Raw genomic sequence first — 1,153,433 nt, forward strand, 5'->3', positions numbered from 1 at the left:
CAGGTGGCCAACTAAAAACTTTGGTTAGCCGAGGGAGTCTCAGAGAAGTTTAAAAGGGTGTGGAATAAACGAAGGCATAAACATGGCTATAAGTAGGCCGGGTCCTCAGATAGGACCCTATCGGGCTCTTCGTTTTTACCCTTACCCTAGGCGCAAAAAAGAAAAACCTTTACTCTGAGGCACTACCAGCCATTACTAGCCTTTGATGTAACCCTGGAGAGACTCCTTTGTTATGTATACTGCCATGAAGGAGCCAATTAGAAGGTACGCTCACCTGTTAGTGATCTAAAAGTGCACACCGTGGGGATCCAGAGCGGGGCAGGAGGGGCGAAGGGCATCGCTCAGGCTCTACTACTGCTGCGCATGAGCAGCTGCTGCCAAGTATTACCAGCTTCTAGACCTTTTTTTAAGCCCACAATAAATAAAGGTATTTTACCAAGAGTTTTATTTAACGTTTCTAATGGAGTGATATAGTTATTTCACAATATCATAATTTTCGAATTGAAGAATTTTCACTATTATTATTAACCACAGAGTTGTTACCCATTCATCTTCTGCAGTTAACAGTCATTGGTAGAGCCAATAGTTTGGGTGTGTTTTAAGCGCATGCCAGTTGTTCTATTGTATCTCTGGATGTAATAACAGAAAGAGGCAGCAAAGTACCAGTCAGGCTTCAGGGATGTTTATCTTATGTTTGAGCCACACCCTTTATTACATAGGTTACGCCCTTTTTAGAGCCTCCACACACCCAATTTTTCAGCCTACTTAAAGCCCTGGGCAAAAACCGAAAGGTGGCAGAAATTGTGATAGTGTCCACAGTAGAAGGTGCCACACATGTATGTAGTCACTGCAGCTGCTTCAAAGCAAGCAAAATGTTCTATCTTCTAACTCAGAAATACAGTGGCAGAGGTACTATTCTTCGTGCTGGCTTTCCGTCCAGCACAAAGTGTAGAATTGGGATTTATTCCCAGCGCAAAACTTGTTTTGCACTGTAAAGTAACCCTGAACTAACACAAAGTAAAGCTATATTATGTTACTTTGCACCAAGGGGGCGTACCATGGGTGGTACATGGACATGTCCATATAACCATCCATGGTTTTTAACACAAAGCCCTATCTACTAACATTTGTAGACAGGGCTTTGTGTCAAAAAAATAACACCTCTTTGAGACTGGCGTTAGCTTGAAGAAATGTTTTTATTTCCTCCAAACTTTGTATATTTGCTGCACTGTACACCGCACATACATTGTTTGAAAAGTTTGAAACTATGTCTTAGCATTGTATTTTATACTGGAAGGCTATATTTCCAGTACAGAACCTACGTTATACATGCCCCACACAATTATGCACTATGGTGCAAAGGTGTGTGCGTTGTGTTAGGCAGATTGTTTTGTGCACCATCTCTAGAGATGACAGCGGCATCATACCAATTGGATATGGTGATGCCCTGTTCTCTCCTAATGCAACGCAGCAACTTTGGCTTCTGCTCTGCATTACAATTCAGCATTTCTGCCCACAATATGCAGCTCAGTTCAGACTGAAGATTTTGCTTTTGTTTTGTTTTTTTATCAGTTATTTTATTGGTTAAATTAAGTATTGATAAATAACACAAAAATGCAGCGACATGCAAGTCCAATGTATACCTATATTTAGATACAAATGTTAATTGTGATACATACACCAATAATCAACAAAATGTATATATAATATTTGAGAGGTAGAAAAATGAAGAGAGGTGAGAGAATAAGATATAGGGGTAAGATTTTGCTTTTTCAGGCCAGTCTACCTGTAGAACTCAAACTTCATAATATTTGCCACCATCAAACCAAAGATCCAAACTATGAATTTATTAATGTTTTATCTGAGTGAGACAAGGACAGTGAGAGAGATGCAGGTTGTTTGACCGGCGCTCTTTTATTCCACATCAACATAAGTGGATAAGGACTTAATGTATGTCAAGTTACTGTTGCCTTGCATTAGTTCTTTTATGATTTAAATCTTTTATTGAATTTTCAAAACCGGAAAAACATACAGACCACATTTCCCCATCAGATGGAACAATGTTGGGCTCTTCTTGTGCGACGCAATCAAAGGTGTGCGGCAGAGAGAATAATGACCAGTCCAGACATGTAGGGTCTCTGCAAAGGGGAAATATTGTCCGACCCCCCCACCCCCAAACAAAAGGGAAAGGGGAATCACCACGCCATTAAGGGAGGGCAGCAAGCCAAATATCAGCCCTGTGTCTTGCGCCTGCGTGTCGGGGCCCCCGCTCTTTGATCGGAGTGTCTGCTAGTCGCAGTAAGCGCAGGTAGCGAGGGCAGCTCAATTCCCTAAACTCCCCCCGTGAGCAGCGTTAAAAATGGTCGCCAAAGTTCCGCAAACTCCTCTCCCCTTCCAGCCTTCACCAAGGACAGCTTCTCCATCCCCAGAACCATCCGTATGCGGGGGAGGTTGTGTGGTCCTCCAGTGTGCCAGGATGTTCTGCACGGCTGCCCCTAGTCCAATCGCTATAAGCCTCCCCCTCCTAGACTTCAGGGGGTACAGAAGAGCATTGGAGAGTCCTAATAGAATGTAAGCGAGGAATCTGGGGAGCTGAGTATCCAGATGTGAATCTGTCATTTAAGATCAAACTCCAGTAGGGTTGCAAACGATCACAGCTCCAAAGTAAGTGCTCCAAGGTGCCAAGCTCCCCGCACCCCCTCCAGCAGCGGTCACTAATGCGGGGATCCCATTGATGTAGGCGTTCAGGTGTATGGTACCAATAGATGGCCACTTTGATCAGGGTTTCGGTGAGGCCCATGTGGTAAGCCGAGTGTCTGGCCCTATGGTAGATGCCGCCCCATTCTTTGTGCGTAAGTGATCTCCCAAAGTCCCGCTCCCACCTGTTTTTTCATGCGTTATGTGTGTAGATGTTTGTGAGGAGGAGCTGCTGGTACAAGTCGGAGATCAGCTTCTTATCAGAGGTACGGGTAACCAACCACTTTTCATACGGGGTGAGGGAACATTGCGCGCCCGGACTGGTTTCTGGCTGCATAGCCCAATGTCGGACCTGCAGATAGGGTAGGCAATCAGACTCCGGTATACCATAGTCCTTCACCTGCTGAAAGGAGAGGATACCATTTAAGTCGAACATATGTCCCAGGGCTCTGCAGGGCGAACGTCTCTAGGCCACAAATGCCTTGAGGTCCAGTCCCGGGGGAGGGAATATTGCGCGCCCGGTCTGGATTCTGGCTGCATAGCCCAATGTCGGACCTGCAGATAGGGTAGGCAATCAGACTCCGGTATACCATAGTCCTCCTTCACCTGCTGAAAGGAGAGGATACCATTTAAGTCGAACATATGTCCCAGGGCTCTGCAGGGCGAACGTCTCCAGGCCACAAATGCCTTGAGGTCCAGTCCCGGGGGAAAATCGGGGTTATCGAAAAGCGGGGTCATCGGGGAGGGAAACAAGGTGAATTCGTGCCGGACCGCCACCCGGTCCCATACATCCAGGACTGTGCTTGTAATCTGTGATGCGTATAGATTGGGAGGGTGGTGGCATCTGGGGAGAAATGGAACCCCTTGTAAGGGCATTGCCTGCCACAGCTTGGTCTTGAAAAAGCCAATGCTTGCCCGATTCCCGCTGGTACCACTCCACTAAGGTGCGGAGTTGTCGCTTGATAATATAGAAGGAGGTCAGGCACACCAACCCCACCGTGGGCAGGCGGAAGTATCGCAATCGCATGCTTGAAGCGTGGACGGCGACCGTTCCAGATAAAGCGCGCCAAGTCAGACTGTGTCCGCTGGAGCCAACCCGCTGGGAGGCGCAGAGGGAGACTCTGGAACACGTAAAGGATTTGCGGTAACAGTGTCATCTTGGTGGCTGCTATCCGCCCCAGCCAGGAGAGCGAGTGATGTTTCCATCTCCGGAGTTCGTCGCCGAGGCGGGAGCGTAGCCTGGCGTAGTTCGCTTCAGCAGTGGCTTGGACGGTTGGGGCCAGCAGAACTCCTAGATAGGGGATGGTGGTATTAGACCATTGCTTATCGAACTCGCCTTGAACCTCGACGAGTGTCTCCGGCGACAGGGAGATATTCAGGGCCTCAGATTTCTCCACGTTGATCTTAAACCCCGAGGCCAGTGCAAAGGTATGGTGTTCGATAAAGAGTGCTCGGAGCGACTGCATCTGTTCCGTAAGGGAGAAAAGGATATTGTCCGCGTATAAACTGATCTTATGCACGTCGCCGCCAAAGGGGATGCCCTTGATGAGGGAATGTTGCCTGACCCATTGCGCTAATGGCTCCATGTACAGGGCAAAAAGGATAGGGGAGAAAGGGCACCCCTGCCTGGTGTCCCTGCCGATCGGGAAGCGAGGAGAGGTGTGTCCATTGACACAGACCATGGCGTTGGGCCAGCGATAGCAATTCAGTATGCGGTTGCGGAGAGTTTCCCCCATACCGAAGTGTTGTAGCACCAGTTCCAGGTAGGGCCAGTGGACATTATTGAAAGCCTTTTCGGCATCGATGGTAAGTAGCATACAGTCTGGCCTCGTCCGTGACCCGGCCTCGATGAGGTGGAGGACCCGTTTGGTATTATCGCTGGTCTGCCGTTGGGGAATGAAACTAGCCTGGTCCGGTTCCACCAGCTGCTGCATATATGGTGCCAACATTCTCGCGAGGATGCCCGTGTAGAGCTTGAGGTCCAGGTTTAAGAGGGATATCGGCCTATAGGAACTACAGCGTGTGGGGTCTCGGCCAGGTTTAGGTATGACAGTTATCGCCGCCTCCAGAAGATCCTCCGGAATGGCGCCGGGTTGGCTGAAGGTGTTAAAAAGGTCCCGCAGTAGTGGGACAACCTGGTGACAAAACGTTTTATAAAAGGCCGCCGAGTAGCCGTCTGGGCCAGGTGATTTCCCCAATTTGAGGCGAGATATCGCCCAGATCACTTCCTCCAGGCCGATGGGCCGATCGAGGAACTCCGCTTGCGCCTCGTTCAGGGACTGGAGGGGCGTGCCTCCCAGGTATGCACGACCCGCCTGGAGGTCGAGCGAGTCAGCTGTGTATAGAGTTTCATAAAAGTCCCCAAAAGCCGCAGCTATGTCAACACCGTCGACAGCAAGGTCTCCCCGATTAGTCTGTATGGCTCTTACGCCCTGTCTTTGGCGTTGCTCTCTCAATCTACTCGCCAACAGCTTCCCGCAGCGATCACCCCCACTATAGTATGCATGTCAGAGGCGGAGAGCTGCATTTTCCGCCACATCCTGGTCTAGGGACGCCAGCATCTTCCTCTCCGTACAGAGTTGGCGCCATGCACAGGCTGCCCCCGTTAGTTGGTGCATCTGCTCCAACTCCGCTACCCGTTGGGTTATTTCAGCTCTCTTCCGGGCGCGATCTCTGTTGTTGGCCGTGGCGATAGAGATGAACTCTCCCCGCAAGACTGCTTTGAGCGCAGCACACTGTGTGGCCTTAGTGGTGTCAGTGGTGGCATTGTGAGTTAGAAACTGGGCGGTGGCGACTTTAATCCGCTCCACTACGGTAGGGCTCTGGAGCAGGGCATCCCGCAGGCGCCAATGTCGAGGCGGGCAGGCACATCCGGGAAGAGGAAAGTGGTCATTACTGGGGAGTGATCCGACAGGGAGGTCGGGGGGATATCAACAACCTGCACTCGGGGCCCCAGCTGTTAGGAGCAGAGGAAGTAGTCAAGCCTAGCGTAGGATTTATGGGCCGCCGAGTAATAGGTGTATGTCTTGGAGTGTGGGTGGAAGTGTCTCCACAGGTCGAACATGCCAAGGTCTGAAAGATGTGCGAGGCCCGCTCTGGAGAGTGACCCTAACTGCCCCGAGCGTTGGCAAGAACGATCCGCCGTGTTATGGAATACTAAATTGAGGTCGACCCCAGTAGCAAGTGTGGTTGAGTGTTCGCTGTGGCTGTCTCTAAGGCCATGTGCAGGAATTTTTCCTGACCCTCATTAGGCGCGTATATGGTGCCCACTAAAAGCAATCAGAAAGCGGTGTATCAGCAACCTGCCCTTGATCTCCGCCTCCCTCTGCAGAACTTGACCCCTAAAGGATTTGGACACTAGAATCGCCACCACTGCCACCTTCTTAGATGCGGACGAGAAAAACTTCAAGGGGAAGACCCAGGATTTAAGTCGGTGGTGGTCCTTCTGCAGCAGATGCGTCTCCTGTAGGAGGCAGATGTCCACTGTGGAGTGCTCCAGGAGGGAAAGTATCGCCCGGCGTTTGATAGGGTTGTTCAGTCCCCTCACATTAAGAGAGAGGATTTTCAATGAGAGAGACGCCATAGGAGAGTAGTAGGATCTGCGTGTCTCTGAACAAGGCGCGGGAAAGCAAAAGGAAACTCAAAAAAAGGTGGATAAGGAGGAACCCCCAATCCCCCCCCCTCCCCACCCCCCAAACCTCACCAACCCTGCAACTCCCCATCCCAACCCCTCCACTTCCCGCCCTCCCACATCCTCCCCCCACTGAAGACCCAACACTGTACTCCAACGATGGCCACCCGCCCCCCACCGTCCTCAACCCCAACTGGAAACCCAACGTTGTCATAGTCTTGGGCCTATCCGAACACGGTTCAGGCCCACAGAGTCTTCACGTGGAGGAGTGTGTGGCAACAGTGACCCAGTCGCCCCCCCCCCCCGCCCCCGTCCCCCCCCTGACCTGCAGGTCCTGAAGCAGAGAGACCCCTGTGCACATTTCTGAAAGGGCTGTTGTGCCAGGGCACGGTGCGTGACCCGTGCGGCTATTCCGATGTCGCTGTGTCCCTGGATACCTCTCGGATGGCCGCAGCCTGTTCATGCGCCATCAGTACTGGGTCCGGTTTAGGAGACCCCTTGGGCAAGTGTCTGCGCCCTACTCACTGCCATCATCGTTTGAGGCTCGTGGCGAAGACTGGGGCAAGGGTCGCTCCGATGGGCCGTCCTTCGTGGAAACGTCGTCCAGGTTTATTCCCAGCAGTGCGCACGTGTCCTGCAAAGATTGCAGTTGTTGCAGGGCTCCGTTCCATTTGAAGATTATCCTAAAAGGATGGCCCCACGAGTAGGGAATGCCTTTTTCCCGCAAAAATGTAGTGGCTGGTTTAAAAGCTTTTCTCTTCTGAAGGGTGATGGCCGAAAGGTCATGAATCAGTGCCACCGGGTGGTCTTGGTATCGGAGGGGTTGTTTCTTGCGGGCCTCCTGTAGAATACTTTCCTTTAAGGGAAAGTCAGGAAGGAACACCAGAATGTGTGGGGGGGCAGCAGGCGCTCGACGCGCCAGGCCTACTCTGTGCGCCCTGTCGATGCGTATATCAAAATCTTTCTCTACCCCCAGAATTTCCCTAAAGAGGCCTTGCAGGAAGAGAGTAACATCTGTCCCCTCCGCTTTAAGAGGTACGCTTCGGACCCTTATGTTATTTCTCCGGGATCGATTTTCAAGCTTCTCCGCTTGCGCCTGTAGGCCGACCTGCTGTTCCTTGAGGCGCACCACTTCTTGCTGCAATTGCTCCACCTCCTCACTTCCAGACTGGTCGGCCTCTTCCACTGCGGCCACTCGCTCCCCCAGGCCATCCACGTCTCTGCGCAGCTCTCAGAACTCTCCCGCCATGTCCTGTTTCAATGTCTGGAAGTCCTCACGCAATGTATTAAAGAGAGTTTCCAAGAATGATTTGGTGATAGGGGCTCCCTCATCTTCTGGCCCGGTCGCGCTCTTTGTCACCACCGGGGTTGTAGGGCTCTTCTCTCCTTTAAGGGCGCTCTTCCCCAACATGTCTGTAATCGTGCGTCCACCTCTGCGCTGCCCCGACGCCATGGTATCGGCGCTCGCCGTCCGCAGAGAGTCTCTAGTTGGCCCCCACTCTTATGGAGACTGAGCCTGCGGAGTGCGCCCCGGTGATAATTGTGGTCAGGCCCCAGTCTTCTGGCCTTGTTGAAAGGAGGGGTGCGGGCTGCTCCCCGCGACCCCTGCAAAGGCGTCCCGGCCCGGGACCTGTTGCGTGCTGCTGAACTTGGCCTCCCACCCTGTCCACGGGCGTCCTCAGCAGCTCACTCCCGGGGCACCGGGCGCTGTCCGCTCCACTCTGCACCTCGCCCTGGGATGGTGCCCCAGTTACCGTCGTCCCCCGGACCCCGCTGTGGTGCTGTGGGTGTCTGCCGCCACCTGCTCTCGAGCCCCGGCGCCAGGCCTCCAAGCCGGGGGCTCGGTGTCCACGCTCCTTGTTGCCAAATGCTGCCGCCCACCCCGTCCGCGGGCTCACTCGCCGGGCCGCCGAGGTCTTCAGCCGCACCCCCCTGGGGCACCGGGTGCCGGCGCTCCAATCCCCGCCGTCCCGGTTGCTGTGTTCACTCTGCCCCCGCAGTGCTGTGGGGGTGTCAGCTGCCACCCACACTCGAGCCCCGGCGCCAGGCCCGAAAGCCGGAGGCTCGAGTTTCGTGGTTTGTGCTGCCAAGAGCGGCCCCCGCTCCGTTCCAGGGTGCACTCACCGGGCTGCCAGCTCCAGACTCTGCTGTGCCTCCGAGTGCCTCCCCAGTCGCTGTATATACCGGTCCTCAGTTATGCTGCTGGGGGTGAAAGCCGTCTCTCGTGCCCGAGCCCCGGCACCAGGCCCCAAAGCCGGGGGCTCTATTTCCACGCTGTCCCGGGGGGAGCGACGTCTGCTCACGATCACCCTCCTCGATGCTGGGCGAATTCCAGGCGGCCTGGTCCGCTTCCTCTGCTCCCTGTCGTCTCCCGATGGCCAGCACCTGGGTGCCTAGCGCCATCAACGATCCGGGGACCACGATCGCTCCCAAGCTTCGGCCGCCTCTTCCTTGCAGCCGATGGCGGGCTCCGGCACCGCGGAGGAGGGGGTCCCGCTCGGGCCCGCAGTCCGGCTCTCGCTGGCCAAAAGTGCTATCGAGGGGTGCCCTTTGCTGCGCTGGGCATCAATCGCTCTCACTCTGGGGGTACAAGGGCTAGTAAGTGGTCAGGACGGGGGACTGGGCCGGGAGCCTCACACACCTACGTCCAACCCGGTCGCCATCTTGGCCACGTCCCCGCATTAGTTCTTTTATTAATATTTATACAATTCCCATTGCTAAACTAGAGCCAAAACATGGAAATAGAGCAGGCCTGCTTAGGGCAAGGCTGCAGTGGGAGGAAAAACATGATTTAAATTGAGCATAGCCGCCTGGCTTAAGCCACGCAGAAGCCAAAATCAAAGGGGACACGCAAGGCAGACTATAATCCTGCACTCTTCAGCTTAGATGCTGATGTCTAATATCACACAGTATATGTTGGACAGGTCAGATCCAGTTTTACCCATATTGGCAGCCGCTTTATAACGTATTGTAATCTGTTTCCATAGCTTGGAGGAATAACCAGTGGAAACAATGGAGCCAATTCAAAAAAGGCATTTTGGAGTATGTAAAGTAGTACTCTTGTTTTACTTACTCTCGTATGCCTTTGCGAACTGACCTCTAGAAATCTAAAATTGCAAAATTTTAAAAATATTCATGTGCAAATAATACATATGGAAAGGTTTGTGCACTCTTTGCACTTCTACTAACAGGGATTTGGACTTTCGAATGCTGATTCACAAAGGAATGTAAGAATATGTAAAAGAGTAATCCTGTTATGTTCCTTCCTGTGCTCTTTTGTGGATCACCTCCTTGTTTCTGAAGGCAGCGAAAAGGATGGTGGAGACAGTGGAGTTGGTTTCAAAAAAGTTTACGCTATAATGAGTACAACTTCCTTTTAATTATGGGAAATTGGTGTGGATGGTAAATTGTTAATCTGATCAACAGTATTTTGTCTGTAACACAGCATGATCCGGTAAGTTTGGGATTGAGGTATTGGTGTCTAAAACCCTAATGGCACTGGATGTTCCTTGCTGGAAAGCAGTAAAGTACTTCCTTCTCTAGTTTCTCTGTTTATCCTCTATTGTCTGTCAGGTAAAACCCAGAATATTTAATTATCTTATTTGTCAGCTACCCAAATTTCCATCTTTCTCTTACAGGGCTCAGCCAACATTATTTTCACTAGACTCACTTTTTTAAAGCTAGTGTCCATCGTCTCAATCATCTCATGCTGTCCTCTAGTGAGGCCCTCCTCCTTTTTGAGCTTCTCATTCTGCTAGTTATGTGGTATAGATTGCCGCCACATGTGGGTCTTTAAAAAAAATCCTGACTCCCGTGCTTCACCTTCTTCATTGACATCTTGCAAATTGAAAATCGCTTTCACCTCCACCCAAAGGGTTGCCAACAAATCTTCTCCAACGTGTTTCTCATGCAACCATTATTCAGAGTAGGAGGCCTCAAAGGCCTGACAAAGTACCAAAGGCTCACCCTGCCTCATTCCACTTGGCTTGGTACCAAGTCCCATCTCCGTAGCAGCCCTAATTAAGCGGAAATCCACTGATATATGCAGCCACTGGTTGAATGCTCCCGCCTTTTGAGCCTACACACAGAATATTAGCAGCCACCAGTGCATGCTTTTGCTGCATAACACCCATAACTTTCATTACAGGTAGTAGGAAAGAGACTGTTTGCCACACTGCAAACACCCTCCTGTGTGTGCCTTTGCACTCCGCAAAGGTGCCACCTGCTTCACTATCGAAGCTGAAGGGTATAGGTACTCTGATTATCCTTTTTTAGAAGGAAACTGCAGAATTATCCGCGACATTGGACGATGGTGGATCTCCATGAGTTTTCTAAGCCTGACCCTCAATAAAACTGAAGTTCTACCTCCCTTGCTCACTTGCCAATGTTGTCTCTTCACCACTGAGTGATCTTCACGCTTTCACTGTTAAACCTCCTTTTCTACAATTCAAACCTGACTGTGTGGTGCTTCGCACCAACCCAATTTTTCTGCCGAAGGTGCCTACGGATTTCCATCTAAATGAACCTGTTTTCTTAAAGACTTTCTTTGCCGATCCTCAATCTCCGGCAGAGCAACGATTGCACTCTTCGGACATCAAACAATGCCTTAAATTTTACATCAACAGGACAGCCCCTTTTCGCAGGTCCGATCAACTGTTCATTGCCTATGGACGCATCCGTAAAGGGCGCCCTGTTACCAAGCCAACTATTGCACGTTGGATTTCTTCAGCCATTATCTTCTGCCATCAGCAGGCCGGCAAGCCTCTCCAATCTTCAGTGAGGGCTCATTCCACCAGGGCGATGTCATCCTCTACGGCCCTGTTTGCTGGTGTGCCGCTTCAACAGGCACACGTTCACGAAACACTACTGCCTGGATGCCATCAATGAGGCGAATACAGCAGGCAGTACTTCGTCATCTTTTTAACTAAGGTGAGCCTCTGTCTTCCCTCCTCCACTATGGTTTTTATATGATTGCTATCAGTCCTTACATGACTGTATTATTGTCTCATTGATTTTCTCCATGCTGATACATAGCAATCGGGCCTCTTCGGCTGTTACTGCTCTCTATTCTATTCAAGCATGTGAATCTATGAAAGACACCCTAATACTGGAGAAGAACAATTGTTACTTACCTGTAAACAGGTGGTTCTCCAGTATTGGTGTCTTTCATAGATTCACATGCGACCCTCCCTCCTCCCCTCAGAGGCTCGATTCTCCTCATCGACTCTTTTGTCACTCTTGTGCTACGAAAATATAAGGGTCTAAGCTCTGAGGAGAAGGTTCTGGAAGGGTGCTGTCGCCTGATTGGCTGTAGTTTGGACTAACATATTGACAGGAATAAGTGTTTTCTCTCTCTACCATGCATTCCTATGTAGGAATTGTTTTTGAGTATTTATTATGTATTTACTAGTATTATTTCATGTGTTATGTATTTACATACATATGTTATGGGTATGTTATTGCTATTTTATTTACTGTGGGACTCCCACTTCGACGACGGTGAATATTCAAGCATGTGAATCTATGAAAGACACCAATACTGGAGAACGACCTGTTTACAGGTAAGTAACAATTGTTCTTCCGGTCTAGGGAAGACCTGGCTTGGCAGTTTGGGCTAGACTGTTCCCATTAGGTACATTGAATTCGACATACACTTTAGGGTCACGGCACTAAGGTCTGGTTAGCTGGCCTCAGCGCCCTTTCAGAGAAGAAAAAAAACAGCAGCATCTGTCAAAAAAACAACACAAAGGCTTCCTTACACTGAGGACAACTGGTTTGAGGATCTGGCTGGTTCCAGTGGACTGCCTCCCCAGACACTGGCCTGGTCTCTACCCCTACCATGGCTACGGAGAAGAGTGCCTCGTTCACAATGGTAGTGTGGACTGCAGCTGAAGTCCTGGGTCTTACGCTACCCTCATTGGCAGTCAATTCAAAAGTCATCAAGGAGGTGCTTCTGCCGGGAGTTGCCCCCACCAAACCTTACTCCCAGTGAAGGAAATCCTAACTGACGTCCTACTCTGGGCCTGGTCCAAGCCCTGCTCAGGGGCTCATGTACATAGGGCACTTGCCTGCTACCCTCGCCCACCCCGGGGACGCCAGTTTCCTGTTCCAGCATCCAAAGCAAGAGAGCTTGGTGGTCCATGCTCCCACCTCCAAACTGAACCCTGGCACATTCCTTACCTCTCAAATGGATAGGAAATCCAAATGGCTGAATACCATCAGGAAGAAGATGTTATTTTCTGCCAGCCTGGTACTGTGGTCAGTGAACGCCATGTGCCTCTTGGGCTGATACTCCCATTCGTTGTGGGACTCGGTTGAGTAAGTGCTGCCCATAGTCTCAGAGGAGACCCGCGCCATAACCTCTAAAGCAATTGCTGACAGTAGAGATGCAGCCAAGTTCACCATCTGTTGTGGGCTGGATACAACAGACTCGCTGGGCAGAGCGATTTCATTGCTGGCGACCCTTAGGTGCCATGCCTGGTTGAGAAGCACTGATTTTCCAAGGGGGCTAGTCCTTCCGCTTGTGACCTACCCCCCCCCCCCCACACCCCACCTACTTACAACAAGCTGGAGGAGGACAACCTCTCCTTGGTCCGTCAGGAAGTGTTGGTTGTCTTGGCCAAGGAAGGTATAGAGAGTGTACTGGCATCAGAAGTAGATCGCGGTCGCTATTCCTGCTACTTTCTGGTGCCCAAGGAAGGAGACCTTTGTCCTATTCTAGACCTGCGCCTTCTCAATCTCTTCCTGAAGAAGGAGAAATTCAAGATGCTTTTGCCAGTCCTGTCTGTCCTAGAGCCAGGAGACTGGATGGTATTGTTGGACTTGCAGGACTCATATTTTCACATCCCTGTTCTGCCTGACGACACACAGGCTTTACCTGCGGTTTATGGTCAGCTAAGAGAACTTTCGGCCTGTCGTGCTCCTGGCGCCTCTCAGTTGTTCAAGAAAGTGATGGCGGTGGTTGCAGCTCGCTTCTGCAGATGAGGGATTACTGTCTTCTCCCCTACCTCTACGATTGGCTTTGAAGGTAGGTTTGCCACAGGCAGTCATCTCCCACCTCCATACTACCTTGAACTTTCTGCATTCCCAGGGGTTCGTACCAAACTCCCTCTCAGACGCTTTTTATAATCGGAACTGTTTTAGACACAGTGCAGTATCAGGCTTATCCTCCTGGGCGGCAAGTCCAGGATCTTCAGCCTATGATATCAATGTTTCAGCCTCTATCCTTGATTTTGGTGAGACCGACTGAGGCTGCTGGGCCTCATGTAACAAGTTGCATCCTGCCAGTAACACATACTCGTTGGCCTTTGGGGGCGCAGCATCAGGGTAATCTTACTGACATTGTCCATATCTCGAAGGGAACTGAAAAAGATTTGCAGTGGTGGCTAAAAAAACACAATTGGGTCAGTGGCCAACCCCTCTCCCTTCCCCAACCAGAGCTGACTGTGGTGACAGATGTGTCACTCCTGCAGTGGGGTAGCAACCTGGGAGAAGTGCAGATCAGAGGACTCCGGTCTCTGGTAGAATCCAGATTCTACATCAGTCTACTGAGCTTCAAATGACCCGATTGGAATTGAAAGCCTTTCTCTCTTCCATCAAGGGAAGGCTAGTCCATGTGTTCACGGACAACACCACCGCCATGTGGTATTGCAACAAGCAGGGAGGTATGGGTGTGTGGACACTTTGCACCTCTAAACTTGGCTGGAGCACCAGGGCATATTCCTAGATGTTCAACACCTGCCTGGCTCTCTGAACACTAAAGCAGACAATCTCAGCCATCGATGCTTAGCACATGATGAATGGTATCTCCATTCAGAGGTGGCGCATGGTCTCTTCCAAGGGTGGGGAGAGCCTTGGTTAGATCTGTTCGCCTTAGTCGAGAACATGTAATGTCAGTAGTTTTGCATGCTGGAGTTTCCAAGGTTGCTCTCATTCGAATATACTTTTTCTCGCAGGTGGAGATCCAACCATCTGTAGGCCTTTCTGCTGTACCACTCCTGCCCAAGGTTCTCAAAAAGATCAGGAATGACCGGACCCAAGTCATTCTTGTGGGTCCGGAGTGGGCATGGAGCATCTGGTTGCCTGAGCTGTTGAGCATAAGCATGGGTCCTCCTATCAAGCTGCCTTTTTGAGAGGATATTCTGTCACAGAGGCAGGGACGGGTTCTACACCCAAACCTGAAATCGCTTCACCTTCACGTGTGGAGGCGAAAGTTGACAGCTTTCAACCTTCCACCCACAGTCTGCAATGTTATCTTGACAGCCAGGCATCTCTCCACCAAAGACGGTATACGCCTGCCGTTGAAAGAAGTTTGTGAGCTTGGTATACAGATAAAAATGTTGACCATGTATCTGCACCCCTTTCCCATTTTCTTTTGTTTAGTATTGGCTTAGCCTAGTAGGGCTCTGCTTAGGGCACATTGAAAGGTTATCTGTCTGCCATCTAGTCATTGCTGTGGTTGCCTGATTAGCCATCCCTTCCCAAGTCCCCTATTGTGGATGGGTTTCTGAAAGGTCTTCAACATATGTTCCCACCAGCACCTTTCATTATGACTCAGTGTGACCTCAAACTAGCTCTTACATTTTTTATGTGGGCTCCCTTCGAGCCTCTACATATCTGTCCATTCAGTCTTCTTACAATTGGCCTTCATAGTGGCGATAACATCTGCCACAAAAAAGGCTGTTTCTGTGGTATCTGGTATTTGTAGGAAAGCACCCTTTTTGACACTGTCGCCCCCACTTTTTTCCCTAGTACAGAGGCTTTTTAACTGAAAGTGCATTGGTCCCTGCTAACCAGGCCCGCAGTGCCAGTGCTCTTTCCCTTAAACAAACATAAATGTCCAATTGTAACCCAATTGGCAAGGACTTTAGCACCCCTGTAAGTCCCTAGTAAATGGTACTCTTGGTACCTAGGGCAGGGATATTAAAGAGGTTCCATAAGGGCTGCAGCATGTATTATGCCACCATAAGGGACCCCCAAACAAACAGGATGGAGACTGCCATTGCAGGCTGGGTGAAATGGTGCAAACCATTCTGAAAACACCACGTGGCACACTCTCTGTGTGCCATGCCCTTGTACACTGCATATACTATATGTAAGTCACCCCTACAGCAGGCCTTGGAGTCCTAAGACAGGTGCATTATACTACATGTGAGGGCACCACTGCATGCGCAGATTTGCCCCGTTATGTCTAGTTCCATTGCTAGATATTTCAAGCTCCTCAGGCAGCCATCTTAAGGACATATACAGTGCACTGGTCATTAAGAGTTACCCAACTACATTACGGCTGCACTAAAAATGCTGGTGTTTGGTTTCAAACACCTTGTCTTAATAAAAGTGTACTGATGCCAGTACTAGTTTTATCTAATAGAGACATCTAATTGCAGATTCCTTACCTTAGGATTTCCCCCTGGTGTTAGACTGGATCCGGAAGATTTTTTGTGAGCAGTACCCGCTGCTCGCTGGTAGGTGGAGTAGATCCACTCCAAGTCCGCTGTCAATGTTGTCCACGCCGGAAGTGATGTTGCAGTACCTATACAGGCATTACCTAGGCTCACTGGTGGCAGTTCTTTTCTATCCACGCCAACCAGAGCTGATCTGGAGAAAAGCTACCCCGCTGTCACTATTTACCTTTTTGTTGACTTTTGTGGTTTTCCTCCTGGTGTATTGAGGATGTCCTCAAGCAAGTCAGGTTTTAAGTTCTGCAGTGCTTGAGATCGTCCGATATCGGCAACGGACCATCACCTTGTTTGCCATTGGTGTTTGGAGCGCAACCACGACACCTGGAGGTGCTGAGGTTGCCAGGCCATGGCTCTGAAGGCTTTGAGGGAGCGGTCCCTAAAGCTGCTAACGGCCTGGCATGTGACTGTGGTAGTAGAGATCCCAGTTGAGGGCAAGGTCCCTGGATCATTTGTGGATCTTAAAGTGCTCTTCGGCCCATTCATTGTCATCTCGACATTCAGGTAGGAGGCATAAGAAGAAGAGTAAGAAGTTGAAGCACTCTTCAACTTCTCGTCCGACGAGGGAGCCTGGCATTCTAGGTCTCTTTCTCCAGAACCTACGCCTCAACCGACTCCCCCGCCCAGCTAAGAGAGTTCTGTGGGGCCATGCGCATCATTTTTGGGTGGTCAGGCCCGTGTGGGGTTGGAGGGGGATTCTGCGCTGGTGGCTCTGGCCCCAGTTCCTGGTGGGGCACCACTGATCCATTCCTGGATTCGGACCGGCACCAGTCTAGCCATCTTGACCTTCCCCAGGGCTCATCCTGACGTTAATGTTCCTGTGCGACGACAGCGCCCCCTGGCAGTGCTGCCTCCATCATCCTCCTCCCCAACTCTGACACGAGCCAGAGGGGTGTCGCCTGATGCAGACTGTTGCCTAGGGGAGGCCTTCCTCCCAGATCGGGGCCTGAGTCTCATTTTCATCGACCAAGCCTCAGTGAAGACTCAGAGGGGTCACTCGACCCTTTAGAATACCAGTCCTACGATGAACATAGTGTGGACTAGTGGGAGGACATGGGTGAGGCCAGCAGCCTGGATATTTCTCCAGATGCTGGTCTGCTTTCTCCCTCTACCGTGGCTACTGAGGATGGAGCATCATACGCAATGGTGGTGCGTAGAGGGGGTTGAGGTAATGGACATTCAGTTTCCCATAGTGGCAGTCAAATCTAATCTCTTGACAGAGGTTCTACAATTGGGACTCTCCTCTTTGGAATCCTTACCCACATTCAATGACTCCCACGCTGACATTCTTTTGGGTACCTGGTCCTAAGCCAACACAGGGGCTTCTATGAAGAGGACGATTGCCCGCCACCATTGCCACGTAGCTAGGTACCTCAACTTCCTCACCCAACACCATACCCCTGAGAGCTTCTGGTCCAAACCTCCACTTCCCAAGGCGCTTCCCCTACCGCCCTCCCAGATAGGGAATCCAAGAGGCTAGACTCATTTGGGAAGAAGATTTTTTTTCTGTCAGCCTGGCGTTGCAGTCTGTGAACACCACATTCCTTTTTGGCCATTATTCTCTGACCTCTTGGTCTTAGAACTGCACTTCTCCCCAGAAGCTCTGCTGTCTGCGCATACCTCATCCACCTCCTCCTGGTAGGTGTTCGAGGCTGCCCAGGTTCACCTCGTGCCCGTTTCGCTCCACTCAGCCCCCGTCTCTCCTGCTGTCCCTGACCCTGCTTCTGATGTGTTTAAATTTTTCCGCTGTAATCTAAACTCTTGCCATTTTTCTTGATTCTTCTGTTGTTTTAACTGTATTGTTGCCCCTTGTCCTCTGTGACCCTCACCCTGCCGTTTTCCTGCTCCCGCCTCCCCAGTTGCAAGTCCCTCCCCCTTCCCTATTTATGGCGGCCGTTGTACGGTTGCGCCTAAGGCAAGCCCATCTGCGCCCGTCCGCGACCCGACAGCGGCCAGCACCAGTGATCCTGGATCTCGAGCCATCCAACCCTATGACGCCTCCAACCTCCTCGCACTCCACCCCAGATGAAAAGACTGCCAGTAGGCCACACCAAACACGACCCAAAGTCCGTTGTCCTGCCACATTGCCGCCAGTCCTTCACCACTGCCCTGGTCCGCCAACACCGCCAATGCCCTAAGATGCACCCTCCTCAACATGCGTTCTGTGCATTGCCATCCCGGATGGATATAAGATCCAGAGGAAGGACCGCCCCAACCACCCGGGAGGAGGCTTCGCCATTGTGCACAAAATTCTCTCCACCTCCAGTGAAAACTTCCCCGCCGCTGAACACCTACACTTCCAGGTCCAGACCAGCCCTAATTCCACACTCCGTGGCACCCTTGCCTGAAGACCCCCCCCCGGTCCCTCTTCGTGGTCACCATCACCAACCTCATCACACCACACGCCATCGCCGCCACGGACTACATACTGAACTTCCACCTCGGCAACCCCAGTGACCCCAACTGCACCCCCCCCCTCCCCGGGACACCCTCGCCAACATCGGACTAAAACAACTTGTCACTACAACGACCCACAAGGCAGGATCCACTCTCGACCCCATCTTCGCTGTAGGTAACAGCGTTCACTTCAGTCACACCACACAACCCCCTAGACCGACCACCAATGCTTACACTTCCTCGACAACAAACCCAAGCCACCCGAACCTGCTCTGCACCCCCGCGAAGGAATTGGAGCAGAGTCACCGAGGAACAACTCAACTCTACCCTCAATAGCAACACCCTCACTGCTGCAACAACCTTGAAGCCATGGAACTCCACACTTGGATCGCCAACTGCGCAGACAAGCTTGCCCTGCTACGCAACCCCGACAAGCAGCGCCCCAGCAAAGCTGCCTAGTTCACCACAGACCTCCAAGAAACCCGACACATCTGCAGACACCTGGAAAAGAACTGAAGAAACAGCAAGACACCTGAAAACTACACCACCTTCAAGGGCGCTATGACGGAATACCAACAACGCATCAGAACCACCAAATGGACCCTCATCCACAAGAGAATCCTCGCCCACTCCAGTAACTCCAAGGAACTTTTCAGCTTCATACAGGAATTCACCAAGCCCCGCAGCGAAGCCATGGACATCACCCCTTCCTAGGACCTCTGTGACAAACTCGGATCCTACTTCCACCTGAACATAAAGAACCTCTACGACAACTTCAATGATTATACACCTGATCCCTCAGCCAGCCCGCCCTCTAGCAACGCCAGCCACACCACTATCTCCGCCTGGACACCGATCACGACTGAAGAGACTGCTGCAACCATGAAAGGCATGCAGTCCGAGGTCCCCACACATCCCTGCCCACCACACATATACCACAGAGCCACCACCTCCATCGCACCCGAACTACAACGCACCATCAGCACCACCTTTGAGACTGCCTCCTTACCTGCAGAAGTCAGGCCCCAGCTCAAGAAGTCTCAGCAGACCTGACGGACCTCAAGAACTACCGGCCCATCTTGTTTCCGCCCCTTTGCAGCGAAAGTTGCAGAGAAGACCGTCAACGCAGAACTGACAAGTTTCAGCCAAAACAACGCCATCCTCGACCCTTCTCAATCCGGATTCCGGAGCAACTACAGTGCCGAGACCACCATACTCGCTGCTACGGACGACATCCACACCCTCTTCTACCAAGGCCACACTGCAACCCTGATTCTACTCAACTTGTCAGCAGCATTCAACACAGTCTCCCACTGCAAACTCGCAGCCAGACTACACAACGCCGGCATACAAGGCTCCGCCCTCGACTGGATCCGATCCTTCCTCACCGGCAGAAGCCAAAGGATCAGACCGCCACCCTTCCCCTCCGAACCCACGGAAATTAACTGCGGAGTCCCACAGGGATCATCACTCAGTCTAACCCTCTTCAACATCTACATGGCTCCCCTCGCCATCGTCCGACTGCTTGGCCTCAGCATAGTCTCCTACGCCGACGACACCCAGCTCATCCTCTCCCTCACCAATGACCCCGCCACCACCAGACTCCACTTCCAGAAAGGAATGCAGGACGTCGCAGCCTTAATGAGCAACAGCTGCCTAAAGCCCAACGCAGAGAAGACAGAAGTCCTCGGAACCACCCCATCGGCATGCAACAGGACATGGTGGCCCACCACCCTCGGAAGCCGCCGACCCCCTCCAACCACACCAAAAACCTCTGCATCGTACTCGACTCCTCCCTCTCCATAAACCTACAGGTCAACACCGTCGCTTCGAGCTGCATCAACAGCCTCTGCATCCTCTGTAAGACTTTAAAATGGATCCCCCCCCCCCCCAGGCAAGGAGAAGACGGTCACTCACACACTCATTACCAGCAGGTAGGATTACGGACACGCCCTCTTCACTGGCACCAACAAGTCCCTACTTCCCAAGCTCCAGATGATACAGAAAACCGCCGTCAGACTCGTCCTCGGTATTCCTCAACACGAACACAGCTGACACCTACGCAAGCTCCACTGGCTCCCCCTCGAGAAAAGAGTCACTTTCAGGATACTCACCCACGCCTACAAATACCTACACAACACCGGACCCCAATACCTAAACAACAGAATCCCCCTCCATGTACCAAAAAGAAACCTCCAACCTCTTCCTTGCCGAAATGCTATGTATCCACGTAGAAGGGGCGAGATACTTCTACATCGCAGCCAAGACCTGGAACGAGTTCCCGACCGACATCAGACGAGCCCCTTCCCTGAACACCTTCAGGAAGGCTCTGAAGACCTGGCCCTTTGACTGAACAGAACTGCTGACCTCCCCCTCCCCCAGCACCTTGTGCCCCTCACGGGTAAGTAGTGCACTTATAATTCCCCTGATTGATTGATTGATTGACTCTGTGGGATACATTTGCTGGCAGTTCTGCCACAGGTCCCAGATGAGGCCCGGGCTGTACTCTCCCAAGCTGTTGCTGACAGGAGAGGTGCTGCAAAGTTTGAGATTTGATGCAGACTTGGCTACTTGCTGGGCAGAGTGGTTTCATAGACAGTGGCAATTATGAGCCACGACTGGTCTCTCTGTGGCTGTCCAGGCTTCCCTCATGGACAGGCCCTTCGATGACGCCCATCTTTTTAGAGACAAAGCAGATTTAGTACTGTAGCGCTTTAAGGATTCTCGTGATACGGCCAGGTCCTTAGGCCTCTTTGTGGCCCTAAGTCCACACCAATCTGCCTTTCGCTTATTTTTGTACTTCAGAAGGGCTTTCCAGCTACGCCAAATACAGCCCAGCCACCATGTTGCACAGGCTTCCCAGCCTCTGCGTGACCAAGGGTACGTGCCTACAGAACTCATGGGCCAGCCGTCTAGTCATTCCACCCCCGCCTCAAAAGCCTCAAAGCACTCCTAGTCTGCCTCTTTACCACCTTGGGCAACCAGCTGGTGCCTGGATTTGTCATCACCTGCCCAGCTGGCAGTCCATAACATCGGACAGGTGGGTTTTGCAGATCGTCCAAAGGGGCTACGCCCTCCCCTTCAACACTACCCCTATTTCCATGCTGTGAATGGCTGACGGAGGATCATCTGTCCCTCCTCTGTGAGGTAATGGCTCTCTTGGCCAAGGGGGCCAAAGAGAGAGGTCTGGTCCCAGAAGTATGCTGTGGTTGTTATTCCCACCACTTTCTGGTTCCCACAACAGACAAGGGTCTTCGTCTTATCCTTCATCTCTGAAAACTCGATCTCTTCCTCAAGAAGGAGAAAATCAAAATGCTCACATTGGCTTAAGTCTTATTTTACCTGGAGACTGTGGTAGCGTTGAACTTGCAGTTTACCTCTTTTCACATTCCCATTTTGCTTGCCCATCAGCGCTATCTGCGGCTTACGGTAGGCCACATGCATTTTCAGTTCACTGCTCTCTTTTTTGGCCTTGCCAGTGACCCTTGGGTGTTCATCAGGGTGATGGCGGTGGTTGCAGCTCATCTGAGGAGATCAGGGGTGCGAGTGTTCCCCAACTTGACAACGACTAGCTGTTGAAGGCAGGGTCGTCCCTGGCTGTCGTCTCCCACCTCCAGACGATGGGGCGGGAAACTTTCTGCAATGTGCCGAAGTCACACCTGACTCCCTCTCAGAAATTCCCCTTTATCAGAGCTGTTCTGGACACAGTGCAGTTTTGAGCTTATCCTCCCAAGGTGTGAGTGCAGGATATTCAGGCTACGATGCCGATATTTCAGCCTCTGTTCTGGGTAAGACAGACTGAGGCTGTTAGGACTCATGGCCTGTTGCATCCTGCTGGCGACACATGCCAGTTGCTATATGTGAGCTCTTCAGTGAGACCTTAAGTTCCAGTGGGCGCAGCATCAGGGGGATTTCTCTGGCCTAGTCCAGATCTCGGAGGGAACTGCGACTGATCTACTGTAGTGGTTAATGAACTGCGATTGGATCAGAGGCAGAACCCTCTCCCTTCCCCAAGCAGATCTCACGGTAGTGGCAGATGGGTCACTCCTGGGGTGGGATGGCCATTTTGGAGAGGTGGAGATCAAGGACTCTGTTCTCCAGCGGAATTTGAACTCTACATCAACCTGTTGTAGCCCCTAGAGATCTGACTGCAACTGAAAGTCTCTCTCCCCTCCGTCATGGCAGGCTAGTGCAAGTGTTCATGGACAACACCACCGCCATGTGGTACTGCAACAAACAGGGCGGGGTGGGGTCATGGACATTTTGTCAAGAGGCCCTGTATCTCTGGACTTGGCTGGAAAACCAGGGCTTTTCTCTGGTGGTTCAACATCTGGCCGGTTCTCTGAACGCCGGAGTGGACAAACTCAGCTGAAAATGCCTAGCAGATTATGAATGGCGTCTCCAATCAGAGGTGGTGCAAGGTCTCTTTTAGCATTGGGGAGGGCCTTGATTAGATCTGTTTGCCACTGCCGAGAACACGCAATGTCAGCAAGATTGGATGCTGGAGTTTCCAAGGCGGCACTCGCTCTGAGATGCATTTCATCTCGAGTGGAGCTCAGGCCTCCTATGCACCTTTCCACCCATACCACTCCTTCCCTGAATTCAAGAACATAAAGATCGACCGGGCCCAAGTCATCCTTGAGGCTCTGAACTGGGCATAGAGAGTGGTATCCCGAGCTACTGATTTTGGCAGTCTATCCTCTGATCTGGCTGCCCCTTCAGGAATATTTTCTTTCACAGCAGCAGGGGAGGGTTTTCCACCCGAACCTGTGCACTTTCTGCCTTCTTGCATGGAGATTGACCAGCAACAGTTGGCAGCTTTTTACCTTCCTCCTGAAATCTGTAACGTTATCTTGACAGTCAAGCATCCCTCTACCAAGACTGTGAATGCTTGCGATTGGAAGAAATTTGTGGCATGGTGTGCAGAAAAATGTGTTGATCCCCTTTCTGACCCTCTTTCTGTGGTTATGCTTTTTGTGTTGTCTCTTGCCCAGCAGGGTTCTGCTCTGTGCACTGTTAAGCGCAATTTGCCATTTCTGGCTGCTTGAGGTTGCCTGATCAACTTTGTTTATTCGTGTCTCCTATTGTACATAGGCTCCTTAACAGGAACCAGGTCCCCAGCACCAGTGTTCTTTCCCAAAATTGAATTTTTATTCCACCATTGGCAAACCTTTAGGATCCTTTGTAAGTCCCTAGTAAGTGGTAACCCTAGTACCTAGGGCATTGGATCAAAAGAGGGTCCACTAGGGCTGCAGTACATATTGTGCCACCCAATGGACCCCTGAACAAGATCATGCAAACTGCCATTGCAAGGTGCGTGTTTTGGTGCAGATAAAACCGAAGAGTTGATATGGCACACCACCTTGTGTGCCGTGCCCACAGACACTGCATGAGATAATAATAATACTTTATTGTACAGTTAATAAAAACCATTACAAAACCCTCAGCAGTAAAAAAGGGAGGGTTATAAATATTTATAGCAGCATGGATGGTGGTATTTTGAAGTAGGTTAAAAGAGAAAAAAGAGCTTCAGTTCCAAACCCGGGAAGGAGGAGGACGCCGTGCAGTTCAGCTACCAGCTACAAAGTGGACAGCTAATTAAAAAAAAGCTCCAACAAAGTGACCCTTGACTGTACGAGGATAAACACACAAGGCTTAAAAATAAAGCAAATTTCTTTTTACCACAAAGATAAAGTGGTGAACGGAACAGCGTAAGGCAGCTCCCAGAGGCGTCCCCCCCCCAACCACCTCAGAACACAAGAAAATAGGACTGGATTGAAGTTGGTCCATTTTCTTCCTAAACCGAGTGAAGTTTGGATAAAATCTACATATAAGAACAAAAGGTTGAAAGAAATATGAGCGGATGTAATACGTGCTCAGATATATCTATAAATCAGAACCAGGGAAGATCCTACCTGGATATAATTAAGCTGTGAACGTGTCCTTGAAGAAGGTGCAGGATAAAAAGAGGCAACGAAACGCCGCATCGACAATTTCGTTCCTATAAAAATCCATTGAGTAGTAATTATGATGTTGTAATGTTTGTATGAAATATTACTGGATTAGCAATTTTTAAAGAATACTGTGTTTTTTAATTTCTAAAACTTATGAAAAACATTTGTGTATATGATTTTTAATGCAAAAATATGTTATAATCAAATTTTAAATCTTCTCAAATAAATGAATGAAAAGTTTTTTAAATAATTGTTTCATGTTTTTCATGGTACTTTTAGGCCTTACGTACACTTATTTGTAAATTTGGTAACCGGTGCAACATTTAAATCCCTCCCATTGATGTAAACGTCCCTCTTGGGATTCCAATACCATCGATGACTTATTGAACTCAGGAGAAGGAACTCTGGGGCATATTATCAAGGACAGGCGATACATTATCGCCGCTTTTATCGGCAGGAAACTGCAGATAAAGCGGCGATAATGGCCTTGATAATATGCTCTATGAATTTCTATCGAAGCCCATGTTAGATGTGTTCACATCGAACATGGGCTTCGATTGGAATTCATAGAGCATATTATCAAGGCCATTATCGCCGCTTTATCTGCAGTTTCCTGCCGATAAAAGCGGCGATAATGTATCGCCTGTCCTTGATAATATGCCCCTCTGTTTTTATAAGATTGTTGACCCAATCCTTTTCCTGCCAGAAAGGGTAACTCCCTATACACAATTTTTTATGCCCACAGACACTGCATGAGATAACGATAAGCCACCCCTACAGCAGGCCTTACAGCCCGAAGGCAGGTTGCACTATAGCCCATGTGTGGACATATCTGCCTGAGCATGTATGCCTCTGCAATGTCTAAGTCCATTCTTAGATACTGTAAGTGAACAGGGAAGCCATACCTAGATCATAGCCTGGACATTCCCCATATCCATGAATGATGGCTTCACTGTACCCCAAGGTGTTTGGTACCAAACACCTTGTCCTAATAAACCTACCCTGATTCCAGTTTCGGATTTATTGATAAATGCACACAGAGGGCAACTTAGAGGTACCCCCTGAAAACCTACCGACTGCTAGAGCATTGACAGACTGGTCTCTACCAGCCTGCCACCTCTTGAGATGTTTTTAATCTCAGAAGGTGAAAGCCTCAGAGGCCAGGAACAAAGCCTGCTGTGGACAGAGGTGTTCATACCTCGCCCAAGCATCTTTACGTACCCAGGCCGGCCAAACTACCTGCTCTGCACCCAGACCACCCGGCCTGGGTAACAACAAACTGACTGAGCTCCCTTGTCCCTAAGGTTCTTTAAATCCTAATCCCCATTTGGGAGCTCTCTGACTTGCCAACAAGTCCCCCTGTGCAGTCTGACTTTTGAGGACCCCCCCTTCTCCCTAGCACGCCAGCTACCAACTCCACTAACACCCTGCTCCCGGCGATATTTAGGAAGCACAAAACGAATTGCTGGTAGACCATTGGACCGTGGCTTCCTGCTATCCTAAACCCGGAAGGTAAACCTCTACAAATGTCTATGCTGTGTGCTTTACCTACCTGCTTTTTAGGTTTCGCTGGGGGACGGAGCCGTTAGGCTCCTCCTCCAGAGAAATCTATTGAGTACAGTAAGCACTATGGAACACGCCCCCCCGTCCCATTGGCTAGCTCCATAAATGGAGCCTAGCCATTGGACGAGGGGCCTGTCCATCAATGCCGGACCAGACACGGGGGCGTTCCCGAGATTCTTTGGCTTTTGCCGACGTCACGCGACGCCGGGAACGCCCCCGAGTCTCCTCCGGCCGGGCCGTGCTTGCTGCTGTCCTGGGCATCATGAGTGTTTTTCCCCGGCACGTTTCCCGCCTCCCTCCCGCCGTTCGTGTTCTCTCCCGCCCCCCTCACGCCCCCTGTGTCCTCTCCCGCCCCCTCCCGCCGTCCGTTCCTCTCCCGCCCCCCCCCCCGTGTCCTCGTAGGTGCTGCCGCCATTTTTTTTAATTTTTTTTTAATCCGCGGCTGCCCACGCCGCACTTGTGCCAATTTTCGTGCCTCACGCCCCCTGTGTCCTCTCCCGCCCCCTCCCGCCGTCCGTTCCTCTCCCGCCCCCCCGTGTCCTCGTAGGTGCTGCCGCCATTTTTTTTTTTTTTTTTTAATCCGCGGCTGCCCACGCCGCACTTGTGCCAATTTTCGTCCTCGTAGGTGCTGCCGCCATTTTTTTAAATTTTTTTTTAATCCGCGGCTGCCCACGCCGCACTTGTGCCAATTTTCGTGCCACCCCGCCTTGCAGCGCAAGAAGAGAGAGAGAGAGTAGCCGGCGCCCGTGCCTGACGGTGGGCGGGGTTGCTGAATCAGGAGAGGGAAGTGAGAGGAAGATGGCGATCTAACTCCTCCTCCGCTGGTGAGCAGACCCTGCGCGAGAAGCCTCGAGCGCACAAAACTTCACCGGCGGCTCCCCTCGCCTCAAAAAGAACAACAAAGCACCGGCGAGGAGCTGCGTGGAGCCGCTAAAAACCCCCCACAGAGAAAGCGGTAGGAGCAGCAGAGCCCGCCTGAGTGCAGCGGCAGCAGTGGGCGTCCCGGGCAAGCTCTTGTAAGATCCTTGCAATTAATCCCGATTTCCGATTGGTAATTGTGTATTTAAATAAATAAATGCAGCCCACGTGCTTTGGGAGAGCGAGCGCGGCGGGAGGAGGGCTTTTTTATGTCCAAACGGGAGATGGTTCATCTGGTTGGGGGGGTTTCTCGCTGCTGGTGTTTCATGAAGTGGTTTATGGGAGGAATTGGTTAACAGAGACTAATAAGCGGGTATAGCGAAAATCCCGTGTGTAGTAGAGCTGCGGGCAGGGGTGGTTTGGTGTGTGCAGTGTGTGCTGTCTCTGTGTGGACTTGGATCTCAAAACACAGTAAGGGACACAGTATAGGAGAGCGAGAGAAAAACACTGCCCTGGGAAAAGCTCGGGCTAAGGGTGACCTCCTTTTTTTCACGGCCGATTGCATTGCTTGGTTTGGTCTATTCTTCAGAGGTCCCCCTTCCTCCTCCTCCTTTTCAGAAGTTGGCCTGCAGGGGAAAGGGCTGGATTCAGGGTCTGATTCGCTCCTAGGAGCAGGGAGGAGGAGGGTGTCGCGTTGCTGCTGCTCCAGGCTCTCTGGTGGTGGTGTGTGCGTGTCTGATGAAGGGGCTGCCTGGAAGAGGTGTTTAGGTGTGCTTGACGTATGTATGTTAAATTCATCAGTTACGTCAGAATTATGGAATAAGTGTGGATTGAGCATTTGGAAACACAAGTGGCAGAAATATGGTGACCCTAAGAGGAAGTAGGGGTTACTAGAGCCCTGGGACTTCCTAATTTTTCCTGTTTTTAATCATACTGGCTGCTAGCCAGATTAGTGTTAGGTGTACCAGGCAGGTATTTTTAAAGTTTAACCCTACCCCCACTCAATACCCTATTCCTTTTCCAACAGTGCTCCCATGCATCTCATAGGTTGTAGCACGCCTCGTTCTGCAACGGCCGGGAAGAACTCTCTGATGAAGAATACCACCAAGGCAAGCACTGTCACCCCTTTGACCCGGCCGACATGGCGAGCACTGTCACCCGCAGAGTAGTGAGTGCAGATTAAAGAGTGACTAGGGAGTGCTAGGGAGTGCAGAGTGACTAGGGAGTGCAGAGTGACTAGGGAGTGCAGAGTGACTAGGGAGTGCAGAGTGACTAGGGAGTGCAGAGTGACTAGGGAGTGCAGAGTGACTAGGGAGTGCAGAGTGACTAGGGAGTGCGGAGTGACTAGGGAGTGCGGAGTGACTAGGGAGTGCGGAGTGACTAGGGAGCGCAAGGGAGTGCAGAGTGACTAGGGAGTGCAGAGTGCTAGGGAGCGCAAGGGAGTGCAGAGTGACTGCAGAGTGCAGAGTGACTGCAGAGGCTAATGGCAATGTAAATGACAATGCCATTTATTTATCTGTTTTCAAAACCAACACATAAATATAAATTTTGTCATTTACAATGCCAATAGCTCTAACTTTTCCAAAGGCGAAACCATTGCATTGTAAATGCTTGTTTAGGTTTCGCTGGGGGACGGAGCCGTTAGGCTCCTCCTCCAGAGAAATCTATTGAGTACAGTAAGGCACTCTGGAACACGCCCCCCGTCCCATTGGCTAGCTCCATAAATGGAGCCTAGCCATTGGACAAGGGGCCTGTCCATCAATGCCGGACCAGACACGGGGGCGTTCCCGAGATTCTTTGGCTTTTGCCGACGTCACGCGACGCCGGGAACGCCCCCGAGTCTCCTCCGGCCGGGCCGTGCTTGCTGCTGTCCTGCCTTGTGTCCCTCCTCCCGCCGTCCCCACGTTTCCCGCCTCCCTCCCGCCGTCCGTTCCTCTCATGTCCTTTCCCGCCCCCCTCCCGCCCCCTGTGTCCTCTCCCGCCCCCTCCCGCCGTCCGTTCCTCTCGTGTCCTTTCCCGCCCCCCTCCCGCCCCCTGTGTCCTCTCCCGCCCCCTCCCGCCGTCCGTTCCTCTCCCGCCCCCCCCTGTCCTCGTAGGTGCTTGTTACTTTTCTATTGGTTTAGGGACGGCGTGACGGTGTCTGGGCTCCGAGCCTTGGTCTCGCGCCCCTCATGTTACTAAGGCAGGCTAGACAGGAGGGGTTGGCTCGAGCTCTGCTATGGGCGGGGTGTTAGAAAGAAAGAGGGCGTGGTTAGCTCCAGAGGGTTGGGTGAAGGATCTGGCCCGGCGCGAGGCGCTCACAGTTAAGAGTCCCATCGAACGTCCGGAGTGGTTGCACGAGGCAGTGGGAGGCGATTTGCACGGTGTGCGCGTGGTAGCCTGCTGTCCTGCCTTGTGTCCCTCCTCCCGCCGTCCCCACGTTTCCCGCCTCCCTCCCGCCGTCCGTTCCTCTCGTGTCCTTTCCCGCCCCCCTCCCGCCCCCTGTGTCCTCTCCCGCCCCCTCCCGCCGTCCGTTCCTCTCGTATCCTTTCCCGCCCCCCTCCCGCCCCCTGTGTCCTCTCCCGCCCCCTCCCGCCGTCCGTTCCTCTCCCGCCCCCCCTGCGCCCCCGCCTCCCCCCTGCCCGCCACCCCGCAGCCAGCCCACGGCGGCAGCTTCTCCTCGGCGGCCCCGGCCCCCTTCCCGTCCCAGGAGGGCAAGAACTTCATGTGGGCCCGGTACAACGAGATGAAGCGGCTGGTGCAAGGTGAGTCCCCCCAACCTCACGTGGGTCACTCTTCAGGGTGGGCAAGGGTCGGTCCGGGCGGGGAAGGGAGGGGTCTGCCAGTGGATGGGGGGCCAGGGGCTCCTTGCACGCTTTGTTGATCCCAAGTAATTCATGGAAGAAAGCTGCGGACTGCACCCGATTAGGTGCTGTGGTTTACGTCCAGGGGGTCAGTTCCATGCTTCAGGATATACACGAGGTACATTTGCATACAGTGAATCTAAATGGGAAATGTTGCATACTCAGTGGTTACCATGGAAATGTGGAGATACTGCAACCTTTGTAAATCGATGTTGGATAACATTGCCATAAAACAGTTTAGACTATAGCACTCCGACGTGCAGTTACGAAGGGAAAGGTGGCAGGCAGTGTGTAGAAAATTCAAAGTGTGCTACAAAGTGTTTGTGTCTCATGAGGTTCTTTAAAAATTGTCTATACTATAAATGAATTCTGCAGTGGAAGCTACCAAAATGAGACTTTTTACTGTTAGTAAACTGTGCTGCTTTGTTGTCTGTGTTCTCTTTTAGTGTTCTAGATACTAAATAAACTCATAATTAGCTCTTCATTTTGTGTTGCCATAGAAATGGAATCTTTGCAAAATGGCAGATGCCAGCAGGGGCCTGCCTGCCAAAACTGTCTGTGAGTTAATATGTAATGAACCCCTATTTTTACGTTTTTAGCAGAGCACTGGTTTTAATTCATAGTATTTATGTTCCAGTTTGACATTTCCTGCGTGCTGATCTGTAATCCATCCCAAGCAGAGCTTTAGTGCTGGAGTCCTGCTGCAGAGCATCAACCAGTCGCACTCAGCTCTAAGTGTTAACAGGGATATAGGTGACCCTTAATGTGCAGCTGGCCAGTGTTGCTTGAAAACATTAATACACTCTCTGATTCGAGACAGATCTGCTTTTTTTAGGAGAGCTACACTAATCAAGGCTTGGTCTTCCTAACTTTGTCAGGGGGTTAGGAATGAAAGTTGTATTTTAGTGAAGCTTTGGTTTCGAGAGGCATTTTTGTGTTGATATGGGGGGATATATATAGGCACACACAGTATATGTATTGGTTCATATAACATTTACATTAAATCTAGAAGAGAGGCAACTGGTTTTCTGGTTGACCCGCCATTATTTGTACCAGAGGGGAAGCGGTGACTGGTGGGTCATAATGTGAGAGGTAGGTGCTTCTATTGAGGTTTCCAGATCCTTGGGGGCTGAGTATGGGGATCCACCATGGAAGAAGCTAAGTAACAAATAGGAGCCACTGGGAGAGTCCTAGACTGGGCTTGGATCTTGAGGGCGTGCCAAATTGCACTTTGTCCTTGATTTGATTTAATTATTTTTATATTTTACATATATAATGTCGATAAATCCAATGTTTTAACTTTTTAACCTTTGGTTTTATTGATCTGTAATCTTCTCTTTTTTATTGGGTTTTATACGAATTCATGCCAGCCATCTGTTTTAAACTGTATTCCTGGTTGCATATGCTTTTATGATTGTAAAAAATAGAATACAGCTTTTTGAATGGAATGGAGTCAGCAGTTTTGACATTTAAGAGAACAGGATTATGTAGACTTGGCAGAACAGCAGTAAATGCTTCAAGCATTTCTGACACATCATGTTCTTATCACAGCTGACTAGTGATGTCATCACTAGATTGTAATAGGTAGGAAAAATAGAGACTGGATTCTTTAGATGGACTGCAAGCTCTCATGTATAGTAGTGTTACTACACTGTCCTTAAATGTGCAGCTTTAGTATGCATGTTCTCTCTCATAGCAGCTTGACAGGTGCTATCAGAGCTAGACATGTCCTATTCTTTTCTATTCACATTGTTATTCTGAATCACTCAGACCTCAAGAAAGCACAACGTTGGTTCTCCGATGACGTACAATTTAAGAAACTTGCTCTGCGTCAAGCTGAACATAGCCTTCGTCAAGAGCAGTGGCTTCAAAGGACAGCCCGGATGGGGGTAGGCGAGGGCGACATGCCCTGCCCTTCACAGTCCATGGGGTGCCTGCCATCCAGAGATAGGCAGGGAACGGTAGCCTTCATACCACAACTGCCGCTACAGGAGAGAGAAAACTGGACACTATTACCAAATCTACTTGAAATGCCTGTTGACTCAACCCCAGACGGATCTTTTCTTTGGGAGTCCGACCTCTCGCCCGTTTGTCCTCCGCCGGCCTCTGCCACAAATATTTGGCTGTTTTTCACTTTTCTCTGGCGCCCGTGAAGCCTGCGCCTATTGGTAGATTAATCATTCTTTTCGAAGAAATTCGCCCCTGGGCGCATTTCTTAAATGTTTCCCAACCTCTGGGCACACAGAGGCAGCCGGCTCACGAGCGTGCATGTGCGCAGGCCGCTCTCACAACAGGGTGTGCCAGTACTAGCCTGGATCAGGGGTACGAGATTGCGTGAAGATACAAGCTGAGGTGAGCAGTAACCCCCCCCCCAACCCTTCACCCCATGTCCCCCCCCCCGTCGGAGCTGGGATCGAGAGCCTGCGGGCGTGCGGTCTAAGTGTGGAGTGGGCTAAGGAACTGCTTCTGGAGGCCACACGAGCGCCTCGTTGTGCAGTGAATAAATAACATATAAAGAGCCTGGGCCTACGTGAGGTGCACTGGTCCTGCCAGCAGGGGGAGTCTGGAGCTGGTGACTGCCGCCGCTGCAGTGAAGGCGGGCCCCTGTGTACCCAGTCCCGGAGGTAGTGAGTGCGGCGCGGCCTAGCCCCAGTTAATGGTGGCAGAGGCGGATGCAGGCCGGGTGCGGGCGGCGTCCCGTGAGCTGCAGAAAGGTGATAGGGGGCGTGGGTGGTGCCGGAATTCACTGCGTGCGGCTCTTGGAATTATGCTCTGGGGCTCTGTGTGTGGGAGTCTGGCTCTGTGTGGGCGTCTGGCTCTGTGTGGGCGTCTGGCTCTGTGTGGGCGTCTGGCTCTGTGTGGGCGTCTGGCTCTGTGTGGGCGTCTGGCTCTGTGTGGGCGTCTGGCTCTGTGTGGGCGTCTGGCTCTGTGTGGGCGTCTGGCTGTGTGTGGGTCTGGCTCTGTGTGTGTGGGTCTGGCTCTGTGTGTGTGTGTGTCTGGCTGTGTGTGTGTGTGTCTGGCTGTGTGTGTGTGTGTCTGGCTCTGTGTGTGTGTGTGTCCGACTGCGTGTGTGTGTGTGTGTGTATTTGTGTGTGGGGCTCTGTGTGTGAGCAATGCCAATAGCTCTAACTTTTCCAAAGGCGAAACCATTGCATTGTAAATGCTTGTTCTTTCATAGGATTGTATGGTGCGTAATTCCACACAACTTTGAACTACTTGCTTAGCTTTGAAAATTCATAAGAAATAGAGAACTTCCTTTTGAGATTAGTTCTTGGTTTGAAAATATATATAAAAGGAATTTTGTTTCTAAATTGGTCTCAGATTTATTCTTTTAGTGTGGGTCTTATTTATTGGCTCTGAATGTACAACAAATGCTTAGCACTACCCTTGATAAGCCTAACTGCTTGCCTACACTACCACAAATAAAGCGTTGGCACTAACTACTTTTGCCTCTGTAAACCAATTGGGGACCCACTGGACTCTCTGCACAGTGAAATTCGTTTTAGTACACTATATAGAGAGGCAGCTTACTACAGCTTGTTAAGTACTTTAGCACTGTTTTATTTCTAGTGATCTTTTTTCAATAATCCTTCTTTAGGACACCACAGTATCTTTTTCATTTAGCTATATAAAACTTTCTTGTTTTGTTGGTCTTCTTGCCTCTTATGAGACCGCCATTTTCCTTTCCGGTAACTTTAGGTGTCCGAATCCAAAGTCTTCAGGAGCCATGCTGTCAGGCTTAAAGACTCTGGGTCTAGGTGAAGTACCCTCCCTTCCTTCCTCCTTTGACAACAGGTCTTGCCTAATTGTTAATTTGTGAATCTTTCCCTGTGATAGTTCTGTTAGTTCTGAGAACCCTGTTTGTCTTGATCACTGTGGTGCAATTGGTATTAGGGTCATGCTGCAGATCCTATATTTGCTGATCACCCTGTGAAGGAGTGGTATCAGTAGAAAAGCGCACTCAAATTTCCTGAACCTATCTATCGATAGTGCATTGCCCATGGACTGGTGGTAATGTTATCTGGAGCCAAGCAATGGGATTTCACGTTCTGGGGTGTTGCTAACAGATCTATTTCCGGTGTTCTACATCTTTAAAATATTTTCAAGAGTACTGTTTGGTACAGTTCCCATTTGTTATGTCATGAGGCTTGTCTGCTTAGTCTGTCTGCCTCAACATTGTCCTTCTCGATCTATCTCAATCTTCCTTTGAATAGCCCAGTTCCACATTTTTTTGTGCTAATCCTGACAGTGGTAGAGATTGTGTGCCTCTGTTTGTTTATGTAAACATATTGGTTGTGATGTCCATTTAGATCTATATTGATTTTCCCCAGAGCTCTTTTTTAAAAGGCTTTTAAGGCTAGGAATACTTTTAGTTCCAGGATGTTGATGTGTTGTACTGCATCCTGGTCTTTCCAGACTCCCCTTACTTTGAGATTGTTCACATGTGCTCCACATCCCATCTGTGAGGCATCTGTCATTTATGTTTACAGTTAGAGTTGGTTGTGTAAATAATCTTCCTTGTGTTATATGTGACCAGTTCCACCACACTATCTCCTACTCTATCCTTTAGATCTTCCCAACTCCCAGTCGCCTGTGACTATTGATTTTGTAGCCATTCCAGAAATGGTTTCATGTGAAGTCTTGTGTTTGGTATCAACTGGGTGCAAGAAGCCATCATTCCTAGTAGCTTCCCGACCATTCTCGCTGTCAGAGCTTGCCTCTTCCGCTACGGCTATATCTCCTTTAATAATGCTACTGTTATCTTCTCGCTGCGGACTACTTCCCCTTGAATTGAATTTATCCTGGAGCCGAAGACCCTTTTTTCTTGTTCTAGTTCGGGCAATGACTACTCCATGTGTATTGAGAACCAGAGCTGATCTCGTATTTTTATTACTTGCTGCATATGCTCTTACATCTTTTGGATGAGTTTGCCCCTACCAGCCAGTCGTCTAAGTAAGGATAAACATGTATGCCCTGCCTTCTTAGGTGTGCCGCTACTTTTCCCAGACACTTTGTGAATACTGTTGGTGCTGATTTTATTCCAGATGCCAGCACTTTAAACTGCTAGCATTTTTTGTCTACCACAAATCTGAGGAATTTATTGTGGCTTGTGGTCATGGGAATGTGTAAAATAAGCGTCCATTAACTCTTTTGTTGCCATGTAATCCCTAGTTGTAATAAAGGTCTTACCTCTTGCGAGGGTGTCATTTAATTTTTTTTTATTTTTATACATTTATTTAAAATCCTCAAGTATAGAATTGGTCTGAGTGACCCATATATCTCTGGAATTAGGAAATATGTTGAGTAGTTTCCCTTGTTTCTTTCTAGTCTTGGCACTAATGCTATAGCATACTTTGACAGCATTTCCTCTACCTCCTTGAGTCGACAGGAGGTTTCCTTCTTTCAATGTACCTTTTTCTTTGGTCCTTTTTCTTTGGTCCGTGTCTAGTCTAGTTTTATAGAATACTAGCAGCCCGTCCCGACGTTGTCCGGGTATGAATTGCTGCCGACCAGTAGTATATTGTTTTGTAGGATTTCGTTTTGATAGCATTTCTTATCTGTGACAGGCCTGTGAAACGCTCCGATTCACAGTGCACTGCTGATGCACTTAAGAGTGTGCGTTCAGTAGTGTGTGAACTCGAGTTTCCCTTCTTCATTTTTCCTTGCAATATTATATAGCGCGAACTCGACAACATGGCATGAGCACATTTTACATTACAGAAGAACACATTCATTTGTGGTAGGCACGGGGAGACAAAGCGATTTGCCTGGAATCACAGGATGTTGAGCTGATGCCGAGATTCGAACGAAGCTCCCCAGCTCTAAAGTTCGCAATTCTAGAACTTGTGGCAGGAGGTGTGTCTAAAAAGTGTATGTCGGTGCTGGCCATCAATGAGAGAGACCTGTGCATTTTTCAAATGGGTGGTGAAAAAATATGAGTATGTTGCTGGAGACGTGGGCCGCCGTGCCACCAATGTACTTACCGGGGGAGGGTAAACGCCCATTATTTCACAACTTTCTTTCCACATACCATCATTCCGCATACTTTCATTACGAAAGTACCATGACTCAGCAATGCCATTATAACGCATGGCTTTACATTTTATATGCTTTTACCACGCATACATTTACAACAAAATTCGTTGTAAATGCATGAATGGTAAAAGCATGTTTTTCAAAATGTTTGGATAAGGTAAGTATGGGTATAGGGGTATATGTTTTGGGATACTGAGGTATACGTTTTTGGGGTGTTTGGGTGTTTCACGGGTTCAGGGCTAGGTTTGGGTTTTGGGGTACAGGGGTATTTTAGGGTTCAGGGGTAGGTTTTGGTATTGGGGTACAGGGTTATTTTTAAGGTTCAGGGCTAGGTTTGGGTTTTGGGGTACAGGGGTATTTTAAGGGTTCAGGGCTAGGTTTGGGGGTACAGGGGTATTTTAGGGTTCAGGGGGTAGGTTTGGGTTTTGGGGTACAGTGGTATTTTTAGGGTTCAGGGCTAGGTTTGGGTTTTGGGGTACAGTGGTATTTTTAGGGTTCAGGGCTAGGTTTGGGTTTTGAGGTACATGGGTATTTTTAGGGTTTAGGGCTAGGTTTGGGTTTTGGGGTACAGGGGTATTTTTAGGGTTTAGGGATAGGTTTTGGGGTACAGGGGTATTTTAAGGGTTCAGGGCTAGGTTTGGGTTTTGGGGTACAGGGGTATTTTAGAGTTCAGGGGTAGGTTTGGGTTTTGGGGTACAGGGGTATTTTTAGGGTTCAGGGGTAGGTTTGGGTTTTGGGGTACAGGGGTACTTTAAGGGTTCAGGGCTAGGTTTGTGTTTTGGGGTACAGGGGTATTTTAGGGTTCAGGGGTAGGTTTGGGTTTTGGGGTACTGTGGTATTTTTAGGGTTCACGGCTAGGTATGGGTTTTGGGGTACAGGGGTGTTTTTAGGGTTTAGGGATAGGTTTGGGTTTTGAGGTACAGGGGTATTTTTAGGGTTAAGGTGGGTTAGTGTTTAAGGGTGTTGGGGTATTTTAAAGAATAAGGGTGGGTTATGATTAAGGGGTGCAGGGGTATTTAAAGGGAGCAGGGTGGGATTAGCACACAATATGAGACATGGCATGAAGGGCAGAACGTACCACACGCCCCAAGCATTTGTCACGCCCACAGCACAACGCAGACACGCCCACAACGGACTACTTTGATGGCACGGTTCTTTTACCTTTTAAATGTTTATGGTGGGCGTCTGCATAGCCTATGTCCTTCTGCTGCAACTGCCCTTTCCAACGCTGTATTGGTTGTTGTGATTGGTGCTGTGGTTCCTGAGATTACCAGCCTCAAAGGTTTGGGCTCTCTCTTTATAATATTAGTATGGATATGGATTCCAATTGTATTGGGTTTAAAACTCATTTGTCAGTGGTGATTTTTCTCTATCCCTGGAAGAAATTTGTTAATCTGCCTCCTACTGGTGTTGAATGTAGAAGTTCTTGACGTTCTATTTGTGTCCCTTTGTGCATCTGTACTCTTACTGCTGCCCTCTTGGATGATTGAGTGTCCTTTGTGAACTTTGATGAGTCACTTATTTGCCAGGAAACCCCTCCCCTTTGTGGTTGTCCTCTTTCGCAAGGGCGTCCATGAAAGGACGATCTTCTCTTCCAGGGGATCCTCACCAAAGTCATAAGGACTGAATTTTCCCACCCATGTGCGGAGACCCCGGAAATAATAAAAAATTATATATGAAAAAGATATACATACAGCTCTATACATACCAAAACCAGTCCACTTCTCCACGAACAGAAGGGGCCGACGCATGCTCAGTGAAAGGAAAGAAACTTTAATGTGCCAGTCTGATCAGCGCACAGCATGAACAATTACAGCAGTGAAACACTGGGTAGGCGCGTTTAAGGCATTCGCCTTTCTTCAATTCCTGTTTCACTTCTGCGTTGTCATCTCTCCTGGGGGCCTGATTAAATACATGGCAGTCCACTCCAAAAGGAGTTTGATGTTACGCCCATTCACCCTAGTTGCAGGAGGCGCAGGTCCTAATTGCTATCCACTCCGAGTTTTGCAAGAGCTGCTGCGGGACCTACATGCAGTGATTAGGTTCCCACACACCAAGTGGTGTCCCAACAGAGCTGGCCACGGACACAAAACTCGCAGGACAGTCTATTTGGGAGGCATTAATGGTAAATCTCTTTTGCAAACACCTTCCCACAGTCAGTGCGGGTACCTCTCTCCCCAACTGCAGTGATAATCACAGTGGATGTTTTGTTTCACTGGCGGGGGGTGCATCGCGCTGTATTTTCAATACTTCACCACACTATTCACAAGCAGGCGCGAAGCTCCAGAACGAGAGGTCGTGCCGGTGCTTGTAACCCGAGATAAACATCAAAACCAGTCCACTTCTCCACGAACAGAAGGGGCCGACACATGCTCAGTGAAAGGAAAGGAAAAAAATATATATATATATCACACAAGGTTGCCCTTCTTGAGAACGCCAAAACACTCTGGAGCAAATCACCTTCTTTATTACAGGATCCCCAAAAAGTCACACAGTCCCGGCAGCCTTTTGATGTACAGAATAAATATTCAGTGAACCCGCCCCAATGGGCGCATTGCCTTCTGGTCCTGGTAGTCCCTTCAATCCCCACAGTGGTGCACTGACAGTTATTGGTGACTTGAAGTATTCCCTAGTGGGTTCACCATTGATGAAAACACTCACTTTGCTGGCACATCAGAAACCCTGCAGTCTCGGAGCTTCAGGGTCCTGTGCCTTTATGACTGCGCTCAGGTCCTGCTTTATGCGCGGCGGGCATACGTCGCAAGAATGCGCCTCGCCGCGCATAAAGCAGGATCTTTATCCTTCTCTTCCAGGGGATCCTCATCAATAGTCATAAGAACTGAATAGAATAGCAAGCCCATTTTCCACCTGCAGGCAAATGAGAGAGAAATGATCCAACCTATAACAACTGCCGTAATCAGCAGTTGAACAGATTCCTCAAGGAGACCTGGCCTACTTGGGTGTCTGTTCTGGTGTCTGAATCTAGACAGTAGTGCCTCGTAAATGTATGGACAGACCTCCAAGTGGCCACCTTACAGATTTCAGATATGGGCATGTTATGGAGAAAAGCAGTAGTAGCCGCTTTTCCTCTGGTAGAGTGCGCTTTGGGAGTAAACCCAAGGGGCCTCTGAGCTAATTGATAAGCTAGCTTGACACATGATACTATACATCTGGAGATTGACCGCTTTGAAGCTGCAAAACCTGTTCTGATCGACCCATAGTTAACAAATAGTTGATCGGATTTTCTTGTGGACTTGGACCTATGCAGAAAATTTTTTAAAACTCTTTTCAGATCCAGAGAGTGTAAATGCCCTCTTGGCTGGAGTGATGGGGTTAGGATAAAAGGTGGGTAGAGATATGGCCTGATTCACATGAAAATCCTACACCACGTTAGGGAGGAAAGAGGGGTGCATCCTCAATACGACCCTATTCAGATGGAAGCCTGTATAAGGTTCCTTAGAGCAGAGAGCCTGTATTTCGCTCACTCTGCGAGCTGACGTGATCGCTACCAAGAAAACTGCCTTCCAAGAAAGGTGTTGTAAGGTTGCTTTGTGTATGGGTTCAAAACGCGGACCCATCAATCTTGATAGCACCAGGTGTAGCTCCCAAGGTGGGGAAGGAGGCCGGACCAGAGGGTAGACCTTCTTCAAAACCTGTAAAAAGTCTTTAACCTGTAATTGAAAAAAAGGAAGGTTGAGAAGGTGAACGTCTGTATGCAGTGATAGCTGCTAAGTGCACTTTAATGGAAGGAAACTGCAAACCTGCTTTCACCAGATAAAGCAGGTATGGAAGGATGACCTCTTCCTGTCCTTTGTCGGGTGACAATTGTTTTGAACACGCCACATATAAAAACGCTTCCACTTGCACCACTTGCATGCATATGAGTGCCTAGTGGACGGTATTCTTGCTTCTCTCAAGATGGACATGCAGTCCTGTGGCAGTCCTAAGTGGCCATACTGGAGGACCTCAGGAGCCATGCTGCCAAGTTCAGTGAGGGAAGGTTGGGGTGATGAATCCTCCCGTTCATCTAGGACAGCAGGTCCGGTCTGCACAGCAGCTTCATGTGACCGCATTCTGATAGGTGCAGAAGGTCCGGGTACCACCATTGTCTCGGCCAGTCCGGGGCAATCAGTATCATCCTTGTGTGTGAATGAGACAGCTTGGTCACCACCTTCGGGATGAGAGGAAGGGGTAGAAAGGCGTACACAAATGCCCCTGACCAGTCTATCAAAAGGGCATTCTTTGTCGATCTTGGTCGGTAGAATCTTGAGGCAAAGTCTCGGCATTTCGTGTTTTTGCCGTCCGCGAAGAGGTCGATGGTGGGGCGACCCCACAACTGGAAAATGCCTTAGATGACCTCGTCGTTGAGAACCCAGTCTTCTTTGTCTTCGAAGTGACGACTGAGAGCGTCCACTCTCGTGTTCTGTTCTCCCGGCAGGTGGACTGCTGTGACTGACAGATTCCACGCCAGGAGCCAATGCCAGAGGGGTTGAGCTTCCAGTGACCGTGTGCATGAGTGAGTTCCCCCGTTTGTTCAGGTAGTACATGGTGGTGGTATTGTCAGTCTGTACTAAGATCGAACTTGCCTGAATCGAAGGGAGGAAAGCCTTGAGGGCTAAGTGAACTGCCCTCAGCTCCAGAATGTTGATGTGGTAGGATCACTCCATAAACATTGAGTCTGGAGAGACCCCATGTGGGCTCCCCAGCCCTGCACTGAAGCGTTCATGATCAGCGTTTGAGCAGAAAGAGTTTGATGAAAAGGAATTCCGACTTGCATATTCTCTTTTTTCATCCACCAGCTCTTGCTGCATTTGAAAGACTTATTTTTTCGTCCCAGCGAGCTGCCTGTTGGTCCCACTTGTCCTCCAGATCCTGCAGAAGAGGATGCATTCGAAGTCTGGCATTGGGAATCAGAAAGATGCACAATGCCATCAACGCTAACAGGGAGGCATTCCGACGAACAGGCAGCCTTCTGTTGCGCAGAACCAGCTTGCATTTCTCTATGATGGAACACTCTTTCCTCCGAAGGAAATACTTTTCCTACCTCGGAGTCTAGCAGAGCACCTAGGTAATGTATTCTCTGCGTTGGCAGTGAAGTAGATTTGTCGAAATTCACATGCAGGCCCAGCCTGTGACAAAGTTCGAGACAGTTCAGAAAATGACTCCTCACGCTGTTTGGAGAAGGACCTTTCAACAGCCAGTCGTCCAAGTACGGGAGCACGAAGATGCATCTGTGTCGCAGTGTGGCTGCCACTACGGCCATGCACTTCGTGAACACCCGGGGGCTGACTTCAACCCGAAGGGTAGTACTTTGAACTGGTAATGAGAGGATCCCACCAGGAATCTTAGGTATTGTCTGTGATGCTGATTGATAGGAACGTGAAAGTATGCATCTTGTAGATCCAGCGAACACATCCACTCACCCTGAGATGTGGATATATTTTATGGCGTGCCAACATGCAAAACTTCTCCTTTCTGATTGATTGGTTGAGTGTCCGCAGGTCCAGAATGGGTCTTCCTTTCGACCCTTCTTCTTTACCAAGAAGTATCTTGAGTAAACCGCTCTCCCTCTTTGAGCTACTGGTACCTTCTCGATGGCTGACTTTTTGAGAAGGGCGGCAACTTCTCTCTGTAAGAGCTTCAGTTGGTGACACGATGATGGAACTGGTGGGTTTGAGATAGGACGGTGCCGAAAACGTAGAGAGTATCCATTCTGCAGCGTAGCTAGCACCCACCGAATCGTTGTGATAGCTCGCCACTCTTCAAGATGATTTGCGAAACTTCCCCTCTTCCCACCCCCTCCCCCCCCCCCACCCCACCCCCCCTTCTGGTGTGGTGAACAGTGAAGGGGGAAGTGGGCGCTCATTGCTTTGTCTGAGTCTTGGTGAAGTTGTTAACTTGACGCTGGTTTCCTCCTCCTCTGGAGGAACATCTGCCACGATACGGAGATCTTTGTTGACCTTGCTGATCCAGATTTTTTGCCAATGAGGGGTTGGAACCCTCTGTTGGGAGGATCGCCGATTGTAAGTCCTGAATCTCTTGCAGAATTCCTTCTTTTTCTCAAGGCTCACTGCCTTCAGTGTGTCCAGCTCTGTTTTCATCCGGGACATTTCTTCATCAGTGTGAGCCCCGAACAGAGAGGAACCTGAAAAGGAAAGATTCAGGATTCATGACTGTGCTTCTGGCTTGAGCGATTTAAGTCAGAGCCAAGATGTTCTTCTTGCGCTTATCCCATGCGCATAAGCCGAAAGTGTAGCCCCATCAGCCGCAGCGCTGATAACCTGGTCAGACACCAAGCTGCCCTCTTGTAAGATTTCTTCAAAATCTTTGCGGTCTTCCTGCGGCATCTTCTCAGTGAATTTCTGCAGTGAGTCCCACCGAGATCTGTCGTAGCGGCCCAGGAGAGCTGATGCATTGGAGACCTTCAACATAGAGGCCGAAGTGCCACAAACCTTCGTTCCCCACGAATCTTGCGTTTCACTCTGCTAATCTAGGGGAACAGTAGAGGAGGAAGCGACAGCATGGGTCTTCTTTGCCGCAGCAATTATGACAGAATCCGGGGGAGGATCAGCTTTAAGGAAGAGTGGGTCCTCCGCTGGTGAGCTGTACTTTTTTAAGATTCTCGCTGGAGCGGTCTTAACACTCGCCGGTGTGAGAAAGATGTCCATCCCTGGCTCTATGAGGCCTGTAACTAATGGTAGTGGAGGTCTAGATGCTGCCCTTTGATGTAGAGTCTCAAAGATCACGGAGGACTTACTTTGACGAGTCTGCATAGGAATTCCTAGCTTCGTCGCTGCTCTACCAAGAATGTCCTGAAAAGTGTAGACATCATCCACTGGAGAGACCCTCGACAGCGGACTGTCAGTCAGAGTAGGAGAGTAGTCTCTGTGGGACGCAAGAGTAGAAGAAGAGGACGGAGTTGGAGATCTGTGTGTCCTCCTCCCAACGGAGACCTGTGAAGAGGGCTCGAGTAATGCTGCTCCACTGTGGCTGTAGCCATGGACCAGAGACGCAACAGCCTGTTCCATCGTGGTGACAGATGGATGGAAGTCGATCTGTGCCTCTCTCGCCCCTCAGAAGACTGTGCAGGAGGGGGGGAGTGCACCTCTTCTTGTGCAGGCCAGGTTGGGGAATCTTGAGGTCCCCCTGGCGCTGGACTTCGAGATCACCACTTCTGAGATCTTGACCTTGATCCTCGGTGAGAGCTGGGAGAGCCTGGTCTAGATGTCGGTGATGGTGACGAGGACCGGCTTACTGAGTGTCAGGCTTTTTTGGATGGGTGCCTCGACTCTGATCTGGAACGCCTCTGCACCGATTGTCGTCTCAACAGAGACGTTTGTCTTGACGATTACTTTCTTCTCTTGGAAGGAGGACTTAACCTTGCAGCCGGACGTTCTCTCGACATCGAACGTCTACCCAACGCTGACAGAGTGCCATGTTTCAGCAAGCACCGTCCCCGCTCTGAAGACTGGTGTCTCAATGTCAGCCGGCGTTGGACTGCCGACAACAGAGATCTCTGTCTTGACGTTGAAGATCTTTGCACCGATCTCGACGGAGATTTCTGCCTCGACGTCAATGATGGAGTGTGGTGAATCGACGTCGAAGATCCTTGGCCTGGCTTCTACAGAGACGTCTGCGATGAAGGACGTGCCCTGTGCCTTGACGTCGAAGAGCTCTGCACTGATTTCAACGGAGACCTGCGCCTCGACGTCGATGATGAGGCGACGACTGAGTGATGTGCCTCGACGTCGATCGCTGATGCGAACACTGAGTGATGTGCCTCGACGTCGATTGCCTACCCAGCGTCGACGGAGACTTGTCTCTCGACGCTGAATGTCGCCTGGTTGACGTCAACGGTGGACCTGTTACCTTTGTCGATGATGATTTTGTTGTCGATGTTTGATGATGCACCGGCATCACCAAAGTCTTCGACGCCAATTTCTTCGTCGTCGGCGACTTCGATCCCGACGCAGAACAGGTCGGAACTTCTCCTCTCGACGTCGACCGAGTTCTCTTCTTCTGCGGCCTCACAGGAGACCTACCTCTTTCGCAGAGGCCATAATGTCTGATCCTCTCCCTGTCCTTGATGGTCCTTCTCAACAACTTCTTACAATGATGGTAGTTGTTAGAAGAGTGTGACTCAGGGAGGCAGAGAATACACACAGGGTGTGTATCTGATCTGGCCTTATTCTTGCCACAGGCAGGGCAAGGGTCGAATAAAGAAGGCATTTTCGGAAGAAAAGAAACCTTTTTTGGAACTCAAAAAAGGTGTAATTTTCACTCTAAGGCAAAAAGACGATGAGTGAAAGCAGAAAAACTAGAACTTTTGAGAGATTTTTTTTGACAGAAAGTCAAAATAAGGAAGAGCTGAAAATCCAGGGTACTGTCACCCCTGAGGCATGATGGGAAGCTAGGAGTCATGGCTGCTTTAAAGGCACAGTGCCAGTTTTTGTGTGAAAATGCTTTAATTTTCTATACTATTGATTTCCAATGCAGCCTGTAGGCTAACAATGTCAACTTTATTTGCAGTTTACTCTTCATGAGTTTTACTCATTAAAAAACAGAGTTCAAGTGCTACTTGCCCTCTTGTGTGTTTTATATGCTTGCAAATACTGTTTTTAGGTCTTGGGCCTAGCGTACACTGCAAACACACACAAAAATCTGCTAGTGTGTTTGTCACTAGCAGATTTTTCTGCACTTCACTTTGCCACTTTATATGTTGTTTGTTTTGGACACTTCTTCTTTCCTTTCATCTTATTTTTCTTCGAGAAGCGGGTGACCACCGATGATGAGACAGGGGCCTGTCTGGAAATTGCATACCAGTTACCCCGTTGGTGGTGTTTCCGTGAGGGGTCACTTGCTTCTCGCACATTTTTTCCTCTATTTAGAGTAAGGTCCAATGTGGAGTGTGGACTATTGTGAACCACTACAATTTGGGTCACTCTGAGTGCTTTGTTCTGTTGTGTTGTCTTGGAGAACAGGTATTTTAAACACGGCGGAGTACAGTGCATTACCTCATTATAATGTGGATAGGAGAGTAGTGGGGAGTAGGACTTGTTGGACCCCCCCTTGAGTCACTGATATATGAGTTCGCCATTGGACTGGGTCTTATTTTGTATTGTTCCCCATTGAATGGTGCATTTAGTATGTTAGCTTGTATTTTAGGTTTAAAACCTGTAATTCCTAACCAGGCATGGCATCATTCTGTAATGCCTATCATAATTAGTCTGCTTGATGTTTCTGCTGCATCCAATGCATATTTTAAACAGGTATTGGCAATATTAGTGCCATCCTCAAGCGGGTGTGATGCCCTCTTTTAGAACTGCTCTGCGAGATGTCTCATCAATTCACCTATTTCCTACCAATGTTGGTAGGTGTGACAATTAAGAAGTTGTGTATGGAATTTGCAATACACTACTAGTCTGCAGCACTCCTTTTAACCTTTCGCCCCATGAGGTCCATCCTCTTACTCTCCTTATATGGAGGCGGTCGTGTTTTGTTTGGGATCGTAGCTCTCTTCCTAGCAGTAGATATTATTGAATCTGCTGGAACTGTTCACTTTATGTAGCTTGGATCCTTGGAAGAGTTTTTATACTTCTTCTCTGCACTAGGAGTGATAGTCTTACATGTTGCTGGTTCTTTAAATGCCTCTTTCTTGGATCCAAAACACTTGGGAGCATAGGTAAAATGTGCTTCCTTGATTGTAATTGCCTTTATATAGCGCGTACTAACCCTGATGAGCTGCCAAAGCGCTTTTTCAGCAAGTTCCATGCTACTCCGGAACCCAAAAAGGATTAATGGTGAATTAGTATAGGGATATGTGAAATTAATTTGAGCGGTGGACATGTTATTTGGATTGAAAAGGATAGTGGTAGTCGCTGGCAACAGGAGGAGTCACGAGAGCCGAGGAGCGAGTCGAGGAGCAGAGGTGAAGTACAAGCAGGGAGCAAGCGAGAACATCTCTCCCGCTACCCGCTATCCGCCACTACCCAGCCGCAACTGCAAACCGTCATCACCGCCGCAAGCAAGGGAAAGGCCTGCGCGGCGGAAGACAGCCAGGAAACGAGTCGCTGGCCGCAAACCGCGAGGGAGAAGCGCGGAAAAGTGCGGTGCAGGGCGGGGCACTGGTGGAGGCTGCCGCGATCGGCGTTTGTGAGCAGTGCCGGTGCCGAAACGAGTCACGCCAGGACCGTTGCAGACGGGTCCTTTAGCCACCCCTGCCACCTCCGCTACCACTACTGGAACGCCGACGCCCCAGGGAGAGTGAATGCGGCCGGAAGTGAGGCGAGGTGGGGGGCGTGCTGTGGGATAACTGTGGGCTGAAGATAACTTGCAAAGTGGAGTTGGAAGTATAGAGGGGGTCGTGAAGAGGGATTGAGCAGGCCCATTGCACAGTATAGTGCCTGCTCTCCCACCCCCGACCCCCCCTTCCCCCACACCACCAAACAAAAAAACAAAAAATAATAATAATAAACAACAAAACAAGTAGAGCCATACATTACAATGCGGTCCGGTAGGCTTAAAAAAGAAACAACAAAAATGCGCTAGAAGATAAATAAAGACCCCATAGAATCACCCGGGGAGCAGGAGATTGTGCAATCAATCCCCCCCCCCACCCCTCCCCCCAGGTGTTATTTCCACCTTCTTCACAGCATTACGGCTATGAATCTGGCCCCTCTACTACTAAGACGGAAATTCCAATCTCTCCAGTGTCCCCTACCAAACATCTCAATACGCAGGAAGAAATTACCAATGATGCAAGAAAGAGGACCCTCAGAGACTTTTTTAAGAAACCGGGATCTGAAGTCCAAACCCTAACAAACCATAAAGAAACATCGCACTTACCAGCCCAATCCTCTCAAACACTCCCTGATACTACCCCAGTCCAGATTGAAGTACAGGCCCTGATCCATGAACAGTCTCACATTCCGGTTACCCCCATATCCCCAGATAGTCACCACCGAAGAGACGAACCCTGGACGTCAGAGCAAAAGGGGCCAACATCAGCCACTCAGCCCGGTGACATGTCCCCTATCTTACAACAAGCTCATCAATTAAATAAGGATCGATGCTTATCGCCAATATCAATTTCAAGCGAAGACACCCCATTTAACACCGGATCACCCCTGCAACAGGAAACCAATCCCTACGTAGATAACTTAATATTCTCAAGAAATAAAATACATTTCACTCCACAAGCAGCACAGTGGACCAGGACTACTCCGGGTACTATCAAACCGTTAACACCAACAACGCCACCAGTCTTGGTTCGCCAAGAATCACCTGTAGCCAAGCAAGGAGAACCTAATGATCGCTCCCTGTTAGACCTATCCTTTTTCAAAACAGAAACAAATAATACAAAAATTGAGAGTGAAGGTCATGAGTCTACAGTGTTTGAATCTATTGCCGTCTGGCCTCAGCTTTTGCAAACCTTTCAATCCCCAGTATCTGCATTAAAGCACAAGTTACTACTTGTGTAACGATATATCTGTAAGAGACATTAGTTAGTGATAGATTCCTTACCTTAGAATATCCCCAGGCGTCAGACTGGATCTGGAAACTTTTGCGTAGCAATACCCCTGCGCGCCGGTAGGCGTCGTCTGCGGCTCCGCGTCCGTCGTCGGCGTCGTGAGCGCCGGGATGACGTTGTCGGAGTACTTAGACGGCGCCCATGCGCGCTGACGTCAGTTCTGACACACAGCTTTTCCGCGCCAGATACGCAGAGCCATGATAGAACCAACACTGGTGCCATGAAACTAGGGCCCTGAAAGGGGATGACCGTAACCCTAGATATCGGTTCGCAGAACGGGGAGGATGGGTGGGTCGGTAAGGAATCTATCACTAACTAATGTCTCTTACAGATATATCGTTACACAAGTAGTAACTTGTGCATCTGAAAGAGACACGTTAGTGATAGATTCCTTACCTTAGAATAGATACCCCAGCAATACCAACCCCGGTGGTGGGTCTGCGAACCAATATCACACCAGAAAGTCCTGGAGGACGGAACGGCCAAAGAAGCCATCCCTCCGGACTTGACTGTCCAGGCAGTAGTGTCTTGCAAACGTGTGCAGCGAGGCCCACGTAGCTGCCTGGCAAATGTCCTGTAGGGGGACTCCTCGGCCCAGGGCAGTTGTCGTTGCCGTGGCCCGAGTGGAGTGAGCCCGCAATCCAGCCGGGGGCTCCTTCCTCGCCATGGAATAACATGCTTGGATACACAAGATGATCCACCTAGAGAAGGTCCTCTTGTGCACAGCCTTTCCCTTCTTCGCGCCCACGTAACCAACGAAGAGTTGGTCATCCACCCGGAATTGGCGTGTGCGATCTAGGTAGTAGGAGAGCGCACGTTTTGGATCCAGACGGTGGAGCCTCTCTTCCTCTTTCGAGGGATGCGGAGGCGGAAAGAAGGTGGGCAAAGTGATGGACTGCCCGATGTGGAAGGCCGTGACAACCTTGGGCAGAAAGGAAGGTCGTGTACGTAACACCACCTTGTCAGGATGAACAGACAGGAAAGGTGGAGAAGAAGAAAGGGCCTGGAGCTCACTCACTCTCCTGGCAGAGGTGATGGCAACCAGGAATGCAGTCTTCAGAGTAAGGAGACGAAGAGGACAGTTATGCAGTGGCTCAAAGGGAGCACACATCAGATAAGTGAGAACAAGATTCAAGTCCCACTGGGGCATCACGAAGGGAACAGGAGGGAACATGTGCGTGATGCCCTTCAGAAATCTACTTACAATAGGGGACTTGAATAAAGAAGGCTGATCTGGTAGCCTCAAGAAGGCTGATAGAGCAGAAAGGTACCCTTTAAGAGTGCCCAGAGCAGAGCCCTGCTGGGCAAGGGAAAGAAGAAAGAGCAGCACTTCCGAAAGGGGTGCCGAGAGAGGATCCACAGCCTTTGCTGTGCACCATGCCACAAATCTGTTCCACCGGCAGGCGTATACCGACTTTGTGGAGGGACGCCTGGCTGCCAGAATGATACCGCAGACTTCAGGAGGCAAGTCAAATGGCCTCAACTGCCGCCGCTCAATCTCCAAGCTTGTAGGTGGAGACTGGACAGGTTCGGGTGCAGGACCGTCCCCTGCTGCTGCGACAGAAGGTCCTCCCGAAGAGGCAGACGAATCGGGGGATCGACTGACATGCTGAGTAGCTCGGGATACCAGTATCTTCGTGCCCAGTCCGGAGCCACAAGGATGACCTGGGCCCGGTCGCGCCTGATCTTCTTCAGCACTCTGGGCAGAAGTGGTATAGGCGGAAAGGCGTACAACAGACCGGAGCTCCACTCGCGACGAAAAGCGTCTCCGAGCGAGTGCCGCCTTGGAAGTTCCAACGCGCAGAACTGATGACATTGCGCGTTCTCTTCTGTGGCGAATAGATCTAACCAAGGCTCTCCCCACTGCCGAAAGAGACCTTGAGCCACGTCCGAGTTCAGACGCCATTCGTGATCCATCATGCACCGGCGGCTGAGTTCGTCCGCCCTGGCATTCAGAGAGCCTGCCAGGTGTTGAACCACCAGGGTCACGCCCTGATGTTCCAGCCACTGCCAGAGGCGCAGAGCCTCCTGGCAGAGGGTCCACGACCCCACCCCGCCTTGCTTGTTGCAGTACCACATAGCGGTGGTGTTGTCGGTGAACACTTGCACTACGCTCCCCCGGACAGAGGGGAGGAATGCCTTCAGTGCTAGACGAATCGCCCGCAGCTCCAGAAGGTTGATATGAAGCCGGGACTCCGCCGGAGACCAGAGGCCTCCGATCTCCGCCTCTCCCATGTGGCCTCCCCAGCCCTGGAGGGACGCGTCCGTCACAACTACGTGCTCCGGTTGGGGTAGGGAGAGGGGTCTACCACAGACCCAGTCGCGGTCCGTGAGCCACCACTGCAGTTGTCTCGCAGTGCCCTCTGAGGTCAGGACATGATCGGACAGGTTGCCCTGATGCTGGGCCCACTGAAACTTCAGGTCCCACTGCAGAGCCCGCATCCGCCACCTGGCGTGACGCACCAGAAGGATGCAGGAGGCCATCAGTCCCAGAAGCCGCAGCGTCAACGGCTGGAAGATAGGAACCAGAGCCTGAATATCCCGAACCCGCTGCTCGGGTGGGTAAACCCGAAACTGCGCCGAGTCGAGAACCACTCCGATGAAGAGGAGCTTCTGAGAGGGACACAGGTGTGACTTCGGCACATTGATGGAGAACCCCAGCTAGTGCAGGAGGTCGGCCGTAGTCTGGAGGTGGCTGACGACTGTCTGGGGCGAGCCCGCCTTCAACAACCAGTCGTCGAGGTAGGGGAAGACTGATACCCCCTGCCTGCGCAGATGGGCTGCGACCACCGCCATCACCTTCGTGAACACCCGTGGGGCGCTGGTAAGGCCGAAGGGGAGCACGGTAAACTGAAAGTGCTCTTGGCCTACCGTGAACCGCAGGTAACGCCGGTGGGCCGGCAGGACGGGGATGTGGAAATAGGCGTCCTGCAAGTCCAACGCTACCATCCAGTCTCCTGGGTCCAGGGCAGCCAGGACCTGAGCCAAAGTGAGCATCTTGAACTTCTCCGTCCGGAGGAAGCCGTTGACGTTCCGCAGATCCAAGATAGGGCGTAGGCCCCCTTTGCCCTTCTTGGGCACCAGAAAGTAGTGGGAGTAACAACCACGTCCTACTTCTGGCCCAGGAACGCGCTCGATGGCCCTCTTGGCCAAGAGGGCTGAAACCTCCTCTTGCAGAAGTTGCAAGTGATCCCCCGACACAGTGTGGTATTGAGGTGGCATGGATGGAGGGGATGACTCGAAGGGGAGGGAGAAGCCCCTTCGGACAATCTGCAGCACCCACCTGTCCGAAGTGACTGTATGCCAGTGGGAGAGGTGATGGCGAACCCTGCCTCCCACAGGCGTCACATGGGCCTGAAAACTCGGACTAGGAAGGTTTTGAGGCAGGGGCTGCTGAGGGAGGTGTGGACTGGCCTCGCCGCTGGCCCCGACCACCGCCACGGCGGTTCCCACGTCCGCCACCGCGTTGTTGAACATTCTGCGGCGCGTGGCTGACGGTACGTGGTGGGGCGCCCCTTCCGTGGCCACGAAAGGAGCGAAAGGCACCCGATTGCTGGCGTGGGGCCGTAAGGCCCAAGGACTTGGCCGTGGCCCTGGAGTCCTTGAAACGTTCCAGCGCATGGTCTGCCTTGTCGCCGAAGAGGCGACGGCCATCAAACGGCATGTCCAGGAGGGTGGCCTGGACATCGGCCGAGAAGTTGGCGGACCTCAACCAGGCGTGGCGTCGAACCGCCACCGTCGTTGCCATCGCCCTGCCCAGTGAGTCCGTAGTATCCAGCCCACACCGGATAGAAAAGCGTGCTGCATCTCGGCCGTCCGCCAGGGCTTGGCTGAGTTTAGCCTCGACCTCCTCCGGGCATCTAGGCAGCACCTCCGCAACCGTGTCCCACAGGGTGTGGGTGTAGCGGCCCAAGAGACAGGCGGTGTTCACAGACCGCAGCCCTAAGCTCACAGACGAGAAAACCTTCTTCCCAAACTGTTCATATCTCTTAGATTCCCTGTCGGGCGGGGCCGACGGGAATGCGGTTTGGGAGTTTGAGTCCTGGATGACCAGACTCTCGGGGGTGGGATGGGTGGACAAAAAGCATGGGTCGCCCGGTGCCGGGCGGTAGCGTCTGGCCACGTTCCTGTCCACAGGGGGGCCTGTGGCGGGCTTGGACCAAGTGCCCAGAAGAACGTCACACAAGGCCTCATTGAACGGCAGGAGGGGCTCCGCGGAGCCTGACTGCTGTTTGAGGACCTCGGTGAGGAGATTAGTCCTCACGGCCGCGACGGGGAGCTGAAGGTTTAAGGCCTTAGCTGCCTTCGTCAACACTACGCTGTAAGCAGAACCCACCTCCGAAGCCACAGTCGGGGGCGACGTAAATCCAGTGTCTGGCGAGGTGTCAATACCACTGGCCTCCCCAAGCTCATATGTCCAGTCCTGCTGCGACTGGCAATCACGTGCCAGAGGGTCCTCGGACCCCTCCCATTGCTCCTCGTCACCTGGCTCCTGGAGACCAGGATTAACAGCCAGGGCCTCCTCGTGGAGATAAAAGTCTCCAAAGGCCGACGGAATCGGCGCCCAGCGGCGCCCTTCCGACTCCTGAGTAGGACCGTAGGAAACATTGGGGGCGGCAACCACATCGGCTGCCGGGGACGACACCTGAAGGGACGGCGCCGGCGAGGTCGTAGGGTCGACCGGCGAGGTCCCGGATCCGGAGCCGGATCCAGCGAGGTCGTGCGGCGCCGGGACCGAAGTCGCCAGCGGCGCCGGGGCCGAAGCACCCGACGTCGTCGGGGCCGAAGCGCCCGACCCGGAAGGACCTCCAGACGGAACCGATCGGCCCGAAGGCGCCCTGGGAACCGACTGAGGAGGGAGGGCCCTCATGGCCATGAGGTACCTCTCGACCTCCTCCTGCGACGCGCCGTGCCCAGGGACCCGAAGGTGTGGGGCAGGCGGCGACGCTTGCGACTCCCGCGGAGCCGCGTGGGCGGTGTCGCCCGAGCCCCCGGCCGCATCGTGCGAGCGTCGGGGCGGGTCGGAGGATCGATGGTGTCGCTCCGACCTCTCATGCCTCTTACCTGAGGACTTGGAACCAGACGATCGGTGTCCACTCCCAGAACGTCGATGACTCCGACCTTGCGACCTGTCCCTCGACCTCCCGTGGGACCGGGACCGGGACTTGGAGCGGCGCGGGCCGACTGCCTCAGCTCGAGACGCTTGCGGGACCGCTCCCGCCTAGCCTTCGACGTCAGGGCCCGGCAGTCGGAGCAGGATCGATCGTCGTGGTCGAGGCCTAAGCACTTCAGGCACCGGCGATGGGGGTCCGTGACCGACATGAGTCGGCCGCACTTCGAACAAGGCTTGAACCCGGGCATCCCTGGCACCGATAGTCGAGAAGTCGACTAAAGAGAAGATCAAAAGGATCAAAACATTTTCAGTCAAAAAGTGACTGGGGGTAGAGCTTCTTCCGGATCTGCGCTAGCTGGCGCGGAAAAAAGAAGAACTGACGCACAAGTTACTACTTGTGTAACGATATATCTGTAAGAGACATTAGTTAGTGATAGATTCCTTACCTTAGAATATCCCCAGGCGTCAGACTGGATCCGGAAACTTTTGCGTAGCAATACCCCTGCGTGCCGGTAGGCGTCGTCTGCGGCTCCGCGTCCGTCGTCGGCGTCGTGAGCGCCGGGATGACGTCGTCGGAGTACTTAGACGGCGCCCATGCGCGCTGACGTCAGTTCTGATAACACAGCTTTTCCGCGCCAGATACGCAGAGCCATGATAGAACTAACACTGGTGCCATGAAACTAGGGCCCTGAAAGGGGATGACCTTAACCCTAGATATCGGTTCGCAGAACGGGGAGGATGATTGGGTCGGTAAGGAATCTATCACTAACTAATGTCTCTTACAGATATATCGTTACACAAGTAGTAACTTGTGCATCTGAAAGAGACACGTTAGTGATAGATTCCTTACCTTAGAATAGATACCCCAGCAATACCAACCCCGGTGGTGGGTCTGCGAACCAATATCACACCAGAAAGTCCTGGAGGACGGAACGGCCAAAGAAGCCATCCCTCCGGACTTGACTGTCCAGGCAGTAGTGTCTTGCGAACGTGTGCAGCGAGGCCCACGTAGCTGCCTGGCAAATGTCCTGCAGGGGGACACCGCGGCCCAGGGCAGTAGTCGCTGCCGTGGCCCGAGTGGAGTGAGCCCGCAATCCAGCTGGGGGCTCCTTCCTCGCCATGGAGTAACATGCTTGGATACACAAGATGATCCACCTAGAGATGGTCCTCTTGTGCACAGCCTTACCCTTCTTCGCGCCCACGTACCCAACGAAGAGTTGGTCATCCACCCGGAATTGGCGTGTGCGATCTAGGTAGTAGGAGAGCGCACGTTTTGGATCCAGACGGTGGAGCCTCTCCTCCTCTTTCGAGGGATGCGGAGGCGGAAAGAAGGTGGGCAAAGTGATGGACTGCCCGATGTGGAAGGCCGAGACAACCTTGGGCAGAAAGGAAGGACGTGTACGTAACACCACCTTATCAGGATGAACAGACAGGAAAGGTGGAGAAGAAGAAAGGGCCTGGAGCTCACTCACCCTCCTGGCAGAGGTGATGGCAACCAGGAAGGCCGTCTTTAGAGTAAGGAGACGAAGAGGGCAGTTATGAAGCGGCTCAAAGGGAGCACACATTAGATAGGTGAGAACCAGATTCAAGTCCCACTGGGGCATCACGAAGGGAACAGGAGGGAACATGTGTGTGATGCCCTTCAGAAACCTACTCACAATAGGGGACTTGAATAAAGAAGGCTGATCTGGTAGCCTCAAGAAAGCTGATAGAGCAGAAAGGTACCCTTTAAGAGTGCCCAGAGCAGAGCCCTGCTGGGCAAGGGAAAGAAGAAAGAGCAGCACTTCCGAAAGGGGTGCAGAGAGAGGATCCACAGCCTTTGCTGTGCACCATGCCACAAATCTGTTCCACCGGCAGGCGTATACCGACTTTGTGGAGGGACGCCTGGCTGCCAGAATGATATCACAGACTTCGGGAGGCAAGTCAAATGGCCTCAACTGCCGCCGCTCAATCTCCAAGCTTGTAGGTGGAGACTGGACAGGTTCGGGTGCAGGACCGTCCCCTGCTGCTGCGACAGAAGGTCCTCCCGAAGAGGCAGACGAATCGGGGGATCGACTGACATGCTGAGTAGCTCGGGATACCAGTATCTTCGTGCCCAGTCCGGAGCCACAAGGATAACTTGGGCCCGGTCGCGCCTGATCTTCTTCAGCACTCTGGGCAGAAGTGGTATAGGCGGAAAGGCGTACAACAGACCGCAGCTCCACTCGCGACGAAAAGCGTCTCCGAGCGAGTGCCGCCTTGGAAATTCCAACGCGCAGAACTGCTGACATTGCGCGTTCTCTTCGGTGGCGAATAGATCTAACCAAGGCTCTCCCCACTGTCGAAAGAGACCTTGCGCCACGTCCGAGTTCAGACGCCATTCGTGATCCATCATGCACCGGCGGCTGAGTTCGTCCGCCCTGGCATTCAGAGAGCCTGCCAGGTGTTGAACCACCAGGGACACGCTCTGATGTTCCAGCCACTGCCAGAGGCGCAGAGCCTCTTGGCAGAGGGTCCACGACCCCACACCGCCCTGTTTGTTGCAGTACCACATGGCGGTGGTGTTGTCGGTGAACACTTGCACTACGCTCCCCCTGACAGAGGGGAGGAATGCCTTCAGTGCAAGACGAATCGCCCTCAGCTCCAAAAGGTTGATGTGGAGCCGGGACTCCGCCGGAGACCAGAGGCCTCTGATCTCCGCCTCTCCCATGTGGCCTCCCCAGCCCTGGAGGGACGCGTCCGTCACAACTACGTGCTCCGGCTGGGGTAGGGAGAGGGGTCTGCCACTGACCCAGTCGCGGTCCGTGAGCCACCACTGCAGCTGTTTCGCAGTGCCCTCCGAGATCAGGACATGATCGGACAGGTTGCCCTGATGCTGGGCCCACTGAAACTTCAGGTCCCACTGCAGAGCCCGCATCCGCCACCTGGCGTGACGCACCAGAAGGATGCAGGAGGCCATCAGCCCCAGAAGCCGCAGCGTCAACCTGACCGAGACCCGGGATAACGGTCTGAAGACAGGAATCAGAGCCTGAATATCCCGAACCCGCTGTTCGGGTGGGTAAACCCGAAACTGCGCCGAGTCGAGAACCGCTCCGATGAAGAGGAGCTTTTGAGAGGGACACAGGTGTGACTTCGGCACATTGATGGAGAACCCCAGCAAGTGCAGGAGGTCGGCCGTAGTCTGGAGGTGGCTGACGACTGTCTGGGGCGAGCCCGCCTTCAACAACCAGTCGTCGAGGTAGGGGAAGACTGATACCCCCTGCCTGCGCAGATGGGCTGCGACCACCGCCATCACCTTTGTGAACACCCGTGGGGCGCTGGCAAGGCCGAAGGGGAGCACGGTAAACTGAAAGTGCTCTTGGCCCACCATGAACCGTAGGTAACGCCGGTGGGCCGGCAGGACGGGGATGTGGAAATAGGCGTCCTGCAAGTCCAACGCTACCATCCAGTCTCCTGGGTCCAGGGCAGCCAGGACCTGAGCCAAAGTGAGCATCTTGAACTTCTCCGTCCGGAGGAAGCCGTTGACGTTCCGCAGATCCAAGATAGGGCGTAGGCCCCCTTTGCCCTTCTTGGGTACCAGAAAGTAGTGGGAGTAACAACTACGTCCTACTTCTGGCCCAGGAACGCGCTCGATGGCCCTCTTGGCCAAGAGGGCCGAAACCTCCTCTTGCAGAAGTTGCAAGTGATCCCCCGACACACGGTGGCATTGAGGTGGCATGGATGGAGGGGATGCCTCGAAGGGGAGGGAGAAGCCCCTTCGGACAATCTGCAGCACCCACCTGTCCGAAGTGACTGTATGCCAGTGGGAGAGGTGATGGCGAACCCTGCCTCCCACAGGCGTCACATGGGCCTGAAAACTCGGACTAGGAAGGTTTTGAGGCAGGGGCTGCTGAGGGAGGTGTGGACTGGCCTCGCCGCTGGCCCCGACCACCGCCACGGCGGTTCCCACGTCCGCCACCGCGTTGCTGAACATTCTGCGGCGCGTGGCTGACGGTACGTGGTGGGGCGCCCCTTCCGTGGCCACGAAAGGAGCGAAAGGCACCCGATTGCTGGCGTGGGGCCGTAAGGCCCAAGGACTTGGCCGTGGCCCTGGAGTCCTTGAAACGTTCCAGCGCATGGTCTGCCTTGTCGCCGAAGAGGCGACGGCCATCAAACGGCATGTCCAGGAGGGTGGCCTGGACATCGGCCGAGAAGTTGGCGGACCTCAACCAGGCGTGGCGTCGAACCGCCACCGTCGTTGCCATCGCCCTGCCCAGTGAGTCCGTTGTATCCAGCCCACACCGGATAGAAAAGCGTGCCGCATCTCGGCCGTCCGCAAGGGTTTGGCTGAGTTTAGCCCTGACCTCCTCAGGGCATTGTGGCAGCACCTCCGCAACCGTGTCCCACAGAGTGTGGGTGTAGCGGCCCAAGAGACAGTTGGTGTTCACAGACCGTAGCCCTAGGCTCACAGTCGAGAAGACCTTCTTCCCGAACTGTTCATATCTCTTGGATTCCCTGTCGGGCGGGGCCGACGGGAATGCGGTTTGGGAGTTAGAGGCCTGGATGACCAGGCTCTCGGGGGTGGGATGGGTGGACAAAAAGCATGGGTCGCCCGGTGCCGGGCGGTAGCGTCTGGCCACGTTCCTGTCCACAGGGGGGCCTGTGGCGGGCTTGGACCAAGTGCCCAGAAGAACGTCACACAAGGCCTCATTGAACGGCAGGAGGGGCTCCGCGGAGCCGGACTGCGGTTTGAGGACCTCGGTGAGGAGATTAGTCCTCACGGCCGCGACGGGGAGCTGAAGGCTCAGGGCCTTAGCTGCCTTCGTCAACACTACGCTGTAAGCAGAACCCGCCTCCGAAGCCACAGTCGGGGGCGACGTAAATCCAGTGTCTGGCGAGGTGTCAATACCACTGGCCTCCCCAAGCTCATATGTCCAGTCCTGGTTTGACTGGCAATCACGTGCCAGAGGGTCCTCGGACCCCTCCCACTGCTCCTCGTCACCTGGCTCCTGGAGACCAGGATCAACAGCCAGGGCCTCCTCGTGGAGATAGAACTCTCCAAAGGCCGTCGGAATCGGCGCCCAGCGGCGCCCTTCCGACTCCTGAGTAGGACCGTAGGAAACATTGGGGGCGGCAACCACATCGGCTGCCGGGGACGACACCTGAAGGGACGGCGCCGGCGAGGTCGTAAGGTCGACCGGCGAGGTCCCGGATCCGGAGCCGGATCCAGCGAGGTCGCGCGGCGCCGGGACCGAAGTCGCCAGCGGCGCCGGGACCGAAGTCGCCGACGTCGTCGGGGCCGAAGCGCCCGACCCGGAAGGACCTCCAGACGGAGCCGATCGGCCCGAAGGCGCCACGGGAACCGACTGAGGAGGGAGGGCCCTCATGGCCATGAGGTACCTCTCGACCTCCTCCTGCGACGTGCCGTGCCCAGGGACCCGAAGGTGTGGGGCAGGCGGCGACGCTTGCGACTCCCGCGGAGCCGCGTGGGCGGTGTCGCCCGAGTCCCCGGCCGCATCGTGCGAGCGTCGGGGCGGGTCGGAGGATCGATGGTGTCGCTCCGACCTCTCATGCCTCTTACCTGAGGACTTGGAACCAGACGATCGGTGTCCACTCCCGGAACGTCGATGACTCCGACCTCGCGACCTGTCCCTCGACCTCCCGTGGGACCGGGACCGGGACCTGGAGCGGCGCGGGGCCGACTGCCTCAGCTCGAGACGCTTGCGGGACCGCTCCCGCCTAGCCTTCGACGTCAGGGCCCGGCAGTCGGAGCAGGATCGATCGTCGTGGTCGAGGCCTAAGCACTTCAGGCACCGGCGATGGGGGTCCATGACCGACATGAGTCGGCCGCACTTCGAACAAGGCTTGAACCCGGGCATCCCTGGCACCGATAGTCGAGAGTCGACTAAAGAGAAGATCAAAAGATCAAAAAAGTTTTCAGTCAAAAAGTGACTGGGGGTAGAGCTTCTTCCGGATCTGCGCTAGCTGGCGCGGAAAAAAGAAGAACTGACGTCAGCGCGCATGGGCGCCGTCTAAGTACTCCGACGACGTCATCCCGGCGCTCACGACGCCGACGACGGACGCGGAGCCGCAGACGACGCCTACCGGCGCGCAGGGGTATTGCTACGCAAAAGTTTCCGGATCCAGTCTGACGCCTGGGGATATTCTAAGGTAAGGAATCTATCACTAACGTGTCTCTTTCAGATGTCAGCGCGCATGGGCGCCGTCTAAGTACTCCGACGACGTCATCCCGGCGCTCACGACGCCGACGACGGACACGGAGCCGCAGACGACGCCTACCGGCGCGCAGGGGTATTGCTACGCAAAAGTTTACGGATCCAGTCTGACGCCTGGGGATATTCTAAGGTAAGGAATCTATCAGTAACGTGTCTCTTTCAGATCTATCACTCAGATAAACTCTATTTACAAGTCGACCTTCTAAATACACTAGCTGTTTACACATCAGGGATCGACAACAAATTGGAAGGCCTGAATGCCCTAATTACAAAAGCACAATCCAAGGTCAACTTGACCCAAGCGATATGCTGCTGCTCTCCAATCATAGATAGCTTGTCTACGCTTCCCCAGTTCCTTACCATGGTCTTGACAGAAATAAGGAAACTACCATCAGGTTCACACGAGACACCACCTCGGACACCTTTGCCCACAAATAATGTAACCAGTCAGAAAATTATCGATCAGAGCACAAGCCAGAATAAAACAAGTAATGGCATCAAGGTCTTACCAGTAAAATCCGACGCTCAACCAATCCACGCTTCAGCATCAGTAACCTCTCCAGATAAGCAATTGGCTCCTAAAGAGTTCAGCATTTTTCACACCATCAAATCAAACAATAAAAACAACATCACCTTAAAAACAGAAACCGCGTCTATGTCTGAGATAAAGCTAGACAATGACACCGGAGACGTGGTCCCAAGATCGAGACCAACGACTAAACCCCTTCAAAACCAACATCTAAGCAAAAGGGAAAGGAAGAGACTAAGGAAAAAACGTAATAGACACAGCATAGAGGTTCCCCGCCATGTTGAAAAGGACAATATACGTCGCAGTTCAACCAACCCGGTGAGCTTAGACAGCACTTTTTTACCATCACAAAATTCATCTCCGCAAGCAAGTACTGAGGCAAACAGTAAGACGTTATTGTCACCCGTCCTCAGCAAAACCCACAAGGATTTACCGGCGGCTAGGGGCGAGGTCCTAGCAAAGTCTCCACACCACCCAACTTTAGATAACATCGAAAGAGCTATCAAACCAGAAACACTGCCCTATACGGCTAGAATTAAATTAGAAGACTTGACAGCCACAACAAACACGATCAATATATCAAGGGAAAACAAAAATAGGGTGATGATAGACCAGCATGAGGATGAGCTTGGTCAAGACGCAAGGAGAACTTCCAAATAACACTATTTAAGAACTGGGACACAATACAAACAAGTAAATATCCCTCGAGAATTGAGGACCCACAACCCCAAGTAGAACAAGTGGGTCGGAAGCTACAGTTACTCCATACCCAAAGGAGAGTCGATTTACCACTGGCAATGGACAAAAAGGTTCATAAGACCTCAGGTCAGGTCTTCACAACAATAAATCCAAAAACGAAATTGCTATTCATTCCTGAATATGACACCAAAGGACCTCATGATATCTTGAATAGAGGGAACATCTTGAAACTCTTTAAAAGTATACCCGAACTTCGCCACATTGAATCCAATGATATAATCTCAATCAAATTCACACCTACCGAAAGTAACCAACTCTCCGAACCAACGTTAATCACTTTTTCATCTGCAGCAATCAAGGAGCAAGTTTTATTAATGTGTGACCTATTCAACACACGGGGAATCAAATCAAAATAGCCCAACAACCTGAACCGCAGCACCCACCAGTCCTTGCAAAAACCACCGGCCTTATTAGACCAACCAGGCCCATCAACCCTCTCAATACTAAGATCCGCAAAAAGCCGATCCCCAGGAAAGGCAACATGCACCGAAACAGAGGAGGTTGAAATGACGGCGCCTGACTGGGCATGGCTGCCAGGGGCCCTGAACAGGGGTAACCAAAATTGAACCAGTATTCAGTCCGGTCCCTCAGTATGCTCATGGAACATCAGTGGTCTCACCCCGAAACTCCAATCCATCGACGTGATAAAGTTCTTAGAAACCCATGAGATCATACTACTGCAGGAAACATGGTCCTTGCTCAGTCTCCCAATAGAAGGATACCTGGAATACAGAGTCCCAGCCCAGAAGTTGCACAAATCCGGTCGACCCAGCGGCGGTCTTACCATCTACATTTCAGTCAAGCTTAATCTCAATATTGTAAAAATGACATTTAAGGAAGATTGGATCCCTGGGATAAGGATAGATAATACACTGATAAACTGTTCCTGATCAACTTTAACATCTCACCTAGCACCAAGGATAAAAAACCGAAGTTCAATCACCTAATTCAGACCTTGTGTAACCTGGAAAGTAATTACAACAACCCAGCCTGTCTAGTATCCGGCGACTATAATACAAATCTTTTTCGAGAACTCCCAGAAGATCATGTGGCCCCGTGGCCTGACATCCTTGGACAAATAAAACCCTACGGCACCAAATATAGTAAAATTGGTGAATACATGGTTCTCCAATTCATTGCCGTAGGCTACACAGTCTTGGAACGGTCGTTTCCCTAAGGATAACCCACCGAACTGGACAAGGTCAAACGGCCACATCCATTCCTTCCTAGACTACACAGTTTGCAACAAGGGAATCCTCCCCCTGATCGAGAATTACACCATCGTCTCTCGAGGTGACAGTGATCATCGTCCCCAAGTGATCACAATGTCATCTAATCTAGCACATCATGCCGTAACCAGCCAAACTTCAGGAGACTACACGGAAAACATCAAAAGGTTGAAATGGTCAGATCCAATAATACCAGCAATAATGACTAAATGTAGAGTTTTGCAAAACTAAAGGAGCACTAACGAATCATCACCAGCTACGGCATGGGCCACTGTTGGACCTAGATTACCCAAGCCTACATATGGTAGCTTGGCACAGTAGTGGTCTACAGCTAACTCAAGGCGTTGGCTAAGTACTTACAAGTCTCACCCACAGTAACACAGTGATGAACCACTAAAATAAAGACACAACACCTCTGTTTGGAAAAATACCGTTACCTTTTATAAAAATAATATGTCTCTTTGGATTTAAATCATACAGGATACAACATCAATTTCTTTTAGGAGTAAACATTACACTTTTGCTTTGAGAAATTACTTTTCACTCCTCCAGCTGTGGAAAAAGGGCAGTAAATCACATTCAATTAACAAGGGTTCAGTAAGGTATAAAAGTAACTCGTTTGATAATTTAAGAGAAACCCATTAGTTTCATCCTATGCAGGATTACCTACATTAGTACACAATGTCAGCAATACCTCATCAATACAACTTGCCAATTCACTAGTTAGTTTACCACATTCAGGGCTATGCCCTTTATCCCTTTATCTGCACCTTAACTTAGTGCTAGATTGCACACACAGAGTGACCTGCAAGAATTCCACTGGTTTTACTGCTTTTCACAACAATTGCTAGGAGTTTCTGAAGGAAGCTCCCTTCTAACAAGACCTGTCAGCGCTCTTCTGATATTAGTTTAAGTTCCCCACTAATTTCTAGCTTAATAGCCACTTGTCAGAAGCCTATAGAAGTGAGGTTGGGGTTATGTGACTCTTTTTCCCCCCCCTTCGCTTACTCTGACACAGTTCAGGTCTTAACGTTGATGGGATAACAGGTCACTCGGTTAGGCGCTTTGATTTGTGATTCTAGCGCTACACCAAGGAGGATTTAGCCCTTTCCTTTCTCAACCCCCCTCTCTCCTTACTGTCTTGGTGGCCGGTGCGCCACAGTTCACAGATCTTTACTTGGCGCCCGCCTCCGAGGCTTCGTTGCAGTTCAGCACGATGGTTTGTTGACTAACAGGACGCTAGGGGTTGGCCGGTCAGTCTTCGTTCCGAGCGCTGGCTTCGCAGATAGCGCTCGCACGCAGGGGGGATAACTGTGGCCGAGGCGGCGCTCTTGGAGACCTTCCGGCGCCTCCTCAGTCAAGCCGGCAGTCGCGCTGAACCTCCGGGCATGCGCGGACGCACTCGTACCTCTCCCGCCTCCGCACTCGCTCACAGGAAGGACACTGCTCTTCACGTCGACGCTGCTCTCCTGGGCCTGCCCGACCCTAGGCCCCTCCTGCTTTCGATAGCGGGCGCGCTGAGGGCATGCGCGGAAGCACTTCCTGCTCTGCTTGACGCGGCTGGTGCCCCCGGGGTCCCGCAATCCGCTAACACAGCGCCGCTACTCTTCCTCAGACACCTTCAGCTCCGGCCTCTCAGGAAGGATGTGCACACACGGCGCCCTCGCTCTTCAGGGCGCTAAGGTGCCACAGACGCCCACCTTCACTACAGCTGATCCACAACACCGGTGAGCACAGCGCTGGGTATGGTCAGTCAGGAATACCCTCAATTAAGGGTGTTCTGAGTGGTTTTACTGGGGCTCTGAGATAGAAGGGTCTTCTTCCTCCAGTAGTTCGATTTCTTTGTCAGTAGTTGTTGTCTTGAGAGAGGGATCGGTCAAAGGCTGAAGGGGGAACAATCCTCTGAAGTAACTGTCAGCCTCAGTGACAAACTAGCTGCTCTCAGTGTGTCCACCTCCTCTCACCACTGCCTCACTCCTCTACTCTGGGGTCAGCACAAAATGGCTGCTGGTCACTGGCCTTATATAGGTTAGCCTGAGACCTGCAGAAGTCTCTAGTTAATTCCAGAAAGTTCCCTAATGTTATCCTATGGACCTGTCCTCCAGTAGTGTCCGTTATGGCAGTTGGTGGACACCATTTTAGGTCTCTGGAGATCCCTAAGGTTTCAAGGGGGTGACTAGGCCTCACAAGTGATGAGGGAAAAATGGCGTCATCGCCAAGGAACACCTAGCCCCCTGACAGCATTAAAAACTCCTGATGGACACATGTAAAAATAAAAAAATAGAAACTCTGGGAGGCTAAGGGGGACAAAAATAAATCATGGTGGTTGGAGTCTTCCCAGAAGCAGACAGGTCTAACAGCCACTTTTCCCAGGAACTGCTTAAAAACTTTCCCTGCACCTCAGGAAACGCCTAAAAAATGCAATCCAGCAATAATAACAGATGAAATCAAGAAATTTAAATCAAAACGTAACAGCATGTTAAGACAAATCCGTAGGCATCCTGGGGAAGATCATAAATTCAATAAGTACAAGGTCGCCCAGAAAGCACTTCGAGAAGCAATATTTCACGAAAAAAACAAACGCTCTGAACAGTTCTGGTCAAAACTGATACACGCAAACAAAAGTCATAACCCAAAAGCCTTCTGGTCAATCCTCAACTCCAATATACACAAGCAAGGAGGACTAAGCAGTGCCAACATCTCTGAAGCAGAATGGGTACTCTATTTAACAGCGCACTTTGAGGAACAAGAGAAAAAAGCTGGCTCACCCATCAACTCACCGGCAATGGCCCAACAACCCAATTGCTACCGAACGCTGGGCATCACGGAAGCAGCCCAATCAAACAAAAAAGCTGAATGTAACACAAGGACGCCACTGGCAATCAATACCAAAAGCTCGCTTCAGTCTTTAGAACCACTGGTCAATGCATTTACAAACTTAAGAATCACCATGGATAAAATAGCCCGAACCATAACCGAGGGTCGCGCTGATGGAGCCCCAAGGCCTAACGGTCTACCACAGGCGTTGTTTAAGCAAGATACAGAATTCTGGGTCCATCAACTGGCCCCTCTCTTTTCTCACTGCTGGTTTAACTCGGAGCTACCTGAATCATAGCGTGGCGCCATCATACATCCAATCTTCAAAGGAGGCAAGAGATCAGATACGGAAAACTACAGGATGATCACCCTATTGGATGTAGAATCGAAATACTGCTCCTTCATGATCTGGCATCCTGGGCTGAGGAAACAGAAATTTTATGTGGCCAGTGTGTCCACCCCTCGCACCCTATCCACGTACCTATGCTCCATGTATGTCCATGTTATCATGTAATTCCCTTCCCGTGCCTGTCACAATAATGCCCCTGCATTTCCGTCTAATGTTAGCATGTCAGTTATTAGGCCTTCCATGAATAAAATGTTAATTCTGCACTAAGGCCTATGTTGCCAATGCATTTACATGGTACACGTTTAAATATCGAAAAACACACGTTTTTGTGGCCCAGCCGAGCCAGGCCCTGAATTATGGCTCCGAGCCTTTTCTGTCCCTGAAAGCTGCAGTTTAGGTATACATCCCTGACCTCTCCCTCACTTCCTGCTCAGCCGAGAGGTGCCCAGCCTGGCCTGCCTGCCAAGACGGTATTTTGCCTACAGTTATCTGCTCAGCCTCCGCAAAAAAACACATTCCAGTCTAGTGAAAGAGGTAAACATTTTCCGCCTGCAGAGCATAGGGCCTAGCCTTCCTGTCTCCATGCAATTGATTTACTGAACCCGTTGCCATAGTAGGCCCATGGCCCCCACGCAATGCACGAAGAAATATATGCACACACTAGCATTTAGTGATGAACGGCCCTTTACTCGAGAGACCTTTACTTCAGACAATACATCCTCCAAACACTAGATATCAGATATGCAAAAGGTGCAGGTCGTTCTGACATCCCAGACTCCAGACTCCTCTACTAGTGCTAAAGTCAGCCACCAGCTCTTCCCAGTTACACGTCATTTTCACGTCATGACCAGTTACGCGCACAGGTAGGGTGAAGGTTTCTGCTGACCCTGCAGACCTCCTCTATGCATCCACCCACCTATGACACACCTATGACTCATCAAGTGAACAGCCACGTGTACGCCTCCTTACACGCCCTCTTTTACGCCCATGTGTTCTTATCTCTCTCTTTTCACTTGCTCCGCCTGGAGTGTTCCGCCTACTCTATTCATTGCAATTGTATGGCTTTACTATATATAATGTGTGATGTTAATAAAACGTTAGATATCCCTTCCTGAACCTTAGTGGTGATGGAACCCGATTCTCAATGACTCAAGTCATTTGAATTAAAGCCCTTTTGACTCAGATACCACGGACTCTGCCTCTCATTTTTATGAGCTATCCTTATTCTTTATTAATGTATAGAAACTATGTCCGGGTAATTTTATTTACCACAGGGCTTTTAACCAGACAGGATTTGTGCAAAAATCAGTCACTATAACAAATTTGCTCACAATATCGATCCTGATGGACAAAATGGCTGCCCCTGGAATGTTCATGCACGGCTGCTTCGTGGACTTTAAGGCCACTTTTGATCGTGTGCCTCGAAGCCTACTATGGCTCAAACTACGGAAATGGGGGAATCCCACCAATGCTTCTACGAGCCATAATTGCGCTCCACAACAATACCTGGATCGGTATAAAACTTGGGGACGGATCACACACCTCAAGGAAAGTATCAACATCACGTGGAGTGAAACAAGGCTGTGTGTTAGCGCCCCTTCTATTCAACCTCTTTATTTTTGACCTGTCAGAGTCACTTAACGAAGTTAACTAGCATTCACCAAAACTCGCCGGGGTAAGAGTTAGTAATCTATTGTACGCGGACGATCTGGTACTGCTGAGCCACACCAGGGCGGCTTGCAGAGACTCCTCGATCAATTGTCCCTTTATACCATCAGAAACAAATTAGAACTGAATCTAACAAAGACAAGGGCAATTACCTTTGGGTCAAGGAAATACAGAGGCGGTGGTTGGTTATACAACGGTAAAAGCATAGATAAAGCAACCTCCTACAAGTACCTGGGGGTCCACATGGGCTGAAGGGGCTCCTTCTCTAAACACAGAGACGAGGTAGAAGCTAAATCTCTGCCAATCCAGGTTGCATTTAAGACTCTTGCCAGGCAACTTTCCGGGCCATTCCTGACCCCGCTCATAACCGTCATGAAGGCAAAAATCACCAGCTTCCTCACCTACGGCCAGGAGATTATGCAAGGGAAGGACAACAGTCTTGTGAATAAAATAACAACAAGAACATTCAAACAAGCGTTGAACCTACCGAAATCCTCATCCCCTGCTCAAATACGTCTTGAGTTCGGCCTTCAAGATAATCATGCGGTAGGGGCTGGAGCATTCATCAGGCTGTGCAACAAGTTTAGTAGTTCAAGAAAAGGAAGCCTGGAGGCACTCCTGTGGCAGGAAATCTCAGTCGGTCAGCTTGGTAGAACATACCGGCGCCATCTACAAGATTCGTTAAAACTTCTGGATTCCGAGGAAATCTGGAATTTGAATCCATTGCAGCAGGCACTCAAAATTTACATCAAAAGGAATGTTCGCCTCTGGTCCTTTCACTCGGACAGAGCTCAACTTGCTGAACGTAAGCATGCTTGGACAATCGTATCATGGTTCAAGCCAGGGATCATGGCCCCATACCTGTCATGTACCTACTCCGTGTTATGGAAAAAAAGATTCATGGCCCTTAGAATGGGCGAATGGCCACTCCTGTATCACCTGCCAAGCTGGCAACGTGTAAACACCAAAGTAGCGTGCAGGGGGTGTGGGAGTGACAAGGAATCAATTAAGCATGTGGCATGTCTCTGTCCAGCACTTCTCGACGACCGGAAGATCATCTTAAAAAGTGAATGGAACAAACTCGGCGTACGTGGAGACAAGCCATACTCGCATCAGTGAATCCGGACAACCCAATGCTCAACATTCGGTTTACCAAGTTCATGACAAGAGCAGTAAGAAGATTTACAACCGGAGATGCCAACAAGTAAACAATGGTCAAAAATAAATGGGACAATCTACCCCTTTGCTCCATGGAATAGCAGCTGACCAAGGCCGCATTCTTTATATAGACAATTTATGGACCCCCCAATGTTTCAGGACCATAAAGTCATCATATGTAGTGTTCTTACTATATTAGCGGATTTGCGCTTCTAGCAGTACATATTATGTATCTTCATAACCCTGGTTTTTACTCTGTGTTCTTTTTTTTGCAGATGTTAAATCATAAGGGACAACAATGGCTCCCAAGCGTCCTTTTAATATGACTAAGAAGTTGCTCAATCATGCAAACTAATTCTTTTACTTTTAAACAATTTTAGATGAATGTCACTTTTGATCTTACTGTGATGATACAAACGGATGGAAAAATAGGTACTCACAGGAATGTTTTTTTAAAGGGAAAATAATACTTTTTTAGAGAATTGATAAGTGTTTTGTTCTTGGTGTTTTTTTACGCTTTCTATTGTAATGATTTTAATTAATCAAACAATAAAGTTCTAATAATAATATTCCAGATAGTGGAGGGTTAGAAGAGGGAAGGATTTAGAAATTGTGTTCTTTGGAGCTCAGGGTTTAGAAAGGTTTGTTTGGGAGATCTGAACAGTAAAAGAGGTAAGAGATGATGCAAGGAGGGGTAGAGGAAAGAAGAGTCTAGAAAGGGTTATTTTGAGGATCGTATTAGTAGAATGGAGTTTGGGATGAGTGAGAGAGATATAGGGTGAGAAATAGTGCATTGGAAAGAGTAGTATTGTGTGGGCAGATGTTTTTAGTAGAAAACATGATTGTTGCCTGTCTTCTAACTGCACCACATATCTATCTGCTGCCTTCTTTACTACCTGGTTACAAATCCCAATATCAGGTGGTGATAGCCTTGAAGGATAAGTGTCCACCTTCAGTTTCCAGATTATGTCATTGTTTGTCTTGGTATTCTGAAGCTTCAAACTGTGCTAGATTAGATTTTTTTTTATTCTTGATCGATCTTCTTGAAATTCAGGAGTTAAAGGTGGATTTCCTTCCTTGAGGCATTTGTCCCCTTGATTCTTCGACGTCAGACTTATTTGGGATACAAAACTGTTTGAGACTTTTGCCGTCTCTTCCTGTCGAGCTTGGCTGTCTGTTGTTGAACATCAAGATTATCATGCTTTCTCTTCGATAATGACGAGTTCTTCTCAGACAACGTGTTCGGCGAATGTTGTCGTTCCATTTGTTTATTTTTTTTACTGCTCCTGCTTTGACGTGGATGCATCTTTTCCATGACAGTCCTTCAACAGCTCGTTTTTTTCGAGGGTCTTCACCACTGCATTGTCCTTTTTGAAGGATCCATGGGTACTTTTTAATCTAGTCATGCTTCCATGCCAATGTTGCCTTCGAGGATTTAGTCAGGTTTTCATGACTCGGGTAAGAGCTCCAAGGACGATGTGTCTCTTACCTCTGTTTGAGAAGTCTTCTTGGCCCCTTGGTCGGCATCCACGATCTGGATGTCGGCTCACGTACCCCCTCTGGACCTTTAGTGACGTTCTCCTCTTCGGCACTGGAGAGGCCCAAGTCTCGTAGAGAAGGAGTGGGATGTTCTCTGTCGCTGTCTTACCCTCTGAGTCTTCGGGGTGAACGCTGAACAGGCATTGCAGCCTTCACTACGGTGATCTACCGGCAAGCAGAGGTTATGGTCCTTCTTTGCAAACGTATGGTGGCAATTTTTGCAAAACTGGAATGATTTCTTCGCCATACCATGTACAGGGAGCCCCCTACATGTGCATTCTCTAGAGATGTCGCTGAGGGTACCTTGTCCTGCTACCAGTACTGCTTCTGCATAGGTTTTTTTTTTTCTCCTGTAAACTTTCGGTGAGTTTTTCTTGATTTTCTGCAACTTTTTCCTTCCGATTGTGGGAGCCTTCTGCATGCACCCAGACCCAACGGTGGAAAAAAAGATTCTGAAGATGGCAACCACAGGAGGGAGCTTCCGGACGATGTCAGAAGGAGACGCCAAATGGAGGAACGTCAACGCCCACCAACAACAAAAAAAAGGACAATAGTGTTTTTTAGGAGTAATCCGGACCCAACCACTTGATGCTGAATAATGCATAGCATATGGTCTAGGTAATTCACCTCTCTAGCAGGCCTCCTAGCCCTAAGGCAGGGTGCACTATACCACATATGAGGGCATATCTGTACAAACAGATTTGCCTCTACAATATTGGGAACCATTCCTTAAAATTGTAAGTGCCAGGGAAGCCACAGAGAGTACATAGGCTAGAAACCTGACAACTTAAATCCCACAGCACCATGATGCGCGTCTGAACATAGGAGTGTTTGGTACTAAACGAGTCCTTTCAGTAAATCCACACAGAGGGTAACCCTAAAAATAATGAAGCCTTCTACAGGCCCCGAAATAACCTGCTCAGGTTTCGTGGGCCTTGAGTCACTACACAGTCTAAGGGTAGGTATCAGGGGACGAAAAGCAATACAAACAAGCCTTGGTGTCAGGATTGTAAAGCACTAGGACACCGAACTGGAGACCTTGGCTGTAAAGATAATAAAAATGCATCTAGTTACTTGCAGGTATTAACATCCAGCTTGTATCCCTGGTGTGACCTGATCATGTCAGTAGACCCTCTGAGGCATCATTGGACTTTGAGGGAGAGGTAGACTTAATCTGTGCTGCCTTGCTAGATACAATTAGAAAATAAAGGCAGTTTCCCAAGATCAATGGATCCAGAATAGAGGCCTTATGAGGGATACTGGGGCTAGTGTCACCATGGATACCCAGCAGCTGGTTCACGCATGTCAGTACCTGATTGGAAGGACCCATCCAGTTACCAATGCTAACAATGTCACCACAGTCCATCCCATGGCTATGATCACTTTGGACTGGGGAGAGTAGTTGGACAAAAAGAAGTAGTTGTGCCCCCAACTGTCCCTGTAGATTGTCTGTGTGGAAATGATTTGGAGACTTCTCCTTGGGCTGAAGTTGAACTGAGGACCCATGCCAGCATGGTAGGTCTCTCAGGTTGGGGTTGTGTTACAACCAGAGTACAGATCAGAGCTTGTAGTGAAAAAGAGGTGCTGGATCCTGGAAGAATTGAATGCCTGGTTTTTGCCTACAGGGAAGTGCCACAAACGTTAGTGGGGTTTTCACCCTTTGAATTTTTGTTTGGGCACCCTATTAGAAGTCCTCTGAGTCTTGTAAGAGAAAGTTTGGAGAAACCTCTTATAGAACCAAAACAAGACAGTTTGATTTATGTACTTGGCCTTCATTCCAGGATAGCAGAGTACATGGAGAAAGCAAGCCAGAACCTTCAGGACAGCTAAGACCCTCAAAAGCAGTGGTATTATTAAAAGGCTATTCTAGTAAAACTGAAACCAGGGCAGAAGGTATAGGTATTGGAGACTGTGGCCCTCCGAGAGAAGTGGTGTGGGCCCTACCCTGTGCTTGAAAGAATAGGGGAGGTCACATATCAGGTGGGCATTGGCAGTTGCAAACATCCCGAAAGGGTGACATGTCAACCGCCTGAAGACCTATTGTGACAGAACTGACATGATCATGCATGCTCATGTTCACAGAGGAGGGACAGGAAAGTCGAATTCTCCCAGATTTCTCCAGCAATGCCCAAGATTGGTCTGTTGATGGGAGTGGTCTTTTCAGACATCCTCACTGACCAACAGCAAGTAGACTGCAGGCTAGCCCCAAGTCTCTATGCCAAGCTTTTCTCTCCGACCCTTGGTCGGACTAGCTGTGTACCCATGATGTGGACAGTAATGGCAGCCTACCAGTCAAAAATTAAATTTACAGACATTCTGATCATGTCAGCGAGAGCATCCAAGCTGAAGTCAGCAAAATGCCCAAAACCTCACTTCAAGGGTGAAAAGAAAGAAATTAGGTTTTGTGTGGATTATAGGGGCCTCACTGCTGTGACAAAAACTGGAGCACACCCAATCCCTCAAGCAGATTAACTAACAGGTTAGGAGCAGCCAAATATCGCAGTACCTTTGATCAGATGCCAGATAGGTCTGACCCCTTGATCAAAAGAAAAATCAGTATTCTCCATGTAGGAGAGTAGGGTCTGCAATCCTATGATCACCCGGACTTTTTGCTTTTGTTTCACTGGTTTACGACTTTCTCGGGCTGTGGGCCTGCCAATCAGACCCACAGCCTAGCTGTTCTCTCGCTAAATTGAGATTTGTACCTTAGGTGCATTACCCAATTGGAACTGGGCCACCCTGTCAGACCCTGTAACTCAGGGCATCGGTGTACCCAGGGCCTACCAGGGGCTGAAGCATGTATTATGCCACCCCTGGATGGCCATCTAAATCTGACACAACTGGCTGCACGACAGCTGGGGCCACGTGGCGTACTCGCCCGTTGCTGTAGGTGTAGTATCCCTATACCTAACCTTAGAATGGACACCCGAGTTCCTCTCAGTCACTCCTATGGCAGGCCTTGACAATCCTGAAGGCAGAGTGCATGGAACCGTGTGAATTGGGCTCTGGCACGAGCCGAGCCCGGTTGCAGCTTGCGGAACCAAGACCCCAATGGCTGTTCCATGATAACGCGTATCATATCGGTAACTTCGGTATCGCGTTATCAAGACATGTCGAGTAAGGTGTCATACGAATCGGGATGCTGCCCCCTCACCAATCCTGGCGACGAGGTTAGCATTCCGCCCTTCTAGAGGGACACGACATGTACGTAACTGTGAACCCCGGTTAAAGTTAACTGAAGCCTCAGCTCCACAAAATGGATGCTGCCACCACAGACACAAGTCTGACCTCCTGCTGCTGGGAGTCCTTCCAGCGAGGAGAGCTTGGACAAAGGGTTTCCTGTCAAGGGCGGTGTTCGCACCGTCCCAGACAGAGTTTGTGTATTCTGGGTAGGTAGGGCTTTGCTAGAAGGTGACTGCGGAGTGGCACCCCGGTGCTCACTACGCATCTGCCGGCTAGAACCAGTTCCAGGGGCGCGCAGCCCCTGACCTGGGGAAAGTCCAGCAGGGGGAGAGGGGTGTAACTACCCCCCTTCCTGGTCCCACCCTTAGGGCAGGACCTAGTCATGTACCCGCCCCTTTCTTTAGGATAAAGGCCGGAGCGGGGACCCTTCCAAATTAGATCATCTTTGAATCAAGAATACTTTCTACGAAAGGACTTCGAGACTCTTCTCAAGATTTCTCCCTTGTGGCTAAGGAGTAGTCACCCTGCATCCGCAGGCACCATCTAAGAACTCTGCGGTTTGCTGCAAGTCCTTCCTCAAGGATCCGACGGCACAGCTCGATGAGAACCGGCTTCCCTGGCACCTCTGACCTCTACCCACGTCGTCAGCTCAGTCTGTGGGTGCGACAAGACCTCGAGGGACCGGCCATCATCAAAACCTGCACGCTTTCTTAACCAGCACGACCCTCGAAGTAATTCTCTGGTGAGTGCTCTGGGGTCCGAGAAGCCCCGACCCTGAGTAGCTCCAGCACCGAAGTGCAGTCTCCCAGTATCTCCACGATCTGCGTGGGGCCCTTCTGCTCGCTGCTCCGCACGTTGTCTGGTCACTAGCCGCTGGCTTGTGCCCTTCTTTGACGACATCCGACAACCAACGCTGCTGGTCTGGTTGCTCCAGATCAGCCCTTGCTCCCTTTTTCGAGAGGAGCACCCCGGACCCTCCTGGTCCACTCAAGACGCCATCTTAGGCCCACCACGTGGCCCTGAGATCTGCCAAGGCTTGTTGCCCCAATCCTGGGCCCAGCGACGCCGACAGCATCAACCTTCGTGGGACAGCTTGCACCTCCATCCTGGTCGCCGACAACGCCTCCTGGTCCGTGAGACTGCAGAGCCTAGCGTCGCCCACTCACCTAGTCGAGGTGACGGCCATCCGGTGCCTTCCTGGTACCCTCTGACTACTGGCTAGTAGTACGAACTTGGTCCCCTCTGCTTTCAGGTATCAACGATCACTGATCCAGGCTTGGATCTCTGCGAACTCTTCATCACTGGTCGCCGGCCAGCAACTCCTTTTCTTCCGGCTCCTGGCTCGTCAGCAAAGACCCCCGACGCCTGTAAGACTTGTGCAGCCGCAGCCCTCGTGGCTAGGTAACTTCGGCATTTCGGTGCCTGCATAGCCTCCTTACTCTAGGGTCCCGAGTCCCTCGCTTCCGACTTGCCTTATCGGGTCCGCCCGAGACCACTAAACTTTCCGTGCCCTCGGGCACTTGTTTAAATTGTGCACTTGAAGTATTTTCTAAGAGCTTTGGTTCCGTGCTTAGTACCCTGTCCTCATAAAGAGTACAGGGCTGTTGTGATTCTAATAAATATACTGTTTATTTTCATAACACTTGTGTGGTGTCCTTTCACTTGGTGTTCAAGGGGTATGTGATGGTATTACAGCTGGCTTAACACGCCCTCTAGAGTTTAGCCCGAACACTGCTCGTATCCACGCTACTAGGATAGCTGGTCTAAGGTTGACTTACAACCAATCACCATAAGGGTCGTTTGGAACGATACATAGTGGTCGCTAGAATAGCGAACGCTGCATATCGGGCCAACTTCTCACACTCCACTCCAAATTGGCACGTCCAGTTTACTGTGATGCCCTTTGGATTAAAGAATACCCCTGCCACCTTCCAACGGTTGGTGAACAACGTCCTTGCTGGGTTAGAATCCTTTGGTGCAGCTTATCTTGATAATATTGCTGTCTACAGTTCCACCTGATCCACCCTGGTAAGGTTCTTGAGGCTCTGGGAAGTGCAGACCTAACTATCAAGGTAAGTACGTGCCAGATAGGGCAGGGAAAGGTGTACTTGGGTGATCTGGTAGGCAAGGGTTACTCCAATCCAAGATCCAGACAATTCTGGACGGGTAGCCCCAACAACCTAGACCCAAGTCATGGCATTCCTTGGCTTGACTGGGTACTATAGGAGGTTTGTGGAGGACTATGGGCCCATAGTGACTCCCTCACAAAATGTCTCTCCAAAAGGATGCCAAAGAAAGTAAACTGCATCCTTCATAGTGTCAAAAGTATTTTGACAGCTCACTGTCTAAAGTGCTCTGCCTCACTTCTATAAGCTCCAGACTATACCAAGCAGTTCATTGTGCACACAGATTTCTCTGAGCATGAGATTGGTGCAGACTTAGCTCAAACAAATGAAAAGGGACATGACTAACACGTTGCTTTTATAAGCAGAAGACTAAGCCTTTGCTGTGGTCTGGTCCCTGAGAAGTTGAGGCCATACCCGTTGGGCATTTTCTTCCTAGTCTAGACTGGCCACTGGCCTCCCAGGTTATCACAACAGATGAAAGGTGAAAATCTCAAACTGCTAAGTTGGTCTATCACTCTACAGGTGATGGACTTTACAGTGGAACACAGACCTGGGACTGCCCATGCCAATGATGATGGCCTTTCCAGGTTCTTCCACTTAGAGGATGAAGACTCTCCAGGGAAAGGTTTGTTTCATCCTCTTTCATTGGATAGGGGGAGTGGGGGGTCCCCTGTGCCAGTACTTCTTCTCTAAAAACAATTTCCTAATTGGTACTTCTAGCCCCTTGCCAGTCCCAAGTACATGTTACCCTAGGTATCTAGGGCCAGGGAGCTGAGGAGGGTCTCCCCCACACTGGAACCATGCCACTGCCCTTGCAGCTTGCATACCCCTGATAGGGAGAAAAGGACAAAGTTGACATGGAACCCTGCCTGGCTGCCATGCCAGCCAACACAGTCTGAAGTCATAGGTAAATCACAGCTCTAGCAGGACTCTCAGCCCTAAGGCAGGGTGCACTATGCCACGAGTGATAGCGTATCTGCTTGAGCAAATATGTCCCAAAAATATTGGGGCCCATTCCTTAATATTGTAAGTGCCAGGGAAGCCATAAAGTACATGGGCTGGAAACTCTGCAACTCTAATTCCACAGAAAATGATGGCTTCACCGAACACGAGTGTTTGTTACCAAACTAAACCTTTCAATAAATCCAAACTGATGCAGTTGTGGGACGTATTGTGCCATGTACCTCAGAGGTGCACCCTGAAAATCTACCAACCCTGGTTTGGTCTCTAACCGGCAGTAGGCAGCCAACCACCACCAGACATGTTTCTGGCCCCTGGGTAGAGCCCCTGCTCTCTCGGACCAGAAACAACACAGAGCAGATGTCTCGCATCCTCCCCCAGAATCGGCCAGTGCTTGAAGAGGGAAGCTTCAGGACCTGCTGCCTTTGTAATGCGATCCCCCAGCCTCTGCTGCTAGCAGCAGATGGCAGCCCCTGGTTTACACTCCGAATTTGGGCAGGAAACCTCAAGATAATAGGAGATGTGCCCACCTCTGCCAACTCCACCCCCATGTTGTAGCACATTTTTCAGTCCCTGCCATCTTGAAGATGGGGAGATCCCTTCAATCAGGGATCGATCTATGCCCCCTCCCACAGGAGCGGGGCATAATAGAGGAAGTAGTCACCTCAGGTAAGGTGCCCATTGGCCCTACTGCTACTCCCTAGACCTAGAATTAGATCTGCGACAACCTAAGAAGAAAGAAGATATCCCTGCAAAGGAGACTTAAGACCATGACTGCCTTGACCCTAGCACTACTGCTTGCCTCCAGCTTCTGCGAATCTGCGACCTGTGTTGCAGCCAGTGACCTCTGACAACCCTGGGACGACTGCTGCCTTCGGAAAAAAAGACTCCAATCTCCCATGGACAATGCACCTGGGGCAAAGGGCTTCAGATCCAGCTGGAACCATGATACCTGCCCACTCTGCACCCGACAACCCCAACACGAGTGGCTCACATGTGCAGTGATGTCTGTCTACCCAGCGATCCTGACCTCATTTCCAGCGTTGGCTGACCTCTCCTGATCTCCACGGCAGCGCCTGCAGCGTAACTCCAGAGGCACCCTGACCGGCTGCTTTAGGGAAGCTTTGACGTCGAAAGGTATCCCTGCACCTGAAGGCCTTGGGGAGCTGAACAGACAGTGTCCCTATGACCCCCTACATCTCTCCTTCCCTTTGCTGCTGGTGGTCTGCCTCCTGCAACCTCTAGTGCCACGCCTGCAGCCTGTTTGTCAAAAGAAAAAATCTCCATTGAAAGGCATTGGACGCCCGACATCAAAATTGCACCCTGTACCTAGCCACCCCTGTGCCGCTGGTGGTATATGCTTGGTGGTCCCCCAATGCTTAACGTAACCACTAAAGCTTGGCCCCTGTAACAAATCTACTTAGTTAGACCGATCTCTTTTTGACCTCTACATCCAGCCACCCCATGCCGATGGTGGTGCAGCTTCTGTACTCACCGCCTCTCGCTGTTTTTTGGTTCCGAAGACTGGGATTGTAAGTGCATTACTTACCTGTTTAACCACGATATTGAAAATCTTGGTCTTAAAATAAAATACAAAGTACATTTTGTACTAAAATTGGTTTGGATCTCCTTGTTGAGGAGTGTCCATTATTTATCAGTGTGGTGCAATACATGTCTTACACTCACCTCTGTTAGGTCTAAGGCTGCTCACCCACACTACCACTAATAGAGGACTTTGGGTTTTACATAGAAGCCCTGTACACTTTTGGGGAACCCCTGTACTCTGTGCACGGTATAATCACCTAGTGGTAATACCATATGCAGAGCCAGCTTCCTACAGGTGTGTTTGTTAACTTGGGTTTCATTCTTGAAGCCTGAAATCCACAGCTATGTGTGCCTTCTCAACGTTCTTGACACCAGTTTGTGTCAGTGGCATCCAGTACTGATTTTAAGCAAGTTTCCGATATGTTTCATAAGTTCTGCCATTTCCTCCCTGTGTTGGTGGGCCTTATCTGTTGAGCAGAGCATTAAAATTGCGAGGCGCCAAGGGTTTCCATACTTTTTGAACTTCCTCCCCATCATTTTCGTTATTTGATTTCTTTATCCGGGGTAGCCCCAAAGTAGTTGGCATATTCTCACTTTTTCTAGCTGGGACCATGAAATCTGCCACCACATTGCTGTATGCAAGCCAGATCTTTCGAAGAATGTTTATATTTCTTCTCCACCCTGGATGTCACGGTTATGCAGGTTGCTGGCTTCTCTCCCCTGGTCCAGAATGCTCAGAAAGATTAGCAGGTACTGGCTTTTGCTTTGCGAGGGTAGGCGTGTCTCTAGCAGAAAACATGTCTGCAATTACTTTTAACCTCCAATTGGACCCCATACTTATTTCCAGCCCTTTTGACAATTTGGTTGTACATGGCAATGTCATCCTGAGGCAAAGATCTCGACGGATGTGTCTACTCCCTCTCCCAGGGAATTGACCTCAAGGTCCTACCATTGTCCTTCGATAGCTTCTGAACCCTCTGCGTTGTGTAACAGGCCTTGTGATTCTGGATTGTCTTCTTCATAGAAGATTTCTTGCTCCTGTGGTTCTATCTAGAGCCATTGAGGGGTTCAATTCCCCAGAGTATGCCTCCTCCTGTAAGTTTCCATCAAATGTGTTGGCTGGGTACTTTACTCGAATCGAGGCATCCAAGTTCTTTTGAAGGATAGCTACCATTTTAGCCCCAAGCAGTGTCTTTTTCCGGTAGATTTCTATAGCCCGTTCTTTTGTGATTAGCGTGGTCAAAACCTCTTTTTTGACAACTTGACTGCTCTGCTTTCTTCTTGGGCTTGCCTCAATTTCTGTCGTCCTTCGACACTGGCATCTTTTCAGAGACCAAACCTTCTGCGGTGTCCTTGGTGTGGGACCCGAGGGGCTCTTTCAATCTCGACTTGCCTTCGTCAAGTGAGAATATTTGTGCCATGCAGTCCTTTGGGTTCTGGAATCCAACAGTCTTGGCTCTCTCGCCCCTTGTTTTTCCAGTGTTACCTTTACTTTGTGTTTTTTGTGCTTTTACTTAAATTCCATGTCCTCTTTTTCGACACACACACAGTGATAATGTCTTCCTCCTCGCTGGACAGCCCAAGGTATCTTAGTGATGGAGTTTTCTTCTGCCCGCATCCCTTGCTCTCATCTTTTTAGGCATGAACTCTGCAAGTCTCACAGCCCTCCAGGTTGTGGTCTCTCAGCAGGTAGAGATAACACACCTGGTGGTTGTCACTCTGGGCAAACTTGTGGTGGCACTCAGGGCAGAATCAGCAAAGTGTATCTTCCATCTCCCTCAGAACGGGGGGGGGGTGCATGCATTCTCCAGCCATCTCTCGTGGGCTTCCCATGAATCCCACTTACTTCGGTGTCTTTTGGTGAAAAATCGATTAATTACTTCTACAAGTCCCCCTTCTGCTATGGTGTTTTTCTCTCTGGAACTTCGATTTTGCTTCAACGATCTGTCATTTTCTTTCGAGGTTTGGAGAGCTTTCAGTGATGCTTCCAGATCCAATGTTGGCAAAAAGAATCTGAAGATGGCGACCACACACAGGGGATTCAGGACAGGCGTCTGACATCAGGAGAAGGTTGGACTCCTCACCAAATTGTGAAAACAGTTGACCCTTGACAACAAAAGTAGGGAAAACAAGGAGAGTTCCAGACCCAACCACTAGATGGCAGAATAATCTACAGCATGTGAATCAAGAATGATTTATGCTACAAAAAAAAAAATCAGTTTTGTCCTTTCAGTTTGAACCCTGTTGCAGAGTCCTAGATGTGCAAGCCTTCTTTAAGGGCTCTTTTACTCTGGAGCTCAAAGCACTATTTAGGTTCAGATCTCTTCTGGAGGTTGGACCTCCTTTCAGGGTTGAAGCTTTTCCTGAAGGTGACCCTCTTTTTAGGTTTGGTCTACAGCCTAGTGCCAGAACGAAATGGTTACTTACCAGTAGGAGTAGTTTTGCAGCTGGAAGAATTTTCTGGATTCACATGCTGTGCATCATTCCGCCATCTAGTAGTTGGGATCGGAATAGTCTGTTTTTTTCTATTCTTCTGTTTTGAGCGTAGTTCCACCATATGGTGCCAGGTACGTCCCCAATGCGACGTCAGCCGGCACCTTGTTGGTCGTCATACGTTATAGCCATCTTCGGATTCTTTTTTTCTCCTTGTGTTTTAGTCTGTAATCCTTTAGATGGTTCTTCCTGATAATTCTTATGTGTGTGTGTGTGTGTATATATATATATATATATATATATATATATATATATATATATATATATATATCTCCATATACTTTTTACCCCACCTGTTTTCATTCCTCGTACAGGAGGTTGGGTGGGTCGCATGTGAATGCAGAAAATTCTACAAGCTGCAAAACTACTCCTACTGGTAAGTAACCATTTTGTTTTGCAGCGTGAATCCTTTTCTGGAATCACTTGCCATGCATCAGATTATGTAGTGGTTTCCCCTCCTTCTGGGGGTGCTGTGGTGAGAGGAAGATCTTGCAAACAGGTGTTGAAGTACTTTCTGTCCAACTTGCGCTTCCTTATTTATTTGTATGTCCACGAAATTATGTTTGGTGAATGTGTGTGGTGATGCCCATGTAGCTGCTGCACATACAGTGTCTATAGGGACATTGTCCATAAATGCTTGTCGCTCCCTTCTTTCTTGTGGAGTGAGCGGTTGGTCGCAGTGCTAATTCTTTGTTAGCGGTGGCGTGGCATAGCTGTGTGGTTTGTACTATCCATCGGGAAATTGTTGCCTTTGTGACTGCTGCTCCTGTGTTTGTATGCGCATAGATGACAAACAATTGTTTTGTCTTTGCAGACTTGTCCAGTATTTTGTAGATAATACAGTAGTGCTCTCCTTACATCCAGGGTATGGAGTCTTTTTTCTCCCCTTGTTTGTGGGTTCTTGAAGAAAACCGGGAGGAGAATACTCTGATCGAAGTGATATTTGGATACCACTTTTGGCATGAATTGTGGGTTTGTCTTTAAAATAACCTTGACCTTGTGGATTTGCATGTATGGTCCCTGTATGGTTAATGCCTGTAACTCACTTACTCTTCGTAAAGATGTAATGGCAATGAGGAAGGCGGTCTTTAAGGTGATGTGTCCGAGTTCTGCTTTGTGCATTGGCTCAAATGGTTTTGTCATGAGTTGCGTGAGCACTGTATTGAAACTCCAGATGGGAACTGGAGCTGTTCTAAGTGGAGCAATTTGTTTGGATCCCTCTAGGAATCTTATGACGGATCTTTTGAAGAAACATGTGCATGTTTCTCCCCTTGTGTACACCACGATAGCAGCAAGGTGTACCTTTATACTGAGTACTTGATGTGGCTGTTTAATAGGCAAGTTAGATATATGATTACTGTCTCTTATGATTAGATAGAGTTCATTTGATTGTTAGCTGTGGTGTATCGCTTCCACTTAGCTGCGTAGAACATTGTGGTAGTGTTGTCAGTTTGAATCTGGACATTTCTCTCATGAATGTGCTTCTGGAATGCCTTCAATGCTGGGAATACTGTTTTCATTTCCAAGTAATTGGTGTGCTTTATGGAATGTTGTTTGTTCCATTGGCCACTTACTTTCAGTTTCTTGAAGTGTGCTCCTCATCCATTGAGGGATGTGTCTGTTCTCGTCACAGAAGGAGCTGGGTATTTGAAAGGCCTCCCCTGTGCTATGTTGTTGGATGCCCACCATTGTGTTTCTCAGTTTCTCCCAGCTCTCTGTAGCTTGGGACCAGTTGTTGGGGAGCCATTCCTGGAAAGGGTGCATTTGTTGAGGGGCTTGAGGGAGATGCATGACACTATTATGCCCATGAGTTCCATGACTCTCCTCACTGTCAGAGATTGACCTCTCTGGTATACTGTTTGATAGCTTGTTTCCTGCGTACTGTTTGATAGCTTGTGTCCTGTTTTGCGTCGGGTATGCCTGTGCCTTCCTTGAATTTAGTCTTGCATCTAGGAAAATCTTTTCTTTTTCTGGGCTTGAGGATTTCTTGTGATTTATGGAGACTCGTAGCTCTTGCAGCAAGTGGATTGCTATGAGCCAGTCATCCAGGTAGGGATAGATGTGCATTCCCTCCCTTCTCAGGTGTGCCGTGACTGCAGCTAGGCACTTGGTAACAACTCATGGTGCAGATTTTATCCCAAATGGTAGTACTTTGAACTGGTTGTGTGTTCCGTTGTGCAGAAATAGGAAAAGATTTTCTGTGTTTTTTGTTCATAGGTCTTTGTAAATTGGCGTCTGTGAGGTCTATTGTTGCCATGTAATCAATCCCCTTTTTGGATTTGTGGGATTATTTCTTGTAGAGTAGTCATCTTGAAGTGTTGTGTTAAAATGAATTGGTTTATGAACCTTAGATCCAGGATTGGTCTTAGTGTTGGATCCTAATTTGGAACCAGGAAATACAGCGAGTAATTTCCTTTGAAGAGTTCTCTTGCCACCAATTTGATTGCTTGTTTTTGCAGAAGGTCTTTGATTTCTGCATTTAACTGTTTGAGTTCTGATTGAAGGAACTTTTTCCTTGGTGGGTTTGCAGGTGGTGTTTTGTTCGTTCTATGCAATACCCGTATTTCACGAAATTTAAAATCTATTTGTCTGTGGTGATTTTTCTCCACTGATGCTGGTATTGGGTAATTCGTCATCCCACTGGTGTTGTGTGTGGGTCGTTGTCCGTATTGGAGTCAATTAGAGCCATTTCCTCTTACTCTTGAGGTTTGGCCTCTGCCTCTACCTCGAAAGGGCTGCTTGGATTGTTGCTGCCAACCTTTTTATCCTGTTTGTTGGCCACTTCCCTGGCCTTGTTGTTGGTGCGACATTTGCTGACCCTGTGCACATGCTCCTCTTCCTGTGGGATTTCTGCTGTTACACCCACCTCTTTTGAAGGATCCTCTTTGCTGTAGAGCTCCCATTGCTCTTGCAATCTACTTATCCTACATTTGTTGGAGTGATTCGTCCACCTTCTTTCCAAACAGTGCCTCCCCTGTGAAAGGTCTGTTAATGATGGAGGTTTGAACCTCCTGCTTAAATCTAGAAATTCTTAGCCAGGCATGACTTCTCAAGGTTGTACCTGTGCACATTTGCCTGCTGGCAGTGTCAGCTGCATCCAGTGCAGATTTAAGGCATGTGTTAGCTATGCTTCTGCCTTCGTGGACAAAAGATTTACCTCTCTTTTTGTCCTCCTCTGGGAGTTTGTTGACGAGTTCTTCGATCGCATTGCATTGCTGGTGTCCATATCTGTTTGGTAGGACATTAAAGTTTGCGATGCGCCACTGTGTCGCTGCCTCCTTTTCCATCTTCTTGCCCACCATCTCAATTTCTAATGGTGGTCCACTGTTATAGAGAGCATTTGCCCCTTTCCTGGCTGTGGTAACGATGATGGAGTAAGGTACAATGTTTCCCTGAATATATTTTGGGTCCTTGGAGGAGGCTTTGTACTTCTTCTTGACCCTGGGTGTCACTCCCTTGCTTGAGGCTGGTTCTTTAAATGCTTCCTTGCCTTGGTCTAGAATTCTTGGCAGCATTGGCAAGTATTTAGTCCCCTTGTTGGCTGGGGCTAATGTCTCCAGAAGGAAACATGTATCGCCTTTTTCCTCTTTGAGTGGAACTCCAAAAGTGTCTGCTGCCCTTCTAACCAGTCCGCTGTAGAAGGCTATATCATCTGGTGGTGATGCCTTCGAGGGATAGCAGCAAATATCCTCTTCGGGGCTTTCGATGTCTAGGTCATTCCATGTGTCGTCGAAATTCTCAGTCATCCTCCTCTTTGGGAGCATGTGTGTATTCCTTGGGATCTTCTTTGCGAGGTTCTGGAGTTGGTGGAGAATCAAATATCCTCATCTTCCCCTTCGGCATAAACGTTGTCTTTTTCGGCAGCTGGGACCTTCGTGATTTTGAAGTCCTTCAGCGAAGCGTCAAAATCTTTCTTGTTTTGGAGAAGGGTTGCCATTTCAACTTCGAGTCGCTGCCTCTTCTTTTCGACCTTGAGGGCTCTCATCATCATCAGAGACCAGAGACTTTAGTTTCTTGCCTGTGCTTGCCTCTGCTTTCGACAGCGTTTCGCTTCCCTTAGGGGTCTCGTGTTCGACTCTTGTCTTCGGCGCATTGTGCGATTTTCCCTCAACAATCTCCCTTGGTAGGGTCCCGTGGGGTTCTTATGATCGCGGCTGGCCTTCGATCCCCTTTTTTTTCCAGCGTCTGGGCTGCCTTAGTCTGTGCCTTGCTGTCGTGGCCCTTTGGTTCCGACGGATGTTTATGGTGTCTTACCTTCTCTGTCTCACCCGGGGTCTTACGGGTGTGTGAATTTTCGGAGTCGCCTTCTAGAATTTCAACGTCCGGGCCTTTGTGCGTTGATTCTGCCTGGTCTCCTTGGTCTTTTTTCATCACTGGAAAGGCCTAGGTCCTTACGTGAAATTTTTTTCGAAGTCTGTGACATCGTTGTGAAGTCGGCCTCCCTCTGCTTTTGGCGTATCCTGAAAGTTTTCGGTTGGCCTCACAGTCCTTGTCCTGATGGCCCTTGGGCAGACAGAGGTTGCACATGTTGTGTGGATCACGTTGGGCGAACTTGTGGTGCCACTAGGGGCAGAACTTGAAGGGGGCATTTTCCATGGCCCCTTCCTCGCCATTTGTCGACTCTTGTTTCCTTGTGCCGTTCTCGTAGTTCTGTCCCTCTCTCCGGTATCTATGTCAATGGACGGTGGAGTTTAATAGAAATATTGTCCTTTTCTTTCCTTGTTGGGGCTTTTCCTGAAAAGAATTTCGGACACTCCCGTCTGGCTCCCAGACCCAACGGGGGGAAAAAAGAATCGGAAGATGGCTGCCACGTACAACGACCAACAGGGTGCCGTCTGAGGTCACACAGGGGATGTACCTGGCACCAAATGGTGGTCGACGACACCCAAAACAGAAGTAAAAGAAAAAAACTATTCCAAACCCAACCACTAGATGGTGGAATGGATGCACAGCATGTGAATTCCGAAAAGGATTCACACAGCAAAACCTCTCCATGGAGGTTGGACAGTTTTTCAAAGATAATTATTGTAAGTATATCCTAAGTTTACTTTTGGTGCCGTTTATTTCTTTGGAAGTCAAAGGCTTTGAAGAGTTTCATGCAAGTGATGTTGAATCCTTTTGTATATGACTAGGGTGCATTCTCTTTCCCTTACAATGTGGGATTCTGTGGGACTTATAAGCCTTCCGGGTTTTATCAGCGAGATGGGATTATCATCTTAATTAAAAGTTGATGAGGTGTGAAAGTCTTCAACTCCATCTTGTTTTTCAGTGCTCATAGTTAAGTCTTTGTTCTAGGTGTACATTATTTTGATAGATCACAGTTAAAAAAAAACTGATACCAGAGGTAGAAAAATGTAAACTAAGGTGGAAACTATGACTGTGTACGTTTGTTTTAGGTCCATGTCATCCGTCGCACACCTAGCAAAAACTACAGATTTCAAATGAAAAACTATAGAACGCTGCATTTGCAGGAGTGCGCAGCACTTGTTGGATATCCACTTGATGTGTTAACACCTCTATTAGATCTGGAGCTTGAACGTTTTTGTTTAATTAACCTCACATACCTGAAAATATTACAGAAAATTACAAATCTGAAAAGATGTATTTTTTCTTCTAAAACGTCCATAACCCCCTCCGTGATGAAAAAATCACTGTTTAATACTATATATTTACTCTCCTACAACTTGATATAAATCCAGGGCAAAAAACATCATAAGCTTTTGCGTATGTGTGGTTCAATGTGGAAAATTCAACAGTCGTAAACGATTCTCATTAGGGATATCTTTGGTCAGTGCCACAAATAAATACCAAAAAGGTCAAAGCCAATCACTAGTTTTCATTTTAATCCCCACCTATGTGAGTATGTCCTGCAGGGCTTGGGCTCTCGCAACTGACCCCTTTAAACTATAGATATTAGCAGCCCCAGGTTATTACTGGGAGGTTCACCCATTTGGGCAACCTCTACGCCCTTATGTATATTTTATTGCATATTAACAGGTGGTTAGACTTAAACATTCCTGTAAATAATCTACTTTGGGGCTCTGGCAAGCTGTTCGTAGTTCCACTTTTCCCAGCTAGGTTTATTCTAGTCAGATAAGACTACCTGACCAATGTTTAGTAATATCTCTTGAGCCTTCAGAATGTTCTGCTGAGCCCAAGAATTGAAGCAAGTACGCAGAAATAAAGTCTGTGAATTCACGTTGGAAGAATAGAGTAAGGAAGCAGTCAGAATACAAGACAGTTTTATTTTTATCAAAAGCCTTTTTCCTCTTTATTCATTATTAATATTTTTAATATCACACAAATTCACAAAAAAGGTCAACTCCACTGGCTCAGATTTAGTTATGGTGAGGGTTAAAACAGTGCAGTTAAAAAAGAAAGAATGGGCAGTGGGAAGGGTTGAAGCCTGTTTATGGTTGCATTGAATAAAATACCAGAAACGAAGTTAAAATCATTGCAAAACAGACTAAATTGTCTCCAGGCCAAAAATTAAAGTAACCCAGAAACTTGCCTTTACCTTGATCTGATCGTTCTACACGCCCCACAAAACATAGGTTTATTTCTTTACACATTCTCTCGTTTTATGTGTACAAAATCAAATTCACCCACCCCTGCCCCCTCGTTATACAGTACAGATATCTACCCCCCCCCCCCCCCCCCCCTTTCCGGTTGCCTTCCCCAGTATGAACCAGTGTGATAGGGAAAGCATCAACATAGGTGAAAAGTGTACAAGGGGAGGCAATGTCTCATTGGATAGGGGGAGGAATGGGGAGAACCAAGGCTTTAATATATACATAATAGCACCATTTGAAAGAAGAAAATTTACCCATACAAATATGTTTTTCTTGCCTTTTTAAAAGTTCACACAGTATCGCAGATCCAACAATTGTTTCATTCTAAAATAAACACTCCCTTAGAGGAGAACACAAAAAAAATTATTAAAAATCAGCAACCATAGAGGGGAATTCAAGATACTCATCAATAAATAGAGAAGGGAAAAACATACCAAAAAGTTGGGACCCTTTTATAAATAAAGAAATTGTACAAAACCGCAAGGAGGTAATAATGCACAGATGCCAAAGTGGGGGAACAGGGTGCTACTCTCCATTTCTCCCTTCAAACGTGAAGATAGAAGGGGGAAATATTTAGGAATGCAACAGACCTGAAGTGTTCGCATTCCCTCTTTCCGCCAACTGCTCCTCTGAGCAGAAGATGGAGGTGAGCATTTGGGTGCCAAAAAACACGGAGAAAGGTAAAAAATATATATAATATATATATCTATCTACATATACATACATATATATCCATTCATATCCATAGATATTTATAGATATATAGTTTTATATTAACACGACAGGGAGCCACCATATGCTTTTGATATAAACAGATGTAACAATTGTCAACAAAAGGAAGGGGGGGCATTTTTTTTTTAATTCCAGCTTAAAAAAACCCGTATTTCTTTTGCATTCTAGCATTTTCTTAAATTGAAAGCAAACAATTAATGCTTAACTTGTCCCACCTTCTATTCACCCTATATACTCATTTGTTTCATTCTGATCTTATTAACTTATAGACTTATCTCAAGGCTGATATGGTATTGTGCCATCAACGGACATGAGTAATGCAATCTTAATTTAGTCATCCCTTTTGTCCCTCTCCACATTTTCCCGTCCCATGTTCCATTGAACACAAACCTACATTGGAAAATTGTGATGTTAAAATACAGTGTGGAATAAATATTCACAAAGAGGCCCCCAGTTTATTGGCCACCTGCCTCAGTGACAGGAAGCACAGTAAGACAGCGTTTCGTTTGCCACCCACTGACACAATAGAAAGTTGTTGCACGCCGCCGCATGTCTGCAGCGTCCGTGCGCACCATGATTTGCCACTGGCTTGCGTAGGGGTGGCGGTGAAATAGGGCTCCACGACAGGGTTTGTGTAAACAAAGTCTATGACACGCTGACCATTTCCAGGGGCTTTGCTGGTTCCTCAGAGAATTGAGGTGCAGAGTACACAGTTTGTTAGGTAGGATCCACATGTAGGTGACTCCAGCGGATGACCACCAGTATGAATCCCGCCTCAGATGAAAGTGGCTGAGCCACCACCACCTCGTTTTCAGCACCTATGATCCTGAAGAAAAGCAGAGACAGCTCGACTGGGTATGGCTTTAGGAATCACCAAGAACTTGTGGATCCAGTCTAAAGAGAAATAAAGAGCACAAGTTAATGATTGAAGAGTAGTAATAACTTGAAGCACACTTTTGTTGTTAGTAAAAGTCATAGATAACACGTGTTTCTATTACTGGATGTTGCCGTTAGCATTGCACAAGCTTGTGACCAGCACATCATTTCAGATATCAGTAGAACGTATTTCACTCTCTGAGCCACTTTGCAAATATTGTTTTGGGTAGCTTGGAAAAGCAATGTGTCATACATCAGCAGTACTATTACCTGCTGTTCTATTAGTAAACCTCAACCTTGAAATGTAGCACTACCTTTTATGGAGCCCCACAAATCTCTGGCACTGCACCCCCACCCAGATCTACAAATTTGAGATCACAATATCATCTTTGGTGTATCCTGCCGGCGAAATTACATACATGCATGTTTAAATTGCATTTATATAGCACTTATTACTCCTGACGAGGCTTTGAAATGTGTATTGCATACGTGTTTATGGTTACTGGTCATTTGGGTAACACCCAATATGCCACTGTTGTTTCTCCTTGAGAAATGTAACTCAGCCACCAGGGACATGCGAGGCAAAGTTAACCAGCCTTCATAAAGGTCTTCGCTGCAAACATCACCTATCCATTTACTGAACCCTCTAAATTTGGCACATTAGCCATAGACTGAAATGTCCTGGTCTTCCCTAGGCAACCGTGTACTTCATTTTCAGCAGCAAGTAAGCACACATTCTCTCAGAGGGTCTTACCAAGCTGAGGGTGTCATAGCTCTGCATTAGCTCCTCCATTTTGTATTGTTCTAGCACCACAACATTATGAAGGCTGGAGCTGCGGGCACGGGCGCAGACCTCGCAGTGCACCAAATAAGAGTTCTTGTTCCCGTTCTCACTTGTCACGAAGAGAATGTTGAAGACCTCCAGCTGCAGTGGAGAAGCACAAAATATGGGCCCAAGGAAGAAGAAAAACAAATGATGGATGAAAAGAGAGAGGGGAAAAAATGTTAATAGCGAAATTCTCTTATCACAATTCCAGCTGCTCTTCACATTGCCCTTCCTATGATTCGTTCAGGATACTAAAGGGTCGAGTCACAGTGTGGAATTCCGCTGAAGCAGATTGCGTGTTACAGCCTTCTGAGAATGATGCAAACAGAATCATAGCGTAATAGTGATTTCTAATCAGTGTACCGTGTGTATTATAAACAGTCAACACCATTCCAGCTACCCCAACATTTTAAGAGGACAAGACTTGCAGTTCTGTAAAAACAGATTGTTTCTATTCCATCAATCCCAGTCATGTTTTCCCTAGTTCTTTCAGTCAAAGGAAGCATGTAGTTTAGTTTAGAGCGGGAAAGGAGAATCAAGTTTGGTGGAAGTGTTGATTGGGTACGTGTGGAGAAAGACTTCTAGAAAGGACTTAAGGAGAATCATTTTTGTAGATAATGAACAAGTTACTTACCTTCGGTAACGCTTTTTCTGATAGATACAGTATCTGCCTGTGGATTCCTCACCTTGTGAATATCCCCTTGCGTCAGCAACATTCGGAAATTCTTTTCGTAGCTTTGCGCCGACGTTGACTTGGACGTCATAGAGACACGGCATCGCACGCAACTCCGCTGAAGTCACCGACGCCCATAATAGGCCCTCGCCGGCGTGATGACATCAGTTCCACCCTTTTTTCCGTGCCTTCGAGGCACACGGACGGACCAATGACAGTATATATATATATATATATATATATATATATATATATATATATATATATATATTCACTGAAAAAACCATAGGTTTGACACCAGTTATAGTTAGCTGGAAATTTTACAGACATAAAACCATTGAAATTCCCACGTTATAGTTAGTTGGACTCAGTATAACTTGCGCTCCTACAATGCACTGCTGAAGACGTCACATATTACATCACTCATGACAAAGTCAGTGACATCACTCGAAGACTCTGCAAGGACAACAATGTGCAATCATCCGGACCCAACACTAGGCGGCGATCTATGCACAGATATGAATTCAGCAGCCCACATGCCTCGAACTCCCACACGCCCTAAGATGCAGAGAAGAGAGCCAGGATGAAGTGTGCAGATTGGAGGGGGATAGGCACAACCCCTTCCCACCCTCACCCATTCTCTATGAGCCGACGCCGAGACTCGAAGCTGGCTCCCCAACTCCAAATTGGGCAGCTCTGACCGTCACTCCACATAAAGTTGAAGCATCAAAACGCTAAGTGAAAACACACAAAAAAATTCTAATGCAGTCTGGACTATTCTTACGTTTTTAGGGCTCGGGCCTCCCCTACACGTAGTGTAGGAGGAGCTTGCGAGCTCTTTAGTATTTAGAAAAAAAAAGTTTCAGAAATGACTGCGGCTGGGACATTCCTTAGATTTCTATGGCACCTGCCTAGTGATTCGTCTTCGCTGTGCTGTGTTTTCAGTAGCGTTGACGTGATAGGCTGTATGCAATGTACGCGTGCCCGAGTTGGCATTTTCTGTGCGCGAACGAGCACGGGAGAGTGATTATTCTTAATTAGGAGCTGTCAGAGTGCCCGTGTAATGCAATCCAGATGATGCGAGCGCGTTCACAGCGGTGAGCGCGTTCAATGTAAAATGACGAGAGGCAGCAGGCGAGGCTCACAGAAGATGACTCATACATGCTCGTCCAAACTGTAGTTCTTTTTTTTTTTCGTCTCTGAGCGTGGAATGCGGCCGGATTGCCAGGTGTCCACAGAAAGCTCGACTAGCCGAGATACTGGTGACAATACACAAAGAGTTGGTAAAGGTTCTCAAAATAGTTATATTTCCCACTAGTTTAATGTTTTCAGAGCGAAACGGAGATTTTGCTGTAAAAAGTACTCGTTCATAAAGCCTGCACTGTGACTTGATAGCGTCCCTGTGTGCTGAGAAACACCCACCAGAAAAACTAACAGTCAAAGTGCGTGCATATGGAATACGGAGATTGGGCCCGGGTCACCGTAAATAATAAAACAGAGATATGCGCCTGGCAGAGTTCGTTATCCCCACTTTACCTTCAGTATCTGCTGCCGGGAGCAGCATTGCCCAGAGCAGGAGCGCCACCTTCTTGTCCATGGCTGTACTGCAGAGACCTCGGCACTGACGGCTCTTCTGGTTTTCTGAACAGTGGGGCGAATAGCGAGGACAGGAGCATTCCTGCGGCTGTATTTATTGTGCACATCCCCAAAACTCCTGTTTCCTGATTGGATGGAAAATGTTTGCGCTGCAAAACAGCGTTTGCAGGGAAACCCCCGATAACTAGGACCCATTGTTCCTATTTCACAGAAAGCCGCGAATTATTGGAAAAGGGAAAACCTTTATTTTCGTTTTCATAGGTTGCTAGTTTTCACCCGCAGCCCTTTACAACATCTATTGCAACATTTGAAAAGGCATTATAAGAAGCAATGCAGCTTTCGATTTTAGTACACCCCCCTCCCCCCCGCCAGTGGTCGAAGTGGGCAATGGGGATGGGAGGGTCTATGGGGCACGACGTGGCCATACTTTTTTAATTTTAGAAAAACGGTTCCCCAACTTTTGTGAAAAGACAACCGTCCCGTGGCAGGTAATTCAGACAGACAGTTGACACGCTTCCCCTGAAGGTAGGGCAGAAAGTCTCCTGTGCTGTGAAGCCGAAGCACAGACAGCTGAACAAGCCTTCTTGCCAGGGTGCCTGCTGCCTGGAAGAAATGTAAATGTGCGCAACCGGTCAATCTGCACATGTAAAGGGTGCTTGGAAGCTGGCTTTATTTGATGATATCACTTGAAGCATCCTGGTGAAATACAATTATTCTTTTTGAGAGGTATTGCAAGGGAGCTACCACCTATGCTGTGAAATGTGTGCTAAAAGACAGTTATAAAAAAATTGCTTCCTGCTGACACAGATTTATTCTTTTTGAGAGGTATTGTGAGGGAGCAACTAGGTAAGCTGTAAATGTGTGGTTTTAAGACAGTTATATAAAATAAATTGTACTACATACTGTCTTTGTATTACAAACTTCTATATTTTGGCAGCACTTTTTTAAATCTTGAACATTTTTGCACACTTTGTAACAGTCTATCTTATTCTGTGTGTAATGCAAGTTTAAAATAATGGCTTATATGTTCATTGTTTTTTCTGACATACTGGTACCTTGTAGCACTAAATATACACAAGCCACTATTCTCCAACACGCCACATGATTCAATTCTGTGGCTCTCTGGCGCAATTCATTAACTAATAGAGTTTTCATAATGTACAATTATTTTTTACTGATTACATTAACTTGCATTTAATTTTCATTTAAGCTGTGTGGTCTGAAGATGAAAGACCATAAAAAGTTGCAGAATATTTTGTTTTTTTAGACACTCCTTTGACCACCTCCCCACGCAGAGTAGTGAGGGCAGAGTGCAGAGGGCAGAGTGCAGAGTAGTGAGGGCAGAGTGCAGAGTAGTGAGGGCAGAGTAGTGAGGGCAGAGTGCAGAGTAGTGAGGGCAGAGTGCAGAGTAGTGAGGGCAGAGTAGTGAGGGCAGAGCGCAGAGTAGTGAGGGCAGAGTGCAGAGTAGTGAGGGCAGAGTAGTGAGGGCAGAGTAGTGAGGGCAGAGTGCAGAGTAGTGAGGGCAGAGTGTAGAGTAGTGAGGGCAGAGTGCAGAGTAGTGAGGGCAGAGTGCAGAGTAGTGAGGGCAGAGTAGTGAGGGCAGAGGGCAGAGTAGTGAGGGCAGAGTAGTGAGGGCAGAGTAGTGAGGGCAGAGTAGTGAGGGCAGAGTAGTGAGGGCAGAGTGCAGAGTAGTGAGGGCAGAGTGCAGAGTAGTGAGGGCAGAGTGCAGAGTAGTGAGGGCAGAGTGCAGAGTAGTGAGTGCAGAGTAGTGAGGGCAGAGTGCAGAGTAGTGAGGGCAGAGTAGTGAGGGCAGAGTAGTGAGGGCAGAGTAGTGAGGGCAGAGTAGTGAGGGCAGAGTAGTGAGGGCAGAGTAGTGAGGGCAGAGTAGTGAGGGCAGAGTAGTGAGGGCAGAGTAGTGAGGGCAGAGTAGTGAGGGCAGAGTAGTGTAGTGAGTAGTGAGTAGAGTAGTGAGTAGAGAGTAGAGTAGTGAGCAGAAAGTAGTGAGTAGAGTAGTCAGTAGTGAGTAGAGTAGTGAGTAGAGTAGTGAGTAGAGTAGTGAGTAGAGTAGTGAGTAGAGTAGTGAGTAGAGTAGTGAGTAGAGTAGTGAGGTGAGTAGAGTAGTGAGTAAAGTAGTGAGTGCAGAGTAGTGAGTAGAGAAGTGAGTAGAGAGTAGAGTAGTGAGTAGAGTAGTGAGTGCAGAGTAGTGAGTAGTGAGTGCAGAGTAGTGAGTAGTGAGTGCAGAGTAGTGAGTAGTGAGTAGTGAGTGCAGAGTAGTGAGTAGTGAGTGCAGAGTAGTGAGTAGTGAGTAGAGTAGTGAGTAGTGAGTAGAGTAGTGAGTAGAGTAGTGAGTGCAGAGTAGTGAGTAGTGAGTTGTGAGTAGAGTAGTGAGTAGAGTAGTGAGTAGAGTAGTGAGTAGAGTAGTGAGTAGAGTAGTGAGTAGAGTAGTGAGTAGAGTAGTGAGTGCAGATTAGTGAGTAGTGAGTGCAGAGTAGTGAGTGCAGAGTAGTGAGTAGTGAGTGCAGAGTAGTGAGTAGTGAGTAGTGAGTAGTGAGTAGTGAGTAGAGTAGTGAGTAGAAAGTAGTGAGGTGAGTAGAGTAGTGAGTGGAGGGTAGTGAGTAGAGTAGTGAGTAAAGTAGTGAGTGCAGATTAGTGAGTAGAGAAGTGAGTAGTGAGTAGAGTAGTGAGTAGAGTAGTGAGGTGAGTAGTGAGGTGAGTAGAGTAGTGAGTAAAGTAGTGAGTGCAGAGTAGTGAGTAGAGAAGTGAGTAGAGAGTAGAGTAGAGAGTAGAGTAGTGAGTAGAGTAGTGAGTGCAGAGTAGTGAGTGCAGAGTAGTGAGTGCAGAGTAATGAGTAGTGAGTAGAGTAGTGAGTAGTGAGTAGAGTAGTGAGTAGTGAGTAGAGTAGTGAGTAGAGTAGTGAGTAGAGTAGTGAGTGCAGAGTAGTGAGTAGTGAGTTGTGAGTAGAGTAGTGAGTAGAGTAGTGAGTAGAGTAGTGAGTAGAGTAGTGAGTGCAGATTAGTGAGTAGTGAGTGCAGAGTAGTGAGTAGTGAGTGCAGATTAGTGAGTAGTGAGTGCAGAGTAGTGAGTAGTGAGTAGTGAGGTGAGTAGAGTAGTGAGTGGAGGGTAGTGAGTAGAGAAGTGAGTAGTGAGTAGAGTAGTGAGTAGTGAGTGCAGAGTAGTGAGTAGGGAGTACAGTAGTTAGTAGTGAGTAGAGTAGTGAGTAGAGTAGTGAGTAGAGTAGTGAGTCGAGTAGTGAGTCGAGTAGTGAGTCGAGTAGTGAGTCGAGTAGTGAGTCGAGTAGTGAGTATAGTGAGTAGAGTAGTGAGTGCAGAGTAGTGAGTAGAGTAATGAGTAGAGTAGTGAGTGCAGAGTAGTGAGTAGAGTAATGAGTAGAGTAGTGAGTAGAGTAGTGAGTAGAGTAGTGAGTAGAGTAGTGAGTAGAGTAGTGAGTAGAGTAGTGAGTAGAGTAGTGAGTAGTGAGTAGAGTAGTGAGTAGAGTAGTGAGTAGAGTAGTGAGTAGAGTAGTGAGTAGAGTAGTGAGGTGAGTAGTTTGTAGTGAGTGCAGAGTAGTGAGTAGTGAGTAGAGTAGAGTAGTGAGTAAAGTAGTGAGTGCAGAGTAGTGAGTAGAGAAGTGAGTAGTGAGTAGTGAGTAGACTAGTGAGTAGAGTAGTGAGTAGAGTAGTGAGCAGAAAGTAGTGAGCAGAAAGTAGTGAGTAGAGTAGTGAGTAGAGTAGTGAGTAGTGAGCAGAGTAGTGAGTAGAGTAGTGAGTAGAGTAGTGAGCAGAAAGTAGTGAGTAGTGAGTAGAGTAGTGAGTAGAGTAGTGAGTAGAGTAGTGAGTAGAGTAGTGAGTAGAGTAGTGAGTAGAGTAGTGAGTAGAGTAGTGAGTAGAGTAGTGAGTAGAGTAGTGAGTAGAGTAGTGAGTAGAGTAGTGAGCAGAAAGTAGTGAGTAGAGTAGTCAGTAGTGAGTAGAGTAGTGAGTAGAGTAGTGAGTAGAGTAGTGAGTAGAGTAGTGAGTAGAGTAGTGAGTAGTGAGTAGAGAGTAGTGAGTAGAGTAGTGAGTAGAGCAGTGAGTAGAGTAGTGAGTAGTGAGTAGAGTAGTGAGTAGTGAGTAGAGTAGTTTGTAGTGAGTGCAGAGTAGTGAGTAGAGAAGTGAGTAGTGAGTAGAGAAGTGAGTAGTGAGTAGAGAAGTGAGTAGTGAGTAGAGAAGTGAGTAGTGAGTAGAGAAGTGAGTAGTGAGTAGAGAAGTGAGTAGTGAGTAGACTAGTGAGTAGAGTAGTGAGTAGAGTAGTGAGCAGAAAGTAGTGAGTAGAGTAGTGAGTAGAGTAGTGAGTAGTGAGTAGAGTAGTGAGCAGAAAGTAGTGAGTAGAGTAGTGAGTAGAGTAGTGAGTAGTGAGCAGAGTAGTGAGTAGAGTAGTGAGCAGAAAGTAGTGAGTAGAGTAGTGAGTAGAGTAGTGAGTAGAGTAGTGAGTAGTGAGCAGAGTAGTGAGTAGTGAGCAGAGTAGTGAGTAGTGAGCAGAGTAGTGAGTAGAGTAGTGAGTAGAGTAGTGAGTAGAGTAGTGAGTAGAGTAGTGAGTAGAGTAGTGAGTAGAGTAGTGAGTAGAGTAGTGAGTAGAGTAGTGAGCAGAAAGTAGTGAGTAGAGTAGTGAGTAGAGTAGTGAGTAGAGTAGTGAGTAGAGTAGTGAGTAGAGTAGTGAGTAGAGTAGTGAGTAGAGTAGTGAGTAGTGAGTGCAGAGTAGTGAGTAGTGAATAGAGTAGTGAGTAGTGAGTGCAGAGTAGTCAGTAGAGTAGTGAGTAGAGTAGTGAGTAGAGAGTGCAGAGTAGTGAGTAGAGTAGTGAGTAGAGTAGTGAGTAGGACATCACAGGCAGCAGCTGTGCAAGCTTCTTACACTCACAAGGAGACCACAGGCAGCTGAGGTGCAATCTTCTCCCACTCACAAGAACGACATCACAGGCAGCAGCAGTGCAAGCTTCTTACACTCACAAGGAGACCACAGGCAGCAGAGGTGCAAGCTTCTCACACTCACAAGAAGGACATCACAGGCAGTAACGGTGCAATATTCTCACACTCACAAGGAGATCACTGGCAGTACACACCACATGAACACACTCCATAACACACAGCAACAATACATTGGCATTTACAATGCCATTAGCTCAAACTCAAATAAATCCGAGCCCGATTGCATTTCTAATGCTTGTTTAAGAAATGGAGACAGGACAGCTGTGTTAAACAAGCCAGTCTGACTTTTTGTCAGGGGAAGTATTTGCTAATAGTTGGGCGATTTTGTACCTTTTGGCACCAGCAGTCCAAGAAAGAAAATAGATTAAGATCAAACAGTGCATGGGAGTTGATTCTGTGCTCGAAACCAGGAGCTCCGCAGGGCTGCACGGGAAGCTGGCAGAAGCCCGAAAAAATGTTTCATACCGCCTTCCTAGCTAACTTGACACACCCCAGTGCCTTTCTGAGGGTTTCCCTCTCAATATTTTTCGGGAAAAGACCACAACACTTTATTTGAAAAATTCTAATGTTTGAAATGGATTGGGGAAAGGTAGTCTGTAACGCAACTGGTGCTCATTTTAAGCGCTCCTTCAGGTCGAGTTTGCGCTATATAAATGTGCTAAAAAAAGCACACAAAAAATGAAACTAGGAGTCTGCCTGCAGAAAGATTATGCTGGAGTCATATTCAAAAAGATGTTATACCAGTATGCCTCCCTCACTGCTGACGTGTAGGGTAATATCGTTAGACGTCAAATACAGTATGGGTTTTAAGAGATTGCTTCTCTGGCATTGTAATTCTTTTCCCAATGTTTACATTCCATATAAATATATAATATTTTCATTTCAAATTCTTGGTTGTCATGGTTAATAGCTAAGAAAGGACGTTGTTTCTATGGAGCACCTATGCTTTGTGCAAAAAAATGGGTTCAAAGACACAGGGGCATGTGACAATGTTATGGAAGGGTAGAAACCAATGCAAGCAGTTTTTTTTGTGCATTTTTCTTGTAACAACCACACATGGGTTTTACAGAAAGAGCGCCTTGGCACCCCGTATAATGATGGCGACTGTGTGCTACATTGTGCGCTGTCATTCGGAGAGCTAGTCAGCCAATTATAGAATGCTTCCCTTTATGACAGGTGTGGGGTTGCCAGGCATGTTATTTATGCACTGCACCGAGCGCACCAGCATTTTGCGAGTGCCTTAATATAAAATAGCTAAATGTTTTCTTGCTTTGGGCAAAGATGGCTTCCTGAATGGGAGCACACTATTGTCTGTCTCTCTTCCTGCTAGCGGGCACTTGTGTTCGCCTACCTCTGCCCCAGTGTGTAGGCATGCCGGTCTGTCACGAGGCCAAACAAACTTCTAGAGGGTGGGCTGTGGCCTCTTGAAATGCAGCGTGTTGCCTAGCATTGACTGGCGCAGGAAAGAAGAAGAGAAAGCAGGGTTTCGTATACAACAAAAACAGTATTGCTGACTCTCCCCTCCCCCCAAAAAGAGCTGCCCGCGCATGCGCAGTACATGTAGCTTGCGTGTGCTCTGCGGCTCGTGTCCAGTGGTGGCGCGTGTGGACGGTGCAGGCAGCGCATGTCCCCTCCCGTGGTGAATAGGGAGCCCCGGCGCCAGAAAAGAAGTGTGGGAGCTGAAGTCACGGGTCCCAGGTAAAGAGCAGCAGATGGCAGTGCGGGGCTCCTGTGACTGAGGAGCGAGCCCCGCGTCGTGCTGCCAGAAGTACAGAGCAGGAGTGCTCCGAAACCACACCGCAGACAGCCGCCATTCAGGAGTAATCCCCCCGCAGACCGGGTGAGTGGGGGATTCTCCATTTGACCAGTGGTTGTGTGCCGATGAAGGCACGGTGCGCGTGTTTAAAAGTGAAAGTGCATGCTGGCTTGCGAGGACTGAACAGGGACAGGAGATGTGCATACGCGTGGCTGTACGTGCGCGTACACCTGCGCAAATCGCCAAAGCTGTGCGTGTGCCAATCTCCTGTCCCACTTCCAAGGCAAGTGGATAACAATAAGCCTCGCTGGCGACAGCGCTTCACGCTGCGACGCCAGGCTCGACCTAAAAAAGGAAACCGACAATTCTGGTTCCAACCTCTAGATGCGGAATAATAAACAGCTTGTGAAAGAAAAGGATTCATGCTGCAAAACCTTTTATTACAAACCTGTGAAATGTCCGACAAGCATGACGAATCTGTTATGAGATATGTATTTTTTAGGTCTATGGTGTTCATGTAATTCATTTTTCTCCAACTACAATATGACCTCTTGTAAAGTCGTTTGAAATGTTTGTGCCTTAATGAATTTGTTTATACATCTTTGGATTTATGGCTTTAATATAAAATTCTGTTGCAGTAAACGAAAATATGCAGAATGCACTCCCATATTTCTATTTGGGGTGGTACCTCTTGTGTTGCATCTTGCAGAAATAGTCCCATGGCCTCTTGTTCAAATATTTCCAAATGTCTATGTACATCTGTTACTTCGGCTCAATTGTTGGTAGCTTTAATTTTATTTTTCTCAAATTCTAGCCAATATCCACATTTTATAATGTGGTAGTCCATCATGACAGAAGCACATGTGTAGGTTTTTATTGATTCTGCCGCTGGCTATTTTTAATGCGCTACGGAGCGATGCTAAAAAGTCATTTGTTTGAAGGATTGGCATTTTACTTCATTGTTTTTTAAATAAATATATGTATCTTGATTTTCTTGTCACATTGTAATTGTATTGTCATTGCATTTATATAGCGCTTACTACCCCATACGAGGTGTCAAATTGCTTTTTCGGCGAGTCTGCACGCTACTCCAAAACCCATAAAGAATTAGTGGTGAATTAGTATAGTGAGATATGAAAGTAATTTGAGTGGTGGATAGGAGTCAGTTATTTATATAAAGGATAGCGGAGGGATAGAAGAGGGAAAAGGTTTGCATATATATATAGCACTTGTTACTCTGATGGGGTGTTGAAGCGCTTTTTCGGCGACTAGCACGCTACTCCGGAACCCATAAAGGATTAGTGGTGAATTAGAATAGTGAAATATGAAAGTATTTGAGTGGTGGATATGTTATTCAGTTATTTGGATAGAGAAGGGTAGCGGAGGGATAGAAGAGGGAAAAAAGGTTTGCATTTATATAGTGCTTGCTACCCCCGATGTGGTGCCGAAGCGCTTTTTTCCGCAAGTATCACGCTACTCTGGAACCCACCAAGGATTAGTGGTGAATTAGTATAGTGAAATATGAAATTTGAGAAGTGGACATGTTAGCCTGTTATGATTGAAAAGGATAGTGGAGGGATAGAAAAGTGAAGTATTTAGACTTTTTTTTGTTTTGGAGGTCATATAGCAGTAGGAGGCTTGGGATGAGTAAAAAGGGATGTGGAGGGGAAGAGCCAGAGGGTAGAGTTTAGAAACATGGGAATAATTTTTTAAGACCTATTCTGAGCCCTATATTGTGTCATAATTGCCAGTGGTAAATGCATATCTGCCACTACTAATAATCCACTTTCCAACAGTAGCACTACAGCACCACATCAGATTTAGGAGGTTTGCTGTGTCACTTCCACAACTACATTATTTTCTATAGGTGGTTCTTTCAGTACCAGTGGTTGGCAATGTTTAGTGCTGGACTTACTACAAAAATGCAGTTTGTGAATACCAAAAAGTAGTAAACTTACTCAGAAGTGCAGTTTGTGAATCAGACTCTTTGCCAAGTCCTTGGCTTGAAAAGAGAACAGGCATAAGCGGTTCTCAGCCGTTGGTTACAGAGCAAGACAGAACATGTATATCGGATCTTCATTGTTCGAAGCAAGCATATAGTTGCAGTTTGAACAAAATGTAAATAAAGTATTTTTGCAATGAAATAGTGTTTGAGACTGAAAGTAAACAACTATGCTGAAATGCATCCTATGAACTAGTAGAAGACGTGGACAAAATCTTGCCCTCCACTATGTGTAATCATGGTCTTCCCTGCACTTTTTGGTTAATCACTGAAATTCTGACATCTTTTCTAGAGTTCTCCCCATCATCTTAAAATTCACCAGCAGAAAAAATAATCTGAAATCGTGAGCATGTTTTGGGGCACCGTGGTCTTTGTGAGTCATTTGACTCCTGCCTTAGTTGATGCCCAGGATAAAACCTCCCAGTTTAAAACACTTCCGGCCCCAACCATAAGATAGCGGAATATTGCACAGTATATGAATCTAGAAGAGGATATAGGCAGCAAAAAAGTATAGGCAGGAATGTTTTGTCATGGTTCTCATTCTGTCTCACCATAGAGTACCTACAAGACTATTGTGTTGCACTATAGTCCTAGGAGCCTTTAACCGGACTCGAAGCAGCTGTCATATACAAAAGAATGAAGTCGGATGGAAAATGTAAGGTTGATGTGGGAAGTTGAATGACCACATCAACCACAGGAATTAAGTTCCTGATTCAAAACTGGATGAACAAGGAAGACCGGTAGAGAAACCTGAAAGCTTTGCTCCCTAAAACTCTTAAAATCACCTCCCCACGCAAACCAGCTGATGGTTTTGAAAAATTCAGTACGGCAGAATTACTCCCAGGATAGACTAATCCCATATTTTATACCAAATCAAGGGACTATGTTTCATTAACCAGCCATATTAAAGGACCAAGACCAAAGCACAACAGATTGGTTCCAATCTATGGCAGCGAGTACTCACGTCACATTCATTGCAATAATAGGCAGGTTCATCCTTCACACGGCTTTGGTAGACAAGCTTCTTCCCGGACTTGATGAGGTTGTCCCGCTGCACCTGGCAATGCTTAATGGACTGCATAAGAGTGTACCTTGATGTTTGGAGACAAGAAGAAAAAAACTAAGAATTAGCCCTGGCACTGCAGAGGTCAAACAAACCAGACTCTTCAGGCACTGTTGTGGAGCCACCCCAAAACCTATCACTTAAAAATACAATTGAGTGTACCAGCACCCCCTATTTTGATGGCTTCTCAACATGCCTCACTGTGGCTTCACCACCACCCTATTACGTCTCAATCATGTGACGGATAGAGATACCCGATCCTGACATGGCAGGTCTTAGGCCAGACAAGAGATAGGGGTACTACCATCTGGTGGACAGTGTTGTTGCCTCAGCCACTGCCTTGAAAGGAAAATGTTAGGTACCTTTGACTAAGTGATTCACATGCTGGTAATGCTAGGTGGCAAGAGCTTACTATGGCAGGCAATTGGTGCTTCTTAGTGCCTCCCCCTCCTCACAAAAATATAAAAGCCCTCCACAACAGGTCTTTCCCATACTGTCCTCACATGCAGATATCCTGTGCAGAAACTCACTTTATCATCTTGTATAGGTCCAGGTCAGTGATTTTCACAGTGCGAGCAACATTCCACGAGACATGAATCATGGGCACAATGGACTTAACTTTCTTCACCTCATTCCACTCATAGCGCTCCAGGGCCAATTGATACTGATAGGCTGCAGTGAAGAAGAAAAAGCACCATTATTCAAAAATAATCTGTTTTCTTCAAAGATATCAAGACAGTCAAGCACTACAAGTCTTCCCTTCTGCCATCAATTTCAGAATTCTAATTAACCCCAAGTGGAGGTTGGTTTGTAGTTAAGAGTAGCTGAGAAGAATTGTTTTTACACCATCTGATGGCATATTACTTCACTTTTTGTCTGTACGTCAATACAGTAATAATTAGTGAATGTGTCTTGAGGACCACACACACTGCGTGCCATGCCCCCAGAAACTGCCTGAAATATATGTAAGTTACCCCTACAACAGGCTTTACAGCCCCAAGGCAGGAGGCATTTTATTACCAGTGCGGTCATATCTGCATGAGCAGATATGCCCCTGTGCTGTCTAGTTCAATTGCTAGATAGTAGAAGTGAACAGGGAAGCGATCCTGAGTACATATACTGTGCACTGGTCATTACGAGTTTCCCAGCTACATGATCCCTTCACTGAAACCTGTAGTGCTTGGTATCAAACACCTTGTCTTAATAAATCCATACTGATGTCTGTAGTGGATTTATTAAGACATGCACTCACAAGGCACCTTAAAGTTGCCCCATGAAAACGTACCAACCTCTAGTGTGCTGGCTGACTGGTACTAAAGTAGGAAGAAGAGAGTATCAAACCAAATAACTATAAGGTACTCACGTGTGAGGGGACCCACATTCCAGGCAATGTTATTGCACCAGCCAGTAGCCTGGACCCAGTGAACTGTGCCAGCATTGATCCACACCAAATCGCCAGGCCGCTGCATGAATCTGTACACCGGGATGTTCTCCTTGTAGAGGTCTTCAAGGATAGGCCACCAGGAGCCAGTTAGGTAGTCTACATTGTGCCTTTAAAAAAAAAATATATATATATATTTTTGAAACATTCTATCACAAGTATCTGAGTTCACAATAATCCCCACTAACCTTTATTCCCTCCCCTGCCCGCAGTCGACCACCCACCTTCGTAGGTTTTCCTCCCTAGGTATCCCTCCACGCTCCCCACCCCCAGTGCAACATATTGCATATGGCTCTCACTTCTCACAGAAGGCGCTGATGGTCTCCCAGTAATGTTCATGAACTGCAAACCATTCGCAGTCCCCAGGCCCAATGTTAATGTTCACAGAACAAAAGTTATTGTTCTCCTGGTGTCCTGCAAAAGCCAGAGAAAGGAAAAGGTAAGCAGACAGTCAAAGGAATCAGTTTGCAATTCTTATAATCAATAGCATTAGTCTCAAAAGTTTGGGATACAAATAAAATTAAGTGAATTACCTGAAAAACTGGTTACTCCAGTATTGCAGCTTTCATAGATTTACATGCCTGAATTATTCCCCGTCATTGAGACAGGAGTCTCTGGTACATAAAAAAGCAATGCTTAGCGGTATAGCAAACTGAAAAGAGGCCTAGACCCATTTCCCTTTTGCAACTCATAGCCTTTGTTATGCAAAAAAGGACCAAACTTTTCCCTGAACCAATCAGAGCTCCTCACCCTCTAGAACACTCCTGAGAGAACCTTTTGCCCCTCCGATTTTCTACCGCACGTTGTGCTAGTGAGTCTCCTTTGAGCTCTGCTCAAATTCTTTGTTTTCAACTTCATTAAAGAACTTTGTTCTTAGGAATTCTACTGGATTCTGTTCTACTGTGGATTATCTTCAAAAGGATTATTTAGAGCCTGTGCAACTTGTTCCAAGAAGTTGCTGTAGGAAGGTACATCCTGACTATGGTTGCCCCCAACTTTTTGCCCTGTGTTTTAGCTGGTTTCGGACATAGTCGACCTGGGACCCTGCCAATCAGGACCCCAGGCCTACTGCTCTCTCTTTAAAATGGATTCCATGTACCCTAGGTGCATTTCCAATTGGTACTGGGCCACCCTATCAGACCCTGTAACTCAGGGCATGGGTGTACCCAGGGCTGCCAGGGGCTGCAGCATGTATTATGCCACCCCTGGCTGGCCTCCTAAATTTGACACAACTGGCTGCATGACAGCTGGGGCAAAGTCGTGTAATCACCCTTTGCTGTAGGTGTAGTATACCTATACCTAACCCTAAAATGGACACACAGATTCCTATCAGTCACTCCTATGGCAGGCCTTGACACTCCTGAAGGCAGAGTGCTTGGAATCGTGTGAGATGGTGCTCTGGCATGAGCTGAGCCTGTCTGCAGCTTGCGGAACCAAGTCCTAATAGCTGTTCCATGATATCGCATACCATATACTCTTAAGTGCATTATAATCCTCGCGGTTAAATGCTATCTTTGGTATTGCTTTATCAAAACATGTCGAGTAAGGTGTCATACGAATTGGAATACTAACCCCTCGCCAATTCTGGCGACGGGGTTAGCATTCCACCCTTCTAGAGGGACACGACATGTATGTAACTGTGAACCCCGGTTAAAGTTAACTGAAGCCTCAGCTCCACAAAATGGATGCTGCCACCACAGACACGAGTCTGACCCCCTGCAGCTGGGAGTCCTTCCAGTGAGGGGAGCCTGGACAAAGGGTTTCCTGTCAGGGGCGGTGCTAGCACCGTCCCAGACATGGTTTTGTGTATCCTGGGTAGGCAGGGCTTTTCAGGAAGGTGACTGCTGAGTGGCACCCCGGTGCTCACTACGCATAGGCCAGTCAGAACCAGTTCCAGGGGCACACCAGCCCCTGGCCTGGGGAAGTCCGGCAGGGGAGAGGGGTGTAACCACCCCCCTCCTGGTCCCACCCATAGGCAGGACCTAGTCACCGGGTCAGCCCCCTTTTTTAGTATAAAGATAGGAGCGGGCCCCCTGTTCAAATCAGATCATCTTTGGAATCAAGATACCACTTTCTTCGAAAGGACTTCACGATTTCTTCTTCAAGATTCTCCCTTGTGGCTAAGGAGTAGTCACCCTGCATCAAGCGGGCACCATCCTAAAGAACACTGCGGTCTGCTGCAAGTCCTTCATCACGAATCCGACGACCCAGCTCGACGAGACCCGGCTTCCCTGGCACCTCTGACCTCTACTCACCTCTACAGCCAAGCTGAGAACCGTGAGTGCGACGAGACCTCGAGGGACCGACGATCGCCAAGACTGCACGACATCTTTACTGCAAGCCCACCGTGTCCTCCACTGGTGAGTGCTTTGGGGTCCGAGAAGCCCCGACCCTGCGCAGCTCCAGCACCCAAGATCAGCCTCCCTGCATCTCCACGATCTGCGTGGGGCCCTTCTGCTGTTTGCTGTGCACCGCGTTGTTTGGCTACTAGCCGGCTGGCTTGTGGCCTTCTGAACGACGCCCAACGACTTCACGACTGCTGGTCTGGTTGCTCCAGGCTGGCCCTTGCTTCCTTGTTCAAGAGAAGCACCCCGGACCCTCCTGGTCCACTCCAGACGCCATTTTAGGTCCACCGCGTGGGCTTGAATTTGCCAAGGCTTTGTTGCCCAATCCTGGGTCCAGCGACGCCGACAGCTTCCATCTTCGTGGGACAGCTCGATCCTCCATCCTGGTCGCCGACAACGCCTCCTGGTCCGTGAGATCTTCGAGTCAAGCGTCACCCACTCACCTAGTCGAGGTGGCTACCATCCGGTGCCCTCCTGGTGCCCACTGACTACTGGCTAGTAGTCTCGAACTTGGTCCCCTCTGCTTTCAGGTGTCATCTATCTTCGAGATCCAGGCTTGGATCCAACTGAACTTTCTTCACTGGTCACCGGCCAGCATCTTTTCTTCCGGCTCCTGGTCCGTCTACGAGGATTCCCGACGTCTTTTCAGACCTATGCAGCTGCAGCCCCTGGGCTAGGTAACTTCGGCATTTCGGTGCCCCAGCATAGCCTCACTATCCAAGGGTCAGAATCTACTTTCGTTTTCTCCCTACCAGGTCGGGTTCGCCCGAGAACACTAACTTTCTAATTCCTAGCTACCATAGACTTTTGTCCCGCATCTCGCGTGAGAGTGCACACACTGCACCCGAGTCCCCTAGGCCTCCTAGAAGTAATCTAACGATTCCCTAGTCAAGTCCTAGCGATTCCAAAAGCTATTAGTACTGTACTTACCTGCTAGGAATTTCGCATTCCACTTTCAGAGTATATGGTTTTCCGTGCCCCTCGGGCATTTGTATATACTGTGCTAACTTAAGTATTTTTGTAAGAGTTTTGGTTTGTGCTTAGTACCCTGTCCTCATAAAGAGTACAGGGCTGTTGTGATCTTTAAATAAATAACTGTTTATTTTCATAACACTTGTGTGGTGTCCTTTCACTTGGTATTCAAGGGGTATATGTGTGGTAAACGGCTGGCTTAACACGCCCTCTCGAGTCTTTAGCCTTAGACTGCTCGTATCCACGCTACTAGGATAGCTGGTCTATAAGGTTGACTTACAACCAATCATCAATAAGGGTTGCTGGACTGATACATAGTGTTCACTAGAATAGTGAGCACTGCATATCAGGCCACCTTCTCACATTGGTGTCAGCGGTTGGGATTTGAGCTTGCTGTTGTTTTACCACACGTATCCTAAGAATATCTTGCTGAAAGATCACATAAGTACTGTTAGGTACATATAACTAAAGCTTAGAATACTCTGAGTTCTACTGAACCAGCTGTTGTAGCTCCTCAAGGCTTAGCACACCTTGGCTACAACTCTAGCAAGGGACCAGTAGGTAACACATAGTGTAGGTAGGTGCATCACTTACACCACACTAGAAGCAGTATGTCGGTCACAGGAGGAAACACTGAGTCTCCCCTTGTGTCAGTTGACCCTCCACAGGTCATCCCTTCAAAATATACTGCTCTTAGCTTCCATGAGATGAGACAAGTGTGTACTCTCAGGAAACTAAAACAGGGGTCTAACCCCACCACTTCCTTTCTGATTGGTCTCTTAGAGGCCTATGATGCCAGTAGGGCTGGTAACCCAGACCCTTCTAATCCAGATGGAAGTTTGCCCTCCTTACAGGGTCCCTTTGATATCCATCCCCTCCTTGAGGCAGATGTTGCTGAGGATGAGGATGAGTTATCAGGGGATGAGGCAGATAAGGGACAGGTAGAAGTCAGCAGACTAACCAGGTCCAACTTAAGCAGACATGAGCTTGGTACTGGGGGACCCCTGGGCCCACTCTCAGGTCAGCTTAACATTGGGAATGGACGAGTTAGGTCTCTATCAAGAGGCTCTAGCAGATCCTTTCGAACCAATGGCTCTCTCAACTCTTCTCACAGAGGAATGTCTTCCCCTAAGAGGAGAGTGTATGAAGCTGAAGAAAGAGCAGTCAAACTGAGGATTGAAAGGGAAGAACTTGCCCTGGCCAAAGAGAGACTTGCCCTTGCTAGAGAGCAAGAATTATGTGGGCTAGTTCCCACTGGTGGCAGCAATAAACCTAGCAATAGGGAAAGGAGTTTTGATAAAAAGCACCTGAATAAGATAGTGCCCCCCTTTAGGGAAGGGGATGACATCCACAAATGGATTACTGCTTTGGAGAGAGCCTGCACTGTGCAGGGTGTTCCCCAAAGTCAGTGGGCAGCTATCTTGTGGCTCTCCTTTGATGGTAAAGGTAGAGATAAGCTCCTCACCACAAGGGTGGAGGATGCTAACAATTACCAAGTCTTGAAGAATGTACTGGTTGATGGGTTTGGTTTAACCACTGAACAATACAGGATGCTGTTCAGAGACACCCAGAAAACTCAGTCTCAAGATTGGACTGACTTTGTTGATTGTGCCACTAAGGCTTTTGAAGGCTGGCTACTGGGTAGTAAGGTTACTGATTTTAAAGGATTGTATAATCTAATTATGAGGGAGCAAATCTTAAGTAATTGTCAGAACCAGCTATTACATCAGCACCTGGTAGACTCTGAGTTGACCTCTCCACAGGAATTGGGTAAGAGGGCAGACAAATGGGTCAGAACCAGGGTTAGGCCTAAAAACCAGGGTGGTGACCAGAAAAAGGAATCAACCAAGCCTCAAGAGAAGGGTGGGGATAAATCCACAGAGAAGACTTCCCTAGGGCCCCAAAACTCCAACAAGGGTGGTGGGTCCCAGAACACTCCTTCTGAACAAAAGAAACCTTATTGCCATACCTGTAAACAGGTGGGCCATTACAAAAGTGATGCCAGTTGCCCTAAAAATGGTAATAAGGGAAATACACCCCCAGGTAATACTCCTAAACCTCCTGTTACCACTAGTGGTAATCCCCCAGGTGGTGGGAGTGCCCCCAAGAATGTGGTGGGCATTACTTTGGGCCATCAGGAGGACTATGGCCTAGCCAGGTTCCCTGACCACACTCTTGTCTGTGAAACTGGCATGGGGTTTGCCAACTTCACTACTGGACCCCACATTTTGGGCAAGTATAGACAAGAAGTTTTAGTGAATGGTCAGAAAGTTGAGGCATTCAGAGACACAGGGGCCAGCCTCACCATGGTGAGTGACCATCTGGTCCCCTCTGCTCAACTGACCCCTGGTTTTTCTTATCAGGTGACAGACATTCATGGAATGAAAAGAAGGCATCCCATGGCAGTAGTCAAGCTCAGCTGGGGTAATGTCACAGGGCCCATGAGAGTGGCAGTGACAGATAACCTACCTGTAGATTGCTTACTAGGGAATGACCTGGAACTCTCAGCATGGGCTGAAGTGGAGCAAGAAACTCATTCCAGAATGATAGGCCTATCCAGACAGGTTAGTGGGGCAGTAATAGCTACAGCCCCAGTCCAAGCACCATTCCTCCCTGAAAAGGTTGGAAAGGCAGTGGTAGCCACTGCCCAGGCTCAGACAGACTTTTCAGAACAGGATAGGAGGGCTGTGACAGTCACAGCCCAAACACAAACTGAGTGCCCTCCTGAAAAGGTTGGCAAGGTTGAAATGGTCTCAGCCTCTACTCAAACAGATAGTGAGGTTGTGAAGCCTGAAACAATGGATCACTCCACTCAAACAGAGAGCATTGAGGAGGAAGAAGAGTCTTCCCCCTCCCAGACACTAGGTGAGAGCCAGCCTCCTCAGGGAACTGACTCTACCCCTGTTGAAGGAACTGCCCCAGAGGTAGTCAGGCCTAGCCTGGCAGAGCCCCTGATGGCAGTGGACCCTTCCCAGGTGGGACCCAGTCTGGAGCAGGTAACCTGCACCTCTCTACCCTGCCTCAGTCAGCCCAGGGCTGTGGAGGTCAGGGAGGCCAGTGGTGGACCCCAAAGGGCCCCCTGTCCAAAAGAACCCCTTAATCAGCAGATTAGGATCACTGAAGCTGGTAAACCTAGCCAAGTGAAAATAGAGCAGACTCCTGAGGGATCCCCCTTAAAAGTAGTTAGGGAACTCCCACAGCTGGACACTGTTGGGCACAGCCAAACATGGGGCCTAAAAACCCCAGACCTGACCTGTCCCTCCAGTAAGCCAAACAGAGGGACTCAGCCTCCAGCTTTAGGTAGCCAGAGGCTGACCCTGAGAGCTCAGTGCATCTCAGCTAAAGAAAGAAAGGCACACATGATGGATGGTGATTGGAGGAAGTTGAGCCCAAAGGTAGAGGAGCCTCACTTCAGTACTCCATCCCAGCATCAGCCTTCTTCTTTCCCAAGACACACCAGAGACAGAGATTCCCTATGGTGGAGACCCTCAGATACCCTTAGGGTGAGGGGTTGCCTAGTGGACCATGACACAGGGGGAAACCAAGCCAGAGCTGGTACTTCCTTATATGGCCACTTAGGTAATAGAGGCTTACCTGGACAAGGATAGCCTTATCTCCTTTCGTTTGGGGGGGGGTTGTGTAGGAAGGTACATCCTGACTATGGTTGCCCCCAACTTTTTGCCCTGTGTTTTAGCTGGTTTCGGACATAGTCGACCTGGGACCCTGCCAATCAGGACCCCAGGCCTACTGCTCTCTCTTTAAAATGGATTCCATGTACCCTAGGTGCATTTCCAATTGGTACTGGGCCACCCTATCAGACCCTGTAACTCAGGGCATGGGTGTACCCAGGGCTGCCAGGGGCTGCAGCATGTATTATGCCACCCCTGGCTGGCCTCCTAAATTTGACACAACTGGCTGCATGACAGCTGGGGCAAAGTCGTGTAATCACCCTTTGCTGTAGGTGTAGTATACCTATACCTAACCCTAAAATGGACACACAGATTCCTATCAGTCACTCCTATGGCAGGCCTTGACACTCCTGAAGGCAGAGTGCTTGGAATCGTGTGAGATGGTGCTCTGGCATGAGCTGAGCCTGTCTGCAGCTTGCGGAACCAAGTCCTAATAGCTGTTCCATGATATCGCATACCATATACTCTTAAGTGCATTATAATCCTCGCGGTTAAATGCTATCTTTGGTATTGCTTTATCAAAACATGTCGAGTAAGGTGTCATACGAATTGGAATACTAACCCCTCGCCAATTCTGGCGACGGGGTTAGCATTCCACCCTTCTAGAGGGACACGACCTGTATGTAACTGTGAACCCCGGTTAAAGTTAACTGAAGCCTCAGCTCCACAAAATGGATGCTGCCACCACAGACACGAGTCTGACCCCCTGCAGCTGGGAGTCCTTCCAGTGAGGGGAGCCTGGACAAAGGGTTTCCTGTCAGGGGCGGTGCTAGCACCGTCCCAGACATGGTTTTGTGTATCCTGGGTAGGCAGGGCTTTTCAGGAAGGTGACTGCTGAGTGGCACCCCGGTGCTCACTACGCATAGGCCAGTCAGAACCAGTTCCAGGGGCACACCAGCCCCTGGCCTGGGGAAGTCCGGCAGGGGAGAGGGGTGTAACCACCCCCCTCCTGGTCCCACCCATAGGCAGGACCTAGTCACCGGGTCAGCCCCCTTTTTTAGTATAAAGATAGGAGCGGGCCCCCTGTTCAAATCAGATCATCTTTGGAATCAAGATACCACTTTCTTCGAAAGGACTTCACGATTTCTTCTTCAAGATTCTCCCTTGTGGCTAAGGAGTAGTCACCCTGCATCAAGCGGGCACCATCCTAAAGAACACTGCGGTCTGCTGCAAGTCCTTCATCACGAATCCGACGACCCAGCTCGACGAGACCCGGCTTCCCTGGCACCTCTGACCTCTACTCACCTCTACAGCCAAGCTGAGAACCGTGAGTGCGACGAGACCTCGAGGGACCGACGATCGCCAAGACTGCACGACATCTTTACTGCAAGCCCACCGTGTCCTCCACTGGTGAGTGCTTTGGGGTCCGAGAAGCCCCGACCCTGCGCAGCTCCAGCACCCAAGATCAGCCTCCCTGCATCTCCACGATCTGCGTGGGGCCCTTCTGCTGTTTGCTGTGCACCGCGTTGTTTGGCTACTAGCCGGCTGGCTTGTGGCCTTCTGAACGACGCCCAACGACTTCACGACTGCTGGTCTGGTTGCTCCAGGCTGGCCCTTGCTTCCTTGTTCAAGAGAAGCACCCCGGACCCTCCTGGTCCACTCCAGACGCCATTTTAGGTCCACCGCGTGGGCTTGAATTTGCCAAGGCTTTGTTGCCCAATCCTGGGTCCAGCGACGCCGACAGCTTCCATCTTCGTGGGACAGCTCGATCCTCCATCCTGGTCGCCGACAACGCCTCCTGGTCCGTGAGATCTTCGAGTCAAGCGTCACCCACTCACCTAGTCGAGGTGGCTACCATCCGGTGCCCTCCTGGTGCCCACTGACTACTGGCTAGTAGTCTCGAACTTGGTCCCCTCTGCTTTCAGGTGTCATCTATCTTCGAGATCCAGGCTTGGATCCAACTGAACTTTCTTCACTGGTCACCGGCCAGCATCTTTTCTTCCGGCTCCTGGTCCGTCTACGAGGATTCCCGACGTCTTTTCAGACCTATGCAGCTGCAGCCCCTGGGCTAGGTAACTTCGGCATTTCGGTGCCCCAGCATAGCCTCACTATCCAAGGGTCAGAATCTACTTTCGTTTTCTCCCTACCAGGTCGGGTTCGCCCGAGAACACTAACTTTCTAATTCCTAGCTACCATAGACTTTTGTCCCGCATCTCGCGTGAGAGTGCACACACTGCACCCGAGTCCCCTAGGCCTCCTAGAAGTAATCTAACGATTCCCTAGTCAAGTCCTAGCGATTCCAAAAGCTATTAGTACTGTACTTACCTGCTAGGAATTTCGCATTCCACTTTCAGAGTATATGGTTTTCCGTGCCCCTCGGGCATTTGTATATACTGTGCTAACTTAAGTATTTTTGTAAGAGTTTTGGTTTGTGCTTAGTACCCTGTCCTCATAAAGAGTACAGGGCTGTTGTGATCTTTAAATAAATAACTGTTTATTTTCATAACACTTGTGTGGTGTCCTTTCACTTGGTATTCAAGGGGTATATGTGTGGTAAACGGCTGGCTTAACACGCCCTCTCGAGTCTTTAGCCTTAGACTGCTCGTATCCACGCTACTAGGATAGCTGGTCTATAAGGTTGACTTACAACCAATCATCAATAAGGGTTGCTGGACTGATACATAGTGTTCACTAGAATAGTGAGCACTGCATATCAGGCCACCTTCTCACAGTTGCTCTACAGTGATGACCCTCACACTGACTGCATTTACTGTCTATACCCGCAGGCCAAAGGCTGCAAGGTATGTCGCACTTTCTCAAGTAAGTTTCTGAGAGATCCTTAGGGGCGCCTTTTAATATGGTGTCAAACGCTAAGGCCAGTAAGGAGGTTATCTACCGTGACAGTGATGAGGCGTCGTCCTCAACATCTAGGAGATCTCAAAAGAGAAAAAAATCTCCTCAAACTCATTCCTCAGGGGGACGTCCTGAGAAGGCCCTTAAAAGACTACTCATGGGTCTTCTGGGCGCAGTCCTTAAAAATCTCCTCACTCTGTGGAAAAGGAGAGTTAAGGACATGCTTTTGGGGAAAAATCATGTTAAAAAGACGACTTCTGAGCCATCAAAAATCACCTCCTCTGGTCGAAGAACCCTTCAGGAAGCGGTCTTCTATACCTCCTGAGGTAAAGACTAAGAAACCAACATTGTCAACGGGATCGTCGACGAAGAAAGCATCATCGTCGTCGAGGATTGAGGTGAAACTCAAATCAAAAACATTATTGCCTATTACAGTCTCTCAGTCTACGGCGTGGTCTACGACTTTCTACGGCGGCGTCGTCTACGTGTCGTCATCGTCTGCGGCGGCGTCATCAGAATCGTCTACGGCGGCGTCGTCGACGGTGGTGTCAACGCCGGTTACAGGATCGTCGACTGGAACATAGACGACGATGACTATGTCGATGACGGATAGCTCTCTACGCCTGGTGTCGACGATGGCATAGACTATACTGGTGTCGACTGCGATCTCCTCGACGGGCTCATCGACGAGGGATATTCCAAAATTAGAAATCATCAGGAAGCATTACTCCAGAAATCACCTCCCCAAAGTAAGATTACACTTCTGGTGCCAACGCACCTGCTTGAAGAGCAGGATTCATAGAAAGAGGAGGACGACGGATGACTATGAGGAGGGATATGGGGAGTACCAATATCCTCAGCAACAGCATGATCGCCAAGAGTACCAGGAAGGAATGGTTGGTATGCCATCCTCTATGATGATGGATCTGCAGTTTATGCTGGAAGACTATAGAAAGAGTGTTCCGCTGACACCAGCTTCTCAGGAAGTCCCATCCCTACTACTCCAGTTGGAAACAGGAAGCCACAACAAGAAGTTATGCCAGCGACTCCTCAAATATTACACCACCAGAATCCGGTCACCAAGGATGATGATGACCAGGAAGAGGGAGAAATAACAGATCCCTCCAAAAAATGGGATGATTACTTGATTCCATCTCCGGCATCTCCCTCACCAGGACCGGTAGGTTCTCCGCAGATACCATAATATAATGGAGAGCACTGCAAGATGTTCCTACTTCCTATGGCTACAATACAAACAGAACTCCGGCGACAGTTACGCCTGTGTTCGCTAGGTTGGAGAAACAATATAAAGTTCCTTTAGACGCACCAGCGTGTTTACTGGGCCATCCAAAACCGGATTCTGTGTTTTCGCAAGCGGCGCAACAAAAATCTAAGAATCCCTCTGCGCCTATATCAACACCTCCTGACAGAGGGGAGATGCTTGGACAATGCAGGAAAGAGATTCTCATCCATGTCTGCTCTCTTAGTCAAAGCTATTCTGGGCAGATAAGACAGGCAGATGTGGTGCGATATGGCACCAAACATGGACCTCTTCCCAGAGGACAATAGACAGGAGGCGAACAGCGGTGCTAAGGCGTCAGGGGTGGTTAATAGGGACTGCCTTTAGACCAGAAGTCCAAGATTAAGATCCTGGATCTCCCCTTCGATGGAGATTTATTGGAAAACAAGTGGATGAGGCATTTCAAGGTATCAAAAAAGATAGATACTACAAATGCCCTGGAAACACTACAATACCGTAAGGTGTCCTTTCGAGGCGCCAGGGAAAGAGGCCATTCATCCTACAGAGGGGGTTATCAACAGGGAGGATAACCCCTTTTATTCCTCATTATCACAACCATATTGCTAGAAATAGGGTAAAAAACAATCAAGGAGCTATACAAAGTCTGCTCCTAGAGGACGAGGAGGTCGTCAAGGGGGAAACAAAGGTAAAAGACAATGACAACCTCCTGGATCTGGCGACATGTTGCTATTCCTCTCCACAAGTTCCCATTCCTCTCCACAAGTTCCCATGGGTAGAAGAGTTGCTTCCTATCTGCATTATGGACAGAAAATAACGACAGACAGATGGGCCTTCAATAAAATATAATTCGCACACACTCTTGAATTTTTTTCAATTCCCTCCTTCGACACCGCCGACAAGTCAAAAGAATAAACAACTATCTCAGATGCGTTTGGAGATTCGGACAATGCTCCGAAAGGGAGCAATAGAATCGGTGCTGATCTTCCAAAAACGAAAAGGGTTTTACTTCCGTTTCTTCCTAGTCCGGAAGAATGCTCTCCAATGGCGTCCTATTCTAGACCGGAGAGCTCTGAATACTTACCTTAAGAAGCAATTTTTCCGGATGGTGACCCTCCTAGACATTCTGCTACTATTCAACCCAGGAGATCATAATACCACTCTAGACTTACAGGATGCATATTTTCACATCCCCATTCATCCTTCTCTTAGACTGTATCTTCGATTTGCAGTAGCCGGGGACCATTACCACTTCAAAGTGCTACCATTTGGTCGCAAATCAGCCCCAGGAATCTTTACAAAGTGTCTGGCACCAGTAGCAGCTTTTCTCAGAAAGCACAGACACCAAGTATTTCCTTACCTCGACGACTGGTTGATAAAAGCACCATCAGAAACTTCAGCCCAGGTGTCCACTACGGCATGCATACAGTTGTTCGCCGAACTGGGACTGACTTTAAATATAGAGAAATTGTCCCTTCAACCGTCAAAGATCACGTTTCTGGGAGCGATTCTGGACACCTCTGTAATCAAGGCATTCCCTTCACAGAGAGACAACAGGGTCTCATGGCTCTAGCCAAGAATTTCACAGGAAAAGAAAAGTGTCTTTCAGTACGCATGTACAAGTCGCTACTAGGCGCAGTGTCCTCTTGCATACCTCTGATTCCTTTATGCCGACTTAAAGGATGCATCCATTACAGGAGGAACTAGATTGCCAATGGTGCCAGGTAGAGGGATCCTTCGACGACAAGCTGAAGGTCACCCAGGCTATGGTGCAAGCAGTGGCATAGTGCACCCGGGGAAAAAAAATAAAACCTTTGCGATTCTTTTCCCTGATGTTTCTCTGGAAGGATGGGGAGCATTCCTTCAGGACCTGCAGGTCAGCGGTCGGTGGAAATTGCAAGAACAACAGCTTCACATCATCTGGCTTGAGCTCGAAGCGGTAGGCTTGGCAGTACTGACTTTCCTACCAAGAATTCAGGGAACGTCTGTTCTGGTGAGAACAGACAACACTACCGGGATGCACTATCTCAACAAGCAGAGAGCTACAAGATCACTCTCCCTGTCGTGGGAAGCACAAAAGATATGGAAGTGGGCTGTCCAACATGGAATATCTCTAAAGGTGGAACACCTTTCAGGCGATCAGAACGTCAAAGCGGGCACTCTCAGCAGACTAAAATCGACCTGCCATGAGTGGGAGATCAATCAGGACATACTGCAAAGCATCTTCAGGTGGGGAGTTCCAGCAGTGGATCTGTTTGCGATAGCTCAGAACACAAAATGCCGGTCCTTCGCATGTTGGCATCACCAGTGGGGATCTGGGGGAATGCGTTTTTGATAACATGGTCAGGCGTCTTTGCCTACGACTTTTCTTCTATCCCCCTCCTGCCACATGCTCTCACAAAGATAAAGAAGGAACCAAGCAAGGTAATACTAATAGCTCCATGGTGACCCAGACAACACTGGTTCACGGAGTTGCTCCTGTAATCGGAGTATCGCCCAATTAGTCTACAACCGATATCATCACTCTTGACAATGTCCCGGGGACAAGTGCTTCATTTGGACCCAAAATCGCTGCGCTTATCGGCCTAGCTCCTGAATATTGCGAATTCCACATCCTAGATAATTCGGCAGAATGCAGAGATATTCTAGCACATGCCAGAGCGGAAACAAATAGTTTTACCTGTCGGTGTAGTTTTGCAGCTTGAAGATCTTTCTGGATTCACTATGCTGTGCATATTCCGCGGTCTTGTGGTTGGGTCCGGATTCGTAGTCTTTTTTTTTTTTTTTTGGTAGCCATTGTGGGCGTCGGCGTCACACCTCCTCGGGTGCATTTCCGGTGACGTCGGCATGCTTCCTGCGGAAGCTCCCACTCTTGGGCGCCATCTTCGGATTCTTTTTTCCGCGTTTCTTTCGTTTCCGAAGCAATGGCAATGTTCTATTTAGGTGAGAATTTTTACCGCTTTGTCCTTATATTCTCTTACTTCTCTCCCCTTTTTTTTTTTTTTTGACCACCTCTTCTCTCTCCAGCCTCATCTTTCTGGCGGAGGTGGGTGGGTTCGCTAGTGAATCCAGAAAGATCTTCAAGCTGCAAAACTACACCGACAGGTAAGAAACTATTCGTTTTGCAGCGTGAATCTTTCTGGATTCACTATGCTGTGCATAGATTTTGTAGCAGTTTCTCATTTCTGTGGCGGCTGGGTGGAAGATGAGCTCTGATTTCTGAATATATGCTGGAGCACCCTTTGTCCGACTTGTGCTTCTTTGTTCATCTGAACATCCACGCAGTAGTGCTTCGTGAATGTGTGCACCGAAGCCCATGTTGCCGCCAGGCATATGTCTTGTATGGGTGTATTGGCCAGGAAGGCTATTGTAGCCCCCTTTTTCCTAGTAGTGTGTGCACGTGCCCCCTCTGCCAGTTCTTGTCCTGCCCTTTTGTGGCAGAGTTGGATTGTTTGCGCGATCCAGCGTGCAATAGTGGTCTTAGTTACTGCCTTGCCAATGTAACTGTTGGCGAACAACACAAAGAACTGTTTCGTTTTCCTGTGTCCTTTTGTCCTTTCAATGTAATGCATGACCGCCCTTCTGGCGTCTAGGGTGTGCAGAGCTCGCTCTGCGCTAGTGGTTGGTTTTTGGAAAAAACTCGGTATCTGTATGGACTGGTTCATGTGGAATTTGGACACCACCTTCGGCATGAAGTGTGGGTCGGTCCTCATCACAACCCTATCATTGTGTATTTGTAAGTAGGGCTCCTGTAGCGTTAGCGCTTGCAGCTCGCTCACTCTGCGTAAGGACGTTATTGCAACCAGGAAAGCAGTTTTCATAGTTAGCATCTGCAAGGAGGCCTTGTGAAGTGGCTCAAAGGGCTCCTTCATGAGTTCCGTCAGGACTACGTTTAAGTTCCATGCCGGTGGTGGCACACACTTGGGTGGTGCGATCCTCTTCGCTCCTTCCAGGAACCTCTTGACAACTTGTGATGTGAAGAAGCTTCTGCCCATCTCACCCCTTGTGTATGCCACTATAGCTGCCAAGTGAACTCTCAAGGAGGACGAGCTGAGGTTTTTCTCCAGTAAGTGTGTCAGGTACTTTAGCACTGTGGAGTCCTTCATTTTATTGTGAAGTCTTTCCCGCCTGCACCACATCGTGAATCTTTTCCACTTTGCGACATAGCACTTCCGTGTGCTGGGCCTTCGTGCCTCCCGAAGGACCCTGAGGGTGCTCTCTGGCAGTCTCAAATGTGCGAACTCTATGTCCTCAGGAGCCATGCTACTAGGCTCATGCTCTCTGGTTCTGGGTGCAGCACCTCTCCGTTCTGCATGGAGAGCAGGTCTTTTCTTCTGCCGAATCTGTGGGGTGCACACTGTGTCATCTCCATGATCTGCGAGTACCATGTCTGCCTCGCCCACTGTGGCGCGACCAGTATCAGGGTCATGTTGCTCGCTCTGCACTTGCTCAGTACTCTGTGTATCAGTGGTATCGGGGGAAAAGCGTAAGCAAATGTCCCGGACCAATCTATCCATAGGGCATTCCAAGGGACCCTTCTTCGTGTTGTCTGGATGCGAAGTTTCGGCATTTCGCATTCTGGCGTGTTGCAAACAGGTCCACTGATGGCGTTCCCCACCTGTTGAACAGCCACCTTGTCTCCTGAGCATTGAGCTCCCACTCGTGGGATGCCGATGTCTGTCTGCTCAGCCAGTCTGCCTGAATGTTCTCCTTCCCTGGTAGGTGTATGGCTAGCAGTTCTATCTGGAGAGGGATGGCCCATCTCCATATCTCCTGTGCCAGCGTTGAAAGCGTTGTTGACTGTGTTCCACCCTGTTTGTTGATGTAGAACATCGCCGTGGTGTTGTCTGTCTGCAGCAACACCCTTTGCCTGTACAGTCTTGTCTGGAAGGCTTTCAGTGCAAGGAAGATTGTCTTCAATTCGAGGTAATTGATGTGCTTTGTCGCATCTGCTGGCGTTCAAAGACCCCTCACTTTGAGTTCCTCCATGTGAGCGCCCCATCCCTTCAGGGATGCGTCTGTGGTGATGGTCACTGTCGGAGTTGGGGGTGTTAGAGGCTGTCCCCTTGTTAAGTTCTCCATGGTCCACCATGTCATCTCCTTCTGCACTGCATGCGTCACCACCACAAGATCCTCCCAACTGCCCGAAGCCTGTGACCATTGTTCCTGGAGCCATTCTTGCATGGGTCTCATGTGGAGCCGCACATTCGGCACTAGGTGGATGCATGATGCCATCATCCCCATGATCTTGCTCGCAGTCCTCACTGTCCGAGCTTGTCCCTTCCGGTAGAGGCGAGTTTCCTTGACCAGTGCCCTTGCTCTCTTCTCGCTGGGGAACACTTTGCCCTGTAAGGTGTTGATCTCTGCCCCCAGGAAGATCTTCACTTGCTCCGGCTCCATTGATGATTTCTTCCAATGGACGGAGAACCCCAGGTTTATGAGCGTGCTCGTCACTGTATGTGCATGTTGCTTGCACTTCTGGTACGAGTTTGCTTTCACCAGCCAGTCATCCAGGTAAGGGTATACGTGTATCCCCTGTCTTCGTAAGTGCGCTGCGACTGCCGCGAGGCACTTCGTGAATACCCTCGGTGCTGATTTTAGTCCGAAGGCTAGCGTTGTGAACTGGTAGTGGCCTCCTCCGATTGTGAACCTGAGCATATGCTTGTGCTTCTCGGTCATCGGTATGTGCAAGTAGGCGTCCTTGAGGTCTATCGTGACCATGAAGTCTCCGACCTGCAATTGCGGTAGCACCTCCTGCAGGGAGGTCATCTTGAATTTTTGTGTTCTTATGAATTTGTTGAGGAACCTTAGGTCTAGGATGGGTCTCATTTTGTCGTCTACCTTTGGTACTAGGAAGTATGTTGAGTATATTCCCTTATTTCTTTCCTTGAAGGGAACTCTTTCTATGGCCTGTTTTTGTAGAAGTTCTTGTGCTTCTTCCTGAAGCCTCGCCAGCTGCTCTCTTGCTGGTGGCTTTCCCCTTGGTTTTCTGCTTGTTGGCTTTCTCTCCAACTCCAAGCAGTATCCGAATTGGATAATGTTTAGGATCCATTTGTCTGATGTTATTTCTCTCCATTCTTGGAGGTAAAACTTTAATCTTCCTCCCACTGGTGTCATGTGGTCGTAGGTGTTTAGATTGTCCTGACCCCTTCGTACGTGGTGCCCCCTGGGATCTTTTCTGTGGTCGGGCACCCGGAGGTCTTTGAAGTCACTTCGAGGTGGGCTGCTGCCCCCCTCTTCTATTCTGGCCACGTCCTTTTCTCCCTCGAAAGGACTGACCTCTTTGTTGGAACTGCCAGGACTGCTTCTGGTGACCTTGCTGAGCCTGCGAGTCTGCCTGGTGTGTTTGCTGGAAGGCCTGGTGCGATGTACCTGGCTGGTTTCCACCTCTCCCGCCGGGCCTCCGTGACGGGGTGCCTCTTTTGTTGCCTCTGAACTGCAATGCACCCATGGATCTTGCCGTCTCGCTATCTTTTTTGAGTTGGCAGAGTTTCTCGTCAACTGTTGCTCCGAAAAGCGTTTCGCCGTTGAACGGTGTGTTCAGGATACTGTGTTGTACCGCGGGTTTGAACCCTGAGATCCTGAGCCAGGCGTGTCTCCTTTCCGTGACACCCATCATCCTGAGCCTGCTGGCGGTGTCTGCTCCGTCCAGGGCCGTCTTAAGGCAAGAATTTGCTGCGTTTTTCCCTTCTTCGATCAATTTTTCGGCCTTCTGCCTGGCATCCTGGGGTAGGTCCTTCACCAACTGCCCCAGCCCCTCCATGATCTGGTACATGTGCCTGTTTATCAGGGCGTTGGAATTAGCCATGCGCCAGTGGGTCGCAGCATTCCGTTCGATCCTTCTCCCCACCAGATCCATCCTCTTGCTCTCCTTATCCGGTGGTGGGCCAGAGGTAGTGGATACGCTCGCCCTCTTCCTAGCTGTGGCCGTGATAATGGAGTCTGCGGACACCTCGCCCCGAATGTAGGCCGGGTCCTTTGAGGAGTGTTTGTACTTTTTCTCTGTTCTGGGAGTTACCGCCTTGCATGTTGCGGGCTCTTTGAATGCTTCCTTTCCCTGAGCCAAGACGCTCTCGAGCATTGGAAGGAACTGGCTTCTTGTTTGTGTTGGGAGCAAAGTCTCTAGCAGGAAGTCTGCTTTCTGCCTTTCCTCGTCAAGCTTTAGCTTGAATGCAGCTGCGGCAGATTGTATCGCCGAGTTGTATGCTCCGATGTCGTCCGGCGGCGAGGGCCTCGAGGGGTACGAGTCGACCGCCTCTTCCGGGCTCTCGGTGTCGACATCTAGGTAATCCTCCTTGTGTGGGTCAGAGGTGGCCGACTCGGCGTCCAACCTACTGCCCTCTTCCTCCTCATAGCTGTAATCCTCGTAGGGATTCTCTTCACCTTCCTGGTCGTCGACCATCTCGTCGCTAGGCCCATGCCCGTCGACAGGTTCTTCTTCCTCTTCGACCAGATCTAGCTTGGTCTTGTGTGGAAACGTGAAGGCACTCATCTCGGCGGCGAAATCTTTTCTCCGCTGCAAGAGGCTTGCCATTTCGGCTTCTAGCCGACGTTTTTTCCTTTCCATCTCGGCCGCGTTTTCGGCTTCGGAACGTTCGGCCCCTCTCTTCGTCGCCTGGCTCGGCGGCGAGATTCTCGGCGTCGATGACTTGGACGTCGAACTGGCTTTCGGGTCCTTGGACGGCGCCGAGGCTTTAGGGTCTTTCTCCCTCGACGTCGATCGGTCCCTTTCGGCGACGATCTTCGACGCTTTCTGCTGATCAACAGCTCTCGGCGCCAGGGACTCCTTCTCCGAGGATCCGTTGGGCCTGTTTGTGGTCGCGGACGGCAGATGTCGCTGCGTCGGCGCCTCCGGGCTCTTGCCCTCGTACTTTCGAGACTCAGAGTCTCTCGTGTTCTTGTGGGACGTCGAGTCTCCTACCTTATCAGGTGTCTTCTTGTAATCGGTCTCTACGACCGTGTAGCCGTCGTCTTCGGCGGCAGCGTTGTCCTCTTCCTCCGAGGACATCCCCAGCTCGTACAGCGATGGCGTCGGGGATTTTCCTTCGAGGGTGGCGTGTGCTACCCTCTGTCTCTTCCTCACACGAAGGGTCTTCTGGGCGAAGACGGAGCAGGCGTTGCAGTCCTCGCTTCTGTGTTCTACCGGTAGGCAAAGGTTGCAAACCGGATGCTGGTCTTTCTGCGCGTACTTGTGTCTGCAGTTCGGGCAGAACTTGAACGGCGTGTTGTCCATCCTCGTGCGTTCAGGCCTCCCTGACCGCGTGGACGTAGACGATCGTCGAAGTTCTCGAGGTTTTCTCCTTCTTTTCTCTTCGTCAATGTTCTGCGAAGTCTTCTTTAGTCTTCTTCTTCCAATATCTTCTCCAACTTCAAATCTTTTCAGTACTTTCTCCAAAAATGTCTGGAGCCCAACGGGAACGATCCAGACCCGACCGCGGAAAAAAGAATCTGAAGATGGCGCCCAAGAGTGGGAGCTTCCGCAGGAAGCATGCCGACGTCACCGGAAATGCACCCGAGGAGGTGTGACGCCGACGCCCACAAGGGCTACAAAAATAAAAAAAAACAAAAAAAAAAAACAAAGAAAAGACTACGAATCCGGACCCAACCACAAGACCGCGGAATATGCACAGCATAGTGAATCCAGAAAGATTCACGCTGCAAAACTACAAACAGAGCAGATAGGATGAAATAGAAGAGATTCAGTCTGTGGTGCCAAGAACATAATATTCATTCTCTAAACTCAGAGGCACATCAAATTATTCCATATATTCTGATGTTGGCAAAATCTGGTTTGGCCCAGGCTTCTATTAAAGTACACCTGGCGGCAATTTCTCGATATAGACTACTTCCTTGAGTCCATCCCTGTGGTCTGAAAGAATTATGAAGCAATTAATGGAGGGGTTGTTTCGGACCAAAAATTCTTATTCTGGAAGATAGCTCTTTTTAGAGCTCTCACTTCAGCCAGAAGACTTGGAGAAAAACAGGCTCTCACGATCCAAGAACAGTTTTTGCAGTTCAAGAAGGACAGGGTTGTCCTCGGGATTAATCCCAAATTCATTCCAAAAGTGGCAACAGATTTCCATCTAAATGAACCACTGATTATTAAGCGTTTTTTTTTTAAATCAACCGTCAACAGCAGCGGAAAAAGCTTTTTATTCAACACTGCCTGAAATTCTACGGGCAAAGAACAAGGCCTTTCCGCAAGTCTTCCCAACTATTTGTTGCTCATAGTGCCCCCATGGCGTTTTTTTTCCCTTGTAAAAAAGGGGAATTTCTCGATGGATTTCAAAGACAATACGATATTGCCATCAGGCAGCGGGTAAGCCGTTGAATGCACCTGTTCGTGCACATTCTACAAGTGCAATGTCCACCTCCACTGCTTTATTTGCAGGAGTACCAATCCAGGATGTCTGCAGGACTGCTACCTGGAAGAGTACTCGTACCTTCACCAGACATTACTGCCTTGATGCAACTGCAAATAGGACGTGGCAGTGGGAGAAGAGCAGTACTGAGGAACCTTTTCCAGTAACAGTGAGCCCTCTTTGTCATCCCTCCTTCCTTTGTGGTAAGATAAGCATATTTTTATTGTTGTATGCTGTGTTATACGTAATTTATGAACATCTGTCTATGGGTATTTATAGACAGTTACTGCGATGGTGGACTGACATATGTTGCCTATTTTAGAGTTGCAGGTGACAAAACAAAATATGCTATAATTTACTGCTCGCTATTCTGATTCAGGTATGTGAATCTATGAAAGCTCCAATACTGGAGTAAGAAAACAAGTTACTTACCTGTAACTGTAGTTCTCCATTATTGGAAGCTTTCATAGATTCACATACACCCACCCTCCTCCCCTGAGGCTAACCTCGGATTAGGAACAAAAGGCGTTCATGGCAGAAGTGCACGAAAATCTGAGGGGCAAAAGGTTCTCTCAGGAGTGTTCTAGATGGTGAGGAGCTCTGATTGGTTCAGGGAAAAGTTTGGTCCCTTTTTCTATAACAAAGGCTATGGGTTGCAAAAGGGAAATGGGCCTAGGCCTCTTTTCAGTTTGCTACACTGCTAAGCACTGCTTATTTATGTACCGAAGACTCCCGTCTTGACGACTGGGAATGATTCAGGTATGTTAATCTAGGAAAGCTTCCAATACTGGTGAACTACAGTTACAGGTAAGTAACTGGTTTTCTTCTCCATTATGGGATTCTTCATTGTAGCTAAACACTGACTAGTCCCACCCACATAGAGGATACCATATCACACTTACACATTATATACAAACAGTGTACATGTTTGGGTGGTTTTATTGCACAAAATAGAGTGCTATAAAAGCCTCATTTACTAATGTGAAAAATAGTTCACAGGTCCTAGCAAATATTGAAAATATTGTACAGGTCCCTATGAAATATGGATTTCATATTCATAACGATAGCCCCAAACCACTCGGCAGAGCTATACGATTGTTCGCCGTTTAATCAACATTCTATTTAAGAAAGGTAAACAAAGTCTGAACACTAATTCGAATCAGTGCCTGTTATATGCACCTTACAGAGAACAGCTTCAACCAGCTCTTGCTGGATTCTAATAAAGCAGAGGTCGTTTATTTCAAAAATTCCCCATTCTAAACTAGAATTATGTTCTTTTTACTAGAGACAACCATCCACTGAGGTCAGACAAGAATGAAAGCTAATCGGTCACCTTTGACAATGACTTTTGTTACTGTTGTACAGCATCAGCAATAATGCTGATGCCGTACACCACAAACTAAGTGGGTGGGGAAATGCTTGATGCTGCAGCTTCTTCTTTTTGTATGCATGCACATGCATGATGACTTAAGCAAATACAAGCTTCCTCGTGCAAGTGTAAAGTAGCAGGAAAGCTCCTTTTTAAGCATAAAAATTTAAAATTTCTAATTTAAAATATAGGACTGATGGCGCAGGACAACAGGGGAACGGGTGGTGCGGGAAGCAACAGGCATTTAGAGGGGGAAAGCAACAAGCAGACCGAGGGGAGAAGCACACAAGCAAGAGAGTAACAGAATGGGGGCAGGCACACAAGAGCAACAAAGTATGGAGGAAAGCACAAGAATAAGGAAGAACATGGAGCGGGGAGCAGAAGCACAAGAGGGAGACAACTGGAAATCACATGCACTCTCATGGAGAGCTTAAAAACAGTTCCCAAAAAAGTGGAAGGACAAAAGTAAAGAGACAATGCTTAAGGGAAGGGACAAACATAAGATGGAAAAGGCAACCCATCCAATAAGAAGCAAGCAAATGAGAGGTACAATGAAGCCAACCAATAATAAGCAATAGGTAGTAGTTAAACTCACTAAGTTCTCAGTAAGCTCACAATAGAGAGTTTTCAACCAGATAGCGGTGTTGTCTGGTTGGATGTGGCAGTTTCCTCTTGCAGCGCACAACTAGTCAGCGAAAACCTGTCGGGGTTGCCAGCCTATAAACGTATACCATACGTTCAGAAGATGAAAGATTATGGCAATAAGAGACTAGTGTATTTTCTTTATAAATGTGCAACCTTTCCATCCATTAAAAAACGGACTTGTTTCGACCAGTTGGTGTGATAAAGTGCCTCTGTCGGCATGGTTATCCCCCACTTTTTGACTAGTATTGATGTGGTTTGAACTGTAGTACACAGGGTCCCTGCCAACCAGGTCCCCTGTGCAGGTGCTTCTTCCCTAAAACCTATCACCAATTGATACTTCTGCCCCCCTGTAAGTCCCTAGTAAGTGGTACCCCAGGAACCTAGGGCCTGAAGATAGTCCCCTGGTACCCACTCACTATGACCATGCCACTGCAGCTTGCATGCCCCTGTGTGGTGAAGAACGACAAATTCGACATGGCAAGTCAATGCCTAAATATTGTAAGTGCCCGGGAAACCATAAGGAGTACATGGGCTGGAAACTCGACATCTCTAGTTCCCCAGCACTGTGATGGCTTCAATGAAACCAGGAGTGTTTGGTACCAAACAGCTCCTTGTAATACATCCACACTGATGACAGTGTGAGATTTATTAAAACATGTACTCAGAGGGCACCTCAGAGACGCCCCCTGAAAACCTACCAACCATAGTGTGGTCACTGACTAGCTTTAGGCAGCCTGCCACACACAGACATGTTTGTGGACCCCTGGGTGGAAAGTCTCTGCTCTCTGGGATCAGAAACAATGCACACCCTGGGCAGAGGTGTTACTCCTCCTTCCCCAGGATAGGCGCAGTTATCAATGGGAAAGCTTCAAATGCCTTCCGCCTTTGTAATGCGACCTCCCAGCTTCTGCTGCTAGCAGTAGATGGCAGTCCCCAGTTTACACCCGCACTTTGGGTGGGAAAACTTATAAAGGCTAGGTGTGCCCACCTTTGCCAACTCCACACCATGTTGAGTAGGCAAAGTGAAGTACACTTTTCAGTCCCCTTCATCTTTAAGATGAGGGGACTCTTCCAATCAGGGCTAGGACGATGACCCCCTTCCACAGGAGGCTAGCATAATAGCGGGAGTAGGCATCCCAGGTAAGGTGCCCATTGGCCCTACCTGCTACTCCCCATAAACACCACCCCTATTCCCCTCATACCCACCCCCAACTTTCGTATTTAGCTGGCCTCCCCATGACAAGGAAACTAGTTACCTGTGACCTAAGATGACTGAAGAAGACGATGCAGTGCAGCAAAGTCTGAAGAAGACTGAATTGTCCCTAGCGTCCAAGACCCCTGTAGACGGTGCCTGCCCTGCAGCCAGCGACTTCCAGGAAGCAGAGGAACACTGCTTGAACTTTGAAAAAGACCAGAACTCCCAAGGACAGCAGTTCTCTCCCCAAGAATCCAACACAAAGGAGTTTGTGGCCTGCGGATCCACGAGTCCTGCCCAGTCGGCACTTGATGCCTACAGACCATATCCAGTTGGCCCACTGACCCAGAATGGGTTCCCCAGCGATCCTGACCTCAAGTCCAGCATTGGCTGATCCCCCCCTGGACTCCACGAAGACGCCAGCAGTCTGAATCCAGAGGCTCCCCCTGACTGAGACGATCTCTGGTAAGAAGACTCCATTGTCTTAAGGCACCCCTGCACTTGAAGACCCTGTGCCTTGGTGAGCAGAATTGACAGTGTCCCTACGACCCTCTGCATATCTACTTACATCTGCTTTCATTGGTCTCGATCCAGTAACTAAGCCTGGGAGGAGTTCCGCGTAGCCCAACTCCACAACGTGCAAAACAAAACCTCTGCCGCACTATGCGAAGCTCCACGGCAGGCGGAGTTACTTTAGATAAGGAAAATGGTACTTACCAGTATGCATCTGTTCTTGGCATGTAGAGCTGTAGCTTCATATACTTGTGCATAAGATAGCCATCTGGTGTTGGCCTCAGATGTTTGCACTTTGTTTTTGTCTTGGAAGAAGTATTTGCGGTCACGAGGTAGGTGACTCTTCCTTAGGACGATAGTGCGCATGGGCATCAACTCCATCTCCAGATTGTTTTGCCATGGAGGGTTATGATAGAGTTAGTAAGAAATAGAAAATGATGTCCATGCGTAACGCATCTAATTAAGATAATTATGGAACAGTTAAGAGGTATCCGGACGGGCGTATATGAATCTACAGCTCTACATGCCAAGAACAGATGCATACTGGTGAGTAGATTTTCCGTTTGAGGCATATGAGCTGTAGATCGTATACTTGTGCATACACTATACAGCAGTTACCTCTTTAGCGGTGGCTACCAGTATCTGTTGCAGTGGTTTGAAAAAGTGTTCTTAATACAGCCTGGCCCACACTAGCTTGTTGTTTTGCCTGCACATCTACACAGTAGGGTTTTGTGAAGGTGGGTGGTGTAAACCAAGTTGCTGCTTTGCAGATGCCCTCTAGAGGCATGTTCCCTAAGAAAGCCATAGATGCCCCTGGTTTACGTGTGGAGTGAGCTCTAGGGGGAATGGTGAATGCGCGTTTGGCTTTAGCATGGCATATTTGCAGGCTTTTAACAATCCGGCTTGCAATGCCGGTTTATGAGTTAGGATTGCCCTTATGAGGTGGGGAGAAAGCAACACAAAGTTGTTTAGTCCTAAAGGATTTTGTTCTTTCAATGTAGTAAAGAATCGTTCTTTTCAGGTCTAGCGTGTGAAGAGCTCGTTCTGCTACTGAGTCTGGTAGAGGGAAAAACCCTGGGAGTTCTACAGACTGGTTAAGGTGGAAAGCAGACACGACTTTTATTAGAAATTTTGGGTTAGTCAGAAGAACCACTTTGTTATGGTAAATTTGTAGAAATGGTTCTTTCTTGTATGGTTAATTCATGAAGTTGACTGACTCTTCTGAGAGAGGTGACGGTAACCAGGAACGCTACTTTCCAGGTGAGAAATTGTAATTCACATTTATGCAAAGGTTCAAATGGGGGACCCATGAGTCTGGTAAGGACCACATTCAAGTTCCATACTGGAGCGGGAGGAACTCTAGGTGGAATTATTCTTTTAAGTCATTCCATAAAAGCTTTGGTAGCTGTTACTCTAAACAAAGACAAGTGTTGTCTGTTTTGGAGATAAGCTGCTATGGCAGCGAGATATAGTCTAATGGATGTAAACGCTAGGTTACATTGTTGTAGATGCAAAAGGTAAGAGATGATGTTTTGAATAGAAGCATCTAGTGGGTTGATTTGGTAGTTTGTACAGTAAATTACAAATCTTTTCCACTTTGCAAGCTCTAGTGGTAGGACGTCTAGCCTCTTTAATGAGGTTCATGCAGTGTGGCGGGAGATTGAGGTAGCCAATCTAAGATTTCAGGTGCCAGATCGCAAGGTTGAGTTGACTGCGATCTGGATGTCTTATCTCTCCATGGTTCTGAGTGAGAAGCTTGGGTGAGAGGCATAGCTGTTGATGAGGAACTACTGATAGTTCCAAGAGGGTTGTGAACCATGGCGGTCTGGCCCATGTCGGAGTGCCTTTGGACAATGGATGTGGATACTTGGATGGGAAGTTTTGGCATTTCGCATTTTGGAGTGTGGCGAACAGGTCTATTTCTGGGTGTCCCCACATTTGAAAGAATGGAAGCAGCACTTGAGGATGAAGTTCCCATACGTGGATCTGCTGTTTTTGGCGACTGAGTAGATCCGCAATTTGATTGTATACTCCTGGGAGGTGTTCTGCAAGGAGATATATGTTTTGAGGCCATCTCCATATGCTTTGAGCTTGGTGTGAAAGCTGCAGTGTGTGTGTGTGTGTGTGTGTGTATCCCCCCTCCTGCAAAAGGGTAAAGGTGGATCCCTTCCCTCCATAGGTGCGCTGCGACTGCTGCAAGGCACTTTGTGAAGACCCTTGGTGCGGATTTTAGTCCGAAGGCTAGGGTCGTGAACTGGTAGTGATCTTTGTTAATGGTAAATCTCAGCAGATGTTTGTGTCCCCTGTTCATTGGGATGTGGAGGTAGGCATCCTTGAGGTCTATGGTGACCATGAAGTCTCCGCCGTCTTGTAGGGACGTCATCTTGAATTTTTGCGCTCTTATGTACTTGTTTAAGAACCCAAGGTCCAGGATGGGTCTCATTGTCTAGTCTACCTTTGGTACCAGGAAGTAGGTTGAGCACACTCCCCCGTTCCTTTCCTTGTAAGGTACTGGTTCGATGGCCTGTTTTGGCAGGAGTTCTTTTGCTTCCTTTTGAAGTAGTTCTAGCTCTTTCCTTGCTAGCGCCCTTCTTTTCGGCTTTCTGTTTAATGGTCTCCTTTCCAACTCTATGCAGTACCTGAACTGTATGATGTTGAGTACCCACTTGTCTGTTGTTATTTTCTTCCACTCCTGGGAGAACAGGTTTATTCTTCCTCCTACCGGTGTTAAAAGATCGCAGATGTTTCGCTCGTGTACCCCCTTGTTGTATCCGTGCTCCACCCTGGGAGTTTTTGCATGAATGGGCACCTGTCGCGTGACAAAGTCACTTAGAGGCGGGTTGTTGACCCCCTCTTCTATTTTGTCCACGTCCATTCCCTCTTCCGCGAAAGGACTGGCCCCTTTGTTGGTACTGCCAGGGTTGTTTTTGTTGCCCCTGCTGTGTCTGGGTGTCGGACTGGTGGGATTGCTGGAACGCCTGGAGCGATGTTCCTGGCTGGTTTCCTCCCCTCCCGTTAGGTCTTCGTGACGGGGTGCCCCTCTTTGTTCCTCTGAATTGCAAGGCCCCCATGGATCTTGCAGTCTCGTTATCTTTCTTCAGTTGGGTGAGCTTCCCATCCAATGGAGCACAGAACAGTGTCTCTCCGTTGAACGGGGCGTTTAGGATGCTGTGTTGCACTTCCGGCTTGAATCCTGAAATCCTGAGCCAGGCTTGCCTTCTTTCCGTGATGCCCATCATCATGAGTCTGCTGGCCGTATCAGCCCCGTCCAAGGCAGTCATGAGGCAAGAATTTGCCACATTCTTCCCTTCTTCCACAAGATGTGTAGCCCTTTGCTGGTGTTCTTCAGGGAGGTGTTTTAGTAACTGTCCCAATTAGTCTAAGATCTGGTACTGGTGCCTGTTGAGCAGTGCGTTGGAATTTGCCATGCGCCAGTGCATTGTGGCATTCCGTTCGATTTTTCTCCCAGTCAGGTCCATCCTTCTGCTTTCCTTGTCCGGGGGTGGCCCTGAGGTTGTTGGCACGTTAGCTATCCTCCTTGCCGTAGCTGTAATGATCGAGTCCGCCGTGACTTCTTCTCCGTCCTGGGTGTGATGGCTTTGCAAGTTGCAGGCTCCTTGAAAGCCTCCCTCCCATGTGTCTTGACGCTGTCGAGCATCGGCAGGTACTGGCTCCTAGTTTGTGTTGGAAGCAGTGTTTCTAGGAGGAAATCCGCCTTCTGCTTTTCCTCGTCGAGTTTAACCCCGAAGGCTGCTGCTGCGTTCCTGATGATTGTGTTGTAAACCCCAATGTCATCAGGTGGCGAGGGCCTCGAAGGGTATGTGTCCACGCTATCCTCCGGACTCTCAGTGTCGAGGTCTTGCCACTCTATGTCCTGTGTCTCCGAGGATGCCAAGCCCAGGATTGTCCTCTGGTCGTAATCCTCCTCCTCCTCAAAGTAGGAGGCTTCTTCTTCTGGATCTTCCAGCACCTCCGGGCTTCCCGACTGTCCTTCGACGTCGTAGTCCTCTTCTTCGGTTAACTCGGCCACCTGTGGTTTTGCTTTCGTCGGGATTAAGAAGTCCTTCATCCTGGCATCAAATTCTTTTTTGCGCTGCAGGATGTTATCCATTTCGGCCTAGAGCCGTCTCTTTCTTTTCCATTTCGGCGGCCCGTTCTGCGTCGAATGGATCAACCGCTCTCTTCGGCGGATTGGTCGGCGTCGAGGCGACTTTCAACGCCGAGCTGGTTTTCGCGTTCTTCTCTCTCGGCGTCGAACGTTCCTTCTCGGGGACGTTTTTCAACGACTTTTGCTGTTCTCCAGTATTTGGCGCCTGGGAGTCCCTCTCCGAGGATCCGCTGGGCCTGTTTGTAGTCGTGGACGCCGAAGATTTCGGCGTCAGCGCTTTCGAGGACTTGCCCTCGTTTTTTCGAGAGTCTGGGTCAGACTGTCGAGTGTCTTTCGGGGCCGTCGAGTCTCGTACCTTTATAGGAGTCTTCTTATCGGTCTCTACGACCGTGTAGTCATTGTCCTCTTCATCTGTTAAGAGCCCAAGTCTCGAAGGGATGGTGGCTGGCCCTTGCCCTGCATGCTGGCGTTGGCCATCCTCTGTCTCGCTCTTACTCGAAGAGTCTTGTGTGTGAAGGCGGAGCAGGCGTTGCAGTCCTTGCTCTCGTGGTCGACCGGTAGGCAGAGGTTGCAAACCGGGTGCTGGTCCTTCTGCGCGTACTTGTGGCGGCAGTTACGGCAGAATTTAAATGGTGTGTTGTCCATGTCCTGCGTTCAGGGGGCCCCCTGAGCGTGCATTCTCCGATGGACGTCAAAGTTCTCCTGTTCCTTCGTCGTCCTCTTCGATGGTGTAGTCTCTCGTCTTTTCCAATTTTTTTTTTCGGCCAAAAAAGGCTTTTGGTATCTTCTTTCTCCAAAAATGTCTGGAGCCCTCTCGGGAACGATCCAGATCCAACCGCGGAAAAAATAATCGGAAGATGGCGCCCACGGGTGGGAACTTCCGCAAGAAGCATGCCGACGTCACAGGAAGGACACCAAAAGGTGGGACGTCGACGCCCACCTGGGCTACGAAAAAAGAAAAAAAAAAGGACTATGATTCCGGACCCAACCACTAGACCGAGGAATAATGCACAGCATAGTGAATCCAGAAAGATTCACGCTGCAAAACAATGGTTACTCACCTGTAATTTGTGGTTCTCCAGTATTGGTCTCTTTCATAGAGTCACATGCAACCCGCCCACCTCCCCTCAGAGGCTCATTTATGCTCTTTTTTTCACTGTGTTCACTCTTGTGCGAGAAAATCTGAGAGCCTGAGCCTCTGGGGAGAACATTCTGGAGGGTGTGGAAGTTTTTTCCTTTTAGCTTCTGGCTATTTTACTTCCTGGTTCTAGGTTACCCATGTTAGGGTTATTTATGGCATAATAATAGCTTTTTCTAGGTACTGTGGGACTACCGCTCCGACGACGGGGAATGATTCAGGCATGTGAATCTATGAAAGATACCAATACTGGAGAACCATAGATTACAGGCAAGTAACTATTGTTCATATCCTCCATGCCCCCTTCTCATTCTCTGACCAAATGGTCTTGTTGCGTCCGTATTTTCACCTCGCTGTCAGAGTGATTTTCTTTTTCTCAGTGTTTTTTCCTTGTTCTACATCTCATCAGTCGCCAATCCTGTTCCCTCAATGGTGAGAACACATGGAAAAAAAGATTTTGGCTTCTTGCAATTCCTTCTTCCTAGACTCAAGAACTCTCTCCTACGCTTCCAGACCCAACGGTTTAAAAAACGGAATCTGAAGAGGGTGACTGCATCAAAGGATTTCTCTTGACGTCACTCAAGGAGGGATTTAAACCCAAATGGTTGACGAAGACCACGAGGAAAACAAAAAAAGGGAGAAGAGAGACTTCAAGAAGACTTTTCGGATCCATCTAGCTGGCAGGATAACGCACAGCATGTGCATCCAGAAAAAATGAACACTGCAAAACCACATATCCCTCATGGTCCATAGTGGACAGCCACTTTCTATTTCTGTAGCTACTTACCTGGGGTTCGACTCCCAGGCACCTTCATGTAGAGTTGAACAGTGTTCATGCCCAGGATGCTATGCCCAACATGGCTGAGCATGTTTCCATTTGAGGAAACTCTCATGAAGGCCGGCAGCTTCAGCAGCTCCTGCAGCTGGGGCTTCCAACTACAGATGTAAAATGAAAGATCATTAGGTCCTTTCAGGGTAGCTCAGAATAAATTAAAAAACAAAGGGTCATCTTATGATTGGCTTGCCTAAAAGTGTGGGGGTCACTAATGAATCGCCCTTCCCTTCTAGGTATGGAATAACCACCACCAAACATTATCTTCCTTAACTGAGATCCACCTTTTGGATGGCCTACATGTATGACCTCACCATATTCCGTTCTTTCCCCCACTTTCCAACATGAATGGCATTTGTCTATACCAGTTCAACACTTTGTTCTCCAGTCGACTTTCAATATAACCTCCGTCTCTATGGTTTGACACCCACATTGTACTTCTCTCCAGCCACAATCAATACCTATTCAACCATGCTACAGACGTGTTGTTCTCTAATATTTAAATAGCTCCATATATCTTTTTCTCAAACTGGGCATGCCACATCAGAAGTCCTCTATTCCTTCCTTACATTTAAAAAAAGTAAGGGGGGAGGATAGGGTCTCATCTCCCAACCTACCTGAAATGTTAAATTTGATGGAAATGTAATGGCTCACCATTTGGGATCTGAGAGATCGATGTTGGTTCCAAACTTGATGATATGTGGGTTCTTGACATCCACAACGATGCTAAAGGAGGAGTAGGAAGGGAATTAGACTGAATGAAGCCAGAGACATTTTAATAGTTATTTTTCCAAACTATAACAAATGACCCCCGGCCCTGACAAAATTGACCATTGACAAATTACTGTGCAGCCCAGCCACCTTACCGAAAATTAATTTTTTCCAGCTGAAAACAATAGTTTTAGATTAGATCAGAGAAGTACACACAAGGGACATGGTGCAAGCAAGGAAACTGGCTCCTATGAATGCTATGGTGGTAATACAATACAGCAATTATCAGGGATCACTGGACCCCTCTGGGCTTGGGTGCTACTGCACCCATGGTAGCTATGCCCCCATGCCAAACTTAGTATAGGCGCCTCCGAAAAATTGCATAACTTAGGTTTCCGCAGCTCCGGCAGGTCGAGGCTGAAAAATAGAGCCATCCCTCATCTTACACATTACACTTGCTCAGGAATCCGACAACCGAGATATACCTCAAGTTACACAGATCTTACAAGCGAAAGCTTCAGAACAAAGCTATCCTTCAGGCTACAAACTTATCCAAGATGTTTAAATTGTAACATAGCAGAAAGACTTACAAATCCCTGCAAGATTAAGACATAAGGGATTGCCTTCAGGACAGACATATCATAATGGCTTAGTCTGCAGAACTATTCCCCGAATTCCACTAATCATACAGATTTTGACCTCACATAGCAAAGCAATACCAAATTTTGTAACATCTTATCACTGCAATCAGGCTCACATAAAGGCTGCTAATATAGTGAAAGGGGTGCTCGGGTTACTAGAGTTTTATCCAGACAGTGACCAGGTAAACACAAGGCATTGTGACCAAAATACACGTCTGGAGCCACTCTAGCAGAAGTGGAGGTATGCTTCAAAAGATCTTCGGTTCATAATACCGGTTATTCATTAAACAAAAGCAGGTTTTACCTAGGATTAGGGGCCGATTTGCTGTCAGGTTTATTGAGCTCCTCATCCTCGCCGTCCTTGTCATCCTGTAAATGAAGGTGAGAGAGTCTTTTATATCAGCGGAGAGCGATGACACTATCGTGTATTCCAAGAAAACAAACTATCAAACAGTAGATGCATGTAAGTGCACTGACACAATCCACTGAATTAGAAGCAGTAGTTGGGGTACTTGACCCATACTTCACAGAAGCAGTAACACAGGCTTCTCTTACAGACACCAGCTACATCACTGGAAGCAAACACTGAAAGATTCCTTGACACACAGAGATACAACCTTATAAGAACACCACCAGAAAGGTTGTGGTTTGAAGTCACTGAACTCTGTATAGTTCCCCCAGTACAGGTACTTATCCAGGGACAACTGTCCAGAATGCCTCAACAGTACACATAAAACAACAGGAGGGAGAAACACTCTTCTAGTAATGTTTAGATCAGAACGTCTAATAGAGACCAAAATGAAACCCTGAAATACCAGATGAGTCAAAATCAGAGTAACACTGATTTCTAATCAATGGATATAGACTTCACAAGACGCATGTAGTGAAGAAGTTCATTCTTTATTACTTTGCTTCAACTTTAAAAGCATGGACAAGGACACAGCCAACGCATTTCCTCCCGAAGCACTGGGATTTCTTCAGGGCACAAATGACAAAGGCGTAGAATGAGCCAATACAATGAATTCTATTGCGAGTAGTTTCTCCCAGTAGTTAATCAATACATATTCCATACAACATGCAAATGAGGCAGGAGTATTTTAGCTGTAAAGTTCTTGAGGTTAGGATTACATCAGAGTCCCTGCATAGACGAAATGCGTTGGCTGTGTCCTTGTTTTTAAAGTTGAAGCAAAGGAATAAAGAATTAACTTCACTACATGCATCTTGTGATGTCTATATCCATTGAATACAAATAGATTTAACCCCGTTTTGACTTGTCTAGTATTTTAGGCTTTAATTTTGGTCTTTATTATATTTTTAATCTAAACACTACAACAAGAGTGCTTCTCCCTCCTGTTACAGATTTTACACCGGTTATCAGCACCTAGAGACAAATGGTAGACTGCACTACACTTTATAAATGTAGTAATTAATATTAGAATAGGCAGGGCACAAATAGCCGAAGTGCATTTGCTCCATATATCTCTCACACACACACACACAGATACACCTCTAGCCCATCTTCATACCACTGTCTTCTCCATGAGATTCTCACACTTGGCTCCTCACCCTGGCATTTACCTGCAAGAATTCCTGAAAAGATGAAGCTTGGTATTGGGCATACTTGGCAATGGTGGTATGAGAACGGCTGCTTTCACATGGCCACACCTGCTTGCTGCCTGTGGGATCCCAATTCTGGTCTGAAGGCTGTTGCACCTGTGTCCGAACCTCAACAGAGTGCTCAGAATTTGCCTCCACCAATGTCTTGGTAGAGAAGAGGCCGAGGTCTGTAAGGAGGGAATAGAAGGGTAAGAGAAATAACGAGAGTAAGAATAAAACAACGGGGAGTCTGTTCTACAAGGGATGTTTACATAGCATCTTAAGTCTGGGGTTTCCTTTCTTTTGGGAGAGTAAAGGACACATCCACATCTCAGCAGTCTCTTAATGTGCACATGGCCACCCTTTGACACATGGAGAACTCGATTACATTGAAAAATCGTATAATGGTTCCATGAGGGATAGAGCATAAAAAGGATCCTGAGTGAGGAACCTACTAAAGAGTCCCCAAGATAGAAGGAAGAATTGAAGAGGAGCATAGGAGAAAAGTAGCAGTGCACTGGTATAGGCGACAGAGCTAGAGGGGAAAGTGACTATAAAGAGAAGACTCATAACAGAAACCAACAAACATGTTACCTGCCTGCCACGGATGTCAGGAAAGCAAGTGTAAATCACAAATGTGTGCTTTTCTTGCCATCACTTACTGAGTCGCAGTGAACCAGCCAGGCCTCTAATCACAGTGATGGGGTTCTTGGGGTCTGTGCAGAACTGCAGTAGCACCGGAGAGAAGGCGTCCCGTTTGCTCTCCAACTGCGGGGATAAGAGGCATGATAGTTGTTAAAAGCAAGCATTTAGTGCAATTTCCTTCCTTTATTAATTCTGAAATGCATTATTGAAAAGTAAAACTTTCTTTTTTAGCCTGGACCCTCCTGGCCCCCTATATGTTCCTGTGACACAGGAACATCATGGATTCTATTTGCTGTGAACTTCCTTTCCAAGCAATCTGCGTGAGTGCCTTGTAGAAAGGTCACACAGTAGAAGTTTACAAATTATAGACACACTGGGGAAGGAAAAGGTATGTGCCTGAAACATTTGAAGCATGACACTACTCTACATTAAATGCTGAGAACAAAGTGGTTATATCCAGAAAAAAGTTTACATTAAATAATTTATGGGCGTCAAAAATAAATGTATGCCACATATTAATAGCAACCGAAAACCAGCTATGCCCCACTGCATGCTAAGCATCTTTAAACTCTATTTTCCTTGACAGTTATATGAGAACATATTTTATTCCAGTTAGGTGCGGATAATTAGGCACAACTCCTTTTGACAAAGTAGTGGGAAGGAAGATGCATGTGTGAATCTGGTATCATCTCAAGCTGCAAAACTATTGTTACAATAGTTTTTTTTTGTTTTGCTGCATGTCCCTATTCCTAATCCACATCCTGTGCGACTATATAGCAATACAGGGTCGCCCGCAGGGTAGACTTAATCCTTGCACGAGGGATCGCCTCCTGTCTCAACAGCCTAGTCCTAAGGGTCTCACTCTCCAAAAGGGGCTGCCTGGGTCGGAATCTGAATGCACTGACCTGCCAGGTTGCTGACGGTGGGGGAGGGGCGTACAGCCATGGGTCAGGTGACTGCTCTGGTGTCAGAGGTTGTCCTTGTAGCAGCTTAGTAATCTTGCCAGTCTTTGGATGCATGTATAACAGCGTCTGCCTGGCATCAAACTGTTCAGCCAGTATTTCAGGATGGGAGCATCTGATTCTCCTGATCTCTGTCGAAGGTAACGTATAGTTTCTTACCTGTCGGAGAAGTTTTCCAGCTTGAAGACTTTATGGATTCACTATGCTGTGCATTATTCCGCCATCTAGTGGTTGGGTCCGGAATTGTAGTCTTTTCTCTCTTTTTTTTTCTCGTGGCCCAGGTGGGCGTCGACATAGTATTTGGTGTCCTCCAGAAGCTCCCACCTTTGGTCGCCATCTTCGGACACTAAGGAGGCCGTCTTTAGCGATAGCATGTGCAGTGTAGCCTTGTGAATCGGCTCAAATGGTACCTTCATCAATTGAGTTAGCACTACTTTGAGTTTCTATGCTGGTGCTAGCATTCTGTTTGGAGGTGAGATTCTCTTTGCTCCTTCTAGAAATCTTTTAACTACTTGGGAGGTGAAGAAACTTTTCCCTGTTTCTTCTCTTGTGTATGTTATGTTATGTTATGTTAAATAATTTCTACCGCGCACGTACACCGGGACGGTTTCTTGGCGCTCATAACAGACATAACAAACCAGGGCCAGAGGATCATACTGTTCCAGCTTTGAAAAGAAAAGTTTTTAAAGTTCTCCTAAATGACTCATAGGTAGGGCAGTGACGAAAAGAAGAGGGAAGGGAATTCCAAAAGATGGGGCCGAGAGAAGAAAAGCGCAAGCCGCCATGCTTCTTCCGACGGAAAGATGGAATGCAGAGAAGATTATCAGCAGATGATCTTAGATTACGGGTGGGAAGATATCTCTTCAGTTTAGAAGACACAAATTCAGGGGCGCGATCGTGAAGAGATTTGAAGACGTGTAAGCCACTATCGGCGCGAACTGAACCCTTAGGGATGTATAGCTTACTTTACTTTGCAGTAGATGTGTTAAGTATTTTAGTACTGTTGACTCCTTTGTAAGTTTTCCTTTGCAGTTTCTCCCTAAAGCACCATTCGGAGAATCTTTTCCATTTTCCTACGTAGCATTTCCTTGTGGTAGGTCTTCTCGCCTCCCCGAGCGCTGCCATTGTGCTTGCCGGTTGTTTGAGGTGTGCAAACTCTAGGTCTTCAGGAGCCATGCCGCTAGGCTGAGGCTCTCTTGCTCTGGGTGTAGCACCCTTCCGTTCTGCATTGTTAACAGGTCCCTTCTTTTTGAGAATCTGTGTGCTGGTGCATGCGCCATCTCTACTATTTGTGAGGACCATGACTGTCTGGCCCACTGAGGTGCTATTAGTATTAGCGACATGTTGCTGATCCTGTGTATCAGTGGTATTTGGGGAAAAGGATATGCAAATGTCTTTGACCAATTTATCAATAGCGCATTTCCCTGTGACAGATGGTCTGGTTGTCTGGATTCGAAGTGTTGGCATTTTGCATTTTGGCGTGTTGCAAATAGGTCTATTTGCGGTGTACCCCACTTCCGGAATACTCTCTGCATTTCCTGTTGGTTAATCTCCCATTCGTGGGATGCTGACGTCTACCTGCTGAGTTCTGTCTGCTTCCACATTGTCCTTTTCCGTGAGATGTATTGCTAGTAGGTCTATTTTTAGTGGAATGGCCAATGTTCATAATTCCTGTGCTAGCCCCGATAGTGCTACTGATTGTGTTCCTCCTTGTTTGTTGATGTAGAACATGGTTGTGGTGTTGTCTGTTTGGATCAACACCCTGTTTCCGTACAGCTCCTTCTGAAAGGCTTGTAAGGCTAGGGACACTGTCTTTAGTTCCAGGTAGTTGATGTGCTTGACCACACCCTGCTCGGACCATAGCCCCGTCACCATCAGCTTGCTCCATGTGCACGCCCCACCCCAGTTGGGAGGTGCCCATTGTGATGGTCACTGAAGGAGTTGCTTGTGTGAATGGTTTCCCCTGTTATATGTTTTCTTTGTTCTACCACGCTATTTCCTGATGCACTGCGTGTATGACAACCACTAGATCTTCCCAACTCCCTGTTGCCTGTGACCATTGCTGCTGTATCCATTCCTGGAATGGTCTCTTGTGTAGTCGAATATTTTGGACTAGGTGAATGATTGACGCCATCATTCCCATCAGCTTGCTCACCGTCCTCACTGTCAGGACTTGCCCCTTGTTGGTAATGACGTGTTTCCTTCAGTATCGCCAATGTTCTCTTCTTGCTGGGGGAACACTTTGGCCTGTATGGTGTCGATATCCGCCCCCAAGAATATCTTGATTTGCTCCGGTTGACAATTTTTTCCCCAATGGATTGAGAAACCCTGTTGTGTCAGTGTTAGTATGACCTGCTGGATGGGTTGGTTGCCTTGGCTGTACGAACTTGCCTTTACGAGCCAGTCGTTAAAGTGTATTACTTGCCTTCGTAGGTGTGCTGTAACGGCTGCTAGGCATTTTGTAAACTCCCTTGGTGCGGATTAGAGTCTGATTGCCAGGAATGTGAACTGGTAGTGACTTTGGTTGATCACAAACCTTTTGTGCTTGTGGTTGATGGGGATGTAAATGTAAATGTATTGGCATTTATATAGCGCACTACTTACCCGTAGGGTCCCAAGGCGCTTCGACCGCTGCGAAACCCTTCCTGGCTTCCCTGAGAGATGGTCCCTTAATGGGTATCTCCAGGGTGAGACCAGGCATCCCCGGCGGTCTGGTGGGGCCGTTAGTGAAGATGAGGCAAGCTAATGCCCAGAGTTGTCGAGTGTGATCGCTGATCAGAGTGGGCACCGAGGCAAGAGAATTATCGAGTCCGCTGACCCTGGTCCAGAAACCTGCCGCGCCGGGAATCGAACCCTGGTCCCGGGCCGTCCTCTAACCAGTGAGCCACACTACTTCACTTGTGTAAGTACGCGTCCTTTAAATCTATAGTTGCCTTGTAATCCCTTGTTGTATTTGTGGTATTACCTCTTGTAGGGAAGTCATTTTGAATCTTTAAGAATTTGTTCAAGAACCTTAGATCTAGGATAGGTCTTAGTGTTTCGTCCACCTCTGGCACGAGGAAGTAAGTTCAGTAGACCCCTTTGTTCCTCTGGTTGCCCGGCACTCTCTCTATTGCCTCCTTGCTGAGCAATTCTTGCGCCTCTAGTCCCAAGAGCGAGAGTTCCTTTGCTGAGTGTTCCTTGCTTCTTGGTTTTCTGTTTGGAGGTGGTTTCTCTAGCTCTATACAGTATCTGTATTGTATGATGTTTAGTATCCATTTGTCTGTTGTGACCTTCCTCCACTCCTGGATGAAGTATCTTATTCTGTCCCTACTGGTATTGTGTGTTTGAGGTACTGTTTGTCGTGGAACGTCCGGTTGCTGCTTTTTCTTAGGTCTCTGTGCCCACCCCGAGGTGTTGCTAGGGTGGGTGTAAGCTTCTTGGTGAAGTCACTTGTGGAGAGGTGTGGCTCACCAGTTAGAGCAGGCAGACCCTGAAGCAGAGGTCAGACCCGGGACCAGGGTTCAATTCCCGACGCGGCAGGGTCTTGAGCTCAAATGTCCACGGACTCGATAATTCTCGCTTCGGTGCCTGACCTAATCACGGGTTCACACTCTGCAACTCTGGGCATTAAGCTTGCTTAATCTCCACAACGGCCCCCCGCGGCGGATGCCTGGCTTTCACCTAGGGGATGCCCTGTAGAGGCTATCTCACAGGGAAAAGCCAGGACGGGTTCCCAAGGCAAGCGCTTAGAGACCCCTGGGTGATAAGCGCTATATAAATCCAATATACAATACAATACTTGTAGGAAGGCTGTTGGCCTCTTCTTCGTGTCTGTCCTCGTCCTTTTGCGTGCCCTCAAAAGGACTCACCCCAGGACAGGTACTGCCAGTTCTGCTGCTGCTGGCCTTGGTTGTTCCCTTGATAGCCTTGCTGAACCATTTGGCGCGATGTGGTAGGCACATTGCCCACCTCTCCTCCCCCCCCCCCGGTCTTCTTGTGGGTGTATTCTCATACGTCTGAACTGCAGCGCTCCCATGGAGCTTGCTATCTTGTTGTCCTTCTTGAGCTGTGTTAACTTGTCATCAACTGGTGTGCCAAACAGTTGCACTCCGTTAAAAGGTGGGTTAAGGATGATGCTTTGAAATTCTGAGCCATGCATGTCTTCTCTCGGTCACTCCTATCATCATTCATCTGCTGGAAGCCTCTGCAGCATCCAAGGCCGATTTCAAGCATGTGTTCGCCATTCTTTTGCCCTCTTCTACCAGGTGAGCCGTTCTTTGTTGGTACTGGTCTTGAAGATGCATTAGGAGTTGCCCCACTTCCTCCCAGTGCTGGAATGCGTGCCTGTTGATCAGGGCGTTGGGAGTTTAGGATAAGCCAATGGATTTCCGCATTTCTCTCCACCTTTCTCCCTGTGAGATCCATCCTTCTACTCTCCTCGTCTGGAGGTGGTCCGGCATTAGTGGATACATTGGCCCTTTTCCTAGCCGTTGCTGTGAATATGTAATCGGCTGGTACTGACCCTTGGATGTATGCAGGGTCCTTTGGGGAATGTTTATTATTCTTCTCAATTCTTGGGAGTCACAGCTGTACATACTGCTGGTTCTTTTAAGGCATCTCTTCCTTGGTCCAGCACACTAGGGAGCATGGGCAGGAACGGACTCCTAGTTTGTTGAGGCAGTAGAGTTTCCAGGAGAAAACATGCCTTGGGCTTCTCCTCCTCCATCTTTACCCCATTCGCCTGAGCAGCCTTTTGGACTACCATATTGTAGATCCCTATGTCATCTGGCGGTGAAGACCTCGAAGGGTATGTGTCTACCCCTTCTTCCGGCGATTCAGCGTCGAGATCATGCCATTCCAAGTCATGTGCCTCCGAGAACATCGAGTCCCGGTAGGACTGCTGATCCTGGTCGCCTTCACCCTCAAAATAATAGACTTCCTCTTCCTCGACTGGTTGAGAGGTTCGGCGTCCACATAGTCTCTTTCGACTTAAAGCACGAGTTTCGGCGGGATGGTGTATTGGCTCATCTTTTCGTCAAAGTCCCTTTTCCGCTGCAGGATGCTCACCATTTTGGCCTCGAGCCTCCTCTTCTTCCTTCCCATCTTGGCGGCATGTTCCGCGTCAAGAGTTGTAGCGCTTTGTTTCGAGGCTGTCGAAGTAGATGTTGGCCCTTCTTTTCTTGGTGCTGAGGTATTTTTTTCAAGGGCAACCTTTGACGATCTAAACTTTGTGGGCTTTTGCTGTCTGGGAGTCCTTTTCGAAGGACCCGCTCGGCTGACTCTCCTTGGTTGCTGTTGCCTTCGAGTGTTTCGGCGGCAAAGCTCCCTTTGAGGACTTTGCTTCACTCCTTCGAGTGTTGCTCGAGTGTCCAGGGGTCGGCGACTCCCTTACTTCCTTCGACGTCTTATGGACCTTGACGACCGTGCAGTCCTCTGGTCCTTCGGCGATGTTGTCTTCCGCTCCACTGGAGAGGCCAAAGTCTCGGAGCGAAGGAAGAGGCCCCAGACCCTGCACGGTTCGCCCTCCTCTGTCTCTCTTACTCTGAGGGTCTTGTGTGTGAATGCCGAGCACGCGTTGCAGTCCTCGCTGTTGTGGTCGAGCGGCAGGCAGAGGTTGCAGACTGGATGCTGGTCCTTCAGGGCGTATTTGTGGTGGCAATTGGTTCAAAACTTAAAGTGTTTTGTCCATCCCAGTGCTCAGGGAGCCCCCTGCGAGCGCATTCTCCGTTGAATATCGAGATCTCGGTCCAAACCTTCTCCCTGGTCGCCCCGGTTACCTGACATGAAATCAGGTGTAGCTAAAACTTTGATTTTCGTCGATTTGTTTCTCTTTTCCTTGAAAACTCTGGAACTCTTCGGTAACGATCCAGACCCAACAGCGGAAAAAAGAATCTGAAGATGGCGGCCAACGGTGGGAGCTTCCCGAGGAAGCACATCGACGTCACAAAGGACTGCCTGAGAGAGTCCAAGATTAAAAACACGGTGCTGGTCCATGCAGAAGTACTTTGCATCTTGGACAAATGTGGAAGGGTGCGTTCCATCACCCCCTTCATGTCTGTATTCTCAGGGGTGAGCTCTGGACAGAAAGAACAAGCATTTGCAATGAATGCAATTCTCGCATTTTCAAAACTTTAACCTATTGGCATTGTAAATGAAAATGACTCATTTTTGTGCATTTTGTACTTCTAGTTGCGGCTTGCAGGTTTTCAAAAACAAATAAAACGCACTGTCATTTACAATGCCAATAGCTAAAACCTTCACACATGCAGGACCTATTGCATTATAAATGCTTGTTTAGGATTGGTGCCCTGGTTCCTAACCAAGTAATGACTAGATGTAGCTCCTAGATAGCCTATTGGGTGATTAGCCGTGCCTTAAAAAATCCAGATTGATTGATTGTACATGGCTGGTGCTCTTCATGATGCTCTAGTGATGACATTCAGTGTGTGGTGGTTTTCAGATGGGAAGTCATAAGATGGGGTTCCGGTGGGCCAGAACGGGCCGGGGAGTAGCGCAGACACCTGTGCCGCTATCAGCTTCGTCAGCCTCAACTGATGACTTGTAAACAGCCCAGTGAATGTTTATTGTGCATCTAGTCGTGTGCGTTTCTCTGGCAGTTCAGTTTTACTGAACCCTCCTCAGCAAAATCCAGGAGTTTGTACTCAGTCTGTGCATGCCTTAGACGGCGCACCCAAGTCACTGCCTGCACTGCGCATGCCTAGCAACAGTACAGCTCTTGCTGCACGTGCACCGCAGCTCGTGACAACCATGGTTGCAGCCTGTGTGTCTAGCACAGCACAGGAGAACACAACACTTGCCTTTGTAACACTTTCCACAGTTCAACTTAGCCCTGGTCTTTCTATCTCCAGGAAGATATTTTTGCAAACTTAAAAAAATACAGCTTGAGGCGTCGCACAAACTGGTCAGTTCGTAGAGGACACTGTACTGGTGGCCCAATGTGCTTTGGACTGACTCACGGTCCACTGACGTACAGACACGCTCCATGGGGTATTCCTTCTTGCGCATACTGGCAAGGGGAAATTTAATGCATCACGGCTGACCAGCGTAAGGGGTGCTGTTAAATGCACTAAATGGCACTGGGTTCTGTAAAAACAGAAAAATTGGTGGAGTGGAGTGTGTTCCAAGCTGCCATGTAACGTGCTCTTCAAACCCCAGCAAGGTTCCTCGACGGCAGTGTGGCTGGCGCTATGGACATCACTAGGCATGTCCTGTGAGAAAAATCACAACAAAGGGCACATTACTGGTCAAGCGCTTTAAAAGACTGGTGCGCTGAACATGACCTCATTGTAGAGAACCCTGAAAAGTGCAATGCGTGTAACTTGAAGTCTTGGGAGTCCAGGATTGCACCAGTTTTAAAGTCGGTCTGTAGCTAAAAATTAGTTCCAGACCGTTAGCTTCATGGTGTGCGATGTTCCCTTGTGCGGATACCTACAAAATCTGGCATCAATCAGTCTCTCCTGGACTCACATTTGACAACTATGACGTAGGACAATCCTGAATAGTTCACAACTGCAAAAAACTCACCAGTGTGTCGTTACTGCGGCATACGGTGCATCAGGTGCATTGGCACAGGGGTGTGTGATGGGACCCCAAATAAAGCTGACTTTTGCTACCAAACTGCGTGTAGAGGTGTGAGTTTTACTCTGTCTTGAGGGCCCGTGGTGCCCTTGCTATGAGACTATATTCTATTGTCTTTTCGGTGTATACGAAGCATAGCTTTCGCAACAAAAAAACCCATACACTTATATTTGACAAAACTGCAGTGTGTCGGTTAGTGAGCAAGAACAAAAACAATCATTTGCAATGCAATAGGAGCCGCATTTATGTGAGACCTATTGCTTTGCATATGGTAGTGAGCACGGACAACGTGAGTGTGATGGCATGCTAAGACAATGGGAGGGATGGCGTGTGTGTTATTTGAAGGCACGGGCAAAGGTAGGGGGGAGAAGGCACAAACAATGGGAAAGGGGGGGAATAAAGAAGGCACCAAAGCACATCGTGCCTGCAGTAGGACAGCCGCCATTGTCAATAAAGTAAATAGTCCTCACCCGCTAGATAAAGCATGCCATGTTAGGAGCGAAATAAAAGGTCCAGTCCTTATGGGCAGCAACAAATAGGAGACAGGGCGGTACCGAGGCAGGACTAACAAGCCTCATAATGAATCGGAAGCCAGCCTTTACCAAGGACATGGAAACCAGCCAATTACAAATATGGGTGGAGAGTGAGAGGGGCTTCCACAGCACTTCCACATCCAACCCTACTACCGCATGTCTCGCAGAGCGAGCAGCGCATGCTCTGCAACGCAAGGCTCGACCTAAAAAGAAATATGGGGCACCAGGACGTTGAAGTGGAGTTGTTGCAGTGAAGGAAGTGGTGTTCCCATCGGGAGAACAGTCGAACAGATGCTGGCCACGCAGTGATTGTTATCAGTTATCAGTCTTGCATAGTAAAACAGTTACACCCAAAAAAGCAGCAAGGAATGCGTTTATCTAGGACCAAATTGCTGAACACAGCCAAAACTAATGACAGAAAAAAGCTATCTAAATTGAAGTTGATGCCCATGCACACTGTGGACTAATGAAGTTCAAAGTACATCCTGCGATTTGAAACTGTAAATTGCAATGTCAGAGTCCAACACTACATGGCAGGAGTATGCAGCGCATATGTATATACAGGCACACATACAACAAACATGAAGTTGCACCAGTTGTGTCCTGTATCTGGAGCATTTTTTGCAAGTATTACAGTTGAAACTGCCCGCAAATTGCTTACCAATTGTGTTTGTTTTGTTCCACCACTACAGTGCTTTGAGCAAGTTAATAATTACAACCATTAGATTGCACTAGTTATCCAGTATTGGGGTATTTCTCATAGATTCACGTGCTTGAATCATTCCCAGTCTTCGAAGTGGTGGTCCCACTTCGACGAGGGGGAATGATTCAAGCATGTGAATCTATGGGAAAAAAAACAATACAGGATAACTGCGGTTACAGGTAAGTAACTCATTTCTTACTCATGACTGTGTCCACTGTGTGTAGAGCGAGTCTTGTAATGATCTCATATGCAATTGTACATGAGATGTCTGGTGAAGACAAGGCACCTTCATTCTTAATAGTTTAATCACTATTCTCGCTTTGAGATTCTGAAAAGCCTACACCCCCTCATCTTTCAGAGTTGCCACCAATATCACAGTCTAGATCTCATCAAGAAGTTTCTTCTGTTGAGTAGTCACTGCGAGTTCTAAAAATTGGCTGAAGCCAATAAATGTAACATTTGCATTATGCGGATTGTGCTGTTCCTGCGCTGTGGAAATGATTCCCCTTTGCCAGGCAAATGGGAGTGATTGATTGGGCCATTTATAGAGTGCGCTGCTACCCAAGGGTTTCCTGACATTAGAAGATTAGCAGCTCAAGTGAGACCGAATTTACTAGTAAAGAGAATAGTATTAAGCAATATATGCCGTAAGTTTAGGCAAAGAGTGAATGGACAGAAGACATTGCTTACAAAGGGTAGATAAGGTGTGCCCATTGATATTTAGGTACATTCAAAAGGGATTTAATCAAACAGTAAAGGACCCGAGATGAAACAGAAGGGCTGAATTTGGCACTATGGTAAAAGGGACGAAAAGGATGGCTAGCTCTATAAGCAACGTTCCGAGATTTATAGGCAATCTGCCTCAACCGAGAGCCATTGAAGAGCCGCAAGAGGGGTCCTGACAGAGACCAAACTAAAAGATCTGCAGCTGCAAAATAAGAATCTTCAGTGGAAATTTGGTATTCTCGAACCTGATATTGTAGCTTGAATTACCAACCCTTTGCCCTCTTTCTGAAGGGTAGATTTTTCTTGAGTTATCAAAATGAGAAAACAAGAGTGTGGCTTGCCTATTTATGACAGGCATCAACACCAGAGAGCTGTCCAAAACCACATGCAGTAAGGTGGAATTAGGAGGCAGATGCAGAGTGAGTGTTCATCACATATTAGACTAGACAGTCGGGGTGCACTGAAAGCAATTATCTTAAATAAATATCTATGGCCTGTTGATTTAGATATGCCATGGAAGAGGTGTGGCGCAGCGGCCAGGGCGACTGACGCCGGACGCTGGGAATCACGGTTCAATCCCTGGCACCAGCTGCAGGGGTCTGCCCAGCACCATGCGACTCTGGGCAATAGCTCGCTTAATCTTCCCGACAGCCCCCAGCGCCGGGATGCCTACGGGTAGCTGTGCGCTTTACAAATACTGGATTTACATTTACATCACCAATACCAAGAATTTTATCAACACTTTTGGTTCTGCCTTTGTTCAAACACGTAGACTATTTTGTTTGGCATGAACAAAAAAACAAAAAAGGTACTACAAATAGATTCTAGCTTCCAAAGATTCCTTGATGATCCCTTTTTGCCAGGCACCAGTCTGAGTCAGCCATATTAAGTCACTAACACTAGATGGCTCGGCGGAGATGGGTAGGTCTTCCCACGCGGACACGGGCAGATTGAGCTACATCTATTAGGCTCACCCCCGATGTTCTGACCCGCCGACCCCTCATGTGGCAAGTAGTCCCTGACCAGTAGGCATAGGAGTATCCACAGAGGTAACTTACACCACACACATGATACAAGCATGTTGTTCTTATCTTCACTTTTATAAGGTCCTGATGAATCGCGGGTGACTTTACCCTGAGCGAGAAACATGTCGACCATTTGCACTTCTAGCCTTCTCTAGGGTCACTCGACCTAACCTGTTGATACCTAGCGAGCTAGTCCCACGTTTTAATTGCAGCCAGGGGACCCCCAGAATAAAGTGAATTCCGGTACCCCTTGCTACATTTTAATAACCTCACCATAGCAACACACCATCCTGCCCACACACCCCCACTTCACCATAAGGCTGTTGGATAAAAAGATCTCCGCCAAAGAGCCCCTCTTTGAGGTGAGCCCGTCGGGGGTTGCACCGCCTCCCCGACGAGGAGCAAACGCCTATGATGAAGCATGACACCCTTCTGGGTGTGTGAGGCAACTACATCCAACATAATGGATGCCCTAGGGTGTCATTCAAACACCTTTGGTCACGCCAGCTAAACCTCCCTTATCTCTCTACAGGAACAGTTCAGCAACCCCTCTATTGCGTCACCAGTCTGAGTCAGCCATATTAAGTCACTAACACTAGATGGAGTACAGTGGAGTCCTGAATGGAGTCCTGAATGGTATTACCCAACTTCGCTGAAAGGAACATCAGAGTATAAATAGTGCTGTTGTGTCGCAGTGCTTTTTCACTTTTCTGCATCTCCACAGACAATGGATACTGAACCACTAGTGGTTTTCACTTATAATCTTATAATCTTGTTGACATTTTTGCTGATTTTCCTCAAATCTCGTGGCATATAAAATCTTTAGTCTTTAAGCACAACATTCTGAAAGCTAATGTTGATTACGTATCTGCAGAAGGATTGCCTGTGATGCCTTTGCTCCTCACACAGATCACTCACTTGGTTCCATCTGACGCAGATGTGCCTTAAGGTCATCCATGAGAGAGCAGCTAATCTAATCACAAGGCCACATCTAGGAAAGGGAGATCTAGCTCCCCTTCTACAGGAAGGACACACCTGGAATCTCTCCCTAAATCACTAGCAGTCCATGAGACATAAGAAGCACAAAAAAAGCACATACTATCACCTTCTCACCATGGTAAAAAAATTGTTTCAATGAGCGCACTGCCTTCTCTTCATTGTAGTAGATTCCTGTCCTAGGGTCTCCATCATTAGTGAAAATTCCCACTGTGAGTGTGTCCCTTCAGGAAGATCAGGTCATTATGGAGGCTTTGCTAAGGTCTACTACACCTGTTCTGGCTGTCAAAGCACAGGGTTCGGTTGACTCGGATATGGCTCCAGCTCTAGTGGATCAGTCTTTCCAAGTCATTCTGCCTAAAAAGCGAGCCCACACACCACTTCAGAAGCTCGCCTCCCTGTGCCCGATGGCACCCTCCAGGATGCTTATGGCAGAAAAAAATGCAGCTAATTAAGGCTAGTACACATCAAATTTTGGGAGCAGTCAGAGATTTCAGTCTCTTACCCTCAAGACAAAAAGTATCCAGAGGCGCTGCCTGTCACCTGGTGACAACCCAACATATAAAACGTACTTGGGTCCGAGTCAGACTCCATCCACATGCCTCAATGTATTTGCCTCAACAGACGATAAGTTTATGTCAGTGAATCTCTTCCACCCCTCGGTACACCAAGTCTCAATTATTAGTGGGCCTCCAATAGCTCAATGGCCTAGACACATCCTGGAGTGGCTGAACTTCCCACTCGAGGAATTTTTCTCTGCACAACAACTTTTGTTTTCCACGTGTGTCAAAAAACCTGCTGTAACTTCGTACATCACCATGTACTTTCCAAAGTTAAAGACCTGTAGCTCCCTTTACAGAGATTTTATCATGGAACCATGCTGAAAGTATCGTTGCTGTTAATGAGGCTCTGATAAATCTAGTATCAAGACACGGGACAAGTGGCAGTGCAAGCCAATGATTTCAGAGGATGCTGCTTCAAATTTCAGCCCCATCCCCTCAAGAATACCTTGCTCGTCCTCCTGGAGAGCTCGGCAGTGCAGGACTGCTGCCATGGTTAAACATAGCACCATTTGGTTTTCTTCCGGGGTTTTATATAGCACGAACCTGACCCAAAGATATCACAGCACTTTACATGAGCACCAAGTGCGTTACACAAGGACACATTCATTTTTGTTAGGTTCAGGGAGATAAGTGATTTGCCAAGAATAACAGGATGTTAAAAGTCATTGCTGAGACTCGAACTGGCTCCCCAAATTTGAGATTGGCAGCCCTAGCTGTTAGCCAACACCCTCTACTATTGCCTTTGTACCTTCCGACAAAGCAAGTCTGGCTGTGCCTGGTTTAGCTGAACGAATGGGTGAATCTTTTTCACATTTGTGCAACAAATGTATTAATGGCACCAAACAATGCAGATGGGGGAGGGCATGATACACAGTTTTACTCTGCATAGTGGTCCTACATAAACACCTGTGGGTAGGTGATATGTCATTGGATGGAAAATCTCAGCCCTTGCATGGTATAGGAAAATGCCCCTTTTTACATGCTCAACACACACACACACACACACACACACACACACACTTTTTGCCTGACAGCTGATGCATTTTGACCTGATGTGCCCTGGGTCCCTGCAATGAGGTTCCCAGGGCCTGTGCTCTTTCCCAAAACTGTACCTTTGTACCCACAATTGGCACATCTGTGGCCACAGGTAAGCCCCTTGTAAAAGGTACCATGAGTACCAAAGGCACTGCGACCAGGGGAGGCCTCCAAGGGCTGCAGCACCTCCTGTGCCACCTTTAGGGACCTTCCACCTTAACATCCACACACTGCCATTGCATGGTGTAGTTTGGTGCAGAGGAAATGAAGAGTCAACAAGGCACTGCCTGGGGCATAGGTAAGTCTCTCCCTCTGGCAGGGAAGCAGTTGCATGAGAACAGTGTACAAGTCCATTTGTAGACATTGTAATTGCAGAACAGCTATAAAGAGCAAATGGTCTGGGGTTGGTCATTACAAACTACACAGCTCGGTAATGGCTTCACTGAAACCTGGGAAGTTTGGTAGCAAACCTCTCTGCACTTTAAACCCACACTGATGCCAGTGTAGGATTTAATGTAAAATGCACTCAGAGGGCATCTTATAGATGCCCCCTGAAAAACGACCAGCCCTGATTTGGTTTCTGAGTGGCTGCCCACCATTTGCCGACTCCACCAGACAAGTTTCTGGGCCCCTGGGTAGAGAGCCTCCACTCGCTGGGTCTGGAAACAAAGCCCATCCGGGCCAAAAGAGTTATGCCTCCACCCCCAGGACCAGCTGGGTCCACAAAAGGGGAAGCTTCAAAGGCCTGCCTCCTTTGTAAGCTGGCCCTGCCTTTTGTTGCCCCCAGCAACTGGCTTCCACTGGTTCTGGCCCCCAGTTTGGGCGGGAGAATCATTGGGAAAACAGTTACGAGGAGAGGTGTGCCAACCCCACACCTCAGGTTGGGGAGGCGAATTGAAGCACACTTCTCAGTCCCCTCCATCTTGAAGATGAGGGGACCCAGCAAATTAGGGAGAGGCTCAGGCCCCCCACCCACTGGAAGGTGGCATAATAGAGGGTGTACCCACCCCAAGAAAGGGAATCTTTGGTCCCAACCTGCATATCCTGGTAAACGTCCCATAATGTATTATTTAGGGGCAACCCTGAACCGTGCCTCCTCAGATTAGAGGAAGAAAGAAAAAGGACAGAAGAGCTGTGCTGACCCAGGAAGAAGAGGACACCAACTGTTTTGGCTCCAGCCTTACCAACCTGTTCTGAATCTGACCTGACTACAGCAGAAACCCCAGTGTGTCAAGCAACCAGCTGCCACCAGAGCCCGGAGGACCTGCCCTGCACTCAACTTAAAGACTCTCCTGTGACCATCGGATTTTCTCACCAAAGACTTCCAACACAGAACCCAGATGGCATCGCATTTCTGCATACAACACCCACGGCCCAAGTGGCTAAGCACCACAAGGAGATTTCCCCAGTGATCCTGACCTGGGATCAGGCGATACCCGCCCTACCCCGAGCTTCAAGCAGACACCTGCAGCCTCCACCTGAAGGGTCCCCGCAACCGGAGCTGGTAAGAAGATCAGACATCAAAAGACACCCCTGCTCCCGACACCCCACTGCCTTCGGTGGCCCAACCAACTGTGTCCAGGCATCCCTCAATAACCCAACTTACCTCTCCAGCCAGTGGTTGCCCCCAGGACGCCTCCCTGACTAAGCCTGAAGCATATTTTCCAAACCAAACATCTCCATTGCAAACCACAGGGCTCCCGACATCTCCTTGACACCGATTCTGGCCACCTCTGTGCCGCTGCAGCTCCTGTGCTAATTGTTGGCCCCTGCCGTGCTGATTCTAACCCCAGGAGCTTTACTTCCACAGCCAAGTGGACAGCTCATAAGCAGTCTGTGACCGAAGTTGCCCCATTGGCCAACATTGGGCCCCTGCACGCGGCCACCCCAGTGACGCTGGTGGTTAAATTTGAGTGCCTAACTGGACCTTGGAGAACCTTGGTCATAACCCCCATAAGTCATACTTGTAAGTGGTGTACTTACCTGTAAACTGTTAACACGAACACGTTATTTCCCATAGGAAACAATATTACAAGTTTTTTGTTCCTAAAACTGTGTTGACCTGTGTCTTGTATGGGAGAAAAGTAACTATCTAAAACCTGAAAAAGTCTTACTTACCTTGTTTTGTAGGATCCCCGGTGTGGTATCTAGGCATATTACCCAGAGTAGATAATGTAATCCAAAAGTAATGCAGTAGTAATTCAATGTAATTTCTATGTAATTTAAACTGTTTTTAAAGCATATATAAACCTGTAATGATTGCAAATTGATTCCCAATTGCATTTCTGTGTAATGTTTTACAAACTATAGTACATTTTACCTACCTGTACCAAGTCCTTCTTGGGTCTAGAAATAAAACAAATATACCTACCCAATTGGTCTGGAAACTGTCTGAGTGTGTGTAATCAGTCCTTGAATGAGTGAATACAGTAAAGGCTTAACACACCCTCCTGATAAGCCTAACTCCTCAACAATACTACTACACTACCACAAAGAGCTGTTCGTGTTTATCTAATTAAACCTCTTCTATACCTCTGGGGACACTCTGGCTCTGTATATACTATACCAAAGTAAGGTATAGTGTACTCAGGTTTTTACACATGGTCAGCGCCTTTTCAGCGACAAAACTAGAGGAACACCTCTCCTGACTGGCTTAACACTTTCACACAAGCAATACTGCCAAGTCCCACGGCTATCTCATCGGTTTGGATGCGGACAGATGCAGTCTAGCTGGGAAAAACACAGCAACGGTACATTAATATTCTTGCAAAGGCCCGAAACTTCCTCCACTTATTCACCAACAATGATACTAATATTCTGACATCTTTGTCTTGCGCGACAGGATGCCAGTAAGGAGCAGGGAGGCTGTTTTCTTCCTTAATGGCAGGGATAGCTTAGGACTAGTGGGTCCATCAGTTAATAGCTTAGAGCTATGCTCTACCATTCTTAAAGAAACCTTCTCCCCCCCCCCCTCCCCCCCTTCCTCCCAACACCCAAACAGCTTCATGACATCTGCTTTTTGCCCCAAATAGTGCATTTGTTCCTGGCTCTCTGAGAGGTTAGGGATGCTATGCCTACTGCCCAGAAAATGTGGATTTCTAGAGCCAATTCTGCACACTAGATTACTTAACAAGAACCTAGAAAAGGAAAGTTCAAGCAGGTTGCCCTTCAGCAAATCCAGCCCTGAATTCTCAGGACTGGGTAATCCTTCAGAGATGCTCACTTCTTTCTATTACAGGCAATATTTGCAATTCAATGTGGGTGACTAGCACTTTGATTACAATGCTTCAATTGGGCTGGCCTTAATTCTAAGAATCTTCCCGAAACTGATGGTAGAAATGCTGAAGCAGATGGGCATCAACATCTATCTGTACTTTGACAACTGGATCCTGAATAGGAGCTCCTTGCTTGCTCTTAAGCAGACCCTTTTCTACAGTCTCCCCTTTTCACTGTTTTGGCTTCACAATCACTTAGAAGAAATCCAGCCTGATCCCGGCTCCACTTCGTCAGTTCTTTGTAGTGGTGCTAAATACTTTGAAGATGTGTACCTTATCACTACATGAAGGTCTGATGCAAATCCAAGAAATTGTTAAAATATTCTCATTTACTAAGGCAACTAGAGAGCCGTTCTAACCTAGGCAGTATGGGGTCGTGCATTTTCCTAGTGTTGTGCTTTCACATAAGAACACTTAGGTCATCAGGACTATGCCAATGGAATCAATCCTGTGCCCACTTGCAATATTGCATTAATCTGGATAAAGCATTCTGGGGTCTCTGCACTGGCTGACCATCTCTTCCAATCTTTTCAAATGGGGCAATCAACAAGGTGGCCATTTTAAAGTGAAGCTCACATAAGCCTCCTGACTAAATCATGAACAATAAGCTTAATGCAGCAAACAGAAAAATAGATTGATTTTAGTCTTCATCACATATGAGATTTAAAAAAAAGATAGTGATGATTAAGTGTACTTCTAAAACTTATAACAGTGCCACACACATTGCAATGCAACCATTCCGCAGAAGGTGGAATGATACAGTAAACATACACTATCAGGAGGTGAGAGATTAATACACCTGTGGGTGGGACTAAAAGCCCTCTGTATGTATATTTTGAAGAATTGGTTACAGAACGAGTGTCCCTAGGAAAAAAAAGTTGCATGTTCAGCAGACCATTTGTCTGACAATTAAAAAAAGGAGGTAATGGTGGCAGGACATACATAAATACTAGGAGTGGGTGGGTTGAGTTTTTCCCTGGGTAGGTTCTTCTCGGATCCCAATTGTGGCTTTACAGAATAAGACGGCAGCAAATACGACTCCTTAAACTTGTCCTTTTGTCTCACATTTCTGTAACAGAAAGAACACCGTGTTAGAGAATGAGATGCCCAGACATGTAAAACAGAAATCAGTAAGAAGGGATGGGTGAAAATGGGCAACTAACAAGGGACTAATGAGGATGTGGATGAGGTGGGACTTCTGGTAATGGGAAAAGGTGTCTTTAGGAAACCTACAGCTCCCAGAGAATTGGGGGCTACTGTTGGCACTGATGGACTTAGAGTAGTTGAAGCAGTTACTCATCTGTGATGGAACAGAGATGCCAGCAAAATTCAGAATAGGAGGTATAAAAAAAAGCAATATTTGGTGTGCACAGAGGGTAAGGATGAAGTGGAAGGGAAGGCAATGCATATGTAGCAGTGCATCACTGTTTGATGGAGCTTCGTTTAACTAAGTCACTTGGGACATTTGGAAAACCAGTATTCCCAAGACATTGGAAATTACTGGAACTGAAATCTGTAAGGGGTTCCACGTCCCCAACAGCCACCCATTGTGCAACTGAACTGTCAAGCATATATATATGCCTAAAGGGATTTGCCTGTTTAATCCTTTGGAAACAGGGCCTGTCTTTCGGCATAGGTGCACCTGTACATTGGTTTCAGACCATTCTTCAGAATTACACGTACAAAACTGCCAGTTAAGATTTATGTATGTGTACCAGAATGCAGTGAATTTGAACCAAATACTTTGATCAACTGTTGCGAAAGGACAGTTTACTTTCAGGACTTTGGTTTAATGATGGACCAGGTTATATTGGTTAGGTTTTAAGTTCATGTAAAGGAGCGTCAAATAGCCTGAAAAAGGTGTTGTCATTAAACAGTTCATATATCATCAGCAAAGAGCCTAGTTTTTTACCCTCACTTTTATACTGGTCTTTAGCAATCTCAATATGGATTCTGGAGCTATAAAAGAGAAGACTGGCAAAAGCCATTACAAATAATCCAGAGGCGCAAACAGTTTGGTGGCCACAGAGTTACATTCCCTCAGCTGGAGGAAGGCCAAGTTTAAACTGCTGGAGGGAAACTAGTGACTCCACGTTTCTCCATATCACCAGTGCATCCAATTTCGAGTCACAGACTCGGATTTTACAAACAACTGTTTCCTGCTACTTGCACAACTTCGAGCTCAATTGCCAATTCCAGAACACATTACCTGTCGAAGAAAAAGTTGGAAATAAACCCCACTCTGAATCCAAGGGGGTGTGTGATTAAGGGTTAATGTCTGACTGGGAATAAAGAATGTGCAAAGTTAATGAACTTTGCAAAACTACAAAAAGTGTACATTCTAGTTGACGGGTAGGATTAGGCGAAAAGAAACTTGTAAACCTGATCTAAAATGCAAAGCAGGCAGATCAGACAATCACCTGTGTTCTATTCCATATAGGTACCATAATATAGGTCCCGGTAACATCATTATCCTTCACTTATATTCTTCCCTACATTACACTTGTAACTGTCTACAGGGACTGACCTTTTTCCTAGATACGACACATTATGCATGAGGATTCTTGGAAGCACAGCAGGACAACAATCTCCTGTATAATATCTATGTATCTATAGTTCATGTCCAACGTCATACTTAGGCCAACACAGTAATACAGCTAGGTAGGACCCCTGGGGAAACCTATGGGTATTTATACATCACATCTGGCTAAGATAGAGCAGAGGAGGCCAAGACTTCCCGGCCGACACACTGACCAGAGACGCAGAGGTTCCTGCATCCAGACACTACAGCTTGCAGTGGTCTAACATCCCTTACGGGGTGTCCAACCTGAGACCAGGTCTGGGTCCCACAGTCTCACTTCACGTAATGGGGTGGACTAAATCCTAGAGGGATTTTTCGCTTAACACCTATACACATGATAGGTACATCTAGTTAGAGAAGCATCGTAGGAGTACGCATCTTTTATCATGTGTTCTATATACTCTTATATATTCATGATTATTGTAAGATGGTACAGCTATACCATCCATTTACCTTTATAGTACTGCTAATCATTTATATCTTATACTGTCCAATGGTTGTTTAAGCTCATCTATTCTACACCAGACTAACAACTGTTCAAAAAATTCTTATTGAAAACGCCCAGCCTGTTTATTCTGTGTATCTCTCTGAGGCAGACTAAGTAAGCACGAGTGACTGAGTGAAAAGTAGTATATTGTTTCCACGGTCTTGAGGAATCAGGCTTCAATGGTTGCCAAGAACTATTCTCTCCTTGGCAAGAGGAGATTCTAGTTGCACTGTGAGCTAGTTGGTACACGAGGCCAACATACTTGGTGGGGGTGTTGAGAATCAGTCTGACACCAATCCTACAGTGTATGCTGTCCAAACGCGCAGATCCTGTATAATTATTATAGGAGCTACACGACACCTGGTGTGTGTTGTACAAAATGGTCAAATTAGACGCAAGAAAGATTTCTTCATAGACACTGTCCAGCTTGTATACCAGGTTACCCATTCTACTATGTGTGGAGCCACACCTTCCTCAAAGCGAGAGATTGTAACTGCACTAGCTCAATAAGGATTATCAATAGATATTTCCATATAGCAAACCTCCAAAAGGAGGCAAGCAGTTCAGTGACCAGTTACACCGTTAACGATTTAGCTCTAAAACAGGAACATTAGGGAATCAGCCCACAGCTTAGGCGTTCCAAAGTGAAATTTAACAAGAAGATGCAAGACCAATATCTACATTCCAAAGCAAAAATGACTCATGAAGTGAAGCTGTTCGAGCTAAAATATCAAGACTTCATGACAAAAGATTGCCATGGACTTCAAATATGACAAAAGAACCTCTTCAGCATTTTACTCTCTCAGTCAGAGGACATTTAGAAGAAAGACACCTTGCGGTACAGACACACTGTTAAAGGAAGAATACAATACAGCTATAACTTTGACATACACAATCCCATGCAGTAAAAACATTAAGGCTTGGCCACACGGGGGCAGAGGGGTGGTATTAACAGCCTATTCTCGAGGGATCTGGTTTCACCAGACACACCTACCCCCAAGAGGAGAGTAAAAAGAAAAGTTAAAACAAGTAGGACTTTCTGGCTCCAACCACTAGGTGGCGGAAGGCTTGGCCACACAAAAGAGGGTTTACTAGTCTACTCTTGAAGGATATGGTTTCAACAGACTCGCCCATCTCCAAAAGGAGAGAGGGGAAAAAAACTGAAAAAAGGGTTCAAACAAGTAGGGCTTTACGGTACCTACCACTAGATAGCAGAATATGCACAGCGAGTAAATGTATGGGAGATTCATGCTGCAAAACCTTATTGTGGATATTTTCAGTAACTGTCTCCCCCACCAAGGTACACAAACAAAACCAAACGACCATATTGCACTGTTCATTACATAACTACCCAACACAACAGAAAAAAGACCTTCTAAACGGAGATCTTGATTTTGGTGGTTGGTGGGAATGGCCATACTGGTGAGAAATCACAAGGCCAAAGAAAGAATTAAGAGCAATTGTCTTGAATTGCACAAGGTACGGTACAAAGAGACATCACTTGACAGAACAGACTGAAACAGGTGGTGTTGGGTGCGTAGAGAAACCAGTCTGTAGCTATCGTAGAGGCAACAGTTTCACCACATACCCAGGAAATGTCTACAGGAAGTGTGAGATTTGTTGTTATACAGATGTATGTGCTGTATGGATTAGGTTACCCAGTTAGCATTTGTTTGTGACATGTGATGCTGTAAATTCACATGCTTTGCATACTCCTGCCGTCTAGTGTTGTGTCGAGATGTGTGCAAGTTGGTTTTCTTCGTAGAACTCCCTAGGTAAAGTGACTCCTCCTCTCAGTGATATTGCCCATGGGCATCGACTCCATTGTTAGATTGTTTTCCCGCAGTGAGGTGAGAATGGAGTGCAAGTCTTAGTAAAACCATGACCATGCATATAATAGCATAACTAGGTACTTCAATGGCTACAGGTGTCCAGGGAGAAGGGTGGGCGCATGTGAATCTACAGCACCACATGCCACGAACAGATGCTTACAGGGTAACCTAATCCGTTCAATGATATGTGTGGTTGTAGATACACATGGTCTGCATAGACTATAAAGCAGTGCCCTCCAAAAAGCAGTGGTGAACCTGTAAGTGTTGCAGTTGTTTGAAAAGCAGTACGCGGCACTGCCTGTTCTACATTCGCTGTAAGAATGATCTGGGGAACAGGGTCAAGAAGCAGCCGCCCATTGGATAGGCTCTGTGGATTCTATCAATGCAGAGATTGATGTGTGCAGCCGTCTATCAACACTAGATCTTGTAACTGATCCTGTGACTGAGATCATTGACTCGCCAGTCATTCTTGCAACGGACGCATACGAAGTCTCCTATGTGGCATTAAAGCAATACATAACTCCATCATGCCTAGAAGTCGTCGTAAGTATTTTGACAGTTATGTGTTAATTGGGGTAAAATTGATGTAGCATTTGTGTGATGTTCTGAATTCTGATTGCATTTGGGTAGGCTAATCCAGTGTGCTGAGAAAAGCCCCTAGATTAGATTAAATCTGTGAACCCTGAAGATGTGATTTCTGTATGTTGATTGTAAACCCCAATGGATGGAGAAGTTGAATAGTGGTCTGAGTGTGTTGTATGCACAAATGAAGTGTACTGGCTTTTATTAGTCAGTTGTCCAGATACAGGAAGGCATGAAGTCTTGTACTGAAACTATCGCTAGACATTTGGTCAAGATCTTGGGTTCAGTAGTGACCTGGAATGGAAGCACTTTGAATTGATAATTGTGTTTCTGCTATGACGAACCTACGGTATTTTCAGTGAGCTGGATGTATTGGGATGTAAAAGTAAGTGTCCTTTCAGTCTAGTGCAGACAAAACGTCGCCTTGTTGTAATATAGGAGCTACAACTTGAAGAGCAAGCATGTGAAAGTGCTCGGAGGGGATGTATTGATTTAAAGGCCTGGGGTCCAGTATGGGCCAAAGTGAACAGTCTTTTTGGGAATGATGAAATAGAGAGTATACTCCTGAAACTAATTATGCTACAGGACAGGCTCTATGACTCCTTTCTGCAACAGAGCCTGTACTGCTTGCTTAAGCAAGGTTTCGTGCTGTTTGGAAAGTATGTGCCTGCAAGGTGGGATCTTTGGAGGTGTTTTGATGAGCTCCAGACAATAACCATGTTGGATAATGTACATCACCCACTGGTACCTGTTATGGTTTATCAGTTGGGGGAGAAACATTGTAGTCGTCGCACAACAGATGTAAATTGGTCGGGGGAATGAAAAACGAGTCACTGTTTGGAAATGGAGGGTGTGGCACGAGTGGAGGCCAACTACCACTTTATTTATAATCATACTCTCTGTATGTTCCTTTGTAACACCCTCTTGATGGGGAGGTGTGTTGCGGTTGCCTATAAGAGATAGAAGCATCTAAGGATTATGTTTCATTACCCCGTTTGTATGTGGGGCATCAGAAAGAACCATGAGAAGTGAGGGTATGAAGGCCCCCATTAATTTGGCAAACTCTGTGTCCTTAATTTGTTCTAGTGTTTGCTCCACTTGGGGACCAACCGGATGCTGTCACTCAAAAGGGACATTAAGGATTGTCTGCTGTACTTTTAGCTTAAAGCTAAATATACGTAGCAAAAATGTTCGTACGTAGCAGTATGCTTGTATTTATGCCCTTGGCAGCTGTGTCCGCAGAATCAAGGGCCCATCTGAAGGAGTTGTTTGATGTTAATTTCCCGTCTTGTACAATTGAGGACTTTTTTTGTACTCCTCAGGTAGACGTTGGAAGAGTTGCTCCATCTCGTCCCATTGGGCCCTGTTGTACCTTGCTAATAACTGTAGAGTATTGGCAATTCACCAGTGATTGGCGGATACCCTTTTACCTGAAGCATCAATTCGTTTGGGCTCTTTGTCAGGTGAAGGGGCATCTGCTGATGTCCCAGTTTGCTCTTTTGTAGGCATTAAATACCACCAGTGAATTTGGGGTAAGTGGGCCTTTAATGTAAGGTGGATCTCAGGGTAAAGCTTTGTATTGCTTTAATGTTATCTGAGTAACAGAGAATCCCCTTTAGCATGGGCCTTTTAAAAACAATACCAACTGGTAAAGAAGTTATCAGCGAACCGAACGACGCCCGAAAGCGGCATCGAATCAGACCGCTGAACACATCTGAACCCGATGGCGGAAAAAAAACAATCTAACAATGGAGTTGATGCCCACACGCAATATCACAGAGAGGAGGAGTCGTTTTACCTCTTGACTTGAGAAACTTCATAGAAGAAAAATAACTTGCACACATCCAGACGCAACACTAGATGGCAGCAGTATAAAAGCATGTGTATCTGCAGCCACACATGCCATGGAACACACATATATATATATATATATATATATATATATATATACACACATATACCTATATACACATACACTCATATAATGGTGTTAATCATGCAAGAATGAGCTTGACATCGCATCATCGTACGACTATGCTCAGCCAACTCAGGGTGTCCCTCCACATAGGTGCTCTATGCCAGGACGCAAGCTACCATCATCTTGTCCCCCGTGCCTTCCCCTGTCTTCTTACTTGCTGGCCCGCACAATCTCTGCCGCAGAATTCTTGATTGTCAAGTCGACCAGAGCAATCCTTTTCTCTTCCACCTCAGAGGCAATGAAGGTCTCACGGTTGCCACTTTCTACTTTGATGAGCCTGATTTTCAGCTCCTTGGGAGGTCCTCCCATGAACGACCTCATTTTCAACAAGTCGGCACATACTGTGGTGGTTGAGGTGGTGGTGTTGCTGATCTCTTTAGGCGGAGCAGGCGGTGACTCCTCTTTCTTCACTAGCTCAGTTTTCAGACGCTCTGAAGTAGAGGCAGGTTTGACTGCTTTAGCACCACTTTCAGCCTTTGTGTTTTCCCGGGACTGGATTTCTTTGCTCTGCAAATCCAAATTGCCCAGGATCTTTCGGTTCTTTTCTTTTCGAGACTTGTTCCCTTTGTGTCGGCGGCTGCTATCTTTGCTGGACTTCTTGTGTTTGCGGTGTTCTTTGCCCCGATCCCGTCTTTTGCTTTCCTCTTTTGGAAAAGGCAACTGAAGTGAGGGCAACGGAGAAGATGGCAGTTGTGTAGTCAATAATGGAACTTGTGGGCGTGGTGATGGTGGCAACTCTGCAGGTGGTGATGGTGGCAGTTCTGCAGGAGGTGATGGCGGCAGCTGCACCGGTGGCGATGGCGGCAACTGCACCGGTGGCGATGGCGGCAGCTGCACCGGTGGCGATGGCGGCAGCTGCACCGGTGGCGATGGCAATGACTCCACGGTTTCAAGTGGCAACTGCTGCACAGGTAGGTGCATCTCTGCTGGGGGCGATGGTGGAAACTGTGTGGATGGAGATGCTGGCAACAACTGTATGGGTGGTGGTGGTGATTCAAGCAGTGGCAACTGCATCTCAGGTAGTTGAATTTCATGTGTTTTTTTCAAAAAATTCTTGTCCAAACACTTGTTGTCACGATCGTTAGTTCTATTCACTACATCCTGCTTTCTTTCTTCTGCCAATGTCTCACAAGCCCTGCTAATCTCTTCTAAGATGTCCGTGTCCGACTTCCCATTCCACTTCTTTTCTAGATGTTCTTTGATCTCAGATTCCCTATTGCTGGGAGAAGGGGATAGCCTTATGTTTGGTCTCTGATCCTCGCGCCAGACTGGCTCAGGGGTACTTGCCTTTTTGCTTGCATTCGGTGCCTCTGGCTCATCCCTCAACGTTTTAGTCCATGCAGTGACTGAGGTAGACATCTGAGAGGGTATCTGTTGAGTGGCACAAACTGGATTCTTTTTAACAAAATTAGCACCAGAAAAATACTGGGGGGCATTAGCTGCCTGTTTCGAGTTTGGGCTGCCTCTGTAAGAATATTTCTGCCCTTCTAGCACACTTGCCAACGACTTGAGAATACTACCACTGTTGTGCTGTGCATATTTAGCAACTGGGGGCTCCTTGTGATTGCTGCTGGGAGATCCACCACTTTTTCCATCGGTGCCTGTAGTGCTAAGACCACTGGGGAAGCGGTCTTGTTGCTTTTCTACTGACTCTCTAGAAATATTTTTTTGCTGGCCAAAAAACTGGTACAGCTTGGTGGGGGTGGGGCGTTTGACAGCTGCTGGAACCTCCGGTTTGATGTCAAGGCTAGCTTGTGAGCTGGACAACAGCTGCTTTTTGGGGCTGGACTCATCGTTGACAGATTTTGAGTATCCATTCTCCTTGAAGAGCCCTGGGCTGAAAATTGCTTCGGGTTGGATAGTAGAGAGATCAGTCGTATGAAGCACACCGACAGTATCTTCATTTCTCAGTGGAGAGGTCGACATTGCCTTTGGCCTGTCATTGGGATCTGATAAACTGGCATTGTCCTGCTTACCAGGCCGCACAGAGGCCGGTAAGACACTTGGAGGAGGTGAAGGAAGCCCGGAGAAATTGGGTGTCTTTTGAGATAGCTCATCTTCTTGCTGTATGGACTCATCCAACATCTTCATGATATTGGCCAGCCCGTCTGGCAAAATCTTGGGGAATTCCGATGGCTCTTCAAACTGGTCTTCCAGTTGTCCACCTGGGAAGTCAAACAGTTTCTTTGAAGCTGGCTGAACTAAGGGAAGAGACTCCTGAGTATTATTGGCCTCCTTTACAAAGGGTGGAATCGGTTCATTGCTAAACCCAGCGATTTCCAGAGGCGCCTGGCTGCCAATTTCCAGCGGCAATGTCTTTGGGTGAGGGGTAGTTTGCTGGGCACTGGAAGATCCTTCCAAGTGCCTATAGCTTCCTGAGGTATGTTCTTGAGGAGTAGGAGACAGCAAGGGGGAGGCTCTTATTACACTTAAAGATTCTCTCTCTTTTCTTTCCTGGTCAATGAAGCTCACGGGGCTACTTATGGCAGACTGATCAAGGGCTTTAGAGACCCTGGTTTCCTGCCCTGGACACTGCTTTGATGCTTCTTCAGGAAATGGGCAAGCCTTCATCCAGTACTCTGCTTCAGTCTTCTTAACACTTCCAGTGTAATTACAGCGTAAACCGGAAGGAGTTATCTCCCTTAGGCTAGGACTCTTCTTCTCCTCTAGGTTTGGATCAGACGGGATGACGGTGGCATCAGTCTTCACTTCCTGCGATTTCTTGGTATCCAGTGATGGGCAAGAGGTATACGCTTTTGGCCTCTTGTCCTCTAGTTCATCTAGGTTTCTGATAACTTGCTCGATACTCTGGAAAGCTTCTGATCCCAGCGACTGTTTCCTGCTGATATTTTTCGAGTTGTGAGAACATAGCTCATAACCGCCTGTTCCCAAAACTGTGCCGCTAGTGCGAGCAGTTACTGCTGTATCACAGTGGTTGTAAAACGCTTCCTGCTTGACTGGGGGTCCATCTTCCCCAAAGAGAATTTCATCCAATGGGTCCTTTGCTTTGTCTTCCGATCTCTCACTGTTGGTGCTCCGGGCCAAAGAAGAGCTACTTGCAGAGGGCAGCCAGTTAGGGCAAGAGGAACTGAGGCCGCTGAGGGTGTTTGGTGGTGTTGCTGTGGTCAAGTGTGGGGAACAAGCTAAACTGGATCCATCCAGTGCAGGAGTCTGTGTAGAAGGGGTTTCTGGCCGAAGCGATCCCTGGTGAATGACTGGATTCCGGCTTACAAGTGGCTCACTTTTGCCCAGATTAGCAGCTTCAAGGCCTGCATTTTGGTAGCGGTCGGGGCCCTGTGGAGGCAAGAATAAACAAGTGTTACTGAACAAGGTTGAAAGCTCATGAGTGCAGAATGCCAGAAAACGTCATTATAATCCTATAAGTATAAACTTGTTCCATTTGCCTCAAGAAGAACTACTGGCAAATCTCGTACAGTGAAACTAGGCTATGTCTAACACTTTTATACTAATAGGAAACCTCACTTTATTTACAGCATCTTGTAACTAGCCATCCATTCAAAAAATGCATTACATCATGGATATCACAGCCTACAGGATGCTGCACATCTTTTATCAGATCATGTTTATGGGCTTTGTATTTATAGCTGCCCTTGAGGAAAGTATAGTTCTTCACATGTGTAAGGCAATGGCATGATGGTTTGCAGTTTTCCAACAAGTGCCATTATTAAATATTTTTAATGGAGAGCACGGAGTGCATGGCGACTACATGCAGGAAGTAAGTATTATATCCAGAACAACAGAAAGAAGAAGATGGACTATTAGCTATTCATCTAAAAAGGGCTGGGAGGGAGGTAATTCACAGTTATAGTGTCTGTATCTGTAGCATGTTCCTGAACGTTGTCAAAAACAGATGTATGGTTATGTCATATGCAAAATAACATCACTGTGCACGGGGAGGGGGATTAAAGTAGGCATTTCAAGCGAAAGAAAGAGCAGTGATACTAAGTGCGGAGAGGGCTGGAGTGAGCAGACAAAAGTAGTAAAAAGCAGTGGTGCGGCATTAGGGTTAACAGCCACCAAAACTGATAAACAGATATAAATTTGAGAGGAACGGATCAGTTCAGTGAACCTCACTTCTCTGGATGACTCGCGTTCCAGTATGCTGAAGGTGTCCAGAATGGACGTGTTCTAGATACTGAAACATTTGGCTGCTTTAAAGCGAACTATGGGAAATTCAACGTCGACTTTTGAGACTGCTCTGCACAATAGCTACCAGGGGGTTAAGATCAGGTTTAATTTGTTAACTTTAGTGACTCGCCTTGAAAAAGGATTGCGAGTATTATTTGCGGTGGGTACTTACTCCCCTCCCGTACTCATACTCCAAGGTTTATGTGGTGGAGGGGCACTGCTGCCTTGGGTGGGGGCGTATTGACTGGGTCCCGCTGCGTCCCCAAATTCATTTTGGGCAGGTGGTTGTGGTGTTCGGAGGGGCACTAGTGCCTTGGGTAATGTGATGGTAGTGTCTTGTAAAACATTCTGGCTTATGTTTCCCAACCCCATATTTTGTATTTATCTATGCATTTTCTAATATCCTTTAAAAACGGATTATCTAAAAGTAGAATTAACAATATTTGGACCATTTGTTGCTGCTCCTAGTCTCCCTTATGAATTACTATGACTGCATGCCTACACACAGACATTTTGCTCTCTGTCCATTTCAAATGTCAAAAGAAATGAACAAAAGGCCTACTCTAACGTTACGTTAAGAACTAATGTATTGATGTTGCAGTAAAGCATGTGCTTTCTAATAAACACCACTTGCATTTGATTCCTTGTTTTTTGCTGAAATGTGCTGAATGTAATTCTAGATTTTCTAATGGAATGTCTACAAGACAATGAAAAGGGTGTTTTAAGCCACATTGAAATTTTACAGTCATCCAAGCAAGCGGCAATTGAGAAGCACAAAATAGAATCCAATTACGAAGCAAAGAGAGAGAGAGTGGATCCTTTTCTGGCAAGATGGCGGCCGCATGAAGCTGCGCAAGGCTTTGCGCCCTGACCTGGCCGGAATGCTGCGCCTAGGCTGACCCGTGCGGTGCTATCCTCAAACTGTCCCGGCACCCACTGACCGTCAGAGGCGCTCATGGGACCGCATTACATGCAACAGACTAACGCATTTCATTGCGGTGGTCAGCATCACTGCACTGAAATGCAAAGCCAGGAATTTTTATAGCACCTCGTCAGCTAAAGCCAAGCGCTGTTAGCACTACTGTCATTAAGCTAGCTGCTGCGCACAGCCCGTGCTGCATGCAGCAGGGTTGGGGCGGTTTGCTCTATGATGGCTTATGCAGCAGCTACAATGTAACAAGAAGCTAATAATCACCCACAGTACAATTCTGGAATAATGCACAGCATGGTGAATCCAGAAAAGATTCACACTGCAAAACAGAGTGAGTCAGTGTGCAAATGCCAAATGGTGACTGCCGAGACACAGCCAGGAGAGAAGACACTCTGTTACTCACCCACATAGGCGGCCCAGGCCGGAACAGAACACAGCCCGAGCGAGAAACACTCTGTCAGTGAATGCAGCTGGGCCCACCACTGCTCGCACTGCGCATTGTGCAAAGCAAGTCTGACGACTCGTGTCCCTGGGTCCACCCAGACCACAGCCAGAGTGGTGGTGCCTGCAGGCAGCCAGCGCAGGCTGGCAGTCCAGGTCAGGCTGGTACAAGTCCTTAACTTGAGTCCTACCGCTGCAGCTGCTCGCCTGAGCCCATGCAAAGGGGGGGGGGGGGGGGGGGGGGGGGGGGGGTTAGTCATACCTTCATATCCTCAATTCTGAGGTTATGTTAATGTGGCGGTAGCTGGTTACAGCTCAGAGGCCTGGCTTGGGGTTAAGGAGGTAGCGTTTTATATCGAAAATGGAAATGTAGGACAAAGGGAAGGACAAAATGATTGCCCCCCACATGACTCTGAAAACCCCTACTCCATTCATCCTACTTATCAACCTAATCAATTTTTGCCACTACCATGACTTGCATGTTTCGCCCTTGCTGTGTACCTCACTGCTTTGCTTTTTATCCAACCTATCAACCTACTCAATTTTTGCCACTACCATGATCTGCATGTTTCGCCCTTGCTGTGTACCTCACTGCTTTGCTTTTTATATGTACAGTCTGTTCTATTTATTTGACGTTCTCATCATCAATGTATTACCATCACCCTTCAGACCGACCTGTCCGGTTCTTGCACCATATCTGATTTGTCCTTTTATCTGTGATTGTCTTTGCTGCTATTCATTTTGGTCCTGTTTATCCTTAATGTTTGATTTGTCCTTTTGTTTATTAAGCTTTCTGATGTTATTCTTATGGTCCTGCTTAATTTTATTGTTTGATATGCCTATACACATTTACTGTAAAGCGCTCTGATACCCGCAAGGGTCTTGTTCGCGCTCTATAAAACTTTCAAAACAAATAAATATATATCTGGGAGTTGTTTTGAGGTACAGTGATGTAATAAAGGAACGTGGCCGCGGTACCGAGAAAGTGTTAGTCATAGACTCTAATTCATAATACATAGAAATTATGAAAATGTCACACCTGAGAAATCAGAAAATTTGCCAGCTGTGCATACAGTTTTCAAACTAAGGAGTAAAAAACGTAATCACGAATAACTTTTTTTTTCACCATGCTTTGAGTGGTGTAAATAGGATTCTGCATTGCCAGACATTACTTACCAGGCTAGCGTGGCCAGGGCTTTGCTCCCTTCTCACAAACTTGCTAACGGTGGGCATGCCTTGGGACGGACCATCAGGAGGCCGTGAATTAGAAGGCACGCGGGCATGGTTTGCTGGTGAAACGGCCGGCTCCATCTGTACCCTCTGCAACCTGCTTTCTCGAAGGTCACTTCCTGAGCGAGGCAACAAGCTGCTGTGGTGATCTCCCGCTGCAGGCAAGTGTTGCGGCTGGTGATGTTGAGGGGGTGGTAGACGGCCCTGAGGGGCTGGTGGTGGTGGTGCAGTGCTTAAGTGGTGGACAGGGCGATTGGAGCTGTAGGAGGTGGGCAGAGAGGAAGTGCTGGAATAAGAGTAGAGACTGGGAACTGAAGCTCTCTGTTCCTGTGTACACAAAGAAAACGTGATTTAGTATAGAGTAAAAAAAAAAAGAAAAAAACATTTGCCAGTGTAAAAATATTTAATGCTGGTTCACAAAAAGAAAACTTACAATAAAAAACATCTACCCTAAACTTAGGCAGGCAACCCTTAAGCATAGGGCAACCCACTAACAGAAGCTGAACTCAAACCAGTCCTCCAAGCAGTTGTCAAAAACTCGTTATACAGTCTGAGAAGTCCCAAAAGACTTTGTTTTAAGGGGAGGGAGGGGGTTCTACGAACATAGGTAAAACTTCACTTGTGTTTTGCTGACTGGACTATAACGTGTCACACCTGTGTGCACTCCAACTGACGTACAATGTAGCTGCAGGGTCCCACGGCAATCTACATTCTTAGGAACACATGTCACCAGCTTTACAAGCCCTATGGTAGCTTAAGAGCGCCATATTGATCTATTTCATAGCTCTCTTGTGAGGAAATGCAGTGTATTATAGGGTGTAGTTGCGCAACCTCACCATGTAATACACTTACCAACCCAATGGGACCCTTGGGTTTTGTCTATCAAACCCACAGCTCAATCCTGGGGCTGTGGCACTGAGCAGCAAGGCTTACACAAAGGAACCAGTGTAAACCAGTTCAACAGCACCAGAACGATTGAAGAAGAAATCGACAACACTCAAGACATCCAACACCAATTTATAAAAAAAATAGTCTATTTCAGTAAGAATTTAGAAACTAGAACGAAAAAGTTCCACTGGTGGTTTACAAAGATATTGATTTAACAACCAATAATAAAATCAAAGCATTTTCACTCAACCACGAACAAGCCATGGCAAAATCAACAAATTGAACACTTAAAAACTTTTTCAAGGAGAATATAGGCACGTGTCAATGCGGTTGGTCCGAAGTACTTGGGGTGACCAAAACTAGCAGGGAGCTAGTCAGCGGGGCCAACAAGGTTCTCACAGTTACCTTCACAGAAGAAGCAGTTCCAGCCACTTTATCTGCATTGCAATGGATTCCTATTGAATGGTCCTGATACAAGGGCTAAAGGATGCTGTGGATGCAAGGGGCCTTATTTATGAAGGACTTGCGCCGCCGGTGCGTCACTTTTAACATGGGAAAAAGTGACGCACCGGCGGCGCAAGTCCTTCATAAATAAGGCCCAAGGTATTCAACTGAGGTCTTACTGCAGGGATTTTGCAATCTAAGTCCATGGTAAGGGGGCCTTGGTTGCAGGGTCAACGTCCTAAGAAGTTCTCTACGGTCTGGCTGTAGTCCAATAGCCACTGGACTGCCATTTCCCCTGTTGTCACGGTCACAGGTCAATCCTTCCTGGGTTGATAACTTTGCTTCGGAAGGTCCCAGCAACTCTCCAACAGCACTGCCATGGTCAGCAAACTTGAGTGCAACTCTGCGTCAGGTCTTGATCATCAGTGCTGCACGGTGGTGGAGGTAGCGGCTTGAAGACTTTGGACTACCAACTTGCCCCAGCAGACTTATTCAGCTGTTGTGTTCCTGTGCTGCAAACAGGAGGCTAATCAGCTGGCCCTTGCTGTTCTCTGGGCTGGGGACAGCCTCTCCCCAAGCAGGGCGTGGCATGCAGTCCCTCTCTTCGTTAGCCACCTGGTGAAGGTCTAGTTGATGCAAAGAACCACCAAGTGCAGTTCTACTTAGGGGAAGTCTCTCTTTTCTGGTCCCTTGGTGCAGAAGGGCAGTCCTCCTTCGGAGTCAGTCAAGGTCTAAATTATGGAAACCAGGGGTGCCCGATTTATCTTCAGAAAATGCCATCCGTGTAGGATTATGTTGGTAGTCAATGGGCTACCAGACTTCCTCCCTCCTGATGACCACTCCCTAGAATGCACCATTCTGCCCACTCCCAAGATGGCAAGACCCCTCTCTCACGGTACAAAGAGCTCCCTAGCCCAGCCCCAGAGGTGTGGCTACCAAGGAGCTACACACCCCTGGATAAAGCTGCTTGACAACTGGCTTCTCCTTCCCTACCCCCAGTGCCAGCCTGTCAGACTAAACAAAAGAGCAGCGCCTCTCCTAAGTGTTACCCATTTGCCCTTCAAAGGTGATGTGAGAAGCTGGCCTGGTATATGATCTCCACTAATGCAAGTGGGCACCCTGCACCAGTCCAGATAACACTTATGGTGATTTAAGAGGTCTTAGATAACCCTAGAACGGACAATTGTATAAAGGCCAATTGTGCAAAGGCTCAAAGGGAGGACTCATGAGTCTTGTAAGTACAATGCTAAGATTCCATACCAGTGCCAAATGTATTCTCTGCGGAATTACTCTTTTTAAGCCCTCCATAATGGTTTTAATCACAGGAACAAGGATAAATGCTGGCTGTTTTGCAAATATGCAGTAACTGCTGCAAGATGCAACATAATAGATGTACAAGCTTGACTAGTTTACTGTAGATGCATTATGTGACAAATAGTGTTTTGAACAGAAACATCTAAAGCATTTATCTTATTACAATAGGAAATACATTGTTACCATTTTGCTGCTTAACAAGCTCTGGTGGGAGGCTTTCTTGCTTCTTTCAAGATATGCGTACAGTCTGGTGGCAGATTCAAATATCCAAACTCTAGGACTTCAGGAGCCAAATCACTAAATTGAGTTCCCTTGGGTTTGGGTGCCTGATTTCTCCACGGCTCTAAGTGAGAAGGCTGGAGATGAGATAGAACTATCTGTGGTTCCACAGAACAAGCTGTAACGGTGTGGTGACCCAGGGTTGACGAGCCCATGTGTGGGCTACTAGAATCAGTGTGAGTGATGTTTGCCTGAGCTTCCGAACCAGAAACGGATGGAGTGGAAGAGGCGGCAAAGCATAGGCAAACATCCCTTACCAATTCTGCCATAGGGCATTGCCTTTGGAGAGAGGGTGTGGGAACCTGAAGGCGAAGTTTGGACATTTGCATTGTCCACTGTAGCAAACAGATCTATTTATGGGAATCCCCATTCTCAAAAGTATGGAAGGAGAACTTGCGGATGAAGTTCCCACCCGAGTATTTGCGGTCTCTTTCTGCTGGGGAGGTAGGCACTCAGATTGTTCACCCCTAGAAGGTGTTCTGACAAAAAATGAATTCTGTGATCTATTGCCCAGCTCCGAATGGTCTGAGAGAGGCGTGACAGCTGGAGAATTTGCCTATTAGGTGAGACTGAAAAGCTTTCAGAGCTAGAAAGAATGATCTCTAGATAGTTGATGTGTAGATGTTTGTGCTTGGTGCCTTCGAGACCCTGGATTGTGTAATTGTAGAGATGGGCCCCCAACATGATAAAGATATGTTCACTGTTACCACGATATGCGGAACCGGATCGATGAAGGGCTGCCCTTTTGATACATTTTGTGGATTCCACCACTGCAGAGAGCGAGGAGTGCACCTGTCTACCAACATTAGATCATTCAAATGCCCCTGTTACTGATTCCACTGACGTGCTAAGCATTCTTGTACAGTACGCATGTGTAGTCTTGCATCAGGCACTATTGCTATGCATGATGCCATCTTTCCTAGGAATTACATGAAGGTTTAGGCTGGTAGTTTTTGGTAGGGCTGGAACTGAATGTAACAGTTTGAATATTGTGAATTCTGGTTGTATTAGGGGAGGCTAGAGCTTGGAGTGTCAAGAGTCTCTCCCAGATAAGATTGTGTCTGTGAAGGCTGCAGGTGAATTTTTGCGCTCTTACCGTGAAGCCCGACCGGTGGAGTAAGTCTAGCGTGATCGGAGTGTGTTGTAGACACTTGGTGTGTGCTGGCTTTGATGAGCTGCCACTACTGCTAGTCATTTTGTGAACACTCTTGGGGCAGTAGTTACTCCGATAGGGGGTACTTGGAATTGGTAGTGTTTGCTGTAGGAAGGTACCTCCTGACTATGGTTGCCCCCAACTTTTTGCCCTGTGTTTTAGCTGGTTTTTGACATAGTCGACCTGGGATCCTGCCAATCAGGACCCCAGGCCTACTGCTCTCTCTGTAAAATTGATTCCATGTACCCTAGGTGCATTTCCAATTGGTACTGGGCCACCCTATCAGACCCTGTAACTCAGGGCATGGGTGTACCCAGGGCTGCCAGGGGACGCAGCATGTATTGTGCCACCCCTGGCTGGCCTCCTAAATTTGACACAACTGGCTGCATGACAGCTGGGGCAAAGTCGTGTAATCACCCTTTGCTGTAGATATAGTATACCTATATCTAACCCTAAAATGGACACACAGATTCCTATCAGTCACTCCTATGGCAGGCCTTGACAATCCTGAAGGCAGAGTGCTTGGAATCGTGTGAGATGGTGCTCTGGCATGAGCTGAGCCTGTCTGCAGCTTGCGGAACCAAGTCCTAATAGCTGTTCCATGATATCGCATACAATATACTCTTAAGTGCATTATAATCCTCGCGGTTAAATGCTAACTTTGGTATTGCTTTATCAAAACATGTCGAGTAAGGTGTCATACGAATTGGAATACTAACCCCTCGCCAATTCTGGCGACGGGGTTAGCATTCCACCCTTCTAGAGGGACACGACATGTATGTAACTGTGAACCCCGGTTAAAGTTAACTAAAGCCTCAGCTCCACAAAATGGATGCTGCCACCACAGACACGAGTCTGACCTCCTGCTGCTGGGAGTCCTTCCAGCGAGGGAGGCTTGGACAAAGGGTTTCCTGTCCGGGGCGGTGCTAGCACCATCCCAGACATGGTTTTGTGTATCCTGGGTAGGCAGGGCTTTACAGGAAGGTGACTGCTGAGTGGCACCCCGGTGCTCACTACGCATAGGCCGGTCTGAACCAGTTCCAGGGGCACACCAGCCCCTGGCCTGGGGAAAGTCCGGCATGGCAGAGGGGTGTAACCACCACCCTCCTAGTCCCACCCATAGGCAGGACCTAGTCACCGGGTCAGCCCCCTTTTTTTAGTATAAAGATGGGAGCGGGCCCCCTGTTCAAATTAGATCATCTTTGGAATCAAGACACGACTTTCTGCGAAAGGACTTCAAGATTTCTTCCTCAAGATTCTCCCTTGTGGCTAAGGAGTAGTCACCCTGCATCCGCAGGCACCATCCTAAGAACACTGCGGTCTGCTGCAAGTCCTTCATCACGAATCCGACGACCCAGCTCGACGAGACCCGGCTTACCTGGCACCTCTGACCTCTACAGCAAAGCTGAGAACCGTGAGTGCGACGAGACCTCGAGGGACCGACGATCGCCAAGACTGCACGACTTCTTTGTAACAAGCCCACAGAGTCTTCCACTGGTGAGTGCTTTGGGGTCCGAGAAGCCCCAACCCTGAGCAGCTCCAGCACCGAAGATCACCCCTCCAGCATCTCCACGATCTGCGTGGGGCCCTTCTGCTTTTGTGTGCTCACCGCGCTGTGTGGCTACTAGCCGGCTGGCTTGTGGCCTTCTTCACGACGCCCGACGACATCACTGCTGCTGGTCTGGTTGCTCCAGACTGGCCCTTGCTTCCTTGCAACAGAGAAGCACCCCGGACCATCCTGGTCCACTCCTGACGCCATTTTAAGTCCACCGCGTGGGCTTGAATTTGCCAAGGCTTTGTTGCCCAATCCTGGGTCCAGCGACGCCGACAGCTTCAATCTTCGTGGGACAGCTCGCTCCTCCATCCTGGTCGCCGACAACGCCTCCTGGTCCGTGAGATCTGCGAGCACAGCGTCACCCACTCACCTAGTCGAGGTGGCTACCATCCGGTGCCCTCCTGGTGCCCACTGACTACTGGCTAGTAGTCTTGAACTTGGTCCCCTCTGCTTTCAGGTGTCATCTTCCTTCGATCCAGGCTTGGATCCATCGAACTTTCTTCACTGGTCGCCTGCCAGCAACTTCTTTCTTCCAGGCTCCTGGTCCGGCAACGAGGATTCCCGACGTCTTTTGAGTCCTATGCAGCTGCAGCCCATGGGCTAGGTAACTTCGGCATTTCGGTGCCCCAGCATAGCCTCACTATCCAAGGGTCAGGATCCACTTTCGTTTTCTCCCTACCAGGTCGGGTTCGCCCGAGAACACTAACTTTGTCATTACTAGCTACCATAGACTTTGTCAAAAATCACGCGTGAGAGTGCACACTCTGCACCCGAGTCCCCTGGGTCTCCTAGAAGTAATCTAACGATTCTATAGTCAAGTCCTAGCGATTCCAAAGGCTATTAGTACTGTACTTACCTGCTAGTAATTTCGCATTCCACTTTCAGAGTATATGGTTTTCCGTGCCCCTCGGGCATTTGTATATACTGTGCTAACTTAAGTATTTTCGTAAGAGTTTTGTTTTGTGCTTAGTACCCTGTCCTCATAAAGAGTACAGGGCTGTTGTGATTCTTAATAAATATCTTGTTTATTTTCATAACACTTGTGTGGTGTCCTTTCACTTGGTGTTCAAGGGGTATATGTGTGGTAAACAGCTGGCTTAACACGCCCTCTCGAGTCTTTAGCCTTAGACTGCTCGTATCCACGCTACTAGGATAGCTGGTCTATAAGGTTGACTTACAACCAATCATCAATAAGGGTTGCTGGACTGATACATAGTGTTCACTAGAATAGTGAGCACTGCATATCAGGCCACCTTCTCACATTGGTGAGCAGCGGTTGGGATTTGAGCTTGCTGTTGTTTTACCACACGTATCCTAAGAATATCTTGTTGAAAGATCACATAAGTACTGTTAGGTACATATAACTTAGCTTAGAATACTCTGAGTTCTACTGAACCAGCTGTTGCAGCTCCTCAAGGCTTAGCACACCTTTGCTGCAACTCTTAGCAAGGGATCAGTAGGCAAACACATAGTGTAGGTAGGTGCATCACTTACACCACACTAGAATCAGCATGTCAGACAAAGGAGGAAACTCTGAGTATCCCCTTGTGTCAGTGGACCCTCCACAGGTCCTCACTTCAAAATATGCTGCTCTTAGCTTCCATGAGATGAGACAAGTGTGTACCCTCAGGAAGCTAAAACAGGGGTCTAACCCCACAACCTCCTTTCTGATTGGTCTCTTAGAGACTTATGATGCCAGTAGGGCTGGTAACCCAGACCCTTCTAATCCAGATGGGAGTTTGCCCTCCTTACAGGGACCCTTTGATAACCATGACCATCCCCTCCAGGAGGCAGATGATGCTGAGGAGGAGGATGAGTTATTAGGGGATGAGGCAGATAAGGGACAGGTAGAAGTCAGCAGACTAACCAGGTCCAACTTAAGCAGGCATGAGAATGGTACTAGGGGACCCCTGGGACCTCTCTCAGGCCAGCTTAACATTGGGAATGGACGAGTTAGGTCTCTATCCAGAGACTCTAGCAGATCCCTTCAAACCAATGGCTCTCAGGACTCTGTTCTGAGGAGGATGACCTCCCCTCAGAGGAGAGTGTATGAAGCTAAAGAAAGGGCAGCCAATCTGAGGATTGAAAGGGAAGAACTTGCCCTGGCCAAAGAGAGGCTTGCCTTTGCTAGAGAGCAACAGTTAAGTGGGGTAGTCCCCACTGGTGGCAGCAATATACCTAGCAATAGGGAAAGGAGTTTTGATACAAAGCACCTGGGTAAGATAGCGCCCCCCTTTAAACAAGGGGATGACATCCACAAATGGATAACTGCTTTGGAGAGGGCCTGCACTGTGCAGGGTGTTCCCCAAAATCAGTGGGCAGCTATCTTGTGGCTCTCCTTTGAAGGTAAAGGTAGAGATAAGCTCCTCACTACAAGAGTGGAGGATGCTAACAATTACCAGATCCTGAAGAATACACTGGTTGATGGGTTTGGTTTAACCACTGAACAGTACAGGTTGATGTTCAGAGACACCCAGAAAACTCAGTCTCAGGATTGGGCTGACTTTGTTGATTGTGCCACTAAGGCTTTTGAAGGCTGGCTACTGGGTAGTAAGGTTACTGATTTTAAAGGATTGTATAATCTAATTATGAGGGAGCAAATCTTAAATAATTGTCAGAACCAGTTATTACACCAGCACCTGGTAGACTCTGATCTGACCTCTCCACAGGAATTGGGTAAGAGGGCGGACAAATGGGTCAGAACCAGGGTCAGGCCTAAAAACCAGGGTGGTGACCAAAAGAAGGAATCAACCAAGCCTCAAGAGAAGGGTGGGGATAAATCCACAGAGAAGACTTCCCAAGGGCCCCAAAACTCCAACAAGGGTGGTGGGTCCCAGAACACTCCTTCAGAACAGAAGAAACCTTATTGCCATACCTGTAAACAGGTGGGCCATTACAAAAGTGATGCCAGTTGCCCTAAAAATGGCAATAAGGGAAATATACTCCCAGGTAATACTCCTAAACCTCCTGTTACCACTAGTGGTAATCCCCCAGGTGGTGGGAGTGCCCCCAAGAATGTGGTGGGCATTACTTTGGGCAATCAGGAGGACTATGGCCTAGCCAGGTCCCCTGACCACACTCTTGTCTGTGAGACTGGCATGGGGTTTGCCAACTTCACTACTGGACCCCACATTTTGGGGAAGTATAGACAAGAGGTCATAGTGAATGGTCAGAAAGTTGAGGCATTCAGAGACACAGGGGCCAGCATCACCATGGTGATTGACCATCTGGTCCCCTCTGCTCAACTGACCCCTGGTTTTACTTATCAGGTGACAGACATTCATGGAGTGAAGAGAAGGCATCCCATGGCAGTAGTCAAACTCAGCTGGGGTAATGTCACAGGGCCCATGAGAGTGGCAGTGACAGACACCCTACCTGTAGATTGCTTACTGGGGAATGACCTGGAACTCTCAGCATGGGCTGAGGTGGAGCAGGAAACTCACTCCAGAATGATAGGCCTATCCAGACAGGTTAGTGGGGCAGTAATAGCTACAGCCCCAGTCCAAACATCATTCCTCCCTGAAAAGGTTGGAAGGGCAGTGGTAGCCACTGCCCAGGCTCAGACAGACTTTCCAGAACAGGATAGGAGGGCTGTGACAGTCACAGCCCAAACACAAACTGAGTGCCCTCCTGAAAAGGTTGGCATGGTTGAAATGGTCTCAGCCTCTACTCAAACAGACAGTGAGGTTGTGAAGCCTGAAACAATGGATCACTCCACTCAAACAGAGAGCATTGAGGAGGAAGAAGAGTCTTCCCCCTCCCAGACACTAGGGGAGAGCCAGCCTCCTCAGGGAACTGACTCTACCCCTGTTGAAGGAACTGCCCCAGAGGTAGTCAGGCCTAGCCTGGCGGAGCCCCTGATGGCAGTGGACCCTTCCCAGGTGGGACCCAGTCTGGAGCAGGTAACCTGCACCTCTCTACCCTGCCTCAGTCAGCCCAGGGCTGTGGAGGTCAGGGAGGCCAGTGGTGGACCCCAAAGGGCCCCCTGTCCAAAAGAACCCCTTAATCAGCAGATTAAGATCACTGAAGCTGGTAAACCTAGCCAAGTGAAAATAAGTCAGACTCCTGAGGGATCCCCCTTAAAAGTAGTTAGGGACCTCCCACAGCTGGACACTGTTGGGCACAGCCAAACATGGGGCCTAAAAACCCCAGACCTGACCTGTCCCTCCAGTAAGCCAAACAGAGGGACTCAGCCTCCAGCTTTAGGTAGCCAGAGGCTGACCCTGAGAGCTCAGTGCATCTCAGCTAAAGAAAGAAAGGCACACATGATGGATGGTGATTGGAGGAAGTTGAGCCCAAAGGTAGAGGAGCCTCACTTCAGTACTCCATCCCAGCATCAGCCTTCTACTTTCCCAAGACACACCAGAGACAGAGATTCCCTATGGTGGAGACCCTCAGATACCCTTAGGGTGAGGGGTTGCCTAGTGGACCATGACACAGGGGGAAACCAAGCCAGAGCTGGTACTTCCTTATATGGCCATTTAGGTAATAGAGGCTTACCTGGACAAGGATAGCCTTATCTCCTTTCGTTTGGGGGGGGGGGGGGGGGGGGGGGGGGTTGTGTAGGAAGGTACCTCCTGACTATGGTTGCCCCCAACTTTTTGCCCTGTGTTTTAGCTGGTTTTTGACATAGTCGACCTGGGATCCTGCCAATCAGGACCCCAGGCCTACTGCTCTCTCTGTAAAATGGATTCCATGTACCCTAGGTGCATTTCCAATTGGTACTGGGCCACCCTATCAGACCCTGTAACTCAGGGCATGGGTGTACCCAGGGCTGCCAGGGGACGCAGCATGTATTGTGCCACCCCTGGCTGGCCTCCTAAATTTGACACAACTGGCTGCATGACAGCTGGGGCAAAGTCGTGTAATCACCCTTTGCTGTAGATATAGTATACCTATATCTAACCCTAAAATGGACACACAGATTCCTATCAGTCACTCCTATGGCAGGCCTTGACAATCCTGAAGGCAGAGTGCTTGGAATCGTGTGAGATGGTGCTCTGGCATGAGCTGAGCCTGTCTGCAGCTTGCGGAACCAAGTCCTAATAGCTGTTCCATGATATCGCATACAATATACTCTTAAGTGCATTATAATCCTCGCGGTTAAATGCTAACTTTGGTATTGCTTTATCAAAACATGTCGAGTAAGGTGTCATACGAATTGGAATACTAACCCCTCGCCAATTCTAGCGACGGGGTTAGCATTCCACCCTTCTAGAGGGACACGACATGTATGTAACTGTGAACCCCGGTTAAAGTTAACTAAAGCCTCAGCTCCACAAAATGGATGCTGCCACCACAGACACGAGTCTGACCTCCTGCTGCTGGGAGTCCTTCCAGCGAGGGAGGCTTGGACAAAGGGTTTCCTGTCCGGGGCGGTGCTAGCACCATCCCAGACATGGTTTTGTGTATCCTGGGTAGGCAGGGCTTTACAGGAAGGTGACTGCTGAGTGGCACCCCGGTGCTCACTACGCATAGGCCGGTCTGAACCAGTTCCAGGGGCACACCAGCCCCTGGCCTGGGGAAAGTCCGGCATGGCAGAGGGGTGGAACCACCCCCCTCCTAGTCCCACCCATAGGCAGGACCTAGTCACCGGGTCAGCCCCCTTTTTTTAGTATAAAGATGGGAGCGGGCCCCTTGTTCAAATTAGATCATCTTTGGAATCAAGACACGACTTTCTGCGAAAGGACTTCAAGATTTCTTCCTCAAGATTCTCCCTTGTGGCTAAGGAGTAGTCACCCTGCACCCGCAGGCACCATCCTAAGAACACTGCGGTCTGCTGCAAGTCCTTCATCACGAATCCGACGACCCAGCTCGACGAGACCCGGCTTCCCTGGCACCTCTGACCTCTACTCACCTCTACAGCAAAGCTGAGAACCGTGAGTGCGACGAGACCGAGGGACCGACGATCGCCAAGACTGCACGACTTCTTTGTAACAAGCCCACCGAGTCTTCCACTGGTGAGTGCTTTGGGGTCCGAGAAGCCCCAACCCTGAGCAGCTCCAGCACCGAAGATCAGCCCTCCAGCATCTCCACGATCTGCGTGGGGCCCTTCTGCTTTTGTGTGCTCACCGCACTGTGTGGATACTAGCCGGCTGGCTTGTGGCCTTCTTCACGACGCCCGACGACATCACTGCTGCTGGTCTGGTTGCTCCAGACTGGCCCTTGCTTCCTTGCAACAGAGAAGCACCCCGGACCATCCTGGTCCACTCCAGACGCCATTTTAAGTCCACCGCGTGGGCTTGAATTTGCCAAGGCTTTGTTGCCCAATCCTGGGTCCAGCGACGCCGACAGCTTCAATCTTCGTGGGACAGCTCGCTCCTCCATCCTGGTCGCCGACAACACCTCCTGGTCCGTGAGATCTGCGAGCACAGCGTCACCCACTCACCTAGTCGAGGTGGCTACCATCCGGTGCCCTCCTGGTGCCCACTGACTACTGGCTAGTAGTCTCGAACTTGGTCCCCTCTGCTTTCAGGTGTCATCTTCCTTCGATCCAGGCTTGGATCCATCGAACTTTCTTCACTGGTCGCCTGCCAGCAACTTCTTTCTTCCAGGCTCCTGGTCCGGCAACGAGGATTCCCGACGTCTTTTGAGTCCTATGCAGCTGCAGCCCATGGGCTAGGTAACTTCGGCATTTCGGTGCCCCAGCATAGCCTCACTATCCAAGGGTCAGGATCCACTTTCGTTTTCTCCCTACCAGGTCGGGTTCGCCCGAGAACACTAACTTTGTCATTACTAGCTACCATAGACTTTGTCCCGCATCACGCGTGAGAGTGCACACTCTGCACCCGAGTCCCCTGGGTCTCCTAGAAGTAATCTAACGATTCTATAGTCAAGTCCTAGCGATTCCAAAGGCTATTAGTACTGTACTTACCTGCCAGTAATTTCGCATTCCACTTTCAGAGTATATGGTTTTCCGTGCCCCTCGGGCATTTGTATATACTGTGCTAACTTAAGTATTTTCGTAAGAGTTTTGTTTTGTGCTTAGTACCCTGTCCTCATAAAGAGTACAGGGCTGTTGTGATTCTTAATAAATATCTTGTTTATTTTCATAACACTTGTGTGGTGTCCTTTCACTTGGTGTTCAAGGGGTATATGTGTGGTAAACAGCTGGCTTAACACGCCCTCTCGAGTCTTTAGCCTTAGACTGCTCGTATCCACGCTACTAGGATAGCTGGTCTATAAGGTTGACTTACAACCAATCATCAATAAGGGTTGCTGGACTGATACATAGTGTTCACTAGAATAGTGAGCACTGCATATCAGGCCACCTTCTCACATTTGCCTACTATCGCAAATATGAGGAATTTGCGATGTGCTGGATGTACTAGAATGTGAAAGTATGCGACTTTTAAGTCAAGTGTGGACATAAAATCGCCTTGCTGTAGCAGTGGAAGCACCTGTTGTAGTGTTACCATATGGAAATGTTCTGACAGTATGTATTGCTTTTACACTCAGATCCAAAATGGGTCTTGAGGAGCCGTCCTTTTTGGGAATTAAAATATATAGAGAATAAACCCCTGAACCTTGGTAGTGTAACAGAACTGGTTCTATGACTCCCTTCTGTAAGAGGGATTGCACCTCTTGAATGAGTAATTGTAAATGATCTGATGACAGTTTGTAAGTGCGAGGTGGAATGTTTAGAGGATTGGTAGTAAGCTCCAGGCAATAACCATGTTGGATAATGTTGATCACCCATGTGTCGGTCGTTATGGATTGCTAAATGGGAAGAAACGGTTGAAGTCCTCCCGGACTGGTGTTAAGTAATCGGAGGGGGGGGTGAGGGGGGGGGGGGGTCTGAGTGTGGACAAGTCACTGTTAGGGGGTGTTTATAACTGTTCGCTGAACCTCCGGTTTAAAGCCTGAAATGCTAAGCCATGCATGCCTTCTGAGGAGAAGGCTGGTATTTATTTCCCTAGCAGCTGTGTCTGCAGCATCTAAAGCACATCTGATGGAAGAGTTAGAAAAGAGCTTGCCCCCTTGAACTAACTCTTGTGCTTTGCTTTTGTGTTCATCTAGGAGATATTGAAGCAGTTGCTCCATCTCATCCCAGTGTGCCCTGTCGTACCTAGCTGCCCTGTGTATTTGCGATGCGCCAGTGCTTAGCAGAGCGGCTACACGTTTACCTGAAGCAGCTATAGAGCTTAGATTCTTTATCTGGGGAGGCACATCACTAGAAGTTTGAGAATTAGCTCTTTGGGAAGCATTAGAGGGAGTCAAGAGGCAGTTGACCTTTAATAAAGATAAGAGGAGATGGTGAAGGCTTATATTTTGTATTGACTCCAGGAGTCAAAATGTGTGCTTGCAAGGGCTCTTCGAAGATTTCATCTACATGCCTCATCTTAGCCAACACGGGAAACCTCACCCGGCCCGGACACGAAAAGGATTGACAGATTGATAGCTCTTTTTCCATTCTGTGGGCTGTGGGTGGTGGTGCATGGCCGTTCTTAGTTGGTGGGGCGATTTGTCTGGTTAATTCCGATAACGAACGAGACTCCTCCATGCTAACTAGTTACGCGACCCTCAGGACCGTTCAGCGCGAACATAGGCGCTACAGACAAAATGGTCCAGAACAATACCTTATGTCTTGTACTCACTGGATATATTGATCACCAGTCACTACGCGCCGCCGTCGCCTATTATTGTCACTTGTGTCACTACCGTGTATTTCACTCATTCGCACTGAGCACCAAGTACAATTTGGGTTACCTACAATTGTCTTACATTGCAGTGCTGTAACAACTGCAAAATTATCCTGCTTATTGTTTCTTTCCCTTTTCTCGTATTTCTATAATAAATAGGATGCCACGAGCACATATATGAAAAACCAAAAGAGTCTCCTTGTGATAATGTTATATACATATCAACTAATTGTCGTTAAATTATACCAGTTGGGATACCATATGTCAATTACATCATCTTAGCCTTCAGCATGGGGAGAGTCTAGCTTGACCGGTGTGTGGAACCGCCACCCCATGGTACTCGGCTGCTCTAGTATTGAGTTCCTGATAAGCCGCATTATCGTCAGGTGGGGAAGGCTTTGCAGGGTAAAGATCTGGGTAATTGTCTAATGGAGGTTCAATGGTGTAATCCTTCCATGGGTCTACAGGTAATTGGATATCTTCCTCATTAATATCATCCTCTTCAGGTTGTGAAATTGGAGATCCCTGAGGTGTAATGTGTAAAGGATCTAAATGTGGAGAAGAGTTTGGAGGTGGAGGGGATGGTGGGGCAAAATAAATGGGGCTGGTAGCCACGTCCTTGAGGGCCCTCAGAAGGAAGCTTGCTTTTAACTGCAGATTTAGCATGAATATGTACTGTATCAGGGTTGATATAAATCTTCTGTTTGGGATCCAGTTTGGGATAAACAATGTCTAAATTAGTGTCCGAAGGCTCGGAGAGGCGGTCTTTAGATTTTGGCACCAAAGGTTTCGGTGCCAGGATGGATTTGCTTTTAAAGAGCAGAAGGTTTCCAAGCATGCTTTTCTTTCAGCGTGGAGGATTATGGCTCTGAAGCAGAGTTGGGCTTCGAACCGGGAGGTTTCGGATCAGACTAGGATTTTGCAGACTCGGAACCGAGCCAAAAGGCTGGATTATCTGTTTCTGTGCCGAGCCAGAAGGCAGGACGTCATCGTCTCGGTGCAGACCTTGGCCAGAAGGCAGAGGTGGTTCCGAAGCCTTACTTCTTTTGGGCATGGGCTTATGGGGTAATCTGCCATCGGTACTCACTGCACCCTGTACTGAAGGCACGTCTTCAGACTCCATGTCTATTTCGAGTTCCGAATTGGACTCCGGAACAGAGAAGACCTTTTCTTCTGCCGCTGTCGCCTCAACCTCTTCCTGCTCAGATTCTTCGGTGAACATATCCAGAGTGTGTTCTATGTTTTGATGTTGCATTTCACGACGTAGAGCCCGGCGGTCGCGAAGTCTCTTCTTGGACCGAAACGATTTACATGCGTCGCAGTCTTCCTCCTTGTTCTCTGGAGACAAGCACAAGTTACACACTTGAGGTGAGTCAGTGCAAGGGTACTTAGCTTGGCACCAAAGACAGAATTTAAACGGAGTCCATTCTATCGACAGAATATCGGACCAACTTGGTCGAAATTGAAGGATTCTTAGACTAAAACGATACGCGGAGAAGTGGGAAAAGTGTATGAAACAATACCGTCGAGGGTAGAGTGGATTCCACACAGAGGGGAACCCGAAGAACGGGTTCGAACCGATGGCAGAAAAAAACAATTTAACAATGGAGTTGATGCCCATGCGCAATAACACCGAAAGGAGGGGGTCACCTTACCTTGACTGAAAAGTCTTCTTCGAAGAACAACAAATTGCAAACATCCGGACACAACACTAGATGGCAGGAGTATGCAAAGTATTAACATCTACAGAACATATGCCTCAAACCAATTCTTTCTGACTTCAATGGGCCTAAACTTAATAGAGCATAATTTGTAGTGCTGAGTAGAGCCACAGTTTTGCAAAGGAAAAAGAGTTCATCTTGAGTTGCTGATTGTTGTGTTCCGTAGCTAAACTGGTATTGTTGAGGTGAAAACCTTGCACATGCACTAATCTTGTTAAGTGTTCTCCAATGAAATTTGCCTTTTCTTGACACAAAAGTCAGTCAACACTGCACCATAATTTGGTCTTTAATGGCCCAATAATTTCAGGGGCCCCACGTATGTCTCACGTAATTGTTCAACAACTGAGTTTCACAATGAAAACAAAGGTTTTTCTGAAAAAAGAAAATACAACACAAAATAACGAGAACAATAAAATATTAAGATGGTAAACAGTAGAGTAAAATAAAATAGAATCCGCGTTTGGGAAATACATTTACTACTGGCAGGAAGTGCAGCTCCCCACAATTAGCCCACCAACACAGACAATGGGTCAACATAAAAGTCCCAAACCAGTCTCACCCAAATCCACCTTGAACCCCCCAGTTCTCTGCCCTCATTAGTACCTGGCGTTCTAACACTGCACTCTTCCTTTCATGACTCCACGAGTCTCCATGTATAGGGTTCCACAGGCCAGGTCTGGGTAGGGGGTGGTAAGTTGGGGTACTCTGGCCACTTTGCAGGGATGCGGAGTTTCCCCTTTGCTAGTGAAAGGAGAAGGGAGTTAATATACAATGGACAAAAAAATATATACCACTCTGCAAGAAAATATCCAGCTGCTCGCAAACCTTTTGAAGGTTAGTGAAGGACACTGGTCAAGGAGTACAAGAACTAAAACATCCTTAGGCAAAACATTACACATTCTGATGGATACTTCTAATCGAAAGACTACTCACCTTTAGAATATTTCCCAGGCGCCAGACTATCTGTAAATATTTCAAAGCAATGCTCCGGCGTGCCTCTAGGTGGCACCATGCAGATCCACATAGGCTTGGTTCCACCCCGGAAGTGGAGCCGCATACAAGCGCCATCCCCGCACGCAGACATCAGTTCCTTTCTGTGCTTTTGAATGCTGGTCCTGAGCTCCGCACCTACTTTCGGTGTTTTGAGGACTCTCAAAACAAAATCCAGTGTTTAGGGAACCATATCCTATTTTAAAACAACAGGCTTCTAACCATGCCACTACTGCACAAAACAGATGTTGGCTACAGACCTGCATGAAGTGCATCTCTGGTCACAACTTCAAGTTGTGCGATGAGTGCACCTTCATGCTCCCGAAGGAATCCGTGACAGCGAAGCAGTATGTCGCCCAACACACTAAGAACTCACTGGCCTCATAAGTCCTGCTCAAAGGAAAGGGTGTGGACTCGCTCATCTTTGTGGTTGAAGTCCACCGAAAACATAGGAAAGAAGTAGGGCTGGCTCCCATCCTGCCCCTCAATGAAAAGAGAAGTTATGAGGCCCTAAAAGTAGCAATCAATATCACTCCTGGTCTCCAACTGAGGAGCCCATCCCACAATTCATCCTGATGCACCCAGAGTTCCATTCCTAAATATATATTTACTCCCCAGAGTTTCATGGGCCATTGGTGAAACCACAGCAGGCCACAGCTTTTAAAAGGAAGCAATTCTTTACTACTCTTCCCCCACCCTCTGGTGTGCCTTCAAGGCCAAAGGATTTCAGCCAGTGGATCCACCCTCAATGCCATCTGATCCCCTTGGACCTTTCATAGGTTCAGCACTGAACTGACTGGTGCAGACTTCCACTCCAGCTCCGAAACCTGCATTGGCACCTCCATCCCCTACTCTAAATGAGAGTTGGATATCCAACCCTTACCGAGGTTGTGCTCATACAACACGAGCCAGAATCTATGCTTCCACTCCCATAGAGGCCCCCCTCAAAGGCTCCATTGTCGTTTGCCTCAGTCTGACCACAGCTTCCCATCACCCAGAGATGATGATGATGGTGGGGATGGAGACTATTTACGCCTGCACCTTATTATGATTAGAATGAAGACGGACTTTTTTTAGATGGAATTATAGGAGACCAATGAGCTTGATGCTGCCCCAATACAGGGTTGGTTTTGCCTAGGGCCTTCAATGGAAGAGAAGGTTTCCTTTGTTGTAGTAATTGGTTGAGAGGCTGAGGTCAAGGACCTACAACTGCTTTTAGCTGAAGTCATGACTAATGTCCTTACAGAAGTTTTTCAACCTGAGCCAGTCTCTTCTGAGCTCTTGCTTCTGTTCAATTAAGCACTTACTGACATTTTGATAGGCACTTGGTCCAAGCTCTTTTCTTGCGCACCTGTCAGGAAGCAGGTTGGCTGGTAACACTATTCCTTTATGGGTTCCGGAGTAGCATGCTACTCATCAGAAAAGTGCGTCAACACCCATCAGTGGTAACAAGTGCTATATGAATGCAAACCTTTCTTTCCCTTCCATTCCTCCGCTATCCTTCTCACTCCAGATAACTGACTAATATCCGCCACTCAAATTACTTTCATATTTCACCATACTAATTCACCACTAATCCTTTAATCCTTTATGGGTTTCCGGAGTACCGTGCTACTCGTTAAAAAAAAACAAAAAAAAAAAACCCTTCAACACCCCATCAGGGGTAACAAGCACAATATAAATACAAACCTTTTTTCCTCTTCTAGCCTTCAGAATCCAAATAACTGACTAACCTATTCACCACTTAAAATTACATTCTTATTTCACTATACTAATTCAACACTAATCCTCTATGGGTCCCGGAGTAGCGTGCTACTCACCGAAAAAGCGCTGCGACGCCTCCTCAGGGGTAGTAAGCGCTATATAAATACAATTACTATAGACTGCCTCGTTTGGACCAGGATTTCCTTACATTGCACCCTACTCCAGAGTCTGGTGGTCTTGCCTGCAGTCCTTTGGGCCACCTTGGCTCAGACTACTGAAAATCATCAAGATGCAGCCAAATATTTGTGCTGGCCTTGATACTACTGTTTGTCTGGGGTTCGCAGTCAACATCAGTGTGGTGCTCGATCACCGTTTGTCAAAGTGATCCATATATTTCCTAGGAAATATACAGGCCGCCCTTTTGGCTCATGTCTACTCAGTGAAAAAAAGCACTTTCTCTGGGTCTCCTTTAAATCTAAGGAAAGACAAATGCAAAATGCACGTGCTGGCCCAGGTTCTGCCTGCCCTGGATTTGGGTGGCTGGATGGCAGCTTTCGGTATGGCGGACAGGAATTTTCATATATCCATCCTACAGTCCCAAAAACATTACCTTCGGGTCAAGATAAGCCAAAAGCATTTTACATTTGGACTTGCTCCCCTTCGGCTCACCAGCCCCTCTTGAGTGTTCACAAAAGTTATGGCGGTTTTCTCATCTTCGACATCTGTCTGTTGAAGGTGGGCTCTTCACAGTCAGTCGGGTGCCACCTCCAGACAACTGCAAACATCCTGACATCATTGGGGTTCTTGATTAACGAGCCAAAGTTGCACCAGAAACCTTCGCAGAGGTTTCTCTTTGTACTGAGCCCTTATTGAACACTGTGCAGTTCAGGGCCTTCTCTCAATTGCAACAAGTCCTCGACATGCAGGCTATGAGTCAGATGTTTACATTTCGGGCATGGATCACTGCGAGAGCAGCACAGACGTTTCTTGGCACATTGACCTTCTGCATCCTGCTTTAAGACTATGCCAGGTGGCACACGCCTGCTATGCAGCAGAATCTGAAATTCCCTGTGGGTCCAGCACTAAGCCAACCTGCCAGATGTCCTCCAGGTTTCGAAGATGACCACACGATCCGCAGTGGTAGCTCCTCAGCTGCAATTAGGCCAGTGACAAGCCACGCTCCCTTCCATAGCCTGAGCGGATGGTTGCGCGGTATGTGTTACTTTTGGATTGGGGAGGTCCTCTAGGGGGTAGTGGTGATTAGAGGACTAGGGTGGAAACCCAGCTCCATATAAATCCGCTGGGATTTGTCTGGCACTGCAGGCCTTCCTGCAGTCTATACCGGGGAGGCTGGTACAGGTTCTCGTGGACACCACCACCACTACGAAGTACTACAAAGAGCAGGGTGAAGTGGGTTCCTGTGGCAAGAGGCTCTGCACCTCTGGAGTTGGCTGTAATGTAATATCCCTGATAGTGAACCACTTGGTGGAATTCTTCAATGGCAAGCGGACAAGCGCAGCCAGCATATCATGAATGGCATCTCCTTCCGGAGGGGCAGCAGGGCATCTTCCAACAGTGCAGTCAAGTAAGAAACTGATGGCAGTGCGTAGGAGTGGCACTTACATGCGCTCTGATCACTCACTTACAGGGCGGAACGGAGCTCATGCAGAGTTCACAGCACCACCTAGCGACTCACGCGACATTCCTATGAGAAGTTTCCAGATCGAGTCTGGCGACTGGGGAATATCTTTATGGTAAGGAATCTGTGGTTAGAGTATCCACCAGAAAGAGCATTACTGAAGGTAAGTAATTCACTCCTCTGTTGCCATTTATTACTTACACAAACATGCTTGATACTACTATTATATTATTAAACAGTTAATTAAATAGTGCTTACGAGCGCCGGCGAGGCATAGAAACCCTTTGAGGGAGGTAGCACGCTACTCCAGGACACAAGGTTCATGGATATACTACTGGTTATTGGTTAGTTATGGTTACCATTAGTTGGTTCATTGGTTGTTTGGACTAGTCAATTGCTATCAAGGACACTTTCATGCATTTTACTCCAATTTCGTTGGAGGGAATTAAACGAATAGGAGCTAGATGTGAGGATTAGTGGGGGGATATGTGGGTTAATGCAAGGGTTGGTGGGATGAATGGATAGGCAAGAGGAGATTAAGTATGGTTAAGTTGCAGGGATATAGTTTCAACGAAAGAGGTTGTGATCTATGAGGTAAGGTGTGGGCAAGCTTTATCCTGTGCTTTCTTCCTTTCAACACAAGATGTTGACGTGGATTAACATTTTGCAGACCGTGACCTCAGGCTACATGAATTACTCAAATTAAATGGCTGGAAACCGGTGCAAAAGAAAAAGTTGTGGCAAAAATCAAGGTCTGAATGAGAGAGTCAGCATGAGATAGATATAAAATGGCTCTAATGCGTATGACTATAGGGGTGGCTCAACATCCTGAGTGTCCGTCAAATTACTTAATGTCCAGTGCCTACAACAATTAACGTGGATTTAAGTGATGTAATTAGTGAGCATGTACAGCGCTTTAATACCTTCAGATTGGGTTTTGATCAGGCTACATTAATAAGGCCAAAAAAGAAGAAGTAGTACCTCAATTACAGAACGAGCGTTTGACAGACACTAATTAAGTTTAATCAATCTACACTTGATCCAAGCTCCACACTAAGACCAGATCAGGTGGCCGTTCCTTCTCCTTCCTCGCGGGCAGAGCCTGGAACGCCCTCCCTCTCCTCCTCAGACAGACAACATCTCTCCCCCATCTTCACAAGAAACCTCAAAACCTGGCCCTTCGACAGACCCCCTCCTTGATGGACTGGAACCTGCGAAACCCCCCTCCACCAGCACCTTGAGACCCTCACGGGTGAGTAGTAGCGCAACAAACACGTGATTGATTGACTAAGAACAGGAAGTGATGTCGCACACTGCAGAATTAAAAGGCAGCAAAGAAGGGTGATAAAGATGCCAATGAAGGATACAAAATGGGGGCCAAAAGTCCCTTTTTAGATTTATTTTTCTTGACACAATAGGTCCCAAAGCAACACTGCATGCGCACTGTCTGAAAGCTCGGCCTAAAAAACAAATACATCTAGTAAAATTAATCTATTTCTCTTAGAGTGTTTTTGTTAGACTGACGAACTACATGAAATGTTGATGTACAAAATAGAAAGCTGCAAGACAATTGGGGTTGGCCAGGTGTTAGAAATGTGAGGCAGTAGCAAATATAAAGGTTTTAGGAAGACAAGCTTCTTAACTGATATCACTGACCAAATGTGAAACCTATTGCATGTGTGTGATTAGGAGTGCAGTATTGAAGCTTTCCTTTGCCTACAAGTCACATGAAACACTAACTGCTCTTAACCCATGGTAAAATTCCACAGCACCTCTTGGAATGAAAAGCTAAAAGAGCCACGTTGTATTAATTAAACCTCAAGACAGCAGACAAACCAGTAATGAGGAGAAAAAAACTGCAGCACATCTTTTTGAAACCCGGCATCGCTTTACAAGTCTTAACTAATGAATGAATTCATGTATTTATCATATAAATCAGGTGCTGCTATTGCTTCACTATGCCTGTAAAACAGCGAAGTACAACACATCTTCGGTGAGCTAGGCATAATTATGGCTGTCCTCACAGTAAACCCCACAAATGTTCACTTGAACCTCAGAAATCTACAAAGATCCCTCCTGCTCCAATATAGGTCCCATGCCAAATACTACAAATAAAATTATTTGCTGGTGTAAGGGAACAATGTTCCTCACCTGTTCAGGACTGTTGCCTCTCCTGCGTTTGGCGATGTTGGGAAAGTCCTCGCTGTGAGGTGGGTGGACCACATGCTGGACTGGTGGAACAGGCTGGATTACCGGAGTCTCCATGGAGGTCCCTGGCCGTTTCATCTGAGCACCTCGCTTGCTGGAAAAGTTTCTCTTCTGCTGAAGTAGGGAAAATTAAACCAGTATCAAAAGCAGGAAACCGATAATATGGTGTCTTTCATATATAAATTGTTGCAACTGTGCAAATTTGCACCTCTGATTAACACTTGGAATCTTGATTTGAATAAGGGACACCCTTCATGGGGTGTCATTCAGAGGTCTGCAGAAAATCTCAACCCACAAATCAAATCTCCCACAGTGGTATCTCTCTCCCTCGACTTCCAATCCTCACATCGGACAGTATTCCGTTCTAAAAGGTTACCTTAGCAATGGCAATCAAAATATTTTGATCTCTAATATAGCAGAGTATAAGTTGTCCCTCCATGCCTGCAAATAATTTGCCCTTTCTACTTATCTTTATGTACACTGAGGCACAAGGCAAAAAAAAAATTAAGGTATTAAACATCAGAGCTGCATCGTGGTAAGAGTGGGACTTAAGCAAAAGCTCACTAAAACAGCCTGTAATTTTAAATCTTGCCAAATAATTGGAGGCTATTAATTTCGACAGCATTGAGGTAGTCATGGTATTTCTTCCAATCACTCTTCAGACTGCAAACTGAAGAACAGAATCAATAACGTTCATGGTGGGGGGGGCTTACAGAGGACTAACTCTGGAAGAAAATGTGTTTCTTGCAGAGGAATTTTTGGCCTGGAAGTACAATCCTAAAGAAGCATCTCTTCTGACAAGACGCCAGTGCATGCAGGCAATGTGAAAGAAACAGGTTAGTATTAGATTCCTTACATTAGAATATCCCCAGGCGTCAGACTGGATCTGGAAATTTTTGCGTAGCAGTACCCTTGCGCGTCGGTAGGCGTCATCTGCGGCACCGCGTCAGTCGTCGGCGCCGTGATGACGTCGTCGGAGTACTTAGATGCCGCCTCCGCGCGCTGACGTCAGTTCGTCTTTTTTCCACGCCAGCAGCGCAGATCCGGAAAAAGTGGTACCTCAGTCATTGTTTGACTAAACTTTTTACGATCTCTTTTGATCATTTTGAGTCTTCGACTCCGAACGGTGCCGGTAGGGATGGCAGGTTTTAAGCCCTGTGAGGACTGCGACCGACTGATGTCGGTAACCGACCCTCACCACCGGTGTCTTCACTGTCACGGCGTCGACCACGACGACAAGGCCTGCCCCGACTGCCGAGCCCTGACTTCCAAAGCTAGGCGGAGCAGTCCCCCAAGCGGCTCGAGCTCCGGCAGTCGGCCCCGCGCCGCGAGAGGACCCAGTCCGGAGGGAGGTCGAGGGACCGGTGGCGGGGTCGGAGCCATCATAGCCCTCGGAATCGACATCACTCTTCAGGCTCGAAGTTGTCGGGTAAGCACAAGAAATCGAAGAGACGTCATCGCTCTTCCGACTCTCTCCCCCCCCCGCGGCCGGGGGTTCGGGTGACACTGCCCATGCGGCTCCGCAGGAGTCGTGGGTGTCGCGACCTGCCCCATACCCTCCGGTCCCTGGGCAGCAAGCGACGCCAGAGGAGAACGATCGCTTCCTCATGGCCATGAGGTCCCTCTCTGCTCCGACTGGCTCCGTGGCGCCTACGGGCCCAGCGGACCAGTCTGGGGGCCCTAGCGGGTCGTGTGCTTCGGCCCGATGCCGCCGACGCCTTCGGGCCCGGTGCCGCAGGGCCCCGCTGGATCCGCGTCGTCGCCGGTTAACCTAACGACCTCACCGGCGCCGGTCCCTAGGGTGTCACCTCCGGAGCCGCCTTCGGGTGTCGCCGTCCCCGATGCTTCGTTCGATCCGGTTCCGGCGTGGGAACGGCGCCGCAGGGCGCCGCTTTCGTCGCCGCTTGGAGAGTTTTACTTCTATGAACCGGCCCCATCATTTGACAACCCTGATTATCAGGAAATGGGTGATGAGGAGTATTGGGAGGGGTCTGAGGATCCTCTGACACTTGAGTGTCAGTCCCAGCACAGATTTGTGGCATGGTGCACAGCAAAGGCTGTGGATCCTCTCTCTGCCCCTCTTTCTGAGGTTCTTCTCTTCCTTCTTTCTCTTGCCCAGCAGGGCTCTGCTCTGGGCACTATCAAGGGCTACCTTTCTGCCCTTTCAGAGGCTGCCTGATCAAACTTCTTTGTTCAAGTCCCCTATTGTAACTCGTTTTCTGAAAGGCATCACACACACGTTTCCACCGGTTCCGTTTGTGATGCCTCAGTGGGACTTAAACCTGGTTCTTACCTATCTGATGTGCGCTCCCTTTGAGCCACTTCACAACTGTCCTCTCTGCCTTCTTACTCTGAAGACTGCTTTCCTGGTTGCCATCACCTCTGCCAGGAGCGGGAGTGAGCTCTAGGCTCCTTCCTCCAAACCTCCTTTCCTTTCTGTCCATCCGGACAAGGTTGTGTTGCGGACTAGACCCTCTTTCCTGCCCAAGGTTGTCACAGCCGTCCACATTGGGCAGTCCATCCCCTTGCCCACCTTCTTTCCTCCTCCGCATACCTCAAAGGAGGAAGAGCGGCTCCACCGTCTGGACCCAAAACGTGCGCTCTCGTTTTTTCTCGATCGCACTTGCCAGTGCCGGGTGGATGACCAACTCTTTGTTGGTTACGTGGGCGCTAAGAAGGGAAGGGCGGTGCACAAGCGAACCATCTCCTGGTGGGTCGTGTTGTGCATCAAGGTATGCTACTCCTTGGCGAAGGAGCCTCCTGTTGGGCTGAGGGCCCATTCCAGTCGGGCCACGGCGGCTACAACTGCCCTGGGCAGAGGAGTCTCCTTGCAACATCTGTCAGGCAGCTACTTGGGCCTCGCTGCACACGTTTGCAAGACACTACTGCCTGAACAGCCAAGTCCGGAAGGATGGCTTCTATGGCCGTTCCGTCTCCAGGACTTTCCGGTGTGATTATTGGTTCGCAGACCCACCACCGGGGTTGGTATTGCTGGGGTATCTATTCTAAGGTAAGGAACCTAATACTAACCTGTTTCTTTCAGATGAACAAGTTATTTACCTTCGGTAACGATATATCTGTAAGAAACAGTAGTTCGTATTAGATTCCTTACCGCCCCACCCATCCTCCCCGTTCTGCGAACCGATATCTAGGGTTAAGGTCATCCCCTTTCAGGGCCCTAGTTTCAATGGCACCAGTGTTGGTTTTTAACATGGCTCTGAGTTTCTGGCGCGGAAAAGCTGTGTCTAAGAACTGACGTCAGCGAGGGAAGGCGGCGTGTTAAGTACTCCGACAACGTCATCACGGCGCCCACGACGGACGTCTACCGACGCGCAAGGGTACTGCTACGCAAAAATTTCCGGATCCAGTCTGACGCCTGGGGATATTCTAAGGTAAGGAATCTAATACTAACGAATAGTTTCTTACCGGTCAGTGTAGTTTTGCAGCTTGAAGATCTTTCTGGATTCACTATGCTGTGCATTATTCCGCGGTCTTGTGGTTGGGTCCGGAATCGTAGTCTTTTTTTTTTCTTCGTAGCCCAGGTGGGCGTCGACGTCACACCTTTTGGTGTATTTTCGATGACGTCTGCACGCTTCCTGCGGAAGCACCCACTCTTGGGCGCCATCTTCGGATTCTTTTTTCTCGTGTTTGTTCTGTTACCGAAGTAATGGCAATGTTCTAGTAAGTCATTCACCGCTTTAGCCTTCACGGCTTGTTGTTCAAGTAATTGTCCATGTTTCCAACCTCCTTCCTCTCCAGCCTCATCTTTCTGGCGGAGGTGGGTGGGTTTGCTAGTGAATCCAGAAAGATCTTCAAGCTGCAAAACTACGCCGACAGGTAAGAAACTATTCGTTTTGCATCGTGAATCTTTCAGGATTCACTATGCTGTGTATATTTTTATTTATTTTGAAAGTTTTATATAGCGCGGACAAGATCCTTGCGGATATCAGAGCGCTTTACACAGAAGGGGTACATGAGGGAGCATAGTCAGACAGGTAAATCAAATGAGCAAACAGTACATCGTCAGACAGGTAAATCAGAAGGAGCAAACAGTACAATCAAGTAAATCATGCATAGGGTGCAATATGAGCTAACGATCGGTGCATTAAAAACAAGTGGGAGTATAATACTGCAATAAAAGGCATACATTCGCTAGTTGATAATAGTCTAAAGAGGCCATTTCTTAGGGTGCTATATGAGCTAACGATCGGTGCATTATAAACAAGTAGAAGTATAATACTGCAATAAAAGGCATACATTCGCTAGTTGATAATATTCTAAAAAGGCCATTTCTTAGGGTGCTATATGAGCTAACGATCGGTGCATTATAAACAAGTAGAAGTATATTACTGCAATAAAAGGCAGACACTCGTTAATTAATAATAGTAGACAAATTAATAGACTTTGTTGATACAGAAAGGGGGTGGTGATGAACAGAGTGTCTGAATTAAGCAGACCACTCTTACCCAGTCAAGAGATCAGGGTTTGATCCATCACCGTTATTTAGCTCACTGCATCACCCCAGTTCAGAACCTGGCTATATGCAAATTAGTCTGACCCAGTGCCTCATGGGAACAGGGCAGACCAAACTACCAAGCCAATTCTTCACCGGAACGGAGACAAGCTTCCGGGGACCGGTTTCTGGCATTTCAGCTGTCGTCGGCCCGGCTTGCTTGAATCCTGGTGGTGCAGGGAGCAAGGGACTCATGTCTGAGTATACCCTGCCACACCTATAGTGGCCAAAATCGATACAGAAAGGGGGTGGTGATGAACAGAGTGTCTGAATTAAGCAGACCATTCTTACCCAGTCAAGAGATCAGGGCTTGATCCATCACCGTTATTTAGCTCACTGCATCACCCCAGTTCAGAACCTGGCTATATGCAAATTAGTCTGACCCAGTGCCTCATGGGAACAGGGCAGACCAAACTACCAAGCCAATTCTTCACCGGAACGGAGACAAGCTTCCGGGGACCGGTTTCTGGCATTACAGCCGTCTTCGGCCCTATTTTGGCCACTATAGGTGTGGCAGGGTATACTCAGACATGAGTCCCTTGCTCACTGCACCACCAGGATTCAAGCAAGCCGGGCCGACGACGGCTGAAATGCCAGAAAACGGTCCCCGGAAGCTTGTCTCCGTTCCGGTGAAGAATTGGCTTGGTAGTTTGGTCTGCCCTATTCCCATGATGCACTGGGCCAGGGACAGACTAATTTGCATATAGCCAGGTTCTGAGCTGGGATGGTGCAGTGAGCTAAAAAACGGTGATGGATCAAGCCCTGATCTGTTGACTGGGTATGAGTGTTCTGACTGCTTAAAATGTCTGCTATCTGAATTTGAACTCCTGGAAGGTGTTCGGCTAACAGATAGATGTTTTGAGGAATGGCCCATCTCCAAATTTCCTGCGCTAGTCTGGATAGTTGGAGAGAATGTGTCCCTCCTGTTTTTGAATATAATACATCGCTGTCATGTTGTCTGTTCTGACCAGGACTGCTTGGTTGAGTATATGCATTTGAAAAGCTTTTAATGCTAGAAACACTGCTAGTAGTTCTAGATGGTTTATGTGCAGTCGTTTGTGCTGTACACTCCATCTCCCTTGAACTGTGTATCTCTCCATATGAGCTCCCCATCCGGTGAGCGATGCATCCGCTGTTAGTACCACTTGTGGAATTGGTTCTAGGAATGACCGCCCTTTGGAAATGTTTGTTGTATTCCACCACTTCAGAGAGCGATACGTGCGGTCGTCTACCAACACCAGATCTGTAATCTGACCTTGAGCCTGATTCCACTTTGTTGCTAGACATTCTTGAAGCGGACGCATTTGTAGTCTGGCATATGGGATTAACAGTATGCAAGAGGACATCATCCCTAATAACTGCATGAACACTCGAGCGATTAATGAGTGTTGGGGTTGAAATCTTTGAATTAGGGTGAGCATTGTCTGAATCCTGCCTGAATTGGGTATATACTATGGCTTTTTCTGTATTTATAGTAGCCCCTAGATATTGTTGAACCTTTTTTGGTTGCAGGTGGGATTTTGTGTAGTTCACCATAAACCCTAGCTGGTGCAGCAGTTGAATTGTCTTTTGTGTGTTTTGAAGACATTCCTCTTGTGACATGGCCTTTATTAGCCAGTCCTCCAAGTAAGGGAAAACCTGTATTCGCTGTCGTCTTAGGTATTCTGCAACCACTGCTAGGCATTTTGTGAACACCCTCGGTGCTGTTGTGACTCCAAACGGAAGGACCTTGAACTGATAATGTCGTCCTTCTATTACAAACCTGAGGTATTTTCTGTGAGCTTTGTGAATTGGGATATGAAAGAAGGCGTCTTTTAGATCCAGTGTAGAAAGAAAGTCCCCTTTCTTCAGTAAAGGAAGTACATTTTGGAGCGTGACCATGTGGAAATGTTCTGAATTTATGTATGCATTGAGAGGTCTGAGGTCTAGTATAGGCCTTAGAGATCAGTCTTTTTTGGGAATTAGAAAGTATAGAGATTATACTCCTGTTCCTTGTTGATGTTGTGGAACCTCCTCTATCGCATGCTTTTGTAGCAGTGATAGTACTTCCTGTTTTAATAATGTCAGATGATCTTGACTCATTGGACGCTGTCTGGGGGGGGGGATGTTTGGTGGGGTAGCAGTGAGTTCTAGGCAATAACCATGTTGGATAATTTGTCTCACCCACCTGTCTGATGTGATGTTTTCCCAGACAGGTAGGAACTGTGATAGGCATCCCCCGACCGGTGTTGCATGGTCTGGGGGAGCTGTATGAAGTCACTGTTTTGGGGTAGGAGAGTTGCGGGTATTGTTGTTTCCGCGACCTCTACCCTTGTTGTTACCTCTGTAACTGCCTCTAGAATTACCTTTAGGTGATGTTGGTGTAAAAGAGGTTGATTGCTGGTTTGTGCCTGTATTCTTTGATCCGCCTCTATAGGTGGACCTACGAAAGGAACCTCTCTGAGATGACTGTTGCAATGCCCCCATTGACTTAACCGTTTGTGTCCTTTTTCATTTTCTCCAACGCCTCATCTGTGCTTGAGCCGAAGAGTGTTTTCCCATCAAAAGGCTGGTTCAATAAAGAAGTTTGTACCTCCTGTTTGAACCCTGAGCCATGCAAGTCTTCTTAACATGATACTGGTGTTTATAGATCTTGCCGCAGTGTCTGCTGCGTCTAAAGCACACTTAATGGAAGTGTTGGTTATTATCTTCCCTTCTTGTATCAGCTGACCTGCCCTTTGTTGATGTTCCTTAGGGAGATGTGTAATGAGTTCCTCTAACTCATCATAATGAGCTCTATCATAGCGTGCAAGTAGCGCTTGAGTATTTGCTATGCGCCAGCTGCTTGGGATGCTACTCTCTTGCCAGAGGCATCTATTAACTTGGACTCCTTGTCAGGAGGAGAAGCTTCTCCTGTTAGTGAGTTCGCCCTCTTACGAGCATTTGAGACAACTAACTAGTCCAGAGGTATTTGGCCCTTAATAAATACTGGGTCTTTTGGGGCTGCCTTATACTTTTTGTCAATTCTTGGGTTTAACACCCTAGCCCTCACAGGATCTTTAAATATATCTGATGTGTGAGTGAGGAGACCCTTAAGCATTGGTAGGGTCCCTGAAGTTTTTTGTGCAGCAGGTAGTGTTTCTAAAAGGAAATCTTCTATCTGAGGTTCCGGATGTAAATCTACCTTGTGGTATTTTGTTGCCCTATTAATCAATTGTGCAAAACCCGAATTATCAGGGGGGAGAGGGTTTTGAGGGATACAGGTCAGGGTCATTATCATTATCATTATCTGTCACTGCATCATAATCTTCCCATGGGTCTGTGTCTTCTGGGATAGTATTGTTATCATCCCCAGGAAGGTCCCCATCCCCTGTGTCACTTTCTACATCCGTTTGAGGTGTAGATGGGCGTGGTGTAAAAGGTCGAGGGATAGCTGGCAGAATATGAGGAAGAGGAGAAGAGGGTGTGTCCATAGGCTGTGGAGAAAGGGGAGGAGTTGTATTTTTCCCCATTGTTCTCTTCTTAGGAGGAGGAGCTTTCCCCTCCAACGGTTGAGTCTTCCTCTTTTTAGGTGGTTTTGTCCTCACCTTGCCAGTTTGTGGATCAATGAACAAAGTCTTTTGTTTTGGATCGGTCTCTTGCTCCTGCGTCGGTATCGAAGCCTTTGGGTCCAATAGGTGCTTTTGCTTCTGTGTCTCGGTGTTATGTGTTTTCGGCACCGAGAGTTTGCTCGAGTCCGATATTTTCGGAATCGAGGGAGTCTTCGACGGCGAAGCATGTTTCGGTTTCGACATGGAATGTTTCGACTTCAAGCTCTCTTTGGTATGGAGCTTCGGTGTCTATGTCGACCGTTTATCGGATCCGACATGGTGGGAGACAGAGTGTTTCGGTTTCGTTGCCGAGCCAGAAGGCGGGGCGTCGGAAACTTTTTCCGGTGTCTGACCGGGCTTGAAGGCGGGGTCGACACCAATCGGGGTCGTTTTTTTGGCAAAGAGACGTCGTCACTCACGGTTTGATGAACGTCGACTTCTTCGACATCAGACTCGTACTCTGACCTGACCCGTCCTCATCTTCTTCCTCCTCCGAGTATTCGACCTCAAACAGTTCTGGAATTGCATCTGACTCCATCCTCGACATCTTGTGTCTTCGGGCTCGACGGTTTCTAATCGTCGACCTGGAGGAGAAAGCTGCGCAGGCTTCACAATCCCTGGATTCGTGGTCAGGTGACAAACAGAGGTTGCACACCTTGTGTAGGTCCTTGTGTGGGAATTTAGCACCACACAGACATTTCTTGAATGGAGTCCTTTCCATGGACTCCGGGCTGGACTACATCGAAATAGGCCTCCCGGTCCCGTCGACGCAGAGTTGTGAATCTTCGGTGTAGACGTTGAAGTGCGTCGAAATGGGAATGAACTTGCGCTCGATAAACAATACAGTCGAATTGGAAAGGGAATACATGCCGAAATATAACTTTTTCTCGAAGTCGATCCGGAGCGCTTCGATCCTCATCCGAACCCGATGGCGGAAAAAAACAATCCAAGGATGGAGCCGATGCCATGCGCACTATCACCCAAGGGAGGAGTCACCAGCCTTGTGACTACAAAAGACTTCTCCAAGAGAACAACAAGTGCAATCATCCGAGCCCAACACCAGATGGCGATCTATTCACAATATACCATCTGCAGCCCATATGCCTCGAACAAATGATTTTCAGAAGAAAAACCGCCAAACAAAGCAGGTTGAAAACCCCTGAAGTGTTGAGAGATCCAGTCAGCAAGACCAGTAAAAAACATAACGGAGGCTGTGAGGCAAACTGGCACCACAGTGCGTGCTGTGCAATGAAAGTTGCTGCTTTCCTTAAATGTACAGTGTATGGTGACTGCATTGCTCCTAAGGTGAACATCATACTTGCCTGTCTTGGCACTCAGATTTGGAGAAACACTTCTGTTGTACAAACTGATAATACAGATTCTCAAACACCCTCTCCAAGATCTCCTATGGTTTGAATTACCCTTATTTCATCTCTATATAGTCAAATTCTTAAATCGAATTTCTGATACCACATCGTTATGCAGTTATTCTGACACTATTCTGCTATATTTTCGAGTTGTTAATGAATTGTACTTGTACTTCCATTTAAGTAATAAAAGGTATTGCTCTAGGTACAACTGTGTGTGCATATGTTTGTAGAAGTGGGAACTATGGGCTCCCGGTTTGGCACTTCTATTAGCTGGTTGACCCTCAAGACTGCTTGCTGATTCAAGTACCAGGGGCTAGATGTACGAAGCATTTTTGCATTCGATAAAGGCCCGATTCTGTGAATTGGGCTGTTTACAAACGCAAAAATGCTTTTTCTGCATTACCAAGCACAAACTGTGATTCAGTAACTAACTTGTTACTCAGTCGCAGTTTGGGTTTTTAATTCCATATTTGGAAGGGGCGTGTTGAGGGCGCCCCTTCCTAATACTGATTCACAGTGTTATGTACAAATGTTTTGCAATCATAATGCGGTTGCAAAACATTTGCAGTTTAACACCAAATCGAAGTTGGCGATAACTCATTTGCAAGGGACCACTTCCCCTTTGAAAATGGTTGAATAACTATTTTTTTTATGACCAGACAGTGGTCCCATAGCCCAGTGCCTGCTCTTAAAAAGCATTAGCATAGCCAAAAGGTCTCGCCTTTGGGACCTTATAAGTGTTTAGCCATGCAACAGTTAGTGTTGTTGCACCAAGGAAATTGTTCTGCTTAACTAAATACTTATAAGGTCCCAAAAGAGAGACAATTGGCTATGCTGGTTATTGGTTGTGTTATGATTGCAAGTAAGGGGTAGAAATAGTGTATGCATTGTTTTTTTTTTTTTAAAGATGTACCTGTATATGATCGGTTTATTGCTTTTGTTTAAATTGATATTTACGACTTTATACTATGTGCATAACTGATTTGAAAATTCTATAAAAAGATTTAAAACCAGAAAGTGAGCAGCAGAATGAAAGAAGTCAGTAAGAGAGATGGTAAAGCTACGCTGCAGAGACAGGGACAAACCCAAGATGGACAAGCTGGGACAAGGAAAGCCATAAGAAGCATCAAGAATGACACAGCCAACCAGTGGTGAGCAATGGGCAGGCTAAAACCCCCCTGTAAGCTCTTTCTAAGCCCACAATACATCTTTTACAAGAAGACAGCTGCGCAGTCTGGTGGGCTTGACCTAAAACGGCTTATCTCATCTTGGAAGGAGGGGGGAGGCACTCCAGCAGAGTGGAGACATGGTACGGAATGAAGATGTACTTGTCTAGATCAGCCCTCTTTTTAACAAAAATACACAGAAGCTTCTGCTGCATTATTACAAATCTGCTTAAAAGATTTTCTGCACTGGCACACCTGGAGCGGACTAAAACCGGAGCTGCATGTCTTTCCAAGGTGTGACTACGAGTCTAAAGAAAGGTCAAGCATGTGCTCACACCTGTGATTAGTTGCATGCTTGTTCATCCTCAATGTGGCAAGAATTACATTTGCATCCAACCAGTCTGTGAAGCCACCCTTACCTCCAACTGCATCAGCGACCAGACTTGCTGCAAAGGAGGGAGCGCCTTGATCCTGTGGTGTGATGGGCCCGAGTGCATGCTCCACATGGGAACCTAAAGAGAAACGGCATTAGACACGAGATAAAACATCTGATCTTCAGAAACATGTTTAGAATGCACTAAATGGGCGAACACAGTGGGATGGTTTAAGTCAGATGAGAGGTAGGCCTTAGTGATCGAAACGAGATGTTTGAAGACCGAAAAATCTGGGAAACATCCTTTACAACGCAACTTTTACCACGCAGTGCTTTTACATCGCAACTTATACAACGCAAACCTTTACAACGCAAACCATTACAACGCAAACCATTACAACGCAAACCATTACAACGCATTGCGCTGGGGAGCGCTTTAGGATAGGGAATAGATTTAATGTACTATCCAACACCTTCCCTACTATCCACGGGGACTGGAGTTGGAATAGTAAATTAAACTATTCACTATCCAGCACCCCTCAACACTATGCGTTGTAAAGGCATGCGTTGTAAAAGCATGCGTGGTAAAAGCATGCGTTGGAATGTCATACATCCGAAAAATCTAGATCAGATTGACTGCACTTTGTCACTAAACAGCAAGAATCTCTACTTGAAGCAGCTTTACTCGAATTAGTTTGCAGTTTGAAACTCGGGCTGGATTACTCTGCGGAGCCTTGATATGGACTTTTTGAATCAGGTTATTTCTAAAGGTAGAAGTGTTTATTGTATTGATGTACTCTTATGAGCTCCCAATGTCAATTTTTCACTTTCTAAAATTGCAACATAACGACAGCCTTTCCACTAAATATTCCCCAAATTATAAAGAAGCTTATTAGGTTGGGAGGCGGGGTGGGGTGGGGTGGGGTGGGGGGTAGCGGGGAGGTTTGTCCTCTAGAGGGCGTTGAAGTTCATCCTGAAAGACAAATACATTCTACACCACAAAGATCCCCGATATGCAAACTTTTTCAAGAAGTGACGGTTTTTCTTAAAGGCCTTTGTAGTAATGCACCAGAAAGTGATAAAGCTTACACAGCTAACATGCACTGGACCTTAAACCCTGCAGTAAAAACGGACAATGAAATAGAATGGTGGGTGCAATTAAGCAAAAGCAATAGTCCTAACAGGAGAGATGACTGAATTGTGTTTCTGGTTTGAAGGGAGGCTTCAAGGTACAAAAAACAACCTTTCTTTTTTATGAATTACCAGCAGCAAACAAACGAGCGATTGCAGCATTACCACCTGAAAATACTCCTTTCGGGAATAACAATTAATCTTTTTACACTTTAAGAAATCATTTTTACTTCTAGAATTAGGGAGCAAATACTCCCACTTCAAAACCTGTTCTGGAGCTGGTCTGCACTCATTTGCTGTGGGTATTGTCCCGTGCAATTTTCTAGCCTGCCTTTCATCCTGGAAAGTGAAGAGACTGTAAGCAAAACCAATGTCAAGATATAATGTAGCTAGTATATTTCAGAAAATGTTTACCCCTTCCTACCTATCATGTTAAATAACTTCTCACCAGTAAAGCTGCACTTCCATATTAGTCTATGGGAGCTATGCAACAACTGGAGATGCCGAGAGGCCAAGAGACACAAGGGAGTTTCATCCTATGGATACGTAAAATCAATCAACCAGATAATGGGCTCACACGAAGGCCAATGTTGGGGAAGCTTATTTTTCAGCATTGCTTTCACATTTTAAAATGACTGTGTAAGGCATCTACCAAATAGGGTGATCCACATAAAAAAAGTTTTTTTCCCCAGGCTCTACCCACGTCTAAAAAAGTCACTCGTCATATGCTGTTCTTTGCCAAACAGACCACTTTCCTTTACCAATGAAAATTATTCTGCACATAAGGCACTTCACATTAAGAGATTACAACAAATCCCCATGACTAGGGGTGAGAATACTTCAATCCCCGGGGCAAAGAGAATCAAAAGGAGGAGCTGATGGACTAGGGTGATACAGTAGAGGCCAGTGTGGTTACCTGCTGCAGCAGCCTGCTGATGCGGGCATTGAGGTCCCCATAGCCGCTGTACTCGCGCTGGTGACGGGCAGCATTCTGGTAGCAATGGATTGCCTCCTCCAAGTCATGTTCGGACTCGTAAATCTGACCCATTTGCTCCCAGAGCTGCGGCTGCTGCTGGTCCCGCAGCAGAGCCTGCACACAGGTGTGGATGGTGTCGAGCTTTCCATGCAAAGGCCGGGGATTCGCATTCCTGAAGCAGGGGAGAAACCAACAGTAACAAGTCAGATGGAATGGAGCAGAGTGACTGGACAGCTAAGAGTCCTGAGCACATAAAGGACAGATTGTTCCACGAAACTTTTGCCTCCCACGTATGTACACTGATCTTCACATGTACGCCGATGACACCCAACTATATCTCAAATTGCAATCCCCCAAAGACATTGTACTCCTGAACTCAACGATCAGAAGCACCCAATCCTGGCTTGCCGATAATCATCTCAAACTCAATGCTTTGAAAACAGAGTTCCTTCTGATCTCACCTCCCGCGAAGATCTCTACCACTCAAACTTGGCTTAAACACCTAACTGCACTTAATGTCCAACCAACCATCGTGGACTTAGCAAAATCTTTGGGCATAACACTCGACACCAATCTCAACATGCAGCAACACATCAGCAAGGCAGCTAAGGGTGCGAACTACCAAATCAATACACTGAGGAAACTCAAACCCTTCCTCCCAGCCAAAGACTTCCAAACTGCAGTACAAGCACTAGTCATCCCTCGAATAGAATACAGCAGCATCGCCCTCTGCGGTCTCCCTCTAACTACTATGGCACCCCTAAGAGCTTCTCTAAACGCTGCAGTGAGACTCATCACTGGGTCAAAAAAACACTCTCATATCTCCCCTGACTTGAAATCCCTGAACTGGCTGCCTTTTGAAGCCAGAATACATCTGAAAATCGCCTGCATGACACACAAGGCTGTACACCTGAGCTCACCCGGTTCCCTCACCCAGAAGCTGACAATCTCTGGCGGCTCTAGAAACACTAGAGGCACAAACAATCTTCTGCTAAAACCTCGAAGATTCCGGAAGGAAAAAACTTATAAACGCTCCTTCTCAGGAATGGCACCCAGGATCTGGAACTCACTCCCTCCTGAAACTAGACTCATCCCCTCCATCACACTTTTTAGGAAAGAAGTAAAAGCTATCCTCATGGCTAAACACACTTGATCTATTAACGTGGATTTTTAAAGTCTCTGCACCGATCTGTATTATCTACGATCCCTCGATTATTCGTATTACTTGCCTTATTGAATTACCAGACTGTCTATGCTTACACCTATTTTTACTATCTGCATTATTGATGTACCTGTTTTACTATGCTCCCCCATGTACATACCCCACCCCACCCCACCTATACCTACAACTATGCTGTACCTAATGGCTTGTTATTCACTCTCCTGGTGTTATTCTATGCTTTGTAAAGCGCTCTGATATCTGCAAAGATCTTGTTCGCGCTATATAAAACTTTCAAAATAAATAAAATAAAATAAAAGCTGACCTAGTGGAATTACTATGGTACCCACTAGAAGCAGGGACACTGAAAATATGTGTTTCTGTAGCCTAAGCTTTCTTTTGCATAATTATATATTGGTGCAATTTGTCACATCATCTGCTGCATAATCTGCAAATAAAGAAGAAGAAAGAATTCCAGCTCTAATGGATCAAAATTTACCAAAAAAGGAGGCGCCGTGCTCATTAACTAGTTATCTTTCGGTTACTTATTTCTGTATTTCGTTGTTAAATTGGTACGAGCAACATGAAATCTTTTCCCAGGCAGTATTTTATTAATATGTGTAATAAAAATATCAAAATGATGAATACTATCAAAAAATGCTACATTATACCACATAATGTGCCTTTCCTCGCTGCATAATTTAATCAACTGTGCTAGAAAATGTGGTGCTCCCCTTCAGCATAATCCCAGTGGCCTGGTCTAGTACCTCCAGTGTTATGCTGTGCCTAATAGACGTTGGTCACATCTCAGCCTTGCTTTCGAGGACTGCTCACAGGCCTGAGTCAGATTACAACTGTGATATTTTGTTACCGGTGGTTTATGGTTCTTTTACGGTTTCATGTATGCTTGTCTTAATCACTTATAGGTTAGCAGGTTCTATTGTTTGATGGCTGTGGGTGAAGGTTTTACAAGATATACGTAATCCTCTCTGAATTATTGGGCATGCGCACTGACACATGAGAGTGAGGTAGTGGGTGCTTGGCATAAAGTTAAAGATGATATTTACAACGATCTAATAAAAACTTCCTGCATTGTATTGCTGGCCATATACACGTCTATACAAGCATCTCTCGCTTGCGATAATCGTAGAGTGGGAACTTAATCTGCTACCCTGTCCTGCAAGAACCACACCACTTAAGTGCTCAATGAACGAATGCCGGCTTAAGGGCTGCCAAGGCCAAACGTCGAAATCTTAATCCCTATGCAACACTTACCCAGAAGGAAAAAAGGGCTTGTTGGGGTGTCCGAGATTCGGCCCATGACTAGAGGGCAGGTGGGGTGGAAGCTGTGATTGTCCGACACCGGATGAACACCTGCAGGAAAAATTACAATAAGAGGGTTGGATTAATAGGGTGAGAGGAGGAGAAAAACTACAGTTTTATTATGGTTAATATTTTTTGCTCTTTGAGTTGACTTTATAATACAGACTAGGGCCCCTCCTATTACTTCACCTTACATTCCCTTCTTGATGCATCGAAATAAACGGACAGCACAGAGTCCAAAAAAACAGGAATATGCAGCACATAGAAAAAAAAACGCTGAGGCACGACGGACTCAGATACATATTGGTAGTCCGGGCTCCTTCCGACTAATGCGTGTAAGCAAAAAACTAATAATAATAAAAGTGTCACCTCGATGCATATTGGGTCGAGATAACTCATGGGCGCAACATGGAAATCGTGCTAAGTATAGCTACAACTCTCAGTCCCGTTTGCCCCCCCCCCCCCCCCAGTCAAACTAAAGGAGCACTATGGATCCTCTACAGCCCGCCTAAGAATATACCTCCGTTTTCATTTTTTAGTGAGTTAGGTATTTGTAAATGGCTATCGACACCATTCTGCTACAATAACAACTGTGGTAATTATAAAAGGATGGGATCAGTGTTCCGCTCAACTTCTATTTCTTTTTGATAGTACTGAAGTATTAAGACCTACACTGAGCTGGGAGCATATGTAACCACTTATTAGTGCTAGTTTAGGAATGTTATGTAGGTGGTACACCACCATTCTTTCACTTTAGAAGAAATAGGAGTAAATTACAGAGATAAAAGTTTCCTCTTCTATTCACTCAAAAATGCACACAAGACGTCTAAGGACACCAGTTGTGGAGCATATTAGACCTGTTACGCCTATGGTTTACTAGAAAGATCTTCACGAGCTAAACTCCAGGAATTTTGCTACTTTAATTAAATGAGATTGAGCCTGGTCTTTCTCTTTCCCTGCCCACCCCCTCTACTTTTTGTTGACCTGTTCATGAAATCCACCAGCCTTACCCAAGCTGTCAGTTTGCTAGCCCATTATGTCTCCCAATTTGTTGTAATGAATTTGTTTGTTGCACCAGCTTTACAGAGTCCAGTCATTTTCTTGTTGCCTCCGTTTGCCTAGAAAGTCCAGTTCTTGAGAAGAAAGCCAAAGTAACTCACCAAGACATGAAGGCTGTGGAAACGCTACACCGCATGCCAAATGTCCATACTGACATGCCGATACATTCGCCTTCCTCAGACACATACAGCCCACTTATTATATGGGCTAGATTGAATATAGCATTAATTAGCATCATAATGTGACCCACCTAAATAAACCAGAGGGACTTCCCTCAGACCTCACCTGCCGGGGGGAAGCCATGGGCGAGATGAGCTCCAAGCCCCGTTGCAGCTCAGGCCACTGTGTGGAAAAGCTTCCCGTGGACACCGGCCTCCAAGCTGGTCCACCGTGCGATGCATCCAGCCTGTTGGAGAAGGAGAGCATTATGCACACAAGTATCACTAGATTCAAGTTAGAGAACAATAGAAAAAACAAATTAAAAAAGACCAAGGTTTGGGGCAAAAGTAAAGTACAAAACAGAATGGAAACCACTCTAGCCGCCAACAGAGATTCAGCATGCTACCTCATTCCTTCAATGAGCCCACTGCATGTCTGTGGTTCACCTGCAGTCCATATTGCCTCCAGCTTCATACTGGATTACCTAGTGCCCCAACCTTACCCCCCCCGTGCCCCAACCATAAACTGCCCCCTGCCTCTCTTCCTCGCCATGTGTTGGCCTGAAGGTCTTTAGGGGTATACATTCATTACTTCAATCTCTACCATTTATGCAAGGAGGTTTTTCTATGAATGAACTGTTCCTATTTATGTTTGTTTCCCATGGGGAATCAGCAGCTATAAAGAACAGAAATGGCATAATCTAGAGAGGATAGGAGACTTGCTTGCACTGTTTATGGTAGACCGGTCAGCACACTTCTAGCACTGTAGAACAAAGGATACTACTAATTACCTGGCCCAGATTATGTGAACCCTGGGACACGTGCTGTAGTCGATCTGTTCTTTCTTCACACATGGGCGACCGCTGATTAACATGGGTAACTTTAGCAACATCAGCGACTTTGCTTAGTGTAATGAAAGTCTGCTATCCCACAGCACTCATAGCCAGTGGGTATGGCGATTGTGCCCTGTGGGCCTTGGTGCCAACTGTAAACTAATGACATTGACCTTCTAGTTAGTGTGTGGATATAGGGATCTCAGGATGCTGTGACAGTGGATGGCAGTAGGACAATTGGCTTCCATTAAACAGTGAGAAACAAATAGTTTCTTACCAGTCGGTGTCGTTTTTCAGCTTGAACACTGTGTATTCACTATGCTGTGGGTGAGTTCGCTAGTGAATCCAGAAAGTCTTCAAGCTGCAAAACTACACCGACAGGTAAACTATTCGTTTTGCAGCGTGAATCTTTCTGGATTCACTATGCTGTGCATAGACTTTGTAGCGGTTTGCTAAGTTTGTGGAGGCTGGGTGGAAGAGGAGCGTTTAGTTGTTGAATATATGTTGAAGCACCTTTTGTCCTACTTGTGCTTTCTTGTTCATCTGTATAACCCCGCAGTAGTGCTTAGTGAACGTGTGCACTGAAGCCCATGTTGCCGTCAGGCAAATGTCTTGGATGGGAGAGTTTGCCAGGAAGGCTATTGTTGCTCCCTTTTTTCTGGTAGAGTGGGCTTGTCCCGCTCCTTGTAGTTCTTGACCTGCCTGCTTGTGGCAGAATTGTATTGTCTGTGCGATCCATCGTGCGATGGTGCTTATTGTTAAAGGTCTTCCCAAGAAACTACTTGCGAAAGACACAAAGAATTTCTTTGTTTTCCTACAGTATTTAGTTCTCTCAATGTAATGCAACACCGCTCTTCTAGCGTCCAGGGTGTGCAGTGCGCTTCCTGCGCTTGTGGGTGGTTTCTGGAAGAAACTTGGTATCTGCATAGTCTGGCTTAAGTGGAACCTTGACACCACCTTTGGCATGAAGTGTGGGTCCGTTCTCAGGGCAGTAGTAGCCGCCGTGACCAGAGTGGAATGGGCTCTCAGCCCCACAGGAGGCTCCTTTTTCGCCAAGGAATAGCAAACCTTGATGCACAAAAAGACCCACAGAGAGATGGTCCGCTTGTGCAGGGCCCGTCCCTTCTTAGTGCCCACGTAACCAACAATGAGCTGGTCTTCCACCCGGAACTGGCGTGTGCGATCTAAATAGAAGGAGAGCGTACGTTTTGGGTCCAGACGGTGGAGCCTCTCTTCCTCTTTAGAAGGATGCGGAAGCAGAAAGAAGGGGGACAAGGTGATGGACTGCCCGATATGAAAGGCTGTAACCACCTTGGGCAGGAAAGAAGGACGAGTCCTCAGAACAACCTTGTCCGGATGGACAGAGAGGAAAGGAGGATTAGAAGAGAGCCTGGAGCTCACTCACTCTCCTGGCAGAGGTGATGGCAACCAGGAATGCGGTTTTAAGAGTCAGAAGACAGAGGACAGTTATGAAGTGGCTCAAAAAGAGCACACATCAGGTAAGTCAGTACAAGGTTCAAGTCCCACTGGGGCATCACAAAAGGAACAGGAGGAAACATGTGTGTGATGCCTTTCAAGAACCAATTTACAACAGGGGACTTGAAAAGAGAAGGCTGATCAGGAAGCCTGAAGAAGGCTGAAATGACAGAGAGATAACCTTTGATAGTGCCCAGAGCAGAGCCCTGCTGGGCAAGAGAAAGAAGAAAGAGGAGAACCTCTGAAAGGGGGGCAGAGAGTGGATCCAGAGCCTTTGCTGTGCACCGAGCCACAAATTTGTTCCACCTGCAGGCGTATACCGATTTTGTGGAGGGACGGCTGGCTGCCAGAATCACATCACAGACTTCAGGAGGCAAGTCAAATGGCCTCAACTGTCGCCGCTCAATCTCCAAGCATGGAGGTGGAGACTGGACAGGTTTGTGTGGAGGACCATCCCTTGCTGCTGCAACAGAAGGTCCTCCTGAAGAGGTAGACTAATCAGGGGATCGACTGACATGGTGAGTAGCTTGCGATACCAGTATCTTCGTGCCCAGTCCGGAGCCACAAGGATGACTTGGGCCTGGTCTCGCCTGATCTTCAGCACTCTGGGCAGAAGTGGTATAGGCGGAAAGGCGTACAACAGACCGCAGCTCCACTCGCGACGAAAAGCATCTCACAGTGAGTGCCGCCGTGGAAATTCCAACGCGCAGAACTGATGACCGTGTGATTTCTCTTCGGTGGCGAATAGATCTAACCAAGGTTCTCCCCACTGCCGAAAGAGACCTTGCGCCACGTCCAAGTTCAGGCGCCATTCGTGATCCATCATGCACCGGCGGCTGAGTTCGTCCGCCCTGACGTTCAGGGAACCTGCCAGGTGTTGAACCACCAGGGTGACACCCTGATGTTCCAGCCATGTCGAGGTGCAGAGCCTCCTGACAAAGGGTCCATGACCCCACCCCGCCTTGTTTGTTGCAGTACCACATGGCGGTGGTGTTGTCCGTGAACACGGGCACTACACTTCCCCGGACAGAGGGAAGGAATGCCTTCAGTGCAAGACGGATCACCCGCAGCTCCAGAAGGTGGATATGGAGTTGGGACTCCGCCGGAGACCAGAGGCCTCTCATCTCCGCCTCTCCCATGTGCCCCCCCCCCATCTCAGGAGGGACGCATCCGTCCCTACAACATGCTCCGGTTGGGGTTGGGAGAGGGATCTGCCGTTGATCCAATCGCGGTTCGTGAGCCACCACTGCAACGGACTCGCAGTGCCCTCCGAGATCAGGACATGGTCGGACAGGTTGCCCGGATGCTGTGCCCACTGAAACTTCAGGTCCCACTGCAGAGCCCGCATCCGCCACCTGGCGTGATGCATCAGAAGGATGCAGGAGGTCATCAGCCCCAGGAGCCGCAGCGTCAACCTGACAAACTCGGGATAAAGGCTGAAAGATCGGAATCAGAGCCTGAATATCCCGAACCCGCTGTACGGGAGGATAAACCCGAAATTGTGCCGAGTCCAGAACCGCTCCGATGAAAAGGAGCTTCTGAGAGGGGCACAGGTTTGACTTCGGCACGTTGATGGAGAACCCCAGTGAGTGTAGGAGATCAGCTGTAGTCTGGAGGTGGGAGACTACTGTCTGGGGCGAGCCCACCTTCAACAACTAGTCGTCGAGATAGGGGAAGACTGAAATCCCTGATCTGCGCAGATTAACTACGACCACCGCCATCACTTTCGTGAACACCCGAGGGGCGCTATTAAGGTCGAAGGGGAGCACGGTAAACTGAAAGTGCTCGTGGCCTACCGTGACCCGCAGGTAGCGCCGCTGGGCCAGCGAGACAGGGATGTGGAAATGTGCGTCCTGCAAGTCCAACGCTACCATCCAGTCTCCGGGGTCTAGGGCAGCCAAAGTCAGCATCTTGAACTTCTTCCGGAGGAAGCCGTTGACGCTCCGGAGGTCCAAGACAGGGCGTAGGCCGCCTTTGCTCTTCTTGGGTACCAGAAAGTAGTCTGAGTAGCAGCCACGTCCTACTTCTGACCCAGGAACGTGCTTGATGGCCCCCCTTGGCCAAGAGGGCCGTAACTTCCTCCTGCAGAAGTTGCAAGTTAACCCCCGACATGCAGTGGCATGGCTGGAGGGGTCGCCTCGAAGAGGAGGAAGTAGCCCCTTCGGACGATTTGCAACACCCACCTGTCCGATGTGATGGAACGCCAGTGAAGGAGGTGATGGCGGACCCTGCCCCCCACTGGCGTCGAATGAGCCTGAAAGCTCGGACTAGGGAGGTTTTGAGGCAGATTCTGCAGGAGTGGATGTGGACTGACCTTGCCGTTGTCCCCCGGCAGCGCCACAGCGGTTAGTACGTCCGCGGCAGCGTGGAGGCTGGATCTGGGGCCTGTGGCTGGCAGGACGTGTGGGGGCACCCCTTCCGTGGCCACAAAAGGGGAGAAAAGCAGAATTTTGCTGGCACAGGCCCGGCAAGCCCGAGGACTTGGCCGTAGCCCTAGAGTCCTTGAAACGCTCAAGCGCACTGTCAGCTTTGTCACCAACAAGGCGACGGCCATCGAAGGGCATGTCCATGAGCGAGGCCTGGACATCGCCCGAGAAATTGGCGGACCTCAGCCAGACGTGGCGGCGAACCGCCACAGTTATGGAAATCGCCCTTCCCAGCGAGTCCGTGGTATCCAGTCCACACCTGATGGAATAACGTGCCATATCCCGCCCCTGCGCAAGGGCTTGGGCGAGCCGGGCCCGGGCCTCCTCCGGGCACTGAGGTAGCACATCCGCAACCGTGTCCCACAAAGAGTGGGTATAACCGCCCAAAATTGTTGATAGGCCACAACCCCAAACTCATTGAGGAAAACAGTTTCTTCCCCAACTGATCAAACCTTTTGGATTCCCGATCCGGGGGAGCGGTCTGGAATGCGGTCTGGGACGTAGATGCCTGGATCACCAGGCTCTCGGGGTGGGGTGCATGGACAGAAAGCTCGGGTCGCCCGGAGCCGGGCGGTGGCGTAGGGCCATGTTCTGATCCACAGGGGGCACTGTGGAGGGCTTGGACCAGGTGCCCATCAGAACGTCATTGAGGGCCTCAATGAACAGCAGTTGAGGCTCTGAGGAGCTTACTGGCGGCTGAAGTACCTCAGTGAGGAGGTTAGTCCTCACGGCCGCAGCAGGGAGATCAAGAGCCAAGGCCTTGGCTGCCCTGTGCAACACCACACCATTTGTAGCAACCTCCTCCATTTTTTTTTTTTTTACTACCAACGGTCACTCGCTCCCTCTCCTTGGCTGCCGCCTCCACCCTCCTGCTTCTTTTACTGATGCTTTCTGCCGTCAGCTGACAGTTTTACATTGACACTGGAACACTTCCAGTGCGGCACGGCACGCTTTGGCAGCTGCGCTTTTCTTTTGTACCTCGAGACTCGCACACCTGTGCTCAATCAGCTTATTTGCAATGGCATTTTTAGTTTTTAAAACACTTCACATATGACGCAGAGACTCAAACCCAATTCCTCCAGTTCCAAAGTCGGCAACTCTGGAGGTTATGCCACAGCCTCTCTCTTGCTCGACATAGCCATCAGTGTTGCCGGAACTTTTGTAATGTATTTATTTCTGTGCTGAGTTCATAAGTGTTTATGTTTGCAATGTTCATAAAACAAAAGGTGTGCGGCCGCTTAATTTACTGTACCCCTACTGGACTTGTTTTGCCTCTCGTGATACCTTGAGACTGCCAGCACAAGTAGTCAGCACTACGATGAGCCAGATTTGCCGGCAGAAATGTACAGCGTGTTGATTTTTGAAGTACCACCCCACACCAGCTTTAATGAGCACCAACATCCCTCCCTTGAGTTACTGGTTTTAAATTGCCGCTGCAGAAATTAGACCCTGGAAGCCGGTAGTATGAATGCCAAGTACACAATCTAATCATTCATTGTGTTATGTGACATTATATTTACATGGCGCACATAGCAGCTGACAAGCCACACACCTGATTCGACCATCGATGCGCTTCCTTTCGTTCATTGTAAAACATACAATTGCCATTACATACATACACTCCACAACAGCACACACAAGTAAAAAATATTTCCATTACGCCAATAGCTCTAACTAAATGCGAGATCTATTACATTGCAAATGCTTGGTTGAAACGGTTCCCATTTTCTTCAGTGTCATCTGTCGGACGATAGCGTTCTACACTGCGAAGTTTTAATGTTGCCTTTTTTTGGTTACTGGGAAAAAACAAGGTTCTAGCTTTGCCCAGTTGGCTACTCTGTGTGAAGACGGTAGCAAAAGATATTTGGAGGCATGCAGACTGTTTGTCGATGGAGAAATAGACAAACCTTTTCCACTTTGCCATGTAACAGGGATGTGTACTGGGCCTCTGCGCCTCGCAGAAAATACGCATGCACTCCATCAGGAGTTTGAGATACTTGAATTCTAGGTCCCTAAGTGTCAGAGGGAGCTTTTTTGTGGCTGAGTTGGCCCTTATGCTGGTCCTGATGGTAAATGCGATGGTCAAGTTTCTTATGAAGGCTGACTACATCTCAAGGAGAATCTAGGTGCCATTAGGGTCATGGAAACAGGACTTTTTCATTTTCATGACCACATAAGGAATGAATGGGATATCAGCCATATCAGAAGCTGGGACACTGCTTCACCTGCTGTGTGGATTCTTAGTGGGCACAGGGGTGCGCTTACTAGATACTGTACTGCATGAGGTGTGCACAGTATATTTCCCAAATTAAATTCATTCTGCATGTGTAAGGGGACATAGTGAAGTACACCTTTGCACATGTGCAATTCCGACCTCCATTTGCCCCATCCTGTAGTCTTAAACAGCACTTTGATCATGGCACAACACCTCACCTTCCCTCCTCCTGTCATCAGGAGCCTGGAGATGCCAAGAGTGCAGACTTCGCAATGGTAGTGTTCATAAAAAGCAGTGTGGGAGAGGCAAGGGACACTATGTGGCGCCCAAAGGTAGCAGGGCACAGCCCTGATGTTCCTGTTGATGAGCCGTCACTGGTTCCCAGTACATAAGTTGTATGTATTGGCTTTCATAGACTACAAGCTCTGGATGGACGGTATAAACTAAGAAGCAAATATTTGCAGCATTTAGATTCTTGACCCTCCAAGGTATCGTAGTTGCAACCATAAACCATTTCTGCCGGTGGCGTCTGGATGCTTTCCAGTTTCTCTTCGTCCGGTTCTGCACCATATCCGATTTGTCCTTTTATCTGTGATTGTCTTTGCTGCTATTCATTTTGGTCCTGTTTATCCTTAATATTTGATTTGTCCTTTTGTTTATTAAGCTTTCTGATGTTATTCTTATGGTCCTGCTTAATTTTATTGTTTGATATGCCTATACACATTTACTGTAAAGCGCTCTGATACCCGCAAGGGTCTTGTTCGCGCTCTATAAAACTTTCAAAATAAATAAATAAAATAAATAAATCATTCTGGTGATCCTCCAACTTCTGGAACTGGACACTATATAGTCTATATGTGGCATACACAATTCTCGCACAATAATCCAGATGTGGACACAGTACTTTGATCATGGTTCCAGTCCTTCCAAAAATAAGCAGCTTGGTGAAGATGTTTTCAAAATGGGATATACTTCACCATTTCAGCCTGCGTAGCTGGCACAATATGTTGGCTTACAGAGCTGGAAACAGTACTCAAGGTGAGGTCCTCCGAACTGGAAAACATTGTGAAGAAGAGCAGAGGGGCCAAAAGAGCTAGGGGCTGATAGAGCTAAAGGAATGGTGAAGGAGAACACAGTGGATGAGAATACGGTTTGGGCACAAATGAGGTGTTTGGGAAGCGACTTACCCCTCTAGCTTGAATCAGCAACTTCCAGTTCACACCAACTGTCCTTGCACAGACGCAGGACGGGGCACTCAGAATGCAGATCTAGCTATCCTGGTTCAGGCAGCAGTCTTCACAGCCTCATTAAATACTGAAAAAAATGAGGAAGGGGAAAATGTTATTTAAAGAAGAAAAATCTGCATGTCACCTTTCATGCTGCTTAAAGAGAGGACTGTAGCCCAGGTATTTTGAACATTCGGAAGCAAAGTCCATCATGGAAACATTCAGAAAGGTCAGCCTGCCTTTGAAAAAGAAAAAGCTGCTGAAATAACTCACATAACAATTTACCTGTCATCTGGGTTTTATCACTGCTGATCCAGACGATAGCAACAATAGTAAAAAAAAAAAAAAAAAAAAAAAAAAAAAAAGAAATAAAGCCCATTCATCTCTGGGAAAGGACATGTTATTTGCCAACATCCCATGGACCCGCCTCCCCTTCACCCAGTTCCTTATATTGTCCTCTGATAGACGTGTAGAGGCTACTGAGATCTATTTCAATCTCTGTTAAGGCCTCCGATGGACATTTACGGAGTGCTCCAATCTCCCTCCCTCCCTTCTGATAAGGCAGTTGCTCCATCATGGACTTCTCATGATTGTCTTTGCACACGTGTGTACCCTTTCTTAGCAGAGCGAAATACATTTCTCAAACAATAAACTATGCAATGATTAAACTAAACATTCAAATTAATGTATGCATAGTAAAAAAACAAAAAAACTTTACAAATCTAAATTATTTTAGAAAACAGACAGATTCGTGGTTCAGCCAGTCTTTTCCATGTTCTCCATTTAAAAAAAAAAAACTGAAAGGAAACTGTTCTCATTTGGCCACCGTGTAAAAGAAAACTTTACAGAGAAATGAAGACATCCATGATGGAGAACTGCACTTGCAAGCTAATAAAGAAAATGCCACTTAACTGCACTAGCCCCTAATTAAGCCTTTGACTATTTCTATAGGGTGCTCGGATGTATATCATAGCAGCCACAAATGTGGGGTCATGTCTTCAACTGGACATCATCTGGTCAATAGAAGCCATCATGTCTAACATTGAATACTGGAACCAATAGTCATCTAATCCACTACCTTCTGCTCTTCCTGCACCTCAACTACCTTTTTCTTTCTATGCTTAAGAGTCTCCAGTTTTTTCACCCGGGCTGTGGGGAGGAGAGATGGATGAATGTTACTCCACCTGGAGTTCTTGGTGGTGGTGGTGGGTGTGTGGGTGTGTTTGCATTGTATTGTAATTGCATTTATATAGCGCTTACTACGCCTGACGAGGCGTCAAAGCGTTTTTTCTGCGAGTAGCACGCTACTCAGGGACTCGGAGGATTAGTGTTGAATTAGTATAGTGAAACATGCAAGTACATTTTAAGTGGTGGATAGGTTTGTCAGTTATTTGGAATGATATCAGAAGGAAAAAAGGTTTGCATTTATATAGCGTTCGTTACCCCTGATGGGGTGTAGAAGTACGCTACTCCGGAAGCCCATAAAGGATTTGTGGTGAATAAGTATGGTGAAATATGAAAGTAATTTCAGTGGTGGATATTAGTCAGTTATTTGGAGTGAGAAGGATAGCGGAGTGATAACAGGGCAAGAAAGGTTTGCATTCATATAGCACTTGTTACCCCTGATGGGGTGTTGAAGCACGCTACTCCGGAACCCATAAAGGATTAGTGGCGAATTAGTTTAGTTGAATATGGAATTTGAGAAGTGAACATGTTAGTCTTTTAATTTTGATTGAAAAGGATAGTGGAGAAATAAAAGAGTGAAGGCTTTTTTTGTTTTGTTTTTAGGTCTTAGCAGTAGGAGAAGGCTTTTGGATGAGTAAAAAGGAGTTTTGGAAGGGAAGAGTCAGAGGGAAGAGTTTAGAAAGGTTTGTTTTGGGGGATAGGTATAGTAGAAAGAGGTGTCAGATAATACAAGGAGGGATAGAGTAGGAGCTAGAGTGGAGGCTAAGCGGACCTCTTTCAAGAGCCTTAAGATATCAATCTTTCTTCTTGCTTCACACTACACTACCACAGTATTTCTCCTATTCCACATGTATCAAATAGTCTGAAATAAGGCTGCTGGGACACCTTTGAGTATTTTCTCTGGAACACTCTTGCGGTCGTGTTTGGAGAGAGGTACACCACAACCCACTTCTTATTGTCAGAACAAAACAGGAGGACATGCTCTAAGTCACTGGCAACCACAGGTATTGGAAGCCACCAACAATATAACAGGGACTTTTAGACACAGACATTTCGAAAATTAAACCTTGGCTGCAGCAGAAGACTTGAGGTTTCCCAGGTCTGATAAAGAAAGACAGTCAACTGGAGATGGACATTTTGAAGATCAGTCTTATACTATGTTGCAGGACTTAACAAAGGATTACAAGTAGGAAGTTGGTTGACATCATGTAAAGAACTATGCTTTGTTTTCTTGTCCTTAGGACCTTTTCTTCAGGGTGGCTGTGCCTAAAAAGAGGTTTATTTTGGCACCAAATTTGTTTTCAACAATTGTTGATACCCAATGGAGTAAAGATCCCTTCAGGGCCTTTAAGACTTGCGTGAGCCTTACGAATGTATCATTGAGTTATTTTTTAATAATAAATTGAAGATCAACAAATGAAAATAGTCATGAGCCATCTACAAGAGAATATAAATATTGTTTTAATTCCACTGAATAACACATTAAAATTTATGAGAAAGATGTTAACAATACTTTTGAATGCGTCACTGTAGAATGTGGGAACCTAATTGACACAAGACTGTCGTTAAACAAGAATGTATTCGTTTCGAGCCAAAGGATATTTCTTCACGAAATATCGCCTGTATTATTTTATTGGCCTCAGAGTATTAAAGATGAAACATCAAGAATAAACTTTGAAAGCTCAGAGAGACAAAGATTAGTTTTTCACTGCGCTGGTTAAATCAAATTGTTTGATCAGCCACCATCCCATGAATCAGTTGATTTTTGGTAGTGTTCCAATATGAGACATTGTATTAATACCTCCCAGTCTTATGATTTGGTGATATCTGTGTAATACATTATAATACCACCTTTTTTAAGCTATAGTCTGCCAAAGCCAGTAATTTTAAGAAGCTTGTCGTAGTATTTTCAATTTGCTTAAGAGACAAACCCCCACCTTCCACCTCAAGACACTGTAGACAGACTATCCGAGATTAGATTCAGCTGCCCCAGGGGACAATCCCCCCCGCCCCCCATATGCATCCACTTTAGCAAGCCAACCACTTTGGGATCCCTGAACCGAAATTGACCTGCAGGTGTCTTTAACTTGAGGCCACTACCGGAGGACAATATATGGGAGATGGGATCTTGGTAGAATTGTCGTTCAGGGATAAGAAGATGTCAACTAACTTTGTGGGCAAACATTGCTATGGATATGTCCTGGCAGAAAGGCATGTTAATGTTACAAACTGATTTAAAGAACACGAGATAATGCCACAGCTACCCCTTCCCGACAATCCCCCACCCATACCATGACCAACAGCACAGTGAGTCCAGTCATTTCAGCACATGGCCAGCTACTTAATGAGTGCTGTGAAGCCCTCCACCAGCCGCCATGCTACATGTGTGGTCTCTTGACAATTTCGGCCTCAAAACTCTAGTGCAGGCAAGTGGTATGTAGCATAGCATAGCACTGCTACTGCACATGGTATGCGAAAGCCACAACCCAACTACCCACCCACCCTCCTGTCACATATTCAGAAATGTGGTGCGAAGGGTATGCCTGGCCCTCCAAAAGATAGACCTTCCAGGATTCGTAAGTGGAGTGTGCCAGGGTACTTACCAAACCTGCTCTGAGTCTCCATGACACATCGGTGTGCACAAGCGAGGAGTGACACGGGGAGAGACAGAGTGGGTGGGTTTGAAAGAGTGTGATACAGACAGAAGAGAAGGCTGCAACCCGTAGACAGCATGAGTGTAGGGGAGACCAGGAGACAGCCAACAGAAGAAAGTATAATGGGTATACAAGGAGAAACAAACTGAGACCATGTGAAGCATACAGAGAAAGAAGGTATGAGGTGTAAGAGAACAGACAATAAAAGCAGAGAGGCAGCATGGTAGAGCATAAGGAACGAGAACAAGAGAGCATACAGGACCGAGCTGATATAAAAACAACAAATACAAGAGAGGCCACATGTGTGAAAGGAAAGCAAAAGACAATATATAGATTAAAGGTGGCATAATGATGCTTACAGAACGAGCAAGAGACTGCATATAGGAAAAAGTTGAAACTATGACATGGACAGAAAAGCACGAGATAGCATGCTCAAGGAATTAGCATAAGAAAAAAATACAAGAGATGGCATAAAGGAGAGGCGACAACATGGTACATCAGCAATGAGTGGGTGAGAAACCCCATAAGAGGCCATGATGGCGTGTAGGGCAGGTGATGAGTGATGGCTCGATGACTCAAACAGAGCGAGTGAGCCCTTAGTTGTGTTCAAGGTGATATATGTTTGGTTGTACATTATACCATGAGGCTGGGACAGATGGGTATAGAGCAGAAAGAGGGGGAAAGGTCCAACACGTAAACGGTGACAAAGGGCACGTGAAACAGCTTGGTGTATAGCTGAAGAGGAGGTGGTAAGTGAAAGAGAAATAAAAGTAGAAGAGAGGGGAAGAGGAAGAGCCATAATGAACGTATACATGGGTGGTAGAGACTAGGAGACCGAGGAGGTGAAAGATCATCAGATGCCATGAAGTGGTAGAGAGAAAGAGCAAAACACTGACAGGAAAGAGGAAGGACAGATGATTCAAAGAAAGAATTTAGACACAAGGGATCAGAAAGTGCAACCGAGAAGGCGGAGTGAGCGAGGCAGAGACCAGGCCCCCAGTGAGAGGACGCAGCCCCACTCTGCAGCACTGCCCACTCCTCACTTTAGACATTAATGGGCGTGGCGCTTTTACTGAAGATAAAAAAATAAAACACAAAACAGGAGATGAGTAAGGAGAGAGAAATATTCAATCATCTCAGGATCAAAAAAACGAGAGCTGGAAGAGATCGTGGGACCCTTCCTCTCTCCATTGTAAGGCCCTTCAGGGCCCTACCCTCTCACGGCTTACCACATCCAGTCCCCCGCAACACCACACTGATGCTTCTGGATCCCTCCCACCTTCCCAAATTGACAGTTTCCTACGTACATCGAGTCCAGATCCCAGCAATGACCCACGTGAGGCGGACCAAAGCGTGTCTGTACACTCACAGGAGACCAAGCAAGTGATAGCAAACAAAACCAAGTAAGCATTTCACAAGCAAGCTTCAGAGCTGATGGTTGCTGTAGGAGGACAATGGGGAACAGCAAAACAAGGAAGCGGCGGAAACAAACACAAGTGTATTTATTTAAGGTGCAAAAAAACACAACGGGGAACAGCAAAGTGCAACAAGGGAGAGGGTACACAAGGCAGACCACCACCAAGGGAGCAAAAAAGCCAGTGTGCAGTAAGTCGATGGCTGTAAAATGAAGGAAGAACGTGCAAGCTGTGAAAATGCTATAAAGTGCCTGCAGCAAAACACATGAGCAAGTTGCAGGAAAGGCATAACAGCAAGCATGTAGCAATGAAGGCCAGCGCTAACGAGTGGTCAGACAGACTATGGGTGAGCAAGTGGGTGATCGCTAGGAACAAAGATGCCAGGGATCTCCCCCAGTTCACAGCTAGCACACACAACTTTTTTCAGATGTTCTACCCCGTTGAACCAGCGCCCATCTGAATACTAATTAACTCGGTGTAAGGATATGAAATGTCCATTTTCAGTAACCAAACGAATCAGACCAGACAGCACAAGCTGTAGAACGGTGCAAAGCCATGATTAAGGTTCACAACTTCAGAACTGCAACGACGTCAGAGGGCATCCAAAGCAGGAATCCATAATGAAGAAAACAAGTTACTTACCTGTAACTTTAGTTCCCCAGTATTGGTAACTTTCATAGATTCCCATGCTTTGTATCATTCCCCGTCGTCGGAATGGGAGTCTCGGTAACAAAAATACCATAGCTGTAGGTACAAAAGACAATGGAAAAAGGCCTAGGCCTCATTACCTTTTGTAGCATATCACCCTCTTTGTGTAAAAGAGACCAAACTTTTGGCCTCAGCCAATCAGAAGTGCCTCACCACTTAGAACCTTCCTGAAGGAACCTCAGAGCCTCAGATTTTCGTAGCCGTTGTGTACTGAGACACCATCTGTGCTGTAGGCTGAGCTTTCCTCGGGGAGGTGGGTGGGCGCATGGGAATCTATGAAAGTTACCAATACTGGGGAACTAAAGTTACAGGTAAGTAACTTGTTTTCTTACCCCAGTATTGGAACTTTCATAGATTCCCATGCTTTGTATCAGAGTAGCAAGCAGTAGCAAGATAATCACATTTTGCATCGTAAATAATAGCAGTAGACCACATGACATTAGATACAAAATGTGAAAAAATGGAAGGTGGGAAGATAGGAAAGCTCACCGTTAGTGGAAGAGGTTCCTCAGGACAGCCTGTCCAACTGCTGCATCCTCCTGCTGCAGAGATTCCAAGCAGTAGTGCTTGGTAAAAGTGTGGACGCTGCTCCAGGTTGCAGCTCTGCAGATGTCCTTAATTTGCACCCCTGCAAAAAGAGTGCTGTGGAGGAAGCCACAGATCTTGTGGAATGCGCTCGTATCTTTCCAGTCAGAGGCTTACCAGCAGCCTTGTGACAATGTAATATAGCACTTGTGATCCACCTTGAAACACCCTGTTTGGAGAGTGGAAGGCCTTTACTTGGTCCCCCGAAGGCCACAAACAGTTGGGTAGATTTTCGAAAATCCTTAGTACGCTGTAAGTAAAACTTCAAGCATCGCTGTACATCCAGTGAATGCAAGGCTTTTTCCGCCGGTGTGGAAGGCTGAGGAAAAAACGTTTTCAGAATGACCGGTTCATTCAAATGGAAGTCCGAGGGGACCTTTGGCATGAACCTAGGATTAGTCCTCATGATGACAGTGTTCCTTTTGAATTGAAGGAAAGGTTCCTGAATGGTCAAGGCCTGTAACTCCCCTACACGCCGAGCCGACGTGAGAGCGAGGAGAAGAGCCAATTTCCACGAAAGGTATTTGATGTCAGGTCCAGATTCCGTCCTCCTGAATCTTGACAAAGCAGCCAAATGGACTTTAATTGATGAGTGGGCCAGACCAGACTTGGCCAAGGACAGTAGGTATGGGAGGACCTGATGAGGTTTGGAATTGAATGGATCAATGTGTTGCTCTCGACACCAACAACAGAATCTTTTCCACTTAAGGCGGTAAGTTTTGTTAGTGGAAGGGGCCCTTGCTTTGGACAAAACCTCCCTAACTTCCTTAGACAATGGCAGGTTCATAAATTCTCGCTGCTCAGGAGCCATGCAGTCAGGTGTAACGACTGAGGGTCTGGATGTAGAATCTGTCCTTCGGACATCGTGAGAAGGTCCGGCAGAATTTGGAGAGGTACAGGAGGAGCGATCGACAGGAGATGGAGCTCCGTGAACCAGAACTGCCTCGGCCAAGCCGGGGCTATCAGGATCATCCTGCACGGTTCCATCTTGAATTTCTTGATTAGTCGTGGTATTAGAGGAATGGGAGGAAAAGCGTAGACAAATGTCTTCGACCAGGGTATCAAAAGGGCATTTCCCAGAGAATTTGGATGGGGAAGCCTGCTTGCGTAAGACCGGCATTTGTTGTTGGTCGGGGTGGCAAACAGGTCGATGTCCGGTTTTCCCCACCGGCTGAAGATGTGTTCCAAAATGTCTTGATTCAACTCCAATTCGTGGGTGACCGAGGATGACCTGCTCAGTTTGTCGGCGTTTTCGTTGAGGACGCCCGGCAAGTGTTCCGCCATCAGAGACATGTTGTGTCGGATAGCCCATTCCCAAATCTGCTGGGCTTCTTGTGACAATGGGCGCGATCTGGTCCCCCCTTCCTTGTTCACATAGTGCATGGCCGTGGTGTTGTCCGTCCTGATAAGCACTTGTGAACCCTCCAGGAGAGGAAGAAACGATTGCAGAGCCAGACGTATCGCCCTGAGTTCTAACAGGTTGATGTGGAGGCATTTCTCCTGGGGTGACCAATGACCACTGACATGAAGGTCCTGCAGCACTGCTCCCCAGCCTTCCAACGACGCATCCGTCGTTATCACTTGTGGAGACGGGTCGCTTGCGAAGAATAGGCCTTGGGACAAGTTGTCTAGGTCTGTCCACCATAGGGCCGCATTCTTCATTTCCGGAGTGATCGCCACTTTGTCGTCGAAGGAACCTTGGACTTGCCGCCATTGATTGTCCAGTTGTTCCTGCAAGGGACGCATCCTCAGTCTGCAATGGGGAACCAGCGGAATGCACGACGATATTACTCCCAGCAGAGACTTGTAGCGGCGAACTGAAAGAGACCTTTTTGATTGTAAGTCTTGGGCCATCGTCTGTAACTTGTGCCTCCTTTCCAGAGTGGGAAAAGCTCGTGAAAGCTTTGAGTCCAAGATGGCTCCCAGAAACCGGGCTCTTCTGGACGGGATCTGGCAAGATTTCTCGTCGTTTAGAGTGAGACCCAGGTTTCGGAATAAATTGGTACACGCTTGAACCGCCTGTAGCGCTGCCTCTCTGGACGGAGCCTTCAGCAGCCAGTCGTCCAGATAGGGGAAGACTTGAAACTTGTGCCTCCGCAGGAAAGCCGCTACTGGAGCCAACACTTTCGTGAATATCCTTGGGGCCGAGCGGAGTCCAAAGGGTAAAACCCTGAATTGGTAATGGCTCTTGGCTACTGTGTGTGAGAAGGTGGCCTGATATGCAGTGCTCACTATTCTAGTGAACACTATGTATCAGTCCAGCAACCCTTATTGATGATTGGTTGTAAGTCAACCTTATAGACCAGCTATCCTAGTAGCGTGGATACGAGCAGTCTAAGGCTAAAGACTCGAGAGGGCGTGTTAAGCCAGCTGTTTACCACACATATACCCCTTGAATACCAAGTGAAAGGACACCACACAAGTGTTATGAAAATAAACAGTTATTTATTTAAAGATCACAACAGCCCTGTACTCTTTATGAGGACAGGGTACTAAGCACAAACCAAAACTCTTACAAAAATACTTAAGTTAGCACAGTATATACAAATGCCCGAGGGGCACGGAAAACCATATACTCTGAAAGTGGAATGCGAAATTACTAGCAGGTAAGTACAGTACTAATAGCTTTTGGAATCGCTAGGACTCGACTAGGGAATCGTTAAATTACTTCTAGGAGGCCTAGGGGACTCGGGTGCAGTGTGTGCACTCTCACGCGAGATGCGGGACAAAAGTCTATGGTAGCTAGGAATTAGAAAGTTAGTGTTCTCGGGCGAACCCGACCTGGTAGGGAGAAAACGAAAGTAGATTCTGACCCTTGGATAGTGAGGCTATGCTGGGGCACCGAAATGCCGAAGTTACCTAGCCCAGGGGCTGCAGCTGCATAGGTCTGAAAAGACGTCGGGAATCCTCGTAGACGGACCAGGAGCCGGAAGAAAAGATGCTGGCCGGTGACCAGTGAAGAAAGTTCAGTTGGATCCAAGCCTGGATCTCGAAGATAGATGACACCTGAAAGCAGAGGGGACCAAGTTCGAGACTACTAACCAGTAGTCAGTGGGCACCAGGAGGGCACCGGATGGTAGCCACCTCGACTAGGTGAGTGGGTGACGCTTGACTCGAAGATCTCACGGACCAGGAGGCGTTGTCGGCGACCAGGATGGAGGATCGAGCTGTCCCACGAAGATGGAAGCTGTCGGCGTCGCTGGACCCAGGATTGGGCAACAAAGCCTTGGCAAATTCAAGCCCACGCGGTGGACCTAAAATGGCGTCTGGAGTGGACCAGGAGGGTCCGGGGTGCCTCTCTTGAACAAGGAAGCAAGGGCCAGCCTGGAGCAACCAGACCAGCAGTCGTGAAGTCGTTGGGCGTCGTTCAGAAGGCCACAAGCCAGCCGGCTAGTAGCCAAACAACGCGGTGCACAGCAAACAGCAGAAGGGCCCCACGCCGATCGTGGAGATGCAGGGGGGCTGATCTTGGGTGCTGGAGCTGCGCAGGGTCGGGGCTTCTCGGACCCCAAAGCACTCACCAGTGGAGGACACGGTGGGCTTGCAATAAAGATGTCGTGCAGTCTTGGCGATCGTCGGTCCCTTGAGGTCTCGTCGCACTCACGGTTCTCAGCTTGGCTGTAGAGGTGAGTAGAGGTCAGAGGTGCCAGGGAAGCCGGGTCTCGTCGAGCTGGGTCGTCGGATTCGTGATGAAGGACTTGCAGCAGACCGCAGTGTTCTTTAGGATGGTGCCCGCTTGATGCAGGGTGACTACTCCTTAGCCACAAGGGAGAATCTTGAAGAAGAAATCGTGAAGTCCTTTCAAAGAAAGTGGTATCTTGATTCCAAAGATGATCTAATTTTAACAGGGGGCCCGCTCCCATCTTTATACTAAAAAAAGGGGGCTGACCCGGTGACTAGGTCCTGCCTATGGGTGGGACTAGGTGGGGGGTGGTTACACCCCTCAGCCATGCTGGTCTTCCCCAGGCCAGGGGCTGGTGTGCCCCTGGAACTGGTTCAGACCGGCCTATGCGTAGTGAGCACCGGGGTGCCACTCAGCAGTCACCTTCCTGTAAAGCCCTGCCTACCCAGGATACACAAAACCATGTCTGGGACGGTGCTAGCACCGCCCCTGACAGGAAACCCTTTGTCCAGGCTCCCCTCGCTGGAAGGACTCCCAGCTGCAGGGGGTCAGACTCGTGTCTGTGGTGGCAGCATCCATTTTGTGGAGCTGAGGCTTCAGTTAACTTTAACCGGGGTTCACAGTTACATACATGTCGTGTCCCTCTGGAAGGGTGGAATGCTAACCCCGTCGCCAGAATTGGCGAGGGGTTAGTATTCCAATTCGTATGACACCTTACTCGACATGTTTTGATAAAGCAATACCAAAGATAGCATTTAACCGCGAGGATTATAATGCACTTAAGAGTATATGGTATGCGATATCATGGAACAGCTATTAGGACTTGATTCCGCAAGCTGCAGACAGGCTCAGCTCATGCCAGAGCACCATCTCACATGATTCCAAGCACTCTGCCTTCAGGATTGTCAAGGCCTGCCATAGGAGTGACTGATAGGAATCTGTGTGTCCATTTTAGGGTTAGGTATAGGTATACTACACCTACAGCAAAGGGTGATTACACGACTTTGCCCCAGCTGTCATGCAGCCAGTTGTGTCAAATTTAAGAGGCCAGCCAGGGGTGGCATAATACATGCTGCAGCCCCTGGCAGCCCTGGGTACACCCATGCCCTGAGTTACAGGGTCTGATAGGGTGGCCCAGTACCAATTGGAAATGCACCTAGGGTACATGGAATCCATTTTAAAGAGAGAGCAGTAGGCCTGGGGTCCTGATTGGCAGGATCCCAGGTCGACTATGTCCAAAACCAGCTAAAACACAGGGCAAAAAGTTGGGGGCAACCATAGTCAGGAGGTACCTTCCTACACAACCCCCCCCCAAACGAAAGGAGATAAGGCTATCCTTGTCCAGGTAAGCCTCTATTACCTAAGTGGCCATATAAGGAAGTACCAGCTCTGGCTTGGTTTCCCCCTGTGTCATGGTCCACTAGGCAACCCCTCACCCTAAGGGTATCTGAGGGTCTCCACCATAGGGAATCTCTGTCTCTGGTGTGTCTTGGGAAAGAAGAAGGCTGATGCTGGGATGGAGTGCTGAAGTGAGGCTCCTCTACCTTTGGGCTCAACTTCCTCCAATCACCATTCATCATGTGTGCCTTTCTTTCTTTAGCTGAGATGCACTGAGCTCTCAGGGTCAGCCTCTGGCTACCTAAAGCTGGAGGCTGAGTCCCTCTGTTTGGCTTACTGGAGGGACAGGTCAGGTCTGGGGTTTTTAGGCCCCATGTTTGGCTGTGCCCAACAGTGTCCAGCTGTGGGAGTTCCCTAACTACTTTTAAGGGGGATCCCTCAGGAGTCTGCTCTATTTTCACTTGGCTAGGTTTACCAGCTTCAGTGATCCTAATCTGCTGATTAAGGGGTTCTTTTGGACAGGGGGCCCTTTGGGGTCCACCACTGGCCTCCCTGATCTCTTCAGCCCTGGGCTGACTGAGGCAGGGTAGAGAGGTGCAGGTTACCTGCTCCAGACTGGGTCCCACCTGGGAAGGGTCCCCTGCCATCAGGGGCTCTGCCAGGCTAGGCCTGACTACCTCTGGGGCAGTTCCTTCAACAGGGGTAGAGTCAGTTCCCTGAGGAGGCTGGCTCTCACCTAGTGTCTGGGAGGGGGAAGACTCTTCTTCCTCCTCAATGCTCTCTGTTTGAGTGGAGTGATCCATTGTTTCAGGCTTCACAACCTCACTATCTGTTTGAGTAGAGGCTGAGACCATTTCAACCTTGCCCACCTTTTCAGGAGGGCACTCAGTTTGTGTTTGGGCTGTGACTGTCACAGCCCTCCTATCCTGTTCTGGAAAGTCTGTCTGAGCCTGGGCAGTGGCTACCACTGCCCTTCCAACCTTTTCAGGGAGGAATGGTGCTGGGACTGGGGCTGTAGCTATTACTGCCCCACTAACCTGTCTGGATAGGCCTATCATTCTGGAATGAGTTTCTTGTTCCACCTCAGCCCATGCTGAGAGTTCCAGGTCATTCCCCAGTAAGCAATCTACAGGTAGGTTATCTGTCACTGCCACTCTCATGGGCCCTGTGACATTACCCCAGCTGAGCTTGACTACTGCCATGGGATGCCTTCTCTTCATTCCATGAATGTCTGTCACCTGATAAGTAAAACCAGGGGTCAGTTGAGCAGAGGGGACCAGATGGTCACTCACCATGGTGAGGCTGGCCCCTGTGTCTCTGTATGCCTCAACTTTCTGACCATTCACTAAAACTTCTTGTCTATACTTTCCCAAAATGTGGGGTCCAGTAGTGAAGTTGGCAAACCCCATGCCAGTCTCACAGACAAGAGTGTGGTCAGGGAACCTGGCTAGGCCATAGTCCTCCTGATTGCCCAAAGTAATGCCCACCACATTCTTGGGGGCACTCCCACCACCTGGGGGATTACCACTAGTGGTAACAGGAGGTTTAGGAGTATTACCTGGGGGCATATTTCCCTTATTACCATTTTTAGGGCAACTGGCATCACTTTTGTAATGGCCCACCTGTTTACAGGTATGGCAATAAGGTTTCTTTTGTTCAGAAGGAGTGTTCTGGGACCCACCACCCTTGTTGGAGTTTTGGGGCCCTTGGGAAGTCTTCTCTGTGGATTTATCCCCACCCTTCTCTTGAGGCTTGGTTGATTCCTTTTTCTGGTCACCACCCTGGTTTTTAGGCCTAACCCTGGTTCTGACCCATTTGTCTGCCCTCTTACCCAATTCCTGTGGAGAGGTCAACTCAGAGTCTACCAGGTGCTGGTGTAATAACTGGTTCTGACAATTATTTAAGATTTGCTCCCTCATAATTAGATTGTACAATCCTTTAAAATCAGTAACCTTACTACCCAGTAGCCAGCCTTCAAAAGCCTTAGTGGCACAATCAACAAAGTCAGTCCAATCTTGAGACTGAGTTTTCTGGGTGTCTCTGAACAGCATCCTGTATTGTTCAGTGGTTAAACCAAACCCATCAACCAGTACATTCTTCAAGACTTGGTAATTGTTAGCATCCTCCACCCTTGTGGTGAGGAGCTTATCTCTACCTTTACCATCAAAGGAGAGCCACAAGATAGCTGCCCACTGACTTTGGGGAACACCCTGCACAGTGCAGGCTCTCTCCAAAGCAGTAATCCATTTGTGGATGTCATCCCCTTCCCTAAAGGGGGGCACTATCTTATTCAGGTGCTTTTTATCAAAACTCCTTTCCCTATTGCTAGGTTTATTGCTGCCACCAGTGGGAACTAGCCCACATAATTCTTGCTCTCTAGCAAGGGCAAGTCTCTCTTTGGCCAGGGCAAGTTCTTCCCTTTCAATCCTCAGTTTGACTGCCCTTTCTTCAGCTTCATACACTCTCCTCTTAGGGGAAGACATTCCTCTGTGAGAAGAGTTGAGAGAGCCATTGGTTCGAAAGGATCTGCTAGAGCCTCTTGATAGAGACCTAACTCGTCCATTCCCAATGTTAAGCTGACCTGAGAGTGGGCCCAGGAGTCCCCCAGTACCAAGCTCATGTCTGCTTAAGTTGGACCTGCTTAGTCTACTGACTTCTAGCTGTCCCTTATCTGCCTCATCCCCTGATAACTCATCCTCATCCTCAGCAACATCTGCCTCAAGGAGGGGATGGATATCAAAGGGACCCTGTAAGGAGGGCAAACTTCCATCTGGATTAGAAGGGTCTGGGTTACCAGCCCTACTGGCATCATAAGCCTCTAGGAGACCAATCAGAAAGGAAGTGGTGGGGTTAGACCCCTGTTTTAGTTTCCTGAGAGTACACACTTGTCTCATCTCATGGAAGCTAAGAGCAGTATATTTTGAAGGGATGACCTGTGGAGGGTCAACTGACACAAGGGGAGACTCAGTGTTTCCTCCTGTGACCGACATACTGCTTCTAGTGTGGTGTAAGTGATGCACCTACCTAAACTATGTGTTACCTACTGGTCCCTTGCTAGAGTTGTAGCCAAGGTGTGCTAAGCCTTGTGGAGCTACAACAGCTGGTTCAGTAGAACTCAGAGTATTCTAAGCTTTAGTTATATGTACCTAACAGTACTTATGTGATCTTTCAACAAGATATTCTTAGGATACGTGTGGTAAAACAACAGCAAGCTCAAATCCCAACCGCTGCTCACCAATGTGAGAAGGTGGCCTGATATGCAGTGCTCACTATTCTAGTGAACACGATGTATCAGTCCAGCAACCCTTATTGATGATTGGTTGTAAGTCAACCTTATAGACCAGCTATCCTAGTAGCGTGGATACGAGCAGTCTAAGGCTAAAGACTCGAGAGGGCGTGTTAAGCCAGCTGTTTACCACACATATACCCCTTGAATACCAAGTGAAAGGACACCACACAAGTGTTATGAAAATAAACAGTTATTTATTTAAAGATCACAACAGCCCTGTACTCTTTATGAGGACAGGGTACTAAGCACAAACCAAAACTCTTACAAAAATACTTAAGTTAGCACAGTATATACAAATGCCCGAGGGGCACGGAAAACCATATACTCTGAAAGTGGAATGCGAAATTACTAGCAGGTAAGTACAGTACTAATAGCTTTTGGAATCGCTAGGACTCGACTAGGGAATCGTTAAATTACTTCTAGGAGGCCTAGGGGACTCGGGTGCAGTGTGTGCACTCTCACGCGAGATGCGGGACAAAAGTCTATGGTAGCTAGGAATTAGAAAGTTAGTGTTCTCGGGCGAACCCGACCTGGTAGGGAGAAAACGAAAGTAGATTCTGACCCTTGGATAGTGAGGCTATGCTGGGGCACCGAAATGCCGAAGTTACCTAGCCCAGGGGCTGCAGCTGCATAGGTCTGAAAAGACGTCGGGAATCCTCGTAGACGGACCAGGAGCCGGAAGAAAAGATGCTGGCCGGTGACCAGTGAAGAAAGTTCAGTTGGATCCAAGCCTGGATCTCGAAGATAGATGACACCTGAAAGCAGAGGGGACCAAGTTCGAGACTACTAACCAGTAGTCAGTGGGCACCAGGAGGGCACCGGATGGTAGCCACCTCGACTAGGTGAGTGGGTGACGCTTGACTCGAAGATCTCACGGACCAGGAGGCGTTGTCGGCGACCAGGATGGAGGATCGAGCTGTCCCACGAAGATGGAAGCTGTCGGCGTCGCTGGACCCAGGATTGGGCAACAAAGCCTTGGCAAATTCAAGCCCACGCGGTGGACCTAAAATGGCGTCTGGAGTGGACCAGGAGGGTCCGGGGTGCCTCTCTTGAACAAGGAAGCAAGGGCCAGCCTGGAGCAACCAGACCAGCAGTCGTGAAGTCGTTGGGCGTCGTTCAGAAGGCCACAAGCCAGCCGGCTAGTAGCCAAACAACGCGGTGCACAGCAAACAGCAGAAGGGCCCCACGCCGATCGTGGAGATGCAGGGGGGCTGATCTTGGGTGCTGGAGCTGCGCAGGGTCGGGGCTTCTCGGACCCCAAAGCACTCACCAGTGGAGGACACGGTGGGCTTGCAATAAAGATGTCGTGCAGTCTTGGCGATCGTCGGTCCCTTGAGGTCTCGTCGCACTCACGGTTCTCAGCTTGGCTGTAGAGGTGAGTAGAGGTCAGAGGTGCCAGGGAAGCCGGGTCTCGTCGAGCTGGGTCGTCGGATTCGTGATGAAGGACTTGCAGCAGACCGCAGTGTTCTTTAGGATGGTGCCCGCTTGATGCAGGGTGACTACTCCTTAGCCACAAGGGAGAATCTTGAAGAAGAAATCGTGAAGTCCTTTCAAAGAAAGTGGTATCTTGATTCCAAAGATGATCTAATTTTAACAGGGGGCCCGCTCCCATCTTTATACTAAAAAAAGGGGGCTGACCCGGTGACTAGGTCCTGCCTATGGGTGGGACTAGGTGGGGGGTGGTTACACCCCTCAGCCATGCTGGTCTTCCCCAGGCCAGGGGCTGGTGTGCCCCTGGAACTGGTTCAGACCGGCCTATGCGTAGTGAGCACCGGGGTGCCACTCAGCAGTCACCTTCCTGTAAAGCCCTGCCTACCCAGGATACACAAAACCATGTCTGGGACGGTGCTAGCACCGCCCCTGACAGGAAACCCTTTGTCCAGGCTCCCCTCGCTGGAAGGACTCCCAGCTGCAGGGGGTCAGACTCGTGTCTGTGGTGGCAGCATCCATTTTGTGGAGCTGAGGCTTCAGTTAACTTTAACCGGGGTTCACAGTTACATACATGTCGTGTCCCTCTAGAAGGGTGGAATGCTAACCCCGTCGCCAGAATTGGCGAGGGGTTAGTATTCCAATTCGTATGACACCTTACTCGACATGTTTTGATAAAGCAATACCAAAGATAGCATTTAACCGCGAGGATTATAATGCACTTAAGAGTATATGGTATGCGATATCATGGAACAGCTATTAGGACTTGATTCCGCAAGCTGCAGACAGGCTCAGCTCATGCCAGAGCACCATCTCACATGATTCCAAGCACTCTGCCTTCAGGATTGTCAAGGCCTGCCATAGGAGTGACTGATAGGAATCTGTGTGTCCATTTTAGGGTTAGGTATAGGTATACTACACCTACAGCAAAGGGTGATTACACGACTTTGCCCCAGCTGTCATGCAGCCAGTTGTGTCAAATTTAAGAGGCCAGCCAGGGGTGGCATAATACATGCTGCAGCCCCTGGCAGCCCTGGGTACACCCATGCCCTGAGTTACAGGGTCTGATAGGGTGGCCCAGTACCAATTGGAAATGCACCTAGGGTACATGGAATCCATTTTAAAGAGAGAGCAGTAGGCCTGGGGTCCTGATTGGCAGGATCCCAGGTCGACTATGTCCAAAACCAGCTAAAACACAGGGCAAAAAGTTGGGGGCAACCATAGTCAGGAGGTACCTTCCTACACTGTGAATCGCAGAAACCTTCTGTGTGCTGGGTGAATCGGAACATGAAAATAGGCATCTTCGAGATCGAGTGTGGCCATGTAATCTCCCGGGTTGATTAGTTTCAAGATGTCCTGGAGGGACACCATCCTGAAGGATAGAGAGATGAGATAGGTGTTTAGCCCCCTGAGGTCTAAAATGGGACGCCACTTGTCGAGCGTTTTCCTCACCAGGAAGAACCTGGAATAAAATCCCTGGTTTCTTTGGTTCGATGGAACTGGCTCTATCGCCCCTTTTCGGAGCATTTGTTGAACTTCGAGCCGAAGGAGACGCTGGTGTTTTGAAGGAGTGGCTGCCGGGGGCTTTGGTGGCGGAACTTGAGTGAACTCTAAGGTATACCCTTTCCGAATGATGTTGAGCACCCAACGGTCCGATGTTATGAGGGACCAGTTGTGAAGGTATTTGTTGACCCTGCCTCCAACTGCTAATTTCCTGGAGGAGGGTCCAGTAGGAAGAGCCAGGAGGCCGCTATTGGCGCTTGGACGAATCTCGTCCTCGCGCACCTTGCTTTCCTTTATTGTAAGGCCTGGAGTAGTTGGTAGACTGGCCTTGCCGCTGTTGGTAAGATTGGCGGTGCTGTTGGGAACCGGATCCTGTGTTGGAATACCGTTGGTGTTGGAAGGATCCTCTATACGTACCACCCCTGCCTCTGGCTCCCTTGAAGGGGGACTTCCTGTACTGAAGTGTTCCTAAAGACCTAGCGGTCTCCGTGTCCTTTTTAATATCTTGAAGGGTGTCGTCAATAAGTTTGCCGAATAGAGCCTCACCATCAAAGGGAAGATCCAACACTTTGTTCTGGACCTCTGGTCGGAACCAAGTAGCTTCAAGCCACCCTTGGCGACGGAGCACTGCCGCTCCAGCTAGTGAACGAAATGCCGTAGTCGCAATATCCATTGCACAATCGATTATTTCCATCGACGTCGCTTCCCCCTCTTTCAAAACGTTCTTTGCCTCCGACATTGATTCAGGAGGTAACTGGTCAAGGTACGGAGAGACATCACACCAGAGTTGACGGTCGTACCTTCCCAGGATGGCTAAGGCATTAGCCGCTCTCACCAGCAAACTCGCCATCGCTGAGAATCTTTTCCCCACATTATCTAACCTCCGTCCTTCCTTGTCCGGAGGAGTTGTCAGCGGTGCTGAAGGGTTGCGCGATTTCCTCTGCGCTGCCTGTGAGATTACAGAGTCTGGTTTCGGATGACCTGTCAAGGCTGCTGGGGCATCATCGGTTGCTCTATATTTCTTTTCCAGACGCGGTAGCACCGGCACCACCGTCGCCGGGTGTGTCATGGTCTTTAGGCCCTCTTTCCATAAATGATCCACAATCGGAATAGATCTGGCATTTTTCTGGAAAGGTTCCTTAAAGTCATATAAGAAGCAATCCGTGGTGACTTTAGGCATTGCTAACTTAAATCTTGCCGCCGCCCTCTCCATTAGCTGATGGAAACCTCCAATATCCACCGGCGGGGAGTCCGCCGGGTCCGGATTTGGCGATGCGGGATTGTCAATAATGTACTCATCATATTCCGTGTCAGGAATAGAGACGTGGTGTTTCAGCCCTTCCCCACCACGAGAGGAATTTAGGAGACCACCCGTCCAGCAGCTTTTTTGTTTTCTTGTAGAGTATCTCCTCATTAATTTTTAAGGTGGATATCAAGTCCTTTTCGAATTCCATTCCCAAATATTTAAAACTCTTCGACTGCCAGGTAAGCCCGGAGTCGCCCAGGATGGTTTTATCACATAGGTTATTTAATGACTTCACCTCAGTTTTATCCTTGTTCAAGGAATATCCAGAAACAGCTGAGAAGTCTTCTATTGTGGACATTAGCGCCGGGATAGCCTTATCAGCTTGTTCACTCATGACCAACACGTCGTCTGCATAAGCCGTGAGTTTAATTGTACAGCCAGTGAACCGGATTCCAGCGATGTCAGGGTTTTCCCTTATGTAGTACAGAAAAGGCTCAATAGCCAGGAGGAATAAGGACGGGGATAATGGACATCCCTGTCTAGTACCCTGTTCTAGACCAAATGGGGAGGAAAAAGCGCCGCCAGCTCGTACTCTAGCGGAGGGACAGGCATAGAGGGACATGACTAATTTAGTGAATATGGGACCCAGGTCGAATTTATGTAGTACAGCATTTAAGTAAGCCCAGTCTACTTTGTCGAACGCTTTTTCAGCGTCTAGTGTAATGGCGATGGTGGGTGTAGATAAGAGTCTCGCTTTTTCAATGACATGAGCCAGGATTCTCGTATTATCGCTCGAGAGCCTGTTCTTCAGAAAACCGGCCTGCGAGGGATGTATTAGAGACGGCAGGACTTTTTGAATGCGATTCGCTAAAATTGATGCTAGGAGCTTACAATCTAAATTTATCAGTGAGATAGGCCTGTAATTTTTGGGGAGTTTGTGGTCTTTGCCTTCCTTGGGTATTACCGCAATTACAGCCTCTGCCATAGTCCCCTTAACTTTACCTGTATCGGTAATTTCGTGGAAGACCTCTAGGAGAGGGGTGGAAAGAATATGGCCAAAGGTCTTATAAAATTGTGCTGTATAGCCGTCAGGCCCAGGGGCTTTCCCCTTTTTGAGGGATTTGATCGCGCTAATAACCTCCGACTCAGAGATTGGTTCATTCAAGGAGTCTCTTTCTGCGGCCGTGGGTGTTGGGAGCGTGCAATTGGAGAGGTATTTCTCCATTTTCTCGCTGTCTATGTGCATGTTCCTAGCATAAAGTTTCTCGTAAAAGTCCTTGAAGATATTCGCAATCTTAGTGGGATCAGAGTTAGGAGTCCCATTGTCGTCGAGTAAGGATGCAATGGTATTCTTTTGTATTTTAAATTTAAGATAAGCCGCTAGTCCCTTCCCGGCTTTGTTCGAGTCACAAATTTTGAAACGCTTCCTCCTGTCTAGCCAAATTCCCGCCTTTTCACTAATAAGTTTGTTATAGGTGTATTTCTGATTGGACAGTTCGGTTAGGACCTCAGGGTTTCTACTCCTCAAGTATGTGTGCTGGAGTTTTGAAATGTCCTCCTCTAATTTCAGCAAGGCTGCAGTGCGGTTCTTATCAATGCATGGAGGGAATGGCTGTCCTGCATCAGGGGCACTGACAACCCCGCGTTACACTCATCACCGTGGCAGGTCACCAACAAAAACTTATGGTCTTCATTGGACCGAGCCTCCTTCACCTTTGACCCACCCTGAAGTTCCAAATGATGAGGTCTGTATTCAGGGAATTATGGGTTGCATGCGGTGTGAACTGTAATGGCTATATCTTGTGCTCACGGGCTTGACAATCTTAGAATCACGAAGCAGGAATGATGAAATATAAATGGTACTATATGACCTGTTTTAGACGGAGGGCTTTACGGAACTATATACAAATGTGAGAATGCAAGGTTGGTACTTTATTTTCCTTCACTGTATACGTATTGTTTTGTGTAATAACCCATGTCTGACTGCGGTATTTTTGTAACACGACTGTAATTCTTCTGATGCCTTCTTGCCGCCATCATCTCTGTTATCATTTCTGTTATTGTTTTATAAAATAAAATATGATTTGAACATAAAAAAAAAAGGAATAGAGACGTGGTCCGAATGTTGATCCTCATCCGAGGATTCATCAACATCATGCGATCTTGGTACCCCAAATGAATCTTGAGGGACGGCTGTTTGAGGCTGCGGAGAGGTTGGAGCCGAGAGCGTAGGTGGCACCACTGACGCCTGAGTCGTGGAAGGCGTAGCAGGTGTTGACGTAGTTGGCAAAGGTCCACTGGCCTTAGACTTATAGTCCTGCAGCATCCTATGTAGATCTTGTAGGAAAGATGTTGGCACTGAGACCATTCCCTGGTCCGAGTGTCGTTGTTGATGTTGACCATGATCATGATCATGCTCCTCGTGGGTGTATTCGCCCTCTGAGTCGGTGTCCTGGCATTTGACAAATAGTTGAGAAGGACTATTGGCATAACTATATGCATCTTGGTCATCTTCCTCTGGGTGACCCTCTTGCAAGAGCATTGTTGGTAGCAGAGGGGACACTGCCCTTGGAGAAGTCATCTCCGGTGTAATCCGCGTCACAGAAATGGTGATACGCTTTTCCGTGGCCAAGATCGTGGGTTCCGTCGTCGACGGTTGTACATACGCCGTCGAGATAGGCGTCGTGGACGTTGTCGTCGACGAGACTGTGGACACACCAGCCGTCGTCATAGTCATCGTAGTGGTCGTCGGCGCTCTCGTCGACGAGACCGTCGTCGACGACACCGTCGTCATTGTCGTCGACGGGACTCTCGTCGACGACACTGTCGTCGTCGCCCTCGTTGGTATCATCGTCGACGGGTTCTTCGTCGACGGGTTCTTCGTCGACGGGTTCTTCGTCGACGTGGCCTTCGTCGACGGGGCCTTCGTCGACGGGGCCTTCGTCGACGGGTCCTTTGTCGACGGGGCCTTTGTCGACGGGGCCTTCGTCGTCGGCTGGATCTTGGGCGTCGACGGGGCTTTCGTCGACGACTCCTTCGTCGACGGCTCCTTCGTCGACACTTGCGTAGCCGGTGCCTTTGTTGACGGCGCCTTCTCCGCCGTCGACGGTCTCGTCGCCGACGAACCTCCAGTTGACGGAGCCTTAGATGACTTAGTCGACGGGTCTCCCGCTGTCGACGTCTTCGTCGTCGAGGACCTAGAAGTCCTCTCAGAAGACTGGCTTTGAGGCGTTTTGAAGGCTGTGGAAGTCTTCGCGCCAGTAGAGTGCGTAGAAGGTCCATCCCTCTCCTTTACACTTCTGTGAGGAGATTTGCTGGGACCTTGGCTCTCAGACTCACTGGGGGTCTTTTTTGAGGCCTTAGAAGATCGACTGACAGAAGAAGAAGGGGAACCCCTACCCCTTTTCACTGACCTTCTAGTAGAAGTCATCGATCCAGCATCTTCACTGTCACTGGAGACAGTATCCTTCCTCGATTTAAGCCTTTGCAGCCATGTCAGGAGCCTACCCTCACGGTCCCGGAGGGTTTTGGCAGAAAAGGAGCGACAGATTGCACATTTATCCACCAGATGGTCAGGATAGAGGCAATAGATGCAGTCCTCATGCTTGTCCTCCACAAACAGCCTTTTCTTGCCACAGGAGGAACAAGGCTTGAAAAGTGCTTTTTTCTTCACAATCTCCGACATACTGGCAGGCAGCAACAATCCTGAGAAGGATCCAAAAGATCCTGAAGAGAAAACTGTGAAAAAACCTGATGAAATCCTGTAGAAGTGTAGAAGTTGAGCAGAGCTCAATGGAGACTCCCTAGCACAACGTGCGGTAGAAAATCTGAGGCTCTGAGGTTCCTTCAGGAAGGTTCTAAGTGGTGAGGCACTTCTGATTGGCTGAGGCCAAAAGTTTGGTCTCTTTTACACAAAGAGGGTGATATGCTACAAAAGGTAATGAGGCCTAGGCCTTTTTCCATTGTCTTTTGTACCTACAGCTATGGTATTTTTGTTACCGAGACTCCCATTCCGACGACGGGGAATGATACAAAGCATGGGAATCTATGAAAGTTCCAATACTGGGGTAAAACAAGGTTACTTAGAGAATCAACAGACGAAGGAGAAAGAGGGAATTTGAGGGCTCTGTAGAAATCCAGGCCATCAAGTTACTTTCCATCATGACACAGGTAATATTGATGGCACTCATCGGATATCCTTTGAAAGGATTAAACACCATTTATTGCAAATATGAGGCAGAAAGGATGCCGTCCTTATATGGAGAAGGGATACACCGAGTCAAATCGAATGAAGTAACCAGAGTCTGCCAAAAAACACCTGTAGGCTCACATTGCACAACATTTCCTTCTGGAAGCCGAGGTACTAATTCGCAGCAGCTCGGACTAGGCTAGATCATCTCCCAAGGTTGTGGGATGCAGACGCCAAAAGGCCTCTGTGTGGCAGAGGCAATCAGAAGTGAACCCTTGAGTTACCATGGCCTTTCAATGAGGTATAAAGGTGATACCCAGCGTTGCACAACTTGTCCTGAGCAAGACGGCTTTCCAGTGTTCACGTCACAATGAAAGTGAAGAGGCTGGCACGGAAGCAGAAACACCACATCTTCAGCAACATGGCCTTTCAGTCATGCAAAAGGGTCAAACCCCTTCCATTGAACGGGGCCAGCTTGGAGACTCAGTTGGACCCTCCAGAGTCGGTAAGATGCAAGTGAGCCTAAAATTCATTGGCGCTTTGTTAATCAGCACAATAATGGTATGGGAGTCTTCATCAGGCAAGGGCAACAAAGCGTCCAATGGGCGAGGTGAGAACTAATCACAACCCTTGCCTTTCCTATCACTCCCCTCCCCATGAAACCTTGAAAGGGACCATCCCGCACGCAGGCTTTGAATTGAACTGTAATAATCATTTAACAGTTATCGAAGCTTCCTGAATTAATAATCAATCAGGCACGTGGTAGGTGGAGAGAATGCTTACCGGTACAGTGTCCAACGATCACAGCATTCACAACGCACAGCGCCGGGCCCGGCAAGCAACCATCGCTCTTGTTACTGTATGATAAGCAGCCTGCGGAAGGATGAGAGAGCCATGTAAGTCAAGTTTATTCAGCCAAAGGCCATAAACGCATACATAAAAACACAAAATTAAAAATGTCGTCAGAATCGTAGCCAATACCCAATTTTCAGATAAAATATTTAAAAAGTGCTAAGTCAGATAGACTAAATCATGTCTATAATATTTTTTTAAATAGCCCATAAAATTCATATCTCTGATGTAAAACGCGGATTTTATAAAATGTAAAACTGCAGAACAGATTTCAGGCGAGTCTAAAGACTGTGAGGCGCCATAAGGATGGTTTAATTTTCATGCAAAGTCCGGTGAAGGGGAGATGTGACCAGGCAGCCTCTAGAGTGGATACGGGAAACCTGGCGCTCTGGTACAACATGTTATACAGCTCCTCAGGCTCATAGCATTGCATAGGTACCTACCTCCACAGTGATGTTTTGATAGAAACGCTTCCCTACAATTTAGCAATGGACAGGAGACCACCCAAATGAGTTCTTCTGCTCTCTTGCCCAAATATCGCCACGGTCTAACAGTTTACATTCTCACTAATCTGCACAAACCATTTCTAAACTTAACAATGAAGACACTCTCGACTAACCTCATACATACACCAGCAGACAGACACAATCCGTTAATGGCGGGGCCGCTGGAATTATGCGATTGTGGGGCCAGTGGTTTTCACATAATTAATTTACCACATAATCAATTAGCTGATGCATAATCTACAGATTAACAAAAAATTGTTTTGTTTCTCGCTCAAACTGTTCAAAAGGTACTAAAAATGCAGAGACGCGTGCTGCCGCGCAGTTGAAGGTCCTTAGCCAATGTTTACCCGTCTCCCGTGCACACATAGTATTACAATATATGGTTAAAAAGTATTTGATTAGAGCAAAACAGAACAGAATTCCGGTTTGAGGTCTCTCGTACTTTAATACAGGGTGTACAGCGCAGCCAGCGGACACGTGTTCTGTCAGGGAAACCAGTAGTTCCCTGCCTCTTGTATGGCAATACCGCGCTCAGGGTAGTCTGTATGGTAACCAAAGGGAAGATAGTAATGCTCATTTTCTATCAATTGTAGCCAAGTGGAGGGATAATGTGACCAAGAAAGGGAATGGCTTAAAGCCTAAGCTTGTGCAAGCTCTTACCAATAGACCAGTGATAATTCCAACCCGGTAGGGTGCACGCGAAGCTGTAAATCCATATTGGTGGTGCTGTACGAAGATTGATAATAGGGACTGGGGGAAAGTAAGAGGAATAGTCGCCATTTGTATCTGTCATGGGAAATGGCGATATTGACAGACTACCCTGAGCGCTGGTATTGCCATACAGGTACTCTTTTTAAGATCATCTGTGTCCTCTGACTTATTAGATTTAATTAGGTTTCCAGATTTACCTTTTGTGCCCTTCTGTTGTATTCCTTTTACCCTTTTAAAATAGGCGTGATATCCTTTAGTTATAGCCCGGTGTGCGTGTGCTTTACATATTTGGGTGTATCACTAGCATTCCATTGTAATCCCAAATTGTTCAACATATGGGGACTATCCCCAGCACAATATGATGGGTTTCTTTATTTATTTTGGTTTCCACCCATGATGTTTAACTACATGAAATTAAGAAGGATGTTTGTTCTCCAACCAACTGTCACTCTGTGCTCAGCTCTGAAGAGAACTGTTGTATCATTCTCAGCCCTGAAGAGTCCGGAAACTACTGGTTTCCCTGACGAAACACGTGTCGGCTGGCTGCGCTGTACAAACTGTATTAGCCCCTTCGCCGCGGGGTTAATTCCCCGGAGGTGCGGTGGGGGGAGGAGAGAGATGGGCCGCGTGCAGCGCCCCGGTGCTCATGACGAGCCCCGAACATCCGCACAGGCGTGGAATTAGCCACTCGGGGGAGTGGCGCGGACGTTATGATGAGCACAGCTCCACTGTGTCTCTCGTCATAAGCAGGCAAGGGGTTAAAGAACGAGAGACATCAACCAAGAATTCTGTTCTGTTTTCCTCTAATCAAATACTTTATGATATATTACAATACTATATGTGTGCACGGGAGACGGGTAAATGTATATGCTGTAGTTTCTTTCTCCACAGATTAAGGGGTTAAAAGGTTTCCCCTTCCCAGTTAGCACTATACCTTACGTTTTCAATCATAAACACGAACGTTAACAAGCCGAGCGGCATTCTTCATACTAACTAAAACCTTGTTCTTGTAGCATCAATCCTTTGCCAAGGTTGACTAATCACCTTTCTGTTGCTTGTTTCTATATGTATACATTAATCCGGTACCAATGAGGTGCAACCTAAGCTCAGAGTTTTAAGTGTAAAAATACCAAAATAATGAACTAGTACTGTAACAAAATGGGCTGCTTTTTGTCACATAATTTGCCTTTTTTTACTGCGTAATTTTGTGACCGCGCTGCATAATTTGGCCCTCTCCTGCTGCATAATTCCAGTGGCCCTGGAATAGTCCACCGAGTGAGTTCCACAGCAAACAGCACCCTGCTTGAGAATATGTTGCAATGTTGTGGAAACGTTGCTGCCAGCTCTACACACACTCAAATAACATAAGCTTAAATGATGTGCACTATTACCCGTCAGGAATTCAACCTATGACCTCAGTCCGGTCATTACGGACAATCTCACCTTCACATCACTGATTACAGGTGTGTTAGTCTAATCAGTTCTATGGAATGAAAAAAAGACTACATTCAGCACCAAGAATGCCTTTTGCCATCACACAAGAGTCCATGACAAGAAACACTTTTCCGATTGACCTGGAGAGGGGTGGTCGCCCTACCTACAGTGTACACACAAATTAAGTACAAAAACCCTTGGATCTCTCAGCCTTCCTACTGGCTTGAACCTTTCCCCCACTACCCCGAGTACACGTTGAAAAAAGTTAACAAATATTAACCTACAAGGGAAATATAGTAGGGTCATTATAGCAAACGAGGCCAGTAGTAGAGAACATTTAAAGACATCAGTGACAATATAATGGCACTTAAGTTGACACCGACTCAAACACTGGGAATATCAGCCAATTGTTTCGATTATGATAGTCTATCATGGTTTACATTTCCAAATTGCAATAACAAAATCAGCCAGTAGATGTCGCCACACTCCACGAAAAGAATGGGAAAACTGCGCGTTTTACGGGTGTTGCTCAGGCCATGGTTAACTCCTCTACGGAGATGTAGTGGTCCCAATTCTTGCCCAAGGCACCGTTGTTCTCCCAGCACAGCATTTCACATTCACACAGCGCTTCCAAAGCGCTTTATCCGCACCTGCAGCAGCGCCCACCGCGATTGCTGTGCTGGATATAGACGCACAGCGTTGGCGGTGCGCCTCAATCCTCAGAGCTCAAGGCACTGGAATACCGGTTCCACTGCTCAACACTGGGCTTTCCACGTTCAATGACTTGAATCCAGCCCTTCTCTCTACTCCAAAAAGCATCCCAGACAGGCTAGAGTCGCTAATCCATCGCATTCTCTTATCCCAGACTGGAGAAGCTACCCAGCCAGCCTCTAAAGTAAGACGAGAAAGAAACGCAGGGAGCCAGCCTGGAATATTTCTATCCCGTCGCCGAGGCTAAAAATACCCTCGGCCTAAAATATCTGCACGGAGGAAATATAAACACACAAGCAATACACATCTCTCGGCTTGTACGCAGAGCTACACCACAAACGAGCGCATAGCTGTGCATGCTGGCCCTGGAGGCGAGAGCCACCTCCAACCGGAAGCATGGCGCATCCCCGCGCAGACTGCAAGGCAGGAGGAGGAACACGACACATTCACACCAAGACACCACACCAGCGGCTAAGCAGAAGTTCCATTCATCGACTTCACCTCGAGTGACAATCAGCAACAAGCATTGGCAAAGACAACAGGCCTTGGATTTGAGCACTACTAGGCTTATCAATACTTGTAGCCATGTTGTACAGCATCTCCGACGGTGTGCAGTATGGCTAAAGAATACAAAATAAAGTCAAATGAAGCTGGCAGGGTCATTTTGTAGGCGCGCGCCTACAAAAGCACAGCTGCATAAAAAAAAGAAATTGCCGATCCGAGCCGTCGAAACAGCTAGGTGAGAAAGTGGTTCATTGAAGAGATGTCATACAGATGAAAGCAGTTAGCAAGTGCCAGAAGGGTTTGTTATTGAAGCACTTTGAGCTCACTTTTCTAAAATATGCACAGGACATGGAGCTAGTTGGAAGGGAAAACCGATGCGTAGTTATGAGAAGGTTTGCAGCAGGGTCAACATTTCACAGGAGTTGGCATTATAGGATATAACCACAAGGATAGCATTGTGGCAACACGTTTAACAAACTATGGACACAGAACATGAAAACCCCCAAGAGATGAATGAACTAAGATGACTCATGAACATCACAGAGATGCATGAACCAAGATGTCTTATGAACATAACGGAGATAAAATGGAAGAAAAGATGGAGGCAGCACCAGGGATGAAGTCACACTTAAGTCAATGTGGTATTTTCAATACTCTTTATTCTTCTTTAAGATAAAAGATGACAGCCAACGCTTTACGTTCCTTTTAAAGGAACTTCATCAGGGCAAAAAATTCCTGTACAGACAAAGTCCCACGGTGTGCGTCAAGGGAATAGTCAGTCCCACAGACAGATAGTCAGACAGATACTCCTCTGGTGCGAAGGAAGCCTCAAGATAGGACAACTGATGAAAACGTATCTGCGAGTATTATTAGATGTTCATCCTTCTGGTGTGTTTAGCGCCTGGAAACCCTCAAACAAACCTGCTAATTAATGAAGGCCTCGACAGGTGGTTGCGTAAGACTGCCCTGTTGCTCCCTATACTTTAGTGCGAGTTAAGCCTGTATTTCTGCTTCTGACGTTAAACCGGTTGTACATTCAAGAAGCCTTCACTTTCACTGCGTTCTGGGAGGTACTGTTGTTGGGGGTGGGGGGCAAACAGTGCTTTGCCGGTACCTCTTCCGTGCCGTCGACTGAAGCCTCCTGTGCAGTCCCAGTGCGGGCTGTGGGCGCTGTATTATGTGTATGGGGGGCGCTATCACGCCACATGTGCCGAGGGAGGCCATCCCCTTCCCTGTCTTTTGACTGCGGAGTACGCAGAGCTGCTGCCCGCCCTGCCTCCCCCACACTTCCGCCGGCTCGAGGCGCGTCACTTGGCCACTAAGGGGGTTTCTAGGGCCGTCCCCGGTGACGCCGTCGCCCGCAGCCTCCGCGTGTTTTGGTCCAAAGCAGATGCGGAGTGAGTGAAAGTTTCGAAAGGGAGGTCTCGCGCGCATGCTGGCATCTGCGAGCTGCACAACAGGAAACGAAAAGGAAACTTATTTTTGGGTCGAGCAGCGTCAGGCGCCTTGAGGATGACATCAGGTAGCGGCAGACGCGCGCCCACGAGGCCATGTGACGCGACAGCGAGGTGGCAAAACCCGCGCAGGCTCTAAAGGGAGGTGCCAGGCCAGACAAGGGGCCTCGAAACGGAAACCCCAAATGGAAGGCGGGACTGGCAAATGCAAAAGCCAAGTGCATTAACATAGCAGTTAGGAGTGGCTTTTAGCCTGATTCTGCCATCGCCCAAGTTGGCCTCAGATCCAGTGGGAGTTCATTTGTCCAGGATCAGACAACTTGAACAAGGGGTAAGGGCGGGATCAAAAGTCGGCCGACACTAATCAGACTTTATAATCAGATCTTTGAGGAAAAGATGTCCAATGAAGAATATCTACCGTGTTTCCAAATACACTTAAGTGCCACCATACTCCAGAGGGGAATGATGTCAATGAGTTGAGTTCTTGGCAGGTTCGAATTTCTTTATTTCTTTATTTCTTTATTTAGAAAGTTCTATAGAGCGCGAACAAGACCCTTGCGGGTATCAGAGCGCTTTACAGTAAATGTGTATAGGCATATCAAACAATAAAATTAAGCAGGACCATAAGAATAACATCAGAAAGCTTAATAAACAAAAAGGACAAATCAAACATTAAGGATGGCTGCTGATAATAGGTTTAAACTTTTACTAGGGAAAACACATTTGACTACAGTACGAAGTCCTCATCAGAGGTCACTCTGACATGTTGCGTGTTCTATGGCCAATCAGAAAGGCCTTTCCAGTGTTCCAGCCAATGGTATAAAAGCCTGGGAACTTCATCCTCGCCACAAGCTGCCCAAATGTTGCAGTAACCAGCTGCTAGCGGAAGAGTACTTCAGGAGATAAAAACAACTCCAAGCCCGAGTCGATATTGTACACAAGGATGTGTTAGACCCAGTACAATTAGCTGGGAACTATCCCACATGACATCTGGTGTGCCTAAACTTATGGCACACATCTGTCGCATCCCCCTACCTAGGCAAAGACCATGAGGCTTTAGGGTAAATGGAGAGTAACACCATTCCTGGCTAACAAATCTCCAATTTCTCTGGCACACTGAGGCTACTGGGCAACTCCACAGACACACACGTCATCTGACCACAGAACTCTGGGCACTTGTAATTTGTCCAGTCACGCTGGGGTCCGCCACATTCAGTAGAGATTACGACTGCTGCATTGCACTCCCGGGATTTCACTCTTCCTTTCTTTACATTACACTATTACCCAGGGAGACCTCCATTAAACATCCTCCGTTTCAAGAAGGCTGCTATAGCCAAGCAGAAAGAAGTTGAAAAAAACTCAGACATTACTTTCGAGGAAAGGCCTTTGAAGCAGATACTCACATTAGTGCCAGAGAGTAAATGCCACCAGTTTTGGCTTACTTTCAAGTTTTTCAAAATGCACTACATGAGGGTAACACTACTCCAGCCTTCAGCAGAGCAGTCAACATGGTCACTGAAGAGGGCCCCACACGTTTCAACTGTGCTTGCACTAAGCTAACCATGTGGTTCTGGGAGGACGGCCATGCTGGTCCTGTTGGGAGTGAGCAGGCTGAGTGAACAAACTAGTCTCATATCTGCTTATGCTAAGCCACCAGAACATTGCATCAAGACCAACTATTGCACCTCAGTTTAGGTTCGACCATAATGAACATATGCATTGTTCAGCATTCGGTCCATCAAACATTCAGTCACAAAGATCTGGGTTAAATCCATCATTCTTTTGCTCACCACGCCACCCCAGTTTGGACCCAGCTGTATGCAAATCAGTTTTGGCCCTGCTCCTCATAGGAACAGTCCAGACTGAACTAAACAAGCCAGGTCCTCCCTGGACCGCAAACAAGCATCCTGGGACCAGTTTCAGGGCATCACCCCTCAGTAGCCAGGCTAGCTTGAATCCAGTGGCGCAGTGAGCACGGGACCCACGTCAGGGCATACCCACCCATTTAGGGCAACAAAAGCAAAAGAAATATATGCTGGATGGAATGCTGAACAATGCATTCACCCCAGTCACAAAGATCTGGGTTTAATCCATCATTAAACATTCTGTCCATATTGTTCTTTTTGCATTTGTCACCCTGAGCGGGAAAGGTATGCCCAGACATGGGCCCCATGCTCTCCAAGCCACTGCAGTCAAGCTACCCTGGCTGATATGGGGTGAAACCCCGAAAAAGGTCCTAGGAAACTCCTAGGACTTCCGGTCCAGGGAGGATCTGGCCTGGCAGTTCCGACTGGACTGTGTCCATGGGGAGCAGGGTCTAGACTGATTTGGATATGGCTGGGTTCGAACTGGAATGGCATGGTGAGCAAAAAAAGATAGATTTAGGCCCAGATCTCTGTACTGGGGTGTCCATCAACTGTTCTTTATGCATAGGTTCAACCATACGCTTGGCCTTTGTAAGAAACTACAAACACCTTCAGCTGATGCTCAGCTAACTACATAGCCATGTAGAAGAACAATTGTTACTTACCTGTAAACAGGTGGTTCTCCAGTATTGGTGTCTTTCATAGATTCACATGCTTGAATATTCCCCGTCGTCGGAGTGGGAGTCCCACGGTAAATAAAATAGCAATAAATACTAAATATATATAATAATATATAATAAATATATATATACATAATAAGGAAAAACCCAAAAAAATGCATAAAAGAAGCATCTGGTACCTAACCAAAAAGTTCCACATAGGAATGCATGGGAAAACAGAAGTTCCAATGCAGCCTATCCTTGTCATTATGTTAGTCCAAACTGCAGCCAATCAGGCGCCAGCAGCCCTCTAGAACCTTCTCCTCAGAGCTCAAGCCCTCAGATTTTCGTAGCACAAGAGTGACCACAGAGTCTATGAGGAGAAGAGAGCCTCTGAGGGGAGGATGGGAGGGTCGCATGTGAATCTATGAAAGACACCAATACTGGAGAACCACCTGTTTACAGGTAAGTAACAATTGTTCTTCTCCAGTATTAGGGTGTCTTTCATAGATTCACATGCTTGAATATAGAATAGTTAGCAGTCCGTATCCGAACACAAAGTTTCCAGAATGCAATGTATAAACAACAGGTTGGAATCAACAGGTGTAAAAACCCATTCCATAGAAGTTATACAACTATATGTATACATAGAGAAGACATGCATAAGACTGGAAACTATTAGGAGGAGGGTAGAACAGAGGCTCACCTTATTGAAAAAGATTACGGAGCACAGCTTGTCCCACTGCGGTATCTCCTTCAGCCATGGCACCCAGATTGTAGTGCTTTGTGAACGTGTGCCTGCTGGACCACGTGGCTGCTCTGCAAATCTGATGCAATGGAACTCCGGCAAAGAGTGCAGTCGAAGAGGCCATAGACCTGGTAGAGTGGGCCCGTACTGCAGTCTGTAAAGGCTTTCCCGCCTTCTGATGGCAGAAAGCAATCGCCGAAGCCACCCAGCGGGCTACTGTAGGTTTGGTGACTGGTCGCCCTTTTTGAAAGCGGCCATAGGCCACAAAGAGCTGATCCGATTTTCGGAACTGGGCTGTTCTGCTGATGTAAAACTTTAAACATCTTCTAATGTCCAAAGAGTGCAACCGTTGTTCCGCAGGAGATTGCGGGTTGGCAAAGAAAGACTTCAGTATAACAGGCTCATTAATATGGAAGTCTGAAGGCACTTTTGGAAGAAAAGTAGGGTTAGTGCGTAAAAGCACAGAATCCGGTTTAAACTGTAGAAATGGTGGTTTGATGTTATGTTATGTTATGTTATCCTGATTTATTGAGCGCACAGCTGCCCCAGCAAAGGGGCGTCCTGGCGCTAGTGCAGAACAGAAACCGGACAGGAGGTGGGAAACACAACACAACGGCAACAGAACTAAGGGGCTAAGGGAAAAAGAAAAGTTTTGACCGCCTTCCTAAAAGCAAGGAGCTCATCGATGGCACGAATGTGGACGGGCAAGGAGTTCCACAGTTTGGCGGCAAGGACTCGGAAGGAGCGGCCGCCAATCCTGGACCTCTTGAAACGGGGAACAGTGACCAGGTGGAGAACAGAAGACCGCAAAGGGCGAGCTGGAACATAAGGGGAAATGAGTTGCTGCAGGATCTGAGGAGAAGAAAGCTTAAGGATTTTGAATGTCAAAATCAAAGATTTAAACTTTATTCTCTGTGCCACCGGGAGCCAATGAAGATTAAAGATGGTTCTCCTAGCTGAACAGAATTTAGGCAAACCAACCAGAGCCCTGGCGGCAGCGTTCTGGACGCGTTGGAGACGGGAGAGCTCAGCCTGATTGACTCCGAGAAAAAGAGAGCTGGCATAGTCTAATTTAGACAGAATCAAAGCTTGCACAATGAGTTTACGTGTAGGAGCGTCAAAGTATTTGAAGGTGGACCGAAGCTGACGCAAGATTCCAAAGCAAGATGCCGCGGTCTTTTTAGTGTGAGTGGAAAAGCTCAATTGGGAGTCAAACCACACCCCGAGGTTTTTGACTTCAGTGACAGGGGTAGGGGTAGGACCGAGCTCGCGTGGCCACCAGCTGTCACCCCACAGATGAATTTGTTTCCCCACAATGAGCACCTCGGTTTTTTTAGCATTCAATTGTAGGAAATTATCATTCATCCAGTGGGCCACAGATATGAGTCCCTCACGGAACTTGGCTGCCTCGAGATCGGAGGCCCCACTAATCGCAACCGCAAGCTGCGTGTCGTCTGCGTAGGACACGATGGAGAGGTTCCCACGCATGGCGACATCAGCCAGCGGCTGGACATAAAGGTTAAAAAGAGTGGGGCTTAAGGCCGATCCCTGGGGGACGCCCTGGGCAACCGCATGAGGTTTGGATTCAAAGGGGGGAGTGATGACCCTGAAGGAGCGATCAGATAGAAAAGATCTGAACCATTCAAGGGCCAGCTTATCCACCCCTGCCTCAACCAGACGTTGGAGTAGAATGTCATGGGAGACAGTGTCAAAGGCAACACTTAGATCGAGGAGCACAAGTGCCGCCGTGTGACCTGAATCCTCTAGCATGCGGAGATGTTCAGCCATATACAGGAGCGCCGTCTCGGTGCTATGGCCGGGCCTGAACCCATTCTGCGAAGGATCTAAAATATTCCCAGAATGGAGATGTTTTGCTAGAATAGTATTAACATGGGCCTCAGTCAGCTTAGCAGCCCACGGGAGGAGATCGTGAATGCATGCATATCACTCACTCGACGTGAAGACGTCAAGGCAAGTAAAAGCGCGACCTTCCAGGTGACATACTTGAGGTCTGCTTTATGGATTGGTTCAAAAGGTGCAGTCATTAATTGAGATAGGACAATGTTGAGGCGCCACTCGGGAGGGGGACGCCGAACTGGAGGAAAAGTCCAAAGAAGTCCCTTGAAAAATTGACGTATTAACCTGGATGAACATAGGGAGGCGGAGCCATCATGGCGGAAGCGTGATATTGCCGCCAGAAACACCCTTAGAATAGCATGTGACAAACCCGACTGAGCCAGTTGGAGAAAGAAAGGGAGGAGCTCAGCGGGCGTGGCACGCAACGGATGTACTCCGGCGCCTGCACACCAGTGGCAAAAACGTTTCCATTTCAACTTATAGGTCTTTATAGTTGATGGAGCCCTGGCCTGAGCAAGGATGTTACGACACTCCTGAGGGATGGTCATATGTGCAAATTCACAGTGTTCAGGTTCCAGGCTGACAAGCTCAGGGAAGAGGGGTCCGGATGGTAGATTTGACCCCTGTTCATGGAGAGAAGATCCATTCGAGGATGAAGAAGAATGGGTTTGCATTGAGACAGGAGTAGCAGCTCCGAGAACCACGCCTGTCGTGGCCACCTGGGAGCAATCAGAAGGATGTGGCAGGGTTCTCTCCGAATCTTCCAAAGTACTCGTGGCACTAGGGGGATCGGAGGAAAGGCGTAGGCGAAGAGATTCGACCAATCCATCAAAAGGGCATTGCCTTGGGATCCTTTGTGGGGATGCCAGCTTGCGTAAGCGGGGCATTTGCGGTTCTCTGGAGTTGCAAAGAGGTCGATTTCCGGGAATCCCCAACGGCGAAAGACCATATCGAGTGTTGGCTGGTGGAGTTCCCACTCGTGGTTGGATGATCGGGACCTGCTTAGGGAATCCGCCAGAAGGTTGGACAACCCCGGAAGATGAACTGCGGTGATTGAGATTTGATGGTTGATGGACCAGTCCCAAATCGCCTCTGCCAGACGGGATAACACCGGAGACTTTGTTCCGCCCTGCTTGTTTATATAAAGCAGGCAGGTTGTGTTGTCTGTCTGTATGAGAACTGACTCCCCTTGCAGCACTGGTTGAAACGATTTCAGGGCCAAAAAGATAGCCATAAGCTCCAATTTGTTGATGTGCCAGGTCTTTTGATGCACAGTCCATTTCCCCTTGACGGAAAGGTCTTGGAAATGAGCTCCCCAGCCCTCCAGGGATGCATCCGTCGTTAGAGTCAGATCTGGGGTGTTGAACAGAAAGGACGTGCCTGCCGCTAACTGGTGTGGTTGTGCCCACCATTTGAGCGCTTCCTGCATGGGAATGGTGATGGAAACCTGATCATTGAAGGAACCGGTGACTTGACGCCACTGTTTGTCCAGAGCCTGTTGGATAGGCCGTGCTCGTAGTCGGCAATGAGGGACAAGAGCGATGCACGACGAAGCCATCCCTAGAAAGGACTTCAACAAACGGACTGAAGCGCACTTCTTTGCCAGAAGTAGCGAAACTAGTCGGAGAATCCTTTGCTGACGTTCCCGGGAGACAAATGCTTTTGCTAGTTTGGTGTCCAGCGTTGCTCCTAGGAACTCCTTGCAAGTTGTTGGCTGCAACTGAGATTTCTCCAGATTGATGGACAGACCCAAGGAACGGAAGATTGTCTGACAAACGGAAGTATGGTGTTGGAGTTGAGAGCGGGATTGTGATTTCAGGAGGCAGTCGTCGAGATATGGGAATATCTGGATGCCTTGGAGACGAAGAAAAGCCATGACCGGAGCCATCATTTATGTAAAGACTCGGGGGGCCGACCGGAGGCCAAATGGAAGGACCTTGAATTGGAAATGAAGGTGCCCCACCTTGAAGCGCAGGAACTTTCGATGACCTGCGAGAATTGGGACATGGAAGTAAGCGTCTCGGAGATCGATGGTTGTCATGAAATCTCCGACTGAGAGCAAACGCAAGATTTCTGTAAGCGTTAGCATACGGAAGGTCTGATCCATGAGATAGTGATTGAGTGCTCCCAAGTCCAGTATGGGTCTCCATTCTCCGTTCTTCTTGATGACAAGGAAAAAATGGGAATAAAACCCCTTCCCTCTCTGAGACTTTGGTACTACTTCCACCGCACCCTTTTGAATGAGAAGGCGAACTTGATGAAATAGTTCTTTGAGGTGCGGAGGTGGCGGTCCGGAAGGTGGCGTTGGAGGAGGTACCTCGACAAATTCCAATGCATGGCCTCTTTTCACAATGTCGAGTGCCCAACGGTCCGTAGTAATGGAGGACCATTGAGAACCAAACAGAGAGATTTGACCTCCAATTCTCCGTTCGACAGACAAGTCATTGACGTCTGTTGGATTGTCCTCTGAAATTGGACTTTCCTCTGTAAGTTCTGGCAGGTTGCTGGCGGGAAGACTGCTGGCGGTTACCGGTGAAACGTTGATTACCTTGGTTAAAGGACCGATATTGACTGCTTCCTCCACGAAAAGTGGATGTAGTGCCACGTCCTCGGGCACCCCGAAAGGGCTGCTTCTTAAACTGAAGGGTACCCAAAGCACGTGCAGTGTCCGTGTCCTTTTTTATGGATTGTAGCGCTTCATCAATATGCGCTCCAAATAATGACTCGCCGTCATATGGCATATCCAGGATTCTTGCCTGAACTTCCTGTCGAAACGAAGTTGAGCGTAGCCAACCCTGTCGACGCAGGACGGACGCCCCAGCGAGTTGGCGAAAACCAGTGCAGGCCACATCCACTGCACAATCAATAAGTTCCTCTGCCGTTCTTTCTCCTTCTTGCAGAATTTTCTGTGCTTCTGCCTTGGAAGCATCCGGGAGTAATGCCACATAGGCGGACATGTCAGCCCAAGCCTGACGGTCATAACGACCTAAGATAGCCATAGCGTTAGCTACTCGAACCGTTGTAGAGGACATGGAGGAAAATTTACGCCCAATAGCATCTAGGCGACGGCCCTCACGGTCTGGGGGAGCGGTGATTGTAGACGCCGGATTCTTTGAACCTCTTTGAGCAGCCTGCGTGACGACAGAGTCGGGCTTAGGTTGACCTGTAAGGCATGCTGGAGATCCTACAGGAGCCTTGTATTTCTTTTCCAACCTCTGCAGTTGTGCTGGTAAAGAGTTAGGAGTCTTCATTAATTTTTCCCCTTCAGTCCAGATGAAGTCTATAATCGGGACTGTGTGTACCTGTTTCAAGGGCTGGTTCTTGAAATCGTATAGGAAGCAATCTTCCTCTCTGTGGGCTCGTGGTAATTTGAACCGTTGCGCCGCCCTGTCCATGGTCCTGGTGGAAGCCTGCGATATCCACTGGAGGAGAATCCCCTGGTGGCACCTGAGAAGGGGATGGTGTTTGAGCACGATAGTCATCCCACTCCGCTAAATGTTCTTCACCATCCTCATCTACATCAGAAACTTCTCCATCCTCATGCTCTGGAGGATTCTCGTCATCATCATCCTCTGGATAAATGGTAGTGTGAACACGACTGATGTACTCCTGTGAACAGTAACAGGCGGCGCCGGTTGCGGAGGAGCCAGAGTCGGCTCCGAAACTGGGTTCAACACCGATGGGACAGCTATAACCTGTGGAGTTGGTGGGAAACGCCGATTGTAATCTTCCAACATACTTTGGAGGTTCGATATCATTGATATAGGCAACATCGCAGTTGGAACTTGAGGGTGAGTTGCTCGATGTTGGACATACTGATCTTCTTCGTCGTTACTGAATTCTTGGCACTTAATGTTCAAATCCGAAAGACTTTGAGCTTGGACATCAGACTCTTGATCAGAATCAGTAGCAAACAGCGGAGATGGAGGATTAATCATTTCTCCTTCTGTAAAAGTCTCGAACTGGGCAGATTTGCTGGACTGGAGAGGCAATAAAGGCATTGAAGCAAATGAAGAGGCTGGCGTGGAAACTATGCCTTGCGTACGCGTCGACGGCATGACATCAGTCGTCTTCTGCGATGGAATTGTCGTGGATGCCATAGTCGACGAGGAGACCGTCGACGGAGTAATCTTCATTGGCATCGTCGTCGTAGCCATCGTCGACGGAACCTTCACTTTCAATGTCTTCGTCGACGAAGCCGTCGTCGACGGTGCGGTCGTCGACGGGACGGTCGTCGATGGAGCGGTCGTCGACGGAGCCGATGGAACAGGCCCTCTCGTCGACGGGACAGACGTCGACGGTGCGCTCATCGTCGAGGGCGTCGACGAACTCGGAGTCTTCGAACCTCTAGTCGACGACGACCGGGTCGTCGACGAGTGAACCTTCTTTGTCGACCAAGAGGAAATAGGAATCAGAGAAGACACGGTCTTAGAACTGAGAACCACTCTCATTGACGACGAAGACGTCGACGCCGAAGCGGACGACGATCCAGAGGCCAGCGTCGTCGTGACTGTCGTCGTCGATTTTGAACCAGAGACAGCCATTCTCGTCGACGGAGCTGAAACTACCGTCGTCGACGAAAAATCCGTTTTCTTCACAGAAAAACTGGAAATTGAAGCAGAAGGAGCCTGAGAGCTTTGTCTCGTGGGCCCAGGCGTGGTAGGTAATGGTGAAGACACCGCAGGGGTCAAAGCGAGGGATAGTTTCCTCTTTTTAAGAAATGGGGAAGGCACCTCCTGCACACTACCACGCTTAGAAGCTGCTTTAGAACGGCCTGACACAAGACTTTCAGCATCAGAAAGTATATTGTCTTTGTCCTTCAGCCTTTGAAGCCAAACAAGTAAACGGCCTTCTCTGTCCTTAAGAGTTTTCTCTGAGAATTTTCTACAGAGCTTACAGGTGCCTACTTCATGGTCCGGGTAAAGGCAGTAAATACACTTACTGTGAGGGTCATCATGAAATAATCTCAGCTTTCCACAGGAGGAACAAGCTCTGAAGAGAGACTTCTTACTTGAAGACATTGTGGAGAAACTGGAAACACTTGAAGAGAAGAAAACTGAGCAGAGCTCAGGGAGACTCCCTTACACACGACGTGCGGTAGAAAATCTGAGGGCTTGAGCTCTGAGGAGAAGGTTCTAGAGGGCTGCTGGCGCCTGATTGGCTGCAGTTTGGACTAACATAATGACAAGGATAGGCTGCATTGGAACTTCTGTTTTCCCATGCATTCCTATGTGGAACTTTTTGGTTAGGTACCAGATGCTTCTTTTATGCATTTTTTGGGTTTTTCCTTATTATGTATATATATATTTATTATATATTATTATATATATTTAGTATTTATTGCTATTTTATTTACCATGGGACTCCCACTCCGACGACGGGGAATATTCAAGCATGTGAATCTATGAAAGACACCCCAAGACTGGAGAACTATAATGCAATTCCACCTTGGTGCTAGCCACCTGGTCACTATAGAAGTTACTCACCTTTCTGCCTCGGCTTGCTCTTAGTTTGTTACCGTAGGGTGGGCAAACTACTTCACCTCGACCTAATCCGCCAGTCACCATGTCACTGTAGGACTACCACATCATTCATCCTCATCCTACTCTTAGCAGCCATCTGGTCACTGTATAAGCCAAAACCACTCCACCTGGGCCTACTCTTGCCAGCAACCTGGTCAATGTAGGCTGGACTTACCACTCCTAGCCATCAAAACTGGTCGCTCTAGAACTGCCACAACACTGTACCTCGGCCTACTTGTAGTTAGCCAACTGGTCATTATGAGGCTCATTTCGCTCCAAGTCAGTCCCCCGATCCTTGTAGATTGAAAAACCCCTCCTTGAGAGACAGACACTCAGCCAAAAGAATTGGCTACTTGTACCTTCATCCCCCTGGTAGGAGAAACATTTACACAAATCAAGAGGGTGGAAGCAAAGATTTCATCTTCATAATAAAAATGTTTTGTTTCATTAAACCTGAAAATGTTACACCATAGACACTACTGTTTACAGCAGCATTTATTTCAAGAGGTCATTCAAAGTAGAGCAAAATCCTTTAAGCTTATATTTGTATGGATAAACGTCTTCTTTGCCTCCCATTGAGATGTATATCAACATTTGCTCTGGAATAGAGGCTCAAAGAGCAAATCCAAACGGAAGGTCAGTTATAGAACATAAATAGGATCTGCAGTACAAAAGATGAACAGGTTTTATTTAAAGTGTGCACCTATCACCTTGTTTTCTGCCAAGCATGTTTACATAAACAATTTTATTGTATGTGTTACAAGCAGTGGTATTAATATAATATACTATATGTGTGCCCATAGCCAACAAAAAAGAATTCTGCTGGACACTTGCAGCTACAGATTTCCCACTTCTTGAATACTTAAGGGCACCAGACTGGCTATGGACACTATGCAGTTACCCTTATGTGCCGGTAGGCGGCACCACGACTCTGTCTTAGCACCAGAAACCACCCACATCAGGTACTTTCAGTGCCCTTTGCCATAGAGCAGGGGCTGCTCTCGAAGGATAGCCACGCCAACCCCGATAATATTTTGCAGTTTTAAACATGGAAAAGGTCTCATCTGAACTGGCGAGGTTTTAAGGATGCCACTTTTGTGGCCGACAAACGTCACTCTCAGATCCGCACGTCTAAGTTATGCAATGGGTGCAGCTGCATGCACGTCAAGGCCAGGAAGCAGCGGGCGGCGGGAGGAACAGCAGGGTCAGGCACCGCTCCAGCTCCTGTGCAAACTCCTACTCCAGCTTGCATTCCATGGGCAAAGCGCCATAGAGGGCGCCTTGAAGTGTTAGCGAGAGGACTTCCAGGAGTGCACAAGAGGCACGGAGAGGGCCCTTCAACTCCGAAGACCAAGGCCATCCTGCTCAGATCCAAAGTGCACATCAGTTATTGGAGGAGGCTCCTTGCAGCCTACATTTTGGCAGTCTTGTGGGGCTCTTGGATTCTCATTAAGATTCCATCTGATGCCGAACTTAGTCTATCACCAGGGGAATGACAGAAGCGAGGCCCACTGGGACAGTAAGGTCCTGGAGAAAGAGGCCCTTTCTTGAAGGAGCCTTGCCCTTTGCTCCACAAAGGTGACTTGACTTGCCTGCTACTCTAATGCCCCATAGGAAACGGAGCGTATGGTCATACCGAATCCTGCCCATCTTCACGACCATTTTATGGAGACCGTGCAAGCTTGGCAAGATGGGGCGAGACAAATCCTGCACACGGCTGATACAGTGCTCCGTGGTCTAAGGGATTCTCCATTGGCATCCACTGCTATGTCTGGAGGCACTGTACCGGATTCTCCAGTAATGCCCAGGTCAAACTTAGAAGGATACTCTTTGATGGCATTTGCCTTTTCGGTGACAAGGCAGATGGTTCAACAGCCCTACCCTTGGGAATAGATCCCCCTGACAGCTAGTCTGCCAGCAGCACTATAAGTTCAGGAGTCTATTCCTGCCGTCTACCTTTTCAGGTCATCAGTCCTCGCAGCGTGTGGAGCTACGATGAGCTTGGCTGTCGCAAAAGGCATCCTGGAACTGCACCAACAGTCCTCTTCCTCCCTCCCGTTATCCCTTTTTAGTTTGCCACTTACGGCACACTTGCAGCCTGTAGGGGAAGGGTACACCATCACATGGCATGGCATGGCATGGCAACACACCATTTCGTGAGACCGGTGGGACCTAGAGATTGTTAAGTGAGGGTACACCCACCCCTTTCAGACAAGCCCCCTCCAGTATACCCAGGGCCTAGACCTTTCGTCATCTCAAAGACCTGTGATCACATTTTGCAGCAGGGGTTCTGGCTCTTTTGATCGAAGGGCCTGTGGAGTTGGTTCGGAAGAATGAGATGGAGCAGAGACATTATTCACCTCAATTTTTGGTCCTTAGAAGACGGTGGGGCCTCCACATACTGAATGCAGTCCTCCACAGAGAAAAGTTCAAAATGCTGTCTTCGGTGCTGGTTCTCTGGCTCTCGAGCTACAATTTACCATATGCATATTTTCCTGGGATTGTAAAGGCGGTATACATTGTTTTTTTTTTTTTTAATTCATGTCCTTCCCATTGGATTGAGTGTTCTCTAAGTGTTGACGAAAGTGATGATGGTGGTTGTCCCTTTTCTGGTACTCTGGTCTTGTCCACCTACCCTGTGCCACCATCTTCTGATCAGGATCACTGCATTTCTGGATACAATGATAAAGCTCACTACGAACCACTACGCATTACGATTTGGATTAACCTATATTTGTTTGAAGCATATTCAACAGATGTATAACGTTCTATCATATTAAGGTGAAATTCTTATGAACTATGAGAGGTATCTTAGGGAATACATGTTTAGCATAATAAAGGGGGTCCCGGATAAGTTGATACGAGAGAGTGCAGTTGATATATTTTCAATGAATCAAATTAGATCTTCAGCTCGAGGACTCGCTATTAGTTACTAGTATGTAGCAAGCAATTTTACAATTTATAGGTTAACTACGACTGTTTTGTGATTTTATAACACAAAGGTGTGTTCAGTGTCTGTTTAGCTATCTTTGGACATTCAGTGCACCGTTGAAATAGGTCTCTGTGTTCAGTTTTTATTGATAGTTTTCAGCTTTATTATATATTCACTATGTTTGTCTACTATGTGGATGTTGGTTTTTGTTTAATTTGATGTGCTTAGTACTAGTTCAAATGCTAATTTATTTCCTGGTATTATTGGTGTATGTGCATATATTAATTAGTTATGCGTTAGCTATAAGCGTCTGAATTGTATTTGTACGTGTTTTTCATGTCAATTTAAGCCCTGGAGAAGTTCTAAAAGTAGCTGTAACGAAACACATTGGCTGGGTGCTGTTGGATAAAAAATAAATAAAGAATAATCATCATAGTTGGAATACACACCGGATTTTTTTTTTTACTACAAATCTCTTTCTGGTGCACCTTTCCATTTGTCACTATTCCTGATCAGGATGTGCCTATTCTTGCAATGCTTGGGGCAGGTTCTGCTTCTGATCCGCCCTTTTATGCCTGGAGATTGGGCATGTTAATTTGAGCGTATTTGAAGTGTCTGCAGGGACGGTGGCCATCATCTTGTTGGCTCATCTTCCATCTTCAAAATATGCTTATTCTGGATTCTGGGTCCAGTTCGATTCTTGATGTGCAGAGGACGCCACCCCAGGTATGTTTATCTAAAGTGTTGCATTTTAGGCCTTCCGCAAGGCTTTGCTGTGGGCACTGTTAAGGGTTATTTGTCAACCCTTTCAGCATTTCCTTGTTTACTAGACTAGTCACCTTTGTTTAAGTGCCCTACATATTCGTATTTTCTGAAAGGGCCGACCCAGGTTTCTCCTCCTTCCATGGTTATGTCTTAGCGAGGTCTTGGGGCTCCTGGGGTTTTTAATGGGTTCCTTACTACCTCCTTAAAAGAGTATGCTCTTGACCGCAATTACTTGGGCTCAGCAGGTTAGAAAGCTGCAGGCCTAGTCTTCCTTTTACTACATTTTTCAGAACTAACTGATTCTCGGACCAAGGCTTCTTTCTTGTGGGAGGTTGGTACCCCCATTTCACATGTATCAGTGAGTCACTAACGTTCTACCCACCTCCTCACCCTCCCCACAGAAGAGAATATGCACTGCTGAACCTTGGAGGGGGCCCAGAGTCTCTACACAATGACAGGACCCTCGAGAACCAGATTGATGAGGTACCATGTTTAATGATTAGCGCACACCTTTAATTGGGAGAGTATGGCATATACCAAGAAAACGCGAAGCCGAATGAGAACATGATGATAAACTTAATTACAAGAACTCTGTGTGGTGAGCAGGTGGGTGGAATAGAGGTTAAACATACTTTTATAAAGAGGTTTCTTATCCTCTTAACTCCTCGTCCCTCCATCAACTCTTGAGACCAGCTTAGCGCGGCATTAAGCGCTATGTGAACCAATATCATAACATCAGCGGCAGAACAAGTGCCCAGTGACTGATTGTTTAGTGAAGAAATCAGGCGACACATTCCCTTCGTCCCCCCACCCCTCACTGACTCTGCTGCCTCCACAAGGAAGGAAGTCAGTCTGAACCAGGAGTTAATGAGGTGTTTTAAGAGATCCAGGTGGATGGAGGAGGGAGGGGCCCAGGCATCTGACACCCTCCCCCATATATAATTAAAGGGTTCTGAAGAAAGTTGCTCACGGGGAGACAGCAAAGGACAATCGCACAAGGCTGGGATCCTAGAGACACAAGCATAGCCAGAGGTCAGGCCATAGAGCACACACCACAATAATGCTTTTTTTTACATGATTGAAAGAAACCGCTTCTGCACTACTTTCACGGGACGACTAAGTCAGAGATCCAGCCTCTCTTCCCTTACCACTTAGTAACCTGGGGGTAATCTTGGACTCCGACCTGCACTAAGCAGCTCACCCTACACCGGTCTAAATAATGCAGGCCACCTATAAACCTGGGACTTCATACACCTTAACGTAAACTTCTGATCCAGCCCCATCACGCTACTTCAAATGGGATTTTGAAATGTTTTGTTTTGGCTTTTCACACGAGTTGCTTACGCCGACTTCAAATTATACAAGTTTGAGGCCAAAACCAACTGGAGATTTACAGACCCTGTCGTATTTATTTGCATCTAGCGGAGTTTAAATGGCTCACGTTTGCCACTTTAAATGCTATGTGGTTTTGCAAAGAAGGGTTCATGGCCAAGGTCCGCTTTAGGGCGTCTGGTATAACCTCCTGCCAATTTATTGCCAGTACCCAGGTTTCAACGGTCTCCCATAGGGGAAAACTTCTAAGTGTTAGCTGCCAGGGCATGAACCTTACCCTTCCTCTTAAGTGCTCAAATGATTATTAGAGTGACAAGAAAAATTGAAAACCTTTCTTGCCCTTCTATTCGTTATTCCAGGGTTGAAATTCATCTGGATGGTTTCATTGACCTGGGAGGCTATAGCTGTCACGCACAGCCACACCATACAAAGTACCTGAGTCACAGAATCCTCTATAAATAAAAAAAATACACATAGCCACAAACGCAGTCAGGCAGTACATCAGAGAGCAAGCCCAGGTGTCACAGGGAGACAGATATGCATACAGCCAGGCCAGAAATCCGATACAACCAGTCCAGGCATACGCAGGCACAAATCGCGTCAACCTACTGGGTACAACGCCTTCAGCAAGCATACTGGGAGGGGGAGAGGAGGAGTGTTCGGGTGGCCTCAGGTCCTGCACCTCATTCACCACAGGGGCGAAGACCCGGGTTTTGCGAATAGAGCCTGGTCGTATTTATTATTATTGTCTGGATTCTAGTTTGGAACCACAATTATAGGATAAGCCGCATGCCAGAGTACCGTGCACCAAGGGTAAGCTTCTTTGACACATGCTATCTTTTTCAGAGGTTCGGAATTTCAAATCTAGCTCTGCGAATCTGCGATACATGATGCTTGGGTCAAAGAGGCTTACCCTAGATATGAAGTACCGTTTGCAGGATCAGCAGATCCCTGGCATCTATAATGGCAGCAGAGGTCAATGTAACTGTTTCGGTAATACTGACCAACGGTCCAGAGATATCTCACTTTTTATTCAAGCCCACACCAAAACATTTCGTATATGCTAATTTCTTCAAAACTATTGAACTACCAAGTAAAGGCACTTCCTTGTGCAAAATTCTACTTTTATGCTACGTTTGGTGTAGTTCGGTCTGTTTTTTTTCCATTGACGGGACAGTACAGATTCCTATGGGAGTTGAAAAAGAACACTTCTTCCCCCACACTTACACGCTTCCCTTGACCTGTACAAATATTGCCATGTCAAACCCACATCGGATGAACTCGTTTTTTATTTTAACAATTTGGTGCAGATTTGAAAGAAGCAAAAGTTATTAAGTAAACAAAAACCCCTTTTCAATTGAAACTGATCTAACCTTAACTACAGAGTTGCCATCACAAACTGTAAAAATCTCTCTCTCTCTTATATATATATATATATATATATATATATATATATATATATATATATAGGAAAACCCAGCATGCCTATGCCAGATAAGATGCCAAATGAGCTTGCTTTCAGACTCTCGAGTAACAAGCTGCAGAGTCTTTTAGGAAATATCGTTCAGAAATATAGAAAACCGGCTGGAGGGGGCTTGGTTTCGTGGCGTGCAGGAAATAAACAGTATAATAAGTTTTAACCAGATCCTCTCAGCCAGTCAACTTGGCAAGATAGCTGGCAGAGTCTGGCCTGCCCCTCCATTCAGGCTTTACAGGAAAAAGAGAGCAGTCAGCGAGAAGCATTTTTTGTCTGGCTGGTGGACCACTTCCTGTGGAACAAACACATGATAGAAAAAAAAAAGGCTTTGAGGGGGTGGAGAGTAAAACTGTGTAAAGCAACAACTTTAGAAACATAGCACGTGGCTGTATATATAAAAAAAAAGAAAAAGGGAAAGTGAGATGTTTTGCACTATTTAGAAGAAAACATCGCCAATTCAGACAAAATCACAGGACCCGCCACATGACAGAGATACGGGAAATCCTACAGCGAGTCTTTTGGCGAGTCCCTCTCTGCTGACCAGAAAACCACCATGACTGGAATTTTTTTTCTTTCTTTTTTTAACTCTAATGCAGCGTGGCACCGATTTGATTTCTTTGAAGTAGCACTAGAGATTTATAGAGGATTTGTTTAATTTTATGGCCTTATTTTTCGAAGCCTTACAAACTAGATGTCAATGTTTTATCGATTCTTAATACTTAATTGGTAATCATACTCTATGCCAGACAACTACAAATCTCCATATAAAACGAAGCTTTCGCTCTTCAGGATAGACTGCGTAAAACGACAGTCTAGACCATTTTTCAGTGGAAAAGGCCTCTTTAAAAGGACAGGTATAGTACAAAGAAATTTACTCAGCTCCACCAACCTTAACCTCCCTAGGACCTGAACACCCCTAAACTACTAGCTTTTTAAGTCTTTAAATCAACTCCTAATCCTGCTCAACTGCTTTGCCCCTCTTCCTAGCTCCGATTCTGCTCACCGTTCTTTCCAATAATTTATAAGACTGGCAAATACCGCAACACCTACTCCTCTACATAAAAAGAGCAAAAGTTTTGGCAGAAAAAGGCAAACCATCAACCATACCCAACTTTAAACCTCCCTAAGCTCTACTCCTAACCAACCTTTCAATGCCCTGTTCCTTGTGGTGAGCGCCCAGGTCCTAAAAAACTAGGGAGATGGTATTGCCCAATTTCACTGCACTTATCGAGCGACAAACCAATTCGTAATGAACACCCAAATCTCATTTTAATGTAAGATAATGCCAATCAAGTTGGACAAGGACCACCAAATAACTTTGAACTGCTGGGAAGATAAACATTTACCCTCAAACCCACTAAAATGTCTCCATCTGAGATAGTTTGAATAAGGGAAGGACTGCGATAATGACTAATTGTGCAGAGACTATACAGAGGAAAGTCTCTGAGGAACTCAGTGAAAAATTGATCCACGAGAGGTTGAATCCAGAACAGGTCTCGTTTTCTAGCTTGATTGGAATCGCCCTCAAACAAAGGGTCAAGTACAACTGATTCCTGGGGCTCAATTACCAAATGGCTCAGCGACCATGCAGCAATCAAAGCGCATAGACAAAGCTGAACTTCCTGGGCCACACTGACATCTCAGTCTTCAAAGCTTGGAGCAGCCTTTTTTCTAGGCTTTGACAGTTCTTGCTATCTAGCGTCAACATCATAACACCTGGCATGTGACTAGGAATGGGGAAAGTAGATCAGACCCAGAGAGGCTTGATCCAGAACATTCAAACTGAACCAGGCACCCTCTTTACCTACTCTTACTAAATGAGGCAAAAAGCTGAGGTGCACCCCCTTGTTGCCAGAGACCATGGCTACTGTTTTGCAGAGTGTGTTGTGAATATTAGTGTACCCCACTGCCATGTGCAGCCCTAGTCTGGTTTGATGGTACTTGAAAAGCCTGAGATAAAGGGCACCCATCCATAGATAGGGAAAATTTCAGGCAAGTTGAGCGTTAGGCTATACCCAACTTTAGACTCTTTGCTGGTCTCCATCTCTTGGCTAGTTGCATACATAATAATGAACCCCAAACCTACGTGCCCACTTCAATTAGGATTTTGAGGGGGAAGGTAAGAGCAGATAGGGTATCATTTTCAAATTCACCCCAGAGCCTCTAGTCAGGGGAACCTCAGTCCAGCAAAAGCTTTTCAGGCAGTCGAGATGCCACATTCCCACCACTAGGGGAAGGGGGGCAGATACAGGCTTCTAACTCTACATACATACATCCCCGAGCTGTGACAAGGAGGTGTGCCCACGTGTACGCGAAGCGTGTCATCTCAGGGGGCCGGGGCCCCCCCGCCCCTCCCCCAAAGACCGCGGCCAGGTCGGCTACATCCTGGGGTGCAGACCTGTAGCATATGGGGCAACGCGAGTAGGGGTTCTCTCCCAATCCGCCCGACTTGTCCAGACTCGCTGCTTCAGGAGAACGGCTCTGCCCATCGCACCAGAGACCCGGCGGGCAGCAGCAAACATGCCACTGTGTCTGCCCACCCCCCCCCCCCTTCCCCCCGAGGCGCACTGACAGGTGCCCCGTGCCAGCGCCGGCTCAGGTACAGCACACCAGCACACGGGGATCCGGCAGAAAGAAGTACCATGCTGCACACGGAACCGAAGGATATCGTACACGTGTGCACATTGGAGGGCGCTGGCAGGCACCCACCGATGCAGGCTGAGCGTGCGACCTCTGCACGGCACGGGAGTCCATACACGGATGGCTGGTTCATACACCATGTACACTGCTGGGTTCTCGGGTACATAACTACTGTCAGGGGATAAGGACATCCGCGCTACTTTGGGCCTCTGATGAATAAGGACATACAAGCCCTTCGATTTGGCCTTGGAGAATCAGAACAACAAAAATGAAACCGTATAGAAAATGTACAGACATTGGCACAGTGACTGCACTGGTAGTTACAGAATAATGGAGAAAATGGATAGCACCGAGGTTACACAGTTAAGGGTACGGGTGCGTACAGAATAAGGCACCGGAAGGCCCCATTAAAGGCACAAGTCGGGGGTACACGCAGATGGACGGCTTCCGCCCATATTTTCACAGGGTGAACGCAGTCGACCCTGCAAAGAACTTGGCACGCCTGCACGTGGTCTACTTTCCAACTGCTACACGCATCAACTTGTCCAGACTCGCTGCTGGGGGACAGGGCTTTCTTATTCAAGACTCCTGCTGGGCCCGCAACAAAGGCCGAATTTGAGGGGTCATCAGGCCTCCTTTTGTGAGGCTCTTGGCTGGGAGCAGTCAGGAGCCTCACACCTAGGTGCAAATGAAGCAGAGGGGGAAACAAAGGTTAGCACTTCACACATACTAAAGAGGCAGCTCTTCACTTTGTTCAGTCCCTGTTTAGGAGATCTGCATGCACTGTAAGAATGTCAGATGTGTTGGTCCTTACCACTATTTACACAAAGCAAATTGTATTTACACAGTGCTTACTACACCCAAGGAGGCCTTGAAATCATTTAAGTACCACTATTTTTTCTTTTATAGCCCTACTCATTCCAATGCAGGGTGTCAGAGTGCTTTACATCAACACGCGCATATTACATGTACAATACATTATGTAAAGGTGTAGAAGTCACATCTTCCATAGCTCACTCTGCTATTATCCTCGCACAATGCGCTCAAACGTACACATGACAAGATGTGCTAAACATATATGCTAGATCGGATGTCAATTCTTGTGATGCCACTTCCTGTAAAGTCGTGGATTGCGTTGCCACTTTCAATTCCGGTGGTGCCATGTGTGATGTCTAACTAGGTTAGTTCCCCCACTTCTGCTTTAGGACTTGTGCCCTGCGGGTGCATAGGGAATAAAGCACCGGACTGCGCCAGTAAGGGTATGGGTGCAACGGAGTGCCTACAGTAAGGGCACGGGTCCGTAAAGAATAACGCACCGGAGTGCCCGCAGTAAGAGTTGGGCTGCGTGCCCGCAGTAGGGGCGACAGGCTATGGCGGTGTTCAGAAGGAGCTACCCTCGATAATAAGAGCGTCTATGTAGCCCATGGAGCCAATCTTCAAAGGCGCCCGAGCCCAGGGGCACGCGCGAGGAAGGGATCACAACAGAGGTGCTCACAAGAACGTTGACGTGACGTGCCCACGCTGCACAGGTCAGAGGGCACGTGCTGACGCCAGAGTCAGCAAAGCATCACAGAGTCCAGAAGGGCACGTGCACAAGCAGCGGCCAAGAAGCACGCGCCAACTGATACGCCAGGGCATTCGAAGGGTCAGGCGCACACGGCACGCCCTCCTACGGGAGGCGACGCAGACGGGCGGTCGCACGGCGCGGGCTTCAAAACGGGTGACGTGGGAAGCGAAGGGGCCAGTGCTTGTCCTAGTGCCAGGCAGCATGTGCCGAAGGTCACAAAGCATGCGATAGTAACGAACACGCTCTCAATAGGAGGGGGTGGTGCAGACACGCTCAAGTCAGACGTTTCTCAGAACCTTGTGTAGTTAAAAAAAAAAGTGGGTGACTAACTTTGCGTAATCCCTGCGAGGAGTTGTGAGAAGTGGTGAGTCGCCTGGTGACAGTCGGTGAATCAGGGCTACGCAATACTCTTTCCTGACGGTTGTGGTTAGACCCGCTGCTGAAACCCATTCAACCACGGAAACAAAGCCTGCAGGTGCAAGAGAGCAACGTGTTCCAACCGGAGCCGCCCACAGTCCACCCTCGGCCCAGTGACATGCACTCATGCAAAGGGGCCTCCGAGCACCATCCGAGGTGCGGCATGACAGTACCCACCTCGGATCTCACATACCTATAGGGCCCAAGGCTCCTTGAGGAAGTCTACCATCGAATATCCAAATCTCGCTCCTGAGGGAGCTGCCCTAAATTACCCTGAAACAGATTAAAATGTCTACACTCTCTACTGAAAGGGACAGATGTGTGAAACAAAAATGTAAGATCTTGTTACCTACGCAGAAGTGTTTGGGGAGTGGTAAAGTCATTGACCGGTTTGTTAAACATGGGCTTTCTCCTACCAGCTAATTTATAGAGCATTTCTCTGTGACATAATCTGTAATACTATTCTAACATGAGAAATATCCTACGTCTAGGGATGCTGCATGCACATGATAACAAGTTTACTGTTTAGGGTTCTGAATAACAAACATAACAGGAGTATATATAAAGAGCACGTTCACCCAGAGGTATCTTGGCGCTGAATAACAGATGTTTATTGTTACCAAGCTCAATAGTACGGACTGTCGCTCTCATATGGATGAAAGGCTGAGTGGACCTGCTGGGATTTGAATCTGTGACCATGGGGTTGGAACACAGGCCCCAGTAGTGGACGCATTATTCCACTGAGCCACCAGACCACCAAGTGTAGAGTACTGTTATTAGATGAAAGTTCCTTCCTTCTCTGTACTGAGATTCTCTCAGAAAGTGAACAGTAAAATAAAGTTGCACATGTGCAGTATCTCTTCATTTTCTGTTAATTCCTTTAATGAAGGTACCCAAGACACACAAGAACAAAACGTTACTCACCTATAAACTGTAGTTCACAGTCTTGGTATCTTTCAAAGATTTAAACACTGGGAGTACCACAGTTGACACAATGAGCAGTGCAACGTTAAACTGTCTGGAAAGCTTTAACATGGTGACGTTATTAGCCTATTTGCAACATCTTAAATAGCAAATTGTCAACCAATCAGAAGCAAGCTTAAAGAGCCACACATTCCCAGAGGCCACCATGCTTCACATTTCACTAAAGCTTAGAAAGAGGTCCAGTAAAACTGAAGACATCTTCAGCCTGCTGGGGCCCACACCCCCAGCAGACTTAAGGTCCTCTCATTTACACCTTCTCCACACAACCAGAGTCAAAAGATCAAAATGGGGAGGAAGATCATTTGCACACCTGGTACCTTAACTGTGGAATGAGCTCCCAATTTGGCCTGAGACCACTTATAAAGGAACTCTCCTTTAGGAAAAAACTCAAGGCCTGTTAGTTTCCCCTAATTCACTAGTGGGCTCCAATCTTACTACAGCACTCACCAGAGCGGGGAAACCCTCGGGCAGCCATGCACTCTACAAACATAAATCAAATTTCCCTGTACAAGTGTGAGAGACAATACTATAGGTGAGGTAGGCTTGCACATGAATCCATGTGAAATGCAGTAACACTTTTTCTTCTCAAGTACTGGATCATTCATAGATTCACATGCTTGAATCAGAGTAGCATGCAGTAAATATACAGTAAGCACTTCACAGTGGATGGAGGATAATACATGAAAAAAGAACTGAAACAGGACTAGCAACTGCCTGTCCCACTGTAGCATCCATCTACTGAAACCAGGCTGCGTGATAAGTAAACATGTGTCTGTTCTTCGAGAGCGCTGTCCTGAAAATGTCCATATAGGCACTCCAGCAAGCAGGGCAGTTGATGTGGACAAGCATCTTGTAAAATGAGCTGTTACAAGCACATGTAAAGGGCGGCCAGTTTTATTATGACAATACTCTACTTCAAAACAGATTAAACTAGTTTAACATATATTTTAATTTTTCCTTTGTGTACTGATTGAAAGGGATTTCTAATATGTTGAGAAACTGACTATATTGAGTTGCCATGGAGATAACGGATGCCTCAATGGTGGAAAAGCCCTAAAATTCCTTGAAGAAATAACTTTTTGAGTCTTCTGGACCAGAGTTACGTCCTAAAGGGAGACATGGCCATAAACTGGACCTTGACAAATAGAAGTCTAAGGCGAGAACTTGATTATTATTACTATGTTAAATTTGTAATGCACGTAGCTACCCAAAAAGGGTTTCCCGGCGCCTAGCAAATCGCCAGAGGAAGAGTGAACAGGGGAGCACTTACTGCAAAAAGAGCCATGTCTTAAGGTTTCTTCGGAAGCTAAGATACGAAGAGTCGTTCTTCAGAAAAACAGGAAGGGAGTTCCAGATCTTAGGACCAAGGAAGGAAAAGGAACGGCCACCCATTCTTATAAGTTTGAATCTAGGGATCACAAAGTCCCCATGAGCTGTGGAACGCAGGAGACGAGATGGAATGTAAGGATGGATGAGCTCTTGAAGATACGATGGTGCGACGCCTTGTTTGATTTTAAAAATATAACAGAGTTTTGAATTTGATTCTTTGATCAATGTGGAGCCAATGAAGATCACGGAGGAAAGGCAAGAGGGAAGCCTGTCTAGGGACTTGGCAAAGAAGGCGTGCTGCAGAGTTCTGCACTACCTGTAGCTTTCTCAAGACCGCCTGAAACCCGCCATGGTAGAGAACGTTGCAGTAGTCTAGGTGAGGAGTGCCTGGACTACTGTTCGTTGGGTTGAGACAGGGAGCATCCAGATGATCTTTCGGAGCTATCTCAAGATCATTAAACAGATGGCAGCAACATTCACCACCTGTTGCCTTATTGCTATCCAAAATGTACATAATGGAGTATTTTATGAATTTTGCTTTTTGTAAAGATTTTAATTAATCATACAATAAAGGGAATTTGAATCTGTTGCCTCATGGAGAGGTTTTCATCGACAATAAAGCCTTGGACACGAGTGAACAGTCGGGGAAGGGGACCCATTTCCTGAGGCCAGTGGTGAGGGCCCCATAGGTCCTTGTGCTTGCCCAGGATGACAACCTCAGTCTTGTCCCCATTCAACTTCAGAAAGTTGAGGAGCATCCACTCTGTCACTTGCCGTAAACCACACTGAATTGGCAGATGTTCTGATGTCCTTAGTGGTGGATAATGGAAAAATAATCTGCGTATCGTCAGCATACAAATAGAGGGATAGAGTGCGTCCTCCACGATGTTTGCCAGGGGTCTAACATAAATGTTGAAGAGCAAAGGGCTAAGGATAGACCCCTGTGGGACTCCGTGTGCTGATACACAGATCTTGAATGAAGCCTTGCCGGAAAAGACCTGAAAGGTACGACCACAGAGGAATGAAGCAAGCCAGGATAGGGCAGAGCCTTCCACCCCAAGGGACCTAAGGGAGTTAAGCAAGATGTTATGTGACAGTGTCAAATGCGGCACTCAGATCTAATAAAATGAGTGCTGCAGTTTCCCCTTGGTCCAGATGTTGACGCAACTTCTCAGTGACCCCAAGCAAAGCAGTCTCTGTTGAAAAGTTGGCTCTGAACCCAGATTGGGAATGATGAAGAAAACAAACTTTTTCAACATAATGTGTCAATTGGGTATTAATGTGCTTTTCCATGACCTTCGAGAAGGCGGGGAGCAGGTATATGGGCCAAAGATTAGACAGTACGGAGGGATCCGCTCCAGCCTTTTTCAATAAAGGAACAACCATGGCCCACTTCCACTCCGGGGGGGAAGGGGGGGGGGGGGACCAAGGCCTCCCGCAGAGAAGCGTGAATAAGTTCTATAAGAACGCCCTTAGGTGTTAAAGAAAGCGGACATAGAATGTTAATGGGAGCAGTGGGTCAAGTGGAGAGCCAGACTTGACACTACTTAAGCAGTCATGGAAGGACTTCTCATCGAATGGAAGCCAAGAGTGGAGCTTGGCTCTCTGATTATAGTTACTGCGGCACGTGGTGTGGGGCAAGGAAACCGCACTACACAAGGAGGAAGAAGCAGAAAGTGACCCATAAATAAGTTCAACCTTCTTGATGAAAAAGTCAGCAATGTTATTGCATTGAATCTCATCAAGGACAGATGGGGGGGATGGTGTCAGAGCCAGCCAGCTTCTTCACTACAGAAAATAGGGCCCAAGGTTCTGAAACTGGGATGGTGCAGTGAGCTAAAAAACGGTGTTGGATCTAGCCCTGATCTCTTGACTGGGTGAGAGTATTCTGTTTAATTCAGAGACTCTGTCCCTCACCACCCCTTGTTGTAAATTTTTCTGAAATTAGTCATTTCCCAAAATTAGTCATTTCCCGAAATTAGTCATTTTTGGCGCTTCTTTAGTCTGAGTGGCGTCTAACCAAAGTGTAGTTTAGTTAGTCAAAGATGTTGATGAGTCGGTTGTCAGTGGTGGCAGACTTGAGGACGTCGCTTTTGGAGAGACCTTTGCCTGCAGTGTCTTTGCCATCAGCGACTTCGTCAAAGGTCCAGTCAATATCATTCCCATTGGCATGGCCACTCAATTTGTTTTTTTTTCATTCCATAGATATTTTTTCGAGGGTGTTGGTGGCTCAGAATTTTTTTTTGAGGTAAATCTGTTCGTTAAGAGGACTGTGTCAAGAGACTGACTTTTCTCTCTGGATTCCTTAATGAGCCTTTTAGGAGGTTTCTTTGACATAAAAGTTATCTTTTCAGACGTGACAGTGGGAAGAACGTCCTTCTAGAGACTTAACCCTGTAATGGGCTTATTATTGTAGGTTAGTGAAAATGCATCACAAAAACTTATCTGAAGATGGCATATCCATAGATTTTGATTTGTGGCGCCATAGTCTTTGAGGGTTGTAGTGGGAAAAAAAGTGTGACCAGTCTGAAAAAGTCCTTAGACTTGTAGCCAGCATAGATGCAATAAATGCATTCCTTGTGCAGAGCCTCTTTTTAACACAGGGCCTAAAGAGGTTGTCTGAAGACTGAGTGGATTCCCTTTATGCATGACATGCAGTACAAATAGGAGGTATGGTGACCTGGGGGAGAGGGGGTGGGGTGGTGCAGTGGTGTTCTATGAGAGTACTGCTCTTAGGTTGAAAATTGTTACTTTTGTAATGATATGACTAGGCTACTAATAGAAGCTTTCCAAACTATGTTTAACATTGCACAGCTCGCTATATGTACAGTGGAACTTTCAGCTTAATGACTGGGATGATTTAAGCATGTGAATCTATGAAAGATCAAATATTGGAAAAATAGAATAGGCAAGTAGCTTTTTTTTCTCATGGACAATGTAAACACCAGCACCCTGCAACCAGCCTTCAGTCATGAAGTAGGAAGATTGCCAATTCCAACAAGAAGTATGCAACCTCAAAATAGCTGGTTTAAACAATTGTCTTTGTACACCTGCATGACTGATATTCATAAGGAATGCCAACGTGCAGCTTGGCAACAAGATGCATGTTGGCAGGCCAAGGACGTTAGAAATTAACTCATTGTTGCAATGAAGGGTACTTCGAGCTTAAAATAATTGGACAAACTTAATTTCAGTGACAGCCTGCAGTCTTGTTCAGCCTAGATGCAACTAGGTATCAAGTACAGATTTATATCACCAGCAACACAGAAGCTCAGCAGCAAGATGATGGCATGGTGATGTCCCCTTGCTCTAAAGCAAGGTCACTGTGCAGGGTTTCCGTGAATCGGCAGAACCACCAGTAGTCGAAGAACAGAGTATGACACTGACTATCGAGTTCACACTTACTTGGTAAATCCCATCAGGACTCAACATGCCTCAGACTTCACCCACAACAGTACCCCATCCCAAGACATCTGCTGTAGCCAGGATTTACCGTGGATGCAGCTCTGCATCAGGCACAAAGCTAATTATGCCACAGCTCTTGAAACTTAACACAGACGCAACATCAACAAGTATCATTGCTGATCCACATCTGGAATTACCCAGGCCATCACCCGTGTTCTGTTTATGTTGAGTGTTTGGTGGGAGGTTGCATTATTGATGGTTGCAGAAAGCATCATGAATGGCTGGTCAAGATTCCACCGAAATGAGTCGTAGGGACAACCCAAACCACATGAACAAAAATACCAAATCAGACACGAGAGCACTGGTAAGTGCAACACGGTAACGCACAGTCTAACATTTAGGTACAGGGTGTTCTGGCAATGCCCTTTAAGCTAAACCTAGCAGACTCTCGTGAAGTTGGTTTCCCAGCACCAAAACACAAGATGGAGGCAAAAGTCCACCTAAATCTCTCGTGTTGGCATGCAGCGAATAGGGACTGTGTGACTTAATGTCTAGAACATGAAGCTGCACCCGCATAGACTCCCAAAGCCAGCAGAGAATAAATCACATACGAGCGTTCGCGGTAAAAGCAATAGTGACCGCAATCAAGTAGTCAGCACAGTACTTGACAGAGGAGAGACAACACACAGTGAATCACCAAAACACCACCATATCCCCGCAAGATAGGAGACCCCCGCAACATAACCAGCAGGAATCTGTATTCTGAGACCTGTGGCACTCGGACGCCGGGCCGGAAGGAAATCCTTCTATATAACCCTAAACGCCTAAAGGAGGTGGGAATAGGGGGAGAGGCTTTGACATGGTTGGAGAGCTTTCTGTCCGGGCGTTCTCAAGAGGTTAGGCTGGGCGCCCACACATCCACCCACAGGGAGCTCAATAAGGGGGTGCCACAGGGCTCATGTCTGAGCCCCACACTTTTCAACATATATGTGGCCCCCCTTGCCAACCTAGCGAGATCTTTCGGGTTCACCCCCGTGTCGTACGCTGACGACACCCAACTCCTTTTTCCCCTTTAAAAATCTTACGCCTGCAGTAAAAAGATCATTTGCAGATGGCATGAGAGCCATTGCAGACTGGATGTCATCAAACTGTCTGCAGTGTAATGTCGGGAAAACCGAAGTTATGTTGTTCGGTCAAGCGATGACACACTGGTCATCAGACTGGTGGCCTCAAGAACTAGGCCCTGTCCCTACCCCCAAGAGTAAGATCAGAAACTTGGGAGTATTATTTGACCAACAACTTACCTTCAAGGACCACGTCAATCAAGTAGCCGGCACCTGTTTCCGGGCTATAGGGATGCTAAGACGTGTCTTCCCCTATCTTCCGGATCACCACAGAAAAACTCTGGTGCAGGCGCTGGTTATCAGTAGGGTTGACTACTGCAATGGATTGCTCCAAGGAGCCAACGAGGAGCAACTCAAGAAATTGCAGGTCATTCAAAATACTGCCGCAAGGATTGTCGTGAATGCTCCTCCTAGGACACCATCCTGCCCCCTACTGTCTCAGCTTCACTGGCTCCCAGTGAAGAAACGAGTTCAGTTCAAGACTCTTTGCACTATACACAAGAGCCTAACGGGGATAGGCCCTAAGTATTTCACTGACATCTTTCAGCCCTACATTCCAGGACGCTCTCTGCGTTCCAGTAACCAGCAACTTCTTAAAACACCCAGAATCAAGAAAACCAGACAAGGTGGCCGTGCACTGGCCTACACTGGACCCATACTATGGAACTCACTACCGCTTGAACTAAGGTCAATCATCAACCATCTGATGTTCAGAAAAAATCTAAAAACCTATCTGTTTCCTAGCTACTAATGCTATTTTAACCCTAAATACACTGTTACTCCTACCTCCATCTGCAGTTATAGCGCGGAGATACCCCTTCGGGGGTCTAGTCAGGCGCTTTACAAGCAAATAAAATAAAAAATAAATAAAAACCCCAGTGGCCCACGAGGCAAAGAGAAGGTGGCGAGACGCCCCAACCTAATACGGCCGACACCCCGCTCTCAACTCACTGAGCACCATTCTCACAGCAGGCTCGCTCCTCTCTTGAATGCCATTCTCCCATTTTGGGGGGACCCCCCCTCTCCGTGTACGAGCCACCGTGAATCTGGAATAGTCCTTATAATGAAGCCTCCTTCGTCCTTAACAGAAGGGTGAAAGACCCCCTGTTGAATGGAGACAGGACTCCAAGCTAACTCTGCATCTCCGTCCAAGAGACGCAAATGCTATTTACATTCCTGAATATGTTAACCCTTTCTGCATATTCACAGTCAGGTCGTGTCATCAGCGATGCACAACAATGTAGGTCAACTGTACGGCGCTCTGCCACCCCGACATGACCCGCGCTACATAAAACCTAAAAAATATGCAATGCCCCCATCCATGCATGTTCGTAGCATGCACCCCACTTAGTTCGGAGGGGAGAGCTCGCTCTATATAAATTATAAATACGCCTCTCTTCGTAGGTCTGGACGCAATCCAAGTTTTCCTTGAACTCTTGTTACTGTCGAAACATCGACTTTTGGGCAGAATCAAGGCTGTGTCTAATGAGCCCTGGTGACCTGACCATCGTTAGCCATTCAAGCGGCCGCCGACGAGAGCTCAGATCCGCTCCAGTTGAAATGAGGGCGGGGAAAAAACACAGATCAAAGGAAGCAACAAGAAAGAACAACACAAATATCCCCTCCCCCACATGACGCAGGAAAGCCGCCCTCCCCCTCAATGCAAACACACATGTCAGCACAATCTAACACCATTTCCAGGACAGCCCGCCCCAGCACGGGGGTCAACGCCCTCTCACCCCAATAAGGAGAGAAGAAACTGCCCCCGAACAGGCTCGAGAGCAGCTTTTCCTGCCGCAGCTACTCTTCGTGTAGGGCTACGAGGGAGTGCGCGTGCTATGTGAACCCAAAGGAAGGAGGAGGTGTCTGAAGAGACGGCGAGTTAGTGGGACATGGGATGCCCACCCCGACTCTTGCCATCCAGAGGTCCGTCTTGTACCCTTGATATAGGACTTGCGAGGGGGTGCACGTGCTAGGAGCAGGGGTCTGAAGATACACAGACCTCCATGCCCACCCAGATCTACCGCCGTCTTGTACTCTTGAGGGCTACGAGGGGGTGGGTGCACGTGCCTATGTAAACACAAAGTATCTAGGAGCAGGGTCGAGGAAGCAGGGGTTGCAGACGCACAGGGAATACACAGACCCCCATGCCCACCCAGATCTACCGCCGTCTTGTACTCTTGAGGGCTACGAGGGGGTGCAGGTGCCTATGTAAACATGAAGTATCTAGGAGCAGGAGTATGAAGATGCACCGGGAATAGACAGAATTCCAAGTCCACCCTGAATGATACACTATCCGTAGTGGTCTTGCAGCTCATGCATACATACTGCCTTACCTCATACCAACGTGACAGGCGCCTATAGCGCACCTATACCATCTTGCCGTAACTGGCATCGTCCAGTAAACTCTAGACCACCCACACAGTCATCTATAGTAGTCTTCAAAAGTCCTGGGACTGCTGTCCCACACCGGCGCCGTTTCTGCAGCTTCCCTAACGTGTCTAGTCCCGTTGCCTATAAGTCTTTCTATGAAGGAGCATCTCATACAGCATTTAACGCCCACCATGGCCATATACAACACCTACAATACGAAATGCACAATGGAACACAGGTACCCCATATCTGCCGACCACACGGCAGACAGCCAGTCACGGTACCCTATAGGGACCACCCCGTAAAGAAGCCACTTCTCGTCTTACGCGCAGCCGGCCCCATGTAGATCAGAGACCCCAGCCCCCCGCTGGTGCCAGCGGCCGCACTCACTCAGTAATGACATGGATCCGGAGGGCCGGGCTCTCTTGTGGCTGCCAGGCAGCCCCTCCGCTCCCCGCGGTGCAGTGCTCTCTCGGGGTCCAGGCCAGCCGCTCCCCGCTGATCGCAGTGCTCCAGGGGCAGAGTCCGCCCACAGGGGTCCTGGCACAGGGCAGACTCGGGTCAGGCAGGGGGTCCCGTGTCCTCTGGACTGAGCTGTGCCGGGTCCGGTGCTGGCTCTGCCGGGGTCCGCACCTCCTACGGGGCTGGCTCCGAGGACAAAGTTCTGAGCTCAGCTTCCTCTTGTGTCTGTTCCTCCTCCTCCTCCTCCCACTCTGGCCCGCCTCCGCCTCCCTCTCGTCTGGTTCCCACCCCGCCCGTCTCTTACTATGCCAGCCGCACCGCTCTGCCGGTTTCCTCTCTTCCCTGCAGGTCGTTGTGTCCCGGCTCTCACACCCTGGCTGCCTCCCGGTCCCTCCCGTCTCCTCTACGCTTCCTCTCTACCCTGCCGGTTGTTTTATAGTGTGAGGTGTCTGTGCTGTGTTGTCGTTCGCGCTCTCGATCTCCCTCTCCAGCCCCGGCAGGCCCTTATCAAGTCTTCTTGTTCTCAGCACTCCTCCTCATGACTCAGCCCTTCCTCCCCCTCCCTCCCATCCACCCCACACACACACCCTCCCAGAGTGCCTCGCTCACACACTGCAAACATCTGAGCGGGCCTTTAAACCCCATTTAAAGAGACAGGGTGAGGTCACTGCTCAGGGCCCGCCTACCGCCGGGATTCCCAGGGCTTAAAGGGCCCCGGCGTCTTCAGGACAGCGACAACCTGCGCCTGACAGTTCATCTATAGCGCGTTTACAAGGAAGGACTCCCTCTGCTCAGGAGGCGCTGTAATGAGATTAACAACTACTGTCCTGCGCAACAGAACTTAATCCTATTTCACTGCATTTCTAAAGAAGCCTTTACTGTAAACATTCTCATGTGTGCATTTCTATACATCGTGGGCATTACCGTCAGGTGCAAGCGCGCTTTACAATAAAACATAGGCTGTTACATAAGGTGCAACATTTCAAAATATCGGAGGGTCCTTTACATAGTGGTTACATTGAGGTTCTTTACAGTAAAAACCGATAGTTTGCAATGACATGGTATCGGCTAATTCCATAAGGTCTATTACACAACAGATATATTAATTACACATATGGTATTACATACTGGCGGGAAGGGCACATTACCATTGGAGATGTTAGTTGAGATGTCATGGACTAAAGTATCTTTGAAGGAGAATTGCTTTTAGCTCAATTTTAAAGATCGCCAACAAGGTAGTGGTGCGTATGTTCAGGGGTAAGGAGGTCTGCTCTATCCTCGAATGGGGAATGTGGAATGTTAAGGTGGTAATGTGACGAACTTCCACATTCGTGTCTCGTTTCCTGAGAATGATCGTGCCATGAGTTCTAGAAGCAGTCTGTCCACATTTCACCATGGTCTACTACCTCCAGATAGCCTTAGTTTGTCCACCAGGTAGCAAGGAGTGGACAGGCATGCAGGCTGTCTTGTAAATGGCCCTGGCTTCAACAGGCAGCCATGTTGGTCCTGTTTATCCTTAATGTTTGATTTGTCCGTTTGTTTATTAAGCTTTCTGATGTTATTCTTATGGTCCTGCTTAATTTTATTGTTTGATATGCCTATACACATTTACTGTAAAGCCCTCTGATACCCGCAAGGGTCTTGTTCACGCTCTATAAAACTTTCAAAATAAATAAATAAACTGAGAATGGCCAGTATAGGGGGTGATGTGGTCATTCGTTTTGGCCCCATATCCGAACCGTGAAGCTGAGTGAAGGATTGATTTCAGAGGGTGAGATGGGTCTTGGGTAGACCAGTAAAGAGAAGGTTACAAAGGTCAATTCTGGAGCGCACCAGTGATTGAACAGGAGATTTCAGGTTTTGTTCTGGAATGTAGTGGGAAATATCATACAGAAGACAGTTATAACTGCACATTTCTGCCATGGTGTTGACTGGTGATTGTATGTTGAATTTTTTGTGTAGGATAACTCCTAGGGATTTGGCACGGTCATCAATGGTGGGCTTGTTAAGGATGTTAATGGTGTTCATCCAAGATTGTACTGGAAGTGGTGATTTTGAAGAGGAGCGGAGGAGGAATTCGGTTTTGTAAGGGTTCAGCTTTAAATGTTCAGTCATCCAGTCCTGAATAGAGTTTAGGGTGTTGGCGGGTGTGCAATGTCACCCGTAGAGAAGACCTTCAACCGGGTCTGGTGGCTTAGTGGACTAATGCGTCCACTGTAGGGGTCTGTGTTTGATCTCACAGTCACAGGTAGAAATTATGGTGAGCCCACTCAGCCTTTCATCCTTCTGAGGTCGATAAATGAGTACCATTGATTTGGGAAACAATAAACATCTGTTAGCGCCAAGATGCCCACGGGTGAACATGCCTTTTACAAATACATGTTATGTTATAAAGTTAGGGGTCATCAGCATATTGATGCTACAAGACCCATGCCTTTTTCAGAATAACTCGAAGAGGCTTGATATACAGGTTGACTAGGGTAAGAGCAAGACTAGAGCCCCGAGGGAGCCCTTGATTAACAGCAAACCATGTTGAGAATCAATCATCAATTTATATCTTCTGAGGCCTACCCCAGGGGAATGATTCAAAACATTTAAGGACAACGCCATCTATGCCCATTCAATTTTTGTTTGAAGATGTGTACAGAGGTTGATTGTATCAAAGGCTGCTGATCGGTCGAGAAGGATCAGGAGGCAGGGGTTGCCGAAGTCCAAGACTCAAACAGCATTATCGACTACCTGAGGCAGTGCTGAATCCCGGATTAAAACCAGGTTAGTATTCGTCTAGGAAGTTGTTGTGTTTGATGTGCTTAGTAAGCTGCTCCACTACACATCTTTCAATGATTTTTGCAAGGAATGCCAAGTTGGAGATAGGACAAAAATAGTTGAAGTCATTCACATCAGCAGATGGGTTTTTGAGGAGTGGGATGACTTGTTCAGTTTTGAGGCAGTCAGAAAATGATCCTTGATTTAGGGGAATGTTTCTGTACTAAATTGACAAGGCATTGAGTGACATAGTAGATATGAATAATTTTATAATACTTTGCACCTTGATCAATGACCACAATCAATTAGTGATCATTTAAAGACAAATATGATTGTCTAATGTAGTCTCCCTTTTTATGTACTTGTATAAAATGTTTGTAAAAAAAATTGTGTGATAAGAAGAAATTAAGGGGACGGTATTCCTCTTACTGTAGAAGAACGAGGTGTACGGTCAAGGCACTGACAATATGAATTTTATGCTATGGAAGGAGGACAATTTTATCACAAGAGTACTTGCACATATTTATTCCTTTGAACAATAGATGCTATGTTTTTATAAAAGTACAACATTTTTTATATATGTTTGAGGTACTATTTTAGTGATATTGGTGGTACATTTGAATGAATGAATTATGAATTTGTGATAAAAGTTTGAAATAGGTGGCTGATTTACCAATAAACCCAAAGGGAAAATTCCTTTTTGACTGGTGAGGGTACGATTCACAAGTTTTGTCAAATAGGGATGCATGTGTGTGTAAAGGTCTTTGGTAATATTACCCGGGATAGGGTCCACAAAGCAGTAGAAGGTTTGATCTTCAAAATTATTTTAAGTAGCTCCTACTCCTTAATTGTATCAAATAGTTGACGAGTATTCTTGGATTTTCACACTCCAGTGGGAGTGGTATTGTCGTTTTTGCAAAGCAGCGATTTTACTTTAGAGTAAAATAATAGTACAAACTCTTCTGCTTTCATGGATGGGTTGTCAAATTTGATGGAAGTGGACTTGGAGGGGCTGTTTGCAGCTTTGACCAGATCAAAGTTGTTTAGGTTGGTACTTGGCTGAATCAAGAAGGGATCTAAAGTGATTTGATTTCTCACAGAAGATATGTCTTTTGTATAGTAATCTTGCATTTCGACGAGAACTAAGGTTGGTGGTGAAAGGGGACTGTCTTCATTTCTTCTACAGTATTCTCAGGGCTTTTCTTTCCTCACACAAGGCTTGTAGATCCATTGAGCTGATGGTTTAGGAAATTTCTGTTTGCTTTGTAAAGAAGCTACCTCATCAAACATGGCTGAAAGACTGTCAAAGCAGTGAGCAGTCAAGTTGCTGATATCTGCAGCAGGACTGAAGGATGGTAATTCTTTATGTGCTATGTTGCTGAGCAAGCTGATGTTGATGTTCTTGGTGTCAGAAAACAATATAAAGCCCTTTTATGTCGGCTGGTCATGAAATTGGAGAGTTGTAACGAGAAAGGAGTAAGATAATGATCTGACTAGTCTACTAGTATGGGATTATCATCATCCATAAGACCAGGTCTTACTTGGAGATTTTTAAGTCTAGTATAGAACCTTTCAGGTATGCTGGTTTTAGGTTATGTTGGATCAGATAGTTTCCAGAAAGGAAAGGAAGGAAGGAAGGAGAAAAATTGGCTGGCTGACAGCAGAATTTTCTGTAATACCTCAAGGAAGGTTAAAGTCTCCCAGAGAGATCATTTTGTCTTGATTGGCTGCTTGTGAGATCCATGTATGCCTTGATGAAGGTTGTGTTATCGCCTGGCGGGTGATATGCGACATTTAACCCTTTCGCTGCGGCGGCTATTCCGCCGCAGCGCTAACGGGGCGGGGCGGCCGCATGCTGGTGACAGAACCGCTCCGTCACCAGCCGCGGTTGACCTGTGCTGGTGACGGAGCGGTTCCGCCATGACCCGCCCCGCTCAATACAACAGCTGCGCAGGCGCGAAATCAGCACCGCACAGGCTCGGCGGCCGGGCCATGACGGAACCGCTCCGTCATCAGCACAGCCCAACCGTAGCTGATGACGGAGAGGTTCCGTCATCCGCAGGGGAGGGGTTAGTCTGAAAGGGGAATTACTGCATGCATAGGTCTAGGGTTGGGATGTGAAAAATGAACAGTTGGATATCCCCCTGCACTGTAAGGAGTCTCTGAAAATGGCTGCAATGCTTCCCCGGACTCTACCTACTCAGTCGTTACGAATGATGGAGTAATTGGGAGGAAGTACAAGATCAAATATGTTGTTGGATGTGCCTTTCAACCAGTGCGAGGAATAGTAGGTCACAGTTGTAGTGTGTCTGAAATTTGCAGTTAGTGCATCATTTCTGATCTAGTTATGGAGTATGCATCGTAATGTCGAGGTTACTGATTTGGTGTGAGGAGTGTTAAGAGTTTTAGTGGTAATAGGAATTATGTTTCTGTAGGCTGGTACTTATTTGAGTTTGGATTGAGTTTTGGGTTCAGTCAATGAGATGGTTGGTATTCTGTGTTGGGATAAGTCATTTGGAGTAGTCCGAGTTGAGGGAGAGGAGTGGGGCGAGGATATTGGGGTGTTACAAGTAGCTAGTAACTTGATAATATCTGAATGGGATAGATTGAAAGGGAATTTCTTGGTACAAGGTAGACAAATGCGCCTTTGTTTTGAGTGCCAGGGATGGAGTGCCCTCTGCTGAGGGAGTATAGTGTTCAGGAGAGCAGCAATCATTTAGAGGTCTTGTAACTTGAGGACGAATGTTGTAAATAGTGTGAAAGTTGAGGACCATTGTAAGAAAGTGTAGCATTGTAAGGTGCTGAACCTAGGCTGAAGATTCGTATGACAAGTTAGCGTATTGGGATTAGTTCAGGGTTTTCATTTGCAAGGTGATGCTGTGAACGTTGTAGGGGCTGTGCGGCGTTGGGTGGGAATTGTCCTTAAACTGTGTTGGTATTGCCAAGATGTGGGGGGCAGTGGAGTTTGTTGGGTGAGCGTTCAGAGTGCGGGAAGAGATATCCTTGTATGGCTGTTCGAGACAGGGTGGAGTGCAAGGTGGTGTGTGAGGAAGTCATATGTAAGGGGGTCTGTATTGAGTGTCCTCAATGGGTTGGTGGAGGATGGTTTTGAAGGTGTTGGTTGAGGTGGGGAGCGGTGGCAGCTGTTTTTCGATATTGTGTGGGGAGAAAGAGTTAAGTTGAAAGGTTATCAGAGTGATTACAGATCAAGTAGTTGGGTCATGGGGGATGTGTGTAAAATAGGGTCTAGGCATCGTTAGGTGAGACTGGTCGTTTGAGTGCGTGGGTAGAGAGAAAGCAGAGTAAGGCTGTCTGAGTGAGAATACATGTGGCAGAGTTCTTCTTGTGTAGTTGGTTGAGGAGAGTGCAAATTGATGTGGCAAGGTATCTGGTCGTGAGAGGGGGGGGGGTGTTTGAGGAGATGTTGTGCAGTCTGGTGTGTAGATGTTAACAGGGTGTAGTGGGGGTAGAGCTGTACGTGAGGGCTCCTGTTGAGTGGGGCGAATACTCCATGGTAATGACGTCTGGGTGAGTGCAGGTAGTGAGGGGTTGCATCATAGGATGAGTTTGTCTGGGTGTAGTCTTAATGGGAAGCTTGACCAAACAGAAATCCCTGAAAACGGATAAAGCATCAATCCAATGGTACACTGGTACACGGAGGAGCACAAACACAAATAAAATTCCATACTCCTGTAAATGCACCCACTTGTCAAGGGAAATCTTTAGAATAGTAAGTTAACTGGCCAAACAAGACTACAAAATGCGCCATGAAAAAACGTTGCAAAACTGCAAGTACTTAAAATAGGTCTTAGTATTCCAAACAAAAGAAGCAAACACATAATGAACAACTCTAAAATATCCTTATGGACTCCGATAATTCCAGGGCATAAAAAAATGAAGTGATGGTTGGAATGCTTGAAATAATCTCAGCAACTATCAATCGCTCAGGCCAGATCCCAACCCATCGTTTTTTGTCCACCTTGCCACCTCAGTTTGGACCCAGCTATATGCAATCCAGCCTTGGCCCTGCTCCAATCAAACAGCCCAGCCCGAATTGCCAGGCCAGGTCCGCCCTGAAGCGGACAACACACAACCCAGGACTGGTTTCACCATTATTATGGACTTCTCAGCCAGGTAAGCTTGATTCAGGTGGCACAGTGAGCACAGGACCCACTTTTGGGCACACCAGTCACACTTATAACATCAAAAAACAAAGTGATGAATAGAATGCTTCAATTAATTTCAGTAACTGGCGATCATTCGGGCCACATCGGGATCACATAGTAAAAAGTGTGAGATCCGTAAAATGATGTCCAAAGGCAATCTCAAGGTTAGGCTAAGGAGGCTCACAGAAGAAATGAGAGCAGATAAGAAGCAGAAGAAAGGAAGGGCACAAAAGATCTTATGTCTTCTCTGAGAAAAGGCCTGTTGACAAAGACTTCTAATCAATCAATGGTTTATGAAGAGCGCTACTCACCTGTGAGGGTCTCAAGGAGCTTGGGGGCAGCTCCAGAACAGTCGAAGAGCCAGGTCTTGAGGTCCGTCCTGAACGTATGTAGGGTCGGGGAGCGTCGGATGTTTACAGGGAGCTCATTTCAGGATTTTTCTTCGATGTAAAAGAAGGATCTTCCGCCTGTTCTGTTTCTGCGGAGGACCTCTGCCAAGGTGAGGTTGGCAGAGCAGAGGATTCCTCTTGGGTACGTGGAAGGATACTCTCTCGTTGAGGTATTTGGGTCCGATGTTGTTGAGGGATTTGTAGGCGTGGGTGAGGAGTTTGAAAATTACCCTCTTCTCGAGGGAGAGCCATTGGAGGTCTCGTAGGTGTTGAGTCATGTGTTTGTGACGTGGTGTCCCGAGGACGAGTCTAGCTGCGGCGTTCTGGGTGGTCTGGAGTCTGTGCAGAAGAGTTCAGTTGATTCCGTGTATAGGGCGTTTCCGTAGTCCAGTCTGCTGGTTATGAGTGCGTGGGTAACTGTCTTTCTGCAAACGGGGGGGGGGGGGGGGGGGGGGGGGGTATCCATTTGTAGGACTTGCGGAGGATGCGCAGGCAGTTTAAACTGGTGGAAGTGATATCGTTGATCTGGCGGGTCATGGAGAGGGAGGAGTTGAGGATGATGCAGAGGTTTTGTCGTTGGTCTGTAGGGGTGGGTGGATTCCCGAGGGCGAAGGGCCACCAGGTGGGGTCCCAGGAGGAGGTGCAGGGTCCGAAGATGAGCACCCCGGTTTTCTCTGAGTTGAGCTTCAAACAGCTGTCTTTCATCCAGGCTGCCACGTTCTTCATTCATTCCTGGAAACGGAGTCTGGATTCTTCGTGAGTGAGAGGATGAGCTGGGTGTCGTCGGCGTAGGATACAATGCTGAGCCCATGTGATCTGACGGCGGCGAGGGGGCCATGTAGATGTTGAAGAGCGTGGGGCTGATCGAAGATCATTGGGGTACTCCGCAGTTGATGTCGGTGGGTTCGGAGAGGAAGTGAGGGAGTCTGATCCTCTGGGTTCTGCCGGATAGAAAGGACTGGATCTATTCGAGGGAGGCTCCTTGTATTCCCGCGCCATGAAGACTGGCTGTGAGCGTGTGGTGTGAAACAGTGTCGAAGGCTGCGGAGAGGTCTAGGAGGGTGAGGGCCTGGTCGAGGAGCATGCAGATGGCGTCAGTGGCAGCGAGGAGGGTGGTTTTGATGCTGTGGTTGCTGCAGAATCCAGACTGGGAGGCCTCTACGATAGAGTACTCTTCGACGAAGGCTGTCACCTGGGCGTTTACGAGTCTCTTGGTGACTTTGGACTCGCGAAGGGGAGGAGAGAGATGGGCTTGTAGTTTTTTCAGGTCCGTTGGGTCAGCCGTTGGTTTCTTGAGGAGGGAGAATAAAAGAAAAATTGACTAAGTCAAGACATCGACCTAATTTTCGACGTCATTCAGAATCAGCGCCTAAAGATATCAGCTTTGACATCTAGTGCATCAGCTACGGGTTGTTCGCCCTCAAAGAAGGGCCCAATGTCACACAAATTGAGCAGAGTCTTGATTGGTCTAGGCGGCCTGTTTGGCTGCCCAAGCAGTACCTGGGAGGCTGGGCATGTTCTCCACTGGGCTGTGCAACTCAGCTCAGTGGAGAACATGCCAAGTGTGCATGACTGAGGTCCAACCAAGCTGTCATGCGCTCTTAGGGAGGGAGTGCAAACAACTCCTGCTCCCTTTGACTGTGGGGAGCCCAGCCCTGCTCAGTCCGACTTGGCTGGAGTCCCGCAGAGATAAATAAAAGAAGAACTTCTTGTTATTATCATTTTATTTTTTAGTTTCCACTTCTCAATGAGCAGTGGGCGACGCTTCTCCGCCTTAGCGGAGGAGCTGCCACTGGGGCATTGTCATGTTTTGAGTGTTTGAGGAGTGCAGGAGAGTTAAGGAGCAATTGGTCTAACCAGTATTGAGGATCAGTGGTCCTGTGGGTATTTGGGGAGCAGTCCCTCTCTTCTGTGTGTATGTATTTGTAGAAGAGAACTGTGTAGGAGTTTGAAGGCAGAACTAAAGGCAGAGACAGAATCAAGGGAGTGGGTGCAAGGTTCTGAGAGGGTAGGTGGACTAATTACTGTCGCAACGCGGAGTTTTATAAAAAGTTGTGTCTTTATCTCCAGTAATTCGAAAGCAGGCTTCTGTGCAAACTTATTTTGGGTGGAGACAGAAGGTCACATACATAGTTTACAACTGCATCGAATTACCAATACACAGAATCCGCTTCATCGAACTGCTCCTGAGAGAGAAGATCACTAGGGGTGAGTGTGCTAACCATATCATAACTGTTATCCCTGAAGTTTAACTTTACCTCGATTCTAAACGTAACCCAAAATCTAATCCTAAACCTTACGGAGCCCTAACACTTACTCTAACTCTAAATCCAAACATAATATTAAGCCTGCCTCATACCTTAATCCTAACACTGCTCCCACACTAGATTAAGAGGTGGTCTCAGTAGAGGTACTTTCGGTATATTGGTATCTGCACACAATGGGGCATTGAGGTGCAGTGCTGCTGCCGGTATTGGGGGGCCCATGGAGCAGCGTGGCTTTGGAAATCTGAGTCTATATTTGATTAGACGAGGGTCTGCAGGTATTGAGGTGTGTGTGTGGGGGGGGGGGGGGGGGGGGGGGGGGTTGGAAGAGAGTAAAATATATTGTAGTCCTTACTAATTTTAGTCACTTTTTTCGGGAACTCCCCCCTCCCGACCTTTCAGCACCCCTAAATTTATAGCCCCACTGACCGCCAAACGCACAACTCCACGTTCTGATTGCCACCCACCCCCTACTTCTTGCAGGTCTTGCTCTTACTATTTTTGTTTCAGGATCATTACTTTGCAAACTTCGAAAGGGCAGGGCTTTTTAGGCGATATTATTTCTGTAAAAGATGAGGGACCCCATTAATAGGTGAAGGCCAGGCCCGTAAGTAATGTATCCAACAGGCTAGCAGCCATAAAAGGTGAGTGAAAGAACTGCAACGAGTTACAGGAGCAGCTGTTGGCGCAAACTAAATGTTCAGCATATAGAATTACAGAAGAGAATCACGTTTTTATTTTACGGGAGGTGTGGTGAGATTAATAGGAACTGTAGAGGAGAAATGAAGCAAGAAACTGAAGACAACGAGAATGGCATGAGCAGCGGAAACTGCAGAAAAAAAAACAATCAACCACGGTAGGGAATAGTAAGTTAGTTAGCAAAATCGGGTAAGTGCAAAGAGGAGAAAAGTAAAACAAGCATTTACAATGCAATGGTCTCAGCATAATTAAAGGTAGAGCTATTGGCATTTTTTTTCATTTTTTAAAAAAAACATAAATAAATGTGTTAGACCTGTCTGCTTCTGGGAAGACTCTAACCACCATGATTTATTTTTGTCCCCCTTAGCCTCCCAGAGTTTCTATTTTTTATTTTTACATGTGTCCATCAGGAGTTTTTTATGCTGTCAGGGGGCTAGGTGTTCCTTGGCGATGACGCCATTTTTCCCTCATCACTGGTGAGGCCTAGTCAGGCCCCTTGAAAATCTAGGGCTCTCCAGAGACCTAAAATGGTGTCCACCAACTGCCATAACGGACACTACTGGAAAACAGGCCATAGGCTAACCTAGGGAATTTTCTAGAAGCAACCAGTGATTTCTGCAGGTTCCAGGCCACCCTATAAAAGGCCAGTGACCAACAGCCATTGTGTGCATTTCTTGGAATGACCAGTGCGGAGAGAGGCAACTGAAGGAGGAGGATTGTACACTAGTTGTGACCAGATCGACCTGCGGGGCCGGCTGTCGCTACCAGGAAGTGCCCCCACCTTGGCTGACCAAACCCCACTGTTTCAGCAAGCATCGTCAAGTTATTAGAGTCCCTGCGACGAGTCTATTAAGGGCTGATCTCCCTGAAGTGTGGCTACCTGGGATCTGTTCAACCCATCCTGAAGGTCGTGGATAAAGAGTACAACGGAGGTCTCGTCCAAGTTGATTGACCCTAAAATCAGGGGGTGACAGACAAGGAAACGCGTGACTGCAGCGCTCCAGTTCAACAACCTCCCCTGTGGGTGAAAGCGGCAGAACCAGCTGTCGTCCCTACCTGGAAACGACGCTGCCGCCGAAAGCATTCCCTGACGTGAGGGCGTCGGAAGAGGGAGAGCCCAGCTGTCGTGTCTCGTCATCTGAAGAGCTCCGTTGAGGCGCCGGAAGAGGCGGGAAGCGAAGCAGAGCCCAGCTGATCGCCTGCGAGGTGGTGAGGGACGCCGTCGCATCGGACGAGGTGCGCAGAGCCGGAACCGGCAAGAAGGACCCAGCGCGACGAAAGAGGCGGGCGCTAGGCGGAGCCAGGAGAGGCCGGTCGCGTCATCGGAGGAGCGCCAAAGCAGAGCTCCAGTCAGCGGTAAGCTCGAAGAGGCAGAAGCGCCGCATCGGTGACCTCCGTGAAGCGCCTCGGCCTGAGGTAGGCTTCCCTGACGCCTCTGCAACTGCGGAGAGACTTCCCTAGCACCGCGTGACCTGGGCAACACCAGTTTGACTGACCGGAACCCAAAAGTAAGCCGGGCAGAGAGGGTGTGGGAGGCGGAAACATCGGGTGTCTGAAGGCATCAATGCGGGGAATCCTGAAACCAGGCAATTGACTTGAAAGTCACCAGAGCTATACACGAGGAACTGAGTACAGAACTGCCCAGATCATTTAAAACCCATCATTTAACTAGATAAGAGGGGTAGAGCGGTGTGCAGAGAGAGTATAAGGCTCACTAGTAAAAACCCTTATAGCCTGTGATTCACTGAGGAAGTAAAACCTTCATTATTAAGGTGCCACCTGTGAGTTGACAAAAGGGGGAACATTGTTGATTCTGCTTTGTTTTCTTTTAGCCACATGGCTGGGGGTTTATGCTGAGAGGACCCACCCCGGTGGTAGAGGTCTGTAGAGTGAGAAGAAGGCTAAGATCTGAATGTAATGTACCTGTTTAAAAGTGGTTAAATAACATATTGAATCTGTAAAGTGCAATTTCCTAACTGTAGCCTCATAGTGGAGTAGTGTGTTGTACTATAGACAGCCCCTTATCACAAATGTAATGTACCTTTGAATCTCACATATTGACTGGGAAAAGTATTGAATGTGATTGGAAAGCTATGAGAACTGTATAAATTTAGTATACACTGCTTTTATTCAAAACAAGAACAAGAAAACATTTATTTTTATAAAAGGTAACGGTATTTTTCCAAACAGAGGTGTTGTGTCTTTATTTTGGTGGTTCATCACTGTGTTACTGTGGGTAAGATTTGTAAGTACTTAGCCAACGCTTGGAGTTAGCTGTAGACCACTACTGTGCCAAGCTACCATATGTAGGCTTGGGTAATCTAGGTCCAACATAATTGGTAGCAGCTGGGAGGACCATTTGCAGCATCTGCAAGCTGTTCTACATGCCCTGCAACAGGCTGGATTGACAATCAAGGCCAGCAAATGTCAGATCGGACAGGGGTCGGTGGTGTACCTAGGTCACTTGGTGGGCAGAGGGACGGTGCAGCCCCTCCAGGCCAAGATTGAGGCTATCATTGCCTGGGAGCCCCCCAAGACTCAAACAGAGGTCCGAGCCTTCCTGGGCCTCACTGGATATTACCGTCGCTTCGTGAAGGGGTATGGCACTATCGTGGCCCCTCTCACTGAGCTTACTTCCAAGAAGCAACCCCGACGGGTAGTCTGGACGGAGGCTTGCCAGCGAGCCTTCCTGACCTTGAAACAAGCACTGTGTTCCGCTCCCATTCTCAAGGCACCTGATTTTGCTAGGGAATTCATTGTCCAAACAGATGCGTCAGAACATGGCATTGGGGCAGTGTTATCGCAGCTAAATGATGAGGGCTTGGATCAACCCGTGGTCTTCCTGTCCAGGAGACTACTCCCCAGGGAAAGGAGGTGGAGTACAATTGAGAGAGAAGCCTTTGCGGTGGTTTGGGCTCTGAAGAAGCTACGACCATACCTGTTTGGTTCGCACTTCCTAGTTCAGACTGACCATCGCCCCCTTCGTTGGCTGATGCAAATGAAGGGGGAGAATCCCAAGTTGCTAAGGTGGTCCATCTCCCTACAGGGAATGGACTTTAGGGTGGAACATCGACCTGGGGCAGACCATGCCAACGCAGACGGTCTATCCAGGTATTTCCGCCTTAGTGATGAGGACTCCCAAGGGGTTGGGTAGTTCTCCCCACTTTCAGCTGGGGGGGACGCGTGTTAGACCTGTCTGCTTCTGGGAAGACTCTAACCACCATGATTTATTTTTGTCCCCCTTAGCCTCCCAGAGTTTCTATTTTTTATTTTTACATGTGTCCATCAGGAGTTTTTTATGCTGTCAGGGGGCTAGGTGTTCCTTGGCGATGACGCCATTTTTCCCTCATCACTGGTGAGGCCTAGTCAGGCCCCTTGAAAATCTAGGGCTCTCCAGAGACCTAAAATGGTGTCCACCAACTGCCATAACGGACACTACTGGAAAACAGGCCATAGGCTAACCTAGGGAATTTTCTAGAAGCAACCAGTGATTTCTGCAGGTTCCAGGCCACCCTATAAAAGGCCAGTGACCAACAGCCATTGTGTGCATTTCTTGGAATGACCAGTGCGGAGAGAGGCAACTGAAGGAGGAGGATTGTACACTAGTTGTGACCAGATCGACCTGCGGGGCCGGCTGTCGCTACCAGGAAGTGCCCCCACCTTGGCTGACCAAACCCCACTGTTTCAGCAAGCATCGTCAAGTTATTAGAGTCCCTGCGACGAGTCTATTAAGGGCTGATCTCCCTGAAGTGTGGCTACCTGGGATCTGTTCAACCCATCCTGAAGGTCGTGGATAAAGAGTACAACGGAGGTCTCGTCCAAGTTGATTGACCCTAAAATCAGGGGGTGACAGACAAGGAAACGCGTGACTGCAGCGCTCCAGTTCAACAACCTCCCCTGTGGGTGAAAGCGGCAGAACCAGCTGTCGTCCCTACCTGGAAACGACGCTGCCGCCGAAAGCATTCCCTGACGTGAGGGCGTCGGAAGAGGGAGAGCCCAGCTGTCGTGTCTCGTCATCTGAAGAGCTCCGTTGAGGCGCCGGAAGAGGCGGGAAGCGAAGCAGAGCCCAGCTGATCGCCTGCGAGGTGGTGAGGGACGCCGTCGCATCGGACGAGGTGCGCAGAGCCGGAACCGGCAAGAAGGACCCAGCGCGACGAAAGAGGCGGGCGCTAGGCGGAGCCAGGAGAGGCCGGTCGCGTCATCGGAGGAGCGCCAAAGCAGAGCTCCAGTCAGCGGTAAGCTCGAAGAGGCAGAAGCGCCGCATCGGTGACCTCCGTGAAGCGCCTCGGCCTGAGGTAGGCTTCCCTGACGCCTCTGCAACTGCGGAGAGACTTCCCTAGCACCGCGTGACCTGGGCAACACCAGTTTGACTGACCGGAACCCAAAAGTAAGCCGGGCAGAGAGGGTGTGGGAGGCGGAAACATCGGGTGTCTGAAGGCATCAATGCGGGGAATCCTGAAACCAGGCAATTGACTTGAAAGTCACCAGAGCTATACACGAGGAACTGAGTACAGAACTGCCCAGATCATTTAAAACCCATCATTTAACTAGATAAGAGGGGTAGAGCGGTGTGCAGAGAGAGTATAAGGCTCACTAGTAAAAACCCTTATAGCCTGTGATTCACTGAGGAAGTAAAACCTTCATTATTAAGGTGCCACCTGTGAGTTGACAAAAGGGGGAACATTGTTGATTCTGCTTTGTTTTCTTTTAGCCACATGGCTGGGGGTTTATGCTGAGAGGACCCACCCCGGTGGTAGAGGTCTGTAGAGTGAGAAGAAGGCTAAGATCTGAATGTAATGTACCTGTTTAAAAGTGGTTAAATAACATATTGAATCTGTAAAGTGCAATTTCCTAACTGTAGCCTCATAGTGGAGTAGTGTGTTGTACTATAGACAGCCCCTTATCACAAATGTAATGTACCTTTGAATCTCACATATTGACTGGGAAAAGTATTGAATGTGATTGGAAAGCTATGAGAACTGTATAAATTTAGTATACACTGCTTTTATTCAAAACAAGAACAAGAAAACATTTATTTTTATAAAAGGTAACGGTATTTTTCCAAACAGAGGTGTTGTGTCTTTATTTTGGTGGTTCATCACTGTGTTACTGTGGGTAAGATTTGTAAGTACTTAGCCAACGCTTGGAGTTAGCTGTAGACCACTACTGTGCCAAGCTACCATATGTAGGCTTGGGTAATCTAGGTCCAACAAAATGGTATTGTCATTTACAATGGCAATAGGTGAGCATTAGAGAGTAGTACAGAGTATTCGCGGACACAGAGCCCCACCCACACACACACTCAGAGCCCCCCCCCACACACACAGAGCTCACCACACACACACACACACACACAGCCACACACAACGCCCCCACACACTCACACAGAACCACACACACACGAGGAACATGGGGGCGGGGGCAGAAAGCGAGCACAACAAGGCAACAGGGGGGTGGGGGGCAGAAAAGCAAGCACAAGGAGGAACAGGGGGTGGGGGGCAGAAAAAAGAGCACAATGATGCAACAGGGGGGAGGGGGCAGAAAAGCGAGCACAACGAGGCAACAGAATTGTGCAAACTTAGGAAAGGAAACACACGATAATCTTTTTAGAGAGTAATAATAATTATAGTCATGTGTGTGTAGTGTGCATGATTCCCTCCAAAGTGCCTTGGTAAAAAGCCATTTTCACTCGTCAGGAGTGTGTGCTTACTACCAGGAAACTACGTCCCTACTGCGAGATGGACTGTGGCTTAACGGCTAGAGTGGCCGACTTTGAAGCTGGGGAACCAGGGTCGAGTATGGCAGGAGGAAGCTCAAAGATCCCGCGATCCTGGGCAAATCACTTAATCTCGTCAGTATTTACTTCAACCTGTGCTCATGTAAAGCGCCCCGATACCTTTGGGTCGAGTTTGCGCTATTTAAAATTGGAGGGAAAAAATGAAATGGCACCTCTGGGCATACCTATACAGAAGCAAGGCCTGACTGAAGCTATACCAAGCACTCTAGTCTTTGTAGGGGTGCAATCCAGATGTGGGTTTAGGTGACACAGCTCTCTTTTGGCCCGTAGAGGCTTTTCATAAGGCGGCCACCTATACACGTGCTTAACCGGATGTGATGCCCCAATTTCGGACAATTTTTCCGGCCCATTTTGTTCCCAATAAACATTTTACTTGGTAGTCTTCTGCCACATTACCGCTCTCATTCAGCCTCCCGGGTTACATTTCTCCGCAGGCCGCCATGTAAAATCTGCCGGTTTCGTGCGCAGCGGCGCCTGGGCCTCAACGTGCTAAAGCGAACCATATGGGCGCCATACAGCTCTTGTCATGCACGTCGTGGAGCGGCACAGTCGTGACAGGAGCATCATTCAGAGTCTTTGACAGTCTAATACCCGCCGTATGCGCCTGCGGGTCCGACACCCGCTAATGACCGCGTTGGGGCGCGGATGACGACGGCGAGGGGGGCCGGGAGATAAAAGAAAACACAGCGGCCCCCCCCGGCACCTGCGGACTGATAGATGGAGTGGCCGTTTGCCATCTTTCAAGCTGGCAGTCCCTGTCAGTCTTTATTGCTTTTTTATGATGGACTTCACTGGGGTAATGTATGGGCATTGTCATGTATATCTGCTCAGACAGGTAGCTGCCATTTCTGTGACACCCCAAGCCCCCCCCAATGAAAGCCTCAACGAGCCTCGCGCAGCTGTTATATCTATAGCGTTGCAGTACTATACATTATGAGACAAGTATTAATGTGCCCGTGTATATATGAATGCATACAAATATAACGCATGAATAAAGCCTTGTGTCACTTAATCGCGGCAGAGCAAGAGAGGAGCACTCCACACGAAACGCAGCCTCATTTTCGCATTTGGGGGCGTGTTTTCTTTCTCTCCTCTTCCCATTGGCTGGAAGGTAAAATTCCAGCCAATGGGAAGAGAAGAGAAAGTAAATAGAAAGAAGCTTAAAAAAAACTCCCCCGAATCTGAAAAAAACAGGGCTTGAACCGAGTGATGCCCCTCTCCTCCAATGGCTAGCCTCCGTTTAGGAAGCCAGCCAATGGAAAAGAGGGGCGGGTTCCAAGCCCCCTCTAAGAAACATTAAACCTCGGGCTCCGCCCACTGCTACGCAGTGCGACGGTCCTCGACCTAAAAAGGGAACAAAGTGAAAAGAGGGGAAAAAACGGAACCGAAGAAGAGAACCGTATGAAGGGCAGGTAATGCAGACTACAAAAGGAGCGAGAAATCCAGGGATAGCAGAGGAGAAAAACAAGCAGAGCATGCACTAAGAAGTTAGAAAAGTGTGAAGATAAGAAAAAAACAACAACTGAAGAAACAGTGTTCCGTTCCGCCCCACTTTAAAACAGTGGGCCTTAAAAAGAACCTCATGCTACTGTGTGCTAAGAATCCCAGTCCTAGGTGCACTGTGATTATTGCATTTTCCGTTCTGTTGCCGTTTATACTGACCCCCTTGCCCCTGTGATCTCTTTTTTGTGCCCCCGTCCACTTTGCCTTGTTTGCTACTTCGTCTCGCCTCTGCGGCCCTGCCCCCTCGCGCTTCCATTCGCCGCCCCGCCTCCCAGCTGCTCCTCCTTCCCACTTCCCCTTATATGGCGGCCGCTGCGCCTAAGGCAAGCCCGTCTGCGCCCGGACGGCGTCCAGCGCTAGAACCCCTGGCCCCCGCAAACGCCACAGTGCCTATCACCGATACGATACCAGCACCCTCCTTGCACTCAACACTGGACGATCGCACCACTGCTTCCTGGCCACCCCGAAACGCACGCAAGGACCCTTCACCTGCCGGAGCTGCAGCTTCACCAGCATCCAACCAGCCAATCCACCGACCAGGAAAGAACCCAACTACCTCGGATGCATTTTCCTCAACACCCGCTCTGCCGGCAAACACACAGTTGAACCCTGGGACCTACTCGACTTAACCTCCCCTGACGTCGCCTTCCTGACGGAGACCTGGCTGAAACCCCTCCTCGGCACCTGACATCGCCATAGTCATCCGGAAGGCTACAAGATCACCCGCAGGGACCGCACCAACGGAGCAGGTGGGGGAATCGCCATCATCAGCAAAAACACTCTCAGAGTTTCGATCAACACTGACGACACCCTCAGCACCGCCGGACACCTACACTTCCAGATACACACTGACCCCAACACCACCCTCATAGGAACGCTCTACAGACCTCAGTTCAGCGACTCCATCGCCGACTTAGTCAGCACACACGCCCTTGCCTCCACGGACTATATCCTCCTCCAGGACCTGAACTTCCACCTCGAGAACAACAACACCAAACTCCACCACCCTGATCGCCAACCTTGGACTCAGACAACTTGTTACTACTCCCACCCACTCCGCTGGCCACACGCTTGAACCCATCTTCTCCGCAAACCCCCACGTCGCCTTCAACCATACCACCGAACTCCACTGGACTGACCACCGCTGCATCCACTTCACCTTTCGAAAACCCACCACATACCACTGCACCCAACAGATGCCTCGCAGCTGCTGGACCAAAGTCACAGAAGACCAGCTAACCACCATCCTCGCCCAGAGCCCACCCGACGACCCTACCGACCCAAACTCCGCCACCGCAACTTCAGACAGTGGATTGACGACTGTGCCAACAGCCTCGCCAGCTCAAGAAACCCTCCTAACAGCCACACCAGCAAGAAAGCCAGCTGGTTCACTGAAGACCTACAGGCCTCCAAGCTAACCTGCCGAAAGCTAGAGAAGAATTGGCTCCGTGAACGAACACCGGACAGCTACGCAGCCCACAAGGACGCCACCCGCAGACACCATCACCTCATCAGATCCACCAAAAAAGCCTCCCTCAAAGGCTGCCTAGACAACAACGCACACAACAGCAAAGAGTTCTTCAACATCGTGAAGGAACTCTCCAACCCTATCTCCAACACCAACAAAATCCCACCTTAGCAAGACCTTTGCGACTCACTGGCCTCCTTCCATAGCAATATCGCAGACATCCACAACAGCTTCAACGTCACTACCACCACTACAACCATTGAGACTTCCGCCCCCCCAAACACCATCCGCCTGCTCTCCTGGACCAACATAAATTACAACGACACCATCAAGCTCATGAACACCGTCCACTCCAGTTCTACATCAGACCCTTGCCTGCACCACATCTTCAACAAAGCTAGCACCACCATCGCACCCCATCTCTGAAAGGCCATCAACATTTCCTTCGAGACAGCCACCTTCCCGGAGAGCTGGAAACACGCCGAGATAAACGCCCTACTCAAGAAACCCAAGGCGGACCCCAAAGATCTCAAGAACTTCAGGCCCATCTCCCTACTCCCATTCCCGGCGAAGGTCATCGAGAAGGCCGTCAACAAACATCTGACCCGCTACCTCGAGGAAAACAGCATCCTAGACCCGTTCCAGTCCGGGTTCCGCAGTAACCACAGCACCAAAACCGCCCTCATCGCTGCCACCGACGACATCAGGATCCTGCTAGACAACGGAGAAACGGCGGCCCTCATCCTCCTGGACCTGTCAGCCGCCTTCAACACTTTGTGCCACCACACACTACGCACATGCCTCCACGACGCCGGGATCCAAGAGAAGGCCCTGGACTGGACCACCTCCTTCCTCCCCGGCAGAACACAGAGCGTCCACCTCCCCCCCTTCCGCTCCAAGGCCACCGAGATAATCTGCGGCGTACCCCAGGGCTCATCCAAACACTGTTCAAAATCTACATGGCACCGCTCGCCCACATCGCCCAACCTCAACATCATCTCTTACGCCGATGACACCCAGCTGATCCTCTCCCTCACCAAGGAACCCCAAACCGCCAAAACCAACCTCCACGAAGGAATGAAGGACGTCACCGAATGGATGAGGAACAGCAGGCTGAAGCTGAACTCAGACAAGACGGAGGTCCTCATCCTCGGATCCACCCCCTCGGCCTGGAACGACTAGTGGTGGCCGACGGCACTCGGAACAGCTCCAACACCCACCGACCAAGACGCAACCTAGGGGTCATCCTCGACTCCACCCTTTCTATGACTAAACAGGTAAACGCCGTATCCTGCTTCAACACCTTTTGCATGCTCCGCAAGATCTACAAGTGGTTCGCCACAGAGACGAGAAGACTAGTCACCCAGGCAGTAGGTTGGACTACGGAAACGCCCACAACGCAGGAGCCTCAGCCAAACTCCTGAAACGTCTCCAACGCATCCAAAACGCCTCTGCACGCCTGATCCTCGACATTCCTCGCCGGAGCCACATCACACCCCACCTGAGAGACTTGCACTGGCTCCCCGTCAACAAGAGGATAACCTTCAAGGTCCTCACCCACGCACACAAGGCACTCTACAACACCGGACTAGCGTACCTCAACAGATGACTCAGCTGCTACACCCCCACCCGCCAGCTCCGCCGACCTCGGCCTCGTCCCACGCATTCGAAGAATTACCTCCGGCAGAAGATCGTTCTCCCATCTCGCCGCCAAGACCTGGAACCCCCTGCCCACTCACCTACAGCAGACCCAAGACCTGCTAACCTTCAGAAGGCTCCTCAAGACCTGGCTCTTCAAGCAGTAGCAGCCCCCCTGCCCCCCAGCGCCCGAGACTCTCACGGGTAAGTAATGCGCTTTATAAATGATATGATTGATAGGTGTATTGCAGGTCTTAAATCGCTCACATTATCCCGGAGCACCAGGAAAAAGCGTTGATCTTTGCAACCTGTCAAATGTAAAACCTTTTCAGACTCTCAGCCTTCAGACCTTAGCCTGGATGGCTCTTAAGAGCAAGGCCCAGATCAGGCTCACCCTGAATTTCAAATCACTCCACTACTTGGTTCACTCTCGTACCTAGCCAATAACAAGTCAGTCTGCAGTGCCAACTACCCCAAACCCATTACAAAATCACCAACACAAAAACACCCCCGGGCCAAACCTGGCCCATGGCCATCCAGGCACTCGAAACATATCCAGCATGTACTTAGGGCACCAGACTCCTCGTCCACCTTCAGAGTCGGCCACCAAAAAGCTCCTTCTTAAGAACCACAGAAGAACCAAGGTGCTGACTGTTATCGTTGCATTACCTCCACTTTGGACTCCTAATACCCTGCAATCACAATTTACCACCACCATTCTTTTAAGTGATTGTTTTCTCAATTATGGTTACAAGATGGCTATATGTCATCAGGGACACCACGACACTCCAGCACCAATGAGGTGAACCTGTATTACAATTCCCAGAATATATTGGGGTAACTGAAAACTGTGACCCTGAAGACAATGACATATCTTGGTAACATTCTTGATTTATCTCGCTATATCACTCCACTGGCCTCTTTTACCACATTTGTCCTTTATGAATACTACTAAATACAATTAATACCACAACACTTTGACCTAAGTGCTCAAAAATCCAATAATCAGAAACACCAAAGCCCAAGCAATAAGCAAAATGTACGTCAGAGTTTTGGAAATGATGCCAAGGACCCAAATAGAGTTCCTCTTTAAGGAGGAAGTGGGTGGCATGATGAGCAGAGCATGGACATTTCCACCTTTTGACATCACAGACCCTTTTCTAGTGACACATGTCTTCATCACTTTAAGTTCCCCTTTGATAGGTTTCGCTAGCCATTTTTTGATTCACATTGCGAGTGTGAGACTGTACCCAGGAACAAGAAATCTTGTTTAGGGCAGGACTCCCATCGTATGAAAACAGAAGTACAGACCCCAGAATACAATCTTCCTGCCTTTAGGGTTTTACTAGAACACTTAACCTACAGCAAATCCTACTAGATATTACACATGCAAACCGTTTCTAAATAAAATCCACCTACAGCCCTCTACTATGCAAAATCCACCAACGAAAACCATACTAAAGAACATTTCATTTCGACGACCCCTATTCAACATTAGGCTGAGTATTATAAACCATCCTACTTGTAGGAAGATATTACTTAGCTATAACTTTAGTTCTGCACCGTCATCCTATTAAAGATTTGCATGTTTTTACCACAACTCGACAACCTCGAACATTTTGAAAAAAACGTGGACACCAATTTGAGGGAATGTTGGTATTCGGACCCCTGCATGAAGTTAAGTGGAGCTTCACAATGCTCCTCATGTTAATATCAAAATACAGAACAGTTGCTCTTGCCTCACTTTAGAAAAGCCCAAACCTTTTATCCTCCATCACCTTCAACATTTAATCTGTTTGATTAACAAGTTAGTTGCCTTTAGTAACACTCTTTCTGTTAACGTATAGTTTCTTACCGGTCAGTGTAGTTTTGCAGCTTGAAGACTTTCTGGATTCACTATGCTGTGCATTATTCCGCCGCCATCTAGTGGTTGGGTCTGTAATTGTAGTCTTATTTTCTTTCGTTTTTTCGTGGCTCAGGTGGGCGTCTGCATACCACCATTTGGTGTCCTTCATGACGTCAATGTACTTCCTCTGGAAGCTCCCACCTTTGGTCGCCATCTTCAGATTCTTTTTTTTTCTTGTCTTGTGTTATTCTTGTTGTTCCTCTTATTTTTAAAAGTCTTTCATCTTTAATCCCTTTCCTCCCGTCTTATCTTTCTGGCGGAGGAGGTTGGGTTCGCTAGTGAATCTAGAAAGTCTTCAAGCTTCAAAACTACACCGACAGGTAAGAAATTATACGTTTTGCAGCATGAATATTTCTGGATTCACAATGCTGTCCATAGACTTTGCAGCAATTTGTGCTTATTGTGGTGGCTGGGTGGAAGATGACCACTGGTTACTGAATATGTGCTGCAAGACCTTCTGTCCCACTTGCGTTTCTTTGTTCATTTGGATATCCACACAGTAGTGCTTAGTAAACGTGTGCACTGAAGACAATGTTGCAGCTTGGCAAATGTCTTGAATTGCTGTGTTGGCCAGAAAAAAAATTGTTGCTCCTTTTTAATGGTTGAGTGAGCATGAGCTGCTCCTTGTAACAGTTGCCCAGCTTGTTTGTGGCATAGTTGTATGGTTTGTGTGATCCATCGTGCAATGGTATTTTTGGTAACTGGTCGTCCCAAAAAAAATGCTTGCGAAGGAAACAGTTGCTTTGTCTTCCTGCACTCCTTTGTCCTTTCTATATAGTGCATCACAGCCCTCCTGACGTCCAGCGTGTGCAACGCTCTCTCTGCGCTTGTGGTTGTTTTTTTGAAAAAATTAGGCATTTGGATTGTTTGGTTGATGTGGAACCGAGACACTACCTTTGGCATGAAGTGTGGGTCTGTTCTCATTACTATCCAATCACTGCGTATCTGGAGGTAGGGCTCTTCAAGTGTTAGCGCCTGCAACTCACTCTTCGTAGTGATGTGATCGCCACTAAGAAGGCCATCTTTAGCGTGAGCTTAAGTAGTGTAGCCTTGTGCATCGGCTCAAACAGTGCCTTCATCAATTGAGTCAACACTACGTTGAGGTTCCATGCTGGTGCTGGCATTCTGTTCGCAGGTGCAATCCTATTCGCTCCTTCTAGAAATCTTTTTACTACTTCGGAGGTGAAGAAACTTTTCTCTGCATCTCCTTTTGAGTAAGCCACAATCGCCGCTAAGTGTAACCTTAGGGATGTGTAGCTGAGTTTACTTTGCAGTAGATGTGTTAAGTATTTTAGTACTGTTGACTCCCTTGTGATTTTTCGTTGGTTTCTCTTTAATGCACCATTGTGAGAATCTTTTCAACTTTGCTACGTAGCATTTCCTTGTGGTAGGCCTTCTTGCCTCCCCGAGCGCTGCCATTGTCCTCGCTGGTAGTTTGAGGTGTGCAAACTCTAGGTCTTCAGGAGCCATGCCGCCAGGCTGAGACTATCTGGCTCTGGGTGTAGCACCCTTCCGTTCTGCATTGTTACCAGGTCCCTTCGTTTTGGGAATCTGTATGCTGGTGCCTGCGTCCTCTCCCCTATTTGTGAGAACCATGACTGTCTGGCCCACTGAGGTGCTATTAGTATCAGTGACATGCTGCTGATCCTGCATTTGCTGAGTACCCAGAGTATCAATGGTATCAGGGGAAAATCGTATCCAAATGTCTTTGACCAACTTATCCATCACACACTCCCTTGTGACTGATGGTCTGGATGCGAAGTGTTGGCATTTTGGTGTGTTGCAACTAGGTCGATTTGCGGTGTTCCCCACTTCCGGAATACTTTCTGTAATTCCTGTTGGTTGATCTCCTATTTGTGGGATGCTGACGTCTGCCTGCCGAGTCTGTCTGCTTCTACGTTGTCCTTCCCTGGAAGATGGATCGCTAGTAGGTGTATCCTCAGTGGAATGGCCCATGTTCATATCTCCTGTGCTAGCCTCGATAGCGCTACTGACTGTGTTCCTCCTTGTTATTTGATGTAGAACATGGTTGTGGTGTTGTCTGTTTGGATCAATGTTGTACAGCTCCTTCTAAAATGCTTTTAAGGCTAGGAACACTGTTTTTAGTTCCAGGTAATTGATGTGCTTGACCGCATACTGTTGCGACCATAGTCCCCTCACCTTGAGCTTGTTCATGTGCGTTCCCCACACCAGCTGGGAGGCGTCCGTGTTGATGGTCACTGTTGGAGTTGGTTGTGTGAATGGTTTCCCTTGTGATGTTTTGTTCGTTCCACCACGCTATTTCCTGATGCACTGCGTGTGTGACAACCACTAGATCTTCCCAACTCCCAGTTGCCTGTGACTATTGCGGCTGTATCCATTCCTGGAATGGCCTCATGTGTAGTCAAATATTTTGGACAAGGTGACTGCATGACTCAATCATTCCCTTCAGCTTGCTCACCATCCTCACTGTCAGAACTTGCCCCTTGCGGTAATGACGTGTTTCCTTCAGTATCGTCAATGTTCTCTTCCTGCTGGGGAACACTTTGGCCTGTATTGTGTCGATCTCTGCCCCTAAGAGTATCTTGATTTGTTCGGTTGATGATTTCTCCCAATGGATCGAGAAACAGTCTTGTCAGTGTTAGTATGACCTGCTGGATGTGTAGTTTGCATTGGCTGTACGAACTTGCCTTTACGAGCCAGTCGTCGAGATAGGGGCATACGTGTATTCCTTGCCTATGTAGGTGTGCTGCCACAGCTGATAGTCATTTTGTAAGTCATTTTGTAAACACCCTTGGTGCGGATTTCAGTCCGAATGCCAGTACTGTGAAGTGGTAGTGGCTTTGGTCGATCACAAACCTTAGCAGGCGCTTGTGTTTGATGGGGATGTATAAGTATGCGTCCCTTAAATCTATAGTAGCCATGAAGTCCCCTTACTGCATTTGTGGTATTACCTCTTGTAGGGAAGTCATCTTGAACCTTTGAGTTCTTATGAATTTGTTCAGGAACCTTGGATCTAGGATAGGTCTTAATGTTTCGTCCACCTGTTGCACCAGGAAGTAAGCTGAGTAAACCCCTTTGTTCCTTTGGTTTTGCGGTACCACCTCTATTGCATCCTTGCTGTGCAGATCTTACGCCTCTAGCTGCAAGAGCTCCTTTGCTGAGTGTGCACTGCCTCTTTGTTTTCTGTTCAGAGGTTGTTTTTCTAACTCTACACAGTATCCGTATTGTATGATGTTTAGTATCCATTTGACCGATCTGACCTTTCTCCATTCCTGGATGAAGTCTCTTATTCTTCCCCCAACCAGTGTTGAGTGTTCAAGGTACTGCTTGTCGAACGTTCGGCTGCATTTTTTTATGTCTTTCTGCCCACCCCGAAGTGTTGCTAGGGTGGGGGCTTGTTCCATGGTGGAGTCACTTAGTGGAGGGCTGTTGGCCTCCTCTTCGTGTTTGTCCTCGTCTGTTTCCACGCCCTCAAAAGGACTGTCCCCAGGACTGGTACTGCCAGTTCTGCTGCTGCGGGCCCTGCTGCTGCTGGCCTTGGTTGTTCCCTTGGTAGTCTTGCTGCAACGTTTGGTGCGATGTGGTAGGCATGTTGCCTCCTCTACCACCCGGCCTTCTCGTGGGTGTGACTTTTCTGATTCCTCTGAACTGCAACACTCCCATTAACCTTGCTGTTTCGTTGTCCTTCTTGAGCTGCGTCAACTTGTCGTCAAGTGGCTTGCCGAACAGTTTCTCTCCATTAAAAGGTGTATTTAGGCTGTTGCTTTGCACCTCTGACTTGAATCCCGAAATTCTGAGCAATGCGTGTCTTCTCTCGGTCACTCCCATCATCATTAGCCTGCTCGATATTTCTGCAGCATCCAATGCCAATTTCAGGCATGTGTTCGCCATGTTCTTTCCTGCTTCTACCAGGTCAGCTGATCTTTGTTTGTACTGGTCTGGTAGACGCTTTAGGAGCTGCCCCACTTCATCCCTGTGTTGGTATGCGTGCCTGTTGATCAGGGCGTTGGAGTTTGCGATGCGCCAATGTATTGCCTCATTTCTCTCCACTTTTCTCCCTGTGAGATCCATCCTCCTACTCTAGAGGTGGTCCGGTATTAGTGGGTACATTGGCACTCTTCCTAGGCGTAGCTGCAATTATGGAGTCGGCTGGCACTGACCTTTAGCAGGGTCCTTTGAGGAAAGTTTGTACTTCTCAGTTCTAGGGGCCATAGCTTTGCATACTGCTGGCTCCTTAAAGGCCTCTCTTCCTTGATCCAGCACACTAGGGAGCATGGGCAGGAATTGGCTCCTAGTTTGTTGAGGCAGTAGGGTCTCCAGGAGGAATCATGCCTTGGGATTCTCCTCTTCCATTTTCACTCCATAAGTCTGTGCAGCCTTCTGCACGATCATGTTGTGGATCCCTAAAACTACCCATTCTTCCGGCGATTCGGCATGGAGATCTTGCCATTCCATGACTTGTGCCTCCGAGGACGTCGAGTCCCGGTAGGATTGCAGATCTTTGTCGCCTTCTCCCTCAAAACAGTAGTCTTTGTCTCTCAGTTCCTCTACTGGTTCGGGGTTTTTCTGCAGTTCCGTGTCCTCGTCGTCCCTTTCGGCTTAGAGCGCGGATTTCGGTGGGATGGTGTATTGGCTCATCTTCTCGTCGAAGTCCTTTTTCCGCTGCAGGATGCTTGCCATTTAGGCCTCGAGACTCCTCTTCTTCCTCTCCATCTCGGCGGCATGTTCGGCGTCGAGGGGTGGAGCGCTTATCTTCGGGCCGTCGGCGACTGTGCTGACCCTTCTTTTCTCAGTGCTGAGGTGTCCTTTTCAAGGGCAACCTTTGACGATCTTTGTTTTTCGAAGGCTTTCGCCGATTGGGAGTGCTTTTCGAAGGATCCGCTCGGCTGACTGTCCCTGGTAGCTGTTGCTTTCGTCAAGTGTTTTGGCGGCAGAGCTCTCTTCAAGGACTTAGCTTCACTTTTACGAGTGTCGCTTAGGCTTTAGCTTCACCCTTGCGAGTGTCGCTCGTGTGTTTAGGGGTTGACTCCCCCCTTACCTCCTTCGACGTCTTCTTATGGACCTAGACGACTGTGCAGTCCTCCGGTCCTTCGGCGATGTTGTCCTCCTCTCCACTGGAGAGACCCAAGTCTGAGCGATGGAGGTGGCCTGCATGTGATGATTCGCCCTTCTCCGCCGCTCCCTTACTCTGAGGGTATTGGGTGTAAGCACATGTTGCAGTCTTCGCTGCTGTGGTCGAGCGGCAGGCAGAGGTTGCAGACTGGATGTTGATCCTTCTGGGCATACTTGTGGTGGCAATTGGTGCAAAAGTTGAACAGTGTTTTGTCCATCCCCGTGCCTAGGGAGCCCCCTGCGAGCGCATTTTCTGGGAACGTAGAGTTTATGGTCGTAAACCTTCTTCCTCGTCATTTCGGTTACCTGACCTGTAGTCCGGTGTAGCTGAAAACTTGATTTGACCATTTTCCTATATTCCTCTTCCAAAACTCTGGAACTCTTCGGCAACGATCCAGACCCAACGGCGGAAAAAAGAATCTGAAGATGGCGACTAAAGGAGGGAGAAAAAAAGACTACAATTCCAGACCCAACCACTAGATAGCAGCGGAATAATGCACAAAATTGTGAATCCATCAATTCTTACGCTGCAAAGATACTCTATCTAACCGCAGATTCCTCACCTCTAGAATATTTCCTGTGTGCTAGGTTGGATTTGGAAACTCTTCAAAGCAGTACTCCTGCACGCTGGGAGGTCGCGCCACATGGCTCCATTCTGCCCCTGGAAATGGAAGACCGGAGCAGCATATAAGTGCTCACCCTGCGTGTTGACTTCGATTTCTTGCTCGACTTTTTTCACGCCCTCAGACATGGAGCACAAAACATTTGGAAGCACGTGTGTGCAGAGCTCTAATTTGGGAACTTTTTAGATCGTAAGAAGAAAACAATCCGCAGAACAGGAAGAGGGCACAGCAGGGAGGAATCTGCAGTTAGAGCATCCACCAGAAAGTGCGTTACTGAAAAGAAGTATGTTGTTCTTCTGATGCATATGTCTAACTTCAGCAGATTCCTTACCTGTCAAATACATACTAAAATAGTCCCTTCACAAAGAGGGTTGGTGGGGTAGAAAATTAGAGAGGATGTAGTCTAACAGGTAGAGCAGTCAACCTCAATGCTGGGGAACCGGGTTCAAGTCTCGGCAGGGACGCTCAACATCCTGTCATTCTTGGCAACACACTTAATCTCCGTGTGCCTAGCTAAAATGCATATGTCCATCTGGAATGCAACTGGTGCTCATGTAAAGCGCTCTGACACCTTTGGGGAGGGAAAAAAAAGGCCCTTCCTATCGGACCTGGCTGTCAAGGAAGTAGTGCTTTGTGAAGGTGTGCAAAGATGCTAACATTGTGGCCCGACAGATGTCAAGGACAGGCAACTTTGGGGACCAATGGAGTGGTGGCAGACAAGGCCCTGGTATCTTTCCAGAAACTGCTTTTTGGCCATGGTGTAGCCAATCTTAATTTAGAGGACTACCCACCTTGACAGAGTACTTTTCTGCACAGCCTTAACTTTCTTTGCCCCCAGAGAAAACCACAAAAAGCTGATTGTTCATCCGATAGGGTTTGGTGCAATTGATGTAAAAGCTTAAAGCTCTTTTGGGTCCTGCCGATGGATCCTCTCCTCTTTCGAGGTGTGACTCTTGTCAAACTTTAGGAGGATGATTGTTTGCTCATCCTGAAAAGGAGTCACGACTTTCAGCAAGAAGGCCGCCCTGGAGCTCAGCACCAGTTTGTCCAGAGAAAAAGGTGGCGTAGGACAGTTGAACAGAGAGACTGACGCTCATTTGATTAGCTGAAGTTATGACGATGAGGAAGACCGACTGTAAGATCAGAAAATGCAATGAGCACCTATGCATCGACTCACAGGAGTAGAGAAATGTGAGGACCAAATTAAGGTCCTACTGTGGCATCACAAACGGTATGGAAGGGAATGTTTGTTAAACCTTTAAAAAAATGTGTCACAACATATGATTTAAATAAGGACGGTTGGTTCAGTAAATCAAAAAAGGACATATAAATAACCTTTAATAGTCCCCATTGCAAGGCACAGCTGTGTAAAGATAAAACATCCAACACTTGGCTTGCAAAGGGTCTTCCTTGAGGATGCCAAATCAGGCCTCAAATTTGACCCAGTGCCAGGCAGCCGGGATGACATCCATAACATCCACTTAGTCTCCACACATGGAGGTGTAGATTGTGCAGATTCGGGCGGAGAAGCCTAATCTGTTGCTGCAACACAAGATCCTCCTGAGGTGGTAGCATTATCGGAGGGTAGGCGCACATATTCAGAAGTTCTGGGTAAAACATTCTCCTGGCACAATCCGGCGCCACTAGGATGGATTGGTCCCGGACATTCTTGATTTTCTTCAGATCTCTGGGCAGGAGGCAGAGGTGGGAAGGCATACAGGAGTCCGCTGTTCCACTCCAGCCGAAACACACCTTCTAGGGAAAGCCTTCGCCGAACTCCAAAGCACAAAAGTTTTGCCACTGCATATTCTCAACCGTGGTGAAAAGATCTAGCCAATGTTCTCCCTATAGTTGGAAGAATCCCTGTGCCACTTTGGGGTACAGCCACCATATGCAATTCATCAGTACCACAAGCTGAGCTTGTCTGCCCTTGGGTTGAAGGATCCCATCGGGTGGGTCACAAATAGGGAGATTCCATGTTCCAAAGGCACAGAACGTCCTGGCGCAGGACCCAGAATCCTACACAGCACTGCTTGTTACAATACCACATGGCAATAGTATTCTCAAAGAGAACCTTCACTAACTTCCCCCTTAATAAGTGGTGCAATGGCCTACAACGCTAGATGAATGACTCCTAATTCAAACAGACTGCTATCGCGCTGGGTGTCTGCCAGAGAACACATTCCCCTAATCTTCATCTCTAACAAAGGACCTCTCCAAGCCAGCAGTGACACGTTCCTCACCACCACCAGCTTTGCGAGGGGAAGGGAGGAGGGTTTGCCAATGGTTAGATTGTGGTCAAGCTGTCACCACTGCAAATCTTTTGCATTCTCCTCAAAAACCTGGATGCCATCGGATAGGTTTCTTTGGTACTGAGCCCACAGACTTGAAATCCCACTTCTGAGCCTACATACGCTACCTTGCGAAGTCGACAAGCAGGATGCATGGGACTAACAGGCCAAGAAGTCTTAAGAGTTAGCCCTACTGAGATTCAGGATCGACGCTCAAACATCTGGCTCATAGCCCTAATGTCCGGGACTCGTTGTGATGGAGGAAAGGTCCTGAACTGTACCGTGTCCAAGACAGATCCTATAAAAGTAAGTCACTGATAAGGAGTCATGTATGACTTTGCAGATGGATTAAGAACAATGACACCAGGAGGCTGGTCGTCGTCTGGTGGTAGTCTACGACTGACTTTGGAGTGCCTGTGTTAACATCCAGTAGTTGAGGTAGGGGAAAACTGGTAACATTAACCTATGAAGATGGGCAGCGACCACCGCCATCACTTTCATGAACACCGAGGGGAGCTGGTAAGGTTAAAGGCAAACAGGGCAAACTTCTTGGTCAGCCTTGAACCGCAGTAACGTTTGTGTGACTGCAGAACAGGCACATGAAAGTATGTGTCCTGCAAGTACAAGGCTACCATCCAGTCTCCTGGATCTAGGACAGACAGGACCTGAGCCAGTATGAGCACTGTAAATTTGTCCTTCCGGAAGGAAGGTATTCAGAGTGCAAAGATCTAAAATAGGACAAAGTCATACATCGTTAGGCACAAGGAAATATGGATAGTAGCAATACATCCCTATTTAAGAATCAGGAACCCTCTTAATAGCCTCTTTAAAAAGTAAAGTTCACACCTCCTACAGTAAGATGGGTAGGTTCACCTGAAGATCTTCGGCACAGAGGCTGGGCATGGTGTCGGAAGCAGGTGTTTATTGCTGACCATGGCCAAATGGCAGTGGTGGCCCGGAAGCCGGTTTCATAGCATCAAAAGTGGATGTTTGGCACTTTGAGGGTTCCCGCTCGGAGCGTGAGCGGGGTAGAGGGGGAGGAACCAGTTAAACTGGCAGTAGGTCTTCGATCTCCAGGTCAGAGCTAGAACTTGGGCCAGGCGGGTAGGCCTCTTACTCTGCAGACAATGGCACTAGTTGATGTTTCCACCCTCAAGGCTCTAGGTACTGAGAAGATTTAGTGTGTCGTCTCTCCTTCTGCATGAAATTTCGAGGCAACCAGCCTAGCGGTCTCTTCTTTGAACAGAAGGAGCAGCAAGCATTGCAGGAGATAACATTGTGCATCGGCGAGAGGCAGAGATTGCAGACCTGATGTAGATAGGCCCTGGGGTATTTGGCGCGACACAGAGGACAATAGCGAAATTGTGACAGTTTTACCACAGGTGAGGCATGGTGGAAAAGGGACACTGACGGTGGGGGCAATGATGGTCAGGACCCTTGAAGGGTGGGGTTATGGTTGGGGGGAAGGGGTAGGAAGGGGGTAGGGTAGAATGAGTTCCAATTCTGAAACTGGATGAAGCAACATGCATAGAGTCGATGCGAGAAATGGAACTGCAGTAGCGAACAATGGCGAAGGAATGGAGAGAACCCAAAGAATGCTGAAGGGAACATCGCACCAGCCTTAATCCGGATCCCAGTAACTCACCTCCAAACTCTATGGCGGAAAGAAAACAATCTAACAATGGAGCCAATGCACTTGCACATTACCAGCAAGAGTTGGAGTCAAACGGCCTTTTGACTCGAGAAGACGTTTCAGCACTAGATGGCAGGACCATGTGTATCTACAGCCACAAAAGCCTCAAAACATTATTCCAATAAGTAAAAACTGACCATTAATCCGAAATTACAACTATGTCTTTCCTGATGGGTCTGAACTCAAAATTCTCTGGCATCAAACTTCACACCCAATAATTTCAGGACTTAGAGACATCAGACCTAATCTCCTTACTGAGCTGCAGCCAGCTGTTGCACCCAGCCCTCTCCTGCCTAAATACTTTAGCTGAGGGGAGCAGTTTAAGCTCTCCCCTGCTAAAGTAAAAAGAAACCTGTCGTTTTGTGGCACCCCGTTCACCTTCTACCCTCCCACTGGCAAAAAAGATCTTACATTTACCATGTGTTCCAAACAGGTGATAAATATTTGCAAATTTGAGCCTGTCCTTTCCATGAGTGAGAGGAAAAGCAGGCGGACCTGGACCAGATATTACGGGTCTTCATGCTATTCAACATTCAGGCATCTCGGTTATCTCACATGGATATACTGGTTGGAATTGGTAATTCTCTCCTAGATATCAACTGGCAGATACAACGGTAGCCTTTACATAGAGGCTTACAGGCAGAAGATACTACATATGCTACAATTTTCTTACTGCATACTTTACGTTCTAAAAAATGGCATATACTGAATTGCTAGTATACCATACAATGTCCACTTGACTCCCATTTTAGAACATATCCTTAATTCCCATTAACGCAAATACTACCTGGAAAACTCTGACAGTCCGGTCATAGAACATTCTACCTAAATCTTGAGCTCGGAGAAAATGACTTATTTCACACCACTTGTTTGTACTGAGTTCACATTTTTATGGCTTGTGCTCTGCAAGCTGGAAACATGGGATAGTGGGGGACTCTAGTAACTATAGAAGAGACTTTCTTCCACGGACAATCCTTCTCCCCTGCCACTGACTCACTGCTGTTTTCTCCGATGGCATGTCCTGGGACTCATTGGGGTGGGACAAAGACAAGAGGACAAGGCTCCTTACTGATCTACAACAATGGCCGTCTCTTTGGCCGGCTCTCGCTCCCACAAGTTGCCACAGCAACCTCCACTGACGCCAAGATACCCAGGCCTGTGTCGACACCTCCATGTATGTCCCAGGGTATCACCATTCTCCCTCTCACAACCCACTTCAGAGCTTGCGCACCTGACCGAAATGAAGGAACCAGATTAGCTAGCCGATAAAAAAAGTGTCCGACCCGCTTTAATGTAAACCATTGGCAATTAGTCTGAATATGTTCCATTCCATCATTTAAAATGTAGTATTCCATATTGGCATAATCAGTGAGGTGCAGTGCAGACAGAACAAGAAGCTGTGCAATCCCACACCATTTAAAGCAAATCACTTAGACAACACAAAAGCAATAGATGCCAATGCCAATGTTTAAATCAATCAGAATCAGTGTTAGCTGGTTTGTGCCATGAAGGACAGGAAACCGCCCTTTTCCAATCAGTTCTATCCCAAATAGGAAAGTGAAGCAGAACTGCTAAGCTACTTTCCCACTACAAGCAGCTCTTGGTGCTATTCTTCTTTGCTGTGCAACTTCACACCAACCAGCAGGCAAACTCTTTGGGCAATCTGTGCCATTTGAATTGTGCGACCACCCATAATTAGGACATACCTTGGGAATGAATTTTAAATTAATGTATCTTAACTAACCCATCTTTGTGAATTTACAAATAAAATGTTTCTATAGTTGGTGCATGGATCTCACTAACTCTGGGCAATAAAGTAATGGCTTGTAAGAATGCCTTTCTTTCTTACTGTTAAATGAGTGCATTATGCATAGCTTCACAATGTGTTTTCACTCAATGTTAATTACACCTTAAAGTAGGCAGCAATACAGTGCATGTCATCTTTTCACTCACTCAAAAGTTTGAATGATTTGGACTGCAAATAATGTTTACCCATTTGTAAAAAAGTTCATCTTTTGTCCCCTCCTGCATGTAGATATCGGGTAAATGATGCATTATTAGTAAGATTGCATTTTAAAGGGTCCATTGCAAAATCACAGATGCCACTGTTCGACGACACACACATCTTTAGTACGGCTGGTTTATGTAGAACTTTGCAGAGGGTTGTCAATATCTGCACCACTTTCCTTAGGACGCGATTTTAGTTCACTCTAGCATTCTTCAACTCATTTAGGTGCTTGACTGCATCATCGGGTGTCTGTTGAACGAACTGCAAGATGCTCAGGTATGCACCCTAATTAGTTTATGGTACATCTGTTGTGATTGTCACCGAGCCTCGAAAAATCTACCGATTTTATAAGAACGAGCTATTTTTAGTGCCGACTGGACCGGTCTGGCAAGCTGACAAAGAACAGGTGTTTTGTTCACTCAAAAAGTGAATGAGCAATAAAGGTGCCTTTAAATCTTGTTCTGCATTTCAGAGACAATTCCCTACTTGTTTTTTTCCTGGTGGTCTCTTCCCACTACTGTTGAACGCATCTGCTCAGTAGGGCATTATAATTACATATTCCCCACTGAGAAGCTGCTGCTCTTTATGTGTTTCCCAACAACTTCGGTTCTTCAAAATTAAATCTTTCATATATTTGCATGCATGAATCATTCCACATAGACAAACACCAGCACACACAACCCATGACCGGTTTCGCCCCAATTAGGGCTCATCTAAGCTATACCTGGCTGATGAGCCCTAATTAGGACAAACCAGTCATGGGTTGCTTGTGTTTCGGTTCAGGGATGACATGGCCTGGTAGTTTGGGCTGGGCAAAAACAGCGTTGGAGGTTGCTGGCAGTCTAGCTATACCCACTGGGATTATACTGTTGTATGCCAAAAAGGCACAAGGTCTCCTGGCGGTTTATCTGGTATGTTATGGGTCTTGGATCCAATGTTTTAAGTTAGGCCAAAACACTGTGCACTTCATTGTCTGCCCATATAGTTTGTATGGCCGCTTTGTCAGATATTATCTAGATCAAACAGAGGACAAGGCATGGTTGTCCGTTTCTGCATGTCTTTTCCTTATACTTTAAACCTTACAGCCAAGTTCTAAAAATACTACCTATTATTCCCTCTATACACTCACATAAGACAGGAATTAGACTGCTAGCATATGCTGATGACATTTCAATGTTATCCTTGGCTCCATCTAGGGCTTTGAAGCAATCGAATAAGCAGCTGTACAATTCGGCCATACGCCTGTTTATAAGTTTGATATTGGAAAAACTCTAGTAACTAATCTATCTCTACAAGTACCAGAAACCCGTTTTGTTAGTTCATCTACTTTTAATAAATCTTTCTTTCCAGATTATCATGCCTTCGGTCATGTTGTTATACTCATGAAAGAGCTGACTGAGATGGCCTACTTTAAACACACTAGATTTAAGACACTTGTGCTTTATCATAACATTTGCCAGGCTATTAGGATAATGTATTACATTCCAAGGTTTTATAAATATACTTTGATGTGGTATAATTCCAATATGCACCATTTGTATATGATGGCCACACAAGCTGTTGGGGAGATCCGCACTTCAAAATGCTGGGTTCAATTGGTCAGGGATGGGCTCTTTTAAGAATTTGATGAGATCCAGAAGGAACCTGCAGTACAAGCAAGGGGTATGGATATATAACACCACTCCTCCCGAAGAAGAAGGGACCACAGGCGGGGAATCTTGGAGGCATTTATTGTTCAAGTTCAAGTTCGGGCATTTATGTAGCGCACTACTCACCCAGAGGGTCTCAAGGCGCTAGAGGGAGGGGTTCATTATTTGTCGAATATTCAGGTTTTCAGTTCTTTTCTGAAGGAGATGTGGTTGAGTAAGGCGGAGGTGGGTGGGGAGTGAGTTCCAGGTCTTGGCAGCCAGGAAGGAGAAGGATCTGCCACCCATGGTGGATTTTCGGATGCGCGGGACTGCGTCGAGGGCCTGATTGGAAGATCTTAGTTGGCGGGTGGGTTTGTAGAAGGACAGTCGAGTGTTGAGGCATTCGGGTCTTAGATTATAAAGGGCCTTGTGTGCGTGGGTGAGAAGGCGAAAAGTAATTCTTTTGTTGACGGGAAGCCAGTGGAGGTCTTTTAGGTGTCCGGTGATGTGATCTTGGCGCGGGATGTCTAATATGAGTCTCGCTGACGAGTTTTGGATGCGCTGGAGTTTTTTCTGTAATTTTGTTGTAATTCCGGCGTAAAGTGTGTTGCCATAATCCAGACGACTCGTGACCAGTGCATGGGTGACAGTCTTTCTTGTCTCGAGGGGGATCCAGCGGAAGATCTTTTTGAGAATGCGAAGGACGTTAAAGCAGGAGGACGAGACGGCGTTGACTTGTCTGGACATTGAGAGAGAGGAGTCTAGAATGAAGCCACGGTTACGTGCATGGTCTGTGGGTGCTGTGCCCAGAGCGGAAGGCCACCAAGAGTCGTCCCAAGCTGAGGGGGAGGATCCTATGATGAGCACCTCCGTTTTGTCTGAGTTGAGTTTTAGGCGGCTCTGTTTCATCCATTCGGCTACTTCTTTCATGCCTTCGTGAAGATTGGTTTTGGCGGTGTTGGGGTCTTTGGTGAGGGAAAGGATTAGCTGGGTGTCGTCGGCGTAAGAGATGATGTTGAGGTTGTGTTGACGCGCGATAGAGGCGAGAGGACTCATGTAGACGTTGAAGAGGGTGGGACTGAGTGAGGATCCTTGAGGTACGCCGCAGATGACTTCGGTGGCCTCTGAGTAGAATGGGGGAAGTCGGACTCTCTGAGTTCTCCCAGCTAGGAACGAGATGATCCAGTCCAAGGCTTTTCCTTGTATGCCGATGTTGCTGAGGCGTTGTATAAGGGTGCTGTGGCAGACTGTGTCGAAAGCGGCGGAGAGGTCGAGTAGGATGAGGGCCACTGTTACTCCGTTGTCCAGGAGTGCTCGGATGTCGTCGGTCGCTGCAATGAGGGCGGTTTCGGTGCTGTGTTTGGCTCGAAATCCGGATTGAGATGGATCAAGGGAGTTGTTGGATTCAAGGAAGGCGGCGAGCTGGCTGTTGACGGCTTTCTCGATGACTTTGGCCGGGAAAGGGAGGAGGGATATGGGTCGGTAGTTTTTCAGTTCTGAGGGGTCTGCTGTGGGTTTTTTCAGAAGGGCGCTGAGTTCGGCGGGTTTCCAGATTTCTGGGAAGGTGGCAGAGTTGAGAGACTAGTTGATGACATCGCGGAGTTGGGGTGCGATGATGGAGTTAGCTTTGTTGAAGATGTGGTGGGGACAGGGGTCAGAAGGCGAGCCAGAGTGGATTGAGTTCATGAGGCGAATGGTGTCTTCAGTGGTGATTGGGTTCCAGGCACTGAGGTTGTTAGTTGGAGGAGTGGGATCTGAAGGGGGTGGGGCGGGTTGATCACTGGGAGTATTCTTGAAGCTGTTGTGGATGTCGGCAATTTTGTTGTAGAAGGAGGAGGATAGCGCGTCGCAGAGGTCTTGGGAGGGAGTGATGTCGTTGGATGCTGCGGTGGGGTTAGTGAATTCTTTGACGATATTGAAGAGTTCCTTGCTGTTATGAGAATTGTTGTCGAGACGGTCCTTGAATGCTGATTTCTTGGCGGATCGAATCAGTTGGTGGTGTTTGTGGGTGGCTGTCTTGAGGGAGGCCATGTTGTCCGAGGTTGGGTTTTTTCTCCAATTCTTCTCCATGGTGCGGCATAGCTTCTTGGATTTTTTAAGTTCATCATTGAACCAGGGAGCCTTTTTGCTGGCTGATTTCAACTGATGCTTTTTCAGGGGTGCTAATTCGTCCGCACTGTTGGTAATCCATTGCCTGAGGTTGGTGGCCGCTTGGTCTGGGTCCATTGAGAGGGTGGGAGGGTTTTGGTTGAGTGATGTGAGGAGTTGGTCGGTGGTGATTTTGTTCCAGTTTCTCCAGGGAATGGGTTGTGGACGGTTGTGGGTCAGGGTGGTTTTGTAGCTGAAGTGAACACAGCTGTGATCCGTCCAGTGGAGAGCTGTAGTGCGATCGAAGGAGATGTGCTTGCTGGAGGTGAAGATAGGGTCGAGCGCGTGTCCGGCTGTGAGAGTGGGGGTGTCAACAAGTTGTACGAGTCTGAGATTGGCCAGGTTGTCCAGAAGGGTGGTGGTGTTGCTGTCGAGTAGGTTTTCAAAGTGGTAGTTGAGGTCTCCTAGAAGAATAGTTCTCGGAGGCGAGGGCGTGCGGGCTGACGAAGTCTGTGATGTCGTCGCTGAATTGAGTGCGGGTGCCTGGAGGCCTGTAAATGAGGGTGCCTCTAAGGGTGGTCCTGGGGTCGGTGTGGATCTGGAAGTGGAGGTGTTTGGCGGTTGCAAGATTGTCGTCGGAGCTGGTTGTGATTTTGACGGTGTTTGTGGACGATGGAGATGCTTCCTCCAGTTTGATTGGTGCGGTCTTTTCGAATAATCTTGTAAGCGTCCGGTATGGCTATGGCGATGTCGGGAGCAGAAGATGCGTTCATCCATGTTTCTGTAAGGAAGGCGATGTCAGGTGACGCACTGTCGATTAGGTCCCTGAGTTCTGTTGCATGTCTGTGGACCGAGCGGGTGTTCAGTAGGATGCATTTCAGGCGGTTGGGTTCGGAGATGTGTGTGGAGGAAGTGGGTTTGGTGAGGGTCCTGATGCAGGTGAACTTGCAGGAGAGGCAGGCGAATGGGCCGTGGGTACGTCCTGGGGTAGCTTCGCAGCATAGTGGGGTGCGTCCGGGGTTGAGGGCGAGGAGAGTAGCGGCATCATAAGTGGTTTTAGTGGGTTGGGAGTGGCGGGGACCAGGGGGTCTGGCGCTGGGCGCGGTCCAGGCGTAGACGGGCTTGCCTTTGGCGCACTTTTGGCGCGACCGCTGCGCGTGAACGCTGCACGGGAAGGCATCTGTCTTAAGTGGATGGAGGAGAGGGGAGGGGCGAGGGCGGGGCAGCTGGGAGGCGGGATCGTGGTGGGGAACTGGGCTCGGGGTTAAACAACAAACAACAAAATGGCTGCGAGCCAACAAGTCTACCACGAACAGATTAGGGCACAACCTGAGTTAGGCTAGGGAAAAGGGCAATGGCGCCAGTACAATTAGCCCAAAATCAATGACACAGTTTAAAGGCAGACAACACAGTTGATTGGTAACCTAACGTGCACTGTGGCAGTATAGCGCTCTAAAGTGATCCAAACTCCTGTGTAGCGCTACGGAAAATAAACAGCACTCTAGCACACGAGAAAGTGTCAGTAGTGCGAGCAGAGCGCTACTTCAATCGATCAGGCATGCATAGAGTTAAGCAGCTGAAGTGCGAGCAGAGCGGGACCCAAATTCTATAATAACAAATCAGCGGTAATGCGAGCAGCTGTAGCGTGAACAGTCCGGGGCTACAACATGGCAAATGCATTTCGGCTTTCAACAACCTTCTTCAGTGCCGGAGGTGTTCGCAGTCAATAGGCGCATTTCGCGGATTCAAATATCCCGCCTGACCTGTGGCTCGTCACTCGCCCCGCCCTCAGGTAAGTTTGTATGCGGCTCGGTGTAGTAGGCCTGCAAATCCCAGAGTGCATCATTCAGGCTCTGCAAGGGTTCACTGGGGAGGGGGGTTTCTTTGACGCCACCTGTAATGGACCCTAGATGAAATGTTAATAGCCTCAGACAGCCAATGTCTCTTTGGGTCCCCAAGACCACATCACCCCCAATCCAACAGGATCCTCTTCGGCGGGGGCTCGGTAGGACTCCATCTTGCCCGGCGTGCAGCTGAATGGCGGCAACACCGCCCCAATTTCTCCCAGGACCAGGGGGGACCACGGCAATTCCAGCACCCTGGAGACACAGCAATCCACCGAAACAGACTGGTCAAATTCACTACTCATAACGAAATGGTCTTACAATTTCTAGAATTTAGTCTGAATAATAACATCTTTCTGTACCAAGGGCAATACCATCGCCAGGTTTCGGGGACCGCGATGGGCACCTGCTTCGCCCCCAGCTACGCGAATGTATTTGTTGGCTGGTGGGAGGAGCAGGTATCCTGGGCAGAGAACAACCACAACTGGACCAAAAATATTCTTACCTGGCATCGTTATATAGACTATCTCTTTGTGATCTGGAGGGGATCAATAGAAACAGCCTTGGAATATGTAGACAGACTAAATGACAACATGGTACATTTACATTTCACTGCCGAGATAAGTACCTCCTCAGTACATTTTTTAGATCTGGAGGTATGCATAACAGATGGTGGTATTCATACTAAACTGTATCGTAAGCCCACGGCGGGCAATTCTATATTGCACGCGCAGAGTAGTCACCCCCCTAAATTAATAAGAAGCATTCCGTTTGGAGAACTCCTACGGATTAAAAGGAACAACACTAGAGAGGTAGACTACCTGAAACACGCACAGGAATGCATGAATAGATTTAGAGCACAAGGCTACGAAGAACACACCTTGCAAGAAGCTTTCAATAGGGTCAACAAAACACCTAGAGAGCAACTATTTAAAGAGAACTGAAAATGGTAAATTCAGAATGATTACGACCTTTTCTAAAGAGGCAGGGGACCTAAAGAAAATCTTTAAGAAAAATTGGAACCTGCTAAAGCTAGACCCAGTGATAGGCTTGGATATCCCTTCACAACCGCTACTCACCTTCAGGAAGGCAAGGTCACTGAGGGACACACTAAGCCTTCTATCCAGTTATCTATGAACGTACAAGGGTTCTTTCCCTGCGGAAAACGCAAGGCGTGCTCCAGAAGTAGAAAAGTCTCCTCATATAGGATCCCAGGAATGGACAAACCAAAAAAGATCAAAAAATTCCTGACATGCAGTACTCCATACACGGTATACTGTTTGGTCTGTCCCTGTGAACTCCAATATGTTGGGAGTACCATCCATGAGACCAAAAAAAGAGTCCTTGAACACTGTAGGGCCATAAAAAACTGTGACATGTCTTATCCGGTAGCCCGTCACTTCTAACAGAAACACAATAGTGACAGGGAATTGCTGAGCTTCTTTATACTGGATAATGTCCCAACTCACCCAAGGGGGGGTGATAGATTAATTACGTTGCGAAGACTAGAGTCTCGCTACATCATTGATTTACAAACGAAGCACCCGGAAGGTCTTAATACCCATGAAGAACTGACGGTACATCTGGGAAAATAAAAGGTCCAAAAGTGCAGAATAGATCATGGCTGTATGTTTATCAATGTAAAGATAAGGAAACTAAGTTAAGATGAAACAGATAAGAAATGTAAATATGCAATGTTTGTATTTATATTTGGGCATATCCTTAAGAGAGATGGTAATGATTTTCGTAAAGACAGGGCCCATTCAGGACGAGATTGAAGGACGAACATTGGGGAGAGTAGAAACTCGTCAAAAGCCCATCCAGGGCATTATTGCAACGTATTGTAACATTGTGATGATTTCGCATAATGTTTACCAATCAGTAGGATGAACTATAATGTCTTGTTCCTCTGTAATAATGCAATGGCGGATAGCCGGCTGTAAATGATGTACATGAGCATGCCAAGATGGCGCTCATACTTCCTGCAGTTTCGTCCTCTTTTTATGTCGAATACCACCACATGTGTATGCAAAATAAAAATGGCTGCCTCAGACACGCACTTTACCATCGAAAAAGGCAAAACGCCGAAACGCGTCTGGTCGCTGTGGGTTTTTGAAATAAACTGTGAACCCACTCCTGAGAGTGCTTTCTCTTTTCTTTGAAATACGAGGCTTGTCAGAGCTTCAATTTACTGCGGGAGGCACAGCCCGCGAAAGCACCCGTCCTTTGAGTGCGCGAAGTAGGTGCAAACAGATGTAGCTTCAATATATATATATATATATATATATTGAGGGATTTCTTCTAACATCTCCCAGCAAATGACATTAATGTAGTACACATCTTTTATCACGTATCTTGAAAATAGACTAGTAATATGAGAAGTGACATTTCAGCCAGTAATAAGTGTGGGCAATCAGATGGTCCAATCTATTCTTAATGTTTCTCGCCTTAGAGTAAGTCATTGTGAAGTGATATATGATTAATATTACACACCACACAGACTCCACAAATTGTGCCTCAGAGAAACGTCCAAAGGTTTTTCTTGCCATTCCACAGAATCAGGTATGACCCATATATTTGCTACATGTCCTATTATTTTACCATACTCGACCCAAATGCTAGTTCAACTGTGGCACAGAAATCTCAATTATACAAAATGATCCACAGAGGTACAAGCTTGAAAGAAGATGGGAACCTTTAACAGACAGGATAGGCATGCTTATTCCTGGTTATAGACCTTAAATAATGTGCTAAATAATTATGGTTTTTGAATGCATGTTTTAACGTTTTGGACCTGATTTTAGAGTGTATGATGAAGAAATGTCTCTCTATTCGAGCTTTATAATGCATTTGAATAGGGCCTTTTTACGGCTACGTATATTTGATACTTTCCTATTAAAAAATAACAATTAAAAGGAAAACCTTGTACTGGATTGCAAACATTAACTGTACGCTCCGAAACAGATTGTTACAACGGTCATCCAACAAGTGTAGTATAACCGGATAACTTAGGAAAATGTAGCAGAGTAGGGTTGCAGCGAGTGGAGAAGTAAACAGCACACATCACTTAAAAAAACAACACAGCCGGAAAACTACCAAAGGCACAAAAAGAGATGCCAATCTTCGTACACTTTCTAGAATTATCTGGATGGTACACTCACGAAATGCCATGAGAATGCATAGAAACAGACAGCACATCAGAGGCAAAGTTCAACACAAATTGCGGAGATATGTATATAGAAAAAAAAAGTTAACTGAATCAAGATTGCCAGGCAGTGCAAAATTATCTTCAAATGTCTCAAACTGATCACTGGCAGAGTGGGTTTCAAATCAGACCACAGATAAAGTGGCACAAATTATATGAAACCCTGTACTTTCAAAGATTAGACATTGGTATTAAAAGGAGAAAACAGCAACGTTTATGTTATTCTTGGTTATGGATAGCTGAAAGTCTATGGTAAGTCCAGAGGTGGAAAGGATTTTTATCATGAAAAATGGGGGACAGTGGGTGGATACAACCTATTTTGCTACCCCATTTTCCGGTGATGGGGTTTTTTCTGCTTGTAGGCACACGTGGGTCGGGAATTTTAGGACAAATGGGTTTTCTTCGGGAGCTTCAAGCACGTAAACATTTTTACTAAAAAAAAGGTTACAAAATTGTATTCCAACAAGTGCAGCGAAGTGGATCAAGTTTTGACGAGAAAGCTAAAATAAAATTTCTGGGTGTAAAAATTGTGCACCGTGTATATAACGAGCAGTTTATAGATCTAGCGAGAGAACTCGAATAAAGTTCTCTCTACTCGGGAAAGACATCTTATCCGCACATAAACTCTCCAGCTGCCCTTCTACCTTTCCTTCCACTGCTGGCGTTATTGTGTATTTTCTGTGTCCCCCCTACAGCTGGTGATGTCAAAGGTCGCGTCACAACACTCCCGTGACGGCATCACAGCTACATCGTCCCACTCCCCTCGCGCGCGTTCGTACTCAGACACCACTCGTCACTGGGATGGATCTCTGCAAGAGAAAGCTGGGGGTTTTAACGCGGCCTTCTGCACATCGTGAGCCGTCGGCGGCGAGGACTGAATCATTTGTTCTCGAGTCGGAGACGTTACTCAACGGCATGTGCCGCACGCGCCCCTCCGACTCCGTCCCGAGCGGTGACGGACGGTGCCGCGAGCCCGCGACGCAGGTGCACGGAAGGCGGGGGACGCACTGCGCGTCACGACGCCGCAGACAGCGGGTGAGACGGAGCGTGCGCAGGCGCGCTCGGGCCGCGCAGCTCGAGGTTGGTTTTCCCCGCAGCCCGGTGGTTGCCGCGGAGTCACCGCGGGCGCTGCCGCCCCCTTGCTTTTGTGAGCGGCCATGACGGGTACACACTGGCCGGGGAGATAAAAGGGAGCGGTTAATGTAAGTAAAGGGAAAGTTACAAGGAGGTGGCAGAGTGGAGAACTCAGACGAAAACGTTAAATGAATATTGCATTCAGCCACGCTTAGCCAATTGTGTGTAATCCATGCGTTGAATTGAGGGAAGGGGAGTAAATGACTTGGAGAACATCCAGACACCTTTCATGGCAGCCTGCAGTCGCATCCATCCCAGCCCGGAAGCAGTACATGAAACACGCGGCACATGGGGCTGTACTGCAGACATCTTTATTCTTCAGCATAACATCGCGCACCTCCCGAACCGTAAGCATTACGTCATGATTTTAATAACCGCATCTTAACACTTTCCAGCTGTTTATCTAATTCCGGTTTCAAGTCCTCTCAGAACCGCGAGGGTCCTAATGCTCATAACATCAAGAGACTACATCTCTTTCATTCTTAAATAAAAATTACAAACAAAATGAACATCATATTTCCCCAACGAGTCGTCAAGTTGCTCGCACAGGTATGCCGGATTGAATAGTAGGTGGTAGTGGAGTGGTACATGGACTATTTGCCGGTGACATAGGCTCATATGTTTGATATGGACAATCAGGCAGGTTTACCTCACTTACTCTCTCCGAAGTAGATGAACACGAAGTCGGATGTCTAGAGTGTCCCTTGTGATGGACTTTCCAGGACAACTTGCAGTCACTATGTGTCCTTTGGTCTTTACAACTCTCAGTGGGTCAACAGCAAACAGTGTCCGTTTTTCCGCTTACCTCTGTCGAGTACTCGGTTCCCTCTGTTGAAGACTGTTTCCAGAGCGCGTTGGGACCCATAGGTTCTCATTTTGCACTTTCTAGAAGTGTCCATGGCACGAACCTTGCCAGTGTTTGTTGATCGGTCTGATGTCCACTGTGCTAGCTTAGTTTCAGAGGCTTTCCCAAATAGAAATGTGTCTGGTGGAGTGAGGGGTTGTCCGATAGGCACGAAGAGCTTGACACATGGCTTGTTTCAGAACCATTTTCTCCAATGGCATGCGCTACATTATTTGTTTGGGTTGCCCATGAAACGTTCAGCAACACTGTTGGCCTGAGGCCAGTGAAGTATGCTCTTTTGATGCTTAATGTTGAGTTGACTCAAACTCTGAATTCCTTGCTATTAAAAGGCAGGCCATTGTCTATTTTGAGAATAGCGGATAGACGCCATACTGCAAACATTTTATCAAGGAGCTGGATGACTGTCATGGGTTGTCGATAAGTCTTCTACCAAAGGAAAATATGAGTATTTATCAATGATATCAATAAGATTATGTCCATTTTCCAGGGTTCCAAAGAAATCAACTGCCTCTCTCCCAGGCATGTGCAGAAAGGTCAGATATAGTCAATGAATGCTGTGTCTCTTTGAGTGATAAGCAGCTACAAAGATGACACGCTTTCAGTTCTTTTCAACCCATTCATCGAGGCAAGGGAACCACACGATCTCTCAGGGGTCTTTTTTTTTTATTGTCAAATCTTTTTATTTCGTCCCCATAACAGGGGGTTGCAGTGAAGTGAGTTGCACACAGCGTTAAGCCTACAACCCAACAGGGCCGGCCGCGTTACATCATGAAAAATGGAAAACCGTTGCCAGTACTCAAGCTCAAAGATGTACACAGCGGTTTACCTACAACCCACAAGGGCCGGTTGCGTCACATTCAGTCAACAGAGCCTGTGAAATCACTGCACAAGATAGTTCAAACTTCGGAACATCTGTAACCATTAACCCCAAGAGGTAGAACTATAAGACCAAGATGGTCAAAACTTCAGTAGAACGACAGAAAAGGGGACAGCAAGATAAAGACAGTAGGAGTAGAGGAAAGGTGTAGACAAAGGGAGAGAAGAGCCACTGGGTGCCGGAGGTGAGTGCCGAGAAGGGGGATAAAGGGGCACTGTGTCAGTTGCCAGGGCAATCGACATTGCTACTAATGCTCAAGGCCTCTCATATCCAAACCTCATGCCAGCAGTCTACCGGGGTCAGGCGGAACTACAGCATCCTCCACTAATCGCAGCGCCCACAGCTTGGGGGGCATGTGACGCGCCTGTTCTGTGGTGCATAGATATTTCACCAGGGGTTGCCACACCGCTTTGTAGCGCACATCTCGGACCTGTAGCCGGACTGTGAGAAGCTCCATTGTCATGACATGCCAGAGACGTACAAACCACGCAGCAATGGGCGGGGTCTCAGGGCTCTTTGATTCAATATTATCAAAAAATGGTCGAACACTTTTCTTACAAAGGGAGTTAAAATTATGTCCGAGTATGAGCATGTTCTTGTCTGTTGGTAGCAGCAATAACCTGTTCAAGTGATAGAGCTGCTTGTGTACTTGACCTCACAATAAAGTTAACAAACTCTTCAGCCACTTTGGATGTTTGACCGTGGCGCTGTAGCGGCACTCAAAAAAAGTAATCAGCAGGGTTATGACCTTTTCCCTGCTTGTGTACAATATCCTAATCATATTCTTGCAGTCGCAGACTCTCAATGTGAGGGGCATCTTTGCCCTTGGGTTTCTAAAGATGTTGATTAACACCTGATGATTGTTAATGATGGGGAAATGTTTTCCATACAGAAACATGAAAATGTTAACAGGCCCAGACCACACTCTCCTTCTCCGGCTGAGAACAGGCATGTTAAGTTTCAAGACAGACTTCGACTGGCATAGACCACAATGTCTCTCAGCGTTCGGATGACCTCTGTGTAGAACAAGAACAGTTCTCAGCCACACCAGTATTGCATCTACTGTGATCTCAGGATCTAGTTTGGGGTCAAAGTAGGCTATTTCAGTTGCATTTAAAATCACATATTTTATACTTTGATCACATTCAGGGGTCCAGTGAAATGGGACATTTCACTTTGTCAAGTCTAAATGGGGCACTCACTGTAGCAGAGCCACAAATATACCCTGAGCAATAACTGACCAGAAGGATCGCAGCACGGTTACATCTTGTGAGGGGCAAGTAGATGACAATGCTTATAACTTATCCTGGTCAGGAGTCATTCCTCCCTCCGAGAATATGTGCCCAGAGAACTTGGGAATGTTCTTGTTAAACTTACTTTGCTGCATTCAGAGTGAGACCTACATCAGCAACTAACTGACACACTTGTGTAAGGGCTTTGTCATGTTACTTTTATTGTCCCAAATACCAATATGTCATAACTGTAATTGAAAGCATGTGTAACAGACTGAATTATTTGGCTTATAACATCTTAAAATATTTCTGCAGCTGAAGATGTTGCAAAACTTAGTCTTTTGTATCTGAAGAAACCAACATGAGTTGAAAAAGTAGCAAGAAAACAACAAACGACAGACCAGATGAGTGGAAAAAGTAGTAATGTACCTGCAATTAACTTATAGCTTGAGTTGATGGTTTCCCTTGTTCAAATCGAGACAACTTTGGCTCCATTCAATTGCATGATCATGTCTGCTATGTGAGGACCAGGATGTCTTTCTCTCTCAATTGCTTTATTTGCCTGGCGTATATCAACACCTATGCGCACAGCACATCCACTGTCCTTTTGTGGCACTACCACTATAGGCGAAACACATGGCATAGGACCGGTTGAACGTTCAGTGATATCATGTTTTAACAGTCTCTCTAGTTCTTTCTCGACAGAGTCTTTCAAATTAAGGCAATTCTGTGGGGTCATTGAGCAAGAGGGTGAATGCTCTCATTGATATGAAGTTGCACTTTCATTGTCTTGAGTATCCCTCAACCATGAAACAACGTTGGGAACTTGCTCACAATCTCAGACAGTGTGAAGGTTGTAATTGAGTAATTTCAGTTTCATGTCAGCAGTGGTGGCTAAACTACTAGACCAACACTAGATGAAGTTCCTTGAAGTACATGGATTGGTGCTTGTACGGACCTAGTTTTGTGTTGCATGGTTGCTATGAATTATCCTTGGCTTTGCAGGTTCACAAGCAGCCCACATGTACACCTTTGTGCCTGGTGGAGTCAGGCAAGACACAAGGGACAGGCTGTTAAACTTCTCCGCGGGTATGATGTTAATTTAAGCACCACTGTCTAAAATGAAAGTTATTGGTTGATCATAGACTTTCATTGTGATTTTGGGACATTGTCCAAATGAACTTTGCTATTTCATTTGGTGGATTTCTTTTGAACTGTGATCATTTTGGTAAAAAGCTATTCCTACATGCGCACGTCGTTCCTTGGTGGCTACCATTAACTCACACCCATATTCTTCATCGGCACTCATAAAAATGTCGATGAGCCTCTGCATGATATGCTCGATGACAATAGGTTTGGTCTTATTTTATTTATTTTGAAAGTTTTATAGAGCGCGAACAAGACCCTTGCGGGTATCAGAGCGCTTTACAGTAAATGTGTATAGGCATATCAAACAATAAAATTAAGCAGGACCATAAGAATAACATCAGAAAGCTTAATAAACAAAAGGACAAAATCAAACATTAAGGATAAACAGGACCAAAATGAATAGCAGCAAAGACAATCACAGATAAAAGGACAAATCCAATATGGTGCAGAACCGGACAGGTCGGTCTGAAGGGTGATGGTAATACATTGATGATGAGAACGTCAAATAAATAGAACAGACTGTACATATTTATTTATTTATTTATTTTGAAAGTTTTATAGAGCGCGAACAAGACCCTTGCGGGTATCAGAGCGCTTTACAGTAAATGTGTATAGGCATATCAAACAATAAAATTAAGCAGGACCATAAGAATAACATCAGAAAGCTTAATAAACAAAAGGACAAATCAAACATTAAGGATAAACAGGACCAAAATGAATAGCAGCAAAGACAATCACAGATAAAAGGACAAATCCGATATGGTGCACAACCGGACAGGTCGGTCTGAAGGGTGATGGTAATACATTGATGATGAGAACGTCAAATAAATAGAACAGACTGTACATATAAAAAGCAAAGCAGTGAGGTACACAGCAAGGGCGAAACATGCAGATCATGGTAGTGGCAAAAATTGAGTAGGTTGATAGGTAGGATAAAAAGCAAAGCAGTGAGGTACACAGCAAGGGCGAAACATGCGGATCATGGTAGTGGCAAAAATTGATTAGGTTGATAAGTAAAAAGCAAAGCAGTGAGGTACACAGCAAGGGCGAAACATGCAGATCATGGTAGTGGCAAAAATTGAGTAGGTTGATAGGTAGGATAAAAAGCAAAGCAGTGAGGTACACAGCAAGGGCGAAACATGCGGATCATGGTAGTGGCAAAAATTGATTAGGTTGATAAGTAGGATGAATGGAGTAGGGGTTTTCACAGTCATGTGGGGGGCAATCATTTTGTCCTTATTTTTGTCCTACATTTCCATTTTCTTTTGCTCTGCAGACCGTTATGAGGTTGTTCTCTTTCCCGCAATCTTCACAAGTCTGTCCTGTGGCTCGACATTGACCTTAGTGGGGAAACTTAAAATCTACATCAGAAGCATAATCTTGTTTTCACTAGTGCTTGCTTTTCACAATCATGGCTGATTCATGTTAGGCTGTTCCCGTTTTCACTTCAGCAGTTTGTCGATCTGCTTGCTCTTCGGCTCTTGCAGCCATTTGCATTTTCTCCAGGCTGTGTTTCTCTCAACCTGCATCTTCTAAAAGAGTCAGAAAGGCAGCCACTAATAATTCTGAATCGCATGGCTTCTTACTTGGTAAAATCACAGAACTTGCAATGTTTAACGAGTGTCTCAAGTCTTTCAACAAACTCATCCATCGTTTCACCAACCTGTTTTTCGTGTTTGGCTGAAGATGTATCTTTCACAGTCAATGTTTGGCATTGATTTAAACTTGGTTTCCAACACCTCTTTTGCCTTTTTGGTATATTTTGCTTCAGTTGGCAAGATTTTTTTTTTATCACTTCTTTCACTCCCTCACCAGCAAGATTCTTTGAGTAGTTAATGATCTTCTTCTAGCGCATCTATGTTTTGATCCATGCAGCCCACTAGGCACCAACGTTCCAGTTCTTCACTGCGTCGAATGGCGGTGGTAAGAACACAGCTGCATTGCATTTTGCACTTTCGTTTTTTCTGCCATTGAGAGCACATGCTGTTCAGAAAGATTTTTCAAAATCCTTGTACTTGAACTTCGGTCACCACTTCCAATCTGAGTACGGTATGGCACTTCACTCACTTGTACCGGTAAGTAAGCTTCTGCTTTTGTACCTGGTTATCACTGTCTTTAGAATTTGCTTGGCATGGATGAAGGCTCTTTGTTCTGGCGCAATGTAGCATCTCTTCCTTTGGCCGTACTAGTGGATTCTAGCAGGCTTTTCTAATGTGCTCTTCTAACAAGCCTTCAACTTCTCTACGGGCCATGTATACGCTGGAGTAGCGGGTTGACTCCACACACGTCTACCTCAGACTGCTTTGCATCAATCTGGGCCGCACGTGGCACGCACAAGCAGTTTGCTAGATCCTAGTCAGCTCTCGGGGAGAGCAGTCCTGTTCTTCTGGGCCACATATCTCCTACTCGTCACCAGTTGCCGCCTCCACCCCAGCCAGGAAGCACGTAAATGAAACACGCCACACTAAGCTCTGTAACAGACTTCTTTATTCTTCAGGATAAAATTACACACCTCCCAGCAGCTAACGTAATTGTCTAAAGTCCTCTCAGAACCACAAGGGTCCTAATCAGGCCTTGAAAAATCTACCTGCCCACTTGCTATGGCAAGTCAGATTTTATCAGGTCGACCTATTTTTAGCACCTACTCATTCGTTCTGGCGAGTGAACATAAGCAGGGAAGATACACATGTTTTCTACATTCAGAAAGTGCATGAGCAATAAGGACGTCTTTAAATCTTGTTTTTATCGTGACACATTGCGGTCTATTCCAGGACAGAGGTCAAATTTCAGTTTGTCTTGTTACTATTGTTGCTGATCTTATCCTGGAAAATTGTGTTTACTTTACTTTCTCTTATTACAGTTAGAGGTTTTTGTCAAGTGAGTTGTCTGACAATCATTGTGAAACAAAAGGCTGTAAGATGTCAGTTTTTTTAACAACATTTAAACAGCTTGTTAATGAATAGTACAAGTACTTCAAAATATATCAGGAATTACAAAATATTTTTTTGGGGTAATTCATAGGTGTTCATGCAATCCAAGATTTAAATAGGAGTAAAACAAATCGGAACACTTCACTTGGTGATGTGCAGATGACATTTACAAAAGCTCGATTTCCAAACACTAGAAAAACTGTCACTCACACCCTAGTCACAAGCAAGGTGGGACTATGGGAACACCCTCTGTGCAGGGATCACCAATCATCTCACTAGAAGACTACAAAACATCCAGAAGTTGGCAGCCAGAGTCACCCTTAACGGTCCACACACAACTCATCATACTACACCTCAGGGAAACTACACTGGCTCCCAATGCACAGACACACTCAATTCAAACTCCTCACACACACATTCAAGGCACTATAGAACTCGGGCCCTACCTACCTGAACAGGCACATCCTGTTCCAGCAACCACCTAGGCACCTCAAGACTTCTATTCGCACACATCCCACGCATACACCGAACCAGCTCAGGCTTTTTTTTTTAAGCCTCGCTCCTAAAGCGTGGCATGACCTTTCACCTGACTTCACAGCCTCTCCCTCTTTTTGAATTCCACAAGAAGCTGAAGACCTAGTTTTCCAATTAAACAACCTACCATAGGCAGGGCTAGGCACACATACCTGCTCAAGGCAAGGATACCCTTGCGGAGAATAGTGCACTTTACAAGTACACAACACCTCAGAAATAGCTAACTACTATAGAATCCTTTGGTATGACTAAAGATACAAGAATTCATTGGGGCAGTCCAAGATCCCACCATGACATGCATAAACTTCAGACTCCTGGGAGGGAATGTCAGAAGCCTTGCCATGAACCTAATGCATGAGTATGACCCCCTAACAGGCCAGTCAAACATAGATGACAGAAACCACTGGGACAGCAACTGACAATAGAACCCATGGGCATTAAACACAATTTAGCCTTCCCTAGCACTTTGGCACTAATCATGATATGCATTCTCGCCTCACCTGTAGACTTCTGCAGCAGTTTAAGGGTGTGCAATACAGCTCTCCCACTGAATGTGTGGGCAAAAGGTCATTTGGTGGATGTATTAACAAAAGAAACCACAAGCGTTTTGTAGAGATAAACCTGACGCATTACCTTAGTTTCAACCTTCACTCCTTTTGTGCCGACGTGAACTTTAGCACTGGCGATAAGGGCAGCAACAGTTTACCTCCCTGTAACACAAGAGCAGGTACAGCATATGTGAACAGTGCCACCAATCAACTCCCCCACCGACCACAAAGGCAAAGTGCAAGAATTAATTTTAATACATTTTCCTCAGAAGATATTCCTCAATTAGAAAATTGCTGTCCGTAATGCATTTGGTGTATGTTAGGGAAGGGCAGCAACAGTTTACCTCCCTGTAACACAAGAGCAGGTACAGCATATGTGAACAGTGCCACCGATCAACTCCCCCCACCGACCACAAAGGCAAAGTGCAAGAATTAATTTTAATACATTTTCCTCAGAAGATATTCCTCAATTAGAAAATTGCTGTCCGTAATGCATTTAGTGTATGTTAGGGAAGCTTGAGCTGCTGCCTGTGCTGCACTTTTTCTTATTGAGGAAAAAAATATCACAAGCTTCCCTCTCACAGAGAACAAGCGCAGCATGTGAAGCATTGCAAGTATCATTTATATACACAAACTGGAAAAGCAGAACAAGAAGTAGTGGCAGATTTCACCACAGGACAAGTACGTACAATATAGGCAGCAGGATAACAATTGTTCACCAAACAGAACAGGTACAGCACTGGCACAAAAAGTGTAAGCTTTTGGTATGTACTACTTAAAAGGTGCAGAGGAAGCCTCGAGAAATCTACTCCCCCATTCGCTATTGCGAGTCCGATTATACCCGGGCAAGCTATATTTAGGGGCCTACTCACACTTTCTGGCAAGCTGAAAAAGAACAGGTGTTCTGTTCACTCAAAGTGAAGAAGCAATACAGATGCCTTTAAGGAAAATGCTACTTACCAGTATGCATCAGTTCTTGGAATGTAGGGCTGCAGATTCACACATTAGTACATAGATCGCCATCTGGTGGTGGGCCAGGATGAATACACTTTGTTGTTGTCCTGGAAGAGTCTTTGTATGGTAGATGACTCCTCCTTTGGGGCATAGTGCGCATGGGCATCGACTGCATCTTCAGATTGTTTTTCGCCATTAGGGAAAATGATGGAGTTGTGTGAGAACAAAAAGATGTCCATGTATAGTGTATCTAAGATATTACTGGAACAGATAAAGGTAGCCGGGTAGGCCGGTGGGGGTGTGTGAATTTGCTGCCGTACATGCCAAGAACAGGTGCATACTGGTAAGTAGCATTTCCTGTTCGAGGCATATGGTCTGCAGATCACACACTAGAGCATTGATTGCATAGCAGTTCTCTCCCTTAGCGGCGAGTACCAGTATCTGTTGCAGTGGTTTGTAATAGTGTTTTGAGTATAGCCTGGCCCACACTAGCTTGTTGTTTTGCTTGCATATCTACACAGTAGTGCTTTGTGAATGTAGGCGGTGTAGACCATGTAGCTGCTTTGCAGATACCATCCAAGGGAATGTTCCCTAAAAAATGCCATAGAGGCCCCTAGTTTACGGGTAGAATGAGACCTAGGCGGAATGGGCTTTTTGGTAGCAAATCTGAATACATTTAACAATCCACCTTGCAATCCCAGTTTTTGAGATGGGATTACCTTTATGTGGAGGGGAAAAAGGCACAAAAAGCGGTTTTGTTTTATGAAATGGCTTTGCACTATCAATATAGTAGAGGAGAGTTCTTTTTACATCTAATTTATGGAGAGCTCTTTCAGCAACTGTTTGAGGTTGAGAGAAGAATATTGGCAATTCAATAGACTGATATGGAATGGTGAAATGACTTTTGGAAGGAATTTGGGATTTGCCTTTAGAACCATTTTGTTGTGATGGAGTTGCAAGAATGGTTCTTGAATTATTAATGCCTGAATCTCACTTACTCTTCTGAGTGAAGTAATAGCAATTAAAAAAGCAACTTTCCATGAAAGAAATTGTAAGTCACACTTATGCAAGGGTTATAATGGAGGACCCATAAGCCTAGTGAGAACAATGTTTAGATTCCATACAGAGGAGGGTGGTACCCTGGGAGGAATTATTATTCTCTTGAGACCTTCCATAAAGGCTTTGATGGCAGGAACTCTGAATAATGACAGATGCTGTCTGTTTTGAAGGTAGTACAAAAGGGGGTGGTGATGGACGGAGCATTTGAACCAATCAAACACTCACACCCGGTCAACAGATCTGGGTTTAATCCATCACCGTTCTTTAGCCCACTCTGCCACCCCAGATCAGACATGGCCATATGCAAATCAGTCTGACCCTGTGCCGCATGGGAACAGTCCAGCCCGAACTGCCAAGTGTGTTTTGGTGCCGAAGTGGACTTTGGTTTGACTTGTTTCAGTACTGGAGTTGGCTTCGGTTTGATAGCTTTTCGTGTGGAAATTGGTTTCGGTGCTGAGCTTGTTTTCGGGTCGACTGATTTGGGTACAGAGGTTTGCTTCGGTGCCGGAGTTAGTTTTGGTTTAGGGACCTTTTTGTTTCTCGGGACCGACCGGCTGACTTGAGCCCGAATCGCCTGGAGGCTTTCTGGTAGTCTTCGTTGCTGGGCCGGAAGGCGTGGCGTCGGAAGTTTGTGATCGGTGTGCACCTGAACCCGGAGGTGGAGGTGGAACCGAAGCCTGGCCCGGTATGGGGGTGTGAGCAGGGTCGACGTTTGTACTCACTACATGTTGACCAGTTGGAAAGGGATAGTCATCGTCTGCTTGCTCTTCGGCTCCGGAAGCTGAATCCTCTGCTCCGGAAACGATTACTTCTTCCTGCTGTTCTTCTTTGGGCTCTAGATCCACTGGAGTCTCTTCAACGATGATGTCTGGTACCGACTAAGAGGATTGTGTCATGACTCTTCGCGCTCGTCGGTCCCTGATAGTTATCTTGGACCGGAACGAAGCGCAGTCCTGGCAATCTCGGCTGTTGTGCTCCGGGGAAAAGCACAGATTGCACATTTCTTGTAGATCAGTGTGAGGAAATTTGTGTCCACACTGAGGGCACTTCTTAAAGGGTGTTCTTTCCATGAGCCGAAGGCCCAGTTGGGCCCAACGATTGCCGGATTCGAGAAGTGCAGGCTTTTTCGACGCGAGTATGAAGGAAATTGAGAGCAAATCCGACCGTAGAAATCAAGGAATGGGCGTCGAAAGTAGATCGGTAACAGGACCGAGCGACAAACACGTCCGAGCCAGATGGCGGAAAAAAACAATCTGAAGATGAAGTCGATGCCCATGCGCACTATGCTCCAAAGGAGGAGTCATCTACCATACAAAGACTCTTCCAGGACAACAACAAAGTGTAATCATCAGGGCCCACCACCAGATGGCTATCCATGCACTAGTGTGTGATCTGCAGCTCTTATGCCTCGAACATCTTGTTTTTAGCCGGTCACATGTGCTTTGTGTTCAGTAACAGGTCAAAGTTTGTTTACATAGTCTTACAATGTCTTCTCTTTCTCTGACTGCAGAGTTCCAGTGTTTTGTAAAGTGATAACTTACTGTATAAAGTGTGTGAAATTAAAGGCTTTAGGGCGTCAGTTTTTTTTTTTAATCTAACACATTTAAATATGTAACACTTTACTTGCTGATGTGCAAATGATAACTGTTTTGTGAAACCCAATTTTCACAGATTATTGTTTATACACTATATAGATGTATCAATAAAACTACATGTTAGAGGGAACGATTTTGGCTATATCAAAGGTAAATTTACTATCTGTGAATGACCGCGCTCTACCACGTTATGCTTGGTAGTATAGGGCCATATATACAAAACCTATTATGCGGGCTGAAATGGACCAATTCACAGAATCGGGTCTTTTGCGACCGCAAACATTTATTTTTAAATGTACAAAAGCCAAATTGCAATTTGGTAAGCTGTTATCGAATCGCAATTTGGGATGTGAGTCAGTATTTGGATGGGTCATGTTTAGGGCATCCCTTTTTTATACTGATTCCCAGTGGTATATATGAATGCTTTGCGACCAAATTATGGTGGCAAAACTTTCATTTTTATTTTACCGACACTTCAAGGGTGGTGGTAACCATTCACAAATATTTTTTTAAGAGGGGGCAGTAGTCCTATGGACCGCTGTCTTAATTAAAAAGAAAAAAAATTGAACCAATTAAGTTTCTATTTTTTTTTTAACACATCCAATTTTTCTTTTAGGAAAATTAGCTGCATGAAAAAATCTTCAAAAAAAAAAAAGTCCGACATGGTAGCCACATTCCTGTGTTGGCTCCAATTCCTAATGGGTTGCAAACTGCACTCATTGATATTCATGAGGCAGGTCTATTATGACCCCATTAGAAATAGCTATTTCCAACTTCTAGGCTTTTGTACACTATGTTTTGCAATTTCCTAACTGCGATTTGCAAAGTATCTCAATTAAGAAATCGCAATCTCTAAATTCTTTACATATGGCACCTTGTTTATTAAAAGTGAGTTTTAAAACATGAACTGAGAAACACTACTGCCCCTGCTCTGAGGGCAATGCAAATAGTGAAATAAGAGGAACGTTGGGGATCACACGTACCCTATATGTAGGATAGTCTTATACATAGAGCAAAAGTTTAGACATCCAGAACGCTGCACAAAACTGATCGTCAACCTGCCAAAACACTGCCACATCTCCCAGCACCTGCGCACACTCCACTTGCTTGCCGTTGTGGCGAGAATCACCTTCAAGATATTCACCCACGCACACAAGGCCGTCCACAGCACCGACCACCATACCTGAAGAGCCGACTCAAATTCCACACACCCCAAATGACCCTATGATCAGCCCAGCTCTCCTACGCCGTGGTCTTCTGCACCAGGAAGACCAGATCGGGAGGCCGCTCCTTCTCCTTCCTCGTGGCCAAAGCCTAGAACGCCCTTCCGCTCCACCTCACACAGACATCGCGCCCCATCTTCGCAAGAAACCTCAAACCTGGCTCTTCGACAGATCCCCCCCCCCCCTCCTTGATGGTGGATCCTGTATCCCCCCCAGCGCCTTGAGACCCTTACGGGTGAGTATTCGCTCTTAAACTCCAAATTGATTGTCTATTTAATCAAACAAAAGGTTTTTTTTTGTACAACAGAAATGCTACACTCACACATTTAAAGGTGCATTTCCAATTGATAATGAAGAAAAAGGCAACTCTAAAATAAAACATTGGCCTAGGATTACACAATTTGAGAACAGTTTACCGGTCAAGTACATTAGTCTGGTCAAGTAGATTATTCAAGTAACTAAACCTCCAGGTCAAGTAACATTTTTTTGATTTTTCGAGGACTGCAAGATTGGCAGTAGCAGAGCAAACTGTGCTTGTGCACACCAAAGATATGACAGACGGCACCGTGCAAGGAACTCATAAAACATACAGTACTGGCAGCAACATCATTAGCTTTGTATACACCATATAGGTATAAAAAGAACAAAAGTAGTACAAGCGCAGGAGTTCCGGGTACCACACGATATTTGCTTAGTTTGTCTTCTCTGGCATTCAGGGACCTTGTCAGGTGATGGGTGACCAGGAAGCCGCCTAAGCGCTCCAACCATATTCAGAGACACAAAACCACTTGGCACAGGACCCCACTCGCCTTGATTATTTTATTGCAGTACCACATGGCGGTTGTAATGTTCCAGAGAACATGCACCAGTCTCCCCTTGATGGATGACAGGAAGGTTTTCAGAGCCAGAAAAATGGCGTGTCTCTTTAGCAGACTGATAAAAAGTCAGTTGCCTACTTTCCACAGGTCACTTTGAACCCGGCTGTGATGCATCAGTCACCACTGTGGACAGTAAAGGGCCCGGCAACTAGACAAATTGTGGTTTATCAGCCACCACTGCAGATGCTCAGCTGGCTGCTTCAAGACCTATAATGTTGGAAAAGCATCCTCAATGATGGGCCTACAGAGAGGTTGTGAGGAAATGGGGTGTAAAATATGGTATGGTTGTGAGACTTCATAGTGTAATACACTTAACAACCCCTTTAACACCCTTAGGTTTGTTTTTTCAAACCTTCAACTCAACACAGAGTAGCTTTGGCTCTGAGCCGCAAGGTTTACAGAAAGGAACAAGTGTAAAGCATTTAAACAGCACCAAAACAATTGAAGAAGAAATCGACAACACCATAGAAATCCGATACAAATTTATAAAAAGACAATTTTTATACACCACAATGAAAATGATCCACTGAAGGGTTCTGGAGATATGGAATTAACAAGGTATAGTAAATAAATGCGTTACTTACCTGTAACTGCAGTTATCCAGTATTGGTGTCTTTCATAGATTCACATGCCTGAATCATTCCCAATCATTCCCCCTCCACCTTCCATTTATGGCCAATGCCTCCACGCGCAGCGTCCACGCGCTTCGGCCACGCCGAAGGTGCGCCAAAGGTAAGCCCGTCTACGCCCGTCCGCGCCCAGCGCCAGACCCCCTGCCCCTCGCGCTCCCCAGCCCCCCCGCATTACCTACGATGCCGCCACCCTCCTAGCCCTTAACCCCGGTCGCGCCCCCAACTGCGTCCAAGCCGCTCCTGGACACACCCATGGACCTTTCTCTTGCTACTCCTGCAAATTCAGCGGCACCGTCAACATCTCCGCTACGACCACACCACAGACCCCCGACCCCAACCACCTACAATGCATCCTTCTCAACACCCGATCAGTCCACAGACACGCCATTGACCTATGGAATCTACTAGACACCATTTCTCCGGACATCGCCTTCCTCACGGAAACATGGATGAACGCTTCCTCCGCACCAGACATCACCATTGCCATCCCTGAAGACTATAAGATCACTCGCAAAGACCGTACAAGCCACACAGGAGGAGGGATCGCTATCGTCCATAAGAAATCAATCCGCATCTCAACCAGCTCTGACGCCAACCTCGCCAACTCCGAACACCTCCACTTCCAAATACACATCGACCCCAAGACCACACTCAGAGGCACCCTCCTCTACAGACCACCAGGACCCCGAGCTAAATTCAGTGATGACATCACGGACTTCATCACTCCACACGCGCTCCCCTCCAAAGACTACATCCTTCTGGGAGACCTCAACTTTCACCTTGAAAAGATCGACGACCGCAACACCGCCACCCTCGTGGACAACCTCGCCAACCTCGGACTTAAACAACTAGTCACTTCCCCCACCCACATCGCAGGTCACACACTCGACCCAATCTTCACCTCCAGCAACCATGTCTCCTTCAGCCACACCACGGACCTCCTCTGGACTGACCACAGCTGCGTTCACTTCACCTACAACAAACCAAAACCCAACATCCACCTCCAACCTACCCTGCAAAGAAACTGGAACAAAATCACCACGGACCAAATCTCCGCATCGCTCCTTCGAAACTCCCCAGCCCTCTCTTCTAACACCAACGAAGCCGCCGCCAACCTCACCCTATGGTTATCCAACACCGCCGACACCTTAGCACCACTGAAAAAACGTCAAAGCAAACCTGGCAGCAAGAAGGCCTCATGGTTCAACGATGATCTCAAAAAGTCCAAGAAACTCTGCCGCTCCCTTGAAAAGGCCTGGAAAAAAGACCCAACCACCAGCACCAAGGACGCCTTCAAAAGCGCCACCCGCACTCACCACCAATTGATCCGAAAAGCCAAGAAAACAGCATTCAAGGATCGACTTGACAACAACGCCCACAACAGCAAGGAACTTTTCAACATCGTCAAGGAATTTTCCAATCCCTCGGCCAACTCCAACGACATCACCCCCTCTCAAATCCTCTGCGACTCCCTAGCCTCATTTTACCACAACAAGATTGCAGACATCCACAACAGCTTTGACAACCAACCCGGAAACCAACCCACCCTACCATTTGCTGATCATCTTCCCCCCGTGAACACCCTTAACGACTGGAACCCAATCTCCACTGAGGACACCATCCGCCTAATGAATTCCATCCACTCAGGATCCCCCACAGACCCATGTCCTCACCACATCTTCAACAAAGCAGACTCCGTCATAGCACCGCACCTCCGAGACGTCATCAACTGCTCCCTCAACTCCGCCACCTTCCCGGAAGACTGGAAACACGCTGAACTCACCGCCCTTCTGAAAAAACCAACAGCAGACCCCACCGAACTCAAAAATTACCGCCCCATCTCGCTTCTTCCATTCCCGGCCAAAGTCATCGAGAAAGCTGTCAACAACCAGCTCGCCGCCTTCCTCGAAGCCAACAAATCCCTCGACCCCTCACAATCTGGCTTCCGAGCAAAACACAGCACTGAGACCGCCCTCATCGCAGCAACAGACGACATTCGAACTCTTCTGGACAATGGAGACACAGTCGCCCTCATCCTCCTTGACCTCTCTGCAGCTTTCGACACAGTCTGCCACAGCACCCTTTTACAACGCCTCAATAACATCGGAATCCAAGGAAAAGCACTTGAATGGATCACCTCGTTCCTCACCGGAAGAACCCAGAGAGTCCGCCTTCCTCCATTCAAGTCCGAGGCCTCTGAAGTCATCTGCGGCGTACCACAAGGATCCTCACTCAGTCCCACCCTCTTCAACGTATACATGAGCCCCCTCACGGCCATCGCACGCCAACACAACCTCAACATCATCTCTTACGCGGACGACACTCAACTGATCCTTTCCCTCACCAATGACCCCAGCACCGCCAAAACTAACCTACACGAAGGAATGAAAGAAGTTGCCGAATGGATGAAACAAAGCCGTCTGAAACTGAACTCGGACAAAACAGAAGTCCTCATCTTAGGTACATCCCCCTCTGCATGGGACGACTCCTGGTGGCCAGAAGCCCTCGGAAAAGCACCTATCCCGACAGACCACGCACGGAACCTAGGCGTCATCCTGGATTCTTCACTCTCAATGAACAGACAAGTCAGCGCCGTATCCTCTTCCTGCTTCAACATTCTTCGCATGCTCAGAAAAACATTTCGCTGGATCCCCTCCGAAACAAGGAAAACAGTCACCCACGCTCTGGTCACGAGCCGACTGGACTACGGAAACACCCTCTACGCAGGTACTACCGCAAAACTCCAGAAGAAACTCCAACAAATCCAGAACGCCTCAGCCAGGCTCATATTAGACATCCCACGCAACGAACACATCTCTGGTCACCTTAAAAACCTCCACTGGCTACCCGTCAATAAGAGGATCACTTTCCGTCTGCTTACCCACGCACACAAATCACTCTACGACATCGGACCAGATTGCCTCAACTCACGACTGTCCTTCTACACCCCCTCCCGCCAACTACGTTCTTCCAGCCAAGCCCTCGCCACTGTACCTCGCATCAACAAGACCACCATGGGAGGCAGATCCTTTTCATACCTGGCTGCTAAAACATGGAACTCACTCCCCGCTTACCTTCGCCTTACCCAGAACCACCTAGCATTCAGAAAGCAACTCAAAACATGGATATTTGACAAATAATCCTCCTCCCCTTCCTAAGCGCCTTGAAACCCTCTGGGTATGTAGTGCGCTATACAAATTCCATGACTTGACTTCCATGACTTGACTCGTCGAGACGGGAGTCTCCGGTACATAGAAAAGTAATGTCCTATAGACATATATAGCGAGAATTAGGCCTAAGGCCTCACCTTAGTAGCCTATCTATGTCCTTTTGTAAAAAGGACCAAGCTCTAGAAGAGAGCCAATCAGCTAACACCTCCCTCTAGAACCTTCCTGTCAGGAGCCTCAGTCTCTCAGATTTTCGTACGCACCAAGCTAAGTAGGTGTAGCACTGATAGAGAGATAGGCGAGTCCTTCCCAGGGAGGCGGAGGGTTGCATGTGAATGTATGAAAGACACCAATACTGGATAACTGCAGTTACAGGTAAGTAACGCATTTCTTATCCAGTATTATGGGTGTCTTTCATAGGTTCACATGCCTGAATCAGAGTAGCAAGCAATACTTTGTGCACATTTCGGATGGAACAGCATATACAAGTCATTAGATAATACATATCATGCGACTATGAACCATCAATAGATATCAACAGGAAACAGTAACAGAGAAATGTGCTCATCATAAAAGGATGGAGGGATGGAGGAAGGCTCACCTCACTAGAATAGATGGCATAACACTGCTTGTCCCACTGCTGCATCCTTCATCAGCTCTGTATCCAGGCAGTAGTGCCTGGTGAAGGTATGCGGCGACTTCCATGTTGCCGCCCTGCAGATGTCAATAATTGGCACTCCAGAAAATAATGCCATAGAACTCGACATGGCTCTTGTAGAGTGCGCCCTGATTTTAGAGTGCAATGGATGTCCTGCTCTGTCGTGGCAGAAGGCAATTGCCGAAGAGATCCATCTGAAGATGCTTTGTTTGGACAGCGGTAGACCCTTTCTAGGTCTACTGAATGCTATGAAAAGTTGGTTGGATTTCCTGAAATATTTGGTTTTATCAATATAAAATTTTAGACATCTTTTAAGGTCCAATGAGTGCACGATCTCTCAGCTGCGGTGCTGGGATTTGGAAAGAATGATCTGAGAATCACCGGCTCATTTAAGTGGAAGTCAGAGGGAATCTAAGGAATAAACCTAGGATTGGTCCTTGAAATTACTCTGTCATCCCTAAACTGCAGGAAGGGGTCTTGGATGGAAAGAGCCTGCAGTTCACTGACCCTCCTTGCTGATGTAAGCGCCAGGAGGAGAGCGGTCTTCCACGAAATGTATTTTAGTTCTGCCCTGTGAATGGGTTCAAAAGGGTGTTTCATTAGTTGGTTAAGAACCAGATTTAGATGCCATGTTGGAGGGACCATTCGTGGACGAGGAAGAGACCTATAGAGACCTTTAAGGAATTGTTTTATCAGTCTACTAAACCAGAGAGAGGGCTCTCTGTGTCCTTTTAAATCGTGATATCGCCGCCAAATGTACTTTTATGGAGGAGTGGGCTAGGCCCGACTGCGCCAGATGAAGCAAGTAGGGTAATATTTGTTCTGGAGAGGTAGCGAAGGGACGTAGATCTTTTTCCGCACACCAGATGCAGAAGCGTTTCCACTTCAAGGAATAAGTCTTGTTGGTGCTGTCCGCTCGTGCCCTGGCTAGGATATCTTTACAATCCTGCGGAATGTTTAACTTGCTGAATTCTCGGTACTCAGGAGCCAAGCCGATAACCTGAGAGATTTCAGATCCGGATGTTGAATCCGCTTGTCGCTCATCGTGAGTAGAGATGGATGCTGACGTAGACGGATTGGCGGCTGCAGTGAGAGGTGATGAAGGTCTGTGAACCAATGTTGCCTCGGCCAGAATGGGGCTATCAAAATTAAAGTGAAAGGCTCCGCCTTCATCTTTCTGAGGGCTCTGGGAATCATTGGAAATGGCGGAAATGCGTACGCAAAGATGTTGCGCCATGCGATGGAAAATGCATTTCCGAGAGACCCTGGTTGGGGATGCCAACTTGCGAAGCTTTGGCATTTGGCGTTCTCCCTGGTCGCAAATAGGTCGATTTGCGGTGTTCCCCACCTTGAGAAGATGTGAGCGGTGGTCGCCATGTCTAGCTCCCATTTGTGAGATGAAGACCTCCGTCGACTTAAGGCTTCTGCGATGACATTGTCCTTGACAGTATCCGTCCTGCAGGTCCAAAGACATCATGAAATCTCCCTCCTCCAGTAGGCCCAAGATTTCTTGAATCTTGACCATGCGGAACGATTGCTTCTTTAAGAATGTGTTGAGCGCCCTGAGGTCTAGAATGGGCCTCCATTTCTTTTCCTTCTTTTGAATGAGGAAGAAGCGGGAGTAAAATCCTCTCCCCTTGTGAGCTGACGGTACTCGCTCTATTGCCCCTCTCTGAAGCATGACCGAGATTTCCTGAAGAAGCAATCGTAGGTTCTTGTAAGGCATAGGGCGAGGAGGGGTTGTTGGAGGGATAATTTCGAACTCTAAAGAATGTCCAAATTGAATTAACTGAAGGACCCACCGGTCCGTTGTTATCCTCATCCAGTTGTCGAGGAAATGGGTCAGTTTTCCTCCAATTTTGAAAGGAGGAGATGAGGGATGGACTGCCTGTAATAGTAGGTCATTGGCATCCGCCAGCGGGCTTTCGTTGGCCCTTTCCTCTAAAGTTGGACTTTCCAAAGGAGGACTGCCTGTTCTGTTGTTGTTGGCGCGGCTGGTACTGCGACTTGCCGTGGCGATAAGAATATGAGGATCTATTTTGATAATTGCCTCTGTAAGAGGATTGTCCTCTGCCTCGGTCCCCTCGAAAGACTGGTTTTTACATTGCAGCGTGCCAAGTGCTCTCGCTGTATCCGTGTCCTTTTTTATCGTTTATAGCGCTTTATCAATCTTTGCGCCAAACAGTTGTTGTCCATCATATGGCATGTCTAGGATTTTTGACTGCACCTCCTGTCTGAATGAGGTAGACTTGAGCCATCCCTGCCTTCGCAATACAGCTGCTCCTGCTAGTTGTCTGAAACCAGTCATTGCAACATCCAGAGCACAGTCTATTAATTCAGAGGCCGAAGACTGACCTTCTAGGAGCAGAGCTTGAACCTACTCCTTCGTGTCGTCCGGCAGTTCAGACAGATACAGAGCAATGTCTGCCCATAATTGTCTATTATATCTTCTAGCAGCGCCATAAGATTTGACACTTTTCTCGTCATTGCCGATGTGGTTGAGAATAGTTTTCCGATGTTATCCAGCTTCCTGCCCTCCTTATCTGGCGGGGCTGTTAGCGGTGAAGAGGGATTTCTGGAATTGTTCTGCGCCGCCTGTGTAACCACCGAGTCTGGTTGGTGTGCCCTGTAAAATAGCCTGGCGCCGATGTTGGGGCCTTATATTTTTTGTCTAATCTTGGAACCACCGTAGAAACTGAGGCTGGTGTCTGCATCGATTGTAGACCCTCTTTCCATATGTATTCAATGATGGGAATTGATTTCGTTGTCTTCCTAAGTGGCTCCTTGAAATCATAAAGGAAACAATCTCTTTCCTGAGACTCCATCGTTGTGTGGAATCTTTTGGCCGCTCTCTCCATCATACTGTGGAACCCTCCTATGTCCGCCGGTGGTGAACCTGATGTTGTTGGCTCTGGGGACGCTGGAGAAGAAATGATATAATCATCTCAGTCATCATGATTTGAAAGGATATCTTGGATCTTCCCTTCTTTATGAGGTTCTTCCTCATCTTCAGATGATGGTGGATCCTGTACTTGCTCCCTTTCCTGATGAAGCACTAAAGGTGGTGGTCTGGACCGTGGAGACGCAGCTGCCCTCGCCGATGGAGGAATAGACGCTGGTAAACAGACCATGGGCGTAACCTGACTCTGAACCTGTGCCTGAACATTATGCTCCTGGGTAATTTCAACATCATTGTCCTCTTCATCCGTACTTTGGCATTTGACCACTAGATGAGACTGACTGGTAGCCTGCGTGCTATCCTCCTCTTCCGACTCCTCATCTTGTAGGAGACGAGCCGGTGGTAATCTTTGCACCCTACTTGGGGACGTCATTTCAGGTGTAATTTCCATTAAAGGACTCGTCGACGATAGGATTCTAGACGATTTATCGTCTACGGAGCGTAGGTCTTGTGTCTGTCTCATCAACGGTGGAATAGTCGGAGACTGTTTTCATTGTGGCGTCGATGATGTCCTCGTCGACGGTGCCGCTGACGACTGTATGCCAGTCGTTGCTTTCGTTGTCGACGATGACTTTGTCGACGATACTCTCGTCGTCGATGGCACTGTCGATGGTATCTTTTTCGTCATAGATTGCTTCGTCGACGGTACACTCGGTCGACGAAGATGATGATGATTTCACCGACGGCACACTCGTCGATGATGAGGGCTTTGTCGACGGCAGAGGCGTCGACGGCGCTGGTCTCGTTGACGACGACTATTTTTCTTGATAACAATGATCGACGACAAAGGCTTACCCGCTGTCGATGAAGGTGTAGTTGTCGTCGATGACAAAAACGCAGACTATGCTGACGTCGTCAATACTGTCGTCGACATAGAGACAGACTTGAGAGGCAGTCTTCCTTTGGGCAGATGAGGGCGTCGACGATGTTGTTGTCGACGACGGCGCAGGCTTTTTGAAGGTGTGATCCTCCTTCTCAGACGCCGATGACTTTACCTCTGAAGACTTCTTTGCGGTCATCTTTGGAGGAGCGTCTGTAGGGCTAAGGGAAGCCACCCTTGGCCTTTTTAAAGACAGCTGTGAGGAGACCGAAGAGTACTCATCCTCCTCTGAAGACTCCAGATTGTCCCTGGTCTTGAGCCTGTTCAGCCAGAGTAAAAGACGTCCTTCTCTGTCTTTCAGCGTTTTAGTAGAAAAAGTTCTAAAATGTTTGCAGTCTTTTGCTGAATGGTCCGGATACAGGCAATACAAGCATGTCTTGTGCTGATCTTCAATATGTAACCTCTTTTTCCCATAAGAAGTACATTCTCTGAAGAGACCCCTCTTCTTCTGAACATCAGCTATAATCAGTTCTGAAGAAAATGTTAAGAAATAAGCTAAAGTGAGGAGAACTCAGGTGGAGACTCCCTTAGTGTGGTAGAACATCTGAGAGACTGAGGCTGCTGACAGGAAGGCTCTAGAGGGAGGTGTTAGCTGATTGGCTCTCTTCTAGAGTTTGGTCCTTTTTACAAAAGGACATAGATAGGCTACTAAGGTGAGGCCCTTAGGCCCAATTCTCTCTATATAGGTCTATAGGACATTACTTTTCTATGTACCGGAGACTCCCGTCTCGACGACGGGGAATGATTCAGGCATGTGAATCTATGAAAGACACCCATAATAATGGATAAACTTATTTCACTCAACCGCCAACAAGCATTGACCAATTCAATGACTTTGACACTTAGAAAAAGTTTGGGCTAGTTGTATTGCGGTCACCAAGTCACTTTTAAGCAACCAACTCCAGTAGGGAGCCGGTCAAGGGGATGAGCAAGGTCCTTAGAAACAGTATTTTGGCAGGGGGAAAACAGTTTTCAATCAGTTCCAACCACTACCATCCTTTGCAGGACGTTCCTATGGAAGTGGTCCTGATACAAGGAATGAAGGATGCTGTGGGTGCTATGAGGTCGCCCAGGGTCTTGCTGCAACTACTCCTCTGTCCATGAAGGGGGAAAGGCAAACCTGATCACAGGGTCAACATCCCAGAAAGTCCTCTTGGTACGGGCAGAAGCCTGGTGGCTCATGGACTACTGGTCGCCCAGTATCGCAGCCACAGGCAAATCCTTCCTGGGTCAATAACTTGTCCTCTGGGGGTCCCGGCTACACTTCAACACCACTGCCGGGTTCAGCAAATGCTGTTGCAAATTTGTAGGTCAGGTTCTTGTCCCTGGTGTTGTATGGCGCAGTTGGCAGTGAGTTTGAGACTTTGGGCTACCATCTTGCCCCAACAAGGTTTCTCAGCTGCTGTGTTCCTGTGCAGTGAACAGAACAGAAGGCCAGCTCACTGACCCTCGGAGTCTCTTGGCTTTGGCATTTGATCGAAGTTCAAGACTGAAACGTCTGGATTGTAGGCCAAATGTCCTGTACCTGTTGCTGTGGAGGGAAAACCCTGAATTCCTCTGTATCCCGGAATACCTAAAGAATGAAAGCCTCTGAAAGGAAATCAGGGAGGACTTCCGCTTATTTATAGTGAAACCCAATGATGGCAAAAGGTCTGCTGTTGTTGGCTCGTGGCTCACCACTGACTACAGTAAGCACACTTTCAGAAGCTATTCATCGAGATGATGGAATATAGAGATTCCAGACCTCTAACAATGGGCAGTGACTACTGCCATCACTTTTGTTAACACCCAAGGGGCACTGATCAGGCCAAAAGGGAGCATGACAAAGTGAAAATGCTACTGACCCACCTTGAACAACAGACAATACCTTTGGGAGTGCAGGACAGGTCTATGAAAATGTGCATTCTGCAAGTCCATTGACACCATCTAGTTAGCCAGGTTCAAAGCAGATAGAATCTGCGCCAAAGTGAGCATAGTTAATATGTCCCTCTGTGGGAAGGCATTGAGAGTACATAAATCCAATATAGGTCTGAGGCCTCCATCTCTTTTTGAAACAAGGAAATCACAAGAATAGTAACCCTGACTTTCTGTGCACGCTGTACCTTCTTGATAGAACCTTTGGAGAGCAAGAGGCATATCTCTTGTAGGAGGATGGACAGATGTTCCTCTGAAATCCGCTCTGATCTAGGAGGGGTATTGGGCCGGGGGGAAGCAAGGGTATGACATGACAATTATGAATACTTTTCCACACTTCTTTCGGACGAGATAAATCACCAACTTGATAGGAAGTGCTAGATATTGCATCTCACTGGGTTGTCATGAGCCACTAAGGGCAAACTTGTGTTGGCCAGTGTAGTTAAAAGACCAATGTTCCTGCTGGTCCATATATTTCCTGCCAGCTTCATGTCGGCTGCTGCTAATCAACTGGATTGTTTGTTGTATCACTGGATATGAAGTCTTTCTTTATCTAAGCACCAACAACCTAAAGTAGTCCCTTAATTTCAGAGACTGGTGTGGGAATTGCTTTGCAAGGGCTAACAGCCCCAAGCAACACCCTGTAACTCTATCATTAAAGCGTTCCAAACTACAGTCCACCTTCTCACTTAAGAGGCGGCACCAATCAAATGTCCATCAGCAAAGCCTGCACATCGCTAGAAAACAGAGAGGACCTCATCCAAGCATTTGATGAAGGACTACACTGGTATGGCATCCAAGCCTCCATGGATAACCTTTTTGGCCCGCATCTTGCCAATTATGTACTGTCTGGGCCATAAAGGCCCTGAAAATGCCTACCATGATCTCGCTGGCCATGTGCCAAAGAGCAATAGGGTGTAAAAATGCAACAGGCAGACCACAAGTCCACACTAGCTGAAGGAAACCTGTTTGCCCAAAGGTGTCAAGCCCCATTATATTCCTTATCTGGAGGAGCAGGGTGGGATGAATTGGGATTCACTTTACTGGTTGAGGCCTGCACAATAAGGCTCTTTCGGGTGAGATGATTGGTGAGAAAATACGAGTCACCAGGCACCGGCCGCTCTGACGTCAGACCACCTGCCTGTCCACAAGCTGGCACGAACATGGTATCAACCAGGTACCCATGAGAGTAGTTGTAATCGTCTCATTGCTGTGGTAAGGACTCAGACCAGGGGTCTTGGGAGCTACTAGTACCCTGGAAGTAGCTCTCTGAGGTGCAGCCCAGACCTGTATGATATTCAGAGGTCTAACCACATTGAAGAAGGTAGCAGTATACACCCCCAGACTACGCACTGACAACCTGCAGGACTTGAAATATAATCGCCTGTTTCTTCTATTTGAACCTGGAGATTTGTCATTTTGCAAGCCCCAATCTACCAGTCATACAGTGTGTGAAAACACAAGATGTTGCAGGAGTGTTTTTACGGAAAATGAAAATGGTAATTTGAGAGTGGTGTGCTGATGTTTGAAAAAAAAAAATGAATGACAAACCAAACCACATTTACATTTAAAGTTGCTCTTTGAACGATAACTCACATGTGTTTGGGAGATTTATAGGTATTAGTATTTATTTCGTGCCAGTGGGTACTTGTTATGGATGTTATTCCATTACTCACGTGGAGGCTTTTTGCATTGATAACATTTTTCCAAACATTGCTCTTGGTAACTCGGTCTTATGCTTTGGGGTGTTCTATCAGAATACATCCAGGTACTGAAAACCACCACATTGTGAAAGAAAGTATATATGTGTGAGTATAGTTTAATCTGTTGGTTTACACCTGGGTGGCCGCTACTATGATCTGTCAAGTTGTGGTCACTATTGTAACAATGATCAAAGTTAGTAGTAGCTCGGGACTGTTTTCATTGATCAAAAGTAGCTCTCACTATAGAAAAGATATGAGAGCTCTGGCTCAGGTGTTGGCAGCCAAGGTGGCAGGATTTCCGTTAAAACATTTGTTTTAGTCTCAATGAAGGGCATATCTAACTCTAAGCCACTACTGCTAATAAGGCACTCTTCTCTGCTGGTGACCCATAGGGCAAATCAAGCTCTGTCTCAGAAGAGGTGTCAATCCTACTGGAGTTTTGTTTTTAAGTCTAGGTATAAAGGCATTACCATTGTAATGAGATGGGGAGCAAGCCATCCCCGTATCCTGGTGTACACCTTGCTCTGGTGTACACCTTGCTCTGGCACAGAGTTCAAGCCAGAACCAAAAAGATGATGAAACCTGTGATGTGGAAGCTACAAAGGTTAGAGTCAGGCTGCATGACGTCTGGTTGCTCTTTTGCGATTTCATAGCAAAGCATTGTTTGTGCTCATGTGTAACTCTGGGGGTCAGGCATAGGTTTTAGCACCAGTGGTGTTGGTGCCAGTATCAGGTGGCAGGAATCAGTGTGGAGCATGAGGCCAGGCTAAAATCTTTACTAGAGTTGGTAAGAGTCCATTAATATTTCTGAAGGGGACACTGTGCACCAACCTGCCAGTATGCCCATGCGGTTCCATGGGGCCAGAATCACGCCCGAGGAAGCTGGCAACACATGGGATACTGCCAGGATGACCTATTTGAAGGTCTCAATCTACTGTGGGGAACTCAGGGCACATTGAGACCGGCTAAATAATCTACTCGGGGACTAGTGACCTCCTGGGAGTGCATCTTGACACACTTGTCCTTCCTACTTAAGAGTCAGAGTGGTAGGATGGGGTAAAATCCCACTTCACTTTTTATGCCAGCATTTGGACTTGGACATTTTGGAAGACTTCAGGTGGGTAGTAGAATAGACGCAGAAATGGCTTGGTGATTGAGATAGGGTCCAGGCCCCTGACTTAGAACAGGAGCATGACCTACACAAAGACCATGGCTACTTCTGGTGCCTGGCCACAAACAACTTCACCTCCTGGTCTCAAATCACCTGTGGGTGCATGATGGTGCATTTATTACACACGCTGTTGTGTCTCAAGCGAGAATTGTGAGGATACTGGAGGGAGCAGAAGGATGAAATCCTAAACAGTTGCTTTCCATTGGGTAAGACTGTGGATACCTCCGGAGGGGCTCTCAGTGCATTATTGAGAGAACTTACCCTACCCTGATGCCCAGACAACCTCCTGGGTCTCCCGCTTGTCCCATCATCGTACAGCTGCTCAATTATATGGAGAGACACAATCCAAAGAGCAGCTAGACTCGCGGGTAAGATGACCATAGACTCCAACAATGATGCGGTTCCCAGATTACATACACTTGGTCAAGCAGGAAAAAAAATGTTCCTTTTCAGCAGTTAAGCAAAATATGCATGCAGTGCAACAGAACTGCATACTGTTCCCAGCAAACCTGAAGGTCCACTTTCTGGGCAAGGCATATTTTTTCGAGTCCCCAGAGGTGGCGTTAGATTGGGTCAAAGAGAAGGGAACACCCTCCCCCCCCCCCCTCCTACCACCACTGTATGAGAGTCAGCCTGAAACCGTTACACGAGATGAAGCTCCAAATCCCTGGGTGAGGCAGTGGCAGAACAAGAACCAATAATGCTGGTGGAAATATGCAGTCAGTCTTTCTCAAGGCAGCATGGTCAGCGATCCAGAGGGAGGATAAGACACTGCCCCCACCCCCAAAAAAAAAAGCTGAAACCGATGCAAGCACGGCGAGCATGGTCAGCGATCCAGAGGGAGGATAAGAGACTGCCCCCCAAAAAAACCAGCTGAAACCGATGCAAGCACGGCGAGCTTGGGCGTCACAAAAGAGACTGCGATAACAGGTTTGTTAATGATCTGCAAGAGTGGACCCTTTGTTTTACTGCTTTCTGGGACCCTTTAGAAGGGTCACCGATCTGCTAGGTGGGCACATCACATTCTCTTGTCCTCCCCATGTGACCCTGTTGCAACTGCCGAGATGTGGGACACTGTTTGTGATGGACTATACAGTTTTATGAAAGACTGGGGCATAAGTATGGGTTAGGGTCAAAGGGCCCATATACAAATTAGGAGACAAGTTCTTAACTGGCTGGCCAACGTGGGGCAATTGTCAGGAAAAAAACAGACGAGGGATTTGGCTTATGCAGTGGTTAACAATGCTTTTGGTACTGACTCTGCCAACTATTAAAGACTGCTACATGTAGTCTGATTTCCCTCCCTCTCCATCCCAGCCGGAAGAGGGATGACTCCGGTCTCAGAAACAGGAAATTGCCTCACGTTCGTACATGCAGCAGGAGTTGTTGACACTCCACTGACTGAGTATAAGGACATCCGAGAAGCACTCAGCGTCATGTAGTCAGGCAAGTCACACAGCCCCAACAGGTTCTTTGTTGACATGCTGCCCTACTGGTCCAGCGGCGTTTGCCTTTATTTAATGCAATAACACATGCCGGTTCAATTTTTGGGGCTTTCGCTGGGTTTCCATTTTGGTTACATGAAGATCCAGGCAACCTTTTAACTGCTGCGCCTCTTATCGACCCATTTCACTAAAATAGGGATCAAAATTCTAGCAAAAGTATTAATTAGTAAACAGACTGGTTAGAGTGCTTGCTTCGCCGATTGATATGGACCAGATGGCTTCATGACCGTCATGTAGCATAAGCATGGGGACAGAACACTACAACACCAGTTGTTTATAGTGTACTCTTTTGTGTCACAAGAATATCAACTATTTAAATGGTATTATTGCACGGATAGTCAAACATAGGGAGCATTTTTGTTCTATCCAAGCATGTTGCATTTATAACGAATTATTCAGTTTCATAGATTAAGAAAGTGCATTATCCATTCGTATTTTATCCAACATTTGTTTCTTTTTTTAAATATCCATAAAAAATATAAAACGAACAAAGGCAGCCACTCTAAGCCATTCAAACTCTGTACACACATCTTATAGACCATAATCCTCTCAGTGTTGCTACATGTACTCATTCTTAAACATAAAATCCTGCTTTCCAAATGATGAGGCAGCAACGTTGATGCAGCATTATGGTGGAAACAAGTTCGTTTTCATCCATCTTCTTAAGGATAGGAATAATTAATGTTATAATGCAGCTCAATGGGTGGATCCTCAATATTAAAAAGATAGCTACACACATAAATATCTACACTTAATCTGCAGCAGTTACCTTCCTTTTGTTCCAAGGAGGAAACCAATTACGAGCCACATTTTATTTTAGCAAAGGAACTGGCACGTTTCAACCCTCACCGGTCTCCCAGAGACAGACACACAATGTATTTAGGTTCCAACTAAATCTGTACACTGTATCCGTTTAGCTCTCTGAATGAAGGAGGACCTGACAATTTGTTTTAGTTTACCATGATCTAAATTGCCGTTTTAAGCAAGTATATTCGGTTCACAGTCGGTCTGTGTTATGTTTAGCATTCCTTCATTGTTATTGTATAACTTGAAGACTCGTGCCTAGCTCCCTGGTAACTGGGGTGTTCTAGATTGTTTAGTGTACAGTTACTGAGAAGTTGGCAGAGCTAGAAGGTGGTTAAGGTCACTGCTTGTACCTTCCTTAGTATACCAGTATCATTAAAGCGTACTCAGATTACATATGAGTGGACTCGTAGTTTACAGAAGTGGCAACGAGTGGCTTTAACATCACATAACGTGTGCAGACTTTAAGCGGATTTCAATGGAGGAGCATTTTGAAACCTTAACAGACTATATTGTTTGAGGGGGAAGATTTAATCCAAAGCATTGTTAATCAGCGTATTTGCTTGGTTGTGAAGGTGTTTTTTTTTTTTTTTTTAAACCCTTACCGTGTTGCCTTTGACATGGTTACAGTTCGGCATCTTTAACCCCTTGTCTGCGGGGCTGATTCCCCCGCTGTGCTGGGGGGAGGGGGGCGCGCACAGCGCCCAGGTGCTCATGACGAGCTCAGCTAGTCATGAGTCACGGTGGTGTGCTCAGGACGAGCTGAGCTCGACACACCCGTTTCTGTAGAACACTTGCACAGAAGAAGAATTAGCCCTGCGTGTGAGCGTTTTAACGGCCATGACTAGCTCAGCTCGTCATGAGCATGGGAGGGGTTAAAAGCCACCTGTGAGGATGGAGAAATTCCAATTCAGTTTGCCCGAGACGTACCCTAGCAATGGACTTGCTTCCTTGCACTATGCTAATTGTTCTTCACGGGGGTCTAAGCGACTGCAGGGCATTCATGGCAATTAAAGAAGGACTACTATGTCCTTGCTCCATGGCATTCTATGCAACTGCACAGAATTCATCAAAGGTACAGAAGGACTATTTCTAGGTCCTTGTTCCCAGACTATGCCCCTCCTTGTTGCGGCCAGCACGTTTCCCAGAGAAGCCTCTGCTTCCGCGGGCTAATGTTTTTTATGATTATTTTGTTCCTCTTTGTACGTGCTTCATGAGATTCTCCGAGAAATGCTAAAGCAGTCCAATTAGTTCAGTGGACGCGCTCTTCTATGCAGCCTTATTGTTTTCAGAGCTACACAGATTTAGAGGAGTTATTAATTCACACGCTAAAATCCATTTATTCAGCAACTCAAGATTAACACAGAGTATTAGGGTATTAATTGTCCTGTATTTGCTTCCCCAAATTTCTGGAAATCTGGTATTAATGTATCCAGAATATACATATGTATTACAGTGAAGGGGTGAAGGAGGGATTCTGTAATTATTTTCATTGATTCCCTGGTGTAGCACAGCATCATGAGCACCAACTCCTTCACAAGCATTTTGGCCTGCTGAAGGTGAACCATGCATGAAATGGCTTCATTGGAAGTCTTATTTTCTAAATTATTTAGATACTATTGACATTGATGGAAAAATGGAGCCTGACCCCCCCCCCCCCCCCCCTCCACATGTTTACATTCTGTGGGATCTATGGGGTTAAGTGTTTGAACAATTACTGCTGATTCTGCGTAGTGGTGATGACTGCAGGGATGTGAAATTCCTATAGTCCCACACCCAGGACATATTTATTGTTTCGACAAGTTTTCAAGTGTATTTTGTCCTTGGGACAAGTAGGCCCAACCCCCTGCGGCACAAACCCTTTGGCTGCCAGTTTGCAGTAACACATTATGGATTAGGGAAGGGCACTGTCTGCAGTAAAGGTAATATTTTTGCCAATATGTTAATGCTGTTCAAAAAGCCTTTATTATTCGGGTGAGCACTGTAAGTAAATGTAAGCTCTGACAGCACTACTGACAGTGGTTCCAGTATAAAAGTGTACACGTTTTCAAAGTTTAGCAATATGAGGATATGTATAATGCTCCCAGGATGCTATCTGATTTGATGCAAATATTTGAAGAAGCTTGAAAGCAAGATTGAAATGCTTATAAAAAATGAAAACAGGAAAAACACATTTCACTAACCGCATCGCTGCGGCGGCTTTTCCCGCTGTGTGTGGCGTTTTAAAAAATACAGCGTTACAGGACGAGCTCAGCTCGTCATCAGCATACGAGCGCCATAGCTGATGACGAGCTGAGCTCGTCATCAGCATCAAAGTGGCTAAACTACTGTAACATTTCAGGTATCATTTCTTTGCAGCATCATTTAGTAATGTGTTGATGCATGCTAGTATTTCCCAAAAATATTCATAATGGAAAGTCAGTGTCACCTGTTTCAATAAGATTATGGGAAACTAAAATAAACAAGCATTGGCAAAGCTAGTAGGTCCGAAATTGGTGCTCAGCTTTTTAGTTTTGTCAATGTGGGAATTGTTTTGGAATGGTCTTTGTAAAACTTTATTGGTGTGGGAGCTGCCTGGCCCTCACCATTATAACAAACATTGCCAAAAGCAAAAATTATTTTTGGTCTCATAAAGCACACACTGGCACTAAACAAAACAACCTTGTGTGCCGATATGCTCCTTGTGGAAAAGCAAAATGCTGTCACTCACAGTGGAGCCAGCAGATGTAGAGGGAGGGGCAGAATGTTAGTAAACGCAAAAGGTCATGGTCAACGCCAGACCAAATTCGAGGCCCCATTATTACAGAAAGTCTCAAAAGTGCACCCACTGTATATGTCCTTTCATTAAGTGCAGCTATACAGCTTTCAGGAATTTCCAAGAAGTTACAGAAATAGGACTAGAAATAGTATTACTAGAAAATATTTGTGAACTGCATTTAGCATTAGCAAATATGCATGTGTAGATTTGCTTGTGCGAAAATGTAAGTGTTTGTCAGTTCACATTCCCTCCAACCACTTTTTTCCCAACTCTGGAAGAAGGTTAATGTCTGCCATAGTCAGAAGTAAATTTACAACATTTCTCAATATGGGAAAAGATTATAGAAGATTTCTTGAAAACCCTTAACCCATGCAAGTTAGTAGGTTTGCACAGACTCAAAAGGACATTCTAACCCCAGAATTATTGCTCACCACTACCTTCAGCCCCAGTAGGTAGATCTGCGGAAATGTGGCAATATAAGGGGATTGCAAGCATTCAAACACTACTATGCTATGAGCACTGGCATAATCAGAGAGACTATATTAAAGCTTTTGTATAATGAGATTGCTGCCATAATTTGTCACCGCACTAAATGGCACCAAAGGGACAAATTGATTTATGAAGCAATCCGCCCAATGGACAAGTAGATATTTTATTAAATTTCACACCCCTGTGGCTGTTTTTTAAAAAGCTATTGCAGCTTTCCAGAAGTATTTTGCACTACATGTATGCATAGGTATTGTAAGATACACATTCTTTAAGAGATGGCATGAAGCAAATAAGTGTGGAGGAATGTGTCTGCCTTACGCAAATAATCTCTTGATTGTAAATTTGAGGGTTTAAGTAATATGTGATCAAGTGGTTCATATGAAAGACCCTGTAATCCAGGAGAGATTGTGGGTTAAATGAGATGCAGAATTACAAGATATTTTGGCAATTGTAAGAAAGGCGGAAATGTCTAGCCATAGTGTGAAAGCTATTAAGGTTGAGACTAGTAAATTGTAAGAAGAGGTAGTAGGTAAAATTTAAGGTAATGATAAAAGTAACAGAAAGAAACTAAGAGTAGTCAGAAAAAGGAAAGTTTAAGATGTTCCCATTGTGACAGTGATTCTCAAATTAAGAATAGCAAATCATGCCCAGCAGCCAAAGTCAAATGTTCCATAAGAAGTAAGACTGGACATGTTGCTAAAGTTTGTAAGACTAAGAAAAACATTAAAGTGAAGTGTCTTGAGGAGGAAGAGGACTTCGATGAGGGAGAACAAGTCCCTAGAATATTTACCACAAAATATTTATTTGTGTTGAATGCAGGTGGTGATGACAAACTAAGAAACCGGTTTGCTTAATGAGGATTGGTGGGGTGGAAATCCAAATGTATACAGATTTGGGATCTCCGTATACAATCATTAATGAGAAGGTATGTTAGGAAAAAATTGTATATCACATCAGATAGAGATTATTTCCCACGGATTTTAGACTATAAAGGTTCTCTGGTGAAAAAAATGGAGATTTTAGGGTACAGATATTTACCAAGGAAAATTGTATAAAGCATGAAGAGGGTCATCGGTTCTGGGTTGGCAGAACCAGGATAATCTTAATATGATGTTGAACTTGAACAGTTCTGAACCAGTATTGATTGTGGATGACAGTGGGTGTTGGTAATTCAATACTAGATTTCCCAAAGTGTTCTCGGAAAAGATTGGTAAGCTCACAAATTTAGAATATCACATCATACTTAGGATTCTGCACAGCTCAATGTGCACAAAGCCAGGAATATTCTTCTTATGTTAAGACAGGAGGTGCAAAAGGAACTTGACAAATTGATTGAGGATGACATTATTGAATAGGTAGCAGCATCTGAGTGGATTTTACCTGCGGTGACTGCCAGATGCAACAAAGGCAAAATCAGGTCATGCATTGATTTATGCTACCATAACAACAATATAGTGATTGATAACTTTCCTTTGCACAAAATCTCTGAAATGCTTGTGTCAATCGATGGTGCAAAGTGGTTTACCTCACTTGATCTATCCGCAGTATACCATCTGATATCTTTACACGAGGAGAGTAGAACAAGTTACTTACCTTCGGTAATGCTTTTTCTGGTGGATTAAGTATCTGCCTGTGGATTCCTCACCTTGTTAATATCCCCCTGCGTCAGCAAAATTCGGAAATTCTTTTGTAGCTCTTCACGCCGACGTGGAGGACGTCACAGAAGCACGGCATTGCGCGCGCGGCTCCTCTGAAGTCACTGGCTCCTTAATAGGACTCTGTCAGCGTGATGACATCAGTACCGCCCTTTTATCCGTGCCCTCGAGGCACACGGACGGACCGACAACAGTAGATATATACACAATGTACACAGTACCAAATAACCAAGTTAACACACACAGTGTGCAGTCTAAGCTTGAAAGCAATTATAACAATACATTTCCTTTGACAGTAAAATATATATATTAAAACAATGTCACTAATGCAGGTTTAGAAGAGTGGACAACGGGGAGGTCGGTGGGTCAGTGAGGAATCCACAGGCAGATACTGTATTCACCAGAAAAAGCGTTACCGAAGGCCAGTAACTTGTTCTTCTTATGGAAACATCTTCCAGTGGATTCCTCACCTTGTGAATAGATTCCCACAGCAGTCCCACTCTCGGAGGAGGGTGTCCATTCTTCTATACCAAGAAGTCCTGAAGGACGGAACAAGCAAAGTGTCCATCTCTCCTCACCTCTGCATCCAAACAATAATGCTTTGCGAAAGTGTGGAGGGGGGCCCAAGTTACCGCCCTGCAAATGTCCTCCACAGGAACACCCCTAGACAAAGCAGATGTAGATGACTTTGCTCTAGTAGAATGGGCTCTCAAACCTTCAGGAGGTTCCTTACCGGCCAGAGTAGCATATCTTGACACACAAGGTAATCCATCTTGACAGCGTGCGCTTGTGCACCGCTTTGCCTCTTCTGGCACCAACGAAACCCACGAAGAGCTGGTCATCAACTCTGAACTCTCTGGTTCTGTCCAGGTAGAAGCTCCCCGCCCTCTTAGGGTCCAAACGGTGAAGTCTCTCCTCTTCCTTAGAAGGGTGAGGGGGAGGATAGAAGGTAGGGAGGGTAATGGATTGCCCTATATGGAAGGCAGAATAGCAGTCCTAGTCCTGAGTACCATTCTTTCAGCATGAATGGTCAAGAATGGGGATTTTGAACTCAGAGCTGAAGCTCACTTACCCACCTTGCAGAGGTTATCGCAATCAGAAATACCGTTTTAAAAGATAAAAGCCTCAAGAGACACCTGTGCAAAGGCTCAAATGGAGAACCCATTAAGAAAGCAAGCACAAGATGCAAGTCCCATTGGGGCACAATAAATGGAGTAGGAGGAAATGTATTTGTAAGGCCCTTTAAAAACCTTAAGACAATAGGAGACTTAAATAAGGACAGCTGATCCAGCAGACAGAGAAATGCAGCCAAAGCCGATAGATAACCTTTCACTGTAGCTACAGCAAACCCTTGCTGAGCCAAAGAAAGCGCAAACTTTCGAGCAGACTATCGAGCCTTCAAAGGGTCAATGGATTTCTCCCCACACCAAGAGACAAATTTGGACCACCTATAAGAGTAGATAGACTTGGTGGAATGACGCCTGGGTGATAAGATGACATCCACCACATCATGTAGTAGAGAAAAATAATTCAGGTTTCCCCGTTCAATCTCCAGGCATGAAGGTGTAAGGTTTGGAGGTGGGGGTGTAGAACCTGCCCCTCCATCTGAGAGAGGTCTGCCCTGAGAGGGAAACGGAGCGGCGGGCACGAGGAGAGGTGGAGAAGATCTGTGTACCACAGCCTACTTGGCCAATCCAGGGCGAATATGACTTTGGCCCGGTCTTGGCGTATCTTCCTCAGAACCCGAGGAATCAAGGGTATGGGAGAAAACGTGTAAAGGAGTTTTAAGTCCCAATTCAACTGAATCGCAGCCTCCAAAGCTCCCTGCATCGGATACTGGAGACTGCAGAATGACGGGCAGTGACCATTCCCGTAAGTGGCAAACAGGTCCACCTGAGGAGTTACCCCACGTCCGAAAGACGTGACGAACCACCTCCGGGTGAAGCCTCCACTCGTGGTCGGCAGAGAACTGCCGACTGAGACTGTCTGCACGCACGTTCAGAACTCCGGCCAGATGATTTGCCATCAGACAAATCTGATGGTCCTGAACCCAGGACCAGAGTCGCAGAGCCTCTCTGCAGAGACATTGTGACCCCACTCCTCCCTGCTTGTTGACATACCACATCGCCATAGTGTTGTCCGTCAGGACCTGAAACGGCTGACCGCGAAGGAAAGGGAGGAAGGCCTTGAGCGCCAAAACGTATCGCCCGTAACTCTAGAAGGTTGATGTCAAGCAACCTTTCCTCTGGAGACTAAAGACCCTTGAACTCCAGATCCACCAGATGAACACCCCACCCTAGGGTGGATGCATCTGTTATCACCGTGGCCACCGATGGAGGTAAGTGGAACAGCTTCCCCTCGAGTCAGATTGCTTTCCACGCTCCACCAAGACAGATCCACCGCACGTAGTACATTCTGCTTTCATTTGATAAACATGATGCCCATGGCACTTTATACGGATGTATTGAGTTTCCTTCCCTTCCTGCGGATAATGTTTTTTTACATATCTCTTGTAAAATTGTTCCTTTTACTTCTACCTGTTGGGATACCATATATTCTTTGATGCTTCAGTGACGTCGTCCACGTCTGCGTGAAGAGCTACAAAAGAATTTCCGAATGTTGCTGACGCAGGGGGGATATTCACAAGGTGAGGAATCCACTGACAGATGTATCCATCAGAAATAAATGTACTGTATACGGCATCCCTATGGGGTGTCATCGGTATAAGAGAATGCCGTTTGGACTATCATCCCTGGCAGAGTTTTTTCCAAAAATTAATTCATCTGCTTTTCAGGAGGCTGAATAATATAGGGTGTTTCCAGGATGACATCTTGATATATGCAAAAGACTAAACAGTAGCATGATATGACTGTGAACATGGTGTTAGAAGTTCTAAATGACAGGAATTTAACTGTGGAATACTCTAAATGCAAGTTTGCCAAGTACTCTGTGACATAGCTCGGTCATGTGTTAAGTGAGAAGGAAGTTTTTCCCAAACTGGAATTAATTGAAGCTATCCACAATGCCCAAGCTCGTACTAGAGTTAGGATCCATCTTAGGACTTGTAGAGTTTTAATCCAAGTTTGTGTAAGGGTTCGCCAGTGAAGTTTACAATGTCAGCCAACTATTGAAAACAAGTGCAAATTTTGTTGGACACTTGGATGTCAGAAGGAATTTGAGGACATCACAATAGCAAGAATGTCCACGAGACTGCAGGATTTCAATTTATAGAGTAGAATGTGTTTCTGGTAAAAGCAACACTGATTTTGTGTCTAGATTGCCTTTGGACATTCAAGAGTGTGAGGAGTCAGAATGGGAAGAGTTCAGAATTGCTATTATTCTTGATCAAGGTTTGACTGGTGTTGAGAGAGGATTGGGATTCGATTTTCCAAAAATGGATCAATTTCATTGGATCAGGTTGGCTCAGCAAATCAGAGTAATCCACGGAATTGAAACATTTTTGGAAGATAAGAATTAAATTAACGGTGGGTGGTAGCATTGTGCGGAGATAAAGTTGTTCCTCCAGTTACCTTCAGGAGCAGAGTAGTCAATTTATGTCACGAAGGACCAGCAGGAATTGTCAAAACTAAACTTGTAGTCAAAAAATGTTTTTTGTGGCCTTGAATGGATATGTTCGAGAAAAGGATGGTAAGAGAATGCATTGCGTATTCTAATGCCGACAAGTCCTTAAAGACCTTTAGGCACAGCATGTGTGAGCATACTGTTCCGCCTAATCTGTGAGAGACAGTGACCATTGACATCATCAAACCCTTGGAGAGGGGCTGAAGTATATGATAGTCTTGATGGATACCTGTTCTCGATGGCCAACCATCAAAATTGTTGAAAGAATAGACTCAACATTTATGGATGAGATTTTCTTAAATGAAGGGTTGCCAACGCAACTGATCAGTGATAATGGGGTACAATTTATGTCTTGAAAAACTCGATTATTTTACCAGGGTGGGCATCAAGCATAGAACCACTTCACTCTATAATCCCAGTAGGAACGGTACGACAGAGACCTTCAACAGGGTGATTTAAAATGTTGTGCAGTTAGCTGATAGGAACAAGGATGACTGGGAAGCCCAAATATTCAAGACTGTTTGGATGTATACAACAGTTACTCACAATGCTTTAGGTGTTTCGCCTTTTGAAATTATTAGAGGCAGGGAGGCCAGGACCAAGGCTAACCCAAAGTGGTTAGTACATTCTGTTAAGGCAAAGTTTTCCATGGAGGAGGTAAGGAAGGAGATTGTGGATACTCATTTAAAATACAAAGAACTTAATGATTTAAGAACATTTTTAAAATATACTAATGCGGAAGTTAGAATGAAGGTCAAGGTGAGAAAACCTTGGAGAGTCAAAAAAGGAGAGTCAGTTCACGGAACCATTGAAAGTTATTAAGGTTTTGCATAATGCCCTCCTGTTGAATGATGGCAATGTGGAACTTAAAAAGAATAGCTGTACTTCGCAATGAGAGTGTATGGAATGAGAACTTAACTGACAAAGGTGCAAATACGGACAGAAAAGATTATTGACCCAGCAGGGGATGGCACCATGTATAGGAATGAGTCAGAAAGGCTGTTAGAAACCGACGGCTGTGTTGCAGGAGGAAGGGTTAAAGAAAGAGGTGTAGGAGAAGGTGGTCCTGTGGAGGTGAATGGTTGTACTAGCGACATGCATAGTAAGGAAGATGGAAGTAAGGAAGATGGGGGTGAGGATGGAGTTTAGTTGGGGGGGGGCATGTTAGAATTAAACCTAATTGGTCATTGTATTATTAATGTGCAATAGTAAGTGATTGATGTATATATATTTTTACTGTTATTCTTGTATTTTACTATGGAGGTTTATTCTTTTGTTTATATTTTAAAAAGGGAAGATGTGTTATGTTTAGCATTTCTTCATTGTTATTGTATAACTTGTAAGATTGTGCCTAGCTACCTGGTACCGGGGTGTTCTAGATTGATTAGTGTACTGTTATTGAGGAGCTGGCAGAGCCAGGAGGTGGTGAAGGTTGCAGCTCATACAATCCTTGGTGTGCTAAAATCATTACAGCTTATTCAACTTGCATATGAGTGGACTCATACTTTACAGTCTGGCAATCTCCCTAAGCAGGATGTACTTCTATTTCTCATTCCTTTCAGGCGTATACACTCTTGCATTTTAACGTAAAAAGGATGCTTTTGTGAAGGCCAGAGCACACAGTGTTCAAATTGGCCTGTCCTTTCCCCCCTCTTCCCCCAAATGTTTGTATTGTTTTTCAAAAAGATACATACATAGAGTAGTACTGTACCAGGGTTATCATAAGATATTTGTGAGGCAGTCATAGCATATAAAAAGGAAATAAAACAAGAACCTGAGGTGAGATTATTACGGTCACTCGATTATACAGGGCCTAACCCCGGTACGGAATCATGCAGAAAAGAGGAGAGGTGGAAATATGAGAGAGAAGAGGACAAATTGGACTGTACGGAGCACACAAATGTATGGGTTCATACTGACATTTGCAGCTTATAAAGTTGCCTTTGACTCCCTATGATAGGATTTTTCTCTGGCAAGTCCTACAGAAAAATAAGGTTTCACCTTTCTGGCTTTCATCTACGCATTAGATAACAGCTCTTGGAGCTAGGTGAGAAACACAATCTTATCTAACCCATTCCACACTGGCACTAGGAACGAGTGCCCGCTCTTGCAATTTTTATTTGCTTTAGCAATTGGGCCATTTGCAGTTTGATCACAAAGAAGGGCCTGGCACAGGGCTTCTAATGGGAGGGCAATCTAAAAGACTGGATGTCACAGTATGCAGTTGATAATTCTGCTTTTATTCTGCCACTTGTGATGAACTGGGGAAAGGCTGATGACAATCCTCAATCTCTGTGGTGAAGCCTACGGTGTGATAGTAAAGTGAGAAAAATCCAAATTTTTCCCAGTGCAGGGGTGGGACTCCGCAGAGGGCTGGAGGGAGAAGCGGCAAACAAGAACCGGAAGTTTGAAGTACTGACAGGCGCACAACCAAAAGTTTCAAGTTCTGAGAGAGGCACATTTCTATTGACATGTGTTGTGAACTAAACAACCATCTTGCTTTAGGTTATATGGCAGAGGGTCCTTTGGGCTGGTAATCTCCTCCCCATTACTACACCTTCCATGCTGATGATCAGCCACAGTGCTCGTGTGCTGATGACTAGCTCAGCTCGTCATAGCCCTTAGAACGCTCGCACGCGGGGATAATTCCCCTGCTGTGCTGAGCGTTCCACGGAAACGGGTGTGGCCATGACGAGCTCAGCTAGTCATGAGCACAGGAGCACTGTGCTCATGACGAGCTGTGCCCCCCAGCTCAGCAGGACAACTACCCCAGCAGCCAAGGGGTTAAGATGGTTGCACTCTGAAAGCATTATCCCTATGAAATTCCTGCCCAGTTGTTTGGTAATAAATGGGACATGTTCCTTAGTTTCACATGGGGTGGAAATCCACTAAAATCTCCTGGACAGATGTATCCGTCAATGTAGGATGACAGGCATATGGCTGTATTACTGAACTGTGCAGCTACTGGCCATAAACAAAAAGCATTCCAGGTCTAGGGATGATCCACCTATCTGCTGGGAATGGGACCTGTTCAAGGTTTCATCTCCGATAACCAATCTGCTCTTAGATCATAGACTCTCTGCCCGCTCCTGCCTAGATAAAGTTGAGCTACTGGCAAAAGGTGCTATGCTGGACTGGCTGTCTATGCAGGACGGCACACAATTGCTCTGGCAAGGCTTGCTGCTGGTGCAAGTAACAAGAGTTGTGGTGTTCCACAGGTGGGACCTCCTTGGCATATCCAGATTAGATGTAATGGTCACTTAGAATCCTTCTAAAAATATCGAACTTTCACCGAAACTACGTTCTTATAGCATTGATAATGTTAAGAGATTATTGTTCATCATCTCCTTTAAGCAACTTCACCTAAGGATGTACAGTGGCTTTGGGTCAGCTCATAATTTGGCCTAGAACGTTCAATTAAGGTATATGCCAATTCTACTTTAATCTAGTAAGAACAGACAACATTTGATGAAAGAAAGTTCCTTTCACAGCAGATTCTATGTTGTGGGTGCAGCGAGGTTTGGGAGTACAAAGTGGAAAAACATTGAGGTCAGGTAGATGCTGATCTGGTTACAAAAAAAGTTAATAGTTAAAAAACAAAAAAAGTGGTCTTACCGGGCACTCATTGGCTGGCCGTGCCCTGGCCTGGCACCCTTATGAATGGGTGGTAGACAAGAGTGGCGAAGTTACGAACCGGCCATGGCGCAGACATATATCCTACAAGAGAAGGTAAACCAGGCATAAATACATAATTGGACAACAGCATATTGAAATAGACAGCAGAAATCAGCGATTGACCAATCAAATTTAGGAGATTCTTGCAAAAACAAGGGAACGGATTGTGAACACCTTTGACCCTCTGGTCTACTTGCACAAACAGTTGTTCCAAGACAATGCCACCATAATTCATGGAGTGTTCCGTTATAATAACTGAATAAACCGATGCATTTAGGAGATGCAGTTATGGTCAAGTTGGATTACAAATACCAGAATATAATTGAACAGTCAATGCTACATGTTATTTCTAACTGCATGAAAATAAGAAGTTTTTAAAATATTGTGAAAATAGGCTCAATCAAGATTTTCCAAAGCCGACTGGTATTTTAAGCCACATTTTTTCCCTAAATTTATTAAGAAGTCAATTCCTTTAACATGAATAATTTATAAATATATCAAGGAGAACGTGTTTGTGGTTGTGGGGCGCGGGGTGTAAAAACACATTACGGACAAGTCTCCTTTTGATTAAAAACAAAAAATGTAACTCCCTTATAACACTATAATTCCATTTTTGTTTAGGGACATGATTATAAACCGCAAGGGTGAAGCTGGTGTTTTAATAAATATATTTTACAAAACAAGGGAACCCAAGGTGCAATCGCTAGGGACCTATGGGTAGTACTTTTTAACAGAGACAGTGGTCCCTAAACAAACAAAATTGATTCAATGAATATAGACTAGATAGTTCTATGTTAACGTCCAGCCGGACCGTTTTATTCAATTAGATAATTGATTGTATCAAAATCTTAAAAATGTAAGAGGGACACCAGCCGGTGCCCGACTAAACACACTCCACAAGAAGAAACATACAACATAAATTGTAGGCAAAACAAGAGGTAGTCTGATTGGCATAAATTATACACAGACTAATCATAAACTACACATATGCACATATAAAATCTCAATGCATTAGTGACATTTGTGTATGCTGTCGACGACGCTTCGAACTAAAATTAATTTAGAGTTCATCTTCAGGACTATTGATCCTTTGCCTAATCTGAATGGCTGAGCGAGCTCGTCAGAATGGTGAGGGAAAACGGCTCGACTATAAGAATAGTGCCGAGTTGAATTCCACCGTTACAATGCTGGGGATTGAATTGCAAAAAGTCCAAAGCGGTCAGCACACCAACATAAATTAAGGATGCCACGGTCCTGAGTGAAGGTCCGGATTCCAGGTAACCGTTGCGGGAGGGATCCACAATGGGAGTCCAATTTCCGCAGGGGTCGATGCCCAAAACTTTTCAGAGTAGCAGGTCCTCAATGGGGGTCCGTTCTGCTTGCAGCTGAGATCAACGCGAACGCGAAAGTGGAAACGGGCGTTTTTGCCATTGCTTTAACGTGGGTTTTCACTGCTTTACTAGGATGACGTTCAGGTGCCTCACGCAGAACCGGATCTGAACAAAGCAAAGGCCAACTGCAACTATGAGTAACTCCAGTCAAGCATGGTCGTGGTTGGGCATGTTCGCATGTGTATCATGATCCAGCCCTTAATCCCTCATATCTCTACCCACGCTCCCCCAGATTTCGTAATTTATACCAGCCTCGCCCTAGCAATACCTCTTCCTTACTCTACGTTCAGTCACTCCTAACTCCATGCATTGCAGAGGGGCCACAACGGGCGAGTGAGGCCTTTCCGAGAGACTTTTAGACCAGATATAGCCCAAGGTTGTGCCTTGATTGAGACAGACAGGGCGGACTCGCCTTGAAGGCTGAAAACGTGGCTCTTGCTAACATACCGTGCAAGGCCAGAAACCAAGAGAGTTCTTACATGGATGCACCCTAACAAGCGTGAGGCCCAAGGAGCTGCCTAAGCTGGCACATGTGACTTGATTCTTAGACTAACGAAGTGTCTATGCCCGACTAGGTCCGAAGCTGAAAAGGTGGCTGGTCCTTTTACCCCTGAACCGAGACGAAGCCACACAGAAAGGTCTGTGGCAGATGCACCCGACTAGGCTTGAAGCTGAAGAGGCAGATTGTCCTTGTACCCCTGTACCAAGATGAAGCCTCAAAGAAGGGTCTGTAGCAGATGCACCCGACTAGCCCCGAAGCTGGCGAGGCGGCTGGTCCTTGTACCCCTGTACCGAGATGAAGCCTCACAGAAAGGTCTGTGGCAGATGCACCCGACTAGGCCTGAAGCTGAAGAGGCGGCTGGTCCTTGTACCCCCTGAACCGAGACGAAGCCTCAAAGAAGGGTCTGTGGCAGATACTACCAACTACGCCCAAAGCTGAAGAGGCGGCTGGTCCTTGTACCCCTGAACCGAGACAAAGCCTCAAAGAAGGGTCCGTGGCAGATACTACCGACTAGACTTGAAGCTGAAGAGGCAGATTGTCCTTGTACCCCTGTACCGAGATGAAGGCTCAAAGAAGGGTCTGTGGCAGATGCACCTGACTAGCCCTAAAGCTGAAGAGGCAGATGGGCCTTTTACCCCTGAAAAGAGACGAAGCCTGAAAGAAGGGTCTCTGACAGATACTACCAACTAGGCCCGAAGCTGAAGAGGCGGCTGGTCTTTGTACCCCCTGAACCGAGAAAAAGCCTCAAAGAAGGGTCTCTGGCAGATACTACTGACTAGGCCCGAAGCTGAAGAGGCGGCTGGTCCTTGTACCCCTGTACCAAGATGAAGCCTCAAAGAAGGGTCTTTAGCAGATGCACCCGACTAGCCCCGAAGCTGGAGAGGCGGCTGGTCCTTGTACCCCTGTACCGAGATGAAGCCTCACAGAAAGGTCTGTGGCAGATGCACCCGACTAGGCCTGAAGCCGAAGAGGCGGCTGGTCCTTGTACCCCCTGAACCGAGACGAAGCCTCAAAGAAGGGTCTGTGGCAGATACTACCAACTACGCCCAAAGCTGAAGAGGCGGCTGGTCCTTGTACCCCTGAACCGAGACAAAGCCTCAAAGAAGGGTCCGTGGCAGATACTACCGACTAGACTTGAAGCTGAAGAGGCAGATTGTCCTTGTACCCCTGTACCGAGATGAAGGCTCAAAGAAGGGTCTGTGGCAGATGCACCTGACTAGCCCTAAAGCTGAAGAGGCAGATGGGCCTTTTACCCCTGAAAAGAGACGAAGCCTGAAAGAAGGGTCTCTGACAGATACTACCAACTAGGCCCGAAGCTGAAGAGGCGGCTGGTCCTTGTACCCCCTGAACCGAGAAGAAGCCTCAAAGAAGGGTCTCTGGCAGATACTACTGACTAGGCCCGAAGCTGAAGAGGCGGCTGGTCCTTGTACTACAGAATGAGACGAAGCCTCAAAGAAGGGTCTCTGGCAGATACTACTGACTAGGCCCGAAGCTGAAGAGGCAGCTGGTCCTTGTATTCCTGAACCAAGATGAAGTGTGAAAGAAGGGTCTGTGACAGATGATACCGACTAGGCTTGAAGCTTACGAGGCGGCCGGTCCTTGTACCCCCTGAAGCCTCAAAGAAGGGTCTCTGGCAGATACTACCGACTAGGCCCGAAGCTGAAGAGGCGGCTGGTCCTTGTACCCCCTGTACCAAGGTGAAGCCTCAAAGAAGAGTCTGTGGCAGATGCTACCGACCATGCCCAAAGCTGAAGAGACGGCTGGTCCTTGTACCCCTGAACCAAGACGAAGCCTCAAAGAAGGGTCTGTGACAGATACTACTGACGAGGCCCAAAGCCTGGGGAGGTATCACAAGTGATCCACCTGCTAGGCTGGAAGTGTAACAACGCATCTATGCTGCAACACCTAACTGAGCCCTAAGCCTAAGTGTCTGGAGTTCACAGGCACAAAGCCAAAAGGGGTGTCTGACACCATAAACTCAACTATGTCTGTAATCCATAGAGGTGTGTCTGAACACACAACCCGAGTAGGCCCAAAAGCGAAAGAGGGGTCTAGGGAGTAAGTGCCCACCTGGGCCTGGAGCCTAATGAGGTGCTAGGCAGTGCCAGAAATGGACAGGTGCGTTCAGATCCGGAGTACTTGCGCTTTTTACATGTGAAAGGGACAGTCCCAGCACGTCTGGGTAGTAAACCAGTATTCTGGAAGTGAGTACCTATGCTTCTGTACTTCCACTTCAAGTACTCTATCTGGAGCATGATTATGCATCACAGGCGAAAAGGCTACAGAATTGTCAGTTTAGTGGCGGCTCAAAAAACAGAATTTGCATGCCCTGTGAGCAGGCGCCTGGGGAAACCCATCTGACTGGGCATTATGCCCGAGGCTGCTTGAGTTCTAACACTACACTAGGTAGTGCCAAGGAACAAACAAGCATTGGCAAAGCCAAAAGGTTGTGCCTATTCAAGCTCTATTAACTTTGCCAGTGTTTTGTGGGAACGTATGAAAGCAGTGTGGCTGCTGTGCACCAAGGTTTAAAGTATTTTTTAATGCTATGGCATCATTGACCCAGTCATAGCACTCTTTTAAAATTTACTTTCAAACATGCTGCACAGAGGCCGCACTGCTCTATAACATGGCTTAAACATTGAAAAAGTCAAATATTAGAGCTATTTGACATTGCCGGATTCTGCTGCTTTTTCTGAACTATTTTCCCGCCTGGACTTAAATATGCAGCCCAGGCTGGTAAAAAATATTTAAAAATGGACTGGTGATCACAATAGTTGAAGTTCACTCTTTACTAGTTCAAAAACACAGCTCGTTGAGTTTGCAATGTATACTCTTTAGAGCTAAGCAAAGATTTTAACTTTTTAAACACAAAATGTACAGATGAAGCCATACTAGAATAGGACCAAGCTATCAGCGGAACCCTGATCCCATGTACAATAATCAACGTGGATAAAACTCACAAGAGACCCTCTTTCTCAAAAGCCAAACCGAGCTGTGTGCAGGACTGGGAGAAAGAACCACCTTTTAGGATGAGCAGTTTTAAGGCAATTCTACTCCCTGGAGCTTTGACCCTAGCTGTTTAAAAGGTTACAAAAGGCCACCTATGCAACATCATGACGGGGGCGTGAAGGATGTGCACTGTGCCCTCAAATGACTGGACAGCCTGCCTGGGTACCCGACTATATGTACACACCTTATCATGGATAGTAGCAATTTTATAGTGCAGCTTGGCGACACTGGTGAGGAAGTGTCCAAGAATGAGGTCTTAAGGATTAGCGGATTGCTTGCACACAGGAGAGTTTTGTATTTAATACTGCTATATCCTCGACTTAATAGGAACTCATAAAAGCCAATTGTACGGCATATATGCAAGATGGCAGAGACGGAACGCTCACTGCGGACATGTGCAGTGATCAGATATCCAACATTATGATGTCGCTTAATGAAGTCCTATTAAATTCGGCAACAGAAACATCAGCGATCTACAAAGTGCCAATAGAGGCGCTATAAAATTATACAGATCAGCTGTTTTGGACGCATCTGAATTTTCAGCAAAAGAAAGGCCAAGAAAACATTACTTACTCGTAAAAGGTGTCACAGGAATGCATCTTTTCCCAGATACAGGTTGCAGTTCAACAAACATGCATCCATTAGGAGAATACTGAACACTTACACAAAGTGGGAGAAGTGTGGCGGAGCGGCCAGAGCAGCTGACGCCGGAGCGTGGGAATCATTGGTCGATCTCCGGCGGCAGCTCAGCTCAGTATCATGTGACTCTGGGCAATAGCTCACTTAATCTCCCCAAGGGCTCCCAGCACCTTGAAACCTTAAGGGGGATATATTCACTTTTTACAAATATGGGTATTATTATAATAGTATTACACACATTCAGCTCAGTGCAAAAGAAAAGAAAAAAGCGCTATCATGGGGCCAGCGTTGACTGCATCATAATGTTTGGACTGGACTGGACTGGAGAGACGCACTAATGGCCCCACGGAAGCTAACAACATCAGCCAGGCTGCGCCTCATCCAAACTATCTCTATTTTGTTAACCTCTCCCCGTATCACCTGCATAGTTCTGGCCTGCGCCCCATCTGCCCCCCCCACCCCCACCGGCCCCCCCGCCCCCCCCCCCCCCATGCGGCACGAAACCCGCAGATTTTTACCACATGATCTGGGGCTGTAATGTCCTATCTACCTACTGGACAGGTGGTCTACGAATACCGTGGGTGTCCACGGAAACACACCAAGGTTTGGGGGAAATTACTTGGGCAGTTGGTCTAACATGATGTACCGTCTTCACAGCTGATTAGCAACACCAATGCAATGTTATAAAAAAAAACTCTGTAAAAAAAAAAAAAGTATATATAGGTTTACTGTGAGTCAATAGAGTTGCCCCGTTTGGAAACTGGACGGTGTATATTTCATGTCGCACTATGGTGTGTGTTTTACTCAAATGATTGACAAATGCATTGTTGTTTTAAACTGGAAAACTAAATAAAATTGTTTTATCCACACACAAAAAGGAAGGAGAAAGGGTGGATGTCTGTGCAAGAGCGGGCAACTGGAAGGGTGGGAGCAACACAGGTGGTGAGTGGGATGAGAAAGAAGCAACATGGGCCAAACCATGAATTAAAACAAGCATTTGCAATGCAATAGGTCTCGCATCAGGAAAGTTTGAGCTATTGATCTTGTAAATGACAGTTTTTTTATTTATGTGTTGCTTTGTCATTTACAATGCCAATAGTTTTAACTTTCGCAAATGTGACACCTATAGCATTCATTTTTAATGCAATATGTGTTGTATTTAAGTGACTTAGATGTATTGATATTACAAATAACAATGGCTTTTTAATTTTTTTAAATAATTAATACTTAAATAAAAGGTATTGTAATTTATAATGGCAATAGCTTAATAGTTTAAACTTTTGTAAATAACTTTTGTGAAGATTGTTTAGTATATCTTATTGTGACAAAATCAAAATAAATATCAACATCTTTTTGTGACATTTGTAATCGAGCTTGAAACATTGAGAGAACATATTTGAATCACTTGTTGTTGAATGGTTGCACAGATTGATGCTGTGATTGATGCAGATTGATGTTGAGGCGGCGACGAGTGATGCTGTGAGTGGTGCTATTTAAAGAGCTCCGAGACCCGATTTCTCGGGTCTACTTCACGCAATAGAAAACTAAAAAAAAAAAGTTTTGATGAAAAACTGGTAGCCATGCTGTCTGCCTAGTGTGTCTCTGGTACTCCATTCAGGGTGTACCTTTTGCCACTCAGGCCATGCTTACTGCTAAATTATAATAACATCCTGTGTTTCTGGGCAAATCACTTTATCTCTCTGTACCTACTAAAAAAATTATTATGTCCTTGTTAAATGTAACTGGTGCTCATATAAAGTGCTCCAATACCTTCAGGCTGTTACACTTAGGCACAACCATTAGGAGGCATCATTTTTGCTTCTCCCAAAGTGACCTCTTTGCAGGACATTGCCCATCAGCCACTCTGGTACTCTGGAGACTGGAGGGATGCTAGTGTCCTCTGCATGCCAGAACTTAGTTTGTTGCTAAGCTATTTCAAGGCACTTATTTTGCCAGTTGTTTACGCCTGGTGGCTTCCTGCTTGGATGTGGCTCAGTCATCTTGTATGAGACCTGCTCAATCTGAGATGCTATTTTGCTGTTTGATTTGGATTCAGAATAGCGTAGATTCATGGCAGAATAGTGAGCAGGCGGTGAAAGGGCCAACTGATTGGCACGGATTCATTCAATTGCAGGAGGAATGAATTATATATTTAAAATTAGGTCTCTGACTTGCAGCTCCAAACCAGGTGCTTTTACCCACTAAGTGCAAAAGTCGGAGACCTGTACATGTGAGCAGCGGCAAACGTGTAGCAACATCCTAATTTGTAGACTGAACACGTACATTTGGTCAAAGTAAGGCAGCATCTCCTTTCTGAAGAGGGAATTAAATAGTTTCATGAGCTCATAGTCATTTCACAAAGGAATATTTGGAACATTGGCCAAAGGGTCATTGTCTTGAAACAATTTGCAAAAACGGATTCTACGATTCTCTGTATTAAAATCTGTAGATGCTGCTTTTTAGACATTCGACTTTTAAAAGACCTCTGCAAGTAGCCTATAAACATCCTCAAATCCACTAAAACATGTTTGTTGTTATCGTATCAGGTTTGACCAATGTGTTTCAAATGCAGAATTCACCACCATTTGCTTGCATTGATTGTAAGGAGTTTCATCATATTGTTAGACTGCATCGCTTGACGTGCCAGCACCCCCGCCCCCAAGTTTGGGTTTAGTTGCAGCTGTGGCCACCGATAAGACTGCTGAAATACATATTCACTAAGACTGCTGAAATACATATTCACTATACACGCAACGTTGGCTTTGCCAGTGCTTGTTTATTTCGAGTCTAGCCATGCCTCCTGAGATGCGAGTTATTCATGCAGGTAGGAGGGGGGGGGGGCGTGGGTGTTGGCTGTTAGTGCCTGGCACACCCTGCAGGAGCCAGCTGGGGGACCCCACCCTTCAGAAGGGCCCCATCCTGCCCCAAGTTCTATGGACATCTGGGAGAGATGGGAGACCCAGGTCCCTTTCCTATTCTATAGGTGGCCCCATCATTTGACGTCACGCCGCTGGCAGGAGGTCTGGAGGGTGACACGACACACAGGGACAGCGCCTTGAGCCGCGGAGCACTTCCCCTCTCCTGAGCACCTTTGCCAGCGCCAAGAAGACATCACGTAAGTGGTAAAAACGAGCCCTGCAAAAATCGAAGTTTTACGCTAGAGAGGAAAAGAAATGGACTGGAGCTGGAAGCACAGGCACCGCCCCCCTGCTCTGATGGGGGAGGGGGGAGCATTATCCGCTAAACTTCTCCATTTCATCACTCGTCTTGTGATTGTAGTGGACTTAAAGGTACTTACGCTGCGTCACGTGCCCTTCGAGCTGCGCGTCACCTGACTCGGTCCTGCTCGCTGCACTTCCCTTCATGCCTCAGTTGTTGCCTCAACAGCTCCCTTGGCCCTAGAGTGCCAAGAAGCCCAGGAACTGGCGAACACGGCACTATAACATAAAAACCTGTGCATCGCATCATATAGGCAGGCTAGGCGCACTGAGCTGTACATTAGAAGCAGGCCATGTGTAGCTCTGCCACCACTAATGCCCACGTGACAAACACGGCCTCTGGTGACCCATTGAACAAGCCACAACAGATTTACCGCCACGCTTTTCCCTGTGGACACATTCTCCTTGGCAGAGTGAAAAAACAAAAATTAATTGTATAAGTTGATTGTCAGACTACTCACGACTCAACCCCAACTCCTTTTTGCTGCCCTACCGTAACCCCTAACATACGGGTCCTCGCAGTTAATGTTTTCCAGTCTCAGCACTTATTTATTTATTAATGCGATTTTCTATAGCGCGATATTATCCGAAGGTGTCACGTTGGAGTTTCAACTGCCTACGAGAACAGGGCTAAGGGGCTAAGGATAGGTCTTGAACAATGTCACGTGACAGAGAGGACACCCAATAGGAGAGCGAGTACGTTCTGCAACGTAAGGTGGACTTCCAGTAAATCCCTGTTGTGCTAGAGAGACCCTGAATGCGGCGTAGTGAGTCTGCTCTTCATCCTGTAATTGTGGGCAAATCGTTTAATCCCCCGGTGCCTACCAAAAATGAATGTGTCCGTGTGCAATGCCGCCACCACCACGGGACGAGAGGAGCCTGAGAGACCCGGTTAGTGGGGGAGGGGGGGGGGGGGGGGGGGGGAGGGGGGGGGGGGGCTGTGTGTGGGGGTGCGTGCGTGGCTGTGTGTGTGTATGTGTGTGTTTGCGCACTTCAGGGAATCTGAGGCAGGAGATGTGCACGGCGCCGGCCTTGACGTGCGCGTCCACAGATACCAATCGCTGCGCGAGCCCGACCCCTATCTCAGATTCCCAGGAGGCGGGCAAAATTAGTTGTCGAGCTGGACGCAATGCTTCGCATTGCTTTCTCCAGCTCGACCTAAAAAATCCTCAATCAGTGCGAGCAGCGGGAGACGTGGGGGGTGGGGGAGAAGCAGCATGAGCATAAACAAATAGTTTTTTATCTGTCGGTGCAGTTATGCAGCTTGAAGATCTTTCTGGATTCACTATGCTGTGCATTATTCCGCGGTCTAGTGGTTGGGTCCGGAATCGTAGTTCTTTCTTTCTTTTTCTCGTAGCCCAAGTGGGCGTCGACGTCCCACCTTCTGGTGTACTTCCTGTGACGTCGGCATGCTTCCTGCGGAAGCTCCCACCTTTGGGCGCCGTAGTCGGATTCTTTTTTCTTGTTTTTGTGTTCTGTTCGTGAATCCTTGGCAATGTTTTCAAGTTCTTTCTTAAAGTAAATTAATTTTCACTTTCGCTCTTAAAGTGTCTGTTTGTATTTTATTCCTTTTATTTTCACCTTCTCCTGCCTCATCTTTCTGGCGGAGGTGGGTGGGTTCGCTAGTGAATGCAGAAAGATCTTCAAGCTGCAAAACTACACCAACAGGTAAGAAACTACTCGTTTTGCAGCATGAATCTTTCTGGATTCACTATGCTGTGCATAGACTTTGTAGCGGTTTGTTATGTTTGTGGCGGCTGGGTGGAAGATGATCGTTGGTTGTTGAATATATGTTGAAGCACTTTCTGTCCTACTTGTGCTTCCTTGTTCATCTGTATATCCACGCAATAGTGATCAGTGAACGTGTGCACTGAAGCCCATGTTGCCGCCAGGCATATGTCTTAAATTGGTGTGTTAGCCAAGAAGGCTATTGTTGCTCCCTTTTTCCTGGTAGAGTGGGCTTGTCAGTTCTTAAACTGCCTGCTTGTGGCAGAATTGTATTGTTTGTGTGATCCATCGTGCAATGGTGCCCTTTGTTACTGGTCTACCCAGGAAACTGCTTGCGAAGGAGACAAAGAACTACTTTGTTTTCCTGAGCTCTTCAGTTCTTTCCATGTAATGCATTACTGCCCTTCTAGCGTCCAGAGTGTGCATGGCCCTCTCTGCGCTTGTGGATGGTTTCTGAAAGAAGCTTGGTATTTGTATTGTCAGGTTCATGTGAAAACTTGACACTACCTGTGGCATAAAGTCCGGGTCAGTTCTCATTACCACCCTATCGTTGTGTATTTGAATGTAGGGTTCTTGCAGTCTTATCGCTTGCAGTTTGCTTACCCTGCGTAGTGAGGTGATTGCCACTAGAAAGGCTGTCGTCAATGTGAGCATTTGTAGTGATGCCTTATGAATGGGTCTGAAAGGCGCCTTCATAAGCTCTGTTAGGACTAAATTAAGGTTCCATGCATCCTCTTGGGTGGTGCTATCCTTTTAGCCCCTTCCAGGAATCTTTTTACTCCTTGTGACGTAAAGAAGCTCTTTACTGTCTCTCCTCTCGTGAAGGCTACTATTGCTGCTAGGTGTACCCTCAGCGAGGTGGAGCTTACGTTTGATTTGAGTAGGTGTGTTAAATATTTTAGCACAGTTGATTGCCTTGTCATCTTCTGCAGTTTCTCCTTGATACACCATTGTGTGATTTTTTTCCATTTTGCCACATAGCACTTCCATGTGGTAGGTGTTCTTGCCTCTCGTAGCACCCGCAGTGTGCTCTCCGGCAGTTTCAGGTGTGCGAACTCTATGTCTTCAGGAGCTATGCCGCTAGGCAGAGGCTCTCGGTGGAGTACCTCTCCGTTCTGCATGGAGAGCAAGTCCTTTCTTTTCCCGAATTTTTGAGGCGGTCCCTGCGCCATCTCAACTATTTGCAAGAACCATGACTGCCTGGCCCTATGTGGTCCACTGTGGTGCCGCCAGGATCAGCGTCATGGTGCTAGCCCTACATTTGCTGAGTACCCTGTGTATCAGTGGTATTGGGGGGAAAAGCGTAGGCAAACGTTTTCGACCAGCTTATCCATAGGGCATTCCCTTGTGAGCGTTTTCCTGGTTGCCTGGATGCGAAGTATCAGCATTTTGCATTCTGGTGTGTTGTACATAGGTCTATTGTTGGAGTCCCCCACTTCTTGAATAGCCTTTGTGTTTCTTGGGCATTGAGCTCCCACTCGTGGGATGCCGATGTCTGTCTGCTGAGCCAGTCTGCCTCCACGTTGTTCTTCCTTGGTAGGTTTATAGCTAGAAGGTCTATTTTGAGTGGGATGGCCTATCTCCATATCTCCTGAGCTAGGTTGGATAGTGCGACTGATTGTGTTCCTCCTTGTTTATGGATGTAGAACATCGTTGTGATGATGTCGGTCTGTATCAACATTCTTTGCCTGTACAGTTGTTTCTGGAAGGCTTTTAGGGAGAGGAACACAGTCTTTAATTTCAGGAAGTTGATGTGCCTGATCGCATCTGTTGGGAGTCCACAGGCCCCGCACCTTGACTTGGTTCATGTGGGAATGGGGTAGCAAAGGTCCAGAGATTTTAAGGCTTGAACAACACTTAAATAAGTAATGTTGATAGGTGGGTGGAGACACACTCGAAGCTCTGGACCTCTTGAGCTTCAAATGAAGAAACAGTTTTAAAAGGTGGTAAGTGTGTTCTCCACATAAAGTTACATCAGTTTTCCAAGATTAATATCCATTCTTTCCAGATCATAAAATGGTGGACAGAGATATTTTTGTTTGCAGTGCAGTTCCTTTATTTTTATTTACAGAACAAGGACAGCCGACACGTGTTTCGCCCCCTCTTGGCGATTTGCGCCGGGGCTTTCTCAAGGCTAGGTTGGCTAAATCACGTAGACAAATGTCGTTTCCATATATTAACAGTATCCCAAGTACGAAAATATAATTCTTCAAGTTTAAAACAAATTTTGTTAGGCGAGTGCCTCTGGTCCTAAGGTTCTTCCGGCATGGCGGGTCTCTGTTTGAATCCCAGCCACCTTTCAAAACTTGGTTCATGTGTGCTCCCCATCCCTTCTGGGATGAGTCTGTGGTGATGCTCACTGTTGGGTTTCGTGGTGTCAAAGGCTTCTCCTTTGTTATGTTCTCCTTGTTCCACACCGCTATCTCCTCTTGCACTGCGTGCGTTACAACCACTAGATCTTCCCAACTCCCTGTAGCTGTGACCATTGTTGGTGCAGCCATTCCTGGAATGGTCTCATGTGTAGCCGTATATTGGGGACTAGGTGTATGCAGGACGCCATCATCCCCATGATCCTGCTCGCCGTCTTCACTGCCAGAGCTCGCCCCTTCTGGTACTGACGTGTCTCCTTCAGCAGGGCAAGTGTTCTCTTATCACTCGGGAACACTTTGCTCTGTATGGTGTTGATCTGTGCGCCTAGAAAGATCTTCACTTGCTCTGGTTCCATTGAGGATTTGCCCCAGTGTATGGAGAATCCCAGTTCTGTTAGCGTTTGTGTGACCCGTTGTGCATGCTCCTTGCATTGTATGTAGGAACTTGCTTTTATGAGCCAGTCGTCGAGGCAGGGGTATACATGGATCCCTTCCCGCCTTAGGTGCGCTGCCACGGCAGCCAGGCACTTGGTGAAGACCCTTGGTGCGGATTTTAGTCAGAAGGCCAGGGCGGTGAACTGGTAGTGTGCTTTGTGGATGGCAAATCTCAGTAGATGTTTGTGCTGTCTGTTCATGGGAATGCGTAGGTAGGCGTCCTTTAGGTCTATGGTGGACATAAAAGTCCCCGTCCCTTATCTGAGGAATGACTTCTTGAAGAGATGTCATCTTGAATTTTTGTGTTCTTATGTAGTGGTTTAGGAACCGTAGGTCCAGGATGGGTCTTAGGGTTTAGTCTACCTTTAGTACGAGGAAGAAGTTAGAGTACACACCCTTGTTTCTTTATTTGAATGGTACTGTTTCTACGGCTTCCTTGTGGAGGAGTTCTTGTGCTTCCTCTGTGAGTAGCGCTAGTTCTTTTGCTGAGTGAGTTTACCTTTTTGGTTTCCTGTTTGGTGGTTTCTTTTCCAGTTCTATGCAGTATCCAAACTGTATGATGTTCAGTATCCATTTGTCTGTTATTTTCTTCCACTCCTGGAAGAAGGGTTTTAGTCTGCCTCCTACTGGTGTTACATGTTAGTTGATCTTTTGTCCGTGTAACCCTTTTTTGCTGACTTTGTTGTGCCCCTCCCCTAGAGGTGTCGTGTGGGTGGGCACGGTTGGTGGTACGGAAACACTTTGAAGCCGGTTGCTGGCCCCTCTTTCTTGTATGTCCTCGTCCTTTTGCCCTCCCGCAAAAGGACTGTTCCTGAGGCTGCTATTGCCGGATTTGTTTTTGCTGGCCCTGCTGTGCCCAGTTATCGCCCTGGTAGCCCTGCTGGAATGTCTGATGTGACGTTCCTGGCTGGTTTCCCCCTCTTACGTTTGGCCTCCATGTCTGTGTGCCTCTCCTCATTCCTCTGAATTGCAAGGCCCCCATGGACCTTGCAGTTTCATTTTCCTTTTTGAGTTGGGTGAGTTTTTCATCCACTGGTGCCCCGAACAGTGTTTCTCCATTGAAAGGAGTGCTCAGAATGTTGTTCTGTACCTCCGGCTTGAATCCTGAGATCCTCAGCCAGGCATGCCTTCTTTCTGTGACTCCGATCATCATAAGCCTGCTGGATGTGTCAGCACCATCCAATGCCGATTTCAGGCAAGAATTTGCTATATTCTTGCCTTCCTCTACCAGGTGGGTTGCCCTCTGTTGGTATTGCTCAGGGAGGTGTTTGAGCAGTTGTCCGACCTCGTCCCTATGCTGGTACGTATGCCTGTTGAGTAGGGCATTAGACTTGGCAAAGAGCCAGTGTACTGCTGCATTCCTCTCTATTTTCCTTCCAGTGAGGTCTATCCTCTTACTCTCTTTGTCAGGTGGTGGGCCTGAGTTTGTTGGAACGTTGGCCCTTTTTCTGGCTGTTGCTGCAATGATTGAGTCAGCTGTGACAGATCCCTGGATGTAGGGAGGATCCTTAGAGAAGTGTTTGTATTTTTTTCCTCTGTCCTGGCTGTGACAGACCTGCAGCTTGCTGGTTCTTTGAATGTCTCTCTCCCCTGGTCCAGGACACTTGGTAGCATGGGGAGGAATTGACTTCTGGTTTGAGTGGGGAGCAGGGTCTATAGGAGGAAGCAGGCTTTTGTTTTTCTTCCTCCAGTTTCACTCCATAAGCTGTTACCGCGTTCCTGACGACCATGTTGTAGATCCCAATGTCATCTGACGGTGAAGGCCTCGAAGGGTACGTCTCCATGGACTCTTCTGGGCTTTTGGCGTCTAGGTCCTGCAAATCCAGGTCCTGCGCCACCGAGGATGCCGAGTCTAAACTTGTGTGCTGGTCTTCTTCGCCTTTCTCAAAATAGTATAGGCCCTCTTCCTCTTGGTGTTCCTGGGGCTCTGGAGTTTTCGGCGGCTCTTCAACGTCTAACTCCTCCTCATCCTTGACGATAGTCGTCTCCAGCTTCGATGGGATGGTGAACCTCTTCATCCGCTCGTCGAATTCTCTTTTCTTTTGCAGGACGTCATCCATTTCGGCCTAGAGCCTTCTCTTGTTCCTTTCCATCTCTGCGGCCTGTTCGGCGTGGAGTGTTTCGGACAATCTCGTAGACGTCTCCTTCGAAGAAGCCTTCGGGTCCTTTTCCTTTGCTGTTGAGTGCTCCTTTTCGGGGGCGTGCTTCGACGACCTAGGCTTTTCGTGTGTTTTCGCTGCCTAGGAGTCCTTTTCGAAGGATCCGCTGGACTGTTTGTCCCTGGATGCAGCTGATGCCGTCGAAATTTTCGGCGCCAGTGCTCCTTTCGTGGACAGACTGTTTTTCGAGAGTCTAACTCAGGCTTTTGAGTATCTGTCGAGGTTTTAGTGGTGGATGTCTCTCCTACCTCTTTTGTAGTTTTCTTATCAGGCTCTACGACCATGAAGTCATCTGGTCCCTCGGCGATGTTGTCCTCTTTGTTACTGGAAAGGTCCAAGTCCCGAAGCGACGGGGGTTGGCCTTTTCCTTGCATGCTGTGGTTGGCTATCCTCTGCCTCTCTTGAATCCTGAAGGTCTTCGGGGTGAAGACTGAGCAGGCGTTGCAATCCTTGCTTTTGTGGTCGACCGGCAGGCAGAGGTTGCAAACCCGGTGCTGGTCCTTCTGCGCGTACTTGTGGTGGCAATTGCGGTATAATTTGAACAGAGTCTTGTCCATTCCTGCGCTCAGGGGGCCCCGTGTGCGCATTCTCCGTTGAACGTGTAAGTATTCGAAGTTCTCCTCCTTCTTAGTCGTCCTGGCGGTCTTGTTCCTGGATGTATTCTCCAAACTTTTTCTGTAGATTTCAGCTTTTTCCTTCTTCTTTTCTCCAAAAACTCTGGAACCTCTCGGTGACTATCCAGACCCAACGGCGGAAAAAAGAATCTGAAGATTGCGCCAAAAGGTGGGAGCTTCCGCAGGAAGCGTACCGACGTCACAGGAAGTACACCAGAACGTGGGATGTCGACACCCACCTGGGCTAAGGAAAAAAAAACAAAGAAAAGACTATGATTCTGGACCAAACCACTAGACTGCGGAATAATGCACAGCATAGTGAATCCAGAAAGATTTGTGCTGCAAAACTAAATACTAAAAAAAAGTACCTTATTCACAGTGCAAGGAGCGGAGAGAAACCCTAATTATGCAGAATCAATGTGTGCTTGGTCCAGGCGCCCGAGAAGAAACAAAGTAATGCTTTGGTTGCGCCGTCCAATTAGGAGGCAGTGAAGGAGTGAGACAGAAGCCAATGAATGATGAGCAACAGACTGGCTCCAGGTCCTTTTTGTAAACAATAGTGTCACTCAAGCGAGATGCATGCGCTAGCGCATGCTCTCGCAGGCTTGACCCTAAAAAGGCAAACTGAAGGGCTACGGTATGTTTAGTCTTGTTCATGTGTTCTTTAGAACTGGTAGCTGTGGCTGCCAATACCAGAGTCCTTGACGCAAGTGCACTGGTACCCGGAGCGTCATCACGCAGATCACATTACGGTCTAATCTATTATTTACACCAAGAAACGGCGAGCAGGAGAAGGGAACATCCATGTACCAAAAGGTGCTGTAAACCAGACTCCTAAAGGTGAGACATGTGGCACAGTCAGTGTGGTAGAGGTGATCCCAGTGAAAGGAAACGCTGGTCCATTGGTGCCAGGGTGAACATGGAGCACCAACCAGGGTGTCCCCAATGCCAAAAGAATGTTCGAGACACTCTTGCCCGAAGACAGAATTATTGCCTTTTGGGACTACTATCTGGTAAGAATATTATTGCTTTTTTTGGTAGTTTAATGATGCGCTAGCAATATTATATGTATTAAATGGATGGCAGATATGTTTTATAGGTTTTATGTTTCAGTTTATATTTAATGTTTGTTGAAAATGTACTTTATTGGTGTTAAAGGATGATTATTACCTACCTGCTACCCAAGACATTCTTATAGCTTATGGTCACCTGGAATAGCCTGAATTGTCACACTTGTAGAAGTGTTACGGTTAGTACTTGTATTGGATCTGTTATTGGCAGCGGCAATGGGTGGTGCCTCCCGATTGTATATTTATTTTGTTTTATACAAATTAAGCACTGGACTACGAATGAATGGGTAGCAGTATGTTTACGATCAGAATTGCTTGCTTGACCGAGGCATAGATAATGTTTTGCAAGTGGGGCAAACGTAAATGGTAATGACTAATAGAGATCAAGGAGGTAGCGGTGATCGAATCAGGGGAGAAAAAGGATACAACTCTGTTGTATTGGTTTCATAGACCGACAGTCTGAAAAAAAGCAGTAAGGGAGACAAGCTGGTCTTTTGAAATATTTTAAGTAAGTCCAAGAGATGGTAGTTTTTCATTTCAAAGTCCCGAAGGGAGGAGAGAGGACCTAGTGGCTTGTGTGTTTATTATCTCCTTTTTTTAAAGTTCTCTCTAAAGTATCCTGCAGCTCCATGAAGTTATATTTGCATGCTTTTAAATACACCCAATATAAACAGTCATTGGCCAAGCCAGTAGGTCGCACCTTTGGGACCCATTGGCAGTACAGCATCCCCGATGGAGAATAGTGGGTCCAACCATGGGGCTTTTCTGCCTTGTTAACTAATTGCCAGCTATTCCACCCATTTTTAAGGTCCCACCTGCTTGAATCCTCTCCTACCCGATCACTTAAGCAGGCCAGTCCACATTAGCCCTCCAAGCATGGCAAAGACCGCAGACCTATGGTATTAATACACTGAACCAGGCCCAGCCCCATCACATTAAGTAACCAAGAAAAAAAGAATGTGCTGTGCATGCTCAGTTTCCTTCCTGTGCCCTCTAGCCCCATAAAACCTCATATCCCTTCCACCTTATCTGTCTTAGCCACAACCTACTCTATTTTTATGGTGAGGCGGATGGCGGTGCGAGTGTATCTGGAGGGGAAGCTAGGGCCCTCAAACCTACGACAGCTCTGCCATAAAGGCGGGTGAGGGAGGGTCACATTTGTTTGCATACCACTTCCTCTTTCCAAAACATGTCACTTATTCCACTAACGAAGCGGAACTCACAGCCTTGTCCTCAGGCGAGGAAGAAAAAACACATTAAGGCATGAGGTAACCTGTAGCTGCAACATGGATGAATGACCGCACCAGACTCCCTCTCTTTGACCCCACCGACTGTCATGGACCACCAGGTTAGGAAACTGTGCATCTGCTGGACACAGTGTGGGGTCACCCTATAGACACCATGATATACAAGCGAGGTTGGTGGAAAGCAGTTGACTTGGCATTCATAACTGGGTAGGTTGGAAGATAGAAAGCCACCTCCCTCTCCCAAAATTGGCCACCTGTACCCACACCTGTGTGCGCTGCACCATGCATATATCCAGTACCATAATGAAATGGAAAACCAAACTGCGAAACCATAATAGAGGAAACCAAATCATGGAAAAACATTAAGTTAAGACAATTTATGGAAATACAAATACATCGAAAATTAAAAGGAAACATTTTAGGGGAAGGAAAATTGTATAATATATAAATCTGAAATGAAGTTACCAGAGATAAAACGCTGAAACAAATACCTCCAACAAAACTGTTTCTACAAGTAAGACCTACAACCACTACTTTTACATCTTAAATACAAAAGCCTATTTCGAGCCGAAAGATAGTCTATGACATGGTTTCTAAGAAATGGTAAATGCTTTTCATTCTGAAAGATTTCATTAAGCAGTTCAGGTGAAATGGTTTCTCGGTAATGGAATTCCATGAAATCATTCTTTCTTTCTTTGCAATTTCTCACACACCTGCAACATAACACCGGGTATCTGTAGACTACAGAAAGCATGAAAGCCTCCAAGGAGTTCCCTTTCCAGCTGCCTGTGGTACCTGCCATGGTAACGCAGATGCAGGAAAACCTGGTATGCTCGGCTTCAAGAGCTGCCCTTACACCCTTCACTGATTGCCTGGAAGAGGACATGGTCTTCATGGCATTAGACCCTTGCTACCGTCATCAGCTCCCAGCTATGCACTTATGAGGCTGGAATTATTTTAAGGACTCGGGCAAATCACAGGTAAAAGTGCAGGAGATCAAATCAAAATATTCTTTTTTGTTTTAGTTAGTTAAAACCGCAACAATATGCTCGTAGCAGAAGATATTTTTACTGAATAGACGCTGTGTATCTCATCTCTCCGGCCCCAGCCGGCCAGGCACAGGAGGAACACCAGGTGTCTGTCCCCCGCTGCTACCGGTGGACGTGTTCGACAGACCTCTCGAGTGGCCCCCTGACTTACGCCTGGTACTCAAGCCTTCAGCAGCTGCTTTGATTTACTCGTTCGACCCGTCGGGTGGCTGCTCCCAGCCTCCACCACTCCTCATACAAGACACAGGTGCTAATCGTACATTTTGGGGCCGTACCTATGTCACGTTTTCACATTAACCGCTCTGGAAAGGGGTTCCCTGAAGATTCCGCGTGCTTAAATCTATTTTACACGATCATCCTGCAATCTGTCATGGTCACCCATGATGCAGGATGAAGTACAACAGCTAAAAGATGCGGGCCACCGTCTTTCATTGCATTGTTCTGGATTGCAGCATTTGTATTGTGCCTCTTACTCCCGACGATGCCCCGAAGCACTTTGGGAATATCAGGTAAAAGACGACTCGTTTTGCGTGGCAGTGATCAATGGACCTGCTCTCAGGGTCTGAGAATTAAACTATGCTTTACTTAAAGAGCAGAAGGTGCTCGCGCGGCCCTTCCATTAGAAGTAGTAGGCCTCAGGTGCTACGTGGCAGGACACCTGCCTCCGTGGGGTGGGGGACACCTCCCGCCGGTGATGCAAGGGTTTGCAACCGTGCTGCCGCCATGATGTAACCCAGACACCTGCTCGGGGACCCAAGGGCCCGGTGGTAGTTACTTTTGGTTTGCTCCCTAGTGGGGCCGGGGTTGTAAAAGGAATAATATCCAGATGACGTCGCCGGAAGTGCCTGTGCGTGAATTCGAGGGAGGGGCGACTCAAGATCACGGGTATGCATGTTAGGAACGCGTGCAATGTCCACCGGTGGGTGGACATGCTATCAGTGGCGAATTTCTTTCAGAGTATTACTGACTACGACTACTAATCCTACGGAATGGTCTGTTAGTGCTTAGGAATGTATTACTACCACACAGAAGGCTGCTTATTTTATGGACCGTGGGAGGATGACACCAACCCCGCCACCATTCAAGCCTGAAACCCCTGAGGGAAAGTCGAGTGACCTGTGCCAGAGAGTAATTCAAGCATTTCCCCATCACCTTGTGATCTCTGCAGCAGGGGTTTATCCTACTGAGCTAGTGCCATCCGCCCATCATAAACTTTCTGTAGCTTCCAGTCCAGTTATGGAGGGGGGGGGGGGGGGGGGGGGGGGGAGAAGCGGGGCGGGGGCTGAGTGAAGCACTTTGTAAATGGGTCAGGGTGAAGGGGCACGAAAAGGAGCCTCAGCTCTGCCAATTACCCCAGCACACAACCCCCACCTATGGATCTCAGACTGCGCCAACACACTAGCCCTCCTTCAGGAAACCCTCTGATAAACAGCCCGCTGAGAAAGCTCGCAGGTTCTCCCTGCCCTCCAAGAGTCCAGGCGCGCCTGCAGACAACTGGAGAGAAGATGGAGGAGCAGCAAGACCCTCGCAGACTACGCGGACTTCAAAACTGCCATCACCACCACCGCATCAGAGCCACAAAGAAAACTACAGTACAGGAACGTATTAAACACCAACAGCAGAAAAGAACGCTTCAACATGATCAAAGAATGTACCAAACCCAGCACGGATGCCTCCTCCCAAGCCCTCTGCAACAACTTTGCCACCTTCTTCAAATCGAAGATCGCAGACATCTATGACAGCTTTGCAACGCTGGACCGACCCATCCCACCCGTGACCACTACACCTAAATGGTCCAGATCCCAGCCAAGTTTGAAAAGTGGAGAGTGTGTACTCCATGAGGGATCACAAATATGCTTGTCAGGATTAATATCCGTTCTTTCAAGTCGTAATACAGAGGACAAAACTATTTCAGGTTGCAGTGTAACATCTTTATTGTTTTTTAGTAGAACATGGACAGCCGACACGTGTTTCGCCCCCCTCTTGGCGAATTGCGCCGGGGCTTTCTCAAGGCTATTTTCACATATATAGCGTATATTATTACTGTTTCCAATTTTGGCAATATCCAAGATACAGTTCAATACTCGAGGATCAAAAGTTCTTCTGTGAGTTTTTTTGAGCTGGTGGCGCAGTTCGGTCCCTGCTTCCAGTCCTCGGTCTTCGGGTTAGTTTACGGGTTGAATCCCTGCTCAATTGGACGTCCCTCACCACTGACAACACCTTACAGATCATGAAGACCATCCACTCTGGAACCCTCTCGGACCCCTGCCCCACCACATGTTCAACCTAGCCAGCACCACCATCGCCTCCGAACTCTGCCACAACATCAACGGCTCCATCACATCCACCACATTCCCTGAAGACTGGAAACACGCAGAGATGAACCCCCTGCTTAAAAAACCCTCCACCGAGCCGACGAATCGCAAGAATTACAGACCCATCTCTCTGCTACCCTTTCCAGCCAAACTCATAAAGAAGGCCATCAACGCCCAACTCACCAAATTCATCGAAACAAACCACATCTTGGACACCTCCCAATTAGGCTTCAAAAGTAACCACAGCACCAAGTCTGCACACCCCGCCACAACAGACTAAATCCGGAATCTCCTCGACCAAGGCGAAACCTCAGCTCTTATCCTCCTGGACCACTCTGCCGCTTTCAACATCATCTCCCACCACACCATCTACGCAAGACTCCACGACGCCAGCATCTGCGGCAAAGCCTTCGAGTGGATCCTCTCCTTCGTCACACCCTGTACTCAGTCAGGCTTCCCCTGTTCTCCTCAGAACCTACAGAGATCAGCTGCGGAGTCCCTCCGGGCTCCTCCCTGAGCCTCACCCTCTTCAACATCTGCATGGCCCCGCTGGCAGCCAGTCAGAAACCAAGGACTAAACAGTCTCCTATGCAAATGGCCCCCACCTAATTCTCTCCCTCACTGACGAGCCTACAGCAGCAAAGAACAACTTCCATAAAGGGATGAAGGCAGTCATCATCTGGATGAAGGACAACTGCCACAAACTCAACTCTGACAAAACAGAAGTCCTCATCCTGGAAACCACCCGTACCACCTGGGACAATTCCTGGTGGCCTGAAGCGCTCAGAGCCCCTCGCCCACCCTCACTGACCACACACGTAACCTCAGCATCATCCTGGACTCCTCGTTCTCAATGTACCGCCAAATCAACGCTGTCTTATCCTCCTGCTTCCACACGCTACGCCTGCTTCAAAGGATGTTTAAGTGGTACCCAACACGTCCAGAAGAACAGTCACCTAGGTGCTCATCAGCAGCAAACTCTACTCCGGCAATCCACTCTTTGCCAGCACCACCCAGAAGGTCCAAAAGAAACTGCAAAGAATTCAGAATGCCACCAGGAGACTTATCCTGGACATTCCCCGCCGCAGCCACATCGCTGGTCACTGGAGAAACCTCCACTGGCTCCCAAACAACAAAAGAATCACCTTCAAGCTCCTCATGCACACCTACAAGGCCCTCCACAACATTGGACCTGCATACCTCAACCACCGTCTTGTCTTCCCTTCTGCACTCCCACCATACACCTTTGCTTCGCCATCCTGGCCAAAATCACACGGACCTGCAAGAACACAGCCGGAGGGAGATCCTTCTCCTACCTCGCTGCAAAGACCTGGAACTCTCTTCCTCTGTCTCTCAGGCAATCACCCACACTGCCTCAATTCAGGAACAACCTTTAAAACCTGGCTCTTCGACGTAACTATTGACAAAAGAGAGCGACCAGGTGCACACCGGTTTCTTCCAAATATTTCACTGTAGAGTTTATTCATTGTTTTAACATTTTGCGTGCCGCTGGGAAGCGTGGTCTGCCCTACCACCCTGTTCTTACGCCGGACGCACAGCTTGATCCTTGATTCATAACAAAGATACCACATTTGTCCAAGTTTCATAAATGTATTCCATGTAATCCAAAATTTCATGTTGCTCATTTCTTTTTATCATGTTACAGGAGATGCACTTAGTATTCAAAAGCTTCTAATGCGGCAGATATGCCAATCCAGGCCTTTTTCTGGAACACGAAGCATACATAAATGATCCTCAGTAGTTGGTCCTATATACCCAATGCATTTCGGGCTTTCCATAGCCTTTCGTCAGGGGTTCACTACAAGTTTAAATCATCAACATTAGATTGTATATTCAGACCTCAGTGCATTCAGAAGGTTTAACAATACATCAAGAAATTCATGCCTTGTTTTGAGAAAAAAAACCCTAATCAACGTTCTCCCACTATATGCATGACCACACATTACGAAAAATGTGCCCAAACAGGCCTCTCCCAAACTTCATTACCCTCTCGTGTTTTGCCTCTACATTCACATTTGGAACCACCAGTGACCGTTTCCCATCAACTCATACTACACACTACTCCAAGTTAACCAGTACCCGTGAGCAAAATAACGTCAACATTCTCCCATACCACCATCATCATCTGTCAGTGTAACCTCCTTCCCGACAGGATCTCTCCTTACATAAAGCAAGTATTCTGCTCACTACCACCTTCTCCCCTTTCAACTCGTGTGAAATGACCCCACCCCTCCGAATCCGAACGCAATTGGTCGATTGAAAACAACATGACATTATGGATTACATGGAATAAAATTCATGAAACTTGGACACATTTGTGGGATCTTGAAGGATCAAGCAGTGCGTCCTGCGTAGGAGTGTTACTGCACTCCAGTTCTATGAGGAAGTAAAGCTGGCACTGCTGCTCACTATTTGCGTGTGTCCTTTGATGGGGGAAGCTTGCACTGCTGCTGCCCTAGATGTACTTTTCCTCTGAAATAAAGGTTGAAGCTTTTCGGACCATGGAGAACTCGTTTCATGAAGGTGGAGTGTTTCCACTACGGTTGCTCCATCTTATGATAACAAAGGATATATTTATTGCAAGTATATAACATGCTCTATGAGCCAGGGACACTGTCCCAAAATTTGATGAGATACCAAGACCTACAATCCTGAGGAAGGCACTTGTTGCTAAAAACACGGACAGAAAGGAGGAGCAGGGTTAATTGTTCAAATCTCCCTTTTTGAAAATTTTGAGGTATGGGAGCATCAATACAAATTATTCTTTGCTCACTCGCAGTTTTAATACAGATCTGACAAATTAGCAAAGGAAAAACAAATGTCATCAGCTCACCCAACTTAGGGAACCCATAACTAGAGACTGTACAACCAGTGAGCAGCAGGACTCCCCCTATGCTTCACGATGCTAGATGTGGAACCCACTGATGAAGCATACCATAGGAGGTAGGTCCGGTTTTATCATCCTATGTGAGTGTATGAATGTATAGTAGGAAGATTGTGCTGTTGCTGCCCATGTTGTGCCTTTATTGTGAAGCTCCGTATAAAACTTTCCACTACAAAAAAGCAAACTATTTACATAGTCAGTGTTTACTTTTAATGTGTGATGTGAATGGAAGAGTGAATCCTCACTAAATATGTGAGCAGGTCTTACGTTTTGTGTTACAACATGTGAAACAGTCGGTTGACTAAAAGTCGTTTACCAGCCCCACTTTGTACATCACCCCGTGATGCTGGCCAGAGAACAAGAGCAGGCTTCCCCTCCTCAAAGACAGACAAGGGATGAGGGTTGGACCGGTCTATAGGGCAATCTGGCAGTACTAGATGGGCTGGTCTGCCAGGTTAGTGTTTGGCCTGGTGGACCAGTTTTTACTAATGATGTCCCCCATCTTACCCACAAAATGTGACTGCAGCAAGCCCAAATGCATGCACTTGCCTTTCAAAACACCATATCTTTACAGGATCAAAACTGAATGATTTGCAAATATGGGCAATTTTTTTACCTATTGATGTGCTAATGGGGGCCACTTTTATTTTAGTGCCAGGGCCTATTTTCTGTCCTAGTCCAACCCTGAAAGGGATTCAGCAACTATCCGTGCAAAAACCCCTCCACCGACATACATGCATAATGTGATTATTTTTTTCTTATGATTCAGTCACCTAAGTGCTATTACAACTGAGTCATCAGTACTTATTTCATCTGTCATAAAAGGGTAAAAACGCTCAGTCAACCATAGGACAAGTAGCGCAACATGCAATAACGAAGAAAGCAAGGAAGAGTTTATAGGAATAAAACTGAGAAGCAAGGAAACAGCGTGAAAAAAGGCTGAGGTAAGGAAAAATACAAGGGTGAAAGTAACGTGCAAAGAACGGAAGACATTGAATATTTTGAATTAAAGAAGCAAAGAAAGACCAGACAAAATAGGTGTGCAAGAAACATGAAGGGAACACTGAATAGAAAATGGAGGGGAGGCTGGAATAAATGAGGGTGGACAGACCGCAAAGAGTTTGGAGGTGAAAAGTAGATCAATCAGGTGATATCTACTGCACCCAGACACTGCAGCGCCTTCATCCCCGGTTCATAATATCTCGGGGCCCACGCTGCCATTTAAAGGGCCTGCACGAGAGGCGCTTTAATCATTTCTTAGCAGGAACGACTGGACCCTGGACTGCAGCCAAGACGTGTAATCCAAGCTGCAGACAGCTGTAGCCACAGCCCTGCCTGGAAACGAAGCATGGCGGCCGGGGGCATCTTGGCGCAATTGCACAAGGCACGTGAAACCGACCGGAACCAAGAGATCCAAGCCAGCTCCAACAATGGCGCCAGGCAACAAAGAACACCAACCTAGCTTAGTCAGGACCAAGAGATGGGGTGAGTCAAGCAAACTAGGAGTTGGGAATCAACAGGAAACGAAAAGCAAGGCAATTAGAGAGAGGAACAAGAAAGGAATGAGTCAAGTCTAGTGGGCAATTGGAAAGAAGGGATGATGCGAGCCACGGCAACTGCGGGAAACTAGTAAATAACAACCAAGCGAACAAGAGATCGAAACAGTCACCCGTCAAATCAGGACACGAGGCTATGAAAGCAAGCAAACTGCAGATGCAGGGGGAACAGATGGAAGGCTGGAGAAAGTCTAATCAACGGTAAGATCAGGAACAAAAAAAAGTCAAGCAAAACTATCCAGTTCCAGTCAACGGAGAGACTAGAAATCAGTAACAGGAAGAACATTAGTCACAAAACACCAGAACATAAACCAATGAGAGACCAGCCACATCTATGACCTGGAATAAAATTGAATGTCAAGGAAAATGGGAGTCCTGAAATGAAGACCAAGCCAGAAAGAAGCAAGAGGTGACGAAAGGTAAACCAGGTGCCTCAGCTTTTCATGTATTGCAGCCCACCAGGAGGCAATGATAAGACCAAAGCAAATGAAGACACCAAACCACAGAAACAAGAGGTCCACCAAGAAATAAAGAGATTGAGGGATAGAAGCCACCTAGGTTAACTGATCGAGCCCATCATGGGAGCACCAGAGGCCTAAGAGCCAAGCCACAGGATAAGAAAGGTAAGTGCGAAGCCAAATCACAAATGAGAGATCCGAAAATAACTCGGAGAGAGTCAAGCGAACTGGGAAAAGAAGAATAGGGAAGCTAAAGCCATAGAGAACTAGGAAATCAGCATTGGCAAAGCAAATAGGACTCGCCTATGAGAGCTCTCCGCAATGTTTTGTAGGCATGCTATCGTGGTTAAAACTAATTTTTAAAAAGCGCTATGACACAGCCAGATCTAATGTATGTATTTTTTAAAAATAAAAATAAAAAAGCACATTAGCGCTGGATGCATCATAGCCCTTTTTATTCTGTTAGCCATGCAGCAGTCATGCAGCTGTACACCATGGTACAAGCCCAAGTTGGCAAAGCCCATTGTCCATAGCATGAACAAAAGGCAATGGCAGGGCTAATAGTCTCAAGGTGATTTTGCCACTGTGTCTTCAGTCTCAGCACAACACCCCTGTGATTCTGAGCGAACGCAGTTAATCTCCCTAAGAGTGAGGGGGTATGCGAGTACAAGGAAGGACAGTGTGTGTGTGGGGGGGGGGGGGGGTTGTTCACTGTTGCTCTCTAGCAATGAATAGACCTCAAACAACTCTTGATAGAGCTATGCGGATGACGTCATTGTTAAAAGCAAGAGCTTCCACTGAAGGCTGGTCGGTGCATACAAAGCACATTCCACCGTGAGCTCTGAATGCAAGTCCTGCGTCACTTCCATTCAAACTCCTGTGTCAGATGTGAAGGAATGTCTCAAAACAGATAACTAGAGTTCTATTCAGCAAAAGAGCACTGCCAGAACCGGCGTGCAATCAGATTTCAGCACTCGAAAGTAACTATCTCTTGTGTTAAAGCTTATAAGGTTTGACGTGTTTGTGATCTAGACAGCAAAACTACACGTCAGGTTAGACAGCCAGCTGGGCATAAAGTTACATGCATCGCAGAGAGATTTACATAAGGAGCTCACACACTCTGGCTTCGTGGAGCACAGATATTCCTCGGCTGAACTTGATTTACAGGGTTATGCTACAGACAGGATAAACCGATCTCTCAGGTCAAGCCTTCAGTGGTAAAGCGACCCTTCAAGATACCCAGACCTTACAGGTTCAGTTGTACATGCACAGAGCTATCCCCGGGACACACTGATCCTACAGGCCAGGCCCCCGAGCTGAAGTCACGCAGATTTTACCGCCGTTGTCACTAGTGCGCACTGGAGAGATGAGAATCTGTCAGAAGTGTATTGGTAAATGATCACAACCATACTATATGGTGTGGGTGAGGTGTGTACCTGCTGGCACCGCCAAGAGTACACTGCCCCCTCCTTGATTAAATAGCATTTGTTTAAATATTCATTTGGCCCATGTGTGTGTTCCAAGTATTGGGGAGCTCAAAGGTCGCTAAGCCACAGCCGCTTGGGCTTTCTTTCAATATTTGCTTTTTCTGTAGAGACAGCGGCTGAGCGTAGGTGTCTGGTTGGCTGGTGAAAGTGTATGCAGTTGTTCAGGTATGATGGTCCACTGCTTTGTATGCGTGAGTGAGGAGTTTTAATGTGATGCATTTGTGTATGGAGAGCCAGTGGAGCTCCGTGAGGGGTGGTGAGATGCGGGTGCTACCCGAGAGGTTGAGGATCAGTCTGCAGTATTCTGGTTGGTCTGGAGTCTGCTTATTTTTAACTTGTGTTCCCGCCATGCAGTACTGTCACAATGTCATTTCAGTTGTCATCAGTAGTGTTATCAATGATGTAATAGAAAACGTAATGAGTGATGTAATATGCTAGTAATATGCAGTGAATGGCAAGGACGCAGGTTATAGTTACTTTAGGACTTAAAGTTACTTCAGACTAGTTTAACTGGTGCATTTCAGTGGCATTAATAGTTTAAAACTGTATGCGTTAACTGACATTTTCTCTAAAGAACAACGTCCCTTTAATCTTTTTTTTCTTAGTGAATTCAAATTTTTCTTTTCTAAATAGTAACATAAAAGGCAGAGCTATTAGTTTTGTCAAGAAGTCACTGCAATGTCCGTCAAACTTTTCAATAGAACATTCAGTCAAAAGAACATAAAACAAGTATCTATCTTTCTCTTACACTTCTCAAGCCATGGAATGCATCCATAAGACCAACCACCAGAGGTCCCTCCATTTCCAAGCTCGGGCCGTACTACATAAAGTGCCCTGGGGGCGCAACAGGTGTTTGTGCTTGCTTTGCGCGCCCCTTGGGCACTTTAGTATTACAGAAGGGGCCCTAGATGCTTGTGCCGCTCCTTCTGTAATACCAATAGGGCTGGCGCTATCTACAATGGGACTTTCCTTAATTTGCATTGGGGCGTCCCAATGCTAATAAGGGAATACCTTGACTACGCCCACTCTGTATTACTGATACGGGCGCAGAGGCAAAGAAGCCCTCATGAAGTGCTGAGAGCAGCCCTCTGCAAGGGCTAAAAGGGGTCCCTATGGACCCCACAAACATCTCACACGGGTGCAGTTACTGACTGCATCCGCCTGCATGGGGCTCTCTAATCCCCTTCAAAATTGGATGCGGGTTGCCGCCTGCACAGTGAAAATTCGGGCGGCTGTAAAGGATATGTGATGTAGCAGAATATTTGGAGTACCTATAGGGGACCTCAGGGCTCACCCCCCACCCTGTGAATAGATCGACCTTGTGAGGGCCATGCCAAGGTGCTAGTTCAGTGGGGAGGTTACTATCGGGCACAAGAGACTACCCTTCCCCCGCCCAATGACCCTCTGTAGGCACTCCATATTTCACTTGCTGGTGCAGCAGTGGTTATTTGTTTGAAAACTCATATTTAGGAGGGGGGAGAAGAGATGAACAAGGGCGTTGTCAAACCCCAAATGTAAATGCACACATTTGCACCCGGTGCACAATAGATTAGATCACACAGAACTGTGGTTACGAAGAGAGCAGTCGCTTTTAATCTTCATGGGGTCCTATTTCATGGTGGTGCTGCGCGCAAAGACAGTTGGAGGTCAGCGGGTAGATAGAAGGGTATTGGTTGGCCCCAAGCAATAACTTGGAAGGGTAGATAAAGCTGTGGTTACAGAGGAAAACAATACATCCTAACTTCAGAGGAGGCCATCGACATTCCTACAGAAAGAAGGGTAAATAAACCCATGAATAAGCCCACCAAGCAGGAGGGCTTGGTTCAACTCCATCACAAATAAAATAAGAAGGGCTTGGTAATTAGGACTGGCTTCTTTCGTGCAAACACCACATAGTACCCAGATAGGGACGGGGCACACCTGCAGAGGTAGAGATGGAAATTGACCTCCTAAAAGGACTGGTAATGGCAGGTTGCAGGAGATTATGGAGAATGCCATGGTGGGCGGGGCCCCGGATATGAAAGCGGCCACATCCTGGGCATTGTAGAAGTTACATGCCAATCTTGAGGCTGATTGGTACAAGGGGGTACCCTTTCAGGAACACAGTGGGGTGTCTTATGCCAATCCCCAGGAGTCTTTACGGCAGGCCCTGGATGAAAAAGTCAGCGCCACACCAGTCCTTTGGGCGGTTGTAAGCCTGAGCAACTGGGTGCTTGCCTTGCAACTCTCCGCCCCTAAAAAGGCGCGAGTAAAGTTATGGGTTTGTGGTCCATGGTATCGAATGAGGATAATCCCCACATAAATGGTAGCACCGATTGGGTTGGCCATAGTGCAGTTTGGCTCATCAGGCGGGCAGGGCAGATTGGGTCAGTCACCGCTGCGTGCCCTTGGATCACCCGTAAGTTAACCCACCACATCGGCATACTTCATGTATGAAATAAACCTGCAACACATTGTCCTAGAAATCATGGCGTTTTCAAAGAACTACCATTCCCTTGGGATTCTTTGATGACGTTATTATGTCCGACTTTACGTCAAACCAGGCCCCTTCAAGGTATAAATATGCCTACACTTGCCCTAGCAAACTCACGGTGGTTCGGAGCAGCTCGACTATCTACTTACCCGTCGCAGCTCGCTACAGCAAGTGCTGAAGGAAGCTGATCCTCCAGCTGAAGCACTGACAGAGATGCTGCCTTTCTCTCGCTGAGAATCCAGCTCCATTGTTTCCAAGCTCCCCTCGCGGGTTGTTGGGAAATAGAGTCCAGAGACAGAGATACCAGACCTCATTCATTCTAAAACCAAGGTACGTAGCTGATTAGACCCTAAGAGAAATCTTGGTTAGATTATTGGCAAAGAAAGAGTAAACTTAAGCTGCACCTCACTTACTTCTTCCCTCGTTCTAGACTTAGGTTAGGTACATTGGTGTAGGCGTATTTTAGAAGCACCAGTTGAATACGTTTTTAGCCTTTGTTATCTATGTATGTATTTATCTATGGTCTAGGAACCATACAATGCTTTTACAGTATTATTTCATAATACTCTTCTTACTGTACGCATTATACTTTGCAACCAGTATTACGATTGTAGCAGTTATTTTACCTGTCTGAGAAAGAAGACTGTTCAATAAACCTTTTTATTGAAAACGGCCGTCTCGATATTTCTCTGCTCCTCTGATGAAACAATATCTATCTATTGTTTCCACAACACTGAAAACTTTTTATCTTGGGGAAACAAAGTTGTCATGTTTATGCGGTTGTCAGAAAACTAATCCCTTTTTGTTTATTCAAGAAAGTTTCTAGTGACCTCTGAGCTAGCTGGCACTCACAATTAAGTCGAATATATTCAATAGAGACCTAATAGACCTAAGTCCTACGTAACATCAATAGGATATATTATTTCGATGTGCAAAGCCTATTGGTAATATAGGAACTACACTACAAAACTTCAAAAGGTAAGCATACCCAGTTCCTTTGGTGCCAAGAAAGTACAAAACTAGCGCTCCAGAACACCCCAAAACAGCAGGAAAAAGGAAGCATACAGGTTTCAAATCTACGAAGAGAGCTGTCTCTCCTGATATGGCCTATACTTCAAAGTTAATCCATTTGTCCGCTGAGCTAGCTTGCACTTACAATTAAGTCTAATATATTCGATAGAGACCTAAGTCCTACGTCAAATCTATAGGATATTTTATTTCAATGCACAGAGCCTATTGGGTATATAGAAACTACACTACACCACTATTCGCCCCGGGGATCACGCCCACTCAGGGCCCGGCACCATATTCAAGGAGGGGGGGCGGGGGAGGGAGTCCTGCCCCCATCCCGGGGGCTAATTTTGGCACATAACACCCAATTCCCTGGTTAATTTAATTTTAGGAGGAACGGGGGGGATGCAGCCCCACCTCCCGGGCCACTTTTAGCACAGAGAATCCCATCCCCCAGGCCCGGTCACCAAAATCGAGGGGGCTCAAGACCCCCCTTCCCTGATTGATTTCAGCCCCAGGGACCCCATCCCCAGGGCCTAAACAATAAAGGGTGTGTGTTCAGGTGCCCACTGACCACACTATTGTTGAGGGGTCGCAGGGGGAGCCTCATGGCACCTGCGGCCCCATCCGGCTCCTGCTATCGACCAGGAGCCAACATTTCTCCCGCCCGCTGGGAGCACCTGATAATCCTGCTCCGCGCGGGCACGAGCAATACTTAGATCTGTTTCACTGTCCACATCACTGCTGGCAGGGAAACCGATCTAAAGTCCATTCCCAGCAGGTGGGAGCATTTTTCAATCTCCAGCTCGCTGGGAGCGGACTTGGCATCTGCTCCCGCTTGGCAGAAGATTTGACATTTCTCCTGCCAAGCGAGAGCTAACAAAGGTGTCTCTGCCCACACCATTGTGGGCACGGAAACTGCTATGTTCCAGGAGTGGGCACCCCTGGTCATAGCCTATGAGCTGAGAGAGGGGTCACAAGGGCCAATATTGGCTCAGGGTAGGCAGGCCGCACAGTCTTCCCTCTTCTTCGTACATGCGGCCAGGTCCTGGGGGATGGGATTCCCCAGGGCCGAAATCAGCCCAAGGAAGGAGGCAGAGTACCCCCTTTAAAAGTACGGACAGGCCTCAGGGGATTGAGGTCCACAAGACCAAAATCAGTCCGGGAAGGGGCTGCATGCCCCCTCCACACTTTACAACGTATCTGGGAGATGTGGTCTTTGTGGCCTGCAGCCCCCCTCCCCTTTAAGTGCAGTGGGGCCATGGGATTCATGGGGCAGAAAATGGCCCAGGGAGAGGGGCAACATGCCCCCCTCTCCCAGAAAATAGCTCCTGGCCCGGGGGATGAGTCACTGGGGCCAAAATTAGCCTGGGAGCGGGGTCACGCACACCCTCATCTCCCAAAATATATATATTTGATACCTTTGGGACCATGCCCACCCGGCGGGGCATAAAAACACAAGCGGGTCCTAAGATGGCAGCCACTACTTCCTTGTTGAGTTGGTGGCAGGCAATCAGGTCTTAGTTTGAGATCTGTTCATATCTGCAGAGTCGCTGTGTCTCTAGATGCACAACTTACTTACCTTCGGTAATGATATATCTGTAAGAAACATTAGTTAGTGTTAGATTACTTACCTTGGAATATCCCCAGGCGTCAGACTGGATCTGGAAAGTTTTCGTCAGCAGTACCCCTGCACGTCGGTAGGCGCCATTTTGCAGCACCGCGTCCATCGTCCGCGTCGTGATCGCCGGAATGACATAGCTGGAGTACTTAGACGCTGCCCTCGCGTGCCGACGTCAGTTCTGTACATAGCTTTCTGTGCCAGGAACGCAGAGCCATGCAAGAAACCGACACTGGTGCCATGAAAGTAGGGCCCTAACAAGGAAAGTCCTTCACCCTAGACATCGGTTCTTAGAACGGGGAGGATGGGTGGGGCGGTAAGGAATCTATCACTAACTAATGTTTCTTACAGATATATCGTTACCAAAGGGAAGCAACTTGTGCATCTGAAAGAAACACTTTAGTGTTAGTTTCCTTACCTTAGAATAGTTACCCCAGCAATACCAACCCCGGTGGTAGGTCTGCGAACCAAAATCACACCAGAAAGTCCTAGAGTACTGAACGGCCAAAGAAGCCGTCTCTCCGGCCTTGGCTGTCCAGATAGTAATGCTTGACAAACGTGTGCAGCGAGGCCCACGTAGCGGCCTGACAAATGTCCTGCAAATGGACTCCCTATCCCAAGGCAGTAGTAGCCGCCGTGGCCCGAGTGGAATGGGTGCACAGTCCCTCAGGAGGTTCCTTTTTAGCCAAGGAATAACAGATCTTGATGCACAAAACAACCCACCGAGAGATGGTCCGCTTGTGCACCGTCCGTCCCTTTTTAGCGCCCACGTAGCCAACAAAGAGTTGGTCGTCCAGCCGGAACTGTTGTGTGCGGTTCAGGTAAAAAGAGTCCACGTTTTGGGTCCTGAAGGTGAGCCTCTCTTCCTCTTTCGAGAGATGCGGAGGCGGAAAGAAGGTAATGGTCTGGCCAAAGTGAAAGGCAGAAAGCAGCTTAGGTAGAAAAGAACGCGTCTTCAGAACAACTTTGTCCGGATAGACAGAGAGGAAAGGAGGCTTAGAAGAGCTCATTCACTCTTCTGGCAGAGGTGATGGCAACCAGGAAAGCAGTCTAGAGTCAAAAGACGTAAAGGACTGTTATGGAGCGGCTCAAAGGGAGCACACATAAGATAGGTTAACACCAGATTCAAGTCCCAATGAGGCATTACAAAGGGAACAGGAGGAAACATGCGAGTGATGCCTTTCAAGAATCTATTTACAACAGGGGACTTGAAAAGAGAAGGCTGATCAGGAAGCCTCAAGAAGGCTGAAACAGGGGGGAGGAGCCTAGCCTGCAACCATGATGGCCGCCTGACTCCTCGGCTCCGCCGACCCGCCCGCTTTCTTTCCGACACACCGCTGATCATGGCATTCATCCTGGTAACGCGTCGGCGTTTCGGAACCGGGTGGCGATCCTGATTCCGATGGTGTGCTCCCCGCTGAATATCCTGCGGCAGAACTGGCGATACCTCCCTACTTTCGTTCCAGCGTGGTGCGTGGGCGACCGGGTCTTTGTTCCTGGAGACGGCTGCCCCAGAACTCGGCAGCTGTGGATGCTTGCAGCTGAGAGACCGGTGACTGGCGAGTTACTGTTGCAATTCCTTCCTTGCTACAGTGTACCGCCCGGCCCTGCGCACCTCTACACTTACTGCCTGCAATTGTTGCCGGCGCTTTGTTAACTTGTGGCTGGCACTGGGAGCCTGATTGTTCTTTAGCGCTACGGTGAGTGCCATCTTTCACCGAGCGCTTAATATTTTGGGACTGCCGACCCCGGAGGACTGATCAGAGAGCTCATTAAGGTGCATGCTACATTGTGGCTGGTTCTTGGTAGCCAGGGACAGATTGCGGTTGCCAACTCCGCGGCTCCAGTACCTCGTGGATCTAACACTGTTATTGCGATGGGCACCGGTGGACATATGCGAAGACGGCAATATGGCGGCGCCCTCCGGGTGCATGAAACTTCTACAGAGGAACCTCTTGGGACTGCTGCTGTTCTGGGTGCTCTGAATAACCTGCAAGCTTTTATGCGTTTCAATGCTCAGGTCCTAGAGGGCCGACTGGATACTATATTGTCTGCTGGGCTCCCGCTTGGCGACGCTGCTAGTCATGCTCTGTGCACCTCGCCCCATCCTGTGCTCGACGATGGCTGCCAGTCTACCCAGACGTATGTAACAGCACTGGACGCCCCCGGGGATAGTGGCCGCCACTCTACCCAGTCAGGATGTGACGAGTTGCGGGACTCTAGATCCTATCCGTCGGCTGGAGGTTTCTTTTTGGACACCATGCTTTGGATCTACTTTGTGGCCCCTCGGTGGGTCCCTTTGTCTCATTATGGGGTTGTTGCTATGGTCCTGGCCGGTCAACTCTCAGGTATTGCTGCTGTGTTTCCACCGTTACTGGGTAGTTCTGCCCGGTTTGGCTTCACGTTGGACAGACCACTGTGGTTGGTGTTTGGCTCGGTTACGTCTAAGATGGCTGCTGCTCGACTGGACTTTGACTGGCTGGAACGACAGGGACAAGGTTGAAGATGTTTTCTCTTTCTTTACTTTGTTCTGCTGCGGACACTGCTGGTGATTACATTGGACAGCTGGGGAGGTGAACGTTGGTGCGGTGTCGGGTTGGGGTCGGGGGAGGGGCGGCCGAGGGTGAATCCATTGATTGCTTGTTTGTTTTATCTGGCCCTCCTCCGCTCTTCCTTCTTCTCCGGGGGTTGTCTTTCCCCCGTCTTTTCCCTTATGTGGGTACTCTTGGGGCGACAGGCACGTTAGTAGGGGGGGGTGGGCCGTAGCCTCTTCGACGTGCAGGGTGGGGGGGTTGGGTCTTTATTCCTTTCTCTTTTTGTTTCTATGGCCTTCTTCTTATCTTTATTCTTATTTCTCTCTCTTTCTATATATCTCGGGTCAGACGGGAGGTTGGGTTTGGTTCTTCACGGGACGTTTCTTTGTGGTTTGCGTCTATGTCTTTATCACATGGTTTATTGATTCCATTATTAAGATATCGATTTTACTACATAGTCATTGAATGTTTACAGAACTTGCTTTTCCTTCCTTTTTCCACTATCGTTTGAGGGCGCATATCCTGTCATGACTTATATGTCGTTGGATCCTTTATTGTTGCTATATAATGAACCCTTCCATATCCTATCATACTGTAGACAAGCTAGATTGTGACTCCTGATGTGATATATTGATTGGGCGGGCGCTAATTGGGGCGACATCTATTTCTGTGCTTGTGTATCCTTATTGTAAATGATTCACGCCAATCTTTTGTTAGCGATGTAAAACTTGTGGATATCCTTCATGTGGCTCGCCCACTCAGCTACCCTGTCTGACTTTAGGATGATTCGTCAAAAACATAAAATGAAACCATCTTTATCCTTTTCCTGTGGCTCCTTGCAAATCCATCGTAGTGTTCTTATCTTTTATTTGTTGCAGCGCAAGGTACCCCGGAATGGCTGTGTGTTGTCATAGCGGCCGGCCCGCAGTGGTTGTAGGCAGACGCTGTGTACTGTGTTTACGAAAATAAAGGTTTTCAAAAAAAAAAAACAAAAAAAAAAAGAAGGCTGAAACAGCCGAAAGATATCTCTTGATAGTGCCCAGAGCAGAGCCCTACTGGGCCAGGGAAAGAAGAAACAGGAGAACCTCTGAAAGAGGGGGGGATCCACAGCCTTTGCTGTGCACCATGCCACAAATTTGTTCCACCTGCATATGTATACCGTTTTCGTGGACGGACGCCTGGCTGCCAGAATGACGTCATAGACTTCAGGAGGCAAGTCAAATGGCATCAACTGTCGCAGCTCAATCTCCACGCAAGTAGGTGGAGGCTGGACAGGTACGGGTGGAGGACCGCCCCTGTTGCTGCAACAGAAGATGGTATAGGCGGAAAGGCGTACAACAGACCGCAACTCCACAAACGACGAAAAGCGTCTCCGAGCGAGTGCCACCTTGGAAATTCCAACACGCAGAACCGAGGACATTGCGCGGTCTCTTCGGTGGCGAATAGATCTAACCAAGGCTCTCCCCAATGCAGAGAGACCTTGCGCCACGTCAGAGTTCAGATGTCACTCGTGATCCATCATGCACTGACGGCAGAGTTCGCCCGACCTGGCTTTCAGGGAACCTGCCAGGTGTTGACCCACCAGGGTGATGACCTGATGTTCCAGCCATGTCCAGAGGCGCAGAGCCTTCTGACAAAGGGTCCACGACCCCACCCTGCCCTGTTTGTTGTAATACCACATGGCGGTGAACACCTGCACTACACTTTCCCGGACATAGGGAAGGAATGCCTTCAGTGCAAGCCGGATCGCCTGCAGCTCCAGAAGGTTCATATGGAGCCGGGACTCCACCAGAGACCTCAGACCTCCGTCTCACCCATGTGGTCCCTCCATCCAAGGAGGGATGCATCAGTCACCACTGTGCTCCAGTTGGGGTAGGGAGAGGGATCTGCCACTGACCCAATCGCGGTCCGTGAGCCACCACTGCAACTATCTCGCAGATCAGGACGTGGTCTGACAGGTTGCCCTGTTGTTGCGCCCACTGGAACTTCAGGTCCCACTACAGAGCCTACATCCGCCACCTGGCGTGATGTACCAGCAGAATGCAGGAGTCCATCAGTCCCAGCATCCGTAGGGCCATTCTGACCGAAACTCAGGATACAGGCTGAATGATCGGAATCCGAGCCTAAATATCCCGAACCGCTGCTCGGCAGGATAAACCCGAAACTGCGCCAAGTCCAGAACCGCTCCGATGAAGAGGAGCTTCTGGGAGGGTCTCAGGTGTGACTAAGGCACGTTGATCGAGAACCCCAGCGAATGCAGGAGGTCGGCCATAGTCTGGAGGTGGGAGATGACTGTTTGGGGCGAGCCCGCCTTAAACAACCAGTTGTCGAGATAGGGGAAGACTGCAATCCCTGATTTGCGCAGATGAGTTGCGACCACTGCCATCACTTTTTTGAACACCCGAGGGGCACTGGTGAGGCCGAAGGGGAGCACGGTAAACTGAAAGCGCTCGTGGCCCTCAGTGAACCGCAGGTAACGCAGATAGGTCGGCAAGACGGGAATATGGAAGTAAGCGTCCTGCAAGTCCAACGCTACCATCCAGTCTCCATGGTCTAGGGCAGCCAGAACCTGAGCTAAAGTCAGCATCTTGAACTTCTCCTTCCGGAGGAAGACGTTGACGCTCCTGAGGTCCAAAATAGGGCACAGGCCCCCTTTGCCCTTCTTGGGAACCAGAAAGTTGTGGGAGTAACAACCCCACCCTACTTCTGGGCGAGGAACGCGCTTGATGGCCCCCTTGGCCGAGGGGGCCTGTAACTTCCTCCTGCAGAAGATGCAAGTGATCCTCCGACATGCGGTGGCATGGCTGGAGGGGTCGTCTCGAAAGCTCGGACTAGGATGTCTCTGTGGACTGACCAGCTCTCTGACCCTGTTCCGCCACACCAGAATGCACGTCCACGACCGCGTTGAGGCTGGTTCTGCGGCCTGTGGCTGGTCGAACGTGCAGGGGCTCCCCTTTCGTGGCCACAAAAGGAGCGAAAGGCAGAAGTTTGCTGGCGCTGGGCCGACAGGCCCAAGGACTTGGCCGTAGCCCTGGAGTCCTTAAAGCGCTCCAGCGCGCTATCTGCCTTGTCGCCAAAGAGGCGACGGCCATCAAAAGGCATGTCCATGAGAGTGCTCTGGACATCCCCTGAAAAGTTGGTGGACCTCAGCCAGGTGTGACGACGAATCACCACCATTGTTGCAATCGCTCCACCCAGCGAGTCCATGGTGTCAAGTCCACCTCGAATGGAGTACCGTGCTGCATCTCGCCCCTTAGCAAGAGCATCAACGAGCTGTGTCTTGGCCTCCCCGGACACTGGGGCAGCACGTCCGCCACCGTATACCACAGAGAGTGGGTGTAACGACCCAAAAGGCATGCAATATTAATGGACCACAACTCGACACTGACAGAGGAAAACAGTTTCTTGACAAACTGTTCCAGCCTTTTGGATTCCCGGCCGGGGGGTGTGGGTGTGTATGCGGTTTGGGTCGTGGAGGCCTGAATAACCAGACTCTCAGGGGAGGGGTGGGTGGACACAGAAAGCAGGGGTCGCCAGGAGCTGGGCGGTGGTGCCGGGCCACGGTCCGGTCCACAGGGGGAACTGTGGTGGGCTTGGACCAAGTGCCCATCAGAACATTAGTGAGGGCCTCATTAAACTGCAGCAGAAGCTCAGAAGAGCTTACTGGCGGTCAAAGCACCTCGGTGAGGTTAGTCCTAACAGCTGCTGCAGGGAGCTCAAGGCCCAAGGCCTTGGCCGCCTTGCGCAGCACCACAGCATAAGTTGCTCCCTCGTCCGTAGTCACGGAAGGAGGAGAGAGAAAACCAGTGTCAGGCGAAGCGTCTAGACCACTGGCATCCCCTAGCTTATCTGCCCAGTCCTGACTTAACTGGCACTGCTGTGCCAGAGGGTCCTCAGACCCCTCCCCCAGTCTCCCCTTCATCCGTATCCTGATAAACATGCAAAAATGACAGAACCGGAGCATAGGTGAAAAGCTCACCAGTCGGCATCGGAGACGGCGCTGAGCGTCGCCGCTCCGACGCCGAGCTCGGGGCGGGGCTGAAACCAGGGACGGCGTCGTCAGAGCACAGCACCAGAGGTGGCACCGAGGAGGTCAGCGCCAGTGGAGGAGTCTTAAGATTAACTGGCGTCCACCGGGATCCAGGCCTGGATCCCACAGGGTCCTGCGGCACTGGGACTTAAGTTGCTGGCGACGCGGAGGCCGAAGCCACCGGCAACACAGGGCTAGGACGCCTAGTCTGAGCGACGGGGCCGGACGGCAGATCTTAACGGCTGGATGAGAGTCCTCATGGCCACGAGGAAGTCTTGAATCTGCTCTGGAGTTGCATAGAATCCAGGAACCGGAGGGTGTGAGGCTGGATGCGACTGCGCGGGACCCGCTGGAGCCGCGTGTTTGGGGCACGACTTGTCATCGTGGTCGGACCCTAAACAGTAGAGATACCAGCGGTGGGGGTCAGTAACCGACATCAGTCAGTGACAAGCGCCGCACGGCTTGAAACCGGGTATCCCTACTGGCACCAGGAGTCCATGTCGACTCAAAAAAGATGGACAAAAATGTCCAAAAAGTTAGTAAAAAAAGTGACTACGGGTACGCTGTTCCCGAAGAACTGACGTCAGCGCGAGGGCGGAGTCTAAGTACTCCAGCGACGTCATTCTGGCGAGCACGGCAACGGACGCGGAGCCGCAAGACAACACCTACCAAAGTGCAGGGGTACTGCTGACGAAAACTTTCTGGATCCAGTCTGACGCCTGGGGATATTCTAAGGTAAGGAATCTAACACTAACTTGTTTCTTTCAGATATGCAAAGTTTTTGAGGATAAATTGCTCAAAAACTACTTAACAAATTTACACCAAAACACAACACGCACTCTTTTCTGGACCTAGAGCTAGCTTTTGACCAAATTTAGCGTAAATGCGTTCAACGGCTGTAACGGTTTCTTAAGTTCCTATGGAAAAATTACTGGAAAAAACATGTTTTGGGACAGCCCTTTTTCTTGGTCCCTGCTTGACGGATCACCCTGAAACGTTCCATGGATAATCTGGGCAAAAAAAAGCACTTTTTATGTAAAGTTTTGTGGAGATTCATCAAATGGCAGCAAAGTTATTAGGAACACAAAACATACATTTCCTGTGAAAACCTGATTCTAACAATAGCTACCCTGTGGTGAATGGGTAAATATAAATAGATAGATAGATAGATAGATAGATAGATAGATAGATAGATAGATAGATAGATAGATCCCGGCTCACCTACATCTATGCCCCTAAAGACATTTACCTCCCAAAGCCCATCTCAAAAGGCAGGCCTGTCATGTCCAAGACATCCCTGGGTACGTCCAGTGGAGCATCAGCCATGGAGAGCCGATCCAAGCATGCTGGGCCTTTTCCTCTCCGTTTTGTAGTTTTTGCCACTTCCTTACCCACTTCTTAAGCGCTCCCCCTGGTTTCTCTGCCCTTCGACCACACTCCTATCAAAATCAGCACCTCGGGTTCACCAGATTTCCTGCTACCAGTTTCTTGTACCATTACCATATCTGTATTTTTATATTAACTAGCTGCTGCGCATCTCCCTTACTGTTTGTTACATGAGTTGTGTTTTATGTAGTACACATTCCAGAAAATTGGTTGGTGTCCCCATTGCTTCTCCTAACACCCTACTTTACTAAGATGCATTCCCACTCGAGCCCAGATTAATACCCTTCTTACCTGCGTTAAATGTAAACCCACCTTCTCAATCTTGAATGCCACCTGCTGAGATACACCTAAGGCTACGCCACCCTCCACATTTTACCCTCTAGCAGCACGGTGTACATTCAATATGTAATATATATTATAGTCATCGTCATACTGTCTTGCCACATTGTGATAATACACCTTTCAACCTAAGCGCTTTGCCCCTGCTCCCAATGTGGAATCTATCATAGTATTATAGCATCTTGCTAGAAATTCCTCACTCCAAAGAAAACATAAATGTGTTTAATAACTAGATGCACAAGTTTGTAATGCTCGGTATATGCATACCCCAAAGTTAGCCCATGTTATTAAGGGGGTACACACGCCAAAGAAACACATATTTTATACTTTCAAGACATCCCTCAACCAATACCATCAACTCCTGTAAGAGACTACGAGAGCTCTTGCTGACCGCATTAAAGCAAGTTCCAACCACAGCAGAGAACTCTTCAACATCAGAGAGTTCTCCAACCCCTCAACCACCGAAAATATTGTCACGCCTTTCCAGGGACTCTGTGACACTGGCAGACTAATTCCACAACAAGATCTCCACCATCTACAGAAACTTCAAACCCCAACCCACCACCAATATCCTCCGCTTTCTCACCACCACAAAGGAAAAACATAACCACCTGGGACCATATCACCACACAAGACACCAGCGTCATCATGAACTCCGTCCACACAGCCCTCGGGTGGGACCATATTGGGAGGTGGTAACCTCATCTCTTGGTAGAGTAACTGGGCAATTGGTAGACATGGATAAGGGCGCGTGCCTGGTGCATGCAATTTGCTATTCTCGGTCTGATGTGTGACCTCAAACATGTTTGACTGATGTAAAACAAGACTTTATGCTAATAAGTGGGTCCACATCCTCTAAACAGGAATATATTGAGATATGGGTCCAATTTCTCCGAAGCAAATGAGCATCTTAAAAAAAACACTGCAACGCACGTTTGTGGATTGCACTTTTCTCGGTTTGAACATATTAAAAATGTATGTGGATTATTTTGTCAGACTTGGCCTCTGTTGAGGGCATACAGGGAAGTTTTATGTGATGCGAAAATAAAATTGGTGCACTGACAGTAATGAAATCTACTTCAAATTGGTTTGTGGAATTTTTTTTGGGAAGTGGAAGCCATCACTGGGATGTATCCCTTTAGATAAGCTCAGAATGTACAAAAATAAACCCTTAGGCAAATATTTTGTCACAACAAAAAAAAAAAGTCAAAAATTATTGTCACTTCCTAAAGTATTCTGGTTGTACTGGGGAACAAGAGAGGGGCTCCTGTCAGAATCCGCCGATTGCCGCAGCTTGCCCAGAGCGAAACTCATTGTAATACAAGTCGGATGGGGGCGGGCGCTTAGATAAGGGGCTTGACTGCAATGAATAGGGCCTGATGCGATGATGCGAGGCACAGACTAGGGAGAGCAGGAGACGGGGGGCGAGCGAGCGAGTGGGAGGCAAGGAGCATGGTGGTGTGCGAGGCAGATGGGGGTCTACACTCACAAAGCCATAGCTGTCTTTAGTCTGAAATACAAAGCGCTGATCATTTTGAGTAGGAGATATTCACATCACACGTGTCACCATACATAAATCCCATAGTCCAAATTCACAGGCGCAAATCTCTGCATGAACTTGTTTTCAAGCAGAAGACTACAATGATGAATTCTGCACTGCAATTTGGCAAGTTTAATAGCTACGTTTGCCGATTGTAATTTAGTATAATTGTAACTAAAAATACAAATATGTGTTGCAATACATTATTTTCCTGCCGCAAAATGCAGAAATGTAAGCTGTTGTATACTCCCCTTTATATTTCAGTGTGCACCCAGGCATTAGGAAGCAGGCAACTGCAGAAAGTCGGGTGGGGCACTCTGTTACCAGAATTCGGTAACATCCAACTACACTTTCAATCTCAAAATTTTTTAAATCAGGATCATACAAATAATTGTACGTAGTATTGCTTTTTATCGTTTCTAAAGTTGTCTTTGCTGCATTTTATACATGATTAGAAAACCTATTTCAGCAACGCTTGGAGCTCATTTAATACGGGCTAGACGAAATTTCATTTGCACTGGTGAAATCTTGCAAAATTTCTCGCATTTCGTGTAGTCGTTGTTACACAAAATGCCTGACTTTGTTACTCCATTGCACCACGTCGCATAATCGAGATTGCGTTCGGTTTCGCAAAAGAAATTAAGCGAAGTTAACCCAGGGCTGTTTACTTTATTTCTGTTTTGAAGTAACGTGCGGGCTTTGAAGACCCTGTTCGGTGTTGCCTCGCAAATATGCGGTAGTGCTGGTCAGCTTTTTTCAAACGAGAACTTTTAAAAAGACGTTTATAGAAGTATTCTAGAACACGGATTCTGACGAACAGAGTGTAAAGTAGAAGAAACGTTTGTACATTTATGGGGCAGTCATTTTCGCGATGGGTCTGTGCATTCAGGGAGTACAGTACAGGAGCACGGAGCGCCGCAAAAGTCAAAGTGATCACTAGTGTGCCCGCAAGCGATGCGGCCGCTAGAGAAATCTCGAACAACTCCACTCTAAAGAGTGTACCATCCACTCATTAAAGCAATACAGCTCAGATACAGTTGCTAGCGGATTTTACAGTTAATCAGCACTCCAATATTCTGTATGGCCCACTAGGATTGGGAGAGGCGGAAGAGCCAGCAAAACTAACATATTTGTTTTGGGTCTAAGAGCCCATGCACAAACCGAGCAATAACAAGCTCTCAGCAATGCTGTGGAGAGGGAGCGGGGGTGGGGGGGGGGGAAGAGAGCAGCAGCCTTTGATGTCTGTTGGTAAAAGACACAAATGTTGGGGTGCGCGAGGTTTCCTTTCAAATTGGGGGGGGGGGGGCGAGCGAGTGGGAGGGAATGACTGAGGCCAAGCACGCGCTGGTGAAGTGTCACGCTTCAATACTTCACATGCATTGGGAGGAATCCGCTTGTTCAAGAGAGTTTGTTTCCCCTGCTATAGGTTTGAGCTATTAATCCCTGCAGGATACAATAGCTCGACCTAATAGACATGCTGACCAAACAGAAGCATGCATTTATAAAAAGGCATGAATGGGAACCAATGAAAAAGGAGGGAGCTTCAAGCCACTGTGTACATTACAGCATGCCGTGCAGAGCCGTGCATGCGCTGCCCAGGCTCGTCCTAAAAACAACTGCACATTATGACATGGAAAGTCAAGGGCTTCAGCATGAGATTAAAAGAGGGTAGTTATGTTATTTGTGAAGCCATATGGTCCTGATATCCTTCTATTACATCAGATCGATCTCTTGAGTGCACTGAGTGGGGTACTAGGTAAGCGCAGCTACAGCAGGATGTACCTTGCTGGGTTTATCACGGGGTCCACAAAAGACCTTACAGTTGGTGAAGACTTCATTCCAAGTCGATTAACTTGGCAGATATAAGATTAGAACAGGAACACTGGAGGGGTCGAACTGGACAATCTGCAGTGTTTATGTTACTATAAACTATACCAATAGTATACTTACGACGGTCTTGGACCCATTGCTGGGTGCTCTACTTAGGATGACTGTGGTGAGCGGAGACTTCAAAGCGGTCATGTGCCCGAACACTCTATGTGAACAGCTCCATCTCAATTACCACAGCAGTAACCCTTTCTAAACTAGGTGGCAAAAGGAGCACTAAGGCAAAAGGCAGTTCATCCATTACTCAGCCCCCCACTGTTCTTTTCATACCGAGCTAGTAATTAGTTCCAGCTATATTACTCAAAGGCACCCTGCGATATCAATAGGCCAAAGTTTTGTTTAGCTCTTGTGACCCGTCCTGGCTTACAGCAGTGAACCGCTGAGGCAGACAATATTAAAATGCCTAAAACGAGTTAGTGAACCAGGCATAACGTAACCACCATAGCTTATGCCTGAAGAGCAGTAGCGACTGTTACCTGGTACAGGAGTCATTACCCCACACACAAAAAACAATTTCAAGCCTATTTTTATATCAGCAGATATCACAGCAGAATAATGTTGTTTCCTACCGGACTTACAAAAAGTTTGTTCTATAAACGCTGCTTCCCCACGCCTCCTCCCAAAAACCATTAGCAAAATAAACACAAAAAATGCAGAAGGCACAGTTGAAGCAGCTTGAGAGGCGCTAAGTGTCTTTACCGATAAGTCCAACGGTCCGCATCAGCGACCGCAGCCATGGTCGCAGTTCTTACAACTCGCTTGCTGCCTTATCTCCGATTCCCTTTGCAAAACGCAGCAGAGCAGGCAATCGGTCTAACTTCCATTTAAGAATTCGGTGGTAAAGGGCGGTCATGTGGGCTGTGTGGTTGCTAAGAACACCACAGGAATTTTTCTCCCATAGGAACTAGGCGTCCTATATTTGACCTATTGAAACTATACTTCCAATGTGGCTGGACTGATGGAGCCACTCCGACAGCAGACTTACAGGAGAGAAGGGGCTCAGAGTTACAGGAAATGAATGCTGCTAATGGGTGGTAACCATAAAAACAAGACGACACCAGTGGAAGTATAGTGTGTACAAGGGAGGTGAGTAGTGAAAAACTGTCCGCATTTTGAGGGCTTGTTTTGCAAACGTGGCTCCTGTTCCCTTGCCCGCACAAAGGCGCTGCAGTACGACAGTCGTCTTTCATTTTGGTTCCATGCCCCTCTTAACAATCTCAAAGTCACTGGACGAGCAAAGATCTCTCTTTTAGCTCTTCACTAGCTGTAAAATGTGCCTGAGGGGGATCTACGCGTGCGGGTCGTTTACAATATAGCTTCAGGAGCACTTTCAGACGAAAAGACACATTTAGCCACATGCCGATAAACCGATCTCAAAGTGTGATTGACCGCCAGCCGCACCGAAGTACTTCACAGGTCTTTAAAAAGACCATTCACTAGTTAACAAGGCTTTACTGTGTTTTTTTCACCTCTTCTAACCAGACTGCGGGCAGGGTCTACAGAAACCCCCTGTGCTCAGAGTACAAGGGAGGTGAGTAGTCAAAAACAGTCTGCATTTTGAGGGCTTGTTTTGCAAACGTGGCTTCTGTCCCTTTGCCCGCACAAAGGCACTGCTGTACGACCGCCGTCTTTCATTTTGGTTCCATGCCGCTCTTAACCATCTCACAGTCACTGGAAGAGCAAAGATCTCTTTTTTAGCCCTTCACTAGCTGTAAAATGTGCATGTGGGGATCTTCATACTTAAAAAACATGATGTGTCTCTTTAAAGGTTCAATGTTCAATGTCTTCAATCTTTAAGTGCATCCTAGGAACTTACATAGCAAATTTGAAGGTGGAATTATTTTCATCTACAGCATTTATTCTTAAAGGAAAGAGGTGCTTCCGTGGGCCATATATTGTGAGTTAAGAGTAAACCCAAAACTGAAGTTATCTTCTGAAAAATAGCTGTGGTTTTCTGAATAAATGACACAAGAGGTGTGCACATCAACGCTTATTCTCTGCAGAGAGCAGCGTTGTATATGGCTTAGACTGACAATCTATTTCACTCGGAGGTGTTAATAAAATATTATTAAGTAAATTACAGCCCTATGACTGCTGCAAGATAAAACTATTAATTTGTGGTGAAAAGCATTTTTAATAGGTTCTGCTAAATGTGTTTTGCTTTCTTTTTGAATTGTGCATTTTTATAGAACTGGGCTCCTTTAGTATCAGTGTGTTAAAATGTCAAAATAACCAGACAATACCATCGAGTTTCTGTGCATTATGGGATAATCGATTAAGTGTAAACACTACTGACATGTGATAGTACAATTCAATTGTGATTTTATATGACACCACTTTATTAATGTAATAACTGCACTTTCACAATTGCTTCATTAACCTTCCCACTTTCTCAAATTTGCTTGAAAATGCACCATTTGTCCAGTCTTTTTTCAAATTTTTCTCCGGGGAAATCCCCCCGAACCCTCCTTAGAGGGTTCAGGCTCGCTCGCTATGCTCGCTACGGTGCAGTATGATTATCATTTTACGCCCCCCACTTTTAAATGTCACCAGCCGCCACTGCACTTTGTCCATCTTAACTGTACTCTGTCCTAGAGTCAATTCTTCCATTAAATCACTCTTCTCACGGAAATTCAACATGGTAGTACTTAACCTCTATACTCTGACCACGCTGGTTGTTGAAATCTGAGTATTAAACTAAATTACATTAGCTAAATTGTTAGGGCTTCTAATTTCTTCCTTGAATTCAAACCTGACCCAAAGAATATACACAAAAAAATGATAAAAGTAGCTCTTTATATGAGAAGTACATGATGGATCTTGAAACTTCTGGATGCGATGTCCCTGGAGCCGGATAAAATAATCCATTTAGTTACTGTTACTGACTGCCAATATTCTAGGCGTTGGCTGAAGAACACGTAAAAATACTGCAGATGCCACATTCAAATCTAGAGTAATATGCTTGATCGGGGCTCGAGGGCTGAATCCAATACTCAAGAGGCGGTCTCCAAAACTGGAAAAGAAGCCCACGTGGCCTCTTGATCTGGACACAGCATCGACATGCAGCAATAGACTTGGAAGAAGAGGCAGGTTAATCACCCTGTGAATAGAAACTGGTCCAGATGTGGCTTCCGGGGGTGTAGTCCACGCACAAGCTGAGAGTTCCATCGCTGAACAAGACTTTCCAGGGTTTTATGCAGAGCACAACACATGAAATGGCTCTCACGGATTACGTTGCTATATAGAGCCTGGCTCCGAAATAAGCCCCACAATTATTTTAAGATCAGGGACTCCTGCAAAAGCACAGAAATTTTCACTAAAATCCCAACATACAAGTTCCACAGCCTTAAGAGACAACTTGAATGTCGGTGACATCGCTCAGTCGTCGTGGTTAACGCACTGCCTCAAGTGTCAATTAATAATAATTTAAAAAATCTAACATTAGTTATAGGATGGCGATATGCACATGAAAAAAAATGTTTTGTATTCCCTTCCTTCTACACTAGGAAGGACTGCCCACTCTACCCACCGCGTCCACCTTGTCCCCGGCTGGCCTCCTCAGAGCGAGCTACAGGAGCGGTGCCAGGCTCCCTGCAGTGGCAGGACCAGCCTGCCAGACAGCCAGTCAGTCTATAGAGCCGAGAGCAGGCGGAAGGAAGGTTACACCTAAAGACAGCACCTTCACCGTCTTATGCGTGACTATTCTCACGGGGAACCGTTGTTGCAGAGGTAGAATACATTCATACACATTTATATAAAACCCTTGTTGGTGCATGGTGCAGTGGACCGGAATAAATACACATTTAGATAAAGCGCGCATAGTGGGGTGAACCGGAATACACACACATTTATATAAAGTATCGTTGTAGCAAAGGTGCATGGTGAGGTGAACGGGAATGCACATTTATACAACGCACCATTGTTACAAAGGTGCATGGTGGGGTGAACCTGAATGCACATTTATACAACGCACTGTTGTTGCAGAGGTGCATGGTGGGGTGAACCGGAATGCACATTAATACAATACACGTTTGTTGCAAAGGTGCATGGTGGGGTGAACCGGAATGCATTTATCAGCGCACCATTGTTGCAGAGGTGCATGGTGGGGTGAACCGGTATACATACACATTTATATAACGCGCGCATGGTGGGGTGAACCGGAATGCATTTATACAACGCACCGTTGTTGCAGAGGTGCATGGTGGCGTGAACCGGAATGCACATTAATACAAATCACTGTTGTAGCAAAGGTGCATAGTGAGGTGAACCGGAATGCACACACATTTATATAAAGCACCATTGTTGCAGAGGTGCATGGTGGGGTGAACCGAAATGCACATTAATACAACGCACCGTTGTTGCGGAGGTGCATGGTGGGGTGAACCGGAATGCGCACACATTTATATAAAGCACCGTTTTGGCAAAGGTGCATGGTGGGGTGAATGAGAATGCACATTTATACAACGCACCGTTGTTTCAAAGGTGCATTTTGGGGTGAACCGGAATGCACACACATTTATATAAAGCACCGTTGTAGCAAAGGTGCAAGGTGGGGTGAATGGAAATGCACATTTCTACAACGCACTGTGTTCCAGAGGTGCATGGTGGGGTGAACCGGAATACATACACATTTATATAAAACCGCCGGTAGTGGCTACTTGAGGGTGCGGGCAAACCAACTTGCATCAGGCCAAAACCAACGAGGGTCAGTGCAGAACGGCCAGCAGTGCATGGAGGAGCCAGTGTCCCATCAAGAGTTCCATCTGTGATATATGAGGATTACCAAAAAAAAAAAGAAAAAAAACGACGTTGGTGCATGGTGGAGTGGACAGGAATATATACACATTTATATAACGCGCGCATGGTGGGGTGAACCGGAATGCACACACATTTATATAAAGCACTGTTGTAGCAAAGGTGCATGGTGGGGTGAATGGGAATGCACATTTATACAACGCACCGTTGTTGCAAAGGTGCATGGTGGGGTGAACCGGAATGCATTTATACAACGCACAGTTATTGCAAAGGTGCATGGTGGGGTGAACCGGAATGCATTTATACAACTCACTATTGTTGCAGAGGTGCATGGTGGGGTAAACCGGAATGCACATTAATACAATGCACGTTTGTTGCAAAGATGCATGGTGGGGTGAACAGGAATGCATTTATACAATGCACCATTGTTGCAGAGGTGCATGGTGGGGTGAACCGGAATACATACACATTTATATAACGCACGCATGGTGGGGTGAACCGGAATGCATTTATACAACGCACTGTTGTTGCAGAGGTGCATGGTGGGGTGAACCGGAATGCACAATATTACAACACACCGTTGTTGCGGAGGTTAATGGTGGGGTGAACCGGAATGCACACATTTATATAAAGCACTGTTGTAGCAAAGGTGCATGGTGGGGTGAACGGGAATGCACACACATTTATATAAAGCACCATTGTTGCAGAGGTGCATGGTGGGGTGAACCGGAATGCACAATATTACAACACACCGTTGTTGCGGAGGTTAATGGTGGGGTGAACCGGAATGCACACATATTTATATAAAGCACTGTTGTAGCAAAGGTGCATGGTGGGGTGAACGGGAATGCACACACATTTATATAAAGCACCATTGTTGCAGAGGTGCATGGTGGGGTGAACTGAAATGCACATTATTACAACGCACCGTTGTTGCGGAGGTTAATGGTGGGGTGAACCGGAATGCAAAAGCACTGTTGTAGCAAAGGTGCATGGTGGGTGAACGGGAATGCACATTTATACAACGCACCGTTGTTGCAAAGGTGCACGGTGGGGCGAACCGGAATGCATTTATACAACGCACCGTTTTTGCAGAGGTGCATGGTGGGGTGAACGGGAATGCACATCAATACAATACACGTTTGTTGCAAAGGTGCATGGTGGGGTGAACCGGAATGCATTTATACAACGCACCATTGTTGCAGAGGTGCATGGTGGGGTGAACCGGTATACATACACATTTATATAACGCGCGCATGGTGGGGTGAACCGGAATGCATTTATACAACGCACCGTTGTTGCAGAGGTGCATGGTGGCGTGAACCGGAATGCACATTAATACAAATCACTGTTGTAGCAAAGGTGCATAGTGAGGTGAACCGGAATGCACACACATTTATATAAAGCACCATTGTTGCAGAGGTGCATGGTGGGGTGAACCGAAATGCACATTAATACAACACACCGTTGTTGCGGAGGTGCATGGTGGGGTGAACCGGAATGCACATTTATATAAAGCACCGTTTTGGCAGAGGTGCATGGTGGTGTGAACTGGAATGCACATTAATACAACGCACTGTGCTGCAGATGTGCATGGTGGGGTGAACCGGAATACATACACATTTATATAAAACCGCCGTTGGTGCATGGTGGAGTGGACAGGAATATATACACATTTATATAACGCGCGCATGGTGGGGTGAACCAGAATGCACACACATTTATATAAAGCACTGTCGTAGCAAAGGTGCATGGTGGGGAGAACGGGAATGCACATTTATACAACGCACCGTTGTTGCAAAGGTGCATGGTGGGGTGAACCGGAATGCATTTATACAACTCACTGTTGTTGCAGAGGTGCATGGTGGGGTGAACCGGAATGCACATTAATACAATGCACGTTTGTTGCAAAGGTGCATGGTGGGGTGAACAGGAATGCATTTATACAACGCACCATTGTTGCAGAGGTGCATGGTGGGGTGAACCGGAATACATACACATTTATATAACGCACGCATGGTGGGGTGAACCGGAATGCATTTATACAACGCACCGTTGTTGCAGAGGTGCATGGTGGGGTGAACCAGAATGCACATTAATGCAAATCATCGTTGTTGCAGAGGTGCATGGTGGGGTGAACCTGAATGCACACTCATTTATATAAAGCACCGTTGTAGCAAAGGTGCATGGTGGGGTGAACGGGAATGCACACACATTTATATAAAGCGCCATTGTTGCAGAGGTGCATGGTGGGGTGAACGGAAATGCACATTAATACAACGCACCGTTGTTGCGGAGGTTAATGGTGGGGTGAACCGGAATGCACACACATTTATATAAAGCACTGTTGTGGCAAAGGTGCATGGTGGGTGAACGGGAATGCACATTTATACAACACACCGTTGTTGCAAAGGTGCATGGTGGGGTGAACCGGAATGCACACACATTCATATAAAGCACCGTTGTAGCAAAGGTGCATGGTGGGGTGAACCGGAATGCACATTTATACAACGTACCGTTGTTGCAAAGGTGCATGGTGGGGTGAACTAGAATGCACATTAATACAACGCATCGTGCTGCAGAGGTGCATGGTGGGGTGAACCGGAATACATACACATTTATATAAAACCGCAGTTGGTGCATGGTGGAGTGGACAGGTATATATACATATTTATATAACGCGCGCATGGTGGGGTGAACCGGAATGCACACACATTTATATAAAGCACTGTTGTTGCAGAGGTGCATGGTGGGGTGAACCGAAATGCACATTAATACAACGCACCGTTGTTGAGGAGAATAATGGTGGGGTGAACCGGAATGCATTTATACAACTCACTGTTGTTGCAGAGGTGCATAGTGGGGTGAACCGGAATGCACATTAATACAATGCACGTTTGTTTCAAAGGTGCATGGTGGGGTGAACAGGAATGCATTTATACAACGCACCATTGTTGCAGAGGTGCATGGTGGGATGAACCGGAATACATTCACATTTATATAACGCACGCATGGTGGGGTGAACCGGAATGCATTTACACAACGCACCGTTGTTGCAGAGGTGCATGGTGGGGTGAACCGGAATGCACATTAATACAAATCACCGTTGTTGCAGAGGTGCAGGGTGGGGTGAACTGGAATGCACACACATTTATATAAAGCACTGTTGTGGCAAAGGTGCATGGTGGGGTGAACGGGAATGCACATTTATACAACGCACCGTTGTTGCAAAGGTGCATGGTGGGGTGAACGGGAATGCACATTTATACAACGCACCGTTGTAGCAAAGGTGCATGGTGGGGTGAACGGGAATGCACATTTATACAACGCACCGTTGTTGCAAAGGTGCATGGTGGGGTGAACCGGAATGCATTTATACAACTCACTGTTGTTGCAGAGGTGCATGGTGGGGTGAACCGGAGTGCACACACATTTATATAAAGCATTGTTGTAGCAAAGGTGCATGGTGGGGTGAACGGGAATGCACATTAATACAACGCACCCTTGTTGCAAAGGTGCAGTGGGTGAACCGGAATGCATTTATATAATGCACCCTTGTTGCAAAGGTGCATGGTGGGGTGAACCGGAATGCGTTTATACAATGCACTAACTGTTGCAGAGGTGCATGGTGGTGTGAACCGGAATGCACACACATTTATATAAAGCACCGTTGTAGCAAAGGTGCATGGTAGGGTGAATGGGAATGCACATTTATGCAACGCACTGTTGTTGCAAAGGTGCATGGTGGGGGGAACCGGAATGCACACACATTTATATAAAGCACCGTTGTAGCACAGGTGCATGGTGGGGTGAATGGGAATGCACTTTTATGCAACGCACTGTTGTTGCAAAGGTGCATAGTGGAGTGAACTGGAATACACATTTATATAAAAGCACGCAGTTGCGAAGGTGCATGGTGGGGTGAACCGGAATGCGTTTATACAACGCACTGTTGTTGCAAAGGTGCATAGTGGAGTGAACTGGAATACACATTTATATAAAAGCACGCAGTTGCGAAGGTGCATGGTGGGGTGAACCGGAATGCGTTTATACAACGCACTGTTGTTGCAAAGGTGCATAGTGGAGTGAACTGGAATACACATTTATATAAAAGGTGCACTGTTGTTGCGAAGGTGCATGGTAGGGTGAACCGGAATGCACATTTATGCAACGTACCGTTGTTGCAAAGGTGTATGGTGGGGTGAACCGGAATGCACATTTATGCAACGTACCGTTGTTGCAAAGGTGTATGGTGGGGTGAACCGGAATGCACACACATTTATATAAAGCACCGTTGTAGCAAAGGTGCATGGGGGGGGGTGAACGGGAATGCACACTTATGCAACGTACCGTTGTTGCAAAGGTGCATGGTGGGGTGAACCTGAATGCATTTATACAACGCACCGTTGTTGTAGAGGTGCATGGTAGGGTGAACCGGAATGCACACATTTATATAAAGCACTGTTGTTGCAAAGGTGCATGCATAGTGGGGTGAACTGGAATACACACACATTTATAGAAAGCACTGTTGTTGCAGAGGTGCATGGTGGGGTGAACCGGCATGCACATTAATACAACGCACCGTTGTTGCAGAGGTGCATGGTGGAGTGAACCGGAAAGCACATTAATACAACGCACCGTTATTGCAGAGGTGCATGGTGGGGTGAACAGGAATGCACATTAATACAACGCACCAGTGTTGCAGAGGTGCATGGTGGGGTGAACTAGAATGCACATTAATACAACGCACAGTTGTTGCAGAGGTGCATGGTGGGGTGAACTGGAATGCACATTAATACAATGCACCGTTGTTGCAGAAGTGCATGGTGGGGTGAACAGGAATGAACACATATTTATAGAAGGCTACGTTGTAGCAAAGGTGCATGGTGGGGTGAACAGGAATGCACATTTATACAACGCACTGTTAGTGCAGGGTGGGGTGAACCGGAATGCACATTTATATAAAGCACCATTGTTGCAAAGGTGCATAGTGGAGTGAACTGGAATACACATTTATATAAAAGCATGCAGTTACGAAGGTGCATGGTGGGGTGAACCGGAATGCATTTATACAACGCACCGTTGTTGTAGAGGTGCATGGTAGGGTGAACCGGAATGCACACATTTATATAAAGCACTGTTGTTGCAAAGGTGCATGCATAGTGGGGTGAACTGGAATACACACACATTTATAGAAAGCACTGTTGTTGCAGAGGTGCACGGTGGGGTGAACCGGCATGCACAATAATACAACGCACCGTTGTTGCAGAGGTGCATGGTGGAGTGAACCGGAAAGCACATTAATACAACGCACTGTTGGTGCAGGGTGGGGTGAACTGGAATGCACATATATATATAAAGCACCATTGTTGCAAAGGTGCATGGTGGGGTGAACCGTAATGCACACACATTTATATAAAGCACAGTTGTTGCAGAGGTGCATGGTGGGGTGAACCGGCATGCACATTAATACAACTGTTAGACGGGGACCCGGGGGGTCGGCCGAGTACAGGGGGAGAGGCCTCCGGTGAGGACCGTCTCCTAGCGATCGTACAGACAGGTAACTTCCCCCCCACAAATGGACACCACACAAGGATGCGATCTGCACACTTTATATAGGATTCTTGAGGCAGGGTTATCAACGATACAGTGGGGGCAGGACACGAGGATCCTCCCAATTCTAGTCTCTGTAGGGTAAGGGGTAGCGGGACAGTCTTGGTACCGGTCCGGTACAGGTGCGGCAAGAGGGAAGCTCACAATCCTCGAGCTCAGAGATCTGAAAGGTTGGGCCGCGGCAGCGCCAGCTGGCTAGGATGATCGTTCTCGGCAAGGAGGGCCGCGGCAGCACCAGCAGGCTAGGATGATGGTTCTCGGTAGGGAGGGCCGCGGCAGCGCCAGCAGGCTACAATGATGATTTCTTTGCAGAGGGCCGCGGCAGCGCCAGCAGGCAAGAGCGATGGGTCACAAGGAAGGGCCGCGGCAGCGCCAGCAGGCTTCGGAGATAGTTCGCAAGGCAAGGCTGCGGCAGCGCCAGCAGTCCGTCAAGGATGAGTTCTTCAAGGTGTCTCTCGACTCCAGGATACAACTGCCCTCCTGCTCTGGAGCTGCCCCAGTTATAGGTCTGGCATCCTTTGATGTCCGGACCCTCGCGCTGGGAGGTCCGGGATGAGGGAGTCCAGATACCCAGCAGGGGGGTGGAGCCAGTGCCCGGGGAGACCGGGGGCGATCGGCACCTGGCGGGGGAGAGCCATCGACACTCCTCTCTCCTATTGACCTGCCAAGTGGTCTCTTCACCTCCTGGGTGGATGGTGGTGCCTCGATGTCGGGGCCTGGCCAGGCCCAGGGTTGGGGTCGAGCTGAGGCCACGCGGCCTCGTGGTGCAGTGTCCAAGATGGCGGCTGGGCCGGGGCAATGGTGCTGACGGAGGCCCGGGAAGGCCGATGCTGGGATGTTCGGGAGCAGGCGTCCCGTTGGGGACAGGTTGCTTCGGTGGGTTGCCGGGGTGGTCCTTCGGGGGACACAGGAGAGAGCCGGTGTCCGGGCCCTATCATGCGGGGAGGGAGCGAACCTTTCACGAGGCCTGTCCAACAACAACGCACCGTTGTAGCAAAGGTGCATAGTGGGGTGAACAGGAATGCACATTTATACAACGCACTGTTAGTGCAGGGTGGGGTGAACCGGAATGCACATCTACATAAAGCACCATTGTTGCAAAGGTGCATAGTGGAGTGAACTGGAATACACATTTATATAAAAGCACGCCGTTGCGAAGGTACATGGTGGGGTGAACCGGAATGCACATTTATATTAGCCAGGTGTCTCCTGCGCTGGTAGGAGCCCCTGTATCTAAACCCAGGAGCTACACTTGTGTAAACTCTCCAGCTGGTGTCTCGAGTCGCAGATTCATAGGCGCATTAACTCACCGAGCGGTAGCGTACGAGCACTCATTTGGTGTATATAAAAGCCTTATAAATCCTAACCTTAAGAAACAGAATGTATAAACCAGCATTAGAAAAGCTAATAGATCTGTCCTTGGCAAGCGTTTATTTCTTGCAAACGTGCAAGAAAAAAAGGCAAAAATACAGAAACTATATAAAACAAAGTAGTTGCCCACTGGCCATGTAAATGAACCCTGGAACTAAAGTGGACCCCTTTTCAGGCGGCTGTGCACATGTGATCGTGTGCATACCGTCACTCAAGGGTGAAACAGCCAATAGATGAAACGGGTTGACCCACTGCCACACGCTGTATACAACGCTGGGCGGAAACGAAAGGAGAATGACACTTGAACAGACCAATGGATGTAGGGGAGAGATCGAACGCCACTGTGTATACATATATCTGTGAATGTATTTGTAACAATATTGTATTTGGGAAACAACTATCTCTGAGAAATCAAGCAGGGTTATGCCCCCAGACAATTTCAGCCAACAAACCTGAAGTCCATGCTCTGCAGAATTGTTAAACATTGGGTGCCGAGGCAAGGGTCAAGCAACGACCTCTCTCCAGCAGATCCCAGTCAAAGAGCAGAGCAAAAGTAGAGAAAATTGTTTGCAATAACCTCTCCCCACACACACACACAAACGGCTGAAACAAGACAGGAAAACCTGGAGCCAGGTTACCCCTATAAATGCCCAGGACAAACGGGAGTCACCGAATCAGCAACAAGACAACACAAAAACAGTGAAAGCCGGGCACGGAGAAAACAAGGATAAAGTGTGAGACCAATGTAACACTACTTCTAACCAAGACGTAGGAGTGGGGGTGGGCGGCAGGAGATAAGGCAGCACAGAAGTACTCTTGAAACCACGGGTGGGGCTGAAGGCAGAGCGGCAGCACCAGCTGAAATGGAGGCAGTAAGAAGGTAAAGCTGGAGACACCCATCAAGCCCGGGCACACACAGCACGTAATGCCGAGAGAGAACTGGGCGAGCCGGAGACGAAGTGGACCCCGTGATTCTCTGCGCGCACACCCCCCCCCAGGTGGGGCACAACTGAGAAACAAACGTGCCGCCCTGCCGAGTCGAACACCACAACGGTGACAACACAACTGTAAACTAGGACTACGACCAGGAACTTAAAAGCCGAATATGGAGTCACGAGGGATACAAGAGAAACCTCTGGGAGATTAAAGCAGACGTCCAGAAAGACAACTCGGTGAATAAATGTCACGGACTCAAAACACACAAAATAAAATACTGATAAAACAAGTGTAGAGCTGGAGACCCAGTGTACAACCCCCAACACTTGCAAAACACAGAGGTGCGGCTAGAGAAGCGTGTAAACTTCCAACCCCGCACGCAACTCGAATAATATTTTGAAACCAGGGTAAAGGTGGCGTCCCAGTGTACAAAGTTCAACCCCTCACAACATTTGCAATGTTACTGACAACACAAAGGTGATTCTGGAGACTGCGGCGGAGAGGAAAGGGATTGCGGCGTTTGTCTGGCCAGGACTTGTCGCCTGGGGGGGCTCTGCAACAGAGGCTGGTCCTCTATGCCCCCCCCCCCCCCTTACGAATAGCTCAGACACACACTCCAAACTTCTAAAAACATCCAATGGAAAGCCCTCCCCAACAACTCGAAGAAAATACTTTTAGAGGGGGGGAAGGTCCAGGGGGGAGTTAGTGTGGAGGGGAACAGCAGTAAAATTATCCACACCCCCTCCTGTAGAGTAGTACAAAAGGAGAAAAAATGCTCCCTGAGCCATGACCACAGCTGACCCCCCTTCCCAGCCACAATGCTCCATTGTTACCCCTCATCGCTCAGCAGCCTCCAAAACTTTTCTATCAAGCAAATCCACCCCTTCTTAGCAGCTCCGCCCACAATTACATCTCTGCCACAATTTGTTCCCCCAAAACAGCGAACTTCACACTGAACAACTTTAGGGGTTTAATGCATAACCTATACAACTTACTTTATGCATAAAACTCTCAAGTCGACTAATATATATATAATGGGTAGAAACGTATGTCAACCCACTTCAACACACGTCTGAGTCGAAACATCTTGGTTAATGACCAAAACAACCACTCACAAATCAGATGACACCCCCGCCCCGGAGCAAGCCATGCAGAAACGCACCAAAGAAATAGAAAGCAGACACCCCCAAACTAGGCATCAAACAGTTAATAATAAGAACGGATTATTATTCACGGATTTTTTTTCTTCCAAGTTCCCCCACGGGACGGGCTCTTTAAACCCTTAAATCACAGGAAACATGGCCCGTGCTCCAGCTAAAAAGCAGAGACACGGAAGAAAAGCAAAAAAACAGGACACGTTCTCTATTTCAGCCCTTGTCTGCACACAAAGACCTCATATACACACACACACACTTCTCAAGAAAGTGCCTTTTAAACGAGACACCAGCTGACTTTGCCGTCTTGATCACTTTTGTATGCACCGAGCAGAAAGAAACCCAACACGAATCAATAAAATACAATAAAAATACCAGCTAAACATGCACCCTTTACAAACAATTATAAATAAAGAAGGAGCAGAGGACTGACCAGATTATAACCGCACAACTTCAAAAAACACCAGGCACGGACTGAGTTTTGCGAGCAGCACCCACTTCAAGCCAACAAAAAAAACACCAAGGGAAAACACTCATACGAGAATTAAAGAAACATACATAACATTTTACCTGCGATGGCTGCGATTGTGTTTGCTATTTTTCCCACAGTTTCCTTTTTTTTTTTGCTACGTTTCAGGCTCTTTTTTGGGGTGATCTTTTTGTTTGCTGCTCCCGTTTTGTTATTTTTTTTTCCTGTCTGCTTGTTTGTGTGTCTCCGCTTTTGTCTGGTTATATCCTGTTCTGTTGTCCTTCTTGCACTGGAGGGGAATAATGGCAGCTCTCACTCCTTTCTCCAAACTAGGAGGGTTCAAGAAAATAATGCACAAAAATTGAAATAAAAAAAGACAGCAGCGGGCTTGGGCAGCAGCAGCGGGGCTGTGTTAGTTATCTAATTCCAGGCACAGCAGCCCCACTCTGTCTCTCCCCGTCTCCCTCTCGCACCCTCTTTTTTCTGGCTTTTTTTTTAGTCTGTAGTCAAACAAAGAAGGGAAGGTTTAGCTGCTGCCCAGCCCCCTCTTCTCCAGCTCAGAGACCCTCCTCCTCCCCTGCTCCCCACCCCCTCTCTGACCAGGCCCCGTCCCTCCTCCTCTTCTCTTTCCGCTCCCTCTCCAACTCCCTCCTCCTCACACATTTTTGCACCTCCTACCCCCCTCCTTTCCGTCTCTCCCTCCCTTCCTCCCTTCCCCCTCGCTCCCAGTCACATAGAATTTATCCTTGGGACTGGCAGGAGTAAAGAGGTTTCAGGGTCCTAGCGCGCTCTCGATTTTCTCCTCCAAGATGTCTCCTTTTCAGTTTCTACGTTTGCATCTCTCTCGCCAGCCGCTATGTCAATTTTTCGATGCATCTCTCCTTTAGCTTGTCTTACTCATTTCGTTTTTCCAGAATTTGTATTGCCTGTCTCTTCTCCTTCTGTGTCCTTTTGTTTCTTCATTTCGCCCTCAGCTGTTTTTTTTACTCTATTGTTCCGTCTTTTTCTTCCCATATTTATCCGTGGATTACTTTTTCCATTCCTTTCATTTGTTTGTTCTGCCCTTTTTCCTATAGATTCTTTATTTTTGTCAAACTTTATAATCCTCCAGGGGTTTAAATTCCACATTATCCTAGTACCTGCCTCTTGCTGTCTTGTTTCTCACGCTACACAGGACAATTTCCTTACCTGGGCTGTTACACAGGAGATGCTCCCTATGTCTGCATGTAACACCAGTGGCTCTCGGCACTCAGGCTGTTACACAGGAGATGCTCCCTATGTCTGCATGTAACACCAGTGGCTCTCGGCACTCAGGCTGTTACACAGGAGATGCTCCCTATGTCTGCATGTAACACCAGTGGCTCTCGGCACTCAGGCTGTTACACTGAACGTTCTCCCTATGTCAGCATGTAACACCAGTGGCTCTCGGCACTCAGGCTGTTACACAGGAGATGCTCCCTATGTCTGCATGTAACACCAGTGGCTCTCGGCACTCAGGCTGTTACACTGAACGTTCTCCCTCGGTCTGCATGTAACACCAGTGACTCGGCACTCAGGCTGTTCCACTGAACGTTCTCCCTCTGTCTGCATGTAACACCAGTGGCTCTCGGCACTCAGGCTGTTACACTGAACGTTCTCCCTATGTCTGCATGTAACACCAGTGGGTCTCGGCGCTGAGGCGGTTACACTGAACGTTCTTCCTATGTCTGCATGTAACACCAGTGGCTCTCGGCACTCAGGCTGTTGCACTGAACGTTCTCCCTCGGTCTGCATGTAACACCAGTGACTCGGCACTCAGGCTGTTACACTGAACGTTCTCCCTATGTCTGCATGCAACACCACTGGCTCTCGGCACTCAGGCTGTTTCACTGAACGTTCTCCCTATGTCTGCATGTAACACAAGAGGTTCTCAGCACTCAGGCTGTTTCACTGAACGTTCTTCCTAAGTCAGCATGTAACACCAGTGGCTCTCGGCACTCAGGCTGTTACACTGAACGTTCTCCCTCTGTCTGCATGTAACACCAGTGGCTCTCGGCGCTGAGGCGGTTACACTGAACGTTCTTCCTATGTCTGCATGTAACACCAGTGGCTCTCGGCACTCAGGCTGTTACACTGAACGTTATCCCTCTGTCTGCATGTAACTCCAGTGGCTCTCGGCACTCAGGCTGTTACACTGAACGTTCTCCCTATGTCTGCATGTAACACCAGTGGCTCTCGGCGCTGAGGCTGTTACACTGAACGTTCTCCCTCTGTCTGCATATAACACCAGTGGCTTTCGGCACTCAGGCTGTTACACTGAACGTTCTTCCTAAGTCTGCATGTAACACCAGTGGCTCTCGGCACTCAGGCTGTTACACTGAACGTTCTCCCTCTGTCTGCATGTAACACCAGTGGCTCTCGGCGCTGAGGCGGTTACACTGAACGTTCTTCCTATGTCTGCATGTAACACCAGTGGCTCTCGGCACTCAGGCTGTTACACTGAACGTTATCCCTCTGTCTGCATGTAACTCCAGTGGCTCTCGGCACTCAGGCTGTTACACTGAACGTTCTCCCTATGTCTGCATGTAACACCAGTGGCTCTCGGCGCTGAGGCTGTTACACTGAACGTTCTCCCTATGTCTGCATGTAACACCAGTGGCTCTCGGCACTCAGGCTGTTACACTGAACGTTCTCCTTATGTCAGCATGTAAAACCAGTGGCTCTCGGCGCTGAGGCTGTTACACTGAACGTTCTCCCTATGTCTGCATGTAACACAAGAGGTTCTCAGCACTCAGGCTGTTACACAGGAGATGCTCCCTCTGTCTGCATGTAACACCGGTGGCTCTCGGCGCTGAGGCGGTTACACTGAACGTTCTCCCTCTGTCTGCATGTAACACCAGTGGCTCTCGGCGCTGAGGCGGTTACACTGAACGTTCTCCCTATGTCAGCATGTCACACAAGAGGTTCTCAGCACTCAGGCTGTTACACAGGAGATGCTCCCTATGTCTGCATGTAACACCAGTGGCTCTCGGCACTCAGGCTGTTACACTGAACGTTCTCCCTATGTCTGCATGTAACACCAGTGGCTCTCGGAACTCAGGCTGTTACACTGAACGTTCTCCCTATGTCTGCATGTAACACCAGTGGCTCTCGGCACTCAGGCTGTTACACTGAACGTTCTCCCTATGTCTGCATGTAACACCAGTGTGTCTCGGCACTCAGGCTGTTACACTGAACGTTCTCCCTCTGTCTGCATGTAACACAAGAGGTTCTCAGCACTCAGGCTGTTTCACTGAACGTTCTTCCTAAGTCAGCATGTAACACCGGTGGCTCTCGGCACTCAGGCTGTTACACTGAACGTTCTCCCTATGTCTGCATGTAACACCAGTGGCTCTCGGCACTCAGGCTGTTACACTGAACGTTCTCCCTCTGTCTGCATGTAACACCGGTGGCTCTCGGCGCTGAGGCGGTTACACTGAACGTTCTCCCTCTGTCTGCATGTAACACCAGTGGCTCTCGGCGCTGAGGCGGTTACACTGAACGTTCTCCCTATGTCAGCATGTAACACAAGAGGTTCTCAGCACTCAGGCTGTTACACAGGAGATGCTCCCTATGTCTGCATGTAACACCAGTGGCTCTCGGCACTCAGGCTGTTACACTGAACGTTCTCCCTATGTCTGCATGTAACACCAGTGGCTCTCGGAACTCAGGCTGTTACACTGAACGTTCTCCCTATGTCTGCATGTAACACCAGTGGCTCTCGGCACTCAGGCTGTTACACTGAACGTTCTCCCTATGTCTGCATGTAACACCAGTGTGTCTCGGCACTCAGGCTGTTACACTGAACGTTCTCCCTCTGTCTGCATGTAACACAAGAGGTTCTCAGCACTCAGGCTGTTTCACTGAACGTTCTTCCTAAGTCAGCATGTAACACCGGTGGCTCTCGGCACTCAGGCTGTTACACTGAACGTTCTCCCTATGTCTGCATGTAACACCAGTGGCTCTCGGCACTCAGGCTGTTACACTGAACGTTCTCCCTCTGTCTGCATGTAACACCGGTGGCTCTCGGCGCTGAGGCGGTTACACTGAACGTTCTCCCTCTGTCTGCATGTAACACCAGTGGCTCTCGGCGCTGAGGCGGTTACACTGAACGTTCTCCCTATGTCAGCATGTAACACAAGAGGTTCTCAGCACTCAGGCTGTTACACAGGAGATGCTCCCTATGTCTGCATGTAACACCAGTGGCTCTCGGCACTCAGGCTGTTACACTGAACGTTCTCCCTATGTCTGCATGTAACACCAGTGGCTCTCGGAACTCAGGCTGTTACACTGAACGTTCTCCCTATGTCTGCATGTAACACCAGTGGCTCTCGGCACTCAGGCTGTTACACTGAACGTTCTCCCTATGTCTGCATGTAACACCAGTGTGTCTCGGCACTCAGGCTGTTACACTGAACGTTCTCCCTCTGTCTGCATGTAACACAAGAGGTTCTCAGCACTCAGGCTGTTTCACTGAACGTTCTTCCTAAGTCAGCATGTAACACCGGTGGCTCTCGGCACTCAGGCTGTTACACTGAACGTTCTCCCTATGTCTGCATGTAACACCAGTGGCTCTCGGCACTCAGGCTGTTACACTGAACGTTCTTCCTATGTCCGCAAGTAACACCAGTGGCTCTCGGCACTCAGGCTGTTACACTGAACGTTCTCCCTATGTCTGCATGTAACACCAGTGGCTCGCGGCACTCAGGCTGTTACACTGAAAGTTCTCCCTATGTCTGCATATAACACCAGTGACTCTCGGCACTCAGGCGGTTACACTGAACGTTCTCCCTCTGTCTGCATGTAACACAAGAGGTTCTCAGCACTCAGGCCGCTTCACTGAACGTTCTTCCTAAGTCAGCATGTAACACCAGTGGCTCTCGGCACTCAGGCTGTTACACTGAACGTTCTTCCTATGTCTGCATGTAACACCAGTGGCTCGCGACGCTCAGGCTGTTACACTGAACGTTCTTCCTATGTCTGCATGTAACACCAGTGGCTCTCGGCGCGGAGGCGGTTACACTGAACGTTCTCCCTATGTCTGCATGTAACACGAGGGCACTTCCGTTCTGCTCTGTTAGGCTGTCTGCATGTAACATTATAACAACAACTAATACCTGGGGGTCAAGAAAGTGATAGTAAGTCAGACAGAATGGATCACGAAACCAAAACTACGCAAAAACACCAGTGAGAATATTCATGCAAGCTAGTGACTACAGGCCTAGTCAAGGCTCAAGAGCAAATGGAGAAATAGTTCCCATCAGAAGCCACACTGTACCGCCCTCTTTCTCATCATTTGGGTTCTCCTTACCCAGGAGACAAAACGGCCGGTCAGATGTAACCGTGACCGATAAATGTGACAAGTGGGTAGTGTGTTATGTACAAAAACTAATAGTGGCTACTGAAAAAAGCAGTGTATGGTGATGAGGGTGAAAAGTGAGGGGTATTAATAAAATTAGGTGAATTGGGTAGAAGAACAGAATTTATTAATATCTCCCAATCCCTAAGATTAAAAAAGCAAGTGCAAGTGCGGGTTTGAAATAATGACCGCACTAAATGGTCAACATGTTTCTGCATTACATAGAACAGAGTTTCAAATGCATTCTTCAGGACCTAGTTGGAAAAACACTACTGCTTTAATGGATAATAATGAATAAATATCACCTGAAAGTCCCAGGTGTACTCAACCGTATACTGTTAATGCATAGTATCCAGTGGCATCGGATCCAAACAGAAAGACATACAAACAAAAAGACAAAAGAACATGAGTGATTCATATTCAAATGGTTGCCATAGTGTGATGGAAGCATATTCACACATAATGGGACATAGGTTCCCATATACACACTCACCCAGATATGATGGTTGAGAGGCTTCACCCCACCTGGCTGCAGCGCAGGTTTAAGGAGCACCGCTCTAAAAACAATGAGTTATTTTTAGAGGTTTTTTAACAAAGCGAAAGAGTTTACACGGGGGCAAAAGGTGACTAAGTAAACCCACTGAATGCTGCGTGAATTAATTGAGGGTGACCCGCCAGCGCTATACCACCGCGGTCAATCATGGCTAGAATTTAAGTAAGGACACGTTTGCACATCGCGTCAAGCAAGTATAGTTAAAAAGGGATTGGAGGCTTAGCGATATAACGGAGAGCGAGTACGCTCTGAGATCAGCGCTGCTTTTCACATCGGTAACACCAGGCTTGTAGCATGCGCGCCACAGAGCGGGCGCTTTGCGGCCCGCTTACCTATACTTGCTTGACGCGATGTGCAAACGTGTCCTTACTTAAATTCTAGCCATGATTCTGACCGCGGTGGTATAGCGCTGGCGGGTCACCCTCAATTAATTCACGCAGCATTCAGTGGGTTTACTTAGTCACCTTTTGCCCCCGTGTAAACTCTTTCGCTTTGTTAAAAAACCTCTAAAAATAACTCATTGTTTTTAGAGCGGTGCTCCTTAAACCTGCGCTGCAGCCAGGTGGGGTGAAGCCTCTCAACCATCATATCTGGGTGAGTGTGTATATGGGAACCTTTGTCCCATTATGTGTGAATATGCTTCCATCACACTATGGCAACCATTTGAATAGGAATCACTCATGTTCTTTTGTCTTTTTGTTTGTATGTCTTTCTGTTTGGATCCGATGCCACTGGATACTATGCATTAACAGTATACGGTTGAGTACACCTGGGACTTTCAGGTGATATTTATTCATTATTATCCATTAAAGCAGTAGTGTTTTTCCAACTAGGTCCTGAAGAATGCATTTGAAACTCTGTTCTATGTAATGCAGAAACATGTTGACCATTTAGTGCGGTCATTATTTCAAACCCGCACTTGCACTTGCTTTTTTAATCTTAGGGATTGGGAGATATTAATAAATTCTGTTCTTCTACCCAATTCACCTAATTTTATTAATACCCCTCACTTTTCACCCTCATCACCATACACTGCTTTTTTCAGTAGCCACTATTAGTTTTTGTACATAACACACTACCCACTTGTCACATTTATCGGTCACGGTTACATCTGACCGGCCGTTTTGTCTCCTGGGTAAGGAGAACCCAAATGATGAGAAAGAGGGCGGTACAGTGTGGCTTCTGATGGGAACTATTTCTCCATTTGCTCTTGAGCCTTGACTAGGCCTGTAGTCACTAGCTTGCATGAATATTCTCACTGGTGTTTTTGCGTAGTTTTGGTTTCGTGATCCATTCTGTCTGACTTACTATCACTTTCTTGACCCCCAGGTATTAGTTGTTGTTATAATATTGTGTTTGGGGCACATACCTGGTTGGTCGGTAAACCCGCCCTTAGACCCTTCCCCATTTGCTTGTTGTGTGTGTCTGCATGTAACACCAGTGGCTCTCGGCGCTGAGGCTGTTACACAGGAGGTTATACCCATGTCTGCATGTAACACCAGTGGCTCTAGACGCTCAGGGGGTTACACTGAACGTTCTCCCTATGTCTGCATTTAACACCAGTGGCTCTCGGCACTCAGACTGTTACACTGAACGTTCTTCCTATGTCTGCATGTAACACCAGTGACTCTGGACGCTCAGGCGGTTACACTGAACGTTCTCCCTATGTCTGCATGTAACACCAGTGGCTCTTGGCATTCAGGCTGTTACACTGAACGTTCTTCCTATGTCTGCATGTAACACCAGTGGCTCTCGACGCTCAGGCTGCTACACTGAATGTTCTATGTCTGCATGTAACACGAGGGGCTCTCAGCGCTCAGGATGTTACACAGGAGGTTATACCTATGTCTGCATGTAACACAAGGGCACTTCCGTTCTCCCCGGTTAGGCTGTTCTCTCTCTGCATGTAACAGGAGGGTCTCTCAACGCTCAGGCTGTTACACATGAGGTTCTTATTATGTCTGCATGTAACACAAGAGGCCCTTCTGTTGTCCTCTCTCAGGCTAGGCTATCTATGTCTGAATGTAACACGAGGGGCTTTCGGCGCTCAGGCTGTTACACAGGATGTTCTAACTATGTCTGCATGTGACAGGAGGGGCTCTCGGCGCTCTACACAGGAGGTTCTACCTATGTCTGCATGTAACATAAGAGGCTCTTCTGTTCTCTCTCAGGCTATCTATGTCTGAATGTAACATGAGGTGCTCTTGGCGCTTAGGATGTTACACAGGAGGTTATACCTATGTCTACATGTAACACAAGGGGCTCTCAGCGTTTAGGCTGTTACACAGGAGGTTCTAACTATGTCTGAATGTAACATGGGCGCTGTCGGTGCTGAGGCTGTTACACAGGATGTTATTTCAATGTCTGCATGTAACAAGAAAGGCACTTCCATTCTCGTCTCTCGGGACATCTATGTCTGCATGTCAATCAATCAATCGGGGGCTTTTAAAGCGTGCCACTCACCTGTGATGGTCTCAAGGCTCTGGGTGGGGGGTGCAGAGAGGTCTAGCAGAATTAGGGACGCAGTGTGGCCCTGGTCGAGTAGCATGTGGATGTCATCGGTGGCAGCGAGGAGGGCGGTTTCAGTGCAGTGGTTGCTGTGGAATCCAGTCTGGGAGGAGTTGAGGATAGCGTTCACATCAATGAAGGTGGTCAGCTGGGCGTTGACAAATTTCTCTGTGACTTTGGCTGTGAACGGTAGGAGAGAGATGGATCGGTAGTTTTCCAGGTCCATAGGGTCAGCTAAGGGTTTCTTGAGGAGGCGCTTGACCACTGCCTGCTTCCAGTCGTCTGGCAAGATGCCGTATTCGAAGGAGGCGTTGATGGTACGGTGTAGTTCTGTGCAATGGTGGCAGCGGCTCTGTAGAAGATGTGAGGCGGGTAGGGCTCCGTGGGGGCTCCGGAGTGGGTGTTCATCATGGCCGTGCTGGTGTCTTCGGTGGTGAAAGGTGTCCAGGTGGTAATGGTGGGCTGGGTGTCGTTGCTGGAGGGGAGTGGGGGTTTCTCGAGTCTGTTCACTGAAGTTGTCGTAGAGGGCCTTCATTTTCAGGTGGAAGTAGGAGCCAAGCTTGTTGCAGAGGTCTTGGGACGGTGTGATGTCCGTGTTTTCGCTGGGGAGGTTTGGTGAACTGCTGGATGATGTTGAAGAGTTCCTTTGAGTTGCTGGTGATGGTGCAGATTTTGTTCCGGTGGAAGGTCCTCTTGGTGGCTCTTATGAGTTGGTGGTATTCTGTCATGGCATGCTTGTAGGTAGTCTGGTCTTCGGTGGTTTTTCTATTTCTCCATCATTTTTCAAGACGTCTGCAGGACGGGTTGGCTTCTTGGTGGTCGGTGCTGAACCAGGGGCTTTCAGGGGGCGTTTTCGGTTGGGGTGGCGTAGAGGTGAAAGTTTGTCTGTGCAGCTGGTGATCCAGTGGTGAAGTTCCGTGGCTGCAGAGTTGGCATCAGTCGTGGCGAAGGGGGGGGGTCGAGGATGAGGGTAACACGAAGGTCTCTTGGCGCTCAGGCCGTTACACAGGAGGTTCTAACTATGTCTTAATGTAACATGAGGGGCTCTCGGCACTGAGGCTGTTACACAGGAGGTTATACCTATGTCTGCATGTAACACAATGGGGTCTCGGCACTCAGGCTGTTACACCAGATGTTCTAACTATGTCTGCATTTAACACAAGAGGCACTTCCATTCTCCTCTCTCAGGCTATCAATATCTTAATGTAACATGAGGGTCTCTCAGCGCTCAGGCTGTTACACAGGAGATTATACCTATGTCTGCATGTAACACGAGGGGCACTTCCGTTCTCTCTCAGGCTGTTCTCACTATGTCTGCATGTACACAAGGGTCTCTCGGCTCTCAGGCTGTTACACAGAAGGTTATACCTATGGCTTCATGTAACATGATGGGCTCTCAGTGCTCAGGCTGTTACACAAGAAGTTCTACCTATGTCTGCATGTAACACAAGAGGATCTTCCATTCTCCTCTCTCAGGCTATCTATGTCTGAATGTGACATGAGGTGCTCTCGGCGCTGAGGCTGATACACTGGAGGTTATACCTATGTCTGAATGTAACACAAGGGGCTGTCGGCGCTATGGCTGTTACACAGGAGGGTATTCCTATGTCTGCATGTAACATGTGGGGCTCTGGGCGCTGAGGGGGTTACACAGGAGGCTCTACATATGTCTGCATGTAACACAAGAGGCACTTCCGTTCTCCTCTCTCAGGCTGTCAATGTCTGCATGTAACACGAAGGGCTTCCAGCGCTCAGGCTGTTACACATGAGGTTCTATGTCTTAATGTAACATGAGGGGAGCTTAGGCTGTTACACAGGAGGTTATACCTATGTCTGCATGTAACACAATGGGGTCAAGGTGCTCAGGCTGTTACATAAGATGTTCTAACTATGTCTGAATGTAACACAAGAGGCTCTTCAGTTCTCTTCTCTCAGGTGATCTGTGTCCGAATGTAACAAGGGACTCTCAGCGCTCAGGCTGTTACGCAGGAGGTTGTATCTATGTTGCGGTACTAAAGGTGCTTAAACGAAGAGCCAGATCTTCAGCTTTTTGAGGAACTTAAGAAGTGAAGAGGAGGCTCTGATGTGCTGAAGGAGGTTGTTGCATGTCTTGGGTGCAATGTAGGAGAATGAGTGCCCTCCAGTTTTGCTTTTGTGGATGCGGGCTATGTGTGTGAGTGAGGCAGTACGTAGATGTCTGGTGGGTTGGTGAAAGTGTATGTGGGTGTTCTAGTATTCTGGTCCTGTGTTGATTGTGGCTTTGTAGGTGTGCGTAAGAAGTTTGAATTGGCTGGAATTATGAATGGGGAGCCATTGAAGCTTCCTGTGGTGCAGTGTGAAGTGGGTGCAGCATAGGAGGTCGATTATAAGTATTGCATCAGTGTTCTGTATGGTCTGGAGTCTGTGTAGGATTTATTTGGAGATTCCGAAGTAGAGAGTGTTGCCGTAGTCCAACCTGCTGGTGTGAGTGCTTACGTAACAGTCCGTCTTGGTGTTCTGAGGCTGACTGTTTCCTAGTCTGTGTCTGGCTTTCTGAGCAGTCCCTCTTTGAGGAGGGGACCAGGGAACAATCGTTCATCCCAGAAGGACCAGCAGTTGTTATTGGAACTGAGACAGAAGGCGATACCTGGATTGAAAACAGCTGTGTCGGTTGGGGTATGTTGACTGATGCCAAAGGCTGATTTTCAGGTCCTGAAAACTGCACTGGTGACTGTGGACAGAACGGATGTCTCCCGGTGTTTTCAGCTTTTTAACTTTAAATATCTGAACACCAAGGGAGTCCTGCCTCCTGTATTTCTTCCCACAGTGAAGCTCACCTCTGGCTCCCAGGGTACATAATCTCATTCTCAACAACCACCGGTTAAGTGCAAAAGGCAGGCTCAACCGTGGAGGGATGAGGAGGAATTTGGAGACTTGAACTGTGACAGACACTGCCTCCAGGAGGAGCAAGAAAACTAGTTACTTACCTGTAACTTCAGTTATCTAGTATTGCTATCTTTCATAGATTCACATGCTTAGAATCATCCCCGCCGACGAGGTGGGAGTCTCGCGGTACCATAAAACATAAACACTATAGTCATAATAACATTATACCATAGGCTACAGTGTATCGCAAAGTCACTACAATAGCCTATCTCAGTCTTCTTTGTAAAAAGAACCAAACTTGGAAATCAGCCAATCAGGCAGCAGCATCCCCTTGAACCTTCCCCACAGAGAGGCAAACCCTCAGATTTTTGTAGCACTAGTGACAGTAGTGTATTATCATAAGGTAAGCCTGTCCGGGGAGAAGGGTGGGTCGCATGTGAATCTATGAAAGATACCAATACTTGATAACTGAAGTTACAGGTAAGTAACTCGTTTTCTTATCCAGTATTGTGGTATCTTTCATAGATTCACATGCTTAGAATCAGAGTAGCTAGCAGTAAGTAATACTTATATACATAGTGGATGGTGGGTATCATAAGAAGTTCAAGAGATACCATGTCAAAGCAATGCAACATATACAAACATATCCATATTGTCTGTAAAAATAAACCATACATATAAACAACAATGGCCATGTGAAATAGAAAATCTTTGCAATACCAAAAACAAAATATTCTTGCCGTCAGGCTTACCTTATCTAAAAAGGATTCGTACCACTCCTTGTCCAACTGCTGACTCAGCTTCTGTTGCCAGATCCAGGCAGTAATGTCGAGTGAAAGTATGTACACTTTTCCAGGTTGCAGCTCTGCAAATCTTGTCCAAAGGCACACCAGCAAACAATGTCGTGGATGAAGACATTGCCCTGGTAGAATGAGCTTTCCGCTTGTTTGACAAAGGACGGCCTGCCTTGCAATGGTAGAACTGAATCGCAGATGCAATCCACTTTGAGATAGTACCTTTTGAGATTGCTGATCCTTTTTTAGGGCCCCCATATGAGAAATAACTGGTCAGATTTTCTGAAGGAGACAGTACGAGATATGTAGAATTTCAGGCATCTTTTGACATGCAAAGTATGCAGAGACTTCGCCGCCGCAGAAGACGGATTGGGGAAGAAGGTTCGCAATACTACAGGCTCATTGAGATGAAATGACGTTGGAACTTTAGGTATGAATGAGGGATTAGTTCGCAAAAGGACGTAATCATTAGTGAATTTCAAATAAGGTTGTCGTATAGTAAACGCCTGTAACTCACTGACCTTTCGGGAAGAGGTGAGTGCCAACAGCAAAGCTGTCTTCCGTGAGAGATATTTAATATCTGCCTTCTGAATGGGTTCAAATGAATGTTTCATAAGCTGCTGTAGCACTACTTTAGCCTCCATTCTGAAGGAGGAGCTTTAATAGGAGGAAAAGTCCTAAAAAGTCCTTTCAGGAACTGTTTAATGAGACGATTGGAACAAAGTGACTCTAAACCTGAAGAACTTCTGTATGTAGAAATAGCGTCCAAATGCAATTTAACTGAAGGGAACCTTAGACCAGACTTAGAGAGTGACAACAAATAAGGTAGAACTTTATCAGGAGAACATTCCAGTGGATGTAGATTGTTATTAGAACACCAGTTACAGAATCTTTTACATTTTGAGGCATAAGTTCGCAATGTAGAGGGGGCTCCTGCTTTATCCAGAATATCTCTGCATTCCTGTGGCAAGTTTACATCTTTGAAATCTGCGAGTCCAGGAACCAAGCATGGAATTGCAGCTGAGCTGGACACGGGTGAAGAATCTCTGTTGTATCGGTAGGCGAAATGGCTTGCACTTGGAGAGAAGAAGAAGTTATGTGAATCAGTGCTGACGTGGCCATTTCGGTGCAATTAGAATCATGCAACATGGTTCCTTCTTCATTTTGTGTAAAAGTCTTAGGACTAGAGGAACAGGAGGGAATGTGCAAGCAAAGATTCCTGTCCACCTCATCATGAAGGCGTTCCACCGGGAACCCTTCTCCGGTTCCCAAATTGCGAAGAAAGGGCACTTCCGGTTGGTCCTGGTGGCAAAGAGATCCAGAGTTGGTTTGCCCCACTTCTGGAAGATGTTGTCCAGCACGGATTGTTCCAGCTCCCATTCGTGGCAGGATTTTGTTGTTCTGCTTAGAGTCTGCCCAGGTATTATGCGCCCCTGGGATATGTTCCACTTTGATTGCTATGTTGTTCAAAAGAAGCCACTTCGATTATCTTCTGAGCTCTTGGGACAAAATGTGAGACCTTGTACCACCATGCTTGTTTAGATAATTCATACAAGTGGTGTTGTCGGTTCTGATGAGAACTGTTGATCCTTGCAGTCGAGGAAGAAAAGATTGCAGGGCTAGTGAAATTGCCCGAAGTTCCAGAAAATTGATGTGAATTTTCGCCATTGCTGAAGACCACTTTCCTCTTATGCTGAGGTCTTGAAGGTGGGCCCCCCAACCTTCCAGGGAAGCATCTGTAGTGATGATAAAATCCCGAATTGGTGGTTGAAAAGTGAGCCCTACGGAGACATTCTTGGAACTCCCCCACCAAGAAAGCGTTTCTTTCATAACTGGGGTCACGTGCACTCTGTCGTCGAAAGAACCTGTGATCTGGAGCCACTGGTTGTCCAGCTGCTCTTGGATTGGTCTCATTTTTAGCCTCACCTGAGGCACTAGCAGGATTGCTGACGATAAGATCCCCTGAAAAGATTTGATCATTCTCACTGAAGCAAACTTTCTTTTTAGAAGTTCTGATGTCAGAGAGAGAAGGCGGCACATCCTGTCTGCGGACAAGAATGCCTTTTCTTGAATAGTGTCCAATTTTGCTCCCAGAAATTGTATTATTTGAGACGGATAAAGGCTTGACTTCTGGGTATTTAGTGAAAGGCCCAGCGAGTGAAACACCTGTAGGCATTTTGTTGTTGCAAGAGAAGCCTGATGAAAGGATGGAGCCTTTATTAGCCAGTCGTCCAGGTATGGGAATAGTTGGACACCTTGCAGCCTTACCGGAGCTAAGAATTTGGTAAAGACTCGTGGAGCCGAAAGTAGGCCAAAGGGAAGTACTCTGAATTGGAAGTGCGCACCTGCCACCGTGAATCTTAGAAATCTTCGATGCTTGGGATGAATTGGTATATGAAAGTATGCATCCTGGAGGTCCAGGGTTGTCATGAAATCCGCATGGTACTTGTTCAGCATCCGCAAGTCTAAGATTGGCCTCCAATCTCCTGCCTTTTTCTTTATCAGGAAAAAGGGAGAATATAATCCCTTTCCTATTTGAGAATTAGGAACTCTCTCTATCGCCCCTTTTGAAAGTATAGCTTTCACCTCTTTCCTGAGAAGAGAAAGATGTGGTGGATTTTTCTTTATAGGTGGATGAGGAGGGGGAAATTTGGTGAACTCCAAGGTGTGTCCAAATTTTATTATATCCAAAACACATTTGTCCTTGGTTATTCTCCTCCAATTGTCGAAATGCTGTGAAATTTTTGGAATTTGGAATTGTAGTGACAAGTCTGGTGCAGGCGCAACAGGATTGTCACTGCCTTCTGGCAGAATCTCTGCCCTGATATTGACATATTTTTCCTTGTTGTCTATAGGCAGCTGCCGGAGGATTCCTGTAGTTTTGTTGTTGCTGTTGATACTTGTATCCATAACGACCCTGGTTACCTTGCTGCTGATACTTTTGGTAACCCCCACAAAAGGAGTAGGATCCTCTGCCCCTTGCTCCACGAAAGGGTGTTTTACGATATTGCAAAGTACCCAACGATCTTGCAGAATCTGTGTACTTTTTTATATCTTGTAGAGCGTCATCTATATGTTTTCCAAACAGGAGGTCGCCATCAAAAGGCATATCAAGGATCTTAGTTTGGATTTCAGGGCGAAAATTCGTGGATTTAAGCCAGCCCTGACGTCTTAACGTAGCTGCTTCGGCGAGTTGACGAAAGCCAAGAGACGCTATATCCATAGAAATATCTAGGATTTCAGAAGCCGATCTTTCTCCTTCCATAAGGATCTTCCTTGCCTCTATCTTTTTGTCCTCAGGCAAATATTCTTTATATATGGCAACATATCTGACCACAATTGTCGGTCATATCTGCTCAAAATGGCCTAACAGTTTGTAGCTCGGACCGCAGCGCCTGCCATGGTTGTAAAACGTTTTCCTATGTTATCCAGGTGCCTCCCATCCTTATCAGGGGGAGCTGTTATCGGAGTGGAAGGATTCCAAGATTTTCTTTGCACTTCCTGAGAAATTACAGAGTCTGCTTTAGGATGACATGTAAGGCAGGCAGGAGCAACATCCGGTGCCTTGTACTTTTTGTCAATTCGAGGCAAAATTGCAGGAATAGAGAATGGAGTTTTCATGATCTTTACTCCCTCTTCCCATATGAGATCAATTATGGGAATAGATTGGGGGTCTTTCTGTTTAGGTCTTTAAAATCATACAAAAAACACTCAGTCTTTTGCACTGGCATAGTAAGGTGAAATCTTGTAGATGCTCTCTCCATAATGGCATGAAACCCTCCTATGTCCTCAGGAGGAGAGTCTGCAGCCGGTGGAATCGGTGAAGCTGGATCTGGTATCAGATATTCGTCCCATTCATCCACGGTAGTGGGCAAATTAGGAATCTCTCCGTCTTCTGCTACCATGTTATCGTCATAGTCTTGTAACAACTGTGAAGGTATTGTCACCTGGGGCTCAGAAACTGGTGTTACAGGTGTCACAGTTTGCATCTCTACAGGAGCAGAAACTTGTTGCGGAGGAGGAGGTGGAGGAAAACGACTATTATAGTCCTTAAGCATTGCTGTAAGGCCTTGTAGTAAAGCTGCTGGCATTTGAACTATTGGTTCTTGATGGAAAACTTCTTGAGGTTCTCTCAACGACTCACATAGTTCATAGTACTCTTCCTCTTCATCCTCCTCTTGATACTTTATCCTGAGCTGTGAAGGGTCACGTGCCTGCCCATACGGATCATCATCATCATCATCATCCTCAGATTCCTCCAAATAATGGCTGGGGGGCAAAGGTGAAATGTGGGACACATCATGATAAAATTGTCTGTTAGACGACAATTTAGAACTCAGAATAGGTGTAAATTGCAAAGGCGAGGGTTTTTTACGCCTTAAAGTAGCAGAAATATATTTTGAAGGTGACTCATATCTCGCTGAAATCGCTGCAACAGTTGGCATAGACGTTGTGATCATGGTTGTCGTAGACGGAAAAGACATCGTCGACGTCATGGTTGAAGTCGACGGTGGACTCGCCGGCGAGGGAATAATGATAGTCGATGGTGAGGTCATCGACGTCGACGGTGGGCTCGTCGTCGACGGTGGAAGCTTCGTTGCCGGGATCCTCGACGACGAAGCAGGCGTCGACGAGATGTGAATTATCGACGGCGTAGGGACTCGTCGTCGTCGACGAAGACTCTGTCGATGGTGTAATTTTCTTCAACGCTGAAGATCCACTCACCTTTTGAGGGGATTTCCTCATCGACGAAGATGTTCTAGCTGTCGACGGAGGGCTCTGAAGAGATTTTGAGATAGTTTTCTGAGAAACCTTCACCTTATCTCTAGATTTTTCCTCAGAAGAGAGTTTCTCTTTTTTTGAGGAGTGACCTGCTTCAGAAGATAAGTTTTCAAGGTCTTACTCATTTTCTCAGGAGGATCTCCAGATCTATCTCTTTTCTTGCAGATGGGGGTGGACACTTTACTTCCTTCACCTTCAGAAACCTCTTCAGATGATTTCAATTTCTCCAACCAAACCAGCAGGAGTCCTTCACGATCTTTCAAAGTCTTTGCAGGAAAGGTTCTGCAGATGCTGCAGACTTTGACTTTGTGTGCTGGGTAGAGGCAATAAATACACTCTTTATGTGGGTCCTCAAAGTGAAGTATTTTCTTCCCACAGGAAGAACAGGCCAAAAATAAGCTTTTCTTAGAATCAGACATATTCTTTTCTCCGAAAGAAAGGCAAAAGTAAAAAGCTGAGCAGAGCTCAGGGAGACTCCCTAACACACGAGGTGTGGTAGAAAATCTGAGGGTTTGCCTCTCTGTGGGGAAGGTTCTAGGGGATGCTGCTGCCTGATTGGCTGATTTTCAAGTTTGGTTCTTTTTACAAAAAAGACTGAGATAGGCTATTGTAGTGACTTTGCTATACACTGTAGCCTATGGTATAATGTTATTATGACTATAGTGTTTATGTTTTATGGTACCGCGAGACTCCCACCTCGTCCGCAGGGATGATTCTAAGCATGTGAATCTATGAAAGATACCCCAATACTGGATAACATGGAAATCATAGGTACAAATCTCTGGAGTCAACGGAGCAATAAGAGACTATGGTCATGGGCACAAATTCAAGCCCAAAAAGTGGAGTGGATTCAGCATCACGAACAATGATGGACAAGTTTGACCCTTTCGTGCAACTACAGGTTTGGTCCATCCTGCCCAGATGTGGATCTGGCCTCTAAAATGCAGTAGAGTCTCTAAAGCAGGAGGTTTAGATCTTGTGTGATCCTCTGGTCCCTAGTCCTTCAAGCTGTGACAATACCGTCAGACTGGAGCAAGTTGCAAGGTGCCCAGGGTTGATTATCTTACGGCTTGTGTTTTCACCTTCTCTGGGATTACTCGCACTACTGTAGTTCCACAGAGAGTGCTGTGTGTGTGGGGGAGATTTCCTGTAGGAGCAGACAGGGAGAACCTCTTGTGTAACAGCCTTGAAGTCAAGGGAGTCCCCTGTGTTCCATTCAGGCATAGGCTGTTCTCTCTATACCTGAATGTAACACAAGGGACGTTCAGCGCTCAGGCTTTTACACAGGAGGTTCTCCCTATGTCTTGATGTAATATGAGAGGCTCTTTCGCTCTCAGGCTGTTCTCTCTATGTACACCCTGAGAGAAGAAGAGCCTCTCGTGTTACATCCAGACATAGAGAGAACCTCCTGTGTAAAAGCCTCAGAGCCGAGACCCCCTTGTGTTACATTCAGGCATACAGATAACAGCCTGAGGAAGGAGAACATTCTGTGTAACAGCCTTCACCCCTTCGGTGCTCATGACGAGCTGAGCTCGTCATGAGGCACAGTGCTCCTGTGCTCATGACGAGCTGAGCTTGTCATGACCACACCCATTTCCATTATGGTCCAGCACAGGAGATTAATATCTCAAGCAGCCAAGGTGTTTAAGTCAAGAGAGTCCCTCATGTTCCATTCAGATATAGGCTGTTCTCCTCCCTCAGGCTGTTCTCTCTATGCCTGAATGTGACACAAGAGGTTCTCGGCGCTCAAACTTTTACAGGAGGTTCTCCTTTCTCAGGCTGTTCTCTCTGTAAACACCCTGAGAGCCGAAGAGTCCCTCGTGTTACATCCATCCATAGAGAGAACAGCCTGACAGAGGAGAACATCCTATGTAACAGCCTGAGAGTTGAAGTGCCTCTTGTGTTACATGCAGGCATACAGACAACAGCTCAAGAGAGGAAAAGCTCCTGTGTAACAGCCTGAGAGCGGAGAGCCTCTCGTGTTACATACAGACATAGGGACAATATCCTGTGTAACAGCCTGAGCGCCGAGAGCCCCTCATGTTACATTGAGACATCACAAGAACAGCCTAATGGAGAAGTACCTCCTATGGAACAGCCTGAGCGCAGAGAGCCCCTCGTGTTTCATTCAGACATCAAACAGTCAAAGAGACAAGAAGCTCCTGTGTAACTGACTGAGCGCAGAGCCCCTTAAGTTACATTGAGACATCAGAAGAACAGGCTAAAGGAGAAGTTGTTACTGTGTAACAGGCGGAGAGCAATTCGTATTACATCCAGACATAGGGATACCCTCCTGTGTAACATCCCTAGTGGGCAATTCTTTCTGCATGTCCACTCTTAGCTCTCAGTTTCTGCCAACGTCTTGGCATATTTCAGAGAACTTTCTATCAACGATTTGCAGGACAAATCAGATGTGTCCCTGTACATACACTTATTGGAACCAAAGGCAATCTTCTTTTCTTGAAGGCCTTAATATCTGTGTTAAGATCCAGGAATGTGGTGGTCCACACAGACAGCACTATAGCCCTCTTCTGCATTTGAAAACAAGGAGGCATTCACTCGCCACTGTTCAGTCAGTTGGCTGTGACGTTGACGAGAGGGAGCTGACCAACAGGGCATGTTCCTGGCCTTTCCGAGATTGAATTCATTAACTGCTTTCATGAATCCGTAAAACACCAAAATGCAAGATGTTCACCACATGGAAAGGCAGGAGACTGCGTTCCTTCACTAAGGGCTGAACAGGGTGTGTGTTTATGCCTCGTCTCACAGCATGTGTGGAGGGCCCCTTCCTTGGCCACGAAAGGAGCGAAAGGCACCCGTTTGCTGGCGCGGGGCCGAGAGGCCCAAGGACTTGGCCGTAGCCCCTGAGTCCTTAAAGCGCTCAGGCGCATGGTCTGCCTTGTCGCCAAAAAGGCGACTGCCATCAAACGGCATGTCCATGAGTGTATTCTGGACATCGGCCAAAAAGTTGGCGGATCTCAACCAGGGGTGACGACGAATCGCCACGGTCGTTGCCAGCGCTCTGCCCAGTGTGTCGTGATATCCAGCCCAAACCGGATGGAAAAACGTGCTGCATCTCGACCCTCCGCAAGGGCTTGGGCGAGTTTAGGCTTGACCTCCGCCGGGCATTCTGGCAGCACGTTTGCGACTGTGTCCCACAGAGAGTGGGTGTAGTGGCCCAAGAGGCATGCTGTGTTGGAAGACCGCAGTCTCAAACTCAGGGAGGAGAATACCTTCCTGCCGTATTGCTCATACCTCTTTGATTCCCGATCGGGCGGAACCATCAGGACTGCGGTCTGGGAGTTGGAGGTCTGGATGACCAGGCTCTCGGGGTGGGATGGGTAGACAGGAAACTAGGGTCGTTGGGGGCCGGGCGGTGGCGTCTGGCCACGTTCCTATCTACAGGCGGTCCTGTAGGGAGCCTGAACCAAGTGCCCAAAAGAACATCAGTCAAGGCCTCATTAAACGGCAGCAGAGGCTCAGCCGAGCTGGTCTGTGGTTTAAGGACCTCAGTGAGGAGGTTAGTCCTCACGGCAGCGACGGGGAGCTCAAGGCCCAAGGCCCTGGCTGCCCGCGTCTGCACCACACTGTAGGTTGCCCCCTCCTCCGTAGCCACGGTAGGAGGTGAGACAAAACCAGTGTCTGGCGAAGTGTTCAGACCACTGGCATTCCCAAGTTCACCTGTCCAGTCCTGCTGGGACTGACAATCACGTGTCAGAGGGTCCTCAGACCCCTCCCAATACACCTCGTCATCCATCTCCTGATAATCAGGGTGGTCAAAGGATGGGGCCGGTTCGTTGAAGTAAAAATCTCTAATCAGCGTCGAATACCGCTCCGACGCCGGAAACGGATCGAGGGAGGCATCGGGGACAGCGTCGCCCGAAGGCGGCGCCGGAGGTGACACCCTAGGGATCGGCACCGGTGAGGTAGTCAGATCAACCGGCGACGACCCGGATCTGGAAGCGGATCCAGCGGGGCCCTGCGGCATCGGGCCCGAAGGCATCGGCGGCAGCGAGGCCGAAGCACCCGCTGGCGTCGGGGCCGATGCACCCGACCCGCTGGGGCCCCCAGATGGGTCTGCTGGGCCCGAAGGCGCCGCGGAGCCCGTCGGAGGAGAGAGCTACCTCATGGTCATGAGGAAGCGCTCTATCTCTCCCGGCGTCGCGTCCTGGCCAGGGACCGGAGAGTATGAAGCAGGTCGCGACACCCGCAACTCCGACGGAGCCGCGTGAGCGGTGTCACCCGAATCCCCGGCCGCGTCGACGTCTCTTCGACTTCTTGTGCTTACCTGACTACTTCGAGCCCGAAGACCGATGGTGACTCCTGGAGCTATGAAGGCTCCGACCCCGGGACCCCTCGCGGCGCGGGGCCGACTGACGGAGCTCGAGCCGCTTGCGGGACCGCTCCCGCCTAGCTTTCGACGTCAGGGCTCGACAGTCGGGGCAGGCCTTGTCGTCGTGGTCGAAGCCGAGACAGTGAAGGCACCGGCGGTGAGGGTCCGTAACCAACATCAGTCGGTCGCAGTCCTCACAGGGTTTAAATCCAGGCATCCTTACCGGCACCGTTCGTAGTCGAAAATACTCCGAAAATGATCAAAAAGGATCGAAAAAGTTAGTCAGAAATTGACTATGGGTACCACTTTTTCCGGATCTGCGCTGCTGGCGCGGAAAAAAGAAGAACTGACAGCACGCGAGGGCGGCGTCTAAGTACTCTGGCGACGTCATCCTGGCGCCAACGACACAGACGACGGATGCGGAGCCACAGACGTGCAAGGGTACTGCTACGCAAAATTTTCCGGATCCAGCCTGACGTCTGGGGATATTCTAAGGTAAGGAGTCTAATACTAACCTGTTTCTTTCGGATATTTGCTGTTACTGAACATATTCTTGCACTCGATGTTTTGGAAACCTTGGAAAAAAGGGGTGCTACACTGCGGAAAGATAAATGTACATTCAAAATAAGAGAAATTGAATATCTTGGGTATGTATTTTCTGAGTAAGGTATAAAACCTGGACCTAGCATAGTAAAAAGTATTGCAGATGCTCCTGCTCCACAAAATAGAGAACAATCGTTATCATTCTTAGGTTTATGTGAATTTTATGCAAAATTCATGCGCGACTTTGCTAAAACAACTGAGTGTTTTAAGGTTTTGTTAAAAAAGGTGAAAAATGTGTCTGGTCAGACCTGTGTCAAAGTACTTTTGAGAAAGTAAAAAAAAATATCACTTCAGCACCAGCTTTACAATCCTTTGTAGAGGGAAGAAAGACCTTTGTAACAGTGAATGCTTCAGAGTATGGTTTAGGAGCAGTTTTGACTCAACTCAACATTACACGAGACAACAGTAGGCTTTGCCTCTAGAACATTACGTTTGCCTGAACGCAAATACTCTGTTCTAGAGAAAGAACTTTTAGCATGTGTATGGAGTGTAGAGAAATTTAGAGCTTATTTATGGGGAAGACCTTTCACTCGGAGGACTGATCACCGTCCTTTAGTGGATATTTTATCAGGGAGGGAATTAAAACTCACTACTGCCCGTATAGCTAGACTCTCTGCAATACTGTTAGAATTTTCATTCTCTGTAGAATACATTCCAGGTGGGAAAAACTCCAGGGCAGATTGTCTTTCCAGACGTCCGATTGAAGATTGCAAAGAGTATGATTGGGAGTCAGGAGTTGAAGAATGTTTTATTGCCTACCTTGGTGAGTTCAGCATTTGTAAGGAAGAGAATGAATGGGTACAAGAACTAAATAACGATGTTGTGTTGAAAGATGTTGTACAAATGGTCACTTCAGGTTGGCCAAAAGAAAGGAGTTTAACTGATATGTTACAAGTATTCTGGAAAGTATTGGATGAATTCTCATTAGAGAGGTAAATTAATGCATGGTGATAAAGTAATTCCTCCCACGTGTTTTCACAAACGCATAATCGAGTTAGCACATTCTGGCCGTTTAGGTTCCACCTCCACCAAAAGAAAAAAAGAAAAATTTTGGTGGCCAAAAATGGGCCATGAAAATGACACTTATGTTCATGGTTGTGAAAAGTGCAACGTTAGTGACAAGGTTTTGACAACTAAAAGGGTGGTTGAATCTCCCACTACTTGACAAGGAACAGCATGGCAACGTGTAGGGGTGGATTTCTTAGGACCTTACCATGTCCTTCCCAATCAGGAGCTATTTCATTGTTATGATTGACCACTAGTCTAGATGGGTGGAGGTTAGAGGTACAATGGAACCTACTACAAGATGTGTTTGCAAGGGAAGTTATTCCAGGTGAAATTTCAACGGGTAATGGTGTTCAATTCACGTCTGTTGAAATGACGTTTTTTTTTTTAGAGAAGTGTAATATCAAACATATTAAAACACCTTTATATAATCCCCAAAGTAGAAATTTTAACAGAATTTTAGTTGAGTGGATTTCAATCTACGTTGAGATGTAACATGAATGTTGAAAAGGCTTTAAAAGAATTCATTTGGAGTTATAGAACAACTCCTCATAGTACAACGACTAAAACTCCATTTGAACTTATGCGTGGCAGAAAAGCAACCACTGACTTATGTCCTTTTTGGATGACCAAAACTATTAACAAAGATATGAATGTGAATGAATCATGGAGTATTGCAAAATATAATTCGGATTACTCTAGTGCAAAAAGAGTAAATGTTGACATTAAGAAAATTAACAGATTGAAAATAGGTGACTGGGTCAGTGTCAAAAATCCCTGTCTTGTGGGGAAAGGTTTTTCAAAATTCAAAGATCCATTACAAATTTCTGAACTCAGGAAAATGCTGCAGATGGCAATCAGTGGAATATTTATCGTCTGGCACTTGATCCCAGTGCTTCTAAAGATGTCAAGTAACAAAACGCATGTAACCAACCAGTCAAACAAGTTGATGAAGGAGTCTCACATGGAACTTTGAGGAAGAGTGTCCGCACTAAGTTTACACCAAGCAAGTGGTAAGACTATTTGTGATTACGTTTTTTTTTCTCCAGTGAGGGGAAGCAAAGTGTATTGTGTTTCAAGTCTACACTGTTATTAATGTAATGTATTCTAGTTGTATGTTCTTTATTTATTTATTTTCTTGAATTTGTTCATTATTTAGAAAAAGGGAGAAGATGTGGTGGTGTGAGTCTGGAATACTGCTACGTCATGGAACCTTAATACTATTGGGATTCCAGGACTCACAGTTATCTCTAGGCCCCTGTTAGGATAGACGTGCTGTTACGCTGCTATAACAAATAAACCCTACATCTTACTGAAGACGTGTCAGAATCTGCTTCAAGAACCATTTCAAAGCCTTTGGTTTTTTACCATATTTATGTGAAAATGAGATTAAAATGCATTACTTGGGAGAGAATGTTCTGATTTTTCCAAAGATCACTGGGGGAAATGGTAGGAAGTACATTGGACAGTGTATAAGCAGAGGGGGTAGTGTGTGTGTGGAACCCAGATTGGGTGATTAAATTCACAACACTGTCCAATCGTAAAATGTATAAATGTTTTGGATTTTACGAGTATATAAGCCCATCACACTTCGGTTCTATCAGTAATTCTTCCCAATTTCAATACAAAATTGGATCATGCGACCTGGGCCTCACCAATAATGTGGTGTAACTGACTTCTACGGTGATTAAGTCCCTGTCCCAGTGGTAAAAAAATAACTATACAGCAGAGAATATTTTCATGTGAGGGACACATTTTCACCTTAGAAGAAAACCTCCACTAGTCCCATTTATATAACCTTCCTCGCTTTCCCATGCCTGTCCCGAACATCTGGTTAACGCTCCCAAACAACATTTAAACAGTTTCTCTGGGCAGCAAAGTGCTCCCGTGAACACCAGCAAACACCCTGCACCCCGATTATATGAAATCCGGCTCCACTTTCCAGAAGCCTCTCCACCATTGGATCACCTTCACCACAAGAAGTAATCGACTTCATCTCCAATCAGTTTACCTGTCAGGCCTCCTCACTGCCCCTGTTGCTGCGGGGTGGAGTACACGTGTCCCGGTTACCACCAACTTCAACATAAACAGGCAAGTTCAACAGTACAAAACCAGGCTCCCTTCCTAAACTTTACCTGCCTGCAGCCACTTTGGATCCTGCCAAACCTATACCTCATCTAAGGCGTGTCATACAACCAACAAGCCAGTCACACCCATTGTGGAAAATTTAAACAAGGAGAAAACTCTCCACTCAAACTGGAATTTACACGGATTTCTATCAGGAGATGAGCTCATGATCGAATCAGTATTGTGTCTGGTGGACTGGCGACCATCATCTTCAATACGTCCTGCAAATGCCAGTAGAGTCAGTGAATGCCACCTCTTATTCAAAGCTTCGGGAGTGCTCGATCTATGTATATATGTAATAAAGTAATTAATTCACTGACCATCATAATCGTGTGATGGTGAACGCAAGAGTATGGTCAAATGAAGCATATGATGGTGCTGACCGGTTTTAAAAGCCAAGTGAAATAGTAGTGTTCACACTCAATGTAGACCAAAAGTGTTGTGTATAAGGTCACGCACATAACACATGGACAGCAATAAGGGCAAGTGAGCACATCATAACAATGCAAAAGTACATATAATCATGAAACCGATGATTAGGCCTTGGTTATTGGGTGGCGTTAAGAGGAGTAAGCATGGATGTCGCTCAATAGAGCTACTGCACAAGTGGTACATTTACTTTATTTGTGATCAGTATGAATGATTCTTTCCTTTAAACAGTTCATATATAGTAAGTAATTGATTATATTGATCCTTATTTAACATGATAGTTATTTTCAATTAACAAATGAATTACCAGCAGTTCTACCCAGTTTTTGCACTTTTTGGTGCATTAACCATATAATCACATAAAACAAAGAATGGGATGTAACACTGAATCAATGTGGGAGGACAAAGCAATGAATTTAAGATAAAACTATGGGATTACACTTTTCCATTGTGTTTAATCCATTTGTAATGCTGTCACATTTCAGAATCCGGCAAGATTCTGCGGAAGGCCACCACCACGTGGTGCTGTGACCACAAGATCAATGACCTGCCATCATGTCATTCTCACCAAAATTCACCCTGAAAGGTGGGTGACTAAAAGGGCGGACATGACTGCAACTGATTCTGCTATGACGTAGGCAGAGCTGGGTCTTTGTTGTTTATTGTGACGTTTGACCTGGATAAATCAATTCACAAGGACATTAGATTGCATAAATCAAGTTCCTAGAGTTACAACTCAACAGTTGTCTTAGTGTGTGAATGCTGGTAGTGTTTGAACTCTTTGCTTGTTTTAGTGACATTGACTGTCATGCAATCTCCACAGAGAGAAGGATCCACTACGATGTTAGTTTGTCGATCTACTTCTCTTAACACCAGCATGGACCAGTTGACCACTCAAGGTCTATCCTTTTCTGGATGAGAACACTGGAGATCATTAGTAAAACCTATAGATTGACTCAATGACCAATGTTTCTTGATTATTTCCACCAGAGTGTTGCTGTGTCTCTTCGAACTGGACAGCAGCACAACTTCTCTCACTAACACCACAGCTCTCTTTATATTTCCCTGAACAGCTCAGCTGTCTCATGCATAGAATGGTGCACCACAGCATGCACATCCAGCCGACCCAACCTGATCAACATCCTACTTACGGGGCAAATATGGTCGGTCTCTAAGGGTACCTCCACCACCGAGTATGGGACCAACATCCTTTTCAGGTCAGTCAGTTAGAATTAGACACTGTTTAAAGACCGCTAAGAAAGTACATCTTACACATCACAGGCACAGGATCCACAAACCATACGCGCTATGAAGGTCTGTGGGCCAATGTAAAGAGGAAGTAACCTCCTGGACCCACCAGCTAGATGCAATATACCACTGAACGAACCCTAAAGAAATCAATAGCATGACCATGTGCCGTCTGATAGGATAGAATACTTAGTGGAGGGGATGTGTAAGCATATTCTTTACGAAATGCAACACACGATCTATATCGGTATAATATTCAGGAGGAGCACATGGCATCCCTTGCATTGAGTATTGCAATACATCTGATGGGTAACTATGAGACAATTTCTGAAATAATTTTAAATAATATAAAAAACATAGTGCCTTACTTAACGATCAGACAGACTCTCAAATGAGTTTTTAACACAAAGGGAAGAGACGCATTAGGTACCTGAACACCCAAATATCTGCTAAAACCAAGGAGGAACAGAGCAAGCTCTTACGAGAAAGAGCAATAAAAACCATAAAACAAACAGCTGAAAGGTAAAGCCATTCTGAAGGCTGCAATTCCAGATACCGACAGGGTTCAGGACACAATGTCTGACCCCTAAATATCGAATCAACAATATCGATTTGACAGAATATCGAGGAAAGAATATTGAAAGTATAGTATCAACAGGTAAGTAAGTTTATATTTTGTAAACCAAACTCCACGTATGTGCACCTATGCAGCACATATACCTTTAAGGTACATAGATGGGTTAGAATAGAAAATCTATCCTTCCCTATATTAACTACCTTTCAATATTTTGTCGTCAATATTAGTATGCAACAAAACTGTGTGTCAATATTCAATATGAGGAAATAGAAAAGTCATAAAATGAAGTCAAAAGCATATGATATAATGGGGGTTGGAAATTGACCCCCCCGCATGCCAACCTTTATCAAAGAGGCACCTAGAGGTAATACAATTATAACTGACGCAAACTCAAAGCACTCTTGGACTCACACTCTAGGACTCACTCTAAAGTCAGCGGCCTCGGAAAGAAGCCCCAGCTCTTTGTAAAATCATTCAGCTTGGGACAGAGGCAACGCCATACAATATCCCCTTGAGATATAAACCCAAGGTTCATTCACAGAACCCATCCATGTAGCAGACTAAACCGGAAATAAAAAGAACAAGCATTTACAATGCAATGGTCTCGGCATCATTAAAGGTAGAGCTATTGGCATTGCTCATGGCATTTTTTTAAAAATCATAAATAAATGGCATTGTCATTTACATTGCCAATAGCTTAATTGTTAAATAAATGGCATTGTCACTTACAATGCCAATAGCTTAATCGCTCGCAAATGCATGACCTATTGCATTTACACCCACACAGAGCCACACACACAAAGCCACCCACACATACATACAGAGCCACCCACACAGAGCCACTCACACAGAGTCATTCACATAGAGCCCCCTACACAGAGCTACCCTCACACAGACAGAGCCACCCACACATAGAGCCACCTACAAAAAAAGCTATCCACACAGAGCCACACACACACAGAGACACACACAGACACAGACACACACAGAGCCCCCCACACACAGAGCCACACACACCCAGAGCCCCACACACACCCAGAGCCCCACATACACCCAGAGCCACATACACACACAGGAGAGGAAGCACAGCTAGGGGGCAGGGAAGCAAGCACACCCAGGGGGAAGGGGAGCAAGCACAGCCAGGGGGCATGGGAGCAAGCACAGCCAGGGGGCATGGGAGCAAGCACAGCCAGGGGGCAGGAGAGCAAGCACAGCCAGGGGGCAGGGGAGCAAGCACAGCCAGGGGGCAGGGAAGCAAGCACAGCCAGGGGGAAGGGGAGCAAGCACAGCCAGGGGGCATGGGAGCAAGCACAGCCAGGGGGCATGGGAGCAAGCACAGCCAGGGGGCAGGAGAGCAAGCACAGCCAGGGGGCAGGGGAGCAAGCACAGCCAGGGGAGCAAGCACAGCCAGGGGAGCAAGCACAGCCAGGGGTCGTAACGCAGCACAAGCACTAGCTATCATTACACCACCTTATCAAAAGAAAAAGGCAACGAAGGGGGGGGGGGGGGTGAGGAGCTCACGCACAAACAAGCAACGAGGGTGGTGAGGAGCTCACGCACACAAGCAACGAGAGGGGGGGGGGGGGGGGGGGGAGGAGCTCACGCACGCAGAAGCCAAGAGGGGGGAGGGGGTGAGGAGCTCACGCACACAAGCAACGAGGGCGGAGAGGGGGCTGAGGAGCTCACGCACGCAGAAGCCACGAGGGGGGAGGGGGTGAGGACCTCACACACACAAGCAACGAGGAGGGGAGGTGAGGAATTACTGAAAGGAAAAAACTTCCCAACGAAATTGGGCCAGATGAAACTACCAATAAAGCAATATGCATAAGATCTGGTATTATTAGATCAACCCAGTATTGGAATGAGGCGGGCCCTGGACATACTGCATGCACACAGCGCATGGAATGCTCTGCAGGAGAGCGCAGAGAAAACGTAAATCCTGATTTTCGGCAACAGAACCAAAAAATACCAACTTGGCCGATTGAAAATGGGCACAACTAGTAAATACAAATAACTTGGGAGTCAGGCTGGCAGATAGTGGAAAATACCCACATAGCAGCCAACTGCATTAGCAGGAAAAGCAGCCAAAACCAAATATGCCCTATCTAAACTATATCATAACCTCCACATCCACTCTTCAGAGGTGATACGAAGAGTCATAGGGGCAAAATGATTACCAACAATATGTTAATAAAAAAACTTATTAAGCGCACTATCACCAGTTGGTTTCTTGGCGCTAGAATCGACAGAAACATAATCAAGGACATGGAATGGAGGGTTTATTGAAATGCTGGTCTGTAGAGCCAGGTCTTTAAAGCTTTCCGAAATGAGAGGAGGTCCTGACGGGACCGAATCTCAAGAGGGAAGGTGTTCCACAGACGAGGAGCCAAAGTGGCAAACCTGCGGCCGCCAGAATGCTTGCGTTTAAAAGAGGGTATCTGGAGGAGGCCAAGATGGGAAGAGCGGAGGTTGCGAGATGGTACGTACTTTGTGATAAGTTGGTCAATGAATTTGGGGCTTTTACAATGTAATGATTTGAAAATCATGCATCCTATTTTAAAGGTGCAACGTTGAATCACCGGAAGCCAGTGGAGTTTCATAAGTAAAGGGGTGGCTGAGTGCCATCTGGGTTGATTTAAAATCAAGCTGGCAGCATAGTTCTGCACCATCTGGAGGCGTTTCGACAGGTAGAGGGGGAGGCCTAGATAAATGGAATTCGCATAATCCAGATGGGACAATACAGTGGCGATCACTACCTGGGTGATTGCCTCCAAGGTGAGAAAACGCCGAACCTTCCGGATTTTTCTTAATTGAAAAAAACACTTAGAGACCACCTCGCCCACTTGGGCTTTCAGCGAAAGATCACAGTCCACGGTGACCCCAAGCGTCTTTGCCGACAGTGAAGGGGTCGGGGCTTGACCTAAGTCTGACAGCCAGTAGTGGGGACCCCAGTGTTTGACGCTGTCTCCAGTGAGGACTAACTCAGTTTTACCCGGGTTTAATTTCAGCTGGTTTTGGTCCATCCAGGCTTTGATGGCCACCTTGCTTTCACAGGAAGGCTCACCAAGCCACTAGAACGCAGCCATATCCACTTACAGAAAAATATTTGCCATCCCAAAAAACAGTTGATGCACTCCTAATTATTCTTGAGTTTAACCTGATGAGTATGGACATTGAGTGCAAAAAAAAGATATATTCAAATTTCACGAGGAGAACTAAACACAATAGTTCTGGATGAAAAAAATCAAGTGGGCGAAGTACCTTGGCGCGACCAGAAAAACATTAAATACAGATGCAGAAAATTCGACCGACCCCACAATTACCACAGCACAACTAAAGAAAAAGTGCACATTGGCCTCAAGAGAGCAAGATATAAAACAAGTCATAAATATTAGAGAAGTGGCAGGAAAACAGTGTTTACAATGCAGGTAGAACTACTCAGTGCCATTACATCGCAGGCACTACAACAAACGCATCATTACCACGGGTTCCATTACAATGCAAGTTGTTGCTTTAGGGAGTGCACTGTTGGATTTTAAATCCAACACCTTCCCTACTGTTGCACAGACTGAAGTAGGAATAGTAAAATATACTATTCCAAAATCCAGCACTTCCCTACTGTGAGTCGTTGTAAAGGCTTGCGTTATAATGGAACGTGTGGCAACGGCACGCAAGTTGAACTGCCCGCGTTGTAAAGGCATGCGTTGTAAAAGCATGCATGAATAGGTCTTACATCCAGAGCAGTGGGGCTCTTGGCATCACACAAAGCCTGTTATTAGGTCTATTATCAGGTCCTGATACCATCATCGGGCATTAGTAGTGAGGTAAGCGGCAGATGAACAACTTTGATAGAAATATAAAGTGATCTGTGGGGAGGCGGCGATCGGGCCAGCCCCTCCCCTACCGGTATCGATTGGCTGAGTGCCGCTCAGCCTAACAGTGAAGTAGTTAGAGCTTACTGGTGACTGCGCCTCCCCCTGACTCAGTCACGGCCTGAGATACCGACGGACAGGTATGATTACCTGTCTTGCTAGCCTGATACTAGATGGATGCCACTGTGCTAGCCATATGCTGTAGATAAGAAGCTTTGTATACCATTGGTAGCCTAGCCTGTAGTTGACAGGGAGGTGGAGTGAGGGTGATTTGTGGACCTACTGATGGGTGTTAATTGACTCCATGTACAGAACACCTTGGATTGCGGAGATATATGTAAGTAAGTAAGTAAGTAAGCTTTATTTCGATATATAAAAACATATCATAAAAGCAAAACATCACAATATAAAACAATAATCGAACAAACAACTTACAATTCATTGAACAATAAAAGGAATCTGTCCGTTGGGCTAGAAAAACATGTTAAAAAGAGGGGGAGACATTATTGGATCATCAGTTTTTTAGTGGTTCTTATACGCCAAGCCCATCCTAGGAATTTTGCTATACAGATTGAAAAAAAGGGTCGTGTCTGAGAGCAGTATTCTCAAAGCTTCCAGGTGTGAACGGGTTCCTAGGCTCCTGAAAAGAGGCTTCAACCACCTCCGTCTGGGAGCTAGATAGGCTCGACACTCAAATAAAAAGTGTGCAACGGATTCTGTTTTCAGCTCACAAAATGGGCAGTCGGGAACAGTTTGCAAGGGTGGTTTCCAGGTAGACGTAAACTGGCATAAAGGTAAAACCCCAACCCTGAATTTAAAATATAAAGCCCTATCATAAGAGCTGTGTATCAGGTCCATATAAGCTTCTCTGGAGGGGTTACATTTAACCATCAGGAAGTTGGCGACAGTTTTTGGATGGTTTGATTTACCCAGTCTCTCGCTATCGACCCAGGACCAATATGCCTTCTTCAATTCCTGTTTGGGAGGTGCAGTTTTATTTTCCCACGCAGATCCTAGACCAAGCAAGATGAGCGCCTTCTTAACCTCTCTAAGCCAGGCGATCTTGTGCCAGCCAGGGAGGGACAAGACGTCTTTTAAGGCATCCGCATAGCTATGGAGTTCAGGAACGTTCCAAATTCTGGACCACAGTAATAAGGGACGTAGTTTAGCTTGGTCGCAGATAGGGCGAGTACCTGCGTCGAGCAAGAGTGGGATTGTGGGAGTGCTTTGGGGTAGCCTCATCAAGTCTTTATGAAATTTATTTTCTAGGTGGGCCAAAGTGTCCACTTTCTGGGTTCCCCAAAGTTCTGCACCGTACAACGCTGCACTCACAACCCTGGCCCTATAGATGTCAAGCAGTGCCCCGATCGGTTTTGTGGAAGAGGCACGTTGTTCTTTGAGTAAAGCGCCAACAACCCTCTTGTGGGTTAGAAACACTTTCTGATGATGGGCCTTCCAATTCATACTATCACAGAGGCGTATGCCTAGATAGTCAAATTCTTTGACCCGTTCTAATGGAACGGAGTCTAGGGTGGGGGGTTTTACAGATTTCTTCGGGGGATTTAGAACAAGGAATTTGGTTTTACCAATATTTATCGCTAAGCCCTTGGTATCACAGAAGGCCTTAAAGCTAGTAAGTAGCGCCTGTATGCCTATGGGTGTCTTCGAAATCAGGAGGGTGTCATCGGCAAACAGGAGTGTCGGGATTTTCCTTCCAGCCAGGGATGGTGCATCAGCAGGATGTTGTAAAAGATGCTCCACCACTCCATTCACGTACAACGAAAACAGAGTGGGGGCAAGCACGCACCCCTGGCGGACGCCCCTGTCTACTGGGATACACGGTGTTTTTTCTCCCTGGGCACCCCATCTGATTTGAGCAAAGTTGTTTGCGTGAAATTTTATCAATAAGGCCAGAAGGTAGGGAGGTAGACCTAGACCGTCAAGGACTTTCCACAATAGTGCTCGTGGGACCAGGTCGAAGGCCGTTTTTAAGTCTATAAAGACTAGATATAAACTGCCTCCTCCTAGCACCACTACCTTCCAATAGAGCATTAGAAGGCGGAAAGTCTGCTCGACGGTACCTGTCCCTGATCTAAACCCCGCTTGGAAATCGGATAATATCTGATTGTCGTCCACCCACTCCAGAATCCTGCCCAATACCACTTTCCCCGCCACCTTTTGCGTTGTGTCCAACAAACTGATGGGGCGGTAATTGGCTGGGTCCTCCCTGTTGCCTTTCTTGAAAATAGGGACGACTTCAGCGCCCCTCCAGGAATCAGGGAAAGATCCCCCCAACGTAACCTCATTGAGTAGTTCTGCAATTAGTCTGCTCCAAAATGGATTATTTTTTATCAGATCGCCCGGAATCCCATCCGGGCCTGCCGCTTTATTGGGAACAATACAACTAATTGCCTTCTCTACTTCTACGGTGGTAAATGCAACTTCATTTGGTGGGAGAACTGTGGAACAGAACCATAGTAGCGGGTCTGGTTGGGTGGGTCCTGTTTGCGCTGTGTACAAGTTCGAAAAATGGGCAAACCAGACAGCGCCAGGGATGTTACAGGCCAATTGATGATCTACGGGCTTGTCTCTTGACCTTAGCAAGTCCCAAAACCCCTTGGCATCTTTCTTTGTGCTTGCCTCCGTTAGATCACGCCAAAAATTAAGATCATATGACCGCTTGGCCTCAGACACAGATTTCCTGTAGAGTTTCCTTGCAGACCTGATAGCAGTTTGGTCTTTCCCTTTTACTGCGGCCACGAGTTCACTCTTAGCATTTCGGCAATTCGCTGTAAACCACTTTCCATTTGTTCTTGGGACGCCTTTTGCAGCGCTTCTAGCGCTGGGTTTTGAAATGGTGAATAGCCCACTTAGTGCTGTTATTGTCTCTAAAAATAGTGATAAAAACTTCTTACTATCACCATTTGTGGAACCAAACTTGGATTCAGCCTGTAGTAGGATGGTTTCAGCTTGTGTCATCCGTGCCTCATCTGCTGCGATTCTTGCCCATTTGAGACGTCTCCCGCAATTCGAGGGAAGGATCTCACGTGAGGATTTCCATATCTGGTTGGTGGTTTCTTGAAAGTCCTGGTGCCAGGGATCAGAAATGGTTACAGCAAGAGGGTTGTGGTCACTATCACAGGTTTCTATAACCTCCATATCTTGATGGTATGACCAGAGGGTATAGTTGAGCATGACAAAGTCAATTCTGGAAGAGTGGCCCGTCCTATTATATGTGTGGGCACCCATGGGATCTGACCTAGAACGCCCATTCGTTGCTCTCAAGTTATGCTCCATACAGAGAGCGTTTATATCAATCACCCGTTGTGACCATTTCGGAATCGGGTCAAGGTTCAAGATAGGGATTCCCCTCCTGTTATCCTCCTCATTAGTGTCCAGAATATCTTCTATAGCTAGAGGCTCAAAACAGCAGTTAAAATCGCCTGCCAGCAGGACGAGAGAGTCAGCATTGCAGGCAGCCAGGTTGTTATTTAGACCTAATAAGGTTGAAGATCCTCCGTTCCTGCTGTCCCTTAAATAGATATTAAACAGTTCTAGCTTCCTTCCCCCTTTGTGATGGAGTGTTAGCCATTGGAGGTCAGGAGATTCAGTAGTTCTTTGGAGAACGCTGAGGTCTAGAGCTATATTAATCCAAATAAGGAGACCGCCTGACGGGCGTCCTTTGGAACCTTGTTGATGAACAGCCGGGACATAGAAGGTCGAGAAACCCACTCTATGTCTGGGTTCCTGGCACCATGTTTCCTGTAGCAAACAAATGTCGTAGGGTGCCAGGAAGGTGTTCCATTCTGGGTTGTCAAGGTTACGTTCGAGGCCAGCCACATTCCAGTTTAAGATCTTCAGTGAGGATTCGCCGGGTGGAAGGATTTTAGGAACATGAGTAGATAAGGAAGAATTTTCTTCATCCGGGATAGTTGGTAATAGGGGGATCTTGGTCCGATATAGTTCAATGGGGGCAGCACTGCCTGGCTGTTTGGTCTCCATTAGATTGAGTTGGGCAAGAGGAGGTGGGGTTAGACAGTGGGTGTCTGGCCGTAGTTCCATCCTTATACAGTCTGAAGTAGCCGTTTTAGACAGATCCAAGACACGTGGCGTGCCGATCAGGAGTGCGCCATCATTATTTTGTGGGCTGTAAATTTGATTTCCAGATGATTCTGTGTCCATGGGAGACAAAGCTTTTTCTACTTGTGGGGAAGCAGGGGGCACAAAAAGTCAATCGACCTCCTCCAGGCCTCCAAATCTGTTGTAGGTTGAGAGGCCATTCCAATGTAAAAGGGTGTCCATTGGCCTGGTAGGATGGATGTTCCGTGGAGGGTGCTGCACCAAGGACCAGTTATCCGCTTGGGTATATACTTGGCGTGGAGGGTAAAAGTAAGATAACGGCCTCGGGATAACAAGGGAATCTTCGCTGGTTGGCCAAGAACAAATATGGCGTGCCGTATGTGGGTCATCAAAAGTTACAACTACGCAGTCCCCTTGCTTGGATTTCTTTGTTGGGCCCACCCAAGGTATTCTACGGACCATCATTACCCGGCTTCTCCTTCCATTGGAAGCTGGTCTATTAACGTTGAGCCAGTGCATTGTTTTGTTTTTCAAAGACCAATGGTTTTCGTATTGGTCAGTGCCAAGGACAGGGACACCTGTCAACACAACTACATATTCGTTGGCCTCTGGAGGAAGATCTATATAACCTCCTCTAAAATTTTCTTTTGGGCGAGGGCCCTGGGTTTCAATAGGATTGGGTCTAGTAGGTGGTACCAAGTTTGGAATTGTATTTTGCGGCTTAGGATTCCGTGCAGGAGCCTGCGGTTGGGAAGCCTGGGGTTTAGCGGTCGTGGAGATTTGATCCACAGCCACCGTCCTTGGCTTGGGAACAGGCCTTGCAGCAGCAGGTACTGGAGCAGGGTGCTGCTCAGCTTGTACAGCAGGAGCTGGCAATTGTGAATCGGATAAGGACACGCCCTGGTTTTCAAGATTTCTCAGGCCAAGAGTGGCCAGAGCAATAATGCTCTTCTCCATCTCGAGTAGATTGTTTTCTATCCTAGACAATCTTAGATCGAGTGGTGAGAGAAGTTTTTTTAGTGATTCCCAGACTTGGTCTATGAATTCCTTCTCACTTTGTCCCTGGTCCTGCGCCTGCGACCCCTCAACCTCTGGAGTGATGGTAGCTAGGTCATCTCCCGTTATTTGGCATACTGGCTGTGATCTTAAGGGACCCTCAGGTAAGACAGTACATGCCTGGGTATTAGCCATTGTAAGATGTTGGGAAACTGCCACTTTAGCCTTTTTGCGGGAGTAGGCTGAGCGTGATTGGCGTTTCCTTTTGGGATGCGCGCTAGTAGCACAGGAAGTAGTTGGAATTACTTGGGCAGGAGAATTAGGGGTGAAGGACTGAGTATGGGGAAGTACAGGGAAACTTAGCTCTTCTAAAGTGCGTGTTTGCTCTGGGGGGGAAGTGAGAGAAGGAGTGATCGGGGGATGGTGTAGATCGGCCTGAGTAATGATACTATCTGGGCGAACAGGGCGAGCAGGGGTGACAGCAGAGGCTATATGGCCTAAGGATGATTTTTTCGAGTGGGCCATTACCTCAAGACAACCTACGTGCGGCTGCCAGTTCTAGGGATACCCGGGTTTGGAGTTTGGATATTTCTTCATCAATAGCTATGTTAGTGCGAGTGATGAAGTCATCCATAGGACCGCTGACTTGTGAACCACCTTTGGCGGCCTTGCTACGTGTCATCCTAGTGCTCATAATGCTTACTATAATATTAGGGCCCTCACACACACTGCTAGATAAGTTGCCTCTATTCAGCTGACCTAGCTTACCACAATGGTAGATCAACAGGCGGGGTAGGAGTAGCAAGGGGGGTGGGCCGGGGCCGTCCGCTGCCGTCCTCGAACGGCCTCAAACGGCCCGCTCTTAGCCCGGTCTTCGCTCCGGGCTGCGTCCCGCGCTGCGGGAGGAGTGGCCCCAGATATAGCAGAGCCTAAGGGCGGTAGGCGGGCCGGCAGGGAGAGCGGACCGGAAGTGGTCAGCGGTCTCTCAGGGACTCCTGGGATTTGGAGTCCCTGATACGCTCGCAGCCCTGCAGCCCTCTGATGGTGTTAGACTCCCACTCCTCCTCACTTGATGGCGAAGCGGCACCCGCGGAGCGGGTGCGGCGAGGTGTAGGCAAAGGTCCTCCTCACAGTGTCCAGCCAGAGATGAGCGCGTCCCAGCAAGCGCTATGCAGTAAGGTCTCCCAAATGACAATTCCGCTGGTGGGGCTTTAACAAACCGTCAGGTGGGCGGTGGGCGGGCCGGCAGGGAGAGCGGACCGGAAGTGGTCAGCGGTCTCTCAGGGACTCCTGGGATTTGGAGTCCCTGATACGCTCGCAGCCCTGCAGCCCTCTGATGGTGTTAGACTCCCACTCCTCCTCACTTGATGGCGAAGCGGCACCCGCAGAGCGGGTGCGGCGAGGTGTAGGCAAAGGTCCTCCTCACAGTGTCCAGCCAGAGATGAGCGCGTCCCAGCAAGCGCTATGCAGTAAGGTCTCCCCTGTCTTGCTAGCCTGATACTAGATGGATGCCACTGTGCTAGCCATATGCTGTAGATAAGAAGCTTTGTATACCATTGGTAGCCTAGCCTGTAGTTGACAGGGAGGTGGAGTGAGGGTGATTTGTGGACTTACTGATGGGTGTTAATTGACTCCATGTACAGAACACCTTGGATTGCGGAGATATATACATCGCCAGAATAGCTTCATGTCTGGTTGTCTGGTTTGTGTATTTTACGCAGTCGGTTTCTGTTATTGTAGAGCGGGGTCTCATATATCCTGAGCCAGGTCCAGGAAGAGGTGAGGTCCACTCCCCGGACACACTGGGTGAGTAAGCAAGTTGTTATATTTTTGTTAAACAATTTATTATGTTTTGTACAGACCAGGGTAACAGATTGTGATTTTCCTGTACGTTTGTCCTCTCTAAACAGTACATATTCAACCAGGTGCCGAAGAGAGGAGTTGAAACACTCGAAGGAACATTATATCCTTTACTGATTTTTCACTCGTGTGTTTTTTTCATATATTTTTCACACTTTAATCACAACCAATGCAGTAGTATTATCATAGAACAGAGACCCTGACGAAAGCCGAAGGAGTCATCCCTTAGTGGCTGAAACATGTTGGTCTCCTCGCAGCTATTTGTTTGGACTGCGATGACGATATTATACTGTTCTTGTTTTTAGTAAGGAAGGGGCCAGCAATTATTAAAGTTTTCTGGGTTGAGTTCCCTATCCTTTTTTAAGACCACCACTTATTTTTTATTTACACTGCACTCCCCATCACATCAACATCATGTGGTAGTACCGAGTGATTGTGGGTCGCTACCCCGTATCTGGTTATTGGGTTATGCCGGTCTCAATGATCTAGAGACACAATACCCGATAAGGACTACCAAATAATAATATTGATCATTACAAGACTGTTGATGGGAATCCTACACCAGGGGTGACTTACGTTACTGGTTCTTCACATCTTGTGATCTGGTTTGTTAGTATCATTTTGTTCGTACCCTTGTACTATTGATAAGGTGTTGACGAGCAGAGGATTACGGTTGAATCCCTAATAAGACCCCTAAGCTTGAAGTTGTTTGTTATCACACAAAGCCACACATTCTCAACCATACTTGAAATTAGCCATTGGAAAATAAGCTTTTAATAACATTCTAGCACTTAGTCTCTTAAAAACGCCCATATGAGAAAATAGGGCACACTGGAAGAGCTTAAAGCAGACACATGGGCAATGTAGGCTGTGCAAATCCCCCTCAAAAATGGCTGCCCACATTGCATGATGCTGCGCAGGCCTGCTACAACAGTAGCAAAAGTACCTAAGGCCAATCTTTTTGCAACATGGGTCAAGAACATGCAAAGAGGCACTAAAGCTAATCTACACCACAGTAATACCAAAAGAATTAGCTCAGATGGGGAAATTATTTTTGGAAGCTGGCCGGTTCCTACATGAAGACTGCCCAATGCCTGGGACAGCCACTGCAAATTCTTTCAAAAATGTAGAAAAGGGGCAGCAGCTGAGTACATGGGCACACTATGGTATGAGTGAACTTGAGCACGAACCACTACTTATCCTGCCTACAACATAACACTCAAGAGACAGTTTGTGACATAGTCTACACTGCATCATTAACGGACACTCATGTCTTTTATATTTTTAGATACTAGTACTTTACAATATTGCACTTTAACCAAAGCCCTAGGGTTTTAAAAGAAAGTTTTAAATATAGCACATTGCTAAACACTGCTTATTTGCACAAGTCTCATTTTTACTTCTTTATGTTTGCACAATTCTGCGTTTCCTGTACTCTGACCTTCAATTGACTTGATTGTCTAAATATATATTTACTTCACATTGAAATAAAATGAGCAAAAGGTAAAATCAGAGACAACTGTCTCGGCTGTAACACGTTAGGCATTGCCATACGTCCACATTGGTTGGAAGGACTAATTAAATCTATTTGAGAGACCACACAGAAAAAGACACTGAATATTAGTTCGTGACTGAAACCTGCTATAGAAAACAATACTGGAGTTGGTGAACGCAGCAAGTGCTAGTAAGCACCTTCCAGGGATTTCTAACGCTCGCTAATAGAGGGCAACCACAGATAAAACGTTTTCTGTGGTAACTGGTGCCATTTCTGTTGTATCTTAGCAATGATGTCATTGTCTCATGGTCACTGTGCTCACTGGATTCCAGAGTGTGGAATCCAGGGAGCAGATCAGAGATGCACAGTTACTGAGGAAGTTGGTCCTTGAATGCTCCTGGGGTTGTTGATCAAATAAACTACTTTTCTACTTCTTTCAACCACTGTCTCCAAGTCATTTCAGTGGCCACGAGGATGGGATCCAGTTAAAGAAGAAAATTTGACTTGGATTGAAGATTTCCTGACTTGGGATAAAGATCTTCCTACAAACTGAAGATTTCTCCACACAACCCCAGGAAGCCTGAACATTTATAAAAGTTTCAAGCAACCTTTATTATACTTTGTCGTTTTGAAACGGATGAACTCTTGTTTTGCGCTTAAATTGGATTTTTTTTTGTTTTTAGACTCTGAATCCAATTTTTAAACTGTTTTTGGCATGTGAACTGTTTTTACCATGTCAAATTAGCGCGCACCATTGTCATTCTAATGCCATTTTAAATACGAAGGATCGCTTTCTTTTCCATCGTCTTAAGGATTACAACAGTATTGTTTATTTTGAAAGATGCCGGCATGCTAACAACTTCATCGCACTTACATCGTTTCTTCATTCAAAAAATGCCGCCGTGTTGATTGCTGCTTTCGCGTGCACATCGCGCTGCCACATCAGCGCGTCTGATATCAATCACCTGCATTCTTCTGAGTTACCGCGTCATCGCGTTGCTACATCAGCGCGTTCAACGCTCTGACATCAATCACTGCATCATCACGTTTGACGCTCCGTTAAGCGGCCATCTTAAGTAACCATAGCAACTGATGCTGTTTCTCTCGTACAGACGTCAAATGTAAAGAAACAAGGCTATTTCACTCGTCGGACACAATTTCCTTCGGCAAGTCTACAACTTATTACATATACTTGGCATTATTAAACATTCTTCAGTAAACAAGATTGTTCAATTTTTGTACACATTTTTCTATGTGGTGAACTGAACTTATGAAATGAACTTTGAACAATAAGTGCATACTTAATGGAATAAACGCCTGACAACTTCAAATACCAGCTATTGACAACGGTGACTACATTAATTATTTTAGTTATTTATTTTTAAACTACTTTGACAACGGTGACTACATTAATTATTTTAGTTATTTATTTACAAACTACCTTGACAACGGTGACTACATTAATTATTTTAATTTATTATTTTATTGCATTTACTAAGTGTTATTCTAATATTTAAATCTTATAATAGTCATTATGGATGTTTCATCTTCTGTAGTTGCTCCTCCCAAGTTCTTGCAGTCTCCTGGTCCGCCTTCTATGAATTGGGAAGATTGGTCAGAATCTTTTGAGACCTATTTAGAGGCCATAGGTGGCGATGTATTTTTACCTTCTAGAAAATTAGCATTACTTAAACACAATTTAGGTGTTGAAGGCAGAAAAGTTTTAAAAACTTTACCTGTAACAAATCGTGTTGTTTCAACGGTTATTGACAATGATGAAACAAGTGAAACTAGTGAAACCAGTTCTAATGATACAACTATTGATGTATTTTCTGATGCTTTAAAAGCATTAGAAGAAAACTATGGGAAGAAAACGAGTATTGTAGTTGAAAGACACAAATTTTTCTCTAGAGCACAACTAGCTGGCGAAAATGTGCAACAATATGTGGCATGTTTAAGAACCTTAGCCATTACCTGTAAGTTCAAAGACTTACACGAAGAAATAATAAGAGATCAGTTTATAAATAGAATTAAAAACATCAAAATTCAAGAACGTTTACTTGAGCTAAAAAATCCATCTCTACAAAAAACTCTTGACACTGCTAGGAAAATGGAGAATACGTCCCATTATGTCAAAGAGTTACGGTAGGTTCTAAAGATGAATCCAGTAATGTTAATGCTGTATCTACAGGTTATAGAAAATCTGATTATAAAAGTGATAACAAGGAAGTTAAACCTAGTTTTTCTAAAAATAAATCTAGTGTTACCAAAAGAGTTTGTTACAGATGTGGTAGTCAGAAACACACTGCTGATTTTATTAAATGTCCTGCTAGTAAAGTTACATGCATTAAATGCAAAAACATTGGTCATTTTGCCAAATGGTGTAGAACTGGCGATTACAGTAATTGGAAGCGTTCTGTAAACCTTGTAGAATCTCATCTTGACAGTGATGAAGAAGTATTTGATGGCAATGAGAATGATATTGAAGTGATGATGTTGCAAGATGATTTTGTCAATGATATTTCAGAAGATTATTGTCCCCCTAAATGTGAAGTACTGATAAATGATGTCTATATGATGCTCTGGGCAGATTCATGTTCGCCGTACACCATCATTGATAAAAACATGTGGGAAAATGGAAACAAGTACACCTTAGTAACAGCTGATGCACGACCTAAAGGTTACTGTGGTGTTAGATTACCTGTTGTGGGTTATTTTAATGCCAAAGTAACTTTCAAAGGTAGATCATGTTCAACAAAAGTTTATGTTGTCGAACAAGGACGTGCTTTATTAAGTTGGAAAGATCTTAAAAAAATGGGGTTGGTACTGAATCCCAATCATCCTGACCAAGTAGTTTTAGCTGACGACTATCTCGAACATGTATTAGTAACTAATGAAGATTCATCTTCCAAATGGGAATCTGTTTTTCCCAAACTGTTTAGCAAGGAGCTAGGATGTTTAACCAAATTCGAACACAAGATTATTTTAAAAGCAGACAATACTCCGTCTGTTCATAAAGTAAGAAATGTACCATTCGCTCTACGGAATCCCTTGAAGGATGAATTAAATAGATTGTGTGATGCCAAGGTAATAGAACCTATTGAAGCTTCAAATTGGCTTAGTCCCATCGTTTTGGCTCGCAAACCCAATGGAAAAATTAGGATGTGTGTGGACCGGAGGGACTTGAATAAAAATATATGGGTTGATAGATATCCACTGCCACACATCAATGAAATGATTTCAAGCATTAAAGATGCCATGTATTTCTCGTCGATTGATTTGTCAAATGCGTACCACCAAATCAAATTACATGCTGACTCCAGGCATTTGACATCTTTCATTACACCTGAGGGTGCCTTTCAATATCTCAGAATGCCATTCGGATTGGCATCTGCATCTTCAGTTTTTCAGAGAGTCATGTGCAGTATTCTAAAGGGGGTATTGAATGTGAGAATTTTTCAAGACAATGTTCTTATTTGGGGGAAAGATGTACCTTCTCATGATCAAGCAGTACACGGTGTGCTGCAGAAATTGCAAGATGCTGGTCTAACTGTATGTGGTGAAAAGTGCAAGTTTGGTGTGAAAGAAATTGATTATCTAGGTCATACGATTTCCAATGAAGGGGTTAAACCTAAAATGAAATTATTAGATGCTATTGAAAAAGCACCCCACCCCATTAATAAGGATCAGTTACGATCATTTTTGGGACTTGCGGAATACTATTCTAAGTTTGTTCCTAACTTTGCTGACAAAGTGTATAATTTAAGATTACTAATGAAAAAAGGCGTTTCTTTTGCATGGTCAACCTTGTGTCAACAGGCTTTTGAGAACATCAAAAAAGACATTACAAAAGCTGTAGCTCTTAAACCTTATGACCCTGATCATATCTCTATAATTGTTGTGGACTCAAGTGCTTATGGTTTAGGTGCTGTCCTCATGCAAAAGCACAATGGGGCCGAACGAATTATAGCGTTTGCATCTCGCACTCTTAAGGGCGCTGAACCTTCATACTCCGTAATTGAAAAGGAGGCTTTAGCATGCTGGTGGGGCGTAGACCATTTTAAAACTTTTATTTGGGGCACTTGTTTTGAATTAAGAACAGATCACCGTCCTCTTATTGACATCTTCACAACAAAGGGTGCTTCAAGAGCCACTCCCAGAATAGCGAAATGGTTATATAGATTACAGGGGTACAATTTTCAAATAAATTATGTTCCTGGGCATAAAAACATTAATGCAGACTGTTTATCACGTCTTCCCTTGCCATGTGATAAAGATGATACTTCTGAGGATAAAGATGAATGGTTAGTTGCCAGCATCGAAGAATCTTGTAATAATGCAATCAGTGAACAAGAATGGGTTCAAGCTGTGACTGATGACACTTTACTACAACAAATCATTAATAACTTACATGTTGGAGTAGATTTGTCATCCTTGGATAAGTCCATTTTAGCCGATTTCAAGATGGTTTGGCCAGAATTATCTTTTTATGATGGCATTCTTAGGAGGGGCGACAGATTAGTTGTACCTGCACTTCTACGTGACAAACGATTGAGTTTATTACATGAAGGACATAGTGGAATGACTAGCATGAAGAAGAGAGCTAGGAATGATTTTTGGTGGGCTGGAATGGACAAGGACATAGACAGGTGCGTTAGGAATTGTCTAGCATGTATGTCTAGTGACAAATCTCACAAATCACAAGAAACCACTATTTCGGCAACTCCTTTTCCTGAAAAGCCTTGGGATAAAGTTGCTATTGATATATGTGGTCCATTCCATGTCAAAGGAATAGAAAATAAGTTTGCAATTGTCTTAATGGATTTTCACTCTAAATGGCCTGAAGTGGCTTTTGTAAAGGATATCAAATCTTTCAACATTATCGAATTTTGTGAAGGCATTTTCCGAAGAGAAGGGTACCCTAGCACTATTTTATCAGATAATGGCCCGCAATTTGTAGCCGGGGAGTTTTCCGCTTATCTTAAAAAAGTGGGAGTAAAACACATTACCACCTCTGTATATAATCCTAGAGAAAATGGTTTAATAGAAAGATTCAACCGGGTGTTGAAGGAATGCATCCAACTCGCTAGCAACAATAATGATAACTGTAAGGATGCTGTCAAGGAAATGTTATGGTGTTACAGAAATACTCCCAACACAGCCACGGGAATATCTCCGTTTTCTTTATTAAAAGGGCGTGAGGCTGGATCTAAAGTTAAACCTGTATGGATGTCTAAAAATAATTCAAAAGTGACGGATGGTAAGAACCTTGCATCTAAGGTTCGACTATATCAAAATAAATATGTTCAAAATCACAATTCAAAGATTAACTGCAAGGCTAATGCATTTAGGGTTGGTGACTGGGTACGCTCCCAATTAATGAGCAATCGGAAACCTGGTTCCTCTAAATGGTCTAAACCTAAACAGATAATTTGTGTAACCGGCAACATAGTGAAGTTAGATGATGGTAAACAGTGGAATGTAAGGAGCATTACAAGATGTAATGACCTAGAGTGCAAACAAATGAGTGGTCTGGTAGACAGTTCTCCAAAAACATCTGTGGAAAAAGGAGATGATGTACCCATTTCTATGTCTGTATCTACTAGGCCCAAGTGTAAACCAGTTTGGATGAAGGATTACATCTGTCCTTAATTGTGTATTGCTTATATGCTTCGGTATGTAATGTGTTCTTTGTTTTTGTTATTAGTTTTATTATTTTATAAAAAGGGAGATATGTTGTATCTTAGCAATGATGTCATTGTCTCATGGTCACTGTGCTCACTGGATTCCAGAGTGTGGAATCCAGGGAGCAGATCAGAGATGCACAGTTACTGAGGAAGTTGGTCCTTGAATGCTCCTGGGGTTGTTGATCAAATAAACTACTTTTCTACTTCTTTAAACCACTGTCTCCAAGTCATTTCAATTTCAACTACAATTTTTCAAGAAAAAAAGTACAAAAAGATGTCGAGGCTTGAGTGCAACTGCTGCCATTATGCCGAGAAATAAAATAGCTTCCGTAACAAGGCCTCTGACCCAAAACGTGCACGTGCGAGGCGTGCACTTCGCTAATATTGCGTGCATCCAGTGTTTCTACTTTTAAAATGTTATTTCCAAATAGTAATGTGAGCATTCGATGGGTTAAGTGGCAAGACAGACGTTTAAACCTCTACTTCCCATTCGAGAGTTGCAATAGGAGTTATGTAGGAGCGAAAAACTCATTGAAACATTCAAAATGATGCATTGTAATGCGGTCTGTGCCGCACCGTTCTACTGTGGAGCAGTACCTTATCGCAGGCAATTTGTTCGGGCTCGCATCAAAGAGGGTCGCGATGACCCCTGGCATCACCGGATACGTGAGGGAGCCCAGGCAACAAAACGTCACAACCATCCTACGCACCCACGTTTCTGCGTCGTCAACCCAGTCACACCGTCCCATTCTAAACGCCCCCCTCCGGCCGCGCGCCTGACGTCAGGACGAAAGTTGAAGCTTTTGGACCGGACGCCAACTAGGAGTCGAATACCTTTGTGACGTCATGACCAGAGCCAACTCAGAGGCACACCTTGAGGGCACGCGCTGGGCTTTCCCATACACGTCTAGGGGAAGATGTAACAACCTGTTGCGTGCAGATAGAGCAGCGCCGCGGTGGTGGAAGGCTGCACAACAGCGCCAGGGCTGCACGTACACGAATCTCCCCAAAAGCGCAGCGGTCATCTACATACTTACCAAAGATACAAGAAAATAATGTCTTTGCAACTTTTTCACCACAAAACTCCAACTGTCCAGTGACTAAGTACTTCAGCTGCGCAGTTAGCCAAGCACAGTCCCACCGGGGATTTATTAGGGCGAATGCCCAAGAGCTCGAAATGCGGATGAAATTAAGCAGAGGAAGAGGGGACCTCGAAGGAAACTAGTTTCTTTCAGAGCCATGATGCAATGCGGCTGCCTTTATGATGCCTCTAGACCCTTTTAGACTGACTTCAATTAATATACCCAGAGACTCGTGCTGTGTCGTGGCTGATGACATTTTCGCCAATACCATTGTAATGTGCAACTTGAAAAGGAACAATAGGACGGACATGGGTCAACACTGGCAACAGCCACGGAGTAACCTCGGCCTCTTACCGAGAGATAGAGCTTTAACTCTGTATGTAACGCGCAAAATGACGAACTGCAATGTCCATTTAGACGACTTTGAGCAGCACGAAGACAACCACAGCATTGCAGCAGAGGATGAACGATGCACTGAAAACGGCAAACGCAAACGCGCGGCCTTGCAGAGAGGTGCACTTTCTCCCATGCAGGCATGCATCACATCACGAATGCAGACATTGCACGTTACACTGCAGCGTGACTGGACGATCGGAGACCATTGCACCGAAACCATCCTGGGCTCTCCGCCACGTCCAACTAACATGTCACTTATCAGGCCAACCCCCATTTTTTTCTGCAGCTGCAGAAGCGCAGATCTCCTGCCACGATCAAGTTCTTGCTGTTTTTTAATAGCAAAACAAACTAAGCCACTTTGGCTCGTCGCCAACAAAGCTGGTAGTAACAACAAAACAAGATTTTTAGGTGTAAGAAAAAAGCAGTAGAGACAACTGTAAGTAAAGGAGCACAGCGTAGACCAGCTCCCTGCACCCTCAGAGACGGCAGATCCGGGGCGAGGGGGTGCAGCGAGGGGTCTCTGGCTACATCCTAAGGGAGTAAAGGGGGCGGGGGGGCTGCGCGCGGGGGCCTGTGACTACGGGGGGCTGCGACTACGGGGGGCTGCGGAATCCGCGGTGCTGGCTGCGATGCCCTGGCTGCCGCTGTGCCGTGTGCTTGCAGCTCCCCGGCCAATAGGAAGCGAGCTGCTCAAGCAACTTTAAACGGACTGCTCCCAGCCTCCAGGACCCAGGGAACGTCGCAAATTTCTGTTTTGAAGATGGGGGCGTGTACAGCGGACAATGAAAAACACAGTCCCGCAGTGGGGTTGAGACAGATGCGAGTGGGCGTAGGAAAACCGTGACTTTCAGATAGCAGTTTGTAAAAGGTTCACGGGAAAAGCTGAAGTCGCTGCTGTAATCGAGTAGGTCGATAAACGTGAAACACTCCCTGGCCGCACGGCACACTCTGCTGCTGGGGAAAAGGGGGAGGGTGGCTCCGCGATGACACCGGGATAGGAGGTCGGATATCTTGGTCCGGCGCCTGGCCTGTATCAAAGAAACCAGACGATACATAAAAAATGGCGGATGGAAGCTTCAAATGTTTTTCAGCTTCGAGAGCGTGTTCTGCTGTTCAAAAGAGGCTAGGAAAAAAAGTGGAAAGAACAGCAAGGGACACGTCCCTGAATCTGAAAAAGACGGAGCCTATTTGGAGGGACGGCTCTCTACTCCAATGGCTGGCCTCCGTTTAGGGAGCCAGCCAATAGAGGAGAGGCAAAAAGAGGAGGCGGGAGAAATAGCCATCTAAGCAACATAAGATCTCGGTACTTATTACCTCGACCTAAAAACTAACTGAACGTCGATCGGGGAGTGAGTGTTTCAGATCACTCTTCGATGAACACACAGCTAAAACCATGGTTCGCACCCTAACCAGGTGGAAAGAATGCAAACTATTCTTGAAGAAGCAGGATATAAAACCAGGAGTAATAAACTGAATCACACTATAAGGGTTTATTCCAAGTACATCAGTCTACACAAATGTCCGCTACAACAAAGGGCAGACAACACTCACTGTGTACAAATGGCATACTTTTAAACTTGACTGCAGTAAATAATTTGTACTGCTGTCAAGTTTTGTTTTCTACAGATGCTAACAACCGTTATAAAAGAAAGACCAACAGTCCAGGGCAATAAAATAATTATTATATTACCAACAGCAACTTTGGAAGCTGCCTTGAAGGGTAGCAGACCCAATCCCAGATCATTGTGTGTGTGATGGCCGCCATCAGAAACTCACCTGGTCATTCTGAAAACCTCCACATATAACAGCCATAAAACGCTGTTTTCCATACAGATAACTTTGCGCAGATTTTATACCACTGTAGAACTACAGTAACACCTTAGTTGACTGCATGGCCTAAATTGTAGAATTACTAACATCATTACTGGCCTTGAAAAAAGCAGACCCAGACGTTCCCATACTCATAGTTCCAGCTTTCGATGTTCAGAGATTTAACATCAATTTTAAATACAAAATTGTTCCAAAGACCTTAAAGAAAAGCCAATTCATGCTGAACACAGCCACGGAAAAAGGCAGACACCTTATAACATAACTCCATCCTTTCTGATCAATCAAGACAGGTACATTTCAGCTGTTGTGGGTTCTTGTTCAAATGCTATGGTTCTGGCTGCTACACAATGTGACCACCTGCAATGTCACAGGAGGTGTGCGTCTTTAGTAGTAATGGGCAGTCTGCATCTTTCACTCAGAAAATGGGTCGGCTTTAGTCCAGTCTCTTTTAGCTGTAGGACAGAGATTCTCATAAACCTTAAGCCAGGGACAAACTAACAAATCCATAAAAATCCTCAGTTCTGGAAAATAAATCCGTTCAGGAAGACACGAGATTCTTCATGTCCAAATTCCAGATTTGTAGAGATGCACACCAATAGATAAGATCAAAGGCACCAAGAAAAATAAATATTTCCAAATAAATATTTACAAATCCAAAAGGCAAAGTCAAGAAACGAAGTTGCCGAGAAAAATAAATCCAAATTTTTTGTTTTTGAAGAAAAGGTCGGTGGGTCACAAGATGAATCCATCACCAAAATATGTAGTAAAGGTATTCTTATAATGATGAATCTTTCAAGCATTCAAGTAAATAAGAAGGAAGTTTATTCCAGAAGACTGAGACCCACGACAGGTCCTCTGACAGTACAGGCTTGTAATGATACAGTCAGGACAGGAATTCTAGACTCTTTGAAGTCTAGAAATCCACTTACATCATAAGAAATAAGATAACAGAAAGTACAGAGTAATAATATAATGTACAACAAATACAGCTTACCACAAGCTCAAAGAAGCTGTACCTGGTAACCAAAATTATATACACTGGTGGCGCAAGCATGAAACGTGGCCTCCCAAGGATGGAAACCAGGAAGCACACATCCCATTCCAGGTCTGCTAGGCTCAATACCTTCTCTGCTTCTGCAAGGATCAGAAAACCTTTCTTCAAGCTAGACATCTCCACACTATAAATACCCAGGTGCCAGAACGTCCATTTCCAAACCTGCCCACTCTCTCTCTCACCTGCTGCTATGTCATTCCCACCGCTGCCCAAGCCTCCATTTAAGACTCCCTCCAACACACTCCTACACCTAATGTCGTTTTCCCTGCTCCTTCCCTTCATTTCCCCCTTCTTCTGCATTATCCCCTGTAACACATCCGTTGTTTGGAGAGCTTTGTATCTTTACATATATGGTTGTGTTTTTAAAGTCACATTCAAGCATACTTCTGTCAAACCAAAGACCTGATAGAAGTCTGATGATTTCAATAAAGCACTGCGTATTATTCAACATCAAATGAGCAGTACTGTTCGTTTTAGGTCTCGCTTGTGACAGCACATGCCCTCTCGCTGCTGAGAAAAATGATATACAAGGGTCTTGCAGCCCGCCCACTGCTTAACATTTGTCTTTCTAGTCACTCTTATTTGCTGCCTTCTAATTGGTAAAGACGTGCTGGCTTCACTTCTTTCGGCTGGAGCCCGGAGCAAGTACTGATTGCTTCAGTTTGATCGCTGTCCTTCCACTATTCGCGCTGTGATTGTGGTACTACTTTTATTAGGTCTCGTCCTATTAATCGCGCAAGCGATAATAGGACGAGAGTATAGAGGGTAAACCAAGGTCTGAAACCATTGCGGATTTCGTCAAGTGCATGTGCTCGTGCACGCGCTTACCATTTGCTTCCCGAGCCGCCTGCCTCCGAGAGCTTCACTTCAAAGGGATCCGCTCACCTGCCCCCTGCTTAGCACTTTTCACGGCCGTCAGGCCGTGTCTCGCATTTCTCCTCCCCCCGCTCCCCACAGCAATGCCAAGAGCTTGTTCACTTTCTGCCTATCATCTGCCACATACTTTGCCTTAACATTTAGTATAATAAAAGTGCTCGTGTAACTAGAGATCTTAACATAATGCAGCACAAGGACATTTCTAATAAACGTGTTTACCAGATGCAGAATGGATTACGGTTGCCTGACAGCGCTTTGTTAAAAGACTTATCAGTGTAAACACATGCTGGCACGAGAGCGAAGTAAAGCCATAAAGAAACTTCCTTGCGCGGTGTTCCATGTTGTTAGGATATCAGGTTTCTAGTATGGGGCTTGTTATCCAGTGTGTCAGTTCAATTACTATATCCGGCAAGCTAGTCCAGCTGGTACAATAAAACAAAAACATGACAACTCCCAGAATGTATAAAGTTGTCAGTCAAAAACCTAGATGTACTATCAAAACAGAGCAAAGAGGCCCTCTGACGTAGTTTGAGTTTTTCGGTGGCATATTGTTACTCTTTTGAACACCTTACTTCATTTACTGCAAGAGTTCAGTAACAATCAGATTTGCCTTGTGGACTAATTGGTTTTTATATTATAACTGAAAACAATTTGAACAATTTCAAGGTTTGGCAGAGTTCTTTGCTGATTTGCCATTGAATTGGGGGCGACGTATTTTTAGGCTCATCACAGCAGCACTACACTCTTCTGCTGCCCCCCTGCTCAGTCTTCTTCCCAGTGGCGTTGCCAATTTATTATAGGCTTTCTACACTTTTGTTGCCACAACAGTGAGTATTCTGTTCCCTTTGCCACGCACTTTGCTTGCCACTTAGCCTCAAACTGTAATCACCATCCCTGCCTCTCTACCTAGCACTTTCTCGTGCCACTTATCCTCATGTTTTTAGGCTTGCCCTACCTGTCCCTTTGTCCTGCACTATTTGCTGCCTCCTAGCCTTATATTCTGGACAGCCCATGCCCTTCCCTCTGCCTTCACTCTATCCTGCCACCTATCATCATGTTATTGCTTCCCCATGGCTTTCTTATTATCACGCACTTTGTACTGCCATCTATCCTCATGCTTTTGGTTCAACGTGCCTGTCCCTTTTTCGCACCGTACGCCTTCCATTCTGTCCTGCCGCCTATTCTCGTGTTTTTTATTAGCTGTACTTTTCCTTCTGCCACGCACTACACACTCTTTACCTTGCCACTCAGCCTCATACTCTCTATTCACTGTCCTTGTCTCTCTAGCTCGCACTTTCTTGTGCTACTTATCCTCATGTTTTTTAGCTTGCCCTATCTGTCCCTTTGTCCAGCACTATTTGCTGCCACCTAGCCTTATATTCTGGACAGCCCATGCCCTTCCCCCTGCCTTCACTCTATCCTGCCATCTATCCTCATGTTTTTGGCGCTACTTGCCTGTCCCTTTTTCACACCGTTCGCTTCACATTCTGTCCTGCCGCCTATGATTGTTTTCTTTACTAGCTGTACTTTTCACTCTATCCTGATACCTTTCCTTATGTTCGCACTAATGTCTTTCCTTTTGTGTCTGCGTGCACATATGGCAAAACATATGGACACGCTCTGCCTCTAGTTCCCATATAACAAACTCATGCCATGCAGCGCGGTTTACAGTCTGCGAGAAACCTTCCTTTTCTAATCTATCACACCATCTATTGTGTGTTCTAAATTGGCCGCTAAAACACGATTGTTTTGGTTTCAATACCTCAAGCTGCGCCTTTTACCCCTCCCTTAAAGCTTCAATGACAATAACAAACAGCCAGACTAAAAGGCGCCTTTAGCGCATCTAGGAGTTACATTTCCTGTTTGACAATATCACAACACTTGTGGAACGTTGAACATCAGTGCCACAAATATCAACAAATAATATTACAATGCATTCTATTATAGTCACAAAGCTACAATTACAATTTTGTCAGTCGCCATTTTCCTACACAGCCGCACGAGCCTTATGCTAATATATCTGTTATTTTGCCTTTAAATACTGGTTATTTCTTCAACCCTTTGCACAAGGTAAACACCTGTTTTAAGCACTTTTAACACTAATTTCCAGGAACATTTATAACACATACTACTCAAATTATAGTTCGCCTGATGCTTCTAGCCTCGCTTCACCCTGCCCTCCTCCAGCCTAGCTGTCCCTGTCTCTTTACCCTGCAATTTGCCCTGCCACTTATCCTTATGTTTTTGACTCAATCTGCCTGTTCCTGTGCCATGCACTCTATCTTGCAACCTATCCTTATATTATTACCTTAACGTGCCTTTTACTTTGCCCCTCGCGCTGTCCTCCTAGCTATACGTACATTTTAACTTCACCTTAATTTACAGTCTAGAACACACTCTGTCCTGCCACTATTACTCATGTTTTTAGATCGCTATACCCAACTCTCTACCCCGGAATAAGTCCTGCCACCTAATATTAGGTTGTTCACTCGCCGTGGTTTTCATCTTCCCCACACTCTGTCGTAACAGTTGTTCTTACTTTTTTTTTTTCAACTAGCGTTCCCGTCACTGTGTCCTGCACTCTCTCCTACCACTTTTCCCTCATGCTTTTCACTCTCTGTGGCTGTTACTCTGCTTTGTCCTCTATCCTCACAGTTACATTTATTTTCTGCACTCACTATGCTTGTCCCTCTGCCTTGCACTCTGTCCTGCTACCTTCTTAAAGAGGCTGGGGACCTTCAAAACGGCTCTGCACATGCCGCACTTGTGCGCAACTTACAACTGAGAAATCATACTGAGCCTTAGGCTTCACGCTTAGGGGCCGCACTGGGACGCTAACACTTCATGAGCTCACTTAAAACATTACCAAGATAGCTCCCGCAAAGACACTCTTTCTGTAAATGTTGTTTATCGCTATAAACAACGGTGTGTGTACTGGTGGCCTTCAGTCCTTTCCTTCAATGTCAACAACGCAAGTAAAGAGAGGGGGTTAATAAAGTGCTCTGAGTAACCAAAAATGTAAACCGGATGCATCGCAAAAACAACTTGCCTATAAATATAATCTAGGGTTGCTACCTTGCTTGCGCCTTACTCTATGCTGTTAGGACATCATGTTTCTACTACAGGCTTGTTATCTGGTGTGTCTGTTCTATTACTTTATCTGACATGCTAGTCCAGCTGGTTCAATAAAAAACAAGCATTTGCAATGCAATAGGTCTCATTTGCGAAAGTTGGAGCTATTAGCATTGTAAATGACAATGCCTTTTATTAATTTGTTTTGAAAACCTGCAAGCGGTGCATAAACACCCACTTTGTACGTATAGTCCTTGCTTACGAGGAGCAAGGCTGTCAGTAAAAGAGACTGCCAGCTTTGCTTCTCATAAGCAAGGACTATAAGTACAAATTGCTTGTTGACGTACAGCTTGCAGGTTTTCAAATGCATAAATAAAAGGCATTGTCATTTACAATGCCAATAGCTCAAACTCTCGCAAATGCGAGACCTATTGCATTGCAACTGCTTGTTATTTCTTCCCTGTTGTCTTTGTTGAACTTTTTGCCAGTTGCAACTATGTTTTACAATGCCACACTCACTTCAAAGAAGCCCTTTTCTCCTTTGAATTGGGTGTTTATTTTGGCAACAGATGTTATCTGCTCCCAAATGGATTTTCACAAAGACATGAGCGCAAAGCTTTTTGATGGGATAGAATTTTTTGCCAAATTTCATTTTTTGCCCTTTCTCATGCGTGGGGAGATCAACTGATTTGCAAAGCATTGCACGGATGCTGGCCGAAACATACCAAGCATTAGCAAAGCAGGTAGATATCGCCTTTGAGACTGCTGGCTCTGCCTTTTCCTTTTGTTCATGCTGTACAGCATGGCCATTGTTGACTTAGGTAATGATTTATAGCCATGCTGTATAGCAGCATGGCTAAAATTAATAATTTTAAAAAGCACTTTGATGCAACCAGCGCTAATGTTTGAAAAACCTGATTGTTCTAGGGGGTCGATGTGGGCGAGGGTCTTGCTATTGTGCTGCCATGCGCTGAGAGATCCCCCTGGGGATGATTTGCTGCGCCACATAATTGTCAAATAAATGCATTTACAAAAATGCATTAGCCCTGGCTGCGTCATACTGATTTTTAAAAATTAGTTTTAGCCAGACTGCAAAGCATTCATGCTGCTGTACAGCATGGTGACGCTGTACAGCACGGCCATGATACACTGATAAAGCCAATAGAGCCCATAGGCGAGACCTACTGGTTGTGCCAATGCTTGTTTATGAAAGTCGGCATCTATATGGAATTAACTTTCACACAAAACAACATACAAGAGAATGTGTCCAGGGAAAGGGAGACAGGCCTGGGCTAATCCTTTCACATTACGCAAGCCATCAAACCTGATGCACACTTTGCAGGCCGCGTGATTTGAACACGAACAGGGATAAATGACATCATCGGATGCTAAAGGGAGCTCTAAGTCAAGAGATCTCCAGTAATAAATGAACACTGAATCCCTAGATTCGCCTAGCCGCTTTAATGGTTTTGTGCAGTTCTGTCAATATTCTTCCACATGTTTAGAAAACATAAAACATCAGCAACATAGAGGAACACAACATTGTGACGATACCAATAACATTGTGGCAATACCAGTAAAATTGCAGCTATACCAATAATACTGTGACAATACCAATAACACTGTGACAATACCAATAACATAGTGGCAATACCAGTAAAATTGCAGCTATACCAATAACACTGTGACAATACCAATAACACTGTGACAATACCAATAACATTGTGGCAATACCAGTAAAATTGCAGCTATACCAATAACACTGTGACAATACCAATAACACTGTGACAATACCAATAACATAGTGGCAATACCAGTAAAATTGCAGCTATACCAATAACACTGTGACAATACCAATAACACTGTGACAATACCAATAACATTGTGGCAATACCAGTAAAATTGCAGCTATACCAATAACACTGTGACAATACCAATAACACTGTGACAATACCAATAACATAGTGGCAATACCAGTAAAATTGCAGCTATACCAATAACACTGTGACAATACCAATAACACTGTGACAATACCAATAACATAGTGGCAATACCAGTAAAATTGCAGCTATACCAATAACACTGTGACAATACCAATAACACTGTGACAATACCAGTAAAATTGCAGCTATACCAATAACACTGTGACAATACCAATAACACTGTGACAATACCAATAACATAGTGGCAATACCAGTAAAATTGCAGCTATACCGATAACATTGTGCCAATACCAATAACACTGTGAAGATACCAATAACATTGTGCCAATACCAACAACACTGTGGCAATACCATTAATATTGCAGTAATACCCATAACATTGTGAAAATAATAACACTGTGGCAATACCAACAACACTGTAACAATACCAACAACACTGTGACAATACCAACATAACACTGTGATAATACCAACAACACTTTGACAATACCAACACTGTGCCAAAACAAATATAAAAGGGCAGTAATATCATTAACCTGTTAAAAAGATACTGAAGTTTCACATGGGCCAAATGACAATAATCCACAATCCGAACGCCCCAAACAGGTGTCTTTCTACTACTTTACTACCTTGACTATAACCAGATTATAGACCCTCTCACTTCCCGAGAATACAATTTAGTAAAAAGTGTCGCCTTCTGAACATAATCTATTATGATGCCTTTGGTGGGTCCTGTGGCAACTAGTCGGTATTTTTTGTAAGTGTTGTTTTTTGCCACTGGTGTCCTATCGCCACATTACTAATGTACTCAAACCGAATAATCAAGTTACCACGTTTGTGCATTTGACCCTCTTTGGTAAGCGAAGACGTGCAACCAAACAGGTAATCAGATAATTCGGATAAAAACAACTTCTGGCTCTGTATATGATTTCAAACATCACTAAACGAGTCTTTGCACCAAGCCTAGGTTTCTGAGAACATTGAACCTGTGGCCAATGTTATCCTATGTTGCTTTGCTGAGGTTGACTCAGGATCTCAGAGTGCTCAGGAGGTAGTGAGAACTAATCCACAAAGGTGTTTGAATGTCAGCAAGGGCTACAGACTCAGGAAAATGATTGTCCTGGACCAACCATGGGCACTATGCTGGTATCAAAGTCAGAATAATAGGTGTAACCACAAAAAGTAGAATAGGGCTAGAAAAAAGATGTAGGTATGTATGTAGATGCTATTTCTATAGCGCAAATCTAGCCAAAAGGCAGCAGAGCACTGTGCAGGGACAAAGACAAGCATAAAGTCAACAAGTAGTAGGAGAGGAAGCCGATTGTGGAAAGTTAATGCATTGTGATGTAGTGTTCTTAGAAGAGAGGAGTATTCAACTCTTCCCTAAACTGGAGCAGCGTTGAGGTGGGTCCTGATGGATACAGGGATGTTATTCCAGATCCTGGGTGCATAGATGGAAAAGGCCTGCTGTCTTGTTTTTTTATCATTTCTATTTTTACACTTAGTCTGCAGTTTGATGGTGTTCTGGCAGCGGGTGTGCCAAGAACCACTAGCGATGGTGAGCTTTTCTGCAAGATAAGAAAAGATGCTGGACAGGAAGGCTTTGTAAATGAACTGGTTTTGAAGATGGTGTGGGCCAGCAAGCAAGAGAGGCTAATGGAGGTCCATCAGGATGGCGGGTCAAGGTGATCATATTTCTTCAAGCCCTGGATGAAACGTGCTGCGGTGTCCCCACTAGTATGTATCCCAATATTCCTCAATCAATCCAACTAGGTTGCACTCAACAAAACCCTATTGGTTTTATTACAGTGATCCTGTTGGTGATATCCTGGTGGCCCAGTGTGGTCAGGAACACAGTAGAATTGTCCATATTCACTGGAGACCAATTTCCAGTTCAGTAACTCGATCACAGTCCTGTTTTTATTGGACCAAAATGGACTAGTAAGCCTTTACTCACTAGGTTGAGCCTAATGTGTTATTTTGGGGGTTATCTTCAAAACCTCTGGTCGCAGTCCAGTTTTTCCAGTGTGCTGGAACCCGCTGGGCAGGGTTCCCACAGGAGTTACAGGATCAACCAAGACCAGCTGGTTATAATCTTTAACATTATTTTCTGAACTTCACTAAAACACATGATCTCTTTAGAAGAGTTAGGCATTCGTAGATAATTCCAGCAGATCCGGCATCGGGGTGGCCTTCAGCCAACTAAGCCAGACTCCGTGCCGGGAGTGTGAAGTCAGACTGCCTCCAGCTCTTACAGGGACCCGTGAGAGGGCGGAAAAGGCACCCCAAGGACCACTTTGAGGGTGGTGTAAGATTACCCTTGTGATGATCACAGGCAACAGATAAGTTCGTCCACTGGGATGATGCTCTTCTGCAGGTCTGAATTTCTTCCTGGTCAAGTGAACTGTTGTGTCGTCTTGGTGTCTGAAGAACTTATGTTCATTAGTGCGTCCTCAAGCACATCTTTAAGTTACCTGGGCCTTGAGCAGATCTTTCTGTGGATCAGGCCAGCTCCTCCTTGTAGACAGTTTGATAACTCACCAAGATTTAGGCTCTGCTCTGGAGGGAGAATGGTAACCACACAGAGGTTTTACTCCTAGCTCAGTGTTGTCTCTCCTACGTGTGTATCCAGTCATCATTAGCCATCCTCTCTTACTGAGGAGGCCTGGCTGAGAGGTCTAAGTCATTGCTGGCTGAAAGATCCAATATTTATACCCTCTGGTAGAAAAGGCGTGAACCTGATTCTAAAACATTCAAAGGCTTGAGTTTCTCCCGTCCTGAAGGGACATTTGTTCCTGGTTTCTGGACACATTTTGCCAGCTTGCCCAAACTTCCCGGACAAGTTCTGACTGTCCTAAATGTCACAGTATTGGATACGAATCAGCACTGCATGTGTAGCCATTGTTACAGATGGCTATAACGTAGGATATGGTGGATGGCCGAGTTTCACAGAAGTAAAAAAGAATGAGCTGGAAAAGCTCCACACCAAATAGGTATACATGTTTCGGAGATGGAACAAAAGGGATGGTCTTGCTTAAGATACATATAGCCACCTTTATGTCCAAGATTGACATAACCAGCTCACAAATAGGAGGCCACAAATGTGTGCAGTAAGAACAAACGGACCACACCAGCCTATCCATGAACCACAAGGCCCAACTGAACCCTCTACAAACACACCATGCATCCTTCATAGATGTACCACACATGTGATCTGAAGAGAACTTGTTTATTGGAACTGGAAACAACCTTTACTGCAGAAAGCCAGGAGTCCTTGTCAAGAAGAGGAACACATAAATTGGCTTGAGTCCATGGGCTGCAATTATGCTACCACCACAACTCATCGCGCAGCCCGTCTTGAAAGGACTGTAGCCGTCCTCATTCAGAAAGGGGCTGTTACCCTAATGACAGAGGACAAAGACCCAAAACGTAACAGAACACCTCCAATTGCATTGCATGATTGTCAAGCGCACTAGAACAAACACAGGTCTAGAAAAATAGTTTGGGTGGAGCAGCACAGCTGTGGGAAGCCAAGATCCAAAGAATGTTCTTACCAACAATCACAATGGACTATAAATATTTCACTCTAAAATAATCCAATACATAAAAGGCTGCAGACCACCTTACCTGTGTCACTCATCTTGTGTTCTGCAGCAAGGTGGCGGAACTTGCCCAATGGAGCAGACATGATTTACTCCCATTCTTGCTTCCTTTCTCCCACTCATCAAACCAGGGTGCTTTAGTTCCTGAGTTCAAAACAGAATAAAACAAGAAGGCATTAACATCTTCTATAAAGGCAGTCATGTGAGTGTGTGAACGAGCAAACATGGATCACTTGATTGCGTTGTTAGCAATAATAACACTTCCCAACTTGCAGTAGGTGAACAGCAGCTGGGATGGCTTGGGCTCAGTGCCTCAACACAGATACTACCCCCGGAAACAACCCACTACTCACTCCACATACACATGGTTTAGGGTGGTAGGTTGCCATAACCAATCCCCCTCCCGTTATCGAACGCCTCCATTGGGATAAGCCACACTCAACATGGTTGACAATAGAATTCCCTTGTGGAAAACCTCTGCTGGACGAATCCCAACAGCAAGCGATAAGAGTTCAAGTAATCGCTAATGCTGCTCTATACATCGCATCTCTGCATGGATAACTAAAAGCTGGTACTCAGTCATAGATCTACCCCCTCTGCCGCACACAGACCCTTCTTAAAATTCAGCCCAAACATCTATCTGACTACTATCATGCCCAAGTTGCATAGCTCTTCCGTCAACACATATACATTTAGACATCCTGCGTTCAGTCAACTGTGTGGTAGCCTGTGTCAAGTTCCAATTGTCGGGCCTGCTGGTTTGCAGGCTATGTTGTAGTTTAAAAACAATTGGTACTCTCTATTCCGATCTGTATTTACAATGTATGCAGTGGGCTCAGCCCATCATGTGCCATGGAAACTCAATAACATTTGTTATGGAAAAAAAACCTGATGCTCGGGCTTATGTCACGTGAGCTTCTAAATCGACGAGTAAAATCTACTTCTACAGTCTTGTCCCATATAAAGTAGTTGAAATATATAACCTGCGCACATATATAGTAAGGTATCTTCTGACCCCGCAAAATCACCAAGACAAGTAACTTGTGCTTTGGCCAGAAAGCCTATGTCAGCGAGATACATACCTGTGATGCTATTGTCCAATGACATTTAAGTTTCAGATTAGCTAATAGAAGTAATAACTTGTGCTTGCTTGACCCTGCATTACCTAGCACCTACATGCGGCAATAAATGACCTGTGTGTATGCAGTTCTGTATGAACTGCATTTGTAGGACGCTACAGTAAATAACTTGCATATACATTATCAGGGTTTCTCCATTCCTTCGATAAACAATTTCTCCAGCACTGGATCCAAAAGATTTTCCTGCTTCAATGATTCCCCGTTAGAATGTAAATCCCCAGTAGTCAACGTTAATATAACTCCGTACACACATTCCTAATCAACATTGAAAAGGACATTGGCTAATTATAGCCTATCTACCTCGTTTTAAGACACAATATCAAGCCAATAAGGTCCAGAGACTAGGCCGCCAACTCCAACTTGGTAAGTGTCAGATCTTTTACTGAGTGTCAAGCTGACAACAGGTAAACCTCGCAGCTCTACTCTTTACTGTAGAAAGCAGATATTTTTTTCCACCCAGTGTTCTCCATTATATACCTCCTAGCCACAGCTGTAGGAAGTAAACAGTTCCTGCACTTTTTAGGTCTCGCCTGTCGATGCGCATGCGCATCGAGCAAGCGAGACTATTGCGAGTTATCCACTCTTTATCCACACTGCAAGGAATCGTGGCGATTCCTTGCAGTGCCCGTGACTTTTAAGGTCAATGCGCATGCGCATTAAGCTTATGCGCATGCGCATTGACCTTAAAAGTCACGGGCGCGTGCATGTCCGTCTTTGTTTACCCGCTCCGCCCCCTCCCCTTCCCGCTGTGTCGCATTTCTCCTCCCCCCTCCCCTCTCTTCCCTCCAGCTTGTTGTTTGTATAATTTAACCCGCTCCGCCCCCTCCCCTTCCCTCCGTGTCGCATTTCTCCTCCCCCCTCCCCTCTCTTCCGTCCGTCCGTCTTGTTTTCCTCTATTTTTCTTGATGCTCAGTCTTCTTTCCACTGCATCTGAGGCTAAAAACGTAAGTTTCATTCTACGATTCACCTTTACGTTTCTTTTGCTATGCTTGTTAGTTTTTGCTCTTTGGTTTTGCTACGTGCCGTTGCTGTTATGAGTAAAAGATTAAGTCGCCAGGGCACAAATGAAACTGCCCGCCCCCTCCCCTTCCCTCCGTGTCGCATTTCTCCTCCCCCCTCCCCTCTCTTCCGTCCGTCCGTCCGTCTTGTTTTCCTCTATTTTTCTTGATGCTCAGTCTTCTTTCCACTGCATCTGAGGCTAAAAACGTAAGTTTCATTCTACGATTCACCTTTACGTTTCTTTTGCTATGCTTGTTAGTTTTTGCTCTTTGGTTTTGCTACGTGCCGTTGCTGTTATGAGTAAAAGATTAAGTCGCCAGGGCACAAATGAAACTGCAATCAGCGAGACGTTCCACTTCCCTGCCAGGCTCCCTCGCACCTCTCTCATGCTGACGCATGGAAAATAGTGCTAATGCGAAACATTTTGTTATTCTGAAGGCAGAAAATTACTTTAAATGTTCCACTCAGATAGAAAATCAGGGTCTGTGTACGTATTGTGAACTTTCAGTTTTCAGGTACTGTTTTCACTGAAATGAATGATTGAATCACTTTTGTTTTCAGCACATCCTGTATTGGTCGACATTCCTCATCTATAAGAATTTGAAAAAAAGCGGATGACATTTAAAGTTTTTTCTTTGGCATCATTTCCTGCCGAACATGGGCCACAAGCACTAACTGCACTAGTAATTGCATGATTTAGTGGAGCTCTTATCTAAAACGGAGACAATGTTTAACGTAGACAATGTTTAACAGAGCTACTGCATCTATGCAACACTCGGAACTAGGTTTGCTGAATCTCTCAATATGCAAAGCCAGTTGAGTTTTTAGACCAACAAATTCACATGCAGTTAATCCATGGACAATCTGTATGTTTACATTTGTCTCGAATGTATTCATTATGGGTATAGACTAGTTTCACTGATCGGCCGTAGGCACACAGATAAAACTGAACAGTGCATGTGTATGCCAGCCTCCAAAACACTGTGCTGGCAATGCCCATGCCATTCAGACTGAGGCTGTCCCAATTGGTGGCTGGAATGAGGGTGAAGGACCACACCACAGAGGCACTGCTTCAACTGCACTGGCTATCCGCTGCTTCTGTGTCGGATGCTCCTAAGCAATGCATCAACAGTAGTAGGTTACTTTGAATAGGGGAGTTCAGGAGGCAAATCACAACCATCTCCGAAACTGGGGAAGCAAAGACTCAAACCAGTACATGGTGGGATTATAGACTGCATGCCAAGTAGAGAAATCTGCTTACTTGAATTCAAGTATTTATTGTGACAAACGAGCTTGGGGAAGATAAGGGGGAGTGGCAACGCAGAGTAGAAGGGAAGTCGGAATGCCAACATATGGAGTTGACGTCAGTTAAATACAACATGAGAATTCCACTATTAAGTGCTTGAAATAACCAATTAAATGTGAGCACGTGCAGTAAATAAACAGAACAGTGATGAAAAATTATCATTCTCAGTATTCATCTGGACATGAAATGCAGCTGTGCAAACTTAAAATAACTCTGTGGGGGTGTGTTCTTGGAGGGGAAGGGGCTCATGCTAAGTATTGCCTGAGAGCCACTTATGCACACATCAAGCCTCTTTACATTCACCCCCAAAATCTTGCTAAACCCTACGATCGTCAGGTTTTTAGGTCTCGCCTCAACCCCTCACCCTCAACCCCTCACTCACCCTCACTCTCACTCATCCTCACTCACCCTCAACCCCTCAACCCCTCACTCACCCTCACTCTCACTCATCCTCACTCACCCTCAACCCCTCACCCTCACTCACACTCACCCTCAACTCCTCACCCTCACTCACTCACCCTCAACCCCTCACTCACCCTCACTCACCCTCACTCAGCCTCAACTACTCCCCCTCACCCTCACTCACCCTCACCCTCACTCACCCTCACCCACCCTCAACCCCTCACCCTAACTCACCCTCACTCACCCTCACCCACCCTCAACCCCTCACCCTCACCCACCCTCAACCCCTCACCCTAACTCACCCTCACTTACCCTCAACCCCTCACCCACCCTCAACCCCTCACCCTCACTCACCCTCAACCCCTCACCCTCACCCACACTCACCCCCACTCACCCTCACTCACCCACCCTCACTCACCCTCACTCACCCTCACTCACCCTCACCCTCACTCACCCTCAACCCCTCACCCTCACTCACCCGCACTCACCCTCACCCTCACTCACCCTCACTCACCCTCACTCACCCTCAACCACTCACCCTCACCCTCACTCACCCTCACTCACCCTCACCCTCTAACCCTCACCATCACTCACCCTCACCCACCCTCACTCATCCTCACTCACCCTCACCCACCCTCAACCCCTCACCCTAACTCACCCTCAACCCCTCACCCTCACTCACCCTCACTCTCACTCATCCTCACTCACCCTCACCCACCCTCAACCCCTCACCCTCACTCACCCTCACCCACCCTCAACCCCTCACCCTAACTCACCCTCACTCACCCTCACTCACCCTCACTCACCCTCAACCCCTCACCCTCACTCACCCTCAACCCCTCACCCTCACCCACACTCACCCACACTCTCACTCACCCTCAACTCACCCTCAACCCCTCACCCTCACTCACCCTCACTCACCCTCACTCACCCTCAACCTCATGCTAAAGATTTACAAAAAAACCCATAAACAATTCTAAAAGCACTAACTCTAATGCTGCGAGACCTATTGCATTTCTAATGCTTGTTGTACTTGGGTGCCTGACGGACCTTCGCAAACAAAGCCTGCCTTCGGGCCTATCCACCCTTGTGGGGTGAGCGCAATATACACAGCTTACCCCCATACAAAATTAATTTACTTCATAAGTCTTGACACTTTCCTAAGGATTGCTGTATCTGTAAGGCCTTTAGCACTAAAAACTTAAATGCTAGACAGGGAGCAGTATAAACCTACGACAGATGCTTTCAAGAGGAGAGTCGCTAACCTATAAGATCTTTACACATGCTGTCTGGCGACATCTGAGGAGAAAGGACTGCACATCAGCATGCTGGAGCGCAGTGGTCTCCGGCTTACTCAGAAGGAAATTCTGAAAGAGGCACGGTCACACTGCTCCCTTCCGGATAAAGTATCTTCAACCCCAGAGCGAGATGCAAAGGTTGTGGCATTCATCGCCAAGGGCGGAAAGGATCCTAGAAAAGTTCTTGACAAATGCCTAAAGTCCTGCCAAGACCATCTTCTTGACATTACTGGCCCACTGACAAAGATACTTGAGATGGCCGAGGTGCTTTATCTCAAAGACACACTCATTGACCCCAAGGAGTCACGCCAATGGGTGCAAAGAGCCATCTGCCTCCTAGGGGACGCGAATACTGCAGTCTCAAATGAGAGGAGAAGAAGCATATTACTCAAAATAGACCCTAAAATGGTTGAACTGGCCTGTAAAGAAAGATGAGCTTCTTCTCAGGGATTACTCTTTGGGAACGACTTCATAAGAGATCTGACCAAATATGTGGGAGTATTTAGCTCAATACAAAAATCCCAGAAAAGACATTAAGAAATTCTTCCAAGACAAGGTTTTTGGCAGGACCAGGAGAACACGAGGTCTGGTCCTCAGCCATGGCCAAGCTTCATCGAGACCCTACCTGGAACGTGGCGCAAGGTTTACTTATCCAAGCTTTAATACTCACTCGGCCTTCTACCCCAGAAACAGAGATTTTGTAGGAGAGGCTTCATAGGTGAGCGGAGACAGAGGTTTTTCCGGGGTCTGGTCTTCAGCCATGGCCAAGCTTCATTCAGCCATGGCCAAGCTTCATCAAGACACTACCTGGAACGTGGCGCAAGGTTTACGTATCCAAGCTTCAATTCTCACTCGGCCTTCTACCCCAGAAACAGAGATTTTCTAGGGGAGGCTTCAGAGGCGAGCGGAGACAGAGAGGTTTTTCAATAAGTAAGAGCTATGAGACATCCTTCAGGTACTCCTATAAGGGTGGGAGGCAGACTGGCCCAATTTTGTGGAAATTGGAACTTAGTGAGTCAGGATTCTTGGGCCCTAGAACACAGTTAAGGGATACAAGATCGAAGTTATAGGTGCACCAATATAAAGGAAAACTCCTTGTGAAATGGTTTTATCTCAGGAAGATTCAATCGTAGTATCACAGGAGGTACAGGACATATTGCCCAAAGGGGGAATTCGAGAAGAAACGGAGTCAGGTTTTGTTAGCAATATTTTTCTAGTGGAGAAGAAGAACAAAGGGCTAAAAGTGAAGAGCCCAATTTTAGAGTTGAATGAATGGGTGATCTACCATCATTTCAAAATGGAAGGATTACACCTCCTAAGAGATGTGTTAAGAAAGGGGATTAGCTGACTCGGTAAGACCTAAAGGATACATATCTGACCATCCCAAGTTGGTCACCGCATCAAACATTCCTTCAACTTACCTGGATGGGCATTTGGAAGTTTTGCCGTCTCCCTTTCGGGCTTTCCTCGGGCCCTTGGTGTTTAACCAAGTTTCTAAGCCCCGTAGTAGGTTGGCTCAGGACAAGTAGGGTGAGACTAATCATTCACTTGGACGATATTCTAATAATGGCTCAGTCCAGAGAGGTGGTTTCATGTTACAAAGACCGAACCATAAACTTATTAGAACACCAGGATTTTAGGAAAGGTAGGTCTCGGGTTTTGTCAAACACAATGCAAGTAGAATTGAAATAACTAGGGGAAAAGTTAAGGAAACTTTGCAAAAAATTGAGGAAAATATTAGGGAGGAACTAATTCCCATTGAGGGCTTTAGCAGGGATCCTGGTACTTCTGTCTTAAACGATCCAAGCAATTTACCCAAGCCCCCTGTACTACCAGGCACACCAAAGACTCAAAGCAAGAACATTGAGAACAAGTCAATCTTATTCTCAAATGCTATCTCTAGACCCAAACTCAATGAAGGAACTATTATGGTGGCCAAAGAAAGCAGAATCATGGACTGGAAGAGCCTTCTTGGAGAGGGACCAGAGATAGTGGTAGAATAGGACTTGAGTTAAGAAGGATGGGGTGCGAGATGTGGCAACTCATCACCAGGGGGGAAGCTGGACAGATCAGGAGTTGCTGCACATCAACTGCCTGGAATTACTGGCAGGTTAATTTGCAATCTGTTGCTTTACCAAGGACGCAATGAAGTATTGTGTGATATTCCCCCATTTTTCCTCCCTTTTTCCTCCAAAGGCTATCTACGTGTATGTATCGTCTATGTGATGTCTTTCTAATTTTCATCTGAGTTTTAAGTTAACGAAATGTAACACAGGCATGAATTACAATGTCCTGAGGATGATCCCTTTATTCTAGCACAGGGATCGAAACGTTGTTGACACCATATACACTATATGTCTTTGACTATACTATATGAAATGTCACATTAGTGTATTTATAATTTATTAGCCTGCAAAATGTGATCGTACACAGACTGTCTCCCTTGCCGGACACTCCCTCTTTGTATGTCACACCTGTCTATATGTGGTAGTAGGACAAAGGCTGTGTCCCACTTGATATTGTATAGATAAACTGACTACATGAATATATGTTGTATTAAAATCCTGTCCGGCTGGACAGAGAATATAGAAATCATTTAATCTATATTTATTTTTCATGTGCATCCTTCGCTGTCTAGGGACCACTGTCTTTGGAAATACTGTATGTACCCATTGTCCCTGACCAATTGCTTGACTGTGTTTCCCTTGTGCCTTGTAACAACTCAGTTTGTATGCAGGCACAAGGAGATCAGGGTAAAGATAACACCTCTTTGGAGGTCACAGGTCTGGTTCCCAATCCTACTAGAAATTAGCATAGACTTACTAATCTTTAAATCCAAATTTCAGGGAAATAATTATAGATCCAGAGGGAGAGTTACACCCTCTTGTAAAGCACAGACTACTGATGCTGATGGCCTGGAGGAATTCAGGAGACAGTGACAGTTCCCAGGCCTTTCAGGCTCATATCAGAGTCATGTGCATCTGGCACAAGGAAAGCAATTGGACTCACTTGGGAGAAATTGTTTTTTGGGGTCTTCGACGGAATACAATCCTGTTTCAACTGATTTAGTGCATGCAGTTAATTGCTTATCAGAATTATTCACATCAAGACTCTCTTATAGAACAGTTAATGTTTACAGATCGGCTATAGCAGCAGGTCACTCATGTAGATGGAGTGTTTGTGGGGCAGAACTTACGGACTAAGAAAATCATGCGAAGAATACGCTGCTTTATGGGACATTAGATGTACTACAGGTCATAGTGAGTTGGGGTGGGAATTCTGATCTAGCCCAGAAACGTATCTCTCAAACTTACTGTCTTACTCTGCCTGGTATCATTTAGATGGTCCTCAGATGTGAAGGCTTTAGACATCACCAGCAGGGCCTACCAACCTGAAAGGGTTTGTTTTTATTTGAAAAGGAGAAAAAAGACCATGTCAACTTCTGTTTTCTACCTCTTCTTTACACAGAATAAAAGACTTTGCATGGTGAAGTGCTTGATGGAATATGAAAAGAGGACTGAGAGTTTGAGAGGAAATACAGAACAATTGCTAATAGCGCATAGATGGCCTGATAGAGCGGTTTCTTCCCCCACCTTAGGAAGATCGGTAAAAGAGGTAATGAAAGAAGCCAGTGTGATTATGACTGTTTGGTGCACACTATCTCAGGGGTGCTTCAGCCACCAAAGCTTTCTTCTTGGGGGGAGGTTTACATGATATCCTTAGGGCTGCGGATTGGTCCAATTAAAGTATGTTTAAAAGTTGTTACTTTAGACCTGTTACAAGTGCAATTGATAATGTGTTGAATGCACTTTAAATTTGCATAACCTTAGCCTCTGTGTCATACCATAAAGTTTTATACAGCCTGTTGGGCAGAAAATATGGATTTTATTAAACACACAGAGGCTAAGATTATCCTCCACATCAATACTCTCCCAAGTGGGGTCAAAGTTACTTTATCTTAAGATGTGTTATTTTGTTTTCTTTCAGAGTTAGAAGCTTTTCACTAATGAAATTTTCGTTTTGAACCTAAGAGTCTGAAGATAACGGGACTAAAAAGCAGCGCAGACCCCAATCTTTAAGAAGCAATTCTTTGAGTTGCTGGTAGGCCCCAGTGACTCCAGTAAATACGATCCTTCTTGATTGTACCAGTCACTGGAAAATGTTGACCATGCCTAGCTACCTGTTAGATACGGACCCCTAAAGTGGTGCTCCCAGAAGGATAGCCGTGGGTACTCCCTCCAGCTTCCAGCACCAGTGATTTACCTGAACTTGGACTTCAGCACCAGAAGGAGCTTACTGGACCCCATGAATTCTGCAATCGCCCACTGAGCTCAGGATCCATGCTAGCGCTGTTAACTGAAGACTGGTGTGTGGTTTTACACCAGATTCCCATGCCAGCCAGAAATCCCCCTCAAACCGGTGGAATACCAGATACCCCATGTCACTTTGGGTGGAAGGGGTCCAAAAATATCAGTGAGACACTTGGGGGTGAATAAGACACGACTGTTGCATACGCAGACAGGCACGTGGAAAGCTATAAGACACGAGGCCAACAGAGAGAAAGGAGTGAGTCTCCATGGAAGCATGTGTGGTCGGCAATGGGGAAAGAGTGAGTCTCCACAGTAGTGTACTGGGCCATGGGTGGGAGCAGAGAGACGCCTCATTGAATGGTATGCTGACAGTGAAGAGTAGGAGGCTAGTGAAAGAGCATGGCTGAGTCTCCACTGAAGTGCTTGAGACCAGTAATTGTGACTGAGTGACTCTCCAATAAAGACAGTGATAGGAGACGAGTGAGACACCATTGTAATGCATGAGGCCAGGGGCGTGGGCATGGGCGAATCCATACATTTAAGTGCTGGGGGAGGGGGGGCGTAATTGTGAGAATTCTTTCCTGATGTATCATTACTTTTCCTATTGTGTAGCGCTCTGACACCTACGGGTAAAGTCCGCACTATATAAAAACGCATACAATAAATAAATAAAATGAACGCGGCCAGTGAAGGGGGCACGGGGGCGCCCTAAGGTAAGAGGCCAATGTTTGTTCTCGTACACCAGCCATGTGTGTTTTTGTTCGTCCCTCCCTCCCTCCCCCCTCCACACACACGGTACAGCAAGCACAGCAGGCCTCAGTGTAAATAGAATATTTATGAGCTGCCTGTGAAAGGCACACAGAGCAGCGCGGTTCCTTAGCAACCACCTCCTGCACGTGCAGAAGTACCAGTGTGCACACTGAACCTTCACCCAGCCCTCGCCACACCCCAGGGCGGGGGGCGAGGAGTCCTCCGCAAGTTTGGGATTTTACTCCAGAGGGGCCTCCGCGCGAGGGACGCTGGGATGGCGGCCACTGCTTGGCGCTGGACCAGTGTCACTGTGACCTCCCTCAGCTGGGGCAGCCTCACCATTGCACTGGCAACATGCGCGGCCGCCACTGGACTGCCTTCTCCAGTGATTTCACCCGTGAACTAAAAAAAACAAGGATGCATGTTCTTAGGGAGGTTGCTACACCGGTCTCCATCGACGTAGGATAGTAGTCGCGGGGCCCTTCTAAACTTCCAACCCAGCCTCTTTCTCGGGCGCACCACCCGCGTCAGACCTTCTGCTTTTTTTTAACCCGACAACTTTTTCAAGGATGTGGAAGTGTGACTGCCACGCGCAGCAGCGTGCATACCAAGCCTCCAGGACACTTAATGATGGGTCCACACGGATGTCCCCTGCAAGGGCATTAGCCACCCCAGGTCTTTTAAAAGTTGAACCTGAGACTTCCTAACTTCCCTTAAAGCGAGGCGATCTGTGGCAACTGTGAGCCGCACTGTCGTTTATAAATGTTTGTTTGGTGTTATCAAAGCGCAAGGGGCTGGTACTCGCATAACAGTTTATGTAAAAGGGCCTCCAATTGCTTTAAAACATTTAGGAATATTCTAGACAGAAATCAAAATTTTTGAATACATTTCTGTTTTGTATTTGTTGCTTTCAGTTCATATTTCATGAGGGAAAAATATAGGACTGTAACGATTTTGCAGAACATTTTTATTTTACTTTTTTGTGGCATGAATATGCCACCCAGGCAGGTAAAACACAAGTCAGGTGGTAACCCTTTTTGAAGAGGACAGCATCTTGAAGGTTTCCTACAACAAAGCATGTGTTCATTCTAACTCAATACGGTCCCTTCTCACCAACTTACCAGCGATGAAAGTCCATGCAAGGTACAGAACTTTCGCAAACTTTTCTTCCTCTCATCATGTCAAAGGGAACTTCTCCAGTAAGTCTATTTTTAGCTGTGCACTAAGCCCAAATAAAATGTGTCTCGGCTGAATACCACCTTTCATCATACGATTAGCGCTTTCCACAATGCCATTGGTTTGTGGGTTGTACAAACTAGTGCGAAAATGTTTCATGCCACACAATCCCGGAAAATTCCTCATCTCTTTATTCACCAATTAAGTACCATTATCTGTAATCAACCTAGAAGGATATCCTTCTTCACTGAAATTCCCTTTACCGTGGCTTTCGTGGTAACTTCTCAGAAAAATTGTACCATCAGCCACTTGGAATAAACATCAACAATGTCTAAAGCAAACTTAAGCTCATCCCCCCAACCCAAAGGTGCACAATGTCCTAAAAAAATCCATACACACATTGTGCCACACCATTCTAGAATCAGGTATCAGTCCTCCACTCGCTTGTCCACCAACTCTTAACCTTTTCTTACACCTTCTTTGCTATCCTCACACCGCTCAACTCATACATCCACATCACCATCAACACCTGGCCATCAAATATTCTCAATCTATCGTGTTTTAGTCTAAGTCTGTCGAAAATGACCCTAATGAGGCAAACTGAAAATGTTCATTCTGAGACTATGGAGGAACACATTAATCCCCTCTCATTGTGACTATCTCCCATCACAGACAACTCATCTACCACTTTACCACACAGCCAAATACATACACTCACAGTACTCTCTCTTCTGCTTCCTTTCATAATCAGAAGAACCACTTCCTTCAGATTGGAATCCTCATTCAGTCCCAGACACCACTCTTCCCTTGACACAGCAACCCTGAGTGCAATCAGTCACATCTCCAAAACTTGCTACAGCACCTTCTTTTAAAAAAAAATCCTCATTCATTGTATCCAAACTTTATCAAACTAAAGGCAAACTTGAATAGTACGCCTTGAATATGTTCAATGCAGTATTGGTACTCTTGTAGGCGAGATGCCAACTGAAACGCCAACCAGAGCTCCGACACTAACTACCTGAAATGCATCCTACTCAACACCCGCTCGGTTCACAGACACGCCATTGACCTTTGGAACCTACTCGACACTACATCATCGGATGTCTCCTTCCTTACAGAAACCTGGATGAACGCCTCATCAGCTCCCGACATCGCCAAAGCCATCCCGGACGGCTACAAGATCATCCGAAAGGACCGCACCAACCAAACAGGAGGAGGCATCGCCATCGTCCATAAGAACACCATCCGCATCACGACGAGTTCAGACGATAACCTCACCACTGCGCCGAACACCTTCACTTCAAGATCCACACCGACCCCAAGACCACACTTAGAGGCACCCTCCTCTACAGGCCACCAGGACCCCGCACACAATTCAGCGAAGACATCACTGACTTCATCAGCCCACACGCCCTCTCCTCCGAGGACTACATTCTACTGGGAGACCTCAACATCCACCTGGAAAAGAAAAACAACAGCAACACCACCACCCTTCTGGACAAGCTGGCCAACCTCGGACTCGAACAACTTGTTGATACCCCCACCCACTATGCCGGGCACACGCTCGACCCAATATTCACCTCCAGCAAGCACATCTCCTTCAACCACACCACAGCTCTCCACAGGACGGACCACAGCTGCCTTCACTTCAACTACAAAAAGACCACGACCCACAACCATCCACAACCAATTCCCCGAAGAAACTGGAACAAAATTACTATCGACCAGCTCTTTACATCGCTTCTCCAAAACCCTCCTGCCAAATCTTCGGACCCAAACCAAGCAGCCACCAACCTCACACAATGGATCACCCACAGCGCCGACGAACTAGCACCCTTGAAAAACCATCAAATCAAGCAAGGTAGCAAAAATGCCCCAATTTCAACGATGACCTTAAGAAATCCAAGTAGTTCTGTCGCACCCTCGAGAAAGCCTGGAGAAAAAACCTAACCACTGACAACCTGGCCACCTTCAAGAACGCCACCCGCAAACACCACCAACTAATCCGATCCACCAAGAAGTCAGCATTCAAGGATCGACTTGACAACAACGCCCACAACAGCAAGGAACTATTCAACATCGTCAAAGAATTTACCAACCCTACCGCCGGCACCAACGACATCACTCCCTCCCAAGACCTCTGCGACTCCCGAGCCTTTTCTTCCACAACAAAATCGGTGGCATACATAACAGCTTTGAAAACCAGTCCGGAGACCAGTCCACTCTACCCACCTCCGCACCAAAACCCCCGTCTAACAACCTTTGCGCCTGGAACACAATCACCACTGAAGACACCATCCGCCTGATGAACTCCATCCACTCAGGATCGCCAACCGACCCTTGTCCCCACCACATTTTCAACAAAGCTGACTTCATTCGCGCACCCCATCTCCGAGACGTCATCAACTGCTCCCTCAACTCCGCTACCTTCCCGGAAAGCTGGGAACATGCCGAACTCAGCGCCCTCCTGAAGAAACCCACAGCAGACCCCACTGAACTTAAGAACTACCGCCCCATCTCGCTCCTCCCATTCCCTGCAAAAGTCATTGAGAAAGCCGTCAACAGTCAGCTCGCCACCTTCCTCGAATCCAACAAATCCCTCGACCCCTCGCAGTCTGGCTTCCGAGCCAAACACAGCACCAAAACCGCCCTCATCGCAGCAACTGACGACATTCGAACACTACTGGACAACGGAGAAACAGTCGCCCTCATCCTACTTGACCTCTCCGCAGCCTTCGACACAGTCTGTCATAGCACCCTCATACAACGCCTCAGCAACTTCGGAATACAAGGAAAAGCATTGGACTGGATCATCTCGTTCCTCGCCGGAAGAACCCAGAGAGTCCGCCTTCCCCCTTTTAGATCAGAGGCCACCGAAGTCATCTACGGCGTACCCCAAGGATCTTCACTCAGTCCCACCCTCTTCAACGTATACATGAGTCCCCTCCCATCCATCGCGCGCCAACACAACCTCAACATTATCTCCTACGCAGACACCCAGCTGATCCTCTCCCTCACCAAAGACCCAAACACCGCCATAACCAACCTACACGAAGGGATGAAAGAAGTAGCCGAGTGGATGAAGAACAGCCGTTTAAAACTAAACTCGGACAAAACGGAAGTCCTCATCTTAGGATCATCCCCCTCCGCCTGGGACGACTCATGGTGGCCACCGGCCCTGGGATCCGCACCCATACCAACGGACCACGCACGTAACCTGGGCTTCATCCTGGACTCCTCCCTCTCGATGACCAGACAAGTCAACGCCGTCTCATCATCTTGCTTCAACATCCTACGTATGCTCAAAAAAATCTTCTGTTGGATCCCCACCGAAACAAGAAAGACTGTCACCCACGTACTGGTCACAAGCCGACTGGACTACGGAAACACCCTTTACGCCGGAACCACAGCCAAACTACAGAAAAAACTCCAACGCATCCAAAACGCCTCAGCCAAACTCATCCTAGACATCCCCCGCCAAGCTCACATTTCCGGTCACCTGAAAGACCTCCACTGGCTCCCCGTCAACAAGAGAATAACGTTCCGTCTCTTCACCCACGCACACAAAGCCCTCTACGACCTAGGACCCGAATGCCTCAACACGCGCCTGTCTTTTTACACTCCCACCCGCCAACTACGATCGTCCAGTCAAGCCATCGCCGCAATCCCGCGCATCCGTAGATCCACCATGGGGGGAAGATCCTTCTCCTACTTAGCGGCCAAAACCTGGAATTCTCTCCCCACCCACCTCCGCCTTAAACAGAACCACCTCTCCTTCAGAAAGCAACTAAAAACTTGGTTATTCGATAAGTAAAGCACCCCCCCTCCTCAAGCGCCTTGAGACCCTCTGTGTGAGTAGTGCGCTATACAAATTTCTGAACTTGAACTTGGTATGTGTGAAGCGTAATCTGACTACTGCAAATATAAGTCCAGAAATATTGCATTCCCCATGCAGCAGCCAAGGCCTCTCTCGCAATCACAGAGTAATTCCTGCCAGTACATTGTTGTGCATCTTTTTTACCAGTATTATCGAGTGGCCCCAGGAAAGTTTCTTAGGAGTTGGAATGTCAGATGGTTACCACTGGGCCATTTATTTAATTAAAAACCCTGTACAGTTATTGACAAAACCTCAAAAGCCGGTATTTGTAAGCCTAAAAAATGTAGACTTTAAACCGCAAACAAGAACAAATCACTTAAAGTATATTGTATCGACTGCCGAATGGCCAGGCAGTGAGCAGCAAGTTATCAGACGCCGCAGAAGCGACTGGTTTGCTCACACGACAGGTCAGTCCCAAAATCGGTAGTTGTGGCCTCCTTAGGGGGTCTTGCTAATTTACGCCACTTGGTAACCATTGGCAGATCAGCTATAACGGGAGGTGAGCAGCTCCGAGAGCCTCCGAAGCGAAGGCAGAGTCGGCACGGCTTGCAGCTGCATGCTCCGGGCACTGTATACTTAGATGCTCAGGAGCAGCTTAGGTTTGACTTTAGACCAGAAGTGGAGCTGGCAGGGCCGATTCTGGGACCTGAAGCTGGTGCATGGGTTTGGATCGGTTTCTGGAGATCCTAACACTCGCTTACGGATTGCTTTCCCGCACACAGCCATGAGCTTGTGTCACCCGTCTCGGCACCTGGAATCTTTAAGCATCGACAGGAGCAGGGCGGAGCGGACCAGAGTGGATTGGACTAAGGTGTACAATCAGTGCCCCTAGAAAAGTGCAGGCCAACTCCCGAACCAGAGCCAGCAGTGCGTTTAGCCACAAGGCATGATCTGAGGCCACCTTGGCCATCTCTCTTACAGCCATTTTCCTACTACTATTTAGTAGATTGTTTCTGGATTGGAGAATGAGAACGTGGAAGAGGAGGCGAGGCCACATTGTGTGAAGTGTTGGTCCAGCTGTGTTAGCCACGTTGAGGATAGGGCGAGAGGCTGCTAGAGCAACTGCATTGGTCTAACTTCCTTACTACATACTACTGCTTGGCCGGTGGATATAACTGGGGATCAGAACCCCTGGTGCGCTGCTCCGACATATTTTGAGTGGCACTGCAGGTTTACTGTGGCATACTTTGCTTGTGAACCAAAGCTCCATAAACAGATACAAAGAAATTGGCTTGTTTCGTTGATGGCAGTTGCTGGCATCTTTTCAATTCTTACAGAGAACTAGTAGCCCGTAATGGCAGAGGGAGCCAGATGTTACTCGACTGACCAAAACAGCCTGCAGAAGATTGAAGATCAGAGGAAGTTTGATATCATCCCCTTTGCTATGCCCCAGAGTGTCACAATGTTTTGTGCACTATGCTATTATTTATCGTTTTGGCACAGCCACTTGTTTATTACACCCACTTGTTTATTCCATCAATGTCAACTGGACCGGGAAAGAAGAAAATAGTGCCCAAAAACACCTACATAAAAATCCTCATTTTCAAGAATCCTACTTGAATGTACACTACTCAGCCTAGCCCTCCGGTATTTGTGATAATATTCCTTTGAGACAGACAACATTATAATAAGACACCAAAAGATGACCACACATGACAAACAGATAGAACCAATGTCCAAGAGTCGACTAAAGATACTCCAGTCAAGGGTTTAGAGTTATAAAGATCTAAAAAAGGTATACCAAAATCGAAATCTGATAAATCAAGGGCAAAATCTGAGAAAGAGAAGAGGTGCGAAGTTGACAATTAAAGGCTATATGAAATTGATAATAGACAAAATTGTTCCTGGCTTACCTACGACCATTGGCGGTATTGAAAAAAAATGAAAAACAAAGTGACCAAATTGATTTGACAACCTGCTTAAAATCCTCTATAGGGAACTACTCGTATCGAGTGACTCAAGAGGTACACATTAACAGTTCAACACAGGGAGCTTGACAGCCCTCCCCGCCGGTTTCAATACCTGCATTTTCTAAGATATAAATGGTATTACTGTTAGTCCTCACCAACCTTAAGTTAGAGAAAGTAGAAAGATCTCAAGTTGTAGAAATAACCATGAAATGATGATTATATCGCAGGTTCATTCTGCACCAAATACGCAAGATGAATATTTAATTGAAGAGGGTGGGGACAAGAGGTCATTAATAAGAGCATTTTAAAAAATAATCATCGAGTAGCTTCTGAAGAGCTGGTACCCGAAACAATTGATATAAATAAAATGTACTATAAAGTATCACTGATTTTGCTAGCTGGAGTATAAAACCTGAAAGCCAGGATAAAGACTTAATATTACAGAGTTCTAAAGACTTACAAGAAAAAGACAATGATGGATTACTGGAGGACGCTTTAACCAGGAGGCTTGACTACTTGTTTCAGTGCCGGACCTGAGAGCGGTGTGTCAGAAACGTAATTTCAGTGCAGACCAGGGCTCGAAGGCAGAGGTGGTGCAGAAGCCTTATGTTTAGTGGACGATAGCTTATAGGGTACGGGGGTTTTGGTACTCTTGACACCCTGTCCTGCTAGAATGTCTTCCGACTTTCAACTCGATCTTGAGGTCGGAATCGTATTCTTTGACTGAGAAGGCCTGCTCTTCTGCAGCTGCCGCTTCTTATTTCGGACTCCTGTCCGAAGAGCTCTGGAGTCTGTTGAGTCCAACAATCTAGAGGAGTCTTTTTCGACATGAACGAGCGACAGGCCTTGCAGTATTCTTCTTTGTGTTCCAGTGATAAGCACAAGTTGCAGATCTGTGCAAGGGTACTTCGAGCGGCACTGAGGACAGAATTGAAATGGAGTCTGTTCCACCAGCAGAGGGGTGAATCAAGGCGGCTGGACCCAAAGGCTGCCCACAATGTTTTCAACCGAATATCATAGTTTTGGATCGAATGGATACTGGGAGAAAGGGAAACGTGTACAATAACAATGCAGCTGAGGGCAGAGTGGATTGTGCATTGAGGAGCATCCAAAGGATGGTTTTGAACAGGAGCGCAGCAATACACGTCCGAACCCGATGGCCAAAAGAAAATAATCTAACCATGGAGTCGATGCCCATATGCGCAATCACCGAAACGAGGAAATTACCTTACCTCGTGACTAGGAAAGACTTCTTTGAAGAAAAACAACTTACAAACATAAGGACCCAACATCAAATGGCAGGAGAATGCCAAGCATGTGTATCTATAGCACACATGCCTCCAATATATCTTTCTAAATATTTTCTTTTCTTCCTTCTGTTGTGAATTGTTGACCATCAATATCCACATCAATAGGTAAATACTTGATAATATGTTGACCCTCTTTGCCAAGAGTGCTTAACAGAATGGATTTCTTTCTGGATGAAATTCTGGTCCATCAAGTGCTTCCAAATAGTTCTCAAAAATATTTATCCATTCTTACCAATCAATGGATGGACACCATGTTTAAGTTCAGGAATAATATCTCCACCATTATTTTTAAGAATTTGCAAACTACACGAGGATTTATTATCTCAATTCATAGCAGGAATAGTCCTTTTACTATTTTTGTGGCACAAATGTCTCAAGAAACATTGCCCTACTCCTGCTTTTAGAGTTTCCACACAACAATTGTAGGAGAAAGAGTCTGATAAGTGAGGCCACCAAGGTGAGGATGACTGCCAAGAAATGGAGGTAAGAAAATATGCAGGTGCGTGACAAAATATTGCAGATCAGGTCCTCCACTGAGCTTGTGTATACAGAGCTTGTTGCCAATCAATTATGTAGGGCTCGCAGCAAACACACGATTATGGGGCTTGCGGCCTAGTCGAGCTCAAGCACAACAGTTTCAAAAAGATCTTGCGGACTGCGTGCCATAGGGTAACTAAAATAAAATGGCTTTATACAACATACTCTAAATTAACGGCAAAAGAGTCTTTCACAAAACAGCTGTGCATATAAAAGCAGATACCTCTCAGATCCTCGTTAGCTCCTCATAAATCTGCACCTTACTTCACAAGCGTGGACATCTCGATGTAACTGCAGGCCGTGTCACAAGCTGTGTTGGTGGTCGTTGCGACCAAAAACACAGGCAGAATGAACACATATGCTATATTATGGGAAACGGCCTCAACCTGGTCCTCCCTCACCAGCCAGCCGACCAAGTGACCAGTGTGGAACTTCCATACAAGGCATAGAACTTTACAACCAGTATGACGTCAATAACCTTCTCAAGCTGGAGTGTTTTGTGAATAAAGAGTACCTACGGGAATCTGTGTTTGAGCATGAATTTCAGCCGATTTTTCACTCATTCCATACAATTGGTTTTCGTTGGTGTAACATTACAGGAGAAAAACGAGAAGCGTGAAAAGGTCTCTGCACAGTTCATGTCCCAATTCGGAAGCCCTAAGCATTTACTGCAAAGAAGCCTAAAATGTCTTATCACAGACTGTCAGGTCTCAGAGGTTGCAGGGGCTGAAGAGGTGCAAGGGTCACGCCTCCTGGTAACGAGGCCTTAGGATGGACAGGTTCCTAGGGTTCAAGGGTGGCAGAATGTAGTATTCTTCTTAAGCATGAACTATACGCTGTAGAGGACAGAGAAGTGGTGACTAGCAGCTGCAAAGAATGGCAAACTAGTTTATCAATGGAGGAAACCACGCCTGGAGTACTTCTGAGTCGTTTTAGGCAGTAAGTCTGAGTGAGGTACGTACCTGGCAACAGTGCATTGTATTGACAGTCATTCCCTGCGATCAGTATGCTCACTTGCACCTCGTCCCCTCACAGTGTTGTTTTCGGTTTAATTTTGGTTCCCTCAGTCTTTTTGAGATTTTTTAAGACAAGTTCTGTCAGCGGCCCACCTTCTGTATTTCAATCCTGCTCCTCCTGAAAGCTTTTCAGTAGCTCGAGACCTAGACCAATTTTGTTCTTGGTTTGCTGTAAGTGCGTTACCAGCTTTCTACTCTGGGTCACTCGAAAGTGATTATGTTGATTGTAGGTTTTTTCTAAGAAAGTCACTGACTACGATATCCTTCCTCAGAGTTCTCTGTTGTGCCCTGCCCTAAACATGGCTGCTTATTCCAGCCATCTCAGGGAACTAAAAAAATTCTTAGGCGAGATAGAACAATTCTTAGGGGGCTACCACTGGGTCAGCTTCCAGACGCTCTTCTTCCCACTGGGTCAGCTCCCTGACGCTCTTCTTCCCACCGGGTCAGCTTCCTGGCGCTCTTCTTCCCACCGGGTCAGCATCCTGAAGCTCTTCTTCCCACCGGGTCAGCATCCTAAAGCTCTTCTTCCCACCGGGTCAGCACCCTGAAGCTCTTCTCCCCACTTGGTTAACTTCCTGATGCTCTTCTCCCCACTGGGCCGGCTTCCTGACGCTCTTCTCCCCACTAGGTCAGCTTCCTCATCTCCCCATCGGGACAACTTCCTGACACTCTTTTTTCCACTGTGTCAGCTTCGCTCTTCTCCCGATGGGTCAGCTTCCTGACGCTCTTCTCCCCACCAGGTCAGCTTCCCGACGCTCTTCTCTCCACCAGGTTAGCTTCTGACACTGTTCTCCAGGTGCGGCCCATGCAGTTAGGAGCGGTGGGCGGGCGGGCTGGTACTCGACTGACGACGATGAGGGAAAATGTATTATTTATTTCATTTTATTGTGTGTCGAGTACACCCCACTCCCCACCACTTTTACCTGCACTGGCCGCTCCATCTCTTCTCCCTACTAGGTCAGCTTCCTCTTCTCCCCACTGGGTTAGCTTCCGGACTTGTTTCCCCCTACTGGGTGAGCATCCCAACGCTCTTCCCCACTTGGTCAGCTTCCTGACACTCTTCACACCACTGGGTTACTATCCAGAGATTTTATTCCAAACTTCATGTTTTGCCTCCCACATGTTTTGATTCCCTCAGTTCCTCTGGGCCCTCCTCTCATGGTTTACTGCATAGCAAGAGTGGGGATTGGTAGGAAGGGTTTAGTTTAAGATCATCTACAGTTTCCTTCTGTTAGAACAACCGGTAATTCCTGATGCTGACATTAAAGAAATAGTTGTGACTGCCTAGGGTAAGACTATCAAAATAAAAACACAGACAAAACAGAAAAGCTAACCAAACAAGGGACAGCCAATGACTAGCTTTAACAAAAAATGGAACGAGCAAGGCAAAGAAAAGCTACAGTGAATAGGAAATCTAAAAGGACACCGAACCAAAGTTGGGAAATCCAAAGAGCAGGTAACCAAACAGTGGAAAGACAGAGGCAAGGCCACCCAATACCAGGTAAGCAGAGAAAGAGAAAAGCAATACAACAGGTGCAATTGAGTGCACCTTCGAAGAGTTAACCAGAGTCAAACTCTAAATCCACAAAGACAAGGCTACCAAGCATCACTAACGCAAAATAGGAGAGCCAAATGGCATCTAACTAAAGTTACGAAGGCCGAAGGCCAAAGAACAGCTTATCAAACCGGTACAGTCAAGGACTAAATAATACAAATATGAAATCGCCAAATGTGAATAAATTAGACCATAAGAAAGGGAAAGAATAGCTACAAAAGGAGAGACTTTCAAAGAAAAGCTAACCAAATGGAGCTACCAAAGCACTAAAACAACAGCAACAATGCTACCAAACAAAGAGCCAGCGAAATTCGAGAAAGCCAAATAACTGCTAACCAAATAGGAAAAATCTAACTGCAATGTTAAACAAGACAAAGCCACCAAACACCAGATAACCAATGAACAAGAAAGCCAAATCATAAGATACTGATACAGAGAGTACAGATACAGTTGAGATAGAAAAGAGACAGCCATAGATGAGGCTTCTTAAGACTAAGAAACAATTAGCCCAACAAAGACTGAATGAACAAAAGACAAGCCTGTCAGTAAGCGGATAAGAAAGATTGAACCATCAAATGTCACATGCAAAGGACAAGACTAGCAAACAACAGATAAGGAAATATAACACTGCCTAACACCAGAGAGCCAAAAATTGAGACCATAGAAGAAAAGAGAAATAAAAGGCCAACATTTAACAGAAAATCTGAGACAAGAATGCCACAGGCAGAATAATACACTTATTAAACTACTTGCCTACCTCACTCCCTTTTAAAAACATTTTTTTATTTATGGTTCATTCCAACAAGGCAGCATTAGAACATACAGACAACACAAGTCTCTCAATGGACCATCAGACATACACAATCAGGAAGGTAGTGACATAATATCAACATCACACCAGAACAGACTTCGTTATATATCCAGGCGGATCATCTGCAACGTTATGCCAATTACAGCAACTCCTCAATATGGAATTTCAGATGTTTTTTTTTTTTAAACAACGTTTTATTAGCAGTTTTTTCCATATTGTACAGTACAGTTCAATTATTATTCAACACAAACATACAGGATGGTGCCCCCACCCCAGGGTCATAGCTGTTACGTATACAGTCTATACTTTCGCGTTATCAGAGAGGTTGTCAAGCATCTTACATCATTATTCGAAAAATTACTACCCACTCTGTAAACTGGACACGGGTAGGTCGCAGTATCAACACCCAATATATACATGGCAGCGTCCGAATGTCCATGATCACTTACTCTGGCTTATGTGTGTCATCACATAATAACATTGTCTGTATTAATAAAACGGAACTTCCCCAACGACAATTCCCTCCCCCCACCCTCCGGTGCTTTGAACACATTTATATAGCAGGAAAAAAGGATGTTCGTCTGCACAGAGCCAGCTGACATATACAGGCTAATATCGACAATAACATGAACAGTCAAAGATACATATCCATTGCTTAGATTTTTTGTATTACAGGTTCAGACGGTGAAATAAAAAACACACATAGTTTTAATGACGTGTACTACCTAGGTTCATAGGGTCCGTGGGCTTTGCTTTGAGTTATAGCGAGATTCCACCAAGTCCACCTGTTGTGTTTTTAAGGATTCTAACCTTGTATCCCACTCCAGCGCTATTGGGGTTTTACGGAGACCCCCCTAGCCTCCTCACGTCTCAGTGTCTCACTTTCTGCAGTGCTCTACCTGATCACTTTGCCATGCCATATATGAAGGGGGTGGTTTTTTGGACTTCCATCGCATTGTGATGGCCCGTATCGCAAGAATTAATGACAGGTTTGCAAACCTGTACTGTACTTTGTGCTTCGAGGGGGATTTATGTAGACCTAAGATACATTCCTCCATAGTATTGGCTTTGTTCCTCTGTATAGCTGCAGAAATGAGTCTTCTGACCGAGTCCCAGAAAGCCCTTAGGTGTGAGCAGGTCCACAACATATGTGCTATCCAAGCCCCCTCCGCAGAGTACCTGGGACAAAGGTGCTGGGTTTGTGGAAATATTTTTGTCTAAGCGATGTGGGGTGATGTAGGCCCTGTGAAGTACCATGGTTTGGATAAATTTGAATTTAGCGTTTCTGGTAATTTTCTTGGGGTGCTCTATGATTTTCCCCCACTCATCTTCTAATGGAAGTTCAGATGTTATAAGCATTATGTTGTACCTGCTGCTCAGCCTGTGTGAGTGCGGTGTGGAATGTTGGGCTGGATGATGCTTTAGAATGTTGGGTGAGGGAGGTTGGCAGTTGGGAGGATGGGCTGAGCAGCAGGAAGGCAGCTCCTGGTGGGGCTCACTGTACCTGTAACCTTCTACCATAATAATACCACCTTAAGATACCAAGGAACTGGACCCTGTCTTCATTACAACATTTTGGCAACAATTTCCTAGATAGAACCTGTGTGTGCCACTTGTCTGACGAATTTAATGAAAATAACCTGTGTGCAACTTGAAAGAAAGGGTATTATGAAGCAAATAAGAACTGGTAACAGAAGATCACGAACTAAAAGAAGTAAATCAGAAAGAAAAGTGTATGTGAATAGCAAGCTGGCAGCCCAGAGCCCCACCAGTGACCACATGATTGGTCGGCCTCAACACAGGCGTGCCAGTTCCTGCTGCTGCAACTTTGGGAAAGGGGAGTTTGCCAGACAAGCAACAAGTAAGAGGTTTTCCCCTAGTCCGTGTCATGAATGCCGTTGAGGAAGAAGTGTTCCCTCAAACTGTGTGGAAAAGTGTTTCTGGAGAGCTTCAACTTGAGAAAGGTGTCCGTGTGGGAAAGAGCAACAAGTCCCCAGGGCTCCGTGAGGAAGTGTCACTGGAGCTCAGAGTCTCTGTTGTGGAGTAGTGTCAGGGCTCGAGTGTCCCCTGTGTCTGAGTTAAGCAGAGCAACAGTCGGGGGAGTCGTGGAGCCCGTGTCACCAGCGGCATTGTGGTGGAGGAGTTCCCTCACTCCGTGTGGGGAAGAAGGACTAGTTAACACAGTCTGTGTTCTGTTAAGCTACTGGAAGAGGTGTCCCTGGTGAGAAGAGCATCTAGCCCCTTGAGCCGCGTGTGGAAGTATCAATGGCAAGCCAAGTTGAGCTACAGGTGTGAGGTGTCCCCAGCGTAAGTGTGCAGAAGGGCTGCTTGGAAGAGAAGTCCCAGGGGCAGAAGGGCCGCAAGAAGAAAAGTCCCACTGTCCATGTGTAGAAGTGTGTCTCGTGAGGTGCCTTTAGGAAGAGGACTTTTTCTACAGCCTTCACTTGACTATGTGAAATGGCTGGGAGACTTAAAGTGTGGTGTTTGGCACTTTTGAGGACAAACCGTTAAAATCCGTTGGATAACCTGCTTTTAACCGCCACCTGCTTGCGGTGCCAGCAGGAGCCCCGTCTCCTCGCGCAGTGCCTTGTAGCTTTCAGGCTAAACTACCCGAACGTGCCAGGAGCCGAACGGCCTCACGTAAATCTGCATGCCGCCATGTTGTCTTTCTCGCAAGTGGTCTGGTTTTACTTCATTGCGCTTCGATCTACCAATTCTTCACCAGTGAACCTGCTTCTTCTGTTGAGTGCTGCACCGGATTACCGTTTTGCACCCTCGTAAATGTGGTGAGAACTGTCTTTCGTTTTGAGATGCCTAGCTCCCTGTGTTTTTGTTTTTGCCCTGGTGAGCTTTACTTTTACGGTGGTGGTGTTCGGTCGGCGCATCACTTTCGCTTTTGGAGAAAGACTCCTGCATCTGTTGGGAGACTTTCTTGTGGCTCATTCCAAGAATCCTGGCACCCTTGACTTTGCGAATTCACATTTGTTAGTTTTCGGGTTTTGTTGTTGGGAGTCAATTTTTGAATATGTACATTGTATAGATGGGGCTTTAACCTCTTCCATGCTGATGACGGTCCCCGGCCGTCATGCATCACGGTAGGCGTGTGCTCATGACGGCTGGGGGCCGTCATGATCCCGCCCACTCTTTAAAACGGCCGCACAGCGCGAAAATTCGCCGCACATGCAAGGGGTTAAAGGATAACAAATGTCAATGCCATGGTTGTGATGCTGCCCTCAAAATATTTTAAAATTAAGGGAAGGGGTGGAGCCTTGGTTACCACCCTGTGTGCTTGTGGGAGTTTCGTTTTTGTCTCCTACTAAGTGTAAGTGTGTTAGTGGTCTTTTGCACAATTTCACTCTGTTATTTCCCCTAGTCATGGTTCTGAGAGTGTGTGTATCTCTCGGTTGGGTGTGTGTATAGGAGTTGGCTCTTAGGTTGGAGCCTCTCTAGCCTACCATTATTTTTGTGATTGTAGGTGACATTGGTGTGTTATGTGTTACCTTTGTGGGCAGTGTTTGTAATTGACCCCTTGTGGTTGTTATGGGAGTGTATCTCACTGTTGGGTGGTGTTTGGGAGTGAACACCCTTTGTTGTGGAGCCTCTTTCTTGCCTACCACTATTTTTGCGGTTGTGGGTGACCTTTGTGGGCAATTTGCGGTTGTGGGTGACCTTTGTGGGCAATGTGGTGTTGACTCCTCGTGGTTGTTGTGGGAGGGGGAGTATCTCTCACTGTTGGGGGTGGGGGGGGGGGGGCGTGAGAAGGCTCTTTGTGTTGGAGCCTCTCTTGCCTACCACTATGTTTGTGGTTGTGAGTGGCCTTAGGTTTGTCTCCCTTGTGGGCGTTGGTTAGGGTTTTTTTTTTAATTTTTCAAAACCTTTATTGAGAAAAAAGGCACGTGAAATACAGAGCTGACATGTCATATTGCGAAGTGTGAGAAAGTCTTGCAGTAGTTGATACAGCGCAAGGTCCATTATAAACATACATTCAAAATAACCCCCTCCTCCTCCCAACCCCCCCCCCCACCCCAGATGCAGTAAATATAGCTGGACATACCCTCTGCACTGTTCTGTACTTCGTGTGATCACGGATTGCCAACCGGTTCTGCCGTGACACAACCTAGACCTTACCTCATGGTTAACAAGGAATGTGTATGGCTGGTCCCTATAAGGAAGGAGTAACCACCCCCTCTCCACTAGGTTTGCACCTCATCCTCCTCACTCAGTATGCCCTCGTCGGGACAGGGAGACACTCTCCCCAGATGTAGGGATCGGTATGGGCATTGGTTAGGGTTGACTATGTTTTTAGTCCCTCGTGTCTACCACTTTTGTGTGGTTGTTTGGTGAAGTTCTCTTTACCTGTAGCTTTGAGTTTTAACGGAGTATTTTCTGTGTGCTTGTTACTCTTTCCTCCCTCCCTTTAAGCTGGGGCACTTTTGTCCTGGTTGAGCATGTGTGCCATGTGGTGTGTTTTCTTCTGCATCGTTGTGGTTTGTTCCCTTTGGTGTTCATGTTCATTTCGGCCTGGCCAGCTGATATGTTTGTGTCTCAGGGGTTGGTTGGTTGTGCGTGGTGTAGAAGTTTGCTGGGTTGTTTTGTTTAGTATAGAAAGGGAGTGGGTGTGTGAAGGCGTTTGTCTTTCTGTTTCTAGATTTATCTTTGTATGTACATGGGTGAGCATTGTCCTTTTTATCTATTGCTTTGCCTTTTGTTTACATTCATGCATATTGCCATTTTTCTCCTGTGCTTTCCTGCATTTTCGGATGTTAACTTGCAAGCCCATAGTACTGTGTTTTCTCACTTTTCGTCCTTTCAGGTTTGCCCTCAACCACTCTCAGGTCTATGCAATGGTACCTTTCCAGATTTTATGTGCATGTTATTATCTCTTGTACGTGCTTTTCACTTGTATTATTGCACTGTATTTTAGTTCAATATGAGGAAGGGAGAAAGGTTGTACTTGCTGCTCAGCCTGTGTGAGTGTGGTGTGGAATGTTGGGCTGGATGATGCTTTAGAATGTTGGGTGAGTGAGGTTTGCAGTTGGAGGAAGGGCTTTGCAGTAGGAAGGCAGCTCCTGTTGGGGCTCACTGTACCTGTAACCTTCTACTATGATAAATACCATCTTAAGTTACCAAGGAACTGGACCCTGTCTTCATTACAAAACATTAAAGGCAGTTCAATCCGCAGAGAGAGGCTGGTAAGGTCCAATCTCTTTCCTTTGTTAGATGCCATTTCTCTCCCCGGCCCCTCCTCACCGTCTCCCGCTTGTGTTACAGACATGATTTTTACTCCATCACTTCCCCTCTCCTGATCTTTCTCTGTCCATGCAGAAGGCACCCTCTTTATCACTGAAACCTTAGAGATAAACATAACTCAATTTAGTCCCTGCTAAGGCTCCTGGAAGAAAATATTTACCTTATGCGCTCCAGAGCTTTACTGGAAGAGCTCGAGACAGGGTTAGAAGCCAGTGAGGGATCAGTTACCTGCAGGCCAAGAGACAAGCAAGCGCAAGTGCGACATAAAACAAACACTGGCTAACCTGATAGGTCTGGTAATTCACCTCCAAACCTTTGGCTTTGCCAAAGCTTTTTTATCACGGTTTTTGAAAACCTTAATTGTTCAGGAAGCTGCCAGGCACACAATTAAAACAAATAAAATCTTCTAAAAGCCACAATACTATTTGGTCCCAAAAGACACGCATTGCCTTAGGAATCCCTAGCGCATGAGGGAACTACTTTGTGTTTGCATATGCTTCTTATGAAAGGACGGAATCTGTCAATCATTGATATTAGCCAATAGTTGAAGGGGGCTGACCCATTGCCCCATACCGTATTGAGCAGAAGAAAAACATGAACAACACTAACAGACCAATGGATGAGGAGGGCGGGCTGAAACCCTCCATAAGTATTATATAAAGCATCTTAGTAAAATCTTAAGTTCTTGGCTGATGTCATACCTAAAAATGCCTAGTTCAGAAAATGTTACCACGCACACCAAGTTATTCTGTTTCCACATTTACTTAGGCGCCTGGCTTTGCCAAGTCTTACTATGGTTTGTGACTGCTCCTTTCCCACCTCAAAGATGGCTTCCCTATACACGTCTGTACTTTATGAGTAACACACATACATCTATGGACCTGTCTGAACCAGAAGTCACTTTACCAGGTTCTTTTCTATAGACTCTTCTTTCACAACATTCCTACAACGTCATAGCTAACTAAACGGCATTTTTAAGCACGCAATTGTTTTTTTCCAAGATAAATTAATCTTTGTCCTGATAAACTAATATCAAAAAGCACACAATGTACTGCAGCACTCAAGATACAGAAACAAAAATACGGTTAATCGCTGATACATAGCACAATCATAGAAACTTCGAACATTAAAAAAACACAGCACCAGCACTTCTCTAAAAGACTACTACACTTATTAATTTATTTTTGCAGTATAGCGCGAATTCGACTCGAAGGAATTGGAGCGCTTTACATGAGCACCAGCTACATTACACAAGGTCACATTCTTTTTTGGGCACATTCTTTTTTGGGGGGCATGGGGAGTTTAAGAGATTTGACCGGAATTACAGGATGTTTAGCCAACGCGAGACTCGCACCTGGTTCCCCATCTATCCTCTCCTTGATTTTTATCAATAAAACACAGATAATTTTACGCATAATATAAAACGGACTAATGCAACTGCAATGTTTAAATATATAATTTCACACAGTAATTGCATTCTCTAAATGTGTGCTTTATTGTTCTACAATACAATGGGCACAACTAGTTCCCCCATGATTTAAAATAAATGGGGAAAATCTAACAACACGCGAAACAGAGAGAGAAAAGAAACATGTACACTTATTTAAATTTCATTTGCCCTTCGATCAGCCACCCTCCCGGGGGCCACTAGAAAATATCTCGCAATGTCTGTTGGGTCATAGTCATGTTTATTTTACGGTTAATTAAAACCTTAACAAACAAGTGTGACAGTTAAAAATATTCAGCATACAAAAAAATTAAAGCATCCCATTAAAAGGACAGAGAGGTATAATCAGCACAAAAAGAAATTAAATCAGGCCATTGAGAAGACAGAAGAATATAAAATACCAAGTGCAGAGCAGCATTTTTGATCGGTGCCACCTATACCGGGGCAATCTTCTATATCGATCAGGAAAGCGACGTCCAAAGCGCAATAACTGAGTATACCAAGAATATTTAACATGCCGTAATTAATTTCCCCACGGTTGCAAGTGTTTTAATAAAAGGTGCGCATTTATAAATAAGATATTACTCCCACACTTTTTGAAGGAAGCTTGCTGAAATACATTAACACCAACACTTCAAGTTTCTCAATCTAATGCCTTTAGCATTTGGTCAACACGCTGACCAATACACCACCCTCTCTCAAATGCCTACTAAACGCCCTCCTTTGTGGTAGAATAACTTAAAGCTGTGTTAGACCCACTGGTGGGCCAACATTGGCAGCATTTGCTCAAGGCAGGGTGCATCACTATGATGCTTCGGGTGCTCCACCTAACCACAGCATCCTTCAGCCAGAGTATGGACTCAAGAAGGCATGCTCAGCTGCTACTGGCATTCTTCTGGTATCTAGCCTCTTCTGCCTTGGCTTAGTTTGCCCTGACTTTCTTCATCCAAGGAGAGTTAAAGTTAGGCCTTTCGCAGAGACATACTTCCTTCTGCATTTGGAAGGCTGTCTCTGCTCTGAGCGGCTTAATACTTTATGTCCTTCAAGTAAAATAGTCAAGAACTGAATTTTATTTTACATTTCACAAGTCTACCAAGTGACACTGACACATGATACCATCAGCCACCCTAGAGTTATTAACTAACATCATGTTGCTTGTGCTTTAAACAGTTGTTATTGACTCAGAACCCAAGAATCCCAATGGCTATTGTATAATGTGCCAGAAATGATACAAGATGAAACACGTCATATGGAGCCGCTTGTCCTAGGTTTTAAATTTTTTACACTTACAAAACCTGCCTGTATCACAAGAAAAAACAAAAGTAAACTCTTGTGGGAAAGTGCCCTCTTTCTGCATGGTTGCCCCCACTTTTTTAGGTCTCGCCTGATCTAGCGCACGAGCTGGTCTGGCCGAGACATTTAGTGTACAGGTTTTTAAAGTACTGCCTGTGGCCTAAAGCTTGCGTGCACGTGAGCATGCATGCGCGCAGCCGCCATGTGTCTTTCCTCCGCCGCGCATGAGCGCGATCACTTTCACAGGCGTGTTATCTTCTTGCTGGTCCCACCCATGCGGTGCAGCGGGACACCCGCTTCCCGCCCGTGTAGGCTGACACATTTAGCACATACTTGCTACTGCAAGCTGATAGCATTGTAAATCTGCAACACAGTTGCTGCTGCTGCAGCCCCAGCAGTGTGGGAACAATATCCCCAAGACTTGCGTGGGAACCATTTCCCATGTGCTCCTGGCTGTCCTAAAATCCCTTGTTAAGCTCAGAGAAAAGTAAGAAAGAAAATAATCTTGCGCTTTGTTCTGTACTTGTACGCCGCAACTAAAACACGTGCTAAAAGGCTTAGTTTGAACTACCAGTTTTCAATAGCAAGCCTTTAACTCACTGAACCATGCCTGTGATGTCACTTTAAACATGGAACCCCCACTAGGTCTATCGCGCGCTACCAGTAGCTCCAGGCAGACTGTCTGTCTTGGAGTAGCTCCTCTGCTTTGTCAGGCTAGTTTACAATATGTAACTGTGGGGCACATAAAGATGACAGGCGACCTGCTGCTTGAAAGAAGCCTTAAATAAACAAATACCTCACTCACATCAGATCACACCGCCTGAAGTATATGTATCCATGAGAGGTTTATTTTCTTAAAGTCAATGGCAGTAATATATTTGTTAGAGAGATGCATTACAATTAATTCTTTGTTTCTTTCTCTTCACATCAGCGGATCCCCAAATGATGCCCCCCTTTCCTTAAGGGACACACACTGGGAAAAGAGAAAGGTGACCCCTGCGCACACCTGATGACCAACCTTATAACTAGGTTCATAAACAACAGCCTCAGTGAAGTAGAGGTCCGCAGCAACCTCAAGGACGTCCGCATCACAACTCGGCTAACAAAAACAAAACACAACTCCAACAATGCTAAGATTTACAAGTCATGCTGGACATGCATCAATCCTGGTCGAGACTCGATGCACCAGTAAATATGCACGACGATCTACTTGAGCTCTGAATGAGGCACTGAGCATGCTACTCGGTCTCTCTACCACATTCAACACTGTAAACCACAAAATTCCACTCCAAATTACAACGAGCATTGGCATAGCCAATAGGTCTCGTCCTTGGGACCTTATACTAGATTAACCATGCAAAAGTTAATGTTGTTGCACCAAGGATATTGTGCTGCATAACTAAATACTTATAAGGTCCCAAAAGCGAGACATATTGGCTATGCTTAACTGCTGATGTGCTTTGATTGAGTGTGCCCTGGGCTCCTCCCAATCATGTGGCCAGGGCCTATTTTCTTTCCCTAAACCTGCATTAAAAACCGAACCTAATTGGCATCTCTGGCCACAGGTCAGTGCCTGGTAAATGGTACCACAGGTACCCAGGGCGCTGTGACCAGGGAAGACCTCTAAGGGCTGCAGCACTTATTGTACCACCCTTAGAGGCCCTGTACTATTACACTCACACACTCCTTTGCAGACTGAGTGTTTTGGTGCAGAACAAAGTGAAGAGTTGACATGGCACACATCCTTGTGTGCCATGCCTACAACCAACTGCCCTGGCATAGATCAGTCAACCCTCTAGCTGGGTGCACTATACCAGTGGTGAGGTTACAGGTGCATGAGCCATGTACCCCTACAGTGTCTAAGTCCATTCTTAGACATTGTAAATGCAGTGTTACCATTAAGAGTATATGGTGCTGAAAGTCCGTCATCACGTACTCCACAGCACCATAATGGCTGCACTGAAAACTGAGAAGTTTGGTATTAAGCTTCTCAGCACATTAAACCCACACTGTTGCCAGTGTAGGATTTAATGAAAAATACACACAGAGGGAGTCTTAGAGATGCACACTGAAAAACGACCTATCACTAGTGTCCAGGCTGAGTGGCTGCTTTCAGCTGCCACCACCGGACATGTTTCTGGACCCCTGGGTCGAGAGCCTGCTGCTCTCAGTGGCCTGAAACAATGCACATCCCAGTATGGGCAGGGTCCACGAAGGGGAAGCTTTAAAGGCTTGCTGTCTGTGACGGGGCGGGTCGCCCCTGTAAGGACAAAGAATGTGAGTAGGGGTCCATTGTCCGTGACTGGTGGTCAGCTGTTCCCCTCTGGCCCCTTTCTCTTTCCATCCAGCAACCTACTTCCCATTCTGCGGAGGATTGGCCGACCGCTGACTCTGTGTTTCCTTGGGGATTCGAGGAGGAAAAAGAACACTACACCTTTAAGACCGATTGCCGCGAAGGCGAGACTCCGCCCATCCAGAGCGTCATCACGCCAAAAGGAGGAGGCTCCCGGAAGACGACGGACGGCGATTCCCCGGATGACGAGTGCGGTGTGGAGTGGAGACGGAGTGCAGACCAGAGAAGTGTCGTGCCTCGACTAGCCCAGCTGAATTCAGCAAGCCAGGAGGCCAACGTTCTGGCGAAGCGCCCCGCCACGCTCCCGCGGGAGGAGCGTGGCTTACAAAGGTACGGGGAAAAGTTGCGGGTTGGGCGGGTTGGAGTGGCCAGCCCACTGTGTAAATAATCCACCTATGACTCCCCTCTGCCCCTACCTCACGAGCACTACCGACACGGCCGTTTTTGTTGTAAATACACTTGGCACGTGGTTTCCCTCACTCCCGGTCCATAAACAAGAGCGTTCCGGACGTCCCACTGATTGTTCTTTATTTCTTTTGGTGTCGGCGTACCCCGAACATCGCCTGGAGGTTGTTTAAAGATCATCATTCTGGCTGCAACACCTCCCTGCCAATGCCGCAACACCCTGGAACTCCCTGCTTTTCCAAACGGCGTCAGAACGGAGCCTGACGAGTTCGCCCGAATAAAACTTAAAAACAGAAGAAAAAAAGCTTACTTAAAAATAAAACCCTCTCTAAAAGCGCTATTTCAGCCTTCTGACTCAGTTCCTTCCCCTCCAGACCCTACCCCAGTACACTGCCTTTGTGAGCTTTCCCAGACCACTTCTTGCTTCCCACTGGTTCTGACCCCTACTTTGGGCAGGAGAACCGGTGGGAAAAAAGAGTGAGGAACAGAGGTGTGCCCACCTCTGCCAACTGCACCCCTCAGGTGGGGGAGGCGAGGTGAAGCACAACTCTCAGTCCCCAACATCCTGCAGATGGGGGACCCAGCCAACCAGGGAAAGGCTTATGCCCCCCTCCCACTGGATGGTGGCATAACAGGGTGTGTACCCACCCAAGGGAAGGGGCCCATTGGTCCCAACCTTTTTACCTACCTGTAACACCCCTAAATCTAGTATTTAGGGGCACCCCTGAACCTTGCTTTCTCAGACAAGAAACAAGAACTAGAAAAAAAGAAGGACCAAACAGCTGTGCTGAAGCGAACAAGGAGGACACCCACTGACTTGGCCCCAGCCCTACCAGCCTGTCCCCACCTCAAACCCGCACCAGCAAAATCCTAATGTATCCTGCAGCCAGCAACCTCGAGAAACCCGGAGGATTTCCCTGCCTTCAATCCCAAAGTGACTGTCTCCTTTGAATACCGGATTTGTTCATAAACAGAATCCAGGTCCGCAATGATCTGCAGGTCTGCACCCGACGCCCACGGCCGAGTTCGAGTGGCCCAACACCAAGAGTCTTCCCGGTAATCCCTGACCTGACTCAAGTCTCAAACCAGTAAGTGCCCCCAACTGCGACCAGGAGCTGGTAAAAAGATCCAACCCTAAAAGGAACTGCTGCACCAGACGCCCCACGGCTTTGGGTGGCCCAACTGACAGTGCCTAACCAACCGCCAACATCCCAACTTTCCTCTCCTGTTGGTGGTCGCTCCCAAAAGACCTTTGTCCCCGAGCCTGCAGTGTGTTTGCAAAATAGAGACTCCCCATTGAAAGCTACAAGGCGCCGGACGCCAAAACAGCACTCTGCACCCCGCCGCCCCAGTGCTGCTGAGGGAACATCATTTGCATTGGCTTGAACTCCCATTTGCCCTGAGCTTAAGTCCAGGAGCTTTGCTCCCACAACCCAGTCGCCTACTCGTCAGCAGCCACCAACCGGAGGGCCCCTATCCCACATTGGCTAACATTGGGCCTCAGCATTCGGCCGCCCTAGTGCCACGAAGGGTGTTACAAGAGTGAATCCTTGACCCTGGGGGATCCCTGAGTCTAACCCTCGAATACAATCTCCCACAACAAAGTACTTACCTGTTAACCGATAACACTATTTTCTTCCATGGGATAACATTGGCTGTTTTTCTATGAAAAGTGTGGAGTTGGAAAACCTAAGAAATCCTTTTAAAATTGTACTAACAAAAACGGTTTTACTCACCTGTTTACAGGAACTGTCCCAGTGCAGTATCCAGGTATACTGTACTGTGTAAGAAAAGTAATCTGTAAAGTAATCTACTGATCATTTTACTAAAAAGCCTATACAAAGTATGTGTACTGCATTTCCAAAGCATTGCATTTTCAGTAACAGTACTGTAATCAAAGCAATTTGCATATACACGTGCAATCCAAACTGTGTAACAACTGCATTTCGACTATAAAATATGTATTGCTTACTTGTGCCAGGCTTGCTTGGTTCAAGAAAATAAAATAACTAAAAGAATATTTTTATACAAAAACAATTGGTCTGAAGTTCTGTCTTTCAGCATGTCTTTGAACGTGTGAAACCGTTTGCTGTGTACAACAAATGCTTAACACTGTCCTCTGATAAAGCATTACTGCTCGACCGCACTACCGCAAATAGAGAGTGAGATGCTAATTACTTATACCTCTACTACCTTTGGGGTTCCACTAGACCAGCGGTCTTCAATCTGTGGGGCGCGACCCCCAGGGGGGTCGTGGAGTCCTGGGAAGGGGGTCGCAGATTCTGCAGAGTGCAGATCCTGGCATTGGGCTGTCACAGAGGAGGCCTAATTCACACCAAGGTGTGAAAAACATCAACGCCTCCTTAACAAGTAAAAGGTCTTTTAAAGACCTATCAAGTACTTGGGTGTGACTGTGGCTGTGTCCCTGAAGCTGTTACGGCTGGGCTCACATACACGAGCTGGGGGGAGCTGATGGGGGGGGGGGGGGCTGGGGGAGTGGCTGTTGTGTAGCCCTTTAAGTTCAATGGATGTTGCGCACCTGGAGCTGTGGGTCCCGTGACACGTCCCACGCCCCCAGCAGGGAGACACAGAGATGCCCTCTCATGAGCGGAAAAGAAGAAGGAAGACTACGCAGAGAGATACTGATCCCCCCCCCCCCCCCATGAGAGAGGCACAGAAAAGGTGGGTGGATGGATGTAAGGCTGAAGGATGGATGGATGTGTGAAAAGGTGGGTGGATGAATGATGAGTGGATGGATGAATGAAAGGGTGGATGGATGGATGAATGATGGATGTATGGATGGAAGGATGAAAGGGTGGATGGATGAAGGATAGATTGGTGAAGGATAGATGTATGGATGGAAGGATGAAAGGGTGGACGGATGAAGGATGGATGAAAGGGTGGATGGATGTGTAAAAAGATGGGTGGATGAATGATGGGTGAATGGATGAATGAAAGGATGGATGGATGGATGAATGATGGATGGATGGAAGGATGAAAGGGTGGATGGATGAAGGATAGATTGGTGAATGATAGATGTATGGATGGAAGGATGAAAGTGTGGACGGATGTAGGATGTATGGATGGATGTGTGAAACGGTGGGGGGATGAATGATGGGTAGATGGATGGATGAAAGGGTGGGTAGATGGATGGATGGATGGATGGATGAAGGAAGGATGGATGTATGTATGGATGGGAGGATGAAAGGGGGATGGATGAAGGATGGATGTATGGATGGGAAGATGAAAGGGTAGATGGATGTATGAATGGATAAAAGGTTGCATGGATGAATGATGGATGGATGTGTGAAAAGGTGGATGGATGAATGATGGATGGATGGAAGGAAGGGTGAATGGGTAAAGGATGGATGTATGAATGGAAGGATGAAAGGGTGGATGGATGAAGGATGGAAGGATGAAAGGGTGGATGGATGTGTGAAAGTGTGGGTGGATGAATGATGGAGGGATGTAATGAGGTCTAACAAGCGCATTTATGGTTGTCAAAAGTTGATGAGGAGTACCAGTTTCTAGAAACTTTTGTCGGAAGGGGGTCCCTATGCCTAAAAAGGTTTTACAAGGGGTCTCGGCATCAAAAAGTTTGAAGACCTCTGCACTAGACTCTGTGCACACTATACCTCACTTTGGTATAATATATACAGAGCCAGCTTCCTACAACTCTGCTCACATATTTTGATTCACATCATCCATTATTTGAAACAAGCATTCGCAATGCAAATCTTGGCTGCCATTGGAGACACCCAGAGCACCCATAGAAAATTGACATCTGGCTACAGGCGTTAATTCACTACATGATGACTTGCAGAAACTGAGCACCAGAATTACACGGAATGAGAACACACTCTGGAAACTGCTCACAAAGATTATCATCACAGAGAAAGATGTGTCTGCAGTTTTCAGTAACTTTCATCATTCTAGCTGTTCATTTATTCCATGTCAATAAAAAAATCACTTAACAATACAGCACTGGCTGGATATTAGGTTTACAGTGCTTAATTTTTTTTGTATCATGCTGTAAGCTATTATCGTTAGACGTCGCTACCCCGGTGCCTAAAGTGAGTATTCGACTGAAGTGCAACTGTATTGTAAGACTGGGACATCAGCGATAAATGACAGCACCAGAACAGGATACGGCTACTGTTAAATGCCCCAGACCACCGCCCAAAAAAAATCACTACACTGTGCAATGAGTGATCAGCCGGACATCTCAAAGTGACAAGGTAAACACAATAAAACAGCACGCTGATGACATCTGTGCATTGTTTGTAAGGTGAAACAAGATGTGGATAGGGCTGTAAAAGAATGTACCCAAATCTCGCTCAAGTTCAGGTGAAGCTCCGCGTGAGACACTGCGTAAATAGTTTCAGTCCAGGTCTCAAGTGATGCCGCCATATGAGAAAATGCCCACAGCTACCCGGGGAAGTGCTTAGTTCCTGCTGCTGAGTTGGAAGCCTTGGACGGCCCCACCTCAGCTCTGGCTAGATTCAGCCTGGCACATGGGGACAACTCATGGCAGGGGACGGCCCGCTGCGGGAGGGGCACCTGGGTAACTAAAACAGATATTTAAACTGCCGCAAAAGTGGAGCGAACAGATGTGAGGAAGGTGTTGACGCCATGGAATATAGCAACCCCAGCCTCATACTGCGTGCGGAGGCAGGCCGGCCCTGGGGTGCGAGAGCAGGAGACTGGTCTTGAATTGTGAGGCCGGAGACCGGCCGTGTGCCGTGAGAGGCCGGAGACCGGCCGTGTGCCGTGAGAGGCCGGAGACCGGCCGTGTGACGCGAGAGGCAGGAGACCTGCTCTGTGGTGCGAGAGGCTGTATACTTGTCATATTAGTGGTGTGAGAGGCCGGAGGCCACTACTGCAAAAGACAAGAGACTGACCCATCACTGCAAGGGGCCAGAGATCAGCCCTGAACATTTAGAAAACTGGAGAGAATCTGAGCCACAGAGAGCTGGGAGAAACTGAATATGGGAAGCGACTTTGATACGCAGCGATGAACTGACAGCGGAGCTACAATGCGATCGAAGGCTCTGCACTAGGACTGAGGGGCTCAACGGAGACACAAAGGAACATTAAAAACAAGCCTGGGAGTGGAGCGCCTGCTAAAAGGATTTTTTTTTTTTAAAAGCCCGCGATTGGTGCGCGCACTAAGAAGAATTTAAGTTATGCAGCAGGTAAAGTGTGGGGGCGCTAAATAAAAACAGATGGCACATGCCCATCCGAGCTGCTGCTCGCTCCCGAGCACCCTAGGCCACAGGAGACAGAAGGCTAGACATGCACCCGCCTTGGGCCAATTGCGTGCTGTCTCTCTTAGAAAGACACATGCAAAGGCCAATAGCAGGTGGAAAAAAAATGCGCACGCACAGGTGTGTGTTAAGAGTTTAAAAGCCCTTACTTAAAGTCTTGCAGAGCAGCGCAAGCACGCTGGTTCAGGCGAGACCTAAAAAGGTAACTTATAAAATATCAGGCCGCTAAACATTGCAGCAACCTCCTGGCATCCATGAATAAGGTAGTGGTTACACTGTTACTTGAACCCATTCACATTACACTTTTATTGTCCTCTTACAGGCCCATCTGCATACTAAACACAGAATATAAGATTTTAAGTAAACTCCTGGCTGAAGGCTAGCTCTTCTACTTGGGCTTATTCATGTGGACCAGAATGGGTTTGTCCCTCGCCGTAACACCTCCCTCAATATACTCTGATCCTATTAGGTTTTACAGGCAGCACCAGCACAGTAGACCCAATCAGCCTGCTTGGCCTAGCATTTATAGCAGGTCTTCAATACCCTCGACTGAGCATACCTGATGAAGGTCCCGAGTTGCTCTGGTATCCCGACTCCCTGATTCAATGGGTTCGACTACTCTCCTCCGAGCCTCGAGCTCGGGTCAAGACCGGCAGTCCAATCCCCCTTCTAAAATAGCCCACGGTACCAGGCAGGGCTGCCCGCTTTTCCAGTTATTGTTTGTGCTAGCAATGGAGCCTACGACTCCTTTCCCACACATCCTACAAGCCTTTGGCGACGTCTGAGGTCTATGGGTTAATCATGTAAAATCCTATGTTCTTCCCTTTAGGGAAGCCTCACCCCCCCCTCGCTGGTCCTATTAAGGTCCAGGAAAAGCCCATGGACATCCCACACTTTTCGATATCTAGGTATCCACCTGTATCATTCCCATTCAAACTTGTTAGACAGTGATCTGAGCAAAACAATAAGTGCCTTACATTCACCAGTGGCTTTTAGTTCCAGCTTGCCCTTCACAATACCGGGCCATATAGCAATAGCAAAGATGGTGATGCTTCCCATCCTGTTCTATTATTTTGTAAACCTGCAGTTGATTATTCCTACATCATATTTTCGGATTCTCAATGCCCTCCTGGTTGAGTTAATGTGGGAACAAGAATGACACAAGAGTCAGCCTGGCAAGGTTTAGACTCCCCACCACCAAATGACGAGGTATGGGAGCCCCAGATTTTACGGGACATTACTACGTGGTGCAGCTCCAATGGCAAGTCTATTGGCTAGTGGGACACCACTTGGGTAAACTCCATTAAAAACGGCCCAGATCTGAGAGGGGGAACCACAGAGTGTTGTCCCGGACTGCTAAGCCCACTGCCAGTTATCTCATCATAATTAAAACAGCAATGATAGTTCTGAAGCAATGTATTTGCTATACCCACTTAACAGCATAATACGTACATACTACCTTGGTGGTTGGGTTTCCCTCCTCCAGGAGACCCGCTCACACGCCAGTAGTTAAGATGAGGGGAGATGGCAGGATTCCATCCACTTGGCGACCTCTACAAAGCAAGGGTTATTTTACCTTTCCAAGTGCTAGTCGATAACACGGGGCTACAAGAGGGCCTGTTTCCACTTTCTGGGAAGCTTAGACACACACTACACTGGCTATGGGGAGACGACAGAGGGGTACCTCCCACACAGGCAGTGATTCAAACTCTACATACCATAGGACCCCGGCGGAGACTAATAACCTGGTTTTAGAATGCAGTATTAATCACAGTGTGGTATCCCTACACAGCGGTGACTCCTCCGCTATGACGTTCTTGTTTTATTTTTCCTTTCCTGTCGAGTCTTTGGGGGTAGGGCCTGGTAGTGTTAGGAACTGATGGCAGTCTCCCATAACTGTGTATGATGGTTTGGACGGTCAGCCGAAGCCAGCCAAACCATCATGCGCAGTGAAAGTGCTCTCCAATGCAGGTCGGTTAGACAAAGCAGGCACAGGCTCGCAGTCTGTCCCGGAGTGCGAATTGAGTGCACTTAGGCCAATCCTGAAGCTGCTCCTTGAGCGAGAGCAGCTTCAGGATTGGCTGCAGGGCATTCAGGGATTCTGTGCCTGTGCGGTGAAGAAGAGCGAGACTGAGACAGCTGCAGGTTAATTTTTTGTTTGTTATTTTTTTATTCCCCCCATTAACCACTATTTCTCCCCCCTCTCCCGCCACGCCCTCCAGCATATCAACTGCTCCTGTCCCTACAGCCACTTAGTGAATGGAGGGAGGAGAGATCAGGGTGGCCATATAATGAAGAACCACAAAGGGCACTGGTGTATTCACAGAAGGTTTCCTGTGAATCTACCTCTCACTTAAGAAAGCCATCGTTACGGCTACATTCTGTACCTTGTGCTTTTTTTAGCCAAATATACTAGAACACAGTGATCGAAATCCACTCCCCCCCTCCCCCAAAAGAATTCTTGGATGGCAGCAGACAATAGAATTTTGGGCAGAGGCTCTTCACAGGGAAGAAAAAAGGGGGCTGCTCAAATGGCAACTCACAACCTACTGGGACACCCTAGTCCAAGAGGTCAAGGATTATGGGAAAGATGTTATGTTATAGTGTATTTATACCGCGCACAAATACTCATGAGTGTCCTGGCGCGCAAAGTGACCGTGACAGAGTGAAGCAAAGAATTTAAATTGGCTGATTGTTTTTAAAAGAGTCTGAAGTCCTCGATATACCGTAGTTCCGAGGGAGGGGCATTCCATGCTATTGCTGCTTTAACGGAGAGGGACTGACCCTCCAGGCGCGTCCTACGGTATCGGGGGATCGCCATCCGTCGTTCGGTGGCTGAGCGCAGAGATCTACTGGGGGCATAAAAGCAAAGCGCTTCCTGATATACGATGGTCCAAGTCCAAGCAAGGCTCTATGAGTCAGAGTGAGGGCTTTGAATTGCACACGGTGGGCCTCAGGCAGCCAATGCAGATCTCGTAAATGCTGTTGAACGCTAGATCTTCCAGAGATGTTTAACAGAAGTCTAGCCGTGACATTCTGTATGGTTTACACTTTTTTAAACAAGAAACCAGGGATGCCAATGTACAGAGCATCGGCATAGTCAATGCGAGAGAGAATGAGGGCACAGGCGACCATTTCCTTGACTGCCTTGGTAGCATGGGGAAGAACCTTCTTAGTGACTTGAGAGTACCAAAGCAGACTCCGGTGAGTTTCTTAATTTGAACCGTAAACCAAACGTCTTCTCCAAACCAGACCCCTAAGTTATTTGCTGAATCGCCCTCTGAATTGGGTCATGGGAAGTCTGGTGGCCACAAGGTTTCTCTAAAGGCAGAAGGAAACTGACCATACAGAAGGACCTCCGACTTGTCCTCGTTGCACTTAAGTTGGGCATGTGCAATCCATTTAAAAACAGATGAGACATTTCTGGCAGTGTCTGTTGCCAAGTCGGAGTCCTTCCAGGTGAATAGGAGCTGGGTGTCATCAGCATATGCTACTATTTTTGCTCCCAACTTCTCTGCTAGAGAAATTAAAGGGATCAAATAGATATTAAAGAGCAGAGGGCTCAGAGTAGAACCCTGTGTGACTCCTGTAGACATTTTCCTAGCCGAAGAAAAAGGTAGTATCCAGACCTGCTGAGTGCGCTCTTCCAGAAAGTATTTCAACCAATCCCAAGGTCCTGCACATCCAGTCCTTATGTACACTATGTATTAGGGTGGTGCAATCTCTTCCCACACGCGCCGTCCAGGGGTGTCAGAAACCGTTGTTTTTTCGAAGAAAGTGAAAGGTGCACACGTTGCGGAGTCAAGAAGCAGCAGTCAGAGTATATTCCAAAAATACTTTTTTTCAATAAATCTTTAAAACTGGTACACAACCAACGTATTTTGTTCCCGTTTTTTTGCCAGTGGGAACTTTGTCAGGGCTCTTTATTATGATCTTGAGCAGAGATAATAACAGGTGATAGATGATAGTATTAATAGCAGTCAGTGTTTCCGACCTCTAGTATATATCAACAATCAGGTAAATTGATACTTGTATAGCGCACAACTCACCCGCAAGGGTCTCAAGGCGCTTGTACGAATACCGCTGTGGAACCCATCCTGGCTTTCCCTGTGAGGTGTCCACTCCTGGGCACCCCCAAGGTGAAGCCAGGCATCCTTGGCGTTGTGGGGGCCATTGTGGAGATTAAGCAAGCTATTGCCCAGAGTTGCAGGGTGGGACTCCATGATTGGAATAAGCACAGAGGCGAGAATTATCAGGTCCGTGGAATTTTGATCCCAAGACCCGCCGAGGCGGTGAATTGAACCCTGGTCCCGGTGCACCTTCCGTTTTCTTCGAAAAAACAAATTAATAATCATATTTACCTCTGGATAAACCAACTCACCAACCCCCACCAGAACTCTATCTGGACATGGGTCTGTAGGAGAGCCAGACTTGAGTGAATTGAGCTATGGGCAGAAACTGCATAAATAGAGGAGCTGATGGAATGGGGGATAAAAGAGGCAAATAAGGGGAATCCTGATGGGATGATGAGACTATGTCCCCTCCCTATCACTGGTTTACCTGGAATCCTCAGACTGCCCTCAGCCTTGCCTCCAGAGTTATAGTAACAATCTAACTGTCCCGCACCATGCTCCATAATGTGCCCTGAACGGTGCCGGTCCAGTCCATAATGCTCTTTCAACATCCGGTAGGTATGTTTGATGTTCACAATGACTAGTCTTAAAAGAGCTTCCGCTCCAGTCTGAATTATTCCAGGGACATAAGCAGAGATTAGTCTTCAGCACTGATTTGCAAGCCACCTTGGTCCACATAATGTCGGTCTACGGGCACTCCAGGAGATGGGGTGGAGAGGAACAGGGTATTTCACACTTAGGTATGTCGATGGTCTTCCACTGTATGTTATTAATGAATATGACAACTTCGGCCGCCTTCTCATCGCACATCTTAGCCATGATTTAGGTGTAGTCCCCCAGTAACCCCCAAACTTGTCAAAATTATTCTTGTATACTTCAGATATGATCCTAATCCAAAATTGGTTGCTCCCTTTACCATCTGTCCGATAACTAACTCACGTGCACATTTTCCAAACGGTATGTGTGCCCTTAATATAACACCAATAAAAATTAGTTTAAAAAAATTAACAAAAATGTGTACATCTATCCGTAACACAAAGAAGGACAGGTGGCAGGAAGGACAAAACACAATTCTCTCACACATACATAAGAGTTAAACACTCTAAAGAGGGGCGGGAGTAAGAGGAGTTAAATGACTGTTTCACAATCTCCATAAGTTAAAGAGGGGCGGGAGTAAGAGGAGTTAAATGACTGTTTCACAATCTCCATAAGTAGACATAAATATACAAAAGTACAAAACTTCCGGAAGACAGCCAACCCTCTTTTGGAACCATCATACATTCACGTACTCATGTGCATTCTGATGAGGTACACCACACCTAGTGTGGTATACGTCATCAGGGTATTTCTGTTTACTGTTTGTACAGTTTTCTAATTATGGGTTTCTTAGTTTAGGTAAGGCTATGTCTTTTGGGTCCGCATTTGAATTGTTCCTTTAATTGCCAGTCCTATATTGAAATTGTGTGTGAGTGAATATTGCCCATTAGCGGTTGATCAGGCACCTTTTTAGGATGACAGCTCTTGAGATCTCACGTCAAGTATTGTGAAAACGTCCCTGGTTCGCAGGGCAAGTTATGCAAGTGCATTCCATATGTCCTTTGTTGGGACAACAGCAGTGGAAACACCTTAGTCGTGGAACAGGTACACCTGCTTTCGAAAGAGTGCAGCTTCCCTCTTTCAGAGGATATGTGCAGCTACAGCAGAGCAAGCTTCCTCATCACAAGACACAAACAAATTAGTGCAAGCTTTGCTTACTCACAGAACAGGTACGTCATGGCAAGACCGAAGCAAGCTTCCCTCTCACAGAATGAAGCCAGTGCAACCCCCCAATCCATGCAGAACACATTAAGCAGGGCAGACTAGTAGAAGCTTTCATCACCAAAAGAGCACGTACAGTAAAGGCATGAGTGATATGTAGGTTACAAATAGATCTACGGAGTGTGTGCTTCACTCACTGAGATGAATGTATAGATGAATATGACACCATTATCTCTTAGGTAATATTCCACGTCAGAATCTAGGCAATCCTGCATCTAAGAAAACCGGAAGAATTTTAATAAAGTGATGGTCCCTTGGCGCATTAAAAACTAAAGGTCTATCTAGGGTAATTATGGACCCTAATATCTATAGTGCAAGTAAAGTAAGGTAAGGTTCACATATTTCTTGCCTTGGATGCCAGGAGGGTGAATGGCATTTCATCAGGACCAAGCTGACACCTACCCTAATGAAATAAAGAGCTGGTCCCATGAAATTAGGTGAAGAGTACCCACTTTAAAAGATTGATACTACATATATATTGTGGTGTAGAAACAGGGTTTCCACCCAATAATAACAAGTGAAAGGCCCCTAAGGAGAGGCAGGGAACCGCACCTAGCTCCAAACAGATAAAAAGTGGACCTCGCGGTATAGTCTCCTGAGACCAGTAGGATTATACTTAGTGTATGTAGTGACTGCAAAAAAAACAGGGATTTGAATGTGATGGCAGTAGACAGCTATGTTGAAGAAAGGGGCACTAGTGCTGAGGGAGATGCAGAAGGCAGCAATGCGTAGGACAGTTGCCATATTTGGCTCAACTGGTGCCGTCCTAATGTGGATCCAATCACTTACTTAGCACAAATTAAACACAGATATAATCCATGTGAACTCACACAGCTGATTTGCATCTTTCGAGTACTATGTATCCTAAGAACGTTTGTAAGCATTTGCTGGCTCAGGATAGGACTGAATGTCTGTGCTGGGCAACTTCTTTTAAGACAGAGGTCGCCACCCATAGCACTTCAGATCCCATATCAAGGTGGCCACCAGACAGAGCTAGCAGAAATGTTCTACAGTTACAACAGCAACAGGCTATACATTAGGGAATGGGAACACCAAATGTGGAAAACAAGAACGACAAAGCGTCTTGCTCTAGGATATAATTAGAAATTACTCTTTGGAATCACAGGCAAACCCTCTCAAACCATGTTAAGTCAATACCCTGAATGCACATGGGCTTACACTGCATCTACAAAGTGCACTGGAAGTCTGAATGCATTTGTAGGTTTAACCGACCAGTAGAAGATTCAGCAATAATTCTGAATTTGAAGAGGCTTACTGTAAGTACAACAGCATGCTTTCTTTGAAATTCCCCATTCAGACAACCAACAATGAAAAATGCAATGTTGGCCCCATCTGATTCATTGTGATAACAAGCATTTTCTTTTAACATTCAACACTAAATCCCCAAATGCCCATGGAATTATCAAGGATCACAAATTTTTAATGCAAGTCAAAGTGTGTCGGGCAGGGGTCTCCTATGTGTCAAGCATCGTTCTGATAAAACATCACATTCTTGGTGTTTCGATCAGAGACCATTCCCAATTTTCAGCCAAACCCCCACCACCAGACCAGGAACCACCACACATCCGAGACATAATTTACTTAGATCACATATAATCTCTTTGCTTCATGGAGCACAGATATGTGGTATGTGGTCTGCCCATAAAAATGCAAACCAACCAGTTAAAGCAATGCATCCCTTCTAGATATTAGGTCTCACCTACATCCAGCTTTTAGCTGTCTGTGACAGACCTCTTGGGGACCATAGCAGAAATTCAGTGGGATTATAAACTGGAATGGCATGGGGAGCAAATAAACTATGGATTTAGGCCCAGATCTCTATAATGGGGTGAATGCCTGACATTGTTCAGCATTCTGTCCATCAATTGTTCTTTTTGCATTTGTCTCCCCACGTAGGATGGGTATGCCCAGACGTCGGACACATGCTCTCCATGCCACAGGACTCACGCTAGCCTGGCTGATGAGCGATGAAAACCTAAAACTGGTCCACGGATTCTGTTTTCCGGTCCAGGGAGGATCATGTTCGGCAGTTCGGGCAATGGATATAGGCCCAGATCTCTGTACTAGGGTGAATGTATATCCTTGTTCGGCATTCTGTCCATCAATTGTTCTTTTTGTGTAGAGATCTCACAGCTTACCGCCGCTTGGTTTTTTAGGTCTCGCAGAGAGACCTATTGCGGGTAAACCAGCGGATTTCCAAAGAGGATTTCCGACAGTTCACGACGCGCGTCCACATCAAAGCTATTCTATTAGCCTCCCTCCCACAGGCAACCAGAGGCTAGTTCACGACGCGCGTCCACATCACAGCCATCAGCCTCCCTCCCACGGGCAGCTTGGCCTCAGGCATTCACCCCAGTGCGACTTCTCCTCCCCCCCCTAATTACATCCCTGCTGTTTACTTCTTTCACGGCCGCGAGGCATTGCTTCAAAGGGATCCGCTCCCCCACCCCCTGCTTTAATTACACTAGCTTAGTTTTGGAGTGCCGGATTAGAAGGAGTTGCAGGGACTACATATCACTTCATGAACATTCTTGGGAACGCTGCGTGAAGACATTGGTGAAAGGAAACCTTCCTGGTGCAGATGAAAGTGGAAATCCGCTCTCCCTTTCATTCTGACGAGAGACTTCGAAAGGCGTGCTGCATGCCGTGAGGATGCGCTATTTATTTCATCCTTGTTTTCAAGAACCGGCAACCCTACCCTGTACGCCCGCCGAAAGCACTACATCCCCCTCCGCCCGCCTGCCTGCTGAAAGCACTACATCCCCGCTACCCTTCCCCCAGCAGCACCCTGGCACCACACAAGCACACAACCTCTTCACACAGCAGCAGCCTGTTCCTAAATCCCAGCTCCCCCTCCCGCATCCCAGTACATCCGCCACGGGCACCACAGATGCTGCAAAACACCCGCTGGGGCAACAAACACTATCGAGCCCAATTGAACCGTGGCGCCACACCACCCCCTGGGAACTTCAACTGCAGCCAGCCGAAAGAGTTTTCTGCGCCCCCACCACTGCCCGTTGCACAGCCCACAATGCACCCGAGACTGACCTGAAGGTGTAACCGCGAAGAGGATAAGAAACTGTTTATAGACTGTAGCGTGTTTAATATTTCAAAGCGAAGTATAAAGCCGAGTTTTAATAATTCTGCAAAGATATTAGTTTTTAACTTTTTTTATTTCACTTTAGCTTCATTCATCCTGAAAGTTATGAAGAGGAGAAACGGATATGAACATCATGTTCAATGTTTACGGGCTCCTTATCATCTTGGCAATGCCCCCACCCCTCCCCCCCCACACACACCTTCCCCAGCACAGCGCCACGGTTGCTGCACTTTAATGCTGTGGAGAGTGAAAGGCGCAGCGCTGCACTTCAAGCTTCAAGTGTTACTCAACAGGGTTATGCACCACAGAGTGTGTTTACTGTGCAGCGCTGCACTTTAAGCCTTGCTCACCAGCGTTGTGCACCACAGTGTGTTCAGTGTGCAGCGCTGCACTTTAAGCGTTGCTCACAAGGGTTGTGCACCATAGATCGGGATCCCGGCACAGCCCTGCACTTTAAGCCTTGTCCACCAGGCTTACGCACCACAGAATGTTCACTGTGCCTTGCTGCACTTCAAACCTTGCTCACCAGGGCTTTACACCACAGGGCGGGACCTCAGCAGAGCGCTGTATGATTGGATTCGTGAACGACGACTTCACAGCCTGCTCAGAGGGTTGACGGCCAATGTTGTAACACACATCGCACACAAGCCTCCTTCCGGCGCCTTGTTAATATCTCCGCACCTGCTTCATCTCCACTGACGTGAACCACATTTGACGTAAATGAAGTGAGAGCACAACGTGGTCTGTTCCTTATCGTGTGGACTCGGAGCCATTTTAGCAGCTGCACATCAAAAATAGGTAAATATATCGAATAGAAAGAACAATGCAACAGGGTCACCTGCATTCAGAGAGTTTTAATTTATTTTTTTGCATATTTTATATAGCGCGAACTCGACCCGAAGGTATTGGAGCGCTTTACATGAGCTGAGCACCGTATTTACATGACCCATTCAGGCACGGGGAGATTGATTTGCCCAGAATCACAGGATGATGACGCGACCTCGAGGCTCAACCCCTGGTTTCCAGCACCAGAGTCGGCAGTTTAAGCCGACGGACCACCTCCTCTCCCCTTATTGTACTGGTGCATTTCGACACTCCATCCACCTGTAGATCATTCGCTGTGGAATACTGTTGGACGGAGAGTTGGCATGGTTCCCCTCCCCTCTCCTCCCTTTCACTGCTCTCCTCTCCACAATCCAGACTACAGAATCACATTTCCTCCATCTCTCCTCATCCATGTATCTACCCACCTTCCCCCATGCATACCATCCGCGCGTTAGCATTTTATCATCGTTTCTGTCATTCAATTTAGAAGAAATACCGAATAAACCAGAAAGATAAGTACACTAGCGGCTGCTATTTACACCACAATGAAGCGATATGGGGAGCTGTTATACAACACTAGATTTCTCGTTCTTTATCTAAAATAAAGGTAACTATTTCATCTACTTGCTAGTCTCGCAATAGAACCTTTTCCTGATTGAAACTAGAAGCAGTGCAGCTTCTAGTACATTCCTTCAAACCCTTTCTTGTAAAGTTCGCTTCTGTCAGAAGGTTCCGCAGCGCGCGATGCGATGTCAAACCTGCTGCGGAAAGCCCTTCACACGGCCTTTGAGGCAAAGCCTGTCGGCTCAGGCTGCCAAGGGCTGGCGTTTTTAAATGTCCCCTTGAAGAGCAGGCGGGGTTGCAGGTCCGAAGATGGCAGTGACTGCCAGTTCTGATTCCAAATACAACAGTCACTTTGTGCGCCTTGCAGAAAAGGGTATGTGGAGCTCGCACTCGGCCCCTGTAGGGCTTCCCCCATGCGGGATATCACTTATCTTCTGTGGTGCTGGCACTCTTGATCTGGGGCACACGCACTAATGATCTGTGGGGCTTGCCTTGAGCCTCTGCCGGACTGGCACTCAGGATTCACCGGACTTGCACTCAACTACTGTTGGAACCAGCCGCTGTACTGGAGAGTAAGTGTAGGTGTGAATGGCTACATTGGTGGGTGAGCGGGTGTGTGAGTGCTTACGCCCCATTAGTGCACCCCCTGCAGTCATTCCCACAATCTTTATTCACGCCTGTACCTCCCAATCTGTCTATCTTTTCTCTCTACCTCACCAATCACAACATTCATGCTCCGCTCTTTACCCTCGCTTCTACGTTTCCCTTTCTATCTCTGTCTCACCTCTCTACTACATCCTGCCTGTGTCTCTCGGTCTCACTCACATATCTTTCTATCCCATCTCTCCTTATTTCATCTCATCTCTTCTACCTTACTCCTCTTTACCTCCCGTTTACCCTCTTTCTACATCTCTATGCACCTCACCTACAAAAACAGCCCTGCTTTAACTCACCTCTGTCTACCTCAACACTCACAATACACTTATCAATGCCACATTTGTCTACTTGTAGTGCCTGTGTGCCCACTGTTAGACTGTTTTTAGGTCTCGCAGAGAGACCTATTGCAGTCAAACCAGAAAGCTGAGTTCACGATGCGGATTTGTAGAAGTGCACGTGCTCGTGAACGCGCTTCTATCCCCCTGCCTTGCTTTTCAAAGGCTCCCCTTACCATTTGCTCCTGCCTCCCCGCCCACTGCTTCACACTTCACGGCCGCCATGCCGTGACTCGCATTTCTGCCCAGCCCCCCTCCCAGGCCCTCTTCCCGCTCCGCCCCTGCAGCATCAAGGCTCCCCTAATTATTCACGGCCCGCCGGCCGTACTTTTAGTTTCACGGCCTCCAGGTCGTGTCTCCTTTTATTTTAACATTTTTTTTATTTTACCCGTTGTTTGTCTTCTGCCAGCCTCCTTTTCACTTTGCTACCATTTTCTTTGTTTTTTAATCTTTGTTTTCTCACTGTACTGCCTTTTGCCCATCTCTTTCTACTGTCTCTATCTCTTTTTTGCCCCTTCCCTTCTGTATGATGCAGGTCTCTTTTCTGTATCGCAATTTGTCTGTCCTGCCCCACCCAGTCTCTCCCGTGGGTGCACTTACATTTCTCTATAATTTCTCATTGTCTCCACTAAGTGTCTTTATTGCTCTCTTCCTCTTGTGCGTTGATCTTCGTTTTTCTCATCCTCATTGCCTGTCTAATGCATGTCTCTTTCCTACTCTGCCTTTAAAATATTGGAATTCGAGTTTCCCATTCACTCTCCTAGTCTCTTTATTGCTGTCACTCTATCTCTCGTTGCTAAATTTCTCCCTGAGTATTCTATCTCTTGCCTGTGTCTGTTTGTGCACCCATTCTTTTATGGTCTGTATAGCTCTCCTCTCTTGGCTCAAACTTTACACTTCCTCTTGCCTCTCTCTCTCTGTCACTTTTACCCAATGATGCCCTCTTCTTTCTCTTTCGTTCTCCCTGTGTCTCACTGTACTGCCTTTTGCCCATCTTTTTTTCAACTCGTCCATCTACTACCACTATCTCGTCTGTATTACGTACTTCCCAGTCCCTCATTTGCTAGTCCCATGCATTCATTATTCCCCAAACTCTTGTTGTCTCCCTCCAGTTTGTCTTACTCTTTCTCTCCCTTTCATTCATATTGTCTGCTCTCGTCTTTCTCTCTCGCAATCTCTCTGGCCCACTCGTACCTTTTTCAGACTCACTATCTCCTTCTTTCATAGCACCTACAATCTAGCTTCCACTGCCCTTCAGTCTCTCTGTGCCCCTCCTCTCCCTGTGCTCTGCCTGCTCTATGCCTGTGCCTCTCCGCGGCTTGACCTGCTCGGTGGATCGTCGTCTTCCATATCTGCCTTTGCCCCTCCTGTTTCTCACCTCATGATCTCTGTCTGCGGTACTCTTCTTCCTCAAAGCCTGCCATCCTTTCTCTCTTACTCCTTCTTTGTGTCTGTTTCTCAGGCAGTTTCTCCCTTCTATCTCCCCTCCTCTCCCTCCTTCCCTCTCGTCCTCCCTCTCCCTCCCTCCCCTCACTCTCTCCGTCTACCTCTCTCCCTTTCCCTCACTTCCCTCTCTCCTCTCTAACCATCTCCCTTTCTCCTTTTGCCCTCTCTCTCTCTCTCCCTCTTTACCTTCCCCCTGCTCTCCTTTTTCTCCCTCTCCCCATCTCCCCCTCTGCCTGCTCTCCTCTCTCTCCCTCCTCTCTCTCTCTCCCCTCTGTCCTTCGCTCTCGTCCTCCCCCTCTCTTCTTACTCTCCCTCTCTTTCTCTCTCTCCCTTTCCCTCTCTTCCCTCTCCTCTCTCCCCGTCTCTCTCTCCCCCTCTCTCTCTCATCTCTCCCTCTCTTTACCCTCTCCCTCTCCCTGATCTCCTTTTTCTCCCTCTCCCCATCCCCCACTCAGCACCACCACAGCATCACTCAGCACCACAGCATCACTCAACGCCACAGAACCACTCAACGCCACAGCATCACTCAGTGCCACAGCACCACGCGGCACCACTGAATGCCATAGCACCCCTTAACGCCACCGCGCCACAACACAACTCAGCGCCACAGCACCACTCAGCGCACAGCATCCCTCAACGCCACAGCATCACTCAACACCACAGCATTACTCAATGCGACAGCATCACTCAATGGCACAGCATCACTCACGCCACAGCATCACTAAACGCCACAGCATCACTAAACGCCACAGCATCACTCAACGCCACAGCATCACTCAACGCCACAGCATCACTCAACGCCACAGCATCACTCAACGCCACAGCATCACTCAGCACCACTCAACGCCACAGCACCACTGAATGCCACAGCATCACTCATCACCACTGAATACCACAGCACCACTCAGCACCACTGAAGGCCACAGCATCACTCAGCACCACTGAAGGCCACAGCATCACTCTGTGCAACATTCAACAACTGGTTCTAATATGTTCTCTCAATGTTTCAAGCTTTATTACAAATGTCATAAAAAGATGTTAATATTTCACTGCTGTTCTTGGATTTTCATCACAATAAAATACACTGAACATATTCTTCCCAGAAGTTATTTACAAAAGTTTAAGCTATTGCCATTATAAATTACAATAACTTTTATTTAAGTATTAGTTATCAAAAAAATAAAAGCCATTGTTATTTGTAATATTAATACATCAACACATATTGCATTACAAATGCTATAGGTGTCACGCTTTCGAAAGTTAAAACTATTGGCATTGTAAATGACAAAGCTATTAATTTCGCTATTTTCAAAACCAACACATAAATAAAATATTTGTCATTTACAATACCAATAGATCAAACTTTCCTATTGCGAGACCTATTGCATTGCAAATGCTTGTCTTGTCACTCTTTTGCTTGCTTCTTATGTGATTACTTTTCTTTCTCTTCTTGTGTTTGTGCCTCCCTCTTCTATATTACCATCCTTTTGACAGAATGACTTGTATTGTTCCACTATCACATTAGGCAAATACTTTATCCTTTATGTACTCCATAAGTTTGTGTTTTCTTGCTCACTTGTGTGCTATTTCTACCCCTCTGATACCCAGCCCATGTTCTGTATTGCTTCCTCTTCCTGTCACTTACTAACTTCCTCGTTTGCCACTTTTCCTGTTCGGTGGCCACCCCCAACCCCACATGACCTATTTTTCTGCCTCCTCCCCCCACCTTGTCAACTAAAAATCACCCTAGCTTCTTTTTCTTTCCCCTTCCCTATCCACTCCTCATTGCTTCCCCTATCCTCTCGGACCAAACACTTAATTTACCACTCCAGTTGACATATGCAATTTTCAATTTGGTAGATTAAAACAAAAAAAGTGCAGCGCCCAAGCTATGTCGTAGGTATGTGCACGAGTGGTGACAAATGCAGGGCATAAGTCGAGGGTACATGCAGGTAGATGGCTTCTACCCACTCTTTTCGCAGGGTGGACACAGACTATCCTGAAAAAAGGTGGGGACTCACAGAACTATACTGAACTTATCCCGGGGTTAAATTTCAGACACCGGGACAAATTCAGCAAGGCGTGCGCGATGTCTGCTTTCGTTCCGAGTAGCAACGTACAGGCAGGAAAGGGGCACATCGGATTCCAGCTGGGTCCATAACAAAGGCTTAAGTTAAAGAGCTATAAGGTCTCCTTTTGTTGGAATGTCCTGCCTAGGACCTATCAGAAGCCTCATACCGAAATTCAATGGAGAGGAAACCAAGGCACACAGATTATCACTTCACAGGTACTTAAAAGAGGCATGCTTTTGACTTTGTTCTTTCCCTGTGTATAAGAGATATCTAGTCAAGGTAAGAATGTCAGATGTGATGGTCTTTCCCAGTATTTACACAAATAATTTAACTGCCACTAATTTGTTTCATTCCTTTTACAGTGTTAGTCATCCCAATGCAGAGTGTCGGAGTGTATTACGTACCATGTAAACATTATACATTCACAATAAATAATGTGTGTATAACTCAGTGTACAGAATCTGTTACATAAGACAGCTATGATTACAAGGTGTACGAGTCTCCTGCCCTTCATTGATCACGTTGCTATATTAGATGGATTACAATTTTATGAACTGAAAAGGATCCCTGTATTAAAAGCAGTAACACACTTACCCATTTATATCAAATAAAAATCTGCAGTATGTGTGCTATATCATGTGCTTTACAAGAGACGTATTAGCCCTCTACACTACTTTGATTCAAAACTGGAACTAGACAAAACACAGATCACTCTGACAAATAAGTTTTCTTCCAGTTACCTTACCATCATTATTATTCCTTGAGATTTACCAGGCACACAAAGAGCTCTGCAGAAGGTGCCTTAACCTCATAAGATATTTTAAAATGCAGACTGTTGTGTTTGCATATTCCGCCCTAAGTGCGCTGGGGATTGGAGTTCTGGACTTTTTGGTTCCGTCCAGAGGTGTCAGGGAACAACACCCAAAGACCCCGGAGTTCCACCTGCCTTGGTGCACAAATGAACAGAAACACGGGCTTCTCGATGGTGGCGTCAAAGACCAAAGGTTTATTACTGCAGGGACACAGAAGTCACAGGAACTACGCATGGGCAGTAACTAGGAGCCTGTTCGATTTGTACAAAGAGGGCTGCTCCTTATATACTGAATTTTAAGCTGGGGGCAAATTCTTTACATGTAATACATTCCCAAAACCTTTGTGTCTAAAACAATAAATATTTGGCGTTACACAGGAACCGTCGATAATATCTGAGGCCAAACATTACGAAGAGAGGGGTTCCCACTAGTTTGTCACAATTCCCTGTCAATATTGCATTCAGGACCCGGACCGCCTCATTGTAAAGTTCGTTACCTCCCCCTAATAAAGATTCAGAAAGAAAGAAACAGAGCCAGGTGTGGAAGATAGAAAAGTGGGATAAGGGATGTTTGTGGGTTGTAAATGGGCAAGGCTACCGGCTTCGGCCGCCTAATCATGATCAGGACAATGGACACGAAGACCAGTTTGGCAGGACTGGCCTCGGGCAGAGGAGGCAGCCTTTGTCGAGTCATGCAGCTACAGCGTGATCTGGTTTTAAGGTGCACGTGTCATGAAAGAGGTGAATCTCCGGCTAAGGTTACGTGTCCTTAATCGAAATGGAGTGATCAGAGGTTATTGCGTATGTGAGGGCAAGAAACACAAAATGGCGGCCATGATCTAAGATGGATGCCGTGGGTAGATCAGAAATGTGTTTATAAAAGGAGTGCTCTTGCTCGTAGCGTAGCGAAAACACCAGGATATACTAAATGGATCATTTGCGGTTCGCTGATACCAATATTATGTATTTCCGACAATGTTGAAAACACGGGTTCAAATCGTCACGGAACCTCAGACCCTCCTTTTGCCCTTACATAGGCAATTACTCAGTCTATGTCAGAATCTAATTCTATGCTCATCAGGTCAGTGACATGCTGTTGTATCATCATCCTTTCTCGTGTCTTTTCTCCAAACGCAGGTGGTTTCCTAAGACAAGTTGCAGCACAAAGACTACACAGAGCAGGACCACACTGGATAATCAGACAACATGAGAATAGGAATACTAAGATGACACCAATGACCATCAGAACCTTCCATCCCCACGCTGATATCAGAGTCCAAAACCACTCCATGAAGGACCAGTTTCCCTTGTCTACATGTATGGAGTCGGAAATTTTGTGTAGCCTAGAGATCGCCTCATAGACTGTTGGAGCATTATTAGGAATAAAGACACAGCAGCTCGATTGGATCATTCTGCATACCCCACCTCGATCTGCAAGTATAACGTCTAGAACCATACGGTTCTGCAACGTCATGAGTCTATCCGCCTGAAGCTCAGCTGTCAAGTTGCTAAGGGCACCAGTAGTTTCTGTAATAGTAGATTCAACTACCCGTGTTAGCTGACGTATGTTTCTACTATTGGCCATAGGCCCCCAGAACGGAAGGAAGCCTTTGAAGAAGTCTCCAGCTTCCTGACCAGCGGTATCCTCTTTGCTGAAGACACCTCTCGCTACTCTGGTTCTGTGGTAATCAGATGAAGCAGTGTATGTCGGAGGCAACAATCGAGCAATATAACATGATCCTGAAAAGTCGGCAGGCAACCATGTATAAGCTCTGTCTCGACAAATGAAGTAGGTACCCCTAGCAGTGAGAAAGGCAGGGGAAGAGTTAGCCGGAAACACATAAGTCTCTACGCACTCACTCCTCCCTAGCTGAGCTCTCGGATTTCTCCCATTACCTTGCAGACAGACCTGACCTCGGTGAGGTACGACCCAGATTGGAGTTGAGCTTTTACGCTTGCTTTCTCCTAAACTAAGGCGATACTCTGAAGTATTCCAACTTAAATATACTCGCAATTCGTCTCTAGGGTATGATGGAGTATTATTGACGTCCTTGACCATGTCAATAATTCCCTGGACTAAGGCTTTGTTGGGAGAGTTATATTTAGTGGAACGCGGTGGACGTGGAGGATAGGTTTCAAGGGCATAAGCAAAGATGGTTTGGAGGGCCTGAAATGATCCATTGTAGCTGAAAGGCAAAACCAGATAGGGAATACCTTTATCCATAGTGTGGGGTATCAAGCCACACACCCAGCAGTCTGTAGTGTTAACTACCAGTTGGTGTTGGTGCAAGAGCTGTACAAAAGTGTTGTTGGTGAATTCTGAGCGTCGAGCTTGCTCATGTTCCGGAAACGAGTGAAAAGAGTGTAAAGAAGAAACAGTAGAAATGGCAGGATCAAGGGGAGGTACTGTAGTAACTGGCACAAAAATCAAATTTATACTAACGACGATTCCACCCACCAATGTTGCTAAAATAATCAAGAATGTAATGGCACATTGCATCAAAAAGCATTTGCTATGAAGAATTCTGTAAAGTCTGTTTCTGCGAACATAAATCACATTTTCTCGTTGCAGCGCAGGAAGCTCCATCTTCTACAATCCGCTCGCGACCACTGATGATGTGTACGTAGATGAAAATGCCTCTATCAGCCCTGGGAGTTCCCAGAACCAACAGAAAGATCGACCTTGTGTCAGACCCCTGCAGATTCAACTAGGCACACAGCCACGACCCTACGGCTACCCAGACGGCAAGGCAATTTTAAAAACAATAAACAATAGCAAACTTCCTGGCTGAAGGCAAAAGTTCAATATATCAAAATCACAATATGCAGTTGCCTGCTTTATTTGTCCATTTTACGGCTTCTTAAGTTATATCTCTGTTTCGCTGGTACTGTCTGATCGGCAAATAGTGTATCACTAGCAGCTGTTGCAGTGTTTAAGTTCGCAGATGGCAAAGTTTCTTCTGATGCTGGAGACAAATGTTCAGTGTTCAAAGGAGTCTTTTCAGGAGGAGAGTCAGGTTTTAGAGTGTCAGTAATCAATTCGGCATCGCTGAAAGAGATGAACTTCGGTGTGCTTTCAGATTCGGAGGCACCAATTCCCTTCTTCACCCAGTCGTCGTAAGGGAGCGGCAAAGGGACACGTTTAACGTGGGATGCGTGTACCCAGTGCTTGCGGCCAGCTACACGAACTGCTGTCCTCGTTGCAAGTAGGATTTGGAAGGGCCCCACAAATCTCGGCTGAAGGTTCTTCGTCCTCGCGAAGTTCTTGATGACAACGAAGTCTCCCGGTTTCAGCTGATGCCCTGGACTCTCCGGAGGTTTTGGCAAAGCATCGAAAACCTGTTGATGAATAAGACTCAATTTAGCAGTCAAGTCGTAAAGGTAGTCTATCAACATAGGATATTCTATGGAGCAAAATTCTTTAGGCCTTGGCACACCCCAGATATTTGCCGGGCGACCAAAGACTATTTCGTAAGGGCTAAGCCCTATTCTAGAATGTACCGTTGCTCTTGTTGATAACAAGGCCAAAGGAAGTGCGTCTGGCCAGGCTAAACCTGTGGATGCTTGTATTTTAGCTATTTTCAGCTTGAGGGTGCCATTGTAACCCTCCACTAAACCAGCAGACTGAGGATGGTTTGCACTGTGGAATTTCTGTTTCAGCCCTAGGCCGGCACACACACTCTGCATAACTTTCCCTATAAACTCACTTCCATTATCTGACCATACAATCCGTGGCATTCCATACCTAGGGAAATATTCTTTGAGAAGAATTTTGGCAGTTGATAGGGCAGTGTTGTCCTTTAGTGGATATGCTTCGATCCACCTGGAAAAAGCACAAACTACCACCAGGACATACTTCAAATTATTGCAGCGCTCCATGTGAATGAAGTCTAACTGAATCACTTCAAAGGGGCAGGAAGGAGGAGCGAAATGACCAGCTGGAGTTGGAGTTCCCTTGCCAGGATTATGCATCAAGCACACCATACAATTTTTCACCACTCTCTCTGCACACTTACTGATTCCCTCATTCTTCCAGACCGGAGCCAACATCTTACAGATCCCTTTAGAACTTATATGCGCTACTCCATGCGCCATCGTCACTACTGCAAGCACATACGCATCGGGCAACATCCAACGCTGCTGTTCTGTCAAATCAATCCAACATCCATTCGAGTCCAACTTGCCCGTACTTTCTCTCCATACACGTTTCTCTTCCTCAGTTGCTTCTTTCTGAATCTCTTTCACACTTTCCATAGTATCCTCGCACATTCCAGACTCAGCAATCCATCTTGCAGACGTAGCAACATACATTCTGCTCATCGTGTCTCTAGCTGTCTGTTTAGCAATTTCATCAGCAAAAGCATTCCCACGACCAACATCATACGTGATTGCTTTATGAGCACTGCACTTCACAATCGCAACTTCAGTCGGCAAGGTTAGAGATTCCAATAAGTCATTAACTAGCTGGCCATGTTGGATCTTAGTCCCATGGGACGTAATGAAACCTCTTTCTCTCCACAAACGGCCAAAACTATGGGCCACGCCAAATGCGTACTGACTATCTGTAAAGACATTCACTCTCTTTCCCTTAGCTAAAATACACGCTCTTGTTAGAGCTATTAATTCTGCAGCTTGGGCAGAATTCTGACTCACTCTTGCAGTCTCCACAATCGTCTTCAAAGTCGTTACTGCGTAAGCAGCAGTCACATCACCATTCTCCAATTTAAAACATGACCCGTCCACATACAGCGTACCATCCGGATCAGATAACGGAGTATCCTTCAAGTCAATGCGTCCTTTTGTCTCTTCCTCCGTTTTAAAACAGCAATCATGTGGCTCGAAATCACTCGACTCTTGATCAGTCGGCAACAGTGTTGCTGGATTCAATACATTACATCTTTTGATCTGAATATGACTCGCTAGTAATGTCAGCTCGTAACCAGATAATCTCGCACTAGTAAGGTGTTGAGTCTTCGTTCGGTTCATGAGTGTATCTACTGCATGAGGAACCATGACCACTAGCATGTTGTTCATCACCAAACCAGCAGATTGTCGAATGGAAGCCGCAGCTGCCGCTGTAGCTCTCAAACAACTAGGCAACGCTCTGGCTACCGGATCTAATGTTGATGAGAAATACGCCACACAAATATAACGTGGAAGCAATGTAGACAGATGGGACCAACAGTACATATGAAAACAATCTAAAAATGTATTTAAATTATAAAAACAATTTATTAGGGATAAAAACAGAATAAGAAATTGGGAAACACATAAAAAACGGTACAATAATCAATAAAAACCACATTCAAATAAACGCCTAAGGAGTTAATCTGGGAAAACTAAACAAGGAGGAATTCAAAATTGTGTCGTTCTATTTGAGTTCTATCCTTTTCCCTGTACACTCCTTTTTATTTGAATGTGGTTTTTATTGATTATTGTACCGTTTTTTATGTGTTTCCCAATTTCTTATTCTGTTTTTATTTAATGTAATGGATCCCTAATAAATTGTTTTTATAATTTAAATACATTTTTAGATTGTTTTCATATGTACTGTTGGTCCCATCTGTCTACATTGCTTCCACGTTATATTTGTGTGGCGTAAATGGTTGTTTGAAAGTATTTTTGTACTATTGCTACTTAACCCAAGGGGACTTTCTTTTTGACTAACGTCGATTGTGGAACCCCATCCCTTTGGTTTCGGGGTCCCTCTCTCTTTTATTAGAGATGAGAAATACGCACAAGGGCGTTGTTTATCACCAAACTTCTGTGTCAAAACACTCAACGCGCAACCTTCTCTCTCGTGAACATAGAGCGTGAATGGTTTGCTGTAATCAGGTGTACCCAATACAGGAGCTGAACACAAGGCTTTTCGTAATTCAGTAAAACTCTCTTGACATTCATCAGACCATGGCACTGGACTCGGAACATTTTTCCCAGTCAAAGCTACCAACGGTTTTGCTAAAAGAGAAAAATTTGGGATCCACTGCCTACAGTAAGAGGTAATACCTAGAAAGGCACGTACTTCTCTCTGTGTGCGTGGAACACTCATCTGTGTAATTGCTTTTATTCTCTCTGGGGTCAACTTCCTTCCCTCCTTTGACAAGAGATGACCTAGGTAGGTCACTTCTTGGCAGCAGTATTGCATTTTGGAAGGAGACACCTTGTGATTCAAATTAGACAAATGATGCAATAACGAAATCGTAGCTGCTTTGCAAGTTTCCTGGTCATCAGCAGCCACTAAAAGATCGTCTACATATTGTACTAGAGCAGAACCTGGAGGAAGGACAAAGGAATCTAACTGGCTTTTTAATGCTTGACTATAAATGGATGGGCTTTCACAATAACCTTGTGGAGCGCGTTTAAATCTGAAACTGCGACCTCCTAGACAGAAGCCGAAAATATCTCTACTTTCTTCGGCTATCGGAATGCTGAAAAAGGCATTCTTCAAGTCGATGACTGAGAACCAAGTAGCTGTAGCAGGAATCAATGTTAACAAGGCAGTAATGTCTGGCACTACAGGAAACTGCGGGACCACAATCTTATTAACTTCTCTAAGGTCTATGACAAACCTATAAACTGGAGGTTTTGTCGGATCAGTTCGTTTCAAAATCGGTAGTACAGGACTGTTGCAGACATTTCCTCTCGTTTCTTCAACCACACCTTTCTTAATCAAATCTTGCACGATCAATAGAAGTGCACGCTCACCTTCACTAGATATTTTGTATTGAGGAATTCTTGGAAATTTCACATTTGCTTTCAAAGTCACTACATACGGTGGAATTTCTAAAAGGCCTACATCATTAGGACCAGTCGCCCAAAGAGAATCAGGGAGTGAACGCAGCTCTGGCGGGAGTGCATCCATTGACAAGTACATCGGAGAAGTGATATTATTACCCAATGTAAGCTGTACTCCTTCCGGAGAACAATACAATGTCGCATATAGTCGTTTTAACAAATCTAAACCAAGCAGATTTTCATTACAACCTGTCGTCAAAATCAGGGGTGCTTTCAAGTGACATGGTCCAACAGAAATAGACAAAGGACCAGATATCGGGTTGTAAACAGGGGCGCCTGAAAAACCTACGGAAACATTTGTTGAGCCGGACAAAGGTGCGCCAGGGAGTTTCGCATGAATGATAGAACTTTTTGCGGCACCAGTATCCAACAGAAACGGTTCGACTACACCTGATGTTGCTACTGCGACATAAGGCCCACTCTGATCCACTGGAACTGATACTACTCCCTCTCTCTGTCCATGGCTGTCCTAGTACCCATTTTGTTGAAATCCCTCATCCACTTCACAATAGTCCTCAACAAGATATTGTTGAGATCTGTTTTGCTGAGTAGATTGTCCATTTCGTTGATCAAAGTGATTGGAAGGACGATCATTCGTTTGTGGAGGCATAGCACCTCGCCCTCGACCTCTAGAATTTTGCACGAAACCACCACGACCTCTCTGAGCTGCTGCTGCATTATTTTGCGCCAAGATCGGACATTCATTTTTATAGTGACCCTCTTTCTTACAGTACGCACACTGGTTCCACTGATATTGAGGTCTTGATGTACTATAATCTGTCCTTTGGTACGAACCTTGCTGTGTATTACTCTGATTTGTGCGAGGCGGATACGCCTGCTGCAAAAGAACTTTAGTTTTTAAATCTTTCGTTTTCTTTTCTGATTTCTCCTTTTCCTCTTTATCCCTGTTTTCATAGTACTGCGCAGTCGCAAGTATTTGCGCTGTTTTTTTTTTTTTTTGAAGACCAATGGTCCCAAACTTTATTTAGTTTCACAGATGAGTTAAACAGCAGTCACACAGTGTCATAACAATAAACCACTACTACAAGCGGTACTCGGCTGTCAGTACAGAATGACATGGCAATTAAATACGAGTGAAAATAAACAGTAGCCAGTGGTAATGCATTAGTTCACAAGCAGCGGTGCTAGGAAATGTCTCGTGCCGCAGCGCTTGCGGCTCATGGCACTGCGCTAGGACCAGGGTGCTGTAAGAAATCCGACAGTCATTGCATTGAGTTATGTTCCCTGTTCAGTACAGTAGCGAGCTGGAGCAGGATCATATCCCCCGTCGTCACATGGATCGCTGGGCTTCCGCTGCCTGTACATGAAAACACCCAGTTGCCATTGTATGATACGGAAACAGGGAGGGGGGTGTCGAGCATTAGCGCGTGTACAAAATCAACAGTCTCTGTGTCAACCAAAAGGTATAACTGGGAATTAAAAGAGGAGGGGGAGGGAGAAACATTTCAACAACTGTTGGACTAGTGCATGTGCGTGTGGTAGTGTGTCTTGAATCCTAGCCGTGTGTGGTGCACCCTGTACGGGCTGCGCAGGGGCGGGGGTGATCGAGGATGTGGTGTCGCTGCGGCCGCGGGGTGGAGGCGGGGGGGGGAGGAGGCAGCGGGGGGGGGGAAGGGCAGCGGCGGGGGGCGGCAGGGGACATCGCTCGGTGTGCAAGAGCTCGGTAGTCGGGGCTGGCGGCGGGGGGGAATGAGGGGGGGAGGGGGGGGCGCGGCAGTGGGGGAGGAAGGGGGGGGACGCGGCAGTGGGGGGGGGGGGCAAATTCCGTGACCTATATGGACAGCAAGCGACAGGGCCCCTTCTATTCCGCGTCAGGTTGGCATTCTATACCGGCCCGGGCGCATGCCCTGTGGTACGCGATCAGGGTAGCGTCCCAGTCTTGGGCGATCGGGTATTTCCGTAGGCCAGTGGTCTCCTCTCTGTGTAGTGACACACTCTCCGCACTGGCCCAGTTGCCAAAAGAGCGACGCCAGTCTGCAGGGCGCGGTGGGTTGGCGTTTTTCCACCGTTTCGTAATGAGGCGTTTAGCCGTAATGAGGCCTAAGTCCCAAAAGCGTGCCCGCAGCTTGGTCTGCTTGGTTCTCCTGTAGAGCCCCAGTAGGCATACTTCCCACGTCTTGGGGAGAGTTTCGCCCGAGGCCGCCGTCAGCGTGTCAGTGACCGCTGACCAGTACGAGGCGAGGTGGGCGCAGTTCCAGAGTGCGTGCAGGAAGTCTGAGTCTAGGAGGCCGCATCTGGGACATGCCGACGAAGTGAGTCCGAAATAGCGATTCAGTTTGTCAGGAGACAAATATGCTCGATGAATGATATAATATTGGATGGTTTTAAATCGCGCGTTTCGGGGAACATTTCTAGCGCCCGCTAATATTGCGGTCCATTGTTTGTCCGTCCAGTCGGAGCCTCGGTCGGTCGTCCACTTCCCCCTCAGCCTTTGGGAGGAGAATAGAGTATGGGTGTGTAGTGCCTGTGCCAGCCAGTGCACTATATGAGACCCATTGCCCATCACGTGCAGGTACTGGATGAGAAGATGAGTGGGCGGTTCTTGGCTCATGTCACCCCATGCCTTCGTCAGTTCATGTAGGAGTCCGGCGTGTGCCAGGAATTGACCCACTGGCAGCTCGGTGTCTGCGGTCAGGGTCTCGAAGGGCAGCAGCACTCCGTCGCTATATAGGCCGCTCAGGTCGTCCAGGTCTGCCGCCGTCCAGCTGCGTAGCGCAGTCGAGGAAAGTATGCTAGTGCCCAAGGGAGTTCCCAGTAGTGGCAGGTTCGGAGCGTAGGGCACTGTGCCTTTGGTAAGTCTGAGGGCCCGCGCAAAGCACCGCTTCGCGATCGCCACATGGACTTGTGTGGGGTGTCGCCCCTGCGTTAGGGGGTGGAAGAGTGTGAGCACCTGCACGGGGGACAGAGTGGTATCAGCCGTGGCCGTGTCTATCAGGTTCTTGCCGCTCAGCCAGTAAGCGACCCATTGTAGCTGGGCTGCTAAGTAATATAGCTCCTGGTTGGGGACGGCTAAGCCTCCAGCGTCCGTGGCCGCATATAGAGTCTTTAACGCTACCCGTGGTCTCCCTTTGTTCCAAATAAGGCGCCTGGTGAGAGTTTCCAGCCCTCTGAATATGCGCGCTGGCACATACACTGGCAGGTTAGCATAATAATAGAGGAGCCGGGGGAGCAGTATCATTTTGGTCAGTGCCACTCTGGCCGGCACATTCAGCGGGAGGGAGTTCCAGAACGTGACCTGGGCCGTGAGTGAGGATATGGCCCTCACCAGGTTACCCTCCAGGAGATCCACGGGGTCTCGATATATCAAGATCCCTAGGTACCTGAATACCGTCGGGTGCCATCGGAGCGTCTCCCCCATCATGCGCACCTCACATTGCGGCATCTCGCTACTGAATGCGTAGGTTCCCGATTTGGCCCAGTTAACGCGGAGCCCCGACATATCTCCGAATGTACGGAAGATGTCCGCGATTGCCTCAGGTATGCATGTGAGATCTCTGACATACAGTAGTAGATCATCGGCATATAGAGACACCGAGTGTATGCCGTCCGCTAGTGGGATGCCCCATGTGGTGCCGGAGGTGCGGAGCAGTTCCGCCAATGGCTCCATCGCCAGGGCGAATATCATAGGGGAGAGGGGGCAGCCCTGTCTGGTACCCCGCCCAATGCGGATCCTGTCGGAAAACAACCGCCCAGTCCGGACACGCACTTCGGGCGCCTGATAGAGGAGCCCCACCATCTGGATATAGGCTTCGCCTAGTTCGTATTTCTCAAGGACTCGGAGGAGATACGGCCATTCCACCGAGTCGAACGCTTTTTCCAGATCGAGCACGATGCACCCTGAACGCGGCCAGGTAGGGGTTGCATACCGTTGGATCTTAAAAAACCGGCGTAGGTTGTAGGACGTGCTCCTGGTGGGCACAAAGCCATTTTGATCAGCGTGCACCAGCGTGGGGACCAGCGGTGCAAGTCTCCGGGCGAGCGTCGCGGCTAATATTTTATAATCGGTGTTGAGGAGTGCCAATGGTCTGTATGAGCCAAGTTCGGTCGCCTCCCTACCTGGTTTCAGCAGAGAGACCAGGTTAGCTTCGTTTAGGGACGCTGGGAGCTCAGCATCTTCCAATGCCGCCTTATACATTCTCAGCAGTTCTGGTATTAGCACCAGTGAGTAGGCTTTGTAGAACTCTGCCGGGAGCCCGTCAGGGCCCGGCGCTTTGCTATTGGAAAGGGAGAAAATCACGTCCCGTAGTTCCTCACCGGTAATTGCAGCACCCAGCTCCGCCTGGTGGGCAGCAGTAGCTGTTGGGAGCTGCAGGGTCGTTAGATAGTCCACGATCTCCACCACGGTGGCCTGCAGCCGTGTGTTATACAGGGACTTGTAATGTGACGTGAACGCCTCGTGGATCTGTGTCTGGGTGTAGACCTCGACGCCTTGGGACGTACGGATCGATAGGACCGGCGCAGACTGCGCGTCCTGCCGTATCAGCCACGATAGCAGTCTGCCAGGTTTGTCCCCCGCGTTGTGAGTGCGCGCGGAGTGGGCCGCGAAGTTAATGTTCTTTAGGCGCTCCATCAACGCAGCGTGATCTGCCCTGGTCGAGATCAGCTGGGAATCATCGCCTCCCGTCGCCTCCCGTTCTTTATCCAGTAGCGCCTCCTCCACCCTTATCAGATCCCTCTCCACCTGGCCTCGCAGGCCCGCCTGAACACTGAGGCAGCCTCCCCGGGTGACCGCCTTGAAGGCGTCCCACTCAAGTCTCGGGGAGGAGGTCGAGTCGGTGTTGTCTTCAAAATATTGAATGATTCTCCTGGACATCTCCTCCCGGAATGGCGGGTCGAGTAGGAGGTCCGGCTGTAAGCGCCATGTGGGTACGGGCGGACGTGGGCGCCGCCATCCATAGACCAGTGTGTGCGGGTTATGGTCCGAGTGCGTCCGTCCCAGATAGTCAGCGTCAGTCACGGAGGAAATCAGGTCGCGGGACAGCATGTATCGGTCCAACCTAACATGCAGAGAATGGGCTCCCGAGTAATAGGAATACACCCGGGCGGTGGGATTCCTGACTCGCCAGGCATCGTGCAGGTTCCATTGTGTCGCCCAATCGGTTAGGGCCCTGGAAGTCGCTTGCGCTGGGGCGATCGCTGCTGGGGGGGACGAGCGGTCAAGGGAAACATCTAGTACGCAGTTGTAATCCCCGCCCACCATCAAGGGTACGTCTGGCCAGGGCGCAATTACTGCCGACAAGCGCGTGAAGAATTTCCCCTGTTCCACATTGGGTGCGTATATGGAGGCTATGACAATTTGCTGTCCGTCTAGTCTGCCCTGTATGAAGACGTAGCGTCCCTCGGTGTCGATATTGCTGTGTGTTAGTGCGAATGGAACCCCAGGTCTGACCCAGATCAGGGTCCCCCGCGCGAACGCTGAAAAGGTCGTGGCGTATATCTGCCCCCTCCACCTACGGCGAAGTGCGGCCACCTCAGCGGCGACTAGGTGTGTCTCCTGCAGTAGTGCAATCTGGACCTGATGTCGCCTAAGGTATGAGTACACCTGGTATCTACGTGAGGGTGTGTGCATGCCCCTGACATTCCAGGTACAAAATTTAACCGTAGCCATCACAGTATGCATCGCGCTCAAGCACCCAGCCCCCCCCTCCCAACCCCCAGCCCACCCCACCCACACACACACAGCGGCCGCGGACAGTGGCTATTGTTACCCCTCGCCCACTCCCACAGTCCCAGGGATGCACGTTGTAGCGTTGCAATGTCCACACTAGTCTCAAAAGGAAGAACTTTAACAGAAACATAATACCAAAAGGGCAACGACAGAACGAGTCGCCGCCCAAACGCTCTATCGAGCTTAATCAATCCGTGAGTTCAATGGGGGGATGACGAAGTTCAGCACGTGAGTAAAGCAAGTGAGTTCAAGTCGCCAAGAGAGCTGTGGCAGCTCCCCTCCACGGGCAGTATGTCTAGGGGCACCAAATGTCAGTGGCAGTGTCCGCAGACAAGTCAGGGTTCCCAATGTCGCTGGTCTCGGATAGTCCACCCCTGGGGGGGGATCCCATCTGCTACTTCCTCAGGGGGGGCCACTCACCTCTAGGGGTCCGTCCACCCCACCAGATGCTTGCTCCCAGTGACGTGTCAATGGGACCGCTCCAACCCCTCTCTCGGTGTCACGGCGGGCCGTGCCGGGCCGGTAGGTGGGGGGATCAGGAGTGGAGCTCAGATCACGGAGATGGGGCTGTATGTAGCTGCCGTGGGTCTCAGAAGTGCTGTTGTGGACTCCCGGACAGGTCAGCCTTAAAAGTGACCAAACTGTCCCAGGATGCCAATCGCAATGCCCAGGCCTGGGCTAGGTTGAGGAGGGTCGTTTATGCTATCAGATCCGATGTTTGGGGTGTGACATCCGGCAAGCCCTCAGTGTTTGAGTCATCTGGCAGTCCGTACATGAAATCGTCGTCCTCGCTCCCGCGTGATCTTGGGCTTGCGTTGGAGATCAGGATGGGCGATTGTGAACCACTGATCTCAGCCGTTCTCCGGATGGCCTCTCGATGTTCAATCAGTATTTGCTCTGGGGTGGGTCCGATTTCTGCGTCTGTGGTCGGCGACCCGGGCCTCGAGACGTGTCGTTGTCTCCGCCTGCGGGTACCTCGATTTCGGCGCTGCTCCTTCGGCGCAGGTACGTAGTTCGCATCCACTCCTGAATCCAGCCAGGCCGCCGCCGCCTCTGGAGTATCGAAGAAGTGGGTTTTGTCCTGCGCCACCACTCTGAGACGTGCTGGGAACAGCAAGGAGTACTTGAGAGCCAGGCGCCTGAGCCGTTGTTTCACCTCGAGGAACGATTGACGCCGGCGCTGGACCTGAATGGTGTAATCAGGGAAGAACATCACCTTGGCGTTGTCCACCTGTATGTCCGACAGTTTCCGCGTTTCGCGGAGAATGGCGTCCCGGTCACGGTAGTTCAGCACCCGCATGAGCATTGGCCTCGGGCTGGAGCCCTCCGGGGGTGGACGGGATGGTACTCTGTGCGCCCTTTCCACCACAAAATGCGGTGACAGGGTGCCTTCTGGTAGGAGCTCCCTGAGCCAGATCTCCATATGTTCCGCAGTCTCCCTCCGTTCCCATCGTTCCGGCAGGCCCACTATGCGTACATTGTTTCTTCTGGCCCGACCTTCAGCATCCTCCGCTCTATCCTCGAGGAATTCCACCCGGTTGAGTAGGTCACGGACGTGTTTATCTGTCTGCGTCAGCTTGGGTGTGGTCTCCGCCATCGTTTGCTCCAAGGCCGTGGTGCGGTCGGACAGTTTCTTGTGGTCCGCTCGAAGGAGCGTTAAGTCCACAGCCACTTTATCGATCCTGTTCTCCAGTGACGTACGGGTGAGCTGCATGGATTCCTCCAGGCGTTCCATGGCCGCCAGCATAGTGTCCAGTTTGGAGGCGGTTTGGTCAGCCTCTGTGTTCTTCACCATCTTTCCTTTGCTCAGTGTCCCACCGGTGCCGGTCTTCGCTCTGGTCCCCCCTGACATGTGGGTGGTCGTCACGGGTAGGCAGCCGGTCAGGCAAGCTTTCACGGCGAACGCTGTTGGGGCCCGTGCGTACTAGCCTCTCCTGGTCAGGCCGTCCGCTCAGCCCGTGCCGGGCGGTGTGCGGGATCCTGGATGTCACCTGACGTTGCGTGGGGCACCGTGGAGCTCGGTGCCGGATTAGCTGAGGTGGAGAATGCGGAGCTGTTCTGGGTTCTCACCCGCGTGGGCCTGGGCAGGTCCCCTGGTGTAAGGTCGATTGTTGGATGGGCTGTCTCGACGTGGTCACGGTCCGTGTGTCGCGTGGGCCGAGCTCTTCAGCACTGGATGGGTCCGACGTTGACCAGCGGCTGTATCTGTACAGCGGGTGGGTTCCGGTGTCCAGGAGGTGGGGCCACCCAGCTACCGTCGCCGATCATTCAGGCCCAGGGGCGACGTCGATAGTGCGGGTCACCAAGCAGTGGAGTGCGATAGTCCTCCGGCTCCCGCTAGTTTTGGCGGGAAGTCCCCAGCGCCGGCAGGCAGGGCGGGTCAGCAGTGCAGGGCGCCGCGGGTCAGTGTTGCGTGCCTGCTTGTAGTCTCTGGGATCCCCGCGCCGTGGGTTCACCGGGGGTACCGGGCGCTGTGGTACTGTCTCGTCCCCCTCGCTGGGCCAGTGACAAGGCGGCGGGCGAGTGTGAGGGTCCAGGGGGCAGAGCGGGTCAGTTGTTGCTGTGGTCTGCCGGGAGCCAGGGGCAACGCTGATCAAATGGACCCCCAGGTGTCCGAGTGGTCCCCCTCTCCGGTGCTCGCAGGGCCTGGCAGGATGCCTCCAGGGTCGGTCGGCAGGGCGGGCCGATTTCACCGCCTGCCGTGGGCCAGGGTTGGATGCCTTGCAGCTGAATCTGGGGCCCCTGCACGGCTGGAGCGCTGGTGGGCGGCCGGCGTTGCGGCGCGGTCTCCTTCCCCTCCGGATCGCGCCGGGGAGTGCACACGTGTTGCGGCCTACCTCGTTGGGCCGGATCCCCGGTCTTGGGTAGATGGGGCCGCCGACCGGAAGTGAGCCCTGGGCGGGCAGGTGCAGCAGCAGCCGACGGTCGGGGGGTCCGGTGCTCCGATCCTCCTGAAATTTTCAGGGATGGCAGGGCAGGTCCCCGGGTGCACTCGGTCCGAGTTTGGGCCCGAATGCACCGGAATTGAAGGAGAAATCGCCCGTGGAAGGGGAGCCTCGCTCGGAGCTCTACCCGGGCACGTCCTCTTACATCGAGCTCTTGGCCACGCCCCCCCGCAAGTATTTGCGCTGTTGTGGACACAGCCCAAGCACTTTCTGAGTCTTTTAATTTATTGCATAATTCAGGTAACAAATTATGCACAAATTTATCGACAAACAGTCTTTGTCCTCCTTCTGTACTCATGTCCTGACCACTATGATCTACAAAAGTCTCTTCAAACCTCGTGAAGAAGTCAGAGACACTTTCGTCTTTCTTCTGCCTACATGCTGACAATTTGTCCCAATTTACACGCAATGCTGGCATCAGAGTCTTCATTAGATCAATTATTCTACCTGGTAGATTAGCAATTAAGGGTTCAGGTTTTGCACCACCTATTTGCTGACCATCTGCTGCAGTGATAGCTGCCCAGTCACCACCTAAGGCAGCTTGATGATCCTCTCTACGAATTTTAGCCCACACTGGTTGCGGAACTACGTTACCAAACAACATATCGATGTCCGCTAAGTTCATTATACAAGCCTCGACTGTTTGTGTTAATTCCTTGTAATATCCAGCAGGATTCTTACGCGGATCTGGCAAAGCCTGCTTCACTGCTAGCACTTCAGCTCGCTTCCATGGAATGTGTATCCACACTCTTTGGAACTGCGCTGGAGCGGCTGCAATACCAGCATTATCATCACGTGCCACCGCTTCGCGCCAGATTGGAGGAACTTCCCTCATAGGATATTGGCGACTTAGCTTCATTTTTCCTCTTTCTAAATCTCTCGGGGAACGAAGAGATGGATCATTCCTAAAACTTAAAATAAGTTCCATCGCTTCTTTTATATTCTCACCCACTATCATTCCAGCAGCAAAGTCTTTCTGAACTTTAATTAAATCTTCCAAATCTGATTCAACATCATCTTCTTCTATTTCCTCACGTAACAACGAGCACATCTCATCAAAGACATACCGTTGTGTTGGTTCCTTCCACTGCATAAATGTGTCTAACACATCTCTCGTACTATATCTTCTACTCTTCGAAATCCATCTGAGAGCCGTGGAATCTAAAATTCCCCGTTCCTCAGTACTTGGAAGCTGACTACGTCTCTGAACTGAGTCAGGAGTAGGAGTCTTAATTAAAGTTTTATATAAAGGAGACAGCATATTAGTAACAGAATCAGTGATTCTTCGACGAACAGAAAGTGGAGTTAGCACACTCGCAGACGTGGAGAACGCAGTAGAGGTAGGAATAGAGAACGGAACAGTAGGAGTATCGAGAAAAATAGTTTGTGGAATAGTAGGTACAGAAGTTGGCAGTTCAGGAAGAGGAGGAGCTGTAGGAACATTTACATTCATCACAGGAGGTACGGGAACTTGATTCTGAGGGACAGGAACAGGAACACCAGGTTGTCCAGCAACCGGCAATTGAACATTCGGGACAAGTGGAGCCGTAGCACCCTGTGCATACGGTGGAGGTGACCGTAACAGATAAGATAGTAGAGGATCGTTTTCGGAATCCTCCAGTATCTTAGCCATTTTCGATGGCAAGGCAGGATAGCACTTGTCAATCGCTAAGTTATGTTCTCTAATGGCTACATCTATGGCCTTCTCACACTCGTTAGCCTGCAACTGCTTAGCCGCTTGCTCTAGAGTCAACTCTTCTTGTTCTTTCTGTTCTTTCTTCAACCTTTTAATTTCTCTCTGTTTGGATTCTTTTCGCCAATAACGGAAAGAATCAAACATTGCCGGCCGGGCTTTCTTCCTAAACAATTTCGCTTCTAAATTGTCGAGAATTTCGGGTTCATAACTACCATGCAGTGGCCAACTAAGGACACCATCCTTCTTACAGTAACGGACCCACACCTCATTATAAGATATAGGACCCACACCAAATTTACAATACAAGTCATATAGGGGAGTCCCAATCGGAGGAACCAGACATGAGTCCTCCAATCGTGAATCACTGTTGCAACTAAAACAAGACAACATACAGTTTTTCCGACTTACCATTTTCAGTCCGGAACACAAAACAAACAAAACACGGAACAAATATGTGCACTTGAACCAAGAACTTAGGCCTACCGAAACGAACTGATGTATCGATACCCAAACTAAACCAAATAGATTATCGTAACTAGAACAACCAGTGATAATCTTACAAAACCAAACCAAACCAAGAACCGATCAAGGATTTTAGCAACCCTCACAAAGTAACCAGCTAGCTATCACTAAATACTTAACTGAGGCACTGAAGACGTCACCAAGGAGAAACCCGTCACGTTTCGCCGTACTAAGGACTGCACCTCGGGTCCAAGACAGGGCGACGGTCAAGGCAACGGCCCACTGCAGCCGTCCTGAACGGGAAACCCTCGTGGAAGAGAACTTCGGGCCACTTTTGCGATATGCCGGGATCGATGAAGTGGGGCGCCTCCCTCAGGAATCTTCACACGAAGCTTCTCGAACTCTTCAGGCTTTTGGACCGGTACCGAATGACGTCGCCCCACGTGGGGCGCCAATTGGAGTTCTGGACTTTTTGGTTCCGTCCAGAGGTGTCAGGGAACAACACCCAAAGACCCCGGAGTTCCACCTGCCTTGGTGCACAAATGAACAGAAACACGGGCTTCTCGATGGTGGCGTCAAAGACCAAAGGTTTATTACTGCAGGGACACAGAAGTCACAGGAACTACGCATGGGCAGTAACTAGGAGCCTGTTCGATTTGTACAAAGAGGGCTGCTCCTTATATACTGAATTTTAAGCTGGGGGCAAATTCTTTACATGTAATACATTCCCAAAACCTTTGTGTCTAAAACAATAAATATTTGGCGTTACACAGGAACCGTCGATAATATCTGAGGCCAAACATTACGAAGAGAGGGGTTCCCACTAGTTTGTCACAATTCCCTGTCAATATTGCATTCAGGACCCGGACCGCCTCATTGTAAAGTTCGTTACCTCCCCCTAATAAAGATTCAGAAAGAAAGAAACAGAGCCAGGTGTGGAAGATAGAAAAGTGGGATAAGGGATGTTTGTGGGTTGTAAATGGGCAAGGCTACCGGCTTCGGCCGCCTAATCATGATCAGGACAATGGACACGAAGACCAGTTTGGCAGGACTGGCCTCGGGCAGAGGAGGCAGCCTTTGTCGAGTCATGCAGCTACAGCGTGATCTGGTTTTAAGGTGCACGTGTCATGAAAGAGGTGAATCTCCGGCTAAGGTTACGTGTCCTTAATCGAAATGGAGTGATCAGAGGTTATTGCGTATGTGAGGGCAAGAAACACAAAATGGCGGCCATGATCTAAGATGGATGCCGTGGGTAGATCAGAAATGTGTTTATAAAAGGAGTGCTCTTGCTCGTAGCGTAGCGAAAACACCAGGATATACTAAATGGATCATTTGCGGTTCGCTGATACCAATATTATGTATTTCCGACAATGTTGAAAACACGGGTTCAAATCGTCACAGAACCTCAGGATGCCCAGACGTGGGTCCCAGGCACTCCACACCACTGGAGTCAAGCTAGCCGGGCTGATGAGAGGTGTTACCTCGAAACCGGTCCGGTCCTCGGATGCTTGATTCCGTTCTGGGAAGGACATGGCTTTTGTAGTTCGGACTGGACTGTTCCCATGGGGCACAGGGTCAGAGCTGATTTGCATATCGCCATTGTCTAACCCAGGGTGGTGTGGAGTGCAAAAAAACGATGGATTTGGGCCCAGATCTTTGGACTGGGGTGAGTGTGTGACATTGATCCACATTCGGTCCATCACCTGTTGTGTTTGCATATTCTGCCCTAAGTGCGCTGGGGATGCCCAGACGTGGGTCCCAGGCACTCCACACCACTGGAGTCAAGCTAGCCGGGCTGATGAGAGGTGTTACCTCGAAACCGGTCCGGTCCTCGGATGCTTGATTCCGTTCTGGGAAGGACATGGCTTTTGTAGTTCGGACTGGACTGTTCCCATGGGGCACAGGGTCAGAGCTGATTTGCATATCGCCATTGTCTAACCCAGGGCGGTGTGGAGTGCAAAAAAACGATGGATTTGGGCCCAGATCTTTGGACTGGGGTGAGTGTGTGACATTGATCCACATTCGGTCCATCACCTGTTGTGTTTGCATATTCCGCCCTAAGTGCGCTGGGGATGCCCAGACGTGGGTCCCAGGCACTCCACACCACTGGAGTCAAGCTAGCCGGGCTGATGAGAGGTGTTACCTCGAAACCGGTCCGGTCCTCGGATGCTTGATTCCGTTCTGGGAAGGACATGGCTTTTGTAGTTCGGACTGGACTGTTCCCATGGGGCACAGGGTCAGAGCTGATTTGCATATCGCCATTGTCTAACCCAGGGTGGTGTGGAGTGCAAAAAAACGATGGATTTGGGCCCAGATCTTTGGACTGGGGTGAGTGTGTGACATTGATCCACATTCGGTCCATCACCTGTTGTGTTTGCATATTCCGCCCTAAGTGCGCTGGGGATGCCCAGACGTGGGTCCCAGGCACTCCACACCACTGGAGTCAAGCTAGCCGGGCTGATGAGAGGTGTTACCTCGAAACCGGTCCGGTCCTCGGATGCTTGATTCCGTTCTGGGAAGGACATGGCTTTTGTAGTTCGGACTGGACTGTTCCCATGGGGCACAGGGTCAGAGCTGATTTGCATATCGCCATTGTCTAACCCAGGGTGGTGTGGAGTGCAAAAAAACGATGGATTTGGGCCCAGATCTTTGGACTGGGGTGAGTGTGTGACATTGATCCACATTCGGTCCATCACCTGTTGTGTTTGCATATTCCGCCCTAAGTGCGCTGGGGATGCCCAGACGTGGGTCCCAGGCACTCCACACCACTGGAGTCAAGCTAGCCGGGCTGATGAGAGGTGTTACCTCGAAACCGGTCCGGTCCTCGGATGCTTGATTCCGTTCTGGGAAGGACATGGCTTTTGTAGTTCGGACTGGACTGTTCCCATGGGGCACAGGGTCAGAGCTGATTTGCATATCGCCATTGTCTAACCCAGGGTGGTGTGGAGTGCAAAAAAACGATGGATTTGGGCCCAGATCTTTGGACTGGGGTGAGTGTATGACATTGATCCACATTCGGTCCATCACCTGTTGTGTTTGCATGTTTCTCTTTGTAGGCAACTTTATTATAGTAGAGCTTTAAAAATTAAATGTACACGTTAAGGCCCAGATTTTGCGTCGGGGTTGCGCCACTTTTTGACAAAACCCCAATGCTAAATCTCCTTTGTTCGATAATGACCCTAATGTACTCATGATCACGGCACAAGTCCTAAAAAAAGAAGTAGAGGGACGCTGTCACTGTAAGCGATGTCACGACAGGAAGTGAAGTCACGAAAAGTGGCTCCGATCTCGTCCCAGAGAGGCCAAAAAGCTGAATTCCGGCTGTTTGGTAGGGGGGGCGGCGTCCACCCTGTAAAATAAGTGGGATGACGCCGTCCACCAGTGTGGTACCCCGACTGGAGCCCTGCTCATGATAGACCTGCTAAACATATATGAGATCCTAAGATCTAATGTCCGTTCCTGTAAGGTCATGGGTTGTGATGCCACTTCCTGGGATGCCACGTGTGATGTCACACACCGCGATGTCACTTACATTCTGCTAACCTGGTTAGTCCCCCACTTCTTTCATCAGGACTTGTGCCCTGCACACGTCATCACGGACGCACCTAAACTTCCATCAGCGTCATGATGCTTACGCTCTCGTGCACATTCGCAGCACTTTGCTGATAATGTTGTACAGCATCGATGGCAATACATCTGGCAATGCTTGCTTGGTAATGCAGGGCTCTTTTGTTCGCCACCCAAGGCCTGCCAGTCCAGGCCATGCTGCCTCTGTGACAGGCTGTTCCTCGCCACCAATCCTAGCGGCGCGGGGCAAGGATGAGACTCTGAAAGGCCTCGAGCCTGAAGGCCGCAGCCGGCTGCAGCATTCAGAGCACGGATGGGGGAGCCGAGGCGAGACTCGAGGCCCCTTCCACCCAGTTCTTCAGTTCCGCGCACATTAACCCCCTCAAGGACACCCGGCGAATGAAAGCTGCAACAAACGGCCGTGTAATGATCACGTTCCTCTGCAGCCAGGCGTGTGGCGTCCCCGCCGTTGCCAAGGAAGGCCTGGCAGCACCTCAGGGCGGCGTGGGGGCTGTGGCACGAAGCAGGAGCCTGGGGTGGGTGAGCGCGGCCGCTAAACAGGTGCTGCTGGTCCAGAGCAGGTTCTGCGTCTCAGTCACGCGCTGCACGCAGGCTCCTCCCACCGGAAGATGGGGGCAAGAAGGTGTGCTGTGCGGGTGCTCTGGCATGACAGGCACTGGGCAAGGAGTGCCCAAGGCACAAAGGGCTTCAACCAGCCTCAGACACCTGTGGACAGGATCCAGCGGCGCAGCCAATCAGAAAAGGAGCACGGCCCAACTAGACCCGCCTTCCCGCCGTTTTTACCCAGAAGGCCAACAGCGGCGGGTTTGCAAGTGTCAGAGTAAAAAGTATTCAGAGCTGGTTTATTTAGGGGTGCAGAAATAAGAGAACTGCACTGCAAGGCCAGGTAGGAAGCCTGGCCGGGTTTCGTAATGGATAGTCTGAATAATCTTTAAACATCAGACCGATTGAGCAATCTCTGCTCACCTGCACCTGGGCAAAAGAAATGAAACTGAGAAACAAGCTCCTTCAAGCGAAAGTCAGACAAAGGAACAGTCAACAAAAAAAGAACAGAGTAATCTTAGAGGTGGGCAGCGCAGCAATCTCCAATACAGAGCTGAGCCAAGAACGACAGAGTCCTTGTAAGATTCAGCAGGCAACAAAAACAAATGTAATTAACAAATATGCTACGAAGTCTTTAATTTTTAAATATATATATATTTGAACATTCGAGTGTTTGAAATAAGTACATACGATTATATCTGCATTGAGTGGCAATAAGTATTTTGTTAAACATGAAATATTCCCCCCATGCCCAACAAGGTTGCCACAAGTTTCTCAAGATGTGTCAATTTGTCGTGTTGACTAGTATATAACTCAAATTATTAACTGAATGACTTCAATGGGTTATGGAATTGGTTGATCAAGGAAAACGATACAAAATGAAGTAACACGATTTGCATTACATTATGTCAGAGTCATAAGATTTGAAAATGGGCTTTTCTATTTGGAATGTTTCCACATAAACTGATTATTAAAATTACGGTAAAGTAAGGTTTGAGATGATATATTTATGTTAATGTTACTGTTTTCGATGTGAACAGAACTATTTTAGGAGAGGCACAATACCTCAAATAATTATCTTAATAAAGAGGCATGTAAAGCATAAACACAGCATCGCTTCAAACAGACAAGTTCAGTCATTGCGTTTTATGTCCAGTTTCTGTGGAAACCTTCCCAATGGAAAAGTCCACTGGAGTTTTAGGACTAGCTTCTGCTTTCCAACTTTTAGACGTTTGTCTTATAAAGACAGTATTAAGGAGCAGCCGGGCGGTATCTGGGATGCTTGGTTCGGCTCGATTTGCCCACGACTGTCCCCACGGGACAAGAGTCGAGCCAGACAGTTGGATCGAGCTTGAGCTTGGAGATGGCTGCTTTAAGAAAATGACTTACAGGACACTAGTACTAGTTTGAACTGAAAACGTGTTGCAAGAGATATTTTTGATGTAAACCAGTCCGTCCACTTGCCATTATCTTGAGTGACTTTTGAATGCAAGTTATGCCTTTTTATTTCATTCTCACTTTACTTACCCATAGAGCATTCTACAGAATATACACACATGTGCATAATTAAAGCGTTTGCATGCCTCTGTGTTTTAGGAAATGTTTGCAATTTTGCATACCCTCATAATGCCCCAAGCACCGCGAGTGAATGAATGAAAGATTTGTTAAGTGCAAACAGAGACCATAAGGATACAAAATAAACTAGCGATAGGTTAAGAATATGGGCTGGGTCATACACAAATGAACCAATTATGCTGCTCAAAGGATAAAAGGAAACGGCCACTCGACGCCTCCAAATTCGAGGACAGCAGTCCCCAAATGTTTGAATGCAAATGAAGTTATTCACCCTGAGCAATAGTCCAGTTCATTCTCAAGTCCCCAACTCCGCTTTAATACAGTCAGTCCAAGAAATAAAGATGCAGCCAAAACATGTTTCGTCTCGTGGAGAATATCCCACCGTTTCCTCAGGGTTACAAATAAGGAGCATTCTGAAGCTTGGAAGTTCAGGCTGAGTGTGGTCAGTTTGGAAGACTGAAAAAGCCACATCAGAAGCACTGCTAAACAGTACAAGAAATAGAGAGAAGAAATAGGCGAAAGCTCACGAGGACAGAACTGAGCCAGCATATGACGATCTAAACAAGACTTCCGCAGTCATCCTATCTTGATGTCTTGTAGTCTTTTGTAAGCTCCAGTGAACATGATGCCGTAATAGTCAAACGGGAATACTACTGTCCTTGTGCCACACCCAACTCCCACATTTCCCTTAAGAGTGGTTCTAAGCCACCTACAATACATATACAGCTTTGGAATAAAGAAAGCGAAAAAAAAAGACTTATGGATGTACAGGCAAAAGAAGAGCCCCAGCCATCTCCATCTTCACCTAAGTACAGGTGCATGGCTAGAGGGAGGGCATGGTTAAGTAACGCCTACTACCGGTGAAGTACAATTCTGCAAAGGGGGTAGTGGGACATGACTTGGGTAAAAAAGATCCATAAACTGCTTCACCAGAAGATGTTCAGCTTCCGGAGTACTTACCAATGGCCCTCATGTCTACTTCTAAGCTTTCCCAGCCCAGCTACTGCATCTATGAGACCTTAGACACCGCCTTAGAAGTCTATAAAACAGCTCTGCATCTCCCTAGCATGATAAGGTGGGCTCCAGCCTTTTGGGACAGTCTGCTGCTGGACCCACATTCCCAACTGTTCATCATTCACATGGTTGGCTAGTACTTTTCGGCAGCCAGATGCCACCATGCTAGATTTCTGTAAAAACACCAAAGTACATGAGACATTCGTAAATGATAAGAAGTGTTTAACACCAGCAAGAGGTAAGTCAAAATCAAAGTTGTGTCAGGTGAGGGACATCTGACATGGGTTAGGTGGGGAGCTACACGATCCAATCCATTACTGATAACCCCCTGGATACTGAGCCTTCACATGGTTTAGGGGGACCGCACCCTAAATACGCTCTTCTTATGAACCACTTCTATAGGGATAAGCCCAACCCCTAACAACAAGCACATGCCAAATGTAAGACAGGAAAGAAACCCCCTCAGTTCAAACCCTCCTTAGGGCGAATCACAAACAAAGTCTGTAGAAAGCACCAGTAATGGAAGAATGCTACTATATACAGATTCCCAGCTACATAACAAACAGCTGATCCTCAGTCACAAGAGTTGGGGAAAAAAAGGGAGTACCTTTGAGTTGTTGAAATAGTCCTTCTGTTGTCCTTCGCTATACTAAATTACGACTAATATTTGACCAAAACACCAAAAGTGCTTAGCTGGAATCCATCAGTAGTGGGTGGGTGAGGATAACCGTTAAAGTGCTTTTTCAGAATTGGGAAAATGTGGATGAAAAGTAAAAGTAACTTTATGGCAAGATTTGGTATTTTTTTAAAGAAAATATTTTATTGAACTATTTCTCGTCTTTAGTTTTGAAGTATTAGATAGAGTTTGTGCTGAAGGGGAGGGGGTATGATCATATAGAGGGTCACAACATCACCTGAATAATACTCCGTAAACTCAAGTACATTTTATGAGTAGATAATTCAGCTTAATTTACTATGGAACTGTAATTGGTAAAAGTAACAAATATATATTTTTTTAGGTTGAGCCTATGGCAGCGCGCATGCGCTGCATAGGAAATCAACCTCTCGGAATCACTTCAGCTTCAGGAGAATCTCGTGCATGTGGTGCTCACACGCCATTGGCCTCTGCGTCTGGCTTTAACACGCAATGGCCAAAGGCGTGTGGATGTCCCAGCTTTTGGGAAAACAATCACCCCCAGAGCGTTTTGCTCTCGGGAGCCAGCAGCGGCACAGCGTGTTCTGTTTCGGGTCAGATTTCAAAGGTTGTTCTTTCTGCCGCACCTTGCCACTCGTGGTGCATGGCGCTGCCCCCAGACACAGTACTCTTAATCTCAGTGTGCCTTCCATCCACACCTCATGTTTCCCACTTCAGCAGCATCTGTTGTTAATTGTTACGATTTTACCTGCTCCTTCATTAAACCGTGCCGCTTTAATGCATCTTTAAAGAGCAGAGCTGAGCACCACGCTCTGCACGGCGCAGTGCAACTCCTCCCCTTTTGTTGGTTGCTTCCCTTGTAGCTTTTTCTTCCTTCCGTTCCCGGACAGCTACTTCAGAAGCGATTGCACGGACACACATGGTAACTTTACGAGCGTGTCATGTCCTCACATAGGAGGATCACGAGAAACACCCATTATATAAGCAGGTGCCGTGCAGCTGGTACTGCTTGCTCCTTCTAGGGTTTCTCCGTTTAGTCAACAAAGAGTACCCTGAGGTCCTCGCAAGTGAAACCGGGTTTGGAGGGCCTCCCGCGCCTGGCAGTCTACAGTCACTGCCGGGACCACCCTAGCCGGTACGGATGCCTTCTGGCAGGCCTGTCCATCTGATTTAAAGCCTGCACTCCCTGGCTGACAAGACAGCTCGTGCTGTGCCTGGCATGGACCCCCGCTACCCGCTAAGTAGCAGCAGCTCCCACTCTGCCCCCTGTAGGTCTCCCTATATATGGTGCATGTGAGGAGAGAGTGTCCGGGAGCTGAGGTGTGCCCGAAAGGTCCCCACACTGGTGATCTAGAGGACCCCTTCCCTCCGCCGTCGGTAGCATCACGGGCCGCCCACTACCTTTTTAAGCTGCATGTGCTCCAGCAGGTCCTATGGACACCTGTACAGCCCTGGGACCCTGCCCAGATTGGGAGTCCTTTCGCATAACAAATACCTTCCTTTTCACATGAGAGTATCTGGGAGCAGGATCTCACTTGCGGCCTGGGGTGAGGACTGGCATGCAGCGCTGCATGCCTGCCTCCAGGCACTTACTGCGCAGAGGGTGACCCTCAGGAATGATGCTGAGGCCAGGAGCCTACACAGCGCCCCTACGGCTACACAAAGATTTCACACCATCAGTCAATCCTTTGTGAATAGTTGTAGCTGTCCCACTGCCCCTCTCGCCCCCCCCCCACACTCCTTAGATCGGTCTCATGATCGGTCTTCCCTCACCCAGCACTGTGCATTGCACAACTCGTTGCACAGTCATGCTTGCACCTCCCCGACTCAGCAAAGCCTCAGCAACCACGACACTAGACTAAAACATTGCACCCCGTAGGACACAGCGTACCACCACCAGGCCTGGAGCCCACTTCCTTACCACCAGTCCAGCACGGCAATACACTGCCCCGGACTGGACCCACCCGAGGCCTGCAGCTCCTTTCCTTAGAGTGCCACATGGCTGTATGAGTTGGCAAACTTGTACCAGGCTACTATGGCACCTTTTCCCGGACTAGTACGAGGAGGGTCTCAGGTAGCTTTACTTAAGTAATAAAAAGGTGCATTTGGACTTCTTTCCATGAAGGTCCTTTCTGGGGAAACAATTCACAGTTCCTTCCAATCCTCAGGCGCAATCCTTTGCTTCCTGCCTCTCGGCAAACCCCCATCTCTTAATTCTTAAATGCTTTTAGTCAGGCGTAAACACCATCCGTCATCCTATGGACTGTATCAGCACTCACTCAACTCAGTCTGTCCTAGAACACGGAGTACACATGCGCATATAAAAACCATACAGTCAATTGTACAACAAAGCACACCATATAGGGGTAAATGCTGAGAATAATTCTCAGACAAGAGAAATGATAGACCAGATGCACACACAATTCCTTCTGCCAAATATCTTCCTTACAAAAACGCCTACAGCTAGAGCCTACTCGGTGCTAAATAATGTATACATAAAAAAGTACTAGATAATGTAATACACGCAATTATGTCAAACCGTTTCTATCAAAATAAGTATACCAAAAGACATTGGCTTTTCCCCTATTTAAATGCAACCACAAAAGGGGTACCAGCAACAGCTAGCAGATAAACCGGAGCAACTGAGTCTCAGCAGTGACTTCAAGGACTCCCATCTGACTGATATAAGGCACACAAACTGAACTATTGACTGGGCTGCTGGAATTATGCTACTCCATGGCTGTAGTGTTTCCAACTCAATTCTGGATTAGTTTAAACCTTTGCTACATCATTTTCAGATTTCAACCCAAAAAATGTTTTCAGTACAAACGGTGGAAAGTCACTAAAATAGTTGCCCACAGAGCACCATGCCACTCGAAAATACTTTGCAAAGTTAATCACCTTTGACCTATCAATGATTGTATTCAAGCATTAAAGAGAAGAGAAGGCTGCCCACATGGAGTATGTATCCCAAACTGCTGAACTGGAGCAGGTGTATTTGTTTGCTCAGGAAATAAAAATCACATATATATTTAAATCGAATTCTATCAGGGTGGAAAAAAGGGCGCCTTCCTCATTATTAGCATCTTTTGTTTCACTGTTCATTGAAATTCATGATTACATCACAGTGTTATGTATGAATGCAGCAGCTATCTCTGACTTTATAGGCATCCCAACCCTTGTGCACCTCCTTGTAAGGCCTGGGTTTTTTAATCTTGGTGACATGCACAATAAAGATGTCACACATAGCTCCGCAGGGACATTTCTTGTGGGAAAGGAGTGTTCCCAAAGACTCTAGTAAGAACACAGAGCAAACCGGAAACTTGTGAGAAGTTTTAAAACACAGATCGTCAATTAGAGGTTTGTGGATGACCCATGCGCAGACCTCACATTTCCTGCCCAATTTAGATGTGGGGAAGCCATATGGTTTCTACTGATGGAGCTTCCACGGGCTCTGACAGAAAATAAACCTTGACCGAGGGGTCAGTAATCCAAGGGATGGCTTGTTCCGTGACTCTCACCTCAACCTATTTAAGGCAGGGCGGCCACGACTGGATTTACATGTCTAGGACCAGCATAAAATGCAGGTCAGTTTCAAGCAGGGAAAACAAACAATGGGGAGAAAATATCCAGTGAGGCAGGCAAACTTGTGTTTTTTGTTTTACTGAAACAAACTCGCTTCCTGAAATTGTGCAGAACGGGGCCAAAAACCATGGCACCCCTTCAGCAAACTGCTCTGTTCACAATGATGCATCAATTCAGCCGATGCACTCTGGTGCCAGGCAGGCAGGGGTCTCAAAATCTAGCAGGTAGTCCTCCAATGAGGTGGCATTGGTCGGGGCTCGCACCGTCCTAGTTCTTAATACGGCCACGTATGTTAATGTTGATGTTATGTGTGCTTATAGAGTGCTCAAACACAAAAAAGGTGTCTCAGCACTAATTGACCCACTAGTCACTGCGAACCTTGGCCAGATTTAAATAAAAGGAAACAACCAGGTCTTCAGGAGCTTTTTAAACCCCAAAAGATTAGGTATGGCTTTAAGACATGGAAGAAGGCCATTCCAGGCCTTTCAGGCTCTAACTCTGAATCCTCTTACGACCAAATTCACACCCTTAAATCTGGGGATAATCACCAGATTGGCCGAGGCAAAGCGTAGGGACCTACCTGGCGTGTACCAGGAAAAACTATTCCTCAAAAAGCGTGGGCTCTGCTGATGGAGTACCTTATACACTAGGCAGAGTGCTGTGAAAATAATTATCTTACTAACTGAAAGCCACTGTAATTTTTAAAGTTCTTGGAAAACTGAAAGGTACTTAGGAATCTTAGGGAGCACACGGGCTGCCACATTCTGCTGAGTCTGCCATTTATTCTGAACATGCTGATGCGCGTGCAAATACAGACCGCTGCAGTAATCAACACGTGATAGTACCAGTGCTGTAATCACAGTCTTCTGCAAATAGACCGGGATGAAAGGCAAAACTTTCTTAACCATTTTTAGAATGACGAAAGCAACAGAAGTAACTGATTCATATGAAGTTTATCATTGAGAACACCCAAGTTCTTAACCAACTTAACCAGAGAATGATTTGGCCCCAGTTAAGAAGGCCACCTCGAAGGAGACCAAATTGATGGCTGAGCCCCAAAACAATAGCACTTTGGTCTTACTGGCATTAAGTTTGAAACTATTTGCGGCCATCCATTGACTAACTTCTCTCATGCAATTGCAGAAATTGCCAGCCACTGCTTGGTCATCCAATGTAAATGACACCACAATTTGTGTATTATCGGCGTATGATGTTAATGTGAAGCCAAAGGAACGGATTAGGTTGGCTAAGGGCGTAACATAAATGTTAAAAAGTGTTGGACTCAGCGGGGATTCCTGAGGGATCCCACAAGGGAGAGAGACGGCAGAGGAAGAGAACTCTCCCACTATTACAAACTGCTCGCATCCCGTAAGGAAGGAGTTAAGCAACATTCATGCTGACCAAGCCACCCCGATCCTACCCTGCCGATCCATCAGCAGCCCATGACTCACCGTGTCAAAGGCTGCTGACCGATCAAGCAGAATAAGGGCAGCTCTACCTCTGATCGAGGGACAGCCAGATCTCAACCGTTGCCGTAAATAAGGGCAGTCTCCGTACTATGTCGTGCCTGAACCCCAAATTGGGTAGCAACATAATCCACTAGCTGATCCTTCAGGGCTATTTCAATGATTTTAGCAGGTAGACAAAGGCTGGAGAAGGGCCGGTAACCACCTGTGTCTAAAGGATCAAGTGTTGGTTTCTTTAACAATGGTTAGGCTGACGGAAAGGTTCCTGAGTGGCACAGGAGATTGAAAATCTCAGCCAGTGTTGGCCCTAGGACCTCAACCTCAGCAGCCAAAGACGCTACTCTTGGAGGACACAGCTACTCTTGGAGGATACGGGTCTGTTGGTGAGTCCGATTTGGAAGATTTAATCCTCTACATGACTTATTCAGCCGAAGGAGGAAGGAAATGACATAGTAAAGGAGCCAATCAACCTGCAAGGAGGAACTTACAACTACAGGAGAATAAGAATTACATCTGGAGAAGTTGTTATAAACCTCCTCATCTTTACAGCAGAAAGCAATTGCGAAGGAGTCACAGAAGAACTAAATGCATTCTATTGTCATGGAAGATGTCAGTAGTAAGTTTCTTTATGGTCAAAAAGAGATCTTCTGAGGATTTCCCAGATGCTTCAATTTTATTAGTGAAATATGAAGACTTTGCCTTCCGAATCGTTGTCCTATATATGGCAAGACAGCTCTTATATCTGACCCGCTCATCCTTACTGTAGCTAACTCTCCACTTTCTTTCTTTGCTTTTGCAAGACTGTTTGAAGGCCTTTAGATAACCTGAAAACCAAGGGATGTGCTCGCTTGATACTATACCGATTTAAGGGGGCCAGGATAGAAGTGGCAGACCTGAGCCAACTCGAGTCCTGTCCTACCGCCATCTCCCGAGAGAGTCGGCAGTGTATCCCTTAAAAGTCGAGAAAGGGTAGGCTCTTATATTTTGTGCCATGCTTGAGGTGATGACCACACTGGACCAATTGAAAAGCCTCTAGACAATTACTTAATTATTTAAGTCCAATGTCAAAAAGAATGGCCCCTTGTGCGAGACCTAAACCTTCCTTTTAAATATTAGTAAGTCACCCCTAATTAGGCCTTATTGCACGTTGTACCAGCCAGTTATTAGCATTTGAATAGGTGTGAATGAGGTGTGAACTTGCACGCAGGAGCAGACAATAGGCTGACCTGAACACACAGAGATGACGTTAAAGTGTCAAGTCCTGTTTGGGCGTCACATCCTGCTTGCCAGGTCTGATAGGGTTTTTCATATGACATTTGGGGTGCACTTCAAAGAGGCCTCCCATGTCACAGGCAAATGTTAGCTGACGCTTGGGCTGAGCCCTTGTTTTGTCCTTTTCAGCCATTCAGACCCCAATAACAGTGGGCCTCTTCTTTTTCACACTAGGCGTCACAGCCGGTTTGGCTGGTCTCCTGGGTTTACATTTATTATTTGGGGTGCACCTCAAAGGGCAAAGCCAGAATGCTAAAACAAGTCTTGTGTATTCTAGGTCTGTTTACGTAAAACTCAGCTTTATTCTGCCAGACTTCCGTCTCTGATCTTGTGGGGGACTGCGTACAACTAGATTTTGGTGTTAGATGTGGCAGACACTAGGATATATTAAAAATTCCCAAGGTGGGTAGGGTTAAACTCAGGAATCTTTGTCCCATTGCTTAGGGTATCCCCGGGTCATTCCTACCCACAAGCAAGTGCCAGGCATAAATGTGGCGTCTCCAGTTACTCACTTCAGAAGTCAATTAGTACTATGGAAGATCAGAAAAGGACTGAATTTGCTGTCAGAGCTCTGACAGGAACTTAGAAGACTGGACTTGTTCTTTCTCTTGTACTGATGACAAAAAGCAGACTTCAAGTGTCATAAGGGTGACTTCCTGTTATAGCTACAGAGACAACAAGCTACAAGAGGCCTTTTCCTACAACTATCCAGTAGCAACTGAGTCTGGACTGGACCCTCCTGCTGCCTCTGCCTGCCACCCTGTGAATCTCTAAGAGCATCCCCTGAGGTCCTGTGGGGCTTTGGAAGTGTGGATTGGGATTTAAAGGACTAAAGTCAAAATGAAAAATCTTTGTCCAGGATGAACCTGGTTAGTGGATACGACCTGTGCTCTATCGCGGTGAGCGTCAAATTGAGCCTCGGTCCGATTCTACCAAGACCATTGACTTTTATTTGCACTATGTGCTCCTTGGCGCTATTTCTACTCAAAACATTAAAAATCCATATCTCTGGTTCCTCTTACTGGATTTTTGTCACTTTGTTTAATGATTTTTAATCTTTTTTTTAATTCAGTTTGGGATTTTTGTTGTTTTGTATTTCGACTTTATTACTGCTTTAGTACTTCATAAATGCTTTACACATTACCTCTGAGTTAAGTCGGTCTGCTCTGTCCCATATCACCTAGTGGGTTGAGTTCAGGTTAATTTAGTGACTTTGAGGGTTTACCCGGACAAGGTTATTAACTTAGCTGGGTACCTCCCCCCCAAACTAATAACTCAATTTCTTACTTTTTATTTCTCGTAAGAAAACTAACATGCAATATAATTTGCCTTTCCTCGCCACCAACTAGGTACTTTTTAGCACAATTTGGTTCTCCACTGCCACATAATTCTAGTGAACCTACCTACACTGAAGAGGATACTGGTGAAGAACACTGCACAATGAACAAATGCCATGGTTGAAAGGCTCAGACATTACTGCTCCTTAGCCAGGCAGGTCTTATCGTACTTTCCTAACCAATGGAATGGATACGTCCTAGGTCTCTTTAGCAAATCCACAACTACATTTCTTAAAATAAGAATTTTAGAATATCCCTTTCTTTGAAATGTCTAATTGGAGTATGAGATATCTTGAAAGTGTGTATTTATAGAATGTTTTGCCATCTTGCTCCTCAAATCCGTTCTATATAAAAAGTGTTATCTGTGCAAAGGTATCTCATGATGTAAACAATGCTTGTCAAGTATTTACTGTCTAGCATCACTCCAACTGAAAACATTCTGACAACACCAGATTTGTTTCATCCAGTACAAAACTCCAACTAAAAAAATAAAAATTGTTGACTGGATCAAGGGTGTATAACCAAGAGACTGGAGGGTCAATCTAAGTTAGACTTTCAGGCTAACTACAGATTGTGTAAAAGATCCCCAACTAGACTCATTGTATATAAATTCCGTGACGAGATATACTGGAAACCTGGCATAGATACAGCCTTACTAGCCCAATGTTGACTACACATGGATACAAAGTCACTGACCATTCACACATTGCCTCCACCCTGCACGGCACCTGTTTGAGAGAGTTTGTAGGTCTATACGATTGCATAGCAAACACTTTATTTGAGACGAGTCTAGGATTCTGGAGCTCAACCTTGAATATTATGACAAAAGGACACAAGTTTAATAGACGGTGCATACATGGGTCAGCGAAGAGATTGACCTATTATGCAATGTTCTTATAAAAAGAATTTCTTCCAGAAGAAGCCCAGTTACCGGGCTTACCCAAGATAACGTTATTGGGACATACTTTATTGCATTTATTATTTCATTAGAGCTAAACGGGAAACATGGCATTAGTCGAAATGCAATATGCCTGAAGTCTTGCTCCTCAGTGGAGATAGTTTCTCTGTAATACCTTTTGTCACGCTCTGACTGTATGGTAAATTGTACCTTTGCTCGTTGACCGTACAAGGAATCTGGATGTAATGTTTTAAAGCAATCTTTCTTTCGAGCCTTAGGTCATGCAAGCAGTAAAGTCAGCTCATGAGCTTCCCTGTTCTCTCTCTACAGCTTGTTCCTGGTGCATTTTGAAGAAAGTAAGCTTTTGGTACAAGTTGTTGTGATGTCTTGGGCAGTAATGTATGGCTGCGTTACATAATATTTCAGGTAAACAGCTGGCCAATCTTCAAGCAATACCAAAAATCTTTCCTCCCCACAGCTGACCTCACAACTGCGAATCATGTACCTGTGCTTTCAAAACTGGACTATGGTAGAGCTACCCTTGTTGGCCTCTCGAAAACCTCACTTGCTTCTCTGAAGGCTACACTTCATGCAGCAACTAGGCTCATTACGGGATCTAAAAAAAAGTGATCCAATCACCCCTGGCCTTCGAATACTGAAATGGCTAACATTTGAGGCCAGGATAAACTTCAAAATTGCTTGCATGACTCCAAGCGCTGCACTATAATACCCCTTCCTACCTGTCCTAGAAACTGACCTTTTCGGGTGGAAACAGACCCAACAGAAGTACGAGCTCCTTACTTCTCAAGCAGCACAAATTAAAGAAAAAGAAAAACTATCACCGCTCCTTCACTGGAATGGCCCCAAATATTTGGAACTCTCTCCCTTCCGAGATCCGATGCAACCCATCCACATCCTTCTTCAGGAAGTAAAAATGTTTCTATCCAACAAATTCCTCTCTCACTGAGTACTCAGCCACGCCCTCGTTCCCGGTCTAGACCTCGACTTACTTTTGTCCGTTGCCTCTTGTCACTCGGAAACATGCCTGAGTCTTGGGCCATGTTATACTATACCCCTCACATAAATCTACGCAGCACTACCTTGAGGAAAACCGTACATCTACTCTCCCCACCCATGCCCCTCCCTACCACAACTACCTCAGAACCTGTGTACATTGCCTATCATATTCTTCTTTGATTTACTGTCAGTATGTATTTTTATTAACACTGTATGTAACTCAGGTACCTGCTGCTATTCCATTTCCATATCCCATAGTATTTTCCTTACTCTTTTCTTCCGTTACTATATATTTTGATCTATTCTCTATGTACCTCTTGCTATTGTGGATGAGCTTACTCTGTATAGCAGGAAGTTGTCAAACGTAAATGCTAAGATGCCATGTTTGTTCTCTACCTCAGTGGATATCTATGCGTCTACTCTCCCCTCCCTCACATCTCCCTTCCTCAACTACCCAGAACTGATGCATACATGATTATCTAATCTCTGGGTACATCTTGCTGTTTTACTTGTGCTTACTCTGTAAAGTGATCTGATCATGTTCGCGCTATAGAAAATAAAAATAAAAAAAAAAGAACGGTCTGTGTTATATTTTACCAAAAAAATACAATCATCTTTCAGATAGCCTCCTACAATAGGGCTAGCTTACAATTTCTGCTTCCAGGCACCTACATTAGCGAAGGCTGCACTCTAGTAATAATCCAAACTTTTAGTGGCAAGATGCTCACACAAAATCCTGGGAGGTACAATACCTCAAAGTTTCAAGGTCGAGACGAGGAACTCCTTACTTCGAACCAGCTGCAATATCCATATTCTCCCACTTTTTAAAATTAGACTGAAGTCTCACCTCTAAATGAATGAATGACAGCAGACTTTCACTTTGTTGGGTTTTTAGATTGAAGTTTATTATTGTGCTTTATAAATACTAAACAATGTAAGCGGCTGCACTTCGCAGATGAGGATATCTCAGACCACTTTGAAGGTAGAAGGCAATGGACATTCAGCTGCATGAGGTTTCAGACAGGCAGTATTTAGTTTAAGTGCTTTGTTGAACAGAGCAGTTTGTGAATGGTTAGTGGAGGGCCAACTGGCATTCCTTCGGGACCCACTATCTAGGGATTGGCCAAGTCTTAGGCTTGTGGTGGTTCAAAGGGCCTGAATTATAAAGATGGAGCCCTCTTGTACTAAAAAATTGGGAAGTTTTCAGAATTCTGCAATATTTTAGAAAGTGGCTTCAATGTGTGAGATGCACAGGGAGGCCACTCTAAAAAGTAGAACCTTCAATGAGTAGAGATCTTACACTGATCTTCAGCATTTGTCTTGGTGGATGGGGAGTTGTTTCAGGGTTGTGGACCTAAAGTGCCTGCCTAGATGGTACAGCTAAAAAATACCAGAGAGGTACCACGGTGTACAGCCTTGATATGTGTATGAGAGTAGATTATTATTTGGGGTCGATGGTAGTCAACCTAAAGGAATAAAGTCACTAACCAGTTATGTTCAGACAGCAGCTTCAATCATTTAAACCGGAGCTCAACCCCTGGTAAATTGGACATAGAGCAGGCATGCTTAACCCCTTAGCTGCGCCGGCTATTCCGCCGCAGTGCTAAGGGGCAGGGGGGCTGCGCGGCGTTCCCGTGCTCATGACGGAACCGCTCCGTCACGAGCCTCGGGTGGGCTGTGCTTGTGATGGAACGGTTCCGTCACGGCCCCGCCCGCTTAAAAGAACGTGCTGGGCAGGCGCGAAATCAGCACGGCGCAGCGAGCGGGCCATGACTGAACCGTTCTGTCACCAGCACAGTCCACCCGAGGCTCGTGACGGAACCATTCCGTCACGAGCATGCAACGGGTTAATTTGAAGAAAATCTGTAAACTATTTAGATGTCTTTATACAGTTAAAAAGTCAAACAACACCACAATAAAAATCCCACTCCAACGTACAACCGAAAATAGAGAAACATCATAAAATGACATCAAAACGACAAAAAAATCCAAAAAGAGGAACCAAAGATGTGAATTTTAAAAGATTTAAGCACGAAAATACCAAGAAAAAGTTAAGAGCCAATAGAAAGTGCTTTTTGCGTGTGACTGGGCATGATTTCAGGCCGCCTGTGGTGGAGTGCAGGTTGGATACACCAAACCGGTTCGTCCTAATAAAAATGTTATATTCTGACCTAGTCCCTGAAATAGCATTCCAAATCCTCCAGAAGGGCAAGATCTCAGACTGTTTCCAGGGAAGTCCTCTCTAAGTTCAATAGCTACTGGACAAAATCCAGATGAAGCCGTTGTTTTTGCGGGAAAAGCTAGGAGCAGGTAAAGTTGAAAATTCGCACCCAGAGAAGCTGTCTTGTCAACCAGATGCTTTTCAGGGAGTCACCCGGTCAGGATTTCTCTGCTTGACTAAGTCTCTTTTTTGGAGCTTAGAATCGTTCAGCTGGGCAAGACTGCAGGCTATACCTGGGAAGGTCACACCAAAGTCAAATAGGTTTGCCGTGAGTGTCCGCTGGACAGGTTTTTTAAGCACCAAAAAGCTCAGAGCAGGACCAACTTGAAATTTTTCTCACTTTGAAGTCGAACCTTGGTTGGATCGACTTGGGTGGTTGGTCCTGGTCCTGGTCCTCCAGAGGTCTGTATGATCAAAATGTTTAGAGTCCAAATTTTTCAGATATTTCAGAGTAAGTCCTATTTGAGACCGCTAAGGCTCCAAGGACCTCATGGACAGCACTTTGGGTCCAGGAACCATACCAACAGATGCCACTGTCAGGGTCCAGATCTCTTCCAGTTGACACTGGTCACTCCAGGAAAAAGGTCTCCTGTAGCTTTGATGTACAAGTAGTCTCATAGAAGGTTAGCCAGCTGACCCTTGGAGTCCACTTTTTTGACCAGGGTACAGGTAGGAGAGGGTCCAGTCCTTCTAGAAAGGGATTCCACAGGGGGGGACACTCTTTTATGAAGGGCAGCGCTCCCACAAGGCAAGAGAGTTCAGGCTCATCTTCGATTGGCGTGCTTTGGTTGTTATCTCAAATGAACACATTAGTTAAACGAAGGGGTCAATATGCAACAATTTCTCCTCAAAAAAATCCTTGTCGTTCTTCAATTTGCTTCCCAAGTGTAGCTCACAAGAGCATTGATGTTTGTATCTAGACACAGCTACTCCACAAAGTCATTGGCAAGCTCTGAAGGTTACACGCCCAGGCAGTCAAGATGTGCTTGGACCTTCAATGAGGTGGCTTCATCTATTTAGCATTAAAAGTGCTCTATTGGCTCCAGGTGGGGAGCTTGGATCAGCTTAAAGGTCTTTTGGGGGAAAGGTCATGACTACTAACACTCTCTAGCCACTACTACTAATACGGACTCACCCAAGGAAGCTTCAAATGTCAGAAACATCCTAAAAATAACAGCCTATTTGTAAAGTGCACGTTTACCCAAGGATATCTTGGTGCTGAATAACAGATGTTTACTACTACCCAACTCAATGGTTCCCATTTTAATTGATCTCAGAAGGATGAGAGACTGAGGGGACCCGCCGGGATTTGAACCAGTAACCATGAGGTCAAACACAGTCCCACACAGGCTCCTAAGGGGATGCATTAGTCCACTAAGCCACCAGACCCGGCTATTCACATCCTTCACAGGACACATCCTTTGGACACGAGAGCACTAGGATGTGGAACATCCACTACCCAGAGCTGAGAACTAAAACAAACGTTTGTATTTCAGAAACAAATAAAAAGTGAGTCTTTAAAACTTGCATACATTACTGACCTCTGGGCAGGAAAGAATTGCAAATGAACAACAGGCAAATTATCACCACACCGCTTATACTCTGAAGCAGCACCAGAAAGACCAACTCAGACATTTTTAGGTTGAGCCTGGCCCGAGCATGTGCTGCTCTGTGAGGCATGCCGTATTGAGGTAGGGGTTTGAAGCTCCGCCCATGTCCTGTCCATCTTTTCAATTGGCTTTGGTTACCGTCCTGGCAAAATTGTTGCTTTTCATTCCTGAATAGACTTCTTAGTCAGTCCTTGGTACCGCCTTGTCTGCATTTGTAACCTCCCTTAACAACTGGACCTTTTACTTGTTTTGTTATATGGTCTGCTTTATGTTGGTTGTACGCACTATTTAGTTCAATGATTTGCCCCTATTCCACCCACTACGTTGCAGCACACCGCCCATTTTTATTTTGATTACTAATGGCGGTCCACTTTAACTATAGCGGCCGCGTTTTTAAAATGTATTTAGTTTAGCAGCGTGGTCCACTTTAAGTATAGCAGCCATACATTTTTTGTTTTCTAGCACCATGCAGTGCTTTCACATTAATGGAGGCCTTTTTCTGTAGACAAGCCGCATCTAAAGAAAGGTGCGTGGACGCTAATAAAGTGAAAGTGCAATAAGGTGCACTTTAAAAAAAAAAAAAGCATTTGTCTGTCAACTTGACAAACATCCTTTTTAGGTCGAGGACCGTCGTACTGCGTAGCAGTGGGCGGAGTCCGAAGATTTTTAGGTCGAGGACCGTCGCACTGTGTAGCAGTGGGCAGAGTCCGAAGATTTTATGTTTTTGAGTTAGGGGGGCTTGAACCCGCCCCTCTTCGCCATTGGAGGAGAGGGGCGTCACTCAGTTGAAGCCCTGTCTTTTTCGGATTCGGGCGTGTTTTTTAGGTTCTTTCTATCTGTGACGTCATCCGTCACTCAAACCTAAAAACACGCCCCCGAATGCGAAAATGACCGTGCTTTCTCCGAGGCATTTCTGCTTTGCCTCGGAGAAACATGGGGGTGGTAACCGGAGATGCTCGGCTCCTCTGGCGTCCCCCCTTCCCTCTGCCCGCAGCTCTCCTTCGTCCCGCTCTCGCCCCCCCTTCCCTCCGCTCTCCTTCATCCCGCTCTTGCCCCCCCTTCCCTCCGCCCTCAGCTCTCCTTCGTCCTGCTCTCGCCCCCCTTCCCTCCGCCCGCAGCTCTCCTTCGTCCCACTCTCGACCCCCTTCCCTACGCCCGCAGCTCTCCTTCGTCCCACTCTCGCCCCCCCTAATGCAGATTTTCTACATACATTTTTGGATGCACTCCTGTGCATTTAGAAACTTCAGCCTGCGCTGCAAGGGATCTTACAACAAGTAGTTGTGTTATCTCTAAGGCGTTTTGAATTGCCATCTGTAAATATTGCGTTGAGTTTTTGTTCAGTTTTGTGAAAGGTAAGTTGTTTAATATACAAGTCAGCTTCTGTATTCCAAATGATGAGTCTCGGAGAAAAGGAGGATTTTCCTGCAGCTGACAGTATGCATGTGAGATGTGAGCCTGAAACTCCCCCGCACGTAAACATGTTCACCTGAGCCAAAGCGCAGAAAAAACATGATTTTTCTCTTTTTGGAATAAATCCAGAGATTAGGAATATTGTGCTCCCGTCTGTAAACAGATTTGCCTAAAGCCCTCTCTGAAAGCTGACATATACATTTGGGGGAGGGGGTGGGGGAGTTCTTTATCGCTGCAGCAAACAGCAACTTTTGCAGGTAGGAAAAAAAGATGGTGTTTAGTTTCTTCTCCCTGCATGTCAGTCTCTCCGTCTTCAGCATTCGTTCTCTGGGGAGGAGTTTATTTACCACGCTTGCTACCGGGCTGTCCTTATCCATTCCGTGTGTTTATTATTAGAGATAAAAGAAATAACGGATCCAAGGCTTGTCAAGCGCACAGTCGCGACTGCAGCATGTGGAAGTCGAGGGGAAGCAAATGGTGTCTGTGATGACATTTTCAGGGACCGTCTGTCACCTTAGGAGTCAGAGGTGCCCTGTTTGTTTTAAATCCATAGTTGGGACGTTTATAGGCAAGTGCTGAGCAGATCTACGGATGTATTTGTGAATCGAGTGTTGCGCTTGGAGATGGGATTGTTTTTTTCTATCACTATGGAGTCTCAGTAGACATGGGGATGATTCAGGCGTGTCCTGCCCTGAAATCCCTCTTAGAAAGGACATCTGGTCTCCCAACCTTCGGCCCTTCAGTTTATGTAACACTCTGCCGTGTTTCATATCGTCGACGTTGACTCATGGACTGCGGAATACCGGTGACTGCTAATAAAGGAACTTCTGCACTCCAGCTATTTCGAAATATTATGGATGGCTGTGCTTGCTTCCCTGCCCCCTGGCTGTGCTTGCTTCCCTGCCCCTTGGCTGTGCTTGCTTCCCTGCCTCCTGGCTGTGCTTGCTTCCCTGCCCCCTGGCTGTGCTTGCTTCCCTGCCCCCTGGCTGTGCTTGCTTCCCTGCCCCCTCGCTGTGCTTGCTTCCCTGCCCCCTCACTGTGCTTGCTTCCCAGCCCCCTGGCTGTGCTTGCTCTCCTGTGTGTGTATGTGGCTCTGGGTGTGTGTGTGGCTCTGAGTGTGTGTGTGTGTGTGTGTGGCTCTGTGTGTGTGTGTGTGTGGGGCTCTGTGTGTGTGGGGGCTCTGTGTGTGTGTGGGGGCTCTGTGTGTGTGTGTGGGGGCTCTGTGTGTGTGTGGGGGCTCTGTGTGTGTGTGGGGGCTCTGTGTGTGTGGGGGGGCTCTGTGTGTGTGGGGGGGCTCTGTGTGGGGGGGGCTCTGTGTGTGGGGGAGGCTCTGTGTGTGGGGGGGCTCTGTGTGTGGGGGTGCTCTGTGTGTGTGGGGGGGCTCTGTGTGTGTGGGGGGGGCTCTGTGCGTGTGGTGGGGGCTGTGTGTGTGTGTGGGGACTGTGTGTGTGGCTCTGTGTGTGTGTGGCTCTGTGTGTGTCTGTGGCTCTGTGTGGGTGGCTCTGTATGTGTTTATGGGTGGCTTTGTGTGTGTGGCTCTGTATGGGTGTAAATGTAATAGGTAATGCATTTGCGAGCTATTAAGCAATAACGATTAAGCTATTGGCAATGTAAATGACAATGCCATTTATTTATGATGTAAACATTTTTTTTTTTAGTCATGAGCAATGCCAATAGCTCTACCTTTAATAATGCACAGACCATTGCATTATAAATGCTTGTTTTTTAATGAAAGCCCCCATGACAAGGTTTCACTTTAATGTCGGCCACAACCCTTTCTTTAGACGGGAGGCGCGGCCTCCATTAACGTGAAAGCGCAGCATGGGGCGCTTTGTCACAAGAAATATATGTGGTGCAATAGGTCTGGCATTTGCGAGTTTGAGCTATTGGCATTGTAAATGCCGGACCAGGTGCATTGCAAATCCTTGTTTTCAAGTGTTCCAGTGCTGTTAAGGTAGCAAAAGGAGAAGCGAAGCACTTTACAAAACAACCAAATACACGGCTGGCTACCTGCAGAACACGAATTGCCTCTTTGGACAAAACACGGCATTTTTCTGGGATCACTCGTACATAGGAAGGCCTTCTGCAGGAGGCTCAGAGAAGTCCAGTCCTCAGGGCGCAGGCGGCGAGGTGTGTGCAAAACAAGCCTTTCTCCCAAGCCTGCTGCGGTCTTCCCTTTTGACAGCCAGCTGGGAGGAGGCTGCACACAGTACGCCGGGAGCTCGACTCTTTCCAAGCTGCTTCAGGTTTTTTGTCTTCTCTTTTTCTGCACGTTCTTGGCAGCGCCCCAGAGCAGCGGCCTGCTTGGCAGAGACAGAAAGGCGCTGTCAGCCTCGGAGCTGGGGGTGAGGGGGGCTTCCCCAACCTACGACCGGCAACCTACGACCGGCCTGGACCATACAGGCCCTTAAAGACACTGCAAGGGGGCAAGCAATCCCCATGAAAGGGGACACCCCCTGCTGGAGAAGGCAGAACACGAGGAAGGGGCAGACAACCATGCGCTCCGGGAACAAAGGGTCAGACACTAAGCTGTTTGTGGGTCGCAAACGGCCCTACACGGAGCCTGTGAACGAAACACTACTTTAGCAATGTAATGAGCCCACCTGAGGAGTCGAACTTTTAACAGACTCCAGAAATAGATAAAGATCATTATTTGGAAGGAGTGTGCTGTAGCTGTCCATTCCCAATAGCAATTCCGATCCATATGTATCAATGGTTTAAAAAAGTAACAGCACCTTTGAAAAGTTAGCTACCCCCAAGATGGGGTGATAGGTAACCCTTTAGTGAATGTTAAAAAAACAAAATAAAATGTTTGCTTGGGAGTGAGTAGTGGTCATTGAGACCACTGTAAACTTTTAAACAAAAAAAAATTATATATATATATATTTTTTTTTTAAGGCAGCTTGGTTTTCTTTAAGGAAAACAGGCTGCATAAAAACAAACCGTACTTTATTGAAATGCGATCACAGACATGATAGTCTGCTGACTCCAGCAGGCCACCATCCCAGTGACTGCATCCAATCGTAGTGGGTCTTAATTTGTGATCTACCTCATTAATATTCATTAGTCAGTTCAGATCCTGACCCACTATGATTTTTAAGGACTGACCTTTTAGTACATAGGTTTGTTCTTAAAAATCTTCACTAGTCACAAAAATACTGGTCACCAACATATTGAGAACATATATTTGTATATCTGGCCCATACTCTAGAATGAGAAAGCTATAGTTGGGAAATTGTGGAGATAGGAAGGCGGCGCTAGGAACCGGAGAACCTAATAAAAAAGGTGGTAAAAATAGATTTGCTGTCCAACCAACCTGAGCCCTGTCAGAAACCTCTACTGCCTGGCATCTGCAATCAGGACAGGAAAGCAATGATTTATGTTTATAATGACGTGCTCCCTGACAAATGTTCCCAATCTGCTTTTTCACCCAGTCTCCTACGCTGTTCCGCCTAGGGCCACAATTTGTACCAAAATGGAACCTACACAGTTTTAAGGTGGCAGAAAAACGGATGCAAGTTTACACAATAATCATTACAAAACACCTTTTTAATGATGCTTACAATTTGCGTTTACCTAACAGAACTCCGCCACCCTCATGCTCAGCATAACACCAAAGATACTTGGCTAAGCCTTCTACTCAACAGTACCGCAACAATATACAGCTTGAAACTACCACTCCCTGATACGCACACTATCGCATTATAACTATACGCTTGCTTAGCAACACTTGCCTAGGAAACACTCTTCCTAAGCCAGCAATCAACAACCGACTACTTAGCGCAACAAAACGATACGAGTCGTTCCCCACGCGGATTTATCCACATAACACATCTCAAACTACCTTTTACTGGATCAAACTCATTTTATTTTCACGGAACCAACATGAACAATTTATAAGCTAGACATTTTATTGAAGCATGTATTTTAACCACACAAATTGCCACAAACAACCAAAGGAAGCGATTCCCAGATTAGCATGAAAAAGACGCACAGATCAAGAAAGCGCTTTCGTGGACACTGAACAGGCCACCTGTACTTTTTCATTTGATTTTGGGGACTTAAGTGGTTGTTATCTGGGTGCCACCCCTTTGCAGAGAAGAATGAAGCCCTCAGCCTGAGGTATCTTTAGATATGTGAGATACCAGATCTGGGGTCCCCATTGTTCTACATTACGACGCCAATTATCACGATACAATGGTGCAATCCGGGGGCTCCTGAAGTAGACATTGGCTACTAACTACTGAACAGGGGACGCTGTACAACCGTTGTCGGAGTACTCAGGTGCCAGGTGTAATGGAGGGCAGCGCAATCAACATTGTGTCCAGTTCTGAAGGGTGCATCTAGTGAACTGTGTTTAGGTCAGGAGACCAAATCTAGAAGATTGTTTCCACCTCTTGCAGTTACTGAAAATATGTACTACTGTGTCTAGTTTAGGAGGTCACACGGGGAATATTGTGTCAAATTCTAGAGATTTGCCTTAGATTGCAATTGTTGGCTCCTGGATTACACACAACAGTTTTGTGTCGAGTTCACGGACACTTGGAGAGCCATGTCCAGCTCTGGAGGCAATATTTGTAGTTTTATGTCCAGTTCTTGGCACAGCAGTTGGAAGAGTTCACCAACTGAGGAGGCCGCCCCTTTAGTGTTGTAGAATACTCTGGAGGCCAAGTTTGTTGAAGGGTAAAGTCTCACTGGAGATTGTCCAGAGTAGGAGGACTCAAAAGGTAGACAGTGTAACCCACAGATCCTGCATAAAATGTGTAACTCATCGACGCCAACAACACAGAGCTCAAGGTCGAAAGCATGATGCCTCGAAAGCCTGAGCTCTCAATGGTGTGGAGATCTTCAGGTTTATATAAACACAGATGCCTGGATCCTTGTGAGAATTAAAGTTCCACGGTATGATATCTACTGGACCCAGTTGTGGCACGTATTTCTGAGCAATGGATTGAATGCGTCACCGTAACAAACAGATGTTCTTCGCTGGTTGAAAGCCATATAAATCAAAGACACCAACTCAAATCCGTAACCCATTCCGTAATGCAACTGGAATGCAATAGTCTTCCCTGCAAAGCACAGCCTTTTGTGAAACAACCCCGAACATGTGAACTGAACAAAACTCTCCTGCGAAAAAGCAGCCCAAGATTGGAAGAGATGAGCTACAAAGATGGGCAGGGCTGACACTTGGTCTTTGAACTGCTCCTGAGGGTTCCCTTCTATGTGAAGTTCCTCCCCAGTTGCCCCCACTGGCAATATTCTCACACCGCCTAGGCCCAGCACAGACCGGTATAAACAGAGTTCTCTGTAAAAATGACGTTGGGCCTCTTTTGCAACCTGTGCTCCCCTGCCGTCCTTTGGATAGAATCATATTGAAAGGAAGAACAACCCAGGTATTCCCCGTGTTATTTTACTCACATTTCTACAGCGTGAGCTACAACTGTTATGGCACTGTCACGCATTCCATATCTTAATGCATTTTTTGAAGCACTTGGAAAGGTCATCAACTGATTGTGTTTGCGAGTGTATGGCTAGAAGAGAGTTTGTTCAAGATTTAGTTTTGAACTGGTTTGAGTAGATGAACAAGCTACTTATCTTTGGAAACGCTCTTTCTGGTGGATACTCTACGTGACTGCAGACTCTTCGTCTTAGAATATTCCCCAGGTACCACACTGGAACTTGACATTTTTCTAGCTTTTTCTATGGCATCGCTGCAGTGTCCTGATGGGTGGTGGTGTGTGGTTCTGTGCTGGTTCCATGATGAGGTGGATCCGCATATCGGCACCAACCCTGCATGTTGATGTCAGTTTATTTTCTACCCTTCCGCAGTCTCAGACGCGGACGGCAACAGTTTTTGGTAACCATGTGCAGAGTTATGACTTGAGACCAGTTTAGATTTTAGACATAGTCCAGTCCACAAAACGGGAAGGAGAAAGAACAGTAAGGAATCTACAGTTCGAGTATTCACCAGAAAGAGTTACCAAAGATAAGTAACTTGTTTTTCTGACTGATACTCCCAACCCAGATTCCTCACCTTAGAACAGATGCCAGAGCAGTACCTCTCTAGGTACAAAGTCAGCGGAGTGGGATTAGATCAAAAGTCTTGCAGGATCGAGCAGGCTAAATTTCCTTCCTTGCCAAACCTGCTGTCCAGGCATTAGTGATTCATGAAAGTGTGCACTGATGCCAAACATCGAAGCTTGGCAGATCTCAAAGGCAGGCACTCCGCATGTTAATCCAGTGGTAGCAGCTTTAGTCCAAGTGGAATGGGCCCTCAGACATTCTGGAGTCTGCTTTTTGGTCACAGTGAAGAATTTATTAATGTAGCGACCTACCCACCTTGATATAGCCTTCTTCTGCACCACCTTAACTTTCTACGCTCCAGAGAACCCCACAAAAAGTTGGTCGAGTACTTGATGGTCCTTGGTTATATCAATGTATATGTGAAAAGCCTTTTTGGCACCCAACTGATGGAGCCTCTAGTCTTTTAATGGGTGAGCAGGGAGCAAAGAACGCTGGAAGAGTGATGGATCCCTAACATGGAGGGGAGTTATCACTTTCAGTAAGAAGGCCGCCCGAGTCCTCAGCCCCAACCTGTCAAGGTAAAAGATGCTGTACGGTGGTTGCATTGAGAATGCCTGAAGTTCACTCAGGCTACAAACCGACGTAATCCAAATGAGGAAGACAGTCTTCAACATCTACAGAAGCAACAAGCAACTCTACAACAGCTCGAAGGATGCACACATAAGAAATGTCATAATCGAATTAAGGTCTCACTATAGCATTACATACAGGCGGGGAGGAAATGTGTGGGTCAAACCTTTTACAAACATCACAACAGGTTATTTGAAGAAGGATGGTTGGTTCGTTAAACGTGAGAAGGCCAAAAGAGCCAACAAAAAACCATCTATAGTGCCCACTGCAAGGTTTTTCTGAGCTAAAAACAAACAAAACAAGCATAGCTTTGCCTATAAGGGGTTAGGGTTACAAACACCACACCAGGTTACAAATTTGTCGGAGCAACTTGCATATATGGATTTTGTGGATGGGCGCCTGGCGACAAGGCAGGCATCCACCACTTCAGGGGGCAAATTCAAATACAGTCAATTACTGCTGCTCAATCTCCACCACAGAGGTGTAGTCTGCATAGATTTTGGTGTAGGATCCTCCCCTGTTGGGGAGACAGGAGGTCATTGCAAAGTGGCAATTTGATCAGAGGATCGATGCTCATGCCCAGAAGTTCTGGAAACTACACTCCTGGCCAAATTCAAAACTACTATGATGACTTAGACCTGGTTTTTCTTGATCTTTTGCAGAACTTCGGGCAGGAGAGGGAGAGACAGAAAGGCGTACAGGAGTCCCGTGTTCCATTCGCGTTGGAATACATTTCTCATCGAACATTCTTGCAAAAATAAACATACAAAATTGTTGACACTGCACGTTCTCAATTGGTGGCGAAAAGGTCTAGCCAAGGTTCTTCTGACTGTTGGAAAGCAAAAGACTCATGCTTGTTGAAGTACCACTCGGTGGTGGTATTATCCATGAGAACATGCACCTGCCTTTCCCTAGATTGACAGAAGGAAGGCCTTCAGAGACAGACTGATGTCCAGCAGCTCCAGAAGAATGATGTGGAGCTGGCTGTAGATCAGAGTCTGCTTATCTCCCCATTTCCCAGAATGCCTTTCCAGCCCAACAGTGCGGTATGAAATGAAATGAAAAATTGCATTTGTATAGCGCATAACCGCCCTGGGGCCTCGCAGCGTATCCAGCGCCAATATCCGCTCTGGGTGGGAAGAGCGAGGACCTGCCGCAAGACCATTTCCAATTGATCAACCACCACTGCAAATCTTGAGCCAACTCGTCAGAGACCTGGATGGTGTACAAACTGTTGCTTTGAAGCTCAGCCCATTGAAACTTCAAGTTCCATTCAGAACATGCATGTGCTACCTGACATAGTTGATGAGGTTTCACGCGGCCAGGTGGGCAAGAAGCCTCAAAGCTGGTCCCACTGTAATTCAGGACAGAGCCTGAAGCATTAGAATTAAAGCCCGAATGGCATGGAATCTTTGCGCAAAGAAAAAGCCCTCAACTCCGCAGTGTCCTGGATTGCCTCAAGGAAGGGAAGCCTCTGTGAAGGAATCAGGTGGGACTCTATCCTGTTTACAGTGAACCCACTGATGTCAAGAGTTTCACCATCGCCCAGAATTAGTCCACGTCTGACTGTGATGAGCCCACCTTCAGCAGTCAGTCATCAGGGCACAGGTATAAAATTAGATCAGATCTTTTAAGATGGGCGGCGACCATCACTTTTGTGAACACCTGAGGCGCACTGATAATGCATGAAGGGGAGCACAGCAAACCGAAAATGCTCCAGGTCCATCTTGAACTAGAGATCATGCCTGTGGGGCTGCAGGATGGGTAGAGGAAAATATACAAGCTAGCATGGCTGTTGAGGGGTGTTACTCCGAAACCGGTCCCAGGATGCTTGTTTACGGTCCAGGGAAGACCTGGCTTGCCAGTTCGGGCTGGACTGTTCCCATGAGGCACAGGGTCAAGACTGATTTGCATATAGCTGGGTCTGAACTGGGGTGGTGACGTGAGTTAAAGAACGATGATGGATTCAACACAGATCTGTGACTGGGGGGTGATTGTCTGAAAAGTTTTAGCGCTCCGTCCATCATCTCCTTGTGTTTGCTTTGTTCACCCTAAGTTGGCAGGGTATGCCCAGACGTGGGTCCCTTGCTCACTTTGCCACTATATTCAAGCTAGCCTTGCTGATGAGGGGTGTTACCCCGAAACCAGTCCCAGGATGCTTGTTTCCGGCCGAGGGAAGACCAGGCTTGGCAGTTTGGGCTGGACTGTTCCCATGAGGTACAGGGTCAAGACTGATTTGCATATGGCTGGGTCTGAACTGGGGTGGCAAAGTGAGCTAAAGAACAATGATGAATTCAACCCAGATCTGTGACTGGGGGGTGAGTGTCTGAAAAGTTTCAGCGCTCCATCCATCATCTCCTTGTGTTTGCTTCATATGAAAATATGCACCCTCAAAGTCCAAGGACACCAGCAATTGCCTTGGTCCACAACAGACAGGATCTGGGCCCACATAAGCATTTTAATTAGTCAATTTGCTGAAAGGCATTCAGGAGTTGAAGGTCCAGGATAGGCTGAAGGCCAGAGTCCCTTTTTGTTACGAGGTAATAGTCTGAGGTGACCGAGTTGGATGTTCTCCATCAGTCTACTCAGTGTGTCTAAATAAATGTGTATTCTGCTTTTACTGAGAAAAGGTTATTTTTCTTTCACAGCATTTGCTGCTGTATACTTGGAGGACCAGGCACTTATTTAAAGGCTGGAGAGAAGACGATTCTCCTCTGTACGACGAAGGGCAACAACAGTGAAAAGGTAAGGGACCTTTTTAAAAATCCCTTTTCTTTGGGGACTTAGATGTGTCTCCAAGCTTGCTCTCTGTGCTCACATCCTAAGACCGCAGGTTGCCAGAATACACATGGGAAATAGGGTAAAGCCATGTAAAGGTAGGATTTTCACAAACACAAAGGCGAGCTCAAAGTGCTAGGTTCAATATGTCTTAAGGTACAGTGTGTCCGGTCTGACTTGGGATACAGAGTGTGAGAGTTTAGATGATACAAGGTGTGAGCATAAGATACAAGGCTTTTGGTTTGAATTTGGAGTTCTGAAAGTATATGCATCAGGCATAACCGTTAACCCGGTTGGAGCACTGCCCCGAGGTTGTCACACAGTTGAGTTCCTTGAACACAAGAGGGCTTGGTGGAACTGTGATGCAAGGGGGATTATTTGCGCCTACCCCTGTGTTCCGGTACTGTTCTTTCCTTTCTTCTTTCTCTTCCCACAATGAACCACGTTTGTGTCTAGAGTGATAACAAGTATATATACTGCTGTTTAATGAGAAACATCACAGGGAACAAAATGAAAAAAACAAAAGTGCTACACAATCTCATCACTTTTTGTGAAAATGTCTGGTGTGAAATGAGGTATGAGGGGACAAGTTGCAGGATTAAGGAAGATACCGCACCACCAAAAACAGCTCAGTATGTGTATCTGCAATGGTCTGGCACTAGTACATAAAACCAGAACCTTTTAAATGAATACCTTGTAGAGAGACTGTTTGATTTGGATAAAATAGTGCACTTAATGGGAGTTTTGGAAGCAATGTAAAGTGGAGTGCCCAAAGATCAATAGAATATACATCTTGATTTGTATGAAGAGACGTGAAACAGCCTCCACGAGTCTGGAGTGCAAAGTCTTAAAATCTCCCAGGAACAATTAAAGGAACGAGTAAAGGTATTAACCCCTTCCACGCTGATGACGAGCTGGGCTCGTCATGGCGTAGCCTCCTCGCACGCTGATGACGAGCCCAGCTCGTCACGTAAAGTGCGTTTTCGCAAAACCCAGCGTGCGAGTGGAATTCCGCTAGCGCGCATGGTGTTAAAAAAATGCAACAAAGACTTGACTGATTATAGGACGAAATAACAAAGACGTGATGGATAAACCTACTGCCTCGACGTATCCACACCTTAAAGAAGCCCCTTTTCATGATGACAAGATTCATAAAGACATTTTAGAGTGACATCATTCAAGCAACGATTCCTGTAATTACAAACAGTTCCCACTTTCCCAGTTTTTCTGCAGGGTTACCTCCTCCTCCACTCGTTGTTTACACCCCTACACACACCCAGATAACCGCAGTACCTCAAACGAGTCCCAGTATATCACACCTATCCTATGTGACACAAAAGGGGGGATGATCTCCAGGCTCCCCTGAGGCAATTACTAGGTGTCAAGGGTGCCTTAGTCAAATCAAAATCAAATCAAAATATAGCTTTATTCGATTGTTAACAACAATCATAAAAGCGAAACATGTGTTAAAAAAAGTTAATATAATACATTTACATATTGTACAAAACATTTCATTGGTGACAAAATTCCAATAAAAAGCATTCTTCTTGTAATTAAGAATACATTACATAATCAGTGTTTTCCTAAAATGTATCCCTTGTTTTAAAAACGCTGTGATTGTTGCTAAACATAGCTCATTATCCAGATATTGTGTGCTTAACATAGCCAGATGACATTGGCGCAGGCCCATCTGTCTCAGTAGGGGCAATAAAATCCTACGCCTTGGAGAATCATAAAATTTACAGAACAAAAGGACATGAATAGTACTTTGGGGTGACACATCGTCACAAGGACAGGGCAGTAAGTCGTGCGACCAGTCATTTATATTTGGAAAACTAACCAGTCTATGGAAAATTCCAAATCTAAAGCGTATCAATAAAAATGTATCATAATTGCCATGAACATATACCAAATAGGGTTGAATTTTAAAAGTTGTTAATATCAATTGGTGTTGTAGGACAGTTGGTTTTAAAACCTCAGTTGTTATCCTTAAGGTACCCAGAAAAGACAAACCATCCTTCCTCAAATCTTTTCTTGAAATGGCTGAGATAGTAGAAGGATTTAAAAAGTATTCCGGCTTTCCCATATCAGTGAAAAACTTGAACACATAACTCAGCCATGGTATCCTCATTGCTCATCCAATTTTAAAATATCTGACACAATATCCATGTTCAGCTTGGTTTCTTCTTTGGTCCATAGTCTGTGCCATAGAAGCACAGGTTCAAGCTTAATCAAGTCAGATACAAATGGGAGTCCTAGTTCTGCCTGGCAGTTATAGTTAGGAGTACTCTTAGGGACTGCGAGGATATGTTACAGGAAAGAGTTTTCAGCTACCTGGATAGGGTTAGGGTCAGCAAAACCCCATATCCCACTCCCATTGTCAGGTTTTACCGATGCGCCTACCTGTATATTAGACTATATGACTACAATTCCCATGAGTCTAGGGGGTTTGACTAAAACTCCCATGATCCTACAGGACAACCGGATATAGCTCGGCTTGACCGTAGGGAAGGCGTACCTGATTCTGATCGTAGGAGCGGGAGCGGCTGCTCTCGCCTTACGTACCGTTCCTGTGTCTCGCCTCTGCTGCAGGAAGATTCGTCCGGAGTGAGGCGTTTGATTCTGGTACTGTTCACGGCGCCGGTGCCTGCTCAGAGCGGGTAGCTCTGGTAACGGCCGCAGTTCTGTTTCTTTTCTTTCGTGTGCTTTTTGGCTCATTAATAATAACGGAGCTCATTCGGGGTACGAGTGACTCTGTGCTTCTTTTGTGTACTTGTTTTGGCAACGTTCAGTTATGGAGTCAGAGCCGGAGTGCAGGGGGAATAATCTCCGCATTACCGTCACAAAGAAGGGGCATATAAATCTATTTCTTTTGGAATACAAATACCAAAGCAGACGGCGGTGGTAGGTTACCACGCCCTACCGTGTTTGGGTTACATAAACGTGCCGCAATGGTATATGGCTCTTTATACTAACTAATGCAGATGAGGAAATCTGTTATCAGTTAGGGAAAGTAAAAGAACCTTTTCTCTTGGGCATTCGAATAGCTTGCTTGTTTCTTTTCATTGGTCCCGGAAGTCTGACTGCTACTTATGTTTCACGAAGACCCCAGGTGTATATAGATTACGGACATTATCTCAGAGTTAGGGGGTAGGTATCTAGTATTCGTAATGCATACGAATATACATTATTACTGCTGAATGTGTTTGGTAATGTATGTCATTATACTCTTTAGGAATAGAAGATGTCTTGTGAGAGATCACTGCAGGGAAGAAGAGAAAACAAAAAAGGCACAGGTGATCTCATTTTCCCTTAGCGAGAATATAAAGAGAATAGGATTTACATGCTGTCTTTAACCTGCTGTGTATTCTGTTTTACAGCTTCCCTTTCCCTGCAGCCCCCTTCCTTTCCCTTCCCGTGTTTTTCCCCTTTTGGGGTTTTTTCCCTCGCCGTATCGCTTGAACACCCTGTGATTTTACATTCGGGGTGTTCGGGAGGTCCGGAGGTGGAGCTTGGTTACTGCGGACGGATCCTTCAGAGTGGAGTCCTGACAGCCACAGGTAGCGCCAGATACACATTTTGCTTTATATATTTTTATTAGCTCAACAGGCGGTCTCCTACCTAGTTTAATAGAAAAGGTCTTCAGGGCAGTAGTAGAACGAAGCATCGCAAGTTTTTTTAACTGCTACTGCCTGAGCCCAAGACTCATTCTGAGTGAATAGAATGCCTAAGTAAGAGAATTGTTTAGTTGCCTCAAGCTTCTGTCCTGAAATGAAGATCACCCTTTTGGTTTTACAATCTTTACCACATCGCATGATGAATATTTTTGAGGTGTTTACCCTTAACCCTAGATCTTCCATAAATAGGGTAAACCTATCCACCACGCGTTGAAGTCCCACTTGAGTACGAAACATTAGCACCGCATCGTCAGCGTACAAAAGTGCCGGGTTTGGGCGACCAGATACATATGGGGAATCGAAGATGTCACTGCTCAGGGCTCCCTCCAGACCATTTATGTACAAGGTAAAAAGGAACGGAGCCAAGACACATCCCTGTCTGACTCCGCTCCTAATAGGGATTTTGTCCGTGCGTTCCCCATTCAGACCGTATCAAACACGGGCTGACGCATTGCTATAAAAACGTTTAAGAAAATAAATAATATTTTCATCAACCCCTAGTTGTCCTAGCAAAGCCCACAATTTGGACTGTACCACACAGTCAAAAGCGTCCGAGAGGTCAACGAAGGCCAGGAACAAACTCCCCTTCTTGGCCCTCGTGTATTTCCCGACCAGCAATGAAAGGTTTAAACCTTGCTCCATTGTATCTGGGCCTGCACGAAAACCGTATTGTAAGTCCGATACGATGGAGTCGTGTCTATCCCCCTTTTTAAAGATGGGCACGATTACGGACTCCACCCAGGAGGGCAAAAAATCTGTAAGACAACTAGCATTAAGCACCTGGACCAGAAGGGGACCCCACAATGGAATAATAGCTTTAAAAATATCTATGGGAACACTGTCCGGGCCAGGCGCCTTACCTCCCTGGCTAGCATGGAGTGCTTTTTCCACCTCCTCCAAAGTAAACATCAAATTCCTTGATGCAGGATAGAAGATAGGAGAGCAAGGAGGAGTGGTGTGGCTCACTGGTTAGAGGCGGCAGATCCGTAAGCAGAGAACGGCCCGGGGCCAGGGTTCAATTTCTGACGTGGCAGGGTCGTGGACCAGGGTCAAAACGGACTCGATAATTCTCGCCTCGGTGCCTACTCTAACCAGGGAACACACTCGGCAACTCTGGGTATTAAGCTTGCCTCATCTCTACAACGGCCCCCCACAGACGCCGGGGATGCCTGGTTTCACCTTGGAGATACCCAGAAAGGGACCATCTCACAGCGAAAACCAGGACAGGTTCCCCAGCGGTCTTCAGCGCCAGGATACTCCATGGAGTCGCAGTGCCCTTTACAAGTACACCCACATTTACATTTACATTTTATAGAAGCCTCTACCTCATATACCTTAGCAAAATGCTCAATCCAATCCGCCTCTACGATTGCAATTTCTATTTTAGGGCCGGACTCTTCCATTAAAAAAGGGGTTCTAATAATCTTCCAGAAGCCAGCACTATCATTATTTACAGACGCCAAGTGCAAAGCTTCCCATGCTTCGGCTTTTAGTGTATTCTTCCTGTCCTTAACAGCGAGTTTATATTCTTTCCTAAGTCTCCTAACCTCAGAGACACATCTAGGTTTATTATGCAGTTCTTTCTTTAGGAGTGCATAAGTTCGAGTGCAGTTGGAATTGAACCAACCTCCCTTCCTTCTGTTTTTTTTGCAATGTCGTGTAAGAGAATTCCTAATTTCATTGGAGATGGTCAAGAAGGAAGCAAGGAGAATTTCAGGGGTAGACTCTTCCCCCAAACATGTCGCTAAATCAGACGTGCATCTACTGATTACTGTATTATGTGTTTTTGTTTGGTTGACCAAAGCCCATCTTAACGATTAGCCAATCATACTACCCAAAGACAAATTATCACTTCCTCCTTCTTTTTCATGGTTTCTCCTTGGAAGGGACTCCTTAGACATCAAAAGGGTCATACAAAGCGGAAAATGGTCGCTTACTGTTACATCCGAGACCTCAAAAGAATAGATTTTGTCAGCGTGATTGTTACGAAAGCGTAATCAATGGTAGAGAAACAACCTTTCCCACTAAATGTTGGGCGGAAAAGGGAGGGTAACGCACTAACTTCATTCATGAAGCCCAAGTCAAATTTGCCAAGTAATTTGTTTAGCTGTTCACCCAAGGGGGTGTGGGTAAAATGAGATTGAGGCAAACCCTCTTCCCATACTATTCCACATCTATTATCTTCTGATACACTACATAAAGTACAGTTAAAATCTCCAACCAAGAGAGTCATCATATCATGCCTAGCACCTTTAGCTGTAAAGATAGTGCTTTGGACAATTTGTTAAGGACATTTGACACTTCAACCGAAACAATGTTATTATATAAGTTTACACGGACAATTGAAATATCAAATTCCAGTTCCAATATCAAAAGCTGGAAATAGGTATTTTTAATGGGCTCGATGACCCTTGTTACATTTAGTTTGAGTGATAACAAGTATACTGCTGTTTAATGAGAAACATCACAGGGAACAAAATGAAAAACAAAAGTGCTACACAATCTCATCACTTTTTGTGAAAGTGTCTGGTGTGAAATGAGGGGACAAGCTGCAAGATTAAGGAAGATACCGCACCACCAAAAACAGCTCAGTATGTGTATGTGCAATGGTCTGGCACTGGTACATAAAACCAGAACCTTTTAAATGAATACCTTGTAGAGAGAATGTTTGATTTGGATAAAATAGTGCACTTAATGGGAGTTTTGGAAGCAAGGTAGAGTGGAGTGCCCAAAGATCAATAGAATATACATCTTGATTTGTATGAAGAGACGTGAAACAGCCTCCACGAGTCTCGAGTGCAAAGTCTTAAAATCTCCCAGGAACGAGTAAAGGTATTAAAAAAATGCAACAAAGACTTGACTGATGACAGGACGAAATGACAAAGACTTGATGGTTAAACCTACTGCCTCGACGTATCCACACCTTAAAGAAGCCCCTTCAAGATTCATAAAGACATTTTAGAGTGACATCATCCAAGCAACGATTCCTGTAATTACAAACAGTTCCCACTTTCCCAGTTTTTCTGCAGGGTTACCTCCTCCTCCACTCGTTGTTTACACCCCTACACACACCCAGATAACCCCAGTACTTCAAACGAGTCCCAGTATATCCCATCTATCCTATGTGACACAAAAGGGGGGATGATCTCCAGGGTCCCCTGAGGCAATTACTAGGTGTCAAGGGTGCCTTAGTCATGGGGCAGTGACCATTGGGCCCCCGGGAACCTCAGGACTTTAGTTAAGGTTCCTCCCAATATTAGGAAGAATCCTCCCAAACATCCCAAGAGGAATAAGTGACCATCTTTAACTGTTGCAGCCCTATGTGGGCAGACGTAAATTAAATATTAAGAGCCGTCTTGCCCCAGAGGTGTGCCATACACTCCAGACTGTGGCTGCTTGGCCCAAGAAGGCAGCAAGCGCCACAGAAGGGCTACAAGATGCGCGCACCAAAATGCGGATGCATTAACTAAGGTGTGTCCTTGCAAGTCAGACGGGGATGGGATACATGATAACAAATTAAATAAAGATCAATCACCAACAGATTACTTCGGTTTCCTTAGGGAGGTACTTAAACAGCAATGAGGGACAGCACACAACCTCAGAATGCCAACCAAGCAGTAGCAGCCGCTTTTATCCAAGGGCATCCATTTAATTTGCAGCATACAGCGTAACCAGCTACCAGAGAACAACAGTCGTTGAATGAACAAGAGCCTTCCACATAAAGGACCAGGTGGGGATTGTGCAATGTGATGTCTTTAAGATCACTATGAGGAATCACCAGGTAGGATTTAACGGTGAGGCAATCATGCTGCTCTCCTTCCGGGGTGCTAGGTAAGAGATGTAGGGTTCAGAACCCGACACCCATTTCAAACAATATGACCTACAGATAATATTAAGGTCTCTTATTGGGTGATTCGAGCTTAAGATAAATGTGGTCTTTTGGAGGTCAGTAAAAGAGACACTACAACATGAGGGAGAGCTACAGAGAGGGTGGACCGCAGAGTTCCAGTCTTAAGAGTTACACCATGGTGGCAGCCATGGCCACCACATGTAGACAAGGTGGTACTCCAGTAGCTATGGAATGGAGGCCCTTGCTGTACTAAGGGGTTGAAGCCCTTCCTCTACTATGATTGATACTGGTGGTGCTCGTCACCCTGAACTTGTGAGAAAGCACCACTAAGGCAAAACCACCTTTCTCATGACAGTAGAGGGTAAATGGTTTCAAGTTGATAGGGAGACCCAAAGCTGGAGCTCAAGAGAGCATGCTTTTCAATGAAAGCCTGTTTTGCCTCTTTTGTCCAGTGTAAAGGTTCAAGTGTATGAATGGCAGAGAGAATCAGATGAGGCTTTATGAGGACGCCATATCCCAGAATCCACTGGCGACATTAATCTGCCATCCCAAGGAATATTCTCATTTGGGAGACCGTGGTGGGGTAGGAAACTTTCAGAATGGCTTCAATCCTAGAGGCAGACCCATGCAAATGTCCTGCTGATATATAGTTTCCAAAGTAATGCTTCTTCGCAACTCTTTGTCGAGATGTGCCCTTTAACCGCAAGCGCTGAAAGCAGAACCAGTGAATCCTCCTTGCAAGCCTCTTGGTTTGGTAAGGCCAAGGAGGTCTTGTCAACCACATACTGTATCAACACGGATCCTCTGTGCATCTACTAGGCTGCTAGTCACTTTCCAATGTATTGTCCAGGAGACATATGGTCTGTCCTGATTAACTGGGACCAGTGGTGTTAGGATAAGAAAACAAGTTACTTACCTGTAGCTTCAGTTATCCAGTATTGGTATCTTTCATAGATTCACATGCCTGAATCATTCCCCGTCGTCGAGGCGGGAGTCCCACTGTAAATAAAAAAGCAGTGCCAAAAGCACTTTGTAGTAGTAGGCCCTAGAAAAGGCCTGAGGCCTAGATTATAGTAGCCTATCTACATCATTATGCTAAAAAGACCAAAGTCTTTGCTCCAACCAATCAGCTTACAGCACCCGCTAGAACCTTCCCTGCAGAGCCAGCTCTCCTCAGATTTTCACCGCACGTCGTGTGGAAGGGAGTCTCCCTGAGTCTTGACTCAGTTTTTTCTTCAGAGCTTCAAGATGTCGGACAAGAAGGCCTTGTTTAGACCTTGCAGAACCTGCGAGAAGAAGAGGGTCCATGTGGATGACCAGCATAAGGACTGCATTTATTGCCTTTATCCCAAACATGAGGCAAAAAACTGTAAGATCTGCCGTACCTTCCCTTCTAAGACCTTAAGGGATAGGGAGGCCAGAGTCCTTTTGTGGCTTAAATCCTCTTCCACGGATGATGATGATGATAGAGCTTCTACCTCTAGCAAGAGGGCAAGGTCTCAAGAGGATAAGACAAGTGAAATGAAATGAAATGAATGAAACTTATATAGCGCACGACTTACCCTGGGGCATCTCAGCGCTTGCTTAGGGAACCCGTCCTGGTATTCCCCTGTGAGATAACCCTGGCAGGGTATCCACAAGGTGAAATCCAGGCATCCCACCACGAGGGGCTGTTGTGGAGATTAAGCAAGCTATTGCTCAGAGTCGCAGAGTGTGAACCCGTGAGTTGAGAAGGCACCGGAGCGAGAATTAACGAGTCAGTGGAATTTTGAGCCCAAGACCCGCCGAGGCGGGGAATTGAACCCTGGTCCCGGGCCGAACTCAAGCCTCAGATCTGCCACCTCTAACCCCTGAGCCACACTTCTCCAGACCTTGCAGAACCTGCGAGAAGAAGAGGGTCCATGTGGATGACCAGCATAAGGACTGCATTTATTGCCTTTATCCCAAACATGAGGCAAAAAACTGTAAGATCTGCCGTACCTTCCCTTCTAAGACCTTAAGGGATAGGGAGGCCAGAGTCCTTTTGTGGCTTAAATCCTCTTCCACGGATGATGATGATGATAGAGCTTCTACCTCTAGCAAGAGGGCAAGGTCTCAAGAGGATAAGACAAGTGAGGGGAGAAAGCATGCTAAAGCCTCCCACTCCACTTCAGGCTCTTCACAGAGATCCCAACATTCTGTCTCTGGAGCCTCAGCCACCAACGATCCTTCTAAGAAAACTGTGAGTAAGAGTTCTACTGTCTCCTCACCAGTAACTACTGTTTCTACTTCAACCTCTTCTTCTATGGTTATGATATCCACTACATCTATTACTACACTAGGGCCTACTACTACAAAGTGCTTTTGGCACTGCTTTTTTATTTACCGTGGGACTCCCGCCTCGACGACGGGGAATGATTCAGGCATGTGAATCTATGAAAGATACCCCAATACTGGATAAAGTACATTCCCCCAAGCTAGCCCAGTACTGGGTGGATTACAGAGATGGAGGAGAAAGATGCATGCATGCAGAGATAGTAACAAAAATACTGCTAAAATACTTTATCCCACGGTTTTGCATTGTACTAGCCATAAACAGTGATAACGGAGCTCCATTCACTGCCAAAATCATGAATGACATGCATGGCCCTCCAGCTATAAATACTGTACATCTAACTCCCAATCAGCATGGAAAGACAAGGGAAATAATGGGTCGTTTAAAAAAAAAACTTGCAAAAAAATATGAGGCTGACCTCAAACACTTGATGCAGTGCCTTGCGAGCACGCAATAAACTGCAAATTAAAAAACCATGCTGTAACCCACAGAAGGTTCTAATGGTACCCTCATCTGCATTAGATATGCACCTGTTTGATGTCACAGTCTTTCATTACTGCCCTGCTTTAATTTCTTGTGTAAATACCTTCCATTCACAGGTATCAAGGGCCATGTCCAAGGAACTCAGTTACCCCTGCCATCATCTTTAGCCAGAGAGACTGACTGGGTGCGCGTGTGAGCACATGAGAGAAAGACAGCTTTGCAGCCCTGGCGGAAGGGTCCCTTCCTGGTTCTACTCACCACAAATACAAATGTCAACGACCAAGTCCTTCCATCATGGTCGCATGCATCCAGCTGTAAAAAGATGTGCTCCGGCTCAAAGGTAGAGCATATTTCAGGGTGCACATGTTGGTAACCCCTCCCTTGAAAAAGAATAGGATTTGCCACAACATGGTCCAAAGGATTTGCCACTACATGCTGAAAAATATTTGCCACTACAAACTTAAACTGCTTTGCTGCCCCACCCATACCACCTTCGACAGCGGGGAACAACTGAGTGAGGAAGGCCTGCCTGGGGCTGGGTAGTATGGCTGTTCTTTGCCACAACAGAAATGCTCTTTCGAATTCTACTGTGCTACCATGACCTACTCCTTCCCAACCTGGTCCACAATCAGAGAGAACTTCAGGTGCAAGTGTGATGGGCAGCTGAAAATGAAACTGAAATAATAAACTGTAATATTCACCATTGATATGCAAGATATTTAGTATTAACTTCTTTAAACCTGCTCACAGTTCCAACTCACCTTTAACGTGGAATGCTTCTTTAGCAATAGTAGAGTCCTGCACTGTAAATAGCTGCTTGAAGCCAAGTGGGGCACAGTATATATAGGAAAGTAATAGTGCTGCTGTTCATCGTTCTATCAGTGTCTTACAAGATAATATCACCTTCTCTACAAGTAATGATGCTGTAAATAAGTGGAGATTGAAAGCAGAATTGAAAGATGTTAGATGTTGCACTATTGGTACAATGCACACAACCCCTAAACTCTTCTCTCATGGATATCAAGTAGTGGAGAACAGAAGCTGCCCTGGCCACACACTACTGGAGTAATAACTCTCCCACCCTGGAGCAGCAAGGGGAAAATCAGAATGTACCAACTGTTGGAGAACCACCCTCCCTTGGCATCCCAACCATCTACAAGCCCAGCACAATGTTTTCTCTGCCACAAAAACATCCATGCACCTGGTGAGCTATACCCATATGCAAAGGTACATTTGGCATTGTGCCTATCATTCCGATTGAATAGCATGGGTATAAAGGAGACTGGAAGGGGCTCTAGAGGAAGGGAACATTACTAATCATCGAGTGCAAATAAGTATACTGGGAGACTTGGGAAAAGCTTTTGGCATTACACATTCACTGGCTAACACCATTGCGTTGGATGAGAAAGTGACTAGGTGCCTGGAGAATGAGGATAGGTTGGCCAAAGGAGAAATTCAGGGAGGGGAAAGGAGTTAGTAAGGTATAGCGAGATGAATCAAAGGCTGCTACATTTGATCAAAGACACTGGTTAACTGTTCTTACAGTTCGCCTCATAAAATAGCAGACGCCATCATAGGAAGCATTAAAAGAACATCTAATGCAACTACACACTTAGTAAGCTGTACTTTGACATTTAACACGGCCTTCGTTCGCTCTGAATTTGCCAGCAGCCATGTGCATTATGACCTGGTCAAAAGCATGCATTCTGTTGCAAAGAAAAGGTTACCAGGGCTTCAGGTAACCTTTTATTTTGTCATCTTCAGTGACTTTCCTGGAATTTGTAAAAAGATATGAAAGTACCGATGGGCATCAGAAGTAGACAATGGAGTTGGACTATGACGACAGAGAGGAAGCTTTAGCCGGTGTCCCCATTGCACTCTGAAAATGGCATCCACATGGTCAAATCTACGGTGCGATAACTCTGTCATCCATCTACTTCTCCCTTCACAGCACAGAAGTAAGGAATTTTTGGATGTGAACTTAATCCTCGAATAAGCTTCCTGGATCTAGAAATCAACTGCAGCTTTCCTATGGATATAGTGAAATGGCATCTTTGTGAGAATGCACCTGACCGGGCACAGTGTTCTCAGCGAGGGGAGTGTGAAGTCCCGGAGGATTTCTAACTCAATCCCCCTGTCAAGTATGTACTGGAACACTTTTTAGATCAAGCCTGGGCAGTGCGTGAGCTGCTCTGCGAGCCATGCTGTACTGAGTTAGGGATGTCCAGCCCTGTCCAATCTCCCCCCATATTTTAGGTCTCGCCTGTCGATGCGCATGCGCATCGAGCAAGCGAGACTATGGGGGCTCATCCACTCTTTATCTAACTTGCAAGGAATCGTGGCGATTCCTTGCAGTGCCCGTGACTTTTAAGCTCAATGCGCATGCGCATTGAGCTTAAAAGCGCGTGCACATGCCCCAGCCGCCTGCCTTGCCTACTCTCCCGCCCCCTCACTTCTTGATTGCACGGCCGCTAGGCCGTGCCTCCCCTACTCCTCCTCCTACTCTCCTCCCCTCCCGTCTGTTCCCGCACTCCTCCCACACCCCCGCTCCGCCCCCTCACTCTGTTTCACGAGCTCATCATCGAGGAGGTCTGCATGTATGTATATTTTAATCTGTATTGGATTACATCAGCCTGTCCCCGCCAGGCTAGAATCGGCACTGCCTAGCAGCGATTTGGAAACAAAACTCGATTTGCTAATGGTGTAGCGGCTTTGTAGATTCTTGCACCAAAGATGGCTGGCTTCCTCCTCTCTCCCAGCACCCTCTTCGTTCACATTGTGTGTACTGCTGCAGATGTGTGTTTACAGTGGGGGTATGGAGACAGGGAGAGCGTGGTTATTTTGAATCACATGCCAGCGCTTAAGCAGCATTGCCCCTCTTTGAATCAGTCCAAAGTGTTTTGCCGGCCCTGTGCCAACAACACACTGAAGAGTGTCTTTGTGTGGAGCTGAGTTCCGGATTTCATCGCTTCCTCTAGGTCTGCCCATGGCTCTGTGGTGATTGTCGTGAGCTCTTTTAATCCCATGAGTGGTGGACTCTTTCCATGAAGGTTAGAGGTGGACTCTGGCTCGGTTTACATTCAAGCCTATTTGCATAAAATTATTTCTAATGCATTTTCAGCTTCACCCGTTAAGGGGGTATTATACATGTGTTTGTTGCGAAAGAAGCGTGCATGTTGAGGCCATAATTAGACTGAAGGTGTAGGGTAGAGCACAGCTATTTCAACTGAAAGGTAAATGTTGGTTATCGTGCCTCCGGAGCTCTCTCCCCGTCTGGAGAGATATTTGTGACAACCTATGATAGCAGCTGTACCTGACTCGGTATAGCTGTCCCTCCGGGCACCGAATTGTGCTGACACAGCTCTGAGTTTCCTGTTATTTAAGTATAAAGTTCATTGGGGTTAATGTTTCAAAATCAAAATAGTTGCTCCTTAATTCTTTTTGTATTTCATTTATTTTTCATGAAATAATTTTTCGCAAAAAAATCATTTTTCAAATATTTCTCATGAGATCCAATGCATTTCGGCAGTATCAATCTGCCTTCATCAGGGAAATAGTAGATCTACAAATTAAAATTACATAAACACAGTTTTAATCCATTTGCTTGAATTGATTATACTGTCACTTTAAACTAAACATTTCTAAGTTTACCAGCATTTCATAATGACTGAATTCGCGAGTAAATCACAAGTAAATCACATGAACTTTTAAAATCCGCCTTAACGTGATGGGAATAGTTTTAACTTGATGAATTCAGTGTTAAGTAGAGTTTAGTTCATTGTTCGCTCTGGCTGGTGGCGCTTTATTACAAAGTATCTATTTTCGCCGGTTGTTGCATTCTGCCGTCCGTGCGGCGCTATGTTACGGAGTATCTAAGAAAGCCTCGCGTTACGCGCTGGCAAGATTTTCTCTCCCCGTACTGAAAGTTAACCTACTTAAACAAACTACTGCGACGCAGAATGTGACAGCTGAAATACAGGAAGTTTTTCGCGCTTAATCGCCTGTGTTGTAGGTTTGCTTACTTTCTCGGCGTTTCTGTTGCTCGCGCCATTCCTCTACGAACTGCTTGGCTTTACTTCCGGTATTACGCCCCTGGCGCCTGCGCTCTATTATGCTCGCTCTAATTCGGTTTTTTTAAAAAAACTGGTTTGATTTCCCTAGCTTTATTGGTATTACTAGTATGGGAGATCTATACCAGTGCTCGATGCCACTATGTTACTATGCCGCAGGTACGCTTGCATTTTGCAAATATTCTCATCAGTTACCTATATTTAAAAATGTAAAACTCTATATAGGTAATTCAAATGTTCATAAATAGCAAAGAAATTCAGTTCTTTCGTTGAGTCCCCCGGGCTTCAAACTGCCCAGGTTGTAAATCCAGTAATTCTCCTGTTTTAACAGCTTGGTTTTGTTCATGGATCCATCCAATTTAGGTAGTGTTTCGAGTACACATACTCTTAATTGACTGACGTTATGTTGCTTTTGTGTGAAATGTTCTGCCACACTGGTTTTCTGGGTTTTGAGTCTGATGGTGCTCTTATGTTCATTTATGCGGACTTTGAGCTTTCGTTCGGTATGTCCTACGTAAACGTCTCCACAAGGACATTTGATCATGTAGATTAAATTGCTTGAATCACATGTGGCGTTCACTTTTAAAGGTATGGGGTGTCCCCTTTGTGGATGTGTTATGCTTGCTCCTTTGATGATGTTGTTGCATGTGTTGCAGTTATAACACGGGACGGTGCCCCGAAATGATTTTGCAGTTGGCTTTTCATCTTGTGGTTTTAAAAAATCCGCTAGATTTTTCGCACGGGTATGTGCAAAGATTGGTTCCTCTGAAAAGATTCCTTTAAAGTCTGGTTCCATTGTGAGCATTGGCCAATGCTTCTTGATTATTTGTTTAAATTGAGTGCTGACAGTGGAGAATTTGCTGACGCATGTTATGCGATTGCTGGATGTGGATGTTTTCCGGACTAGTAACTCTTGTCTGGATTTCTGTTGGGCTCGTATTGCTGCTGTTTGAGTGATATCTGGAGGATATCCCCTTGCGATGAATCTTTGTTTCATTTCGTTCATTTGTTCTTTACATTTGGAGGCATCTGAGACCACTCTCTTCACCCGTAGCATCTGAGAGTATGGAAGGTGTTTCTTTAGGGCTGGGGGATGGTGACTGTTATATTGCAATAAGTTGTTCCTATCTGTTTGTTTGCGAAATAGGTTTGTAGAAAATTCCTCCATTTCTCTCGTTATTTCTACATCAAGATATTGAATTTTGGCTTCTTGGATGTTCCATGTGAATCCAATTTGATCGATTTGTCTGTCCATGTTTTGAATCTGCTCTTGTAGTGTGTTCTGTGAACCTTTCCATATCAAAAAGATATCGTCTATGAATCGTACATACATGACTATGTTGTTGTTCCAGATCGTGTCTTGAAACACGTGCTTTTCTTCGAATGCGGCCATGAACAGATTTGCGTACGCCGGAGCGGCGCAATTTCCCATGGAAGTTCCACTTTGGAAAGGTTCACAGAACACACTACAAGAGCAGATTCAAAACATGGACAGACAAATCGATCAAATTGGATTCACATGGAACATCCAAGAAGCCAAAATTCAATATCTTGATGTAGAAATAACGAGAGAAATGGAGGAATTTTCTACAAACCTATTTCGCAAACAAACAGATAGGAACAACTTATTGCAATATAACAGTCACCATCCCCCAGCCCTAAAGAAACACCTTCCATACTCTCAGATGCTACGGGTGAAGAGAGTGGTCTCAGATGCCTCCAAATGTAAAGAACAAATGAACGAAATGAAACAAAGATTCATCGCAAGGGGATATCCTCCAGATATCACTCAAACAGCAGCAATACGAGCCCAACAGAAATCCAGACAAGAGTTACTAGTCCGGAAAACATCCACATCCAGCAATCGCATAACATGCGTCAGCAAATTCTCCACTGTCAGCACTCAATTTAAACAAATAATCAAGAAGCATTGGCCAATGCTCACAATGGAACCAGACTTTAAAGGAATCTTTTCAGAGGAACCAATCTTTGCACATACCCGTGCGAAAAATCTAGCGGATTTTTTAAAACCACAAGATGAAAAGCCAACTGCAAAATCATTTCGGGGCACCGTCCCGTGTTATAACTGCAACACATGCAACAACATCATCAAAGGAGCAAGCATAACACATCCACAAAGGGGACACCCCATACCTTTAAAAGTGAACGCCACATGTGATTCAAGCAATTTAATCTACATGATCAAATGTCCTTGTGGAGACGTTTACGTAGGACATACCGAACGAAAGCTCAAAGTCCGCATAAATGAACATAAGAGCACCATCAGACTCAAAACCCAGAAAACCAGTGTGGCAGAACATTTCACACAAAAGCAACATAACGTCAGTCAATTAAGAGTATGTGTACTCGAAACACTACCTAAATTGGATGGATCCATGAACAAAACCAAGCTGTTAAAACAGGAGAATTACTGGATTTACAACCTGGGCAGTTTGAAGCCCGGGGGACTCAACGAAAGAACTGAATTTCTTTGCTATTTATGAACATTTGAATTACCTATATAGAGTTTTACATTTTTAAATATAGGTAACTGATGAGAATATTTGCAAAATGCAAGCGTACCTGCGGCATAGTAACATAGTGGCATCGAGCACTGGTATAGATCTCCCATACTAGTAATACCAATAAAGCTAGGGAAATCAAACCAGTTTTTTTTAAAAAACCGAATTAGAGCGAGCATAATAGAGCGCAGGCGCCAGGGGCGTAATACCGGAAGTAAAGCCAAGCAGTTCGTAGAGGAATGGCGCGAGCAACAGAAACGCCGAGAAAGTAAGCAAACCTACAACACAGGCGATTAAGCGCGAAAAACTTCCTGTATTTCAGCTGTCACATTCTGCGTCGCAGTAGTTTGTTTAAGTAGGTTAACTTTCAGTACGGGGAGAGAAAATCTTGCCAGCGCGTAACGCGAGGCTTTCTTAGATACTCCGTAACATAGCGCCGCACGGACGGCAGAATGCAACAACCGGCGAAAATAGATACTTTGTAATAAAGCGCCACCAGCCAGAGCGAACAATGAACTAAACTCTACTTAACACTGAATTCATCAAGTTAAAACTATTCCCATCACGTTAAGGCGGATTTTAAAAGTTCATGTGATTTACTTGTGATTTACTCGCGAATTCAGTCATTATGAAATGCTGGTAAACTTAGAAATGTTTAGTTTAAAGTGACAGTATAATCAATTCAAGCAAATGGATTAAAACTGTGTTTATGTAATTTTAATTTGTAGATCTACTATTTCCCTGATGAAGGCAGATTGATACTGCCGAAATGCATTGGATCTCATGAGAAATATTTGAAAAATGATTTTTTTGCGAAAAATTATTTCATGAAAAATAAATGAAATACAAAAAGAATTAAGGAGCAACTATTTTGATTTTGAAACATTAACCCCAATGAACTTTATACTTAAATAACAGGAAACTCAGAGCTGTGTCAGCACAATTCGGTGCCCGGAGGGACAGCTATACCGAGTCAGGTACAGCTGCTATCATAGGAGGCCATAATTAGGACATTGCAGGATTCTCTTCATGTTGCTGTGCAGTCTCCTTTGGTGTGACACCACAGCTACAGGGCATTCGGTTACTAAGTTAATGGAATGTCATTAGCTATAGATTTCTTGGACACCTAGCTAGGAAACGCAAAAATGATAGGAGCAATGCTTGAAAAATAGTCTAAACCGCTGTCACTTTCTATGGTAATCGTTCCCACCCAGGGTTTATTCCTACTCACCCTCACTCACCCTCACCCTCACTCACCCTCACCCTCACTCACACTCACCCTCACCCACACTCACCCTCACCCACACTCACCCTCACTCACCCTCAACGCCTCACCCTTACTCACCCTCAACACCTCACCCTCACTCACCCTCAACCCCTCACCCTCACTCACCCTCACTTACCCTCAACCCTTCACCCTCAACCCCTCACTCACCCTCACTCACCCTCACTCACCCTCACTCTCACTCACCCTCACTCACCCTCAACCCCTCAGCATCACCCTCACTCACCCTCACCCTCACTCACCCTCAACCCCTCACCTACCCTCACCCTCAACCCCTCACCCTCACTCACCCTCAACACCTCACTCGCCCTCACCCTCACTCACCCTCAACACCTCAACCTCAACCCCTCACCCTCACTCACCCTCACCCACCCTCACTCACCCTCACTCTCACTCACCCTCAACCCCTCACCCTAACTCACACTCACCCTCACTCACCCTCACCCTCACTCACCCTCACTCTCACTCACCCTCACTCTCACTCACCCTCACTCACCCTCACTCTCACTCACCCTCAACCCCTCACTCACCCTCACCCACCCTCACCCTCACTCACCCTCACCCTCACTCACCCTCACTCTCACTCACCCTCACTCTCACTCACCCTCACTCACCCTCACCCTCACACAGTGCAATAGGTCTCGGAGCATTTGAGTTAGAGCTTTTAGATTTGTTTATGGCTTTTTTTATTTGTAATTCTTTAGCATTGGCTACAGGAAACAAAAATGCTAAAGATTTACAAAAAAAACCCATAAACAATTCTAAAAGCACTAACTAATGCTGCGAGACCTATTGCATTTCCAATGCTTGTTTCATTGGCTTCTATCCTTGTCCTTTGTAAAGAGTGGCTTCTAATTCCTGAATTGCCTTGTTAGTTCCTCCTTAGTACCACCTGGTCTTCATTTGAAACCTCCAATGGCGACTGCCCCTTTTACTTCTGTTGCCATACAGTATTTTTTAATTCGCCTGTAAGGATTATTTTCTTTAATGGGTTTTGCCCTACTGCATGTGCTTTCCTTACATTCAGCACGCCATGCGCGCTTTCGTTTTCTCCTCTTTCCTGGAACAGCAGCTTTGAAAGTGAAAGTAGCGCGTTAACTGGCCTATTCTGTAAAGTGGCGCTAATGTGTTTGCTGTGACTGAAACCAATCTGGCCTGTTTGAGGCCACTGTGATTTGCTTTATTTAGTTATTTTCCCATATTCAGAACAGTTTTTTCTCTCATTTATTTACCCCGTCCATCCTGAGGCTGCAGTTTGGAACAAAAGTGGCAGAGAAAGACAACATTTTAACAAAATCGATTCTTTCTTTTTTTAATCCATTTCACAGCAGAACGAATGAATGGAGGAAAAAGAAGGTAAGACCTGCTGGCTGAAGTCACAGTTTTCCTTCAGCAAGCTTTAACGAGGGAGGACTTGGAGCTCCCTCCACCTCAAAGCCCCATTTAACCCGAGCTGGCAGGACAGGACACGGTGACCAACACCGGTCAGACACCACTCGCACCCCCCTCTCCTCCCACCTGCCAACAAGTATTTGCAATGCAAATGGTTCTTGAATGGTGTGCGCAGGAATAAAGGTAATGTCCAGGAATTTGCTCTGGAATTTCTCAAATTTTGATTATTGATGATAATAAAAACGATTCACTGAAAGACAGGGATTTTCAGCCAACGCATTTCGTTCTCATGGAGAACTTCATCAGGGCATCTTAGGGAAATACCGCTCTCGACTGACAGAATATCCGAGTACAAGTTTATTTAAAGTAGTAGAAAAACCCAAACTGGAAGTGACTTGAACAATAACCTAATTCTCCTACCTAGAAAACAAAGGCACTCCAAATTTAATCAAAATCCCAGACTATATAGAGAGGTCCAAAGAAAAGCCTTCTTGCGGTAATGTTCAATTAATCTAATTCCACACAATAAGTGGAAAGCCAAATAGTTTTATTTCCCGTGTCCAAGTCGCTTATTTTTTATTTAAAAGACGAGGTTGATTCACACTCATCATTCAGGAGCAGTGAGCAAGGTGTCACACTCAATGGAAGTCTGCTAAGGCGCGCCCACTAAATACGTGGCATCTAGCGAAATGTCTCTTGTTCAGAATCAATGGATCTATTATTACCATTCGCAGAATAACAACAAATCCTGAAGGCTCCAGTCACAATTTCTGAAGCCTAGTATGGGAATTTAGCCCGATAGCCATAATAAGCCTTGCGAATTCCAGCAACGCGCCCAAAGTGCCGAAATGCAAATGGCCTCGCATTTGCGATAGTCTAAGCTATTGGCATGGTAAATGACAATGCTTTTTTTAATGTTTTAAAAACCAACATATAAATAAAAGGCATTGTCATTTACAATGCCAACAGCTCAAACTCTGGCAAATGCGAGACCTATTGCATTGCAAATGCTTGTTTGTCATTAGTCCCCAGGTAAATGCCACGGCCGCCTTGCAAATTCTTGAAGAACCCCTCCTTTGCCATGATGGTGAAATAATGAACACAGAGACTGAAGTTAGGTAAGAGGTGTAGAAAGGATGAGTGCTGAACTAGGTTCCTATATAAAAGCCATGACCCTTATCCATCAGGCCATGAATCGCCAATTGAAAATAGCTAAGGGACACTTCTCACAACAGTATGAAGCAGGGGATACAGTTATTTGGTTATTACCACAATGAGAAGGAACAGTTAGGAGATTCCCTGAGATTGGGGCATGTTTGTATTAAAAAAATGTTTCTTTACGGTCCCTGTGCTTTGGGTAGTAATAGGATATATGGGCTGTATGACCGAGAAAGTGTTCAAGAGAAGCCAGGGGTTGATATAGGAAACAGAGGACAGGAAGTGAAAGGAACGAGAGAGGTATAATTAAGAGCAAGAGACGCTAATGTTCATCGAAGATGCTTTTAATTGTGTTGGAGGAAGCCCAAACAAGGGAATTGTGGGCAAAACCAGCATGGATCTTGGGCCTGATGTAGAAATCTGTACTGCATGGGTGCGTGCCCGGTAACGGCTCCCAATGGGACAAACCGCGCTGAAGAGGGGACCCACGGGTGCTAATCCAAATGGAAGCCTCTGCTCTCTGTGAGGCCTGAAGGCATGACAGAGGGAACATGGGGTGCACTGAAATTTGCAACATGACCTCTTTGGAAGCTTCGATTTGCTGCGGTTGATGACCACCTGGTACATCAGGACCAACTGAGGAATCGGTTCCACGGTCGGATACCTTGAAGGATTGCCTTGTGTCTTCTCTTTGGAACAAGAGTAGTGGCACGGGGCCAGGTCTCACTTTGCTTTCCTATGCCTGCATTTGAACTTACTGGAGGATTTTGAGCTTGAAGTTCAGCGGCTGCAGGACCAGAATTGGGATGGAGTCTGGGCCTACCATTTGGGGCAAGAGTGAAGCCTACATGTAGGTCACAATTTCATCATGTGTTTGGCAACATACACCTTTGCCTCCCAGTCTCAGATCACCTTCAGGTGTAAAAGGGCACTCATGTAACACAGCCTAGAGTCATGTCCCAAGCCCAGACACCAAAGGCGCGAACAGTGTGCGGGTCCATGACCGACATCTGCTTAATGAAGTTGTAGCATGGTTTAAAACTTATAATTTTGACTGAAATCGTTTTGGAAGTTGATGGAAAACTGATAAAATCAGGAGTGGATCTCCTGACTCGCGCTGGAAGGCGCAGAAAAAAGTACTGATATAATGCAGGGGAGGCACTTTTATACAGCTCTGGTTTGTCACTATTGGTATCAAGTCAACGTGAAGCTGCACAACGCGACGTAGAGGCATGCATGAACACTACTATGCAAAAATATCTGCATCAAGTCTGTCGCCTGGCAGATATTCTGAGGTTAGTAATCTGCAGTTAGAAATATCTATCAGAACTTTGTAGACTTTAACAGTGTCTTATGTGTACATATGATATTTCGGCAGACTCACCTTTGCTCTACAGTGAGTGGTTAGTTGCCTGTTACTCAGCCGCAGTAATGTTTTCTATCTTTTGACTGGCCTAATATTGCTCCTGGGCAAGGCTGGTCTGGTCGTACCCGGCATCGGGCAGGAATGGTGGGTTGGGGGGGGACAGTTCTGCTACTGGGGGTCGTTATTTTGTAGCAGTGCAGCAGTTTTGAAAGCACCCACTGCAGAATTCCTTGTATATCCAGTAGTTTTAACGCTACAATACGTGTCAAGATAACACTGGTAATTAATATACCTTCTGGAGTGAGATCTGGACTCATCTAATGTAGCACAGAAGGTTAATATGCCTGCTGCAAAGGACCTGTACCATGCAGACCACAGAATAGTATTTTAAGAGCATAGCTCAGCCGGTTACTGCTTTTGTCACAGAGACCTTTTCGTTACTGTGCAGTTCACAAGTTACAATCATAATCTAGCACAGTGAGCTATGAAGTGTCACCAAAGAGCCGCATGCAATCTACATGGTACAAGTTAGCAAGTTATGTTTTTTTCATAAGTCTTTCATTATCCTAACATTGCTAAAACAGGGTTTGTTTGGGTATAAATAAATTCTCATATTTTATCTGAGTCATAGGTTTGTGCTTCTGCAGACCAAGCACTGTTAAAAAATGCCTACCAGTATGGATGACATGAATCCTACACCTTGTATTCCTGTTCGTCTGATGTAAACTTTTCTGTACACTGATTTACACACACGATTCATTGTCTCTCTATTTCTGTGTGATGTAAAGTGCTCCGACACCTTACACTGGTACGAGAGGCGCTATAAAACAAATAAAATACATGTGAGAGAGTGTCTGTGGAGAGAGGAGGGGCACAGTAGGAGGGTGATAGTGAGGGAATCATTGGAGACCCCACTAAAGATTGCCGTATCCTGATGCACTGTAAGGTCATCATTTACTTTGTTTTAAAAGCTAATACAATTAAATGTATAATGAAGAAAGTGTTATAGAAGTCGCCACTTTTGCCTGCGTTTTTTGGGAAGGAGAACTCCTCTAAGCCCTCTTAGTAGTGGTCAGGCTTGCTTGCTGCACTCACTGTGCATCAGACAGAGGCTGGTCTGACAACATTTGCCAGGGCTGCTTTAGGTTCCCAGTTTGGCTTTCTCCTGGGTTTCCATACCCTTTTGGCCACCCCATAAGCGTTCTGTGGGAATTATAAGGCAGCTAGATGACGTTATGCTCAAGATTTGGCACTTTGAGAACCCACAGGTTGAGGAAGCACTCAAACTGTGTACGTTGGCCCATCCAGATGACTTTTGCGGCAGAGACTGGGTAGAACTGTGCACTTCAACCCACCAACAGCAGCCTAGCACATCGCAGTCACAACTGGCACGAGCTGCATGGGTAGTTTGGGTAAAAGCTCGCCCAGAGCCCTACGAAGGAGCGGGCCAGTCTGGTCAAGGAGAGGCCCACTAGACTCATGGCTGCCTTGTAAAAGTATGATTTCACCATTCTTCAGCGCTCTCCTGGTTTTTACAGAGACAGCAACTGAGATACAGCCTTCATCCTCTGGCAGACTGGACTCGCCAGACCGTGTCGCCCAACTAACTACAAAACACTGAAATAAATAAGAATCATTGGTAAAAGCCGCTAAAAACTCGGCTTTAGGACCTATTGGCTTTACCAATGCTTTTTGCTTTAGCTTTACAGCAATGGAAAAAGCACAATGCTTGAAAGAAAAAAAAGTAACGATGGCACAACTGCTGTCGGTGGTTGTGTCACTCTGCATGCACATGCCTAGAGAATGACACGGGAGCTATTTCCATTTTTATAATTGACTGGTCTAAGATGGTGAGCACAGCCCAGATCAGGCAATAAAAAAACATAATTTAAGTGTGCCAAAGCAATTTTGTTTGAAGGGGAGTGCCTGGCAGCAAATGACGCTTACCGGAACCTCAAAATATAACACATCTACTCTCACTGATTGCGTAACAAAAAAGAAAAAATACAGTTTCCTAAAAGTGAACACTAGAAAAACATATGGGTCAGTCAAAAAGATGGTAAAGAGGCTATGCTCCATGTGACAGAACAGAAGATGGGACAAGAAGCCATCAAATAAGAGGCAAGCATACAAGAGGGACAATAACACCTACCAATGGTGAGCAATCACTGCAAGTTGTTGGTATATCCACAACGGGTAGACGACAGTAAAATTTTAAAAAAAACTATTACCACCCAGTCAAGCTCAGTCCAAGTCAGGCTTCTACAGTGGTCTGCATTAATGCAGGCATGGTTCTCCCCCTCCCTATGACGTCACACAAGCTACTTTTGGGATATAAAGCTAAAGCCATTCTTTTACATCACTCAAATGGGGGAACCTGCAGGTTTTCTTTCGTGGTTTTCTTCACTTCCACTGCGGGGGTGCTTTACTGCCACATCTCGAACACTGACCCTTGTTTTCTGTCCAGAGAAGAACACAAAACAATGTTTTTGGCCTTGCTTCCCCTTGACCAGCACTCTGTGCACTGCTCTGGCCTTGCCACTGGTAACAGTGCATGGTCACGAGGGACTCGGTCCATGGCCTCTCTTTGTTACAGTGTCAGTTCTGCTCCATTCCCCTCTGTCAGCTGCCATGGCAAGTCGAGGCCCACATTGTTTCTTGTAAAATCACCCCACATTGCGCTCGAGTGGCAGAGAGCCCTGAGAACCGCGAGGACATAAAACAAGGGCAACTCTACTGAGGAGGGAGCAGGAGCTTGCGCATGGGCCACTGGAGACTGTGGAGGGCAGGGATGTCCAAAGTGGGGGTAGATCACGGCTATCAGAGTAACCACTGACTATGTTAATGTGGGACATTGAGAATCACAGGGGGTGCACCGGGCATCAGAGGCAGCTACCCCACTTGTGGCTCCAGGGGGCATGGGCTCCCTCTGCTTTTCTTGCATCATGCCCCATGCACCCTTGCTGAGTCTTTGGAGATTCAGTGCATGGAAATTCACATGCTATCAGAGACTGGCTAATGAGGTCACTGGTGACGCGCACCCAGCTCAACAGCTTTGAAGAGGGCCTTGCTCTGCTCTTCCATTGGTTGGTCCCAGTTCACATCAAATGATTTCATCAACAGGAAACTCCAACGCTGACGGCCAGTGACTGGGACGAATATTTATTGGGTGTGTCCATAAAAGCATGAACCCATCTTCCGCAAGGTGTCCTTGAATGTCCAAAGCAAGCAATGCACGGAGCAGCCAAGGGTCCTCATCGAACCTCTGTGGTCCGGCAGCGGCTGAGGACAGTCCAGGCTGGCACCCTTTTATGCGGTGAGACAGGGGCAAATGTTCTAGAGCGAGATATTAACTTCCTGGAGCTCAGTGCAAGGTCAGGGGGTGTGAAAGTGGACTCTGAGGTAGACCAAGTGTTGCCTGCTCCTACAAAATGATGCAACCGCCGCAATATAGTACCTCCTTTTTTCCTTTAGCCATGCTGCACAGCTTATGGGATGTTCTACAGCATAACTAAAAAAACATTGGCAAAGCCAACAGATCCCAAAGGCGAGACCTATTGGTTTTGCCAATTCTTGTTCTTATTTTCATCTAGATCGTTTTTGTCTCCATCTTATTTTCTGCCTCTGTTCGTGGACAGTGGTTTATATTTTACCAGGTTCTGAACATATTGACTTTATAAAACGTTTATATGTGGCCTATGTGTTTGCTCCTTTATAAAATGCTCTAATGTCCTCAGGCCACCTTCATTCTATAAAAAAAACTGCATAAACAATTAAATGCATACAAAATGTTAAATAATGACAGCAGAGGGAAAGGGGTTTATTGTGGGCTTACTAAGAACTACTTACAGAAGACTAATGACCCACCCACCGCATGTCATTGGTTGGCTTTGTCAATCTCATTGCTTTACTCATTTTATGGCTTTCCATGTCCCAGTTTATGGTCATCACTCCCCTCGAGTAAAATCCTTACCCAGCCTTTTGGGTTGGCATGCTTCCACTGCTCATTTTAAGGGAACTATTTTTCTCTTTTTTTGTTAAGTATTCTATGAGAGTGCACGGGTTTTCCACCCGTGTTTTGCTTTTCCCCCCTCCCCCAATCTGGCTTTATTTCTATTTTTTTAGCCCCTTCCCACCTACTTTCCTTTGCTTTCCTGCACCTGCTGCTTCATACACGGGTTGGTTCTTATTTATTTACATTTCTTAAAATGTTTTGAACGGTTCAGCAGGTAACTGCTGCCGGCCCTTCAACCTTACAAATAGACATTTGTAATACAATAGGTCTCGCATTCACATGAGTTTGAGCTTTTGGCATTGTAAATGACAATGCCTTTGATTTACGTTTTGGGTTTTTAAATATAAATAAAAGGCATTATCATTTACAATACTAATAGCTTACACTCCAAACCTTTTGCATTGCAATAAAGGGCCTTCTCGCCCGCTTGTTAGTTTGTAAATATCAGAGGAAGAGACTGGCCTGTGACGTCTTCAAAGTAGTGATGAATAGTGCTGTGAAGATGTGTAAGTGTTGTAAATTACACAGTCAAAGTGTAAAGGAAGAGTTACATATGATCCGAGCTATAAACACTAACAAAGCGCTCCAACACCTTTCGCTCTGTGATTACACTGTTGCAGCCCAGGAGGAAGAGTAGGGGAGGCTTATTTTCTGCCCTCTCCGTAGTTTGAGTGTGCAGTGTGGCATTACATAATGTCATTGCCATCTTTGGCCTAATAAAAAACACACAACCTGTAGTACGGCTGTGGCTTCACCTCCTGGTGCAGGGCAAGCTGTGCTTCATGGCAGACATAGAGGAAGGGAGGGATGGTCTCGACCGCAGCTCCGGCCTCGTACAGTGTCCTTTCTTTTACTAGTGAGCGAGAGGAGTTGAGGTGTTGGTATTGGTGTTGGTAGTGGTATTGGTGGCATTGATGGTGGTGGTGGTGGTATTGGTGGTGGTGGTAGTATTGGTGGTGGTGGTGGTGGTATTGGTGTTGGTGATATTGGTGGGGGTGTTGGTGGTATTGATGGTGGTGGTGGTGGTACTGGTTTTGGTGGTATTGGTAGTATTTGTGGTGGTACCGGTGGTATTGGTGGTAGTGGTATTGGTGCTGGTATTAATGGTGGTGGTGTTGGTGGTATTGGTGGTATTGGTAGTGGTGGTATTGGTAATGGGGGTATTGGTGGTGGTATTGTTGGGGGTGGTATTGGTGGTGGTACTGGTGGTAATGGTATTGGTGGTGGTATTGGTGGTAGTACTGGTATTGGTGGCATTTGTGATGGTATTGGTGGTACTGGTGGTGGTGGTTTTGGTGGTGATGGTATTGATGGTGGTTTTGGGGGTATTGATGGTGGTGGTATTGGTAGTGTTAGTGGTATTGGTAGTTGTGGTATTGGTGCTAGTATTGGTATTGTTGGTAGTGGTATTGGTGGTGATGGTATTGGTGTATTTTTGTGACGGTATTGGTGGTATTGGTGCTGGTGGTGGTATTGGTGCTGGTGGCATATTGGCATTGGTGGTATTGGTGGTGGTGTTATTGGTTATGGTGGTGGTATTGGTGGCGGTGGTGGTATTGGTGGTGGTATTGGTGGTGGCTGTACCAATGGTACTGGAGGTAGTGGCATATGTCGTGGTGGTGGTATTGGTGTTGGTATTGGCTTTTAAAATCAACCCGTCGGGTGTCTTTAGTGCAGAGGACATGTAACACAGATGTGCTGTTGTCAGCTTCAGCCCATGATTATATGATTCCTGGAATTCACGTGACTTAATTTGCTAATCATTTCTAAATCCATTTCAGGTTAATGTATTTGAAAGCAGACGCTGTGTTACAGTGGCGGCCGTGCTGCTTAAAAAAACACAAGTGGTTTCAGCTGAAGCAGCGCATGTCTGGCCTGCAGTAAGAGAAACTCAATAAAGTAAATAGTGCTTACAGACTAAATAATAGGTCTTATGTAACTACCGAAGTAAAGTGGCCAGTGGCCATGGGAGGGTACAAATGAAGATAAGGCTGTACTAAGGAGGGACTAACAAGACTATTAACGAATCCGAAGGCAGCATTTACGAAAGACAATGACACAAGCCAATGAAAAATATGGGAGGAGAGTGGGCGTGGCTTCTCTCCCATACTCTACTACAGCAGTCTCGCAGAGTGAGCAGCGTGTGTGCGCTGCTAATAGGCTCGATCTAAAAAGCACTTTTGCATATTTCAATCTTATTTTTTTACTTAACAATTTTATTATAGATTGGTAAAAAAAATTACAACAGCTTCCCACATTCTTTTGTCAGGGCGTGCATATGTGGTGATACATGCAAACATATGTCATCACATTTCCGCACTCCTACGAAATGATGTGTCATTGCATCTTTTTTTTTTTTTTTACTTTTGGTGGATGCTGAAAAGAATCTGCAAAAAATGCTTTTTTTACCTGATTCTTTATAACATTCCCAAAAGACATTGCTAGCAGGAAGGAAGTCCTTCCTTTTCCTGCTCATGGACAGTGCTGCACCGATGGAGCTCCCAAATTAATGGTGAGTTGTGCGCCTTCGTGCCCTACCATTTTATTTTTAAGCTAGCCGCCACCACTGTAAAGCAGTTAGCTTCCAAAGGTGAGCCATATTGGCTTTGCTAATACTTGTTCTGCCTTATTTTATTTAGCTCTCCCTGCTCTGCCATTCCCCTTTCTCCATCTTGATGCTTCAAGTTCTTCCCAGCCCTATTCGGTCATTTCACTCTTACCTATCGCTCTGCCTCTCTGCTTCTCTTTTTCTTCCCTATTCCTTGTGCTCACCTCTCTCTCTCATCACTCCCTTGTCTTTCTTCTCTTTCTCTCTACTCCTACGGTCTCCAACACTTTGGCCCTCCCTCCCAGGCAGCACTCCCTTCCGTCGCTCCTGCGGCTGGTGCCTGCGTTGTCGGCAGTCCCAGCTCCCCTCTCAGGGCCCCGTCTTAAGCAGAAGGCCCTGCCTCTCAGAGTTGAAACCAGGACAGGCGGCGGGATGAGGGAAGCCATTATATAACTCTGCAGCAGCAGAGCCGGTCACGCAGGCTGCAGCCAACATCTGGTTTCTAGGAAAAAGACACATAAGTCAGGGCTGAGGAGGCGTGCCATGTGATAGGGCAGGGGGCTGGGGAAGCACAAGGGCTGGAGGGAGTCAGGGGCGCAGGGCACGAGGCTCGGGGTGAGGGGAGGAGGCACAGAGGGGAGGGCTGGGAGCAGGAAGACGCACAGGTACAGTGTGAGGAAAGTGTTAAAGGAGACAAGAGAAGGAGGACATGGACTGGAGAAGGTGTGGGAAGGAAGAAATAAACGAGGGGAGGAAATTGTGGGGCAAGGTGGAAAATGCACGTGGGGGGGTGCTGATGAGGCCGAGAAACGGGAGGAGGTACATTGACGGGAATGTTGAAGGGTGAAGGAGCTGTGGAAAGGTAGATGGGAGCATGAGGAGAGGAGGCACGTGGATGGGTGAAGGCACAGGGTGGAGTACAGAGATACACCTTCTTGGGCGGGAGGAGAGGGGGCACATGGATACAATTGCGAGGAGGCAGATGGAGCTGTGAGGAAGAGGAGGCACAAAGGGAGGGGTACAGAGGACCAGCTGGGGGGAGGGAGATGAAAGACCGTATCCTGGGGCAGGTAGGTACTGAACAGTGGTAAACATTTATTTTACACTACTGCCCGAGGAGTACAATACTAGTTCTCCTGGACTGAAATGGCCAAGCAACTGCATTCAGGTACTTGACCTTCAGAGCAACAGGTTCGAGCAGTCGCAGCTGGCTTTAAGAGGCGTGGGGAGGGGGGATTCAGTACACTCAATAAAATCAGTGTTTAATCAGGGCCTTACTTTAGGGGAATACATTTACCTTAGCAGGTGAGTAAAGAATTCAGTTAAATAGAAGATCTACACAAAGTAACAGATAATGCTAACATATGTATGGCTAAGAGAACCCCTCATGTAGTTACCAAGGCGCAACTAGTGCCAAATTTCGGGGGGGGGGGGGGGGGGCGCTAATTCTTCAAGCAATAGGCAGATTGGAGCTGCAGGGGCTCTAAGAATGGGTGAAAAAACAACAAAGCCTCATTAACAAGCAAATGGTCTTTTAAAGACCTGTGAAGTACTCGGGTGCCGCTCTGTGTGTGATTGTGGTTCCCATTGGCCATACGGACAATCTTTAGCTATGGGATTTGGATCGACACTGGACCTCTGGCGGCGCTCTGGCCCTGAGGTTTCAGTGAGATCTATATTCTTGAAAAAGGGTCTAAAAGGTGGATAAGGGACACAGATGCAGGAACTCTGGATTCACCTCTAGTTCTGGGCCAACCTTGACTGCTGCGCAGGTACCAGCATTGGTTTTACCCCTGAAAGAGGTCAGGGACAGGACTGAAGGACTCACACAGAAAAAATATAAAGCACCGTAACATCGAAGATCTGTTATTCCCGCCAAGTCCCTGGTTCTCCCAGTGCTGCTAGTGACCTGGCGCCTTGTTGGAGACGGGCTCTCTCCATGCGGGTCTCCAGTTAGAGGACATTGTGCAAGTCTTCCAGGGTATGAGGCCATTCCTCCGTGCAGGTGCAGTCCAGCTGTTGGCAGGCAGACCCGTCAACCCTGCCTCACAAAGTCACAGCACAAGGAGGCTTTGCAGATTGAGGCCCAGTCTAAGGTACAATGGCACATACAGAGTCTAGTAAACACACCAAAATGTACGGTGTCTATGATACACAAGAAACAAGGGTGTATCTAGAGGATGGATACTCACAAACTTTCTCTCGGGGCCAAATTTACAGTGTGGTTTGTGTCCGAGGGACGCACAGGTGGGGGCGGGGTCAGTGGGGGAGGGGGAGGGGGCAGGGCCAGAACAACAACAAAAACTGACTATGAAGTTGATCACAGGTCCCTGCAGCGGACGCCTTCGTCCAGAGCCACCAGACCCGGCATACACACATCTCTCTCTCTCTCTCTCTCTCGTTCTCGGTCTCTCTCGCTCTCTTGTTCTTTCTCTCTCTCTCTCTCTCCCTTTCCCTCCCTCTGTCTCTGTCTCTCTGTCTCACTCCCTCTCTCCCTCTGTCGCACTCACTCTCTCTCTATCTCCCTCTCTCTCTCTCTCCGTTTCCCTCTCCCTCTCTCTGTTTTTCTCTCCCACTTTCCGTTTCCCTCTCACTCTCTCCTTCCCTCTCCCTCCTTCCCTCTGTCTCCCTCTCTCTCCTTCCCTCTCCCTTCTTCCCTCTGTCTCCCTCTCTCTCTCCCCCCTTCCCCCTCACTCTGAGGTCTCCCTCACTCTGAGGTCTCCGCCCTCGCTCTGTCTCCCTCCCTCTCCCTCTGTCTGCCTCTGTCTCCCTCCCTCGCTCTCCCTCTGTCTCCCTCCATCTCTCTCCCTCTGCCTCGGTCTCCCTCTCTCTGCCTCAGTCTCTGACTCCCTCGCTCTGCCTGTCTCCCTCCCTCGCTCTGCCTCGGTCTCCCTCCCTCTTCCTCGCTCGCTCTGCCTGCCTCGCCCTCGATCTCCCTCACTCTGCCTGGTCTCCCTCCCTCTGTCTGCCTGTCTCGCTCTGCCTGTTTGCCTCCCTCTCTCTCCCTCTCTTGCGCTCCCTCCCTCGCTTTCCCTCCCTCGCGCTCCCTCCCTCGCGCTCCCTCCCTCTCCCTCCCTCCCTCTCCCTGTATCCCTCCCTCGCTCTCCCTTGCTCTGCCTCTCTCTCCCTCCCTCCCTCGCTCTCCCTCACTTGGCCTGTCTCCCTCCCTCTCCCTCACTCTGCCTGTCTCCCTCCCTCGCTCTGCCTCTGTCTCCCTCCCTCTGCCTGCCTCCCTCCCTCTCCCTCCTTCGGTCTCCCTCGCTCTGCCTCTGTCTCCCTCCCTCGCTTTCCCTCGCTCTGCCTCTGTCTCCGTCCCTCCGTCTGCCTGTCTCGCTCTACCTCGCTCTGCATGTTTGCCTCCCTCGCTCTCCCTCTCTCTCCCTCCCTCCCTCGCTCTCCCTGTCTCCCTCCCTCGCTCTCCCTTGCTCTGCCTCTGTCTCCCTCCCTCTCCCTCGCTCTTCCTGTCTCCCTCCCTCTCCCTCGCTCTGCCTGCCTCCCTCTCCCTCCCTCGCTCTCCCTTCCTCTCTCCTTCGCTCTCCCTCTCTGCCTCCATCCCTCCCTCGGCCTCCGTCTCCCCCCTCGATCTGCCTCTGTCTCCCTTCCTCGCTCTCCCTCTGTCTCCCTCCCTCGCTCTTCCTGCCTCCCTCGCTCTTACTGCCTCCCTCGCTCTCCCTCTGTCTGCCTCTGTCTCCCTCCCTCGCACTGCCTCGCTCTCCCTCGCTATGCCTCCCTCCCTCGCTCTCCCTCTGTATCCCTGTCTCCCTCCTCACTCTCCCTCGCTCTCCCTCGCCCTGCCTCCCTCCCTCGCTCTCCCTCTGTATGCCTGTCTCCCTCCTCACTCTCCCTCGCTCTCCCTCGCCTTGCCTGCCTCCCTCGCTTTCCCTCCCTCGCTCTGCCTCGCTCTCCTTCGCTCTGCCTCCGTCTCCCTCCCTCGCTCTGCCTCTGTCTCCCTCCCTCGCTCTGCCTGCAACACTCGCTCTCCCTTCCTCCCTCTCCCTCCCTCGCTCTCCCTTCCTCTCTCTCCCTCCCTCGCTCTCCCTCTGTCTGACTGTCTCCCTCCATTTCTTTCCCTCTACCTCCCTCTATCTTCCTCTCTCACCCTCTTCATTTTGCCCTGCCTGTCTGTGCCCGGGCTGAGACAGCTTCCGGGCACACACACACACACACACACACAGCCACATCCCAGCACTTCACAGGTCTTTAAAAGACCATTCACATGTTAATGAGGCTTTGTTCACCTCTTAGCGCCCCTGCAGCCCCACTCTGACTATGGCAGGAATCGCCTGAATACCCCAGAGAGCAGCAGAGTCTCCGAGTCGCTCTGCCGAGGTGTTTGCTGACACTCTTCAAAAAAATAAATTTAAAACACGGGTACGATGTCTGCACGGTCCGCCAGGGAAGGCTTGCCAGGCAGCTGGAGGCCCGCGGGCCGTACTATGAGTACCCGTGATCTAAAGCCTCAAAATGGAAACTCTAATGCAAGAGTGCCCAATTTTTGGCAGAGACCTCAGATTCCTAACTTATTGGGAAGTCATCCTTAATGGAAGAGGAAACCTCACGCACTTATTTGTGTCATGCTTCATCATAGAAATCCTCTCCCCACCCTGGTAGGACAGTGCCACCCGGGCAGACTCAACCTCCTCGAAGACTGACTAGTTAGGAGGGAGCTCTTGTATAATTCTTACTGGACAAACTCCATAAAACATGAGATACAGATGAAAACTTTACCTTTATTTGTGGGACACTAGGTAAGATTAAAAACTTTAAAACAATGTCGTTGTTGGAGTACAATGTTTCACCCTCAAACTATTGCCAACATGTTTCTGCCTACTAAAATTAGCCTAAACTGTCTGGGGCATTCGCCAGGGCACCGGATCCCTACGGAAATACCCATCTTAGGTTCCTATTGGGAGTCAATGGATAGTGGTATAGTGGATTACTAATATAGTCCTATCATAGTTACCTGCCTGTATGTGGAACACATGTTCTAGTTTCCCCCTTAGTCAGGGTGCTACCATCCTCAAGGACAGAGGATGGGGGTCCTTTGCAGTCAAACATTAGTCAAAAGGTACCTCCCGGGGGCGTGGCCAAGATGGCGGCCTGAGAGGATGCGACTTGAAGAGGCTCCTCGTCCCAAACCCCCATTAAGTCACAATCGCATATTCCTTCTCCCCATACATGCTTTACAGGCTGCCTGCTTGGAGCGGAATACCTGCCGGGCTCCTGGCGAGACCACACTCGCCAGATACCGGGGCGCGGATCCATCAGCGACGGAGGAAGCTGTTCCAGGCCGGGGAAGAGAGCGTAGCAGCCCGGCCTGCCGGGCGACAGCGGCTGGCGGGGCTCTCCGCGGCAGACTGGCCGACATCGCACCGAGGCACAGCTGACCCCCGATTGCGAGAGGGGAGACGTGAAGCGAGGAGCGGGGGTCCGGCCGCCGGTCGCCCGGTGAGAGGCGCACGGAGCGAAGAGCTGAGCTAGGCGGCACGAAGCAACACCGAGGCCCCGGCTTGGGCCTACTCGGCGGGAGGCGATATGGCCACCTCGGGAGGCAGGCGATTCCCTGCACGGAGGTGAGGAGCGAGCCAGTGGGGCTCCTGGGGTCCGGAGCTCGGGGATCAGGCACTCGAGCCCCCGGCGTGAGGGCCTGACTGAGGCCTAGAGGTTGGGTCCCTTCGGCACACAGACGCTACGGCGGGCAACCCCACAAGGCAGATTCAAGGCACAGCAGCGGCCGCACGGCCACGCGCCCCTACACAAGTCGAAAGAGAGTGGCACTAGAGGGCAGACACCGAGTCACCGGGGAGGGCCCGGAAGGACAAAGGGAACAGGTCCCGGCACCGAGGGTGAGGACTCGGGGGGCACCAATCGAGCCCCCAGCGATCAGTGGCAGCCCAATGCGCGGAGCGGCGGTGGTCCAGTGGAAAGGGCATAATTGCGGGCCCAGCACTGAGGTAGGTCAGACCGGGAGGCCGCCGCGTGGCCTAGGCGCAGGCCCCTGGCTGGTGGACGCAAGAGACCCATCGCAACCCGCACAGTCGACACTCAGCCTCCCTCACAGACCCGCCATTGACCGCGAACTTGCTGGGGAACACAGCAGGCATGTGGGATACTGCCGGACTCAAAAGGGAGGTTGAACATGTCATCCACAAATCGCAGAGGGGGTCGTACCATCCCGGAAATGCTGGCTAAAGGCGCATCTAAGGGGGAAAAGAGCCCCGACAAACAGACGCCTCAGGTTAAAGAGAAGGAACGGGACGAGGGGAAAGCCCCTGCAACTAAGTCGTTCATGGAAGCCCTATTCACTTCTCTTAGGGAAGACATTCAAACCCTCAAGCAAGACATGGCGGGAGGATACAACATTGACGAACTTGGAGAACGAGTGGTGGAGGTTGAGAACACTGGGCAAGCCAGGAGTGAAGCGGTAGAACTCCTGCAGCAGGAAATTATCAGGCTCCACGAACAACACACGGACCTACAGGCACACACGGAGGACCTCGAGAATCGCTCAACGCAACAATATACGAGTCCGAAATGTGCCCTCTAAGGCGCAGGGGGAGAATGTCACAGCCTACCTGCAGGGTTTGTTCCGAGACGTACTGGGGGAGAATGAGGACTTTGTGATTCGCATTGACAGGGCCCACAGGGTGGGTCTAGCACGCCGAGCGCTCGCTCCCCCTCCGGACATCCTAGCCTTCCTGCCCGATTATCCCCTCAAAGAGCGCATTTTGAAGGCGGCGCGCCAATAACAACCCCTTCGCTTTCAGGGTCACACGGTGGAGCTATTTCAAGACCTGCTGGCGATCACTCTACAGAAGAGATGAGCATTCAAAGTGGCTACCACCTTCCTGCGCAACAAAGGATCCCGTACTCCTGGGGACACCCATTTAGACTTATTTTCAAATGGAATGGGGCCCTCCATCAACTTCGGTCCCTGCGAGACACTTGCGACCTGCTAGGCATTCCCCATGAGGGGGACACATCAGTGACGACTCCGGTATGCGGCCCTCCCAATCGAAGTCCCCACAGACGACAAGGGATGGCTGGCAGAGAGTACGACGTAAACGCTCGTCCAAGAAAGGTCTTAAACCGGATCCTGAGACCGTGGCGCATGGAACGCAGCGGCAATACAAGAGGTCTCTAGGGACACGAACGCCGGATCCGGAGAGGACACAAACGGGGGTGATATCCTGCACAGTCACAACGCCTGGATGGGGGGGCCGGACGGGGGGCCTCGGGCCGCCATTGCCACATTTTCCCTTCACTCGAAACTCTACCACAGGCCTGGACTGTAATTGTATAGGCCTGGGACAATGTTCACCAGTTGGGGATTCACAGTTGGGGTTCGGGAGGGGAGGGGCGGGGGGAGTGGGACAAGGGGTGCCTATAGGAGTAAACAAAGTTGGGGTTCAGGGCAGAGGGGGGGAGACAGGGACGGGGGGTGGGCTCCGGTGTGTTCGGTTCAATCAGGCGGCAGGCATAGGGGTACAGGGTAGCTTCAGACCGCGACACAGAGGGACAGGGCACACATCTCCTCATGGCTGACGAGTCCATCCAGGTTCTTACCCTAAATATTAAAGGGCTCAACAACCCAGTCAAGAGAAGGGCAGTACTCTCCTATTTAGAAAACTCTGGGGCGGCTATATGCCTTCTCCAGGAGACGCATTTGCTGGCCAAAGACCGGTATTGTATGAAGTCCAGGGCTTTCCCGACTCAGTTTTACTCCTCCACCACAGAGAAGAAAGCAGGGGTGGCCCTTCTATTCGCTAGACACTTCAAAGGTCGGGTGGGTGATAAAGTGGCAGAAATCAATGGTAGACTCTTGGCCCACACTGTTCTTATTGGAGAACTGTCGATCACAGTGGGGTCCAATTACGCTCCCAACACCAAACAGGAGGTCTTCCTTAAGGGGGCATTATCAGAGGTCATGGGCACAGACAGAAGGCCCATTTTGGTAGGTGGGGACATAAAACTGGTCATGGACAACGAAAGTGATAGGTCGGGCAGGAGGTTTGGCGATTCAGGAGCACTCTCCGCTGAAGGTAAGCGCTGGCTCTCCAGCAGGGGGTTCCTACACACATGGAGAGAGATCCACCGAACATCCCCGGGGTACACCTTTTACTCACACGTGCATCGCACATACGCCAGGATAGATCATTTTCTCACTTCTACAGAATTGGCCCCCATGGTCCAAGATATGGAGGTCGCCCCGGCGGCCCTATCGGACCATGATGCGGTGGTGCTTCACCTGATGGTCCCACGTATACGGTCACATAAGGGTAAATGGCGCCTTAGAGAGAATTTGCTTTCCAGCAAGGGGGTCGCACAGCAACTTTCCCAGAGCATCACAGACTATTTAAGCCGAAACGACATGGGTGAAGTGGCCGTGCCAGCGGTCTGGGGGGCGCTCAAGGCGGTCGTCAGAGGGGAACCAATTGCAATCTCGGCAGCGGACAATAGAGAACGGAAGGAACGATGTCACGAGCTGGCAGAGCAAGTGCTTGCGCTTGAAAGAGTTCACTGCCGGACGGGGGCCCCCAGAATCTGGCGCAAGTTGAAGGCAGCCAGGGCGCAGCTTGCGAGCCTCGATTTAGATCGGGCGGAATACGCAGCACTGCGCCTCAGACACACGTACTACGTGGGGGGGGACAAGACCGGTCGCCTCCTGGCTAGTAAACTTAAAGCAAAAATTGTCCACTCCAAGATCCCGGTCATTCGCGCGGAAGACGGAGGGGAGCTCCGAGAGGACGACCGCATTGCGGAAGCGTTCAGGGCATTCTAGGCCAAGCTTTACACGGCTGATCCAGCCCTGGATGATGGGACGGGACAACATACCTAGATGAAGCAAACTTAACAGCCCTCAACGAGGCGAATGCCCTGGCTCTAGATGCCCCCATACGCCTAGAAGAGGTGATTTCGGCAATAGCACGCCTTAAACCGTTGAAGGCGCTGGGTCCAGACGGATTCTCCGCGGGCTTCTATAGGACGTTCTGCCCCCTCCTGGCCCCTATTCTAACAAAACTATTCAATTCCTTTCAGGGCCCGGGCTCAATCCCACAGGAGATGCTGGAGGCAGACATTATAGTCCTACCAAAACCAGGCAAAGACGCGTCCCTATGTGCGGCCTATAGACCGATCTCGCTCCTCAACCTTGACTTAAAGCTTTTTACGGGAATTCTGGCCGCGAGGCTGGGCCCTTGTCTCCCAGGTATAATAGAACCAGACCAGGCAGGCTTTATACCTTCCCGTCAGTGTGCAGATAACACCAAGCGCCTGTTGCATGTAATTGGTAAGGCACACTTTAATGCTACAGACGCGGCCCTTCTATCAGTCGACGCCAAAAAAGCGTTCGACAGGGTGGACTGGAAACATCTAGACAAGACGCTGGCGAGATTTGGCATGGGCGACAGATTTCAGGCTTGGGTGGCTAGCTGTTACGCGTCACCCCAGGCAACGATTAAGGTGAGCGGGATAAGCTCTAAACCATTTGACATCAGACGAGGCACAAGGCAGGGCTGCCCACTCTCACCGCTGCTGTTCGCCATCTATATCGAACCTTTCGCCCAACACGTACGGGACAACCAAGCCATCACAGGTATCAAGTTTGGGGGTGAAGAACAAACTATCAGCCTCCTTGTCGCCGTGGACAACCCTAGGGTTTTGATACCAGCGTTTTTGGAGGAAATGGAACTGTTCGGGAGGGGATCGGGCTTTAAAATGAACGTCGGGTAGTCGGTGATTCTACCCCTGGGGATCAACATCCGCCAGGCCAACAGAGGCTTGCTACAACTGGGGGGGTTGACCACGCAAATGGCGCTGCCGTACCTAGGGATTGAACTGACGCCCACAACAGCCCAGACAGTCGAACTAAATTACTCTAAACTTCTAACGCGCATTCAAGGGGACATTCTGAGATGGCGACAACAGCCGCTCTCCTGGCTTGGACGGGTAGCCGCTGGTAAGATGTCCCTATTGCAAGGGTGCTCTACCTCTTTCAAACCATCCCGGTCACTCCTCCTATAGGCATGATTAAAAAGCTGCAGGACACCATACAGCACTATATTTGGGCCGGTAAACGCCCTTGGCTGAGGCGCGACCTGGTCACGCGGGTACCGGCGGAGAGGGGGCTAGACCTGCCTGACCTGCAGCGATACTTCCAGGCATCACAATTGCGATACATCCTAGAATGGTCCCGACCAACTTCAGAGAAACACTGGCTATTCCAGGACAGGGCCATGGCGGGAATGCCACTCTGGAGAGTCCCATTTCTAGTGCGCCCAGACAGGCCGGCCTACATCAAAAAGTCACCCATCACCAGGACACTCCTCCAGGTGTGGGACACAGTGGCGGTCTCCAGAGGCCTTACTTCCTTTCCGTCACCGATGACGCCCCTGCTGGATAACCCAGTGTTCCCGCCAGGGATGGTCCCCGGTTCCTTCCCACAGTGGCGACAGATAGAGTGTTGTTTAGCTGGGCACTTATTTAATTTACAGGGCTTCATGAAACTGGGCGCCATAAAGGATATGTATGCGATTGACAGGCCGCAAAACTTCCAATACTTCCAGCTTCGGCACTGGCTTACCCACAAGGATACTATAACTCACGTGGGCCGACATCTCACACCGTACGAGAAATGGCTCCTCTCCAAATCCACAGATAAGCGGGCGATCACGGAACTGTATAAGCTACTGTCCCCCCCTCCCCCCACCCACCCTCGCCTGTGACTAGATCCGCGAGTCAGAAACGATGGGAGCGAGAACTAGGGCGCACGCTCTCGGACAAGGAATGGCAAGACATCTTCTACCGGGCGCATCACACAGCTCGAAACACGGCCAGCCGAGAATCAGCGGTCAAGGTGGCCTATTACTGGCACCTGACCCCGGAGCAACCCTAGACGAGACCCTACATGCTGGAGGGGATGCAGGCACACGGGGACCATGCTTCACCTGCTATGGGAATGCGCAGAGGTGCAGGAATATTGGTAGGCAGTGCTCAGGGACATAGACCTGCACTTTGAGACGGAGATCCCCCGCTTCCCCGCATACGCGATCCTGGGCCTACCAAACAAAACTCATTTTCCCACTCAAGTCGCTACGGGGGAAACAAATGGGGTTGGCGATGGGGGCGGCATTGCAACACATCCTCTCACTATGGGGTACCTCACGGAAACCCACACACACGGGGTGGCTCCACAGGCTTTGGTACATAATGGGGATGGAAAGGATACAAGCCTCTCTCACACAAACATCGGACACCTTTCGAGAAACGTGGTTGCCACTGGTCTTCCTGTTAACTCAAGAATTTAATGAGCTCACATGCCCAAAATATCTAAAAGTCCTCAGGCTGGCGGATGAGTTCCACAAGACACCGGGAGATGAGAGAGGCAATGTCTAAAGCGGGTCAGTTCGGCTACCTTGCGGCACCTAAGCAGAGCACACCGGAGGGGGGGTGAGAATGGGGGGTGGCACCAAGAGGGGGGGGGGCAGTTGGGGTTGGGGTGGGCCTTGAGGGGGGTTTGGACACAGGAACTCCAATCAGCACCATCTTGTTGGGTATTGCCCTCATCAGCATACTTGGACACATGGCATCTATCCCTAGGATATGGTCACTAACACAGGTGCAGAAAAGGGGTTGGAGGGGCGCCTACAGTGCTGTGATTGTCCAACTGTTACGTTGTATTGTCTCAATAAAAATAAAAATAAATTTGATCAAAAGGTACCTTCCGGCCATTGTACCTATCATTGTCCCGCTCTGCACCCTCTCTGTGCCCTTGAGGATGGAAACACCATCCTCAAAGACACACCCTTTTTTAGGTCTCGCCTACAGCATTGCTTTAGCAATGCTTGCTTGGCGAGGTTATAGTAAGGCTTTCAAAAGTTTACCCAAACTGCGGATCGGGTACAGTGCATGTGAGCCAGGCGCGTGCATGTGAGCCAGGCGCGTGCACATCGCCAGCCACATCGCACACCATTTGTCTGAGCCTCTGCATCAGACTTCAAAGGAAGCCGCGCCCCGCCACACAATGCCGCTCCCCCGCACCAACCACGCAATGCCGAGAGCTTGTTTAACACAAATATGGACACCTTTTGAATCAGCCATAACAACGGCGGGGAAAGATCATCCCGATTTTTTTAACCTATTCTTCGTGCAAAAAAAAGACGCTAGTTGAATGAGCGTGACAGACATGTTTTTGAATGTTAGCAGTTTTGTATAGTCTGACTTTATTTATAAAAAAACTTACGTTGATGAGAATTCCCTTTCATTTTACTCAATATTATCATTTTTGATTTATTGACATCAGAAAGTGGCAGTCCTGTTGCACTTCTTTGAAAAGACTCTCGACCAATATGGCTGACAGACTTTTCAGCAACTTTCTTTCTCTAGTCCCTTTTCTATTGCTATGTGTTTGGAGGCAGTCGCTCGTGCATGACGTCATCTATGCGCATCTCGAGTTCTGGTCTCCTGGAAAGGGTTTTGAGTGTTTTTTTATTTTTGTTTTTTTTGTTTATATTTATTTTTAGATTTGTTAACCATTTAAAAGGATGACTAACTTGGAACCTGACGCGTGAACCCAATGGGAACCCGCGGAGTCCAATGCGATTCTGTGCTTGCAAAAAGGCTGTTGAGAACAGTGGGAAGTGATCTAGATAAAAATGACATCTAGAAGGTGAGACTACTCGGTTAAGATGCATATATCCTGCTGTCACCAGCATTCAGTCATGCAGATCTGTTTGTCTTTTCTTGAGTCACTCCATTTCAAGACCACCGAATGTTGTGCTTCAGTGGGCTGCACTTAGCAACTGGACCAAGCCAGCCCCTACAAACATGCAGTGTTCCATAGTCCAACTTTCGTTTATTGGCTGCAAATTACATTTTAAATTTTTCGTAAAGTGTATGTATCAGTGAAATTGTTAAGCAGAGAGAGGGGACTACTTGATTGATTCAGTTGACGTACATGAATATTTTCTTATAGTGGTAACCTTACCACTGGAAGCACACCTAGTAATGATCAAATTAGCAGTCAGACTCAGGGATTTTGGTCCAGTCTTTTGCTCAATGGTCATTTCCAGAGAACCACCATATTTCTTTACTGTGCCCCTTACTAACATCATATGTCTGCTTTTGATTCTTCGTTTCTGCCTAGTGTACTGTTTAGTGTGTGTGTGTATATATATATATATATATATAGTTAGGGTTATAGCCCCAAAACAGAGAGCACACAAGGCGAGGAACATGATACTGTTTCAAAATCTATTTATTTTCTTTATTCTTCCTTACTAAATATCTGTCATTTTTAACACCATTTTTTCAGAATTCCTCTGTGTCCAGCATTAATAAGACAGCTCGTATTTCAGTTCCAATTGGAGATGCACCAAAAATATACTAGATATGTTTATTAAAGTATAAGTTGGTGCAGTCTGAGTACCACTCTATTCATTATGGTTTGGGGCAGATTAGTTACCTTGCTCTTTGGCTAGACATGCCTGTCACCTACTTCAGATATGCGATTGAGTTTATAGATCTGCATTGCAAGGGATAAGTGGTCTTTCCATCTGTGTTGTTCGTATTACACTCTGAAAATTGAATATTGCAATATATAGTTGAATGTTCACCATATATATATATTCTTTATAGTTTAGTACATCTTTCGCAAAAAAGAATAAACATCGGTTAGGGTGGCAGTCCTAGTAAGTGCTTCTTGCAGAGGATCATGGATGCAAATGGGGGAAAGAAGGCCTCAGAATCCGCACAGGCAAATAAGTGTTGCGGTTTTGTTGTTGCAAAAAACAAGACACATCTCTATAAAAAAAAATGCTTGCAACTGTACCAGATCTAGTCTTTGTGCTCACATATCAATTGTATTTGTGTTTACTTTGCAGGTTTCTTACAATGAACCAAGAAATGTCTATCAAAAATTGTTTTCCCGTTCTTTTTTCAAATCAAATAGATTGCTGATGTTTAGGGCCAGAATAACAGGACATGAAAGGGGCAAACAACGAAGAGTCTTTAGTGGTGGAACTCTTTGCATCCAGTGCCGGATTAAACGCTGTGGAGACACACACAACCACAACCACACAACCACACACGCAACTACACCACACACACAGCCACAACCACAACCACACATACAACCACACACACAACTACACACACACACACAACCAGACAACCACACAACCACAACCACACACACAACCACACACACACAACCACAAGCACACAAACAGCCACATGCACACACACAGCCACACAAACAACCACACACTGCGCCCTCACACTACTTTAGGACACACGCTCTGCCCCCTCACACACTGCACCCCTGTTTGTTTACCGCACTCATTATTACTTCACTCATATCCTTCGTTTTTTTAGTAACAACAAATTACACACATTTCGAAACACCTCCGTGCAGTTTTCACTATTATTTATCACTAAAATCTCCTGTATTTGTAACAAGAAATAAAATAGAACCATTACACAATACAATCACCAAACAGAGAAACAAACTGCTACATTCCTTATAAAAAAACATTCAGGCATAAACATGCATTTGGTTGTACCACAACACACACACACACACACACTGCACCCTCACACTACTTTAGGCCACACACTCTGCACCCTCACACAGGGCACCACCACACACTGCACCCATGTTTCTTTACCACACTCATTATTACTTCACTAATATCCCTCGTTTATTAAGCAATAACAAATGCCACACAATTGGAAACACCTCTCTGCATTTTTCACTATTATTGATCACAAAAATTTCCTGTATTTGTTAGGACATAAAATAGAACTATTACACAATACAATCACCAAACAAAGAAACAAACTGCTACATTCCTTAAAAAACAAAGAGCATTCAGGCATAAACATGTATTTAACTGTGCCACAACACACACACACACTGCGCCCTCACACTACTTTAGGCCACACACTCTGCACCCTCACACACTCTGCACCCTCACACATTCTGCACTTATTATTACTTCACTCACGCATAGCTTAACAAGCATTTGCAATGCAATAGGTCTCGCGTAGCTGTTCTCCAAACTTTATTTCCAGTTCCGAACAAACGTCTGCCACGCTCTGTTGTGAACCTTTTGATGCACGGCGTGGGCAGAAAACATGAGTTTTTTATTGTTCTTTTCGCATTGTACGCTTTAACAGACACACTTCGAGGCTGTTCTTGGCATGATGTCGGTGTGCTCCTCTTGCAGCTTTCAAAAGTTATTATTTGGTGACTTTGCAAGGGAAGTTATATTATGAAAACAATCTACAAATATATGTAATACAAGAAGTGTGCAAACTTTTTTTATTATCGCACAAACCCTTGTGTAAGCACAGGTTTAATGATCTTTAACAGAGTTATAAGTATGTGATCAGCCCCCGAACCACCCAAGCTAACAATCACAGGAGGATATTAAGTATTTTTATTTCTTGAATAGTAGTTTGGTACGCGCGCACTGCGCACTCCTAGCACTAATGTTGGAACCTATGCAACTTAAAGTTAATACAAGAAGTCTGCAAACATTTTTTTTAATCGCATACACCCTTCTTTAATGATCTTTAAAACTCCAAATAAAAAAAAATAAAAAACGCCCACTCCTTGTAAGCACTTCTTTTAGGACGTTTAAAACTGCACAAATATCCCTGAACGCCAACGTCATTTGATGCAGGATTATGTTGACATGAGTACTACACCCAGTGGCAATGGCAGTATATTCGAACCATTGTCACAATGAAAGTTGAGCTTTAGAGTACTCACCCTACCTGCAAATGACTTGTATTAATGGCTGAATCACTCTCACTGACTATCACACTGACTCACTCACTCACACTGACTCACACTGACTCACTCTGACTCACTCTGACTCACTCTGACTCACTCTGACTCACACTGACTCACACTGACTCACTCACTCTCACACTGACTCTCTCACTCTCACACTGACTCTCTCACTCTCACACTGACTCTCTCACTCTCACACTGACTCTCACTCGCACACTGACTCTCACTCGCACACTGACTCTCACTCGCACACTGACTCTCACTCGCACACTGACTCTCACTCTCACACTGACTCACTCTCACACTGACTCTCTCACTCTCACACTGACTCTCTCACTCTCACACTGACTCTCTCACTCTCACACTGACTCTCTCACTCTCACACTGACTCTCTCACTCTCACACTGACTCTCTCACTCTCACACTGACTCTCTCTCTCACACTGACTCTCTCACTCTCACTCTCACACTGACTCTCTCAATGACTAACTCACTCTCACACTGACTCTCTCAATATCACACTGACTAACTCACTCTCACACTGACTCTCACTCTCACACTGACTCTCTCACTCTCACACTGACTCTCTCACTCTCACACTGACTCTCTCACTCTCACACTGACTCTCTCACTCTCACACTCTCTCACTCTCACACGGACTCTCACTCTCACACGGACTCTCTCACTCTCACACGGACTCTCTCACTCTCACACGGACTCTCTCACTCTCACACTGACTAACTCGCTATCACACTGACTAACTCGCTATCACACTGACTAACTCGCTATCACACTGACTCTCTCGCTATCACACTGACTAACTCACTCTCACACTGACTAACTCACTCTCACACTGACTAACTCACTCTCACACTGACTCTCTCACTCTCACACTGACTCTCTCACTCTCACACGGACTCTCTCACTCTCACACGGACTCTCTCACTCTCACACGGACTCTCTCACTCTCACACTGACTAACTCGCTATCACACTGACTAACTCGCTATCACACTGACTCTCTCGCTATCACACTGACTAACTCACTCTCACACTGACTAACTCACTCTCACACTGACTCTCTCACTCTCACACTGACTCTCTCACTCTCACACTGACTCTCTCACTCTCACACTGACTCTCTCACTCTCACACTGACTCTCTCACTCTCACACTGACTCTCCCACTCACTGTCACTAACAGACTCTCACTGACCGACTCGCCAACGCTCTCTCACTCACTCACTGTCCAGACTCTCACTGACCGACTCACCCACCTCTCTCTCACTAACTGACTCTCCCACTCACTGACTCACTCACTCACTCTCAACACATATTGCATTACAAATGCAATAGGTGTCACATTTGCGAAAGTTTAAGATATTGGCATTGTAAATGACAAGGCTAATAATGTATCTATTTTCAAAACCAACACAAATAAAAAAATTGTCATTTACAATGCCAATAGCTCAAAACTTTCCTAATGCGAGACCTATTGCATTGCAAATGCTTGTTCCTCTCAATTGTGGTTTCGTACATACAGAGGCTGGTCCAGTGCCTTTTCACTAAATTGTACTATGACAGTGACAGCACTGTGTTCACCAGGGACAAACTCCAATAATGGGGGGAAGCGAGGGTGGCACGATGTACAACGAGCAGAGTGGTCACTGGGTATGGGAACGAGGGGGCATGGGCATCACACTAAATTAGTTAGAGGTGGCCCCGCAAACAGAGAATGCAGGGGCATTACATACAGTAAGCGGTGGGACAGTGTGCAATGACTAGACGAGCACAGTGCCTTGTGATTAATTTTGCTTCAGTAAGGCTCTTTCTGCTGAATGCTCTACTACAGATTCCTCACCTCGTGAATCTTCCCGGGCAACAGACTGGGTTTGAAACTCTTACAATAGTCATCAACCTTTGTTGCAACTCCATTCTGCCTCTGGACAGGACAGAGCCACTTAAGGGTACAGCGCATTACACAACTAAATCAGTAGATATGCTGCACCTAAGAATGTGGAGGGTAGTTAACTGAATTGATCTCTCACTGCAGTGGCCCCTTCAAGGAGATGGTTCTGAGGAGTGGCTTATAAACCAGAGGTCCTGTAGGACGGAACAGCTGACTTGAGATTTAAGCAGTAGTGCCTAGTGAAAGTATGAACTGATACCCTCATGGCTGCCTGGCTCATGTCCAAAACCAGATGGCCCAACCTAAAGTAGTAGAAGCCTTTGCTATGGTGGACTTAAAAGCCGTTCAGAGGATCCTTTTAACTAGGGCATACACATTTGATGAAAAGTACAAATCATCAGTGAAGGAAATCTATCTTTCTTTGCGTTGTCACCAAACACTAACTTTTTGCTGGACCTTATACTTTTTCTGGCTTTATAACTCTCTGCAGTTTACCCCTGCTAACTAGTAGTAAAATGCTTGTGTGCCCCCTTTAATTGAACTGGCATACTCCTATGTGGTATATTTGACTTGCCTTTGAATGTACCCAGGAGCCTTGATGTGAAATGCCGCTAGTCGACTGCAGCGCCTGTAGCACCTTTCACTATAGATGCAGAGCAAGCAGGACTTCGGGCCTACCACTGTAGCCTGGCTGTAACAGTGAGAAAACATGCATTGCAACCTGTTAAAAAAACAAAAAACATTTTGACAGGTTAAAACCTACCTTTTGAATATTAGTAAGTTACCCCATGTCACCCATTTAGCCCAGTAGGATGCATGGTATTAAAAAGCGGCACATGTAGAAAATAGATATTACCAAGTTTCGACAGTGACGAGAACCGAAAAGCTATTTTCACTGTGGCAAGACTAGCTGTTCTCTGTAGAAAACCAGAGTAAATATTTAAAAACTAATACTGTATCTCAGAAAAGGGACTAGCTGGAAAAAGAAACAACTATTTTTGGAAGTTATTAAAAATACATTTCAATGGTTACGTCAGATTTTTTATGTGTCGTCTTTTTAAAAAATGTTTTAAAGTTAAGACGACAAATATTCATCACTGTACAAGGCATATGACAAATAGATACTAATAGTTGACTGCAGAATGTCATACGAAAAGATTAGCAAGAGCAGTTGGCAAGTGCTGCACATGCCTAGCCTCGCAGGGGCTAAGCCTCGGTACACAAGCAGATGAGCAATATTGTCCGTAGCAGCGGGGCAAGCAAACGCTGTGCTTCACGTAACATAACTGGGAAGGTGAGAGGAAGGGTGGAATACCAGGGGGGCTGTTCAGGGCTGGGAGGAGGGAAACTAAGATTCAGAGGATGAGAAGGGAAAGGAAAAGCTGGACAAGAGATAGAAGTTGGGTAGAGGTAGGGAGGGAGTAGAGGCGGGGGGGAGGAAGGAAGAGGGGGAGAGGGTGGGGGTGGGGAAGGGAAGGGTGGGACGTCCCGGGAAGGGTTCAACCGGTTCCCATGCGGGGATCTAGGGGGAGGATTGCGCGTCACTTCTCTGGCGAGGTTGGGCATTGCGCGATAAGGTTTCCGTATCGCGTGACAGAAGAGTGTTTGCATAGAGCTGGAGAGCACCAAGCCGGGGACGGGTACAACGAGAGTACTTTAATTTAGAGAAGTGATCAATCAAAGGTTGCCAGGTATGTTAGGAGCTCCATCACCATGACATGCAAGAGGCGCGTGAACCACAAGGAGATGGGTGGAGTAACAGGCTTCTTACAGCAGAGAGCAATGACTTGTTTGCCCACCCTCAACATGTGCGCAATGAGGCGCCAATCAGAGTGAGTCATGGCTGTGAGCTGTTGGGGACGGATGCCCAGGAGAGTCACAGTGGGTTGGCTCAGCAAAGGGAAGTCTACAGTGTCTATGATGTGGCTCACTTCCTTCCACAATATAGTAAGTAGTGGGCAGGACCACCAAATGAGAATAAAATCAACCACCGCTGAGTGGCATCGCCAGCAGTGAAGGGAAGAGTCTGGGAACATTTTCTGAAAATGCGTTGGAGTATAATAAACCTAGGGCGTCATGAGTTTATAAGCAGTTTCGCATTGGGGGATGCTCCTGTCTGTGTATCTTAGGGATATCACGCCAAAGTTGTTCAGTGTTCCAGAGGGATTTCCTCTGCAGAGTCTGTGTGCCAATGCCTTTGGTAAGCATGGGGGTGAATGGGGGAAGAGTGTTGTAAAACCGGACATCTTCAGGAAATCAAGCCCCGTGTGCCATCGAAAACAGCAAGTGTCTCGAAGGGGGTAAGTGGCCTTGTTGCCTCCTGCACGTAAGTTGGCGCAAGTAACCAGTGCCGAAGTCGATAATATTGCAGTCTGGAAGTTTCTGTGAGGTGGAAAGCTCTCTTGCAGTGATCGAAAGTTTTGAGCATAGCCCTCCAAAAAAGATCTTGGATCATGCGACATTCGCACACCTCCCAGACTGAGAATGATTGTGGCTGCAAAGCTGGAGGAAAAGTAGGGTTACGAGCCACTGGGGTGTTGGGAGAAGGGAAAGAACTGAGGCCCCTAGGATTGCGATCTTGTCCCAGATGTCAAGAACATTCCTCGTCGGGATGGCTATGTATGCACTTCTGGGTCGGGTATGTCTGGAGAACCAGGCCAGGTCCCAAAGGGGTCTACAGGCAACAGCACAGTCCATATGAAACCAATGTTTTTCACTTTCACTGACAACCCATTCCGATATGTAGCGATCAGCAGCAAATAAGGCGTCTTTCTGTTCATGGGCCCGAAGAGGATGCTAGTGATATCCGCCGTCTGGCGAATGACTAATGCCAGGGGTACTACCACTAGGGCAAAGTGTAAAGGGGAGAGCAAGCAACCTTGTCTGGTGCCCCTTTTTAGGTCGAGGACCGTAGACTGCGCTTGCGCAGTCTCGGTCAGAAGATTTAATGTTTTGTAGAGTGGGGCTTGAACCCGCCCCTCTTCTCCATTGCCTGGCCTTGTAAATGCTGGCCAGTCATTGGAGGAGAGGGGCATCACTCCCTTTAAGCCCTGTCTTTTCCTGATTCGGGGGCGTTTTTTCTTTCTACTTTCGCTCCCTGACGTCATCGGGAGAGAGCACGCCCCTCATCACGCTGCCTGCACGCCCAAGTCAGCTCTCTGATTGGTGTTCCTTATTAACCAATCAGAGGGACGATTTGGACGTGCAGGCAGCGTGAGCAGACACATCGCCTCCTCTCCCCCCAATCATTCCCTCGATCTTCACCCCTCTTTTTCCCTCTCCTGATCCCATAGTTACATTACTTCTCCACTGCCCGCGCCCGGTATTATTTTCAGGGGGAGCTGTGTATGCGCGTGTTGGGGAGAGGCTGTGTGTGTTATGGGGGAGCTCTGATGTGTTGGGTGGGGACAGGAGCGTTAAGGGTTCGGTGAGTGTTCTGCGCCTTCACCCTTCCTCTTCGACTTCCGGGTCACGTTGCCTCAATGTTCTGACCCAATGCTTTCCCTGAGGGACGGGCTTTACGGGCTTGGAATATTTTCTCGGATGCTCGGTTTACATGAGACGCCGCCCAAAGATAAACAGGGCGAGTTTGACGAATGCAGGTGTGGCCCTCTCAGGACATCCCCGTCCCCCATCATGCTTCGGTGTCAGGTGTGTGTATGATCGAGCTGCGGCCTCCGTTGCTCGCTGCTGACATCTGCTGTGAGTAGCAGGCCGCACTTCACCCGTTTTGTGTCGATCGATTGAGTGTCATTTAATTATGTATCAGTAAATCCCGTTATGTAGAGCGCCTAGACAAGGCTGTCCCGTGAGCACTAAGGGTTATGCTAGGAGCGGCAGTTTGCAGGGGACACCTTCGTACTCGCACACATCATTCAGTGTTTGCTCCTTAGAATTGTGGGGACTTACAGGCCTTTCTCCTCGGTGCGTGTCCGCACGTGCATAAATAGAACTGTCCGTGGGTGAAAGGTTGTCTGTCGCCCATGCTGACGAGGGAGGTCACAATACCAGAAGAGCTCTGTCTGCGTCAGAACTGACAGCGTTGAAGGAGCTCCAACGATGAGCACGGAGAAGATACAGTGAAAATAACCCAACCACGAGCATGAGTGAAACATCCCCAGTTCCCTTCGCTGGCCGCACACTCTTGTGGCTGATATTCCTTCTATGCCCGTGGGGTGTAGGACCGCCTGACATCGACCCGGCCCCTCCGATCCGACGTGACTAGCTCTGATGACAAACAGCACAGGATTGCCCTGCAGTCCGGCTGGGTACTGCACGCAGGAGACCGCTGTAGTCGAGGCACTAGGGCTGATGGCAATCAGTGAATCCGAAGCCCGGGCCTTTGTGTCGCGGACGGTGATGGCGCACAGCACGGTTGCTCGTTGCACCGGGTAAACGTAGGCAGTATTGTGTGTGCGCGCGCACATATATTCTGTGACGCGTGACACACACATCAACTTTGTATGTGAGGTAACTGGCCAGAACACAATTCAGCAGCCTACTGCGCTTCACGTGGTAAGAAACAGAGAAGTGAGTGGCGCGTGTGTGCGTTGCCATACACAACAGGATGTGTATGTCTCTGTACCCTCTTTGCCGTGATACACAGCACAGAAGATTTAACAGTCGGCAGATAGCTCCTGTTTACAAACAGCTCCATCGGCGCCGACCACGCTGTGCGTAGGAAGAGGTGGCATTATCGAATGGGGTTAATGGGGAGGGTGTGGCGTTACGGCCAGACCGTCCAACTTTGGAACTAGGGAACCAGGTTGGAGGCTCGGCGTCGGCTCAACATCTCTTCAAATCACGTAATCCCCTGTGCCAAAAAACATGAATGTGACTTTGTCTAATGTAACTGATGCTGCTGTAAAGCGTTCCAATACCTCCGGTCGCGCCCGCGCTGTGTAAAACTGCAAGAAAAAAACAGTCATCTCTGAGAACCGACTCTCTTGGGGCAGAAATCCGGTATTTTGAGGTAGAAGGGGAATATGTGTTTCTCTCTATAAAGTGTATGCAAACCTTAGTGCCAGTTTTACACCACATGTTTTACTTCTTGGCAGAGTCCTCATGCCTCGAGGTGGAACGGAGTCCAAATAATCTAATATGCAGAGTTACAGATCCCCCTACCCTCAGCCCCCCCCCCTCCCCCTCCTTGTCACAGTGCAGTCAGGGCAGTGTGTGCATTGCTGGTCGAGTTCAGATCCCTTCTCACCTCGAGGGGCACGGTGCAGTCACAGGCAGTATGTGCAGTGCTGTTAAAGCAGAGCAAGCCGGTGCAGGCTGTCTACAAGACAGCTGGGGGGGCAACATAGAGGAAGGACAACAGAACAGGCAAGTTTGGTGACCTCTGGGCTATTTGCCATAGCCAAATAAGGCGACCATCTTGGATCGGGAGATGTTTTAACCTCCATTGATGTCAAATACGAGCACTACCCCTCTATACCAAATGCAAGAGGGTATGTTAAAGCACTGGACAAGCAAACTGCCCTTTAGACTGACAATGGATCACAAAGTATTATCGAGATCAAGCTATTTGTATTGTAAAGAAAGATCATATATTCTTTAAGAGGCTATGTACTGCTAATGACCCTATACAACATATTTATCAGAAATAGACGATCACAACTTCATAAAATATACATTTTAAAAAGCTGTGCAACACACTAGCTTTTTAGGTCACACCTTTTGCCTACTGTGCTACTCCAAGCAGAGATCAGTCATGCGAATCAGACTCGGTTCAGTAGAATCAGTCCAGCTGTAATTATTTGACCAAGACGCTAATCAGGAACACAGCAGTCCCAAAACGGTTACTACGACCTTGTTGTGCACAGATGCACCCATCCACCTCCCTCTAGACAGTGTGGCGCCAACTGAGAGGTATCAGTGTCTAACCTTGGCTTGGTCTATGGTATCTATTCTCTAGCACTGCCCTTGCTACCCTGGTGTCATGTGTAATTAAGGCAACTGCAGGAACAGAACAAACTGGAGGCTGATGAGTAGAAACGAGGGCTACAGAGGGGTTTTCCTTATGATGGCACTGAAGGTAAAAGGTACTGTGACGTCACTTGCTGTATCTCTGGCATTTAGGTGAATCTACTTTGGCTAATCAACATCCCTGCTGCACAGGGGTTTTCTTTGTGATGGCACTGAAGGTGTGTGTTTGTGGCTCTCTGTGTGTGTGGCTCTGTGTGTGTGTGGCTCTGTGTGGGTGGCTCTTTGTGTGTGTGTGTGTGTGTGTGGGTGGCTCTGTGTGTGTGTGGGTGGCTCTGTGTGTGTGTGTGGGTGGCTCTGTGTGTGTGTGTGTGTGGGTGGCTCTGTGTGTGTGTGGCTCTGTGTGTGGGTGGCTCTGTGTGTGGGTGGCTCTGTGTGTGTGTGTGTGTGTGTGTGTAGGTGGCTCTATGTGCGTGGCTGTGTGTGTGTGTAGGTGGCTCTGTGTGGGTGGCTCTGTGTGTGTGTAGGTGGCTCTATGTGACTGACTGTGTAGGTGGCTCTGTATGTGTGTGTGGGTGGCTTTGTGTGGGTGGCTCTGTGTGGGTGCAAGTGCAATTGGTCTGGCATTTGCTAGCGATTAAGCTATTGGCATTGTAAATGACAATGCCATTTATTTATGTTTTGAAAACAAAAACATAAATAAAAATAATGTCATGAGCAATGCCAATAGCTCTAACTTTAACAATGCCGAGAACATTGCATTGTAAATGCGTGTTATTGTAAATGCGTGTTATATATATAGGTGAGGAGAGGTGGCCATTCACTCGAATACGAGCTGTGGGGCCACGTATGAAGCCATAAACCAAGAGATCATAGTCAGGCCAAGGGCCAATTTTTTGTAAGATTGCATGCAGGAAACCACAGCCAACCTGATTGAAGGCTTTCTCAGCATCCAGGGATAATAGGCAGGCTGGGATGTTCCGACAATGGACCTTCTCTACTAAGTGCGCTACCATGCGGATGTTATCTACACCCTGATGCTGGTGTAGGAATCCAACCTGGTCTGGATCTACCAGACCGGGGAGGTACGGCTCAATGCGATGTACCAGGATTTTAGTATAGATCTTGGCGTCTGTTTAGCAGGGCGATGGGTTGGTATGACGCATAGAGAGGGATCCTTACCCGGCTTAAGGACGTGAACAACTTCCGCCCCAGACGTCGTAGAGGTGAGGGAGGTGTTCCTGTAGTTTGGGTATAAACATGCCATAAAATGAGACTGGAAGGCCATCTGGGCCAGGAGTTTTACCCACCGGGAGATCTTTGAGCGCCTGTCGTAATTTGACCAACGTGATTGGGGCTTGGAGAAGTTGTGCATGGCGAGGATCGAGGGGCACCCAAGGACATGAGGCAAAGAAAGAGATAATGTCCTCTTGGGGAGGCTTTCGTTTTTATAGAAGGCCATGTAGAAAGCGTGGAACGCCTGTTCTTTATCGCACTCATTTTGTACCATCTACTTTTTCAATCTTTGAGATATGAGCCCTAGCTGCCCTAGCATGAAGGCGGTGGGCCAATATCAATTCCACTTTATCTCCCTCCTCACAATATTTTTGCTTTAATGCCATGAGAGAACATTCTGCCTTGTTTGTACGAAGGACCCTAAATTGGCCTCGGAGCATGTCCAGTTGTTTCTTATGTCGCCCGGAGGGCCCTGCATGATCCAGTCATTCCAGGGCCTTAATGTCCCTGGCTTGGCCAGTTTCAACAAGGCAATCCTCTCGGTTGCGGGTGATTACAATAGAGGTGATGACACCCAAAGTGGGCACCTTAAAGGCATTCCAGAGTGTAGGTCCTTAGGTTTCAGGGAGAGTGCTCGTTTCAAAGTAAGCTATGATCTTGCGCTGTATTTCGTCTATATTAACCGGTTCACACAGGATATGTGGGGGAAGCCGCCATCAGGGAAGGGAGCCCAGGCCAACACCTCTGCACCGCAACACTACCTCCAGATGGGCATGGTCTGAGATGAAATGTCTGAAATGTGAGCCGATTCCAGGGTTAGTATCAACAAATGTGATAAAAAGAAATAATCAACCCGGGAGTGTGAGCAATGGACATGAGAAAAGGAGGAGTAGTCTTGAGTGTCTGGGACTTTATATCGCCAGGCCGCTGTGAGCCCTAGGTCAGTAAGATCCCTTATCAGGGCAGCAGACATCGCTCCCGTGCCCTGAAGAGGCTGTGCTGCGGTCCAGATCTGGATCCCAAACCAGGCTAAAATCCTATCCGATGAGCACATACCCCTCGCCCAGTGATAACTGTTCTTTCAGAAGGGTTCTAAGGAATGCGTTTTGCGACTGGTTGGGTGCATAGACGTTACATAGAGTAAGGGGCTGGGCACTGTGTTGGGAGGACCAAGCCAGGCTGTTTGTGTGTAGCTGCTGCATGGATAGCTGTGCTCATACTCCATTGTTAGATTTCACCCATATGTTTCAGGGAGCACTGCTGTACCACATCTTATGAAGAAATGACGCCTATAGCCAAGTGATCAATTTAAGGACCAGCTTTCTCCATTGCTTACAGATAGCAACCTGAGTGAAGTGCAAGACCTTAGTGTCTACTAATGCTATTTGCTGTTGTAGTTCCCTTCCAAATGTTTGCCTCCCAAAAAAAAATCAAGAAAGTAAGCAGATTCTCAAACTATTTACGCCACCTGATACGAGGGAAGTAGCCCCGATTGGAAGCTCAAACAACAATATGGCACTTACCAGGGATGATCTCTTGACGTCCTAAAGGGACTTTAAATGCGAACTGTGGGAAGATTAGAAGACAGACATGAACGCATCACTGGAAAATCTGCGTGCAGACCTCCACAGCAAACTTACATCCCTCCAACAAGATGTAGACTATGTGGGCACTTGTACTAAGGACCTTGAAACTAACACACAAAACAACCTCTCCGCAAGGTAGAGGAAACAGCACAGCACTTCCGGATGCAACTTCAGAAGGCACTCCTGAAATCGGAAGATGCTTTGATGTTTGTACTACGATCAGGTTTTCCCAGTAACATCGGGACTGGTGCTGCCGATGGAACAATGATGATGCCCCCCCGGGCGGAAACCATTGAATGTTGTACTTACTGCGGAGACCGAGCAACATGGACGATGCCCGGTGGAGCTGTTTAGGTAGCTATAGAGGAGTTTGGCTCTGGTTCCCCCCCTCAGCCGTCACCTACCCAGCCGGACATTGAACATAGTTTTTCCTTGTCTCCCTGTTGTGTTTCCTTTCCCTCCCCCGTCTACTCCCTCCGTGATCCTTGTGTCTACCTCCCCATTGCCATCCCCGCGTGTTTTGGATCGTTGGTCCCAGCCGGTTTGTCTCTCTCACTTTGACTGATTTGTACCTCTGAAGTACTTTCCCCCAGGCCGGTCTCCCTGACACTATCTGCATTCCTTACCCCTTTTACCATTCCCCCTCTACCTTCCATTCCACATTTGACGTGTGTCTTGGCTATGCTATGCGTTAATATCTTTTGTTATTGTGTAATCACGGTTTTTCTCCTAGGTTTGCTCTTGGCACCTGTAACTGATGTAATTTTTGTAACCTGTAACTCGCTGATCCTCATGTAAAGCGCTCTGATACCTCTGGGTCTAACCAGCGCTATATAAAACTCTACAAATGAACAAACTCTAATTTTAAGGAAACAGTCTTCCCTGTCCCGCACCACCTGCGATGATTCCCCAGAGCTGAATCTTGCTTTACATAGGCTTGAGACCCCAGCAGTTATGGATGAGAAAGACGTCCATTACTGAGACTGATATTTCGGTTGGGCCATGCGAGGTGTGTCGGGGTGTAAGAGGTGTTTTTCCTGTAAGAAAATTATGTCGGGCCATGTATGAGCCGGTAGCGCCAAATCTGGAGTCGTTTATTAGGTGAGTCCAGCCCCTTCACGTTGAGGCAGAGGAATTTTATGTGTGGTGTCTCAGCCATTATGCAGAGTGGAGGGTCGAGTGCTACAGTGGGGCAGGAGTGAGGGGGAGCTGGTGCGGCCATAGGAGGGGTCTGACCAGAGAACCTCTGTAAACAGGAGGGATGTGCCAGAAAAGAGTGCCCATACTACCGGGGTGGAGGGCAGGGTGGAAGAAGATGGCAACATTAAAAAAGTGTATCATGTGTTGCAGCAAGTGGCAAGTCTGCCCGAGTGCAAGGTAAATAGAGAGAGGTCCCCATCCCCAACCCGAACCTCCCAAGGAAAAGGAAACAGGGAAAGAAAAATTGGGGTGTAATAACTTAATTAAGGAAAGGTCACCGGGGCTGTAAACTCTATTCAAGTCCTGGAACAGCCCATTTGCCTGGACAAGGGCCATTCTGGAGAAGTCACTCTCCAAAGTGACGAAGTAAGCGCTGAGGGCGTGGAGATGAAAACTACAGATGGTCTGGTCTCCAAACCCTGCAGCCAGTGATCAACAGGACAGAAGAGGAGCACCATCGATGGGCCTGGTTCAATAACAGTGATTTCCTACAAGTATAGCATTGTAAAAGTTGAAGAGGCAGGATACACAAAGAGCAGCGGGGAGGTGTTCTGGCCTGAGAACAACGGTCTCTGGGTGAATGTCTCCTCTGTTTGGCACTATTCCGTGTGTAGGAACTGGCTTGGTCCCGCAGCAGGGGCCAGAATTGGTGTAGCAAAATGTTAATGCAAACCCAAATCACTGACACTGTGGAATTCTCGCTACTCAGAGGTCACTCTGGATCGAGCTGGGCAGTGCGTCCATAAAGTGTTGGATAATATCCTGTTTGGCTTGGGAAGATGATTCTTCTTTGGTGCATGCTCTGCGTTTATGGGGAGGCACTGTCGACTATTTAGGACGTTTAGCGTCTCTAGGGGAGGCTTGGCAGGGGATGGACATGCGTCCCCCAGTGTTCTAGGGAGATGCAGAAGTTGCTTTGCGTCCCGCAACGAGCGGAGCATCCAGCATTTGCCTTCCCAGGTGAAGATCAGATCAAAGGGGTGGGCCCCCTTGATATTTCATGTTGAGGTCATGCAGTTTGTCAATGACCGGTTTAAAGTCTCTACATAATCAATCAATCAAAGACATTTATAGAGCGCACTACTTACCCGGAGGGTCTCAAGGCGCTTGAGGGGGGGGGGGGGGGGACGGGGGTGTGCTGCTACTGCTCGAACAGCCAGGTCTTGAGCTTCTTCCTGAAGGAGAGGTGGTCCTGGGTCAGGCGCAGGTCGGGAGGGAGGGAGTTCCAGGTCCTGGCGGCCAGGTAGGAGAAGGACCTTCCTCCTGTTGTCGTTCTTCGGATGCGGGGGACGGCGGCGAGGGCGTGACTGGCTGATCGGAGATGGCGTTTGGGAGCGTAGAAGTTGATGCGGTTGTTGAGGTAGCTCGGGCCTTGATCGTGTAGGGCTTTGTGTGCGTGGGTGAGGAGACGGAAGGTGATTCTTTTGCTGACGGGGAGCCAGTGCAGGTCTCTCAGATGTCCGGAGATGTGGCTGTGTCGTGGGATGTCGAGGATGAGTCTGGCTGAGGCGTTCTGGATCCGCTGGAGTCTCTTCTGGAGCTTGGCGGTGGTTCCGGCGTAGAGGGCGTTGCCGTAGTCCAGTCGGCTGGTGACGAGGGCCTGGGTCACCGTCTTCCTGGTCTCGGTGGGGATCCACCGGAAGATCTTCCGTAGCATGCGCAGGATGTTGAAGCATGACGAGGAGACGGCGTTGACTTGTCTGGTCATGGTGAGGGAGGAGTCCAAGATGAAGCCCAGGTTGCGTGCGTGGTCTGTCGGTTTGGGTGCGGTGCCCAGGGCGGGGGGCCACCAGGAGTCGTCCCAGGCGGAAGGCGAGGAACCCAGGATGAGGACTTCCGTCTTGTCTGAGTTCAGTTTCAGGCGGCTGGCCGTCATCCACTCGGCTACGTCTTTCATCCCTTCGTGAAGGTTGGCTCTGGCGGCGGCGGGGTCGTTGGTCAGGGAGAGGATCAGCTGGGTGTCGTCAGCGTAGGAGATGATGTTGAGGTTGTGTTGGCGTGCGATGGCCGCAAGGGGGCTCATGTAGACGTTGAAGAGGGTGGGGCTCAGCGAGGATCCTTGAGGGACGCCGCAGATGACTTCGGAGGCCTCTGACTTGTACGGTGGTAGACGGACTCTCTGTGTTCTTCCATTGAGGAAGGAGATGATCCATTCCAGAGCCTTCTCCTGGATTCCGACGTTGCTGAGGCGCTTCACTAGGGTGCGGTGGCAGACAGTGTCGAATGCCGTGGAGAGGTCTAGGAGGATGAGGGCCGCTGTTTCTCGGTTGTCCATTAGGGCTCGGATGTCATCGGTGGCAGCGATGAGGGCGGTCTCGGTGCTGTGGTTGGCTCGGAAGCCAGACTGTGAGGGGTCGAGGGATCCGTTCGTCTCGAGGAAGGCGGCCAGATGTTTGTTGACGGTCTTCTCGATGACTTTGGCTGGGAACGGGAGGAGCGAGATGGGGCGGTAATTCTTGAGTTCGGTGGAGTCCGTTGTAGGTTTCTTTAGTAGGGCGCTGAGTTCGGCGTGCTTCCAGCTCTCCGGGAAGGTGGCGGTGTCGAAGGAGGTGTTGATGATGTCCCGCAGGTAGGGTGCGATGACAGCATCGGCCTTGTTGAAGACGTGGTGAGGGCAGGGGTCGGTCGGAGATCCGGAGTGGATGGAGTTCATCATGCGGACGGTGTCTTCGGTGCTGATCGGAGTCCAGGCGCGGATGGTGGTGGTGGGGGGCGGTGGTTCGGTCGTGGCGTGCGTCGGTTGAGTGCTGAAGCTGTTGTGTATGGCCGCGATCTTGTTGTGGAAGTAGGAGGCGAGGGAATTGCAGAGGTCTTGCGATGGGGGGATGTCGTTGTTTCCGGCGTTGGGGTTGGAGAGCTCTTTCACGATGTTGAAGAGTTCCTTGCAATTGTGTGCGTTGTTGTCCAGCCGGTCCTTGAATGCAGTTTTCTTGGTGGCGCGGATCAGTTGGTGGTGTTTCCGGGTGGCAAGCTTGAGGGTGGTCATGTTGTACGGTGTTGGTTCCCTTCTCCAGGCTTTCTCGAGGGCTCGGCAGTTCTTCTTGGAGCTCTTGAGTTCGTCGGTGAACCATGGGGCCTTCTTGCTGCCGGGTCTGCTGGGCGGGGTCCTCAGTGGGGCGAGTTCGTCCGCGCAGTTGCTGATCCACTTCGTGAGGTTGTCGGCGGCCTGGCTGGGGTTCGCTGAGCTGGCGGGAGGGTGCTGGTTCAGGGAAGCGGCGAGCTGGTCGGCTGTGATCTTGTTCCAGCTTCTACGAGCAACCTGTTGCTGGTGGTGGTGGATCGTCGTTTTTCTGAAGGTGAAGTGGACGCAGCTGTGGTCCGTCCAGTGGAGTCCAGTGGCGTGGCTGAAGGCGATGTCTTTGCTGGATGAGAAGACGGCGTCGAGTGTATGTCCGGCGAGGTGGGTGGGGGTGGACACCAGCTGCTTGAGTCCGAGGTTGGCGAGGTTGTCGAGCAGGGTGATGGTGTTGCGGTCGTTGTTGTTCTCCAGGTGGAAGTTGAGGTCCCCCAGGAGGATGTAGTCAGCGGAGGGGAGGGCATGCGGGCTGACGAAGTCGGCGATGTCCTCGCTGAATTGTGTGCGTGGTCCCGGGGGTCGGTAGATCAGGGTGCCTCTGAGGGTGGTGTTCGGGTCGGTGCGGATCTGGAAGTGCAGGTGTTCGGCGGTCGTCAGAGTGTCGTCGGTGTTGGTCGTGATGTGGATGGTGTTCCTGTGGATGATGGCGATGCCTCCTCCCGTCTGTTTGACGCGGTCTCTTCGGGTGATCTTGTATCCCTCTGGGATGGCGATGGCGATGTCGGGTGCTGAGGAGTCGTTCATCCAGGTTTCCGTGAGGAAGGCAACGTCAGGAGCTGTGGTGTCGAGGAGGTTCCAGAGTTCGATGGTGTGTCTGTGGACGGAGCGGGTGTTGAGCAGGATGCACTTGAGGTGGTTGCTGCTGGTGTTCGGCTTGGCGGGTGCTGGTGCGAGGCAGGTCCGGATGCAGGTGAACTTGCAGACGCGGCAGCTGAAGGGTCCGTGGGTGCGCTTCGGGGTGGCTTGGTAGCATCCAGGGATCCGGCCGGTGTTGAGTGCGATGAGTTTGTGGCATCGTAGGACAGTCGGGTCGTCTTCCGTCGGTGGGGGCCAGGGGTCCTGGCACTGGGCGCGGTCCAGGCGCGGACGGGCGCAGACGGGCTTACATTTGGCGCGCCCGCTGCGCATCAACGCTGCGCGTTGGCCACTCTGCCATATGAGGAGAGTGGGGGGGCGGAGCAGCTGGGAGGCGGGAGGGGTCAGCGAATGGGAGGGGGACACAGGGGAGTGGGCGGGGCCGCAGGGGGGCAGCGGCGGGGAGGTGGCGGGAAAACGCGGCAGGGGCTGGCCTCAGCAGGGGGCCAGGGGACAGCGGGGGAAGCTGGAGGCGACGGGGAGAAGCCCAGGCAGGGATCCTGGGCAGGCGGAGGTACGGTGGCGCTCAGAGGGAGGAGCAGGCAGCGCAGGCGGGGCACAGGCTGGGCGCAGCGGCCGGGGACCAGGGGAGCCGCTGGTGCTGGGGGGCAGCAGCGGGCCTGGAGCACGGCTGGAGCGGCAGACGGGCAGTGGTGGTTCTTGGCAGCAGCGGGGGCACACCAGGCTCGTACCAGGAGGAGTGAGCTCGGTGCGTGGGGTGACCGGCCCAGAGGGTCAGTGGTCACACACATAAAACCGATAGCCCCAGGGCAATATCCTGGAAGATCTGGATGAGGTACCCGTTGTAGGTAAATTCCGCCTTGCTGCAAGCTATTAGGATAGACTCCTTTTCAGAGAAGAAATGTACTAGCATGAGTATGTCGGAGATCAAGTCTGAGCAACCAGATGGGCCTTGTCCATGGTCGGTGGAGAAGCATCGTCGTCACCTCGGATTGTCTGGAGTATCTGCCTTGAACATCATAATGTCAGAGCCCTCAGCTCCTCTGGCAACCCCTCTAAAATGTGGAGGCTGTTTCTTCAGCTTCTATTTTCTAGGTCTTCTGGCTTCAACTGAAGGTCTTTCAGGGCAGCCATTCTATGCCATATGTTCACCTGGTCATATGAGCAGGCATTCGAGATCATCGAAAGCCCCCAATCTCAGCGACATCCCAGCTGAGGTCATGGAGACAGTCCTTAAATTTGGTTTTAAGGGAGCCAATCTTCGTTTTTATTTCGTGATGGAAGGTTGTATGTAGGCCTGTGTGAGGTGGGCCATCGTAAATTCACCAGAGGTCATTGTTTTCGGAGGGTCTGTGGTTGCCGGCGTCCGGGAGGCAGATTTAAGCCACAGTGAGGCAACCAGATTGTCCTTGGCTGAAGCGTCCTTGCCACTTTTGTTGCGAGGCATGGCCTGGGGAGGGCCCCCGCGGTTGTGGGCTGGTAGCAAAAGGCCGCAGGAGAGTACTGGGGTAAGGCTGATGAGTAAGAGAGGGTTGGCACCTCCTTGGTTCAGAGCGGTCTCAACAGGGGCCCCTGGAGACCTCAGAATCCACCCAGAGGTAAATCTGCAGTGCACCAGCAGGTATTGATTTGGGGGCCCATGGAAAGATAACCAGGTACATCCCCCAGTCTCACCAGGTCCACAGGGTCCCCTTCGGGAACGTAAGGCGCCTGCAGGCCTCCCAGCAGCTGCAGAGGCACGTATTTCCATGCGAGAGAGGGCCCCAAAGTGTCTGTCTGTGCAAGCAAGTGGTGCGCCGATCCCCCTGTGGGAATCAGAGCTGTGGGGAAATAGCGCAGGGCTCCACCACCTTGACCAAGTCCAAAGAGTCTGTTGAGGTGAGGAGGGTAACCCTCAGGGAGAACGAGCGAGAGGGCTTCTAGGTGATCCCAGGGGTCTGTACGCAAGGAGGTTCCCAGCAGCTAGAGGAGAAAGAGGGCCCAGCTAGAGAACTTCACGTGATCAGCGCCCCCAGGGCTGCAGGGGTGTAACCAGTCCTCGATGATAGGTCCAGGACAGCTTTCCCTGATGGAGGAGGGTGGGGTAGAAGAGATCGCTGCTCAGAATCGGAGCTGATAGCCCCTGACCTCTATCTCCGTGCCTCCGCGTCCCACGACGGCCCTCCAGTGTAGGCTAGCAGTTCAGGCCCAGTCTTCAGGCACCACCCGGTTCAACGAGGAGAGCTGCCAGTGGCTGTTAAGGCGGTCTGCCAGCCTCACTGTCAGGCCCAGCGCTGGCGCAAGACATCAGGGCGGTGAGCCAGAGGGCCTGTCAGTCTTGGACCCTGCTGCTGTACTCAGGAGCCACTGCAGATGCCGGGTTATTGAGGCCAAGTCAGGGTGAGTGTCTCGTAGGGCCTTGTTTAAGTAGGGGGTGGCAAGCCCCATTGATGCTTGGGGGCCAGATCGTACTGCCCGGATGGCCCAAAGGCGAGCAGGAGGCCCCCAGTCTTTCCCAGGAGGCCGCCCTCTGGCTGGCACTGCAGCCAGTCCCCCCGCTAGCTTCCCCCAGGTAACAGGGGACATGTCAGGGATTGACAAGGCTCCAGAGAAGGCGGCTCAGCAGGCTATCAGGCAGGACACGGCCCTAGCAGACTCCAGGGCAAGCCGCCGATACAGAAGAGGTTGCAAGATGGCGGAGTGAGGCAGCTGAGGCTTGTGCCTCAGCGTGGCCCGGGGTCGTGAGAAGGGAGGCAAATGCGTAGCGCTGCATCCCCTCCGTTGCAGCTCCGAGAGGGCTGTCACTGGGAATTCAGGAGGTAGGGTGTAGGTCCATCGAGGGCGACCAGGGGCAATCGCCGATTTTCTCCCCCCCCCGCAGGCCGGACCTCTCTGCGATGTTCAAGATGGCGGCTCCGGCTGCAGATGCAATCCTGACCTAAGCCATTGGGGCTGTACAACGCACTCACTTTGCAGCTCGCCACGTCTTGAGAGTCAGGATGGGCCCGCAGGCTGTGAATCGGGCCCAGATGGCTGAGGCTAAGCGGTGGATGGCTGCGGGGGATCAGAGGCACCGCAAGGTACGTCACACTCCATCGACAGCGTGGCCACGCTCCCCAAGTCCAATTTTTAATAGATTTTAAGGAAAGGTAACTTTTAGAAAATTACCTTTTCTCTGACTAAAGTTATTGGAGGCTAATTTGCTGTGGCTTACCAGTTTCTCTGAGCCAGCGATTATCCTTGAATAGGTGTGAAATGCCTCCCAGAATCAAACAATAGGCTGACCTGAAAGGGCAGAGAAGACTCTGCCGAATTCAGTGGAATATGCAAGGGTGGGAGCCACAGGTCTACAGATTGTTAAATCCTGGTTGGCAGATCCCTTAAGCAACATGTAACTTTGGCCACAATTGAAAGGGAGACAACAGGGGGCCAAGACAATTAAAAAAAAAAATCTTTTTATTTAAGATCAGAAGCTCATGCTCAGTACAAAAAAGGCAGCGATTGAGGCACTTCACAGCGTACATAGGAAAGAGAGCAGACATACATTTAAATGCAGGAGTAGTACCCATCGATCATTTAGCACAACTATGATGGAGACTGAACTTGATTACAAATGGAGGTTTGAGGTGGTACTAAATGTTTACCCCCCCCCCCCCCCCCCTGGCACCCATCAATTGCCTTGGTAGGCACACCAATTGCCCCACACGTTGTCCCAATTCTTGGGGAAGCCCCTGCTCCGATAGACCGCTTGCTCTGCCCTTTGACACCAGTCTAGGTTGGATTTCTACTCTTCCAGCCGGGGAGGGGACCCTGCTCCTCAGGTACTTGCTATGTTGCACTTCGCTACAATTATGCCGTTGTCAGACAAATCTTTTGATATTTTGGCCGGGTCTCTTCTCCCGAGACATTTTAAAGTGGAACGTCTGTCCGAGCATTCAAGTCATGACCTGTAACACTCTTGTCCAATAGAGCTGTATCAAGGGGCACAACCAGAGTATATGAAAGAAAGTACCGTCTGGTCTCCAGGCACTCAGGCAAAGCGACAGAGTCCCCCCCCCCCCCAAACCATCTTATGTATGAGTACCCTGGAACAATATGCCATGTGGGGTATCTGTAGTTGAATCAACCGGAAGCTGGCCCGTTTTGCTACCTTTCTTGGGCTCTGGATAGCCTCTGTCCAGTCGACATCCTCAAGTGTCCCCACATCCCCCTCCCAGGCCTCCCACAGGGCTGTCAGTGGGCTCAAGTATCTTGTTCCTTCTCTCCACACACAAACCACTGTCTGGGTGTAAGCTGGCAGGGCACATTTACACAATTTGTAGCCTCTGTTCCCCATAGTGTGTCTGTCAACTTGAAATGCCAGCTCCGCTTGGTCCGCGAACACCCAGTCATTAACAGTCACTAGTTGTGTGGCCCAATAGTAATCAAGAATATTAGGGAGTGCCAACCCCACTCGTAGATCTACCTCTGTAGTTTACGAATGGCAATGCGGGAACTACCCATAACTGCCGGTTCTCATGATCAACTTTCTTTAAAAGTCTGGGGGGACCCTATATGAAGTATTCTGGAGAACATATAGCAGGCATGTCAATGACATTTTGAAGAGGGCAGCCCTACCCATTAATGACATTGGGAGGGTCCGCGACAGTTTCACATCCCAATGCAGCCTGCTGAGGTGCAAGTTCTCCTGTGGAAAGCATTCCGGGTCTCAGGTAACAGATGCACAGGTACACAAAACCGTCCTGAACCACCAATGAAGTACAGCTCAAAGGTAGTCTCCGGGCCATCTCCACGAACGGGAATATCAAGGACTTGTCCTAATGAATTTGGTACCCAGAGTGCTCCCCCAAAATTTGGAAGACCTGCAGTATCCTAACTATGGACAGAAGTGGTTTAGTGACATAAAGCAATATGTGATTGGCACAGAGGGAAATATGCATCTCCCACGCCCCCCCAGTACTCACACCTCAAATAAGGGGGTCCTCACAGACCCAGGCTACCAGTGGCTCGAAAGCCAGGGCAAAAAACATAGGGGAAAGAAAACACTCCTGTTGCGTGCCCCTCTTCAGGGTAAAGACCCTGGATAGCGTAGCATGAACCAGGACTCGTGCTAGTGGGTTCCGGTACAAAAGTTGTACCCAATCACAAAACTTCAGGCCAAAACCCAGTCAATCAAGTTGGTCTGCTCAACACTGTTGAATGCTATTTTGACATCCAGAGAGAGGAGCACTGCCTCCTCAATTTGTTGTGCATTAGTCATATGCAACACCCCGTAGACACATCTCAAATTCAGTCAGAAGCGTGCCCCTGTGCGGCATGAAGCCTGACTGGTCTGGGTGAATTATTTTGATGATTATGGATTGTTACATGGATGCCAAGGCCTTCGCCTGCACTTTGACCTCAAAGTTTAGGAAGGAGATGGACCTATAAGAGGCGCCCGTTGGAGGCATGCCCTTTTTAGGTATCAAAACAATGGTCACGGCCCGCTAATCCGCCGGCTAACACCCTTCGTCCCTCGCAGCTTGGAACATGGCTAACATGTGTTCTGCCACTTTATCAGTCATGCATTTATACAGCACCAAAGACAGACTGTTCGGTCCCACTGCCTTGCCTGACTGGAGGTCTCATAATGCTTGGGATATGTCCTCAACTGTCAAATTCCTGTCCAGAGTGTACTGGTCCTCGCCAGAAAGCTTAGGAGGAACTATGTCTTTCAGGAGGTCAGCGCAGTCCTCCTCAGACATTTGGATCACAGAAGCATAGACCCCTTCATAGTGTGTAGTGAAAGCATTCCCAATATTGTTGTTGGTCCCTCTAGGAACCCTGTCTTTGTCTGCCATCTCCCTGACTCAACTTTGCCCCTGGTCTCTTTTGTCAAATCACGCAAGGAGCTTATTGGCCTTGTCCCCTTCGTCGTATAATCAGCGCTGGGTTGCTAGCGCATGAGCACGGGGGCATGCTGTTGCACCATCTCCCTCAATTCATGTTGCAATTGGTGATGGAGGTAGGAGTAAGTCGCCCCACCTGTTAATAGTTGTGACTACAGGGAATCAATGTTGCGCTCAAGTACCTCACACTGCAATCTGTGCTCCTTTTTCCCCTCTACTAGATCTTGCGCATGCTCTTGGATAGCTGTTTTAAAAACCTCACAGAGAACGCAAGCCAAAGCAACTGTGCCTTTGTTTACTTGAAAATGTTGGTGAGCCCTCTCTCTCTCAATGCCAAGACAATTCTTGTGCATCAATTGGCTAGTTACTCTAGGACCCCGATTTTGTCCTACCAGACCTTAGTCTCTGGGTTTCTTATGGGCACAGTACCTGCCTCAAACTGAATTTCAGTGTTAGATGTGTGAGGATACTAGATTTACCATAGCAGCCTCTTTAAATGGATGTAGCCGAGAAAAGAACAGAACGGATGAAGGTCTGTTCACAGAAAAGGTTGCATGCGTCATAAGCACCAGTTTTTGTTTGGGAAAATTTACATACAGTGGCTAAACTGACAAGGGCTGTAGCTCTCCAATGTAACGCACGCATGTAATAGCAATAAGAAACATTACCTTCAAGGTCAAGAATTTTCAGAATACTACTATGAAGAGGCTGGAAAGGAGCACACATCAAGGACATCAAACATTTTCATAACAAAGGGGTCAAGGTCAAATACAGCCATAGCCTTTTTAGAAAACACAAGTGATATCACTAATGAGGTCTAACCAGGCGAACAAAGTATGCTGAACGGTCAGGTTAGTAACCCTAGCTTAGAGCAAAGATTAGAGGAATACAAGTATACCAGGCAATCTACCCTGTCGAGGGACGGTCTGCTTCTTTTCACGCCATGCAACTAATTACACTAGCTACCTGAATAAATATATTTGGTGGAAGCGCAGCGAGCAGCCAAAATGACATCAACTTTTCAGATAGTAGATCAAAGTCCCTCAGGTGTCTCTGATCAATCTCTATGCATGTTGGTGTAGATTGTGGAGCATCTGTAGCGGCATCCTGCCTTGCTGCTGGGACAGAAGGTCATTCTAAAGAGGAAGCTGAAGTGGAGGCTTGATGCTCACGGTCAGCTGTTCAGAGTACCAGACCCTCTGGGCCCAATCTGGTGCCACCAGAGTCAGCTGTGCTTGGTCCCACCTGACTTACTTCAGGACCTCTGGGAAAAGAGGCAGAGGCGTCAATGCACATAGGAGATTGGTGTCCTAGAACACTTCTCCTAAAGACCCTGGAGGAGAAAACCCTTTAGTGCACAAGGCTGCACCGTGGATATTTGTAGCATTACTGAAGAGGTCTACTGTGTTTAAGACTCACAGGACAAAGATATTCCATCCCATCTGCAGATGCCACTTGCGATCAACAAGATGATGGGTGCTAAGAAAGTCTGTTCGGATGAGGGATCCGGCTAGGTGACTGACCGCCAGGGAAACCCCGAACTACAAGTCATCACCAAAGATTCAGAGCCTGCAGACAGAGGGCACAAGACCCTACTCTGCCCTCCTTTTTGCAATACAAAATGTTCTGTCATGTCCGCCAGCACCAGGATTGGAATGCCCCTAATGGAAGGCAGAAAGGACTATAGGACCAGGAAGATAGGCTTGCAGTTCCTGAACATTTATATGATGACACTGTTCAATCTGACCAAAGACTTCTGATCTACGATTTCTGAACTCTGCATGGTATTGGGAAGCTCCACAGCCCAGAGCGGACACATCCAACACTACTTTGATCTCTGAAGGAGGCCAGGAAAGCAGCTGGACACTTTTCGGAGGTGCAGTTTCTGTCCAAAGGGAATACCCAGAGCTGGTCCCACTGCAGTGGCAGATTCCAATGAAGGGCCCACATGTGCACCAGCAGCATCCCAATACGCAACACAGCCTCAGGACCATCAAGGCCGGAACAGAGGGATCATAGTTTAGATGTCTGGAATTCTTTTAGGGGCAAGATGTTCTTCAGGGAAACTGTGTCCACAACGGGCAGTATGAAGGGAACCCTGAGGACCAGCTGGACATGTGATATGCCGAAGGCGACGGAGATCCCCAGGGTGCACAACAATTACACTGTTTTCTGTGGGTGATTTTTAGCAGCCAGTCATGGTGGTACAGGAAAACGTGAATCTTCAAACTGGGAAGATCTACCCAAACCCAAACATAACCTTTGTAAAGACTAGAGAGACCAAGATAAATCCAAAGGGCAAGTACAGTCAGTTTGATATAGTCTTACCCCACTGCAAAGCAGAGGTACTTACCGGGGACTCCAGGACTCACACACTATAGTCGGCATCCTGTTGGTCGAAGGACACCATGCAGTCCTCGAGATCAAAGACTTGGAGAACATGAGCAAGTGTAATTTTTAAATGTTCTTGTCAATGAAGGAGTTCAGGAGTCTGAGGTCTACAATCGGTTTTAGTCCCCCGTCTGTCATGGGGACCGGTAAATACCTGGCGTATCACCCACTCACTTCTCAACCTCTGGTTATAGTTCCATTGCACATGTGGAGCAAAATTGTCACTTTCTTTGAAAGAATTATGGCGTGATCTGCCAACACCTAAGAGTAAATGTGGGGAGAAGCACGCATAAAGGGAAGGGCAATGTGAATAGTTTGAAGGACCCATTGGTCCAATGTGGTGGAATGCTAGAAAGGGAAACTGTGGTGGATTATGCCGCCTACTGGTCTCAACATGTGACTGGAAGGCAAACTAAAGAGGTTTAGTCAGTGGCACTTGGCAAACCGAAGGGCAAGGAGTGTTGCTGCTGTAGGTGGCCCCGTCCTGTAGATACTCCTGTACACCTATGGGGGCTCCTGTATAGTGTAGGGAGATTGTTGATGGCGATACAAGAGACCCCCTTATTATCCTCTTAACTTCCCATTTTGCAGATGGAATATGCAAGCAGGGGAAAGTTATCACTCGAGAGGCATAAAGCTGCTGTCCTATAATTTCTTTAAGTCTTCTGCCAAAGCCTAGCCCCATCACTGGATTGTTCATTTTGGAACAGGACCGAGGCTGATTTGCATATGGCCGGTTTCTATCTGAGGTTGCATGGTGGGCAAAAGAACGATGGATTAGAATATAGCACCGATATGTCGGGCGTGGGTCCTGTGCTCACTGTGTTATAGGAATCAACCTGCACCCCTCTGACTATGCCCAAAAATGCGTAAACCAGTCTGGGTTTGCTTGAGTGCCCATTCAGAGGGCTCCTGGCCAGGCAGTTCAGGCCGGGCTCTTCCTATTGGAGGACGAAGGCTAATTTACCTTTATGGCTGCATTTGGTAGAACAATAGACTAGAATGCATTCCTGAGTAATTACTAATGGCTGAGATTAACTCAACCATTCCACCCGTTGCGCATGTCCCCTGGCCACCGATGGCGTTAGTGGTGGCAGCATGTGTGCATGTGTGTGTCTAAAAGGCAAATTGCATTCAGGGAACGTAATACCAAAATTGCAGTTGCCCTTAGTGTTAATTTTGACTCTCAGTTTAGAGGAGAGGTAGGGGAAAAAAAGGTTTACCTTACTTGTGGAGGACTGTACTACAGAGCTTTCCGGTGTTCAATGTAGTGTGGACAGTTTTGGGTCCACTGGCCTGACTCAAAGGCAGAGCTGTAGATGGTTTTGATCAAGCAGCCATGAAAGAGTCGGTCAGGATATCGTGGCAAGTCGAGGAGGGCTCTGAAGTCGACAGTACATGCTGCAAAATTTCTGTGCCAAAACTTCTGGGAGGACCAGTAATTCCAGGACTTCTTCCTTCCTCCGAACCAGTACCGCATAGGAGGCACTGTCCTCAATAGGGTATCCGAAAAGTGAATTCAGGGAACTTTGGAGAGGTACCCATGCCACTGGTGTTTTGCAAATTGACATAAAAGCCAGCATCCATATAATGAAGGTAAAGAAAATTATCTACATAATGTTGGAGGCCTTAAATCCAGCCCAAAACAATTAACTTTATCCTCCAGATGTGCCATTGTTGAGACAAAGGGGCCTGGAGGCAATCCCTCAGGATCCACAGCACTGGCTTTGGTAACCATGTACCTCCACACTGGACTGGCTTTAGCTCAAGACGGTTCGAGATCCGATGGTGGAGACAAGACCAGGTCTAGTTCTGGCACTGATGGAGACCAGAAAGCATAAAGATGGAAACACAGCCCAATGCTGTTGGCGCAATGGGAGGACTGCATCCAGAGTCAGTCGGTGCCAGTGAATGGCCTCTCCGGACAAGTTCAATTGGAAGCACGAGGCTGTGGAGATGGAAGGCACAATTCAGGTAGCCAAAATTGAATAAAAAATCTGCAGCATGATCTCATTAAAGGCCACAATCTTCTCCATAGTCAAAGAGGGCTTAAGGAACTCGAACCGTATGGACTGAAAGTCTGGCATAGGGCCCAAGCCGGAAACTGAAGACTGAGTTAGGTGCCATGACTTAACTACATGATCTTGCCTTTGAGTACCAGCACCTGGACATGGAGATGCTTCAGGTGTGCTTCTTGGTCAACTTGTCTTTTGACTTTGCCTTAGACCTACTTGACTAGGTTACTCGCAACCAAAACTGGCCTCACTATTCATGTTCAGAGACTAAGAGGTTGGCCTTTTCTTCCCCAATGGGTTTCGGGTGCATCAAGGAACACTTGCCACACTACTTTGGGTCATGCATCATCCACAGCACCATAAGTGGACAATGTGTGGCCCAGTCACCAAAATTTGCTTCAGACACCTGCAGCATGGCTTGAAACCGGTCGCCTTCGGGGAGGAACTTCCCTGCCCACGGCATTTGGGACTTTGGTGAACAATTTAAATTAGAAAGAGCTATGCTCCTGAAAAGTGTCTATGGGCAGGGAAAGAGAGGAACCGAGATCAGCATTCAGGGGTGCGCTTTTGTGCGAATCTGTGTCCTGTCCAGAGTGGGCAGTCACACCAGGGGTTGATGGTGCCCTATGTAGGAACGCAGGGGCTACAGCTAGAGTTTTTGGATGCACTATGGCGCATGGGGAGTTTCAAGAGGTGAAGAATCCGTGGTTAGCAGTATCTGTTGCAAAGTATTGTATTCAGTGAGTAGACAGGGCCCGGAGTGTTGTGAAAGGAGGCAGTACAAAGTGCAGTGGGTGGAGGGCACTGTGTGTGAAGGGGCTCTTTGGGGGTGACAGCACTGAATGCGAGGAGAGGACAGAACCGCTAAGTACGGTGAACCGAGGTGGCACGGTTTACAGCCCCTGCTGATGGCAGTGTGCCCTCCAGCCCCACCGGACCTTTGTCCTGGGGTCTCTGGGACACACTCACTATGCCAAGAGAACAAACAGGCATTGCTGCTGCCAGCTGTCGGCTCTGGGCTGCTCCCAGATCTGCTTCCGCCCCTTTGGGCCAATGCCAGGCTGCTGTCTGAAAGACCCTAGCAGAGCACAGCTCTGAGGTGCAGGCACAGGGCAGAAATGCCCAGAGCCCCCTCTGCTATGTAAAGCTAAGGTTTCCATAGGCAGAGGCAGTAAGTGACCATGTACAGTAAAGCAGCAGGACACAAATTGAGCAGGCCAGCCAAACACCAACCTCCTCCACCCAAAACAGCCCTTGCTTCCAACAAAATGCAGTCTAAACAGATCACTCAGTGGTTAGTTTATTTTTATATATACACACACAAAACGTATTTGTCTGAGCGTGGGCAGTTTTGGTACACAACCTGCGCACAATGCCCCTTCCCAGCCCGTGCCCTTGACCCCTAGTGGCTCCTCTCCCACCCCCTCCCCTCCCCTCCCCTCCTGCACTCTGCGGTAGCCGGTGTCTGGGGAGGCAGCTCGCAGACAGCGGCTGGCACCGGCTCCATTTCCTGCATCCCCCCTCAATCAATTCATCTTCGGTTTCAGCTTTTCATCTGCTGCTTCCTCTGCCTCTATTCCTCTGTGACCCCCCTCCTGCCCCCCTCTCCCATCACTCCTGCATCCGGCATCCCAAAGGGCAGGTTCCGGACTCTTCCTGGCCAGCACCAGGGCTCTGGTGGTGATGTGAGTCCAGAACTCACACACTTATCCCCTCCATCGGAGGGACGCGTTTTGTTTCAGGTCTACAATGCATCTACGAGTTAAAGAATTTAATGTGTGAGAAGAGTGTTTGTACTTTTAAGATATAAAACATTCGCCCGTGCACTGCAAAACAATCACTCCATAGGAGGTCGAATGATAGCCAAAGGAATGAGGTCTGAGAAAAGTACTCCTACGGGCGGGCGAAAGCTCTCCATGTATGTTTTAAAGACAACTGTTAACAGGTCACCAGAAAGCTGCACTGTCAAGCCAGACCTAAAAATGGGACAAAAAAATGAGACAGGAAGCACTAAAAGGCAACAGAACAGTTATCGGTGGAAGGGAGGGGAGTGGAGTGGAAGAAGGAAGGGCAACTTAGTGAAAGGTGGGTGACTGAAAAACCAAGCAGAGGTGGAGAAGAAAGGGCAAAAAGGAGGTTCTAGGAAACAGTTTAAGGCCAACCCAGCAGATGAAAACAGGAGGCCAAAAAGAGAGACAAGAGGTGCCTTAGGTCAAGAATAGGTGGAGAGGAGAGGGCAAAACATTAGGTAGGCGTTAGTATTGAAGGCCAACCGAACAGCTGTTAATGGGGAGACCACGTTAAGTGATGGTATTGGAAGTCGAGTACTCTTAGGTGAACACCTGTTAAAAACAAAAGATATTAGATACAATCGAAGGCCAACTCAACAAATAGTGATGGACAGTGAAAAAGGAAGGGGAAAGCTTCCAAAACTTTCTTGTTTTAGTCAGTCTTCTTAATGGCCTTCCCTGTTCAGTTCCTGTTATGTTATGTCCTACCTTGTCACTGCGCCAGGACGCTCCTTCGCTGGAGCAGCTGTGCGCATAACAAATACCGATAACATCACATAACATAATACATGTGGGATATAATCAAAGTTCAAGGTGATTGGAGAAGAGGTCAAAAAGAGCGACCTAGTATGAGAGATCAATTAATAGCGGTCAATGGAGAGGGCAATACAGAGATGTGGGATACTGTTAAAGGTCAAGGAGGGTCGGAGGGGGAGGGAAGTGAATTAGAAGATATGGATACTATCAAAAGTAAGCAACAAAACAGCGGTTGATGGATATTGCCAAATAGATGACAACAAAGAGATCCAATCAAAGGCAAGAGGGTCCGTAAACAGAGGATAACAAAGAGGGGAAATATGGTATTTTATTAAAAGCCAACAACAGCTGCCACTGAACCACTCCAGAGAAGAGTGGGAGAACGGGTGACAGAACAGGACACGATCAAAGGCCAAGCCAACAGCTGCTGATGGACCACACCAGAGAAGAGAGGGAGCACGGAGGACAGTACAGTACACGATCAAAGTCCAAGCCAAGAGCTGCTGATGGACCACACCAGAGAAGAGAGGGAGCATGGAGGACAGTACAGGGCACGATCAAAGGCCAACCCAACGGCTGCCGATGATCCACACCAGAGAAGAGAGGGAGCACGGAGGACAGTACAGGACACGATCAAAGGCCAACCCAACAGCTGCCGATGGACAACACCAGAGAAGAGAGGGAGCATGAAGGACAGTACAGGACACGATCAAAGGCCAACCCAACGGCTTCCGATGATCCACACCAGAGAAGAGAGGGAGCACGGAGGACAGTACAGGACACGATCAAAGGCCAAGCCAACAGCTGCTGATGGACCACACCAGAGAAGAGAGGGAGCATGGAGGACGGTACAGGACACGATCAAAGGCCAACCCAACAGCTGCTGATGGACTACACCAGAGAAGAGTCGGAGCACGGAGGACAGTACATGACATGATCAAAGGCCAACCTAACAGCTGTCAGGAAACCACTCCACAGAAGAGAAGGAACACAGAGGACAGGACACGATCAATGGGTAACCCAATAGCTGCCGATGGACCACACCAGAGAAAAGAGGGGGAAAAGAGGGCGGTATAAGACTATCAAAAGCCAAACCAACAGTGGCAGAGTAGAAACAGCAATGAAGTAATGTGATATGGTTTAAAGCCAACTCAGTGACTGCTGATATACAGTGTGGGAGAAAGGAACACAGAAGGCTTTACAGAAGTGTGATATTGATATTCAACTCAATTTTAAACGAAGTGCTGATAGCGAGAAGGTAGGGGTGACGGAGTGAAATGATGTTAATGAAGACCAGCTCAGCGGCTGTCAACATTGCCGGATAATATCGAGAAGTCAAGGGGACAAAGAACTGCACTATGATTCAAACCTACCTTAACTAATACAAGACCGTGCCAGAGAGTAGAGAGTGGGTGACAAAGAGATGAGATAATATTAGCACCACAGGTTGTTGAAGACGGAAAACAAGGAGGAAGATACGATAAACTACTGAAAACCAAACCTGCAGTTACTGATGGACAAATCCAGAGCAGAGAGTGCAACAGAGATTTGGACAGTGCAGAAAAAGCGAGAAGAGTTGGGCAGCAAAAACAAAAGAGAGCCCTGATAGTGTACGAGGCCAACACAACTACCGCTGGAGGATATCGCTGTAAATTGGGTCAGGAAAGAGACAACCATGGACAAAAGATTGCATTGTACAAGTTTATGTCATTGGGCAATGGACAGGCAATGGAAGGAAGCTCGGGAAAATCAGATATTGTTGAATGGTGACCCAACAACTCCCAATGTACAGTTTTTACAGCAATATAGTGGAACCTTCGCAAGTGGACTCAACAGAACAGAGTACACGTTTTAAACCTAAAAGTGTATACCAACCACCGATCTCACATAAAATGCTCGATACATTCGAAATAATGGGCAAGGAGTAAAAAATGTGAAAAATGATCAATGGTTATATTGTGGAAATATTGGTATCACTAAACAACGAATTGCATAAAATGTGATTGAAAGTGAACATATGTATAGAAAATTAATTTTGTGATGATAATGTGAATTAATCAGATTATGAAAATAAATAACTGATAAGCAATTGTTTAAAGAAGTGTATGAATACAAATACCTAAGGTGTAGGATAACACAATGTGCACAGTGCGCAACTAGATGAGTTTTTAACCCATCATAACCAATCCATTTTTATCTGCCAGCAGACCTGTCTGATTTTGAAGAGCGGGCCAAGGGACACCTGGTAGACCGGTCCAATGCAAGGCAGCACCCGACCTGCAGGGAATCCTTGATTGGTACCAGGAACCTCCATCCGCCGTCTAAAAAGGCACCCTCAGGCAGCAAACAGTGCATCGTTTCCTAGACTGAGCACAGTTACTGCGCCTCCTCATAGCTTGTCTGGCGGGTTAATGGCATTCTCTATTTTGCAAGGAGTCAAGCCTCCATGAAAATGAGGGTAATGCCTAAGTTGGCATTACCCAGGCACAAAAGGTGAGATCACAATTACAAAAGGCGCCAGAGAAGTGTCTTTCTATAATACAGGGGGTGCCCTGGAGGTATTAAGTGGGTGCGCCCTCAGGGTACTACCTTTAGTTCACCACAGCTCTGGATGGGCAATGCCAAAGAAAATAGATATCAAGGTGCATTCAACTACTTACTTCATCAATATCCATCACAGACCACGCTGAAGACGATAAATAATAGAGGCAACTTCAAGAGAGATAAAGCGCTGTCCAAAGCCGACTCAACAGCCATAAATGTTTGGGCTAAAACGATTGAAACCAGGTTTTCGAAGAGAGGAAAGGAATACTTCTGAAAATCTATTCACATAAGATGGGACATCGAAGAGAGAGATGTGATTCTGTCTAAGTCCAACTCAATGACCCCCAACTGATATCACAAGAAAAGAGAGAAAAAAATGGTATTACCTTAACAGATGTGAAATTGCTGAAGGCCATATTAAACAGGCAGCGCTAGAGAGACAAATCAGATCTTCTCAAGGTGATGGCAGAAGGACGTGCCTAATCAAGCTGGGGTACTGAATATCCATCCCAAGAAGGAACAGTGCATCACTAGAGTAGTCATCTCTCAGCGAACAGTAATATTGAACCCTACTTCGTCTGGCTGAGAGAGCACAGCCTCTGTGTATTGAAAGCCTCCACGGATGCTGTGTTTTGTGTCCTAGCCGGATCACAAATATATGTGTCTTTGTCACATATTGCTCGCCAGCCCCTTTGTGTGCATCCCACCAGAAATAGAGTTACTATGGCCGTAGCAACTGACACCAAAATATCCCTCTACCCCGGAAAAGAATGGCTAATGTTTCACCATGGCAAACAGTCATTCTTCGAGGGAAACAAACTACTGGAGAATTTGAAAGATGGCACACAAGGCAAGGCAGAGCAGAGAACCACTCCTAGGCCAGGAAGAGAGACGGGTTATACCCCATGGGCTGACTAATGTATAAGGGAGGCTGTGATGAATGGACAAGTATAAAAAAATAGGCTTGGAGAAGTTCTGGAAATGAAAAAGAAATACTCTGGGATCCCATAAATTGGAAGTCAAGGGTTGGCAGCAGAAAAGAGGATTCTTGAGGGGCAGACTGACAGTCAAAGTATACATTCATCCTTTCAAAACACTGCGCTAAGAAATCGGCAACAATGATAAAACAAATATTATTGGATGCATTTATATAGTGGATATTGCCCCAGACAAGGCGTAGAATTGCTTTACGGTGAGTAGCACACTACTCCGGAACCCAAGATTAGAGGTTAACCCAGTGTTACTGGTTACAGGGATTGGTTTTACGTTCAAGGAAACCATTTAAAGTATTTATTCCAGATTAAATTAATAGGAGTTGGGTGTGATCATTGTTAAATTTGTTTGTACTAAATTGGTCACAAATGGTATCGGTTTTACAATAACTTATGCAGTTAAGGTACACACTGCCAAGATCTCTGACCGTCCAGCATGTTCCAGCATACAATAGCACTGAGACTAATCAGGTGGTTAATGCACTTACTGGAGAGATCTGTACGGAATCTAGTCACATGTTTTACTCATCCTAAAACAGCATAGAGCCTTAATGCGCCAGCAGCAATAGGCGTGTAACATTTGCACATTACGTAGATAGCTCACTAGTTTACTGTGCTAGCTGAAGAGATGCTTGACTGTTTCTGTAAAGCGCTCTGATATCTGCAAAGATCTTGTTTGCGCTATATAAAACTTTAAAAATAAAATAAATTAGTTGCTGGTCCAAAGTTACAATAATCCACTTTTGATAGGTCATTGAAGGGCTGCATTCAAACTGCAAAGCGTACGTTTACAGCGTGTATTTATTCTTCGACTTTCATTATTGCAAGGTTGCTTAAAGGTTCCTTTAGGTAGTGTTAAGCATGCAACCGTAAGTGGCATTTGCATGGCTATTAGTACAATTATGCAACACAAAAAGATGCTGGACGGAATGTTGAACATTATCAGACATTCACCCTCAGTCACAGATCTGGGTGTAATCCATTGTTACTTTTCTCGCCACGACATTCCAGTTTTTGAGCTAGCTAGCCTGGCTGATGAGGGAGTTACCCCAAAACCGGCTCCAGGAGGCTTGTTTCTGGTCCAGGGAGGACCTGGCCTGGCAGTTTGGGCAGGACTGTTCGATTTGCATATAGCTGGGTCTGAACTGGGGTGGTGAAGTGAGCTAAAGAATGATGATGGATTCAACCCAAATCTGTGACTGGGGGCGAGTGTCTGAAAAGTTTCAGCGCCCCGTCCATCATCCCCTTTGGTTTTGCTTTGTTCGCCCTAAATTGGCAGGGTATATATACCCAGACATGGGTCCCTTGCTCACTAGACAGATCTCACATCCGCACCAATTATAGCGCCAAACCCAGTACAATGCACCGACTGAGCACCGGTGCGATCTGCAAACACATTTGTCAGAACTTTGCAACGCCGGCCTGTTCCACGCTATACAAAGCTTCAAAAATAAACTAAAATACACTTTATATCAGCGACCCTTGCTGCCTTCCCAAAACTTCAGTTTTACCACAGCCGTGTGGGGGGAGGGGGGCCCTTTCGTCCTCCTCCAACGGCCAGCCCGGCCTGCACCTCACCTTCCTGTGTCTGGGCTCGGCCCTACCACAAACTACCCGACACCTGTGAAGAGAGGGGCTGAGGCGAACGCAGGCCCCGCAGACACGGGCTTGGAAACGGAAGAGTGAGACGCATTACATGCAGGGTAGGTACAGGCGATGGCAAACACTTCAAACGGGCGGCAGCACGGAGTGTGCAAACTGGCACAGGAGACGGCGCCATAGGACACGCCTACACATGAGACAAACATCGCGTGTCCTCGCACACACGCAACAAATATCTCCAAACAAAGCAAACTGCATGCATGCAGGTACACACACGATACAGCCCTACATCGGGAAAGCACTGCTAACATCATTAAACAAACAGTCCTACAAACACAGGCTAGCCGGGGTGAGCCGAGGGCGCCTGGCACGCACGCCTGCAAACACAACAAGCAAACAGCCCAGAGCACACAGGCCAGCCTGTGACAGTACACACACAGAGAGCAGGCTTCATGCCTGCAGCACACAATGGCATTAAAGAGGCTGACTCACAACGTGGGTGCGGGAGACAGCTGGCACACAGGTGGGCACATAAAAGACAGACGCACCCAGAGTGAGAGGGCACGAGCACACAGAGAAAGAAAAAAACTGCACACGCCCAAACTCAGATAATACGAGCACAAGGGAGCCACACACGACATGCCGGCGCATACAAGAGACAGGAGCACGCAGACCGCCAGCGAGCACACAGGAAGGAACACATGCTCACACAGGAACGAAACAGACAGGTTCACAAAGTATGGGCACCAAAACACACAACCAGCAACGGCTGATACACTAACCGAAACTCAAGGGACAGACACCCAGACAGGCAGCGACTGGCATACAGAACACACTGACACGCACAAGGGTACATGAGAAGCAAGAAATCAGACAGAACTGCAGCGGAGCCCAGACAAGACAAATTGCACACAGACAGCCTCCATCGCACGTTGACACACGCGGCAGAGAGGGCCTCCAGCACACGCTGACACACACGGATAAACAAGACACTGACTCACGGGCGAGGAAAACAGACACCAAACAAAAGCGGATACAGCAGACAGGCGCACAGAGAGGGGTTGCACACAGACACCCTGCACATGCGGACACGAGATGCTCAAAAGGAGACTGCCTTCGAGGAGTGAGTGCAGACTGACACACACGTGAGTACACAAGAGGCAGGCCTGCAGACAGAGGAAGAGGTCTGGGCATGCTGACACACACAGCATTGCGCAATCAGGCGTGGTCAATAAACAGATACACACAAGGCTGACAGACACGTGGGAGCACCCGGGCTCTCACACACAGGAAAACAGGCTTGGTGAACAGTTACGAAATATAATGCATACACAAATATGTGCAATCGGTCGTTCCCCTGGTGACAGAAACTAAGAGAAAACACACACCGCAAAACAGTATTTACCCTTCTAACCCTCACGCACATCTGTATACACGCATTACGCAATCACCACATGAGAGTGCGGTAACCCAAATATCCATCAGTGCCAAGAGGCGTGCAGCACACATGGAAGCACTGCGCTTTATTAAAATTAGGGCTCCCGGTTTTATGCTTTTTTTTTTTTTTACATTTCCATCTGTATTTATCCATATTTTTTGCCATTTTATTGCTATTTATCCATATTTCTTTTATGTTTTGAAAACAAATGGAGTCGTAAAATAGTACATTGCCACATTTATTTAACTGATAAACATGCACTAATACACACGTTTTAGCAAACGAAGCAGCCAAATATAACAAAGCACTACACCAGCAGGTAAATATTAGCATTATGTACAAATATAGGTTAACACATGCCTGTATTTAAGAGAATCTCAACCTGTTTTTAAATCCCCCTGGTGTGTATCTGCTTAGCAGTTGGTCTGGAATGCATGAAAGACACGGAGAGCCACTCACAAGAAGCACAATTTTCTGTATTATTCTGCTTTTAATACAGAAAGGAGATAGATTGATTTAGGTCTCTATCTGTAAAAATCAGTAAAAACGGAATACTGGAAGCCTCAATTATAAAGCAGTGTCAAATCCAATAGGTCTTGCCCTGTCTTTTCAACATACTGACTCTAGCCGTGCTGCATAGGCAAAAAAAGAAAAAACAAACAAGAATCAATGCATTCGTCAACATGCATGTGTGAGCATTCAGTGTGATGCAGCAGCAATTTTACCAATTCCTTTTTAGGTCGCGCCTAGGCAACACGCATGCGCTGTCTAGGAGATGACCTTTCGAAATTGGTCAGCTCTTTTCAAGCACTCATGATTGTGCTTTCATCCACCTTGCGGGAGTGAGCACCAGCGTGCATGCTAATTGAAAACAGATGGCCCGCGCGCTGCTGCTCACTCCTGCAAGTTGGCTGCCAGTACAAGCACGAGCGCTTGAAAGCAGCTGTTCCCTTCTCGATTGCTTGTCTTGCCGTCGTGCAGGGGCCATCTGGTGGTCGCGTTCACGTTTGCGACTGCTTGTTTGAGTGTCCTGTGGAATTCAGGGTCACTAGTAGTAGAATCGTTCTAGTTTTCCCTTCCATCTCCCTCATGTACCTCTGCCCCCTCTGACAAGCTCGAAGTGTGCTTCCCTTGTGTGCTTATCCCACCACTGCGTTTTTCATATGTGTACTACTCCCACTTCTGTGTTGCGTTCTGTTGTTGGTTTTCCCCAGGCTTCGCTCTGTTTGCTCCTTCTCCTTGTTCCTTCCCCATGCCTTAATGTTGCTTTGCCACTTCTGCACTCTTGTGCTGCTTCGCACTCCCTTCGGTTTCTTTCTCTCCTCTGTATTGCTTTACTCCCCCTCGCTTTGCTTTCCCCTCCAACCAATGAAGCTTAGCATACCTCCTCTTGTTGCTTCCACCCCTTCACGTTGCTCACATTCCCCCTCAGTTTTGCCGTCAATTGATCATATTTACACTGTCTGGCAGCCTGGTATCCGCTTCCGCGCCATCTTGGAATGAGACCGCACCAGCAATGAGTCCTCAGCAATGAGTTAAGCAGTAGTTCCAGTGCAGGGTTCCAAGAGCTTGTGAACAGCACAGAAGCAGCTCCGGAGTACAGTGTGAGCAAAGGTTAACAATGCTGTCCATTCCACGCCACAAGGTGAGTCTGCACATTGTGGACTATCACTACAATGAACCAGTAGAACACATATTCTATTACAGGACCGGAGGCTTCAGATTATGCTTCTCTTTCTTTACTGTATAAACACAGCAGCCAATAAACATACAGTTTAGTGCAATAAAAACTTCAAAGTCCATGGTGCTTGGCGTAGCCACGCCCCCTTCAGCACCCATAAGAGCCTAGGACACACCTTCAGCTTCCTCTTTCTTTGCTGCTCACACAGCAAGAGTTAAGTGCCCAGCCCCTTCTCTAATGCATGTGTGATGTTTTGCAATGCTTTGTGACTGATGCAGGACGATTTGCGTGTGATTTCTCACTTTAAATGTGTGCAAATGCGCCCTTGTGCGTAGCGCTTATGTGTTTTGCTTTTTTAGTGCCTGCTTTCAGTTACTAGGGGCTTTGTTAGATAGACGCGGGTGTTCCCGCGGTGTGTGTCCCCCGCCGTAGGCGGGCAGTCTGAGGGGCGCGTTCGCGTCGGATCGGAGCTCTGCTCCCGCTTCCCACGAAGGTGCGCCTAGCGGCGCTGGAGTCAGGACAGAGACCGAGTGCCGGTCACGCATACCTGGGGCTCCTCGTCTTCCCTTGTCCCCGGTCAGGCTGCGCGAGGGCTTCCCTGATCTCCCGACCGCCAAAGCGAGCCGTAAACCACACGGCAGGAGCGTGCAGCACAACGCGCGCCCATTGGGCTAATTCCTAGTAGGATTTGGGCACGCGTTGGGCTACACACGCCGAAGTCCGTTTTTTCCACCGTTTTTACACACGATAGTGTCGGAGTTGGTTGTGAGAACGCCTGACTGGCTGCAATAACAGTCCTTGCCTTCATTTGGAGTGGCACACGCTCCATATATCTATATTTTGGCTCCGACGTCCTTCTGGGCTGTAATAATAATTGACTACAGCATCTGCTGAGGGGGTTACTACCTGACTCTGTTATAATATATCACTGTGTGCTTGGGGTTGGCCCCCCCCTGACTCCTCTTGTGCCTACCTCTATTGGATTAAGGTATATATTCTCAGGTTTTTGTCACAGTCCACCATGGAGGATGATGGTTATTATTATGATGATGAGGCGGAGGAAGGAACCTATGCAGAACAGCAATCTGCTGCAGTGGAGGACAAAATTGTGGATGCCCTGGATGCATCAGTCCAGGCCTCAGTTAGTAAGGCGGTAGAAAGTGCAGTACCTGCTACTGTACAACAAGCATTGGTGGCAGCATTAAAGCCGATCACCAAGCAGCTCGAGAGCTTTGCCAAGCGCCATGGCTATGCCAAGCACAAGCCCGGTAAGAAGCAGACACCAACTCCGCAGGCAGGTTCATCAGACCAATGGCCACACTCCAGCGCTTTGGGCTCTCTTCCGACCCCGTCCTATTCTGATCATGCTTATGCCAACAGTGGTAAGGCGAAGAGTAAGCAGCGTTACGTGGACACTGATACCACCACCACCACTGACACCACTAACACTACCGACACGGATGAGGAGCAGCCCCCGAAGAAGAGGGCAAAGAAATCTGCCTCTTCGGCTTCAGAACCAGCTCCTCCCGACACTCCGTTCACCTTCAACCCTTCGGAGATCATGCATCCCCGTTCCACAGAGTGGGTCCCGGCCCCGGCTGTGGCGCAGTACCTAGAGGAGAATCTGAGGAAAGGGTTCGATAAGGAGGTCCGTAACAGACTGCGGTCTGAATGTCCCCGTCCTGATCTTCCCCACAGGGTTGCAGAGACCCCGGAGATCGACGCCAGTATGCTGACGTTTCTAAAGAAGTTCGCCAAAGATCCCAAGAAAGGTTTGGATCGCGCCTGGAGGGGTTGCCAGGATAAAATGTTAGACGTGGTGGGGCCTCTGGCCAAAATCCTGGAAATGGCCTTGCATGCCAAAGAGACCAACGTCATTATCGATCCAGATATTCTGGCGGGGTGGACCCAGCGCGCCATATGTCTCCTCGGTAATGCTAATTGCGCAGTGTCATCGGAACGGCGCAAATCGCTGTTGATGAGAATGGATTCGAATTTGACTGAGTTAGCTTCAGCTGAACCGGGTCCCCTAGCAGAGGGCAATCTCTTTGGAGATCGTTTTGTGAAAGACGTTTCAAAGTACGTGGGTACGTTCACCTCCCTGGACAAGACCCAAGCAGGCATCAAGCGAGCCCTGCAGAATAGCCTTTTTAATAGGGCCGGACGAGGAAGGGGACGCTCGCCAGGCCGTTTCGGCAATCAAGGTCCCCCCCCCCCGAGGTGACTTCGGAAGGGGTCGAGGTGATTGGGACTCGACAAGAGGAGGTACCTTCTACCCACAGCGTCGCAGATACGCCAGGAACAAGTTTCATGCAGGCGGCAACAGGGCAGGATTCCACGCCCAGAACAATTCAGGTGAGCGCTATGGATTGCTTTTGCATGTCTTTGGGGGGTCGCACGATGTTTTTCTTACACAATTGGAGTCTCCTGACTCAAGATGCATGGGTCCTTCAGACCATTCAAGGGTTTCACCTAGTTTTCTATCAGAACCCCACACAGAGAGCGGCCCGAAGGTTCTCCATTTTTCCCGACTAGAGTCGAGTTCTATAGACAGCGAAATAGAAGAATTACTGCGCAAACACGCCATAGCGAGGTGCGAGTACAACCCGCACGGGTTTTGCAGCAATGTCTTCCTTGTGCAGAAGAGGGGCAGAGGTCACAGGCTGGTGTTAAACTTGAAAGATTTCAATTACTTCCTAGTCTACAACCATTTCAAGATGGAGGGGATCCATCTGTTAACAGATCTTTTACAGGCAGGGGCTGGATGGTACGTTTAGACCTGAAGGATGCGTACCTTTCCATCCCCATCTACCGCCCTCACCGTCGTTTCCTTCAGTTTCAATGGAAGGGACGTTGGTTCGAATATTCGGCCCTTCCTTTCGGGCTTTCCTCGGCTCCTTGGTGTTTCACCAAGATGATGAAGCCAGTGGTAGCGCACCTGAGAGAGCAAGGGGTGCGTCTCATCATTTACTTAGACGACATTCTGATTTTAGCTCACAGCCCGGAACTGGTGTTGAGGCATCTTCAGATGACCATTACCCTTCTTCAGGATCTGGGGTTTGTGATAAACAGGGACAAGTCTGCCCTGATTCCGTCGCAGGAGATGGACTTTCTGGGCTTTGTGATCAACTCGCGGATAGCACAGTTGAGTATGCCGAAGTCGAAGTTGAGGGATTTGAAGAAGGAGATCACATCTCTTCTGAGCAAACAGGTGACCTCTCTCAGGTCGGTGGCCAGAGTAGTAGGGTTGTTGGCCTCGTCAATACAAGCGATTTTTCCGGGCCCGCTACATTACAGGGCTCTGCAGAGACTCAAGATCCAGCACCTTCAAAGAGGGCTGGCCTACTCGGACCTGATTCCGCTGACTCAGGAAGTGCGAGACGAGATGCAGTGGTGGTTGAACCACGTGGAAGCGTGGAACGGCAGAGCCATCTTCGGCTCCGTCCTAGAAGTTGTCATAGAATCGGACGCCAGCCGTTGGGGCTGGGGCGCGCGTTGTGGCGAAGTTTCCACAGGAGGAAGATGGTCGCAAGAAGAACTAAAGTTGCACATAAATTGTCTGGAGCTCCTAGCGGGCTCCTTCGCGATCAAGACGCTCTCACCCCAGAAACACTCGTGTTGCATCCTCCTTCGGATGGACAACGTGTCTGCGGTTCGATATATAAACAAGCTGGGGGGGACGAGATCGTCCATGCTGGTGGAGATAGCCAAGGATTTTTGGCATTATTGTCTCAGTCATCAGATCTCGGTGATTGCGGAATATATTCCAGGGCAGTCCAATGTAATAGCAGACTGGAACTCGAGACATCTTCGCGACTACAGCGATTGGCAGCTGTTGCCCAGGATATTCCATTGGTTGCAGGACCTGTGGGGTCCCTGCCAGATAGACCTATTTGCATCCAGACTGAACCGTCAACTTCCCAGGTTTTTCAGCTGGAGGCCGGATCCAGCAGCGGAGGCGACGGATGCCTTCTTGCAGGACTGGTCGGGGGCGGTGAACTATGCATTTCCCCCCTTTCTATTGATCCCACGAGTGGCTTCTCATATTCTCAAGCAGAAGGCCGAGGTGATTCTAGTGTCGCCTGTGTGGCAGTCGCAACCATGGTTCCCGATGCTGTTAGGGATGTGTTGCGACCTCCCCAGGAGACTTCCATGGTCAGAGACACTATTGCTGGGACTAGCACGGGAGCGGCACCCGCTAATCATGTCCCGGGGCCTCACGCTGATGGCATGGAGGCTTTCAGGCAACGGTGGCACGTGCCTGGAATTTCGGGAGCGGCTAGCGATTACATTAAGCAAGCCTGGGCTCCCTCCACGAGGAAAAGGTACTCTTCAGCCTGGAAGAGTTGGTTATGTTGGTGCGTGGAACGGGATCTGGATCCCGTGGGGGCAGGAATTTCTCACATAGTAAATTTCTTGTCCGACACAGCCACTAGCGGTTTGGCCTACAGATCCGTGAACAATTTCCGGTCGGCCATCTCGGCGGGACACGCCCGCATTGACGGGAAACCAGTGGGTATGCATCCCTTGGTTTGTACACTGCTTAAAGGCGTTCGGGTGGCGAATCCTCCCAAGCCCAAGTATTCGGGGCTTTGGGATGTCTCTGTGGTTATTAGATTTCTGGACAACTGGCCGTCTAACGACTTGCTTTCTAGGAAACAGTTGTCAGCAAAGTTAGCGATGTTGTTATGTTTGTCGGCGTGCAGAAGATCGGACGTTCGCGCCTTGGATATTGCAGGTAGAGTATTTACTCCAGAAGGAGTTTCTTTTACTATCACAGGTCGCACAAAACACTGTCTAGACACATTGAATACAATGCTTTTCCTAGTAATCCAAAATTATGTGTGGTCTAATGCTTGAAATCATACGAGGAGTGTACTCGTTCCATAAGGCCCGCGGGGGTCACGCAGCTTTTGATAGCTGTGCAGAAACCTTTTAAGCCTGTGTCCTCGGCTACTATCACAAGATGGTTGACATTTATTATGAAGGAGTCTGGTATTGATGTTCAATTGTTCGGGGCGCACTCGGTGCGAGGTGCCATGGCTTCAAAATCATTTCTGTTGGGGGCTAATGTTCAAGATATAATGCATTGTGCAGATTAGTCGTCTGAATCTACATTCAGACAGTTCTATTATAAGCCGGTGGGAGACATTACCTCTATGGTATTCAATACAGCTTTAAACTAGCATAATCTGAAGCCTCCGGTCCTGTAATAGAATCAAAAATTAGCTAGCATTCGCGCCAAGAATTTTCAATTCTATTAAGGACACGGAGGCGAGGATTATCCCACCCGGCTATGTTCATTGTATGATCATGCTTGCCCACCCGTTGTTTATGAATACTCTGTTGTTTACAGCAGTTACAGGTTGTCTATTTCGTTTTTTCCAGGCAATGACAAGAACAAGGAGTAAGAAGTCTTCCGTTGAAGAATGATGTGGGACCAGGGTTCCGGTTTTTTCCATGTTGGAGAAGTTATAGACTGTTATGGTTCATGGACTTGTGCAGTTCGCGCAAAGAAAGAGGAAGCTGAAGGTGTGTCCTAGGCTCTTATGGGTGCTGAAGGGGGCGTGGCTACGCCAAGCACCATGGACTTTGACGTTTTTATTGCACTAAACTGTATGTTTATTGGCTGCTGTGTTTATACAGTAAAGAAAGAGAAGCATAATCCTCGCCTCCGTGTCCTTAATAGAATTGAAAATTCTTGGCGCGAATGCTAGCTAATTTTTGATTCTCCCCATACACCTTCAATGGCGGGTAGGGCTTGGAGGAGCTGGGATGGAATTCATGTATTTGCCCTGTCATGCATGATGTGCATTACATCTCGGGAGATGTCAAAGGACTAGGTGTTGCAATCTCTCTCTCCCGCCCCCCTTATTCTTTGGCTCTTCACCTTGTTTTCACCTTGTCTAACTCACAGAGTTAATGTAAAACAAATACAATGTAGCACTTCATAGAAAACACAGCATCATGAACACATTTCTTAGTATAAATATTGGTAAAAGTCTGTGCAGCATCAACAAAAAAAAAAAAACAGACGCAATTATGTGGCCAATCGTGTCATTCTATAGATGCGTGGATACATCACTATGAAAGCGCATACCTATACTATGATGCAATGTACATTACAGAATAGTGATGGATGGAACCCTTGAATTAATCACAGCTGCTGGTAATTACGCTGGGATGCATCCAAGTTCATTGTTTTTTTGCCCACCATGCCACCTCAGAGTAGACCAAGCCATATGCAAACCAACTTTGGTCCTGCACCAGTAAGGACAGATGAAACCTGAAATGTCATGCCATGTCCTTACTCAACCAGAATACACAAGCTACCGGTTTCTCCCTATTGGGTCTCCTTAGTCAGTGACAGGAAGCTCATTTAGTCTTGGTTTTAATTTGTATCTATACATTGTGGTACCTGTAGCCCTGAATGCATAAGAAATGCGTTACTTACCTGTAACAGCAGTTATCCAGTATTGGTGTCTTTCATAGATTCACATGCCTGAATCATTCCCCGTCGCCGAGACGGGAGCCTCCGGTACATAAAAAAGTAATGTCCTAAGGACATACATAGAGAACATAGGCCGAAGGGCCTCCCCTTTGGGGCCTTTCCACGTCCTTATGTAAAAAGGACCGAACTCTCATCGTTAGCCAATCAGCTCCGACCTCCCTCTAGAACCTTCCCGGGAGGAGCCTCCGTCCCTCAGATTTTCGTACGCACCCAGCTAGGGTGTCGCAATCTAGACATAGAAGTACGTGAGTCCTTACCGGGGAGGCGGGAGGGTTGCATGTGAATCTATGAAAGACACCAATACTGGATAACTGCTGTTACAGGTAAGTAACGCATTTCTTATCCAGTATTTGGGTGTCTTTCATAGATTCACATGCCTGAATCAGAGTAGCCAGCAGTTATACATGCATAGTGGTAAAGCACATTCTCACCTCCAGCAGATCTGCATAAATTACAGACAACATGAGAGAAACATGGCAATATACAGTCATGCATATAGCAGAAAAACCATGAAGAATGTGCATACCTGGATGGCGGGACGAGGTAAGGCTCACCTTATTGGAAGAGATGGCGTAGCACCGCTTGTCCCACTGCAGCATCCTTCTGCAGTTCGATGTCCAGGCAGTAATGCCTGGAAAAGGTGTGCGGGGACTTCCAGGTCGCCGCTCGGCAAATGTCTAGGACCGTCACTCCAGCGAAGAGCGCCGCCGACGCGGACATCGCCCTGGTAGAGTGGGCAGCCACTCGGTCCGTTAAAGGCCGTCTGGCCTGATCATGGCAAAACGCAATCGCTGATGAAATCCAGCGGGAGATGCTCTGTTTCGTTAGGGGCAAACCCATTCGCGGGTTGCTGTAGGCTACAAACAGTTGAGAAGACTTTCTGACATCTTTGGTTCTGTCCAAGTAGAATTTGAGACATCTTTTAAGGTCCAAGGAATGCAGCGCCCTTTCCGCCGCTGTGGAAGGGTTCGCAAAAAAGGACTTGAGGACAATTGGTTCGTTCAGATGAAAGTCTGAAGGCACTTTAGGTATGAATTTAGGGTTTGGCCTGAGTACCACTCGGTCGTGCCTGAATTGGAGATACGGTTCCTGAATAGACAGCGCCTGAAGTTCGCTGACCCTCCTGGCTGACGTCAGGGCGAGCAGGAGTGCCGTTTTCCAGGAGAGATGTTTGAGAGAGGCCCGGTGTATGGGCTCGAATGGGTGTTTCATGAGTTGGTTGAGCACCAAGTTCAACTGCCAGGTTGGAGGGACTTTCCGAGGCCTCGGAAAGGATCTGTAGAGCCCCTTCAGAAATTGCTTTATCAGCCGACTGGACCATAGTGAAGGCCCTGATGAGGTTCTGGTGAATCTAGAAATCGCAGCCAGATGAACCTTAATGGAGGCGTGAGCCAGCCCCGATTGAGCCAGGTGGAGGAGGTACGGTAGCAGCTGCACTGGGGTAACCCGTAGAGGGTGTAAGTCCTGTTCCGAACACCACAAGCAGAACCTCTTCCACTTCAGCGAGTAGGTCTTGTTCGTACTGCCCGCCCTCGCTTTGGCTAGGACGGCCCTGCAGTCCTGCGGGATCTCTAGGTCTCCGAACTCTCGGTGCTCAGGAGCCAGGCCGATAATTTGAGCGAGCGGAGGTTCGGGTGGTGTACCTGGCCTCCGGACATCGTTAAGAGGTTCGGGTGTTTTCGCAGGTGAATCGGGGGCCTGATGGAGAGGCGAAGCAGGTCCGAGAACCAGTGTTGTCTCGGCCAGTACGGAGCAATCAGGATCAGGGTGCACGGCTCCGTCTTCATCTTCCGGAGGAGCCTCGGTATCATCGGGAACGGAGGAAAAGCGTACGCAAACACGCTGAACCAGCCGATGGAAAAAGCATTTCCCAACGACCCCTGTTGGGGATGCCAGCTTGCGTAGCTTGGGCATTTGGCGTTCCCTGCCGTCGCGAAGAGATCGATCTTCGGGGCTCCCCATTGCGAGAAGATGTGGGCCACTGTGTCGCCGTGCAGCTCCCATTCGTGGGAGAGAGAGGTCTGCCTGCTGAGGGCGTCCGCGATGGTATTGTCCTTCCCGGGAACGTACTCCGCCTTGAGGGAGAGCCCGTGTGCCACTAGCCAGTTCCAGATTTTCTGCGATTCTCGTGAGAGAGAGAGATCGCGTTCCCCCTTGTTTGTTCAGGTAGTGCATCGTCGTGGTGTTGTCCGTTTTGACGAGCACCGGGGAAGTTCCGATACGTGGCAGGAATGCCTGCAGAGCCAGATACACAGCCCTCAGCTCCAAGAGGTTGATGTGTAGTAGTTTCTCTTGGGCCTCCCATTTGCCGCTGACTCGAAGGTCCAATAGAACAGCGCCCCAGCCTTCCAGGGAGGCATCTGTCGTGATGACCAGAGGTGCCGGCGGCAGGAGGAACTGCAAGCCGGCCGTCAGGTGTTTCCGCGTTCCCCACCACAGAAGGGCCTTTGTGATGGCCGGTGTGATCCTGATAATGTCCTCGAACGAGCCGGAACTCTGTTTCCATTGCCTCGCCAGAGCCTCCTGCAGGGGACGCATGCGGAGCCTGCAGTGCGGTATGAGGAGAATGCAGGAGGACATCATCCCTAGCAGGGAGGTGAATGTCCTGACTTTGATGCGAGATTTCTTGGCCACCGCCGCGGCCAGAGACAGCATTTTGTTGGTCCTGTCCTCCGAGGGGAAGGCCTTTGCGCACTCCGTGTCTAAGGTAGCCCCTAGGAAGGTGATCCTCGTTGATGGAGTAGTGCAGGATTTTTTGAGGTTGATCGTCAGACCCAGCTGTTGAAAAAGTGCGCTGCAGGCGTTGGAGGAAGCGGTCGCGCCCCCCGGAGAAGGCGCCTTCACCAGCCAGTCGTCCAGGTAGGGGAATACCTGGTGACCTCTTTGCCGCAGGAAGGCTGCCACCGGTGCCAAGCACTTCGTGAAGATACGTGGCGCGGATTTGAGGCCGAATGGCAAGACCTTGAACTGATAATGTCTGCCTGCTACCTCGAACCGCAGGAACCTCCTGTGCCTTGTGAGGATGGGGATATGGTAGTAGGCGTCCTGTAAGTCCAGGGAGACCATGGAGTCTCCCCTCTCCAGCGCTCCCAGGATCTCCTGTAACGTTACCATCCGAATCCGGAAGGATTGACTCCGAAGGAAGGCGTTGAGCGCCCGGAGGTCCAGGATTGGTCTCCACTTGTCTCCCTTTTGTTGGACCAGGAAGAAGTGGGAATAAAATCCCGTCCCCTTCTGGGACGCTGGGACCCTCTCGATGGCTCCTTTTACCAACATGGCGGAGACTTCCTTGAGAAGGAGGTGCAGGTGTTTGTGAGCACGCTTCAGCGGAGGTGTGTTGGGAGGGGTGTTGATAATTTCGAGGGAATGTCCAAATTGAATTATCTGTAGTACCCACCGATCCGTAGTGATTTTTCGCCAATAGGGGAGGAAGTGGGTCAGTTTTCCTCCAATTTGAAAGGATTGAGACGGTGGTGGGACTGGCTGGAGTAAATGGTCACTGGCGGCCGCCAGCGCCCTTCTTGGCGGATTTGCCGCTGAAGGATGACCTCCCATAGGACGACTGTCGGTTCTGTTGTTTGTGCTGGGGCTGGTTCCTGTTGCCGTAGGAGTAGGACGACCTATTTTGGTAGGAACCTCTGTAGGAGTACTGGCCTCTGGAGCGGCCACCCCGAAAGGACTGGTTCCGGGACTTGAGGGAGCCCAGCGCCCTTGCCGTGTCGGTATCCTTCTTAATGGCCTGGAGTGCTTCGTCTATCTTTTCCCCAAAAAGAAACTGACCATCGAATGGCATGTCCAGCCCCTTAGATTGGACCTCTGGTCGAAAGGACGTTGCCTTGAGCCAGCCCTGGCGTCGGAGCACGGCAGCCGCGGCCAACTGGCGGAATCCAGTCATGGCTGCGTCGATGGCGCAGTCGATGATCTCCGCAGCTGAGTTTTGTCCTTCCGCTAGGAGAGCTTTCACCTCGTCCTGGACCGTGGCTGGCAGGTCTTGCAGGTAGGGGGCAATGTCTTCCCATAGCTGGCGGTTGTAGCGCCCTAGCAGGGCGATGGAATTTGCCACCTTGATGGTCATGGCGGACGTGGTAGAGAACCGCTTGCCTATGGTGTCCAATTTTCTGCCTTCCTTGTCCGGGGGTGCGGACAGTGGCGAGGATGGGTTGCGTGATTGTTTTTGGGCCGCCTGAGTCACTACCGAATCCGGTTTGGGGTGGCCGGTAAGGCAGGCCGGCGCGGTAAGCGGGGCCTTATATTTTTTGTCCAGGCGCGGAACAACCGCAGGCACCGAGGCAGGCGTAAGCATCAACTTCTTGCCTTGTTCCCACAGAAAGTCTATAACTGGAATAGACTTGGCCGACTTCTGGCTGTGCTCCTTGAAATCATGGAGGAAGCATTCCGTTTCCGTGGATTCCACCGCCATGTGAAACCTCTTAGCCGCCCTGTCCACTAGCCTGTGGAACCCCCCAACGTCCGTCGCTTCAATTTGGCGCGGTTGTGGGGATGCCGGGGTTGACGAATGCTGGGATGACGCAGCATCGGCGACGTCGTTTCTCTGGTCCGAGTCGACGTCTTGCACTTCACCTTCCTCCAAGTCCGCCTCCTCCTCCTCATCCTCAGAGGAGTCCTCTACCTGAGGCTGGGGCCGAGCACGAGGTTGGGGTTGGTTCCGAGGCCGGGCCTGGAGAGCGGAAGGACGCGAGGCAGACGGCTGCGCTTGGGTGACCGGTGCCTGGGTTCCGCTGTCGGCATCCGGGAATCTTTGCTTATAGTCCTGCACTAGGCAGCGCAAATCGTTGACCAGGGATACGGGCAAACAGATCATCGGGGTGGTTTCCGTGCGGACACTTGAGTGTACGGAACGTTCCTGATACATGACTTCCTCCTGGTCCTCGTGAATGTCCGATAGGGAGGTGGCCGGATCGGGCTGGTTCTCCTCCTCGGAATCCTCACTCTGCAGAGCTACCTGCTCCTGATCGGGTGGCAACCCCTTCGTTGGGGGAACCGAGGAAGGTGGAATCGAGTGAATGGAGACCTCGACCAATCTGGATTCCTTCCAAGATGGCGCCGGGGTCCCTTCCGACGACGTGCGTGAAGATGGCGCGCCCGCCGCCTGGGTTGGCGACTTGAACGATTCCGATATTGTCGTTGACACCAAAGTCTTCGGGGACAATTCAACCGTCGACTTACTGGTGGTAGAGCCTTCAACTTGAGATTTTTTCGGTGAAGGCAGACTTTTTGAACTTGACTGTGACTGTTTAGGTGATGATTTTTCGGTTTGAGATTTCTTCGGCGAAGGCGGACCCTTCGAACTTGACTTAGACCGTTTGGGCGACGATGACTCAGGGGACACCGTCGATGGTCCTGTTTTCGTCTTGGACGAAGACTTCAGAGGAATGGTAGAGGAGACCGGTGCGCCTGAGGACGCAGTGGTGGTCGTTGTGGCGGTCGCGGAGGGCGATGAGGCCGTAGTGGTCGACACCGTGGTCGCGACCGAGGTGGTCCGCTTAGTAGATGGAGCGGGTTTCTTGAACCTTCGGTCGTCTCGAACAGACACGGAGGAGGTGGTGGAACGTGCCTCCGAAGGTTTCCTGTGCGCCTTCTTGGGAGGGGTGTCTGTCTCTCCAGGGGACTGTTCCCTGGGTCTCTTCTTGGAGACTTTGGAGGACACGGAGACACTACCCTCGAAAGATTCCAGAGTGTCTCGGTCCTTAAGCCTGTCGAGCCATTCGAGAAGGCGAGCTTTCTCTTTCCTTTACAGTCTTCTTTGGGAAGGCTCTACACACCCTACACTTGTCAGAGACGTGGTCAGGGTACAGGCAATACAAGCACAGATCGTGCTTATCCTCCGCTTGGATCCGCTTCTTGCCGCAGGAGGAACAGGCCCTGAGAAGGGCTTTCTTTTGCGAGTCTGCCATGGATGAAGCCTTTTTATCGGATTCGGACATGGGAGACGGCAGTCGAAGATAAGTATCCTTTGTACCAAGGTACTTCCAGAGAAGTTTGTACTTCGAAGCAAAAAACCTGAAGAGCTCAGGTTGGAGACTCCCTAGCACAACGTGCGGTAGAAAATCTGAGGGACGGAGGCTCCTCCCGGGAAGGTTCTAGAGGGAGGTCGGAGCTGATTGGCTAACGATGAGAGTTCGGTCCTTTTTACATAAGGACGTGGAAAGGCCCCAAAGGGGAGGCCCTTCGGCCTATGTTCTCTATGTATGTCCTTAGGACATTACTTTTTTATGTACCGGAGGCTCCCGTCTCGGCGACGGGGAATGATTCAGGCATGTGAATCTATGAAAGACACCCAAATACTGGATAATAATTGGATGGCTAGGACTTCAACTGACAAATCAAAAGCAAACAAGCACTGGCAAAGCCAAAAGGTCTGCGTTTACCCCCCAGTCTTTATGCTTTGTCAACCATTGTGTTGTTGTGTTTTTCTACTGGGAAAGCTGCCCTAGGTTGCTTGTGTCCCAGTTTAGACTGTTCCCATAAGCAGCAGGCTCAAGGCTGATTTGCATATGGCTGGGTCCAAACTGAGACTTCATAGTGAGCAAAAGAAGGATGGGTGGGGATGCTACCCCAAGCAAATGCCAGTGGTTAGACAAATTGTAAGCATTCCTCCTATCAACTTTTGTGTGTTTGCAAAGCTGCCCGGTACTTATCGACCTAAAAAGAAATTTTAAAAAATCAGCAAAAAGCAAAATTTTTTTGGGCCTCAAAAAGCACATATTGCCAAAGTAGTTCCTAGCACTTAGGTGAACTACATTGTGTTTAGGTGTGCTTCTTGTGAAAGGATGGAATGCTGCCAGTGGGAGAGGAAAGTCTGAAAGCCCATTTAAATAAGTATCTTTTACATATAATTTTAGCAAAACCTTAAGATCTTCGCTAAAACCTAACCTACAAATGGAAGGGATGAACACTAGAAACTTAAAAGAACTGTTTTCAGGAACATTTTCAACATTCAACTACAAGACACACTCGCAGACAACTAAAACAGAAAGTCTCACAACAGACACATTCACATATAAAACTTATGCTCACAATATGATCTTGGGCTAATACAGTCATTCTCAGCAAGCATGTTGATACAGAAACAGTCAGCCGCCACAGGACTACACACAAAAAGCCACTCACAAAAGGCACAAACAGACAGGCAGTCGCAAAGAAGAGACATGCAGCACGATTGCTCCCACAGAAACAGCCGCCTACAACAGCTACACACACTAACACTATCACATACACACAAAGCGTACACACGCAGAGAACATTACAAACAAACAGTAACCCCAGCACAATAAAGAGCCAGCGTGTGAACACACAAAGACATGTCTGTCTGGCCTAAAGATCAATCAGGCAGGCCAGAAAGGCTGGTCTGACAGGTCGGTGTGTGGACGCGTTTTGTAGCTACTTGTGGGCCTTTTCTTTGGTCCCGGTGGCCATATTTTACTGTGGATTTCAGTGATAGTAATAGAAACATTGCCTGCAGCAAGCACAAATGCATGCAAGTTCCCATACCTTTTAAAACACCTATATCGTTTGCCTTTAAGAGTTCAAAACTGCCTCGATTTGTAAGAATGGGCGACTTTTTTTCCAGCTATCTTGATTCACTGAGGGGGGGGGGGGGGGGGGGGCTTTAATTTTTGCATATTTTCTGTCGTAGCCCGACCATGCACAAACCCACCCACACACACAGAAACGCAAGTGTCTCCCACAGCCGTCTGAGTGGCCAGACAAGCACTTAACCTCCCATTTACGAGAAAGCTGACACCCACTTCAAAGAGGTAACCAAGAGACACAGCAGAACGCACTGCCACCAGCACAAGAACAAATGCCTCCTTGTTAAAATGAGACCTGGGGACCACACTTCCTTCTTCCTTGCACAGGTGAGAGTGGCATACAGTTAATATAACATTGGAGCCTACTTCAATACATACAAAGCCAAATCATGTCTGGTTAGGTGTGCAAAAGTGTGCTGCGCTTTGGCGTGCACCAATTCCAGCATGCCAACCACATCTGATTTGCATAGGGCTGAGTCTATACTGGAATGCCGTGGCCTGCAAAAAACGATGGTTTTAACCCAGTTCTGTGACTGGGGGTGAATGTTTGATTGGTTCAGCACTCCGTCCATCATTTGCTCTTTTTCCACATCATAAAGCAGCAAGAATACCCGTCTGTGGGATTTTTTAAAAGCCTCTGCAAATGTTACCCAACTCAACTCATTTTTATTAACCTATAAAATATGGAAGGATAGGTTGGCGGCATCAGAATTCTGACCTACTGATTACATACCGCTCCTGATAGTGGTGTGTCAACCCTCTGACCTAGCTTACTATGTGTGCGCCAACTACCTAACCTTTTACAGGGATTGGAACCTGTGACTTGCAGATTACACACACCTGAATCTGGTACTAAACCTACCAGCGTATTTCACGGACTTGTCCACGTTAGAAACTGGATTTAGGGTGGCCAAATTTTGAGAAGTTAAAAAACTGGGACAGACCAGACTTAGAAGTCGGACTAAAGGCTGACAAGGATGAAGCTAGATATCTGGCTTAGACCGGTTTTTATATATATATATATATATATATATATATATATATATACATACACACACACACACACACACACACACATACATACACACACACACACTCATCCTACAAAGCAGCATTGTTGGAATGAATGTATGCAATTTACCTTTTTGTTTCAGACGGCGCAGGAGGAGGTCATATGTAAATTTAGTCTGGTAAATTCACCCATTTACAAGGCCAGGTGTACAAGACATTGGGTATAGCAGCACCCCTGTGCCCCCTGCCCTCGTTCACACTGTGTCTCCCCTCTGCTGGGAGCACTTAGCTGACTTCCTGCTGTTCTGCTTTAAACAAAAACGTAAATTACGTGAGTTATTTAAGAGTTTAGAGGCACCAAGCGAATCTTTCAACTCTGGGTTGCAATTCGATTTTACCTTTGTCCCCCAAAAAGGCACAAGTATTTAAATTAGGGGAAAAATGTGTTGGAGGCAGTCCTCTAATAAAACCCGGGACTGTCTGGGGAAACCCGGACGTTTGGTCACCCTAGCCTGAATACAACCTTGAATGAGGAAGTGTGCTTTGCGTCGACTAAAGGGGCACATAAAGAAACAAGGAGATGCCGTTATGAGTTTACAAGATGACTCCATATCCCAGACAGTGCTCCAGCCCCAGATTCCCACCTACATCGAATGCATTCTGGTAGTTGTAGTCTTAACGTCCATCAATAGGCCCGCCTGGAATGAACTACCAGGTTACAGTGGTTTGTGAAAAGCGGGACGAGGACAGGAACATTGTGGCCATGCGGACAGGAGTCGTCCTAGTCGTCTGTCCCGTTTACACACGTTTCGGTTTTAGGCTCAGGATGCATCGCTGCAGCGTGGCCTTTATTAACTCATCAAGTCTGAAAACTGATGCAAAAGTCTGATAAAAGATTGAACTACAAAAGGGAACTTGAGCTGATGAAATGCGCTGAGCGGAAGAGAAAGGGCCATAAAATAACACTGTGCAGCAGAGGGCCGCAGGCAGGCCAGGTGCTCTGCTGGACCCGTGGGTGGGGGGGGAGGGGTGGGGGTGTCGGTATGGATGCAGGGCTGCAGTAGCGACCTCTGCCCTCTCGCCCACCCCTGCAGAGTCCAGCTGTCTGTGCGGAGATCATGGTGTCAGACACACTCGAGCTTGGATACGCAGAAACTCAGGCCCACACATACACAGTCTCTCTCACGCACAGGAAGCCAGTGTCATCAGTAGAGTGGCTTATCCGGAGCTTTAAATAACCTTCAAATAAAAGGGGAAGGTCAGCAATAATTTGCTGTTTAAAACGAACATGCCTGGGTGGGGAGGGCGGGGGCATCATGGAGGGCAGGGGAGGCAACACGGAGGGCAGATGAGGGAATCAATACAGACAATGGAGGGTATGGGGGGGGGGGGGGGGGGGAAGCACTATTGCGCGGCCAACGCTGTCCGCACCATACGACTTTTCAGGTCTCGCCTAGGCAGCGCTTGCACTCTCTTTTCGAGACATGCTGTATTCAGGATAGAAGGCTGGGGTGAGCGACGTTAGGATTAGTCGTATAATAAGAGGAGAGTTCAGGTTTACACATGGCACGATTCATTTAATTGGTTTGGGGCAATTTGGTTCCATGATGTGGAGTATAAGTTAGAGGTTACATTACCGTAGAAAAAGGGGTTTAATTTGAGCACGATATTTGGCACAGGGGCACACTGGGGGTTCGTGTAAAGGTGGAAGGATTGAGTGGGTTGGGATAATGTGAGTTATATTCTTTTGTATTTCGTTTTTTTCATTTCTATGTTTATGCATATTTAGTGTTCATTTGCCATTCTTCATTTTTTATAGAAACCCCTGACGAAGAGCTTAAATGGCTCGAAATGCATTGGGTCTACAAAGATTGTATTCACTTCATGATTGATTCACCTGTGAATGACGTACCATTGTACAAAGCCAAATGCAGGCATACAGATGGTGTTTAAAAGTCGAATAAAATTATGCAGGTGCAACCACACCGTCTCCGTAGTGATGATATGAAGAAAGTTTATCAAAAGAAAATGGATTAATTTATGGTGTCATTTGTGTACTGAAGAGTAGTTCGATAAATTGGTTACATATGGGACATTTCCCACTTTCAGCAGTGCGACAGTATAGAACACAAGAAGCGCGCTCTTTTTGTACACTGTATTCAGGATATTGGCATGAAGCTCTGCCCGCTTTCGACCCGTCTTTTTAATTGGCTCCTGTTACTGTTTTTTGTAAATGGTGGATTTTCACTGGCCAATAGGCTTAGTTATCCCTCCTTAGTACCGCCTTTACTCTTCTTGTAACATCCCATGAGGACTTCCCCGGTTATATATGTTGTTACTCAGTACATTTAAATTACAGCCATGGAGAACTATTTTCTTAAATAGCTTTGTCCTGCCTGCAACAAGCTCTCCTGCAATGTTTTTTTCCATTTATTTGACCAGTACGGCACACCTTGGCTGGACGCGCCATTTTTTTGGTTAGTTGAGATCTGAGGCGGCTGCATGCCTTATATTCTTTTTATTTCCTTTGGTTACATTGGCGGCACCCGTGCTTGAGCTTTAAACAGCTTAAGCTAAAGCGCAGTTGCCACAATTGCTTCAAAAATTAAAGAAATTGACAAAAATATTTTCCCTATTTCTTTATTTTTGAACCAACCGCGGCACCCGCGCTTTAGTTTAGGAGGTTTACAGCTAAAGCGAGAGTGCCGCAACTCATTTACAATGCAATTGCTCTTGCATTACTGAAAGTTCGAGCTATTGACATATTAGCGATTTAGAAAAGGGGGTGTTGATGGACAGAGTATCTGAATTAAGCAGAACACTCCTACCCAGTCCAAAGATCAGGGCTTGATCCATCACCGTTTTTTAGCTCACTGCACCATCCCAGCTCAGAACCTGGCTACATGCAAATTAGTCTGTCCCTGGCCCAGTGCATCATGGGAACAGGGCAGACCAAACTACCAAGCCAATTCTTATACTGGGAAGGGAACAAGCTTCCGGGGACCGGTTTCTGGCATTTCAGCCGTCTTCGGCCCGGCTTGCTTGAATCCTGATGGTGCAGTGAGCAAGGGACTCATGTCTGAGTATACCCTTCCACGCTTATGGTGGACAAAACAATTTAGAAAAGGGGGTGGTGATGGACAGAGTATCACCACCACCCCCTTTTCTGTATCGTTTTTGGCCACTACAGGTGTGGCAGGGTATACTCGGACATGAGTCCCTTGCTCACTGCACCACCAGGATTCAAGCAAGCCGGGCCGACCACGGCTGAAATGCCAGAAACCGGTCCCCGGAAGCTTGTCTCCTTACCAGTGAAGAATTGGCTTGGTAGTTTGGTCTGTCCTGTTCCCATGAGGCACGGGGCCAGGCTAATTTGCATATAGCCAGGTTCTGAACTGGGGTGATGCAGTGAGCTAAAAAACGGTGATGGATTAAGCCCTGATCTCTTGACTGGGTAAGAGTGGTCTGCTTAATTCAGACACTCTGTTCATCACCACCCCCTTTTCTGTATTGTTTTTGGCCACTACAGGTGTGGCAGGGTATACTCAGACATGAGTCCCTTGCTCACTGCACCACCAGGATTCAAGCAAGCCGGGCCGACGACGGCTGAAATGCCAGAAACCGGTCCCCGGAAGCTTGTCTCCTTACCAGTGAAGAATTGGCTTGGTAGTTTGGTCTGCCCTGTTCCCATGAGGCACGGGGCCTGGCTAATTTGCATATAGCCAGGTTCTGAACTGGGGTGATGCAGTGAGCTAAAAAACGGTGATGGATTAAGCCCTGATCTCTTGACTGGGTAAGAGTGGTCTGCTTAATTCAGACACTCTGTTCATCACCACCCCCTTTTCTGTATTGTTTTTGGCCACTACAGGTGTGGCAGGGTATACTCAGACATGAGTCCCTTGCTCACTGCACCACCAGGATTCAAGCAAGCCGGGCCGACGACGGCTGAAATGCCAGAAACCGGTCCCCGGAAGCTTGTCTCCTTACCAGTGAAGAATTGGCTTGGTAGTTTGGTCTGCCCTGTTCCCATGAGGCACGGGGCCTGGCTAATTTGCATATAGCCAGGTTCTGAACTGGGGTGATGCAGTGAGCTAAAAAACGGTGATGGATTAAGCCCTGATCTCTTGACTGGGTAAGAGTGGTCTGCTTAATTCAGACACTCTGTTCATCACCACCCCCTTTTCTGTATCATTGACATATTAGCAGCGCCAATAGTGCAAACTTACAGCAATGCAAGACCTATTGCATTGCAAATTCTTGTTTGTTATGGCAAGGGGGGGGCAAGCAAGGATACAGATATGGGTGGGGGGGTTGGGGGGGAAGGGGGTCGAAGAGGTCTGGTAGAGCCAGCAACTTGGATGAGGGAGGGCAGTTGGAGACTTGTAATACAGACATATGAGATAGGGTGGGTGGGGTCAAGCCAAACTGATGAGTGATTGGGGGCAAGAAACCCGGACGAGAACTGGAGTGACTGCGGGTGAAATTAAAGGAACAGACATGGGAGAGTGGGATGGTAAGCAACACAGACAAGTCTGCTGGCAACACAGGCGAGGACAGGTGGGTGGGGGCAAGCAACACAGACTAGGGAAGAAGGGTGGGTAAAAGCAACACAGATGAGAGGGCAGGTGGGTGGGAGAAAGCAACACGGGCAAGGAAGGGAGGGTTTGGGCAAGCGACACGGATCAAAAAGAGTGGGTAGGGGCAAGCTACACAGACTAGGGAGGGCGGGTGGGTGGGGGCATGCTACACTGATGAGGGAGGGAGGGTGAGTAGGGGCAAGCTGCACCGATGAGGGATAGTGGGTGGGGGCAAGATACATAGACTAGGGAAGAAGGCTGGGTGGGGGTATGCTACACAGACTAAGGAGGGAGTCTGGGTGGGGGCAAGCTACAGAGATGAGGGATGGTGGCTGGGGGCAAGCTGGGCTGAAGAGTGAGGGTGGCTGGGGGAAAGCTACACAGACAAGGGAGGGTGGCTGGGGGAAAGCTACACAGACAAGGGAGGGTGGCTGGGGGCAAGCTGGACAGAAAAGGGAGGGTGGCTGGGGGAAATCTACACAGACAAGGCAGGGTGGCTGGGGGCAGGCTACACAGACGATGGAGGGTGGCTGGGGGAAAGCTACATAGACAAGGGAGGGTGTTGGATGGGGCCAAGCAACACGAACCAGGGAGGTCAGGGGCAAGCCACACGACGACGGAGTGCAGGCGGGTCTAGCAACACAGACAAGGGAGGGCGGCAGAGGAAAGCAACACCGATGAGGGATAGTGGGTGGGGGCAAGATACATAGACTAGGGAAGAAGGCTGGGTGGGGGTATGCTACACAGACTAAGGAGGGAGTCTGGGTGGGGGCAAGCTACAGAGATGAGGGATGGTGGCTGGGGGCAAGCTGGGCTGAAGAGTGAGGGTGGCTGGGGGAAAGCTACACAGACAAGGGAGGGTGGCTGGGGGAAAGCTACACAGACAAGGGAGGGTGGCTGGGGGCAAGCTGGACAGAAAAGGGAGGGTGGCTGGGGGAAATCTACACAGACAAGGCAGGGTGGCTGGGGGCAGGCTACACAGACGATGGAGGGTGGCTGGGGGAAAGCTACATAGACAAGGGAGGGTGTTGGATGGGGCCAAGCAACACGAACCAGGGAGGTCAGGGGCAAGCCACACGACGACGGAGTGCAGGCGGGTCTAGCAACACAGACAAGGGAGGGCGGCAGAGGAAAGCAACAGAGACAAAGGAGGGCGGTCGGGGCAAGCAAGGGATTGGTGTCAGTACAACGCGTTGTGTTACAACGCATTCCGTTACAACGCAGATTTTACAACGCGGGATCCATTACAACGGATGTCATTACAATGCATGGCATTACATCGCAGATGCTATTACAACGCATGGCATTACATCGTAAGTATACCTTTTTTTAAAAATGTTATTTAGTTTATTGTAATTAATTTTTTTTAAATAATTTAAATAAAAGACATTTAAAAATTGTCATTAATTTAATTTAATAAAATAATATCTATTTAATAAATGTAATTTTATTAAAAATTGTAATTAATTTATTTTAATTAAAAAAAGTAATTAGTTTAATGTACATATTTTTTTAATGAAATTAAATTAAATTAATAATATTAATTTATTTAATTTAATTAATTTAATTTAAAAAAGTAATTAATGTAAAATAATTAATTTAATTTATTAAATATATTTTAATTAATTTTAAAATGGTAAATATAATTTAATTATCCCTAAACCCAAACCCTGCCCTAAAACCTTAAAACACCCCTGTACCCCAAAACCCAAACCCTGCCCTAAAACCTAAAAACACCCCTGTACCCCAAAACCCAAACCCTACCCTAAAACCTAAAAACACCCCTGTACCCCAAAACCCAAACCCTGCCCTAAAACCTAAAAACACCCCTGTACCCCAAAACCCAAACCCTACCCTGAAACCTAAAAACACCCCTGTACCCCAAACCCTACCCTGAAACCTAAAAACACCCCTGTACCCCAAAACCCAAACCCTGCCCTAAAACCTAAAAACACCCCTGTACCCCAAAACCCAAACCCTGCCCTAAAACCTAAAAACACCCCTGTACCCCAAAACCAAACCCTTCCCTAAAACCTAAAAACACCCCTGTACCCCAAAACCCAAACCCTACCCTAAAACCTAAAAACACCCCTGTACCCCAAAACCCAAACCCTACCCTAAAACCTAAAAACACCCCTGTACCCCAAAACCCAAACCCTAAAACCTAAAAACACCCCTGTACCCCAAAACCCAAACCCTGCCCTAAAACCTAAAAACACCCCTGTACCCCAAAACCCAAACCCTGCCCTAAAACCTAAAAACACCCCTGTACCCCAAAACCCAAACCCTACCCTAAAACCTAAAAACACCCCTGTACCCCAAAACCCAAACCCTACCCTGAAACCTAAAAACACCCCTGTACCCCAAAACCCAAACCCTGCCCTAAAACCTAAAAACACCCCTGTACCCCAAAACCCAAACCCTGCCCTAAAACCTAAATACACCCCTGTACCCCAAAACCCAAACCCTGCCCTAAAACCTAAAAACACCCCTGTACCCCAAAACCCAAACCCTGCCCTAAAACCTATAAATACCCAAACACCCCAAAACATATACCTCAGTACCCCAAAACATATACTCCTATACTCATACTTATTTAAAAAATCACTTAAATTAATATATTTAATTTATAATATTTAAAAACAAAAATAAATATTTTTTTTATAATTAATAATAATTAAATCAATTAAATAATATTAAATAAAATAAATAAAAAAATTAAATACTTACCAATACTTACGATGTAATAGTATGCGTTGTAATAGCGTCTGCGATGTAATGCCATGTATTGTAATGACATCCGATGTAATGGATCCCGCGTTGTAAAATCTGCGTTGTAACGGAATGCTACGTAAAAGTTGCGTTGTAGGTGTAACATACCGCAAGCAACACGTCTGGGGGGACAGAAGAAACATGGAGGGAGAAGTAGTACACAAGGGAGCTAGCTGACAAAAAACACTCTCCGGTAAAGAGGTTAAACGTAAAGAAACAAATAACATGTTTAAAAATGACCAGGGGAATTTACAAGTAATGCGTAGTCTCCAAGGGAAGGACAATTACATAAAGAGGAATTAAGCCTAGGGCAGATGATCAATAGGAAACAAGCAAATGAAAGTGACAATAGAGCCAACCAATGAGCATCCTCTAAGCCCACTGTTAGAAAACTAAATGCCTAGAAGAGAGAGTATGCGCCATCTAGGCTAGCCCTAAAAATTGCACTTTGAACACAAAGGTGGGATTGTGTGATAAACATCATCACACAAACATGCAATGGATAAGGCGCTTACTTTTCCATTTAACCCCTTCGCTGCGGCGGCAATTCCGCCGCAGCGCTAGGGGGGAGGGGGGACCGAGCGACGCTCACATGCTCGTGACGGAACCGCTCCGTCACGAGCCTCGGTTGAGCTATGCTCATGACGGAGCAGTTCCGTCATGGCCCCGCCCGCTCAATGGAACCTCCAGCGTAGGTGCGGAATTCGCGCCGCGCAGGCGCGCCAAGCGGGCCATGACGGAACCGCTCCGCCATGAGCACAGCTCAACCGATGCTCGTGATGGAGCGGTTCCGTCACAAGCATGGAAGGAGTTAATTTTCCTCAAACCAATTTCAAAACATTATTTAGGATCAGTTAGTTCTGTGTGCACTCAGAAATTACAGACTTGTCACACATTCCTAAACGTTTTGTACATGCAAATGAAAACAGCCAAACAAGCTCTGAGAAGTTGGCATAGTGTAACATTCACAAATGTGCACATATACATAAGAAAACACGTACATACCCCAAAAATCCAGACACATGCGCGTAATTAGCATTTACTTTTTATACACATGCAAAAACACACATCACCAGGTAAAGTGCACAAGTTAAGTTAGTACACATAAGATTAAGTACACACAAACATACATAGTTCAACAGGAAGCAACCAGGACAAGGAGAACAAGAACACACACTACCATAACAAAGAACGTATCAACAAGGGGTGCAAACTTGCAGAAACATTCAGGCAGTCCGCACTGACAAACAGTTACACATGTTCGGTGCCCAAAATAAAACCCATCTTATAAAATCTATACTTTCACTAATAATATATTGGATCGATGTTCTTAAAGGGACAATACGATAATCACTAATCTTTACATCCACGGATGTATTATGTCAAGCAGGAAGCTTATTATGAGTCGAGTTCATCTGTAAATTGAAACATTGCAGAAAAACAAAAATACAGCAACACAAAAAGGTTAAGGGTAACATGCCTGAATTAATCTTAGCCACTGGCCACCGTTCGGGGCCGCATCCCAATCCATCGAAAAACAAAAACGTAGCAAACACCCTCTTTCCCTTAACACTCTTTTCTCGTTTATTTAGTGTTTACAGTTCAGATGCGTTGCACTCAGGACTGTACTGCCGAGACACCGGAGGGGAGGGTCAAACTAAGCCACGGAGTGGGGCCTAACCTTTTCCAGAAAAGACATGCGAGGCTATCTCGCAGTTAGGGGCCGAAAACCACGAGCGGTCTCGCGCCCGTTTATTTATCCCTGAGGGCGGTCCCGCCCCCAGGGTGCGTGCGTGCAAGCATGAGTGTCTGGACGGGCCGGGTGGCTCCGTCAGTACATCCCTCCAAACTCACGGATCAACAGTCCAACCTATGGGGATTCAGCTGTTGCACCGAGACCCCACTCATAGTCTTGTAGTCTCTGATTGGGGGTTGGGTTGGGTCGGAGGTTGTACTTCTGGCACCGGGGCCGCTCGACCTGTCCTGCCTCTTCAGACTGGCTTGGTAGATTTCCGGTCTCGCCAGGGGACCTGTCCTGGTGAATATTTTGCTCTGTTTCAAATCTCGATTCAGAAAAGGGGGTGATTCAGAAAAGGGGGTGGTGATGAACAGAGTGTCTGAATTAAGCAGACCACTCTTACCCAGTCCAAAGATCAGGGCTTGATCCATCACTGTTATTTATCTCACTGCACCATCCCAGCTCAGAACCTGGCTATATGCAAATCAGTCTGTCCCTGGCCCAGTGCATCATGGGAACAGGGCAGACTAAACTACCAAGCCAATTCTTCACCAGAAAGGAGACAAGCTACCGGGAACCGGTTTCTGGCATTTCAGCCGTCTTCGGCCCAGCTTGCTTGAATCCTGATGGTGCAGTGAGAAAGGGACTCATGTCTGAGTATACCCTGCCACACCTATAGTGGCCAAAAACGATTCAGAAAAGGGGGTGGTGATGAACATAAGCGTGGAAGGGTATACTCAGATGTGAGTCCCTTGCTCATTGCACCATCAGGATTCAAGCAAGCCGGGCTGAAGACGGCTGAAATGCCAGAAACCGGTCCCCGGTAGCTTGTCTCCTTTCTGGTGAAGAATTGGCTTGGTAGTTGAAATGCCAGAAACCGGTCCCCGGAAGCTTGTTTCCTTCCCAGTATAAGAATTGGCTTGGTAGTTTGGTTTGCCCTGTTCCCATCATGCACTGGGACAGGAACAGACTAATTTGCATGTAGCCAGGTTCTGAGCTGGGATGGTGCAGTGAGCTAAAAAACGGTGATGGATCAAGCCCTGATCTTTGGACTGGGTAAGAGTGGTCTGCTTAATTCAGACACTCTGTTCATCACCACCCCCTTTTCTGAATCTGTTTCAAATCTCGGCAGGGGTACTTCTTCTGTTTGTTGATTTGTCGGTGTCTCATTGTCTCTTCTTTCCCAGTCTTCATACTCCACCTCCTCTGACATCTCCTGTGCAGCACTCCCATTTTTGGGTACACATTTGAACCATGACACATTCCTTGTCACTGCTCTCGTGCCACGGGTCGCAGATATTGTACCTTGGACGTTCACAACTTCCCAAATCTCTGGTTCATATGTGGACTGATATTTCCACTTTGGGTTTCTGTTCTTGAGAACAACCTTGTCACCGACCATTATGGTACTAGTCTGAGCTCTTCGTGTTCGACTGGCTCTTTCATTAGTGCATTGTCTTCTTTCTTGAGTGGCATGTTGGTTGTGTACTGGTGGGCGCCATGAGGGGCCTGCTGGTACACAGTCTCTTGGTACCGTTCGAAATAGTAGATGTGCTGGAGCGCACTTTGTGGTGCAATGAGGCGTTTGTCTGTATGCGCCCAGAAATTGAGACAGGCACTTCTCCGTCCCTTCTCCTTTTTTCAACTCCGATTTGCAGGGCTCTGTTCATTGTTCGCATGAACCTCTCGACCTCACCATTTGCCTGAGGCCACTGTGGGGTGATTTTTCTATGGTGAATACCTCTTGCTGCTAGGAAATTCTGGAAGTCCTTGCTCTGAAAGGGTGGGCCATTGTCCGACCGTATTTCATCAGGAAGGCCCAACATTGCAAATACTTTTTCCAGTGCCACTTTGACATGTGCGAAAGCCGTTGAGGGCACCACCTCCACCACCGGGAAGGGCGAATGGGAATCTATTATCACTAGGGTGTGTCATCCATCCGGGAATGAGCCAAAGTCAACACTCAGTTTTGACCACGGGACGTCGCAGGGGTTTTCGGTGATTACTGGATGTGGCACTGGTGCTTGACTCGTAATGGTGCATGAGTGACAGTTACGAACTTCATTTTCTACAGCAGAGTCAAGACCGGAGAACCACACTTTGCTGCGCAATCATGCCTTGGTTTTAGATGCTCCTTGGTGCTCTTGATGGGCAAGCCGCACAACTTCTTTTTGGAGGCTTGATGGGATCACGATGGCCGTGCCTCGAAGGACCACACCATGGGGTCCTATGCTAAGTTCACTTTGTGCCCTCCAAATTTGTTGCCGGAACGCCTGTTCAGCAATTGTGAGTGCACTAACTCCGTCGAGGAAGTTTCTCCAACTGCGGTTCACCAGTGTGGTTTTCACCCGGCTAAGGCATTCATCTTCCTTCGTTGCTTTTCAAATGTCTTCTAGCATTAGTGTCGCTGGGCACGCCTCTTGTGAAATCATCTTTGAAAATTCCTCGACTTCCTCCAGTTCCTCTTGGTCCAGAGTGTGTGACTTTGCGTTTGGATGACGTGACAGGAAGTCCGCCGGGTTGTCAGCTCCTGGGCGAAAAATTACTTCAAAGCGGTATGTTTGTAGCTGGACAGCCCCCATCTCTATGCGCGGCGGTGCAAGTCTCGTCGTTCCTGAGAACAACGGCACTAAAGGCTTGTGGTCCGTGACGACTTTGAATTCATGACCGTATAAATATAAATGGAAATGCTTGCATGCCCATTTAATAGCCAGAGCTTCCCTTTCGATCTGCATTAGCACGGCTCCAAGCCCTACTGGGCTCGCATCCACGACAACTTCGGTGCGCCGGTGGGGTCTGAAGTAGGCCATGATCTTGTCATTGATCAACGCATCCTTGACAGCCACAAATGCCTCGTCTTCTTTCTCCGACCACGTCCCCGGGTATCCTGTCTTGGTCAGGACGCGCAGGGGCTCTGAAAGGGACGTTAAGTTCGGAATAAATCGGCCACAATACGTGGCCAATCCAAGGATACTTCTGACCTCAGTAGCTGATGTTGGCTTCGGTGCGGATCTGATTGCCTCCGCTTTCTTTGGATCGACCTGCAATCCGTCCCTCGAAAAAATATACCCAAAGAACTCTACTGATTCTTGGTAGAAGGAGCATTTCGCTCGATGAAGTGTAAGCCCATAATCAGCTAGACGTTGCAAAGTGGCCCGGAGGTGGACATAGTGCTCCTCAAGGATCTTAGAGAAGATTAAGATGTTGTCACTTAGGTGTATGACTCCTGTCAGCCCAGAAAGTGTTTCCTTTATGGCATTTTGAAAAAACCTCTGCAGCAGAGGATACGCCAAAACTCAAGCGTTTGTAGCGTTGGAGTCCAACATGTGTCGAAAAGGTGGTGATATTTCGACTGTCGGGATGCAGCTCGATCTGGTGGTAGCCAGCATTAAGGTCCAACTTAGAAAACCACCGAGCCCCATTCAAGTGCGCTACGATATCGTCCATTGTGGGCGTTAGATGCCTTTCTCTCTAGATTGCCTTGTTTAGGAGACGCATGTCTACACATAGACGTATATTTCCGGGTTGTTTTGGTTTGGGCGGGACGACAAGAGGTGAGACCCACGGCGTTGGTCCTGATACTTTTTCAATGACGCCAACTTCTTCAAGTTTCTGTAACTCTTCTTCCACTTTTGGTCGCAGGTGGAAAGGCACCCTCCTGTGCCTTAGTGCTGTTGGTCGTACTGTGTGGTCTATATGTAACTTGATGGTGACTTCGCACATCGGTGGTGGTAGTCTTCTGGAGCCTTCCCTGCCCACGAATGAGACAAGGAAAACATTGTCATTGTCATCTTCCAGGTGGAATGCGGACCGCGATGTGTCACTGCAGGGTCCAGGATCTTCAAGCGACAGTTGACGTACAGCTTGGGTTGCACTTCTCACACCAGATCTAGGCCGGCGATTACCACTGCTACGGCACATTTTCGCAAAATGGTTTATTTTTCCACAATTTGAGCATGTTTTGCCTCTTGCAAAGCACCTCCCACCAACTGAATGTTCGATTCCACAATTCCCACACACAGGGGTTGGCTTCGTTGGGGTGTTCCTTCTCTGCATTTGTGGCCATCTGCGAATGACATCCACCTGTTCCTCCTTAACGACCGGGGTCCGAGCTGTTACTCGTGGTCGGTTCAGAGCTGCCTGCATTTCGTCAGCCCGTGCATTGGAGAGCTCGTGCGATCTTGCTAAAACAAGGATCTCATCAAGTGTGATGCGCGGCTGTCTGAGTATGAGATGTCTGAGCTGTACTGATCTGCACCCTTGTATAAGCTGCGCACGTATTTCCAGCCGTTGATCCGGCAATTCGCAGGCTGTCGCAAGCTTCCTGAGTCTTGCATAGAAAGAGTTGAAGGATTCAGTCTCTCCTTGACGTGCTTGACGCAGTTTGAACCATTCGTAATCAGGATTGACACGGGGGTCAAAATGGTGATTTAGGGCAGCAACCGCAGCATCAAAATCGTTGGCATCTCCCCTGTCCGGCAGTGTTTCAAAAAGCTCGTAAAGCTCATCGCCCCCATAGCACATCAGAAGTGAACGTTTAACCTTCCCGTCCGTCTCTTACACCCACGAAATAGTGATTGAGACGACCGATCCACAGGCGCCATCTTGCTGCTGCCGAAAAAGGGTCTGACAGTTCACTGAAAGGCGGGAGAGGGGCAGGCATTCCATGTCCTAGTGGGGCAAACGCGTTGATTGCGTCCTGTCCTTGTACAGGCATGCCAAGCTGGGGTGATGCGACGTTTGATGGTCCTGCTGGCTGTACTGTTTGCGTTGTTGCTGTCCCTGCTGTTGTCCTGTTGGCTGTACGGTGGGTGCTACGGCCGCACTTGCATCACCCGTGGCTGGTGTTGGGTTCATTTTGCTTGGTTCTCTTACACATAGTTTTTTTTTTTTTTAAGTTACTTTGTTTGCGCTGGTCTGTCTTCTGTGGGAATAGTTATCCACACTGATACGCCTAATGTCCTCCACAGAATGTCTTATGGGTCTTTTCAAGGCAATCCTTCAAGGCTAGCGTAGTGGTGCACCTGTTTCAAACACATAGAATTGTTTGCCGCCTGAGGTTGGATATGCGAGAGTAGCTGGCATGAGCTGTGCGCTTATGATCTTCGACCTGGTTTTTTTTTCTGAGGCAGGAGTTTTGTTCGTTGAGGAACACATAAGGAGAGGCTGATCCTTAAAGGTTGGGGCTATGTATTGCGTAGTTTGAATTTCCTTGTGTGCCCATGTAGTGAAACTAGCCACGAGATGCTGTAGCCTCAGGTTTTTTGTGCGGGCCGGCTGACAATGTGCTGTGGTGAGAGCAGGCCTTCGCACTAGGCTATGGTATTTTGGTGAGTAGTAGCGAAGGTTGGCCTGTGTATTTGGCCCGATTTATTTCTTCATGCCTCTTATTACATGAGGGCGATTTATTTCTTCATGCCTCTTATTTCGTGAGGGCCGACCTTTCCCTCCGAGTTAGGAGGTGTGTGGCAGACGTGATGCTCCTACTTATTATATGCACTGTGATTGCTTTTGTTATTTTCTAAACTTCCTTGTTTTTTTTATTTCATCACGTTGTCAAATGTTGTTGTTTTTTTCCTCAAATGCCGATCGTTTTTTCTTTCAATGGTGAGAAAAAAACCAAGTCTCACCTTTATCAGAGGCAGGCACGGGTAAAGTACTGCAGCATTTGTTAAGCCATGTGGTAATAACAGCGGGGTGAGCACCCGCAGCGACTCTCCTTTTGCCGTGAGCTCGAGCGCCGGGGGCGCGAACTCAGCAGGTGTGTGACGAGCACGGCAGTGCTCGTTCTCTCGGCAGGGGGCGAGGCATTTTGTGATCCCGCCCTCGTCGCCAAGTGTACTGCCGAGACACGGGAGGGGAGGGTCAACCTAAGCCACGGAGTTGGGAGTAACCTTTTCCATAAAAGACACGTGAGGCTATCTCGCAGTTAGGGGCCGAAGACCACGAGCGGTCTCGCGCCCGTTTATTTATCCCTGAGGGTGGTCCCGCCCCCAGGGTGGTGCGTGCATGTATGCGTGTCTGGATGGGCCGGGTGGCTCCGTCAATACAAGGACCACTTTGCTCTCTGCTTCTTCTGTACTCTTCGATATGATCCCTTGTTCGTTTTCCAGCATATTCTACCATGCCAAAATGTACTATATCCAGATTGCATATTCCATGTCAGTGTTCGCTCATCAAGAGCTATCCTGGTGTGTGTATACTTTATATACAATCTGTACTTACCGTCTTTGTCTCAATAAAAATTGGTTGAATAAAAAAAGAAACATGTAAAAATCAACCATTACTAGAAAATAAAACCAAACTTAACCAGACATATACCCTTATTCAGGCCTAATACGTTTTTTCTTCTACCGAAAGTAAACATAGAAATCAAACAGCGATGTGTGTATATATACTTAAAGTATGAACTTCTTTTCGGAAATGAAATTGAGAGCCTATATACAGTATATTTAATAAAAGCTACTCCTTTAATAAAAATACATTGCATACACCTTCAATCACCTCTATGCAGAGCAGTTACCGCCGATACAGGCAGGCAGAGCGTACACACAAGTGCAATCTACACCTGTTCTGTGCGTAGCCATGTTCTATGACAGAAAATCTCGCACATTTTCACAGATAAGCTGCAGACACATGCAGGCAGACCACGGGTACATACATTCACAGCTAAGCAGTCACTGCCGGTGGAAACTGAAATCTAGCACGTCCACAATGGCGGTGGAGAATGGACCAATGGCAGGCTAGCGTGAAGAATGGACCAATGGCAGGAGGTAGCGGTAGAAAGGGGCGGGGACTAGACATGCAGCCCCCGGAGGCACCTGGCACCATAAGGCGAGACTGAACCCCTCCCCCCACACCAACCTCCCTGCTTATATCGCCAGCCATGCCCACAGAGGTACTCAATATATCTTTTTAGCAATGTTATAGTGCGCAAACTTCACCCTAAGGTATTGTCGCGCTTTACCTAAGCACCAGTTAGTTACATTCCACAAGGTCACGTTCATTTTTTTGTAGGCAAAAAGAAATTAAGTGATTTGCCCAAAATCACAGGATAATGAGCCCACGCCGATGATGAGAGAGAATCGTACAGACCAGTCCCTACAGAGAAAGCTGCAAAGAGGCACCGTGCATGCACGCAAAGAGGCGCGCGCTCACGGAGACACGGCATGCACACGCACAGTACACACGCAGAAGTGCGCATGCGCAGTGCTGCAGACACGAGCTGGGAAAGCAAATACTTGGAAGCACGCTCTGCAACCCTGGCCTTAAATCACCCCAAATATGATCTCGGAGGTGGAGCGGTGCAGTCCTCGAGGCCGGGATTTCAAAGAGTGGTGGAGGAGGGGGAAGAAAGACGACAGCAGGGAGAGCGAGCCGGAGGAAGGCAGGGAGAGCAACGAGGAACCCAAGCAGCAGAGGAGGGACAATGAAGAGGGAATGAGGAAGATAGGAGCCAAGGACAGGATGGAAGGGCGACAGAGGGGAGGAACAAGAGAGCGCAGGGAAAGGCAGAAAGACAGAGGGGGTAAGAGAAGGGGGGAATGAGTGGGCTAAGGAACCCAAGCAGCAGAGGAGGGACAATGAAGAGGGAATGAGGAGGATAGGAGCCAAGGACAGGATGGAAGGGCGACAGAGGGGAGGAACAAGAGAGCGCAGGGAAAGGCAGAAAGACAGAGGGGGGTAAGAGAAGGGGGGAATGAGTGGGCTAAGGAACCCAAGCAGCAGAGGAGGGACAATGAAGAGGGAATGAGGAGGATAGGAGCCAAGGACAGGATGGAAGGGCGACAGAGGGGAGGAACAAGAGAGCGCAGGGAAAGGCAGAAAGACAGAGGGGGTAAGAGAAGGGGGGAATGAGTGGGCTAAGGAACCCAAGCAGCAGAGGAGGGACAATGAAGAGGGAATGAGGAGGATAGGAGCCAAGGACAGGATGGAAGGGCGACAGAGGGGAGGAACAAGAGAGCGCAGGGAAAGGCAGAAAGATAGAGGGGGTAAGAGAAGGGGAATGAGTGGGCTAAGGAACTAGGGAATAAGGGAGAGTATAAAGGGAGGGACGAGGGGAAATCAAAAGAAAACATTGGTAGCGGAGACGAAGGTACGTGGGAAGGAAGGCGGAGTCGCGGGGAATAAACGAGGGGCTGAGAACACCACTTTCTACACCCAGTCCTCTGCACAGAACATGTTGACGCCAATGCCCAACGCCTTCTATACCGAGTTCTTTGCACAGGACTCCCTATGCTGACACCACTGCACACGGCCTCCTGTCCAGACGGGATTAACCAGCACCACCTAAATCCACTGCACAGGGCCTCATATACTAAAACTACTATATATGCCTTCTATTCTGATTATTATTATTATACAGCTTATAGAGACCCTGGTTACTCCAACGGCGTGTCCCCGCGCTAGAACACCAATAGTACCTTGATTCCACAGCAGAGGGCCTCCGACCCAGACAGCACAACCCAGAACCTTCTATCCCGAGACCACTGCATAGAGCCTTCCGCCTTGACAGCACTACCCAGCAGCTTCGGACCCGAGTGCCCTGGATATGGCCTCCTGTCCTGGCAGCACTGCCAAGCACCTCTCGCCCTGGTAGCACTACCCAGCACCTTCTATCCACAGTGTCTGCTATCCTGACCCCGCTGCAGAGGCTCTCCAATCCTGACGGCACTACCAAGCACCTTTTGACTGGTCCCCAGTGTGTAGGGCCTCCTGTCGTGCCATTAATGGACTGCAGTTCTTGTCCTGACAGCACCACCCAGCACCTTCAACCCTGGCAACACTACCCGGCGCCTTCTGTCCTGGCAGCACTACCCGGCACCTTCTGCACTGGCAACACTACCCGGCGCCTTCTGTCCTGGCAGCACTACCCGGCACCTTCTGTCCTGGCAGCACTACCCGGCACCTTCTGTCCTGAGTCCACTGGACAGGGCCCTCCTGCCCAGACAGCACTGCTCAGCACCTTCTGACCAGTCTCCAGTGCGCATGGCCTCCGGACTGCAGCTCCCGACCTGACCCCTCTCCTACATTGACACCAGTGCATTGTCACATACACGGCACCAGTGCACAGCATCTCACGTGCTGGCAGCACCTCGGTGCCTCTTATCCTGACACAAATGCCTGGCATCTCCTATCCTGGCATTACTGCTATGGCGCTTTCTAGCCGGACTCCACTGCGTGGCACCTATTCGGATAACTGCTTTAAACATCCGCTACCCGACTAAAGATTATAGCATCCCTCGTCTATCACCATGGCTACAGCACTTTCCTCTATCAGTACTGTACTGCACCCCTCGCCCGACTCCACCGACTCGGTGGTTTCTCCTGACAACACCGTACACAACCCTTTCCCCTAGCTCCAATGTAAACTGCTTCTAACCAAACTCAAGCGTGCAGCACCCAGTGCACAGCTGCATCACTACAGTACGTCTGTTATGATCCCACGTAGCTCTGAGGGGGCTCCGGTTCTAGCCCGCGCTGCGCCCCCTGGCGACGGGGTAAGGACTCTGCTGCTCAGCTCAAAGCCCTCTTGGGCTGCTGGAGCCGGGCGCAGGCAGCGAGGCGCTGCCTCTCGCATTTGTTGGCAGTGGGAAGGAAGGGTGAGCCGAGGACAGGCTCCCGCTCAGGTCATTCCATGTGAAAGTACAGCACGAGACCGAAGGGAACAGGGTGAGCTGTGCCCAGGTGAGCGCACACATCAGCGCCGCACGCCCCATCTGGAAGCAGGAGGCAGGGGGTGTGTAAAGAGCCAGACACCTCGGGGCACGTGTCACAGAGCAGAGGCAGACGGGCCTGGTGGATGGGGAGGGAGAGAGGGGCACCAGGGGTGTGACGAGAGACGTGCAGGCCTGAAGAGCGCGACCCCACCCAAGCTGCTCTTATCTGTTACAAGAACTACAGCCGAGAAGGAGGCCCCCTCCCCCACCCCAAGGAACAAACACCTCCCGCCGTGCAGCACACAATACTATCTGAGGAATGACTGCTACCAGCCAGGTCACCAAACAGGTGTGTCTACTCTGCACGACTGACTGCACAGACCTGGGGCTGAGTCCGGCACACGGGCTGCTTGGTATCCCAGGAGATGGGACACGCGTACCAAACACTGTGTTTTTATGTGCCGGCTTGAAAATATCGAACACGTATAATGTATGCAGACACACGTACACTGTGTGTAAAAAGTGAGCGTGTTGCCATACGAATGGGCTGAAATGTCACCTTTCACGAAATGTGTGTACATTCAAATATACACTGTTCAATCGGGGGCTTTATATATTTATATGTTTTCAATTGCAAGTGTACATTTATGTGTGTCTGCATATACGCGTGTGCCGTGTGTGTCTGTTTCAGGATGCAGGTGTTTATGTCTAGGCCTACTGTCATAAAGACTCCAGGGCCTATATACAATAATAAAACGAGTATACAACACCTACGTGTCTTGTGTGGGTGGGTGTTTGTGTCCATCTCAGTGTGTTTCCTAGAGAGCACACCGTGCCTTTCTCAGCTCTGACACTCGCTGCTCGGTCATCTAAGCGCCAGGATACCCTTGGGGTGACAGTCGCGCTATATAAAGTGCGCATTACATTACATTACATGCGTACCGCTGTGTAAGGTTGTGTCTGCGCCACTATCAGATGAGACTGAGGCAGCAAAATACAGGACTTATAGATCGACAATACAAAGAGATTAGGTCATGAAGCTAAGAAATGCACACGAGTTATCCAGGCTGGTTTAATGGACTGTGCACGTGTCAGGGAGTAAGTGTGTGTGAGCGGCCCCCTTTCTCTGGAATCTCCAGTTGACTGTGGGAATGGTTGAGGCTGTGCTTAAAAATGCCACACAACAGGTGGGCACTATAGTGATTGGAATGAAGGGAGAGTGCAGGGAAAAAGAAGACGGGGAAGGGCTTATGAGAGCGGAGATACTCCACCGAGCCCGAGAGGAGGCCAGTGTCACACCTGGGAACCCGAGCCCTGATGTAACATCACATTTAGTGTTGCACACGAGGAGAGACGCACACACCTGCTGGCTCAAATCCCTCGGTGCTGATCAGACAACAGAAGTGTAGTCTCTTCTGCAACGCCTGCCAACGTAGCCTTAGCCGTGCTGTAGAAACAAAGAACCCCCACGCACATTCTAAAAATAAATGTAGTAACATTACTAAAACAATAAACAGGGTTCCATTTGCATTCGGTTGGATAACATGACTGCCTCCTGAAAACATGTTCACTTGTGAACGAATCGCTCTGGTGGGGTTTGCGCCACTTGTGGGCTCCTGGCCCCCTTCCTAGCAGCACCGAGCAACACCCGTACTAGAGTAATCACTAGATTAATCAAACAAACCGTTAAAACCCCAATTAGTGCAGTGGCCTTAACACAGTTTATGCCATGGCTGTGAAAATAAACGTGGCCAATAACTGGGAGTATTTAGAGAGCTATACTGCTAAATGCACATTCACACATTTATTATTACAATACACAGGTCACATTCGAGTTCTTATCACAGTACACCAACATTGATATGAAACTTTCTGCTGCCTCAGTCTGCATGTTACAATTATTTAATACAAGGAAACAACTCCTTTAATAGTCCAAAGGTCTCTTTAAAGTGAATTTACCATGCTGCACAAAATGCAACCCCTTGCAAAATGGTTTTGGTTAAATATTGTTAAATCATGGAATAAAGCATGGCATAAACTAAATAAACAGGTCCACAGAATGTAATAAGCCATTAAAAGAACCTCCCTCCAACCCATAGGGAAGTAATCCAGTTCACGTGCCAAACATGGTGGAATCATAACTTGGCTTTGCCAGAACAAGCCATTTTCTTTCCAGTTCACAACAAGGCCAAGACTAGACCAAACGAGCCACTCTTTCACCACTGGATAAACAATGCAACGTCACCCCACCTTCCTCCCATCTCAGGAGTTCGGAACATTGAGTAAAGCCAGCTTACAACCACAGAGAGATGATATCCCACCACTGCCACCACTCTGCGGGTGGCAGAGGACAGTAAACTGGCCTAAAGGCTATACCTAACCTGAGGTTACAAGATGACCATGTCATTAACCCCTTCACTGCGGCGGCTATTCCGCCGCAGTGCTAAGGGGGCGGGGCGGAAGAGCGGCGGGCGCATGCTGGTGACGGAACCGCTCCGTCACCAGCGCCGGTTGCGCTGTGCTTATGACGGAGCAATTCCGTCATGGCCCCGCCCGCTCAATAGAACGCTCAGCGCAGGCGCGGAATTCGTGCCGCGCATGAGCGGCGGGCGGGCCATGACGGAACCGCTCAGTCATCAGCACAGCGCCACCGCAGCTGATGACGGAGCGGTTCCTTCATCAGCATACAAGGGGTTAAGGACAAAAATACGTAAAGGAAACTCTATATAAAATATATGCACTGGACGTATCTATTGATGAACAGTGGGCCTTTATTTCACACTAGAAACGGAGTTCTGATGGTTTACTCATGCGTCCGCTGTCAAACACCAGGACCATTCCCAGTTACAACAGAAGCATTACTATAAAGCAAGTACTCTTCTAACTGGCATTTACATTCGACGAGAGGATGCTCCAAAGCTCTTGTTTTATAAAACCCAATCCTGGGGGTTTGCTACACATTTGTCAATACAATATATTAGTAATGAAATACATGCTTGTATCTACAGTGCAACACCATCATAAACAATTCCAAGTCCAACATTAAATTGAAATGCACACTACACATGTAATGTTTTAGGACTTTCCAATACGTACAAATCGCCTTAAATTTTTAAAAGGACACTGAGGAGGAGGAGTGAGGCTGAAGGGAGAGAGGTCCAGTAGGGATCCTGCTGAGAGTATCGCTGAAGCAGAGTATGAGATTCTAGTTCACATTGGGACCGCAGCACCAATTCATCATCCACCCATGTGCCATTGTTCGCAACGCCCGTATATATCAGGTGGGGGAGGCGTGGTGAAGATTTTGGACCATCGCCCTAGGGCATCACTGGGACAAGAATATGGCAGTCGCCCTGTGCAGTGCGGTTACCCAGAGGGTCCCATTGCCTTACATATGTTGTTTGTTGTTCCCCATATGCCAGGTGGTGGCTGCGGTCAAGATTATGGGTCGTCGCCCTGTTGCATCACTGTGACAAAAAGACGACAGTTGCCCTCTGCAGTGCTGGAACTTGAAAGGACTGTCACCCTGTGTGTGTTGTTCTCCAACACCATAAGCCTGGTGGGGAGTTGTCGCCCTGGAGCATTCTTTAAAGTACAGAAAATAAAGGTCACCCATCTTGGAATGTTACTTTCTATAGCACTATGATGGCCAATCATGTTGCGTCTAGATACAACTTGGTTGTCACATTGGAAGTATAAAAAATATAGGTCATCATGTTTGGGAATTGGAGAAGAGGCTTAGAGAGGTTTTGGGTGGAATGGTGGCCAGCAATGGAGGGCGATGGATTAAGGTGGGAGCCTCTGATCACCGATGTGCACCTTGTGCCCAGACCAGGCCTGGCATTAAGATGGCCACCAATCGGGCCACAGCACTCACCTGGGACAGTCAGTGGTCCAGCTACTCAAGCATTATAGAGGGTGCAGGGGGTTTGGGAGCCTTATACTTGGCCCTCAGTTGCCCTCACACAAGTGGTGCTGTATGGTCTTTTGGAGGGCTGGAAGCACGCCGGAATCTCTACTTTCTAGGGATAGTTAGAATTTGTTTCTGACAAAGATCCTCGAGGGGCCAGTCACAGCGACAGCGACACCATTGGTGGTCACTGCGGGTATAGCACCGTCCAGACCCTTCAGGGTGTATACAGGGTGCATGGTTGAGCTTCTCAGAGGGAAGGAGAAAGAGCTAGGAAAGTATACCCAACTTATTGTTAAACACTGACTTCATGTATCTTATATATCGTCCCCACTCTATGTGTTGTACCAGGAAGTAAAGTATGTAACACACTCTGCTACCCTGGTGGGTCTGGCTCGTACTGTAGCAAACTGCAAATAATGAATACAATAGACATTGCCGAACTGTTTACTCACTTGGCTGTGACACCATACTAATGGCAAACTGTGCAGTGCATAAATGACAACAACAAATAACTGGGCCGGTGACTGACTCTACCCCAACTCTTGCGGCCTTTCTGCAACATTAGCCTGGCCTGTGACAGATTAGGACTCAGCCTGCCTGGCCTTTCATAGACGCAGGTCTGGCCGGAGTCTGACTCTCTTATTGACGCTTACTTAGCCTCCAACGGACTCTGCCTCAGCCCTCAAGGGGGCACGGGCTTAATATGTGACGGACTGTGCCCCCACTCCCAGCCATACCGGCCTTTAGGTGGCACAGTTAGCCTCCTAGCAAAACTTTAGGTTTCCCAGTTAGCCAGTCCCATAGATGTAGGAGGAGCGGCAGGCCCTTTAAATCCGCCCCGTGCCCTCGCAGGAGAGCACGCTGGGCTGGGGAAGAGAGGGGGCGGCTCCGGATGGCGAGGGATCAGGAATGTGTTCTCTCCTCAGCATTTGGAGCCCAGCCAGGGGGATTTGGAGCTATTCTTAGCACAGAGGCAGCGCATGCGCAGTAGCGCTGGCGGCTGCCAGACGTCTACTCTGCACAGTGGTCCGCTTCCAATTAAGAGCAGCCTGGTGGGGGCTGGGCTGCTGGCGCCCTGGCATAGGTAGGCGAGAAATGCAGAGACGCCGAGCTAGGGTGGCCAAATCCGACAACGTCGGCGGGACACAGGGCTTCCAGTCCTAGGAATTCCGTTAATAACCAGTCGACGCATGCATGGAACTGTAGGCTTAATTTGTTTCCGTTTACTCAAAAGCAGTAAAGTACATGATAACCTTCTGTTCACGGTTTGTTGAGGAGACGGAGTGTGACGGTACCCTTGTCGCACAGGTCACACGCTCAAATCCAGCGTGCACATAATCGGTTAGTAACTATCTGAAGCGCCCAGAAATGTTTACATTTGGGTTATGTGCTATATATGGCAAATGTGGTCAATGTTCAAACTCATGCTGATAAATCAGTCCAAAAGCAAGAAAGAAAAGGCACATATTCGCTCAACCACTGCGTGCAGGACACAGTTACATTATGCTTTTAAGCAGCTCCAAATGCCAGTTCAGAACTCTTCCCACTCAGGCAGCAGGCCTCGAGGTTTTGGAAATGCCTTTCACAGTGCAATGTCATGGAAAGAACTGTGACAGACAAGCTTCGGATTCAAGCAAATATGAAACGCACGCTGGCATTCAGAGGATCACAGCACATGGCCAGAGATGAGCGCTCAGGAGGCACTGCAAATAAGATGATGGTTCTAAGAGACACACCCTCTACCCGAGAAGCACCGCTTCATTCTTCCGCAAAGACAGCTCCCAGCGAAGCCTAGCCCAGCTGGGAGTTCCACAGTTGGGGTTGTCACGTGGGACCTGGCACGAGGCCCCAGCAGCACTTCAAGTATCTGCTGTCAGGAAGAAGGACCCTTGGCTCACGCTACTGCCCTGATCTACACGAGTTGGCGCCTTGGAGAGCGAATAGCCTTTTATATCCCATCTCGGGTTTCCATGATGGCTATCTGGTAGCTCAAAGCACTTTGCCAAGCACACAGGTGAGCCAATGGCTTGTTAACCTCAAAAGAAAGAAACTAACATAACATAACGTGAATCTTTAAAGCACACATTCACACGTAGGCATCTTGGCGCTGAATAACAGATGTTTATTGTTACCCAACGGTACTCATTTTATCGACTTCAGAAGAATGAAAGGCTGAGTGGACCCTTCTGGGATGTGAACCTGTGACCCCGAGGTCAAACACAGGCCCCTATAGTGGATGCATTAGTCCACTAAACCCCTAGACCCTACTGACATAACTGGACAGCCTTGTCGGACCCAGAAGGGCAAGATTGACCTAAATGAACAAACGTCCTAGCCAGCTGGGCACAACAAAGCTAAAGAAACAAAAGGACCATGGAGGTTTGGCTCTATGAAGGCAGTCCGACAAAGCTGGTTCTACAGGTGAATGAGGTCACTCGCTTGACAAACCTCAGGAGGTATGAACAAAGCTGCCTCAGTACGAAGGGGCACAGGCCCAAGCGAGACCTGTCAATCCCAGCTGGTATTAGGAGAGTAATGTCTGTAGGAACTGGCATAGGTCTAGGTAAGCCCTGGCAGCCCTAGCAGATATTGAGTGTGTGGGTTCTGTATGAATGAGCCCAGACACAGGTGAACCTGCTGCCCAAATAGGTATTCGGTTTCTGCACAAAGGGGGCAACCGAAGGATGGCAAAAGCTCCCCCAGTTAGTATAAAGAGAGCGATGTCTGTACAAATGAGCCCATGCCCAGGTAAGCTTGGGCTTATTAAACAGCCATTACAGGTCTTTTTTGCACAAATGGCCACTGGCGAGCCCCAGTAGCCTTAGGAGATATTACCAGAGCCCTAGGCATATTACCTGGCAAAGGCCCACTTAGCATCAGTGGCTGGTAACAAAGCTGTTTTTAGGTCTCGGCTGTAAAACGTTTTTTTTTTGCTAGTAGCCAAACCTATTGCTTCCCATTCTTAAAAGTGGGCTCTGGGTTAGCCCCTTCCTCGTTATTCAACGGCTTTGTGGTCTGTCTCAGTTACATGATGCCTTTCCGCCCTAGACTTGGGTCAGTCCCGCTCAGGAGCATTTCACGCTCAGTGTTCTGGTTGTATCCTTCCATACTGTACCTCAGAGGACCTTTTTTAAATGTAGTATTTTTTTCCATACTATGTCCCCCAAGTACTGACAGGGCTGCCCAGTAGTGCCAGGTAATGCTTTCAGCAAGCCCTGGTTTCTTAGTCAACAATGTTTTCATGCAGGGATTTTTGGACCCATACTTACAATATTAGAAGATGCATACAGGTCACACAATATATTTTATTTCATCACCAGCTATCTGTAATTTGTTGTGTGTGCAGCTCGGCCTACTAAATGAGAACCTTTAGCTTGGGTAAATGTATACATGTATGCCAAAAAGAAACATGTATTTTCGGAATAGATAAGCAGATTTGCACGAAAATTGTGAATTTCCAAAATATATTTATAGCTGATATTAGAGTGCTAAATCATGTGGTTTGGGAGGCTTATTTCTAATATTACCTTAGTGCCAGTGGCATTGTACCTATGGCTGTTGAGTATTAACTATGTAAAGGCATTCTAAATTAACAAAACGTGTTTACATTATTGATGGCCAACCCTGCCTGATGTACGGAGGCAGTCACTGGTAATCTTGCAAGATAATCACTTCTGGTAATCCGGCCTACGGCACTAATATTAGTAGCTCAGTATGATTTTCACTTAACATAGTTAGGTAGCTCTGAATACACAAAAGGTTGGAGAGCCGTGGGCTAGCTGCATCCTAGTCATTTCCAGTAAAACTCACTTTATCCGCGACTGCCTGAGCACTGCATTTTTTAGTGTCTCGGAGCGCTACGAGGCGGCATAGCAGTGCTATAATAGAGCTACATAAAACACCTCTGCACACAAAGGCCTGCGCCGACGCCAGCATACGTGCAGAAGCACCAGTCCTACTGTCGAGGCACATAAAATATTAAGTGCCTGCTTTCCCAGACGGCCCCTCGCCGGGGTGCGTTCGGAGTGCGCGCGCCAGCTCGCGCCTGTTTCCAGGGCTCCGCTAGCAAGACAACCGGAATCGAGCGCTCATTGGTCAATCCCATCCTGACGTCACGCCGCGGCAAAGTCAATAGGGCCGTCGCTGGCGGCCTGCGAGCGCGAGGCGCATTGCATACATATCTGCTGCTGTCTCCTTGGCAACAAGGAACTCCACGCCGGATAGTCGGGGCCTGCACACTCCTGCCCTCCCTCCCTCACTCCTCTATGGGTGGATTAGAGGCAAGTCTAAGGCTTTAATGTGTTTATCGGCTCTAGGAGGAGGGGTGGAGGCCGGAGGGGGCACAACGGGAAGATAAGCGTAAACCCAAGAGGCAAGGAAGGGCAGCGCTACAACACACGCTGACAAACTATCTAACCGCAAGGCGCTATAGTGTGATCCCGCCTACAGCGGGAGACTACGAGCACCGACACCGGTGTACAGGGAAAGTGGGAAAACACATTGAGGAGGGGGGGGGGGGGGTTGGAGAGGTGGAGAGATAAATGGACCGCTTGCTCTTTCATAATTTCAAGGTGGTCAACATAAATCATACCGGCAAAAGAGTGAGTGCCTACTGCAGAGAACGAGGACATTAAGGCTATGTCCTTGACCTCCTCCATAATTAAATCTCTGCAGTCACCCCTCCGCTACTGCGGGACGTACAGGGCAACGATAATCGTTTACAGAGGCCCCCATGACACCAGCTCCAGTACTGCAGGCCTGGTCAGCGTTTGACACAGAAAAGTGCGGTCTACGAGCGCCGCCAGGACAAATGGCATGAAAAGGGAGCACAATTGTAGAAGATCGACCCAGGAGTCTCATTGTAATTAAACCAAGTAGTTTTATTCCATAGGTGATTCACCCACAGGAGAAGTACCTCTTCAGTCCGGAGTCCAACAGACAACTGAAGAAACCCATCGAACACCAGACTGAAGACGACTTCATACATTTGAAGAACACCATTCTGCAACAGGAATACATTCCAAGTTGCGCAATCATTAACATTCCAAGTTGCACAGCCATTAACAAAACATTAACAATACATATTCAACTTAAATAGAAATACAGCCATTACAACAATTCATGTTTTTCCGGATATATGTCACGTGACGCAACTGACGAAACCGGTCTCTCAGATTAGATTAACCCATTCGATGCTGATGACGGAACGGTTCCGTCATCAGCGTTGGTTGAGCGGTGCTGATGACGGAACTGTTCCGTCATGACTCCGCCCGCGCAAGGCGGAGTCAGCATGGGCGGGGAATTCGCGCCGCACGGATGCGGTTAAGAAAAGATGAACAAGAGGGGCACATGGAGGAGGTTCAGAGTGCTGCAAAATGGGGGGAGGTTCAGGTGTTCTCTCCAGCCACCGCAGTAGAGGCATTCCTTGAAGGGCAACATTCCTGGAGAGACTAGAGACAGAATGAGAACCCTGACCTTAAGTTGTAACCGCATGCGCTCCCTTTGCTACGTGTCGGTCTCACAAATCCTGCACGATTTCCAATTTGCGGGGGTGCTAAGTGTATGTCTCTGGATTTATTCGAGAGGTCCTATGATAGAGCAATTCATATGCAAAGTGATTCAAGTAGTTGTACTACCTTTTATTCCCCCCCCCCCCCGCACCGCTGCCACATCTTCCCTTCCCCTGACATGGTCCGGATCATGTCACGTTGTTATGTAACAAAATCAGATTCTTCCTTTGTACTGTGGACATTCAAGTTCCCTTTTGAAGAGATATACAGCAGTACTCTAGTCTGTGGACGTACTCGATTAAAATAACAAACTTAAATGGACAGATATTTCTACTTGGAGTGTACTTGGGCTCAACAATTGGAAATGTCTGTGCATTTAAAGCACTGCCTTCAAGGCGCACAGCAGACTGGAATGGTGGGATTATAGTAAAGGCAAGAGAGGAGGGGCACTGTGTAAGAAAGTCCCCCTTTTTGTTGCATGTTTACCCTCCACCCACCATGTTTTGCAGGATATCTGATGCACTTTGACTGAGTGTGCACTGGGTCCCTGTCAATCAGGTTCATAGTGCTTGTGTTCTTTCCCAAAATTATGCCTATGTTTCCCCAATTGGTACACCTCTGGTCCACATGCAAGTCCCTTGTGAACGGTACCAGTGGTACCAATGGCCTTTTGACCAGAGAGGGCCTCAAAGGGTTTCAGCACGCATTGTGCCACCCTCAGAGACACCTCACCTAACACTAACACTAATACACTGCTATTGCAAACTGTTTTGATGCAGACAAAACTGAAGTCTCGACATGGCACACATCCGCGTGTCATGCCCACAAACACGGCATGTGGCATAGCGAAGTCACCTCTCTTGCAGGCTTAACAGCCCCTATGGCAGGGTGCACTATACCACAGGTGAGGGCATAGCTGCATGAGCAATATGCCCTACAATGTCTAAGTCCATCCTTAGACATTGTAAGTGCAGTGAAACCATATTGAGTATATGGGATGGGAGTTTGTACCCCACTGCTCCATGATGGCTTTACTGAATGTTAAGATGTTTGGTATCAGACTTCTGAGCACACTAAACCCACATTGATGCCAGTGGTGGATTTATTGTAAAAAGCACTCAGAGGGCATCTTAGAGCTGTCCAATGAAAAACGACCAACTCCCTCATGACTAGCTGACTGGTCTGCACCAGCCTGCCACACACAGACACATTTCTGACTCCCTGAGGTTAGAGCCCTTGTGGGTCAGGAACAAAGCCTGCTTGGAGTGGAGATGCTTCTCACCTGCACCTGCCCTTAAGCAGGAACAGCCTTCAGGGCGATGAGCCTCAAAGACTTCCTGCCCTTTGTTATGCTTACGAGAGCCTCTCCAGCTAGTGGATATGCCTGCCCCCTTGATCAAGTCCCACTTTTGACAGCAAGGTCGGCGGAAAACTTAGTAGTCATTAGAGGTGTGTCCCCTTTCTGCCAGGACAACCCCTAAGGTGCCCTGGACTGAGGTAATCCCCTCCCTAGGAAATCCTTCATCTTTAAATGAAAGGATTCTACTCAATCAGCTTAGGGGATGCCCACTACCCAAAGGGAGGGGACATACAAAGGGTGTAGTCACCCTAAAAGGCAAGTAGCTCATTGGCTACCATCTGCCAGTACCTGTAACACACTTAATTCAGTATCTGGGGGCACCCCTGAACCTTGATCCTCCGATTCCTGCAACCTACAAAGAAGGACAAAAAAGACGCCGTGCAGCAAAGCTTGAAGAAGATGAATGACCTGGCCCCAGCCCTACCGGCTTGTCTTCAGCTTGAAGAGCCTATGTACAAGACAGCGCCTGTCCTGTGGCCAGCGACTTCCAAGGACCCCACTAAGTCTGCCATTCTTCAACAAAGACCAGATCACCCGAAGACAGCGGCCCTGTCCAGAAAACTCCATCATCAAGGACACCTGCATCCAGACGTATCCACGGCCCTTGCCCACGCTGCATCCAACGCCCACGTCTGAGTGGCTCACCTGTTCAGTGATGTCTCCCCAGCTATCCGGACCTCGACTCCATTGGTGGGTGACCTCTCCAGAACCCCACGAAGTCGCATGCATCCTCTCTACACGAAGGGTCCCCCTGACCAAGACCGGCTTGGGTAAAGAAAAATGCACCCCTACATCCTCCGCCCGCCGACTTTAGGGAGCCCAGCCAATGGTGCCCAGTCCTCCTTTGACATCCCAACTTACCTGTCCAGCTCGTGGTCACCTTCATCCAGCCTCCTGGTCCGAGCCTGCAGCCTCGTCGTGTGACTGAGATTCCCCACTGGAAAGCATTGGGCGCCCAACACAGATTTGCACCCTGCACCCAGCCACCCCTGTGTCGCTGGTAGTGTAGCTTTGGTGCTGCCTTATGGCCCTTTCTGTGCTCACTTTAACCCTCAGGTCCTGTGCCCTGAAAGCGCGGGTACTCGCCTGCAAACCGCACCTCTCGTGGGGGTCCCCAGTCTCCTTCGACTAACATTGGGCCCAGTGACCTCTGCACCCGGATGGCCAACTGCCCTTGGTGGTGAAGTACCTACCTTAAACTGAACCTAGCCCAGAGTTGGTATAAACCCCTAAAGACTGGAAGAGAAAGTTGGGTAATTACTTGTTAATGCATAGAACTGGTTTCCTTCCATAGGATTGCTTTGCATTTCTCCTATTGCATGTACCAGTCCATCTCTTACAACTGCTAAGTTTGCCCCTGCTTTTGATTGACAACACAAAGGTATGTCTCATACTGTGAAGTATTTCTATTGCGTTTGAAAGACCATTCTTACTGCATTTTTTGAAAGTATTACTTCTCTTGAAACTGTTTCTTACCTGCAACTGAGTTCCTCTTGGCTCTAAAATAAAATAACAAAGTAATAACTTTTTATACAAAACAATTGGTCTTGGATTCAATCTTTAAGTGTGTGTAATCATTTCTTGCCTGAGTGAGTACAACAAATGCTTAACACAGCTCTCTGATAAGTCTAACTGCTCAACCACACTACCACTAATAGAGCTTTTAGTATTATCTACTTAAGCCTCCGTCAGCCTCTGGGGATCCACCTGACTCTGTGCACACTATACCATTTTTTGGTATAGTATATACAAAGCCAGCTTCCTAAAAATGGAAGGCAGCTTCTCAATGAATACAAGATTATACCAAACTAAATAATATTCAAGGCCCACTGGTTTAGCAAGAAAACACTCTCCACCCTCAAACCCTCCCAAAAATCCCACACTCCAGAAGTCGTGACAATATGACAACACCCACATGGTGCTGCACGAGCAGGCAGTACGCAAGGAGAATGCGGATATATTTTCAGCGCACTCCCCATCCCCACCACCCACTGAGCCTGGGGTACAGCCTCTGTTTAGGGAAAGAGGAGGAAACGGAACCCGCTAACCAGGGATAGTGTTGAAGTGAAGTGTGAGAGGGCTTTGCATGGTTCAGTAAGTTGTAAATAATACCTGCCTGTCCGAGCTTATATTCATCAAATCACCTTGCGCTGCTCCTCTTCTCTGCCCCTACATCATGTGACTGCTGCACCCCTCTATCCTGCAACTTCTTGCATCCTGCACCTAGTGGCATATCACAAAACGATGGGGTCCCCCTGCAGAATGTGTTGAGGGGCCCCAGAGTCTCCTATATCCTATAGCTATTAATTAACTTTGGCCTGAGGGAGAGGTCCCTGTAGTGTTGTGTGGGTCCTTAAGCCCCCCCCCCCCCCACAGCAGGGCCTTGTATTACGCCCCTGCCTGCCCCTCTTTCTGTTCTTGCCCATGCACCTTTCACCCATGTGCTCACATGGACCCTGTTTCCTTATCTAGCCGACAGTATGGTGACACAGTCACAAAACCATGTGTTCCCTTGCCCCCAGTCCTGGCTGTTTAGTCATCACTTTGGATTCTGGGGCTTCTAGCTTTGCTTTGCTTTCCCTGTGTTAAGGACCAGCAATACGTCCCCTCATGCAGATAACGCCTGGGTATCAGTGAGGACGACCCGTGTGACATGGTTGAGTCGCAGCTAGAATGCGCCCTGCTTTTGTCGCATTTGTAACATGCAGTTCAACCTGTCCACAAGTGAGAAGACCACACACTGCCCGAGAGCCTGCTCACTGTCCACCTGCATCATCCACTGCCTCACAGACGGTTGCTTTTTAAGTAATTCTCGGTTTCTTTATTGGTGTAGAGATGGTCTTTTTAGCAAAAGCCTTTTTGTATGGCAGTGCCTGCAGGTCTCTGTCCGGAGCCTTCATAACCTCCTTGTCAGTCTTCCTCTCAGTCCTCACATATGAGTTTGCAGAGTAGGACAGTAGGCCAGAAAATGGACCATTGCACCAAAAAAAAAAAACATGTGGTTGCAGGTGAGCATGTCATGTGTGCAATAGGAGGAAGTAATTTAAGAAAATAGTGCTCACAGACTGTAAATAAAACGTATTTGAGGACCAACACATGTTACATGGGTAGTCCTCATCGGAGGTTACAAAAGGAGAAAAAGGAGGTACCAAGGATGGACTACTAAGCCTATTCATCAATCAAAAGCTACCATTTACAAAGGATAGTAAGAGGTGCTAAGTGAAAAGATGGACAAAAAAATGGGAGGAGCTTCACGTCCATATCGAAATACAGCATCTCTTGAAGAAACAGCGCAAGCGTTGCCTAGGCAAGACCTAAAAAGTGCCTCGATTAGCGAATAGATAGCTAAAAGTGTCACTTATTTCCAAATTTGGACAGTTTTGAACTTCTAAAGACGCTGTATAAGTGTTTTGCAAGGTATGAAAGACTTCATGGATGTGACCCTGCTACAGGCAAGATGTGTGGTAATATCAGGGAAATCAAGAGTAAAAAACGTCCCACCGGACCACAGAACAGGCCCACAAACAGCCAAACACTGGCCTACACACTGACTTGTCACACCAGCCCATCGGGCTTTGTCTGACTGCCCTATAGGTCAATCGGACGCTGGATGTTTGCATCTCAATTTTAACATACAGCACCTTTTAGTATTCGAATATGGAAACACACAAACACTCAGCCAATGCACCTCCTCTCAGAACTGCACTGCCTGTGCTATTTAAGACGAGGAACCCACAAAACTCTTTCAGAACACCTCAATCCCAATCTGCAAAGACCCATGCAATGCTAGCACTGTGGAAAGGCAGCTCTAGCAGCAGACCCCAATCCTGACCTTGAGTATCCTGTGCTATCCTGGTACTAAAACCAGAACAAAATTCTTCAAGCCTGACCTTCAGCCTCAACCACCACAGTTTTCCTGTTTAAACTGTGAATGGCTGAATTGGCCAGTGGAGGAGCCAATGGTTTACTTATCAACCAGTAATACGGATTTAAACCTGAAATGCATGTATGTTAATGCAAGGTCCCAGTGGTTAATTTGTAAAAAAAACAAATACGTGCTGGGGCTCTCATCAAGAGGCAGCTTGCACCAGCCTATTTCTCCTGTTAGCGCCACCTAAACAGAACTAGGATAGTGGTGAGAGGATGTGGGGTAATGTTCAGAGCTGCAGACTCCTGAGCTGGGGAACCAGGTTTGAGTCTCAGCAACTACTCAACATCCTGTGATTCTGGGCAAATCACTTAATCTCCCTGGGCCTATCATAAATTAATCTGTCCTTACCTGGTCCTCCTGAAAACCACCATGGTTGATGATTAAGTGCTGATGCTGAGCACCGGAAACCACCGGCTCAAATTAAGCACTGTAAGGTCCCTACCTAAACACAGTTTAGAGATTTGGAACATTATTTCAGAGTTTAAGCCGGACCTAGTGTTTATTACAGAGACCTGGGTTAAGGACTAGACTCTATCTGAAATATCGCTGGCCATACAATTAGGCTATAAGATATTTAAGTGTGATAGAGTTGGCCGCACTGGAGGAGGCATAGCGATTCTTTTTAAAGATATTTCTATCTGCTCTACGGCACTTAGCTTCCTTCTAACAGATTGTGAAATCTTGGATTTCCAGTTGTTCCGTAAAGAACACAAGCTTCTTGGAGGTGCGGTCCTTTACAGACCACCATGCTATCAGCCCCAAATGACCACCAACCTCCTTGCACTGCTAACCCCACTAAGTATTAAGCACGATCAACTCCTAGTCATTGGGGATTTTAATGTACACTTCGAGAACACTGAAGACCCTCTTTGCAGACTATTGGAGAATGACATGAAAATGCTCCAACTCAAACAAATGAATCACCGGCCACTCGTCGAGCCAGCCATAATTTTGATGTTTCTTCAAATATTGAAGCCACAGAAATTGAGCATTGCCCTTTTAACTTGGACAAACCATTCTCTAGTCACTTTTGCTATCACGCTATCAATAGATCAAAAAACACCTCCAGACTTGGCCATAACACCAAAAAGACCCTGGAATCGTATAAATCTTAAAACTCTCTCCAAACATTGATGATTAGTCAGTCAGCTGTGACTTGCAAAGGTCTTCGCGTGGGGAGCACAGCCACCAACCAGCAAAGGTTCTGTCCCTGACAAAAGTCCATCCAGCACTGTAGTGAAGGTCCGCCATGAAGCCCAGAGTACACACAAAGTTCTACAAGTGGGTATACTGCTTCGATGCACACACCAGAAGTTTGAACCAGAGTTCTGCTTTCTTGAAGATGTAGGTTTTTCTCGTCATGGGGTGAAGTGCATATTGTCCTCCGTTTTCATGGGCTCCAGAAGTAGGTACACCATGGTCGTGTGGAACATCTCAAGGTGGGGGAGGTGTACTGGCTCCAGACTAAGCCAAGCAAAAGGCCCATTTTGTTAAGTGCGATCCATCAAACAGGGGTAAGCTGCAGGGGCAGTTCATTCAGCCCCTGAACAAAAAATATTAATAAAGGAATGGCAAACTTCCCCAACCCAGCTGAACACAACGCAAACAAGCTACAGGCCCATGTTCCACACATGACATGCAGGGGACACTAGTGATGGACTGGACGGCCCTTTAACAGAGAGAACCAGGAGGCATTTTCCTCACTATCAGTGCAGCTGAAAGGCCTGCAGCTTGGGACCTATCATCAGTGCTACCAATGCCAATCAACTCATAGGCTGGGATGATGGAGAGCAGCCACAATAACTATAACCAAGATGGGAGGCCCTTTATGCATTCAGGAACCAGTGTCATTCTATGTGTGCAACCAACAGTGTTAAAACCAGGTGCATCTATAGTGGGTTTGCAGATTGTCAAATTTCACTGGAGAAGAAACGGAACAATATTCACAAAAGGCACAGGGTAGAGGAGCAGGTTTACCAAGCCCCACAGATGCCTAAACACACCTGCACACAACGCTTCTACAACACCTCAGTCATATCTTGCAGCATCCCTTTTAAGAAATGAACAGACTGAACAACTTTACAAATGTACCTCTATCATGCAGGCTACACCTCGCCTTATTCCATAACTTTGATATACCTACAGGTGTTACAAAGCCAAATTTGCTAACACAGATCTAACAGTGGACCTCAATCCGGACTTGCATGTAGCCTTCAGCCACCACCCCAGTACTGAACCACACTAGCCCTCACGTCTGCCTCGGTCTATATTTGAGGCAACCGTACTCACATCACCTTCTGGCAGAAGTCCCTTCCTTGGACACTGACCATGGCATACCTTGGGCCCCATTTCAAGCAAGGAATACGGACACGCGTACCCCTGGCTGGATAGTAAACAACAGCTATATTCTGGGTGCAGTGGGTCCCTCACACGGTCAGGGCGGTGCCGCTGCACCATAGATGGCCATGCCATTGTACACTAATATTTCAGGACCAGGTGTTGCAAGTAGTGGGTGTTCATGCTGTTCCCCTTTGATTTAAGGAAGTGACTCACTTGCATGGAGCCAGCAAAATATCACCTCTCATCTCTTTCCACCTGGGCTGAAATGCTAGCGTGAAGACCTGACCGCGTTCCATTCATCTCCTGGTCCGCTGTTGCAAGCGAGAGTACAGGCCCCCGGGAAACACAGGATCTGGTGCTCTGTCGCAGCCACCCATGTGATAGCCACGCTTGCATCATATGATTCAAAGCCTCGTCGCCTTTTACCATTTTGTTGAATGGACTCTGCTGTGCTGAGGGAGACAGGAATTAGCCAGTGTGAACATCTCCCCTAGGGCCAATAGAACAAGAGACATTTCAAGGCCTCAAAGCGAGGGCCTCTGAGGCGAAAGCCTTCTCTCCCCAGAGTGTTCAGCTGTTTCCATTCCATTACCAGGGAAGAAAACAAGTTACTTACCTGTAACTACAGTTATCCAGTATTGGTATCTTTCATAGATTCACATGCCTGAATCATTCCCCGTCGTCGAGGCGGGAGTCCCACGGTAAATTATATATATATAGCAGTGCCTAAAAACCATTAGTAGTAGGCTAGAAAAGGATATAGGCCCAACTAGGCCCAAAACTTAGCAGCCTATCTACCTCATTATGTAAAAAGAACTGAAAATGTAGCCTCAGCCAATCAGCTAACCTCACCCTCTAGAACCTTCCCAGCCCAGGCAGTTCTCCTCAGATTTTCCCAGCACAAGTGAGAAGTAGTATCCATAATAAGAACTGCCCAGCCGGGGAGGAGGGTGGGTGCATGTGAATCTATGAAAGATACCAATACTGGATAACTGTAGTTACAGGTAAGTAACTTGTTTTCTTATCCAGTATTGGGGTATCTTTCATAGATTCACATGCCTGAATCAGAGTAGCAAGCAGTAATAACCATAACTGTCGGTAGAGGAAGGTGGGAGACAATCCAAACCATATATCCCCACACAACCTGGAAGGTACTAGAGCAAGAACATATTTCAGTACATATGCAAAATCATGACAATACCTTCATATAATATATATCTATATATAGAGCATTAAAACAGTATATTAGCACACATGTAGCAATAGAAACAAGAAAAACCATAACAGGCTGACCTCAGTGAAGAAGATGCTGCAACACTGCTTCTCCCACTGACGTATCTTCATGTAGCACCGGCTGCAGGCAATAGTGCTTGGTAAAAGTATGCACACTTTTCCATGTAGCAGCACGGCAGATGTTTTCCAGGGTCACCCCTGCAAATAGGGCTGTAGACGCTGACATCATCCTGGTGGAATGCGCCTTAACCGTTCTTGTCAGGGGCTTGTTCGCTTTCTCATGACAGAAGACAATGACAGAGGAAAGCCATCTGGCTATAGTTGCCTTCGTCACTGCCTGACCACGTGTAGCTTGTCCATAAGCCACAAACAGTTGGGTAGATTTGCGTAAATCTTTTGTCTTTTGTAAATAGAATTTGAGGCATCTTTGGACATCCAAGGAATGCAGCATCCTTTCAGCTGGAGTCTTTGGGTCTGGAAAGAAAGTTTTGAGTTTCACCGGTTGGTTGATGTGAAACTGGGTCGGAACTTTGGGAATAAACTTTGGATGAGTTCTAAGTGTCACACAATCTTTTGAAAAATGTAGGAAAGGTTCTGATATAGTGAACGCTTGTATCTCACTTACTCTCCGGGTTGAAGTGAGGGCTAACAGAATAGCCACTTTCCAAGTCAAGAATTTAAGTTCCGATTTATGAATTGGTTCAAAAGGCCTTTTCAGCAACTGAGATAACACAATATTGAGATCCCACTCAGGAGGAGGAGGCCGCACTGGAGGGAAAACTCGAAACAATCCTTTAAGGAACTGTTTAATTAAAGAAGAAGAACACAAAGATGGTTTGTTGTAACTCTTCCTGAATCTGGATATGGCAGCAAGGTGAACTTTGATAGAAGAAAAAGCGAGACCTGATCTGGCTAGAGACAGCAGATAAGGCAGAATCTTCTCTGGAGGAGCCTGTAGTGGATGGACGTCATGCTCTCCGCACCATAAACAGAATCTCTTCCATTTGAAGCGATAGGTTCTGATGGTAGACTGTGCACGAGCCTGAGATAGAACAGCTCTACAGTCTGGAGAAATCTCTAGGTCCTTAAACTCTAAGAAATCAGGAGCCAGGCGTGCAAGTGTAGCGACTGAGGATCTGGATGAAGTATTTGTCCTTCCTCCCTTGTCAGCATTGAAAGTGTCGGCTTGAGGCGCAGTGGAGGTTGATGGGAGAGTATCAGAAGCTCCTGGAACCAATACTGCCTCGGCCAGCGAGGAGCAATTAGGATTAGAGAGCAACGCTCTCTCTTCATTTTCTGTAGAACCTTTGGGATGAGAGGAATCGGCGGGAAGGCATATGCAAAGATTCCGGTCCACCTCATCAACAGGGCATTTCCTCTCGATCCTTGCTGGTGGAACCTGCTGGCAAAGTATATGCATTTTCTGTTCTGTTGCGTGGCAAACAGGTCCAGCGTTGGTGTGCCCCAGAGCTGGAAAATTGTTTCCACTTGGCGTTGTTCCAGTTCCCACTCGTGACATCCTGTGAACGATCTGCTGAGATCGTCGGCCAGAGAATTCTGAATTCCCTGAACATGTTCCGCTCTGAGGGAAATTTTGTGGTGGATTAACCATTCCCACATTTCCTGCGCTTGAAGAGACAGGGCCAGAGATTTTGTGCCCCCTTGCTTGTTTACGTAAAACATGCTGGTGGTGTTGTCCGTGCGCACCAGTACTGCAGAGCCTGCAATTCTTGGCAGGAAGGCTCGCAAGGACAGGAAAATTGCCCTCAACTCGAGGCAGTTGATGTGTTTGTGCTTGTACTGATGGGACCACCGTCCCTGCACCTGAAGGTCCTGGAGATGACCTCCCCAACCCTCCATGGAGGCATCTGTCGTTAGAGTAAATTCCGGTAGAGTCTGAAGAAAAGTGAGCCCTGGAGACAAATTGTTCTTTGCCGCCCACCACAGAAGAGCTTGTTTTATCTTGGGCGTGACCTTGATACGGTCCTCGAAAGATCCGTCTATCTGCCGCCATTGTCGATGCAATTCCTCCTGGAGAGGCCTCATTCTGAGTCGAGCCAGTGGAACTAGATGGAGTGCGGAGGAACACATCCCTAGCAGGGAAACAAACTGTCGGACCGAAAGAGACTTTTTTGACCGTATTTGACTTGCCAGCTTTGTGATCTTGTCCTGACGAATTTGGGTCAAGAAGGCCTTGCACTGAGAGGTGTCTAGTACTGCTCCCAGGAACGTCAGAATTTGGCTGGGTTGAAGTTGAGATTTTTTGGCGTTGAGGGTCAAACCCAGATTCGAGAACATTGACAGAGCACTCTTGACCGATTGCCTTGTTGAAGTCCTCGTCGGACTCTTTATTAACCAATCGTCGAGGTACGGGAATACTTGGATTCCCTGTGACCTCAACGCAGCTGCAACTGGGACTAGAGTCTTGGTAAAGATTCTTGGTGCAGACTTCAGGCCGAAAGGGAGCACCTTGAATTGAAAATGGACACCAGCCACTGTGAATCTCAGATACTTGCGGTGGTTTGGATGAATTGGAATGTGGAAGTAAGCGTCTTCCATATCCAGGGAAGCCATGAAATCTCCCTCCATGAGGCAATTGAGGACATCCGTGAGTGTCACCATGCGGAAACTCTGCTTTTTCAGATATGTGTTTAAGTTTCGTAGATCCAGAATAGGACGCCACTCTCCTGAAACCTTTTCCACAAGGAAGAAGCGAGAATAAAACCCCTGATTTTTCTGGGATGCTGGGACTTTCTCTATCGCATTTTTGTGCAGCATTTTCATGGCTTCCATGTATAACAAATGAAGACGAGGAGGGGAGGGACCCCTGGGCGGTAATGTTGGAGGTTTCTGCAAGAACTCCAGAGTGTGTCCGTGTTTGACTATGTCCAGAACCCACTGATCTGAAGTTATCTTCCGCCACTGCTGATAAAAGGCAGAAATCTTGGCGCCCACGGGGAGGGAGGGAAGGGAGGATGGTGTCCGGCAAAACTCACTGGCGTTTATTTGAATCACGTCCCTGGTAGTTAGAACGTCGTTTCCCTCCTTGACGAGAGAAACCCGCTGACGATGACTGTCGATAGGACTGCTGGTAGTACGGCTTATTTTGAGGTTGATACTGGCGGTTTTGTTGATTTTGATAATGTCCTCTTGATGAAAAACCACGGCCTCTTGCTCCTCTGAAAAAACCTCGCTTATACTGTAGTGCACCAAGCGATTTGGCCGTATCAGTATCCGTTTTTATCGCAAGCAATGCTTCATCTATGTGCTTGCCAAACAATAACTCGCCATTATAGGCCATGTCCAGTATTTTGGTCTGGACCTCAGGTCTGAAAGAAGTCGCCTTGAGCCATCCTTGCCGTCTAAGAACTGCCGCTCCGGCCAATTGTCTAAAGGCTGTATTAGATACATCGAGGGCGCAATCGATAATTTCAGAAGCTGCCCGCTCGCCTTCCAAGACAACCTTCCTGACCTCTTCAACACGGTCATCGGGAACCAAATTGATGAACTCCGACAGATCTGACCACATTTGTCTGTCGTACCGTGCTAAAATTGCCAAAGAATTAGCAATCTTGACAGTAGCAGCGGCATTAGCCGAGAACTTCTTTCCAATTGCATCCAATCTCCTGCCCTCTTTGTCTGGAGGCGTTGAAAGAGGTGCAACCGGATTTTTGGATCGTTGCGGAAGTTCCCCATCCTCCCTTTCATCCTCATCTGGAGATGAGATGTCAACATCCTGATCTCCAGTCCCGGGATCAACATCCTGCCTTGGAGAGTGTGAAGGATGTGGCGGTGGATTTACTGGCATGTCCTCTGGCACAGTATTTGGAGCAGGCAGAGTTGGTGGAAACCTCTGACGATAATCGGCCAGCATGGCCTGCAAATCCTGTACTAGAACAGACGGAAGATGGGTCGTGTCTTCTGTGTGTTGTTGCTCCTGATGATAAGGAGTAGCTAAATTTTCCTGATAGTAATGAACCTCATCATCATCCTCATCCTCTTGATATTTTATGTGCAACTGGGAAGGGTGATGGGCCACTCCAAAAGGATCATCATCATCATCATCCTCTTCATTATCCGAATCTGCTTCCACGTAATTTTCCAAGATATGCGAAGGCAAGAGGGGAGACAAATGAGAGTAACTCTGTCTCTGAAAAGATTTCATCTGAAAATGGGTATACTGCACCCTAACCGGAGATGTGGGCAACAAATGCGTAGATGGCACATTCAAAGATGCCAGCGCTGCTGTCGATGGCAAAAGTGAAACAGATGCGTGAGTTGCCGATATTGTCGTCGACGGTATCGTCACAGGTATTGTAATCATGGATGAAGACTTCTTGGAAGGCGTTCTAGTAGACGGATCCGTCGACGGACTCCTCGTCGTCGAGCTAGTCGTCGACGGAGCTGAAACCCTCGTCGACGCGCTTGTCGTCGACGGGCCTGTCGTCGACGGGGTCTTCGTCGACGAGCCTTTCGTCGACGGGCCCTTCGTCGACGGGCCCTCCGTCGACGGGGTCTTCGTCGACGGGGTCTTCGTCGACGGGGTCTTCGTCGACGGGATCTTCGTCGACGGGATCTTCGTCGACTGGGTCTTCGTCGACGGGATGGTGGAAGTCTTCGTCGACGGGGGGGCCGTCGACGAGAGCGTCGACGGAAGCGATGACGAGCGCTTCAAAGATGGTGATTTGGTCGTCGACGGTAGACTCGTCGACGACGCGCTTTTCTTTGACGATCTTGTCTCAGAAGAAGAGGCCATGACGGACATCACAGGAGAAGTAATTGCTGAGGTGGTAACAGTATTTGAAGAAGTAGAAGACGTAGAATAGGTGGTAACAGTGAGAGAAGACACTAAAGTGACAGCTTTAGTGCGGACTGTACTCACAGTAGAAGACTCTGTTGACGCAGCACTCCTTGTGGATTCAGAGGGTTTATGAGAGAACTTAGATTTTTTCAATCTCTCAGGGGAACACCTCTCTTTGGAACTGGCTCTCTTACTTGAAGTAGAGGCTCTGTCCTCGTCATCTCTGACAGACGACTTCAGCCACAAAAGAACTCTCGCCTCTCTATCCCTTTTGGTCTTAGGAGGGAAGGTTCGACATATCCTGCAATCCTTCACAACATGTGAAGGATGCAAACAATAAATACAGTCCGAGTGCTCGTCGTCCACGTGAACTCTCTTCTTGAAGCATGAAGCACAGGCCTTGAATAAAGCCTTCTTTTCCGACATCTTGAAAGAATTGAAGAAATTTCTGAAGAAAACTGAGTAGGCACTAGGGAGACTCCCTTACACACGAAGTGCGGTGAAAATCTGAGGAGAACTGCCTGGGCTGGGAAGGTTCTAGAGGGTGAGGTTAGCTGATTGGCTGAGGCTACATTTTCAGTTCTTTTTACATAATGAGGTAGATAGGCTGCTAAGTTTTGGGCCTAGTTGGGCCTATATCCTTTTCTAGCCTACTACTAATGGTTTTTAGGCACTGCTATATATATATAATTTACCGTGGGACTCCCGCCTCGACGACGGGGAATGATTCAGGCATGTGAATCTATGAAAGATACCCCAATACTGGATAAGAGTCTTCGGCTATGTTTTCTGAAGATGCCTAAAAAACTAGGTTCTCCAGAGCGCAGCGAGCCGTCATGAAGCCAGAATCCTTTGAGTCTGATAAGCTTTCCTAGCCATTTGTTTTTTTAGCTTCTAAGGCAGCGAATCGCCCTCTCTTACCTGCCATGATTGGCCCACAAAGGTCTTCATTTAAAAGAACAAGAACTCTATCTGCTGCCTTGGCTGCGCAGACTTATTGAAAGCAAGTATTTATTTCCTTAGTAGAGGAAAGAGCAATTTTGGAAGAATCTGCAGCACTCCCAATCACCCCTCCAAAGAAGGAGCCCTCCGCAGAGGGAATAACGCAGGAGAGACAACTCTTGGGAGGTGTCCAGGTCACTGGTCTTCTCACAGTCAGCTAGCAGCATGCTACCCAAATCAGTAGGAGGGGGGCAGCCTACTTCCGAACCATCACCATCGTTCCTGTTGGAACGAAGGGTCCTCTGTAACAAACTTCCTCAAAAAGCTTTAAGCAGTCCTCAACAAGAATTTTGTGAGAGGATTCCTCTTATTCATATTAACTTTTCTCTTTGCTGCATTGACTACCAGATCCTAAAGGATGGCATGGTGGTGAGCCAAGAGCGCAATCAGATCAGAGGGAAAAAATGCCAGAAGCAATGCAAGAGGACTCCCATTAATTTTAATCTCTGGCAATGCCAAAACCAAAATTGCTGCAATATCTTAGAAATCAGGGGAGCAGAATGTAGCCATGAAAGGGCAATGGGATCCAAAGAGGATAAAGTGGCGGGCGGCACCCTAACTTCAAACACAACAAGCATAGCTTCCTGGGAGGCTGCCACTGGTTTCAAGTTGAATGACAGACAAACGGATTGTCTTCAGGGCATAAATAGGCTCATTTGTACATCAAGACAGCTTCAGCAGAAACAGGGTAACTGCACCCCTGTGACTCAAAACTGCAACGCCTGGAGTTCTTTCATCTGGACCTCTGGTGGAAGGCCCCATCTGTAGTAAAAGAATTAAAAGAATGGTGGATACACTCAGAAATTTTGCCCAAGTTTCAAGACAGAGAATGAGATACGGCTGCCTTACCTAAGCCTTCATCCAAGGCCACTAAACCTTTAGCTTCCCGTAAAGATTGCCTTAATTTCCTTTTTAGATCTCACCTGTGATAGCACAGCGATGTAAGCGCTCCAGCCTGTGAGTAATATTGTATGCGACAAGGGGCTTGGAGCCCACCCATTGCTTACTATTTGTTGGCTTAATTGTCACGCGTATTTTCTGACTCCCAATTGGGCAGCATGTGCCAGCTTCACTTTCTCTACCTTCTTCGGGCGCAAGGACAAAGTACTGATTGATTGTCTTTTATAAGACTTCTTCCGCTGCTGCTCATGCTGGCATTGAGGTATACTCACCTGTTGTTGCTTGCCAGTTGTTGATGTCTTCTGTCCTTTTTGCATTTTTCCCCCTCCCGCCCCTGTTGTCCATGTTGCTTTTACCGCTCACCCACCATTGTCCTTGTTACCACCCCGCGCTATCCGTGTTTGTTTTAACTCCTATGTGGTTTGTGTTGCTTTTACCCTCCCACTACCAGATGTCCATGTTACTTTTACCCACTTCCACCCCCCATTGTCTGTGTTGCTTTTGCCCCTCTCCCATTGTCCGTGTTGCCTTTACCCCCTACCAACCACCCCATTATCCATGTTGCTTTTACCACCTCCCATCCACCCATTGCCTATGTTGCTTTTTCACTCACTCGGACCCCCGCCCCCCATTGTCCATGTCGCAAAGTCCCCCTCGCAACGCTGTTGTCTGTGTTTGGAGTTGCAAACCCCCCTCCCACCCTGATATTTATTTTGCCATGCCCTCACCTGCCATACGAAAAGAAGCACTAAGATGCTGCCAGCTGTGGTCAATTCAAATAATTTTTTATCCAACTTTACTTTTAGTCAGGATGTATGTCGTTACAACGCATACTTTTACTCCGCGTACCATTACAACGCGGTATTTACAACGCATACCGCTACAACGCATAGCGCTTTGGGGTGCTGGATAGTGGTAAGTATAATTTACTATTCTAACTCCAGTCCCCGTGGACCCTAGGGAAGGTGTTGGATAGTAAATTAAACTTACCTCTTATCCTAGAGCGCCCCCCAGCGCAATGCGTTGTAACGGTATGCGTTGTAATGCCCGCGTTGTAGTGGTAGTGCGGAGTAAAAAATGCGTTGTAACAGGTGAATACCTTTTAGTCATGTTGCCAGTTCCGTTTTACCAAATAGGCAAATTAGGCACCTGCCTATGGGCGCCACTCCTTTTAGGGGCCCGTAACAATGGGTAAAAAAATATTGATTTGATCTTGAAAGAAAATTACAATCAAGGTTTTTTAAATATTCTAAAAGATTAAAAAAATTCATCAACTCAAAGAAACGAAAACTTAAAATTAAAGACCCTAAAGAGAAAATACTGTATTAATATAATGTACCCAATTATAACTTAAAGTGCATACACCAGAGACATCAGATTCACATAACAGTTTGTCTCTTAAAAGCTCATAATCTGGTAGCTGTCAGTTTCTAAACAAATACAGTCCAATGGGCATTAGGAGATAACTTGTGAGGTGAGCCCCGACATTTTGAGTGCCTAGGGGCCTTCACAGGGTTTAATCCAACACTGCATGTTGCACAGCCACACTGCTTTGCAACATAGCTAAAAGATCAGTGTTGTGCTCAACCCCCACTCATAACATGCACAGCTCCAGAAGATCTGCAGAAGAGTTTTGTCTGCATTTAGTGTGGGCTTTAAGCCCCGTTTTGGGTGCAGCATTTCACAAAGGAAGACTGAAGAAATCTCGAGAATTAACATCTGTGTTTTGTGGTATAAAGAAACATATGTGATGGCCACAAGGCTGAATTTTAATGCAGCCAACACAACTCCTCAGGTGGCGGTGCCTTCACGAACAAATGTGCTATGTGTGGTGCCACATGGCATCTGTGATATAGAAACGTGTATTTACATTGACATTTCAGCAATCTAACGCCTCGGGTGGTTTCTACTGACAAACAATTAAGGAAGACATTCACTGGGGGTTGGTAAGGAATGGGAGTGGAGGATAGGAAAAAAAAAATCCCTTACCAGTTTACGGTCGCCACCTCTCCTGTGTCCCCTTCTCTTTCTCCTGACTCCTGGAAGCGCACAGGCTTCACTAAGCCAATCACAACGCTGCTATCTAAAGAATGACAAACAAAAAAGTAAGCCAATCAGGTTTTGCTTATTTCAAATTTGATCACACTCAGCCTACGAGTACCGAGTGGTCAGAATTTTATTTTTCTGTTCTTGAATTTTTTATATTTTCCTTTTGTGTATCATAGAAAAAGACAGTTTATCAAACAATAAAGAATGCATTCAGAAAACAATGTGCGCAATATATACACATGTTCAGTATGTACATCATCAATACTAAATTTCAAACACACCAAAAATACATCACAAGAAATAAATGAATTACATTGATACAATGCCTAACATCAATTAGGCTCTGGAATAAAAAGGAAGGGTGCCAGTAGGGATATAAACAATACCACGCTCTCTGTCCCTAGCAGTGCAACCATACAAATATCTAATCTCTGGCTCAGTAAGACTGGCAGGCAGTTTTTATGAACTTTGTTGTCCGCCCGTCTTCTGTTCTATAATCTGCTTGTTTAGGTAGTGCATCGTCGTGGTGTTGTCTGTTCTGACGAGCACTGGGGAGTTTTGAATGCGTGGTAGTAAGGCTTGTAGAGCTAGGAAGACCGCTCTTAACTCCAATGGGTTGATGTGGAGCCGGGTTTCCTGTTCTGTCCACTTGCAATTGATCTGTGAGTTCTTGGAGGACCGCTTCCCAGCCTTCTAGGGATGCGTCCGTTGTTATCACATGTGGCTCCGCGGAAAGCAGGAACGGCAGTCCCTGTGACAGGTGTTTGAACGATCTCCACCACTGTAAGTGGTTGACCATGTTTCGAGTGACTCGTATGCGGTCCTCGAATTATCCTGTACTTTGTGTCCACTGGTTCGTCAGCTCCTCCTGGAGTGGGCGCATCTTGAGGCGGCAGTGGGGTATGAAGGTTCGGACCGGTAAAGTCTTCCTTGATGCCACTGATGTGGCCAGGGAGATGAGTTTGGCCTTCCTTTCCTGGGAAGGAAAAGGAAAAGCCTTGGTACTTTCCGTGTCCAGTGTCGCCCCAAGAAATGTAATGACATTGTTTGGCTCCAGTGCAGACTTCTCGCAGTTGAGGGTCAAACCTAGACGCTGGAAAATATCCAGACAGGCGCTGGAGGATTTGGCTGCACCCATCGCGGATGGTGCCTTCACCAGCCAGACGTCCAGGTATGGGAAGACCTGGTGTCCTTGTTGACGAAGGAAAGCCGCCAAGGGTGAGAGGCATTTGGTAAATATCCGTGGGGCAGATTTGAGGCCAAACGGGAGGACACAAAATTGGTAGTGCTGCTCCGCTACAGCAAATCTGAGGTACTTCCTGTGCCCTTTGAGGATGGGAACGTGGTAGTAAGCGTCCTGCAGGTCTAAGGACGTCATATAGTCCCCTTCCTCCAATAGTCCCAGGATCTCTTGGAGCGTCACCATACGGAACAATTGTTTCCTTAGGAACACATTGACTGCCCTGAGGTCCAGGATTGGTCTCCACTTTTTAAAATGTGCATAATATATTGCTTGCTACTCTGATTCAGGCATGTGAATCTATGAAAGACACCCAAATACTGGATAAGAAATGCGTTACTTACCTGTAACTGCAGTTATCCAGTATTGGTGTCTTTCATAGATTCACATGCACCCTCCCGCCTCCCCTGGAAGGACTCGCCTATCTCTCTAACAAGTTTACGCCTACCTAGCTTGGTGCGTACGAAAATCTGAGAGACCTAGGCTCCTGACAGGAAGGTTCTAGAAGGAGGTGGTAGCTGATTCGTTGGTTTCTTTACTTTGGTCCTTTTTACAAAAGATAGACATAGATAGGCCAATAAGGTGGGACCCTTGGGCCTACTCTAGTTTGGTCCTGATTGGCTTACTTTTTTGTTTGGTATATTTGAGTGGTACAAGCCAGTCAGAGACAGGACCCGAACCTTCCTTGCTGCCCTATCTAAAGAATGACAGCAGCGTTGTGATTGGTCTGAGCGGCATGTTTGGCCGCTTAGGCAGCTCCTGGGCGCCTTGGGACTGTTCTCCACCCGGCTGTGCAAGGAAATGCTTAGTGTGCATGATGGTGTGCCCGGACCAAGACGGCCAACCAAACTGTCATGCACACTTAGTAGTGTCCATACTACTCCTCCTCCTGTGAACCAGCCCAGCCCCGCCCCAACCTGGCTCCGTGCAGAAAAATAAGAATAAAATGATAATAACAATGTATTATAATTTTATTTTCCCTGATCCACTAATCAGAACCATATTTCTGTGAAGAGAGGGGGGCAAATTACACCATATACCAGTGGAATGATAATTTCGAAATCTGCATAAAAAATATGAGTCCTCTTATATAAATAATTAATCTGTTACATTTCTGACTGGCAGCATTATAAGGCAGTATGGACAGCCATGTGGTAAAAATTCCTTCATAACTAATATGAAACGCCACGATTTTTTAAAAGTGGAAAATATTTCTGATCACGTGTAAAATGTGTACGTCACATATTAGCCATCTGGAAATAGTCTTTAGTAATTTAAAACAAAAAATAGCAACCTTGGATAAAATCAAAACGCAACTGGATGATGGTCCCCCCGCTTCATTACCTGGGTGGGAGGAATCGAGACCATCAAAATGATGATCCCCCCTCTGGTCAATTATCTAATCACCATGCTGCCCTCTCGCTATCCCTGGATTTTCAGCACAAATTAGACGCCGCACTCACAAATTTTCTTTGGAAAGGGAAAAAATCACAAATTAGTTTAAAGAAACTTCTCCTAGACAAGTCTGCAAGAGAAGTCAACCTGGCGGACTTCAATAGATACCAAACTGCGTTTCTTGCCAAACAGGGCTCATACTGGTTATCACCACCAGACGGCTACTCCCCCATCTGGCTTGAGATAGAGAAGGCCCTCCTTGGGAATGTCGCCCCAGCATCTGCCCTGTTCAGAAAACTAAATTCAAGCACCTGGTCGAGACCTATTTTTCGAAATACAAGAATAGCACTTCTTACAGTAGATAAACTACTTGCTGCCTCCATCCGACGTTCACGCTGGGAATCAATATGGCATAACCCCACTATGATCTACAAGGGCAAACCATTATATAATCACCTCTGGGTAGAAAAAGGCATTTTTTTCCCACACCAATTATATGAAGGGACATACCATACCCCCTCTCGTTCAAAGATCTTCAATCCAAATATAATCTTACTCATTTGAGTTCTATAACTTCCTGCACATAAAAACAGCGATCACCAAGGCAAATCTCTCTGCTAACCCTCCCTCCCTTCCGGCCTACCTCCCCAGATTAAACAGGCTAGGCCACCAGGTGTCATGGATCTATAAACTCCTACGCCCACAGCAGTTCATTCTCACTGTTTATGTCAAACAGTTTTGGACATCACGCTCCTCCTTCCCTATCTCAGACATGGAATGGGCCAAAGCCTGGGATTCCTGCATGCGTCACAAAATCAGCCCCACACTATCCCAAACTAAATTCTGGCTTCTTCATAAAGCCTTTTGACGCCTGCACGTCTTTTCGCCCAGAACATCAGGTCTGACGCTTTCTGCTGGAACTGTAACTGTGCAGAGGGTGACCTTGACCATCTTATCCTCCTTTGAATTTACTGATAAAGTATTTTCTTTCTCCCCACCCAGGGAACTACCATACCTAGTCTTTGGGTTCCTCAAAGCCAAGTCCCTCAACGACAATGACAGGGCCTTACTTGACCTTCTACTCATGGCTGCTGTAAAGGTGGTCCTCAATAATTGGAAGGATACCCGGAAGGCTAATTATGCCTGCTGGTTAAACTGGGTACTTAGTCTCCGTGGCCCCGACAATACGGCTCTTATGCAGTCCCCTTGGCGCCCCCCGCGTAGGCGTTTGTGGATCGCCCTTGACAACTACTTTAGTGCCCATAAGCCCCCATGAACCACCGCTCGCTCCCTTGACCAACTATTCGCCACCTTGACCCCACATTCCTACATTTCTTCCTTGGCTGGATTCGCCTATCTGCATAACTGAGCACAATACAGCTCCCTTTCTTTCATGACAACAATCTGTGGACCAATCGTGGGATACTACGGCTGACTCCGCCACTCTATGTGCTGTCTTATATATGTTCTTTTTTCCTTTATTTTAGTATCTTGTGTTGTTTCAATTAGGGGTGTGTCTACCTACTGGTACTTATCAACTTCCATTTCAGCTCTCATCCAATTATTGCACTTCAAATGTATATCTTAGAACCAATTGTTAACTACTGTATGTACCACATTTGTACGACTGTCATCATTTTTTTTTCTTTCATGTCTGAAACTACCAATAAAAACGTTTGACATCAAAAAAATAGCAAAGCCAAGCAGGTGCTAAACAGGAGCATACCACAGTTCCCTCCCCATTATCAGGTCGCAGCAAGATGAGGTGTGGACGGATGCAGTAGAATTTCGCCCTATGTAACCTTAAAACAAAATTACCCCTCTGCGACGGTGTCCAAAGACATTAGGTCGGAAACATCTTTCCTGCCATCCGGCGAAAGGAGCGGTCCATTTTGGAACTGGGAACCGTGCCTAATTCAATCAAGGTAAACACCAGGTGTAGGTAACAAGAGCTATCAGTGTGTCTTTCCAAATACTGCTGCTGTTAAAGTTCAGGGTGAGGGAAACCCATACAGAAATGGATTCGATTCATAGAAGGTGGAATTAAAAGGAATCCTGGACCTACTCACAAAAACACACATTGGCAGCTCCACCTTTTTACCAGTATTTGCTGTTCAGAAAGGTTCCTGGAAAGCTGAACTCGGTGTGGGTTTCCAGAAATACATCTGATAACGTCATGGGGCGTGTCCTAAAACGCTATTCATTGGAGAGAAAACAACTTTTCTCTTTCCCTTGGTCTATTATGTTTAGCAATCTATTCTCGAGTCTTGCTTTGGTTGATGACGTCTGCTTGGGTTTTCAGATCTTTCATTTCATTCCCCAGATGGCCCATTTAAGGCTCCTGTTTTCCCTGAGCAGAGTTCGTGATAGCAGAGGACATGTCACAGGATGAACAAGCATTTGCAACGCAGTAGGTCTTGCATTTGCGAGAGGTTAAGCTATTGGCATTGTAAATGACAATGCTTTTTATTTATCAGATTTAAAAACAACACAAATAAAAGGCATTGTCGTTTACAATGGCAATAGATCAAACTCATAAATACGAGATCTATTTCATTTGAAAGAAGCGGCCTCCATTGTCGCGGTCTGCTTGGAAATTGAAAGCATGCATGGCGCGCTGAATGTTGCAGGAAAGCATGCTGTGCCATGTTGAGAAACTCATTAAAGAAATTAGTCCTTACAGACTAAAAAAGACATACCGTGTAACAAATGAAAAAACAGGGCCATAAGGAGGGAGTAACAAGCCTATTAATGAATCAGAAGCTAGCATTTACAAAGGACAATGACACAAGCCAATGAAAAATATGGGCGGATAGTGGGCAGAGCTTCATGTCCATACTCTAATACAGCAGGACGCGTAGAACAGCGCATGCACAGCCCAGGCTCGACCTAAAAAGGACTCCTCTGCAAATCCATTTTTTTCCATGGGGAAATAACTTACCCCACAAAAAATCCCTTTCCCCTACCCCTATTACAAGTCTGCTCTTGTGATCTGTTCCCCTCTGCATCCGGGAAACCGAGTTCCTCTAGCATCTGGCTGGAGTAAATCGCCAACCATATTCAACGTGAAAAATGAGCGAAGAAGAGTTTGAGAATGCCCAAACATTTTTGTAGATGTTCCCAAATATCCCAGGCAAACCACACACTGGGACGCCCACTTGCCACAGTTTTAGTGGTATTTACTACTGTGGCCATAAACTTGGGTTTACAACCAATATTTCCTTTGTGATTAGGGCCACAGTTGCTTAATCTGTTCTGGTGGTAACAGATGGAGGGTATCTGCAATTTTGGAAACTGAGATATAATGGTCATCGTACTTTCAGACAGAGCAATAGAGAGGAAAAGGCAGAAACAGAAGAGATAAAAAGAAAGAAATATACGTAAGCAGTGACAATGAGAGCAAGCTGGGATGGACAAAAAACAGCAAAAAATAAGGTAAATAGATCTGGACCATGTCAGTGAGATTGCCTCGATGCTGTGGCCACTGGAACTTCAGGTCCCACTGCAGAGCCTGCATACGCCACCTGGCATGCTTTACCAACAGGATGCAGGAGACCATGAGGCCCAACAGCCTCGGAGGCCATCTCACCGAAATCCAGGGTAGAGGATGAAACATCGGAATCACAACCTGAATGTCATGGACTCACTGCTCGGGAGGATAGGCACGAAACTGCATTGTGTCCAGAAACAGCCCCAATGAAAGGGAACGTCTGAGAAGTAGTCAGGTGTGACTTCGGGACATTTATAGAGGACCCCAGCAAATGCAGGAGGTCTTCCGTAGTCTGAAGGTGGGAGACGACAGCCTGGGACGAGGGCGCCTTTAACAGCCAGTCATCGAGGTAGGGGAAGACTGACACCCCTTACCTGCGCAGAGGAGCTATGACCACCGCCATCACCTTGGTGAACACCCAAGGGGCACTAGTAAGGCCGTAGGGGAGCACGGTAAACTGAAAGTGATGGGTATGTGAAAATACGCATCCTGCAGATCCAACGCTACCATCCAGTCTTCTTGTTCTGAGGCAGACAAGACCTGAGCTAGAGTGAGCATCTTGAACTTCTCCTTCTTGAGTAAGAGATTGACGCTCCGAAGACCTAAATTGGGCCGCAACCCTTTTGTTCTTCTTCGGAATTCAGAAAGTAACGGGGATAACAGCCACTGCCTACTTCTGGAACTGGGACCCACTAAATAGCCCCCTTGACCAGGAGAGCTGTGACTTCCTCTTGGAGTAACTTTAAATGATACTCTGCCAGACGTTCTTGAATTGGTGAAGTAGGAGGAAAAGAACGGAAAGGCAGAGAACAGCCCTCCTGAATGATCTGCAAGACCCTCTAGTCCGATGCTATGGACCTCCACTGGAGGACATGATGATGTATTCTCCCTCCCACTGGAGTGGCGAGGGGTTTGCAGAGTAAGACTAGGAGAACTTGGAGGCCGTGGCCGACTACCTCTGGCTTCCATCCCTAGGACGGAATAAACTGCGTCCACGTACAACTTGGGAAGTCTGTGCAGGACAGTGGCTGGGATAGGGCTGGCGCTGCTGAAACCAACTTCCTTTGCCATGAAAGGGCGAAAGCTAGACTGGCCCATAGAGCGGCCCATGGATCTGGCCGTAGCACAAGAGTCCTTGAACCGCTCTAGGGCCGAGTCTGCTTTCTCTCCAAACAGACGGGATCCATTAAAGGACATGTCCATCAAATTAGCATGGACATCGCCTAAAAAGTCAGATGTTTTAAGCCAGGCGTTGCGCCATAAGGCCACTGTTGAAGAAATCGCTCTGCCTAGCGAATCAGTTGTGTCAAGTCCATACCTGATGGAGAATTTTGCTAAATCTGTCCCGTCCTTCACTGCCTGGGAGAGCACAGCACTGGCCTCCTCTGGGACTTGTAGCAGCATTTCCGCAACTGTCTCCCAGAGTGAATGGGAGAAATGGCCCAATAAGCATGCAGTATTCATCGACTGCAATGCCAGGCTGGAGGAAGAAAAATCTTCTTCCCAAGTGATACTAACATCTTGGATTCCCTGTTCCGAAGGGCGGACAGGAACGTGCCCTTGGAAGTTGAAGCCTGCACCACCAAACTTTCAGGGGTGGGGTGTTGGCTGAGCAACATTGGGTCGCCCGAAGCTGGCGGCATGCTACAGTCTTGTTTACAGGAGACCCTGTGAAAGGCTTGGATCACTTGCCTAGTAGGACATCAGTCAGTGCTTCATTAAAGGGCAGATGGGGTTCAGAGGTGGAAGCCCCATGCTGAAGGACTTTGGTCAGGAGATTAGTGCTGGCCTGCATAGAGGGCAACTTCAATCCAAGGACCTCAGCTGCCCTCCTTACCACCATGGCATAAGATGCCCACTCCTCTGTGGCCACAGTTGGTGGAGAAAGCATGCCAGTATCTGGGGCTGTATCCAGTCTACTGGCTTCCCCAAGTTACTCATACCAGTCCATCTGCTCTGCAGACACATCCTGGTGTTCTAAAGGGTTCACCCGCTCCCAGTAATCTCCTGTGCCTGAAAAGTCATGAAAATGCACAGGTGACAACCTAGAACCCCTGGGTTCTACTTGCGCCAGAATCGTCATTGAGCAACGCCTATCCGACTCCGGCTATGGGAGAATCACTATCTTACACTTTTAGCACTTCTTTTTCATCCCTCAAGCGTGACCTGTCTTCCTACGGCCTTTCTTTAGGGGTTACATGTGTTTTCTGGGTTGTCAATGCACCTCAGTGTTTTGAGCCTTTTTATGTATACTCTTTGAAGGCTTGAAAAAGTCTTGTAGACAAAACACGTGTCAGCTGCTCTTTGGAGATGTGTTGTATATGATACAAAGATTTGGAGAAGAATACATTCAAGGATAAAGAAAATTAGGTCTACCATTACAATTGACTTATCATTGTCTAAAGTTAACTGTTGGGACTCGTGTGTGCTTTGGTACCATTTTCTCCGTATGTATTCCGTGCTCGGACCGTACTCTAGGACTGATTTTCCACCCGTGGTGGCAGGATATAGGTACCAAGGGAGCACCACCTTTGGGAGAGTCCTTAGCTGTTTTACTTTAGTTCCTCCTACTGTGACCACTTATCTAACTTGCGTACCCTACAGCACAAGTCACCACTTTGTTTTGTGAAAAATAGAGAAATGTTGGATCTTTTTAGGTGGATAGAGACTCCATCTCCAGCAGAGTGCACAAGATTGGCTTGAGAAATTCTAAGAGGTAGCATTAAAGCAGGCATAAAGTAAGCGGGAGTAAACCTAAAAAAATCATGCTTTTCTGAGGTTTGGGGTGAATCTTTTGCCTTTAATAATTTATCAAATCAAACTCTGCGTTTGAGAATTAGACCAACAGTTGGCTTCGGGCTGCACTTGGCGTAAATAGCTGCGTTATTTTTTCAGTCTTCTCCACTGCTAACCTGCAGCAACATAACTGCATTTTAAAAATCTTTAACATCTATTTAGTTTTGGGAGAGACACTATTTTTTCCACTTGTCCCTATTTTGAAATCAGTTTTTCTTGGTTTAGGCACAGTCAAAGGCAGAGAGATTGAGTGGTATTTGTAAAATAAATATTTGCAAGCCGTTTTGTGACACCAGCTGGATTACCAGAGAAGTGCATAGCACTCTTATGCAGCGTGCAGCACCATTTCCAGCTAACCACTTTAACTATGTCATGTGTTATCTTTTGAGGTGAAAATTGCAAAAAACACAGTTGATGGACAGAATGTAGAACAATGTCATACATTCACCCCAGTACAAGGATCTGGGCCTAAATCCATCGTTTTTTTGCACTCCACACCACCCCGGGTTAGACACTGGCTATATGCAAATCAGCTCTGACCCTGTGCCTCATGGGAACAGTCCAGTCCGAACTACCAAGCCATGTCTTTCCCAGACCGGAATCAAGCATCCAATGACCGGTTTCTGGCTATCAGCCTTCATCAGCCTGGATAGCTTGACTCCAGTGGTGTGGAGAGCATAGGACTCACGTCTGAGTATACCCGGCACACTCGGGGTGAAAATTGCAAAAAACACAGTTGATGGACAGAATGTAGAACAATGTCATACATTCACCCCAGTACAAGGATCTGGGCCTAAATCCATCGTTTTTTGCACTCCACACCACCCCGGGTTAGACACTGGCTATATGCAAATCAGCTCTGACCCTGTGCCTCATGGGAACAGTCCAGTCCGAACTACCAAGCCATGTCTACTCCCAGACCGGATCCAAGGACCGGTTTCTGGCTACCAGCCTTCATCAGCCTGAATAGCTTGACTCCAGTGGTGTGGAGAGCCTGTGTTTTTTGCAATTTTCACCCCGAGTGGGCTGGGTATGCTCAGACGTGAGTCCCAGGCTCTCCACATCACTGGAGTCAAGCTATCCAGGCTGAAGAACGCCGATCGCCAGAAACCGGTCCTTGGATGCTTGATTCCGGTCTAGGAAAGACATGGCTTGGTAGTTCGGGCTGGACTGTTCCCATGAGGCACAGGGTCAAGGCCGATTTGCATATAGCCATTGTCTGACCTAGGGTGGTGTGGAGTGCAAAAAAAATGGATTTAGGCCCAGATCTTTGTACTGGGGTGAATGTAAGACATTGTTCTGCATTCTGTCCATCAACTGTGTTTTATGCAATTTTCACCCCGAGTGGGCTGGGTATGCTCAGACGTGAGTCCCAGGCTCTCCACATCACTAGAGTCAATCTATACAGGCTGAAGAAGGCTGATAACCGGAAACCGGTCCTTGGATGCTTGATTCCGGTCTAGGAAAGACATGGCTTGGTAGTTCGGGCTGGACTGTTCCCATGAGGCACAGAGTCAAGGCTGATTTGCATATAGCCATTGTCTGACCTAGGGTGGTGTGGAGTGCAAAAAAACGATGGATCTAGGCCCAGATCTTTGTACTGGGGTGAATGTAAGACATTGTTCTGCATTCTGTCCATCAACTGTGTTTTTTGCAATTTTCACCCCGAGTGTGCTGGGTATGCTCAGACGTGAGTCCCAGGCTCCTCACATCACTGGAGTCAAGCTATCCAGGCTGAAGAAGGCTGATAGCCAGAAACCGGTCCTTGGATGCTTGATTCCGGTCTAGGAAAGACATGGCTTGGTAGTTCGGGCTGGACTGTTCCCATGAGGCACAGGGTCAAGGCTGATTTGCATATAGCCATTGTCTGACCTAGGGTGGTGTGGAGTGCAAAAAAACGATGGATTTAGGCCCAGATCTTTGTACTGGGGTGAATGTAAGACATTTTTCTGCATTCTGTCCATCAACTGTGTTTTTTGCAATCTTTTGAGGTTAAGCACAGTATTCAGAATTAAAACCTGCTCACTGTTAACCCCTCAAACGTTATTCTTTTGAGGGAATTGTATTTGTTTGGATAGAGTTGCGACTCTTATAATGTTAGCGGTACGCATATTAATTATTTTTGCTCATATAGATATGCTTGAACATCCTATAGCACTAGTCTTTTTTAAACATATATAGAGTGCTCACAAACATTCAGAGTGGTACTTCTTTTATATGCCGATGCACCCTCTCACAATGCATGTATTCGAAGTTTAGATAGCTCTATGGCTGGTTTCTGAAACACACCATAACTTGTGGTCTGCAGCTTTTAATTGAAGGTCATAAACTATGAAATATGATTGGTTTTTAACCGTAATCAAAAAAAAGTGTTCCTCTCGGGGACAGTTAACAAGTTAAATCTAGGTATCAGTTGAACAATACTATGGTTATGTAGAAGGCAGCAACTAGTGTGTAGAAGACGGCAATTAGGTCTACAATACTAGGCACTGGTGAAGTTCGCAGAAGTAACCAAAAAATTCTGCAGCGTTACGTGGAGTTCCGCAAGCGGCAGAGTGCGTAACGTTGCCCAGTTAGCGCTGATTTCTAGCACCGAATGTTTGTCCCACATAAAATCATCACGTGAAGCACAAGAGGGCCCTGCTTCTTTCTGCCACTCGATTAGCTGTCCAACTTGAGCTGCAGCTTTCTCAACGCGATCGGAAGGTTTCTCAACGCGAGCAGAAGGTTTCTCAATGCGAGCGGAAGGTTTGTTAACGTGAGCGGTGGCGACCATCCACAACTGCCCGCATTGAGAAATCTCACCGGGACGTGGTCTGGTGTAAGATTTTACTCGCTCGTTAAAAAAATCTCAGCAGAGTGGACTTTTTTCCTAACTCATCACGCTACACGGAGCTGAAAAAAACTCTGTGAGCAGATCAGGATTTCACACCCAGGCCTACAAAATACACTATATGTTGTTAATCAAAAAGATCAGGCCAAAAAGCAATGTTTTTTAGGTCATCCTAGTACTGTTGAATGGGTAGGAGTCGCCAGTTCTTACAGACTAATTGTTATGCGAAGTTCCACATATGATCCAAGGGAAAGAAGCATGGTGTGGTGGAGCCCCGTTGCACAGTATCCAGTCTGGGCTCTGCTGCACGAAAGGATAGCTTTTAGTACATATCAATGTAAGATCAGGAAACATCCAGTTTAGTTACAGGTTACGGTTACATGTACATCGGTACAGGAGTTGGCACTAACTTGCTCAGCCTTAGGTCCCAACTGGTGAACTAGCAGACTGCTTAGTCCAGGATACAAGCAATATGCCATAGAGCATCATGCAGGAATAGACGGGTGGATGAAGCAAAGAGCTATAGACAAATAAATAATCCATTTTCAGATGCCTCTAGCGACGGTCAATCAAGAACTACGGGGACACAACGAGATATAAGAACATACTACGGCTTTGCAACATGTAAACTCCACGCAGGACCGTAACATTCAAAATACACTTTTATAACCTGGCATAAAAGCAGCAAATGGCAGCTCAAAAATTGGTGTCTTGCAGCTCTCATTCAACCAGAGTATCTTGTGAATACTGCAATAAGTATCTTCAACCCTGACTCAACTCCTCACTACAAGACATCTCGTGAATTTCTAATCTACTCACCCAATGATTTTAGTGTGTCTTGCGAATATGAAACATGTTTTTTCAACCCATCCGTATATCCTAACCCTCACCTAAAGCATCTCAGGAATTGTACACACAACTGCGCACCTGCACCCGGGTCTGGTGGCTTCGTGGACTAACGCGTCCACTGTAGGGGCCTGTGTTCGACCTCATGGTCACAGGTTTAAATCCCAGTGGGGCAACTCATCCTTTCAGCCTTCTGAGGTCGATAAAATGAGTACCACTGAGTTAGGTGACAATAAACATCTGTTATTCAGCGCCAAGAAGACCACAGGTGAACGTGTGCTTTACAAATACATGTTATGTTATGCATCCATCTACAGAGGGTGTGTTAAAATATGTAAATCAGGGGCTGGTACGCTACTGTGTACTCTGAAGCATGAAACTCATTGGTCTGTAAGATTACGTAGAGCAACAGAGCTCGAAACCCATGAATGTGCTTCTGCGAGTATATTGTTGCGGTTGCCTCAGAGTACAAGTTTATTGGTGTATGAATGAAGCAGACCTTTCTTGGTGTAAAGGTTGCGCCTAGGAAGCTTGTGGAAAGGGTATGGTTTACAACAGTGCCTCTGTGATGGTTATGTAGGTTGGTGGCTGCATATTTAACTCACTGTGCTTCCTCACGTGATTCACCTAAGCACCGCGCAGTCACTTTGCAGAGCTTCATAGTACGTACGCTGCTCGTTTTATTTATGGAAGACTGAGCTCAGCATTCATTAAAAAGGTTGTTCCAGTACAGTTACTGAAATCGTTGCTGTGCAGCCTCCTCTTTTGGATTATTAACATCAGAGGCGTAGCTCGGCCTTGTGCTGCCAGTGGCGGTCCCTGCTTTTGCCGCCTGAGGGGGTCGGGGATGGTCGCCACAAAATCTCGTACCGCCCGGGGCAGACCGCCACCCCTTGCTACGCCACTGAGTAACATGTATTGTATTTTGCACAAGACGGATTGCGTTACTATTCACTGTGTTATGTTATGTGGATTTGTCTAACACGACTAAACACCTGTGAGCAGTGCTTTAAATGGGGGAAAATAATAGGGTGACCAGGCGTCCTCGTTTTGCCAGGACGGTCCCTGTTTTTAACCAGCTGTCCCAGCAAATTTCAAGAAATTTATCTCATGTCCCCGTTTTTGGAGAGGGTCGACTGAAAACGGTGGGAGGTGTTTTTTATGTTTTACAAAGCAGGGATAGTTAGCAGTTGTTTCAAGAAAGCAATTTAATTAACAGGCAAGCTACTGGGCTTAAAAATTGCATTTTATGTATGTTCTTACTGCCTGTTCTGTAATTCTCTGCTGAGGAGCGCTCTCATCGCTTGAAGTAAAATTGTTGTCCTTCTTCTATTTTTGTGAAATGTCCCAGTTTTTGGCTTTAAAATTGTGGTCACCCTAGAAAATAAGTGCAGGTACTCATCAAATTGAGCTAGGGGCGTGGCTAGTGGGCGGGGTTAGAGGCGGGGCGAGACATGATGATGCAAAAACACTTCTATTGAGTATTCCTGTTGTCCTTGCATTGTCCTGGAAAGTGGTCTAAAACTTTCCATTCCTAAAAACTGCTGGTGCTCAGACTTAAAGCCATGCCTGTAGGGATAGTTTACACATATGGGGCTTCTCCCTGTTCACCAACCATGCCAGCAGTTATCCGGATCTGTCACCCTCTGTCGGTACTGTGTGTGTGCGCGTATTTGTCCAGCCTTGCCTTTACATCCACCACCCGTCTGGCGGTGTTCAATAATTGCCTAGGCCCATCCGGCTTGCCGTAGGGCAATACCCCAGACTCACTTGTTCCTTCGCTAGGTCCGTTAATTCTCGTTCTAGTTGTCTTCGTACTCCAGCCACTCAGGCCATGCCCTGTCTTTGCAGCGCAACCTTATAAGCCTCATATTCCACAGCTCTAGTCACTGTGGTATACCCGTTTGCACAGAAAAAATGCAGAGTGTACCCCTTAATGTATGTGCGAAAAGCACCACCCGTCAGGCACATTCATTCACAATTTCCACAACAGGATTTTCAGTCTAATCCACCCAGCGTAGAGAGTCGGGATTAGAGGTGAGTGGTCTGAGACATATCTATTTAGGTTGGCTGAGGAAGCATACCAGTCCAAATCTTTTGTTGTCCCCAATACATAGTCTATACCATTATATCCCCTGTGTACAGGCGGATATTATGAGAACACTTTGTCTCTCTGGTGATGATGTCTCCTGTCTCCAAACATCTAATTGTTGCTGCCATATGGGGTCTGCATGTACCGTTCACCTATCAAGGAGGACGCCTGGCGCTAACCACGTCCCTACCCCTCTCCTATGGTTAGAGTATGTAACATCTTACAAATGACCCAGCTTTTCTACCTCGTTCCACAAAAGGTGCGTTTCCAGCAACATAACTGTGCAGGCCGGATAGGATAACACTCTGTATCTTTTTGGGTATCCTTTGAGACCACATACATTTCGGGATGTTAGCACATTAACCATAGTCATGGACATGGCCCATGTGAAGTGTCCAGCAGGTTTGGGCCCTGCCCAATTCCCTCACCTCTGTCCCCACCCACCCACTCCAGCATCCCACATCAGAAGTCGTCATTGCTCTTTAAACCAGACAAATAACACAAAGAGCAGCCCCTCAGGCGGTACCTAAATATCCCAACATGTGGCCCACCTAAGTGTATCGACGAGGCCTTCTGTCTAGAATGTGATCGTGTACTGGGGCCGATTCTTCCAGCAGTATGCAGAGTGGAGCTGCAGGGGATCTAAGAAGGGGCGAGAAACAACAAAGCCTCGTTAAAAAGCAATTGGTCTTTTAAAGACCTGTGAAGTGCTCGGGTGCGGTTGTGATTGCTCCCTGGAAGCTGTCTCAGCCGGGCTGCCACACGACAGGGGAGGGGGTGTCTGAAGCCCGTTGATCCCAATGGGCTTGCACGCCTGATGAGAACCTAACACTGCAGGAGGTCCCCAGCGCAGAAATACACCGGCTGTTGCCAGTCCGAGCGGCACCTCAACAAGCACGATCTGTTGCATGTACCCGTACTTCAGGGCGTACCGGTACTCTCCTTTCCCGAAAAATAAGTCCCGGTATTCAAGAGGATTAAACTGAGAAGTGCCGGTACTCAGTACCGGTGAGTACCGGCCCATTTAAAGCACTGCCTGTGAGGGTGTCCTATGAAATTAAATGAAATACCAGTATTTGTAAAGCTCACAGCTACCTCCGAAGTGGTGTCAGAGCGCTGGGGGCCCGCAGGAATATTAAGCAAGTTATTGCCCAGAGTCACATGGTGCTGGGTTAACCTGCCGCCGGCACCGGGGATCGAACCATGAACCCCGGAGTCCTGAGTCCGGCAGCCTGGCCGCTGCGCCACACCTTTTTTAGGTCAGGGTTAAAATAGTGAGACTGAAGATATTGGGTGTCGGCCCGATGGGTTGGTCCAAGAGCCATGTCTTCTACTCCTTGCGGAGTTCAAGAAGTGAGGTGGAGGCTGTGATGAGTTGAGAAGGTCATACCAGGTTTTGAGTACGATGTAGGAGAATGCTAGACTTTCTGGTCTGCTTTTGCGGAATGCTAGGTGTGTGTGTGTGAGTGAGAGTGAGGCTGAGTGTAGGTGTCTGGTGAGATGGTGGACGTAAATTCAGTTGTTCAGGTATATTGGACCAATGTTGTGCACTGCCTTGTATGTATGATTAAGGAGTTTGAATCGGCTGCTTTTGTGCATAGGGAGCCAGTGGAACTCTCTAAGGTGTGGTGCGATGTGGGTGCATCTGGGAAGAGCAAGGAGGAGTCTTGCTGCAGCATTCAGGGTAGTCTGAAGTCGGAGGAGAAGATGGTTGGAGATTCCCCATGTATAGTGCATTGTAGCAGTCTAATCTGGTTGTGATGAGGGATTGTGTGACAGGGCATCTGGTATTCTGGGATAGCCATTTGAAGATCTTGCAGACTATGTGGAGAATGTGGAAGCAGAAAGAGCCAACCGCATTGACTTGTGCTGTCATGTGAAGCTTGTCAGCCAGGGATTCATGCGTAGTTGGTTGGGGTGGGTCTGGACCGAGCTTTGATGGCCACCAGGTGGAGTCCCAAGGGAAGATCTTGGTCCCGAAAATCCGCACTTCCGTCATGTCGCGTGTAGGATATGATGGTGATACCTTAAGCCCTGATGAGGTTAGTGAGTAGTGAAGGATCTTTTCCTTCACATACATTGGGGTTATAGGGTGTTTCCCTTACCTCTTGCACCGTACTCACCAGACACCTAGTACACAACATGCATAAGCAGCATGGCGTCATTACTTCCTGGACCACTAACCACCCACATTGAAAAAATGTTAGAGAGTAGTGTCATGTAGATGTTGAACGGGGTTATGCTGAGTGAAGAACTCTGGGGGACTCTGCAGATCAGATTTTTGGGTTCTGGTGTGTAGGTTGGTAGTCTGACTTGCTGTGTTCTTCCTGTGAGGAAGGAGTTTATCCAGTTGAGGGCTGGTCCTTGGATGCCTCTGTTGTGCATTCTTCTGACAAGTATGTGGCCGAGCCTGCATCAAAGGCGGCAGAGAGGCCGAGTAGGATGAGGGTGGCAGTTTCTCCACGGACCAATACTGTGCTGATGTCGTATGTGGACCAGATGAGTGCTATATCTGTCTTGTTGTTGCTCCAGAAACCTGATTGGGTGTGATCCAGTAGATTGTGGTGTTTGAGGTGGTTGGCGAGTTGTTTGTTGATGGCCTTCTCCGTTACTTTGGCTGGGTATGGAAGCAGAGAGATGGGTCAGAAGTTGCTCACTTTGCTGTGGCTCGGCCAATGGTATTTTGTGGAGAGTGTTGACTGTTGCAGGTTTCCAGTCTTCTGGAAAGGTGGCGGATTTGATGGAGGGATTGATGTGGGTGAGGAAGTTGCTGATTGGTGGTTCTCCCATGTGGATGATGTGGTGGGGATATAAATCATTTGGTGATGTAATCTGCACAGGTCTTGATCCATTTGTTGAAACTTGGTGATGTCCTTGTCGACGTTGTTGTTGGTGTTGGGTTGGTCCCAGTCGAGGCAGTTGAACCAGTCAGCTTCTGTTTCTTTGTTGCAGTTCCAGCTTAGTAGACTGATGCTGGTGGGTGCATTGAGTTGTGATGTGGTGATTTGGAAGTGTATGAAATAAATGAAATACCATTATTTGTAAAGCGCAAGGCTACCTCCGAAGTGGTGTCCCGAAGCTGGGGGCCCACGGGAAGATTAAGCAAGCTATTGCCAAGAGTCACAAGGTGCTGGGCTGACCTGCCGCCGGTGCCGGGGATCGAACGGTGAGCCCCAGATTCCAGCGTCAGTCGCCCTGGCCGCTGCGCCACACCTCTTCCTGATGGAGGGGTCAGTCTACCTGAGTGGTGAGACGGAGGTGTATGTGATCCTGTTGCTGGTAGCGAAGATGGGTCCACAGTATGTCCTGCGGTGTGTGTGTGGGTTCTGTGATGAGCTGGGTGAGTCTGATCTTGTTCACGATTTTGAGGAGGGCTGTGGAGCAGTGGTCTGTGGGGTCCTCAATGTTGAAATTGAGGTCGCTGAGTGGAATGAAGTTCTTCGTTGTTGATGGTGATGGCAGCAATGAAGCTTGTAATGAGGTTACTGAAGTTGTTCATGGTCCAGGTGGTCGATATGCAAGAGTGCCTTTCAGAGTGAAGCGCTTGTTAGTTTACAGATGGAAGTGCATGTGTTCCATGAAAGGAGTGTCGATGTGGCGCATTTGACGGTGTCCTTGTGGATGATCGTGAGTCCTCCTCCTGGCTTGTGATCTTGTAGTCTGCTGGGATGGTGAAACATGAACAATGGGACCCCCTCAAATATATAAATTATGGCCCTGGAACAGAGGGGAGCAAGTATACACAAAGAAAGAAGAGTGTTCCTACAGTGGCCGTATCATTCAATAATGTGTGTACATCTCTAAGTAATCAAAGACAGTGACAGAAGGAGGTAAAGTATAAACAAAGTTCATTCAAAAAATATTTATTTGTTCTTTTTTTATAGATATAAGTTCATATAAATACTGTTGTTAATCAAAAATCTTTTTTATAGTAGACAGTACATATATTAATTGAGAAAATTCATAAAGGACACAAAAAAGTCATAAAAACAGCAGCAGACTAACAGGCCCCCTGAAAAGCAATCATACACAGCAGCTCGCTCACGTGCTATCAATCATTCTACATTCACACCACATACATTGATGGAGAAGGAACTGGATTCCAAATAGCAAGATGACAAAGCTAATGTAATCCAAGGGCACCAAGGTGTAATTGTTGGCCCTTGTGGCGGGTCTACGCGCGTTTCGGTGGATCAAGCCACCTTCATCAGGACCTTGTTCATCATATTGTGCAGGTATCAGGGGATCAGACAAAAAGGGAGAATGGCAATGTGATAGGTCAACTATCACTAAAACGAGTTCTGTTTCAAGATTTAGAGGTAAAGTCACATCAAGTGCACCGCATCCATCACGCCAAGTTGGATGTAGTATGTGACCCTCAGAGCTTCATCTTAATGTTTTGGATACTGTATTCCATGTAGAAAGCGAGACGTACGAATTGTTTCCGTTTCGGTAGAATTTCTGAAGAAATGCCTTTATTTCATATAATCAAGGGGAGGGTCTCAGGTTACGGCAGTCCACGTAGAGGATTAACTCCTGTTACTTCCCAGTCTATTTATCAGTGATGATAGTATATCCTATGAGTAGATATTCTGTAGATGAATTGACACTATCCAGCCACCGTGACCCTACTCATAGGATATACTATCATCACTGATAAATAGACTGGGAAGTAACAGGAGTTAATCCTCTACGTGGACTGCCGTAACCTGAGACCCTCCCCTTGATTATATGAAATAAAGGCATTTCTTCAGAAATTCTACCGAAACGGAAACAATTCGTACGTCTCGCTTTCTACATGGAATACAGTATCCAAAACATTAAGATGAAGCTCTGAGGGTCACATACTACATCCAACTTGGCGTGATGGATGCGGTGCACTTGATGTGACTTTACCTCTAAATCTTGAAACAGAACTCGTTTTAGTGATAGTTGACCTATCACATTGCCATTCTCCCTTTTTGTCTGATCCCCTGATACCTGCACAATATGATGAACAAGGTCCTGATGAAGGTGGCTTGATCCACCGAAACGCGCGTAGACCCGCCACAAGGGCCAACAATTACACCTTGGTGCCCTTGGATTACATTAGCTTTGTCATCTTGCTATTTGGAATCCAGTTCCTTCTCCATCAATGTATGTGGTGTGAATGTAGAATGATTGATAGCACGTGAGCGAGCTGCTGTGTATGATTGCTTTTCAGGGGGCCTGTTAGTCTGCTGCTGTTTTTATGACTTTTTTGTGTCCTTTATGAATTTTCTCAATTAATATATGTACTGTCTACTATAAAAAAGATTTTTGATTAACAACAGTATTTATATGAACTTATATCTATAAAAAAAGAACAAATAAATATTTTTTGAATGAACTTTGTTTATACTTTACCTCCTTCTGTCACTGTCTTTGATTACTTAGAGATGTACACACATTATTGAATGATACGGCCACTGTAGGAACACTCTTCTTTCTTTGTGTCTGCTGGGATGGTCACAGTGATGTGGGGAGCCAATGCTAGGTTGAGCCAGGTTTCGGTGAGGAAAAGGAGGTCTGGTGCGCTGTTGCTACGGACATGCCTGATCTCAGTGTCATGTTTGCAGAGCGAGTTGGTGTTGAGAAGCATGCATGCAAGTGGTTGTTGAGGTTTTTGGTGTGTTGGGAGTCGTTTGCACGAGTGGGCGGAGAAAATGTTGGTGCACAGGTACGTGTGTGGGTGTTCTGCTTAAGGTGAAGAGGCAGTGGGTTCAAGTAAATGGTTCTACCGTAGTGTGGGGTGCGGATTGGCAGCAGCTGGAAGGAAGGCCTGGATCGCTAATCAGACATGAACTTGTGGTGCTGGGCTCAGTCCAGGAGTGGACGGGCGCAGATTGGCTTGCCTTTGGCGTGCCAGCACTGCACACGCTACCCCGTAGCACAGCCATTAAGTAGGTCCTGGGACAGGGGAGTAATGCAGGGGCGGAACTTCAAGGAGCAGAAAGAAGAGGCGGGAAGGCGACGTGGTAAGCAGGTAAGGAGGCGGAAGGGGGAAAAGCATGAGGGGGCCTGAGGTGTCCTGAAGCAGGTGAAAGAACTGGAAGAGAAAAGCACCACAAAAAGTAGAAAAGAGGCCGAAAAGAGAAAATTGCACCAAAAAAGAAAGGCGCACGAGAGGGAAAAAAGACACAAAGAGAAACTGCACAGAAATTAACAGAGACCCTAAAGGGAGAACGGCGCAAAAGTGTAGCTAACTGCTAAAGCAGAAAACACAAAACAGACGCAAAAGAGAGATAGGCTAAAAAGAGAGAAGGGCACAAAAGTGGAAAAGCAGAAAAAAGGCGTGGGAGTGGTAGAGAGAGGGCAAGTGTGAGAGAGGTTAGAGCTGGCTGCAGAGAGGGCTAGGCAGAAGCCTCGAGGAACAAGATGTGGTTTGAAAGCGCCTACACTGGCCGGAGGACCAGTCCCAGGTAAGTGGGTGGGATGGGCCTATGCAGTGCATCGGATATTACTATACTACTAAACGCTTGGTTTCATTTGTTAAGTGTCTACGAAGGAGTCCCTGTTTCTGGACTACTGTACACCCAGGTTTGCAGGAAGAGAGGCTTGACCCATTAAAGTGTATGTTTTTATTTAGATCAACATACCTTCTGGCGCGGTGTGTGCGCGTGCTAGGAGTGATAGTTGGGCCCACCCACGCATAGGCGAACACACCACATTTCTACATTGGTCAGTAATGTTAAAACGTTTACAGGGAGTGTAAAACGACCCAAGGAAAAGCAAAAATGGAGCCGAAGAATGTGTGTCTAAAAAATATGGTGTACTTTGATTCTGCAGTCGATAAATTGAGGTACCATTCTGACTTTTAATTTTCACGCCTTTCTATGTCCGCTCTTTACACACTATGAATATCCCATAAACAGTAACTCCATTAACTTTAGTTTCTCAAAGAAGCTTGTCTTTTGTAGATGTCTGGCCCTAACAAATTGTTGAGGCAGATATAATAAGTGGTATACATATTAAAAGCCTATGAGCCAAGTTTATTCGATGTTCCCAAAAGTTTGTTTCACCTTTGTAAGTGGAACAAGGCCTCAAGTGGACATGTCGGTTGTTTGGGGACAATGGAGTCTGTACTGTTTTTTAAAAGGCAGGTCCTGCATTGATGCAATATTTACGGGAACAGGGTGTTTGTTTATGAATGTCTAGGAACGCCCATGACCAAACAAGTGTCACTGAAACAATGTAATACGTTTGGTTTTACCCTACACCAGCTCTTGTGGTGTGTGCAACAGTTGAGCCTATCAGAGCATGGGCATGCTTTGCCCATACTGCCTTTGTTGATATATTTGCGTTGTTATTCACGAACATCTCAGTTGCTTCTTTTAATAAACCAATAGGACAGGCAGTAATGCTACAAGCACGCCCAGGCAGTAATGCTACAAGCACGTCCGGCAGTAATGCTACAAGCACGTCCGGCAGTAATGCTACAAGCACATCCAGGCAGTGATGCTATAAGCACGTCCAGGCAGTAATGCTATAAGCACGTCTAGGCAGTAATGCTACAAGCACGTCCAGGCAGTAATGCTACAAGCACGTCCGGCAGTAATGCTACAAGCACATTTATTTATTTATGAAGCTTGTAAAGCGCACGGCTACCCCCAAAGGGGGTGTCCCGGAGCTGTAGACTGCCGACTTGGAAAAGAGAAGCACTTTTAGAGATGGAGAACAACCAAGTTTTCAATTGACTACGAAAGAGAGATTCAGAGGGAATAAACCTAAGATCTAGTGGGAGGCTGTTCCAGAGTTTAGCAGTCATTACAGTGAATGCTCTACCGCCCATTCTGGAGCGGCGGAAGCGAGGAACAATCAAGAGACGTAGGTTGTTCGACCGCAAGGATCTGACCGATTGGGATAGTACAAGTCTCTTTCTCAAGTATCCCGGGCCCGACCCATTAAGGGCCCGAAAAGCAAGAGTCAGCATCTTGAACTGAATGCGACGAGAAATAGGAAGCCAATGTAGCTTCTTACGGTAGGATGCGACCGACTGACGGTAGGGGATATTGCCTATCAATCTCGCCGCCGCATTCTGAACGATCTGTAGACGTTCAATTTGGTACAAGGGGGCACCGGCATAGAGACTGTTGGCATAATCCAAATGTGACGTGATCAGGGCGTGGATGACAGTTCTACGGGCATCCAGAGGAAGGTACGGAAAGGTCTTTCTAATCATACGCAATTTCACGAAGCATGCTGCCATGACCTTATTGATTTGAGCTTTACAGGAAAGAGCGTTGTCGAATTGAAAGCCCAGATTACGAGCTGTTTGGACAGGAGTAGGAGGAGGATTGAGCACAGTCGGCCACCACAAAATAGCAGGTAGGGTAGTTTTCTGATTAAAAAATAAGACCTCCGTCTTATCAGTGTTGAGCCTGAGATGATTAGAGGTTATCCAGGAGCATATGTTGCCAAGACAATGGCGAAAACTGGCGAAGTTGGAGTCAGAGTGATCTCTAAAGGAAAACACAAGCTGAGTATCATCAGCATAAGAGATCACTCTGACCCCCCAGGACTCCACCACCTTAGCCAGTGGGGCAAGATACACGTTAAAAAACAGGGGGCTCAGCACAGAGCCTTGAGGCACGCCACAGAGGAGGGATTTACCCTCTGATTCGAAAGGTTTGAGAAAAACCTTCTGAGTTCGTCCTTTGAGAAAGGAACCAATCCAAGACAGAACTGCGCCACCCAATCCAATCTGCCTCAGACGATCCAATAGTATCTCATGGGATACCGTATCAAAAGCGGCGGATAGGTCGAGGAGGACCAGCATGGCCTCCTCGCCCCTATCCACACACTCCCGGATCATCTCAGAGACCTCTAAAAGAGCAGTCTCACTACTAAAACCAGTTCTAAATCCAGACTGCGAATCGTGTAGCAGTGAATTGGTTTCTAAAAAATCCGCCAGTTGTAACTGCACAGCCTTTTCCAGGATTTTCACCGGTTTAGGGAGAAGGGAGATGGGACGATAATTACAAAATTGCGCCGGGTCCGCATCCACTTTCTTCAGAATGGGGACTAACATGGCCTCCTTCCAAACAGTCGGAAATTGGCCCGTGCGCAATGATGAGTTCCAAATTGAAAGAAGTGGTCTGACCAAAAGGGGAGTCAGGTTGCCCATGATCTTAGCAGGGACCGGGTCTAAAGAGGAGCCAGATTTGCACTGGGTAAACAGAATCAGTGCAGATTCAGTAGTAAGCTCTTTAAAGGACAACAATGACTCTTTCACAGGGTGCTTGGTACAGGAAATAGGGGGGGGGGTCAAAACAGAAGAAAAGGAAGACTTAATATTGTCAATTTTGTCTTGAAAGTACACCGACAAACCATTACATAGAGCCTGGCTAGAGGAATTCTGAGGCACCATAGCGGGAGGCTTAACAAAGTCCTTTACAATATTGAAAAGAGTTTTTGAGGAGTTATCAGCATTCTTTATTTGTAAGGCAAAGAAGTCTCTCATCGTGGACCTTTTTAATTTTAGAAAGTTTTTTAAAGCAGACTTGTAAATAATTTTAGACTCTGCATCATAAGTTTGCCGCCATTTGCGTTCTAATTTTTTGCAGCGGCTCTTTTCCTCACGCAGGGCAGGAGAGAACCACGGGGCAGATGGTCGGGATCTTGCGGAGGTGATAGGTTGTAGGGGTGCGATGGTATCAATGGCAAGCAACAGAGCAGAATTGAACTGAGCCACGCTTGTGTCAATATCATTAGACAGTGGGTCTGGTTGATAAAGAGAATAAAGGATCTAAGGCAGTACAGGTAACTTTATGCCATTTTCTCTCGTACTCCCTACCAAGCGCTACCGGGCTAGGTACCGAGGGAAGCGTGAGATCAAAAGGGAGAAGGTAATGGTCTGACCAAGTGAGGGGAAGGGAGGGGTGTACTGTGATACTGGGATGATTGGAAAATATTAAATCAAGTGTATGGCCCGCTACACGAGTCGGGCCCTGAACTAATTGGTTCAGGTTCAGGCCCAGTGCATAGTCTCCAATAGTTGAATAGCCTGGGAGCATGAAGAGTTTTCAGCATGAAGATTGAAATCACCAAGCACTATAAAGTGCGGATGTTTGAGGGAAAGATCAGCTATCTGGTGTACTAGTAGCATTAAGGAGGGGGCAGAAGCGTTGGGGGGGTTGTACACTAGAATACCAGCCAGAATAACAGCAGCCGAGTCTGAGATGGTGAAGTACATGGCTTCGATCAGACCGATATTCGTAAGTTTCCTGATAGTCAAATGAAGATGAGATTTCAAGATGATAGCAAGACCTCCCCCAGTTTTTCCACCCTCTCGATTAATACCCATCAAGAGATAGCCAGGGTGGAGTAGCAAGATGGATATCCGGTTTGGAAGTGTCTTTTATCCAGGACTCAGTGAGAAACAGGATATCCCAGGCATGAGAGACAAGTGATATCCAGATCTCGTTAGCATGGCGAGGGAGAGAGCGGCAGTTGACCAAGCCAGCCTTCAGCGTCAGAGGGTGAATAGAGCGCTTGGCCAAGTTGGAAGGTGGAGAGGCACGTTTTCCCAATGGGGGAAATGCAAGATCACAGTGTGGGCATTTAAAACAGCGACCCTCCAGATTGCACGGGGAGCAGCGGAGGGTCGGCATACACGTACCTGATCTCAACTGAAGGAGCTGCTCTCTAGACCAGCAAATATGACTGACCTCAGAGCGACAGACAGGGGGACTGGCCCTGGGCACGGGCCAGGCGCGGACGGGCGCAGACGGGCTTGCCTTAGGCGCGCCCGCTGCGCCCGCTGCGCCCGCCGCGCGGATGAGAAGTCCATCTATTTTTATACATAGAGAGGAGGGTGGGAGGCGTCCAAGAGCTGGACCGCTACCCTGCCTTCCCCTAAGATGGCGGCGGCTATCCTCTGCGTGCCGGCGTCAGCGCCTCAATTCGGCTGCGGAGCAGCGCCACATCAAGGCAGTAATGCTATAAGCACGTCCAGGCAGTAATGCTACAAGCAAGTCCAGGCTGTAATCCTACAAGCATGTCCAGGCAGTAATCCTACAAGAACGCAGAGGAAGTAATGCTACAAGAACGCAGAGGCAGTAATGCTATAAGCACGTCCAGGCAGTAATGCAGCAAGAACGTGAAGGCAATAATGGTACGAGAAGGCAGTAATGCTATGAGAAAGTTGAGGCAGCAATGCTACGAGACCATGAAGGCAGCAATGCTGCGAGACCATGAAGGCAGCAATGCAACGATACCGTGAAGGCAGCAATGCAACAATACTGTGAAGGCAGCAATGCAACGATACCGTGAAGGCAGCAATGCAACAAGACAGTGAAGGCAGCAATGCAACGAGACAGTGAATGCAGCAATGCAACGAGACAGTGAAGGCAGCAATGCAACAAGACCGTGAAGGCAGCAATGCAATGAGACCGTGAAGGCAGCAATGCAATGAGACCGTGAAGGCAGCAATGCAATGAGACAGTGAAGGCAGTGATGCAACGAAATCGTGAAGGTAGTAATGTAAAGAGACCGTGAAGGCAGCAATGCAATGAGATCGTAAAGGCAAAAATGCAATGAGACCGTGAAGGTAGCAATGCAACGAGACCGTGAAGGTAGCAATGCTATGAGATTGTGACTGTAGCAATGCGACGAGACCATGAAGGCAGCAATGCAACGAGACCGTGAAGGTAGCAATGAGATGAGACAGTGAAGGCAGCAATGCAACGAGATCGTGAAGGTAGTAATGTAATGAGACTGTGAAGGCAACAATGCAATGAGACCTGCAGCAATGCAACGAGACCGTGAAGGCAGCAATGCAACAAGACCATGAAGGCAGCAATGCAACGAGACCGTGAAGGCAGCGATGCAATGAGACTGTGAAGGCAGCAATGCAACAAGGTAAAGGAAAGAGAGAAGACCCAACTAGTTCCAGGAAACAGGGTGCTGTAGACAATACAAGTCAAGGAAATATCCCTGGACTCCCTCCTAGGTATATGCACTCACTCTACTCTACCGTAATCACTCTTCATTCACTCAGGGTGTCCCATAGGGTACTCATTAAATATAGTTCCCAAACTAAAATGTAACGTTTACAGTCTTTTTATTAAAAATCATACACAATTCTCCTTCCTAATAGGAGACAAGTTTATATTTAAAATTTCAGAAAAAATATTATTCTGAAAACATTGAACATGGGGATATCTCATACAGTACAATAAAATAGATTAATTTAAAATACAGTCACAATCCTAATTGAACTTCAACATTACAAAAAAATACAACGAGACCGTGAAGGCAGCAATACAACGAGACCGTGAAGGCAGCAATACGAGACCGTGAAGGCAGCACTACTATGAGATCGTGACGGTAGCACTACTATGAGATTGTGACGGTAGCAAGGCGACTAGACCATGAAGGCACTAATGCAACAAAACCGTGAAGGCAGCGATGCAATGAGACCATGAAGGCAGCAATACAACAAGACCGTTAAGGCAGCACTACTATGAGATCGTGACGGTAGCACTACTATGAGATTGTGACGGTAGCAAGGCGACTAGACCATGAAGGCACTAATGCAACAAAACCGTGAAGGCAGCGATGCAATGAGACCATGAAGGCAGCAATACAACGAGACCGTGAAGGCAGCAATACAACAAGACCGTTAAGGCAGCACTACTATGAGATCGTGACGGTAGCACTACTATGAGATTGTGACGGTAGCAAGGCGACTAGACCATGAAGGCAGTAACGCAACAAAACCGTGAGGCAGCAATACAACGAGACCGTGAAGGCAGCACTACTATGAGATCGTGATGGTAGCAAGGCGACTAGACCATGAAGGCAGTAATGCAACAAAACCGTGAAGGCAGCGATGCAATGAGACCATGAAGGCAGCGATGCAATGAGACCGTGAAGGCAGCAATACAACGAGACCGTGAAGGCAGCAATACTGCGAGACAATGCAACAAAACCGTGAAGGCAGCGATGCAATGAGATCATGCAATGAGATCATGAAGGCAGCAATGCAACAAGACCGTGAAGGCAGCGATGCAACGAGACAGTGAAGGCAGCAATGCAACAAGACCGTGAAGGCAGCGATGCAATGAGACCATGAAGGCAGCAATACAACGAGACCGTGAAGGCAGCAATGCAACGAGACCGTGAAGGCAGCGATGCAACAAGACCGTGAAGGCAGCAATGCAATGAGACAGTGAAGGCAGCAATGCAACAAGACCGTGAAGGCAGCGATGCAATGAGACCATGAAGGCAGCAATACAACGAGACCGTGAAGGCAGCAATGCAACGAGACCGTGAAGGCAGCGATGCAATGAGACCATGAAGGCAGCGATGCAACAAGACCGTGAAGGCAGCAATGCAATGAGACAGTGAAGGCAGCAATGCAACAAGACCGTGAAGGCAGCGATGCAATGAGACCATGAAGGCAGCAATACAACGAGACCGTGAAGGCAGCAATGCAACGAGACCGTGAAGGCAGCGATGCAATGAGACCATGAAGGCAGCAATACAACGAGACCGTGAAGGCAGCAATGCAACGAGACCGTGAAGGCAGCAATGCAATGAGACCATGAAGGCAGCGATGCAGTGAGACCATGAAGGCAGCAATGCGACGAGATCGTGAAGGTAGTAATGCAACGAGACCGTGAAGGCAACAATGCTATCAGCATATTAAGCCATTAATAACATAAGGCAGAAATGGACGTGCAATGCAAACCAGTAACACATGACAATGCTGGAGCACTAATCTGAAAGAAAGTAAGTGCAGTTATGTTAAATACTTTGGTAGAGTGGAGCGTTTTACAAACTATATAGTAATTTCAAGGCACTAATGGCTTAAGAAGAACAAGTACTGTTTTTGATCACGTTGCAGCCTCTCGTCCTCTTATCTCTCAGGTGTGTCCTTTGCACACGCCAGGCAGCTGTGGCGCTCTCTGAAGTGCTCCCTCACCCTCGACCTGCTGGCATGCACTTACCTGAAGATCACTCATTGCCTAGAGCAGCGTTGGGACCCCAGGTAATGACTACTTGACACCACTGAGGGCTCCTACTGCTTGCGTTGTGTCCTGCAGATCACTCATTTAACGGAGGCACCTTTAGGAGGCTACTCCGGAGCTGCGCCCATGAACACAGCCAAGGACACTCATTTCATTTCTAGCTCGAAATTTCAAATTCCTTCCCATTTACAGAACGTTTTAAAATGTTCAACTTTACATTTCATTTTATGTAGGTAGAATTTGTTATAATGTGCTAACATCATTCAATGTATTAAACAGTGGTGGGCCCCGGAGTTGGGGCCGCCGACCACCACTGGTCCAGACTGAAGCAGTTTCATCATTGAGAGCTCCCTCAGAGCCCTCCACATAAGCACAGGCCTCAGAGGACAGGGCAGGTGTGGCCGGCAGTCTGCCCACTCCTGTCTCTCTGGGTGGCCCGGATGTGGCTCCTGGCAGTGCACCCCGTGGGCTGTGCCAGTGCACCGCAGTCCTGCCTCTCGTCCAGTACATCCCAGTACTGAGACAGCGCCAAGCCCCGCCTGTGAATCGGAATCCAGGCCTGCATTTACCACTGCGTTTCTAGTACTCCGGCTACTAGCGCAGCTCTCCCAGTGCACTTTAATCATACCTGATCTGCTGAGGCCTCCGTCCTGGAATAGCAGAGCTTGCTACTGCTCAAATACTAGGAGCAAGTTCCACAGCTCTGCCATGCACCTCAATCACACCAAAAGTACAGCTATTCCAGTACCGGGGTCCACTTTCAGAACCAGACCAGCAGGGCTTTAAATTGGATTAAAAAAACTGGAGGGTCTCTTAAAAGGGCTTGGCCAATGTAATTACGGGTGTGGCTTAAAAATATGTAAACTGAAAATCTATGCTTAGCATAGTGTGCCGCTCGACTGGTATTTTTTGCTGCTTCTGTCTTTACATCCAGATATATAATACAAGTAACATTCCACTTACAACAAGCCAGTACGATTGGCTTTGTCAATGTTTATTAGTTGCATAAGATAAATAAGCTACAACTATGGCTTTGCTGTATATAATATTGAACAACAGAAAATAGCAGTGGGTCAAAGAGCCCAAGAGACAGCCCAGAGGGACGTCCGGGGTACCGACGGACAGAGCGGTGCTCCAAGTACCTGAGCTGAAGCCTGGTGAGGTGGGGTTGTTCCTTCCTGCCACAAAGTCAGGAGGATGGTAATTTATCACGCTCTCAGGTGATATTATTTATCTTTAGCAGTAGCATTAATGGTCCTGAGGAAGCAGCAGGAGACCACCTGGCTCCGTTTGTCTGCAGAAACATGTCGACCTAAGATACTCACTAGTAGATATTTGTTACACTACTATTGGCACTGTTTTTATGGATTTGGGATTGAAGGGGTACAGAATAAAAGTTTTTTTCCCCTGTCACTACCCAATCTGAACTTATTTCACTTTTCACTGATTCACTTTCACTTTAGTTGGCATTGCTATTCAGTTGTTTACAGACACATTTTCCATCCCTTTCCATCTATCACTGATATGTTCACTCCAGATTAGGCTTATAACATCTGCCAATCTGCTGTGGGTACTTTACCTTCAGAGTTTGAGGGTCCCCAGATGATGAAGGGCGGTCTCAATAAATTACTGATGGGAACTCTTTCACACCGAGGGAGTTCCTTAGGCAAGATTTCACTTTCTGCTTTTGAACATACTAAGTCTTTCACACAGATACATAATTTAGTTAGCTCTTTGACCCACTGCTATGTTCTGTTGGTGTAATTGTATAGTTAGGGGCTATAGCAGGTCTGGTCGTTAAATACCCCTAGGACCCTCTACCCTCAGTGCTTTGTTATAATATTGAACATACTTTAGTTCTGGAATGCTGGGACTGTGAAAGAACTATAAGGAGGCTCTTTGAAGTTGTATCAAAAGCAGTGAAGAGTGCAATGATGCAGAGTTAAGATTAGTTTTTCCATCCGGAGGGTGAGGGCGAAAATGGAGAGCCCCATAGGTACCCGTCTCAGCACCTGCTTTAAAGAACGGCCAGCGCCGAGCACCGGCAATACCCGCCCCACTTAAAGCCCTGCCTACCCGTGCACCTCAGGACTAACCGATCTGCTGCGGCCTCGATACTGGAACAGCAGCGCTTTTTACTGCTCCAGTACAGGGTGCCAGTTCTACAGCTCTGCCAGTGCACCTCAATCACACCAAAAGCACGGTTATTCTAGTACCGGGGTCCACTCTCAGAACGCTGCTACCCGTGCACCTCGGGACGAACAGATCTGCAGGAGCTATGTACTGGGGATGAGAGTATTCCAGTACTGGGCCCGCCATCACTCCCGTATTCCTTCAATGCGGATATCCACACATGGACCCGGCTGGGCATCTCAGCCCCCACATGCACAAACCGATGACTCCTCAAAACCCGACCAGGGGCCAGCAGCCCCATCCGTGGCCTCTCTGCAGAGGCCGATGGAGGGCGACGCGGGCAGCTCGCACCAGCTGCACCCTTGGGTGGACCAGTAATTGCCGCTAAAGGATGAACCTCTGGCCCCCCACCTTGCAGGCATTCAAAGTTCTGACCTGCAGCAGGCGCATGGAGCAGCTGAGCTATCTTCCCGTCAGGCGAGTGGAACATGAAGCAAAAGTTGATTTCTTTTCTACGCAGAGGAAAGTTCAGCAAAATATGTGCATTCCCACCGGAGGAGCCGCGTAAAAGCACCACTGAAGCCAGCACAGGCCGTCACGGCTTGACAGCAACAGCCTCTACAAAACACAGGAACCGTAAATAATAGATGTATGCATTGATTTATTTATGGTGCTTCGTAAAGCATCTCACACGTACCCTTGACGATCCAGTCAATAAAAAATAAAATAATCATCTAAGCTAGTGAAAAGGTTTCTATGTAAGAACTGTATTTAGAGTTGTGCCTACGTTTCTGAAAACAGGGACAGCAGAATTTCTCGCCAATACATTAATTTATCAGTGTTTTTAATGGCCGGCTATTCTCTGCGCAGTCTACTAAACACATAAAGAACAACAATTGTAACATGTACATTTTGTGGCATGCGAGTGTTCTTTATATTTTCACACCGGCCTTTTCTTTCATTCCACCAGTGTGTCTGTCTGTCCATCTCCACACAGCACCGGCACGATTTGTAGTGGTAGTAGCCGGATTTACGCTAGGGTTTCTTGATTACCACGTAAAATAACTGTACATACATACCATAATCTACATGGAAATAGTTCACGCACTCCGTCCAACACCGCCCTACCTCCGCATTAGAGGGGACCAGCCCCATTTAAGGTCGCATAAGGACAATATTCTACATAAACTCACGTTTTACAAAATAGAGGAAACTGTAAGCAAACACAAAAAAACGTGTTGCGGAAAGTCGGCCGGGGCAGGTGTTTCCTGCGCGGACACGGAGCAGGGTCCGGTCTGGCTACGTCACACTGCCCCGCACTTCCTGTGGGTACCACTGGGACGTCAGGCCAGGCCTCTGCCAGCACTATCAATGTAAGATGGCTCCCATGACATCACCGCACTCCTCCGCCCGGCCCTCGCTTCCAACGGGGTGACCCCACTTCCCTAAGGCCCCTTCCTGACATTGTCCCAGGGTGTCGCCGCCTGGCAGAGCGCTTTCATTTCGGCTTTTAAACACGCGTTGTTCAGAGAGGTGTGGAGGGACATTGGGTGATTAGACGAAGATCCTCTGAAAGGCCGGTAGGGCTGGGGCAGGTGGGCGAGGGGATAAAGATGGCAGTAACCAGGTTTTCCGGATTATGCCGGGGTGGATATAACTAGGAAGGTTTTATCAGCCAGATCGAGTCTGTCAAACGACCTTCTCTGGACTGACTGAGGGAGATCTCTCCACCTTGTGGAAAGTCTTGAATCGGAGGCTTTCTAAGGGATTAAGGAAGCTCCGTACACCCTGCAAACCAGAGGGTTTCTGCAGCACCAGGAAGGTATAACTACCAGGTGCTAGCAGAGGCCTTACAAGGGACGAAGGGAGTCTAACCACCCGGTAAACACAAGTCTATCAGAGATATTCTAATGGGCCAGCGGCGGTCTAAATACCAGGTAGACACAAGCCTATGGAGTCTTTCTACTGTACAAGGAGAGGTTTTAACACCAGGTTAACACACGTCTATCAGTGGTCTTCTAATGGGCCAGGGGCGGTCTAAATACCAGGTAAACACAAGCCTATGGAGTCTTTCTACTGTACAAGGAGAGGTTTTAACACCAGGTTAACACACGTCTATCAGTGGTCTTCTAATGGGCCAGGGGCGGTCTAAATACCAGGTAAACACAAGCCTATGGAGTCTTTCTACTGTACAAGGAGAGGTTTTAACACCAAGTTAGCACAAGTCTATCAGTGCTCTTCTAATGGGCCAGGGGCGGTCTAAATACCAGGTAAACACAAGCCTATGGAGTCTTTCTACTGTACAAGGAGAGGTTTTAACACCAGGTTAGCACACGTCTATCAGTGGTCTTCTAATGGGCCAGGGGCGGTCTAAATACCAGGTAAACACAAGCCTATGGAGTCTTTCTACTGTACAAGGAGAGGTTTTAACACCAGGTTAGCACAAGTCTATCAGTGGTCTTCTAATGGGCCAGGGGCGGTCTAAATACCAGGTAAACACAAGCCTATGGAGTCTTTCTACTGTACAAGGAGAGGTTTTAACACCAGGTTAGCACACGTCTATCAGTGGTCTTCTAATGGGCCAGGGGCGGTCTAAATACCAGGTAAACACAAGCCTATGGAGTCTTTCTACTGTACAAGGAGAGGTTTTAACACCAGGTTAACACAAGTCTATCAGTGGTCTTCTAATGAGCCAGGGGCGGTCTAAATACCAGGTAAACACAAGCCTATGGAGTCTTTCTACTGTACAAGGAGAGGTTTTAACACCAGGTTAGCACAAGTCTATCAGTGGTCTTCTAATGGGCCAGGGGTGGTCTAAATACCAGGTAAACACAAGCCTATGGAGTCTTTCTACTGTACAAGGAGAGGTTTTAACACCAGGTTAACACAAGTCTATCAGTGCTCTTCTAATGGGCCAGTGGCGGTCTAAATACCAGGTAAACACAAGCCTATGGAGTCTTTCTACTGTACAAGGAGAGGGTTTAACACCAGGTTAGCACACGTCTATCAGTGTTCCTCTAATGGGCCTGGGGCGGTCTAAATACCAGGTAGACACAAGCCTGTGGAGTCTTTCTACTGTACAAGGAGAGGTTTTAACACCAGGTTAGCACAAGTCTATCAGTGGTCTTCTAATGAGCCAGGGGCGGTCTAAATACCAGGTAAACACAAGCCTATGGAGTCTTTCTACTGTACAAGGAGAGGTTTTAACACCAGGTTAGCACAAGTCTATCAGTGGTTTTCTACTGGGCCAGGGGTGGTATAAATACCAGGTAAACACAAGCCTATGGAGTCTTTCTACTGTACAAGGAGAGGGTTTAACACCAGGTTAGCACAAGTCTATCAGTGGTCTTCTAATGAGCCAGGGGCGGTCTAAATACCAGGTAAACACAAGCCTATGGAGTCTTTCTACTGTACAAGGAGAGGGTTTAACACCAGGTTAGCACAAGTCAATCAAAGGTCTTCTACTGGACCAGGGGAGGCCTAACCAACAGGCAAACGCAAGTCTATAAGAGACTTTCTAATGGGTCAGGGGTGGTCTAAATAAGGTAAACACAAGTCAATCAAAGGTCTTCTACTGGACCAGGGGAGGCCTAACCAACAGGCAAACGCAAGTCTTTAAGAGACTTTCTAATGGGTCAGGGGTGGTCTAAATAAGGTAAACACAAGCCAATGGAAGGCCTAATGTATCAGAGGCGTCTAACCACCAGTTAAACACAAGCCCATCAAAGGTCTTCCAATGAACTAGGGCTGATCTAAACACCAGTTAAACACAAGTCTATCGCCGCCTTCTCAGGGAATAGGGAAGGCCTAAATACTAAGTAAACACAAGCCTCCCCGAGTCTATCAGCCACCTTTAAGGGACCAGGGAGATCTAAACACCAGGTAAACACAAGCCTATCAGCCAACTTCTAGGGGGCCAAGGAAGATCTAAACATCAAGTAACCACAAGCCTATCAGCCAACTTCTAGGGGGCCAAGGAAGATCTAAACATCAAGTAACCACAAGCCTATCAAAGGTCTTCTAATGGACCCAGGGAGGTCTAAATAACAAGTAAACATAAGCCTCTAAGAGACCTTCAATGGACCAGGGTCGATCTAAACACCAGGTAAACACAAGCCTATCAGCCAACTTCTAGGGGGCCAAGGAAAATCTAAACATCAAGTAACCACAAGCCTATCAGCCAACTTCTAGGGGGGCCAAGGAAGATCTAAACATCAAGTAACCACAAGCCTATCAGAGGTCTTCTAATGAACCAGATGAGTTCTACACAGCATGTAAAAGACCTCCTCAATCAGAGGCGCTCTAAAAGACTGAAGGAGCCAGGAGCATAAGTCTGTACGCAGCCTTCTCAAGGGACTAGAGGAGATGCATACGCCCTGTAAAAGTCCATCAGGGTCTACACTGATGGACTGAGGAAGAAGTCAACACAGTGTGCACGTCTTCAACCAGAGGATATTCTAAGGACTACAAGAACTCCCTGTTCAGTCTTAGGAGCTGGGATAGAAGACCTCAGCACCCTGTACAATTCTATCACAGGCCCTCTCGGGGACAGACAGCGGTCTGAGCATCCTGTACTCACTTTCGGTAATCGCTGCTCGCAGTGCTCAAGATTTCTGGTTCAGGCCTACACAACAGCGGGAAACCCCTCAGTCTTCCTCCTAAAACCACAGGTTTGCTCTGTGTTAAATCATTTACGGCACAGCAAACACCCAGAAAAACTTCCCTGCCTGCAAAAGGGGTCACCACCCTGTACCCATGTGACTAGGAAATCCCCAAACCTGTCCAGGCAGAGCAAAATCCTATATTATATTGAATACACCCACCTTAGCAACCCCTGCATAAATCGCCCCGCAAATGAGTCTTGAGACAGAGAGGGAGTTTTTAAGGGTGTGCCCTTAAACTGATACTGCCATGGTCCCAATACAGTAGGATGAATCAGCAGCACCCATGAACCCCACGAGTTGGATCCGCTCCATTGACCGCGAGATCACATAAGAGGTTCCTCAAGACTGAGTCACTGCAGCACCCTCCAGAGACTCCACAGGCCCCACTGCCCCATGTGTTCGATCCGCTCCAGCGATGGCACGGTTACAGAATAGGGCCCTACTGATGGACTCACTTCAGTAACCCACTGTAACCCTCAACGGACCAGAGGACACCCTATCTGGAAAGGATGAGCAGTCACTGAGAGTCACATCCCTCACCGAGACGCTAACACCCATTCACATCTAACCAGTGTGAGAGTACCCTCTGGCTCTCTTCAGCGCCCAATTACACAGTTCTCGCTGCACAATACCTTCCCTGGCGCTGGGGGTAGACAGAGAAGGGTGGCAGGGACACAGTCCATCCCTTAACTGTTCTGGGAAGAAGGTGGGCAGGCTTATGTTGGTGGGGGAGCGAAATATAAAAGTGTGGGGAGTAGTACAGTAATCAACACAACCAACAAGGTTATTCCCCTTAACCTGAATTAACATTTATTCTTCTGATTTAATAAGAGAAAATCTTTTGACACAAATTACATTAAATCATATTGCAAAAAAAGTCATAATGTACAATTTATCACAAATGGTTCACAAGATTTGAGACTTTACGTAGTTTTTAAACAGCAGGATTCTTGTTATTCATAAGAAAACAGCGCATGTACAGCCTACACGTGTTTCGCGGTAAGAACACAGCTTCTTCTGGGCTCTTACAGGTCGCAACACTGGTGAGCAGGCAGGTAGGACTGGGCAGTATCGTGGGACCTATTGGGGGGGCTGGTATTGCGAGATCCATGTGTGTGGGAAGTAGAGCTAGCTTTTGGCATGTGAGCCCTGGGCCCAGCCCTAGGGCGCCAACCTTTAGATGGGTGCACCAACCCGTCTAACTGTAACTCTAGCCTGATCAAATGATTCTGCCTAAACCGCTTTTAATCTTTTTTTCTTCTAGCATGCTGTAAGACTCCCGTTTAACACAGATCAACCCCCACAATACGCCTCACACCTACGGAACGTGTTCATACCCTATTACCCCACCACTGACAAAAACATGTAACCAGTGTTAAGGAGGTAAGGTGCGGGTAATTTAAGTGTGTTGGTGTAGAAACGAATGTTGGTATACAAATGCCAGTCACCTCTGTGAGCTTGCAACTGACCTGTGTTACCATCAGCAGCATGGGCGCCATGTTTTTCTGCCCAGGGCGGTAAAGGCTGACTCCGAGTGGGTCTGGAGCATCAGGTCCCCTCGAGTTTCGTTACACCACTGGGTGGAGGCGACATAACCTGGCTCGCTATTGCACAGGTTCCCCTGGTCCGGTCTGCGTTGACCCAAACAATTCTCATCCTTTCAACTAATGGGAGCACATGGCATCCCCCTGAAGGCCCTTGCTGGCAGCTCTGGGCCCATCCAACCATTCTGAGTAGGGGTGGGCGAAGAATTCCGATCCACTGGCGGAGAATGTGGAGTTTTGCCCACTACGCGCAGAGTTCTGCAAAACTCTGTGGAGTGGAGTTTTTAGCTTGAGTGGCTCCCCAACATTAAGTTGGCAAGCGTTCGCAATAAGAAAATTGCCCTCTAGACCTCCTCCCGGCAAGACTTCTCAACCCAGGCGGAAATCTGCTGCTCGCGTTGAGGAAGCTGCCGCTCGAGTAGAATATCTACTCATGGGGCAGAAAGAAGCAGCACCCTCTAGCATGACACGTAGGGCCGCTCGCACTTCTTCTAAAGAACGGGTCAAAGTCCTGGAGCTAAAAAAATCAGAGTGAGCAATACAACTTAACAGTCTCCGCCACTGACGGAACTCCGCGGGGTGGGGAAGAGTTCCCGGAGCAGGACTCTGCCTACTCTGTCCAAGCTCAACTCTGGCTGCAGCCTGCATGTCAGCCTCCAATCACAGGGGGCACAAATAGACACAGAAAGTAATGCTGCGAAGGGAGATCCCAGGGCTTAAAGAAGTGCAGCGGTGAGAACAGCAATTCCCAGGCTTCAGGTCCTCCCCAGGCTGGCCTGCCAACCTTCGAACCGCTCAACCCTCTTTTTATCAGACCCTACCGCGTCCTCGTAGTATTGTTTGAAACTGTACTTTATGACAAGTAACACCCATAAACTATAGCACGTTACTAGAACCATTAAGCCTTAGGATGTGGCATTGTGGCCAGAGCTGCCACTTTGCAGGTTCGAGTCTGTGTCGGCACGACATCCTGACTAAGCAAATCGCTTAACCTCCTTGTGCCTACAAAATATTACCTGATGCTCATGGAAAGCGCTCCAAGGCCCTTGGGCCTAGCTCCCATTATATAAAACTGCACAGCTAAACAGACTCTTTGCGCTCCTTCCGGCCTTCTTTCCTCATCTCTCCTAAATCAGGAAGTGACGACGTTATATTACACAACACACAACATCTGTACTCTGCCTCGCCACCCCGCCTCTCCCTCCCCTCCAGCACTCCCAGCCTAGCTCTATCTTCAGTCCTGTTCACTCGCAACCTTTACTCTGCCCTGCCCTCCCCCAGGAATAGTGCTCTCCGCCTACCACCCCCCCCCCTCCAATCCTGCAGCACTACCCATCACCCAGCCCTCTCTTCCTGTCCACCAGTCTTCTCCTCACACTAAAGGCCACTTGATTTCTGTACGGGGATACCGGGTCTTAAATTACCGGTATCCCCAACCAGATCCTCAAAAGGAGGGTCTAGGATCTCTTATCTGCCGATCCCTTCCTCCTCCTCTTCCCTTCAGTTTTCGCGCCACCTCCCTCACCGGGCCCCCCTCAGATCGCTCACCTCTCTCTCTCCACACCTTGCTCGTCTCCCCCGCCTCTGGGTCCCGTCTCCCTTCACCCCAGCCCTCCCTCACCTATTCCATGCGGTCTCCCAAGGCAGGAAACTAGTTTCTACCTCGCACTAAATTTATCCAAAAATAAATAAATCTGTTCCTTTTTTACCCCACAGCGACAAGCCTCCGTCTGTGCCCCCGACACCCCCTCGCGCCCACAGGCAGCCCGTGGCCACATGAAAGGACAGACGTCCGGCTGCAGGCCAGCGGGTCGGCCTTTCATCTCAGGCGGAGCCAGCCAGAGCCCCCTGTGCGGACAGGGTCTTTGGAGCACACCGGGGGCAGTCCGAGGTCACCCCTCCGGCCAGCGCTCCTCAGCCGCCCCCATCAGCCCTCCTGCCTACCCGTCCCTCGTCACCCTGCCCCCGACCAGCCTCTAGCGTCCAAACTTCGGCTTCCCTCTCCCCCCAGCCCGTCCACCATCCACGCCTACAGATTCTCTCCCCTCCAGCCTCTCCCCCTCCAACCTTCGGCGTTTCTGGCCCTCCAGCCCGTCCACCATCCACGCCTACAGCTTCTCTCCCCTCCAGCTTCTCTCCCCTCCAACCTCTCCCCCTCCAACCTTCGGCGTCTCTGGCCCTCCAGCCCGTCCACCATCCCCGCCTACAGATTCTCTCCCCTCCAGCCTCTCCCCCTCCAACCTTCGGCTTCCCTCTCCCTCCAGCCCGTCCAACATCCCCGCCTATAGCTTCCCTCCATCCAACCTTCGGCTTCCGTCTCCCTCCAGCCCGTCCACCATCCCCGCCTACAGCTTCTCTCCCCTCCAACCTTCGGAGTCTCAGGCCCTCCAGTCGCTCCACCATCCCCGCCTACAGCTTCTCTCCCCTCCAGCCTCTCTCCCTCCAACCTTCGGAGTCTCTGGCCCTCCAGTCGCTCCACCATCCCCGCCTACAGCTTCTCTCTCCTCCAGCCTCTCTCCCTCCAACCTTCGGAGTCTCTGGCCCTCCAGTCGCTCCACCATCCCCGCCTACAGCTTCTCTCCCCTCCATCCTCTCTCCCTTCAACTTTCGGAGTCTCTGGTTCTCCAGCCCAGCCACCATCCCCGCCTACAGCTTTTCTCCCCTCCAGCCTTGAACTTCTGGCGGCTCTGCCACTCCAGCCCGTCCACCATCGCCGTCTACAGCTTCCTTACCCTCTAGTTGTCTTGTCTGCTGGCCCTGCACCACTCTAACCTTTGCCCTCTCGATCCCTCCAACCTGGTCTCCTGCCCCTCCACCATCCCAACCTTCAGCCCATCTCCTCGTTTCTCACCCTTCTGGATCCCAGCCCCTCCTTTAGCTACTCTACCCTCCACGCTCATGCCCTGTCCCTCTACTGTCCCATTCTTCTTCCGCCCTCCAGTCTCCTGCCTCACCGGCCTCCCCTAGGCCGCACAACAGGCCTCTTCCTCCCTCTGGACCCCGGTTCTCTCACCTCTCTCCAATCTGCCGCCACCAAACTTTCAATCCCAACTCGTTCCTCCTCCCTCCCCCACTTCTACCTAGCCCCCCACTTCCACCCATCAGGTTACCATTTTATTTATTTTATGCGTTTTTATATAGCATGGACTTTACCCGAAGGTGTCAGAGCGCTTCACAATAGGAACAGTAATGATACATGAGGAGAAAATTACAAGTGAACAAATTACAAAAGCAAACGTTAAGTGACGATTGTGAGCAAACAAAATACAAGAGGTAGCAAACGGTACATTACAGGAGGAAAAAGTGACATGTGTGCAGGTTACAAAAGCGTACAAAGTACACGTAGAGGTATAGTGCTGCAATATATGTCAGACACTCAAACACAAGAACAAACGTTATGTGGGCAATGGTGGCACTTGTGCAAGTATCTAAAGCAAACGAAACGTAAGAGGTAGCAAACAGTGTGTTACAAGAGAAAAGTGACGTGTGCATGTTACAAAAGAGTACCAAACACGGGTAGAAGGATAATACTGCAATAAATGGCAGACACTCAAACCACAAGAACACACTGGGAAGGCACTTCCATAGAGTGTAGAGTTTTCAAAAATGGAAGGTCTTCCTTCAGATAATAGAGAGGGCGTTGATTACATTTGGAAGTGTCTTTGAAGGAGAAGAACTTTGTGGTCACTTTTGAAGGCTTGGGGGGAGGTGGTGGTCCAGAGCTGAGGCGGAAGTGAGTTCCAGGTTCTCACCGCGTTGCCTGAAAAGGATTGGGCCATCTATCTTTCCTTCTTGAAAGTGGGAGGTTCAAGCAGTACATTTTCCGCATTAAGTGATGGTCTAGAGCCTCCAGAGAGCTTCAGTTTATTTGCCAGGTAGAGAGGAGAGGAGGAGTGCAAGGCTTTGTGGGTGATACAGGCAGTCTTGTAGATATATTGATGTAAATGAAGATGCAGACAACTGGTACAGGTAAGCTTAGGACAAGCTTTATTGCAGCACAGAGATAGTAGGTCAGCTCCTCGTCCAACCAAAGCTCCAACTGCCACTAGGCAAAGGAGAGCTCCAGAATGGGAACGCAAGGAGAGATCTAGAGTGCCAGCCCAAGGAAGGAGCAAAGCACTGTACAACATATCTCCCCTCCTTGTAATGAAAAGAAACACAAGAACACAGAACATAGGAAAGAAACACTAATGCACATAGTCATTCAAATACATGGGTGGGCGGCGGGAGCGAGGGCTCCTCAGGCAGACATCAGATAAAGAAGAGGAAGGAGGAGCAGGAGTACGAGGTACAGAAGCAGAACCAGAAGCAGAACCAGAAACAGGCACAGAACTATTATGATAAGTACTCAAGGAAGTGAAGGCATCGCCACCACCCACCTCCCCCCGTCCAGCAGACAAGGGAATGGGAGAAGAAGGACTACCAGAGGACAATAAGTAACCATTGCAGCCATCCACTTTGGCAGAAAGTAGGTCATCAGAAGAAGAATCTTTACGTTTCTGGTAGAGGGCTACCCTCCGGTAATTCCAACTCTCACCATTGGCTAAAACAATGAAGTTGGGAAAAACCTTTCTGACTTTGTAGGGACCTCTAAACTTGCTAAGACCCTTAGTAAGTCTGCCCGGCTTAACCTTGACCAAATCGCCGACAGAAATAGGTAAGGAGGCACTGTCATGGATTAAAGGAATTTCACTGCCCGAACTCAGCCAAGAAGGGGTCAACTTGCTCACTGGCGTGCGGCCACGCATTAGTTCAAAAGGAGACTTTTCACCAGACTTATGGGGTGTGGAGCGATAAGCCCAGACCAGTTCCTGGACACGCTCATCTGAAAAACAGCCAGACTCCACAAACATTTGAATCACACCCTTGATGAGGCGATTCACCCTTTCACAAAGGCCATTGCCCTGTGGGTTGTAAAGACTCGTCTTCTGATGCCTGATACCACAACTATTAACAAAAGAAGTCATTTTTGAGGAAGTGAGTTGAGTCCCATTGTCTGAAATGAGAACAGAAGGGTACCCTTCATTGTTAAAAATGTGCCTCAAAAACTTGATAGTGACATCAGTAGTGATTTCCCTTACAAACTGTACACACAACCACTTAGAGAAACAGTCGATAAGGACAATTGCAAACCGGTGATCAGTAGGAAGCTCACCCATGGGGCCTATGAAGTCTATGCAGACGCTATGCCAGGGAGTACTCTCAAAAGTAATCTTGTGGGTGGAGTGGGAGCCTAAAATTTTGAGACGCTTCTCGCCCTCCTTACAAAAACTACACCTCAACACACAATCCACAGCGTCATTATCGATAGAGGGCCACCAAAAGTTCATTTTTACACGACGTTGCGTGAGACTTTGACCCAAGTGTCCCTCATGGGCCAAGTCCAGAATTCTCTTTCTTAACAGAGCAGGGGGAACAAAGCGATCACCTCGCATAAGAACATCCTTTCCTTCTAAAGAAAGTTCATCCAAAATTTTCAGAAAGGGTCTGACGGACGGACTAACAGTGCTTTCCCTCCTAGCACCATTAGACATGAGACTAATAACCGCCTTCAAAGTCAGATCCTCCTCCATGCCCTTGGACCACTCATCCCGGGAAAATGTGCCACCACCCACTGACAAGACATCCTCCATAACAGCAACTGCAAGGTCGTCGGACTTAACATCAGAACTACAGTCAGTTGAAGGCATAGGGAGCCTAGACAGACAGTCAGCCTGGATGTTTTTCCACCCATGAATGAATTCAATCTCGCACTGAAAGTCTTGCAAACGGGAAGCTAGTCTCGCCAACCTGGGAGAACCCTTGCCAGCTCCACCAGGAGCTAGGACATTGACGAGGGGTTTGTGGTCGGTACGTAGAACAAACTTGTAACCCCACAAGTAGGTTCGAAAGTAGCTCGTACCCCAGACCGCGGCAAGAGCTTCACGCTCTATTACTGAGTAGTTAGACTCAGAAGAGGACAAAGGTCTGGATGCGAATGCAATTGTCTTTTCAACGCCACCATGTTTCTGTAAAAGAACAGCGCCCAGACCAATGGCACTTGCGTCCACCATCAAGATGGAGGACCGAGTAGTGTCAAAAGGGGTGAGGACATTGGCAGATTTGAGCTCCCTTTTTATCAATTTGAAACAAGACTCATGTTCATTGGTCCAACTAAACTTGACACCCTTTTTAAGTAAAGATCTAAGAGAAGCTGTCTTGGAAGCAAAGTCTCTTACAAATTTCGAGTAGAACTCGATCAAGCCCATAAAAGATCGAAGTTGATCTTTATCGACTGGGGAGGGTGCTAGCTCTATGGCTTCAATTAAATTTTTCTTTGGTTTGATGCCATCCTCTGACAAGCAAAAACCTAAGTATTCTATCTCTTTCAGTAGGAAGGCACACTTTTCCTTCCTCAAGGTTAACCCAGACTCATCTACTCTACGTAAGACATCATGTAGGATTTTGTTGTGTTCTTGTAATGAACTACCATAAATCAAGATATCATCTTGAAAAAATAGTACCTTATCGAGACCCTTGAAAACCTCAGATACAAGTCTCTGGAATACGCTAGCAGCTGAGACTAGCCCAAAAGGTAGTCTAGTAAATTGGAATGTGCCTTCGCTGGTGATAAATGCAGTTAAGTGCTTTGAGTTATCATCAAGACAAATTTGGTGGTATGCGTGTTTGAGGTCCAACTTACTAAAGAACCTTGCTCCTCTAAGGGTTGATACTAGTTCGCCAATGTTGGGGAGGGGAAACACATCGGCTACCACACACTTATTAAGAGAACGAAGATCCACACAGAACCTGATCTTGTTGTCCGGTTTCTGCGAGATCACAACAGGCGAAATCCAAGGAGATGCCTCGATGGGCTCGATGATACCTCCTTGGAGCATTTCCTCAAGAGTAGCCTTAACCTCATCTCGTAAAGCAAAGGGTACTCTTCTCACCTTGTGTTGTACAGGGGAACTGCCCTCTTTAAGGATTATGCGATGAGAGTATCCAATAAGCTCACCCAACTGGTCTCTAAACACATTTTTAAATCTGGCCAAAATATCCTCCACAGACGAGGTCTCAATAATGGAAACAGGGTTATCAGACCTGGGATCAACCACAATATGGAGATCGTATTGGTGATGACGGCCTAGGATTGCTGGTCCATCAGCCGATATGTATATTTTCCCATAGGCTGATCTGCCCTTGAAAGCAATTTCAGCTTCAAAGAAACCCAGCATGTCAATACTCTCACCCTGGTAGCCAGACGGGAAAATGTCGCAGGCCCTCAAAGCTCTTTTTCCCCAAACATTTTCCATCAAAGAGGTGGGAATTATGGTCCACTTTGAACCGGTATCAACCATGAGTGTAACAGTTTTCCCATCAATAACAAAATCATCCTTGAAGGGGTTACCCCTCTGGTTATCACACGCACACACAGTATCAGTCAGGACCAAAATTTTGTTGACATCACGCCTCAAAACATCATAATCATCAACAACAGTCACCTTTGAGTTACTCTTATTCCTACACATTTTAGCAAAGTGTCCCGTTTTCCCACACCGTAGACACTCTTTGTTGTTTGCAAAGCAGAATTTCCCATCTGAAGGATGAGAAAAGCTACCACATCTCGAACACATTTTTTGATTATTCCTGCTAAGAGATGTTGGTTGCACATTCTTTTTCTGAAGAATGTAACCCTTCTTCCTGACAATTGCAATGGCGGCAGATTCGTCGTCGCTATTTTCACTAAGGGTAGTCTTATGAGAGATTTCAGCTACTTTAGTTTCCAAGCCACTTTTTTGCAGTTCTCTCATGCATTTTTCACTTTCCTCTACGACCTTGGCCAGTTCTATGGCGTCTTTCAATGTTGGGTTCTTAGCCGCCCACAAACGTTCTTGCACTTTTCTATTGTTGGCCTGAACAACTAATTGATCTCTGATTAACTCGTCTGCCATCTGGCCAAAGTTACATTTAATAGATAACTCACGTAGTCTTGCTACAAACTCGTCAATACTCTCTTCAGCCAATTGTTTGTTTTTGTAAAATTTATATCTCTGCAGAATGAGATTCTCCTCTTTACCAAAACGAGTTTCCAATCTTGTCACAGCCTCTTTAAATTCATCAAAATCAGCTTGTGATCCTGCAGGTAGTACTTGTGGTAAGTATCTGAACAAACGCTGTCCCTCTTTGCCTAACGTAGTCATTAACAGTGCTTTTTTCCGTTTAGGTGAATACTCTTCTCCATCTAGCGCTTCAATATAGTTATGAAACATAACTATCCAGTCCTCCCATGCTATAGGGGGATTGCCTGTCTCTGACAAAAATTGAGGAGGAAGAGCAACATTGATTGACTGAGTCATGACTTTTAAAAGTTGTCAGCAGGTAAAGAGAACTCAATACACCCAACAGTAGAGCAAAAATGGAAGGCAAACGCTTAACGTTATTGTACTCGATGGCCTTTGAAGAATAACTGGAGTTTCACACTCGTTTTTACTAAAATTTCATTAGCCTCGTTTCAATAATGCCCAAAGTGAAGAACAGTAGTAAAGTTAATTTCAAAATCAAATTCGTTGTGTGCGTTTACTCGCACTCCGGTGCCACTTACCACATCGTGTGAAATTTACGCGTTGCTAAGCATGAGCACAACAGTCTTTTGTTCCCCGGCGTGTAACTAGGGAAACACCGATGCCGTCAAAATGGCCGACAACGTCGTGACGTCATGCGTAAGCGTCACGCGTCAGGCGTTCAGCGTTAATCTGTCAGACGCTCATTTGCACAGCCTTCCAAGACGCGCTCAGTGACGCAGCGTTGCCAAGCAACTCACCGACAGAGGAAGTTGCTTCGGTGACGTTGTTGCTCGCGATGATCGAGACTGGTGATGTAGCCGTTGCTAGGAGGCGCGTCGCTGGGGAGTAGACGTTGATGGAGATGACGTCACCGCAGTGCCCCAAACAGCAAATCGGCGCAAATAACAATCCCAAGATCACCTCGAAAACGCTGTCGCTGAGAAGACGGAGGTAATACTCCGCATTCGCGCTGTGTGCCACACGTGGATTCGTGAGGAAGCTGAGACGCTACTTCTCTGGAAGACGATTTCTGGCTGCATACACAGGAAACAGTGGTCGGACTTCTCGCCAGCTCAAGTCGCCAAATGATGTAAATGAAGATGCAGACAACTGGTACAGGTAAGCTTAGGACAAGCTTTATTGCAGCACAGAGATAGTAGGCCAGCTCCTCGTCCAACCAAAGCTCCAACTGCCACTAGGCAAAGGAGAGCTCCAGAATGGGAACGCAAGGAGAGATCTAGAGTGCCAGCCCAAGGAAGGAGCAAAGCACTGTACAACATTTATCTTGCCTCAATGGGAAGCCAGCGGAGGGTGGATAACATGGGTGTTACGTGGTCGCTTCTTTTGGCCCCATAAATGAAACGAGCTGCTGAATGGAGAAAAGATTTAAGGGGTTTTGGGATTTGGGGAGGGCAGTAAGAAGAGAATTGCAGTAGTCCAGACTGGAGAGGACCAGCGATTGGACCAGGGTATTAAGGTCTTGCTGCGGGAAGAAGCAACGAATTCCCCAAAGAAGGCGCAGTTGGTATCGAGCAGACTTTGCAATGGAATTGATGTGGGAGATTATACAGAGTTTTTTGTCGAGTATGACATCAAGAGATTTTGCGCTGTCGACAATGATGGGTTTGTTGTTGAGTAGATTCATCTGATCTATCCATGATTGAACCGGGGAGGAGAAAGTGAGGAGGAGGAATTCAGTTTTGGAGGGATTCAGAATCAGTTGATGAATTGACATCCAGTTTTGAATGGCGTCGAGAGTAGAGCTTAGGATGGAGAGATTGTGAGTGGAGGCAACCTTGAGGTAGATTTGAGGGTCGTCTGCATAGAGATGATAGTGGATCCCTGATTTACTTAGGAGATTTCCCAGTGGTTCTAAATAGAGATTGAATAACGTGGGTGCAAGTATAGAGCCTTGAGGAACACCTAGACCTACCGCCAAAGGAGATGAAAGACTGTTTGCTATTGTGATCGTTTGGGATCTATCAGAGAGGAAGGAAGCAAACCATTTAAGCACAGTGCCCTCCATGCACTTTCTCTGTTGAAGAGTGTTGAGGAGAGTGTTGTGATTGACAGTGTCAAAGGCTGCAGAAATGTCAAGTAAATTAGAAGACAAGACCCCCCCCCCGAATCGAGTATCCGCTGCGCGTCATCAATCATTTGCAGCAGGGCTGTTTCAGTGCTGCAGTTTTGGATGAAGCCGGACTGAAAATTATCAAGAAGATCATTGTTCTTGATATAACGAGAGAGTTGTTTCGCTACACATCTTTCTGTGATCTTCACAAGAAAGGGTAGGTTAGTGATGGGGCAGAAGTTGTTGAGGTCATTCGCATTAGCAGTGGGTTTTTTAAGCAGGGGGGTGACCTGCCCAGTTTTGAAGGAGACAGGAACAGAGCCTTGACAGAGGAAGAGGTTGACCAGAGTGGTCCAATAGGAAAGAGAATGGGTAAAGAAGTCAATGGCAATGACACTAGGGATGGGGTCAAGAGAATGATTGGAGGGCTTTGTTTCGAGGGTGCATGATGCTCGATCATGCATGACACTCACTCTGTTCACACACAGCAGCAGTGTCAGTTTCACCATCAGACAATCCGACCAGGAGTCACAACTTGATGCACGTCACCACCTCTTCCCACGCAGGCCATACTGCAAGCACACACCTCTCCAACCAAACTCCTGCAACCACATCTGTGCAGGTCAGAGATCAGGTAACCGGCAGGGCCACTGGAAGCATGTGATTCTGTGGCCGCTGCTTTTTTTGCATAATTATGGATTTGCAACATAATCCATCATCTGCTGCATAATTTAACAAAAAAAGTTTCTAGCTCAAAAGGATCAAAAGATACTAAAAATGCAGCAATGCATGTTGTTGTGCAGTGGATGGCACTTCACAAAGGTTGACTGATCACCTTTCTGTTGCATATGGATGTATTTGGGTGCTAAACAAGCACTAATAAGGTGAAATCTTGGTCTAGTGTACATGTAGAAAAATGACAAAATAATGAACTGATATGATCACAAAATGTGCTGCATGATTTGCATTTTCTTGCGGCATGAAATAGGAAAACCCTGCCGCATAATTTGGTCATTCCTTGATGCATAATTCCAGTGGCCCCGAACATGGGATAGGGAAACATGCTTAGTGTAGAGTAGGGACTCTAGCGTAAACTGCCTACAGCGAAAACCCTGGTATTATCCAAAAGTTTCAAGTCCTGTGGTGTCATTTCTTAGGGAATTATTCTTTGGGGGGCAGTGTGAGGGGGATTTTTTTTTTTACATCAGTATTGCACAGACTACGTCATGGAGGCGTCAAAGCGCTTTACTATATTGAACACAGGAAGTAGTACAGTTGAAATGATGCATACGTAGAATTGAATTATTAATTGAGGAGATACTGATTGTATAGCGTGGTCGGTGACATGTAGCCAATAGAAACAAACGGCAATTCGTGCATTTTTATTGTACACATGCTCCTAATATAGATAAAACAGCCATGCTTCTAACAAGTGGTATAAACACTTAATACTCATGTGTACGTTTCCACTTGTGTCGAACATCATTTTATACATGTGTTTTGGTCTGTGGCCCTGGTTTAAATAGTAATTCTGTGTGCTAGGGCATTCTGTTTTGTAAGGGTGTGGCCTCAGGCACCTGTCAATGTCTTATAAATGGAGACCAAAATCCCAGTGGGACCAGACGCAACATCACACACCATTTGAGCCTATGACACCACAAACCCCAAACATTCTGAACCTCCCAGCAGCTTCTTAGTTTCTGCTGAGTGACTGGGGTAAGAAGAACAAGCAAAGGCTGCCAAACATTACTCTTGAAGCCCTGTTAACCTTCTGTTCTTTACAACAAAGGCTCCCTGTTTTCCGTTTTTACAGATTTTTACAGATCAATACAGACAGAAAACCATTAATTTTTTTGTCTGCATTTCTTTTTAAATGTGGATAAATATGGAAATTGTATTTAGAATCACTGAAAAAGGCACTCACTTTGCCACAACTGCCATGCCAATAACTGTGTGGATAGATAAGGGGTTTTAAAAAAAATAATTTTTGTAAAGAGGCTTAAATAGCAGTAGATATGCACAAGGCTCATAATGAAATGTTCATATTTTCATACACGTGCATTGATTTATCTTCTGAGGGTGTTCAGATCACTGAAACGTGACAGGCATTCAAGCAAGACTGCATATTTATTGGTTAAATAAATGTGGAAATATACGTTTCAGCGTTATTTTTCTTCACAAAACCCATAATAAATATGGATAAATACAGAAGGAATTGTCAAAAAAATAAATCCCATAAAACCAGGGAGCCCTATTTATAACCCCCCGGGACCAGACTAGAGGCAGCGAGGGCAGGGGACTGGAGGCAAGCCAGAAGCAGCCCAGACCGACAACCATGGGAATGGGGCAGGCGGAGAGAAGGTTTAACTTTTTGCAGGATTTTTAGTGCAGACTGGAACTTTCCAGCCTTGTACCCCAGGAGCTCCTGGTAGGAGCATGGAGCTACCTGTGGTGGAGGAGAGGGGACATGAACCCCCAGAGCACATGAGATGTGTCCTGGCAGCATTCAGAGAAATGTCTTCCCATGCAAAGGTTTCTTCGGGGCAGGCAACAAGGAAGCTCGTGCACTTCCGCCAGGAATCCTCTGCAGTCTATTGTGTATTGTATTTCAGATGCATTTGTACCGCTTTGTCTCAAACCCCATTGTTCACTCAATAGCCGCGTTGGACTGGTAGCACACTACACCGTGGGAAAGTGCTTGGTTGTAGACAGTTATACTTGCTGTGAACCTATGGAGGTAGCATTTCTGTTTCCAGCGAGGTGTTCTTATGGGGTCCTGCATCCAGCGTTTAGGGGTGTGACAGAGCGCATGAGGTTACATTAGAGGTCTATTAAGGGATATTCTGCTAGGATTCATGCCCGACACAGGGACCCCAGGCAAGGTAAGCAAATGACCTCTCCAGGGATCATTACCAACCTCACCACTAGGGTAATGACCATTGTGATGAAGACCCTGCCAGACAGAACTGTCCAGGTGTTGGGCACATCTGAACAAAAAAACAACACTCACCAGACGTTTCATGAGCAAATGCTTCTCCTTAGATGTAATAAAAATATAGCGGCACTGAACGCACTCACCTGCCCCCCGCACTGAACTGGCCGGATACACACCTTCCCTAGGTCAAACTTTTAGGCCCGGGTCTACCCAAGCTTTGAGGAAGAACACACAAGCAGCTTTCACAGACCTGGAAATCCCTGAAAGGTCTTGGAAAGAAGCAACCACCCAACCTAGCCAAGGAAACCCAACAAACTATATTCCCCTATACAGGATTGTCGTCATCCATTGGTCCTGCGGACTACCCTGTTCTTCTTTTTTCAGGATAAACTCTGCAACCAGCACCCTTACTGCCTCAAAGACATTTTTCAACTCTGCATCCTATCACGGACTTATACCAAAGCAGCCACTTATGTGATAGTCAAGCACCCCATCCAATGGTACCTCAATGCATTCCTGTCACGCCGGGAGCAGTGCGGGTCACACAAACATCCAGCCAATACACACATCATTTAGTACCACAACATCACTCACACAATCACACTTATAAAACCCAAGCAGACAGTCTGCATATCCACCCGGGATACCAAACACACTATTAATGGTACAGGAATTGATACTACCCGGCAACAAGGCTAGGTTAACTCAGAATTAACAGCGGAATTGTATTTTTGAATGGCCTGATCCAGATTTTCTAATACCGTTCCTCAGCCTTCATGGTAGGCTCCAGAGAGAAGGCAAGCACTTTTATAAGCGACCCAGTGGCTAGCGAAGTGACCCTGTTAATTTAGAAGAGGCTTCCTTTAAGGAGGCAGGTTGCCTTGTTAATAGTAGTTTACAGAACGCAAGTTTGTCACCAATTACTTTAGATGCAAAGTATATGCAATACAGTGGTTGGACGCTCCCTTCTCCAACACTGTACCTCCATGTCACATCTCCACAAAGGAAGCCCCGATTAGATACAGGAAGTCCCATCTTCCTAAACCGGTGGCTTCACATTGTCTCCTGCATTTCCTCGCGAAGGGACGTGAGAAAGATGGAAGGTGTTTGTCAATTCTCATCACCAAAACAAAGTTCTGTCTATACCTGCTAGGTCAGCACTTTCACAAGTTGCCCTGCCAGTCTTTTTAGAGACAAACTATCAGGAGCCTTTCCATTTCCTCTGCTCTCTGTGATGGAGCAAAGGTCTCCAGGGCCGGTCAGGTGTCGACCGTCTGAAGGACCCACGGCTCAGAGAGGTCATTCTTCAGCTGTGGAGTGTATGAGGATGGGTTGTTGTGACATACAAGGTCTCGAGGGGCGTTTAGAATTATTTAAATGTTCTGGTTCTTCCGAGAACATTTACTGGCATTGGTTAATGGCAAGTCCTGGTGCAAGCACACCTGATGTATTAAACTAAGGGCACCATGGTAAGCAGAAGTTTCACGTTTCTAGAGCACAGACTTGAAATATTGTTGCGGGTACAAGCGATGTTGAGAGCGGATGCCTGAGCACCAGGGAATAAGGACTAGTGTGTTCTGGTCGCAGTGGTCAGGGCAATGGCGGAGCCAGGAGACAACAGTGCTTTGTGAGCCAGAGTCCAATCAGTATGGGAGCAAAGCTTATTGCAAACACTCAAGGTGGTGGAGTCCCAACAATACAGGAGCAGAGTTTATCGCAAACACCCATGGTGCTAGAGTCCCAACAGTACAGGAGCAGAGTTTATGCAAACACTCACAGTGCTAGAGTCCGAACAGTACGGGAGCACATTTTATTGCAAACACTCACAGTGCTAGAGTCCGAACAGTACGGGAGCACATTTTATTGCAAACACTCACTGTGCTAGAGTCCGAACAGTACGGGAGCACATTTTATTGCAAACACTCACAGTGCTAGAGTCCCAACAGTACAGGAGCACATTTTATTGCAAACACCCATGGTGCTAGAGTCCCAACAGTACAGGAGTAGAGTTTATTGCAAACACCAATGGTGCTATAGTTCCAACAATACAGGAGCAGAGTTTATTGCAAACACTCACGGTGCTAGAGTCCCAACAGTACAGGAGCAGAGTTTATTGCACACACTCATGGTGCTAGAGTCCCAACAATACAGGAGCACATTTTATTGCAAGCACTCACTGTGCTAGAGTCCCAACAGTACAGGAGCAGAGTTTATTGCAAACCCTCACGGTGCTAGAGTCCCAACAGTACGGGAGCACATTTTATTGCAAACACTCACTGTGCTAGATCTCAACAGTATGGGAGCAGAGTTGATTGCAAACACTCAAGTCAAGTCAGAGAATTTATATAGCGCACTACATACCCAGAGGGTCTCAAGGCGCTTAGGGAGGGGAGGACGCTTACTTGTCAAATATCCACGTTTTAAGTTGCTTTCTAAAAGCTAGGTGGTTCTGGGTAAGGCGAAGGTAGGTGGGGAGTGAGTTCCATGTTTTAGCTGCTAGGTATGAGAAGGATCTGCCTCCCATGGTGGTCTTGTTGATGCGGGGAACAGTGGCGAGGGCTTGGCTGGAAGAACGTAGTTGGCGGGAGGGGGTGTAGAAGGACAGTCGTGAGTTGAGGCATTCTGGTCCGATGTCGTAGAGTGATTTGTGTGCGTGGGTTAGCAGTCGGAAAGTGATCCTCTTATTGACGGGTAGCCAGTGGATGTCTTTCAGGTGGCCAGAGATGTGTTCGTTACGTGGGATGTCTAATATGATCCTGGCTGAGGCGTTTTGGATTCGTTGGAGTTTCTTCTGGAGTTTAGCGGTAGTACCTGCGTAGAGGGTGTTTCCGTAGTCCAGTCGGCTCGTGACCAGAGCATGGGTGACTGTTTTTCTGGTTTCGGTGGGGATCCAGCGGAATGTTTTTTTTGAGCATGCAAAGAATGTTGAAGCAGGATGAGGATACGGCGTTGACTTGTCTGTTCATTGAGAGTGAAGAGTCCAGGATAACGCCTAGGTTCCGTGTGTGGTCTGTCGGGATGGGTGCTTTTCCAAGGGCTTCCGGCCACCAAGAGTCGTCCCATGCAGAGGGGGATGTACCTAAGATGAGGACTTCTGTTTTATCTGAGTTCAGTTTCAGACGGCTTTGTTTCATCCATTCGGCAACTTCTTTCATTCCTTCGTGTAGGTTTGATTTGGCGGTGCTGGGGTCATTGGTGAGAGAAAGGATCAGTTGAGTGTCATCCGCGTAGGAGATGATGTTGAGGTTGTGTTGGCGAGCGATGGCCGCAAGGGGGCTCATGTATACGTTGAAGAGGGTGGGACTGAGTGAGGATCCTTGTGGTACGCCACAGATGACTTCAGTGGCTTCGGATTTGAATGGTGGAAGGCGGACTCTCTGGGTTCTTCCGGTGAGGAACGAGGTGATCCATTCAAGTGCTTTTCCTTGTATTCCGATGTTTCTGAGGCGTTGTAAAAGGGTACTGTGGCAGACTGTGTCGAAGGCTGCAGAGAGGTCGAGGAGGATGAGGGCGACTGTGTCTCCATTGTCCAGTAGAGTTCGAATGTCGTCTGTTGCTGCGATGAGGGCGGTCTCAGTGCTGTGTTTTGCTCGGAAGCCAGATTGTGAGGAGTCGAGGGATTTTTTGGCTTCGAGGAAGGCGGCGAGTTGGTTGTTGACAGCTTTCTCGATGACTTTGGCTGGGAAAGGAAGGAGCGATATGGGGCGGTAATTTTTGAGTTCGGTGGGGTCCGCTGTGGGTTTTTTCAGAAGGGCGGTGAGTTCAGCGTGTTTCCAGCTTTCCGGGAAGGTGGCGGAGTTGAAGGAGCAGTTGATGACGTCTCGGAGGTGCGGTGCTATGACGGAGTCTGCTTTGTTGAAGATGTGGTGAGGACATGGGTCTATGGGGGATCCTGAGTGGATGGAGTTCATCAGGCGGATGGTGTCCTCAGTGGAGATTGGGTTCCAGTCGTTAAGAGCGTTCAAGGGGGGAGAATGTTCAGCATATGGTTGGGTGGGTTGGTCTTCAGGTTGGTTGTCGAAGCTGTTGTGGATGTCTGCAATTTTGTTGTGGAAGAATAAAGCCAGGGAGTCGCAGAGGGCTTGAGAAGGGGTGATGTCGTTGGAGTTGGCCGAGGGGTTGGTAAATTCCTTGACGATGTTGAAAAGTTCCTTGCTGTTGTGGGCGTTGTTATCTAGTCGATCCTTGAATGCTGTTTTCTTGGCCTTTCGGATTAGTTGGTGGTGTGTGCGGGTGGCGTTTTTGAAGGCGTCCTTGGTGCTAGTGGATGGGTCTTTTTTCCAGGCTTTTTCAAGGGAGCGGCAGAGTTTCTTGGACTTCTTAAGATCATCGTTGAACCATGAGGCCTTCTTGCTGCTAGGTTTGCGTTGACGTTTTTTCAGTGGTGCTAGGGTGTCGGTGGTGTTGGATAACCATAGGGTGAAGTTGGCGGCGGCTTGGTCTGGGTTAGAAGAGTGGGCTGGGGTGTTTAGAAGGAGCGATGAGGAGATCTGGTCGATGGTGATTTTGTTCCAGTTTCTTTGCAGAGTTGGTTGGAGGTGGTTGGTGGGTTTCGGCTTGTTGTATGTGAAGTGAACGCAGCTGTGGTCAGTCCAGAGGAGATCCGTAGTGTGGCTGAAGGAGACATGATTGCTGGAGGTGAAGATGGGGTCGTGTGTGTGACCTGCGATGTGGGTGGGGGAAGTGACCAGTTGTTTAAGTCCGAGGTTTGCGAGGTTGTCCAGGAGGGTGGCGGTGTTGCGGTCGTTGTTCTTTTCAAGGTGAAAGTTGAGGTCTCCCAGAAGGATGTAATCTTTGGAGGGGAGCGCGTGTGGAGTGATGAAGTCCGTGATGTCTTCACTGAATTTTGCGCGGGGTCCTGGTGGTCTGTAAAGGAGGGTGCCTCTGAGTGTGGTCTTGGGGTCGGTGTGGATCTGGAAGTGAAGGTGTTCAGAGTTGGCGAGGTTGACGTCAGAGCTGGTTGAGATGTGGATTGATTTTTTATGGACGATAGCGATTCCTCCTCCTGTGTGGCCGGTGCGGTCCTTGCGTGTGATCTTGTAGTCTTCAGGGATGGCAATAGTGATGTCTGGGGCGGAGGAAGCGTTCATCCATGTTTCTGTTAGGAAGGCGATGTCTGGAGAGATGGTGTCTAGTAGATTCCATAGTTCAATGGCGTGTCTGTGGACCGGTGCTAGAGTCCCAACAGTACAGGAGCAGAGTTTATTGCAAACACTCATGGTGCTAGAGTCCCAACAGTACAGGAGCAGAGTTTATTGCAAACACTCACGGTGCTAGAGTCCCAACAATACAGGAGCAGAGTTTATTGCAAACACCAATGGTGCTATAGTTGCAACAATACAGGAGCAGGAGTTTATTGCAAACACTCACGGTGCTCGAGTCCCAACAGTACAGGAGCACATTTTATTGCAAACACCCATGGTGCTAGATTCCTAACAGTACAGGAGCAGAGTTTATTGCAAACACTCACGGCGCTAGAGTCCCAACCGTACGGGAGCACATTTTATTGCAAACACTCACTGTACTAGAGTCCCAACAGTACAGGAGCAGAGTTTATTGCAAACACTCACGGTGCTAGAGTCCCAACAATACAGGAGCACATTTTATTGCAAACACTCACTGTGCTAGAGTCCCAATAGTACGGGACCAGAGTTTATTGCAAACACTCACGGTGCTAGAGTCTCAACAGTACGGGAGCACATTTTATTGCAAACACTCACTGTGCTAGATTCTCAGCAGTATGGGAGCAGAGTTGATTGCAAACACTCACGGTGCTAGAGTCCCAACAGTACAGGAGCAGAGTTTATTGCAAACACTCATGGTGCTAGAGTCCCAACAGTACAGGAGCAGAGTTTATCGCAAACACCCATGGTGCTAGAGTTCCAACAGTATAGGAGCAGAGTTTATTGCAAACACCAATAATGCTATAGGTCCAACAGTACAGGAGCAGAGTTTATGCAAACACTCACAGTTCTAGAGTCCCAACAGTATGGGAGCACATTTTATTGCAAACACTCACGGTGCTCGAGTCCCAACAGTACGGGAGCAGAGTTTATTGAAAATACTCACGGTGCTAGAGTCCGAACAGTACAGGAGCAGAGTTTATTGCAAACACCAATGGTGCTATAGTTCCAACAATACAGGAGCAGAGTTTATTGCAAGCACTCAAGGTGCTAGTGTCCCAACACTACAGGAGCAGAGTTTATACCATTCACTCACAGTCCTAGACTCCCAATACAGTAGCAGAGTTTATCTCAATCACTCACGGTGCTAAAGTCCCAACAGTACGGGAGCAGAATTTATTGGAAACTCACGGTGCTAGTCTCCCAACAATACAGGAGCAGATTTTATTGCAAACACTCACTGTGCTAGAGTCCCAATAGTACGGGACCAGAGTTTATTGCAAACACTCACGGTGCTAGAGTCTCAACAGTACGGGAGCACATTTTATTGCAAACACTCACTGTGCTAGATTCTCAACAGTATGGGAGCAGAGTTGATTGCAAACACTCACGGTGCTAGAGTCCCAACAGTACAGGAGCAGAGTTTATTGCAAATACTCATGGTGCTAGAGTCCCAACAGTACGGGAGCAGAGTTTATTGCAAACACCAATAATGCTATAGGTCCAACAGTACAGGAGCAGAGTTTATGCAAACACTCACAGTGCTAGAGTCCCAACAGTATGGGAGCACATTTTATTGCAAACACTCACGGTGCTTGAGTCCCAACAGTACGGGAGCAGAGTTTATTGAAAATACTCACGGTGCTAGAGTCCAAACAGTACAGGAGCAGAGTTTATTGCAAACACCAATGGTGCTATAGTTCCAACAATACAGGAGCAGAGTTTATTGCAAGCACTCAAGGTGCTAATGTCCCAACACTACAGGAGCAGAGTTTATACCATTCACTCACAGTCCTAGACTCCCAATACAGTAGCAGAGTTTATCTCAATCACTCACGGTGCTAAAGTCCCAACAGTACGGGAGCAGAATTTATTGGAAACTCACGGTGCTAGAGTCCCAACAATACAGGAGCAGAGTTTATTGCAAGCACTCAAGGTGCTAGTGTCCCAACACTACAGGAGCAGAGTTTATACCATTTACTCACAGTCCTAGACTCCCAATACAGTAGCAGAGTTTATCTCAATCACTCACGGTGCTAAAGTCCCAACAGTACGCGAGCAGAATTTATTGGAAACTCACGGTGCTAGTCTCCCAACAATACAGGAGCAGATTTTATTGCAAACACTCACTGTGCTAGAGTCCCAATAGTACGGGACCAGAGTTTATTGCAAACACTCACTGTGCTAGAGTCCCAACAATACAGGAGCAGAGTTTATCGCAAACACCCATGGTGCTAGAGTCCCAACAGTACAGGAGCAGAGTTTATCGCAAACACCCATGGTGCTAGAGTCCCAACAGTACAGGAGCAGAGTTTATCGCAAACACCCATGGTGCTAGAGTCCCAACAGTACAGGAGCAGAGTTTATCGCAAACACCCATGGTGCTAGAGTCCCAACAGTACGGGAGCAGAGTTTATCCCAATCACTCATAGTGCTAGACTCCCAATACAGGAGCAGAGTTTATTGCAATTCAGTTTGGTGTTTGTGGGCTCCTTGATGTGGGTCTGGCAGAGTTCCACTTGATGTCCGCGATTGTAGACCCCAGAAGGCCGTAAAACCAGCAGAGCTAAGCTTTAAGCCATTAAGAGGGAATAGACGATGGCTGTACTATGAACAGAGACAAGCCTGATGTCAGCGAGTGAAAAGCTCATCAGGATGTACTGCTTCTAGAGCTCGGCATGATGGCAGTGAGCCCCGTGCCCATAAAACTGTGCTACTGGCAATCCATGAGCAATTGCCAGTTTGAGATTAATCCAAGCATTCCTTCCATCCCTTTGTTGTTGGATCCAGTAGATCTCTGCTTGAGATCAGCAAATGTGGCGTTCATGATGCTCAACTCTGGGAGAGACCACCTTGGGGAGCCCATGTGGCTGCACTACTACCACTCTTCAGCTTTATGCCAGTTCATACCGAGTCCATGAGGGTGCTGAGCCCATGAACGTGTCCTGCTAGCAGATCTTAACTTGATGCCAGAGAGTGTGCAGCCCATGAGGCTGTTCTGAGAGAGCCGAGTATAACATGGGTAACTGTGGTAGCTATTATGAGACCATTGATGCTGTAGAACTGGACAGCTCAGCCTTATGCCACTGATTTGTAGGACTCATGAGGCTGCTGGGAGCTTAGCGTGGCGTCAGTGAGTGTGCGATCAACAATGGTTTGTGCATATATTTATGCAGGAGGGCCACATGAGGCTGCAGCGCAGAGGCTCTCACACATTTGTTCAAGGGTTCACTGGTTCAGGTTACCACCTAAAGACAGTCAAGTTCCTTTTACTTGAGCATCTGACCACCAGCCCTGTATACAGATGGCGCAACCGCCCACACTTGTAGCCTCAGGTTACACACACACACACACAAACACCTGGGCTTCTGGTAACAGAAGGGTAGGGATGTCACCAGGTGAGTTCCTGGAAGGAGTGGGACACCCAGTACTACAAAAACCTATCTCTTCCCTACTCACTTGCTTACTCAGGGGGCAGGTGACGAGAAGTTCAGATTCACCGACATCAGTCACGGTGCCCACGCTGGAGGGAGAGCCATGACGGGATCCAGAAGGAGTGGATGGAGACCACGACAGACAAAAGAACTGGTATCCGCACGCCTTGCTGACTCACTCGTCTGTGGCATATCTGTTTACTCAACAGGTGCACAGTTACACCCCCGCGCTCACTTGGAGATGAAAAAGGAACCGAGCTGCCCCGTGGGATGATGCAGCAGAGTTTGCCAAGAGAATGAATTTATCATTGTGGATCTAATGTGGTAAGGCGTGGAGGTCTGTGCTGGCCGGCGTCCCAATACTGTAGGCGTTGACTTGGCCTGAATCCCAACAGGGAGTCCTACCTCCCAACTAGTCAGAAATCAAAATCCAGGCAAGATGTCACCTGAGGGTGGGGGAACATAGCCAAAACATGGGTTGGCTTCAGGGGGGAGACGAAAATCGAATGATCCCCTTGTTTTTTTGATGATTCACTGATGAGGGGGAGAAGTGGAAACATAGAACTGCCTATTTGGAACAAGTAATATGTTAAAGTTGCGTCACACCGTCACTGCCAAAATAGTCACACAGTCCTCACCGTCACTGCTCGTACTGGCCAGCTCGTCAACACATTTGTTAAAAAGGAAATACGCAAGCACAGGTAGGTGACTTTATTGGCTTCACAACATGGATAGGTATTCTCTTTGCTGGCCATCAATCAACTGACTACCGGAGAACGTTCGCCTTTAAAAGGCTACGTGGAATCTCATGGCCATATGATTCCACTTGCCTAGAAGTGCAGGACTAAGGTACCTATGCGCGAGAATCTCAATACAACATAATTCATCCACACTGATAGTGCACAAGGTCTTTCGATTAAGGTCAAATTTGTAAGATTCGAGGTCCATGTTTTTTGTGTGGCAAACAGGGCTCAACTGGTAAGGTGTGTGGCTGTCTATGGTCATAGGACAGAGCAGCCAGACCAAGGATGTGAACATTGCAGGAAAATAGTGTTGATTTACCTACTATGCAGTAATAAGGAATATCTGAAGGATCATTCATGTGTGCATGGGAGATGGTATCCAATGCATGGAAGGACATGGGCCTGATGAACTTTCCCAGTTGGCAAACCAAGGATGTGCAAACTGCACATCGACTGGTTTGCGAATGGGGATGCAATTTGCAATGAGACCCATGTACAGGTCACAGCATACATTTTGCAGAGGGTCATAAAACAACCTTCCTAATAAATATTAATGACACAGTCTGCTATTTCCCACCTTGTGCAATGGACTTCGGATTGAAGGGAAGGTAGACTGCACTGGATAATAGACCACCGTCCTTGCATTTACATCCTCAAATGGCAAATATTGCATTAAGCATGTGTGTCCCTTATGGGAAAATGATGTATTAATAGGGGGTTTACCCAAATGTAGTCACTGGGACCTGGGCTAGCTAAGTACTCAGAGGAAGGGGTCCCAGCATGAGTAGAAAAAAATATAAATAATGATACAAAATAATCACAAAGACATTGAATCCATCCACATTGTTTTAATCACAATGGGATTGTATACTGGACATTTGAACAATAAATGAATAAGTGGTTGAACAGTGCCCCGGGGAGGGAGGGGGGTGTGTGATCATGTGAGGATGTTGTGATGGGGGGGTGGGGGGGGGGAGATTTAGTGACAGTACAATCAACCAATTGAAACCATTTGGTTGGCAAAATTACATACTATGTACAAAACAAAGGACCATAAGTTCAAATTGTAAATCAAAACAAGTCATACTTCACATAGTACAATCAATGAAAAATTAGGGCGTGAAGTTGATAATCAAAAACAGGCGGTTGTCGACGTTTCGACCCTCGAAAATACGCAGGTATTAATGCTGTCCTTGCAGTGGGGCCTTCATCAGGACAGAGCACGGGCAGGCAACCTTAGTGGTATAGAGTCAAGGAATGGGTTGTTTGAAGGGAGCGCTTTGCTGTGTCCAATAAATGCGTTTGACACGCGTTCACCAGTCTGACATCAGGGAAATCAAAGGTCCAGCGGACACACGATTTTTTTTTTTTAAATATATTTTTATTGCAGGAATTAGCCAAAGTTACATGATAGATCAGCGACACAACTTCAATGGAAAAGAAAAACAACAGATCCCCCGTGAGGAAACACCTTCTATACACAGCCATTCAGGCCACAACCCAAGGGTCGGGCGGCGTCTGCGATAAGGTCGCATATGGGGATCCGGCATATTGCTGGGGTTGATCCAGATAAACGAGCGATCTTCATCTGCTTTTCTAAATCATCCTAAAAGAAAACCCCCCCAACACCCACTCAACCCAACGATCCCCAGAGGAGAGGGGATTAACCACTTAATGTGAAAGGACTCAGGATAATAGTAAAATAAAATGAAAGCGATCTACGCTCCCCTCTGCCCCTATCTACCCCCTCCCCCCGCCCAGCCCTGCCATCAGTGTGGTGTGTGTGTAAGAAGAGCTTGTGGAAAGAGACCTTAATCAACTGCGTAGAGATCAGTGTTATGGGCACCTAACGGGACTCAAGTTGTGCTGCGTCATCACTCTCGGAATCGCTGGAAGCGCTGTAATTTCGCAAGGCCTGCACTAAAGTCTCCCATTCCAATGCAACTTCCAGCGCCCTCTCATTCTGCTGTCGCCTCGCCAGCTGGTATCGTAGGGTGCTCTCCCCCGTGGCCCACTTCAGAAGTTCATTGTGCCATTTAGCGCCTGTTGGACCAACTCGTGCCTTCCAATGCCTGGTTATCTCTCTTTGCGAGAATGAGCCCTAGGTCAATAAATTTACTAGAGATTTTGTTTTTAGGGGTATGAGGGAACCAATGTAGGATCCCCACCGCCGCGTCAAAAGTCAAGGCTCTCCCAGTGACCCCATTGAGGGTGTCCTCTATCAGGTGCCAGTAGGAGGACAGTGCTGGGCAGGACCATAGCATATGTATGAGGTCCGCCGCGGGTGCTCGACATCTGGGGCAAGCCGCCGTGTCTGCGGCGAAGTATTGTTGGATTTTCGCCGGAGTCAGGTAGGCCCTGTGAAGTACATAAAAGTGAACCAATTGAAACCGGGCGTGGCGCGTGCCTTTCCAGGCCCGACGCATCAGTTGTGCCCACGTCGTTTACGGTATATCTTTCCCTATGTTGGCTTCCCACCGGTTCCGTAGTACGTCGAGCGGGGGCAGACCCTCATTAATTAATCTATTATACAAACACGTGACCGCCTTGACTGTCCCCGAGGACATCATAACATACTGGCACACCGGTGATGTTGGTGGTTCCTCCATACCCCTCTTCCAGTGCATCTGTATTGCTCTAATAACAGCTGCGTGAAGGAGGAAGTCGCCTCGGGGAACGTCAAAGCGGGCCAGAATCTCCTGGAAGGGCAGTAACACCCCATCTTCATAGAGGTCTCCCACTAACTGCAACCCTGCATCTTCCCAGTGCCTTAAGCGCGACCAGTCTCCACCGTGCGGCAAGGCAGTTATCATCCCCAATGGAATCTCCGGAGCATACGGGAGTTTCAGCTCCCCCCGGGCGTGGGCACGATTCCAGCACAGCCGTATAGTCCGTTCCTCGAGCGTAAGGTCTTTCAGAGCTAAGCGCTGGCGTAATGCAATGTAAGAGATAACGTGTCTGGGCATTCCCCTGCCTCTCCCATCCTCCGGGCCTCGGCACTCTCTCGCTATCTCCTGGGTGGAGGTTTGCAATTGAGCCGCTAAATAGTATTTTTCGAAATCCGGCACCGCTAGGCCGCCCTCCGATTTTGGTCTCATCAGGGTCTTGAGCGCCACCCTTCGGCGGCCTGACCCCCAGAGGAACCCCACCAACATAGACCTCAAGAGCCGGAAGGTGGCCGGTGTAGGAGAGTAGGGTCTGCAATGCTATGATCACCCAGATTTTTTTGCTTTTGTTTCACTGGTTTACGACTTTCTCTGGCTTTGGGCCTGCCAATCAGACCCACAACCTAGCTGTTCTCCCACTAAATTGACATGTGTACCTTAGGTGCATTATCCAATTGGTACTGGGCCACCTTATCAGACCCTGTAACTCAGGGCAAGGGTGTACCCAGGGCCTACCAGGGGCTGAAGCATGTATTATGCCACCCCTGGCTGGCCATCTAAATCTGACACAACTGGCTGCACGACAGCTGGGGCAAGGTGGTGTAATCACCCTTTGCTTTAGATATAGTATACCTATATCTAACCTTAAAAATGGACACACAGATTCCTATCAGTCACTCCTATGGCAGGCCTTGACAATCCTGAAGGCAGAGTGCTTGGAATCGTGTGAGATGGTGCTCTGGCATGAGCTGAGCCCGTTTGCAGCTTGCGGAACCAAGTCCTAATAGCTGTTCCATGATAACGCATACCATATACTCTTAAGTGCATTATAATCCTCGCGGTTAAATGCTATCTTTGGTATCGCTTTATCAAAACATGTCGAGTAAGGTGTCATACGAATTGGAATACTAACCCCTCGCCAATTCTGGCGACGGGGTTAGCATTCCACCCTTCTAGAGGGACACGACATGTATGTAACTGTGAACCCCGGTTAAAGTTAACTCAAGCCTCAGCATCACAAATTGGATGCTGCCACCACAGACACGAGTCTGACCCCCTGCAGCTGGGAGTCCTTCCAGCGAGGGGAGCTTGGACAAAGGGTTTCCTGTCAGGGGCGGTGCTAGCACCATCCCAGACAGGGTTTTGTGTATCCTGGGTAGGCAGGGCTTTACAGGAAGGTACTGCAAGTGGCACCCCGGTGCTCACTACGCATCTGCCGGCTAGAACCAGTTCCAGGGGCACACCAGCCCCTGGCCTGGGGAAAGTCCGGCATGGGAGAGGGGTGTAACCACCCCCCTTCCTGGTCCCACCCCTAGGGCAGGACCTAGTCGCGTACCCACCCCTTTCTTTAGGATAAAGGCAGGAGCGGGGACCCTTCCAAATTAGATCATCTTTGAATCAAGAAACTACTTTCTACGAAAGGAACTCTCGACTTCTTCTCAAGATTTCTCCCTTGTGGCTAAGGAGTAGTCACCCTGCATCCGCAGGCACCATCTAAGAACTCTGCGGTTTGCTGCACGTCCTTCCTCCGGAATCCGACTGACCAGCTCGACGAGACCCGGCTTCCCTGGCACCTCTGACCTCTACCTACCTCTACAGCTAAGCTGAGAACCGTAGGTGCGACGAGACCTCGAGGGACCGGCCATCATCAGAACTGCACGACTTCTATCCAGCACGACCGCCGAGGGATCCTCTGGTGAGTGCTTTGGGGTCCGAGAAGCCCGGACCCTGAGCAGCTCCAGCACCGAAGTCCAGCCCCCCAGCATCCACGAGATCTGCTTTTTGCTGCTCACCGCGTTGTCTGGCTACTAGCCCGCTGGCTTGTGGCCTTCCCGACGACGACCGACGACATCACCACTGCTAGTCTGGTTGCTCCAGACTGGCCCTTGCTCCCTTCCAAAAGAGGAGCACCCCGGACCCTCCTGGTCCACTCCAGACGCCATTTTAGGTCCACTGCGTGGGCTTGAATTTGCCAAGACTTGTTGCCCCAATCCTGGGTCCAGCGACGTCGACAGCATCAACCATCGTGGGACAGCTCGCACCTCCATCCTGGTCGCCGACAACGCCTCCTGGTCCGTGAGACTGCAGAGCCCAGCGTCGCCCACTCACCTGGTCGAGGTGACTACCATCCGGTGCCCTCCTGGTGCCATCTGATCACTGGCTAGTGGTCAAGAACTTGGTCCCCTCTGCTTTCAGGTGTCATCCATCTTCGATCCAGGCTTGGATCACTTCGAACAATCTTCACTGGTCGCCTGCCAGCAACTCTTTCTTCAGGCTCCTGGTTCGTCAACGAGGATTCCCGACGTCTTTTCAGACCTATGCAGCTGCAGCCCCTGGGCTAGGTAACTTCGGCATTTCGGTGCCCCAGCATAGCCTCACTATCCAAGGGTCCAGATCCACTGTCGTTTTCGACCTACCTTATCGGGTTCGCCCGAGAACACTAACTTTGCTTTTACTAGCTCCCATAGACTTTGCCCCGCATCCCGCGTGAGAGTGCACACTCTGCACCCGAGTCCCCTAGGCCTCCTACTAGTAATCTGAAGGTCCAGTAACGTAGTCCTAGCGATTCCAAAGCCTATTAGTCCAGTACTTACCTGCTAGTAATTTCGCATTCCACTTTCATAGTATATGGTTTTTCGTGCCCCTCGGGCATTTGTGTAAATTGTGCAACTTAAAGTATTTTCGTAAGAGTTTTGTTGTGTGCTTAGTACCCTGTCCTCATAAAGAGTACAGGGCTGTTGTGATCTAAATAAATACACTGTTTATTTTCGTAACACTTGTGTGGTGTCCTTTCACTTGGTTTTCAAGGGGTATATGTGATGGTATAACAGCTGGCTTAACACACCCTCTAGAGTTTAGCCCGAAGACTGCTCTTGTCCATGCTACTAGGATAGCTGGTCTATCGGTTGACTTACAACCAATCACCATAAGGGTTGTTTGGACTGATACATAGTGATCACTAGAGTAGTGAACACTGAATATCAGGCCAACTTCTCACAGCCGGCGGAACCCAAATCGGGAGCGCTCGAAAATAATATATCAGCCGGGGTAATGCCACCATTTTCAGCAGTGCTATACGCCCAGCCACCGAAAGCGGCAAGGTGGCCCAGAAGTCCATGCTGCCTCGCAGCGCGCGAATACAGCGGGCTATATTGCCGTCCAGAAGATCGGCAGGGTCATGGTACACATATACCCCCAGGTACTTGAGGCAGCTAGGTTCCCATCTAATCTCTCTAGCGGTGTCGGGTCTGGGCTCCCCCTTTCGAACCGGGAATAGGCAAGTCTTGGCCCAGTTCACCTTAAGGCCCGAGATCTCTCCGAATGTCGTGAGAGCCTCTTCAGCCCCAACCAGAGCATTGCTCGAGTCCTCAAGGAAGAGCAGCAGGTCATCGGCATAAAGAGAGATGTATTGTTGTCCTGATAAAGTCCGTAGTCCGCCGAAGTAGGCTCCAGTCCGGACCGATAACGCTAGCGGTTCCACCGCGAGCGCGAAGAGCAGAGGGGATAACGAGCATCCTTGTCTCGTGCCTCGTTCCACTGGGTATTGTTGGGAGACCAGCGGGCCCGCTCTCACCCTGGCCGCCGCCGAGGCATAAAGTACCATGGTCCATCTGACAAATCCCTCTCCCAGACCGAACCGCAGTAGTACTCTACGCAAATATTCCCATTCCAGGCTGTCAAAGGCCTTTTCCAGGTCAATCGAAAGGACCAAGGGGCACAGGGCCTCCGTGTGTGGTTCCTCCAGTAAACGGAATAAGCGACGAATATTCATGGTTGTATTGCGTTTAGGGATAAATCCTGCCTGATCCTCATGTACTAAGGAACGCATGTGCCCCAACAGTCTCGACGCCAATATGCTGCTCAGAATCTTATAATCGACCGTTAGTATTGATAACGGTCGATAGGACGCTGGGTCATCGGACTCCCTACCAGGTTTGAGGAGGGGGACTACCAAGGCCTCACACATCGAGCCGGGGAGGCGTCCCAGGCGTTTCGCTTCCCTGTAGACCACTAATAGCCGGGGAGCCAAGAGATCCACGTAGGTGGAGTAGAATTCCACCGGGAGCCCATCGAGGCCCGGGGTCTTGTTTCTCGCCATCCCTTTTATGGCGCTACGGATTTCCCCAATTTCAATGTCTGTACCCAAGGCCTTCGCTATTTCAGGTTCCAGTGCGGGAATCTCCAAGGATTGGAGATAGTCGTCGATCAGGGCAGGATCGCGGGCCAGTCTACTACGGTACAGCCTTTCATAGTATCGCAAATAGCAATCGAGTATCTCCGGTTGGGCATGCACCTCAATTCCCTCCGCGTGCGCATGGACACCGTCGGGGAGGTCCGTCGCATGGGGTTGGCCAGCCAGGCTAAGAGTGCGCCCGACTTGTCCCCTTCTGTGAGCGATCTGGTGACATAGGTCTTATAATCAAAACATCGCAATTGTTCGACCTCTGCCGCCAATCCAGCGGACACACGATTGTGATGAATCCGACGCCGAGTCAATCTGGCAATGAATTCCGCTCAAGTTCGCGAACCATTGCGCGTGACCTCCTTCTACCTTCTTTTGAATATGTTGTATAACCCATTGGCAAGTCGGAAAGGCTTTTCCAACTCCCAAAATGGGCTTTAGTTCACTGCCGCTCATTTCCATATCGCTAAACACCGTCTGCCTGCAAAGGAGATTTCCAGCTCCCCAGGAGGGGTAAACTTGCTGTAGCCTACCTCGTGAGGTCGCGCTGCTGGTGGGAGCATTTCCGCAATCGGCGGATCAGCTGCACGCTCCCAGCGAGTGCTGGACCCAGAACTACTAGGCGTTTGACCGGGGGACTGCGAGGCCCAGCAGCCATCTCTGCTCACAGCTGGTGCCTCTTCCCCCGGCGGACACGCCCCCACGCTTGTAAGTACTTAATCAACTGGGCTAACCCGCGACGCGGGACGCACGCTAGACAAAGCGCGGGCGAAGCCCGGGCCAAGGGCGGGCCCATTTAAGCCCGTTCAAGACCGGCAAGACTGGACTGGGCCACCCCATTTGCATTTGTAATTGCTTTCTCCCATAGATTTTCATCTGTAACTGTTTTGTACGCTTACAAGTTGTTTACTCCCTGCATAACCTATATCGAAGCTAGTACTTCGTTTTCTTACACACCACACCGTGTCTCCTAGAAGCACAGTTAAGAAACAGGCCCAAGCTGCCGCACAAATCATTGGCCCCATTGACCAATTTATTAACTAAAGCTAATGAGGCTATCGAGCAGGGCATTACCCTGTTGGAACGCAGTGTTTCACAGGATCTGGCCGTCGCCAGACGCTCCTCCATGGGCTTGTTAGCTGCAGCTAAAACCCCACAGCGTCCCTCAGAACTAGCCCCACCACTGACTGAGTACGCGGACATCCACACCGTTTCTTGTACCGTGGATTTGTCCGCGTCCCTAAATCTATCCGAATCCAAACTACTACAGTCACTGGAGAAATCACCGGCAATCTTCGCTAGTTTAATTAGCGCGGCTGCCACCCCACCTGTAGACAGGGGCTTACGCGAGGGAGCAATCCCCAAGAAAAAGAGAAAAACAAATAAACCCCGCTGGCTCTTCTTCCCATCTTAATTCCTTAATCCTGCCCACCTCTTCCCTCCCTACACAGCCCACAGACTCAGCCTTATTGCTACATAAGGAAGCTATCTGTTCTCCCGCACAAGCTATTAATCCCTCTACCGATAACACAAATTTGAGCATCAGCAGCTGCGAAAGCGAAGGTAGTATGGATAGCGATGGCAATTCATGTAGCATTAACACCCTACTTCGGAGTAAAATTGGGGACATAATTAGAACCTACTTAAAACCAATAGAGCAGTCTCTCCACCAGGTTGAAAAACAGCTAATACAACTGACTTCAGCTTTGAAATTAAACAAAGATACTAACGCAGGCCAAGTAAGGACCCCTAAACATAACTCAAAAACATCTAAGACAGGCCCGGCTGCACTAAATCCACCCACCATGACCCTAAAGGTGCCGCAAAAACAACAAAAACAGCCACCATCAATAGTGACTAAGGTTTCAGTACCACCTAAAGCACCCACGTCCCTACCCACCCCACTGCCTACTCAAACAAAGCCACAGGTTTCAGAACCATCTAAAGTACCCTCTTCTCTACCTACCCCGGTCCCTACTTTACCAAAACCATCTGATGGTTTTAACTACATCCCGAGAAATAGAAAAAGGAGGGGACACCCGATCCATCTTCCCCCTGAAGCTACTCCATACGCAGTGATCATGACCGGCGTTCCCGAACTCTCTGCCAACTCGGATGAACCGGTCTGGTCACTGAAAAACAAAGTGATTCACTGGCTATCCACTAATAGACCACTACCACCTTTTCTGGACAATAGAGTCACCACAGTTCGCAGGGTCCCCTGGTTGGGCACTGAACCCAAAAACATTCAGGGTGACTGTGTAATTGTGAATCTGGTAGATCCAAACACAGTTGAGCACATTTGCTCCTGGGGTGATCATTCATCTATTGAAGGGATAGCCACTCACAGACTGTCATACTTCTATCCTCCAGCCCCTCGGTACAATGCCGGCCCCTCTTGGAGCTGGACAAGAGTGGGGAACTGGGACGGAAATAGAGACAGGGGTCATTGGTCTGGTTATGGAACCAGAAATTTTGCTCCCGCTCCTCCTCTAAGCTGGAGAGGTCCACCTCTAACCAACAGGTACGAATGTCTTGACATGGTTGACTGACCACCAACTCCTAGCACCAACAATAAAGGAGGAACCTCTACTCAAACCCCATCAATTCAAACCCTACCTACACCTCACTTCTCCCACCTCTCCATAGGATTATCGCCGGCAGTTACAGTATCTCCACATACCCCTGGCCTCTTTGTAGCGCCATCAACTCTTCTGGCGGAACCACTCCCTAACACGATAGTTCCTCCAGTCCAAGAACGTACATCTGAACACCCAATCATCACTGGAGAGCTATCTAAGAGACAATCATCAACTATGAACCCATCTCAACATTCGCTCCTCAGGCCAGATACCCAACTAACGCACCTTTCCTCTCTTCCGCACCTCCCCTCTCTTCCTCCCCAGTCAATCACTCTGTCCCAAGATTCGCTACCGCTTGAAATCCCGCCAAAACCGACCACAACATTGTCTCCAAGTCGGGAGCTTCCAGTTATTTACTGGAATGTAGCAGGTCTTCGATCTAAGGTAGACCTTCAGTCATGGATTGATGTGATTAATGTGCACCTAATAGTCTGCCTGCAGGAAACCTGGGCTATTGACCCTATTCACATCCAGGGCTATAAAACATTTCACGTCCCCGCCAGTGCGTCAACGCATGGAAAATCAAAGGGAGGCTTAGCTGTGTATCTCTCAACCAAAATATCGCCTTTGACTGTAAATGTATCTCTTACGTCTCCTAGCTTCCAAATTTTAAAGATAGTCTTTGAAAAAAGTTCTATCTATTACATCATTAATATATACAACAACCTTCCACCTGCTGATTGTGTAACGACATTGACTGAAATTTCTCTATTCATACAAGACCAGCGGTTAAAGTACTCCCAGTCGCTATGTTACGTTGTGTGGGGGGTGATTTCAATGTTTCTTTGTGTAATAAGTATAAGAAAGGTATTTGTGGGCTTCAAGATGAATGCGACTCTCCTATGACGCATTTTACCCACTCTAGCATTGGTAACACTATGAATGAATGTCTTTTGTCATTAGAACTCGAGTATGCCAATGAAATAGTGAATCCCCCTGTTGAGTTTATGGCGACCTTTCACGGGAGAGGCCTCTCTAGCACCATCGATTACATTTTGTGCTCACAAATTCTGAAAGGTCACTTGAAACACTTCATAACAGGCTCAGATATTTCTAGCGATCACAACTCGAATAGTATTAGTCTTATACTTAATTCAGCTCCACAAGCTCATAGCAGGACTAGTCTGTTAAACCAGCAATCTTTGGCCCTAGATAAACTTAATGGCTTTACAGTAAAATGGTCCAAGATAAACCCCGCTGACGTTACTAAGAAGGTCATACAAAAAACTCTCCCTTCTATAAACATCTGTTTAGCGGAGACCTCGTCACCCCAACTGATCCTTTCAAGTTTCGCTGAAATACTAAAAGCTATCTGGCAAGAGTTAACACGCCAACATAAGTCCCGCGACAAGGACTCACGGGGGTGGTTTGACGTCCACTGCCGGAAAGCCCTTTCTGCACTAAAAAGAGCATTGCATAATCAAGTCAGAGACGTAGCAGCAATAACCATGCTAAGAAGGAAGTATAAATCGGCCCAACAAACCCGGAAACGGGAAGTAAAGAAAAACCTTTGGGCCCAACTACATGAGAGCACAAGGAGCAAAGACTGCTTGCTGTTTTGGCGAACAGTCAAGTCACCCTTCCTAGCAGACCCCTCAGCTGTCCGTCACCTAGATGTGGCGGTTCCAGCCGAAAAATGGGTGGCACATTACTCACAAATTTTCGGTGATTCCTCCGCTGTAGCCCCAAACACACAGTCCTTCGAAGAAGTCCCCATCATGGATAGCACATATCCAATAGACCTCCACTTTGACCTCAAGGAGGTCACATCTGCACTAACTTCTTCGAAGACTGGTAAAGCGCCTGGCCCCGACGGAGTACCTCTCGATATCTTTGTGAGTAATCTCGATCTCTGGTCCCCAATAGTCACGCAAGTTATGCTCGCAGTTTCACAGGCCGGCCTAATAGAATCTTGGTCCTCGTCAGTACTGTTACCAATTTTCAAAAAGGGTGAACGCGACAATCCAGTCTGCTACAGGCCCATTTCCCTCTTGGACTCACTGGGGAAGGTTGCTGGGCGATTAATTCTGGGGCGCCTCCAGAACTGGGCCACGGAGAAGAACATCCTAACCGATCTCCAGTTTTGGTTCCAGGAGGGATTGGGCACTGTAGAACAGGCCCTTAATCTGACACTCCTAATGGGCAAATACGCAGGGGCAAAAGGAGGCAACCTATATTTAGTGTACGTTGACCTCAGCTCCGCATTTGATTGCGTGATTCACTCCAAGCTGTGGGCAATCCTGAGAGACTTGGGGGTAGATCCTCCCCTCCTTAAATTCCTTCGAGAGCTTTACACAGACGCCAAAGCGTGCGTGAGGTACAGTATAAATGGAGAACTTTCTGAGTCATTTAGCGTAGCAAAAGGCGTCAGACAGGGGTGCGTTCTCGCCCCGTTTTTATTTAACATTTATACTAACGGGCTGGAACAGGCGATGCTGGTAGATAGCCAGGATCTTCCATGCATAAACACCCAGCCTATCCCAGCCCTATTGTACGCCGATGACTCTGTCATCTTGGCGAGAACATTAAAACAGCTCCAATTACAACTGGACAAGTACTGTCAGTTTATGCTCTCCTTGGGTTTAAAAGTTAATAAGAGCAAGACTTTTGTGATGCATATTGGCCAGAAAGTGAAGAAACCGAAACCTCTTTTTATAGAGAAGGTCAGATTGGATTACGCCAGGGAATATCCATACCTGGGCATTCTCATAGACGACCAAATAACCTGGAAACCCGCCACCGCGAGTAAAAAACTGCTATTCCAGCGTACAACTGCGGCGCTGATGTCTTTCTCCAGGAAATTGGGCAAACCCGCTCCCGCTGAGTTGCTCAAAATCTATCACGCTAAATGCCAAAGCGTGGCAACTTATGGTGCAGGTGTATGGGGTTACGCTCCTACCAGTGAGCTCCAAACAATTCAAAATGGGTTTTTGAAATACGTTCTTGCGCTCCCTCAAAGCGCCCCAACCTACGGTTGCCATATTGAGCTCGGCCTGGATTATCTAACAGATACCATCAGATACCAGCCGATCCTCCTATGGCACCGTATATGGACCAAAGAACAATGCCACCTTACTCGGTCTTTAATAACCGACTGTTTGTCCCTGGCTCACTGGAAAAAGATTCCATGGTTACTGTATGACTTTAATTTTCTGAAAGATTTAAACTGCTCATTGTTTTTCACTGACCCTCCCTAACTTGTTGACATATCCAGGAAGGCTTTGAAGAGCCTGTGTGTTAATCACCTTAGAGATCTGCGCTTATGCTCAGAGGTTGGTAAACGAACAAACGCCCATCTATTGATGATACAAACCTCACCTGGTATACAGTTGTACCCGTCCTTCTTTTTGTCAAATTATGAAAAGTAGGTCTTAACCAGGTTTCGTTTTGACTCCTTTTATCGTCTTGTCTCGTTCCCCGGGGTTTCAAACTGGTCTCATGAATTGATTAGATGCCCCTGTGATGGAATTGCACACCAGTCTACCCTACATGTAACACTGTTTTGTAGTTACTATGAGACCCCACGTAAGCGCTGGATTGTCCCTCTCCTCCGACAAATGGGCCTGAGAAGATGCAGGCCTTCACTCCTGGCCTTACAGTTTTTAGAAACACAATTTGCTGCTAAGTGTATAGCTTGTTTTTTAAAAGCATGTTTGAAAATTCGATTACAACCATCTGAGTTATCTTTGTAATCTTTATTTAATTGATATCAACTGTCTTTTTTTTTTATTCGAAACTGTTTCTTATCTTTCTGTAAACACTGTATATGTGACAACCTTTTTTAAAAAAAGAAAAAATTATAGTCTTGATGTAACCCTTTTTACTATGCACTTTTTATGATTGTAAATCTCAATCGAAATAAAGACTTTTGAATCTGAATCACTGCCCATCAAACTTTTGCATGTGTAATCCTTGTCTTCTGCAAACTGCAGAATTTGCAAACGTAAGTGTATTCATTACATTTGGCCACAAGTCCACAGACTGAGTCACGGGACACCCAGTAGCAAAGCTTTTCATAAATCGCTGACAAAAATCTTCAGGCTGAGGCCAATCTAGTTATGGGCCCTTTCAAATTCTGGTCAACAAGATGCTAGACTCCTGTTAGGTAGCGTCTAGAAGTCCACAAGGGTACCAGGAGACGCCTGTAAGCCTTCCTTCCTCAACCACTTGTATCAAAAGTAGACTGGGTCATGTTCAGGTTCGAGGTGGTGGGGGTAGACATGGCTTCCAGATCCATATCGTTCTCTGAAATTAGGCAACACACCCTCTATAATAATGTTTTTGGTGGATAATCTTCCCACAGATTCCTCACCTTATGGCCATCGGGCTTCACACTATTGTTGAAAATGTCCCCCTAGCAATGACTAACAAGAACTGCCAGGTGATGATGTGACTTCAGCAGCAGCTCTGCTTTTGGACGAGACTTCACCAGAGTATATTAGGCACCTATCAGCAGGCCGACGTCATTTCATGATAGGTTTTCTACTCCTCACTGAAGTGTGCGGACAGGCACCGAGAGACACAGCAATGACCAATACAGCACACAATACGTTTGCATACCTTGGTATATTAATAATGATTGAGCTCGCACATGACAAACCTGCAGTAAGATTGTGTATCTACTAAAAATATTGTTACACGGGTAAGCATGCTGCATTTCTTCTGATGGGTACATCTTTCTGCAGACTTCTCACCTTATGAAAGCCCGTGACATGGGTCAGTAGTATCTAAGCATACAAGAATGACGAAATGCACACCATGATTATCCAGTCTTCTTAGAAAGTTTCTTGCAAAGTTTTCCATTTTTGCGTGTAGCCCGAGAATTATGGTTTTGCCTTCAACAACTGAATGATTAGATCTGTAACTATGCAAGGACGAGCACATAATTGTCCGGCGGATGTCAGCAACTGTTGTCACTGGAAAGAGACATGCCGGCGAACATGACCTTAGGTGAATGGGCATGCAGGTACCGGGCTGCCATTTTGTGGAGTGTTTAATTGTGTGAGCCCGTGTCTCCTCCCAGCTCCCGCCTCCCAGCTGCCCCTCCCACCCACGAGTACAGCTAACGCGCCCAGTCCTCTTGCAATCTGTGACCGTCTGGACTCCGTCCATAACGATCGCTCCCCCTGCTCTCTGCCTCCCAACAGACGCTTTGCTCCCTGCTGCCTGCTTGCCCTGACTGAGCGCATTTGAAGTGCACGCAGCGCCTGGTATCGTTGTGCATTAATTTCTTTGCCTGCTTGCCCTGATAGAGCGCATTCAGCGCCTGGTATCATTTGCTTGTGTTAATATATCTGTGCACATTGACCTTGCATTGTGGGGAATTGAATCGAGCCTGAATAGTGTTTTTGGCAATTTCTGTACCTTGACTCGCACTCCGGCTGTGCCCCAGTTTCGATTCAGGTACCGGGCTGCCATTTTGCGGAGTGTTTACTTGTGTGAGCCCGTGTCTCCTCCCAGCTCCCGCCTCCCAGCTGCCCCTCCCACGCTCCGCCCCCCTCCACTCTCCATTTAAGGCAGATGAACCAACGCGCAGCGTCCACGCGCCGCGCCTGGACCGCGCCCAGCGCCTGTCCCCCTGGTCCCCGCCGCACCCAGCCCTCTAGAATCACATATGATGCCGCAACTCTCCTCGCCCTCAACCCCGAACGCACACCACAATGCTGCGATGCCACCCCAGGTCGTACTCACGGCCCAATCGCCTGCCTCTCCTGCAAGTTCAACTGCTTCAGGGCCCTTACCAAATCCCCTTCCTCCACACACAGCTCCGACTCTAACCGCATGAAGTGCATCCTGCTTAACACCCGCTCGGTCCACAGACACGCCACGGAACTCTGGGACCTACTCGACACTGCATCACCGGACATCGCCTTCCTTACAGAAACATGGATGAACACATCATCAGCACCCGACATCGCCATAGCCATACCGGACGCTTACAAGATTACCCGTAAAGACCACACCAATCAAACAGGAGGTGGCATCGCCATCATTCATAAGAACACCATCAAAATCACGACCAGCTCCGACGATAATCTTGCAACCGCCGAACATCTCCACTTCCAGATCCACACCGACCCCAGGACCACACTTAGAGGCACCCTCATCTACAGGCCTCCAGGTACCCGCACTCAATTCAGCGATGACATCACGGACTTCGTCAGCCCACATGCCCTCGCCTCCGAGAACTACATCCTCTTAGGAGACTTCAACTACCACCTTGAAAACAAACACGACAGCAACACCACCACCCTTCTGGACAACTTGGCCAATCTTGGACTCAAACAACTTGTTGACACCCCCACCCACATAGCCGGACACAGGCTCGACCCCATCTTCACCTCCAGCAAGCACATCTCCTTCGATCGCACCACAGCTCTCCACTGGACGGACCACAGCTGTGTCCACTTCAACTACAAAACCACCCTGACCCACAACCGCCCACAACCTATTCCTCGAAGAAACTGGAACAAAATCACCTCCGACCAACTCCTCACTTCACTCAGCCAAAACCCTCCTACCTTCTCTTCGGACCCAAACCAAGCGGCCACCAATCTCAAGCAATGGATCGCCCTCTGTGCTGACGAATTAGCGCCCTTAAAAAAGCACCAGATCAAATCAGCCAGCAAAAAGGCTCCCTGGTTCAATGATGACCTTAAAAAATCCAAGAAGCTATGCCGCGCCCTGGAGAAAACATGGAGAAAAAACCCAACCACCGACATGTCCACCCTCAAAGCAGCCACCCGCAAACACCACCAACTGATTCGATCCGCCAAGAAATCTGCATTCAAGGATCGTCTCCGCCAAGAAATCTGCATTCAAGGATCGTCTCGACAACAACAATCACAACAGCAAGGAACTTTTCAACATCGTCAAAGAATTCACCAACCCCACCTCAGCATCTAACGACATCACTCCCTCCCAAGACCTCTGCGATGCGTTATCCTCCTTCTTCTACAACAAAATTGCCGGCATTCACAACAGCTTCGAGAATACTCCCAGCGTTCAACCCTCCCCACCCCCCTCAGATCCCACTCCACCAACTAACAAGCTTAGCGCCTGGAACCCAATCACCACTGAAGACACCATCCGCCTAATGAACTCCATCCACTCTGGCTCACCAACCGACCCCTGCCCCCACCACATCTTCAACAAAGTGGACTCCATCATCGCACCCCATCTCCGAGATGTCATCAACTGCTCGTTCAACTCTGCCACCTTTCCAGAAAGCTGGAAACACTCCGAACTCAGCGCCCTTCTGAAGAAACAGACAGCAGACCCCTCGGAACTCAAAAACTACCGTCCCATATCCCTTCTCCCATTCCCAGCCAAAGTCATCGAGAAAGCCGTCAACAACCAGCTCGCCGCCTTCCTTGAATCCAACAACTCCCTCGATCCATCTCAATCCGGGTTTCGAGCCAAACACAGCACCGAAACCGCCCTCATTGCAGCGACTGACGACATCCGAACACTACTGGACAACGGTGAAACAGTGGCCCTCATTCTACTCGACCTCTCCGCCGCTTTCGACACAGTCTGCCACAGCACCCTCATACAACGCCTCAGCAGCATCGGCATACAAGGAAAAGCCTTGGACTGGATCACCTCATTCCTCGCTGGGAGAACTCAAAGAGTCCGACTTCCCCCCCATTCAACTCTGAGGCCATCTGTGGCGTACCACAAGGATCTTTACTCAGTCCCACCCTCTTCAACGTTTACATGAGTCCACTCGCCTCCATCGCGCGTCATCACAACCTTAACATCATCTACGCCGACAACACCCAGCTTATCCTTTCCCTCACCAAAGACCCTAACACCGCCAAGAACAATCTCCACGAAGGCATGAAAGAAGTAGCCGAATGGATGAAACATAGCCGCCTAAAACTCAACTCAGACAAAACGGAGGTGCTCATCCTAGGATCTTCCCCCGCTGCTTGGGACGACTCTTGGTGGCCTTCCGCCCTGGGCACAGCACCCACACCCACAAACCATGCACGTAACCTTGGCTTTATCCTAGACTCATCTCTCTCTCTCTCTCGATGTCCAGACAAGTCAACGCAGTCTCATCCTCCTGCTTCAACGTACTTCGCATTCTCAAAAAGATCTTCCGTTGGATCCCCCTCGAGACAAGAAAAACTGTCACCCACGCACTGGTCACGAGTCGGCTGGATTATGGTAACACACTATACGCCGGAATCACAGCAAAATTACAGAAAAAACTACAACGCATCCAAAACGCATCAGCGAGACTCATATTAGACATTCCTCGCCAAGACCACATCACCGGACACCTAAAAGACCTCCACTGGCTTCCCGTCAACAAATGAATTACATTCCGCCTTCTCACCCACGCACACAAGGCCCTTTACAATCTAGGACCCGAATGCCTCACTCGACTGTCCTTCTACAAACCCACTCGACAACTAAGATCGTCCAATCAAGCCCTCGCCGCTGTCCCGCGCATCCGAAAATCCACCATGGGTGGCAGGTCCTTCTCCTTCCTTGTTGCCAAGACCTGGAACTCACTCCCCACTCACCTCCGACTTACTCAAAACCACATCTCCTTCAGAAAAGAACTTAAAACCTGGCTATTCGACAAATAATGAACCCCTTCCCCAAGCGCCTTGAGACCCTCTGGGTGAGCAGTGCGCTATACAATTGCCCGAACTTGAACTATATAACGGATGACCCACAATGAAATGGTGCGTTTGGGCACCTCCTTGCCCTTTCTAACTGCAGCTCAGCCCACCAAAAGCTGGTTGTCAGCTCTAATGACGTGCAGAAAATGTTGTAACACCGCAGCCCTGGCTAGGCTCCAACCTATGCAGCCATTCCTCCTGGGTTGGATGCAGAAGAGGGAAGAAAGATTGAAGGGGGATAGACTAACCCAAATGAAATCCAGATACCATCTTGGGTAAGAAGACTGGGCACATCTAATGGGGCAGTTATCTGTGGGCTTGCACCACTTGAAAAGTTTTCCAAAAGCTTGCATAGAAGGAATCACTAGCAGGTTTCATGGCCATCAAGATGTCAGTGACTTCATCAGGAACATAAAAGGACTGTCCCTGGCATTGCTCAATCTCCCGATATGCAGCTGCAGCGGTGGGGGGTGGGTTAAGATAGAGGGCAGGATCATACTGCTTCATGAGCATTTCCACTTTGCATGAACAGGAAGAGGTGGCTGTATATGGAGTGTCGACAGATCCATACACCAAGCCTTCCTCGCACAGTCATAGCGATCAGAAGCATCTATGTTCAATCCTCTGCACACCTTTAATATTCTTGAGAGAAGCAAGATAGGTGGTTATGCGTAAAGTGGGCCCTGAGACCATCTGAACTTGAAGGTATCTAGCAGAGACCATAAAGGGCAAAGTGTATGGCACAAAACTGAAGACACTTTCTGTTCTGGGCTGTGGAAAACAGAGAAATAGAAAACCTTATCAGTAAAAGATCACCTCAGTTACTTTGGGATGTAGCTCCCACTTGTGATCTTCCAGTGATTGAGTGCTTCCACCCTCATGTTGAGGGCGCTGGCCAAATGAGTCCTTGCGGGGGAGATTCCCAGTCAGTACGCCCAGAACCACTAGCTAATCACCTACCAATACTGATGTAAATACATACCTTCAGAGCAAGACAGATCCCCCCACAGCTAAATCACCCTGATGTGGAGGCCTTGCACATTCATGTTACCCAGAAAAACACAATAGCCTAGTGAGGAGGCATACTTTACCATTACCTATAAATGGCAAAAAGGGCAACTTCTCAGAAGGCCGGAGAGATCAAGCCACTGGTGCAGAGAGACTTCCATGGTTCTGCAGCCACTGCCTCGTCAGACACCCATGGAGGGCTCTCATCTGCCATGAGGCTCTAACAGGATGGCGAAGGCCATGAGCGCTAGCAGGAAAAAGACTTACAAGACCTAGATATGGGTTTGAGAAATACCCATTGGAATCATTGTATGAATATCCACTATCCTCTGAGAGGTGGGAAAGGCCTTCAGAAGGGTTGTGCTGATCAATGCTTCAATAAAAGTCAACCTCTGTGTTGTTCTGGTCATTTGCGGAAAAGCGCAAATCGTTGAGAAGTGTCATCATCTGCTGGGGATGTTCCTGGATCCGTTTTCTGAACTCCTAATCTCCTCAGCAAAGCTGCCATGACCGCAACGAGCTTCTTAACCCCTTCTATCAGAGCGTGCTGCGCTCAATTGCGCTATTCTGCGAGGCTTGTAGCGATATTTTTAAAATACTGTTTTGGCATTTACTTTAGTGTTTATTTTGCCTTCTCCCCTGGTTTTAATACTTGGCCCACTTGCCTGCACTATAATTGGAAACTCACCGCTTTTTCTGCGGGTCCCTTGCCAAGCATCTCCACTTCGGCGGACATCTTGGGGGAGTGAAGGACGCCTGGCTGCGCCATCTTGGCTGACGGTCTAGTCGTCATAAGGACGCTAGACCTTTATTTAATACGGTCATGCTAACGCGCAGCAGTCACGCACAGCGGGCTCGCCGGATTCTCGCCGGAGTCACGCCAGAGTCCAGCCCGTCTGTGCCCGTCCGGGCCCAGGCGGGCTCAGGGCGAGAACCCATGCTAAATCCTTTAGGGCCCAATATTACTTATACCCGTGAGGATCTTATATCATTACGCCCCCCTAAAATACCTACATGCAACTACATGTACAGAGGAGCAAAACCTTTCTATTATTGCAAGGTATGCTGCCCGTCCCAGCAATCTATGGTAAAAAACTCCCTGCAAATGGCTTTATTGAACTGCAGATCCCTCCCGAGGCATTCCTTAGAGATTAATTTTCTCATACAGGACCATAACTTAGATATCCTGTTTTTAACGGAAACGTGGCTCACACCATGCTCAGGGGTGGACATTGTACGGGCCCTTCCTCCAAGCTTTTTAATTTACTCTCAGAATAGGCCAGTAGGTCGGGGAGGTGGTATTGCCATACTATATAGGGATTCCTTTGTGTGTAGGGCACAGAATAGCGGGGTGTTAGATTGCGAGAGCTGTAAGTTCTTTCCAGATTTCACCCACGGTATCAGTGGCAGGTTTACTGGTGTATCGTCCACCAGGATGCATCGGAAATTTTGTCAGCTCCTTGATGGAAACCGTCACGGTCTTGGATTCCACTACTACCAATTTTATGATGCTGGGAGATTTTAACATTCATTTTAATGACCCGGCGGATCTGTTGGCGGCAGACCTACAATGTGATCTTAAGGCATATGAGGTAGGCCTGATTAACTCGGGAGCAACACACAACAAGGGCCATTTGCTTGACCCGATCTTTTCTAACGTGTCTCTTTTGAGAGCCATGTCTCCTTTTCCACTCCTGTGGTCGGACCACTTCCTGATTCCTTTCACTTGGCAAATCGAGGCCATGACTACATCCTTCCCTAGTGTTTACACCTTGGAAAGAGCCTGGTCCAGGCTGTCGGTCGAGAATTGGATTTCTGAACTTGAATGTTCGTGCCCCCCCCTGCTCTGGACCCAGTACTGGCAGATGCGAACCTCAATATCTGGTTGACCAGCTCACTCAACTCTATCCTCCCTAAAAGAACAGTCGCAAAAAGGGAGAAGAGAATGGGCTCTGCTCCTTGACATACGCCCGAGCTAAGAACCCTTAGAAAGCGCTGTAAGAAGCTTGAACGCGCCTGGAGGAAGGACTGGGATGAATCTAATAGAATTGAATACCGCTCTGCAATAAGTCCTCTAAACTTGCTCTTCGTTGTACTAAAGCACAATTCTTTGATGAAAGAATTAAAAACTCCTCGAACTCCTCCAGAGAAACCTTCTAAGTGGTTAAGGAACTATTGAGGGTTCCAGAGCCCTCTCCAGTCCATGATAATCTAGAAGATAAATGTAAGGACTTAGCAAACTACTTCCATACCAAAATAGTGAACATTATAAGTGCCCTGCCCCAGATGAACCAGAGAGTAGAGGCTAGCAGTGAGTCAGCTGGAGCCCCCGTCCATTTGGAAACCTTTGGACCAGTATCTGTGGACGAGGTCCTTAAAGTACTGGTCACTATTAAGAGCGGCTCTCCTAGTGACCCAGTCCCTATGAGGTTCTTGAAACAGGTAGGATCCATTATTGCTAACCCTGTGACTGACGTAATCAATGCATCTTTGGCATGTGGTCTGGTTCCATTGAGCTGGAAGAGAGCAGTTGTGAAAGCTCTCTTGAAAAAGCCCAATCTAGACCCTCTAGACCTGGCGAATTACAGGCCTATTTCTCTGCTTCCTGGACTCAGTAAAATCGCGGAAAGATTGGTGAATTTACATCTATCACACTTTCTTGAGTCCAATGGTCTGCTGAGAAATTCGCGAACAGGCTTTGTGCCGGGACAGGGCACTGACACCGCCCCCTACTGGCAGTCGTTGAGGAAGCCAGAAGCATTTTGGATTCGGGAGGAGCAGTGGCAGTGATCCTCCTGGATCTCAGTGCGGCTTTCGACACGGTTAATCATCAAGTGTTAACTCAACAACTGTCAGATGTAGGGGTGACGGGAACGGCATTGAAATGGCTTAAGTCATTCCTTAGCTACCGGACTTACCAGGTGTGGGAAGGTAGCGCACAATCAGCGTCAATCCCCCTCCACTGTGGTGTGCCACAAGGCTCTTCCTTAAGCCCCACATTGTTCAATGTGTATATGGCCCCCTTGGAGGATGTGGTCGCCCCATTTGGTATCAAAATCGTGAGCTACGCTGATGATACTCAGCTGGTGGTCGCCTTATCCCAACTTGCCGAAAGTCCAGACACGCTGTATTCCTGCATGTCCAAAGTCTACACCTGGATGTGTGAATCAGCACTGAAGCTGAACGGTTCAAAGACCGAAATAAAGCTTCTAGGGCATAAATGTTCCTCACTCCCTTCGACTATCTGGCCCAGCTGTTTGGGTGAACTCCCGAGTCCAAAGGAGGAGATTAAGAGTCTCGGGGTCTGGCTGGAACAAGACCTCTCCTTCAGGACCCAGGCAAAAAAAACGGTGAGGGTCTGTTTCGGTCTTCTCCGCTCAGCTCGGAAAGTTCTGCCCCTCCTCCCACCGCCGTCTAGGAAGCTGCTCATTCAGGGGCTGATTGTATCAAGATTGGATTATAGCAATGCTATCTTTCTGGGTGCCCCTGAAGCAACGTTTAACAAACTCCAAAAGATTCAAAACGCTGCAGCGCGGCTTCTTAAGAACATCCCAATGTCGTGGTCAGCCAAACCTGCATTGAAGGCACTGCACTGGCTTCCGGTGCGCGAAAGAGTCAAATATAAGTCCCTCTGCCTCACGCATAAAATTCTTCAGGGTAAGGGTCCTCCCATCCTGAAGAATCTAGTTGTACCCCATAAGGCTAATAGAGCCTTGCGCTCAGATCAGAAACACCTGCTCAGAACTCCTAAAGTTAAAAAGGCACGTACGGGGGGGAAGAAGATTCTCAGTGAATATAGCGACTCTTTGGAATTCACTTCCCCTGAGTCTGCATTCAGAGACCTGTCTTCTCCGATTCCGCAAACTCCTTAAAACACACCTCTTTCCTAACTGATGCCTTTGAGTACGCTTGACTGCTACCTTTCTGTAGTTCTGGAACAAGCGCTGGGATGCTCTAGGGTAACTATGCGCTATACAAAACTCGAAATAAATGACGAGCTCAGCTCGTCATGAGTTACGCCTCTCGTACACTCATGACGAGCTGAGCTCGTCATGTAACGCAGATTTTTCAAAAACTCAGCGCACAGCGGGAAAACCGCTAGCGCGCAAGGTGTTAAAGATGTGTGTGGCTGTAGTCCATCTGAACAGGAGGAGCACAAAACTGAAAATGTTGGGATTCCACCATGAACATCAAGTAACAGCTGTCGGCAGGGAGAATTGGAAGATGGAAATAGGCGTCCCGCAGATCCAGGGAAACCAACCAGTCTCCAGGGTTCAAAGCCAATAACACATGGCTCAGGGAAAAGAGTCTTCAACTAGTCCTGCCGGATGAACAGGTTCAAAAACTGGGGATCCAGAATAGGCCTAGTGCTTTCATCTTTCTTCGGGACCAGGAAGCAAACAGACTAAAATGTCATGCCTCTCATTTCCAAATGCACTTCTTCTAAAGCTCCTTTTTCTAAGGAAGCAAGGACTTCTGCCTCCAAGACAGAGGCATGTGTTGGCGAGCACGCTTTCAAAGAAGAGAGATGATGTGGCAGAGTGGATAGGAAGGGAAGGACATTGTTGAGGCATCCAGCTGATCCTCTAAAGTAGTGAGTCAGAATTCCCTCCCAATTGGCGAAAGGTGGAAAGATAGAAGATGGCAATTTAAGGTATTAGAGTCAGAGCGGTTTTGGGTGGTAGAGCTTGTAAAAGACAGTTAACGCTAAATCTGCTGATGCTGCTGTCTAGATCTACCCCGACCTTGAAAGGAGTACATTCTTCTACTGAGGTGTCCTAACATGCAGACAGCTGCCATCGCTTGAACCGTGCAGCCTTAGAGTAACCATGGAATGTCAGACATTGCTGGTGGAATTAACAATGCTGGGCAGACCAGACCAGACATAGGGCTTTGGCCGTAGCCCTGCTGTTCTGGAAACGCTACAGGGAGGAGGCTACTTTCTCTCCAAAAAGCTCTGCTCCAGTAAAGCCAATAACCATAAGTGCAGTCTGGACAGTTTTAAAACCTCTACAGTCTTCTGGGAGACTGTTGTGAAAAACACAAACTCAAGGCAGGGCCAGAGTGGTAGGAAATGTCCACTTATTAAGAAATATTGAGGTAACTTCTCCTTTGCAAGTCCAGATAAAGGCAGACATCAGTAGGATCAGGAAGCAGTAGGTGATCAGCTTTAGAGTTGTCATCCTCTGTGCATCCGTAGTCTTCATCTTCCATAGCCAAGGCATCTAAATCTGAACCAAACATTTTCTCCAAGGAGGCGAACCTTTGGGTTCTAAGATGATATTTACAGAATGGGTCAAAGTTGAAATTAGTCTTGACTTTCTACTTTGCCACACTTAGGATACCTTCTCCTGTAGAATCTGTGGAAGAATCAGGCTTTTCCACCAACATAATGCTGGTTACCGAGGAAGGCCACCAATAAAAGAAGGACAGTGCCTTAGCCAGTTTTACCTTCGCATTAGCTGAAGTACTGAATCATATGAAAGCACTGTGTCGGGATCAGAGTCACTGTAGTCTCTAAACCCACAGGAATGGACACAACCCCAGTGAGGAGTGGCCAGGGGTTATGCAGTTCTGAAAAAATGATACATATATCAAGCATTGCTAGTCAGAAGGTCTTGAGATGCGCACGAACAGCTGAAGCACAGGGTAACTCGTCTCTACTTCTTAGGAATCAGGCGGTGCATTGGACATCGACGAAGAGCCTGACGCTGGGCATCTGGATTTTAAATGGTCCTGTGAACGAGATCTCTTCCACAAGGAAGAGGACTACTGCTTCTTCCTATGATGCCTCTTTAGTTTTTGGGAAAAATCTTAGGAAAAAGACGCCCTGTCCAGAAGCAGAGTCAGGCTGGAGCCGCGCAGCACCTCTTAGAGGTGGAGGAGAGTCACTGCCAGGATAAACCTTTTCCAGATCAGTCTGAAACCTGAAAGGAGCGCTCATATGGTGATGGCCAGAAGATGTATCTATCAGATATCCGCTTCTGACCCAACCTCTTATCTGGTTGGCCCTCCGTGGCTTTTATACCGGCTTTCTGAGAGAGTGTGCAATTTATAGGGATTGTGTGGCAAAGACCAAGGCATCCTTGAACCTTTAATCCTAGTTTGCTTCCTGTCAATCAAATGGACTTTTGAAGCACCTGATTTGTAAGTGAAAAGCCCTGGACTGGACACAGGATATCCTGCTGACGCAGAACCAGGTAGCCACACTTCAGCAGAGACATCTATCTCAAGACAGGGTAATCCTGAGCATACACTGCAGATCTTTAAGTTTAGATAAGCAGGTTTGGGGAAGAGATGATCCTCTTCATAGAAGAATACATGTTCTGTCCTAAGAGCTGTGCACATCCATTTAGTACCAAGAACATTTTCTGGCCTACCTACCGGCATACAAACAGCATCTCTTCAAGTACAGCCTCTATGGAATCTGGCTAGAAAATATAATTTCTCATAATATTACCTTGGAGCTCATAAAATAAATACTGCCATATTTCCTTCTTCCATCCACCTCTGCAGTTGAAAATTGAGCCTATTAACGCGCATTCCCACTGAAACATGCAATGCTGCTAACTCCTCTAGCAGGGTTTACCTTGGCCCGTACCTTATATGAAACAGCTGGCCACAAGCGGGCTAATTTTCAGATTTGTTTTTACTAGCACAAGACAGTTTTTTCTACAGATAACCGAGCCTGGTTCGAAAGCCAATTTCACACTTCCACAAGAACGAGGCATTAGGGTCTGCTCCTACATATTGAAAAATGCAGCATTTCAATAAAGAAAATGAAGCATTCGCCAAGACAATAGGTTTGATGCACAGACAAGAGCAATATAAAGGCTGTTATGTTGATGTGTACATCACACTAATCACCCGAGAGAGTATTCAGGTGCGTGGGCAAGGTGTGTGGTCCCAAGGCGCTTATATGAAGATCCATGTCCTTAGCTACTTGCGGAGCTCAATAAGTGAGGGTGAGGCTCTGATGTGTTGAGGGAGGCCATTCCAGGTCGTGGGTGCAATGTAGAATGAGCAACCTCCAGTTTTGCTTTTGAGGATGCAGGGCATGTGTGCGAGTGAGAATGAGGCAGAGCGTAGGTGTCTGGTCGGTTGGTGAAAGTGTATGCGGCTGTTCAGGTATTCTGGTCCTGTGTTGCGTAGGGCTTTGTATGTATGCGTGAAGTTTGAATTGGTTGTGCTATAGAGCAGAACAACTGAAAAAAGAACTGTCCTTTGTATACAATGCCTGGCTGTAGTAAAGAATTAAATGAGGGATAGCTATACTTTTTAGAAATAAAATAGTCCATAATGCATACCAAAGGAGGCAGAAAGATACACCCACACGATCAATAGAATGAATAAGAGACTAAAATACACCTGTGGGGTGGTCCACAATGCAATTGACAAAGTCTCAAGCCAGTGACTCAAAGACTCTGAGCCAAAGAAGCAAACAGCTGGAGGAACATGACCCAAAGCCCCTTAGAATATATATAGAATACAATATGGTCACTATAAATTGAGCAAGCAACATTACACATCAAACCTACAAATGAAAAAATATTAACATCAATTTGGTTTTTGTCCTTACTGGGACAACCTAGGAGTATTTTAGTAGGCTGGCAAGAGTTGAAAGAAAAGCAAAGCAGCTCAGATGGCCCTGCCAAAGATGTGTGCCCGCCAGTTCATACCAATGGTCCCCCACGAGTTATAGGACGTACAAACAAAAAGGGAATATAAACGATAGTGAAAACCACCCCAAGGGATTTGAAATGTCAGGAATGACAACAGGAGCTTTCCTGCTACCTGTACATGAAATGGAGGAGCCAGGGAACCGGCAGTACGGAGAAACGTGGGGTAGAGTTGGGGTGTGGCGGTAAAGTTGTGAGGGGTCTTGTACCATTTGGAATCTAAATGATAAAAGATCCTCCCAACTTTACCTCCATAACCCAACCCTACTTGGAATAGGAGACCGAAGAAATCCAAAAATATTAATTCCGGTGGATTGGTCAATGTGGCATTGCCAGAAACCCATTTGTCAACAAAGCGTTTGGTAATATCACAGTGGTCCGGAAAAGCAACTACATAGTTTGGGTGGTTGAGCAAGAGTCACCTGTCCTACTGACAGTGACCATTTCAGGAGTGGGTGGGTTTACTGAGGGACACCACACACTGCTGCACAGCCTCTTGGCTACAAAACCTTCGTGCTGGAAGCTTCTAGAAGGTCATGTGACGAATTTGCTGGACACACTCCGAATGGAAACCTGCATGACAGCTGCCTGGTCTACTGTGCAAGATTTGAGCTCTACCGCTTGCATTTTGAAAACACGTGTCTTCTTTATTCCCAGCACTCACATTTGGCAACGATTTGGGAGGATTGTGAATACAAACCCCTCGCCCCCAACCCCCCCTCAATCTGTCGGAAGGTGTACCCCTGTAGGTCTCAATGAACTGTTTGTTACACTCTGCAACCCTAACCCTAGTCTGCACCCAAGTCATTGCCACAAAAGCATCCTATGTCCTCTGAGCTGTTCCAGAACACCAACTAGTAGTTACCTTCCTTTGACTGTTTCTTTCTGCCACGAGCGCTTCGGATGCCTCAGGGTAGGTATGCGCTTAAGTAGTGTTAATTAATAATAATAATAATAATAAGCGCGTCACTCAAATCGCTCCCTGGGACTGGTGGTTGGGTAATCCCATAATGAGCTGCAGAGGCCACCCCAGCAAGTGGTTATGTAGGCTGAATGCACAACCTTGAGAGAGAACAGTGCACTGCGCGTCTCAGAACAAAGCAGCTCCTGTGCATCTCAGGAGACAAAAGACACGTTTTGCAACCAGCAGTAAAAGAAAAAAAAACAAAACAAAGAGGGCGGAGATTTGTGAAATCATTTACCAAATAAGTACTGGGAAAAAAGTCGCTATTGTTAACCGGCCGTTGTTCGTTCACTGCCAAGTACTCTTGTCACTGAGTGAGTCACACTTCAGGCATCCCTGGTGGAAATTCCAGTTGACCAATGAAAACCAGTTTTACTGGATCCACCTACCAGCATACGAGTTTATAGCCAGCTATTGAACATGCATGGAATACAATTTCCAATTTTTTACAGTTGCCTTATGGAACTGGTTATTGATGTATCATGTCTACTTGTCTCAGTTGGTTTCTCACTTTTTTCTGCAAGAGAAATCTTGTGCAGTGCCCCAAAAACATACTCACAAAGGATGAATGCAACCATTTGCAGAAGGTCAGGTAAATTACCACAACTAAAGGCATGATATTGTCACATCTCCCAACTCTACCAACGTTTCGGAGTACAAGCCTGTAGGATAATCACACATTGCTTCCGTCCAGCCCTTGATAGGCCCAGCTGCACAATGAGAGTTGTTGGCATGTTATACGTGTTAATGCATGGTGGCCTCATCGGAAGATGAAGATCGATTTTTTTTTTAATTTCTTTTATTGCTCAAGTCAGCACTGCAAGCTCTTCTATTCAAACAACTCTCCGATTGGCTTGCCATTCCTTACAATTGCAACAGCCAATGCACCCCTTCCTTCTCCCAGTCTGGGTATGGCACACTTTAGGGTAATCCTAATCCAGAGATGGCTCTGCAGGAAAGGGAGATTCGCCTACCGTTTTAATGCCAACTTGCAAGGAGCGCCATCAGGTTCAAAGCTAAGCTTTTCACTTTTACATAGTGTCAAAGCCCAGCCCACATGGGCTAGACACCCAAACAATGACTGTTGAGCTATCTTATCAACCTATGGTATTCCACGCAATCAATTTGTTCTACAGTACACCAGCAATCACTGCCTTCTAAGGTACCCCAGCAATCAATGCCTTCTAAGGTACCCCGGCAATCAATGCCTTCTAAGGTACCCCGGCAATCAATGCCTTCTAAGGTACCCTGGCAATCAATGCCTTCCAAGGTACCCCGGCAATCAATGCCTTCTAAGGTACCCCAGCAATCAATGCCTTCTAAGGTACCCCGGCAATCAATGCCTACTAAGGTACCCCGGCAATCAATGCCTACTAAGGTACCCCGGCAATCAATGCCTACTAAGGTACCCTGGCAATCAATGCCTTCTATGGTACCCCGGCAATCAATGCCTTCTAAGGTACCCCGGCAATCAATGCCTTCTAAGGTACCCCGGCAATCAATGCCTTCTAAGGTACCCTGGCAATCAATGCCTTCTAAGGTACCCCGGCAATCAATTTGTTCTACGGTACCCCAGCAATCAATGCCTTCTAAGGAACCCCGGCTATCAATGCCTTCTAAGGTACCCTGGCAATCAATGCCTTCTACGGTACCCTAGCAATCTATGCCTTCTAAGGTACCCCGGCAATCCATGCCTTCTAAGGTACCCCGGCAATCAATGCCTTCTAAGGTACCCCGGCAATCAATGCCTTCTAAGGTACCCCAGCAATCAATTTGTTTTACGGTATCCCAGCAATCAATGCCTACTAAGGTACCCTGGCAATCAATGCCTTCTATGGTACCCCGGCAATCAATGCCTTCCAAGGTACCCCGGCAATCAATGCCTTCTAAGGTACCCCGGCAATCAATGCCTTCTAAGGTACCCCGGCAATCAATGCCTTCTAAGGTACCCCGGCAATCCATGCCTTCTAAGGTACCTCGGCAATCAATGCCTTCTAAGGTAATCCGGTCCTCGGATGCTTGATTCCGTTCTGGGAAGGACATGGCTTTTGTAGTTTGGACTGGACTGTTCCCATGGGGCACAGGGTCAGAGCTGATTTGCATATCGCCATTGTCTAACCCAGGGTGGTGTGGAGTGCAAAAAAACGATGGATTTGGGCCCAGATCTTTGGACTGGGGTGAATGTGTGACATTGATCCACATTCTGTCCATCACCTGTTTTGTTTGCAATTGCCGCCATAAGTGCGCTGGGGATGCTCAGACGTGGGTCCCAGGCACTCCACACCACTGGAGTCAAGCTAGCCGGGCTGATGAGAGGTGTTACCTCGAAACCGGTCCGGTCCTCGGATGCTTGATTCCGTTCTGGGAAGGACATGGCTTTTGTAGTTTGGACTGGACTGTTCCCATGGGGCACAGGGTCAGAGCTGATTTGCATATCGCCATTGTCTAACCCAGGGTGGTGTGGAGTGCAAAAAAACGATGGATTTGGGCCCAGATCTTTGGACTGGGGTGAATGTGTGACATTGATCCACATTCTGTCCATCACCTGTTTTGTTTGCAATTGCCGCCATAAGTGCGCTGGGGATGCTCAGACGTGGGTCCCAGGCACTCCACACCACTGGAGTCAAGCTAGCCGGGCTGATGAGAGGTGTTACCTCGAAACCGGTCCGGTCCTCGGATGCTTGATTCCGTTCTGGGAAGGACATGGCTTTTGTAGTTTGGACTGGACTGTTCCCATGGGGCACAGGGTCAGAGCTGATTTGCATATCGCCATTGTCTAACCCAGGGTGGTGTGGAGTGCAAAAAAACGATGGATTTGGGCCCAGATCTTTGGACTGGGGTGAATGTGTGACATTGATCCACATTCTGTCCATCACCTGTTTTGTTTGCAATTGCCGCCATAAGTGCGCTGGGGATGCTCAGACGTGGGTCCCAGGCACTCCACACCACTGGAGTCAAGCTAGCCGGGCTGATGAGAGGTGTTACCTCGAAACCGGTCCGGTCCTCGGATGCTTGATTCCGTTCTGGGAAGGACATGGCTTTTGTAGTTTGGACTGGACTGTTCCCATGGGGCACAGGGTCAGAGCTGATTTGCATATCGCCATTGTCTAACCCAGGGTGGTGTGGAGTGCAAAAAAACGATGGATTTGGGCCCAGATCTTTGGACTGGGGTGAATGTGTGACATTGATCCACATTCTGTCCATCACCTGTTTTGTTTGCAATTGCCGCCATAAGTGCGCTGGGGATGCTCAGACGTGGGTCCCAGGCACTCCACACCACTGGAGTCAAGCTAGCCGGGCTGATGAGAGGTGTTACCTCGAAACCGGTCCGGTCCTCGGATGCTTGATTCCGTTCTGGGAAGGACATGGCTTTTGTAGTTTGGACTGGACTGTTCCCATGGGGCACAGGGTCAGAGCTGATTTGCATATCGCCATTGTCTAACCCAGGGTGGTGTGGAGTGCAAAAAAACGATGGATTTGGGCCCAGATCTTTGGACTGGGGTGAATGTGTGACATTGATCCACATTCTGTCCATCACCTGTTTTGTTTCTAAGGTACCTCGGCAATCAATGCCTTCTAAGGTACCCCGGCAATCAATGCCGTCTAAGGTACCCCGGCAATCAATTTGTTTTACGGTACCCCAGCAATCAATGCCTTCTAAGGTACTCCGGCAATCAATGTCTTCTAAGGTACCCCGGCAATCAATGCCTTCTAAGGTACCCCAGCAATCAATGCCTTCTACGGTACCCCGGCAATCAATGCCTTCTAAGGTACCCCGGAAATCAATGCCTTCTAAGGTACCCCGGCAATCAATGCCTTCTAAGGTACCCCGGCAATCAATGCCTTCTAAGGTACCCCGGCAATCAATGCCTTCTAAGGTACTCCGGCAATCAATGCCTTCTAAGGACGGTACTCTAGCAATCTATGCCTTCTAAGGTACCCCGGCAATCAATGCCTTCTAAGGTACCCTAGCAATCTATGCCTTCTAAGGTACCCCAGCAATCAATGCCTTCTAAGGTACCCCGGCAATCCATGCCTTCTAAGGTACCCCAGCAATCAATGCCTTCTAAGGTACCCCGGCAATCAATGCCTTCTATGGTACCCCGGAAATCAATGTCTTCTAAGGTACTCCAGCAATCAGTGCCTTCTAATGTACCCCGTCAATCAATTTGTTCTACGGTACCCCAGCACTCAATGCCTCCTAAGGTACCACAGGAATCAATGCCTTCTAAGGTACCCCAGCATGCCTTCTTTGGTACCCCAGCAATCAATGCCTTCTTTTTTTTTTTTATTTTAATATTTTTATTGTTGCAGGAAACGATAAGAAGCAAAGCATAATACATAAATACAGTTTCAGGTATCTTTAGAAAGCATAAATTTACATTAATTATGATTAAAGGGTTAGGATATTGGGAGACAAATAAAAAAGAAGGTAGAGCAAGAACTACAATATACAATCTCTGGACGGCCATAGTAATAAAGGATAAAAAAAAGAAGTGAGCTAGGGAAGAGGAAAGAGAAAAAAAAAAAAAAAAAAAAAGGGGAGCTTGTTCACGGAAACAAATAATGGTAATTTGATTATTGCTCACATACATCTTCAGTAGCCCCCAATTTTTTATACCTCGAAAAATTGTTTCCAGATCTTTTCCTTTCTAGCAAGAGTTTTAGGTCCTCTATATTTAGCAAGTGTAAGTTCCATAGTTCTGATTTCTATAACCAATGCTAGCCACTCAGCAACAGTTGGAGTGTTCTTAGATATCCAAGCTCTTGCTATAATTAATATTGCACAGGCTAACAAGATTGTTATGAGATCTTGGTTGGGACAGTTAGTCTCATAGATATCAAGTAAGACCAGTTGGGGGGATAAATCCGGTAACTTAATCTGACTATCTTGAAGGTGTTTTATGATTCCAATCCAGTAACTAGAATACGCCGGGCAAGAATAGAGCATGTGTTCTATATCAGCAGCATAGGTGTTACACTTCACACATTTTGTTTTATCTGACATTTGGTTCCCTTGAGCCCAGGCAGATATTCTCTCTGGAGTGTAATATAGTTCGGTGATAGTCCTATACGATTGCAATCTTAAGTTGGAGGAGTGCACAGCATCACTTATATGCGTTAAAGCTTTACTAATCTGTTCCGAGTTTATGTCCCGATTTAGCCGGCGAGACCACTTAGTAGCAATTTTAGTAGTATTTTCGCATTTATCCCTGATTAAAAGTTGATATCCCAGCTTTATAAGTGATTTAGTTTTATCAGAATATATACACTCTATAATTTCAGACTGAGTAATTGCTGTTATTTTCATTTTATTGCCTTCTAAGGTACCCCAGCAATCAATTTGTTTTACGGTATCCCAGCAATCAATGCCTACTAAGGTACCCTGGCAATCAATGCCTTCTATGGTACCCCGGCAATCAATGCCTTCTAAGGTACCCCGGCAATCAATGCCTTCTAAGGTACCCCAGCAATCAATGCCTTCTACGGTACCCCGGCAATCAATGCCTTCTAAGATACCCCGGCAATCAATGCCTTCTAAGGTACCCCGGCAATCAATGCCTTCTAAGGTACCCCGGCAATCAATGCCTTCTAAGGTACTCCGGCAATCAATGCCTTCTAAGGACGGTACTCTAGCAATCAATGCCTTCTAAGGTACCCCAGCAATCAATGCCTTCTAAGGTACCCCGGCAATCAATGCCTTCTATGGTACCCCGGAAATCAATGTCTTCTAAGGTACTCCAGCAATCAGTGCCTTCTAATGTACCCCGTCAATCAATTTGTTCTACGGTACCCCAGCACTCAATGCCTCCTAAGGTACCACAGGAATCAATGCCTTCTAAGGTACCCCAGCATGCCTTCTTTGGTACCCCAGCAATCAATGCCTTCTAAGGTACCCCGGCAATCAATGCCTTCTAAGGTACCCCGGCAATCAATGCCTTCTTAGGAATCGTTTTTCTCTTTTTGCTGGACTGCCTTAAATATATATGTATTATATAATGGTCTGAGCCTAATAGCATTTTCCTGTGTATATCTCTTCCTTGAGTGACTTCACACCTTGTACATTTGCAATTTTTTTTCTGTTTGTATCTCTTATGTATCTCATGTAATACAAAGTCCTTATGTAACGTAGCTGGTTCTTTTGTAAAGCGCTCCGACACCTTCAGGTAATGTCCGCGCTATATAACATCGCAATAAATAAATAAATACTCCAGCAATCAATTTCTTCTACAGTACACCGAAAATCAATTTCTTCTAAGGTACTCCGGCAATCAATGCCTTCTAAGGTACCCCAGCAATCAATGCCTTCTAAGGTACCCCGGCAATCAATGCCTTCTAAGGTACCCCGGCAATCAATGCCTTCTAAGGTACCCCGGCAATCAATGCCTTCTAAGGTACCCCGAAAATCAATCTCTTCTACTGCACCCAGCAATCAATGTCCAAGGTACCCCCGCAATCAATTTCTTCTAAGGTACCCCGGCAATCAATTTCTTCCAGGGTACCCCGGCAATCAATTTCTTCCAGGGTACCCCGGCAATCAATTTGTTCTACGGTACCCCATCATCAATTTCTAAGGTACCCCGGCAATCAATTTCTTCTGCGGTACACAGCAATCAATTTCTTCTACGGTACCCAGCACTCAATTTCTTCTGCGGTACCCAGCACTCAATTTCTTCTACGGTACCCAGCACTCAATTTCTTCTGCGGTACCCCAGCAATCAAGGTCTTAAGTTGGCCTATTTTTTCTACTACAAGAGAGTGCCTACTCCATTGGCAATGCCAACAACAGTGTGAGCTGTTGCTAGAACGACCTGTAGCAGCAACAGACTGTCTACATCTTCCCTTCTGCATGCCAGCCTGCTGTTCTTAGCAAGAAGTACTTGAAGGAGACAATTACTGTTCTATACTTCTTGCACCTGGGTGAGGTGGGGGTGCTCATGAAGCAAGGAAGGGTGTGCCAACTTGGTAATAGAGCCACCGCATGTCAAGAGCAATTCTGTGGCAAAACGAGGACATGAGAGAAATAATAGTAAAAGGGCAACTGGCTGGGTGCAGGAGTAATCAATGAACCGGGATGTGGGCTACTGGGAGGAATGAAACGGGAGCCATTTTGCCAATGGGTCAGAAGCTAGTCTTCCACGTGAGTAGGGAGCGCTCCTCAGATTAATTGCCTACTTTTCTATAGTGGGAAGTAAAAACGTCCCAATAAAACGAACACTTGGTGTGCTTGTTTCGAACAATCACAAAGGCTTTTAAAAAGCTTCCAACGAAGGCCTGCCTGTCGTCTGTGAAACAGCAGCGCCCTCTGGCGAATAATATAGTTCAAAACACCTGTTTCACAGAGAATACGGCAGAACCCGCGTTACAACAAAGCCAGGCTCAAAGCCAGGCTCTCCCGTGCTGAACTCGTCATGGTGAACGGATGTGAAACTCCACCCATACGTGCCCTTTACAAACACGTCATTTTTCGTATTGTTTATGGGTTCTTTTCCTACCACAAAACACCAACGCCACCAGTAACCAGAAACCACATAGCATCACAACATTAAAGTATGTAAAATGACAGTACAGCAAATAAAGTAGCATATGTCATCCGAGCCGATTATTTACTCTCTACCTTGCTGCTTTTTTTTTTTTGCAGTTCTATATAGCGCGAACTCGACCCGTAGGTATTGAAGCGCTTTACTGAAGCGCCAGTTAGATTACACAAGGACACATTCATTTTTTTTTTGGTAGGCACGAGGAGATTAATTGATGTGCCCAGAATCACAGGATGTTGAGCCGACGCCGAGACTCTCATCTCCAGTTCCAAAGTCGGCAGCTCTGGCCGTATGGAGCAGTTTATCCCATGTAAAATGATTTAAGGCCATATAAACATTACAAATAATAGCACTATATTGGGGCCCTGTCCAGAGTGCTCACGCTGATGAGTCAGGTGCGCGAGTGCCCCGTGATGTCCTACATAAAACGTGAGTACCTTCTGCATCCACAGAGCTCGAGCTGTCCCGGGTCAGGTGTGAGCAGCTCGGAGTCTAAATACCTCAGGATGTCGTTTGTCAGCTGCGAGCGCCCCCTGCAGCCAGAGAGCTCGTTGCACAGCTCACAGGTGTGAGTTGCTTATCCAGTTCAGAGACCTAGAACCACAGTGTCAGGGGATGTGAGGAACTTATACAGTCCAGAGATCTCCAGTTCCTCCTTCCTAAGTAAGAGATGTTTTAAGGAATAAATTGATGGGGAAAATAAAAATGGTATCCTTCCTAAGAAACTGACTAATTTATTCAATCAATCAAGAGAGCTCGCGTACTCCAGGTGTGAGCAGCACATTCAATGGATGAATTTTGGGATCGCCCTGATGGCTTTTCCAATAATACGTTTAGGGTAAGGGTCCGAGTGGGAAACTGATTTAAAGTAGTGCTTCCCACATATTTTACAACCATAACCCGATTTTTAGAACGACAAACTTTTGCGACCCACCTACTTTTAAAGAGAGATCAGGCGGGCGATCTTAGAACGTAACTAAAGCATTGTGTGGTAGCGCATCGTCATTACAGACATTACATTTTCCATTGAAAGAGTCACTAAATTTGCACAGACACAGTTTTACTGATTAAACTACATTACACACAAATCAGAATGTGGGGAAATCAGGTCTCTGTGCATATTTATCATTTGTGCATCACCAAGTAACGTGTCTAGACGTGTTTTGATCCAACTAAAATCTGTTTCCAGAACACTTCAAAAGATACATTTTTTTTAAATGTGCTTACTTTTTTGCTTTCGTAACCGCTGAACGTGTACTCCCTGTACTCCAGCAAGATTGTCACATAATTTCCCATATGCGGTGATCAGAGACATCAGGCCTGGGCTTCACAATTATCCCATGCTACAGAGGGCTTTAAATATCAGGGGGTCTTTATATCGCCATGTCCTACGATCTCGTGGACACATATCGCTCGCTAATCCCTGCGGTACGTAATGAGACTGTGTGGTCTCAGCTGCCCCAATCTCTATATGGGCGATCTGCAATCTTTAGGATGGCTTTTCTTTAAGATGGTATTTTTACCACGTCTACTAGATCGGTTACAGAATTTCCCATACAATATTCCTCCTGCATGGTTCACACAACTTAATGCGATCCTGAATAGGTTCCTATGGCAGGGAGGGGCGATCCGGGTTGCACTCCATACGTGCACACAATCAACGTACATTGCGGTATTGCGGCGGCTATTCTGCCTCAAACCTTCTGGTAATTTATGAATGGTGGTACGGGTCTCAGTCTGATCCAGCATACTCAGAGGAGCGGCTGGCTGTGACAGGCACACCCTTACTACAACTCCTGTATAGGAGAGTGACCCTGGACACCTTCCCCCCAGCTTGCAGTAATGTTATACAAATTTGGAGACACACAATTAAATCCATTGGGTGGTGAGAAAGACTGATACGCTCCACTCCCCTCCGACATGGCACGTATCTACGGTCCATATCCGCTCTGGTTGGATTTCGCAAGTGGGTTCTCATTGGAATCTCCACGCTGGGGGACATCATGCAAGGCACCACACTGAAGTCCTTTCAACAGATACAAACCGAGTTTTACTTTGTTGCTGCTGCTCAGAAAGATAAGTAGCTCTTCCTTATCCTCAGAATTACTTAATACCTTTCATTATATATTTATCTTATAAGGGTACTGTTATATTGGGATGTCCCCCTATAAGCTTTACTGCATGTTTTACTAATTCTTATATACTTAAGCTTATGTTTCTTTTGATATAACGTTGAATTTATGTGTATATATATGCCTACTACGCTTTACCTCTCTTGGTAATCTCTCTCTCTTCACCCTGCACTATGCCCCCCTCCGGTTCTATTTCGGACCGGTTTCACCCTCTACTGCTGCTTTTCAACCCCTGTTGTCGTTTAAACACACGTGCGCGCTGATCGCCACACATAATTCGGAGTTAGACGAGCTCACCTCCGTAATTCCCCCAACTCCCCTTTGGGGAGACACCTCTCCGCTCCGGCACCTCTCCGCTCGCAATCCGCCTCGGCTGCCCGCAGTCCGCCCTGCATTTTCACTAATTTTCCGGCCCCCTCGATAACGTTACTCGAGAGGGGCCGGATTAGAGAAATTGCCCTTGAGAACGGCAGACGCACGCGTAAAGCGTGCGTGGCGGCCATTTTAAGACTTTGGGCAATCCCTAATCTTTAATATTACGGAACCATTTTAAAACGTTGGATAACTTTCTATGTCAATCGAATGACAGTTTGTCCCCACACATAACGTGCCTTTCAAAGAATCAACAGCGTTTTTACTCCAGAGACCCTATTATCGATCTGCCTGTTACTGATCCGATTACCGATCTGCCTGATATTTAACTCCCAATATTACTACTACCTACCTCGGGTAAACATGTCAGAACCCATCCCTAATATCGAGGGTCACTTAGAAAAACTGGTCAACAAGGCCTTTGAAAAGGTCCTTGACTCAATTGACGATAACATTAATAAAAGGCTTGAGGCCTTACATTCCCCCCTCCCATCTACCAGTGGTACTCAATCCGGAGCAAAAGGTAAGGCTCCCAAAAAAAGGGCATTAGGAGGTATAGATCACAAAGATCCAAAGAAGCATAAAGCAACCTCCGCCCCTTCACGCCCTCGGGGTGGTGACAAGAATGGTGCCTCGGGCACCCCATATGGGCAAAATGAAGGCCCAGAGCCCCCTACTAATATGGATATCGAGGATATCTCAGAACCTGAAATAGACCTGTCCTATTCATCTGAATTCGACACCGATGAAGATGAATACCAAAAAAGAGGAACAGGGAGCTCAGAAGGGACACCTAAGGTCCCAGAGAAAAACATAGCCCTACTAGACCCCTTTGGAGACCCTATGTTCGACCCACTCCTAATTAAACACCCTTTGTCCCCTGAGTGGACCCCCTCCCAACACGTCGCTGATTACTTAACTTTCTGGCTTCGGAGGGAGATTCCACAAGAAGTCAGGGCAAGACTTCGATCTGAATGCCCTAGACCCTCCCTACCTAATAAAATAACCACAACCCCCGAACTTGACCCCAAAGTGGTGGCTTTTATCTCTAAAACCTCTCGAGACCCTAGAAAAGTACTAGATAAGGGCCTTAGATCTTGCCAGGATCGCCTACTAGATTCTATTGGTCCTATAACAAAAACTTTCGAGATGGCAGAAACAGCTTATCTCGAGGACCGACAGGTCGACCCTAAGGAACTGAGGGAATGGGTCCAAAGGGCTATATGTTTAATTGGAAATGCCAATACCGCCTTATCTATCGAGAGAAAAAAGGGAGTCCTCTTCAAAATCGACCCTAAATTAATCGAACTAGCTAAGAACGATGGCGGTCAAACTACCTAAGGTTTCCTCTTTGGGGAGGAATTCATCAAAGATATGGCTAGATACGTAGGAGCCTTTAACTCCATTCAAAAATCTCAAAAAGATATAAAGAGAGTATTCCAAGATCGTGTTTATACTCGGGCCGGGAGAATGCGGGGTCGTTTTCCCGGCCTAGGAAACTCAAACTCAAGACCCTTCATGTCTCGTGGTGGTGGCAGATTCAACTTTAACAACTCCAACAACTTTGGACAATTTTATCCCCAAAGACAAAGACCCCGTGGAAGAAACTTCAGAGGCGAGAGGAGACAACGCTCCTTTTCCACAGGTAAGAACCTTACCAGAACCTTCAGATACCCCTCCAAAGGTGGGAGGGAGACTACTCCAATTTGCTGGAAACTGGAAATTGGTGACAAAAGACCCGTGGGTACTCAATACAGTAAAGGGCTGCAAAATAGATTTTATAGCTACTCCTTTTCAGAGAAAAGCCCCAAGAGAAATAACATTCTCGGGCAAAGACAAAATGTTAGTCTCTCAGGAAGTCCAAGAACTCCTAAAAAAAGGCGCAATAGTCGAATCTTTTTCCCCAGGGTTCCTCAGCAATATATTTCTGGTAGAAAAGAAAAACAAAGAGCAAAGACCAGTGATAAATCTGAAGGAACTAAATCAGTGGGTGATTTATCAACACTTCAAAATGGAGGGAATTCACCTCCTAAGGGACGTGTTAAGGAAAGGAGACTGGTTGACGAGACTCGACCTAAAAGACGCCTACCTAGCGATACCTATTTGGGAACCTCATCAAAGGTTTCTACAATTCACATGGCAAGGCCACCTATACCAATTTTGCAGCCTGCCTTTCGGCCTCTCGTCCTCCCCCTGGTGCTTCACCAAAGTACTCCGACCCATCGCATCCTGGTTGAGACAAAGGGGAATCAGGATGATCATTTATCTCGACGATATCCTTATAATGGCACAGTCAAGAAAGACTGTCTCCTCTCATACAGATCTCACGATACGTCTTCTACAACACCTAGGTTTTATCATAAACCTAAAAAAGTCTTGTATAATTCCTTCTCAACAGACCCAATTCCTAGGGTTCTTGGTAGATACTGTAAAGACAGAACTCCGTCTCCCCAGCGACAAAGTGAGGAAAGTCAGAAAAGAACTGAGGAAAACACTTCTTATGAAAGTCTTTCCCCTGAGATACCTAGCCAAAATCCTGGGCCTTCTTTCCTCCACAATTCAAGCTATATTCCCAGGTCCCCTCCATTATCGGGCTCTACAGAGACTGAAAACGAGACATCTGAGAGCCAACGGCTCGTACTCCCAACTATTTTCACTAGATCAAGAATCCAAAACCGAGCTACTCTGGTGGCTCAAAAATTTAGAAGCTTGGAATGGCAGAGCCATTTTCGGAGATCTGCCAGATCTAATAATAGAATCCGATGCGAGTTTAGAAGGCTGGGGTGCAAGATGCGGGAACTTATCCACTGGGGGTCGCTGGACCCAACAAGAAAAAGAATTGCATATCAACTGCTTAGAGTTACTAGCAGGCTCGTTTGCGGTTCGCTGTTTTACTCAAGACTCAATGAAATGCTGCGTAACTTTACGAATGGACAATGTGTCTGCAGTTCGCTATGTCAGCAAACTGGGCGGCCCTCATTCCAAAGACCTGACAGACTTGGCGAAAGGCCTATGGAACTACTGTTTGAACAACGGTATTTCAGTTGTAGCGGAACACATTCCCGGACTGAAAAACGAAGTTGCAGATTGGTGTTCCAGGAATTTCAAGGATTCCAGCAACTGGAAATTGAACAGAGATGTATTTCTGTCCATTCAATCAAAGTGGGGTCCATTCAAAACAGATCTATTTGCAGACCGTATAAACACCCAACTGAAACAATTCTTCAGTTGGAGGCCGGACCCTCAAGCCATGAAAGTAGATGCCTTTCTACAAGATTGGACAAACCTAGCACCTTATGCCTTCCCCCCTTTTTCAATGCTCCCTCGTCTCCTTCTCCACGCTCGACGTTACAGTCAGAGCATGGTAGTGATAGCCCCTCTCTGGAGATCCCAAGCATGGTTTCCCATCATCCTGGAAATGAGCATAGATTTCCCAATTTTAATTCCTTCCTTCACGGAAATCCTTCTAGATCCAGAAGGTCATACACATCCCCTGATAGAGCAGGGCCTTCTAATTCTGACGGCATGGATGATTTCAGGAGACAGTGGAATGTCCCTGGACTTTCGTCAAATGCTTTCAGACTCATTTCAGAGTCTTGGGCACCCGGAACAAGAAAAGCTTATAGACTCGCATGGAACAAATGGGTTCGCTGGTGCCTTCAACGACGTTACGATCCCGTTTCAACTGATCTAGTCAATGTTATCAACTACCTTTCGGATCTTTTTACTTCAGGTCTTTCTTACAGAACTGTTAACGTTTATAGATCCGCAATTTCAGCCGGTCATTCTTTAATTAACGAAAAATCAGTTGGACAAAATCTTCTTACTAAAAAGATAATGAGAAGCATGAGGGTTTTAAACCCTCCTGGCCCTAAATATACCACCCTGTGGGACGTCACTCTTGTTCTTAGGACTTTAACGTCATGGGGAGATAACTCTTCTCTATCGCTCAAACGCATCTCTTTTGAAATTACTGTCTTATTGTGTCTCGTGTCTTTTCGTAGAACTTCTGACGTTAAAGCTTTAGACATTTCTAGTAGGGCCTTTCAACCCGAAGGAGTTTGTTTCTTCCTTAAGAAAAGAACGAAGACCTTATCCTCTTCAATTTTCTATCCCTTTTTCCCTAAAAATGCTAGACTTTGTGTGGTTAAATGTTTAAAGGAATATGAAAAAAGAACGAAATATCTTAGAATGAATGAATCACAACTAATAATTTCTTATAGATCTCCTCATAAAGGAGTCTCTTCCCCTACTTTATCCAGGTGGGTTAAGAATGTCATGCATGAAAGTGGTGTTGATATTTCTGTTTTTGGTGCTCATTCTTTAAGAGGTGCTTCAGCCTCTAAAGCCTTCTGTTTAGGAGGAGGATTACAAGACATCCTTAGGGCTGCAGATTGGTCTAATGATACTATGTTTAGAGCATGTTATTTCAAACCAATATCTAATGTGATTGATAATGTTCTTAATGCACTTTAAACTTGCATAATATGGCCTCCGTGTCGTGCCATAAAATTTAGATTTTTCACAGCCTGCTGGGCAGAAAATCTGGATTTTATTAAGGACACGGAGGCTAATATTATCCCACCTCTTTCTTCATACCCTCCCATTTGTATGAAATTACGATGTGTACCTTTTTTCTTTCAGAATAACCTGATCCTGGATTTTATCTATGGAGTTTTGGATCTTCAAGTTTTGTATCCTCAAGTTTATCTCATGTTGATCTTTCTTCGCAGTTCTTGAACAAAGAAGGCTGAGAGATGGTTTCTAAGAGACTTTATCCTTACTCAGAATGTTCATTGAAGTTCTATATTCTTCAATTGTTGCTACTGAGCTGTGGTAATAAAGGAGATTTGCATAATATTAGCCTCCGTGTCCTTAATAAAATCCAGATTTTCTGCCCAGCAGGCTGTGAAAAATCTAAATTTTACCTACATGAATCCCAGTTCACCGCTATTTGCAACAGCAACATGCTTTAGACACCCACATTCGTCATCTGGAGGCACTTCCTGAGTTTCACCCATTAGAAGACCCCTTACTAATGGGGGACATCGGGACCCACAAGATCAAGCAAATTTACCAGACACTAAATACTCGCACACAGAACACTTATACATAAGACCAGGGCGGCATGGGAGGTTGATTTTCCGGCTCTGACAGATGATGACTGGACCGAAGTCTTAGCTAGTTCTCGGTAAGCGGCGGTATCCTCACGCAACCGTCTTTTTCAGTTTAAGTACCTCCACCGAGTATATTACACCCGATCCTGGTTATGGAAGATGGGAGTTATCTGGTCCCCTCATTGCCTTCGCTGCAATAGCGATGAGGGCTCCTTCCTCTATACTGTGTAGAGCTGTACAGGGATACAACCATTCTGGACTCGGGTGATGTCTTGTCTAGGCCAGGTTCAGGCCTGGACCATTCCACTCAACCCCACACTACTGCTTCTTCATAGCACAGACGAGATTGGGGGGAACCGCTACAAACAGCACCTCCTGTTCCTGGCCTCACCCTTGCTAAAAGAGATATTGCATAGAAATGGAAGGCAACATCCCCCCCTAGCATAGCGGGATAGAAGAAGACAATGGACAGGTGTATGGCAGCAGAAATTGTGGTCTTTCAGGTGAGGGGATGCCCACAGAAGCACAGAAAAACCTGGTCCCGCTGGGCAACAGAGGCATCGATTTAACCACATCCAGACTCTCAAAATCCCATTGAATGACCTGTGGGTCGCTATCCCCTTTTATAGTCTGACGAAACGGACTATTTACAGACAGGTTTTGGTTTTTATTAATACGCAATTACGATTCCTTGGGGGTGTTAGGTGTAGTTTGTTACACTTTCAGTCTGGTGTTCTGCAGACCAAGCTGTTTTCGAATGTTAAACTAGGTACTATATGCTGCATATAATATATGTACTGTCTTTGCAGGGCTCTACCCACTCTGTACCTTCCAAAATGAATAAAATTTGTTGTGGAAAAAAAAGAATCGTCACATAATTCAAGTAAAAAACACTTCACTCCATGTTAAAAGAACAAGTAGCAATTTGTCAGAAGACATAGCCTGACATTTGACCTTTGTTTTTGAAACGCATCAAATATGACCAGATAAATACAGATATTAAAGGCATCTCTAATTATTGCTCAGACTTCCAGAGCTACCAAAAATCACCTTGAGACTCACCAGTGAGTCGTGACCCACAGTTTGGGAAACGCGGATTTAAATCAAGTGGGTGGCACGGCGGGAAAGCTCCAAGAGTAAACATGGAGAAGCATTATTGAACGAATCAATCAACTCATCCATTTGTAGAGCGCACTACTCACCAGTGAGGGTCTTAAGGTGCTGGGGGAGGGGGGCTGCTACTGCTCGAACAGCCAGGTCTTGAGAAATCTCCTGAAGGTCAGCAGGTCCTGGGTCTGTCGTAGGGGGAGGGTGTTCCAAGTCTTGGCGGCGAGTTGGGAGTAGGATCTGCTGCCGGCGGTCGCTCGTCGGATGTGGGGGATGGTGGCGAGGGCGAGGTCAGCGGAGCAAAGCTGCTGGTTTGGGGTGTAGAAGGTGAGTCGTTCGTTGAGGTACCCTGGTCCGGCGTTGTGGAGTGCTTTGTGAGCAAGTGTGAGGAGCTTGAAGGTGATCCTCTTGTTGATGGGGAGCCAGTGCAGGCCTTTCAGGTGGGCTGTGATGGGGCAAGGATGTCGAGGGCGAGGTGTTCTGTATGCGTTGTAGTAGTTTCTGGAGTTTGGCTGAGGTTCCCGCGTAGAGGGCATTGCCGTAATCCAGTCTGCTGCTGATGAGGGCCTGGGTGACTGTCCTTCTCGTTTCGGTGGGGATCCATCTGTAGATCTTGCGGAGCATGCAGAGGGTGTTGAAGCAGGAGGAGGAGACGGCGTTGACTTGCTGGATCATAGACAGCGATGAGTCCAGGATGACTCCCAGGTTGCATGCGTGGTCGGTGGGCATCGGTGCAGCTCCCAGTGCGGCCGGCCACCATGATTCGTCCCAGGCGGAGGGGGTGGATCCGATGAGGAGGACCTCCGTCTTGTCCGAGTTCAGTTTCAGGCGGCTGTTCTTCATCCATTCGGCGATGGCCTTCTGTGAGAAAGTGGCTCTATATAAACTGGACCAAAGTAAGGTACAGTGTGTATAGAGACCACAAAACCCAGAGGTATAACAGAGGTTAAAGTCAGGACTACCCTTACTCTCAAATGTGGTAGCTTGGTCGAGCAGTAAGACAGTACCAGAGGACAGTGTAAAGCATTTGTTGTAAACACAAAAGGTTTCACACACCAAGGACTGAACTCCAGGCCAATTGTTTTTATATCCAAAAGATATAAGTTTTTTTTTGTTGAACCAACAGGTATCAAAATATACTTTTCTCAATATGAGAGGTCTCAGATGAGTACTATGCAGAAAGGCAATAGACTTTGTAAGCACAATAAGTACAGGGGTTGCAGTAGGCAACACAATTCTAAACACAATTTAAAATTGAGCTCAATGGATTTTTCTACATAAATGCAGCTGATTACTTTATCGATTACTTTTGTAACTCCAGGACTGGATCCTATATTCAGTCCTGGGGTCTAAGAAGAAAGCAGTGTAGTAAAAAAGTTTTAGTTATTGAAATTATTTTTAAAGAATAAAAAGGTATTTTAAAAGTTCACACTTAGAAACTTTTCAGTGAAAATCTAGCAATGTTATTCAATGGGAGAAAATTCAGGTTACAGGCGCAGTACGTTCTCGTTACTTTTGGAATCCAGTATTGGGCTCCTAGGTCCAGCACTCTGATCTCTACTTAAGCCAGGTAAGTAATTACGTTTCAGTAGTTGGTACGAGCAACTGAATAGGAGTATGTTAGTGCAGGGGGTCGCAGTTCGTAGCAGCCCCAAGGATACCCTTGATCTGAGGGACAAGTTTTTTTCGATCTGAACTCAGTCCTTCTGAGGCAGAAGGCAGCAGTAATGTCCTGCTCTCTAATTCCATTTTTAGCTCCGGCACTGGCAGGCCGCAAAAAGATACTGTTGTCAGGAGAAAGAAGCTTTCGAGGAAACAATGGGACACTCACTCTTTGGAGAAAATGGGCGAAGGGCAAAGCAGGGGTAGTAGAGGCAATACTGATCCTGCTTTAAAATGGGGACTACTCAGCTACTAGGAGTGTCTATCCAGACCATATAGGGCAGGAGGCGGCAGAGGTGGATGATGCTGCACCCTCCTTAAGATGATATTAGATTCAGTAAAACAGCTTCAAGAGGAGACCCGAATGGACGGAAAGAACAGGCTGGCAACAAAGAAACTACAGGGGGCGGGTAGAAAAATGGCCATGGCGTGTACAGACAAAAACACCAGATTGACTCAGATGGAAGATCGTACAAGTATCTTAGAGGACTATCAGGTGAAAGCCCAAGCTCAGACGGAGACTTATGACAAGCAATTTACAGATTTACAATGGAAGATGGAGGACTTCAAAAACCGACAAAGGCGGAATAACCTCAGATCTTTGGGATCGAAGGTGTAGAAGGGGAGGATATCAGGGCTTATATTTTGAGGCTGATGAAGGGTGCTTTTCCAGAGCTCCTCCACTGGAGTTGGAAGTTAGAGATACAACGGGTCCACCGCTTACCAATGATGCGAAAGAAAAATCCACAACGGGGTAAAGATGGGGCAGTTATGCCAAGAGCAATCCTAGTTTATTTCGGGAATTTCTTTCTCCGCTTACAGGAGACGCATATTGAGGGGTCTCGTAAGTTTCTCCTGGAACAGCTGAGTTTTCAATTGATAGCATGCACCTAACAAGGAACTAGGACACGGGGAGTGGCGATACTCGCCCGGCGAAATGATATATCAGTAAAAAAATGTTTCTCAGATACAGATGGCGATGGGCTATAGCGGAGTGTCAAGTACGAGGGTTTAATTTCACACTTTGCACAATATATGGCCCACCGTTAGATGACCCAGAAATGCTTAACCACGTTAACACGCAACTAGCTAATTGGCTCCTCCCAATCATCATGTGTGGGGATTTTAATATTAATGGGCTAAATGGGCTTTGGAGAGGGGACCCAATTAAATTATTTGTAGGTCGAAAGAAAAGCCATATGGCTTTAGTCCAAATGATGAATGATAACAGGCTTATAGATGTTCGGGAGCAACAAAATCCCCCGGGGGTTGATAGTACATATTACTCTGCACCGCATAGGGCCATAGCACAGCTAGATTATTTCCTGATCTCTCCTTCTCTTATCTCTGTTTGTAAAATTAGTAGGCTCCCACGTGTGGTCTCGGATCATAATCCCCTAGTGTTAGAGGTTCTAAACTTGAACAAAAAATCACAGGCAACGAGCTGGTCGTTCGAAAGGCCTTGTTGCAGGATGCAAGCTATGTTGCACATATGGAGAAATGGCTCTAAGATTTTCTTGAAATTAATAGGGGGAGCGTCCAGTTTGGGATAGTGTGGGATGCCCTGTAGGCTGGTATCAGGGGAGAAACCATGAGTTACTCCATGAGACGGAATACGCTGGAAAAGGCCGAGATGGAGATAAGACAAAGGTTAATCATTGATTTGGAAGAAGAATTGGCAATAGGCCTCAACCTCAATATAGATGAGATAGCTCAGAAACTTGCATTAGCAAAGGCTGCTGTCGGGGATATTATTGCAGCTAAAGCAGCAGGTAAATTCTTGGCCTGGAAACAGGTCCACCATGAATTTAGCGAACAAGTGGGTCGTGTTTTAGCTGTAAGAACCCAACGGGCAGCAACTAGAGGGGATATTTGCAAGATTATTTCAGAAGCTGGGGTGGCTGCTACCACTCCGAAGTATATCTGTAGGATATTCTGTAGTGTTTATATCTAGGACCCTAATACGATATTCCTGATTTATGCCCTTGTGAGGTTATAATCAATAATATCCTGATAAAGGCATAAGAATCAGATCCATATTCAGTAATAGCCCATGCAGTCCAAAGCACAGCACGGCTACTCCCATCGACTCCTAGAAAGCACAACGCGTTCTTTAAACAAACCAAGCCTCCAGCAGCCCGGGAAATCCCCCCTGCTTTTGTTTTGATTTGAACAAGAACTCCTGAAGTCCAGAAAGAACTGTTAGTTCTTAGTGACGTCTTGTGTCCAACCTTAATTAAAACCCGGCACCTTCCAGGTATAAAATACCAACAGTTGCCTTAAGCAAACACACGGTGGTTTGGAGCAGAGCGGCCATCTACTTGCCCGAGAGCCCAGCTAATGCAAGAGCCCACGGAAGCCGCCCCTCCCTTTTGACGCACTGAGAGAGACGCTGTATTTTTCTCCAGTCGGGAAAATCCTGCTCCGGTGTTTCCAGCCCACCCTTGCGGGTTGCTGGGATATCGAGTCCTGAGGAAAGAGATACCAGACCTCCCACATTCTATTGCCAAGGTACGGAGCTGACTAAACCCGTAAGAGAATTCTTGATGCAGATTCTTGGCAAAATAATCTTAACCAACTTAACTTAAACTGCTACTTACTCATCCCTTCCCAAGTATTAGGCTTAGGTCAGGTACACCGGGGTAGGCTTAGTTAGAAGCACCAGTTGAGTACGTTTGTCAATGTATTTATGTATGTATATATTTTATCCATTTTAAAGTATCATATGGCTAAGAAACCATCAATGCTTTTACAGTATTATTTCCTAATACTACTTTTACTGTACGCACTTTACTTTAAGTATTACAATTGTGGCAATTCCTTTCTCTTGCATGAGAAAGAAGACTACTCAATAAATAACACCTTTTATTGAAAAAGCCTGTCTCTCTATTTCTCTGCATTCTGGTGAAACTAAGTATGCACTGCTAACTGACTGAAATAGCTGTCTATTGTTTTCACACAACTCTAGAGATACACTCTTATTCTGAGGGAGCAAAGTGGTCATGTTTATGCGGTTGTCGGAACTGAATCCCTTCTTGTCTGAGCCAGGGAAGCTTATCCCTCCCTCTTCATTCGAGAAAGTTTCCAGTGACCTCTGAGCTAGCTGGCGCAAACCTAAATTAAGTTTAACATAGTCAGTAGAGACCTAGATGACCTCAGTCCTACGCCTACACTGCTGTTTATGTTTTTGAGTTGAACAGAAGTATTTTACCGATACAACTGCATGGGTTTGAGACAAAGATCCTAGGCTATGCAGACGATCTGGCAATTACCTCCGCAAATCCCTCCTCTACCTTAGATGAAATAGAACATGATGCGGATTGCTTTGGGGCAATCTCGGGCTAAAAGCTGAATCGTGGTAAGACACAAATTGTGGTTAATGACAATGCTGGCTTAGTAGATCCAAGAGTGATAGACTCGGCCTCATCATAACACCAGATCTAACTAGAATAGTTGAAAAAAACCTATCCCTGTAATTCAAAAATTGAAGAAAGATCTAGATCTTACACTTGACAATTGTAGGACGTTGTAATATTATCAAAATGTTATTTCTACCGAAAGTCTTATACTTATTCAGGACAATCCCCTTGAAGTTTGGTAACAACTGGTTTAAGGAGATGGAGGGGGTGGTCAACCGATTTATTTGGGCTCACGGCAAGACGAGAAGGGCACTTAAATGTATGTCCCTCTCTAGGGACAGAGGGGGCTGGGCAGTACCTGACCTAAGGGCGTATTATTGGGCCTCAGTACTCCAATACATGCTGGGCTCTTGGGTGGCACGGTTACGGATCAATGGAGGGGCGGTGATAGTATACCAGATGTATATGAACTACTATTAAGCGGCGAAGCCCGCAACTGGCTTCTAAGGTTTAGCGAGGCAAGCTATTATAAAAAAGTTAAGTTCAAGACTCTGGGAGCAGCAAATATGGTTTGGACTTCTATTCGGAAGAAACTGCGGTTGGGGAGAATGAATTATTATACTCCTCTATTTAGGAATCCATCTCTACCGGAGGTTTTCCATGATGGTGTAAGGAGACGATGGGATGAGCTGGGAGTAAAAACAATCAGTGACATTATTGATTCTAATGGCATAATTTCTTTTGAAAGAGCACAAAATCTTAATAACTTGGAGTGTAGAGAATTTTTTTAATTCTTGCAGATTAGGTCGGCTTTGGTAAGGAAAAAAGGAGGGAATAGGGCATTTGAGAAAGATGCGTTTATGGAACGATTGCAAGACTGGAGGGGTGCTCAATCACACAGATTTATGGTGAACTGAATTAATTTAAGAATATTGATCTGGAAAATATCTCAGAAAAATGGCGGGGGAAGCTGAACACTGAAGGGAACGAGTTCAAAGCCTCGCTTAAACTGGGGTGTACGGTCCTAAAGGTGGCTAAGCTCAACATTTCAAAACTATTTTTGAACTATACTTTACTCCAGCAAGACTAGCTCAATGGGGTGGGACAAGTGGTATCTGTTGCCCGCGTTGCCAGAGCACAGAAGCTGACACAATTCACATGTTAGCCTCGTGTCCAATGTTGGTCCCCTTGAAAACGGCAATAGAGCTTTTTATGGGACGGACCCTGGGCATCCAGATAAGTTTAACTAACGAGCTAGCAGTTCTGGGGGTGGCTAGGGATGGAGTCCAAGTAGTTTATTATGAATTTGTATTCCTCGCAATGGCTATCATTAGGATCTGCGTAGCATCGGCATGGAAAGATCCTAACCCCCTACGTTCCAACAATGGCTGTCACGGCTCTTAGCTATATATAGCTTAGAAAAAAGACTATATGAAAAAAAGGACAGAAAGTAAGGCAGCTAGGGAAGCGCATCTGGGCTCCAGTAATAGATTGGAAAGGTAGAATGGAGAGAATCCAGCTATAAATAACATTGCAGTATGAATATCTTAAGGGTGGGAAGGGTGAGAATAGGGTACTATATAAAGTAAACCTGGGGGATTGTTGATTATGGTTTTATCCTTTTCCCCCCAGTAGTGTGTGAACTGTATTTAGTATTTATTATTAATTATATATGATTATGGAATTATGGTATGAAATTATATGCTATGTTATCTTTTGCTAGTCTTTTTCCATTCATTTTTTTCCCTTTATTTGCTTTATTCGTGTGTGTCAATGAATGACTTAATTGATGATGATTAAAAAAAATATTTAATAAAAAAAAAAAAAATTCAATGTTCTGTCTCCCCTATCACTTCTATACAGTCATGAAAACTGAACAATTAATACTGGAGACATGAGAAAGCTCCTTTAAAAACCTGCGACTGCTCCCAAGCTAGATGATGCCTTATGATCTAACAGACTAAAGCTTGGTGCTCAAGATGCAATGTAACAGATGCTGGTGTGGTGGATAAACTGGCACTCAGAGAAAAGCAAATGCAGTCAAGTAAGCGAGGTAGTGTAATGAATTGTTGAATTGGAAGCGTAAGCATGTAGGGTGCCACAAATGTACATAGATGCAGCCAGAAAAGGAAAACCGTCTTTTGTTACTAAAGTGCACACCCTTGAAATACATTCTATTTGTCAGTAGGCCAAAGCAGACTGTACACAGATCCATATCCTATACTTCTCTCATCCCCATGTCACCTCATAGGAGGATGGTACTGTTCTTGCCTCTCCACTTTCTAAAGTATCAAGGCCTTCATACACCATCCTTCTCTTCCAGATGACAATCCACCGTTTTCCGACCAATCACCTTCACATTGATAGCTTCTCACCCCTAGACTAATATGGCAACCCCACACACACAGCATCCTTCCGTACCTTGCGTCCGGCACCCAGTCCTCCCACATAACCACTCTGTCATCTCACTCTCTACTAACCAGGCCAAGTGAATTTAGCAGACCTTACTGTTCCAACTGGAAGTGCTTCGACTTTTCATCATGGGTATGAAACACTATATACATATACAAATGTGTACTATCACAACTAATTTAAGAACAATCTTTACCATCTTAAAACAGGACCCTTCTCATGCCTCCAGTTCTAAGACTACTACCCCAGATAAAATGGGAATGAAGCTCGCAATGTTCTTTTTTATAAAAGTGCTCTCTTCCAAAATGACTCTGATCGCTCTCTTTGAAAATAGACACACCACTCTGACACGGAAGAACTCTATGAATGTGGGGGACGTGAACTTCACTCCTTCTAACGGCTTCTGCTTCTCTTCTGGGGTAACAGTGTTTTTCAGTATATTGACCTATTTGGACAAAGTGGATTAAATGGTTTCTCTTTTTTAAAGGAGCTCTTCAAAAGTGGTTTAAAATATCTTATGTGACAGTCAAAAAAAGTAATTCACACCCTCCTTTTAGACCAGTATGTCAGCTGCACTATTTCGGCAAAGGCTTAGGAGCCATCCCCTTTTCTAAAACATTCACCTGAAAAAAAGTGTGCTACGGTCCTGTTTGTGTTCCATGAAGGCTGTAGTTTAGAGAGACCTCTTTTATGCAGTTCACATACTCTGTATGAGGGTGGATGTCTCAGCCATCGCCCAAGTCATTGAACACGAGGCACACAATAGTTTTGGGTGTGGGGGTTCCAAGTTGGTTTCACCTTCCTATCTAACTGTTTTCACTGGGTGTAGTTGGGGACTGTGAACCAAGCCTTGTCCCATCTTTAGTGGTGGGCAGCATGGCTTAATCTTGGTCTCCCAAGTTCTGCCCTTTGTCCATGGAACCTCAGCTGGGAATCTTGGTGGACCACATGGCCACGCCCATTCATCGATGTGCTAATGAAACGGTTGCACCTGTGTGTGTAGTTCTCTCTGGACTGGGAATAGTAATTTGTACTCCTACGCTATCCAACGCTTTCCCTACTGTTGCACTCTCTGGAGTGGGAATAGTAATTTTTACTCCTACGCTATCCAACGCTTTCCCTACTGTTGCACTCTCTGGAGTGGGAATAGTAATTTTTACTCCTGCGCTATCCAACGCTTTCCCTACTGTTGCACTCTCTGGAGTGGGAATAGTAATTTTTACTCCTGCGCTATCCAACGCTTTCCCTACTGTTGCACTCTCTGGAGTGGGAATAGTAATTTTTACTCCTACGCTATCCAACGCTTTCCCTACTGTTGCACTCTCTGGAGTGGGAATAGTAATTTTTACTCCTGCGCTATCCAACGCTTTCCCTCCTGTTGCACTCTCTGGAGTGGGAATAGTAATTTTCACTCCTTCGCTATCCAACGCTTTCCCTACTGTTGCACTCTCTGGAGTGGGAATAGTAATTTATACTCCTACGCTATCCAACGCTTTCCCTACTGTTGCATTCTCTGGAGTGGGAATAGTAATTTTTACCCCTACGCTATCTAAAGCTTTCCCTACTGTTGCACTCTCTGGAGTGGGAATAGTAATTTTTACCCCTACGCTATCCAACGTTTTCCCTACTGTTGCACTATTTGGAGTGGAAATAGTAATTTTTACCCCTACCCTATCCAACGCTTTCCTTACTGTTGCTGTCTCTGGAGTGGGAATAGTAATTTTTAACCTGCACGCTATCCAACGCTTTCCCTACTGTTGCACTCTCAGGAGTGGGAATAATACGTTTTACCCTTGCGCTATCCAACGTTTTATATAATAATTTTAAAAATATTAAAAGTATATTTAATTTTTTATATTTTTTACATTTTATGTTATTGTTTTATGTTTGTAATTGTATTTGTAATTTAGAATATTTTTATTAATTTATAAATTAGTAAAATAATTATTACAACTTATTGTTCAGTACATATATATTATATATTTACTGTATATATTCAAATAATGTATTATTACTATATATGTATTTATTAATTTTAAACATTAGATAATTTTAACTATGTAGATTTTGTAGATTTTATTTTTTAGTGTTATTTACTTTATTTTACATTTATATTTTAAAAGAAAAAAAACGATATTTTTAACCGATATTTTTAAAATCTATATTATTTTTTCGATATTTTTGTACTTACCATGTTGTAGACAGGATGTCGATATTCTTGCCTTCGATATTTTTGACTCGATATTCCTGTAGGTCAATATTTTGTAGTTCGATATTTTGTCAGTGATCCGGTCTCTGCTGGTGTAGCCGGTGAGATCGACTTTTAACCCCCAGGAGGTGCCCCCTCAAGTCCTGGTCCCTTGCTTGGTGCTTGAACAGCAGCAGCTCATCCATTTGGGATGAGGAGCCACGCCCGCCACCTTTTTCCAGGCAAGAAGAGTTTCTGTCAAGCTGAACAAGGGTCAGCCTGATAGACACTATTCTGGTTCAGGTCAGGCAGCCAGGAGCCAGACATGCACTATGTGTGCAGGCTCCTGGCTGCCTGAGCTGAACTTTGCCAGTCTGGGGTTTTCACAGCCCAGTGGGCGTGCCCTCCTCCTCAGCCTAGCAAAAGTGCCTCAAGGCCCTCCCCCTCATGAGGAGGGAAAGCATCACGGATTGCTCTGACCTAGGCACTTCAGTTTTAAGACCTGCAGTGCCAAGAGCAGAGTGTCAATCAGTGACACCTCGTCAGGGAGGGGTGGGATGAGCAGTCTTACTAACCCCAGCCCACTCTGTGACGAGATTAGGACAGCTGCCTTCCCTCATTGGCTGACCTTAGATCAGTAAATGAGGGAAGGCAGCAGTTTGAATCCTACTAGGACCTCCGAGGCTTCCCTGTCAGAGAGCTGCTGTTGAGGTAAGTTTTATGCTTTTTTTGTTTGGTGCATGCATGCATGTAGGAATGTGTGTGTGAGAATGAATGTGTATGAGTGAGGTGTATGTGTGCATGTGTGCATGAGAGCCTCCCTGCCCCACTCCCTGGTAAAATTACCTGACGCCACTGTGCTGGAGTGTACTCTTTCTCCCCACAGAATTGCAACTTGAGAGCCAAAAGCAAAAGATAATGTTTTTTGGTCTCAGAGTTCCGAGGCTTATAGACTATCGCTACCAAGGCTTTTAACATACCGCTGCCAACGCGGAACCCAACACTGGACTCAGGTTGCAGAGAAACCCGCTGACAAGTCGGTCATCGAGAAAAAGAACGAGACAGGTTTCTAAGTGCAAAGGTAAAATCTGGAGCAGGACCAATTCAGAGTCTGCATCTGACCCCACGCTCTATTGGCGTAGTCCTGAAACACTGACACTCGCACTCGATGCTCATAGACTAACGCTATAAACGAAAAACAGTGATTTGCAAAATTGCACAGATTTATGAAAGCCTTGCATAAGTCATAATTCCGGCTCCAGTCATCAGATTTTTGTCATTTTGTTGTCTATTTCGTGACAGAAAATACATACTATTTTTATAAACTGGAGTGGGGTTTTCATGGTGTCCGATTTCTTACTTATTGACTGTTTTGGTACTGATTAATGCTTTACATTTGTTTTCCTTGGAGTGAAGCCTGACCATTATGTGCCACAGCTTCCAAGGACTGAGCTAAAGTTTGGTTTAAACAAACCTAACTGGACCGGATACGGAATCATAACATTATTACTTGGCGAGTTCACACAACCACCCTAATAATTCACTTACTCACTATCTTTCTTCTTGGTGTTGAGTGAGGGAAAAGGGTGCACATTTGCTGACATTACTTCAGGAAAAGGACTTGTTTAGATGCTGCAGAATTTAGATGGTTCAGTCTAACCTGTGTGGACGAAGAACAAGTTACTTACCTTCGGTAACGCTTTTTCTGGTGGATACAGTATCTGCCTGTGGATTCCTCACCTTGTGAATATCCCCTGCGCCAGCAGCATTCGGAAAATGTTGTAGCTCTCCACGCCGACATAACAGAAGCCCGGCTTCGCTCGCGACTCCACTGACGTCACTAGAGCCATAAGAGAGCCTCGTCGGCGTGATGACGTCAGTTCCGCCCCTTTTTTTTCCCTGTGCCTTCGAGACACTCGGACTGACTGACACCAATATGTACAGTATACATAGTACACAGGATTTGAAACAATACACACAGTGTAAAAACAATTCAGAAAAATACTTCCATTGAAAGTACAATAAAACAATATCAACATTGTAGGTATTCAAGGGTGGACAACGGGGAGGCGGGTGTTCCAGTGAGGAATCCACACGAAGATACTGTATACACCAGAAAAAGCGTTACCGAAGGTAAGTAACTTGTTCTTCTGATGGATACATCTGCCAGTGGATTCCTCACCTTGTGAATAGAGTCCCACAGCAGTCCTGACTCCCCGAGGAGGGTGTCCACCCTTCTATACCAATAAGTCCTGTATAACACGCACAGTGACCATCCCTCCTTACCCTGGAATCTAAGTAGTAATGCTTCGCAAAGGTGTGGAGGAAGGCCCAAGTTGTTGCTCTACAAATAGGAACACCTCTAGACAAAGCAGATGTGGAAGACTTTGCTCTAGTAGAGTGAGCTCTAATACCCGCTGGAGGTTCCATACCGGCCAAAGATTAACAGATCTTGGTGCACAAGATAATTTGTCTTGAAAGGGTGCGCTTGTGCACCGCTCTGCCTTTCCTGCAGCCAGCAAAACCCACGAAGAGCTGGTCATCCACACGATAGTCTTAAGTCCTATCGATGTAAAAACTCACCACCCTCTTAGGGTCCAGGCGGTGAAGTCGCTCCTCCTCCTTGGAAGGGTGAGGGGGAGGATAGAAGGAAGGAAGGGTAATGGACTGCCCCAGATGGAAGGGAGTTACCACCTTAGGCAGAAAAGCAGCACTGGTCCTGAGTACCATTCTTTCAGCATGAATGGTCAAGAAAGGGGGTTTTGAACTCAGAGCTTGAAGCTCACTTACCCTCCTTGCCGAGGTAATAGCAACCAGAAAAACTGTCTTACAAGATAACAGCCTCAAGGGACACTTGTGCAAGGGCTCAAAAGGAGAAGCCATCAAGTAGGTTAAGACGAGATTTAAGCCCCATTGAGGCATAATAAATGGAGTGGGCGGAAATTTGTTGGTAAGGCCCTTAATGAATTGTAACACAATAGGCGATTTGAACAAGGACGGCTGATCCGGCAAGCAAAGGAAAGTCGACAAAGCCGATAAATAGCCCTTCACAGTAGGCACGGCAAAACCCTGCTGGGTTAAATAAAGAGCAAACTGAAGGATGTTGGATAAACAAGCCCTTAAGGGGTCAATAGAATTCTCTCCACACCATGAGACAGATTTGGACCACCTATACAAATAAATAGACTTGGTGGCGTGTCGCCTGGCTGAAAGATTCACATCCACCACATCAGGCGGGAGAAAGAAATCAGATTGCCCCGTTCAATATTCAGGCATGAAGGTGTAAGCTCTGGAGGTGGGGGGTGTAGAACCTGCCCCTGCAACTGCGAGTGGAGGTGTGCCCTGAGAGGGAGCCGGAGCGGAGGGCACGAGGAGGGGTGGAGAAGATTTGTGTACCACACCCTTCTTAGCCAACCCGGAGCGATCAAAATGACTTGGGTCCAATGTTCCCTCTAATTCTTTTCCTCTGTGTGCGGCACAGGAGGGTCTCTGTGCGCTGCAACCATGGCTATGTGCGCCAGGAACCAAACCGCGCGTGTCTGCGGCACCAAATGGCACTCAAAACGTTTACTTTAAAAAGTGAAAAGATGATGCATTTTCACACATACAGAGCCACAATAGGGGTCTTAAGAGCAGTTTGCAAATTTATTGTATTGCCTGTATTTTCATTGTGTCTCTGACTGCTGTTGTCTGTCTTCCCCGCTCCCTGTACGTGGTCCATGCCCCGTTTTCTTCCCTCTGTTCCCCTCGCTATCCCCATGCTCTCTCTGCACGGTCTTTCCTTCTGTACTCCTCGCTGCCCAGTTTTCCCTTCTGTTTCCCTCGCTGCACCCGGGCCTTTCTGCCCGCTCTGCCTTCTGTTCTTAGCTGCCCCTATATTTCTGTATTATGCCTCTATGCCATTAGTTTTTTGTGCCCGTCTGCCCTCTGTGCCACTCGTTTTTGTGCCCTTCTGCCCTCTGTTCCACTCGTTTTTTTGTGCCTTTCTGCCCTCTGTCTCACTCGTTTTTGTGCTTTTATGCTCTGTCCCACTCGTGTTTTGTGCCTTTCTGCCCTCTGTGCCAGTCTTTCTGCCCTCTGTCCCAATCGTTTTTTGAGCCTTTATGCTCTCTGTCCCACTCGTTTTTTGTGCCTTTCTGCCCTCTGTCCCAATCGTTTTTTGTGCATTTATGTCCTCTGTCCCACTCGTTTTTTGTGACTTTCTGCCCTCTGTCCCACTCGTTTTTTTGTGCCTTTATGTACTCTGCCTGTGTCCCACTCGTTTTCTTGTGCCTTTCTGTCCTCTGTCTGTGACCATCAGGATTCAAGCAAGCCGGGCCGACGACGGCTGAAATGCCAGAAACCGGTCCCCGGAAGCTTGTTTCCTTCCCAGTATAAGAATTGGCTTGGTAGTTTGGTTTGCCCTGTTCCCATCATGCACTGGGACAGGAACAGACTAATTTGCATGTAGCCAGGTTCTGAGCTGGGATGGTGCAGTGAGCTAAAAAACGGTGATGGATCAAGCCCTGATCTTTGGACTGGGTAAGAGTGGTCTGCTTAATTCAGACACTCTGTTCATCACCACCCCCTTTTCTGAATCGGTTTCAGGAGAGTGACAGTCGCCACAGTCACGCACCTAACCGATTTGTATTGATGTTCTTGCTTTTCTGCATTCAGCAAAATGGGCTTAGTAAGTTTTCCGTGTTTGTAACCCACCGGTGAACCCCCGCGGCGGCTGCTAGAGTGGTTCAGCAGCCCAGGGCACACCAGTCCACAATCGGAAGCTAGACGGCCCGTACAAATAGCTGCTTGCCTCAAACCAATTAAGTGAGTGCTGGGGTGTACTCTCACCCTACTTGAGCTATTTACTTTAAATTAATAGCGCTAGCAAGCGGTGACCAGTGCTACTTTCGGTGCGACCAGCAGCGTCACTTAGGCAGAGCCTGGTGTTTGTAGTAGTGCTCTATGACAGCCTGCTGGTCTGATCGCATCTAGGGCTGCAGGCTGAGGCGGTGCCCCAAACAGGGCGGACACCGCTCAGCTGCTCGGAACGTGAACGTGTGCTATGAGCCCCTTTACATTGTTTTTATATTTTATTTGTTTTTTTTCTATGCTTCCACAGTGACATACCATACCCCCGAACCCCATGAAGTCGACAAGTTTATTTCATGCTTTATTAGTTCCATTAGAAAAAACACACAATAAACAATTCACAGAATCTTTACATCAATCTTTATCGCTGATTGTTAGACTCAATATTTTTATTGACAATATGAGAACTGCTTTTTCCTCCCCTAAACTGACCCGTACCCATCCCGCAGCAAGCAACACAGAAAGAGATGCGTTGGCAGCCGGTTGCCACCATGTGGGGCCAGAAGATCTTCACTGTTAGCACTGACGCACACAGTCTTGCAAGAGGTCTCATGCGGTAAAAAAAAATATTGCTTTCCATAAATTCAAGCACGTAGTTTATTAAGTGACCGAGGTGCTCAAACACCTTCCCTCAACTGGCAACTACAACGTTCATCCGATAATATGGAACATTAGAACTCAGGTGGTTAGCCGATGCCTTAAAGGGGAATACACTACATATCATTCCCTTTGAAGAAACCGAGAAGAATAACTAAACTGTGAACAAACACGCGAGCATCTTAACATAAACATTTCAAATAGTCGTTAATCATATTTATTAGGGTTGAGCTGTGCTAGTAGTCAAGTCTTTGAAATACAGTGTCCTGGCTGGCTGTAATGTGTGCGTCTCACGCTCCTGAGGCTTTCCAATGCCTATGCTGTTTGCGGGTGCTCAGGAGTCAGCCGACTGCTGTCTATTTTAATATATGATATTTAGGCTCCTGAGAAGATCGTGTTGGGGGACCTCACATCCTACTACAGGCTGAGTCCCATGTCGGACATAGAGAGCGGCGGGACTGTAGTCCAGACTGATGCTGGACAATGTATTGCCAGGGAGGAGCTAGGGGGACCAGTCGGCAAAAGGCTGGCTAAGGCAGAATCTGTTAACTGTTTTTCTGCCGGCTAACTGGTCAAATAGGTTAGCGCCCTTCCATTTCTGTTGCTTTGCAGTAGATTTAAGATCTTCTTCGAGTTTCTCGTTGCTCCAATGGATGTCATTTCCGAAATGTATAGGTTTCTCTTTTCTGCATTGCTCAATTTTGCCCACGAGAAAGTGTCACTCATTGTAGTTGAAACGTCACTCATAATTACTCTGAAATTATTAAAGAGTCACACACGGGGATCTGAAACCTTGGCAGCTATGCCTCTGCCTGTGTCCCACTCGTGCCTTTATGCCCTCTTGCCTCCTGTTCCGCTCGTTCCCCAGCGCCTGTGGCCTTTTGTTTTAATATTGCTGATAATCAGAGCGTAGATTCTTTCCAAACACAGCGCGAGCACACGCTGTGTTTGGAAAGTGTCTACCTTTTGTTAGTAAAGCGCGGGGCAGACTGTGGCATTTTGTTCAAGTATTGCTGTTAATCGGAGCCCGTGAAGGGGCTCCGATTAACAGTAATATTTAAACAAAAGGCCACAGTCTGCCCCGCTCCCACACAGCCGCAAGCGCTATAATCAACACCAGCCCCCCGCCTCCTTACCTGCATTCCTCACGCCCGCTCCACCGCAACCACTGAAAAAGTGCTCATGTTTGCGCCGCTCGCGTTTTAAAAGCAGCGAGCGGCGCAACCCTCTAGCGACGGCCTGTGTGCGCGCTCCACGCTAGGTGGTGCGCGCTGACTTGGGGGGAGGTGCGCGCGCGCGGCCTAGAGGGAACGGTGCTTGGGCCCGGTCTTGGCGAATCTTCCTCAGAACCCAAGTAATAATCAAGGGTATGGGAGGAAACGCGTAAAGGAGTTGTGAGCCCCAACTCAATTGAAACGCGTCCCCCAAAGCTCCACGCATCGGATAACGCAGACTGCAGAATGACAGGCAGTGAGCATTCTCGTGAGTGGCATACAAGTCCACCTGAGGAGTTCCCCACGTCTGAAAGACGTGACGATCCACTTCCGGATGAAGCCTCCACTCGTGGTCGGCAGAGAATTGCTGACTGAGACTGTCCGCACGCACGTTCAAAACTCCGGACAGATGATTTGCCATCAGACACATCTGATGGTCCTGAACCCAGGACCAGAGACGCAGAGCCTCTCTGCAGAGACAATGCAACCCCACTCCTCCCTGCTTATTAACATAGCACATCGCGGTAGTGTTGTCCATCAAGATTTGAACCGACGGACAGCGAAGGGAAGGGAGGAAGGCCTTGGGCGCCAAACGTATTGCCCGCAACTCTAGAAGGTTGATGTGAAGCAACCTTTCCTCTGGAGACCAAAGACCTTTGATCTCCAGGTCCCCCAGATGAGCACTCCACCCTAAAGTGGATGCATCTGTTATCACTGTGGCCACCGATGGAGGAAGATGGAAGGGGTTTCCTCGAGATAGATTGCCCTCCACGCTCCACTAAAACAGATCTGCAGCAGCTTCTCTGGAGATCCTGATCGACTCCCTGAGATCTCCGTTGTGTTGATACCACTGCCTGCGGAGGCACCACTGGAGCGCCCTCATGTGCCATCGTGCATGGTTGACCAACAGAATGCAGGAAGCAAACAGACCAAGCAGGCGAAAGACCTTCAGGACTGGAACGACCACTCCATTGTAAAACAAAGGAATCATTTCCTGAATGTCGAGAATCCTTTGTGGAGGAGGGAATGCACGACAGACAGTAGTGTCCAGTACTGCCCATATGAACAGGTTGCGCTGAGAGGGCACCAGGCGAGACTAGGGCACGTTTATTGAAAAACCCAATTTGTACAACAGCTGGGTTGTCACCTGCAGATGATGAAGCACCTTCTCTGGCAACTCTGCTTTGAGCAGCCAGTCGTCCAGATAGGGGAAAACTGGAATCCCCGATCTCCTGAGATGGGACTGACACCACTGCCATCACTTTGGTGAAGACTCGAGGTGCAGTAGTAAGCCCAAATGGGAATAACCGCAAACTGATAATGTTGCAACCCTACCATGAAACGGAGATACTTCCTGTACGACTTCAGAATCGGGATATGAAAATACGCGTCCTGCAAGTCGATCAACACCATCCAGTCCTCTTGCTGCATAACTTGAAGAACCTGCGCTAGGGTGAGCATCTTGAACTTTTCTTGCTTCAGAAAAAGGTTCAAGATCTTGAGATCCAGGATTGGACGTAACCGGCCATCCTTCTTGGGTATTAGGAAATACCGGGAGTAGCATTCCTGACCCTTCTCCTGCTCTGGAACCACCTCTATCGCACCTTTTTTTAATAACGTTAAGACTTCCTCCTGCAGGAGAAGAAGGTGGACATCCGAGCAAGACCCTTGGCAAGGAGGGTAATTAGGAGGGAATTCCCGAAAGGGAAGGGCATACCCATTCTCTACAAGATTGAGAACCCAAAGGTCTGTAATGACCGATTCCCAATCTTGCAGAAAATGAGTAAGTCGACCCCAACAGGACCAACATGATCCAGAATGGTGGATCTAGGGCTGCTTTGCTGTGGTAAGAGGGGGGAGGTAGAGGAAGAGGAGGAGGAGGGCTGACGGCCTTGTGGGCGACCTCTGTTTTTGTCCCTGTAGGATTTGTACAAGGTGTTTTGTTGCTGCTGTTGTTGCTGTTGAGGTTGCTATATATGCGAAAGGGCGACCTCCCAAATCCTCTATATTTCCTGAAAGAAGAGCCTCTAGTTTGAGCTTGAAGTCCAAGAGATTTGGCTGCAGCCTTGCTGTCCCTAAATCTCTCTAAAGCAGCATCCACCTTTTTCCCAAAAAGTCCTGAACCATCAAACGGTAGGTCCAAAAGCGTAGCTTGAACATCTGCTGAAAACTCAGAGGAATTTAGCCATGCACACCTTGTAGCCACAGAAGATCCCATGATTTTGGCGACAGAGTCAGCAATGTCCAACCTACTTTGTATCACCTGGCGTGCAGCCGCCCGAGTATCATTAACACTTCCTCAAAATTCTTTCTATCCTCCTCAGACAACCTAGGTGCGAGCAGTTTAGTTGAATCCATTAAAGCATGGATATATCTAACCATAAGACAGGTGGCATTAGTAGACTTTAATGCCATGCTTGCCGAAGAGAAAACTTTCTTGGCAGATTAGTCAAGTTTCTTCGACTTTCTATCCGAAAGGAACTTGTGGAAATGCACCTGAAGATCTTTTTGAACAGGCAGCCTGAACAACAAGGCTCTCAGGAGAAGGATGGGAATATAAAAATTCAGCATCCCCTGGAGCCACCCTGTATCTCCATGCAATGGTTTTGGAAACTGCAAGAGCTGAAAAAGGCTTGCACCAAATATCCATCACAGGGTCAGTGATTGCCTCATTGAATGGCAGTAGAGGCTCAATTACATAAGAAGGTGAATGAAGAACTTCTGTAAAAATGTTCGATTTGAACTCAGTAGTGGGAAGCTGAAGATCCAGAAGTTCTATTGCCTTTTTGATCACTGTGTGATCGGGGACCACATCCTTCAAAGGAGTATCAGATGCTGGTGAAAGTTCCAACTCTGGAGAGATATAAAAGCCACTTGCTTCCCTTAACTCAGCAAAATATTAATCTGAGTCCTGAAGCTCACCTTCCTCCATCTCCTCCAACCGAAACCTCTGTTCTTCTATAACCCTCTGGGATTCTGTCCTAGATCTTATCCTAGGTGCAGGTGTCGATGGAGCCAAGACCGACTCCGCCGGATTCGGAGCCGGCGTTGTACACGGATCCGACAGCGCCGCTTGCACCGAACGAGGTCGAGTGTCGATGTCCTCGGCGCCGGGAAGTGCCAAGACGGCACCGCCGGAAGAAAAGGCATGAAAGGGTACTGGGCATAGGCCGAAGGAACCTCCAAATTAAAAGCTAATGGACCCATGGGACCCGAAGGTGCACCAGAGGGGTACAAGCCCTGTTGAAGACTCCGTACATTGCATTGAGATAATGCGACGGATCTTGACCCGGACCTGGAAAAGGAGGATAAGCCCCCGGGACTGGATCTGAGGCAGGCGTTACCGTGCTCGGGCCAGCCAGCGCCGACAGCAGGACCAATCGAGCCGCTTCTCATCCGGCACAAGAATCTCTTCTTCTGGAGCCGGAGAATGAACCGAAGTCGGTGACGGAAACGGCGTTGGAGATCGAGGTGGAGAGGCTGCAGGCGAAGCCGATTTTTCAGGAGAAGCTGGATTTGATGGAGAAGGAGACACGAAGTCCTTACTTTTTCTTCCAGATGGAGAGGTCGACTTCGGCGCCGCTTCCTTATCAGAATGGCGTCTTGAAGAATGCCTCTTCTTCTTGTGCTTCTTAGCTCTCGAAGAATCATGGAAACTGGAACGCCAGGCTACTCAGGTTGTCAGTGGGACGGCACCCGAGTAATATGATCGGCTGGTATACGGTAGCAGAACCACGCCATGATTCTTCCACTGGCTGGATTTACTAAATAACAGCTACTACTTGGGTTATATTGAGCAAGTGCCACCGAATGGCTTCTGGACATTTTTTTCAGCCAAAATACCTCGTCATTTATGGACTGAGAGACTATCATTTATGTGGAAATTTTGGAGAATACCATTAATTGGTGGCTAACCTCCCTGTTGGGGCGCCGTCTTACCACACTCTAGGTTCCCAACCCAACCCCCTCCCCTTCCTGAGGAAGACCCGTAGCTGAAGTGTTGATCCTCCCACCACTGTGCAAGGGTCGAAAAGTCGACGATCTCCCCCACTTGTGAAGCCTGGACCCCATTTCCCCCTCCCCTCCAAAAAAAGACGATAAAATTATTGTATGACTTAATACGTGGGTCAGGCTCCTACTAAGGAAATTCAACCTTAGCCCTTATCTGAATTATTGGACTTTTCCTTCTTTTCCTCTTTTACTTGAGCACAAACTTCTTTGTACTTTCCACTGCACCTGGAAGCATTCCCCTTTTGTCTTCGTTTTTATGAAAATGTATATATAAATGTGAAATAAAATTGAGAAACTTATATGACTTGATACAATATTGTGCTGGAAATTATTACTTTTAGGGTACCTTTGATTAGACTAAAACGCTTTTTGGCTTTTTTGTATGTTTTCTTTTTATTTGACAGGAGCAAGTCCCTTGAAGTAAATTGGGCTTGATAGTAATGTAAAATATATATAGAATTCTCTGACTAGAAGTATGCCTAGGACCACATTTTTGCTGTACTAATTGCTACCCAGGTCCTTTTAATTTTGCTGGTTGATACCCCACTTTCCTAATGGAGGGAAAGCAGATTGGCAAATTATTGCCACTGTAACTGTTCAGACATACAAGTCTGTCTCAGGTGAAGTCTGCAGTTCAACAGATGTCGATCAAAACCTATTGGAAAGTAAGATGCCTATTCACAGGCTTACTTGGCCACTTCACAAAGAGCTCAGAGAACACAACACCACTCTGTGGAAAGGACTTGCAGAGTCCGACAGTGTGAAGTGATCCGGTCCACGTTTTTCTCGTTTCTCGAGGCTGCTGCGGTTGGAGGCTGCCAGAGGCTGCGAGGTGGTGACGGCTCTCGGCTGACTGTGCCACTGCTCTGTGTCCTGCTCCTGCTGCTGTTGCCGCATGGGGGATTGGAGTCACAGTTTGCGAGCCCCCCTGCCTGTGTGCAGACCGAAACACTAGAATCGCACCGAAGCCGCTGCTAAGCCAAGACGAAAAAGCAGAGCCCCCGGCAAGTGAGCTAACTAGGAGCTGCTAATCCGCCCCGCGGGATTGCCCAACAGGGGGAAGAGCGGAGGAAGAGTCTACCGACAGCGGCTGGAGTCGCTGTTCTCTCCTGCGGGACCATCCCAAAGCGGTAGAGTGCTTGCTCACAGCTGGAGCCGTGAGTCCCCCCAACGGAAGGCGGCACCCTCAGCAGCAGGGGTTGCTAGAGTATAAGCCATAAGCACTCACAGCAGCAGGAGCTAAGCCGCAAGCCATAAGACATACGAGATATCCCCATCGCTAGGGCGCAAGGAGCTTGGAATTACAGGAGCCCCCCCTGCCATAAGTCACAGTTACAAGTCCCAAGCAGCAAGATAAGGAGCCCAGGAGCTGTGCGAGGCAAGGCAGGCAGTGCTGCTAGAACTGCCCAATCATGGTAGCCTCCCAGCGGAGTCTCCACAGCATTTCACGGCCCTCCTAACAGCATTGGCAGGGGTAGTGGAAGCACCGGTGAGAATCTCCTCAGTAACAGCAAGGACCCTGGAGAATCCCGCCGTGCCCAGCTGAGGCACTGGCGTGGCATCTGAGTCAACGTTGGCCCCGCACGGGCTTTCAAGTCTTCTACGCGCCCCCTGCACTTCAAGCTGACCAAGACACAATCTACATCGACCCATAACCCTCGCATGTGCCTACTCAGTGGGGTCACCAATACATACTTACTTGCCGGTCGGCATTCTGCATACATTCTCCGCCACACTAGGAAATAACGTCAGCCAACAATCGCAGCTCTTAGTGGTGGTCATTGTTGGCCGCAGATTTATTAATATCAATAATGATTATTAATAACAATATTAATAACATACTGGTTGTACAATCTTCATTTGCGAACTCTAGCCATCAATCATGCACATCACATTACAGATTATGACACCTTCCTCTGGTACAGGTGTCTGTCTTTAGTGCACCCATCAGTTCGTAAATGGCACTTGTGTACAACCAGTTCTTAGTCAGTTTATTGGTGTTCCAGTAGTTGGTTGGCCACACCCCTTTTGGGTGTCATGGAGGGGAGCTTCTCTGCCTGGAGTTAGGTCCCCAGCTCGCTACCATTTGTGCCCTGCCGTCCGGCCGGGTCTGGGCCGCGAGTGCCGTCTCCATCTGTTCCTCCCCTCCTTTGTGCGGCCACGTCACCCTGCCGTGCGGCATTGAAAAGTGAGTGGCCCTCCTCCTACACACCGCCCACCGGTGTGTTTGGTTAGCCAACGATTGTAGGATTTCCGCCACGCCGCAGGGAGGCTCACGTCTTTCTGCGGCTCCCCCCCTTGCCCCTTGGTTCGTGGCTACCTACATCCCCTCCTTTCTTTTTTTTTTTTTTTTTTTTTAAAGGCAACCAGCGAGCGCCATTGCGCCCCACAAGTTGCTCCAGAACACCTCCATTCCTTTGTCGGACAGATGCACCCCATCTTGTCCGTAGAGCTCTGGGCGGCCTGGGTGGATGAGGCCGTGCCGGATCGATTCCAGGCCGTTGGTCGAGCAAAACTTGTGCATGGCGATGTTTAACTTGCGCCTTGCGTTATCCACCGCTTTGTTGGAGTCGGCACCCCTCCAGTGCCTCCTGCTGATCATCTCTGACCAGACCACAGTCGTGGTCCCCAGCCATGCCGCCGCTTTGGTTAGGTCCTTCTGGATGGCTTGGCCCACCGCCTTGCGGCCCAACCGTGTTAGGTCGTTCCCCCCGAGATGTATGATCAGCACATCTGGCAGCCACGCTGAATCTGCCATAAGGCCGTCCAGGGTCGGTAGTAACTGCTCCCATCTCATGCCGGGCCGTCCGATCCAGCGGATGTATGTCGCCTTGGGTCTGCTTTCTTTGTGCCCCACTCGCCGCCACCAGGACTCCATTCTGGATACGAATGAATGTCCCACCACCCAGACAAGCTGCGGGCGTCCCCCTGTCGAGAGAAAATGTTCCATTAAGGTGGCTTTCTGCGCACCGGGTGTGGACGAGGGAGGGCAAGAACCCTGCCGTGCGGCATCCCAAGGCGGCTGCTCCCCCCCCCCACTACCCCTCCTTTTTTTTTTTTATTTTTTTTTTTATATGAGATGTGGGCGTATGTATGACTTGTAGGCCCTGGAACGCCATCTGCCCACGGCCTGGATCCTGTCCTCTGGCATGCCATGCTGCGATGCCGAGGTCGCCGCCCCGATCCTGAAGGAGTGCGGGGCAAATGATGTTGCCTGAAACCCAGCCTTACTGAGGCCCCGGCGCATTACAGCTGTGAACTGGAACCTGCTCAAGTTCCTTCCATCCTGATGTATGAAGAGGGGACCCTCGCCCGCCGGGCGGGCCGCCATGTATTTAAACAGCCAGCACACTGCGCAGAGCCCCGCCTCTGGGATACAATGTAGGCGTATCGTCGTCCCCTTTTGTGCCCTATCCGTTTTGGATTGCCTAAGCGTGAGCTCCACAGCTCTTACCATCGGCTTGATGTCCCTCGCTTGCAGGCAACGCTGTGCCGGGCCTGATTTGTTGGGAGCCACTATCTCACTTACCCGAAAAGCTCCAAAGAAAGCCGTGGTGAACGCGGCCCGAAGAGTAGCCGCTCATATTTGTCTGCCATGATGCTGGTTAGGGCACTCAGTAGCTGCCCCAGCTTGTCGAAGTCAATGGGGCGCCTGGCGTCCTTCTTGGTTCCCTCAACTCTTCGCCATCCTTTCAAGGCTGCTTTTAGATAGACAGATGCCGTGGGGTCCTCGCCTGAGTAGAGCCTGGCAAAGTGAGCAATGGCGGCCAGGTGCGCCTGGGCCCAAGACCTTGTTTTCTTGGCATCGAATGCCCATTGCACGAATTTCTCCACTGCTGTGCGCGCCTTCGCTTTGTCCTCCAGTGACTCTATGCCCCCAATTCTCATTACTGTGGCCGCGTATTTCTTGTATCTCCTGTGTGCCTCAGAGGTGAGCGAGTGCCCTATTAATCTGGACAGGTCAACCCCCCCAGGTCCCACAGGTATGGTGGAAAGGGGGTCATCTCCTTGTCCGCCCCGGGTACAAGTTGTCTGAACCGCTTCATCTGGGACCGGGATAGCGCGTCTGCAACTGTGTTCTCTGTCCCTGGCACGTGTCGGGCCTTCAGCTCCAGGTTCCCCTCGAGCTGCAATTTAACCAACTCTCGCATTAGCCTCAACATGTCCGGGCATCTTGCTGCGCCTCTGTTAATGGCCTGCACTACCCCCTTGTTATCCGACCATAAGGTGAGTTTCAGGTTCCTTATCTCCTCTTTCCAGACGGTCAGAGCCACTATTATTGGGAACAGTTCGAGGAAAGTGATGTTTTTTGTGAGCCCTTGCGCATGCCACCTGTCTGGCCACTGGCTGGCACACCATCTGTTCCCCAGGACCGCCCCAAAGCCCAGGCTCCCAGCTGCGTCCGTGTAGAGGGATAGCTGCTCAGCGGTCACCCAACCCCTTTTCCAGATCAGAACACCATTGAACTCCCGCAGGAAGTCGTCCCATACCTGTAGATCCTGCCTCACACCCGTGCTCAGCCAGATGTGGTGGTGTTTGTGGGTAACGCCAGCTGTTAGCGCGGTCAGGCGCCTGGAAAAGACCCTCGCGGGCGGGATGACCCTAGCCGCAAAGTTCAGTCTGCCTATCACCCCTTGGATATCCCTGAGGGTGGCCTTGCGCCGGCCCCGTAGTTTGGCAATTTCTTCCCTGAATTCCTGCACTTTATCTGGGGGGAGCCTGGCGGTCCCTGCCATGGAGTCCAGTTCAATGCCCAAGAACGTTAGTCTTGTCGTTGGGCCTGTCGTCTTCTCTTTCGCTAGGGGGACCCCGAGTGTTTCGGTCAGGGCTTCGAACGCTGCCAGTGTACTGGCACACGTTGTGGATCCTGCCGGTCCTGTGAACAGGAAATCATCCAGGTAGTGCAGCTTCCCGCCCCCTTGGTGCATGTCGTGGAGGGCCCATTCTAGAAAGGTAGCGAATTGCTCAAAATAGGCGCAAGATATGGCACAGCCCATGGGCATGGCTTTGTCAACGTACATGTCCCCTTCCCATTGGAAACCCAGCAGTTGGAAGCTGGTCGGATGAACCGGCAGTAAGCGAAAGGCAGATTCAATGTCCGCCTTGGCCATGAGGGCTCCCTTTCCTGACGCTTTAACTAGTGCGATCGCGTCATCTACTGACGCGTAACCAACCGAGCATGCTTCCGGGTCAATGCCATCGTTCACGGATGCCCCCTCGGGGTATGACAAGTGGTGTATTAGCCTAAATTGACCCTTCTCCTTCTTGGGAACCACTCCCAGTGGGGAGACGACTATTCCTTCATGCAGTTCCTTAGGAAGGGGGCCCTCGATTCTACCCAAGCTCTTCTCCTTTTCTATCTTCGCGCTCACCACCCGGGGATGTTGCCTCGCTGACTGCAAGTTATTCGCTCCTGCTAATGGCAGCGGGCCTTGAAATGGGATAGTGAAACCTTCCTCAAAACCCTCCACCAGTGTCCTGGCGTCCGCTTTGTTTGGGTACCTGTTCGCTAATCTGCGCAGCTGTTGCGTATTAATGGGGGACCTAGCCAGCTGGCAATGTTGAATGTCCACTAGAGCCCCGCCCCCACTAGCCTTTGGGCTAGTGCTTCTTGTGTTTCTCTTTGTTTTCACTTTTTGATTCGCGCTTGGAGCCTTTGCACGCCACTGCAGCGTGCCTCCCCCCGCAGCTTGAGCATGCGTGTTGGAATTTGCACGATGAGCCCCATGAACAGTCCCCCGCATCGTATCTCCAGCATATTGCCTTGGTCGCGGGAGGGGAGTTGGATCTCCCCGAGGAATGCTTTTGATAATTTTTGTTCTTCCCCTTATGGGAAGAACTCCGAAAGGACTGATCGTATTTGCCCGCCCAGGCTCTCACTTCTTTGGCCGCAAGCATCTTATGAATAAAACCTGAAACGTCTTCCTCATTCCACTCCATCTCTGGGTGCCTCTGCATCTTTAATCGGAACCCTTTATCATATTCCAACCAGGCATTCCCAGGGAATTGCCTCTGTGCTGAGTGTATGTTAGCCTCGTATAACCATAGGTCAGCTGCGCAATGGGGGAACCTCTCCACTATGATACACGCCATGATTCGGAAAGCGTCTAGCCAATTCTCGAAATTCCGCTCCTTTCTGGCCCCGCGCCTTTCCCTTTTGTCATCCTCTTTCCTGTCACATGTGGTCAGGTCGAGGCCCTCCAGTTGTATTTCCAGGAGCGAGAATATATCTATGAACTCCTTGCGCCATATCCTCTCCTTTACTGCGAGGGGAATAAGGCACGCGAGCCCCGTGGCTTTCGTCGTCAAGGAGGCAGGCCCGGGGGATGGCCTGGCGTACAGGTCAGTGCCTAGCCCCCCCGACCCTGGGCTCCCGGACCCGGTATTGTACCCCCACCCGGGTAGCGGGGAAACCTGATCACCTTGTGCGGACAGGCCCACCTGCTCCTGTACCCTTGTCTGCCGGGCCCACCCTGGATCAATCATATGCCACGTTAAACCCCCTGTCTCCTCCGCGCGTTGTTCCCTAGGCCCCGCAGCCCCCTGCCCCGAGCCTTCAGCAATGCCGGCGCCAGCGATTTCAAGCATTCTTTTACAATGGTACTAATATGCTCACCATTAACTGCTCTGCCGGTCGTCTCGCCCAGCTTGCTGTCGTCTAACCTCGGCGGCGGGAGCTTCTGGCGCACCTTTTTCGGGGGGTTCCTCTTGGAAGTTTTCTTTCTTGGCGAGGTCTTGGGTTTCTTGGGTGCTGACGGGCCCGCTTCCTCCTCCGCCTGGCCGTCCGGCCTATTCTCCTTTCCTTTGGCCAAGTGGGGTTGGAGCCAGTCGTCGCCGTGTACTGCCGAAATCTCGCGGATTCTCTTCAGCACTTCCGCCATTTCTTCTGGCTGATCTTCAGTCATGTTGTCCTCCACCCCCTGCTTCTGCGTCAGGCCGTATATGAGGGCACCGCGTGATGCGGGTGCCGTCGGCGGGCTCTGAGCACGCTGTGCCCTTTTCCAGGTCAGCTCCGCCTGATGCGTGAGGTTTCGAGGGGGGGGTGAGGCCGAGCAGGCGCTTCCGCGCTGTGCGGCGTGCTCGCCCACGTGATCGGCGGGAAGGTGTGGCTCGCTCCGGCTGCGAGGTGTTTTCCTTTAGCGGGCTGCCCTCTGCGCCGCTGGGTCGTGTCACTAGGCCTTAGGCCTGGTTTCTGCGGGCTGATATCTGCGCCGCTGGGTCGGAAGGAATTCCGGTCCCGCCTTCGAACTTCCTTGCACATGGATGTCGTCCGTGTGATAAAGCGGCCCAATGCGCGCTCCGAACGGGACAGTCGCTTACCGCGCTGGCGCTCGGCTAGGGTGCCGAGCTCGTCTTCCTTCTCAGTCGCTTCGAATCACCGGCGTCGGGTTCTCGGGGAGCTGGGCGGGAAACCAGTAGGGCGCGCTGCTCTGCGGAGTCGTCCTTCTGCCTCGGCAGTCCTTCGTCGTCCCTTGCCGCAGTCGGTCCTCTTCAAACGATGTCGTTGTCGCGCCGCTCCCCCAGCTCCTTCGAAGACGTTTTGTTTCTGCTGGGGAGCGGCGGTGCTTAAATCCTCTTGAGTCCCCTAGAGGGTCTCAGGTGAACCCCATTTGATTGGGGGGTTCAAAGGTAGCAAGGTTGACCATTGGTCGCCCCCCGTGGGCGCCCTGGTCACGAGGTCACTTCCTGTCGGGGTGGCTGGTGCGCACCCCGTTTCCGCTGGTTCTGGCCGCTTCCAGGCGCCCAGAACCAGTTCCCATCCCCCTGTTGGCACCGCGTGGGTTATGGCGCCGGCCCTCGAGCCTCCCCCACCCTGCGGGCGGGTGTGGCGGCCTCTGCAATAAGGAGCATTCACCTGGTCAGCCTTAAATTTCCACGTTAAGAGTACGCTCGAGTACGCTAGCGAGTTTAATCAGCATCAACTAACCGGTGCTTCTCAACAAGTGCTCCTAAAACACTGTCTAAAACACAGTCTAACCAAATTAAATCAAGCAAAAGTACCAACCATCACTTTATCTGAGCAGCTACCAATTCATTATAACCAGCAAAGGAAATTAATCAACTGTTTGCCCCCTGTGCAGTATAACTGAGCCACGTTCCCACTGGAAGATAACTTCTGGTGCACAAACCATCTTAAGCAAAGAGCAGCTGGGTCAGTAGGGGCGAGCGAGGATCATCTTTAATCCTTACCCCGACGTCCCCCAGCGATGAGGTCCGGGAAAACTAGGAAAGCTCCATCTAATCCTTCAAAAAAAGACATTAAAAAGAAGGCCTCAAACGAAATAGCAGCAGAGCAATTGTCACTCGATGACCTGGCAAAATCAAACGATTACAGTTGCAACAGGGTACTGCTCCAGAAACAGCTACAGACATAGTTCTGGATATTTCATTTAAATCCCCCCCCCCCCTCCCCCCCAACTCTCCCAATCCACATTCCAAGGCTAGCTTCCCCCCGTCCATCAAACAATAAGCGGAGCGGGTGGAGCCGCTGTGCCAAAGGAAAATCAAACCCGCAAAGATACACACTTGAGATTTCCAGCCCCTCCAGTTTCGTCATTGAAAAAAATGTCTCTGAGGGACTATTTTAGGAGCTCCGTATCCTCCTCGAAGCTAAGATCAACCTCACTCGATATACCTCGGCCTCCTGCCGCAACGGCTTCGCCCTTACTCTCAGTCCCGCTCGAGCATCAAAGACTGGTTCAGCCCATGCTCCACGCATGCGCCAGCGATAAAGGTCTGAGTTCATCACTCCCAGGCTTACCAACAAGTCCTGCCCCCCCCAAAAAAGAAGCATCAGCGTCAACCTCATTCCCTCAGGCTCACTCCCAGTCTCTGGACCAGTCCCTTTTTGACTTCCAAGTCAGCAAAGCTCACGCCCACGCATCTGCCCATGTATCATCCCCTGTCTCCCTTTCCTCTTTTATCCGAAGCTAGTTGGCCCAGCCAGACCATCACTCTGTTTGGACTCTCAGCCAGTTCTCCCCTTTAGCAAAAAAGCCCCAAGTACCTAACTCTCACTTAACAGCTACAACTAAAGTCCTCACCCCGCAAGGAGCAACCAGGGCAAACAAGCAACCTAGTAACCCCACAACGTCATCACCAACTGCTAATAGCTGTCAACAAAAGATCAACACAGGATGGGGCAACAGCACCATGCCCAACACTCACCTGGACTTATCCTTCTTCACCTAAAGAACCCAACAGATTGTCTGTTAGCCCTCCTTCCCTAGATCTAAATACGCTCTGGTCACAACTCCTCCAAACCCTCCATTCCACAGTGTCAGCATTGAACTATCACTCAGACAAAATGGATCAACAGGTAGATTTATTAAATACTCTTGACGTGTACACCGTAGAAATAGACCAAAAAATTGAGGTGCTTAATTTGCTGATAATCAAGGCCCAATCACAAGTGCAACTAGTCCAATCAGTATACTGTTGCTCTTCCATCATTGACTCCTTATCCTCATTGCACCAATTTCTGTCATCTGTATTAACAAAAATTCAGAGGATCCCAGAGTCCAGGCATCCTGATTCTGCGTCACTGGTCCCACCCCAAGGCAAATGTCCTACTCATGAGCATACGCTGACAATCGACCACTGGTTTCATCACCATCGTCTAAAGCAATAGCAATGTCCATCGCTTCCACCGATTCAATAACTAACGACAAATCACCCCAGTCACCTGCTCACCGATTATCAAAGCGGGAAAAAAAAACAAGAATTCGGAGATCCCATAAAAGACTCATAGAAGCACCCAAAAAAACAATATGCAATTATTTCACAAACAACAAATCAGCGACAGCACAGGTATTGAGCACAGTGCCCTCTGTCTCCTCCAGTCAGACGAAAGCAGCCCAGCCCTAAACACCCCGAAAAGGACTTTCACAACCAAAATGCTCAATAAAAACGGAGTCACCACAAGCTTCAAGGCACTCCCCAAACTCAATACTCCAGGACAAAATCGGAGTTAATGAAAAAAAGCTATTACAAACAAATGAGGAGCAAATAAGAGTCACCAGGCCAGTTGCAACCACGCTGCCCACAACACTTCTACCATCCGCCGAATCGTCTTCCCTACTCCAACCGACGATTATCACTCAAGGCTCACATAGCGCAGTTAACCTCGCCAAAGAAGCAGATCATCAGTCCCCGGCAATCCAACCCAGTATACCTCCTTTGGCAAGCAGTTATTACTTCAGCACCAGTTAACCAAGCAAGTGAGCAAGCCCCCCTCAAGCAGCGGATATCGAACTTTGAACGATCGTCAGTAGGCAAGCTTACGTTATCCAAGTCCACACCCGCTGACATACAAACTCTGGCCATAGACTCTTTTAACACCAGAGTACACCTCTCAAGGCCCGCACGACATATTAAACCACAGGAATATAATCCGGCTCTACAAATCAAACACAGATCTGTGCAAGCTGGAATAAAAAGACATCCTTGCCATTGAATTCAAACCCACCACTGGCCCCCACACGGGAGAATCAACCTTAATAACGTTAGCATCTAAAGCCATAAGGGAACTGGTTCAATCAAAATCTGATCAATTCAAAAATTGATCAGCAATGCCCCGAGTTCCCACATATCCCTCAATACTTGCTCACAGCAAGTTTTAAGCACAAGCCATACCCCTTTTTCAATTTTAAAGTCAGCCAGAAGTCGCTCCTTAGTAGCCAACGACGAGTGCAGTGAAGCTCAGCAAACGACCAGAAGCGCAGATTAGTCATGGCTGCCAGCAGCCCTTTCCCTAAGCAGGACCAATTGAAATAACACGGAACACAGTCTAACGATCTGCTCCTGGAACATCAACAGGTTTTTGTCAAAACTGCAATCTCCGGACACAGTCAGATTCTTAAAAAAACACGACATCTTTCTAGAGGAAACCTGGCTATCAACAAGCAACCCACTCGAAGGGTATCTAGAATTTACACTCCCAGCTACATGGCAGAGCAAGTATGGCAGACAGCGTGGCGGGCTGTCTATTTACGTGGCCTCTAGATTGTCAGTTCGCATTAGACACCTAAAATTCGATCTTGACTGTGTCACTGGCATCTTGGTCGACAATCTCCTTTCATAGAACAAGCTAATATTGCTAAATGTCTACATCTCTCCATGTCCTAGCGAGAAAAAACCCAAACTGGATCTTAAGCACATACTGCAGTATATCATGTCTAATCCCTGGAGATTTCAACACCAACCTTTTCTACCACCAGTGTGAAGACTTAGGACTCACCTTCCTAGTGGTCCCCCCACAGCTCGCTACACAAACATTACCGCCCGGTCTTAGACCATCCAAACTGGGTGAATACGCAGTCCTTCAACTCAGCAGAGTAGGCTACATAGTAATAAACGGTCGCTCATCCAGATACCCCTCCGGCCTGGACAAGAACTAACGGGCGATCCCACTAATTTCTGGACTTCACATTGGCAAACAGCGAAATGTTCACCCTAATCGAGTGCCACCACATCGCAGCACTGGGGGAAAGTGATCATCGACCCCAAATAATAACATTATCCCTCGATATCCCTCACCATCACGCACTTGCTCACACCACATCAGACTGTCACACAGAGAATCTAAGACGAATGAAATGGTAGTCAAGCGTTGTCCCTACTGTCGGAGAAATGCAGGGGCGTGGCCTGACTGGCAATGGAGTGAGACGCGTGTCTGGGGAGCTCCGGCCTGCCACCAACGTCTTTGGTGTATTTTGAGCAGCCTGGTGGTTTTTGGGGGACGCGGACTGAGCCCCCGGACAGGTGGAAATCCTGGGGACCTGTTTGGAGGCTACCATGACCCCTGCTTAGCACGGAAACCTGTCCTACCTGGGGCGTGTGATGGCTCCTGGTGAGGCCCGGCCGCCATCTTGCGGTCCTGCGCCTGGTGTGGCCTGGGACGCCCGGGGTCCTGCTGGCGAGTGGACCATGGAGAGGGAAACCGGAGGGGGTATCCGGGCATAGAGAGTGCCGGGCCGGTCCTGTCCTGTCCGGAGGGGCGGCGGAGGTGAGGCGATCTCCGGCAGCGGGTCTGGACAGAGCCGCCGGAGCGGTGCGGGAGCCGCTGGAGAAGTGCGGGAGACGCCGGAGCGGTGCGGGAGCCGCCCTTGAGCAGTGGAGGGCCGACGTCCACCGGCGCTGGGGAGCAGGCGGCTGGGAGCGGTAAGAGGCGGTGGCAGGGGTTTCTGCGTTGGCGGCGGACTGAGGAACTTTGGCAGCGGCGGACGCATCCGCCATCTTGTTCGCCCGCGGAGTGGGGGCAGCCCGCCATTTTGCTTTGACGGCCACGGCCGCCCTACAGCGGGAGGTCCTGGTCGCCCGAGGAACAGGGAGCTGGTGGGAGCCACGAGCACATCAGACGGAGAGTTGGGCCCCCTTAAGACGGACTGCTGATCCTTGCTTGGGGCTACCGGCGATATTCTGGAGCCCACCTGCCTACTGGGGACTCGTTCTGGCTACTGACGAGGAGGGAGCCTGGCGAGAGAGGGGGACCCTTGCATGCTCCCTGCGGCTTATCGCCCCCGAGGGCCGGACTGGCTGCTGCCCGTGCTGCTGGGGGCGAGTGGGGGCTGTGGACAGGCCCTGTGCCGAGAGGCCCGGCGCATGCCTCGGGTGACCTGCCTGTCTGCTGGTGGCCGCTTTGACTGTGACTGGGGGACACAGCAGCGGAGGACCTTGACGCGGCCTGTGGAACCCGGGTGGGCTGGAGCGCAGGGGTTGCTTCTGGCCCCATGGACTGCTGAGTGGGGGTGAGCTGCAGCCTTGGCGACCTATGTGGTCACAGTAGCGTGGAGAGCGGAACGGACCCTGGTGTCGCAGTAGTCCCCTTGGGCGCGGTGTCTCTACGCCCTCCTGCTAGCGGTGTGCAGTGGGACGCCTGGCAAATTAGCGTTGAGGCCTCGGTGCTGTCAGTGCGACCCTGGGCAGGAGACTTCTGAGTGGGCCGGAGCTGGAGGGTGGGGCCTGGTCCTGCCTGCAGTCACACCTGCTACTCCTTACTGTGACGTGGGGGAGACCTGACGCACTGGTTCCCCACATAACAATGACTGTGCATTGGAGACTCTTGTCTGGGGTCTACCTGGGTGCTGGGGATCTCACATGTGCTACCTCTAGTTGGTGAGGCCTTGTCCGGCCAGGGAATTCCGTGGATAGTGTTTTTGGCCTCTTAACGCTGCTGTCTTCTATGGTGGGTGCTGCGGTGGGCTGGTGGTGTCCTGGGAGGCGGCCCTGCTGCGGAGTGCATCGCGCCCAAGGATGATGCGCTCTAGGGGGGGGGGGGGAGACGCACCGGGGGCAATCCCCAAAGATACTTCTAGCAGCTATATGGGGCAAGGCAGCTACAAGGGCCCGACTGACTCTGGCCCGGCACCAGGGGGAGACTCGTTTCCGGTCACGCAGGCGTTCATGACCTCTTTAACGGCAGACCTAAAGATGGAGGTAGACTCCCTACGCACTGAAATGCACTCTTGCGTCAAAGTAATGAGGAAGGAGGTGACAGAACTGGGAGACAGAGTTGATGGCCTCGAAAGGACCGTAGATACACGCACGGAAGAGCAGAAGCAGATATGGCAGCGCCTGGCCGCCCTTGAAGAACAGAACATTGAACTGCAAGTAAAGCAAGAGGATTTGGAAAATCGGGGTCGTAGAAACAACCTCCCCATCCGGGAGGTTCCACTTGGAGCGGAGGAGAAAGACGCCCTCACCTACGTGGCGCAGCTCTTGCATGAGGTCTGGGGGGATGAAGTTGCCTCGCCGCCAACTCTGGATCGGGCTCATCGGGTGTCGGGCCCAGCTGGGCGCCCGGGAGTCCTGCTGGACATCCTCACCAGGGTTCACTTCTTCGTGGAGAAGGAGGCCATTCTTAAGGCGGCGTGTGCCAAGCCAGATCTCACATATGACGGTCACCTGATTCAGATCTTTCAAGATTTGGCGCCCAACACCCTCTTCCTTGCTGTCCTGGTGGGAGTGACATCTCAGGGATTTTCTGACCCTAGGATGTAGGATGTCCCGAACAGGATTGTATGGCCCTCTTGGCCGCTTTTGGATTATTCTCTCCTGCTTTTATTTCCTCGTCTCTTTCTGGCCTCATTCTTTCGGTCCTATTCTGTCCTTTGGATGTGTCGGGTGGGGGTCTATGCGGTTGTGCTGCGCTGTGCATGGGGGGGATGGAGGGGGCCCTTACCATCTGCATGTTCCCCTCGAGGCGCGCTGGGGGGTTGCTGCGCGAGCTGGCCTGGGACCCACCATGACTGGGGATCTAACCCGCCCACTGAAAGTCTTGACTCTTAACGTCAAGGGCCTAAACTCCATCAATAAACGGAGACAGACATGGCACTACCTGCTCTGGCACAATCCCGACATCATATTTCTTGAGGAGACTCACCTCTTGCAAGCTGATGAGCGGCGCATGGCACACCCTAAATATCCCCTTCAATTCTGGGCTGCAGCGGATACCAAGACGGCAGGTGTGGCAATACTGTGTAGAAGTGGCATCAGGCAGGGGGAGGCTAGACCCTTCAGGAGTGGGGAAGGGTGCTTCCTTTGCGTCACAGTGGAGACCGGGCGACGCGAATTTACATTGTGTAATGTGTACGCGCCCAACCAGATGCAGGACAGATACCTCCTAACTCTTTTAAGGGACCATGTGCCGCAGGGCGGCTCCTCGATTATATTGGGGGGAGATTTTAATCTAGTATGGGACCCTAATCAAGACCATAGTGCGTCTTCCTTTAGCGGAGTGGGGACTATGTCGCTAGCTCTGTGCAATCGGATCACGGACCTGGGTTTGCTTGACGTGTGGAGGTACCATTCTCCGGAGCTGCAGGACTACTCGTACTACTCCCATGTACATCGCTCATATTCCCGTATAGATTATCTATTTGTCTCCCACACTTTGGTACGGGACATGTTGGGGGCTCTATGTCTGACATCTCGCTCTCGGATCACGCGCATGTCGAGCTGCTCCTGCAGGACCCGGCCGCTTGCCCTACCCGCGAAGTGCGGTGGCGCCTGCCACCGAGTATTCTCTGGGACCCGGACCACGTTGACAGTCTGCGGACTGCCATTGACTCTTACTTCGCTCATAACGACCTCCCGGAGACACCCTTCCTGGTGGTGTCGGATGCCTTCAAGGCTACGATCCGCGGGCACATTACCTCCCTGGCGATTGCGCGGGCGCGCGAGGCTCAACTCCTCGAAACTAGCCTTACAGAAGATATCAAAGCAGCTGAAAAGCGGGACCAGGATAGCTCCTCACTGGCGTCAAGGCGGCGACTTGCTAACCTTCGGGGTCAGCTGAGAATCCTGCGCACGAACAGGGCTGAGAAGGCGTTCTTGGCGCTGAAGCAGCGGTACTTTGAGGGGGGTGACAAGTTGGGCAGGTTATTGGTGCGGTGTCTGAGGGTGCGGGCAGCCAAGAACCATATCGCTAACGTTCAGCTGTCGGATGGGGCGAGGGTCGCCTCGGAGACGGACAAGTGTGAGGCGTTCCGGGCTTATTACACTGCACTGTACAAGGCGGAGCCACCGTCTCCGGATCTGGTGGCGGATGTCTTGAGTCGCCTTCCGTGGTCGCCGCTGCACCCTCACCATGCAAAGACCCTAGAGGTCTCTATCACAGAGGAAGAGATAACGGAGGCCATCAGGGATCTCCCTCTCGGGAAGACGCCCGGCCCGGATGGCCTACCTCTGTTGTTCTACCGCATGTTTCAAGCGCAGCTCAGACCGCATTTATTGCGGCTGTACGAATCTTTCACTGATGCGGATGGGCCGTCGTCTGATATGGGCATGGCGGAGATAGCGCTTATCCCCAAACCAGGAAGGGACATATCCCACTGTGCATCCTACTGCCCCATAGCGCTGCTAAACACTGAACTCAAAATCTATACTAAGTTGCTGGCTTAACGCCTGGAGCCCCACGTGCCGGGGCTGGTAGACCCAGATCAGGTAGGCTTCATCCGCAACCGGCAGGGGGCGGATAACGTGCGTAGAATTGCACACCTGGTGGGGATACACACCACTGGAATATACCGGCCTGCCTCCTGTCACTCGATGCGGAAAAGGCCTTCGACCGGGTAGATTGGGTCTTCCTGCGAGCGGTCTTACATAAGATAGGGCTTGGCCCGAACATGATCGCCAGGGTCATGGCACCATATCTCGCCCCGCAGGCCAGGATTAGGGTAAATGGACGTCTCACTGCGCCCTTTTCCATTCATAGGGGTACCGGGCAGGGGTGTCCCCTTTCACCCTTGTTGTTTGCCCTGGTAGTTGAACCCCTAGCAGAACTGATATGGCAGGCGCCGGACATTCATGGTATCCATCTGGGAGGACGCGAAAATAAGGTATCACTTTTTGCTGATGACCTTATCCTTACCTTGACGCGACCTCAGGAGTCCCTCAAAGCTCTCCACTCCCTCTTGAGGCTCTTTGAGCGGGCCTCTGGCCATAAAATTAATCACAACAAATCTTGAGCCCTGAATATCACGATCCCAAAGGAGGAGATTCCTGTACTTAAGCAGCTTGCGCCGTAGCAATGGGCCTACAATTCCATTCGCTACCTTGGCCTTCAGCTGAATCCCTCTCTGGACACGTGGACGCAAGTAAACTGGCGGGATTGTCGGAAGGCAGTCCTGGAGGATCTACGGCGCTGGAAACCCCTAGCGATCACCTGGTTGGGTAGACTCAACGCCATTAAGATGTCGATCCTCCCTAAAATTCTATATCTATTTCAATGTCTCCCCACGCCCATTCCCTTGCATCATATACATGGTCTCCAACGAGACCTGACGGCCTTTATCTGGGGCGGACGCCGACCACGCTTCTCGCAGAAGCTTCTTATGTCACCACGTGATGAGGGGGGGGGCTGGCTTGTCCCAACCTAGTAGATTACTGCTGGGCCTCGCACCTCCGTTTTGTGATGGAATGGACAACGACAGAAAGTGAGGTGTGGTTGCATATGGATTGGGTGGTGACAGGGCGCACCATATGGTACCTTACATGGCTGACCCTATGGGACTTTACATGGCTGCATCGAGCTGCATGCTCTAGGAGTGCGTATATAGCGGTACCCACCAAAACGGTACTAGATGAATGGGACAGGGTGGCGGAGCGCAGATGCCTCACAACATTTCCTTCTCCTCACACCCCTCTGGAAGGAAATACGCTCTTTCCACTGGCCCACCGTACACGCGCCTTAGCTCAGTGGGCGAAAGGAGGATGTAGGGCGGTGTGTGACTTATATGAGGGGGGAGTGCTCAAGACCTTTACACAGTGCAGGGAGGAGTTCCGTGTCCCTCCGGAGGCCGGCCTGCAGTACGTACAGTTGAGGCATTGGGTTTCTGGGTCCGAGATGCGACAGGCAGCTACCCGCGCCTTCTCCCCCTTCGAAAGGCTGGTTCGCTCCTTTGATGAATCCAAGGGACTGATATCCCGGATATATCAGATCCTGCAACACCCTTCAGTAGTGCCCACTCATACGTATCAAAGACAATTGCAATCGACATCTGCATCGGACATCATGCCTGTGCAGTGGAGCCGGCTGTGGCAAGACATCCCCAAAATCTATCGCTGTATTCCACAGCGGGAGAATGCATATAAAGTAATGACCAAATGGTATTATACCCCGCTGAGGCTGCACGGGATGTATCCTTCGACCTCTCCCTTGAGTTGGAGGTGTATGACTGCATCTGGGGACTCATACATGTGTGGTGGGCGTGCTCAGTGTTGCGCATATTCTGGAAGGAGGTCCTCAGCCACATTAGGGGGGTGTTGGGATTCCCTCTGCCCGAGGCCACAAACACGATTCTATTGGGCATTAAACCCGCCGGTCTGAAATCACTCACTCAGAGGGACTGGATCCTGGCGCTCCACATGCTGGTGGCTGCTAAACAGCTCATAGCCTTATATTGGAAATGGACTGAAGCTCGACCAGTTGCCTCTTGGTTTCTGCGTTTATGGCATGTTATAGCAATGGAGCTCTTCACAGCACAGCTGCAGTCAAGCGATTCCCGCTTTAAGGCTGTTTGGCAGCCTCTGATTACATATCTATGCAGGGTTGAGCGTGCGCACTATATGCCCACCAGGCTTAGGGTGCTGCGCCTCTTTGAAGATGCGATTGTTCCGTCCGATCCTGGTAGATTGCTCCCATAAGCGCATTACAAACTTACCTGCTTGCTTGCTGTGCCCCCCAAGACCGGATCCCTGCTAACGTATGTGATGACATGCATCTTTCCCCCTACCCGCACACATCCCTCCTCTGTCTTCTGGTCTGTCCTACTGCCTCCTTTTTCTTTTCCTATCCTCTTGGTTCTCATCTCTGTTTAGATCTGCCTGTTTTCTCAAGGCTTGTTACCTGTCCGACGCAGCTGTGGCTCCCATGGGGTCTTCATATAGGTTTGGCCCTATAGCTTTGCCTCTAAATATCCTTTCACGCGGCCGGCCCCCTGAGGGTTGTAGGCTAAACACGGTGTTACAACTTGCCCTCAGTGGCTGACGCCTTTCCTGACGCGGCCGGCCCTGTATAGGTTTGTAGGCTTAACGCTGTGTACAGTCGGACTTGTTAATTGTATTTGTTAAAAGTGAAACAGACATGCCTATTATCATCGGATGGGAAGCGTTTGTGAAGAGTTTATTAAATAAAGTCCCCACCAAATCCCTGTCCCGGCCAGATCAACCTCAACCCCAGATTTCGTGTGCAACAAAACGCCAAAAAAACAAACAAATGCTGCTTTGCGCTGGACTAGAAAAAGCCCTGGAAACATAATCTTCAATCATTACAAACAAGCTCAAAAAGCATTCAAGGCATCTGTCCACAGAGACAGTCAGCGTCAGACAAATTCTGGATGAAGTTAGTCCATGCCAGCAAAAAGTCCAACACAAAGTTATTTTGGACCCTTGTGAACAGAGGCCCGCTAGGAGGCAGAGGATGCACGACAGCAAACATATGTGCAGACGACTGGACTAAGATTCTATCCAACCTCTTCAGAGAAAACTCAAGTGGGCAAGAGCCTCCTAGTCTTCAATTGAAATTCGAATCCAGACCATCATCCACCGATGATTATTCCACAGGAAACACTGGGCCTACTACCGAGGCTGAAGGTGTAATGTATGCACCATCAATTGAGGAGTCACAAAACGACTCCACCTCAGGAACACTGACTACTGATGGACTTTTAATAAACAACATCGCCCGGATTATCTGGAAGGGCAGGTCAGACGGAGCACCCAGCCCCAACGGACTATCTCAGGCCTTGTTCAAATCAGATGAAATACTATGGTCAGGTGTCCTCGCACCCCTATTCTCAGACTGCAAGCTTAATGATCACATCCCGGATTCTTGGAAAGGTGTCATCATTCATCCCATCTACAAAAGTGGTAAAAGAGATGACCCAAAAAATTATAGAATAATCGCTCTCCTTGACTTTGAATCCAAATATTATGCTATTATCGTACTAGAAGAACTGACATCATGGGTTGAATTAACACAGCGTCTTCCCTTCAACCAGACCAGCCTCGTAGCTAAGTCAGGCACAACCAGCAACTTACTCGCATTATCCGTATTGATGGAGAAGGCCGACGTCCGTCGTATGCAACTATATTGTTGCTTCGTTGACTTTAAGGCGGCTTTCGACCGAGTGCCACGCGGCCACCTATGTCAAAATTTGGTGCGCTGGGGTATACCGCCGGCCCTCCTACAAGCTATCATCCAACTGCACACACAGACCTGGATAAGGATTAAGTTGGGCGACGGGTCCAATGGCTCAAAAAAGATCCAAACAGGAAGTGGCGTCAAGCAAGGATGCGTTTTTGGGCCCCTTCTTTTTAACCCATTTTATTTCTGACTTATCCCCCATACTTGACAAGGTCAACTCCCACCCGCCCTAACTAGACGGGACCCGCATCAGCAAACTGCTATACGCCGACAACCTTGTGTTATTGAGTCACACAAAGGTTGGTTTGCAGAGGCTTCTTGGCGAACTTCTAGCTTATACTTCTGAAAACGCCTTGAATTGAACCTGTCAAAAACAAAAATTATTCATTGCAAACAGAAGCAGCAGAAAAGCAGGTGGTTCTTTAATAACAAAAGCATCGACACAGTGCCACACTACTAATACCTAGGAACTTTTCTTGACTCCAGAGCTATTTTCACCAAACAAAAAGACGCCATCAAGTCTAACGCACTGTCACTGGAGGTTGCGTCGGCAAAAAACTCTCAAAACACCTACTAGGACCAAGCCTAACCCCTCGGCTCAAGGTGATGAAGGCCAAATCACAAATTCTCTATCATATGGCCACGAGATTATGATGGGCTCAGCAAACATTGTACTTAATAAATCAATCACCAGAATCTTCAAGCGAGCATGGCGCTTACCGAGGTCTTCATCTCCGGCACAAGTCAGACTAGAACTCGGTCAGTTGGACCATAACGGTGTCGAGGCTGGTGCTTTCATTAAGTTCTGCAACAAACTGCGCAATTCCAGGGAAAATAGTCTTGAGATCCAACTCTGGAACGAAATATCGACCAGTGCCTCCAGCCAAAAACATCGGCACTACTTGAACCAAACCCTCCAGCTCCTCGGAGTCTCGGAATACTGGGGAACAAACCCCTCACAACAGGCATTGAAGAGCGTAATTAAGCAAAGCGTTCGATCCTGGTCCTTCCACTCCGACCGGGCAAAACTATCGAGAAGGAAGCACGCATGGGCCGTCATCTCAGATTATAAACCGGGAGTTGAGTCATCCTACCTATCAAGTACTTACTCAATCTTCTGGAATGTATCAAATTCATGGCCCTAAGGCTAGGCAAATGGCCCTTTTTAAAACATCTACCACAACGGCGGCGCCTTAATCATAAAATCGAATGCAGGGAATGCGGCTACCATTCTAAAATCCTGGAACATATAGCCTGTGCATGTCCCACTCTATTACATGACAGAAGGACCTTATTGAGAGAGGAGTGGATTAAATTAGGCGCTCGCACATGTCGCGAGGCAATAATGGCAGCTATGAGCCAGAAAAATATAAAGCTGAACATTCGGTTTACCAAATTTGTTGCCAGAGCTGCAAAAATGTTGGGGAAAGAAAAGGCAGCAATCCTTTCGCCGGTTGGTCCAGTTATCATCCTGGAACAAAAACTCAAGAAGCCGCCGGCCCTCTCCAGCAAGGTCCACATGGACACAGAGTTCAGCATTTTAAAACCAGCTGTCACATTGACTTGTTCCCCTATTTTAAACCTTTTTAAAACCATTCCGTTACTGCCATGTTACTTAATGAGCTTGATCTGTGAAAGAGAAATGCATATCCAGACAATTTTTAAATGTTATCTAATTTTATTGTCAATTTATTGCACTACGATTGTACTAATCAAAGTTCCTCTTGGCTCCTTTTTAAATTAACACATGTATAGGTGAGTTATATGGTCTTAACATTTTTGTTATGATTTAAGTAATCAAACAATAAACTTGAATTTGAATTTAACAGAGATGTGATAGGCTAGGACACCTGTTTAAAACCCAGTATCTCAATACTTTCTCAGAGATCAGAACTTTGGCAAACACCCCCCTCCCCCAGTGAATTGCCTTTTTATGCACGGACCGCTCTGAATAATTGACTCTTGTAGTCAGTAGGATCTAGATAACGCCAAGCCTCAAAGCCAAAGAGGAATTGTGAGAGAGTGGATGTTCATGGCTACACTATACCAAGTGGTACCAAGTCTTCAACTTGAATTGTTTATTTTCTTGGTTATCATCATCACGGAAGACTATGTAGTATGTGGCTTTGCGTATACGTAAAAGACTGAGGCCGAGAAACTCCAGACTTGAGTAGATACAATTCAACTATGCTACAGAAACTACCCGATACAAATCATACTGTGTAAAAGGGAAAAAACCTCAAATATCGGCCTGATACCCAATATGCAACCACAAGAGAGAATGCTACCTAGGTAAGGTATGGAATTGTGCATATTAACAGACCTCCTGCCACAACATAATAGATACATTTTCAGTCGATGGGTAGGGTGGACCTGGAATGGTCCCTAAGTGGCTTCTCGGCTGATTTCCCAGAAGCAAAGGCAAGTAACAGCAGGGGAAATTCAAAATGCAAGCGCTGCTTTCCAGAAAGGAGAACAACCGTGGCCTGGATTTCCCCTGCACAACCACAATTCTCACTCTAGCTAAACGACATGGGGAAGTGGGCGGTGGCAGACCTGATGTTTCAGAATAGGGTAAAGCGCTTATGTATTTGCAAGGTCTAATATGTTCTGGGCGACAAAAGGATGAATTGAAGCACCCCAAAGATTAAATGCCTGCTTGAAATTCTTTACAGCGTAGGAAGTTCTAATGAAGAGGTTGGGTTGTTACAAGCAGCGGCATGATATGAGACCTTAGAGACGTCACTATATTGACTTGTTCTGCAACTGAGTAGGGGGAAGTTATGGTAGAGACTGATTCACCCAAAGTATCCAAGCTGAACAAAAAGTTGGTAATGGTTTCTAATATAGAAAAAAAGTGTTAAGGGTGGAAACTGTTACTTAAAAATCTACTTTAAAAATGTAAAGCAATAAAAGGGCATAGCATATATTACATTTCAAATTTTCCCATGCGGGGTAGAGATAATGCTACGTTATTCAAAGGGTTAATGTAAACAGTACTAGTACAATGGTTGTCTGGTTCTTTTTTCTTTATTTTCACAGCTTTATATGCCCAGCCCACACGTGTTTCATCATAAGGGGAGTTCCCCATGACTTCTTCAGGGTTAAAGAAAGGATAAGGGGATAGTAATGCTTCATATGCGTTTTCAGGTTTAATAGGATTTGGATACTTTGCACAGAGAGTACATGGACTTAAAGAAATGACCATAGAATTAACAAGATTTTGTTATTGAGCAACAACAGAAACAGGTGAGAATTTTTCTTTAACAGGAAGGGTTAATTGTTGATTGGAGAAGAGTTTGCTTAACAGGATCGTTAATTATGTGTATTTATTGTTTTTATAGGATCTTTTTTATCTTAATTTTGAGGAGGGCAGGGTGAGTCCCCCTCCTTTTACCAATGCACATACATTAATTCCAAATCTTTACCATCACATGTTCTTGGTGCGCCACATTTCACCAAGTATATATTCACCCCACTTTGTTTACCTATTATTGAAAAGGGTAATCCCCCTTTTGAACAGATTTTTAAAAACTGCTAAAATTGAAAAAGGAAGCTTTAGATCATTAGTGTCCTGAGGATGGATACTCATCAGCACCAGAGACTCTTGATATCCTCAGAGTTTGTACTTTATTTCTGTACACAGTAAGGGTCCGTTCAGCCTAGGCCAGAGAATAAGCAAGAACTGCTGTTATGCACTTAGTCCATTTTGTTGTAGAGTGTAGAATGGGGGCGTCAAGAAGAAGTCAGTAGAACGTATGGAACATGATTCCCGGTACCTGCACCTGAGCTGTATCACGAATTATAATTAGGGCTCTCTGTTTTCCATTTTTACAGATACAGACAGAAAACAAAGTGTTTCCTGTCTGTATTAATTTTTAAAAGCTGAAAAAAAAAATATTGTGCTTCTTATGAGTAACTCTCCATTCTGTCTTTCGTAATATTCCAGGACAGTCAATGAGCAGCTTGGGGAGTTAAAAAATAGGCTGAGATTTCCACAAATACAGGTATAGGTTAACATATATTTGTTTATAATGCTGATATTTACCGGCGTGCAGTGTAGTGCTATATTTGGCTACTTAATTTGGTGAAACGCGACAGGCATCAAAATATGAATTTCAGTTGAATAAATGTGGAAATATAACATTTTACTACATCATTTATTATCAAAATACAAAATAAATATGCATTAATACCAATAAGATGGCCAAAAAATAAAATATAGATAAATACAGACGGAAATGTAAAAATAAAAAAATCGGCAGCACTAATTATAAGCTGCCAATGTGGTGCCTCTGTGGTACCAGTTTACAGCAACATTCACAGCAGAATGCAAATCTGGTGCCAGATGACGTCACAGCCACGTACAGAGACCAGTTTAACACACAACACGTACCCACCCTTTTCTTCAGGTCGGTCTTAATAAAGTAGCTGTCTGCAAGATGTATTATTTACATCAATTCAGTGGGCTTTGGGTCAGACCCCTTCAACCATTGACCTGTTTCATTCAGCCATTGTTTAAAGACAGGGTCAATCACATTTTTGATCAGTTCAGAGGACAATTTTTGTCTGATGTGAGGATATTCGGTGCTTGGTTTATCATTCCTCCACCCAGGATGTGCTTTTATTTCAATGCAGAAGGTACAATTTTAGATCTGAATTTTTTGCTGCATACAATTCATTAACTCATTATATAGAGAAAACATTTCTTTTTCTCCATCTGAGACAGGCTTTTTAAATGATTTTGTCAAGGTTCGTGTGCCTGCCTGCCCCTACCTCGGCCACCTTATTTGCTTTTGCTTTGTAACATATCAGTGTTGCCTGACCACAAGATGTCAGCCCGACGTCGTTGAGATCAGGAGTAAGAGCCACGATTTGGCTCGACTTTGATTGCCCAGTTGGGGTCAGGCGTCCCAGCTCCCTTTCTCCTGCTTTCACTCACCTTTCATCCCTGCCTCTCACCCTCTACACCCCCTTTCATCCTCTGGGTCAAAAGCCTTCCTCCCTCCAGTTCTCAGTCTCTTTGTCTCACACTCCCAAACCCCTTTCTCTGTGCTCCTGCCTGCCTCACTCTTAGTGTTAGCTCTTTCTGGGAGCACACAGAGCAGCACTGTGAGGGACTGACAAGCACTGGCAAAGCCAATAAGCTGTCATCGCATATCCTATAACGGCTCGTCATGCATTTGATTAGTAGCCTCCTTGTGATCAGTCACACACAATGGCAGCGTTTACAATGTAAACCAATTTAAAGTGCTAATGCCAGTGGCGAGGCAGCTCACTGACGGGCCACCCTAAAGTCACTGAACGATACAGCCAACCTCCAGTGGCGACTGGCATCTACGGGGGGTAAATAATATATAAAAATAAAACACAAGTGCAAATAATATTAAAAATAAAACACCTTACATGAAAATAACAGCCTCTAGTCTAGACCGCCTCTTTACTGTAACTGGATGCAGCAACTCCCTTCTCCAATCCTGGTGCTGCTCTCACCAGCATGAGAGCAGCGCTAGGATTGGTGGGAGTGGCCTCATCTGCGCTCCACAGCGCTCTGGAGGCTTTAGCTTGCTCTAACCGAGGTGTCTTAGCTGGGTTAGAGATGTTTAAAGTGAGCATGTGTGGCTGGCCGTCGTAAGACGACCGGCCAATAAGACGGAAACTTTAAACGGTGCACAGCCAACCTGTTGTAAATGAATCTAGGACCCTAGTGTAATTTTCCCGATTCATGCCCTTATATAGGTATACTTTATCATATCCTTATATAGGCATAGAAATCACTACCATATTTGGCCAAAGCCATACAGCCCAAATACGGCATGGCTACTTCCACTAAGTTCAGAGAATCAGCAACAATTTCTTGGAAAAACCTGCCTTCAGCAGCTAGGGACTTCCCCCTTCTTGAATATTAAGTTCTCCAAGAACTCCTGGCGTTTCCCAAGAATTTAGCCTTTGAGTGACGTTATCAAGTCCAAACATGCATCAAACTCGGCACCTTCAAAGTATAAATATGCCTAGGTTTGCCCAGACAAACACACGGTGGTTTGGAGTAGATAGACTATCTACTTGCCCGACGCCCTGCAGCAGCAAGTGTCGAAGGAAGCCGACCCTCCAACTGACGCACTGAGAGAGATGCTGTCTTTTCTCTTGCTGAGAAATCCAGCTCCAGTGTTTCAGGCTTACCCTTGCGGGTATCTGGGAAATCGAGTCCTGAGAGAGGGATACAAGACCTCCTTCATTCTAAAACCAAGGTACGGAGCGGATTAGACCTCTTAGACAATTCTTGGAATAGATTCCTGGCATAGAACTACTAAACTTAGGCAACTCCTCACTTACTTCTTTCCTCGTACTAGACTTAGGTTAGGTACACCAGGGTACCTAACCTAAGTATTTTAGAAGCACCAGTTGAGTAGTTTTAGTCATTTATTACTGTATGTATTTTATACATTTTATGCACTTTATAGCTTAGAAACCATATCATGCTTTTACAGTACTACTTTATAATACTGTGTGTATTATATGCCTTGTAGTTTATAACCAGTATTACGATTGTAGCAGTTCATTTCCAAATGCTTGAGAAAGAAGACTGTTCAATAAATACTTTTATTGAAAACGCCCGTCTCTCTATTTCTCTGCATCTCTGGTGAAACGAAGCATGCACAATTGACTGAGTAAAATAGTTATCTTTTGTTTCCGCAACTCTAGAGATTTGATTTCTTATTCCTGGGAAACAAAGTTGTCATGTTTATGCGGTTGTCAGAAACTAATCCCTTCTTGTTTATTGAAGAAAGTTTCTAGTGACCTCGAGCTAGCTGGCACTCACTATTAAGTTTAATATATTCGGTAGAGACCTAGTCGATCTCAGTCCTACTTCTAAACTACAGTATATATTATTCCAATGCGCAGAGCCTATTGGGAATATAGGAACTACACTACAAGCCCTCCCTGCTGCTGTCACCCAGCAGGGGCCCGCCCCGTCCTGAGACTGTTCGGGACGAGGCATGAAAAATAAAATAGTAATAAATTACAATTTATTTTTCATCTCTGTGGCTTTTTTTTATTTTTTATGTGGGGCGAGGCTCCTCCACTCCAACGGAGGAGCCCACCCTGCCAGTCTCACATACCCGATGTAACGGAGTGCAGAGTTGGCAAGTACATCCCCAATATGAGTTGTGTCAAGAACAACCACGAAGTGTGCCGGCTGTCAGAGCACGTGCCATGTGTGTGCTTGGGTACGTACCATACATGTGCTGAGCACAAGGGACTAATTTACACGTCTGGATTCTTTGACAAGCAATAACCCATCATGGCCCCATAAAAATGCAAGTAATGCCTAAAAGAAACACTTGGAAGAAACAAAGATCCACACAGTGGATGTCTTTTACCGCATGTGTGCAACATAAATCCTGTATCACAGAATGAGCACTGCGGAGACGACGATGTAGGTTATAATTAGGGCTCCGGGTTTAATGGCATTTATTTTTCTAATTTAAACGTCTCTATTTATCCTTAATTCTTTTTTGCCCATCTTATTTGCATTTATCCATACTTTTGTTGTGTTTTGGAAATACATGTAATTGTAAACATGGTATACTTCCACATTTATTGAACAGATAATGTGCACTAATCCTATGATGCCTATCGCGTCTTAGCAAATTAAGCAGCTATATATATAAAAAAAACTACACCTATATGCAAGTATTAGCAGCTTATACAAAATCATGTTAACATATGCCTGTATTTAAGGACATCTATCTGCTCAGTTGTTGGCCTGGAATTCATGAGGAACAGCGTGGATAGCCACTCAAAGAATCACTATTCTCTGTATTTTTCTACTTTAAAAAATAAATATAAACAAGAAACACATCGGTTTGTCTGCATTTATCTGTAAATATCTGTAAAAATGGGAAACTGGGAGCATTAGTAATAATGTAATGGGTAAAAAGGGAAGCCTTTGAGCATCCTCTGGGGCACCATGGTCTGAGGTGCGAAGGAGAACAGCCGAGCTTCTTCGTGACTGAGTTCTTTGGGGCTACTGATCGCACGTCTTGAACCAGAGACCCAGGATGTTGAGAAACCCAACATCCGGTCGGAAAAAAAGTGTAGCACAAAGCAGCAAAAAATAAATTCAAAACTGCAATCTATAATTGAAGGACAAATATAAAATGTACCCAGCCACTTGCACGCCAGGGTGAAAGTACATTTCACCATAATTGATGGACAAATATAAAATGTACCCAGCCACTTGCACGCCAGGGTGAAAGTACATTTCACCATAATTGATGGACAAATATAAAATGTACCCAGCCACTTGCACGCCAGGGTGAAAGTACATTTCACCATAATTGATGGACAAATATCAAATGTACCCAGCCACTTGCACGCCAGGGTGAAAGTACATTTCACCATATAACTGGACATTGCACTTGCCATTTTAAACTCCACACATATATATTTTTGCACTTTAAAAATGTGATTTGTGTAACTAATTATACCGCTCATGGGTTTCTCATTCAGAAAACTAATAAGTGTAGCGAATACAAAAGTCATACACTGTCACAGTGCAGCCTTTACAAGTGAATGAATGACTAATGAAGCACTTACAGAGCGAGCGCATGGCTACCCGAAGGTATCCCAGCGCTAGAAGTGTAACACAGAAAAACAGATGAGATTGGGCTTCTCGGTTATAGTAAGATGTTCTGGTTCAGCCAGATAAGAAGCAATTTCCGAAAGGAGAGATGCTGTTTATTTGAGCGAAGATGGAGGGGAGGGTGTTCCAGGGCTTGGCATGGTTTTATGAAAAACAACGACCTCCATATCTTTCCCTTTTTTATTCGAGATACTGTGGCCAATAATAAATTGGTTGAGCATAAGCTTTTCTGGGGCGATAGAAGGAGATCAAGAAACAGGTAATTGGGGGTCTTTTGCCCCAAAGTGTCTTGTGAGCAATACACAGATTTAAACTTTATTCTTTCAGCTACAGGTAGCTAATGTTAGGTGTTCAATGCTTGGCTGGCCGATTGGGTTCTGGGAATATTGAGCAGCTACCGAGACGCGCAGTTTTGTGTTATTTGCAGTTTCCTTAGAGTGGTCTTTGGGGCCCCTAGATAGAGGGAATTCCCATAGTCTAGGCGGGAAAGAACAAGGGCCTGGCCAGCAGTCTCCTAGCAGTAAATAGTAGACGAGGGAGAATTTTGCGCAACATTCTAACCACGCCATAGCATGTAGCTGCCAACTTCACTGCTGGGTGGTCAAATGTAAAGGATTTATCTAGCCACATACCAAGGCTCTTGATTGTGGATTTGGAGAGGGAACAGGACCCAGGCAGTTGGGCCATGCCAGTCCCAGCTCTGGGTTAAGGTTATTGCCCAGGGGCATCAGCTCAGTTTTCTCTGCATTGAGCTTGAGACAAGGGTATTCCATCCATTTTGCCACTTTTCCTAGATATGAATCAAGGGAACATGAGAAGGTGTTCTGGTTGTGATTTAAGGAGAGAACCAGTTGGGTATCATCAGCATATGTAACTATATTGATCCCATACAGTAGAACAATATCCGTGAGAGGCCTCATATAGATATTGAACAAAATAGGAATCAACGATAAGCCCGGAGGTACTCCGCATTTAAGCGGCAGGCTGTCGGAGAGGTTACCTCCTTCAAAAAGCTGGAAGGTTCTGTCTTCCAGGAAGGACTGTGATTACACTTCATACACTGAGGCCTTTACAAATGTAGTGAACTCACATGTCATACACTACAGCCATTATAAGTATAGTGAATGCAAAAGTCATACACTGTAGCCTTTACAAGTGTAGTGAACGCCCAAGTCATACACTGTAGCCTTTACAAGTGTAGTGAACGCCCAAGTCATACACTGTAGCCTTTACAAGTGTAGTGAATGCCCAATTCATACACTGTAGCCTTTACGAGTGTAGTGAACACACAAGTCATACACTGCGGCCTTTGCAAATGCAGTGAACATACAAGTCATACACTGCAGCCTTTACAAGTGTAGTGAACGCCCAAGTCATACACAGTAGCCTTTACAAGTGTAGTGAATGCACAAGTCATACACTGTAGCCTTTGAGAATTCAGTGAACATACATGTCATACACTGCGGCCTTCAATAGTGTAGTGAATGTACAAGTCATACACTGCGGCCTTCAAAAGTGTAGTGAATGTACAAGTCATACACTGTGGCCTTCACAAACGTAGTGAATACACAAGTCATACACTGCGGCCTTCACAAATTTAGTGAATGCACAAGTCATCACTGTGGCCTTTACAAGTGCACAATGATATTGGCCGGGGAGTGTCCTCTCATGTTTTCTAATTTCAAAATAACCCACAGCGGAGTAATATATGGCGAAAATAAAAAGGGCTGCTTTTCTCTAGTGCATTTCCAAGAATTCCTACCTCGAGACGCTTAATTCGAATCACACACTCAAATATTACCCTCAACTATGAGAGCTCTTCCTATCCTATTGTAGAGATGACAAGCTTCCTATGTGCATTTACCTACCCGAAAGAGAAGTAACACACCCTGGTATTGCCTCACTAAATGCCTACTAGGAAAGCACGCCCAAAGCGAAGTAACACAGCCTGGTATCGCCTCACTAGATGCCTACTAGGAATGCACGCCCAAAGCATTTAATCATTCATCCATTGAGCTCTACAGACATTGGTATCGGTGCAGCACACCACTGGATGGAGATGTGAGGCATGCACAATTCTAGCTAATTGATGCAAAGGCAAGACATATCACCACCAAATGCGAGGTTTCATCGGATACTGACATGAGCTCAACCCGAACCTACATGAAAACAGTATAAGTGAGCTCCCTTTCCACACGAAAAACAGTATGAAGGAGCCCTGTTCCCGCATGAGAACTGTATAAATGAGCACACTTCTCACATGAGAACAGTGTGGAAGAGCGCCCGTCCTACATGAAAACAGTATGAATGAGCCCCCTTCCTGCAGGAGTACCGTATGAATGAGCCCCCTTCCTGCAGGAGTACCGTATGAATGAGCCCCCTTCCTGCAAGAGTACCGTATGAATGAGCCCCCTTCCCGCACAAAAACAGTATGAATGAGCTTCCTGCCCCACATGAACAGCATGAATAAACGCACTTCCCGCATGAGAGCAGTATGAATGAGAGCCCTTCCCCTATGAAGGAGCGCCCCTTCCTGCATAAACAGTATGAATGAGCACCCTTCCCGCATAAAAACAGTACGAATGAGCTCCTTCCTGCATGAAAACGCTACGAATGAGCTCCTTCCTGCATGAAAACAGTACAAATGAGCGCCCTTCCCACATGAGATCAGTATGAATGAGTGCCCTTCCCACATGAGAACAGTATTAATGAGCGCACTTCCCATATTAGAACAGTTTGAATGAGCGCCCTTCCCACATGAGAATAGTATTAATGAGCGCACTTCCCACATTAGAACAGTTTGAATGAGCGCCCTTCCCACATGAGAACAGTATTAATGAGCGCACTTCCCACATGAGAGCAGTATGAATGAGCCCTTCCCGTATGAGAACAGTATGAAGGAGTGCCCTTCCTGCATGAAAACATTATGAATGAGCACCCTTCCCGCATGACAACAGAATGAATGAGCCCCCTTCCCGCATGAGAACTGTATGAATGAGCCCCCTTCCCACATGAGAACAGTATGAATGAGCGCCCTTCCTGCATGAAAACATTATGAATGAGCACCCTTCCCGCATGACAACAGAATGAATGAGCCACCTTCCCGCATGAGAACTGTATGAATGAGCCCCCTTCCTGCATGAGAACCGTATGAATGAGCCCCCTTCCCGCATAAAAACAGTATGAATGAGCTTCCTGCCCCACATGAACAGTATGAATGAGCGCACTTCCCGCATGAGAGCAGTATGAATGAGAGCCCTTCCCGTATGAGAACATTATGAAGGAGCGCCCTTCCTCCATAAACAGTATGAATGAGCCCCCTTCCCACATGAGAACAGTATGAATGAGCGCCCTTCCTGCACAAGAACAGTATGAATGGGCGTCCGTCCAGAATGAGAGCAGTATGAATGAGAGACCTTCCCACATGAAAACATTATGAATGAGCCCCCACGCACGGAACCTTGGCGTCATCCTGGATTCTTCACTCTCAATGAACAGACAAGTCAGCGCCGTATCCTCCTCCTGCTTCAACATTCTTCGCATGCTCAGAAAAACATTCCGCTGGATCCCCTCCGAAACAAGGAAAACAGTCACCCACGCTCTGGTCACGAGCCGACTGGACTACGGAAACACCCTCTACGCAGGTACCACCGCTAAACTCCAGAAGAAACTCCAACGAATCCAAAACGACTCAGCCAGGCTCATATTAGACATCCCACGCAACGAACACATCTCTGGTCACCTTAAAGACCTCCACTGGCTACCCGTCAATAAGAGAATCACTTTCCGACTGCTTACCCACGCACACAAATCACTCCACGACATCGGACCAGATTGCCTCAACTCTCGACTGTCCTTCAACACCCCCCCCCGCCAGCTACGTTCTTCCGGCCAAGCCCTCGCCACTGTGCCTCGCATCAACAAGACCACCATGGGAGGCAGATCCTTTTCATACCTGGCTGCTAAGACTTGGAACTCACTCCCCGCTTACCTTCGCCTCACCCAGAACCACCTAGCATTCAGAAAGCAGCTTAAAACGTGGATATTTGACAAATAATCCTCCTCCCCTTCCTAAGCGCCTTGAAACCCTCTGGGTATGTAGTGCGCTATACAAATTTTTTGACTTGACTTGACTTGACATGAAAACAGTATGAATGAGCGCCCTTCCCACAAGAGAACAGTATGAATGAGCGCCCTTCCCACAGGAGAACAGTATGAATGAGCGCCCGTCCCACAGGAGAACAGTATAAATGAACGCCCTTCTCACAAGAGAACAGAATGAATGAGTGCCCTTCCCACAGGAGAACAGTATGAATGAACGCCCTTCTCACAAGAGAACAGTATGAATGAGCGCCCTTCCCACAAGAGAACAGTATGAATGAGCGCCCTTCCCACAGGAAAACCATATGAATGAGCGCCCTTCCCTGGTCCTACATCAAACATAACATACACTTGCACCGAGCAGACTTGCAAATGCACCCTCGCCATCTGGGTGTAAATCAGCCTTCCGGTTTTTGGTTACTTACCCACACGGCACACGCACATTAAGTGTCAAGTCACACCTTTTTTTTTTTACTCCACGAGCTTGCAGTGCATACCCTTGTGGGGTGGAGGGATAAAAATGATGGCACAGACACAGAATCACAGAACAAGGTCGGCTGCAGACACAGCACAAAGTCTGCATGCTGTTGTGCACGTCCGAGTTTGCAGGCGTTCGCTCAACTAACTTCCATAACATCAACAACACGTCCACCACATACAGAACTGCTTCCACCAAGACCAATGCATCATGCAAACAATACAGCACTGCATAAAAGTCAGAGGTGGGCAACCAACTACTGAACAGGGAGAGCCGAGCCAAGGCAAGCCAAGCGCCTGCCTCGTCTCTTAGAGCCCATGCACATGTCGAGCCCTGAAAAGAGTGGACATTTAACTCATGCAACAAACATCATAGAAAAATATTATACGTACTCTTAATTTCAAAAGGGTCCATGTCTTTAACAAGCATTAGTCTTTGACCTTAGTACACCAGATTATTTCCCTGCATTGAAAGATTAAAATGAAAGAATTAAAGATTTTATGTTCCTTGCGGGGGGAGTCTTTGACTTAATAAAAAAATCGCTGGGATGCCCAATAAACCCAGAATTCCCGCATTCATGACCGCAGGACTTGCATCACAACATGACAGGATCTGCTGGACCTCCTACTGACTGCAGCAGTGAAAATGGTACAGTCCAAGTTGATGGATACAGCCAAGACGTCATACAAAGGTTGGATCTATTGGGTAACGAATTTCAAGGGATCCTTAGCCCCTGCCCAAAGACAATGCCATTGGTGAATAAAAGGCAAGTCCGTTGTCATGTACACTCAATGTGTGACCTAAGTTGTTATTAGACATGGAAAATCATTATAGTCTATTAAATCAAACACAAGAACAGTGTGTACAGTGCCCATCCTGAACTCAAGGCTTTGAAGGAGCTCTCATATGTGATCAAGAGGAAAAAGGAGGAGCCAAAAAATACTGGTCTGGGATCTCACAATTTAGTCAAGCGGGGAAGCCAGAATTGATCCTCAGTTGTCTGGTTTCACATTCGGCGATTCGACCATAGATGGCTCCCTCTTTCTCTCGTGTTGAACATCAAAGGTTTATGGTTTCTTTTGAATTCCTTACGCTGGAGGATAGGGTGTGGGCAGGAGCAAAAGTCACATGAACTTGTTTTGAGCTCGAATGTGCAAGAGGACCTTGAGCAGAGGCAGGACTGACTCGAGCCAGGCTTGAGCCTTCGCTGGCTCGCCCACATCAAAACATTAATATCAGCATACTGTACGCAGAATTTTTTTTTAGAAAGCGCAGAAAAACACACAGAACCAGGGCTACATTTCACACATACTAAAGCAACCAGCAAAAAACTACAACATAATGCAAGGCAAAATAAATACTAAATAGAGCAATGGTGCCAAGTACTAATCCTGCGTAAGCATGTGTACTACACTAAACAAGCATATGTAAAATGAAGAATGAAGGAAACAGTCCCAAATTTTGTGAAACTTATTGGTAGCAGCTTGGGTTGAAGACCGGAGATACAAGAAGAGAGATAACGACCAGGAGTTAGATGGTGAAACGTAATCCTCACGCTGCATACAACACCAGCAACAACCAGAGGCCAAGCGTAGCCTGGCAGCCCCCCCCCTTGGTTCACATATGCACTAAAAAAAGAAAAAAACTCTATGTAAAAATCTTGAGCGCAAGTGGCGCACACATTACGACACAGGCTCTAAACAACGATACAAGACTGCCTTAAATACTTATCATATACACTGCAGAGCTGCAAAAAGAGACCATGTCAATATCACAATACTTGAGGCACAAAATCGCCCCAAGGCTCTTTTTAAGGCCGTACAAGAATTATCGGGAGCGGCTTGCCAGCCCAAAGCGCCCTGCTTAGACGCTGCACAATGCAATTCCCTAGCTGAATTTTTTATCTCCAAAATTGACTCCATCTATGTTGATTTTGACATAACAATTTCCTGTTCCCCCTCCCCCTCCCCTAAACCACCTAATCCGGCCACCATATGTGTCCCAGAGGCCTCTATGGACAAGCTCACCACTCCCCTGCAACTGAGTAGCTCCACCAATAGGTCAGGCTCTATGAACTTTCATGAATCCGAACACCTAGAGGAATTCCATATTCCACCTGCCCAGCAAATCAGTACCTGGAACCCTCTCAACAGCTCTTTACTTACTAACATCATCAACAATACTAAATCTGGTTCCCCACTAGATCCACTTCCCCCTCAAATATTAAAAACCTTGGACACTCCCTCTCTTATTATTATTCTGGATCTACTAAATTCCTCCCTTAAAGAAGCCAAGGTCCCCTCCGCGTGGAAACATGCTATGATCAAGCCACTATTAAAAAAGGCCAATGCAGACACCAACAACCTATCCAACTTCTGTCCCATTTCTCTTCTCCCTGTTTTTTCAAAAATATTAGAAAAACATATTATCACTCAACTCACTCAACATGTCGAATCCAATAAGATCCTCCATCCATCTCAGTCTGGTTTCAGATCCGGCTTCTCCACGGAATCCACCCTGTTGGGGGTTTTGGAAACCATTTGTCGCCAAGTAGATGAGGGGGAGACCGTAGCACTCATTCTACTCGACCTGAGTGCCGCTTTCGATACAGTCTCCCACCCCATCCTCATAAACACCCTAAGGTCATCTGGCATCACAGGCGCAGCCCTCAACTGGCTCATTAGCTTTCTCTCAGACCGCACTTTCCAAGTTTTCTCCCCTTCCTCTGCCTCCCAAATCTACAAATCAGCGCATGGTGTTCCCCAGGGCTCCATCCTAAGCCCCCTACTTTTCAATCTGTACGTCAGCCCTCTGGCCTAGATTGCAGAACAGGCAGGGTTAACCATCTACTCATACGCTGATACACAAATCATCCACTCTCTCTCAACTGGTTCCCATTCTCCCCTTCTTCCCTCTGTATTGGTCTCAATAACATCGCCAAGTGGATGCATGAAAACAAACTCAAGCTAAATGGTGGAAAAACAGAGCTTCTCTTATTTGGCAAGAACACCACCCTGTGGGGGCCCTCAACATTGGCCTGCACAAATGGGTAAGCTCCCCATACCATCTAAAACAGCTTGCAATCTAGGCATCACTTTCGATGATCAACTCTCCATGAAACATCATGTGGTAAAAAAATCTTCCACCTGCATTACCATCATCAAATGGCTTCGTAAGATCAACGGGATGCTCCCTCAGGAGACTCAGAAAACCGTAGTCCAGGCCTTAATCACCTCTAGACTGGACTACGGCAATATCCTTCTCCTGGGGTCAAGCAAAGAAGTAACCCGTAAATTACAGACAGTCCAAAATATGGTGGCTCGGCTGCTCTGTAAATTACCTAACACATCTTCCACTTCCAACTTACTTCGTAAACTACACTGGTTATGTATTGAAAACCACACGAAATTTAAGGCCCTCTGCTATATGCACAGGATAAACACAGGCCAGGCCCCACCATACCTTAATACCTTAGTGCATCGATACAGCCCGGCCCGTACCCTTCGATCCTCTAATCAGCATAGGTTCCAAGTTCCTAGAGTCAAGAGAGCCAGGATGAGCGGTTGCTCCTTCTCCGTCCTGGCCCCATCCCTCTGGAACTCTCTACCTTTATCTCTTCGCACGGAACCCTGTTATCTTAAATTTCGTAGAGAAGTCAAGACCTGGTTATTCAACCAATGATGCCACTTAGCCATCAATCTGTCTTCCCCTCACTTTTGGTCTCTAGCGCCGGGAAACCTCCGGGTAGCTGCGCGCTTTATAAGCTTAACCCGTTTAGCGCGTCGAACATTCCGCCCCAGTGCGGACGTTCGATCGCGCTAACGGGATTCGGACGTCCAACGGTCGTGCGCAGCACTAGCGAGGTAGTGCACGCGACGACCGTTGGACGTTCGCAGCACTTAAAGGGTTAAATAAAATATAATATTAATAATAATAGCACGAGCCAATAGAGAGCTTGATTACAGACACAGGCAACAGCAGACAACCGCTGCAATCGCAAAGGACCCTGAGCTGAAAATAGGGTCCACAACCTCTACCTTCACTCTCATTTCAAAATCCTTCTTGGTTTAGTAATCCTCTGAGGGAAAAATGCTTGTGGCGTGTGTCAGTTTAGAAAAAGGACAGGCAAAAATACAGAAAGAGCTTCATAATCCAAACCAAATTTAAATCCGATAAAGATTTAATAATATTTCACAAGCAGAAATATCAAAGGTGGATCAGATCATCAAATAGGGATCCGTAAAACTGGCAAAATAACAAAGGGCAGAGCTAGAGAAGTGTTTCTTTTATATCTTTTTAAAAAGTTATCGTACGCCTGTCTGTTGTCTTGCTTTATGACGAGTTGTTGAAATTACCGCATTCCCAACAAATTCTAGATTCCAACATCCCCATGAGTTCCGGTAATGGTCCAGAATGGTCTTAAAACATCCTGAGAATCAGCTCCAAAAATAGTGATTTTTCTTAGGAGTCTCCATAGTGACTTTGAGGTTTTTTGGCCCTGGTAGGGGAATTTAAAGGATGCAATCCTATTTATTTGGTGGAAATCTCCTACAAGATCAAGCCACAATTCCCCACACCAAACCAAACTTATTGTGCTACAAAATGAAGTTATTCATAACCTGTGGAGGTCTGGATTGGGCTTTCAGTTATTGGGGCAATTAGGAAAGCCAGATCTTCTGTGTATAATAAAGAAAGCACATACAATGCCTTCTCTTCCTTGGGTAAAACAGATTGTTTGTGCTCAGTGTAAACAGTGCCTCTTCAGGCAAGTGGGTTCTGCAATACTGCTACACAAAGAGCTTATCACATTTGTGCCTAGAGGCGATGCTCTCTCCCAAGCAACCCTAGAATGATCACTAACCCTCATTGCACAAACTAAAAACAACTGCTTAATGCCCCTTACTGCGGGTGGTCTATACCACATCTTAGTGGACCAACCATACCAAGCAAAACGGAAATGTATTCCACGCATTCCGCTATTGAACACAAGCTCTAGTTTTGCCGTACGCCTACAGCTAGAATGAGTAAGTATAAGAGGGTCTCCGTGTTGATGGTTGAGAGCATACGCTATGGCTGATAGTATAATACCCATTCACATGGGTGGTTCCTCCAATGCTCTTAGATGACCAAAGAGAACAGAATACAGCTGCTGGCATAGATCCCATTTGCATTATTGCCTTGTTCTGTTTATGGGCAGACCACCCAGAGGTCCTAGTGCAGCTGGTGACATCCACATTCACACAAATTAACTCCCTGTCACTTCTTGGACAGACCCCCAAAAACATACTATGGCTAGCTGTATGTTTATTCAGAGATAGATCGAGATGTATAGGCTAGTAGAAGGATGCCCCACTAAGGAACAGTTTAATCTGTGTCATTTCACCTGCGTGACGCAGACCGATGTAAGATGCTATGCATCTTTAAGCTTTCATGACCATATCTTCCAAAAACATAGGCGTATGCGCAGTAACATAGGTTGAACGTTCTCTGTTGTAGGCCAAACGACGTCCCACAGGAGTCACATGCACTTGTGCACACATTACACGATCATTCGCCATCTTTAATGCATAAGTTATCTGATCCCTCACTCATCTTTTGCTTCAGCCTTAAGTGTATCAACAATTCGAAATAAGAGAACAAATCCGGTGTTCATGCACAACATACTACCACGCAACGGACACTCTTCCAACACTAGCACGCCAATGGAGTAGGGCGCTACTCGTAAGCAAATGCATTTTGCAAATGCACCTCGTCAGAGGTATGATGCACAACACAATGTCACTAGCCTTAACGTGTCCTCTAGTGAGATGCAAATAGTCCCATGGAGCATTCGTGTTCTGCAGGTCTCCTCTATTGGACAAAACAGCAAATTCACTTTAATCCAGCCTGAGCTAGCAGATAAGGCCAATAGTTTTCCTCTCACATCTAATAAATTGTGAAGGTGACGAAAATCTGTCTTTTAATTCGGTCTCCTGCAGAAGTCTATCTCGTCAGCTACCACCAGCACAGAAAGAACAAACATATGAAATGCCAAACGACCTGTTCAGAAGAGATGGCTGCAGTCTGAGCTTCCAGCCTGGACACTGGATTATGTAACATGTTCCATTAAGTTTCCATTGTACTTCTCAGCCCTGCTACTGACTCATTAAGACCCACGCTGCCTGCCTTCGATGGCTCAGTTATGACTTTTGGGCACCATTTCGTTACAGTCACTGGGATTGTCAAAAAGTGTCAAATCATCCTCATGTCAGCACTTTCAATCAGGAGGCATCTGAAACTGGTTCAGGAGAATCGAAGCATACCGCAAAAATAAACATCCCCAGAGTTCGACATGGGGAGCAAGGGAGACTGTTCGAAGCCATCTTGTTGTTTGCCGCGTGGTGATGACGTCACATCCTGGCGATGACGTCACATCCTGTAGTCGGATGAATCTCATAACCTGCACTTTCTAGCTAGCACAACCTCGATTTACAATTCCTTTTTCACCAGCCGTGTGAGCAAAGATGGCCGCTATAGCTCTGAGCATGGGAGGACAACAAAACACTTCCTGCAAGATCCTCAAGCCCCAGCAGGACAAAAGGTAGCCTTGGAAACTGCCTACAATTCACAACTGTTAAGAGTCAGAATACACACCGGGCTTTTACAGATGAAACGCCTATGTGAATGAATAAATAAAAGGGCACTTTAGGTGAACTGAGAACATTAATCAGACATGTAATGCAGGATATGCGTGTTGTTTGTGGTGAAGCGTGCACAGAGACAGCCATGGTGGGTTTCAAGGTATAAGAAGGAGTCCAAGCAAGCTGGACATACTAATAGGAGAATGGATAGGTCTGCAGGAGTTTCCTGAATTCAAAATCTGTGGTGGCGCGCAGGAGAAGGGGTTCAGAGTGAAGGATTCAATAAGGAGGACCGTCCTCAACAGAGCGGTTTCTTGACGCATGGGTTAGGAGTAGACAAAGGTCTGATGTCCTATGGTGGAGAGCCGGTTGATGTAGTTGAAGGCAGTGTGGAGGAAAGGCAAAAAAAACAAATAAGCAAAGGTATACAAGGAAATACCTACACTCTGCCTCCTCTCTCATGGAGCTAAACGTGACCCCCCCTTTTGATCTATTGAGCCATGCAAATAGCCCAAACAGACCTACCTAGCTTCCCAATGCATGCATCATATTTCACTATACTAATTCACCACTAATCCTTTATGGGTTGAGGAGTAGCGTGCTACTTGCCGAAAAAAACATTTCTTTACCCCAACAGGGGTAGCAAGCGCAATATAAATGCAAACCTTTTCCCTCTTTTATCCCTCCACTATCCTTCTCAATCCAAATAACAGACTAACATACCCACTACTCAAGTTAATTTCATATTTCACTATACTAATTCACCACGAATCCTTTATGGGTTCCGGAGTAGTGTGCTACTCGCCGAAAAAGCACTTCGACGTCTCGTCAGGGGTAGTAAGCGCTATATAAATGCAACTACAATACAATTACAATACAATAAACCATTTGAGATCGGGCTGCCCAAATGTGTCTTCCGGCACCGAGCATCCCAAACCCTGCCTTGATATTATGAAATAATAAAATGGCCTTAGTGGGGAGGAGGGAGGAAGGAGGGGCAGGGTGGTGGAAGTTTTCACTCCATGACCCTCACGGAAAGAGAACATCATAGGTCAAGAGTGGAAAACAGAATAGGAATAGAGAGAATCTTAGAGGAGACAGTAAAACCCCTGGCATGCCGAGGAACTATCCCATCAAGTCATTAAAAATGACTGATTTGGCAGTACACATTGCCCCTTACTCCGCCTATGAGCCCAAGGTAGCCCGATATTGGTCGCAGGCAAGCACAGGTGTCGAGTCAGTTAATGTCGGGCACACTGTGAAACAGAATCAGACTGGGGAACAGGGGAAATACTAGGTGAAAGGCTACCTTCCTCCATCCGTGCCCCCACATTCAAGAAACCAGTGGAACGTGGGCAGCTGCCATTGAATAAACCAGTGGAACGTGGGCAGCTGCCATTGAATAAACCAGTGGAACGTGGGCAGCCATGGTTCAAGGAACACGTGGAACCTGGGCAGCCATGATTCAAGGAAGCCGTGGAACCTGGGCAGCCATGGTTCAAGGAAGCCGTGGAACCTGGGCAGCCATGGTTAAAGAAACCAGTGGAACCTGGGAAGCCATGGTTCAAGGAAGCCTTGGAACCTGGGCAGCCATGGTTCAAGGAAGCCTTGGAACCTGGGCAGCCATGGTTCAAGAAAGCCGTGGAACCTGGGCAGCCATGGTTCAAGAAAGCAGTGGAACCTGGGCAGCCATGGTTCAAGGAAGCCTTGGAACCTGGGCAGCCATGGTTCAAGAAAGCAGTGGAACCTGGGCAGCCATGATTCAAGAAAGCTGTGGAACCTGGGCAGCCATGGTTCAAGAAAGCCGTGGAACCTGGGCAGCCATGGTTCAAGAAAGCCGTGGAACCTGGGCAGCCATGGTTCAAGGAAGCCGTGGAACCTGGGCAGCCATGGTTCAAGGAACCCGTGGAACCTGGGCAGCCATGGTTCAAGGAACCCGTGGAACCTGGGCAGCCATGGTTCAAGGAACCCGCGGAACCTGGGCAGCCATGGTTCAAGGAACCCGCGGAACCTGGGCAGCCATGGTTCAAGGAACCCGCGGAACCTGGGCAGCCATGGTTCTAGGAACCCGTGGAACCTGGGCAGCCATGGTTCAAGGAACCCGTGGAACCTGGGCAGCCATGGTTCTCAGGAACCCGTGGAACCTGGGCAGCCATGGTTCAAGGAACCCGTGGAACCTGGGCAGCCATGGTTCAAGAAACCCGTGGAACCTGGGCAGCCATGGTTCAAGAAACCAGTGGAACCTGGGAAGCCATGGTTCAAGAAACCCGTGGAACCTGGGCAGCCATGGTTCAAGAAACCCGTGGAACCTGGGCAGCCATGGTTCAAGAAACTCGTGGAACCTTTGGCAGCCATGGTTCAAGAAACCTGTGGAACCTGGGCAGCCATGGTTCAAGGAACCCGTGGAACCTGGGCAGCCATGGTTCAAGGAACCCGTGGAACCTGGGCAGCCATTGTTCAAGGAACCCGTGGAACCTGGGCAGCCATGGTTCAAGAAAGCCGTGGAACCTGGGAAGCCATGGTTCAAGAAACCCGTGGAACCTGGGCAGCCATGGTTCAAGAAACCCGTGGAACCTGGGCAGCCATGGTTCAAGAAACCCGTGGAACCTGGGCAGCCATGGTTCAAGAAACCCGTGGAACCTGGGCAGCCATGGTTCAAGAAACCAGTGGAACCTGGGCAGCCATGGTTCAAGAAACCAGTGGATCCTGGGCAGCCATGGTTCAAGAAACCAGTGGACGTGGAGAGCCATCGTCCAAAAAGCTAGCGGGATGCAATTGGGTGTCACTGAAGTGGTTCATGGAATATGAGGGGCTGTCATTCAAGAAGCTGGTAGGCTGTTAGGGAGTATCATTCAATGAGTCAGAGGAATGTGACGAGCGGTCACTGAAAAAGGTAGCAGGATTTGAGTGAATGTCACTCAAGATGCCTATAGCCTCTGGATGTCTGTTAGTTGTGAGTCAGTGGGATGTGACGGGATGTCCTTCAGTAATAGCCTACTTCCTTTCATTGAGAGGTCATCGCCAATGCGCGGGCATCTTGCGGTGGGTAGTCACAGGCGATCTGCGCCCAAGCGCTGCTCACAGTCGCGGCTGGTGACATTTGAAAGTGGCGGGGCGTGATGACAGCTGTCGCAGCTTTACAGGGCTCTGTGGTAACACTCATCAGAGAGTCTGCACACCCGACAATGTCTAACCCTCTGCATAACGCCCTAATCCACACCTGGCCACCGACACCTCTCTCTCTCTCCACAGACTGTCGAAGGGACACGGAGGGAAAGTGAGCATCAAAGGGCACTAGGGCAGGAAACGGAGAGGGGCCTCCCGCTTCATGTGAAAAGGTCGGAAGACATTTCAATACATAATAAAACAGTCATAAGTCAAATAGTCAAGAAACTTTACTACTTACCTTAACTTTCCGGCTTCCCGCCTCCAAGTCCGCTCCGACTCCCGCCGCCGTTCAGTTCTTGAATTCGGAATCGTCATCATGACTCATCAGACTCGTCATGCAGGAAGCCAGGCAGCCTCCCTCCCCTCTGGCTCCACCACAGCACAGCGCTGCAATTGGTTCGGCCGGCTTCCCTAACACCACGTGATTTCTCTGTATGCTGCAGCATACAGAGAACAGGGAGAGTGGGAGGGGTTACCCGAGGGCAGGGGGGAGCGGCTTTCCCCGCTGTTATGAATACAGTTAATACTGTCTGTTTGGACAGCCTCTCAGGCTGTCAAACAGACTGTATTTACAACAGTGAGGAAAACCACTCCCCCCTTCCCTCGAGTAACCCCTCCCACTGTCTCGAGCAGGAACTCGAACTTATCCTTTCTCGCCGTGCGAGAAGGCAGAAACAAATGGTAGTTCTCTACTATTTGTTTCTGCCTTCTCGCACGGTGAGAAAGTAGTGGGGCGGCGCCCAAACGCCCCCATGGAGGATCCGCCTCTGGCTGCTCATGTGACTGCTGGCAGCAGGCACTGAGGCCTGTGGGGGTCTGGGCCTGCAAAAAACATGATGCTGTCACCAGAGTTCTAACTCCTGAGGTAAGACGACAAGATGAATCATTGCACAAAAATAACTCCGCTGCGCACTCCCAATCGCCCTTGCATAACCCCTGGCTGCGGCACTCACACAACAAATGTTACAATCAAACTGCTGCCCCTTTAAGGTGCTGCAGCTCAGTGGTGTCTGCTGATCCCACAACCTATTAAAAAAGTAAAACTGCATAAGGTCTCTCAACCACAGTGATTGCAGCTACACACTTATTCAACAGAACTACAGACCAAAAACATGTACCTCCGTCTCCAAACTAAAAAAAAAACAATATTGTTTCCTCCAGCTGATGCCAAAAATAGAAGCACACTCACCCTGACCACTAATATAATGCACTGTTGCACCTCAACCCATTAACCTCGTTAAGAATGGAAAATGCATTGCTGCTTCTTGTCGCTTTTGTACAGAACAAATTCAAACCCATTGCTCACAAATGCCTGGTCACCATCGCTGAAACTCAAACAGAACTGCTCCCTTCTGCCCACCTAGCTACATCATACAACGGGACAAATTAACAACTGCAACGTAGTTTGCTTTTTACCCTGCTGTGTTATATTCGGTTCGCTGTGAGGATCGGCACTGGGAGAACCACTAAACAGGGGCCTGGTTCTTAAAGCTACTTGTTTGTGATCACCCAGCTTCCGGGTGCACATGGCCGGATTAACGAAACACCACCAATGTACAGGAGAAGCCTAATGTAGGGGGAGGGAGTAGGCATTACTTACTGGGAAAAAAAGGGGTTTTGTCAACTAAGGGAAAAAATACTTATACTGTACCCCTGCGATGGGATTTCCGCATACACAACGGTACATCACGTAGAATTGTGCAAAGGGAACTGCCTCTCCATTGTTGCAAATGGGGATTAACAAATATTTCCAGGAATAACTCTGAAAAGTTGTGATTTGTGACTATCACAAACTTGCACCTGAAGACCTGGGACTAGCAAACATTTTAAGGTGTAATGCGGTGAGCCTTTGTGAATTCCAGATATTCATACATTTGCACCCAGGCGAATTTGGAAATGTGTGTGCAAATTTCTCATTTTTGGGGGGAAATCTTCCCCCGGAATTCCCTCCCAGTAGGAATCAGAATTCACAAGTTGTGGGGTTGTAGTTGGTATGATAGTAACTTGAAGATTGCAGTTGTAATTGGGGTGTTGCTGGGGAGGCGTTCCTGTAGTAGTGTTGTCACATCAGTACTGTTCTTCAGAATCATAAACGCTAAAGAGTTATGGGTTCAGTGATGAATGACGGCTCGTTCTTTAGGGCACTGGGGCTCTGCCTCACCTATTATGAACAGCCATTCACTGCCTCACTCTCCTTCCACACCGCATTCCCTGCTGCCGATGTGCTCTACAGAGGCCTGCACATGCACCGACTTTAAAGGCTACTAATTGCACATTAAGCAGAGAGACCAACTTTACGCCCTTTGCTCAAGTGTCGTAACACTTCAGCTTTTCAGCACATAGGCAGGCGCTGGACCCCTGCACCACACAAGTGGTCTGTAAAATCTGCGCGTATGGATGAAGGTTCTGCTTCAGATGCGTTAGGCCGTTAGCAAGTTACATCTCGTGCAGTTATTGAAGGTTTTTTTTTTTGCATCACAATTCTTTATTAAAATGTTTTCAAAATTACATAAACAATGAACAACTTTCAAATATCTTCACAAAAACAGAAAAACAAATTATCTAGAATAACGTATGCAAAAACAAAAAAAGGAAATTTAGTACCAATAACTATTTTAAACACTGACAGATGAGTGGTATAACAAAACAGTAATATATATGTTCACAAGAAATAGAGAAATATATACATTCAAGAATAAAATCCTTAGTGAAAACCCATTGACATAAAATATGTAGATCATAATCAAAGTATATGAATTAAGCTCCATGTGTGATTATGAGGGCTCTGCGTCCAACCACCGCTGCGCATGACAGAGGAGTTGGGAGCAGGGCCCAGCCAAAGGCTGTGCATAGTGTAGACTGATAAATGGCAGGCGATTATGGTGCCTCATAAAACAACAAATAGACATTGCTGAAAAACACACAGTAAAGTTAACATTTAAAAAAAATCGAAATCTACAACTCGCGGTGTCTAACGCAAACTGAATATGATAACTCAGGCCCATTGCCATATTTAGTACACCCCTTACCTGATGACATAAAAATAAAAAGATGATATGTACAAAAAGCAAAACATGGCGGATGCCAGTTATGCTTTACGTTGTGCATGTATGCTAAATGGTGAATTTCAGGAGGTTTTCATTTCTGTGTGTTCTAACCATAACAAACTTTTAACTATGTTTGTTTCCTGTGAATATATTTAAAGTAGAGACAGAAAAAACACCTCTAGAATTATGCTTCAGCAGCACTTCCATACACAAATTGTTTTTGACCAATCTGCATGAAATTTTTCCTACTATTGGTGAAATCGACTAACGTTTGGCATGCCAATGTTTGTGCAGATCTGAGCGGGGAAAGAAAAGTTCAGACAGGGTGTAAGTGTTTCAAAAACATGCATTTCCAAACAAAATTCTCCCCGCTCAGCAGATTTAAATCAAACTGAAAAGAAAAGTATAACTTCACTCAGACCGTGGCCATTTTTTTGATTAGGTGTAAATCCATTCAATAGTTTTGAGATAGTCGCATTTGAAAAGTGTGTCAGGTGGGCACCAAAGCAATAAAATGTAAAGCTATCTCTGCAGCTAGAAACTGATGTGTTCTGTAAATCACCTTTGAAAGTTTTAAAACGTGTGATTGACAGGTAAAGGGATTCAATTATTTTCTGCCCACCATCTCGAAAATGCAAATTTGAAACAAGAGAAAAAAACTTGTGTGTTTCATGCTGTTGAAATATATATATTATTTTTTTAAATCACACAAAAAAGGGTCAAACAATTGGCCAATTCTAAGCACCAAAGGTGAATAGAGATATAACCCAAGGGATGTGGAAAAAAGAAACAAAAAAATTAAAAGAACACTACTGTTTGATAGTAAACTTACACATTCCCAAAATGCACAAGCCCACTATTTTGTAACCAGAAATGGGTGTCTTTTCCATGATAACAAAAACAAGCATTTACAATGCAATGGTCTCGGCATTGTTAATGTTAGTGCTATTGGCCTTGCTCATGACAATATTTTTATTGATGTTTTTGTTTTTAAAACATAAATAAATGTGTGTTTTTATTTTAGTACATCGAAACGCCAAGCCTCTCAGCACCTGGATACTTTATAGATCATACATTGTCTTCCTGCCGTTCGTTACATTCATACAAGTGAGTTAATGTTTAACATCTATTCGAGTCTATGTCATGAAAACTTACAAGATATATGTCTTTCACCCATTTATTTTATTTTTCATACATGTATGGCAAGCAATTTTTAATGATATTGCAATACCGAGTTAATTACTGTGGTGAACTTTGAACTATGCAGTTGGAGGCTTTTCAATGGAGTGAAAGTATATTATGTTTTTCAGGTATAGCCCCTGACGAAGGGCCGTGTGGCCCGAAATGCATTGGGCAAGGGCAACTTGTGAGATAAACTAAATGTTTGATGTGATTTAAACATCAGAATTTTTGACATGATGAACCCATTGTATCAGTTTATAACAGATGAACATTATGTATAATAATGCTATGATGCTAGTAAAAATACGCATTGAATGAATTTTTCAGAGTTTATGTGTTTCTATGTATTACGTGCATTTGATTATCAGTTAATTTACATTTGATTATTTGGTAATATCCAATTTGGATTCGCAACAGTGCGCAGAGGGCAAGCGGTTTCGCTTGATTATATCATGTATTAAGTCACTGGCGCAGTATGGGCATTGCGTCTACCTCTACAGCACGCGTTGAATAACAAGTATACAACTTCCATTGTAAATTGTTGATTTAATAAGGAGTGCATCTCCCACAACTAATTTTTTTTTTTATTGGTATTTACAATGCCAATAGCTTAATCGCTCGCAAATGCGAGACCTATTGCATTTGCACACACACAGAGCCACCCACACACAGCCACCCACCCACCCACACACAGAGCCACAGACACACACAGCCAGACACACAGAGCCACAGACACACAGAGCCCAACACACACAGAGCCCCACACACACAGAGCCACACACACACAGAGCCACACACACACAGAGCCACACACACACAGAGCCACATACACACACACACACACAGAGTCACACACAGGGAACAGAGGCCAGAAAAAACGCTCACAACGAGAGAAGAGGGGGCAGGAGAGCAAGCATAGCCAGGGGGCAGGAGAGCAAGCACAGCCAGGGGGACAGGAGAGCAAGCACAGCCAGGGGGGACAGGAGAGCAAGCACAGCCAGGGGGGACAGGAGAGCAAGCACAGCCAGGGGGGACAGGAGAGCAAGCACAGCCAGGGGGACAGGAGAGCAAGCACAGCCAGGGGGACAGGAGAGCAAGCACAGCCAGGGGGACAGGAGAGCAAGCACAGCCAGGGGGACAGGAGAGCAAGCACAGCCAGGGGGACAGGAGAGCCAGCACAGCCAGGGGGACAGGAGAGCAAGCACAGCCAGGGGGACAGGAGAGCAAGCACAGCGAGAAGCCTGTAACCTTTTTTTTATAGCAGTGTACAAAGCGCCCACAGGCCAGAGCCCTGCGAGAGTTGCAGAGTTTGGATGAACTGAGCTCCCCAACCCCTGTCAGCAGCAGACCCCGCATCACACGCAGCAGTATCGGTGGGGGTGGGGTTCTTGCAGAGCTCGGATCCGGGGGCGGCAGAGTTCGGGGGACAGCACCCCTCGGGGTGAGCAGAGCTCGGGTGGAAGCTTGGGGCGGCAGGTGACAGCGGAGCTCAAACCGGGGGCTCGAAGGAGGGAACGGCGGTCGGTGGATGTGGGGGGGAGGGGGCAGAAATAGAAGATCAGGGCGGAAGGTGGCCGAGGAGAGGGCAGATCACGGGCGGGGGTGCACACGGGTGGAGGGGGCGCCAGCGCTCTGACCCGGACGTTGAGAAGGAGAGGGAACTCGGCCGGCTGGGGAATGGAAGTGCCCGGGCTGGGGGGAGGAGTTCGGGGCACTTGGGCCGGAAAGCAAGCACAACGAGGGGGCAGACGCACAACGAGGGGGCCGGAAAGCAAACACAACGAGGGGGCAGATGCACAAGCCAGAAAAACAATCACAACGAGGCACGAAAAGCGAGCACTCACCGGAGGACTCGGCAGCTTCTCTACTTCTTCCGCCGGCGGTCCAGCAGAAATGGCTACCGAAAAGCCCCGTCATTTTAGGATTTGGGGACGTGGTTTTCGTTCTCTCCTCTTCCCATTGGCTGGAATGTAAAATTCCAGCCAATGGGAAGAGGAGAGAAAGCAAACAGAAAGAATCGAAAAAACATGCCCCTGAATCCAGTCTTCAACTGAGTGACGCCCCTCTCCTCCAATGGCTGGCCAGCATTTACAAGGCCAGCCAATGGTGAAGAGGGACGGGTTCAAGCCCCCATACTGTAGACATAAAGTCTCGGAGCAAGACTGTGCAAGTGCAGCCTTCGAGTCTGAGACGTAAAAAGGGAGGAGGTTTTATATAAAGAGCCACTGAAGGCTAGAACAGAGCAGTAAACTGCCAATGGCAGACTGGGCATAACAGTTAAGTGAAAGATTGGACACAAAATATTTTTTCTTAGAAATGTACTGAAAAAAAAATGTTAAAGATTAGTTATGGTTCTAAGGAACACAAGAACATACTCTAAATGTTTCTGTTATGGTATGCAACACACAGCGCACCATAACAGATGCCTCTGCAATGTTATGCACTTCGTTGACTACCTTCTTTTTCATTTGTCTTTAGCCAAGGCATGTACCGAGGATGGAGGGCAGTTACGTGGTATGGTGCTCAGTGCATGCTACAATGACAAATCTGAGTGGTTTTTTTCCCTTGATTATATATATATTTATTTTTACTTGCATAAATATTTGTGAGTTAGTAAGGAGTTCCAGGACCATATAGAGGAATGTGATATATATTTGTGTGTGTCCAGCTGAGTCGAAAGACATCAACTGAGTTGTGGTTATTTCCCAGGGAGACATGTACTGCATATAAAAGTCTACTTATAGAACTTAAACCAGACAGGCATCCAAGTGTGAGTGTGTGCGAGTGTAAACGTATCAGTTAAATTAATGTGGAAATGCAGACAAAATGTAAAACAAGCATTTGCAAAGCAATAGGTCTCGCATTCACGCAAGTTTGAGCTATTGGCATTGTTATTTAGGTTTTGGGTTTAAACATAAATAAAAGGCATTGTCATTTAAAATACCAATATCTTTAACACTTGCAAATGCAAGACCTATTACATTAAAATAAAGGGCCTTCTTGACCGCTTGTTAAATTGTAAATATCAGAGGAAGAGACGGATCTAGGACGTCTTCAAAGTAGTAATAAATAGTGCAGTGAAGAAGATGTGCAAATGTTGTAAATTACACACACACAGTGTGAATTGAGAGTCACATATGATCCGAGCTATAAACAATAACTAAGCGCTCTAACATCTTTCGCTCTGTGATTACACTGTCACTGCTCAGGAGAAATAGCGGGGTGGGCCTATTTCCAGCCCTCTCTGTGATTGGAGTGTGCAGTGTGGCATTGCGTAATTTCATTGCTATCTTTGGCCTAATAAAACACTACATATGCAATAGTGCCCTGGCTACACCTCCTGGTGCAGGACAGGCTGTGCTTTTGGCAGGCAGGGAGGGATGGTCTCATCTGCAGCTTCGGCCTCGTACAGTACCCCTGCTATTACTAGTGAGCGAGAGGTGCTAAGGTGGTGGTGGTGGTGGTGGTGGTATTGGTGGTGGCATTGGTGATATTGGTGGTGGTATTACTGGTATTGGTGATATTGGTGGTAGTAGTGGTGGTATTGGTAGTGGCGTTGGTGGTGGTGGTAGTGGTGTTTTTTTTTAACTGTGGTGGTATTGGTGGTGGTGGTATTGGTGGTGGTGATATTGGTGGTGGTGGTGGTGATGGTACTAGTATTGGTGGTGTTGGTATTGGTTGTGGTATTGGTGGCGGCATTGGTGGCGGTGGTATTGGTGATGGTATTGTTGGTGGTAGTACTGGATTGGTGGTGGCAGTAGTGGTGGTTGTGGTACTGGTATTGGTGGTGGACTTAGTAGTGGCATTGGTGGGGACAGTGGTGGTGGTGGTATTAATATTGGTGGTGTTGGATTGGTGATGGTGGTATTGTGGTGGTGGTGGTGCGGTTAATAAAACAGGCTTTTGAAAACAACTGGTCAGGTGGCTTTAATGCAGATGACATGTAACACATTTGTGCTGTTGTCAGCTTCAACCCATGGGGGGGGGGGGGGGGGTGTTGAAACAGACATGAGATAATGCAGACTGAAAGTGATTAAAAGCAGGTGCCTGTGTTATGGGTGGGTGGGGAGCGGCCCTGGTGCTTAAAAAAAACACAAGCAATTTCAGCTGAAGCAGTGCATGACCGGCCTGCAGTAAGAGAAACTCCAAACAGTAAACAGTGCTTTCACACTAAATAACAGGTCCCGTGTAACAACTTAAGTAAGAGGGCCAGTAGCCATGGGAGGTTACAAATGAAGACACGGCTTTACTAAGGAGGGACTAACAAGCCTATTAACGAATCTGAATGCAGTATTTACTAAAGACAATGACATAATCAATGAAAAAATGGCCAGAGAGGGGGCGCGGCTTCAATCCCATACTCTACTACAGCAGGCTCGACCAAAACATTTGAATACTAGAAAACTTGCCGCCCTGTGTACAGCGGACACCCTGGCCGCAAATGCCATGGAAGGCGAAGAGCTCCTGCAGGCATACATGCCAAGAAATCCGATCCAGGGTGGGGAGACTACCAATCTTTTAAACCAAAAATGGCCTTATTTTGGCTGTATCTCATGCGAGAAACTGCCTCTGCTTCAAAAGAAGTCAATAGGAAAAATACATTCTCCCCATTAGATATATATAGTTTTAATCTCGGACTTTCCTCTTCTAAAATGTTGGCACGTATGTGCTGAGGGTGTCAGTTTTAAAACATTCCACCTCGCACCCAGGCAGGGGTTGGCATTAGCACTAGAACGGTGTCAGACTGGGCTCGTGTCTCTCTGGACATTGATTCAATCCCCAAACACTTACTTCCTCCTCAAGTGTGCCGGCGAAACGCATCCCAGGCCGCTTCGAGGCAGAGCTGCCTGAACTGTGGGAGCGCCTGAAAAGAAATCTAGTCGGCTTTGTATGTGGACTCTTTCTGCGGAAGACTACAATCGTTCTGTTATCGGTCCCGCTTGTTGACCACACATGAGAGTTTCATCGCATCAAGGGTTGCAAACCTCCAAGAGTTTTTTTTTATCTTTTTCATTTTGCAGTTTTATATAGCGCAAACTTGGCCCAAAGGCATCAGAGCGCTTTAAATGAGCACTGGATTTTATATTACCCAAGGCCGTTTTTCGGGGGGGGGGGGGGGGGGGGGGGGGGGGTTTATTGGAACAGGTAGATTAATTGATTTCCTCTGAACCACCGGATGTTGAGCCGACGCCCCTGGTTCCCCAGCCCCAAAGTTGGCAGCTCTGGTCATAAGGTCACATCAACAGAGTGGGCAACAGCCCTCACTCACATACATGGACGTGGCCCGGCCGTGGAGTTCAGAGCACAAGCTGACAAGTCCCAGAGTCGCGCTCACACGCTCCTTAGTCACACCCACACAAACACACGTTTGTTTAATGTTTCAAAAGCGCTCAGGTGATCAAGGCCTACTCATCGGACACGCAAACGTCGACAAGTGTCAATATGCTTTTAAAGGGCGCTAGCCGGCGACTGTAGCGCTTCAAGTTTGACTGGGTTTCAAAGGGCGCTAGCCGGCAGCTGTATCGCTCATGGTGCAGAGTTTAAAAACGATGGGTCAATTGTGATATGCAACGTTTTTTCCTACAAGTGAGCACTTTGTGTTATGTGTTCTGTTGTGTTAGTACAGAAATCACTCTCGTGTACATGTGTACACAGTGAACTCCGTATGTCTGTGTGAAAAGAGTGCCCCTGCGGTCATATGTGCGCTGGTGGCCGGCCGGGGTGGGCGGGTGCAGGAGGGGCTAGGGCACCGAGGCTTCCTTCCACCTTGCCCCGGTAACCCCATCACCCACCAGGACTGCACTCACGGTGAGTGTGGAGGCCCGCAATCTGCCCCGACACCAGGCACTGCGATAGAAGGGCAGGGAGACCTGTCCAGCCCAGTGCTTTCCGCCCAGCCCCTCCGATACTCCGTGCACTGGAATCATACATCAAAAATGGCAATACCGCAGGGTGCACTTCTCACGCTAAGGTGAGCACCTCCTGTCAGGCCATTATCGACACCGGTTGCAGTCCTGACATTCTGTGTGCCCCCCCAGAAGCATTCTGGGCGCTGTAGTCCTGCTGTGCTAACATTAAAGTAAACAAACTAACACATTCAATGTCGGTAGATGGAAAAGGCCAGGAATGACGACAGTGTTTGTAATGTGGAAACAGACATGGTAATTGTGCTTTGCATACAGTGGCAACGGAGAAGCTTATCATGTAATGTATGCTTCCCATGAACAGGTACTGTGGTAAAACCTACATCCAGGGCCAATGGTGTTATGCGGCAGAGGGCCAAATTATGTGGCAATGCAAAGTAAATTATGTGACCATAAACAGCAAATTATGCGACCTAATGCGGCACACTTTGTGATGGTATTACTTACATTATATTGTCATTTTCACACTTAAACTGGTACTAACGAGGAGCAACCAATCGCCAAACAGTGTTAACATCCAAATATAGCAAAAGAAAGCAACAAACACAAAGGTAATCAGACAACTTTTACAAAGGGCCTCCCACTGCACCGAAAAACGTGTAGTTGCATTTTAGTATCTTTTGAACAATTTAAACTAGAAACAATGTTTTTGATGTTAAAATCTGCAGATTTTGCAGTAGATGATGGATTATGTGGCACAGTTCTAATCATACAAAAAACAAAACACAGCAGCCACACAATTGTATAAATCCAGTGCCCCTGCCTATATCGGAGTACACTTTACATGAATATGCAATTTGTAAACTACCAAGGCTTTGCCGGACTTACAAACAAGGCCAGGGAAGGGAAAACGTCACGGCTCTGTATGCTGCAAACACAGGGCCAAGGAGGAAACTGCCTGGTTTACATTCTCAGGCAGAGTCCCTTTAAGATAAGAAGCAACCTATAGCAGCTATAACACCCTGACCGGCATGGCCTCCTACTCAACACCTCGGAGAGGAGCAGGCCTTACGTCAAAGAGCAGCCCTGCACCATGCCACCTCAGTGCCCACCACCAAGCTGGCACAGTGGGCGTATCTGGGACATAGCTAAACGCCACTCCACTGGCAGACCAACACAAGGCATCAGAATATTTTAAAAGAACACCAACACAGAATGGTTAGGCCCTCGGAGCATCGGAGCAACACTCCCATGTTTTAGACCTGCCCAGGCATAGGATGACAGCAGCCTAGCATACGTTACCCATTCGGATGACATTATGTTTTTTACACATATTTTCATGGACTATTAAGTGGTATGGAAACAGTGAAGGGGCAGTAAATCCAGCACAATATTTAAAACGGGCTCTTTCTCCTCACATAGGATTTCCATTATTTTACTTTTGAAAATACTGGTGCATCATATCGTCTTTAAGCTAACAGATTTCAAATATTTTACTACAAGAAAGTACCGTTTGTCTTTTATTTATTTTTTAATTGCAAGTGGATGTACAATGTGGAGGTGTAGGGCTGGTATGTATGTGAAGTTTAAACTTTATCTGAAGTAAATCATACTTTGCATGTCAAATCGTTGAAAAAGTAGCCCTTTATATATTGTTCAATAAACCAATTACATTTGGGCTCTTTCTGAAAGATTCCCAAAAGCAAATTTTAGTGAAATTAAAGTTGTACTTTTTTGCAGTTCGCTCACGTTTTTTTAATTGGGTCAACAGTTACCTGCTACAATTGAAGGCAATTATTTGCTACCCGGAGCAATTTGTTTGTTATTCACAGATGCATTTGTTGGAGTCTGGGAGTCAGAACATTAGGTAGTCTGCTTGCCAACTCTTGGCAGGGTACAACAAAAATATACAAAAAATATAAAATATCTAACTTCCACATTTCATTTACTGAGTTACAATAGTTAAAAAAAGCAGAGGGCAAAACACCGTTCACTCATTCACACAGCATGTATTAAAATAATTTACAATTACAGCTAATTTTCTGTTTCTCCTGATGTTTATCCAAGGATGCAGATAGGATACAGTCCCTTTCTCCCAATCTGTATTTAAAAATAAAATAAGACCATTGCGGAAATTAGGTCTTCATTTTAGTGTCTCTAATTCTGCTACCCAGGACTCCTTCGACCATATGTTGAATATTTATATTAGAGAGAATAAAAGGTTGACACCTCGAAGCTTAAACACCTGAACAAACGCATGTTAGTAACACAATGGTAATGTTATCAGATACAAACCCTTCAGACAGCAATGCGAGTGTACGTTTATCAGTTAAATGTCAAATTTGGCTAGATGTAAATTAATATTTTCCCCCACAAAAATGCATATGAATAACTAGCAATAACAACGAAATAAATATGGATAAGTACAGAAATATATATAAAAAAAGATGCCATGAAGCCAGGAGTACTACCCTTAAACACAAGAAAATGCAAAACAGAATAGGCATGGCCCAGTTCGGAAAATTCCAAGGCAAACTATTTAACTTGTATAACCATGTTCAAGTCCATCAAATGACAAGGATTCAATTACATCATTTATTCAGACTAGGGTATATTCCCTTACAGCTAAGAAGCCAGGGAGGTCACTCATGACTACTTCTAGTGCAGCCTGCTTGTCCCAAATACTGTAAAGATACAGTACATGTACATCCTTGTACTTGGGTACATAAAAGTAAGATAACTGAGGCGCTTTATTAAGGATGCTGGCCAGCATCGCTGTTCGCCAGTCTGCAGAAAATGCTTAAATGTATTTACAAATGTCTTCCAATGAACATGCACTCAAATTAAAACCGGCCTAATACACCTTCACAACTGGATGTCCAGAAACTTTCCTAGACTGTATTAAAAAAAAAATGAATGTATGCCATCAAGATAGCACAAACTGGACTCAACTGTTCATGGCTCTCAGAGCTCTTCTACAGGCTCAACCCAAATCTCATCTCTGTAGCCAAAATCCTTAGATTTTCGATTATCTTCACTTGTGTATGAGTGAACATTCACTGAAAAGTACCATAACGAACAGCAAGAGAGAAAAGAACATTTCACCAAAAAGGATTGGTGGGAAAGGGGTCTTAAATTTAAAGGACAGTGAGGCGATTTCAGCCAGAGATCCTGCTGCACTTTCTGTGATAACTTTGAAACTGCGTCACACTTTGAAAAATCTCATTGATTCTTTAAGTGGATTAAAAGTTCCACATCTCCCACGAATGTAAGAAAATCACAGCCAGTATATAAATGGAATAAAAACGAGAAACATAACGATCTAAAGCATCCTGATCAACTATTAAGCAACAGAGTGAGAGCCTCTCGTGTTCTCAGGCTTCCATCTTGGTATCTACAAAAAATAGCGGGCCAAGAGTACCTTCAAAAGTGCTGGTGCACCTCAGTTTAGGTGTTATAAACTCACCAACTACACATACTTCTATCTCCGTCTGACTCACACCTCTGGATTTAAAACTACCTACTTCACCAAATTGTGAAGTTATTACTGTAAATTGGCCTTTTCTTTCTGCAACAGGAGAACATACATCCCAGTTATAATCTGCAGTTACAGAACTTACTGTCATTTTGAAAAGGTGTAACTTCCTGTTTGAGGGCAGGACATCCTGATATGACACACTTGAGTGCAGGAACGCACTGGGGAGCTATTCTCAACTGCATCATGCAAAACACAGAAGACATCATGCTCCTGGTGAGCTGATGGGAGGGATGACTCATTGGCCCTACATTTAGAATTTGCACAAATAAACCACGAATTGCATCAGGAAGACCTGCCTTACGCCAGGAGTTTTGCCAAGATGAAGGCGACAAGCACTGTTATCACAGCTGTTTCTAATGAAAGTATTAAACATGGGGCATAAAAATAAAGGCAGTAGGAGACGAGGACTTGGCCATATGCACAGCGGACCCGCTTGACTGAGGCATCATAAAAGCTATGCCATGTTAGAAACACACCTGTCAAAGACCCTGCACACATACTTCATATTTTGAAGACTATATCTAAAGTTGCCAACTCTACCTGAATTCTTAAATGTGTGATTCCCCTATTAAGATAGGCAGTCACTTAATATAGTGCATAAAAAATTGCCACAGAGGAGCTCCGACACTAGATTATGATTTGCCTGTGAACTTTTGTTTAATAAATTAATAGTAGTTATATAAGCGAAGAGGCTAACAGAAAGGGGGGGTTAAAAGATACTCTAGCCAAGGTAGGAGTAGAATGCCTTTACGCTGTTAAAGGTGACACCCAGACCAATAACAACAAATAATTTATTTTTATTTTTAAACGAGGAACAGTTTGAAAGCAGAGGCAACCATGAATTCACCAGTCTCTAGGTGACAGGAACAGGAATATTGCAAATAACAGACATGAAAGACACCATGTATCTTGGAGCCAGACTGGTTAAACTTTGTACCGGTATAGTGCAATATTACAGCAAAATAGTATATTCTTCAACAAAAAACTTCAGTGGCGACAATAACCACAATCGTCCCATATCATAAAACTGTGAGGGGGAATTTGAAGGAACTTAATTGGCTGTGGCTCAGGTAGTCATCCTGGCGATCCTGAAAGCTCCTCGGAGTTAAACAAAAAAAAAGTTGGGAAGGGATGGAGGTCTCCAAGAATTCCTTCTACTCTAGGGAATCCATCTTGTAGAACATCGACAAACATAGCCCTAGAAGGCTCACACCCTTCCTGGGACACAATACACTCCTTATATCATCACAAGATATCACACATAACCACAGGAGCGGCATTTTGAGGCCTTTGTCTAGTGGTTAAGTTGCTGGGTACGTAACCCGAAGACCTAAAATCAATTCCTACTTTCTCCATTTCACCAAATTGCGTTCTTTTTGGCAAATTTCTATTTCCCTGTGCCTGGGAAAATTGAAGTGCTTTATGTGAAATTATCTGGTAAGCTCAAGCACCACTGATAGGTGTGCACATGACCTCTTTGCCCAAGAAAATAAATAGATAAATATTGATCAAACCGCGTTCTTAGAGCGAGACCAAAAACTAAATGGGTGTGATGGAGGCCAAATTGGGAGAAGTCTGCATTACTGTTGGCTCTCTATTACATCTACACCACCCATCAGAGACGGCATTTCAGCATCCATCCCTTTCGGGTATGGGCCGGAAGCGCTGACTGCCCCTCTACTTGCTCAAAGAACATCACTTGTGCAGTTGGGTCACACCTAACATCTCTAAATCCCCTGGATAATTCCCTGGCTGACCAACATCCCGCCACTTGAGATCTCCACTCAAGGAAGAAGGGACCCTGGTGACACATGACCGCCTCATAGCAATGCATGCCACATAGGGGTCTTGCCGCTGCATCAAAATGGCCCTGAGATTGCTGGAAGCAAACTCAAGGAAGAAGGGACCCCGGTGACACATGACCACCTCATAGCAATGCATGCCACATAGGGGTCTTGCCGCTGCATCAAGATGGCCCTGAGATTGCTGGAAGCACTTGGTGACTTTGAAAGGTCGCTGTGAATACATGGTTACAAATCCATGTGATGCAAGTAAGATGGGTGTCAACACATGGAAGTTATAAGGACGTGAGATGTCTAAGTAGCAGAACAGAATCTGACGACGTCACCCTGTTGGTGACAAGACCACACAGATTAGAGATGACACCTGGTGTAGAGGGACCTGGAATTATACATCAAAGCCCAGAGACCGCTGAGAATGGCTCAAGATGCAGAAGATGACGTGAAATTGTTGATGAGGACGAATCGCTATTAACAAAAGATGGCGTAAGGAACTCACTAGCGTTACAAGATGGCACATCCTTATCATAGATGACAGAAAACGTGAAAGATCAATCACTATTGGTGCAAATAAATCTAGAGAAATCATTTCCGACACGACATGAAGCCATCACTGCCCACACAAGACTCGAATGTGGCGAAGTTAAAACTACCAGTCTGCTGGACAATCTAAACTCTACCCGAGACATCACAAGCAGGCGTCTGTCAGGACATGACGTAGGAAGGTGTCAGTGGACGCACGAGGACTCCAGTGCCCTCTCACATGGTTTACCATCAGCCTCGAGGGGCGGAGGAACTTTCTTGCACTAAGTGACACACGAGGGCTCCAGGTGTGAACAGCACTCATCACAAAACTTTCAAAGCACTTACTGAGGCACCCCCGACTTCCTGTAATCCCCCTCAGCTAAAAATGACTGGAAGGTTTGGTCGGGGCGACCCACTGCGTACCTTTCAAACCTCCCGAATTAAAAGAAAATGGAACCTGACGCAGATGAAAACAGACGCGCCACTTTTCTCTCGCTTTTTTCCTTCAAGGGAAAAAAATGCGAATCCCACTCATATGACAAATCAATAGCGACACCCTCCCCGCCCCTGACAAGCTACTTTAAGCCCTAGGAAGAGGTGTGGTCCCTGTGACACTTTTTATCAACTCTTGTTTTTAATCCTTTTGGGGGCTGATGGTTGACTTTGTTGTTTTATTTTTTTTGTACACCAGCAGTAGGTATGTGTTTTGATTTAAACGTAGCCTCGAGGTAAGAGGTTGCGAAATAAACCTGTCAACTGCTTAAGTAATCATCTGGATGTTTTATGTAGCACCGACCGGCCACTTTAGAGCACTATAAACATACCTCCCGAAAAACTGCGGAATTCGGAGAAGTGGCAGCAAACTGTATGTGCCTAGAAGACAAAGCTATGTCGATGTAAAATAAGATAGCTACACCCAGGGACGAAATTCCGCACGCATATTGTAGGACCACCATTCACATTATATATGTATAGATATGCTGCTAATGTACATTTAACTAGAGTGGCTATATAAACACATACACATACATCTTCAGATTCATATTTTCACACAATTGCATTTCCTTTTACAAAGTATTGCACACTGCGTAGGCTCCTTCAGGAAAAGAAAATAGAAACATGCACAGATATTTTGAAGCCCCTTCACCTTGGCGGACACACCACCTGACAAGTTCACGTCATTCATAAATTGAAGAAAATAATCTCCCAAGCCGCCCCCCATCCTGAAGCAATTTTATAAAGTCAAATATCAACTTGTTACGCAACAAAGTTATTTTAGTAAACATCATGCCCCTACCTTGTCCCGATGGAGAACCCTGAGAGGGGGTGCCCCCAGGTTGAGCCCCCCCCACCCTCTTGTCCGGGGTTTCATCTCTGCACCCCCGCGTCTTCTGTATCGCCAGCTATTTTCGGGGAGAGGCACTCTGCTCCAAGGGTGGCAATGCGCCCCCCTGCTGCAGCCCAGGGGCACGGTACCAGGGCGCAGGGGCATGCTTCGCAAGGGGGAGGCGCTCGCCCCCTCCCAGGGGGGTCCCGAGGGGGCGGCTGGTGAAGGTGCAGGCTGTGGCGTGGGAGCTGCAGGATATTTCAAAGTGCGTAGTAGCATCATTTCCCACACGCCTTCTGTGTGCCCTCCCCCTCCTGCTCCACCCCCTCCATGGCCCTCCCCCTGCCTTTGGGGCCTCCTCTGCCTCCACCTACTGCCCCCCCACCGCGCGCGCGGTGTTCCTTGCCCCCCACCTCTCTCCTGTTCTCTTCCCTCCTCTGCTGCCGCCCTCCTCCTATCACCCTCTCCCACTCGCTTCTCCCTCCCCCTTTTCACCTCACTCCATCCCTGCCTACTCTCCTCTTGTCAACCTCCTTCTCCAATCCAGTTCCCGCCTCTCCTCCGCACCCTCCCCTTCTTCTCGCGTTTCCCCCCTCTTCTTCTCTCCTATGTGGTCCTACAACCAGCGCTCCCCCTCCCGCCCCTCACAGTCCTTTCTGAAACTGAAGCCACCGGCCCTGTGCCCCCTCACGCCCTGGTACTCTTTCTCCCCTCACAATTCCTGCAGCCCTCTCCCATCTTTTCTCCCCCCTTCATTCCTTCACATTTCCCCCCGTGCGGCCCCATCCACTTCCTTCTTCAGCTTTACGGCTCATCTTTACTGCCCCTACATTTTCCCTCCCCTTCACTCAACCCTCGCCTTGCTCCACAATGTATACCCTCACCTCCATCAGGTTCTCATATATCCTTTTTGGTACCCCTTCCATCACTTTGTGGTCCCCCTGCGTCTGCCTCTTTCCCACCCTTATCTTATTTATTTATTTATTTATGCAATTTTATATAGCGCGGACTTTACCCGAAGGTGTCAGAGCGCTTCACAATAGGAACAGAAAAGATACAAACTGAGAACGTTACACGAGCAACAGATTGCAGAGGCATTCGTTATGTTACATACGGTAAAGTGATAATTGTGAGCAACCAAGAATACATGAGGTAGTAAAAATTGTGAGAAACCAAAAATACATGAGGTAGACAAGGTAATTGTGACACTTGTGAGCAAACAAAATACATGAGGTAGTAAAAATGTGGGCTACCAAAAATACATGAGGTAGTAAAAAGTGCTCAGGAGGGAAAAGTGACAAGTGTGCAGGCTACAAGAGAAAATAGAGTATAATTTGTGGTATAATACTGCAGTATATGTTACACACTCAAGCACAAGAACAAACGATTACGTAGGCAAAAGTGGCACTTGTGCAAGTATCAAAGGTAAAAAACCTGTGAGAGGAAGCAAACCGTGTGTTACAGGGGCAAAGTGGTGAGTGCAAGTTGCAAGAGGGTACCAAACACAAGTACATGGATAATACTGCAATAAAAGACAAACACTCTAACCGCAAGAACACACTGGGAAGGCACTTCCATGGACATGAGAAGTAGAAATTATCAGTAGTGGGAGATCTTCCTTCAGACAGAAGAGAGTTACTTTTGGAGGTGTCTCTGGAGGAGGAGAGCTTTGAGGTCCCTTTTAAAGGCCTGGGAGGAGGCTGTGGTCCGGAGCTGAGGCGGCAATGAGTTCCAGATTCTCACTGCGTTGCCTGAAAATGATTGGGCCATCGTTCTTTCCTTCTTGAAAGTGGGAGGTTCAAGCAGTAGATTCTCCGCATTGCGTGAAGGTCTAGAACCTCCAGAGAGTTTCAGTTTATTCGCCAGGTAGAGAGGAGAAGAGGAGTGCAGGGCTTTGTGGGTGATACAAGCGGTCTTGTAGATAGCTCTAGCCTCAAAGGGAAGCCAGCGGAGGGTAGATAACATCGGTGTGATGTGATCGCTTCTTTTGGCCCCATAAATGAAACGAGTTGCTGAGTGGAAAATAGACTTAAGTGGGGACACGTGGGATTTGGGGAGGCCAGTAAGAAGAGAATTGCAGTAGTCGAGTCTGGAGAGGACCAGTGCTTGCACCAGGGTTATAAGGTCCCGCTCCGCGAAGAAGCGACGGATTCCCCAAAGAAGGCGCAGTTGGTATCGAGCTGATTTCGCAATGGAATTGATGTGGGGAATTAGATTACGTTTTTTGTCTAGTATGACACCAAGGGATTTGGCGCTGTCGACTATGATGGGTTTATTGTTTAGTAGATTCATCTGATCCATCCATGATTGAACCGGGGGAGGAGAGAGTGAGGAGGAGAAGAGGAGGAATTCAGTTTCGGAGGGATTCAGAATCAGTTGATGAGTTGACATCCAGTTTTGAATGGAGTCGAGAGTGGAGCTTAGGATGGAAAGATCGTGAGTAGAGGCAATCTTGAGGTAGAGTTGAGTGTCGTCAGCATAAAGATGATAGTGAATCCCGGATTTACTTAGGAGATTTCCCAGTGGTTCTAAATAGAGATTGAACAGTGTGGGAGCAAGTATCGAGCCTTGGGGAACACCTTGACCTACCGCCACAGGAGGTGAAAGACTGTTCGCTATTTTGATCATTTGGGATCTGTCAGAAAGGAAGGATGCAAACCATTTAAGCACGGTGCCCTCCATGCCCATTCTCTGTTGAAGAATATTGAGGAGGGTATTGTGATTGACAGTGTCAAAGGCTGCGGAAAGGTCAAGGAGAATTAGCAGACAGGACCCCCCTGAATCGAGTATCCTCAACGCGTCATCAACCACTTGCAGTAGGGCTGTTTCAGTGCTGCAGTTTTGGATGAAGCCGGACTGACAGTGGTCTAGAAGGTCATTGTCCTTGATATGACAGGAGAGTTGTTTTGCTACACATCTTTCTGTGATCTTCGCCAGAAAGGGAAGGTTAGTGATGGGGCGGAAGTTGTTGAGGTCATTCGCATCAGCAGTGGGTTTTTTCAGAAGAGGGGTGACCTGCCCAGTTTTGAAGGAGGCAGGAAGGGAGCCTTGCCAGAGGGAGAGGTTGATCAGAGTGGTCCAATAGGAGAGGGAATGGGTATAGAAGTCAATGGCAATGGCACTGGGGATAGGGTCAAGAGAATGGTTGGATGGCTTCGTTTCTCGTATGCACTTGAGAAGGGCATCTTCAGATATAGGGTCAAAGCTCTGCCAAATGGCTAAGGATTTGCGCTCCTCTGGAGGGGTAGGATGAGCGACCTGATCCACAAGTGATTTCACTTTTTCATCAAAGAAAATAGCAAAATCCGCTGCTCTCTTTGTAGAATCATCCACCTTGGAGGTTGGGGGAGAGCAGTTAGGCATTTTGATGAGATCAAATAGTTTTTTGGGTCTATTTGTGGCGGAATCAAGGAGGGTTTTGAAGTGTGTCGCTTTCCCAAGGAAGATGTGCTTGTGGTACTTGGATCTTGCTGAGCGAAGCTTGGCCAAATTGTCGGAGGAGGGCACTTGCCTCCATTGTTTCTCCAGGGATCTTAGCTGCTTCCTTTCCTCATAAAGGGATTTGTTGAACCAAGGTGCTGAGGGAGTGGGCCTTAACCTTTTGCTTTTGAGTGGAGCGACTTTATTAATTTCAGCTGCAAGAACTGTGAGGCTTTGAGAGGTGAGTTCGTCAACATCTAGGTTCGGGTCGAGCCTTGGAAGGGATAGCAAAGCTGATTCACAGAGGGGACCGACATCAATATTTTTAGCATCCCGGAACCATGAGATGGCCCTCTTGGGTTGGCCAAGAGTTATAGAGTGTGAAAGTTGAAGAGAGAATGGGATGAGGAGGTGGTCAGACCAATCTACATGAATTGGGGTAGTGGTAGAAAGCATACCTGCTTTAGATATAACAAGGTCCAGGATTGCGCCCTTAGAATGGGTTGATTCAGTGCAGTGTTGGATAAGATCGTTAGTAGATAGGAAAGTGGCCAGTGAGTTCGCAGAGGAGTCTTGCGGTACTCCCCAGTGGAGATTGAAGTCACCCACGAAGGTCTGATTGTCACTTCGCGAGTATTGGTCGCTGATGAAGTTGGTGAGTTCATCCATAAACGAAGGGCCACTACGAGGCGGGCGGTAAATGACATGGAATCTGAGGGGTGAACGGTGTTGCAATTGAAGCTCAAGAGAAAGGCATTCAAAGGTTTTGGAGGAGCTGTTAGGAGAGGCCTTGAGTTGGAGGGTGTTTCTAAAGATGACTGCAACACCTCCCCCCGTGTTGTCAGTTCTGTCATTCCTAAGTAAAGAGTAGCCTGTGGGTAATAGGAGATCAAATATAGAGTGAGATGTATCTTTGAACCAGGTCTCTGTGAGGAAGAGCATGTCAATATTATGAAGGGTGATGGTATCGGAGATTTCAAGTTTGTGTTTTACTGCAGATCTGCAGTTGTGAAGCATGCAGCGCAGCTCTGTCAAGACTGTTTTGGTGACGGGGGCACTAGGGCTCTGAAGGGTGATCGGGATATTGTACTTATGAGGGGGTGCTCGGGGGGTTTAGGTGGATGCTTTGTTCTGACAGAGGTGATGATCGGAATGGCGTAGATAGTGGGGTTGCTAGGGTATGTCGGTTGAGGAGGGGTGGCGCTCAAGGGCTTGAGTGAGTTAACAGAGTTTCCCGATGATAGGTTAAGCTTGGCTGTACTGGGGTGAGGGGGCGAGGTGCATCTCGTGGGAAGTTGGGAACGAGTAGCGGTGCAAGAAGGGGTGACAATCTTAGAGCATAAAAGTGAAATGGCAGCTGTAAGCTGGGAGATGGAGGTGATAAGAGAGCCTAGTGTGTTTTGCAGTGAGAATGGGGCAGAGCACGGAAGGTTGGGTTGGGGAAGGTTGGGTGGCTCTATTGAAACAAGGGGGGGTGGAGTGGGTGGTGGCAGGCAGGGAGAGGTGGCAGGAAAGGAGGTAATTTTGGGTGTGGGGTTCATAAGTGGGGAAGGGTAGTGGGTGAGAGCGGGAGTTAGTGAAACGGAGGTTAAGGGAGAGTTGTCTATGTTGGTGTTGCAAGAGGGAGAGGAATTAAGGACAAATTTAGGGGGAGAGGTGTGTGGAACTCGGCAGTTGGGTAGAATGAGAGGGGAGGCCTGTGTGGCGTCATGAGAATGTAGGAGGTTTGGGAGGAAAAGAGGTGAGGTGGTTGTGGAGGACCTGTCAGCTAGGAGAGGTGGCTGCGAGGGAACGGGCATCAGGGAGAGTGAGGGGTGTTGGGAGAAAGGGGAGTTGAAGAGAGGAAGTGGTTCTGCTGGGCCCGAGGGAGGGAAGTGGAGGGGGTTACCGGGCGGGGAAGGGAGTAGTGCAGCATTCCTGGCGGAGTAGGAGGGAGGAGAGAGATGCGGTGTATCTTCCACTGTCCTCTCACCTGCTTCTCCTTAATGGCTACCACTCCCCTTTCTCTCCACAAATTCGGTACTCCCCTGACTCTGTCTCCCGCCCTTCACCTCCAACACCAGAGAATCCGTTGTTTCTCTTCCGCCTTCTCTAATACCCCTGTTCTTTTGGTGCATTCCCCAAACTATGTCCCTGCACCCCAAACTCTGTCCCTGCACCCTTTCCTGGGCTAGACTGGCCACATAGAACACATGTAAGCCCCTGGTAGTCTGAACACTGGCGGCGGCTTTAAAGGTGAGATTATTAATAGGGTTCCCTGTTTTATTGTTTTTTTAAATATTTCCGCCTGTATTTATCCATATTTGTTTTGTGTCTGTCTTTTTGGTATTTACCCATATTTATTTTGTGTTTTGAGAATAAATGGATTGGTAAAATGGTATATTTCCACATTTATTTAATTGATATACATGCACTCATACTTTCATGCCTGTCGTATTTTAGCAAATTAAGCAGCCAAATATAGCAAAACACTACAGCCTCAGGAAAATATTACCATTCTATACAAATATATGTTCTTGTCTTTAGGGAAATCTCATCCTTTTTTTCACTCCCCATGCTATCCATCCGCTCAACTGATGGCCTGGGATTTATGACTATCATTCACAAGAAGCACCATTTTCTGTATTTTCCAGTTTTAAAAATACAATCAGGAAGCACATTGTTTTCTATCTGTATTTATCTGTAAAAGTCAATCAAAACAGAAAACTGGAACCTTTAATTATTAACTACCCAGCCCAACAAAGAGCCTTGAGAGCAAATGCACAATTTTCCTGCAAAAATGTTAAGATGGCAAGCTTTCCATAATCACTTTGCAAGATACTGCACATGCATGGAGACATTTGTACGGGGGTGGGTGGCAGAACACTTTTTTGGTGATTGATTTCATTCTGTTTGGATAACAGTTTTTCATTTTGTGAACCTTTCTCTCCAAAGTGGCAATGGCGAGAAGTCAAGAACTTACTCCAGGAGGTGGTGAAGGGACTGGAACTCAAGTACAGGATAACACAGTGATCACACTCAACAAGCTTCATATTTGGCTGAGCGATACCTTATAGGCTGGCCTTATTTGGGGGAGGAGTTATGGAATTGTCTTAAACCCTAAAACACCAATGGCTGATATCAGTATCCACCATATTGATAGCCAAGTTTCGACCTACTGCCACAAGCCCCAAAGAGAAGGTCCTGCAATTTACTCATGTCTTGTATTCATTATATGAAAATATTGGGTTACCTTAGAAACAGGCTCAATATAGGTAGCAAGCGCTATAAAAACAAACACAGGGAAAGCCAATAGATCTTGCCTTTTTCACCTATTGCCTTTGCCAATGCTTTTTGCCAATGTGCAGCATCGACCCCCCCCCCCCCCCCCCCAAAAAAGTGTGATGCCAATGTGTGCATTCACGCATATAGGCAATATGCTGTCGGGGGCCTCATTGTTTTGTATGCGTGTGCATGTATGATGATGTATGTGTATGCATGATGTTTGCGCGTATATTTGACCATGCTTACATGTATCTATGGGCACTGGCGTTACCTCCCTACACACCTCCTGTACCACCTTCAATGTACTGAATGTCTTCCCCAGGTTTGGCACCTTTCCTCCATCCATTGGGCCACAGACATGTCCTGGTTTACTTGCCGGAACGGCTGCAGCCACCAGATTTGTAAGGACCTTGAGAATAGGGGCATCAGATGCAGTGCTTAATTTGAGCCGGTGGTTTTTAGTGCCCAGCACCAGCACTTTATGGCTGGCTCCGGCACTTAATTGCCTGAACCTGCACTTATGACAGGTGGCGCTGTTTGTGTAATTTAAAGATGAGCAGAAAAACAGTTGTTTGTTAATTCAAAAGACATTAACCCGTTCCGTGCTTATGACGGAACCACGCTGTCATGAGCCACGGGCGTGTGCTCAAGACGGCGTGGTTCTGTCATGCGGCTGCCGCTCCGCCCACGCGGCATTAATTCCCCGCTTGTGCGGGCGAATTAATGAGCGGGTGGGGCCATGACAGAACCACGCCGTCATGAGCACACGCCGCCCGTGACTCATGACGACGTGGTTCCATCATGAGCACCGCAGTGCTGCGCTCACCCCCTAGCCCCCTGCGCTGCGGCAAAATTCGTGCTGCAGCGAAGGGGTTAAAAACAACTAATACCAGCCACCCAAGCCAATCTTAAAGCTTTGGCGGCCTCAAACAGTCTTAATTGTCACACGTCTGTGTGATGAGTCGTAGTTGTGCAAGTGCAGTGGCAATGTGTGGTCCAAACTGCGGTAACCTTCTGACGAGGGACCCGCCACATATATATATATTTTTTTACAAATAAAGCACTGATCAGATTGAACCTCTCAAGAGCAGCCTCCCATGCTGATGCCACTTGGTGCACGACATGTGAGTACTCTTCAGGCAAATTTCCTCCTTACATCTATCTTCCTCTCCCATTAACCGCCTGAGAAGGCTTTTCCAATCGGCTACCTACATGCACCTCCTTGCAGCATGCTGTAGCTATGCCATGTAATATAGCTCCAGGTCTGGCAGTTCTAGGCCGCCCTCCTCCCTATACATCATTACCTCCAGCCAGAGTCTATTTCTTGTGCCTGCCTACATCAAGGGGACCAGAGGCTGTCTACCTCCTTAATGGTCGATCTTGCAATGGGTCACACAGCACATTTGTAATCCATGTAACTGGCTGGATCACCTAATGTGTTCTAAATATAAATTGTCTTTTGTCCCTAGGAAATAATACCAAGTTTGTCCAGAAAGAATTCAAGATTATCAGATTGTTTTAGCATGTGGTGCATGTAATCTGCATGCCAGCTCTATCAAAAACAGTACTAATTAGTTCTCGAACGACAAGTAAACACAAAATATTATTAGATGTGAAACTAGAGAAAGAAGGGAATATTCACCCAGCGGCCGAAGTGCACAATGCATGACCAGGAAAGCTGGGTCCAAAAGCCTGCTTCCCCACCGGCCCAAAATATATGATCTTACGCAAATCCATTTCCTTCAGAGTGCCTCATTTCCAAGCCCTGTTAGTCGTGGGAGGAGCTGGAAGTAACACGTTTTAGATTGTGCAGGTTTATTGACTGCAATGTTCTCCATACATAACAACAGTTTGGGAAATAAATGCTGAAACATGACAAACTGAGTTGTCTCTTGTTTGACTTACAACATGTCATCAGCGCTAGGGAAGGAGGGAAATATTAAATATTTTATCTATTAATGTTTAGAAACTGTTACGACTAAAACGTCACTCGATGCGGCGTTGTAAACCAGAGCACTACACAGAAACACAAATGTTAAAGACATAAACGTGTTTCTGAATTTTAAAGGAACGTGAACATATTTTTTATTTGACATTTATGGATTAATTTAATGGCTCTCTGCTCATGCTCTGATTCCTAAGGCCACACCAGGTTCAGCCCCCTCCATGGATCTCTGACGCACATCTAAATCCAAGCGAGCGCACAAATAAGGCCCTCATTACCTGTGGTCCATAAAATACTTCTTAATTTCCTCCCTCGAACGTGACGTTATCGGGGTCCTGCATACATGCCAACATTTTAGAACAGGGTCGTGGGAGATTAAAAATTAAAAATCGGGAGAATGGAAATTCCCCACTGACTTCTATTGTAAAAATACAATTTCAGGCGAGAGACAGCTAAAATAAAGCAATTTTTGGCTTGAAAAATCGGTGGTCTCCCGCCGGAATCGGGTCTATTGGCATGTATGGTCCTGGTCATTTTGGAGGTCAGCGAGGGGGATAACGATTATTATGCATTTGTAGTGCTTTAAATGGGCTGGTACTCACTGGTACTGAGTACCGGCACTTCTAAATTTTCTGCACTTGAGTACCAGAACTTTTTCTTGTCTCAAAGTCAGTACCAGTACTCATGGAGCAGCAGCCCAACTTAATTTGGCTTCTAAAAAAAAAAGCACGACTTGGTGCGGGACAGATGAAAGGCCAAATTTGCATCTCACCCCTCTCCATAATGATAAACACACTGCAGCCATAGCTTGTCAGAGCTTAACTTATAAAGAGGAGAAATAATATACATGCTTTTCCTTTAAAATGTAATTGATCAAGAAAGTTTGTGATATTGTGTTATGTATGTTTGATTTCTATAGCACTTTTCCAATGCTTGTGAGATCCAAGGCGCTATTACACTGGAAACAATTTAAGAAGGGGTTTACACTCAATTAAAAGTTTAATATTTATGACATTAGAAAATAATTTTAGTGAACTTTTTCTTCGTGCCTTTGAAACAATTTCTAACATAAAGCGCCAATGAAACGAAATCTTAAATGAAGAGTTTCATTTGGTCATGAGGTTTTAGCAATGATTTTAATTAATGGCCCCTTAGCACTACCCGTAGCCCAGCCCCCATGGCTCAACCCCCATAGCCTTGCCCGCCCACATCACAATTTGGTGAGTACCTGCACTTATTTTTTTCCATTTAAGCACTGTGCATTTGGGGGCAGTAACAAGCGGAAGTAGGTTTTGCCAATCTGCGCGTGCCTTGCTGGGTATTCCCTCTAGGGGCTTTGCCCTCTTGGAGCAGGTGAAGTTCTAGGTGGAATACCCCTGGCACAGTGATGTGCCCGCAGACCCCACCATTTTAGGAGGGTCCTGGCCCATCTCCATAACAGGCGCGTATTTGGCCTAAGAGCGGACCCGTAGCGTTAGTACTTCCGGGTCCCGGGCCAAGAGCTCAAACTCATATCTTTTTAGCTGAGTCACGGCTGCCCAGCTTAGTCACTCATCTGCTGCTTGGACTTTGAGCCACGGATTCCTGAGATGCCACTGCCAGGGAGCCTACCTTGAGGTGGATTGCTAGAGGTGTGTGTAACAGAAAGGGCGCCATGAGCCGTTCTACCACATACTCTGTGTATTGGCAACTCAGCTCTGCTGACTCGCACCTTCCAGTCATGAACACCTGCCTTGTCAGGAGCTTTGCTCCAGGCTTTGGAAAAAAACAGGCCATTCTCGTGAAGTGTTATTGTGATCGCTACTGCTGTTCAGCATTTGCATAGCAGTGATGTTCCTGTAGTGTGGCATCGCTGCACACTTCTGGATGTTTGGGGGGTATTTAGAGTTTCTTAAGTTTCCACGGCACAGGGTAAAGTAATAATGTGTCTTTATTAAGAGACCCGCCACATTTAGTGAGATGTGAGTTTGTGGTGCGAACGCTTTACCGAAGGGGTTTACTTACATTCACATTTGGGACATGTGCCTTTAACTCAGTGGATGTGTGCTTGCTAGGCACCTGGTGGTGGCATGTACCCTTATGCCAGGTACTTGCTATGTTGAGTTTATGATCAGGGTTCTTGCTGCCTTTGAGTTCTGTTGTAAGAAATGTGTGTACCAAGTATAGGTGAGTGGTGTTGTGTTGCTATTTGACTATATGATAATCTGTACTTTGTTGTTTGTGGCTGTAGTGTTCCGCCTAAAGTGTGCAGTGCAGCCAGTTCTGCCAGAAACAACAGAGAACTCCATTCAGTTAAAAACAGCAACAAATACTGCTGGTGAGAAAGAACATCAGAAGACCAGCAGCTACTAACAAAAAATGCAAAATGTATCTTCAAAAATTGTTTAAAGTGTTCATAAAGGCAGAATGGTGGTCTTTGGCGATGCATCAGAGGTTCGCCAAGATCTGTGGGCTTCATCAAGGTCCTGTGTGTTTCCCCTGACAGGAAGGCATCACACTACCTTCATTTGATTAAAATCTGTCTCATTAATTGCCTGCCTCATACCTCAATTAGTCCTAGCCATGCACTGATTACAATCATTTATTAAAGATACTCATCTAAAGTCATAATGTATACCTAAAGTGCATGATTATGAATGTTTATAAATTCTGTCAATAACATATTTCTTTTATATTATGTTCATGTAGCACATTTTCTGACTGATATACTCGATAGGCATCAAATATAAAGAAAAGTACAGATGAGAAAGGAAAATAACGACTCGGGAGAGCAGTTGCCAAATCAAAAGGCAAACATTCGGTTGTTTAAAAATATTATGTATGGAGCGTGGCTAACAGCCAACCAAGATGGACACACACTGAGACAGCTCCCTAGCTGCCAGTGATTAATCACTTTCCTATCCAAACATAATCCGACTGGAGCCAGTGCAAACTGTCCCGCTTTGACGGAGCTGAGGCAGGGAAGTGCTCAGTGGCTGCTTCTGGTGCCAGACAGGCCCGCAGGGGAGCTTATCAGGTGAGTGCTTGGGAACCTCGAGGCGGCAGAGGGAAATGGCCGACCGGGCAGTTTAAGGCCAAGTGGAGCTTTGGCGTGGTGCATCGGAGGGTGAGCTGTGGACCCCCCCCAACTGGTGTCCCAGAAAAAAGACTGGTGAAGGTGGCATTCAGGACCGCGCTGGGGCGACGAGACCCTTGGGACCAGGCGCAAGGTCAGTGGACTGCGACAGAGCTGGGGGATTCGTGAACGGGCCGGGGTGGGTGGGCTCAGGAAAACTGCGGTTTGGGCCGGGGACTCCTGACCCGGACAAATAAAAAATTTGACCGGCCCCATCAAAGATCATGCAGGAGCGAAGGGGCCTGTTGTGGGGCTGATCACAGGCAGCCCTTGAGTGTGGCGGCCGCGCAGGCATTCTAGTGGCACTGAACTGACCAGAGCATTCCATATTACAGTGCTCAATGTAAACAGCACTGTGATGGCTATAGCAGTAACAAGCGCAACCCCAGTAGAGGCAATACAGGTGATGTAAATGCCGACCTGGAACGAGATCCCCCGGGTCATCATGGCCTGCTGACGTCTGGGGCATGAAGGCCACCCCTGCTTCCTAGTGAGAGGCTGGTCAGTGAATTGTGCAAGACTGGAGGCCACCTGTGACATGTATTGTGTACAATAGACTCAGAGTGCACATTAAAGAGTCTCCAGCCTATATGCTATCCTACCGGGCCCTGCAACAAGGGGAATTTAAATCCAGATGATTTTCCTGCTAAATAGAGAGGTAGGCTGCAGGGGCAGAGGCCTCCTGAGACTTGAGTGGCGAACGGTGGCCTTGCCAACAAACCCCCACCTTCCTCTTTTTAATACCCCTACAAACTAGTGCCCCAGGGAAGTATCTGCGTGATTTAGGTCAAGAGGCAAGAACCATTAAGCACTTCATATCCCCACAACGGTGCCAGGCGTGCAGGGTAATCAGTAGCTCTGTGGCTACCGGGCTTGACACATTGTGGCAGAGAGGATAACCAATCTCAACTACAGAGAGGAAGAGAGTGGATGGTCATAGTCTGGATTTGTGGGACTAAACCCACACAATCAAAAAATCTCGACAAGTACGCTGGGGTGATGTCCTTGGGGGGGGACTCACTTAACACGACACCCGCACTTCTTACACTACTCAGTCCACTGAGGAGCCATCCCTCAGGGAATAATGTCAACGATAGAGGCCTTGTGCAGCACAATTAAGCCAAAATTGGACGCAGTCACTACTGAGGTTTATCTCCTAAGGGCAGAATTCGGCAATAGCTCTGGAAAGGTGAAGACAGCAGAATCCCAAATCAATGGACTGCAATCCACGTCGAAGAGACTTGAAGAACAAGTCGAAGCCCTGACAAAGCAAAATGCAACCCTCATGGCCAAGATGGAGGACCAGGAAGGAAGTCAAGAGGGAACAACATAAGTGTGGTGGGGGTTCCAGAAGATGCAGAGGGGCTTTGTGCAGATCTCTACTTGGAAGACTTAATTTTGAACACCCCCTGCGCCAAGTGACTGTCAACGTTTTTCTTAATTGAGAGGGCCCACCGAGCGTTGGGTCCGCTGCTGAAACCTGAGGCACCCACATGCATGATTATAGCCAGAATCTTAAATTACAGGGATGAAGGTGCAATTCTCCAAGCGGCCCAAGTGCATGGAGACCTACGCATAGACAATGCAACTATTATATTCTTCCCTGATTTCTTCCTACAGGTGCAAAGGCGTAGGTTTAAAGAGATAAAAAGAATATTGAGAAAAGGAGACTAAATATATGATGGTCTATCCAGCCAAGCTGCGGGTTATCTCGAAGGCAAGACATGGCACTTTACTTCTCCTGAGGAAGTGTGGAGTTGGATCGAAGGTTGGCGAACTGTGCGACAGAAAGGGGTAAGAGTGAATAAACCTGGATGCCTGGAGACAGAACAGGTCATGAGACGCCCTACCTCTTCAGACCGCCAGTCCCTCCAAGACTCTGATCAGGATACGTGAGCATACATTGAACAGGATGGACCTCGCAGTATCATTAATTGGGAGACGAAAGCAGATCCTGTGCACACGCTAATGGAGTGGGTGGTCCTGTAGTCAGGACTCGAATGCAAGAAAAAAAGGCCAATACACGTAATGGTTCAAATAAATGTCCAGCACAAAGGTACGTGTAGGTGAGAAAGGTTTAGAAGTCAATTGTTGGTCAGTACAGAAATAATAACCAGCCGACACGTGTTTCGTCACACCGTGAAGGGGGTGTGACTCATCAGGGCTGTGAAAATAGGAGAGTGTACACGACCGTGATGGTGTGAGGTCCTCTACCCGGACCTCACACGCTCCCGAGACGCACAGATTTTGGTGCGTTCCTTCTCCCTTTATTTTACCGCAGGTCCCCGTTGGGAAGTCCTGGACACACCTGTCCTTTCACTTCCATCCTATCCCGAGCAACGGGTACTTTTACTAGCTCTTCTATTTTGCACACACGTGCTGGCTTTCGATTTTACACCATCACAGTCGTGTTCACTCTCCTATTTTCACAGCCCTGATGAGTCACACCCCCTTCACGGTGTGACGAAACACGGGTCGGCTGGTTATTATTTCTGTACTGACCAACAATTGACTTATAAACCTTTTTCACCTACACGTACCTTTGTGCTTGACATTTATTTGAATGATTACGTGTATTGCCCTTTTTTTCTCGCATTCGAGTCCTGACTACAGGATCACCCACTCCATTAGCGTGTGCACAGGATCTGCTTTCGTCTGCTTGGGTTACGCCTTCCTATACCAATACAGGTTTTTTTTTTGCCTATTGGGTTTGTGTTCCCCTGTGCTGTACTGCACCGCGTGCTCACAACACTAACATATATGCTCATCGATCATACAGCATAGAGCGCCATTGCTTCCTGTTCTCCTAACTCAAACCCAATCTCTTGCAATCATTAATTGGGAGGTTGTTAATAAGTCAAATACAGAGCTTATAATGTGACTTTGATGGGTATGAGAGTGTCGGGGAGGGAGGATGAAAAAGGCCAACATCAAATGCACATAAACCATGATCCGCTTGAGATGCTGGCACCGCACACTTTTGGGGTAGTTAATGTGGAGGGATTAAACAGTGAGGATATGAATCCATACATATACAGTGGTGGGGAAGGTAGCCCACCCACGTTTCCAGTTGTTCATCATTGGGTGACAGGCACTCTGAGTTGGGCGGTTCTAGGCTCACGATACAGGGTTACAGGGAAAGGGAAGTTAAGGGACTTGATGCCTGAGTTTTGGCATTGTTTACAGTTTCAGGAGCAACAGCCACCCCTAACACAGAGAAGTTGGGTTGGCTCATTTATCTGTTTTTTGTTTACTAATATGACAATAGTGCCAGATTACTTGCTCAACTGCCAGGGGGTTGTAGGCCTAGGGGTGGCTCTCAGAAAAATGAATGGGATGGAACTATACGGCAGGCAGTCGAGGGGTGGAGATCCTTTGATAGACAAAGACTTTACGCATGGTTGGCTGTGGTAAGAATGAGCTAAATGTCTGGACCTGGAACGTTAACAGTCTTGGCATCAAGATAAAGTGAACACTAGTGCTTCAACACCTTCGCAGACGTGCCTCAGACCTCATCCTACTCCAAGAGACACATCTAAGGGGGATCCATTACAGAGACCTTGATAGATATGGTTATAAACTGACTGCATATGCGGTGTACACTACTAATTCCAGAGGAGTGGGTATACTACTCGAGCTCGATTCTCTTGGTGGTGCACTGCACCTGGCAGGACTCTGGAGGGTCCTACGTCGCCGTATCCAAAACATGGAAAAGGCGTGTACTCAATATTTGTTCATTATATATCCTGCCACATCTCCATGCGGCTATACTTCCAGAAGTAAGCGCTACACTACTCGGCACGCCAGACGTGATTTGGATACTTGGAGGTGACATGAACGAGGTAATGGACCCATGTCTAGACAGGGAGACTAGAGCGACTATGTTGAGCGATCAGGGGCCCCTGAGACCCTTCCTGGAGGCACTATAGATAGTGGACCTTTGGCAACTACAACATCCACAATTGAGGCAGTGCACATACTTCTCTCCTACCACAGGAATTTCTCTCTATTACATTAAATAGGTACCTACCTCGAAATAGCAGGTACATTTCAAACAGCAAGACACTATGCAAGAGAAATATCAGACAATATTCCCAGTAGCAGTAACCTTAGAGGGACCTGATAGGGTATTTGTGCTAACCCTGAGGATAGACCAATGGTATTTGAAAGACAAGGGACTTAGGGAAAAACTCAGAGAGGGTACAGAGCTGTATTTTACAGAGAACGCTGGGACGGTGGAGTCTGTATCTGCCCCATGGAAATCTTTTAAGACGGTCTTGGGGGTCAGGTGCAGGTATTGATAGGAGAGGTGAAGAAAGAACACTGAATCAACTGCTCTACTATTGAGGATGTGATCACTAAACTTGAGGCCAAGATGTTTATGCATGGGACGGAGGAACTAAAACGGTAAACAGACAAAATATCGACTACAAAATATCGAGTGGATATAATATCGAGTACAAAATATAGGCTGGACAGAATATCTAATGGACAGAATATAGACATCAAAAATATCGTTTTGAAGGTAAGTAATGTAATATCGAATTTTAAAATATAGATAGTCAAAATATCGAAGTACATAATATAGGTTGAGAAAAATATCGAACTTTTAATAATATCGATTTTTTTATAGTGTATTTTATGTGGTAAAAGTGTTTATTTATGTTAAAATGTAATTTAATTAATGAATTTAATGTTATTTAAATTTTGCGTAATTTAATTCTGTAGCGGGTTGTGGGTTTATAGGGGAATAGGGTGGGAAGTAATTTAATTTTAATTAATTAAATATGTACATTTATTTATTGGTATTTGTTTATAATTAATTGTTAATTAATTTTTATTTTGTAATTAATTACATTTTAATTGCCAATTCATTTTATTTAATTGATTAATTGATAATTATGTTAATTTAACTAATTTAATTTCTGTAGCGGGTTTTGGGTTTATAGGGGAGTAGGGTGGGAAGTAATTTAATTATAATTAATTAAATATGTTAATTTATGTAGTGTAATTTAATTAGAATTAATTAAATATATAAATGAATTTATTGGTATTTGCTTATAATTAATTGTTAATTAATTTTTATTTAGTAATTAATTACATTTTAATTGTTAATTAATTTTATTTAATTGATATTATGTTAATTTAACTAATTTAATTTCTGTAGCGGGTTGTGGGTTTATAGGGGAGTAGGGTGGGAAGTAATTTAATTATAATTAATTAAATATGTAGATTTATGTAGTGTAATTTATTTATAATTAATTAAATATGTAAATGTATTTATTGGTATTTGTTTATAATCAATTGTTAATTAGTTAAATTATAATTGCCAATTAATTTTATGTAATTGATTAATTGATGATTTATGTTAATTTAAGTCATTTAAATTCTGTAGCGGGTTGTAGGTTCATAGGGGAATAGGGTGGGAAGTAATTCAATTATAACTAATTACATATGTAAAATTTTTTGTGTATTAGATTTTAATTGTTAAGTAACAGTTTAATTACTAATTAATTAATTGTTAATTTGTAATTAATTAGTGTTAATAGATAACTAATTGTAATGATAAAATTAAATTAGTGTTTGTAATTATTTAATTATTATATTATATTAAAGTGGTAATTACTTTTAATTATTTTTTTTTTAGATATTATTATATATATTTTTAATTAACATATGAAGTTTCTACTTTCCCTACTGTTGCACTCACTAATTTTTACCCCTACGCTAATCAACGCTTTCCCTACTGTTGCACTCTCTGGAGTGGGAATAGTAATTTCTACCCCTACGCTATCCAACGCTTTCCCTACTGTTGCACTCTCTGGAGTGGGAATAGTAATTTTTACCCCTACGCTATCCAACGCTTTCCCTACTGTTGCACTCTCTGGAGTGGAAATAGTAATTTTTACCCCTACGCTATCCAACGCTTTCTCTACTGTTGCACTCTCTGGAGTGGGAATAGTAATTTTTATAACTTTAATAAATATTTAATTATTATAAGGTAATTTAAGTATTTTTAAGTATATTTTAGTAAATAATTTTTAATATTAATTTAATTTAACATTGTTTTTAATAAAGTCGATATTTTTACAAACTATATTTTTGTAAACGATATTTTTTACTCTATATTTTTGTACTTACCTGTTTGTAGATACAAAGTCGATATTCTGTCTGTCGATATTTTGTCGCCGATATCTTTGGTAGTCGATATTATGTCCCTCGATATTATGTCAGTGATCCAACTAAAACATCAGCTGCGTCTTCGGCAACACAATTTACAACCACCGGAGGACCACACATCCCAAAGCCATGCATTTGTGACACAACGTTTCCTATATGATGTTGGAGATGAGGCAAATAAGCTACTAGATTGGCTGGAGAAAAGAGACAGAGATAGGTCCTGGGTCTTGGAGGTAACAAATCGGACAGGCGAGCACCAAACCATTAACTCTTATATTGCGAACACGTTACCCAAATATTATGAGGAGCTTTATAGGTCCACTGAGCTTAGACTGTGAAGATCTCCTTAGAGATTTGACATTAGACACACTTGATCAGGACAAAAAAGAAGTACTAGAGGCTGATTTAACTGAGGAGGAGCTTGTAGCAGCTGTAAGAGATCTGCAATCTGGGAAAGCAGTGGCAAGGCCTACCTATATAATTATATAAAGAGTTAATAGACATGGTAGCACTGCACATTCTAGCCATGTTTCAAAGGGCGCAAGAGGAGGGTTGTTTGCAACCAGATCAGAGGACTGCCACTATAGTGGTGATCCATAAAGTGCGAGTCAATGGGTCGACTTCTCGAGTCTTTACATTGCAAAGGGGTACAGGGCAGGGTTGTCCCCTTTCCCCCATGATATTCACTAGCCCTCAAGTCGCTTGCCACCTGGATTCAGCAGGACCTGCTAATGCAGGGAGTGAGGTGTGATGGAGACTGGGATGAGCGCATATCATTATATGCTGATGACATAATATTACATCTATCCAACCCGACTGTAGGAAAGTAGGATCTGCTTTCATGGTTACCCCCACTCTTTGCTTGGTGTCACTATGTTTTTGACCTAGTCTGACTGGGATCCTGCTAATCAGGACCCCAGTCACTGTGCTTTCTCCCTAAATTGACCAAGGTAAGTACTTTTGTACATCCACAATTGGCTACTGGTGTACCCTTGTAAGTCCCTAGTGTTAGCTTTGGGGGTCTCTAGTTGGCAGAGGTAGGTACCTTTGACAAATAGGGACCCTTGCATCTAGTCAGGGTAAGGGGGTACACTCCCAAAATAACCCCTACTCTCCCCCTTGGTAGCTTGGCACAAGCAGACAGGCTTATCTCGGAGGCAGTGTGTAAAGCATTTGTCAACACAGAGTAACCCAGTGACAACACTACAGATGGACACAACACAAGTTGTAGTATAAAAATAAGTATTTTTATATAGACTGAACACAAAACCACATACGACAAAAATCCACAATACTGTACTTAAAAATGGTAGAAATAGCTTAGTTCTCTTTAGATGGTAAATGCAAAACGTTATACTCAATGTACCTTTGGATGCGTTACACTATACAACGAAAGTGGTGCAGGGAAGGTGGTGCGTCGGTTCCTTACACGCAAGAACGGTGATGCGTCGGTTTCCCTACTGCTGCGTAGGGGATGCGTCAGTTCTTCTCCGCGTGGGGCGGTAATGCGTCAGTTTCTTACTGCGCTTCCGTGGCGTGCGACCAGCAGCACTGTGATGCGATGAAGATCCGGTGCAATGAAACACAAATGGCGTCTTCTCCTTGATGCGACATGATGCATGCATGCCAGGCGGCCGTGCGGCGACTCAACGATTCATCAGAGCCGCGACAGGCCCTGCGACACGCTTCTACGGTGATCGGTGATGCGTCGGCGTCTGATGCAACAGCGACACTCTTCTCCGGCAAGGTGCTTCTGCGAGGCGAAACGGCAGTGGAGACACCCTTCTTCAGTGATGAGATGACACCGGATGCGGCGGCGACACGCTTCTTCTTCGTGAGTCACGCTTCCAGCTCCTTGCGACACACAGTCCCTCAGAAGTCCCAACACAACACCAGGCACTTCCAAAGAAATCTTGGGGAGCTGGTGGGTGAAGTCTGTTGTCCCTGACTTGTGTATTATAGTCCCTGAGACTTCAGCAGGAGGCAAGCTCTATCTCAAACCCTTGGAGATCCTTCACAAGTTGAATAAAAGTAGCACAACGTCCTTTCTCCTTTCTTCGGCAGTCAGGCAACCACTGCAGGCCAATCCCCCAGTCAGCACTCAGCTTAGGCATAGTCTCTTCCTCAGTTCCTCTGGTTCCTCTCCTTGGCAAAGGTTTCTTCTTGTTTCCCAAAAGTGATCTAAAGTTCTGGGGTCTGGGTCCCCCCTTTTATCCTCATTTTCTCTTTATTCTCTGAAGGCAGAGAGGCCTTTGCCTATTCCAAACCAGTTCTGGTCAGTCTTGGAGCACTTTGTTGACAAGACTCCTTCTTTCCTTTCAAAGTGCAGGCCAGGCATATCAGACGCTCCACAGGAGGTGGCGCCAGCATTGTGGAGGGAAGGCACAGCCCTATTCAGGTCCCAGGTGCAACTCCTCCCACCCATCTACATGCAGATCTCTCTATTCAGCCATGTGCTGACTCGCCCTGTCTCCTGGAATCCCCCAGCCCCTGTCACTCAAACTCCAGACAAGTAATGCACAACCTAGCAGAAGCAGGCTTGGATAGTTAGGCAAGAAAATACCTACTTTCTAAAAGGGGTATTTTCAAACACAGAATGTTAAAACCAACTTCACTAAAATATGTATTTTATCATTCTGAGTTCAGGCATACTAAACTTGAATTTATACCTAGTTCCCCGAGTCAGTTAGGATTATAAGATGTAATAATCAAACTGCCCGTTCTCTGGCCTATGGGGATCAGTAACCTTGCAATAGTGAAAAACGAATATGGCTGTAATTCACTATTAGGACATGCCACACACATCAGGGTATCTCCTACCTTTTACCTACAATGCACCCTGCCCTTGGACCTACCATAGTGGTGACTAATATGCAGAAAAGGGAAGGTTTAGGGACTGACAAGTGGGTGCACTTGCCCAATCAACATGGCAGTACCAGACTGCACACAGGCTCTGCAATAGCAGACCCGAGACATACTTTACAAGCTGCTTCTGTGGGTGGCATAACCAGTGCTGCAAGCCCACCGGCAGCATTTGGTTTACAACCCCTGGGCACACTCAGTGCACTGTACTAGGGTATTGACAAGTAAACCAAATCAGCCAATCATGGAGTCACTAATCCAAACATTTATTTATAATAGGGAGAGCATATGCACTTTAGCACTGATCAGCAGTGGTAAAGTGCCCAGAGTCATAAAACCAACAAAAACGGGTCAGACAAAATACAGGAGAAAGACAAAAAGTTCAGGGATGACGCTGCAAAAAGGGCCCAGTCAAACACCTAGTATATGGCAATAAGGTACCCAGGGCATAGGTACACCAGGGGTCTCCCATGGGCATCAGCATGCATTGTGCCACCCATGGGAGTCCACTTAAACTGTGACTACAGGCCTGCCATTGTAGCCTGTGTGAGTTGGTGTTTGCACCTTTCACAACATATATAAGTTTCCTTCTATCTAGTGTACTACACTTCAAATCTATAAGTCACCCCTATGGCAGGCTCTTCAGTCCTGAGGGCAGGGTGCTTAGTCATGAGTGTGATGGTGCCCCTGCATGAGCAGGACACACCTATAAACCCCAGAGTCCATTCTCTAGGCTTTGTAAGTGCATATAGTGGACATCAGTAATTACAAGATGTCTAAGTATTTATAGTGGATGCGCTGAACCAGGTCATGTTTGGTATCAAACATGTTGAAATCATACCCCAACACTGATTCCAGTGTTGGAAGTATGATGCCATGTACTGGGGTCTCCCTTGTGGTACCCCCCTGTACTACCAGTAACAGCCATTCAGGGTCTGACAGCAAGCTAGTGCTACTGCTGACCACAGACATGATTATGCCCTCTTGCTGCTGATCCAAGCTTGAGCAGGGGAAGGTAGAATAGGTTTCCTGTCACAGGAAGGTGTGACCACCTCCCAGAATGGACTTAGTGTATTGGGGTGGAGGTGCTTGCCAGCACCACCAGACTGCTTTGAAGGGCACATTTGATGCTTTCCTTGCATACCCGAGTTTGAGCCAGTTCAGGCAGCCCTTGGCTCCTGCTCTGGTGTGAAAGTGGACAAAAGACGTGGGAGTATGCTCCCATCGGTCCAGCCCCTCCTTTGGAAAGGACCCCTGAGTTGTTCCAAGCCTTTCCCTGAGGTACTTAAGGGCTTAACTGTGGGTGGATCCTTAGATTCGTCGTGGGCCGAGACTCAAGCCTGAAACCACATCTCTCTTCGACCATCTGGACACATGGACTTCGCCTGGAACCGAGACTGCACCAAGGAAGTCTCCTGCTGCTCCTGGTCTAGCTGTTCTGCAAGTCTTCCTCATTGTCTGTGCTTCTTTCAGGATCTTCACGAGAGCTGTGGGCATCAAGGACACCCAAAGAAATCTCCCTTGGAGTGAAGGAGTCAGTCCCCTGCATCTGCAGGCACCACAACAGGCACCACAACAAAGCTGACTGGTCTGCTACTCCTCAGGTCCCACGGACGTCCCGAGGTTCAGCAACACAGGTGGTGGTTATGCGACTCCCTTGAGGCCTGACCTGTCCTCTCTGCAATTTTGCGGCCAGTATCCCTCGTAGGTACCGCTGGGCCTGAAACCTTGTACACCACGTCGACTTACCGTTGCCAAGGCTTGTTGGCTCTGCACTCCAGAGATCTGCGGGCTACAAGAAGCTCCAGCCTCCAGCATCTCTTCCTGCCAAGTACAGAGTCTTCACTGCATCCTCTGCACTGTGGACTTTCCTTCTAGGTGAGCTGCTCCAGTTCCTATTGCGACTCCTGTGCCTTTGGCCTGTGGGTCCTTCTGAGGGTCTTTTCCTGTTTGATTGTGCTCCCCTACTTGCTCGGGGCCTACTCTGACTCTCCTGCTGTTGGTGAGCTCCTTGGACCTTGCTGGGCTCAACGTTGCTTCTTTTTCGTTCACCACACCAGTTGCATACCAAGGTTTGTTGGTGCTCCAGCCAGATACCGACCCCATGGCCACCGACATACAATGTGGGACAGCTCTTGTACAGCTCCTAGTCTTCCTCAGCGTCGCCTGGTCCTCACAGCTGCAGCGACAAGGTCCCCGTCACCTTGTGTAAACCGGTTATTGGTGGGCACTGCTCTTCCGTGCCTCCTGGTCACTCCTGAGTGACATAGACTCTGTCCCTTCTGCTTGCAGGTTCTTTATTTCCAGAACCAACCCTTCACCTTCTTCTCCGGAGGCACTTTTCTCCAAGTCTTCCATTGTCGTCTACGGAGGTTTCTGATGTCTCTTCACCTCAATGCACCTTGCTTCCCTGGTGTAGATAACCTGTTCTCCAGGGCATCTATGAGTCAAATAGCTCTGCAACCTACTGTCCTACAGCCTATTATAGAGTGACGTAGCGGCCATGTAGGTTTCTAGTTAACTTATTTTTACACTTCGAGCCCTGGGAAAAGTAATCTATGGCAGCGTTTAATTTCTAAAAACGAATTGTCCCTGGGTATTTCACAGGAGTCCACTGCAACTGGCACCACTCAAATTTCCTACCACTGCTGCTGAATACAACTGCCAGCATTACCAATACTTTGGATTACTCAAGGTCAACCCAAACTATAAGGCGGGCATATAAGTGCTAGTTTTATCAAGTTTTAAACAAGTATGTAAAATATTAAAAAGCCCCACCGATGTGCTTTGCTAAAAACACACAGCAAAACTATGTAGTGGTCTCATAAATATGTTGAGAAAAATGTGCAGGTACTGTGCACCTGCACACACCAAAACAAATTAAGCACTGATGCTGTCTCTTTAAGAAACCTCTTTGCTGTACTGAGTTGAATAATACAAACCCTAGTACTTCTGAATAATGTTCCCCACAACTCTACTCTGATTAGAACATTTAGTCAGAAACTAGATTTTATTGGTTCTATTTCCACCCATCTCTAACCTTAAGGAGTTTATTAGGGCCCCATGCTTCAGTTTTTTTTAACAACTCACAGGTTTTCTGGTTTTGAATCTAGCTCCCACATCATTAGCAGTAATGAGATATTCAGTGTCACAATTTCTTTTAGCCTAAAGAAACTCACGATAGGCTATCCCTCCTAGGTGTGTTTCGGATGGCAGCTATGGTCAAACGAGAATAAAATGAGTGAGGCTTCGCTTATAAATAATGATGTACAGATAGTATGTTCAAAGACTTTTATTATTAAATCCAAAAATGCAATCTTTTCCTTCGTGATTCAGTTATAGAAGCAAAGACCTCAAGGATTTAGGATAAACAATGCATATACTGTAACAACTCGAGAATGAACAGATCATATAAAAATGGTTTCAAAATTAACTTCTATTTATTTGTTATAATCTTCAGGGTCTAGATCCCATGTAGATCCCAGGCATATGCATCCTCCAGTTAGGCCCTGCCTTCCCTCTGGCATGCACACACATGCATCTTTTCGTCCCCTAGGCAGACTCTCTTCTGGAGCACACACAATGCTGCTCCAATGTCACTTCCACCACCAAGAGAAAGACTATTTGCCACCTTCTCATTCGAAAGGATGAGAGGAGTGGACTGTGGAAGATGATGTCTAACAGATACGTTTCCCTCTTTCATAGCCTTGCCTAGAAAGGAGCAGCAATTTTTCCACAAACCGCTGGCTCCTCTTTTAGGAGCGGTATGCGGGGTCCTCGCCCACAGGGGTCTTCTTTTTTCTTGGGTGAAAACGGAGATCAGGAGGTGATGCTTGCAGAGGGGGCTCCTCCTCAAGAGCGGATAAAATGTTGCCCCACCTGCTACGAACGCAGTAGGCACACACAAATAAACAAAATGGCACGTCAATGCCATTTTACTTATAAGCACAGTGTGAGGACAGGCAAAGCCGACCATAAATTGGAAGGGGCACAATACAAAGGGGAAACATTACTCCCCTTCTATACTGAAAGGTAATCCCTATAGGGAAAAGGTGGTCAAAATACAACCCAAATAGCATAAATAAAGTTCATTTCCTGGAATGAAGGAGGTTAGGAAAAAACAATATCCCATAATGCTAATTGTTATGTTTAAGATAGAACAAAATAGAGAGATAGGATAAACATGTACTTAACTCTACAGGAGCAGCAAATAAAAGAGGAAGATGCCTAGTTACCACAACGTTTTGTTATGTTATATGGAATGTTGTACTTATGACATAATACATAAACGGCTGCATGTGTGGGCAGCAATAAAAGTTATTGCATATTGGTAGCCTCCGGTCTTGTAATGAAATCAAGTCACAATAAACGTAATTGTGCTGTAGCATGTTTTCTTATTTTCTACATTTAAAATAAATATACGGGGGCGTGGCTTGGATGGCAACGCAGGCGGTTGCCTAAGTTCGAGAGCTCCGTAACCCCGGGTAAACAAACGGCGAGCAACATAGCGAAAAGAACCCCATTCCTCACGCGAAGCAGAGCAGAAGGCGTGGGAACATAAGGGGCAGAAGGTAAGGAATCCGGCGCCATCGCAGAAACAGCGTAGAAGAAAGAAACAGTCAGTTTCTCCGAGGGAGCGACCAAGGAAGGAGGCGGACCAAGATGGCGACAACGCTCTAGGACGGAGGGCTGACACCGCGACACGGAATCCACCACCAGACGCCACCACCAGACGCGTCTGATCTCCTCAGAACACTGGAATCAAGAGCGGAGGTAAGGGCAAAGGCGGTCGAGATCGCGGAAGGCAAAGTCCCCAGGCAAACACTTGAAGCTCCGATACTGGAGAAAGCGAAACCGAATCCTATCAGCCTAGGGCGGCCATCTTAAGCTGTACGACCATAACAAGGCAGCGGCGTCAGGAAGCGAAGCAAACAAGGCGCGCAGGCTTGAAGGTGCCAGACCCCGCGTGGGAGCACCGGCAATCAGAATCCAACGACTATCAGACCGTGACCCAACGCAGGGAGAGCCAAGAACCAAAGAACCCAGACCAACAGCCACATAACGCAGGTCGCAAAGCAAGGGCGGCGGCCATCTTAAGTAGGGCATACGGCTGCACGTCACAACAAGGGGTCTAAAGAACAGAGAGCAAGCAACAAGGGGCGGCGTCTGCGGTTCTTGCCGTACTAAGGAATCAGTGGCCAACAACAGCTTCACCGGCCGAAGGTCGCTTAACGCCCCGGCGCACAACAAAGCCGAACGAGTACAGCGGCCATCTTGAGGTGGGCATCAACCACACAGAGGGACGGCCGGAAGAGCGAACAAAGCCCACAAGCGATACTGACCAAAGCGCAAGCTCACAGGGCCAGTCCCCCCCACCAGACTATGATAGTGGCTGGACCGCAATAACGAACGGGTGGAGGTGAACGGGCACCAAGCGCTAAGAGACAAGTAACAAAGGAACAATCAGGAAACAAGCGCGGTGCACAACACCGACAGACACCAACAACGGCGCTTACACAGTCGACCCCGAAACAAAGAAGGGGGTGGCCAGACAAATCAACCAAACGGCCACACAACATTGCCGCGGAAGCCCCGGCATCCGGGAAAACAAGGACCGTAAGGTGGCCCAGCAGGTTCACCTTTGGAGACACCACAAAGAGCACCACAATAGTCAAACACTTAAGCGCCACAATCAACAGCCCACACCTGGGAATCCAGCAGGCAGACTAGCAAAAAAAGGACAGGTTGTCCATCTACCTAGAAAGAAGAGGTTTTGACAGAATGCCCGGCAGAGAGGACAAACTGGGCAGCGACAACAAAAAAATTAAGAAAGACCTGGTTGACTCGCCAATTAAAACGAAGAACATCCACAACACTGAGGCAGCAATGGACGTGCTCGTCAAAAAGATAACAGAAGCCAACGACCTGGCCAAGGCCACCAAGACCTCTATGGACAACGTTCAACTAGAGCTCACTGCAATACGAGCAGACCAGAATAGAATCCCCAGCAGAGTGGGAGAGGCAGAGAGAAGAATAAGCGACATAGAAGACAAAGCAGTCACCACAGATAGAGATGTACGCTATATCTCCAAGATATCGAGTGATATGCAGAGAATACTTGCGGAACAGGAAGACAGAAGCAGAAAGGGGAACATCAGGATCCTGGGGGTGCCAGAAGACGAGGAAGTGGCGGCAGGGTCATGCGCAGCCCTACTTGAAACCCTAATCCCCAAACTGACAGGCCTCCACTTCGAAAAAGCTTTCGAAATAGATAAAGCATATAGAGTACTGGCCGTGAAGCAACAGCACATGAAAGGACCCAGAACAATCATCTGCAGACCCCTGAGAGCAAACCATACCGACGCCATTTTCGCCTTTGCGAGGAGAAGCCAAACACTCAAATGGAATGGACAAAAAATAATCATCACCCAAGACTTCTCGAAGACGACGGTAGAAACCAGAAAGGGTTTCCTGGCACTGAGAGACACACTGAAGAAGGCCAAAATCACATGCAGCTTTACAGGGCCAGCAAGAATGAAGATAACCGACAGAAGAGGCACGCGCACTTTCGATGACCCGGCCGAGCTACACAGTTACCTCCGAGCACTGGAGCCGGAGGAAATGGAACAAAACAGCCCAGGAACTGCAAAAAGGAGGGCATCATCAGACGTCTCAGACACCGGGGAAAAAGGGGAAGCAGGAGGCCGAGGATAGACACGGCACAAGCATGAGTTCTTGTACAACACCTACGTCAATATGGCCACCTCAGTTTTGCCGAACACAGAGGGGCTCAGACAATCGAAGAAACTGACACTGAAATGAGGCCCTACAAAACTGATCACCCATCTACCTCAACGAACAATGTACTCTGTACTACCTTATCATCCTTTTGTCTCCGAACTAAGTCTACTACATACAGTATTATGCAACTCTCAGGAAGTGTTAACTCACGGGCTGGCCCAGTGTTCTGCAAAGAATATCCTTTTAATATATGCACAGCACGGAGAGGGGCGAGGAGGACTTGGCACACCCGCGGGGACGGGAGGCGGAGAACCGTTGCTGTCGCACGTTTACGGGGGGGAGGGGGGCGGGATGGGAGGGGGGAGGGGGGGGGAGGGGGCCAGGGGGGAAGCCATGAAGCACAGACAATCACACCCTGGTGGAGTTACCTACTTTCTGTTTCCTACTTTCTTCTATCCCTGCACATATCCCCATTCCTAATCACACCCGGGGGGGGGGGGGGGGGGGGGGGGGCTTGAACACTCGAGGTGGGAAACAATACCAGTGGCCCCACAACTGGAACACGGCATCAAATTTGACACCAGCTCAGGTAGCAGCGACACAACCACTGCACCATGACAACACCCAACACCCAGGGCCTAGCACAGATAGCTGCGGACATAAAGATCGTATCCCTGAATGTCAAAGGCCTCAATCACCCCGCCAAGCGACGGAAGACGCTAGAATACCTAAATAAGTTAAAAGCAGACATATACGTCCTCCAAGAGACCAGAGTCTCCAGAGGACGCGAACAGGCTCAAGGCAAACTGGATAAGCGAGGTAGTGTGCTCACCAGCAGTAAATAAGAAGGTGGGAGTGATCAGGGAGATATGAATATATAATTTGGGCGTGAGAAGGAGTTGTGGGTGGCGGAAAAATATGTGTATTTGTTTACAGCAAGGTGTAGTTTCCGCCACGTATCAATCCACTCCAGACCCTGTGCTAACGTGTGTATTTTTGACTCGTGCATACCAGTCATCGGTCCTGTGCTTTGCCATCTATCCAACGTGGGACGCATAACATTGTTCCAGTCAACCTCAGCCAACAGCAGGCCCTGCGGAAATTCAGCCCAAAGGGATGTCACCCGTTCCACCAAGAACAACGAGAAAGGCGGGGGGGGCATATACGCATAACAACGTGAGAGGCTCATCATAGAGCGTGCCAGATACCCCTATAAACCTGCCCTGGGGATCTGACCAAGAGCGGTCCTGGACTTATGGCAGTCTGCGATGGATCAATATTGCCACCCCCCGGGATCCCCTGATGAAGCCCAAATGATAAGTCTGAAAAGCATAAAAATTGTTTACAATTTCTTTCGAGTTAAATATACTATTTAATTTTTCCCCTATACATTACCATATTGAGATCTACACCTCAACTGCAAGCTGTAGTCAAAGAAAATAAAAAGACTAATGTTAACAAAACCCACACTTTTCAAAATGTATCTAAGGAAGAGTAAGTGGCCATTGAGGAACTAAATGGGGACAAAGATCATATAATAAAACTTGCTGACCTCGGTGGTGCCATTGTCCTACTTAACAAGCACGAATACTATACCAAACGTAACTTCACACTACCAGCTATCTGAGACTAACTAATGACCCTACTAAATCAGTTTCTAGGGAAACTGAACACAGTTAAGGAAGCAGAAATCTGCACTGGATAATGAGCCAGGAAGCAGATTAATTGACGGCAACCTAATCCAGGATTCCCTACTTTAATATTCTTACTAAAGTCCACAAGAACAGACATCCACTCCTCCCAATCCCGTGGACACCCTTTAGTATCAGGGATAGGTTCCCTTTTAGAACCACTCTCAGTATTTTTTGATTGCTTCCTGCAGCCTATTGTTTACAAAAAATCCTACTTACTTCAAGAACACAACAGATTTCCTGTGCACACTTAATGATCTGCCTTTCGATCCAAAAGCGGACTCTCATGATGAGTATGGTCAAGAAGCTCTGTACGTGAGTGTCGGAAGCTGGCTTAGTATATGGTGCTCACTTATGTAAGTGTAGCACCCTGCACTAATCCAGACAACCCTTATGGTGATCTTAGTGGTCTAAGACAACCTTAGAAAGCTCTCTAAGTGGTAACTGTGGAGAGCAGCCTTCAGGCTTAGTCCAGAACGAGAGTAAAGCAGCTTGTTTTACCAGTACTTTATCTTATGGTACAGGTTAAAGGAAAAAAGAACTATTATTAACACTCAGTTCAGTTCAGAAAACTTTATTCAGATAACTTGGTATCCATTAAAGATTATTAACACTCACTAACACAATATTTTATCACCTACCCAGAGATAACACAATACACACAATACTTTGTCAATAGAATTCGTAAATAGCACATAATACACCGTGATCCCCAGGGGGAGACCAAACTATATACTCAAATAGTGGAATGCGGACCACGATCTAAGTTGAGAATGGACCCAGAAGAGCTAGGGAATCAAGGAAACCACCCAAGGTGAGTATCTAGGAACCCCACGGAAGTCGTGTGCAGAATGGGAACATGACCCGTTGCAATTTTAAAGAAGGATCCTTCCCAGCGGAACCCAAAAAAACCCCGGGGAAGGAAGGTTGGAGAGTCACCCCATACATGGATACACCAGGATCCAGGATACCTACACCAGGGAAGCCAGGTGCATAGGTGTGAAGTGGCATCGTAAACCACTGTAGACCACAATGGAGACAATGGAGAACTTCGGAAAATATGCCACTGGCGAAGAAAGTGAAAGTATCCGGTGGAAATCAAAGGTGTATTCAAGGTCTGAGGTACCTGCAAGCAGAGGGGACAGAATCTATGCCATTCAGGAGTGACCAGGAGGCACGGAAGACGAATGCCCACAGATGTCGGAGATGCACGAGAGTTGACAGTGGCCTTGAATGTGCAGCTGTACAGACCAGGCAATGCAGAGGAGGACCAGGAGCCATGCAGGAGCTGTCCTACGTCGCACGTCAAGTGCCAAGGGGTCAGTGTCCGGCATGGGCACCAACAATCCTTGGCAATGGCAACCAACGTAGTTGAAGAAAAAGGTGGGAGTCACAAGAGGCCGTCAAGCAGCTCCCCAAAAGATGAAGGCCCACGGTGACGATTGGATACATGTGAAGATCTTGGCTGCAGGAGATTCTTGATGTAGGAGCTTCTTGGAACCCGAAGATCTCTGGAGGAGAGAGTCACAGGGTTTCTGTTCCAGAGGTTCCAACGAGGGATACTGGCCTCAAACTTGGTGAGAAGACAGTGCAGGCCTTGAGAGAGTTGCAGAACCACCACCTGTTTTGCTGAGCCTTTCGGAGTCCGTGAGAGCCCAGGATCAGCAGACCGGTCAGCTGCGTTGCGGGGCCTGCAGATGCAGGGGAGTGACTCCTTCACTCCAGGGGAGATTCCTTTGGGTGTCTTGGATGTCCACATGCCCTGTGAAGAACAGGGTTTGTTACAGACGAGATGGTCATAGTGAGAAGTTGGCCTGGTATATGTTGTCCACTAGTTATAGTGGGCACCTTGCACTAGTCCAAACAACCCTTATTGAGGATTAGGTTAAAGACAACCTTTAAAGAAACCTATCTTAGTGGTAGCTGTGGAGAGCAGCCTTCAGGCTAAGTCTCGAAAGGAATGTAAAGCAGCTTGTTTTAAAAGTCTATAACCTCCTCTATGACCAATTGAAAGGAGAACCACACAGGTATTATTATAAAAATATGTATTTATTACTAAAAACTCTCTACTAATCTCTTTATGAGATTAGAGCACAAAGTACACAATATAAAATCACTAGAACGACAGCAAATAGCACAAAACACAGTGGGCTCCAGGGGGAGACCAAACCATATACTAAGAAAGTGGTATAACAACCACGACTTGACTAAACGCAGTGCCTAGAGCATGTAGAATCGCTGGGACCCCACGGAACCACCCAAGCTAGTGACCCGGGGACCCACGGGGAATGTGTGCAGTGTGAGAACACAGCTGCGAGCTCCGTACAACTCTACGGGAAAGTCGCGGTTGGAATTTTAAAGTTTATGTACACTTAGGAGAGGACTTTGAGCAAACCCTTTTAAACTTAGAAGGTTCGAAGGCCAGCACCCATGTGAGCACCGGAGTACTTGTGTTACCTAACCCAGGGAAGCCGGGTGTATAGGTGTTAAATGGTGTCGGGAATCTTCGCCTTTTTCAATGGCGTGATGCTGCGAAGTGCCGCTACAGTGAAGAGGAAAAGTGTCCGGTTGGATCCAAGCCTTGATCGAGGATGAGAAGAACCTGAAAGCAGAGGGGACAGAGTCTGGGTCACATGCCAGTGACCCGGTAGACGAATGCCCACCGATGTCGGGCACTTCAGGTGAGAAGAGGTGATGCTTGACTCTGCAGCCACGTGGACCCGGAGACGTTGAGGATGACTAAAGTCCACAGGCGAGCTATCTCACGAAGGATGTCGAGCGCTACGGAGGGGGGTAGGGGGGGGGGGGGGGGGGGTCAGTGTCCGGATTGAACACCAACAAGCCTTGGCAACTGCAACCCAAGCGGTCAGAGAAAAAATGCTTCGGTAAGGACCAGCAAGGTCCTGGTGACTGCCCAAGAGATGAAGAGTCAGGGCACGTCTAGAGCAACCAGGAAAGCCCACTGAAAGTTAAAGTTGTCTTCACAGGGACCCACACGCCAATGAACCAGGGATCGCAAAGGGACCTCATAGGAATCACTAAATACCAACCCACGGAACACTCATGGAGTGTAGGCCGGAAATCTTCGGTGGAATCACTGCTCGGGGTCTGGACTACAAGTAGACTAAAGAACAAGTTACTTACCTTCGGTAACGCTTTTTCTGGTAGATACAGTATCTGCCTGTGGATTCCTCACCTTGTGAATATCTCCTTGCGTCAGCAACATTCGGAAATTATTTTTGTAGCTTCGCGCCAACGTGGACGACGTCACAGAGGCACGGCATCGCGCCTGACTCCGCTGACGTCACCGACAACATAATAGGCCCACGCCGGCATGATGACGTCAGTTCCTCCCTTTTTTCAGTGCCTTCGAGGCACACGGACGGACCGACAACAGTAGATATATACACAGTATACAATAGTCAAGATAACACACACAGTGTAAACAATGCAGTAATTCAAGTAGAATAAAACACTACTTTTGAGAATAACGTATATACATTAAAAGATTGCAATTATCTAAGATATAGAAGAGTGGACAACGGGGAGGCGGGTGGGCATGTGAGGAATCCACAGGCAGATACTGTATCTACCAGAAAAAGCGTTACCGAAGGTAAGTAACTTGTTCTTCTGATAGATACATCTGCCAGTGGATTCCTCACCTTGTGAATAGAGTCCCACAGCAGTCCCCACTCCCGGAGGAGGGTGTCCACTCTCCTATACCAGAAAATCCTGAGGACAGAACGCGCAAAGTGGCAGTCCCTCCTCAACTCAGAATCCAAGCAGTAATGCTTTGCGAAAGTGTGGAGGGAGGCCCAAGTTGCTGCTCTACAAATATCCTCTACAGGCACACCCCTAGACAAAGCAGATGATGAAGACTTTGCTCTAGTAGAATGAGCCCTTATACCCTCTGGAGGTTCCTTACCCGCCAGGGAGTAGCAGATCTTGATGCAAAGTATGATCCATCTTGAAAGTGTGGGCTTGTGCACAGCTTTTCCTTTCTTGCAGCCAGCAAATCCAACAAAGAGCTGGTCATCCACCCTGAACTCTCTGGTTCTGTCCAGGTAGAAGCTCACCGCCCTCTTAGGATCCAGGCGATGAAGTCTCTCCTCCTCCTTGGAAGGGTGAGGGGGAGGATAAAAGGTAGGAAGGGTAATAGACTGTCCTAGATGGAATGGAGTCACCACCTTAGGCAGAAAAGCAGCCCTGGTCCTAAGAACCATTCGTTCAGCATAAATGGTCAAGAATGGGGGCTTCGAACTAAGAGCTTGAAGCTCACTTACCCTCCTTGCCAAGGTAATAGCAACCAGGAAAACCGTCTTAAAAGACAAAAGTCTCAAGGGACATTTGTGCAAAGGTTCGAAAGGAGAACCCATCAGGAAAGTAAGCATCAGATTTAAGTCCCATTGAGGCACAATAAAGGACGTAGGAGGAAATGTATTTGTAAGGTCCTTCAAAAATCTTAAAACTACAGGAGATTTGAACAATGACCTCTGATCCGGCAAACAAAGAAAAGCCGACAAAGCCGAAAGATAACCCTTGACAGTGGCAACAGCAAACCCTTGCTGCGCCAAAGAAAGAGCAAATTGTAGTATATCAGATAAACGAGCCTTGAATGGGTAAACAGATTTCTCTCTACACCAAGTGACAAATTTAGACCATCTGTATGAATAGATAGATTTGGTGGAGTCACGCCTGGCCGATAGAATGACATCCACCACATCAGGTGGGAGAGAAAAGGAATTCAGGTTGCCCCGTTCAATCTCCAGGCATGAAGGTGTAAGGTCTGGAGGTGGGGGTGTTGAACCTGCCCCTCCATCTGAGAGAGGAGATCTGCCCTGAAAGGGAGACGGAGCAGCGGGCACGAGGAGAGGTGGAGAAGATCTGTGTACCACACCCTTCTTGGCCAATCCGGGGCGACCAATATGACTTGGGCCCGGTCTTGGCGAATCTTCCTCAGAACCCGAGGAATCAAGGGTATGGGAGGAAACCCATAAAGGAGTCTTGAGCTCCAACTCAACTGAAACGTGTCCCCCAAAGCTCCCTCCATCGGATACTGGAGACTGCAGAGTGACGGGCAGTGAGCATTCTCGCGAGTGGCGAACAGGTCCACCTGAGGAGTTCCCCACATCCGAAAGACATGCCGAACTACCGCTGGATGGAGCATCCACTCGTGGTCGCCTGAGAACTGCCGACTGAGACTGTTGGCACGAACGTTCAGAACTCCGGCCAGATGATTTGCCATCAGACAAATCTGATGGTTCTGAACCCAGGACCAGAGACGCAGAGCCTCTCTGCAGAGACACTGCGACCCTACTCCTCTCTGTTTGTTGACATACCACATCGCGGTGGTGTTCTCCGTCAGGACCTGAACCGATCAACCGCGAAGGGAAGGGAGGAAGGCCTTGAGTGCCAAACGTATCGCCCGCAATTCCAGAAGGTTGATGTGAAGCAACCTTTCCTCTGGAGACCAAAGACCCTTGACCTCCAGATCCCCCAGATGAGCACCCCACCCTAGAGTGGATGCATCCGTTATCACCGTGGCCACAGCTGGAGGCAGTTGAAAGGGCTTTCCTTGAGACAGATTGCCTTCCACGCTCCGCCAAGATAGATCCACTGCAGCTTCTCTGGACATCCTCACTGACTCCCTGAGATCTCTGTTGTGTTGATACCACTGCCTGCAGAGGCACCACTGGAGTGCCCTCATGTGCCAGCGTGCATTGTTGACCAACAGAATGCAGGAAGCCATCAGACCGAGCAGGCGAAGGACCTTCAGGACTGGAACAACAGCTCCATTGAAGAATAAAGAAATCAACTCCTGTATGTCGCAAATCCTTTGAGGAGGAGGGAATGCACGACACACAGTTGTATCCAGTACCACACCTATGAACAGGTTGCGCTGGGAGGGCACAAGGTGAGATTTGGGCACATTTATCGAAAAACCCAACCTGTGCAACAACTGAGACGTTTCTTGCAGATGATGGAGCACCTTCCCTGGAGATTCTGCTTTGATCAGCGAATCGTCCAGATACGGGAATACCGGTATCCCCGACCTTCTGAGATGTGCTACCACCACAGCCATCACCTTGGTGAAGACTCGAGGCGCAGTAGTAAGACCCAACGGTAGAAACACAAACTGGTAATGTTGCGATCCTACGTAAAACGGAGATACTTCCTGCGTGACTGCAGGATAGGGATGTGAAAATATGCATCCTGCAAATCTATTGACACCATCCAGTCTTCCTCCATCAGCGCCTGAAGAACCTGTGCAACGGTGAGCATCTTGAACTTCTCCGGTTTTAGGTAAAGGTTCAAGATCCTGAGATCCAGGATTGGACGAAGTCTGCCATCCTTCTTGGGTATCAGGAAATACTGGGAGTAGCATCCCTGGCCCCTTTCCTGCTCTGGAACCATCTCTATTGCACCCTTTCTTAACAGTGTCTGGACTTCCTCCTGCAGGAGTAACAGGTGTTCCTCCGTGCAAAAACCTTGGCAAGGAGGGTAATTCTGAGGGAATTCCCGAAAGGGAAGAGCATACCCATTTTCTACGAGATTGAGAACCCAAAGATCTGATGTAACCGATTCCTAATCCCGTAGAAAAAAGGTAAGCCGACCCCCTACAGGACCCGCATGATCCGGAATGGCGGATCTAGGGCTGCTTTTCTGTGGCTGGGGGGTTGGAAGAGGTGGAGGAGGAGGAGGCTTGACGCCCCCGAGGACGAGCTCTCTGCTTACCCCTGTAAGACTTATACAGTGGATTTTGCTGTTGCTGCTGCTGCTGCTGTTGAACTTGACGGTAGGGACGAAAAGAAGAACGTCCAAAACCTCCATACCATTTAGTTGATGAACCTCTGGTCTGCAGCCCCAAAGATTTGGCAGTAGCCCTACTGTCCTTAAATCTTTCCAAAGCTGCATCAGCTTTTTTACCAAAAAGTCCAACACCATCAAAAGGCAAATCCAACAACGCAGCCTGAACATCCGCAGAAAAGTCAGATGACTTCAGCCAGGCAGCCCTTAGAGACAACAGCAGTTCCCATGATGCGAGCAATTGAAACAGCAGTGTCTGCCCACTCTGAATCACTTGGCGAGCAGCCGCCTGTGCATCGGCCAATACCTCATTAAAATCCTTCCTGCTGTCCTCAGGAATTTTAGGAGCCAACAGCCGTACTGAATCCATCAGGGCATGTATATATCTCCCCAAAAGGCAAGGGCATTAGTCGATTTTAAAGCCATACTTGCTGAAGAGAAAGACATCTTCGCAGTTTGATCCTGTTTCTTGGATTCCTTATCCCCAGGCACTTGAGGGAATGCACCCACAGTCTTTTTTGAACAGGCTGCCTGAATAACCAGACTTTCAGGCAAAGGATGCGAGGATAAAAATTCAGGATCCCCAGGTGCAACTCTATACCTCCTTGCAACACTTTTAGCCACTGCAGGAGCTGTAAGAGGTTTGCTCCAAACCTCCAAAATAGGTTCAGTTAATGCTTCATTAAAGGGAAGCAACGGCTCGATAACAGAACTTGGGGAATGGAGGACCTCAGTCAAGAGATTGGATTTATATTCCACTGTAGGCAAAGTTAAATGTAAAAGTTCTGCAGCCTTCCTCATGACCATGTGGTATGGCGTAACATCCTTTGAAGGGGCATCAGGCACAGATGACAGCTCCCAATCAGGAGAAAGTTCCAAACCACTGGCTTCCCCTAGATCTTCAAAACAGTCCTCCTGAAGCTCTCCTTCTTCCATCTCAGCCTCAGTCTCTCTATATATTTGCTCCTCTATAAGGCGCTGAGCATCCCTTCTAGATCTCTCTTTCAACAGCCGCGCCGTTGGATCCGTGAACGACTCTGACGGAGCCGGTATCGACGTTGAGATCGAATCGAAGGCCCAGGGCGCTGTTCTCGAGCCGGCAACGGCGGTATCGGCGTCGACTACCTCGGCGGCGCCGAGTAATGCCAAGGCGGCGTCGGAGCCGGCATAAAAGGCATAAAGGGAGCTGGAGCATAGGAGTGGGGAACTCTTAAATTATACACCACAGGACCCATGGGACCAGAGGTTGCACCAGAGGGGTACAAAGCCCTGGAATAGACACCATAGATCGCGTTTGAAAACACAGTAGGGTCTTGACCTGGAGCTGGGAAAGGTGGGTAAGAACCCACAGACTGACCATTCAGAGGGTTCGGATTTGCCTCCTCTTCCACAGGTGGATGTGTCATAGACATCGAGCCCTCATTCAAAGGGACCTCTTCATCCTCTCGAGCCGGAGACGGCGCCTGAGATGGATTCGAAACTGGAGCCGGAGATTGAACCTGCGACTTCGAAGGGGAAGCCTCACCTTCTGGATCCAAGACCTCTGGTGATGGAGACACTACATCCTTTCCATGTCTCCTCTTAGGCGACTTCGGTCTCGAGTCCGACTCCTTACCGGAGTGATGTCGAGATCCATGCCTTCGCTTCTTATGCTTTTTTTTCGATTTCGAAGCATGATCTGATGACGACCTTGAAGGCGACTCCGTACGGGATCTTGACCTTGACTTCGACCTCGCCCTTCTCGAACGCGATCTCGAAGTCTTCTTTTCTTTTCTTCCTCTCAACTTCGCCACCAGAAGTTTAGTTTCCCTCTCACGAAGTGCCTTCGGGTTCATTTTCTTACACGAAGAACAGCCTTTGACATCATGGTCTGAACTCAGGCACCAGATACAATCCTCGTGCGGGTCCGTAATCGACATTATTTGGCCGCACTCTCCACATGGCTTGAACCCGGTCTTCTTAGTCGACATCTTCAGCGAGACAAAGAAGCAAGAAAACAGAGAAAACAGTAACAAAGTTACCAACAGCTACAGAGATTCCCCGAAACCGTTAGTGTCGACGACACTGAAAAAAGGGAACTGACGTCATCACGCCGGCGTGGGCCTATTATGGTGTCGGTGACGTTAGCGGAGACACGCGCGATGCCTGCCTCTGTGACATCATCCACATCGGCGCAAAGCTACAAAAAGAATTTCCGAATGTTGCTGATGCAAGGGGATATTCACAAGGTGAGGAATCACTGGCAGATGTATCTATCAGAAGCACAGCTTCATGGGTCGCCGGAAAGTAGATGCTTCTGCAAATAGACACGGTTTTGCAAGCTCAGGGGTTCGGGTTGCACGGTGTCCACAAGGGATACGGGTCTCAGGTATGCTGATCACACTAGTCGACCTCGGGGAAGCTTGGAAACCCACCTCCTGTGTTGCAAAAGTGTTCGGAGTCCTCAGGAGCTTCAGTGCAAACCGGTCATATGCACCTTTGGTGCCTGCTCAGCAGGGGAGTAACTCCTTTACACCAAGGGAGATTCTTCAGTCATCTAATGCAGTTTAGATCGACGAAGTACTTGGTTTCTGTAGCAGAGTTTTGTCCAGGAAAATCTAAAGTCCTGTGGCCAGGGGTTCCTACTTTATACCCAAGGAAGGGGTGGGACAAACTCTGGGGACCCACCTATGGGAGGGTCGGGACAGAGGGGTGGCTACACCCATGTCCTTTGTCCAGCTTTGTGCCAGAGCAGGAGCAAATGGCTCCTGCAACGGTTTAAGCTGGACTATGCACAGGGACACCAAATGTGCCACCAGTGCAGACATCAAAGCACTCTCAGAGTGCACCCACCCAGCCCCAATACACTAAAGCCTGTCTGGGAGGTGGTTACACCTCCCTGTGACAGGAAACCTATTGTCCAGCCTCCCCTGCCGGAGTTTCGTCCAGCAGTACGAAGGAAGATGCATGTCTGTGGCTGGCAGCATCCATCTTGTGATGCCAGGGTTCTGTAAAGCTGGTACCAGTATACCGGTGTTGTCATATTTCTCCCTCTAGGAGGGAGGAATCATACCTCCCACTCCAGTTACTGGTGTGGAGGTATGATTCCAAGGTGTCTGACATCAAACACAACAGGCTTCTGTGCAGCCGCTTTAAAGTTAGCATTTACTGCGAGATTATAATGCATTTAAGAGTATATGGTATGGCTGCATCACAGAACAATCCCAGAGAATAGATTCCGAAGGCTGCAGAGAGGCTCTGCTCATGCATGGGCACCCTCTCACATAAAACTCAGCACCCTGCCTTCAGGATTGATAAGGCCTGCCATAGGGGTGACAGGTTTATATGTGCAGTGATAAGGTAGATATAGTGAACCTATATCTAAGTAAGGGGTGCATGCACCACCTTACACAGGTTGCAGTAGCAGACCTGTGGTGTCAATTTGAGTGGTGTCTCAGGGGTGGCTAATAAATGCTGCAGCCCCTGGGAGGCCTCTGGGGTACCTATGCCCTGGGTATATAGTATACCATATACTAGGGACCATATACTGGGGTCCTTATTAGCAGGATCCCAGTCAAACTAAGTCGAAAACCAGCAAAACACCAGGTAAAAAGTGGGGGTAACCATGCAGTCAGATTCCACCTTCCTACAGTCATCGCTTAATGATACATGGCCACTTTATGTATCTTAATAGCTGATGCACTTACAACTAGGGAGAATGGACGCCAATAGTTGCAGGGGTGTCCTGCTCATGCAGGGACACCCTCACACTCAGAACCAATCCCCCTGCCTTCAGGATTGAAAGGCCTGCTTAGGGATGACTTATAGGTTTTAAGTGCAGTGACCTCAGATATAAGGAAGTTTATAACCGTCATAAGTGGTGCTAGCACCGGTTTACACAGGTTGCAATGGCAGTCCTATAGTCACAATTTGAGTGGCCTCTCATGGGTGGCATAATACGTGCTTCAGTCCATGGGAAACCCCAGGTTTCCCTATGCCCTGGATACCTTAGTACCATATAGTTGGGACTTACAAAGGTACACCAGTGGCCAATCTGGAGTGTACCTAAGTACTCACCATGTCCAAATTAGGGAAGAAGCACAGAGACCGGGGTTCTGATTAGCAGGTTCCCAGACAGACTAGTCATAAACCACAGTAACACTAGGCAAAAAGTGGGGGTGACCATGCAAAGGATCCTACCTTCCTACAACAGGCATGTCACAAGAGGAAACTCTAAAGGTTCTGGAAGAGATCCTTTTCAAACAAAACTGTGACGATATGACATCCTGACACTTTGCTTTAGAAAGCATATGGCTAGCACTCCGAAAAATGTTTTTTGAATTTGAAGGAGCCTTTTTTCGTCAAGTTCATGGTACTTCGATGGGAAATATGTTTGCCCCGAGCGTAGCTGGACTACATGTCCACAATTTGAAACTGAAACTCATATTTTGTGTGGACAATCCCTTCAGCTCTAAAATACAAAATTGGATAAGGTAGAAGGATTACATTTTAATCATCTGGCATGGCACTCTAACAGAAGCAAAACATTTCATCACTCGTATAAATATTTGGAACCCACATTCGAAGTTTACACACACAATCTGTAACCAGGAATTGGTATTTCTAGATGGGAAGGTTCTTCATAGCAGAGGGTATTTGGCCACTGACATATATCACAAACCCATGGATAGGAACACTTTGTTGATCTTAAATAGTTTTCCTCCCTGACCCTACGAGAAAATATCCATTTCGACCGACTGCTTTGTTTATGCAGGAAATGCAGTAGAATATCAGCAAAGACAAAGTCTAAAATGTTGAGTAGGAAATGGGAAGAGAAAACATATTCACCATCTATTATTAGCAATATGAATAAAAAGGCACAAAATAACAAGAGGGAATTACTACTTACAACATATCTGTAACTTAAAACAAACAGATTGATATCTATTACCACATATAACACCATTGCGAACCAAGTCAGTAAAATAATCAGTTGAAACTGGTGGATTCTTAACTCAGGCTCACACAATCTTGAGCAACCCATGTTCTCCCACAGAGGAGACAAAATCTGAGAGGACATTCTAGTGCACACATAGACTCGAGTGATAAAGTCCCTACCAAATTCAATATGCTATGGGGCACGCCTCCTGTAGAAGACCCTTACCATGTCTCTCATATTGTTTCTGTCCCCTTACCACCACCACGAAAGAATTTACATTAGCGCCTGACTTCACATGGTCCTTGAGGAGAAATACGAATTGCAAATCCTCACATGTATATATGATCACATACTTGTGTGGCTTCAGATATATTGGGATGACGTAGTTAAATATGAAATGCTGGTATGCAAAACCAAGAGCAACAACAAGCGTAGGAAAAGCACAACTAAAATGATTAATCACTTTAACAGCATACAACACACCATGAATGATGTATCATGGGAAGTTCCCGAGCGATTGACCTTCTCCATCTTTAAAGAACAAGCATCCTAAATCTATTTTGAAAAACAGCAGAAATGGATTTATAGGCTCAAGGCATATATAGATGCTTAATCGAAGACATTTCATGGACATCATTGAACAAGAAGTAACCATCCCGTGTGTTTCCTGCCTATCATTGTATCCACCCATGTGTTGTGATTCCCTCAAGAGATCCATGTAACACACGCCTTTTTTCTGTGATATCGATCAAACATATACCCACCTTTGAATGCGGAGTATAGTTTTGGGAATCATTATTTACATTATCATTTACAAACTAATATTCACTGTACCATGTGCGTTAGTGTCTCAAACATTTGACTGTTTTTATAGGGTATACACTGACACCCACCGCATATGTCCTAAAATAAGGCAATCCTTATTTTTTTCCATCACATACAATAATCGTAGTTTCCCAGAGACAGTCTTTTGGTTGTTACATAAAGATGAAAACAACACACATTATAATGACCATTGAATACATACCTTGTACTTTCCTCGAAAACAAGGTCACACATGTCATTTTAAAACTGGCCAACAGGGGGGCGTGGCCAAGATGGCGGCGGAGTAGGACGTCTTTCTCGGTCCCTCCGCTGCCGCTTCTACAACGCTTTGTATTAGCCCTGCAGAGGACCTTGCCGCTGTCTCTAAAGCATCGCCGGCAGCCTGGGAGACGATCCGGCAGCCGCTGGTGTGGTTCCTGGCGCCCCAGCCCCAGAGAGACGGACGCGGCGCTGAGTAGCGGTGGGGCCGGCGCGGCAACTGGAGGCCGTGGTTCGCGCGCCCGGCGCGCCATCTACTGTGGGTCCCGGCTCAGAGGCTACGGCGGTGCCGCATCGCGCGAACCGCCATTGCTGTTGCGCCGCATCACAGCGGTGGACCGCCGGCACCTGGCGGAAGCACCCGGCGAGGTGAGCCGCGCTGTCGCCGGGGAACCAGAATCGACGCCGAGGAGGCGCTGGAGTGCCTGCGCCCTGGCCGGCGTGGAGCGGCCCACGTGGCGCCATCCTGCATCCCCTCCCCCTCCCGCCTGGGCCGGTGGTAGTGGCGGCGCGAGCACAGCGCGTGGGGACAGTGATCCTGCCCTCCCTCCCGGCTCCATCAACCTGACCAGAGCATCCGAGTGGTGAGCCCTTGCGGGTGACAGCAGATTTAGCGCCTCCTGGCCCCTGGACTGCTCTGTTACCCGGGACCCCGGGCGCGCTACTCCTGCGGTGCCTCCGGCCCGCCCGGCTGCACGAAGGCGCGCTTTTGGCGTCGGAGGCTCGGTCGCCGCCATGGCGGCCAACAGAACCAAAAAAGACAAGGAGAAGGAGAAGGCCCTGAAGGAGGCCTCGCAGAAAAGCTCTCCACTGCGGTCATCGGCGGCAGCTGACAAGGCGGCGGCGCCGGAGGAGGGTGAGGCACCTGCTACCAAAGCCTTCATGCGTGAACTTTTTGCGGCCATCAAGGAGGACATACAGGAACTCGGGCACAGCTAGCCTCGGACCTCCGGGAGGTACGCAGGGACGTCGATGCCATAGGGGAGAGAGTGGCGACTCTCGAGGAACACGACGTGGATACGGCGGGGGACATTCACAGGCTCCAGCAAGAGATACTTCGCCTTAACACCCAGCACCTCGACCTGCAGACGCACGCGGAGGATCTGGAGAACAGATCCAGGCGCAATAACATTCGTATTCGTGCGGTCCCTTGGAAAGGTGAAGGTGCAGATCTGCGCGAGTATGTCGACGGCCTGTTCCGCCATATCCTACAGGACGAGGAGCTTGGCGAGATTCAGCTGGACAGGGTCCATAGAGTCGGCCTACCGAGAGGTACCAACGCACCCCCCCCGGACATCCTGGTGTGCGTCCACAACTTCCAGCTCAAAGAACGGATCCTGAAGAAGGCCCGCGAGCACAACCCCCTGCTGTTCCGTGACCATCGCCCAGTGCTCTACCAAGACTTGGCGGCCACCACCCTGGCCAAGCGACGGGGCTTCCGGCCAGTCACGGCTTTTCTGAAGGAGCAGGGTGTCCCCTACTCCTGGGGGCACCCCTTTTGGCTAGTCTTTCGGTGGAAGGGAAAGCTGATACAGGTGCGCTCTGTGGAAGTTGCCCGTGACCTGTTGGGAATGGAGAGCACCGACCCTGCCGCTGAACCTCCGTCGCCCTCTTCGAGATCTTGTCGCCGCTCCGAGGAATGGCACACCGTGGGCAGGTCGTCCAAGCCATCGGGCCCGGATTTGTCCGTCAGCTTGCAGGAACGTGATGCTGCAGATGCCTCGGTGTCGAGGGCGACTGTTTCGCCCGAAGGGCCCTGAATGGTTCGGCTGCACATTTTTCCTCTGTACATCTTGGCTGGCAGTGGAGGGACCGAGCTACTGGACACTGATGGGTAATGTACTGACACGTTCCCCGTGTATATTGTCCTGTATCAGGATCTGGGTGGCTGGTGGGAGTAAGTCCATGCCCCCAGCCCTTGGGACTTCACTGACAGACTCTTGTTCCCCCTTGGTAGTCCGCTCCTGGGGACCTTGTCGGGGTTTGTTGTTGTTGGGGTGGGAATGTTTTGGGGGGTTGGACCTGGGGGGGTTTGGGGTAGTTGAGGGACTGGGGAAGGAAGGGAGGGGGGGGGAGGCTCTCCGCATCAACCGCTGGTTTCTATCAGCAGAGTGCTTCTCTTGCTTTCTAGATGGGGAGAGATTTGAAGGTTGTTAGCTTAAATGTGCGAGGTCTCAACAGCCCTGTCAAGAGAGCGGCGATCCTATCCCTGTTGGAGGGATCAGGTGGCGACATCTGTCTCCTGCAAGAGACACACCTACTCGCCAAAGACACACGGCGGATGAAGGACAGGCGCTTCCCAACCCAGATATGGTCCTCCTGTGGCACAAAGAGACAAGGGGTGGCGATATTGATTAGCGCGAAAGCCCATTGTAAAGTGCTGTCTCAGGTGGTTGATATAAGAGGGCGCTTTCTGGCGGTTAGGATCCAATGGGGGGACTCCCAATTCACGGTAGGCTCCATCTATGCCCCCAATGTGCAGCAGGAGGCCTTTTTGACCTCAGCGCTTGCGGATGTGTTGGCTTCTCCTGATCCCTGGGTCCTGGTGGGAGGTGATTTGAATGTGGTGATGGATCCGGCGCTTGATAGGTCTGAGGCGCGCTCTCACGCGTCTGGCGCGCTTTCCAAAGGGGGTCTGCTTTGGTTGCAAGAGGGGGGACTCCATGATGTGTGGCGACATTTGCACCCGACTGAGCGCGATTTCACCTATTACTCTGCAGCGCACAAGTCTTACGCGCGCCTTGATCACTTCCTCGCTTCCTCCTCCCTGCTTTCCCAGCTCTCTTCTGCGGAGATAGCGCCGCGCTCCCTCTCTGACCATGCGCTTATCTCGGTTATGCTGTCGGGAGGGTCCGGGACACGGGCGCGCGGGAGCTGGCGGTTGCGCGACTCTTTGCTTAACTCCGCCTCGGTAGTGGATCGTTTGCAGGACACGATCAAGCATTACTTTGACGCCAACGAGACCGACGGGATGTCGCTTAGCTCGGTCTGGGAAGCTCTTAAATTGGTGGTGCGGGGCGAATGCATTGCGATCTCGGCCTCGTTAGCGAAGGCGCATAGAGAGAAGCGCGAGGAACTCGAGAGGGACGTTCACGGGCTGGAAGCGATACATAAACGGATTGGGGCGCAGAGGGTCTGGAGGGAACTGGAAACGAAGCGGCGCATGCTGAAACACCTTGACCTTGACAGGGCCGAATACGCGCTCCTCCGACTGCGACATAAATTTTATCTTAGTGGCGACAAAGGAGGTAAGATGCTGGCGCACCGTCTGAGGGCGCAAACGCAACAAACGATGGTGTCATCCGTCAAGGACGAACATGGGGTGGTACAGGTGGCCGACGCGCGCGCTGCGGACAGCTTCCAGCGTTTCTATCGGGCTCTCTACTCTGCTGACCCCCCAGATCCAGACAGGGTGCATGCGTACTTGGAGTCTTGTGACATCACTCCCCTGTCGCAGAGCTCGGCTGCGTCCCTCGACACCGAGATACGCATCGAGGAGGTCATCTCAGCGATTGCGCGCCTGAAGGTGGCTAAATCGCCTGGCCCTGACGGCTTTACGGCCGCCTTCTACAAGAAGTTTTGTCCCGCACTGGCCCCCTTCCTGACGCGTCTCTTTAACTCCTTCCGAGAGTCTGGGAACGTGACGCCGTCCATGGCCGAGGCCGTGGTTACTGTTATTCATAAGGCAGGCAAGGATGCCCAGGAGTGTGGCTCCTACCGCCCCATTTCGCTCCTAAATATTGATATGAAGTTATTTTCGGGCATCCTACCCGCTCGCCTCAGCCCGTTTATGGACGGTATCATTGGGCCCGACCAGGTGGGCTTTGTGCCGACGCGCCAGGGTGGCGAGAACACCAAGCGCCTACTACATCTGATGGACTTGGTTCACCGGTCGCGTACACAAGCATGCTTCCTCTCCATCGATGCCGAGAAGGCTTTTGACCGCGTTGACTGGTCGTATATGTTTGCGGTCTTGCGTAAGTTCGGGCTGGGGGACTCGTTTGTCAGCTGGGTCCGCTGCCTCTATGCCTCCCCCCGTGCCGCTGTTCGTGTGAACGGTTGTCAGTCTGATTATTTTCCGATTACCCGGGGGACGAGGCAGGGATGCCCTCTCTCGCCCCTGTTATTCGCGCTCTATATGGAGCCTTGTGCGCAACGCCTCCGGGACAATGCGGACGTACAGGGGGTGCTCTTTGGGGCAGAGGAGCAAAAGGTGAGCCTTTATGCGGATGATGTCATTCTATCCCTCACACACCCGCGCTCCTCACTGAGGCATCTCTCCCGGGAACTGGAGGAATTCGGCCTGGTGGCCGGCTTCAAGGTCAATTTCTCGAAGTCCCAAATCCTGAACCTCTCGGTGCCGGAGGAGGAGGTCCGGGACCTCGGTGCCGACTTCGCGTTTCAATGGGTCCAGTCGGCCATCCCGTACCTCGGGATCCAGCTGGCGCCCACGCTCACGCAAACGGTTGCTCTCAACTACAGGCTCCTCATTGACCAAACGGCTAAGTCCGTCTCGGACTGGTCCCGGCTGCAGCTGGCCTGGTTTGGCTGCCTCGCGGCGATCAAAATGACGATCCTTCCCCGCATCCTCTATCTATTTCAGATGCTGCCTTTGCGCCCCCCCCCAGGAGCCCTGCGGAAGCTCCAGCGGTTGCTGACCACATTTTTGTGGAACCATAAGCGCCCTCGCATTGCTATTGACCGCCTCATGGCGCCGCGAGATGACGGCGGCCTTAACTTCCCGTGCGTGGAGGCGTACTACCAGGCGGCGTGCCTGCGTTTTATTCTGGAATGGAATAGACCTCTGTCCAGCAAGCACTGGCTCTTCATGGACCAGACTGTGGCTGGGCGCAACATCTGGCGCGAGCTATGGCTCCCGCGCAAGCACAGATCCTGGGGCCTTTACTCCTCCCCGGTGACCTCGCCGACCCTGGCGGTGTGGGATCGTCTAGCTCTCAGGCGCGGCTGGACCACTTTCTCATCCCCACTGACGCCTATCGTTGACAACCCGGACTTCCCCCCCGGGTGCGACTCACCGGTCTTCCAGCGTTGGAGGGAGTTGGGTTGTAAGAGAGTGGGTCACCTCTTCCAGCCGGAGGGGCTGATACCGTTCGCCACTCTGCGCCGGGAGTACTTTGAGCTGACCGTGGCTGACGCCTTTCACTACTCGCAGGTAGCGCATTGGGTGACGCTCCCTGATAATATAGCGGACACGTCTCGACCAATGACACCTCTGGAACGCTGGGTGGTCTTCAAGAAGGACGATCGCAAACTTATCTCCGAGCTGTATGCCTTCATTATGAAGCGCCACCACCCGCAGCGCTCCAAGGCACAAGTTCGTTGGGAGACGGAGTTGGGCCGTTCCCTGACGAGTAAGGAATGGGGCAAAATTTTCTATCGCGCGCACCACACAGCGGCGAATGTGGCGGGAGCTGAGGCGGCCTACAAAGTTGTAACTTACTGGTACCACACACCGGCGAGGCTCCATGGGTGGGACCCCAAGTGCTCGAGGCTTTGCTGGCGGGGCTGCGGCGCTACAGGCACTCTTTCCCATTTGCTCTGGCACTGTCCCAAGCTGGTGCGCTACTGGCAAGCAGTTTTAGATGACATAGACAATGCTTTCGGTATCACCTTTCCCAGGGCTCCGGAATATGTATTACTGGGCCTCCCTCACCCTAAGGCGTTTCCCTTGCGCTCCCCTCGAGGTAGACAGATTGCGCTGGCGCTTCTGGCGGCGCGCCTGGTGATCCTTTCGAATTGGCGCTCACTGGACGCCCCTGACCCCAGGGATTGGATTAGGCGCCTGTGGCTGCTTCTGGGGATGGAGCGGCTTTCCCTGTGTGTGGATGGTAAAGGGGACACATATGCTAAGCTTTGGGCACCCTTCATACACCTGTTATCTCGAGACCTGCGTGAGGTCACGTGCCCCAAATTCCTCCAGATTTTACAACTCATTCCCTTGGAACCGCCCGGGGCTGTTGCATGTTGGCATGATTGTTTCTAGGTTGTCTTAGGGAAGTGACGGGGTCCCTGACCCCTGGACTTTGTGGGTTATCTGAACTATGCTGATGCGGAGAGGGTGGGCGTGGTGGGGGGGGGGAGCTAGAGTTGGCTGGGTGTTGGGGGGGGTGGGAGGGTCCGGTTTCTTTTGGGTTGTTTTCTTTTCTGGTTTTGACAAAAAGCAGCCTCGCCTCCCTACATGGATTCAGCGCATGGCTGTTAGCCCACCTTCGCCGGGTCGCCCTCCGGGTTGTAGACCCTATGGCTGTGTTATGTGCAATTTGACTCCGCTCTGCCGGCCTGTGGATGTAGGCAGCCCAGCTGGGTACACTGCTACGTGTCTGCTGAATAAAATTGTTTGATTCTAAAACTGGCCAACAATTTTTTAAGGCCTTCAAAACAGAGAGAGTGTGTGTTTTGTCTGATCGGGGCGTGTACGGATTTCAGGTGAAATCAAACACACAACTCACCATACCTGACTGAAAGCACCTGTACCCAACTATTTACTACAGCACACATTTTTAGTGGGTGTAACATCCCAAACACCCCACCTGAAGCCACACCCCTGGTTCTCTGGACCAGGTCCACAAAGTAATCATAATCCTTCTACTTCAGTTTTGACAAGTTTGCATGGATATGTACATGCACTAGTCTGATAAAATTACGACCTGAGAATCACAACAGGATTCCTGATATATTGTTTGGGGATATCATGGTCCTGAAGAAGGCCCTCTGACCCACATAGGAAACATACTGATGTCTATGATATGTAGACCAAATCCGTGATAGAGAGCACATTATAACAATTTAGAGTCCAGGAATATTAGTATTTAAGTACTAAAGTGATTTTAACCTATTGGGTGACCATAGTTAAATTTAAATTGCATTGTTACATCCTAGATAATGTTATATTTTCTGTCCCTAAAATATCAAAAACTCCTAGACTACTGGTTGAACCTGTGAGAAGTTGGCCCGATATGCAGCGTTCGCTATTCTAGCGACCACTACGTATCGTTCCAAACGACCCTTATGGTGATTGGTTGTAAGTCAACCTTAGACCAGCTATCCTAGTAGCGTGGATACGAGCAGTCTTCGGGCTAAACTCTAGAGGGCGTGTTAAGCCAGCTGTAATACCATCACATACCCCTTGAACACCAAGTAAAAGGACACCACACAAGTGTTATGAAAATAAACAGTATATTTATTAGCATCACAACAGCCCTGTACTATTTATGAGGACAGGGTACTAAGCACAGAACAAAAGCTCTTAGAAAATACTTCAAGTGCACAATTAAAACAAGTGCCCGAGGGCACAGAAAGTTTAGTGGTCTCGGGCGGACCCGATAAGGCAAGTCGGAAGCGAGGGACTCGGGACCCTAGAGTAAGGAGGCTATGCAGGCACCGAAATGCCGAAGTTACCTAGCCACGAGGGCTGCGGCTGCACAAGTCTTACAGGCGTCGGGGGTCTTCGCTGACGAGCCAGGAGCCGGAAGAAAAGGAGTTGCTGGCCGGCGACCAGTGATGAATAGTTCGTAGAGATCCAAGCCTGGATCAGTGATCGTTGATACCTGAAAGCAGAGGGGACCAAGTTCGTACTACTAGCCAGTAGTCAGAGGGTACCAGGAAGGCACCGGATGGCCGTCACCTCGACTAGGTGTGTGGGCGACGCTAGGCTCTGCAGTCTCACGGACCAGGAGGCGTTGTCGGCGACCAGGATGGAGGTGCGAGCTGTCCCACGAAGGTTGATGCTGTCGGCGTCGCTGGGCCCAGGATTGGGGCAACAAGCCTTGGCAGATTTCAGGGCCACGTGGTGGGCCTAAAATGGCGTCTTGAGTGGACCAGGAGGGTCCGGGGTGCTCCTCTCGAAAAAGGGAGCAAGGGCCGATCTGGAGCAACCAGACCAGCAGCGTTGGTTGTCGGATGTCGTCAAAGAAGGGCACAAGCCAGCGGCTAGTGACCAGACAACGTGCTGAGCAGCGAGCAGAAGGGCCCCACGCAGATCGTGGAGATGCTGGGAGACTGCACTTCGGTGCTGGAGCTACTCAGGGTCGGGGCTTCTCGGACCCCAGAGCACCCACCAGAGAATTGCTTCGATGGTCGTGCTGATTAAGAAAGCGTGCAGGTTTTGATGATGGCCGGTCCCTCGAGGTCTCGTCGCACCCACAGATCTCAGCTGAGCTGACGACGTGGGTAGAGGTCAGAGGTGCCAGGGAAGCCGGTTCTCGTCGAGCTGGGCCGTCGGATCCTTGAGGAAGGACTTGCAGCAAACCGCAGAGTTCTTAGATGGTGCCTGCGGATGCAGGGTGACTACTCCTTAGCCACAAGGGAGAAATCTTGAGAAGAGTCTCGAAGTCCTTTCGTAGAAAGTATTCTTGATTCAAAGATGATCTAATTTGGAAGGGTCCCCGCTCCGGCCTTTATCCTAAAGAAAGGGGTGGGTACATGACTAGGTCCTGCCCTAAGGGTGGGACCAGGAAGGGGGGTAGTTACACCCCTCTCCCCCTGCTGGACTTTCCCCAGGTCAGGGGCTGCGCGCCCCTGGAACTGGTTCTAGCCGGCAGATGCGTAGTGAGCACCGGGGTGCCACTCCGCAGTCACCTTCTTGCAAAGCCCTACCTACCCAGAATACACAAACCCTGTCTGGGACGGTGCGAACACCGCCCTTGACAGGAAACCCTTTGTCCAAGCTCTCCTCGCTGGAAGGACTCCCAGCAGCAGGAGGTCAGACTTGTGTCTGTGGTGGCAGCGTCCATTTTGTGGAGCTGAGGCTTCAGTTAACTTTAACCGGGGTTCACAGTTACGTACATGTCGTGTCCCTCTTGAAGGGCGGAATGCTAACCTCGTCGCCAGTATTGGTGAGGGGGCAGCAGCCCGATTCGTATGACACCTTACTCGACATGTCTTGATAACGCGATACCGAAGTTACCGATATGATACGCATTATCATGGAACAGCCATTGGGTCTTGGTTCCGCAAGCTGCAACCGGGCTCGGCTCGTGCCAGAGCCCAATTCACCCGGTTCCATGCACTCTGCCTTCAGGATTGTCAAGGCCTGCCATAGGAGTGACTGAGAAGAACTCGGGTGTCCATTTTAAGGTTAGGTATAGGGATACTACACCTACAGCAACGGGCGAGTACGCCACGTGGCCCCAGCTGTCGTGCAGCCAGTTGTGTCAGATTTAGATGGCCATCCAGGGGTGGCATAATACATGCTTCAGCCCCTGGTAGGCCCGGGGTACACCGATGCCCTGAGTTACAGGGTCTGACAGGGTGGCCCAGTTCCAATTGGGTAATGCACCTAAGGTACACATATCAATTTAGCGAGAGAACAGCTAGGCTGTGGGTCTGATTGGCAGGCCCACAGCCCGAGAAAGTCGTAAACCAGTGAAACAAAAGCAAAAAGTCCGGGTGATTATAGGATTGCAGACCCTACTCTCCTACATGACCCCCCCCAAACGTTGGGACAATAAGCTAACCTTGACCAGGTGAGTCTTCTTGTTCTAAGTGGAAATACCTGGAGAGCCCATCTGCATTGCCATGATCAGTGCCAGGTCTATGCTCCACTGTGAAGTCCATCCCCTGTAGGGAAATGGACCACCTAAGCAGTTTGGGGTTTTCACCCTTCATCTGATTTAGCCATAGGAGGGGCTTATGGTCGGTCTGAATCTTGAAATGAGTGCCAAACAAGTATGGCCTCAGTTTCTTCAGGGCCCATACCACAGCGAAGGCCTCCCTCTCTATAGCTGACCAATTTTTCTCTCTGGGGGTCAGCCGTCTGCTAATAAAAGCAATGGGCTGGTCATTACCATCAAAATTCAGTTGAGATAGAACAGCTCCCACACCCAACTCAGAAGCATCTGTTTGGACAATGAATGGTTTGGAGTAGTCTGGACTCTTGAGGATAGGTGCCGTGCACATGGCCTGTTTTAGGTCATCGAATGCTTTTTGACAGCTCGCTGTCCACTGAACCTTTTTTGGCATTTTCTTACTCGTCAGTTCATTGAGCGGAGTCACAATCGATCCGTAATTCCTGACGAACTTCCGGTAGTAACCAGTCAGGCCCAAGAAAGCTCGAACCTGAGTCTGGGTGGTTGGAGGAGCCCAGTCCCTGATTGACTGTATCTTGCTCTCCAGTGGTTGAACTTGGCCTCCACCGACGAGGTGGCCCAAATATACAACCTGTGTCTGCCCTATCTGGCACTTGGTAGCCTTGATAGTGAGACCTGCTGCTTGCAGAGCCTCTAACACTTTCCGCAGGTGGACCAGGTGATCCTCCCAGGTGGAGCTAAAGACAGCAATATCGTCAAGATACGACGCACAGAAGTCATCCAGCCCGGTGAGAACGTGATTCACCAACCGTTGGAAGGTGGCAGGTGCATTTTTCAAACCAAAGGGCATCACCACGAACGGATAATGCCCACCAGGGGTAGAAAATGCGGTCTTAGGCTTGGCGTCCTCAGCTAACCTGATTTGCCAATACCCAGCTGTCAGGTCAAACGTACTTAAGTAGTTGGCCGAAGCCAATCTATCGATAAGCTCGTCTGCCCTTGGTATTGGGTGGGCGTCAGTCTTAGTGACTGCATTGAGACCCCTGTAGTCTACGCAGAACCTCATCTCTTTCTTACCGCCCGGGGTGTGAGGTTTCGGCACTAGAACTACGGGACTAGCCCAAGGGCTATCCGAGGGTTCAATGACTCCCAGCTCCAACATTTTCTGCACTTCACTCTTGATGCAGTCTCTAACGTGGTCAGGCTGCCGGTAGATTTTACTCTTGACGGGCAAGCTGTCACCAGTGTCAACCTCATGGGTGCACCAATTGGTCTGACTGGGTGTTAGAGAGAACATATGTCGTAAGGATTGAAGAACCTGTTTACAATCCTCCTGTTGATGTTCGGAGAGGCTGCCACAAAAGACAACACCATCTACCGACCCATCGTCAGGATTCTGAGTGAGCAGGTCGGGGAGAGGGTCACTCTCCTCCTCCTGTCCCTCATCTATGGCCATGAGCAAACTCATGTCCTTCCTGTCGACATATGCCTTGAGCCTGTTGACATGGAGCACCCTGTGGGGGCTCCGGGGAGTTCCCAGGTCTACCAGGTAGGTGACCTCTCCCTTTTTCTCCAGGATGGTGTAGGGCCCGGACCATTTGTCCTTGAGTGCTGCTGGGGCCACTGGCTCCAACACCCACACCTTCTGTCCGGGCTGGTAAACAGTCAAGACAGCCTTTTGGTCATGCCAAGCTTTTTGGAGTTCTTGGCTGGCCGTAAGGTTTTCGGATGCCTTCTCCATGTATTCAGCCATCCGCGAGCGGAGACCAAGCACATAGTCCACTATGTTGGTTGCAGGCTTTTTGAGAGGTCTCTCCCATCCTTCCTTCACCAAACACAGGGGTCCTCTTACAGGATGCCCGTACAAAGGTTCAAAAGGGCTATAGCCAACCCCCTTCTGTGGGACTTCTCTGTAAGCTAATAAAAGGCAGGGGATCAGGACGTCCCATCTACGCCAAAGCTTTTCAGGTAGTCCATGAATCATCCCTTTTAGGGTCCTGTTGAATCTCTCAACAAGCCCATTGCATTGTGGATGATAGGGTGTAGTGAACTTGTAGTTGACGCCACATTCCTTCCACATAGCAGTTAAGTAGCTCGACATAAAGTTTGCACCTCTGTCGGAGACGACCTCCTTAGGGAAGCCCACTCTGGAGAATACTCCAACTAGGGCTCTTGCCACAACAGGCGCTGTAGTGGTCCTAAGGGGAATAGCTTCAGGATACCTGGTGGCATGATCCACTACCACCAGTATAAACTTGTGCCCTGATGCTGTTGGTGGTTCCATGGGACCGACGATGTCCATCCCCACCCGTTCAAAGGGCACCCCCACCACAGGCATTGGTATAAGGGGGGCCTTTGTCGTGCCACCTGACTTACCACTGGCTTGGCAAGTGACACAGGAGCGGCAAAACTCCTTGGTATCCTCGTTCATGTGAGGCCAGTGAAAGTGCGAGACAAGCCTGTCCCACGTCTTCGTCTGGCCTAAGTGTCCTGCTAAGGGAATCTCGTGGGCCAAGGTAAGGAGGAAACCACGCTGAGACAAGGGGACGACCAGCCTCCTGGTCATGCCAGGCTTGGGGTCTCTTGCCTCAGTGTACAGGAGTCCATCTTCCCAGTATACCTTGTGGGTACCTGTGGCGTTCCCAGCAGCCTCAGCAGCAGCCTGCTGTCTGATGGGTTCAAGAGAAGGGCAGTCTAACTGGTCCTTCCCCAGGTCCTCTCGTGTGGGTCCCCCTGAGCCCAGAAACTCAACTTGATCAAGTTCGAGTTCTTTAGGTTCAGTTTCCCGCAATTCCTGGAGGTCAGCCTCCTCTGAGACCTGATCCTCGACCTGGGGCAAGGGGGAAGGCGAAGCCTTAACCCGACTGCTCTTCTTCTTGGGTGGTGTCTGGTCCGTTGTTCCAGGATCCAGCACCTGTTCAGTGGGGCATCGTCTGACCTGTGACCTGGTCACAGCAAACACGTGTGCTGGCAAGCCTAACATCTCCATGTGAGTCCGTTGCTCCACTTCTGACCATTGTGATGACTCTAAATCATTGCCCAACAAACAATCCACTGGGAGGTCTGAACTAACAACAACCTTTTTCTGGCCATTTACCCCTCCCCAGGAGAAAGCAACAATCGCCATACTATGACTGGTAGTGACGTTGCTGGCATTGGTCACCAGGAAATCTGTACCTGGCATGATCTGTCCAGGGTCCACAAAGTTAGGCGTCACCATGGTGACGCTGGCACAAGTGTCCCTATAGGCCTGAGCCATTCTTCCATTTATTAAAGGCGTCTGTCGGTATTTGCCCAAAGCATTGGGACTGACATCAGGGGATATATCCACATCCCCTGTACAGACAAGGACAGCCTGAGTGAGCGTACCAGCTAAGCTGTCACACCCCTCAGAACCCAAGGTTAACCCAACTAGTCCCTTGGGAGGCGCACTACTACTGCTGGCTGTACTAGGGGGCACAGGTGCCTTAGGGGCTGCAGTAGCAGGAGTCTGCCCTCCTTTCTTGGTGCACTCACTAAACCAGTGAGTTTTACTTTTACAGTATTGGCGCCACCTTTTCGATTGGCCTTCTGGATTCTTCTTTTTCTGGGAAGCCTGACCCCCCCCCCTCTTTGGGTTTTTGGGGACCTGTCGAAGACTTCTGGTCAGTTTGTTCCCCTTTCGAATCTTTACCCTTCTGGTCTGCTTTCTTCTGACCACCCTGGTTCTGGCCCTGGTTCTGCTTAACCCTTGTTCTGACCCATCTGTCTGCCTTCTTTCCCAATTCTTGGGGAGAGGTCAGATCCGAGTCGACAAGGTGCTGATGCAACAACTGGTTCTGACAATTGTTTAAAATCTGTTCTCGCATGATCAAATTATACAATCCTGTGTAATCAGTAACCTTACTGCCCAGCAACCAGCCCTCCAAAGCCTTAGTGGCACAATCAACGAAATCAGACCAGTCCTGAGACTGAGTTTTCTGGGTATCCCTGAACAGCAACCTGTACTGCTCAGTGGTTAGGCCGAACCCATCAATCAGTGTGTTCTTCAGGATCTGGTAATTGTTAGCGTCCTCGACTCTAGTAGTGAGGAGCTTATCTCTACCTTTACCGTCAAAGGAGAGCCACAAGATAGCTGCCCACTGACTCTGGGGGATGCACTGTACAGTGCAGGCCCGCTCCACAGCAGTAATCCATTTGTGGATGTCGTCCCCTTGCTTAAAGGGGGGCACTATCTTATTCAGGTGCTTAGTGTCTAAACTCCTGGGTTCCCGTGGGGGAATGCTGCCACCAGTGGGAATTGTCCCACTCAACTCTTGCTCTCGAGCAAAGGCGAGTCTCTCTTTGGCTAGGGCAAGTTCTTCCCTCTCGATCCGCAGATTGACTTCCCTCTCCTTTGCTTCGTACATTCTCCTCTGAGGTGATGTCATCCCTCTTCGAGCAGAACCTCGAGAGCCATTGGTTCGAGCGGATCTGTTAGAGCCTCTCGACAGAGACCTAACTCGTCCGTTCCCAACGTTAAGCTGGCCCGAGAGAGGGCCCAGGGGTCCCCTAGTACCAATCTCGTGCCGGCTTAAGTTGTCCTGAGTTAGCTGACTAACTATGACTGGACCTTTGTCTGCCTCGTCCCCAGATGTCTCTGGCTCCTCGTCCTCCTCTTCACCGTCTGCGGAGAGATGGATAAGGTCAGGGTCACCTGTGGTTCCCTCGAGGGGGGGCATATCCACTTCTGGATGAGAAGGGTCGGTGTTACCCGCCCTCCTTGCATCATAAGTCTCCAAGAGACCAATCAGAAACGGAATGGTAGGGTTTGCACCCTGTTTTAACTTCCGAGATGTACAGATCTGTCGCATCTCTTGGAAGCTAAGTGCAGCATATCTGGAGGTGACCTGTGGAGGGTCGACTGACACAAGGGAAGACTCAGAGTTTCCTCCTTTGTCTGACATGCTGCTTCTAGTGTGGTGTAAGTGATGCACCTACCTACACTATGGGTTTACCTACTGATCCCTTGCTAAGAGTTGTAGCCAAGGTGTGCTAAGCCTTGAGGAGCTACAACAGCTGGTTCAGTAGAACTCAGAGTATTCTAAGCTAAGTTATATGTACCTGGAGTACTTATGTGATCTTTCACAAGATATTCTTAGGATACGCGTGGTAAAACAACAGCAAGCTCAAATCCCAACCGCTGCTCACCAATGTGAGAAGTTGGCCCGATATGCAGCGTTCGCTATTCTAGCGACCACTATGTATCGTTCCAAACGACCCTTATGGTGATTGGTTGTAAGTCAACCTTAGACCAGCTATCCTAGTAGCGTGGATACGAGCAGTCTTCGGGCTAAACTCTAGAGGGCGTGTTAAGCCAGCTGTAATACCATCACATACCCCTTGAACACCAAGTGAAAGGACACCACACAAGTGTTATGAAAATAAACAGTATATTTATTAGCATCACAACAGCCCTGTACTCTTTATGAGGACAGGGTACTAAGCACAGAACAAAAGCTCTTAGAAAATACTTCAAGTGCACAATTAAAACAAGTGCCCGAAAGCACGGAAAGTTTAGTGGTCTCGGGCGGACCCGATAAGGCAAGTCGGAAGCGAGGGACTCGGGACCCTAGAGTAAGGAGGCTATGCAGGCACCGAAATGCCGAAGTTACCTAGCCACGAGGCTGCACAAGTCTTACAGGCGTCGGGGGTCTTCGCTGACGAGCCAGGAGCCGGAAGAAAAGGAGTTGCTGGCCGGCGACCAGTGATGAATAGTTCGTAGAGATCCAAGCCTGGATCAGTGATCTTTGATACCTGAAAGCAGAGGGGACCAAGTTCGTACTACTAGCCAGTAGTCAGAGGGTACCAGGAAGGCACCGGATGGCCGTCACCTCGACTAGGTGAGTGGGCGACGCTAGGCTCTGCAGTCTCACGGACCAGGAGGCGTTGTCGGCGACCAGGATGGAGGTGCGAGCTGTCCCACGAAGGTTGATGCTGTCGGCGTCGCTGGGCCCAGGATTGGGGCAACAAGCCTTGGCAGATTTCAGGGCCACGTGGTGGGCCTAAAATGGTGTCTTGAGTGGACCAGGAGGGTCCGGGGTGCTCCTCTCGAAAAAGGGAGCAAGGGCCGATCTGGAGCAACCAGACCAGCAGCGTTGGTTGTCAGATGTCGTCAAAGAAGGGCACAAGCCAGCGGCTAGTGACCAGACAACGTGCTGAGCAGCGAGCAGAAGGGCCCCACGCAGATCGTGGAGATGCTGGGAGACTGCACTTCGGTGCTGGAGCTACTCAGGGTCGGGGCTTCTCGGACCCCAGAGCACCCACCAGAGAATTGCTTCGATGGTCGTGCTGATTAAGAAAGCATGCAGGTTTTGATGATGGCCGGTCCCTCGAGGTCTTGTTGCACCCACAGATCTCAGCTGAGCTGACGACGTGGGTAGAGGTCAGAGGTGCCAGGGAAGCCGGTTCTCGTCGAGCTGGGCCGTCGGATCCTTGAGGAAGGACTTGCAGCAAACCGCAGAGTTCTTAGATGGTGCCTGCGGATGCAGGGTGACTACTCCTTAGCCACAAGGGAGAAATCTTGAGAAGAGTCTCGAAGTCCTTTCGTAGAAAGTATTCTTGATTCAAAGATGATCTAATTTGGAAGGGTCCCCGCTCCGGCCTTTATCCTAAAGAAAGGGGTGGGTACATGACTAGGTCCTGCCCTAAGGGTGGGACCAGGAAGGGGGGTAGTTACACCCCTCTCCCCCTGCTGGACTTTCCCCAGGTCAGGGGCTGCGCGCCCCTGGAACTGGTTCTAGCCGGCAGATGCGTAGTGAGCACCGGGGTGCCACTCCGCAGTCACCTTCTTGCAAAGCCCTACCTACCCAGAATACACAAACCCTGTCTGGGTCGGTGCGAACACCGCCCTTGACAGGAAACCCTTTGTCCAAGCTCTCCTCGCTGGAAGGACTCCCAGCAGCAGGAGGTCAGACTTGTGTCTGTGGTGGCAGCGTCCATTTTGTGGAGCTGAGGCTTCAGTTAACTTTAACCGGGGTTCACAGTTACGTACATGTCGTGTCCCTCTAGAAGGGCGGAATGCTAACCTCGTCGCCAGTATTGGTGAGGGGGCAGCAGCCCGATTCGTATGACACCTTACTCGACATGTCTTGATAACGCGATACCGAAGTTACCGATATGATACGCGTTATCATGGAACAGCCATTGGGTCTTGGTTCCACAAGCTGCAACCGGGCTCGGCTCGTGCCAGAGCCCAATTCACCCGGTTCCATGCACTCTGCCTTCAGGATTGTCAAGGCCTGCCATAGGAGTGACTGAGAGGAACTCGGGTGTCCATTTTAAGGTTAGGTATAGGGATACTACACCTACAGCAACGGGCGAGTACGCCACGTGGCCCCAGCTGTCGTGCAGCCAGTTGTGTCAGATTTAGATGGCCATCCAGGGGTGGCATAATACATGCTTCAGCCCCTGGTAGGCCCGGGGTACACCGATGCCCTGAGTTACAGGGTCTGACAGGGTGGCCCAGTTCCAATTGGGTAATGCACCTAAGGTACACATATCAATTTAGCGAGAGAACAGCTAGGCTGTGGGTCTGATTGGCAGGCCCACAGCCCGAGAAAGTCGTAAACCAGTGAAACAAAAGCAAAAAGTCCGGGTGATCATAGGATTGCAGACCCTACTCTCCTACAGAGCCCACCAAGATCTTTCGTCATTCTGGTTGAGGGGAGCAACGATGAAGCATGCCACAAGGTGTTCATGGGTGAGGACTCCTTTACAACCGTATTAGGTTTTCTGAGCAGGGTCATGGAATCAAACTCTTTTGACTTTGTAAATTAGGGTTACATTGCCTTTCTTGGGATCATAACTAAAAGTAGGTGGTAACGAAAAACATATCATCATTCTCGTTTTCAGTTTGAATACCTTTCATATGGCGCCACTTTCATCGCCCTAACCTTTCAACCATCTATTTTTGGTACTTGGCTCTTCTTCCAGAGTTGCAGTATCAGACCTCTCTTCAGGCAATACTTTGTTTGAATGTGTCTCAACACTTGGTACTCCACTACCCTAAACTGTTCTAACCTCTAACCTGTTGAAATTTTTAACATTTCTCATTATTCCCAGGCACCCGTTCCTGACTATACCATTTGCCACCCACGTTTTCACAAGTATTACACTCTGCTGCATTGTTTATCCATTTTAATGCCTCTTTACGGATATAGGGTGTTTCTTTCACAGTTTTGTGCTGTCGCGCACGCCTTCCATTTGGTTCTCGATATCGGCTATTGGACCACACAATATATCCACAGCTGGGCTGGTCCCTACAAGTGTCTTCAGCTTTCTCGGTTCCATAATCAATAATGAGGCCTAGCGTGGTAGATGTTGTGCCATGTGCTGAAATTATTGATTTAGCATTTCCATATCTCCACCCTGTTCATCAGCTTAGGGGCAGATTTAATAAAGTTTCAACCAACGCAGGGCGGCAGTGCAACTTGTTGCCCTAGGTTGTGCGAAAGGGAGACACCAGATATGTGCCATGTTTATGAAGATATGGTACATTTCTGTGGCCTTATTGCACTGGCGCAATCTGTCCTGCTTAGCACCAACGCAGGCACTGTTGCACCAATGTGCAAAGGTGCCTGCCTTTCGAGTAGGATTTTTTTGTGCAGGAAGAGACACCTTCCAGCACAAAAACAATCCTTAAAGGCATGCAGAATGCATCACACATTGGGAAAGGAAGTAACGAGAAGAACTAAAGGTATTTATCCTCGTTATGCCTGGGTCTGGGAGGCGTACCATTCTGACGCATTCCCAGGTTTCAAACACTTAGTAAAATTGGGAATGCACCAAAATCCATGGGTGGATGCGTAGGACAGCCCACACTCCACCCAGGGAACACCTCTCTGCCGGAAGGCAACACCAGGCAGCGAAATGCGCTGCCTTTCGTTACCTTTGATTCACGAAATCTCACAGAGACATGCAAGATGGCTTTGCGTGGCTCAGTAAATCCCAATTAATGGCTTGCATTGCCCTGTGTCCGCATGTGTGATGCAAGGGCAAAGCAAGCCCTCTTGCCATATAGTTTGGACATTTTGGGAATAAGTTCTCATATCCTCCCATATGAATCTGTGAATGGTCTCCATCAGCATTTTAAGGGTGCTGATCAAAGTCCAAATCGATTGCACTATAAAGAGGTGATGTAACTATTGTGCTACTACTACCATCTTAATAAAGATCCCTTCATTTTTAAACATCTTCCTGACCTTAAATTTATTTCCAACCCCTTGATTTGTAACGGGCATTTCAGTTTAATTGCCAGCACTGATGATATGATTTTTTTAATGCTTTTCTCTATAATGACTTAATTGCTAATTGAAAATAAAAACAAGCATGACACCGGCCAGAACATCAATCATGTAATTGGTTAATAAATAGATTCTTCAATATTTGAGTTCCCTAAAAGAATGATTATGGCCTTTCTAGTTCTGGTGAAAAACGTTCTGTTCAGGCATGGTGCTGGGGAGCAGACCAGGTGACTGCGAAGTGAAGAGACCTCACCTGATTTTATTTCCCTGTCCTCTTGAATCCTTTGCCTTCTCTGTCCTCTCTGAGAGTTCATTCAGAGAATCATCACCCACAGCTGTGAGTCACAACCTGTGCCAGGGAGGAGCTGCAGCTTGCAGAAGAGGTCAGGGGTCACCACAGCAGTGACGTCACCACCATGACTCCCAGCCACAAGGGATTCATTTTGTATTTTGCAGTTTCCCAGCATTATGTATAGCACCGCTGACTCACATTTGGATACTCTGTAAACAGAGGGACTCTTTTTCACCAGGTGGTTGGTGTAAGAAGACAAAAACAGGACACCGTGTATTCTAGACTTCCTGCCTCGCTCGCCATCTCTTCATACGCTTTCAAAAATATGTAGGGTCATATTTATTAAACTTTCACGCAGCACTGCATGAAATATATGGCATTTTCCTGCCCTTTCCCAGTACTGGCAAACTTTTGGCTACCTAGCGCCAACACAAGCACCCTTGCGACATAGTGCAAGGGTGCCTGCGTTGTAAGCAGGATTGTTTTTGTACAGGAAGTGACACCTTACTGCACAAAAACAATCCAGAGATGGATTGCCCTCTTTCTATGAGTGCCACAGAATGCACTACACGTATAAAAAGGAAAACACTGAGAAATAAAGAGATTAATCCTCGTTACTCCTCACCCTCACCTGGAAGCTGTACATTTTGACCCATCCCCAGGTCTACCATTAATGGTAAATCTGGGAATGTGGCTGAATGCATGGGTGGATGCTTAGGAACATCCATGCTCCACTCATGGAATGCCTCCCTGCGGCAGAGTAACACAAGGCCACGAATTGTGCTGTCGTGCCATACTCTAGATTTATCAAGCCACGCAGGGCCACGTAAGGCGGCCTTATGTGGCTTAATAAATCTCACGTAGGTTTTTGCGTCGCCGTTGCGCCCCCTTGCATGGAGACGCCAAACCTTGATAAATCTGGTCCCAAGTCTAAAAAGCCAATTGAGACAGCATTGAGACAGCATTGCTCTAAAGATAGCGCTTAGCAAGCAGCATGGGCCATTACGGGAATCAATATCAACCACACAGTTGTGTGAAACTCAACTAAATGCCACAAAGGCCACACAGAACGCAGGTGGCATAAATCCCTCACCCACTACAGGCCACAACCCACTCATGTGGCCAAACCCATAATTGCGAGCAGAATCTGCATCTGCCACAAAGCCTTTGGACCCTCATTCCCAGGGGCCCAGAAAATGGGCTTGCCTTTCTCCACCTTTAGAATACATACACCAGTGGTACAAGCAACTCCGGGAGTTGGATCCTGAGGGCAGCGGCGTAGCCCCCTAAGAATTTTGCGCCCGGGCAGCCGCCCATGTGTCTCCCGCCCACAGTACGCCACTGCCTGAAGGTCCACTAAGAAATCAGGAATTACCAGAAGAATCAGTCATTCCGGATCTTTTTCCCCCCCCCAGAATAAATTCTCCTTCTACCTCAGACTTTCACGTGCAGATTTCATCTGTTTTCAGCAGCTGGAACCCCGGTGGAAAAGTGAAAAGTGTTGTGGAGTTCCTACAAATCTTATAGCTGCTGTTCCTGGCCTCATCAGAGTGTATGATCGACACGCAATGAGGGCCTTGGAGGCCACCTGAGTGGTGAACGTGCACTGCATGAAAACTGCATAACAATCATGCTGAAAACCCAGACCATTGTGTACAGCGGCTCCAAAGAAAGCCCGCTTACATGACCAATCAGAAGTGGATAAAGGAAAAGAGATAACGAGGTCTGTAACGTAAACAAACAAACAAACCCTCGTTGCCCGAAGCACCAGACTGCATAGTAGCACAATCATACACTGACACACCGGAAACAACCAGGGGATCAGCCATTGGAATGGAAGGAGGATCCTGAAAGACCAGTTCTGCTGAAATGGAACTTCCGTGTAGGGTAACTTAGTAATCAGTCACTGTGACTAAACAAATATCTACTCAAGAGGGCGGTCCCAAATCCGACAACAGGGAGGTAGAGTGAAGCAATGCTGAGCTGAGGGGCTGACTCTGTCTGCAGGTGTATTGTGGTCTCTGCAGTTCTGCCATTCTAGATCAAATACCTTACTATGACCCCTTTCTGCCTGAAGGGTTTTTCTGTGGCAGCTGCTGGAGGGCGGTAGGTGACTGGCTTGATTTAAGTGCCTGCCGCCTTACCCGTCATGTGTGTCTTGCCATTTTACATATATGTTCCTGAAGAAGAGCTCAAGGGATGTTGATCTCCGTGCAGGCATGTACTCTCCCCTGTGGGTGACGCGAAGAAACTCCTTTGCTTATTTATATGTCTAGAGTTATTGGTAAAGCACCACATCATATCATCTAGCCATCTCAGACCGCATGAATACTCATAAAATGCTAAATATACCACCCATGATCAATGAGCATAAATAACGGAAATTCGTTTCAAGCAACAAAGATTACTCTGGTTTGAGAAAAGAGCCCTCACTCACTAATTCTGGCATGCTTCATCATAGGGATTTTTCCCACACTCAAAACATCAAATGATGTTTGAGTGGGCTCTACCATCCCGTAGGAGTGTGGGGTATCATAATTTATGATTCTAACAGGTTAAAACTCTCAAGGGTTATAACCCAGTCCTTTATTTTATCTCGGGTTCCCCTGACAGGATTACAAAACTTGCAAAGTGCCATGGTCCAGGAGTGTTATCACCCTAACATTCTCTATGTTAGTTTCGTCAACAGGTTTCAGACGATCCTATGTGTCCAGAAAGGGTGAATGGTCTTTGCCAGGACAAAGAGATCTCTAAATCATTTTTTTTTATTCTTGCCATCAGTTAATTAGGAAAGAAGACAATCAAGGCAACACACATAGATAAAAAAAGATACATTTATGGTACCCACTTGTTATCAAGCCTCAGGAATTTTCTGTAGGAGAGATCACATGATAATTGACATACATATTGCTAATCAAATTTCTTTAGTGTTTGAAGGCAGCATTGGATTAAAGAAAGAGTAGATGGAGCACAGCAAACAGAGAGTCACTGCACACACTTGTGAAATAAGGTGCCAAAAAGGAGTCTTGACAGTATCCTGCCTGGCTTACCCATGGGTTTTGTCTAGACCCAGGGATTGAATGGCAATGTTTCCCTATAGTCACACACGGTTGGGAGGGAATACAGTCTTAAAACAAAGGTTATTTACTATAAGTCAGAATGGTTTTTCAAATCAATATGGGCACATTATTAACCCAATCATTCTAGTGCTGCTGATAGTTCTTAAAACTATAGGTAACATACAGGACAGCAGTCATTATCAAATGGCTTTATTAGCCCCATAGTTATAACCAGAACATAATCATTATTCAGGATCTTAATCATTACGTAGAAAGAACTCAAGAGTATTCTAAGAACGGATATAATGTGGCATTTGTTTCTATACCATGTATGAAATTAATCAGGCTGTATGTCAATGTACTATATAGAGCAATATTCAGGCAGATGCATCAAGCAAAATACCTCCCGGTAAAATAGCGAATCGGTAAAACAGGCCGATACCGACCGCAAAACCCCCAAATGCAATGCATCAACCCAAATCGGTAAATATTAAAGAATCGCAAAAAAAATCCCCTCGGTAAATTACCGAATCGCTATCCAGCCAATCGGAAATAACGAAAACCAAAGCAGGCCCCGGAAATACCGAATCGCTAATAAAGAAACGCAACGGAATGCATCAAAAATCGCAAATACCGTAAACCTCAATAATCGATATTTAGCATGAGCAAAATAAGGGGAATCTCAAACTGGAGGTAAAGTTATTCCAATGAAGAAAAAAAAAAAATTTCTGACAGGTGCTGACAATCAGTAACCCTTTAAAAATGACCCTGGAAACCCTGTTAGTCAACCAAAATGGCTGCCCCCTACGTGCTTGCTCGGAGGAAGAGAATCAATGCCCAGGCCCAGCGAAGGAGGATGATCCAGGAAAGGGTCTTCAAGGTGCGCATCACATTGCTGGGGCAAACAGAGGAGCAGGTGTACGATAAGTACAGACTCAGCCCTGCCATGATCATGCGTCTAATAGCAGATCTGACACCACAACTGCAGTACCAGACCCTTAGGACCCACGCAATATCAGCCCATGTCCAGGTCTTATGCAGCCTGCACCTGCTGGCGTCTGGAAGCTTCCAGGGGGTAATTGCAGAAGCCGGAGGCGTGTCGCAAAGCGCACTATCACGCTTCTTCCACAGGTTCCTGGATGCCATGCTAGCATCGATACGTCGCCACATCACCTTCCCCACGACCCCCCAGCAGTTGAACCGCACCAAGCGTGAGTTCTACCAGGTGGCACAATTCCCCCATGTGATAGGGTGTGTCGACTGCACCCATGTCCACATCTGTCCTCCCTCAGCCACCGAATACATCTTCCGCAACCGGAAGTCATACTATTCCATTAATGTGCAGGTTGTGTGCAATGCCAAGCACATCATAACGGACCTCGTAGCCCAATTCCCAGGGAGCACACATGACGCATACATCTTCCGTCACAGTGGCATCCACAGGCGCCTGATCAACGGTGATTTTGGAGTTGGACACCTACTAGGCACGTATTGATGCAACATCATTTAATCCATCCCCACATGTACCATTGCATTCATGCCGCTGACCATTCTCTCCCCATCCTGCAGGTGACAGCGCTTACGCCTTGCGTGAGTATCTACTCACTCCCTACCTCAACCCAGCAACACCACAAGAGCAGCGCTACAACAGAGCACACATCAGCACAAGGAATGTGGTGGAGCGCACATTCGGCATCCTCAAGAGTCGCTTCAGAATATTGCACAAGACAGGAGGTGCCTTGCAGTACGACCCAGTGACCTTCTGCCAGATCATAGCTGTCTGTTCCATCCTACATAACATCGCAACAAGAAGGGGATACCCATAGAGGTGTACGGTGAGGACGAGCTACGTGCAGAGCACCCCAACACCGACAGGCACATGTGCCCAACACAGCAGAAGGGCAAAGGAGGCGGACATACATCACACGGCATCACTTCTGAGACAGGTAAGAAAGAGCCATGACAGGATGATATGCATTGCAAGGGTTTAATGCCCATTAACACCTGACTGGTGCTGATTAATGTAACAGAAACATGATGCAGCGTAAATTAAATCAAAAGAGAAAATGTCCATTGACAACACAGGTGCTGCATGTGGCACTACAGTTGGCCCATGGTTACCTCACCATGGCCAGGGAGCCATTGCATCATGGCTATTTACGTTTGCCACGGACACCCAGCCTCCTATCCCGTGACTCCTCAACATCTCCTTGATGACTTTCAGTGGGTGGTGCGCTGCGCACGCTGCGCCTCCTCCCGCTTGTCTCAGGCATTGTGACGCTGCTCACACTTGAGGCTGCCTCACTCACCTCATCCCCTCCCACACTGCTGATACTGGCAGTTCCAGACTGCAGATGCTCCACTGCAGTGGTCACTCTATCGAGGGTCCTTGCCACATCCCCACAATAATGGCCCAAGTCAACCTGCAGGAACACCGATCGGCGGGCTAGCACAGCTGTGCTGTTGCACAGCTTCTTGATGGCCTTAATTGTGGCATTGGTACTGAGTGAGTACTGCTTATGTCTCTGGCGCTCACTCCGTTGGCCTGCAACAACAGCACGTGTGAGATCCTGTAGACATTCCTTAATGTCATTGTTGCCCTCTACAACGGCTGTCGTCAGCTCTCGCACAGCGTCAGTCATTGATGCAAATCTGTTGGACATTCTTGTTATGCTCATGTTCATTGCACCCATGTGTCTCCCCTGCAGGTGCTGAACACGCAGCATCCGGGTCTCCACGACTCCATACACATCTGCAGGATCAACTGTTGTCGCTGCAGCCCTACCCAGGGATCCGGCCCGCTGTCTAGCTCGCAGACGTGCTGCTGTTCGAGCGGTTGGGGTGACAACAGCCTGCTGCTGTACATTTGTGGCTGCTGGCCTCTGCTCCGTCTCCACCTGCAGGGAGGGGACATTTGCTCTGCGGCTATGTGTGGTTGACAGGACTGGTGGAAGTGGTGTTGATGTTCTTGTCCGCGATGGTGGTGGTGGTGGTGTTGGTGTTCTTGTCCGCGGTGGTGGTGGTGGGGGTGATGTTTGCGATGGTGGTGAAGGGAAGGACTGCCTCCATGTTCCAGCGTGTTCTCTGCATCGGTCACCACTGGGGTCTCACAGATTACTAGGTGGCAGCTGTCATCTGATTCCATGGGGGAGTCATCTGTGTGTGAAACAGAGCATTGTTATGAATTTGTGGATATTGTTATTTTTTGCTTTTGTCATCTACATAAAGGACATATAGGGACTAACATTTGGCCCTTTGCTGCTGTTTTCATACCATACACCTCAGGGGTCAGACATGCACTCTTTCATGTTATGACTACAACTCCCATGATGCAACACTCTGTTGAGGGATTGTGCTTTAGGCACGGCTACTTGTGCACTGTGTTTGGCATGGGGAAATGGGCAGGGGTTGGCAAGACGCTGCATATCTGCGCTGGCATGCATCTTACCTTGTCCGCCTTCCGCAGCACCCGAGGTGTCCAGTTGGGTGACCCCCACAACAGCTTCCGGTGCGATTGTCGACTCCACAAGGTCCTCGAGGGCTGTGTTCGGTGTCACATTGGAGGACCCACCACCTGTTCCAGCCGCATCCTTCACCCTTTCCGCAATCCTCTCCTTAGCCCTTTTGCGGAGGTCGTACCACCGTTTTTTAAGGTCCTCGATGCTGCGGTGGGTGACTCCGACAGCATTCACGCTGTCCTTGATGCGCAGCCACATCCTCCTCTTCTCCGCCTCTGGCACCTTCAGGGAGAGCTTGCCAAACAGCCTTTCATGCCTGCTGCTGACACCCTCTATTAGAATCTCAAGTTCCTTGTCAGAGAACTTTCGTTTTCTCTTCCTGGGGGTGTCCTTTTCCTTGGGTGCTTCTTTCTCCATAATGCACTGCTGTGCAGGTCCTGGTCACTGCTGGCTATGTATTGCTCCTCTGCTCCTGTGCTCTGCCTCCTCCTCTGAGCTCCTCAGGGCACCGAGTGAAGCATGGGCTGTGCTACTTCCTGGTTGTGATGTCATCAGCCTGCTTCCGATGCGCCGCGTCTTTTTGCGATTTCGCTAATACTGAATTCGCAAATACTGATTAGGTATTTGCTAATCTTCATTTTGGTTTCCCGCAGCCATGTTTTCGCAATTTTTACTGATTTTCACAGATTCGGTAATATTTAGCGAATTTATTGATGCATCGCGGTTTACATGTCCTTATTAGCGATTCCTTATTTTTCGCTAATAAGGACTTGGAATACTGATTTTTGATGCATCTGCCAGATTGTTCCCTAAGTATCATTCACAAAAATATTGTCCAATTGAGTGTAGATTTAACTCCAGTGGGGTGTTGTTTCAGTAAATGATATTCGGGATCTGTGGCCCAGAATGCCCGGTGTCGCTGACGTCTATGAACACGTTGCTAGATTAGGTGTTGTCTGGCCTAGCACAGGCCTCTTGCCGCAGTGCTGTGGGGAGCTAAACTGTGTGGGTAACTAGACCCTTAGTTCAGGCAGGACCATTGAAGGTGCAAACTTGATCCGTGACTTCAACAGGCGCAAGTGGAGCTGTTACTAATATCCATGGCTGTTGTATCTGCAGGTACCTGCCAGGACCATCACAAGGAGAGGCAGTCGGGGCTCTTGTCACAGGCCTTGTGCTTGGAGGGGCTGTGCACCCCCATTACAAAATGCATAACTATGGTGATTAGACTGCTGACCTTTGCTTTAACTATGCAGCCTATGGGGCCATACCACTAGCTGGTGCCAAATAATATGTATTCTATTCCCAATGAACATTATGAGGTGGAATGATCAACTAGAGTGAATCCCACAAAATGTTTGCTGGGGGCCCGCTAAAGCTTATGACAAGCCTCCTAGTCCACATGCTCTTTGAAAGAGCCAACAGGAGTAAAGATACAACATTTCTCTTTACCAGGTCCTGCATTATTAACGATCACCAACAATAGACATACTAGCATGTCTGTTTGATGATGTCAGCTGGGTTTTGAGATGTATAGTCACGTCACTATCCGGATGGGCACTTTAAGGTTTGCCTTAGGCAGACACAGACTCGCTGCACACATTGGAATATAGTTAAAGTATACCAAATATGAATGTTACTTTGCTCTTCGAATCTAGGCACCTGTCGGGGAAGTTCCACTTGACACATATGCACGCACATGTCTATGCCGCTGAACTCGCCACATTCGTATACACTTGTCAACACTGCACGGCTCGTCCTCCGTACACTCGGAGCCCAGTTCACAGAGCCATTGGTGTGTATGTAAGGCGTCTCAAACTCTTCGACCGCTGTCTAATCTAGAAGAGGTCGGGCTTTAACTCCTGTCTGGGAGTCAATCTTTTCCCAGGACAGGAGGGAAACATCCCTAAAATTATTGCACATGCAGGAAAAGGGAATTCTCCATAGTGAAGTATTTTTGCCATGGAGAACAAAAAAGTGGCATTTCACAGTAAGACTAAGAGCCTGATTATGAGTTTGGCGGTGCAGGAGTGGGGCAGCACACCACCGCCCACACCGCCAAACTTGACCGCGGCTGCCGACCAGATTGCAAGTTTTCTCGTTGTCTGGAGGGTGGTCCTTTGGAGTTCCCACAGACTGCCTTTGAAAAGGGCACCGCAATGGGAACGCCACAGCATGTTCCTGCATCTAGAGGAAGTCTTAGATACTTCACTGTGCTGCCGATGATGTGTCAAGAGGGATATTTAACTGCATTATCTGAAAGAAACAGGTTAGTATTAGATTCCTTACCTTAGAATATCCCCAGGCGTCAAACTGGATCCAGAAATTTTGCGTAGCAGTACCCCTGCGCGTTGGTAGGCGTCGCCTGCGGCTCCGCGTCAGTCGTCGGCGTCGTTGGCGCCGCGATGACGTCGCCGGAGTACTTAGACGCGGCCCTCGCGCGCTGATGTCAGTTCTTCTTTTTACCGCGCCAGCAAGCGCAGGTCCGGAGAAAGTGGTGATCTTTAGTCAATTTTTGACTAAGCTTTTTGGATCTTTTTGATCTGTTTTTCGAGTCGAACGACTCCGACGGTGCCGGTAGGGATGCCCGGGTTCAAACCCTGTGTTGACTGCAGCCGACCCCCATCGCCGGTGTCTTCATTGCCTGGAGCCCGACCCCAACTGCCGAGCCTTGACGTCGAAGGCTAGGCGGGAGCGCTCCCGCAAGCGACCCGAGCCCCGGCAGTCGGCCCGTGCCGTTCGAGGTCCCGGTCCGGAAGGAGGTTGAGGGACCGGTCGCGGGGCCAGAGTCATCATAGCTCCGGGAGTCGACATCACTCCTCGGGCTCCAAGTCCTCAGGTAAGAGGCACAAGAAGTCGAAGAGGAGACATTGCTCTTCTGACTCCCCCCGACGCTCGCGCGATGCGGCCGGGGGTTAGGGTGACACCACCCACGCGGCTCCGCCGGAGCCGCAGGCGTCGCGGCCTGCTCCATACCCGCCGGTCCCTGGGCAGAACGCAACGCCGGAGGAGATCGAGGCCTTCCTCATGGCCATGAGGTCGCTCGCTTCTCCGTCGGGTTCTGCGGCACCTCCGGGCCCAGCGGCCCGACTGGGTCCCCAAGCGGACCGGGTGCTTCGGCCCCGGCGCCGTCAGGTGCTTCGGCCCCAGCACCGTCGGCGACTTCTGTCCCGGCGCCGCAGGGCCCCGCTGGATCCGTTTCCGGATCCGGGTCGTCGCCGGTCGACCATACGACCTCGCCGGCGCCGGCCCCCAGGGTGTCGCCCCCGACGTCGTCCCCGGTCCTACCCTCGATTCGGGTCCGGCGCCGTATTCAACGCCGCTAGGAGATTTTTACTTCTATGATCCGGCCCCATCCTTTGACCCTGCGTATCAGGAGATGGGTGGTGAGGAGGATTGGGAGGGGTCTGAGGACCCTCTGGCACGTATCAGGACTGGGAAGGTGAGCTTGGGGATGCCAGTTGTCTGGACACTTCGCCAGACACTGGTTTTGTCTCCCCCACCTTACCGTGGCTACCGAGGTGATCCCCTTTCTGCCCCCCTTTCTGAGGTTCTCCTCTTTCTTCTTTCTTTTGCCCAGCAGGGCTCTGCTCTGGGCACTATCAAGGGCTACCTCTCTGCCATTTCCGCCTTCTTAAGGCTCCCTGATCAGCCCTCTTTGTTCAAGTCCCCAGTTTTAAATAGGTTTTTGAAGGGCATTACTCATATGTTTCCTCCTGTTCCTTTCGTGATGCCTCAGTGGGACTTGAACCTTGTTCTGACTTACCTGATGTGCGCTCCTTTCGAGCCACTTCATAACTGTCCTCTTCGTCTCCTTACTCTCAAGACTGCATTCCTGGTTGTCATCACCTCTGCCAGGAGGGTGAGTGAGCTCCAGGCTCTTTCCTCTAAACCTCCTTTCCTTTCTGTCCATCCGGATAAAGTTGTGTTGCGGGCGCGGCCCTCTTTCCTGCCCAAGGTAGTCACAGCCTTCCACATCGGGCAGTCCATCACCTTGCCCACCTTCTTTCCGCCTCCGCATCCCTCGAAGGAGGAAGAGAGGCTCCACTGTCTGGACCCAAAATGTGCGCTCTCATTCTATTTGGTTCGTACACGCCAGTTCCGGGTGGATGACCAACTCTTTGTTGGTTACGTGGACGCTAAGAAAGGTTGGGCGGTGCACAAGCGGACCATCTCTCATTGGGTCGTGTTGTGCATTAAGGTATGCTACTCTTTGGCTAAAAAGGAGCCTCCTGTGGGGCTTCGTGCCAATTCCACTCAGGCCACGGCGGCTACTACTGCCCTGGGTCGGCGAGTCCCCTTGCAGGACATCTGTCAGGCAGCTACGTAGGCCTCGCTGCACATGTTTGCAAGACACTACTGTCTGGACAGCCAAGTCCGGAGAGATGGCTTTTTCGGCCGTTCCGTTCTCCAGGACTTTCTGGTGTGATCATTGGTTCGCAGACCCACCACCGGGGTTGGTATTGCTGGGGTATCTATTCTAAGGTAAGGAACCTAATACTAACCTGTTTCTTTCAGATGCACAAGTTACTTACCGTCGGTAACAATATATCTGTAAGAAACAGTAGTTAGTATTAGATTCCTTACCGCCCTACCCATCCTCCCCGTTCTGCGAACCGATATCTAGGGTTAAGGTCATCCCCTTTCAGGGCCCTAGTTTCATGGCACCAGTGTTGGTTGTTATCATGGCTCTGCGTTTCTGGCGTGAAAAGCTATGTATAAGAACTGACGTCAGCGCGCGAGGGTGGCGTCTAAGTACTCCGACGACGTCATCCCGGCGCCGACGTCGGACGCAGAGCCGCAGATGCCTACCGACGCGCAGGGGTACTGCTACGCAAAATTTTCCAGATCCGGTTTGACGCCTGGGGATATTCGAAGGTAAGGAATCTAATACTAAATACAGATATATCGTTACCGAAGGTAAGTAACCTGTGTATCTGTACAGTGCGTCAGCAGCAAACGACTAATTAGCTAGTCAAGAAGATGCTTACAGCTTATGGACCCAGGCATCTTACCCGTCCTTAGGGTGCCTCAAACCACACTCCTGCCTTTCGTAGTCGTGGTTAAAGGGCTAGGAGACCCAGTCAAGGAATGCTGCACTATAGCACTTCTTTTATGGTAGGTACTTTATGTGCCTTTTAGAGTCTTGAGGAAATGACTAGTAGGCTGAGTGGAGGAATGCCGCACAATGGCACTTATCAAACAGTAGGCACTTTATGTGCCTTTCGCAGTCGTGGGTAAAGGGCTAGTAAACCCAGTGAAGGATGGCTGCACTATGGTACTTCTCATACGGTAGGCACTTAATGTGCCTTTTGGAGACTTAGGGAAAGGCCTAGTAGGCCACTATCTATCACACTTCTCTTACGGTAAGCACTTTTGGCTCTTAATAAAGCAGGCACCCCGGCGAAGGAGTTGGTTTTACATTAAACATCATTTTATATTTAAAAATCATTTTGTATTTAAATGCATTGTTTTAAGCGTTTCAACTTTGGTATTTATCAACATCTGTTGTGAAGATGATTGTGTACTTATTTAATGTTTATGGTTTTAATTGGCTAATAAACTAAAGTATGACTGAACTGCACTACCTGCTTGATGAAATAAGAGTATTACTTCATATTTAATGTGAATGTCTAATCTCCTGCACCTCCTTTCATAAGCCTTGACTGCGTGCCTTCTCTACTAGGAGAGTCAAGTGCATCAAAGGAATTACTTTATTATGCGATGTACCAGTACTGTGACACTAGGACACCAGTAGTAAAGCACAAGTTACTTACCTACGGTAATGATATATCTGTAAGAACAAGTAGTTAGTATTAGATTCCTTACCTTAGAATATCCCCAGGCGTCAGACTGGATCCGGAAACTTTTGCGTAGCAGTACCCTTGCGCGTCGGTAGGCGTCGTCTGCGGCTCTGCGACCGTCGTCAGCGTCGTTGGCACCGGGATGGCGTCGCCGGAGTACTTAGAGGCCGCCCTCGCGCTCTGACGTCAGTTCTTATACATAGCCCGTGTACCATCTCCCCAATCTGCCACAGTATTCTAAACCCCTACGGTGTACAGCACTCACCCCCTCACCCCTGTACCATCTCCCCATTCTGCCACAGTATTCTAAATCCCTATGGTGTACAGCACTTATCCCCTCGCCTCTGTACCATCTCCCCTTCTGCCACAGTATTCTAAACCCCTTCCGGTGTACAGCACTCACCCCCTTGCACCTGTACCATCTCCCCATTCTTCCACAGTATTCTAAACCCTACGGTGTACAGCACTCACCCCTGGACCATCTCTCCATTCTGCCACGGTATTCTAAACCCCTAAGGTGTACAGCACTCACCCCCTCGCCCCCGTACCATCTCCCCATTCTGCCACAGTATTCTGAATCCCTACAGAGTACAACACTCCCCCCTTGCCCCTGTACCATCTCCCCATTCTGCCACAGTATTCTAAACCCCTACGGTGTACAGCACTGACCCCCTCGCCCCTGTACCATCTCCCCATTCTGCCACAGTATTCTAAACCCCCATGGTGTGCAGCCCTCACCCCCTCACTCCTGTACCATCTGCCCACTCTGCCACAGTATTCTAAACCCCTATGGTGTACAGCACTCACCTCCTCACACCTGTACCATCTCCCCATTCTGAGGAAAAAGTTACTTACCTTCGGTAACCCTTTTCTGGTAGGTACACAAGTGTCCCTTGAGGCTTTTGTCTTTCAAGACTGTTTTTCTGGTAGCGATTACCTCGGCAAGGAGGGTAAGTGAGCTTCAAGCTCTTAGTTCAAAGCCCCCGTTTTTATCCATTCATACTGATCGAATGGTTCTCAGGACCAGGGCTGCTTTTCTGCCGAAGGTGGTAACTCCTTTCCACCTGGGATAGTCAGTTACCCTCCCTACCTTTTATCCTCCCCCTCACCCTTCCAAGGAGGAGGAGAGACTTCACAGCCTGGACCCTAAGAGGACGGTGAGCTTTTACCTGGACAGGGCGAGAGAGTTCAGGTCGGATGACCAGCTGTTTGTTGGATTTTCTGGCTGCAGGAAGGGGAAGGCTGTGCACAAGCGCACGCTCTCAAGATGGATAATTTTATGCATCAAGATCTGCTACTCCCTGGCGGGTAAGGAACCTCCAGAGAGTATAAGGGCTCATTCCACTAGAGCTAAGTCTGCAACATCTGCTCCCTCACCCCTGAACCATCTCCTCATTCTGCCACAGTATTCTAAACCCCTACGGTGTACAGCTCTCACCCCCTCGCCCCTGTACCATCTCCCCATTCTGCCACAGTATTTTAAACCCCTACAGTGTACAGCACTCACACAGTGTACAGCACTCATCTCTCTCCCCTGTACCATCTCCCCCTTCTGCCACAGAATTCTAAACCCCTACAGTGTACAGCACTCACCCCCTCGCCCCTGTACCATCTCCCCATTCTGCCACAGTATTCTAAACCCCTACAGTGTACAGCACTATCCCCTCGCCCCATGGCACCTCCTACCCCTGTTGTATTAAGGATGCCCTATACTATCTCCCCTTCTGCCACAGTTTTCTAATCCCCTAGCGTGCACAGTATTCTTTTGCCATGCATGCCTGCAACTGGTTAATTGAAATTGGGGTACTTTCTAATAGTGCACTGGTCTTAAACTGAACATTTCACTAAATGACTGCTAAAACAAGTACTTAGGCACTGCTCAGTTGAGTTGATACGGACGTGTTTTTCAGCTGGTTGGAGGTAAAACTTCGATGCAAAATTGCCCAGCACTGGTGCAAAAAAGCAACAAGTGTGACTGTACTCCTGTTGATTAACTATTGGAAAATTGCCCCAGGCAGATTTCCCCAGTGTCTTGTGTATCCTGAGAAAGATGGTCTGAATTCTATTACAGGACCGGAGGCTTCTGATTATGCTTCTCTCTCTTTTATTTACTACTCACAGCAGCCATGAAAAACGTTTTGTATGCATATAAAACTACATTTCACATGATGCTCGTCAATACGCCGCATCCTGTATGACTCTATAAGAGCCAAAGTATCCATTTCTACTCCTCTATCTTTGCTGCTCACGCAGAGTTAAGTCACTTTCAATTTTATCAGTCAAATGTGCGCTTTATATGCTAAACAATTGTGTTTTATTTATGCTTGGTAATTGTCGCGCTCAGCTGATTCCTCGCCCGATCGGGCGCTGTGTTAATTTACGCTCTCGTTGGGAGCAATAATTTGGGCAGCACATGAATAATGTTTCCTTAGAAACCGCATTGCCGTCGGCAGTGTTATTTCGGCACCGTTTGTGTGCGCGCACTCCTTGCACCTAACGCAACAGCCTTCCCTTGTGTGCCTGTGCGGATATCTTTGTACAGATCCATCAGCCCGACGTGCGTAGCCCAATTGGGCTACTTTTTGGTAGGCTTATGGGCTATGCACGTCGTGCGCGCCCCGAAATATCTCCGAGTCTTATTCTGCCTGTTTTCACACGGAGTAGTTCATTCTGACACCTGATCGGCTGTAATACTCATCTGGTCCTGGTGTGAGCACAAACTCCTTATATTGTTGCTTTGGCTCAATTACGCCCTGTGGGCTGGAAAAACTGGTATACAGCATCTGCTGAGAGGTGAGGTACTTTTAAAATTCTCATGTGCATTGGGTTGGCCCCCCCTCTACTCCTCTATATAATATATATTATTCCACATTTTGAATCTCCTCATTATGGAAGACTGGGTCCTGAGTCCTGAAGATGCTTTAGTTCAGGACTCAGTCAATCGGGCCACCGAGAAATCAGTCCCTCTGACTGTCCAGCAGGCACTGCTTTAAAACTGCTATCAGCTGCTTTAAAACCTGTCACGAAACAGCTAGAAAGGTTTGCAAAGAAACATGGTTTATCGGACCGAGCAGGGTCACACAAGGAGGACACAGCGAGTGACCCTAACAAGGGGTCTTGACCTCATGCTAATACACTAGCAACACTTCCTAAAGCCTCTACTCCCCCTATCAAGGGCAGTAAAGCCAAGAGGCAAGAGTGCATTGATACAGATACAGACACCTATACTACAGGGACTGACACCCCAGATGAGGAGTCTCCCCCAAAGAAAAAGTAATGCAAAACAAAGAATGTAGAACCCCTTTTCTCCTTTAAGAAAGCGCGCAGCTTAAGAGATGCGTTGGTCCATACACGACCAAAACCTGCTGCCCCTGACACAGTAAGATCTGTCACTGATTCATGGGGCCTACCAAAAGTGGTTGGCCATTTTCCCTGCTCAAATTGTAGTGTTTGCCATCTCACTACACAATCTAAAACACTTGAGCTCGAGCCAGGCAAAACGTGGATTCAAAGAGATCACAATAACTGCGACACACATAACGTGATATATCTTATCACGTGCCCATGTGACTTACGCTATGTGGGCACGACCAGTAGGAAGGTCAAACAAAGAATTTGTGAGCACCGTTCCAATATCCGGTGCAAAAAAACGACAACAAAAATTAGCAGACATTTTCCGGAAACCAACCATACAACCAATGATATGCAATGGACGGTCATTGAACATCTGAACAGTGGCAACAACATCTGCAATCGCCTCTTTGATAAAGAACAACGATGGGTATATAGACTTGGGACCCATGTCATTCGATTAAATGATGACATCCCCTGGAATTCCGTGATCAAGTGAACATTGTGTGAGCTCAGGCATTATCATCAACTCGGTACCACCTTGCAGCTAGAATGACAAGTCACCTCACAGTCTTAATGCTGTGGAGTGGTGTGGCTCACTGGTTAGAGGCGGCAGACCCGAGAGCAGAGGACGGCCCGGGACCAGGGTTCAATTCCCGACGCGGCAGGGTCGTGGACCAGGGTCAGCGGACTCGATAATTCTCATCTCGGTGCCTACTCTAACCAGGGATCACACTCAGCAACTCTGGGCATTAGCTTGCCTAAGCTCCACAACGGCCCCCCACATACGCCGGGGATGCCTGGTTTCACCTTGGAGATACCCAGTAGGGACCATCTCACAGGGAAAGCCAGGACGGGTTCCCCAGCGGTCTACTGCGCAGAGATACTCCTTCGGGAGTCGATTCTAGCGCATTACAAACCCACAATTAATTAATTAATTAATTAATTAATGCACAGCCTCACCCTCTACACACTAGATAAGGGGTACAATAGCCTGTACGCTCTCCACCGAGTATGGAAGTGCATGAGAGTTACCTGGCACCGTAACGACCTTCTTTTGCCCTCTTGCACTGGCTTATATTAGCTTACTTGCCAACTGAGTCCTCAATTTCACGTGGCACTTGTTCGTCACATTTTTTCGTCCTCCGGCCATAAGTACACGTGATAAAGGGAGGATTTCACTTGCATCGTCCATTTATATCATACTCTCACTTCGCTTCATAATGGCATTTACACGATGTGAGATTCTGACAAGAGCGTACCAAATGCGCTACGTTCTCCTGCATTGCTTCACATCACCATGGGAACGCAGTAGGACATCATCTCCGCCTTCGCGAATGCGAGCGCGCAGGGTGACGTGCCCAGTTTCCCTGACAACGAGCATACTCGATCCAAGCACGTGACCACCTCGTCACGGTCCTGAAGGCTCTCGGATTGGTCCAAACCAGGGCGTCGACGGCTTTCCGTCTTCGACTACGCCCCACCCGGAAATCAATCACCGCCTCGCTGTCTAACCGGTATATACAGAGCTCCCGGCCCCGCGTCCACATCTTCGGGGTCCAATTGAGGGTGATGCAGGTACACTGAGGGTGCCGAGCGTCGAGGGCGTGAGTAGAAGCTGCAATTCAACTGCCATTTCATCTCAAAGCTAAGTACCGACGCTGTGTTACAGACTTATTGTATGTCTTTCTTTACCCCTTTTTGACAAACGGGCAAGGTGTGCCAATTATGTTCCCACCCCCCTCCTGTGACCCATGGTGTACTTCCCTGACACCACAAAAGTGAGACATTTTAATTTTATTGTTTGAAGCGATCATACCATACCCTTGATCGCAACCAGGAAGTTTACTTCCTTTTTACTTTCACCATCACGATTATCTCGTATCACGTATAGTACACAGCACCTCCTTCCTGCTAGTGAGTAAGAACCCAGGGGCTAAGGTGGTGATAACTATATCGTTATTTTGCCACGAATGTCTCTATACCACGAACTGGAGCACCATAGACTTACAACTGCGATCAGTACTATTACTAAACGTTTGTTCTGTCCTACATGTGCGTCTATGTCCTTTTGTTATTTCCAGGTGCAGATATCACAAAGCTGGAAGCCTCCTAAACCAGGAGTAATTAGGAAGCAAATCTTACTTCCTAAAACTTTTTTGCACTTTTTCACCCTTTTTTGTTATTTTCACTTTCATGTCCCTAGGTAAGGGTGGGCCTTAGCGCGTCCATACCGCCAGGGTTTAATACACCAATAAGTCCTGAAGAATGCCTGGTAACATTACACCGTTTTATGGCTGAAACATGTCGACTGATTTGTAAGGAAACTACCACTCAATTAATTGTGGACTCTTTTCCAAACACATACAATTTTAATAACCTGTCCTTAGTGATCAAAGAATAAAATTATTTCTGATACACTACTGACTTTTTAAACCCTCACCACTCATTAGTTTAATTTAATTTACTTTGCACAACACGTCTGAATCTCACTATCCTGCTCCGCAGTAGATCTGGCGTTGTAGCACACCAAAGAGGCACTCGGTCTCTTTGGTGGGGCCCGATGATGAAACATGTCATCACCAGGTGGTGAGTGAGGGCTTTCCTTAACGTCCTGAGTGAGGCCGTCAACCCCTTTCTTAGCTGCTCCTGACTGTGGTCTGGTATAACCAATTGAACAGCATAAACATGACAACTTTGTTTCCCCAGAATAAGAATATATCTCTCAGAGTCGCAGAAACAATAGATAAGTATTTCACTCAGTCAATCGTGCATGCTTCGTTTCAACAGAGTTGCAGAGAAACAGAGAGGCGGGCGTTTTCAATAAAAAGGGTTTATTGAACAGTCTTCTTTCTCATGCAGGAGAGGTGAACTGCTTCAATCGTTATGCAGACCGCAAAGTATAATGTGTAAAGCGAGAATAGGATTATAAAATAATACTGTAAGAGCATTGTATAGTTTCTAAGCCATATAAAAATACATACATAAATAACATTGACTAACATACTCAACTGGTGCTTCTAAATTACGCCTACTCCAATGAACCTAACCTAAGTCTAGTACGAGGGAAGAAGTAAGTATTGTGTAGCATAGGTTTAGTTATTTTTTGCCAAGAATCTACCAAAGGTTTCTTTAGGTTCTAATCAGCTCCATACCTTGTTAGAATAAAGGAAGTATGGTATCTCTGTCTCGGGACTCGCTGAAACACTGGAGCTGGATTCTCGACAGGAGAAAGCAGCTTCCTGATCAGTGCGTCAGCTGGAGAGTCGGCTTCCTTCGGCACTTGCTGTAGCGAAATGCGTCAGGCAAGTAAGTCTTCGAACTGCTCCGAATCCGTATCTTGCTAGAGCAAGCAAAGGTATATTTATACCTTGAAGGTGTTTAGGAATGCCATAGTTTGACGTAAAGTCAGGCATACTAACGTCAGGAAAGAACCCCTAGGGAATAGACAAATCAATATTCAAGCCCAAGACATTCCCTGAACATTACATACCCCTTCATCTCTACTCTTCCCTGAACAAGGCAGCCTCTTTACTATCTCTGAATGCTACCCTTCCCTGAACCATAAAAAAGCCCTTAATATCCTTTAATGCTACCCTTCCCTGACCCCTACAAAATCTTAACTGCCCCTTAACGCTCACTCATGGACTAAGTTTGAAATACTGGGAAGAACTGAAAAACAAATTACTGTTTTTTCCTGTCACTCCTCATTTCAAAGGTGACCCTCAAGGTCTCATTTGTGGTCCTTGTGATTTCTAACGCCACCTTCCTTCTCGCAGATATCAATGCCCCTGTGTGAGGGGTTGCCGAGCATGTTCTGTCGAGTGCCGAGGTCGCAACGTATATGTCGGCACCATCAATTACCGGACAAGGAGATAGCAAGATTCCGGCACAGAGGACTGCCGATAACGCCCCCATGTCCTCTGTTTGTGCAGCGGCTGGACCTCCCTCACAACGACGAGGAAGAGGGCGGGACTAACCCCAGAAGCAGACCTGCGCAGAAACTAGAAAATGTGAAAGAGACGGAGGGCGGGCGCGAAGAGACCGGAAGAAGGGTAGAACGCCGAGAGGAACGCCGAAAGGTTCGGGAACAGGAGGAAGAAACCGAAGCCCGAGTAGTCGCGAAAAGAGGCGTCGAGGAAGAGCAAGAAGAAGACAAAATGTGCTGAGAGGACTGGTGGTCCCCAACAGAGGTGGCTGAAGAGCGACCGCAACTCAGGAGAGTTGCGGCAGAGCCGGTGAGTGTTGGGTACCGGGGGAGTAGGGTGTAGGGTACCGGGAGGAGAGGGAGGGTGTACAGAAGGGTGGAGGGTGGTTCCTGGTAGAAGGAAGGTTTGTTTTTCTGTCTTTGGCAGCATAGAGTTTATGTTCTTTTTTCCCTCGTGAATCAGTGAGAGTAAACTGAGTCTAAACTGTCATAGGCAACTCGCTATTAGAATACCTTTAAAAACCAACATACTATGGAATCGAAATTTGCCTAGCTTACGTAACGGTAAGTTTCAATTCTATTAAGGACACGGAGGCGAGGATTATGCTATATCTTCCTTCGCTTTATTAACATAAAGAAACCACAGCAGCTCAGGAAAAAATATAATAAGAACACAAGATGCTTTAAACATAAAGCATTGACGTAATGTTCAACAAAAATCAACAACAACTCCCAAGAGTCTCTTTGCTTATAATAATAGTCCATAGTCCTTTGTCTCTGTCCATCGTCCCTATATAACCGGACTTCCCATCATCTTCCTCCTCTTTCTTCGCGCAGATCACGCTTAAGCCTCATTGGTCCTGTTTAGCACCGTCGTTGCCTGCCAAAAAAGGAACAGCATCAGCGAGGTGGCCCAGGAAATGCGACAACAAGGCGAGGAGCATGCAGAGAACAACACAGTACTGACAACGTAAAGGAAAACGCTTTACTTACTGCCATACGGGTGGGTAGAGACACCACCGTAGTCCGGGTGGGATAATCCTCGCCTCCGTGTCCTTAATAGAATTGAAACTTACCGTTACGTAAGCTAGGCAAATTTCGATTCTATGTCAGGACCGGAGGCTTCAGATTATGCTAGTTTAAAGCTTACTTACCACCAACTGAGCTAAATCCACCACTGGCTTAAAATAAAACCTCTTGAAGGTGGAATCCGAGGACCAGTCCGCAGCTCGCATAAGGTCCTCCAGACGAGCACCCACCGAGAATGCCTTAGAGGCCATGGCTCCCCTGGCGGAGTGTGCTCCAAAGAGAGAAGTATTGATGCCCGCTTCCTGCATGACCCAACGCACCCACCGAGCAATAGTGGGGGAGGAGACAGCTTTGTGTGGCTTCCGCAGGGCAATCAACAACTGACGCTCGCCCGGAGGGCGCAGATCCAAGGTCAGGTCCTCATAAGCTTTGAGGCATTGCACGACACACAACTTAGGAGTGTCAGTAAAGGCTGGATAAGAAATGGAACGCGACGACGTCTTAGTGCGTCGGCCCACCGTAAAAGTAACCCCATCCGGGGAAAAAATGCGTGCAGAAACATCCAGCGCGCGCACGTCCGAGACGCGCCTACAAGAGACCAGACATAACAACATGGCTAACTTCGCCGACAGCTCTTTAAGAGACAGATAGGAATTGGCCGGCCACGACAGGAACAAATTCAGAACCAAATTGACGTCCCAAAGGACGGAGTACCTGGGTTCTGGCGGCAGCGCGAGGCGAACAGCTCGCAGAAGCCGGCACACAAAAGGATGTTCCCCTACCGGAGGGCCATCGATGTTATCATGGCCAGCAGAAATCGCCGATCGAATAGCATTGATCGTCCTATACGCTAGACCCTTGTCGGCCAAATGCGCTAGGAAATTCAGCACGGGAACGAGGCCTGCGACCACGGGATCCAGATCCCTTCGTAAACACCAACGCATCCACTTAAGCCAAGCGGATCTGTAACGCTTCGTCGTACTATCGGCCCATGCTTTGGAGAGCAAGTGCTCAGCTGACCCCGAAAGGCCCGGGAGCGTCCAGCGTCTCCTGAGAGCCTCCACGCCACGAGGCGGAGAGTGTTCTGCATGACGAGAGGGTGAGGTTCCTGATCCGGGCTCGTCAGGAGCAGAGGAAACAGGGGGAGTAGGATTGGAAAATCCCAGGAAAGTTCCAGAAGAACCGGAAACCATACTTGAGACCTCCACAGCGGTGTAACCAACACCAGGTCCGCACCCTGGCGGCGTATTTGAGCCGCCGTTCGCATGATCATGGAGAACGGGGGAAACGCAAACGGTTGTTCCCGACTCCAATCCTGTAAGAACGCGTCCGTGGCCTCCGCCAGAGGGTCCGGCCTCCAGCTGTAGAACCGCGGCAGCTGGTGGTCGAGACGGGACGCGAAGAGGTCCACCGAGAAGGGGCCCCAAAGGGAATGTAGCCACCGGAAGACTCCTGGATCCAGTTTCCACTGGCTGGCATCCCTGAGATGTCGAGAGTGCCAATCCGCTACTTGATTGGACTGGCCTGGCAGATACTCTGCCGTCACCGCAATGTGACGAGACAGGCAATAATCCCAGAAGTCCTTCGCTAAATCCGCCAAAGCGCGGGACCGAGGACCTCCCAGGTGGTTCACATATCGGACCGCCGAAATATTGTCCATCCGTAGCAGGACACAAGCCTTGACCGAATCCTTGGTCCAACAGCGAACCGCGAAGGAGCCCGCAAGGAGCTCCAAACAATTGATATGCAATTGTTGTTCTTCTGACGACCAGGCGCCGCCGGTGGAAAAATCCCCGCACCGGGCGCCCCAGCCCGACCTGCTGGCGTCGGACTCTATGATCAAGTCCGGAGCCGACCCGAAGATCGCTCGCCCATTCCATGCCTCCATGTGAGACAGCCACCATGACATCTCCTCCTTCACTTCGTCTGTGAGGGGAACCCACTGGTCGTAACACATCCCACGGCGCAAATGCTGCGCCTTCAGGCGCTGAAGAGCCCTGTAGTGCAGCGGGCCTGGGAAAATCGCCTGGATGGAGGACGATAGAAGACCCACCACCTTGGCGACATGGCGCAGTGACGTACGATCCCTCGCGATCGTCTGCCGAAGCAGGTGTCGTATCTTTGCGACCTTCCGACCCGGTAGGCTCAAGACCGCCTGTACCGAGTCCACCACGAAACCTAAAAAGGTGATCTGCTGAGTGGGAACCAAGACCGACTTGGAGCCGTTGACAACGAACCCCAGTCTCTGAAGCAGGCCGACAGCTTGACGCAGCTGTCCTGCCAGTACCTCTGGGCACTGTCCCATGAGGAGGATGTCGTCTAGGTATACTATCATACGGACCCCCTGGCTTCTGAGAAACTCCACCACCGGGTGAAGGACCTTCGTGAAGCACCACGGGGCCGAAGAAAGACCGAACGGCAGGGCGGTGAATTCGAACACCTTGCCGTCCCACAGGAATTGTAGGAAACGACGATGAGGGGGGTGGATGGGAACGACCAAGTAGGCATCCTTGAGATCCAGTCGCACCATCCAATCCCGAGGGAGGAGCACGTCCCGAAGGAGGTGGATCCCCTCCATCTTGAAGTGACGGTAGACCAACCACCCATTGAATTCCTTGAGATTGATCACAGGCCTCTTGCCCCCATCCGTCTTGTCTACCAAGAAGACGTTGCTGAGGAACCCATGTGGGTGGCGCGTTGATAGACGGATGGCTCCCTTGCGCAGCAAGTCTGAGACCTCCCCGTCTATCAATCGCGCGTCGGATTCTGAGAAAACCATCGGGCGCGGGGGCCTCACCTGAGTTGGTTGGTCGTGAAACTCTTTATGGAAACCTCTCACAGTTTGCAAAACCCAAGCATCGGCAGTGAGCAATTCCCACTCCCCGTAAAAGCTTGCCAGCCGCCCCCCAATCGGAACTTGATCCAAGCAAAGTACACTCACCGGGGGCATTTCCTTGTCCGGAGTTCTTCTTGAATCCTCTGCCACCATAGCGCTGTCCCCTTGTGGGGTAGAAATTGGTGTAGTTGGCCGAGGTCTGGTACTGACCTCTTCCGGAGCCTTGTCCACGGTTGTTGGTCTGCTGACCACGGCCGATCGCGCGGCCCCTGCCGCGACCGGCCCCTCCAGAAAAACGCTGGTGGAACACCCTCTTGATGCTGGACTGGGCCTTGTCCAGCGACGTGAACGTGTTCACGAACTTTCCAAGTTCGCGGATGAAAGGCTCACCGAAGAGGCCACCCTGGGCCACGGCACCTGCCTCCGACGAGGCCAGGTCCCCCAGCTTCGGGTCCAGCTTGATAAGGAGCGACCGCCGCCGCTCCGTGGACAGGGCACAGTTGGCGTTGCCCAAGAATACGATCACCCTCTGGGCCCAGTTGGAGAGCACCTCCGGTGAAATGGCGGTGCCATTCGCTCGAGCCTCCTCCGCCATATCGAGGATCTTCGTGGCGGGCCCGACCGCATCCAACAGCTTGTCCTGGCAGGCCCGCCAGGACCGGTCGATCCCCTTCCTGGGGTCCTTCATGAATTTCGCCAGGAAGGTGGCCATCTTGGGGTCCAATTCTGGTGTCATGGCCACTTTCCCCTCCAAAGTAGGCCGAGGGCATTCCCCGCGCAGGCAACCCCTCGCCTCCTTCTCCAGGGGCTTGCGCAACCTGCCCGCGACAAACTTCGCCACCGTCTCCCCCGGGGCCCAGGCCGCGGATCGGGGGTGGACGATCTCGTCCGGGTCCAGCATGCCCGACTCATCTCGGGGCATCTCCTTCCCTGAAGGCGCCGGGAGCCAAGAACGGGTCGACTCCCCGTCGTCATCCGTGTCCGGAGAGTCGTAGATCGGGGAGGCTGGCGCCGTCGACAGGCCGCCCGAAGTGCCAGGTTCCACCAAGGGCGTCGGAGGCACCGCCGTCGCCTTGGCCAGGAAGGCGTCACGAAGACGCTCGAAAGCGCCCTTATCCACGCCTTGGGCCTCCGATGAAGGCCCTTCACCCCGGGGTCTCTTCGGAGCGGGCGGCAACCCGCCGGACGTCCCCGGGAGTTCGGGGGACGGCGGCACCTGCGCCGCTGCCAGCTTCGCACACTCCTCCACGATGCGGGCCGAAAGGCGGTCCTCCATGGGCCCTACCACCTCCGTCACACAACGATAGATGGAGTTGTCCACCGCTTGGTAAAACTCATCACCCTGCAGATAGGGGCAGGCCTCCTCCTCGTACTCCCCTTCCATCTCGGAACCAAGGGGCAAATGCGGGGCACCCAAGAGGGCGGCAACCGAGAAAGTTCTCGAATGTGGGCAGGCCCAGCTGCTGCGATCACGTTTTGGGCCAGCTGACGTGGCAGGTGGGCTGCACCAACCCCCAAGCGCGCAGACCCTCCTCGCCGGGACCGGGTCTACGTACCCCTCAAGCGCGCTAGGCCACACACTGTTAAGGAGGTGCACAGATCTCGCCCGAAGGCGATTCACGCGGTCAAAACCGCTATACAGACCCCAGAGGGCGTCAAAATTGTGAAAGTACAGACCCGGATCACCAGGTGTCAGAGGGGTACGCGAGGGTCGGCCCCTGCGCAAGCAGACCCCACGGCGCGGCTCCTCGTACTGCGGAGGCGCGCCGAAGGGTCGGCGAGGCGACAGGCCGCCCCCTTGCGGTCTATGTACACACCGCACACAAGTGGGAATAAAGTCGCGTAGGAACGACAGAACGTTCCCGCAACCAGGGACTCTGAAAGGGAATAAACCATGCAAGGAGTCCCCAAAGACCGCAAGACAATCAATCACAATAAAAGAAGACAAAATAGAAAAGCACTTATCTGGCTGCGGGAGCAGCGAAGAAAGAGGAGGAAGATGATGGGAAGTCCGGTTATATAGGGACGATGGACAGAGACAAAGGACTATGGACTATTATTATAAGCAAAGAGACTCTTGGGAGTTGTTGTTGATTTTTGTTGAACATTACGTCAATGCTTTATGTTTAAAGCATCTTGTGTTCTTATTATATTTTTTCCTGAGCTGCTGTGGTTTCTTTATGTTAATAAAGCGAAGGAAGATATAGCATAATCTGAAGCCTCCGGTCCTGACATAGAATTATCTTGAGTACTTTATAATTGCACTGTACACTATATCCTCCTAGACAGATACTGCACTATTTCCCTTCACAATACCGTCCCTATTACCCCTCACAATTCAAGCCCATCCTTCATTCTTAAGCAATCACCTACTGGGTGTGGTGATGGTGACAAGCATATAGGAAACTGGAATCATAAAAGATCTGACGGCTCCTTGTTCTTCTTTTCTCTTCTGAGCCTCCCTAGGAAGGACCATCCAGCTTGCAAGTTAACTCCACGCGAACACTGAGGAGATCCCAAAGCCCCAACCTAAAGAAGAGAAGCAAGATCCAAGCCTTGGAATCCCAAAACTATTCCTTTGACTGAAATTGTTAAATAAAAGTAGTCCCACTGGCACACTATATACAGCCTCCTCGTCTGTTTATCCGGCCCGCTCTCCCACACCCTGGCATCCAGAACTCTGTGGAGGTGCTACTGGGTGATACCCGGAAAGTAATTATAAGGCCATTACAGGTGTCAAGCAGCACGGAAAAGCTTACCTCTTTTAAGAGTTAGAAGGAAGCACTTGCGGGACTCTGATGGAATACATTCTGCTGTTCATGTACAGTGGAGCTGTGCTGCTTTGCCATTTGGGAGAAATTAGCACTGCCCCACGAGCAAGACAACTGACTCATTGTCAGTGAAATTGCTCTCCCTCCCTCACAGCTCCACCATTAAGTGAGGCCTTCCCCCGAGCCCCTGCATTCTCGAGTGTTGGTTTTCGAGACCCTCCTCTACCAGGCAGGTTTCACCTGCGCCTCATCCTGGTGGTCCAGTGGACCTCTGTCTCCATTCTCTAGCTCCGCTTTTTCTTTCCTTTTTTACTTTTTTTTCCCCTCACTTCTGTCTCCCCCCTTCACTCTCCTTCTGGGTTTTAGCCTCCATTTCTGTCGTTTTCCCCTCATTTTAAGCTCCCCCCCTTCACTCTCCTGTGTCTTTCCTCCGTTTTTCACTTGTTTTTTACCCTCATCTCAATATCCCCCTTTCACTCTCCTGTGTCCTCTGTGTCTTACCTCCACTCTTTTTTGCAGTTTTGCTGCCTTATTTGCACTTTTCTCTCTCTTTTTGCTTTTGTCCTCTTGCCTTAGTAGCCCGTTTTTCCCCTTTCCCCGCCGTTGCAGCCCCCGCGGCCCGCCCCCCCAGCACGACCAGTGCGACCAGCCCAATCCAGCTCCCCTCCCCGCTCCCGCCTTCCAGCCCTCCCCGACCCCTACCTAATGGCGGCCACTGCGTGGCAGCGCAGCAGCCGTGCCGCCGGGGTGCCAAAGGCAAGCCCGTCTGCGACCCGACTGCGACCAGCACCAGGAAACCTGGATCTCTGCACCGCCAACGCTACGACCCAGCGGCACTCCACGCTCTCAACCCAGGCCGCAACAACAACTGCAAGCTAGCATCACCAGCTGACACCCATGGACCCTTCATCTGTCACCGCTGCCGGCACACCTGCAGCACCGCCAAGACCACTGACCCAGCGCAATCCGTCCGCAAAAACACAACGAACCGAAGACCCTGCAATGCATCCTCCTCAGCTTCCGATCCCTCCACAAACACGCCACCGAAATCTGGGGCCTCCTCGACAGCACTACCCCAGACGCAGCATTCTTTACCAAAACCTGGACCAAGACCACCTTGGGACCGGACATCACCATGGCCATCCGCCCAAGGATACAAGATCTCCAGGAAGGACCGCCCCACTCGCCCTGGAGGGGGAATCGCCATCGTCCACAAATACACCCTCCACCTGAGCACACTCCCCGATGAGCCCAAAGACCTGATGGAACGACTTCTCTTCAAGATACTGGCCAGCCCTACCTCCATCCTCCGTGGAACCCTCATCCACCGACCCCCTGGAGCCCGTGGACTTTTCGCCAACTCCATCACGTACATCATCTCCCCGCATGCCATCGCTTCCACCAACTACACCCTACTGAGAGACCTCAACATCCACCTCAACATCCAACTGGACCCCAGCACCACATCCCTCCTGGACAACCTTCACAACATTGGACTCTGCCAGATCATGACCGAACCCATACACTCAGCTGGACACACCCTTGACCGCCTCTTCACAACAGGAAACTTTATCACCTTCAGCCACACCACCGAACTCCCATGGACTGACCATCAATACGTCCACTTCACCTTCGGAACACCCACCATCCACAGACACCAGCACCTGCTCCTGTGAAGAAACTGGACCAGAATCACCGACGACCAGCTAGCCTCATCACTCAGCAACTCCACCCCAACCATTGCGGAAAAAGACGACGCTAACACCGCAGCCCGAACCCTGCACAGATAAATCACCGACGGCGTAAACACCATAGCCCCCCTCAAGAAAAACAACAACACCCACGCCAAGAAAGCTAGATGGTTCACCACCGACCTTCGAGAGTCCAGACACACTTGCCGCCACCTCGAAAAGGCCTGGAGGAACAACAAATCCACAGAAGCCCACAACAATTTCAGAGTCGCCTCCAACGCACACCACTAACTCATCATAAAAACTAGGAAAAAAGCGATTGAAGACAGAATCTCCACTCATGCACACAACAGCAAAGAACTCTTCAACATCATCAAGGACTTCCCCCAAACCACCAGCGAGTCCACCAACAACCCTCCCTCACAAGACCTCTGCGACAAACTCAGCAGCTTTTTACACCACAAAATCAAGAGCATCTACAACAACTTCGACGAAGACAACCAACACAATGAACTCTTACTAACCACCCCTGACACCCTGAAGCCAGCGATCGACAACTGGGCAGCCCTCACCACCGAAGGCACACTGAAGACGATGAAGTAGATCCACTCCGGGGCCCTGACGGACCCCTGCCCCTGTAGGAGAGTAGGGTCTGCAATCCTATGATCACCCAGATTTTTTTTGCTTTTGTTTCACTGGTTTACGACTTTCTCTGGCTGTGGGCCTGCCAATCAGACCCACAGCCTGGCTGTTCTCTTTCTAAATTACGATATGTACCCTAGGTGCATTTACCAATTGGTACTGGGCCACCTTATCAGACCCTGTAACTCAGGGCATAGGTGTACCCAGGGCCGCCAGGGGCTGCAGCATGTATTATGCCACCCCTGGCTGGCCTCCTAAATTTGACACAACTGGCTGCATGACAGCTGGGGCGAAGTCGTGTAATCACCCTTTGCTTTAGGTATAGTAGTTCTATATCTAACCCTACAATGGACACCCGAGTTCCTATCAGTCACTCCTATGGCAGGCCTTGACAATCCTGAAGGCAGAGTGCATGGGCTCGTGTGAACTGTGTTCTGGCACGAGCCGAGCCGGTTGCAGCTTGCGGAGAAAAGACCCAATGGCTGTTCCATGATAACGCGTGCCACATCGGTAACTTCGGTGTCGCGTTATCAAGACATGTCGAGTAAGGTGTCATACGAATCGGGGTGCTGCCCTCTCACCAACCCTGGCGACGAGGTTAGCATTCCGCCCTTCTAGAGGGACACGACATGTACGTAACTGTGAACCCCGGTTAAAGTTAACGAAAGCCTCAGCTCCACAAAATGGATGCTGCCACCACAGACACGAGTCTGACCTCCTGCTGCTGGGAGTCCTTCCAGCGAGGAGCGCTTGGACAAAGGGTTTCCTGTCGAGGGCGGTGTTCGCACCGTCCCAGACAGGGTTTGTGTATTCTGGGTAGGTAGGGCTTTTGCGAGAAGGTGACTGCGGAGTGGCACCCCGGTGCTCACTACGCATCTGCCGGTTAGAACCAGTTCCAGGGGCGACAGCCCTGGCCTGGGGAAAGTCCGGCAGGGGAGAGGGGTGTAACTACCCCCCTTCCTGGTCCCACCCTTAGGGCAGGACCTAGTCATGTACCCACCCCTTTCTTTAGGATAAAGGCCGGAGCGGGGACCCTTCCAAATTAGATCATCTTTGAATCAAGAATACTTTCTACGAAAGGACTTCAAGACTCTTCTCAAGATTTCTCCCTTGTGACTAAGGAGTAGTCACCCTGCATCAGCGGGCACCATCTAAGAACTCTGCGGTTTGCTGTAAGTCCTTCCTCAAGGAATCCGACGGCCCAGCTCGACGAGAACCGGCTTCCCTGGCACCTCTGACCTCTACCCACGTCATCAGCTCAGCTGTGATCTGTGGGTGCGACGAGACCTCGAGGGACCGGCCATCATCAGAACCTGCACGCTCTTAAAACCAGCACGACCATCGAGGTAACTCTCTGGTGAGTGCTCTGGGGTCCGAGAAGCCCCGACCCTGAGCCGCTCCAGCACCGAAGTGCAGTCTCCCAGCATCTCCACGATCTGCGTGGGGCCCTTCTGCTCGCTGCTCAGCACGTTGTCTGGTCACTAGCCGCTGGCTGGTGTCCTTCTGTGACGACATCCGAGAATCATCACTACCGGTCTGGTTGCTCCAGACTGGCCCTTGCTTCCATCTTTTCGAGAAGCACCCCGGACCCTCCTGGTCCACTCAAGACGCCGACAGCGCCATCCTTGGTGGGACAGCTCGCACCTCCACCGTGGTCGCCGACAACGCCTCCTGGTCCGTGAGACTGCAGAGCCTAGCGTCGCCCACTCACCTGGTCGAGGTGACGGCCAACCGGTGCCTTCCTGGTACCCTCTGACTACTGGCTAGTAGTACGAACTTGGTCCCCTCTGCTTTCAGGTTTCATCAATCTCCGATCCAGGCTTGGATCGCTACGAACTATTCATCACTGGTCGCCGGCCAGCAACTCCTTTTCTTCCGGCTCCTGGCTCGTCAGCGAAGACCCCGACGCCTGTAAGACTTGTGCAGCCGCAGCCCTCGTGGCTAGGTAACTCGGCATTTCGGTGCCTGCATAGCCTCCTTACTCTAGGGTCCCGAGTCCCTCGCTTCCGACTTGCCTTAACCTTTCCGTGTCCTCGGACACTTGTTTAAACGTGCACTTGAAGTATTTGCTAAAGAGATTTGGTTTGTGCTTAGTACCCTGTCCTCATAAAGAGTACAGGGCTGTTGTGATTCTTAATAAATATACTGTTTATTTTCATAACACTTGTGTGGTGTCCTTTCACTGGGTGTTCAAGGGGTACATGTGTGGTAAACAGCTAGCTTAACGCGCCCTCTCGAGTCTTTAGCCTTAGACTGCTCGTATCCACGCTACTAGGATAGCTGGTCTATAGGTTGACTTACAACCAAACACCATAAGGGTCGTTGGAACGATACATAGCGGTCGCTAGAATAGCGAACGTTGCATATCGGGCCAACTTCTCACATTGGTGAGCAGCGGTTGGGATTTGAGCTTGCGGTTGTTTTACCACACATATCCTAAGAATATCTTGTTGAAAGATCGCACAAGTACTGTTAGTACATATAACTAAAAGTTTAGAATACTCTGAGTTCTACTGAACCAGCTGTTGTAGCTCCTCAAGGCTTAGCACACCTTGGCTACAACTCTTAGCAAGGGAACAGTAGGAAAACACATAGTGTAGGTAGGTGCATCACTTACACCACACTAGAAACAGTATGTCGGGCCAAGGAGGAAACTCTGAGTCTCCCCTTGTGTCAGTTGACCCTCCACAGGTCATCCCTTCAGGATATACTGTGCTGAGCTTCAAGGAGTTAAGACGGCTGTGTCACTCCAGGAAGATTCAGCAGGGGTCTAACCCCACAACGTCCTTTCTGATTGGTCTCTTGGAGACTTATGATGCCAGGAGAGCTGAGAAACTTCGTAGCTCTTCTAATCCAGAAGGAGACATGCCTCCCCTCGAGGGAACCCGAGACGATCCTGACCTCATTCACCTCGCAACCGAGAACGAGGATGTGGAGGAGGATGAGGATGAGGATCTCTCTGGGGATGAGGCAGATAAGGGACAGGTAGAAGTCGTCAGACTAACACGGTCCAACTTAAGCAAACATGATAGTGGTACTGGGGAAACCCCGGCGCTACTGTCAGGTCCGCTTAACATGGGGAATGGACGAGCCAGATCTCTGTCAAGAGGCTCTGGCAGATCCCTTCATACCAATGGCTCTCACAACTCTTCTCAAAGAGGGATGACGTCCCCTCAGAGGAGAGTGTACGAAGCGAAGGAAAGGGCAGCTAATCTGAGGATCGAAAGGGAAGAACTTGCCCTGGCCAAGGAAAAGCTTGCTTTTGCTAGAGAGCAACAGTTAAGTGGGGCAGTCCCCACTGGTGGCAGCAATGTACCTAGTAATAGGGAAAAGAGTTTCGATACAAAGCACCTTGGGAAGATAGTGCCCCCCTTTAAACAAGGGGACGACATCCACAAATGGATTACTGCTTTGGAGAGGGCCTGCACTGTGCAGGGTGTTCCCCAGAGTCAGTGGGCAGCTATCTTGTGGCTCTCCTTTGAAGGAAAAGGAAGAGACAAGCTCCTCACCACAAGGGTAGAGGACGCTAATAATTACCAAGTCTTGAAGAATACACTCGTTGAAGGGTTCGGCCTAACCACTGAGCAGTACAGGGTGCTGTTCAGGGATACCCAGAAAACGCAGTCTCAAGACTGGTCTGATTTTGTCGATTGTGCCACTAAGGCTTTTGAGGGCTGGTTGCTGGGCAGTAAGGTTACTGATTACGCAGGATTGTATAATTTGATGATGAGAGAACAAATTTTAAACAATTGTCAGAACCAGTTGTTGCATCAGCATCTTGTCGACTCGGATCTGACCTCTCCCCAAGAATTGGGAAAGAAGGCAGACAGATGGGTTCGTACAAGAGTTAAACAGAACCAGGGCCAGAATCAAGGTGGTCAGAAGAAAGCAGACCAAAAGGGTAAAGATTCTAAGGGGGAACAAAATGACCAGAAGTCTTCGACAGGTCCCCAACAACCCAAAGAGGGTGGGGGTCAGGCTCCCCAAAAGAAGAAAGAAGGCCAATCCAAAAGATGGTGCCAGTACTGTAAAAGTAAATCTCACTGGTTTAGTGAGTGCACCAAGAAAGGAGGAGGGCAGACTCCTGCCACTGCAGCCCCTAAGGCACCTGTGCCCCCTAGTACAGTCAGCAGTGGTAGTGCGCCTCCCAAGGGTTTAGTAGGGTTAACCCTGGGTTCTGAGGGGCGTGACAACTTAGTTGGCACACTCACTCAGGCTGTCCTTGTCAGTACAGGGGACGCGGACGTATCCCCTGGCGTAAGCCCCAATACTTTGGGCAAATACCGACAGACGCCTTTCATAAATGGAAAGATGGCTCAGGCCTATAGGGACACTTGTGCCAGCGTCACCATGGTGACGCCTAACTTTGTGGACCCTGGACAGATCATGCCAGGTACAGAATTCCTGGTGACCAATGCCAGCAATGTCACTACCAATCACAGTATGGCAATTGTAGCTTTCTCCTGGGGAGGGGTAACTGGCCAAAAGAAGGTTGTAGTTAGTCCAGACCTCCCAGTGGATTGTTTGTTGGGCAATGATTTGGAGTCGTCACAATGGTCAGAAGTGGAGCACCGGACTCACATGGAAATGTTAGGTTTGCCAGCACATGTGTTCGCTGTGACTAGGTCACAGGTCAGGAAATGCCCCACTGAACAGGTGCTGGATCCTGGAACAACGGACCAGACACCTCCCAAGAAAAAGAGCAGTAGGGTTAAGGCTGCGCCTTCCCCCTTGCCCCAGGTCGAGGATCAAGTCTCAGAGGAGGCTGACCTACAGGAATTGAGGGAAACTGAGCCTAGGGAGTTCGAACTTGATCAAGTTGAATTCTTGGGCTCAGGGGGACCCTCAAGGGAGGACCTGGGGAAGGACCAGTTAGACTGCCCTTCTCTTGAACCCCTCAGACAGCAGGCTGCTGCTGAGGCTGCTGGGAACGCCACAGGTACCCACAAGGTATACTGGGAAGATGGACTCCTGTACACTGAGTCAAGAGACCCCAAGCCTGGCATGACCAGGAGGCTGGTCGTACCCTTGTCTCAGCGTGGTTTCCTACTTACCTTGGCCCACGAGATTCCCTTAGCAGGTCACTTAGGCCAGACGAAAACGTGGGACAGGCTTGTCTCACACTTTCACTGGCCTCACATGAACGAAGATACCAAGGAGTTTTGCCGCTCCTGTGTCACTTGCCAAGCCAGTGGTAAGTCAGGTGGCACGACAAAGGCCCCCCTTATACCAATGCCTGTGGTGGGGATCGACATCGTCGGACCCATGGAACCACCGACAGCATCAGGGCACAAGTTTATACTGGTGGTAGTGGATCATGCCACCAGGTATCCTGAAGCTATTCCCCTTAGGACCACTACAGCACCTGTTGTGGCAAGAGCCCTAGTTGGAGTATTCTCCAGAGTGGGCTTCCCTAAGGAGGTCGTCTCCGACAGAGGTGCAAACTTTATGTCGAGCTACTTAACTGCTATGTGGAAGGAATGTGGTGTCAACTACAAGTTCACTACACCCTATCATCCACAATGCAATGGGCTTGTTGAGAGATTCAACAGGACCCTAAAAGGGATGATTCATGGACTACCGGAAAAGCTTCGGCGTAGATGGGACGTCCTGATCCCCTGCCTCTTGTTCGCCTACAGAGAAGTCCCACAGAAGGGGGTTGGCTACAGCCCTTTTGAACTTTTGTACGGGCATCCTGTAAGAGGACCCCTGTGTTTGGTGAAGGAAGGATGGGAGAGACCTCTCAAAAAGCCTGCAACCAACATAGTGGACTATGTGCTTGGCCTCCGCTCGCGGATGGCTGAATACATGGAGAAGGCATCTGAAAACCTTAAGGCCAGCCAAGAACTCCAAAAAGCTTGGCATGACCAAAAGGCTGTCTTGACTGTTTACCAGCCCGGACAGAAGGTGTGGGTGTTGGAGCCAGTGGCCCCAGCAGCACTCAAGGACAAATGGTCCGGGCCCCACACCATCCTGGAGAAAAAGGGAGAGGTCACCTACCTGGTCGACCTGGGAACTCCCCGGAGCCCCCACAGGGTGCTTCATGTCAACAGGCTAAAAGCATATGTCGACAGGAAGGACATGAGTTTGCTCATGGCCCTAGATGAGGGACAGGAAGAGGAGAGTGACCCTCTCCCCGACCTGCTCACTCAGAATCCTGACGATGGCTCGGTAGATGGTGTTGTCTTTTGTGGCAGCCTCTCCGAACATCAACAGAGCGACTGTAAACAGGTTCTTCAGTCGTTCCGACATCTGTTTTCTCTGACACCCAGTCAGACCGATTGGTGCGCCCATGAGGTCGACACTGGTGACAGCTTGCCCGTAAAGAGTAAAATCTACAGGCAGCCTGATCACGTTAGAGACTGCATCAAAAGTGAAGTGCAGAAAATGTTGGAGCTGGGAGTCATTGAACCCTCGGATAGCCCTTGGGCTAGTCCCGTAGTTCTAGTGCCGAAACCTGACACCCAGGGTGGTAAGAGAGAGATGAGGTTTTGCGTAGACTACAGGGGTCTCAATGCAGTCACTAAGACTGACGCCCACCCAATACCTAGGGCAGACGAGCTTATCGATAGATTGGCTTCGGCCAACTACCTAAGTACGTTTGACCTGACAGCTGGGTATTGGCAAATCAGATTAGCTGAGGACGCCAAGCCTAAAACCGCATTTTCAACCCCTGGTGGGCATTATCAGTTCGTGGTGATGCCCTTTGGTCTGAAAAATGCACCTGCCACCTTCCAACGGTTGGTGAATCACGTCCTTACTGGGCTGGATGACTTCTGTGCGGCGTATCTTGACGATATTGCTGTCTTTAGCTCCACCTGGGAGGATCACCTGGTCCACCTGCGGAAGACGTTAGAGGCACTGCAAGCAGCAGGTCTCACTATCAAGGCCACCAAGTGCCAGATAGGGCAGACACAGGTTGTATACCTGGGCCACCTTGTAGGTGGAGGCCAGGTTCAGCCACTGGAGAGCAAGATACAGTCAATCAGGGACTGGGCTCCTCCAACCACCCAGACTCAGGTTCGAGCTTTCTTGGGCCTGACTGGTTACTACAGGAAGTTTGTCAGGAACTATGGTTCCATCGTGACACCATTATATGAACTGACAAGTAAGAAAATGCCAAAAAAGGTTCAGTGGACAGCGAGCTGTCAAAAAGCATTCGATGACCTAAAGCAGGCCATGTGCACGGCGCCTATCCTCAAGAGTCCGGACTACTCCAAACCATTCATTGTCCAAACAGATGCTTCTGAGTTGGGTGTGGGAGCTGTTCTTTCTCAACTGAATTTTGATGGTCAAGACCAGCCCATTGCTTTTATAAGCAGAAGGCTGACCCCTAGAGAGAAGAATTGGTCAGCTATTGAGAGGGAGGCCTTTGCTGTGGTTTGGGCCCTGAAGAAGCTGAGGCCATACTTGTTTGGCACTCACTTCAAGATTCAGACCGACCATAAGCCCCTCTTGTGGCTAAATCAGATGAAGGGTGAAAACCCCAAACTGCTTAGGTGGTCCATTTCCCTACAGGGGATGGACTTCACAGTGGAACATAGACCTGGTACTGATCATGGCAATGCCGATGGGCTCTCCAGATATTTCCACTTAGAACAAGAAGACTCACCTGGTCAAGGTTAGCTAGTTGTTCCGACGTTTGGGGGGGGTCATGTAGGAGAGTAGGGTCTGCAATCCTATGATCACCCAGATTTTTTTTGCTTTTGTTTCACTGGTTTACGACTTTCTCTGGCTGTGGGCCTGCCAATCAGACCCACAGCCTGGCTGTTCTCTTTCTAAATTACGATATGTACCCTAGGTGCATTTACCAATTGGTACTGGGCCACCTTATCAGACCCTGTAACTCAGGGCATAGGTGTACCCAGGGCCGCCAGGGGCTGCAGCATGTATTATGCCACCCCTGGCTGGCCTCCTAAATTTGACACAACTGGCTGCATGACAGCTGGGGCGAAGTCGTGTAATCACCCTTTGCTTTAGGTATAGTAGTTCTATATCTAACCCTACAATGGACACCCGAGTTCCTATCAGTCACTCCTATGGCAGGCCTTGACAATCCTGAAGGCAGAGTGCATGGGCTCGTGTGAACTGTGTTCTGGCACGAGCCGAGCCGGTTGCAGCTTGCGGAGAAAAGACCCAATGGCTGTTCCATGATAACGCGTGCCACATCGGTAACTTCGGTGTCGCGTTATCAAGACATGTCGAGTAAGGTGTCATACGAATCGGGGTGCTGCCCTCTCACCAACCCTGGCGACGAGGTTAGCATTCCGCCCTTCTAGAGGGACACGACATGTACGTAACTGTGAACCCCGGTTAAAGTTAACGAAAGCCTCAGCTCCACAAAATGGATGCTGCCACCACAGACACGAGTCTGACCTCCTGCTGCTGGGAGTCCTTCCAGCGAGGAGCGCTTGGACAAAGGGTTTCCTGTCGAGGGCGGTGTTCGCACCGTCCCAGACAGGGTTTGTGTATTCTGGGTAGGTAGGGCTTTTGCGAGAAGGTGACTGCGGAGTGGCACCCCGGTGCTCACTACGCATCTGCCGGTTAGAACCAGTTCCAGGGGCGACAGCCCTGGCCTGGGGAAAGTCCGGCAGGGGAGAGGGGTGTAACTACCCCCCTTCCTGGTCCCACCCTTAGGGCAGGACCTAGTCATGTACCCACCCCTTTCTTTAGGATAAAGGCCGGAGCGGGGACCCTTCCAAATTAGATCATCTTTGAATCAAGAATACTTTCTACGAAAGGACTTCAAGACTCTTCTCAAGATTTCTCCCTTGTGACTAAGGAGTAGTCACCCTGCATCAGCGGGCACCATCTAAGAACTCTGCGGTTTGCTGTAAGTCCTTCCTCAAGGAATCCGACGGCCCAGCTCGACGAGAACCGGCTTCCCTGGCACCTCTGACCTCTACCCACGTCATCAGCTCAGCTGTGATCTGTGGGTGCGACGAGACCTCGAGGGACCGGCCATCATCAGAACCTGCACGCTCTTAAAACCAGCACGACCATTGAGGTAACTCTCTGGTGAGTGCTCTGTGGTCCGAGAAGCCCCGACCCTGAGCCGCTCCAGCACCGAAGTGCAGTCTCCCAGCATCTCCACGATCTGCGTGGGGCCCTTCTGCTCGCTGCTCAGCACGTTGTCTGGTCACTAGCCGCTGGCTGGTGTCCTTCTGTGACGACATCCGAGAATCATCACTACCGGTCTGGTTGCTCCAGACTGGCCCTTGCTTCCATCTTTTCGAGAAGCACCCCGGACCCTCCTGGTCCACTCAAGACGCCGACAGCGCCATCCTTCGTGGGACAGCTCGCACCTCCACCGTGGTCGCCGACAACGCCTCCTGGTCCGTGAGACTGCAGAGCCTAGCGTCGCCCACTCACCTGGTCGAGGTGACGGCCAACCGGTGCCTTCCTGGTACCCTCTGACTACTGGCTAGTAGTACGAACTTGGTCCCCTCTGCTTTCAGGTTTCATCAATCTCCGATCCAGGCTTGGATCGCTACGAACTATTCATCACTGGTCGCCGGCCAGCAACTCCTTTTCTTCCGGCTCCTGGCTCGTCAGCGAAGACCCCGACGCCTGTAAGACTTGTGCAGCCGCAGCCCTCGTGGCTAGGTAACTCGGCATTTCGGTGCCTGCATAGCCTCCTTACTCTAGGGTCCCGAGTCCCTCGCTTCCGACTTGCCTTAACCTTTCCGTGTCCTCGGACACTTGTTTAAACGTGCACTTGAAGTATTTGCTAAAGAGATTTGGTTTGTGCTTAGTACCCTGTCCTCATAAAGAGTACAGGGCTGTTGTGATTCTTAATAAATATACTGTTTATTTTCATAACACTTGTGTGGTGTCCTTTCACTGGGTGTTCAAGGGGTACATGTGTGGTAAACAGCTAGCTTAACGCGCCCTCTCGAGTCTTTAGCCTTAGACTGCTCGTATCCACGCTACTAGGATAGCTGGTCTATAGGTTGACTTACAACCAAACACCATAAGGGTCGTTGGAACGATACATAGCGGTCGCTAGAATAGCGAACGTTGCATATCGGGCCAACTTCTCACAGCCCCCACCACATTTTCAACAGAGCCGCCGACACCATCGCACCCATGCTCTGCCACACCAACAACCGCTCCCTGGCAACCGCCTCGCTCCCTGACTGGAAACACGCTGAGATCAACCCCCTCCTGAAGAAATCCTCGGCGGACCCCACTGACCTCACCGACCTCACCAACCTCAAAATCTACAGACCCATCTCCCTGCTCCCGTTCCCAGCGAAAGTAATCGAGAAAGCTATCAACAGCCAACTCGCCACATTCATCGAAGAGCACAACATCCTCGACTCCTCCCAATCCGGCTTCAGAAAAAACCACAGTACGGAAACCGCCGTCCTTGACGCAAAAGACGACATTCGTACCTTACTGGACAAAAGGAGAAACAGCAGCCCTCATCCTCCTCAACCTCTCAGCGGCATTCAACACAGTCTCTCACCGCACCGTAATACGCAGACTCCACAACACAATGATCCAAGTCAAGGCCCTCGACTGGATCCGCTCCTTCCTCTCCGGCAGAACGCAGCGGGTCAGACTCCCCCCTTTCCTCTCAGACCCTACACCTACCACCTGCGGAGTCCCCCAGGGGTCCTCCCTCAGCCCTATGCTCTTCAACGTCTACATTGCTCCGCTCGCCCCGATCGCCCCATCGTCAGAACCTTCGGACTCAACATTCTGTCATACGCAGACAACACTCAACTCATCCGCTCTCTATCTAACAAACCCAACACCGCCAAACACAACTTTCGAGAAGGCAAGGAAGCCGTCGCCAAATGGATGAAAAACAGCTGCCTACAACTAAACACAAACAAAATGGAAGTAGTCATCATGGGCCCAAACCTAGACGCCTGGAACGACACCTGGTGGCCCCCTGACCTCGTAAGCCTGCCCACCCCCACGGACCACGCACGCAACCTGGGAATCACCCTGGACTCAGAGCTCAAAATGGACCGCCAGATCAACTCCGTCTCATCCTCCTGCTTCCACACCCTCCGCCTCCTACGAAAGACCTTCAAATGGATCCCCCTCGAACAGAGAAAGACTGTCACTCACGCGCTGGACACCAGCAGGCTCGACTATGGCAATGCACTCTATGTCGGAATAAACAAAACCCTCACCCACAAGCTATAGAACATCCAAAACGCCGCCGCAAGACTGGTCCTCAACCTGCCAAGTCACTGCCACATCTCCCAGCACTTGCGCACACTCCACTGGCTCCCCATCAAAGCTAGAGTCACCTTCAAGATGCTAACCCACGCTCACAAGGCCCTCCACGACACAGGACCATCATACCTGAACAGCAGACTCAAATTCCATGCACCCCAAAGGACCCTACGATCAGCCCGGCTCTCCTACGCCGTGGTCCCCCGCACCAGAAAGACCTGATGGGGAGGCCGCTCCTTCTCCTTCCACGCGGCCAATGCCTGGAACGACCTTCCACTCCACCTCAGACAGATAACATTGATTCCCATCTTCGCAAGAAACCTTAAAACGTGGCTCTTCGACAGACCATCTTCTTGATGGACTGGAACCAGCGAACTCCCCACACCCCCAGCGCCTTGAGGCCATTACGGGAGAGTAGTCACGCTTAACAAAAACCTGATTTGATTTGGTTGAATCCTTTACAGAATGTTGAATGTTTTGCCGTTATACCACAATATCATAATACTGTTCCCACAACCAGTTATCATGACATTACTGCAAATTTAGAGATAGTTATGCAAACGTGGTTCTGTCTCTTTTTCTGCGAAATATTGGTGCAGCATTAGTACCAGCTTTTTGCTTGGGTTCTGGCACTTATAGGCACGTAATACAGTACTTTTTGCAGAATTCAAAATTGGCAGTAAATGCAGTGAAAAACTGTTTCTACACATTTCACCAGATTTTTAACAGCTTCCCACTTATATTAAATGACCCTAAAATTAATATGTCAGTAAAATACACCAAATATTAGTGCATGATCATTCTAAAATGTCCATATTAATAGCTTATCTAGGTATGGTAAACTTTCCTTCCTAAGTCTGGTTTCACAGTGCAGCTGTTTGGATGACATCTTTTTTACCAGTTCTTTAACATATGCATAGAGTGTAATTTAGAACCACCCAGAGGGATATTACTTTCTCGCCTCATGCTGTCAGCTGGCGATGTTATCATTCCGCCTTCTAGGAAGTGCTTCGATTAGAATGCATGACGGGCTACTCTAAATCTGGAAAATAAACTCAACTACACGGTTTGCCATATTCAGACTTCAATTCTTCCCATATGTATTCTACACAGAAAGCTATATTTTTGTACTTTTTAGCAGCATTGGCAAAACCAATAGGACAGACTTTAATGTGCTAAACAAGATTTGTACGTACAATGCATGGAAAATTTGTTACTGGCTTTATTTACATTTGTAATGTATTAAAGCAGAGCCTATCAGCTTTGTCCTTGCTTGTTAGTATTTCCAAGAGGGCCTTGCAGGATGATTGCAGGCAGCTTCCTAGCATTTACCATGCAAGCGTGGCTGCCATTTCATCGGGGTTAGATCGATAAATTACTCCTGTGGCAGCCAATAAAGAAAAAAATCAAGAATTTCAGACAAACAGGAGATGAGCGTGGTATTGTTGGAGCAAACTTCTGTATACCCTATAAAAGACAGAATTGTGTGATATGCTTCCTTGATTTTGATCGTCCTAATCTACCTATTATCAACCTGTTGTACGCCACAGATGAAGCTGGGACTAAATGTGTTACAAGTTGGGTGGTATTTCCCACATCTGTTATTTACCAGATGCATGAAACGACTCACCATTTGAGACCTTTCGACAGGTCAAACATGATGGTATTTTACTGGGAAAAAAGAATTCACTATTTACCTGACTATCCAGATTTTAATGCCCTAAGCACCTACAATATGCATGTTATTCCCTAGAAAGTCATAATAGGTGCTATTCATCACACCTGATAAATAACGTACTCCGTGGTATCATTATTTATCTCGATTATTGGCACCTGGATTCCATCAAACCAAATCAGGGTCAATGTAGTGAGGTCACAGTGAGTGCATCTCTGAATTAGTTGCATGGCTAAATTCGGAATGTTTCTATGTTCTATGTAGGACGCTGGCTTAGTATATGGTGCACGCTTACTTATGTGATGCACCTTGCACTAATCCAGGCAGCCCTTATGGTGATTTTAGTAGTCTTTGATAACCATAGAAAGCTCTCAAACAGGTAGCTGGAGAGAGCAGTCTTTTTTTTTTTTTGGATAATCAACTTTATTGTTTTTTAAAAAAAAACAAATAAATCATTGGTAGCAAAGCAAGTGTTACAATTAAGGAAATTCGATCACATACGTTCGACACAAGGTGAGTCGATCCGTTCGAATGGGGCGCGGCAATCTCAAAATACTATAAGCGTACAAGTGCAGTCGGACCGTCACACAGGCAGCATATTGAACCATTTACCCCATACCTTCTCGAATAGTTCAGGGCATCCCCAAGCCTCAAAGAGAGGCTCCTCCTGCGCTCCACACCAGTCCACTCCTCTCCTCCACCTCCGCACAGTCAGGGCCTTAGCCTGAGACAGAGCGCGGCTATGTCCCTTTTTGCCACTGCTGTCCCTAGGAAGCGCTTGTCAGCCCTGGAGCCATCGGGGCAATCCAACACTCCCAGCAGCAAGTGCTTCGGGTCGTGGGGAACCTCCGATCCAGGGCCTGTGTAAGTTCGAGTTCCACCCCTTTCCAGAACTGCGCCGGGGCCGAGCACTGCCATACCAAGTGATAGAAATCTACTGGGCCAGACTCGCAGCGCACGCACGCTAGGGAGGGTCGCATACAGGCCCGGAAAAGGCACGCCGGAGGGAGGTATGCTGCATGGAGGAAGTAAAGCTGGACCAGACGTAACTTGGAGGATGTTGTCAAGATTTTGGGTGCCATAAGGGCATCTCGCCAATCCGCCTCTTCCAGGAGACCCACCCAGTCCTCCCAGCAATCCCGGAGCCGATCTAGGGACGCATGACCGTTATTCACCAGCGACCGGTATATTCGGGAGACCCCACCCTTCCCCAGGTTCCCCATCATCACCTGGGCCTCCAGGGGACTGAATTCCGGGAGAGAGGCGGGGGATGGAATGTGAGTCTGTAGGGCATGTCTGAGGTGGAGGCATTTGTAGAATTGGGAAGGAAGAAGCGCGTGATATTGCTGTAAGGCCTCAAAGGACCGAATGTGGCCTTCCACCCACACATCTCCCAATAGCGAGATCCCAACTAGGTCCCAGCGACGGAAATCTTGCAGGGACGAGACTTCTTGCAGCCATGCACCCCTCCACAGCAGCGTTTGCCTAGTAAGCCTCCGTTCCCATTGCACATGACGAAGGGCCGTACGCCAGGCCGTGAGCACCGTCCTGGTGACAGGGGGAAGAACCTGTGGCTCCGGGCTACCATATAGAAATGCCTGGATCTGCGTGAAGTCCATTGCCCTGAGTTCTACCCGGTATGCAGGGTCGGACCAGCTGCCCGCAAACCAGTCATGGATCACAATCAGTTTCATGGCCAGGTAGTAGAGGTGGAGATTGGTCACCCCCATCGAAGGGGGAAGACGACAGTGTACCAGGGACGTGCACGGTCTTCCTCCTCCCCACAAGAACCGGGTAACAAAGCCATCCAGTTCTCAGAACCAGCTACCTGGGAGGTGGACGGTGACATTTTGTAGAATGTAGAGAAAGCGGGGGAAGGATCATCATTTTAAAGAGCGCACTCCTGCCCAGGGGGTTGAGGGGTAGGGTCTGCCATTTCTTAAGGTCTGCTTTCATCCTAGTGACCAAGGGTGCAATGTTCATAGCCCACTCGAGCTCCAGCAGGAGGGTAACCCACACACCCAGGTATTTGAAGGATTGCCTCCGGAGGGGGATAGTCGTCTGCCAGTCAAAGCATGCCCAAGAGGGATGCAATGGGACCAGGGTTGACTTTGCCGGGTTGAGTCGCAACTCAGAAACCCGCTCGAAGGCAGAAAGGGCCTCTAACCATCTGGGTCCAGAACGGAATGGCTCCGCCAGAAAAAGCAGGACATTGTCCGTATAGAGGGCTATCTTGTCAATCTGACTCTGATCCCAGGCACAGCCTCGGATGAGAGGGTCTTGGCGGATGAGCGCCGCCAGAAGCTCCTTCGTCAGGGCAAATAAAAGCGGGGAGAGTGGGCACCCCTGACGGGTACCCCTCCGGATTGGGAACGCCTCAGAAAGTTTGTTGTTAATGAGGACACGGGCCCTGGGGTTGTTGTAGAGGACTCTGATTAAGCTACAGAAGGGAAGACGGAGAGCAGTCCGCTTATCTGGAAGGAGTGTTAAGCAGCTTGATTTACCAGTTTAATCTTATACTGTAAGTTAAATTAAAAAGAACCACACACTGTTTATATAAAAATACTTCTATTTATTACACAACACTCACCAACATATTGGTGTATCACCTACATCTCAATACAGAAGAGTACTTGTGACACAGTAAGTATCGCAAAATACAGTGGTCTCCCGGGGCAGACCAAACCATATACTAAGAAAGTGAAATGCAAACTTCAAAGGAGGACCGGACTTGGACCAGAAGATCCAGAGGAGCTGGGACACAATGAACCACCCACTGTAAGATCCCAGGGAAGCTGTATGCAGAGTAGGAACACAGCTAGGTGGCCAATGGAAGTAAATGGAGAAGTTGTGGTTGCAGTTATGCAGGGGAAGGACCCTTCCCAGAGGACCCTGAAGAATTCCCTTGGAGAATTGAAGATTGGAGAGCAACCACACCAGTGGATGCCCAGGGAACCAGGTTACCTACACCAGAGAAGCCCGGTGCATAGGGGTGAAGAGATGTTGGAAATCTCTGTATAATAGAATACTTGGAAGAAAATGCCTCTGGAGAGGACGATGAAGAAGTACGGTGGAATACAAGGGTGGATTCAGGAAGTGAAGAACCTGCAAGCTGAGGGGACAGAGTCTTTGCCACTCAGGAGTGATCAGGAGGTACGAAGACACAATGACCAATGATGTGAATAGGTTCAGAAAAGTCAACGGTGACCTATCACAGCAGCTGTGAAGATTGCAACAAGGTTTTGTTTGGGGATTGAGGCGAAAAGGATTGCACTTATCTTGCTGTGAGGTAACATAGCAAATAATTCATTAGGTGCTTAGAACCTGAGTCTCAATGCCCCTAAGTCTCCCAGGATAGACAGAATCCCTCAACTACGTACGAAACACAGTGGTCCAGCACACTTAATTGTATCTATACATAGTAAACATACACATAACACAGTGCAATTACTTTGTTTTTCTTATTATTCATTGGTACTTTTAGCCGCAAAATTAAGCATGAGAGCAATTTAGCAGGGATGTTTCAATTTCTTTATTCGGGACTTCTTTCTTCACAATGGATAAACCCTGCAGCAGCTGTGAGACCAGGCGATGCTGAGGAAGACCAGGAGTCTGGCAGGAGCACCAATAAGCCCTGGTAGTTGCAACTGGCATGTAGAACGAAGAAGGAGCAGCGTTGGGACCAGCAAGGTCCAAGGGACTCACCAACAGCAGGAGAGTCAGAGCAGGCCACAAGCAAACAGGGAAGCCCACTGAAGTTGTAGGAGACACTCAGGAGGACCCACGGGCAAAGTCACAGAAGTCGAAGGAGGACCGGTTTGCTGGCAGACCCTGAAAGGCTGATACAGGCAGATCCCCTAAGGAGACCACCAGTACATGGGATCATACTTCCAGCACCAAAATCGGTTTTGGGGTATGATTCCAACATGTTTGTTACCAACTGATGCCACTATATACCTAAAAATGGCTGACAGCTTTTACAAAGCCTGGAGAATCGACTTTGGTGTTTGTAGGGGTGTCCTAATCATGCAGGGCCACCCTACCCTCAGGACTGAAGGGCCTCTCATAGGGGTGACATAGGTTTAAAGTGCAGGACCTCAGATATAGGGAAACCTATATCTGTGTTGAGAAGTGCTAGCACCAACTCACACAAACTGCAATGGCAGGCCTGTAGTCACAGTTTAAGTGGACTACCTTGGGTGGCATAATACATGCTATGGCCCATGGGAGACACCTGGTGTACCAATGGCCTGGGTATCCTACTACCATATAATAGGCACTTATAAGGGTACAGCAGTAGCCAATTGTGGAGACACAAAACTAATAACCAGAACCAATTTAAGGGAGAGAGCACAGTTGCCAGGGTCCTGATTAGCAGGATCCCAGACGACTAAGTAAAAACACACTGACACCAGGCAAAACCGGGGGGGGGGGGGGGGGGACACACAATTAAATCAGATTCTACATTCCCACAACCTACCTTTTAGTTACACAACACCCTGCCCTGAGGACAACCTAGGGCTAACCATATGGGTGACTTATGTGTAGTAAAAGGGAGTTTAAGGCTTAGCAAGTGGTTTAAAATGCCAAGTTATAGTGGCAGTAAACTGCACACACAGGCCTTGTAATGGCAGGCCTGAGACAGGTGTTAAAGGCTACTGGAATGGTTGACACAATCAATGCTGCAGGCCCACTAGTAGCCTTTAGATTACAGGCCCTAGATATTTTGTATACCACTTTACAAGGGACTTATAAGTAAACTAAATATGCCAATGGTGTATATATCAATGTCACCATGTTTAGGTTAGAAGGACATGCAATTTAGCACTGGTCAGCAGTGGTAAAGTGCTCAGAGTCCTAAGATCAACAAAAAGATACAACAAAAAGAGGAGGTTAGCAGGCAAAATGTCTGGGGGAAGACCACTTTATGGATGACAGGTCTAACACTCACTTTGACTTAGAACATGTTTACTGATAACTGTATTGTTATCCTTTCAGAAAAGTTCTTATTTGTTTATTTTATTCTATTATCCAACAAAGACATACATCAGCATTGCAGATTTGAGTTGTATGTAGCACATTTGAGTACAGCATGTTTTTTTTGTTAAGTGTTATGTCACTTCCCATTATACTGTCTAATGACACAACTCTAAGTTTATTTGCCACCTGGGACATTTCCGTCCCTCCCGGCTGGCAGGGTGTTTTCCAATGTCTGCAGAGATTGACACATTGGTCCCCATATGTCTTTCAGTCTTGAAGTCGCAGGTAGCTCCTCTGTGTACATTTCTAATTGCACCATATCTTTAATTGAGCATTTTGTGCTCAGAGTTCTCCTGGTGCCCATACATAGCTGTACGTCTTTTGGCTAGCAGTAGAGCCACCGCAGTTAATCCGCGATTGGGCGGTCTCTGAGTCATTACCAGGCCTAGGAGACATACTTGTGGAGTATTAGGGACTGGCTCGAGCAGCATACTTCCCAATGTATCCGTCACCTCCCTCCAGCATTATGCCCAACTAACATGTAAAAATCTGCTAGCATGTTCCCACATTAGTTACAGTCAGCATTCCTTCTCAATCCATATCTATTCAGTTCCACCGGTGTATAATACATTTGTTGCAAAAATGTTAAATGAATAATATGTAAACTACAGTTCGGTGTGAGCAGCACTGTGCTGGTGCAGCAAAATCAGTAGTCAGCCTTGGATAGTGGTGTGTTCAATGCTGTGTTACATCTCTCTAACGCCCGCTCTGTGCCTCTATATTTTTTATGTTGAGCTACGGTGAAGAGTTTAGTGATCAGGCATTCACACGTGGGTGCAGTTATAAGAGACTGTAGTGTCAGCAGCGTGGGTGGCTCTTATGGTAAGGACACATATAAAGCTTTAATGGCAAGTCTCAGATGCATATAGGTGAAAAGGAGTAACAGGATCTGCATAGTTCCAGTAAATATCTCTGTGGAGAAACGTCTTCTCCCTGAACATTTCCCCCATGGTGCGCAACCCCATCTTGTCCAGTAGTTTTTGTGCCTTTTGTTCTTGTGTAACTGTTACATCTGGATGGTGTAAAAGGGGTAGGACATGGGCATTAGTGGTACCTGATGTGCTTGCTGTTCTAAATTGTTCCATGCTTGTATAGTTCACTGCACTAGGTCTATCGGAGAGCTTCATCCGATTCTATGGCAACATATGGGACATACTCATGCGGGCGCTGCAATAATGTGCCAAGTATGTCTGCGTGCAAAGAAAGTAAAGGTGCATATGCGGCGCTCCGAAACTTCCCTGCGCATACGGGAAGGTTAATTTCTCCCAACTAATTCTCGGCTTCTGGCCTGCCCATGTTAATGTAATTAGGTGAAATCTCAATTTTGTAAAAAAAAAGGTGCTGTGTTAGGGGGATAGGCATATTTATAAATAAATATCAAAATCGTGGTAGGATGATAATTTTTTTTAAACGGAATCCCATCAGCTAGGGACAGTGACAGGGGGATCCATCGGGCTACTTGGTCCTCTAGTTCCAATAATGTCATGCTATAATTCTTGCGTATCACCTGTTCCGGAACTCTATGGACCCACACTCCTAAATACTTGACCGGATCTGTACTCCAAATCAGGGGGAATGTGATGGTGAATTTCTTTGTAATGTTCAGTGGGCTAGCAGTATAATCACTGACTTGGCCCAGTTTACACTAGGGCCTGAGAATCTTTCACATCTAATAAATTCCCTTAGCAATGGCTCAAGATTATTTGCAGGATTGGGTACATATAGGACCGTGTGGTCTGCGTACATTGAGATACTAAAAGGTCTTAACCACATCGCTGCTAAGGCTTTTTCCCTCCAGTGCTGGAAGCTCATCAAGTCCATTGATCATGACGAGCTCAGCTCGTCATCAGCACAGCTCAACCGTGCTGCATGACGAGCTGAGCTCGTCATGAGCATGGAAGGGGTTAATATGAACCTCAGCGCTGTATCCGCATGTCGTCGTCGTATTTTGAACACTAGTGGTTCCAGCGTGAAGGCAAACAAAAGTTGTGACAGAGAGCAGCCCTGTCGCGTTTCTCTGTGGGTGGCAAATGGTTCAGTTGTATTACCTTTTAACCTGAGTCTTACCCCTGGTTCAGTGTATAGTAGTTGTACCCAACGGAGAAACATTCAAGGTAGCCCCATTCCTTGCAGAATTGCGAACATATATCTCCACTCCACTGTGTCGAACGCTTTTGTTGCATCTAATAAAGGGTCTGCTGCTGGTAGATTGGGGTGGAGCTAATGAAAGAGAGCAATAATAAGTACATTTTGGGGTGTCGATCCAGTGGAAATAAATCCTGACTGATCAGGTAAGACTAGGTGCTGAATTAGGGGGTGCATTCTAGCCGCCAGTATCTCTGCTAGTATTTTGGCGCCAATGTTTAGGAGTGACAGTGGTCTATTTGATTCACAATGCTCTGAGCATTTATCCCTTTCAAGTATAGTTATTAGTAACGCCTCTGGAAGTGTTGGTGCGAGAATGCCCTGTTCAAAGGCTTCTTTGTACATTTCAAGAAGGTGTGGTACTTATAGATCCCCAAATTCCTTATAAAATTCTTCTGAGAATCCATCAGTGCTGGGGGCATTGCCCTGTGGCAGGGCTTGGATTACATCTTTAACCTCTTCCTCTGTAATAGGCTGCATAAAATATTCCTTTTTCCCATCTGAGAGACAGTATATGGCAATGTCTTGTAGATATTTTGCTATCTAGGTGTCTGAGACTGGCATACGCATAGAATATAGTTGTGTATGATAGTCAATAAATATCCTTAGTATTGATGGCGTTTTCTGCCATGACTTGCTGTCAGCTCAGTTTTAAGATTTGTTTCTGTGTTCTTCATCCCAGCGTTTTATCATTTTTAGCCTGCCAAACATTAGACGGGGTTCTACTTTTAACCGGTTAGCGGCACTTGTAAATTGTTTTTTATCTTACCTGTTGTTATTCGCTTGTGTCTCCATATTGAATTTGATCTATGTAGGAGATGTTGGGAAGTGGGAAAGTCACTATTCCGGGAGTGCCAGCTAGAGCAGCCATATTCGGTCTGGCGCGCTCTAGTTGTTGACTCTGCCAGGATGTTAAAGGCACCTGCTGCACGGACGTGCACAGGAAGTACGCCGAAGGCGCATTTAAGGCAGGCCCGTATGCACCCGTCAGCGGCCAGTACCAGTCACGCTGCCCGTTCCGGGTGCGCCAGAGGCCACCAAAATATTGCCACATTCGTGCGGTACTCCTGCAATTTGCCCCTAATAAGAGCTGTTGTGATAGGAACTGGGACCTTGCAGAGGTAAGCACCAGGAGCTGCTGCTCATGCTACTTTAGGCTGGCCCCAAGTTACACTCCATCGATGTCGTTTAGAGGACAGACAAATGGCAATTTGCATACTTTGAGTAACGATCGGTCTGTACCTAAGCATAGGCAGAATATATTTGACCTACTTACTGATGAACCCCTTAAACTCCTATTCATTACCGAAACCTGGCTATCTTGTGACTCCAGTCCGGTGATTGGAATGGCCATCCCAGACGGTTATAAAATCATAAGACTTGAACACAAGGAAGGCCAGGGTAGCTATTGTGCTAAAGGAAGACTGGGACTGTAAATGGAATGCCCTCAATGAGTTTGCTGATGCAGAGGCTCTTTGCTTCTGCATTAAAACCTCCCCCCCGTATTCTGTGGATAGAGTCCTGATCTATCGACCGCCCGGTGGGTTCGTTCCTTGCATCCTTTGATAAGGCGCTCACCTGACCGGGGTTACAATACTCCTAAATCTTAATTCTTGGTGATTTTATTATCTATGTTGACAATAGTAACTTAGGGGAGGTCTTGGAACTCCTTTACTCCTTAGACCAAGTACACCTTAAGCAATGGGTAAAGAGTTCTCCCCACCAAGATGGGCATACACTGGATCTGGTCAGCTCTAATCTACCAATCTCAACAGAGCCCCCGTGATCTTGGAAGACCATTTTCTCATTAAATTCTCATGGTGGATTCTGCATAATCCATCACATGGCGGTAAGACATTTAGCTGGCAGGGGAGAGCTCTTTAGAGGATTAAACCAAGTGAATTTAAAGAGGTGCTAGCTAGGTCCGCCCCTGTGTTCTCAAGTGAGGTTGATGAGTCCTTAGACAGCTTCCGCACCTGGCTCAATGATGTAGTTGATCAATTGGCCCCCTTTCCATGTGAAAGGCGGCAGGAAAATTGCGCCCCAACCTTGGTTCTCATGCCACTTCAAGCTACTTAGACAAAAATGTAAGCAGCTGGACCGGAAATGAAGACATAAATATATCCCATCCGATAAAGAGAACCTCAAAAGGCTCAGAAGGTGTACTTTGCAACCATCTCTAAGGACAAAAGTCGATACTATGAGAAACGTATCGCCCAGTCGGCCAACAAAGCCAGAGAAATCTTCTCCATTGTAAAAGACTTCAATTCCCCAAAGGCCGAGAGTCAAGCCATAATGGCATCCCAAAATTGGTGCGAGGTATTCACCGACTACTTCATGGATAAGATCAGGCTTATTCAAGCTAACTTTAATACCACTCACCCTCAGAAGACAGAAACTGCCCTCTACATCTCTAAGGATCCGTTTCAGCAGCATTAACTTAAGACTTCCGAGGCCATTTCTTTGCCGGATTCCCTAGTGGCACTTTGGTCTCTTAGATCAGGCCCCCCAAAGGGCCCTTGCCCGCCCAAGAGGCTGGCGAGGCAGCTGAGAACATAAACCATGCTGTTAATACACTTCTCAATCTGTCCCTTTCCTCAGGCATGGTTCCGGTGGCCTGGCAGCAGGCCATGATCATTCCTCTACTCAAGAAAAAGTCTCTGGACCCCTCTCGACCCTCTAACTATCGTCTTATCTCGTTTTTCCAGCAGTATCCAAAGTTCTTGAAAAACAAGTCAATATACAACTAGCTGGCTTTATAGAGGAATTTAGTCATTTCCACCCCACTCAATCTGGCTTCTGCGTCAGCATAGCATGGAGTCAGCGCTGGTCGAAATATCAAAAGCCGTGCGGGAGTCCCTTGACGCAGGTGGCACAGCTGCCCTAGAGCTGTTGGACCTCTCTGTGGCTTTCGATACTGTTCCCCATGCTCTGTTACTGGCCCGTCTTCGAACTCTCGGTGTAGATGGACAATTCTGGAGGTGGTGTGAATCATATCTGGCGAATAGATCTCAGTAGGCCTGGATCCCTCTTTTTGCAGCCTCTCCCCAAGCCTTGAATACATGGGTTTCCCTGGGCTCCAAAATGAGTCCTCTCTCTTTTAACATCTATATGTCTCCCCTGATTCTGTTGGCCGAAGATCTTGGGGCAAAAGTGATCTTGTCTGCTGACGACACCCAGTTGCTATTTTTCTGGCACAAGCACAGCGGGATCAATTGCTCTCAAGTTAAAACATGTCTCTCTACTGTGTTCCATTGGTTGGCTGAAGCACAACTAAAATGTAAAGCAGACAAAACTGAGATTCTCCTCTTTGGCAACTGGGCCCAGCAGCTCTGGCATTCTTTCTTGTCAGAGGAGTTCCCTCTTCTATGCCCTCACAGCAGTCTGGTTAAAAATCTAGGCATTTCGTTCGATGATAAACTCTTGTTTGGCCGCAGATTCAAAGGGTATCAGGCTCTTGTTTTGGTATTCTAAAATCGCTCAAAAAGTTTCCAGCAATAGTTCCCATCTCTGCCAGGAAAACGATTATCTAACCCCTGCATAGGTTATCCCAATGCTCTCTATGTCGGTTTACTCATCCACCAATTTAGGAAAACGGAAGGTGATCCAGAATGCTGCAGCCAGACTGTTGCTCAACCTATCCAAGTGAGCAAGTGTTAGACCCCCAGCTCCATGCTCTGCACAGGCTCCCTGTGGAGATGAAAGTGAAGTTAAAAGAACTTGTGACAGTGCACTCTGCGTTATATGGTCATGGCCAGGCCTATCTTCAATCCAGATTTGGCTTCTATTCCCCTACCCGGCAGTTATGCTCCTTGAACAAACTTCTGGCGATTGTCCCCAGAGCTCGTAAATAGAAATGTGGTGGCACCTCTCTGGGTCACCTAGGGGCTAATGGCTGGAATTAGCTACCTGGGAGCTTTGTGCTGTATGCTTTCCAAGTATTTTCAGGAAGAAACTGAAGACACTCCTCTTCAGATAATTTTCAACAGATGCAGTCAGTCTACCTACAGGCATGCGCCGGGACACTCCTCGTAGTAGCTGTGCGCTATATAAATGTCAATAACATAACTTAATATGTTCTGCCCTGTTCGTTCGCTATCTGCACTATTTGTGTGGGCGTCCGCATTTTTTGCAGCTTATTCGCCAACGTGCGGCCAGGTCAGCCAACCTCCCCATATGTGCCTATTGTGCGTCTGCCTGTGAGAAAGCTAATTTCTTGATTAGCCATCTCCTGATATGCTGACATTTTCTCTTGTATTGTAGCCAACAATGCTGCATCTAAAGTCTGTTCATGCTCTCACTCTTTCTAATATTTGGGTATCTCTTTCGAGTATGCATAGCTGCTGGCTAATTGGTGTATATTTAACAAGGACCCCCTGAGTTCATAGAATATAGATTCCTAGACCAGGGAAAAATAACTGTTTGATATTTAACAATCTAGGCAACCACTTCCCAGAGGCTGCAACATTCAGATTGCCACACGCGGCTTCAAGTACTTGGGCATCTACATCTCTGGTAACCCCAAGTTGCGATACGACCACAACTTACTCCCTCCTCTCCAGCGTCTGCAGCGTGATGTAGACAGCTGGCGTAAGCTACCGCTCTCCCTCCTTGGCCGTGCCGCTCTGTTTAAGATGATGTCCCTGCCCAGGTTCTTGTACGCCCTGCAAAACGCCCAGGACCATGTCCCGGCGCGCTACTTTCGAGACCTTGAAGGCCTCCTTCGTACCCTCCTCTGGGATGGTCGACCCCGCGTTGCCATCCACAAACTCACGCTCCCCTGGTACGATGGTGGCATTGCTCTCCCAGACGTGCGCCGTGACTATTGGTCTTCTCAATTTGCTGCCCTCAACCACGGGTTCTATGGCCCTGTGGGTAGTCCCGGTTATGCCATGGATAGATGGCTGATGGGCGATGGTAACTATTATCGGGCCCTATACTCGAAGTCTTTCGACCGGCGGTTGACGGGCCCTACTCGGACGGCGGTCCACACTTGGCGGGCGGTCACTAAGGCGCAAGGTTGGCAAGGCAGACTCACAAGGTTCACTCCCCTCTTTGATTCGGACATCCTGGGTAGACTATGGCACACCAAGGGGTTTGATAAGTGGGACCTCATCGGCATCAGCAGGGTTGAAGACATGCTCTCCAGAGGTTCGATTAAGACCTTCCCCCAGTTACAAACCGAATACCAGCTGGGCGCGACGGAGTTTTTCCGTTACGCTCAACTGAGACATGCGCTGCTCTCGGCCTCGCCGCCGGACTGCGTCATTCCTGAGAGTTCCCCTCTGGAGGACAGGATACTGGATGGGCACATGCCGGACAACGCGATCTCCCTTTCATATAAAAAAATGATTAACGTGCGCACAGATCTCCTCCTTAGCTTGCGGGACCAGTGGGTGGCGGATGGCCTTGAACTTGATGATGAAGATTGGCAGAGTGCGGTTTCCTCCCCTAAGGAGGTTGCAATCTCCTCCCGTCTTCGCCTCGTGCAATTTAAGATCCTGCACCGGGTGTATATGACAGGGCCTCGATTAATGCGCATGGGATTCTCGCCTGACGGTCTCTGTCGTAGAGGCTGCGGAGCTCTCGCCACTTTCTTGCACATCCTTTGGGAATGCCCAGTGATAGCCTCCTACTGGAGGAGAGTGCACCGAGTCATGGAGGAGGTTACTGGCGTGGCTGCCCACGCGGAGGCTCGTAGATGCCTCCTGAACGTATGGGAGCCTTCCGACCACAGCGCTGCGCAGACTAGGTGGGTGACCCTTGGGAACATGGTGGCCAAGAGGGACATAGCTCAGAAGTGGGGTGCGTCCGCGGCCCCCCTGCTGGTACAGTGGAAAGCCAACATGGACTGGTGCATGTTCCGGGAGAAGACAGTCTATGTGGCAAGAGGGAGACCTCAAACCTGGAATAAAATTTGGGGGGCATGGAATGAATACAGAGGAGACGTGTGCTTGCCGCCTGAATCAGTCAGCCTGCATGACAATGTGACACCCTGACCTGTGACGCCAACTGAGCTCTGATGTACTGTATTCTCCTGGTTCTTCCCCCCCCCTCCTCCTTCCCATTCTGGAATCTTATCCTTGATGTTCACTTCCCTGCCTTTCCTCCCCTACCCATCCCTGACGCCCAGCTTCACATTGCCTCTATTGCCACTTTTGCGCCCTCGGGCGCCCTTTTGTTGTACCTTCATCTTAATATAAAAATAACCTTCGATGATTATGTCTAAATCGTTTGGCACTATTTCTCTCCTGTTACCCCTGCTGCCTTGCCTCCGGGATGTCAGGCTGAATAGCTGTGTGCTCTGTTTTAAAATAAAGGTTTTCAAAAATTTAAAAAAAAAAAAAAAACAATCTAGGCAACTATAAGAGACAATCAAAGAAATATTCCATTTATTAATATTTCTTTGATTGTCTCTTATGGTTGCCTAGATAGCTGCTGGCTAATGTCACAGAGGACTCCCACTCGTTTACTAATGCAAACTCCTCGGAGAGTCGCTTTGCAAGCCTCCCACAATGTTCTCGCGCTCAATACTGAGCCCAAGTTGTGCTCAAAGAATTTGACAATACCGTCTTACTTCTGCATGAACACTTGGTCTGATAGCGCATCTGACCATTTATGGGTGGGCAGTAAAATCTCTAATCGTACCAGGTAATGGTCCAAGAGGGTCTTCGGCATATGCTCTACCGGCTTCATCCAGATGCTCACCACTTTGGTCACTAGTCATTAATCTATTCTAGACCAGGAATTGTGTGCGAGAGATGAGCACATGCCTTCCCGCTTAGTCAGATGTTTCATCCTCCACAGATCTATTAAACCCTGGTCCTTCATGCCTTCCCTGAGCACTTTAGCAGCATGTTTGTCGTATCTGACTGCCTGTGTGGCTCTATCTAAAGCTGGGTCTATGCAAGTATTTAAGTCAACCCCCAATATGATCGGTGTTGGTGTCAAGATCTGTTCGAAAAATGCGGTGTTGTCTATGTTTGGGCCATATATATTGATCAATGTCAGGATTGTTCCGCTAAAATCACCCTGCACGACGACGTGCCCCCTTGTGTGTGCGTTTTCGTATGCAGCGCTACAAATGGGGTCCCCTTTTTCACCATCAATAGCACCACCCTAGCGTAAAAGGAATAGGAGGCTATGCGCACCATCACCCATCTGACTCCGATGCTGAGTTCAGAGTACTTAGTAAGGTGTATCTCCTAGAGCAGTGCTACATGCACTTTACTTCGGTCTAGGTATGCTAGTACCGGTCGGGTTTTACGGGGGTTAAGGCCTCCGACGTTCCATGTAAATAAGGTAAGTGATCTATGTGTCTGTGCCATACTTCGGTCTATGGGTCATGTTGTATAAATGATTCAGTGACCTGTGTGCTATATCATTTTGCATTACAGTAATGGCATATTACTTGATGTCCTGTCCTAACATCAACAATGCCCCCTAACACCCTTCCCCACCCACTTCGGCACCCCAATCGAGTCAAAGACAATACCCTCTTCTGCGTATGCACCCATTAATATTGTACCCCTCAACCCAGAAAAAAAAACGACTGTATTAACACATACGTTGGTGGTACACACGTAGGGGCATGAGCAGCCCACTAAACCTCCCCACATGCTGGTGCGGAGACGCCCGCATCAACAAGCACATCTTGTCAACATTCGTGGCCAGGAAATCTCCACTGCACCTCAAATCTGCTGAGGCGTGGCCCCGTTCTTCTAAATATGTCCTATTCATTTAAACAACTGTGGCAACCTAATAACATTATGTCAAGCACTTTTGGTTAGCCTTATTACTGTTCCATAGTGTCTCTATGCAGGATCTTTAAAGTTCCTTATGTACCTTGTCTTTGTTCGTAAGGCAAGGGGTGACTTGAACTAGATCATTTATGCTCTTGAGAGATTCTCCTTCTCCGGCTAATCCAAATTAGAGTGGGCCGTGTTTTCGCCATTTTCTTCTTTTTTTTTTTTTTTAAACTCTTTATTTGCGACTGCAAGGATTATCATCTTACACAATCTTCCGTTAGTACCAGAATACAGTCTTTTTAACTTTTCTCCCACAACATATCTCCATCGACTTAGGTCAAGTCAAGTGATTTATATAGCGCGCTACATACCCAGAGGGTCTCAAGGCGCTTGAGGAAGGGTGGGGAATTACTTGTCGAATATCCAGGTTTTAAGTTGCTTTCTGAATGTAAGGTGGTTCTGAGTGAGGCGAAGGTGAGTGGGAAGTGAGTTCCAGGTTTTAGCTGCCAGGTAGGAAAAGGATCTGCCTCCCATGGTGGTTTTGTTGATGCGAGGTACAGTTGCAAGGGCTTGGTTGGAGGATCGTAGGTGGCGGGAGGGGGTGTAGAAAGAAAGTCGTGAGTTGAGGCATTCGGGTCCAAGTTCGTAGAGTGCTTTGTGTGCGTGGGTTAGGAGGCGGAAAGTAATCCTCTTGTTAACGGGGAGCCAGTGGAGGTTTTTCAGGTGTCCAGAGATGTGGTCTTTACGCGGGATGTCTAGTATGAGTCTGGCTGAGGCGTTCTGGATGCGTTGGAGTTTTTCTGGAGTTTTGCAGTGGTACCGGCGTATAGGGTGTTTCCGTAGTCCAGGCGGCTCGTGACCAGTGCGTGGGTGACCGTTTTTCTGGTTTCGGTGGGGATCTAGCGAAATGTTTTTTTGAGCATGCGAAGAATATTGAAGCAAGAAGATGAGACGGCGTTGACTTGTCTGTTCATAGAGAGAGAGAGGAGTCCAGGATGACACCTAAGTTCCGTGCGTGGTCCGTCGGGATGGGTGCTTTTCCAAGGGCCTCTGGCCACCAAGAGTTATCCCAGGCGGAGGGGGAGGTACCAAGGATAAGGACTTCAGTTGGTAACGTCCGTACAAATACAGTGTCCCAATCAGACAGTAAATCACATTCTCGTAAGTATTATATACGAAGCATGAAAACCTCTGTTAGGTGACAATCCTTAACTGTTACATCAGATCGTGTCCTAGCTGTACATCAGGAACCATAGATCAAACCAAGTCGTAAGAGTGTCCGTCCCTCCCCAACTCCCTCCCTCCCCTCCGTCTCCTGAGACCTTCAATTCAAAGGGCAACAGTTCAGTACATAGAAAGTAATCCAACTTGGGGCAGTGTGTGGGCACCCCACCGGCCAGACCTGTGCATTCCAGGGTTCTATTCCACATATGCTTCATCCGCTAATGCCCAACAATGTAATTCGCACTTACAGCTCTCCCGCCTGTGATGACTCCAATGCCATTTCCTCTAATTCGATTAACATAAGCTCCCAGTTCTGCGCAATTGGATATTTTCGCTGCCCCCTCTCTTCCTCCCTACGCAAGGCCGCACCCTCTGTTCTACCCCATCTCAACATGTCAGATCGCCACATTTCTAGGTCTGGAGGCCTAGGGGATTTCCATCTCATAGTTAGAGCTCTAATCGCTAATATCAGTGCTAAATCGAGGAACTTCAACTGAGCTTTATGGTGTTTGGGGAGTTTCCGATGTCCTACCAAGCAATAGAGCGCCTCCTTTGGTACCTGCAGGGTCGTGACTGTGTGTAGTGTATGACAAACATCCTCCCAATAGCCACGTAATCATGGGCATGCCCAGAGCACCCGCCTTACACCGAGGGCAGTGATGGGGAGAATCCGGGAACATTCTATGCAGCCGTTGGGGGGTGAGGTACGCTCTATGCAACACCATGACCTGGATGAATTTGAACTTAGCATTCCTGGACACTTTCCTGGGGTGCTCAAGGATTATCTTCCAGGCGCCATCCGTCAGAGCCTCCCCCGTGTCCATTGTCCAAGTGTCCCTAAGTGTGTTGAGAGTTATGGCAGCATGCTCCCTGATCCCAGTGTAGAGCCATCGCACTAGGTGGCCCCCCGTCCCCATATAATAGAGTAGGTGTACCAATTTGTGCTGTGCAGATTTAGTCCGCTGTGGGGCCCATGTATGCCGTATGTAGTGTGATACTGTAGCGTGTAGAAGGTAGAACCGCGGAGGAGCCCCGGGGATCTGTAGGAAGGAGTCATGATCTAGCAACGTGTCATCCCCAAAAAAGGCTCCCACGTCGTCCACTCCCACCTCCGTCCAGGGTTGTAATCTGCGTTGAGTCAGTCGGCCCTGCGGTGTCGGGATACCTAACAAAGGGACCTTGTCCGCGTAATGCACGGTCACAGATGAGTACGTTATTGCTTTCCTCCCGCACGTCAGGGCTGTGCGCAATAGAGAATGGCAATCCCGGGGGATCTTAGTCTTAGGCAATAATAGTGAATGCAACTCACCACGTGCTAGTCGGTCTGTCGTGAAATCAATCTCATGCAAATTCCTTCCCGCCACCCATCGCGACAACCACTGGAGCTGACTGGCGTAGTAATAACCGCGCAAGTCCGGTACTCCAAGGCCCCCCAATCTGGTGCTCAGTTGAAGTTTCCGGAGATTGAGCCGTCTTCGACTCGACCCCCAGATTAGAGTGATCAGAATCGTATTCAGCACGTTAAAGATCTGATGTGGGAGGATAACCGGTAAATTTACAAAATATTATAACATGCGTGGGAGCAGGACCATCTTTGAGATGGCAATTCTGCCCATGACGGACAGGGGTAAGGACGTCCAGAACCCTACACTGCTACGGAGACTATTGATGGCCCTGCGAACATTGCCTCGATCTGGTCTTCAGGTAGTCTATAAACGTGAATACCTAGATACTTGAACGTGGTTGGGGCTAATGGAATCTGGTACCGTCCAAATTGGATACGAGGAGGGTGGAGAGACTCCCTAAAATAAAAGCCCACAGATTTCTCGGGGTTAATGACTAAGCCAGATATGGCCTCAAAGCGATTAAAGACATCGACTATGGCCGCGTGGTCCTCGCCCAGATTCCGGAAATATAGTAAGATAGCGTCAGCATATATCGATATCAGGTTGTGTACCCCTCCAATGGAAATACCCATCCTGTCTACTCGAGCCCGGAGGGTTATGGCTAAGGGCTCCAGCGCCAGGACAAACAAGAGGGGCGACAGAGGACAGCCCTGCGAGTGCCCCTGAGTATCGAATAACTGTCCGAGATGAACCGGCCTGTACGCGTCCTGGCCGAAGGGTCCGTATATAACAACCGTACCCATTTTAATAGAGACTCCGTAAAACCAAAGCGTCGCATCACCTCAAGCATGAACTTCCACAACAGGGAGTCGAACGCCTGCTGGAGATCCAGCGCAATACAACCAGCTTGGGGAGTTCCTGCACCATACAGTATCATAAACAGCCAGGAGACGTACCCCTCCCCACCCAAAAACAAAACTAACTTGGCGCAGTGTGAGAACATCACTGAGCCGAACAAGGTAATACAAAACAGAACAAACCAAATACTGGTGCATGCGCCGTTGGGGGGGTGGCCTAGCACTATTCTAGGCATCTCAACCGTCTTATCCGTCGCAGCAGGCTCAACGGTATGCCAGCTTCGCCATTTTCTTCTTGTGGAGATTTGCGTCTAGTCCCTGCCCGCTCCTGCTGCTGCAATTAGTGGTGTAAGCTTTTTGGATCACCAAATATTTTTTTCTTGCCGTCCAGTTATTTTCAGGAATGTTGGGTAGAGCATAGCATAGGGAATGTTAATTTCCTGCAATTTACGTGCTTCTTGGACCTGTGGCGTAAAATCTGAGTACAGGGAGATCTCAGCTCCCTCATATCGGAGTGTCTTTAGCTCCCTAGAGCGATGCAGCGTTGCGTCTCGGTCCCTGTAGTTCAAGATCCTTACTATAATGGGGGGCGGTCTTGCTCCCGGTGGTAGTTGGGGGACCAAGGATCTATGAGCTCTTACCACCACAAAGAAGTCAGAAAAAGTGTCACACCCCGATACCTCAGCTTATAGTTGTTCTACATATTTCACCATATTTCCAGTGTTGGCCCATTCAGCAATTCCTACGATACTGAGGTTGTTTCGTCTTGACCGCGCTTCCAATTCTTCAGTTTTGGCTTGTAGCGCTGCTATCGCCTTCTAATGTTGTCTCTGGGAGTACTCAGCCTTCCCCTGGGTGTCTAGTAAATCCTTTGCGGGTAATGCTCCCAAGATATGGAACTCCATCCCCCCCCCACATCAGAATGACCGCCTCCTTCCCAAAATTCAAGATGCTACTCAAAGCCCTCTTCCTTGAGCGCTTTGGATCGTAACGAGAACTCCACTTTTGACTTTGAAAGACCACTATCTCTATGATCCCAGAGCCGGATCATTCGCTCTTAATTTCCGACCTGTAGTGCGCTCATGTTGTTATTGTGCAGACTTTTACTTCCCGCCTGTGCTCCCTGCTCTTGATTACCGTCCTCGCTGTCTTATGGGTGCTTATTTGTATTTGATGTGAAGCGCTCTGATACCCTCGGATCTAGCTAGCGCTATACAAAACTTCAATAAATAAATAAAATGTAAAAAAATTTGGCGTGTCTATCCATCCTCTCTGATAAGTCTATCCACTCTATGTTAGTGTGTCTAACTTGCCATCAATCGCAGTTAGGGTAGTCTGCATGGCAGATAGTATCGGTCGCAATTCTCCCCAGTCCAGTCTCTGCTTCCGTACCTGCTTTGGCTTGGTCATCTTTACGTATTCCAGGGGGTCTGAGTTGCTCAAACTCTAACTGAGTTTTATCTGTTTTCCCCATTTTACCATACGGAGGTGGGGAGGGAGGAGTCACAGTTTCCCGCGTCTTCTTAATGCCCGTTTGGTGGCTTGACGCAGGGTCTCTATTGTACGCTTTCCAAGTCCAAGCTCTGAATCGCACCCCCAGGTGCTTTCCAACATGTTATTTCACCCACTCAGGCCCATGCAGCCAAATTGTGTCGCAATATTCTACCCCCGACAGGCACCTTCTCTGCTAGTGAGGTGCCTCTCCCCCCTCCCCCCATCTTGCAGTCCACAGGTGCGGCCAGGTGTCTCTCGAGTAGGCCCTTGTCATATGCGCAGTGTCACACTTTCCGTTTCAGTGTGTACCCACTTTTCGGCCACTGCTGTTTCATTCTCGGACCTCTGCTTCGCATCCCCTTGCTCTATTTAGGCTGCGGCAGTAACTCTTCAGCAGGTCCACCCAGCCCTCAGTGAATGGTATGCCCCTGCCATGCCTGGCAGGCACCCGATGAGGAGATCTTTTTGTCCCAAGCTGTCGGGTGCAGTGTGGGTACAGGGCCTTGTGGTGTAGATGTGGTTAAAAGGTGAGAGGGAATTGTGCAGGAAGTGCTAAAATGAGGCTCAATGGTGCTCCAAATCCAATTTAATCAGCGAGCCCACTAGTCCTAATTAAAAACAGCAGAGGTGAGCCTCCGCTGCAATAATGAACTGTGGTGGTTATGGAGTGCTGGGCTAATTTCTCTACCATGTTGTGTACAGCGGGCTTGCAGTGGTGTAGAACACGTTTCCAGTCAAGTTAGAAATTATCAGATGTGCAGGATAATGCAGGATATTGAGTGCAGCCAAAGGAGCTCACTCAAAGCGGGACCATCTTTAAGCCAGACAAGCTCTGCCTCCCCCTCCTTTCAGAAAAGTTGTGAAGATACTGCTACCTTTATTGACAAAGCTGCACGAGTACACTGATAGGCTATATACTTTTTTGTTGATAGTACGTATATTCATCAGGGCGTACTATAAGAAATGACTGTTAATCCGGGTGCCATGATTCTGAAGAAGTACAACCATGACTTGCCCAGATACCGAAATATGTTGAGCCCCACAGTAAGATGTACATTGTGCTTAACTTATTTAAGCCTTGTACCAGAGTCCTACATTAAATAGTCTTCATTGCTTATATTTTCTTTACCCTATCCTACATAACTTTCATATCCCTTTTTACACACCTTATTCTGATCACATTGCTCCATCGTATCTATGTACAATACTTTGATATGAGACAGATAACTTTGATATCTAGCTTAGGGCCCAGGTATAAAGTGGGAAAATTATGTCATCAGAAACATGCTGTAGGAGCAAGCATACACTCATGTTTTCATTCACCCATGAGCAAATGGTGGCCTAATCATAACAAACAAAAGAGCTGGACGATAGATTAATACTGTCCACCGAGGTGTTTCAAGAATTTTACACTACACCTGAAACAAACTTCTCATGCTCTCATGTTACCTGGGTCCATCTGTTGATTTCTTGAGGTTTGGTAGGAAGAGTGCGCTTAACCTCTATAATGCGGCAGACGTGATGTTCACATCCTGTTCATTACCTCAGAGTGCAGAGGACATGAAAGAAAAGCTCCTAACAACCATCTTCTTAAGATTATAAATGAAGATGCAGACCTGGATGACTTTCAGTCGGAATTTCGGGCCCATCTCGGAAAAGAACTAGCACTGTTGGCTGTGATGGATAAGTTGTGGATGATCCAAGCCTTGGGGGAAGAGGTGGCTGTCAGTCTGCTGCATCTATCGGCAGGCTTTGATACTGTAAGACATGATATTTCTTGCCTTATTTTCGACAAGCTTATAGCATGTTGATGCAAGATGCCAAGATCACTGGAGATTGGTGATGGGATTAAGAGTCTATCCAACATGGAGTTTTCAGCGGCCATTAGGATCTGAATGAAATTTGCAGAAAGTAAGGTCCCAATGTATACCTGGGCGGACGACATGTCTACCTCCAGGGCGATGGAGTATATCGCTCTGCCGCCCTGGCAGAGGTGCCGCCTGTTACATTTTGAAATGTCTGCCGGTCCAGCAGACATTTCAAGCATTGACTGGAACCGTCACCAAGGCGATGCGTGCCAATGCACTTTAACTTTGCCGGACGGCTCTGTCAAACATGACGGAGCCGTGAGTCCATAACAACTTTAGTATTTTCAAAAAGAAAACCCCAGTAGCTTATAAAAAAATAAAAAAAATAAACAATGCTTTCCTAGCCATGGCAGTTTACTCCTATGGCGAGGGAGCATTGAGCACTTTTCAATGCCCTTTACTGCCGAGTGTGTCCTGGCAGTTACAGGCATTGAAAAATGGCTACAAGTACGCCCAAATTAATTAGGCGGCCGGACATATAGCCAAACCTCAACCAGCTGTTACTATGTCACGCCGTTGGAGAAGTTTGATCACGGCGGGGATCATGTAGTCTCCGCCATCGCCAAACTATGGTTCACCTGCATTTGAATGGGGCTGGTAAACCATAGACTTGGTCGGGAGAAAATTCTGTTGCCATTACGACAGAGAGCCCTCTCCGCCAAGATATAAATCTGGCCCTAAGTACACTATAGTAGGATACAGATCTTTACATTGAACATTTTTATACAGAACTATTATCAATCAGAATTGTTTGCCATTTAAGACCTCAGAAGAATAAAAGTCTGAGTCAAATCACTCACAGATAGTTGTCAACTCGCTAAGCTATAACTATAAAAACGTATGTGCATAATATGTATTTCTGTACTCAGGCATCAGGTTGGAGTTGGGCATGTGGGCGGAATACTAGGGCACGCCATGCCGCATTATCACACACTGTGCAAAATGGCTACTTCTGTGGTTTAGACAGCACAATATGTGCAGTTTCTGCCATTGTGAAAGGTGCCCCTTAACCCACTTACCTGTTTCTGTTGTGAATCATTAGTCTTCCGTGGGCAATGGGTGTTAGGATAAATGCGATCTCCTCAAAATTGCCCTCTGCTAATCAGTAATGCCAAATAATCCTGATTCCTTGATCTGTATACACTTTATCTAAAGTCCATGGGTGACTTAGCTTTTTTCTGAATTAAACCATTCTGGGAGAACCGGTGTTTTTTTTCTTGCCATTTGATATATATATATAAATATATATATTTGTAATTCTATTTATTGCCTTGTGCTTTCATTTTAAAAGTTTAAAAAGAAAAAAATCAAGAATGAAGTGGCTTTTGATGAAGTCCAGATACCAGTCTGTGAAAAGAACATCCGTTGCTGCTCATCCTCTGGGTGCAGGCAGGAGCCACCCACCCATACACTAGGAGTCGACATGCTTGGGGTGGGGTACCTTCGAGTCAGGAGCCACGTAACGTCGGGGTTTCCAGCTTGCATAGCACCGCTCCATGACGCTATCATTCATTTCTGATGCTTTCTTAGTAACAGCGCCTCGGTGTAGTGCTACCTTCACACCGCCTCTGCGACACCCTCGTCATTGCTCCCAGCTGCCACCCCAGGCGGCCGTGTGAGCGGCAGAGAGAGATGACCCTCTGCCTCCGCCGTAGCAACAGCACATCCTAAAATGGAGTCTGCGGCAGCATCACCCGTGCGCAGATTGCGCGAGCAGCCCGCGCGAGAGCTGACGCTACCAACTCTCGCGATAGCAGGGAGTGCGTTCATGGTGATAACATTGTGCTCTTGGCTTAAGGATACGTGCCCATTTCTTCTCTGATTTAACACGACAGATTTAACTCCTCGTTGCCTTACAGGGCCTCCATAACCAAACCCCAAACGCCTCTGACAATGCTTCAGAGGCTGCACCAAATACAAATCGACATCAATCACAGACAAGTGAACACCGTCTTCATGAAAAAAACCTGTGCATCATACCTCATTTCTGGGTGCACTCTTCTATTCACCCGTCCTCTGTGCAAATGTTCTGCAACTCCCTATTGGCCTTCCTACTGGTTTTATCTTTAATTGCAGGTCTCTCTGCGCCTGCCATTCTCTCCTAGGGATCAACCCGTCCATAAAAGAAACATTTCTGACCAGTTACTTTTAATCTACTTCATGTCTGCTTTTATGGCATTTTTTGGGTGGCAAGCTATTCTCTTTTACTAAGACATTCTCCCCCAAAATGATTTGCTAATACAGCCAGACATCCCTGACAGTCTAACATCTTACTCATCAATGGAAACCGTTCCCGCCACATGTCCCTTTTCCATACCACTTCACCCAGTTCGTACACACATCGAAACCCAAATGTGCCCCGTGCAGTCTACAGCTTGCCTGCTTCTCTGGACACTTCACAAAGGAATGCCTCACTATGCATATGGCATATCGTCTTGCTTGAATCAAGAAACAGAACCTAAAACAAAACAGCAAGAAAATAATTAACATTGCCTCCCTTAATTCTCCTCCTCCTGACATACCTCCTGTAGCACCCCAATGACCACCTCCTCAGCCGCATAATGCTATTCATGGATCAACCACTCATTATTAGCTACTCTTGCCACATTTTAAAGAAATGTGTCACATAATCAGCTGTCGGAAGCCACAGGTGTGTTAATGCCATGGGCAACACCGACAACAATTGAAAAGCCGTCACCGTTGACAGATCCTCGTGTTGAAACACCTTTCCACCCTAGCTGCTGAAACCTATTACACCAGTACACTGGTAAAAAACAGCACACTGGATAGGCAAACAACTGAACTCTCTGCCACATAGCCCTTTGATCGGTGTTGGACTTTAAGGCTAATCCCAATGCTCCCAACTGAACACTGTCCCACTCGAGACCTCAGCACTGCTGTACCTCAACAACTCAGATACCTAGAACACTCCGAAAGACACCCAGCTCATCAACAGAGAGAAAAAAGTGCCTCACTTTCACAGTGGCAAACAGTTGGTAATGCACAGCACTGACAACAGCCGGAGCATCCTTCTCCTTCACCCATTGCCTGTCACCCTCACCCACCCCTCCAGCAATCGTTTGCCCAGCTCACTGGTTGTTGAGGTATATTCTCAAAACAACTTACCAACAAAGGCAGTGACTGGCAACTTACCTGCTATCGTAACTCTATTATATCCATCATAAACTGTATCATGTCTTCTGTTCTCCATCATGCCTCCTCCTTCCTTTCTCTTCATTTTGCCCCAGAATCCATAAATTCTGTCCACAGCTCTGCATACACCTTTCTTGTAGACTGCGCCAAGGAACCCACAACCAACTGCAAAATCCTCTTGTACCTATCCATTATAGCTCTTCAGGAATTTGCATTTTATCCATGTCTGCTCCCTAAGCAAGTCTACAAAATTTTCCACTACGAATGAGAACAAGTTTCTGTATATGTCTTTAATAATTCCTGGCTAGGGCGCTCGACCTCGGACCTGGGGATCTGGGTTCGAGTCTCGGTAACGACGCCAAAACCTCCTGTGATTCTGGGCAAATCACTTAATCTCCCCGTGCCTAAAATGAATGTGTGTCCTCATGTAATGTAACTGGTGATATGTAAAGCGCTCTGATACCTGATTCGGTTTGTGTCTAGTTCGCGCTATATAAAACTCTGCAAAAAAAAATAAAAAATGTGATCCGAACAGTATGTTGTGATGCAAAGAGCTCAACACAAAAGCCCTCAACTTCAGTACTTGTGTGTCCTTTGCAGACTGCCTATTCACTATCTGCACCACTGCCATGTTGCCTACGTTAAACATCACTTTTTCGTTGGCTAATCTGTCATACCACAAAGTCAGTGCCACTACTATGGGGGAAAAAACTCCAGGAAAGCTATTCTTCTCCAGCTGTTCTTCCACTGCTACCGCCATTGTTCCGCAGTCCAAACAGAAGTGGCATAGTGTGCAAAATAACGATGGAATGGGACACCGCCCGAGTAATTACCAGTGGCAAAGATTAATTCAAGCATTCCATATATTACTGTTTGTATATTTTAGTACCTCTCAAATAAGGAGCAGGATATAAAGCAATCCAGGGGTAAAGCTTTATGCACATACCCTTGTCCACCAAGCTGAATTCACATCTTCCTGCTTCCACACCCTCCGCCTCCTTCGTAAGACTTTCAAATGGATCCCCCTCGAACACCGAAAGACAGTCACTCACGCCCTGGTCACCAGCAGACTCGACTACGGCAACGCACTCTACGCCGGAATAAACAAAAACCTCATCAGCAAGCTACAGAACATCCAGAACGCCGCCGCAAGACTGGTCCTCAACCTGCCAAAACACTGCCACATCTCCCAGCACCTGCGCACACTCCACTGGCTCCCTAACGAGGCGAGAATCACCTTTAAGATGCTCACCCACGCACACAAGGCCTTCCACGGCACCGGACCAGCATACCTGAACAGCCGACTCAAATTCCACGCACCCCAAAGGACCCTACGATCAGCCCAGCTTTCCTACGCCGTGGTCCCCCGCACCAGAAAGACCAGATCGGGAGGCCGCTCCTTCTCCTTCCTCGCGGCCAAAGCATGGAACGCCCTTCCGCTCCACCTCAGACAGACAACATCGCTCCCCATCTTCGCAAGAAACCTCAAAACCTGGCTCTTCGACCGACCCCCTCCTTGATGGAATGGAACCTACACCCCCCCACCCGCCCCACCGCTAGCGCCTTGAGACCCTTACGGGTGAGTAGTCGCGCTTTAACAAACTCCTGATTGATTGATTGATTAGTAGCTCAAAGTCTGCAGGTAGGAACGATACAAGCAAAAAACACAGCCTTAATGTCACTGTTTTTTAAAAAAAAATGTTTTTATTAAAGCTGCTTCCACTGCATCAGAGACAAAGGATATACATATACAGTTTAGGATCTTATAAGCAGTATACAGTCAGTGATGTGAACATATCGTATCATGTCTACATACAATCTCCCTCTTAATGTCACTGTTTGCCATGCATGCCATTTCGCCCACCTTATTTACCAGTTCCATAGCCTCATCTACAGATGGGTAGGTTTCAAATGTCAGTTGTGAAATGTAATCATTCACAGATTGCCCTTATGGTCACAACGGGTGCTGAATCAACCTGAATTGACCTTTGTTTTGGTCACCACCCCAATAGGTGACACACTTAAACACTCCAATAGCCACTTGTCGAATGGGCATAGCATTCTGCCTTCCCAAACCTCCTTGTCCAATTTTTCCTTCAACACTGTAGGGTATTATTTTACTGACTGTAAGCTTTATGCCCATCTCCTTCCCCGCCGTACCCCCTGCTGAAACCCTTACTGCAAAGGTCTGGTTTCCTCTGTTCTTTCCCCTGGAGTACCCCTACCTCCTCTGGAAGCCGGCTACTGTTGCCAAACTTCCCCATGACCTTGAGTTTCACTGTAATTTTCCCTGCAATGTATGATCAAGTGTCTGCCCGCATACCTGGAACACTCATGTCAAAACCTGCAGTACTCCCTATTACAATAACCTGTGTTGAAGGCCCAACATGCCCCAATCTGTCCTTCCTGTTTTCTGTCCATGGCTCCCCTTTGCAAGGGCTGGTAAGCTAATGGAATCTCACTGGCTGTAAAAACCATTGGGGCTGGTCTGGCTAGTCCCATTGGGGGCTGGTCCCATTGTGTGCAGCCACAGGTCACTATCAAGCTCTTTCCACTTTTCTACTGCAAATTTGGCCCTGAACCCCGCATGGTATCTAACCCAGGTATAGCCCCAAAAGTGAAATGGGCCTTTCAGATCACGTCTATACATTTGAAGAGGGTGACACAGTGCTCTGGCAACTTCGCACAGAAGACGCAGGCATATATAAGAAATGCCACCGTCCAATTCTGTATCATGAACAGGACTCTGGGCCCATAGGAATGAATGGGATTTACCGAATGGGTAAATACTGATTCTTAAATACCGAAGCGTACCGATTCGGTAATATTTCCCAAATTTTTTCCTACATACCATTTACCGATTCTGAAATACTGAATCGGTAAAATTCGGTATTTTAGAATCGGTAAATGTAGATTACCTACATATGGCCCTTGGTCTTGAAAACTAAAAAATAATAATAAATATGTGTTTTAATTACAGAGACCCTGCTATACAACTTCAGTTCTCTCAAATGTTATCTTTGCGGTTGGCATCTGTAGAGGTATGATAGTTTGTTCCCCTCAAAATGGAGGATTAAGGGAATTGTTGAAGCTTGTCAGTGGGATCTGGGAACGGTAGAGCATCAGCTATAGTGCAAGCTGTGCTGAATTGAAGCAATGAGGATATAAAGGAAGGTGGGAGATAGAGAAGCAAGTGTGGGATGCTTTCCAACTCAGACGGGTGCTAGGGAAGAAGGTCAAAGTGTATACTAGGAAGAAGGGAGGGAGAGGCAACAAACCTGTAGTGAGGGGGGTTCAAATGGGACAGCAGTAGGGAGGTTGGAGATCTGGTGTGGTGGGCACTGGGAGAGGAGGGGTTGGGGTTTGGGGTTTACAGGACAGATATGTGGTTTGAAGTAGGGTACTTCTGTGAGAGTTGGGAAGGAGTAGTGGGTATGATTGCCAAAACAGGACAAAGAAAGGCCTGGGTTGGGTGAGTCTCAGCATATAAGCCCTTATTGTGTGTGATTGGGTTCAGGGGCAAGAGATCGAACTGGATTCAGGAGAGTCTTGTGTGGCTTCTGAACCCAGAGGGAAAGAGTTCTGATTGGCCGGCTCAACGGCGTTGTGGAAGATGGCGCGTCAGGCTGGGGAATATCTTGTGGGGACTCCTCAGTAGTGGTGAGGGGAAGGTCTGGTGTGGCCTCCTCTGGAAGACAGGTGCAGCAGCCCCAGGAACCTTGTAGGATAACAATCTACTGCATGAAGAACCTGGTCTAAGCAGTACACTGGAAGTTCTGGGTATTGGTGCAAAGGGTCTGGAGCTCGACTACGATAAGGAGGGTCTTGAGGAGGGAGAATTGGTTGAAGATGACAGAGAAAGAGCGGGGGCAGAGCACCAATGGTGGTCACAGCATGGGCGCTATGAGGGGGGACAAAATAGGCAGACTGCATTTAGTGTTTTTCAGTAGTGAGCACAAGGGATTGTGAATGAGACGACACGTGGAGATGGTGGAGGAGCAAAGGCTGGCTGGGCAGCAAGCTTTGGTGCGGGTGCCAAGCTTGAGGCTCGGTAAACAAGCTAAAGATGGTAGTAAACCTATATTGGTTTCTGTAGGGGTGGGAGCGGTGAGTGAGGCAACGGATTTGGGATCAAATATAATATTGATGAAGGGGACATATGTGGCAGAGAGAGGGGTGGGAACAGAAGAGTTATCAGCAGAAGAGGGAGCACGTGATGCTGGGATAGTGGCCAAAGGTGAGGCAGAGAAAGGGAAGGCTGTGGATGGTGAGGAGTCGATGAATAAAGGGACAAGGACTTTGACGGAAAAAGAGAATGGTGGGGCAAAGGGTGAGTAGATGAATGAGAAGGAACGCAAGGAGTTACAGATTAAAAATTCCCATTCATTCCTATGGGCCTGGAGGCCCCTAGGAATGAATGGGAAGCCATTCACTATTACCGATTCGGTAAATACCGAATCTGTAATAGGGGGCACATATTCAAGGGTGGCAGGGTGTCACATTGACACTCTGCTGCACCCCTGAATCGTGCATGTGTGCACACGTGGCACACATACATGCCCTAAGGGCATGTATGTCTGCCACATGGCACTTTTAAAAAAGCACAAAATTGCTTTTTTAAAGGTTTTCGATATTTACCACCAACTTGTAGTTGGTGGTATATAACGAATCCTGAATGCAAGAAGGCACTCACTTGAGTGCCTCCTACATAGCTTTTTGGATTCGGTAATTACTGATTCCTTAAAATAAGGAATCGGTATTTTACCGATTCCTTAAGGAATCGGTAATTACCGAATCCTTAAACCTGCCTCCTACATCTCAAACCCTAAATACCGGTCGGTAACGGCCAAAATGCAATAATTTCGGCCGTTACCGACCGGTATTGGGCTACCTACATATGGCCCCAAGTCTTTGTCCTGAGGAGAAACCCTCAGCAAGATGGGGTTCGGAACACGTTGACTCCAGCTAATGGGTTAAGATACACAGGGTGTGCCATGGGGGAATATTATAAATTTTTTCAGTCTCTGCATAGACAACACCTTCAAAATTTGTAATCCCATAGCGTTTGACACAGGCAGGACAGCAAGCAGAAGCCTTTGTTAATGAACGTTTCATTGTCCGCCTAGTGTAATTTGAAAAAAGGACTTGTCGCTTGTATTGCATTACAATTGGAATATTTTCCACGTGTATTATGTCGTCATATTGTTTTTCACTGTGTTGTATCACAATTGGTTTATGAATGATTTCTGTGTAAGTAAACTGTAGGAACTGGGTTCACAAGGTCCCCCGGGGGTAGCTTGGACCGAGCAGGTAGGCACCCGAAGCTTATGTGTTAAGCAACTACACAGCACACTCATCCACTGAGACAATAAGTGCACGCAAAGACTGAGGCTACACCAGTATGTTTGATTCAAATAAATAAGTTTTATCTAAGATCAAGATCAGAGAAATCAAGCATCACAGTAGTAGTAACTCATTACCTTTCCTTAAGAGCGCATATTCTTCATTGCTCGGCCATAAATACATAAATACATAAACACATAAATATTAAATAGTAAATAACTGTAGGCATGGCTTCTCTTAGCAATGTACATTTCCTGGCTGCAGGAATCAGCAGGACATTACATGAGAGAAAAACATTTCATTAATCAGGGTTAACCCTTGCAGCAACTACTTTGCCTAAAACTGAACACCACCTTTTTCAAGGGTAAACATCTCATCGCAGGCCAGGAAATATCTCCTTAGGTAGGAAAAACCTTTCTTTAAGTTTAGAACAGTTAATTAGCAGAGGGAAAAACCTCAGTGCACGTCGCGGGGCCTGGACCAATCAGGTCGCGGCCCTGTGGGGGTGTGGTGCTGGCCGCCAATGACAGCGCGGCCGACTAGAGGCGCGATTTCCTGGCCAATGGTGGGCAGAACTGGCGGACACTGAGCCCCCGAGCCAATCTGAGGCTCGCTTGACGGGGGCTCGACCAATCAGTGTGCGGCAGGGGCGTGGCCCGGGACACGGCTGTCGGCCCCTGTCACGTGATGGTGATCACAGCTTCCAGGCCTAGTCGGGCCTAGTACAGCCTGTTGGGGATTCTGGCGGCCCTCTCCTGTCACCGAGGGCCGCCGCGGGGCACAGTCAATGGCGCTGGCACTGCGGTCACGGGGTTCAGCTCCATCAGGCGCCTCAGGTGGTTGCGAGCAGCTCTGGGCTGGGGCGGTGAGTTTTCACTATCGCCTCAGCAGTGGCGTCGGCGCTTCGGGGCACAGCGCGCTTCAGGCCGGTCATCGTTTGAAGCGCCTCAGGTGACACAGCGCTCAAGAGACAGTGGCGCTTCCCCAGGGGCCCAGAAAGGAGCGTTGACGCGGCAACACAGCTCGGTGAGGCAGTTCAGGCAGACAGGCAATTCCGGGGATAGCGCTAGTAGATGAGAGCGCTTGGCAGGCAGCTCAGAGGCTAGCGCTGGGGCATTGATAGCGCTTAGCTAGCAGTTTGGGTCAGACAGAGCCACCAAGGGGATCAGGCAGGACAGTGCAGGGACCCAGGTGAAGACAGAGTGGCACAGCCCAGTACCTGGTTGATCCTCAGTAGACCTTGAGGGCACATAAAAGGGGGTCTTCTCGGCGCTTGTTGGTTCCTTCGCTCTTGTGAAGTAGGTTCTAGGTTTCTTGAGGAGGAGAAGGGGGGGTTGTGCGTTGAAGGCGTTCCTCAGCAGGTAACTTCAGGTGGTCCCTGGGTTCCCCTCCCGCCGGGCCAGATCAGTGGGCTAGTCCAGTGTTACTTACTCAGCTTGGTGGGCAGCGCCTAAACCCTGTCACCCCCAGTGGTATAGGTTCCTGACCAGGCCCTACCGCCTAAGTCTCCTGCGTAGGGTCCCCCAGGTCAGTGATGCCCCAACTGACTAGAAAGTTTCCCTCCCTTCTCGTTTATAGTGGCAGTTGGCAGTTGGTGACCACTCCCCTATTCTGGAAGGTTCCAGGAGCTCCCTCACTCTAGCTATGGGCAGGCAGGCAGGCTGGCATTAATACAATGTTTAGGGGATCCAGCCAGCTCCTGGCTACTAAAGTGCGTCTAACAAGACCACGCTGCGGTAGCAGGGGTCAGTGGCAGCCATGTTGGGGGAAGAGAGCACCTGCACCTTAGCATTGATTAGCAATGGGAAGGTGCCCAGAGACCTAAGGCCAACAAAAAGAAGGTGGGAAAAATGAGGCAAAGGCGAAAAAAATAGGGAAAGACCACCCTAGGGCTGACAGGTCTAACATGAACACTATACGAAAATGTTTATTGAAACAAAGTGTTGCCCGACATAGGACATGAAAATATTGGCATAATCCCGTTTTCAAAAAAGCTAAAAGAAAAGTGAAATAAATCATATGGATTTTGGAATTGTAGTCTAATGTCGCGTTTACTCACTTATGTGTCATGAATGTTCTATCTGGACATCTTGTATGTTATATATTACTATAGTGGTCCAGTCCAGGTAGCATAAGGACCCAAGCCTTTTTTGCTTGAACAACCGCAGAGATTAAAGCATATTGCGTTGCCCTGCCCCCTCCTGATAGCAGTGTGATGGCCTGTATGTCGTTCACCCAGACTGCAACTACATCTCCACATTGTGCCACTTCCTTACCATGCACTCCAGCTGCGGGCCATGACAACCTCCTCTCTTGATGTCTCATGCACTGGAATAAACTGCCGCTGTGGGTGTAAAGCCATGACGCAGCAGGCTAACTGACCTACTCCTCCCCCTCTCGCTGTCGCACTCACTCACGGGCACCTGCTGCACTCATCCCCACAACGTGCTCAATGAAGCCATGCCACTCGTCACCCTCAACTAGCTTACCTTTCAATTGTTTGCAGCGTGGCACTTAGCACACCAAACCAGCCGCCACGCCTTCCGATGCTCTCCACACTGGAATGTCCTGCCTCTCCTTAGGACTTCCATTGTGCTTGACACAAAGAGGTCCTTATGCCCGCCTCATGCAGCAGGTGGAGTGAAGCTGCCACCTCCCCCTCCTGCATTCTCCTGAACCTAAGTCCACCAAATAACCTTTCTCTGACAAAGAGGTTTCTGCCTTGCCTAGCTGCTACCAGTCACTGAGTCGCCTTATCCTAAAATGGTGGCTGGTAGCCAAGTAATATAACTCTTGCTCTTCCCATTCTACAGAGAAGCTCATTCAAACTTACCAATAGACCTCTAGATTGTTCCACCTGCCTAAAATGCCTGGGGGGCATGCCGCTCCTTAGTTGGCTGCCCTTCAAACCCCTAATGTCTTCAGGTTGAGTTTGTACTATATAACACTGCAAAAAAAAACTCATACTCACCCACTGGGGTGGCATCAGTTGGTCAAGCTTTCAACGCTGGTCTAATTCTTGCACTGCTGAGAGCTGTGCACAAATGGGTGTTACACAGCTCCCCAAAACCGATCTTGCATGCTACAGCACATCTTGTTCTTCACTATAGAAAGCTGTTTATGAATGGAACAAACAACCTTCTTGGAAACCTTGCATGTCAGATACTGAAGAGGTAGGGTATGGAAGAGTAAACTAAGGGGTCTGAGTCACTCAACTCTCCTGGTTTCCTGTTGCCAGTTCTTTATTCATGAAAGAGTCCTGCCAGTGCCCAGTGCACACGCAGATCAAAACTGGTATTTTATTTCAAGGAAAAGGAACATAAAACTGTGAGTAAAACTGGTGAGGCCACTGAGAGCAGGGTGAAGAGAGGCTGAGTATCACAGCTCCATCACATAAAAGCAAAACAGAGGGTTAAGGCTGAGAAATCTAATAGAGGTATGGTCACAAGTAGGTTTTAATCTGATAGAGACTTTTAGTCGCAGCTTCCTTACCATAGAATAATCCTCCAGCATCAGACTGGATCTGCAAAAAGGTTTTGATCCATACCCCTCCATCCTGGTAGGTGGCATTGTTCGGCTCCTTATCAGCGTCCACGTGAACAGTGCCTACATAGGCACATCCTAATGCACTGACGTCAGTTTGTTCCTTTACGTGCCAGTCAGCGCAGATCCGGAGAGAGCTACCACCAGTAATTTTATGACTGACTTTTCTTTGGCTTTTTGCCATAGCTTTTTTGAGATTTTAATGTCCTGGTGTGTCAGGGATTCCCTCTAAAAAGCCAACAAGCTTTAAACCGTGTGGTGCCTGACACAGGCAGATGTCCGTGAAAGACCCTCAATTTGGTTTGCCAATGGTGCTTGGAACTGGACCATGACTCCAAGACCTGTAAGGTCTGCTGTGCCGTGAATCCGAAGGTACTGAGGGAACGGTCTTCTCAGGGGATTTCCAAGCTTTGCTCATGGACATGTCCTTTGGTGGCTCTTGCCTCTTCGAGGAGAAAGCAGACTTAGCTCCGGGAGGCTTTAAGGATAGCAGGTCTACGACCTGGTCCTTGGGACTATTCACAACCCCATGTCAACCCCAGTCTGTCTTTTGCCTCTACTGAGGTGACGGTATGGGCTACCAACTGCGTCCTTTTCCACCCAGCCATCAGGCTTCCCAGCCTTTTCGTGGCCTTGAACACAGTTCCCACAGACCACGTGGGACCACCCGCCAGAGGTTGGGTCAGTCCACCCCCTCCCCTCAGCTGCAGCATCCAAACTTCTTTAGTTTGCTCTTTTACCAACATGGGCACCCAGTGAGTGGCAGGATTTGCAAACACCAGCTTCACTGTAAGTCTATAACATCACAAAATTGCGTGTTGCCAATAATATAGGGGGGCTACTTCATCCCCTTTCTGGAGCCCCGCTACCCACTTACAGCCAGCTGATGGAGGACCAGCTCTCCTTACTCCATCAGGAAGTGTTGGCTTGTTTAGCTAAGAAAGCCATCAAGAGGGTCCTGGCATCAGAAGTAGGCCATGGTTGCTATTTACTATCAGCGTGCTGAAGTCCCACCTGACTCCCTCTGAGACACTCCCTTTTATTGGGGTCGGTTTGGACACATAGCAATTTCAGGCCTATTCTCCATAATAGCGAGTCACGGATATTCAGGCTAGGATACTAATGTTTCAGCCTCTATTTCAATGAGACTGACTCTGAGGCTGTCTCATGGCCTCCTGCATCCTGCATACTTCTTGTGACACATGCACATTGGCATATGATGGCTCTGCAGTGGGACCTGAAGTTACAGTCAGCACAGCATCAGTGGCATCTCACCGACCTCGTCTAGATCTCAGAGGGAAATGTGCAGTGGTGGTTAATGAACCACGATTGGGTCAGCAGCAGCCCCTCTCCCTTCCCCAACCAGAGCCGACTGTGGTGATAGATACTTAAATCATGGATTGGGACGCCATCTTGAAGAGGTAGAGATCAGAGGACTCTGGTTTCTAGCAGAGTTCATGCTTTACATCAACCTGCTGGAGCTTCGGGCGATTTTGTTGGGATTAAAAGCCTTTCTTCCTTCAATCAAGCGAGGGCTACTGCAGGTGTTCCCTGCAACACCACCACCATGTGATACTGCAACAAGCAGGGTGGGGTGTGATCATGGTCCCTCTTCATTGCCAGGACATTTCCCTGGTGTTTCAAAACCTGGTGGGCTCTCAAAACACCTGGGCAGACCAACTCAGCCTTTGATGCCTAGCCGATCATGAATGGCGTTTCCATCTGGAGGTGGTGCAAGGTTCCTTTCAAGAGTGGGGAGAGCCTTAGTTAGATCTGTTCGCCACCACCAAGAATGTGCAATGCCAGCAGTTTTGCGCACTGAAGTTTTTAAGGTGGTTCTCGCTCTCAGACGCTTTTCATCTAGAGTGAAACTCCGGTCTCCTGTATGCCTTTCTGCCGATCCCACTCCTGCCCACTTTTGCCCAGAGGTCCCAAGTCATTCTTGTGGCACCAGATTGGCCACGGAGAGTCTGGTATCCTGAACTCCTGAGCATGACCATTAGTTCTCCTTTTAGGCTGTTGCTTCGGGAGATTCTCCTTTCCCAGCAGCAGGGCAGGATCCTGCACCCGAATCTGCGCAAGCTCCGTCTTCACCCTTGGAGACTGAGCGGCAACATTTGACAGCTTTTGACCTTCCTCTCAAAGTCTGTGATGTTAGTCTGGCAGCAAGGAGTTGTAGGAAAGTACCCCTTTTTGGCATGGTTACCCCCCCACTTTGACTCTGATGCATCTTTGACTGAATGTGCACTGGGTTACTACTAACCAGGTTCCCAGTGCCTGTGTTCTTTACCAAAACTGTACCTTTGTTTCAACAATTGGCAAACCTCTGGCCCACATATAAGTCCCTTGTAAAAGGTACCAGTGGAACCAAGGGCATTGTGACCAGAATTGGTCTCTAGGGGGTGCCAAAGGTATTGCGCCACCCTAAGAGACCCCTCAACAAACACATGCACAGTGCCACTGTAGCCTGCGTATTGTTGTGCAGACAAGTGAAGAGTCTACCTGACACACATCCCTGTGTGCCAGGCCTACCAGCACTACAAAAGGCATAGGTAAGTCACTCCTACAGCAGGCCTTACAGTTTTAAGGCAGGGTGCACTATACTTCATATGAGGGCATAACTGCATATATGGCGCTATAGTGTTTAACCCCTTCACTGCGGGCTGATTCACCTGCTGTGCTGGGGGAAGAGGGAGCGCGCACAGTGCCCCCATGCTCATGACGAGCTCAGCTCATCATGAGCCACGGTGCTCGTGTGCTCATGACGAGCTGAGTTCGTCACTGCCACACCTGTTTGTGTAGAACGCTCGCACAGCAGGGGAATTAGCCCTGCGTGTGAGCGTTCTAACGGTCATGACGAGCTGAGCTTGTCATGAGCACACGGGAACCATGGCTCAGCTCGTCATGAGCATGGGAGCAGTGGGGGCGTGGCTACGGCGCTGATGGGCCTGGCAGCGTGAGCTTGGAGCTCCGCGCCTGATCCCCCATGATTCTCGTGCTTTTGATGCCTCCCGGGCCCCCCGGACTCGCTAGTAGCCTGGGGGGACGTCCCGGGGAGTGGAGGGACTGTGGTCTGCCTGCGGAGGGCGGGGGCGGCCTGTGTGAGCGGCCGGTGCTATTGAAGCCGCAGAGCACCGGAGTCCCAAGATGGCGCCGGCCCCGGGGTCTGCTGACGCTGGACCCCACTGACGGAGGCGGTGTCTGGTGGTGGAGTGCTGAACCCGTGGAGGTCGGGGCGACGGCCGCGCTGCACAATTGCCAAAGGTGGGAGCACTCCAGCGGGGTGGAGAGCGGGCTGCGGCCCGGCTGCGGTTTGGTGGCGGAGCCCGGTGACAGGCTCGGACACTGAACCATTGGAGCGGCTGTTGCGCCTGGGAGGCGCTGCGGAGGACTGGCAGTTTTCGCGCTGGGCCCCCGACATTTGAGCGGAGGCGGGGCTGGATAGTGGGGCACTGGTGGGGGGGCAAGCTGACTGTAGCCCCGCAATCGCGCCTATCCGACTGGTGGGACCCCGGGAGTGCCTGGCTAGTGAGTCGTGGTGAGCTGGGCGCTGCAGGCCTGCTGGGAACGGCCGGCGGCCCCCGCCCCTCCCCCCGAAACACCGGAGAGCGCCAGCTGGACTGCCTGGCTCCCGACCCCTCTGGGGTGCGACGGGCTGAGAAGGGAGCTGGAGGAGGGCACCCTGGTTACAGCACATAGGTGACCCAGAAGTGGGGGGCAACAGGCAGAGGATATTGGAGGCACTACTGTTCTGCCCCTCGCCAGGCGTGCAAATCAGCGCAGAGTGGCCCCGGACTAGTAGCGAGAGGCGGGGTGAGCTGGAGGTGCCCCTGGGCTGACATTCAAACTGGTGTGCAGGCTACACGGTTGCTGCAGCGGGGTGTGAGCACGGAAGACGCAGCGACGAATCCGAGGAGGGGTGTGGGGTACCCCGGAAGGAGTGAGCTCCCCGAGAGTCGCAAACTGGATTACACCACCCCTTGGGGGTGCTGGGCCTGCGCCTGGATAGGCTGTTGTGTGAAGAACCAGCGACGGGGGAGCAGTCAAGAGGGCATCGCTGGCGTGGGCGCGCGGGGTCCAAAGGAGGCGGGAGCGCCCTGCGGAGCTGGGACTGGATCGTCTAGCCGAGAGGTGTGATAGATGGGGCTCACCGAGGCCGAACGGAGGAGGATAAAGAAGTAGAGGTGCGAACCGAGATTGCATAACTGGAGGTGGCCATGGGCAAGCCTCGGAGTCGGAGGGAAGGCGAGTCGGCCCCATCGTATGCTGAATCCCCACCTCAAGAGTCCAAGATGGAGCAGGAACTACCACTGAGGTCGGGGCTACAACTGCAGTTGGACAAAATACTAGCGGCCATCACTGACACTCGCACTGCCCTCCAGCAAGATATTGCGCAGGTCACGACAGGACTGGGCCTTTTAAGAGCTGACCACTTGAAACTCGCGGACCGTGTGAAGCAGACTGAGATTACGCTTCAGGGGGTGGGCCCTGCGCAGACAGCGCTGACTACCTCCATGGCTGGAGTTTTGGAACGAGTCACGGTGCTGGAAGGGCGAGATGAAGAGGCAGAGGGTAGGAATAGACGCAATAACATCCGTGTGATGGGGCTGCCGGAGAAAATTGATGGGTCGGACATGGTGGCGTATCTGGAGGATTGGCTCCGGATAGTCGTGGCCCCTGAGGGCCTCTCGAATTTCTACACCTTGGAGAAAGCGCACCTGGTCCCGGCTAGGCCACTGCTGCAGGGCCGCCCGCCGCGCACGATGGTGGCGCGGTTGCTCCACTTTCGAGATCGAGACTTATTGTTGCGGAAGGCCCGTTGTGATGGTCCCTTCCAAGCGGACAAACGTCACTCTGTTTCCGGACTATTAGTTTGAGACGCAGCGGCACCGCATGTCCTTCCAGGCGGTGAAGAAGGAGCTACGGGCGGAGGGGATCCAGTACTCTATATTCTTCCCGGCTAAGCTCCGCATAGTTCTGGATGGCAAATCCCACTTTCATGATACACCGGAGGAGGCCTGGGAGTGGCTGGAGTCCTATAGAGCGGGGAAGGACGGACGGGAGGCGGAGGCGCGTGAAGTAGCCGGGGGGTCGCAGCCTCGCAGGTCACAGCGTCTGAGGCGCCGTAAACGCAGCTTGCGGAAACCATCGACCTCGCAGACCGCCATGGAACGCAGGGCAGCCCTAGATGCTGTGGTAGCGATCTCTGGTGAATTACTGCAGGCCACGTCGGAGGCGTCTGAGCAGGGCAGCGGAAAGGACAATCGGAAGGAGAATCTTCAGCCTCTGATGAGCAGAGGCTGCCACCGGTCACCCCTGCGACAGCTGAGGGACTGTTGGATGAGTAGTTGCGGGACTGATTGAGGGGTTGAGATGTCAGCTTTGCCCTGTGATATTGCAATGATGGTTTGCCTGATGGTGGGTGGCTGCGTGATAGCATGGATGAATGGGAGGGGGACCGGATGCCTGGGGGTTTCGAATATCTTGAGTGGAAGTAGAAATGGGGTGATAAGGGAGGGTTCGGGGGGGGGGATAGCTTGGGGGCTTCGGGGGGAGGGAGTGAGTAGTTTATTTGGATTTGTTGAGGGTAGCACCTTCGGGCCTAGTCAACCCCCACCGGATGGTTTTGTTCAGTTTGCCTTGACCTTACATGGTGTGTGCAGTTGGAGTGGTTTGGATGGGATTCACTATGTTAGTGCCTGTTCTTGGAGGGGTGGGCAGTGTGTGGGGTGGGGGGGAATGTTTTGGGGTTGGGGGTTCTTTGTTTTGGTGTTCTGATCTGCAGGTGAGCATATTTGATATACCTGTACTATCACTTGTGACCATTTTGGTTGTGGAATACACCGTTTGGCGGCTGTGTGAGGCGGGCTGCTTTGAGCGGGAGTTTGCATTGTTGTTATGGGTCTGGCTCCTGACGTGAAATGTATAACCTGGAATGTTCGGAGATTGCACTCTATGCAGCGTAGATATAAGGTCCACTCCTATTTAGTTCATAGGGGGATACAGATAGCTTTTCTGCAAGAGACACATCTCACTACAGCAGAGGGGTGCGCGCTGCAACGTAGGTGGCGCGGGCAGCTGTATAATACCACATATTCGGCCTTCGCGCGGGGGTGCTAATTTGGATCAGGGCTGGGGTCCCGTTCCAACTGATAGATTCGTTAGTAGACCCTGGAGGCAGGTATGTAGCGGTACGCGGCCGCTTGTATGGCCGCGAAGTGCCTAATGTGAAACAGGCCTCTTTCTTGGAGGCGGTTTACTCTGCCCTCGCCGATTATTTCACAGCACCGGTGTTGATGGGGGGGTGACTTTAATTCTGTTGCTGATGTGACCGTAGATAGATCGCACCCCCCGCTGTCCTCGGCCCTGATTAATAAACTGGCTAAGGTGTGAGCCCACTGGCAGGACGATTGGGGGCTTGTTGATGTCTGGTGAATATAGCATCCGACGGATAGGGATTATTCCTATTATTCAGCCCTACACGACCTCCATGTCCGGCTTGACGTTCTCCTTTGTAGTGCTGGCCTAGCCTCTTTGGCGGTCAGCTGTGAGTACTTGACAAGCACCATATCGGATCATAACCCTCTGTTGGTGAATTTCTGCTGGGTAGCGGAGCGACCCAGAATCCCTCACTGGAGGCTGCGCCCGAGATGTTATGTTATGTTATGTTATGTTATGTTAAAATGTGTTTATATAGCGCTCGGCTACTCTAAAAGAGTGTCCCGGCGCTTTCCACATAAAGCTACAGTGTATAACAACATAACAAGAAAAACAAAAGCCCAAGGGAAAACAAAGAAGAAAATCCACCTAAACAGAAAGATTAAAAAGCCAAGTCTTCAAATTCCTTCTGAATTGAAGCAGATTGGGAGTGCTGCGAAGTTCCAGTGGAAGCGAGTTCCACAGCTGGGAGGCCTTGAGGCTGAAGGAGCGCCCCCCAATCCGGGCCTTCCTCACGCGTGGAACCACAGCCGTGAAAAGGGATTCCGAACGCAATGAGCGGGCAGGGCGATAGAAAGCCAATCTCTTCTGTAGATATCCTGCGCCTGAGCCAAACAGAGCTTTATGCACCAGCGTCAAAGATTTGAACATAATCCGCTTACGGATCGGGAGCCAATGCAGCGTCCGCAGAAGACCAGATGCCCGTGCGCGTCTATGCAGACCAAAGATTGCGCGCGCTGCCGAGTTCTGTGTCACCTGCAGACGCTGGACCAAGTACTCTGGAAGACCCAGGAAAAGAGCATTGGCATAGTCTAGCCTGGATCCGATAAGCGCCTGCACCGAAATCCGTCTATGCTCCGCAGAAAGAAGTGGAAGAAACTTGCGGAGCATTTTCAGAACGCCGAAACAGGTGCCAGCCAGGCCAAGAACATGTGATCTGAGAGAAAGCTTGTTGTCAAGCTTAACGCCAAGATTTTTGGCCACCAAGGACGATTGTGCCGGAGGACACATGGCGGCCGGCCACCACTGCCGCCACTCGGGATCGGTGACACAGCCGAAGAATAACACCTCCGACTTACTGGAGTTGGCCTTTAGACTGTTCCGCTGGAACCAGCCAAAGACCCGGTGTTCCGAGCGGACTTGGGTGAAGGGGTGGAACACTACTTTACTGAAAATGTGTGCACAGCCTTGACGACGGCCATAGAGTGGGACGCCTTCAAGGTAGTGGCCCGCGGAGATTGCATTGCCAAATGGGTGGGGGTTAGGAAGCTACTCCTGCAGGAGATTGAAGAGGCTGAGTTGGCCCTGCGTGAGGCTGAGAAGACTCACTCTGATGGCACTGGGACACGTGATGATGTACCAGCTCAAAAGGAGGTTTTGGCGGGGGGGGGGGGTGGAGCAGCTCTGATGCTTTGACTATAAGGGCGTTTTTGGCCCCCGGAACGGGACAAGGTGGGCACCTTGCTGGTTTGGCTCGCGGACCCCGCCCCTCGGTGTTTGCCTATCCTAGCGCTGGCATCCCCTGTCGGTCGATTGGAGTATGATCAGCAACGGATCAATGAGTTGTTCCGCGCCTTTTATGCCGATCTTTATACCAGCCGCCTACGACCTGATGAGACAGGATCCCAGACATTCCTGGAGGGTCTGGAATTACCTACTATAGAGGAGGAAGAGGCGGAGGTACTGGGGCAGAAAATTACATTGGCCAAAATCCGCTGCACAATTAAGCAATTGGCGCGCAAGAAAACACCTGGGAGCGACGGCTTAACTATCGAATTCTATTCGGCGTATGTAGACCTCTTGGCACCGAGACTATTGTTGATGTACCGAGAGGCTTTGAAGATAGGGAGATTACCAGAGTCGACTAGGGAGGCCATCATTATACCACTTCTCAAGCCCGGGAAATTGGCAACTGATCCGGCTGCGTATCGGCCTCTTTCCATGCTTACTACGGATTACAGAATATTGAGCCGGGTGCTTGCCACTAGGCTGGTACATGCAGACCAGGCGGGCTTTATCCCGACGCGTAATACTGCCAGTAGCGTTCGTAGGCTGCTTGGGCTCCTTGACGCGGCGGGTGAGGAGAGAGGTGGAGCGCTCGTTCTCTCGGTTGACATCGCCAAGGCGTTAGATAGCCTGGAATAGCCCTACCTGTTCTCGGTGTTGGAGGCGTTCGGGCTTGGCGCCGGGTATATTGGTTGGACTAAAATATTGTATTCGTCGGCTACAGCTACGGTGCGGGTGGGTAGAGCTGTTTCTGTCTCCTATCCGGTGGGACGCAGCACTAGACAGGGCTGCCCGCTCTCCCCCTTATTGTTACGCTTGCAATAGAGCCGTTAGCTGGCGCGCGAAACTGGGTGAGGCGTACCAGGGCCTTCGGCTCAGAGGCTGCGACCACCATATCTAGCTCTATGCGGATGACCTCCTTATGTTCTTGGCGGATGCTGGGGACGCGCTGAGCGGGGCGAGGAAGCTCCTGGACCACTTCGGGAATATTTCGGTCCTGCGGGTTAACTGGACCAAGACCTGTGTTTTCCCCGTGTCTGGCACATGCAGCCCGCCGACGTTGCCGCCCGGTCTGAAGTGGGAACCTCGGTGCCTTCCTTATCTGGGAACAGGGGTATATCACACACAGGCGGATCTGTTTGAAGGTAATATTGAGAGAGCAGTGAGGGGCCTGAGGGATAGCATGCGTTTCTGGGGATCCTTGCCGTTATCAGTAATGGGACGTGTCGCGCTTCTGAAAATGGTGGCGCTTCCTCGACTATTGTATTTCTTTAGGACTTTGCCGATACGGATGCCAGTTGCGTTCTTCCGAAAACTTAGTTCGGACGTGAGTGGGTTTGTGTGGGGAACAGGGAGGCGTACAGTAGCCTTGGTAACATTGATGAGGTCGCGAGAGGAAGGGGGCCTCGCAACTCCTGACTTTGAATTATATTATCTGGCGGCACAGTTTCAGGTCTTTACCCAGGCGGTGACCCTGGAGTTTCGTGGACTGGAACGGGAGACCATGCCGGATGTGCATAATATTGCAGCAGAAACTAAGGTTAGCTGATTTGTCCATGGCGGAGAGTACCCTGCGGTACTGTTGGAAGCGATATCATAGTAGGATTGGGGTGCCGAGACCCTATGCGCCCGAGATACCATTGGGTATCTGTACTGCATTGCCGCATGGTGGCGACTGGGCTGGCCTGGCGGACTGGGAGGAGCTGGGTCTGCAGATGGTGGGCGACTTGTATGCGGACGGAACCTTGCTGCTGTATAGCGTGTTACAGGAGTCGTTTGGGCTTCAGCGCGGACATTTCCTATTGCATGCGGCCTTGAGTGCTGCTCTGCAGAAGTATTGGGGTGCTGGTCTTGCTGAACCCCCCACTAATGAAGCGTGTCAATAAGTGGTGATGGCGGCGGGTACGCATAAGGCGATCACATGTTTGTACAAAAGGATGTCGAGTGATGGACTGGCCCCGCTGCAGAGATTGCGGGATCAATGGACGGCGGACGTAGGAAAATATATCCCAGATATAGCTTGGTCCCAAATTCTTCGCCGGGCATGGAAGGGAACTCAGAATGCTAGGTTCCAGCTGATTCAATTCTTCATCCTTCATAGGGCATATCTCACCCCGGTTAAGATTAATCGGTATTTCCCCGGTGCTGCGGCGGCCTGCCCCCAATGCCGACTGAAGGGGCGGACCAGATGCATATGCTCTGGACTTGTTCATGGTTGGGAGCCTACTGGACGGAGGTGATCGGGACACTCTGTAGGATAACGGAGCGGCAGATTGATACAGACCAAGGGGTGTGCCTTTTACATTGGTTCCCACATACTAGCAAAAATATAATAACTAGCAAGTTCCTGGACTTAGAACACATCTTGGCTAAGAGAGAAATAACGTCCAATTGGAAGGTTGTGGCCGGCCCTAGTTATGTACGGTGGAAGGCTGCTTTGCTACTGTGGGCAGGTAGCGAGGGCACACTTAGGATGCAACAGGCGCACAAGTCCCATAGTGCTAGAGCGTTAGAAACAGCAAGGGAATGGGAGGTCCTGGTAGCGGAACTCCGTATTGGTAGATGCGGATACTGACTCTGATTCAGGAGCCTCAGTTTGGGAGGAACAGGCGTAGAGGGCATTACGGGGCTGATAGGAGTTGACAGGGGGGGGTCCCCGCAACATGGAAGGTTACGGGGACTTTTACTGTAGATAATCTGTTAACCCATATAATTAAGGCACGAGAGTGGTAGGTTTGCGACATCTATTTATTGAGATAGCAGTACTAGCAGCAGGGGGGGGGTGGGAGTTGCGGTTTGTTATTGGAGATGTGAAGAGTGATTGATGCCCTCAGAGTCAGACCTGTAATTTTCTCATTGGGAACTGTGGGAGTGGGCGTGCAGATGCCTGGAAGCGAGGGGGATTTTACGTTGTAAGATTGGGTGCCTCACTGTTATAATGTATTTCTTTGGAATTATGGGATGTATAGGATTTATATGAGACACTTGTATGCTTCTGGTGATTTGAAACAATATAAAGATTTTTTTTTTTAAATGAGCATGGGAGGGGTTAAGTCCCCGACAGCGTTCCATGTCAAGCAGCTATAAGCTTGAGGGGCGCTCATTCAAAGCCTTCAGGTACATGGCGTGGCAGTCAGAGCAGGCCTTTTCGTGACTCGAGGCACCAGGGACAAACAAGGTGCGGATCCATCACCAACATCTGTCGGGGACAGGTGTTGCAAGGCTTGAAGCCAGCCTTCTTGGATGACATCTCTGCCACATCAGGAGGTAAACCTTTAAAAGATTTCAACAAAACGTCGGAAAAACCTATTAAAAAACCTATTAAAAAATGACTAAGGGTAGCTCCTTCTGGATCTGTGCTGACTGGCGCCGAACGAAAAGAACTAACATGAGCGCACCTGAGTGGTACCAATATGGGCACTGGGGATGTCATTTCTGGCATGAATGACGCCACGTGGAGCTGAACTGAACTGCGCACAAAATATTTTCAGATCCAGTCTAATGCTTGGATATAATTCTAAGCTAAGGAATCTGCAGCTAGAAGCTGAACGGAGACCTGGACCAATGCAAGCTCCGGACCAGACATCGTCACGGCTATACCAGACTGCTACAAGCTCAAGAGAATAGACCGCCCAAACCGCCCGGGGGGAGGCCTCACCATCGCTCACAAAAGCTACCTCCAACTCTCCACCTCCAGCCCTAGCAGCACTCTTCCCAACATAGAACACCTCCACTTCCAAATCCACACTAACCCCAGGACATCGCTACGGGGCACACTCATCTACAGACCACCAGGGCCTCGCGTCCACCACTACCACCATGACAGAACTCGCCGCATCCCACACCATCACCTCCACGGACTACATACTGCTGGGAGATCTAAATTTCCACCTCGATTCCAACGCGCTACTTGAGAATCTCGCCAACCTGGGACTCAATCAACTGGTAAACACTTCCACCTACATTGCAGGGCACACTCTGGACCCCATCTTCGCGGAAGGGTCGAACATCCGGTTCACCCATACCACCCAGCACTCCTGGACAGGTCACCACTGCACCCATTTCACTTTCACGTCCAGCACCACACCCAAACATCCCCCGCGCCCGCCTCGACGGAACTGGAGTAAGATCACCGACAACCTTCTTAACACCACCCTCCTCCAAAACCCCCCCTCAGCCACCGCCGACACCGACGCCACTGCCAAGAAACTCCACCAGTGGATCACCAGCTGTGCTGATAAACTAGCCCCTCTCTGGCAGACAACCGCCAAAAACCCTCCTAAGGCTGCTGGTTCACCACTGAACTCCTAGAGGCCAAACGCACCTGCAGGTGCCTCGAGAAAACATGGAGGAACCAGAAGACCACTGAAGCCCACACCGAACACAAGATCGCCATGAAGATCTACCACCAGCTGATAAGGGACACCAAAAGAAACTTCATCAGGGAAAAAATCAACACCAACTAAGCCAACCCAAGGGAACTCTTCAACGTCATCAAGCAGTTCAACTACCGACCCATCTCCCTCCTCCCCTTCACTGCCAAAGTCACAGAAAGGCTTGTGAACGCCCAGCTGACAACCTTCATCAAAGAAAACTGCATGCTTGACCCCTCCCAATCCGGCTTCCGCAGCAACCACAGCACTGAGACAGCCCTGATCGCCGCCACCTACGACATCCGTATGTTGCTCGACCAGGGCCACACCACAGCTCTCATCCTCGTGGACCTCTCCGCAGCAATCGACACGTCTCACATCACACTCTAACCACCAGGCTCCACGACGCAGGAATTCAGGGAGATGCCCTCAACTGGATTCGATCCTTCCTCTCCGATAGAACACATAGGGTCAGGCTCCCCTCCTTCCTCTCCAAACCCACCAACATCATCTGCGGAGTTCCCCAAGGATCTTCTCTGAGCCCGACTCTATTCAACATCTACATTGCCCCCATCACCGCTATCGTCAAGCAGCATGGGCTCAGCATAGTGTCCTACGCTGATGACACCCAACTCATCCTCTCCCTTACCCTTAACCCGGAAGATACTAGACTCAGCTTGTAAATGTAAATGTAAATGTACATGTATTTATATAGCGCAAATTACCCACATCGCAGGCATCTAAGCGCTTGCTTAGGGAACCCGTCCTGGTATTCCCCTGTGAGATGACCCCGGCAGGGTATCCACAAGGTGAAAGCCAGGCATCCCGCCGCGAGGGGCCTTTGTGGATATTAAGCAAGCTACTGCCCAGAGTCGCAGAGTGTGAACCCGTGAGTCGAGTAGGCACCGGAACGAGAATTATCGAGTCCGTGGAATTATTGAGCCCAAGCCCCGTCGAGGCGGGGAATTGAACCCTGGTCCAGGGCCGATCTCAGCTTCCGGGTCTGCCGCCTCTAACCCCTGAGCCACACTTCTCCAGGAAGGAATGAGAAACATGGCCACCTAGATGATAGACAGCTGCCTCAAACTCAACTCTGAAAAGGTTCTCATCTTCGGACCCCGCCCCTCCGCCTGGAGCGACTCCTGGTGGCTTCCCACCCTCGGACCCCTACCCACCCCAACGGACCACGCTCGGAACCTCAGCATAATCCTCGACTCCTCCCTCTCCATAAACCGCCAAATCAACGCTATCTCCTCCGCCAGTTTCAACTACCTCCAGGTCCTACGTAAGACCTTCAAGTGGATCCCCCAGACTGAAGAAAGACCGTCACCCACGCACTCATCACCAGCAGGCTTGACTACGGCAACGCCCTCTACGCCGAAATCAACGAATCCCTACTACGCAAACTCCAAACCATCCAAAACGCGTCCGCTAGGCTCGTCCTAGGGATACCACGCCACAAATACATGACTCCACACCTGCGAGAACTCCACCGACTCCCCGCCGAGAAGAGGGTCACCTACAAGCCACGCCTACAAATCCCTCAACAACATCGGACCCAAATACCTTAACGACCAAATGAGCTTCCACGCACCCAAGAGGAACCTCCATTCAGCCGACCTCGCCCTAGCAGAGGTCCCACGCATCCACCGAAGCAGAGCTGGAGGAAGAGCCTTCTCCTACACTGCATGGAACACTCTTCCAGTAGAAATAAGACGCTCGCCAACGCTGCACACCTTCAGACGAGCTCTCAAGACCTGGCTTTTCGACTGACCGGAGCAGCCCTACCTTTCCCTCCCCCCGCGCCTTGAGACCCCCACGGGTGAGTAGCGCGCTTTACCAACTCCTGATTGATTTACACCAAACTCGGCAGGGAGATAGATGTCGGTTCAAGGAATGCCTTTTGCTTATTTGGTATAAATCTGTTCCGTAGTTTTTAAGAAATTTAAGCCAAAAATTATATAGATATTTCTAGCCACAGATATTTCACAGTGAATTGCGAATGCGTGCACCAAGGGGAATGCTCTGATTGGCTGGATGCATCCGGAAAAGAAAATTGCGCTGCCAATTTATCTATCGGGAACGGTTCCCGGGGCTTAAAATGTGAGTGAAAACCCACATTAAGGGTCAGGGTGTAGATACTCTGAACCCATGGTTGAGAAATGGAGGTGTTAGTGACAAGCTGTATGTCCAAAATAGTTTTTTTAATCGCACAAGATATTCACGATGATGTCATGACCGCTAGCGAGACCCTCCATGTACTGTCACAGGGAAGTTGCGACTAACGACGCTGTCGCCAATGTTGGTGAATCATTAATGAGAATTCTTATAGAGATTTTGACATTCTGCTAATGTTTTTATAGAACAAGTTACTTACATTCGGTAACAATGTATCTGTAAGAGACATTAAGTTAGTTATAGATTCCTTACCTTCGAATTTCCCCCAGGCGTCAGACTAGATCGAGAGAATTTTTCTTCAGCAGTACCCCTGCGCATCGGTCGACTCCGCGTTCGTTGTTGCCAGGATGACGTTGCGGTGCCAACTTACACGCCGCCCCTGTGCGCTGACATCAGTTCTGCCACAACTTTCCACGCCAGAAGCGCAGAGCCATGAAAGACCCTGACCACTGGTGCGCCACACTAGGACCCTGCAAGGGAGTCCCTATCCCTAGAAGTCAGTTTGCAGAGCGGGGAGGATGGGTGGGGTGGTAAGGAATCTATAATTAATATATGTCTCTTCCAGATACATCGTTACCAAAGATAAGTAACTTGTTCATTTGAGATTATAGATTCTTTACCTTAGAATAGATACCCCAGCAATAACAACCCCGGAGGTGGAACTGCAAACCAACTTCACACCAGAAAGTCCTGGCGGACAGAACAGGCAAAGTAGCCATCCCTCGGGACTTGACTATCCAGGCAGTAATGTCTGGTGAACGTGTGCATAAACGCCCACAGGGCCACCTGGCAGATGTCAATGAGCGGGTCTCCATGTGACAAAGCAGTAGTTGCTGCTGTAGCTCTAGTGGAATGAGTTTGCAGCCCCACTGGAGGTTCCTTTTAAACCATAGCGTACCTAATCTTTATACAAAGGACGACCCATCGAGAAATGGTATGCTTTTGCACAGCCCGACCTTTCTTGCACCCACATAGCCAACGAAGAGTTGATCTTCCACCTGGAAATCCTTTGTGCGGTCAAGGTAGAACGACGGTGCTGGTTTCGGGTCCAGAAGGTGGAGTCTCTCCTCCTCTTTGTAAGGGTGTGAAGGCAAGAAAAAGGTGGGTAAAGTAATAATCTGTCTGATGTGAAAAAGAGTGACACCTTTAAGTAGGAACGTGGGCCTCGTTCGAAGCACCACTTTGCTGGATGCACCGAGAAAAAAGGGAGCTTAGAAGAAGGAGCCTGAAGCTCACTCACTCTGCGAGCAGAGGTGATGGCAACAAAAAAGGCAGTCGTCAGAGTAAGAAGCCTAAGAGGACAGATGTGAAGAGGCTTGAAGGGAGCGCAAATAAGGTAAGTCAAAACTAGGTACAAGTCCCACTGAGGCATTATGAAAGGAGATGGAGGAACGAAATTAATAATGCCTTTAAAGAACCTACTTACAATAGGGGACTTGAACAAAGAGGGCTGATCTGGTAGCAGGACAAAAGCTTAAATGACTGCCAGTTAGTCTTTAAAAGTGTAAGAAAAAAAAAACCTCACTCTGGGGGTCTGAAACTGGGCCTAATGTGCTCCAGCGGACAAAACGCACACTGCTAACCAAGTCAGTGGGCGTTGCTAAAGCTATAAAACATTTAGCTTGCTCATAGAGTGCCAAATAGAGCAAACCGTTTGTAGGGATTCACCTCATTTTTTTTTAAAACCTTTTTTTATTGATAACACAAGCAGCTGATAGTTAATAAAAAAGAAAAACAAAAGGAAAAGTATAAACAAGAACGCATTTGATCAGTACATATTGCGTCTTGAACTTCTTCCTAATAAATACAGAGAGTAATACATAAAAAGAAAAGAAAAAAAAAGACATCAAGTAATCAGCGCAAATTCATTTATCATCTAAGAGACAAATAATAAGATATCAAGGTAGGCAAAACCCTTAAGATTGTTTCGTGGAACGTGGCAGGACTGCGAAGCAAGCTTTTGTTGCCTGACTGGGTTGACTTTATCAATGGATATGACATTTGCATGTTTCAAGAGACTTGGAGCTTAGAACCGTTGCATATGCATGGTTTCTCCACCTTTTGTGTGCCTGCTACATCGGTTGGTCGTGGTCGTCCCTCAGGGGGACTCATAACTTGGGTAAGGGTTGATCTCAACCTTAGGATTATACATCAAACTCTCCCCTGCCCGGACATCATGAGGCTATCTGTTGAAAGTATTAATGGTGAGCCTGGTTGGGATTTTTTCAATGTTTATATAAGAGGAACGCAGGGAGGGGGCAAATCGCCTACAGTTGAGATATTAACAGATTTGTTAAGGTTGTGTGCTCCTGATTCCTTAGCCCTAGTAGCTGGAGATTTTTATTGTTCATTCGAACCGATGGCAGTAGAGGATATTTTGGGAACACATGAGGATGACGCACAATGGGGCGTTCCGTCCTTAACTCTCAAGCCTGTGAGAAGATGGTCTCCTGTAGTCATTCAACTAAACAGCTTAATGATAGAAACAGGCTTACGGGCCGTTAACGGCCGCACTATCTCTGACACCCACGGTGCTAACACTTATAATAGGGTATTGTGCGAGAGTAGGATTGACTACATAATGATCGATGGGAGAACCTGGAAGTCTGTAGTGGATATGGTCATTATTCCATCGGTTGAGAGTGACCACAATCCTTTGTCCCTCACATTGCTAAACCCATGGGATACAAAGGAGCGCGTGCCCTCAAAAGATAGGAATTTACTAACAAAAGAACACATCCCTTCGAACTGTAATAGATTCTTAAAATGGCCAAAGTTTTGCCTGGACGATTCTAAATTGCGCCAGTTGGACGGAATCCTTGCAGAGCAGTTATTAAGGCTGTCTGTAGTCTGTGGTAAGGAGGCAGGGTCGGTAGAGATAGAAAACATTTATACTGCCACAATGGACCACATTGGCAAGTTGTTTATGGTCCCTTCCAAAAAGACCCCGGCATGTACTAAGCCCCCACAGAGCTGGTTTGATAGTAATTGCAGGAGGAGGAAAACTGATTTAATCTCTGCCATTAAATCCTCGAACGCAGTATCTGTGCGTTCGGCAAGATTGCATTACAGAAAGGCAATTATAGCCGCTAAAAGGGCTTGGGAAGAGTCCCATTGGGAAAATCTCAGAGACGCAAGTAAAAATAGGGATTCTGAATTGTTTTGGTCATTAGTCAGAAAATCATCTGGGTGCAGCTCGAACCAAATTCCAAACCATATCACGGATAGTGAATGGTTTGAACATTTTTCTAGGCTATATGGAGGGATTGACCTGCCCGGAGCCCCCGGGCATTTGAGCGGTGTCTCGGTTGATGGTTCCGGTCAGCTCATGTCAACCATAGTCAATAAGAAAGAGGTTCTCGCTGCAATAGCCAAAATAGTTTCTGCCAAAGCCCCAGGACAGGACGGAGTGCCTGGTGACCTATTTAAAGCTAATCCCGAAGGATGGGCAACGTATTTCACCTTCCTTATAAATGCATTGATGGCAGGCTCTCCAGTCCCTTGTTCCTGGAAGGCGGCCGAGGTGATTCCAATTTATAAGAAGGGCCCTAGGGAGAACCCTGCCAACTACCGTCCAATTAGTCTGATAGACGCGGGACAGAAGTTGGTTGGCAGGGTTCTCCTTGAAAGGATCCTCTCGTGGGCAGAGGAAAATAAAATCATTTCCCCCTACCAGGCTGGCTTCAGGGCATGTACTAGTACAATTGATCAAGCCTTTAGATTGCTCCTACTTCATTGGAAGGTGGTCACTATCGGCAAAGGCGGTCTTTATTTGGCATTTATTGACTTGAAGACCGCCTTTGACCTGGTTCCACGAGATCGATTGTGGACTATACTGGAGGAGATGGGGATCCCGCTTCCAATACTAAACCTTTTGATACGCATGCATGAAGGCACCTATGCCCGTATTAGATGGGGCTCTCAAGGGCAAAAAACCAATAGGATCCCTGTTAGGCGAGGGGTTAGACAGGGGTGCGTGTTGGCCCCAACACTCTTTTCTTTGTTTGTAAATGGTGTTGTCTCTTTCTTACTCGAAATCGATGCAGATGCCCCGGTCCTAGCAGGCGATAAAGTGCCCACCTTACTTTTCGCAGACGACACCTTGCTGGTTTCAAAAACTCCTGTGGGCTTGCAAAAACTGTTGAATCGCTTTGGCCTGTTCTGTAAACTTAGAGGCCTAGTCATTAACACTACCAAAACTAAGCTGCTCTATTTTAACCCAAGTAAGTCCTCCAGGTCCACCCTATACCTTGATGGAGAACCTTTGGAGCGCATAAAAGAATTCGATTATTTGGGAATCAGAATCTCTCATAATCTGAAGTGGCAGCCCCATATTGATGCTTTTGAACCATAAAAGGGTGACCGGTGTTCTGGGGCAGGAACATCGTATGTCCATCTCTAAGCCTATCGCCCCAGCCCTAGATATATATGCTGCAAAGGCTGTGGGCAGCGCCCTTTATGGTGCCGAGCTGTGGGGCTTCGAATGTATTAGTGCATTTACTACCTCTGAAAACAAGTTCTTTAGAGAGCTAGCATCCCTCCCGATGGGTACCCTTATCAAACCACTATTGAGTGATTTGGGCCGCCGCCCTATTCGGGATTTAGCTAGGCTTCGGCCTCTTTTATATTGGGCCAGGTTATGGCGGACACCCGAGCTCTCCAAATATCTTGATGGTTTGCTAGAGGTCATGAACCTTAATGGTTCCCATAAAGTTAGATGGATCCATAACATTAAGAAGCTTCTGAGTGACGTTGGCTTGCCAATTGGTTGGGAGCATGGAGCTTCCGTACCCAAGCTTGAACTTAAGCGAGTCTACTGGAACTGGGTGGATGAGCAAGATCTAAGGGACCCTAACCAGGGTAGGCTGACCGAGGAGTTTAAACAGCATAAAATTGAGCCTCGTTTGGAGCCCTACCTGGACTTTATTGCAAAACCAAGGGATAGATCCCTGTTCATCCAGTTCAGGTTGGGAAACTTACCTTTGCATGATTACACCTGTAAATGGAAGCCCCCGTACCAAACCTCATCTGAGTGCCCTACCTGTAATGGTGTTACCGAAACTATTGCCCATGTCTTTTTTGTGTGCCCGGCATATGTAAAGCCTAGGCAGAGATGGCTAAAACCCACATGTCTATTGCTCGGCACCAGGAGTCATTCCGTAGCCTTGAGAATTCTTAAAACTGACACCAGCACACGTCTAGTCTGTGGGGTTGCTAAATTCCTGAGTTGGGTCTGGGTAATAAGAGCAAAATCTTTGTGATGTATCACTTTTTAACTAAACATTCTTAATTTTTACTTTTACAAAGCTTTCACTGTTTAATATGCCTCTTAATCTATTTATTGCAGTATGGACGTTTTTTATTGTTATTAACTCTGTAAATTGTAGTGACCTATGAATTATGGTTCCTTGTTTTTATCTTGTGTATGTGCTTTTATGATATCACATGTTTATCGAAATAAAGCTTTGAACTGAACTTAATTAAATCAATTCATATTTGAACAAGTAAAAAGACATCCCCATATTCTATCTATTTTCTTAAGTGCTTTATCACCCCTTTTCCTAGCTAAAGATAATTCCATATCATATATCTCCTTCACCAAAAACCACCATTCGTTCACATGAGGTGGTTGGTCCGAGATCCATGCCCTTGCAATAACCAATCTTGCGCATGATAACAAAATAAAAACAACATCTCGAAATGGGGAAATAGTAGGTTGAATACCAAGAAGAATCATTTCAGGTCGTAATGATGTGTCAATTAATAGTTTCTGTTTCAGAATGTTTTCTAAACTATCCCAAAATGAAAACAAAACCGGACATGAATCAATCATGTGTTCTAGATCAGCAGCCTGTAGTTGACATTTTGGGCATTTCGTACGATCATTATGAACATTATTAGAAGACCATTTACAAAATTGTTGTGGGGTGTAATAAAGCTGGCAGATGGTCTTATAGGCTTGGAGTTTTAAACTGGATGAATGAACTAAAGTATCAATATTATTTAAAAATGTAAAAATAATGTTAGATGAAATACCGGTCGTACATTTTAAGGTCCATTTCTGAGCCAATTTAGGGCAGTCATCTATCTTATATTGACTGAAACATTTATATCCTAGGCTGATCGTAGCTTTGTTCTTCCCGCCTCCTCCATACATACAAATCCAAAAATCTGAATCTGAGATCTTTTTAAGCTTTAGTTTTCCAATAAGGAAATCTCGGATTTGTATGTATTTAAAGTATGCATGCCCCGGTAGTTTATATAGTATCCTAAGTGTTTCAAACTCTAACAAGCCTGAGGAGCCGTATAAATCGCCCAGTTTGGTTATGCCTAAGTTGGACCAAATCCTGAACCCTAAGTCACTAAAAATACCTGGTAAACCCGGATTGTTCCAGAGAGTTAAATCAGGGTGAAAGATTGACGTTTTGTTGAGTACCAGTATTATATTCCATATATTTATTATGTCTTTGGCGGTCTTAAACCTGATTTTTTTTAACCCCTTCGATGCTCATGACGAGCTCAGCTCGTCATGAGGCACAGTGGAGCTGTGCTGATGACGAGCTGAGCTCGTCATGAACAAGGGGCTTTTAAATAATTCAGCACTGGAGGAAAATTGCTCTAGCAGCCAAGGTGTTAAAATAGTTTGGATCATTGGTTGTAGCAAAGAATTGAATAGAGTCGGTACCAAGCATAAATTGGTGAAAGTAATAAGGATTATTGGAATTAAAAAGACTCTGTAGACGTCCCAAAAAGGATGCAAAAAAATAAGTTCTAAAGTCTGGAAAGTTAAGGCCACCCTTAAAGAATGGTAACTTTAAGGTAGATAATGATCTGCGGTATTTTTTAAACCCCCATATAAAGCTGCCTAGAATGCCATCAAGTTTTCTAAAGAATAATTTGTTAATTTTTAAAGGAATGCACCTAAATAAATATAGAAACTTTGGCAGAATGTTCATTTTGATGAGATTTATTCTACCAATAAGGTTTAGGGGAACCTTACGCCATTTTTTAAGAAGAATGCTAGTGTCTTTTAATTCAACATCATAGTTCAGTGCAATAATACACTTGATGTTGGATGTAATTTGAATACCTAAGTAGGTAGCTGTGTGGCATATGCCAGCGACTGGGATCCGTGGTTTATAATTAACTATGATTTGTGTTTTATTTAGATTTAATTTGTAGCCCGATACTGCACCAAAGGCGTCAGCTTCTTTAATAATTCCGTCCATGGCTTCTGCAACATCTGTTGTATAAATCGCCAAGTCGTCAGCGTATGCTGTAATTTTAAGTGAATTAGTGCCAAAGTTAAATGATTTTATACGTTCCTGGGATTGTATAGCATTAATAAAGGGCTCCATAGCAAGAGCAAATAAAAGAGGTGATAGCGGGCACCACTGACGTGTCCCTCTTAACATTGGGAATCTAGAGGACAGCAGATTATCGTACCCTATTATAGCATTTGGACAATCATAAAGTGCCCCGTATTTTCATTAGGAAGTGTTTTTTAAAACCAATTTCTTTAAGAGTAGCCCAAAGATATTCCCACCCCACTCGGTCAAATGCTTTTTCAGCATCGAGTAATACCATGCCGGGTGGGAAGGAATTCGTTGCAGCAACATCAAACGCAGTGATAGCCATGTTAACGTGCAATGTTGTGTCTCTTCCTACCACAAAACCGTGTTGATGTTGGCTAACTAATTTGGGCATAAGAGGAGATAATCTTGTAGCAATTAATTTAGCGCATGCTTTGGCATCTGAATTAATCAGGGAAATGGGCCTATAAGACCCACAATCTGAAGGTGTTTTATTCTTTTTTAGAAAGAAAATGATTTTAGCGGTATTCCAAGAACTCGGAGCCTTACTAGTTATCCCTATTTGATTTATAATTGAACAAAGAAAAGGAAGAAGCTCCTCACTACAGCTTTTGTATATTTCAATCGGAAGTGTATCATCCCCAGCGGCTTTCCCGGATGGAAGGGAAAAGATAGCTAATTTCAATTCAGCAAGGCTAAAATCTTCTTCCAATTTTTCCATCGCTTCTGCATCTGTTTCTACTAACCAATTATTTCTAATGTACCTTTGAATAGATTCAATCGGAGGTAAATTCTCTGGGGTATAGAGTTTAGTATAATATTTAACAAATTGTTGCAGAATCTGCAGTATAATTAATTCCATCGGCTCCTCTTATGCTCTTAATTAAAGAAGTAGCTCTATCATCTGCAACCTTATAGGCGAGAATTTTGCCGATTCTGTCACCGCTCTCATATTGTGAAAGTTTATACTTGTGCAGCTTAGTACTAACTCTATCCCTAAGAAATTATTTGGTCTCGCAGCGTAAAGTAATTAGTTTAAGTTCCAGCCTTGCTTTATTCAAATTAGTAGTTAACCCTGCGTCCTCCTGCTTAGTAATTTCAGCCAAATGTTCTTCCAAGGCCCTGATCTTAGATGTAATGCCCCGTATCTCCTCTTTTTGATTAGCATTCTTCTGAATAATAAATTGCTGGGCAAAACCTCTAATACTTGCTTTGCAAGCATCCCATACAGTAATAGGTAGGGCCGAGTCAATATTAAACTCCAAAAATTCTTTTATATGTTCCTTCAGCTGATTGATGAATAGGGAATTGGATAACAAGTGTCTTGGAAATGAGAATAGCATGGGTTCCTGTTTTTTTAGATAAGTTATTAAAACCGAACAAAATGGGATTGTGGTCTGAAGTTACTTTAGGACAGATCTCCATTCCACTACCTTTAGGTATATTATCCGTAGTCCAAGCCATATCAATGCGAGAGCACATTTTGTGCGGTATTGAATAGTAAGTATATCCAGCCAATGTCGGATGAAGATTTCTCCAAACATCTTTTAAGTTATGTATGCGTGCAAGTTCTAAAATGGCAGCCCTTGTTTTACGCATACGTTGTGAGGGGGTGCACTTCGTAGTATCTTTTGCATAATTAATCACCCAGTTGAAATCTCCCATTAATATTAGCTCCCCCTCCCAATCTAGTAATTCAATATTAAGTCGGTCAAAGACTGCCGCATCGTCATAATTTGATCCGTACACAGCACATAAGATATATTTATGGTTTGATAACATTAATTGTGCAATTGCCCACCTACCGGTTTTATCAGCAGCAGCTCTAAGAACTTCTACCTTAAGTGATTTTTTCTTAAGTATAGCCACTCCCCGGATTGATGCATTTAATGGAGTACATATTATTAGCTCAAATCCCCCTTGTTCTAACATTTTTCTATCTTGAAAACGAATATGGGTTTCACTTAAAAGTACAAAATGGGGATTATACATTTTAAGTTCTTCAAATACAAGTTGTCTTTTACTTTTATTGTTGAGACCTGAAACATTCCAGGCTAAGCAGCTAGCTTGATACATATCTTAATTCAAATATGTTCTGAATAACTGTTTTAGTCATAAAAAAATAAACAGTTTCTTACTCAATCTGTTCCTTAAGTCTTTTCTGCTTGTGTCATCTTTTCCCCCCCTGAAAACCCCCTCCCCTCCAAACTTCATCCCCTAGCCCTATCCTCCAACCCCTAGGCCCCCCCCCCCCCAAGTACCTACCAGGAAGCCTCCCTCTATCAACGGCTGCTGATGAATGGGCAGCCTACCAGCAAGGTCTCCTCAAGGACCCCCCTCCCTCTAATTATCACTCATAGACGGAGCAAAGAAAATGAGAAAAGATATGTAAAAGAGAGCAGAAGAGAAGAAAAAAAAGAGATCTTTTATAGTAAGATCATGACCATTGAACATCTAACATCTAATTATCCGATGCCATCTTAGAGAGCAGTTGACCAGCCTCTTTAACTTCAGTAAATAAATGAGTATGCCCAGCTTTCACAACTTTGAGTCGTGCAGGCTCTTGAAGATATACCACTGCTCCCACAGATTTAAAAGAATCAATCAATTTACGTAACCCCCAGCGTTTTTCCATCGTAACCTTACTAAGGTCTGATTTTACGAAGAAAGTTACATCGTCCACCGTCACTGGTTTATTTGGCCTCGCCTTGATAGAGACCGTTTGTCGTAAGAGAAAGTTACCTAAATACATCAATATTGGTCGTGGAAATTTGCTCTCTTTGTTTCTGGTAAACATAGGTAATCTATGGGCTAGCTGTATTTGTGTGTCCCAATCCCAATCAGATAAATCGGGGAACGCTTTTGGAAGAAGCTTGCCCAGATATGCTCGGACATCCGCACCCTCCGATCCCTCGGGTACTCCAAAGAGTCTCTGGTTCTGGTGCCTTTGCCGATTTTCTAAATCTTCAACTTTATGCTTTAGGATCACAATATCTCTATCATGTTGGTTAGTAGAAGTCACAGTAGTAGCTAAAGATTCCTCAACAGTGACAACCCTCTGCTGGATTTCTTCAGTCTCTACTGTAACATTATTCAATTTGCTGTAACTTCTAGCAAGCAGGTCTGCATTTTGTTGTTATCTTCTCTTAACTGAATAAAATGTTGTTTGACCTCTTGCCAATGTTTTAGCAGTGTCGTCAGAATCAGATCCAATGAGGTTCGTGTCGGAGGTTCCGAGGGGGCAGGAGCACATTGATGAATTATGGCTGGTGCCGTCTCTCCTCCAATAGTAGTAGTGGTGGATGAAAGAGGACAATCAATATTCTCATATCCCATAATAGTAGAACCAGTAGTCGCCAGATCATCACCTCCTGTTCCTTTTGAAAAAGTCTGAAGAGGTTCCGGAGAGACAGGGATAGGGATAGTGCTGTTGACGGAAGTGTCTTTAGTGGTCTTTATACCTTCTCCCTCTACAGGGTTATTACCGGATAAACGCAAGGCCATACTTTTAACACCCCCTTTTGCCTGTATCCATTTCCTTAATGGACTTTGATCTTTAATAAAATTCTCCCGGGCACTAGTGGAGGTCAATGTTGTTGATAACATGTTAAGGTTCGTATTTCTGCCTTTCTTAGCCTTGATCTTAGCTTTCCCCTTCCATTTTTTAAGACCAGAAATTTTGCCGGCTCCCATTGCCGTAGAGTCCTCCTCCATTTCCTGTTTCCAACTCTCCTCCTCCAGCAAGCGAATCCACCACCTCCTCGTACTCATCCTCGTTAGATTCCGCAGCTGATAAATCAGTCTTATCCAGCTCATCACCACCTTGAGTTACAATACTTGTATTTTCAGGATCCAAGATTGTAGGGATTCACTTTAAGTATAGAATAGACCCATACAGAGAGAAATTGGATGTCCATCAACGTCAGATGTAGATCATGTATTCTCATTTGGTCATCCAGATAGGAATGGTGTGTCCCATGATCATTGAGACGAGTCCATAACCTAGGTTTGTCTGGGTCTTATCTCCAAATGTAGTGAAGACCATGTGAGCAAAGAGATCGTGATGGAGTTCGGTGCAGTGCAAAATAATAAAGTGTAGTGGGATTAAAAAAGGATAGTAGATCAATACAAAATTTTAATATAACTTGATCACTCCCTTAATAAAACAAGAACCGTGCAAAGGTGCAGTTTTAAGAATATAACTGCATAAATTCGGCCAACATGTTTCAGCCTAAGGGGAACCAAATCCCATGGCTTTCATCAGCCTTTAAGAGTGTCCAGAGCAGAGCCCTGCTGGGCCGAGGAGAGAAGGAACAAAAGATCTTCAGAAATAGGGGCTGAAAGGGGATCCCCAGCCTTTGCTGTGCACCATGCCACAAACTTGTTCCATAGACAGGCATATATCGTCTCAGTGGAGCGACGCCTGGCTGCCAAGATGACATTACAAACTTCGGGAGGAAGGTCAAAAGCTGTCAACTGTCGCAGCTCAATCTCTACCCAAGGAGGTGGAAGCTGGACAGGTCCGGGTGGAGCACCGTCCCTTGCGACAGAAGATGCTTCCGCAGGGGCAGTCTGATTGGAGGATCGATAGCCATGCTCAGAAGCTCCGGGTACCAGACTCTACGTGCCCAGTCCAGTGCAACAAGAATGACTTAGGCCTGGTCATGCTTGATCTTCTTCAGCACTTAAGGCAGAAGTGTTACAGGCGGAAAGGCATACAGGAGACGGCAACTCCACTCGTGATGAAAAGCACCGCCAAGCGAGTGCCAGCTTGGAAACCCCAACGCGTAATACTGCCGACATCCATGTGTGCTATGCCTACGACCCACTGCCCTGGCATGGGTCAGACACCCCTCTAGCTGGGTGCACTAACACACACATACCAGGAGTTTGATTGTCCTAAAGCTCAACACTCATCAGAGAAAGTGTCTCCAGTAAAAAATATAAACATTTGCTCTAGCTACATCGAGAAAATTTAGCCAGTATTTTTCTCTGGTTTCATGTATGCACAGCCTAGATTTACAAACACAACAGGTGATGGACCGAATGTGGATCAATGTCACACACTCACACCAGTCCGAAGATCTGGGCCCAAATCCATCGTTTTTTTGCACTCCACACCACCCCGGGTTAGACAATGGCGATATGCAAATCAGCTCTGACCCTGTGCCCCATGGGAACAGTCCAGTCCGAACTACAAAAGCCATGTCCTTCCCAGAACGGAATCAAGCATCCGAGGACCGGACCGGTTTCGAGGTAACACCTCTCATCAGCCCGGCTAGCTTGACTCCAGTGGTGTGGAGTGCCTGGGACCCACGTCTGGGCATCCCCAGCGCACTGAGGGCGGAATTTGCAAACAGCCTAGATTTACAACAGGACCGTCCATGTAGTTTTTGACATGCAGCAGGTTTAGAATAGTGTGGTTAAAGATAGAAGGGTGAGAGGCAAACCCAGTAGCTCTAGCTAAACACTTATTAGGTCCCAAAGGTGAAACCTATTGGCTATGCCAATGCTTGTCTTTTGTTTTCATGTCTCACTTTGTGGAAGAGTCAGTTTTTGTTTAGAGTTATCCTTTTCAGAATTACTCTTAACCTGTGGTTATCCTGGGCTGTCTCCCAGCTTATCAAGACCCAGAGTAGTACAGATTTCCTCAATAACTTTAGGCAATTTACGCTCCTGCTGCACAGGAGGTAAATCCCTAAGATGTAGCCATATAGCCAACAATGCTGCTTCCTCTTTTTTATGTTACTCAACATTATGGCAGACACTGTGGCAAAATTGCCCATCAAAATCAACCCTAAGTCTAAGGCATGTGCTGGCCTATGCTCATTTTGTACCTGTTCTAAAACCTCAGGTAATACTGCCAAAGAAGGGGTACAATGTGTTTGGGTATATACTAAGAGTGTATCCGAATTGGCACAATACTACACCTGGGGAGCCATCCCCATTGGCAAGCAAATTGTTAGTGTTCTATGTTTTTTCTGCAGGCCGGTGGTATGGGGAAATACTGCTTCAAGTTGGTTTGAACCTGTCTTCCTTAAAGGCATTCCTCGTACACGAAGTCGGAATCCAAAAATTTAGACGAAAGTTGAGTAAAAGCCTGGCAAAAAATGGCACAAGGGTAGCTCTTCCCGGATGGCGCTGAAAGAAATACCTGAAGTCCGTGCACCTGGGTGGCGCCTATATAGGCACTGCAACGTCATAACCAAAGCAAATGACGCCGACAATGTCACATGGAGCAGAATGGAGCCACCCGTCCTGCACAAGGAGTATCACTCAGCATAAGTGTCGGGATCCAGGCTGACGACCTGGAAATTCAAAGGTAAGGAATCATCACCTAGAAGTCTCTATCAGATAATCAGAGCAGGAGCGAGTGATAATGTTCACATTACGAATTGTTTATGACTTTTGTAAATTGTTACTAGATTATTAAAAATCCCTGCAGCTGGCCTGCGATCAAATGATCAACACTAGGATGTTGTGAGTAACTGGCTAGGATTGGCCATGTCACACCTGCATAGATGAGTGGGTCCAGTCTCACGGCTTACATACTATGGGAAAGGGAGCATTTAAACCAATTAATATGTTCTTGGTAAGTTAGAGGAATTCAATCTCCTCGTAAGAGGTGTATTCCTCTGGTATTTTGCCTACTTCATATTTTTGAAATACCTGTGTAGCATCATCTGCAGCAGGGATTTTACCACTGAGTAAAACCCCTCTGTTCTAAATGCCTTTGTTGCCTCTACCACAAAGGTAACATCCCCACCTTCTAAGAAACCAACCAACGTTGGTGACGCCATGTCGTGTAGTTTCCACTAAGTACTTGGAACTGCATGTTTGCGAACGAGATATACTTAGGATGGTGCCAGATCGTTCAATGCACCCCCACTGAATATGTTCTTCCTTGTACCAGCTAGCTCATAGTGCCACTGTTAGCCCCCTGAACCTAGACAGGTAGCCAACAGCTCTGGCAACTACTGAAAATTACAATCCTGTTCCCTAAGGAACCATGGTGGCAGACCTAAGACTTTTCGCTCAATCACTCGTGCCGTCTTTTGCTCAGAGAAATGTACAAAAATAAATGAAAGGACGTTTTTCAATATTTATTGAACCATAGTATTTCATCTATAGAAAAACATGCGCTGCAATGATTAAAAGACAGAAGCAGACAAAAGTTATGTCTGTCAGAACAGTGAACAAAACAAAGAGTTCCACTATCTTGTTGAGACAACTTATGCATAAATATACAGTATTTATAACAATCTAGCATACTCCTACTATGCAAACCCTAACCTACGTGTCTAGAGTGTGAATGTTTGGTCTGTGAAGAAAGTCCCTTCTGGATGATCTAACCTCTTTACCTGGTGGGTAAGAATGTAGGACTCCGTCTTGGTCATGAACCGAACACCCCTCACAGTGATGTCAATCAGCTGCTAGGCGGAGCGTCATCCATGCCAGTTGCGGCTACCAAGGCTTTTTGGTGCTTAGGCCGGACACCGACCACTTAGACACCAACATCAGTTGTGGGATTGCTCATGCACAGCTCCTGTTCCTCCACAGCATTGCCTAGTCCTCACAGCTGCAGCGACAAAGTTCTACTCAACTCTCCTGAGCTCCCTGCCAAGGGTGGGCATTGTGCTTCTGTGCCTCCTGGTCACCTTCGAGTGGCATAGACTCTGTCCCCTCTGCTTGCATACTCTCTTCTTCAAAAATCCACCCTTTGATTCCACCAGACATCTACAGAGACTTATCCAGAGGCCTTTTCTCCAAAGTCTTCCATTGTCGTCTATAGGAGATTCTGACATCACTTCACCCCTATGAACCTGGCTTCCCTTTTGCAACTAACCTGGTTCATGGGGCATCCACGGTTCGGCTGGCTCGCTCTTCAACCTTCCGTCCTCCATAGGGTTTCTCCGGGGTCCTCTTGGAAGGGTCATCCTTCTTTAAAACTGCAAACTGTGACTTCTCTATAGACTTTCATTGAGCATGCGTCTGTGTTTCCACTCTGCACACAGCCTCCGTAGGGTTCCTTGGTACTTACCTTGGGTGGTTCCCTGTTCTTCCAGCTCCTTTGAGTCTTCTGGTCCATGTCCCATTCTTCCTTGCAGTTCACATTCCACTTCTTTAGTATATGATTTGGTTTCCCCCTGGAGACAAGTGTATATTTTTGCTACATACTTGATTTCTTGCAAGTATTTTCATGTGTACTGTTGATTTCTCCACTACTACTAAAATCACCATAGGCGTTGCCTGGATTAGTGCAAGCTGCATCTCTCCTTTAAGTGTGCACCATATACTAAGCCACCCTCCTACAGGAGTGCACTGGGTCCCTGCTAACCAGGCCCAGGTGCTCTTACCCTTAAACTAAGCAAATTTCAAATGTAACCCAACTGGCAAGGACTTTAGCAACCCTGTAAGTCTATAGTAAATGGTAACCCTGGTACCCAGGACATGAGTACTAAAGAGGGTCTCCAAGGGGTGCAGCATGTATTATGCCACCCTCAGGGACACACTCAAACTGCATTCAGACTGCCATTGCAGGATGTGTGACATGGTTCAAACCATTCTGAAAACATGACATGGCACACCCACTGTGAGCCATGCCCATGTACATATATACTATATGTAAGTTACCCCTACATTAGGCCTTAGAGCTCTAAGGCAGAGTGCATTATATTACATATGAGTACTCACCTGCATGAGCGGAGGTGTCCCGGTAATGCTTAGTTCCATTGCTAGACATTGCAAATGATTGCAAATGATCAGGATGCCTACTTAAGGAAATGCACTGGTCATTACGAGTTACCAGGCTACATGATAGCTTCACTGAAAATACCGTGGTATCAAACATCTCTTCTTAATAAATCTGTATTGATGCCAGTATCTGAGTTATTATGACATGCATCCAGAGGGCACCCTGAAACCCTACTAGTCACATAGTGTGCTGGCTGACTGGTATCTTTCAGCCTGCCAACCCAGACGAGTTTCTGACCCCCTACAAGGGGGAGCACATGCTCTCACTTGTCAGAAACAATGCATGCCCAGCAGAAGGTGATCCTCCAGCAGGATGGCTGGAAGATTAGAATCTCAAGGCCAGAGGCTTCAAAGCCTCTGCCACTTTTGAAATGCAACCCTGGCTTACCCGCAGACCTGGGGCACGCCACCCCCTGCCCTGAGGACCATTTGGCACCAGAGCAGGCGGAAAATTAGTTATTCAGGAGGCATGTCACACTTACAGGCTAAGCACACCTCTAAGGCGGGCCACCAGAAGTGGACAGCTAAAGAAGGGTTTCACCATCTTGGTTATAGCAAAACTATGAACACTGGGTCAGGGTTATGCCCACTCCTTGCAGGAAGTGGTCATTTAGGGGGTGTAGACACCCCAGGGGTAGGCAGCCCATTGGCTACAACCCTATACTTCAATAAAACACCCTTAAATTGAGTATTTAGGGGTCTCCCCAACACCAGAGAGACAGATTTGTCTACCTGGGAAAAAAAGAAGCACAAGGATGAGCCATCACCGCGAGAACTGAGGACCTACACCAAACTTGGCACAAAACCCTCCCTGACTACTTGTACCTCGACAATTGTAAAGACCAGACTTATCCAAAAACTGTGCATCCTCCTCAACACTGGGAGGACTGTCCAACACTTCGCCAAACCATCTAGCAACTCCCTTGGGGTGGAGCCACATAAGCCCCTCCTGGCACGCTGGTGTCAGTTTTCGTCAGATAAACTTTTCTGCGCCACAACGCGGTGCCACCAACAAAAACTGTGAGAGTATGGGAACAGTGTGCGAAAAAGATGAAAAAGAAAAAGAAATTGAATGGTGAAACAGCACCATAAAGAACAGTGCCAGGCACTGTATACCCAAAAATAGATTAGGAAAGAGCAGAGCACCGCTCTGAGAAGCAACCCCGTAAAAGCAAAGGTTCAACCCTCCCCAGTGGCAGAAGAAGATGTGAAAAAACATCATGGCAGACAACAGAAAGTCTGCAACGGCAATATATAACTGTGAAAGGCAACAAGTCCGGAACACTTGAACAATGACAATCCACCACAAGTCGACACACGAAAAAGGGACGTCGTATCCCTCGTAAGAGACCTATAGACTGAGGCAGAGCCGATAGAATTCAAACCATTGTACCGCCGCGGAGGTAAGAGACCTCAAGGTGACTGAGAAGGGGGTGGAGGGAGAACATGAGTAGACACTGGACAACTGGACAACTCAGGTCGTAGGGATGTAAAAGAACACATGACACATGAGTATACCGCCCAAACACAAGAATGGGTGTAGTAGAGCATGCAAAACAGAATGAAGCATCCTGTAGAGGAGTAAAGTGAAGATGTCACCCCACAGAAAGACAAAGCCACCCGGAGGGAGGCGAATGCAGAAAACCCAACCTGTAAAGATCCTCGTAGAACGGGGAAGATGGGTGGGCGTTAAGGAATCTGCGGCTAGACTGTGTCTCTACCAGATACATCGTTACCGAAGGTAAGTAACTCATTCATCTGATAGAGAAATCTAGCTGTAGATTCTTTAACTTAGAATAGATACCAAAGCCATACCCATAGAGGAGATGGGTCTGCGACTGAACCCCACCAAGTTCCAGAGATAACTTAGCCGTCAACAAGGTGACGAAACACAGTGGGGATATCAATGCCGGCACAGCCAACACCCGACCACGAAGCTCTGACAAGAGCGGAGAGCAATGGGAGGCAAAGGCACCACAAGCTGTGAAAGAACAGCACGAAAACCCTCATGTGTATACCGGGTTGAGAGAAAGAAGCACAGAGCCAGAAATGGCGGTGAGGAAGTGAGAGTCCATGGCTTCATAAAAGAAGATGAACTGAGCCCAGGGTCCGATGGTCCGCAGGATCTGATGCATCGACAGAAAGCAAGACACAGAGAGAGGACAAAAAGGTATGACAGTCAGTGCATACCGGTGGCGTAGGGACAACAGTGGAAAAAAGCACTTTTGAACCTGCACCAGCTAAGATACGTGGGGCAGCATTGGCAGGAAGCCGACCCATGGCCAGAAAGTGCTAGCATTACCAGAAACACAAGACACTCCAGTATGCAGTCACTCCTTCACAAAGACATGTGAAAGGGCAGACGGCAAAAAGCAGAAGCACCTAGAACAGGACCACAGTAAGACTGGTATCCATGTGGAGGTTAGGAATACATATAAGCATACCTTGTGGACACCAGAACCACACCAAGTATAGGGAAATCCCACTGTAGGTTAGCATGAGCAGCCCAGATGTGAAGAACTCATTAACAGGCAGGCATAAGTACCAACAGTCATGGTGAAGTAGATTTGGACAGGACAATGTCTAGATCCGTAAGCGTCACCAGCCACTCAGCCACCCGTCCGGGAGCAGCCACGGTCCCCCGCTAGACAGATAAGGAAATGGAGCAGGACACGAAGGTGGAAACAGTCAGGACCAGTGTAACGCCCTAGGGATTGTCAGACAAGACCACATGTCTCCAGCCACCGAGACTCCCTGGTGGGAGGTAGCAACAGCAGAGCGGAAGAAGGTTGCAAAGCAAAAGCTGCCTGGAAAACCAGACCCTGAGCTCTACGGTGAAGGGACAAGCAGACAGGATCGTCTGGAATCGGGCGATGCCGGCCAGCAATGGCCTGATCAACAGGGTCACCAGAGGAGGGCCGTGTCAAGGTACCAAGCAGGATGTCAAACAAAGACCCACCAAGGGGCAGCAAAAGCTCCATGTCCACAGGCGCCATGAGGAGAAGATCAAGTAAAACATCAGAGGGCAGGGAAACCACAGGAGGCTGCAAGTGAAGAATATTCGCAGCCCTGCAAACAGCCCTCGAAAAGCCACACTAGCCTCTGTCGCCATTCTGGGGGGTGACAACAAACCATCTGTTGGGGACGGTTGGAGGCTAACTTGTCCACTAGACAGTAAAGGTGGAGGAGCCTGAGTTTGATCCGAAGGCCATGGAACACTAGTCACCTGCACCAAGGGTCACCAAAATGACCCCGGGCACAGTGAGCGCAGAGGGATTTCATCCTCCTGTAACAGAGGAACCATAGGTGCGGGCACCAGCACCAGCGACTCGACCTCCACCTGCGGGGAGGAAAGAGGTTGAGAGAGCATCACACTCGGTGCCACAGCCGACGTCCACGCTGGAAGCCGCAAAAGGCTATGCGACGAATGGACAGGTGGGCTGGACAGACGACTGGGATGCCCCTCCGGGTCGTGTCCAGATATCGTATCGAATCAGGAATGCACACAGACGGCGCCGAGGATGAATCTTCCGGAGAAGATCCGACACGAGTGCCTTCCTCCTCTTTGGGACCCGAAGGCGCACCAGAGAGAGGGGGGTGACCCGAAGAAAGACTGGAGAGCCCTTGAATAGGCCTCCATCTGGGTCCTAGTTGCTACGACACCCGTAAAGGGTGGGTATGGGGGAAGATGACTCCTGTGCACCTGTGCCTAGCAAAGACCAAGAACAGAGCGCCCCAGCGTCACGTTTACCGGAGGGCGACCTCCGTGACTTATGCTTGTGCTTACCGGTCTCTGAAGGACGTCTGCGGGAACGACCCAGTGAGCCGGCCCGATCCCGAGAGGGAGATGGGCGGCGTGAAGGCGAAGGACCAGACATCCGGGTTGCCAGCAGCTTCATACAACGCTCCCTGAGGGACTTTGGTTTCATCTGCCGACAGGCGTCACATTCTTCGGAGTCATTGTGCACTCCCAGGCACCACATACATATTGCGTTCAGATCCGTGACAGACATTTGTCGCGTACAGGTCTCACATGCCTTAAAGCATGAAGGCATCGCACACTGTACCGTGACGTCGAAGGCGTCGAGAAGGCCTGAAAAAGAGGACAAGGAACCGCTGGTTTTCCTGGACCCACGTTGGGACGTGAAAAAGAAGAAAACTGACATCAGCCACCGGGAGGGGCTCATGTGGCTCTGCTGACATCACATCCATGGACGACGCCAGAGTGGAGCCGTGCGGCACCGCCCCCAGGCACGCAGAGGTGTTGCTGCAGAAAGTTTTCCAGATCCAGTCTGACGCTTGGGGATATTCTAAGATAAGGAATCTGCGGCTAGATGTCTCTATCAGATAAAGGTTTTCGTGGTTCCAGGACGTCATCCCGGCCTCTCCACAGAGTTTTGAGATGCCAGACTCTCAAAGAGCCATCCTGTATTAATACATGGGTACTGGAACACTTGCAACACCAATTCTTGTTAGTGTCCAATCTAGAGACCACTGCAGTCAGGACCTATGTGCACAACAAGGGACTTCAGGACAGACAAGGCTCAGAGAAGAGTGGTCCTGAAGTCTTGTTTTTCTTCCATCTGCAGGTCAAACCGAGAACCATTAGAGCCTCCACAGCAAGAGGCCAGCTGACCAAAGACTTGTGCACCTGAGCCCCACAGCCCAGGTTCAAGCCAACAGCCTGTGCCCCCTTGTTCTAAAGACCTTCACAAGTCAAGCCCCCCTTTGGGTTCTGCCAGACTGGTTCGCAAATCCCTCCTTGCAGCCTTTGGTTTCAGGTGCCTATTGCTTTCAACAGTATAGAGCTCAAGGCTACCAACCTATCCAGCACCTCTGCATCTGGACATGCCAGGGCTGGAAAATTAAAACTGCTGGTGGTTTTTTGGACCTTGGCCCCTAGCACCTTAAGTTCCAAACTGGATCCCCGAACTTCGACTACAAGTATATGTTTGCAGTATCTGTCTTTCCTGCCATAGGATAACATTACTGCGTCTGAGGTTCATACCTCAAAAACTGTTATTTGTGTATTTTACCCTTTTCTTGTAAAAGTCATAACTCCATAAGTACTTACTTGATTCCGACGATCTTGATCTCTAAAATCATATAACAATCTGTGCTATTTTTATAAATTGGTCTAAAATTCTGTTCAGAGTGTACAATTTATTGACTCTGTGTGTGCAACAGATGCTGAACACTCCCCTCTGATAAGCCTAGTTGCTCAACCACACTACAACAAATAGAGCACTTGGGATTATTAAAATAAGCTCTGTAAACCAATATGGGCCGCCAATACTTTTTGTATGGTGTGCCCTTACATTGGGCCTCTACGTAAAAATGTCAGCTTCCAACAATAATACTTTTTTGACAAAATGTTTTATATGTCTTAATGAAAGTGATAGGAAATGAATGGATTATTAGTAGGTTAACAGTAAGTCATTACATGTTCTAATGGATGCCATTTTGAGATGAGATGGCACCATCTCTAGCAGGTTTAATAAAATTGCTTTAGTCTGATAGGCCTGTATGGGGGTATCATGGGCTTAAGGATCAGGGCTCGCTAATTCTGTAGACTGTTAGGAAGGTGTCACCATAAGTATTTCCACATGCCTACTTGTCCATATTTATAAAGGAATGCATAATATTAAGTAGTGTGTGTATAATAAAGTACTTTCCATTTATAAGCAAAGGTATTGGCAGGACAATGATTTATTGGGTGTTGTTTGTTATATACATGCAGACTGGGGTACTAGCCCACGCCACTTCCTCTGGAGTAGGCCTTGGCGCGCCTTCCCTTGATACCCTGATATTTGGTTCTAAGCAGACAGAGGCGGAGGACCTATTACTTAAGACCCAACTAATAACCCACTTTCTTGCACTGGTGGTTAGGTGTGCATGTTGGGGTAGGGTCTGATCAGAGATCTGGCCCAGTGCCCAACCCCCTCTGCATACTTAGGAAGGCCTTGTGCAGCAGGGAGTTGGCTGCAGGTTGCCAAACAGTACTGGGAGTATACTTATCTTTGAATATGATAAAAAAACAAAGGTTATATTATGTTATAGTTAGATCTGGTAACACAATCTTGACTTATGTTAAAAAACACTAATATTTACTGAAAAAAAGATCAAAGTGATGTTACAGTTAGCTTTTGTAATAATAACTAATGTTTAAAAAACGAAAATCACTCACATTCAACAGTTAAAGGTAGTGATATCATTATGATTTGTGAATCAGTCATGCACAGCTTTTGACCTCACATATTACATCACTCAACTTGTTAAATGAGGTCATTGATTGTTCAAATTACTCTACTCCATTTAAAAAAAGAAATGTGTTAGTAAATGGCCTGTAGTCTTATAAAGTATGTAGGAGAGTAGGGTCTGCTTCCTATGGTCACCCCCACTTTTTGCTTTTGCTTTACTGGTTTTCGACTAGATGTGGCTTTGGGCCTGCTAATCAGACCCACAGCCCAGATGCACTCTCTCTAAATTCACACCATGTACTATAGGTACATCCACAATTGGGAATTGGTTCACCTTATCAGCCCCTGTAGAAGTGTACTCTAGGTACTCAGGGCATAGGTGTAACCAAAGCCTACCAGAGGCTGCAGCATGTATTGTGCCACCCCTGGCTGGCAACTCAAATAGACACAACTGGCTGATCACTCAGCTGGGGCAAGGTCATGTAATCACCCCTTGCTTAGGTGTAGTATTCCTATACCTTCATATATATAGACACACAGTACCCTATAAGTCACCCCTATGACAGGCCTTAACAATCCTAAAGGCAGAGTGCTTGGTTATGTGTGAGATGGTGCTCTAGCATGAGCTGAGCCTGTCTGCAGCTTTCGGAACCATGTCCTTATAGCTGTTCTATGACATTGCCATACCATATACTCTTAAGTGCATTATGAACCTCGCGGTTAAATGCCAACTTTGGTTTGATCACAGCTGCGTCCACTTCAACTTCAGGAGAACCACGACCCACCACCACCCACAACAGGCTCCCCGCAGGAGCTGGAACAAGATCACCGCCGACCAGCTCACCACCTCCCTCAGCCAGAACCCTCCCGCCAGCGCAACAGACCCCAACGAAGCTGCCCGCAACTTCACACAGTGGCTCACCAACTGCGCCGACGACCTCGCACCTCTGAGGAACCCACCCAGCAGACCCGGCAGCAAGAAAGCCTCGTGGTTCACCAACGAACTTAAAACATCCAAGAAAAACTGCAGCACCCTGGAAAAAGCCTGGCGCCACAACCAGACTACAGAAAACATGACAGCCCTCAAGAACTCCACCCGCATACACCACCAGCTGATCCACACCACCAAAAGAACAACATTCAAAGAACGACTGGACAACAACACCCACAACAGCAAGGAACTCTTCAGCATCGTCAAAGAGCTCTCCAACCCCAGCGCCGGAAACAACATCACACCCTCGCGAGACCTCTGCGACTCACTCGCCTCATTCTTCCACCGCAAGATCGCTGACATACACAACAGCTTCAGCACACAAACCACGCACCGAACCACCGAACCAACGACCCCCACCACCAGCCTCTGCAACTGGACCCCGGTCAACACCGAAGCCACCACCCGCACGATGAACACCATCCACTCCAGATCCCCTACCGACCCCTGCCCCCACCACGTCTTCAACAAGGCCGACTCCATCATCGCACCCCAACTCCGGGACATCATCAACATCACCTTCACCACCGCCACCTTCCCGGAGAGCTGGAAGCATGCAGAGCTCAGCGCCCTCCTGAAGAAACTGACAGCGGACCCCACCGACCTCAAGAACTTCTGCCCCATCTCGCTCCTCCCTTTTCCTGCCAAAGACATCGAGAAGACCGTCAACAAACAGCTCGCTGCCTTCCTCGAGACGAACGGATCCCTCGACCCCTCACAGTCCGGTTTCCGAACCAACCACAGCACCGAGACCGCCCTCATCGCAGCCACCTACGACATCAGATCCCTGCTCGACAATGGGGAAACAGCTGCCCTCATCCTCCTGGACTCTCTGCAGCGTTCGACACAGTTTGCCACCGCACACTAATACAGCGCCTCAGCAACACCGGAATCCAAGAGAAGGCACTGGAGTGGATCATCTCGTTCCTCGACGGAAGAACCCAGAGAGTCCGCCTCCTCCCGTTCCGATCCGCAGCCACCGAAGTCATCTGCGGCGTACCTCAAGGATCCTCGCTCAGCCCCACCCTCTTCAACGTCTACATGAGCCCCTCGCGGCCATCACACACCAACACAACCTTAACATAATTTCCTATGCCGACGACACCCAGCTGATCCTCTCCCTCACCAACGGCCCCGCCACCGCCAGAGCCAGCCCGCACGAAGGAATGAAAGACGTCGCCAAGTGGATGAAGAACAGCCACCTGAAACGTGAACTCAGACGAGACGGAAGTCCTCATCCTGGGATCATCCCCCTCCGCCTGGGACCACTCCTGGTGGCCCCCTGCCCTGGGCACCACCCCCAAGCCAACGGATCACGCACGAAACCTGGGCTTCATCCTGGACTCCTCCCTCTCGATGACCAAACAAGTCAACTCCGTCTCGTCATCCTGTTTCAACACCCTGCGCATGCTCCGAAAGATCTTTCGATGGATCCCCACCGAAACCAGGAAGACGGTCACCCAGGCACTCGTCACCAGCCGACTGGACTACGGGAACACCCTCTACGCGGGAACCACAGCCAAACTACAGAAAAGACTCCAGCGCATACAGAACGCCTCCGCATGACTCGTCCTGGACATCCCCCACCACAACCACATCTACGCCCACCTCAGAGACCTGCACTGGCTCCCCGTCAGCAAGAGGATCACGTTCAGACTCCTCACCCATGCACACAAGGCTCTCCACGACCTGGGCCCCAAGTACCTCAACAACCGCCTCACTTTCTACACGCCCACCCGCCAGCTGCGATCGACCAGCCTCGCCCTCGCCACCGTACCATGCATTCGCAGAGCCACCGCCGGAGGAAGATCCTTCTCCTACCTGGCGGCCAAGACATGAAACTCCCTCCCCATCCACCTACGGCTGACCCAGGACCATCTCTCCTTCAGGAAGCAACTCAAGACCTGGCTTTTAGAGCAGTAATGGACCCCTCCCCCCCAGCGCCTTGGGACCCTAGCGGGTGAGTAGCGCGCTATATAAATTAACTGATTGATTGATTGGTTTGGCTGTATCCAAACATGTCGTGTAAGGTGTCATACGCTTTGGAATACTAACCCCTCGCCAATTCTGGCGACGGGGGTAGCATTCCACCCTTCTAGAGGGAGAAGACATGTTAGTTCTGACTATCCCGGTTAAAGTTAACCAGAGCCCCAGCGTCACAAAATGGACGCTGCTGGCACAGACACAAGTCTGACCTCCTGCTGCTGGGAGTCCTTCCAGTCACGGAGGTTTGGACAATAGGTTTCCTGCCTGGAGAGGTGTGAGCACCACCCCAGACAGGACTTTGTGTATTGGGACAGTGAGGGCTGAATAGATTGAGACACTGCCTGGGACACACTAGGTGCTCCATGCATACCCCAGTTCAAACCGGTTGCTGGGGCACTCCAGCCCCAGCTCTGGCGCGAAACTGGACAAGGGAAAGAGGGTGTAACCACCCCCCTTCCTGGTCCCACCCATAGGAGGGACCTAGAAAGTAATCCAGCCCCTTTTAGTTGTATAAAGGTAGGAGCTGAGTCCTGAGAAATCAGATTAGATCCTAAACTGAAACTTGATACGAAACCCTGGAGCTTCGACGTTCTACTGAAGCTGAAGACTGAAGAATCTCCCTTGTGGCCAAGGAGTGACCACCCTGGGCAACCAGGCACCATCCAGCAAATCAACGGCTTGCTTTGTCGACGCTCCCGCCGGGACCCGAGCACAGAGCCTGACAAGACCCAGACTTCCAGACCTCTCTGACCCTCTCTTCACGACTGCAGCATAGCTGAGATCTGTGGAGGCGACGAGACACGTGGGACCGGACATCTTGAAAAGTCCACGACTTGCTACCTGTGCGTGCAGCTCATGAGGTATCCTCGAAGCTGTGCACTGGGGATTGAGAAGCCCCGAATCCGAGCACCACCTGCACTGAATATCCGCCCTCCACTCTCCACGAGTTCTGCGTCGGGCCCTTCTGCTTGTGTCCTGCTCGAAGCGTTGTCCGGTTGCTGGCCCGTTGGCTAGTAGCCTCTGTGACGACAATCCTTTCGAATCACCTCACTGGTCTGGTTGCTCCAGACTGGCCCCAGCCTCCCTGCAAAGGTGAGGCCACTCAGACCAGAAGCCTTCTTTGAATCCTGCGTGGGTTGCCTTTGCCAAGGCTTGTTGACTCCAATCCAGCAGTCGACCCCTCCATCTGCGAGAACCTTCGTGGGACAGCTCCTCTCCAGCATCTGGTCGTCCTTGACACCTCCTGTTCCGCGTGGCTAAAGAGACAAGCTTCACGACAGCACCTGATTGCTCCTCGACGTCGTCTGGTTCCTTCCTGGTTCCACCCGGTCACTGGCTAGTGACCCAGACTCTGTCCCCTCTGCTTTCAGGTCTTCTTCATCCTGGATCCACCCTTGGATCCACCCGGACATCTTCCTCCTGGTTGCCTGCAGCATCTTTCTTCACAGGCTCCTTAGGCTTCAACGGCGAAACCACACACATCTTCACACCTATGCACCCGCCTCCTGTGGGTGAGGTAACGCGAGTACTTTGGTGCTCCCATGGGTATTGACTATCCAAGTGTCTAGGTTTTTAGTTGTTTCCTCGTAGCTAGACCGGAAGTGTCCTAAATCCTTCTTTTCTTAACTTCTAATGTCCCCTTGACTTAACATTGACTCTCGTGTGTGTGTAAAGACACTGCACGCGCCGCCTGTGGGCCTCCTACTCCTAACCTAAGGGTCAGATAGTGTAGCCCCAGCGATTCTCTAGGCCCTAGGCCTTTCCTTTTCTCGTGACATGGTACTTATACCACTTTCTTAGTATATGGTTTGCTTCGCCCCTTGGGCCTAACTGTATGTTGTGCAACTTAAAGTATTCTAACTAAGTATCTTGTGATGTGCTTATGCCTCTGATCTCATAAAGAGTTCAGAGGCGTGTGTTAGTAAATAAATACATATATATTTTATATATATCCTGTGTGGTGTCCTTTCATTTGATATTCAAGGGGTGCATATGGTAAAACAACTGGCTTTACACGCCCTCAAGAGTCTTTTAGCCTAAGACTGTTCTGTCCACGCTACCACTAGGACAGCTGGTCTATAAGGGTGACTTTACAACCATCACCATAAGGGTTGTTTGGACTGGTGCAAGGTGCTCACTAGAATAGTGAACATCATATACCAGGCCAACTTCTCACAAAGTATACAATAGATAATATACTATAAATTACTTCATGTTAATTTGTAAACTTTTTACTTTTCTAAAATACCCAATTTTTAAACACATGCATACATGCGGACAAGTTACTTACCTTTGGTAAAGCCTTATCTAGTAGAGACATGATCTAGCTGCAGATTCCTTACAGTCATCTATATAGGTGCCACCTCAACACGTTGACATTAAGTTACTTTCACGACTTTCCAAACCAGGAGCGGGGCGCCATGAAGTGCACTGACTTGGGTGTGTTTTTGAACAACTAGGGCCCTTAACCCCTTCGCTGCGGGGGTAATTTCCCTGCAGAGCTGGGGGGGGGGGGGGGGGCGCGCACAGCGCTCCCATGCTCATGACGAGCTGAGCTCGTCATGAGCTACAGTGCTCCTGTGCTCATGATGAGCTCAGCTCGTCACAGGTGTATTGGCTCCCGTGGAACGCTCAGCACAGCAGGGGAATTCTCCCCGCACCTGAGCGTTACACGGCCCATGACGAGCTGAGCTCGTCATGAGCACCTGAGCACCGTGCCTCATGACGAGCTCAGCTCGTCATAAGCATGGAAAAGGTTAAAGGGAGCAGCCCTGACCTTAAAAACCTGTCCGCGGTGCAGGGAGGATGGGTGACCCAGTAAGGAATCTGTGGCTAGTTCATGTCTGTACCAAAGAAGGTGCTAGCAAAGGTACGTAACTTGTCCATTAGATAGAGATATCTAGCTGTAGATGCCTTACCTTTGAATAAATACCCAACCAATCTCATCCCCGAAGGAGGGACTGTAGACAGGCTTAAACCAGGAAATCTTGCACGACAGAGCGGCCAAAAAGTCTGTCCCTGCGGACATGATTGTCCAGGTGGTAGTGCTTGATGAAAGTGTGCAGTGATGTCCACATTGCTGCCTGGCAAATGTTGAGGATTGGGACTCCACGTTACAATGCAGTGGTAGCAGCCCTAGCTCTAGTAGAATGAGCCCTTAAGCCTTCAGGCAGCTGCTTTTTGGCCACAGCGTAGCAGATTTTAATGCTAAGGACGACCTGACAGATCGTCCTTTTCTGCAACACACAACCCTTCTTCACTCCCATGAAGAGTTGGTCGTCCACCCTGAACTCTATTGTGCGGTCAAGCTAGAACAACAATGCTCTTTTTGGGTCCAGGAGGTGGAGTCCCTCTTCTTCTTTAGAGGGGTGTGGAGGAGCGTAGAAACTGGGCAAAATTAGATTGCCCTACATGGAATGGTGTTACCACTTTCAGTTAAAAAAAAAAGCCCTGGTGAGAAGCAACAACTTATTAGGGAAGCTGGTCAGGTAAGGAGGCTTTGATGACAGAGCCTGCAATACTAGACTCTCTATGCCAAGTCTGGAGCTTGAACAATGACTTGGACCCGGTTGCTCCTGACCTTCTTGAGCACTCTGAGCAGGAGTGGTATGGGTGGAAAGGTGTATAGAAGGCATGAGCTCCACTCAAGACAAAAAGAGTCTCCGAGCGAGAGCGGCCTTGGAAACTCCAGCGACAAAAAACTGCTAACGTTGTGTGTTCTTGGTGTTGGTGAACAACTCTATTCAAGGCTCTCCCCACTGTTGAGAGACCATGCATCAACTTCGGATCAAGATGCCATTTGTGATCCGCAGGGCCGTTTCTACCATTAGGCAGGACTAGGCGGCCGCCTAGGGCGGCAAAAGGGGGAGGGCGGCAAAAACATGCCTGCATGAACATTTGTTAAATAAATATACCCCTTTTATTTGTGTTGTACTTGTTAGAATACAGCGTACCGCCCAGAGAGACTGTGATTAGAGTGAAATGTGACAGCTACCATCGGCAAATCACATTTAGAGCATCTCGTCATTTTTTTTCAATAATTGTTATGTTTTCATAATCTTGCCATATTTGTGGAGCTCTACTCTGCGGTATCTGTAAAAATATCATAATAAAGAGCACAGATTTGCGCTTGGGAAAAAATTGTTCAAGCCCCAGGGCCTGCTAAAAGAGACACGATTTAGGCTTCGTGTTTGAGAGATCTGGACCTACGTGAAAAAGGCAATACCGAGTGGGCCTGTGAACAAGGTATGTTCATTATTTTTGCGGTAACACTTTTTATTGTGCTAAACACAGGTCTGTGCAACTTTACATTTACATTACATATCAGAATGATGCAACTTTTCAGTCAGCAGTTTTTTTTAAGAATGTATTTCTTTTAGCAATTCCGACAGTACAGTACAAAAAACCCACTACAATTGTATCCATCATCCCAAACACGCAGTAGGTCAGGAATATTCCCACTCCCAGGGACCAGTGATTACAAAACAGTTCATTAGAAATTTACCATTACTTAGTTTATCCTTCTTCTCCGAAATGAGCCTCACTCCCCATGATTGCCAATAAGCCCCTACCCCTCAGATTCTCAAGTCTGCACAGTTATTTTAAAGTAAACAGAGTCTAAAGATTAGACATCATATAAGTGTGCTTTTTCGGATATTGAGAGAGAAAAGTGGCAGGAGAAAAGCTTGAAATACGTAGGTGTTGACGAGCTGTGAACAGTGCCAGATCAGTATGTTCTATGTATGACTGCAAACCCCCTCTCCTGTTTTGAGTGTGTTGTCTATATGTTGGGTTCTATAACTATCTGCGATGAAGATGTCCAAGATGTGTGTGAAGGAGGGAGGTTGTGCACTAGGTTTCGGTGATGAAGAGGGCATCTAGGTTATGTTGGGGGAAGACTAAAGAGTGTGCATTGATAGGCACTCCTCCCACAACACCCTCAGTTGATACGTATCAAGCAGGCAGAAGTATTTGCATGCCTGAATCCAGAAGTGGCCCTGAAAAAGATTATTCTGGCATTGCGTGATATCTTGTCTAAGATAAAGCTTGCTCTGTCTCGAGAATCTCGTCCCATAAAACAGCATACTGTGTATCTACCTGTGTTGGGTGTGATTGGAGGTGGTAGAAGCCAGTAGCTCTACTGTTCTCCCAACTCAAGCCCATGATAGCATAACTGAGTTAATACCCTCAGAACAGGGCAATAACACATACATAGCCGCAACAATTGAGACAAATGACTTACTTTAATACGAATTTGACTCCAGATTATATAAAGAGGCGCCAAAGCTGGCCTCTATTCCCCAACACCTGGATGACAGGGGCGGAGAGTGATGGTAGTAAAAGGGACGGGGCGGCATTTTTCAATTCTCGCCTAGGGCGGCAATACACCTAGAAACGGCCCTGGTGATCCGCTAGGCATCGACGGCTGAGGTTGACCGCACTGGCGTTCAGAGAATCTTCAAGGTGTTGAAACACCAGGGATGTGCCCTACTGCTCTAGCAATGTCCAGAGATGCAGGTCCCCTTGAAAAAGGGCACAGGGCCTCACCCTCCCCGCTTGTTGTAGTACCACATGGCAGTCGTGCTATCCATGAACACTTAAAACAGCTTTCCCTTGGTTGAAGGAAGGAAGGCTTTCAGTGCCAAGCAAATCACACGGAGCTCCAGCAAGTTGATGTGGAGTGCCGGAGACCAGATTCCTGTCATCTGCACCTCTCCAAGAGGGCCGCCCCATCCCAGGAGTAATGCACCTGTCAATACTGTGTGATCTGGGTGGGCAAGGGAGAGTGGCCTGCCTCTGACCCAATCACAGTTGGTTAGCCACCACTGCAGGTCCAGCGCATGAGATCTGGACCATGTCAGAGAGATTCCCTTGATGCCGTGCGCTTTGGAACTTAAGGGTCCACTGTAGAGATTGCATATAGCATATGGCATGTGTCACAAGCAGGATGCAGGAGGCCATAAGGCCCAGCAACCTAAGAGTTACTCTCACCAAAATCCAGGATAGAGGCTGAAATATTGGTATTATAACCTGAATATCCTGGACTTGCTGTTCAGAGGATAGACCCGGAACTGAACTGTGTGCAGTGCAGCTCCAATGAAAAGGAGTGTCTGAGACGGAGTCAGGTGTGACTTCGGCCCGTTGATTGTGAACCCCAGCACATGTAGGAGGTCTGTTGTAGTCTGGAGGTGAGATACGACAGACTGGGGTGAGCTCGCCTTTAATAGTCAGTCATTGAGATAGGGGATGACTGGTACTCTTGATCTGAGCAGATGTGCTGCAACCATCGCCAACGCATGGTGAATACCCGAAGGGCACTGGTAATGCCAAAGGGGAGCACAGTGAACTGAAAGTGCTTGTGGCATACCGTAAACCGCAAATAGCGACAGTGAGTAGGCGGGACGGAAATGTGAAAATAGGCATCCTACAAGTCCAACGCTACCATCCAGTCTGCTGGGCCAAGGGCAGACAAGACCAGAGTGAGCATCTTTTCCTTTTTGAGGAAGTAGTTGAGAGCTCACAGATCTAGGATAAGGCACATGCCCTTTTCCTTTTTTGGGAACAGAAAGTAGCAGGAGTGACAACCACAGGCTACTTCTGATGTCAGAACACTCTCTATGGCTCTCTTCGCCAAGAGAGCCTTGGCTTCCTCCCAATAAAAAGTCAGGAGATCCTCCGTCAGCTGGTCATAAGTTGGAGGCATGGAGAGAGGGGTAGTCTCAAAAGAGAGGGAGTAGCCCCTTTGGACTAACTGAAGAACCCACTTATCCGATGTGCTGTTTTGCCACTGGTGGAGGTGATGGCTAATATTGCCACCAACTGGCCGCCCATGATCTTAAAGGGCCAGACTAGGATGTTTTGGAGGCTGTGTTTGCAGGGGGTGGTGGTGGACTGACCTGACCGATGTCCGCCTGACCCACAGGGCCGGAAGGAGCCACGCCCGCGCAGAGGTTGCTGAACTTGTGCTGTCTTGTGGCTCGTGTATGGCTGAAAGCACCTTCCGTAGCCACGAAATGGGCAAAAAGCAGACAGGGGATGTGTGCCCACTGAGAGGACCAAGGGCTTGGCCATAGCCTGCAAGTCCTTAACTCTCTAGTGCTCTAGGGTCACGTTTGCTTTGTCTCCAAAGATACAGTTGTCATTTAAGGGCATGTCCATGAGGGAAGCCTGGACATCCCCAGACATTGCAGAAGTTTTCAGCCAGGCATGGGGTCAAACAGCCACTGTTGATAACAACGCTCTGCCCATTAAGTCAGTCATGTCAAGCCCACAACGAATGGTAAATTTTGCTGCATCTCTCCCATCTGATACCGCTTGGGAGAGGTTGGCCCGGGCCTACTCTGGGACCGGTGGCAGCACTTGCGCAACCGTTTCCCACAGGGAGAGGGAATAATGGCCCAAAATGCATGCAGTGTTAACCGACTGCAATGCAAGGCTTTCAGAAGAAAATACTTTCTTACCCGAGCTATCCAGGCTCTTGGATTCCCTGTCAGGGCGTTGGGAAGGGAACACAGGCCTATCAAGTCAGGCAGGGTGCAACATATTCCACAAACAGAACATGTAACTGTACATGTTTTGACTGTAAAAACACGGAACTGTCGTTTTTACTCTAGAACAGCTTAGTCGCCCAATCAGCGAGTGCAGAGTTGCACATTGACACCTCACCTCTGCTAACCCTGGAACAGGGCAACCAAAGTGGGTCATCCAAGTTATCAAACAACTTGTTACATTAAGCCCGACTTGATTTCTGCTAGAAATGAATATAACAAGTTGCAGTGTGCAACTTTAGCAAAGTTGCCACATTGTTGCCTTCAGTCCACTAACCCCCGTACTGGTTGCACACAGGGTCCTGTAGCTGAGACAGCTTTATGGCTTCCTGGGGACAAACAACTCCCAGGAAAGGATACAACAGGGGCATACTCTGGAAGGAGTTGTGATCTCCCTCCTGCAGGAAGCCACACAAATCTTGGCCCAAAAGGCGAGCTTCAAAGGAGAAGCCGTCCTTGATGGGTAAATGGGTAACAATTGGGGGTGGGGCTGCCCCAATGTTCAGGCAGAGAGGTTGGCCCCTGGGACAGGAGAGGGGAAGCCACATTTTAAACTGGTTTTCAAAGGGCATGTAGTTCCCTTGGTAGCTACACCTCTGAGTTGGGCTAGGGGGCTCCACATGCATGGACAGCACCTACTGAACCTGGAGGCCAGCAAAGGAGAGGGATTGTGCCCTGCTCATGGAGAAAGCATCTCCAAAACCCAGCCAAAGCCAATAGACTCCAAGGGTAAATGAGCTGACCTCCGGCTTGGCAGTTCGGGCTGGACTGTTCCCATGAGGCACAGGGTCAAGACTTATTTGCATATGGCCAGGTCTAAACTGGGGTGGCTTGGTGAGCAAAAGAATGGTGGATTTAACCCAGATCTCTTGACTCAGGGTGAATGTTTTGATTTGTTCTGCATTCCGTCCATCGAAAGTGTGTCTTTTGACCTCCTGCTCACAGTATTGAGACACAACAGCTGGGAAGCCTGCTGGGGTAATTTGGTAGCTTACATTTTTCTCAACCGCTACTATACAGCACCATGGACCAGGACCTGACACACAAAGTTGCGCCTGAGTTTGCTGAGCCCGGGAGTGTTGTCAGAATGTAGCTGGGACCCCCCACAGGACCAGATATCCACCCAGAAAGGATTGGCCTGCCTGTGACCATGAAGCTGGGTGACCGGTAGTCCAGTGGAGACTGGAGTTCTGCCAGCGCCCAGAGGACTTCAAGGTAGAGTCACCCTGTGACCAGGATCGCCTCACCCCCTTCCTGGACAGAGGAGTAGTTGCAGCACGACCCCCGTCGACAGCATCACATCAACAGAACCCTTTGAGCATTTTCAGCATCCTTCATCCCTTGCACCAGAACCACTTCCAAAGGAAAGCCCTGTGAAGGATAAAATTGCCTGGAAGTGACTGAAGTCTGCTGCACCCCCTGAGGTGACTATTTCTGAGGACCTAGGCGACCTGCTGTAGTTAGTGTCCAATTTGTTGAATTTGACAGAGTGTTCATTGTTGAGTCCAATAACCTGATTTACTATACCTTGTAAAAACTATATCTCCAGAACCCTCCTATGGATCGTTTTTGTTTAGGTGTCTAAAAATATGTCAAATACAGTTTATTTTTTATAAACAGGTGTCAGATTTCTTTGATGTTTTGGTGATTTCTTCAATTGCTTTGCCGCTGTTTAAATTCCTTACACGGGTTCCTTTGTGTAACCCTTGCTGCTCAGAGCCACAGCTTAATCAGGGTAGAGCTGAATGTTTGACAAACGAAACCTTAGTGTCCTAAAGGGGTTGATAAGAGTATACAAGGTGAGGTTGCACAACCACACCATATAATACACCCCATTTCCTCACATTCAACATTACACCTCTATAGAGGTCAATCATGTATTCTACTCAAATATGCAAATTTACATCTCACATAAGGTTTATTGTGTGTAATGCTCATGTTTTCAATATCACATCTCACTCTAGGTCTATTGTGTAATGGTCACATATTCAACATCCCACTTCAAATGTATATTGTGTGTAATACTCACATAATCAATATGACACCTCACTCTAGGTCTATTGTGTGTAATTCCCATGTAATCACTATCACACCTCAGTCTAGGTCTATTGTGCCAAATGCGCATGTCCTCAATATCACATCTCTCTCTAGGTCTACTCTACGTAATGCACATGTATTCAATATCACACCTTGTTTGGTCAATCGTGTGTAATGCTTATGTATGCAATAACACACTTCATTCTAGGTATATAATATGTTACATGCTCGTATTCAATAACACGTCACTATAGGTATATTGTGCATAATGCTCTGGTATTCAGCAGAACATGTAAATCCAGGTCTATTGTGTCTAATGGTTGTGTATTTAATCAGTCAGTCAGTCAAAACCCCTTTATTCGGTTAATAAAAGCCATAAAAGTACAGAACAAACAACGATTATCATACCAACAATCCAAATAGATTAAATTCATAATACATTTTGGGTGAATAACCAATCACATAACAGTAGCAAGCATTTGCAATGCAATAAGACTCACATTTACGCAAGTTTAAGCTATTAGCATTGTAAATGACAAATGCGTCTTATTTGTGTTTCAAAAATCAAAATATTAAAAAAAAGGAATTATCATTTACAATGCCAATAGCTCAAACTCGCGTAAATGTGAGACCTGTTGCATTGCAAATGTTTGTTGTTCATGCTAGTGCGGAGCTACCGTAAATGTGAGACCTGTTGCATTGCAAATGTTTGTTGTTCATGCTAGTGCGGAGCTACCTGCAGTCTCACACCTAAATGACAGTGTGATGATGAGAAACAAATGCACTTGTTATTTTTTTTTGTAAATATCTTTTTATTGCAGCAACATCAGAAAGGCATACAGTATATTCGATCCATTCCCCTTGGCGCTCTATTGAAGCGCCGCTCCCTCACCCCTGTATCACACAGCCATTCAGCTCACACCCCGGAGGTTGAGCGGCAATATCATGGGGGAAAAAAGAAACTGCGCTGGAGCATTCTGTATAGGTCTATAACCACCAGGTGGGTGGGAAATGGCAGAGCTGCTTTTCGGTCCCAACGCTCCCTCTCCCATGCCCCAAGTCCAGTTGAACCAAGAGTCACTTTTCACCCTCCTTGAACAAACCCCCCCCCCTCAACACTCTCATCCCCACCTACCCCTCCACCCTCACCCAGAACTACCCCTAACCGCCCTCCCGCCCCCGGCCAGTCCCCCCACCCCCCCAGGCGTGCCAGAGTATCACCTAACCGAGTTCTCAACCCTCCCAACTAGACCAGATCCGAAGCAGAGCACCAGGATTTGTCAGCGACCATTCGTAAGTCATCACATTGGAATGCAAAGGTAGGGGAGCATCAGCGTGGGCCTAAGCCGTCCCCCCGTCAGGCGGGCGCCCCGCTGGAGCCGGACTATGCATCGGGGAGTCCTCCTCTTCCATGTCCAGGAGCGTGAGATCTAGGACCAGCCCCTCCCACGCCCTGGCCCTCTCCAGTGCCATGTCATTGCCTATCCTGAGCGCGGCCTGCAGACGAAGCTCACCCTCACACCTAGCCCATTTATGCAGCTCAGCCTTCCAGCGCTCTACCACGGGGCCCCTGGATGCCTTCCATTGGGACGTAATGGCCCGCTTCGCCAGGAGGAGCCCCAAGTCCAGAAACTTGCTAGTAACTTTGTTTTTTGATGTGTGTGGGAACCAGTGTAGTATGCAATGTGCCATGGTGAGTTGCAGGTCCCTCTCCGTCACCTCCCTCAGAACCTCCACTACTTCCTTCCAAAAGGGCCCCAGCTCAGGACAGGACCAGAACATGTGTTGGAAATCGGCGGGATCTGCTGGGCAGCGTGGGCAGGACGCCGGGTGGGCCGGGAAGTACTTATGTAGTTTGTCAGGGGTCAGGTAGGCCCTATGTAGGACATAAAAGTGCACCAGCTGGAACCTTGCGTTGCGTGTGCCATTCCGGGCCCCTTCCAGTATGCCATTCCATGCCTCCTCGGGGATCTCAGTCGCCAAATCAGCTTCCCATTTCGCCTTCAAGGCCAGCAGTGGAGCGACGGATTCCGAGACCATGCGTCGAGATAGGCACGTGACAGCCTTGACCGTCCCCGCCATCATCACGACGTACTGACAGCCCAGGGACAATGGTGGCTCTGACATGCCCGCCCTCCAGTGTTTGCGGATCGCCGCCGTTAAAGCCGCGTGAAGGAGGAAGTCCCCACCCGCCAGCTCAAAGCGGTCCTTCAGGAGGTCGAAGGGCAACATCGCCCCGTTTTCGTACAGATCACCCATGGATGACAGCCCTTGCTGATCCCAACCGTCCAGCCGCGCCACAAGCCCCCGTGCGGAAGTGCCCCGCAGAGTTTAAGTGGGATCTCAGGTGCATACGGAACCGTAATACCGCACCTCCGGCGATATCTGTTCCAGCATTTTCGGGCCGTCGCAAACTCCTGAGTGAGGTGGAAATCCCCCATCGGAAGGCCCAGGACAATCCGGGACAACACCTGGACCGGGCCCGCCGGCTCCCCTGATCCGTCCTCCCCTCTCCTGGCCCGTGCTACCCACTGTGTCAGCCATTGCAGTTGCGCCGCCAAGTAGTAGAGCTCGTAGTCCGGCACTGCCAGTCCTCCATCCGCCCGAGGGCGGAGAAGTGTGGCATGTGCCACCCTGCGCCTGCCCGCCCCCCACAGAAAGCCGATGACCATCGATCGCAGCCGTCGAAAGTAGCTCGCCGGGATCCAGATCGGGAGGGTCCCGAAGAAGTAGAGCAGCCGCGGCAAGGTCACCATCTTGAGTAGCCCCCACCCTCCCCATGAGTGATAATGGGAGCGTGCCCCAAAAGTCAAAGTTCCCTTTAGTGTGCCTAATCGCCGACCCGATGTTCCCCTCAAGGATATCGGCCCTGTCATGGAAGATCGAGGTGCCAAGGTATCGTAGACTCCTCCCTTCCCAAGTCACGCCCTCCGTAGTTTGCGGGCATGCTCTCCGTGGACGGGCCGGGAATAGGTGGGACTTCGCCCAGTTCACTCGGAGGCCCGAGATTCTACTCAGCGATTGCAAGAGAGTCTTAGCTCCACGCAGGGAGTCCGCCGAGTTCCCCAGGAACATCAGCAGATCATCTGCGTATAATGCGATGTGGTGTACCTGGCCATAGACGTCCAGGCCCTGATACGCCTGGCCCATTCGGGCTCGCGCTGCAAAGGGTTCGACGGCCAGGGCAAACAGCAAGGGGGAGAGAGGGCATCCCTGACGGGTGCCCCTGCCCAACCTGCACACCTCAGAGATAACCCTCCCAGTTCTGACTCTCGCCGTCGCGTTCTGGTAGAGCAGCCTCGTCCAATTTATGAAGCCTTCGCCGAGGCCCAGCGTCCGTAGAACATGGAAGAGATAAGGCCATTCCAGGCTGTCAAAGGCCTTCTCCATATCGACAGCAAACACCACTGCCTCGTCGCCGTCATAGGTGTCAGCCTCCAGTATATGCAGGATTCGCCGTACATTAAGCGCCGTATAGCGGGCCGGGATGAAACCCGACTGGTCCGCATGGACCAGCATGGGCATGTGGGGGAGCAATCGCGTCGCCAAGATCTTGCTCAAAATCTTGTAGTCCAGGTTAAGCATGGACAGTGGGCGGTACGCCGTTCTGTCCCACGGTTGCTTTCCCGGCTTTAGCAGGGGGACAATCAGCACCTCCCTCGTGGTCGCAGGGAGACAACCGAGCCGCTTCGACTCGTTGTACAACCACGTCAGCCGGGGCGCAAGAAGATCCGCGTAGGTGAGATAGAATTCCGTAGGGAATCCGTCGGTGCCCGGCGTCTTATTCCTCGCCATGCTCTTGATGGCGACCCGCACCTCTCTCTCCTCGATCTTGTCCCCGAGTCGTTTCGCGTCCTCCTCTCCCAGTTCCGGCAGGTCAAGACCCTCCATAAAGGTCTGGAACTCCTCCAACGAAGGGAGGACCCTGCTGCGGTAGAGTTCCGTGTAGTAGTCGTAGAACAACGCGTTGATCCCCTGCTGATCAAATCTCGCCGCCCCCGCGTGGTCTCTGAGCTCAAGGATGACCGAGCTCCGACGGGCCGGGTTGGCCAGCCAGGCCAGAAGAGCTCCCGATTTGTCGCGTTCCGAGTGCGCTCGCGTGAGGTAGGCCTTGTAGTCAAAGCACCTGAGGCGCTCCACCGTCGCCGCCACCGCCTCTCGCGCCCCCAGCAGGGCCTCGTGGGTGTCCGGCCGTTCAGACCTCGCCCTCTCCAGCCTCCGCAGGGTCTCGTCCTCTTTCTCAATGTCCTCCAGTAACGTTCTCCGCACCCCCGATGACGTCGCAATGCACTGGCCCCGTAGCATAGATTTGAAGGCGTCCCATTACGTCGCGGCTGAGCCCGCCGTACCCGCGTTCACCTGGAAGTACGCTTCGATGCCCGAGGCAATTGTGGTACGGAAGAGCTGATCGTCTAGTGCCTCAGGGCGGAGTTTCCAAGCCGGAATCCTCGGGCGGATTTGCGACCAGCGCATCCGCACGAGAAGCGGGTTGTGGTCAGAGATCGAGCGCGTGAGATACTCACTGTGGCACACTTCCGCGTGCACGTCCTGTGAGCACAGAAAGGCATCAATGCGGACGTGCAATTCATGGAGAGCGGAGAAGAATGAGTAGTCCTTGTCCGACGGGTGGTTAGCCCTCCAGGAGTCGACCAGTCCCCACTGGCGTTGCCAGGCGGAGCGCGCGAGTGCAAGTCTACCAGCTGGTGCATTCGGTAGGGGGGGGTGGGATCTGTCCAGGGCAACGTCGGCCACACTGTTAAAGTCGCCGCCCAGGAGCAAGGGCTCCACTAAGAACTGGGCTAGTTTATTGGACAGTAGAGAGAGGAATGCAGGTTGGTCCACATTCGGGGCGTACAAGCAACCCAGGTTAAAGTCCCTCCCATCCAGCTTGCCTCGCACCATTATGTATCTCCCCTAAGGGTCAACTATCTGTTGTGTACACTGGAAGGGTACCCCCGCCCGTATCCAGATGGCCACCCCCCTAGCATAAGCAGAGTAGCCAGTGTGATAGACCTGCCCCCTCCAGCGTCGCTGCAGTGCCTTCCCTTCCTTAGCCAGCAGATGTGTTTCCTGAAGGAAGGCGATGTGTATGCCCCGCCTGACCAGATAGGAGTGGATCTTATGACGCCTGTGAGAAGTTGGCCCGATATGCAACGTTCGCTATTCTAGCGACCGCTATGTATCGTTCCAACGACCCTTATGGTGTTTGGTTGTAAGTCAACCTATAGACCAGCTATCCTAGTAGCGTGGATACGAGCAGTCTAAGGCTAAAGACTCGAGAGGGCGCGTTAAGCCAGCTGTTTACCACACATGTACCCCTTGAACACCCAGTGAAAGGACACCACACAAGTGTTATGAAAATAAACAGTATATTTATTAAGAATCACAACAGCCCTGTACTCTTTATGAGGACAGGGTACTAAGCACAACCAAATCTCTTTAGCAAATACTTCAAGTGCACGTTTAAACAAGTGTCCGAGGACACGGAAAGGTTAAGGCAAGTCGGAAGCGAGGGACTCGGGACCCTAGAGTAAGGAGGCTATGCAGGCACCGAAATGCCGAGTTACCTAGCCACGAGGGCTGCGGCTGCACAAGTCTTACAGGCGTCGGGGTCTTCGCTGACGAGCCAGGAGCCGGAAGAAAAGGAGTTGCTGGCCGGCGACCAGTGATGAATAGTTCGTAGGGATCCAAGCCTGGATCAGAGATTGATGAAACCTGAAAGCAGAGGGGACCAAGTTCGTACTACTAGCCAGTAGTCAGAGGGTACCAGGAAGGCACCGGTTGGCCGTCACCTCGACCAGGTGAGTGGGCGACGCTAGGCTCTGCAGTCTCACGGACCAGGAGGCGTTGTCGGCGACCACGGTGGAGGTGCGAGCTGTCCCACGAAGGATGGTGCTGTCGGCGTCGCTGGGCCCAGGATGGGGCAACAAGCCTTGGCAGATCTCAGGGCCACGTGGTGGGCCTAAGATGGCGTCTTGGTTGGACCAGGAGGGTCCGGGGTGCTTCTCGCAAAGATGGAAGCAAGGGCCAGTCTGGAGCAACCAGACCAGCAGTGATGGTTCTCGGATGTCGTCACAGAAGGGCACAAGCCAGCGGCTAGTGACCAGACAACGTGCTGAGCAGCGAGCAGAAGGGCCCCACGCAGATCGTGGAGATGCTGGGAGACTGCACTTCGGTGCTGGAGCGGCTCAGGGTCGGGGCTTCTCGGACCCCAGAGCACTCACCAGAGAGTTACCTCGATGGTCGTGCTGGTTTTTAAGAGCGTGCAGGTTCTGAGGATGGCCGGTCCCTCGAGGTCTCGTCGCACCCACAGATCACAGCTGAGCTGATGACGTGGGTAGAGGTCGGAGGTGCCAGGGAAGCCGGTTCTCGTCGAGCTGGGCCGTCGGATTCCTTGAGGAAGGACTTACAGCAAACCGCAGAGTTCTTAGATGGTGCCCGCTGATGCAGGGTGACTACTCCTTAGCCACAAGGGAGAAATCTTGAGAAGAGTCTTGAAGTCCTTTCGTGGAAAGTATTCTTGATTCAAAGATGATCTAATTTGGAAGGGTCCCCGCTCCGGCCTTTATCCTAAAGAAAGGGGCGGGTATGACTAGGTCCTGCCCTAAGGGTGGGACCAGGAAGGGGGTAGTTACACCCCTCTCCCCTGCCGGACTTTCCCCAGGCCAGGGCTGTCGCCCCTGGAACTGGTTCTAACCGGCAGATGCGTAGTGAGCACCGGGGTGCCACTCCGCAGTCACCTTCTTGCAAAAGCCCTACCTACCCAGAATACACAAACCCTGTCTGGGACGGTGCGAACATCGCCCTCGACAGGAAACCCTTTGTCCAAGCTCTCCTCGCTGGAAGGACTCCCAGCAGCAGGAGGTCAGACTCGTGTCTGTGGTGGCAGCATCCATTTTGTGGAGCTGAGGCTTTAGTTAACTTTAACCGGGGTTCACAGTTACGTACATGTCGTGTCCCTCTAGAAGGGCGGAATGCTAACCTCGTCGCCAGAGTTGGTGAGAGGGCAGCATCCCGATTCGTATGACACCTTACTCGACATGTCTTGATAACGCGACACCGAAGTTACCGATATGGTACGCGTTATCATGGAACAGCCATTGGGTCTTGATTCCGCAAGCTGCAACCGGGCTCGGCTCGGGCCAGAACACAGTTCACACGAGCCCACGCACTCTGCCTTCAGGATTGTCAAGGCCTGCCATAGGAGTGACTGATAGGAACTCGGGTGTCCATTGTATGGTTAGATTAGGGCTACTATATCTAAAGCAAAGTGTGATTACACGACTTCGCCCCAGCTGTCATGCAGCCAGTTGTGTCAAATTTAGGAGGCCAGCCAGGGGTGGCATAATACATGCTGCAGCCCCTGGCGGCCCTGGGTACACCTATGCCCTGAGTTACAGGGTCTGATAAGGTGGCCCAGTACCAATTGGAAATGCACCTAGGGTACATGGAATCCGTTTTAAAGAGAGAGCAGTAGGCCTGGGGTCCTGATTGGCAGGGTCCCAGGCCGACTATGTCCAAAACCAGCTAAAACACAGGGCAAAAAGTTGGGGGCAACCATAGTCAGGATGTACCTTCCTACACAACCCCCCCCCCCCAAACGAAAGGAGATAAGGCTATCCTTGTCCAGGTAAGCCTCTATTACCTAAGTGGCCATATAAGGAAGGACCAGCTCTGGCTTGGTTTCCCCCTGTGTCATGGTCCACTAGGCAACCCCTCACCCTAAGGGTATCTGAGGGTCTCCACCATAGGGAATCTCTGTCTCTGGTGTGTCTTGGGAAAGAAGAAGGCTGATGCTGGGATGGAGTACTGAAGTGAGGCTCCTCTACCCTTGGGCTCAACTTCCTCCAATCACCATTCATCATGTGTGCCTTTCTTTCTTTAGCTGAGATGCACTGAGCTCTCAGGGTCAGCCTCTGGCTACCTAAAGCTGGAGGCTGAGTCCCTCTGTTTGGCTTACTGGAGGGACAGGTCAGGTCTGGGGTTTTTAGGCCCCATGTTTGGCTGTGCCCAACAGTGTCCAGCTGTGGGAGTTCCCTAACTACTTTTAAGGGGGATCCCTCAGGAGTCTGTTTTATTTTCACTTGGCTAGGTTTACTAGCTTCAGTGCTCCTAATCTGCTGATTAAGGGGTTCTTTTGGACAGGGGGCCCTTTTGGGTCCACCACTGGCCTCCCTGATCTCTTCAGCCCTGGGCTGACTGAGGCAGGGTAGAGAGGTGCAGGTTACCTGCTCCAGACTGGGTCCCACCTGGGAAGGGTCCACTGCCATCAGGGGTTCTGCCAGGCTAGGCCTGACTACCTCTGGGGCAGTTCCTTCAACAGGGGTAGAGTCAGTTCCCTGAGGAGGCTGGCTCTCACCTAGTGTCTGGGAGGGGGAAGACTCTTCTTCCTCCTCAATGCTCTCCGTTTGAGTGGAGTGATCCATCGTTTCAGGCTTCACAACCTCACGATCTGTCTGAGTAGAGGCTGAGACCATTTCAACCTTGCCAACCTTTTCAGGAGGGCACTCAGTCTGTGTTTGGGCTGTGACTGTCACAGCTCTCCTATCCTGCTCTGGAAAGTCTGTCTGAGCCTGGGCAGTGGCTACCACTGCCCTTCCAACCTTTTCAGGGAGGAATGGTGCTTGGACTGGGGCTGTAGCTATTACTGCCCCACTAACCTGTCTGGATAGGCCTATCATTCTGGAATGAGTTTCTTGCTCCACCTCAGCCCATGCTGAGAGTTCCAGGTCATTCCCCAGTAAGCAATCTACAGGTAGGTTATCTGTCACTGCCACTCTCATGGGCCCTGTGACATTACCCCAGCTGAGCTTGACTACTGCCATGGGATGCCTTCTCTTCATTCCATGAATGTCCGTCACCTGATAAGTAAAACCAGGGGTCAGTTGAGCAGAGGGGACCAGATGGTCACTCACCATGGTGAGGCTGGCCCCTGTGTCTCTGAATGCCTCAACTTTCTGACCATTCACTAAAACTTCTTGTCTATACTTGCCCAAAATGTGGGGTCCAGTAGTGAAGTTGGCAAGCCCCATGCCAGTCTCACAGACAAGAGTGTGGTCAGGGAACCTGGCTAAGCCATAGTCCTCCTGATTGCCCAAAGTAATGCCCACCACATTCTTGGGGGCACTCCCACCACCTGGGGGATTACCACTAGTGGTAACAGGAGGTCTGGGAGTGTTACTTGGGGGTATGTTTTCCTTATTGCTATTTTTAGGGCACTTGGCATCACTTTTGTAATGGCCCACCTGTTTACAGGTATGGCAATAAGGTTTCTTCTGTTCTGAAGGAGTGTTCTGGGACCCACCACCCTTGTTGGAGTTTTGGGGCCCTTGGGAAGTCTTCTCTGTGGATTTATCCCCACCCTTCTCTTGAGGCTTGGTCGATTCCTTTTTCTGGTCACCACCCTGGTTTTTAGGCCTGACCCTGGTTCTGACCCATTTGTCTGCCCTCTTACCCAATTCCTGTGGAGAGGTCAGATCAGAGTCTACCAGGTGCTGATGTAATAACTGGTTCTGACAATTATTTAAGATTTGCTCTCTCATAATTAGATTATACAATCCTTTAAAATCAGTAACCTTACTACCCAGTAGCCAGCCTTCAAAAGCCTTAGTGGCACAATCAACAAAGTCAGTCCAATCTTGAGACTCGGTTTTCTGGGTGTCTCTGAACAGCATCCTGTATTGTTCAGTGGTTAAACCAAACCCATCAACCAGTACATTCTTCAAGATTTGGTAATTGTTAGCATCCTCCACCCTTGTGGTGAGGAGCTTATCTCTACCTTTACCATCAAAGGAGAGCCACAAGATAGCTGCCCACTGACTTTGGGGAACACCCTGCACAGTGCAGGCTCTCTCCAAAGCAGTAATCCATTTGTGGATGTCATCCCCTTCTTTAAAGGGGGGCACTATCTTATTCAGGTGCTTTGTATCAAAACTCCTTTCCCTATTGCTAGGTTTATTGCTGCCACCAGTGGGCTGTAGCCCACATAATTCTTGCTCTCTAGCAAGGGCAAGTCTCTCTTTGGCCAGGGCAAGTTCTTCCCTTTCAATCCTCAGTTTGATTGCCCTTTCTTCCGCTTCATACACTCTCCTCTTAGGGGAAGACATTCCTCTGTGAGAAGAGTTGAGAGAGCCATTGGTTCGAAAGGATCTGTTAGAGCCTCTTGATAGAGACCTAACTCGTCCATTCCCAATGTTAAGCTGACCTGATAGTGGCCCCAGGAGTCCCCCAGTACCACTGTCATGTTTGCTTAAGTTGGACCTGCTTAGTCTTCCGACTTCTACCTGTCCCTTATCTGCCTCATCCCCAGAGAGATCCTCATCCTCATCCTCCTCCCCATCTTCGTTCTCAGTTGCGAGGTGGATGAGGTCAGGATCGTCCCGGGTTCCCTCGAGGGGAGGCATGTCTCCTTCTGGATTAGAAGAGCTACGAAGTTTCTCAGCTCTCCTGGCATCATAAGTCTCCAAGAGACCAATCAGAAAGGACGTTGTGGGGTTAGACCCCTGCTGAATCTTCCTGGAGTGACACAGTTGTCTTAACTCCTTGAAGCTCAGCACAGTATATCCTGAAGGGATGACCTGTGGAGGGTCAACTGCCACAAGGGGAGACTCAGAGTTTCCTCCTTGGCCCGACATACTGTTTCTAGTGTGGTGTAAGTGATGCACCTACCTACACTATGTGTTTTCCTACTGTTCCCTTGCTAAGAGTTGTAGCCAAGGTGTGCTAAGCCTTGAGGAGCTACAACAGCTGGTTCAGTAGAACTCAGAGTATTCTAAGCTTTTAGTTATATGTACTAACAGTACTTGTGCGATCTTTCAACAAGATATTCTTAGGATACGTGTGGTAAAACAACAGCAAGCTCAAATCTCAACCGCTGCTCACCAATGTGAGAAGTTGGCCCGATATGCAACGTTCGCTATTCTAGCGACCGCTATGTATCGTTCCAACGACCCTTATGGTGTTTGGTTGTAAGTCAACCTATAGACCAGCTATCCTAGTAGCGTGGATACGAGCAGTCTAAGGCTAAAGACTCGAGAGGGCGCGTTAAGCCAGCTGTTTACCACACATGTACCCCTTGAACACCCAGTGAAAGGACACCACACAAGTGTTATGAAAATAAACAGTATATTTATTAAGAATCACAACAGCCCTGTACTCCTTATGAGGACAGGGTACTAAGCACAACCAAATCTCTTTAGCAAATACTTCAAGTGCACGTTTAAACAAGTGTCCGAGGACACGGAAAGGTTAAGGCAAGTCGGAAGCGAGGGACTCGGGACCCTAGAGTAAGGAGGCTATGCAGGCACCGAAATGCCGAGTTACCTAGCCACGAGGGCTGCGGCTGCACAAGTCTTACAGGCGTCGGGGTCTTCGCTGACGAGCCAGGAGCCGGAAGAAAAGGAGTTGCTGGCCGGCGACCAGTGATGAATAGTTCGTAGGGATCCAAGCCTGGATCAGAGATTGATGAAACCTGAAAGCAGAGGGGACCAAGTTCGTACTACTAGCCAGTAGTCAGAGGGTACCAGGAAGGCACCGGTTGGCCGTCACCTCGACCAGGTGAGTGGGCGACGCTAGGCTCTGCAGTCTCACGGACCAGGAGGCGTTGTCGGCGACCACGGTGGAGGTGCGAGCTGTCCCACGAAGGATGGTGCTGTCGGCGTCGCTGGGCCCAGGATGGGGCAACAAGCCTTGGCAGATCTCAGGGCCACGTGGTGGGCCTAAGATGGCGTCTTGGTTGGACCAGGAGGGTCCGGGGTGCTTCTCGCAAAGATGGAAGCAAGGGCCAGTCTGGAGCAACCAGACCAGCAGTGATGGTTCTCGGATGTCGTCACAGAAGGGCACAAGCCAGCGGCTAGTGACCAGACAACGTGCTGAGCAGCGAGCAGAAGGGCCCCACGCAGATCGTGGAGATGCTGGGAGACTGCACTTCGGTGCTGGAGCGGCTCAGGGTCGGGGCTTCTCGGACCCCAGAGCACTCACCAGAGAGTTACCTCGATGGTCGTGCTGGTTTTTAAGAGCGTGCAGGTTCTGAGGATGGCCGGTCCCTCGAGGTCTCGTCGCACCCACAGATCACAGCTGAGCTGATGACGTGGGTAGAGGTCGGAGGTGCCAGGGAAGCCGGTTCTCGTCGAGCTGGGCCGTCGGATTCCTTGAGGAAGGACTTACAGCAAACCGCAGAGTTCTTAGATGGTGCCCACTGATGCAGGGTGACTACTCCTTAGCCACAAGGGAGAAATCTTGAGAAGAGTCTTGAAGTCCTTTCGTGGAAAGTATTCTTGATTCAAAGATGATCTAATTTGGAAGGGTCCCCGCTCCGGCCTTTATCCTAAAGAAAGGGGCGGGTATGACTAGGTCCTGCCCTAAGGGTGGGACCAGGAAGGGGGTAGTTACACCCCTCTCCCCTGCCGGACTTTCCCCAGGCCAGGGCTGTCGCCCCTGGAACTGGTTCTAACCGGCAGATGCGTAGTGAGCACCGGGGTGCCACTCCGCAGTCACCTTCTTGCAAAAGCCCTACCTACCCAGAATACACAAACCCTGTCTGGGACGGTGCGAACATCGCCCTCGACAGGAAACCCTTTGTCCAAGCTCTCCTCGCTGGAAGGACTCCCAGCAGCAGGAGGTCAGACTCGTGTCTGTGGTGGCAGCATCCATTTTGTGGAGCTGAGGCTTTAGTTAACTTTAACCGGGGTTCACAGTTACGTACATGTCGTGTCCCTCTAGAAGGGCGGAATGCTAACCTCGTCGCCAGAGTTGGTGAGAGGGCAGCATCCCGATTCGTATGACACCTTACTCGACATGTCTTGATAACGCGACACCGAAGTTACCGATATGGTACGCGTTATCATGGAACAGCCATTGGGTCTTGATTCCGCAAGCTGCAACCGGGCTCGGCTCGGGCCAGAACACAGTTCACACGAGCCCACGCACTCTGCCTTCAGGATTGTCAAGGCCTGCCATAGGAGTGACTGATAGGAACTCGGGTGTCCATTGTATGGTTAGATATAGGGCTACTATATCTAAAGCAAAGTGTGAGTACACGACTTCTCCCCAGCTGTCATGCAGCCAGTTGTGTCAAATTTAGGAGGCCAGCCAGGGGTGGCATAATACATGCTGCAGCCCCTGGCGGCCCTGGGTACACCTATGCCCTGAGTTACAGGGTCTGATAAGGTGGCCCAGTACCAATTGGAAATGCACCTAGGGTACATGGAATCCGTTTTAAAGAGAGAGCAGTAGGCCTGGGGTCCTGATTGGCAGGGTCCCAGGTCGACTATGTCCAAAACCAGCTAAAACACAGGGCAAAAAGTTGGGGGCAACCATAGTCAGGATGTACCTTCCTACAACGCCTATGCATCGAGTGCATCCCCCTTACATTCCATGTGAGACATTTGTAGCCTAAGTCGGATCCCATGGTAAAGTCCACCGTGTCCTATCCACCCTCTCAGCAACCCCCCCAGCACCCCCAGGCCCCACCCTCGCCCCCCCCCCCAACTTGCATAATCAAACTACCCCAACTCCCACACCCCCGGACAGACAACCAAGGTGGAATCCCCATCCAAACTCAAGTATCAAAAGCGTATCACTGCAAAATAGGGCTGGAGTGGCAGTGATGCCGGCCCCAGACAGGCCCGAAGCCCCCCGCCCCACCTCCCCCAACAACATTCAGGAGAGGTCCCCCGACTCTCCCCACCCCCAAGATCTCAGTAATAAGTCCCGGGGGGGCATCCGCACCTCACTGCATAGCGTCCGGAAGCGGCCCCCCTCCGCCCATGTACCCTAGTACCTTACTTATGTGGCCAGTGTCCCACGATCCAGCTCAGCCAAGGATACCATCCGCTGTCTGGGGAGTCACCACCGGCAGGTCTGTCTCTGATAGCTTGTGTCCACTGCTGGAGCCAGGGCTGGGAGCACTGGCCCTCGACTGCTCCGATGCGCTACTGGAAGGGCTGGCGTCTCCCTGGCTAATGGCCGCCACTGCCTGCACCGCCTTGGCTCGTTCCTGCTGCCATCCCGATGGGGAGCCAGATCGTCGCGTCGGCGTCGTTTCCGTGGAGCGTCTCCTGGGAGGGGTCTGTGGCGTGGGATCCGTGCCTGGCTCCCCTCTTGCATCCAACCAGCTCCAAGCCTCCTGTGGTGTTAGGAAAAAGTGGGTGCGCTCCCCAGCGACCACCCGCAGCCGCGCCGGGAACAGCATAGCGTAGGGCAGTTGCAGAGATCTCAGTTTCCGCTTGACCGCCAGGAAGGAGGCCCGTTGTTTTTGCACGTCTCTGGTGAAGTCCGGGAAGACCATGACCCTGCTGTTGTCGATTCTCAGGTCCGGGATGTCCCGCACCCTCCGCAGTATATGGTCTCTGTCTCTGAAGTGCAGGAGACGCAGTACGATCGGGCACGGAGGCGCCCCCGGTTTGGGGGGACGCGCAGGGACTCTGTGTGCACGTTCAATGGCAAAGAACGGCGAAAGTCCTTCTGGGGCCACCTCAGATCGCAGCCAGCCCTCCAGGTAGGTGACCACGTCCCGCCCCTCCGTGTTTTCGGGGACCCCCACGAGGCGGAGGTTATTGCGCCGAGAGCGCCCTTCACTGTCCTCAGCTCGGAGCTCCAGCACCCGTACCTTCTGCGCCATTTCCGCCAGTGTTGTCTTTAGCTCCGCTACGTCCCCAGGCAGACTTTTCAGGGTGACCTCCGAGGTCGCCACCCGCTCCTTCAGCTTCCTATGGTCATCCTTCAGCAGGGTCAGGTCCGATCCAATGGTGTCTATGCGCTTCTCAAGAGCCTCCCGCGACGCCACAATCGCCTGCATAATGTCCCCCAGGGAGGGGTCCCGCGGGTGGGTCGAGCTCCCCGCCCCCGTCCCCGGCGGGTCGTCGTCGACGAGGTGCCCCGGGTCATCCAGCTTCAGGGCCTCGAAGCCCTTCTTCCTGCCCCCTCGCACCATTCTGGCGGGCAGCTAGCGTCGTGTGCCCCTGCGGCGGTTGCCGGTGTTCCCGCTCTCTGCCCCTGGTCCGCCTCAGGCCCGTCACTCACTCTTATCTCTGGGCCCGCGCCTCGCGGGGTCCAGTTCGCAAAGCTGCCCAAGGGCCAGGTCTCGCTCCACCAAGGTCGTGGGGCACCAGTGCCCTGGGTCTGGTCACCTGGTGAGGCCCCCACGTCCAGAAGGCTCAGGCAGGGTGCACGCCTGTGAGCACCAGCCCCGATGCGGCACGCTGTTCTCGGGCGTCCCCGGCCAGGTAGGCGCCCCTTCCCACCTGCAGATTCAGTGCCTCGTGGGGGTGGATAGCCAGCACCTCATCCCCCGCTCTCCTTGCAGTCTTCGCTCGAGCGCCACCAACCCACCTGTGGCGCGGGCTCCCAGGCAATACCACCACCAGGAGGGCGGGTCCAGTGCTTCACACGGACCCAGTGCTCCACGCGGTCCCAGCAGCTCCGCAAACGGCCGCCAAGGCGGTCACAGGGTCCCAGGCGGCGCCATCTTAGGGTCAGGCAGGGCGGCCGTCCCCCGTCCTCCGGTCCCGCTTGCGAGGGCGCCAGCCAGTACCCCTCACCTCTGCCTGCTCTCCGGGGGTCTCCGCCGGCAAATGGTCAGCCACCACAGGGTCGCAGGGCTCCTCGTCACCTCCCGGGCTCCGTCGCCAGGCGCTTCAGACCGGGACGGCGGCCGCCATTTTGGGCGCTCTCTTCCCCGGGTGCCTCGCTCGCCGCTTAAAGTACAGCGGGGGCAGTTACAGGGGCCCCCAGTCCTCCGGATTCTCCCTGCGTGCCCCCGATGCCCTCCTGGGCACTTTTGAGGGTTCGGGGCGTGAGTTGGGGCGCAGGATATGTGGTGGTGTGAGGCGGGCACGGAGGAGCTCCGGAGTCCCGCTTCCACCTAAATCGGCACCTTAGCCACGCCCCCCCACAAATGCACTTGTTATGACTAAGAAGAAGAAAGCATGGTTTGGAGGGAGGGGCTTTCCGTTTCGACCTCCTGTCTGTTAGAGGTGCTCTTGCCCTGTAAGAATGTCATATGTATCTGTCTGCATGAGCAATTACAACAATAAACATTTATATGGCACTTACTGAGTTTTCTCCCATTTATTTTTTAATGCTACTCAGGCCGAGGCAGGGTGTTGGAGCTCTTTCCTGGCACAGATATTGTACGGGTGCAATGACTTATACAAGTTATAAGTCAATGTGCATGGAATGCTAAATATGACGCCCTATAGCATTAGGGCTATTGGCTTTATGAGAGTTTGCAGCACTGACCTTTCCCTCCATAATTAAGGAATTGCCATATTTGCCTCATAATACAGCATCTGCTGCATATCCTGCAGGTTTTACAAAAAAAAATTGCTTGTAGCTCATACAGTTAAAACGTACTAAAAATGCAGCAACACGTGCTGCTGAGCAGTGGAAGGACCTTTGCAAAGGTTAACTGGTCCCCTTTCTGTTGCTTATTACTGTATTTTGGTGTTAAAAATTGGTACCGAAGATGTGAAACCTTTATTCAGGCAGTATTAACTTGTGTAAACATGGCAAAATATGGAAGAAATGCGCATTTTGGGCCGCATAATTTGCCTTTTCTCTGCGCATAATTAAGGGCGTGGCTTTAAAATCGTACACTAAAAAACAGTGCTTAGCATAGTGTGCCACAGACTGGTATTTTGCTGCTTGTGACGTTACATCCGCCATTACAACAGAAAAAGAAGTGCACTTCAGTGGATCCGAGTTTAGTATTTCACTTCTTTAGCTCTCATTTCCGGGAAGCCCAAAAGCGTCCTTGGTTACGTCAGCAGCACTCTGTGTCACGAGGGCAGCAGGGGGCATTGTTTGAGTGCGCAAACTACCTAAATAAAGCACAAGTTACTACTTGTGTAACGATATATCTGTAAGAGACATTAGTTAGTGATAGATTCCTTACCTTAGAATATCCCCAGGCGTCAGACTGGATCCGGAAATTTTTGCGTAGCAATACCCCTGCGCGCTGGTAGGCGTCGTCTGCGGCTCCGCGTCCGTCGTCGGCGTCGTGAGCGCCGGGATGACGTCATCGGAGTATATAGACGGCGCCCATGCGCGCTGACGTCAGTTCTGATAACACAGCTTTTCCGCGCCAGATACGCAGAGCCATGATAGAACTAACACTGGTGCCATTGAAACTAGGGCCCTGAAAGGGGATGACCTTAACCCTAAATATCGGTTCGCAGAACGGGGAGGATGGGAGGGCGGTAAGGAATCTATCACTAACTAATGTCTCTTACAGATATATCGTTACACAAGTAGTAACTTGTGCATCTGAAAGAGACACGTTAGTGATAGATTCTGCAGGGGGACACCGCGGCCCAGGACAGTTGTCGTTGCCGTGGCCCGAGTGGAGTGAGCCCGCAATCCAGCCGGGGGCTCCTTCCTCGCCATAGAGTAGCATGCTTGGATGCACAAGATGATCCACCTGGAGATGGTCCTCTTGTGTACAGCCTTTCCCTTCTTCGCGCCCACGTAACCAACGAAGAGTTGGTCATCCACCCGGAATTGGCGAGTGCGGTCTAGGTAGTAGGAGAGCGCACGTTTTGGATCCAGACGGTGGAGCCTCTCCTCCTCTTTCGAGGGATGCGGAGGCGGAAAGAAGGTAGGCAAGGTGATGGACTGCCCGATGTGGAAGGCCGTGACAACCTTGGGCAGAAAGGAAGGTCGTGTACGCAACACCACCTTATCAGGATGAACAGACAGGAAAGGTGGAGAAGAAGAAAGAGCCTGGAGCTCACTCACCCTCCTGGCAGAGGTGATGGCAACCAGGAAGGCCGTCTTCAGCGTAAGGAGACGAAGAGGACAGTTATGAAGTGGCTCAAAGGGAGCACACATCAGATAGGTGAGAACAAGATTCAAGTCCCACTGGGGCATCACGAAGGGAACAGGAGGGAACATGTGCGTGATGCCCTTCAGAAATCTACTCACTATAGGGGACTTGAACAAGGAAGGCTGATCTGGTAGCCTCAAGAAGGCTGAAAGAGCAGAAAGGTACCCTTTAAGAGTGCCCAGAGCAGAGCCCTGCTGGGCAAGGGAAAGAAGAAAGAGCAGCACTTCCGAAAGGGGTGCAGAGAGGGGATCCACAGCCTTTGCTGCGCACCATGCCACAAATCTATTCCACCGGCAGGCGTATACCGACTTCGTGGAGGGACGCCTGGCTGCCAGAATGATGTCACAGACTTCGGGAGGCAAGTCAAATGGCCTCAACTGCCGCCGCTCAATCTCCAAGCTTGTAGGTGGAGACTGGACAGGTTCGGGTGCAGGACCGTCCCCTGCTGCTGCGACAGAAGGTCCTCCCGAAGAGGCAGACGAATCGGGGGATCGACTGACATGCTGAGTAGCTCGGGATACCAGTATCTTCGAGCCCAGTCCGGAGCCACAAGGATAACTTGGGCCCGGTCGCGCCTGATCTTCTTCAGCACTCTGGGCAGAAGTGGTATAGGCGGAAAGGCGTACAACAGGCCGCAGCTCCACTCGCGACGAAAAGCGTCTCCGAGCGAGTGCCGCCTTGGAAACTCCAACGCGCAGAACTGCTGACATTGCGCGTTCTCTTCTGTGGCGAATAGATCTAACCAAGGCTCTCCCCACTGTCGAAAGAGACCTTGCGCCACGTCCGAGTTCAGACGCCATTCGTGATCCATCATGCACCGGCGGCTGAGTTCGTCCGCCCTGGCATTCAGAGAACCTGCCAGGTGTTGAACCACCAGAGTCACGCCCTGATGTTCCAGCCACTGCCAGAGGCGCAGAGCCTCCTGGCAAAGGGTCCACGACCCCACACCGCCCTGTTTGTTGCAGTACCACATGGCGGTGGTGTTGTCGGTGAACACTTGCACCACGCTCCCCCTGACAGAGGGGAGGAATGCCTTCAGTGCAAGACGAATCGCCCGCAGCTCCAGAAGGTTGATGTGGAGCCGGGACTCCGCCGGAGACCAGAGGCCTCTGATCTCCGCCTCTCCCATGTGGCCTCCCCAGCCCAGGAGGGACGCGTCCGTCACAACTACGTGCTCCGGCTGGGGTAGAGAGAGGGGTCTGCCACTGACCCAGTCGCGGTCCGTGAGCCACCACTGCAGTTGCTTCGCAGTGCCCTCCGAGATCAGGACATGATCGGACAGGTTGCCCTGATGCTGGGCCCACTGAAACTTCAGGTCCCACTGCAGAGCCCGCATCCGCCACCTGGCGTGACGCACCAGAAGGATGCAGGAGGCCATCAGTCCCAGAAGCCGCAGCGTCAACCTGACCGAGACCCGGGATAACGGTCTGAAGACAGGAATCAGAGCCTGAATATCCCGAACCCGCTGCTCGGGTGGGTAAACCCGAAACTGCGCCGAGTCGAGAACCGCTCCGATGAAAAGGAGCTTCTGAGAGGGACACAGGTGCGACTTCGGCACATTGATGGAAAACCCCAGCAAGTGCAGGAGGTCGGCCGTAGTCTGGAGGTGGGTGACGACTGTCTGGGGCGAGCCCGCCTTCAACAACCAGTCGTCGAGGTAGGGGAAGACTGACACCCCTTGCCTGCGCAGATGGGCTGCGACCACCGCCATCACCTTCGTGAACACCGTGGCGCGCTGGTAAGGCCGAAGGGGAGCACGGTAAACTGAAAGTGCTCCAGGCCTACCGTGAACCGCAGGTAACGCCGGTGGGCCGGCAGGACGGGGATGTGGAAATAGGCGTCCTGCAAGTCCAACGCTACCATCCAGTCTCCTGGGTCCAGGGCAGCCAGGACCTGAGCCAAAGTGAGCATCTTGAACTTCTCCGTCCGGAGGAAGCCGTTGACGTTCCGCAGATCCAAGATAGGGCGTAGGCCCCCTTTGCCCTTCTTGGGTACCAGAAAGTAGTGGGAATAACAGCCACGTCCTACTTCTGGCCCAGGAACGCGCTCGATTGCCCTCTTGGCCAAGAGGGCCGAAACCTCCTCTTGCAGAAGTTGCAAGTGATCCCCCGACACACGGTGGTATTGAGGTGGCATGGATGGAGGGGAAGACTCGAAGGGGAGGGAGAAACCCCTTCGGACAATTTGCAGCACCCACCTGTCCGAAGTGACTGTATGCCAGTGGGAGAGGTGATGGCGAACCCTGCCTCCCACAGGCGTCACATGGGCCTGAAAACTCGGACTAGTAAGGTTTTGAGGCGGGGGCTGCTGAGGGAGGTGTGGACTGGCCTCGCCGCTGGTCCCGACCACCGCCACGGCGGTTCCCACGGCCGCCACCGCGTTGCTGAACATTCTGCGGCGCGTGGCTGACGGTTCGTGGTGGGGCGCCCCTTCCGTGGCCACGAAAGGAGCGAAAGGCACCCGATTGCTGGCGTGGGGCCGTAAGGCCCAAGGACTTGGCCGTGGCCCTGGAGTCCTTAAAACGTTCCAGCGCATGGTCTGCCTTGTCGCCGAAGAGGCGACGGCCATCAAACGGCATGTCCAGGAGAGTGGCCTGGACATCGGCCGAGAAATTGGCGGACCTCAACCAGGCGTGGCGTCGAACCGCCACCGTCGTTGCCATCGCCCTGCCCAGTGAGTCCGTGGTATCCAGCCCACACCGGATAGAAAAGCGTGCCGCATCTCGGCCGTCCGCAAGGGTTTGGCTGAGTCTAGCCCTGACCTCCTCAGGGCATTGTGGCAGCACCTCCGCAACCGTGTCCCACAGAGTGTGGGTGTAGCGGCCCAAGAGACAGTTGGTGTTCACTGACCGGAGCCCTAGGCTCACAGACATGAAGACCTTCTTCCCGAACTGCTCATATCTCTTGGATTCCCTGTCGGGCGGGGCCGACGGGAACGCGGTCTGGGAGTTGGAGGCCTGGATGACCAGGCTCTCGGGGGTGGGGTGGGTGGACAAAGAGCATGGGTCGCCCGGTGCCGGGCGGTAGCGTCTGGCCACGTTCCTATCCACAGGGGGACCTGTGGCGGGCTTGGACCAAGTGCCCAGCAGAACGTCACACAAGGCCTCATTGAACGGCAGAAGGGGCTCCGCGGAGCCGGACTGCTGTTTGAGGACCTCAGTGAGGAGATTAGTCCTCACGGCCGCGACGGGGAGCTCAAGGTTTAGGGCCTTAGCTGCCTTCGTCAACACTACACTGTAAGCAGAACCCGCCTCCGAAGCCACAGTCGGGGGCGACGTAAATCCAGTGTCTGGCGAGGTGTCAATACCACTGGCCTCCCCAAGCTCATATGTCCAGTCCTGATGAGACTGGCAATCACGTGCCAGAGGGTCCTCGGACCCCTCCCATTGCTCCTCGTCACCCGGCTCCTGGAGACCAGGATTAACAGCCAGGGCCTCCTCGTGGAGATAGAACTCTCCGAAGGCCGACGGAATCGGCGCCCAGCGGCGCCCCTCCGACACCTGAGTAGGACCGTAGGAAGCATTGGGGTCGGCAACCACTTCGGCTGCCGGGGACGACACCTGAAGGGACGTCGCCGGCGAGGTCGTAAGGTCGACCGGCGAGGTCCCGGATCCGGAGCCGGATCCAGCGAGGTCGCGCGGCGCCGGGACCGAAGTCGCCAGCGGCGCCGGGGCCGAAGCACCCGACGTCGTCGGGGCCGAAGCGCCCGACCCGGAAGGACCTCCAGACGGAGCCGATCGGCCCGAAGGCGCCACGGGAACCGACTGAGGAGGGAGGGCCCTCATGGCCATGAGGTACCTCTCGACCTCCTCCTGCGACGCGCCGTGCCCAGGGACCCGAAGGTGTGGGGCAGGCGGCGACGCTTGCGACTCCCGCGGAGCCGCGTGGGCGGTGTCGCCCGAATCCCCGGTCGCATCGTGCGAGCGACGGGGCGGGTCGGAGGACCGATGGTGTCGCTCCGACCTCTCATGCCTCTTACCTGAGGACTTGGAACCAGACTATCGGTGTCCACTCCCGGAACGTCGATGACTCCGACCTCGCGACCTGTCCCTCGACCTCCCGTGGGACCGGGACCGGGACCTGGAGCGGCGCGGGGCCGACTGCCTCAGCTCGAGACGCTTGCGGGACCGCTCCCGCCTAGCCTTCGACGTCAGGGCCCGGCAGTCGGAGCAGGTTCGATCGTCGTGGTCGAGGCCTAAGCACTTCAGGCACCGGCGATGGGGGTCCGTGACCGACATGAGTCGGCCGCACTTCGAGCAAGGCTTGAACCCGGGCATCCCTGGCACCGATAGTCGAGAATCGACTAACTAGAGGATCAAAAAGATCAAAAAAGTTTTCAGTCAAAAAGTGACTGGGGGTAGAGCTTCTTCCGGATCTGCGCTAGCTGGCGCGGAAAAAAGAAGAACTGACGTCAGCGCGCATGGGCGCCGTCTATATACTCCGATGACGTCATCCCGGCGCTCACGACGCCGACGACGGACGCGGAGCCGCAGACGACGCCTACCAGCGCGCAGGGGTATTGCTACGCAAAAATTTCCGGATCCAGTCTGACGCCTGGGGATATTCTAAGGTAAGGAATCTATCACTAACGTGTCTCTTTCAGATGCAGAAATCAGTGACGTGAGCTTAACGTTGTGCTTTACAGCAGGGGCATGAGCCCTCTCTGCTGTTTTATGATGATGCAGATCCGTGACTGGCCTGCACACATAACTCTGCAGCAAGCTCACCAACCACCGGCAGGGCTCTAAGTGGAATAAAAAACTGGGGGGACTCTCACGAGAGGGGGTTGGGGTGGGCGGGCGCGATAATTAAAAACGTGGCTTAAAAAAACTACACTAAACAAGCATTGGAAATGCAATAGATCTCGCAGTAGGAAAGTTTGAGCTATTGGTCTTATAAATGACATTTTTTAAATGTATGTGTTGTTTTTTAAAATAGCTAAATTAATAGCTTTGTCATTTACAATGCCAATAGTTATAACTTTCGCAAATGTGACACCTATAACATTTGTAATGCAACATGTTTTCTATTTACGTGACTTGGATGTATTGATATTACAAAGAACAATGGCTTTTAACTTTTTTTAAATAATTAATACTTAAATAAAAGTGATTGTAATTTATAATGGCAATAGCTTAAACTTTTGTAAATAAATTTAGTGAAGATTATGTTCAGTGTATTTTATTGTGACGAAAATCCAAGAACAGAAGTGAAATATTAACATCTTTTTTGGCATTTGTAATAAAGCTTGAAACATTGAGGGAACATATTTGAACCAGTGATGCTGTGGTGATGCTGAGTGATGCTGTGGTTGCGCTGAGTGATGCTGTGGTTGAGCTGAGTGATGCTGTGGTTGCGCTGAGTGATGCTGTGGTTGCGCTGAGTGATGCTGTGGTTGCACTGAGTGATGCTGTGGTTGCACTGAGTGATGCTGAGGTTGCGCTGAGGGATGCTGTGGTGGTGCTGAGTGGTGCTGTGGTGGTGCTGAGTGATGCTGTGGTGGTGCTGAGTGATGATGTGGTGGTGCTGAGTGGTGCTGTGGTGGTGCTGAGTGGTGCTGTGGTGTTGCTGAGTGATGATGTGGTGGTGCTGAGTGGTGCTGTGGTGGTGCTGAGTGGTGCTGTGGTGTTGCTGAGTGGTGCTGTGGTGGCGCTGAGTGGTGCTGTGGTGGTGCTGAGCGATAATGTGGTGGTGCTGAGTGATAATGTGGTGGTGCTGAGTGGTGTTGTGGTGGTGCTGAGTGGTGCTGTGGTGGTCCAGAGTGGTGCTGTAGTGGTGCAGAGTGGTGCTGTGGTGGTGAAGAATGGTGCTGTGGTGGTGCAGAGTGATAATGTGGTGGTGCTGAGTGATAATGTGGTGGTGCTGAGTGATAACGTGGTGGTGCTGAGTGGTGCTGCTGAGTGATGTTGTGGGGGTGCTGAGTGGTGCTGTGGTGGTGCTGAGTGGGGCTGAGTGATAATGTGGTGGTGCTGAGTGATAATGTGGTGGTGTGGTGGTGCTGAGTGATAATGTGGTGGTGCTGAGTGATAATGTGGTGGTGCTGAGTGATAATGTGGTGATGCTGAGTGATGCTGGGGTAGCGCTGGGTGATGATGTGGTGATGCAGAGGGCAGAAAGGCACAAAAACGAGTCTAACAGAGGGCAGAAGGGCAGAAAAACAAGGGAAAAACGAGTCTAACAGAGGGCAGAAGGGCACAACAAGAAGCTCTTTACAAGGAACCACTTTACCTCCATAGATAGTTTTAGAGTATTAAAAAATCACGAGTAAAGCGATCAGGCCACCTTGTGTTCAGGCTGACATACTGGTTGGAAGTAGATTTAAGGGAAATACATTTTTTTTCCAAACGGTTCAGTCACTCTGAAAGGCTAAAAAAGACGAGGAAGAGCCAGTGAAAAGAAGATTCAAGAGTGCAGGAGTGGAAGTCTAATTCTGTGGTAGGCGATTAGTTTACTCCTTATTTCCAGTGTTGTATTTACCTCATGTCGCGCTCCAGTCCTCTTGGTTAACATAGCGTCCTTAAGCAGACTAGCCCTGAAGTGGCAGTACTCTCTGCAGACAGGGAAGGCAAGTCAATTTGTCTGCACACCCTTTGATTGCATGCTGTCTGCATTAAGCACTTAGTCCCACAAGTTAAATAGCACTTGTCCATCAGCCTGTGCCACCTATAGAGACCCACACACCTATATGTAAAACTGCGCCGCATTACTTAGGAACCTGCAGTAATAAACATGTATGTCTATAATGCTTGCACATATAGAGAGAGCGTTTCATACGAGACCTGGTGTTAGAAAGCACCCTAATAATTTATCAATAAAATAAGCATTGTAAAATAACAGATGTTGCTTTTACCACTCACTTTACCAACCTCAGAAGGATGACAGGCTCGGTCGGCATTGCCAGGATTTCAAATGGCGACTTTCAGATCACTATATTAACCAGCAGGGAGTATTCAACTCGCTGTGCTATCTTGCAGACAGCAAGCCAATACAGCGATGAGCTATACTCAGCCCAGTGGGAAAATGTGATTTTCAGCATTTTCTATGAAAAGTGTATTTCCGTCAGTCATCACACAGTCCATAATTCCGTTATTTAATTGACTGTTTTTTCTAGCTCAAAAGGATCAAAAGTTATTAAAAGTGCTGCACACAGACACTTTAGGAATGTTAACCAGTCATCTTCAGTTGTTTATTGCTGTAGTCCGGCATATAAAGAAGCGACAATGTTGCCCAAGATGAATAAACATCCCCCAGTGGAAAAATCTTTGTACTGAGCAGGAAACAAAAAACGCACGGCCTGATGCACATAAGAGTTTTGCAGTCGTAAAATCTGTAATTTGGAAAATTACAGGCTTTATAGAGACATAGCCCTAAATCGCTAAGGGGCAGATTTATGTTGGACTTGCGCCACGTTTGCGTCACGCAAGGCGGCGTAAACGTGGGGCAACCTTGCGACCCATTTACAACGTGACGCATCTAGGCAGATGCGTCACGTTGTAAAGCCCAGCGCCACATGTCGGCGTTCCGGCGCAAGGTGGGCGTTCTGGGGCAGGTGCGCCTCGCAAAACTGGCTGAGTGAAATCTACAAGATTTCACTCAGTCACTTTTAGGCCAATGCTGCATCAAAACCCTGCGCCTGCTTGAAGCAGGCGTAAGGCTTGACGCAGCATTGGACAGATAGGGCACCCCCGAGCCTTGCTGGAGCAGGTGCACCTCGCAAAAGTGGCTGAGTGAAATCTACAAGATTTCACTCAGTCACTTTTAGGCCAATGCTGCGTCAAAACCCTGCGCCCTGCTTGAAGCAGGCGTAAGGCTTGACGCAGCATTGGACAGATAGGGCACCCCCGAGCCTTGCTGGAGCTGCGTCGGGCTTGCGACGCAACTCCAGCAATGCGCCACCTTTACGGCACAGATGCGTCACGCATCTGTGCCGTTTTTGCCCCATGGTGCGCCGCATTGTAAATGCGGCGCACCATGGGTAACTCTGCCCCAATGTACTTAAGGTTCATTACAAGACGTAAATAAATATCTTTGTGACTCACAATGCGTTCTTTTACACATAATATGGATTGATAGGAAAAGGTGGCATAAACTGGGCGTCCCTACTGATTCGAAAATCTTTAATGGGTGTTGGGTCCCCCCACCAAAACTGGGGGTGCCCATTCACAAAGTGGTCCCTGTCTGCGAGCGCCACTTGCATTTTTAAATGTGAGGGTGTGGGGACAGGGGGAAGCATGCAGGGGACCCCCCGATGCACTTCACTTAACCCCCAGGGGTAGAGGCTGAAATCCAGGGACGGGGTATGCTGTCCCTCGCAGGCCTCCGTCCCGCCCAGCCCTTTCAGTAGGGTTCAGATTCAATCTGCTGGTGTTGCTGCTTGGGGATTCCGGTTTGCAAACCTGTTGGCAGCTGTGCAAGGCCTTGTTGCACGTCGTCTTGGCGGGGCCCCACTCGCAGAAGTTTAAACCACCGCTGAGTGAGGCACATGAAATGAGATCTGCTGTTTTACACTGGTTTTAAACTGAAAGAGGTGCCACATAATTATAGCATAATTTTCCTTTCTTTGCTGCATAAACAAGTCAACTCTGCCACATAGAAAGAAAGAAAGAGAGAGAAAGGGAGAGGGAGAAAAAGGGGGAGGGAGAGAGGGGGGGCGGAAGAGAAAGAGTTAGAGCGAGAGAGAGGGAGAGAGAGAGAGGGGTAAAGAGAAAGAGATGGAGAGAGAGAGAAAGGAGAGAGAGGAGAGATAGAGGGGGGAGAGAAAGGAGAGAGAGAAAGGAGAGAGAGAGAGAGAAAGGAGAGAGAGGAGAGAGAGGGAGAGAGGGGGGAAGAGAAAGAGATAGAGCGAGAGAGAGGGGGAAAGAGAAAGAGATGGAGAGAGAGAGAGAGAAAGGAGAGAGAGAGAGAGAGAGAAAGGAGAGAGAGAAAGGAGAGAGATAGAGGAGAGAGAGAGAGAGGAGAGAGAGAGAGAGGGGGAGAGAGAAAGGAGAGAGAGAAAGGAGAGAGAGAGGAGAGAGAGAGAGAGGGGGAGAGAGAGATGGAGAGAGAGAAAGGAGAGAGAGAGAGAAAGGAGAGACAGAGAGAGAGAGCGAATGCGCCCTGGTGGGAGCTGCAGCCTTCGCACTATATCTAAAGAATCTCGTAATGTCATTTTAATTTTCTTCCCTATCTATAGAGTTATTTTGAGTATTTCCCTTGTTTTTTCTATTCAGGTATTTTTAGCTGGGAATATTTTTCTATTCGTGGAGGAAGAAAGAGCTGGCGGGGATGGGTGGGGGGAGGGCGGTGAGGAGAGATGGGGAGGGAAGTGGAGAGACCGGGAGGAAGAGGAGGATGAGAGAGCGTGAAAGGAAGAAAGTCGACGAGCGAGAAGCAGACAGACAGACGGAGCGGAGATGGGAGAGAGGAGGGGTGAACACGAGAGGAGACAGAGGGGTGGACGCGGGTTCAAAGGGGGGGGCGAGTGGACAGACCCAGGAGGTGGGCCCTGGAGAGAGCGGGAAAGAAAGGGGGAGAAAGGACAGATCGAGAGAGAAAAGATGGAACGGATAGGGGGGGGGGAGACCCCATAACTGAGTGCCTCGGTTATTCTCAGTGCCCTCAGCCTCTCATCAGTCAGAGCGGGGCATTAACCCTGCATTAAAGCCTCGGGCGGCACATGCCTTGAATGTAGTGCGCACTCAAAACGTGATTTACCAAAATAATCTGTGGAGAGAAAAATGCGTAAAAAGATAAATCTGTATAAATAGAAGAGAGAAAAGGATTCATTGTGGCGTGAACTTAGAAGAGTGCAGAAGTAGGTACTGAACGCTTTCTATTCCGGTATTTTTAGCTGGGAATTTTTTTCTATTTGTGGAGGAAGAAAGAGCTAGTGGGGATGGGTGGGGGGAGGGCGGTGAGGAGAGATGGGGAGGGAAGTGGAGAGACCGGGAGGAAGAGGAGAATGAGAGAGCGTGAAAGGAAGAGAGTCGACGAGCGAGAAGCAGACAGCCAGACAGAGCGGAGATGGGAGAGAGGAGGGGTTAACACGAGAGGAGACAGAGGGGTGGACGCGGGTTCAAAGGGGGGGGCGAGTGGACAGACCCAGGAGGTGGATACTGGAGAGAGCGGGAAAAAAAGGGGGAGAAAGGACAGAGCGAGAGAGAAAAGATGGAACGGATAGGGGTGGGTGGTGGGGGGGGGAGACCCCATAACTGAGTGCCTCGGTTATTCTCAGTGCCCTCAGCCTCTCATCAGTCAGAGCGGGGCATTAACCCCACATTAAAGCCTCGGGCGGCACAGGCCTTGAATGTAGTGCACACTTAAAACGTGATTTACCAAAATAATCTATGGAGAGAAAAATGCGTAAAAAGATAAATTTGTATAAATAGAAGAGAGAAAATGATTCATTGTGGCGTGAACTTAGAAGAGTGCGGAAGTAGGTACTGAACGCCAGTGGTGTAAAAGGGCGTCAGAGAACAGCCGGAGCTGCAGACCGGGGGGCAATGGATACTGGGTGTGCTCGAGGGTACAGAGTGCGTCGTTACAAGCAGAGGGACGAGAAGTAGGTTAAAGGTGGGGAGAGTAAGTGGGCACAGCCATTTATAACAAACTAATAAACATTGATTAAAATAAAAGGAGACACGGCCAGGCGGCAGTGAAACTGAAAGTACGGCCGGCCAGCCCTGAATAATTAGGGGATGAGAAATGCGCTGGGAGGAGAAATGCAGAGAGCACGCTGAGAAGCTTGTGGGAGGGAGTCTGGGCTGCCTTTGATGTGGTAATGCGAGGCAGGCAGGCAGGCGGCTGGTGGCATTGTGCACGCGCTTTTTAGGGCTTGCGCTTGCGCAATGACCTAAAAAGCACATGCACTGCATGGAATCGCCAGTGGTTAAACTCTGGATAAGCCACTATAGAGCTTCGCCAGCTATGCGCAAGCGCATCAGCAGGCGAGCCCTAAAAACAGTGCTTAGAATAGTGTGCCACAGACTGGTATGGACGCCATGGGGGTGGATGTCACTCTTGTCAACTTCCTAAGGGATCTACATAGGGACACCAGGGCAAACATTAGATTCTCACAAGATCTTTGAGTATCGAGGGATTTTACAGTTACCCTGGGAGTAAGGCAAGGGTGCATTTTAGCGCCCTTTCTTTTTAACCTATATATTAATGAGTTAGAGAAGTCTCTGATTGAAACCGGGGTGGATTTCCCTTACGTAGGGTGTAGGGGCCTTCCCGTCCTCTACGCGGACGATGCAGTCCTCTTGGCTAGATCTGCCAGAGGTCTGCAATCCTTACTGAAAGTTTTCCGCAGCTTTATGGCTGAACGTGATTTAGCCATAAATAATTCCAAGTCTTTCATACTGCAGGTCGGGACCCGCCCGAAACGCAACTTCCCCTTTATGATAAACAATGAAAAAGTGCCCATTACTACAACTTTCTCATACTTGAAAGTTTTGTTTGACGACCATTTAAGTTGGCCTGCTTTAGTTGAGAAGAAAAGAGGGGAGATTACACGAGTGAATGCCGCCATCTTCAGCTTTGCAAGCAAAATGGGCAAACGCCCAATTGCTGCAATGCTGAAGCTGTACCAGGCAAAAAGTGTTGCAATTGGCAGCTATGGCAGCGAGCTATGGGGATATGCAGCAGTGAAGGGCATCCAGGTGGCAGAGAATAATTTTTTAAAACAATTATTGGGAGTACCAAAGGGAACCTCAAATTTAATCATTCATGAAGAAACTGGGCTCCCATTTATTGGTGACATGTTAGCTATGCGCCCTCTGCTTTTTTGGTTGAAATGCTGGCTAAATAAAACTCTTACCCTTCACCACCAGCTACTCAAAGAGGTCCTGACTCTAGATAACATGCTCAAAATCCCCTGGCTAAAATATAAAAAATCCTGCTTTAACGACCTGGGACGACTGGATCTCTTTTTAAGCCCTCAAACGATTACCATCAAAGATGTGGCCTATGTTAATAAAACCTTTTCCCTATGGCAAAAATTTAACAGAGAAGGGGCAGAACTGGTTAAACCTAGTATTCGTAACTTCATGTTACTTAAAACCGTCCCCTCGCTGGAACCATATCTTATGTGGCCTATTTCATCCCACGAGCAGTTTCTGTTAACCAGATTCAGGTTTAACTTTTACCACCTTCTACTTGCTGTTCCAAAGGGAAGTCATAAAGGGCAGGTATTGCCGCCCTGTGGCTGCGATGTTTCATCTCCACAGGACCTAATGCACTTTATGTTTTTTTGCCATTATTATGATGTTCCCCGTATATTCTTTTTAAAACCTCTTTTAAAAAAAAATAATTTCACTCAGGTTCATCCGGCTCTTTGCTTCCTGCAAATGCTGAGCCCAGAAAGCACTTCATTTGTGGTTGGTTTTTAAAAAAAAGCATTGAGACTGAGAAAAAGCCTCCCAAACTAACGGAACCTTGTACTGTAGTCATGGTATCAACCAAATTTTAGTTTTAAGTTTGCACATCTGGGATGAAAGCTTTTTAACTTGTTTTGTGTTAACATGTGAATGAATTATTTTACTACTTGTACAAGTTTAACACACATATCTTTAATTATATAATTGTCCCTTTTATTGCTGAAATATTGCTTTTATGGTTTGCTATTTGTAAAACCGAATAAAGTATTTTGACTATGACTATGACTGGTATTTTGCTGCTTGTGTTGTTACATCCGTCATTACAACAGAAAAAGAAGTGGAGTTCAGCGGATCCGAGTTTATTATTTCACTTCAGCGCTCATTTCCGGGAAGCCTGAAAGCGTCCTTGGTTACATAGGCAGCACTCTGTGGTCACGAGTGCAGCGGGGGGGCATTGTTTGAGCGCGCAAAAGTGAAAGCGCCAGAGAAGAGACACCGTGAGCGTGCACATCTGCTGTCCAGGCGCAAGCTGAGATCGCCAGAGAACAGGGGCCGTGAGCGTTCACATCGTCTGTCCGGGCGCGTGCACATCTCCTGTCCCCCTTCGGAAGCAAAATCCACAACAATAAATCTCGCCAAGGCGAGAAGCGCATGGGGTGCGTTGCTAGGCGAGACCTAAAAAGGTACAAATAAAGAGGATCACTAGTAATTCATATGTAGAACAGAAATAAAATAAAACATCATCCTCCGTCACATTTTCACAGATATAAAAACATTTAATCAAACAAATTTTTTCAGAATATATGATCAGCCATAGTTTAGAATATCTAGCACCCTTTTTTCCTAAGCCTAACAGCCGCCACTAAAAAATTTGCAACATTAAAAATCTCCAAAGGGTCATTTAGCATCTGGAAATATGCAAAGGCAGGTCTGACTTGCATAAAACCTTTCCCCTTTAAAAAAGAATTGAAAACCTTCTCCGCATGGAGCTAAAATGATTGCTAAACATCATAAAATGTAGGGTGTCTTGTGTCGAGAAGTTGTCACATGTACAGGGGCCTAAATCATTTACCCTACTCCACCTCTGCACATCTGCTAAAAGACAATGGATGAGACTGAGGCGAAATCTGGTTAGGAGAAAACGATGGAAAGGCTTCGTGACAATTATCAGATAAGGTTCTATCTGTGATACAGTTTTTAATAAAAGGTAAGCTTTCACTGTGGATTTCATAATCTCTGTCGCCTCTCTCTCTACAGACAACAGATTTAAAAATTACATTTTAACCCATACCAGGTCCTCTTTCACTATCTTTTCTGGAGAGGCAAAAAGTTCAGGTCGTCCCAGTTTATCTAACAAAGACTTAACGTGTTGTAGCCATTGAATTTTACTTGCATTCTCCTTGGCGACAGTCCTTGGCAATTTCTCTATTAAATGCCAATTCTGGATTAATCCAGATAGTTACCAGCATGCCACAGGGTGATACTAGTCAAGAAAAAGGGCTTTTAAGTGACGAGGGATTTTCTAGACGCTCTGCTAAAGTGGACGCAATAGTTCAAAAGGAGAAGATGTCGTTATATGGTGCAACTAGGTGAGGGGATAAGTCCTGTAATGCCCCAATTGAGTGCGGGAAACAACCCTCACAATACAGAATTTGAGCATAAACCTAGGCACACATAAATTAGATGTAACAGTCTGTTAGTGTAGACATATATAGTACATTATGCTGTAGTATAATTTCTATATTCCCAATAGGCTCTGCGCATTGGAATAATATATCATATAGATTAAACGTAGGACTGAAGTCGACTAGGTCTCTTTCCAATATACTAAACTTAATAGAGAGTGCCAGCTAGCTCAGAGGTCACTAGAAACTTTCTCGAATTCACAAGAAGGGATTCGTTTCTGACAACCGCATAAACATGACAACTTTGTTTCCCAAGAATAAGAAATATATCTCTAGAGTCGCGGGAACCATAGATAAGTATTTCACTCAGTCAAGTCAAGTCAGTCAAGTCAATAAATTTATATAGCGCGCTACATACCCAGAGGGTCTCAAGGCGCTTGAAGAGGGGTGGGGAATTACTTCTCGAATATCCAGGTTTTAAGTTGCTTTCTGAATGCTAGGTGGTTTTGAGTGAGGCAAAGGTGCATGGGAAGTGAGTTCCAGGTTTTGGCCGCTAGGTAGGAGAATGATCCTCCTCCCATGGTGGTTTTGTTGACGCGGGGAACATCAGCGAGGGCTTGGTTGGAAGAGCGCAGCTGGCGGGGGGGGGGGGGGGGGGGGTAGGTGTAGAAGGAAAGACGTGTATTGAGGCATTCGGGTCCAAGTTCGTAAAGAGCTTTGCGTGCATGGGTGAGGAGGCGGAAAGTTATCCTCTTATTGACGCGGAGCCAGTGGAGGTTTTTCAGGTGACCAGAAATGTGTTCTTTACGCAGGATGTCTAATATGAGTCTGGCTGATGCGTTCTGGATGCGTTGGAGTTTTTTCTGAAGTTTTGCGGTGGTACCGGCGTAGAGGGTGTTTCCGTAGTCCAGGCGGCTTGTAACCAGTGCGTGGGTGACCGTTTTTCTAGTTTCGGTGGGGATCCAGCGAAATGTTTTTTTGAGCATGCGAAGAATGTTGAAGCAAGATGAAGAGACGGCGTTGACTTGTCTGGTCATCGAGAGTGAGGAATCCAGGATGACGCCTAGGTTCCGTGCGTGATCCATCGGAATGGGTGCTTTTCCAAGGGCCTCTGGCCACCAAGTGTCGTCCCAGGCGGAGGGGGAGGTACTTAAGATAAGGACTTCTGTTTTGTCTGAATTCAGTTTCAGACGGCTATGCTTCATCCATTCCGCTACCTCTTTCATTCCTTCATGTAGGTTGGTTTTGGCGATGTTTGGGTCTTTGGTGAGTGAGAGGATCAGTTGAGTGTCATCAGCGTAGGAGATGATGTTGAGGTTGTGTTGGCGTGCGATGGTCGCGAGGGGGCTCATGTATACGTTGAAGAGGGTGGGGCTGAGTGAAGATCCTTGTGGCACGCCGCAGATGACTTCAGTGGCCTCTGACTTGAATGGTGGGAGGCGTACTCTCTGAGTTCTTCCGGCAAGGAATGAGGTGATCCATTCCAGTGCTTTTCCTTGGATTCCGATGTTTCTGAGTCGTTGTAACAGGGTGTTATGACAGACTGTGTCGAAGGCTGCGGAGAGGTCGAGGAGGATGAGGGCGACTGTGTCTCCATTGTCCAGTAGAGTTCGGATGTCGTCTGTTGCTGCGATGAGTGCGGTCTCAGTACTGTGTTTGGCTCGGAAGCCGGACTGTGAGGAGTCGAGGGATTTGTTGGCTTCGAGGAAGGCGGCGAGTTGGTTGTTGACAGCTTTCTCGATGACTTTGGCCGGGAATGGAAGGAGCGAGATGGGGCGGTAGTTTTTGAGTTCGGTGGGGTCAGCTGTGGGTTTTTTCAGAAGGGCGCTGAGTTCGGCGTGTTTCCAGCTTTCTGGGAAGGTGCCGGAGTTGAGGGAGCAGTTGATGACGTCTCAAAGGTGTGGTGCTATGATGGAGTCTGCTTTGTTGAAGATGTGGTGAGGGCATGGGTCTGTGGGGGATCCTGAGTGGATGGAGTTCATCAGGCGGATGGTGTCCTCAGTGGAGATTGGGTTCCAGTCATTAAGGATGTTCAAGGGGGGTGAAGGTACGGCAGAGGGTTGGGTGGGTTGGTCTTCGGGTTGGTTGTCGAAGCTGTTGTGGATGTCTGCGATTTTGTCGTGGAAGAACGAAGCTAGGGAGTTGCAAACGGTTTGAGAGGGGGTGATGTCGTTGGAGTTGGCAGTGGGGTTGGTAAACTCTTTGACGATGTTGAATAATTCCTTGCTGTTGTGGGCGTTTTTGTCTAGTCGGTCTTTGAATGCGGTTTCTTGGCAGTCCGGATCAATTGGTGGTGTATGCGGGTGGCGTTTTTGAAGGCGTCCCTGGTGTTGGTGTTTGGGTCTTTTTTCCAGGCCTTCTCAAGGGAGCGACAGAGTTTCTTGGATTTCTTAAGATCCTCGTTGAACCAGGGGGCGTTTTTGCTGCCTAGTTTTTCAAAGGTGCTAGGTTGTCGGCGGTGTTGCTTAGCCATTGAGTGAGGTTAATGGCTGCTTGGTTGGGGTTCGATGAGTGGGCAGGGGGGTTTTGAAGAAGCGATGTGGAGATCTGGTCGATGGTGATTTTGTTCCAGTTTCTTCGCAGGGTAGGTTGAGGATGGTTGTGGGTTGTGGTCTTATTTTAAACAAAGTGAACGCAGCTGTGGTCCGTCCATTGGAGAACTGTGGTGTGACTGAAGGAAATATGTTTGCTGGAGGTGAAGATAGGGTCGAGAGTGTGTCCTGCGTGGTGAGTGGGGGTGTTAACAAGTTGTTTGAGTCCGAGGTTGGCGAAATTGTCCAGAAGGGTGGTGGTGTTGCTGTCGTTGCTCTTTTCCGGGTGAAAATTGAGGTCTCCCAATAGGATGTAGTCCTCGGAGGAGAGGGCGTGTTGGGTGATAAAATCAGTGATGTCTTCAGTGAATTGTGCACGGGGTCCTGGTGGCCTGTAGAGGAGGGTGCCTCTGAGTGTGGTCTTGGGGTCGGTGTGGATCTGGAAGTGAAGGTGTTCGGCGCTAGAGAGGTTGACGTCCGAGCTGGTTGAGATGCGGATGGAGTTCTTATGGACGATGGCGATGCCTCCTCCTGTTTGGATGGTGCGATCTTTCCGGATGATCTTGTAGCCTTCCGGGATGGCTATGGTGATGTCTGGGGCTGAAGAGGCGTTCATCCAAGTTTCTGTTAGGAAGGCGACGTCTGGAGAGATGGTGTCTAGTAGATTCCAAAGGTTGATGGCGTGGCTGTGGACCGATCGGGTGTTGAGTAGGATGCATTTTAGGTGGTTGGCGTCAGATCTATGTTTGGTGTTAGTGTATGAGTAATTGGTTTTTGTGCCGTCAAACTTGCAGGAGTTGCATGTGAAGGGTCCATGGGTGTGTCCAGGTGCGGCTTGGGCGCAGTTGGGGAGTCGGCCGGGGTTTAGTGCAAGGAGGGAGGAGGAATCGTATGTAATGCGGGTGGGCTGGGACTTAAGGGAACCAGGGGGTCTGGCGCTTGGCGCGGCCTTGGACCCGACGGGCGTAGACTGGCTTACCTTTGGCGCACCTTCGGCGCAACTGGGGCACGACCGCTGCGCGTGAACGCTGCACGAGAATGCATCTGTCATATATGGTTGGAGGAGGGGGAGGGGCGAGGGAGGGTCAGCAGGGAGGCGGTCGGGCTGTGGGGGTCGGGCTCTGAGGCACCAACAACAACAACAACAAGCGTAAGATGGCGGCAGCGTATGGAGAAACGCAACTGGAGGTAGGCTGGGGCTCAGGTGACTGATTGCGCTTGCAGTAGGGTCGCGCTATGTCAATTAGCGTTAAAATATCGAGCGCCGTACAAACAATGCCCCCAAAGCTTTCCTATATGTGCAACAGTGAGCGCCGTGTCAGCAGTTCCCCAGAGGCTTTTGAAATGTCCCAAAAGGAGTAATACCCCTCGTGCTGCAGCGTTAACCAGAGTAGTGGGTTAAATAAATATCAGTGGCAAATCACACAACAATGCAGCTTTGAGCAACGATACCAAGCAGGAGCAGGCAGCAGGGTAATGGGAGCGACCGCTTCTGAGCTGTGCATGCTTCGTTTCTACAGTGTTGCAGAGAAATAGAGAGACTGGCATTTTCAATAAAAGGTTTATTGAACAGTCTTCTTTCTCATGCAAGAAAAGTGAACTGCTACAATCGTAATGCAGACTGCAAAGTATAATGAGTACAGCGAGAACAATATTATAAAATAATACTGTAAGTGCATTGTATGGTTTCTAAACCATATAAAAATACATACATAAATAAAAATGACTAAAAATACTCAACTGGTGCTTCTAAAATATGCCTACCACAATGTACCTAACCTAAGTCTAGTACGCGGGAAGAAGTAAGTATTGTGTAGCATAGGTTTAGTTTTATTTGCCAAGAATCTATCCAAGATTTCTGTAGGTTCTATTCAGCTCCATACCTTGGTTTAGAATAAAGGAGGTCTGGTATCTCTGTCTCGGGACTCGATTTCCCAACACCCCGCAAGGGGAGCGTGGAAACACTGGAGCTGGATTCTCTGCGAGAGAAAGGCAGCTTCTTGATCAGTGCATCAGCTGGAGGGTCGGCTTCCTTCGGCACTTGCTGTAGCGAGCTGCGTCGGGCAAGTAGATAGTCAAACTGATCTGAACCACTGTCTCCTGCTAGAGCACGTGAAGGTATATTTATACCTTGAAGGTGTCTAGGAATGCCATAGTTTGACATAAAGTCGGGCATAATAACGTCAGGAAAGAACCCCTAGGGAATAGTCGTTCTTTGCAAAGTACATGAGTTCTTGGAGAAATCAATATTCAAGCAAGGGAAGGTCCCTAACTGCTTAAGCCGATTTTCCAAGAAATCGTTGTGACGTTTGGTACGGGTGGAAGTAGCCATGCCTGTATTTGGTCTGCATGGTCTATGTCTAAATAAGGGCTTGATTTCTATGCCTATATTAGGGCAATGTGAATTGTACCTATATAAGGGCAAGAATCGGGAAAATTCACTCGGAGCCTAAAACGACACACAACACTCACTACACTTTATTATGTACAACATTACTAAGTTCTAAACATGATGTGTTAAAACCCCACCCAAAATACATAAAAATGCATTGGAAATGGTTGTACACCAAAAGAGCATTTGTGCTATACGCATTTAAAAGCAATGTTCCATTCAAAGCATAATAGATGACATTAGAAAAACTCTATCCGAATGAATCATGAAAATACATTTATGAAATGGCTCTTAAATACAGAAGAAAAAGTCGAGACCATTCCATGGCAGAATATATAAACTGTTTGAGTGTGGACAAGGTCAAATTTTGTCTCTTGGAAGTTTTCAAAGAGTTCTAGTTCTCTAAGAATAGTTCTACTTTAAGCAGATTACTTTGTGCCCCCCAAAAAAGTACAAATTTGGAAAAAGTTTGATCATAGAAAAAATAGAGTTCCAAAGTTAGAAGCTTGTTTTGAAAAGTGAAGGTCGAGTTCAGAGTCTTCACAGAACACTGTGTGCTAACTTCAAAAGTTAGTGTCTTTGTTTGGAGAAAACATCAAATCTTCTAAGCTTGTAAAGAATTCGTCTACTATTGTAGGTGAAAGTTGGACTACCTCGTTAAGCAGATTAATCACACATAGATGAGAAGCATCGCCGTCAGCGTCAGTCGCATTCGCAATGTTCGAAGTAGATGGTACTTGTTTGCCTGTTGCACAAGTTACTTACCTTCAGTAACGATATATCTGTAAGAAACAGTAGTTAGTATTAGATTCCTTACCTTAGAATATGCCCAGGCGTCAGACTGGATCCGGAAATTTTTGCGTAGCAGTACCCTTGCGCTTCGGTAGGCGTAGTCTGCGTTTCTGCGACCGTTGTCGGCGTCGTTGGTGCCGGGATGACGTCGCTGGAGTACTTAGACGCCGTCCTCGCGCGCTGACGTCAGTTCTTATGCACAGCTTTTCCACGCCAGAAACGCAGAGCCATGATAAAAACCAACACGGGTGCCATGAAACTAGGGACCTGAAAGGGGATGACCTTAAACCTAGATATTGGTTGGCAGAACGGGGAGGATGGGTGGGGCGGTAAGGAATCTAATACTAACTACTGTTTCTTACAGATATATCATTAACGAAGGTAAGTAACTTGTGCATCTGAAAGAAACAGGTTAGTATTAGATTCCTTACCTTAGAATAGCTATCCCAGCAATACCAACCCCGGTGGTGGGACTGCGAACCAATCATAACACCAGGAAGTCCTGGAGGACGGAACGGCCAAAGAAGCCATCCCTACGGACTTGGCTGGCAAGGCAGTAGTGTCTTGCCAACGTGTGCAGCGAGGCCCATGTAGCTGCCTGACATATGTCCTGCAAGGGGACTCCCCGGCCCAGGGCAGTAGAAGCCACCGTGGCCCGAGTGGAATGGGCCCTCAGCCCAACAGGAGGTTCCTTCTTAGCCAAAGAGTTGCACGCCTTGATGCACAACAAGACCCACTGAGAGATGGTCCGTTTGTGCACCGCCCGTCCCTTCGTAGCGCCCACGTAACCAACAAAGAGTTGGTCATCCACCCGGAACTGGCGTGTGCGATCCACATAGTATGAGAGCGCACGTTTTGGGTCCAGACGGTGGAGCCTCTCTTCCTCTTTCGAGGGATGATGAGGCGGAAAGAAGGTGGGCAAGGTGATGGACTGCCCGATGTGGAAGGCTGTGACTACCTCGGACAGGAAAGAGGGTCTTGTCCGCAATGGAACCTTGTCCGGATGCACAGAAAGGAAAGGAGGTTTAGAGGAAAGAGCCTGGAGCTCACTCACTCGCCTGGCAGAGGTGATGACAACCAGGAAAGCAGCCTTAAGTGTAAGAAGACGGAGAGGACAGTTATGAAGCGGCTCAAAAGGAGTGCACATCAGGTAAGTTAGAACCAGGTTCAAGTCCCACTGGGCATCACAAAAGGAACAGGGGGGAACATATGAGTGATGCCCTCCAAGAATCTGTTAACAATCGGGGACTTGAACAAAGAAGGCTGATCAGGTAGCCTTAAGAAGGCGGAAAAGGGCAGAAAGGTAGCCCTTGATAGTGTCCAGAGCAGAGCCCTGATGGGCAAGAGAAAGAAGGAAGAGGAGAACCTCAGAAAGGGGGGCAGAGAGAGGATCCACAGCCTTTGCAGTGCACCATGCCACAAATCTGTTCCACCTGCAGGCGTATACCGACTTTGTGGAGGGAAGCTTGGCTGCCAGAATCACATTACAAACTTCAGGAGTGAAGTCAAATGGCCTCAACTGCCGCCGCTCAATCTCCAAGCATGGAGGGGGAGACTGGACAGGTTTGGGTGGAGGACCGTTCCCTGCTGCTGCAACAGAAGATCCTCCTGAAGAGGCAGACGAATCGGGGGATCGACAGATATGCTGAGTAGCTCTGGATACCAATAGCTTCGTGCCCAGTCCGGAGCCACAAGGATAATTTGGGCTCGGTCGCGCCTGATTTTCTTCAGTACTCTGGGCAGAAGTGGTATAGGCGGAAAGGCGTACAAAAGAACGCAGCTCCACTCGCGATGAAAAGTGTCTCTGAGCGAGTGCTGCCTTGGAAATTCCAACGCGCAAAACTGATGACATTGCGCGTTCTCTTCTGTGGCGAATAGATCTAACCAAGGCTATCCCCATTGCTGAAAGAGGCCTTGCGCCACGTCCGAGTTCAGACGCCATTCGTGATCCATCATGCACCGACGGCTGAGTTTGTTGGCCCTGGCGTTTTAGTGAACCTGCCAGGTGTTGAACCACCAGGGTCATGCCCTGATGTTCCAGCCACTGCCAGAGGCGCAGAGCCTCCTGGCATAGGGTCCACGACCCGACACCGCCCTGTTTGTTGCAGTACCACATGGCGGTGGTGTTGTCCGTGAACACCTGCACTACACTCCCCTGGACAGAGGGGAGGAATGCCTTCAGTGCAAGCCGGATCGCCCGCAGCTCCAGAATGTTGATGTGGAGCCGGGACTCTGGAGACCAGAGTCCTATGATTTCCGCCTCTCCCATGTGGCCCCCCCAGCACTGGAGGGACGCGTCCGTTACAATTACGTGCTCCGGTTGGGATAGGGAGCGGGATCTGCTGCTGACCCAATCGCGGTCCGTGAGCCACCACTGCAACTGTCTTGCAGTGCCCTCCGAGATCAAGACATGGTCGGACAAGTTGCTCTGATGCTGGGCCCACTGAAACTTCAGGTCCCACTGCAGAGCCCACATCTGCCACTGGGTGTGATTCACCGGAAGGATGCAGGGGGACATCAGCCCCAGAAGCTGCAGCGTCAACCTGGCCGAGACTCGGGATAAAGGCTGGAAGATCGGAATCAGAGCCTGAATATCCCGAACCCGCTGTTCCGGAGAATAAACCCGAAACTGCGCCGAGAAGAGGAGCTTCTGAGAGGGACACAGGTGTGACTTCGGCACATTGATGAAGAACCCCAGCAGGTGCAGGAGATCTGCCATAGTCTGGAGGTGGCTGACGACTGTCTGGGGCGAGCCCGCCTTCAACAACCAGTCGTCGAGGTAGGGGAAGACTGAAACCCCTAACCTGCGCAGATGAGCTGCGACCACCGCCATCACTTTCGTGAACACCCAGGGGGCACTGGTAAGGCCGAAGGAGAGCACGGTAAACTGAAAGTGCTCGTGGCCTACCGTGAACCGCAGGTACCGCCGGTGGGCCGGCAGGACGGGGATGTGAAAATAAGCGTCCTGCAAGTCCAACGCTACCATCCAGTCTCCAGGGTAGCTAAGACCTGAGCCAATGTCAGCATCTTGAACTTCTCCATCTGGAGGAAGCCGTTGACGTTCCGTAGGTCCAAGATAGGGCGTAGGCCCCTTTGCCCTTCTTGGGTACCAGAAAGTAGTGGGAGTAACAACCACACCCTACTTCTGGCCCAGGAACGCGCTCGATGGCCCCCTTGGCCAAGAGGGCCGTAACTTCCTCTTGTAGAAGTATCAAGTGATCCCCCGACACACAGTTGTACTGCGGTGGCATGGCTGGAGGGGACGCCTCGAAGGGGAGGGAGTAGCCCCTTCGGATGATTTGCAGCACCCACCTGTACGATGTGACAGTGCGCCAGTGGTGGTGGTGATGGCGGACCCTGTCCCCCACTGGCATCACATGGGCCTGAAAGCACGGACTAGGAGGGTTTTGAGGTGGAGGTTGCAGGGGTAGGTGTGGACTGGCCTTGCCGTTGTCCCTGACCGCCGCCGCGGCGGTTTCCACGTCCGCCACCGTGCTAGATGGTAGTCTGCGGCCCGTGGCTGGCAGGACGTGTGGGGGCGCCCCTTCCTTGGCCACGAAAGAAGCAAAAGGCAGCCGTTTGCTGGCACGGGGCCGAGAGGCCCAAGGACTTGGCCGTAGCCCAGGGGTACATAAAGTGCTCAAGCGCATGGTCTGCCTTGTCGCCAAAGAGGCGACGGCCATCAAACGGCATGTCTATGAGGGTGTTTTGGACATCAGCTGAAAAGTTAGCGGATCTCAACCAGGCGTGGCGACGAATTGCCATCATCGTTGTCATCGCTCTGCCCAGTGAGTCCGTGGTATCCAGTCCACACCGGATGGACTACTGTGCTGCATTTCGACCCTCCGCAAGGGCTTGGGCGAGTTTAGTCCGGGCCTCCTCCGGACATTGTGGCAGCACGTCCGCGACCGTGTCCCACAGAGAGTGGGTGTAACGGCCCAAGAGGCATGCGGTGTTGACTGACCGCAATCCCAAACTCAGGGAGGAGAATACCTTCTTCCCCTATTGATCATACCTCTTGGATTCCCGATCGGGGGGAGCCGATGGGAATGCGGTCTGGGAGTTAGAGCCCTGGATGACCAGGCTTTCGGGAGTGGAGTGGGTGGACAGGAAGCAAGGGTCGCCCGGAGTCGGGCAGTGGCGCCTGGCCACGTTCCTATCTCAGGCTGACCTGTAATGGGCTTGGACCAAGTGCCCAGAAGAACGTCCGACAAGGCCTCATTAAAAGGCAGCAGAGGCTCGGCCGAGCTTGTCTGCGATTTAAGGACCTTTGTGAGGAGGTTAGTCCTCACGGCCGCGACGGGGAGCTCAAGGCCCAAGGCCTTGGCAGCCCGCGTCAGCACCACTCTATAGGCAGCCCCCTCCTCTGTTGCCACGGTACAAGGGGAGACAAAGCCAGTGTCGGGTGAAGTGTCCAGACCACTGGCCTCCACAAGCTCACCTGTCCAGTCCTGAAAAGACTGACACTCACGTGTCAGAGGGTCCTCGGAACCCTCCCAATCCCCCTCGTCACCCATCGCCTGATACTCAGGTTCAAAGGACGGGGCCGGGTCGTAGAAGTAAAATTCTCCCAACGGCGTCGAGAGCGGCGCCGCCCCGGCGCCGGACCATCGAGGGTAGGACTGGGGACGGCGTCGTCCTGGGATGGCGCCAAGGGCGACACCCTGGGGGCCGGCGCCGGCGAGGTCGTGAGGTCGACCGGCGGCGACCCGGATCCGGCACCGGATCCGGTGGGGCCCTACGGCGTCGGGACCCGTCGGCGCCGGGGCCGAAGCACCGGCCCGCTGGGGGACCCAGTCGGGGCCGCTGAATCCGACGGAGGAGTGAGCGACCTCATGGCCGAGAGGAAGGCCTCGATCTCCTCTGGCGTCGCGTGCTGCCCAGGGGCCGCGACGCCTGGGGCTTCGGTGGTGCCGCGGGGGCGGTGTTGCCGGAACCCACGGCCTCGTCGCGCGAGCGTCGTGGGGAGTCAGAAGAGTGATGTTGTCTCTGACTTCTTGTGCCTCTTACCTGAGGACTTCAAGCCTGAAGACTGATGACCACTCCCGGAACTGTGGTGACTGCCGGAGCTCAAGTCGCTTACAGGACCAATCCCATCTAGCTTTAGATGTCAGGGTCCGGCAGTCGGAGCAGGACTTGTTGTCGTGGTCTGGGCCCAGACAGTGAAGACACCGGCGATGGGGGTCGGTAACCGACATCAGTCGGTTGCAATCGACGCAGGGTTTGAACCCGGGCATCCCTACCGGCACCGTCAGAATCGAGAGACTCTAAAGATGATCAAAAAGGATCGAAAAAGTTAGTCAAAAATTGACTAGGGTACAACTTTTTCCGGATCGGCGTTTGCTGGCGCGGAAAAAAGAAGACTGACGTCAGGACGCGAGGGCGGCATCTAAGTACTCCGGCGACGTCATCTCGGCGCCAACGACGCCGACGACAGACGCGGAACCGCAGACGATGCCTACCGACGCGCAAGGGTACTGCTACACAAAAATTTCCGGATCCAGTCTGACGCCTGGGGATATTCTAAGGTAAGGAATCTAATACTAACCTGTTTCTTTCAGATGCTCCACGTATCTCACCATCTGCATTTTGCGTCTGTGAGATCTCAACGAATGCCGTCATCAGAATTGATAGCCGCTGGGGACAACACAGTGCATGAGGCGTTATTGGTTCAAGCAAAGTATCAACTTCTGTTGGCAGGACTGATGGGAGTTTCAGACAGATGTCTAGCATGCATTCTTCCCCACATAGCAGGCATAGTAGAACAGGTAAGATGCAATCTTGCCAGATTGGTCGGAATGATAGAAACCACGTGGTATTCAAATCTCTTAAACGAGTCAACCCCAGTATTTGTATCAAGCGCTCATGACACTTCATTGCCAGGAGAGTGCTCTCCAAGGTGATCTGGGTGTCGATGGTGACTTGGCTTGCCATATCGGAGCAGAAGGAGCAAAAATAGTATCCCTGCTATGAGTACCAAAGTGAGAGGCAGGCCACCAAACACAGAGTGCACAAAGTTTGGAAATATGCCTAGGACTGCTTCAAAAGGTGCTAACAGTCCTGAAAAAATCATCTTAAATACATGTACAATACCACTCGTATCAGACATGTTTAAGATACGATCTAACATTTCTGAGAAATGTATGGAGCAGTTTGTTGATAAAAGTGCATGTATCTCTGCAGAAGTCCTTGCAACTTGCAGATCATACGTCTCTTTGGCAGAGGTCAATGGCACAGTTTTTTGTAAAAGAATGGCTTTCATTCTGCTTAAAGTATCAATTCGTGTAGAAGAGATGTTCAGTGAAGGCCATAATGGCAACTCCCTGTCTGTCTTAGTTTTAGGAAACAATACTTGCATACAGCAAGTGACCCTGGCTGACACAGTTATGAGATAGGGGGTTCCTGGCAACATCCCACAGAAGCTGTGATCATTCAACATAATGTAACTTTCATTAGAAAGGTGCCTACAAATTGGATCAAGAGCAAACGAAGAAAATGTACCACTACCACCAATATTTTGAAAAATTATTTAAACAGAATAAACGGAAATCAATACGTGTATCCTAGCCATCTATTTAGGCTAATTAGTTTTAATTATTCAACATATTTCAAAAAAAAGAGAGGGACATGTAGTCAACTCAACAGAGAATCCATTTTAGTGAAGTTACACTAGCAATACATACAGACAAAAATGATAATTACCACAAATTAATTGCACAAATACATGTAACTAATATTACAAAAAGTCACAAATCATTTACAAAAAGTTGATCAAACGTAAAATCACGATAACGTTGAAAATACAATACACAGTGAGACAATTAGAATATGAAAAAATAGAATCAGTTTTGCATAATAATAAACAATTCGTCATTTAGCAGAAAAACCGCTATATACAATAGCAATTGCGAAATTTACGCAGAGTATCCTCTTGACAAGATTCAGGCTATACTCAATATTAATGGCCGACGTGTTTCAAGTCCCGGTTTTTTCAATTACCGGACTCTCATCAGGGCAGGATAAGTCTTTACGTGATAAGCCAACTGTTTAAGATAGAAAAAAACAAAAACTGATTCGAACTGGACTTCCTCAAGACGTCTTCATACAATAAGACGCATACATTTAGGCAAAAGATGATTTTTCTTACCTGGCCAATGACCAGCGGTAAACTAAGGGCCTTCTAATGTGCGTTCATGCGGTACTCGCCTGAAAGTGACAAGGCAACAAGAGGCTAAGTCAAGTTGTTTTTAGCCCGGGGAATTCAGTCGGCCTTAGTGAAAGAAAAATGGTTTTTACCTACAAAGGGCTCCAATCGGGCGTGTGCTCTCAACTCTTATGATGCATGTAGATGCAGTCGTGGCATATTTAAAATCTAGCAAGGGGCAAAAAGGTAGCAATGAGGCATTTAATCGTCGAGTGTTAAATGAACACAAATCGCGCTCACCAGAAATAAACTTACTTGAAAATATTGCTGGTTTATGCAGGGGTGCCACAGTTTGAAATTGCGCGGTTAGGCGCCGGTAGAAAAATCTGAAAAACGGAAGATACGAGCGTGTTAACAGTCGGGGCCCTGAGTGGTGCGGAATAAAACGCTTCAACGCGTCGGCCTCTCGACCGGGATACAGGGACCCGCTTACCTTCTACTTCAGTATCCAGAAGGAAATAATACACACGCGGACAGCGTGAAGACGAGCCTGCAGGTTGTCGTCTCCATTGCCACATAAACACAAAATCACATGACCGTGGCAAAGGCGGAGCTCACCCCGCTATTCAGCAAAATGCATTATGGGATTTGTATTTTTGTCCCATTACATGTTTATTAGCCACTGTTTGTCAAGGCTTGGAAGAGCGACAACTGACAGGTTAAGCTCTGGTGAGCTCACTCATGCAGTTTAATCCTTTGTTTATGGTATCAAATTTCATAATCAAATATGATTCCTTGCGCAATAAGGCACTATCAACGCAAAGAGCACCATTTTTTGTATCAATTGCTGCCAAAACAGTCCATTTGAATTGATTTTCACTGTGGCCCGATGCCAAAAAATGTTCGACCATAGGTGCCGATTGAACCCTTTTCTTAATTCGAGATCTGTGCTGGGTTATTCTTATGTTTATTTGTTGACTCGTTTTACCGATGTAAACCTTGTCCGCTAGTACCGCATACACAACATTTTTCGTTTTACAATTAGTAAATTTTGTATGTTTCCATGCAATTCCGTTACGGTCAAACACATCCCCCTCCAGAGTTGTGGGGCAGGCAACGCAATTCCCACATCTGTGGTGTCCAACAATCTGCGGCAAATTCCATTGCGTTAGTAGATCGCTTCTGGGTTTCGGAATGTAACTGTCAGCACGTATCAACTGCTGACCGATACTCAAATTTTTCTTCATAGCGAAGATAGGTTTGGACATAGGGCAGGTAAGATTCTCTAACAAATGCCAATTTTTAAGGACAATTTGTCGAAACTTATTGGTGTGGGCGCCAAAAGTAGTGACACAGACAAGTTTGTCCAAATCTGACTTGATCTTTTTCTCTAATAGAGTCTCTCTGGGTGTGAACCTTGCTCTTTTTTTAGAATGCTTCAATAATTTTTTGGGCTATCCCCTCCCTTCCATTTCTCTACAAAAAGACTCAGCATGCATATCAAAGTCCCTGAGCTCAGTGCAGTTCCTTCTGATTCTTAATAATTGCCCATAAGGCAGATTTTGTTTTAAACACTGGGGGTGTGAACTTTTGTAGTGCAAAATCGTGTTTCTATCTGTATCTTTTTTGTACAGGGATGTGGTAAGCTGTTCATCTTGGCAACTGACTAAGACATCTAAAAATGTCATTTCGCTGTTACTTGATTGTATTGAAAATTTAATGTCAGGATGCCGTGAGTTAACCCAATTGTGGAATAGGTCTAACTCGGTCTGGCTCCCCTGCCACAGGAGCCAGACGTCGTCTATGTATCTCCACCACTGCACAATTTTTTCGAGGAACGGATTATTATTGAAAATGAATTTCTCCTCGTATTGGGCCATATAAAGTACGGCCATTTCCGGCGCATAAGGACAGCCCATGGCTGTCCCTTTGACCTGTACAAAGAACTCATTTTCGAACTTAAAGTAATTCATACGGAGGGAAATTTCAGCCAATGAGATTATGAAAGATGTAGGCACCCTATGTGGTCTTTCTCTAGATTCAAGATATACTTCAATCACCTCAAGCGCCTCGTCCTGAGGGATCTGGGTATATAGCGATGTTACGTCCATTGTGGCCATGATTTGGGTCTCTTTGTTAAACTGTATGCCCTCTACCTTCGTGATAAATTCAGTTGTATCTCTGAGATAAGATGTTACATGGCATAGAAACGGTTTCAGGAAAAAATCGATATATTTAGACACTGGTTCCAATACTGAGTCACAGCCTGAGACTATAGGTCTTCCCGGGGGGTCTATGCTGTTCTTATGTATTTTAGGCAAAAAATACAACACCGGTGTTCGCGGATGTTTATTATTTAGGAACTCAAATTCTTTGGGACCAAGATAGCCTTGTGCAAGAGCATCTTTAGTCAGTGTGTCTATTTTACTCCGAATCTCATGGACAGGATCTTCTTTGACTGGTCGGTACCAATCACGGTTCTTAACATGTGAATCACCAACAGTCAGGTACATAGGGCGGGGCCAGATGACTACTGCACCGCCCTTGTCAGCTTGTTTGATGACAATTGAATTATCTGCTTTAAGATTTTGAATAGCTGCTGATTGTCCCTTCGTAATGTTATTTTTAACATAACATTTAGCTTTTTCCAATTTCGTTATGGACGAAAGAACTGCCTGCTCAAAGGCGTAGATCTGTTTGGGTATATTCATAGTGGGAGTGAATTTTGACTTAACTCTTAAACCAGTTATTTCTAGGTTTTTAGCCACTTCAGTGCCCAAAAAGTACGACTTAAGTCTAATCTTGCGGCAAAATTCAAGTGCCTCTAGCTTCATTTTAGTGAAATCTGTACGTCTATTGGGGACGAATTTAAGCCCCAAAGTCAGGACGCTTCTTTCGTCCACAGACAGTTGTCTGTCCGAGAGATTGACTATTGTGGATTGCTCTAGTTGTTGTACTGCCTGTTTCTTGTTCGCATTTCCCAGGGTTGTTTGAAACGAACCCGGTTTTGTTGTCCCCTGCCTAAAAAAGGCTGATTGGAATTGCCTTGTTTGTTTTGTTGCCCAGGTCGCGAGTCTGGGGAAGAGTCAGAAGATGACGTATCAGAGAAACCAATAAATCGATTTCTAGAGCGTCCTTGAAAGGAAGTCAATGCTCTTCTAGAGTCAGTTGTTGTATAAAAGTCCTCTTTAAGGAATGGATATACCTGCTCTATTTTGAAAGCTTTAGAGTCTCTCTCAAACTGTGTGGTTTTTACATTAATTGTGTGATCTTTAAAGGTTGTGATCTCTTTTTCCACCTTCTCAATTAATGCTTTGGCGTCAGATATTGTGGGATTTTCAGAAATTGCTTTCAACAAATCCTCAATCTCCTTTTCCTCTTCACTACATAATCTTTGTGCCGTTTCTATGGTATGCACCATCAAATCTCTGCTACATTTCGTATTAATGTAGCTGAAACCTTTTTTATAAACTGAATCTTCCGTGAAGATCACAGGGATATTCTTTATCTGTAATCCCCAAGGGATAGTACCTGCCTGTAAATGCTGGAGGAGAAAGTACCCATGGAGTTCAGTCCTGATATGTTTTTTACGTAACCTTGTTAGTTTGTCTACCTCATTCTGTTGTTTAGCTGAGGTGCTTAGAGATAAAGACGAGAAAGGGGAAGATGCAATTCAACGTTATCGTGATTTTACGTTTGATCAACTTTTTGTAAATGATTTGTGACTTTTTGTAATATTAGTTACATGTATTTGTGCAATTAATTTGTGGTAATTATCATTTTTGTCTGTATGTATTGCTAGTGTAACTTCACTAAAATGGATTCTCTGTTGAGTTGACTACATGTCCCTCTCTTTTTTTAAATATGTTGAATAATTAAAACTAATTAGCCTAAATAGATGGCTAGGATACACGTATTGATTTCCGTTTATTCTGTTTAAATAATTTTTCAAAATATTGGTGGTAGTGGTACATTTTCTTCGTTTGCTCTTGATAATCGGCCCTACCCTCCCTCCTTAACTTTGATGGGCCAAACCCCTTCCTTGTACAAATACAAATTGGATCAATCACTGCAGCTGGAGAACCTTACAGGTGGCAGGATAAGTTGGTCGAGGAACCATCGCAGGCACCGTGTAAATTAATACCCTGACATAGGAGTGAACCGCTTAGTGCATTTTCGCAATTTGTACAACTAAGAAACACTTCTTTTTCCCCACTCCAACATTTGTGTGTGTAAGGTAAATCCCAGGATGTCTTGATGTATTTTTTACCCAACCTTTCATATATGCCTGCTGGTATATGTTTTAAACAATACTGAAAATGGAAAATTTTAACAGGCAGAGTGATTGTACAGTGTATTATCCATTCGGTTGCTGGTTTCTCAGAAACAGTTAATGGTAATCTTTCCAGTCTTTCAATGCTCAGCACTGTATAGTCTGCTCCCCTCTGTGCCTGTGTGTTCTGTTTATCTGTAAGGTTAAATTCAGAAAACAATGACGTTGTGTTGATTAGACGCCAAGGCACATAGACGGAACAAAGGTTCTGTAACGTCCATCCCAAAAGCATTATAGAACGCAATTGTGACTGACCATGTTGTAACATGACCAAGTGCTGTTCCATTATTTGTATGGCAGAGGATACTATGCTGTCCAAAGAATATATTCTGGATGACAGAGTCGTTAACTAATTGTCAACTACAGAGAGAGATTTCTCAAAATTAATACGATGAATTTCTCGTATTCGTTCTGCTGTCTCTGCTTGCGTAGTTTTCCATGCTTCATTATAAATGGCATAGATACCGGCGTATATAAAACGTTTATGACGCGGTTTAGTAGGTCCTTGTAAGAAGTCCCTCAGATCAACGCCATTTTTAAGTAAAGATAAGTGTTGTTTTACTTCCTTTAGTGTAGATTTTTGTAGCCACTCAAGGCACAGTTTTCCCACACTGTATGATGTTACTATCCCTGGATGTTGTCTCTGGACATATCTTGGATCTGGACTTGTGAATGTGAACCCTTGTGTCTTATTCAGGAATCTATCTTGACAGTTGTTTGTGTCTGTAGGCCAGATTAACCATCTTTTACAATCAGAACTGTTCTGTTGTGAAGAAAAATAGTATGTACGTTGACCACCCCTTCTGTAGTCTTGTTATTATCCAGTGTAGGTGTAGGTATGGACGGTTTGTTTAAATCCTTTATTTTAGCTAATCCAAGATGTCTGTTGAACAGTGTCATTCAAAAATATTATTTGTTCTGGGATAATGCAGGCTCTAAATAAAGCTTCTAATCCCTGCACCTGCCAGTCTTTTGTGCCCCAGACAGTTTTTGTCTCAATGTTGTTTTTCCAAAAGTCAAATCCTAAAGTAGATAGCTGAGCATAAAAGGCCGCATAATAAATTTGCTTAGTATTAGTCAGCATACATTTCATACCTGTCTTATTTATATTTTTAAAGTAAAATGTTTCTGGATTTGAAACATTAAAACCTGAAAAGTATGGAAATTTGTCATAAAATGTTTTTGAGCTACCTTTCGGTGGCGTTGGACAATGTTCCCATTGGTATAAGTTAAAACATTTCTAGGGTTTGCAGATTTATGCAAAAAATATGACCATAGTGTGAGAAGTTGGCCTGGTATATGATGTTCACTATTCTAGTGAGCACCTTGCACCAGTCCAAACAACCCTTATGGTGATGGTTGTAAAGTCAACCTTATAGACCAGCTACCCTAGGGTAGAATGGACAAAAGCAGTCTTAGGCTAAACTCAAGAGGGCATGTGAAGCCAGCTGTTTTACCATATGCAATCCTTTTAATACCAAATGAAAGGACACCACACAGGTTATATATTCAAAATATATATGTATTTATTTCTAAACAACCCCCTGAACTCTTTATGAGCACAGGAGCACAAGCGCATAACAACTAACTTAATATAACATACAAAAGTTGCACAGATATGGATAGGCCCTGGTGGCCCTTAAAACCATATACTAAAATAGTGGTATAAGAACCACGTCAAGAACAATGGTAAGGCCTAGGGCCTTGGGAATCGCTGGGGCGACACTGGACTAACAGTAGTTAGGGAGCAGGAGGCCCACTGGATGCGGGTGCAGTGTCTAAATGCACACGCGTGCACACATAGAAGTCAATGGGTACGTAAAGATGGAAAGTTAAAGAGTTAGGAGTCTTCCGACTGGACTAGAACTTAACCACTGGAAACTATGACACTAGGGGTGTAAACCTCTACAGAAGCACCGCAGTACTCGCGTTACCTCACCCACATGAAGCAGGTGCATAGGTGTCAAAGTGCGTCGGGTTTCGTCGTGGAGTTCTATGGAGCCTTGGAGAAAAGATGCTGCAGGCGACCAGGAGAGAAGAGTCCGGTTGGATCCAAGGGTGGGTCGAGGATGATGAGTACCTGAAAGCAGAGGGGACAGAGTCTGGGTCACTAGCCAGTGACCAGGATGGAACCAGGAAGGAACCAGGCGATGTCAGGATGCGATCAGGTGCTGTCGTGAAGTTTGTCTCCGCTGCCACGTGGACCAGGAGGTATCGACGAAGACCAGGTGCTGGACACGGACTGTCCCACGAAGGCTCTCGGTGTCGGTTCTCGATTCGGAGTCAACAGGCCTTGGCAAATGCAACCCACGCAGGAATCAAAGATGGCTTCTGGATCAGACCAGCAAGGTCTGATGGGCTGCTCCTTTTCAGAGGAGCAAGGGCCAGTCTGGAGCAACCAGACCAGCATTGAAAATTCGAAGGTTCGTCGTCACAGAGGCCACTAGCCAACAGGCAAGTGACCGGACAGATGCGTCAAGCAGGAAAATGGAAAAGGGCCCCATGCAGCACTCGGTGAGTGTGGAGAGGTGATCTTCGGTGCACAGGATGCTCAGGGCTGGGGCTTCTCAATCTCTAATGCACAGCTTTGAGGGTGCCTCAGGAGCTGCACAGAAAGCACTTCGCTGGCTTTCCAAGATGGCTGGTCCCACGTCTCTCATCGCCTCCACGGGTCTCAGCTTTGCTGTGGCTGTGGATCGGGCTGTTGGATGACTGGAAGTCTGGTTCTTGTCAGGCTCTGTCGTTCGAGCTCCAACGGGAGCAACAACAAAGCAAACCGTTGAGTGCTTGATGGTGCCTGCTTGCACAGGGGGGGTCACTCATTGACCACAAGGGAGATTCTTCAGTCTTCTACGTCAAGTAGGATGTCGAAGGGTCCAGAGTTTCGTATCAGAGTTTCAGTCAGGATTATCTAAAGTCTTGGGACTCAGCTCCTACCTATATACCAAATCTAGGGGCTGGATTACCTGCTAGGTCCCTCCTATGGGTGGGACCCAAAAAGGGGGTGGTTACACCCCTTTCCCTCTGTCCAGTTTTGCACCAGAGCTGGGGTTGGAGTGCCCCAGCACCGGTTTGAACTGGCCTATGCATGGGACACCTTGTGTGCCCCAGGCAGTGTCTCGTTCATTCAGCCCTCCCTGCCCCAATCCACTATCTCCTGTCTGGGGTGGTGCTAGCACCTCCCTGTGACAGGAAACCTATTGTCCAAGCCTCCCTCGCTGGAAGGACTCCCAGCAGCAGGAGGTCAGACTTGTGTCTGTGGCAGCAGCATCCATTTTGTGATGCTGAGGCTCTGGTTAATTTAACCGGGATTAATGGAAGTAACATGTCTTCTCCCTCTAGAAGGGTGAAATGCTACCCCTGTCGCCAGAATTGGCGAGGGGGTAGTATTCCAAAGCGTATGATACTTTACACAACATGTTTGATAAAGCCAAACCAAAGATAGCATCTGACAGCGAGGTACATAATGCACTTCTGAGTATATGGTATGGCAATATCCTAGAACAGCTATAAGGACATGGTTCCGAAAGCTGCAGACAGGCTCAGCTCATGCTAGAGCACCATATCACATAAAACCAAGCACTCTGTCTCCAGGATTATTAAGGCCTGCCATAGGAGTCACTTATAGGTGTATATGTGTCCAGATATAAGATTAGTCATAGGTATACTATATCTAAGCAAGGGGTGATTACACAACCTTGCCCCAGCTGAGTGATCAGCCAGTTGTGTCAGTTTAGATGGCCAGCCAGGGGTGGCAAAAGATATGCTGCATTGACAGCTAGCATTATTTCGCCGTCTATTTTCGTTCTTAAACGAGTGGTTGCAGCTACGGAAGCCGTTTGCACAGCTGCCTTCACGGCTTCATCAGCCAATGAATTCCCTGCAACGTCATCACGTTGATGACTCAGTGTATGGATCACGTGAGCTTTTTGTAGTTCTTGTCGTAACTGAACTACCTGCTCCCAAAGCAACTTATAGCTTGATTGTGCCACCTTTTGCATCTTTGAAACCGTTTTCGATCCAGTTCTGCAAGTATTCATTGTAAGATTGAACGCAATAATAGGAATCGCACACTATAAGGGTCAGTATGTTCCAGCGTCATCTTGAATGCTTGTAGTTCAGCTCGCTGAGCTGTACAATCTCCTAGAGATTGTGTATTAGTAACCATAGGTCGGAATTTACCATCGCGCCAGCGACATTGAACGATCGCGCACGCAGCACTATAAGCTTGTTTACCCCCAATAGCGGGCTGTGCTGATCAGTCAGTATAAATGATACATTCATACTGCTCTAGAGGCAGAATCTCAGTGGGCAGAGGGCATTTTAGTTGGTATTGTAGAACTTCTTGTGTTTTCAAATAGGGGTCAAAAACGTATTCAATGTCTGTTGCAGCTAGAGAATTAACCCATTGTATCCATCTCGCATGTAAAGCCCTTGCATTTGGAATGCCCAAATGATTCGGATCACTAGGTTGAGTACGTTTACGCATGTTTGTAAATGTGTTGTTGCTAACATGGCTGTTTGCACTAAACGTAACATTTCTGTTTGTTTTTGAGTCCAATTAACTGTTTTGAAATCAGGTTTGGCTAATTCGTAGAGAGGTTTAACCCTTTTTGTGTAATTTAGAATGTAAGTTCTTCCGATATTTAGGAAACCTAGAGTTGACTGCGTTTTTCAGCATTTTTGGAGGTCGGAGCAGCGCACATTTCTCTAGAAAGTTTGCTGCCAGGCTTTTGCCTTCACTTGATAATTCATATCCTAGAAACAGGACGTTGAAGTGGGCAATTCATGATTTTTTAAAATTGAATTCATACCCATCGGAGGCGAAGCCCAATATTATGGTGTTCACCCTGTTCAAGTGCCTATCCAAGTCATCGTCTGTTAGATAGATGTCATTGACATATGATAATGCTTCATCATCATACTTTTGTAGTAACTCTGTTACTATGGCTGAAAATAACCCTGGACTATTCTTGAATCCCTGGGGGAAGACGAAAGAATTGACGCTGTGTCCCCATGATTGAGAAAGCGGTCAAATACCTACTTTCTGGTGCAATGTTTTGATAGAAGAAACTGTTAGAAATATCTAATGTGGTTTTATATTTTTTACGCACAACGTTATTCATTAGTGCTGCACTATATGCATTTTGTACTGCAAAGGTTTTGCAACAGGAGTTTAAATGTCTGTAATCCAAAAGTAGACAATATGTATTGTCTGGTTTGGAGACAAGAAACAATGATTGTTCATGGATGATGTGCATGTTTCAATCACCCCTTGGTATTCAAGTTGATCTAATATCTCCCTGACCTGTTTTTTAGCTTCTTGCTTAACTGGGTACTGCCTTTGTGCAGTTTTTGAGTTTTTAACTGGATTTTATGGTGAGGAGAATCCTCATCCCATCCTACATGATTTTTGTATAATGCAGGAGCCTGGGCTACTGCCCATATCCTGGCATAGGTATATTTTTTATGAATTGGAATATGATTGGAGAAGGCTGGCATAATGATGTCTTCGCCATGTGGGCACTCCCCGACAAATTCAGGTGGCCAGTCTTGTTCAGCTAGAAGAATGTCATAACCCCTAGAGAGCTTCTCCCAAAAGAGTGCTCTTATTTTTCTAGTTATATGTTATGTTATGTTATGGGTGGTTTTATAACGCGCTCAATTACTCAGGAGTATCCTGGTGCGGAGGGGGAGTTATGAAGAGGCAACACTACAGAAAAGGGAAGAAAATTACAACACCATTTTGAAAAGATGGGTATTGAGTGCTTTTTTGAAAAGATTAAAGTTCTGATTAGCGCGAAGAGCCAGAGGTAGAGAATTCCAGGCAACTGCTGCTGTCACGTCAATAGACTGTCCACCAAGACGGGAACATTTGAAGCGTGGACCTGCCAGCCGAAATTGAGTGGCAGAACGGAGGAGGCGAGTAGGAAGGTATAACAAAAAATGTTTCCTCAGGTAAAGTGGGCCCTGCTCATAAACAGCTCTGTGTGCAAAGGTAAGTGACTTAAATATAATCCGTTGGGAGACTGGAAGCCAATGCAAGCTGCGCAGATGGCAACGGACGCTGGTCTTTCTTGAGATGTTAAAAAGGAGTCTGGCAGCCGCATTTTGTATTATCTGAAGGCGATTAGTCAGAAATGCCGGGATGCCGATGAACAGGGCATTAGCATAATCAAGGCGAGAGAGAATGAGAGCTCTCGTCACTGTTTCTTTCGCCACTCGGGGAGGAAGAATGGGACAAAATTTGCGGAGGGCTGTGAGAGTACCAAAGCAACCGCATGTGAGTTTCTTAATATGTTCCTCAAATGTTAAATCTTCCCCGAACCATATCCCCAGGTTTTTAGCCGGATTGCCCACAGAGCTGGGAGATGGAATGTCCGAAGGCCACAAAGATTCTCTGAAATATGGGGGGAACTGCCCGTAGAGTAGAATTTCAGATTTGTCTTCATTACATTTTAGCTTGGCAGATGCCAGCCAATTGAAGACTGAGGAAAGACAGGTCAGGGCGGAAGAGGTGTCCATATCCGTGGCCGACCAAGTGAACAGCAACTGCGTGTCATCAGCGTAGTCTATTATTTTAGCGCCCAGTTGTTCAGCCAAAAAATTCAAAGGGGTCAGATACATGTTAAACAATAACGGACTTAAAGTCGACCTCTGGGGCACCCGGGTGGAAACAGGACGTTGAAGTGGGCAATTCATGATTTTTTAAAATTGAATTCATACCCATCGGAGGCGAAGCCCAATATTATGGTGTTCACCCTGTTCAAGTGCCTATCCAAGTCATCGTCTGTTAGATAGATGTCATTGACATATGATAATGCTTCATCATCATACTTTTGTAGTAACTCTGTTACTATGGCTGAAAATAACCCTGGACTATTCTTGAATCCCTGGGGGAAGACGAAAGAATTGACGCTGTGTCCCCATGATTGAGAAAGCGGTCAAATACCTACTTTCTGGTGCAATGTTTTGATAGAAGAAACTGTTAGAAATATCTAATGTGGTTTTATATTTTTTACGCACAACGTTATTCATTAGTGCTGCACTATATGCATTTTGTACTGCAAAGGTTTTGCAACAGGAGTTTAAATGTCTGTAATCCAAAAGTAGACAATATGTATTGTCTGGTTTGGAGACAAGAAACAATGATTGTTCATGGATGATGTGCATGTTTCAATCACCCCTTGGTATTCAAGTTGATCTAATATCTCCCTGACCTGTTTTTTAGCTTCTTGCTTAACTGGGTACTGCCTTTGTGCAGTTTTTGAGTTTTTAACTGGATTTTATGGTGAGGAGAATCCTCATCCCATCCTACATGATTTTTGTATAATGCAGGAGCCTGGGCTACTGCCCATATCCTGGCATAGGTATATTTTTTATGAATTGGAATATGATTGGAGAAGGCTGGCATAATGATGTCTTCGCCATGTGGGCACTCCCCGACAAATTCAGGTGGCCAGTCTTGTTCAGCTAGAAGAATGTCATAACCCCTAGAGAGCTTCTCCCAAAAGAGTGCTCTTATTTTTCTAGTTATATGTTATGTTATGTTATGTTATGGGTGGTTTTATAACGCGCTCAATTACTCAGGAGTATCCTGGTGCGGAGGGGGAGTTATGAAGAGGCAACACTACAGAAAAGGGAAGAAAATTACAACACCATTTTGAAAAGATGGGTATTGAGTGCTTTTTTGAAAAGATTAAAGTTCTGATTAGCGCGAAGAGCCAGAGGTAGAGAATTCCAGGCAACTGCTGCTGTCACGTCAATAGACTGTCCACCAAGACGGGAACATTTGAAGCGTGGACCTGCCAGCCGAAATTGAGTGGCAGAACGGAGGAGGCGAGTAGGAAGGTATAACAAAAAATGTTTCCTCAGGTAAAGTGGGCCCTGCTCATAAACAGCTCTGTGTGCAAAGGTAAGTGACTTAAATATAATCCGTTGGGAGACTGGAAGCCAATGCAAGCTGCGCAGATGGCAACGGACGCTGGTCTTTCTTGAGATGTTAAAAAGGAGTCTGGCAGCCGCATTTTGTATTATCTGAAGGCGATTAGTCAGAAATGCCGGGATGCCGATGAACAGGGCATTAGCATAATCAAGGCGAGAGAGAATGAGAGCTCTCGTCACTGTTTCTTTCGCCACTCGGGGAGGAAGAATGGGACAAAATTTGCGGAGGGCTGTGAGAGTACCAAAGCAACCGCATGTGAGTTTCTTAATATGTTCCTCAAATGTTAAATCTTCCCCGAACCATATCCCCAGGTTTTTAGCCGGATTGCCCACAGAGCTGGGAGATGGAATGTCCGAAGGCCACAAAGATTCTCTGAAATATGGGGGGAACTGCCCGTAGAGTAGAATTTCAGATTTGTCTTCATTACATTTTAGCTTGGCAGATGCCAGCCAATTGAAGACTGAGGAAAGACAGGTCAGGGCGGAAGAGGTGTCCATATCCGTGGCCGACCAAGTGAACAGCAACTGCGTGTCATCAGCGTAGTCTATTATTTTAGCGCCCAGTTGTTCAGCCAAAAAATTCAAAGGGGTCAGATACATGTTAAACAATAACGGACTTAAAGTCGACCTCTGGGGCACCCGGGTGGAAACAGGACGTTGAAGTGGGCAATTCATGATTTTTTAAAATTGAATTCATACCCATCGGAGGCGAAGCCCAATATTATGGTGTTCACCCTGTTCAAGTGCCTATCCAAGTCATCGTCTGTTAGATAGATGTCATTGACATATGATAATGCTTCATCATCATACTTTTGTAGTAACTCTGTTACTATGGCTGAAAATAACCCTGGACTATTCTTGAATCCCTGGGGGAAGACGAAAGAATTGACGCTGTGTCCCCATGATTGAGAAAGCGGTCAAATACCTACTTTCTGGTGCAATGTTTTGATAGAAGAAACTGTTAGAAATATCTAATGTGGTTTTATATTTTTTACGCACAACGTTATTCATTAGTGCTGCACTATATGCATTTTGTACTGCAAAGGTTTTGCAACAGGAGTTTAAATGTCTGTAATCCAAAAGTAGACAATATGTATTGTCTGGTTTGGAGACAAGAAACAATGATTGTTCATGGATGATGTGCATGTTTCAATCACCCCTTGGTATTCAAGTTGATCTAATATCTCCCTGACCTGTTTTTTAGCTTCTTGCTTAACTGGGTACTGCCTTTGTGCAGTTTTTGAGTTTTTAACTGGATTTTATGGTGAGGAGAATCCTCATCCCATCCTACATGATTTTTGTATAATGCAGGAGCCTGGGCTACTGCCCATATCCTGGCATAGGTATATTTTTTATGAATTGGAATATGATTGGAGAAGGCTGGCATAATGATGTCTTCGCCATGTGGGCACTCCCCGACAAATTCAGGTGGCCAGTCTTGTTCAGCTAGAAGAATGTCATAACCCCTAGAGAGCTTCTCCCAAAAGAGTGCTCTTATTTTTCTAGTTATATGTTATGTTATGTTATGGGTGGTTTTATAACGCGCTCAATTACTCAGGAGTATCCTGGTGCGGAGGGGGAGTTATGAAGAGGCAACACTACAGAAAAGGGAAGAAAATTACAACACCATTTTGAAAAGATGGGTATTGAGTGCTTTTTTGAAAAGATTAAAGTTCTGATTAGCGCGAAGAGCCAGAGGTAGAGAATTCCAGGCAACTGCTGCTGTCACGTCAATAGACTGTCCACCAAGACGGGAACATTTGAAGCGTGGACCTGCCAGCCGAAATTGAGTGGCAGATCGGAGGAGGCGAGTAGGAAGGTATAACAAAAAATGTTTCCTCAGGTAAAGTGGGCCCTGCTCATAAACAGCTCTGTGTGCAAAGGTAAGTGACTTAAATATAATCCGTTGGGAGACTGGAAGCCAATGCAAGCTGCGCAGATGGCAACGGACGCTGGTCTTTCTTGAGATGTTAAAAAGGAGTCTGGCAGCCGCATTTTGTATTATCTGAAGGCAATTAGTCAGAAATGCCGGGATGCCGATGAACAGGGCATTAGCATAATCAAGGCGAGAGAGAATGAGAGCTCTCGTCACTGTTTCTTTCGCCACTCGGGGAGGAAGAATGGGACAAAATTTGCGGAGGGCTGTGAGAGTACCAAAGCAACCGCATGTGAGTTTCTTAATATGTTCCTCAAATGTTAAATCTTCCCCGAACCATATCCCCAGGTTTTTAGCCGGATTGCCCACAGAGCTGGGAGATGGAATGTCCGAAGGCCACAAAGATTCTCTGAAATATGGGGGGAACTGCCCGTAGAGTAGAATTTCAGATTTGTCTTCATTACATTTTAGCTTGGCAGATGCCAGCCAATTGAAGACTGAGGAAAGACAGGTCAGGGCGGAAGAGGTGTCCATATCCGTGGCCGACCAAGTGAACAGCAACTGCGTGTCATCAGCGTAGTCTATTATTTTAGCGCCCAGTTGTTCAGCCAAAAAATTCAAAGGGGTCAGATACATGTTAAACAATAACGGACTTAAAGTCGACCTCTGGGGCACCCGGGTGGAAAGAAGCTTGGCCGATGACGAAAACGGTGGTAGCCATACCTGCTGCGTCTGGTTAAGAAGAA

At 47.9% G+C, this 1,153,433-nt stretch overlaps 1 protein-coding gene across 6 annotated transcripts; it reads right to left on the reverse strand.

The window, feature by feature from the left end:
- Nucleotides 1–84,854: 84,854 nt before the first annotated feature.
- Nucleotides 84,855–908,524, reverse strand: KDM6B (lysine demethylase 6B). Of its 6 annotated transcripts, XM_086946061.1 has the most exons (27): nucleotides 908,189–908,524; nucleotides 724,274–724,367; nucleotides 478,793–478,911; nucleotides 360,389–360,490; nucleotides 327,273–327,349; nucleotides 238,002–238,091; nucleotides 214,018–214,144; nucleotides 206,008–206,128; nucleotides 204,616–204,714; nucleotides 202,122–202,353; nucleotides 200,121–200,213; nucleotides 189,027–189,197; nucleotides 183,146–183,283; nucleotides 166,493–166,873; nucleotides 159,950–163,089; nucleotides 153,278–153,404; nucleotides 134,954–135,059; nucleotides 134,274–134,479; nucleotides 133,000–133,064; nucleotides 131,998–132,069; nucleotides 131,299–131,447; nucleotides 101,424–101,538; nucleotides 101,047–101,234; nucleotides 100,214–100,355; nucleotides 99,585–99,711; nucleotides 87,564–87,734; nucleotides 84,855–86,827 (listed from the first exon to the last, which is right to left on the reverse strand). In XM_086946061.1, exons 8-27 carry the CDS (start codon nucleotides 206,121–206,123, stop codon nucleotides 86,804–86,806), a joined length of 5,862 nt encoding a protein of 1,953 aa, XP_086802187.1. In that variant the 5' UTR covers nucleotides 206,124–206,128; nucleotides 214,018–214,144; nucleotides 238,002–238,091; nucleotides 327,273–327,349; nucleotides 360,389–360,490; nucleotides 478,793–478,911; nucleotides 724,274–724,367; nucleotides 908,189–908,524; the 3' UTR covers nucleotides 84,855–86,803. The 6 variants fall into 6 exon arrangements, with proteins under 6 accessions (XP_086802187.1, XP_086802186.1, XP_086802190.1 ...); XM_086946060.1 differs by lacking the exons at nucleotides 478,793–478,911; nucleotides 724,274–724,367; nucleotides 908,189–908,524 and adding an exon at nucleotides 419,823–420,370; XM_086946064.1 differs by lacking the exons at nucleotides 478,793–478,911; nucleotides 724,274–724,367; nucleotides 908,189–908,524 and adding an exon at nucleotides 419,823–420,363 and having other exon boundaries at nucleotides 189,027–189,194.
- Nucleotides 908,525–1,153,433: the final 244,909 nt, after the last annotated feature.

Source organism: Lissotriton vulgaris, chromosome 12 (genome assembly GCF_964263255.1).
Source record: "Lissotriton vulgaris chromosome 12, aLisVul1.2, whole genome shotgun sequence".
Taxonomy (NCBI): domain Eukaryota; kingdom Metazoa; phylum Chordata; class Amphibia; order Caudata; family Salamandridae; genus Lissotriton; species Lissotriton vulgaris.

Coding starts and splice junctions, on each gene's coding strand:
- KDM6B (XM_086946061.1), bottom strand. CDS start 206,123: ATGCATCGCACGGTGGACCAGCTTGGAGGCCGGTGTCCACGGGAAGCT. Junction 132,070..132,999: donor AAATCGGCCCCTAATCCTAG/GTAAAACCTGCT, acceptor CTCCTCCTTTAG/CATCGTTGTGGATGTCAAGA. Junction 86,828..87,563: donor GCTATGACACCCTCAGCTTG/GTAAGACCCTCT, acceptor ATTTCTCTTTAG/ACTGGATCCACAAGTTCTTG.